This window comes from Choloepus didactylus, chromosome 3 (assembly GCF_015220235.1).
Source record: "Choloepus didactylus isolate mChoDid1 chromosome 3, mChoDid1.pri, whole genome shotgun sequence".
Classification (NCBI taxonomy): domain Eukaryota; kingdom Metazoa; phylum Chordata; class Mammalia; order Pilosa; family Megalonychidae; genus Choloepus; species Choloepus didactylus.
In genome coordinates this window covers 50798444-51951876 of record NC_051309.1, presented here as the reverse complement: position 1 = coordinate 51951876, position 1153433 = coordinate 50798444, and the positions used below count along the sequence as shown (strand labels likewise).

Below are 1153433 nucleotides of genomic sequence, written 5' to 3'. Positions count from 1 at the left end.
GGGCATAACCATATTTGATATGCGAAATTAAAATGTTCTTTTTCTTTGTAACCATCCTCTTTCTTTCTAATTGTTGCTAGGGAGAAGAAAGAAGTCACCGTAATTGACCCCTCAGGAAACATATATTACAACTGGCTGTTTTGCATCACCTTACCTGTCATGTACAACTGGACTATGGTCATTGCAAGGTATCTACAGATTTTTGTAGATCTCAACCCACTTCTAGTTTCTCTGTTAATTGATGAAACATTTTAACTTAGAGCTCTTCAGGATAACCCTCCTTTCCCCACCACAGGTTGTAAAGAGAGGCTATCTTTTTCCCAATGTGCTTTCCCTGCAATCCATACAGCAGGTGCTGCAGTTCCTAATATACCAGATATTCAGTGCTGGGGTGAAGGGGGGGCACTTTTAAACTTTCGATTGCTTAACCACTTAATTAGATCTTTGGGAGTAATTATATTTTCTTTGCCTAGGAGAAAAATTTTTGCCAATAGTGGAAAAAGATCAAAGATCTAGATTGCTATAGAGCAAGATACGTCTCCCCAAGATTTCTGGGGTTCTTTGTCATTTTAACATCTCAGCCATCCAGGACCAATTGTGAGTTCGTGAAGCCTTTTGGGTACAGATAATCAATATGAACCTGGTAATCAATATGTTTCACCTGACATGTTTTGATTTTAACTTGAGGCCATTTATTCTTTCTTAATGTTTTTACAAAGCAGCCTAGTGTAATAAAAGAATGTGGGAATTCAGACTGTGAGAGAACTAAATCCAACCACCCAGGGAAGGAGTTGGGGAGGTCGTGTTCGATTAAATGGACTAAGGATCTCTCTCAGCCTTTGCATGTTACACTTTGCATCATGATACAAATTGTGTAAAGAAGGCTTTTAGCTAAATTGATCCCCGTTTCATTCTTTTTATACAAGTTTTTCTTTTACAGAGCATGTTTCGACGAACTTCAGTCTGATTACCTAGAATACTGGCTCATTTTTGATTACTTAGCAGATGCAGTCTATCTTCTCGATATGTTTGTACGAACAAGGACAGGTGAATATATCCAGTTTGGGGTATTTTAAATTTTCATGGTTTTCTCTCTACAATGTAATTTGAAATATCCTTAATCAAGTATTGTTCAAAATAAACTTAAAAAATCTGTTATAGAGGAAAAGGCACAGTTGAAAGCAGGAGTACTTTATGCCCACCCACAGACTTAGGCCACTTCAACTGATTCAGAAGGATGTTTCTAGGCAACCTTTGTGAATGTTGATGGTGGGTTTCCCCCGTTATCTTGTTCATTGGATTTGTGCCAGGTGTGGAGAATATAATATCAGAAGTATTCTGCAAGCTCTGTGGGGAAAGGGCAATTGCTACCTAACAAGGAGATACCTTGAAAAGGCGTGGAGAAAAAATCTCATTGTACTCAGCAGGGCTGGAACCAGAAATTTTGAGAGAAGCAGGAAACATACCCTTTATTCAACTTTGCAGTTCATGATGGGGCATGTTCATCAGGGAATGGTATCTGACCACATCCTACTTATAGTATTCTTGTTAAGTAGGTCTAAGCTCTGTTGTTTTGAAGCTGCTTTCCACATGTAAATGTAACCAGTTTGCACATTATTTAAGCTTTTAAGAATCATTAAACTAGGGACATTCTCTAAATATCAGTACCCTGGATCCATGCTCCAGTTGCTCTGTGTTATTTAGAGCTCTAGTAGCCAGTACAGGAGGAGGAACAAATTCTTTCCCTACTGTAAAGTATCAGAGTGCTGACATTCTGGACTTAACATGCAAGGTCTCAAAGGCTGCTGCCCCTTGTCACTGCACAGGAAAACGGAAGACTCTAGGTGTCTAAGGAAGCCTGGGGGCAAGAAAGAGAAACAAAAATGTAGCCTAGAAGAACACTTGTGCTTCATATTGAAGTGGCAAGGCAAGAAAATGCATAATAGACACTAGAACTGGTACCTGAGTTTCAAGGAAGGGGCTGAGGTTCTGCCAAGAGAGTGGCGTGAGGCATTAGGCACAGAGCTAGGATGTTCAGGAAACAGTCCAAGAACACTGGCCATAGAAGGAAAGTCTTTATCTGGATAGAAGATGCTGAATCTAGAGAGAGCTTCAGGACTCAAGGTACATTGTATATAATCTCTTACCTTTTGCACTTAAGGTTTTATTTCTGCAATATTTCCTAGATTGATTGGTACTCAAATCTTACTACATTGATAAAGGTGTTGAAAACACGTTCTTATTTTGAACTCAACAAAGTTTGTTGAGAATTAGTTTTGGAAAAAATCCACAGTGGCATAAAAAGGAGAAGCATTCAATTGTTTTTTTCTATTTTAGGTTACCTAGAACAAGGACTGCTGGTGAAGGAGAAACTTAAACTCACAGAAAAATATAAATCACACTTGCAATTTAAACTTGATGTTCTATCAGTTGTACCAACTGATCTGCTGTATTTTAAGCTAGGATGGAACTATCCAGAAATTAGATTAAACAGACTGCTAAGGATCTCTCGTATGTTTGAGTTCTTCCAGAGAACAGAAACAAGGACAAACTACCCAAACATATTCAGGATTTCTAATCTTGTTATGTATATTGTCATCATCATCCACTGGAATGCATGTGTGTACTACTCTATTTCTAAAGCTATTGGATTTGGAAATGACACATGGGTGTATCCTGATGTTAATGACCCTGAATTTGGCCGTTTGGCTAGAAAATATGTATATAGCCTTTATTGGTCTACACTCACTTTGACCACTATTGGTGAAACGCCACCTCCAGTGAGGGATTCTGAGTATGTTTTTGTGGTGGTTGATTTCTTAATTGGAGTGTTAATTTTTGCTACCATCGTTGGTAACATAGGTTCTATGATTTCCAACATGAATGCAGCCAGAGCAGAATTTCAAGCAAGAATTGATGCTATTAAGCAATATATGCATTTTCGAAATGTAAGCAAAGATATGGAAAAGAGGGTTATTAAATGGTTTGATTACCTGTGGACCAACAAAAAAACTGTTGATGAGAGAGAAGTCTTGAAGTATCTACCTGATAAACTAAGAGCAGAGATTGCCATCAGTGTTCACTTAGACACGTTAAAAAAGGTGCGCATTTTTGCTGACTGTGAAGCTGGTCTATTGGTGGAGTTGGTCTTAAAACTACAACCCCAAGTCTACAGTCCTGGAGATTACATTTGCAAGAAAGGGGACATTGGACGAGAGATGTACATCATCAAGGAGGGCAAACTCGCTGTGGTGGCAGATGATGGAATCACTCAGTTTGTGGTATTGAGTGATGGCAGCTACTTTGGTGAGATCAGCATTCTTAATATTAAAGGCAGCAAAGCTGGCAATCGAAGAACAGCCAATATTAAAAGTATTGGCTACTCAGATCTGTTCTGTCTCTCAAAAGATGACCTCATGGAAGCTCTAACTGAGTATCCAGATGCCAAAGCTATGCTAGAAGAGAAGGGGAAGCAAATCTTGATGAAGGACGGTCTATTGGATATAAATATCGCAAATGCTGGAAGTGATCCTAAAGATCTGGAAGAGAAGGTCACCCGAATGGAGGGGTCGGTAGATCTCCTGCAAACAAGGTTTGCCCGGATCCTGGCTGAGTATGAGTCAATGCAGCAGAAACTGAAGCAAAGATTAACCAAGGTTGAGAGGTTTCTGAAACCGCTTATTGACACAGAATTTTCAGCTATTGAAGGCTCTGAAGTGGAAAGTGAGCCCAAAGACTCTACATGGGATTGAAATGATCGTTTTGGTCATGTGATTAAAGGCAATGGTAGGTGGGAAGAAGAGGAAGACTGGGCAATTTCTCCATAAGGAAAATGTGCTTTTGCTGCAGGGCACAAGGCCCACATGATCATATGTAAGGGACTATGAATAAAGAATCACAGAACTTGGGATTTTTCACAATGAATAATATGCAAAGATATAAGTGGACAAACTTGTCAGTATCTGTATCTTTTTATTTTTTCCATGTATGCTCCTTTGGTATCTCATCTTTACAAAAGTGAATGAGGATACCTCACTTTCAGGCAATCGGCGTTGTTCAGGAGTAAAGTGTGTTCAGAGTAACTGGGAATTACCATATACATCGTGTTTGGGATACTGTTTTAAAGATAACTAGAATGAAATAAAGAAAATCAATTCTAAAACTATAGTGAATATTATTTATTGGATGATTTAGTGGACCTTGAGGAGTTTCCAGATCATTTTAATGACATTAACCATTGTACTATAGGACTTGGGAAGAGTGTTTGAAACTTTTAATTGATTAAAGCATGACCATGATAAATCAAACGTTATAAATATATAAAATCAAAAGTCATAAAAGTAGTAGGAAACTTTTATACTAAAAAAAAAAAAAAAATCTCAGATTATTAAGGCCTGACTGTAGTGGCTACTATCTTACTTCTATAGTAGTGAATACTATCTTACTATCTTACTTCTCTAACTGGCAAGCAGTAAAAAAATAAAAAGAGAAAATAATATTGCTAGAGGATTAACAGAGAAAATTGTTCTAGTGTTTATAAAGGTGGCCTGCGAGCCCTCTATCTTGGGGCTTGCCCTTACTAAGCTCATTACTGCAAAGGAGAGGCTAAACCTACTTAGAATTGTGCCTAAGAGTCTCCCACAGAGTACTTCTTTGTTGCTCAGACGTGGCCCTCTCTCTCTAGCTAAGCCAACTCGGCAGATGAACTCACTGCCCTCCCCACTACGTGGGACCTGACTCCCAGGGGTGTAAATCTCCCTGGCAACACAGGATATGACACCTGGGAATGAGCCTGGACCCAGCATCATGGGATTAAGAACATCTTCTTGACCAAAAAGGGGAAGTGAAATGAAACAAAATGAAGTTTCAGTGGCTGAGAGATTTCAAATGGAGTTGAGGGGTCACTCTGGTGGGCATTCCTTATACACTATATAGATATCCCTTTTTAGATTTTAGTGTATTGGAATAGCTAGAAGTAAAAACCTGAAACTATCAAACTGCAACCTAATAGCCTTGACTATTGAAGATGATTGTATAGCTATGTAGCTTATAAGGGGAGACAGTGTGATTGTGAAAACCTTGTGGATCATACTCTCTTTATCCAATATATGGATGGATGAGTAGAAAAATGGGGACAAAAACTAAATGAAAAATAGAGTGGGATGGAATTATTTGGGTATTCTTTTTTACTTTTATTTTTTATTCTTATTTTTATTCTTTCTGGTATAAGGAAAATGTTCAAAAATAGATTGGGGTGATGAATGCACAGCTATATGATGGTACTGTGAACAGCTGATTGTACAGCACAGATGATTGTATGGATGTGAATATATCTCAATAAAATTGAATTAAAAAAAGTCAATTTACCAAAACAAACAAACGAACAAAAAGGTGGCCCGAAAGTTCTAAGGACCAGCATGGGCATCACCTGGAGCTTCTTAGAAATGCAGAATCTCAGGCCCACTTGAGACTCACTTTGTCAGCTGCATTATAACAAAATCTCTAGGTGATTCATATGTACATGAAAGACTGAGACACACTTATCTAGACAAGCAACAAGGAGCTACTGGAAGATGGTTCTAGAAAGGAAAAGGAACCATATGACAAGTGTATGGTCCTGGAAGATCATCAGTCTTGCAAGTCTCTAATGCTGAACCCAGATGTGGTTTAAAAAAATCCTTAATACAGATCACTGGAATTTCTGTAAAATTTCTATCCCTGAATTAAATAACGTCTCTAAAGGCTTAATTTGACACTTCAGATATTTATATATGGACTTCAATCAATGTACACCAATGCTATAATTTATTCTACTTCAACAGTAGAATTTTCATTGAACTGTACATAATGTCTTCGCAGTCCTATGTTTTCTTCTACACTGTGCTTATCATTTCACCATTTACAGGCAAGCAGTCCTTCACTATAGAGGAATGACTAGTCCTGGAGCAGACGGGTCATACGTGATATGAAACATGGTCTCTGCCTCAGCCAAATGCTCCTTGTCCTTTCTTTTCCTTATTTGTCCTTATTATTTCTTCTCCATTATCTGCATCTTATTTCATTTTTCTTTATGCTCTTTCTCACCGGTTATAAAAACTTCTGAAGACACTTTAAGGAGGCTTGTTGTCTACGCATATCCAGCAGGTATGGTAAGGCAGAAACAAGTGAGGGTTATATATCAGCCTCAGGGCTGACTCTCAAGGAGAAACAACCCCAATCACAGCACCCAAAGGGGTGAATACTTTGAGTCTGATCCACGCTGGAGTCATATCCCTGGGTTCCGATTTGGTGCCTGTGGTGCAAAGATCTATGAACCTCGATTATGCCTGCATTAGACAGGTGTAAGAAAATTGGGTCAAAGTTTGGGCTAAGAAGGGTTTAGCCATCTTTTTTCATGATTCCTTTCCATCCTCACCCTGTTAGAGGGCTCTGAGAGGAGCTAACCTGGCAGTGAGGGCTGTGATTTAGACATCTGGGGTGCGATGAAGAGGTTGAGAACTGAGTATTAGTTTCATTGGGGAATTTTTTAAAAGCATGGCACATGTAGCTTTGCAGACTCATGGTAAGGGTGTCGACCTGGGTACATGTGGGTGCTATAACAGGAGTTCACCTTTTAGCAGTCCAGAGACCGGCCATATTCCAGTCTCCAATTATCTGTCCAGGAATACCAGTAATAGCATCTTAATAAAATAGGACTTGAGCAGACTTGGCTGCAGGACAGGGGAGGGCTAAGGCTGGAGAGTTAGGATCCTGAATACCTGCATATGAGAGGATATGAGAGAATTCTGAGACTTGGAGATGGCAGAGCAAGGAGGCAAGTGGAAATTTTATCTCCTAATCTTGCCACTATATCTGATGAGTGTTTACCTTGCTTCTACAAGCTATTATAATGTAAGCTATTTCATAAAAGAGATAGCTTAAAAATTTTGCATATACTTTTAAAAAATACCAACTTTTTCAATTTTAAGTATTAAACATCCACCAGGAGATATGATTAAACTTATTTATGACCATGAGGTGGCAGTGTTGGCTTACAATTATTAACGTTGACAGGCTACTTTGGAAAGAATCATTAAAATCAAAGCCTGACCTGTATATTTTCTCCATAGAAATTATAGACAGTAAAACCAGTACTCTTTGAGAATAAAAAGTAATTTTTTTCTAACACCGATATTTCTAAAAGGCTCTAAAATGAAAACATGATCAAATAAAATTTAAAATGCAAATTTAATGGACAACGTAACAAGGTAAATTGAAGCATTTACATATTTCCTAATTTCAGGAAGTCCATCAAAGTAAAAATGATAATTACATTACCATCAACTTTTTACTAAGTTGTAAGATATAATGAGAGTTAAGTAAAAGGAATAAAAAGGAGCAAATGGCATTTGTATTGAAATTCACTTTAAATTTCTATTTAAAAACAAAAAAAGTCCATTGCTGTAAAAAGTTTGAAATCACCTGATCTGATTTAACAGTGTTGGAAGTAAGTCTGTCTAGAACACTGTCAATCTATGTAGTATTCTACCTTATGATTACTGAAACTGTATTGTTGAATGTCCTAGTTTATAGATTGTTCGGAATACAAAACAACGCCAAACAATAGACTATAGACTCAGAAGAAATAGTTTGATATTCACTGGACTGGTTTATTGTAGGTGAAGGGAGAGTGTAGGAAATTCAAGGGAAGGAAAGCAGAGAATGTAGAAAATGCAAAAAGACCCCAGAAATCTTCTAGTGCAATCCTTTTTAGTTTACAAATGTAGAAATGATGCTCAGCAATATTAAAATTAGTGAGGATGTAGAGTAATAGAAACTTTTACTGAGAGTGGGAATTTCCACCACACTTTGGAGAACAATATACTAATATCTGGCAAAGATGAAATTGGGCTGACCTAAAAGACAGGAATTTCATTCTGAGGTATAGTCACTAGAGTAAATCTACTATATATGCACAAGGAGACATGTTGAAGAATGTTTAGAATAATAAAAAATTGGAAACAACCTAAATGTTCATCAAAAGGAGAATATATAGGTAAATTGTGATATATTCACACAATGTGATAGTATGAAGTTTTTAATTAGGAACAGATTACACCTATATAGTGCTTTGTTTGTGCTAAGCTCTATCCCAAGTGCTTCCCCGGCATGAATGCACTTAATTCTCATAACAACTTACAAGGTAGGTTCCGTTATACTCCCTGTTTAACAGATGAGGAAACAAAGGCACAACACAGGTTCTAAGGTCCACAGGAAGGAAGCGGCAAAACCGCTGTTTGAACCCAGACTGTGTGTTCCAATGTGCCTGCTCCTAAGCCCTTTACTGGGCTGCCTCTTGCATGTACAGGTACTATCATCCTCACAAAATCTGCAATCATACAACAAAATACTAATTAGTGTTTACAGATCTGTGTGTATGATGTAAAAGTTTAAAAACAGGCAGGGGAATAGTAGACAGCAGAAATTGGAACAGTGGTTACTTCTGGGAAGGATGGAGGAGAATGGGGTGGGGGAAGGTGAGAAACACACAGGGCTTCAGCTATATCTGGGTTGTTCCATATCTTTTAAAACAATCTGAAGCAAATAAGTCCAAGTGTTAGGATTTCACAGAGTTAGGTATCGAGCTGTGTATTTTGCTGTGTATAATTTTTGGAATGCTTGAACAATTTCAGAAGAGAAGAGGGGAGGGAAGGGGACGGGAGGGGAGGGGAAAAAAGCAACAGAGGTTTAGAGAAGTTAAGTAGAAATTCACCCAGCTAGTTTAGTGGTCAAGCCTGGACTTTTGACCGTTGGTTCAGTGATTATTACACTAAGTGAATGTACCTGACTGTTTTCTACAAGTTGAGAGCTTTATGGGGTTTTACTTGGAGGTAGTGTGCCTGTTATCAGTGTGTTTCCAGTTTAAGCTAGTCAGAGAGCATTTTGAGTAAATTTGGGACAAAATGTTCTAGAATTACATTTCAGGTCTGGCTTGTGTTTTTCTAGCTAGTTAGAGGTGAAAGAACACATTTTTCACCAATGCATTCCTTTGGGATTCTGAAAATAGCAAAACTACTCACCAGCCTGACAATGTTGGCCCTCAAAAAGAGTTGATATTAGATTTCTTGTCCGATTGCCAATGTCTCCTCTTTCTAATTGGGTTCATTTTTGTTTTATCTGGGCTGAGCTTCAGCCAGCTGGACCTGATCCAAGAAGCTACTTGGGGTAGTTCTTTAGAGAGTAGGGAGCCTTTTTCCTGCTTTTGTCACAACGATTCATGATGCTGAGGAGTATCAATGTAATAAGACACTCCTTAGTTCCCTAGGTTGCCAGAACTACTGATATTTAATAGAGCTACCTAGATATTTCCATTCCTTCATTCAGATGTAATTTCACAGTGCTCCAAGAGCACAATATATATAAAATTAGCCAAGAAACATACCTACAATAAAGCATGTGAAATTTTCGTTGATCATATCCCTTTTATTTTTACATTTAAAATAATTGGGCATTTGAGATTCGTTGATTAAAGATAGAAAGGAAACATTGCTGATGGAAAAACGAGAGTTGGTTTTTACTGAAATGAAGTAATGGATATTTCTTCCCGTTTTAGAAATTCCTTATTTAGATTTTAGTACCAAACTTCTTAACAAAGACCTCTTGAGTTAGCACTTCTGACCTAGTCTCATTTCCATCTTTTACTTTGTGAGGGGGTTACTATCCTGGCTCCCACCCCAAACCAGAGAACTGTGTACTTTTTGCAGCTCCAGAGAAAGTGGTCCAAATAAATCACACAAAATACAAAAGTATTTAATGTAGATTAACCGTATGCCAAACACTTATCTGCAATCAAGTATAGTATTCCATGTATATTGGCAATGTGGGTGCGGCATTTACTCCCTAAACATAAAGTTGTTCTCCTCAAATGATATATTCTATCAAACAAGAAGCCATATCTAAATAATCCATTTGAGCCATTAATGGACTTGTGGACAAAAAGAACTCATTAAATGTCCTTTATTTAAACCTTCAAAAAGTTATCACAAAAATGATTTTTCTCCCAAAATTGTATATGAGATGGGGAACAGATACTGTAAAATAAACAGTAAGGATAAATGGTTCCTGAGTGGTACTAGTCGTATTTAACATCTTTAAACCTGACCTTAAAACCAGTGGATGAACTTTAGCATGGATAAATCCCTTTGGAGTACAGTTGGGGTAAAATAAATCAAATTATACTTTTTAAATGACTGGCATCAAGCAGTCAAATGCAGCTGAGGCCTAGGTAAGTAGTTTTGTAGATTGTATTGTTTCCAGTGAGGAATTACGGAAAGATTAATAAAAGCTCTGGGTTTCATTAGGAAGAACTTTTAAGCAAAAACATTTTATTGTCTTTGTAGAAAGTCATGGGCTAACTGAACCTAGAAAAGTTAGAAAGTTGAATGCAGTTCTGTTTCGTGCACCCTGAATATACTTTATTGGAGGTGATAGTGACTAGAGAATGACTAAAAGGATGATAGAGCTGCCATTTGTGAACAGATAGCATAAGGGATGAGTATGAGACTCTAGTCCAGAAGGACAAATGCTGAGAGAACAATGCTTTAAAAACAAACAAACAAAAACTAAAACCAAAGAAACATAAATGATTTTTAAGAGAATGGGAAGACTTAACATTGACTAATTCACCACCTCTAAAAGGTCTCCTTGAAAGCTGAACCATATCAGACTTTTATTTGATAACTAAGACAAAAAGGAACATTTAATCTCAGGGTAGAAGGAGACCTTAAGGTTTATCTAGTTCTAAAGCCAAATGTTGAATAGACACAGTGAATTTGCTTCACTGTTTGGACTTTCCCATGTATTTGCTGCAGTTTTAAGACACACAAAACAGATACATGGTACAAAAACTGCAGGCAGGCAGTTCTCACGGGCCAATAAAAGATACTTAGAAGTGAATTTTCAGCAAATTTTGCAAGAAAAGAAGAAAAAAATATTATTTCTGAGGACAGGTTCAATAGCAAGGGTGACTCCAATGTAGTCCAATGTAGTCTCATTGATTATGACCCATAGTCAAAAATCCATTTTGGATTGTGACCCAGAAAACACACAACCATAACACTCTTTGCAGGAAAGAGTGCTTAGCCTTAAAACATAAAATGCACTCTGAAATATTCTATTTCACCTACCCTATTTTAGTTCCTAAAAAAAGAGTGCTGTTGCAAACCATTAAATTTATTTCATGATTAATAAATGGGTCACTACCAGCAATCTAAAAAGCACTCTTCCCGAGAATGTAAGTGGAATTGCCTGGGTAATGCACTTTAGTCTGTGCAGGAGATGAGGAAAGCCAGGCAACAATGGGAGGGGAGTGGGAGATGCACAACGGTGGAGGTTCTGGGAGCCTCTTCAGACAAAACATTGAGACAATAACTCCTCATAGTGCTGTCACTGGAAATGAAACACCCCTTATTTAAGGCGGTTGGAAGTTATCTCTCGAGTGCATAACTTCCTAATTAGTTATTCTATCCCAGTGAGTTCTATTTTCTTCTTTTTTTTTCTTTAGGTGATACATGAATGTCAATCTCACTTGCAGGTTTTTTTTTTTTTTTTTTTTTTTCAGTTTTTAGAGAATTTTCTTTCAAAACCTTCAGAGAAAGTGTGAGTTCTTTATTTAGGCCAAAAATGAATGACAAGCATGTCTTACAAAATGCATTGCGTTTACCCAGTGCTAGGACTTCTCAGATGTTGTTCTCTTTGAGAGAAGAATATAATTGTGGAAATGGATGTACACAATAAATTTAGTGGCATCTGCCTGAGGCACTGTCAGTCCATATTAGGAACTATCATGTTCCTAGCATCACAATTTTGATGCAAACACTGGAAAAATAAGTACAGAAGAAAAATACAACAGCAAGGCTGGAAAGGATATTGAGAGGTCAGGTTAACCACTGCTCAGCTCACTTAAGCAAGACCTGAAAAAAATGATCTCTAACTAATTTCAAAGGCTCTAAGAAGTTTAAAATCCATCACTTCTTTTAGCTGATTATTCTACTCTTTGACAACCATCTCATTTCCTGTAGAACATTTTTCTCTACCCTTTGGATGACATTTGGTTACAGGTCTATATTATAAATTGGTTGAAATTGAATTATCAACTTTCCTCCTCAAAACTGGATTATTTTGATATTGGATTAGTTTAGCATTAGGTTCAGTTGCAAACCCAGGATAAGGGTGGTTCAATAAAATTGAGAAACAGTGGCTTAAACATGATAAATATTTGTTTATTTCTTATGTTAAAGTACAGATGTAGACAGACCAGGACTGACATGAGATTTTGCTCCATGAAGTCCTCAAGGACATTTCTATTTCATTGCTTCACCATTCCTGGCCTCCATTCCTGGGCCCCCCACTCCCAAGATCTCCTCATGGTCCCAGATGGCTAACCCAGCTCCTGCCATCCCATTCATACTTTAGGCAGCAGGAAAGAGGAATGGAGAAAGAAGGGCATACCACCTGCCTTTAAGAACACTTTCCAGAAGTCACACAACCCACTTCCACTTACAACCCATTGACCAAAACTCAGTTGTATGGCCACACATAGCAGCAAGAGAGCTTGGAACAATATAATCACAGTGTTGGGATCTATAGTATTGTATATATGATACACTTATAGATAAATCCAGAGTTTCTGTTAGGAAAGGAAGAAGAGAACAATTTCTGCTACACTTTCTCTGGGTTAGGAGGAGGAAAAATGTCTGTAGTTCCTTGAGTGTCTCAGGGCAGCTCCCAAAGGATGTAGCAGTTTCCTAGAAAAGACAGGATAAGTACAACACCAGGAAGGCTAGACTCTGGACCTGGAGCTTCCAGGCCCCGAAAATGTCCCATGCCCAAAACATGGCCTTGACAAAGAACTAGTAGAACTGAAGGAACTATACAAACTAGGGGATCTCGGCATTCTGATGATCAATGACTAGAGAGAGCTCCCCAGTGTACTGACACTACATGAGACCTTGGGTCTTTCCACGACAGTATTGTGGATTAGAGAAAGCCTGAGGAATATCTGAGATAAGCCTGTGACAAGGACAAATGCTTAGAGTTCCTATCTAAGGTTTACATCTTCCACTTGTACATTGGTTACCAGACTCTCTCTTGCACTCAAGAACTTTGTACTCGAGAACTTTACTCTTTTCTCTCCTCAAATCCCCTTTCTATGCACTATCAGCGTACAATGGCTCAAATCTTAAAAGCATACTCGATTCTTGTCCTTGCATCCCCCTTTCTACTAAGACCCCATTCTTCTACCCCATTCTTCCTAATAATAGTCCCCTTTACTGTAAAAATCCATGTAGATTTTTTCCTTGCAGAATTCCTCCTTACTGTTTTTCTTGAACCTGAGCCAATTAAGCTTTTGTTACTATCACTCCACTGAAACCTCTTGTGAGGTTGACTGGTGACCCCCACATTACCAGATCTAATGGTCAATTCTGACTCCAAGATTTACTAGAACTCTCAGTAGCATTTGATGGAAATGGCCACTCCTTCTTTCTTGAAACACTTGGCATACAGGACACTGGGCTTTCAGGACACTTGACTTTCAGTCACTTTTCTGACTGAACTTCCATCTCCCTTGTTTTCTCCTCATGATCCAGATCTTCAGATGTCAACATGTCCTGTGGCTATGATATTCACTCCCTGAGGGAACTAAAAAATCCTGTGGTACATTATCATGCTTATATACTGAAGACGCTCAGTTTTCGATCTCCAACCTCTCCTTTGACCTCCAGACTTGCATATCTCCGTTGGTGAAGACTTGATGTGTCCTAAGTAGAACTCACAATTTTCTTCCCAAACATGTTCCTTCCCCAGATTTCCTATTGTTGGAAAATTCCACTCCAAATATAGGCTTTCACAAACAGCATATTAGGTAAGGCATTTTTATGCTAAACTTCCTGATGGCCAGAATAACATACTGCAGCCACTGCATTCTGCCCAAAATTCTCCTTCCCTAGCTATATACATTCCAATCCTTAAAAGGACAAAAACCCTTTCTACTTACTTTTCCATTGACTCAACGCCATTCCTTCTCAACTCCCACCCCACAGACCCCTGGCTCCAATCATCACTTAACCCATCAGTTAAACCCCTGTCCATCTTGACCAACTGACCACCCCTGAAAGCAAAGCATAACTATAGCTCTCCCTTTGTCTCCAGCGGGCTAAAGTTTTACTTCAGACTCCCCCACCATGCTGATGCATGAATAAACTTTCCTACCTGAAGTCGACTAGTCTCCATGCCCTCTGTGACTGCACTCTGAAATTTCTGATACCTATCTCCATAGACCATACCATCATTTATTCAATTCCTCAGGCCAAAATCTTTGAGTCGTCCTTTCTGGACCCTTATTCTGGACGCAAGTCTGTCAGTGAATGTTGTCAGCTCAACCTTCAAAATATATCTTGAGTCTGTCTGTAACTTACCAGTTCTACTGCTAGTCCAAACCATCATCCTTCACCTGGGCTACTACAGTATACTCTTACCTGGTCTCTTTCTCTTCCTCCCCCAATAGTCCATTTCCACATAGAAACCAGTATCATTTCACACCACATCACTTCCTTACTTCAGTTTGATTAAAATTAAACCCCAAACCTTCACCATAGCCCTACTCAAAATGGCCCCTGATTACTTCCTTACTACTCTTCTTCCTGCTCATTCTTTTTCAGCCACATTGGACTCCTTGCTGTTCTTTGGATGTATTAAATATCCTCTCTTTTCTGGGTTCTGTTTCCTCCTCCTGGGAAATTCTTTACCCATATACAATGGCTCATGTTGTCTCTTCATTCAGGTCTCTGCTCAAACGACACCTTGTAAAAGTGTCGCCCTGATTACCTGATTTAAATTAGCACCCTTATCACCTTATCTTCCTGCACAGATCACTACTTGACCTTATGTTTTAATTTGTTTACTTATTTATCTGTCTCCTCCACGAAATTGTAAGTTCCACCGGGACTGATGCTTTGTTTCCTTTATTGTTCTTTTTCTAGGTGTAAAAAGTGCCTGGCACATAGTAGGGGCTCAATAAATGTTTATTGAATGAACTAATAAATGTATAAATTTTCCAACAAATCCTGGGAAGATAAAACCCAGATCCCAAATTAAGTTGATTGAAAGGCTATGATTACTGAAATGTGATTATCTCTGGTACATCTGGGTTTGAAAACTGGGAGTCGTACCCACTACAATTTTAATTCTAGGTGGCTATTCTACCACAAGACCTTCCCCATCTCAAACCATCCTATACTTTTCCTGAAAAATCCTGCTTTCATGAACTTCACAGTGGCTACTTGCTGTCAATATCAAGAACAAGATTTTCTAACTCTGCTCTCAAGGTTGTGCCTAACATTATTTATCACCTTTGCCATAGGACTAAACAGAATTTTCTCCTGTCTTGTTCAAGCATATATCATCCTTATTTTCACTTCTCCATCTTGCCTCATGCCACTGGGAATACTCTTCTTCCATCCCATTCAAATCTTACCCATCCCTTGCTCCTTCATGGGCTTCTTCATCTCCTACCCTGATACTTTACTTACAATGAACCCTTCCTATCTCGGAACATGTATGTCCAGTACCTTGTGTACTTGCTAGACTCTGTTACTTATTGATTAACAGATTTGGTTGAATATTTGAAAATTTTTTTTACAAATGAATAAATGTTTAATCAATTTGCTCTCTGTTATGAAGGTTTTCCTGGCAAAAGAAAAATAATAGCCCAGTTTTGTTAAAATTATTTTATTTTCATTTTCATGAAATTCACAATACTATTTTTTATCATTGAATTCTGAGTATTACTGAGTAAAGCAAAAAGGAAAATCAGCTCCTGCTTTAGGGCTGCTATCACAAATACCACAAAACTGGTTGATTTAAACAGCAGGAATTTTTATCTCATGGTTTTGGAGGTTAGAAGTCCAAAATCAAGGTCTCAACAGGCCATGCTTTCTCTGAGAGTTTGTAGCATTATGGTGTTATCTTGCCAGCAATTCTTGGGGTTCCTTGGCTTGCATTTCCCCCTATGTCTCTGGCTTCTTCTGGTTTCTGGTTTCTACTGATTTCTGGTTTCTTCGTCTGTGTCAAATCTCTTTTGCTTATAAGAACTTCAGCCATATTGGCTTAAGGTCCACACTGATTTAATTTGGCTTCCTCTATATAGGATCTTCAATGTTCTTTTTCATAAATGAGTCCACACCTAACTAATAGCATATCTTCAAAGGTCTTATTTGCAAATGGGTTTACACCCACAGGTATACAGATTAAGGCTTGAACATGTCTTTTGTAGGGTACAGGATACAATCCCCAACATTTCCCTAAGGTTATATGCACTTTAACTTGGCTAAGAAAATCAACCTGACTATTTCATTTTTCTAAGTTGTCTTTGCTCCACCTATGCAGAACAGCGTTCTTACTTATTTTGGCTGGTATGCTTGTACTTCATGATGTTTTTCCTTTGTTTTCTTCATGACTTTTTTTTTTTTTCTGCATTCAGTTTGGTTAGGTCATGTCAAGTATTTCAAATGATATTGGTGCAATATGTGTACTGGGCCTGTCTCAGTCAAGACATAAAAACCATACAGTGGGTTAAGTTTATATTAAACTTCTTTCTATTCTTTTAGAGAATTATTAAACTCTGATAAAAAAAGGACTCTAAGAATAAGGAAACTGTATACAATATTCTAGAGCTGAGGGGGAGTACCCAGGAAGGACAAACTTGGAAGGGGCCTGTTGCAGTTTGCTAGAGCTGCTGTTATACAAAATACCAGAAATGGATTGGCTTTTTGAAGGGGATTTATTAGGTTACAAATTTACAGTTTGAAGGTCATAAAGTGTCCAAACTAAGGTATCAATAAAAGAATACATTATCTGAAGAAAGGCCAAAGGCATCCAGAACACCTCTGTCAGCTAGGCACATGGCTGGCATCTGCTGGTCCTTTGCTTCTGTGTTCTGGTTTCAAAATGGCTTTCTCCAAAATGTCTTTGGGCTTCTATCTCTCTTAGCTTCTCTGTCTCAACCTCTGTGCATCCTTGCTTGTTCTCCCAGGGCATTTTTCTCTAAGTGTGGGGGGGTCCTCTCTTAGCTTCTCAGGGCAAACTCTGGGCTTCAATGTCTTAGCTTAGCATCTCCAAGTGTCCTTCTGTCTGCATCTCCCAGCGTCTCCAAGCGTCTGTGTCTGTGTCAGCTCTTAGCTTGTCCTGGGGCCAAACTCTGGATTACATATCTTAGCTTCTCTTCAAAATGTCTCCCTCAGCATCTTGTCTGAGCTCCTTGTTTCTGTGAGCTCTCTTAAAGGACTCCAGTGATCTAATTAAGACTCACCCAGAATGGGTGGGGTCGTATCTCTATGGAAATAATTTAATCAAAGATCTCACAAACAGTTTGGTGAATCATATCTCCATGGAAACACTCAACCAAAAGTTTCCACCCAACAAGATTGGATTAAATGATTATGGCTCTTCTGGGATCCATAACAGTTTCAAGCCGGCAGAGGGCCCATCCCTGGTCTTGGGGTTCAGATCTTTTTGGCAAAGGTGTTGTCTCAACCCACTGGATAGTAGAAAAGTTAGCTGTCTTGCCAGGGCCAAAGCTAGTATGTAGTCGCTGGGCAAGCAGGAAGCAATCCTCCAGAGTTTAGGCAGGGAGCAGGTTATCAACAACCAGTGGAATGGGATTGCTGAGAAAACGGGGGTAAGAGCACTGGTGAGCTACAACCCAGCCTGTAGCAGGAGTGACTGCGGGTGCTGCAAAGCAAGGGGCAGCTTGGTGGGATCCCTGTGGGCCACAGGGGAATTGGGGTGCTGGTGCAAGGGGGAGGTCTTTGGGACCTCCGTATCCATGCTGAGGGGCCATGGGAGCCAGGCCACGTGGCATCTGCAGGATCACTGACCCACACAGCTGACTTACTCACTGTTCAGCAGCAAGAAATACCAGGAGAACGTCTTCCCTCCTGCAATCGCTCCAGCACCCTCTACTGAGAATGTTTAACATCATGTTCACTGTAGAGATACTTAAGGTTCTGTTCATTACCACAGAGCATGTAATTGAAGGGTGAATTGGAGTTGAGGGGCAAAAAATTGATAACTGACACAGTGTCTACATAAGTAAAGACGTATTTGTCAAAAAATGACAATAACCTATAATTTTGATGATTTAATTGTATATCATGTTGAAAGGGCTGTGTCAAAATAGCTTCTTCAAAAATGTCGTGAACTGAGACTTCTGTTACTAGTTTGGGGACCAGACTTACTCTCTTACCGTGATCCTTATGGACAAGATCTATGAAACAACTATTGGACAGCAGATACCAGGACTATGATCTTCAAGAAAAGGCAAACTTGTGATAAGCCCAGTGATCATTATACCAGTGAAAGTATTTTTCAAAAATGAAAGCAAAGACTTTTCCAAAAAAGTAAAACTTGAGAAAATGTGTCATCAACAGATCTATGCTAAAAGAAGTGCTAACGGTAGCTCTCTAAGTGGAAGTAAAATGGTAACACACGGAAATTTATCTACACAAAGGAATGAAGAGTGCTGTACATAAAAAAAAAAAAGTGGGTAAATGCAAAAAAAAATTAGGGGAGTGATTAAATTGTTTTATGCATTGAGTGAAGGTTACATGAGCATAAACATTTGGCAAAACTCACTGAACTATGACATAGGTGCTTCAATGGGTGTATTTTATTGTATGTGAATCATATCTCAGTAGAGTGTGTGTGTCTTTTTATTAATGTCATGAATTTGAAAGAAAAAAAAGAACAAATGTATTCGGGGAATTGTGTATGGATACTCTAGCAAACAATTGATATAAGGACATGCGTCTGTAATGGACAAATAAATAAAACTAAATCCCCTTTTAAATGGCAGGACATGAGGGTATTCAGATACCCTACTTCTTTCCATACTTATTAAAAAAATTCCTTTTGAAATTGAGGTACAATGTACCTACAGTAAATTGCACAAATAATAAATGTACATTTCATGAGTTTTTACATATATACACACTGGTAAAACTACTACCCAGATCAAGATAGAGTATTTCCATCACTCAGGAGGTTACCTCATACCTCTTACCAGTTAAATCCTCCTACCCTTATCAAAGGTAAGCACTGATCTGGTTTCTATAACTTGTTCAGGAACTTATAAAACTGGAATTACAGGTAAGTATTCTGTCAAATTTGGCCTCTATTTTTGTTAACATGGCACCTTTGAGATTCACTGGTCTTGCTATATGCATTGGTAGTTTTTTTTTGTGCATAATATTCTAATGCAAATACTATATGAATATACCATATAGTATATGAATATACCATACTTTGTTTTCTATTCTCCTGTTAATGGACATTAGGGTTGTTTTTATTTTTTGGCTACTATGAATAGGTGTTATAAACATTCTTGTACAAGAGTTTTGTGGAGTTATGCACTCATTTTTCTTGTGTATACCCGGAGCGGGATTTCTTGATGATAGGGCTTTAGTTTAGAATCATGTTGAAATTTCAGTAGATACTACTGGGCATTTTTTAAAAGTCTTTGTACCAATTTCCATTCTCATCAGTAAATATGAGAGTTCTAGCAACCTTTGCCAACATTTAGTATTGTCAGTCTTTTTTTAGCTATTCTTGTGGGCATTTTATTTTAAGAATTAAAATTTATAAGAACTTCACAATTATATATCTCAGTCCTTAATCCATGTCCCCTTTTGATTAACACAAGGAATGCTTGTCTTCCTTAAATGCTTTTCAAGTTTCAAAGTAAAAATAATGGCAATGGTAATTTTGACAAAGCATCTTCAATTTACATATGTTTCCGGATTATAATATACACAAGCTCTGTAACTGCAAAAATTTACTACAATACTAATAAAAGCTTGCTCAGTCAGAGAGCACATTAGAAACTTTCTAATTCCAAAGTAAGTATTATAATTATCAATTTTCTTTGTATAAGGGGAAAATTCTGATTATGTGAGCTTTTTGCCTGTTAGGTACCCTAAAAATACTGGAATTTCTAGGTAAACATTAAATACATTTACACAATGATCATATAGCATAGTGGGTAAAGTATAGACCATGGGTCGCAATACCCTGTTGCAATCCTGGCTCTGCTAGGATTTTGAATAAGAAAATGTTCTGGACCTTTGCTTCTTAAGTTTAAAAAGGGATCAATGATAACAATACCTACTTCCGGGGTTGTTGTGAAGATTAAATGTGTAAAAGAAAGAAAGGACTTAGAAGAATGCCTGGCATCTAGAAAGCACTTGATGAATGTTACTGCTATAGCTACAAAATGTTTGGGGGAATGGAACAAATTTTCATCAAGGCGGGATGACTTGGAGAATTGGGCAATATGCTCCTCCAGATCTCTGGCATGTAACATGGTTTTAAGCAGGATCTTCCTCTATTAGAAAGCTAGTCAAGCATTTTCTCGTGACATTATTCAGTGCCTATCACTGTATTATCTCCAAGACTGTTGCAGTGCTTTTCTTGCAGCTGAAAATTCCACTCTAGAAAGTTGAACAGATAATGGTTGCAGTTTTAAACTTTATAGAAGTGCAGTGTTAAAAGAGTTGCTGTGTACCTGTTAAGTTTCTAGCCAAAGTTACGTCAGTCTCAGGGGTATTATATTTGAGTTTAAATAATTCATAGGCAATATTTATATGTAAGAGATTAAAAGCATGGTGTTTTAGTTTCCTTACTGCTAAAACAAATGCCATGCAGTGGGTTGGCTTAAAAAATGGGCATTTATTGACTCATGGTTTTGAGGCTTGGAGAAGTCCAATCAAGGCATCATCAAGGCCATGCTTTCTTCCCAAAGACTGATGTTCTGGGGCTGGCTGCTAGTTATCCTTGGTTCTTGGCTTCTCTGTCCCAACAATGCACACAGCAGCTTCTCTCTTCTCTTCTGGCTCTGTTGACCTTCAGCCTCTTGCTTCCAGGGTCTTTCTATCTGTCTGAATTTCATTCTGCTTATAAAGGACACAGTAAGAGGATTTAAGATCCATCATGATTGAGTTGGGACATACCTTAACTGAAATAATCTCATCAAAAGAACCTACTTACAATGGGTTCACACTCACAGGAATGGATTAAGTTTAAGAACATGTTTTTCTGGGGTACACTGCTTCAAACTACCATACATGATCTCTAACTTAAGACTATTTGGGTTTGAATTTTTGCTTCACCACCTCCTAGCTGTATGACCAAGGGCAAGTTACTTAACCTCTCTGTGCCTGTTCCAGTTTGCTAACGCTGCCATTATGCAAAATACCAGACATGGATTGCTTTTATAAAGGAGGTTTATTTGGTTACAAATTTACAGTCTGAGAGGCCATGAAAATGTCAAAACTAAGTGCACCAACATGAGTATAGCTTCACCAAAGGAAGGCCAATAGTGTCTGGAAAACCTCTGTTAGCTGGGAAGGCATGTGGCTGGCATCTTCTGATCCCAGGTCGTGTTCCAGCTCTTCTCTCAGCGCCTGTGCATTCCTTCAAAAATGTTGCTCCTTGGGTGTTTTTTCTTCTCTTAGCTTCACTGGAGCAAAAACTGGACTAGCATCTCCAAAGTGTCAGCAAAGGTCCGCTTTCAATGGCCGTCTCCAACTTGTTACTCTGAGGTCCTTCTGTTTGTGAGCTCTTTTATAGGACTTCAGTGATTAAATAAAAACCCAGGCTGAATGGGCAGGGCCACACCTCCATGGAAATAATCTAATCAAAAGTATTGCCCAGTTGGGTGGGTCACAGCAATCAAAGGATCCCAACCTAATCAAAGGATTCCAACCTAATTAACACTAATATGTCTGCCACCACAAGACTGCATTAAAGAACATGGCATTTTGGGGGACATAATACATCCAAAGTAGCACAGTGCCTCAATGTTCTCAGCTGTAAAATGGGAATAATGGGGGTTATTTTGATATTTAGTCAATGCATATGTAAAAAATATTTTGTGCAGTGCCTGTCATATAATTAACACTATATAAATGTTAGATGGTTATTATTAACGTGGTCTTCCCACCGTCCTCATGGATGACAAATCCCGAGTGTTTTCACTGTTAATTGCTGGTTCTAGTCAAGGAGAATCCTGTTTCCACCTGCAAGCCGGAAGGCAAAGCCAATGATGGCAGCCAGCCAATTCCGGCCACCTCAACGAAATCCTGAGTTCAGGATGGAAGGAAGAACCAGCATCCTCTGGGAGCCAAGATCACGAGGGATGGGCTGGAGAGGCGGTTGTGTGGTGACGGGCGGGCGGCCCATTTTCTCCACCTGGCGCTCTCTTTGGGCGCGGGCCTCTCCCGAACCCCAGAGCACGCCGGGAAATGTAGTTCCCAATGGCTCGGTCGTCGCACACTGCCGTAGGTCCACCCCTCGCGCATGAGCACCCTGGCGGATAAGGAAGCTGCTTCTGCTGCCACGCGTTCTGCGGCCCTTCGGCCGGGGCTTCTGGGAGTTGTAGTCGCTGGGGGCGGGCGCCGTCGGTAAGGAGACGTAACCTTCTGTGGGGTCCGTTATCGCAGTTGGTTCCCGGCGGGAGCGGTGGGGTCAGTTTGTCGGTTTTCCCTCATCGCGCTCTCCCTCACGCTGTGGGGGTGCTTTCTTTCTCCGGGGGTCTTTCCCTTAGGCGTTGGGTGCTTCTTGCCCCGCGGTCCATTTCTTTGCCTAGTTCTCTCCGTCTGCAGTTCATCTCCAATGCCCGGTTTTAGCGGGGACTTGCCCTCCGGGAAAGGCAGGGCCGCGACTATTCAACCCCATCCCAGTCTTGCAGGCACCCAGCTTCCCCGACCCCTCACACCGGTTCTCCTCACTGCCTTCGTTGATCCCCGCTTCGGCACCCTCAGCTCACTCGCCTTCCACTCTTTTTTTTCCCTCTGCAGGGATGGAAGCTTCCTGGCGCCAGGTGGCCGGTGGCAGAGGCCGAGCCCGAGGGCGAGCCACTGCGGCCCCCTCTTCGGGAAATGGAGTCTCTCTGCGCGGCGTCGGTGGAGGGCGAGAGAAGGGGTGGGTGAGCTCAGCTTGTCCTGGCCCCAGCCCCAGAGGAGCCGCCGCCGCGGCTGTAGGTGGCTCAGCTGGGCGCAGCCCCACGGGATCTGAAGCTTCGCAGACTTCGGTAGCCAGTGGTGAGAATGACTCCCGTCTTCAGCCTCACCTGGATGCTTTTTAAGGAACTTGCTAGTCAGGACTACCCTGGCCTTCTCTCATTTGCTTCTTGCCTCATCCTTTGGGAGTTTATTTTTGGCCCTACTTCTCAAATCTTTCAGACAGCTAGTCTTTGCGGCATTCTAGGCAGAGTCGCGTCACACCTCGTTCATTTTCATTGGTTTTAACTTTGTTACTTCTCCAGTACTCCTCCCTTCACTTTTATTTTTTTCTTTTTTTGCCTGCCTGAATCCCTAAATCAGTAAAGGATTGTGGCCTGAGGATCTATTTACACTGTAGTTTTGTTTTCTTTGGTTAATACAATGCTTTAAATCTGACTTGGTTGCCAGCGTTTTTGTTTGTTTTGTTTTGTTTTTTTAAATCTCATAAAAATCTAGTTAGCAGATTTTCTTGAAAAATAACAAGATATTGTGGCTTGTGGACCTTTGGACATGGCAACAGTCAGCTGCACTGAGTCTCAGAAATTCTGTTTTGATTGGGTTTGTCAATCCATTTCACAGTACTTCCCATATTGTGTCTCTTACATCTGGGACCAGTAATTATTTTCCATCTTTACCAGCTTGCCTTTATTTATTGACTTTACTTGTACATGCCCTGGTAAGCATTTGAGTTAGTGGCACCTTACTCAATTGTGGTTCATATTCACAAATTTCATGTTCGTTTCCTGGGTGTATTTGGGGTTGCTTTTGTTGGATATGTAGTGAAGCTGGAGTGTACTTACACAACAGCTTTTAATTGTCCACACTATTGGAAGAGTGCATGAGGGTGGAGGGTGGGGATATCCTTGTCATTTTTGTGTTTGGAGTGTAGTTTTCAGAATGTATATTCTGGGAGGGTAGCAAAATTGAGCTTCTTAGCTTCTCCTAAGCTAATTTTAAATTTAGACGGCATCATTTAGCTTGCCTTTACTGAATTTATGGTGGTAGTGAGGTATAAAATTTGGCGACCTATGAATAGTTTTGGTAAACTTTCTTGATTTTTTTGGATAGAAGGAAAGTAAGCATTCTTTACTTGAATAACTGAGATTTGACTGTGAGAAATAATGTATGGGAAGGTAGTTGTGCCAACTTGTCTAATTTTTCTTGAGCTGATCTTACATAGATACATTTATCAGTTTATGAACATTTTCATTGTATCTGTCTCTTGATCTTTTTTCTTATATATCTCTAAGTGCTAATTTCCCATAGATTAGTGATATTTATCATCTCTTACTGTACATCAATATATCATATATCTTAAAACTACTTCTCTCTCAAAACTCAAAGAATTTAGGTAGGCACTGTATACATTTTTCAGAAGTTTTACTTGAAATACTGGATAAGCCCCACCTAAACTGATTGCAATGAGAAAAGGAAAACATTTCATAGGGAAATAAAAGTTAAAACATTATTAAGTAAAAATACAGCACCCAAAATAAGAAAGTTTATCTTGGTAGTGGCTCATTAGTTTTCAAGCATAAAGTGAATTTTAAATTAGTAATTTAAATTTTAAATAAGCAAATATATCAAGAAATACAGAAAATACTTTTTCCCATGGATATTCATAAAATAGAATGCTCCAAAGGTGACTTTGAAATGGATGTTTAAAAATGATATATTAATACATTATGCCTTACTTTTTGAAAAGAGATTGTTTTGCAGAAGTGAAAACCTTTTTCTTTTAAACAGAGCTAATGACCCAGAGGAAATTTGAGGAAATAAAGAAGGCTAATCAAGCTGCAGCCAAAAAACTTGTTGAAGAACACTTTAGTTCTTCGTCTGAGGAAGAAGGAGATGAAGATTTTGAAGGAAAGCAGGGAAAAATAGTTGCTAATACATTTATAACATACACAACTCAGACAGGTACTGATCTTTTTAATTTTGACTATTTTGACGTTAATGACAATATATACCTAGCATTTTTTTGGTAACGCCTTTACTCTTTGAGAAAAGTTGTTGCACTGTAAGAATGAGCATTTTTGTGTTTTAGAGTTAAATTTTTGTACGTTTTGCTATTTGAGTTATATGTTGCTATTTAGGTTATATGCTATTCTTTCTATAAAGCAAATAAAGTGGCAACTTGGCTTTTATATGGCTCTACAAGTTCTCCATATATATTTATTTGGCATTTCATAGAATGCTCTGAGGGATGAGTCAGGTCAAGGAAGTTCCTGGTTGGAGTTTGATTGGATCTGAGGAGGGTAACCCTTTAAATTTATTCTTCATTTCTTTTTCTTTCATCATCTTAAATGTGTCTTAAGGTCAACTTCAGTTTCTTGACTTTATTCCTTTATATCTTATTCACAACATCTGATTTTCATAACTTTTTTTTTTTTTAATCTAAGTCTCTTCAGGTTTGAAGTGTTTAATCACATTTTCTTTTGTATATATTAGGGTTGTTCAAAGTTACTTTTATTTTTGTGAGTGAGGACCAATGTGATCTTGCTGTGTATGATTTGGTACCATGTATAAAATTGGATTCTTTTTATTGTAAATATTCTTAAATTTTCCACATTTTATACTTTAAAATCATTATTAGAAACATTCTTGCATGTATTATCAACATTTATCAATTGTTTGTAGGTATATATCATGTTGTTTATATACCCTTATATCAGTAATATGTGTTCATACTTTTGCTCAGTTCTTTTTCTTATTTTATCATCTTGTTGGAACTAGAAGAAACCTTAGAAGTTTTCTAGGAACAGCTCTACAGAGGAGAAGTGACTTACTTACAGTTACACAATTAGTTAATGGCAGAGCTGGGCTTAAACATAGTTTACTTAGCTTCTGGGTCATTACAAGGCCAATTGCATTTTCTGTACAAATGCTGAAAAATTATAAGGTAAATTAGACTGCCCCTCAACCTATTTATGTTTAAAAGGCAGCATAGTAAAGTAGTTAAGAACATTGACTCCGGAGCCAGACTGCCACACTTTGAATCCTGGCTCTGCTACTTAACTGGCAGGATGACCTGGGCATGTCATTTAACTTCTTATGGTTTTAGTTCTTCAACATAAAATGAGTATAATGATAGTAACTACCCTAGAGTTGTTAGAGTTAATGATTCACTATGTGTAAAGTACTTGTAGTCATATCTGTTGCATAGTATATGCTATATATGTGTTTGCTATAATTTTAAAGATATTTTGTGAACGTGATTCTTTGACTTATTTTCTACTGTAGCTTCTTTTTTTATTTTCAAAAAATTTATCTGTTTCTTCATCTTCCCTGTATTTACTTCATCATAAGCCCCCAAAACCACATCAGCTGTTCTCTTTCACTACACTCTACTGATGTTTTCCTTAGTTATTGTATTGTGCCTTTTTTTTTTTTTTTTTTTTTTTTTTGAGAATTGTAAGGCCAGTGATGTCAGGATTCAGGACTGTTAGTATAACAGTAAGTCAAGTATCAGAAGCTCAGCAGAGTTTACTCATGAGTTAGATTAAAGGCAATTCAAGAGCATAAGAGTTAATCAGGTCTTTAGACAGAACAATTCAGTAGTTCCCCTACCCCTTACCCAGCTAGGACCTTGGTGATTAGCTAATTGCCTGATTTATGGAATCAAGAAGATAGGTACACATTGCCATGTAGATTACCAGTTTACCTTTTGTGCTAAGAAATTAACATTAGGGAGCTTGACTGAGAAGACTAGCTCAGCCAGAGAAAAGTTAAATAAAAAGTTGCTATAAGGTTAAACAGTTTCTTGTTTCTAGAGGACTTCATAGAAAGTAACTTTTTTTCTGCTCCTAGATAGCAGCAGATTTTGGTTTAAAATAGGAAATTTAGTGATATAACTTATTATTTCTTCTAGTGTTTAGGAAAATGTATCATAAAAATATATCATATGCATACGTTTTATTGTTTAATCTGTTTTTCCTCTTAAAATGTTAAGGTAAGTTTTCTTATTCTGTTGTGTCAAATTCATTACTATTTGACCCCCATTTGTTTATATTCTACACTATGCCTATACCAAAGTCTGATCATTTGATTTAAGACCAGCGAAAGCTGGAGTAAAGAGATGCTTCCCATCTCAAGGTAGTGACTTGAACACAGCGGACTTTATCAAAGGAGTTCATTTTTTAAAAATCTAAGTGTAGCTTTTGCACTTTTGTGATTCTTAAATTTCAGACTTGTGTGGCCAACTTCCTGATGGTATCTCTATCTAACTGGCCTGTGGACACATTGAGCTTCTGTTGAAAGATATCTCATTTCTTCTCAAATATTTTTTAACTCTCAGTTTGTAGACCACAGTTTTCCCAGTCACCCACCCATGCCAGAAAACTGAAAGCAAAGATGACACATACACAGCCCCAAGGGTTGTCATTCACTGCCATGCCACCCCCTGCCCATGGCAGACATGCCATCAAGTGCGGCGCGCTTTCTTGCTGAACCTGGACATGAACATTGACTTTTAAAAGTGATACAATCTAATTGTCACCAAGTCCTGATGAGTTTTACTTCCTAAATTTCCTAAATTTACGCTGTCCTCCCCCGGCATGCTATCATTGCCTTAGTTCAGGCCCCTATAAACCTTTTAATATGTGAATTAAATCTACCTGATAACTCTGGGAGGTATATACAATTAATATTACTATTTTATAGATGAGAAAATGGAGACAAATGTGGTAACTTGCTCAAGTTCATTTCTTCCTTACCTACTGTAACTGCCTCTTAACTGGTACTTCCTATTTCCAGTCTTGGCCTCCTCATACTCATTTTTTTTTTTTTTTTCTTCGTTTGCCAGGGTGATCTTTTTAAAATGCATGACTTTAATGCCATACTATCCACTGTGACATGCTGGGCAGTATATTTTAATGCTGTAGCCAAACCTTAGTAAAATTTCCACAGAAATTTTACATAAATTTTATTAATATATGGTTAGATTTTATTTTGTTAAAAGCCTCTTTCATCCTATTCTTACATTCTTTTAGACCAGTTAGTGGATAAAGTAGATGAAATTTAAAATGTTATATATTTGTTAAATCCAATTATACTGAAAAACAAAATGAGCACACAGAATATGATTGTCTGCTTCTGAGGATACTTAAAAAATGTCAATGTCTATTATTTTATTTAAAATAAAGCAAGTGCCTTTAATAGTTTTATAATATTTAATAATTTTGGGAGTGCTTTTACAATTATTTTAATACCCTAAATTACACTTATGCTTATATCATGGTAGGTCAAGTTTTTGTAAGTGCTGTGTTTATTTAGGTCATTTTAAAAAGTAAAGAGTTTCCAGTGTCCTATTTAATTTTTCTTCTTTGTAACTTAGTTTTTGGCTTGAACCAGTCAACATTTATTGCCTTGGTAAGTTTTGTACTTAGGGTTGTTTATGCTATTAATCTACTTTTCTTGGAGGCTCAGACAGCCTTTACTGAACTATCTTTCTTGTACTAAAGAGCATGTAGGCTTACTTCTCTTAAACTAAATTGACTCAGACTACTGGCCTGTTGGTGTCATGTGTGTTTTCTGGTAGTTTTTCTGTCTTTCATTTTGCGGTTCCTATTATTTCTTGAACCCCTCTGCAGTTACCCCGTCTTCTGCACAGCATAGTGGTTAAGAGGGTGCTCACTTTGGAGTCAAATTGAAGTTACTTAGTTTTGTAACTTAGTTTTCTCATCTGTAAAATGAGGATAGCGGTAGCTTACTTAATCTGTATGAAATTCTAATAATACAGTGTCTCACAAATAAGGATTCAATAATTGCATAATGGAAATAGTTTAGTAATTTTTTCAAAAAAGTTGTGTATACTGCCTCTTAAGCAGATACAGTGAATGTAACTTAATGAAACAGGGTTGTTGTACTATAATAACCTCATGATCTTCTGAGATTTACATGTTCATTGTTCAACAAATTTTTAAGATTCTGCTGTGTACCAGTAGACACACTCACACACACAAACACAAAATGTGCTTGTTTTACACTAAATGACACTTCTTAGCTTTTACTTTTCTGTTCCTTTCACACTTTTCTTTGTTATATGCTTTCCCTTTTTACTTTACCTCTTGCTTCTCTTGCTTATGGCTCTGCCCACACCAAATTTGTTAAGGAGTTTAACAGCAATAAAAGCAAAACCCTTGGAGAGAGGACTGAGATACTGTTTTTGAATAAAGTACATGAGAGTTAATGCATGGATTTTATGCCCTTTTGGCAGCTCATAGGTTACTTTCTTTTATAACTTCCTTGATTTTGAGCTATACTTTGAGCAATTGAGATTGTTAGACACTAAGAATACAATGCTATTAGTGAATTTGTTATTTTCAGATGTTTAACAGATTTTCAATTTTTTAATTTAAAGATGGAGATATATGTGAATTAGAACGAACAAAACAATATGTAAATGAAGCCTTTCAAGCAGGGGCTATGACATGTTTGATTTGTATTGCTTCAGTGAAGAGAAACCAAGCAGTAAGTTTTTCCCCTTATCTAATATTAATCTATGTAACCTAAAATATCTTATTTTGTGTCTACCATACTTAACCATTTATTAATTTTTTGTTTAATTTTGGTTAAAGTTGCTTCATTTGAGAATTTTGTATATAAATTAGTCTTCATTTTGTACATCTGTAATTTTTTCAAAATTACCCCTAAATGAACATCTAATATTTTTAGCACTATTACTATAACCAAAGCAAACATCTGTTTTAAATGCACATTTCAATTTGATGAAGCATTTTTAGCATCTATACTGCAGAGATCCTTATAAATACTGACATGTTAAAATGTACTATATTCCATTACATTAAGTAGATTAAAATAGAGGTAGATATTGTCCCTGCCTTCAAGGAAGTAGAGCTTAGAAGTGGCACTAATTGCCTGTTTGTGAGCTTCTCCTGTGTTGAAGGCACCATGGGATGTAGCTAGGGTCACTGGGGAGCAGATATATTCAGACATAGCTCATGTCCTGAGAGAAGCTTAATGGGAAAGTAATCTACATGTAAATTTAAAAGAGCATTAATGAAAGAAGTAAGGGGGAAGTGGTGATTAAATATAATAGACTCAACATCTAGACCTCAGATTAATCCACTGCTATTAAATCAGCATTGCCTAGGGAAAGAAAATGAGGCTAGATGAAATGTATTGGTCATTCAGAGTGAATCAGAAATTTAACATACTTAGATTGAATAGGTTAGTGAAGCAGAAGCAGGTGCCTTTGAGTGCTCATCCCCACATCTGGTTGGTCCATTCTGATTTCAACTGCAGTGGATGAGTAGTCTTTCTGTATGTGGGTACAGTCACACCTTAAACACTTGTATCTTTCTTTTTCTTTTTCAAGCCTTTTTTCCCTTGGAAATTGATTTGGCCAGTACACAGGTGTGGTACAGAAGCACAGGGCGATTAATACCCTTGGGACAACAGTAAGCCAAAGGGAATTGGTAGATGAATGCTCCAGCCTCCTCTCCCTTAGGAGTGGGGTGGATTGGTCAAAGCTGTGTTTTATGGGTTCCTTACAGAGTCCCCAGCAGGAGTGAGCCTTATTTACCCTTAGAGGTAATCAGCTCAACAACATACCTATTGTTGACATTTCCTCTTCTCCTGTCTTGTCCTCTCCCCATCCAAGTCATTATCTCAGTCTCTGCTTTGGGGGTCACCCAAACTAGGAAACTGGCTTTGATTTTTACTGCTGTTGCCAGTTTATGCAATTTGTTACATGCCTGTGTTTTTATCACACAATTGCAAAGTGTCATAATGAAAAGAACTAATTTTTGTTAGTTATATTACAGTGTAGTCAAGTTTTTAAAATTAGTTTACTGTTATTCCTTAAACTTTTAAATTATATTCTTAAATTTATATTTCACCTAATTTTTAGGATTTAGTCCTATTAAGTACTAAGACTAACAAAAGGGATAGACATACATATTTGTGTTTTAGGATTCCATTGTAGTGTTAATTACAATTGGAAATAACCTAAGATTTAACAAGAAATTGTTCAAAGAAATTAATACATATAAATCTATACGATATACTGTACAGCTATAAAATCATGATGTGTGAACATATTTGATAAGGGTAAATGCTTATACTTACTTAAAAGAATATGAAGTTATATACCAGTTAATATAGTATCACCTCATTTTTAAAAAAGTGTGAAATATATATAAAAAAATTTAGAGACTGTTCAGAATGTTAGCAGTAGTTATTACAGCTGGATTTTTTGCATTTTTAAAATTCAGTTTTATTGAGATATATTCACATACCATACAGTCACCCACAGGGTACAATCGGTTGTTCACAATACCACTCTATAGTTGTGCATTCATCACCACAATCAATTTTGTTGTGATATTTTAATACCGTTTTTTCTTTTGTTCATTTTTAGTTGTCATTTTTTCTTTCTTCTTTTGTTCTTTTCTCTTTTTTCACCTCTTCCTCTTTCCTTGTGTAAGAAATGGAAATGTCTTCATATAAATGATGGTGAATGCATAACTATGTGATTATACAGGGAACCATTTATTGTTTACTTAGGAGGAATGTAAGGTGTGTGAATAAAAATGCCTAATATAAACAGTGGAGATAGGGATGTACCTAATCATTGTTGGTGGGGAAGTAGAATGGTACAACCCATCTGGAGGGCACTGTGGTGGGTTCCATAGGTTATCAAGTGAAGCTTGTTGTAAAGGTTCCTGTATTGTAAGCTCTTAAAACAGTTACATCTATTCCTCAGTTGAATGGCTATTTCTAAATTCTGAGATGTTGAACTTTTTGTGTATAATCTGGTTGGTCCCTGGAACTTTGGTTATCTGTGTGACATCTGAGACTCAGAGCCAGAGTCCAGCAGCTGTATGAATGTCAGCATTACCACAAAAAGCAAATGTTAAATAGTTTGAAAAAGAGCTCAGACTTCAATTAGAGATATGAAGAAGCAGACTTGGTTAGGACTATGGTAAATCAGACTAAAAGGTAAAGGACAATATTGACATGGTGTTTTTTTTTTTTTTTTAATTCATTTTATTGAGATATATTCACATACCGTGCAGTCATACAAAACAAAACGTACATTTGGTTGTTCACAGTACCATTGCATAGTTGTGCATTCATCACCAAAATCAGTTCCTGGCACCTTCATTACCACACACACAAAAATAACAAGAATAATAATTAAAGTGAAAAAGAGCAATTAAAGTAAAAAAGAACACTGGGTGCCTTTGTTTGGTTGGTTGGTTGCTTTTTTCCTTCCCGCATTTTTCTACTCATTCATCCATAAACTAGACAAAGGGGAGTGTGGTCCATATGGCTTTCCCAGTCACATTGTCACCCCTCATAAGCTACATTTTTATGCAATCGTCTTCAAGATTCATGGGTTCTGGGTTGTTGTTTGATAGTTTCAGATATTAACTGCTAGCTATTACAATTCACTAGAACCTAAAAAGGGTTGTCTATATTGTGCGTAAGAGTGCCCACAGAGTGACCTCTCGGCTCCTTTTGGAATCTCTCTGCCACTGTAGCTTATTTCATTTCCTTTCACATCCCCCTTTTGGTCAAGAAGATGTTCTCCGTCCCACGATGCCAGGTGTACATTCCTCCCCGGGAGTCATATTCCATGTTGCCAGGGAGATTCACTCCCCTGGGTGTCTGATCCCACGAAGAGGGGAGGGCAGTGATTTCATCTGCCATGTTGGCTTAGCTAGAGAGAGAGGGCCACATCTGAGCAACAAAGAGGTATTCAGGAGGAGGCTCTTAGGCACAATTGTAGGGAGGCCTTGCTTCTCCTTTGCAGCAACAGTCTTCCCAAGGGCAAGTCCTGTGGTAGAGGGCTCAGCCCATCAAACCACCAGTCCCCTATGTCTGTGAGCACATCAGAAACTATCGAGGTGGGGAAGCCAATACCCCTGCATTCTCCACCAGCTCCTCAAGGGGGCTCTGCATATTTTTTTCATTGTTTTTTTAATTAACTTTTTTTTAAATCAACTATATAAAAAAAATTTTTTTAAAAATACAATAGAAAAAGTTTCAAACAAACCATAACAAGGGAGTAAAAAAAAGACAACTACTTAACTTCCAACATGTTCCTCTTCTACCCCAAGAAAGTAACCTAATAAAGCAACATTTCTATGAACTTGTTCCTACTATACGATCAGAAATTAATAGACCATAGTCTTCCCTGGGCATTCCCAGAATGTTAAATTTACCCACGATAGCTGATCTGTTGTTACTGGGTTATCATTGCCCCTTCCTTAATTGCTCTCTGTCACTAGTCCCCCTATATTCTGCATAAAAAACCATTTGTTTTACATTTTTCAATGTTCACATTAGTGGTAGCATGTAATTTTTGTTTTTGTGTCTGGCTTGTTTTGCTCAGCATTATATGTTCAAGGTTCATCCATATTGTCATATGTTTCACGACATTGTTCATTCTTACAGCCGCATAGTATTCCGTCGTGTGTATATACCACATTTTATTTATCCACTCATCTGTTGAAGGACATTTGAGTTGTTTCCATCTCTTGGTAATTGTGAGTAATGCTGCTGTGAACATTGGCGTGCAGATACCTGTTCATGTCAGTGCTTTCAGATCTTATGGGTATATACCGAGAAGTGCAATTGCTGGATCGAACGGTAACTCTATATCTAGTTTTCTAAGGAACTGCCAGACTGACTTCCAGAGTGGCTGAACCATTATGCAGTCCCACCAACAATGAATAAGAGTTCCAATTTCTCCACATCCCCTCTAGCATTTGTAGTTTCCTGTTTGTTTAATGGCAGCCATTCTAATTGGTGTGAGATGGTATTCTAATTGGTGTGAGATGATATCTCGTTGTGGTCTTAATTTGCATCTCTCTAATAGCTAGTGAAGCTGAACATTTTTTCATGTGTTTCTTGACTATTTGTATTTCCTCTTCAGAGAACTGTCTTTTCATATCTTTTGCCCATTTTATAATTGGGTTGTCTGTACTCTTGTCGTTGAGTTGTAGGATTTCTTTATATAGGCAAGATATCAGTCTTTTGTCAGATACATGGTTTCCAAAATTTTTTTCCCATTGCGTTGGCTGCCTCTTTACGTTTTTGAGAAATTCCTTTGAGGTACAGAAACTTCTAAGCTTGAGGAGTTCCCATTTATCTATTTTTTCTTTTGTTGCTTGTGCTTTGGGTGTAAAGTCTAGGAAGTGGCCGGCTAATACAAGGTCTTGAAGATGTTTTCCTACATTATCTTCTCGGAGTTTTATGGTACTGTCTTTTATATTGAGATCTTTGATCAACTTAGAGTTAATTTTTGTGTAGGGTGTGAGGTAGGGGTCCTCTTTCATTCTTTTGGATATGGATATCCAACTTTCCCAGTCCCATTTGTTGAAAAGACTGTTATGTCTCAGTTCAGTGGCTTTGGGGGCCTTATCAAAGATCAGTCAGCCATAGATCTGGGGGTCTATCTCTGAATTCTCAATTTGATTCCATTGATCAATATGTCTATCTTTGTGCCAGTACCATGCTGTTTTGACAACTGTGGCTTTATAATAAGCTTTGAAGTCAGGGATTATAAGTCCTCCCACTTCATTTTTTCTTTTTTAGGGTATCTTTAGCAATTCGAGGCATCTTCCCTTTCCAAATAAATTTGATTACTAGCTTTTCCAAGTCTGCAAAGTAGGTTGTTGGAATTTTGATTGGGATTGCATTGAATCTGTAGATGAGTTTGGGTAGAATTGACATCTTAATGACATTTAGCCTTCCTGTCCATGAACATGGAATATTTTTCCATCTTTTAAGGTCCCCTTCTATTTCTTTTAGTAGAGTTACATAGTTTTCTTTGTATAGGTGTTTTACGTCTTTGGTTAAGTTTATTCCTAGGTACTTGATTTTTTTAGTTGCTATTGAAAATGGTATCTTTTTCTTGAGTGTCTCTTCAGTTTATTCATTTGTAGCATATAGAAACATTACTGACTTATGTGCATTAATCTTGTATCCCGCTACTTTGCTAAATTTATTTATTAGCTCTAGTAGCTGTATAGTCGATTTGTCAGGGTTTTCCGGATATAAGATCATATCATCCGCAAACAATGACTGTGTTACTTCTTCCTTTCCAATTTGGATGCCTTTTATTTCTTTGTCTTGCTGGATTGCCCTGGCTAGCACTTCGAGCACAATGTTGCATAACAGTGGTGACAGCAGGCATCCTTGTCTTGTTCCAGATCTTAGAGGGAAGGCTTTCAGTCTCTCACCATTGAGTACTATGCTGGCTGTGGGTTTTTCATATATGCTCTTTATCATATTGAGGCAGTTTCATTCAATTCCTATCTTTTGAAGTGTTTTTATCAAAAGGGGATGTTGGATTTTGTCAAATGCTTTTTCAGCATCTATTGAGATGATCGTTTGATTTTTCTCTTTTGATTTGTTAATATGTTGTAATACATTGATTGATTTTCTTATGTTGAACCATACTGCCATGCTAATGAGCCCCACTTGGTCATGGTGTATGATTTTTTTTAATGTGTCTTTGGATTAGATTTGCAAGTATCTTGTTGAGAATTTTTGCATCTATATTCATTAGGGAATTAGGCCTGTAGTTTTCCTTTTTTGTAGCATCTTTGCCTGGTTTTGGTATTAGATTGATGTTAGCTTCATAAAGTGAGTTAAGTAGTGTTCCGTTTTCTTTGATGTTTTGAAAGAGTTTAAGTAAGATTGGTGTCAGTTCTTTTTGGAAAGTTTGGTAGAATTCCCCTGTGAAGCCATCTGGCCCTGGGCATTTATTTGTGGGAAGCTTTTTGATTACTGATTGGATCTGTTTACTTGTGATGGGTTGATTGAGGTCATCTGTTTCTTCTCTGGTCAGTCTAGGTTGTTCATGTGTTAGAAAATTGTCCATTTCCTCTACATTATCCAGTTATTCATAATATCCTCTTATAATTTTTTAAATTTCTTCGGGATCCGCAGTAATGTCACCTTTCTCATTCATTATTTTGTTTATATGGGTCTTCTCTTTGATTTTGTCAGTCTAGCTAGGGGCTTGTCAATCTTGTTGATCTTCTCAAAGAACCAACTTTTGGTGTTATCTTCTCTTGTTTTTTTGTTCTCTATGTCATTTATTTCTTCTTTAATCCTTGTTATTTCTTTTCTTCTGCTTGTTTAGGATTGATTTGCTGCTCATTTTCTAGCTTCTTCAGTTGATCCATTAGTTCTTTGATTTTGGCTCTTTCTTCCTTTTTAATATATGTGTTTAGAGCTATAAATTTCCCCCTCAGTACCGCTTTTGCTGCATCCCATAGGTTTTGGTATGTTGTATTCTCATTTTCATTTGTCTCTACATATTTAGCAATTTCTCTTGCTATTTCTTCTTTAACCCACTGATTTGTTTAGAAGTGTGTTGTTTAACCTCCAGGTATTTGTGAATTTTCTAAGTCTCTGATGGTTATTGGCTTCTGATTGTATTCCATTGTGGTCAGAGAATGTGCTTTGAATAATTTCTATTTTTTTAAAATTTACTGAGGCTTGTTTTATATCCCAGCATATGATCTGTTCTGGAGATAGTTCCGTGAGCACTAGAGAAGAATGTGTATCCTGGTGATTTGGGATGCAGTGTTCTATATATGTCTGTTAAATCCAATTCATTTATCAGATTGTTTAGGTTTTCAGTTTTGTTTTTGGTCTTCTGTCTGGTTGATCTATCTATAGGAGAAAGTGATGTGTTGAAGTCTCCCACAATTATTGTGGAAACATGAATTGCTTCCTTTAGTTTTGCCAGTGTTTGTCTCATGTATTTTGTGGCACCTTGATTGGGTGCATAAACATTTACGATTGTTATTTCTTCTTGTTGAATTGCCCCTTTTATTAGTATGTAGTGGTCTTCATTGTCTCTCATAATATCCTTGCATTTAAAGTCTATTTTATCTGAGATTAATATTGCTAGTCCTGCTTTCTTTTGGCTGTAGCTTGCATGAAATATTTTTTTTCCATCCTTTCACTTTCAACTTCTTTGTATCCCTGTGTCTAAGATGAGTGTATTGTATGCAACATATTGATGGTTCATTCTGCCAATCTATATCTTTTGATTGGGGAGTTTAATCCATTTACATTCAGTGTTCTTACTTTGAAAGTATTTCTTGAATCAGCCATCTTATCCTTTGGTTTATGTTTGTCATATATATTTTTTCCCTCTCTCTCTTAATGTCCTTTAATGTACCCATACTGAACCTCTTTAGTACTGAACCTTTCTCCCTATCTCTCTCTCCTTTATTTCTCTGTTGGTAGGGCTCCCTTTAGTATCTCAAGTAGAGCAGTTCTCTTGTTAGCAAATTCTCTCAGCATTTGTTTATCTGAGAAAATCTAAGCTCTCCCTCAAATTTGAAGGAGAGCTTTGCTGGGTAAAGAATTCTTGGTTGGAAATTTTTCTCATTCAGGATTTTAAATATGTCATACCACTTCCTTCTTGCCTCCATGGTGGCTGCTGAGTAGTCACTACTTAGTCTTATGTTGTTTCCTTTGTATGTGGTGAATTGCTTTTCTCTTGCTGCTTTCAAAACTTGCTCCTTCTCTTCCGTATTTGCCGGTGTGATCAGAATATGTCTTGGAGTGGGTTTATTTGGATTTATTCTATTTGGAGTTCGCTGGGCATTTATAATTTGTGTATTTATGTTGTTTAGAAGATTTGGGAAGTTTTCCCCAACAATTTCTTTGAATATCTTCCTAGACCTTTACCCTTCTCTTCTTCTTCTGGAACACCAGTGAGTCTTATATTTGGATATTTTATATTATCTATCGTATCCCTGAGGTCCATTTTGATTTTTTTGATTTTTTCCCCATTCTTTCTTTTGTTCTTTCATTTTCCATTCTGTTGTCTTCCAGGTCACTGATTCGTTGTTCAGCTTCCTCTAGTCTTGTACTATGAAAATCCAGATTCTTTTTAATTCGGTCAGCAGTTTCTTTAATTTCCATAAGGTCGTCTATTTTTTTAATTTACTCTTGCAGTTTCTTCTTTATGCTCTTCTAGGGTCTTCTTGATGTCCTTTATATCCTGTGCCATGCTCTTCTTCATGTCCTTTATATCCTGTGCCATGGTCTCGTTGTTCATCTTAGTTCTTTGATTAATTGCTCCAAGTACTGTGTCTCCTCTGATTTTTTGATTTGGGTGCTTGGGCTTGGGTTATACATATCGTCAGTTTTTTTCATATGCTTTGAAATTTTTCTGTTTTTTTTTGACCTCTTGGCATTTGCTTAACTTGATAGGATTCTTTTAGGGTTTGTAGACTGATTAAAACTCTTATCTCTATTTTGTAAGATCTACAGCTTCGTGGATTACACTTTCTCTAACTAACTAGTAGGTGGTGTCCACGAGCCTCCTATTCCCCTCAAGCCAGGTCTCCCTCACTTTGTCTTTGTGGTGAGTGGGGGTGTGAGACTTGTGGGGTCCAATTGAGGTACCAGTCTTGGGTGTGTAATTGGTGTAATTGGGGTGTGTGTCTGGGTGGTCAGGGAGTAGGGGTGGCTCTAACAATCAAATCTCCCTAATGTTCCTGGAGATTTAAAGCTGCTGCAATAGTCTAATCCTTCAGTTCAGTCTTGCCACAGTTTGTCTCTGCCACTGACCCACAAGTCCTTGGTATTGACATATGGCCCCTGAGACTTGCAAGTGGGTCCCTCTTCCAGGCCGTGCACCCCGGGTCCTCTGTTGAGGGATGACTGTGCTATGTCACAGGTGAGCGCCATCCCCCCAGGGTGGTTCTCACCACAATCAATTTTTGAACATTTTCAATACTCCAAAAAGAATAAAAATTAGAGTAAAAATAAAAATAAAAAAGAACACCCAAGGCACCCCCCTCACTCCTCCCCCATTATTTATTTAATTTTTGTCCCCATGTTTCTACTCACCTGTCCGTACACTGGATAAAGAGAGTGTGAGCCACAAGGCTTTCACAATCACAGTGTCCCACCGTGTAAGCTATATAGTTATACAGCCATCTTCAAGAATCAAGGCTACTGGGTTGTAGTTCAGTATTTTCAGGTATTTCCTTCTAGGTATTCCAAAACACTAAAAACTAAAAAGGGACATTTATATAATGCATAACAATACCCTCCAGAATGACCGCTCAACTCCATTTGAAATCTGTCAGCCACTGAAAGTTTATTTTGTCGCATTTCTCTTTCCCCTTTTGGTCAAGAAGCCTTTCTCAATTCCACAATGCCGGGTCCAGTCTTATCTCTGGAAATCATGTCCCACATTGCCAGGGAGATTTACACCCCTGGGAGTCATGTCCCACATAGGAGAGAGGGCAGTGAGTTTACCTGCAGAGTTGGCTTAGAGAAGGAGGACACATCTGAGCAACCAAAGAGGTTCTCTGGGGGTGACTTTTAAGCACCATTATAAGTAGGCTTAGCTTCTTCTTTGCAGTAACAGTTTTCATAAGTGCAAGCCCCGAGATCAAGGGCTTGACCTTCTAAATTGGTAGTCCCAATACTTGTGAGAATATGAGGAATTCCCCAGGTAGGGAAGTTTAATATTTCCACATTTATCCCCAGTCCTTCAAGGGGGCTTTGCATATACATTTTTATTTTCTGCTCAGATTACTCTGGGATGTATTTGGGCTTCACACTAACCTGTACAAACCAACTAGATCTCGCTCCCTATTCAAAGTTCCATGTAATTATGGTGTTTGAATAAATTGACCATCGAGTTAAATTATATAGTGTGCTATAGCAGAAAATACAGATTTTGTACCAAATAAACATCTCTTCCTTTAGTCTCACACAGAAGTTGAAATTCTAAAATGCTGTAAATATCACCCTTTACCTTTAGTCTGATTTACCTTAGTCCTAAGCAGATCAGCTTCATTCGTATCTCTAATTGAAATCTGAACTTTTTCAGCTTTTTAAACAGTTGCTGTATGGGGTAAAACTGACATTTATAAATGCTGGACTCTGGCTCTGAGTCTCAGGTGTTACACAGACATCTGAAGTTCCAGGTACTGACCAGGTTATACACAAACAGTTCAGCATCTCAGAATTTAGAGATAACCATTACAACTCAGGAATAGATGTGACTGCTGTAAGAGTTTACAGTCTAGAGACCTTTACAATAAGCCTTCCCCTGATAACCTGTGCTCTCAGATTCAGTTCTCGGAGTTTGCATGTTATAGTTAGTGATTTACTAACTATAAGGTATTATAGTTTACTACTAATCAGGTGTTATAATGTTTGTCTTTTCATTTCTGGCTTATTTCACTCAAATTGCTGTCCTCAGGGTCCATTGGTCCATTCACCTTGTTGCATGCTTCACAACTTTATTCCTTCTTGCAGCTGCTCAATATTCCATTGTATGTATACACCACAGTTCCCATTCCATTCATGTAGCCTTAGGCCACCTCCATCTATTGTGAATACTGCCGCTTTAAACACCAGTGTGCAAATGTCCATTTGGGTCCCTGCTCTCAGTTCTTCCAGGTATATACCCAATAAAGTGGTTGCAGGACCACGGGGCAGCCCCATACTTAGCTTCCTGTGAAACCACCACACTGCCCTCCAGATGGGTTGCACCATTCTATATCCCCACCAATGGTGATTAGGTACATCCCTCTCTCTACATTTTCTACAGCACTTGTATCCCTCTTTATTTTTAAAACAGTTTTATTCACACACCATACATTCCCTCCTAAGTAAACAACCAATGGTTCTAGGTATAATCACATAGTTATGCATTTACCACCACAATCTATATGAGGACATTTCCATTTCTTCCACAAAAAAAAAAAAAAAAGGAGAGAAAAGAAAAAAAAATGATGGCTAAAAAAATTAAAGGGAAAAATAAAAATAAAACACAATAAAAGGGTCAGACAACACCACCACCACCAAGAATCCCATACCCCTCCCTTTTATCCCCGTCTTACAGACATTTAGCTTTGGTATATTGCCTTTGTTACAATTAATGGACGCATATTACAATGTTTCTCTCAACTGTAGACTCTAGTTTGCATTGATTGTTTATTTTCCCCTTGTATATTTTTTTTAAATTGTTTACATTTCAGTAAGTTTTTATAAAGAACAGTTCTATTCTATTATATTGGAAGGAAGGATTTTTTTTTTCTTTTTCTGTAATCCTTTGGTAGCTTTTGAAAATAATTTAGTGTGATGCTTATTTTAAAATATTGTGGCATTGTCAAAGAAACATCATTGAATGCATGTTAATTTTTGATACCTTCATCTTAGGTTTGGAGTTGTTCAGGATGTTTCTGTATATTTCACTTGCCCTGTATCCAGAAGTGGGCTAAAGACAGCCAGTTTCTTGTATCTTCTCCTTTGATGGATGATGACTTTGGAAAGAGAGATTATCCCTGGCCTTGGTAACTTTTTCTAATTTAATTGGAATATTTAGTTGTAGAATACATGGAAATTATAGATAAGTTGTTTTGTTGGCAATTTCAGTATCCATGTTTAGCCTTTAATTAGTCATTTGGGTTGTGAAGATATGAGAGACCTTGGCTTTTTTCCTCCCATTTTTTATAACTACTACTACCTAATTAGCTAATAAATCATTTAGACTTTATTTTTTTTTTTCCCTGCAAAACAACTCCTTAATTACCCTTTTTAAGGATTTGAATCTCTTTTCTTTGTGACTAAGAATCATTCATAATTCTGGTAATTTTCTTATGGAGTTACTATTGTCATTAGCATCATGTTATAAAAGACTGTCATGTAACATATTTTAATTGTAACCTTCCCAATTTAACCCTTGAAATCCCTCAAAACTGTAGGTATATATTATCTAATCTCATTAATTTGTCTATATTTATTTTATCGTTTGGCTTATTATCAATGATTATTTGTCCTTGAACTTCTACCATTTATTTTTAGAAAGAGTTAGGGAGTGGAAATTTTATATCTTTGCTAAATAAGGAAAAAATGTATGCATACTGGCAGGCCAAGGGGTAGGTTTACATCTAGGTAATGACAAAAAACAAAGCAAAACAAAAACATAAGCTTCAGGGACTCTGTGTGTTCACATAAAGTTCATTTTTGAACTTTATTTTTTTTTTTTTACGATTTTGTGTTCTTTTTGTTAACATAGGCCCCAGTGTATAAGATTCAGGCCACAGAAAACCTGGATCTGTGTCAGACCTTCCTTTTTACCCTAAATTCAGATACACTCTTAAAATTCTGGGGTGTAGTTTTTTAAAAAACATTTTTGATGTTAGTTACTTTGTAAAAACAATTCTCAGCAATCTGGGACAGATTTTATTCTCATGTTACCAGTTGGGATATTGAAGTTAATTGTAGCTAAACAGTGTTTCTCTTCTGGAACCCTCCAGGGTCCTCTCCTGGACCCAGCATTTGAAAGCTAGGATTTCTGACTTCTAAATTCATTGCTTTTTTTATTCTTGTAGAATAAGTTCTGTCTTATGATAATGCTTTGAAAGATATTATTTGTTTTCTGTTTATTATTGTTAGCTTCTCTGAAATGGTTTTAAAATTTAAAGTTATTTGTTTCAATCGTCTATGTTATTTATTTGTCAGGGGGATTTCAGTGTTTAATAGGTACAGAATTAAACAAGATATTCTGCTGATAGTTTTAAATGGGTCATTTTTCTGGAAATCAAAAATTTAAAATGCATGTTTCTAGCTAAGACATTACTTGTTTATGAACAAGATATGGCGTAACTAATGTCATTGTTGGCATGGTATTATTTTAAATAAAATTCATGCATTTGCACTGTTGCTCTCACCTCCTCCTAATCTCCTGGAGCAATTCATTGTCATTGCTGATGGTGTGGTGAGTGGCCTTTTAGCCATTCATATCTAAGCTTATTAAAAGTATATATCCCCCTCCATACTAGTTTAAAGGAACAGTAGAAGTTTTTCCTGTAATAAAGGAAAATTTAACTTTTCTAACATAAATGCCATTTATTCCAGGTGAGACATGGTATTTTTGTTTCTGGTTTTAATTACAAGAACAAATATCTTTTAGTTATTTTTAAATTTATGTAGGGCTTATTTAGGAAAAGAACATGCACAGTGAAAATATATTGTGTATTAAAGAAATTTAAGTGATGATGTGAAAATTTTCTTTGACTTCAGCACATTTGAAAATGTCTATTTTGTGTTAGATGTTGAGAATGATGGAATTCTTTTTTTTTTTTTAACTCTCAGTGTTTTTCCCCTTAATTCTAGATCATAGTCATGTTTCTTGCTGCTGTGTTGCCTACGTATAACCTGACTACCCTATTCTGTTTGCTATTGCTAATATATTTTACTTATTTTAAGTGAACCATATAACCAAGCTTTTAAAAAATTGAGCTTAATAAAAATTGGGATAAATACCTCAAAAATAAAGTGCAAGTGGTTAGTAGAAAGCTAACATTACTTTCTTTGTGTAGCTGTATTCTCGATACATGTTGTCTGATATGGTAGCAACTAGCCACAAGTGGTTATTCAAGTTTTTAGAAATTTAAATAAAATAAGAAATTTGGTTCTCTCCTTAGTTGCCCACACTAGCCACTTTCTAAGTGCTAAGTCTACTAGTATTGGGCAGTGCAGGTATAGAATGGGTCTATCATTTCAGGGAATTCTATTAGAGCTGTTGTAGATGGTTGAAATCAATTTTAGTAAGATCTTAGTTATTTACTAAAATAAAGATGGAGCAGAGAATGTGATAACATAAACTAGTTGAGCACTGTTACTAAGTATATTTATATTCCTATCCCTCATGTTGTTTCTAAAGATTAAATTAACTTTAATAATTTCACTCCTCTTTGTAGTCCAAAATGTAGGTTTGAATACAAACGATCTGAAACACCGAGTAGGTACTATTGCTATTGTGGAAAAGTAGAAGATCCACCTTTAGATCCGTGGCTTGTGCCTCATTCATGTGGCCATGTATGTGAGAAAGAATTTAAACCTCCTTGTGGCCATAAGTGTTTACTCCTTTGTCATCCAGGTAAGAATTTAAAATTCTTGATGGGTGGTTATTCTTAAATTGAGGCAAAAAAATAAAATAAAATGTGAAGGTTGAATTCAGAGGTTAAATTTGCCTTAAGAAAACATTGAAAGAGATTGCCTTTTAAAGTATCAGTAAGGAAAGCTTTAGAAATTACTGTTAGGAATTGAAAGTTTTCATTTTGACATCTGGTATGTATAGTTTTCCTTTCATTGAATTCTAGGTCCCTGCCCTCCTTGTCCAAAGATGGTCACAACCACTTGTTACTGTAAGAAAGCAAAACCTATCCCTCGTAGGTGCAGTGCCAAAGAATGGTCTTGTCAGGGGCCATGTGGGCGGAAGCTGCTTTGTGGACAACATAAGTGTGAAAATCCTTGTCATGCAGGTACCTGTTAAGTGTTCTGTCTTTAAGCAAGAGTAAAGCAATCTCCATTGCTTTAATAATATTTTAGTGCTAACTTACCATTCTGATTTTAGGAACTTGTCAGCCCTGTCCAAGAGTTAGTAGACAAAAGTGTGTCTGTGGCAAAAAAGTAGCTGAACGAAGTTGTGCAAGTCCACTGTGGCACTGTGATCAAGTAAGTATACATACATTTTGAGGGTTGGGTGTTAAAGGATACAGAAAGCATAAACACCTAGAAGGCAGAAATGCTAATTAGGTTTAATTGGATAAAAGAAGAGAAAGATAAGCAACTCAGATGAATTATATTATCTTTTAAGAAACTATTTTCTGATTTAATTACTAGGGGAATTTTTTTTTTTTAAAAATTAACAGCTATTTGTTGAATTTTATTCAGAAAGGATATACTCAGTTTCTTGCCAGCTTTCTATCCCTCTCTTCTTTTTCTCTCAACTAACATCTCTCCCCTACTTCTTGAGGAAGTAGGATTGATTTTGTATGTTGCTTGTCTCAGAATTGGCATGGTTTTAGTGCCATTGGTGGATGGCCATATGAAGCTGCATGTACTTTTTTCCTTTATTATATTTTAAAAATATATTCTTTGGTGCATGGGGAAAAATGTATATATATGACACATGAAGGTATAAAGCATAATATTTTGAGGAATATAAAGAAATTTTTACTTTTGTGATTGAAAATGTATTCTTGTTTGGTTAATGAAGACATTTTTGGTTAACTTTTAAATCCTTCAGTAGTGCTTATTGCATTTTATTTTAGGTATGTGGAAAAACACTGCCATGTGGTAATCATACATGTGAACAGGTTTGCCATATTGGTGCTTGTGGAGAATGTCCTCGATCTGGGAAAAGATTCTGTCCTTGTCAGAAATCAAGTAAGACATTTTTTAAAAGCCTTTGATAGGATATGATTATTTACCATGTTAACTGGAGATGATTAAAACAAGAACAACAAATTTCCTAATTAAATTAGATGTCTCTGGGGGCTCATAATGTGGTTTCAGTAAGTATACAGATTTGATATTAGATTTCTTTACATTTGGATGAGAGACAAAATACAGCACAGTGGTTAAGAACTCAGACTTTGGAGTCAGTTATATCAGGGTTCAAATCCCACATCTGTGAACTACAGATTCTCAAGTTAAATGAGAACAATAATGGTACCTCCTTCATAAGATTGTGAGAATTAAATGATAAAAATACACATAAAGGATTTAGTATAGTGCCTAGCATGTAAATTGCGATTGTTGCGTGTTAGGTTTTTAGATTATAGGTAAATTTATTTTTGACTGCCTTGAGTTAAAGAAATAGTAGAGTTAAGAGTTTGAGTCTGCTTCCTTGGATATCCACTAATACCACCAGACATTATAAGATTATTTCCAACACTTGTTATTATAATAGGTATATTTTAAAGGTGAGTTTCATACTACTTTAAATCTAATCTTCGTTTATTTTTGAACTATGATGGTAAGAAAAAAATTTTTTTAATAATTCTTTATATTGTGGAAAGTCCTTGTACAGGTTTTCATGGTCTTACTCATTACTTTAGTGTAGTATTTCTGAAGGTTTTTAAGCTCTTAAACATGTGTTTCTTGAGGATGGTAACTTGTCATGTGTCAGAATTCTTTTTAAAAAGCACAAACTCCTTTATGAAGTATTAGAGGTTATTTTCAGTAAGACTATTTTTTTTTTCACAATAATTCAGAAAATGCAAAAATTCATGTCTGAAAGGGCTGTTATTCTTTGGGTAGCCAAAGGATAAAGCACATTGTCAGTGCATACTAGTAACTTATCTTATTAACATTGACTTTTTTTCTGCTCTTAGAGTTTTCTTTGCCTTGTACAGAAGATGTACCGACTTGTGGAGATAGCTGTGACAAATTACTTGAATGTGGAATCCATAGGTGTTCACAGCGTTGTCACCGAGGTCCTTGTGAAACATGTAGACAAGTTAGTTATGTCTTATAATGATTAATTTTAAGAGCTGCTTGTCATAAAGTATCAAATGGGATTGTCCTGAGATTGTTTTCTATTACCTGCCTTCATAAACATCAATGTCATGATCTGCATGAGTTAAATGACCTAATACTTATGGTGAAGAAGCAGGAGAGTGTGCCAGCAATCAAATAAAGAAATTACCTTTGTTTTTGCTTGTTAAAAGTTCAGCATATTCATTTTTATAATTTGGTGGGGGATTTTTCCCTGCAGACATTCAAAGCAGTGATGAATGGAAAGACTTCTGTACCTAGACTAATCAAGTGATAATGGGAAGACCTGAATACCTAGACTAATCAAGAATTTGAAGTTATTTATGTCATTTTGGTTTTGACACTACCATAGGCCAACAGATTAGATTATTAGAAAGTCCAATTTTCTTGCTTTACTGAGAGAAGAAAAATATTTTCAGAGTAGTGGGCCTTATTAATAATTCTGGCTCAGTTTAGGGCAAGATGCACGTTAGTTATGCAGATGTTATAGTTGTAACTAGATATAAGTAATTTTAATATGTAGTGATTTTTGAGTACTTAATATCAGATTTCTATTAATAGTGAAAATCCATTTGAAGTCATTTTGGGAACAAACTAAGATATAAACAAATACTTTAGGCAATTCAGCTTGGTTTTGGTAAAGTCTTTCATGACAATTTGCTATTTAAAATATTTCTCCTTTTTTTTTCAGTAATTATAGGAATTGCAATATAAAAAAAAAAAACAAATTAACAAAAGTAAGGTTTCATAGCCTTTCTTTTTGATGCTTCCAGGAAGTGGAAAAGCATTGTCGTTGTGGAAAGCATACAAAACGAATGCCATGCCATAAACTTTATCTGTGTGAAACTAAGTGTGTTAAGATGCGTGACTGTCAGAAGCATCAGTGTAGGAGAAAGGTATGTGTAAAAACTTGGAAAACTGATTTAAAAATTCTCTTGAATTTTTCTTTTTCTGGCCCATTATAAGCACCATCTTGATTTGCCCCTCAAGTGTTCAGACATACTCTTTTCTTTTCTTTAAAAATATTAGATTCTTATATAAAATATATTTTTCTATGCATAAAATACTATAGACTAATCCAAATTGTGTTGGTTGGAACTCTTGGCTTCTTTTTTGTTTTTTTGTTTTTTGTTTGTTTGTTTTGAAATGACAAGAGACTTCTTGCCCTGTACATTATCCTTTCAGTTTGGTTCTTAGGTTCTTAGGGGGTTATTTCTGTTGCCTGCAGTGTTTAAGTGATAGTTCATTTTGTTGTTGAGGCTTCACTTCTTTTGTTCAAATCTTATTTGTAGAAGCTTGGTTCAGTATGAGAAGATTGGAGTGATTTATTGAATATAGAATGGCAGTTCTTTTTGGTCCCTTTTTTCATTATTAAATATTCCTCTTTGTCTGTGGTAAAATTGTTGTTTTTAAATCTATTGAAATTTGCCCTTCAGCTTTCTTTTGATTAGTATTAATACAGTATATCTTTTTCCATTCTTTTACCTTTAACTTATTTATGTTTTTGTATTCCACGTGAGTTTCTTGTACACAGCATTTAGTTGGGCATTGGCTTTTTTGAAATTTTTAAATCCAAGTTGACTGTGTTTTAATTCAGTCATAGACTGTTTACCCTTAATGTGATCTTAAATATTTTTTTATTTAAATCTATCATTTTGCTATGTATTTTTTATTTGCCCATCTGTTCTTTGTTTCTTTTCCTATTTTTCTCTTTTCTTCAGTATTCTTCTATGATTCCATTTCATCTCCTTTATTTGCCTACTAGCTATACCTTCTTTTTTGCCTTTTTTTTCTATATTTGCTTTAGACTTTCATGATTTCAGTAATTTATTTTTATTTCCTTTCTCCTAACCTTCATGGTATGATTCTCATACATTTTATATTTATTTATTTTATCAACTCCAAATAACATTGTTATTATTTTTGCTTTAAACAGTCAGTTATACTTTTGAAGTGATTGGAAAAATAAGAAATCTTTTATATTAACCCTTTTATTATTTTTTTTGCTTTTCATTCTTTTGTATAGATTCAGATTTATATCTGGTTTCCTTTTCCTTCTATCTGAAGGGCTTCCTTTAACATTTCTTATATTGCTGGTCATGAATCCTTTCAGTTACTTAGTCCGAAAATATTTTTATGTAACCTTTTTAATACATATTTTTACTATAAAATTCTCTTTGACATTTTTTCCTCATACTTTAAGGATGTTCCTCCATTATCTTCTAGCTTGCATTTTTTTTCCCAACAAGGAGTGTCCAGTGATTATTGTCTTTGTTGCTCTGTACATAATGTTTCTTTTCCCTCTGGCTGGTTTTAAAGATTTTTCTCTTTATTACTGGTTTATAACAATTTGTTTTTGACTTTTTTTTTTTTTCTGGTATCATTATTTTCTCTTTATTAGGGAAGTTGTGCATTTACAGAACAATTAATCATAAAATACAGGATTCCCATATATCACCCTATTATCATCACTTTGCATTGGTTACAATTGATGAAATTGATAAAATTGATGAAAGCACATTTTAATAATTGTACTATTAGTATAGTCCATGATTTAATTTAGGATTCACTGGTTAGTGCAGTTCTATGGATTTGTTTTTAAAATTTTTAATGTTCCAACATATACAAACTAACATTTCCCCTTTTTATCACATTCAGATACATATTTCAGAGCTAATTAGTTAGGTTCACAGTGTCATGCTGTCATTACCACCATCCACTGCCAAAACATTTCCATCATTCCAAATAGGTACCCTGTACATTTTCAGTCTTAACTTCTCATTGCCTACCTACACCCCATCCCCTGGTAACTTGTATTCTAGATTATGACTCTATGAGTTTGCTTATTCTAATTATTTCAAATCCATGAGATTATGTATTTGTCCTTTTGTGTCTGTCTTATTTCACTCAACATGAAGTCTTCATGGTTCATCCATGTTGTTCCATGTATTAGGACTTCATTACTTTTTACAGCTGAATAATATTCTACTGTATGTATGTACCATATTTTGTTTATCCATTATTTGGAGATGGACACTTGGGTTGTGTCCGTCTTTTGGCAGTTGTGAATGATGCCTCTATGAGCATCAGTGTGCAAATATCTATTCGAGTCCCTGCTTTCAGTATTTTGGGTATATGCCTACCAGTGGGATTACCCAGGTCATATGGTAGTTCTATATTTAGCTTTCTGAGGAAATGCCAAACTGTCTTCCACAGTGGCTGCACCACTATATATTCTCACCAGCAATGAATGAATGTTCCTATTTCTCTGCATCCTCCCTAACACTTGTTCAGCCATTCTAATGGATGTGAAATGGTATCTCATGTGGTTTTGATTTTCATTTTCCTGATGTCTAATCATGTTGAGCATCTTTACATATCCTTTCTGGCTATTGATATGTCTTCTTTGGAGAGATGTCTGTTCAAGTCTTTTGTCCATTTTTTAATTGCTTTGTTGATCTTTTTGTTCTTAAGTTGAATGATTTCTTTATATATTCTGGATATTAAACCTTTATCAAATATGTGGTTTCCAAATATTTCTTCCTATTGTGTAGGTTGTCGTTTTACTTTCATGATGAAGTCTTTTGAGGAACAAAAGTTTTTAATTTTAATGAGCCCCCATTTATCTATTTTTCTCTTTTGTTGCCTGTGCTTTGGGTGTAAACTGTAATAAATGATTGCCTATCACAAGTTCCTGAAGATGCTTCCCTACATTTTCTTCTATGAGTTTGATAGTTCTGGCTCTTATGTTTAAGTCTTTTATCCATTTTGAGTTGACTTGTGTGTATGGCGTGAGGTGGAGATCCTACTTTTGTTTTTTGCAAATGGTGATCTAGTTTTCCCAGCATGATTTGTTGAACAACCTATTCTTTCTCAATTTAGTGGCCTTTCCCTCCTTGTCAGAAATCAGTGGGCCATACTTGTGAGGGATGATTTCTGTCCTCTCCATTTGATTCCATTGGTCTATATGTCTGTCCTTTTGCCAGTACCATGATGTTTTGATTACTGTGTCTTTATAATAAGTTTTAAGATCAGGAAGTATGAGTCCTCTAAATTCATTCTTCTTTTTCAAGATGCCTTTAACTACTTGGGGAACCTTACCCTTCCATATAATTTGATGATTGGCTTTTCTTTTTTCTGCAAAGAAGGTTGGAATTTTGATTGGGATTGTGTTGAATCTATAAATTGCCTAGGGTAGGATTGACAACTTAATGATATTTAGTATTCCAGTCCATGAACATGGACTGTCCTTCCATTGGGTCCTCTTTGATTTCTTTTAGCAATGTTTTGTAGATATTTGTGTGCAAGCCTTTACATCTTCATTAGATTTATTTCTAGATATTCGATTCTATTAGTTGCTGTTGTGAATGGAATTTTTTTCTTGGTTTCTTCTGATTGTTCATTGCTTATGTAAATAACCACTATTGATTTGGGAGTGTTGATCTTGTACCCCACCAGTTTGCTGAATTCATTTATTAGCTCTAGTTGCTTTGTTGTGGATTTTTCAGGACTTTATGTAGATAGGATAATGTCACTACAAATAGGGAAAGTTTTACTTCTTCCTTTCCAACATGGATACCTTTTATTTCTTTTTCTGGCCTAATTGCTCTGGCAAGAACTTCCAGTACAGTGTTGAATAACAGTAGTGTGACAGTGGGCATCCTTGTCTTGTTCCTCGTGTTACAGGAAGAGCTTTCAGTCTTTCACCATTAGGAAGGATGTGGGCTTTTCACATACGCCGTTTATCATGTTGAAGAAGCTTCCTTCTATTCCAAGTGTTTCAAGTGTTTTTTATGAAGAAAGGGTACCGTATTTTGTTCAACGCCTTTTCTTCATCAATTGATTGATCACCTGTTTTTTTCCTTCATTCTGTTGATATGGTGTATTACATTTATTGGTTTTCTTATGTCAAACCAACCTTGCATACCAGGGATAAATCCCACTTGATCATTGTGTATAATTCTTTTAATGTCCTGTTGGATTCAGTTTGCTAGTATTTTGTGGAAGATATTTGCATCTACATTCATAAGAGAGATTGGTCTGTAGTTTTCTTGTGGTATCTTTATCTGGCTTTGGTTTGAGGGTGATTTTAGCCTCATAGAATGAGTTTGGGGGTGTTCCCTCTTCAATTTTTTGGAAGAGCTTAAGAAGAGTGAGTTAAGTTAAAAGGTTTGGTAGAATTCCCCTGTGATACTGTCTGGTCCTGAGCATTTTTTTGTTGGGAGGTTTTTGATTCCAGTAATTGGTTTATTGAAATCTTCTATTTCTTCTTGAGTCAGTGTAGGTGGTTTGTGTGTTCCTAAGAATTTGTGCATTTCATCTAGGTTATCTAATTTATTGATGTACAATTGCTCGTAGTATCCTCTTATAGACCTTTTTATTTCAGTGTGGTTGGTAGTAATGTCCCTCTTTTTATTTTTTGATTTTCATTATTTTTGTCCTCTATCTTTTTTTCTTTTTCAACGTAACTAAAGGTTTGTCAATTTTACTGATCTTTTCAAAGAACCAACTTTTGGTTTTGTTGATTTTCTCTGTTGGTTTTTTGTTTCTATTTCATTCATCTCCACTCTAATCCTACTTCCTTCTCTTTTGCTCAACTTGTTTTTAGTTTGCTCTTCTTTTTTATCTAGTTCTTCTAGTTTTGAGGTATCTCTGATTTGATACCTTTCTTCTTTTTTTAATGTAAACATTTAGAGCTGTAAATTTCCCTCTCAGTTCTGCTTCTTTGCATCCCATAAGGTTTGGTATGTTGTATTTTCATTTCCATTTGCTTCAAGATATTTCCTAATTTCACTTGTGATTTCCTCTTTAACCCATTGGTTGTTTAAGAGTATGTTGTTTAATTTTCACATATTTATGAATTTTCCATTTGTCCCTCTGTTATTGATTTATAGCTTCATTCCTTGTGATTGGGGAATATACATTGTATGATTTCAGTATTTTTGAATTTAATGTAACTTGTTTTGTGACCTAACATATGGTCTCTCATAGAGAATGGTCCATGTGCACCTGAGAATGTGTATTCACTTTTTGTTGGTTGATGTGTTCTATATATGTCTATTAGGCCTAGTTGGTTTAAAGTATTGTTCAAGTCTTGTATTTTCTTACTGATCTTTTTACTAGATGTTCTACCTGTTATTGAAAGTGGTGTATTAAATTCTCCTACTACTAACGTAGAACCATCAATGTCTCCCTTTCAGTCTGTTAATATCTGCATTATATATTTTGGGGCTCTGCTGTTAGGTTCATATATATTTATAATTGTTACATCTTCCTCTTGAATTGTCCACTTTATTAGTATATAATGGCTGTCTTTGTCTCTCAAAACTGTTTTTGATTTAAAGTCTATTTTATCTGTTCAAGGTATTGCTACCCCAGCTTTCTTTTGGTTACTACTTGCATGGTATATTTTTTTTCCATCCTTTCACTTTCAGCCTACTTGTATCTTTGAATTTAAAGTGAGTGTCTTGTAGACAGCATATAGTTGGTTCATGCTTTTTAAAAATCCATTCTGCCATTCTTATCCTTTTGACTGAAGTGTTTAATCCATTTACATTTAAAGCTACAACTGATAATGCAGGACTTTCTTCTGCCATTTTGCTCTTTAGCCTTTATGTGTCTTATACCCTTTTTGTCCCTTCATTCTCCCATTAATGCCTACTTTTCCATTTATTTAATTTTTGGTGCTTTACCTTATTGAGTGCCCTCTCTTTTCTATCTGGATATATTTTTCATCTATTTTCCTTGTGGTTACCATGGGGTTAAAATTTAACATCCTAAATATATCAGTCATATTTGGTGTGATACAAATTTAACTTTAGTAGCATATATATATGCTTTTCCTATACCCCTCTGCCCCCCACCTTTTTGGGGGGTACTTGTTACCACTTACATCTTTGCACATTGTATGTCCAAAACCATAGATATATCACTGCTTTTTATGAATTTGTACTTTAGCACCTATAGGAAGTAATAAGTGGAGTTACATACCAAACAATACACTACAATAATACTTGTATTTATAATCACCCAAATGGTTATCTTCACTGCAGGTCTTTATGTCTTTATGCTTCTTTGAACCCCTTTCTAGTGTCCTTTCCTTTTAGTGTGAAGAACTCCCTTTAACATTGATTGATTCATTTTATTGAGATATATTCACATACAACGCAGTCATACAAAACAAATCGCACATTCGATTGTTCACAGTACCATTGCATAGTTGTACATTCATCACCTAAATCACTCCCTGACACCTTCATTAGCACACACACAAAAATAACAAGAATAATAATTTAAGTGAAAAAGAGCAATTGAAGTAAAAAAGAACACTGGGTACCTTTGTCTGTTTGTTTGTTTCCTTCTATTTTTCTACTCATCCATCCATAAACTAGACAAAGAGGAGGGTGGTCCTTATGGCTTTCCCAATCCCATTATCACCCCTCAGAAGCTACATTTTTATACAATTGTCTTCAAGATTCATGGGTTCTGGGTTGTTGTTTGATAGTTTCAGGTATCCACCACCAGCTACCCCAATTCTTTAGAACCTAAAAAGGGTTGTCTAAAGTGTGCGTAAGAGTGCCCACCAGAGTGACCTCTCAGCTCCTTTTGGAATCTCTCTGCCACTGAAGCTTATTTCATTTCCTTTCACATCCCCCTTTTGGTCAAGAAGATGTTCTCCGTCCCACGATGCCAGGTCTACATTCCTCCCCGGGAGTCATATTCCATGTTGCCAGGGAGATTCACTCCCCTGGGTGTCTGATCCCACGTAGTGGGGAGGGGAGTGATTTCACCTTTCAAGTTGGCTTAGCTAGAGAGAGGGGGCCACATCTGAGCAACAAAGAGGCATTCAGGAAGAGGCTCTTAGGCACAATTATAGGGAGGCCTAGCTTCTCCTTTGCAGCAACCATCTTCCCAAGGGTAAAACCTATGATAGAGGGCTCAACCCATCAAACCACCAGTCCCCTATGTCTGTGGTCATGTTGGCAACCATCGAGGTGGGGTAGGCCAATACCCCTGCATTCTCCACAGGCTCCTCAAGGAGGCACTACATGTTTTTTTCCTTTTTTTTTTTTTTTTAACTTTTTTTTCCTTTTTAAATCAACTGTATGAAAAAAAAAATTAAAAAAAAAAAAACATGCAGTAAAAGACCATTTCAAACAGACCATAACAAGGGAGTAAAAAAAGACAACTAACCTGAGATAACTGCTTTACTTCCAACCTGTTCCTACTTTACCCCAAGAAAGTTACCTAATATAGCAATGTTTCTGTGAACTTTTTCCTACTATATCCATCAGAAATTAACAGACCACAGTCATTCCTGGGCATCCCCAGAACGTTAAATAGCTTATCTGTTCTTCTTGGATTATTGTTCCCCCTTCCTTAATTGCTCTCTATTGCTAGTTCCCCTACATTCTACATTATAAACCATTTGTTTTACATTTTTCAAAGTTCCCATTAGTGGTAGCATATAATATTTCTCTTTTTGTGCCTGGCTTATTTCGCTCAGCATTACGTCTTCAAGGTTCATCCATGTTGTCATATGTTTCACCAGATCGTTCCTTCTTACTGCCGCGTAGTATTCTATCGTGTGTATGTACCACATTTTATTTATCCACTCATCTGTTGAAGGACATTTGGGTTGTTTCCATCTCTTGGCAATTGTGAATAATGCTGCTATGAACATTGGCGTGCAGATATCTGTTCGTGTCACTGCTTTCCGATCTTCCGGGTATATACCGAGAAGTGCAATCGCTGGATCGAATGGTAACTCTATATCTAGTTTTCTAAGGAACTGCCAGACTGACTTCCAGAGTGGCTGAACCATTATACAGTCCCACCAACAATGAATAAGAGTTCCAATTTCTCCACATCCCCTCCAGCATTTGTAGTTTCCTGTTTGTTTAATGGGAGCCACTCTAATAGGTGTTGGATGGTATCTCATTGTGGTCTTAATTTGCATCTCTCTAATAGCTAGTGAAGCTGAACATTTTTTCATGTGTTTCTTGAAACATTTGTATTTCCTCTTCAGAGAACTGTCTTTTCATATCTTTTGCCCATTTTATAATTGGGCTGTCTGAACTATCGTCATTGAGTTGTAGGATTTCTTTATATATGCAAGATATCAATCTTTTGTCAGATACATGGTTTCCAAAAATTATTTCCCATTGAGTTGGCTGCCTCTTTATCTTTTTGAGCAGTTCCTTTGAGGTGCAGAAACTTCTAAGCTTGAGGAGTTCCCATTTATCTATTTTTTCTTTTGTTGCTTGTGCTTTGCGTGTAAAGTCTAGGAAGTGGCCGGCTAATACAAGGTCTTGAAGATGTTTTCCTACATTATCTTCTAGGAGTTTTATGGTACTTTCTTTTATATTGAGATCTTTGGTCCATTTTGAGTTAATTTTTGTGTAGGGTGTGAGGTAGGGGTCCTCTTTCATTCTTTTGCATGTGGATATCCAACTCTCCCAGCCCCATTTGTTGAAAAGACCATTATGACTCAGTTCAGTGACTTTGGGGGCCTTATCAAAGATCAGTCGGCCATAGATCTGAGGGTCTATCTCTGAATTCTCAATTTGATTCCATTGATCTATATGTGTATCTTTGTGCCAGTACCATGCTGTTTTGACAACTGTGGCTTTATAATAAGCTTCAAAGTCAGGGAGTGTAAGTCCTCCCACTTCGTTTTTCTTTTTTAGAGTATCTTTAGCAATTCGAGGCATCTTCCCTTTCCAAATAAATTTGAGAACTAGCTTTTCCAAGTCTGCAAAGTAGGTTGTTGGAATTTTGATTGAGATTGCATTGAATCTGTAGATGAGTTTGAGTAGAATTGAGATCTTAATGACATTTAGCCTTCCTATCCATGAACATGGAATATTTTTCCATCTTTTCAGGTCCCCTTCTATTTCTTTTAGTAGAGTTATGTAGTTTTCTTTGTATAGGTCTTTTACATCTTTGGTTAAGTTTATTCCTAGGTACTTGATTTTTTTAGTTGCTATTGAAAATGGTATCTTTTTCTTGAGTGTCTCTTCAGTTTATTCATTTCTAGCATATAGAGACATTACTGACTTATGTGCATTAATCTTGTATCCCGCTACTTTGCTAAATTTGTTTATTAGCTCTAGTAGCTGTATCGTCGATTTCTCAGGGTTTTCCAGATATAAGATCATATCATCTACAAACAATGACAGTTTTACTTCTTCTTTTCCAATTTCGATGCCTTTTATTTCTTTGTTTTGCCGGATTGCCCTGGCTAGCACTTCCAACACAATGTTGAATAACAGTGGTGACAGCAGGCATCCTTGTCTTGTTCCTGATCTTAGGGGGAAGACTTTCAGTCTCTCACCATTGAGTACTATCCTGGCTGTGGGTTTTTCATATATTCTCTTTATCATATTGAGGCAGTTTCCTTCAATTCCTACCTTTTGAAATGTTTTTATCAAAAATGGATGTTGTATTTTGTCAAATGCTTTTTCAGCATCTATTGAGATGATCATTTGATTTTTCTTTTTTGAATTTTTAATGTGTTGTAATACGTTGATTGATTTTCTTATGTTGAACCATCCTTGCATGCCTGGAATGAACCCCACTTGGTCATGTGCGGGTGTCTGAGCTTGTACCTCGGCTTGCCAGGCCTGGGCCAGGGGACCTGATCACCCCCTGGGGAGGGTAGTAGGTACGGGCGTGAGTGCCCTCTGCAGCCCCCCCGAGCCTGGAGAGCGAGGTCAAGGCAGCTCCCTTTTCCTCACCCAAAATGCCACTGGCAGGGGAGGCTTGCCGGAGGAAACCGCCTTTCTCCCAACTGCCCTTTCCCCACTTCCTTATCTTACCCACTCACTCCCTGGTGCCAAGGCCACTCCTGCCACCGCCAGCGCGCATGCCCGTGGCCAGAACTACCCCCGCCCCGCTGCTACGGTTCCGGCGTTCTCTCAGAACCAATCCTAGCCCCTATCCCTTCAATATTGCCATTTAAGGCTACTTCACCTCCTTTCCAGCCCTGCCCTTCTTACCAGCCTATATAACCTGTAATCACCCCTGAATAAATCTCTTTGGCGCATACTCCTACTGGATGAAGAGTGTCTTGTCCCTATCGCCGCCCTCCATACCTTGCACGCCTCCCGCCGAGGACCCCGGCCACGTCCTCCGCCTCGCCCTCGCCTCCGGGAAAGAGCCCCCGCCGCCGGTACCCCTTGAGCAGCCCCGAGAGCTGAGGGCTCGGCTACCGGCCGCCCCTCCCCCTAGAAGCAGTAACCGCGACCGCAGTCATGGTGTATGATTTTTTTAATGTGTCTTTGGATTCGATTTGCAAGTATTTTGTTGAGGATTTTTGCATCTATATTCATTAGGGAGACTGGCCGGTAGTTTTCCTTTTTTGTAACATCTTTGCCTGGTTTCGGTATTAGATTGATGTTAGCTTCCTAAAATGAGTTAGGTAGTGTTCCATTTTCTTCCATGTTTTGAAAGAGTTTGAATAAGATTGGTGTCAGTTCTTTCTGGAAAGTTTGGTAGAATTCCCCTGTGAAGCCATCTGGCCCTCGGCATTTATTTGTGGGAAGATTTTTGATGACTGATTGGATCTCTTTGCTTGTGATGGGTTGATTGAGGTCTTCTATTTCTTCTCTGGTCAGTCTAGGTTGTTCATATATTTCCGGGAAATTGTCCATTTCCTCTGCATTATCCAGTTTGTTGTCATACAGTTGTTGATAGTATCCTCTTATAATTTTTTTTAATTTCTTCAGGTTCTGCAGTTATGTCACCTTTTTCATTCATTATTTTGTTTATATGGGTCTTCTCTCTTTTTGATTTTGTCAGTCTAGCTTAGGGGCTTGTCAATCTTGTTGATCTTCTCAAAGAACCAACTTTTGGTGATATTTATCCTCTCTATTGTTTTTCTGTTCTCTATGTCATTTATTTCTGCTTTAATCCTTGTTATTTCTTTTCTTGTACTTGGTTTAGGATTGGTTTGCTGTTCATTTTCTAGCTTCTTCAGTTGATCCATTAGTTCTTTGATTTTGGCTCTTTCTTCCTTTTTAATATATGCATTTAGTTCTATAAATTTCCCCCTCAGCACTGCTTTTGCTGCATCCCATAGGTTTTGGTATGTTGTGTTCTCATTTTCATTCGTGTCTATGTATTTAGCAATTTCTTTTGCTATTTCTTCTTTAACCCACTGGTTGTTTAGGAGTGTGTTGGTTAACCTCCAGGTATTTGTGAATTTTCTAAGTCTCTGATGGTTATTGACTTCTAATTGTATTCCACTGTGGTCAGAGAATGTGCTTTGAATCATTTCAATCTTTTTAGATTTATTGAGGCTTGTTTTTTGTCCCAGCATATGATCTATTCTGGAGAAAGTTCCATGAGCACTAGAAAAGTATGTGTATCCTGGTGATTTGGGATGTAATGTCCTGTATATGTCTGTTAAATCTAATTCATTTATCAGGTTGTTTAGGTTTTCAGTTTTCTTATTGGTCTTCTGTCTGGTTGATCTATCTATAGGAGAGAGTGATGTGTTGAAGTCTCCCACAATTATTGTGGAAACATGAATTGCTTCCTTTAGTTTTGTCAGTGTTTCTCTCATGTATTTTGTGGCACCTTGATTGGGTGCATAGACATTTATGATTGTTATTTCTTCTTGCTGAATTGCCCCTTTTATTAGTATGTAGTGGCCTTCTTTGTCTCTCAAAACATCCCTGCATTTAAAGTCTATTTTATCTGAGATTAATATTGCTACACCTGCTTTCTTTTGGCTGTAGCTGGCATGAAATATTTTTTTCCATCCTTTTACTTTGAATTTCTTTGTGTCCCTGTGTCTAAGATGAGTTTCTTGTATGCAACATATTGATGGTTCATTTTTCTTGATCCATTCTGCGAATCTCTATCTTTTAATTGGGGAGTTTAATCCATTTCCATTCAACATTATAACCGTGAAGGCATTTCTTGAATTAGCCATCTTATCCTTTGGTTTATGTTTGTCATATATATTTTTCCCCTGTCTCTATTAATATCCTTTAATGTACCCATACCGAATCTCTTTGTTACTGAACCTTTCTCCAAGTCTCTCTGTCCTTTCTTTGTTTCTCTGTCTGTAGGGCTCCCTTTAGTATCTCCAGTAGGGTAGGTCTCTTGTTAGCAAATTCTCTCAGCATTTATTTGTCTGTGAAAAATTTAAGCTCTCCCTCAAATTTGAAGGAGAGCTTTGCTGGATAAAGTATTCTTGGCTGGAAATTTTTCTCAGAATTTTAAATATATCGTGCCACTGCCTTCTCGCCTCCACGGTGGCTGCTGAGTAGTCACTACTTAGTCTTATGCTGTTTCCTTTGTATGTGGTGAATTGCTTTTCTCTTGCTGCTTTCAGAACTTGCTCCTTCTCTTCTGTGTTTGACAGTGTGATCAGAATATGTCTCGGAGTGGGTTTATTTGGATTTATTCTATTTGGAGTTCTCTGAGCATTTATGATTTGTGTATTTATGTTGTTTAGAAGATTTGGGAAGTTTCCGCAACAATTTCTTTGAATACTCTTCCTAGACCTTTACCCTTTTCTTCCCCTTCTGGAACACCAATGAGTCTTGTATTTGGACGTTTTATATCATCTATCATATTCCTGAGGTCCGTTTCGATTTTTTCATTTTTTTTCCCCATTCTTTTTTTTATGCTTTCATTTTCCATTCTGTCATCTTCCAGGTCACTGATTCGTTATTCACCTTCCTGTAGTCTTGTACTATGAGTGTCCAGAATGTTTGTTATTTGGTCAACGGTTTCTTTAATTTCCATAAGATCATCTGTTTTTTTATGTAGTCTTGCAATGTCTTCTTTATGCTCTTCTAGGGTCTTGTTGATATCCTTTGTATCCCATAGTATGGTCTCGTTGTTCATCTTTAGTTCTTTGAGTAGCTGCTCTAGGTGCTGTGTCTCTTCTGATCTTTTGATTTGGGTGCTTGGGCTTGGGTTATCCATATCGTCTGGTTTTTTCATTTGCTTTATAATTTTCTATTGTGTTTGGCCTCTTGGCAGTTGCTGAACTTGATAGGGTTCTTTTAGGATTTGTAGACCAATTGAAGTCCTTATCTCTAATTTATCAGATCTACAGCTTTGTGGAGTACACTTTCTCTAACTAACCAGCAGGTGGTGTCCACGAGCCACCTGTTCTCCACAGGCCAGTTCTCCCCTGCTTTGCCTTTGTGGTGAGTGGGGGAGTGAGTCTTGTGTGGTCCAATTGGTGTACCAAACTTGCGTGTGTAGTTAGTGTTGCCCACCCTGTATATGGGGCGTGTTTCTGGGCAGTCAGGGAGGGGGGGTGGCTCTAACAATCAAATCTCCCTGGTGATCCTGGAGTTTTAAAGCTGCTAGAATAGTCTAATCCTTCAGTTCAGTCCTGCCACAGTTTGTCTCTGCCACTGATCCACAAGTCCTTGGTTTTGGCGTATGGCTCCTGAGACTTGCAAATGGGTCCGTATTCCAGGCCGTGCACCCCCTGATCCTCTTTTGAGGGATGACTGTGCTATGTCACAGGTGAGTTCCGGCCCTCCAGGGCGGTTCTGGGCTGCTGGGCTGTGTAGGGAGGCTTGCAGTCTGCTGAAATGATGGCTGAATGGGGCTTTGTTAATTCATACTGCTCCCCCTTCCCAACTCTAGGACAATCAGCTGAGGTTGCAGGGAAGGCTGATGAGCACGCCCAGTTTTGTGGTGTGTGCCTGTTATTTGAAGCACTTCCGTCACACTGGGTTGTCTGGGGCAGCTCTGGGCTATGGGGCTGGCGATGGGCAGGAGTGTTTGCTGTCCACCAGGATGATGGCTGTGAGCGGACACCCCCCTTTCCTTGGGAAGTTGTGGTGTTTAATGAATTTTCTCGGCCACTGGATTATTGCCTTTTGTCTCAGAGCTCTCTTAGTTCTGCTCTTGTCTTGACCTGCCCAAATTGCAAGTCTTTGAAGCTTTTTGTGTTGGGCTTCTTAGAATGTTTTAGAAAAAGAAAAAAGGATTTAAAAAAAAAAATAAAAAGGGCCCTCCTCACAGATCTAATGGGTTATTGAAATGCTAAGAGACAAAGCAATTAGGGACATTAAGGAAAGGTCCACAGGGCAGAGAGATCAGCTTTTCTTGGGGATTTGCATTGAGCCTCAGGGCCTGAGCTCTGCCCTTCCCCTTTCTATGTTCACCAGAACTCCAAAAATCCTCCGCTTTTATTTTGGAGTTTTTCGTGTTGTTTTTTTCTATGCTTGTCTCCTGTCTGCTGGGCTGGCTGCTCTCAGATTCTCTGGTGTCTGGTCTCAGTCTATCTATGGTTGGAGTTTGGATCAGTAGAATGAGTTTCCGACAAGGGCTGCCACTGCAGTTCTCCCTTCTCCTTCCCGGAGCTGACAGCCCCTCCTCCCATGGGACTGAGCCTGGCAGGAAGGGGTGTGGGTCCCCTGGCCACAAAAACTTACAGATTTTGCTGATCTCAGCAGTTCCATGTTTTCATGAGTGTTGTATGAAGTATGCCCAAAGTCAGATTGCTCTGTGGTGTCCAGTCCGCGCAGTTCCTGGCTTTCTGCCTACTTTCCTGGACGAGTAACTAAAACATACAGCTCACCAGTCCGCCATCTTGCCCCGCCTCCTCCTTCATCTTTTGTTTTTATCTGAGAATGTCTTAATCTTTCATTTTTGAAAGAAAGTCTTACCAGGTATAAAATTCTTTGTTGGCAGTTGTTTTTTCTTAGTACTTTAAGTATTTCAGCCTATGTCTTTTTGCCTACGTGGTTTCTGATGAGAAATCGGCACTCAGTCTGATTGGAACGCCCTTGTATGTAACTCATTGCTTTTCTCTTATAGCTTTCAATCCTCTCTCCTTGTCCTTTGCATGTGATAGTGTAATCAATATGTGATGGGATTTATTTTTTTCATGTTTATACTGTGTTTGGTGTTCTCTGAGCTTCTGAGATGTGCATATTCATGTCTTTTGCTAAGTTCGGAAAGTTCTCCATTATTTCCTTGGCTATTCTTTCTGCCCATTTCTCTTTTATTCTTCTTCTGGGATTCCCATAACATGTTTATTGATGTGCTTGATTGTGTCCCATAGCTATTCTAGGCTATTTCCACTTTTAATCTTTCCTTTTTCCTTCTGTTCCTGAGACTGACTCATTTCAGCATCTTGTCTTCAAGTTCACTAATTCTTCTCCCAGCTTCAGTCTGCTCTTGAAACTCTCCTGGGTATTTTTAATTTTGGTTGTTGGGGTCTTCAACTTCAATATTTATGTTTGGCTCCTTTTTAGAATTTCTATCTCTTTACTTAGACTCTCATTTTATTCATTCATTGTTTTCTTGTTTCCTGATATCCTTTAGTCTTTTGCTCAGCACATGCATCCCCACAACTAACTGTCACACAGCACTGAGGGAGAATAATGTCTTTCAGTCTGCTCTGCTGATGCCTTTGTCTGTGGCAGGTTGAAATAGTGGCTGCCCTCAGAGCTGGTCACCCAGTGATCTCAAGTCTCTAATTAAAAGCTGTGATCAGTGATCAGCCATGCCCAACCCTGGTTTTGGGGAAGAGGATTCTTTGTGTCCCTTCCTGTCACCAGTGAGCTAGCCAGGGCTGGACCCCATGGTGGCCTGCCGCAAGGGTGGGGAATGGACACCAGTAGTTGCTTCCTGGAAAGAGCTATTTCTGGTTCTTTACTTTTAATTTATCAGTCTCTTCCTCTTGCTCTTTCCTGGATGCTGTACAGTGTTCTAGCCTCTGGAGTTTCAAAATAGTTGTTTCAGACCATTCCTATTTAATAGTTGTTCTGATGGAAGGACAGTCCTGGACTTCTACTCCTCCGTCTTTCCACGATCTCCTCTGTTTATGATGTTTCTTGATGTAGTTTTCTTCATGTTTCTGTAGCCTGGTTTTTGTTGAGACTCTTGGATCTGTGGGCTCAGAATTTATATCAGGTTTGTAAAATATTTGTCTTTCGTTTCTTCAAATATTTTTTGTTTCTTCTATCCACTGCCTTCTGAGACTCCAATTATGTATGTGTATATTATGTTGCTTGAAGTCGCACAGTTTACTGATGCTCTGTTAATTTTTAGTCTCTGTTTTATTTTAGATAATTTCTGTAGTTTTGTCTTTAAGTTCACTAAATTTCTTTGGTGTTGTCTAATCCCATTTTTATCATATCCAGTATATTTTTAATCTTGGACATTATATACATTCATCTGTAGAAGTTTAATTTGGGTTTTTCATGTCTTCTGTGTCTCTCCTTAGCATGCTCATGCTTTTCTCTATCTTTCTGAATGTAGGGATGGAATTTATTTATAATGCCTGTTTTAATGTCCTTGTTTACTAATTCTATCATCTGTCATTTCTGTGGTTGTTTCTGTTGATTAGTTTTTCTCCTCTGTATTGAGTCATATTTACCTGCTTCTTTGCTTGCTGGGTAATTTTTGATTGGGTTCTGTATATTGTAAATTTTACATTTTTAGGTGCCATTTTTGTTATTTAAAAACATTTTTGGGCTTTTTTTTGGGGTGAAGTAAAGTTACTGGGAAACAGTTTGGTCTTTTTGAGGTTTGATTTTGTTAGTTCTAGAACAGCCTTTTGTCTAGATCTAATTTGTCCCCACTACTGAAGCAATAACTCTTTAAGTATTCTACTTAATTTCTGAGTATTAGGAGATCCTTCCATTACAGCTGTAGGGAATGCAGCATTTTCCCAGTCCTCTATAATCTCTCGAAATCGTTTTGCCTGATTCTTCACAGGTTTTGGGTAGTTTCCTCTCATATATGTACAGACCAGTACTCAGCTAAAGACTTAAGGAATACTTCTCCAGTGCTTTCTTTGTACAGCCACCTTCCTCCACAAAATTTAGCCACACTGACCTCTCTGAACTATAAATTTTGTTTCTCAACTTGGCAAGACTACAGACTATGATTCTCCTCCCTCTGCTACAGTCTGGAAATCTCCAGGTTTAAGTTGGTGCCATTGTAGGACTCAACTTGCTTTCCTTCTCTTAGGGATTGTTCTTCTCTGCTGCCTAATTTTCTAATGTCTGAAAATTTTTCTTTCATATATTCTGTTTGGTTTTCTAGTTGTTTAAGGGAGGCTGGTAAACCCAGTTGTTGTTACTCCATCATGACCAGAAGCAGAAGTGTCTATAGGCTTATTAAAGTCTTCATGGAGCACATATTACCTTTTTCACCTACTGTCACTGACTAAGTGATATGCAATAGTATTATTCAGTAAATACTTGTCTAATTTAATGAACTATTTTGACTTTACTTGCTTTTCAATAATGTATATAATGTTTTGAGTTATTTATATTAATACACTGAAACTTGTTCTTGTGTATAAGTTATAAGTCTAAGTTTCTTTAAGATAATTGTAGTCTCTGTTTCCTTTAGGATATGTTAGACCTCAAGGAAAGGCTTAAGATGACAAAATGGACTTTAAGTAGTAGCACTCTGTTTATGAATGAAAAATTGGACAGGTCATAGCTATATTTGCCACAGAGAGAAGGAAATCAGGAAAGTGAAAATAAAGCTAGAAGCAGGTAGTCTCTCTCTGCTTCTCTCCTTTTGTTAGTCTTAGAGCCAAAGTTTGAGAAGAACTGCTAAATTAAATTTAAAAATTAGCCAGACTGAATGTTTGCCTGAATTGGCTATAGAGTTTGACCAGATCTATTTCTTTTATTAACGTTGTCAATCTCTGCATAGAAAAAAACAAATGAAGTTATTTTATGGGAATGTTTTAAGTCACAGAATAATTAACTAAAGGGCAAGAAAACTTAGGCTGAGTTCATTAAATTAGGTTGTCTGTATAAATTTGTAAATCTTTAGACAGTGTGTCCGTTTACCATGAGAATGTTGATATTCTTAAATACTTTTATTGTTGTATTGAAAAGAATCTTTTGCTTTCCCTAAGTTCTGTGAATAACTAGTAGTGACATTCATATTGTGCATGGATTTTCAAATGACTTATCCTTTATATATTGCTTTCTCTACAGTGTTGCCCTGGTAACTGTCCACCTTGTGATCAAAACTGTGGACGGACTTTAGGATGTAGAAACCATAAGTGTCCATCTGTCTGCCATAGAGGTAAAATGTAATAATGGCTGCAATTTTATGTTTGTATAGTGCTTGATAGTTTATAGGACCTTTCATATTCATATCCTCCTGGGTCCTCCTAACAACCCTGAGAATAAGGTGGGGCAGTCCTCAATATCTCTATTTTATGGACTTGGAGATTGAAGCTAAAGAGGATTCAGTGACTTATGTAGGGAAATATCTAGTAAAGTGGTAGAGCCAAAGGTTGAACACAGGTCTTCTGTATCTAAAAATTTTGTCCTTTCTTTAGGACTGTATTGTTTCCTAAACAACTTTCCCCAGAGTTTTAAAATTAATTAGCATGTTCATAGGTTTTTCAGCTTTTTTCTGGTTTTTAGATATTTATGTAGAATTAAATCTAGTGAACTATTGGATAGATCTCAAATTTACTGATTTCGGTATCCCTTTATTATTTTGGGGACTCCAAAGAGCTTTTGTTAATGTGGGTTTTATCTATTGGAAGTAAAATATAGCAATATTTATTAATTTATTCAAAATAGCAATAGTAAACCTATTCCATCTTAACATAAATTTTTTTTTGTGAAAAAAAACAAAAAACAAAAACTATTTTCCAAAATAAAAAAACTTTGATGAGAGGCACTGTTTTACATTTTTGTAAATGTCTTTTATGTCTACCTAAGTATTAGATAGCTGGATTCATGTATTTGCTTCTGCATTCAGTCTGTTGTGATATCACTTCTCATATAGCCTCTGGAAAACTTTGCATGTGAGAGAATAACATCATGGTATTATTCAACTATGGAAATAATTCTGACCTTGCAAAACCCCTAAAAGGGGTCTCAGGGACCACTAGGGGTCCCCGGACTACCTTTGAGAACGGTGTCATAAATTATTACTAGATATTGAAAACTTTAATGAGTTAACTTACCCATTTGGAGTATTTCATGCTTTTTAAATGAACAGAATGCTAATATGTTGATATGAAGTGGATTGAGAGATGATATAGAGTAGTAGAAAGAACATAGACTTAGGTAGGCTAAGAGGTTCTAGGTTCAGCTCTGGGCTCTGCCGCTTACTAGCTTTATGACATGAGGCAGGTTACTGAATGGTTTTCATTGTCTTTCTTTTGAATAACTCAGATGCTAGATATCTCAGTTAATCTCTTAATCTTTTAAGAAATCCTACAAGGTATATGGAATTAACTGTTATTTTATTAAGTAAGGAAACAAAGAGACTATCGACCCAAGGTCACTTAACTAGTCAGGATATGAACCCAAAGATTATAATTTATTACCCTACATTGCCTCCTCATTAGGAGTAATCAGATTCTATTAACCCTGTAGACATTTTCTTATGGATGTGTTCTAATTTGTCAGTGTCTTTAAATTGTGAAGTTTAGAACTAGTTTTTCAGGTGTGTTTTCACTGTCACTAAAAGGATTTTATTTCCTTTTGTAGTCACATTACATTTGTGAACCATCGAGTTTACATTTCCTTAAAATCCAAAATTCAATTCATTCTTTAGGTAATTTTGAGTGTCTACTAAGTGTCAGGCACTGGGATTAAATGAATGAACAAAATTGACAAAATCCCTGTTGTGAAACTTACTTTTAGCCCTCCACCATTAGAATACAAGTAAATAATCAAATTAATATAGGATACTAGTAGTCACAAATATAAAATGAAATTAAAGTAAAATTAAAATTGTGATGATGCGGATGGTGTATACTATTTTGTATCACGTGACCAGAGGAGGGTTCTATGAAAAAAATGACAATTAAGAGGAGACCTGAAAGAAGTAAGGGATCCAGCCATGTGGAAATAGGGGTGGGGTAGTGTTCCAGGTAAGAAATCAGTGATTGTAGAGGCCCTGAGACAGGAGCATGCTTGACCTTTGGAGGAACAGCAAGGAGGCCACCGTGACTGAAGTGAAGTGCTCCAGGGTCAAGGAAATGGTAGGATAAAGGATTGCTGGGGAAATATAGGGCCTCTTGGTCAGTGTTAAAACATACCTTTATTTTGAGTAGAACACCTGACTAGTCCTATAACCATTAAAGAAATTGGATCAGCAGTTCAATATTTTCCTGCCAAGAAAGCATCAGGCTTAGTTGATTTTTATACAATTTCTAACAAATAAACATTAAGGAACACATCATTTCAATCTCTTCATAAACTACTTGAGAGTATATATAAAAAGGAACACATCCCAACTCATATCATCTGACAAGGAGGGTATACTGGTTTGAATCTATTATGCCCCCCACAGAAGCCATGTTCTTTTATGCAGTTTTGTGGGGGCAGACTTATGAGTCTTTTGATTAGGGTGGGATCTTTTGATTAGATTGTTTCCATGGATATGTGACCCACTCAACTGTAGGTGAGACCTTTTGATTAGGTCATTTCCATGGAGGTGTGACCTCACCCCCATTCAGGTTGGGTCTTAGATCACTGGAGTCCTTCAAGAGAGGTCATGGAGAGAAGGAGCTCAGAGAAGCTAAGATATGTAATCCAGTTTGCCCCTGGGGAGAAGCTAAGAGCCGACACAGACTCAGATGCTTGGGGATGCTGGGAGATGCAGACAGAAGGACGTTTGGAGATGCTAAGCTAAGAGATGAAGCCCAGAGTTTGCCCCTGAGAAGCTAAGAGGGGACCCCCAGATGCTTAGAAAGAAATGCCCTGGGAGAAACAGAGAAACAAGCAAAGATGCACAGGAGCTGAAAGAGAGGAGCTAAGACAGAAACCCAGAGACATTTTGGAGAAAGCAGCAGAGACCAGAAGCTAACCCTGGGAGAGGCCCAGCAGACTCTGTCCGTGTGACAGAGGAACCTCAAACGCCATCAGCCTTTTTTCAGTGAAGGTATCCTCTTGTTGATGTCTTAGTTTGGACATTAATGGCCTTGGAACTGTAGCATTTGTAACCTAATAAACCCCCTTTATAAAAGCCAATCCATTTCTGGTGTTCTGTGTAATGGCAGCTTTAGCAAACCAGAACAAGGTGTAAGAGAGAAGATTATAGGCAGTCTAACTCATGAGATTATTTATAAAAATATTAGAATTTTAGCTACTCAAATCCAGCCGTCCAATTCTATATTTTTAGTTATTCAGATCCTTAATTTATCATGACCAAGTTGGAGTTACTCCACTAATGTAAGACTGTTCTACCGTTAGAAAATCTAATAATGTGATTCACCACATTCACAGATCATAGGAGAAATGAGATATCTTAGAAATGTCTAAAAGATTGTTGATAAAATTCAGCATCCATATATGACAAAAAGTTAACTAGAAGTAGAAGGGAGCATCCTTAACCTGATAAAAAGTATCTCCAAAGAAGCTAGAGCAAACGTTATACTTAGAGGAGAAGTGTTGAAAGCATTTCCCTCTTTTGTGTTATTTTGAAGTAAATCCCATAAATAGTTCAGTATTCCTCTCTAAAAGATGGACTTAAAAAAAAAAAAGCACAACATACCATATTCAGACCTAAAAATAATTTAACGTATTTCTTAAATATGTTAGCTGGTGTTCAAATTTCTCCGTCTCATAAATGTCATAAATTTTTCTTCAGTTTGTATGATTCAAGAACCTAGTAAGATTGACATATTGCAATTGGTTGATATCTCTAAAGTCTTCTAATTTATAATTTCCCTCCCTGTGTCTTGTTTTTTCTTTTCTTGTGACTTGTGGAAGAAGCTAGTCATTTGCTTTATTTAGTTTTGCAGAGTTTGGAATCATTATTTCATACCATTGTACATCATTTTAGATGCCTTCATAATTAAAATTGTACTGTAACTTGGGGAAAGGATACTAATTGTGTGTTTGTACTGTGAATGTGAAATTTTGATATATAGTTCTTCGAAGTTCAAGGTCATCTGTTTATGTTTCTGGAATTGCTGAATGATACCCATTTTGGGCACTGGCCACTATTGTTATATTCTCTGTATGCTGCTTTTTTTTTTTAATGTTATTACTAAAGGTATTTTAATTATTATCTGCTGTGTTGTATAGGTATCTGTAACAAATTCAGTTGATTGGTAGGAAGACTGTTTAGAGAAATTGTCCCTTAACTGTTCTCAAGATTTAATCTAAAAAAAAATAAAAGTGATTCTCTAGTTTAGATTGGCAAAAAGATTATGTTTGATAAATTCTTCTAGAATTGTTGAAGATGAATGAAAAACTATCATGTTAAGCATGGAAATTGATATAAGATGCTACGTGAGAACTAACTTGAATGTTAGTAACTTAAAAATTATAACTTGGTCAGAATAACTTGGCTTGTAATACCGTCAAGATATTACTTTGCTGGATTATACTTAATTTGTCAAACACATAGAAAACAATACGTTATGTCTTTCCCCATAGTGTTCTTTACTCTTGGTTTCTCTTTTTCTGTGTTCACTGCTTGAATCAAAATTCTTGATTTGTAATTATTTTATGGAAATTTTGAACTTTTAGAGGCATTAAACCAGGATATTTTTCATCATTTATCTGTGTTCCTTATCTGGTTAACTACTACTGACTATTTTGCTTGGTTCTGATACATAGACAGCAAACTCTTTAAAATATACACTCCTTAGTTGAGGACTCATATTCCTCCTTATTATTTCATTTCTAATAGGGTTCCTTACTTGGAAAACGAGAGTGGGAAGAAAGCCATTAAGATGATGTCAGAGACTTACAGATAACTGTTTAGCATTTTTCTCTGGTTTAAAGGTTTCTTTCTTTAATTTTGTATTTGTAGATTTCTACCAATGGATAACATGAAAGGGTAAACAGCTGAAAATCAAACAGTTTTTCCTTTTGAAATTTTTGAAGAGTAATATTTGGAATTATGGACCCAAATGAGGGTTCAGCATTTTGTTTTTTAAAAAGCATGAATGATTGAAAATTGACTGTACTTCTTAATAACCAACATCAGGTCATGAGGGAGAATTTATTCTTGGGGAATTTATCTAAAAATAATGTACTTGAATAGAAATATTTGAGAACAAGCCAAAAAGATTATTGTTAACATTAGACTTCCGAAGACTTAACTCCATTTTTGTTTTTATAGTTTTGAATGAACAACTTGTGTTAAATTAGTTATCACAGAACTTTTAGCAAATTTTAGAGAAATTTTAAAAACTTTATTGAAGTACATTGGGCATATTGAAAAGTATACAGATCATAAGTGTATAGCTTGATGAATTTTCACAAACTGAACATAACTGTGTAGCAAAACCCAGATCAAGAAACAGAACATTACCAGCATTTCTGAAACTCTGCTTGTATCTTTTCTAGATTTCTAACAGTATAGATTAGCTTTTCCTGTTTCCTTATGTAAATGAAATCATATAGTACATACTTTTTGTATCTGACTTCTTTTGCTCAATGTTATGTGTGTGAGATTCATAAATATTATTGTAATTTCTTGTTGTAGAGTATCCCATTGTGCAAATATACTAAGCTAATTTATCCATTCTGCCGTTGATGGACATTTGGATTGTTACAGAAACTTCTTTTTAAGTCTCAGACTTTTTTTCAGGCAGTTGCTATCCCTGCCCGGAAACTGTAGATGTGAAATGCAATTGTGGTAATACAAAGGTGATAGTACCCTGTGGCCGAGAACGTACCACAAGACCACCCAAGTGCAAAGAACTATGTAGGTTAGTATGAAACTTTTCAAAAAATTGTATCTGTGTGTCTTAGTTTGATTTTTAACGTTATAAGTATTTTAATTTAAATTTGCTTTAGTGTTTTCAAATATTAATATTCACAGTATGCCCATTTTATATAGAATCAGAAGATATATAAAGAGATAATTGCACTTTAGATGTAATTGTTCAATGATTAAAAATGATTTAAAAAATTGTACTTTCTAATTTAGTCGACCACCAACTTGCCATCATACAAGTCAAGAAAAACATCGCTGTCACTTTGGCTCTTGTCCTCCATGTCATCAACCTTGCCAAAAAGTTTTGGAGAAATGTGGTCACTTGTGTCCTGCTCCATGTCATGATCAAGCATTAATAAAGCAAACTGGCAGGGTAAGGGAACAGTATTATTAAAGAGATTGTGCATTGCTTTAAAAACTTGTGGGTCATATTTCTTGATTTTACGTAGTCATTCAACAAGCAGTGATTAAGCACTTATTGGATATCAAGCACTGAGCTAGGAGTTGGGGTCAAGGTAAATAAGATTTGGTGTTTTGTCCCAAGAGGTTCACAGTATAGAAAAGCAGAGGAACCAATAAACAAATGTTTGCAAGTATAGTATGATAGGCTCTTTGTAATCGTGATAATAGATGAATTTGGTAGTCCCCTTCATGTATTGTGATTAGGATTGTAGATATCCTGGCTTCCTCAAAGATTAGTTCACTTATTCAGCAAATATTTATTGAGCCCTTATATATGCCAACTATTCTTCTAGGTGCTGGGAAGACAACTGTGAATAAGATAATGGAAATTACATTCACCTGGTAGAAGTTGAAGTTTACAATTCTGTTTCTCAGAAAATGCTGTTTTTGGCTTATGAGAGGCAAAGGAGGCCACACTGCCTTTGTTCTACCATTTAAAAACTGGAGTCTGCCCCAGTTTTTAATATCAAAACTGTGTGTGGAGAGGAACATTCTGATAGAAAAAAAGGGGATTAAAATATTTCAGTAAACACAGTTTGTTGCTTACTTGAAAAAATTTCACACTGCTTGAGTGGAAAATACATGGAACTGTTTTCTTTAGATTCTTATGATGGTGATATGATTTAATATGTGTGACTTAAGGTTGTTATATATTTTACTTGTAGCACCAGCCTACAGGGCCTTGGGAACAGCCTTCTGAACCAACATTTATTCAAACTGCATTACCTTGTCCTCCATGTCAAGTTCCTATTCCTACGTAAGTATTAGTATTTTAAAATTAAAAAAACAAACAAACAACTGTTTGACATAGTCTGAAGTGTATCTTGAGCCACCTCCTTTCCCTTTCCTTAGTTCAGGTAAACATTATTTCAGGTCTAGCATATGAAGTAGTCTCTCTGTCTGCAGCCTCATTCACTTCCAGATATATTTGCCACACTGCTTTAAATCTTCTCTAGATATCTATTTTTTTTTTTTTTTTAATTTGAAACTTGGGTAGAGCACTTTTTTTAAAATTTTTATTGAGATTGTTCACATACTATACAATTATCAAAAGATCCAAAGTGTACAATCAGTTGCCCCTGGTACCCTCGTACAGCTGTGCATGCATCACCACACTTAATTTTTGTTCAATTTTTAGAACCTTTTCATTACTCCAGACAAGAAATAAAGCAAAAGATGAAAGGAAAAAAAAAAAAAGAAAGAAAAGGAAACTCGAATCCTCCCATATCCCTAACCAACCTCCCTCCATTGTTGGTTCGTAGTGTTGGTATAGTACATTTGTTTCTGTTTATGAAAGAATGTTGAAGTACTACTAACTGTAGTATATAGTTTGCAATAGGTATATATTTTTTTCTCTGTATGCCCCTCTATTATTAACTTCTAGTTGTATTGTCATACATTTGTTCTGGTTCATGGAAGAGATTTCTAATATTTGTACAGTTAATCACAGACATTGCCCACTATAGGATTCAGTTTTATACATTCCTATCTTTTGACCTCCAGCTTTACTTCTGGTAACATATATGACTCTTAGCTTCCCCTTTCCACCACTTTGACGCACCATTCAGCACCGTTAGTTATTCTCACATCTTGCTACCGGCACCTCTGTTCATTTCCAAACATTTAAGTTCATCCTAGTTGAACATTCTGCTCATACTAAGCAACCGCTCCACATTCTTTAGCTTTGTCCTGTATCTTGGCACCTTATATTTCATGTCTATGAGTTTGCATATTATAATTAGTTCCTATCAGTGAGACCCTGCAATATTTGTCCTTATGTCTGGCTTATTTTACGCAGTGTATTGCCCACAAGGTTTCATCATCAACCTATTTTTTTTTTAAGATAGTTTTGTTCACATGCCGTACATTCCATACTAAGTAAACAATCAATGGTTCCCTGTAGAGTCGCATATTTATGTGTTCACCACCTTCACCGCTATGTATATAAGGGCATCTACATTTCTTCCACAAGGCAGGAGGGAGAGTCAAAGAAGGTAGAGAGGCAAAAGAAAAAGAAAAAAGAAAGAGGGAAAAAAAATGACAGCTAGGAAGCAGCAAAAGGAAAGATAACTTAAATCAAAGTAGAATAAAGAGTCAGACAACACCACCAATGTCAAGTGTCTCACACTCCTCCTATATTCCCCCCTCTTATCTTCATTTACCTTGGTATATTGCCTTTGTTACATTAAAGGAAGCATAATACAATGATTCTGTTAGTTACAGTCTCTAGTTTATGTTGATTGCATCCCTCCCCCAATGCCTGCCCATTTTTAACACCTTGCAAGGTTGACAGTTGCTTGTTCTCCCTCGTGAAAGAATGTGTTTGTACATTTTATCACAATTATTGAACACTCTAGATTTCACCAAGTTACACAGTCCCAGTCTTTATCTTTCCTCCTTTCTTCTGGTGTCTCCCATGCTCCCAACCTTCCTCTCTCAACCGTATTCATAGTTATCTTTGTTCAGTGTACTTACATTGCTATGCTACCATCTCCCAAAATTGTGTTCCAAACTGCTCCTTCCTGTCTTCTCCTATCACTCTGTAGTGCTCCCTTTAGTATTTCCTGTAGGGCAGGTATCTTGTTCACAAGGTTTCTCATTGTCTGTTTGTTGGAAAATATTTTGAGCTCTCTCTCATATTTGGAGGACAGTTTTGCTGGATATAGGATTCTTGATTGGTGGTTTTTCTCTTTCAGTATCTTAAATATATCACACCACTTCCTTCTTGCCTCCATGGTTTTTTCTGAGAGATCCGCACATAGTCTTACTGAGCTTCCTTTGTATGTGATGGATTGCTTTTCTCTTGCCGCTTTCAGGATTCTCTCTTTGTCTTTGACATTTGATAATCTGATTCTTAAGTGTCTTGGTGTAAGCCTATTCAGATCTATTCTGTTTGTAGTACACTGTGCTTCTTGGATCTGTAATTTTATGTCTTTCATAAGAGATGGGAAATTTTCATTGATTTTTTCCTCTATTATTGCTTCTGCCCCTTTCCCTTCTCTTCTCCTTCTGGGACACCAATAATACTTACATTCTTGTATTTCGTTTTGTCCTTAAGTTCCCGGAGACATTGCTCATGTTTTTTTCATTCTCTTCTCCATCTGCTCCTTTGCGTGTAGACTTTCAGGTGTTTTGTTTTCCATTTCCTGAGTGTTTTCTTCTGCCTCTTGAGATCTGCTGTTGTATGTTTCCATTGTGTCTTTCGTCTCTTGTGTTGTGCCTTTCATTTCCATAGATTCTGCTTGTGGTTTTTTTGAACTTTCGATTTCTGCCTTATGTATGCCCAGTGTTTTCTTTATAGCCTTTATCTCTTTTGCCGTATCTTCTCTAAACTTTTTGAATTGATTTAGCATTAGTTGTTTAAATTCCTGTATCTCAGTTGAAGTGTAAGTTTGTTCCTCTGACTGGGTCATAACTTTGTTTTTCTTCATGTAGGTTGTAGTTTTCTGTTGTCTAGGCATCTGACCTCCAAGGCCACCCCAGTCAGGTTTTCCCAGACGAGAAGAGGCTCAGGTCACAGGAGGAGGAAATATTCAGTATTCGGTTTCCCTGATGGTTTTTCTTAGAGGATTGACACACCCTGTGCTTTTCTGCCTGGCAGGTTTGCCTGTCAGCCTGTCATGAGCTGGTGTAAGGGGATGTGGCCCACGGCTCTCCTCTCCAGGCTTTGGGGTCTGGTTTCAAATGTAAGACAGATAGTAGAAGAGCTGGGTCCCTCCCTTTCCTCTTGGGAAGCTATGCCCCCTCCAGAAAGGTCAGCTGCACATCAATAAGTTCCTTGTTTCTCTGACTGCTGGTCAAAGTGATGTGATTTTAAAATGGCTGAGGCTTTCTTTACTGCAGAGTACTGCAGGCTCAAAACAGCCGAGGCTTTCTCCACTGAGCCACCCAGGTTGAGAGAGAGAGGGACAGAAAGCCCCCAGATTCACTCCTTGGCCAGAGATTGCACCCAATCCTCTGGGCTCTCCGTCCTGAGACAGTTATGTTTCCTGACTCTCCCAAGTCAGTCGTCACCAAAAGCCTCTGTCTGCTTGTTGTGGATTCGCAGTCTGGATTGAGCAGTTAATGTTAAAACCCCAGTTGGAGCTGGGCTGAGGTACGCTAGTTTGTTCACAGAGTGCTGCTCTCTAGCACGGCGAGGCTTCTGTGAGGGAGGGGCTCCGGCTCTTTGCACGGGTCCACAGTTTTTACTTACAGATTTTATGCTGCAATCTCGGGCATTCCTCCCAATTTGGGTTGGTGTGTGATGAGTGGACAGTCACTTTGTCTCCCTGCAGTTGTTCCAGGTTATTTACTAGTTTTCTGGTTGTTTATGAATTGTTCTAGTGGGACTAACAGTTTTCCACTCCTCTCTATGCTGCCATCTTAGCTCCTCTCTCTAGTTATCTATTTTTGCATCTTTCCCCTTAGAGGGAGTTTCATACCATTTTCATGCCTTTCTTAGCCTCCAAAGTAACTTGCACTTGCAATTACAATAATACATCCAAGAGTTCATCATTTCCTAGTTTTCCTGACTGATTACCATGCTAGTCTGTAAGCTCCTTGAGAACAGAGGAAAGCCAGGTTTAATTTATATTTTTATTTTTTTAATGTAATTTTATTGAAATATATTCGCATACCATACAGTCATCCAAAGTGTACAATAGTTGTTCACAGTTTTCATCATATAGTTGTGCATTAAACACCATAATCAGTTCTTGAACATTTTCATTACTCCAAAAAATAAAAATGAAAATAAGAATAAAAATAAAGTAAGAGAATACTCAAAGCATCCCATATCCCTCCTCCCCCCTCATTTACTTTTTTTTTAATTGAAATATATTCATATACCATACAGTCATCTGAAGTGTACAATAGTTGTTCACAGTATCATCATATAGTTTGTGCATTCATCACCACAGTCAATTTTTGAACATTTTCATTACTCCAAAAAATAAAAATAAGAATAAAAATAAAAGTAAAGCAAACACTTAAAATGTCCCATACCCCCCTCCTCCATGTTATTCATTTACTTTTTGTCCTCATTTTTTCTACTCATTTGTCCATACACTGGGTAAAGGGAGTGTGAGCCATAAGTTTTTCACAATTACACAGTCACACCATATAAGCTATGTAGTTACATGATCGCCTTCAAGAATCAAGGATACTGGATTGCAATTCAACAATTTCAGATATTTCCTTCTAACTATTCTAATAAGCTAAAAACTAAAAAGGGATATCTATATAACATATAAGAGTTACTTCCAGAATGACCTCTTGACTCCATTTGAAATCTCTCAGCCATTGAAACTTTATTTTGTTTCAATTCTCCTCCCCCTTTTGGTCCAAAAGACTTTCTCAATCACATGATGCAGAGTCTAGGCTCATCCCCAGGAGTCACGTTCCACATTGCCTGGGAGATTTATACCCCTGGGAATCATGTCCCATGTAGGGGGGAGGATGGTGAGTTTACCTGCCAAGCTGGCTTAGAGAGAGAGGCCACAACTGAGCAATAAAAGAGGCCCTCTGGAGGTGACTCCTAGGCACAATTATGAATAGGCTTAGCCCTTCATAAGGGCAAGCCCCAAGATTGACGTCTCGGCCTACTAAGCTGGTGGTCTCCAATGCTTGCAAGCATATCAGGATCCCCAGCCTCAAGGGGGCTTTGTAAATACTTTTTATTCTCTGCCCAAATTACTCTGGGTTATATTGTGGGTTCATGCTAACCAGTACAAACAATAAGGTCTCACTCCCTAGTCAAGATTCCATGTAATAATGGCATTTGAATAAACTGACCATACAAGTTGAATTATATAGTGTGCTACAGAAAATATAGATTTTGCACCATATAACCATGTCTTTCTGATATTTCTTCTCTTTCTTCAGTTTGGCATTTGCAGGGTCTTACACCAGTCTATATCCTTCTCCAGAGTTTCAGACAATTCAGAATTGTCCTTTTTTTCGTTGAATATCTGGAGAGAAGTTTTCAGTAGCTGTTTATGTCATCGTGTCAATGACGTCACCCCTGAAAGCATGTCGATGACATCACCCCTGAAAGCCAGGTTTTAGATAAGGCAAACCTGAAAGAGAGTTTTGAGGGAAGCATTAAAAATGAAAAGAAGTAGTTTCCTGGATGGGTCAGAGAATGCTTAGGACTGAGCTGTAAGAGGTTGAAACTAGGGTAGCAGGAAATCCTGGAATTGAGTCATACTTTCAGCAGAGCTACGAATATAAGAAAAAAGGAAGTACAGAGGGCTCAGGAGCAGCAACATAAAATTTAAGGAAAGGGGCTGTTGTCTACAGTTAGGGTTTCAAATGGAATATTGGCATGTCTTGTGTATTGGTCTTTTAAAAAGAGGATTCTTGTTTTCTTTACTTCTCAAGTTATAGATTCTCTACAAGTTCTAATCCCTGCTCCCCCCCCCAGCTCTCCCCTCAATTTAAATAGCATGTGTATTTTTATGTATTGCTTGTGCAGTCAAATTGAGGGGTAAAATGTTTTTGGAGCTATATTTATAAATTGGGTGATTTCAGTCTCTTGATTTAGTGGAGTGGGGCTATAATAGTTAGCACAGAGTAGTTAACTTTCTTCATGTAAGGAAGGTATTCATATACTGGATACTATTCTTTTACCAAGTGCTTGTGGTATGGTCATTATGGACCAAGTTGTTTATAGCATCTCATTACTAAGTTTGAGTTATGAGAGGTTTATCTGTGGCCTGAATTTTTTGTTTTAAGAGAAATGGAATAGGGGACATTGCTATTATAACTCATAGGCTTTAAAATATTCTAATTCATACGGTAATCAAGAACATTTGAATTTATTAATCTGTCTTATAGGAAGATTATATTTAGTAGATGTGTATACCCTGTTTTATTCATTGCAATTAATTTATTTTAAATTTTAGGTTGTATTAATTACTTTCTGACAGTAGAAAAAATTGCCTGGCATTACCAAGTCATGTTTACTAGAGGTTTTTAAAATTAAAGTAATATACAGTCAACCATCATTCCTTTACACTTGACTGGAATGTACTACTGGAAGATTTTTGTTTTTTGTTTTCCTTTTTTGTATATTAAAACAGATTATGTTTTTAGAGTAAGAACTCTTGAGTTCAGTGTTGTTTCCCTTGACTTCTTTCATGAATCAGTCACGTACCTTCTTTATTTCTCAATTTGTTTGAAAATAAAGAGGTTCAAGATAAGTCTCCAACATGTCAGTGAATATGGTAGAGTAAGGACCACTAAAAATTCTCTCTTCCTTAAACGCAGAGAGAAAACTGTTGATATTGTCAGAAACAACTTTTTCAGAACTGTCAATCTGTAGCAGTCTGGAAAGGTTTATTTGAGAAAAATGGTTTAATTTGGGTTAAGAACAGAAAGCTTTGTGGTGTTTTAACATGCCCTATTACTGTCTCCCTATTTCTAGTTCCATGGTAGCCTTGAAAACTAACAGCCCACAATTGTGGAAAACCAGCAATTTATCAGCCACCAGAGGATACAGAATAGGGTTTGGAGCTTCCTCAAAGCCTTATTGCCAGACAAGTAATTTGATCTCTCTTTTGGCTCTCTGGAAGACCTCACTGATAAGGCTGTCTTTATTTGACCAGACTTGGAGCTAGCCTAGTGTGAAAAGCTTTTTCTCTGGGGGACATTTTTCAAAAGCAATTATAAGCAATTATTTAACTTCACAGCTGCCTGAAGTATTAGGTAACATTTGGGGCAAGAGATAGGCTAAGAAAAAAACTTAAGTGGAAAAGCTGGATAGTTAGATGTCTATAGGGATTTTGTAAAGTTCCAACATTTTCCTGGGATCTAGAAGACCATGTGCATGTGTAGGGCTGTGCTCATATGTAGGGTTGGAGACGTGCTCAAGAAGGACCTGTGAAGACCCTAAACTCTCACCTGTAGCTGACCTTGAGGCTCTGTGATACAGGAAGTGAAGACTAAGGCAGGGTTGTCAGTTGCATGGTTGAGCATTTAAGACATGTCCCAACATTCACACGGAGCCCCTTGGCAAGACTGTTGGTTCCAGGTTTCTAAGGAAATATCTCCAGTTATTAGTTACCATTGAGATAGCTAAACAGAGACTTCAGTGGCAACACATGACACAGAATACAGACCTTACAGAAATAGTCTAGGAAAGCCATTGAACAAACAGCGACAAAAAGCAGCAATGACAAACAGCAACAACAAACCATGATTAAGGGAGAGATTCTCATTTGCAGAGTTTCCACATTATGCTATTTTAAATGTTCATTTTCAACAATTTGTAAGAAATGCAATGAAACGAGAAAGTATGGCCTGTACATGGGGAAAAAGGAATCAGTACAAACTGTCCCTGAAGCAACTCAGTCTTTAAATTAGCTAATTTCAATATGTTAAAAAAAAAAAGAAAACCATGTCTCACCAGAGAATATGAGCGAAGAGACAGAAATTTTACAAAGAAGCAGCAGCACATAAAAATTTGAGATTTGAGCTGGCAGAAGAAAGAACAGCAAGCCTGATAATAGATCCATTGAGATGATGCTGTCTGAGGAAAAGAAAAGAAAGAGAAAGAAGAAAAATGAACCCAGCTTCCGAATCCTGTGGTACATCATCAAGCATACAAATGTATATACAATAGGAGTCCCAGAAGGAGAAGAGAAATAGAAAGGGACATAAAAGATAGTTGTAGAAATAATGGTAAAAGCATCCCAAATTTATTGAAAAACACTAATCTACACATTCAAGAGGATCAGCAAACTCCAAGTTGGATAAATTCAGAGATTCACACTTTGGCATATCAGAACTGTCAAAAAACAGAGACGGAGAATCTTGAAAGCAGCAACGTATCATGTGCAGAGGATCCTTATGATTAACAGCTGATTTCTTATCAGCAACAATGTAGGCTAGAAGACAGTAGGATGATGTGTTTAAAGTGCTGTAAGAAAAAGACCGTTAATCGAGAATTTTAAGTTTAGCAACACTATCCTTCAAAAATGAAGAAAAAATTCCCAGATGAACAAAATCAGAGAATTTATTGTTAGCAAATCTGCCCTACAAGAAATACTAAGTGGAGTCATCCAAGCTGAAATGAAAGGACAGTAGAAAGTTATTCAAGTCCACAGAAAGAAAGAGCATTGGCAAAGGTAACTACATAGGTAAATGTAAAAGATGGTGTAAATAGTTTCTGATTTTTAACATTTTTATCCTGTCTCATTTACAAGACATCTACATACAGGAATAATTATAACAACACCATAAAGGAGGGAGAGGGAATGGAGGTATTTAGGAGCAAAGTTTTTATGGACAATTGTAATTAAGTTGTTATTAATCTGAATTAAATTGCTATAAGATAAGATGTTAGTTGTAATGCACAGGGCAACCATTGAGAAAATAATTCAAAAAAATATTAAAAGACATGACAAAGGAATTAAAATGGTACGCTAGAGGAAATCGAAACACAAGAGGTGGGAATAGTGGAGGAATAAAAGAACAAATAGACATGAGATGTATCGAAAACAAATAGTAAACTGGTAGACATAAATCTTACCCCATCATTAATTACATTAAACGTAAATGGCAGGGATTGGTGAAATGGATTTAAAAACATGATCCAACTGAATGCTTTCTGCAAGAGACACATTTTAGAGTCACAGACACAAATAGATTAAAAGCAAAATGAAAAAATGGACAAATAATAATGCTTCATTTTAAAAATGGGTTGATTTAGATGGAATATCAACAAGGAAATAGATGACTTGAACAGCACTATAAATCAACTAGACATAACAGACATCTATAGAACACTCCACCAAACAGAAGTAGAATACATGTTCTTAAGGCAGTTGGAGTATTCTCCATGATAGACTTGTTTGGCAATAAAGTGGGTCTCAGTAAATTCAAAAGCATTTAAACAAGGCATGTTCACCAACCTCAGTGCAATGAAATTAGAAGTCAGTAACAAAAAGATATTTTGAAAGTTCACATATATGTGGATATTAAACAGAACTCCTGAATAACCAGTGGGTCAGAAGAAGTCACAAAGGAAATTATAAGTACTTTTTTTCCTTTAAAAAATTTTTATTTTTTATTGTATTAATGTATATACTTAAGAAATATATACCTATTTACTTACATATATCTAATGCTAATATACTTATATACATATAAAATGTATTATGTTAATGTGTATATATGTGTTTGTATGTGTGTGTGTACTGTACACATTTCTCATTTAATCCTCAGTGTAATCCTATATGGGAAGTGCTATAATTTTACCTGTTTTACAGATAAGGAAAACTATTTTACAGATAAGGAAAATGAAGCACAGACTGGTAACAACTTGTCCAAAGTAGCATAAAGAGGGCTTGAACCTAGGAAGTCTGGTTTCAGAGCCATTGCTCTACTACCTCTATAAGAGTTCCCGTAATGACGAAGTACTGAGAAGTACTGGATTTAGTACTAAGATCTTTGTTGACCTTGGTGAAAAAATGTCAGTTTTACAATGAGTATATATTAGTTTCCAGTTAAAGCAAATACTGTACACTGGGTAGGCTTAAACAACAGGAATTTATTGACTCATGGTTTTGAGGCTAGAAGTCTAAAATTGAGGCATCAGCAAGGCAATGCCTTCTTTCTGAAGGCTTTTGACATTCTGGGGCTGGCCATTGGTGATCCTTGGGGTTCCTTGGCTTTTCCATCACATGATGATGTTCTTTTCTTTCTCTTCTGGGTTCTGTTAACTTCCGGCTTCTTGCTTCTCTCCATGGCTTCTTTGTGGCCTTCTCTACAATGCCTCCAGTAAGAGGATTAAAACACATCCTGATTGGGCCAAAACTTAGCTGAAGTAACCTCATCAAAAGGTCCTTTTTATAAGAGTTCATACCCACAGAAAGGGATTAAGATTAAGAGCGTGTTTTTTTTTTAGGGTACATTATTGCAAGTCACTACAAGGTAGCAGAAGACAAAAAGCTATTAAAAAATGAAAGGGGAGAAAGTAAATACTTCCACATTCTCAGTAAATGATGAATGAACAATCAATCAAAACCTGGGAAAACCTTTAGAAAACAACTGATCCATGACAAACCCATATTAAAACTGAGGAAACTAGGGCCCAGAGAAGTTAAGGGAGTTACGCAAGATCAAAGAGACCAGAATTCATGTGCTGTGATATTTTCTGTCAGGCTCTTGCTGAATATACATAAGGCCACATTGGGTTTTCAAACAAAAAATAAGGTGAATATTATAAAGTTGGTTTCTTAACCAACTTCTATTATCCCCTTCTCTGGGATGGAAAAGCACAGATTTTGTTTTGGCATTCAGCCTTCTCTGTTTGTAGAGCTCCAATCATAACTAGCCTAAGTCAATCATGAGCTATCATTTTCCTTTCCAGGGATTTGTTTAGAAATGGTCTTGTGAAATGTGAAGGTAGTTCGGCTATGGGGTTTCTGAAAAAGATTTCCTCAGTCTTCAATATGTGTATATATAGACGGTTCCCTCTTATCCCTTTGGAAACTTTCATATCTGTGTGGGTAGTAATCAGAAAGGCAAATAGTCTGAGAACGAAGATGATACACTGAGAATAACATGTTGGAAAGACAGAATCTGGGTCCTTGATGATGAACTACTGAATTAATGTACTCTGAAATTGCTCTACCTCCAATCTAATTGTGAAAGGTTGTTATTAATAAAGCTGTTTTTTGTTACTTAAAGCCTAAGGCATCTTAAATGATACAGCATTTAGTATATGTTCAGATTTTTTTCTAAAACATGGGAAAAAGTCATGAAAAGAATTGTTATTTTAAAAACAAGGCAAGGGACAAGGTTATACAACCATCACCATTAAACAATTTTAGAATATATTCATTACCCCCAGTAAAACCCTGTAGCTGTTAGAAGTTATTCCCCATCTCCCCCACCCCTTGCCTGGGAAATACTAATCTACTTTTTGTCTCTATGGGTTTTACCTATTGTGGACACTTCATATGAATGAAATCAAACAATCTGTATCCTTTTATGTCTGACTTCATTCTCTTAGCATAATGTTTTCAAGGTTAATCCATGTAGCAGTATTATCAGTAATTCATGCCTTTTCATAGTTGAATAATAGTCAGTTGTATGGATATACCACATTTGTTTATCCATTCATTAGTTGGCAGACACTGAATTTTTTCCACTTCTTGACTTTGATGAATAATACTGCTGTGAACATTCATGTATAAGTTTTTGTGAACATCTATTTTCAGTTCTCTTGGGTATATATCTAAAAGTAGAATTTCTAGATCATGTGATAAATATTTAGTTTTTTAAGGGAATGCCAAACTGTTTTCCAACGTGGACACAGCATTTTACATTCCCAGAAACAGTGTATGAGGGCTCCAATTTCTCCACAAACTTGTCCACACACTTATTATGTGTCTTTTATTTTAACCTTCCTAGTGGGTGTGAAGTGGTATTTTGTGGGTTTTTTTTTTTTTTTTTTTTTTTTTTTTTTTGGTATGTTTTGTTTTGTTAACTATAGTCCATGATTTAACTAAAGGCTCACTGTTTGTTCTGTGCAGTTCCATGGATTTTTAAAAAATATTTATTCTAGTAACATATATACAACTATTATTTCCCATTTTAACCACATTCTAATACATAATGCAGTGCTGTTAATTACATTCACAATGTAGTGCTGCCATCACCACTATCCATTACCAAAACTTTTCTATCGTCCCAAATAGAAACGGTAATTTTAAGCTTTAACTCCCTGCCCCCACGCTGTCTCCTGGTAACCTATATTCTAGATTCTGACTCTGTAAGTTTGCTTAATTCTAATTATTTCACATCAATGAGATCATACAATATTTGTCCTTTTGTGTCTGACATTTCACTCAATGTGGTGTCTTCAAGGTTCATCCATGTTGCCACGTGTCAGAATGTCATTCCTTTTTACAACTGAATAATATTCCATTATTCCAAAATATACCACATTTTGTGTATCCATTCATCAATGATGGGCTCTTGGATTGCTTCCATCTTTTGGCCTTTGTGAATAATACTGCTATGAACATTGGTTTGCAAATATCTGTTCAAGCTTTCAGTTCTTTTGGGTGTATACCTGGAAGTCAGATTGCTAAGTCTTATGGTAATTCCATGTTTAACTTACTGAGGAACTGCCAAAGTGTCTTTCACAGCAGCTGCACCATTTTGTATTACCACCAGTGATGAATGAATGAGTGTTCCGGTTTCTCCACATCCTAACCCTTGTAATTTTAATAGTAGCCATTCTAGTGTGTACGAAATAATATCTCTTGTTTTTTATTTGTGTTTCCCTAATGGTTAACGATGTTGAATATATTTTTGGCCATTTGTATATTTTCTTTGGAGAAATGTCTATTCAAGTTATTTGCCCATTTGTTATTGGGTTGTTTGTCTTTAGGATTTCTTTATATATACTGGATATTAAACTCTTACTGGATATGTGGTTTCCAAATGTTTTTCCCCATTAGTATTTTTACTTTTATGTAAAAATATTTCACAGTTTACTTTTATGATAAAGTCCTTTGAGGAACAAAAGCTTTTGATTTTTCAGATGACATGATTTTATTTATAGAAAATCCTGACAAATCCACAACAAAGCTACTGAATCTAATAAATGAATTCAGGAAAGTGGTGGGGTATAAGATTAACACGCACAAGTGAACAATTTGAAGAAGGAATCAAGAAAGAAATTATTTACTATAGCAGCTAAAAGACTGAACTATCTAGCAACAAGAATGAAATATCTAGGAATAAAGCTAGCCAAGGATGTAAAGGACTGTGTACAGGAAATTACAAAACATTGCTAAAAGAAATCAAAGAGGGCCTAAATAAAAGGAAAGATCTTCTGTGCTCATGGATTGGAAGACTATTAGTTATGCCAATTCTATCCAAAGTAATTTACACAATCTCAGTCATTGTGGTTTTGATTTGCTTTTCCCTAATCACTAACTATGTTGAGCATCTTTTCACTTGTATTTATTGGCCATTTGTATACCTTCTTTGGGGAAAAGGATTCAAATTCTTTGCTCATTTTTAAATTCGGTTGTGTTTTTATTGTTCTAAGAGTTCTTTATCTATTCTGGGTAGCACAAATGGGATACCTAATTTGAAAATATTTTCTCCCATTCTGTGGTATAATTTCATTTCCCTTATAGTGTCTTTTAATGTATAAAAGTTGTAATTTTGATGAAGACCTATTTATCTGTTTTTTCTTTGTCAATGTCATAAAGATGGTTTCTTCTAAGAGGTTAAGAGTTTAATAGTTTTAACTCTTATTTCTAGGTCTTAGATCCATTTTGAGTTAATAACTTGTATATGGTATTAGGTAGGGATCCAATTTCATTTTTCTTCCATGTTGATATCCAGATGTCCCAATGCCATTTGTTCAAAAGACCGTCCTTTCCCCCATTGAATTATCTTGACATTCTTGTTGCTTTGGTTTGGAAAACATCTTATTTTCCAACTCTCCTGTCCTTCACATTCACTTGAACAATAAGTCCTGTTGATTCTGCCTCCACAGTCTCTCAAATTTGTCTTTTATTTGTCTTACCTACCACCCTAGTTCAAGCATTCATTGTAGCTTACCTAGATGTCTCCAATAACCCCCAACTGGTCTCAAGACTTTTGTGATCTCTAATTTTCCACTGTGTTGCCAAAGTAATTATTCACATTCAGAATTTGATCATATTATTCCCTTCATTAAAATGTTCATTAATTTCCTACTGCCTATGGAATAAACCTAAAATTCCTCAAAAATAAACCAGGCTAAAGGTTAGCACTGATGAGATGGATGCTGCTTTGAGGGGAAGAGAATGAATAAGTAAGGGAAAACTTGAAATTTCCTTTCTATCCCCTTCCTGCCCTCTGATGTTTCTCCAGTTATTATTTGTGTCACTTTGATAGCAGTCTGCCTTCCAGTCCTTTTCCTCAGTACCTCTAGGTCCCATTTTACTTTTCATCAATAGCTTAGTTGCAGCCCGCCTAGCTTCTTGATGTAGCCCAAATTCTAATTCAAGAATCCTCTCATCTTCAGATAGGAAGCCAAAATGAAAGAGTACCAAACTCTGCTGAATGTCTCTTGGCTAGGGCTCATCCAATAGTTTTGATGCTTAGTCCAATCGACCAGCAGTATTAGCATTACTAATCCTGGGAACTTGTTAGAAATGTAGATTCTTGGGCCCTAACCCAGATCTACTGAGTCAGCAACTGAGGAGTCAGGACAGCAATCTGATTCTGATGTGCACTAAAGGTGGTGAATCACTGCTCTAGTCTGTTGACTATTCGGGCTCTTAGAGGGAAATCCTTTGTTTGGGTTGCCTGGCAGGATGATTTGAGCAATGATTAAATCAAGTGGGGAATCAGAAAAATGGCTGTTTTAGGGGGGGAGAAAAAAGACTTTATTTATAAATAAGGGAATGAGGAATAAGGGTCTAAAATCCTGTTTTGCCATATTTAGCAGTTTACAGCACTCCCACTTGTTTGCTAGTTTCTTATAAATTGGTATAATTTTTGGCTCCATTTATGATGAATTAAAAACGTTTAAATGTAAATTCAATTAATTTCTAATTCTATTTTGTACAAACTAAAAAGTATTTCTTTGTGTGGAAAGCACTGTTATCCATCCCTTTTTCCAGGAATATATTTTCTTTTGAAGTATGCAATTTTCATAGGTACTATGATCCAACCATATTTTTTAGTAAGTTTCTTCCTTGGTCAGTCAAGGAAAGGCTGGAGTGGGAAGATACTGTTGGCTAAGGCCTTCCTGGGCATGCATGAGGGACCTCATGAAACCTGAGGCCTGACATATCCCCTCAATACCACCTACACCTGGGCTGCCTTGGGAGTTCCAGCTGTCAGCTTGGGCAGAGGTCTGTGGGCCGCCTTTGATCCAGCCCTGATAACAGAGTGAAGACAATGGTTATTTGTTCCTCTGTCACAGACCTCTATGCCCCTTATCTCTTCTTCTGCCCTCTTCCAGTGGGGGGGATTTTGAGCAGTGCCTCTTATCTGAGAGACATACAAATACTCAATGGTCTCGGTATTGCCTTTGCACAGCAGCCATATTAGCCTCTTGCATTCCATATCAGCTTTTTAGAGTTATTTATGAGCAGAAAAAAATTGAAGTGAAAAAAAGTATGTAATAGTTTGTAGCATTGTGATCTAACATTACAGTGCATGCTGGTTTGAAGTTTGTGTAATTTTAGCCAAAGAAATGTAATCCTTCAGTGGAGGGAAAATAATAAAAACATACTTTATTATTGCTGTAGATATGTATTTCCTTATCTAGATGTAATTTATTTTAAAAATGATACCATCTACAGAAGGAAAATAGTATTTGCAAAATAAATGCATCAGGAACATGTATTCTTCTCTTTAGGGGTTAGCTATATAAAGTTATCCTGACTAGATTATGTCTATCAATATGTGTAAGTATTAAATAAACTTAGGTTTTTAAATTAAATTTTAGTATGGCCCACAGAGAGCTACACTAAATCTTAGTTGGAGGAAAGGTGATTGATTATAGTTGTCAAAGGTAAGGATTGTTAAGACCTAAATACATCTTTTCTTACTGGATAGGGTTTTAAGTAGTTGTTTGATCTTTAGCATTAAAATTCGAATTCTGAAAGCATTTTAATGTTTATGAAATTCTTCCAGGGCACTCTGATATCATGACTTCCTTGAGGGCGAGGGCAGGAATTCGTTTATAAATCTGCCACATCTTCTGAATAATGCCTTTTGGAAGAGGAGACATTCAGTACATATTAGACTGAATTTTATTGGAATCTCTTTCTTGTGCCATTACTTCTCATATCGTGGACATTAAAAAACTACAATGAAAGTTTTAAAAAGTAGTTTGATGGCAAAACTGATGTTTTGTTATCAGGTCTCACAGTATAGCTCTGCAGGGTCTTACTATGGTAGTTTTTGTCAAATTATAACTGATAATTCCATTTTCTATTTCAAATAATCATTATGAAATTTTTAAAGGCTTTTAATTATCCAGTTTTTTAAAAAAGTAAGTGATCTTACACCATAGCATACAACATTTTTTCTTGCTAGGAAATGTTTTGAAATGTGTAAATACTTATGGAGGAATGGAAATCCTTTAAATATTTTAGGCAAGTAACCTGTTTCAAATGGCAGATTTCATTTTTGAAGTGACATGTTTTTATTTAATCAAATATGTTACATGTGTTTATTTTCTACTCTTAAGCAAACAAACTAGTGGGGTTAATGTCTGTGCTTTATAAATCTTTCTTGAAAAAGTTATAATATTTTCATTTCATTTTATTTCCTTGCAGGGAATGTCTTGGGAAGCATGAGGTGAGTTATAGGCAGTAATCATTAAATAAAACTTGTAGTCCAAAACTCTTTGACACCAAGATTGTTAGAAATAAAAAGTCAAAATATTGTTATTTCAGTGTTGTAAAGGGTACAAGAATTTGTCTATTAATTTTAAAAATGTATAATGCTTTTATTTGAAAATTAGCCTATGTATATGCATTCACCACAATCATTATATTGAATATCCCTTTTAGAGACAGAATGTTTGCTTCTTTTCATCCATTATCTGGAAGTTTTTGATAGAGTTCTTTGGTTCTAATGCTAAATACTATACATTGAGTCCGTATTTCACATCAGGCAAGCACTTTAACTTATTGAATCTTCACAGACATTCTAAGAGGAAGATATTTTATAAGAGGAAACTTAGGCATGAAGAAGTTAAATGCTTTCTCTGAGGTCACTCAGTTCATTGGTATTAAAAAACCTAAATCTGAAGGACATATTTTTTGATTCCTATTATAATGAATAATACTGAGAGTCAAAACTATTTTCCTTACTATTAGTGATCAAAGTGCTAGGTTCATAGACTTCTTTTCTTATAATTATGTCTTCAGTTTGTATGAATGAAAACTTACTAACTTTTGTGAATTGGTGGTGGGGTCTTTCAGAAACATGGGTGCAGAAGGTTTATGAATGTGTGTGTTGTGCTAATTTTCTCATGTTTTTTTTTTTTTTTAAGGTGAGTCCACTACCATGCCATGCTGTAGGACCCTACTCTTGTAAGAGAGTTTGTGGACGAACTTTGGATTGTCAGAATCATACTTGCATGAAAGAATGCCATAAAGTAACTGAAAATGGTGACTGCACTGGTAAAAACAAGGTAAGGTCCTTAGGTTAATTGTATATATGCTTACAGTATTTTTTTTTTTTTTTGTAACTTCAGTTTTACTTAATTCTCTGAATGCCTTCCAAGTTATAGATCAATAGTCACACAGTGATCTACATGCATACTTACTTTTTATTTTATTTTATTTTATTTTAAATTCAGTTTTATTGAGATATATTCACATACCATACAGTCATCCATGGTGTACAATTATCTATTTACAGTATCATCATATAGTTGTGCATTCATCACCCCAATCTATTTTATTTATTTATTTTTAATTCAGTTTTATTGAGATATATTCACATACCATACAGTCATCCATGGTGTACAATCAACTGTTCACAGCACCATCATATAGTTGTGCATTCATCACCCCAATCTATTTTTGAACATTTTCCTTACACCAGAAAGAATAAAAATAAGAATAAAAAATAAAAGTAGGAAAGAACACCCAAATCATTCCCTCCATCCCACCCTATTTTTCATTTTGTTTTTGTCCCTATTTTTCTACTCATCCATCCATACACTGGATAAAGGGAGTGTGATCCACAAGGTTTTCAAAATCATGCTGTCACCCTTATAACCTACATAGTTATACAATTGTCTGCAAGAGTCAAGGCTACTAGGTTGGAGTTTGATAGTTTCAGGTGTTTCCTTCTAGCTATTCCATACATTAAAACCTAAAAAGAGATATCTGTATAGTGCATAAGAATGCCCACCCGAGTGACCTCTTGACTCCATTTGAAATCTCTCAGCCATTGAAACTTTATTTTGTTTTATTTCTCATCCCCTTTTTGGTCAAGAAGATGTTCTCAGTCCCACGATGTTGGGTCCAGATTCTTCCTCAGGAGTCATATTTTGTGTTGCCAGGGAGATTTACACCCCTGGGAGTCAGGTCACACATAGAGGGAAGGGCAGTGAGTTCACGTGCCAAGTTGGGTTAGCTGGAGAGAGAGGGCCACATCTGAGCAACAAAGAGGTACTCAGGGCAAGACTCTTAGGCACAATTATAAGCAGTTTTAGCCTCTCCTTTGCAGTAATGAGCTCCATAAGGCAAGCTCCAAGATAGAGGGCTTGGTATACCAAACTGTCTGTCCTCAAATGTTTGTGAGAACGTCAGCAACAATCCAGGTGAGGAAGTCCAACACTTCTGCATTTTCCCCCGGCTCCTCAGTGGGGCCCTGCATATATATTTTTATTCTCTGCCCAAATTACTTTGAGATGTGTCGCAGTTTCACATTAACCTGTACAAACCTACCAGGTCTCATTTCTTATTAAAAGTTCCGTGTAATTATGGTATCTGAACAAACAGTATGAGTTAAATTGTTTAGGAAATACAGATCCTGCACCAAATAAATATCTCTTCCCTTAGTCTCACATGGAAGTTGAAGTTTTAAAACACAGTCAGTATTGTCCTTTACTCTTTGGCCTGATTTGCTCTCGTCCTAACTAGATCTGCTTTATTCATATCTCTAATTGAAGTCTGGACTCTTTTTTCAGCTCTTTTAGCTGTTGCTGTATGCGTTAATACTGACATTCATATCTGCTGAGCTTTAGTTCTGAGTTTCAAGTGTCACACAGATACCCAAAGTTCTAGGGATTGATCAGGTTATACACAAACGGATCAGCATCTTAGAATCTGGAGATAGCCATTGCAGATCAGGAACAGATATGACTGCTGTAAGACCTTACAACCTAGGGACCATTACAATAAGCGTTCCCCTAATAAGCTGTGCTCTAAGATTGAATTATGAGTTTACACATTGTAGTTTGTCCATATTGGTGAGGCATTATAGTGTTTGCCTTTGTTTCTGGCGTAGTTCACTTAAAATGCTGTCTATGGGATCCATTCACGTTGTTGCTTGTCTCACAGCTTCACTCCTCGCAGTTGCTCAGTATTGTATGCACACAACACAATTTACCGTTCTGTTCCTCAGTACTCATCCATCCATACGCTGGATAAAGGGAGTGTGATCCACAAGTTTTTCACAATCATGCTTTCACCCCTTGTACGCTTACGTTATGTTTTAAACATTTTTTTCCAACAACAAGTGATTGGGGAATTATCTTGGATTATTGCAACATTGCTCCCTTGGTTAAAACTTCTTTTTTTCTCTCTAATAAGTACTGCAAGAAATATTTGACGGCTAGGTTTGTTATATTTGCTAATTAAGATAGCTTTCCTGGGAGATAGAACTTGAATTTGGAGGTGATCCAGGAAGATGGCTTGGCAAGTACAGATCAGTGATTTTTTTTTTTTTCCGTAGCTGAAAGCAGCCCCATATCATCAGCATAACTCTCTTCTTTTTGGAGATAGGAAAACTGAAGCATAGAGTTGTGATATGACTTGTTCATGGTTCCACAGCAAGAGAATAGCAAGTAAGAAAGTAGTGTCCCTGAAGTCTTAACACCTGGCCCAGTACACTCGTCTCATGTTATTAAAGTAGAAGATTGTTGCAGGTGTACCAAATAGGAAGGAACAAATGAAATAGATTGTGCGTATTAACTTCGGTTATGTTACCAGAATGGTAAATATAAAATAAGCATGCCAAAGTATGGTTTGCATATTTTGTGAATCATTGCCTATTTGTACCCTAGACTTTCCCATTTCGGAAAATTATATTACCATTTTTACCTAGTTGTGCTAGTCAAAGACAGGAATCATGCTTGATTTCTTTCTTATTTTTATTGCCCTTGTCTCACAGCAAGTCCTGTTACGTTTACCTTCAAAATAGATCCTGAATCTGACCGTTTCTCTTAACCTTTACCACAGACATCTTCATCCATTCACACCTCTGTACATCATCCGTCACCTCTTTACATCATCTGTCACCTCTTTTTTTTTTCTTTTTATTAGAGAAGTTGTGGGTCTACAGAACAATCACGCATAAAATACAGGATTCCCGTACACCACCCCACCACCAACACTTCCACTGATGTGGAAAATTTGTTATAATTGATGATAGCACTTTTTTGTAATTCTACTATTTTTTTTAACAGTAGTCACATTTGTTATAATTGATGAAAGGTTTTTATTAAAGTAGCACTATTAACTATTGTCCATAGTTTATGTAGGGGTATTTTTTCTCCATATTCCCAGCCTATTATTTATTTATTTTTTCATGCATTTCTTTACTTTGTTATTCATTACCTATATACTGAATAAAAGGGGTGGCAGTCCCAAGGTTTTTACAGTAACACAATCAGAAGATAAAAGCTATATAGTTATACAATCATTATTAAAGATCAAGGCTACTGGATTACAGTTCAACATTTTCAAATATTTCCTTCTGGCTACTCTAATACACTAGAAAGTAAAAAAAATAAAAAAATAAAAAATCTCGGTAATGAGTCAGGAGTCATAAACATTTGTTAAATCCTAACTTCTCCATTACATCTCCTCCCTCTCATTTGATCATTCTCTCAATCTTCAGGGATATCTGGGCAATGACTACTCTTAACTTCTTTGTGCTGAAAAGGGGTGTCAGCATTATGGGGTAGAGGAATGAAACTGGTCCATGTTCTTGGAGAGACTGGTACCTCTGGATTTCAGGGCTTATCTGGCATAGGAACAATCTGGAGACTTTTAAGTTTCTGAAAATATAAACTTGATAAGCAAAACGTGTTTAGAGTCTTAGATAGAGCCTAGGGTATTCTTTCGGGTTTTCAGGAATACTGTTCATCCAAACCTCTTTTCTAAACTTCTGCAGTATTTCCCTAACCAATATTTCTGCTTTCACTTTTTCTCACTACAGCATCCAGATTGATTTTTTTAAATGTAAATTAGGTGTCATCACCAATCTGAAAACCCTTCAGTAGCCTTCGATCACTCTCAAAGTAAAATCCAATTTACTGTGCCCTGCAAGGCACTATAATGATCATAATTCTTAACTATCTTTCCTGCCTCATCACTCATGACTCTCTCCCTTGCTTGTTTCTGCTTTTGTTTTTTCTATTTCTTGAACATTCCAAGTTTATTCTGACCTCAGGGTCTTGGCACTTATTATTCCCTTTCTCTGGAACTCTACCTTCTTAGGGCCCTTTCCCTCATTTAATTCAATTTCTGTTCAGATGTGAACTTCATCAGACAGGCCTCCTTGCTGCTACCATCACTCTCTCTTTTCCTGCTTTTAATCATTCTTCATAGCGATTATGAAGAAATTATACTGTGTTCTTTACCTCTCCTACTTCCATTTAAGTTCCACAGGGCTAGCGATCTGTCTTGTATATTTCCAGTGCCTGGAACAATGCCAGGTACATAAACGCTGAATGAATATTTGTGGAATAAATAAATATACATTTTAAAGCTTAAAAATAGAAATTTTTTATAGAAGAATGTTTTCATAATTTGAAACACTTTTTAATACTGAATGTCAAAAGTATCTTAGAATTTTGACGTAGTTACTTTTGTAATCATAACTGTACTTAGAAATAATAAAAAATACTTAAGCTTTAATACTTAGTATCCGTGTCTACAGCTCTTTAAGTTATTTTTTTCTCATGTATGACATGTAAAAATAAGCAATATCCTGCTATAAAGAACTTTAAGTTCTGCTAGAGCAGAGAGATGCTGTTGTTAATTTATATTAAGGTACATTTATTTTTTAATGTAATTTAATTTTAGTTAAATTGAGGTGCTTTAAAAAAATAAATTGCTAGTCATTCTTGTTTGCCCCCTCTCTATGTTTTTCTTTTTGGCAGGGTGAGACAAATATCTCCGAAATGTTAAATGCTTTGGGCGTTTTTATTAATATGTTACAAGGTTGCTGATTTCTTTAGTTCAGTAATGATTGTGCTTCTTGGGTGGAAATGGAGTTATAACATTTTACTCTATTTTTCTTCTGCCACTGACTACTCATTACCAAGTAATTTACGTTTTTAGTAGGGGCACTTTATGTAGTCAAGTTCATTTTAAAGGTGATTTGATTTAATGAGGTTCATAGACATAAAAATCTATGTGAGTAACAATCTATGTCATATTAAAAATTTTGCTGTTCTCATTTTGAATATTTTAAGTTGAATGAGAGCGTGTACCATTGTATTAACTATTTCTAAGAGCTGTAGAAATATTTTCTTTTTTAATGCATAATAAGGGGCATAGTGACTCTAAATTTTATAATTTTAACATATAGAAACATTAGACTTCTGCAGTTAGCAGATTTATTTTCTTGCTATTTATCAGGCTGGCCCAGAATGCCTACATTGCGAAGAAGGGTGCTCTAAATCACGACCTCTAGGCTGTCCTCACCCATGTGTTCTGCCATGCCACCCTGGAGAATGTCCTCCTTGTGTTCAGATGCTTAGAATAAAATGTCACTGCAAGATCACAAGCCTCTATGTGGAATGTAGGTAAGTGGACTGAAGAAACAATCTTACTTCACTAAAATAATTTTAATTGATATCCTTTTATAATTCAGTACCCTTTACAGTATACTTTAGGACCATGTATTTCTGTTGTGTTCCTAAGACTCTAGAGGCCTAGATTTTCCAGTAGAGAACTAGAAGGGAGAAATATAGATTATTTCACTTTCTAGATACTTCACCCTGAGTTTAACCAGGGTAGTTGTGCTTTTTTCCATTTGGTAATACTATATAAAATTTTGTTAGGAAAGAAGTTGTATCACTGCTTTCAAAACAATTAGAAAAACACTCCTTTAACAGATTGTTCAAGTAACAGCATCAATCTAGAATTTTGCTGGATAAAAAATTACCTTGCACATTGTTACTTAGGCATAAATTTTTAGTTGATGGATTTGAAAAGGTAATAGGCCTTTTTTATTACAAAATTTTTCAGTAATAGCATTTATCAAACTTTTAAAAATAAGAGCAAAGAAACATCACATAGAAAGAAAAACACAACAGTATAACACAATATGCACAGTAATCATAAGGTAATAATTACAGAGCTTTGACCAAACATATTAGTTATATTAAAAAACTGTGCTTAATAAAAGAAACTTGCTTATTAAAGTAAAAATATTTTCAATTTGGCTCAGAAATCAATACCTCACTAAATGTGGAAAATAAGAGACCCTCATAAAATGAAATGATACAGGAAGGCTAAAAATATAGAGATTGCAAAGATACACCAGGCAAATGGAAATAATAAAAAAGAAGAGGTTGCAATCCTCATATCAAAGAAGAATTCAAGCCAGAAAGTTGTAAATGTGACAAGGAGGGACACTTTTTAATGCTAAAGCCATAATAGTTAAGAATTCTATACAACATATAAAAGCTGAATCATCTTTATAAAGCAGAAATGACAGGAATTGTAAGAAGACAGAAACAAACATGAATAATATGGGACTTTAAGACACTACTTTCAGTGTAAGACAGGTCCTTATTTAGTAAGGTGTGCCAGTTTGGATATTTTATGTTCCCCAAAAAGCCATATTCTTTAATGCAGTCTTGTGCAGGCAGATGTATTAGTGTTGATTAGGTTGGAATCTTTTGACTGAGTGTTTCCATGCAGATGTGACTCAATCAGCTGTGGGCAAGCCATTTGATTAAATTATTTTCATGGAGATATGGACCCCACCCATTCAGGGTGGGTCTTGATTTAATCACTGGAATCCTATAAAAGAGCTCACAACCAGAAGGAGCTCAGAGCAGCCAAGAGGGACATTTTGGAGAGAAGCTAAGAGCTGACACAGACACTGACACATGGAGATGCTTGGAGACATTTGGAGAGGGTAGCCCAGAGTTTGCTCCGGAGAAGCTAAGAGAGGATCCCGATGCTTAGATGCACAGGAGCTGAAGAAGCTAAGAGAGACCCAGAGACATTTTGGAGAAAGCCATTTTGAAATGCAGCCTGGGAGCAAAGGAACAGCAGACTCCAGCCATGTGCCTTCCCAGCTGACAGAGGTGTTCTGGACACCATCAGCCGTTCTTCAGTGAGGGGATCATCTTGTTGATGCCTTAGTTTAGATGCTTTTATGGCCTTAAGACTATAAATTTGTAACAAAATAGACCTCCTTTATAAAAGCCAATCCATTTCTGGTATTTTGCATAATGGTAGCATTAGCAAACCAGAACAGAAGGTTTATGTTTTCGTTCAAAGTTTGGTTACCTTTTTCACTTGTACCTTCTTTAATGCCCTTGGTCTCCTGTTTCTTTAATTTTTTCTACCTTGTTTGTCAGTGTTTTATTGTATCCTCCAGTTCTCACTTATGACCTGTCCAACAATTAATGAGCTTATTCTCCTTGCTTCTTTTCCTCTCTCTTCTTGTTTTTTAGTTGTACTGTTTATTCTTTGTCAGAATATGTAATGTTCATGTATTCTTTCGCCTTCCTGTCCACCTTAGTTTTAGTCTTAGGTCTGCAGTTTCACATATTGAATGCCAATCAGCAGTCTTTTTTTCTGAAATTCCCCAGTTTTCTCTTGGTTGGATGAAGTGCATCCTCTAGCTAATTCCTCAAGAGAGCTCATGGGTACAGTATTCCCTGAGTTCTTGCATGTTTAAAACCATTTTTCTATTGCACTTATAATTGAAGGACATTTAACTGGCTATAAAATACTTGGTTCACGCTTTCCTTCTGTTCTGGTTTGCTAAAGCTGCCAGAAATGCAGTGTACCAGAAATGGATTGGTTCACAAATTCACAATTATAAGGCCATGAAAAGGTCCAAGTTGAGGCATTAAAAGGTAGATACCATCTCTGAGGAGAAGATCAATGGCATCTGGAACACCTCTGTCAGTTGGGAAGGTTTGTGGCTGGTGTCTGCTGGTCCTTTGTTCCCTGGTTGCATTGCTTTCAGCTTCTGATCCCAGTGGCTTCCTCCTTAAATGTCTGTGGCTTTTCACTTAGCTTCTCCAGGGCAAACTCTGGGCTTCATCTCTTAGCTTAGCATCTCTAAACGTCTGGGTCTGTGTCAGCTCTGAAAGTCTCTTGACTCCAGTAAATTAATTAAGACCCATCTTGAATGGGCAGGGGTCACATCTCCATGGAAATAATCTAATCCAAAGGTCCCTCCCGCAATTGGGTGGGTCACATCTCCTTGGAAACAACCTAATCATAAGATCCCACCCACAATAAGCCTACACCCACAAGATTGGATTTAAATAATATGGCTTTTGTGGTGTACATAATTGATTCAAACCAGCACACCTTCTGGAGTTTTGTTTTAAATGCTGCTCTGTGTTGCTTTTCTTGTATGTTGCTTTTGATAAATTTGATATCTAACTCTTTTTCCCTTAAAAGTTAATTAGTCCTTCTTTTACCCCTGGAGTCCCTTTTTTTTTCTTCTTTTTATCTTAATCTTTAAAATCTAATAGTTTTCACTAAGACATACATACCTTAGAGTTAAACACTGGGTAAATTTTCCCAGGTACCTAGTGAGCCCTTTCAATATGTAGATTCAGTAATTATATTTTTGGGGATTGTAGTTTAATATATTAGTTTTGTTCCATTTTTTGTTTTGTTTTCTTCAGGGACACCGTTTTATTTTTGTTGGATTTTCTTTTTCTGTATTCCATTTCTACCTCATTCTTTTTTTATCCTTTTTTTCTTTATCTTATTTTTATTATCTTGGTTGTTTTCCTGCCTCCCTTCAGGGGACCCTTATTAAATTTTTATTCTATTATGTTTTTCCATAAATGTGTTCCTTCATGAGCACCTTTTAATTTAGTATTTATTGTGGTATGATTTTATCTTTTTTGAAGATTTCTTTCCTTAATTCAGTCAATCCTTCATTTCTTCTTGTCCCCGTATCTTCCATGTATCATCTTAGTTTTTGATTTTTGAATTTAAGATTGTGTTTGAGGTCCTCAAGAATTTAGTAACTCACTAGAAAGACTCTCAGGACTCAGCATATAGTTGCACTCAGAGTTATGATTTATTATAGCAAAAGGATACAAAGTACAACCAGTAAAAGGAAAAGGCACATGGGGCAATGTTGGGAGGAAATGAGGCACAAGCTTCCAGAGTCCTCTCACAGTGGAGTCACATAGGACATTCTTAATTCCTCTGCAAAGAGTTGTGAAAACAAATATGAATTATTGCCAACCAGAAACGCTTACTAGAGACTCAGCATCCAAGGTTTTTGTTGGGGGCTGGTCAGATAGGCAGGCTCGGCCTGGCATATACCAAATGCCAGACTTCTAGGAGGAAAGTAGGTGTTCAGCATAACCATATAGTTTATACAAACAGTTTAGTCATAGTGAGACACTCTTATCAGTCTGGGAATGGTGGGAACCCTCCAGAAATCCAAGTTCCCAGATGCCAGCCAGGGGCTGACCTTGTAAGCTGACCTTTCAACGGATAGCATTTAGGCCTGGTCTTTTAACTATTTTCTACACAGGTGTTTTTTCATATCTCCAAATGCTTCTTTAAGGATATTTAATTCAGTTTAGAATATTGTATTACAGTTTTCTTCTTTGTAATTTTTTGGGGTTGGGTACATTTTCATCAGCTAAAACATTTTTGATCATTTTCTGTTTATTTCTTATAGTAGCTTTTTTATTAGATGAAGGTTACTTACATCTCTGTTTGTGGTTTGGGGTTGTTTACAAGATTTCTAGTTGACAGTCCCTCTGTTCTGTCAGTGTAGCCAAATACAGTTTCTTAAATAATTGACTTTTTTTTTTTGTTTAAAATTTTTTTTAACTTTTTATTTTGAAATAGTTTCAAACTTACCGGACAATTACAAAAATAATTCACACCCCATAGAGAGAACTCCCTACCTCCCTTCCCAGATACCCAGATCCACCAATTTTAATATTTTGCCACACTTGTGGTATCATTCTATCTATCTATCTTTATCTATCTATCTATCTATCTTTACATCTATCTATCTATTATCTGTCTCTGTCTGTCTGTCGGTCTATCTGTCTGTCTATCCATCTGTTTATCTATCCATTTTATGAACTCTTGGGTATAGATTGTATACAAAATATTCCTTGAACACTCAATACTGCCATGTACATTTTATAAAAACAAGGGTATTCACTATGTAACCATCTTAAAAGGAGTTATCGAGTTCAAGAAATTTACCATAGATATAAAGCTTACAGTCTGTCTATATTCCAAATTTTCATATGTCCCAATAATATCCCTTTGAGCCTTTTCTCCTCCCTTGCTAGATCCCATCCAAGATCTTGTATAGCTTTTAACTATCACTATCTCCTTAGTTGCTCTTTCTTTTTTTAATTGTAGGAACATATATACAATGTAAACATTCCCATCTCAACTGCTTCCCAGCATACTATTCAATGGGTTTAATCACACTCATGATACTGAAGTACCTTCACCATCTTCTGTCACTAATACTTTCCTATCTCCACAAGCAGAATCCCTATACTATTATGCAATTATGCATTAACTTCCCATTCCCCCCTGCCTCCCTTCCCTGGCAACCAGTACTCTAATTTCTTTCCCTATGAACTTGCATATTATCTGATATTTTCTTTATAGTTACCATGGGTCTTAAATTTAACATCCTAAATCTATAATAATTTCATTTGCTTTGATACCAACTTAACTTCAATAGTATATACAAACTATGTTCCTATGCCCCTCCATCCCCCCACCTTTATGTGGTTCTTGTCACAAAATACATGTTCATACATCATGAGTCTAAAACAATTGATTTATCATTACATTTTATTCATTGCCTTTAAAATCCTGTAGGAAGGGAAAAACTGGGGTTACCACCCAAAAATAAAATAGTACTGGCATTTATATATGCCCATGTTATTATCTTCACTGGAGATCCTTATTTCTCCATGCAGCTTCAATCTATTGTCTATTGTCCTTTCCTTTCAACATGCAGAACTCTATTTATTTATTTATTTATTTTTTTAATCTTCATTTTATTGAGATATATTCACATACCACGCAGTCATACAAAACAAATCGTACTTTCGATTGTTTACAGTACCATTACATAGTGGTACATTCATCACCCAAATCAATCCCTGACACCTTCATTAGCACACACACAAAAATAACAGGAATAATAATTAGAGTGAAAAAGAGCAATTGAAGTAAAAAAGAACACTGGGTACCTTTGTCTGTTTGTTTCCTTCCCCTATTTTTCTACTCATCCATCCAATAAACTAGACAAAGTGGAGTGTGGTCCTTATGGCTTTCCCAATCCCATTGTCACCCCCTCATAAGCTACATTTTTATACAACTGTCTTCGAGATTCATGGGTTCTGGGTTGCAGTTTGATAGTTTCAGGTATCCACCACCAGCTACCCCAATTCTTTAGAACCTAAAAAGGGTTGTCTAAAGTGTGCATAAGAGTGCCCACCAGAGTGACCTCTCAGCTCCTTTTGGAATCTCTCTGCCACTGAAGCTTATTTCATTTCCTTTCACATCCCCCTTTTGGTCAAGAAGATGTTCTCCGTCCCACGATGCCAGGTCTGCATTCCTCTCCGGGAGTCATATTCCACGTTGCCAGGGAGATTCACTCCCCTGGGTGTCTGATTCCACGTAGGGGGGAGGGCAGTGATTTCACCTTTCCAGTTGGCTTAGCTAGAGAGACAGGGCCACATCTGAGCAACAAAGAGGCATTCGGGAGGAGGCTCTTAGGCACAACCATAGGGAGGCCTAGCCTCTCCTTTGCAGCAACCATCTTCCCAAGGGTAAAACCTGTGGTAGAGGGCTCAACCCATCAAACGACCAGTCCCCTATGTCTGTGGTCATGTTAGCAACCATGGAGGTGGGGTAGGCGAATACCCCTGCATTCTCCACAGGCTCCTCAAGGGGGCACTACATCTTTTTTTTTTTTCCTTGTTTTTCTTTTTTTTTTAACTTTCCCTTCTTTTTAAATCAACTGTATGAAAAAAAAGTTAAAAAGAAAACAAACATACAATAAAAGAACATTTCAAAGAGACCATAACAAGGGAGTAAGAAAAAGACAACTAACCTAAGATAACTGCTTAACTTTCAACATGTTCCTACTTTACCCCAAGAAAGTTACATAATATAGCAACATTTCTGTGAACTTGCTCCTACTATATCCATCAGAAATCAACACACCATAGTCATTCCTGGGCATCCCCAGAACGCCAAACAGCCCATCTGCTCTTCTTGGATTATTGTTCCCCCTTCCTTAATTGCTCTCTATTGCTAGTTCCCCTACATTCTACATTATAAACCATTTGTTTTACATTTTTCAAAGTTCACATTAGTGGTAGCATATAATATTTCTCTTTTTGTGCCTGGCTTATTTCGCTCAGCATTATGTCTTCAAGGTTCATCCATGTTGTCATATGTTTCACGAGATCGTTCCTTCTTACTGCCGCGTAGTATTCCATCGTGTGTATATACCACATTTTATTTATCCACTCATCTGTTGAAGGACATTTGGGTTGTTTCCATCTCTTGGCAATTGTGAATAATGCTGCTATGTACATTGGCGTGCAGATATCTGTTCGTGTCACTGCTTTCCGATCTTCCGGGTATATACCGAGAAGTGCAATCGCTGGATCGAATGGCAACTCTATATCTAGTTTTCTAAGGAACTGCCAGACTGACTTCCAGAGTGGCTGAACCATTATACAGTCCCACCAACAATGAATAAGAGTTCCAATTTCTCCACATCCCCTCCAGCATTTGTAGCTTCCTGTTTGTTTAATGGCAACCATTCTAACCGGTGTTAGATGGTATCTCATTGTGGTCTTAATTTGCATCTCTCTAATAGCTAGTGAAGCTGAACATTTTTTCATGTGTTTCTTGGCCATTTGTATTTCCTCTTCAGAGAACTGTCTTTTCATATCTTTTGCCCATTTTATAATTGGGCTGACTGTACTGTTGTCATTGAGTTGTAGGATTTCTTTATATATGCAAGATATCAGTCTTTTGTCAGATACGTGGTTTCCAAAAATTTTTTCCCATTGAGTTGGCTGCCTCTTTACCTTTTTGAGAAATTCCTTTGAGGTGCAGAAACTTCTAAGCTTGAGGAGTTCCCATTTATCTATTTTCTCTTTTGTTGCTTGTGCTTTGGGTGTAAAGTCTAGGAAGTGGCCGCCTAATACAAGGTCTTGAAGATGTTTTCCTACATTATCTTCTAGGAGTTTTATGGCACTTTCTTTTATATTGAGATCTTTGGTCCATTTTGAGTTAATTTTTGTGTAGGGGGTGAGGTAGGGGTCCTCTTTCATTCTTTTGGATATGGATATCCAACTCTCCCAGCCCCATTTGTTGAAAAGACCATTATGACTCAGTTCAGTGACTTTGGGGGCCTTATCAAAGATCAGTCGGGCATAGATCTGAGGGTCTATCTCTGAATTCTCAATTCGATTCCATTGATCTATATGTCTGTCTTTGTGCCAGTACCATGCTGTTTTGGCAACTGTGGCTTTATAATAAGCTTCAAAGTCAGGGAGTGTAAGTCCTCCCACTTCGTTTTTCTTTTTTAGAGTGTCTTTAGCAATTCGAGGCATCTTCCCTTTCCAAATAAATTTGATAACTAGCTTTTCCAAGTCTGCAAAGTAGGTTGTTGGAATTTTGATTGGGATTGCATTGAATCTGTAGATGAGTTTGGGTAGAATTGACATCTTAATGACATTTAGTCTTCCTATCCATGAACATGGAATATTTTTCCATCTTTTAAGGTCCCCTTCTATTTTTTTTAGTAGAGTTATGTAGTTTTCTTGTATAGGTCTTTTACATCTTTGGTTTAAGTTTATTCCTAGGTACTTGATTTTTTTTAGTTGCTATTGAAAATGGTATGTTTTTCTTGAGTGTCTCTTCAGTTTGTTCATTTCTAGCATATAGAAACATTACTGACTTATGTGCATTAATCTTGTATCCCGCTACTTTGCTAAAGTTGTTTATTAGCTCTAGTAGCTGTATCGTCTATTTCTCAGGGGTTTTCTAGATATAAGATCATATCATCTGCAAACAATGACAGTTTTACTTCTTCTTTTCCAATTTGGATGCCTTTTATTTCTTTGTCTTGCCGGATTGCCCTGGCTAGCACTTCCAGCACAATGTTGAATAACAGTGGTTGACAGCGGGCATCCTTGTCTTGTTTCCTGATCTTAGAGGGAAGGCTTTCAGTCTTCACCATTGAGTACTATGCTAGTTGTGGGTTTTTTCATATATGCTCTTTATCATGTTGAGGAAGTTTCCTTCAATTCCTACCTTTTGAAGTGTTTTTATCAAAAACGGATGTTGGATTTTGTCAAATGCTTTTTTCAGCATCTATTGAGATGATCAATTGCTTTTTCACTTTTGACTTGTTAATGTGTTGTAATACATTGATTGATTTTCTTATGTTGAACCATCCTTGCATGCCTGGAATAAACCCCACTTGGTCATGGTGTATGATTTTTTTAATGTGTCTTTGGATTCAATTTGCAAGTATTTTGTTGAGGATTTTTGCATCTATATTCATTAGGGAGATTGGCCAGTAGTTTTCCTTTTTTGTAGCATCTTTGCCTGGTTTTGGTATTAGATTGATGTTAGCTTCATAAAATGAGTTAGGTAGTGTTCCATTTTCTTCCATGTTTTGAAAGAGTTTGAGTAAGATTGGTGTCAGTTCTTTCTGGAAAGTTTGGTAGAATTCCCCTGTGAAGCCATCTGGCCCTGGGCATTTATTTGTGGCTAGATTTTTGATGACTGATTGGATCTCTTTGCTTGTGATGGGTTGGTTGAGGTCTTCTATTTCTTCTCTGGTCAGTCTAGGTTGTTCATATGTTTCCAGGAAATTGTCCATTTCCTCTACATTATCCAGCTTGTTGGCATACAGTTGTTCATAGTATCCTCTTATATTTTTTTTAATTTCTTCAGGATCTGCAGTTATGTCACCTTTTCCATTCATTATTTTGTTTATATGGGTCTTCTGTCTTTTTGATTTTGTCAGTCTAGCTAGGGGCTTGTCAATCTTGTTGATCTTCTCAAAGAACCAACTTTTGGTGATATTTATCCTCTCTATTGTTTTTTTGTTGTCTATGTCATTTATTTCTGCTTTAATCCTTGTTATTTCTTTTCTTGTACTTGGTTTAGGATTGGTTTGCTGTTCATTTTCTAGCTTCTTCAGTTGATCCATTAGTTCTTTGATTTTGGCTCTTTCTTCCTTTTTAATAATGCGTTTAGTGCTATAAATTTCCCCCTTAGCACTGCTTTTGCTGCATCCCATAGGTTTTGGTATGTTGTGTTCTCATTTTCATTCGTCTCTATATATTTAGCAATTTCTCTTGCTATTTCTTCTTTAACCCACTGATTGTTTAGGAGTGTGTTGTTTAACCTCCAGGTATTTGTGAATTTTCTAAGTCTCTGATGGTTATTGACTTCTAATTGTATTCCATTGTGGTCAGAGAATGTGCTTTGAATAATTTCAATCTTTTTAAATTTATTGAGGCTTGTTTTATGTCCCAGCATATGATCTATTCTGGAGAAAGTTCCGTGAGCACTAGAAAAGTATGTGTATCCTGGTGATTTGGGATGTAATGTCCTGTATATGTCTGTTAATCTAATTCATTTATCAGATTGTTTAGGTTTTCAGTTTCCTTATTGGTCTTCTGTCTGGTTGATCTATCTATAGGAGAGAGTGATGTGTTGAAGTCTCCCACAATTATTGTGGAAACATCAATTGCTTCCTTTAGTTTTGCCAGTTTTCTCTCATGTATTTTGTGGCACCTTGATTGGGTGCATAGACATTTACGATTGTTATTTCTTCTTGCTGAATTGCCCCTTTTATTAGTATGTAGTGGCCTTCTTTGTCTCTCAAAACATCCCTGCATTTGAAGTCTATTTTATCTGAGATTAATATTGCTACACCTGCTTTCTTTTGGCTGTAGCTTGCATGAAATATTTTTTTCCATCCTTTCACTTTCAGTTTCTTTGTATCCCTGTGTCTAAGATGAGTTTCTTGTATGCAACATATTGATGGTTCATTTTTTTTGATCAATTCTGCAAATCTATATCTTTTAATTGGGGAGTTTAATCCATTTACATTCAACGGTATAACCGTGAAGGCATTTCTTGAATCAGCCATCTTATCCTTTGTTTTATGTTTGTCATATTTTTCCCCTCTGTCTATTAATATCCTTTATTGTACCCATACCGAATCTCTTTAGTACTGAACCTTTCTCCAAGTCTCTCTGTCCTTTCTTTGTTTCTCTGTCTGTAGGGCTCCCTTGAGTATCTCCAGTAGGGCAGGTCTCTTGTTAGCAAATTCTCTCAGCATTTGTTTCTCTGTGAAAAATTTAAGCTCTCCCTCAAATTTGAAGGAGAGCTTTGCTGGATAAAGTATTCTTGGCTGGAAATTTTTCTCAGTCAGAATTTTAAATATATCTTGCCACTGCCTTCTCACCTCCATGGTGGCTGCTGAGTAGTCACTACTTAGTCTTATGCTGTTTCCTTTGTATGTGGTGAATTGCTTTTCTCTTGCTGCTTTCAGAACTTGCTCCTTCTCTTCTGTGTTTGACAGTGTGATCAGTATATGTCTCGGAGTGGGTTTATTTGGATTTATTCTATTTGGAGTTCGCTGAGCATTTAGAATTTGTGTATTTATGTTGTTTAGAAGATTTGGGAAGTTTCCGCAACAATTTCTTTGAATACTCTTCCTAGACCTTTACCCTTTTCTTCCCCTTCTGGGACACCAATGAGTCTTATATTTGGACGTTTCATATTATCTATCATATCCCTGAGGTCCATTTCGATTTTTTCAATTTTTTTCCCCATTCTTTCTTTTATGCTTTCATTTTCCATTGTGTCATGTTCGAGGTCACTGATTCGTTGTTCAGCTTCCTCTAGTCTTGTACTATGAGTGTCCAGAATCTTTTTAATTTGGTCAGCAGTTTCTTTAATTTCCATAAGATCATCCATTTTTTTATTTAGTCTTGCAATGTCTTCTTTATGCTCTTCTAGGGTCTTCTTGATTTCCTTTGTCTCCCGTACTATGGTCTCATTGTTCATCTTTAGTTCTTTGAGTGGCTGCTCTAGGTGCTGTGTCTCTTCTGGTCTTTTGATTTGGGTGCTTGGGCTTGGGTTATCCATATCGTCTGGTTTTTTCATATGCTTTATAATTTTCTGTTGTTTTTGGCCTCGTGGCATTTGCTGAACTTGATAAGGTTCTTTTAGGATTTGTAGACCAATTGAAGTCCTTATCTCTAATTTATCAGATCTACAGCTTCGTGGAGTACACTTTCTCTAAGTAACCAGCAGGTGGCGTCCACGAGCCACCTGTTCTCCACAAGCCAGTTCTCCCCTGCTTAGCCTTTTTGGTGAGTGGGGGAGTGAGTCTTGTGCGGTCCAATTGGTGTACCAAGCTTGCGTGTGTAGTTGGTGTTGCCTGCCCTGTATATGGGGCGTGTTTCTGGGCAGTCGGGGGAGGGGGTTGCTCTAACAATCAAATCTCCCTGGTGATCCTAGAGTTTTAAAGCTGCTGCAATAGTCTAATCCTTCAGTTCAGTCCTGCCATAGTTTGTCTCTGCCACTGACCCACAAGTCCTTGGTATTGGCGTATGGCTCCTGAGACTTGCAAGTGGGCCCCTCTTCCAGGCTGTGCACCCCGGGTCCTCTGTTGAGGGATGACTGTGCTATGTCACAGGTGAGTGCCATCCCCCCAGGGCAGTTCTGGGCTGCTGGGCTGTGTAGGGAGGCTCCCAGTCTGCTGAAATGATGGCTGAATGGGGCTTTGTTAATTCACACTGCTCCACCTTCCCAACTCTGGGACAATCAGCTGAGGTTGCAGGGAAGGCTAATGTCCACGCCCAGTTTTGTGGTGTGTGCCTGTTATTTGAAGCACTTCCGTCACACTGGGTTGTCTGGGGCGGTTCTGGGCTATGGGGCTGGCGATGGGCAGGAGTGTTTCCTGTCCACCAGGATGATGGCTGTGAGCGGACACCCCCCCTTTTCTTGGGAAGTTGTGGTGTTTAGTGAATTTTCTCAGCCACTGGATTATTGCCTTTTGTCTCAGAGCTCTCCTAGTTCTGCTCTTGACTTGACCTGCCCAAATTGTAAGTCTTTGAAGCTTTCTGTATTGGGCTTCTTAGAGTAATTGTTTTAGAAAAAGAAAAAAGGATTAAAAAAAAAAAAAAAAGGGCCCTCCTCAGAGATCTAATGGGTTATTGAAATGCTAAGAGACAAAGCAACCAGGGCCATTAAGGAAAGGTCCACAGGGCAGAGAGATCAGCTTTTCTTCGGGATTTGCATATGCGCCTCAGGGCCTGAGCTCGGGCCTGAGCTCGGGCCTGAGCTCGGGCCTGAGCTCTGCCCTCCCCCTTTCTATGTTCACCAGAACTCCAAAAATCCTCCGCTTTTATTTTGGAGTTTTTCGTGTTGTTTTTTTCTATGCCTGTCTCCTCTCTGCTGGGCTGGCTGCTCTCAGATTCTCTGGTGTCTGGTCTCCGTCTATCTATGGTTGGAGTTTGGATCAGCAGAATGAGTTTCCGATAAGGGCTGCCACTGCAGTTCTCCCTTCTCCTTCCCGGAGCTGACAGCCCCTCCTCTCACAGGACTGAGCCTGGCAGGGAGGGGCGCGGGTCCCCTGGCTACAAAAACTTACAGATTTCGCTGATCTCAGCAGTTCCACGTTTTCATGAGTGTTGTATGAAGTATGCCCAGAGTCAGATTGCTCTGTGGTGTCCAGTCCACGCAGTTCCTGGCTTTCTACCTACTTTCCTGGAGGAGTAACTAAAACATACAGCTCACCAGCCTGCCATCTTGCCCCGCCTCCAGAACTCTCTCAATAATTGACTTTTTAGGGTGGTGGTGGGAAGATGGGCTAAGTATCCTTCTTTTGCTATTGTTTTCTTTGATCTTGCAGGATCCTGAATTTCTTCCTCCTGCTCCCCAGTACCCCTTTCATCATGAAGTCTCTAAAGGGTGTCACCTTTTTCTTTTTACCTTTTTCTTTCCCAGAACTGTTGCCTTTCTGAGACTGGCTTCCCAAGTTTTGTGCACTTTCTACAGTCCCTTCCCTTTAGTCAGTGCTCTGATCTACCAGGACATTTTCGTTATTTTCACACTTAGGATGAACTTTCTGTTTCTGGTGTGATTTTTTTTTAGCTCAGTCCTCTATTCTCATTCCTATGTAATTTTTCCGGAACTTCCCTAGCTCTCTAAAGACTTGCAGTGGCAGTTTAAGAAATAGCTCTGCTAGAAATTGGTATTTATTTTTCTACTTATAGGTAATTTGAAGTTTGTAGAAATCTATCTTCTAGTTATGCTTAAATCATGAGATTTGAGTGATTTTGTTACTAATGAGCTGTGTGTTTTTTTTGAGGGTGATTTGTGGATATTTCTGCATTAGGGTGGCATCCACTACCCCAGCTACCCAAAATTCCTTTTTCCTTTTCTAAAATACTTAATTAAGTGAATGCTTTTATGAAGAATTCTTCAGTCTTAGTATTTGTTCTGGTCATTTCATTTTAAATTCAGTTAATTTTTTCACAAAGAATCTTCCTTTTAGTCCTTTTCTGCTTCTTGTAAATTTCTTCTCTAGAAATTAGATATGAGAGAGACAGTTCTAAAAAAATTATCTTATATCTATTATAAAAATGCTATCAACTCTAAGTTCAGAGGTGAGCAGCGTACTTGTAAGAATGAAAAATATCCAACAACTTGTAATACAGCCAGCATAAAAACTCTGTGGTATTATTGCATAAAATTTTGCCAAGAGAAGTTCAAATGGATATCTTATAGTGCATTTATAGCTAATTCAACATGCATATTTAAAATAATGGTTTTAATTGACAGTGGTGAAGCTAAACTTACATTTTCACAAGTATGCCTAGTGAAGGAAAATAGGAAAACTATGAAAATAGAGAATAAAGGCAAGGAGAAGAAAGATGATGGGGAAGAGAAAAGTGAGATAAGCATGATAGAAGTTTTAGATTGTCAGTAATTACTGACTTATGCAGTGGTTGTCTATTGTGGTTCTTTTCAACTATCTATTAGAAAACAGTTTTATTCTTTGGTGTTTGTGACTTCTGGATTTCCCACTTCAGTCAGATATAAAATCATATAAAAGCACAAACTGAGTCTATTTCTGACCCAAAATGAATTAATATCTAACATTGATAGCTTCCCCGAAAACAACAGGAAGAAAGCTTTTCTGATAAGCTTGCTGCCTTTCCCACTGAATAGCCTAAGTTATTTAACTTGAAGTAACATATTAAACCAGTAGTTGTTAACTTTTTATTTGTAGTTTTAAGAATCTCTGAGTTATAGTGATTGATCTTTAGTGAAAGCTAGTACATGCTACTAGACAGAGGCCAGGCATGGATGATATTTTGTGTGTGTTTTGTACTTCCTTTTTGCAGTGATTGCCCTTTTGCCATTTGATTTATTGGTAGTACATAAATGGCTGGCTGTAGTTAAGTAATTTGAAGATAGTTGTTGCAGTAGAGACAATTAATATACTTCTTGAGATAAACTGAAATAAGTAAAATAGTTTTATGGCTATAATTGAACTTGTGAACTATTTTTAGAAAGGTTATGCCATGGTAGAGCCAGCATAAAAACTTTGTGGTATTATTACATAAAATCCAAATGGCCTTTGGATTGAACATTATCAAAACTTCGTCTTCTACTTTTAGAAAAATAACAACAGCTGATGTAAATGAAAAGCACCTCCTCAGTTGTTGCAAAAATCAGTGCCCTAAAGAGGTAAGCTTTAATATAACCTTTTATGTTGTATTCTTTGGGTATTGTTCCTCTTGTATTTCCTCTTTTCTTGTTTGGTCATCCTAATTCAGGTCTTTTTTTGAATTAGAAATGGGGGTCCAGAAAGAAAATATGATTGAAAAATGTAACATACATGGTTAGGATAGATACATATCTCTTTATGAACTTTGGGGATGTTAGAACTAGGAATGGCCATTTGAAGCTTAAAAAAATAAAAGCAGTGTTAAAGATAGTGTTCTACTTTATACAAAAAAGTACTGAGATAATGTTTACCCACCAAACTGTGGTTTCAACTTGAAATATAAATCGGTCAAGAACCGTGTGGGTCTTAGGCAGTTACAGAGTAAATCCATAGTAAGTTATTGAAAAAATAGGTATGTCTGTGTGTGTATGTTTGCATGTGTATATCTGTGGGGGTAGGGTGGGAGGATAGACATTCACATCCACGGCATTTTGAAAATATCAGAAAGGATAACTCTGTACAGTATCATTGTGGCATTTAGTGCTGGTACCATTCATATTATTGAATGTTTAAAGTTTATTATTATCTTAAAGTATAATAAAGTTTAAAGCATTCATAAATAAATTTGTGTTATGCATTGTATTCATACTAAAAATGTCAAAAGTGGTTCAGAAAGAAAATTGTTCAGAATGAAAAGATAAAAACTCACTAGTGATTTATCCTGGCAGTCTACTAATGGAGATGCTTCCTTTTATGTAGTTGGGAGTGGGGCAGTGACATTGATTTGTTTTGGGTAGACATTAAAAAGTAATCTGTGCCAGTTTGGATATATTATGTCCCCCTAAAAGCCATACTCTTTAATGCAATCTTGTGGGGGCAGACATATTAGTGTTGAACAGGTTGGAATCTTTTGACTGAGTGTTTCCATGCAGATGTGACTCAATCAACTATGGGTGAAACGTTCGATTAAATCATTCCCATGGAGATATGGACTCCGCCCATTCAGGGCGGGTCTTGATTTAATCACTAGAGTCCTTTAAAAGAGCTCACAAACAGACGGAGCTCAGAGCAGCTGAGAAGGACATTTTGGAAACAAGCTAAGAGCTGACACTGATGCTGACATGTGGAGATATTTGGAGACACTGGAGAGGCTAGCCCAGAGTTTGCTCTGGAGAATCTAAGAGAGGACTTCCAGATGCTTAGAGAGCAATGCCCCAGGTAAACCAAGCAGAGCGCTGAGAGAAGCTAAGAGAGACAGAAGGCCACAGACATTTTGGAGGAAGCCATTTTGAAATGCCACCCAGGAGCAAAGGACCAGCAGACGCCAGCCACGTGCCTTCCTAGCTGACAGAAGTGTTCTGGATGCCATCAGCCATTCTTCAGTGAAGGTATCATCTTGTTGATGCCTTAGTTTGGACACTTTTGTGGCCTCAGAACATAAATTTATAACTTAATAAACCCCCTTTATAAAAGCCAATCCATTTCCGGTATTTTGCATAACAGCAACGTTAGCAAACCGGAACAGATTTTGGAACTAGGAGTGGTGTTCTACTGCTGAGTTTGCAAATACCAAACATGTTGGAATGACTTTTTAAGTGGATAAGGGGAAAATTCTGGAAGAACTTTGAGGAGCTTGATAGGAAAGGCCTAGACTGCTTTGAAGAGAATGTTGGTAGAAATATGGACTCTAAAGATATTTCTGATGAGGCCTTGAATAGAAATGTTGAATGTATCATTACAAACTGGAAGAAAGGTGATCCTTGCTTTTAAGTGGCAGAGAATTTGGTAAAATTGTGTCCTGATGTTGGATGGAGGGCAGAATTTGAAAGTAATGAGCTCGGATACTTTGCTGAGGAGATCTCCAAGCTAAATATTGAAAGTGCAGCTTGAGTTCTCCTTGCAGCTTATAGTAAAATGTGAGAGGAGAGGTTTAAGCCAAGAAATGAACTCTTGGGTTCAAAGAAACCAGAAATTGATGGCCTGGAAAACTCTGGGCTTCCAAAAAGTGAAACCCCAAAGGCTACAGCCCCACATGAGGATTTAATGAAACCTGGAACCAGCCAGCCATTTCAATACAAGCCAGGATTGGAGATGGAGTTATCCAGAAAGGATTTGTGGAAAATCCTATTGTCTGAAGACTTGACACCTATGTGCTTCATACGAAGCCTACAAATTTTTTGCGAGAACTGTATAAATGGAACCACTGTCAGTCTGGACTGGAGGAGGTGGAGAAGGAGCAAATCGATAGAAAGGATGACTTTAAAGGCAGAACTGTGGAGGCCAAGGTCTGAAGCCAAGAAATCTTGGGCAAGGAGAGCACAGTAACCCACAAACGTGGAAAAGGTGAGTTTGTCCCAGAGACAGAGGGCAGGCACTCAGCCTCGATGCTCAGGAAGAGTGCTGTCACCCCAGGCCTCAGAAAGGTTGGAACGCATTCTCCAGGGATTGGGGAGAGCCTGGCCACCACCTCACTATTCGGAGAGGAGACAGCCTTTGCCCTGGAAAGGCAGAGTCCGGGTGGTGTCCCAATGTTTGAGGAGGGTGGGGCCGAGAAGGTGGTCTCCCCATTGCATGGATATGTTGGAGCACTCACCCCAGCATTTTGAGAGAAAAGGGCTGCTGCAAAGTCCCTCAGAAAGGGTTGGACTCGGGCTCACTCAAGCCCCAAGAATAAAACATCATTTGATAAATGACTCTCAGACTTTGAAATCTAGTGGTGTTTGCCCTGAAGGTTTTAGGAACTGTTTTGGTCTGTGAACCCTGTTTTCCTTTCAGTTTCTCCCTATGGCAATGGAAATATTTATCCTATGACTGCCCCTCCATTGTCTATTGGGAGCAGATAACTTGTTCCAAGTTTCACAGGTTCACAGCCAGAGGGGAATTTTGCCCTAGGGCAGACCATGCCTGTAATTGATTTCGATAAGATCTTCTGCTTACCTATTATTACTGAAATGATTTAAATATTTGTGATATTGTGATGGGATGAATATATTTTGTATTTGGAAAGAATATCTTTTTGGGGTCATGTGGAATGTGCCAGTTTGGATATATTATGTCCCCCCCAAAAGCCATATTCTTTAATGCAGTCTTGTTGAGGCAGATGTATTAGTTTTGATTAGGTTGGAATCTTTTGATTGAGTGTTTCCATGCAGATGTGACTCAATCAACTGTGGGTGAAACTTTTGATTAAATTATTGCCATGGAGATATGGACCCCACCTATTCAGGGTGGGTCTTGGTTTAATCACTAGAGTCCTATAAATGAGCTCACAAGCAGAAGGAGCTCAGAGCAGCTGAGAAGGACATTTTGGAAACAAGCTAAGAGCTGACACTGACACTGACACATGGAGACTCTTGGAGACATTTGAGAGGCTAGCTCAGAGTTTGCTCCGGAGAATCTAAGAGAGGACTTCCAGATGCTTAGAGAGAAATGCCCCAGGAAAACCAAGCAGAGCGCTGAGAGAAGCTAAGAGAGACAGAAGGCCAGAGACATTTTGGGGAAAGCCATTTTGAAATGCCACCCAGGAGCAAAAGACCAGCAAACGTCAGCCATGTGCCTTCCCAGCTGACAGAGGTGTTCTGGACGCCATCGGCCATTCTTCAGTGAAGGTATCATTTTGTTGATGCCTTAGTTTGGACACTTTTATGGCCTCAGAACTGTAAATTTGTAATTTAATAAACCCCCTTTATAAAAGCCAATCCATTTCCGGTATTTTGCATAGCAGCAACATTAGCATACTGGGACATAATCCTTTAGACTTACAGTTGTGTACTAATAGTACATCTTTTCTTTAAATTTTTTGACCTTTAGCATGTATCTAAGTGTTTCTCACCCTATTTAGCGTGAGGGAGAGGTGACAACAAAGTCATAACTATGGTAGTCTTTGATTACTATAAAACAAAAATCAAGGCATGGTATTACTTTTTGTTAACAATGTTTCATTTTAACTAAATCTTTGGAATATGTTTATTGGATTTGTTTAAGAACCATTGGAAATTAAATCTGGGAATTTAAAAAGTTGTATAAGATTATAAATAGGGATCATTTCAAGCAATAAATGGTTATTTTAATAGTCCTGTCTTTGTTGTATAAGTGACACTAGGAGCATGTGTTATTTCAAATTTAATATTCTGATCTTTTCAAATCCTGAATTTTCCCTAGTAAAATATATTTTCTTTTCTAAATTCAGACTCCAGGTAGCAAATAGTTGCCAATGTTTTATTTTTAATCTGATACATTAACTTGTTATGGCTTAGTATTTAGAAATATAATTTAATTCAGGGATTCCTAATTTGCAATTTAGCATTGCTTTGGCTATATGTAAGTTGTGATGCTGTTAGGATTTAAAAATTTGTTGTCTGTACTAATGGTTTTTTGAATTCCAGGCCACACTAGAGCCCCTAGTATTGCTAGAGTATTCTTGGGCTTTCTTGAAAAATATATGCTTAGGCTGGGAATTCAAATGGCTATTATAACATGAAACTATTTAGGGGAATAGACACGTGATTTCATTGGGTCTCCTTGAACTCATTATGCTCTATGGCTGTTCACATTGATAAGGCTATAGCAGTAGTTTTCAAACTTCAGTGTGCAACAGAATCACTTTAGGGACTTGTTAAAATGCGGTTTGCTGGGTCCTGCCCCCAGAGTATCTGATTTTGGATATATGGAGTGGGGGCTAAGAATTTGCATTTCTAATAAGCTCTCAGATGATGGTGATGCTATTGGTCTGGGGACCACACTTTGAGAACTGTAATCTACAGAATCAAGTCATACCTAGGATTAACTAAGAAATGTGTCACCTTGAATCTGAAGTAGCTATTTTATACTCAAATATAAGGTACAGGATTCTGAGAAATTCTGTTGTATTGATACATTTTGTTATATAGTGGCAATGATAAATGTTTTAGAATAAAAGGCTAAGGAGTTGTAACAAGATCCAACAATACAGTAGTTTAAGAACAAGGAAAGTTCTTCCTTTTTCACCTAACAGTACAGGGAAGGTAGGTGGATTATTTGCTCCATGTATTTATCCAAGGACCCAAGTTAGCTGGACAGTTCTATCTTTGACTTATGGTTTCCATTGTTGCTCCAGATAAACATGATTTCCCCCATATGAGGAAATGGATGTATGCTCTTGAAATGCTATAAGGCACAAATCACTTGTGCTTCCATTCCTTTGGGCAGAACTTAGTCACATGGCTATACCTAGCTACAACGTTGGCTATGAGATACACTCTTGGAAGGAAGAGGGGGAGAACATAGAAATTTTCTGTGCAATTAGTTTATATCTAAAGGGAAAAACAAGTTGACGGATTTTCTGAATAGCCAGGATTGATGTACTCTTTCTTAAAACTTGTTGTTGGGAGCCTGAGAGTGTGACCAAAATATAACTATGTAAATGCTTTATTTTGATTTTCTTTTAGCTTCCTTGTGGACATAGATGCAAGGAAATGTGCCATCCTGGGGAATGTCCCTTTAATTGCAACCAGAAAGTAAAACTTAGATGTCCTTGCAAAAGAATAAAAAAGGTAAATATTTTAAGTTTATTGAAAATACTTTCCACATAACATTTTTTGTTTTTTTTTGTCTCTATGGTTTGTTAGTTCTTTGGCTTTATTTTTTTCCTTTTAATTTGAAGGTCTTAATTCTTGGAATCTTTTTCATATTAAAATTAACCTAGTATCTAGTTCTGGCAATGCTTGTTTTAAAACTCACTTTGGTAACTTAGTTTTCTGCTATTTAATACTAAAAGAGAGAGGCGGGGCAAGATGGCGGACTGTTGAGCTGTATGTTTTAGTTACTCCTCCAGGAAAGTAGTTAGAAAGCCAGGAACTGCGTGGACTGGACACCACAGAGCAATCTGACTCTGGGCATACTTCATACAACATTCATGAAAACGTGGAACTGCTGAGATCAGCGAAATCTGTAAGTTTTTGTGGCCAGGGGACCCGCACCCCTCCCTGCCAGGCTCAGTCCCGTGGGAGGAGGGGCTGTCAGCTCCGGGAAGGAGAAGGGAGAACTGCACTGGCAGCCCTTATCAGAAACTCATTCTACTGATCCAAACTCCAACCATAGATAGACTGAGACCAGACACTAGAGAATCTGAGAGCAGCCAGCCCAGCAGAGAGGAGACAGGCATAGAAAAAAACAACACGAAAAACTCCAAAATAAAAGCTGAGGATTTTTGGAGTTCTGGTGAACATAGAAAGGGGAAGGGCAGAGCTCAGGCCCTGAGGCTCATATGCAAATCCCGAAGAAAAGCTGATCTCTCTGCCCTGTGGACCTTTCCTTAATGGCCCTAATTGCTTTGTCTCTTAGCATTTCAATAGCCTATTAGATCTCTGAGGAGGGCCCTTTTTTTTAATCCTTTTTTCTTTTTCTAAAACAATTACTCTAAGAAGCCCAATACAGAAAGCTTCAAAGACTTGCAATTTGGGCAGGTCAAGACAAGACCAGAACTAAGAGAGCTCTGAGACAAAAGGCAATAATCCAGTGGCTGAGAAAATTCACTAAACACCACAACTTCCCAAGAAAAGGGGGGTGTCCGCTCACAGCCATCATCCTGGTGGACAGGAAACACTCCTGCCCATCACCAGCCCCATAGCCCAGAGCTGCCCCAGACAACCCAGTGGGACGGAAGCACTACAAATAACAGGCACACACCACAAAACTGGGCGTGGACATTAGCCTTCCCTGCAACCTCAGCTGATTGTCCCAGAGTTGGGAAGGTGGAGCAGTGTGAATTAACAAAGCCCCATTCAGCCATCATTTCAGCAGACTGGGAGCCTCCCTACACAGCCCAGCAGCCCAGAACTGCCCTGGGGGGACGGCACTCACCTGTGACATAGCACAGTCATCCCTCAACAGAGGACCCGGGGTGCACAGCCTGGAAGAGGGGCCCACTTGGAAGTCTCACGAGCCATACGCTAATACCAAGGACTTGTGGGTCAGTGGAAGAGACAAACTGTGGCAGGACTGAACTGAAGGATTAGACTATTGCAGCAGCTTTAGGATCACCAGGGAGATTTGATTGTTAGAGCCACCCCCTCTCCCTGACAGCCCAGAAACACGCCCCATATACAGGGCAGGCAACACCAACAACACACGCAAGCTTGGTACACCAATTGGACCCCACAAGACTCACTCCCCCACTCACCGCAAAGGCTAAGCAGGGGAGAACTGGCTTGTGGAGAACAGGTGGCTCATGGATGCCACCTGCTGGTTACTTAGAGAAAGTGTACTCCACGAAGCTGTAGATCTAATAAATTAGAGATAAGGACTTCAATTGGTCTACAAATCCTAAAAGAACCCTATCAAGTTCAGCAAATGCCAAGAGGCCAAAAACAACAGAAAATTATAAAGCATATGAAAAAACCAGACGATATGGATAACCCAAGCCCAAGCACCCAAATCAAAAGATCAGAAGAGACACAGCACCTAGAGCAGCTACTCAAACAACTAAAGATGAACAATGAGACCATAGTACGAGATACAAAGGATATCAAGAAGACCCTAGAAGAGCATAAAGAAGACATTGCAAGACTAAATAAAAAAATAGATGATCTTATGGAAATTAAAGAAACTGCTGACCAAATTAAAAAGATTCTGGACACTCATAGTACAAGACTAGAGGAGGTTGAACAACAAATCAGTGACCTGAAACATGACAGAATGGAAAATGAAAGCATAAAAGAAAGAATGGGGAAAAAAATTGAAAAAATCGAAATGGACCTCAGGGATATGATAGATAATATGAAACATCCGAATATAAGACTCATTGGTGTTCCAAAAGGGGAAGAAAAGAGTAAAGGTCTAGGAAGAGTATTCAAAGAAATTGTTGCGGAAAACTTCCCAAATCTTCTAAACAACATAAATACACAAATCATAAATGCTCAGTGCACTCCAAATAGAACAAATCCAAATAAACCCACTCCGAGACATATTCTGATCACACTGTCAAACACAGAAGAGAAGGAGCAAGTTCTGAAAGCAGCAAGAGAAAAGCATTTCACCACATACAAAGAAAACAGCATAAGACTAAGTAGTGACTACTCAGCAGCCACCATGGAGGCGAGAAGGCAGTGGCACGATATATTTAAAATTCTGAGAAAAATTTCCAGCCAAGAATACTTTATCCAGCAAAGCTCTCCTTCAAATTTGAGGGAGAGCTTAAATTTTTCACAGAGAAATAAATGCTGAGAGAATTTGCTAACAAGAGACCTACCCTACTGGAGATACTAAAGGGAGCCCTACAGACAGAGAAACAAAGAAAGGACAGAGAGACTTGGAGAAAGGTTCAGTACTAAAGAGATTCGGTATGGGTACATTAAAGGATATTAATAGAGACAGGGGAAAAATATATATGACAAACATAAACCAAAGGATAAGATGGCTAATTCAAGAAATGCCTTCACGGTTATAATGTTGAATGGAAATGGATTAAACTCCCCAATTAAAAGATAGAGATTCGCAGAATGGATCAAGAAAAATGAACCATCAATATGTTGCATACAAGAAACTCATCTTAGACACAGGGACACAAAGAAATTCAAAGTAAAAAATGGAGAAAAATATTTCATGCCAGCTACAGCCAAAAGAAAGCAGGTGTAGCAATATTAATCTCAGATAAAATAGACTTTAAATGCAGGGATGTTTTGAGAGACAAAGAAGGCCACTACATACTAATAAAAGGGGCAATTCAACAAGAAGAAATAACAATCGTAAATGTCTATGCACCCAATCAAGGTGCCACAAAATACATGAGAGAAACACTGGTAAAACTAAAGGAAGCAATTGATGTTTCCACAATAATTGTGGGAGACGTCAACACATCACTCTCTCCTAGAGATAGATCAACCAGACAGAAGACCAATAAGGAAATTGAAAACCTAAACAATCTGATAAATGAATTAGATTTAACAGACATCTACAGGGCATTACATCCCAAATCACCAGAATAAACATACTTTTCTAGTGCTCACGGAACTTTCTCCAGAATAGATCATATGCTGGGACATAAAACAAGCCTCAATAAATTTAAAAAGATTGAAATTATTCAAAGCACATTCTCTGACCACAATGGAATACAATTAGAAGTCAATAACCATCAGAGACTTAGAAAATTCACAAATACCTGGAGGTTAAACAACACACTCCTAAACAATCAGTGGGTTAACGAAGAAATAGCAAGAGAAATTGCTAAATATATAGAGACGAATGAAAATGAGAACACAACATACCAAAACCTATGGGATGCAGCAAAAGCAGTGCTAAGGGGGAAATTTATAGCACTAAACGCATATATTAAAAAGGAAGAAAGAGCCAAAATCAAATAACTAATGGATCAACTGAAGAAGCTAGAAAATGAACAGCAAACCAATCCCAAACCAAGTACAAGAAAAGAAATAACAAGGATTAAAGCAGAAATAAATGACATAGAGAACAAAAAAACTAGAGAGGATAAATATCACCAAAAGTTGGTTCTTTGAGAAGATCAACAAGATTGACAAGCCCCTAGCTAGACTGACAAAATCAAAAAGACAGAAGACCCATATAAACAAAATAATGAATGAAAAAGGTGACATAACTGCAGATCCTGAAGAAATTAAAAAAATTATAAGAGGATAATATGAACAACTGTATGGCAACAAACTGGATAATGTAGAAGAAATGGACAATTTCCTGGAAACATATGAACAACCTAGACTGACCAGAGAAGAAATAGAAGACCTCAGCCAACCCAGCACAAGCAAAGAGATCCAATCAGTCATCAAAAATCTTCCCACAAATAAATGCCCAGGGCCAGATGGCTTCACAGGGGAATTCTACCAAACTTTCCAGAAAGAACTGACACCAATCTTACTCAAACTCTTTCAAAACATGGAAGAAAATGGAACACTACCTAACTCATTTTAGGAAGCTAACATCAATCTAATACCGAAACCAGGCAAAGATGCTACAAAAAAGGAAAACTACCGGCCAATCTCCCTAATGAATATAGATGCAAAAATCCTCAACAAAATACTTGCAAATCGAATCCAAAGACACATTAAAAAAATCATACACCATGACCAAGTGGGGTTCATTCCAGGCATGCAAGGATGGTTCAACATAAGAAAATCAATCAATGTATTACAACACATTAACAAGTCAAAAGGGAAAAATCAATTGATCATCTCAATAGATGCTGAAAAAGCATTTGACAAAATCCAATATCCCTTTTTGATAAAAACACTTCAAAAGATAGGAATTGAAGGAAACTTCCTCAACATGATAAAGAGCATATATGAAAAACCCACAGCCAGCATAGTACTCAATGGTGAGAGACTGAAATCCTTCCCTCTAAGATCAGGAACAAGACAAGGATGCCCGCTATCACCACTGTTATTCAACATTGTGCTGGAAGTGCTAGCCAGGGCAATCCGGCAAGACAAAGAAATAAAAGGCAACCAAATTGGAAAAGAAGAAGTAAAACTGTCATTGTTTGCAGATGATATGATCTTATCTCTAGAAAACCCTGAGAAATCGACGATACAGCTACTAGAGCTAATAAACAAATTTAGCAAAGTAGTGGGATACAAGATTAATGCACATAAGTCAGTAATGTTTCTATATGCTAGAAATGAACAAACTGAAGAGACACTCAAGAAAAAGATACCATTTTCAATAGCAACTAAAAAAATCAGGTACCTAGGAATAAACTTAACCAAAGATGTAAAAGACCTATACAAAGAAAACTACATAACTCTACTAAAGGAAATAGAAGGGGACCTTAAAAGATGGAAAAATATTCCATGTTCATGGATAGGAAGACTAAATGTCATTAAGATGCCAATTCTACCCAAACTCATCTGCAGATTCAATGCAATCCCAATCAAAATTCCAACAACCTACTTTGCAGACTTGGAAAAGCTACTAATCAAATTTATTTGGAAAGGGAAGATGCCTCGAATTGCTAAAGACAGTCTAAAAAAGAAAAACGAAATGGGAGGACTTACACTCCCTGACTTTGAAGCTTATTATAAAGCCACAGTTGCCAAAACAGCATGGTACTGGCACAAAGATAGACATATAGATCAATGGAATCGAATTGAGAATTCAGAGATAGACCCTCAGATCTATGGCCGACTGATCTTTGATAAGGCCCCCAAAGTCACTGAACTGAGTCATAATGGTCTTTTCAACAAATGGGGCTGGGAAAGTTGGATATCCATATCCAAAAGAATGCAAGAGGACCCCTACCTCACCCCCTACACAAAAATTAACTCAAAATGGACCAAAGATCTCAATATAAAAGAAAGTACCATAAAACTCCTAGAAGATAATGTAGGAAAACATCTTCAAGACCTTGTATTAGGCGGCCACTTCCTAGACTTTACACCCAAAGCACAAGCAACAAAAGAAAAAATAGATAAATGGGAACTCCTCAAGCTTAGAAGTTTCTGCACCTCAAAGGAATTTCTCAAAAAGGTAAAGAGGCAGCCAACTCAATGGGAAAAAATTTTTGGAAACCACGTATCTGAGAAAAGAGTGATATCTTGCATATATAAAGAAATCCTACAACTCAATGACAATAGTACAGACAGCCCAATTATAAAATGGGCAAAAGATATGAAAAGACAGTTCTCTGAAGAGGAAATACAAATGGCCAAGAAACACATGAAAAAATGTTCAGCTTCACTAGCTATTAGAGAGATGCAAATTAAGACCACAATGAGATACCATCTCACACTGATTAGAATGGCTGCCATTAAACAAACAGGAAACTACAAATGCTGGAGGGGATGTGGAGAAATTGGAACTCTTATTCATTGTTGGTGGGACTGTATAATGGTTCAGCCACTCTGGAAGTCAGTCTGGCAGTTCCTTAGAAAACTAGATATAGAGTTACCATTCGATCCAGCGATTGCACTTCTCGGTATATACCCGGAAGGTCGGAAAGCAGTGGCACGAACAGATATCTGCACGCCAATGTTCATAGCAGCATTATTCACAATTGCCAAGAGATGGAAACAACCCAAATGTCCTTCAACAGATGAGTGGATAAATAAAATGTGGTATATACACATGATGGAATACTACGCAGCAGTAAGAAGGAACGATCTCGTGAAACATATGACAACATGGATGAACCTTGAAGACATAATGCTGAGCGAAATAAGCCAGGCACAAAAAGAGAAATATTATATGCTACCACTAATGGGAACTTTGAAAAATGTAAAACAAATGGTTTATAATGTAGAATGTAGGGGAACTAGCAATAGAGAGCAATTAAGGAAGGGGGAACAATAATCCAAGAAGAACAGATAAGCTATTTAACATTCTGGGGATGCCCAGGAATGACTATGGTCTGTTAATTTCTGATGGATATAGTAGGAACAAGTTCACAGAAATGTTGCTATATTAGGTAACTTTATTGGGGTAAAGTAGGAACATGTTGAAAGTTAAGCAGTTATCTTAGGTTAGTTGTCTTTTTCTTACTCCCTTGTTATGGTCTCTTTGAAATGTTCTTTTATTGTATGTTTGTTTTCGTTTTAACTTTTTTTTCATACAGTTGATTTAAAAAAGAAGGGAAAGTTAAAAAAAAAAAAAAGAAAAACAAGGAAAAAAAGATGTAGTGCCCCCTTGAGGAGCCTGTGGAGAATGCAGGGGTATTGGCCTACCCCACATCGATGGTTGCTAACATGACCACAGACATAGGGGACTTGTGGTTTGATGGGTTGAGCCCTCTACCATAGGTTTTACCCTTGGGAAGATAGTTGCTGCAAAGGAGAGGCTAGGCCTCCCTATGGTTGTGCCTAAGAGCCTCCTCCCGAATGCCTCTTTGTTGCTCAGATGTGGCCCTCTCTCTCTGGCTAAGCCAACTGGAAAGGTGAAATCACTGCCCTCCCCCCTACATGGGATCAGACACCCAGGGGAGTGAATCTCCCTGGCAACGTGGAATATGACTCCCGGGGAGGAATGTAGACCTGGCATCGTGGGACGGAATACATCTTCTTGACCAAAAGGGGGATGTGAAAGGAAATGAAATAAGCTTCAGTAGCAGAGAGATTCCAAAAGGAGCCGAGAGGTCACTCTGGTGGGCACTCTTACGCAGACTTTAGACAACCCTTTTTAGGTTCTAAAGAATTGGGGTAGCTGGTGGTGGATACCTGAAACTATCAAACTACAACCCAGAACCCATGAATCTCGAAGACAGTTGTATAAAAATGTAGCTTATGAGGGGTGACAATGGGATTAGGAAAGCCATAAGGACCACACTCCACTTTGTCTAGTTTATGGATGGATGAGTAGAAAAATAGGGGAAGGAAACAAACAGACAAAGGTACCCAGTGTTCTTTTCTACTTCAATTGCTCTTTTTCACTCTAATTATTATTCTTGTTATTTTTGTGTGTGTGCTAATGAAGGTGTCAGGGATTGATTTAGGTGATGAGTGTGCAACTATGTAATGGTACTGTGAACAATCGAAAGTACGATTTGTTTTGTATGACTGCAGGGTATGTGAATATATCTCAGTAAAATGAAGATTAAAAAAAAAATAGTAAAAGAAAGATTGTTTTATGTTGGAGCCAAGTTCAGTGCCCTTGTTTGGATAGAATCAGTGTGCTTTAGATTTGAGTTCTTTGAAGTTAAACCCAGTGTGAATGATAAAGTAAGTTTCATGAATTAAGATGTGATCTGAGATAAACTTTTATTGCTCTTATTTATCAGACTGGGTTTTGCCATCAGGAGTATCCTTTGAAAATATACCTCATATGCACAGTCTTATAAAATAATATTCAAGCTTGGAGAAAATTAATTTTGAGGTAACATAATGGTAAAGGAGGAGTAAAAGGCCAAAAAATCATGACTGGAAGACCCAATGAAAACAGAACTTATGAAGGACAAGTCTCACTAAATTCTCAAATGTCAGTGACCTGGTAGTCTTTTTTAAGTCCTCATTTTCCATGGCTTCCTTGTTGGCAGTGTTGATTCCTTTAAAACTTTCTTTTTTCTTCACCTCTTATTTACCCTATTGAGTTAAAGTTTTAACTCCTTTTACTTTATATTCCTATGGGCATTCCCTAAAGCTATGCTTTTTTTCCTTCTCTTTAAATTAATTCCCTGAAAAAATTCACTCATTTATCCATTGATTCAACGATTATTTATTGAGGATCTCCTATGGGTAATTTCTTTTCATCTGTTTTCCTGGTTCCTATTATCATTTCCTGGGCAGATAACTTCTGAATTTGAAGTTGTAGGCCTGATCTCTTCTGGAGTTGATAGGTAAATGTACCACCTTTACTTAATTAATACTGATATTTAGTTAATTTGTTAATACTCTGTTAATATTGTTAAGCCAGTTTTTTATCTGAGAAGATGTTGCTCAGATTTTTTCTCAAATCTCATGTCATTGCCCAAATGCAGTTTGCCATCCATTAGAACTTTGGCAACAGCTCTTTTCTGGACTTTGGCAACAGCTTTGTAAATTATTTCTTTCATGCTACTTCAATGGTTTGTCATCACTTATGGGGGAAAAATATGTGCATTTTTTAAGGGATATATATGTTAATGTACATATAAACCTAGCTTACAAGGGAATTTATGATGACATTTGCCAATTTGCCTAATTTTATTCCTCAGTAGTCATCTCTATGAATCTGTTAATTAAGGGCCCTAAAGTACATGCTGTACTCCCCTTTAATTTGTGGCAATGTGTACATTCCTTCTTCTGAGTAACATACAATTTTTTTCCTTTACCTCTCTGCTTATTAGAGCTCTGCTCATAATTCCCTGCAAGCATTTCCTCTGTGAAGGTTGTCCTTGACTCCCTTGGGAAGATTTAGGTCCTCCTTCCTTTTGGCTTTCATTGTACTCATTTCATAACTAAAAGTTTTGTGATTTAGGGACATCTATAGCCTTGTTTCCTCATCTGTCAAATAAGAGTTTATGCATAAACTTATTGGAAGAAATAAAAGTGATAATGCATATATAACATTTAGCTCAAGCCCTGCTATTTTAAATAAATAGTAGCCAATATTATTGTTGTTATTAATTGAGCACTTATCAAATTATTTACAAGTTATCTTCCTATTATACTCTTTCCCTTTTGTGTCCACTGCCCCTAGCACATTGCTTGGCATGTAATAAGCACTCTTTAACTACCTTTTGAATGAGGAAGGATAGAATTTTTCTTCCAGGCGAAGAGACTTAATGTCTGCAAACATACAATGCTTATTTTTGTGTCTACTGTTTGTTCATTCTATTTTTCCTTTATCTTGACTATCCTTGGAGGATAAAACTGTATTTATCAGTCAAAAATGAAGAACTAAGGGAAAGAAGAAAACCTCTAAATAATAAAATTCAGTGCTATAAAGTGTTTACACTAACATCCATGCACTTTACTCATAGAATCTGATTATCTAATTTCTTAACTGTTGTGGATTTGAAGTAAAAATTTGGAGATTGATTGAAGGTGTGACAGATAAGTGAGAAAGGAGAAACTCATACAAATAGGTACACTTAAAGCAAAAGTGACATCCGATATTAAGAAAAAGGGGGAAAAGTAGATAAAATAACCAGAAAAGCAAAGTCTAAAACTATTTAAAATAAGGACCACTATTCTGTTTTAAGTCAGTAGGTCAACATTTTATTATGGCATAGTTCAGAAATTGATCATAGTATTGAGGTCATGAAGAAAAGAACAGATTAATTTTCCACAGTTCTGTTAAGGAAGTAGGGAAATGCAAACATAAACTTTATTTTTCTTTAAAATTTCAAAAAGAAGTGTTAGTAGTTCAGAGAAAAATCTGTAGCTCTCCAGAAAACTTGCTAGAAATGCACTATCTTACATGGTTATCACTAGCTACATGTGGCTATCTAAATTTGGATTTTAATGAATTGACATTAAATTATATTAAAAATTCAATTCCTCAGTTGCACTACCCACATATTATGTGCTCAGTAGCCATATGTGGTTAGTGCTACTCTATTGGATAATGCAGATATAGATCATTTCCACTATCCCAGAAAGTTCTGTTAGATAGCACTGCTCTAGAACATTTTATTCCCTGGAAGATTTAGAAGAATAAAAAGAAACAGAAAAGAAAAATAAAGAATAAAAATAAATTTGGAGCTAAGTCAATAGGGGCAGTAAATAATTATGAAATGAATTTCAGTTTCACGATACTCACTTTTTTTGCAGTTAAGAGAACACAAAGAAATAATCACCATTTGAACCAAGACATGTAATGCTTATGACCATATCATTAAATATTAATGAACATGACAAATAATATGCATAATCTTAAGCTGATAGAGAAATTTTGCTTTTTTATGATACAGTAGGATTTTGAGTGAAAGATCATTTGAAATCTGTAATTTGGATTATTTGTAGGAATTGCAGTGCAACAAAGTACGTGAAAATCAGGTTTTACTAGAATGTGACACAACGTGCAAAGAAATGAAGCGGAAAGCATCTGAGGTAATGTCTCATTAAATATCATTTTTAATGTGTTAATGGCTTTTCCCTATTACACAGGAATTGTTGTTTATTTAGATACTTATTAAAAACATAACTTGAAATTTCATATTTTTGCTTTTGTAATAAAAACCTAGTTTTATAGGCTTATTTTGAATCCTGGTGTTCCAGTTTGCTAATGCTGCCAGAATGCAAAACACCAGAAAAGGATTGGCTTTTATAAAAGGGGGTCTATTTGGTTACACAGTAACAGTCTTAAGGCCATAAAGTGTCCAAGGTAATGTGTCGACAATCGGGTACCTTCACTGGAGGATGGCCAGTGGTGTCCGGAAAACTTCTGTTAGGTGGGAAGGCATGTGGCTGGCATTTGCTTTCTCCCAGGTTGCGTTTCAAAACTGCATTCTCCAAAATGTCTGCATCAGCTTCCAATGGCTGTCTCCAAAATGTCTGTCTCAGCTACGGCTCTCACCTCCTGTGCGTTCGTTAGTCCCTCTTGGCTTCTGGGATTCCACCCCCGAAAGCCCGGGATTTTCCAAACCATCAGTTTCTGGTTTCTTTGAATCCAGGATTTCAGTTCTAAGTTTATCTCTCTCTGCTCGCATTCTACTATAAGCTGCAGGGAGAAGCCATGCTATTTCCACAACTTTTAGTTTCGAAATCTCATCAGCCAAGTATCCCAGCTTGTCACTCTCACATTCTTCCTTCCATCCGTCACAAGGACTCAATTTTGCCAAATTCTCTGCCACTTTAAAACAAGGATTGCCTTTCTTCCAGTTCATAACAACACATTCATCATTTTTGCTCAAGGCCTCATCAGAAGTATCTTTAGAGTCCATATTTCCAGTCTCTTCAAAGCAGTTTAGGCCTTTTCTATCAAGCTCCTCATAATTCTTCCAGAATCTTCCCCGTATCCATTTAAAAAGCCATTCCAACATGTTTGGTATTTGCAAGTTCAGCGGCACCAGCACCCCACTTCTCTGGTACCAAAATCTATTCTGGTTTGCTAATGCTGCTGGAATGCAAAACACCAGAAATGGACTGACTTTTATAAAGGGAGTTTATTTGGTTACACAGTTACAGTCATAAGGCCATAAAGTGTCCTTCACTGGAGAAAGGCCATTGGCATCCGAAAAATCTCTGTTAGCTGGGAAGTTAGGTGGATGGCATCTGCTTGCTCCCAGGTTGTGTTTCAAAATGGCGTTCTCCAAAATGTCTGCATCAGCTTCCAGTGGCCGTCTTCATTATGTCTGTCTCAGCTCCAGCAATGATCTCCTTATGTCTGAGCTTATATAAGGCTCTAGTAAACCATTCAAGGCCCATGCTCAGTGGGCGTGGCCATACCTCCAGGGAAATACTGAACCAATAGGTTCCAACCTAATCCACACTAACAAATCTGCCCCCACAAGATTGCATTAAAGAATATGGCTTTTTCTGGGGGACATAATATATACAAACTGGCACACCTGGATATGCTTTTTATTGCCTGGTATGTACCTTAACTTTCCATCCTCTATACCAGTTAGTGTGTGTGCTGTGGGACATAGGTGTTTATCTTAATGTTAGCTTAAACCTAAAATTAGGTTAAAATAATACAAAAACAAGATGTTGGGTTCTTTGTTGTTGTTGTTGTTGTTGTTTTTGAATTTGGGTTATCTTTAGTGTCATTCTTTTCCTCTGTCTTAATTTTCTAACTGCTAAAACAGATACCATACAGTGGGTTGGCTTAAGCAACAGGGCTTTATTGGCTCATGGTTTGAGGCTGGGGTAAGTCCAAAATCAAGGCATTGGCAAGGTGATGCTTTCTCCCCAAAAGCATTCTAGGGCTGGCTGGCTGCTGGTGATCCTTTGTCCTTGGCTTTTCTGTCATATGGCAGTGCGCATGGTGGCATCTTCTCTTTTCTCTTCTGGGTCCTGTTGACTTCCAGCTTCTTGCTTCCTGTGTCCAATTTCCTCTGCTTATAAGGACTTCAGCCGTATTGGATTAAGGCCTGTGCTCATTCAATTTGGACATGTCTTTACTATTAACACTTTCAAAGGTCCTATTTACAAATGGGTTCACACCCACAGGACCATGGGTTGCTACTTGAACATGCTTTTTGTGGCGGGCTTGATTCAATCCCCAACACCCTCCATCAACCCAATCAATGAATAAACTCTTGATTCTGATTGATACTAAGGATTCCCTTTCAGATAAGTCACTAAAGGTAATGGTCAATTTCAACACAGAAAGAGTGGTAGTTAATAATTGATTATAGATTCTTAATATGGTAATTCAAGGGGAAAAAATCCAATTTTAAAGTATTTCACTTTATGATGTTTTAACTCTTTGAATTGTAATCTAACATCTGTCATAGATGTTAAGCTGAAATATATGAGCTATGACACTTCCCTCCACTCAAAATCCATTTGACAGTACCTTGGTGACACATCTCTATATATCATTTCTATTTTTTAAATATGTTCCAGTATAAAGTTCCTGAAGTTACTATGGGTTAATGGAACCTGAGCGGGAAGATATTAAAATTCTATATAAAATTTGATGATTATACTGTTAATTTACTTTTTATTATTTTAACAATTTTTATTGTGTGTTGTGTGTTAATTTACTTTTAAATGTTTATAAACAGATAAAAGAAGCAGAAGCCAAAGCTGCTCTGGAAGAAGAAAAACGAAGACAACAGGTAGCTAAACAAGATATCCAGATTTATGTTTCTTGGCATCCTTGTTAGTTTTTGTGCATACAAGGTATAGTTCAAGTACAAACTAGAGGGTAGTCAAACCTAATCTGAACTGAAAATAATAATATAGTCCCTTCAAAATAAAAGTTAGCCATTCACTCAATCCAGGTATATTGAAACTTGTAGGAGGCATGAGATTTTGTATATTCCCAGTTCACTTCCTTGCCAATTTCATCAAGTCTCTAGGAGTTTCAACTCCTTATTTTTTTGTGTGTGGAAAAGAGACAGGATCTGTTTTAAGGCATCTCTTGCTACTCCTGTCTTCATTTACCTAAAAGTATTTGAGCTCTGTTTTACTTAAATGCAGAATATCTGTCACAAACAAGTGTTGTATACTAACTAATACATTTGTTTTTATAATACATTCCTTATGTCACCATTAGATCTTTGAATGCAGGGTTGTTACTTGTTCTTTGTTAATACCTGGATAACAAGTACATTCCTGATGCTCCCTGTTTGCTCAAATACCATGTTGACCATACATGCCAAAAAGTGGCTTAACTTACTGATAGTGGCATGTAATTATTTGTCAGTTTACGTTTTGAGATGCTGTATACTTATCAAACAGTGTATTTTGTGCCAAACTGCCAACTTTATGAATGAGGAAATTGAAGCGGTTACATGACTTGAAGGGAGGACGTCAGAAAGAATTTATGTAGCAGATAAAGACTGGCCAAGATGACATCTGAGATTTTATGGTTCCATGAAGTTGACTTGCATAAATAACCCAAAAAGAAGTTCAGAACTAATGCAGTAAACATGGGTTGGCTGGAATCCTAGGAATTAAAATTAGGAATAGTTTAGAATCTTCCCTCCTCCCTCCCAACCATTATGGATGTTTTTCTGACCTTTTAAACAGAATACAGAATTACTTAAAATATACTTGATGACTGTGGGTCATCATTTAAGCATCAGTTACTTTACTGCATCAGTGATTCTCAAGCTTGGCTGCTTTCAAGGTATTTGGACCTTTTTCTGTGTATCAACAACCATTATTCTGACATCATGGCTCATGGAAGACTGCCATTTTGTATTAAATTAAATATATGATTAGGTCTTTTTCAAGTATAGTTTATAGCATGGTGGACATAGTAATGGATATATTAACTGAAGTTTACACTTCCTTCTAATAAATAAACATTTACAGAGCTTTGTGAAGGTATTGCATGTATATTAGTTAATAACTATGCTATATTATCATGTATTGCTAAAAATTAGAAAAGTGTAATAAGTTCTAAGTAGTAGAATAAAAATCCACAATTTATAATGAATATAATCCAGTTTTCCTTTTTTGGAGCCAGTTTTTAATTCTACTTTTGAAATAGTCATCTTGATTTAAAATGTGAAGCATACTATTACAGAATTTTCACCATGTATTTTTAAATGTTATTTAAGAAAGAAGAGTCGGGTTCTGGCAACTTTTTCTTCTCACTTGAATTACTTTCCTACAAGCCACTGATGTTTATTAGTAGCACTGTAAAAAGCTTGAGTTCATTGGGCATCTCTTGTACTTGCTAGAAACTATATCTTGTAGAACCCCAATAGATTAATGATCTTGAAGTGTAATACCAATGTCCATATTATAAGGCATCCCAAATTAATCAGATGGTTCTATATTTAATATTGAAGTCAGGCCTACAGTCTAAAATTATCTCTTCTATTCCTCTTTATTTCCCTTTCAGCTTACTAAACTGATTTTGTTGAATATAATCAGTAATGGAGATAGTTCTTTTTTAAAAAAATTAAATTTATCTATACCATTATCGTTAAAAGATTTTTTAGTGTTTATTTGTTTTCATTTAAATGGAAATTTTCAAATCTGTGTATGTGTTGAATTTAATAAAAATGGTACTGTTTTGATTTAGGCTGAACTGGAAGCTTTTGAAAACAGACTGAAAGGTCGTCGAAAGAAGAACAGGAAAAGAGATGAAGTAGCAGTTGAGCTATCATTATGGCAAAAATATAAATATTATCTACTTTCAGTATGTGGAGTTGCAGTTTTAGTGTTTGCATGGTACATGGCCCGTGATGTGTATTAAAATTTTTTGATCTTTTAATATACTTCAGATTGAATTAGATAAATTGCTAAATTTGAATTATTAGAAAGTATATATTGTAGAACATGATATGTTCACATTCATCTCTATTCTTTTCCAGCTGTTGTTTAGAAGGACAGAATGTTAAATTTTATCTTAATTAGCATACTAAAAAGGGCAGTATAACAAGGTTTAAAGTAAAAGCATGACTGAAACTTTAAAATATTTCATAAGGTATAGCTAGTGGCAGAATGACATGTTAGTTGTCTATTGTGCTTCCTTGTATTAACATGATTGTTACATTTACTATTTCAAACCAAAAACTGAGCCATATGTGTAGTTAGAGGAATATTTCTCAAATGTTTTGCTTGCTTATTAAAGGATACTTTTCTTGATCATGTAACTTTGTAATTTTTTAAAGAAAGTGATTCGCTAAAAGATCTCTTAAATTGTAACATGATGGTATATAATTAGATTCTAAATTGGTTTATGAGTGAAGAATGTTTATTATTGGTTGATATAAATTGCCATGTAGTATGTTTCTCAGAGGAAAATACAATTGTCTTCAACAAATATCAGGCTAGATTCCTCACATGTGGCTATTTCTTGTGTAAGAAACTTTTAAGGTTTTGTAAAACTTGTATGTGTCTTTTCAAAGTAATAAAAAGAAAACTAATATTTAAAAGCAATACGTGCTAAGCACAGAATTTATGAGCTTTATGTATTTTGTTCTCATTTCTCCTCACCAGAATCTTATGAGGTAAGTAGATTTCAGCTGGAAATAATCAGTTTTTGTGAAAATAAGCTTATAGAGAAATATCAGTAAGCCGAGTCTGTTTGCATTGTAAATAATTTTAAATAGTTTTGCTATTTAATTTTTGAATGACTAATTTTTTCATTAAAATTTTTTATACAAATTTGTAATCTAAAATATTTATTATTTATACCCTATAATTTTTAGGTTACACATTAATATAAATGTATAAAACAATAATTGATGCAGAACATAGTAACAGATAAATACTAAAATGCGGCAGAAGTGTGTTTTAAGTATGAAGAATTTTTAAATTTTACTGGATTTAAGTCAATTTTTTTGAAAGCCATGTACATTAATCAAATATTAGCTGGTGTTCAGAATTAAAGGGCATTCATTCCTTTCTTTATGGGCTTTACGTTTTCATTTTAGATTTCTTTAATGCTTTCAAGTATAGAGTTACTGGGTTGGCTCTAAATCAGGTCTGCTACATTCAAGACATTGCCTTACTGTGCTCTCACTAAATGAATCTTAAGGAATGTGAGTGATCAGATATCTACCTAGGAAGCCATTTTTATGTATTTCAGAACCTTGATCTGTTAAGCCTGAAGCCTCATTCACATCTGTTGTTTGCTGAGCTTCTGTTCTTGCTAAGTGTCCTTTTCAGTCTGTGGGGAAGAATTTAGTGAGCAGGGGAAAGAAATTGAATGAATGGTAAATTTAAGCTGTTTTTTATTTGTTTGGTTAATAGCTCCGAGCTTAATTTTTTTGCCCAAAATCACTCAGCTATTTATTATTTTGTTCAATCAACAGATGTGTTTCCTATGTATCAGGTACTTTCAAGCCATTGGGAATATGGTGATTCTTACTCTCCTTGAACTTATAAAGAGCAAAAGAGAGCAGACAGGAAATAGACTCATAAACAAACATGATTTCACTGTGATAAGGGGTGTGAAAAAGTAAGAGAAATGGTATAGAAAGTGATGTGGGAGGTAAAAGAGGACTGGCTACTTAAGATTGGGAAGGACCTTCTGAAATGGGAACAGGAAACATTTGAACTGTGACTTGAATGACAATATGAAGTCACTCAGTTGAAGATCTGAGGAGGAAATCTGAGGGAGGGAAAGCGAGTATAAAATCCCTAGGTTGGGAACATCCTTGGCATGGGTGAGACAACACAGAAAAAAGGGCTGGTGTAGCTGAAGGTTAATGAATGAAAGGGAGAGACAGGCTTGGGCCACTTATATAATGCCTGATAGACTGTGGTAAGGAGTTTGGGTTTTATTCTACTTACAGTGGGCAGCACTGAAAAGTTTTAAGCAGGAGACTGGTTTTTGCTTTTGTTTTTATTTTTGTTTTATTAAAGATTTCTTTCTGGCTGCCATGTTAAGAATATACTATAAGGGGGGTAAGAGGAGAAGCAGGGAGGGAAACAAGCAAACAACGATCACTTCAGTTCCTGTCTTTAACCCATTTCTATGAACAAGTGGCCTGCAGATGCTGCTCAAGTGGAATGAATGAAGTGAGATAGAGAACATAAGGTCAGAATGAAGTTAAATGTGATCTAAATACTTAAACTTATTTGCTCAATTTTTTTTTTTTGCCTCAATTTGAACTCATTAGAGAAGGAATAGTAAAAGCAACCAAATGATCACTAAGAATTTCATAGTTTTGTGAAAGTGCTGGTCTTCCTTCTGCTTATAAAATTAACAAAGTTTATCAGCTTACTATTTGAAATATATGGATTGCATATATTGAAATCTTTAAATTTCAGTGTAACTGAAAAGCTTTTCAGTGTAACACTTTTAGGGGTTTACCAGTATTTAGTGTTTGTATTTTAATTAATTTCAATTTTCAGGTCTAAGTTAAATAAAAACAATCTTAAATAAATTTATATAATCTTTACTGGAATCTTCAAAGCAACTTTATTGAAGAAAAACATCAAGAGGATTTGCTTTTTCCAAGAGTAGTATGCTACTTGAACTTCATGGCTATGAATGTTAAAAATTTTGAGTACTGTGGTAGTGTTTAGAGATTATGTACAAGTGTTTTTTGGCTGTTCATTTTATTTCAAATGCCCCATGAATAATACCAGAAACAAACTTCATTTGAAAATGCATATAATATTTAAGGCAAAATATGGAAACATTTATCTTAAGACATTCCATTTCATTTCAAGAAATACTTTTTCTTTGCCTGGATGCCTGACATAGTGTAATACAAGACTCTGCCCTCACTGTGCATAAAATCTATGTTGTGGGTCCCTTTGCCTAAATAAGCAACTAAGAGGATTAAGCCAGGTTAAGAGAATGGCTAGAAAAGCAGGGTCAGCCATGCAGGGGTATCTAGCTCATCACTAATGGTGACTTTGTGAGCTTCAAGCCTTAGGGTTCTTGAGTCTTGTAGTAAAGAATTCAACTTTGCCCCCAAAAAGGTCTAGCTTTTGTCCTAGGCTTTGGGGAGGTTATCTCTAAGCCCTTGGAATGTCATACCTGATAAGAGTTTCTTTGTTTAGGGAGAGGGGCTTTGGGTCACATGGTTATCAGCTGGAGACTACGATCAGTCACTTGGGCAATCAGTCATGCCTATGTGATGGAGCCCCAGTAAAAACCCTGAACATCAACACTCTGGAGACCTTCTCTGGTTTGGCAATACTCCATACATATTGTCACACATCAGTGTTGGAAAATAATGCTGTCCATGACTCCATGGGGAGATGACAGTCGAAGCTCCATGTTTGGAACTTTTCCTGGATTTGGCCCTATACACCTTGGCTGATATAAATCTGTATTCTGTAGATGTAATAAGGATAACAACTTTTAGTGAGTTCTGTGAGTCTTTCTAGCAAATTATCACATCTGAGAGTGGTTTTGGGAAACTCCCAGACTTGCATTTGGTGTCAGAAGTGAGGTCAGTTTTGTGTGGACTATGCTCCCTCTAAACTTAGCAGTTGATCAAAACTCCCACAGATGTCATCCAGCTTTTTTGATCAAGATTGTTAGGACAGTGGCAGATCTTGGGAGTTGGACCAAGAATGCTAGAGCCAAACTTTCTGTGGCCACATGTAGATCATTGAAGGGAGAGGGCATCTTAAAGGTGAAAGCAGAAAGTGGAACCTACAAGGACCCAAGTGACTCTCTGGCCATTAGGGTTGCCCATTCTTTGGTCTTGGGAGGTGAGACAGATGTCTAATTTCTGGAGCTGGATTTGACATAAAATAGCTATGTCTCTTCTCTGTGGAATTTGCCTTCTTTGTTGAGTGGCCTCCTAGAAGAGACGTGAATTTGGGGGAAGTGGGAGGAGATAGGAACTTCTGTTCTCTCCAGAGAGTCCAGATGTCATATGAAGAATTACCCCCTGATAGCCTGAATTCCATTGTCTAGATTCGTTTGGGTTACAACATCTCCAGAGAGACATCCTGCATAAAGTAGTAGCTCTTCACCCTCATCTGGTCATTCTCTATCTTCTTACCCTATGTTTTCTCAAAGCACTAAATGGTAATTGTTATTTTATTTATTTGTTTATTGTCTGTCTTCTCCACTAAAATGTAAGCTCCATGAGAGCAGGGATATAGTTTTATTTACTGCTATATCCCCAGAGTGGGAACCCTGCTAGCCACATAGTAAGTGCTCAGTAAATATTTGATGGATGAATTAATGGATTAATAATGTAATTTTAGGCTATAAACTCCTTGGATATTTTTCATCACTGTCTCACCTTAATGATTGTGCTGCAGAAAGAAAGGATTAAGAGGTCAGCCTCTGGACCCAGATTGCTTGGGCGCCAATTCTGGTTCTGTCACAAGTTATGTTTTGTTTACAAGCCTGAGTTTCCTCATTTTGTAAAATGGTGACTATAAGAAAAATAATAGTAAGTTCACAATAAGTATTAGCTGCTATTATATACCAGCAACTGTTTTAAAGCACTTTATGTAATCATTATAACAGCCCAATAAGGTGGGACTGTTATTATTCTCATTTTACAACAGAGGAAACTAGGTTTGTTTCAAAAATTAGAAATTGAGAAATATGCGTAAAGCACTTTGTGACATGCCTGGCACATAGTGCTTAAAAGTCTTAGCTATAATAATATAGAAAAAATGTGACTTAATCTCTTAACTTTAAGATTTGTTTTAAATAGATTAAAAAATCAGAAAAAAAAATGTGTTGTGAGCTGAGGTATCTCACTTTTTGCTCATGTGATCATTGTCATTGAGGGGACACTATCCCTGGGTAGACTAGCCAGGATGCTGCCCAAAGGTAGGAGCATTTAGCAGTCAAATTGCAGTATGGGGCCCTTGAGGTGGGGGGAAACTAACACCAGGTGGTATGAGAGTGTTAAAAATAAAAATACTTTGAAATGTGAAATGATCTATTAGACTAGTTCTTACTACCTTCTTTCCAATGTCAGCTATGGTATATTATTAGTTGTCCCAGAAATATTATGTACAGCAAACAGAACATGTATATGGGCTATTTCTGTCATACCCTGAGTCAGTGGACTGGAATATATTATGGAAGGAATGGGTAAGTTGTTTTCCTGTTTTATCTATTCTGAATAAACTGTCTTCCCTCTGCAACAGGTAAATTTCCAGTTTGCCTGGTCTTGCTCTATTCTTCAACTGTTGAATTTATTTTAAAGGCTCTGCATGCTTAGATCAGCTAAAATATCACATTTGAATTCCCTAGAACTAGTCTCACCTTATTTGCAAGTATTCATAGTTTCCATGTCTGTGTGTTTTTTTTGATGTATTCATTTTACTACACTGAAAGTTCTGTGAGGGGTAGAACTCAGTTCTTCACTTGGCACTTGGCAACTTCTAAATGAGTATTCATTCAACAAATAGCTAAATAAATAAGCCATGGGGTAGTGTATTTTTTAAGCCACTATTTGCCTGTCAGCATCCTGGGATGCTGGCTACTGCTCTAAGATATTTGTTTCTTCTTCTCAATTAAATTGCCTTTATTTGTAGTAGTAAACACTAGTTTGGTCTGTAATATGATATGTGCCCAGAGTCTGAGCTCCCTTTCTAGAGGTATATTCACTGTGTTAAATTAATTTTTCCATAAATTTCTTTAAAGTTTGTTTTTTCTTTCAAATAATATAATTAGTTGGATATATGCTTAAAATGTAGACAATAAAGATACCAAAGGCTAGAAATGTTTCTTCTTGCAAAATTAAAGTATTTTAAGAAACTAGGCAATGGTTGTCACTTTAAAATAAGTTGACAATTAAATGTGGCATTTTTTTTTAAAGGAATAATTTAAATATCCTCCCAGGTCATTGAAGCTTACTGTGAGCCCTCTGCATATTCAAGTTGACTTAAATATGCTATGAGAATTCTTTTCTAATATTTTTTATGATCCCCTACATTATAAAAGTTTGTTATAAAGATAGAAATATTGATGTTTAGCCTCTTTTTTATATCATTACCCTCTGTAAAGTTATGCTCATCTGCAGAAAATCATGCAAAGAAATACCTCAAGTATTTACTCTAGCACCATTGGTAACTAGAACTGGTTGGGTTTTCTTACTAAAAGGACCTTTCAGGAATGCTTACTTTACACCATCAATGCGATCAGCTTTAGTTCTCAGGAACACAGTACGTTAGCAGAAGAGAGAGGAAATGATCTACTCTTAACTATCTGGAACCCACTGATTTAGTTACATTTAATTTTAGTAGTTTATGTAGCACCTCCACCAGAGGGCAGAAAGTGGAAGAGAAAGGCAATGAGATAAGAATTCATATTTGCCTTCAGAATGCCTATGGAAACCTTGGTGATTGAATCCATCCCTCATTTTATAGGCTGAGTTAATTGTGGCTCAGAAAGACTATGTGATATGCTCATGGTGAAGTTGGCAAATGAACTTCCTAGGCTCTTGATTCTCAGCCAGTGTCCCTGCTGTGATGATATGTGATGAGGCTGTTTATTAGTAAGAACATAGTCCTGAAATCACACTGCTTCCTGAGAATCCCAGCTCAGCCACTTGCTGGTTGGATGACCTTAGGCTAGTTGCTTCTACTTTCTAAATGTGCCATCTCATCTCTAAAAGACAATAAGAGTACCCACCTCATAAAGTGGTCAGTAGAATAAAACTGAGAATTCATGTCAAGTGCTTTGTACAAAGCCTGCCACATACTAAGAGTTTAAATTTTTGTTAGATACTGGATTCTTAATCTGATGTTAGAATGAGTGTTTTGGCCATTCTCTCTCTATAGATGCAATATTTTCTACTTTCACACCTCATTTCAAAAACAAAATGGCAAATTTCCTCAATTTTGCAAATGGATACTCTTTTTTTCCAGCAATAATATTCAAGGACCATTTGCCCGACACGTTTTATTGACTATGTGTGGCCTCTTCCAGAATTAATGACGTTTTATTCAGTAACCTCATGAGGAACTTTTGAAATTTCTATTAAGATTTTGACTGACATTGGATGAAAAATAATTTCCCAGAAAAATTCAATCTACTTTTTTTTTTTTTCTCCAAACATTTGACTTCAATCGGTAAACATTGTTAATACTTCCAATGTCTTGTTGACGCTACCTTAGGAGAGGCGTTGTTTGCGAACAACAGAAAGGCAGAGAGATTTGTTCTCTAAGCTTCAGCTGTTGATGCCCTCCAGCAGGAAATCACGAACTAGGATTTCTGGAAGCAGTTTGGGGGTTGTCCCGTACCCTTGCAGTCTCAGCAAAGATTCTAGGGCAGTCTTGGAAAAGAAGTTTGTTCACTAAACATGCGTTGGAAGGCAAGTTGCTATTTGCCCAATGCAAATAATGCTCGCCCTCGAAACGTTGAATCTTTCTTGAGATAACAAGCTTTGCTTTTAATTGCCAGCGCCTGCAGTTATTGATTTTTGGTTGGCTACGCTCTGGCTAAAAGAAAATAGGATGTGAGAATTTAAAGAGCCGAAAAATAACTCCTCGGCTACCAACTACTTATCTCCGCATAGCTGAACCTTATACGTCGCACGTCTGTGCTGCAGTCTGGAGCGAGTTTAAATTTCAAGGGGGTAGGTGGGAACCAGCAGTCCTCTCAGTTTTCCATTTGTTGCTAGAGAGTAGTTTCTTTGGATGCAAAGAGGTGGAGGCTCTGTCATTAAGGGCTATTATGGGTGGGATTCAGAGTCGAGGGCGGGGTGGGGGGAGGTGGGGGGTGGCGGGGGAGATGGTCCGCGGGTGGAATCTGTCAAGAAGACAAAATGTGGGGCCACTGTCTCTTGAAGTTCAACTTGTCTCTTGCTAAGTGAGGAGCAGGGTATCCACGGTGCCTCTCCCAGGGGCATGTAGAGGAGAGAAAAACGACCAAGATAAGAGTGGACTCAGGAATTAGCGAGGCATGTTCTTCACGAAACAGTCCCTTGCCCTCGCTCCGGAAGAGCGCTACAGCGGACCCCGGGCGCCGGAGCCGGTAAGGTCCACGTATCGCGCTCCGCTCTCAAACAAGTTGGATGGCTCTTACTCTAGATACATTCAGGGTCAACCCCTCCTCCCTCGGGTTCCACCTTCTTCTCCCGCCGTCGGCGAGACCCGGCTTTCTCAGTCCGGAGCTTAGCGCCCTACAATCAGTCTCGGGGCGCACGGGCCTCTACCCAGGTTGCCCAGCGTCCGGTGGTCCTCCCAGGGTCATGGGCAGGGTTTTCTTCAGCGTTCGAGTCGGGTCGGTCCGCAGACCCCGCTGTACTTGCCGGGGGCGATGCCATCTCTCCTGCAGAGTTCCTCCTTCACCCGCCGCTTTCCACACATCAAGTGGACCTGACGGCGCACGGGCGCCTGGGGAGGCTGCAGATGAAGCCATCGGAACCAGCCCCTCGGGGATCCACGGCTTTCCCACTGCGCCAGCCTCGCAGGCGCCCCGCAGCTGGAAGGATTGCTCAGCAGCCTTGTCTGCCCCAGACGTAAGCTTCCTTTCCCACTTGGCGTGAGCGCCTGTGTCTCGGTCCCTCCTGGAGCACACCTCCCTAGGCACACCCAGAGCGCCCGGAGCTCCAGCCGCCGGGGAACGCAGGTTCCGAGCTGCTCGGGGTTTGGTGGGCTACAATCCAGTCCCGGGAAGGAACAGCGCTGCCCAGGTTCGGGAGAAGAAAGGGAGGCAAAGGCACCGCAGATGGTCCCACCGGCCTGAGCACGCAGGAGTCGGGTGTAATTCGCGGCTGCCCCTTCTGCTCCAAATCCCGTCCTGGAGCCCGGGCTGGCTTCTTGTGGGCAGGGACTGCGGGCTGCTTAGAAGCGCGCGGCGCGAGTGGTTGTTGGGGTCCGTCTGGGATTTAGTTTCCGGGCTCTCGCGGTGGGCGCCCCACTCCTGGTGCGGCTCGCTCCGGGCCAGTGGATGGCAGTGTAGGCGCTTTATGCACGGCTCCCCTTTCCCGCGACCGAGCCCTGGGCGACCAGAATTGCGAGCTCGTCAGAAGACCAGCCGGTCTGGGAATTCTCAGGAAAGCTGTCGGAGCAATTCATTAAGTGGAGCTTTCCTCCCGCTTGAAACTTCTAAGAAAATGCACTCTGCAAAGGCTAACTCATGTGTAAGACGCTGATGACTTCTATGTAGTTTGTATTCCACCCCCCACCCCTGCCCCGCCTTAAAGTAATTACTGACGGATGCAAAACTCGGTAAAGGAACGCCGGACCAGAAAGGTAGAGGTATCGGGAATTACGGGTGGTAATTGTCCACGGCATACATTTTAACTGAGGGTTTTGAAATTCAAGATGCTGCAAAATATTGATTTCGTTATAATTTTGAGAGAATGAGAAGAAACAGCATTGATTTTTAAAATGTTATAAAATTAGTTCTTGTTACAGCCACAACACAAAATTCACCAGCTTGTTTGTGTTATTTGGTGCCTAATAATTTTGTTCTTTGAAACTGCTGCAACTCAGCCCCCAGAGCCAGGTTCCTGGGCATGGAGAGGTTAGCGCAGATATCTGCATGGATGCGTGTGAATGCAGGGCTCAGCAGTCAGCTTTCCCATACAATACTTTCCAGGACACCAAGAGTTTCACTAGGATGAACTATTTTTAGAGTTATTCTGGTGTGGCATCTATCACATAAACCTCAAAATCTCAAGATGCCATGAAGCTTTTTTTAGGGGAAGGGGACTGTTCCCAAAAAGTCACTTGCAGGATAGGATTACAGTACTGAAGATGAAAGTCTCAATTAACCTTCCAGCAGGTTGAAGAGAGAAACTAGATACAAAGAAAAAAAAAATGCTTTATTAATTTCAGTGAGTGTATTTCCAGGCATATGAATCTTTTTTTAAAAGAAGCAAAATTAAGCACATCAGACGCTTTCCTCATAGTGCTGCAGGAATCATGATAGTGTGGAAAACAGTAGTGCTGCAGCATCTTGCCATTCTACCACCCAGCTAGTCTTGGAAGGGCCATGTTTTTGGCAAAGCCTCTTCTGGATATGCTGTGTCTACTGCCGTGCAAGCCCCTCGCTTGACCTCCTCCATTGTAAAGGGCAGATGGGAGAAGCTTAACGGCCCAGTATCTTCAGAGGGCTAGCGCAGTCACTCTCAAAAACTTTTCAAATCTCCATATGTAAACAAGGCATCCTGTTCCTCATTTTTCCTCTTTCCCTCACCTCCAGCCTCCTTTGACTTACAGACCTGTGGTCTGAAAATTTCTTGAGTGTCTCTGCTTCTGGGGATTTAGGCTGCCGAAGAACCAGGAGAGCTATAATTCAGAATTTTTGCTGTGTCCAAGGAGGAAAGGATTATTTAATGTGCCACTTCTACCTTAGTTATCTAACAGATATGCATGCATGCATCCTATTTGCCCTATCTCTGTTCTCCAACATTTCACTTTATGCCTCACCAACTGGAAAATGGCTAAAAGATACTGACCTGTATAGAATACTCGATCCACATGAGGCACTCAAGTAAACCCCAAATTTACCTGCCCTTTCAAAATCTACCCAGACACACACACACACACACACACGCTTGTGTTTCAGGATTGTTCAGAGAGGATCGAAGTGGAAGAAAACACAAGAGGGAAAGGTGCTATAAGTGACATGTCTTGGTAGGAAGAGTATGGGCTTTGGAGTCAGACATAAATTCACATTTCTGACTCTCCCCCTTATAAAACCACAAGGCCCTGGGCCCGTAGGACAATCTTGCTGAGCCTCAGTGTCCTTATCCAGAAAATGAGAATGATACCACTGAGATTAAGGGGATAAATATGTCCAAGAAATACTACGCATAATAGTTGATTCTATGAAGGCACCCAAACCTGTTTTTGCTAAAGGAGGTGGGACTGTCTCAGACTCAGTGAAGATGCTCCTAAGCCCTTCTCCATAGCCAGCATTCTGTGATTCTGGGGTTGTGCAGTCCAATAGGTTGGCCTTTAGCCACATGTGGCTATTTAATCAATCAAATTCAATCAAACTTAAAATAAACCAAACATTCCATTCTTCAATCTCCCTAGTCACATTGCAAGTGCTCAATAACCATACGTGACTAGTGGACAACAAAGACAACAAAGATAGAATTTCCTTCATTGCAGAATGTGCTTTTGGATGGCATTGTTTTAGAACTCTCTTTTGCTTGAGGAATGATTAATGAGCGTGCAAGATGATAAAAGTTTCCCTGGTCAGCACCTCCCATTGCTTCTTTACTCTCAAGGTGTGGTTTTGCATAGTGGAATCACTTCTATTTTGTTGAGGTATTTTATATTTCAGGGGCATTTGTTAGATGGTAGATGGCTAGATTCACTTATAAATCAACCAACAAGTATGTATTAATCACAGAATCCTTGGGAATTCTCCCCTTTCCCCTTGAGGATTTCTGCTATTATATTATACTGCTATTTCTCCTTCACAATGAGCTTATGACCGATGGATCCCCTGGTTTTAGGGCAGAAACTCTGGGAAAGTAGAGGGAGGCTCTTCTCTCCCCATATACCCTCACATGTCTCACTATTTTTTACAAGAATGAGGCTATCCTACTAGCTTCAATATTTGGAGGCAAATTCACTGAGGGTGTGTTATTTATTCAAATTTGAAAACTAACACTCCATCTCACTCTCTATGTCCTTTCACCTGACAATCTATATATTTTAATTCTTTACTTTATGTTCCGTCTCCCCCTCACTCTAGAACATAGGTTCCACAAAGGTAGAAATTTTCCCGTGCCTTTGTTTATTGCTAGAATAGTGCCTGGCACTGGCAGTACTCATTAACACTTTGTGAATGAATGATTCTATAGAGATAATATTTGGAGCTGGCTAAAATAGATAGTTACATAGATAAACCATTCCCTGCCTTCATTCCTTACTCTTTTGGGAGTTTCTTCTGTTTCTGGGACTTTGCTGAATCTGCTTTTGAGCAAGAACAGTCTCCCTATTCTTATAATCACTCAGGTAGGGAGAGTACGCTCTGCTAATGTGTGCTTTCCACCTTGGTGTGTAGTGCACAGGATGACTTACCTTTGGGTTGTGGAATCAGCTGCTCTTTCCCAAGTCTATCATTGTCCCCAGCACCATCCCTTTCTTCTTTGCTCAGAAAGAGCCATGGCTGTCCTTGAGCACGCTTGGGCTTCTCGATTGGCCTCATTCCTGAGCATTCTACAGCAATGTGTGGTGGGCTCTGAGCTCTGATAAAGGGTGCCTGTAAATTACATCTACTTCTCAACTTGCTGGCAGTTGTTCCCATCAGCTCACCTGAGAGCAGCTGTTTGAATATTCTCCTGCAGTACATTTCTACGTGTCCACACTTTCGGAGCTGGTGGTGACAAGTGCATGTTAATGCTTGATAAGGCTGGGTGTGGATCCATGGTGGTCCTGTAGGTGATCCACCTTGCAATATCTGTGCTGAACCTCTGTGAGAAGCCCAAGAGGACATCTGTGGAGGAAGTCCGGTCAGCCAATAGGCTAGTTTAGGAGTAGGGCAGAAAACGTGGAGATGAATTAAGAACACCATTTTGTTTTTGCTAGTTTGTGCTTAGCCCAGGGCCCTTTTGACCCTTTTGGTCCCTTTTGTTTCAAGCACTCTTTATGCAGCTGTGACAGTAGAAGTGAGTCTTTGTGATGCCATGAGGGTCACGGCAGAATATTAAAGGTGGACAATGCTAGGAAATCTTAATCTGGTGATCTGTGAACCCCCTGACTAGTATGAGAAATATTTTCTGTATGAACAGTTTAATGTCAAGTTTTTGGGCTACGGCCCTGTGAATCTCCAAAAGGTTAAGAGCCATGGGCTAGACCTAAACATCTTTAACTAATGAGAATTCGGAATCACAATCTGTACAAAAATAGGAATAGATTCCTTCATTTATTCAACAAACACTTATATGCCAGTTCTAGGCACTTGGGCTACATCAGTGAACCAAAAAGACAAAGATCCATGCACATGTGAAGCTTGACTAAGCAATACACATTAAAATGAGTAAATAAGTAAATTGTCAAGTATGTTAGAGGGTGACAGGCACTCTGAGAAAAGGAGAGCAGAATAAGGGAGAATCCATAGTGCAGGGAAGAGAAATAACCATTTAAATCCTGAGTCATTCTATCATTCTCCTCAGTGCCCTTCAGTGAGAGCACAAGATAAGAGAAGGGAATCTGCTAGTGGTTAGTGTCAAAACCCTAATGCCTTTTAAACGTATGCATCTTCCAGTACTACGTGTGATCCTGTGTTTAAAGATATGTGGCTCTTTTTCCTCTAACCTCAAGCTAATTAATTAATCTGGTGTTCAACGGATAAAACTGTTCCATCTCTGGAAAAACTGACTGTGTGGGATTTCTTGACAGCAGTGCAGTTCTATTGGTCTCCAATGTCCCACCTTCCTAAGGAATTTCAAGGATTATTTTGACTGTATATAATTTTCACCTTTGGGTGCCCATTTCAGAGCTTAATTCTGCAAGCAAGATACCACTCCTCTGAAGTGTGAGATGGGAATCAAGGCTATTATTTTGCCTACTATTTCTCTGTGACCCTTTAAAGCAATTTTTGTCCAAGTGGAGCAAAATCAGAAATGGGAGTTCTAGACTTTTTATGGTACAAAGTTGCTATGAGACTTCAAAGAAGTCAGTTAACCTTTCTGATCCTGGCTCCCTCGTGTCAAATGAGGTAATCAGATTAGACACCCTGCAAGGGTCATCTGAGATCTGAAAGCTGTAATTTTAATGTGGCAGCAGAAAATGAGCAGTGCATTACACCCTTTTACTTTTGCTTTCCCTCTTCCCTTTCTAACAATTGAGGAGGGCAGCCTGGGTAAGGGGTCATCCTCATTGACTTTAGTGTCTGCTTCCCCCTTTGTGGGTGTTTGCTCATTTTACTTACAGTGACCCTGTGCCAAAGTGCAGAACGGTTCAACCCCAATGGCAACTGATTAGAGAAAAGTTTGGGATTACCTAAAATTGACATAGGCCATGTTTCTCTGGGATCGCTTTGTTGGCTATATACGGGAACAGAGCATTTCACCTGTGCATGCAGGTTGTGGATGGAAAGAGGGGGTGGGGTGGCTGCCAACAGGTAGCCCAGGGTGAAGTCTGGGACCAGGTGTGTCTCTGGGTACAGTTGAGGGAAAGTTTGACACAGAAGAAAATCCTCCCCCTTATCTAGCTAGGTAGGATATACAGTCTTCTGCCCTCAAAGTTAAGAAGTAAAAAGCATAACAAAAATGTAATAAGAATAGTAAAGGAGCAGAGTTTTCAGGCAAAGAGGGAGAATTCTGGGATCTCTGGAATGTAGAAATGTTGGATATAAAATAACCCTTGAATGGTCTGATTAAATCATTAAACTCAAGGCAGGAAATAAGCCCAGGGAGCCCTGGTTGCCGACACACACAGACTTGGGCTCAGGTTCTAGCTCATCCCTTATTAGCAGGGCACTGCTCCAGCAAACTAACTTCTCTTAGACTCAGTTTCCTTCTATGAAAAATGGGAACAATACTACTCTCATGGGGATTGTGATGAGGACTGAATGAAATAAGGCTCTATGAAAGTGCTGTGTAAGAACACAGGTGGCCAAACAAATATACATTTTTGCATTAATAGTATCTACTGGAGAATGTCCACTAGATGTAATATCCCTCTGGGTTTGAAATCTGAATTCTACTTAGTCAGTTGCTCTCCCTAGGAAAGATCATAAAAGGACATTTTTCTTTCAAAGCCTAGCTTCCCTTATGAGTATGAATATGATAAAAATAAAACCATTGACAGTTAATGTCACCCTGCTTCCTTTTTGGTAGACAGAAGCACTGTGCAACAGAAATATAATGGAATTTAAGTTTTCTAGTAGCTACATGTGAAAAAGTAAAAAGAAAACAGATGAAATTAATTTCAATAATGTATATTTTATTCAATCATATATAAAAATGAGTAATTTTAACACACAAGGCAAAATATAAAATTACATTTTAAGATGTAATATAAAATTATTGGGATATGTTACCTTCTTTTTCATATACCAAGTCTTCAAAATTCAGTACTCTTACAGCTCATCTCAGTTCAAATAAGCCACATTTCTAGTGCTGAATAGCCACATGTGGGTATAGGATAGTACTCGATTAGACAGTGGAATGTGGTAGCTGAAGAATGCCCCCCATATGTCCACACGCTAATCCCCAGAACTTATGCCTGTTATGTTATATATTGAAAGGGACTTGGCAGATGTAATTAAGGATCTTGAGATGGGGAGATTATCCTGGATTATCTGGGTGAGCCCAATGTCACAACATCCTTATAAGAGGGCCCCAGGAAAAGTCGGAGTCAGAGCAGAAGTAAAGGGACCATGGCAGAAGAGATTGGAGTGACGCACTTGCAGATGAGACAAGGAATACTGGCAGCTTCTGGAAGCTAGAATAGGCAAGGAAACCGATTTTCCCTTTAGAGCCTGCTACAACTTGCCTGCACCTTGACTTTACCCAGTGAAATGGGTTTTATACGTCTGACCTCCAGAACTGTAAGAGAATAAACTCATGTTGTTTGAAGCCACTACATGTGTCATAATTTGTTATAGCAGCAAAAGGAAACTAATACAAGGAGCCTAGTATTTACAGAATTTCCAAGGCCTTTTTCAGGTGTTCTCTGGCTATATCATCTTAGACAATTACAGTTGGCTTCATCTCAGCTTGGGCCAATGTGTCCATTTACAATCATTTCTAGGGTTATTGTGCCCTACTCCCATCCTGTCTTATTCCTCTGGCTCATTTACAGCCTTTGACGGCAAAAAGTCAACTGGTGTTACCGCCTCCCTTGAGGATGGACAAGAGAGAAAGGCTTTTCACATTACGATGCAGTATACAGCAGAAAAACTGATTTAGAAAAGTTGCTTTCTGTACGGTTTGCTCAATTTTTCAGTAAATCTAAAAATATTCTAAAAAAATAAAGTCTATTAAAAAAATTACTGGAGTGTGAGTATGGTAGGGTTAAGATTTTACTCTTATTCCTTTATCTACCAATGTTAGTGAATATGTGATAAGGCTACTAGTTCTCAAACTTGTTCTCACTTCAGCATCACCTGGAAGGCCTGATAGAACACGGATTGCTGGGTCCCCCTCCCAAGAGTTTCTGAAATAGTTGACCTGGGATGGGGCCCAAGAATTTGCATTTATAACAAGTCCTAGAGGATGATGCAGTCGCAGCAGGTAGGTGGAGTGTTTTGTGTGGAAAAGCCCCTCAGAATACATGGCCTGCCAGAAAGGACACTTTAGACCTCACGACCATGGGAAGAGAGCGGCACTACTGCTGGGAAAGACCTGCAGGCTGGCTCCCCTGCCCCACACAGGGCACACCCAGGGACTCCTTCCTCCAGAAGCTCAGCAGTTGGTTGCTAAGTCACTTCAGCGTTGTTGGCCGTTCCCATTGGTTGGCTCTGTTTTGTGTCTCCCACCCGGAGATCTAAAGTAGAAGACAATCCTGAGCTCCCCCAGTCTCAGCTAAAAATACCTCATTTGCCGCAGGCCAGCCGAGTTCTCAGATTTCCTAGCTGGAGTAAATCCCCTGGACCTGGGGCTGCCCCGGCAGAAAGTCTGTAGGCAGAAAACACCATGTTAAAAATAGCCCTGGGGAAGTCCCTCCAGCTCTTGCACTTAGTTGCCCACTTGGGGGTAACCAGTTCCTGGGGTGGGGGTGGGAGGAGCTTTCCAAGCCAGGAATGACTCAATGACTGCCAGGCTGTGTCCAGTTTCATTCCATAGCAGGGTTAGGTCAAACCTTTAGAGACTATCTGCCTGGCTTTCCTCTGTCTTTGTCTTTTTTTAGTTTAAATTCAGGGTTAGTAAATATGGTCTATAGCAACTTACTATCAAATGGTTCTGAAAAAAGTGCCCTTTGTACTGTGCTTCACCTCTTCTGTGTGTGGTTACTCTGAAATTTTTTGTTTGATAATTTGAGAAGAGATTTTTAATTTTTATTTTTGTATCTACTCTAAGACAAACATTACTTGTACTGATGACAACCTTTTCTTTTCTTTTTTTAAATTCAGTTTCATTGAGATATAGTCATGTACCATACAATCATCCACAGTGTACAGTTGTTCACAGTACCATCGTATAGTTGTGCATTTATCACCAAAATCAATTTTTAAACATTTTCATTACTCCAAAATATAATAAAATGAAATTAGAATTAAAAAAATAATAAAAACAAGAATAAAAAGACAAGTAAAGAAGAATACCCCAAACATCCATTCCCCCCATGCCCCTTATTATTCATTTAACTTTTGTTCCCATTTTTCTACTCATCTGTCCATACACTGGATAAAGGAAGTGTGAGCCACAAGGTTTTCACAATCGCACAGTCACACCGTGTAAACTACATAGTTATACAATTGTCTTAAGAAATCAATGCTAGGGGTTAAAGTTCAACAGTTTCAGGTATTTCCTTCTAGCTATTCTAAAACACTAAAAACTAAAAAGGGGATATCTATATAAGGCATAAGAATAACCTCCAAATGACCTTTTGACTCTAATTGAGATCTCTCATCCACTGAAACTTTGTTTCATTCTCTTCCCCCTTTAGGTCAAGAAGGTTTTCTCAATCCCATAATGCCAGGTCCAGTTTCCTCACCAGGAGTCATGTCCCATATTGCCAGGGAGATTTACACCCCTGGGAGTCATGTCCCATGTAGTGGGGAGGGCATTGAGTTTATCTGCAGGCTTGGCTTAGAGAGAGGCCACATCTGAGCAACAAAATAGGTTCTCTGGGAGTGATTCTTAGGCACAATTACACGTAGACTTAGCCTCTCCTTTGCAGTAACAAGCTTCATAAGGGCAAGCCACAAGATTGAGGGCTCAGCCTTCTAAATTAGTAGTTCCCAATTCTTGTGAGCATATCAGTAATCCCCCAGGTGTGGAAGTTTAATATTTCCACATTTTCCCTCAGTCCCACAGAGGGGCTTTGCAAATGCATTTTTATTCTCTGCCCAAATTACTTCGGGATGTATTGGGGTTTCACACTAACCTGTACAGACCAACTAGATCTCACTCCCTATTCAAAATTCCATGTAATTATGTTGTTTGAATAAACTGACTGTACACGTTAAATTATCTGGTGTGCTACAGAAAATATAGATTTTGCACCAAATAAACCTATCTTCCTTTGATCTCACACAAAATTTGAAGTTTTAAAACACAGTCATTATTGTCCTTTACCCTTTACTTGCCTAAGTTCTAACCAGATCAGCTTCATTCATGTCTCGAATTGAATTCTGAACTCTTTTTCAGCTTTTTTTTTAAACAGTTGTTGTATGGGATAATACTGACATTCATAGCTGCCAAACTCTAGCTCTGAGTCTCAGGTGTCAGGCAGATACTTGAAATTCTAGAACACACCAGATTATACACAAAGAGTACAGCCTCTCAGAATTTAGAGATAACCATTACAACTCAGGAATAGATGTGACTGCTGTAATAGCTTACAATGTAGGGACCTTTACAATAAGCCTTCCCCTGATAACCTGTGCCACAAGATTCAATTCTAAGAGGTTGCACATTATAGTTAGTCCATATTAGTGAGGCATTAGAAGGTTTGTCTTTTTGTTTCTGGCTTATTTCACTCAAAGTGTTGTCCTCGAGATCTATTCACCTAGTTGCTTGCTTCACAACTTCAGTCCTTCGTATATCTGCTCAGTATTCCATTGTTTGCATACAACCCAGCTCACCATTCTGTTCATCAGTTGATGAACCCTTAGGCCAACTTCATCCATTGCAAATCTGAATACTGCTGCCATAAACAGCAGTGTGTGAATGTCCATTCCTATCCCTGCTCTCAGTTCTTTCAAGTAGATACCCAATAATGAGGTTGAAGGATCTCACGGCAACCCCATACTTAGCTTCTTGTGGAACCACCACACTCCCCTCCAGATGGGCTATATCATTCTACTTCCCCACCAGCAGTGGGGATCCCTCTCTCCATGTTTTCTCCAGCACTTGTATACCTCTGTTTTATTTTTTTCCCCCTGCAATTTTATAGAGATATATTCACATACCATACAGTCATCCACAGTGTACAATGAATTGTTTGCAGTATCATCATATAGTTGTGCATTCATCACCACAGTCAGCACTTGAACACATTTATTACTCCAAAAAAATTAAAATAAGTATAATAAAAAGGATAAAGAAAACATAAAAACACAACACAACACAATACAGTACAAAAAGGTTGGACAACACCACCACCACCAAGAATCCCATAGCTCTTCTGTATATCACCCTCTTATAGACATTTAGTTTTGGTATATTGCCTTTGTTACAATTAATGGAAGCACATTACAATGTTACTGTTAACTATATGCTCTAGTTTTCCTTGATTATATTTTTTCCCCAATACCATCCCATTCTCAACATCTTGCAAAATTGACATTCATTTGTTCTCCCACCTGTAAAAACATTAAATGATGGTGTACATTTAATCACCATCATTGACCACTCTAGATTTCACTATGTTATACAGTTCCAGACTTTATCTTCTGTCTTTCCTTCTGGAATCATACATGTCTCTAGCCTCCCTCTTTCAACTTTACTCACAGACATCTTTGTTCAGTGTACTTACAATATTGAGCTACCATCACACAGTATTGTGCCATCCATTTCTGGGTCTATACAATCAATACTGTTGAAAATTCTATACTCCTTCAGCAGCAAATGCCTGCTCTCTACCGTCTTTCTATCTCCTGATAACTTGTGTTCTCAGCTTGAACTCTCAAAGTTTCTCATTAATGTTAGTTCATATTAGTGAGACCATACAATATTTGTCCTTTTGTTTTTGGCTAATTTTTCTCAACATAATGTCTTCAAGTTTCATCCACATTGTTAAATGCTCTGTGACTTTGTTCTGTCTTACACCTGCATAATATTCCATCATATGTAAATACCATAGTTTGTTTATCCACTAGTCCATTGATGGACATCTGGGCTGGTTCCATCTCTTGGCAATCATGAACAATGCCACTATAAACATCAGTTTACAAATGTCCATTCATGTCTTAGCTTTCAGTTCCTCTGAGTATATACCTAGTAATAGAATTGCTGGATCATATGGCATTTCTATACTTGGTTTCCTGCAGGATCAGTGGTTACGTCTCCTCTCCCATTTCTGATACTATTTATTTGCATTCCCCCACCCCCTTTTCTTTGTTAGCCTAGCTAAAGGTACATTGATTTTATTGATTTTCTCAAAGAACCACCTTCTGGATTTGTTGATTCTCTCTATTGTTTTCATGTCCTCAATTTCATGTATTTTTTTCTCTAATCTTTGTTATTTCTGCCCTTCTGTTTGCTTTGGTGTTAGTTTGCTATTTTTTCTCTAGTTCCTCCAGGTGAGCAGTTAATTCCTTGATTTATGCTCTTCTTTTTTAATATAGGCATTTATGGCAATAAATTTCCCTGTCAGTACTGCCTTGGGTGCATCCCATATGATATGTTGTGTTTTCATTGTCATTTGCCTCAAGATATTTACTAATTTCTCATGTAATTTCTTCCTTGACCCACTGGTTTTCTAAGAGTGTGTTATTTAGCCTCCAAATATTTGTGAATTTTCCAGCCTTCCACCTGTTATTTATTTACAATTTCATTCCATTATGATCTGAGAAAGTATTTTGTATAATTTCAATCTTTTTAAATTTATTGAGACCTGCTTTGTTACCCAACATGTGGTTTATCTTGGAGACTGTTCCATGTGCACTTGGAGAAAAAAAGATCTATCCTGCTGTACTATAAATGTCTGTTAAGTCTGGTTCATTTATTGTACTATTCAACATCTCTGTTGCCTTATTGATGCTCTGTCTAGATGTTCTGTCCATTGATGAGAGCAGTGGATTGAAGTCTCCAACTATTATTGTTGTCTACTTCTCCCTTCAGTGTTGTCAGTGTGTGCCTCATGTATTTTGAGGTGCTCTAGCTCAGAGCATAAATATTTATGAGTGTTATGTCTTCTTGATGAAATGTACCTTTTATTAATATATATTGTGCCCTTCTTCGTCTCTTTGAATTGTTTTACATTTGAAGTCTAATTTGTCTGATATTAGTATAGCTACCCCCCTCTTTTCTGGTTGTTGTTTGCATGAAATATCTTTCTCCAATCTTTCACTTTCAACCTATTTTTGTCCTTGTCTAAGGTGAATCTCTTATAGACAGCATATAGTTGGGTTCTGTTTTTTAATCCATTCTGCCAGTCTATATCTTTTTATTGGGAAGAGTAATTCATTAACATTTAGTGTTATTACTTTCTTCTTCTATACTGTCTTTTGGATTTTACATGTCACCTCTTTTTTTTTCTCTCTTTGCTTTTACCCTTCTTGATAGTCTTCATTTCTACACTCTTCTCCAAACATCTCTCTTCTGTCTTTAACTGCCCGTAGTGCTCCATTTACTATTTCTTGTAGAGCAGGTATCCTGTTCACACACTCTTAGTGTCTGTTTGTCTGAAAATATTTTAAACTTGCCTTCATTTTTGAAGGACAGTTTTGCCAGATATAGAATTCTTGTTTGGCAGTTTTTCTCTTTCAGTCTCTTAAATATATCATACCATTGCCTTACCACCTCCATTGTTTCTGCTGAGAAATCTGCACATAGTCTTATTGAGCTTCCTTTGTATATGATGGATCACTTTTCTCTTGCTGTTTTCAGGATTCTCTCTTTATCTTCGACACTTGACAATCTGATTAATATGCGTCTTGGAGTAGGTCTATTAGGATCTATTCTGTTTGGGGTATGCTGTGCTTCTTGGATCTCTAATTTTATGTCTTTCATAAGAGATGGGAAGTTTCAGTGATTATTTCCTCCATTATTCTTCTGCCCCTTTTCCCTTCTTTTCTCCTTTAGGGGCACTCATGACATGTATGTTTGTGTGGTTCATGCTGTCACTCAGTTCCCTGAGATCTTGTTCATATTTTTCCATTCTTTTCCCTATTTATTCCTTTGTGTGTAGGCTTTCAAATGTCCTGTCCTCTAGTTCACTAATCATTTCTTTTGCCTCTTCAAATCTGGTGTTGTAAGTCTCCACTGTGTTTTTCATCTCTTTTATTGTGCCTTTCATTCCCATAAATTCTGTCATTTGTTTTTTCAAACTTTCAAGTTTTTCCTTATGTTTGCCCAATGTTTTCTTTATATCCTTCATCTCTTTTGCCATATCTTCCCTCAGCTTGTTGATTTGATTTTTGAATTGATTTTGCATGTTTGTACATCTTTTATTAGTTGTTACAACTCCTGTATCTCATTTCAAGTGTTAGTTTGTTCCTTTGAGTGGGCCATATTTTCTTTTTTCCTAGTGAGTCTCATAATTTTTTGTTGGTGTCTAGGCATTGGTTTCTTTGTATAGTTTATCCTAGAGGTCATTTTCACTCTTTTGCTTTGGGTTTTCTTGTTGGTTGGCTTAGTTCCCTATTTGTTTTGTGTTCAGTTCCTTATTCTGGACCTATAACATAGGTTCTATTTAACTGATCTGAATTTTTTACCTCTTGTTATTCTGGTACCTGCCCTGCCTATATGTCTCTCTCACTGGCCAGTTGACAGATTAGCTCTGCTCCCCAGTATCCCCCTATAAGCAGGTACCCACAGTAGCCTGTTTCTGGGGGTACACACTGGGGACCACAGCAAGTTCTCTGTGTGTGGATAAAACAAGTCTCTTGGCTCCCATTGGTGTTCAGTTTTTTGCCAACCTGTATGCCCTGGGTTTGTTTTAGAGCATCACTTTAACCATTGGTTCATCTGTAATTCTTAACTTAAACAGCCAGTTTTCTGGACAAGGGGTATAGACCATCTCCACTGGGCCTGGGATAAGGTCTACAGAAGTTCTGAGAAGTCCTAAAATTCCCTTGCATTTTTTAGTCTTCCAGCAGATGGCACTGTTCAGTGATTTACTTGTCCTCAAAAGGTGTTTACCTTCCAGTTCCCAGGCTGCTCTGACCATGTGAGGCTGAATTACTTTTTGGACTCATCTGCATCTGGCTGGGTGGGGCTGAATTACCTGTTGTAGCCTGGCTAAGCCTAGCTGGGTGGAGCTGAATTACCTCTTAGAGCCCCAGGTGAGTCTGGCTGGGTGGGGTTCAATCATCTGTTTGAGCCCAGCTGAGTCTGTTTGTGTGGCGCTGAATTCCCTCCTTGTCTGACTGGGCACAGCTGAAGCTGAGGGTTTCCTGCACCCTCACTTTGCTGGGTAAAGTCTGATTCAATTTGGGGGCTGTGTCTACCACTCTCTCTAAGGCAGAGGACTACCCCAGCTGCCACAGTTTTCAGCCATCCCCCAGGCAAGTATCAGGTGCGGGATACTATGTTCCTCAAGGGTGGGGGAAGGGCTTTCAGACCCAGGGCTGGAAACAGTCTCTGCCTAGGTTTCCTCAGACTCTTTATCCCTCACTGATCTGGGCCTATCCCTCTGATCTCCAAATGACAGGGATCTGTCTTATTGTTATGATTTTTTAGTCTGTGTCCTCACCAGGAGGTGAGAGGATCGTAACTGCTGGTTCTGTGTTCCTTTTGTGCTGTGGGAGACATGTGAAGGGGAAGGGAGAGGACCCGCTGGCCTGGAACAGAGTTCTCCTACCTTATAGCTTTCTTCTTCTTCAGTTCCGCATCTGTAGGGTCCTTCTCCCATCCATACCCTCCTCTAGAGTTCTGAACAAGTCAAGGTTATCCCCCTTTTTGCTGAATATCTAGGGAGAAGTTTTCAGCCACTGTTTACATCGCCATGCTGATGACGTCACCCGAAACTTTCTTTTTTTTGCTTTCACTTTTCTAGCTTTATATAGGAAAAAAATCCAGGTCCCAGTACCCCCCATACCGCCCCCCAAGCCATAATTTAAATAACTTAAAGACAGAGTTGGAGGGATGGGCAGGGTTGGGGAGGGGAGGAGGCAGAGCCCACTACAGCTGCAGCAGTGCCTGCTTCTTCTCAGTCTTTTCCTTGGCTGCCAGCTTCTTGCGCTTGCTCGCGTCTTTCTTGGCCATGGGCCCCTCAGCTCCTCCTGGGCCCCGAGGGGCCCGGGCGTCGGTGGAGGAGGCTGCGGCTGCTCCCGCAGGGGCCCAGCCCGCCTTGAGCTTGGCGCCACTAGCCGCGCTGCCGCGGCCGTGGATCTCGGTGAGCAGACGGGCGCGCGCCGCGCACTCTTCCTAGTTCCCCAGCAGCAGGCGGCCCTCCGCCTCGTTGAGCGTGGACTCGGGGTTGGGGTGGATCGGCAGGCAGTTGATGGTCAGCAGCACGTGCCGGATGCCCAGCTCTGCCGTCCAGTCCCTCTTGACTACGCTGATGCAGATCTCGCCGTTAGCGCCCACGCTGGGGTGGAAGATCTTGGTCAGGAGTAGCCCTTGGGTGGGGAGCCAGGAAAGTCCTTCCGCAGCAGGAGTTTCATGTGGAACAGGCCTCCGGCGTAGGGGGTCCCCTCAGGGCCCTCGATGGTGACCTGCAGGTCGGTGAGGTCCTCTTCGTTGAGGAAGACCTTGATGCCATCGGGGGGTCGGCGGTCAGCGTCGTCACCTCTTTGTGCACCAGGCGGAGGATGTTGGGGGGGCAGGTTCTCCACGTTGGAATTCACGGCTGCGGCCGGCCGGGGGCGGGGCCCCCCGGCACCCTTCCTGCGCTTCTCGGGCCGCCGGCCAGGGCGGGAGGCCCAACTGCTGCTGCTGCTGCGGCCCTGGCGAGGCGCCTGCGGCATCGCTCCGCTCCCCACTGCCTCCGCCGCCGCCGCGCTGGGAGCCGCTGCTCCGCCCGCCCCGCTGCCCGGCCGCTCTGACCCAACCTTTTCTTTTTAAAACAGTGAAACTTTAATACACTATTAATATCCAATTCAATTTTGCATTTCCAGTAAGAGTATTTTATCTGACTTCAATTGTAAACAAGGATTATTTGTAATCACTAAATTCACAATCAATTCTTAATTGAATTTTCTTTGGAAAGGATAAAATCAACACATCTGGTTTAGGCAATTGTTAAACATTTAAAGAAATCTTTTTCATTAGTTTAATCTGTCTTAATTTGGATTCAGGGGTTTGCCTTTTCAAAAGCAAATTAGCTTAAAAAAAGCAAATTAGATGCATCCATAATACTGTACACATTTTAAACCATTTATCATTTATATTTTTGGTTTTGTCTCAAAGTGGAGACAAATGTAGAGCTGGAAAGGAACTCATGAGAATTGACAGATGGTATTCTTTGTGAAATAGTATAATTTTTTAATTGAGATTGTTCACATATCATACAATTATCCAAAGAACCAAAGTGTACAATCAGTTGCCCGCAGTACCATCATACAGCTGTGTATCCATCATCACAATTAATTTTTTTTTCAATTTTTAGAACATTTTCATTACTCCAGAAAAGAAATAAAGACAAAAAAGGAAACTCAAATCCTCCCATACCCCTAACCACCCCGCCCTCCATTGTTGACTCATAGTATTGGTATACTACATTTGTTACTATTGATGAAAGAATATTAAAATACTACTAATTGTAGGATATAGTTTGCAATAGGTATATATTTTTTCCCTAAATGCCCCTCTATTTTTAACTTCTAGTTATAGTGTCACACTTTTGTTCTGGTTCATGAAAGAGATATCTAATATTTGTACATTTAATCACGGACATTGCTCACTGCAAGGTTCACTGTTTTATACATTCCCATCTTTTAACCTCCAACTTTCCTTCTGATGACATATGTGACTCTGAGTTTCCCTTTTCCACCACATTCATACACCATTCAGCACTGTTAATTATTCTCACAATGTGCTACCATCATCTCTGTCCATTTCCAAACATTTGAGTTCAACCTAGTTGAACATTCTGCTCATACTAAGCAACCGCTCCCTGTTCTTTAGCCTCATTCTATATCCTGGTAACTTATATTTCATGTCTATGGGTTTACATATTATAATTAGTTCATATCAGTGAGACCCTGCAATATATTTCCTCATGTGTCTGACTTATTTCACTCAAAAGAGTGCCCTCAAGGTTTCTTCATCAACCCATTTTTTAAAGACGGTTTGTTCACACTCCATACAGTCCATCCTAAGTAAACAATTGATGATTTCCTTCATAGCCATGAATTTATGTACTCACCACCACACCAGTATCTATATAAGGACATCTCCATTTCTTCCACAGAGAAGGAGGAAGAGTCAAAGAAATTAGAGAGACCAAAGAAAAAGAAAAAAGAGAGAAAAAAAAAACATGACAGCTGGGAAGCAACAAAAGGAAAGATAGCATTAAACTTAAACTAAAGTAGAATGAAGAGTCAGACATTACCAATGCCCAGAGTCCCACACCCCTCCCTTATGTCCCACTCTTGTATGCATTTAGCTTTGGTATATTGCCTTTGTTACCTTAAAGGATGCATAATACAATGTTTTTGTTATAGTTTCTAGTTTGCATTGATTCTGTTTTTTCCAATACCTCCCTATTTTTAACACCTTGCAAGGTTGAAATTCATTTGTTCTCCCTCATGACAAAAATATGTATTTGTACATTTTATCACAATTTGTTGAGCACTCTAGGTTTCACTGAGTTATACAGTCCCAGTCTTTATCTTTCCCCTTTCCTTCTGGTGTCCCACATGCTCCTAACCTTCCTCTTTCAACCATACTCACAGTCATCTTTGTTCAGTGTACTTACACTGCTGTGCTACCATCACCCAAAATTGTGCTCCAAACCTCTCACTTCTGTCTTTTCCTATCTGTCTGTAGTGCTCCCTTTAGTATTTCCTGTAGAGCAGGTATCCTGTTCACAGACTCTGTCATTTTCTGTTTGCCAGAGAATATTTTAAACTCTCCCTCATATTTGAAGGGCAGTTTTGCTGGATATAGGATTCTTGGTAGGCAGTTTTTCTCTTTAGTTTCTTAAATATATCACACCACTTCCTTCTTGCCTCCATTGTTTCTGCTGAGAAATCCACACATAGTCTTATTAAGCTTCCTTTGTATGTGATGGATTGCTTTTCTCTTGCTGCTTTCAGGATTCTCTCTTTGTGTTTGCTGTTTGAAAATTGGATTATAAAGTGTCTTGGCATAGGCCTATTCAGATCTATTCTGCTTGGGGTATGTTGTGCTTCTTGGATCTATAATTTTATGTCTTTCATAAGAGATGGGAAATTTTTTTTTTAAATTCAGTTTTATTGAAATATATTCACATACCCTGCAATCATCCATGGTATACAATCAGCTGTTCACAGTATGATCATATAGTTATGCGTTCATCACCACAATCTATTTCTGAACATTTTCCTTACATCAGGAAGAATCAGAGTAAGAATAAAAAATAAAAGTGAAAAAAGAACCCTCAAACCATCCCCCCCATCCCACCCTATTTGTCATTTAGTTTTTATCCCCATTTTTCTACTCATTCATCCATACACTAGATAAAGGGGGTGTGATCCACAAGGTTTTCACAATCACACTGTCACCCCTTGTAATCTACATTATTATATAATTGTCTTCAGGAGTCCAGACTGTTGGGTTGGAGTTTGGTAGTTTCAGGTATTTACTTCTAGCTATTCCAATACATTAAAACCTAAGAGGTGTTATCTATATAGTGCATAAGAATGTCCACCAGAGTGACCTCTCGACTCTATTTGAAATCTCTCAGCCACTGAAACTATTTCATCTCATTTTGTATCCCCCTTTTGGTTAAGAAGATATTCTCAATCCCATGATGCCAGGTCCAGATTCATCCCTGGGAGTTCTATCCTGTATTGTCAGGGAGATTTACACCCCTGGGAGTTGGGTCCTACATAGCAGGGAGGGCAGTGAGTTCACCTGCCGAGGTGGCTCAGTTAGAGAGAGAGGGAGAGGGCCACATCTGAGCAACAAAGAGGTACTCGGGGAGACACTTAGGCACAATTATATGCAAGTTTAGCCTCTCCTTTGCAGTAATGAGTTTCATAAGGGCAAGTCCCATGATAGAGGGCTCAACATATCAAACTGTGAGTCCCAATGTTTGTGACATCAACACTTGTCCAGATGAGGAAGTCCAACACTTCTGCACCTTCCCCCAGCTCCTTGGGGAAGGGAGGGGGAGGCTGTAAATATATTTTTAATTCTCTGCCCAAATTACTCTGGGATGTGTCACTGTTTCTCTGTAGCTTATACTAACCTACCGTATCTCTCTTCCTAGTCAGAGTTCCATGTAATTGTGGTGTTTGAACAAACCGACTGTAGAGTTGTACTGTTTAGAAAATATAGATCTTGTACCAAATAGACATCTCTTCTCTTGATCTGATATGGAAGTTTAAGTTTTAAAACACAGTCAGTTAAGAGATAGGAAATTTTCATTGATTATTTCCTCTATTATTGCTCCTGCCCCCTTTCCCTTCTCTTCTCCTTCTGGGACACTCATGACACATACATTCATGTGCTTTATGTTGTCATTCAGTTCCCTGAAATGTTACTCATATTTTTCCATTCTTTTCCCCATCTCTTCTTCCATGTGTAGGATTTCAGGTGTCTTGCTCTACAGTTCTTGAGTGTTTTCTTCTGCCTCTTGAGATCTGCTGTTGTATGTCTCCATTGTTTCTTTCATCTCTTGTGTTGTTTCTTTCATTTCCATAGATTCTGCCAGTTGTTTTTTCGAACTCTTGATTTCTACCTTATGTGCGCCCAGTGTTTTCTTTATAGCCTTCATCTCTTTTGCCATATCTTCCCTAACCTTTTTGAATTGATTTAGCATTAGTTGTTTCCTTTCCTGTATCTCAGTTGAAGTGTAAGTCTGTTCATTTGACTGGCCATACCTTCCTTTTTCTTAGTGTAGGTTGTAGTTTTCTGTTGTCTAGGCTTCTGGTTTCCTTGGTTACTCCAGTCAGGTTTTTCCAGACCAGAATTGGCTTAGATCCCAGAAGGAGGAAATATTCAGCACCAGGTTTCCCTGAGGGTGTGTCTTAAAAGATTGACACACCCTGTGAGGCCTCAAGGCACTGTGGTTTTCCTAACCTGCCCAGAAGTTGGTGCCTGTCAGCCTGTCACTCCCCACTGATGTAAGGAGTTGAGGCCCCTTTAATTCTCAGCTTAAGTTGTTTCTGGTTTGACTGTTTTCCCCCAGGCCCTGGGGTCTGATTCTGAATGGAAGGCAGGTAGTAGAGCTGGACATCACCTCTTTCCTCTTAGGGAAGATACATCCCCCTAGGGAATTTTCATTTGCATTTAAATAGGTTCTTTGTCTCTCTGACTCCACTATCTCCACCCTTGTCTGAGTCAGAGCCCTGTGAACTGAAAATGGCTGAGGCTTTCTTTGCTGCAGAGTGCTGTGAATTGAAAATGACTGATGCTTTCTCCACTGAGCTGCTCAGGTTGAGAGAGAGAAAAAGGGACAGAAAGCCCTCTTTCAGGGTCAGTCCATGGCCCCCAGTTTCACCCATCAGCCAGAAATAGCACCCGGTCCTCTGGGCTCCCCCTTCCGAGACAGAGAAGTCCCCTGGCTCTTCAAGGTCAGTCATCACTAAAAGCCTCTGTCTACTTGTTGGGGATTTGCAACTTGCATTGAGCAGTCCCCATTTGCCAGTCAAAACCCCAGTTGGAGCTGGACTCAGGTATATTTGCTTGTTCAGAGAGTGCTGCTCTCTATCTCAGCAAGCCTTTGCAATTTGTATTGCCATGGGGGGAGGGGGCTCCTGGCTCAAGTCCGCAGTTTCTACTCACAAATTCCATGCACTCTCAGGCATTCCTCCCAATCCAGGTTGATGCATGATGTGTGTACAGTCATGGTTGTCCCCCAGCAGTTATTCCAGATCTTTTACTAGTTGTTCCTGGTTTTTTATTAGTTGCTCTGCGGGAGACTGACTAACTTCCACTCCTCTCTATGCTGCCATCTTCTTCCATCCTATTATTATTTTTAAGATGTTTTCTTACTTGGGAATACTAACTGAAAAGTTGTCAGAACAAATAAAAAATTCTGATGGATGGACCAATGGGATCTATACTCTCAAAAACCTTCTTTTCATCATCAACATCTTATATAATTTTGGGAAATGTTATATATTCTTAACATCTTGGATTCTCTGATAACAAATATTAAACATTAGCACAGTTTATATTGGAAATATTTACTAGGACATTAAAGACATTTAAAGGCATTAGTGTAAAGTAAATAAAGTATCTGATTAGGATTGAAATCATAATTCTAGCAATTAATTCATAAGTAAATTTCCATTAATAGTACTTGTATTTGAAGCATTTTCAATATCAGACTTTCCCTGTTGGAGCCACATTGAACATGTTAAGTTTTAATAAAAAGCTTGAAGTCAGTTTTGTAAGTTTGTTTTCCATACCACCATTAATTGATTACCCTGTAATTCCTCTCTATAACACTATCACATTTGCAATTAAATATTTATTTGCATAACTATTTATCCTATTTCTCCCAATACATTGTGTGTTCCATGAGGAGAGGGACTGTGTTTCTGATTTCTCTATCTCCACTTCTTAGCACAGTTTGGCACATCACTTTCCCATGGGTTTTTAATTTTTTATTGTGGCCTCATTTTTGGGTGGGGAAGGGTTTCTGTGGATAGAGTGGTTTTGGTTTGCTTCTGACTGGCATTGTAATGGAACCACCAGCCTGGGACCTATAATTTATACTACTTTCACACAGCTTGGGAATTCCACTCCTGATAGATGGTGTAAATTTGGAATGCAAGCCTGCTTAATAGACCAATTTGGAATTTTAGATTGTTTTAACAGATTTTTTTTTTTTTTTTCATTTTTACAGAGAGAAGTTTCTCTCCCTGGGCTAGGAAGTAGTGTGTTTCTAATTCCTCTTTCACTGAGCGAGAGCACCCTGAGATTCCTGGCTTTATTCCTGGGTCTCACTTCCAACTCACACCCTAGGTCTTTTCTCAGGTCCCTTTCTTGGCATTCAAACCCAGGACCCAAACTCACTGGGCCTATTTTGGGGTCTAATAACCCATTCCTCCCTCCACCACCAATTGCCAAGGCCATCCTAGTATAACTTTCACACTTTCTGCTCTGGTTTTTAGTTTCCCCTTCTTTTTTTAGCCCCTAGGGATTTCTGTCTCTCTCCTGTGAGTACAGCTATCTGTTTAAAGTGTCATTAACAGTAGTTGAAAAAGTAGGGGGAAGTTGGATTGGAAAAGAAAACACATCAGCAGAGGGAAGTGACACTTGCCAGGAATGAGGCATTCTTGGTACAATTTTGGTACTTTGTAGACACCCAACAAGCATCCTCAGAGTTGGGCTGCTTACCTGGCCTCGGAGTCTTAACAGCAGTTTCAGTTGGAAATTGGGAGGGGTTCTATGTTTGATAGGATTCTTTTGGTTATAAATTATGGAGAACTTTAAGAATCAGCTAAACCAAAGAGGGGGTTTTATTTGAGGTTTACTTGGTATCTCACAGATCCCAAGGACAGGTAAGGAGACGGGAATCAGGAAAGACTGAAATTAAGAAGCAGGCTGCTGGGAACCAAATAAAAGCAAGTTCAGCCTTGGATACTTACTGTACACGGATAACATGCAGTGTGCCTCTGGTCTTTGTTTCTGGATTTGAATCTCATGAAACTCTTCTCCAGATAAGGTTAATGGGCGTAATTTCTCCTTTTCCATCACCATTCGCATTTTCTGGGGATTCTGATTTTTTCTATGTCCCTCACTGATTTTGTCTCCTGCTGCTCCTCCTCCTCCTCTTCCTTCTTTTTTTTAAACACAGAAATGTTTGTTTCCTCACCTTAGGAAATTTTGTCATTTTTGTTGTGATAATGACATAGTCCTTATTAAAGATGTGTTCTGACATATTTTTAGGTGAAATGACATGATGTCTGGGATTTGCTTAAAAATTCTAATAAGGAGAAACAAAAAAATGATTCTATATGATTCTATAATTTTCTAGTGCTCTAAGTTGAGATTTTACATACACATTTCATTTGCTTTAGCAATCATTTTTCCTAATTGTCCAGAAATTTATTCCAGGCTATAGTACTTTAATGCCGGCTACAACTTGCTTATTTCCCTGGGAATAACTGTCCACTGAGTGTCCCTCGAGTTACTGTTTTCTCAGCTTCTCCATATGTCTCCTCTGCTGCCTCTGAGTTTAGCTGTAGCCGGATAAGGCTCAGCTGGGAAGATCTAGTTCTTGCTTTCAAAAATTCTCTGATCAGAAGCATCACCCATCCTTCCCTGGAGAGGAAAGGATGTGAGACAAGAAGAAAAGTGTTAAATTCCTTCTCATAAGTACCAGAGGATGGAGGATTAGCATTCCTTTCCACCTACCCCTTCGAAAGAAACTCCTCATCTTTTTATTTTCTTAACCTATTGGGGTGTTAAGATGAAGCCTGTGGCCCACCAAGGGTGTATGTTTTCCTTGGGGGAGGTATCAGCGTCTACCAAGACGGCCTTGCCCCCTTCTGCATGAGACCAGACCCCACAGCCCTCCACTGCTCCTTTGTGGCTCCCCTGGAACCTGGGTGTGCAGCTTGGATTTTGCACCTGGAAAGTTCTGAAATGGCTCAGAACAATACCATTGTTTAAAGTAACTCAACACCACTCTGAACACAAGGTGAAAATTTCCTCCCTATTCTATTTCCTACCTGACATGTTCCAACCACATAGTCCAATGTATCCTATCAGAGATTCTACAGTGAGGTCAGATGGTATCATAAAGATATTCCAATGATAAAGTGACCGAAGTTAGTTGTCCCACATCTGAATATAAACCTCCATCCCCTTATCACCTTTCCAGGTATAAACTGAAGTTCAAAAATCCAAATTTAAGCAGTTAATGTTGAAAGAAGTTAGAGCCTAAAGAAATTAAAGTACATAGCAAATTCTCTTGCCCTGATGAGTTATATTTCAAAGAAATTTTTTTTCTGATGATGACTTTTCAAATTGTAAGTACCATGCTTGGAAGGACTAGTTTATTGTGTTGATACATAGCAGCAATCCCAAAATGGATTGAATTTTAAGTAAGTTCTTGTGTTGCTGTAAGTAATGTTATGCAATTTAGTTTTTTACAGCCTGGAAATTCCTTGGATTCCTTTAATGTTGTAATCATCAATGTAAAAAATAGATTGTTAATTCTTTTTTTTTTTTTTTTTGGTACAAATTGTTTGACTAGGGATCAAGGAACATGAAGAAGTTCAATTAATTTCGAAGCTATTGTTTAAGATCCTGGGTAATTAAAGAATACAGTAATTTAATTGGGAGCTCAGCAATAGACCAAGTGAATTAGACATACCTGAAAATGCATGAGGCTGAAAAATCTAGAAGTGCCACAAAGCAGGGATGAGATTCTCTGGAGAGCTCAACCCTACGCCATCAAACCTGCAACACACGGTCCAAGTCCAGTGTGAACTCCGGCATCTCAAAGAAGCCTCCACTGACCACTGCAGTCCAAAGGGATCCCACCTTCCTAAGAAGTCCCCATAGCAAACCTTACTTCTGTCACTCACTGTGTGAAGGCAAGGGCCACATCTCATGGGGACCAAGGGCAAGGGGACACTATTAGTTACATGCTTACTAAGTACTAGTTGCTGAGGAGGTACTTTCCCTATGTCATCTCATTTAATCTCACAATGACCTTGCATGGTATTATCTACAGTTCGTAAACAAGGAAAGTATAGCCTAAAGGTGGATTGATTTGCCCAATCAATCCAAATTTTTTTTTGCCCAAAGGTCAGAGTCATGACAGAGCCATGACTCGAATTTTGGAATCCCTAACTGCTAAGGACATGCTCTCTCCCACACTATGTCTCAGTATTTGCCCACTGCTCCCAAAACACTGCTTCACTCATGAAAGGTGTTCAACAAATATCTGTTATCTAATTGATTCATTTATTTACTGGCAAAACTTGCAAGGCCCCTGAGGTTCCAGGCACTGTGTAGGTGTGACAAGGACAATAACAGTGAAGGCTACTTTCAAGGAACTTGGCAAGGTAGCAAGGCAGAGAACCAAAGAGCAGGCTTAATATATACCGTTATCACCACTGAGAAGCTTTTTATTTGTGCTTAGTACATCCCAAGCACGATGATGCTAAGTTCTTTCTGAATATTAGCTCATTGAATCCTCCTAATCATATCATGAGGTAGGGGACATGACCTCATTTTACAGATGAAAAAACTAGGCTCAGAGACATCAAGGAACCTGCCTAAAGTCACAAAGCTAGAGAGTTTAAGAGCAGTAGAGCTGAGATCCATACCCAGAGCTCCTAGTCACCACACTAACACTTCCCAAAGCATTGGACACAAGGCAAGTTTTACTGGTAAATAGGAAAACATTTAAAATTTTTATAATTTTGTGCTTACTTTAGTGGATATTAGGAAAATATAAAACTAGCATACCCACCATGGGAAATCCCAGATCTTATTGCTTAGGCTAGGATTAAGGGAGTAAGCAAAGTCTACATTACTAGAATAGACTTAGTAAACATACTAAAGAAATAAGGGTAGCAGTGGTATGTGGCAGATATAGCAAAGCAATAAAGGTTGCTACACAACTGGCTGATGTTTTGGCTTCACTGTGCTTCACTCCACTGCCTCCCTGTAATGGATGAGTATAAACCAAGTGCCAGGGGTGCTAGCAGCTCCATCCCTCCCTTATTTATGCAACAAGTAATATTTGTCACTCAATGAAATGAATAATTATTATGATCCTTGTAGTAGCCATATAAGCAACAACAAATGCAAGGTGTTAATTATAGGGTGGTATATGGGAATCCTGTATTTTATGCATGATTGTTCTGAAAACCTACAACAATTTTTTTTTCAAAGAAATTGAAGTATGAAAGTTATCCTTCTCAATTTCTTATTTTGCTCAATCTCAGCTAAAAGTGTTCTCCATAACTAGGGAGAGTTGCAGTTCTTTCATCAGCTACACACTGGTTGGCCTCTCATGGGAATGTAGTTTTTAAAGGAATCCCAAAAGTTTATAGACCATGAAAGCCCAGACAGACCCCTACTACCAGAGTAGGGGATAGGGAATGAATCCCCAGTTACAAAAGCTGTTATCTCAGGTGACGTTTGCATTTCCAGAACCCAATTTCTAGTATTGCCAAAGAGCAGAGGACAAAAGGTCTTAGAAGAAAAATCCACCAATGCAAGCTACCTGTCTTTCCAAGAATGACTCTTTAGCTATTCTTGCCTTCTTGCAAAGTTTGAAATGTACTATTATAACAGTGCCATTCACCATGTCTTATTTGTGTTGCATGTTCAAAATCTATCAATTTTCATTTCTCCTTGGAGCCATGGGTGTATGATGGGTTGCTGCTGAAATCAGTGTGGACTCGGCCAAGTAACAGACCTTCAGGCTACACTCTTTTAAGCCATGGAGGCTAATGCTACTGTAGATCAGACTGGTGAAACCTGTTGGATGCAGAGGTGGCTCCTTCGGCCCAAATTCTATTCAGCTGGAGAATCTTCACTGTAAGATTCCTGAACTGGTTCTGAAGTCTGTACCTCTAGGGGTTGGTGACCACTGATACCTTTGTCTTGTGCTTCTTAAGATATTGTCTTTCCTCAGCTATTTTTCTCTTTCTGTTTCCCCTTCTTCTCTGGGAAGGCCCAGCTAAGTTTGTAAGAGTTCAACATGTTTCTCAATTTGCTCCTTTTCCATCTACACTGTGTGTAGGTCCAGTACTCTTTGCAGGGTTTGCATGTCCCCTTTCCTTTTAGTTGCTCTTTGTTATCTGGTCCCTCACTTCTTTATCTAACATTCTCTTGAATTCCTCTTCTCGATTTATTATGGATTGCCCAGCTCCCTTTTAATGTGTCACATCTTTGTTTTCTCTTATTCCTAATTCCATATATTTTCTATTATATTCAGTAAGTGCCCACACAATACTTATGTACCTACCTCTAATAACTGTGTCAGGCTGAAACTTGGTACCGCTCCTTTCTCAAGACTCCTGGTCCAATGTAGCAGTTATTACAATTTGAAGGACATATGCCTCTTCCCTAATTGACTTCTTTGATTGATGTTGACATTAAAATTCTCTGTTTTGTTTTGTACAAGGCAGAGGATAGTCACAATTAGAAAACATGATTTTTGCTCTCAAAGAAAACATATCATCTCTTGTGGAGAAAAGGCATAAATGCTCAGTGCTGGCCTAAAGACCTAATGTTAGTTAATTCCTATAGAAAGCAGGAACAATTTGCTTATTTGAGATTGTGCCTTGCATCCGGGGTGGTAGAGATGACCAGGCAGTATGTACTCAGTAGATGCTTACTGAATGGTCCAAGTTGTTCTCAACTAGGGGAGCTGACACCTGAGGAGCATTCGGAAATATGTGGGGACCTGCTTTTTGGTCACAATGTTGGGGTGGGAAGTGGGGAGGCAGGCACTGCTGGCATTTATTAAGTGGGGCCCAGGAATGTCAGATTTCCTAAAATGAGACAGTCCATCGGTGGAAAAGTTGTTCTGCTCAAGATACAATTTATGTTGCTTCCCCTTGTCTTCCCTTCTCCCCCAACCAACACACAGATACATTGAGACCCATGGGAATGAATGGTCAATAAATGCTGTCGTTTTATCTTGGTGTAAAAGTAAAAATCTGTATTTATTTAAAATATAACAATGTGGACTGACTTTGCCCTAGTTCACCCTGTGCCCATGGTCAGTTTTATTTTGCTTGTAAGGCTTTGTACAAAGCTTCCCAACCTCCCAACCACACAGTGCTGCAGTCATCTGTGAAGTTGCCTATGTCCTTGGAGATCAGCTGTGTCAACTCTCTGAGAGTGGAGACTATGTCTTCCTCACCTTCATGTCCTTATAGCCCAGCTGTGCACAGAGTAGATGCTAAATAAACACTAGTAGAATAAACCAAATGAGTGAGATTTTAATACATAACGTGCAACACAGACATGTTTTGTAATGGAAATATTGGCACAGCATTTCTCTGCATTTTCCAACTAGAATATTCATGAAATATAGTAAAACATATTTTGAATGTTAAGTCTGCAAGTCTTCCTTTTTCTCTGGTCATTTAGAAAGAAATTGCTGCTTCATCTAACACATAAAATCCTTGCTTGTGCTTTTTTACTGCAGAATTCCTTTTGGCAGGTAGGTTCAGTAGGTTAACTGTTTCAAACATCTGTTTATGTTTTACTTTGCATTGAAATGCCTGAAATGGATTGTTGTAAAGCATACAATCCATTTTGTCTTATATGCTCTCCCTGATTATTTTCAGCTGTAGAAAGTCAATATTTTAGTTTTCTACTCACTTGGCCAATCTGTTTCAACTTTTAAAGTCACAACATTTCCATTTTTATAGGATCAGCAAGTCAATTATGTCTCCATGATGTGCACAAATTTGATCACCTCCACAGTGCTGTGTAAAAAATAGATTTAGCTTTGTTTTGAAATATATTAGGCTTTTCTAGATTTCTCCATAGTTTCCTTAGAAATGTAGTAATTTGTAATCGAGATTTGAAATGTAAAACATTTTTATGAATAAATTTCAAATATTTAATTTCCTGTGGAATGGATAATACAACCTTCTTTTTTCCCCTATAGCTTCCATTGTTTCAAAAAGATATGCTTATAGAAAGGATCTTTAAAATGTTCAAATACATGCAGAAAGAGTTCTGATATTTTATCTGTCTTGAAAGGAATCTTTTATTACTTTAAGATTGCTGTCTGCCATAAAATGATAACATTGACATTTTTGAGACTGAGGGCAAGTCATCTCCAAAAAAGGGATGCAGGATCCTATTTATCTACCCTGTCTAAAGGGAGGAGTCTACAGAAATATGATCCCCCTACTTTTCTCTGAAGAAAATGGGGTTTTCCTTAAAGCTAAAGGAGTCTCCTTATTGCCTCTGCTGATATCACCTTATTTGAATAAAGATTATAACTTTCCTCCAGGGGGACTGAATTGAGCAAATTCACCTTATGTGTTAGTGAGAAATCAGAAATCAGGACTCTTAGAACTTGCTGAAATTTAAAGAATTATTGTTTTCCACTTTTCTTTTGTCTTACCTATTTCCTTTTATTTTTGGAATATTTGCAGTTGGAGCAAAACGTTTTTTCTCTCTTACTTGCAGATATGGAAATATGGTCAGGACAGGCGGATGACTTTATAAAGACGTAACTTATCACTGGTGGAGACAATATTCTAAAAATGGCCTCTGAAACATTCCAGTCTCTTCTCTCATCTTTCAGACTTTAGGCAAACAATGCTACCCCCAAAATGGAAACACTAAAGTGATACTCCAACTGGATATTGGATTATTATCATTTAGCCTCTTTGGCAGGATAAATACTTTGTTGGTATTTAGTCTTTATATTGAACATCCATTTTGCGATATGAGGATATGGAACTGTGAGGAGAGCTAGCTGGGACTGCTGTTATTTTGTTAATTTTCAAAGGAGAAAATGTGGTCAGTGTTGGCTTGCAGAACCATGTTTTCTGGTGTGAACCAAGTAATTTCATTTTGAGAGAGAGCATGAGTTATTTGAACTTCATATGCTTCAATTAAATGCCAGAAGATGGGATGAAAAGACTTATTGAAAACCAGATGCTTGTTCTTTATGCCTTCTGGGACATTAAAAACAAACACCACAACAAAAGATATTTGGGTTTGGCATAATTCACTGACGGATGATTTTGGAGGCTTTTTGCTTATGGGTAGAGCGAGAGCTAATATGGAAAACTGACAGATACTTTGTTTGAGAAGTATCTAAATTACTGATCTCTTATTCAGTAAACCTACATTTAATTCATGTGAGGGGCATGTTGCAGTACATTGAGAACAGAGACAAAAGCATCTAGCACTGGCAGTATTCTTAAATAAGGGGTGACAGTTGGCTCAGTTTTGATCAGTGGACAGAGGCTAGAGGTGGGTTGAGAAGTTCCATCTCTAGCACTGAAAAAGCAATTCAAATAACATTTTGGAATGACGGTTGTGAAGAACAATGTTCCAAGCTGAATATCTAGCAGCAAGTAGAGTCTTAGTGAGTGCATTTTTTCAGGTCTGTGAGTATATTACTGTATCTCCACAGTTTACAGGTAGCTTCTGTGTCCTGTTCAGGCCACACCTATAGAATGACCTCATTCTCCTTGCAGGCTGTGCCCTGAAGCGACAGAGGGCAATGAACTTGCAGTTCATCACATGCCTACCTAAAGAACTAAGGTGCTAGATTAGTCTTAAACCAATATAATGCTGATTTTCCATGTTTTTTTTTTTTTTTTTTTTTTTAATTTGTCTTTAACATTGTAAGCATTTTGGGGGGTGGTTAGGACAGTGAATCACTGAATTCTGCTATAATTTTACATACACTTACACCTATTAAAATATGAACTCTTGTTTTGGTTTGAGAATGTTTTGATATTTTGATTTGATAATATAAACTTTAGAGCAATATAGAGTTTCAATTAAATTAATCAGACTGGCATATGAATTAGGATAACCTTTGCCTAGTAATATTTGAGAACCTAAAATTCACTGAGAGTGTTGCCTAACTATCTTGTATTAACTAAGTCTACATAACATACTTTTAATTTAGAAATAAAATCATTTCGGTATCTAAGAAAATCTATGTTAGAATTTTTTCTGTGTTAGGAAAGTAAAATTAACCTTCACACTTCTACTTAGAAATGGTTTATCTGTTACTGAGAAATGGTTTATATGTTACCTCAAGTTTGCCTGACCTTTGGTTGTAATTTAAATGAATCTTATCTTAGATAAGTATATCAATATATCTCTTAGTCTGATGCTATACCTTAACAGCAAACTGATATTAATCTCTTCTCAGAAGATAACCATCTTTAGATGAGTATTGTCACTTCTAGAGTTACTATGGGCCAAAGATGGCAATACATTTAGCAAAGCCTTGGAATGGTCAGGGATAGGGATTTTTTTTGTTAATGAGGTTTTTAATTACAGATGAACTTAAGCTTCCTTTCTGTTTTAATCTTTATTCTTGAAGATGACATTTCTTACACTGCCTTCAGAACAACATCCACATGTTTGAAAACTGACTATCAGGGCAAGGACTTGAATGTTATTCTCAGGGCAAAGTATTTTAACTACCGACATTGTAGAGGAGTCCACATTTTCCAGAATTCCAAGTAACACTCTGAAAATACGTTTAAGTCTTAGTAAATTGCTTATTTTGTTATGGTTTTTCCATTTCTCCAAAAGATAGAGTGTAGAAAATTTCTGTGATTGGAGGTTCCAGGTAAAGTTTCATAGTAGATAATTTTGAAATATGGAATCTAGAGAGAAATTGAAAAAATACCACGGACAGATCATTTCTAAAAGATATCTTTTGATCATCCAGTGCAGTGTGGTGGTAGCCCTTCATTAATTCTGTGTCTGACCTAGGAGGATAAAGTTTATTGCTTGCTCCTCAAAGGGGCAGAAATTCTGAGGAATGATGATTTCCAAGCTATTATGTAGGTCTAGGATGTCTCCATCCTCACAGGGTTTGGGACATCTGGGGTGAGTGAAAGCTTAGTCTGTCTTCATAGGTACAGAGCTGGAGAGTGGATAATGTGTTCCAGGAAATTCTGAAAGCTGTGGTCTAGAATTAAAGCCAAATAAGAAACTGCAGGGTCTGGAGTCACCTACTGGATTTCAGACAAAGGAATTCAGTGACTGGGTTCTCTCTTTTTTGTTTCTAATACTCTTCTGCCAGTGAGAGGGCATATTTAGAAAGGTGTATTGCTTCACTATTTCAACATTTATTGACTGTGTCAGGTCTTTTGTTGAGCTACAATGGCGAGCAAAACCTGACATGGTCCCTGCCTTCATAGAGCTTACAGTCTGGTAGGAATAGTCAACACACTCTCATAATCATACAAATGCATGTAAAATTGTATTGGGATACATGTCAGAAAGGCCAGAACTGGACCTGGGGTAATGAGCTGATGTGTGACCCTGGCAGGTTGGGAGCTGGAGGGAGGACATTCCATGCAGAGTGCTAATGAGGAGCTGGAAAGAACCAGGGTGCCGCAGCATGGAGAGGGAGAGGACAAGGGTGCTGTGCAAAAAGCCTGGGAGTGGTCAGGGGCCGGACCTAAAAGGGTTTTTAGATTCTGCTGCTCAAGGTGTGGTCGCTGGACCAGCAGCATCAGCATCACCTGGGAGCTCATAAGGAATGTACAATCTCAGGCCCCAGCCCAGACCTACTGGATCAGAATCTCCCCTCAGGATTCACGTCATCTTGACGTTTGAGCAGCACTGTCCTCTACACCATGTTAAGGAAGACTGTCTTTGTCTTTCAAGTCTCTGGAGGATTTTCAGCAGAGAGATGACACCACCCAATGTCATTTCGAAAATATCACTTGGGCTACAGGGTGGATATTGGAAGGGGACAAGTGACAATGTGGGGAAACCACGTAGGAGAGTGCTGGGGTCTCTGAGGGGGCTATGAGATTACCCAGTCCACTGATCGCCTGCATTTCTACCAAGCTTGCTTTCTTTTTGTTTGCTCCCTATAAACCCCTATTTAAAAATATTTGGCTATCAAATTGTATTTAGTAATATGTAATTGAAAATTGGTAGGTTGTAACTTACTAAGTTGCAAACTATTTCTTCTAAATTTATCTTCACTTAAGACAGGTAAATGGCACCTAATTTCTGATCAGCAGGAATATCTATGGTGACTATTATACTGAGTTGCTATTATTCTGGTCAGAAACAAAGAAACCTGACAGTTACATTCTTAGCCTTAAAATCCTGAATGTATGGATTTTAAAGAGAACTTTAATGTTTCTTTTTTTCTCTCTCTCCCATCAAAAGTAAGTAAGTGTATCAAAAACCCCAAAACTTTTCTTAAAATTTTTTTTGCTAGCCTTTAATTATGAGTCATTCTCTTACTCAAGATACGTGTTTTTATTCTGGACTTACTATGTATTAGGCATTTGTTAGTTGCCTAGCAGATAAAAATAAAATTCTGGACACATGGTATAACTATTTGTTTAGTGAATTAAACATAGACTTTAACCTCTTGAGATTATAATTTAACAATTTTAGTTTGTACATAAATGATCCAAGATAGAAAATAATAAATGCCATAGTTGGGTTAAAAGTTTCATTTGCAAGGGATTGAAGGTTCAGATTGAATGACTTAACATGAAATATTTTATTCCTTTGTAATGTAAATATAGTCTGAAAATAAGCAGTGCTGGGCTGATAGCGCAGCTTCATAAATTTATCAGGGATCTAGGTTTCCTCTTTCTTACGACTCTACCATCCTCTGCATGTAGCTTCACCTCTGAGTCCAAGATGTTTGCTTGAGCTCCAGCTATTGTAACTATGTTCTATCCAGCATGAAGGAGGAAGAGGAGAAGGACAATATTCCTGTCTTCAAGAACACTTTGTAGAAGTCACACTTGTCACTTCTAGTTTCATTCTGTGGTTGATAATTTAGCTACATAGCCTCACATAGCTGCAAGAGAGGCTGGGAAATGTAATCTTTATTCTAGGTGACCATTAAATTTTGACACAATCAAAATTTAGGGTTCTGTTTTTATGTTTAAAGTAGAGAATAGAGGTCAGTGCCTGATTAGTCTCTGCCACATGATGAAAGTTCAGATGAGGCAGAGAGATTTTACTTCTTTCTGGGTAATCAAGGGTGGCTTTCTGAAAAAATGAAATGCAAATTACTTTTTAAAGGTTTTGGACTTATGGTAATGTATGTGGGAAAAATAAATATTCTCAGACAGTGGTTTTCAAACTGTGTGCCAATGTATCCCAAGATGCTGTAGTGACACACAGGGGCTCTGCTGGATAAATTTAAAATTTTGAGGGAAACACAAATATTTGACATTTATTGGTCACAGAATGAACTACTAGCTTGAGGTAGTTCACAATTTCAACATTAGATTGTGCTATATTCCCTGCAATATTGCTCTATTTTCACAAAACTGGGTTCTTGGCAGTTGTGTTAAAAAGCAAGTAGTATGCAGAAATCCACATGGAATAGGCAATAAGGGTGGTGGATTGAATCTGAGTTCAAGGGTTTGAGTTGTGCAGTGCCCAACAGATGCACAGTAATTGTGGTTACTTGAGAATGACATGAAAATATTATTTTCTTTTGATCCATGTGTATTATTTTTTCAAATGTCTACTAAATTTTTAAGACAGAAGTATCTATTAAATTGTTGGGCCAATTCCTTAATAAATGGCATTTCTTATGGCCTAGGGACACTCTAAAAAAATTACTGAGCTATTGAGGGAGTCATGGACCACGCTGTCTGAGAATCTCTGATCTAGGGGCTTAATAGAGCTACAAGGCAACTTCTTTTCATATTCTGAGCATCAGTAGTGGCTACAAGTATTTTAAAAATTCTATCTGCAATGAAATATACTACCATTTCCTTTTCTTAAAAGAGGAAGACACACTTATTAGAAACATAAAACTTCCTGAGTTCACAGCTTTTAAAAAGGAAAGTGAGTTTGAAATTGGACAGATAATCCTAGGAAAAATTGATTTATTAATTTGTGTGTTTGTTTTCCCTGAAAATAATCAAGTATGATATGTCCTGTATTGAAATATTTCACCTAATTATAATATTGTAATATTTCTTTTTTAAAAATGTGTTTTGCAAAATACATTTTCTACTCCAAGAATTTTTGGGTGATTTGGGAATAGACTTTGTTAGACATATATTATTAAAAATGAAGTAGTTATTTGCATAATTATGTACAGAGAATTTTTTAGGTGATTAACTTCATCCATTTTTTCAAGAGGCGTTTAACCTGCTTCTGACTGTGTTCAGATGCTTTTCTAGTTGCTGGGTATATGCTATGAGAAAGGGCAATATTTGCATATATATATACAGAGAGAGAGAGATACAATTGAATTAGTATTATTTATACTATGATTATAGTTTTACAGAAGCAGAGATAAATTTCTACTTCCTATCTCCATGGTCTTAGGATTTGTTGATTCTCATATTTTATAACACATGTTGCAGTCTATTTCAGCTTAAATACCCCTGAAGCATATGTTCTAATGTAACACATATTATCTTGATCTATGTTTTCCTATTTTGGAGATTATTTTGAACCTTATATATACAAATGCATTGCAACCATGCATTACAGCAGTCAGTTTTGTCTGTCAATTTGCCATTTGTACAATTATATCAGGTTTCATAAGGGCCCTCATAAAAAGATAAAAATGCAATTTTCTTAAGGGGATATATGTTTTAGGTTTGTCATCATACTAAATATATAGATTTACAAATACCTATATATGCAGATATACACTGATACTCTATATCAGGAGTTGGCAAGCTTTTACTGTAAAGGGCCAGAGAGTAAATATTGTAGGTTTTGTGGGCCATACAGCTTTGTTGCAACTACTCAATGCTGCCATTGTAGCAGGAAAACGGCTATAGACAATATATAAGCAAACAAACATGCTCTATTCCCAGTAAAACTTTTTGTACTAAAATAGGCAAGGCTGGATTTGGCCCATTGGTTGTAGTTTGCTAACACCTGCTCTCTCTCTCTCTCTCTCTCTATATATATATATATATATATTTTTTTTTTTTTAGTGTCCATGTATATATTTTTTTTCACAAAATACATAAAGATTTAAAAGGAAAAGGAAAAAAGTTTCTGCTCCATTCTTCAAACTCCGTATCAAAATGCAATATTACTGCTCAGAGGTAATTGTTAACATTTTATCTTGTATCCTACCACAATTTTTAAATATGAAAGCATAAATATTTTTATCTTTATTAATATACAAACTAGCCTAAGACTTGCTTTTTTCTTTTAATGAATCTTGGACTTTAGCATAGACAGACCTAACTCTACATGCATTCTATTTTATTCTACTGTTCTATAATTTATATAACTAATTCCTTACTGAAGAAGAAGTTGGGCAATCTCCAGTTTCTGCTATTATATACAACACTACAATGAACATCCCTGTACTTTTTTAATTTGCCATTTGTAGTGTGTTTACTGTGAACTGATTTTTCACTGTTCTATCCTTTATCCACTTTTTCTATTGGCTTACTCATTATCGTCTTAATGGAAATCAAGTATTTTTTTTTATCTTCATTTTATTGAGATATATTCAAATACCACGCAGTCATACAAAACAAATCGTACTTTCGATTGTTTACAGTACCATTACATAGTTGTACATTCATCACCCAAATCAATCCCTTACACCTTCATTAGCACACACACAAAAATAACAAGAATAATAATTAGAGTGAAAAAGAGCAATTGAAGTAAAAAAGAACACTGGGTACCTTTGTCTGTTTCTTTCTTTCCCCTATTTTTCTACTCATCCATCCATAAACTAGACAAAGTGGAGTGTGGTCCTTATGGCTTTCCCAATCCCATTGTCACCCCTCATAAGCTACATTTTTATACAACTGTCTTGAGATTCATGGGTTCTGGGTTGTAGTTTGATAGTTTCAGGTATCCACCACCAGCTACCCCAATTCTCTGGAACCTAAAAAGGGTTGTCTAAAGTGTGCATAAGAGTGCCCACCAGGGTGACCTCTCGGCTCCTTTTGGACTCTCTCTGCCACCGAAGCTTATTTCATTTCCTTTCACATCCCCCTTTTGGTCAAGAAGATGTTCTCCGTCCCACGATGCCGGGTCTACATACCTCCCCGGGAGTCATATTCCATGTTGCCAGGGAGATTCACTCCCCTGGGTGTCTGATCCCACGTAGGGGGGAGGGCAGTGATTTCACCTTTCCAGTTGGCTTAGCCAGAGAGAGAGGGCCACATCTGAGCAACAAAGAGGCATTCGGGAGGAGGCTCTTAGGCACAACCATAGGGAGGCCTAGCCTCTCCTTTATAGCAACCGTCTTCCCAAGGGTAAAACCTATGGTAGAGGGCTCAACCCATCAAACCACCAGTCCCCTATGTCTGTGGTCATGTTAGCAACCATGGAGGTGGGGTAGGCGAATACCCCTGCATTCTCCACAGGCTCCTCAAGGGGGCACTACATCTTTTTTTTTCCTTGTTTTTCTTTTTTTTTTTTTAACTTTCCCTTCTTTTTTAAATCAACTGTATGAAAAAAAAGTTAAAAAGAAAACAAACATACAATAAAAGAACATTTCAAAGAGACCATAACAAGGGAGTAAGAAAAAGACAACTAACCTAAGATAACTGCTTAACTTCCAACGTGTTCCTACTTTAACCCAATAAAGTTACATAATATAGCAACATTTCTGTGAACTTGTTCCTACTATATCCATCAGAAATTAACAGACCATAGTCATTCCTGGGCATCCCCATAACGTTAAATAGCTTATCTGTTCTTCTTGGATTATTGTTCCCCCTTCCTTAATTGCTCTCTGCTGCTAGTTCCCCTACATTCTACATTATAAACCATTTGTTTTACATTTTTCAAAGTTCACATTAGTGGTAGCATATAATATTTCTCTTTTTGTGCCTGGCTTATTTCGCTCAGCATTATGTCTTCAAGGTTCATCCATGTTGTCATATGTTTCACGAGATCGTTCCTTCTTACTGCCGCGTAGTATTCCATCGTGTGTATATACCACATTTTATTTATCCACTCATCTGTTGAAGGACATTTGGGTTGTTTCCATCTCTTGGCAATTGTGAATAATGCTGCTATGAACATTGGCGTGCAAATATCTGTTCGTGTCACTGCTTTCCGACCTTCCGGGTATATACCGAGAAGTGCAATCGCTGGATCGAATGGTAACTCTGTATCTAGTTTTCTAAGGAACTGCCAGACTGACTTCCAGAGTGGCTGAACCATTATACTGTCCCACCAACAATGAATAAGAGTTCCAATTTCTCCACATCCCCTCTAGCATTTGTAGTTTCCTGTTTGTTTAATGGCAGCCATTCTAACCGGTGTTAGATGGTATCCCATTGTGGTCTTAATTTGCATCTCTCTAATAGCTAGTGAAGCTGAACATTTTTTCATGTGTTTCTTGGCCATTTGTATTTCCTCTTCAGAGAACTGTCTTTTCATATCTTTTGCCCATTTTATAATTGGGCTGTCTGTACTACTGTCATTGAGTTGTAGGATTTCTTTATATATGCAAGATATCAGTCTTTTGTCAGATACATGGTTTCCAAAAATTTTTTCCCATTGAGTTGGCTGCCTCTTTACCTTTTTGAGAAATTCCTTTGAGGTGCAGAAACTTCTAAGCTTGAGGAGTTCCCATTTATCTATTTTCTCTTTTGTTGCTTGTGCTTTGGGTGTAAAGTCTAGGAAGTGGCCGCCTAATACAAGGTCTTGAAGATGTTTTCCTACATTATCTTCTAGGAGTTTTATGGTACTTTCTTTTATATTGAGATCTTTGGTCCATTTTGAGTTAATTTTTGTGTAGGGGGTGAGGTAGGGGTCCTCTTTCATTCTTTTGGATATGGATATCCAACTCTCCCAGCCCCATTTGTTGAAAAGACCATTATGACTCAGTTCAGTGACTTTGGGGGCCTTATCAAAGATCAGTCGGCCATAGATTTGAGGGTCTATCTCTGAATTCTCAATTCGATTCCATTGATCAATATGTCTATCTTTGTGCCAGTACCATGCTGTTTTGGCAACTGTGGCTTTATAATAAGCTTCAAAGTCAGGGAGTGTAAGTTCTCCCACTTCGTTTCTCTTTTTTAGAGTGTCTTTAGCAATTTGAGGCATCTTCCCTTTCCAAATAAATTTGATAACTAGCTTTTCCAAGTCTGCAAAGTAGGTTGTTGGAATTTTGATTGGGATTGCATTGAATCTGTAGATGAGTTTGGGTAGAATTGACATCTTAATGACATTTAGCCTTCCTGTCTATGAACATGGAATATTTTTCCATCTTTTAAGGTCCCCTTCTATTTCTTTTAGTAGAGTTATGTAGTTTTCTTTGTATAGGTCTTTTACATCTTTGGTTAAGTTTATTCCTAGGTACTTGATTTTTTTAGTTGCTATTGAAAATGGTATCTTTTTCTTGAGTGTCTCTTCAGTTTGTTCATTTCTAGCATATAGAAACATTACTGACTTATGTGCATTAACCTTGTATCCCGCTACTTTGCTAAATTTGTTTATTAGCTCTAGTAGCTGTATCGTCGATTTCTCAGGGTTTTCTAGATATAAGATCATATCATCTGCAAACAATGACAGTGTTACTTCTTCTTTTCCAATTTGGATGCCTTTTATTTCTTTGTCTTGCCGGATTGCCCTGGCTAGCACTTCCAGCACAATGTTGAATAACAGTGGTGACAGCGGGCATCCTTGTCTTGTTCCTGATCTTAGAGGGAAGGCTTTCAGTCTCTCACCATTGAGTACTATGCTGGCTGTGGGTTTTTCATATATGCTCTTTATCATGTTGAGGAAGTTTCCTTCAATTCCTACCTTTTGAAGTGTTTTTATCAAAAAGGGATGTTGGATTTTGTCAAATGCTTTTTCAGCATCTATTGAGATGATCAATTGCTTTTTCCCTTTTGACTTGTTAATGTGTTGTAATACATTGATTGATTTTCTTATGTTGAACCATCCTTGCATGCCTGGAATGAACCCCACTTGGTCATGGTGTATGATTTTTTTAATGTGTCTTTGGATTCGATTTGCAAGTATTTTGTTGAGGATTTTTGCATCTATATTCATTAGGGAGATTGACCGGTAGTTTTCCTTTTTTGTAGCATCTTTGCCTGGTTTTGGTATTAGATTGATGTTAGCTTCTTAAAATGAGTTAGGTAGTGTTCCATTTTCTTCAATGTTTTGAAAGAGTTTGAGTAAGATTGGTGTCAGTTCTTTCTGGAAAGTTTGGTAGAATCCCCCTGTGAAGCCATCTGGCCCTGGGCATTTATTTGTGGGAAGATTTTTGATGACTGATTGGATCTCTTTGCTTGTGATGGGTTGGTTGAGGTCTTCTGTTTCTTCTCTGGTCAGTCTAGGTTGTTCATATGTTTCCAGGAAATTGTCCATTTCTTCTACATTATCCAGTTTGTTGCCATACAGTTGTTCATAATATCCTCTTATAATTTTTTTAATTTCTTCAGGATCTGCAGTTATGTCACCTTTTTCATTCATTATTTTGTTTATGTGGGTCTTCTCTCTTTTTGATTTTGTCAGTCTAGCTAGGGGCTTGTCAATCTTGTTGATCTTCTCAAAGAACCAACTTTTGGTGATATTTATCCTCTCTATTGTTTTTTTGTTGTCTATGTCATTTATTTCTGCTTTAATCCTTGTTATTTCTTTTCTTGTACTTGGTTTAGGATTGGTTTGCTGTTCATTTTCTAGCTTCTTCAGTTGATCCATTAGTTCTTTGATTTTGGCTCTTTCTTCCTTTTTAATATATGCGTTTAGTGCTATAAATTTCCCCCTTAGCCCTGCTTTTGCTGCATCCCATAGGTTTTGGTATGTTGTGTTCTCATTTTCATTCGTCTCTATATATTTAGCAATTTCTCTTGCTATTTCTTCTTTAACCCACTGATTGTTTAGGAGTGTGTTGTTTAACCTCCAGGTATTTGTGAATTTTCTAAGTCTCTGATGGTTATTGACTTCTAATTGTATTCCATTGTGGTCAGAGAATGTGCTTTGAATAATTTCAATCTTTTTAAATTTATTGAGGCTTGTTTTATGTCCCAGCATATGATCTATTCTGGAGAAAGTTCCGTGAGCACTAGAAAAGTATGTGTATCCTGGTGATTTGGGATGTAATGTCCTGTAGATGTCTGTTAAATCTAATTCATTTATCAGATTGTTTAGGTTTTCAATTTCCTTATTGGTCTTCTGTCTGGTTGATCTATCTATAGGAGAGAGTGATGTGTTGAAGTCTCCCACAATTATTGTGGAAACATCAATTGCTTTCTTTAGTTTTGCCAGTGTTTCTCTCATGTATTTTGTGGCACCTTGATTGGGTGCGTCGACATTTATGATTGTTATTTCTTCTTGTTGAATTGCCCCTCTTATTAGTATGTAGTGGCCTTCTTTGTCTCTCAAAACATCCCTGCATTTGAAGTCTATTTTATCTGAGATTAATATTGCTACACCTGCTTTCTTTTGGCTGTAGCTTGCATGAAATATTTTTTTCCATCCTTTCACTTTCAATTTCTTTGTGTCCCTGTGTCTAAGATGAGTCTCTTGTTTGCAACATATTGATGGTTCATTTTTTTTGATCCATTCTGCGAATCTATATCTTTTAATTGGGGAGTTTAATCCATTTACATTCAACGTTATAACCGTGAAGGTATTTCTTGAATCGGCCATCTTATCCTTTGGTTTATGTTTGCCATATTTTTCCCTCTCTCTATTAATATCCTTTATTGTACTCATACCGAATCTCTTTAGTACTGAACCTTTCTCCAAGTCTCTCTGTCCTGTCTTTGTTTCTCTGTCTGTAGGGCTCCCTTTAGTATCTCCAGTAGGGCAGGTCTCTTGTTAGCAAATTCTCTCAGCATTTGTTTGTCTGTGAAAATTTAAGCTCTCCCTCAAATTTGAAGGAGAGCTTTGCTGGATAAAGTATTCTTGGCTGGAAATTTTTCTCACTCAGAATTTTAAATATATCGTGCCACTGCCTTCTCGCCTCCATGGTGGCTGCTGAGTAGTCACTACTTAGTCTTATGCTGTTTCCTTTGTATGTGGTAAATTGCTTTCTCTTGCTGCTTTCAGAACTTGCTCCTTCTCTTCTGTGTTTGACAGTGTGATCAGTATATGTCTCGGAGTGGGTTTATTTGGATTTATTCTATTCGGAGTTCGCTGAGCATTTATGATTTGTGTATTTATGTTGTTTAGAAGATTTGGGAAGTTTTCCCCAACAATTTCTTTGAATATTCTTCCTAGACCTTTACCCTTTTCTTCCCCTTCTGGGACACCAATGAGTCTTATATTCAGACGTTTCATATTATCTATCATGTCCCTGAGGTCCATTTCGAATTTTTCAATTTTTTTCCCCATTCTTTCTTTTATGCTTTCATTTTCCATTCTGTTCTTCCAGGTCACTGATTCATTGTTCAACTTCCTCTAGTCTTGTACTTTGAGTGTCCAGAATCTTTTTAATTTGATCAACAGTTTCTTTAATTTCCATAAGATCATCCATTTTTTTTATTTAGTCTTGCAATGTCTTCTTTATGCTCTTCTAGGGTCTTCTTGATTTCCTTTGTATCCCATACTATGGTCTCATTGTTCATCTTTAGTTCTTTGAGTAGCTGCTCTAGGTGCTGTGTCTCTTCTGGTCTTTTGATTTGGGTGCTTGGGCTTGGGTTATCCATATCGTCTGGTTTTTTCATATGCTTTATACTTTTCTGTTGTTTTTGGCCCAGTGGCATTTGCTGAACTTGATAGGGTTCTTTTAGGATTTGTAGACCAGTTGAAGTCCTTATCTCTAATTTATCAGATCTACAGCTTCGTGGAGTACACTTTCTCTAACTAACCGGCAGGTGGCGTCCACGAGCCACCTGTTCTCCACAAGCCAGTTCTCCCCTGCTTAGCCTTTTTGGTGAGTGGGGGAGTGAGTCTTGTGGGGTCCAATTGGTGTACCAAGCTTGCGTGTGTAGTTGGTGTTGCCTGCCCTGTATATGGGGCATGTTTCTGGGCAGTCAGGGAGGGGGGGGGTGTCTCTAACAATCAAATCTCCCTGGTGATCCTAGAGTTTTAAAGCTGCTGCAATAGTCTAATCCTTCAGTTCAGTCCTGCCACAGTTTGTCTCTGCCACTGACCCACAAGTCCTTGGTATTGGCGTATGGCTCCTGAGACTTGCAAGTGGGCCCCTCTTCCAGGCTGTGCACCCCAGGTCCTCTGTTGAGGGATGACTGTGCTATGTCACGGTTGAGTGCCGTCTCCCCAGGGCAGTTCTGGGCTGCTGGGCTGTGTAGGGAGGCTCCCAGTCTGCTGTAATGATGGTTGAATGGGGCTTTGTTAATTCACACTGCTCCACCTTCCCGACTCTGGTGCAATCAGCTGAGGTTGCAGGGAAGGCTAATGTCCACTCCCAGTTTTGTGTTGTGTGCCTGTTATTTGAAGCACTTCCGTCACACTGGGTTGTCTGGGGAAGCTCTGGGCTATGGGGCTGGCAATGGGCAGGAGTGTTTCCTGTCCACCAGGATGATGGCTGTGAGCGGACACCCCCCCTTTTCTTGGGAAGTTGTGGTGTTTAGTGAATTTTCTCAGACACTGGATTATTGCCTTTTGTCTCAGAGCTCTCTTAGTTCTGCTCTTGAGTTGAGCTGCCCAAATTGCAAGTCTTTGAAGCTTTCTGTATTGGGCTTCTTAGAGTAATTGTTTTAGAAAAAGAAAAAAGGATTAAAAAAAAAAAACGGCCCTCCTCAGAGATCTAATGGGTTATTGAAATGCTAAGAGACAAAGCAACCAGGGCCATTAAGGAAAGGTCCACAGGGCAGAGAGATCACCTTTTCTTCGGGATTTGCATATGCGGCTCAGGGCCTGAGCTCTGCCCTTCCCCTTTCTATGTTCACCAGAACTCCAAAAATCCTCCGCTTTTATTTTGGAGTTTTTCGTGTTGTTTTTTTTTTCTATGCCTGTCTCCTCTCTGCTGGGCTGGCTGCTCTCAGATTCTCTGGTGTCTGGTCTCAGTCTATCTATGGTTGGAGTTTGGATCAGTAGAATGAGTTTCCGATAAGGGCTGCCACTGCGGTTCTCCCTTCTCCTTCCCGGAGCTGACAGCCCCTCCTCCCACTGGACTGAGCCTGGCAGGGAGGGGCGCATGTCCCCTGGCCGCAAAAACTTACAGATTTCGCTGATCTCAGCAGTTCCACGTTTTCATGAGTGTTGTATGAAGTATGCCCAAAGTCAGATTGTTCTGTGGTGTCCAGTCCACGCAGTTCCTGGCGTTCTACCTACTTTTCTGGAGGAGTAACTAAAACACAGCTCACCAGTCCGCCATCTTGCCCCGCCTCTCCCTCTATATATTTAAAATTTAAAATTTATCATGTGGGAGGATCCAACAGAGTAAAACAATTTTCACATAATCTAACAGTAACTGTGAGAAATAAGGGTGGACATTTCTCAGGCACTTCTCCCCACTCTGAATGTGGGGAGTTATGAGAGGGAGTAAGGCTGTCAGTGCCTGAGGAGGCTCTTGGTTCCTTCTGGGTTGAACTGCTCTGTTGTGACCTGGTTGTTAGCAGCTATTCCCACCTCTGAGAATTCTCTGGGAGAACCTGCCTACAGAGGCATCCATTATCTCCCAGTCAGATATTTCTGGCTCATTGGTTCATTGGTAAGTCCTAGCCCTGGTTTCAGGAGTGATTTTCCCCTCTCAGGGACTGATGGTCAGGTACCTTCCTGTTCTCAAGCAATTTCTGCTGTTTGTAGCTGTGGAAGAATCGCCAAGAATGCACCATGTGTTGAAAAAGTCAAATGCAGGAAGATACAGGAGGATAATGACTAATGTACTTGAAAATGCCAACTATGGCACTTTTAAAAATGGACTTGAAACCCTGTTCCACCCTGTGGAATTCCAAAGTCCTCCCCAGATCTCCACCAATCCACTGGGTGCATGGTTTTCATGATCTCCTCTTTCTCAAGCTTTAGTCTGAATCAGCTCAGGTTTTGGATCATTTTGCATATTGTCTCTCCTCAACATCCCGTGATACCCAGATTTTCATTCTGACTGTAGTGTAAAGAACAGACTAAAAGGGTGCAAGAATGGATGTAGATAAACTAGTCAGGAGAAGGCCTTTGCATTATTCCAGGTGAGACATGATGGCTGTTTTTACATGAATCTATGTTTTTACAAGGCTCTGTGAGGCCTGAGACTTGTGCTTTGTTCATTGATATATCCCAGTGCACAAACAGTGCCAGGCACATGACATGTGCTCAATTACCTTTTCCTGAGATAGGGAACCCTGGAAGAATACTAGATATGGGGGAGAAGATTATGTATGTAGTTTTGGTTTCATACCTGTTGGATTTGAGGTGCTTTTTCAGCATCAGTGAGGTGGTGTCAAATGTAAAGGTTCAGAGCATGGAGGAAAGAACTAAGCTTGCTATGTAAAGTTGTAAGTCACCTGTGCAGAGCTGGTAACTGAAGCTACGTGTTGCCTGGGGAAAGCCTCCAAAGAAGACAGACAAAAAATGACCAGAGAATTAGGAGAAAGAGATGTTAAAGGAAGAAAATGCTTCAAGAAAGAGGACATGGCAACTGAGCATTTGACCTCTCAAATGCTATTGAGAAGTCATTCCAATGAAGACTGAAAAATTCCAGTTGCTTATAGGTTCATGGGGGTCATGGGTGAATGTTGCAAAAGCTCTTTTCATGTAGTGACAGAAACTGGTGCCAAATTGTAGTGGCCACAGGGGAAAGAGGTAAGTGAGGACATTTGTTCAACCAACATCTGCAACTCTTAGAGTGTTCTGGATGGGAAAGAATGAGAAAGATGGGACAGTGGTTAAAGTTGGATATAGGCTTGAGAGTGGATAAGAAAATAACTGGAGCGACTTAAGCATGTGTTCCGGTTTGCTAAAGCTGCCCTTATGCAAAATACCAGAAATGGATTGGCTGTTATAAAGGAGATTTATTAGGTTACAAGTTTACAGTTCTGAGGCCATAAAAGTGTCCAAAGTAAGGCATCAACAAGAGGATACCTTCACTGAAGAAAGGTCTATGGCGTCTGGAATACCTCTATCAGCTGGGAAGGCACACAGCTGGTGTCTGCTTGTCCTTTGCTCCTGGGTTCTGGTTTCAAAATGGCTTTCTCCAAAATGTCTCTGGAATTCTATCTCTTGTAGCTTCTCTGTCTCAGCCTCTGTGCATCCTTGCTTGTTCTCCCAGGGTGTTTCTCTCTAAGTAACTAGGAGTCCTCTCTTAGCTTCTCTGGGGCAAACTCTGGGCTTCATCTTTTAGCTTAGCATTTCTAAACATCTTTCTGTCTGCATCTCCAAGCATGTGTACATAAGAAAGGAGAATGTAAGATTTCTGAGAATTGGGAAGAAGATGAAGTCTCTAACAAAAAGCAAGGATTGGTTTTGAATAGGAGGAGGGATAGTGTCTCTCTATTGTAACAGAAGGGAGGCAAGGCAGTTTGGGTGCAGAAATGGGCAGGTCTGTATGTTCAGATTCATCTAGGGAAGGGAATTCCCATCTGACAGTTTTTATCCTCACAGTAAGGTGGGAATTGGGGTAAGTTCTCTTATGAGAATGAGAGCAGAAGAGTGGGAGGAGGTAGTTTGAGGAGGGTGGAGATGGTTCGAAATCAGAAGTCATTTAGCCTTGTTGGCTAACTTTTTATTGCCACATTCAACTGCCCAGGTGCAGACACAGAGATAGCAGATTGTTGTATTCATCTGGGGTTGGTTTTACCAGATGAATGAGAAGAAGTCCAGAGGAGTAAAGAGGTTCAGGGTCTTAGCAGAAATATTGCAGTAATGGAACAGACACTAAGGATGATATGTGTCTTAGTTTGCTAATGCTGCAGAATGCAAAACACCAGAGATGGACAGGCTTTTATAAAACGGGGGTTTATTTCACTACACAGTTACAGTCTTAAGGCCACAAAGCGTCCAAGGTAACACCTCAGCAATCGGGTACCTTCACCGGAGGACAGCCAACGGCGTCCGGAAAACCTCTGTTAGCTAGGAAGGCAGCTGGCGTCTGCTCCAAAGCTCCGGCCTCAAAACGGCTTTCTCCCAGGACGTTCCTCTCTAGCAAGCTTGCTCCTCTTCAAAACATCACTCCCAGCTGCACTCAGTTCCCTCTCTTTGAGTCAGCTTATTTATATAGCTCCACTGATCAAGGCCCACCCTGAATGGGCGGGGCCACGCCTCCATGGGAACATCTCATCAAAATCATCACTCACAGCTGGGTGGGGCACACTCCAAGCAAATCTAACCAACACCAAAACTTTTGCCCCACACAAGACCACAAAGATAATGGCACTTGGGGGACACAATACACTCAAACTGGCACAATATGCAAGGAAATGAAACAAGGAGTAGGTTGATAGACTGGAAAAAAGATAGATCAATGGACATTAGGTCCCAAAAGAGCCTGAATGACTGTCATGGACATTATTAAATTAGCAAGCTGGGAGGCAAGCATATTACAGTGAAAGGTGTAGAAGAGAGAGTTGAGACCACCCAGTGAAACCAAATTCAACACTTCTATTGGCTCAAGAAAATATCCTAGTTAGTGAGATTGTATCAGTACATGTTATATAAACCAACATGGCAGCTTTAAAAATAAATGTAGTTCTTAAGATACAAGAAGCAAATTCTTGCCAACAGGATTAGCATAAGAAGTATATGCTTTGAAATATGTGCAGGTTCAATCAGATGCATCATTTCCTGCCCAAACCATGGAATATTCTGTCTCTGCTTGGGTTACAGTTCCTAGCATATGGAGGGTAGACTCTGGAAGAGGGGTGCCATCTGGAGAGAGGGTTGTTCAAAGTCATTGAAACAAAGTTTAGGGATTTTCCTAGTAGTTTATCTCATCTGACATTATTCACTGGATAGAAAGTTGCACTATGTTCAGAGGAATCTCAAAGGGCCTCTGAATATTGCAGCATTTGCAGCATGGTCATATGTTGCTATGAGTGCAAGAGGAAAGTTCTGTGCTCAAGAGGAAAGTGCTGAACTATTGCTTTTCCTCCAAGTTATTTCTTCCTTCTCTCTCCCTGAAAAAAGCAATCAATTTTCTAGGCACTGGAGAAACGACTTGGATTAATCATGAGTATAGATTCTGGTGATCAAAAACTTGCAGTGGTAGATTTTCTCTGCTGATTCTAATACTTAATGGGATTCCAGTTAGCACTGAGGACATTGTGAATTTGCTACCCAAGAAGATTATCCCAATAATGCTCCTGTAACCACTTTAACAAAGAAACTCCTTGTGTTGTTGTAGAAGTCAAAGAAGGCTCATAATTCCTTACCTCGCTGGATGTATTTTACAACTCTTTTAAACTATTAAAAGCCTTTTTAGGGGTGCTTTTATCAGAATCGGGCTCAAGTGCTCCTCCCTCTACAATGTCTTACCTGATCCCCTGGTGCAAAACCATATCCAATCTTTGGAATTCCCATGGCCCTTTAGCTATAAGTCTCATGATGCTTGTCATTTGCAACCTTGAAATAAGTTACATTATTTATATACATATCCTATCTCTCCTAGCAGCATGTGTGGTTTTCAAGGGATGCTTGGTCTGATATCATTGTTATATCCATCACTAGGCTTATAATAATTATCTATATATATAGTAGGCATTCAGTAACTAATTGTTGAGTAAATGAAATGTGTCTGTTATGCTACTATCCCTGTTGGGCTGCAGTCCCACACTCTGTTTTTATTGATAAATGTTATCTACAAGCCTTAAAGGGCACCACCTGTCCAGTGCTGGTGTTGTAATAAATGTGCTATTACAGATGTCATATATTGTGCCAGTGCCATATCTTCTTGTAGTTCAAACTGAAAACTAACTCTGAATGATCTCAAATTGGCTGGTAGCTTAATCCAGGGACAAAGGGTATAGGTCAGCAGAGAAATTAATTTAGGAAATGATGCCAATCACAAGCTAATGTCATAAATTATTCCAAATAGGACCAGAGGAATTGCACATAATGATTCAAAGCACTTACAGTATCATCTCAAACTCCTGTTGAAAAACTTACTGCTCTCAGTCATTTGCAATAAATGAATTTTCAGACATCATTTATGGCAAGGGATTGAACTAAGCAAAATTTAAAGCATTTGAAGACAAGAAGTTTATCTGAACTGTCACTGTTGCACCCTCATCATCCTGTCCAAATGGAGGGGCTGCAGGAGAAGTGAAGACAGCCAAGGAGATCCTGAGAGGTTGCCAGGTTTTAACTGGCCAACAGGACAGGCTCCTTCTCATTGTTCAACTTTGTCACTAAATATATGTTCAGTAATGTTCAACTCTGCTGAGTTATTAATGGAGTAAAGGCTAAAACTGAATTTATCCTGATTCATGCAGATTTAGATTAAAGCCAATGGGACAAACAAAATGATGCCTGGATCTTGTCTTGCATACACCCACTCACCAATGCTCTTTCACTGCATTGGCAATCTTCACTTACAACTCTGGGCAGAAGTGGGTTCTCACCTCGTTAATTCACAGTCTTGTGAATAATACCAAATTGGCAAATATAATTTAAAAAACCTAGACAGAATATCATTAAATGTTCATGAACTTCTATGAAATGTTTTAGAAATAGATGATTTGCTCTGTTCTAAGCATGGGATGTAATTACTATTTTTCATTTATTTGCTTGATTTGCTTAACAACCACATTTCATGCCCTGAAGTACACACAGTAAAAATCTATTAGAATATTGCTCTTCTGAATGGATAGCTGTAATTAAAGTTTCATTTCATGTATTGTGTTGCTTTGTAACATTAAAATCTTGTTTCAATTTCCTCTTTGATGTTAGGTGTTGGGAGCTGATGACCACAAGATGGGTGATGGCTGTGCGCAGAAGGTGACAGTTGCTAAACTTCTCCGTTTCCTATTGCTGGTCCTGATTCCGTGTATCTGTGCTCTTGTCGTCCTGCTGGTGATCCTGCTTTCTGTTGTTGGTGGGTGATGCATCATTAAAGAAAAATGAGGTTAAAATTAAAATTAGCATGATTTATAGGAGTGATTCCTTCCTACCACTTATTTAACCTAAACGTCAATTTGATAAGAGGATGATCTGTTGACTATCTTGTACATATCTGCAGTCTCAGCCACTGTAATCACTTTACTAGTTATTAGTATTAATATTAATTAATGGATCAATTAATTTGGAAATATTTACAGAGTGATTATGAGGTAGTAGGCATTGTGAAACATCCTGGGAATTTCAAGATGGTTAAATGAGTCCTTTCTTAGGAGCTCCCAGTTGAGAGGAAGAGATAAGTATTATATAAGGCCACACATGTTAATGTTGGAGGTATATAGGGGTGCTTTGGGGGCAAGGAAGGCTCCACAGAGTTAATCTACATTCAGGTTAGAAGGCAGTAGTGCAGAGGTCACATTTTGCAGAGAAAATAGTAAGTGTAAAAGTACAACCCTGTTAAAATATGGAGATGGACTTAGGAAACTGGGTGAAAGCTTGGCAGTGGTGGGAAATGCAGCTAGATAAAGTCGAAATGACACAGGGCCTTGCATGCCAAACTAAAGGCTTTGGGCTTAGTATCTAGGTTACTGATTTTCAAACACTATCCCGTGGAACTCAAGGTTCTGAGGAAGAGACTCCAGGAATGTACAAATGTTTGTTTTGATGCTCATTTAAAAAAGTAGATCTCAAATATATGCTCAAACTAAATATTAGATACCATATTTGAACAAACTGGAGGCCAGCAACTCAGTAATTTATGTTGACAGTTTACTTCATTTATATATGGATTGTGCTACTTGTCTTTATGGATAATATTCTCAGTTGGAAAGGTGAGCTGGTAAAAAAAAAAAAACTATTACCATTTATAATGACTTATCAGTATAAATAAAATTTTTTTGAACCTGTACAATCAAATAAAAAAATAGAGAAATAAAGAGCAAGACAATGCTGGTCTAATTGCATTACTAATTAGCAATATTACCTATTATTTTTATCATTGATTGGCTTATAAGTTATACATATATGTGTATATGTTATATATCTCATAACAAATTAATTCCAATGAAATACAGCTTTTATCTATTTGTAGATAGTAGACTCCTATATGATATTTTTGGAAAATAATATTTATCTGCTAAAAAGTGTTTGGAAACTACTACTGCTATGGGTGGTGGGTTACCATTGGAGGATTTCTCCAAGTGGTGAGAAAACTGATCAGGTTTATATTTGCGGAAGATAATAGGTCTGGATGCACTATAGAGGAATGGAGGTAGAAAGAAATGAAGGCAGGGAGACCAGCTTGGGACTCTGAACATAGTCTAAGTAAAGATGATTAAGGTTTGAATTAAGGCATTTGCTGGATTAAAATTAACAGAAATCATGACTGATTGGATTTTGGTGTGAGGGAGAGGAAGGAGTCCAGGTTGAATAAGACTTGTGACTTGGGTAACCAGGTTGATTTTGGTGCCATGTGTTAATGTTGGACTTAAAGGTGGAGAAGCAAGATGCAGGTAGATAGGGGGCAGATTGTTGAGTTTGGTTTGGGCATATTGAGTTGGAGATACTTGTGAGAAAACCAAGTTTAGGGAATCATATGTTGTATGCCTTTATTTTGTCCAAATTCAACAGTGTAGGCTGGGCAGATATATGGAGGAACAGAAGAACTCCAACATGTTTCCTTTCTAAGGGAATTTCTGGGGAAATTGTGCATATGTATGATTTTTGCCTTAGGTGCTGACTTTAGAACCTAACTCCCACCTCGATGTTGCAGGTCTGCAGTTAGAGGTATCCAGAAGGAAAGAGGGGAAGAGAGTCCTAGGCTAGGGTCATGAATCTGGGAGTCTCGGTGGCAGAGGAAGCAGGAGGAGTAGCTGTGCAGACAAAATGTATGGGTTAAAAGGTGAGGACAAAGCCCAGGAGGATGCTACAACTGAAGGTGTAGCCAGAGAAAGAGGAGGAAGCAAGAGACAGGAGGAGTGGTCAAAGAGGAGGGAAAGGAGCCTGGTCATGGTGGGTGTCATGGAGGCCAGGGGAGGAGAGGCAGGTCAGAGGTCAGAGGTCAGAGGGTGACCACATAAGAGGAGGACAGAAAAAGTGCCTCAGGATAGGAAGGCTGCAGATTCTCTATTGGAGCTTTGTCACTGCCCCACATCCTGCCAAGTGTAGTCTGCTCTCTGGCTAAAGGCCATGAACAAAACAAACTCACCTCTGCCATTCTCTTCCTCCAAGAGTCTACTCCCTTTCAGAGTCTGCTTGTTTTTGTTCCCTCTCCAGTGCCTTCTGTTAGATGCTTTTTTTGTATTTTGTTCAGAGTTTATAGTTATCTATGGAGGGGGCTGCCTGGTAGGAGCTTTTTCAGGCATACCACCAATTGTTATTTTTAAAAGTATCATGATACAGTGCTCCATGGTTCACATGCATTGAAGAATATTTCCTTTCATTCTCAGGGTCCAATGCTAACAAGTTTAAAATACACTTTTAAGTACCTTGTACTGAGAGGCCTCAGAGCAGACAGGGGATGTTATTAAGCCAGTGGTTTAAGCAGGTTATTTTTATCACTATGTATGGGATTAGGAAGGTTGCCAATTTATAACCACAAGTAAATGCCATTTTGGCACCTATCCAGGTAACCTTTAGAAAGTGGAGGTTTCCCCACACATCTTCTTAAAAAAGCATTCTTTGTGTGGGTTCTGCACCATATTGTTTGATATAAACATACTGAAGAAGTATCTGCCCAAATAGACATTTGCTTTTTTATATCTGAGATGTTTGTTGCTAAGAGCAATAAAACCATTTTATATCTTTGTTTAAAAACCTTGTTACATTCTGCTTACTTTGAAAATGTTGTTTGGTCCGCATTTGTAACACCATGCTCTTTCAAGGTTTTGTATTTAGTTGCCAAGGGATGCTGGGATGTTGATTGTGTATAAATAAGAGGAGGTCTAATTTCAAAGGGCAAAGACATAGTGAGAGGATTATTGATTAGGAAAAGGTCATACAGCCTTAGGCTAACAAACAAAGATGCATTATGTGTCTAATTTTGTCTCTTTTGGCTCCTCTCATGACTGAAGTTAAGATGGTAAAAAGATTTCTGAAGATAAGAGAATTGGACTTTTTGAATAATTATTTTAGCAGCAGGCAATAGGTGAGAGCAGGGGCAAATCCTATCTCAGCCCACCTCTGTAAACTGAAGCTGGAGCTTCAAAGGTTTAGTTTAGCTTAGTCTGGTTTAGTTTTGTTTTGTATTTCTAAGCTGGACAGATAGTCCGAGCTGTCTATATGTGGTTCCAAAGATCTGGACTCTAAAAGAAGGATTCTGGTTTTTGAAAGAAATTGAAAGAAAACTGAAAAGTGAGAAAGATACATAATATCTAGGTGTTTATTTCTTTATAGTCTATTACTGATGGTCCATATGACATAGAAAAAAAGAACATGTAATTCAGCACTAGAAAGCCTGGGTTTAGGGTCTCATTCTTTGATTTATTAAATGTGTGATACTTCATCTGTGAGATGGGAAATATTACTGTTTTTCATTTCATGCTATTGTGGAAGTCAAATGAAATAATATTTGTGAAAATGTTTTTATAGATGATAAAGTTCATTATGAAAGTAAGGAGTTGGTTTTTATTTGCTTATGAGTATAATGATTACGAATATTATGTGATTATTTTAACAGACAGTTCTATCACACCCAAATAACAATTGACTAAAAAATTGCTCATTATAACTCTATCCGTTAGAACTAAACCTTGTACTATGACCCTTTGTCATAGTAACCCCATAACCGAGCCATTGCTGCAGAATATTCTAACTGCCCAAACAGTAGCTAAGAAAGAATAAAATTGCCTGTTGGATTTGCAACATGGCGGCTAGTTTCCCATGATTTATGTGAAGACCTAAGAGTCATTTTCCAGAGGTTTATTCATTTCTTTTAAGAACTAAACCTGCAGCAGGTTTTGTTGCCACCATGTGGCTGTGGGAGTCAGCTTATGCCATGATGTGCTTTACCAGAGGTTGAACTGATACCTGCCTTAAGTATGTCTACACACATACACACATATATTGTATGTTATATATGACATGCATGCAACATTTAAAGTAAGATTATTTTGATATATTGGGAAACATTTAAGAGAAATAAAGTTATAGATATAATTTGATATTTTCTTTCCTTTAACAAATATTTATCGAGTTCCCGTTAAATGCAATGCAGCATGCTGTGGGCATTGGGTACAGCACTGAATAAAGCAGGTGTTGGACCTGCTCGCATGGACTCCACAGTCCAGTATAGGAGAAAAGCATTAAACAAATGATCACATCGTTAATTGATTGCTACCGAGGTAACTGCTATGTGGAAACAGACAGTGTGCTGACAGCTTACGACAGGGGACCTAAACTGCTCTGAAGTGAGGAAAGCCTTCCCTGAGAGAATGACCCTTTAAACATGAAATCCACAGTGAGGATGGTGGAGCAAGGGAATGACAGGGTCTGGCTGGGACTTTTAGAAGATGCCTTTGGCAGCTATGTGGGGATATGGTTGAAATGGGTAGAGTATGTGGCAGGGAGGAAAAATTAGGGGTTATTGCAAGAGTCTTACAGTCGTGGAGCTTTGGGGTATGGTCTCCACTGACCTTTTCAAGCTATTGTTCATCTCAATTTAATTTCACCCAAGTTATGGCCCCAAATCTTATTAGAATACTCCTAACTTCTTTTCCAGGCTGTTAAAGACTTGGTTTTAAAAGGTTCTTCTACTTTTCTTTGTTTTAGCCATAAACTTTATAAGGAATAGTCTAAGCCTACCTTTCTAGTTTTCTTAATACCATGTGACTTATGAATTTTTATTTTTGCTATGAAGAAGAAAGAAAAATTATAGTCAGAGGAATATAGAAAATAGGGTAAACAGTCCATTTTTTTTTTTGGAACCCAAGAGAAATATTCATCTTGAAAAGCGCTAGATGAGCTGGAGCTTATCGAACTTAAATATAGTTTTTTCTCTTAACAAATTTCTTAGCAGCTTGTGACTTTCAGAAGAATTTGGAATTATAAGAATGTTAACTCCCTAACTTGCAATATTGTATTTTGAATATCAGTTTTAAAGGGAGGACCTCCCAGAGCCTTAGTTCCCAGAGAATAAAGTCTAAAGTCCTATACCAAAAATTTAAGATTTTTTATGTTCTTTCTTGATCTGACGCCACATTAGTCATTTAACTCCTCAAATTCTCTTAATAAATCTGGCTTTTCAGTGCAGATTGTCCTTTACAACATAGGGTCCTCAAACTTACAGGTATTTTTTCTTTAACTTCTCAGATCTGAGGTTATGTGCTACTTGTAACACTTTTTGAAATTGTAGCCTACAGCTTTGGTACTCAAAGTGTGGTCTATGGACCAGATGCATCAGTATCACCTAGGAGGTTGTGAGAAATGTGGCATCTCAGCCCCAATCAGACCTGCTGAATCTGCTTTCTACCAAAATCCCCAGGTGGTTCCTGTGTTCCCTTCAGTCTTCAGCCCACTATAATCTGATATCCCCTCTTTTGCTTTCTTTTCATGCTACAAAATCTATTATTTTTTTTTTTTTACCAAAGCCACCAATGTCTTTTTATCCATCGTGCAGCATCTGAAAGTAATGTCTGTTCGAACACTTTATTTTATTTTATTTTTTTTAATTCAGTTTTATTGAAATATATTCACAAACCATATAGTCATCCATGGTATACAATCAACTGTTCACAGTATGATCATATAGTTATGCGTTCATCACCACAATCTATTTCTGAACATTTTCCTTACATCAGAAAGAATCAGAATAAGAATAAAAAATAAAAGTGGAAAGAGAATACCCAATCCATCCCCCCATCCCACCCTATTTGTCATTTAGTTTTTACTCCCATTTTTCTACTGATTTTTTTTCAATTTTTTAACTTTGTTTATCAAAAAGTTAAAAACAAACAGGCAAACAACAACCAAAAAAACCCCACAACATTTCAAACAAAGCAATGGATTAAGGAAAACAAATAACCTAAAATAACTACTTTGTTTCCAATATGTTCCTACCATACCCCAAGAAAATTAATAAACCATGTCCAAACAGAGGAGTAAGAAAAACAAATAATCTAAAATAACTACATTGCTTCCAACATGTTCCTACCATACCCCAAGAAAATTAACAACCCCTAAGAAAACAAAGGAATAAGAGAAAAAAAAACCTAAAATAACTCTATTGCTTCCAACATGATCTTACTATATCCAAGAAAGTTTACAAACCATAATCATTCCTGAGCATTCCCATAACATTGAGATTACCCTCCATAGTTTATCTGTTCTTATTAGATTATCATTCCCCCTCCACTAATTGGTATCTCTAGGTCCCCTACATTCTACAGTATAAACATTGTACATTTTTCACAGAATTCACATTAGTGGTAACATACAATATCTTTCTTTTTGTGCCTGGCTTATTTTGCTCAGCATTTATGTCTTTTTTTTTTTTTTTTTTTTAATCTTCATTTTATTGAGATATATTCATATACCACGCAGTCATACAAAACAAATCGTACTTTCGATTGTTCACAGTACCATTACATAGTTGTACATTCATCACCCAAATCAATCCCTGACACCTTCATTAGCACACACACAAAAATAACAAGAATAATAATTAGAGTGAAAAAGAGCAATTGAAGTAAAAAAGAACACTGTGTACCTTTGTCTGTTTGTTTCCTTCCCCTATTTTTCTACTCATCCATCCATAAACTAGACGAAGTGGAGTGTGGTCCTTATGGCTTTCCCAATCCCATTGTCACCCCTCATAAGCTACATTTTTATACAACTGTCTTGAGATTCATGGGTTCTCGGTTGTAGTTTGATAGTTTCAGGTATCCACCACCAGCTACCCCAATTCTTTAGAACCTAAAAAGGGTTGTCTAAAGTGTGCGTAAGAGTGCCCACCAGAGTGACCTCTCGGCTCCTTTTGGAATCTCTCTGCCACTGAAGCTTATTTCATTTCCTTTCACATCCCCCTTTTGGTCAAGAAGATGTTCTCCGTCCCATGATGCCAGGTCTACATTCCTCCCCGGGAGTCATATTCCATGTTGCCAGGGAGATTCACTCCCCTGGGTGTCTGATCCCACGTAGGGGGGAGGGCAGTGATTTCACCTTTCAAGTTGGCTTAGCTAGAGAGACAGGGCCACATCTGAGCAACAAAGAGGCATTCGGGAGGAGGCTCTTAGGCACAACCATAGGGAGGCCTAGCCTCTCCTTTGCAGCAACCGTCTTCCCAAGGGTAAAATCTGTGGTAGAGGGCTCAACCCATCAAACCACCAGTCCCCTATGTCTGTGGTCATGTTAGCAACCATGGAGGTGGGGTAGGCCAATACCCCTGCATTCTCCACAGGCTCCTCAAGGGGTCACTAAATCTTTTTTTTTTTTTTTCCTTTTTTTTTTTTTTTTTTTTTTTTTCTTTTTTAACTTTCCCTTCTTTTTTAAATAAACTGTATGAAAAAAAAAGTTAAAAAGAAAACAAACATACAATAAAAGAACATTTCAAAGAGACCATAACAAGGGAGTAAGAAAAAGACAACTAACCTAAGATAACTGCTTAACTTCCAACATGTTCCTACTTTACCCCAAGAAAGTTACCTAATATAGCAACATTACTGTGAACTTGCTCCTACTATATCCATCAGAAATTAACAGACCATAGTCATTCCTGGGCATCCCCAGAACGTTAAATAGCTTATCTGTTCTTCTTGGATTATTGTTCCCCCTTACTTAATTGCTCTCTATTGCTAGTTCCCCTACATTCTACATTATAAGCCATTTGTTTTACATTTTTCAAAGTTCACATTAGTGGTAGCATATAATATTTCTCTTTTTGTGACTGGCTTATTTCGCTCAGCATTATGTCCTCAAGGTTCATCCATGTTGTCATATGTTTCACGAGATCGTTCCTTCTTACTGCCGTGTAGTATTCCATCGTGTGTATATACCACATTTTATTTATCCACTCATCTGTTGAAGGACATTTGGGTTGTTTCCATCTTTGGCAATTGTGAATAATGCTGCTATGAACATTGGCGTGCAGATATCTGTTCGTGTCACTGCTTTCCGATCTTCCGGGTATATACCGAGAAGTGCAATCGCTGGGTCGAATGGTAACTCTATATCTAGTTTTCTAAGGAACTGCCAGACTGACTTCCAGAGTGGCTGAACCATTATACAGTCCTACCAACAGTGAATAAGAGTTCCAATTTCTCCACATCCCCTCCAGCATTTGTAGTTTCCTGTTTGTTTAATGGCAGCCATTCTAACCGGTGTTAGATGGTATCTCATTGTGGTCTTAATTTGCATCTCTCTAATAGCTAGTGAAGCTGAACATTTTTTCATGTGTTTCTTGGCCATTTGTATTTCCTCTTCAGAGAACTGTCTTTTCATATCTTTTGCCCATTTTATAATTGGGCCGACTGTACTGTTGTCATTGAGTTGTAGGATTTCTTTATATATGCAAGATATCAGTCTTTTGTCAGATACATGGTTTCCAAAAATTTTTTCCCATTGAGTTGGCTGCCTCTTTACCTTTTTGAGAAATTCCTTTGAGGTGCAGAAACTTCTAAGCTTGAGGAGTTCCCATTTATCTATTTTCTCTTTTGTTGCTTGTGCTTTGGGTGTAAAGTCTAGGAAGTGGCCGCCTAATACAAGGTCTTGAAGATGTTTTCCTACATTATCTTCTAGGAGTTTTATGGTACTTTCTTTTATATTGAGCTCTTTGGTCCATTTTGAGTTAATTTTTGTGTAGGGGGTGAGGTAGGGGTCCTCTTTCATGCTTTTGGATATGGATATCCAACTCTCCCAGCCCCATTTGTTGAAAAGACCATTATGACTCAGTTCAGTGACTTTGGGGGCCTTATCAAAGATCACTCGGCCATAGATCTGAGGGTCTATCTCCGAATTCTCAATTCGATTCCATTGATCTATATGTCTATCTTTGTGCCAGTACCATGCTGTTTTGGCAACTGTGGCTTTATAATAAGCTTCAAAGTCAGGGAGTGTAAGTCCTCCCACTTGGTTTTTCTTTTTTAGAGTGTCTTTAGCAATTCGAGGCATCTTCCCTTTCCAAATAAATTTGATAACTAGCTTTTCCAAGTCTGCAAAGTAGGTTGTTGGAATTTTGATTGGGATTGCATTGAATCTGTAGATGAGTTTGGGTAGAATTGATATCTTAATGATATTTAGCCTTCCTATCTATGAACATGGAATATTTTTCCATCTTTTAAGGTCCCCTTCTATTTCTTTTAGTAGAGTTATGTAGTTTTCTTTGTATAGGTCTTTTACATCTTTGGTTAAGTTTATTCCTAGGTACTTGATTTTTTTAGTTGCTATTGAAAATGGTATCTTTTTCTTGAGTGTCTCTTCAGTTTGTTCATTTCTAGCATATAGAAACATTACTGACTTATGTGCATTAACCTTGTATCCCGCTACTTTGCTAAATTTGTTTATTAGCTCTAGTAGCTGTATCGTCGATTTCTCAGGGTTTTCTAGATATAAGATCATATCATCTGCAAACAATGACAGTTTTACTTCTTCTTTTCCAATTTGGATGCCTTTTATTTCTTTGTCTTGCCGGATTGCCCTGGCTAGCACTTCCAGCACAATGTTGAATAACAGTGGTGATAGCGGGCATCCTTGTCTTGTTCCTGATCTTAGAGGGAAGGCTTTCAGTCTCTCACCATTGAGTACTATGCTGGCTGTGGGTTTTTCATATATGCTCTTTATCATGTTGAGGAAGTTTCCTTCAATTCCTACCTTTTGAAGTGTTTTTATCAAAAAGGGATGTTGGATTTTGTCAAATGCTTTTTCAGCATCTATTGAGATGATCAATTGCTTTTTCCCTTTTGACTTGTTAATGTGTTGTAATACATTGATTGATTTTCTTATGTTGAACCATCCTTGCATGCCTGGAATGGACCCCACTTGGTCATGGTATATGTTTTTTTAATGTGTCTTTGGATTCGATTTGCAAGTATTTTGTTGAGGATTTTTGCATCTATATTCATTAGGGAGATTGGCCGGTAGTTTTCCTTTTTTGTAGCATCTTTGCCTGGTTTTGGTATTAGATTGATGTTAGCTTCATAAAATGAGTTAGGTAGTGTTCCCTTTTCTTCAATGTTTTGAAAGAGTTTGAGTAAGATTGGTGTCAGTTCTTTCTGAAAAGTTTGGTAGAATTCCCCTGTGAAGCCATCTGGCCCTGGGCATTTATTTGTGGGAAGATTTTTGATGACTGATTGGATCTCTTTGCTTGTGATGGGTTGGTTGAGGTCTTGTATTTCTTCTCTGGTCAGTCTAGGTTGTTCATATGTTTCCAGGAAATTGTCCATTTCCTCTACATTCTCCAGTTTGTTGCCATACAGTTGTTCATAGTATCCTCTTATAATTTTTTTAATTTCTTCAGGATCTGCAGTTATGTCACCTTTTTCATTCATTATTTTGTTTATATGGGTCTTCTCTCTTTTTGATTTTGTCAGTCTAGCTAGGGGCTTGTCAATCTTGTTGATCTTCTCAAAGAACCAACTTTTGGTGATATTTATCCTCTCTATTGTTTTTTTGTTGTCTATGTCATTTATTTCTGCTTTAATCCTTGTTATTTCTTTTCTTCTACTTGGTTTAGGATTGGTTTGCTGTTGATTTTCTAGCTTATTCAGTTGATCCATTAGTTCTTTGATTTTGGCTCTTTCTTCCTTTTTAATATATGCATTTAGTGCTATAAATTTCCCCCTTAGCACTGCTTTTGCTGCATCCCATAGGTTTTGGTATGTTGTGTTCTCATTTTCATTCGTCTCTATATATTTAGCAATTTCTCTTGCTATTTCTTCTTTAACCCACTGATTGTTTAGGAGTGTGTTGTTTAACCTCCAGGTATTTGTGAATTTTCTAAGTCTCTGATGGTTATTGACTTCTAATTGTATTCCATTGTGGTCAGAGAATGTGCTTTGAATAATTTCAATCTTTTTAAATTTATTGAGGCTTGTTTTATGTCCCAGCATATGATCTATTCTGGAGAAAGTTCCATGAGCACTAGAAAAGTATGTGTATCCTGGTGATTTGGGATGTAATGTCCTGTATATGTCTGTTAAATCTAATTCATTTATCAGATTGTTTAGGTTTTCAATTTCCTTATTGGTCTTCTGTCTGGTTGATCTATCTATAGGAGAGAGTGATGTGTTGAAGTCTCCCACAATTATCGTGGAAACATCAATTGCTTCCTTTAGTTTTGCCAGTGTTTCTCTCATGTATTTTGTGGCACCTTGGTTGGGTGCATAGACATTTACGATTGTTATTTCTTCTTGCTGAATTGCCCCTTTTATTAGTACGTAGTGGCCTTCTTTGTCTCTCAAAACATCCCTGCATTTGAAGTCTATTTTATCTGAGATTAATATTGCTACACCTGCTTTCTTTGGCTGTAGCTTGCATGAAATATTTTTTTCCATCCTTTCACTTTCAGTTTCTTTGTGTCCCTGTGTCTAAGATGAGTCTCTTGTATGCAACATATTGATGGTTCATTTTTTTTGATCCATTCTGCGAATCTATATCTTTTAATTGGGGAGTTTAATCCATTTACATTCAACGTTATAACCGTGAAGGCATTTCTTGAATCAGCCATCTTATCCTTTGGTTTATGTTTGTCATATTTTTCCCCTCTGTCTATTAATATCCTTTATTGTACCCATACCGAATCTCTTTAGTACTGAACCTTTCTCCAAGTCTCTCTGTCCTTTGTTTCTCTGTCTGTAGGGCTCCCTTGAGTATCTCCAGTAGGGCAGGTGTCTTGTTAGCAAATTCTCTCAGCATTTGTTTGCCTGTGAAAAATTTAAGCTCTCCCTCAAATTTGAAGGAGAGCTTTGCTGGATAAAGTATTCTTGGCTGGAAATTTTTCTCACTCAGAATTTTAAATATATCGTGCCACTGCCTTCTTGCCTCCATGGTGGCTGCTGAGTTGTCACTACTTAGTCTTATGCTGTTTCCTTTGTATGTGGTGAATTGCTTTTCTCTTGCTGCTTTCAGAACTTGCTCCTTCTCTTCTGTGTTTGACAGTGTGATCAGTATATGTCTCGGAGTGGGTTTATTTGGATTTATTCTATTTGGAGTTCGCTGAGCATTTATGATTTGTGTATTTATGTTGTTTAGAAGATTTGGGAAGTTTTCCCCAACAATTTCTTTGAATACTCTTCCTAGACCTTTACCCTTTTCTTCCCCTTCTGGGACACCAATGAGTCTTATATTTGGACGTTTCATATTATCTATCATATCCCTGAGGTCCATTTCGATTTTTTCAATTTTTTTCCCCATTCTTTCTTTTATGCTTTCATTTTCCATTGTGTCATCTTCGAGGTCACTGATTCGTTGTTCAACTTCCTCTAGTCTTGTACTATGAGTGTCCAGAATCTTTTTAATTTGGTCAACAGTTTCTTTAATTTCCATAAGATCATCCATTTTTTTATTTAGTGTTGCAATATCTTCTTTATGCTCTTCTAGTGTCTTCTTGATTTCCTTTATCTCCCGTACTATGGTCTCATTGTTCATCTTTAGTTCTTTGAGTAGCTGCTGTAGGTGCTGTGTCTCTTCTGGTCTTTTGATTTGGGTGCTTGGGCTCGGGTTATCCATATCGTCTGGTTTTTTCATATGCTTTATAATTTTCTGTTGTTTTTGGCCTCGTGGCATTTGCTGAACTTGATAGGGTTCTTTTAGGATTTGTAGACCAATTGAAGTCCTTATCTCTAATTTATCAGATCTACAGCTTCGTGGAGTACACTTTCTCTAACTAACCAGCAGGTGGCGTCCACGAGCCACCTGTTCTCCACAAGCAAGTTCTCCCCTGCTTAGCCTTTTTGGTGAGTGGGGGAGTGAGTCTTGTGGGGTCCAATTGGTGTACCAAGCTTGCGTGTGTAGTTGGTGTTGCCTGCCCTGTATATGGGGCGTGTTTCTGGGCAGTCAGGGAGGGGGCTGGCTCTAACAATCAAATCTCCCTGGTGATCCTGGAGTTTTAAAGCTGCTGCAATAGTCTAATCCTTCAGTTCAGTCCTGCCACAGTTTGTCTCTGCCACTGACCCACAAGTCCTTGGTATTGGCGTATGGCTCCTGAGACTTGCAAGTGGGCCCCTCTTCCAGGCCGTGCACCCCGGGTCCTCTGTTGAGGGATGACTGTGCTATGTCACGGTTGAGTGCCATCCCCCCAGGGCAGTTCTGGGCTGCTGGGCTGTGTAGGGAGGCTCCCAGTCTGCTGAAATGATGGCTGAATGGGCCTTTGTTAATTCACACTGCTCTACCTTCCCAACTCTGGGACAATCAGCTGAGGTTGCAGGGAAGGCTAATGTCCACGCCCAGTTTTGTGTTGTGTGCCTGTTATTTGAAGCACTTCCGTCACACTGGGTTGTCTGGGGCAGTTCTGGGCTATGGGGCTGGCGATGGGCAGGAGTGTTTCCTGTCCACCAGGTTGATGGCTGTGAGCGGACACCCCCCTTTTCTTGGGAAGTTGTGGTGTTTAGTGAATTTTCTCAGCCACTGGATTATTGCATTTTGTCTCAGAGCTCTCCTAGTTCTGCTCTTGACTTGACCTGCCCGAATAGCAAGTCTTTGAAGCTTTCTGTATTGGGCTTCTTAGAGTAATTGTTTTAGAAAAAGAAAAAAGGATTAAAAAAAACAACAACAAAAAAAAACGGGCCCTCCTCAGAGATCTAATGGGTTATTGAAATGCTAAGAGACAAAGCAACCAGGGCCATTAAGGAAAGGTCCAGAGAGATTAAGGAAAGGGCAGAGAGATCAGCTTTTCTTCAGGATTTGCATATGCGCCTCAGGGCCCTTCCCCTTTCTATGTTCACCAGAACTCCAAAAATCCTCCGCTTTTATTTTGGAGTTTTTCGTGTTGTTTTTTTTCTATGCCTGTCTCCTCTCTGCTGGGCTGGCTGCTCTCAGATTCTCTGGTGTCTGGTCTCAGTCTATCTATGGTTGGAGTTTGAATCAGTAGAATGAGTTTCCGATAAGGGCTGCCACTGCAGTTCTCCCTTCTCCTTCCCGGAGCTGACAGCCCCTCCTCCCCTGGGACTGAGCCTGGCAGGGAGGGGCGTGGGTCCCCTGGCCGCAAAAACTTACAGATTTCGCTGATCTCAGCAGTTCCATGTTTTCATGAGTGTTGTATGAAGTATGCCCAAAGTCAGATTGCTCTGTGGTGTCCAGTCCACGCAGTTCCTGGCTTTCTACCTACTTTCCTGGAGGAGTAACTAAAACATACAGCTCACCAGTCTGCCATCTTGCCCCGCCTCCCGCCTGTTCGAACACTTTAAAATGAAGAACTGTGCTTTCTGTGTGTTTGTTTATATTGATTCATGATGAGCACATTCATTGTCAGTTGGTACCAGCTATGTTTTCTTCCTTTCAGTTGTGATACCCAGATATGCTTTTGCTCAGGGTTCATACTCCTTTCTTCTGGAAACACTCTTCTGCCTTATCTACATATTATCCCTCCTAGGTATCCTTCTGTCTCTTTGGCTGTTCATTCCCAGTCTCCTTTACCTTGTCTTCATCCATTAAATGTTAGGGTACCATCTAAAGCTCTCTTCTCACTTTACACCCTTACCTCTCTTAGGGGTTTCACCCTCACGCATGGCTTCATTCATCATTCACACATTCCACAAACACTTATTGAGGTCTACATTGGTGCCAGGCACTCTGCTGGGTGTTTGAGGTACAGACATGCAAAATATACTTCCCACCTTCCAGGAGGCAGGCAAGCAAACAGACAATTCCACTTGCATGTATATGCATTATGATATAAGCAGTGTAAGTTTGGGAGCATAAAAGAGGGACAACTTTGTTGGGGAGTCTGGCAAGGCATTCTGGAGAAAATGTTTAGATCTACCTCTGGCCTCCAGATTTTTTTTCTCCTGAATGTTTCACAGGCATTTAAAATTCAATTTATTGATAATAATCACAATGGCAACAAGAAAACTAAGTTCCTACAAATCTACTTGTTGTGGTTTGAAGCTGAATGTACCCCAGAAAAAATATGTTCTTAAATTTAATCCATCACTGTGGGTGTGGACCCATTGGAAGTAGGATCTTTTGGTGAGGCTACTTCAGTTAAAGTGTGAGCCACCTCATTCAGAGTGGGTCTTAATCCTCTTATTGGGGTCCTTTATAAGAATGAAATTCAGACAAAGAGAAAGAATGCCACAGAGACAAGAAGCTGAAAGCAATGAAACCCAGAAGAGAAGGGAGAGACCAGTAGATGCTGCCATGTGCCTTGCCATGTGACAGAAGAGTCTGGGATTGCCAGCAGCCAGTGTTCAGGAAGAAAGCATCCGCCTAATGGGGCCTTGATTTGAATATTTTCATGGCCTGAAAACTATAAGCTAAAAAAATTCCCATTGTTAAAAACAAACCCATTTTGTGGTATCTGCTTTGAGCAGTTTAGTAAACTAAAATACTACTTTCCATTATTATCTATTGTATTGGCCAGGGTAATCTAGGTTATGCTGTGTAACAAACATTCCCAAAGTATTAGTGGTTTAAAAATAGTAGAGGATTATTTCTCACTCATGCTACATGTCCTTTGCAAGATGGCAGAGAGGATTCTTTGCTCATCAAGGTCATTCAGGGACCAGGTTCTTGGACAAGCCACCATCTTGACCTTTTGTGGTCTCTTTACCACAGAAAAAGAAAGAGCTCTGGAGGCTCTTATATCAGCAATTAAATGCATCTGCCTAAAAGTGACACATTTTAATTTCGCATATTGACCTGAACTGTCACAAGGGCTGACTCAAAAGATCAGAAAATGCAATCCAAGCATGTGTGCCAATAGAATGGGAAAGAATTGGAAATATATGATAAATGTCATTAATGTCTACCACACTGCTCTCAGCTGGGGACAGCTCATTTACCAAGTCATTCCAGCCAGAAACCTTGAAGAGACTGTTAACACTTTCTCTTTCATCCATATGATTTTACCTCCACAAACTCCCTCCCAAATGTTCCTTTGTCTTCACTTCCCTTGTCTTACTGCTCTCTCACTTGGAATATTGCAGTAGCCTTCTTACTTTCATCTGGATTTGACCTCTTTCCAGCGTTACCCTGCTTCCAGAGTGTTTATTCTAACAACATTTTGCCCTACTTAAGACCCTTCAAATGTTCCCCATCACAACAAGATAAATCCAAAACTCTTAACAGGGCCCATCCTTCACAATTTGGGTTTAACTCTCCAGCTTTTTGTCCCATCAGTCCTCTGTGAGCTAGTTGTGTTTACTCACTTGGTACTAGGTTCTGCCTCCCTTTGCTCTTTCTAGAAAATACTTCATTTCCTATTACCACACCCTTGTCTTCCCCACCAATGCTTTTCATGAATCTAGAAAATGTCTAATCATCATTAAGATTTAAGTCAAGGATCAGTCTCCACTAAGAAATCTTTCCTGACTTTTCCAAATGGAATGACTGCTATATCTCTACTTCTTGTCATCAAAGTGCCTTTTGCATATCATTCTCAAAGTACTTGTAGCATGTTCATATTTTTTATATTACATGCCTATATCCCCCAGCTAATCTATAAACATCTACTGGTAAGAACTTCCCGCTAAACGTTGTGTTCTTAGCAGAGAGTAAATACAAAGTTCCTGGCACATAGAAGATGCAAAGTAGATGTGTTACCACATGGCCAGAGGTACAAATATAAGAAATTATTAAAAATCACATCATAGGAAGATAAGTTCTAGAAGCATATGATAGTTGATATATTCACATCCTGGCTGCTAAAACAAATATCATACAATGGGTTGGCTTGACAGGAATTTTTTGGGTCACAGTGTCAGAGGCTAGAAGGCTTGCTTCCTCCCAGGGTTGGTGTCTTCTGACTGGGTGGCAATCTTTGGGGTTCCTTGACTTTTCCATCACAAGGCAATGCACATGACAGCACCTGCTTTCTCTTCTGTCTTCCATTGGCATCCAGCTTCTGGCTGCTCCCCTGGCTTCTCTATGCCCAATTTCCTTTGCTTATAAGGACTGCAGCCATGTTTGGCTAAGGACCATCCTCCTTCGGCATGGGCACACCTTAACTAATAACATCTTCAAGGTCCTATTTACAAATGGGCTCACACCCAAGGACCGAAGTTTGGGACCTGAACATGCCTGTTGTGGGGGACATGATTCAATTCCCAACAGTTGATAATATTTTTTAACCTGAATACTTTATCCAGGGAGGAAAGTGTGTGTGTTGTGTATGTGTGATGTCCCAACTCAATTCTTGAGCAAGTTAATTAACCCTCTTAAGTTTTTGTTTCCTCCTCTCTACAACTCCCTAAAAGAGGCTTAATTACAGCACCTGCCTAATACAATGGTTGGAAAGTTAATTCATTTGATGTCTATAGTGAGGGCATGTAGCATGGTGCCTGCATTAGTTTCCTATTGGCTGCTGTGACAAATTACCACATGCCTAGTGGCTTAAAACAACACAAATTTATCTTACAGTTCTGTAGCTTACAAATCCAAAAGGGGTCTCACTGGACTAAAATCAAGATGTTGGCAGGGCTGTATTCCTTTTGGAGGCTCCAGGGGGAGAATCTGTTTCCTTGCTGTTTTCAGCTTCTGGAGGCTTCCAATAGTGCTTGGCTCATGGCCCCTTCCATCTTCAAAGCCAGCAGTGGCCCGCTGAGTGTTGCTCATGCTGCATCACTCTGACACATACTCTCTTGCCCCCCTCTACTGCTTATAAGGACTCATTACATTGGGCTGATCTGGAAAATCCAGGATACCCTCCGCATCTCAAGATCCTTAATCACATCTGCAAAATCCCTTTAGCCATCACATAAGGCATTTGAGGCAAGAGATTCACAAGTTCTGGGACTTAGCACTTGGACAATCATTTGGGGGACAATCATTCTGTTTATACCACAGGGACTGAACCACTGTAAATAATCAGCAAAGTTTGGCTATTATTGGAATTTTAGACATTTTTATATTTCTTAAACATTTTATATGGTTTTTTATTACAGAGCTGAAGTACTTTGAGCCATAAAACCTTGATACAATGTGACCTTCTATTATTAACTTACTGTTGAAGAGCTATAGTTCTTTCACTCTAAAAGTGGGTAAAGTGATTCACTGTTAGAAATTTCATGGACCATTTTGTGATGCTGGGATGCACTTATAACAAAAGGAAATTGGTATTTATTTAAAAGTACCTTAGTAGCCCTAAGGAAGACAGTTTTCCTATCATTACTATCATTGTATAGTAATGACTAACAGTTATTGAGAACTTCCTGTGTGCCAGGCACTGTTCCAAGTGTTTAGATATGTATTAACTAATTTGATCTTAACAGCCAGTCCCATGAGGTAGGAAATTTTATTTTTCTTATTTTGTAGCACTTGAGAGTTTTCCCAAAGTTTCAGGACTAGTAAGTGGTAGAGATGGGATTTAAATCTAGGTGGTCAGGTACTAGAACCTGAGCTTTTAACCACAGCAGTATAAAAATAGGAATGTGGAAAAGGATTGAGTGACACTGAAAGAATGAACATTGTACTTTGTGTTAACTGCTTTCTGCATTGCAGCTTGAGAGTGTTTAATATTATTGACTTCTAAATTTTGTAGTGTTTAGAAAATGCATAACAGCCAACTAACTGTGAGTTGGTCAATTTCCAGAGATGCTTGAAAACAAATTGTCCAATGAATTAGGGCTTTGGAACACAGGTCATTTAGATTGATCCCTCTCTTTCTCTTTCTCTCACCGAAATATACTTCAGGAACAATAGCTGCAGCAACTATCATATTTTATCCTTTTCTCCATCTGCCATATTGCTTTGATACACAGGGTTTAAGAGCAAGGAAGGTATCTTTTTTTGAAAGGTGTTATCCAAGTCAGTGCCTGATAGCTAAGAAAGTCAATGTTTTGGAGAACTTAGTGTGAACAGATGTTACAACACTTTCAGCACTGTGACTAGGTAAAAAGAGTAAAGGAAAGATTATTAATGAGGCCAGTCATTACAAACAAACTGTTAAGAACCAACAGTTGTTGAAATATTTTATACGATAAGGAAGAGAACCCCTTTTAAAGTGAATTACTCAGGAGTAAAACCATGAGGAATTAGCATTGGCTACAAGTATTTTAACAGAGCTGGATGTAGACTCATAAGATAAATAAATCTACTTTGTTGTCCTTATATCTCCATTACAGCCACATTAGTGGAAATAGCAGGCTATGTGGAAAATCTCTTTAAATCATAATAAGCCAAACAAATAATAAAACAGACCCATCAACAGATCTTCACCAAAGTAAAATTATATCTAATTGATTAGCAAATTTCCCCTTATGAATCAAATACATTTCATATAGTACTCAAACCTGTCACATGCATTATTTTGATTTAGGGTAATTTATAAATCATCTTGAAAATCAAGAACAATTCAATGAAGACCTTCATTTCACCTTCCTACATCTGGTGTTTACTCACACTCATGCAGGCTGTTTGGAGAGTGCTACCTGTATCACATGTTCATGATTTTTAGCTTCGACTCTCCGATGTTTTATTTAGAATACTTTGGCAGATGAAACTGTTGACCTTAGTTAGCCAGAAAACAGCTGCTTTTCTATTTTGATTTGTTGTTAATATTTTCCAAGTGTCAAGCACATGTACAGAAATTTTTTCCATAGACTGATATTAAACATTTTATTTATATTTCTTTTATTTTTAATGGTCCATGAGACTGTTTAGAAAAGTGAGAGCAAATTAGAGCATTCACCATATCTTTAGACAAAAAAATTTCCTTTGGGTATTTCTATAGATGGATCATCATCACATTCATTTATTTTTGTGGCATGCTCAAGTAAGTGCTATATTCTGGAAAAACAGTCCACTGTCTACTTTGACTGACTTAAAAATACATGATCTTTTTCAGAGTTTTCAAGTTTCTGCCTATAGACAAAGCTAGGTGTTTCCCAATAATCTTAGGATGGCTCTTTATTTTGTCAATGAATGAGTACTTTGAGAAAGTGACCATTTGATAATCTTAGTTTAATGACTATTTCTCATTTCTTGTTATTAATTATATTTTATAACTTCTGATCAAAGATGATAATTTAGCTTCATCTTTTAGTTTGTGCTATAATTAGGGTTTTACTTTTTTGGCTTCTATGATGTAAATCTTGGTAAATGTATGAGCCCAATTGTTTTTAATTTTATGTTATGTATAGGTCATTGAAATTTAGTGCAAAATATAGGGAAATATAAGGCTGAAGTCAATCAGGCAGACATGTGTCCTTTGGTGGCAGAAATGGTGATATATGGAGTATACATCCTGGGTACCAACTAGCATAAAATGATTGGTGAAATTGAGAAAGCAGGAAGGAGACGCTGTAAGATGCACCACATTTTACTTATTTATGATGAGTTCCGGGTAAAGTCACCACATTTTAAGGTGGATTTGTCCTAAATTCTTTGGGTACTAGGAAACATAGTTGGGAGACTCAGTTTATAAACCTTAAGCTTTTGAGAAAGCAGCATTTTCATCACAGTGTCATGTGATTTGCAGCAGAATGGAAACTGTCTTGGGTGTCCCCTTGCAGGGCTGCTGGCGGCTATCTCTCTGTGCTTGCCTGGATAGAATGAGACATGGGAAAGTAGCTGTATGGTTTCCTTAATGTGTATATTTATAACAAATACTTGTTTGTTTGTTTTTTTTCAGGAACATTAAAAAAGTCCTATTTTAAATCAAATTGGAGTGAACCTTTCGTCACTGATGGTGAAGTCCAAGTGTTTGATGTTTTTCTTACAAATAACATTTATAATGAGAACACAGTTTTATCAACTGAACATCCCAACCAACACATTCCAGCTTGGACCCCAGATGCTTCTCTCCCAGGGGATCAAAGTCACAAGAACCCAAGTACGTCTGAAGGTGCTGAAGGCAAGTGCCCTTTAATGTCTGTGGAATCCATGCTGTATTTTTAAGTGTGGCGACCAGAGCTCTTAATTCACAGTCATTTCCTGTTTACTCTGGAAAAGCTCTACTCAGCTATTTTGTTAAGTCTAGTCCACTGCCCTATTCTTAAACATGAAATCTCATCAGCTCAGCCATCCAGAAATGGAAAAGAGTAAAGAAATGGAAATGTCATTCATTATTTCTGAGGTTAAAAATTTTACCTGCTTGCCAACTGCTTACCAATATAATGGTATTGATTTTATTGTAGTTCACATATAAAATTTTGTGCCTTTGTTTTGGCATTTTAAGTTACTTACCGTGAGATGGTAGTTTGTGTTGGTCAGTTTCTTGGTAGGTTCCCAGTTATACCATAATACCTAGTACCTAGTGAGTTAGTAGGGAACTATCCTCCCATTTGTTTTGGGGGTGTCACGTGATCCTTCTCCCCCTCCCTTACCTCTCTCTTCTCCCTCTTTTATTCTCTGTGTAGTTTATTTTACTTTTTGGTGACTGACAGATACTCAGATCTTGAAGTAACCGGTATGTGAGAAACTCTTCTGCAGGGGGACAAATAAAAGGATATGTTAGTTTATTCAGAGAAAGTGCTGAAGAGAGAGAAGAAGAAAGAAAGTGTGGGGATGGGGCATATCCTCATTATCTCTCAGATCTTTAGTAAGGCTACCAAATTCCCAGATTGCTTGGTGGGAGTGGATTTGCGTAGAAAGTACTAAACAGCTTTGGTTCTGATCCAATCAGTGCTGACAAAGAATAATCAGAGCGCAGTCGCTGTAAGAACATTCTCATCAGTTGTCTTAATTCTAACTTTCAACTTTCTAAAATAAGGTTATATGGTTGAAAAATATACAAAGCCCATCCATCCATGATCAGATTCTTGTTTGTTCCTACCTCTTTCACGAAAATCCACAAAGGGAGATCATATCTTAGGTCTAGGACAGAGTATTTATTTTTATTTTGAGCCAGGAAGGGAAGGATTAAGTTGACTTTTAGCTTTCATAGTATGTATTTGTCAGTGTTTGAAGAAAAGCAGGATTATTCTATGTCTCCAGCTCAACAGAGACAGACTGGATTTTATTGTTTCACAGAGCAGCTATAGGTATTGGTATTAACTGTTTCTTATGCTTAGGGTTCACCAGTGATTCTTGCTGATTTGTGTTTATTACCTGACAGTAATACTGCAAACCAAAATTATACCATGTAAAATTCATTTACCTCATGAGCTTAGTTTTGAGATTTATATTTTGGTCATGTCTTAAGCACTTCATTATTCTTAAGGACAGTGTTTTCCCTCCGAAGTACAGAAATAATTTATATAATTACTCAGTCCAGTTAATGTGGTTGCAATTAGCGCAACTGTTATTTTCTTTCACTAAGTGGATTTGTTTCTATTTGGAAAGTTCTGTCATTTGTTAAGATTCAAATAGAGGTTACTTATGCATATAATGAAGAGTAAAGAAACATGTGGTATAGTTGTTGTGAGTTTGGGAATTTGATGAAAGTCTGACTCATTTTTCTCGTCCTATGGCTGGAACATTACTTGAGAATATGAGCTTAATTTGACAGGTAGAGGAAATCCAGGTGAAATTAGAATGATTAAAAGGAGAAAGGCTGCAACCTTTGATTACTGTTGTTAGTGTACTTGCCACTTAGCATTGAGCTTTATTGTCTGACCACATAGATCTTAGCAGTCCATCTATATCAACCAAAACTATTTATTGAAAGGAATTTGATAGCTTTTCATGCAGTTCAGTAATAGCGCCAACCTGTGATTGCAGAGCTTTTGATAGTTTGCAAGGCATATTTGAATATTTTCTCTTTGTGATTCTTGTAATTTACTGACAAGGCTTGCAGTATAGATAATAACATATGCCATTTTTCAAGGTATGAAGGTGAGGCTTAGAGAAGTCAAGTAGACACGTTCAGTATCACTTGCCCAGTAATTGGTAGACCTGGAATTGTGATTCAGATCTTGGGATTCCTAGCCCAGTGGTCTTTCAAATATTTCACACTTCCTCATTTAATTTTATTGCTTTTTTTTTTTTTTTTTTTTTTTTTTTGCAGTAATAGGAACATAAATTTTAAGCTCCAGGAGAGTAGGGCTCTGTTTTATACATGCTGTATTGCCAGTCCTCAATAAATCACTTGTTGAATGAATAAATAAATGAGCTACAGTGATTTTAAATTTTAATATTTGACATCACTTTTGTTAGAAATGCCTGACCACATTTCTGCCCGTTGATATTTATTAATCCAATTTTACTTAAGTTATTTAATGCCTTGTATCTGTACTAACACTTAGCAGAGAAGTTGCTTTTATCCTTTTTAAATTATTCTCTAATTAAAATTGTATTTTTAATTCCTGGCATGTATAAAAGTGATTTGAGTCCACTTAATTCCAAAAATGCAGTTTTCCAGACATTCTCTCCTACACAGACCTCCTGGGTAGGAAACCAAAGGGGGAATTCCTGACTAAAGGGTACCAGAAGATACCCTTTCCTTAGATATCTCCTCTGGGGGGTCCTTCATACCATGACAAGGCACAGAATATTGCAGTTTATAAAGTCTTAACTACAATTCCCCTCATATTTACACTATGTTGCATTTAATATACTTAACGTCAAAGGATAAAGGCAGAGCTGGGCTTTGTGAATGTGAAGTATCCTTAATGTGACATCTGGTACTTCCTGGAGTTTCATTAGTTGCATTTTGAAAACCAATTGTAATGTGGAAGGGGAATAGGTCCATGGTTAGCTTTCATACTGTGTTTTAGCAAAGGATTTTTCTAGGTCATATCTGGATTTTTATTTTCCCATATTTCTCCTTATAGATTTTATAAACATTTAAACATATGTTGCACTTTAAGGAAAGGGAAATAGGCAACCTTGGCCAACCAGGAGCTTTGGGGATTAAAGATAGTAGGGCACGCAATAAAATTACCTAAAAATTCGAATCAGGAATTAAGGTGACAGAGAGAGATGGATTTTGTATTGAAAACTTAAAGTGTCTTGTTTTCTCATCATGCTGTTTGATAACCAACTCCCAAGTCTTCTATATGAGACCAAAATGCATTACCCTTCTCACACACTTTGATTGATAACTGCTTTATTCAGATATAATTCACTTACCATAAAATTCACTGTTTTAAGGTGCCCAATTCAGCAGGTTTTAGTATAGCCACAGAATTCCATAATTCATCTAATTTTAGAACATTTTTATCACTATAAAATGAAACATTGTATCTATTACTCCCTTTTCCCTCCTCTCTCCCATCCCCTGATGGGGATACAAACACGAATTATTATTATTGTATTATGTTGGGGATACAAATACATATATAAAATATTATATTATATTTGGGGATACAAACACTAATTATAATTATTGTATTACATTGTATACTAATTATTGTATTAGTATACAAACACTAATATATTTTTTGTCTGTATGGCTTTGTCTATCCTGGACATTTCATAAAAATGGGATCATCAATATGTGGTCTTTTGTAACTGGCTTCTTTCATTTGGCTTAGTGTTTCCAAGGTGCATCCATTTTGTAGCTTGTACCAATATGTCATTCGTTTTTATAGCCAAATAATATTCCTCTGTATGGATATACCATCCATTTATCTATTGAAGGACATTTGGGTTGTTTTTACTTTTTACCTGTAACAAACGGTGGTTCTTTGAACATTTAAGTACAAGTTTTATGTGAAAAAATTTTTCAATTTTGTTGTGTATGGTTAGGAATTGCTAGGTTATATGGTAGGAGAGGAATCTCTAGGTAATATGGTAACTCCATGTTCAACATTTTGAGGAACTGCCAAAGTATTTTCCAAAGTAGCTGCATTATTTTATACCCCTACAAACATTGGATTTTCCCACATCTTCACCAATACTTGTCCTTTTTAGTTTAGCCATTCTAATGGATGTGAAGTGGTATCTTGTGGTTTTGATTTGCATTTCTCTGATGACTAATGACGTTGAGCATCTTTTCATATGCTTAATGGCTATTTGTATATCTTCTTTGAAGAAATGTCTATTCAAATCCTTTGCCCATTTTATAATTGAGTTGTTTTTTTGTCATTGAGTTGTATGAGTTCTTTATATATTTTGGATACAAGTTCCTTTGATATATGATTTGCAAATATTTTCTCACATTCTGTGGGCTGATTTTCACTTCTTGATGGTGTCCTTTGAAGTACAAAAGTTCTTAATTTTGAGGAGGTCCAATTTTTATCTATTTTTTCTTTTGTTGCATGTGCTTTAGGTGTCCCATCTAAGAAACTATTGCCTAATACAAGGTCACAAAGATTTATACCTATGTTTCTTTTAAGTGTTTCATAGTTTAAGTTTTTACATTTAGGTCTTCAATCCAGTTTGAGTTAATTTTTGTATATGATGGGATGAAGTGGTTCACCTTTATTTTTTGCATATAGATATTCAGTTGTTTCAGCATGATTTGTTGAAAGACCATTCCTTTCTGAATTGTTTTGGCACCTTTGTTGGAACTGAACCACAAATGTAAAGGTTTATTTCTGAACTCTGAACTATATTCCGTTGATCACACTGTCTGTGTTACTATAGCTTTTTAGTAAATTTTGAAATTATGAAATGTGAATCATCCAAATTTGTTCATTTTTTTTTCAAAATTGTTTTAGCTATTCTGGGTCTTTTGAATTTCCACATGAATTGTAGGATTTGTTTGTCAGATTCTGCAAAAAAAGCCAACTGGTATTTTGATAGGAATTGCATAGAATCTGTTGGTCAATTGGGGGGGGGGCACTGACATCTTAATATTGTCTTACAATCTTTGAACATGGATATGTTTCCATTTATTTAGGGCTTCTTTAATTTCCTTCAACAGTGTTTTGCAGTTTTCAGGTACAAGTTTTAATTCATTCTAAATATTCTATTACTTTTGATGCTATTTTAAATTGAATTGTTTTCTTAATTTCATTTCTGGATTTTTTATTATAATGTACAGAAATACAGTTAACTTTTGCATATTGATATTGTATCCTGCAACCTTGCTGAATTCATTTATTTGTTCTAATTACGTGTATGTATTCCTTAGGATTTTTAATATATATGATTATTCTATCTGTGAAAAGAGATAGTTTTGTATTTTCTTTTTCAATGTGGATGTTTTTATTTCTTTTCTTGCCTAATTTCTCTGGCTAGGGCCTCCAGTACAATATAAAGTGCAAGTGGGCAAAGCAGACATCTTTGTCTTGTTCATACTTTTAGGTGTAACACTTTCAGTCTTTCACCATTAAGTATCATGTCAGGTATGCATTTTTTATAGATGCCCTTTATCAGGCTAAGGATAGTCCCTTTTACTCTACTTTGTTGAGTGTTTCTTTTAATCATGAAAAGGTTTTGGATTTGTCAAATGATTTGTCTGTGTCTATTGATATGATCATGTATTTTTACTGTTTATTTTATTAATGTAGTATATTACATTGATGACTGATTTTTGTATCTTGAACCAATCTTGCATTCCTTTGATAAATCCCCCTTGCTCAAAGTGTATAACATTTTTTATATGTTGCTGGACTCAGTTTGCTAGTATTTTGTTAAGAATTTTTCCATCTTTATTCATAAGGGGTATTTATCCGTGATTTTCTATTATTATTATTATTTTTTGTGATGTCTTTCTTTGGTTTTAATATCAGAGTATTACTGGCATCATAGGATGGTTTGGGAAGGGTTCCTCTCTATTCTATTTTTTGGAAGAGTTTGGGAAGGACTGGTATTAATTCTTCTTTAAATGTTGGGTGGAATTCACCAGTAACACCACATGTTCCTACATTTTTCTTTCAGGGAAATGTTTTGATTCCTAATTCAAACATTTACGAATCAGATTTTTTTATTTCTTCTTGAGTCAATTCCAGTAGTTTCTGTCTTTGTAGTAAGTTTTCTCTTTAATCTTGGTTTTCTGATTTGTTGGCATACCGTTATTCAAAGGATTCTCTTACAATTACTTTTATTTCTCTAAGGTTGGTAGTAATGCCCCACTTTCATTCCTGATTTTGTAATATGAGTCTTCTTTTTTTGTTCACAGTCATTCTAGCTGAAAGTTTGTCAATTTTATCAATCTTCAAGGAACCAACTTTTGTTTTGTTGCTTTTCTCTGTAATTTTTTATTCTCTATTTCATTTTTTAACACTCTAATACTTATTATTTTTCATTCTCCTTGTTTTGGGTTTAGTTTTCCCATCTTTTTTTCTAGTTTGTTAAAGTGGAAGGTTGGGTTATTGATTTGAGTTCTTTCTTCTTTTTGAACATAGGCATTTACACCTAAATCTTCTTCTGAGTACTGATGTAGCTGTATCCCCCTGGTTTTTGAACATTGTATTTTTGTTTTTATTTTTCTCAAAATATTTTAAGATTTCCCACGTGTGCTGGTTTGAACGTATTGTGTCCCCCAAAATGCCCTTATCTTTGATGTAATCTTGTGTGGGCAGATGTATTAGTGTTGATTAGATTGTAATTCTTTGAGTGTTTCTATGGATATGCGACCCATCCAACTGTGGGTAATGACTCTGATTGGATAGTTTCCAGGGAGGTGTGACCCCACCCATTCAGGGTGGGTCTGAATTAGTACACTGGAGCACTATATAAGCTCAGACAGAAGGAACAAGCTTGCTACAGCCAAGAGGGACACTTTGAAGAATGCATAGGATTGGAGAGAGGAGCCTCAGCTTACAGAGACATTTTGGAGACAGCCTTTGAAAGCAGACTTTTGCTCCAGAGAAGCTAAGAGAGGACAAATGCCCCAAGAGCAGCTAAGAGTGACATTTTTGAGGAACTGCAGCCTAGAGAGGAACATCCTGGGAGAAAACCATTGTGAAACCAGAACTCTGGAGTCATGTGCCTTCCCAGCTAACAGAGGTTTTCCAGACACCATTGGCCATCCTCCAGTGAAGGTACTGAATGTTGATGACTTACCTTGGACACTTTATGGCTTTAAGACTGTAACTGTGTAACCAAATAACCTCCCTTTTATAAAAGCCAATCCAAAAAAAAAAAAAAAAAAGCCAATCCATTTCTGGTGTTTTGCATTCCAGCAGCATCAGCAAACTAGAACACCATGTGATTTCTTCTTTGACCCATTGTTTATTTAGAAGTGTATTTAATTTCTACATATATGCAAATTTCCTACTGTTACTGATTTTTAATTTTATTTCATTTTTGTCTGAGGACATACTTTGTTTCATTTCAGTCCTTTTAAATTTATGGAAGCTTGTTTTATGGTCTAACTTGTGGTCTTTTCTGGAGAATGTTTTATGTGCACTTGAGAAGAGTGTGAATTCTGTTTTTGTTTGGTGGCATGTCCTACAGATAGTTAATTCAAGTTGGTTTATAGTATTTTTAAGTCTTCTATTTCCTTGATCTTCTTTCTTCTTTCCTGAATGCCCTGCCCATTGTTGAAAACAGAGTATTGAAGTCTACATGTATTTCTGCCAGTTTTTACTTCATGCCTGGGCTTTTTGTCAAGTGCTTGTATGTTTATATTTGCTATGCCTTCCTGATGGATTGACACTTTTATCATTATAAAATGTTCTTCTTTGTCTCTGGTCACAATTTTGTTTTAGATTTACTTTGTCTGCTATTAGTGTAGACACTCCAGCTTTCTTTTGGTTCATGGTATATATTTTCCATTTCTAAAATGTTCAACTTACTTCTGTCTTTGAATGTAATGTATCTTGTAGACAGCATATTTTATCCACTTGGCCATTCTTCACTTTTTGATTGGAGTGTCTCATTCATTTACATTTAATGTAATTAGTGATAAAGTAGGGCTTATGTCTAATATTTTCTATTTGTTTTCTATAATTCATGTCTTTTTTATTCCTCTATTCTTCATTACTGATTTTTATTATGTTAAGTAGATATTTCTGGTATGCCATGGTAATTCTCTTGTTCCTTTTAATATATTTCTTGAGTTATTTTCTTAGTGCCTTCATTGGGAATTACTAGTAACATCATAACTGAAAACAATTTAGCTCAAATTAATACCTATTTAAGCTTACCATGTACAAAAGCCGCTCCAATATAGCTCCATTATCTTCCTCTTCCTTTGTGTTTTATACTTATACACTGTACAGTAATCTTTTTTTATAAGCTCATCAAAATGCTTTAAAATTATTGCTTTATGCAGTTGTTTTAAAAATCAGATTTTGGTTTCTAATATCATATTCTAATTAAAGGAACAAGGGCTCTTTCAGAAGTGGCTGATTTTGGACTGTGGCAGGAAAATAGCACCATGTAATGCCAGAAATAAGGAGGTGCTAAAAAACAAGCCAATAAACCAAAAAACCAACAAAATACTATCACATGATGGTGGTATGTTAAAGAAAACAGAAGTCAACTGAAATAGCTCCCAGTGGCCAAATTTATGTAACAAAATACAGTAGTACTGTATTAGAACCCAAAGGATAAAATAAATATCCATAAGTCCATTCTTATATAAAAAAAAATAAATGGGGAGAATAGACAAATCTCCTATACAGAAGAATTTCAAATAATTTATGTAAATACTCTGCCCTTTAGGAGGTGGAGCATAACTCCCCATTATTTAAGTGCTTTAAGTCACTATTTAAGTCACTGCACATGGTGACTTTCTTCCAAAGAGTACAGTATGGAAAGGAGAACAACAAGAGTGACTTTATAGTGGAGAATCCTGATGAATAGTATCTCAAGCCAGGGATCAAAGGTAACATCAAGAGATGTCAGGTTGATAGTATATACCCTTTTCATGCAGTGATAAGAATGGACCTTACTTCTGTGATCTCTCTCAGCAAAACTGATAATCTGTGTTCAATCGTGAGAAAAATATCAGACAAATCTCAATTGAAGGACATTCTGCAAAATACCTGACCAGTACTCTTTAAAAATGTCAAGGTCATACTCTTTAAAAATGTCAAGGTCATTAAAATCAAGGAAAGTCTGAGAAACTGTCACAGCCTAGAGGTACCTAAGGTGACATGATGTCTAAATGTAAAGTGGTTTCCTGGATGGGATCCTGGAATGAAAAAGGACATGAGAGAAAATCAGTGGAAATCTAAATAAAACATAGAATTTGGCCAAAAATAATGTATCAGTGTTGGTTCATTAATTATGATAGTATACGAATGTAAGATGTTAATAGCGCACTGGGGTGATGTATATGGGAACTGTCTTTACTATCTTCACAATAATTATGTAAATATAAAAGAGTTCTAAGATAAAAAGATAAAAAGTAGATTAAATAAATAGTCAATAGAACAGCAAAAAATCGGTTAGGAAGAGAAAAGAATCATAAAAATACATTTATAGCCTGTTTTTTTTTTTTTTTTTTTTTTTTTTTTTTTAATCTCAGCTAATTTTTAATCAGGGTTCATAGGAAGAAAATCTGCTTTAATTTTTACTGCTTTAACTCCACTTTTTTTTTTTTTAATCATCATTTTATTGAGATATATTCACATACCACGCAGTCATACAAAACAAACTGTACTTTCGATTGTTTACAGTACCATTATATAGTTGTACATTCATCACCTAAATCAATCCCTGACACCTTCATTAGCACACACACAAAAATAACAAGAATAATAATTAGAGTGAAAAAGAGCAATTGAAGTAAAAAAGAACACTGGGTACCTTTGTCTGTTTGTTTCCTTCCCCTACTTTTCTACACATCCATCCATAAACTAGACAAAGTGGGGTTTGGTCCTTTTGGCTTTCCCAATCCCATTGTCACCCCTCATAAGCTACATTTTTATACAACTGTCTTCGAGATTCATGGGTTCTGGGTTGTAGTTTGATAGTTTCAGGTATCCACCACCAGCTACCCCAATTCTTTAGAACCTAAAAAGGGTTGTCTAAAGTGTGCGTAAGAGTGCCCACCAGAGTGACCTCTCGGCTCCTTTTGGAATCTCTCTGCCACTGAAGCTTATTTCATTTCCTTTCACATCCCCCTTTTGGTCAAGAAGATGTTCTCCGTCCCACGATGCCGGGTCTACATTCCTCCCCGGGAGTCATATTCTACGTTGCCAGGGAGATTCACTCCCCTGGGTGTCTGATCCCACGTAGGGGGGAGGGCAGTGATGTCACCTTTCAAGTTGGCTTAGCCAGAGAGAGAGGGCCACATCTGAGCAACAAAGAGGCATTCAGGAGGAGACTCTTAGGCACAAATATAGGGAGGCCTAGCCTCTCCTTTGCAGCAACCGTCTTCCCAAGGGTAAAACTTATGGTAGAGGGCTCAACCCATCAAACCACCAGTCCCCTATGTCTGTGGTCATGTTAGCAACCATGGAGGTGGGGTAGGCGAATACCCCTGCATTCTCCACAGGCTCCTCAAGGGGGCACTACATCTTTTTTTTTTTTTTCCTTGTTTTTCTTTTTTTTTTTTTTTTAAATTTCCTTTCTTTTTTTAAATCAACTGTATGAAAAAAAAAGTTAAAAAGAAAACAAACATACAATAAAAGAACATTTCAAAGAGACCATAACAAGGGAGTAAGAAAAAGACAACTAACCTAAGATAACTGCTTAACTTCCAACATGTTCCTACTTTACCCCAAGAAAGTTACATAATATAGCAACATTTCTGTGAACTTGTTCCTACTATATCCATCAGAAATTAACAGACCATAGTCATTTCTGGGCATCCCCAGAACGTTAAATAGCTTATCTGTTCTTCTTGGATTATTGTTCCCCCTTCCTTAATTGCTCTCTACTGCTAGTTCCCCTACATTCTACATTATAAACCATTTGTTTTACATTTTTCAAAGTTCACATTAGTGGTAGCATATAATATTTCTCTTTTTGTGCCTGGCTTATTTCGCTCAGCATTATGTCTTCAAGGTTCATCCATGTTGTCATATGTTTCACCAGATCGTTCCTTCTTACTGCCGCGTAGTATTCCATCGTGTGTATATACCACATTTTATTTATCCACTCATCTGTTGAAGGACAATTGGGTTGTTTCCATCTCTTTTATAGCCTGTTTTTAACTTACCTTTATTTTAAAATGTGGATTCAGATTTCTGTCTAATGTCCTTTCATTTCAACTGAAAGACTCCATTTAGAGAAGGTTTGCTAGTGAAAAATTCTGTTTTTGTTTATCAGGGGCTATCTTAATTTTTCCTTTATTTGTAAGGGTAGTATTTCTGAATACTTGGATATGTCATGCTTCTGCTTTCTGGTCTCCATGGTTTCTGATGAGAAATCATCTGTTAATCTTATTGAGGATTCTTTGTACATGATGAGTCATTTGTCTTGCTGCTTTGTTTTCTTTCAATAGTTTAACTATGAAATGTTTTGTTGTGGATCTCTTTCAGTTTATCCTACTGAGTTTATCCTTTTGAGTTTCTTAGATGTGTAAATTAATGTTTTCATCAAATTTGGGAATTTTTCAGCCATCGCTTCTTCAAATATTCTTTATGCCCTTTTCTTTCTAACTCAATGGGACTGCCATTATGCATATGTTGGTACTCTTGGTAGTGTCTTTTTTTTTTTTAATTCATCTTTATTGAGATATATTCACATACCATGCAGTCATACAAAACAAAGCATACATTCAGTTGTTTACAGTACCATTATATAGTTGTGCATTCATCACAAAATTAAGTTTTGACATTTTCATTACCTCTTGGTGGTGTCTTCAAGGTCTCTGAGGCTCTGTTCATTTAAATTTATTCTTTTTATCTTATATTCCTCAGACTGGATGATCTCAATGGACCTATCTTCAGAGTCACACATTCTTTCTTTTGCCAAGTCAAATCTGCTATTGTGAGCCCCTCTAGTAAAATTTTCATTTCAGTTGTTGTAATTCTCATCTCCAGAATTCCTGCTTGGATCTTTTTAATATAATTCTTATCTCTTTATTGATATTCTCTATTTGGTGAGACATGTTCTCATACTTTCCTTCAGTTGTTTAGATGTAATTTTCTTTAGCTCTTTGAACATATTTATAAAAGCTGATTTAAAGTCTTTGTCTAGTATGTTCAATGTCTGGGCTTCCTCAGGGACGTTATCTATTGACTGATTTTTTTCCCTTTATTTTGTCCTTATTTTCTTATTTCTTTATGTGTTTTGAAATTACTTGTGAAAATTGGACATTCTAAACATTAAAATCTAGTAACTCTGGATTTTAGGTGTACCTCCTCCTCATGGTTTGTTGTTACTGCTCTTTTTGTTGTTGTTGTTGTTGTCTATGACTCTTCTGTAATCTTTGTCATGTGAGGCCACTGAAGTTTCTGCTCAGATAGCCTAGTGGTCAGTTAATAACTGAAGCAAGATTTTCTTAAATGTCTTGATTCAATGCATCTTCCAGCCTTTGCCAAGGGACTCAGTGTTTGCTGGGGCATGTGCCCAATGCTCCAGTGGGAAGTTTACAGCTATGCCCTAGCCTTCATTTCTTACTTGTGGAAAGCCTCAAGATCAGCTGGGGATGAGAAATTCGAACATTTTCAGTTCTTTTTCAGGTATGTACACAATCCTGCACATACATATGGTCCTCTAGAGCCCTGCATATATGTCCAAGCATTTCATTCACTGTTTCTTCCTTTAAATTTTTTGGCCAGTCTACTACCTCAGGTAGCTAATTGTTAAACAATTGCTACAGGTTATTTTTGACAAATGCCCCAGGGATGGAACTGTTTGCACAGAGCAATTTCTGAATCAGGCTGAATAAAGACAATCCTTGAGAATGGCTCTTTTCCAGGGAGTTTTCAGATAAGCAGAATGGTAACAATTCCCTGATGATGGGGCTTTTTACAGAATCTCTAACTCTGCTCTGTCTCTTTCATTGGCTTCTAGGCTGCTGATTTTTACAGCTACCAGACTGGCGAGGCTGTTCGTTTTTAAGGCTACTGCAGAACTGAGGAGAGGGTGATGGGAATGGACAAATTAAAATGCCACAAAGCTCACTATTCTTACTGAGAATCAGTCATTTTTCTTGAATAAATAATCCTTTGATTGGTGTTAGTCTTTGGTTAATTTCTAGAGTTCTGAAAAAATTGATCTTGGATAATTTCTGTGAGTGTTCTCATTATTACCTTTTTGGAGTAGGAGATTTTTGGAGATCCTTATTTGCCATTTCAGAAGTGTTTACTCCTCCTCAATCACTTTTACCTTTCCTATCTACAATATTGCTTCTTTAAGTTTTTTCCAATTTATTCTTCTATTTAAAATACATAAATGTGATATTATACATATTATTTTTCATGTCTTTTAATTTTTTTCCTTTTTTGCATATATTGTCTTATTGTTTCTCCTTCCCTCTGTATCTGTATTAACCTATCTTTGCCTTCAGTTAAAGTCCATGTTAATAACCTCAGTTAAAATCCATGTTAATAACCTAATGTATATGATTTTATAGTTTTCTCCATGCTCATACAATCATGTGTAAACATATATACATATACATGTATACAGAATACCTATACCTATAGAGGTGTTTTATCATTGTTTTTCAAAAATTGGGATCATGTTTATCACATGTATTTTTTATACAATTTTTTCTCTTTCAAGAATACTTCATGAAAATATCTCCCAGGCAACAGCTTACCTCAAATTCATTGTTTTTAATGGCTGAATAGCATTCCATGTCATCATTATACCATAATTTATCTCATCCATTCCCCTAATAAGGGGCATTCATTTATATCTAGCCCTTTTTCCTTTTTTCATAATGAACTCTATAGAGTGTCTTATTGGAAGATAAAATGACTGTTATCATGACAGTGGTGCTGTCTAAATAGCAGTGATTTATTAACACTGATCTGCTAATTAGATATGTACTGCAGTGCCCTAAACACACACTCAAAAGTTGCTAGGTGGAGAAAGCTTATGCACCAAGGCCCAGACTTGAAGGTTATTCTTTTTTCATAGTTATGTCTTCGACAAGTGGTATTCCCACTAGTTTCAAAGTGAGCTCTGTAAGAATATGCATCTAAGTGGATCACAGAAAGTCCTAGTTTTTCCTGGATCACCGCTCATTAGGCATCTATCCAAGAAGAGATTAAGGAGAGGGAGTCTAATTAGGCATCTGAAATCAGATAAAGTCTTTTCTCCCTTTTTCCTGTCATTTTCTAATCCTACCGAAAATGGAACCTAAGATTTCTTCATTTTATTATTGAAAAATCAGTTTGGCTGCCTTTAGAATCATGTACCTACCTATGTAGATTCCTGACTGTAGACTATTGTGCTGTTAGAGTGGGAGTCTGTATTTGTATGTGTGGGGGTGGGTGCATGAGTGATTTAGATATGTCCAGAATTGTATCCATTCATTCTTCTGCTACATTGTTGCACCGTACTTCTCCATTTGGGGCCTCAGGGACCTCAGATATATTCTGGGGAATCCAAGAATTCTCTGTAAGAATTTCTTAATTGTGTGATTTCATTTCAGTAATAATACAAATGATATCATCTGGATAACAATTTATGAGAAGTACTGCTATGTCTTTGAGTTTCTATTTGTGATTATGTTGCTAGTAAGTTGTACTACTTAGATATTTGCTGGTTATCAAGAAAAAAACAGAGGCAGACTTGACAGATATTCTTCCCAATCGGAGAACAAAGTATTTCCTGGTATCCTACACAAAGCATGCTTCCAAGGTAGTTCAAATAGAGAAAAGCAGTGGCGGGCTTGCTCACCTGGGATATATTGTAGTAGAAGCTTCTCAAATGCAGACGAATTTGTCCTGCAACAGTGAGCACCACACTCATAGTTTTAGAAGAACAATGTTAATATTAATTCATTAATATGATTAATTTAAATTTTATTAGTTTTGTTTCTATTTAATTTGTGCAAACTAATTTGTGCAAATTAATTAATGTGTTAGACCTATAGGCATAAAGGAATTCATATTTAATTTTATATATCACTGCAAAGACTTTCTTCCTTTAATGAAGCTTGTACAATTCTTCAGTCTGAGAAATACTGTTGTAGGATACCTGGGTTCTAGCTGACTGTGTCAGTGTCATACTCCTGGAAAAAGCAATTGTATTAGGCAGGGTTCTCCAGAGAAAGAGAACCAACAGGAGATCTCTCTCTCTCTCTCTCTATCAAATCTATCTTTCTATCATCTATGTTTATACCTAAAGAGATTTATTATGAGCAACTGACTCACACAACAATGGGAGCTGGAAAATCTGAATTCCATAGGGCAGTCCAAAAGCCAGAAACTCTGAAACAAGTGATTGTAAAGTCTGGGAAGTCCGTATTCCCCAGGGGAAGCTGGCTGACTGAAGTAGAGGCAGAAATTTTTTCTGACTTCTGAAATCTTCAATTCTGCCTTTTAAGGCCTTCAACTGATTGGATGAGGAGACTCCTGACATTGCTGAGGGCAATCTCCTTTGTGGCTTGAGATGTAATCAGCTGTAGACGCAATCAACTGGTTATAGATACAAATCCGTCTAAGACATTACCTCATAGTAACAATCAGGCCAGAGCTTCCTTGACCAAACAACTAGACACTATAACCTAACCCAGTTGACACATGACATTAATCATCACAACAGTGATACTCAGTAGGAAAGCATCTTAATTTTTTTGTGCCAAGGACTCCTTTGGCAATCTGTTGAAGCCTATGGATCCTTTCTCAGAGTAATGTTTTAGTTGCTCAAAATACATTACACAAAATTACAAGGAAACCCAATTAGATTGAAATGTAATTATCAAAATATTAGAAATATGAATAGTAATATATAATGTATAAATAATATAAAATATATAAATATCTAAAATACATGATATAGAAATAATATATAATAGCATATATAAATAATATAAAATAGTAATGTATGTGCTTATTTATTAACACATTAAATAATGCCTAGCAGTTGGTCTAATAGTTTTAATTTTATAATAGGGGCATAAATGATATTTTGAAATATCTGTAACAACTCCAAGTTGATATGAAAATACCTATGATTTCTATTTTGTTTTTGTAGGTTGGTGGACTACATTGATAATTTAATTATGCTAAATTTCCATTGGAGGTTAATGGAAATGAAGATGCTATTTACCCCCATCCAAGTTCACAGACACCCTAATTTCTATGTATTGGGGTCTTTGGGCTCTGGTTAAGGACATAGCCTCTAGAGAAAAAGAATCTTTTGTTGCTATCTTGGAGGGTCTGAGGCAGGCCCAAGCTGTCTCATTATGTTTTCATGCTACTTTAAAAGTTACTGCAGTCATAAACTCTGAACACCATCCCTCATGTGCTCTGCTGGACACCGCTGTTTGATTCCAAATGATGTTAAAATCAGATTTGTTGCCCTCTCCTATATATTAAATCACATTTTTCAGGCTTAAAGAACAACTATGACATTCAAACATGGGCTTTTGGCTAACATCAATACCTAAGCAAAACAAATGAAGCATTTAAATACTTGTTGCCTGCTTGTCTTGATTGTTAGCATTCTAGTAAGGCCTGCACAGTTCTTGGGAAAGAGAGAAGGGAAATCGGAATATATTTCTTTTTCCTTCTCTTGCCTTTCCTTCCTCTTCAGATGACTTTAGATGACTCTGTCCCTGGGGTATATTGGGTTCCTTCCAGAGAGAGCAAACTCAATCAATTGCAGAGCTGGGCTTATCTGAAGGGGTGATGGAATGGTGCCTGTTTCACTCTCTCTTGGCTGTGGTCCTGTTCCTCCCCTCTTAAAGATTTCTGGACAGCACTTCCTGACCCTCTCTCCTAAATGAATCCAGCCATACCCGCCCCTCCCCCCCACCAGGTGACATGTGCCCCCAGAAGTAATGTGCCTGTTACACATTGGCACAGCAAATGAGAGTCTGGTTAAGCAGTCATGTCACAAAGGCTTGTGGCTCAGAATTTTCCACTTCAGATTCATTATCACAGTTTCCGCTTCAGAAGGAACAGCCCGATACCCGTGATCCACATGGAATAAAAACAGCAGCATGCTGATAACAGCATTGCAAAAACAGTCCCGGTCAAATTCAAGGATGAAAATGATCTTTTCAAAGCCAAACTGGCAGATAAAAGTCAAAGAACTGAATTTGCTCTGCCTTCTTGTTCTGAAAGAAAATTGGCACTGTACATAGCCCCTTTGCCTGAATCATTCAGTTTACCAAATGTCTCAGATTTTGGGGCTTTATACAGAGAACAAAAGCCCATCATTCAGAATCTGTTTGCTGTTACTTGTGCCTTTGGAGAATAAGCCTTTTCATTCACTCATAGTTGAAATGAGTATGGTAATGCATTTTCCTAACCAAAATCTATACATCAGTTCATATTTGATGCAAGCCATTCCTTGTGTTTTAGTGTGAACTTATTTTATTCTTCCATTTTGCTGCTCCAAATCATTAACCTGATATTAGCATGTGGTGTTTTGAGTTGATAAGCGTTACAGTGCTTGTTTATAATTATTTTAAGCTGTGTAAACCCATTCCGATGCCTACGTACTCTTCCAAGTTTTATGAGATATTGCAATTTCTGAAAGCCTAGGTTAGTATTCTGGAATCACCATTCATTCATTATCAGCTGTTTATTGGGTGCTAGGCCCTGGGGCTTGGCTATGTGGAATATAAGATGGGTCAGATAGAAATCTTGTCCCCAAGCAGCCAATTTTCTAGGCATGGCCTTGAGACCTAAACATTTATAACTTGAGGAATCATGCAAGAAATCCTACAAAAGAGGTTCAAAGGAGGAAGAAAGCATGATCCATTTATATTATTTTCCTTTCTTTAAAAGACTAGATTTCCAATTCACACCATTTTTTTCTTGCTACAATAAATACATCATTTTTTCTAAAAGTCATTAAGTTTTATTTACATTCTAAAAATAAATTTTTAGCTTAAAGGTCTGTCTTGGAGCATCCATTTTTTAACAAATTAAACTATTTCCTTCTTAAATTAAAAAATATCTTACATATTATATAATCATCATAGATCATTGAAAAGAGGCTTTGGTTTTCAATATTGTCTATAGAATATGGGAAAGCCAACCTTGCTCTCATAGGTATTAGTGGGAATTTTATCACCTCAGGAACTTGGAGGTCTAGAATTTTACAATTCCCTCCCTGGAATTACTTTCCAATTCTTCCACTGTTTATTAAGTGATGAAGTTCAGAAAGTTTGCCTTTGCTTTGGTTATATGTTTATAGATGTGGACTGGATAAAGACCTTTAGGCTCTGCATCTCAGGAGACTGACTCATGATGACTTGATGCTGTTAAGTCATAGTGGCTATGTTACCATATAATGTGTCCTCTAAAGGAAAGGAAAAAATAATAATGTGGTATGTAAGTTTTCTCCAGAGAAACAAAATCAATAGGATATATGTATAATTCATTGTAATGTTTTATATATTGTAATATATAAAAATGTAGCATGTAATGCATTATATCTTTTAGCAGGAAAACGGTTAAAACAATAGTAATCATTTAAATTTATTATATATAAGTACTGTGTAATATACTTCATATGAAAAATCCCATCAAGTAGGTATTAATAGCATCCCCAAGTTACAGATGAGGAGACTAAGGCTTATAGAATTTCTGTATCATCTTCAGGTTGGTGAATAAGGAAGGTGGAATTTGAGTGTAGGCCATTTGACTCCAGGAATGATATATATCAAAATGCTTACAATGATTATCTCTGAGTCATGGTCCAACGGGCCACTTTTTTATTTTCTAATTTGTGCTATTCTATATTGCCCACATCTTTCATCTTTTACAAACACTTTATATGACTTTTGTAATCAAATAAATAACTATTATAGATTGTAAACAGTAGCATGTACAGATTTAATAATATCACCATTCTAATTATTTAAAAATAAATTCCCACTTCTGCTTATCTTATTTCACTGCTAAATTAAATAAGTAATTTGTATACCTTTTAAAAATTGTGGTAAGATACATGTCGGATATAGAAATATAGTCAAGAATTATAGAATTTAAAATTCTGAAATCGGAATAACTCAATAACATAATTTAACATAAAATACATCATTCTCCCTCCCAGTTCCTTTGAGCATCCCTTCCAAGGATGCAGGATCAGAAAGAACAAATTTCTTTTTCCAAACTTCAAAAACTTTTGGGTGCTCTTATTTCTCTTCATGGTAGATTGAATCATGTTCCCCCTACAAAAGATATGTTCAGGTTCTAATCCCCAGTTCTGTGGGTGTGAACTCTCCGTAAATAAGACCTTTGAAGAGCCTATTTCAATGAGACCAGATTAATTCAGGGTGCACTTTAATTCAATATGTCTGAAGTCCATCTGTTCCAGTTTGTTAAAGCTGCCGTTATGCAAAATACCAGAAACGGATTGGCTTTTATAAAGGGGATTTATTAAGTTACAAATTTACAGTTCTAAGGCCATAAAAGTGTCCAAACTAAGGCATCAACAAGAGGATACTTTCACTGATGAAAGGCTGATGGCATCCAGAACACCTCTGTCAGCTGAGAAGGCACTTTGGTGGCATCTGCTTGTCCTTTGTTCCTGAGTTCTGGTTTCAAAATGGCTTTTTCCAAAATGTCTCTGGATTTCTGTCTCTCTTAGCTTCTCTCACTCAGCTCCTGTGCATCCTTTCTTGTTCTCTCAGGGCATTTCTCTCTAAGCTTCTGGGGATCCTTTCTTAGCATCTCCAGGGCAAACTCTGAGCTTCATCTCTTAGCTTAGCATCTCCTAACGTCTTTCTGCCTGCATCTCCAAGTGTCTGGGTCTGTGTCAGCCCCTGAACTCTGTTAAGGACTCCAGTAAACTAATCAAGATCCGACTTGAATGGGTGGGGTCACACCTCAATGGAAAAAATCTAATCAAAAGTTCTCACCCACAGTTGGGGTGGGGGGTGTGTCACATCTCCATAGAAACAACCTAATTAAAAGACCTCACCCGTTATAAGTCTGCCCCCACAAGACTGCATTAAGGAACAGAGTCTTTCCTGGTGTACGTAACAGTTTCAAACTGGTACACCCTCTAAGCAGAGGAAATTTGGATGTAGTAAGTTAGAAGAAAACAGAGGAGGGAGAGGTCTCCCATGTGATGGAGGCAGAGGTGAATCTACAAGCCAAAGAATCCTAAGGATTGCTGGGATTCAGACTCTGGGAGAAAGTATGGCCTGATAATACCTTGATTTTGGATTTCTAGCCTCCCAAACTGTGAGACAATAAATTCCCATTGTTTAGGCCAACCCACTGTGTGGTATTTGTCACAGCAAACCTGGCAAGCTAAGACACTCTCTGCTTTTAGACAAGAAAGGCAATATGCTCTAAGCTTTTGGTTTCTATAGGAATAAATAAAAAATTTGGCCCATGCTACTCAACTTCCAAATCTCGGAGGCGGTTTAAAGAAACCTCTAAACAGAGAATGCTGTTTCTCTCTTGCTTTCAGTATTATGCATGGCTTCAATATACATAATACAATTACCAACATGGCTTCTTGCAAACTACTTCTTCCCTCTGGGTTCAATTCTCTATTTAATGAAGCACAGCCCTTGTTAGTTCTTTCAGGGGAAACTATTTTAGTTTTTGTTCATCTAAAAATATCTTTATTTCACCCTCAATATGGCATAATTGTTTATCTAGGCAATAGGATTTGAAGTTGAGAGTATATCTAAAAATTTTATTTCAGCTTTCTGGATTATTATGATACTCAGGAATTATACTTCCAATTTAATTTTTGTTCCTTTTTATGCTACTGGCATTTTGTCTTTGGATGTTTTACAATTCCTTGTCATATGCCCGAGCTTGGGACCCTGCTCTATGTAGGGGCTTCAGTTCATCTTTGTACTTCTTGCAGATCCAAGCCTTCATCTGTTTTCCAAACACAAGCTCTTGGTTTGTTGAGACTGAAAACTTCCTGTAAGACAGGGCCATTGGAATATCAGCTAATGGATGTCTGCTCATGTACCTTCTGCTCTTGTTTCCCATTCCTACTTTATTTCTGGAATCTTGAGATTTCCTTTTTCTTTATGGAGATCTTGCCTATTCATGAAAATGAAGTTTGTTTTATTTTACCAAGTATTTCTGACTGTTTATAATGGGTGGATGTCTTAGTTTTATCTGAGCTGATATTACAAATACCACACAATGGATTGGCTTAAGCAAGCATTTATTGGCTCCTGGTTTCTGAGGCTAGAAGGCTTGCTTCTTCTAGGTTCAGTAGTTGTGCCAGTTTGTATATTTATGTCCCCCAGAAAAAGCCATATTCTTTAATGTGTTCTTGTGGGGGCAGACATATTAGTGTGGATTGGGTTGGAACCTATCGGCTCAGTGTCCATGGAGATGTGACCCACCCAAATGTAGGTGATAGCTCTGATTGGATAATTTCCATGGAGACATGGTTCTGCCCATTCAGCGTGGGCCTTGTTTAGTTTACTGGAGCATTATATAAGCTCAGACAGAAGGAGCTCTTAGCAAGCTGGAGCTGAGACAGACATTTTGAAGACAGCTATTGGAAGCTGATATTTTGGAGAACACTGTTTTTGAAACCCAACCTTGGAGCAAGTAGATGCCAACCATGTGCCTTCCCAGCTAACAGGTTTTCCAGATGCCAATGGCCTTTCTCCAGTGAAGGTGCTCTTTGTTGATGGACACTTTATGGCCTTAAAACTGTAACTCTCTAACCAAATAAACCTCCTTTTATAAAAGCCAATCCATTTCTGATGTTTTGCATTCTTACAGCATTAGCAAACTAGAACAGTAGCCTTCTGATACTAGCTTGCTGCGCTCCTTGGAGTTCCTTGGCTTGCATCTCAGACTCATGTCACATGGTGTTGTCCTCTCCTTCCTCTTCTATGTTCCCTCTGAATTCCACCATCTCCCTGTGGCCTTCTCTCTCTTGGGCCACACTTCAATTTAAAATAATGTCTTCAAGAGATTCTATTTACAATGTGTTCACACTCATAAGAATGTGGATTAAGAACATGTCTACACTGGGGTACATAATGCAATCTACCACAATGGGCTTTCAGGTTATTTAGTCTGCAACATTGAAATTTTCAATCACATGCAAATTTAGAAAGAATAGTACAGTGAATACCAATGTGTCCTTTCCCAGCTTATGAATATTTGATCAATTTTATCAATTTTCTTAGAATCTCTTAAACATTTCCCCCAGTACCTCTTTGAGGCAGAAGTTAAACTTGCTCGCATAATTGAGAGTTGGACTACACTGTTTTATCTGCACAGAGGAATTTTGATATTATCTAGTTTTCAAATAAAATATCCTACTTTTGGTTTTAGACTTCACCTAGCAAAAGCAAATTCTTACAGAAATATGTCAAACTCTGTATTAAACATTTATTGCATCATTATTAAAATTTATATGACATAATTTTGCAATTATGGGAAAAGTAAAAATCTCTTCAGAAACAAATTTGATTTCATATTCCCTTCTTAGATTTTCTGTGTTGGCTGCTCTGTGCCCTCTACTGCATCCTTCAGGCCCCACTCCCTAGGTTACCATGATATCTGCCCCTATTAACTAGGATATGATCTCCACTGGAGTTGGGGGCAGTCTCGCTAACTTGAACACTGTTTCTTTGCTGTTCTACCTCTTATCTCCATTCCCATGTTTAAGCTTCCCATGTTTGTTTTTGGCTTTATTATCCAAGAGCCCTCTATTCTAGTTACTTCCATTACATCTCTTGGGCAACAGGAAAAAGGCAGGAAGTGGAGCTGTTTCAGAATTTATATGTCTCAAGGCCAGCATTCATACATACCAAGTCCAATTTTCTGTCATGTGGCAAATGAATTGACATTAGTAGCTACAGTAGTTGGTAACAAGTAGGAGAGAATTGTGCCAAAAGTTCCTGTTAGTGTCTTCCTGATAGAGAAGAAAAGTTTTTCTTAATGCCCAACAAATTGTTGAGTTACAATTTGGCCTGTTATCTACCCTTGGTAGAGATATAACATAATCATTAAGATTTGCTTGAGAAACTCCCTGTGTTTCAAGGACTCAGTGACTGACTCTTGGTGAATTGACCTTTTTATGGATGTTATAATCTGGAAACAGAAATGAAGCAGCAAACATTTTAGCATAGTGGTTGGCACACTGGCATTAGATCATGTTTCCACTCCTGGCTGATCCTTTGGAGAAGAGGGACTTCTTTCAAGTCAGGACAGGAGCTCCTTGGGCCATGTGGTGGTTTAGAGCTATGAACCCAAGAAAAACATATTCTTAAACTTAATTCATTCCTGTGGGTGTGCACCATTGTAAATAGGACCTTTTGATGAGGTTACTTCAGTTGAGTGTGGCCCAGGATGGAACTTAATCTTATTACCAAAACCTTATAGGGAGGTGACACAGAGAGAAAAATGCCACAGAAGGAGCAGCCAGAAGCTGAAAGTCAAAGGAAACCAGAAGAGAAAGGAAGCCAGGAGATACTGCCTTGTATCTTGCTGTGTGACAGAGGAACCAAGGACCAAGGATTGCTGGCAGCCAGTCCCTGAACACTAGTCTTTGAAAGAAAGCATTGCCTAGATGATGCCTTGGTTTGGACTTCTTCTAGCCTCAAAACCATTAGCCAATAGATTCCCATTTTTAGCAACAAGGAAACTAAAATAGGTAGTTTCCCCGGAGAGTTGTGTGACTCTCCAGACAGGAGACGGATTGCAATGTGCAGGCGATCCAGTTTCCTAGGAAAAAGCACTACTCTTCTGGAATGTTTTAATGGTCAGTAATGCTGGGGATTCTTGTGTGTTTGCTTATCTCTGCCTCTGACATGTTAGAGTCATATGGAAAGGCAGGAGAACTCTAACTGAATTGGAGGCTCCAATTGTTCTTACACTGGTCTCCTCTAGATTTTACTAGTGCTGTAGACTGCTGATCAATGTCCCTATGTGGAGAGTTATAGGTTTCCAGGAGGAGGAATCCTTCCCCAATAATGGGATAAGCGTCCAGTCAGGGCTAGCTTCATAAGCGTGCCTGATCTGTGCAGTTGCACAGGGCCCTATGCTTAATACTCTATACCCTGTTTAATGTCTTCTTGAAAACCTTCCCTGTAAAACCTTCCTTTGCAAAGTCAAATAATAAAAAGGTAAACATTAGCTCAGCTTGAGTTTGAATGATTCCTGATTTTAGGTGTTGGGAATTTGAAATTAAAGAGTATTATATAAATAAGCACTTTACAAATACAATAAGGATGACAAGACCTGGCTAATATAATCTAGTCTGTAGTATGCTGTGCTGCCCTGTCGGTCCTAGCATTCATTCCTTCAGTACTCAAACTTTGACAATTGCTAAATCTAAAATGAAATTCCTAATAAAACTACACAGGGATGGAAACACCACTAAAATCCCATTGCCTTCATGAATGATGGAAATTAAAAATAACCACAAGTCAAGTAGTGATTTTCCAATAAACCTTACCCTCAATGAATACATTGTTCTTCTATGTAAGTTATTCTCTCATCATTATATAATTTATTTTTACCATTGTTTTAGTTTCCTGGCTGCTTAAGCAAATACAATGCAATTGTTTTAAACAATGGATATTTATTAGCTCACAATTTTAAAGCTAGGAAAAAGTCTAAATGAAAGTGTCATCAAGGTGCTTTCTTCCCAAAGATTGGCATTCTGGGGCTAGCTGCTGGTGATCCTTTGTCCTGGGCTCTTCTGCCACATAGTGTGGTGGTCTGAAGCTGTGTGTACCCCAGAAAACAACATGCTCTTAAATCTAATCCATTCCTGTGGGTATAAACTCATTGTAAGTAGGACCTTTTACTGAGGCTGCTTCAGGTAAGGTGTGATCCATCTCATTCAGGAGAGTCTTAATTCTATTACTGGAATCCTTTATAAAAGGAATGGATTAGATAGATAGATAGACAGATAGATAGATAGAAAGTTGGAAGCAAGAAACTGAAATCAACAAAACCCAGAAGAGAAGGGAGAGATAGAGAGACCTATAGGTGTTGTCATGTGCCTTACCCTGTGGCAGAGGAGCCAAGGATCTCTGGCAGCCAGTTCTCAGGAAGAAAGCATCACCTTGATGATGCCTTATTTTGGACAGTCCCATTTTTTAAGCCAACACATTTCACGGTATGTGATTTAAGCAGCCTAGGAAACTAGAACACATGACAATGCACATGGCGGCCTCTGCTGGCCTCTCCCTTCTCTTTCAGGTTCCGTTTCCTTCACCTTTTTGCTTCCCATGACTTTCTCTCCCTCTTTCTCTGTCTGAATTTCATTCTGCTTATAAAAGATTCCAGTAATAAGATTAAGACCCATCCTGATTGGGTAGGACCACATCTCAACTGAAGTAACCTCATCAGAAGGTCCTGCTTACAATGGGTTCACACTCACAGGGATGGATTAAGTTTAAGAACACATTTTTTGGGGTACATAGCTCCAAACCACTATGCCATTCTTGGCATAAAAAACAATTTTCATATGTTTTGAAGTACATTTTGACTAACAAAAGAAAATGTGGTGTAATTTTAAATTCTTTAAAAAATTCTATAGCACCAAGCCTTGTGCTTTTCTTTTAATAAGTAGGGAGTAAATAAATATTTTATTAATGAATAACTAATGTTTTCAAACTCTTAGTGAATATTTTTAAATACAGTACCCAGCATTGCTTTATTTTACAAGTGAGCAAAACTAATAAATATAGAGTAATTTTTTTTTCTTTTTTCTTTTTTTTAATCTTCATTTTATTGAGATATATTCACATACCACGCAGTCATACAAAACAAATCATACATTCGATTGTTCACAGTACCATTACATAGTTGTACATTCATCACCTAAATCAATCCCTGACACCTTTATTAGCACACACACAAAAATAAAAAGAATAATAATTAAAGTGAAAAAGGGCAATTGAAGTAAAAAAGAACACTGGGTACCTTTGTCTGTTTGTTTGTTTCCTTCCCCTATTTTTCTACTCATCCATCCATAAACTAGACAAAGTGGAGTGTGGTCCTTATGGCTTTCCCAATCCCATTGTCACCCCTCATAAGCTACATTTTTATACAATTGTCTTCGAGATTCATGGGTTCTGGGTTGTAGTTTGATAGTTTCAGGGATCCACCACCAGCTACCCCAATTCTTTAGAACCTAAAAAGGTTTGTCTAAAGTGTGCGTAAGAGTGCCCACCAGAGTGACCTCTCGGCTCCTTTTGGACTCTCTCTGCCACTGAAGCTTATTTCATTTCCTTTCACATCCCCCTTTTGGTCAAGAAGATGTTCTCCGTCCCACGATGCCGGGTCTACATTCCTCCCCGGGAGTCATATTCCATGTTGCCAGGGAGATTCACTCCCCTGGGTGTCTGATCCCACGTAGAGGGGAGGGCAGTGATTTCACCTTTCAAGTTGGCTTAGCTAGAGAGAGAGGTCCACATCTGAGCAACAAAGAGGCATTCGGGAGGAGGCTCTTAGGCACAAATATAGGGAGGCCTAGCCTCTCCTTTGCAGCAACCGTCTTCCCAAGGGTAAAACCTATGGTAGAGGGCTCAACCCATCAAACCAGCAGTCCCCTATGTCTGTGGTCATGTTAGCAACCATGGAGGTGGGGTAGGCGAATACCCCTGCATTCTCCACAGGTAGAGTAATATTTATCTTTGCAATGTAACTTTTTAAAATTTGCAGCCAGGATTACACGCAGAAGGATTCCAATAAGAAACTCCAAGGTTCTTAAAATTTCTAGCATCCAAATAGAAAATAACTAATTTCACTCAACATAATGTCCTCAAGGTTCATCCATGCTGTTATATCTTCATGACTTTATTCTGTCTTACAGTTGTATAATATTCCATTGTATGTCTATACCACAGTTTGTTTATCCACTCATCCATTGATGGACATTTGGGCTGTTTCCATCTCTTGGCAATCGTGAGTAATGCCTCTATAAACATCAGTGTGCAAATGTCCTTTCATGTCCCTGTCTTCAGTTCCTCTGAATATATACCTAGTGATGGGATTGCTGTATCATATGGCAATTCTATACTTAGCTTCCAGAGGAAGCACCATACTGCCTTCCAGAGTGGCTGTTCCATCAACAGTGAATAAGTGTGCCTCTTTCTCTTCATCCTCTTCAGCATTGTAGTTTTCTGTTTTCTGATAATGACCATTCTAGTAAGTGTGAGATAATAATCTCATTGTGGTTTTGATTTGCATTTCCCTAATAGCTAGTAAAGTTGAGCATCTTTCATATGTTTTCCTCTTCAGAAAAGTGTCTATTCATGTTTTTTGCCCATTTTTATATTGGGTTGTTTGTCTTTTTGTTGTTGAGTTGTAGGATCTTTTTATTTATTCTGGGTATTAAAACCTTATCTGATATGTGGTTTCCAAATATTGTCTCCTGTTGCATAGGCTGCCTTTTATCTTTTCTAACAAAGTCTGTTGATGCACAAAAGTGTTCAATTTTGAGGAAACACCATTTATCTACTTCTTTTTTCATTGTTCATACTTTGTGTGTAAGATCTAGGAAACCATCTCCTATCACAAGATCTTTAAGACATTTCCCCACATTTTTTTCTAAAAGTTTTACATTCTTAGCAATAGTATTTAGGTCTTTGATCCATTTGAGCTATTTTTTAATAAAGTGTGAGTAAAGGTCCTCTTGTGACCCCAGCCATTCAAGGTGGGTCTTAATTAGTTTTCTGGAGGGTTTAAGAGAGCCAACACAAACAGAGATGCTCAGAGATGCAGAGAGAAAGATGTTTGGAGATGCTAAGCTAATAGATTAAGCCCAGAGTTTGTCCTGGAGAAGCTAAGTGAGAACCCACAGATACTTAAGGAGAAAGCCACTGGGATCAGAAGCTGAAAGCAATGCATCCTGGGAGCAAAGGACCAGCATATGCCAGCATATGCTTTCCCAAATGACAGAGGTGTTCTGGATGCCATTGGCCTTTCTTCACTTTGACACTTTAGTTTGGACACTTTTATGGCCTTGGTACTGTAAATTTGTAATCTAATAAACTCTCATTGTAAATGCCGATCCATTTCTGGTATTTTGTATTCCAGCAGCTTTAGCAATCTGGAACAGTTGCTACTGTAAATGGAATTCTTTTCTTGATTTCCTCCTCAGAATCATCACTGATTTTAGCATGTTGATCTTGTACCCTGCCACTTTGCTGTACTCTTTTGTTCATTCTAGTAGCTTTGCAGTAGATTTTTCAGGATTTTCTGCATATAGTATCATGTCATCTGAAAACAGTGAACATTTTACTTCTTCCTTTCCAATTTGGATGCCTTTCAATTCTTTTCTTGCCTAATTGCCCTACCTAGAACTTCCAACACAATGTTGAATACCCATGGTGACAATGGGCATCCTTGTCTTGTTCCTGATCTTACAGGGAAAGCTTTCAGTCTTTCCCCATTGAGTATGATGTTAGCTGTGGGTTTTTCATATATTCTCTTTATCATGTTGAGGAAGTTCCCTTCTATTCCAATCCTTTGAAGTGTTTTCATAAAGAAAGGATGTTGAATTTTATCAAATTCCTTTTCTACATCAATCAAGATGATCATGTGTATCTTACCCTTTGATTTATTGATGTGGTGTATTTCATTAATTGATTTTCTTGTGTTGAACCAGCCTTGCATACCTGGAATAAATCCCACTTGGTCATGCTGTAAAATTCCTTTAATGTGCTCCTGGGCTTGCTTTGTGAGTATTTGTTGAGGATTTTTGCATCTATATTCGTTGAACAGACTGTTCTGTAAGCCAACATCACCTTAATACCAAAGCCAGACAAAGAAAATACAAGAAAAGAAAATTTGCTTCATAGAATGGGTTAGATAGCTTTCCGTCCTCTTCAAATTGTTTTGAAGAGTTTGAGCAGGATTGGTACTAATTCTTTCTTGAATGCTTGGTAGAATTAACTTTTGAAGCCATCTGGTCCTGGACTTTTCTTTTTTTGGGAGCGTTTTGGTGACTAATTCAATCTCTTTACTTGTGATTGGCTTGTTGAGTTTGATTATTTCTTCTTAACTCAGTGTTGGCTATTCATGCTTTTCTAGGAAGTTGTCCATTTCATTTATGTTGTCTAGTTTATTACCGTATAGTTCCTCACAGTATCATCTCATTATCTCATTTATTTCTGTGGGGTCAGTAGTTATGTCCCCTCTCATATTTCTGATTTTATTTATTTGCATTCTCGCTTCCTTTTTTGTCAGCCTAGCTAAGGGTCCATCAATTTTATTGATTTTCTCAAAGAACCACGTTCTGTTTTGTTGATTCCCTCTATTGTTTTCATGTTCTAAATTTTATTTATTTCTGCTCTAATCTTTGTTATTTTCCTTCTGTTTGCTTTGGGGTTAGTTTGCTGTTATTTCTCTAGTTCCTCCAGGTGAACAGTTTATTCCTTGATTGTTTTCTCTTTCTTTTTTTTTAATATAGGCATTTAGGGCAATACATTTTCCCTGTCAACACTGCCTTTGCTGCCTCCCATAAGTTTTGATATGTTGTATTTTCATTCTCATTTGCCTTAAGATATAAACTGATTTCTCTTGTAATTTTTTTCTTGACCCGCTGGTTGTTTTATGGTGTGTTGTTTAACTTCCATATATTTGTGAATTTACTGGCCTTCTGCCTGTTATTGATTTCCAACTTCATTCCATTATGATCTGAGAATGTTTTTTTTTTTTTAATTTTGAAATAAATTCAAAGTTACATGAATAGTTGCAAAAACAATACTAGCCCCATACATGGAATTTCATCATACCCTGACCCCCCTCCCCTGATAGCTCAATCCACCAACTTTAACATGCTGTCACATCGCTACTTCTTTCCCTCCCTCCCTCCCTCCGTATCTATCATCCATCATCTATTGCTCTGTCTTCTGAACATATGAGAGTTAGCTGCACACATCCTTGAACATACACTATAATTCACGTATATATTTCCCATGAACAAGAACATTCTTTTATGTAATTCCATTAAGTGCAGCTAAGAAGTATAAGAGATTCAACATTGATACAAAGCTTACATTCTGTATTTCCTTTTCCTTATGTCTCAACTGTGTCCCTTTGAGGCACCTGTCCTCTATCCTCCAATCCCATCCAAGTTCATCCTTAGCATTCAATTGTCGTCTAGTTAGACTGTCTTTTTTTTTTTTTTCTTTTTTCAGTTGTGGAAACATATATACAGCCTAAATCTTCCCATTCCACCCCCTCCCTAGCCTTCCATTAGTGGGATTAATCACATTTAGAATGTTGTAATGCTCTTTCCCACCATCCGTTACTAGAAATTTCCCTTCACCTCAAACAGCAACTCTATACTCATTTCTTAACTCCCCATTGCCCCTTCCCCCATTTCTCTTAACCCAAACTCTACTTTTCATCTCTATGGTTATATTCTCTGATAATTTCTTTGTGTTTACTGTGGGGCTTAAAATTAACCTCTTAAATCCCTATCCATCTTGTTTTTCTTTGATACCACCTTCACTTCAATAGGGCACATAAACTATGTTCCTATACTCCTTCATACCCCCACCTTTATATAGTTGTCTAAAATTACATATTTTACATTGAGTTCAAAACCATTGATTTGTCCTTAGAGTTTGTGTATTTTTTATCATGTAGGAAGTAAATAGTGGAGTTACAGTTCAAAAATTATTGACTTCTATTTGTATTCCATTGTGGTTGGAGAATGCGCTTTGAGTATATTCAATTTTTTTTTTTTTTTTTAATTTCTTGAGGCTTGTTTTATGTTCCAGCTTAAGGTCCCTTCTGGAGAAAGATCTGTGATCACTAGAGAAAAATGAGTGTCCTGGGGATTTGGGATGTAAGGTACTATATATGTCTGTTAAAATTCTCTATATCTCTTTCTCCTTTCTTTGTTTCTCTGTTGGTAGGGCTCCCTTTAGAATCTGAAGTAGGGCAGGTCTTTTATTGGCAAAGTCTCAGCATTTGTTTGTCTGTGAAAAATTTAAGCTCTCCCTCAAATTTGAAGGAGAGTTTTGCTGGATAAAGTATTCTTGGTTGGAAATTTTTCTCTCTCATAATTTTAAATATGTCATGCCACTGCCTGCTCACCTCCATGGTGGCCTCTGAGTTGTCACAACTTAGTCTTATGTTGTTTCCTTTGTATGTGGTGAATTGCTTTTCTCTTGCTGCTTTCAGAACTTGTTCCTTCTCTTCAGTATTTGACAGTCTGATCAGAATATGTCTTGGGGTGGGTTTATTTGGATTTATTTTATTTGGAGTTTGCTGGGCATTTATGCTTTGTGTATTTATATTGTGTATGAGGTTTGGGAAGTTTTCCCCAACAATTTCTTTGAATACTCTTTCTAAACCTTTACCCTTCTCTTCCCTTTCTGGGACACCAATGAGTCTTAAATTTGGAAGTTTTATTTTATCTATCATATCCCTGAGATCTATTTCAATTTTTTTTTTATTTTTTTCTCCATTCTTTCTTTTGTTCTTTCATTTTCTGTTCTGTGGGCTTCTAGGACACCGAGATGTTGTTCAGCTTCCTCTAGTCTCGTATTGTGAGTATCCAGAGTCTTTTTAATTTGGCCAACAGTTAATTTTATTTCCATAAGATCTATTATTTTATTTACTTTTGCAATGTCTTCTTTATGCTCTTCGAGGGTATTCTTTATGTCACTTATATCCTGGGCCATGGTCTTCTTGATGTCCTTTAAATCCTTTGCCATGTTTTTGTTCCTCGATTGTAGTTCTTTGATTAATTGTGTGAGGTACAGTGTTTCTTCTGAAATCTTGATTTGTGTGTTTGGAGTTGGATTCTCCATATTGTCTGGTTTTATCATATACATTAAGATTTTCTGTTGTTTTTGGCCTCTTGGCATTTGTTTTGCTTGATAGGGTTCTTTCAAGTTGTAACAAAAAAAAGGATATCGATCTAATTTTTCAGAGACATAGTTTGGTGACGTACACTTTCTCTAACTAACCAGCAGATGGCGTCTGTGAGTCACCTATATCCCTCAAGTCAGTTCACAACCTTGTTCCTGCGGTGTGTGGGGAAATGATTCTTGTGGGTTCAGTTGGAGAACTCAGTTTGGGTGTGTTGCTGGAGCTGTCCGCCCTGAATGTGGGGCGTGTGTATAGGGTGGCCAGGGAAGAAGGGCAGTTCTATTGTTCAAATCTCCCAGGTTCCAGGAGATTCAAGGCCACCGTGAGAGTCTAAGCCTTCATTTCAGTTCAGCCCCAGACCCTCTCTCTCGCTGCTCCGCAAACCACTGGACTTGGCGTAGTGTCCCTGGGTTCTCCGAGCAGGTCCCCCCTCCCAGCCGTGATCCTCCAGGAGCTCAGCCAAGGGAATGCCGTGCTATGTCACCAGTGTGTGCTGTCCTTCAAGGGAAGCCCTGGGCTGCTGGGTGGTGCTGCAGTGCACTCTCAGCTCGTTTCAGAATGCAGAATGTCTGAGGCTGTCTTTACTGCAATGCCTTGCGGACTGAGAACAGCTGAGGTTTTCTCCAGAGAGAGAGAGAGAGAGGGACAGAAAAACTCCCAGGTTCATCAATCAGCCAGAGATAGCACCCAATCCTCTGGGCTCCCTATCCTGAGACAGATATGTCCCCTGATTCTCCCAAGGTCAGTTGTCACCAAAAGCCTCTGTCTGCTTGTTGAGGATTTGCTGTCTGTATTGAGCAGTTAATATTAAAACCTCACTTGGAGCTGGGCTGAGAGAGTGCATGGCGTGGCTTCCGTGAGGGAGGGGCTCTCAGCTTTAGGCTCTCTGCTCTCAGCATGGGTCCACAGTTTTACTTACAGATTTTATGCTGTGATCTCAGGCATTCCTCCCAATTCAGGTTGGTGGATGATGAGTGGGCAGTCACAGTTGTCTCCCTGCTGTTATTCCAGGTTATTTACTGTTTTTTTGTTCATTTATGAATTGTTCTGGGGGAGACTAAGTCTTCCACTTCTCTCTATGCTGCCATCTTCCCAGAATCCAAGAAACTGTTTTGTATAATTTCAATGTTTTAAAATTTATTGAGACTTGCTTTGTGTCCAACATGGGGTCTCTCCTGGAGAATGATCCATGAGTACTTGAGAAAAATGTGTATCCTGCTGTTGTGGGGTTTAATGTTCTGCGAATGTCTGTTCGGTCTAGTTCATTTATCCTACGATTCAAAACCTCCATTTCCTCATTTGGTTCACTGTCTAGATGTTCTATCCATCGATAAGAGCAGTGGATTGAAGTCTCCAAATATTATTATAGAGGTGTCTACTTCTCTCTTCAGTGTTGTCAGTGTTTGCTTCATGTATTTTGGGGCCCTCTGGCTTGGTGCATAAATATTTATGATTTTTATGTCTTCTTGATGAATTGTCCCTTGTATTAACATATAGTGCCCTTCTTTGTCTCTTTAATTGCTTTATATTTGAAGTCTAATTTTTCTGATATTAGTATAGCTACTCCCCCTCCCCCCTCTTTCCTGGCTGTTTACTTGAAATATATTTTTTCCAACCTTTCACTTTCAACCCATTTTTGTCCTGTGTCTAAGATGAGTCTTTTATAGACAGCATATAGGTTGGGTCCTGTTTTTAATCCATTCTGCCTGTCTATGTGTTTTTATTGGGGAGTTAATCTATTAACATTTAATGTTATTACTGTAAAGGGGGTACTTTCTTCTACCATTTTGTCTTGTGGATTTTATGTCATATCTTTTTTCCTCTCTCTCTCTTTTTACCCTTACTGATAGTCTTCATTTCTACACTCTTCTCCAAACATCTTTCTTCTTGCTTTTCCTGTCTGCCTGTAGTGCTCCCTTTAGTACTTCTTGTAGAGCCTACCTCTTGTTCACAAACTCTCTCAGTGTCTGTTTGTCTGAAAATATTTTAAAATCTCCTTCATTTTTGAAGGACCATTCTGCCAGCTATAGAATTCTTGTTTTCCAGTTTTTTCTTTCAGTATCTTAAATATATCATAGCACTGCCTTCTTGCCTCCATGGCTTCTGCTGAGAAATCTGCACATATTTTTATTGAGCTTCACTTGTATGTGATGGATCACTTTTCTCTTGCTGCTTCTAGAATTCTCTTTTTGTCTTTGACATTTGACAGTCTGATTCTTACATCTGTAATTTTATGTCTTTCATAAGAGATGGGAAATTTTCAGTGATTATTTCTTCCATTATTCTTTCTGCCCCCTTTCCCTTCTCTTCTCCTTCAGGGACACTTATGACACATATTTGTTTGCTTCATGTTGTCATTCAATTCCTTGAGACCCTACTTATATTTTTACATTCTTTTCCTTATCTGTTCTTTTGTGTGTAAGATTTCAGTTGTGCTGTTCCTAGTTCACTAATCCTTTTTTCTGCCTCTTCACATCTGCTGTTGTTAAGTCTCCATTGTGTTTTCCATCTCTTCTATTGTGCCTTTCATTCCCCAAATTTCTGTCATTTGTTTTTTCAAACTTTCAAGTTCTTCCTTATGTTCACCCAGTATCTTCTTTATATCCATCATCTCTTTTGACATATCTTCCTTCCACTCATTGATTTGATTTTTGAATTGATTTAGCATGTTTGTTTGAACATCTTTAATTAGTTGTCTCAACTCCTATATCTTATTTGTAGTGTTAATTTGTTCCTTTGACTGGGCCATATCTTTGTTTTTCCTAGTGTGACTTGTAATTTTTTGTTACTGTCTAGGCATCTGGTTTCCTTGATTAATTTATTCTAGAGGTCGTTTTCACTCTTTTACCTAGGGTTTTCTTGTCAGTTGGCTTTGTTCTCTATCTGTTATTTGGAATTCAGTTCAAACTGATCAGAGTTTTTCAGTTTTTGTTATTCTGGTTATTTCCCTGCATATATGGAAACTTTTTTTTCTTATGATGAGGGTCTACCCAGATATGATCAATCTCCAGTCAGATTTTCCCAGACCAGACAGGCTCAGGTCTCAGGAGGAGGGCATAATCAGTACCAAGTTTCTCTGAGGGTGCGACCCAGAATGTTGTCAGATGTTCCTGTGAGGCCTCTAGACTCTGCTTTACCTATCCTGCTCAGCAGGTAGCACTTTTCAGCCTGCATCTCCTCACTGTTGTAAAGAGGTGTGGTGCCTTTAATTCTAAGCAGATCCTGTCCCTGCCAGGGGTGTGGTTGAGACAGAGGTTGAGGTAGAAGGTAAGCTTAAGTGTTTCTGTTTTTTTTTTTTTCTGGCCCCTGAGGTCTGAATTCTCTGAAGGAGGGCCACCACTTGAACTGAGCCCCCACACCCTCTTTTCTTGTAGAAGATTTGCCCTTTAGGGAATTATCTCCTTCCCTTGACTCCTTACTTTGTCTCTCAGACCTATCTTAACTCCATCCTTGCCTGGGTCAGTGCTAACATTTGAATATGCCTGAGGCTTTTGCTAGTGAAGTATTTAGAAATGTTTTTAAAATGGATAAAAGAAAAGAAAGAAAGAAAAAAGTATATTCCCTTTTCAGACTCAGTCCCCAGCCCCCAAGCTTCAGCAGTCAAAAGCCAAATTTTGTACATGGCTGTATGTGCCCCTTTTGTTGGGGCACAGCCCTGTTCCAGTATTCTGAGCTCAGCCAACTCCAAAAACATTTGTTTTTATTTATTTATTTATTTATTTATTTTTTCCCTTCAGTTCTGCCTCCTCTCTGCTGAGAGAGACCTCATGGTTCCTTTCCTGCTTGTTCTGGGTTTATCTGTGCTCATAGCTTGTATTCAGTAGTTAAAATTTGTTAATTAAAACTGCAGTTGGAGCTTGGTTGAGCCACCTCCCTTGCTCCTAGTAGTGACTGCTTCTTTTTCCTGCAGGGAAGTTTTTCAGCTTAGCCTGCTGTGCCAGTGGTGAAGGGGTGCCAGCCTCAGCAGTTTAGGGGCTTTACTTAGAGTTCTCTGCAGTGATCTTGACCCTTCCACCCATTCCAGACTGGTGTACGATGTCTGTCCAGTCACAGATGTCCCCCAGACAGTTGTTTCAGACTGTTCCTGGTTATGTACTAGCTGTTCCAGGGGACTAACTAAATTCCACACCTCCCTACACCACCATCTTGCCCCACCCTCTTGTAACCTGTTTTTAATTGCAGATTCATTGTTCCCTTTTAGAATCATTAGTTTTTACCAGGCACAAGGAAGCAGCTCTAGTTCCAGAACCCAAAGACATTCATCAAAATAATTTAAATGAATGAAGTAAATTTACAGTGCTTAAAGTGGAGTAGTGTCTTTGGCAGTGTGATACAGTAGAAAGAGAAAAGGCAATGAAATCAGAAAGATCAGGCTTCCATTCCAATTCTATTATTTACCATCTGTGTAACCTTCAGTAGGTTCTTACGCTCATTGAATCTGTCTCATCATCTGTAAAATGGGAACAAAAAGAACTTTTATATAGAGTTGTGGGGAGGATTCAATAAGATTCTATGTATAAAGTTCCTCACAACCATGCAGCCTAGAGGGCACTCAGAAATCTATCTATTCCCATATCTTTAAATTGTTTCATTTCATTATACAAATAATAAATGGAATCAAAACTGAAAATAGCTTTTGTAATTACAGACAACTTAAAGAAATACTAACAGTTTTTTTTTGGTTTTTACTGCAAAGTAAACTTATCTCACCCTGTCCTCTCTCCCAACCCTGTATTTTCTCTTTGCAGAAAATACATCTTCAACTAACATCAGTTGAACATCATTGATACAAAAACATGGTCATAAGTGCTTTACTTGCATTACCAGATTTAATCCTCACAACCTTATGATTAACATTATTGTTATTATTTTCAATTCACAGATTAAGAGACTTCAAGGAGTTAGGGAACAATAGATGCTAGCAATAGTAGTTAGTGTCAGTACCAGTGCCCTTGATTCTTAGCTATCCTGGCTCTTTCTTATCTATTTCCATATCATTCAATAGAAAACATTTTGGTGGGAAGAGTTTGTTCCATTAAATCTCCTCATCCATACAATAAATAACCATTGGGTATCTATTATTCAGTAGCCCAGCATTGTTCTAGTGATAAGAAAAACTCCCTATTCACACTTTGGGGGATGTTGGAGTTTGCCAGACTGCTGTGACAAGTTCCACAAACTGGTTGGTTTAAACAGGAGTTTACTGTCTCACAGATTTGGAGACTGGAAATCCAATATGAAAGTATTGGCAGGCCATCTTTTCTCCAAAGTCTCTAGTATTCTGGTGGTGGCTCAATCTCTGCTTTGTCACTTGACATCTGTCTCTTTCTGTCTTCTTCTCTGGTTTCTATTCCCATGTCCAATTTCCTTTGCTGATGAGCACTTCAGCAAAATTGGGAAGGCTCACCCTAATTTGGTTTGGCCGTACCTTAACTAATGACATCAACAGTTCTATTTACTGCTGAGTTTACATCCACAGGACTGGGGGGTGGGACTTGAACATGTCTTTTTGTGGGGCACTTGATTACCCAACAGAGGATACTGAGAACAAGGAAATAAATAAAGAAGAAAATATCAGGTACTGTTACTACTCTAAGCAAATAAAACAGATGATGCTATAAAAAGACCTAGGAGCATTTTGCATGGGACTCTTTTAGGGAACTCTTGCTATCCCTGGAGAAGGCTGACTTTCTAAAGCAGCCTCTGCTGTGGCTCCCGGTCCCTGCAGGGCAATTTAGCTGCTATAATTGATGCAAAGGAAAGAAGGGAGTTGCTTCCCTTTGATGTTCCTGTTTGTTGGCTGTGAGTCCTCATTAAATATGAAATGATGGCAACTTAAATATTACAATAAGAAACATGAAGACAGGATGAAACAAGCATAGTGTTGAGCGTTGATGTGAATTATTGAAAAATCGGAAGGTTGGATCAAGTTTGCTTCTTGGAACTGGATTTTATTATGTTTATGTTGCTTGAATATTTAGTTCTGGTATATTTCTTACAGGAGGAATTTATTTTCAACTGGTTTATCATGATGTTAGTTTCCCCTCAAAGAGTCATAGCTTGGTTCTTGCTTAGCATTAGGATTATGACTAGGTGTATCAATGCCATACAGATTATCTATTTGTTTGTTTGTGTTTGTTTGCTTTCTGTCTCTCCCCCGCCCCCCCACTAGACTATAAATTCCACAAGTTCAGGGTTTTTGTTTTGTTTTGTGTCCAGTGCTTTGTACCTAGAGCAGTGCCTGGCACATAGGTTGCTGAATAAACATTGGTTGACTGAGCAGTAAGGAAGACCCCACTTGTCTCCACAGAACTTGTGGTTGGTTGAATTATGTACCCTTCAAAAGACACGTTCCTAATCATCTCCATTCCCATGGGTGTGAAGCTATGTGTAAATAGGACCTTTTGAAGATGTTATTTTTAGTTATGTTGTGGCCAACTGAATCAGGGTGAGTCTTAATCCGTATTACTGGAGAGCTTATAAAGAGAAGAAACTGGAAGCCAGAAGTCAGAGATGGCCACACAGAAGAAGCCAGAAGTCAGCAGAAATCAGAAGAGCAGACAGAAGGAGAGAGAGAGATCACTGTGTGACAGGAGCACAGATGCATGCTAAGGAACCCCAAGAACTGCAGCAAGCCAGCCCCAGAATGCTGCGACACTGGGGAGAAAGCACCACCTTGCTGATGCCTTGATTTTGGATTTCTAGCTTTCTAATCTGTGGGCCAATAAATTCCTGCAGTTTATGGTATTTGTGATAGCAGCTTTGGCAAACTAAGACAAAACTCAGGGTCCCATTCATAGTAGTGGTATAAACGCAAGTGAGAAAATGTACTTAACTGCAATATTTGGATTCTGGGGACAGCCGTTGGTAGAAAGAGACTTAGGCTTGGGATGGGATGACTTGAATAGAATTTTAGCTTTGCTATTTCCTTGTGAGCCTTGGGAACTCACTTAACCTTGTTTCCTCAGCTGTGAAACAGGGATAATGTCTTTCAGGGAGGGCTAAATGAACTAATGTATGTGAAAGGACTGAGAACAATGCCAGGAGTTTTAGAGTTGGTCAGCAAATACTGAAGACCAAAATATGCAGACGAAAGTGGTGAATGTGAGAAGGTTCAAACAGAGTAACCAGAAAAAGGCTAGGATTTAAACTAAAAAGATAGTAATGAAAGATATCGTACGCAAAGCAGCAACAAAATTAATGACAAACTGGATGAGAAAAATAAAAAGGAAAACTTGAGAAGGACAACCCTGCCATAAAGTTCCTTCATAAACTACTGAAAAGGGTTTTGTACAAAGAGCTCTCCCTTTATAATCACACAGAATTCTCAGGGTCTGGAAGTAAGAGAGACAAATGCAGAAGGATCCACGGGTGTGCCCTGTGAAGGCAAATTCATGAATTAAAATGAGTCAATTTAATTAAGTTAGGGCAACCAACTGCTTTCTAATAGAATATTACCTTCTGAAGCAATGGAATCCTTACTAACAGCCTTTCAACTAAATGTGCTATTGTGTATAGGAAGTCAGAAAGGTTACTGAGGTTTCTTGTTAGGATGTTAGACAAAAGGCAGCAAATACTTTATTTAATAAAATATATATTTATTTATATAAATTTGTATATTACATTGCATTTAATATATTGCACTAATTGCAAATGGGATCATTAGTAAGTAAGGTATAATAGAGAATGTGACTGTTGTAAAAATCATTAGTTAAAAAACTCTGCAGAAATGTCCAGTAAGTGAAGTTGCACTTTTTTTTTCTTAACTACTACCAAGGTACTTTGCTAAATAAAATTGGTTACAGCATAATCATTTTAGTATTAGCTACTTAGGACCTTCAACTGAGTTATGTTAGTTTAGAAGTTAGCCATTTATTCTTAAGTTAATTTGGAATTTAAAAAGTAACTGTGTAAGTAAGAATTTTTACCTCCACATTATCTAATCCCAGAGATGGACAAACAGACATTTTCTTGACTTCCAAATGAACATAAAAATTTCCTACAACAGACGCATCTTTCATCCCTAATTCTGGGATCTAGAAATATTGGCAATGTAATGAGTAGAGAAAGCCCTAGATTGATCTAGAAAACTATTGAGTCAGGTTAAGAAAACAACACAAAAAGTTGGTAATACATTGCCTGAATTCCAAGCAGCACTTTTTTTTTTCATAATTTCATTTTTTTCTCAAATTGTAATGTGTCTTGTAATTGATGTATTCCCTGAAAATCTATTGTTAAATCAGTGGATGTTTTAGTAGCAATGTTGTCTTGGAATTGAGGAACTAATAAGAATAAGTGTTTCTATTTTGCCAGACCTTACAATGTTTTGCTCTCCTTCAGACCTATTTGTTGATTTACTCCTCACTCACCAACCTGATGTAGCAGTTATTTAAGAAAAAAAAAAAAAAAACAACCCCACATTAATTGAATAATGACATCTGTAGGAACACTATATTACTTTTTGTAATATCCTTTTGTATACTACTTGTCTGTATTTTTTTACATGTTCTTACATAGCGACCTTGACTTCTAATTTCTATTAATCTCCGTAGTAAGTTCTTAGGGAAGAAAAATAAACTTTGCCCTCATAAACTTTGCCCTCCCCCCTTTCTTCTGTCCTGTAAAAACCAAGTTAGATGGAACAGTAACAATAAATGAGCCCATTTCCAAAAGTGCCCTTTCCCTCCCCCACAGAGAAATGACTTCACATGTAAGCCAGCATGTAGCTGGCTTATGAAAACTCATTGTCCACAGTGAAAATGTGCAAAGTACAATACTAGAATTACATGTGTCAAAGATAATGGATCATTCTAGGAAAAAATAATATTTGACACAGGTAGAGGCAGGAGGGATAACACAATTACTTGAATATAAAAGGCTATGAAGTCAAGATTCTTCAAGTGTTACTCTCTTTCATGTTTGTTGGCTATGAGCAAATTCTCAGCTAAGTTTATTGAACTCTTGTGCCCATAATCAATTTTTTTCAGTCTTTTGTTGCCATATGCGATTATGATTTTCAGTCTTTGTTGTGTATTTTTCTCTACCAGGGGTGCCCTTTTTTTCCTTCTGTCCATCCAGACTATCTATCTTTCAACCACCAAAATGAATTTTTCTTCTTCATTAAACTCTTCCCTAATCACTCACCCTATATGAATTCTTGTTCTTCTGAATTCCGTTGGTGTTTGCTATGCTGTTGACAGCTATGGTGTAGGGAGAAGAATGTTGTCCTAAGAGCTAGAGGAACTGAGTATCAGCCCCAGTTTTTTTCACTGATTATGTGTGCTTCTGAAAATCTACCTACTTTTTTATCCATCCGTCCATCCATCCATCCATCCATCCATCCATCAATATATCCTTCTGTCTGTCTGTCCATCCTTCCATCCATTCATCCATCCATCCATCCATCCCTCCCTGCATCCATTCTTCCATCTACCCATCCATCTACCTAAGAGTGCCTTAGTTTCATCACTAATGTGAGAGTATATTAATAGGATTAGGATTAAATTTTATAATAATATGTGATAGTGCTTTGGAAAACTGTAAACTATTATACAAATAAAGACAAATAAATAATTAGTATAGTATTTAAGTCTATACTAATTATTTTGGATCTTATTTTTAAGGTTTTATACTATTATTTTATCATTTCTTGAGTATAGGTTCTCTCTTCCCAAGGAAATTAACTATTAGGGAGGGAAATATCCTTTTTCTTTTTGTGTAACTCACATATGCTGCCATGAAAATAGTACAGCTAACCCAAATATGCTTTTCTTCTTTATCTTCTTTCACATGATCTCTCACTCTTCAGTGTTTTCTTGGGCTAGGTGGGAGGAATCAGCTTTTCGATTGTCTAATTGCTTCAAATATTTTCTTCTGTCAAGTGTATAAACTCAAAAGCTGATAACCTCTTGTAATGGTTTGGAACTGTATGTACCCCCCAAAAACATGTTCTTAAAGATAATCCATTCCTGTGGGTGTGAACCCATTGTAAGTGGACCTTTTGGTGATGTTACCTCAGTTAAGGTGTGGCCCACCTCAATCAGGATGGGTCTTAATCCTATTACTGGAGTCCTTTAAAAGAGAATAAAATTCAGACCAAGAGAGGGAGAAAGCCAAAGGAAGCAAGAAGCTGAAATGGAGCCTGGAAGAGAAGCAGGAGACCAGGAGATGCCGCCATGTGCCTTACCATGTGACAGAGGAACCAAGGATCACCGGTAGCCAGCCTCAGAACACCAGTCTCCAGGGAGAGAGCGTCGCCTTGATGATGCCTTGATTTGAACTTTCTTTTAGCCTCAAAACCATTGTTTAGGTCAACCCATTTCATGGTATTTGCTGAGCAGCCAAGGAAACAAAAACACCCTTAAAGAAAACAATGTAATGTAAAGCTAATTATCAAATGTGGTCAGTATTTGTGTGTGTATTTTGTATTCCCATAAATACAGACCTTGTGACATATTACTATATGTTTTTAGCCTCTTTCTTTCATGAGTGTAAGAACTTATCTTCTTTTAGAACTGTTTTTAACATAATTCCCCTTTCAGTAGCTTAGGATGGCTCCAAATGGAAATTATTCAGAAGACATCAGTTTCGGTCTGGAATTTCCATGATAGCTGTGCATCCCTGGCAGGTTTCTTAACCTTTCTGAAATCGAGTTTCCTCATGTATAAAATAGATATGATATCATTTCACTGCATTTTTAGAAAGAGATAACTGTGAATGAGAGAATCTGAGTATCTGTTTTGGTACCTGGAATAAGGTTGGTGCTCAATAAATGTTTTCTTGAGACAGAATTTTACACAAATGATTCACAGAGAAAAAATTATTCTCAGCTTGTATAAGGAAGCTTCCCTGAATGTAGTACCATGCACACAATTGTGTCATTTTGAAGCTACTGTCTGTACTGTTTTCCCTATCTATCATGCTCTCCCTTATTACATGACTTGAGTGTCATCTTCTATGAAGCTTTCCAGAATAGCATTAACCGCACCAGCCACTATCTATTAAAACCCCCCACACCAGTACTTATGTGAAGCTGAATCCTTGTATATATGTGTCTGTTTGTATTCTGTCTGCATATTTTTATTTGGAATTATCTTCCTCTTGAATTCCCTCCATTCCCACTTTATATTTTGAATTTGATGATATCCAAGAAAGTTTTGTGCCCTGAGAGTCTTTGCTTCATCTATTCTAGGAACTAGCATATGGAGAAAATTCCAAATGCCAGTGGTTGCCTTTGAAAGTGGAAACCATGTTTTGATCATGCCCCACTGAGCTCAGCACATGTTGAGTGATCAATAAATATTATCTAACAGTAGAGAACTATGTCTTCTCATGAAGTGTGAAATTCTTAAAGCTAAGGGCTACAATCTGGTCATTTGGCAAAAAGCTTCCTACAGGACTTGGGATTTTCAGAGAAGTTTGAGAGAAAAATGAAATTGGGAGTTGTGCTTTGGAGGAGACCTGGAGAAGACAGTGAATGATCAGAAGTACTATCTGAATGAATGAAGCAGAAAGGGTAGAAAATTCTGCTGTAATACGATGTCTTCAAACTTTTTGCTTTATATTATAGATCCAAGAGTTATGTTGGTTATTTTGTCAGAGATATAGCCTTACTTTTTTAAAAATTTTACTAGAGTGGAGTTAGTCTTATGTTTGGTGAGATCTTTTATCCATCCATTTCTTTGACTGGAAATTATATAGGCATCAGAAGAGATGTTCTGAACTTCTTTTCCTTCTTATTTTTTTTAAATGATTGGAATCTATGCTTCCTCCATGTTTCCAAAGCCTGAAGATTCTGCTTTTAAATAGTAGCTTGCTTCAGCAACAACAAAAATAACAAAATTTTAATTATCTCCTTTTTACAAAAGTAATGTCTTTGTTTAAGCCAAAAAGAAAATAAAAAATAAAAAAAAAAGTAACAACTAAAATCTCATCATCTGGACCCATGTTAACATTTTGGTTTCTGTCAGACCGATCATCCATGTTTCTAGAATAAAGAAGAAGGAAAGTTGTAGATGTGGTGGGTGCAGGAGAAGAGATGCTACGAAAGAAAAGGAAGTCAGAAGTTCTGAGCTGATCCTGAATGTTGGAGTAGGAAGAGTTGAAAATCTTTGTGTAACTACATGTCTTTAAAAACGTAATCAGAGAATACAAATTATTTTGTGACTTGTTATTTTGATTTATTGTATTATGAGTATTGTTCCATGTGATTAAATAGTCTTCTAAGGCATCTTTAATAGAGCTGATTTAAATATTCTGTTGTTTGTTCTATAACTTCTAAACCAATTATCTTTTGTTGAATGCGTAGGTGATATCTTTTCTTTTGAAAATTGTAAATTAGGAGGAGATGTATAACTCTGTATATAAATCTATGTTCAATACAATGATTATTTCCTTAGGATAAATGTCCAGAAATAAAACTACAGTGTCAATGGGTATACATGTTTTAAAGATTTTTTTTTTTTTGGTACATATTGCCCTGCCCAGCTGTGATCCAAAAATGTGATTAACAATTTATATTCTCACCTGCTATATATGAGTGCCTATTTTTCTACACATTTTCCCAAGCATTTGTGATTATAAATATTAGTAGCTTGCTTTCATTATAATACACACACACGTGCATACACACACACTTATACATATAAGTATGATTGTATACACAGACATATAAAATCATTCTTTACAGAATATATTTTATCTTCTGAATAAGTTAACCTATCATATCAAATGAGTTTATAACTGTACAGTGCTGATGTGTCTGCTCCTAAATGTTGCTGTCTTGACTTCCCAGGTGTCTGCATGAATCTCACCCACCGCCAGTGTCAGATGCTGCTGCCTTACCACACCACTCGAACTCCTCTCTTCTCAATTGTCAAAAGCACAGAAATGGAGAAGTTCCTCAAGTTCTTCTCGTACCTCCATCGCCTCAGTTGCTATCAACATATCATGCTCTTTGGCTGCAGCCTCGCGTTTCCTGAGTGCATCAGTGATGGCGACGACAGGTATTTTGGAGCCCAAGTTATTCAGTGTTAAGGGTTAGTTGTAGCACAAGTGTTTGAGAGAAATGAAATAGCTCCAAGCTACCACCTTTCTTTTTGTTGTTGTTAAAGGGGAGGAAAAACCAAACAACCTGCATCAGTCATAGCTAGTTGTAATTCTTCTAAACTAGAATTTTTTTGAAAACCCTGAATAATTTTATTTATGGGAAGAAATTGTTCAGTATGTTAAACTGATGCTGTCACCTGGGGATACCCAGTAGCTGTTTTGGTGAGGGTGTGGCAGAAACAGACAACACACTGAGGGATTGAAGAGAGTTTAATGAAGAGAGTGTCTGGTGGGTGGTTAGGATTAAGAGAACAAATGATGTGGAGGCACCAGTGAGTAGCAATAGGGGGGTACACTTCCATCCAAGGCTTGAAGGGGAAAAGAGTCAGTGGCACCTGGAGAGGGTATAGCTATGAGCAAGGGGTCTTCCAACAGACATTGTGACTCTAGGTAGAGAAGCACAGCCACTGCCCACCCTGCAGTCTTGCAGGGGGAGAGAGGAAAGAATAAATACCCTGACCTCCATCTCTATCTGCCCCCCCCCCCCCATCTGCCAGTGCCTCCCCTTGACTAAACTCACTCACAACTAGAGGGCGATGTGCGCACGATTGACGTTGAGTGCAATAGATGAGATCCGGAATCGCATCTAAATATCGTCAGCTCAGAAGTCCCAAATCTCATCATCTCTGTCATCTAAATGAGATATGGGTGAGACTCTAGGGGTTATTCCAGCTCAGCACTTAGACCCAGAGCAGGGCAAGGAGGGTGAAGAGTAGGTAGAGATGGACAAAAAGAGAATATCATTGCTATAGTAAATAGGATTAGAAATAATTTTCAACAAGAGTAATCAATGAAAAGTATGTCACGGAGTATCTGAAATGCTAAGTATACTTTTTTTTTTTCATTTCAAAGCATACAATAAATACATATTCTTATATAGCATCATTATTTTCTAAATTAAAATGTAAATGTAAATGTAAAATGTTTTCAGAATAGTAGTGTTTCAAATGAATTGCATTCATTCCTTGTTATTTGTACTGATCTAATTAATGTGGAAAATATGCCTTGAAGAGGGCAAAGCCATTTATTATTTTGAGTGGAAAAAGCCCCTGTTATCATAGCTTTTAGGTAGAATAGAATCTAAGTTGTAGAAGTAAGTAAAAAAAGTATTAGCTGGCACAGCAGTCAGGAAAATGTCTCACCAGGAAGAGTCATTTTAAAAAAAGAGAGAATCCCTGTTTAGTTTGCTCCATGAGTATAAAACATGGGATGGTAGTCAAGAGGCCCTTTATGTTCCTAGAATGGTGGCAGTAGGGCACGGTGGTGATATTAGTTTTTGAGTCTGTGATAACAAACCATAAACTGGGTGGCTTAACACAACAGAAGTTTGTTCTCTCATGGTTTTGGAGGCCAGATGTCCAAAATTTGGCAGGGCCTCACTCCCTCCAGAGCCCCTGGGGAGGAATTCATCCTCCTCCCACTTCTGGTGGCTTCAGGCGGCTCCAGGCATTGCTTAACTTGTGACCACAGCACTCCAGTGTCTGGCTCCATCCTCACCGTGCCCTTTCCTCCTTGTGTGTCTCTGTCTTCTCTTCCAAGGACACTTGGTAATGGATTTCAGACCAGCCCAAACCATCCAGGATGATCTTGTCATCTCAAGATACTTAATTACATCTGCAAAGGATCTTGGTTTTCCAAATGAGGCTACATTTGCAGGTTCTGGGAATTAGGACATTATATCTTTTGGGGACCACCATGCAACCCACTACTGAGGTTGGGAGAGCAGGCTATGAGCCATGTGTCTCAGCCTCCTCGTCTGTATAATGGAGACAATAGGTGTACATAGTTAACATGAAGACATGGAAGGCTTGGAATAGTGCCTGGCTTGTATAAAGAGCTCAATAAATGCCATCAATAGTTATAAAAGAGTAGACTGAAAAGGAGCCATTATGTTAATGGAATTGGGACCACAAAAAGTATTTCTTATACAACATATGCTGCATATGGAAAGATTGCAAAAATGTAGAATAATAACTGGATTGGAAGAAAATTAGGTGGAATACCTAAGGCTGTTGGAACTTGATTCTAGTTCCATTTCTGCTTCTGACTAGCTACATAATTTCAAACATTTTCACTTACATCTCTCACTTTGATTTCCCTATGGGCTCATGTTTGTGCATAAATAATACAATAATAAAGCACATTCAGTTTTCAGGATTCACTTTATAAGTTCATTTTGATCATCTTCCTTATTATAATTCACTCTCTATTCTCAGTTAAGTCAGTGGAAGAATTCTAGTAATAATCTTCAGGGAACTTTTAGGTAAAATGTGTTTTTCTCCTGACTTGGTTCATTCTGAGATGTACTCTAATATGAGAGTTTTCCATTTAGTCTTATAATGAATAATAATTTATAGCCAATTTTTTCAGGTGTCCTTTGGGTATTTATCCAATTTTTTGTTATTATATTTATTATTACATTTAATTTTATAATTAAACTTTCAGACCAGTGCTTCCTGTTAGTCATTTAGTGTGTGCATGGAAACGTAAAGCTAAATTTAATAAGCAAAATAAGTTCAGAAAGGTAAAATGTATTGTAGAAAATAATTCTGTCAGACATTTTTCTTGTTTTTCAATATTTTGAATCATGCATAATACTAGTTCCTAAACTATTCAAATAATGGAGAATTTGCTTGTATCTATTGCTAGAGATAATAGTTAATAACATTTAAAATTTAATTTAAAAAGGTTAGAGTGAGATACATAAGTGGCAAAGTTTTAAACTTGATTCCTTTGAGCTCTCGGGTACTCATTAACTATATTATGTAAGAATGAACTTTAACAGTTTCTAATTAAGATTGCAGATGCTTTTAATGTATAAGTATCATTTGTACTCTACTTCAGGCTACTTGAAGTAGAGTATAACCTATATGGATTCAGTGAAAGATATCTCAAAATGTAGAGATTTAACTGGTAATCCATTTGGGAAGCGCCCCGGGATATGTGGGTTGGAAGGAATATCAGAAGGTAGCTAAGGAGAAATTCACAGTTCCTAGGCTGGGAGAATAACAGAAGTTTGTGGATGCCTTTTAGTTATACAATATATATTCAAAGTCTCTGCATTCAGAACAGGAAGCGGATATTGTACTCACATGCTTTTCATCTATAACCATCACCCTTTCCCATGTTTAAATAATAGGTCTGTGTGATGGTTAATTTTATATGTCAACTTGGCTAGGTTATGGTGTCTAGTTGTTTGGTCAGACACTGACCTAGGTGTTGCTGTGGAAATATTTTGTAGATGGGATTAGCATCTACAATCAGTAGATTGTAAAGCATATTACCCCCAATAATGAGGATGAACCTCTTCTACTCAGTTGGAGACCTTAGATACAAAGGACTGGAAGTTCCTTGAAGAAGAAATTTTGCTTCAAGACTATACCCTCCACTCCTTCCTGAATTTCCAGCTGAAGGAATTTGGACTCAAAACTTCAACATCCCTCTTGCCAGAATTTCTAGCATTTGGCCTGCCCTGCATAATTCAGACTTGCCAGCCCCTACAATATATATGTTGTAGGTAATGGATGGGGCTGGAAGAATTTTGAAGTGCTTGATCATAAAAGCCAAGACTGCCTTGAAGAGACTGTTGGTAGAAATATAGAGGTTAAATGTACTTCTGTTGAGGCCTTAGAAGGAAATGATGAAAGTGTTATTGGAAACTGAAGGAAAGGTGGTCCTTGTTATAAAGTGGCAGAAAACTTGGCTGAATTATGTCCAAATGTTGGATGGGAAACAGAACTTGGAAATGATGGACTTGGATATTTCCATGAGGAGATTTCCAAGCAAAATGTGTTAGGTGCAGCCTGGTTTCTCTTTGGTGCTTGTAGTAAAATGCAAGAGAAAAGAGGGAAATTGAGGAATGAATTTTTAAGCACAAAGGAATGGCTACTTGACGATTTGAAAAATTCTCAGCCTATCCAGATAGTGTGTTCTGAAAACAGGGCCAAGAGTGTGACTGGACAATTGTTTGCTAAAGAGATTAGGCATGTTACTCCTGGTTCTCATGAACCATCTAGGAAAAAGCCAGAAATGGAGATGTAACTATGCAGGAAAGATCTATGGAGGAGCTTCCTGTCTTATGGCTTGGGTAGCTGTGTATTTCATGGAAAATTGACAGCTTTTTTTTGAGAATTTTATATCAGCCAAAACACTGCCAGCCTGGACTGAAGGGGACAGAGACAGAAAAATGGAGGATAAATGGCTCCAATGGTGGAACGATAGCTGCCAAAATCTGGGTGGAAAGGACCTTCTTGGGCCAAATGGATAGGGCCACTGCTCCAGTGTTTAAAGAAGGTATGATCACAGGCTCAGCATTAGGTGAGGGTGTGGCTGCTTCCTCAGCAGCCTGGAAGACAGAGCTTTGAGCTACAGATTATTCTCAGGACCTAAAACCTAATGGAATTTGCCCTTCTGGGTTTGGATTTGCTTGGAACCCATGATCCACTTTTTTCCTTTCAATTTCTTCCTTCTGTAATGATAAGGAATTTCTATCCTATGCCTATCCCATCATTGTATTCATTGAATTTTGGAAACAGATAACTTGTTTTACAATTTCACAGGTCCAAAGATGGAGAGGAATTTTATACCAGGATGGACTATAAACATAACTGATTTATATGAGATTTTGGGCTAGAGTTGATGCTAGATGGCTTAGGGCTTTTGGGATGTTGGGATGGGATGAATACATTTTGCAGATTTGAAGGGCATGAATTTCTTTGGGGCCAGAGGGTGGGCCAGAACCCTACTGACTTCAGAGGAAGCCTGGCCCTGCCAACATCTTGATTTCAAATCTCTAGACTCTAAAACTGGGAGACAAATTCCTGTTGTTTTAAGCCACCCAGTTTGTGGTACTTTATTTCAGTAGCTCCAGAAAACTAAGATAAATTGTAACTTTACAAAATCTGAAATGGGGCTAACTCAGCCTGGAAGGTCCAGCATTGTCTTTTCTTAAAGATACTCATGAAACCCTGTTGCCCGTCGTGACCCATATCTTCTAATAATTTGCAGAGAAGTACCTGTGGCTGTGAAATGAGATCATAACATTAAGAACTTGATATGTTGACTATTGGTTATTTTTCTCAGAGTATCTATTTACCACTAAGTCCTTAGCAGAAATTCTTAATATCTAGGATAATAAAATAAAAATTCTTTATCAAGATGGACAACTAGAGATTAAAGATTATATCTCAAACCTGGAAACTACAGGACAGTTTCCTTGTTAAGTGGTGTATGCAATCTTTATAGCGTTGTGGTGGAGTTCAAATGAGTTTCATCAAATGAGCTTCTTTAAAAGCACTATACTTTTCCCAATCATATATTTAATATGTTTACTGGATATTAAAAAAAAAATTATTCTAATATGGCAATTGCAGAGAATGCTTTTGAGAGTCTTGGGGCCAGATAAAACCTGATTCAAATCACAGTTCTGCCACTTGCCAGTTATAAGACCTTGGGCACTTTGGTTTTCTTGATCCTCACTTTCTTCATTTCTAAAATGAAAATAACAATACACTATTACTTGGGAATTCTGACTTCTTTTGCATATACTGTTCCCATTGCCTGAAAGGATCTTTCCCCTCTCTCTGAGCCTTCGGCTCAAAAGACATCTACACAGAGAAACCTTCTCTGACCACCCTAAGTCATCCTCCATCTGTTATTATCATTAACTGCAGCATGGCTATGGCCCTTTTTGCTTATTTATATTTATTTGCCTTACTTCATAAGCTCCACAATGATAGGGAGCTCAATACATTTGTATACCCAGTATCAAGCACGGTGCTAACTACATAGTAGGTGCTCAATAAGTATTTGTTGGAATGAAGAAATGAATAAACTCTTCAGTTAGGGGGCTCTTGTAAATGTCTAGGTAAATAGGAGTTCAAAATATGTTGATTACGTAGTTTTACAAGGTTTTGTATGTGTTGTAAATGGATTGCAGTATTACAGTGACTTCGATGATATTTCCAGACATGCTTTAGCTCGGGTGATCAATTATATCACAGTTGCATTTTCAACATTAGGAAACACTGGTGATCTAGTCTGCTTGTTGGCACTACATATAAAATATTAAATAATAGGTGAGGTTTCATCTCGTGAATCACAAAAGGATCAAAATATGGGCAATACCCAGTCACATAATTCAGATTACCATTATTTTACAAAGATGTAAAGCTAGAGAATTAGCCCAAGGCAGATCAAATCTTTCTGAAAATGTCTTGTCATGTTACTGACTGCCTCAGGCAAACATATCTCATTGAGCTCAGTGGAGTAGTTTGGTTACTTTTCTCTTCAATAATTCATTGGTATCATATGGATGTGACTAGAACATAGAAATAATACTTGTGATTCAATTCATTCAAAGATCTGTTTTTAAGACATCATTTTGTGATGTACAAAAATCAAAACAGCTGTAAAAATAACTTTTAAAATATTGCAGTTTCTTTTGTGATTTGCTAATCCTCTATCCCATAAGTCCTGGAAAGGATGCCAAATAGTAGTGAGAATCAGGTTCATGTTTGTCAGAAGGGTATGAATTTTATATTCTTTTTCAGAGGCTGTTGTTGGTTTTATATTATCCACACCCATCTTAATTCCAGCTGTGTTTATCCATTAATGTTTCTGAAGTTTCTCTGAAGTTTCTCTTGTCAATGCCAATGGTCGTTAATGCCTAGGGTTTCCATTCGTAAAATTTTACTAATGTTTTCCACTTACATGGAAATTATTTAAAGATTGAATAGCACTTGTAGAACTTGCTGGCCTTAGGGGAGGGATCATGTGAGCAGGGGACACATGAGCTCTTGTACAACACGTTAAGTTGGGAGTTAAGTGGTGATGGTTCTACTCCCAGCTCTGCTATTGACAGCTTTATTCCAAGCAAGTGACCAAATCATCCTTTGCACATGATTCATTTACTCCCTTCAATAAATATTTATGGGGCGCTGATTGTGTATACCAGGGATACAACAGCTGCCTCCAAGTTCCAGTAACTGCTCCTTCCCCTTCACTAACAATTCCCTGTCCCGGCCTTTCATACTAGGCCTAAATGGTTTTTTTGAAGTCCTTTCTATTCCTTAGTAATTGGCCTTGTCAGTAAAGCTCTGCAGTGGTCCTGCTCTAGTCGGCCATCTCCTTCCTGCTGGAACCTGTTACAAATGATGACACAGTCCTGGTGTCCGAAGAGTTTTAAACTGATGTAACCAAAAAATTACTTCTCCCATTATTTCTTTTCTGACGTGAGGCAACAAAAAATATATAAAGATTCGCTTGCAGAATTTTTCATTCCCAAGTCTGTAGTGCGAGGAATCAAGGAAACTTCTATCCTGCGCCTCTCATACCCCACCTAGGCCATACCACTTATGAGGTCTCTTGAGGTCACCAGAATGTGCTGTCATAGGAAGCTGAGGCTGTTCTCATCATCAAGAGAGCAATGTTGTTTTGGTGGTAGTGGTGGTGTGTGTGTGTTGGGGCGTTGTTTGTTTGTTTGTTTCCAGTCATGGTGATAGATTTATGGTCCTGTGTTATCTGTGGCTCATGTTTGTGAGGGAAGGCCACCTTGGTGAGACATTTTGGAGGACTGGGCTGAAGTCACAGCATCTGGATAAGAGATCTTAGGTTTCAGTTTCATCACAGTGTAAAAGGAGGAACTGGTAGTAGATGATCGTCCCAGTCCCTTCCAATACTAACGTTCTTTCTGTGACTAAGTAAAGTCTGCAGCACCAGGGGTTGCCTGTGATGATGACTTTGTGAGCATTGTTCACTGGACAGCTCAACATAACATAGACAGATTGAGGAATACACACACACATATACACACACATTTATATTTATTTATTTAAATGATTGTATAGGTCTCATCAGTGGATAGTTAACCTACCTCAGTGGTATATTTCTGATTAAGGGATATTTCAAAAAAAAGTTTACTAGTTATCTATTGCTGTGTAACAAGTTACCACAACTTTGCAGCTTCAAACGATGCACGTCTATTATCTGGCAATTTCTGTGATATGAACTCTGGGTACAGCTCTCCTGGGTCTTCTGCATTCTGGATCTGTCACAAGGCTGCAGTCAAGGTGTCAGCCAGGACTGGGAGCTCATCTGAAGGCTTAACCTGGGAAGGATCCTCTTCCAAGCTCCTGTGATTTTTGAAAGAATTTCAGTTCCTCAAGGGCTGTTGACCGAGGGCCTCAGTTCCTAGCTGGCTATTTTTAGAACTACAGAAAAGTTACAAAAATGACACAGAAAGTTTCCATACATCCCTCACCTGGCCTCCCCCCCTGCTAACATCTTATATAATTATAGTATTATTATTATTATCAGAACCGGGAACTTGACATTGGTAAAATACCTTCAACCAAACTAAGGACCGATTCGAATATCACCAGTCTACTAATACCCTTTTTATGTTCCAGGATCCCCATTGCTTTTATTTTTGAAAAATAAACTAACTTTTAAATATATTAGGAGAGCTCAGAATTCAAAATGAATTTAAAACTCATGGAAAACAGTATACTCTTTTGTGGCGGGTAGACTCTAAGGTGTCCCTGTTAGAACTTTATCGAGGTGGTGTAAGAGATTTAGCTTTATCTTTAGTTGAAATGTGTCAGAGACATTTGTACAGCACCTTCTTACATCAATTTAAAATAATGCTCATTTCTAAAGTAGTATTCTGATGGCTAAAACAGACTCCTCCTTGTATGGAGGATTGCTTTTTAGTTGTCACTCCATTTGTTGCTTGGATATAGGCACTTATAATCCAAAATAGTGTGGTCAGTATCACTGCACTGTTCCATGTGATGAAAAGCAAAATACTTCAACTCCTGATAGGTGGTTGAAGTGATTCCGAAACAAGAACAAATGGTCCCTTATTTCCCTCACTGTTGGAAAGGGCTGCTAATTATTAATACTCTATCACGATTTCATGTGTCCTGGTATAGCAATTTGAAGTTTAAGGGTCTTGGTTGGTTATGCTTCTTAAATCTATTCAGAAACACCTTAGACATTTTTCTTAGGCCCTATTTTTAGAAGGGAGGCCTAATGGTATTTTAATGTCTCTATATATTCCCAGAACAAATCTTGAGAAAAACGTCTGTTACCTTTTCAAATTGAACAAAGCGGGTAGGGTTATCAGAGCTCCTCTGAGAAGCACTGCATTAAAGAATGGACTTTGCTGTACAGAATGCTAGTGATAAAGGACTATGAAAGATCGGCTCTTCCAAACCTCTCACTTTTTAAATGAGGAAACTGAGTCTGGTGTGAGTGAACTGCTGGCCCAAGATCAGACAGTGAACATGTGGAAGTTGCAGAATGCTTTCCTGCAGAAAAATGACCATAGTGAGTCAATGGCAGTAAGTCAATTTCTGAGTTAAAGAGGCTTTAGAACATGAAAACAGTCTCCTGGGCCTCTGCACGAAACTCCATTGCTGCTGCCAAAGAAGACTCTGAGAAAAATATGGAGTGATCAAAAAATATGTGGATTCAGAAGTGAGAAAAAGCCCAGGAACCACTTGGAAGAGTTGGGCCCCAGAGTGTTGTCAGCTTTTCAGTGATCTTCCCTACCCCAGAATGCAGGATAAAAAATTTTCTCTTTAAATGGTACCTGGAATTCCATCAATTTGAGATACATTTGCTCCAGCAAACAGTCTTCTAATGATGCAAAAACCTCAGGGAGGGTTACATGTGCATCTATCATTATGTATTACTTTTGACTTATTTTAAAATCTGTTTCCTCTTTTTGCAAGTCTAGTTGAGATCAGCTACATTTGGGAAATGTAGTTTGTTTGTAGGAAGGGAGGAAGAAGCTTTAGGGCTTTGGCGGAGGTGGTGGCTTGGGTTGGATGCTGGAGTGGGGTAGTCAGGATGGTAAACACTGGTGCCCATGTCAAGGACTAAAGGTGGAGGAAGAATGCCAAAGACAGCCCTAGCTTGGTTTACAACTTGACCGTGGGCTGCCTCACACCTAGAAAAGAAAGTAGAAACCTTTACCCTTTCCTTGAGCATCATCTCGGCCCCTTTGGCAATTACTACGATTCATTGCAGATTAATTCGACTTCTGTGTAATGAAGAACCCAACCACTGTGTATATGATGTTCCACTGACAAAGTGCATGCCAAGTTTTAAATCTACCTTGAATTGTGCTTTTGGAAGTAGGGACTTAAATGTAATAAAGTATTTAACAGAAAGGGTTCTTGGATCTATGTGCCTGAGCTTGAATCCTGGCTCTAATACTCACTACCTTGGTGATCTTGGACAAGTCTCTTATCTTGCCTGTGCCTCAGTTTTCTTGTTTGTTTGTTAGTGATAATAATAACAATACCTGTCATATAGGACTGTTACGTGAATTAAATGAGTTAATACATGTGAAGCATAGAACAGGGCCTATTAATGAGTAAGCAATTGCATAGTAAAAATTATTCTATTTTCTTCACGTTCCTCAACCAGTTTGGTCTGAGAAATTATACTCTCTGACTTCCCCAGAATAAGGTTTAGAAAAGGTAACCTTTAAAAAAGATGTTATTGTCACCAACCACCCCCCCCACCCCCCAGCCCTGATCAACATGGTAGAGTAAGATGCTTCATGGTTCTTTCCCATGGAAAGAAGCTTGAAACAACCAGCCAGAACTGGCAAACACACCTTTTTGCAGAGTTCCAGAAAGCAATTAAAGGACTGCAATAACAAGCTGAGCTGAATCAAGAAAATGCCTTTTTAACAGTGGTATCTCCTGGTGTCTTGGGCGGCCCTCCACCTCTTCTTACCAGCCTGGTGTGGATAGCTGGGCTGCTGGAGGGAGCAGAGTGGCTCTCATGTTCATGCTGGAAGTGTGTATGTCTGGCCCAATCTGTCTGGTGGTGGCCTGAGGTACTCACCATCCCAGAACTTGCCTTCTGTACAAAAGGCAGCTCAGAGAGCTCTGCTACAGAAGGCTGTGGGAGAGTAGTCAATTTATGCTGCCTGGGGCAAGAGATAGGTAGCTGTGCCTGGATGGTGAGGAAACTTCCCTAGGGAAGAAGGGACATTTGTAACTGTGTAAACTGGGTTATTCCTACAGTCACACATGCATGCCCCAGACAAAAGACATACACAGAAAAGGATAAGGGAGGCCCCTACACTTTGGCCTGGGGCTATTCTCATACAACCCGTTTATTATCTGTAAAAACAAGGAAAAGTGTTTTTTTCTTTTTTCCTTTTTTTTTTTTTTTGTTAGTGCCTGATATTCAAGGAAAACTTGTTCATAACACTAACTAGATCTAAGCTTGAGGAATAGACACAGCAGAGTCTAAATTTCAGCAATAACATATTAGTATATCAAAATGTCCAGGTTTCAACAAAAGGTTACAAAACATACAATAAACAGGAAGCAATGGGCCCAGGCAAAGGATGAGGTTAAAGCATTAGAAACTGTGAATGAAGAGGATCAGACCTGGGACATACCAGACAAAGACTTTGAAAAAAAACATCCTAAATTTGCTCAAAGAGCTAAAGGCAAACATGGACAAAGAACTAAAAGAAGTCAGGACAATGATACAGCAATACAAATTGCATATCAATAGAGAGATGGAAATTATGAAAAGGAACCAAACAGAGCTGAGGATCATAGTAACAGACATTACAAATTCCCTAGAGGGGCTCAACAGCGGATTGAGCTGGCAGAAGAAAGAATAAGTGAACTTAAGACAATTGAAATCATTCAGTCTGAGGAGCACAAAGAAGAAAGAATAATGAAAAGTGAACAGAGCCTAAGGAACCTATGGGACACCGTCAAGTGTACTGATATGCACATTGTGGGAATCCCAGAAGGAGAAGAGGGAAAGGGGTAGGAAGGATATTCAAGGAAATTGTGGCTGAAAACTTCCCAAATTTAGTGAAAGACATGAATATACACATCCAAGATGCTCAGTGAACTCACGGGCTAAACCCAAATAGACCCGATCATGGCATATTATAATCAGACTGTTGAATACTGACTATAAAGAGAGAATTCTGAAAGCCACAAGAGAGAAGCAGCATGTCATGTACAAGACAGCTCAATAAGATTGTGTAGATATCTCATCAAAACTATGGAGGCAAGAAGGCAGTAGGGTGACGTGTTTAAAATGCTGAAAACAAAAAGTTGTCAGCCATGAATTCTATATCTGGCAAAAGTGTCTTTCAAAAAATGAGGGAGAGATTAAGATGTTCCCAAATAAACAAAAGCTGCCTGGCTTTGTCACCACTAGATCGGCCCTACAAAAAGTTGCCAAAGAGGGTTCTGCAGGTTGAAGGGACAATAGACCTCAGATTGTAGGTGCATGAAGAAATACAGAGCTCTGGTGAGGGTAATGATGGGTAAATTTAAATGCCAGTAATATTGTATTTTTGGTTTGTAACTCCACTTTTAATTGCCTACAATATCTAAAAGGCACATGATAAATCCGTAGTTTTTTACTCCTAATGTATAAACATGCAATTTGTGACAAGACCTACATAAAAGAGGGTGGATTGGAGGGATATTGGAAAATAGTTTGTATATGCAAAGTTGGTAGCAAAGCAAACAAGATCGTCATAGATTTAGGATGTCAAATTTAAGCCCCATGGTAACTAGAACAAAAATATTGGAGACTATGCAAGCTCATAGAGTCAGGGGCAGGGGGCAGGAGGAATGGGTCATTCAATGCATAATGGATATAGGGTTTCTGTTTGGAAAGATATGAAAGTTTCAGTGAATGAAGATAATGAGAGTACTGCAATATTGTGAATGCTTGGGAGTGGTTGAGACAGGAAAGTTTATATTGTATGTATGTTCTCACAATTAAAAAAAAGTAAGAAAGAACACCTGAAGAGACAATGACAATTAAATGCAATATACATCATCCTGGATGGGATCTAGCAAGGGAGGAGAAAAGGCTTAAAGGGACATATTGGGACATATGAAAATATTGGAATATAGACTATAAGCTTTATATCAATATTAAATTGCTTTAACTTGCTAGCTGCATTAAAGGTGTTACATAAATGAATATCCTTGTCTTTTGGAAATGTACATGACTGTGTTAAATGTTCAAGGAGAATTGTATATGTAATCTACATTCAAGTATTCAGAAAATAGCTAGATACAGACAGACAGACAGATAGAATGATATGGCAAGGGTGAGAAAAAGTTAAAATTGGTGGATCTGGGTATTTGAGGGGTGGGGGGTATGTCACAGTTCTCTGTATGGGGTTTGTATTCTTTTATTACTAATTTCAAAATAAAAAGTTTTAAAAAATGTTAAGTGATTTTTTTCTTAGTCCTATAAATACCTGATACATTTCCTGAATGGTGGTCAGGTGTCTTCTGTACACTAAAATACTTGCCTGGATCAATTCATATTTTATATATCCTGAAGCTTCTTCTTCCAAATGCGAAACCTCTCTTTCCACATCTGCACTATTAAACTTAATTACCTATTACCATGTGTCAATGACTCTGTGACTATTAGCATTCTAAAAGATATTTAGTATTAAGGCAAGCTTCTGAGAGGAAAGTCAGAAGCATTTGTATGTGGATGTAATTGCTGAATACCCCTTTCACATTTTTTATATATAGCAAAATCTCTCTCCCAGAATTCTTTTACAGACTTGATCATTTCCATTTTAACTCGATGGCTGGCGTATCCCATTATGTTTTTGTAATTTGAAGAAGTAATAATGGGGTATTGTAAATGTGTTTGTTTGACCAAGGAGTTCATAAAGCACAATTATTATGTCTTTATATAGGAATAGGCAATACGGGAAGGCAGGTAAGGCATGGCCTGAAAGTTGAAACAACTGGATTCTGTTCCTGCCTCTGCCAGGAAGAAGCTGTGTGACTTCAAATCCATCCAGAGTTTTGCTGGGCCTGTCTCAGATGAAGGATTTGAATGAGATGCTGTTTGAGGTTTCTTACGGATCTAATATTGTATGATTCTGTGATATTTTGTTGACTCTACATTTGAATAGTGAGAGCTTTGATTTGCCTGATGTGTTACATTATCTTCCCCAGTTTCCTTAAAACCATTTGAAATACATTTGCCAGCCCGCCAGCCAGGGTGGGAGATGGAATCTATCACTGTAAAGTAGAAAAAGCCACCTGTGTCTCCAGGGAAACAAGTCCATGGCCTTGCCATTGTTAGTATCCTAGTCCCTAAGTATGGAGCCAGGGACACGAGAATGTTTGATTGCACTTTAGGTAAATAAAGACAAGCCCCAGGGACATCATTACACCTACTATTAATGAGCAATTACTTGCATTTTTCTAATTTTGAAGATGACAAAATAGAGATCTGAAGATAAATAACTGTGTAAGACCTTCTGAGTTGCCACTTGTCCGAATAATGTTTTTCTTCCAGAAGACTGGGGAGGGTAAGGAATAGCTTTCTGTCTGTTTCTCAGAGATATTGGCAAGACACTTTGACTTTCTCAAAGGGAAGATAAAAATAATGAGAGTAACCTATTTTGTGACCTACTTCTGCTTTCTAAATCAGAGCTTTCATTTCCATGTTAATTTTCCCCTTTTTATATTAAATAGAGGTTTATTTTTGGTTGATGAATATATTTCAACACTGGAAATAAAAAAAATCATTTGGGATAAATGCGTCTACAAAAGGTAGGTAGATAACATTATGGAACTAGCTTATTCCTTCTAGGATCAAGATAATAGGGTAGCTGAAATCCTTATAGTATTGAATGTAGAAATTTACTTTATTCAATATGGTAAATATAAATTAAGATTATAGTACTAAAACACTCTTTAACTTAATTGTTTGGAGAATATTCTGTAAAAACATTCATTTTTCACCTTTCTTTTTTCTTCTAGTCATGGACTTCTACCCTGCAGGTCTTTCTGTGAGGCTGCAAAAGAGGGTTGTGAATCAGTTCTGGAGATGATAAACTCCTCCTGGCCCAATTTCCTTAAATGCTCCCAATTTAGAAACCAAACTGAAAGTATAAACGCCAGCAGGATTTGCTTCTTGCCCCAACAAGAGAAAGGAAAACAATGTAAGTGCTAGTGTTTCATTTCATTTTTAAAAGTTTTTATTGAGAAATACCATTCATACATGAACACACATAAATGATAACTGTATAGTTAAGCAAATTTTAATAATGTGAACATACCCATTTAATTAGTACCCAGATCAAGAAGCAGAAGATCACCAGTGTTCCAGTTTGCTAATGCTGCCATTATGAAAAATACCAGAAATGGATTGGCTTTTATAAAGGGGGTTTATTTGGTTACAAATTTATAGTCCAAAGGCCATAAAGCATCCAAGGTAAGGCATCAACATGTGTATACCTTCACTGAAGGATGGCTGATGCTGTCCAGGAAACCTCTGTTAGCCAGGAAGCACGTGGCTGGCGTATGCTGATTCTTTGCTCCCGAGTTCTGGTTTCAAAATGCCTTTCTCCAAAATGTCCCTGGGTTTCTCTTAGCTTAGCGTCTCTGAACAGCCTTCTGTCTGTGTCTCCAAGAATCTCTAAGTGTCAGGAAGCATCTCTTGGGGCATTTTTTCCTCTCTTCGCTTCTCTGAAACAGACTCTGAGCTAGCATCTCAAAGCATCAGCAAGTAACTTTGTCAGCTTCCAAGTGTCTGACATGCCTGCGTGTCCTGGCTTAGCACATCCTGGGGCATTTTTCTCCCTCTGCTCTCTGTGAGAGGTCCCTTTAGAGGACTCCAGTAAACTAATCAAGACCTATCCTGAATGGGTGGGGTCAAATCTGCATGGAAACATTCAATCAAGAGGTCACACCCTAATCAAAAGATTAATCAATCTGCCTCCCAAAAGACTGCATTAAAGAATATGGCTTTTTCTGGGGGACATAAAATATACAAACCTGGACAACCAGTATCCCAGAAACCCCCTTGGGTTTCTCTCTACAAAGAAACCTCTATCCTGACTTCTATCTCTAGATAGTTTTCCCTGTTTCTGAACTTCATATAAAAGGAATTACATAGGAATGTACTAGTTTGCATATATTATGTCCCCCATGAAAAGCCATATTCTCTGATGCAATCTTGTGGGGGCAGATTGATTAATCTTTTTGATTAGAGTGTGACCTCTTGATTGGATGCTTCCCTGGAGATATGACCCACCCAGCTGTAGGTATTACCTTTGATTAGATTACTTCCATGGAGATATGGACCTTGCCCATTCAGGGTAGATCTTGATTTAATTTCTGGAGTCCTATAAAAGAGCTTACAAATGGAAGGACCTCAGAGCAGCAGCTAAGAGAGACATTTTGCAACCGGCCATTGAAAGCAGACTTTTGCTGACCCTTTGGAGATGCTAGCACAGAGTTTGCTCCAGAGAATCGAAGAGAGGACAAAATGCCCCAAGAGCAACATTTTGGAGAAAGCCATTTGAAACACAACCTGGGAGCAAAGGAAGAAGATGCTAACCACATGCCTTCCCAGACAACAGAAGTGTTCCAGATGCCACTGGACATTCTAAAGTGAAGGTAGCCTATTGTTGATGCCTTAGCTTGGACACTTTTATGGCCTTAAGACTGTAACTTTGTAACCAAATAAATCCCCTTTGTAAAAGCCAATCCATTTCTGGTGTTTTGCAAAATGGCAGCGTTAGCAAACGGAACAAGGAAGTACTCTATTTGTATCTGACTTCTTTTGCTCAACAGTATGTTAGAGAGATTCATTACATTTTCATCTTGTTGTGGGACACTCATTGTCATTGTTGTATCTAATATATGATTACACTATATATTTATCCACTCTACCATTGATAGACATTTGAATTGTTTCCAGTTTTGAACTATTATAAATAGTGATATTATGATTATTCTCATATATATCTTTGATTGGACATGGTTATATGTTTGTTCAGCCAAAAAGTTTTTAAAAATGGTTGTGGCAATGTACATTCCTACCAGCTATGAGTGAAAGTTGCAGTTGTGTCAAATTCTCCTCAAATGTTGGTATTGTCAGTTTTTTTTTTTTTTTTTTTTTTTTTTTCCAGTTTTAGCAATTCTGGTGGGAGTATTGTTACCACTTGCTGGTTTATTTTGCAGTTTCCTGATGAATTTGATCAAAATTTTCATTTTTTTGGTCTATTTGAGTATGCCTTTTTTTTGTGAAGTGTCTGTTCAAGTATGTTGTCCATTTTACTCTTGCTTTGTCTGTCTTTTTGCTATTGATTTGTAGTTCTTTATGAATTCTGGATACAAGTCATCTGTTGGATATATCTATTGCAAAAATCTCTTACTTTGTGGCTTGCCATTTCACTCTCCTATGGAATAGGAAGTCTTCATTTTAGTGAAGCCATATTATCAATGCTTTCTTTTATGGTTCATTATTTTTTGTGTTTTGTTTGAGAAATTTTCGCCTAGCCCTAAACATGTAAGTTTTTCTTCTAGGAGTTTTATTGTTTTCATAATTCTGGTATTGATTTTTTATATGGTGATTGATAAGGATTAATTTTTTTCTGTGTATATTCAATCAACCCACTCATTTATTTATTTATAGAACTATCCTATCCTTCTGCATTGCAGTGTCACCTTTGTTATCAATCAAGAGATTATGTGTATATCTACTTCTAGAGCCTCTTTGCTATAGAATAAAGCCAATAGCACACTGTCTGGGTTAAGATAGCTTTATAATAATTGTTGGTATTTCATGCTGTAAGTCCTCCAGTTTTGTTCTTCTTAAAGATTGTTTGGACTATTTTGAGCCCTTTGCATTTTATATAAATTTTTAAATCAGCTTACAATATCACAAATGTTGTTTATTAAAATTGGAATTGCATTAACTCTATAGATCAAATTGGGGAAGACCGCTTTACAATATTGAGTCTTCCAACAGGTGAAAATGATAATATGGTAATCTCTAATTAGGTATTTTAAATTAAGTATTCTTTAATTTCTCTTAATAATGTTTTGTAGTTTAGATTGTATATCTCTTGCACATCTTACCTCAGATTTATTCTGGAGTATCTGGCATTTTTAATTTTATTTCTTTTTAAAGTGTGAATGTATTTCCATCAGCCTCCTACCAACAAAACATTGTCTTTCCACTGGAAAAAAAATTGGCTGATACGTGTTCATATAGATGCACATATGCATCAAATATTTTTTCTAAAAGCACAAGAATCTAGCTGATCACCTCTTAGGTTTTGGTTTCTTTTTATTGTTGTTGTAGTTTTATACTATAATTTTTTTTCCTAGAGAAGCTGTAGACTTATAGAGAAATCATGCAGAAAATACAGAATTCTCGTATACCATCTCCCCATCACCATCACCCTTTCAATTTTCCTTATTATTAACACTGTGCATTAGCATGGTAACTTTGTTACAATTGATGAAATGATATTATAATTATACTATTTACTATAGCCCGTAGTTTGCATCAGGGTTCACTGTTTGTGTTGTTCAGTCCTTTTTTTTTTTTATCTTTTATTCTAGTGACGTATGTGCACCTAAGATTTCCCTTTCAAACCACTTCCAAATACATTATTCAGTGCTGTTATTTACATTCACAGGGTTGTGCTACAATCACTGCCACCCATTACCAAAAATTTTCCATTACCCCAAACAGAAACTCTGTACTAATTAAGCATTAACGCCATTCCCTACCCTGATCCCTGTCCCTGGTAACCTGGCTCTAGTTTCTGACTTTATGAATTTGCTTATTTTAACTATTGCATATCAATGAGAACATACAGTATTTTCCTTTTGTGTCTGGCTTATTTCACTTAACGTAATGTCTTCAGGGTTCGTCCATGTGGTTTCATGTGTCAGAACTTCATTCCTTTTTACAGCTGAATAATATTCCATATTTATATACCCATTGATTTATTGATGGACATTTAGATTGCTTCCATCTTTTAGAAATTGTGAATAATGCCACCATAAGCATGGGTATGCAAATATTTGTTTGAGTGTCTACTTTCAATACTTTTGGGTATATATCTAGAAGTGGGATTGCTGGATCGTATGGTAATTCTATACCTAACTTTCTGAGGAACCACCAAACTTTTCCACAGCAGCTACACCATTTTACATTTCCACCAACAGAGTGAATGTTCCTATTTCTTCACATAGTCTCTAATACTTGTTATTTTCTGCTTTCTATCTTTTCAATTAGTAGCCATTCTAGTGGTTGTTAAATGCTATTTTATTGTGGTTTTGATTTGCATTTCCCTAATGGCTAATAATGTTGAGCATTCTCATGTGCTTTTTGGCCATTTGTATATCTTTTTTGTAGAAATGTCTATTCAAGCCTTTTGCCCATTTTTAAATTGAGTTGTTTATCTTTTTGTTTTTGAGTTGTAGGATTTCCTTATATCCATATTGGATATATGGTTTCCAAATGTTTTCTCCCATATTGTAGGTTGTCTTTTTACTTTCGTGATAAAGGCTGATGCATAAAAGTTTTTAATTTTGATGAAGTTGATTTATTTATTTTATCTTTTATCACTTTTACTTTTGATATAAAGTCTTTGGAACTAGTGCCTAACACAAGGACCTGAAGATGCTTCCTTGTTTTCTTCCAGGAATTTTATTGTTCTGGTTCTTATATTTAGGTCCTTGATTCATTTTGGGTTAATTTTTGTATATGGTGTGAGGTAGGAACCCATTTTCATTCTTTTGCATATGGACATCTAGTTTTCCCAGCACCGTTTGTTGAAGAGACTATTCCTTCCCCAGTGAGTAGACGTGACCCTGTTGGTCTATATGTCTGTCCTTGTGCCAGTAACGTGTTGTTTTTATTACTGTAGCTTTGTAATAAGTTTTAAAATTGGGCAGTGTGAGTCCTCCAATTTTGTTCTTCTCTTTTAATTTGTTTTTGGCTATTTGGGGACATTTACCATTCCATATAAGTTTGATGATTTACTTTTCCGTTTCTGCAAAGAAGGTTGTTGGAATTTTGATGGGTATTGAATTGAATCTATAAATCATTTTGGGTAGTATTGACATCCTAACAATATTTAGTCTTCCAGTCCCTGAACACAGAATGTCCTTCCATTTGTTTGGTCTTCTTTGATCTCTTTTAACATTGTTTTGTAGTTTTCCATGTCAAGTCTGTGGTTAAATTTATTACTAAATTGTTGATTCTTTTAGTTGGTATGTTTTAATGTTATTTTAAATAGTATTACTTTTTATAATTTCATTTTCTCGTGGTTTATATCCGTCTTTGCTAAATCACTTATTTATTTTTATATTTTGTCTGTAGATTCATTAGTGTTTTCTAAGTACACTATCATGTCATCTACAAATAATGAAGTTATTTCTTTCTTTCCTAACCTATGCCTTTTGTATCTCCAACTCAGAGAGGAAGTTTTCAATGTTTCATCTTTAATTATGATGTTTGCTGAAAGAATTTTATGGATACTTTTTGTTAGGTTAAGAAAGCTCTTTTCTATTCCTTCTTTGCTGAGTGGTTTTTAAAATCATGAATGAATTTTGAATTTTATTAAATGCTTTTTCTACATGTATTGAGGTGGTCATATGATTTTCTTCATATTATGTTTATAAGGTGAATTATATCAATTGATTTTTAAAACTATCAGCTTTATTGAGAAATAATTCACATGCCATAAAATTCACTTTTATAGTGTACAATTAAGTGATTTTTAGTATACTTACAGAGTTGTGCAGCCATCACCCCACTATCTAATTCCAGAACATATTCATCACCCTGTAAATAAACTTCATACCCATTATCAGTCACTCTCCATTTTCCCCTCCCCCCAGGCCCTGGAAAATACTCATCTATTTCTGTTTCTATTGATTTGACTATTCTGGACACTTCATATAAATGGAATCATATTACATGGAGCCTTTTGTGACTGGCTTATTTCACTTAGCATAATGTTTTCATTGTTCAACCATGTTGAGCTTGAATCAGTACTTCTTTTCTTTTCATTGTCAAGTAGTATTTCATTGTATGAGCATACCATATTTTGCTTATCCGTACATAAATTAGAGAACACTGGATTGTTTCTACTTTTGGACTGTTATGAATAATATTTCTATGAACATTCATGTATACACTTTTGTTTCAATTCTCTTGGATTCATACCCGGGAGTAGGGTTGCTGGGACAAGTGGTAAATCTATATTTAATGTTTTGAAGAACTGCCAACCTTGCTATCAATGGATGATGGTTCCAGTTTCTCCACAACCCTGTCAACACTTTTTGCCCATATTTTTTATTGTAGCCATTCTCATGAATGTAATGGGGTATCTCACTGTGGTTTTGATTTACATTTTGCTAATGACTATGTAGAGCAACATTTCATAAGCTTATTAGCCATTCGTATGTCTTCTTTAGGGGAAAATGTCTATTCAAATACTTTCCCCATTTTTTTAAATTGGAATGTTGTCCTTTTATTCTTTATGTATTCTATAAACAAGTATCTTATCAAATATGTACTTTTCAAATACTTTCTCCAATTTTATTCATTATCTTTTTACTTTCTTAATGATAGCCTTTGAAGCACAAGAGTTTTTAATTTTGATGCAGTCTAGTTTATCTATTTTTCCTTTTGTCACGTCTGCATTTGGTGTTATATCTAAGAAATCATTGCCTCACTCAAGATCTTGAATATTTACTCCTAAGTTTCCTTCTAAGAATTCTGTAGTTTTATCTCTCACATTTAAATCTATTATCCATTTTGAGTTAATTTTTGTTATGGTATGAAAAAGAGGTCTACTTTCATTCTTTTGGATAGGATATCCAGTTTTCTAAACACCATTTGTTGAAAAGTATTTTTTTCCCATTGAATTGTCCTGGCACCCTTGCTGAAAATCAATTGACCATGAAGGTAAAGATTTATCATTGGACACTCAATTCTATTCCTATGATCTGTATGTCTATGTTATGCTGGTACCAAACTGTCTTGATTACTGTAGCTTTGTAGTAAGTTCTGAAACCCAGAAATGTGAGTTCTCCAAATATTTTGCTCTTCTTTTTCAGGATCATTTTAACTCTTCCGGATCCCTTGCATTTCCATATGAATTTTAGGATTAGTTTCTCAATTTATGACAATAGCCAGCTGGGATTTTGATAAGGATTGATTTGAATCTGTAGATCAATTTAGAGTATTGCCTTCCTAAGAATATTAAGTCTTCCCATACTTGTACATGGGATTATTTAGGTCTTCTTTAATTTTGTAATACTGAAGGTTTTGTAGTTTTCAGTGTACAAACCATAAACTTCTTATGTTAATATATTCCTAAGTATTTCATTCTTTTGCTGTTATTGTAAATGAAATTGTTTCCTTAATTTCATATTTGGTTACTTCATTGCTAGTGTATAGAAATAAAATTGATATTTTTATAATGATCTTGTATCCTGCAACTTTGCTAAATTCATTATTAGTTCTTATAGGTTTCATTTTTGTAGATTCCTTAATATTTTCCCTATACAAAAATCATATCATCTGTTACTAGAGATCATCTTATTTCTTCCTTTCCAATTTGGATGACTTTTATTTATTTTTCCTTACCTGATTGCTGTTGCTAAGTTCCCCAGTAGAGTGTTGAAGAACAGTGGTGAAAGTGGGCATCCTCGTCTTGTTCTTGAACTTTGGGAGGAAGCTTTCAGTCTTTTACCATCAAGAATGATGTTACCTCTTCTCTCCCTCCTGTGATGCTCAGTCCCAGAGGCGTTGTTTGTTGGAGCGTCACAGGCCTTAATGCCAGGAGTTTGGCGGTGGTTGCGACCCCCGACACCAGACCTCGTTTTGGGCTGGTATGAATATGACTGCTATGAACATCCAAAAACAACCCATTTCATGGACATATAATTTCCTGTCTCTTGGATAGAGTGAAGTCAGCAGGGAATATGGTCAAACAAAGTGCATGATTAACTTCAGAAGAAACTCAGAGGAAGGTTTTCAGAGTGGCTGTAACATTTTAAGGTTCAACCAGCAACATTGAGAGCTCCACTTGATACATATCCTACTAATATTTGATGTTAGACTTTATAATTTTAGAAATTTCCATGGATATAAATGGGTCTTTCATTAAACTCTTCTGATTATGTAATTGGAGATTTATAGAAAAAAAAAGAATGATGTTACCTGTGATGTTTTCTTTAATACCCTTTATCAATTTGAGGGTGTTCCCTTCTATTCCTAGGTTGTTAAGCATTTTTATCATGAAAAGGTGTCAAATTTTGTCAAATCTTTCTCTGTATCTATCGAGATGATAATGCAGTTTTGCCCTTTGTTCTAATAAAATGATGTATTACACTCATTACTTTTTGCATGTAAAACCAACATTGCATTCCTGAGATTAATCCCACTTGGTCATTGTGTATATAACTTATTCTTTGTTGCTGGTTTTGGTTTGCTAGTATTTTGTTGATGATTTCTTGTCTATAATCATGAGAAATATTGGTCTGTAGTTTTCTTTTCTTGTAGTATCTTTCTTTGATTTTTGTATCAAAGTAAAAATGACCTCATAGAATGTTTTTGCAAAAGTTCTATTCTCTTCTATATTTTGGAAGAATTTGATACAGGAATGTTAATATCCTTTAAACACTTGGTAGAATTTACCAGTGAAGGGATGTGGTCCTGGGTTTTTCTCTGTGAGAATTTTTTTGATTCCCAGTTCAATATTGTTTCTTATTATAGGTCTGTTCAGATTTTCTGTTCTTCTTGCATTGGTTTTGGCATTTGTGTGTTTGTAGGAATTTGTCAATTTCATCTGGATTGTTTAATTTGCTCACATACAATTGTTAATAGTTTTCGCTTATAATCCTTTTCATATCTGTAGAATTGGTAGTAATGTCACATCTTTCATTCCTGATTTCAGTAATTTGGGTCCTTTTTTTTTTTTCTCGGTTTGTTATTTTGTTGATTTTTTCAAACAATTAACTTTTAGTTTCATTGATTTTTCTCTATTGTTTTCCTATTATTTATTTCACTTATTTTCACTCTAATATTAATTATCTCCTTCCTTCTACTTGTTTGGGTTTACTTTGTTCTGCTTTTTCTGGTTTCTTAAAGTAAAAGTTTATGTTATTGATTTAAGATCCTTTTTCTTGTTAAATATGGGTATTCATAGCTAGAACTTTTCCTCTGAGTATTGCTTTAGCTTCATTCCTTATGTTTTGGTATGTTGTGTTTTCATTTTCATTTATCTTAAAAATTTTCTAAGTTCCTTTGTGATTTCTTCTTTGATCCTTTGGTCACTTAGGAGTATGTTGTTTAATTTCCACATATTTCAAAATTTCCAAAATATCTTCAGTTACTTATTTCTAATTTAATTGTATTGCAGTCAGACAACTTTTTTTATGATTTAAATGCTTTGAAATTTATGAGGGATTGTTTTATGGCATAACATGTGGCTTAACCTGGAGAATGTTCCATGTGCATTAAGAACTACATGTATTCTGCCTTTGTTGGGTGGAGTATTCTACAAATGTTTATTAGGTCTAGTTGTTTTATAGTGGTTTTCAGGTCTTTTATTTCCTTGTTGACCTCCTGCCTAGTTGTACTATTCATTTTTGAAAGTGTGGTTTTGAAATCCCCAAATATTATTGGGAATTTTCTGTTTCTCCCTTCAATTCTGTCAGTTTTTGTTTCATGTATTTTTGGTCTCTGCTGTCAGATGCATTTAAGTTTGGAAATTTTTATGTATTCCTGATGGATTGATTTTTTATCATTATAAAATATCTTCTTTATGTCTACTAACAATTTTTGTATTGTCTATTTTGTTTGATATTAGTGAAGCCACTTCAGTTCTTTTTTTATTACTAATCGCATGGTAAAACATTTTGTAACCTTTTATTTTCAACCTCTTTGAGTACTTGAATCTGAAGAGTATATCTTATAAGTAGCATATAGTTGATTCATATATTTTTTAGTCATTTTGTCACTCTGCCTTTTGATTGGAGTGACTAAGTCATTTTTATTTAATGTAATTACTGACAAGGTAGAATTTACATCTGCATTTTTTCTATTTGTTTTCTATATATCTTATGCCTTCTTTGTTCCTCTACCCTTCTTTACTGCCTTCTTTTGTGTTTTGTGTTAAATATATATTTTCTAGTACACTATTTTAATTTCTTGTTCTTTATTTTACTATAGTTGTTGAGATGTTTTCTTATTTGTTACCCTGGGAATTAAAATTAATATTAATATTAATACCAACTAAATTTCAATATTTACAGAAACTCTGTTTCTATGTAGCTTCATTCCCTAGCCCCTTCTTTGTTCTATTATTGCCATATAAATTACATCTTTATACATTATAGGTTCATCAGTGCAGTTTATGATTATTGTTTATGCAGTCATCTTTTAAATCAGAAAAATAAGAAAAGATTTATAAGCAAAAAATACATGTTTATGTCTTTATTTTTACCTATCTAGTTACCTCTGCTTGTGTTCTTTATTTACTCATGTGGATTCAAATTTTTGTCTAGTATCTTTTCATTTCATACTGAAGGACTCCCTTTAGTAGTTTGGTAGTTCTTATAGGGCAGATCTGCCAGTGAGACATTTCTCCCCCCATTTTTGTTTATCAGGGAATGTCTTAATTTGTCTTTCATTTGTGAATGATAGTTTTACTGTATATAGAATTCTTGGTTGATGGTCTTGTTTTCAGTACTTTAAATATGTCATTCCACTTTTTTCTGTATTCATGGCTTCTGATGAGAAGTCAGCTGCTAATATATGGTGGATTTGTTTTACCTAATGAGTTGCTTCTCTCTTGCTATCTTCAATTTTCAATTTTTTTTTTTTTTGGTTTTGGCTTTCAATAGTTTGATTGTGATGTGTCTAACTTTGGATATCTTTGAGTTGATCCTATTTGAATTTATTGAGCTTCTTGAATGTGTAAATTAATGTTTTCATCAGATTTGTGAAAATTTTGGCTACTAATTCTCAAATACTCTTTCTGACCCTTTTCTTCTCTCTGTTCCTTCTAGACTCCCACTATTTATATGTTGGTACATTTAGTGGTGTTCCCCAAGTCCTTGAGACTTTGCTCAATTTTTCATCATTCTTTTTTTCTTTCTATTCTTCATGCTGGATAATCTCAATTGACTTATCTCCAAGTTTTCTGATTCTTCCTTCTTCCAGCTCAAATCTGTTATTGAGCCTCTCTAGTGAATTTTTCATTTCAGTTATTATACTTTTCAACTGCAGTGTTTCTATTTGATTCTTTTAAAAATATAATTTATATCTCTTTATTACTCTCTACTTGTTGACACATCATTTTCATATAGTTCTTTATGAATAGTTTTCTTAATTCTTTAACCTTTTTAAAAATAGTTGACTTAAAGTCTTTGTCTAGTAAGTCTAATGTCTGATATTCTTCAGAGGCAGTTTCTATTGACTGCTTTTTTTCCTGAATATGTGTCATCCTTTCCTGTCTCTTTGCACCACTCATAATGTTTTTTGTTGAAATTTGGACATTTTAAATAATTTAAAGTGACAACTCTGAAAATTAGATTTGTTCTTGCTTTTGCTAGTTGTTGTTTTTTTTGTTGTTGTTGCTATTTGTTTAGTTGTTTACCTGAAATAATTATGTAAAATTTCTATTCTTTGTTGTGTTTGGCCACTGAAGTCTCTGCTTAAATAATATATGGTCACTTAAAGAGTGTACAGAGATTTTCTTTAATGCCTTTAACCAATATATCTCCAAGCCTGTGCCAAGGGGCTCTTTTTTTTTTTAATTCAGTTTTATTGTGATATATTCACATACTATACAATCATCCATGGTGTACAATCAACTGTTCACAGTACCATCATATAGTTGGGCATTCATCACCCCAATCTATTTTTGAACATTTTCCTTTTACCAGAAAGAATCAGAATAAGAATTAAAAATAAAAAAGAACACCCAAATCATTCCCCCCATCCCACTTTATTTTTCATTTAGTTTTTGTCCCCATTTATCTACTCATCCATCCATATGCTGGATAAAGGGAGTGTGATCCACAAGGTTTTCACAATCACACTGTCACCCCTTGTAATCTACATTTTTATACAGTTGTCAAAAGTCAAGGCTACCATGTTGGAGTTTGGTAGTTTCAGGTATTTAGTTCTAGCTATTCCAATACATTGAAACCTAAAAAGTGTTATCTATATAGTGTGTAAGAATGTCCACCAGAGTGACCTCTCAACTCCATTTGAAATCTCCCAGCCACTGAAACTTTATTTCATTTCACTTTGCTTCCCACTTTTGGTCAAGAAGATGTTCTCAATCCCACGATGCTGGATCCAGATTCATGCCCAGAAGTCATATCCTTCATTGCCAGGAAGATTTACGCCCCTGAGAGTCAGGTCCCATGTAGGGGGCGGAGCAGTGAGATCACCTGCCAAGGTGGCTTAGTTAGAGAGAGAGGGCCACATCTGAGCAACAAAGAGGCACTCAGGGGGAGACTCATAGGCACAATTATAAGCAGGTTTAGCCTTTCCTTTGCAGTAACAAACTTTATGGGGGCCAGCCCCAAGACAGAGAGCGCAGCATGTCAAGTCATCAGTCTCCAGTGTTTGTGAGAACATCAGCAACAATCTAGGTGAGGAAGTCCAACACCTCCGCATCCTCCCCCAGCTCCTCAGGGGGACCAAGGGGCTTTTTTTTGTATGTCAGTGTTTTGGCAGGCAGTTTACAACTGTGCCTTAGCCTTCATTCCCACTTGTGCTGAGCCTCAGTGTCAGCCAGAGGTAAGATATTGGGGCTTTCTCAGGTCTTTCTTGGGTATGTGCATATCACTGCACATTTACATGGCCTTATATAGTCTCCAGAATATGTTACAGCTCTTCAAAACCCCTGATAGATGTTCTATACCCCAGATTTTTCTTTTAATTTTTTTGTTTAGAATCTTATTTGCTCCAAACACTAATCTCTTCCTCAGACAGTTGTGATTTCAACAATTGTTGCTGATATCATTTTGACAAACACTTTGGGGGAGAAGGCTGTTCACCCTGAGCAAACCCTGTGTCAGATTAAATAAAGATAGTTTTTCTTACTGTAGATTTCCAGGGAGATGTCAGACAGGTCAAATAATTACGATTCTTTGAGAATGAGGGTCTTTGGGGATGCCAAACTTATTCTGTCCCCTTCATTGGCTGCTTGGCTGCTGTTTTTCACGGATACTATAGTTGGAAGATTATTGGTTTTCAAGGCTACCCCAGAAGTGGGGACAGGGGATGGGAATAAGGCAAGTTAAAATGATGCAAAACTTGCTGTTTTTACCAAAATTTAGCAATTTTTCTTGAATATATGATCATTGTATTGTTGTAAGTGTTTGGTTAATTTCCAGGGTTCAGAAAAAGTTGATTTTGCCAACTTTTGCCAGTGTTCTATTTGCTTCTATGGAGGAGAGGATTTTCCAAGGTTCTTACTCTCCAATCTGGTAGCACTTCCCATATACTGATTGCTTTATGAAAGTTGATCTGCTCTTTCTTTCCTGCAATAATCCCCAGTTGTTCATGATATTTAGTCTTTTTACTTATCTTTGGATTTGATTTTTGAATGTTCTGTTTGGGATACTTGCATTCATGTTTATGAGAAAAAGTGACCTGTGATTTTCCTTCCTTTTTAATATCCTTGTCTGTTTTTCATATTAAGGTTTTGCTGGCCTCATAAAAAGAATTGAGATGAGTTTGTGTAAGATTGGTATTATTTCTTCATTAAATGTTTAAAAGAATTTACTAGTGAAACCATGTGGATCTGAAGATTTCTTTGTGGGAAAATTTTTAATTAAAGATTCAATAACTTCAAAGGGTAGAAGTTTGTTTAGATTTTTATTTCTTCTAATTTCTTTTTTTGCTAAGTTGTATACTCAAGAAATTTGCTTCCATTTAAATTTTCAAATGTATTTGCATATAGGTATTTTTAATATGCTCTTATTTTTTTAAATATCTGTAGGATATTGGTAATATACACCTTTCCTCTAGATAGTCCTACTTTAGGTTTATCAATTGTATTTGTATTTTCAAGGAAATACTTTTCAGTGTTGTTGTTTTTTTCTGTTGTAGTTTCTATTTCCTTGATTTATACTTGCATCTTTGTTATTTCTTTGTTTCTAATTTTTGGGGGGTTTAATCTAATAGGGTTCAAAGTTTTGGGGGACATCCAGTTTTTCCTATACTAAGTGTCAGTGTTACTTCTTTTCCCTCCCAAACAGGGCTTGACCTTGGCATAAAAGACCTTCCTTACTGGTCTTGAATGCTGCATCACTCAAACTGTTAATTCCTGAGCTCATTCCTTAGTTTTCTAGGTCCTGCTAAAGGATATAAGAACTTCTTTGTAAGTGACTAGGGAGGTCCTTTGGCTTTCACAGGTGGCTTTTAATTTCCTGTTAATTGCCTGTAGCTTTTAGTTATCTTTTTCTAGGGCATTGATACTTAGCAATAAGTCATCCAACCCTATTGTCCTTATAGTTACTATGTCCCCCGTATTTCTCATATATCTGATTAATTACCTCACCTAGTGCATTCCTCTCCATAGGAACACTTCTGGTGTGTATTTTAATAATTGGACCCCTTTGCCAGGGAATGTCTGTCTCCACCAATGATGGCATCCTCACTACCAGCCCAGCAGTGAGTGATCCAGCTCAATTACCCCATCTTATCACCTGCTTTCTAGGACCACTCCTGGGATTGCTGCAAGATGGGTTTTCTGGAAATGGTCACTGAGGGGATTTTGGTGTACCAGGTATTTATTAAGTACCAGCACTTGTGTATAGGAGTGGAGAGAAAGCAGGATCAGGAAAACTGAGAAATTAAATTGCAATTCAGGCCCATCAGAGCTTTGGCCAAGTCCTTGCGGAGCCCTGGAGCCTATAAGAGTTGTTCCATTTTGGGACAAAATAGCTGGGTTTTTATATACCCACCTTAATCAGTTGTCAGATATGGTCCAAGGGAAATGGTTTGCCCTTGGGAGAGGCAGCTCTCTGCAGCTGTCTGCTGCTGAGGCAAAGCATGAAGGAGCTGACAGCTGGGACAACAAGTCCTTCCTTGAAGGACAATCCCGGTAATAGGCACACAGAGGGGCCAGATTACCTTAATCCAAACAGAGGCTTAGCTAGTTTTGCTGGTTTGTCATTTTTGTAAGGCACCATCCACCTCTGGTTTGTCTCCAATCCTAGGGTGCAGTTCTCCAGTAATCCCAACTGAGAAACCGGGGTGTTTACTACATCCCTGTCCTTCTTAGACAGTCCCAAATCCTTATTTTTTTTTTCTTTTGCAGAGCAAGTGAGACTGCTGGAAATTCCAGTTGCTTTTCCAATGATTTCTTCTTAACTTTTTAGCCCTTTGTCATCAGTGATGAATGCCTTGAGGGGAAATCCTTCCAAATGGTGGGCTCATTTCTCAGACCTTCTTTTCTCCTTGTATACTTGGCCCCTTAATACCAAGCTGCTTTAGCAGCAACAAACTCTAATTTTTGTTTCTCCGTCCCTGTGTATCACCAAAAGCTTGGCTGGCTTCTCTGCCTGTTTGCAGAGGCCCCATTTTCAGATTCTGTTTCTAGCACAACGCCAAGAATTGGCAAGTTCCACAAGGGAAAAAGCACCCACAGAATGTAGGCTCTTTGTTCCATAAGAAATCTTCTCTCTGGGAACTTGGCCCCTCACATCCTAATTGTCTTGTCAGCTCCCGGATGCCCTTGAACAAATGTTTCTTGTGTTTATCTGGCTTTTCTAGTTGTACTTCATGGGAGCACTGACCTGCTACAAGTAGTCAATGTACTGCATTGTAGTCAGAAGTGGAAGTTTTGTTTTATTTCTTTTTAACACACTATTGAGTAGAGGCTCGCTGCTGCATTAGGATTCCCTCCAAAAGATGTCATATGGTCCGAAGGATAAGTGGAAATATCTAAAAAAATTCTTCTCAGTCTTCTCTTTTACAGCTGCATTTGCTCCTGTTCTGATAAGAAAACTATGGTTGTTTTTAATAGCCATTTGGAAAATGTAGCCTGTTGATACAGGATTTAAAAACCCATGGAGAAAATTTGAAAATCAAAACATCATCAGTGTTCTTTAACACTGATTGTCAAAATCAAAACAAGACTCAGTTCTTTAACTCAAAATACTATTATCATTATTCTTTAATAGCTCAAACTGAAATGCTGCTTAATATTGGTTCTACAAATATTGGAGAAGACTGATGATACTGGAAAAGATTGGTGATCTTAGTGAAGATCTTAGAAAGAATGATGAAACATTTAAATTTAAAATTTCATGTTTAAAGAGAACAGAGATTTTCGAAGTATACTTATCTGAGATCCTCTACTTGTTTTTAGAATATCTGGCTGTAATAATTTTTTTTCCTGCAGAATTACTGCTTTGAAAATAGGTCTGATGCAATATTGATGCATTATTTCCCTAGAATTTAATTATTCTGTCTCAAGCTTGAGGAGTGAAAAGGATGCCAGTCATTATTGGTGTTTTTGTAGTTCATGTGCTAAGGAGGAAGCTCCTGCTGGCTATGATATTTGTAAATATGTAAGAATATGATTTCTAAAATACGCACAGTCACTAAAAACATGTTTCTTTATTAAGAATACACTCTATGCCAACTACAAAAGTATTTATTATATAATATAGTCTTAATCATTTAAGGGCTTATGCTATGGTACCCCTTTATAAATACAATTAATGATGTTCTTTTCTCATTCTGTCATTCATTCAACAGATATTGATTGGGTATTTACTCTGTGCTGAGAATTCTTCCAGGTACTCTGAGAAAATCAGTAATTACAATGGTCATAATATTAATTTATATGCATCTAGTGCAGTGGCTCTCAAACGGGGTGGTTTTGCACCCCAACCTTGAACATTTGGCAACATCTGGAGACATTTTTGCTTGTTACCTCTGTTGGGGTATAGGGAATAGTGCTGGCTTCTGTTGGCTACAGGTCAGAGATGCCACTAAACGTCTTACAGTGCACAGGACAACCTCCCCACAGCAAAGGACTTTCTCGCCCAAAATGTCAATAGTGCTACTTCTGAGAAACCCTGGTCTAGGACTTTATGTTTCGTGAAGTACTTTCTCAAAATAATGATTGTAATCATAATCATAATAACAAAATTAACATGCTCCTTATGCTTAAGGAATGTTAAATTTAACTTGGGCACCCACATGTAAGAAACATAATAATATTTATAAAGAAACATGAATAACTATATGTAAACATGCTAGCACACAGAAGGGATAAAAGGACATAGGCTAAACGTCAATGGAATAGAGTGGAGTCAGTTACGTAAAGGATTCCTGAAGATTTTAAAAGGGAAAGGGTCCCACCAGGCAAAGAGGAAGAGAGAATGTGTGCTGGTGCAGGTGTTCAGCACTGTGAACCTGTGTTGGGCATCAGGTTCCTGCTTAGCCCAAGAAATGAGTGATGACTCAAGAGGGCTACCCATCTCAGTCTTCTCCTTCTCCATTGTAGAGTCATTCACCCCAACATAATAGTAATCCCCCTTTTAATTATGTACCCGCTTCTTCTTTCCTAAGTACTTTCACAGATGTTAGCTCCTTTTGCCTCCAGAGCAAATCTCTGAGGTCTTATCATCGTCATTTTATAAATTAGGAAAATGAGTTCAAGGATGTCATTCCAAGGTTATTTTTAAATCCAGCTCCCAGGTTCTATCCTCTACCAAATAGTCCACCATCCTGGAACCATCCTGGGATTTGATTATTAAATCTTGACTCCTACCCTGATTACAGTTACTTCTCACTAGAGCTCTCAAATGTCTTTTCAGACTAAATCAAGCCCAAACTCACACATTGTGGGTAGCAGCTTTCCCCCAAGTACAGCCCTGTAAGTTTAATTTATTGTCTCTTAGCATCCTTTAAATCAGTCATAACTCCTAAGATATTTTGTTTTCGTATAGAGAGACACATAGTCGTCTTAGCCTTTCTCTCTTGTATCGAAGCTAAGGCAAATAATGTGCTAAAGCGATAATGCTGTGGGAACTGTTATTCAGAGGTTTTAAAATAAACATTGTTGTGTTTCCACAGTTGAGTTGTGAGAACTCAGAGGACTAAAGGTCAAGGTTCATCAATCATTCTGAGATCTCTGACTAATCCTTTACCTTGGCTGTAATTGTATATGGAAAGTAGTTTTTAAATGGCATTTCTGTGGGTCTGAAGTAGATCTCCCCTGCCATAAAAGAACTTCAGCCATTTATTTGCCTCTTCCTTTTCCTAGTATCTTATTTGCTTTGTCTAGCTCTGGTTGCTGATAGCAACCATTTCAGTGTTTTAGTAGCAAAATTGGAATTTCAGAATCTTGGTTAAATGCATACTCTGATTTTTTTCCATTGAATTGCTAGTTCATTTGGGAGAAATAACACCAGCTATTTCTTTGAGCTACTTAGTATCACTGCTCCCAGAGATAGATGATTATAAATAGGGTCATGTAAGTATTAAGAACTAGCTGTACGCTTTCCATTACAGTGACCAGTCTTATATATAAAATGAGGTTTTCCTGGAGCCTCAAATTTTCCTACATTTATAACTTTAAATTATTCAAGTATTTTCTTTCTTCTTTGTTGAAATTTCTTTCATCGTAGACACCAGATTCAGAGTCTGGAGACTTGTAGTCAAGTCCTGACTGTGCCAGTTCATAACAGTGGCGCCTTGAGCAAGTTTTTAAAACCACTTAAACCTCTTTTCTCAACTTCACAATAGGAATACTGATATATGAAGTGTAAAACTGTTTTATGGGCTAAATGAGTTAATGTGTTTAAAAGCATTTTGGAAACCACAAGGCACCATGCAAATATAATAAATGCCTTACTTCAACAGCCACTTATTAAGCATAGTCTATGTACCAGGTAAACTGGAAAAGAAAAGGTGATATACATCCTTTAAAGGAGTGCACAAACCCCAAGACAAGGATTTGAGCCCAAGTGGTATATTTGGAGGAGGCAGGGGACAGTGGTGGAGGAGTGGGGAGGTGATTCAGGGAAGGGAAGATAGCCTATAAAGGGTAATGTATTAAACCAGCTATCATAGCGGGCAACTAGAGCTTAATCCCACAGAAAAAATCTGGGAACTAGGGTATAATACATGGCTTAGAATTATCCCACTACAGGAGTGAGGGGCCTGGGGTATGTACTCCCTTCCCTCAGTTTTGAAAATAATGGCATCTGCTCCATCCCCAAACTACAGTGTGCTTTAAGAGAAGAAGTGTGGGATTCGGAAGGAGGAAGTACTAAACTTTACTGGAACCTGTTGATTCTTCCTTTGCCTTTGGTTTCTAGAACACTGCTCTGTTTTGGTCTGCTTCCAACCAGGCTGACTATACCCCATTCTCCTTTCCTTCTACCAGCCCCTCAGATGTTGATACTCCACAGGGTTCTATTCTCAACCCTCTTCTCTCAATATATACAATATATTTTCTTTGGGAAATCTCATACTTGCCTACAGCGCATAAGTAATGATGGTTTTAAACCTCTAGTTCATCCCTAATTTTATTCCACTTTCTTAACCTTCAGACCCATATTGCACTGTCCTTCCTCCCACCTCTCAACCTAAGTTACTTTTTTTCAGGTCTCCAAAAGCCTCTGTCCACGTTCCCAGATCTCACAGTGAGCTCTCAATTCTTCTCTTACTTGACATCTAGCAGCATTTGCTATAGTTACTCACTCCCTCCTCCTTGATACAGTCTCTTCACTTGGCTCCCAGGTAGGTTTTCCTCCTTCTTTAGCTACTTCTTTTCAGTCTCTGTTGCCATTTTCTCCTCACTTCTCTCACCTCTCACTATTGGAGTGCCCAGGGCTTAGTCCTTAGATCTCTTTTCTTTTAGTGATTTAATTCAGGCTCAAGGCTTCAAACACCATCCATACACTGACAACTACAAATGTGTATGTCTAGCGTGCATCTTCCCCAGAACTCTGGGCCAGTATGCTTAAGTGTGTTTGTGGTATGTACACACACACCTGCCTTCTATTTATTTCCACTTGAGTGTCTAAAAAGCATATCAAATACAAGTTTGAAACTGATCTGAAATTGTCCCAAACTTGCTCTTCTCCCAGCTTTCTCCATCTTATTAAATGATAACGTCATTCTTCCAGTTGCCTGAGCCAAAACCCTGGGTCATCCTTGACTCTTCTCTTTCTCTCCCACACCATCCCTGACTTGTCAGCAAATCCTGTTGGCTCAACTGTCAAAATATATACATAATCCAACCAGTGCTCATCACCTCCATGACCATCACTCAGTCCAAGCCACCTCCTCTCTGCCTTTCTGTGCCCCTGCAGGCTTTTCTCTAACAGCAGGGACAGGGATCTTGTAAACCTTCACATCTCTCCTCTGAGTTTTCTGAAGACTTCCCAGCTCAATCAATATAAAAGCCACCATCCTTACAACCCTCAGGGCTCTCCATTAGCACTGCCGTGTTGCATGTTTCCAGGAGAGGACAAATCACACAGAATTCGATATGAGTAGTGCCTCTTGGAGTTGTGCAACAGAGAGTTCCTGCCCTATATTGTTTGGTCCCCATGACCTCTGCCATCTTTCTCAATACTTACTTTTTTGTTCTCTAGGCCCAGCTTCTCTGGCCTCCTTGATATTTCTTGAATGTACTAGACTTATGCTTGCCTCTGGGCCTTTGCACTTGTTTCCTCTGCCTGCAAAGCTCTTCCCCTAGATTCCTCCCTCAGTTCTTTTCACTAGCTGCAAGCACAGCACGTGTTTGTAGGCCTGAAAGTAGGGCATATTAAGGGAGTAGTCAAAGATAAAATGAGGAAAAGAAGTGATATGAGCAACAGTTATAATTATTGTTATTATTTCAGTAGTTATAGAGCCAAGGACATTAAAGATTTCTTTATAAACTTCATTAATCGTGTCTCTGATAGTTGAATTTCATTTTGCTGTGAATCGGCACTAAGAGTTTTTAAATCATTTGAAGTTCCTAACAACTACTTTTGATCCTTGAACCACAGGGAATACTCTTGTGTATTTCCACTGTTTTTCCATGAGCATCACCGTCTGGTTTTGATTTGTCTGTGCCACAAACCCAGCATAATGAAGCAATGCCAAACAAAATTGGCTTCGTGTTGAGCCTAAATACTACCTGTTCTCTTCGGGCTTAATAATTCTTGTTTATAGATCACTTGAGATTAGGCTTCTATTCTTTGCCAAATACTGCTTTGCTTGAAGTGGCACAGTGGTTCCTAAAACAGAAATATCGAGATTGCCTTTCGAGTCCTGCATTCATTCTTTTCACTCTTTACAATTTAGCTGCATGGCTTTGACGTTAATAACTCAGAAGCCCAACATCACAGGATGGTCCCTGTGCTTACAGAGAGTTATTTTGTTCATTGATGAAGACCGAGAATATCCACACTTTGTTCAGCATTGTGCCTCACAATCAAATATCCAAATCTGCATTCTTACAGATTGCAATTAAAAATAAACAATTTTAGCAAAAAAAACCAAAATAATTCTTAGTTTTTCAATCGAAGACTACTTTGGTCAGTGATCAGTTTTGACCACACCAACAAGAATGTGATCATTCATACCCTAAATGATCTAAAACATCACCTATTTTAATTCTAAATCCAACTTTATATCACCCACAGTGATCATTTAAATTATAGCAAGATATATCTTAACAAAACCAGGTAGTTGTAAAAATTGTTGTTTTTTTTCCTTATAACTAGGAAATTTAGCTTAGTTCTAAGTCTCATACTTTCCTCTCCCAAATTTCCCAGGATAGGATGCTATTTATATCTTTTTGTTGGGCACAGTTCCTTACATTCAATCAATCATGCTTGACATTGAACTGCAATGATGAGGCACTTGCCTGGTGATTCAGACATCCTAGTTTGAACTGTAGACTCTGGGCTGCCCACTGAAACTAATGCATAATTCAAAAATCATCACATAAAAATCTGTGAAGCTCTCTGACATTGTGACGTCATTATGCCAAATTGCATTGCAATCTTCATGACTCTTATTCCGTTGGGCTCAGCAATTGGGAAATGATTGCAGTCTCCATTTTCATCTGCTCAATCCATATGTTTATTTTGTGTCTGAAACTACACACACTTGAACAAAATGAGCAAAGTACTTATTGAAGAGGTGGTATAGCATAATGTATTAAAGGTGTAGTCTTTCAAATATTTCTGTTTGTGTACCCCGAAAAGGATTGAGAAACTGTATACCCCTTGCACACATTGAAGTTAATATCTAAAAATTTTTAATCATGAATATAAATAGTCACAAAGGATACAATTTTAGGTATATTCTAATAACTAACATTTAAAAACAAACACTTACATCACTCTTTTGCATGTTTCCAATGGAACTTAATTATCATAGTAATTTGTAAACCACCAACCATTAAAAATTACATATAAAAACTCTTAACATCCATTGAACTTTATATTGTTCCTTTCTTCCTGCATTTTATTTCTATTCCCCTTCTTTCACAGAATTTCATCTGATGTAATATCTTTATAATGCTTAGGATATTTTTATCACCCCATCATACATCTCTAAAAAAATATCTATACAGTGGAAATTACCTTTAAAAGTTTCCCTCAATCATGAAACTGAGTGTAAAAAATTTGTTTTTTGATTAATTTATCATAATTAATAATTGCTATTTAAATCTGTTATAAACTTTCATAAATAATTACTAAACTTAAATTTGATATCTGTTGAAAGTGCATCTTTTGATGCATTAGATGGGATTTTTTTTTCTTTCAAACAGGTTTATGTAAAATGTAACAGGGTTTGGCATCAGTTCTATCGTTTTTTTTCCTCAATGGTGGTGCCCTGATGACTTACATAATTAAGCTCATGGGAATAGAATTAATTTTATTATAACAATGGCACCAATTCCTTGAACAACTTCCCAGTTTTATGTCAAAAAAATCACACAGCAATATGTCTATTATTAAACTTATTTTTTGTTGATGACAACTTGCTTAGGTTCTCCTTCAGTTTTAAAAGCAAAATGTTGGAAAACAGCTGACTTGCGAATGAATTTGTTATCTAGTCATTAAAGTCATTCACTTTCTCAACTTCTGGGAAGTCACTATAAAGCTTTATCAGTATATATCAAATCTATTTGTTACTCTTACTTAGAGGCACTTTTTAACCCTATATACTTAGAAATGATCGTAAAAATGAAAATATTGTTAATTTCAACTAGTCTTTGCTAATTCAATATTTTTGATAAAATGTTTTTCATGTTATTATGTGCTTTAAACATTTATTTACCAAAACTTTGGAGCTGTCAATTTTATCCACTCAATTTATGTATAATTTACCAAATCAGTAAAGCCAGTCTTCAATGTCAAACTGATCTGCCAAATCAGAGTTAATTTCTTACAGAAATGGGCTGTCTTTATTTTTCAGATTACATGAGGGTGTTAATATGTGTTTCTGTGACAAGAATCTCACTTTTACTTTTTTAATTTTAATTTTACATATAGTAAAATTCACTTTTTTCTGAAATACAGTTCTATGAGTTTTAACATGTATAAAGTCCTGTAACCATCAATGCAATCAGGGTACTCAATAGTCTTATCACCCAAAATTTATCGTCATGTTGTCCTTTGTGTCAATCCCTTCCTCCTCCTCAAACCCCTGGAAACCCTGGATCTGCTCTCCAAACTTACAGTTTTCCTTTTCCAGAATATTATTTACATAGAATCATTATTCACAGTAGGTGACTTTTTCAGACTAGCTTTGTTCCCTTAGCATAATGCCTTTAAGACTTATCATTGTTGTTATATGTACCAACAGTTTGTTCCTTTTACTCCTTAGCAGTAATCCAGTGTGTGGATGTGCCCAAGTTTGTTTATTAATTCTCCCATTGAAGGACAGTTTGATTGCTTCCAGTTTTCTGCAGCAAATTTCTCTAAGATTAATACGTAGATTGGTAAGTATATGTTTAACTTTGTAAGAAACTGCCAAGCTGTTTTCCTGAGTACCATTCCCAACAGCAATGTATCAGAGGGACATTGCTCCACAACCTCACCATCACCAGCACTTGGTATTGTCACATTGTTTTTTTGTTGTTGTTGTTGTTATTGTTAGCCATTCTAATAGGTGTGAAGAGTTATCTAATTGTGATTTTAATTTGCATTTCTCTAATGACTAATGATGAGCATCTTTTAACGTGCTTATGTGCTGTTGATATATGTTCTTTAGTGAAGTATCTGGTCATAATTTTGCCCAATTTTTTAATTGGGTTGTTTGATTTCTTATTGTTGAGTTTCAAAAGTTCTTTTTATATTTTGGATAAAAGTCTATGCTGGTTTGAATCTATGTCCCCACAAAAGCCATGTTCTTTGATGCAGTCTTGTGGGGACAGACTTATTCCTCTTTTGATTAGGGTGGGAACTTTTGATTAGGTTGGTTCCATGGAGATGTGACCCACTCAACTATAGGTGAGACCCTTTGATTAAATTATTTCCATGGAGATGTGACCCTGCCCATTCCAGGTGGGTCTTAATTAGATCACTGGAGTCCTTTAAGAGAGCTCGTGGAAACAAGAAGCTCAGAGAAGCTGAATGAGACATTTGGAGAGAAGCTAAGATATGTAATCCAGAAGCTAAGGGCTGACACAGACCCAGATGCTTGGAGATGCTGGGAGATGCAGGCAGAAGGATGTTTGGAGATGCTAAGAGATGAAGCCCAGAGTTTGCCCCGGAGAACCTAAGAGAGGACCCCCAGATGCTTCGAGAGAAATGTCCTAGGAGAACCAAGCAGAGGGCTGAGAGAAGCTAAGAGAGACAGAGGCCAGAGACATTTTGGAGAAAGCCATTTTGAAACCAGTACCTGGGAGCAAAGAACCAGCAGACACCAGCCACATGCCTTCCCAGCTGACAGAGTTGTTCTGGATGCCATCAGCCTTTCCTCAGTGAAGGTATCCTCTTGTTGATGCCTTAGTTCGGACACTTTTATGGCCTTAGCACTGTAAATTTGTAACTTAATAAGATCCCATGAAAGCCAATCCATTTCTGGTGTTTTGCATAATGGCAGCTTTAGCAAACCAGAACAAAGTCCTCTGTTGAATATATGATTTGCAAATGTTTCTCCCAGTCTGTAGCTTGTCATTTCATTCTCTTCACAGTGTCTTTCACAGAGCAAAAGTTTTAACTTTGATGAAGTCCAATTTATCAGTGTTTTTAATAGACTATGCTTTTGATATCATATAAGAATTCTTAACCTAATTCACATGCACAGATTTTCTCCTATAATTTCTCATAAGAACTTTATAGTTTTATTTTACATTTAAGTTTATGATCCATGTTGAGTTAGTTTTGTATAATAGTGTGAAATACAAGTCAAATCTTTTCTTTTTTTCTTCCTTTTTTTCTTTTGCATGTGGTTGTTCAATTATTCCTGGACTATTTGTTTAAAATTGATTTTGCAACTTTGTCAAAAATCAATTGGCTGTATTTATGTGGGTCTATTTCTGGACTCTATAATTTTCCATTAGTCCATGTGTCTATCCCTTCATCAAAACCATACTGTTTCAATTTGTAGCTTTACAGTAAGTTTTAAAATCTGGTAGTGTGAGTCATTCAATTGTGTTCTTTTTCAGATTCTTTTTCATTTCTAGTTCTTTGCATTTTATATAAATTTTAGAATTAACTTGTCTGTTAATTAATCTGTCTGCAAGGATTTTATTAGAATTGAGTTAAATGTACAGATCAGTTCAGGAAGATATGGCATTTTAACATATTGAGTTTTTCAGTCCACAAATTCAGTTGTCTCTTCATTTATTTAGGTTTTGCTTGATTCTGTCATCAGCATTTTATAGTTTTCAGTATATAGATTTTGTACATATTTTATTAGATACCTTATGAGCTATTGTAAAAAGTACTGTTTTTTAAATATTGGTTTCCGATTGTCCACTTGTTGTTTTGGTAAGCAGAATTCTAAGATGGTCCCCAAGATTCCAGTCTCCTAGTGCACTCACCTATAATCGTCCTTCCTCTGAGTATGGACATAAACTATGAATATGATGGGGTAGTCATTCCTGTGATTAGGTTATATTATATGGCACAGTTGACTTTCAGAAAGATAGATTGTCCTTGGTAGGGCTGACATAATCAGGTAAGCCCTTAACCTGATTCTCTCTGGTGAGAGAGATTCAAAGTAAGAGAAATTTGATTTGAGGGAGATTCTCCATTTTCTGGCTTTGAAGATGGAAATGTGCAAGTGGTAAAAATTGTTGGTGGCCTCCAGGAGCTGAGAGTGGCCTTTGTCTGTGTTTTCTGTTTTTGCTTTCTTTTTTTCATTCCTATGTTTCCTGTTTCCTTCCTTGTTTTGGATGTCAGAAAAGTCTGGCTGAATCTAGGCTAAGATTTAATACTGAAAATAAGTCTGCCTCCTGGCAATCTTCTAATTGAGGAAAACATGAGATGTCCAGATCAGCCTAATATAGAATTGTAGTGATAAAAATAAAAGAGCCTTAAAATATTTTTATTTCATGGAACCTCTTATTTTGTGAGTCAAATACAGGTGTAGCCATGAATGTACTGACCTTTCATTTATTTAAGTTTTTTTGTACCACATTTTTGCTATTTTTGTGAAGTAAAGCAATGCAAGTTGATTTGACTGGAAACTTGATTCAGAGTAAAATCCAAGACCTCATAATTATTAGTAAGAATGCACATCTGTCCTTTGGGAGCCTGTTCTACTAAAACCAATTCAAATAGAAGCAATGGGATGCTTTAGATGAAAAGTGAGGTTGGCTCCTCCAGATGCTTGGGAAACATTTGACAAGTTGGTTCTGTCCACCAGATAACAGTAGAAGGTTTGAAAGAGTTAATGTTGTTTTGCAATTGCCTAACACATCCAGTGAGTGGCCCCACAGGATCTGGCTTTTTACTTGATAGGATTCTATGAAGTATTATTCTTCTGGGTTGTTAAGCTGTTTCTAATTTTCTGAATTTGACATTTCAAAAGACTTCCTGCTAAGTCTAACTATTGAATCGAGGACTTTTACAGATTTTTATGGGACAAAACCTGAAGACTGAAAATCTTCTTGCTTAACTGTGAAACTCAACAGCAGAGGATTGACATTTGAACGTAGGAAGAAACTGCCATTTTCCTGATCTAAGACAAAACCGTTTCGTGTGATTTAGTAGGCTTGACATCGGCAAGATGTCAGTAAAGGAGTATTACCTTTACCTTCTTGTTTTCTGAGAACTCTGCCTAAAGAAACGCATTCATTCCTTCATTCAGCTAGCATTTATTGAGCAGCAGCTTTGTCCCCATTTGTGCATACAGCCAGTGCTCATGGAGTGCCTACTGTGTGCTGGAGATTGTTTCAGGTACTTGGAATTCAGGAGAAAACAAGACATACAAAGTCCCTGTTCCCATAGGCACATATTGGAGACTTTGGTGATCCATTGTGGGAAAGAAAAGGGAGCAGGAATGATGAAAACCAGGGGTTTGGTTGGGAAGGGGGGAAAGGTGATAGTGGTGTCATGTACCAAAGTAGAGACCATAGAGAGACAGAGTTTGGGAGAAAGAATCATTTGGACACTTGAATTTCCTGGTTACATGAGTTGGATGTAACTATCTGAAAGGTCGGAGAGAGGTTTGAGCTGAGGTGAGGCAAGAGTTTGGGAGAAATCTGTTTATATTCTAGGCTGCAATCAAAGTAATAGAAGAGCTTATGGAGAGGGAATGTGAAGTGCAAAGAAAGGAGACAAGAGGAGAGAGGACCAAACCTTAGGACCTGAGGAGATTTAAAGGGCTGGTCACAAAGGCAGCTCCTGATGACATCTGTTCTCCTCTGAGACCCACAGGATTTATAGGAAATGGCTCAGTCGACTCACCTTGTAGCTACACCCAGACTAAGAAATACCAAATCTTCCTTGGTGTTTCTCCTTCTTCTCTCATGGCTGTTTCCCAGAGCTGTTGATTAGGAAGCAGTCAGACACCCTATTAGGCTCTGGAGATTTGGAAGGGAGTTGCATGGGACCCAGGAAAACTGTTTGAAACAATGTTACTCATAATATTCTATAGGAAGTAAACATTGTTTGGTTAAAATTTAAATTTTATTAGTATATGGCACAAATTAGGTGACATTGGCAACTGACATATGTGAAAAACAGGGTTCTTATAATAATAATGAGGAGGAGGACCAGGATGATGATGGCTAACTTCTACTGCATGGTTACGATTACTGTGTAAGTGGTTCACATACATTATCTCATTTAATTTCCAACATGACTTAATTGGTTTATCTTCATTTTATAGATGAGGAAACCAAGGCTCATTATTTCAGGATACTTCCTTGATACTCAATATAGTTTTGAAAGAATGAATGAAGGTGCTTTTAGCAATGAGTAAAGTATCCTAAAGAGAATTAGATTAATCTGACTTTTTGCATTGCAACTGGAAGTCTCCTTAAAAATAATATTTGAAATAACAAAATAAGTAAGCTGACAGTAAGGTTTATGGCAGGAAAGGGAATGGATTTTCAGAAACTAAGTCTAACGAGATAGCGATTAGCGTCACTAATGTTGCATGTCTATTTTGGAGTTTGGAACAAGGCAGTTTTTTCTGGCAGGCTGAACTCCAATCTATTTTTATTCTTACTTGGGATACCTTTGCTGTGTTCATTTGCTGTCCAGTTTCCCCTCCTGTTCCCTGCCTCTGTTGCTCTTTCTCAGCTCTTGTTGCCAATTTACTCATTTCAGGGATGTGATGTGGGGCCGTCTGTGTCCTTGTCCCATATCTAGTGCCTAACACGCCCACTTTCTTTTGGCTCTTGGCATGGTTCCAGAAGCGATACCAACTGAAATTCCTACAATCAGCAAGGATAAAATGTAACACAATGTCTGTTTTTCTATATTTGAATGTGATGTAAATGCTTTACTTTTTATTCTATGCAGTTCATCATGTAGGGTCTAGTACATTGAACGTGAATGACTAAAATACTCCAGAAATTTGTTACAGGAGTCCCGGTCCCTCCTTGCATTCTCTTTTGTACATGCCAATACCCTTAGATAAACAAACAAACAAAAAGCAAAAAGCAGTTGGCCATTTAACCTAATGCACTTAGGCTCAAATAAGACTTCAGGAGATCTGTATGGTGTTGAAAGTGGCCGGGGTAGCTTCGAAGTGTTGAAAGTGTAAGAGACGGTATGGTTGAGGGACTGAGGCAGGGAATAAAAGGTCTAACTGAAGGATTTCTTGGCGGGAAGAATACCGACAGAGGAAACGAAATAGAGAGGAAATGAAACTGGGAAAACAGGCCTTTGAAGCTAAGATGGAGGAGCAAGTGCTTAATAAGGAGTAATATACTGAGCCACGGTAGGGGAGAGTGACTGGTCAAAGCTGTGGGTGAGAAAAAAACATTTTTTACCAACTGATAAAATTGAATATGGACTGTTTTTGCATGCCTGAGTTGTCTGTTTGATCCATTGTTTTTGCTGTGAAAAACCCTGAGGGACATCACAATGGAAAATAAATGAGAAAAAAATCCATGGTTCTGAGATTTCCAAGTTTCCACACAAATGTCACCTTTCCTTTAAGTAAATTAAACACACCTTTTCTTATTTAGGGGTAGGCATATTTGTGGTCTTGCCAATTTAATTTTTAAAAGGATGCTTTAGTTCTGATTTTCCTGGTATTTTTTCTATAGGAATTTTGTTTATAGTGACAGTTACAAGTAGTAGGTATTTGTCTATTTCTCATTGCAATGAAGATATTATTTATCTATTATTTATGTATATTGCAACATATTCTTTCAGTTATGTTTTATTTTTTAACAAGTATGAAAGTGACTTCACTTTCATTGACTTTTTGGTAATATTAGTAAAGCATCACATTATTGAGTGATAATTGATGCTGTCTTTTTAAAAATTAATGCCCAGAAACAAAATGCCTATTATCTATATTGAAAAAAATGAGGCTTTTCTAACAACTATATTTAGTTATAGATAAGCATCTGTGAGTAGAAAAAGTACAATTTTGCATATATATTTGAAAAATTCTATGATTCAAAATTATATTGGATTGTAATACTGTATATATTAAATTACGATTTTTCTTTACCATATAGAGAAAAAGATACAGGAAATGGTAATGGTGCTGTGTAACGTAGGTAACAGTTGTAATTCTGTTTCTGACGGAGGGCAAAGGTGTTTAAATGCTTTTTGGGTAGCACCATCATATTGACTCATAGTCCTGTGAGTTGCAGAAGTTGTATACATAAAACTTTCACAGTTATAACTCAATGTCTTGTTCATGGGTACAGAGTCAATTTATGCCTCTGCTCTTCCAAAATCATGCAGTGAAACCAAAATTTAAGTGTGTGAAAGCCCAAGGATAAATCAAATATTTGGAAGATCATAGTTGTTTGCACTAAGTACTGAATACTCTGAATGAGTCATTGTATAAATTGAACAGATGTTGGGAGAAAGTTGGCACTATTTACTGAGCCTCATTCTCATCATATATCATCATGTTACAATTTAGTGCCTCAAAGGGTGGATGTGCCTTTTAAGCAACCAATTTGCTACTAGGGAGAAACATAAACGTTAGGAAAATAGAGTATTACATTTGGTTCAGTTGAGTATGGCAGATGCCAATTTGAATGGCTCTCTTAAAATTCAGATGTTGAAAGGCCTCCTAGTTCTTTTCCTTTCTCTTCAGGGAGGATACATCATGCTAAACAGATACAAAGTTTAGTCTTCTCTCAAAGCTTCCCTGGAAGAGGTTTGGACAATATTCTTTGCTAAACCTGTTCCAATCTATCATACATTTTAGGAACAGGAAATTTATCCCTTTTTCTGAGTAAAACCCTCGTATTGCAACATACAGACTTTCTTCATGTTTTGTTCTTGATGGAGGGGAGAAGTTAGTTGTCTAGGCATCTTCCTCCATGAAATCTCTCTACGTGTCTGAAGAAGTTGTGAAGATTATGATTATGGAGCTGAGAACAACAGCAAGGTCCCGGCACAAAGCCATATTTGTTTGGTGTATTCTTATTTCTTGTAGATTATTCCCGGTTCCAGGAGCATCTTCTTTGTTACTGATTTTAAGGATGTTCCCTTGGTGAAGTGCTACAAATGTAAAAGTACTGCTTTGATAGATAAGATGTTTTCTGGTTTGTGGCTATCTATATAATCAGTAGCTTTGGATAGTAATATTTACTTACTTCTTTATGTTAGAGCACTTTGTTATTTTCTTTAGTGTTTTAGTTATTCTAACTAAAATATATCCTTGCATTTAATTTTCAATACTATTTTATTTCTTTTTATTCTTATTTAGCCAATATAATTTTGAATTCCTATTCTTCAGGCTTCCTTCTGTATTCTTAGGGATTCTTTATTACATTATCCTAGTTACTACCAAAAAGTAAAATAATGTTGAGGCCTGATTGAACTTTATTGAACACTATTTTAAAACATTGGTCACAATAGCACAATTTAAAAAATTCTGAGTTCTCTTATTGTCAGGTTTTTCTGTGTTGACAATAGATAAAAGAAACATTATACCCATCATGTTTCCTTTAGCTGAAAATCTGTCAACTTGTTCTAGATAAGGTGTTGGCAAAGCAGTGCCCTCAGGGCAAATCCAGTTTGCAACTTGTTTTTGTGAATGCAATTCAATGAGAACATGGCCATGCTCATTCATTTATGTATTGTCAATAGCTGCTTTCGAGCTACGGAAACAGAATCGAGCAGTGGCAGCAGACAGTTTGGGTCGCAAAGCTTAAAATATTCACCTCTGCCCCTTTACAGAAAATTTTGCCAACCTCTGTTCTAAATTTTAATTCATATTTGTTCAAGAGTACTGGATTGGACACGTTAGGAAACCTAGATTCCAGTGCTGCCTCTACTTTCCAATTAGCTGTATGACCGTGGTCCAGTCATGTTTTTGTCTGGCCATGGTTTCCTCTGCTATAAAATGGCCAAGCAGAACTGAAGACTCGCCAGACTCTTCCAGCTTTAAATTCCAGAAGTCTAATTAACTCTGTTTCACCTAAATTAATTTAAATTCAATGTTTTTCTTACAGATTAAATTTCATGCTGTAATCCCTTTTGAGTATATTAGGCATACTTCCAAATTCCCATATTCAAGGATATAATAAAAATAATGGAGTTTGCCATATGATTTCTTCTGTGTGCCAAGTAGGAAAACAGGCACTTTCCCTTATCTCTTTTAATCTTCAATATAACTCTTCGAAGTAGGTATTACTGTTCACGTTTTAAAGATGAGAATGCTGAGACTCAGCGACTTACTTACCGGCAAGAGGCAGAGCTGGGATTTGAACCTACTTCTAATTGTAAAGCCATGCTCTTTCCACTATAGCAACTCTGCCTCTCTTTTATCTGCTACCTCTATTTAATTCAGTCATTTGAACATATGGTAGCATCGCACTTATGCAGAGATTGCCGCCTAAATTATTCAGAGCACAACCAATAATTAAACTGTTAAAAAAGAAAAAAAATTAACAACCAAATATATGTTCACTTCTGTCTTTAAAAAAAAGAAGATTCTCAGATCCTCTTTCATAACCTGTTCCCTTTTGCTTTTGACATAAATCTACAAACTTACTTTTTTGATTTCCTAGATCTCTATAATTAAAGGATATCAAGTTGGAAATGCCTGGAATGAACTTGGTCATGGTGTATGATTTTTTTTTTTTTTTTTTGGTGTTAGATGGTATCTCATTGTGGTCTTAATTTGCATCTCTCTAATAGCTAGTGAAGCTGAACATTTTTTCATGTGTTTCTTGGCCATTTGTATTTCCTCTTCAGAGAACTGTCTTTTCATATCTTTTGCCCATTTTATAATTGGGCTGTCTGTACTATTGTCATTGAGTTGTAGGATTTCTTTGTATATGCAAGTTATCAGTCTTTTGTCAGATACATGGTTTCCAAAAATTTTTTCCCATTGAGTTGGCTGCCTCTTTACCTTTTTGAGAAATTCCTTTGAGGTGCAGAAACTTCTAAGCTTGAGGAGTTCCCATTTATCTATTTTCTCTTTTGTTGCTTGTGCTTTGGGTGTAAAGTCTAGGAAGTGGCCTCCTAATACAAGGTCTTGAAGATGTTTTCCTACATTATCTTCTAGGAGTTTTATGGTACTTTCTTTTATATTGAGATCTTTGGTCCATTTTGAGTTAATTTTTGTGTAGGGGGTGAGGTAGGGGTCCTCTTTCATTCTTTTGGATATGGATATCCAACTCTCCCAGCCCCATTTGTTGAAAAGACCATTATGGCTCAGTTCGGTGACTTTGGGGGCCTTATCAAAGATCAGTCGGCCATAGATCTGAGGGTCTATCTCTGAATTCTCAATTCGATTCCATTGATCTATATGTCTATCTTTGTGCCAGTACCATGCTGTTTTGGCAACTGTGGCTTTATAATAAGCTTCAAAGTCAGGGAGTGTAAGTCCTCCCACTTCGTTTTTCTTTTTTAAAGTGTCTTTAGCAATTCGAGGCATCTTCCCTTTCCAAATAAATTTGATAACTAGCTTTTCCAAGTCTGCAAAGTAGGTTGTTGGAATTTTGATTGGGATTGCATTGAATCTGTAGATGAGTTTGGGTAGAATTGACATCTTAATGACATTTAGCCTTCCTATCCATGAACATGGAATATTTTTCCATCTTTTAAGGTCCCCTTCTATTTCTTTTAGTAGAGTTATGTAGTTTTCTTTGTATAGGTCTTTTACATCTTTGGTTAAGTTTATTCCTAGGTACTTGATTTTTTTAGTTGCTATTGAAAATGGTATCTTTTTCTTGAGTGTCTCTTCAGTTTGTTCATTTCTAGCATATAGAAACATTACTGACTTATGTGCATTAATCTTGTATCCCGCTACTTTGCTAAATTTGTTTATTAGCTCTAGTAGGTGTATCGTTGATTTCTCAGGGTTTTCTAGATATAAGATCATATCATCTGCAAACAATGACAGTTTTACTTCTTCTTTTCCAATTTGGATGCCTTTTATTTCTTGTCTTGCCGGATTGCCCTGGCTAGCACTTCCAGCACAATGTTGAATAACAGTGGTGACAGCGGGCATCCTTGTCTTGTTCCTGATCTTAGAGGGAAGGCTTTCAGTCTCTCACCATTGAGTACTATGCTGGCTGTGGGTTTTTCATATATGCTCTTTATCATGTTGAGGAAGTTTCCTTCAATTCCTACCTTTTGAAGTGTTTTTATCAAAAAGGGATGTTGGATTTTGTCAAATGCTTTTTCAGCATCTATTGAGATGATCAATTGATTTTTCCCTTTCGAGTTTTTAATGTGTTGTAATACATTGATTGTTTTTCTTATGTTGAACCATCCTTGCATGCCTGGAATGAACCCCACTTGGTCATGGTGTATGATTTTTTTAATGTGTCTTTGGATTCGATTTGCAAGTTATTTTGTTGAGGATTTTTGCATCTATATTCATTAGGGAGATTGGCCGGTAGTTTTCCTTTTTTGTAGCATCTTTGCCTGGTTTTGGTATTAGATTGATGTTAGCTTCATAAAATGAGTTAGGTAGTGTTCCATTTTTTTCAATGTTTTGAAAGAGTTTGAGTAAGATTGGTGTCAGTTCTTTCTGGAAAGTTTGGTAGAATTCCCCTGTGAAGCCATCTGGCCCTGGGCTTTTATTTGTGGGAAGATTTTTGATGACTGATTGGATCTCTTTGCTTGTGATGGGTTGGTTGAGGTCTTCTATTTCTTCTCTGGTCAGTCTAGGTTGTTCATATGTTTCCAGGAAATTGTCCATTTCTTCTACATTATCCAGTTTGTTGCCATACAGTTGTTCATAATATCCTCTTATAATTTTTTTAATTTCTTCAGGATCTGCAGTTATGTCACCTTTTTCATTCATTATTTTGTTTATATGGGTCTTCTCTCTTTTTGATTTTGTCAGTCTAGCTAGGGGCTTGTCAATCTTGTTGATCTTCTCAAAGAACCAACTTTTGGTGATATTTATCCTTTCTATTGTTTTTTTGTTCTCTATGTCATTTATTTCTGCTTTAATCCTTGTTATTTCTTTTCTTCTACTTGGTTTAGGATTGGTTTGCTGTTCATTTTCTAGCTTCTTCAGTTGATCCATTAGTTCTTTGATTTTGGCTCTTTCTTCCTTTTTAATATATGCGTTTAGTGCTATAAATTTCCCCCTTAGCACTGCTTTTGCTGCATCCCATAGGTTTTGGTATGTTGTGTTCTCATTTTCATTCGTCTCTATATATTTAGCAATTTCTCTTGCTATTTCTTCTTTAACCCACTGATTGTTTAGGAGTGTGTTGTTTAACCTCCAGGTATTTGTGAATTTTCTAAGTCTCTGATGGTTATTGACTTCTAATTGTATTCCATTGTGGTCAGAGAATGTGCTTTGAATAATTTCAATCTTTTTAAATTTATTGAGGCTTGTTTTATGTCCCAGCATATGATCTATTCTGGAGAAAGTTCCGTGAGCACTAGAAAAGTATGTGTATCCTGTTGATTTGGGATGTAATGTCCTGTAGATGTCTGTTAAATCTAATTCATTTATCAGATTGTTAAGGTTTTCAATTTCCTTATTGGTCTTCTGTCTGGTTGATCTATCTATAGGAGAGAGTGATGTGTTGAAGTCTCCCACAATTATTGTGGAAACATCAATTGCTTCCTTTAGTTTTGCCAATGTTTCTCTCATGTATTTTGTGGCACCTTGATTGGGTGCATAGACATTTACGATTGTTATTTCTTCTTGCTGAATTGCCCCTTTTATTAGTATGTAGTGGCCTTCTTTGTCTCTCAAAACATCCCTGCATTTGAAGTCTATTTTATCTGAGATTAATATTGCTACACCTGCTTTCTTTTGGCTGTAGCTTGCATGAAATATTTTTTTCCATCCTTTCACTTTCAGTTTCTTTGTGTCCCTGTGTCTAAGATGAGTCTCTTGTATGCAACATATTGATGGTTCATTTTTTTTGATCCATTCTGCGAATCTATATCTTTTAATTGGGGAGTTTAATCCATTTACATTCAACGTTAAAACCGTGAAGGCATTTCTTGAATCGGCCATCTTATCCTTTGGATTATGTTTACCATATTTTTCCCTCTCTCTATTAATATCCTTTATTGTACCCATACCGAATCTCTTTAGTACTGAACCTTTCTCCAAGTCTCTCTGTCCTGTCTTTGTTTCTCTGTCTGTAGGGCTCCCTTTAGTATCTCCAGTAGGGCAGGTCTCTTGTTAGCAAATTCTCTCAGCATTTCTTTGTCTGTGAAAAATTTAAGCTCTCCCTCAAATTTGAAGGAGAGCTTTGCTGGATAAAGTATTCTTGGCTGGAAATTCCTCTCACTCAGAATTTTAAATATATCGTGCCACTGCCTTCTCGCCTCCATGGTGGCTGCTGAGTAGTCACTACTTAGTCTTATGCTGTTTCCTTTGTATGTGGTGAATTGCTTTTCTCTTGCTGCTTTCAGAACTTGCTCCTTCTCTTCTATGTTTGACAGTGTGATCAGTATATGTCTCGGAGTGGGTTTTTTTGGATTTATTCTATTTGGAGTTCGCTGAGCATTTATGATTTGTGTATTTATGTTGTTTAGAAGATTTGGGAAGTTTTCCCCAACAATTTCTTTGAATACTCTTCCTAGACCTTTACCCTTTTCTTCCCCTTCTGGGACACCAATGAGTCTTATATTCGGACGTTTCATATTATCTATCATATCCCTGAGGTCCATTTCGAGTTTTTCAATTTTTTTCCCCATTCTTTCTTTTATGCTTTCATTTTCCATTCTGTCATCTTCCAGGTCACTGATTCGTTGTTCAACTTCCTCTAGTCTTGTACTATGAGTGTCCAGAATCTTTTTAATTTGGTCAACAGTTTCTTTAATTTCCATAAGATCATCCATTTTTTTATTTAGTCTTGCAATGTCTTCTTTATGCTCTTCTAGGGTCTTCTTGATTTCCTTCATATCCCGTACTAGGGTCTCATTGTTCATCTTTAGTTCTTTGAGTAGCTGCTCTAGGTGTGTCTCTTCTGGTCTTTTGATTTGGGTGCTTGGGCTTGGGTTATCCATATCGTCTGGTTTTTTCATATGCTTTATAATTTTCTGTTGTTTTTGGCCTCGTGGCATTTGCTGACCTTGATAGGGTTCTTTTAGGGTTTGTAGACCAGTTGAAGTCCTTATCTCTAATTTATCAGATCTACAGCTTCGTGGAGTACACTTTCTCTAACTAACCAGCAGGTGGCGTCCACGAGCCACCTGTTCTCCACAAGCCAGATCTCCCCTGCTTAGCCTTTTTGGTGAGTGGGGGAGTGAGTCTTGTGGGGCCCAATTGGTGTCCCAAGCTTGCGTGTGTAGTTGGTGTTGCCTGCCCTGTATGTGGGGCGTGTTTCTGGGCAGTCGGGGAGGGGGGGTGGCCCTAACAATCAAATCTCCCTGATGATCCTAGAGTTTTAAAGCTAATGCAATAGTCTAATCCTTCAGTTCAGTCCTGCCACAGTTTGTCTCTGCCACTGACCCACAAGTCTTTGGTATTGGCGTATGGCTCCTGAGACTTGCAAGTGGGCCCCTCTTCCAGGCTGTGCACCCCGGGTCCTCTGTTGAGGGATGACTGTGCTATGTCACAGGTGAGTGCCGTCCCCCCAGGGCAGTTCTGGGCTGCTGGGCTGTGTTGGGAGGCTCTCAGTCTGCTCAAATGATGGCTGAATGGGGCTCTGTTAATTCACACTGCTCCCCCTTCCCAGCTCTGGGACATTCAGCTGAGGTTGCAGGGAAGGCTAATGTCCACGCCCAGTTTTGTGGTGTGTGTCTGTTATTTGAAGCACTTCCGTCACACTGGGTTGTCTGGGGCAGCTCTGGGCTATGGGGCTGGCGATGGGCAGGAGTGTTTCCTGTCCACCAGGATGGTGGCTGTGAGCGGACACCCCCCTTTTCTTGGGAAGTTGTGTTGTTTAGTGAATTTTCTCAGCCACTGGATTATTGCCTTTTGTCTCAGAGCTCTCTTAGTTCTGCTCTTGACTTGACGTGCTCAAATTTCAATTCTTTGAAGCTTTCTGTATTGAGCTTCTTAGAGTAATTGTTTTAGAAAAAGCAAAAAGGATTTAAAAAAAAAAAAAAAAAAAAAAAAAAAAAAAACCGGCCCTCCTCAGAGATCTAATGGGTTATTGAAATGCTAATAGACAAAGCAACCAGGGCCATTAAGGAAAGGTGCCCAGGGCAGAGAGATCAGCCTTGCTTCGGGATTTGCATATGCGCCTCAAGGCCTGATCTCCGCCCTTCCCCTTTCTGTGTTCACCAGAACTCCAAAAATCCTCTGCTTTTATTTTGGAGTTTTTCGTGTTGTTTTTTTTCTATGCCTGTCTCCTCTCTGCTGGGCTGGCTGCTCTCAGAGTCTCTGGTGTCTGGCCTCAGTCTATCTATGGTTGGAGTTTGAATCAGTAGAATGAGTTTCCGGTAAGAGCAGCCACTGCAATTCTCCCTTCTCCTTCCTGGAGCTGACAGCCCCTCCTCCCCCGGGACTGAGCCTGGCAGGGAGGGGCGCGGGTCCCCTGGCCGCAAAAACTTACAGATTTCGCTGATCTCAGCAGTTCCACGTTTTCATGAGTGTTGTATGAAGTATGCCCAAAGACAGATTGCTCTGTGGTGTCCAGTCCACGCAGTTCCTGGCTTTTTACCTACTTTTAGATTTCGCTGATCTCAGCAGTTCCACATTTTCATGAGTGTTGTATGAAGTATGCCCAAAGTCAGATTGCTCTGTGGTGTCCAGTCCACGCAGTTCCTGGCTTTCTACCTACTTTCCTGGAGGAGTAACTTCACTGGAGGATGGCCAATGGCGTCTGGAAAACCGATGTTAACTGGGAAGGCATGTGGCTGGTGTCTGCTCCAAGTTGTGGTTTCAAAATGGCTTTCTCCCAGGACGTTCCTTTCTAGGTTTCAGCTTCTCTCCAAAATGTCACTCTCAGCTGCTCTTGGGGCATTTGTCCTCTCTTAGCTTCTCTGGAACAAAAATGCTTTCAACGGCTGTCTTCAAAATGTCTCTGTAAGCTGCAGCTCCTCTCTCAGCTCTGTGCATTCTTCAAAGTGTCCCTCTTGGCTGTAGCTCCTCTTCAAAATGTCCCTCACAGCTGCACTGATTTTTTATATCTTTTAAATTTTATTTTTTATGCAGTTTTATTGAGATGTGTTCACATGGCATGCAGTCCTCTGGGGTGTGCAATCAGTTGCTCATAGTGTTGTGTATTCATCGCTGCAGTCAATCTTTGAGCATTTTCATTACTCCAAAAAATAAAATAAAATAAAATTTAAATAAATTGAAATAAATTGAAATAAAAAAGAAGATCCAGGGCATTCCATTCCCCTCCTCTCCGCATTGTTCATTTACTTTTTTTTTTAACTCGAAAAAAATAAAAAATTTGGAAAAGGATGTCAAGTTGGAAATGGGGGAGGATAAAGCTTCCGGTGCAGGTATATTGATGCCAGTATAAATGGTGACTGCCGAGACTGCATATAAAGGGGGAAATGATACACTCTAGAAGGCAAGAACCTAAGGTAGTTGGCAGTCTTGGGCAGATTAGCATGAGGCCAGACTCTCCAAGGGAACCTCTGAACGGTGTTTAGGAAATTACTGCTGCTAGTTGTAAGAAGCCTGGAGCTGCAAGGAAGCATTAAAAATTAGCATTCTCAATTTAAGAAGCTTGAGAATTAGTGAGCTATTTAACAAATTCTTGATAAATTTATAAAAGAAAATAGGGCTCAATTATTTGAATATTTCCCTGTGCAGAATATGTCCTTTACAAATGAAATACTGCCAAGTCTAGATTATTTAAGAAATCTTTCTCCAGATTTTCATCTCAGTTTCATTCATTGTTCACATTCTGAAGGCAGTGCTCTAGAGATAAAGAAGTGATTAAAAGTCCAACTTCCCGGTTTCATCTGTTACCAGATTTTACTCTTAATTCTGTAATTAAGCCTTAAGATTTTCCCTTATATTTTTCATTCCCTACAGCTTTTAAGAATGTTTTATTGTTTTCCTTTTATTATTTTTTTTTTTCAAAGTTGAAACCTATTTTCTTCCTTAGTTTTTAAAAACCACTTCGCCCTGATCCATTCTGTAGTATTGATTGTAATGTTTGTCTTGGAAAAGCCAAATTTATTTTGTGGACTGCCAGACTTTTGGGGAGAAGCCTCCCAGTTATCCTCAGTGGGAATACTGTCCACTCTCTATTTTGGGTGGCTCTTCCTTTTGCATTTCTCTCATGTATTCAATTCTTTTTTTTTTTTTTTTTTTTTTTCATTCTTAGGCACAGGCATTTCCTTCCATGTTGATTCTCTAACCCACCACTTGCACTTGTCTACGCTTTGGGAAATGTGTTAAAACTTCATGTATTTTTGAGTTAGCATTTCATGCAGTTTATTTTCAGAAAGACATGCTAATACTGCTGTGGAAGCTAAGGGTTTAGGACATTTAACTAACTTATTCCTCATAGCTCTGGAAGTAAGTAGTGGCAGGGAGGTGGCTACCCACTGTACCAGTTCTCTAGGGCTGCAGCAACAAAATACCACAAACCTGCCAGAACAACAGAAATTTATTCTCTCACAATTCTGGAACCTAGAAGTCCAAAATTGAGGTGTCAGCAGGGCCATATTGTCTCTAAAGGTTCTAGGGAAGAATTTTCTTTGCCTTTTCCTTGCGTCTGGCAGCGGCTGGTAACCCTTGGTTTCCATGGCTTGTGGCTGCATCAGTCTGGTCCCTGCCTCTACCTTCACACAGCCTCCCCCTGCCCCATCTCTTTTCTCCTTTTCTTATAAGGACATCAGTAATATTGGATTAAGGGTCCACCCTATTCCAGTATGATATCATCTTAATTTAATTAATTATATCTGCAAAGGCCCTATTTCCAAATAAGGTGACATTTTGAGATACTAGGGGTTAGGACTTCAATATATCTTTTGAGGGGTCTCAATTCAATCCATAACACCCACTAATATCCCAAGCCTGATGCAGGATACTTCCTTAAAATAAACATACACTTTTTTTGCTGGCTGTATTTTACTATAATAATATATTTAATAATGTTAATATAATAAAGAAAATTAAATTCACTGAAAACTCACATGGTGTCAGACACTGTGCTTAATGGTTTACATATATTATCTCAATTAATCTTCACTACAACTCTATGAGGTAGAACTGGCATTACAGGCCCTTTGGCCAATAAGCAGGTGGCATTTTAAAGATATACTTACATATTAATTATTTCAAACATGAAGGCATTTTCTCATAGAAGCAATGTTGTGCATGCAACTCTAAGCTGGGCAGTGTTATTAAACTCATAGCCGTAGTCTCTGTAGGAAGGCATGGTAGGTTGAATTATCTACCTAAGAAAAAACATGTTCCTAATCATAATCTCATTCCTGTGGGTATGAAGCCATTGTAAATAGAACGTTTGAAGATGTTATTATTAGTTAAGTTGTGCCCAAACTAAATGAGGGTGGGCCTTAATGTGATATGGCTGAAGTTCTCATGAGCAAAGGAAATTGGACACAGAGAAGAAGTCACAGGGAGGAGCTGAAAGTCAGAAGTCAACAAAACCCAGACGAGGAAGGAGAGGACATCACCATGTGATGGAAGAACCAAGGAGCCCAAGGATTGTTGGCCAGCCAGAATACTACTGACCCAGGGGGAAGCAAGTCTTCTAGACTCTGGGACTATGAGCCTATAAATTCCTTTTGTTATGCCAATCATTGTGTTGTATTTGTCATAGCAACCAGGAAACTAAGACAGAAGGTGTATCCAAGGTTCTCATTGGGATGTGAAGGACCCACTGTTTTCCTGGTGTCCTAACTTTCGTACCAGGGAGTTGACTTTATTCTCAGATCTGCCAGATGGATAGATGGACAATGAGAATGCAACCTCCCAGATTCAAATCACTTGTTTTTTTGTTATGGAGAAGACTAAGCTGCTGTAACAAAAGAGATCCCAAAATGCAGTGGCTTAAAGAAAACAAATTTTATTTCTCTGTTCAACAAGAAATCCAAAGTGATATTTTCCCTCATTTTTGAAGGACAGTTTTGCCAGATAAAGTTTTTCTCTTTCATTACCTTAAATATTTCATACCACTACCTTCTTGCCTCCATGGTTTCTGATGAGGAATCAGCACTTAGTCTTACTGCAGTCCCTTGTATGGGATGATTTGCTCTTCTCTTGCTGCTTTCAGAATTCTCTCTTGCTCTTTACATTTCACATTCCCATTAGTGTGTGTCTCAGAGAAGGTCTGTTAGGATTTATTCTGTTTGGAGTACATTGTGCTTCTTGGACATGTACATGTCTTTTGTAAGAGTTGGGATATTTTCAGCCATTATTTCCTCAAATATTATCTTCCCCCTTTCCCTTCTCTTCTCCTTCTGGGACCCCCATGATGCATATGTTTGTGTGCTTTCTGCTGTCATTCAAATACCTGAGACCCTGGTCAATTTTTTTTCCATTATTTTCTCCATCTGTTCTGTCTGTAAGATTTTAATTGTCCCGACTTCTAGTTTGCTGACTCTTTCTTTGGCCTGTGCAAATCTGCTGTTGTATGCCTCTAATGTATTTTGTTCTCTTCTATTGTGCCTTTCATCCCTATAATTTCAGTTATATTTCTTTCTATACTTTCAAATTTTCTTTATACTTGCAGATTGTCTTTAATATCCTTTATTTCTTTAGCCATATTTTCCTTCATCTCCTTGAATTGATTTCAGAGGTTTGTTTGGACATCTTTGATTAGTTGTTCCAAATTCTGTGTCTCCTGTGGAGTTTTAATTTGTTCCCTTGACTGGGTCATGTCTTCCAGTTTGTCAGTATGACTTGTAATTTTTTGCTGATGTCTAGGCATCATCTGATTATCTTGATGATTTTATTCTGAAGGTTGGTTTCTGTCTTTTGCCTAGGGTTTTATTGTTGATTGTCTTTGTGTTAAGGTTCTTCTTCAATGCTTGGTTCAACTTTTTCTAGACCTTTAGAATTGCCCATATTTAAATGATCAAATGTTTTCAGCTCTTCTTCATTTGCTCCTTGACCCAGATATGTAATTTTTCCACCTCCAGGAGAAAGCTTCCTTCTATTCCTTCTCCAAGAATCTTGACCTGTTCTGTTTGTTTTGCCTCTATAGTTTGTTTTATGCTCCTTTGTTGCCTCCAGCTGCTTTTGCCTGGGGGACAAATTCTGGGAGGAGGGTCACCCTGGAGACGACTTTCCCAAGTCAGTATTTCCCAGCCAAAACAGAGCCAGAGACCCACAAAGGGCAAAGATCAGCTCCAAAGTGCCCTGGGGAGGGGATCAGGGAGGACACCCAAAGCCTCTTTGATGGCTTTCCACAGCTGAGCTTTCCTGGGCTGCTCATCAAATGCAGCCCTTCATCTAACTGTTCCCCACAGCCCTGAGGGAAACCCTGCACCTTTAATCTCTACTACCTTGGCCCCTGTCCAGAGTGGGGTTGAAATAATGGCTGCCATTGCCTTTGTGTGGGCCAGGTTGAAACAGCAGCTCAGAGCCAGGACCCACTGATCTTACTTGGCTAATCAAAAGCCATGACCTGTGATTGGCTGTGCCCTGCCGTGTTTGGGGGAAGAGGATTTTAATGTCCCTTTCTGTCTCCAGTGAACTCATCAGGGACTGAACCCCAAGGTGGCCTGCCATGAGAGTGGAGTATAGGCACCAGCAGCTGCCTCATGGATAAAGCAACTCACTGTCTCCCCACCCCCATAGTGTATCAGCCTCTTCCTCCTTATCATCCAAGGGAGTTGTACGGTGTTCTGGCCTCTCTAACCCAAGAAGAGGCAGTTCCTGCCTATTCAACAGCTGTTTTGGTGGAAGGACTGTGTCCTGGAGCTTCGTACTCCACCATCTTCCCTGGAAGTCCCACCTATAAACTACTCTTAATAGCTCTAATAACATCTAACAGCAGGAGAGCCTCCTCAAAAATTGAAAATGAACAAAAATTGTTTGCAATCTTGTGTTTGCCAATTGCAACTGATGTTGCTTTTAATTACATCCATAGAAATAATTTACTAAAAGTATAAGTTTTCATGACCTAATAAATGAATTTGCAGAAAAGTGAGCCAGAAAAATCTTGTGAACACTCAAGATATCACGTTAATAATATATTATCATTTATTGTATCATAGTAAATTATGACAGAATATTTTTGTGCGGTTTTTATGTTTATGTTGTTCCTCATGTATCACTATTACTGCTATTACTTTTTAATTTTTATTTTAATTAAATTTTTATTATTTTTATTACTTTTTATCATTACATTTTTATTATTACACTTTTAAAGGAAAAAGAGTTTGTATTTTAGTATCTTTAATGGCAGTTTTTTTTCTACAGGGGTTGCTGCATTTTCATTTTGCAGTTTTGCCTTGAATCCCACAGATTGTGTAGCCAGCTCTAGTTGAGGGGTGAGACTATCTGCTCAGCTTTCTGCAACTATCACTTTGCTGCTTTTTCCTAGGCCTGTTGCAGCACAGCATGAAGTCTCATAGTTTATTCTCTGTACTTAAGCATAAAGCTTTTTTTGAGGTTTTGAAGGGGTTTGGGTTACTGATGACAGATGAAAATGAGAGAGAAGTCAAGACTTAACTCCTCCAGGTGCCACTGTCCTCTTTTGTTTCTTTGCTCAGCTTTTGCTTCCTGGAAAATAAAAAGTGCAAACTGATAATGGTAGCTCTTAGTTGCACTGGGACTGACATCAGATTCATTTACATTTTAGAGTATCAATCATGAGACTTCTGAACACTTGCTATAGGAACAAGATCCAACAGCAATTTTCCCCACTAGGCTTCTTGCATGTCCAGATACCTGCTACCCTGGACTCTCCCCTGAAGTAGAATTGAGTGAAATCAGACTGGAGCCAGGATTGTGGCTGGAGAGAAATTCCAGACCATAGCATCTCTGACACAGAGAAGGCAATTAGTAGGTGGGAGACAAAACACACTGTTGGAGCCAGCTACCTGCAGGTGGCCATTTATCTGTAAAAAGCATATAAAAATGAGTAAAAAAAAAAAAATTAAGGTATCTCTGGTAGGCAGAATCATTGCCCCTAAGGATGTCCATATCCTAATCCCAAGAACCTATAAATATGTTAGATTACAAGGCAGTGGGGAGTTAAAGTTGCAGATGGAAATAAGGTTGCTACTCCACTAACTTTAAAGTAGGGAGATTGTTTTGGATTATGTAGGTGGGTCCAGTGTAATCACAAGAGTCCTTAAAAATGAAAGAGGGAGGCAGAAGAGACCCAGGGTCAGATAGATGCTATGTTACTGGTTTTGAAGATGGAGGAGGGGGCCATGAGCCAAGGAATGTGGGCTGCCTCTAGAAACTGGAAAAGGAAAGGATAGGGGTTTAACCCAACATCTCTGCTAACACCTTGATTTTATTCTAGTGAGACAAATGTCAAACTTCTGACCTCCAGAACCTTAAGATAATACATTTGTGTTGGTCAAACCACTAAGTTTGTAGTCATTTTTTATGGGAACAATAGAAAACTAACACAGCATCCTTGAGTGCTTATGTTAATAAGCAAGGGTTCTGGAGTCAAGCTGCTTGGGTTCTAGTAAACAGTTCCACTTTTATCAGCTATGTCACCTGGAAAAGTTACTAAATTTTCTGGGTCTTGGTTTCTTCCTCTGAGAAAGGAGGTTATCACCTCTTAGGGGTGTTCCAAAGGAAAAATAAAGGGAAATCTCTTAGACCATTGCCTGGCAAAGAAAAAGCACTTGGTTTGTGTTCTCTGAAAAAAAAAAATCATGGAAGTTTGATCCCAAGTGGAATTTTTAACAAGACAAAGAACTTTTCTCCACTCCTATTCCTTTGTGGTTTACCACCCTCCCGTCTTCCTTCTGTCCTTGCTGCTCCCAAAGTATAGATGCTGATTCTTGGTGCTCCAGGACCTTCACCCAGGTATGTGCCTTGCTAAGGACCCCATTCTTTAGATTCTGCCCTTTCCTATTTCTCATACTAATTTCCTAATATCTACTTGTCACAAAAAAAAAAAAAAAAAAAAAAAAAAAAGGATAAATATGTAAAGAACTGTCTCCCAAAGTAATAGTGTCTGATAATGGCTTCCTCTGTTATGGTCTCTGCAAAGCCTTGTGTTTCTGCTATGTCTAGGATGGTGACTTCTGCTCAGAGTCTCCATAAATCTTGCTTGGTTGGATGAATGAGGAGTCCCCAGGAATTGTCTTGAACCTGAGGTCTTGGGCTTAATTTAAATGCGTAAAATCTAAACTGAGGCATCTCAGTTGATCGGGGAGATATTTTAGGCTAGGAGACTCTCAGGACCTCTTCAAATCAAGTCATATTTTAAGAAGCAGTTGGCTGCCTGTTCTGTCTCCTTGTAAATGGCCCTGGAATGACTGTCCTGACGTCTTCTTAGGAGAATAGTTGCTGAGAAAAATTGGCAGTTTTTATTGAAGTTCTTAGAATGGAGCAGCTTGGAGTTTGTGATGCCATCAGTTTCAGAAGGCCATTGTGAAGGGTTTCATATCAATCTGATTGCCATGGTGAGAAATTCTAATAGGGACTCATAATGAGATTATCTTGTAATGAGATCACCTGCTAAAAAATACATTTAGTCCACAAAAATCATGTGATGTACAAATTACAACTCCAAAAGTGTATGCAAAACCCCTTGAAATACAACTGGCTGTGTAAAAACTGGATTTCTGAATTTACTTGTTGTTAGGATATAAAAATATCAATTCTTTGATAAATGCAGAAAGTACATTTTAGTATTCCATAACGCATTCGTCTATGAGGATTCATATTTTGTGTGTGTATGTAAAATACAAAGGGATTTTTAAAAGAAGTATGATTTTATTTTATTTTTAAATAAACACTGGAAACATGTAAAATACAGTTGTTTTCAAATACTGTCACGTCTGTATACTTCGCAAAAGGATGTGTGGACTCTGAGCTTTGGTTTATGATGCAGTCTCCCTCTGATGGTTGATGTTAATAAAGATTCTGGCTAGAAAAGATGTTTCCACATTTCTTTCCTCTGGTAAAAATCACTGAAAAGATCTGGAAAGATGTCTTTTATTCTATTCCATTAAATCCAGGCCAGGCTATAGATTTTATATTTGACCATCTCAGCAACATGGGAAGCTTTCTTATTTTAACAAAACTCAATTGATAAATTAATCTGTTGCCTTCCTCCCTATGACCATGTCAAAATCAGTTTTGACTATAGGAAATCTGACCTGCTTTCCCTATATGTGTAGCCTCTTTGGGCTAATTTTGGCCAGAATGTGTCTCTTGATTTTGGCCACAATATTTTCCATCTGCTCTAGACAGGCTCTAGTTTAAACGCAAAGTTTATTTAGCCCAAAGTATGTATCTGTGACTGTTTTAGGTGCTATGACCACAACAAGAAAAAAAAAAAAAAAAAACAGACAAAAATCCCTGCCCTCATAGAGTTTCTAATCTGTGACACTTATGGTTACAGTTTATAAAGACAAAAACCATAAATACGGAAATATTTGATTTCATATGTATGTGAAACTTTTTGTATAGCTAAAGATACTGTAAATTTATAAGATAAATAAATGATGGGCTGGGAGAAATTAATTTCAACAAAAAGAGCTCTGATAAATCAATCAATAGGGAAAAAAACAATAGTAAAATGTGCAAACGATATGATTAGGCATTGATTGGGTAGGACTTGAACTTCTCTGTTGTATTAGTTGGCAGAAGTGGGCTTCCATGATTCCAAACTTGCTCAGTTACAGACACAAACAAAATATGTCCTTTAGTAAAGATGTCTCCCGGGTGATAGTCACTGTGAGTCTCCTACAGCCCCTCACCTGGTGGGGTCTCAGGCTGAATTCTTCTTGGTATGGGCTGAGTATGCTGCCATCTTGGTATCTGCTTGGAAACTGCACTTCCCCTACCATTCTGGCAAGTGAGAGAAGATGGACTTTTTCCTGGCAGCATCACTCCCATGTTGAACTCAGTCCCCCAACCCATCCTCCATTGACTGACCTTCAGGTCACAAAGTTTCCCAGGATTAAACACATGAGGTTGGTGAGCAGAGTATTTCTGGAAGAGATGTCATAACTCTTTATGAGAGTTTATAAAGACACTAGCATTGTTTTTTGACTTTCTATTATCTGTGGCAAGATCTTAACTCCTTTCAAGGATGGAGCAGACCACTTCCCACTTGACTCAGGGCTGATTTTACTGCAGGTTATTTGCTGTACATTTCTATTCCCTGTATGCCTTTCCAGAAACTCCAGTTTCTCGACTTTCTCACTTCCTGTTGCCTTGGCTCATTCTGTCTCTCCCACTGGATTTCTATTTCTTGTTCCCAGGAGATAATATTTCTGTTTACCCATGAGGCCTGTGAAGATGTGGGGGTGGGTATCTTAGCCTTTTTTTTTTTTTTTTTTCCCTCCTGAGCCCTTCCTTGGGGGTTGTGTACCCAATCATCCATTCCCTTCATGTTAGCAGCTCTGTCTGGAATGAAAGTTAATTAAATTGTGCTTACATTTAGTTTTAGGCAAGGCTGATTATTTTCCATGTTAGATTTAGTCTGTGTGGCTTTGTTATATACAATCCTGGTAACTAGGGACACTAGAATAGATTTTATGTGGCTGTGCTGTGACAGGCATGCAGCGGTAGAAAAGTGGAGGAAGCCTGGGAGAAAGAGTTCAGGGATCTCCGTGCTCCACCAGAATGTAAATCATTTAACAGAGTACAAATGGTTCAGCAGTAAAAGTCAACTTTCCTGGAGCAGTTGACTGCCTTTTCTATGTATGAGCCAAGGAAAAGTTAGGACTTCTATCCCTAGATGTTACATGTTGGTTTCTGTATGTTGATCTCTTCAGAACCATTACTCTTTTCTAGCTATCTTGTTGTTTCAAAGAATCTAGGTACCCCCACCTTCTGTGTCTAAGTAGGCAGTGCTCTATCTACAGGTGGGGGAATGGGATGCTTCAGTTAATTGCAAGTTAATCTTTTAAGGACAAGGCCACCGCTTTGTGATGGCTATGGTCCAGAAGTGAATTACACACTTCTCCGCTTTAGCAAACAAAACATAGTGGGCCCCTTTTGGCATCAGGGGCTTTATATCTATTACTGATTAAAATACTCAAAGATAATCTCAAGGTAGGAGGTGTCACCAACATTTTTCAGATAAGGAAACTGAAACTCAGAAACGTTAAGTAACCTGCCAAAACAACACTGATAGCTTAATTTAAATCCAAGACTGTATTTTTCCTATTTGATTACTTTTATTTTAATATCTTTGGATCATTATTGCCAGTAATCACTTTTCTGGATTGTAGATCCAGTCAGTATGGATATTGGGGTATTCAAGTAAATATTTATGAACTAATTTCCTCATCTTTAACTTTTTTTTTTTTAAATCAAGGTAGTGTCGGAATTTGAAGTTACCTAATTATTTGGGGATGTTTGAAGCTTTAAGGGTCAGAGGCCTAAAGGTGTCTAGGCTTTTCTAACTCTGCTTTAATCCAGCGAATGTTTGTTGTCACCGTGGGAGCAAGTGAGTGCAGTCTGTTGTGATCAGTGAAGGGGACAGGCAGCACAGAGGGGCTCAAGCAGAGCTCTAACCTAGGACTTCAGAATCGTGGCACCCAGCCCTGGCTATCTGATCCAGAAGATAGGTGGGGTCCTACATACCTGTACCCTGAAATGAATGAATTTTAAGAATGATGATGTTTCAGAATATGCCTAGTTACAGTAATCAACAATACAGAGCAGGTGGGAAAGTGATATGATACAGCCTTTAAGGGATAGGGAGTGAATTTTCAGTTATTACAGTAGAATTGCATATCTGTTCTTGAAAGATATTTTTCAAAGTTCTTTTCACATTAAATGCTAAAAATCTAAGTATATGTGTTTATTCTCTATCTAGTTCTCATGCCATACAGTACTGCAAAATCATGGGCAATTTAGTCTAGTTTTTAGATGGTCAATACATAAAATTGACTCAAAAGGACCTGGGACAAAAATAAATTTTGGTTTGAGTTGAAAATGGAAATCCACAAATTGTTAATTTATAAAATGGCATCAATCCAATTTTCATAGCCCAACAAATAAGAAAAACACTGTGGGATGGCTCTTCAAGCTGATTTTTTTCTTTGTTCATCTTTTTCCTAAGTCTTTTGGTAGATGCTATGATTGATTTACATGTACAATGAAGGTATGGAAAAATGTCAATGTGTATGACTTTTCGAATACTACCATCTGCAGTCAAGAAATTGTTATTTTCTTTTCAAGCTATGTATATCTCCTTTATTTCCTTTAGATTTATATGCACTCATTTAACTCTTTTATAGAAGGCATCCTACACTTGTTTGACATTTGTCAAAGGTAGCCTATGATAGTTCCTTTACTATCATTTTATGATTCATAGTGAATAATGGAATAATGTCATTTGAGGCAGCCTTAATTTTAGAGAAAATCTCAAAAATATTTTAAAGTACTGTTAAATGTTAATTATTAAAGCTTGACTTCCTGCTTACTTTCTACCCTGCCTAATTAGATTTAAACTCTACTGGACAGGACTTTGTCTAGCCCTGTTTTATGCAGTGATTTACTTGAAATGTTGAAGGATGACATGGAACTGCTGTCTGTGTTTCTACACTTATTTACATTCTTTTTCTTATCTGAACCCCACCAGGTACAGGTTTGTTTTCATTTCCTGAGAACGATTTTTAGATAATTTTACACTGACTAATTTTTCTATAGAAGCAATAGATCTTCCATCATGAATCATGTTGTCAGACAAACAACAAGCACACTTAGCTCCTGTTTTTAAGAATTTAAGTTGAAGGCCAGATGGCAAAGTTTCCATTGAATCAAAGCATAGCTTTATTTTAAAGGAAAAGGCTGAGTCAAGGAGTAACTTAGGCTTAGTAATTTGGGGAGATGTTTTGGATTTTCTTTGAGCATTTATTTGATAGAGATGGCTTCCCACTAATTAAAACATGTTAGATAGTAGACACCAAGGAACTCAGAAGTAAAGAGTTGTACCATAGTGAAGACACCATTTTCACCTTGTCTTTGTAGCAAGGTGGCAACACAGACCATAGAAGAGGAAGCCGTTATTTAGAACAGCTATGTTAAGAGCTCTTTAAGTAAATTTATTCAACAGAAACTTACTGACCATTTACCACATGTTACAGTGGAACAAAGCCCCATAAATTAAAAGGTATGAATTGAGGTCTTTGCTCTCCCCATAATGTATGAAAAATCCATGTAATAGAGTGATCTACACTGAAATTAAAGGGTGCATGTTATCATTTCTGCCTTTCCAGAAAAGGGAGACTGCTCCCTAGAGAGGAGAAGGGTTATGCAAAGATCAGGGTGGATCACACAAAGGGGGTTGTTTGGAGGTATAGAGATGGGAGCAGGGACATGTAGGAGACATCTCTTAAGGCTTGGAAAGGGACTGGGTTTTGGCATTTCCTTCATGTAGCAGGGACCAGTGCTCACTTGCTTGGAGGAAAGACAGGATCTCAGAGGGGAATGGCTGTATGGGGCAGCCAAAACAACAGGACACTGAGTACCAAGTCCTAGCTTGGACTGGACCTATGGCCCCTTCAGTCTTGGCAGAAACCCTGAGGGCTTAGACACATGGCGCCCCTCAGCCAAGCCTCCAAGGAATTGGAAACTACAGACTTTCCCCTGTACTTCCAGGTACCACACAAGCTGCTTGGATCCTTGTGTCACCCTAAGGAGGGAGGGGGCCCTGCCAAACATACCTAGATGATGTTTCTCATCACCTTCTTGAGTGGGGAATTTTGGAACAGTTTGATTTAGAAAACCACAGTGATGTTGCATTTCTTGCATGTGGGTAATGACAGAGTAAATCCATGTCCACCACCCCTCCAATTAGGGCCATTCTGTGGTCATTTGTGATTCCAGGTCTCATTTTCTTTCCTGAACCTCTCTCCTCCCACTTCAAGAGTTTCTTGTTTTATGTCCCATTCTCGCAAGTCTAACTATAATGAAAAGCTAAGCAGTTCATAATTAAATTTAGAACCAAGTATTCATAGCCCAAAAAAGAAGTAAAATATAAGCTCAGACTTTAAGTGAACACAGAATCTTAAGGGTGAAGGAGTTTTCAAACTTGGTTCTGGCAGCAAAAACCCATTTTCAAAGGAAATTTTACATGGACTCAAATGTATAAAGCAGACAAAAGTAGAGCTTTCTGGTTGAAATGGAGCAGGGGACTGAAGATGCTCCTTTAACTATCCCCTATATCCTAGAGTTCTTTTGAAAACCACCATTTTAACCCAAGAAATGAGTAATGCGTTTGTGGTAGTGGTGGTGGGGGGTTGGGGTGGGAGGGAAGCAATGGAATGTTAAACACATCATCACAGTTCAGTAGGAAGGTTATTTTAGGTATAAGTGACTTTCACACTTATCATCAAACTCTAAGAGCAAATCCTGCTCAGAAGCCAGCCTTGTCTGCAGGCTTAAGGGAATATCCCTCTATAAAACAGGGATTTCGGTATTTAATCACCTGTTTAATCCCTTAATTAAATTAATACAATTATAAGATATTCATTGCATTTGAGCATGGAGGACCAAGTAACAAAACCGTTAATTTATCTCACATATATAATATTCTCATATATATTCATATATAATATTCTCATATATATCCATATATTCTCAGTCTTCATACATAAATAAATACAAAATATTCTCTTAGACAAGAGGTATGGCAGTGAGAAAAATGGATAAAATGCCTTCCCTGAAGGAGCTGACATTCTAGAAGGGAGAGAGAGACTATAAGCAAACAAATGAATGTATTCTGCCAATGTGAAGTATGTGTACCATAATGAGACGGGAACTTTTTAGCAGACTGCAGCTCTAATGGCCGTGAGCAATAGCTGTATATTAGGAGTGACTAGCATAGTGTCCTATGTCAAAGGGTATTGAAGTACATGGAAAAGAAAATGAGAAGGATTCCATAGCTTGGAAGGTAGGTACTTGTGCTGAGGATGCCATGTTTTAGCGATGGAATTAGAGGGACAGAGACACATAATTCTGGTTTCATTTTGAAAGTGCAAATACAGCCCTGAGTTGATCATCCTCCATCCCCTAGCATCTATATCTTCAAGAGTGGTCATTGTTTATTTGACTTGAGCCATTACATAGGCAGAACCTAGCATCTCTTTATGTTCCTCCAAAATAATGCACCCACAAAAAAGCATTAAAAATGCTTTTGTTTTTAACCCCATTTGCCCTGTAATCTACCACCCCATTTGTTTGTTCTCTTCTGCAGCAAATGAATTGTCCTTCCATACTAAGCTACTCCTTCTCTTCTCATTCTTTCTTAAACACACCCCAGTCAGGCTTTTGCCACCACTGCTTTACTGAAACTTCTCTTATCAGGGTCCTCACTGACCTCCACATGGCCAAATCTGGTTGTCGTTTCTCAGTTTCATCTTACCTGACCTATCAGCAGCATTTGACACAGTTGATCATTTCCTCCCCTGATACAGTTTCCTTTCTTGCCTTCCAGTATACCACACTCAGCTTCTGGTTTTCTTTCTAATGCACTGGCCATTCCTTCTCAGTCTCTGTGTTGGCTTCTCCTCTTCTCAACAGCTATTAGAGATGAGATGCGTAGAGCACAGTCCTTGTGCTTGTTCTCTTCACTCTCTACAACCATTCCCTTCGTAATCTCATCTAGGCACACTGGCTTTGAATTGATAGGCTGATGACTCACAAATTTATATTTCTAACCTTGACTTCTTCCCTGAATGTTGAACCTATGTATCCATTTGACTGCTTAACATCTCCAGTTGGGTTTCTAGTATGCATGCCAGACTCAACCTATCCAGAATGTAACTTCTGATTTTTTCCCTCCATAATCTTGCTCCTCCAGTAGCCTTTTCCATCTCAGTGGGTGGCAGTTCCAGTCTTCTAGCCAGACAGAAAAATCGATGTCTTTATTGACTTCTGTGTATCTCTCACAATTCTCCATCCAACTACATCTCAGCACTTCCACTGCTACCCACTCCAGGCCACCAACATGTCTTTCTGGATTACTTCAATAGCCTCCTAGTTGGTATCCCTGCTTCTTTCCTTGCACCTTTAGAGTCTATTTTCAACACAATAGAGAGAGGAGCACTTTGCAAACGTAAGTTAGATCATGTCACTTTTTACTCAAAACCTTGTGATGATTATTTTTTTTTGTCAGAGTTACAAAGTCTTTACAAAGCTTTATGTTATTACATTCTCACTTCCACCCTGCTTCATCTCTTACTACTCTTTCCCTTGCTTGCTCTGCTCTAGCCACATGTTTCTTCTTGCCGTTCCTGACTGGAGAGGCATGCTCCTGTCTGAGGGTCTTTGCAGTTACTTCTGCTGGACTCTTCCCTAAGATATGGCTAACTCCCTCACCTCTTTTAAGTTTTTGCTCAAATGTTATTTTTCATTTTCAGGGGGCCTGCCCTGACCCCCAATTAATACTGGTACCTGCCCTATCTTACCTCCATACTCTTACCTTCCTTACCCCGTTATACTCTTTTCTTTATTATAGCACTTACATTCTGATGTGATATATGACTTTCTTATTTATGTTTATTAATATTGTTCATCTCCTTAGAATATAAGCTCCACAGACAATGGACCTATTCTGTAATCAGTGATGTATCCCAAGTTCCTAGAACAATGTTAAATTGGCTAAATAAGTAAATAAATTAGAGAACAATATAAGCTTTGCTGATTTCACATGGTGGATAAAGAAGGAGATTATAATTCCTATTCCTCACAAACAACTTAAAATATGCCATTAGATTCTTCTATTTTCCAAAGGGGTTTCTCTATGCTGTATCCTAAGGGAACTCCAACCTTTTTTATGTATCCAACCACCTTTTAAAATTTATCTCTCCTCTAACACAATGCCTAACAGCACTGGCTCCTCTTTCCTCATGAGGACCCTTAATTTTTTCGTACACAGATTGTTCTGACCCCCAAATATACCTACCCAAAGCATCTTAATGTTCAACACAATGAAGGGGCCTCCACTTAACATAACTCACCCTCCTCAGAAGACAGGATAAAGACCAAGGCTTGTTACTTGAGCATACGCCTGGGTTTTCTCTCACCTCTCTCACCTCTTGTCTTTCACCTCAATTCTTCTATCAACCTGTTACTCTCAAAGATCAAAGGATCAGTGGGAGTGTTTGCCCCAAGAGGAAATCTTTTATCAGCCGCTGAAAGATTACTCTCACTCTTTTTCATCTAGTCACATCAGCTTTTAAAAGGTAAGAACAATAGTGGTTTGTGCTAATTGAATTTCGAGGCTTGAGTAGCATGCAGCACTGCCAGGCTCTCAGAGCAGGCTTGGGTCAGCTTTCTGTTCAGAGGTAGAGTTGAAGCTGAGCTTAAGACGTTAAACAAGAGCTCAAGGACAGTGCGAATGAGGACACTATACAGTCAGCAACTGGTAGGTAATTTCTGAAAAAAGATTCCAAAAGTTAGCACCCAGAGTAATGAGAGCATTTGTCAGTATAATTGTTGCTCATAATACACAGGCAGAGAACTGAGGCAGCTGGAAGCAAGTGCAGAAAATCCACAGGTCATTTCAGGAGTCTGTTATCTGAGACAAGAATAGTGAAAAGAAAGAGCTGATCATCCTCATGGGCTTATATACTCTTCAGAATCCATAGAATCCTGAAGTTTAGGTGACTCATAATTGGTCCATCATCTGGACATGAAAGTGAGGAATTTTTTTCTATTTTCTTCACTGTTGTATTCCAAGGGCTTAGAATAGTGGTTGGCACATGGTAGACATTCAGCAAATATTCCATTAATCAATTTTCCACTGATTTAAAGTCCAACATATACTTCTTAGAATTATAGATGATGTTAGTGGAAATGGCATAAAGCTTGTATAGCATGACTTCTCAGGGAATCTCCTTTCATCAGCTCAAGGGCTAACCCAGAAGCCTCTTAGAAGTTGATTTGTATAAGACAGTGAAGTAAAGGCAGGAAAATTCATTATCAAAACATTTCTAGAGGAAGTAAGAGATCTTTCAAGGGGTTCTCCAGAAAATCTAGAGCTGACATAGAATGTCATCTCATCTGGACCCAATTCACCTGAAGTGCAGATATTTATCATTTTCTTATAGAGAAAAATAAAGGCAAGTTTGGACTTTTACTCAAACCTGGTACCCTTGAACTGGCCACATAACAGGTGACTACACGACTGTCCATGTGCAAGTACCAGGCAGTGTGTGTGTGTGGTGGTGGTTGTGGTGGGTGGTTGTGATGGTTGTGGTGGTGGTGGTGGTGGAGTTTGATTTGGCCTGGAACCCTGACCTTAGGATTCTGGGTTGGTTTTCCCTTTTTACTAACTGCATGTCTTTGGGTAAGCACTTTCTTAACCCCAGAGTCTTAGTTTTCTATCTGCTACAACTAATGCCATACAATGGGTTGGGTAAACAACAAGAATTTATTGGCTTATGATTTCAGAAGCTAGAAAGCTTGCTCCTTCCCAGGGTTGGTATCTTCTAGCTGACTGGTGATCTTGTAGTTTTTTGAGTCTTCTGTCACATGGCAATGCACATGGCAGTGTCTTCTTTCTCTTTTGGGTTCACTTGACTTCCAGCTTCTGGCTGCTTCCCAAGGCTTGCTTTCTGTGTCCAATTTCCTTTTCTTATAAGAACTTCAGCCATATTGGATTAAAGTTCACCCTCATTCAGTTTGGGCATACCTTAATTAAATGACATCTTCAAAGGTCCTTTTTACAAATGGGTTCACAACCACAGGACCATGGGTTGGGACCTGAACATGCCTTTTGTGGGGGACAGTAATCAATCCCTGACACTTGTTATGCTCCATTTCTTCTACTTTTAAACTGCTGCTCCCTGCAAAGAAACTGTGATAAGGATGCCTACCTGCTACTTTATGGGGTTGTTAGAGAATTCCAAATAGTAGGCATTTGAAGCACCATGGTAATTGAGCAGTTTTACAAAAATAAAAGTAAAAACTCTGAACACAGATTAAGAAGAAATCACATATGAGGAGATTATACAAAAGTTATCTTGAAAATATGATTAATGAAGCTATGAACTTTCAAATAAAGAATGAGAATAAATAAACAATTTGCCATAAAGTGGAGAAAAAACTTTATTGTCCTAAAACCAAGGGCACCCATTCCTCCATCCGAGGAACCACACTAAAGAACTCAGTTTCTGCTGAATCAGCCAAGTCAGGGAATACCGATAATCAAAACAATGAATGTGGTGCTGCGTTTTAAATTTGATCCAGATTTGATATGACCATACCCAAGAAATGACTTTAGTGCAGTAAACTATAATGTGTTGTAAAGATGAAATCTAGATGTCAGGAGTCATTTAATGTTGACTTTTCAGCCACATTTCCTGAGGAATCATCAGAGCTGTAAGGGAAGGAATGCAACATTCCTTCTGAGGTATAGCAGCAGCTGAAATACCAGGCATGGAATTTCTGTACTCTCTAGTATAATACAGAAACAATCTCACAGTAGGATAAATACTTATTACTTTAAAATATTCTCTTAACTTTAGACTGGTAAAAACATAGTGTTTCGGTTTTTCATTTTGTAGCTGGTTTCTGTGAACACTTTATGAGTTCTATGTTGAATCCTCCTACACTCTTCACAATAAACATGCTTTATATTTTGTCGTTAAAACCTATAGATGTAATCAATTGTATTGATACTGAAATTGTGGGAAATAACTAAAAACCAGATTTCTGATATCGATATCATGAAGATTGCAAGTGAAATCAAATTAAAAGAAACTTACCAAAATCAACTAGGACTTAATATTTGGCAAATCTAAACTCTGATTGCCTTGATAGCATTGGAAAATAATCCATTAAATGCATTTTTTTTCCGTTTGCTGTGAGGCAATATATTGTACACCATTGGAGATTTAGGTGACTTTTTTCCTTCAAATATTAATTAAGGACCTCCTGAGTGCCAGCCACTTTGCTGAGTCCCGGGGACGTGGTGGTGAATAAAACAGGCAGTGAGCCTTACCACGTCAGGCTTTCAGTCTGCATTTTCTGTATTTCTAATTCTGAGTTAAGATATTCCAAATTTTCTGGTTCCCTTTAGTAAATCAACAAGAGTAGTCCCACCAAGGAATGATGGTTTCGGGTTAAGGAATGGTGGTGGTGATAAGACAACTAACCACACAGCTGATGGGGGGCTTTGGCCATGGCTCTGTGTGTGTGTGTGTGTGTGTGTGTGTGTGTGTGTGGTTTTGTGGGATTCTATTTATCTTCTGCTACTCTGAAACAGGAATCAAAGGCTCATGAAAAAAAGTTATTTGCTGCTTTTTATTTTCTTTATTTTTCTGATTAGGAAAGTAAGACCTGATTATTATAAGAACATTTGTAAAATACAGAGTAAGGCACCACAAAGAAAATTAAAAAAAATCTTTAATCCTAATTCCAGGGATAATCCCAGATAATCTTCAATATACTTCTTTCCAAGCCAAATGGAATTATGCCTTTTATAGAATCTGTTGTTTTTTTCCCACTTAAATTATCTTGAACTTTGTATCATGCCAATAAATATTTTCTTCAATATTTCAATGGCTATAACAATATTCCGTATTATAGAGATACCAAAATTTATTTAACCAGTTCCCTACTATTGCATACTTGTTATTTCATAGTTTTCTCATTATTAATAATGATGGTGTAAGTATACGTAAAAATAAAACTTGTACTTATTTGTAATGATTTTTTTGTAAGAAGTCCATGAAATAAGATTGCTGTGACTAAATATATGCACATTACTTGATTCTCATTACCAAATATCTAAGTTTATTTTAACATCCACTTTGTTGAACTTTTATTAAGTTTCCCTTAGAATGTTTTCTATTTTTATACTAAATTTGTTGTTTACCATAATTTTGAAATAATTGAATTATTGTGAATTTTGAGATGAAAAAGAGCATGGAATACTAAAAGCAAAAAAAATATACCCAACTGCAACTCTATTAAGGGAGAAAAAAAGAATGAAAATATTATTAGCCAATGTAATTTCACATTCCTCATTGCCAAAATAGATTCTGCCATTTTAACTGGCACTTTTGTAAAGGCAAATAAACATATTTCAAATACAGGACATAGGGTCTCTATGCCTGTGTTCATGAAAGCAACAATTGACTGCCTCTATTTTTACTGCAACTGTCTCTGTGCTGGAGTAGGATTTTAGAAGGAGTCTTTTTTTTTAATGTTTGTTCAATTAGTAGTACTTCACCTTGAGGTAAATTTCAGTTATTAAGAAAAACATTCCCATTTGGTATTTTCCTCAGGTAAATTGTCAAATTTATGAGGCACTCTTATGTTCTGAACAGTGGCTATCTCACTCTGGAGCCCGCTGGTGAATTTTCTCTTGCTTTTTATCACACAAGTACTCTTTGATTTATTCCTAGGTAATTTCACAATTAATACTCCAGCACGGCAAAGGAAAACTGGTGTCAACGAAACTGAGGTAGTTTGGAAACAAATCTGTTGAAGAGCAAGGAGACCGTCTGTTTTTTTAAAATTTATTGTTCCTAGTCTGAAAAGAAACAAAAAACGACCACCTTATTCTGACGCTATTTTTCTGTGCTCTCTTTTAGTGCTCTGTGGAGGAGGCGAGAGCTTTCTGTGTGCCAGTGGCATCTGCATCCCCTGGAAACTGCAGTGTAACGGCTACAACGACTGTGATGACTGGAGTGATGAGGCTCACTGCAGTACGTGACGGGCTGTTGTGGGTTTGCCTGGGTGGACAGTGATTCCATTACGGGTGCAGAAACCAAAATCATTCCCTTGTGAAATCATGACAACCATCTGGCATTTGCATAGATTGCCTTTGGTTTGCCTTTCTAAAGAGAGCTGACGGGTTTATCTTCTGAACCCAGTGTGACAGCCAGAGGCATGTGTTTGCACACCTTTCAAAGGCATGATTTTAATAGGAACTCAGCAGCTAGATGCTGCCTTGGAACAGATCAGGGTCTGAGGCATTTTTGCATAAAGTATCTTAAAATTGGGGAACGGCTTCTTGTTTATTTGGTTTGGGCAAGGGTTTTTGTTTTTGTTTTTAAAGCTTTATGAATATAAAGGTCAATGTTTTTTAAAAAGGGAAATTTTTTTTAATGTGAAAATATTTGCACCCCAATGATTCTTAACATTCATGACAAACAAATACAAATTCCCCCGTTTGTTTATGATTCCTCTAAACCTGGGGATAGTCAAAGGCATTAACTGTTTTAAAACCCCCGATTGGTAGATTCAGTTGTAAACATCTTCAACTTACTTCCCCATTGATTTGGTTGGTTGTTTCGACTAAATTGCCCAGTGGTTTGGTCGATATATATTTGAATTTCAAATTGGTTTGCACTGATGCACCAAATTAAAGGGAAAAGTTAGCCTCAGTACATTGCACGGTCTGTATCCAAAACAGAACCATTTGCAATTGTATTCTAATTGCTTTTTAAGGTTTATATAACCAGCAATAATTACTATGGGAAAAGCTGTATTTTATTCCTTGCAAGAGTTGCCAAGGCTTTATAAAACCTCGCAATTGCTGACGTCAATTGAGAGATTCCTCTGCTCTGTTTGTCAGGTGGACCAACTCTTCCTGCATCTGAAGGGCTAGGATGATCTTTTGTTCTAAATTTTGAAAGACAATTATATTATGGTCACATTTCAGGTCGGTGTTTATAAAACTGGTGTTTCATAATACCCAAGCCTTGAAAAATGCTTGAGGAAAAAATTAGATATATCAGATCCACTTCTTAGAAAGTTACAATGCATATTTGTATATTAAAGGTTCTGAGATATCCTGCAGTAAAAAAGAACAAAAAATATTAATTTTGCTTAACTAGGTATTTCCTCAAGATTAGTTTCTCCAGGAGGGCCCCATTCCCTCCCTCTCTCTTTCCCTCCCTCCCTCCCTCCCTCCCTTCCTTTCTTTATTCCTTCCTTCTTTCCTTTCAGTTTCGCATAATAATGCCTAGCATCCTTTGGAAATTTAGACATGCAATACATATTTTAGGAAATGTTTTCAGTAAATCATTTGTTTTAGTAATTTGGGAATTCTCTCTTCAGAAAAATCCTATGACACACCATTTTCTGTGAAAAAAAATTATAGGACATATAATTGCATCAAAGCATATTGCTGGTGACTTAGCAGAAAACTGCGCGGGACAGCCACTGTAGGGGACTGTAAATGGTCCAATAGAATAACATCGAATTTATGGGCACTGTGGTGGAATCTCTTGTTTATCTCCTAATTATGGCCCATGTTATGCTTTATTCAAATTCCATAGATGCCTTTACTCCTTGTGGTGGGCCAACACTGGCCTCATTATCTTCCTCTATTGCATTGAGCACTGCACTTTGAGCATAGTAAGTACTTTCTGTTGCACTTGTTGAAATTGAATTTAAAGAGTAAATTTTCCCAGTCAGTGAGTGAACAAGAAGGTACTAATATTCTGCAAGGTGTAGCAATGTCCTCATTCCTGGAGAGGTTATTAAGGGCTTTCCTCATGAACATGCCTCAAAAATGGTCTGGTTTGACCATTTGAGGAAATACATCTGTTCAGAATGCTTCCCTCAACCATTCTGTGAAAAAGGTTAGTTAGACACTGAAGGCTCTGTGTGCAGTTGTTTCTGATGGTACAAGGACATCTGCCCGCTGTGCCTTAATATCGGGCACTAATTATGTCAGCGTGTGAGTTTACTGAAGGTGCCACACTCTTGTCACTGCCCTGCGGTGAAGGAATAGTCTAAGTCTGAATTAGGGGTTGGATGCAAATCAGAGCGTGAAAGGAGCCCATAGATACTCACATGGGGAGAAAGAAGTTTTGCTGTGTGTTCACAGAGAGGCACAGAAGAAAATAATGGTTTCAGGTTCTGGCAGGTAGACTGGGAATATGACCAGAGGAGATTGGACTTCCATGGAACAGGGCCAAAAATGGTCTCTAGCTAAGCACTTGTCTGCTTTCACGTGGCATGGGTAAAATGAGGTATTTTTTATTTTACAGGGTATTAATTAATTTCTTTTTTAGTTATCTTCGAAGGGAGGAGGTGAAGGGACTTCATATTTGCAAATTCCTTTGTCAGCTGTGCTAGAAGCATTTACCAACACGATTTGATTTCATTATCAGTTAAAGAGGTGTTATCCCTTTGTTTAGAGGCAGAACCCTGGCTTAGAGCCATGGACAAATTTGCCAGTGGTTCAGAGTACTAGATTTGTACCCAGATTGAATGCTTTCAAGTCTAATGTTGTTTTCCATAAACCATGCTGCCTTTGACTTGCCTTTGTCCCAAAAAGTTTGGATTGGGTGAATGATTATATTCTGATCATTCCTATGACAGGAAAAGCTTTAGCTATTTTGGATGCTCTGTTATGCTTTGGGAGATAATTGGCTGTTATAGCAGCACTCCAGGTATCTGACTGCTTACTGATTTTCTCCCTAATTTTATATTATTTATCAGTCTCTTCCTAACTATTTGTTGAATGAACAGATTTCCAACCACCTAGAACAATCTTAGCGATGTTAGTAGAAAGATTTTTTGAAAATGACAAAATCATTACTTTAAAAAGTATCTAGCTGTGATTTTAGGCAGGCTGCTTCTCTAGCCCTCCATTTTCTTATCATCAGGGCTGGTTGCACATTATGTCTCTAGGGAGCTCCACTTGCAAGGATTCTGATTCAGTTGGTCTGGGGCGGGCAGGGGTGGCGTCCAGACAGCAGTGTTTTTGCAGAGCTCCCCAGGTGATTCTAATGTGCAGCCAGATTTGAAACCACTGGACTAGAAGGTGTCTGGTATCTCTTTGATTGATAACATTCTATAAGCTTTTTATTCTATAGCCAGCTCCTTGAACGGTGATTGATATATAGCATGTGCTTAGCAAACAAAGAAGCAAAGAAAACCTCAAGGAATGATTATCACAAGGAAAATAGCTGCAACAAAGTCCATGCACTTTATGCCACATAAAACTATCATCAAATCCTTTTGGAAATCATTTGCTCTGAATTTGAGGTAAAAGTGGTTGACTTATTTATGAAGACTTTGGTTATCTAATTATACTGATTACAGCAGAGGGCAGCAATTAATAGTATAAATTCTTGAATTAGGCTGCCTCGGTTCCTGTCTCTTCTGTAATACTTCCTGCCTCTGCAGTTCTATACAACTTCCTGGGCAAGTTATTCAACCTCTCTGTACCTCAGTTTCCCCACCAGTAAAATAGAACAATAATAGTAATCATCTCTAGAATTTTTGTGCAGAATGAATTGATGGTTATAAAGCAAGAAGACCAGTCTCTGGCTTGCAATAACTATTAAAAAGGCATTGAATTTATGGTTGTTTTCATTGTCATTATCGTATGTCATCCCCCTCACCCTGCACCTCCAGGGAACAGAGGAGATTAGGCAAAATCATGGGGACAGCTGATAAAGGCTGGTCATAAGTAGCAGAGGAGGCAGAAACACTAAAATATATACAACAATGATAAAAAAACAGCATCATATGAAGCTATTTTAGAAAGGAGGTGATCTGGACAGCACAAAATAAAAATTGCTGTTCCAAAAGATCTTCCAGAGTCATCAGAAATGACTGTATTTACTATATTATTTTTACTAAGACAAGGATGCAAGTAAATACCAGAAAGATTTCCATCAAAATGACAAAAGTAAAAACATCTCATTCTACACTGAAGGAAGAAGCTTCAGCTGTCTGGAAAATTCACTGTGTAGTGGCAATCTAATTATATTGAATCAATCAAACTATTAAATATTCTTGGATTTTTACTATGGGAAAAGCAGTTTCTAGTACCTAGTAAAGATAAAAATTCAGACATGGCTTCTTTGTTTACATGGGTTTTACTGTAATCAGGGTAATAAGAAACAAACATAGAAACCATTAAATATAGTATTTTAAAACAATATAATACAAGAGCGGTCACAAAGCAAAACAAGATTGGGTAAACAAAAAAGATAGGGGTGATTACTAGGAGTTGGGTTGGTTTGGAAAGATTTGATGGAAAAGGTGGGATTGAGGCTAAGCTTTGGAGTGAGGTGATACTTTGCATACTCTAGATAGTGGTTCTCAGCTGTAGGTATTATTTCCTCCTAGGAGACATTGTGCAATGCATGGAGACATTTTGATTGTGGCTGAGGGGGTGGGGGTTGGAGACAGTTGTGTGGGGCTGGGGATGTGTGTGTGTGTGTGTGTGTGTGAGTGAGGGGGGCCCTTTTGACATCTAGTGGGTGGAGGCTGGGAATACTGTTAAACATCCTACAATGCATAGAACAGCATCCCACAACTAAGAATTTTCCGGTCCAAAGTGCCAATACTGCTGCTGTTGAAAAACTGCTCTAGAACAAGAAAGAGCCCAGGGAGTCAAGAAGCCTATTCTCCTCTCCCAGCCCTGCTACTAATGGGCAAACCATTTAACCTCTCTACTTATCTGTCAAATGAGGGGGTGGAACCAAATGATGTTTGGTCTCTTCCATCTTTAATGTTCTATAAATAGAAATTGAGCCTCTGGATGTAAATCTTGAGTTCAAAAACACACTTATGTTCATAGAGTCACAGAGATTGAGCAAATTGAATGAAGCCTTTGATAAAGGCTTTCTGTTCTTTGGTTTTCTGCTTTAATTTGATAATTTTGAGGAAAAAAAGTTAATGGTGTGTATATGAGATGCTAAATTGAATAAATATTAACTTCCAAAAACTTCAGAGGTAGCATTTTGTATTGAGTTCTCATTAAGGAAAAAGATCTATATGTAGAAAAACATCATGCAAAATCATGCTTGTATTGAGCAAGAAAATTGTAGCAAGCAGCTTTTGAAAATTTTTATTTGTTGGCCCCAAATTGTGCTGACAGCATCTCTTTTCAGTTCAAATAAACAGTTTTTCCAATAAAAGGGGGCACTGTGATCTTTGCTATGTGCTGTGTACTGGCCGTGCAGTGCCTCTGGTTAAGGTTTTATGTTTACTAATCATGCAGACCTTAGTAAGGTAACAAGTTGTTTGCCAAATGCAGCTAATTTTGTATTTAACCTCTGAAAATGGTTTCTAACCAAACAAGTCATAACAGCAGAAAGTTGATTCAGCACCTGTGTGAATAATGAGGAATTTATCTTAATGCCTGAGTCATCTCCATTTATAAGATAATTTAATAAATAAAAACATCATTAAAAAAATCTTCCAGTGAGGCATCTTACTATGAATTACTGGGGTTCCCAGCATGGGCCTCACAGAGGATACAAGAAGGTTTTGCAATTTTTGGTGTATTCTCAGGTTAATCAGATTCTGAAAGGGGTATCTGATTCTCCAGCATCCTACTTTCCCAAAAAGTGAAGTGTACTGCTTAAAAAAAGAAAAAAAAGAAAAAAGAAAAAAGAAAAGAAAAGAAAAAAAGAAAACAACAAAACCTTGTATGGTTTAAAATCTGCCCCTATCCCCCATCTACTTTTGCACTAAAATTAAGAAGCCAAATTTTCCTAGATAGTGCTCCTGCTAACAGAATGATTCAAAAATTCTCTATGAGAACTATGTAGATTAAAGCAAAACAAAAATCAGAAAGGCTTTTTAAAACTTCCCAAGGAAAAGTATATATCGTGATACACAAATTCCCCATCTCTGCCTGATTGGCAGAAAAACAGTCATAGCCTTTCTCAACTCTGATAGCATGTGTGCGTGAGCTCCTTTCCACAGTGAGGTGCAGGGTGGGGAGTTAGTGCCCTCTGCTGGATGGGAGGAAGTAGTACTGTTAAGATGATAGCTAGGACTTCTTTCCGGTTCTTGTATTTTCCCTTGTGATGATTATTCTCATTCGAAAATTATTCAGTCTGGGGGAAATAAAAATTTAAAAGCACTTACAAAAGTCTGTATGCGTCTATGTGTCTGTATGTGTCTATGAGAGGACTGAACGCAGGATTTCTGAAGCTCATTTTATTTCTATAGTGATATGATTCTAAAAGTATTTAAGTAGTTTATTTTTAGAAAATGGCTTTTGAAATAGAAATTTATGATTAATGTAAATAACAAGTAACTATTTTGAAGCAGCTAACAGCTTAATTGATCAATGTACAAGACTTTTGATAACGAATTATCACCAATTTAGGATGTTTATTATAAAGAGGTACCCATTCATCAGTTGCATGAGATGCAGATTTCTGCTTGAGGAAAAATAATCAGCCAGAATTCAGTAGATTAGGCTGTTGACTCCTGGTCCTCATCATCCAACTAAACCAATCCTCAAATGTGCCCTCATTTCTCACCTCTTTGTTTTGTTCTTACTATTCCCTGCACATAAGACAGATTGACCTTTTCATTCCACCATCCTACTGAAATTCTTTCCATACTCCATGTTCTCACTCAACCGTAAGCAACCTCTTCTTGCACTTAACTTTAAAAGAAGGGAAATACAGCATGTTTTTATCTAGTTTCTATTAAATGCAGGGTTCTTTACTTATATTATTCTTAGACATTTTTTACAATTCTCATGAGGTATAATTTGTATACTATAAATTTCACCCATGGATTTTTAAAAAATATATAGTTTTGTGCAACCATCACCATAGTCCAGCTTTAGAACTTTTCCATCTCCCCACCCCCCCAAATTTCCCTCAAACCCATTTGCAGTAAGTCTCCACTCCACCCTCCCAAACCCACCCCAGCCACAGGTAAACAATGCTCTGTTTTTCTTGCCATAAATTTGTCTTTTCTGGGCATTTCATTAATGGAGTCATACTGTAGTATGTATCAGTAGCTTGATCCTTTAAGTTGCTGAATGGTATTCCATTGTATGGAAATACTACATTTGTTTATCCATTCACCACATTTTGTTTATTAATTCATCATATCTGTGGATGGGCATGAGGATTGTTTCCAGTTTTTGGCTATTATGAATAATGCTATGAACATTCATGCAAAAGTTTTTTCATGATCCTATGTTTTCAATTCTCTTGGGTATGTTCAAGGACTAGAATTGATAGGTAATATGGTAACTATGTTTACATTTTTGAGGAAGTACCAAAGTATTTTCCAAAGTGGTTGCACCATTTTATATACCCAACAGCAATGCTTGAGGGTTCCAATTTCTCCACATTCTCACCAGAATTTTTTATTGTCTTGTCTTTTATATTATAGTCATTTTAATGGGTGAGAAGTGATATTTCATTGTGGTGTTATTTGCATTTCTCTAATGGTTAATGATGATGAGCACTTTTTCATTTATTTATTTGCCATATGTACATCTCTGCTGAAAACTTTCTATTCAAGTTTTTTTGTCCATTTTAATTGGGTTGTCTTCTTATTGAGTATAAGAATTCTATATATATTTGATATATACAGGTATGATTTGCAAATATTTTTTCCCACTCTGGCTTGTCTTAATTTTCTTAATGGAGTATTCTGTAGCACAAATTAAAAAAATTAGTGAAGTCCCATTTATTAATTTTTTTCTTTTATAACTTGTGCTTTTGATGTTGCATTTGATATTTCTTGCCTAACCCAAGGTCACAAAGATTTTTTTCCATATTTTTCTTCAAAAAAAGCATTATAATTTTAGCTCTTACGTTTAGGTCTGTGATCCATTTGGAGTTAATTTTGGTGTAAGATTTGAGGTAAGGTTCAGGACTCATTTTTTTGCTCATTAATATTAATTGTCCCATCACTATTTGTTGTAAAAACTATACTTTCCCCATTAACATAACTGTCCTGACATCCTACATTGTTATTTTACCCTAGTAAGTAGTTGATTTTATCCCAATTTCATGGATGAGTTCACAGACTCAGAGAATTTAAGTAAAACACTCAAAATTCCACAGCTGGTAGATGGTAGAACCAGGATTGGATTTCTAGTTTATCTGAGTACAAGACCCATCTTCTTATTAAGATTGAGAAACCATTTCTCTGCATGTTGTTTATTCCAACATTAACATATAAACTTCCTGAGATAAGGTAGCACTCATTCTCATCTTGCCACAATAATCTGGGATGGTACTTGCTTATTTGAGGGTCACGTTATGGAAAGTAGGAAACAACTTCATAATCTAAATGACTTTTTCTCTCCATGATTTTTAATACATTTGTCATTTACAAATGTAAACTAATACTTTAAAGAAATATTTTCAGAGAACAACTCCATATCCCCTGTTAAGGTTGCTCATTCTTTATGAACCTGAACTTCATCAGGAACTATGGTGAATTGAGAATGTCTTTTCTCATCTTCAGCTATAAAGGAACCTTCTTGTGACATAAAGTGGAAGTCAGATAATGAGTTTCATGAAGTGATAAAAGCACTGGCTTGAGAGCCAGAGGGTCCTAGTCCTGGTTTTAGACTATGCGAGCTTGGGCAACTCATTGGACCTCTCTGGGCTGCAGTCCCCTCACCTGTAAAACAACACGCGTGGACCGATGAACTTGACTGTTTCCTTCCTGTCCTAGTTTTCCAGGGATGCTATGACAAATACTACAGACTGGTTGGCTTGAAAACAGAGATTTATTGTCTCACAGTTTTGAGGCTAGATGTTGAAAATCAGGGTATTTAGCAGCCCATGCTTTCTCCGAAGTCTGTAGTGTTCTGGTGGTGGCTCGCTGGCAGTGAATCTCTGTCTCTGTTACATGACAATCTGTCACCTTTGATCCCCTCCTGTGGCTTCTATTTCCATGTCCCAATTTCCTCTACTTATAAGGTTTGGATTAAGGCCCACCCTGATTCGATTTGGCTTCATCCTCATAGGATCTTTAAAGATTCTATTTACAAACGAGTTCACAGCCACAGGAGTGGGGTTCAGGACTTGAACATGTTTCAATCCCCACGATCTCCCATGTTATGCTTTTGCTAAATCCAGTAAAAAGGATTTTTACTGCTCTAATGACATGTTGGTATGTCTTCTCTTATTTGCAGACTGCAGTGAGAATCTGTTTCACTGTCACACAGGCAAGTGCCTTAATTATACCCTTGTGTGTGATGGATATGATGACTGTGGGGACCTGAGTGATGAACAAAACTGTGGTAAGTAGAAGCATTGTTTCTCTAAAGGTTTTAATTTAAAATCACAGAGATGTATAACCAATGACTTGTAGCCTGTTTGTTAATATGATTAGCAGGTTAAATTACAAAGTAGTTGGTTTATTATTTTTTAGAAGGAAGGGATTTTTTGAATCACTAATCTCACCCATGATGTGTATATATATAATATTTCTTTCATAAACAGTCATACTAAGGAAATATTAAAGAAGGGTTTGAGGAAAGACAGGTAAATGTTGATATGTTAGTATTTTTTTCTTGTTGAAAGTGTTCTCTGGTTAAATTTAATGGCTTGTGTTTAAATTTTGAGACTTTGAGCAAAACTTTGCAGATGGATATATTTACTGATCTCCCTTGCTATATATAACCAAAGACCCCTCCTTTATTTAATTGCCATGTACTACAGAGACTACTTACACACTATAGCTATACTTAGAGTTATGACTACATATTTGTGTTAAGTATAAATGCTGATCTCCTGATCCTTTAAAGAATAAGCCTAACTTTGAAGGATTTGTGTTCAATTCTGAGTGTCATCTTCTGAATTAAAATCAGCAAAATTCTTGCTTATCCATCATTGTGACTTTGTGAATAGCTTTTAAATTTTTTAGAATTTATTGAGTGACATTACAACTTAGGAATAAGAACAAAAGGGCCAGCTGGGGTGAGAATAGGCTAGGAAAATGATGTGAGCCAGTTTTCAGCATTAGAAAATATTGGTAGGAATGCTGGGAAAGGGTCAGGTGTATGATGAGAGGAATGTTTCAGAGTGGCAACTGTCAGTAATGGCCCCATGCTGGGAAAATAGATAACTTGTAGGAGTTCCTTTCTAGTTGCCCATCACTGAAAAATGTACCTTTGTACAAGTCATCCCATGGGTTACTGATGGATATGGATTATATTCTGGGTTTGGTCCTCCCTGTAACAAAAGATGAGAGGGAATTGGTGAGTATGTACATCATAGACTGTATCGCTGGAGAGGACTTAGAAATCATCTAATCCAGCCTCTCCTTTTACCTATTAAATAACTAGGGCAAGAGATGGAAATGGAAAGGTCAGTGAAAATGTCCAAGGTATAATTAATATGTCAAAGGGACTTACCACTCAACATAATTCCACTGACTATGGTAGAAAAACATGAAATTTGCACTCTCAGAGAGACTATTGTCCTTATCTAATCACCATAATTATGATTTTCACTTAGACTCATCTCTACCTGGGCTGCCATCTTTAGCAGGGTGAGCATGCGGTAGCCCTTCTGATGCCTGCCCAAAGCATCACATCTCTTGTTCCTTTCTTATTTTCTCTGCACTATGTCTTCCTTATCTTCACCTTATTCTTCCAAAATACCCTTTAAATTCCATGATCCTTCCAGACCAACAATGTCTATGGCAGTGGGACTGTAAATGGAAACACATATTAGTTTCTCATTATTGAATCTGTTACATGAATCTACATACATCTTTTAAGGGGCACTTTATATATAGGTTTACCACTTCTCATGGCAAAGTATCTTAGTTTCCAGGCTAAGATACATATCACACAGTAGGTTGGCGAAAGACAGGAATTTACTGGTTCATGGTTTCAGAGGCTAGAAGACTTGCTTCCTGTGGTGGTTTGGAGCTGTATGTATCCCAGAAAAACATGTTCTTAAAGTTAATCCATTGCTGTGGGTGTAAATCCATTGTAAGTAGGACCATTTGATGAGGCTACTTCAGGTAAGGTGTGACCCACCTCATTCAGGGTGGGTCTTAATCCTATTACTGGAGTCCTTTATAAAAGAATGAAATACAGGGAGAGAGAGAGAAAGAGAAGAGAGAGAGAGAAACCAAGGAAGCAAGGGGCTGAAATCAATAAAACCTGGAAGAGAAGGGAGAGTCCAGCAGACTTGCCATGTGCCTTGCCGTGTGTCAGAGGAGCCAAGGATCACCAGCAGCTTGTCTTTGGGAAGAAAGCATTGCATTCATGATGCCTTGATTTGGACATTTTCTCAACCTCAAAACTGTAAGCTAATAAATTCCTATTGTTTAAGCCAATCCATTTCATGGTGTTTGTTGGAGCAGCCTAGAAAACTCAAACACTTCCTCCCAGGGTCAGAAGCATTCTAGCTGGCTGTCAATCCTTGGATTCCTTGGCTTTCCCATCACATGTTGATGTTTTCTCCTTTGTCTTGGGTTCCGTTGACTTCCAGTTTCTCTTCCTCTATGTGGCTTTCTCTTCATAAATCTCCCAGTATTAGGATTAAGACCCAACCTCGTTCAGGTGGGCCACTTCTTAATTAAAAATAACATCTCCAGAAGGTCCTATTTGCAATGAGTTCACATCCACAGAAATGGATTAAGATTAAGAACCTGGTTTTTCTGGGTACATAATTTGTTATAGTATCCTGTGGGATTCTTCCCTCTGTGAAGAAGCTTACTACATAGTTCTGTCTTTTTCTGGGATTGTATAGATTAGGACAGGGTACAATACAGGCTAAGAAGAATCATGAAAAAAAAAAAAAAAAACCCACAAATATTTCGTATTGCTCACCCAGCCATTATTTCAAAGATGAGTTATATATTAAGGCAGTTCAATAGAAAACCTAAGCTTAGTATCAGGAGAGATGAAATGAAGAAATATCAGAGTTTCCAAATTACTGGAGTGAGGTAAATTACAATTGTTGGAAACATGATAGAGTTGTCAAAAATACATCAAGTCAGCTATCTACAAAGTCACAAATACTTCATAAGGAAAGAAAACAAAGACTAAACAAGGCAAGCAATAACAAGAACAAACTATGTGTCCTGGGAAAGGAGTTGTTATTCATGTGAAAAACAAACATACCTTACCCCACGTGATGATGGTCAGCAGGGCACACATCTGGGTGGGAAATAATTTAATTATGTCAGACCCATAGCAGAAAAGTCACTGAAGGTTTTGGAACAGACCCTCTTCAAATGGATCTATGAGCCATAGAGTTATAACTGCTTTGTCATGCTGGTTCTCTACCTTCTCATGAGTTTCTGTTTTCACCAGATTGCAGTCCCATAAAGGAGCATCGCTGTGGAGATGGGCGTTGCATTGCGCTCGAGTGGGTGTGTGACGGGGACCATGACTGTGTGGATAAATCTGATGAGGTCAATTGCTGTGAGTGTCCCAAGTATCATCATTTTACTTATTTTTCCTTTTCTATCTGTTTAGACAAATGAAGTTTCACTCTCTAAATCAGAGTCAAAGGGAAAGATTGATATCCTTTGCTCTTGGCCTCTAAAGATAAAAATCAAGGGTTGCAATGACCATAATAATGTAGAGTATCTGACTTCCACACCTATCTCCCTGAAACTCCAAGCTGAACTTTGGTGAACTGGCCAAGCAGGTGTGTGTTTTGTCTCTCATTGCTCCATATGTGTCCTTTGTGTGTCTGGGACTTTGTCAGAGGGGGTCCCCTCTCAGGGACTGGAGGAATTTTCTTCTGCAAAGGATATAAGAGTAACCAAGCTTCCTTGAAGGTGCCTTCAAACATGTTCTCAGGGGCCATTTGTGAGAGAACATGGAGAGAGAAGACAATGGCCTTTGATATCCATAGAGTGATACAGAGAGTGTGTGAAATAACTCTAACTTTATAACCTGTTGTGTTTCTGGGTGAATGAAGTCTTCAGGTAGCTGTTTCACTACCTAGCTAATAAAAATAAATATGACTATTAACTCTTTATTTCCCCTAGAAATATAGTAGACAAACTAGGGAACAATAAACATGAATGGAAGCAGCCAGGTATTAAAGTAGGTGCTGTTGACCTGAAAGTGCTAGTATGATGTACTTTTTACATGTTTGAACGAATTAAGCTTTTCATTTCATCTTTTGCTGTTTAACAAAAGTAGGAGAAGTTGCTGCATATGAGAGTAAATATTTAATTTGCCTATAATTCAAGGCAAAAATAGAAATGAGGATTATATGGTTTTAATATTTTACATTAGAAAAGGCATATATTAATTAACATACAATGCCAAGCCTTCCCCTTCCCTTAACTGAATTTGAACTGGGATTTATCATCTGAGTCCTTGGACACAGTAACAGAATGGACTGTGTCTTGACAGATCTTGGGAAAGCAAGGACATGATGCTCAAATATACCATTCTGGTGTTGAGTTCTGATTCAAGAGAAGAGGATTTTAATTTTAGACCGTAACTCAATGAAGGCTCAAGTGCCATGGTACATGGCTTTCTGGTGCTCTAAAAGACAATAGGGATAGAATTTAGGGAACCTACAGGAATCAGTATGTTAAATGGCCATTAGACCATTCCTTTTGAATATCAGATGTCATAAGCAAGTTTTGAAATAAAGTGTTCGTTGTATGTTGTGTACTATGTGAGTCTTTTCAAATGTGTTATTTTGTTGGCCCATTAAGGCAGGTAGGAGTGGAATGAAATGTTTGGGCTTGGAGTCAGAGAAGCTTGCCTTCACATTCCCGCCCTACCTCTTACAGCCATTTGGCTTTGAGAAATACACTAAAGTCTTGAAGCTTCAGTTTCCTCATCTGTAAAACAAGGAGAATAATTTCTACCTTGCAAGTTTGTTTGAGGATTTGAGTTCATTTACACAATGCACCTAGCATAGTTAATTCTTTCCATATAGTAATCCCTTAATAAACTTCAGCTTTTCTTGTTAGTTGTATTACTTCTGTCATCATTAATACACTTCACACCATGCAGTTATCAAGGAAAACTTGAATTTTTAATAAGTGCTACTTAGTAGGACAGAGAAACTCTAAAAAGTTTTAGAAAATTTTCCATTCCAAAAATACCCAGAATTTTTCAAGAATTGTGAAATACATTCATTCATTTATGCAGAAGCTTCATATATGCAGAACACTATTTTTTGATGATACCAGAAAAATGGGAATCATTTATAGCTCTCTGACTGAAAGTTGTACTAATAAATAAAGTGAATATTTTACTCTGGCTTTTCCTAGCCTGTCACAGCCAGGGTCTGGTGGAATGCAGAAATGGACAATGCATCCCCAGCACTTTCCAGTGTGATGGAGATGAAGACTGTAAGGATGGGAGTGATGAGGAGAACTGCGGTGACAGTAAGTGGGTGTTGCATCAGCTGAAGCATTCCTTTATCTTTGGACCTTTCCTTGGGATCAAAGCAAAAGTTTGAAGTAACTTAATGCTTAAATGGATTCCAACATAAATAATTCCAGATTGCCAAATGCACTGGTCCTTATAGTTCTGGTTGTCCTGAAAACCCTTTCTTGTGGTGAATGTAATTCTCAAGCAACTTATCCTGAAAATCATTCCTAATGGTGAAGGCTAAAGATTAAACACTTAAACAGCATGGTCAAATTCAGTTAGCTGTCTTATGAGGAAAGGCAGCACCATGAAAATTAGAAAATTCCAGAATATAGAATCTGATTAAATTAGATTCCAATTAGAAGGAATTGACTCTTGAAATTAAATATGACAGCTTCCTAAAAAAACTGTGTTGGGAAAAGCCGTTTAATACTTCACATTGCCAAGCATATACTTAAATATACTTTAAAAGGAGTCTGATTTCCATGTGTGAAACTTAAAAATAAAAGTATATCAAATAAGTTGTTTTTTAATATGTGACTATTTCTGTAGGAAAAGAAAGTTCCACACCAATTGTTTTAAAGCCCTAGTTTGTGTAAAATTATTTTTGTGTATGGGGCTTGTAAGAATATCCCTAGACATAAAAATCACTACATTTGTTTATATGATACACACATAGTCTAGTTGCTGAGAATGTGGTTGTTGGAACCCAGGGGCCTGGGTTCAAACCCCAGCTCTGCTGCTTACTATTTGGTTGAGTTTAGGCAAGTTTCTTAACTGATCTATGTCTCAGTTTTCTGGTCTGTAAACGTGGGATAGTGATAACTATTTCCTGGGGTCATTGTGTGGACCAAACTAGTCAACTGAAATAAAGAGCTTAAAGCAGGGCTTGGCAAATGGTGAGAACTAAGGAAATGCTAGCTATTATTATGTGATCTTTTCTCAAGTTAAAGCATTTGGGGGGGACTCTATGGCTAATGAGACTGGTCACTTGTAGCTTTAAATTATTTTTATCTTATGAATATTCATTATTAAAACATCTATAGCGAAAAAGCATGCAAGACCTACAGGGAGAGATTTTTAATAACAGAATGATTACATAAAAATAATATATAAGGAGTGCTTAGTTTTACTAATGTTAAAATTTAGAAGGAACGCTTTTCTAAGCATAATTGTTCTTTCTTTCTGCATAATTTGACTGTCTTTGAAATAATTTTGGATTCTTCATTCTGCAATGGCAGGATTTTTAAGTGAATTCTTTATATGGGTGAGATGTAAGAAAGTCATACGAAATGATCAAAATGTAAAAAAAATAACATCTTTATATTATTCACTCTAATGAATTCAACTTAATTATCATTGTGATTAGAGAGCTAAGAGTGAAGGGGAGAGTGGTGCTGGAGAATAACAATTGTCAAATTGAATGCTGGATTGTTATGCTAGACAGGACTCCAGAATGCAGCTGGGACCACTTCTCCCAGGACTTTGGCCTCTATTAAAGATTTAGGCCTTTAAAACCTTTCAGGATCTGCTCTCTGCCTACTGGTGTAGCCTTTCTCACACTTTCTTCTCTGAGGTTTAAACTTCAGTGACTTTCCTACTTTGAGACCTTTGTATATACTGCTGTCTGCTTAGGAAACCCATCCTCCCCTCTCATCCCAATTTTCCTCATTTGCCTAGGAAACCCCTTTAAGAAGCATCCCATTACTGCCCTGGTTTGCTTCCACTGCTCTTTTCAAACACCCTCATTATAGCATGTGCCGGTTTGAGTGTATTGTGTCCCCCAAATGCCATTATCTTTGTGGTCTTGTGTGGGGCAGAAGTTTTGGTGTTGGTTAGATTTGCTTGGAGTGTGCCCCACCCAGCTGTTGAGTGATGATTTTGATGAGATGTTCCCATGGAGGCGTGGCCCCTCCCATTCAGGGTGGGCCTTGATCAGTGGCGCTATATAAATGAGCTGACTCAAAGAGAGAAAAGTGAGTGCATCTGGGAGTGATGTTTTGAAGAGGAGCAAGCTTGCTAGAGAGGAACGTCCTGGGAGAAAGCTGTTTTGAGGCCGGAGCTTTGGAGCAGACGCCAGCTGCCTTCCCAGCTAACAGAGGTTTTCCGGACGCCATTGGCCATCCTCCGGTGAAGGTACCCGATTGCTGAGGTGTTACCTTGGACGCTTTGTGGCCTTAAGACTGTTAACTGTGTAGTGAAATAAACCCCCATTTTATAAAAGCCTATGCATCTCTGGTGTTTTGCATTCTGCAGCATTAGCAAACTAGAACATAGCATCACATGGCATTGTAAGGTTTTATTCATGACAATATCCCTCCTGGAGTATAAGCTACTTCACAGAGGGTGTCATGCCCTTTAATCTCTTATTACTCAGTGCCTAGCACATAGCAGTCACTTAATATCTGCTGAAATAATGAAGGAATGCTATCAATAAAATTTCCTTAAAGGCCTAAACTCATGGAAATTAACCTAGGTTTGTTTGAACCTGTTGACAGTTGAAGAAAACAAGAGTGACATCTTTTTTCTGCAAGGCTAATATATATAGTGCTGCTCATTAGTGGTACTGGAAAGGAGAAAGATTCTAATATAATAAACATTGTCTTAGAATCTACAGATAGCAATGATCATATGTTTATGCATGCTGTCATTCATATTTAAAAATGACTTGCAAGATTTTCTAGATTCCAGATGACATGGCTGAAAGTAATTGTGTATGATGGGGGAGAGCTAAAAAGAGATTGGGCAGTAATTTATTACCTTATCCATTTAATCTACAAATAACTTGGAAATCAATGGGAAAAACAGTTTCCTCCTCACATATCTTAAGGAAAAGCGATTAGGAGAAGGCAGATGTTACTGCTGTCATTCATTCGGAAACAAGAAACCCAGTTCTCAGATCATCACAGTTAGGCTGATGATACTTTCCAAGGACATATAGAAAAGATTGATAGCAACTGCATAAGACTTGTACTATGATAAATATCATTATTGCATTGGTGTTGATGCCCTATTTGTTATTAGAGAAAGTATATTCCTTAGAGGGAAGATGAGGTTTGGGAGCAAATGAGTCTCTGAAAAATGCCATTTAATATTCAGAATTTCAACATCTTTATATTGCCCTCTCCCTCAAATCACTTGAATTTTATATTGTAATCAAGTGTATGCACCCATAGAAAAATAAAACACTATTTTTTTTTTCCCATTAAAAACAATAACTTGGTTTCTAGAGCAGGTTGTCTTTTATTTCTTCATTCCTAAAGAATCCTTTTGGAACAACTATGCAATATTTAGTTGCTGGGAAAATTAATCTTGAAAATACCTATTCAACATGTGTTCACTATTTTTGGAGAAATTGGAAGGAAATTAAAGTTGTGTCATTCCTCAGCTCCACCAGACATTCTTGATCCTTTAGATCCCAGTGTAAGGAATTTGCAGCTGATGAAAGTGAACGTTCCTTTCCCCCCCTTGGTAGGTCAGACTCCGTGTCAAGAAGGAGACCAAAGATGCCTCTACAATTCCTGCCTTGATTCATGTGGTGGTAGCTCTCTCTGTGACTCCAACAGTCCGAAAAACTGTAGTAAGTATAACAGCTGACAAGTGCAATCATCATATCAGGATATACCTTCAGCTTTTTTCTTTTGCATTGACTTTAAAACTCTGAAGTCTGGAATCCCTCCAAAAAAGTATATCTGTTTTCTTTTTCTTTGTTAAAGGTTGCATGTGGTAGCAGAAAAGAACCAAAATGGTCTTAATTAACTTAAATCAGAAACAAATGTGTCATTGTGAATGGGTTATAAATCCACTTTGCTTAATATCATTACCATTACTTTCAACTCAACATCAGCTCCTACATATTATTTCCTTGGCTCCGTCTGCAAGCAGATGCTATCTTTCTTCCTTTTTACAGCACAGCTTCGAAAATGGAAACTTGATCAAAGAAGCAAATATGGAGTTCTTCTAAATAGCCACATAAAACTAGTCTGTTCTTTTAATAAAATGTATTCTCACCTCTCCAGGAACTTTGCTGACCTTCAGTGATCTTGGAACTATTATGTTAATTTGTTTTGGTGACCAGGTAACAGCACCAAATGGTGTAAGCAGGTGGCTGACCCTCATGAGTCTGCAGGAGAGTGGGCAGGAGTGGCGGAGCACTGCGTGGGTGCTCACGGGAAATTTAAAATGAATCAGAAAGCCCCCAAAGGCTCTGATTTGTAGTAACAATTTCTTACTCCTTGGCTCTGCCTTATATTCTGCTATCCCTTTCACTTTTGATAATTAATTTTTTGCCTCACCTACAGCTTGGGATAGAAATTTAGAAGCAGGCCAGTAAGTTTTTGGTTGGCAAATGGGTTGGCATTTAAATATATATATAATTGTGGTAAAATATGCATAACATCATTTTATTTAAAAGTCATTTTAACCATTTTTAAGAGTACCATTCTGTGACGTTAAGTATATTCACAATATTGTGTAACTTTCACCATCATATTTCCAGAATATTTTCATCCTTCCAAACAATATTAAGCAATAACTCCCCACATGCGCCCCCCCCCCAAGCCCCTGGTAACCACTATTCTGCTTTCTGTCTCTATGAATTTGCTTATTCTAAATATTTCATAAGACGGAAATAACACACATCCTCTCAGTCTAAGGCCCTTGGAAGTTGGAGGTGGGGGGAAGGGCAAAAGGCTCAGGTCCTTGGATTTGCTGCAGTTTTGGGGTCCTAGATTTATTGGGGGGATGTTTCTGGGTCAGGGTTGTTCTTATATGGGAAGTGCTCTTGTAACTGTTAGGCTGTATTAAGGGGTGAAAAACGTGGGCCAGGAGGAGTTTGAGGGAGGCAGCCAATTAAAAACCCTGATGACAGACCATCTTGTTTATTTTTATGAGCACTTAACTGTTTGGCTGAAAGCACCATACCCAATCCCCTCTATTTCTCAAATGAGAAAACGGTTCAAGGGGATGTACTCTGGCCATTCAGACACACTGCCATTTGCTCCCACTAAATTGATTCAGAAGAAATTACATATGCATTTGAGTCCAGTGTTTCCCTCTGCTTTCCTTACCTCCAATTTTGCCCCGAAACATCATCAGAATTACTTCTTCACTTCATCTTCAACTTGGAATGTGTAATTGTGAAGAGTGGCAGTGTCATCCCAAAGACGTGATTATTATTAAAGCTTTGGCGTTGTTCGATGTGGAATGGCATTTATTGTCAGATTCAAAAAATGTAGAAACGGCAACATTAGCCTGGCTCAAACTTGAGAGGGAGGTTAACTGGATGCCTGGTATAAAATTTTCTCTATATTTGAAATACCTCAAAATTAGGAATTTAAAAATATATATCTCCTTTCAAAATAAGAAGTTGTAGGAAGGGCATCGATAACTCTGGTTCATACATTCAGCCACTATTTGTAGTGCATGTGGGATGGTCCAGGCACTGAGAACTTTAGTGGTGGAGAAGGCAGACATGATCCCAGACTTCCTGCAGATAACTTTTTAGTTTGGGAGATCATTCTGTCTTTATATTCTTCAAATGTGTTCTGACAGTTTCTGTAGCGTCTCACTATCTTACCAGCTTTCTCATCCACTATATATGTTCTTGCCAAATGTACTCAGCAAATATTTGAACATCCTTGCTTCTGGGTGTCAAGTGCTGGTATAGACATTAGTCCCCTCATTCTTCACATGCTAGTCAAAACAGTGTACATGCCTAAATTCCAGGTGAGAGTAGAAATGTTATTCTTTATCATACAAAACACTTAAGGATGGTGTGTGTGTGCTTGGTTCTCTGTAAAGATGAAGAGAAAAATCTTCATGCCCTTGAAAATATTTGAAGGTCTTTACCAGTATCAGAGACTATTATTCCTTGGATTTGAGACACAACTGAATAGCCCAGCTTTATTCTTCACATGATTTCCCATTGGTCTGACAATTCCTTTCCCTCTCTTTGCAAGCTTCAGTTGGAGGGACAGGTAGTTCAGGAGTGTGGTAAATAAGCCATGCACCATAACGGTTAAGACTTTCAACTTGGGATTCAGGTCCTGGCTCTGGCTGTTTATTAGCTGTGTGATCTTGGGTAATGTCCTTAACCTCTATAAACTTAATGGACTCATCTGCTAAAAACCATCATGATAATACAACCTATCTTTTAGTGTTGCTATTAAGGTTAAATGAGGTAGTATATGTAATACGCTTAGCACAGTGATGGCACATAATAAGCTCCCAATAAATGTTAATAGTAAGCCTCTACATTATTAAGAGAAATAAAAGAAATATAGCCTTAACATTTTATTTTATATGATAAAATAGAAGAGATAACCTTTTCTCACATCTCTTTAGCTGCTCTTTAATTCTTTAGAGACTCATCTGAAAGAGGTTGACTATGGTGATGGAACATAATTTCTTCATGGTGGACTTCTGTGACTCATTGGAACTGTTGCTAAGATTTATCAAGGTGGACCAATATTGCTATAAAACTCCCCCCAATTTAGCAACATAATATTTTTAATTAGGTAAATAAATAGCTATAGTGTTTATCTACAAGTTTGGTATGTCTATTTATGATCAAGATATCTTGAAATGAGTTCCCAAAGGAATTTCTAATGCAGTCAATCTTATTAATGAGATGCTTCTCTTCAAATTCACCTCCAAAAAAATGATATATATTCTTAAAAAGTAATTGTAAAGGGGAATTCTGGGAAGATGGTAGGGGGAGAACAGCTTTATATCTCTTTAAATCCCCATATAGAGATAGATAGATAGAGAAAATACATAGCAAATAAAAAAACCCATGGACTACATTTACAAAAACCTAATGTCATGGTATGCCCACAAACCTCAAAGTACAAGCATGTGAGGACAATCCACAAACAACAAGATCTGCACGCTATTGTGTCTGTGGAGAAGGAAGCAGAGGGAACCAACAGATTGCCTGATGGAACTAAGGACAGGATAACTCCTGAAACAGACAAACTGTATTATTTGGAAAGTATAGTGGACCAATTTGAGAACAGCAGTTGAAATGGCAAGGGCTTGCCCATTCCAACAGTGGGTGAGTGCAGGGAGCCCATGGTGAGCATTGAGGGGCTGGTGCAGTAAAGCCTTATGAACTCTTCAAATTTGCTAATTTACTAACCGATGCATGAAGGCTCACTTCCAGGACAAGCTCCTACACTGAGAAGAAACTTCTGGGAGTAGAATCAAAATTCTACAGGGCATAGAATTAAAAACAGTAGGGGGACAATAGAGAAGAAGAAAAAAGAAGTTCCAGATAAAAGTGAATGGAGGAAGACAGAGCCAGAAAATTTCATAACAAAAGTCAGTCTTAGTTTGCCTGGCTGCTGTGACAAATACCACACAATGAATTGGCTTATATAAGGAATTTATTGTCTCATAGTTTCAGAGGCTAGAAGGCTAACTTCTCCCAGGGTAGGTAGCTTTCTGGTGCTGATTTGCTGCAATCCTTGGCTTTCCCATCACATGGCAATGTCCTCTCGTTTGTCTTCCAGGTTCCTGCTAATTTGCTGCTTTTCCCTGTGACCTCCTTTGACCATGGCTTCCAGTTTCTTCCCTTTACAAGAACTCTATTAATCTCGATTAAGGGTCATCCTGCTTTAGTTGGCTACACCTTAACTAAAAATAACACCTTCAAAAGGTCCTATTTACAGTGGGTTTACACCCACAGGAATGTGATTAAGATTAAGAATGTGTATAAATTGGAGTGCATAAATCAGTCTACCACAGTCACCACATTTCTGAGCACTACAAGAGATAGGAAAAAATAACACAGGAGAGGGATGTTATGAGGTTAAAAAATCACACTGGACTATTCTCCCTTCTAAAAGTTCAGTAAAACCAGTGTTACATAAAACAAATCAACAGAAAAATATTGAGATTAAATCACATACAAATATATTATAAAGCAAAAGAGAATAAGGAGTGAAATTACATCCCTACTTATGTGGAACATGTTTTAAAAATCATGTCCATAGAACACATCAAAACTGGAAAGTTCTAGTTCAAAAATTGTTGAAAGATGTCAAGAAATGATGTGATATAAAAAAGCAATGTAAATGTGAATTAGAGAAACTCAGAAAAGAGGGGACAGAACTCAGGAAAGAATTTGAAATAAAAATAGCTGTTACTTTTGAAATGAAGGCTGAAGTAGAAGGAATTCAGGAACAAATAAACACAACATATCAAAAGAAATAGAAAATGAAAAGGAGGAAAGTTTAACATATAGTAAAAAAGTGAAAGATAAAAAAATTTTGATAGAAAGAATGCATATTGAATATAGCAAAAAAGAGCCAATATAGGAGTAATAGGAGCCCTTGAAGGAGAAAACTAAAGAAAAGGAACATAAAAATTACTAAAAGCCATAATTCAAGAAAGCTTCCTGTGTAAAGAATTGTTTGAAACTACATCTTTAAGAGCACACCACATACCCAAGAATATCAATTCATAGTGACCAACATGAAGACATAGTCTAGTAAAATAACTAGAACTTAAATAAAAAGAAACAATCCTTTGGGCATAAAGGCAAAAACCAGTAAATTTACTTTAAAAAGTAAAAAAAAAAATTAGATTATCATTAAACTTTTTTTACAACACCTCATACCAGAAAAAAATGGAATAATATATTAAGATACTCAAGCAAAGAACGTGTAAGCCAAAGATTTACTTCCATAAAAACTAACCTTCATGTATAAAGGGCACAAATTATTACTAACATGTAAGAACTCAGAGATTCCCATGAATCTTTCTGAGAAATCTAACAGAGAATAGGCTTCAGATAACCAAAATAAATCGAGAGATATAGACCTATAAACATACTTATTTTAGAACTAAGAATAAATGAGGATTTTAAGGGAGAGAGAATGTAATGATTATAAACTCAGACAATATAGAAATAGTACATTGCATAGTATTCAAATGGGAAGAAATGGGGAAAGCATATGCAAAGCCTTTTAAAATTCATCTCAATAATTGTATTATTGGTGGTAGTATCAGCTGTCTTTTACTGAGACTGTTGTGCATGTGATCTGGATAAAGTAAGTGAATAATTATGGGATAGTCTAATTTTAGCATACCCTAGAGAGCCTAGAATTCTTGGTGTGGAAGAAAAGAGTTACAGATAATATAGAATATGGAAGTGGCAAAGTTAAAAATTGATCCAGTCCTGAATGTGAAGTGGAAGTATTAGTATGAAATAAAAAAATCTGTTATCTTAAAAAATATTTACATATATGAATATGTGTATTCATGTGTATATGTCAGTATTTGTGTGTATATATATGTATGCATTTATGTGTATATGTACACATACATGTACATATACATATATATACATATTCATACACATATATGTGTGTGTGTATATATATATATTTCCTAGCTCTGTCCACTGTAAAGGCCTAAAAACAATGACTAACCCAGTAGCAATGAGCATCCCTAATGCACCCAGACTGTGGTTATGAATTAGCATTTCCCATTAAAAGAAACCAGGAACTTTTTGGAGAAATGGCTGATTCTAGGTCTTGGGAAAGAAATGCATAAAATGCCCCTAAACAATCTGATAATATCACATAAGGAGGAAGCTTTCAAAGTTTATTATGGTCATGTCCAAAGGTTCCAGGAACCAACTTGAAAAGGCTTCCACCGGCCAAAGATTGAACAATTTGAACTTCAAAAAGGAAAATAATAGTGATTGGTTAAATCCCATTAAATACGTTCAAATCCATAAGTTTACAGTGATACTAATAAATAAATGACCAATTGAATACCTTTGGAAGATGATAGGAAATCAATTTATTTTTCTTGAAAACTTGTAAAACAAGGAAAAAATCAAGCATTTATCTTGTATTTCCTCTATGAACACTACCACTGGGTAAGCAAATAATAGACTAGAGGAATTGTCTCTTTATAAAAGTATTTCCAACTAATAAGTGAAAAATAAACGATCAAATTAGACTATGACCATTTTATAAAACAGTGAATTAATGGGTCAAGACATTGAGAATCTACAGCTGCTGACAACAGGAAAAGAGAAATGAGGCATGATGGCCTTCTGATGAAAGAACACCACACCCACTTTTTATGTTGCCAAAGGGATGAAACCTGATCAGTCCTCTGCATTCAGCTGCCAATTTTCAGGAATGTGCGATCAGCAACATTCAAACTCTGGCACACTCTACAGGTCACATCCATAGGTTCTTCAATAGTTAAACAATAAGGGAAAATGCGGGATGGAGGAAGAGCTCATAGGTTGTAAGAGACTTAAAGACAAAAGATTTAAAAAATGGGCAATTCTAAACTATAGTATCTAGGAGGGGTGCACACTTAGGTAATAAAGCTATAAAGAAGAATGAGGAAGTGATAATGAAATTCAGTGATTGCTTTAGAAAGGAGAAGGTTATAAGGGGACAGGGTACCTGGAGGGGCTTCTGGGGTGACTGGCAAAGTTCTGTTTCTTGTAGTAACTCATCAGACTATTAAAAATAATAATGGTAAAAAGGAAGTTAGAGTTGGAGGTATAAGATAAATCTCTGAGTCTTATGTATGCCATGGGATATTGAAATGACATTTTCTCATGTAAATAACCATCATTTAATATATGATTTGCCATGTTTTCAGAGTATTCTATCATGGCATGGATATAACATCATTTACTTAAGAATCCCCTCTTCAGGTAGAGTTTAAGAATCTTGATCTCAGACTTTGAAAGGTGAAATATCATTGTGACTCTATTGAGATCATTTTTTCAAAAGATATTCATAAAACTTCATCTATATTTAGGACACTGTGCTAGGCACCCCAGCAAACTTGCATTGAAAACAGTCCTGTAGCTTTTAGTTTTTTATTTTCAAATTACTTTATTTATCAAATAAAAAATTTCCAAACAAAATAAAGCAAAACAATGGGAAAAACAAATATCCTGAAATAACTTCATTCCTTCCAAAATACTCCTATCATACCAAAAGAAAATTAACAAACCATAGCATTTAAACATTCTTACATGCTTTGTATGAGCTCGCCCTCTACTGGCTATCTTAAATCAGGATAGTAAGTCCAAGGCTTGGGATAAAAAAGCTTATTGATACCATAAATCATAGAATGTGAGGTTGACAGGTATTTTGAGAATTTATCTTGTTTAGCATTTTGTGAAGAATGCCACATGAATGAATAAAACACAAGATTCAATCAACCTTACCACATTCAATAAAGATCTCAGGAATAATATATGCTTAGCTTTGAAACCCTTAGTGGTTATATCTTATCCCAAATTAAAAGCCATATGTTCACCACGTTTAAAAAAAGAGAATAATTACCTGTGCACTCTGTTGTATTAATCATGTAAGTGAAATATACCAGTTAAGAAGTTAAACTTGGTATGGTGGGAAAAGGAGAGAAAGGGAAGGCATACATAAAGAAAAATAAAACTTAAATAAGACTTAAAAAAATCTATGTGAATGATCTTTTGTACAAGAAAGATTTCATGTTAAAGAAATTAGGAAAAATATACAATTAGAGCTGCATCTACCGACTTGTAAGATGCCCATGATCAATAATTAAGCAACAAAAGCAAGTTGAAGGGTTAATAGGTATGAGATAATTCAAACAGACAAAAATCCGTATCGATGTGCATCAATGCTTGAATGTATAAATATGAGCAAGGGAAAGGCGTGGAAGGATTCGAGCCTGCTGGTTGGCTTTGAGAGATTATGAGAGAAAGGTGAGTGGGGAGGTAAACCTTTTCTTTATGCGTCTTTGCATTGTTTTTACTGTGATGAGGACACGTATTCTTTTGTAGTTGGAAAACAAAATATTTAGATGTTACTCTTATTTCACAAATCAAAGAAAATGATAAACTGAACCAACCCCCTACTTCCTTTGTCCCCCTCTGTACTCAACTTCAAGATTATGCAAAGTTTATAGTGTTGCATCTTCTCCAGGAAACTGAGAAGTATTACACTTTGTCCATAATGTTTTTAATCTGGCCAGCTTCAGGCTCTTTATAAACATAATATCTGAGAGGCCTTCAGATTTTTTAAATTGAGAAGTAGTCCTGGAGCTGTTTTAATATTTCACCCCAGTCCTTATGGCTAATCTATTTGCACACCACTTCTTAGTCAAATAATTAAATTTAATTAGAATACTTACTCTTAATAAGGCATGAAGTCTTGGGCCTGCCCATGCTAGTTCTACCAAGATGCTGATTACTTCTCTCACTTCAGGGAATGTGTTGCGTCTATCACGGGAAAGAGACAGGGACCAGGGAGCCTCTCTGCCACCTTCCCCCTTGTCTGCCATCTTCCTGCCCAAACTCCATTTATCCTTGTAAGTCTTGCTCCCCTTGTCTCATGGACTTCCAACATTCTAGCCACTTCATATGACAGAGCAGCTAGCTGCACATGTCTTTCTTCCTATCAAGACTGTGGAATTCCTCAAGGGCAGGGAGTATACTTTTCATCATTTTTGCATTTCCTTTTTTTTTTTTTTTGCCTTGAATAGTACCAGGCACACTTTCCTTCCTCTTTTCCTTCTTTGTGGCATTGTGCTTGGTGCAGATTTTGAGATAAAGAGAGAGTTTCATTTCTCAAAAATCTCAGAATTATATGGGGAAGAAAAGCAAGTAAGTAAAGAATCGAGTGGAATGCAATGAGTATATGGCAGGAGCATGCCTAAGATGCTAAGAAGCTCAGAAGAGCTGCACACATGTGTGCTGGGAGTGGGGCTGGGAAGACTTCCTGGAAGAGGTATTTGTGCTGAGTCTTGCAGCCAGAGAGGAGTTAGCTTGTTGAAGAGGGTGCAAGGATCATTCCAGGCAGGGGTGCTGTAAGCACCTGTCAGCAAGAACCTTGTCTACAATTGAAGGAGGGTATTAGAAGTATGCCTAGAAAAAAGGGTTAAGAGAGGAGCAGGCAGCATGCTTGGAAGCGTGCAATTCTTAAAATATCTGGTGCCATAAGAAAGACATTCAGTGCAGCAGAGATGCTGCCGATGGCATAGTTATAGACAATGAGACCAGAAAGTTAGGCTCTGATCTGTGAAATGGCCTTGGATACCAAACTAAAGTGTTTGGATTTTATTCCACTGGCAAGGGGAACCAACAGAACTCAGACTTCTTTTGTGAACAATAAAATCTATACGCAGAAGTCATCTAATTGCCTGTTTAACCAAATTCATTAATTTTTTTTAAATTACTGTGAAGAAGTAACCAATAAATCATAAAAAGAAGGTGAATTGAAGTGAATAAAAGGAATCATAAAAGAGAATTACCTTCTGGTAAGTCAAGCCAAGGGAAAAAATGAGAGAAGATTTTCCAAAACATGCGTGCTAAGCACTGTGCTAGCAGCTACGTATAGAGAGCATAATCTTGGTTTGCCACAATACTTCATTAACCAAAGACAAATGCTATTTACTACTTGTGTTCTAGTCTTAGTACTTTAAAGAAAGAGGGTAAGATTTCAGATTTGTAAGTTTTAAAAAAATAATTTTATAAGTGAAATTTAAAATACGTGTATATCTGTATGTGTGTTGTCTTGCTAGGTCAATGTGAACCCATTACGCTGGAACTCTGCATGAATTTGCCCTACAACCACACAAATTATCCAAACTACCTTGGCCACAGGACTCAGAAGGAAGCATCCATCAGCTGGGAGTCCTCTCTTTTCCCTGCACTTGTTCAAACCAACTGTTACAAATACCTCATGTTCTTTGCTTGCACCATCTTGGTACCAAAGTGTGACGTGAATACAAGCCAACGTATCCCTCCTTGCAGGTAAAATGAAGGGATGTCCCCCACGCAACCTCATTTTACTTTAGGGAGGACCAAGGATATGAGGACTTAGGTGAGTTTAGCAAAGTAAATACTGCTAAGGAACTGGATATTTAACAAATGATGTATTTGAAAGATAAAGAAGTATAAAATGAATATTTGAGTAAGAATTCATTATTGAAGTATGAGATGAGAGATATGAACTGCTTTTGATAGTAGTTCATGTGCTTTAATAAAATCAGTTCAAATGTGTTTCCTTTTGGTTGATCAAGAAGCATTTTCAAAAACATGAGTTAGCAGAAAAAGGCTGTATCTGCCTTTTTCTCTGTATTAATGTATTTAAAGTGTTACATTCTGATAGCACTCAAAGTTATAGACATTTCACAAAGTCCCATAATACCAGTTTGAAAGGTACAAACATTGCTGACATTTTTGTCTTGCCTGAATGAAACAAGGGACAGCATTTTAAGAGTGCAGCTTGGACTTTGGCTATGAGTGATATCCTGGTGAAAAGTGCTGCTCTGAAGTCTAGCCATCTGAGTTCAAGTCCTGGCTCTTCTCTAACTGCTATGTAGCCCTGGGCAAATTCTTCTATCTCTCTACCTGACTCAGTTTCTCTACCTGTAAAGTAAGGAAAGTAATGATTATTGGGTAGGGTTGTTGTGAGATTAAATGAATGCATGTAAATATAAAGTACTTCCTATTGATTGTAAGCCTTGAGTAAATGATAGCTGTAATGATAGTACAGGAACACAATGGTTAGTAGCAATTCTGTCCCTTTACTATCCATTTGTCAGGGGTTGTAGTCAGAGAATTTGGCATATACAAGACAAATATTACAGAGGTTAATTAATGCTTTATTAGTGTTGTTTTCCATGAAGTGGTGACGATGTAGATGTACTTGTCTAAATCTGAATGATAACCACAGAAACCATATGTTGGGATCAGAAGTAATTTAGAGCTTTAAGAAAAAGCAATAATATATTTGTAGTGGCTAGATGGGGAAATGATAAATTATACAGTGAATGTCAAATTGGTGACAAGGTAAGGGACAACTATTAAGTCAGGACAGGAAACAATAAAAATTCAAAAGGACTTGGGGAACTGAAAACATTATAAAAGTAGAGAGAGTAAAATTTAATGCTGGCTTGTGCAAAAATAATTTTTAAAATTTCTGTTAAATACATTTTAAAGTATTGACAAAAAAAACATCTACAAGTTTCATGTTAAAAAATTATTTTGAGTCTTATTCTACTTATGCTAAAGAAGGTCAATGGTAATGAATAATTACTCTTAATAGCACTTGACAAATTCTTATATTTGACTTCCTTTTCACATGTATATTCAGTTTTTCCTGATGCAGTATTCTCTGTAATAAATTTATATCCAGGTATAATTTATTATTTCAGGGCTCAAATTAAAATGCCTAAGATGAGTCTGAGCCTGAAAAGTTATTCAGTCAATATTTTGGTGAACTTCTTTTAGGTACTTTAGCTCTGTTTCTTAGGTTTACACATACAAGTAGCTTTCAGTAACACATGTGAAAGTCCCTAGCACAATGCTTAGTATATCTTTGCTTTAAAAAGACAAAACTTCATTTTCACCAACCTGTGCTCAACGTAGATGGGTTTAGGAGAAATACTGAGCTAATGCTAAAGAAGAGGAGGCAATGCCTTAGTAAGCCATGAGCTGATTCAAATGGCGGGTGTCCTGAGGGAGAGAGCTCTCAGGATGAGAGTGCTGTGTAGCTTCCATAAGCCTTAGTGACAGCGTATCCGAAGTGTTGCTGGGGACTTCCCTGCTTGGAATAGAAGGGCTGGAGAATCTGTCTGCTCTGAAGACAGAAGAGAGAATGAGAAAGACAAGGTGGAGAAGGGAATCTGTACCATGGAAACATTTCCATTTCTGTCTCTACAGTGAAGTTTCTTATGGTAAATGTGTTATTGGAACATAACTCTTTGCAGATATATAATTCTTTTTGGTTTCTCAGATGCCTGTTATGTATATTTGCATCTGTATATACTTGTATACACATACCACTTACACACATAGACTCACACCTACAGAACTGAAACCTACACACATTACAAACATACCTAATATACCTGTCAGAGGTATGTTTCTGCTTCTAACATTTTGTCTTTCTGGCTCTTTTAGAGCACTATGTGAGCACTCCAAAGAACGCTGTGAGTCTGTTCTTGGGATTGTGGGCCTACAGTGGCCTGAAGACACAGACTGCAATCAATTTCCAGAGGAAAGTTCAGACAATCAAACCTGCCTAATGCCTGATGAAGATGTGGAAGGTTAATTTTGAAGTTAATTACTGTGGGGTATCTAACATGCACAAACATGCCAACTACCTTAAAAATTTTTTTTTTTGTTAGAGAAGTTGTAGATTTACAGAAAAATCATGCAGAAAATATAGAATTCCCACATATCCCCCCCCACACACACTTTTCCCTTTTATTAACACTTTGCATTATTGTGATACTTTTGTTAAAATTTATGGAACAATATTGTATAATTATACTATTGACTATAGTCCATAGTTTACATTAGGGTACATTGTGAGATACAGTCCTATGTTTTTTCTTAACTCTTATTATAGTAACATATGTATAACTTAAAATTTCCCCTTTACCCACATTCAAATGTATAATTCAGTGGTGTTAATTACATTCACAATATTGTGCTACTATCACCACCATCCATTACCAAAACTTTTCCATCACCCCAAACAGAAACTCTGTACCAATTAAGCATTAACTCCCCATCCATTCCCTACCTCTACCCCAGCCCTGGTAACCTGCATTCTAGTTTCTGACTTTATGAATCTTAATTATTCTAATTATTTCATATCAGTGAGATCATACGATATTTGTCCTTTCATGTCTGGCATGTTTTATTCAACATGATCTCCTCCAGGTTCATCCATGTTGTCATATGTATCAGAACTTCATTCCTTTTTACAACTGATTAATATTCCATTGTATATATACACTACATTTCGCTTATCCATTCATTCACTGATGAACACTTGGGTTGCTTCCAATTTTTGGCCATTGCTAATTGTGCCACGATGAACATTGGTGTGCAAATATGTATTTGAGTCTCAGCTTTAATTCTTTTGTGTATTTAACTAGAAGTGGGATTGCTGGGTTATATGGTAATTCTATACTTAACTTTCTGAGGACCCACTAAATTGTTTTCCACAGAAGCTGTGTAAAACATTCCCACCAACAATGAATGAATGCTCCTATTTCTCCACATCCTCTCCTACACTTGTAATTTTCCATTTTTTAATAGGAGCCATTCTAGTAGGTGTGAAATGCTATCTCATTGTAGTTTTAATTTGCATTTCCCTAGTGGCTAATGATATTGAGCATCTTTGCATGTACTTATTGGCTATTTGTGTATCTTTGGAGAAATGTGTATTCAAGTCTTTTGGCCATTTAAAAAAATTAGATTGTTTGCCTTTTTGTTGTTGAGTTGTAGGATTTCTGTTGGGTGAAGGACCCTATGTATGTCAAGTTATGTCTAGTGGGCTTATAGTATCATTCAGGTCTTCTATTACCTTACTGATCTTTTGCCTAGATGTTCTATCCATTATTGGAAGTGGTGTATTAAAGTCTCCCAACTATTAATGTAGAACTGCCTATTTCTCCCTTCAGATCTGACAATATTTGTTTCATAAATTTTGTGGTTCTGTCATTAGGTGCATGTATATTTGTAATTGTTATGTATTCTTGTTGAATTGACCACTCTATCAGTATCTAGTGACCTGCTTGGTTCCTCGTTATAGTTTTTGACTTAAAGTCTATTTTATCTCATATTATTACAGCTATTCCAGCTCTCTTTTGTTTACTATTTGAATGGTATATATTTTTTCCCACCCTTTCACTTTCAACATATTCATGTCTTTAAATTAAATGTGCACCTCTTGTAAATAGCATATAATTAGGTCATGCTTTTTTTAATCCATTCTGCCAATCTCTTCAGAGTAACTACTGATAAGGGAAGACTTTCCTTTCCCATTTTGCTATTTGATCTTTGTTTTATACCCCCCTTTCCCTCAATTCTTTCATTGTTGCCTACTCTCATATTTATTTTATTTTTTGTGTTGTACCATTTTGAGTCCCTTCTCATTTCTTTCTGTATATATTTTTCATATATTTTCTTTGTTGTTGCCACGGGGATCAACTTAAACAACCTGAATCTATAACAAACACATTTGAGTTGATACTAACAACTTTGTAACATAAACAAATATTCTTCCTATATCCTTCCATCCCTCCACCTTTTTGCTGTACTTGTTACAAATCATGTCTTTATGTATGTCCAAAGCCAAAGATTTATCATGACTTTCTAAGCATCTGCTTAGAACCTGTAAGAAGTAAAAAGTGGAATTACTTACCAAAAAACACAATAATACTGGCATTTATAATCCACCCATATAGTTCTTTTACCAGCAATCTTTATTTCTTTATACCATTTTGATCCACTTCTACTGTCCTTTCCTTTTGGTCTGAAGAACTCCCTTTAGCTTTGCTTATAGGCAGTTCTGGTGGAGACAAACTCCTTCAGCTTTTACTTATCTGGGAATGCTTTAATCTCTCCCTCATTTTTGAAAGATATTCTCTCTGGGTATAAAATTCTTGATTGGCAGTTGTTTTCTTTCAGCTCTTGAAATATTTCATCCCACTGCTTCCTTGGCTCCATGGTTTCTGATGAGAAATTGACAGTTAATCTTACTGGAGTTTATATATGATACATTGCTTTTCTCTTGCAGCTTTCAGACCTACCTTTTGAAGACTCTTTTTTTGTCTATTTAGTTACTAGTTAGGCTGCAGCAGTGAGCGAATCCATGAAGTTAATTACACTGAGGAATTTATGAATCCTCTGTTAGAAATTTTCATCATTTAAAAAATAAATTGCAGAGATGAGTTTACTATTCCAGGCACTTTCTCTTTTAACCACAGAACTCTCAGAGTCCATTATACATAGATTCTGCTTTTATACTAGGGGTCTTGAAGGTAGTGGGTGAAATCAAGCCTTGGTTCCTTCAAGTACAAAGCATTTGGGTGTCTTAACACAGGATCATTGGGGTAGAGAAATGGAATTGGGGTCTGCCCACCTGGTAGAAAGACTGGGATGAGGAAATGATTTGACACATTGTGGGCAGCTGGGTAGTTAGAAGCATTGGCTTCACAGTGCATTTCAGGCTCCAACAACTGCTATTTGTCTGTTTGGAAAGATAATTACTGGGACACTAAACAACTGATATAGAAAGATGAAGAAGATGAAGGTGCTGATTAGCAGACAGAAAAAAACTAAGTTTACTTTGGTTCTTTGGCTTTGTAGAGGACCAGCCTTATCTACAGTAAGAACTCCTTGACAGCATCCCTCATGTAAATAGATGAATTAGCCAATGTTTCTGGGTTTTCTGTCCACTGAGAGTAATATGGCCTATATGGCATATTGTTTTTAATAGAGTGCTCACCTAGTCATTTCAAATGCCACTCTGGACTGTGTGTTCTGGCTTCCAGAAGATGTGATGGCCAAGCCGACTGTGATGATGACAGTGATGAAGAAAACTGTGGTATGTATGCAAGACAGTACTTTTCTTGAATGAACAGTAGAAATTAGTGAGGAAAAGGGACTGTGTAAGATACATATAAACTGTTCACTGCTAGTAGTAAGTAGTGACTGGGATTGAATGCTAATGTGTTTACTTCTTAAAATATCACACTGCAAATAATGAATTTGATGTTTTTCCTGTTAATGCTATTGATTTTTCCCTAAATTACACTTCTGTTAAAAACTTTGATACTATATCTGCAAACAGTTAGTGAAGGGGGAAGTGCTTTACAAATGTAAGGACTATTTTTATTACTAGGGTTTCTAAAGCAGTTGTTGTTCTGTTTCAAAATCAAAATAAAATATTCAGTGTCTTTGCATCTGATTCCTATGTTGTTAAATAGGCATCTAGATACATAAAGACAGAGTTCAGTCTCCACCATTCAAATTTAATTTGGATTTGTTTTATGCCCTCTCTGATTTTGTCTCTGTCGGCAAAGGATAAAACTCTTCCTGACATTTCTGCCTTTACGCTCCAAAATCACCAATGGAAAGGCCAGAAATGCCAAAGGTAATTGAAGTGCAGCTAATTCCAATTTTATTTCCCTGCAAACCTTTGTACTAATAACCTCAGATTGTAGTAGGGAATAGAAAACAGACAATGTTCTTTTCTAAGTAATATTCTGGAATAAAGCAAAATGATTGAAGGGCTGTCCAAAGAATAGTTTGGTTATCGTTATTTAGCTTGTTCTGCTTAAAAAAATTGACACTTTTTGCTATTGAATGCACAGAAGGCAATTCATCTTTTGAAATCAGTTCACTCTCTTGGCCTTTGAGGTATAAAATATTGCCTTGCTTCCCAAAATGAATTTTCTGTAGTAGACATTGCCCTTCTGGTCTAGACAAAATATCACAAGCAATGGGCTGAAATCGTATCAGTTGTTATAAATATGGAAAAGTGCATCTGCTGGAAAATTACAGCTGTCAGAATGGTGGTACAATGACCAGGGTTAATATTGTTGTGTAGAAACACACACGGTGTTGAGAGCCTTAGAAGTTACAGTTGTTTGCTCATTTGTGATCTTCATATAAAGAATTAAATGAAAAATTATTGAATATTCCTTATAAAAGTAGCTTATTGAGAATCTATTGGATTTCTTCACTAAAACTTGACTGATGTGTTTTGGTATTCTGAAATGCAATTTAAAAATGGACCACCTTAGATGCCCCAAAGAGATTGTATGATACCATATTGGAGTGGGAAGACCTAAATTTTAGTCTAAAATAGGGTACTAAATATTTGTGAAATGTCAGAGCTTAATTTTAAAAATAGCCTTACCAATAATAAAAGTTCTGAGATCTAGAATAGATCCTGCAAAAAAAGAAATTCAAAACACTTTAGGGCTTAAATGACCCTAAAATATCAGGTTTCTAGTGAAGCAATGAGTTTTCATCAATACATTAAACACACAAATAAGGGCACACCAGTAGTGACAGAATGAATTGTTTAATCCCTACCAAACACTCAAAATTTTGATGGCCCTATTAAGCTGTCTAGTTAAAGGAAGTTAAAAGTGGATAACAAATTAATACACTAGCAGTTAAATTAATTGCTGCTACAGTAGTAACTTAAGAGAAAACGCTCATTAAGTTTTCCAAAACCACAGATAATAAAATATTGACATACATTTCAGTTTGGAACATGTTTGTAAGCAAGCATTTCAATGAGGGCATGTTTGATGCTCTTGGAGCCAAGACACTTGAAAATAAAAATGTCCCATTGAGGAAGGCCCAATGGAGGACTATCAGGAAATCATCCAGTTCCTTTGTTTTGCTTACTTGCTCATTGGTCTTTGCTTCTCTTTCCATGCAAAGATAGACTTATCATCTGGAAATGCAAACAATAGTTCTAGCAAAGCTGGGCTTCAGCCCAAGCTCCATGTCTTTCTGATATATGCTGTCTATTGCAGCACTGGACACTTAAATGCTTGGGTTTTACTGAATAATATGACAACCATTCACCTTCGTGCATCTGCAACTCACCCAGAACTTCTAACAATATTATTAGTTTTCTCCCTCAAAACAATATTTATTTAATTTAATTACAAAACAATTGATGAGTTAAATAGTTTTATTTGTGTTTCTTTGACAATTTTGTAACCGGAAAAAAATGATAGCCTAAGCACACAATGTACGAATACATATGTTTTAAAAAACACATGCATTGGAATTCAGCAATAAACAGTACCCATTTTTTAAAAATTCAGCTTTATTGACATATATTCACATACCATACAGTCATCTGTGGTGTACAATCAACTGTTCACAGTACCATCATATAGTTGTGCATTCATCACCCCAATCTATTTTGAACATTTTCCTTACACCAGAAAGAATAACAATAGGAATAAAAAATAAAAGTAAAAAAGAATACCCAAATCATCCCCCCATTCCACCCTATTTGTCATTTCGTTTGTGTCCCCATTTTTTTACTCATCCATCCATACATGGATAAAGGGAGTGTGATCCATGAGGTTTTCACAATCACAGTAACCCCTTGTAAGCTACATAGTTATACAGTCGTCTTCAATAGTCAGGGCTACTGGGTGGCAGTTTGATAGTTTCAGGTATTTCCTTTTAGCTATTCCAATACATTAAAACCTAAAAAGAGACATCTATACAGTGCATAAGAATGCCCACCAGAGTGACCTCTCGACTCCATTTGAAATCTCTTAGCCACTGAAACTTTAGTTTTGTTTCGTTTCGCTTCCCCCTTTTGGTCAAGAAGTTGTTCTCAATCCCACGATGCCAGGTCAGGTTCATCCTTGGGAATCATATCCTTCATTGCCGGGAGATTTACACCCCTGGGAGTCAGGTCCCACGTAGGGGAGAGGGCAGCAAGATCGCCTGCCAAGTTGGCTTAGCTAGAGAGAGAGGGCCACATCTGAGCAACAAAGAGGTACTCAGAGGGAGACTCTTAGGTGCAATTATAAGCAGGAATATGCAGTATTAAGTGTCTCCTGCTTGCATGGTAAATTTTTGTTGTTGAAATTGCTTTGTGTGATGTGTTTTCATCAATTTCATTAATTGTTTGTAAGAATACTGCAAATCCAGGCATATCATTCCAGAATTGCTTCATGGGAGGAAAGCCTAAAGAAGAGGGGAGGGATATAAAGAGGCAGACGTGTGTCACTTAAATGTCATTAAAGGTTAATGGTTGGTCATTAACTGAACACATATATAGATCGCACTGTCTATAAAACTAGCAATTTGATGAAATGAGTTTATTTTCAAATGTAACATTTTCTAAGCATTAATATCCAAGCAGTGGACAACAAAGGTGAAAATTTGGGCAAGGAAATGAACAAGAATAGCATAAAGGAAAGGAGAGTTGGGGAAAAACAGTGGGATTATATTTTTGAGCTTTGCTGTCATTACTATAAACGTGAGTTTATGAGGCTGAGATTAGCTTTTGCTAGACCTTTCATCCACAATTTGAGTGAGTTGCCACCAGGAGTGAGCTGGTACGTAGGAGGTGATGAAACAGAAAGTCTTTTCAATAGGGTGGTAAAATGAGAATATATCTAAAACCACTTTTTATATCTACTGTAGAAATAAAGCCCTTTATTACATGAACAAAGCATCACAATTACTAATTGATCACTCTTCTATGTGAAAGGGTATATACCATATGGAGAAAGATTGACAATATAAATTGGCTGAGTGTCGTTAAGTGCCTTTCTAATTTATCTTCAAATGTTTAAAAATCACTTTGCCATATATCTTTGGTCCCTCTTGGGCTCAAATAAAATAAAACCTTTAGATATAGTCTGAACATTTTCTCAAGTCAAACCCCCTTAGAATGTGTCCAAAACCCGTGACTCTGATACTTGTGGGTTTCAGGGCTTAATTTCATGTTTTCCAAAAGACTTTTTCTATCCCTTCAGAACCCCGTAATGGTGTTGGTATAACTTACCAGAGAGCAGGACTTAACTGGTTTGTTAGCACTTCAAATATTTCTTCATACTTTTGTCTCCTTAGATATGGAAGAGACTCTCTTTGTTCTGTGGCTTGGCAGAAACCACAGAGAGAGTCATTGTGTCCATTATCATATTTTATACCTGCAAATGTGCTTTCAGGATGGATCTTCAGAATTGATCCCAGATCACTCTGTGTGCCTTAATTTTTCCATATTAAGTGAGAAGCATTCTCCTTCCTTTAGAGTTTTGCTACTTGGTTACCTGTTTCACTGTCCTCTTTGGTTTCTTTGGCAGGCAGCCTGGAATGGCAGAGTACTCTGGGGAGACTTAGACTTGAATTTAAATCCTTTCTAAGCACTTGGAGGCTGTGTGTCTTTCAGCCAGTTACTTAACTTCTCTGGGCTGCAGTGTCCTTATCTGAAAAAATGCAGAGAACACCTACTTTATCCTCCACCATTTGGAATGCTTATAACATATCCTTCTCAGTCCACAAGGGCAGCAACCAAGAACTCATGGTGGTGGAAATTCCTGGAGGCTAATCCTTTCACTCCAGGCTTCTTTCTTGAGAGAAGGAGTCCTGCCTGGTCTGTCTTTTTCTGACAGCTGTTTGTGGCAGAGGAGTGCTGGCTGGAATGCCTCGGACAAAGTCCCTGGCTCAGATAGAGTGACGTCTCATCCTAGAAGTAGTGATCATTTTGGGGTAGATGTCCTCATTTCTAGGTTTATAGCACTTTCCATTCCCCCACCCTGCCACTTGTACCAGGTGCCAGCCCATCACATATTGATAAGAATGAATGAGGTTGGCACTCCCCAAAAGGCAGGTGATGTGGGAATTGGGAGAGCAGCTGAGACTTTCTAGCTGAGGAGGGAGCTCTGCAGCCTGCAACTATTGCTGTCCCTGGTGGTCAGGTCCCGAGTCCAGTGGGGAGATGGGTCCGCTGTTCTGGCTGATGCTGCAGGGCTGGAGCAGAGCTCTCTGTGGCCAGTTCTTTGAAAAAAGGGGCTTCATCGCCCCACCCTGGGTCTCAGCCTGTGGAGAGACCTTCATGCCTGCCAGGCCTGTGCTCCACTGCTGCAGCTCCCGTGATCTGCTCTTGCAGTCACTTAACAGCCACTTCCTCATGCAGATGTTGGTCCCAGGATGGCTGGGTCAGGATGGTTCCTGCTCCAGGGCCCAGAATCACCTTGCCCCCTTCCTCCTTGTGACCAGCTCCTCCTTGAAGGGTGAGAGAATTTCTTTTGAAGCAGTTAAAATCGAGAGAATGCATGAACCTCCTTACTTTATATTTATGCAACTAAGAGATTCTTACAGAATGAGAGACATTTGCTTCAAGGTGATTTTCTGTCTTTATCCATGACAATTTGTCTTTGTAGAGAAAAAAATTAATGCCCCAATTAGGGACTCTGCTTCACAGAACTTCTGTGAAAATTAAAGTTAGAGTTGGTCAAGAACTCAGGAGAAATGCTTGGCGTAATAGGGGTGACCAACTACTCCACTTTACCTGGGACTGAGATGGGGTTCCTGAGATGCGGGACATGTACTGTTCAAACTGAGCAAGTTCTAGATGAACTGGGACACACTGGTCACTTTATGGACAAACTGTGTCCTAGATGAGTGGAAGTTGGTGCTACCTCTGTGATGGGGCAGTTGTTATTCTGACATCAACAATTATTTGGTTTCATAACTTACATCTGTATTAAATATCCAATTCTATCCAGATCTGCTTTTAATTTTCAATGGTTAATATCCTTTTTAGAACATACATTTAAAGCATAATTATACAAAAAATGTGTCATTTAAAGAGAGAATGGTTTCTTCACAAAATAATACTCTCTTACATCTGAATAATACCTTGACCTTTTTACCCTACTTCATTTATGCTCATTATAACACCACAAAAGAAGCATTAGGCCATGCAAACTTTTATTAGAAAAGACAAGGTACAGAAGAGTAAATTAATGCTTATAGAGTATTTATTTAATCTTTATAGCCACCCTATAGAGTAGGCATTATTTTCAATATTTTAGAAATATGGAGAATTGAGGTTCAGAGAAGTTGAGTAATGTACCCAAGATCACACAGTTAGCAAGATTTGGAGGTAGGATTCAAATGCAGTTGTCTGACTCTAAAGCTGTGCTGCCCTCTTCCTCCATCCAAATTCTCATTTTTCAGAGGACAGCAACTGAAGACTTGCACCTGGCTCCTTCTTCATAGAGTTGTGATTTGGGACAGTTTACTTAATTTCTCTAAACCTCAGTTTCCTCACTTATAAAATGGTGATGGTAATACTGACATTGCAGTTTTATTGCAAGAATTAGAACAAATGAGTAGAATGTGGATATATAGTGGATCATAAATGTCACTTCTTATAGCTGTCACTATTATTAATGAGGAATACAGTTTAGAGGGCCTTGTGCCTCCTGAAGATGTACTTTTTGTGGTCTTTCATCTGCTCATTTCATGCTGCTTTCTTTCATCCTTTCCTAGCAAGTGGTGTGGTTTGGGTAGAGAGAAGCATACCTGGAACTGAGTGGTCACCTTGGGTTCTTTCTTCATTTCCTTTGCCATCTCATGGAATGAGCACATTGTGCCATTTGGCAGGAGCTGGTCCAAGGAAGGCAGACTTCAGGCCCCACTCAAATCTCCAGGGACTTGAGGGACCCCCCCCCCATTGTGAGAACATTCCAGATGTTGACTGTATTCCCTACTAGTCAAAAACTCCAAATAGTATTACCATGAGTTCCTGAAACAGACATCCAGGTTTTCCAGGTCCAAGACTACTCCAGATATATAGCCAGTGAAAGACGCTTGCTATTTATTTCTTACAGCATTTTAAAAACTCCAATATAAGTTTAGCTCAAAGAAAAAATTTCTCTGCCATTGACTTATTTAGGTAACTGTTTGCATTAAGAATTTAAAAAAAACAAACAAGTTTTTCTCATGATGGATTCCAAGAAACCTGAGTCAATTGTCTATGAAATTTCTTTGAATTTTTGGTACTAGGTCAGATGAAAAATAACATCTTTTTTTTTTTTAGAAACTCCTCATTTGATCACTGCTTTGTGTTTGACTCACTTTAAACTAGATTGTCTTTTCCTGGGAACAGAGACTTTCTGTTCCTTACATGAAGTGAAATTCCATTTAAAATACATACAAAGTACTGCAATTACCTTTTAAGATGAAGTGCATCTAGATCACCAGGGCCTGATGAGCTCTGGCCACTATTCCAGGCAGGGGGTGAAGGGTGCTTGAAGATGAAGGCCAAGTGGTCTCTGCCCTCACCCACCTCACTGTCTAGCGAGGAACATGAATCTGACTGGAGGGGCTAGAATACATCAGACTCTTGGCATGTTTTAGCAGATGTTTGGAATAAACTGCATTTGAAACAGATGCCATTTATTAAGTTCATCACAAGTGCTTACTATTTCATAGGCAAATTACAGTTCAAGCTATGGACTGATTGCCCTGATCTTGTGCAAATTGTTTTTATTTCTCATATTAATTAAAAAAGTTTCTAACCTTTGCTGTCTACTATGAATTAGTGACTTTGTTACCTAGCTCTTAAACTAGTTTTGTAGGTATCTGGCATAAAAGGAGCTTCTTTTGCTAAACATGTAGATGGCCTCTCCATTTGCTGACTGATACTACATTTTAAGATGACATGCCTTTAGATCACTGGATTTTGGCACATTTGCTTAAAAGTATAACTCATAATTTTATGGATAAGTCTATGTGTTGGCAAATTAACTCAGAAAGCAAAAGGAACAGCTAAAGATGCACAGCAATGTATATTTGCTTTTTTCTTTTTTTTTTCCATTTCTTGTATGTCACTTTTGACCTTCTGTTATGAGAGTTGTGCTACTTTTATTTCAAAATTACATTATTCATGGAACACAGGAGTCAAAACTCTTTAAGAAAAAAGAAATCTGTAACATTGCTGTAATTTTTCTACATTGTTTGATCCAATTCATCATTACTTTTGCCTCTCTATATATTGTAAATAACTTTTTTTTCTGTCTCCAGGTTGTAAAGAGAGAGATCTTTGGGAATGCCCATCCAATAAACAATGTTTGAAGCACACAGTGGTCTGTGATGGATTCCCAGACTGCCCCGATAACATGGATGAAAAAAACTGCTGTAAATGCCTACATGAATTTGTCAATGCATTTTTATTTTAAACACCAATTACCTCTCACTTTGAATATAAGCTCTACATATATCATAAGCTTTCAGTATGTTCATACCTTTGACCAAAAAAGAATATATGCTAAGAAAAGAAAAACATGTATAAAAATATTTGCACAATGATAGTATCAGAGAATTATTTATAACATGGAGAAAAATTTAAACACCCCAAATATCCAAAAATAGGGTACATTTGTGATACAACCATAAAACGAAATAATATAAAAACATTACAAATTAAAGTTAGAGAAGAATAATTTTTCTTGATTTCATTCTATATTATTAGGTGAATAAAACAAAATATCAAGTAGAAATTCACTATTGTCCTGGTTTTTTAAAGTACATATATCCACATATAGAAAAAGATTAGCAGATCATAATAAAATGTTTCCAATTATAATCTCTAGGTGGTGGGATTATTAAATTATTGTGCTTTTCTGTCTTTTCGACATGAATGTCCATTACATTTAAAATCAGAAAAAAAATGTTATTGTATCTATTAAAATGGTTACAGAAAATCCAACTCAAACTGGCTTAAACAATAAAGACATTTACCTCTTATTATTATATATATCACATATGTCTTGTATTATGATATCAAAAATTGAGTGTAAGGTGGATTCTTGAGGCTGAATGCAGGAGTTTAGTGTCTCTTCTTTGACTCCTTTAGTTCCGCTTGGTCCTACCATGGTCAAAAGATGGCCGCCAAGAACATCCGGGCACCAAGCTTCCTCAGTCACCTCAAATGGAAAAGAAAGCGCTTCCCACTCATTAGAAAGGGATTCGCTCAGACTTAGCAGGGTCACAACTAGCAGTCGGGAGTTTTTGCATGAACGAGAAAAGACACCTTCTACAAACTTCTGAGTTGCAAAAAGAAGCGTCCCTTCTGGGAGCACAATTAGAAATAGACGCTTTTTCTCCCAGGCTGCTGGAGTCTGAGGCTGGGTCACAGGGCCTGGTCAGCAGTGTTTAGGCAGGAGCCCTCTTGGAAAGCCATATGCCAAGACCCTGTTTTTGGATCACATGTTCACTCGTAAACTAAAAAGTATAGTCAGAAAAAACTAAGTGTAGTCAGAAAATTGCCATGCCCCACTTAAACTAATCAGAATCTACCCTGGAGCTTGGGAAGGCATGGGGCTGAACAAAATCAGGGTTCCCTTATAAAAGGGGAAAGAAAGGAAACAGATGCAGGGTAGTCAATCAAGGAGGTTCACGATAATTATTTTTAAAAACTCAAGAGAAAATCAGTGTGAGTCTGAGAGTCATTTAATAGTAGCTAGCGGTTATTCTTTCCTTTTATTTAAAAAATAAACATTACCCATATTGTGGACAGCACTTGTTGTCTTCCTATGATGACTTCAGTATGTTCACCTCCAGTGCTCTGCTCATACCTCTTCAGATTTTAATCCTGTTTTCTAATCATTGGGACTTCTGCTGCAATGGGTACTACTTTTTCAATGTGATTATTAGAGCTGTGCTTCAGTTAGCAAATTATAGTGTCGGGGGGATGGGAGGGGGAGATGCTTACATTTATTTCTAAAATGTTTCTGTCTCCTTGCTTTTTTGTCCCCTGTGCCAGCATCTTGCCAAGATGATGAACTAGAATGCGTGAATCACGAATGCGTGTCACGTGACTTGTGGTGCGACGGCTCACCAGAATGTTCCGACAGCTCGGATGAATGGGACTGTGGTAAGCTGCTTGTTTCTGCCATCTGTTGTGCATTCCAGTCCCTTGTCAGCCATTTCAGCTAAATGAATCCCAAATTGCTTCACTGATTTAACGAACCAGGTTCAACCATTTTGTTTTACTATTACAAAATCCAACAGAAGTGATTCATATGCATTATTTCCAAGTCATAGAAAATATCCCCCAAAGTTGTTTGTTGATTTGAAATGTCTCTATTACATGTAAAAGTACTTGGATTCAAATTTGTATAACCATAACTGTTAGAATAGATTTTTTAAACTCTTTATTGTCACCCAGCTTCGACAATGATCATTATTCTGTCATTCTTGTATCATCTGCACCTCCTGGAATAAGATATTAAAGTGCCCCCCTCCCCCCCAGCTTCCCCATCCGCTTGCCCCAGATTCAAATGGGACTTCTCTCTACTTCCTTACAGGGACAAGATTTAAAGGCATCTCCCACCAGAGCCTCTAATGTTGCTGTTAGTAAATTTGAGTTTGGCAAATTCCAACACTCATTACTCCCTCCATTCACTCGGCCCTTATTTCAGTCTGTTGAATAATGTGGCCAAATCATGATTCTCTTGTGAGTTGTGACCAACTGCAGCATTTCACAAATAATCAGCATCTAATTAAGTACAGAAGATGTTCTTTTGCAAAATAGGTATCAACGCATATAACAAATTATCCCTAAAATTACATCACTCACACACTTGCATTCTCATGCTTTCTTGAAAGGAAGTGCTGTGAATAGAGTTACTGACCAGCTCCTTAGAATTATGCAAATCCTGGCAAATCCTACACAGAAGAAGGTCCTGCCTCAGGCCATCTTGTAACTCGGTAAAGAAAAGTTAAGAAAATTGCTTTGAAGGCAGAGACCATTTCTAATTCATTTTTTAAATTCTCCATCATACTTACAGCAGTGATTTTCATAGAGAGGGGTCTCAACAAATGATTCTTAACTAAAACAAATAAAAATAAATGTATGCAGGTAAAGGAATATATGGCATGAGGACCTGAATGAAGGGCATGCAACAATATCAATAGGTTCTGTGAGCAGAAATGTTTTTAATTAGGGTCTCACCCCTCTTTTTTTTTTTTCCTCCAGTGACCCTCTCTAAAAATGTGAATTCCTCTCCATTCCTGACTGTTCACAAATCTGCCATAGAGCACCATGTGTGTGCGGATGGATGGCAGGAGACCTTGAGTCAGCTGGCGTGCAAGCAGATGGGTTTAGGGTAAGGTCAGTAGTTTGTAGCACTGACGAATTTCTCAGAGGGCTTCGTGGCACTTGGCAATAATATCTTCCTTATGAATGCATAGTGAGTTAGTGCTCTCAAACAGAGAGCCCTCCAAAGCACTGGAAATGAATCAGGTGAGAGAACCACATCTAATTACAGGCACCTGCTCTGAAGAGTGTGGGCTGAAAACCTACTTTGATGAAGTCTCTAAAAGTAAACGTAGTAATTGTAGTTTAAGTACTTCTGAACTGAAATGCTTTCATTATTTATAAAAGCATTAAGATGGTTTTCTCCGAGGAACCTGGATGGAAATCTTGTGATTTTCCCCAAGAGGTTATTGAAAAAGCAGCTATCTTAGGTTAGTTGTCTTTTTCTTACTCCGTTGTCATGGTCTCTTTGAAATGTTCTTTTATTGTATTTTTTTTTTTCATACAGTTGATTTAAAAAAAAAAAAAAAAGGAAAAAATATGTAGTGCCCCCTTGAGGAGCCTGTGGAGAATGCAGGGGTATTGGCCCTCCCACCTCCATGGTTGCTAACATGACCACAGACATAGGGGACGGATGGTTTGATGGGTTGAGCCCTGTACCATAGGTTTTACCCTTGGGAAGACGGTTGCTGCAAAGGAGAGGCTAGGCCTCCCTATAATTGTGCCTAAGAGCCTCCTCCCGAATGCCTCTTTGTTGCTCAGATGTGGCCCTCTCTCTCTGGCTAAGCCAACTTGAAAGGTGAAATCACTGCCCTCCCCCCTACGTGGGATCAGACACCCAGCGGAGTGAATCTCCCTGGCAACGTGGAATATGACTCCCGGGGAGGAATGTAGACCCGGCATCGTGGGACGGAGAACATCTTCTTGACCAAAAGGGGGATGTGAAAGGAAATGAAATAAGCTTCAGTGGCAGAGAGATTCCAAAAGGAGCCGAGAGGTCATTCTGGTGGGCACTCTTACGCACACTTTAGACAACCCTTTTTAGGTTCTAAAGAATTGGGGTAGCTGGTGGTGGATACCTGAAACTATCAAACTACAACCCAGAACCCATGAATCTCGAAGACAGTTGTATAAAAATGTAGCTTATGAGGGGTGACAATGGGATTGGGAAAGCCATAAGGACCACACTCCATTTTGTCTAGTTTATGGATGGATGAGTAGAAAAATAGGGGAAGGAAACAAACAAACAAACAGACAAAGGTACCCAGTGTTCTTTTTTACTTCAATTGCTCTTTTCACTTTAATTATTATTCTTGTTATTTTTGTGTGTGTGCTAATGAAGGTGTCAGGGATTGATTTAGGTGATGAATGTGCAACTATGTAATGGTACTGTGAACAATCGAATGTACGATTTGTTTTGTATGACTGCATGGTATGTGAATATATCTCAATAAAATGAAGATAAAAAAAAGCAACACACATTTTTAATAAGTGGGAAATTGAACTTGAAGTTGCTGGTATTTCAATTTACCTACATAATGCAGGAAATGTAAATCAGGAAATAGTTCACTTTTTTTTTTTTTTTTTGCTTCTTAGGATAATGAAAAAACACTCTCTCTGGCTTTGACACAGAGCACACTGAAATAGATACTGTGAAACTTGGATACTTGCTGTTTCATGGGGTTTTCTTTTTTAGTTCCATCAGAGATGGAAAGGAGTAATTTTCAGTGTATATATGTTTATGTATATGTATGTGTGTGTGTGTAATATATATATATATAGCCACTGATGTGTGAGATTTGGGAGAAAAGTGTAAGTGAGGGAAATGAAAGAAAAGAGTCATAAAATTCTAGAATAAAAAAAAATTTTTTTTTTGCATGGTGTAAACTCAAATGGTGGTTTTAGGGTGAAAGCTCCAATGCAGTTACAGGGAATAGAGATTGTTGTGGCTGGGTTTAAACTTTCTGCTCTCTCTTCTCTAACCAAAAGGTAATGGATTATAAAATATTGGGGAAAAGACAGGTGAAGACCAAGTACAAAATCTGGAATGCTTGCTGCCTTCCACTGCTCTATGTTATCCCTTCTCTACTCATTCTTCATGAGGAGTTATCCTTCAGAGCCTATTAATCAGGGTAGAACCTCTTCATGCCTCTTTTACTCCCCTACTGGTGGAATTTCATAATGAGGTCTATAGTAAATCATTATACATTTCTGTGAAAGGAAGCATCCAACATAAATTGCCTCATGATTAGGAATAACTATGAGGTACCTAACTCACATGAAATTCAATTTAAGAGTGATCTTCAGAGATCTTTGGATGTGATTCAGGTTACCTACCAGCTCTGATGACAGATTGAACGGTTAGAAAATATTCTGTAAGACCTCTAATTGGAGGGTTATAGAAGTTCTATGCTTTAGAAAGAGTTGTTTTATTTTCAGTTTTAGAAGGGGGAAAGAGGATGAATAACAAAACTCTTGGCCAGAAAGAAAAAAAGTGTTTCTAGATTTTTCCAAACACCTTCACCTTATTCTGTAGGATGCTGGAAGATGAGAATTCATGTCTCTTTTTCGGTAAGTATAACCTACTAAGCAATGAATATGATATCTTTACAAAGACTGTGTTAGGTTTTTGAAACTGCTTCCTTTTGCACATTGTACTGAGTTGAATAGTGTTCATCCAAAATTCATGTCCACCTGGAGCTTCAGAATGTGACCTTATTTGGAAATAGGTTCTTTGCAGATGTAATCAGTTAAGATGCGGTCATACTGGAGTAGGATGGGCCCTAAACCCAATGTGACTGGTGTCCTTGTAAGAAGAGGGACATTTGGACACAGAGACGTAGACACGGGGGTGGCCACGTGAAGAAACTGGGGTTATGCTACTATGAGCCCCAGAATGCCTACGGCTACCAGAAGCTGGAAGAAGCAAGGAAGGTTCCTCCCCTATAGGCTTCAAAGGAAGTATGGTCCTGTCAACACCTTGATTTCAGACTTCTAACCGCTAGAACTATGAGAGAATAAATTTCTGCTGGTTTAAGTCACTTAAACTAATAAACACATCTTTCTGAAATAACTTATTGAACAAAGATTCATAAAGTACTCCCACTTGAAAGATCTTCCTATTTTGCTCCCAATTCCAATTACCTATTGAGGTAGGCTTCTAACCATCATTCTGATGCTTTCATAAAACGTTTTTTTCTATTAATGCAATAGAATAAATGACATTTCCCAGAATTCTACTGAGTAAATTTGAAACCGTTTTACCATAATGATCCATTCAATTATGGGCTAGCAGGTATGGCACTTTCTTTTATTCCAGTTTGAAGAATTATGTGAATCCCTGCATCATGACCCCATTTCTTCCATGCAAAGACCCACATCTTTGGAAAATTGTGTAGCTAAATGCTAATCTATAATAAAGGAACTTTAAACTTTTCCAGAGTGGAAAAATTGTATTTGCTAAGATCCATTAAATTATACTTCCCTTTTGCAACTTTCTTATTACATCTAAATGAAATGGGAAATGATTGTGATCAAAGAGAATGTAAAGCTTTTGAAATGTGTTTATTTTTATCTTTCCTCTCACCAAAAGGCTAAGGTTATTTCTTAATATTAAAACTTTATTACATAATAATAGACAATCCCATTGAACATTCTAGGGAAAAATTCAGAACTACAATGATTTTACAAACAGAGAAGTTCTTTTGACAAGTCACCCTAAATGTAGCTACTCTATTGCAAATAGAAAGGGGTCTTATTTTAAATACCCTAGTTTATATTTATTCTAATTTTTTGCATATTAGATTTGCATTATGATGAAATACACATAATTTGAAATTTATGATTTTATCCATTTTGAAGTATACAATTTAGTGGCATTTAGTACACTCACACTGTTGTGCATCCGTCACCGTTATTTTGTCCTAGAATATTTCATCACCCTGAAAGGAAACTTCATACCATTAAGCAATCACTTCTTATTCCCCTTTTCCCCCAGGCCGTAGTAACCACCAATCTGTTTCTGTCTCTATGGATTTGCTTACTGTGCCCATTTCACATATGTGGAATCATATAACATGTGACCTTTTGCGTCTGGCTACTTTCACTTAACATAATGTTTTCAAGGTTCATCCATCTAGTAGCATATGTCAGTATTTCATTCCTGTTTATGGCTGAATGGTGTTCCATTGCACAAATATATCACATTTTGTTTATCTGTTCATCAGTTGATGAACATTTGGGTTGTTTCTAACTTCTGGCTATTGGGTGCATATTGGACTTTTAAAAAATCATTTTACTCCATTTGCTCCATTTCCTCTACATAGTGAGAAAATAGGACTTGAATATTTTAGATATGTTTAGGTACTTAAAATCTAAGTAGACATCCAGACATTTTTGTTTTAGGTAATTTTATGTCTCAGAAGGATTAAGAGAAACATGAAAGAGAAGTGTGGTTGGAAAACCATAAATTAATGTGTAAATAGGTAAGTAATGATAGGATTTCCAAGGAAATGAGTAGGAAATGTAAACTTAGTATTTTTATACTTTTTGATTGCCTTCAAGTTTGTTTTTCAAGTTTATTTGGGTGGCTCATGAATTGACAGAAGTTTGGAGAACCAGGCTGGAGCAGGAATTGAGATAAATGGCAAGATGAAGCCAAATTCCTGCTGTGGGAATAGGTCAGCTTGTAGGGAGGTGATCTGATAACCACTGTCCTTGGAGACCAGCATCTGTACCCCAAATTTGTAATTCTGCCATTGATGCCTCAAGTAAACTCTAAGTGACCCTAAACCTTTGTGTCATTTCCACCAGCATCAAAATCCCTGGTAGTAGGGTCTGTCCGGCCACGAGTAGTCATTGATCTGCACTCTAGCTGCCAGAGGGAATGACTATCTTCCTTTAGCTTCTTGAGTGCAGTGTCCACTAAACTGGCTTATATTTATACCTTCAAATGTGTACCGCACCAAAAACATGAAGTTTATAAAGCAACCCCAACCAAGTCTATTCATTATCACCCTCCCCCACCCTTTTTTTTTTTTTTTTTTTTGAGTGTCTACTTAGGGGCTAGGTATAGATATTATGTGGAGGATTCAAGGGTGCATAGCATCATGAAAGGCTCACAGTTTTGTGGGGAAAACATATGAGTAAACAGCCAAGAACATTTAATTAGAAAAAAATCCAGAATTTTTGTCATTTGAGAATAGTTCAAACTTATAGTTCAGTATATGGCATTCTAGTTAAGATTATATGATAAAAAATATTCACTCTAATCTTATCTTTATTCTATAATATAAATTCATTCATTTGTTCATCCATTCAGCAATATTTATAGAGAACAGCGTTGTAGTGTAGTGTCCAAAGCCAGCATACTCTTAATTCCAAATGGGTCATTCATCTACTTGAGGGAGTACATTTTGGAGCTAGTTCATCAAGAATGCAGGTCTATCCCCAAAGTACATGTTTTGCAAGAGTTCTACTGAAATGCTTTCCTAGTGGAACCAGTTGATTAATAACACCTACACTTAGAGATTTGCATACCCAAATAATGGCTTCTATGTCTTACAGCACAAATGCTATGCTCTCAACCAGGAGCTTGTCCAAATGAGCAGATTCAAATTCTTTGTTGAATCTGAAAAACTTTTTACCCCAACCTGCAGTATCTCTAGAGTCCAGTCTAGGTTGGAAGTATGATGACTATCTGATTAAACAAGGGAATAAATCAAACCCTCAAGTTCTCATGACAGTATATTGACTTTGCTACCTGCATGGCCACTATCAAAAACATATGGACATTTATTTAATCAACAATACAAATCAGAATTTAGACTACCCTCTAATGTTTGCCAGATGCTCAGTTGAGACATCTGGTATTTTAGAAAGTTCATCTAAGGGAATGTGACTGTGTGTCTCGATTCCACAAGCTCTATCTCTCTATAAAGTTAGATCATCTGGAAACAGTGTGTTTGAACTGTACTATTGTGGTAAAAATTCCTATATAGGGTTAGTTGCAATTTGATTTTATTCTGTCGTCTTTCAGAGCTAGTCAATAGAAGAAATTCTTTAAAAGCATTCTTGGGGAAAAACCTCAAAGAGAGCATCTATTATGTAACCTAATAGTCCTGATATAAGGATTTACATTGTAATTTCCTCCTAAATTTTATGCCCAGGAAAAAAGTTTCTAACTTCAGATTTCTTATCATGTAGAACTATTTAATGCAGTATGATTTCCTTATTGATTGGCTTCCATGAAGCTCAAAAGCAGATTTAGTTCTTTGTGAAGTAAATCTAGCCCAGGCTGCTGACCCTAAACCTATAAACCATGAAGAGGAAGCTCAAAACCTTGTAGTCACGTAGAAAATGTGATGTAATTCATACACTATATAATTCACCCTTTTAAAGTTTACAATTTAGTTGTTTAGTACATACAACTAAAAGTTATACAATCATCACCACTATCTAATTCCAGTACATTTTCATCACACTAAAAAGAAACCCCATGTTCATTAGTAGTCACTTTCCATTCTCCCTTCCCCCAACCGCTGGCAAACACTAATCTATTTTCTGTCTCTGTGGATTTGCCTATTGTGCATATTTTAGTAAATAGAATCATACAATATGTGTCCTTTTGTGTCTGGCTTCCTTCACCTACCAGTAATGTTTTCAGGGTTCATCATATTATAGCATGGAACAGTTTCTCATTCTGTTTATTACTGAGTAATATTCCATTGTATGTGTAAGCTATATTTTATTTATCCATTAATCAATTGATGGACATTTGGATTATTTTCACTTTTCCATTTTTTGGCTGTTATGAACTGTGCTATTGTGAACTTTCATATACAACTTTTTGTATGAGCATTGTTTTTAATTCTCTTGGGTATGTACTCAGAACAGGAATTGCTGGGTAATATGGTATCTCTATGTTTAATTTTTTTAAGAACTGCCAAAGAGTTTTCCAAAGTGGCTAAACTACTTTATATTCCCCAAAGTATGAGGATTTTAATTTCTCTACATCCTCCCTAACAGTTGTTATTTTCCATGTTTTTGATCCTATCCATTCTAGAGGGTGTGACATGGTATCTTGTTGATTTGCATTTCTCTAATTGCTAATAATGTTAAGTATTATTTAATTTGTTTTTTTTTTGGCCATTTGTATTTGTTCTTTGGAGAAATGTATATTCAGATCTTTTGCTTTTGTAGTAATTTTTGACCAATACTTATTTCTAACCTTATTCTTTAGAAAGTTGTGTTGAGAATAGGATATAGGAGGGCTAGGGTAGGAACAGGAAGACTAGTTAGAGGCTATTGAAGTTCTCATCAAAAGTGAGAACTTTTGTTGGCTTAGATCAGTATGATAGCAGAGGATATAGTGATAAGTGGTTTGATTCTGGATGTATTTTCAAAGTAGAACCAATAGGAGCTTCTGAAATACTGGATGGGAGTTTGGAGGATGTTGTTGAGAAAAAGGGAGGATTCAAGAATGATGAAGGTGTTTGAAGGGAGCAAAAAGAAGGATGGGATTATCATCACCTGAGATGGGAGAGGCTGCAGATGGAAAACGTTTGGGGAAAAATATCAGGAGCTCTGTTTTGAACATATTAAGTTCAGGATGTTTGTTAGAAGACATCCCAAGTCTGGCCCAATCTGGAGTTTATTAGAGAGGTGCAGGCTGGAGATATACTGGAAAGTCATCTGCATACAGATGATATATCTATCCATGGGACTGTATGACATAACGAAGGGAATAAGTGTAGATAGAGAAGACAAGAAAACCAATGCCTGAGTCCTGGGCTTTCTAATATTCAGAGGCTGGAGAGATGAGCCAGCGAATGAAACTAAGAAAGAACAACCCTTGGGGTCAGAATGTGACGTTCTGGAGACTGAGTGAAGAACATTTATCAAAGAGGAGGCGATGGTCCTTTTTGTCAAATTCTGCTGAAAGGTCTAGTAAGATGAGGACTAAAAATTGATTATTGGATTCAGCAATGTGTATGTAGGTCATTGACATAAGCACTGACAGTGGAGTGATGGGCAAAAGCCTAAGAGGTAGTGGAAAGAGAGGAATAAGAGATAGTAAGCATGGAACTCTTTTGAGGGATTTTGCTGCTGCAGAGAGGAGCAAGGAAATGTGGGGGAAGCAGGGTTAAGAGATGTTTGGAGTTTGCATTTCCCTGACAGCTCACATATCTTATGGCTGAATTCCTAACAATATCTTCACTAAGTAATTTTCTGTCAATAGTCTTCTCTCAGTACATTTAGGGATATGTTTGAACTACTCTCCCCAACTGGTATGGCCACCATAAACAAGTACAGTTGTCTTTAACTTCATATCTTGTTCTTCCTTCTACACACTCCTTCTGTTTCCAGGCTGTTCCATCTTCTCTCTGTGTTTCATGGGCACAGTCCTTCCTGCCTCTGCCTCTGTGTCTATTGAAGACAATGGTCTTCTCTGCTCCATCACCAAATCCTTCAGGGCTTCACTCAAGCCCTGTGGCAGCTATAAAGCCTTCCTCATGCCCTTGATGTTCCTTTCCCTTGAAGTCCTGTGGTACTTAAAAGTCAGTACTATACATTTTCCCTCTTAATTCTGCAATGCTATATGTCATTTATGTTATTTTTTTTGATTCTTCATCTTATTCCCAGAATAGGTTATACAAAACCAATAATGGTTAACTTTTATCATATGTCAGGCAGTTCCAAATCCTTGATATGTGTTGTATCAATTTGCCCACAGTATAATTCTGTGTAAGATAAGTGAAATTGTTATTTCTACTTTACATATGAGGAAACCACGGAATAGAGAGATCAAAGAGCTTTGCTAGATCACAGATCAAGAAAATGGGGAGCCAGAATGCAAGACAAAAGAGGGGAAGGGCAAGGGAACTCTTGGGTCCTAGGAATAGGTTCGAGTTATTCAGTTCACATGACCTGATTTATGTGGCCAACTAACTTCTTAAACATAAAATCCTTTCAGTACTGTTTTACATTGGAGTTTTGTGGCAAGTCTCAACACTACTGTGATTTTGTCTTTGTACGATTCTTAAACAGATAGCTGTGAAGAAGTGCACATGGGAGAGAATACAGCATGCAAGACCACAATCCAAGTGTTTTTCATTTTTGAAAAGTCAGTTATAGCAATAAATAAATACAGGCATATTCATGTAAACCCATGAGTCTTTCACACAGAAGCTTCATTGCTTTTCTGCCATACACATAGCTTGGGCATAAGGAATTAATTTCCTACCCATTTCCAAGAGGCTGGTGGTTCAGTGAGAGTCTGGGTGAGAAGGGAATCATAAAATACAATGTGTGGGGGTGTAGTATTTCTTGGAATATGCTATTCTTGGGTGAGGAAGAAGAATAATTTTCCTAAAGAGTGCTACTTCCTAAAGGAAGAGGAAAATTTTAAAAAGTCCTTTCCTAAGACCATTTGATATCAGGCTTTAATAAACAAAAGCCAGGTAAATTTACCAGTTGTCCTAAGAGCATTTTCATATGGTCACTAATAGCAAACTCTGCCAAGAATTTGTCTTTGGATATTTATTAGCAAACTGAATCTCAAACAGAGTCAGTTGAATTAATGAATAATTTATGAAATTAAAAGGAAACTTCCAGTGGCGTAGAGAAAATTTCCATTATTAACTGGAATAGAACTAGGCAAGAAAAAAATAAATTTTTTTCCCTCTTACATTCCATATTTTGGTGATAGTTCATATCAGGAATTATAAAATCAAAGATGACTTCCATGTGTTTTCTAGAGTTAAGTACTGTTAAGACCCCGGCTTTCAGATTTCTATTCTTGTCCCCAATAATACCAGTGTTGTGTGAGCAAGAAGATTCTGGGGCGGGAAGAATCGATCTCCATAAAGTCCCTGGAGGTCATCAGATTTCCCAGCCATCACAATGGATATAGCATTGCCATTAGAAGTGAATATGATTGGGTCCTAGATAAATCATGATTTCCAATTTGAGGAAATTCATGATGAAATGACAAAAGAGAGACTGGATTGTTTATTTTAAAAGTCCTTATTCGGCAGCATCCTCTTTTTGAAACAGTACCAGGATAGACTTCTGGTGATAATCTGTGGTCTAGCATCTTCATGCTATCTTGAAACCTACTACAATTTGGCTTTTATCTCCAAGGCAGGACTGACAGTCAGCAACAACATTACCTAAATGCCAAATCCGCAGGTGTTTTCTTATTTATACAAGCTGGACTCAAAATCCAATTTCTTACCCCAGCCTGTAAAAAAACACTGCTTAATCTGGCCGCTGCCTTCTTCTCTGACCCAGTCGCCTAGCACTCTCCCACTTGTCCACTACACTTTAGAAACTTTGAATTTATTACTGATGTTCAAACACTTCAAACTCTTTTGCATCTCAGGGGCTTTGCCTTCACTGTTTGTTTTACTTGGCACGCTCATCTCTAGACCTTCACATGGTTGCCTCCATCGCATCACTTATGCGTCAGTTCCCGTATCAACTCCTTGTTGAGATCTTCTTTGCTTGACACAGCTAGCTGAGGCAGCTTTCACCCCCACCAAGACACTCTTTATCACATTTGTTCATTTTGTCTTCTTCAAAGCACTTAGCAATATGTGAAATTATTTTGTTACGTTTGTAAACTGTTCCTCTCACTGACATGACAGCTCCTTGAGGGAAGAATTTCATCTGATACAATACTCATGTGTTGTCTTCATCTCCATCCCACCTTACAACCAGTGATCGTCAGTTTTAACACTTGTGTCTGAGTTTAAATTCTGCCAGTGTAACACTTGAGATCCAGCCCATTTAATAGCATCATCAGCTTGACCACTCATTGGTTATTTCATTGTATCATTGAGAAACACAGGTCAAGTCTAATTTCAATGTAATCTTTGACACTTCCTACATATTCCAAAAAATAACTGACAAACAAGCAACTAAAATGTAGAATGTTGACCCTGAGGCACAATAATCCTTTAATTTAAAATCCAATTAAAGTCACTGTAGAGGACATTTATTGTATTGTTTCCCTTCATTCCTCCCTTCCTTTAGGATTCTCCCCCCATTTGTGTGTGTGTGTGGGGGGGAACCTGCTTTGCCCTCCATTCTAAACCTGGAATTCAAATAGATGCTGCCATCTTTGTGCATGACCTTACCTTCTTGGTCTTAGTGATGGGTTGAGGGATAGGTACCTAATCCAAGATGGCCAATCAAAATACCCCACTCCCTAGCCATAGTAATTGGTTTTGGGATACTTAAATTTTTTCAAGTTTATTTGGACTTGGGGCAGAATTGATTTTGGTGATCAAAGATGAAAGAATGAGTCTAGAGCTGTGGGTGGCCAGTCCCCTGGCTGGAGAAAAAGCCACTGTGGAGAGAATAAAACCACTTTCTCCCCAAAAGCAAGTGGAGAAGAGAGGTGGAGGGTCCTGAGAGTACTTGGGTCCCTGGCACCAGTCATTCTGAAGACCAGCCACATTTCTTTAGTGATTATATTTCTAGTTTTTGAAAATCAGATATTCTAGTGCTGTATTTAGGTACACAGATGGTGTTTTTTTTTTTTTTTTCTGTTAACCCAAAATTAAAACAAAACAAAATAAAATTGAAATTTGAATTATTTATCTTGCAATATATACAGAGAGTCACATGCTGCCTTAGAATTTTGAATTGAATAAAGGTGAATGAATTTTTCGAAAGTATTTTCTTTGCTGCTTTAATCCTCAAGAAGAGGAAGAAAACGGCAGTTGATAAAGCAAGGCCTCTGTTGGAAAAATTAATTCTACTTTTGTTCATTGTCTTTCTGAACAAGTGGAATAATAAAATGGCATATTGAAACTGATACTGGTAATCTTTAGCTTTACATTAGGTACAGAAAAAAAAGATGAAGATAAACAAGAAACTTCCGTTGAAATTAAACTCAAGTTCCTGTCAATAAAATGTTGAGTTTCTCTTTCTACTAAAATACAATTTTTCCAAAAGATCTTCTCAATATTACTAAAAAAGAGATGAGATTTCTGATAGATAAAATGGCCAGAAGAAAATATTTGAAAAGTGTGGACTCAAAGTGGCAGACAGCTTTGATCAAAACTGGATGTCACAGTTTAGTCACTTTGTTTTATAAGACTGCATTTTATAAATAATCAAATGCTATTTTTATATGTTAATTTTTATTGAGATTGTTCACATACCATAAATTATCTAAAGATCCAAAGTGTATAATCAATTGCCCCCAGTACCCTCATACAGCTGTGCATCCATCACCACAATTAATTTTTGTTCAATTTTTAGAAACTTGTCATTACTCCAGACAAGAAATAAAGCCAAAGAATAGAAAAAAAAAAAAAAAAAAAAAAGAGAAAAGAAAAAGAAAAGGAAACTCAAATCCTCCTATATCCCTAACCACCTTCCTCCATTGTTGTCTTGTAGTATTGGTATAGTACATTTGTTACTGTTTATGAAAGAACATTGAAATACTACTAACTGTAGTATATAGTTTGCAATAGGTATATATTTTTTCCCTATATACTCCTCTATTATTAACTTCTAGTTGTATTGTCATACATTTGTTCTGGTTCATGGAAGAGATTTCTAATATTTCTATAGTTAATCACAGACATTGCCCACCATAGGATTCAGTTTTATACGTTCCCATCTTTTGACCTCCAGCTTTCCTTCTGGTGACGTATATGACTCCGAGCTTCCCCTTTCCACCACATTCATGCAGCATTCAGCACTGTTAGTTATTCTCACAATGTGCTACCATCACCTCTGTTCATTTCCAAACATTTAAGTTCATCCTAGTTGAACATTCTGCTCACACTAAGCAACCTCTCCCCATTCTTTAGCCTCATTCTATATCTTGGTAACTTATATTTCATGTCTATGAGTTTACATATTATAATTAGTTCCTATCAGTGAGACCCTGCAGTATTTGTCCTTATGTGTCTGTCTTATTTCACTCAGTATATTGCCCTCAATGTTTCGTCATCAACCCATTTTTTTTAAGATGGTTTTGTTCACATGCCATACATTCCATCCTAAGTAAACGATCGATGGTTCCCTGTATAGTCACATATTTATGTGTTCACCACCCTCACCATTATCTATATAAGGGCATCCACATTTCTTCCACAAAATGGGAGAAAGAGTCAAAGAAGGTAGAGAGGCAAAAGGAAAAAAAAAAGAAAGAGGGAAACAAAACAACAACAAAAAAACATGACAGCTAGGAAGCAGCAAAATGGAAGATAATCTTAAATCAAAGTAGGATAAAGAGTCAGACAACACCACCAAGGCCAAGTGTCTCACACCCCTCCCCATCCCCCACTCTTATCTGTATTTACCTTGGTATACCACCTTTTGTTATATTAAAGGAAGCATAATGCAATGATTCTGTTAATTATAGTCTCTAGTTTATGTTGATTGTGTCTTTCCCCCAATGCCTCCCTATTTTTAACACCTTGCAAGGTTGACATTCATTTGTTCTCCCTTGTGAAAGAACATATTTGTACATTTTATCACAATTGTTGAACACTCTAGGTTTCACTGAGTTACACAGTCCCAGTTTTTATCTTTCCTTTTTCCTTCTAGTGTCCCACATGCTCCTAACCTTCCTCTTTCAACCACATTCATAGTTATCTTTGCTCAGTGTACTTACATTTCTGTGCTACCACCTCCCAAAATTGTGTTCCAAACATCTCACTCCTATCTTCTCCTAGCACTCTGTAGTGCTCCCTTTAGTATTTCCTGTAGGGCGGGTGTCTTGTTCACAAAGTCTCTCATTGTCTGTTTGTCAGAGAATATTTTGAACTCTCCCTCATATTTGAAGGACAGTTTTGCCGGATATAGGATTCTTGGTTGGTGGTTTTTCTCTTTCAGTATCTTAAATATGTCACCCCACTTCCTCCTTGCCTCCATGGTTTCTGCTGAGAGATCTGCACATTAAGCTTCCTTTGTATGTGATGGATTGCTTTTCTCTTGCTTCTTTCAGGTTCTCTCTTTGTCTTTGACATTTGATAATCTGATTATTAAGTGTCTTGGTGTAGGCCTATTCAGATCTATTCTGTTTGGAGTATGCTGTGCTTCTTGCATCTGCAATTTTATGTCTTTCATAAGAAATGGGAAATTTTCATTGATTATTTCCTCTATTATTGCTTCTGCTCCTTTTCCCTTCTCTTCTCCTTCTGGGACACCAGTGATATGTACATTTTTGTATTTTGTTTCGACCTTAAGTTCCTGGAGATGTTGCCCATATTTTTCCATTCTTTTCTCCATCTGCTCCTTTGCGTGTAGGCTTTCAGGTGTATTGTTCTCCAGTTCCTGAGTGTTTTCTTCTGCCTCTTGAGATCTGCTGTTGTATGTTTCCATTGTGTCTTTCATCTCTTTTGCTGTGCCTTTCATTTCCTTGGATTCTGCCAGTTGGTTTTTCAAACTTTCAATTTCTACCTTATGTACACCCAGGGTTTTCATCATAAGGTTCAGCTCTTTTGTCATACCTTCCATAAACTTTTTTGAATTGATTTATTATTAGCTGTTTAAATTCTTGTATCTCAGTTGAAGTGTAAGTTTGTTCCTTTGACTGGGCCATAACTTTGTTTTTCTTAGTGTAGGTTGTAGTTTTCTGTTGTCTAGGCATCTGACCTCCTAGGCCACCCCAGTCAGGTTTTCCCAGATGAGAACAAGCTCAGGTCACAGAAGGAGGAAATATTCAATATCCAGTTTCCCTGATGTTGTGTCTTAGAGGATTGACACACCCTGTGCTTTTCTGCTCAGCAAGTGGCACTTGTCAGCCTGTCATGGGCTGGTGTAAGGGGTGTGGCCCACGGCTCTCCTCCCCCAGGCTCTGGGGTCTGGTTCTGAATGGAAGGCAGATAGTAGAGCTGGGCCCCTCCTCTTTCCTCTTGGGAAGCTATGCCCCCTACAGAGAGGTCATTTGCATATAAATAGATTCTTTGTTTCTCTGACTCTGCTGTCTCCACCCTTGTCTGGGTCAGAGTGCTGCGATTTTAAAATGGCTGAGGCTTTCTCTACTGCAAAGCACTGCAAGCTGAAAACAGCTGAGGCTTTCTCCACTGAGCTGCCCAGGTTGACAGAGCAAGAAAGGGACAGAGAGTCCCAAAATTCACCTGTCAGCCAGAGATAGCAACCAATCCTCTGGGCTCCCCATTCTGAGAAAGATATGTCCCCTGTCTCTCCCAAGGTCAGTCATCACCAAAAGCCTCTGTCTGCTTGTTGGGGATTTGCTGTGTGTATTGAGCAGTTAACATTAAAACCCCAGTTGGAGCTGGGCTGAGGTATATTTGCTTGTTCAGAGAGTGCTGCTCTCTAGCACCACAAGGCTTCCATGAGGGAGGAGCTCTCGGCTCTCAGTGCGGGTCTGCAGTTTTTACTTACAGATTTTATGCTGCGATCTCAGGCATTCCTCCCAATTCAGGTTGGTGTATGATGAGTGGACAGTCATGTTTGTCTCCCCGCAGTTATTCCAGGTTATTTACTAATTTTTCTGTCATTTATGAATTGTTCCAGGGGAACTAACTGGCTTCCACTCCTCTCTATGCCACCATCTTAGCTCCTCCAAATGCAATTTTAATTTCAAATTTTCATGATTGTTTTTAACACTTTTAAAATGAAATATTTATTTAAAATAATGCTTTTATTTTATTTCCTAATTTATATAAGAATGATGATGTGTAATAATTGTATTTTATAAATACATATTTTACTTTATATTTTTATAACTTTATAATGTTTATATTTAAAATAGATAAGATATTTATTTTCCATGGTTTATTTTTAAATTTTATGAAATCTGAGCACCCTGCAATTTAATTTTATGATTCAACAACTTTCCCCTCTTTTGCTTTGAGATAGTTTTTGTCATTTGTGCATATAGAGGTCAGTTACTATGCTCTACCTCTGAGGCAGACAAATGGATTGTAAGAAAATAAAATTATATATTTTCAGTTAGAATTGCAATAAAAAGTGATTTTGTTAATAGAAACTTTACTAGAAAAATAAACGAAGGCCTTTGCCTGCTTTAAGCATTTCTGTTGATGGGAGGAGGTTTACGATAAAAAGTATAAGTGAGCTATCTAACCAGATAAATGATTCTGTAGTTGTATTTGTTTGTGTTTTTTTAAAAACCTACTAATGCTTTTCTGTCAAAATTTCCAAGTCATCTTTTTATTTGATAAAATAACAACTAGAGTTCAATGTTAACATGCTAATTTATAGGAATCAAATGGGTTAATAATATGATAGCATTTAAAAAGAGATTTTTGAAATCAGATACTAAATGCTTAGTGGAAATATTCCAAGTTCTGAAAAGGATATTTATAATTGCAGATAATTTATCTCATCCATTACATAAGGCATTTGTATTTCAAAACCAACTGTCAAGTATCGAGGTTGAATACTCGGATTTCTTTTTCCCCAGCAATAGACACACTAGAGCAGAGCTTGTCCTTCCATTGAAATGAGTAACATATCTATTTAGGTCATTCCTTCCTGCTCCTGTAGCACTGCACTCTTGCTGTCAAAGGTAAAAAAAAAAAAAAAGCTCTTGATTGGGGAGATTTTTAAAATAAGGAACCCCCACATAATTATTACACAAGTATGAGATTCTTACTATTTAATTACCAAAGGACTTGATGAAAGGCAGGAGAGAAATAGGCCAGATGGCCTAGTAATCTGACTTTGCTACTAAACCTTGAAATATTTCACTCCTTGCAGAATGTCAGGATGTTTCAGACTTCCAGGCAAATTCTGTCCTCTCATTTCAGTAGGGGGAGAATTTTTGCATGCATATTTATATGTGCCTTATGGTTACACAATTCCTCAAGAAGCAAATTTGGAGCAAATCCTTTCCTTCTCTGTGCAGTACTGTCTCAAGACACATGATCCACAGCAGCAGTTCTCAACCAGGAGACATTTGGCAATGTCTGAAGTTACTTTTGATCACCAAACCAGGGATGATGGGGTGATACTGTCATGTACTTGGTAAAAGCCAGAGATGTTGCTAAACATCCTACAAGATGCAGGACAGCCCCACACAGCTAAGAATTACCTGGCACAAAATGTCAGTAGTGCTGAGGGTGAAAACCCTGATTTACAGGGACCACTTTGGCCCTCCTTCTCCAGCTGTGACTCATTCTATGGGGCAAGGAGTCTGTGCTCCAAAGGTATCTTAATTTGCTTGTGCTTGTGCTGCAATAACAAGGTAACACAAAGTGGGTGGCTTAAAACAACAGAAATTTATTTTCTCACAATTCTGGAAGCTAGGAGTCTGAAATCAAGGTGTCAATGGAGCCATGCTTAACCTGTAGGTGGAGAATCTGCTCCATGCCTCTTCCAAGCTTCTGATGGTTTCCTAGAAATCTTTGGTGTTCTCTGCTTCAGTTGTCACATGGCATTCTCCCCTCTTCTGTCTGTCTGTATGCAATTCTACCCTGCTTATAAGGACACCAATCACATTGGATCAGGGCCCACCCAATCCAATGTGGCCTTATTTTAACTAATAACATCTTCAAAGACCCTATTTCTGAATAAAGTCCCATTCACAGAACATGTCTTTTTGGGAGATGCAGTTCAATCCATAGCAAAGAGGTTATCCCCACCTAGAGCTTGGTCCCTATTTTGGAGCAATGTTTTTAAACTGTGGTCTCAGACCAGCAGAATCAGCATTACCTGGGATCTTGTCAGAAAGGCAAATTCTTTGGGCCCCATCTTAGACCCAATGAATCAGAAATTCTGGGGATGGGGCCCAACAATCTGTGTTGTAACTGGCCTTCCGGGTGATTCTGATGAATGCTAAAGTTTGAAATACACTGTTCCAAGGAGTCCAAGAATTCTTTATTGGAAGCTGGCAGTTATGTTTGACAAGGTGAAAGAATAGAATACATTCTCTTTAATAGCTTGTTAACTTCACCTATAACATCTATTAACAGTATGTGGGCCTGCATTTGAACTCTTGCATGAGGCCCCTCATGTTTGGGGTGGGTCTGTGCCTCTGCCGCAGTTTTCTCAGACTGTCAAATGAGGCTGCTGGAATAGGTCATTGCTTAAATTTCCTTCTTCGTATATGATTCTATGGTTGCTGTAGAGGTATTTGGGTCCAACTTCATTCCCTGCACAGATTCTCTTAGGATTCAGTGACTTTGATGCTTAGTCACTGGTGAAATGCTTCTTTGCTCTCTCACCCTCCACCCAAGAGGAGTTCTTTAATTTTGTCTCTTAATATAATATGGAAAAAGATGCTAAGTATTCAAGTCAAAGGAATACAAATTGTCAAACAAAATTTGAATAGCTTTTAAATTCAAGATGCTTTTTTATATTATATGCATAGTTTTAAAAATTGAAAAAAGCAGTCACATTCTTGATGAGTATGAGAGGAAATTCCTAATAGTGATCAAAATTTTAAACGTTGATTTGGTGATTTTATTTCTAGCAAGTTATTTTAAAACCATATTTACATATGTATGCAAAGGTGAATGTTTAAGAATATGAACTGCTGCTTTTTTTCCCCCACAACTTAAGCTATTTCCATTATTGTAAAATACAACAAACATACAGAAAGGTGTTAACTTTCAATGTACAGCTCAACAAGCAGTTCTATAGGTAATTTTAAAAATTGTTTTGGGTTACAGTTTCACAGTTTCAGTTTTTTTCTTATTATGCAATATAGATATATACTGAAATGTGAAGACTTGCAAAACACAATTCGATGAGTAGCTATGGAGCAAATTTCAAAGGATGTTATAGATTAAAGTTCCACCATGTCATTTACCTCCTTCCAGCTATCTCGACACCCCATCATCTAAAAATATATGTATATTTATATAAAGTTTCAGTATTCATAGACCTTTGTTAAATCTTACCTTGTTTGTTGCTATCCGTTCCTCTCACTTAATCTCTTTCTCCATCTTCAGGGGTGTCTACACAGTGAGCACACTAACTTGTTCATATTGAAAGGGACTGTCGACAGTATGGGGAAGGGGCTGCGTCTGCTTGTTCTTAAAGAGGCTGTTGCCCCTGGGTTTTAGGACTTGTCTGGCATAGGAACACTCGGGTGGATTTAAGTTTCTGAGAGATAAAACTTAGTGAGCGAATCTTTTATAGAATCTCAGGTAGGGGCCTAGGTTTTTGGGGACGACTTTTGGTAAGGGCATGGCATACTGTGGCCATTTGGGATGTCTAGCTGAAGCTTGCATTAGAGAAACCTCCAGGATAACCTCTCTCAACTCTATTTGGAATCTCTCAGCCACCGTGAACTCAGCTTGTTACCTTTCTTTTTTCCACCTTTTGGAACTGCAACTTTTTTTGTCATAGAAAAAAAATTGGAAACAACTGACATGTGCATCAATAGTGGATTGGTTAAGTAAATGTATGTACATCCATTTAATAGAACTCTACACAGCTATAAAAAGAACATGATATGCACCGTTAATGAGAGAGGACTATGTAGTGTATACAATTTTAGGAATTGTACCCCAGCATCAGACCAGAAGAATTCAAATATGAGTTCTGCCATCTGCTAGTTGTGTGACCTTGGCAAATTACTTATTCTCTCTTTGCCTCAATTTTTTTTCATCCCCCGAATGGAGAATAATAATAAAGCCTACCTCACAGAGTTGTTGGGAAGATTAAATAAGTGTTTTAGTGCTTGGCATATAGAAAACAGTTAACTAATATTTACTATTATGGAAAGGCTTCCAATATATATCATTAAATGAAACATTATCAACACCTCCCAGAATAATTACTGAAAAAGTATGTCTGCATGAATTATAGATAAAGCTCAGCAAGGATACTAAAACATTATTTACAGTGGTTGTTTTCTATGCATCTGGGGTGGGTAGAAGACAATTTTCTTTTCATTATTTGTATAATTTTTATATTTTTTTTAACATGTACAAGCATTACTTTTATAATTTTAAAAATTAATTCATTAAAGAAAAATGTAAGAAAAATTGAAATCATTAAAATGCTGAGAGGTTGTAGGATGGCAGGCATAGAACCATATGGATTCACTATTTTTAATGGTGCTGAAAGATTTATTTTTCTGCATGAGATGCAGGCTAGTGTTTAAGAATTTCATGGAAAACTAATTTTTATAATGACACTCCCCTCTTCTTGATGATGGATTGCTCATATTTTCCACTTGATGTAGTTGAGACATTCAGACTAAATTGCCTTTCTTCTTGGGAGCCAATGAATGAACTGCAAGAACTTCCCATGTGCGATGCTCCGTGGAGTTCTTCCTCGGGTAACTGAAAGGGCTTTTGAGTAGAAAGGCTCGAGTGTCCTTTACAATGATTTTCCTATCTGATATCCGTGGAAATCCTATGCTGAGTTGTATTCCTCATGCAAGTCTCTTGTTGCCCTCTGAATACCTGCACAATAATGACTTGATTAAACAACAAAATCTGAAATTGATCCTCTTTTATCATATGCCAGTAACATGCCTGGACTTAGGAGGCCTGCAGGTTGTTCAGTTACAGAAAGGAATTCTCAGAATGCAGGTGTCAGGAGAAACACCAGGAGTGCTACGTGTGGCCTCTGACTTTTGTACTTTCCATCTCACTATTACTCCACAAACAGCACTTCTGGGGTGGGTAGAAAGTTGGACTCTTAGCTTTAGTGAGAGACAAGAAAAATTCTTATTTTGCAGTAGGTTTTGTGAATTCTTCAGTAATTCAACAGGTAATTCAAGTTTGTAAATGCATTTAAATCTTGTGCAGTTCTTCCTAGTGTGGTCAGGATTTATGACATTTGTTTTAAAATCAAATTGTTAGAATTCATTATTAAGGACTCCGGTTTGTTTTTAATCTTCAGCTCATTCTAATATCAAGTGTTCTCTTTCATTTTGCCCTTATTTTTTTAACAGTTTTATTGAGATATAAGTTCACATGCCATTCAATTCACCCATTTCAACATGTACAATTCAGTTTTAGTATATTCACAGATATGTGCAATGTACTACATATAATATCACCACAGTTAATTTTAGAACATTTTTAACACCTCAAAAAGAAACCCATCCTCTTTAGCCATCATCACCTTGTTCCACCCTCACTTCCCACTCCACAGCCCTAAGCAATCGCTAATCTACTTGTGTATCTATTCTCTATCGATGTCTGTGTACTAGACTTTCATGTTTCATATGAAAGGAATTTATATAATATGTGGACTTTTGTGATTGGCTTCTTTTACTTAGCGTAATGTTTTCCAAGTTCATTCAAGTTATAGCATATATCAGTACTTCATTCCATTTTGTGGCTGAATAACTTTTCATTGTATGGATGTACAACATTTTGTTTGTTCATTTGTCCATTGTCGGTGGTTATGAACAATGCCTCTATAAACATTCGTGTACAATTTTTTGTGTGGATTTATGTTTTAAGTTCTCTTGGCTGTATACCTAGGAGTGGACATTACTGGGTCATATGGTAACTAGGTTTATTCGTTCGAATAATTCACAGGCTGTTTTCCAAAGCACCTGCATCATTTTGCATTCCCACTAGCAATGGATAAGGGTTTCGATTTCTCCACATCCTTGCCAACATTTGTTATTATTTTACTTTTTGATGCTAGTCATCTTAGTGGTTCAAAGTAGTTATCTCATTGTAGTTTTGATTTGCATTTCTCTGATGCCTGATGATGTTGAGCATCTTTTCATGCGCTTATTGGCCATTTGTGTATCTGTCCTGGAGGAACGTCTATTCAGATTTTCTACCCATTTTTAAATGGGTTATTTGCCTTTTTATTATTGAGTTGTTTCACTATCATTTTTAAAAATTACAGACCTTAGAGAGGATTTTGTTTCTTTTCTATTATATGATTTCTATAGTTTTAAAAGTAATAAGGTGAAATGATCATTTTTCTTTCAATGCCCCTACTTCTTTTACCTCTTTTTCTCCTACCCTTCCTTTTTTTCATTTTTGTTACAAAAAAATGTCATCCCATTGCCCCAAAAGAAAATCACTAAGCATGCAAATTTGGTTCTACTACAATGCCAATGTTGCCAGGTTCATTTGGGCCCTCGGTAATACTTATCAGTCTTCTAAGTTTTCTTTGGTGTGTGTCTCCAAAGACTTCCACCAGGGGACAATTCCAAATACATGTCACTTTCCTCATTGCCATGCACCCTGTCACCCCCTAACTTTCATCAGAGGAGCTCACCTCCTGCTGGAAAAGATAAGTAGAGACTATCTAGTTTGAAGTATCTTGTACTGCTCTCCTCCTTGCTCCAACTCCAACAAAGTGCCTACTTCTTTTTCTCCTACCTCCTTCCAGTCTCTGAAGAGGTCATCCTTCCTCCTGTCTAAAGATAATCCCTCCACCTCTCCTACCCTTTATATCATCAGGTGATTGTTTTTATTTAAATTAAAAATCCAAAAGACTTTCTTCAAAAATGGGTTGCCTAAGAAAAGAACCAACTAGTCCATGAAGAATAGAATATTTTACATAAAAACCAAAATAGTTTTGAAACCTAAGGTTTTAATCTCAGAAACTGTGTGCTCATATTTATTTAAATGATGAATAAGGCATATACAGGTGGAAGTTGAGTGAGAATAGGTCAACAGGGAAATAAGCTATCTAACTTCTGTGTCTATTTCCCAAAGTCCTTCTTAATTTTTAGCACATAAAGATTTGTAATATGTTAAAAAAATCTACTTCGAATATTTTATACTTTCTAAATGGATACTAAATGATCGTTGATTATCTTTTTTATTATTTATTTTATTTTAACATATTGCTATATTACAGGATTACAATGAGCAAGAAAGGAGGAGAAAAAAAACCTCACCTAGATAAATTTCATTTTACTTTTGATCCCTATCTCAAGTTGCTCTTGTTTTTAGATGCTGGGACTTACATTGTGTACATTTTCTGATACCTCACAAAGTTCAAATAAATGTCAGTAGAGTGAATGACTAAAACAGCTGTAAAAATTCGGATCTTTATTGCCTCTGTATGCATTTAGTGCTTCCTCTTTTACAGATCACATTCCATGCCAAATGTTTCCTAATACAAATCTCTGTCTTGAAATATTGACTTGTGATTTAGTACTTCTTTTTGAAAGAGAATGTACTTCACTGTACTTTGAATATTTATGTGTTATTTGCCCTTTCATCAGAGAGCCGTCCGTGACTGGGTCGATACAGGAGCAGGAGCACGACCAGCCGCGGCTGAGGTTGCTCTCTGACTGGCAGAGCTCCAATGGGACCACTTTGCATGAACTGCTGGTAAAAGGGTAAGAAACCGTCACAAGAACTGTGCGGAGTCATATTGTGAAGCAAGAGTTTATCAGCAGGGCCTTTCTTCCATTTCTAACAATTCAAATTTGCCACATCAATAAAGAGCTATTGGTTTTTACATTTCAACATTGGTTTCATTTCATCTTTCTAGACATAGATTGTTTTTGTCTTGGCTAATTCTGTTCTTTATGACAATGACAGAAACTGTTGTGGTTAGGAAGGAAGAACTTGGATTCTAATCTTGGAGTTTTTTGATAACCTATTTGAAAATGCATTCTCATGGTTGCATTGCTTACATGTGCCACCTGGAGCTAGTTAACAGAGAGACTTGAAGTCATGAAATCAATAATACTTGGGAGTCAGAGAGAAGAATAGAAGACACAAAATGAAATTATTAGGTATCTTTGCAAGTTTGCTTCGGAAAAATTTCCTCTCAAAACTCACAGCGTCTTTAACGGGTTGCTTCCCTTGCTCAAGGCAAGGGTTGGAGGGTGGACTGCAAGAGGAAGATAAGCTGAGAGAATTAACACTTATTGAGTACTTATGACATTACCGATACATAGCCAGGTAGCTTTATATATGTTAACTCATTTTACCCTCCCTTCACAGGTCTAGGGACTATTATTCATTTTTATAAACAGAGGAAACTGAGGATTAGAATATTTAAATCACTTGCTTAAAGCTCACAGCTCATAGATGGTAAATGACAGACTCTGAATTCAAAGTTGATCTGACTCCATAGCTTTTAAAAAAATGCTAAGGAAACCTCTTCTTAGGCTTCTAAAGGAGAAAAGTAAATGGAAGCCATTTCCCTTTGGAATGTCTTGACATCTTCCCACTAGATCAAACTCTTATTGTCTCTTTGGTCAAATTTCTGAGTATTTGTCAACTGAACAACTTCCATCACAACAATGGCCTGTGTCTTTCAACAGAGTGATTTGTTTCCCTAAAGTAGGAATGTGAGAAAAACCATTTCAGGTAAAATAAAGTGAGACAGACAAACAGTCATACATACATACATACAAACAGCTAGCTAACTATTTAGATGGATAAATGGGTGGATGGATGAATAGATAGATGGATGGACAGATGGACAGATGGATAGATAGATAGATAGATAGATATGGATAGATTAGATAGATAAGATGGATGGATGGATGGATGGATGGATGGGTGGATTAGATAGATAGATAGATAAATTCTAAGTTGGGGGTTGTTATACCTGATTCTTGTCTTAGCCTTCTAACTAGAAGGGTGATCTTAAATAACACTTTAGACCACAGTTTCCTATAAAATAAAGAGATTGGGATAGATAATCTTTGATGTCTTTTCTTACTCCTGAAAGCTAAGATCTGAAATTTGTCAAATAATTACTTAGTTTTTGATAAATCCTCTGTGCCAGGTTCTTTACTATACTATGAAGGGATGTAGAAGTGAATGAGGAAACAAGAGCCCTGCTCTCAGGGGCCACCTATTTTATGAGTGGAGAGAAAGGCTATGAACTTGTAAACAAAAAGAACGACAGATGTTAGGAAGTGTTACAAAGAAATCAATGATAATGTGGTGGAGAGTAAGGAGGAGATGCAACTTTAAATGGTCATCATTAAAAGGTCAAAAGCAAAATGCTCTTTATTATATAACTTATTGTATACAAATAATAACATATATACCCATGAAAATTTAGCAAGAAATGAAAGCACAGTAAATCTTCAAAAAGGAATGTGGAAATGACATATTTAGGGATGGATTTTTTCCTAAGAGATCTAGGATTAGATTAGATTAGAAAAAGCACATTACTAGCATTTTTGAAAGTACAAAATTGGTCTCTCTCTTTAAATTGTGAATAGCTGCTTCTTGGTTGGAAGAGAACTTAGTGATTAAAATTAACCTACCCCAAACAGAATTCTCTTGTACAGCCACTTTGATATATGCTTAACCATGATTCATTATCTTACCTCAGAAGTTAACTCTAATTAATAGAATGTTCTTCCTTTCCTGACACACACTTCCCATCATTTCTATCTACTGATTCTGCTCCTGCCATCCAGAGTTACATGGAATCTGATTTAATTCCCTCTTCCTTCTGTCAGCTCCTCATATATTCAAAATTTAACCTGGCAGCCTTAGCAAGATTCTTTTCCAGTCTAACTATTCAGTTCCTTTATCTGTTCTTCAGATTTTTGAAGTAATATTTCATTCCTATCAACATTTTTTGACCCTTAAGCATAAAAATCTGACGTGCTCCCTCCTCACCTCAGATTCTGAGAAACAGCTAATCCACCCTCTCCTTTCCCCACCCTGTGGAATGGTTTGAGTCGACTTTCTGGATGTACCACCAGCCAAGACAATGTTGGGAAACTGCTGATAATAGTTTCTCTCCCTACAAATGTGAAGTTATATTATAATGTTAAATAAACCAAACAACAAACAAACTATAGCACTCCATTTACCCCACTTCCAAGACAATATCAGGTCATACCCCTCTGCAAAAAGAGAAATCATTGCTCAAAGAATATGACTCCTGGTAACAGTCCACTCCTATGTCTACCGCCTTCACCCATAAAGCATTTGAAGTGAATGGCAAATATATAACTTAATATTATTCCATTTTGTGTTTCCTAATCTAGGCAGCCTTGTCAGAGCAGAAGTAAGATTTCTCTTCTGTGTACTAAACAAGGTGAGAAAATTACTTTTATAGCAATGGGATATAAACTTAATTTAATGGATTGGCTCAGGGGAAAAATGACCACGTGAACGTGACAGCAAAACATAAAGTGTTTAGCTTGGTTTGCTGGTGAATCATAAACTGTCTTTTCCTGCTTCCTGGCAGACTGTGGGCGCCGCCCTGCTGCCCGAATGAGCAAGAGGATCCTTGGTGGTCGGACAAGCCGCCCTGGGAGGTGGCCATGGCAGTGTTCCCTGCAGAGTGAGCCCAGTGGACACATTTGTGGCTGTGTTCTCATTGCCAAAAAGTGGGTTCTGACAGTCGCCCATTGCTTTGAGGGGTAAGCTGCATTTTTGCATTGACTGGATGTGATAACTTTTGTCACTTGGGCACTCTCAGTGGTATTTGTAATCTGTGACGTGACTTCAATGGAAAAGCCATAGCTGATCTATTTCCCAAGCTTTTATCTGCCCAGTAGGTATATCTATCTATCTGCCCAGATTGTTCCACCCTAATTGTTGTCATGCAATATACAAGCTGCTTGTTTATTGACAATGGATGTATATTGCTATGATTTACATCCCAGGGAGGGTAGAAGAGGAGGAAATACAGAAGGTTAACTCTCAAGTCAATGTTGGCCTCTTTTCTAACTCTCTTAAATACATCAAACATATGAATTTAAGCAAAGGTAACTTTAGACACTGCAGTGAGGTTGGGGTGCTGGAGGAACTGGTGAGTAGTTGAGGAAGCAGAGAAAAATGTACACTATGCCTAAGAGGAGCATAAGTAAGTGGCCAAGAGAAAACCTACCCCACATCAACAAACATTACTGCACAAGGTCCCTATCTGTTCTGGTTATCTATTGCTGTGTCACTTAGGAGCATAAAACAACCATTTATTATACTCATTGATTCTGAGGGTCAGATATTTGGACACAACACTGCAGGCGCCGTTGGTCTCTGCTCCTAAGTGTCTGGGGCCCCAGCTGGCAGCTGCAGTTATCTGAAATCTTGTAGTCGCCACTGCCTTTTGGCTGGGGGCCGCTGTTTCTTGGCATATTGGTTTCACAGCCTGGTGACGGACATCCCCCAGGGTGAGCTTCTCATTAAGTGGGCCGGGAAGAAGTGGTATTACTCTTTTGACCTAGCTTCCAAAGACACTTAACATTGCTTCTGGGTCAGTCAGACCAGTCAAAAGCCCCCACCCAGATTCAAAGGAAAGCAACACAGACCTCTCTTTTCCACAGGAGGAGTGTCAAAGGATGTGAGGATGTGGTTTTAAAACCTCCACATCATCCATTTTATTCTGTTTATTTTTAATAAATGTTACTTTATTTGAAAGGGATACTGTAAAATTGTAAAAATTTACATCAAAAATAACCCACAATGCTCTCACCTAAAAAATTGATTATTTTCATTTGTTTGAGTTAAATTTCCAGGAAAAAAAATGCATTTTCATTTTTTTGCCTATTTGTCTATTATTATTTACTTTTCTCAGCTTTGCCACTTACTGACTGTGTGACCACAGGTCAATTCATTAACTTCATTGGGCCTCATTTGGGAAATAATTCCTACCTCACAGGGTTGGTGTGGGCATTAAGTGAGCTAGTCTATGGAAAGTCTTAAGAACAATGCCTGGTGTCAGTAAGTCCCCAATAAAAGTAAATTCTTCTTTTAAAAAAATAGTGCTAAAAAAATTCATTCTGCATTTTTCCCTTAGCATTATGGCGTGACTCTTTTTGCATCTTTCTAACACTGTGTTTATCTCCTTCCCCACTGTCTTTCCTTTACTACCTCATCACCCTCAAGGTAACTCCAATTACAGCCTGGGGAATGATCTTCCAAAGTTGTAAATGCATAGGTTTATCACAGGGTGGTATTGTTTATTTTCACAATTTAGAATTTCACTGTCTACTTTTCTTTGTAAAGTTGCTTTTTCTCACTTAGCAATATATTATAATCATCCTTCCAGGTCAATTGATACAGCTCTAACTCGTTTGTTTTTAAAGCTAAATGATATTCCATCACATAGCTTTACCTTTACTTACTCAATTGTTCCCCAGTTGATGAACATTCAGGTTAGTTCCAGTTTGCTGCTATTTTAACAATGCTGTAATAAATCACCTTTTACAAAAGTACTCTCCTACTGGTATTCTTGTTTCTAGAGGATAGAGTCCCAGCACATCCTATATGACAGAATCTAAGCTCCATGTAGGAAGAGAGAGATGGATATACATTTCTTTTCTCAAGGAGCTGACCTGGTGATGAGACAGACATTTAAACAAATAATTAGAATACAATGTGATAAGTGATTATAAAATGGACTTATGTATATTCAGTTTCTGTATTGCTCTTTTGGGGGAAATAAAATATAAAAAATCAAACCAGTATCTCCTCTGAGAATTTCTAACGTGCAACTCAGAGAGACTGGAAGAATCTGCCTGCTATGTCAAGAAACACACTGCAATGTTATTGCTTTGGAAGGGGCCAGATGTTTCCTGATGTCTTTTCCAGGTCTGATTTATAACCCTATGATAAGCAAAAGACTGTACTAGTAAGAGTACATTAATCTAAAGATGATTACCTAAATGAATCCAACAGTTCTTTTAGGGAACAATAGTCTTTATGTGCTAGTTAGTCCAGGTTCATATCTCACTTTCTTATTTCCATATGTCATGTTCAGGTTTTCACCTTTACTGACGTAGCTGGGAAGTTAAACAGAAACTTTGCAATAGAGAATAAATATGTGTTTATAATTATGGAAAAGGATATGATACCAAAGGCTGGGTGAAATTTTGTGGAACACTTTACAGAACTCTTAAGAGGGATCTGGTCCATCCGTAAGAAGTTAGAAATTGCCCAACGTCAAACAAGCCTTTGCTTGAATGTGTGTTAATAACCCTGCTTCTATTTTATAATCTCTCCAATGACCCTTCAAGCTTTTGGGAACTACTAATTGTAAGCCTTACTCTCTGCCGGAGTCATCAATTGCTGCAATTAATGGGATTTACTTCATATCCTGATCCTGCACTTTGGCAAAGCCCGGCATGCCCCATTTGTAGGTCTTCTGAAGCCTGTCTCTTTTAATTATATTGGTAGAAAAAAGACAAATTGCTTTGCTCTTCCGTGGAGAGGTATTTGAAAATCCCAAATGAAAATTAAAAACAGAACATGAGATACTAAGTTGACCAGAACTGGTCCCACATGCCCTAATAGCAATTCAGCTTCAAAAGTTCCAAGCAAGAAATCTTGGACTTTTAGGGATAATTTAACAAGCAATTTCCCTGCCTTCTCCCTTTTCTGAAGGACTTAAGGACAAACTTCCTAGCCTGGCACATAAGTAGTAATTGTCAGAAGCATCTAATTCTTCTGCAGGAAACCTTCATGAAAAATTGTCACCCCATTGTATGACCAGAACCCTTAATGCTAGCAAATCATCCACATCTTAATTTCTACCGCACAAGCTTTTCAACCCCACCAAGACTTTTGGTTGCTTTTCTGTACTTCTTCCCTATTATCTCAGCCTATCAGTCTCATCTTCATTTCCTTTCTTTCCCTAATCTACTTAGTACCCTGTGCATATCACTTTAGTCTTTTCACCTGTAGCTTCAGCTTCTTCATCCTTAAATCTTCCAACCATGCCCAGCAGCAGAACTCCAACTGAGTCAATGTAAATACCACATTTTCTAATCCTATATTCATGACCTTTAGACCTAGGGAGAACATTTCCCAAAAATACAAACAGGTGCCATGCGTGACATTCAATATCTGTTGACCTTTAATATTACTCAACAATCATTCACCCATCTCTGGACAGTTCCCTCTCTCGTTGTCCACAGAATGAAATCATTGTGCCTGCCCTCTTGTCCCTGATCTAGCAGTCTTTTAATACACTTAAAAAAGGAAGTGAGAGATTTGGTCTAACTTTTTTTACAAACACCTCTTTTTCTTATAGTTGATTACCAACTATGATAGTCATATACAATTTGTTTTTCTATTCCGTCTACTTGAGGGATTTGATCCATTCCCATCAGTAACAATGTCCACTGAAACAGAAATTCTCCATTTGGGATCCACACCTCCCCTGACATGCTGTTTATCAGAATCACTGAGGAGTCACCAAGTATGTTTTTAAAAAGCCCTAAGTGACTCTGACCCAGGCTTCCCACTGCCCTCCCCCTATGGAAGTACTGTCTGTCACCCCTCCCTCTCTAGTGGAGAGCATCTGGGTCTAGGATGTAGCCAACAGTTGGCTTAAACTATCTTTCTAGGCTCCACTGTCTACCTGCATTTTTTCTTATATTTTGTATTTATTTACTCATTTCTCCCTAACTGTGCTGTGCACTCTACATCTGCACCTAAACAACTGACCATTGCTGGAGAATATCATACATGCAACTGCTAACTGAGCTCATTTCAAATGTATGGTCATGAATCTCTAATGAATGTTGAACACTATGGGACACTACTACTAAAAATTCACAGTCATGTCACTCTTCTACCCTCAGAGACAACTATTTGCTGTTGTCCTCTCTCCCCAAATTTCCAACCCCTCCACTGACTTCACTTTATACTTCATGGAGAAAACTGATACTTTTAGATCTTTTGCCTAATCTCTTCACTGTTCCAAAAAACTACCTGCTTCCTACCTTTCTCTGAGTTATTACGGAAGGTGGGTCTCTGCTACTGTTTAAGTCCGACCACATCGCCTCTCATCTTTGCAAATATTTTGCTCTTAAAATTGCCATTTCTATTTTGTATCAACAATTATTTCTTCCTTTTTGAAGGATCATTCCCTTCAGCAAATTTGTCTTAACATCACTAACCATAAACCTCGTTCTCTTGATTTCACATTCCCGCTTCATCTATTTCTCCATTTCAGCTACCATTCACAATAAAACTAAAATATTTCACTTGACCACCTCCCATTTTCTTCTCAACCCGCTCAGATTGGGGTGTCATCAATGTTAGCACAGAAATGGTGCTTATCAAATTTTCCAGTGACTTCCATCTTGCCAAAGCTAATGGTGAATTAGAGCCAAAGGTTTTTAACAGCAATCAAAATCTAGTGGTTTTTAACTCACTGGAAACCTTCCCACTATTTGATCTTTGTATTCTTGTTGAAACACTTTCTTTACTTTTCTTCTAAAATAACAAAAAATCATTTTGCTTCTCTCTCACTTTGTTGACCTACCCATCTCTTTTTCTTTTCCAAGTTTCTCTTTGCTAGGCCACTGAATACTTTAGTGCTTCAGGGCCCAATCCTTGGCCTTTTTATCCTTCTATACTGACTCATCTAGTCACACTATTTTAAGTATTATTTGTTCATTAATGTCGAATCTATGTCTCCATCCCAACCCAGATTTGTCCCCAACTACAACATCACCCAGTAGCTTCAACATTTATATCTTCCTGCTTGGATGAGCTGTCCATTTGAATGGACACTAAACATCCTACTTTACTTGGCCAAAACAAAGCTATTGATTCCCCGGCTCCCCCACTGATCAAATGTGTGTCTCACAAATCGTTCCCCATCTGAGTAAAAGACATTATTATCCATTGGTTTCTGTATTAGTTAGGGTTCTCTAGTGAAACAGAACCAACAGAATATATTTGTAGACAGTAGGAGATTTTATAAAGGTGTCTCACACAACTGTGGGGATACATGAGTCCAAATTCCATAGAGTAGGCTGCAAGTTGGCACTCTGATGAAAGTCTTCAATGAATTCCCCAGGAGAGGCTGGCTGGCTGAAGTAAAGATGAAAATTCTCTCTTCTGTCCACTGAGGCTATCACCCCTAAAAGTCTTCCACTGAGTAGATTAACGTCTTTCACGGTGGAAGACACTCCCTTTGGCCGACTGCAGGTGTGATCAACACACTGGTGATTTAAGTCCACGAAATTTCCTTGCAGCAACAGTTGGCCAGTGCTTGCTTGACCAGACAGCTGGGCACCATCACCAGGCCAAGTTGACACATGAAACTAACCACCACAGTTTGCTAATACTGCAAACCTAGAAACCTAGAAGTCATCTTAATTCCTTTCACATTTGTGCTATCATCCAAAATATAGCTTGAACTCAACCACCTCTCACCATCTTCATTTCTATAATTCTAGTCCAAGCCATGATCTATTTAAACAGTTTATTTAGTCTTTATGAATATTCTCCCTTATTGCCTATTATCCTGTTTTCTAAAATGTAAACAGACCATGTCAGTTCCCTACTTAAAACCCTACAATGCCTTCCCATAGTAACAAGAATAAAATCTATGTTCCTTATCATGGACTTCTGAGATCTGTTCCTACCTCTTTGACTGTATCTCCCTCTATTCTCCCCATTGCTCATTGGGTTCCAACCATATTAACCTTCTTTCTGCTTCTGAAATACTCCAAGCTCTTTCTTGCCTCAGCACCATTGTATTTGCTGTTTCTTCAGCTTTGGATCCCATATGGTCACAAAGCTGTCTCCTTCCCATTGTTCAGGTCTGAATTTAAATGTCACTTTCTCAAAGGCCTTCCCTGCCCATCCTAGCTAATGTGACCACCCTCATTATAGTCATCTCTCTATCACTTTACCCTGTTTTTTCACTTCTAAGTGCCTGAGATTATCTTATTTATTTATATATGTATTTTTGACTATATAGTCTAATAGAATGAAAGATCTATGGGGGCATGAAGCTCTGTCTGTCTTCCCTGCCCTATATTTTTAGTTCTTTCAGCATAGCATACAGTAGCCACTTAAGAAATATTTGTTAACTCCTAGCCAGCCCTTCCTTGGTGTTTCTCAGTAATCACATTGGTAGATCCTTCAATACCTAAGGCTGCAATTTGTCTGGAACTAGAAATGTTAACTCATCTACAGAAGGTCAGTGATCTCTCACTGACTTCTCCCATGTTTAGGCCCCACATCAATTTAACATTTCAATGTATTAAGCATCTGTATGTTTTCATCATATAGATGAATGTTCTGGATATTCATGGGGATATTCTCCTTGAGTGGAGAAACTGGGAGTAATGGAAGCTCCCAAGAGTTTCGCTTTGTCTTATTTATCTGCTATTAAATGATCTGCCACAGACAATGATTTTCCTCTTTTCTTATTTTCTTGCACATTATTTCACTGAGAAGGCATTTGTACTATCCTTGCTTTTATTTATTTATTTAAAACAAATCTCTGCTCCGTCTACACCTAAGACTTCCTGACAATTGCTTTGCTTTCATACTACTCTTTGGTGATAGACTTTCCAGTTACAAAGCTCTGGGCTACTCATTAGCCACATTTAACTTTTAGTGGATTCTTTCTTTTCTTAATTATTGCAATCATTTGTGATGGTAGCAACAGAATTTGGCACTTAATCTCTCCCATCTTTGTTGAGCTGTACTTGCTGTTAGGGTCCCTAGATACATGACCATATTTGCTATTTTTTCAAAACATTCTGAAATCTGTTTCCCTGAGGTCCAAGATACAGATCTGCTATCCTCTTCTTTTGCTTTTGTGGACCCTGGGATACTAGGATTACCCACTTTCTGTAATTTTATCATTGATGGCTAGCTCCCTATCACATCTGGAAGAGATATTCAGTAAAGGAAACAAATCTTCCCAATAGTCCATACATCTGCCATCATATCACTCACCAGTGAGTCTCCCTCCATTCCGTATGGTTTTTCTCCTATGGTCAGTAGCTGATTCCTCCAATTTGTTGATGCCTTCTCTTTATTTCAGATAAGTTTTATAGAAAGGGTGTGGTCTGGGCATTTGAAGGAGTTTGAATGACAAACTTTCTCTCATCTAACATCACTGACTAGCTTTGTGACCTTATATGAGCCACTCATCCACTCTGAGTCATGGCTTTCTCATTTCTGAAAAGGAATATGAGTTCATATTTATATCTCACAGTTTGAGATCATTTGAAATAATATGTGTCAAAATATTTTGCAAACTGTAAAGCAGAGATTGTATATTAATGAGAATACAAGCTGCCAATCTACTTTATTTCTGGTATACATTTTATAACTTTTAGTCAGCGTTTAAAATTGGGGATACTTTACATAAAATCGATAACTTTGGCTTCCCTTGAACAAATGGAACAAATGTCACACTGATAGCAATCACCTGGAGCTGAGAGGTTGCTGGTCTCCATATGAGCAGGGGCTTCTGGTCAATAGTCTCTATTCATTGAGAGACCCAGCTCCTTCATTCATTTATCATTGTGACCACCCTATTATAAAACTTTTAACCTCATCCATAAGAAGTTCCTAAGATCTGTAGAAAAGCAGCAACAATGCAGTGTTGTGATACTTCCTTACTTAGTGCAGATTTGGTAACCTTTGAACTACCTCCAAGTCAACACTTAACTATGCTTTTTCTGGGGTGAGGCTTGTAGAATAGAGGCATTTCTATTGCGAGTGTTAATTATAAATATTAATTTTAATTTTATAAAAAGGAAAAATATTAAATATAAAATATTCAAAGCAAAATAGGAAAGAGTGAAAGAATGAAAATATTGTGCTCTTAAGAAAACATAAGATCAAAAATCTCTAAACTTGGCTATCTGTATTAAGTGAAAATGTGGCCTGTTCATGTCCAAACTAGAGCTGAGTGTGGCAACATACAAACTGAAGTGACTGATTATTCTGTCAAGGGACATTGTATTTGCAATTCTGTATAAATTCTCTTGGATAATGCATCTGAGGAATATAAGTAGCTGGATTTTCTCTCTAGACTTGATAATTGAAAAATTGTAGGTGGAAATCATATTATCTCATTTTTTTCTATAAAGTATATTTATTATTAAAACAGCAGGACAGACATAAAATAAATTAGCTCTTAAATGTGAATTTCAAGTAACAAAATATCATCTAGAGTAAGAAGGATTTAAAAAAAAAAAGGTCTATATTAATATCTTCCTTAGCTGTTTTCATTGTGATTGGTGGATTTTCTCCTGGGTTCACCTTGGCCTGCTTCCTCACTCATATACTGTGAGGATCCTTGCACCAACTTCTGGAAGGATGTGCTAGTTCTTGCTGCTGCTTTGGGGTCTGACAGCTTAATGGGAAGCAGTCTCCTTTAGGCTGAAGATTTTCAACTGCTATACATATTTGGTATTTTGTTTGTAGCTCAATTTAGTTTTTTCACTAAAATAGACACATGAACATGACCTTTTCCTATATGATTCTCTACTGGGTGCTTTTGAACTGATACTAGATCACATGGCATTTACATAGTCAGAAATTCTCTTTCCTTTCTTTGCTTTCACCCAGAGACGGGGATGTTTCTGCCATTATTCCTTACTCATTCTTTCTATCCCAACTATGTGATTGCCCTACTTCAGGCTTCCCTTTCAAATAAGAGGTTGCTGTTTTTCCTGGGTTTTGCCAGACATAGGGAAAAAAAAACATTACGGAGGCTTCATTACTTTTAATATCATACAACAAAAAGGAAAGGCAAAACCAATATCCTCACTGACATACTAAGTGAAGTATGAGAATTTCCTGTGTACTTTTTTTCTTTTTATGAATATTAATGCCCTAAGGATAGTAGTTTAAGTAGCAAGATACTGCTGGATACAAGTTAATAATGTTTAGCAATTTTATTGACTTTTTTTAATCTTTAGAATTAGATTAACCCCAATGCAGTTATTAAGCCTGGAATTTTTATGTTATTCCATTTTATTAAAAATAATTTGGAGTATTCAACTGTTTGAAATACTGTTTATGATTTAAGCAGGTGGCTGAGTGTTTGACACAACCAACATTTTTCAGCTCTGATTCAAGGGGATGAAACTATTAAATAGGCAGAGATTCGTGGTAAATTATTACTCAGTTTCAGATGTCTGAAACAATAGGATCTCAAGTGAATACTGAATATCTCAAATGGGTATGCAATTACTCCTCCTAGATTAAGAAAAAAAGGAAGGAAAGAAGTGAGGAAGGAGGGAAAGAATGAAGGGACAAAGGGAGAAGGAAAGAAAAAAAAGAAGGAAGGAAGAAAGGCAGGAAAGAAGGAGAGAAGGAAGGAAGGAAGGCAGAAAATGAAAAGAAAGAGACAGAAAGGCATTATATTGCCTTTTAATGCTCATAAGATAGCACTTTATACACTTTATTATAATTGTTTCTTTAATTGTCCATCTTCATTCAATTTTAAAGTTTGTGGGGGTGGGGGTCATGTTTTTCTTGCTTAATAGTATAATTCCTAGCACAATGCTTGGCATAGAGAAATTGCGTTAGATAGAAAAATAGATTCAGTTAATGATATCAGTTGCTCTTTTTAATAGCTCTGAAATTATTTTTAATATTTTTTTAGAATGGAGAATGGACAGAATGTATGTTGGGGTCTGGGTAATCATATTTGTCTGGAGACCTAGTATCCTAAAGTCCTAAATCCTTTTCTACTGTAACTTTTCTCCCCAGGGTTCTTGAGGAGGGCAAGGAGGTGGACAAGGCCAGGCAAATGTACACTTGTTATTTCTAGGATGCTCTTGCACACTACACAGACAGTGAGATAGGGAGATGGGCTGGACTGTGTAGAGGCATCTTTTAGTAGAGTCTCTCCCAAATATCCAACAGTGCTAAAAACAGGTTGAGTGCTTTTCTAACCCTCCTGAAATCTCAGCCCTTAGAATCTTTGCTTTGCTGGTAGAGAAGAAAGGACTATCAAGGAAAGAAGGGAAAGGTGGGTTTTTGTCTGAGGCTCCCTGGGGAGCTTTTAATAATACTGCTTCATAATTAGTCAGCCTTAAAAAAGAATGAATTTCTGATACATGCTACAACATTCATGAACCTTGGACACATCATGTTGAGTGAAATCATCCAGACCAAAAGGGACAAATATTATATGATTTCACTTGTATAAAATACCTAGAATATGCAAATTCACGGAGACAGAAAGTAGATTACAGGTTACCAGGGGCAGAATGGGTGGCGGAGAGATGGAATGTTAATGCTTAATTTGGAATTTTTTTGGGGTGATGGACATATTTTGTTAATGGATGGTGATGATAGTAGCATAACATTGTGAATGTATCTGATACCAATGAATTTACACTTGAAAGTGGTTAAAATGTGAAATTTTCCATTGTATACATGTTACCACAATAAAAATTTTAAACAAAGAAAAAAAAGTTACTGATTTCCAGGTCGTGGACCGAGAGGTTCTTTTTCAATTGATGCAGAATGATTCCCAGAGAATTGGTATTTTAAAAGCTCTCCAGATGATTCTGATGTTCCACCAGGGTTGAAAAATGACTGGTCCAGCTGGTCAACTCTACCTACTTTAGTCTTCCTTAAGGCTGGGCAGCACCGAAGTGAGAAGAGTTGTAAGAGAGTGTCTGTGGAGGTCAAAGTAAGGGTGGGAACCACGTGAGAGCTGGGAGAGTGACCACAATGAGAGTTTGCCCAACACTATGGTCCAATGAATGCCCATGCCTTTGATCCTGACCCACTCTGGAAGAGGAGGGGATCAGAACAGGGTAGGCTATGGAGGAATCAGGGAAGAATAGATGTTGCCTGGGCTATCAGAGTCTGCTACGAGTAAGTGTTTTAAAATGATATCCTTTGAACCAACGTTAAACAAATGCTTATTGAGAACCAGTGAACATAGCAGTGAAAGAGATAAGCAAAGTCCCTGCCCTCACAGACCTTACATTCTAGTGGGGAGAGAGATAATAGATAAATAGATATATCACTGTCAGATGACTGCAATGAGTAAAAATAATAGTAAAGCAGGGTCAAGAGTAGAGAGTGATGGGGTTAGAGTAAGGGTTAGACAGTTTGACTATGAAGGGCAGCTCTTAAGAGGTGATGCTTGGGCTGACATCTGGAAAAAGAAAAGGAGTAAAGATGGGAACCATGTGAGGGCTGAGAGAACAGCAAGAGAAAAGCCCAGGATTTGAGGATGTCCTTATCATGTTCAAGAAATAGAAGACAGTCCTTGGGGTTGGAAGGGAACAGATCATGTGGGGCCTTGCAGGTCATGGTTAGGAGTCTGGAATTTGTTTCTAGTGTTATACAAAGAAATTGGAGGATTATGAGCTTGGCATGGACTTGGTCTAACTTTATTTTTAAAAAGATTACTCTGACTGCTGTGAGGAAAAATGGGTTAAAGGGGCTAAGAGTAGAAGGGCCATCATTCGGGAGGCTGTTGCAGTGGTCCAAGTAAATGAGAGTGTGTTGGATTAGGGTTTTAGTAGCAGAGGAGGGAGAAATGGCAAAATTCAGGATATACTTCAAAGTAGGGTGGTGAAGATGCGGATGAATTAAATGTTTGGTGTAAGAGAAAGAGAAGATTCAATTGGTAACTGTTGGGCACATTAGAGCAGGGGTAAGCTTGTAAGTTTGTGGAGGAGAGAAAAGGGGAACAAAACAGTCTGTTTGGATATTGGAAAGTAATGGACTGTCCAGTGTTTTAGAATCAGTCTATGGAACCTGGTTGTCTGAGTTTGAATCTCATTTTCCCCACTTACTAGCTCTGTGAGCACAGCCAAGGGCTTACTCTCTTTGTGCTTTTGTTTACTTATCTGTAAGATGGGGGATTAAAACAGCATCTACCCCATAGGGTGGTTAGAAGTATTAAGTAACTGGAAAATGAATTTAAATGTCTAGAACATTGCCAGGTGCATGGTAAGCATTCAATAAATCTTACTCATTCAAGTGAGTAAGTTGAATAGATATTTGGACATACACAGCTACAGCTCAGGGAGAGGATAGAGCTGAAAGATACACATTTTGAAGTCAAAAGGCTACAGGTATTTAAAGCCATTGGACTAAATGCTGTCATCAAAGAGATGAGTGGGTTTAGGATAGAGACCTGGGGCACTCCAACACAAATGCTGAGAGCAGAAGGAGTGGCCCATGTGATTGAAGAGATGTGTGGAGCAGAGCTTATCTTAGAAGCCAAGTGAGGAAAATGTTTTAAGGTGGGAATTGATTATATTGCTGTCAAGTTTTAAAAACAATGGAGGCCATGTTGATCATTGGATTTGGAAACTTGGAGGTTGTGAGTGATCTTCGTAAGCTGTTGGCTTGAAATTTTCAGAAAGTTTTCCTGAAAACTTGACAGTTCTCCCAGGGACTTACTCCTCCATGGAAGGATATCTCAGCCTTGGTTTTTCTTCTTCTTTTTCATTTTTCCTCTTGTCTTATATCTCTTCCTCATATCGTTTCATTACCTCTCCCTTTTTTCCCAATTAAGCAAACAACTATCCTGCCTGTCTTTAAAAATGAACATTTTATTTTCAAGAATAGCTGCACTCAAGAATCATGAACTTTGCTTTCCACAATAACACTTATTTACTAATCACTCAAACGGTTATACAAATGCTTCTTATTTGAATACATTGGGAGGTGGGCAAGGAAATAGCCAATGTTTACAGAAATAAAATGCTTTAAAAAGTGAATATTGGAATAGCTAGAAGTAAATACCTGAAACTACCAAACTCCAGCCCAGTAGCCTTGACTCTTGAAGACAATTGTATAACAATGTAGCTTACAAGGGGTGACAGTGTGATTGTGAAAACCCTGTGGATGGCACTCCCTTTATCCAGTGTATGGATGGATGAGTAGAAAAATGAGGACAAAACCTAAATGAAAAATAGGGTGGGATGGCGGGGGGGGGATGATTTAGGTGTTCTTTTTTTATTTTTGTTTTTTATTCTGATTCTGATTCTGGTGTAAGGAAAATGTTCAAAAATAGATTGGGGTGATGAATGCACAACTATAAGATGGTACTGTGAACAGTTGATTGTACACCATGGATGATTGTATGGTATGTGAATATATCTCAATAAAACTGAATTTTAAAAAAAGTGAATATTAAAAGATAAATCTGAGTTTAAGGTGCCAATAGCTCTGGGAATGTTATTTTAGGAGAGAAAATGCTGCTGTTTGGAAAGTGGTGCTTGGCATCAACAATCTAGACCACCCGTCGATGTTCATGCAGACACTTGCTGTGAAGACCATCATCCTGCACCCTCGCTACAGCCGGGCAGTGGTGGACTATGACATCAGCATAGTCGAGCTAAGCGAAGACATCAATGAGACAAGCTATGTCCGGCCTGTCTGCTTACCCAGCATGGGACAGATGGTAGAACCTGATACCTACTGCTATATCACAGGCTGGGGGCACATGGGCAACAAAAGTAAGCCAGGATCCTCAAGAGCGTTTGCCTTTCAGCTTGTAATTAAAGAATACTGCATTACTTCTTAGCCTTTGGCCATAATCCCACCTTTTCATTTATAAAAGTAGAGCCACAAATGGTAACTACTTGGCATATCTGTCACACTGTCACTTCCATGCAATTTGTAGACCTCACTAATCTACCACAGCACTTACAGATGCAACATCAAAAAATCCTTCTCCACTCCTTGGAATCTTTCTCCCGGGAGCAACTACCAATGTTTCAGAGTTGCCATGCAAGAGGAGACCTATCTGTCATTGCCTCCCTTGGATTGCTTCCATCAGTGATTTAGGCTGTCTGCAGACAAAGTCACTCTAGTGGTTCCACTTCTGCAGTCAAGCCACAAGGTCACATTTCCAATTATGTGTTATGATTTGGTCTTTCCCACATCTGTAACATAACCTCTAAGTCCTTTTAGAAAGAAAATTGATTTTTTAATTTACCTATTTAAATTGATTAAAATAGTTTGGTCCTCAATTATTTGAACATTATTTGAACATGTTCTATAAAACGTATTAAAATTTTGCACTACTTACACTCTCAGCACTCATTATGGAATCTTTCATTCATCTTGGTGTATGAGAAGTGTAGAATAAGAATTTAATCAGTGAAACATTTTCTTTAACTGCAAGTGCTGTCCAGTCTGACTACATCAAATGGAAGGCGATTACTCCTGAGAATGATGATGAATATTGGCGTCCTGTTATCAACCTTAGGAACTGCCAATTTGAAGGACCATTTTTTTTTTAATCTTGAAATTTAGTCAGATAAGTTTTGAGCTAAATTGAGTTTCTTTCCTATATGATTAAGCTGATGACTTCTGAAGTTCACATGTATTAGAACTTTGAAGACAATGTCAGGTATATAATGTCACCATTCCTGTGCAGCTTGGTTTTTAAAAGCTATAATTAGTACTGCAGTATGATGTAAGAGAAGAATCTATTGTGTGTACTTGTACTCTACCACAATATTCATAACAAACTCAGATCAATAGTGAAACATACTGAACAGACCGCATATGCAATTTTGGGTTTGGATTCTTGGGTTGAAACAGACCAGCTGTGAGCAAGAATGATTGTGATGTACAGTAAAGGTCTGAATTCAGTCAGAAAGATCTGATTGACTCTGCACCGCTTGCTAGACATAAAGTGTCTAGCAATTAGTTATTAACAAGAACAAATAATTATTTAACTAATAACTGATTCTCAGTCATTTCATCTATAAAAAGGGAAAAACAATAGCAACTATCTGATTCTCAGGATTGTCGTTAAAATTAAAGGCAGTAATTCTCAGGAAATGCCAAACAAGGGTGCCTACAGCTAGTACCAAATCTATGTTGGCTAATGTTCTTGTTGCCATTCTTTTGACAACTCTTGAAACTTTCATTGTCTGCATCACATTGATTTTTCCAAAAATGATTCTTTTTTTCAATAAGGTGTCCTGTACATATACACACACACACACACACACACACACACACACACACACACACTGCTTCAGCATCACTGTCTAAAAGTAGAGCAGTGTGTATAATTTTGTAGCATGGCTACACAGCAGAAGATTCATGCTGTCTTGCTTCAAGAAGTCCATTGTTATGCTGTGAGAACTTTCAAGCAAGATAGAATTCACATATTTTCTCTGTTGGCACCAAGGGATGGCTTTATCTGTTTCGACTTCTCTTTGTCATATTCCCTAGGATTATAGATTCTTACATCAAACAATGGCAGCTGTAGCACATGGTGAGACATATTTTCTTCACTAAGAATAGGGATAAGTTTCCCTTGTTAGATTTAGCAGATATTTGGTACTCTAGCAAAGGAAGACCAACATGCTGAGCAGACACTGAGCTGGACGCCTCCTACCTAGAGCATAGCTTCATCTTTCCTCTTTTCTTTGTAGTAGCTGTTGTTTTGTGACAGCCTATAATAAGGGGGGGTGGAGGACAGCCGAGTTACTTAGCCACATTACTAATGAATCTATACCTTGATTTCCTAATTAAATAAAGGGATTTCACTAGATTATTGCCATGAACACTTCTAACTGGAAAGTTCTGATTCCAAAGAAGCCCTTGTCTTTGAAATGGCATTTTAAGTAAGGAATATGATTCTCTTAGTATGAAAATGTAATCATTTAATATTTGACCAACCTCAATTTTTGAGTAGTTTTACCAACATTTATATTTTTCACTTTTTTTTTTTTTTTTTAAATCCAGTGCCTTTTAAGCTGCAAGAGGGAGAAGTCCGCATCATTTCTCTGGAACAGTGCCAGTCCTACTTTGACATGAAGACCATCACGGCCCGGATGGTCTGTGCTGGCTATGAGTCTGGCACGGTGGACTCGTGCATGGTAAGTTGCTGTCTGGGTGACCAGGGAGATTCAGTTCAGCAGTAACTTTGGTGGGTTCATATTAATTCATTAGTATTCATGTATGGCTCTTTGGGGACATTTATTGAACATGATTTATTACCAGTTGTTTAATTATTCACCCAGTGTCTGGGTGATCCCCATAATTACTCCTGTGCTCGTCACTGGGGTTGCCTTCAGCTTTCTCTTCTCCTGCGGGGGAACAGCACCCTTGGTCAGCAGCAGGGGGGAAGAATGACGTTTGGATCCATCTCTATCATTTCGGTTGCCAGCACAAATGGGGCTCTGAGAGGAGCTGATGGTAACCACAGATCCAGTCAATCTGCCCCAGGAAGCCGGGGGCAGCAGGTGATACTGTCAGTCTTCAGGGCATTAGCATTGAAGTCACACGCTCACACAGACTTCCAGGTATGTGACGAGACTACGTCCGCCTCAAGGGTGTCCACACTGGCACTGACCGGGCCCTCAGTTGATTGCCAGCATGCCCTGAAATGTCACTGAACACAGCCTTTTGATACTCAGGATCCCTGGTTGCAAGATTTCACAGAACATGCTCATCTAGCAATGCAGGGAAGCATTTTTATTTTACTTCGTAAACAATCTTTGAATATCATGCTGGACTGGCTCCCAGGGAGGGATAAAAAGGTACAAAAACACAAGGAAGCTTATAACACAGAGAGAAAGACAATTATTATACTATATTTCTATGAAGCACTTTTGTTATACCACTTCTCAGAAGCAGATCAAATTGCCCCCCACATTTGAGAGTTAAAGAAGAGAAACTACAATGTTATGACATTGCCCAACATAATTAAATAAACATTTTCAATGGCTCATTTTAGAATGGGTAAATCAGGGGTTTGCCAACAGTCCAGACATGATTCCTTAGAAAGCTGTCATGGGAAAGAAGGAGAGAGAATGGCTTCCTTGGAGTTTCACTGAGGGGCCACTGTCCTTTCAGCCTCATGGCCAAAGTCCTCCAGCAGTGGTGGACAGTGGTAGAGGAATCCTTGCCTTCTGTGCAAGAGGCTCAGGTTTGATTTCCTAAGCAAAGAAAATGGGTTTAAGGAGGAAGCATGGCATGGGGCCTCAAGCACAAGATTTGTAGTCTGAAAGATCTGGGTTGGATCCCATCTCTTCTTATAAGTACAGTGTGACTTGAGGAAGTTATCAAACTCCTCTGGAGAGTTTTCTCATGAGGAATTCAGGGTTAAGTCCGTCTAATTTGTAGGGTTTTTGAAGATTAAATGAATCAATATATGTGAAAGCCCCTATCTTTCACATATTCATGTAATACCTGGCACATTTTTAGACACTCAATGAATATATTTATATTAACATTAATATCTATCAGTTGAGTGTTTACTGTGTTCCAGGCTGTCTTCATAATGCTTTATATTAATGCATCTAATCCTCAAATCTCCCACAGGGCAGTATCGTTGTTTTCCCTATTTCAGTCATCAGGAAAATGAGGGACCAGAGAAGTTAAGTAACTCTCCCCCGATCACCCAGCATGAAGGTGGTTGAGAGAGGATATGTGCCCAGTCTGCCTTCGGGGCCCGAGTGTTCAGCCACTACACTATCCTAGTAGCAATGATTGATGTGACTGCGTTTTTCCTTTCCCCAACATCATTGGGAGGTCTACCAATAACTAGGGCCTCCTGGCACATGTTCAAGATCATCTCTTGGTAATTGATTAGGAGGAGAAAGGGAGGTGATTCTTTGAAAGGGAGGTGAAGGTTCAAGCATGTCTAACAGGAAACAGGGTCCACCAACTTCTTTAGTGGTGGGAATTCAGCCCTTGTGGGTATCTTAAAATGCATACCAGCTGTTCTCTAACCCAACCCCAGGTGGAAAATTAAAAACAAAAACAAAGACACCACAATACAGAAAAGCAAATGCTACTTTTTACTAGGTCTGGAACAAGACTACACCAGACCTTCTATGACAAGATACATTATTTTCCTTAATTGCATTAACGAGACACGTTGGAAACTGTGGATCCTTCAATTAGAGTCTGTAAATCATAAGGCTCACAACTGAGGCCAAACATAAACTTTGGCCAGAGTCCAATATCACAAAATGTAGGAGGACCAAAAGACAGAACCAAACCAAACCAAACCAAACTAAACCAAACAAAACAAAAAAACCCACCTGTGTTCTCCCTTTCATTTTGAATTGCTTCCTTTCCACTTCTTGTTTCAAACCTGACAAATGCCCACCTGCCTTACAAGGCCTAGCTCAAAACCCACATCTTAGTAAGGAATTTTTTTTTCTTCTTCTTCACCTGGAATTAACTGCACATTCCTTTGAAGTCCTATTTATAACCCTTAGATTTTGCTTTCTTATAAAATTATTCTTGTTCTCCAAACAGACTTTCAGCTACTATAGACCCTAGCACAGAACTGTGCAAAGAGTTGATGCCAAATAATTATTTAGCTGATTTTCTGACCTCTAAACAGGTTCTATTTTAATCATTCCCTGGCATAATAAATAGATCAGTATAAATAACTGAGGCTGTTAACTTTTCTTTCATACTGTATAAGGGTAGAAAAAATTTTGGGGAAATATGTATAAGAATGTTCCAATAAATTTTGCTTCTTAAAAAAATTTCAATTAGGATTTCAGGTGGAATAATTTATTCAACTCCTTGCAAGGTATATGCTTATTATTTAGGCTTAGGACATTGGAAAGTTATAAATGTAAAGATCCCTATTTCCACAAAAGTATAGATCATGGTCAAGAATTCAATTTTGCTTTCATAGCACTAATAATCACTAACATTCTTAAGAAGCAGGATAGCCTAGAAGTGATAGAGTCCAACGCTTGCACCAGACTGCATGGGCTCAATCGTCATTCTGCCACTGAACAAGCTTTTTAATCTATGCTTCAGGTTTCATTATTTGCAAAATGGATATATTACTACTCCTTCTCCTACTACTATCAATGCATAAGTATTTTTTGAAGAATAAATAGAGCTAATACATGGAAAGTGTTTAGAGAAACACCAATAAACATAATTGGTATTAATCCCCAACATTGACAACTGAGACCACAGATATCATAGACATACTTCTGAGTGTGAAATTCTTGTAGGCCATTGGGGGATTTGGAACTTTCCACAATGAATTCAAATAATTACTTCCTTATTTCCTAGGTCATCATCCCTTCTCTTTTGAGGCAGTACAGAATAGATCTCTCGAATCTACTCTTTTCAGATGTAGTGAATATTATTGTCTGCAATGCCATATTTATGTTATTCATATTTGGGGAAAAGAACTGAATAAAACTCAATGGCAATACCTAAGCTTAAATATCAAGAATGAAAATCTCTCTTTATATGAAATAAAATATGGGCTATTAGTCAACAAAATACCTTAATGTAATACCTTAAGTGGTATTTCTTATTCAAATATGCTAGTTGAAAAGTCATAAGAACTATTAAGAAATGCAGTATCCCCCAAAATGGGCTATACTTAATGTATTCATCCACATGGAAAAAAATCTCAAAAGTAGAGAGTTATTTTAGAACATTTTTCTAGTATTGTTTTGGGAGAAAAAAATCTTGTCTTCATTTTAGGGACTTTCTACATTTATAAGATGGATCAAACTTAGGGAAAGTGGTCAATTATGAAATAGTCAGTTCTGAAACTTTTTTTTATGGCATATTTTGACAAGGTCAGGAAATAAATGAAAAATGTCTTCTGATTTCATGGAGAGAAGAAAACATTGTCCCTTCTTAAAGCCACATCCATCCTTTTAAAAATCATTGTTTAAGATGTTCATTTGAAAATTCCATTTATACAGTGGAAAGCATGCTCCCTCCACAGGCCAACAATGAAGGCTTTGCTGAAAATTTCCAAGGAGTTGGTTAATTGGGTTTGGCTTTATTGTACCTTCCAGATAACATGGATACCATTAGCGCTCTGAAATATCAGTGACAAATGTCCTTTGCTGTTCATTGCAGGGTGACAGCGGTGGGCCTCTTGTTTGTGAACAACCTGGAGGACAGTGGACATTATTTGGTTTAACTTCATGGGGCTCTGTCTGCTTTTCCAAAGTCCTGGGGCCTGGAGTTTACAGCAATGTGTCATACTTCGTCAAATGGATTGAAAGACAAATATACATCCATACCTTTTTCCTAAACTAATTCCAAAGATGACCCCAGACTTTTACCGAGCTATATTCAAAGAAAATGGCCTTCTTAACTGTGGAAAGCTTCCTACAGAGAGCAGCTATACAGAAGCACTTTTCAGGGGGAGGAATGCTTGACAGTGCACTGCAAATATTCATGTTTGTTTTGGTTTAGTTTTATTTAACCTTTTAAAACCTTATTTTACTCTTACTTGAAGTTCAATGAAAGGCTTTAAAAAAAAAAAAAAAAGCAAAGCTGCTATTGTTTCTTTGCCAAGCCCAACCTTGACTGTAGCATGGAATTATGAACGCTGGAAGAGATTTAAAATCATGAAGGCACTAATGTAACAGGTTACAGAAAGTTCCCTTTCTCTCTATCACGTAAAGGACCTTGAGATCCAGGCGGACTAATGTCTGTCAGCTGCTGTTTCTCAAGCACAATAGCATAATGGCAAATTTAATTTATTAACATTGGAGACCTGCTTTGACTTATTAGAAGCCAAGATTATTTACATGCTTATATTATTTACTGATCCTTTTAAAGTTTGCAGAATTCTGAGAATTTATGAAAGTCATTCAGAGGTAAAAAATCAGTAGCATTCTTTGGGGCAGCTGAAATAGGGAGGCAAATTGAGCACAACATTCTTCAGATATCAGTATTAACACTGGTGTTACAGGCCTGCCCATTCTGGATTTTAATCAAGGTTGTAATTCCAAATTACTTTAAAGAAAAGTCTCTGTAGGACTTTCCCTGTAGCTGGGCTTTGTTAAGTGTATAGCATTTGCTGATTGAGAGTTCAACAACTAGGTCAGTGTTCATGGGAAATATTTTGCTCTGTTGACCTATATCACAATGGAATGGAGATTAAACTTTGCCAAAGGAGAACTTTAGAGCGCAGATATGCAATAATTTTTTAAAAATAATGAAATTGTATGCCTCATCCCCGTTTCGGTATTTTCTAGTTTTCTTGTGCTCACCCACACTAATAAAGTCACAGAAATGTATCTCAAAGCACTGTCAAACTTTGCATGGAGTAAAATATTTTGTAATTTCCCTGAAAAATGTTTAATATCTGGTGTTGCCATTTTTTCTAATTGGTAATTAAAACAAAATTTTAAAATTGCTTTTAAGCACTAGGCCACTTTACGCACATCAATTTTTGAAGCAATTAGTGGTTAAAGTAGTTTCCTCCACTAAAAAGCTTCAAAACACAAATCTTCACATATACCTAATTTAATTGGTCGGGCATCCATTTTGCAACATCCAAATGCCTTTTGAACAAGTAGGATTCCCTACTAACTTCCATCAGCAATGTGCACTGCCTCAGCATTCCACAGATAGACTACCTGAAGTTTTATATATGTATTTTTATACTCTTTTTCTATGTTTTCACATATTTGAAGTTCAAAAGCTTGTCTTAAAACTTTCCATGTTATTGATTCTGGTCCTGTGGTTTGTATTACCTATTGAAAGTGTGAAATTCAGCAACTGAATTGTGATCACAGTTGTATAAAAGCTTAATAAAAGAACAAATGCCGGCTTTGTTATAGTTGTAGGTACATACTTAATGTAATAATGTTTAGCCTTGCTCACCTTATGTTCAGTGAAATGTACATATTGTACTTATTTTCAATAATCCTTAATACAAATAAAATGGTATAATCTTTTCTTTTTTGGTGGATTTGGTGCATGGACAGCAATTTCTGGGAAATTGCCTCTGCCACTATAATAGCAGGGTAGGGTTGGCGCCCAGTCTTCCACCAATCAAAATTTACCTATCATACCTCACTCTCACAGGAAGATGGTGTCTTATTTTAGATGGCAGGTGGTTCTTTGATTAGTCTGAAATTAGAAGTTGTTAATAGTCTCAGCTTGCCCACTGGGTGGCCAGTGAGAACTTTAGCACCTGGTAAGAGTACACTGGTCTTTGATATCCAGAATGCACTTTGGTAACTGGATTCAAATCCTTTACAAATCTTTTGGGGTAAAATTATACCCAAAAGGTACATTAGTAATCCCTTTTCATTGGCTATTGGGAGCAATGATATAGATTTTGGTCCCCTCAAATTTGGTAAAAAGATATGCTGAATACCAAAACTCAATGAAATGCATCAGCTTGGGTAACTTGGTGTAAAGAGTTATTCATTGTAGATGAGAACCTTTAAAGCCAATACGATACCACATCTCTTTCTCCTGGAGGTCAGATGTGTTCCATAATCCCAATTTTTTTTCAAATTTTAAGAAGAGAATATGGTACATATATTGCATATTATTATCCCCAATGAGGGTGGGCTGGAGTAGCACCTCATAATAAAAAAAACTAATATTTGTAGCAAAATATATGAATGCTTATATTAAATGAGATAATTAAAGATATAAAGAGCCTCACTTCTGTTTGGGGCATGTTTTGTCACCAATTGAATTTGTGCCTAATTTATTTTAAAAAATTGCTTTTAGGGGTTTTTGTGGTTTTTTTTTTCTTTTGGATTTAGGGACTTTGAAATTGTGGTTAAAAGAGTGTGAGTTCATAACATGAACACTCAATATTTTCCTCTACTCATATGTACAGATAATTCACATCTAAGAAACTGACCTTTCTGCTTAGATTTTTTGCCTCATTCTTTTCATCCTTAGATGCTAACCCTTCACTGACAAGTGCATGTATCTCTACATTTTTATTTCTCAGAAAATGATGATCTCAGGGAATGAATGCCAGCCACTATGAAGTTTACAGATGATGTGGAATCACTGATTTTTCCTTATAAAAAAAGACCAAAACAATATTCTGGTAAAAAGTCTGTTTTGGGACTTTCCTTCTAAGTTCTGGTACCAATTATATGTGACTTCAGTGAGTATCACAGAAGTGATGACAGATTTTCAGAACATGTTATTTATTAAACAGTTTATTTAAAAAAAAAAAAACCATAAAGATGCAGAGACCAGCTTCCACTAGCCACATGGGATTCTGAAAATTCTTGAAACCAGTCTGTATAAACACTATTTGAGATATTATCAGAAAGCCACAAAAAGTTTTGGGACAAGACAGTGGGCATCAGGTAAAAAATGCAGGCCTGAGGAGAATAATAGATTAACAGTTATTAAGAAGATCTTAATATAGACATGGAACGTTAGCACGGAGACTCATGAAGGAAATTCTAGGTGATTAGCGGCCAACGATTTTCAGATGGAAAGAGAGAAATTTAAAAGAACTCAGCAAGAATACATTTTTGTACAATAACATCTAGCCTTACTTGGTATAAATAGGCTTATTTGTTCCAACTAAAACCAGCATACATGATTTGCAACAGCAGTTAACTTGCTATACACATTCACGTCCTAAAATGTATTGAGAAATAAATTGTTCTAAAAACCTGATGGAAACCTTCTGAGAACAATCTGCATTAGTCTCAAGTCATAATACCTTAATTTGAGAGACTACAATACCAGAAAAGTTGTAGGGTAGTATAACTCTCAAATGGTCTTTTGAAGATGGTTTTGAAATTATCTCATTTTGATCAGGTTGTTGTCAGTTTTAAAACACAGGAAACTGTCAAATGGGCTGCAGGCTTGGCTGATTCTATCTGCTGCCTATAACCTCTGTTTCCCAGCCAGAACATCTGGGCAAAGGCAGACTTCATGAAAGGTCTTTTTTTTTTCCTGATGAAAGCAGAGAGAGGAACACTGATATATTCTAGCATCCTTCCTGCCCCTTCCTAACAAAGGCTCCACCTCAAGAGAACACTGAAATGAGCAGAAGTTTACCTAACTTCTCAGTCAGAAGACCAAAGGTTTCTTCCCACAGGAAATAAAAAGCTAATAACAATTGCTAACTGTATTTTAAATAGTGCAATTATTACCCTATTTTAGGTCCATTGTTTAAAAGGATCTTGGGAATTTATCTGGAAATTAACCATTTATAACATTTCTCCTTGTGGAAATATTCTTGGAGCTCTAACTAATCAATCTAAAAGCTACATTTTTCTTAATTTCTTAAAAAAATTTCAAATTGGAGCCTGCTCAGATAAAATATTTCCCAAGAATCAGAGACGATCTCTCAGTAGAATAAATATACCACAAACGAGTCCCCCTTTAAAAAAAAAAAAGTTTGCATTTTTAAGAAAATTTAAATGTTTTACAAAATCCAAAAAGTTCTATAAACACATTTGATTTTGAATTAAATATTTCACTTCCCTGAAATCCATCCAGGTCAAAAATGTATCTACAAACACACAATATAAGTCATCATGTTGGCTTTTCCAAGCCCATTAAAATGATTGTATACCTTAAAAAAATCCAAGCTGTTTTTGCTTGGTAGAGGTGCCTCTTCAAAGTTCCTCTTCCAAACCTGCAAGAATAGTTGCAACTCCAAGGAGGGTATTCCGCTTTCTTTAACCCTCTGGGGGTCCAGCCATTTCTGAGGCCTTAGGCATGTCTGAGTCTAAATCAGTTTCACATACAGATACGCTTCCTTGTTCAGTTGCACAAGAAGTTGCTGACCTCATTGCAAAGGCATTGGAAGGGCCAGACATGGGTCTTCTACCTGACTTAGCAGCTGAGTGATCAACATACTGAGATGTCACTTGACCTATCTCCCCAGCTTCTCTCCACTTCTTGAGAGCTTCATTCCTCTCCCCTGGAGTCAGTCTGTCAAGGTGCTTAGCTTTCACAATTGGAGAAGGAAACAGGGATCCCTGAAGAACTCGGTATACAAACCTAGGACACAAAGAGCATCATAGAATTACATTCACCCCAAATGCATCCTGTGACACACAAAAAATTACAAAGTAGAAAAAGTAAAACAGTCTGGCGGTTACTTGCCTCCTTGAGGTAAAAGAGGAGGGGAAATGAATTATAAAAAGGAGATAATAACAATATTAAACAAATTAATATTTGAAAACCACTGAGAACACAGTAAATGCTTTTTAAATAAATACAAATTAATTCTGTAATGTAGAGATATCAGTAGCTGTTACAGCATAGTCTTGATGTATTAAATTGTGTTAAAAAAGATAATGCAAGCAAAGCAGATTAAGTATTGGCACATAATTAAGTATTCAAAAATGCTAGCAATTTGTATTAGTTTCCTATAGCTGCTGTGACAAATTACCACAAACTTGGTGACTTAAAACACAAATTTATTCTTTCATGGTTTGGGAAGTCAGAAGTCAAATCAGTATTGCTGGGCTGAAAGCAAGGGGCCAGCGGAGTTGAGTTCCCTCCAGAGGCTGTAGGGGAAAATCTGTTCCCTGCCTTTTCCAGCTCCTGGTGGCTGCTGGCACTCCTGACAGCTGGTGGCGGCATCACTCCAATCTCTGCACCCGGGCTCACATTGCGTACTCCTCTTCCCTGTCTGTCTCTCAGATCTCCTGCCTTGCTCTTATAACACCTGTGACTGCATTTGGGCCCACCTGCATAATCCAGGATCATTTCTAGATCCTTAGTCACATCTGCAAAGACCCTTTTCCCATGTAAGTTACCATTTTACATTTCAGCCTACTACAGGGTTGTTTCTATGGTTATTTCTGTTCTATAGATGAGTAAATAGGGGTTTGAGAAGGAACGTAATTGCTGAGGTCCCACAGCTAGTGAGTGCTGGAGCCAGTATTTAATCCAGCTCTGACTCTGAAGTCCGTGATACTGAGTTCACTCCATGACAGCACTGCTCTAATTGTTCTCAGATCTCTTAACTCTGGTAGAAGAGCCTAAATTTGTGAGCATTTTTTTACTTAATCAGCCTTTCTAATGGCCACCAAGGGCAGAAAACAGAGAGCCCAAAGGTAGAGACAAAAAGGTTTTTGTTGAAATTACAATCATCACATAAAGCGTTGGAAGATAACACAGGGAATCAAAGCCTTGAGGAAAATGATACTAAGTTATCAGCAGTGAGGCCTGCTGTTCAGGGTGAAAGTCTAAATTAGGGGCTGAAGAATTTATGTTTAAAAATGTGGAATAAACCAAGTCCAGCACTGAATTACAGAGGACTGATGTATCCCCATCTGTGACATGTTCTACAACCTCCTACCTTACCACATCTCGGTGCTACCTTGCTACTCAAAGTGTGGGCTCCAGATCAGCAGCAGGAGCAATGAGGCAGTTTGTTAGGAATGCAGAATCTCGGGCCCCACATGCAACACACTGAATCAGAATCTGCATTTTATCAATCCCCCCAGGTGATTCATAGGCATTTTCAAGATTCAATTTGAGAAGTACCATTAGTATTATATGTATTTCCTATAGTTGCTCTAAGAAATTATCACAAACTTGCTGGCTTAAAACAACAGAAATTTATTCTCACAGTTCTGGAGACCAGAAGGTCCAAGTCAGTTTCACTGAGCCAAAATCAAGATGTTGGCAGGGCCTCGCTCCCTCTACAGGCTCCAGTTTGCTCTGTTACCTGTTGCTTGCTTTGTCCAGTTTCTGGTGGCTGCCAGCATTCCTTGGCTTGTGGCTGTATCACTACAATCCCTACTTCCATGATCACATTGCCTTCTCTTCAGTTTGTGCCAAACCTCCCTCTGCCTCCCTCTTCTCCAGACGTGTGATTGCACACCTGGGTCTACCTGGATAATCCAAGATAATCTCTCATCCCTAGCTCCTTAATTTAATCACATCTGCAAAGTCCTTTTTTCCCATATAGGGTAATATTCAGAGATCCCAGAGATGAGGATGTAGATATCTTTGGGGGGATTATTTTTAGCCTACCACACTATATTGGGTGGAATTGTACTGTAAATGCTTTTTACAGAATTTTTAAAAGCTTTAACCATAAAGCAATTGTTTCTTCAGAAATTCTACAAGTTCATCTTGCCAGCTTTAAATCTGAAAGCAGGTAAAAGCAGTAAGCAATAAAGAAGCATCTCAGTTTAACAGTGTTAAATGTGCAATGATAACCACTATAAAATGACTCAGATGAGCTTTCCTTCTGCATTTCTAGAAGAAGACCCATAAAACAAAGGGATTGTGTCTGTTTTGTCTTGTGATGGTATTACAGATCAGGGCTGGCAAGTGTTTTCTGAAAAGGGTCAGAAAGTAACATTTTAGGCTTTGTGAGCCAGACAGTCTAACTACTCAACTCCACCGTGGTAGAAAAGCAATAGGCAATATGTAGCTGAACATAGCATGACTATGTTCCAAAACTTTACTTACAGAAACAGCCAGCATCCTGCTATTGATTAATATGAAATCAGCAATTTGACTCTAATGTTTTATCTATAAAGGGAGAACAACTATTTGCTATTTTGTTTTCAGTAAAACAGATTTCATAAAACTTTAAAGAGGAAGACCTCTATTAGAATTCAAAAAATTTACAGGTACAAACCCACTCATATCTCTTAGCCATTTCCTTCCCATGCAATGTTAGAAATTGGGTTAAACTGAAATGGGGAGGATAATGCAAGTCAGATAAGGAAAGAAAGCTGCATATTTGTTAGTCTTTACAGACTGCAATAGAGACTGTTACTTGCCTCCCAGTATCCATTCTCCCCTTCTTCCTTTTAGAAACTCTCCGATTTTAGCCACTCAGCTGGAATTCACATACCTACGTTATAGTTAATGAGACATAAGCAGTGATGTGTGCAACTTCTGGGTCATGCCATTTGAATTAAAGAGTGGAATTTGCTTGTCCTCCAGCTCCTTCCTTCCCCTGCTTTGCCAGCAGGGATGTGGACATGCTGATGGGCGTGCAGACCAGGGCAACGCTCTTGGGAGGAAGCAGAGCAAAAAGACAGAGGAAGGGATCTGGGTCCCTGGATAATCTCATGAAGCAGAGCTGCCCTATCCCTGTGAGCTGCCAACCAGCTTAGACTTTTATATGAGAGATAAGTAAATCTTCCAGTTTGCTTAAGCTACTTTTGTTCTCTGTTAAAATAGCAGAAACCAATGTTTTAACGAGTACACAGGTTGACTTCTCCCCCACTAAGCAGGACAGTCTGCCATCTATTCTCAGTAGTTGCTTGAAGAACTACAAGCCTATAGTTCCATTTACTCTGTTGATGATAAAACAAATGTCATACCTGGGCAGAAGAGCAATACAGGTTGTGAGGACACAAACTAAGTAGAACATTGGATCCAGCATGTGCTCCTGCATAATCCAGTAGGGGTTGGATGGTGGGTTGCACGTTACGCACATGGCTCCAAAAGTCAAGGCAAAGAAAAAATAAGACGAGATGCTACCAACAATGACCAGCATGTGGATCCAAGTCTGCAAGACAAGAAGAGCAGGTAATATGGGCACTCTTTCACTGACAGGGTTTCACGTCTGACAAAATCTGCTCCAAGAGACATGGCTAAACATTGGGGGAGTGGTATAAGAAAGCTTTGCAAACAAAACACAAAGTGCTGAAGAGATAAGGCAAGAAGAGCATCTTTCATGAATGGCCCATATCACCAGATGAATTCTGAAAAAAGGAAATCAATTGCCAAAAGATAATTCAGCCGACTACTTTATTCTGTATTGTCCATGTGCCTAAGGTGTCTAGATTTTCTCAATTTTTTTCATATAGTCACTCATTGGTCTGTTTCTTCATTAAAGGATCTCTCGAGAAACAGAATGGACAGGATACACATACACACGCACACATACACACACATATATGTATGTATGTAAATATTATGAGATTTATTCTAGGAATTAGCTTATGAGACTGTGGGAATTAGCAAGTCTGAATTCCATAAGGCAGGCTGCAAGTTGGGAACTCTGATGAAGGTTTTGATGAATTCCCCAGGAGAAGCTGGCTGGCTAAAATAGAGATAAAAATTCTTTCTGACTGCTGAAATCACCAGTTCTCTCTTTAATGCCTTCAACTGATTGGATGAGACCTCTCATTGCTGGAGGCGATCTCCTTTATTGATTATAGCTATAATCAGCCATAGACGTTATCAACTGACTAATGATTTAAATCCATGAAATACCCTCATAGTAACAATCAGGCCAGTGCTTGGTTGACCAAACAACCGAACACCACTATCTTGCCACATTGACACATGAACTGATAATGTGCAATTTTCCATGCTGTCCCCTTCCTTCCATGCTGAATAAGAAATTCGATTCCAAATGTTACAGCCACAAACCCAGCCTGGGTCACTGAGCTGCCCTTTAGAGGACAGTTTCTCTAGAGCTATCTGCAACTTTAGATGACCAAGAAATAAATCTTCGTTGTGTCATGCCAGTGAGTTTTTTTTTAAATACACCATGGCCTACTCTATGCTAACTGATATAACATCACCTGAATTTTCTTGACATATCCATTTTGACTTCCTTCCCTCTAAACCCTATTGCCTGATCTTTTTTCCTTTAAGGTATATGTGCTTTTGGCAAGTGAGATAGTGTCATTATAATGCTATTTTAAATATTATTTTTCTCAATATTTTTCTTTAAACTGGTTTGCTATTTAAATAGGTTTATTTAAAAAGAAAACCATATCACTACCTTAAATGTAACATCAGCATCACCTGCCATTTGAGACTAGAGTCTTGTTTGTCTTTGTTATAAAGGAAAATTAGCACAAGTTATTGTGGTAAAACATAACAGCATCAAACAGACTTCCTCTTTGACATTATCAGAAGTATGGAAAGAGAATCACTTTTTCATTATGCAATATCCAGTGCTATTTAGTGTAGTGTCAAGTACCAACTCATTCTATTAGTGGTTCCTCATTTTGGGGGAACACTGACTTGATTAATATTTTAGATTTTTCAGGGCTATTATTTTCAAACAAATTTTCAAGCAAGATACAATACTCTCCTTTTCTTCAGTATTTTCTTTTTTTTAAATATTCTCCTTTATCTTGGAGTCTTCCCTCATGGTAGATACTCTCAAAAGGGTCACAAAGACTATTCAATTTTGTAAAAGGTACAAACTGTTCAAAAGCTTTTGGCTAAATCCTTGATTAAGGTCATCATGCCTCTAAAAGCAATGATTCCTCCTTTTCTTCTCCCTCTCTCCCTCCCTCCCTTCTTCATTTCCTTGCATAAATGACCTTCCTTCTTTCTAAGCCCTATTCCTCCCAACCCCCCACTTTTTTTTCCTTAAGATATATGTGCTTTTGTTAAATAAGATGGTGGCTTTATGGAGTTCAGTCATTTCATGAATTGATGCAAGGAAATTAAAGAAAAGGAACACTGGGTAAAAACCAGCAGGAAGGTGGGAAGTGGTAATGAGAGTGGTGGCGGGCAAGAGCATGAAGGGAAATAGATTCATATTTTCAAAAGGGCTGACTTTTTTTGGGGGAAGGGGCACACAGAAGTCATGAGCTCTAGCCTTGCCTCCCCCAGCACAAGACACAATAAATTTCCTACTTGCTCAGGTTAGCCAGATTAGATTATTGTTGCTGCTATAATCAGTGAACTCAGACTGATACGCTAATAAATGTCAGAACCTATGATAATTCCTTAGGTGGTAAACAGAAGCACCTACGCAATTCCTAAAAATTTAATCGATTAAAAAATCAACTCCAAACATTTCACTTAGAATTTCCTTTTACAACCCATCTGATATTCACAGATATTAAACTTTTACTATGCTTTGGGATTATAGGGTGATTATAGCAGGTTATAAGCAAAGGAAATGATGTTAAAAACAATTACTGTACCCTGCTTTAGAATTTATTATAGAGTCTACATTTGTTCAGCTGCTTCCGGTTTGAAAAGCATCCATTTTAGGGATGATAAATAAACTCCAAAGATCTAGCCAGTTATCATTTATCATTCAAATATTTTTTATTTCCAACTGTACGCTAATCTTGTCCAAGACACTGGTATCCAGTGGCAAACAAAAAACAGGCATGAACTCTACCTCATAGAGATTATAATCTACTGTGCAAGATAAACCTGAATCAAATAATCACATAGTTAAATGTCTAATTATAAATAATTATCAAAGCTATGAATGAAAACAACAGGATGGTATGAAAGAATGGGTGGTGAGGGATGGGCTCTTTTGTGTAGTAACACTTGAGCTGAGATCTAGAGTCCAAAAGAAACATTTAAGCTGGCTAAAGCACAGGGATGCAAGGGGGAACTAAGAATATTCCCATAAGAAGGCACAGTAGATGTTAAAGCTCTGACGTGGTAAAGAGCTTAGTGCATCTGAGAAACTGAAAGAGGGACAGTGTGGCTCCAACTCATGAATAAGTAGAAGTGAGGCTGGAGAGAGAAGCAGGGGTGTTGTTGCATGAGGCCTTATCAGTCACATTAAGGCTTTCAGATTTTATTCCAACCCATTGAAAGGTTTTACACAAGACAGAGTGATAAGATCTGATGACTGTTTCAAAAAATATGATTCTGATCACTATGTGGAAAAAAGGCTGAGGGGTCAAATGAAGAGATGGGAAGACTAAATAGAAGGCTGTAGCAATAGTCCAGGAAGAGATGATGCTGGCTTAGAGTACAACAGAGGCCATGAGGATGCAAAGAAGTGAGCAGCATAAGGAACCACAAAGAGGTATTTTCTTCTCCAGAGATGGGTGAAATGCTCTACATCTGCTAAGGAAGGTTGACAATGAAGTTCACCATCTGAGTCCTACACATTAGCTTTGCCATGGTGAGATACTTGCAATCATTTTGATCAACAGACTTAACTGTATCAGTAAGTCAGCAGCTAAGTTTGAAAACACTCAGATTTAAATGAATGGTAGACATTCTGGAGGAAGAAAGATAAATTTTATTATTATGAGAGATGCATAAAGTCACTACTTACTAAAGGCAGCATACCAGGATTATGGCACACCTATTTTTATTTCAGTTGAAAGGTATCAGCTTGGTCATAAAGAATGCTGACCCTAAACAGATGATTGTTTTCCAACCTGACTCCCACCTCCACGAACCATTATCCACAGATATCATCAAGGGGACAAAGCCTATATTTTCTCATTTCCCTGGCCTCATGTCAACCTCAGCATAATGGCACTCAACGATCAACAAGAGCAGCCGTGAATCACCCTTCTTCCGCCGAGACATTACTCTTCTCATTACTGCTTGTAAGGCTTACCAGGGCCACTGCCAAAAGCAGACATTTCCCCAGAGCATACAGAGTCAGAGGGAGGAAAACCACTCACCAAACTCTTGCTTTCAATTACCAGATGGAGGAGAATGATGAACAAAGCAGCTGTGTTTAGAGGGTTTCCAAATGTAAAGATGTCAATGTCTGAGCCCTGGTAGGTCTGCAAAGAGATGACAACAATTGGTTGACTTGGAAGTTGAGTGCACTCGAGGATGGAAGGCCCCTAAATGATCATTTTAATCTTTGGCACAACTGAGACTTAGGACCTTTCTGCAATGTTTCTAATAATCGGTTATTTAGGATAAACTTGAATATTCCCAGAAAAGAGAGAATGACTCTCTCCCAGATAGGATATTTACTCTTTCAATGTTTCAGTTGGAATTCTTTTTTCTGAATCATGATTCATCTTCCTGGAACTTTTCATTTATAGTTCTCTTTAAGGTATATAAAAAACATTAAATCTGTTGTACTTAACAGAACTTCAAACCTTTGAAGCAACTATTATGGCCACTCTGAGTTTGTTCCTCTCCTCAGTAAATACCCCTTCCTTTCCTAAGTATATGTCTTCAAGTCCTTAACTATTCTTCAAATGACATAATTTTCTGATATTTCACCATCCTAGTCATTCTCTTCTGAATACTTTACTGGTTTTCTTGTCTATATTCCTCTTGAAATGAAGAACAACCAAAGCATTCTAGTTGGGTTAAATCAAGTGATTTTATTTGAATAAAGAATAGAAATTGTTAACTTGGAAACTATCATGTATTTCATTCTTAATACCATACTGTTTTTGACTCATTTAATTATATAGCCAGCCCTTCAATCTTATTCAAATCATTGGCAACCATTATCAAGTGGTACAGGGCTAATGAGAGACCCAAAAAGAACGAAATGGGCACTTCTCTCCAAATATTATCCACTAACTAATATATTGTGGGGTTTTAAAATAATTTAATCAGTCAATCATCAACCTGATTATATGAAAAATCTGTATTTCTAAATGCTGATATTGGTGGCACAGTACAAATATCATTGACTCATTAATAACAAATACATTCAGTGAACGAGGACTCACGTAGTAAGGCACAAAGAAGCAGACCAGGCTCTGATAAAAGGCGTCCAACAAGGTGATCCAGAAGGTGAGGGGTAAGTATGCCTGGAAATGAGAGATATGTGAGTCAAATTAACAAGGGTCAAAGCAATGACAATGAACAACACCAGCAAGTACTTGTCTTTGCTTCTCTGAGCAAGAAAGTTCTATTCTAGCCTTCATTCTCTCACTCACAAACCAGGGAGAATTTGTCAATAGTGGTGGGAAGACTGGGAGGGTGGTAGATGAATGAGATAGGTTCACAGGTGAAAACAGTCAAAGAACTTCCTGAAGGAACTCTTCTTCTACTCCTCTTGTCCTTATCAGTGGATCAGTTTTAAATCAACCTGAAAGTGTATTCGTATTACCAACATTCCATGTTCTATTGATCAGAAAGTACTGTTTCCGAAACTTCCCCCAATCCATCTATTTCTCTCCATTTTCTCTGCTTCCAAGTCACCATCAGCTTGATGAATGACTGAATGGCCATCTAACTGGCTTCTTTGTTTTCCCCATCCCAAATATAATCTTCCCATGGTAGCCAGATGGTTTTTGAAAAATATAAATCAGTTCATATCACCTCCTGTAATTAATCAAACTGATCCCCTTGAATCCCTCCAATGAGTTCCTATTGCATTTACAATACAGCTTAAATCCCTTCCCATGGCCTATAAGGTCCTGCATGGTCTGCCCATTGCACTGGCCTCCAGGGTCATCTCCCACCATTCTGACCCTCATTCACTAAGCTCCAGCCACATGGACTTTGGTTCTATGTCTCAAACATGCCAAATCTGCTCTTTCCTCAGTGCTTTGCCTGTGCTCTGCCCAGAACTCCTATCCTAGTTTAAATCTCACTTCCTCATAGATATACTCTCGTTCAGTCAAAAAGTTGTGCCCACCCAATCACCTACTACCAAGTCACTCTTAGAAATCGCTCATCACTGTCAGAAATAATCTTACTTGTTCACTTAACAATTATCTGGATTTCTTACCAGAATACAAGTGTTATAAAGTCAGACTTTGTCTCTTTTATCCATGTGATTAAAAAAGTACCTGGTACTTAGTAGATACTCAGTAAATACTCATTGAATTAATAAACTATTCTTATTTAATTTTTAATGTGCTAAAGTGTTTTCTATCAAAAGCTTGTAGAAAGAAAGAGAAGGATCTATAGAGACACTAGTTAAGTGATTGCAAACAGTTTTCAAAACAAGAGCCAACCCTGACAGAGTGGTAATGTCTGCTAGGATAAATGTTTGTAACGGAGTCTGAGGCTGCATTCTGACCCAGCAAGAAAGAGTGCTGTGATTCTTAGTGATGTCTGCCATAGAAAAAAATGGCAGCACAAGTACCATACCCTTGAGCTAGTCTTTTCTTTTCTTAATATGTTCTTTTTAGTCTTGTTTCCTTCCAAATACGAAATGAGACTGAAACTTCCTTAAAAATCAGTGCAGTCTAAATATACAAATTCTCTCTATATATTCTTCCATTCTTCAAAAGATTCCCCTTAGGATTTTTGTATCTATAATTTCATTTACTTCCTTATATTCTGGAAAAATCAAAACAATGACAATTTGTTGTTTTCAGTCTACATTTCTCTGTATCTTCCTTTACTATTTCCTCTTTGGAAATGATGGGTCATTCTGTCTGCCTTTCCTTTATCCAAGTGTCCATAAAATCTAGCAGGAAACACAATCAAATGGTGCAAGAGAATGTGTCAGAGTCAAAAAAGGTAACCAAAGTGCCACTAGACAAGAGAATGATTTAGGGACAAATTAAAATATAATTTCATGCTTCTGAAGAAATAGAGATTGCTCAAAAAATCTACAACAAAAAGGCAAAAGTACAATTTCCTCCTTGGCCACATGAGTAGCTGGGAAGAGAGGAGTGATGGGTCAAGGATAAAATGAATGAGAGACTTAAGGGATTAACTCACAGGATGTGAAAACTGAAAGGAAATCTGGACACAAAGTCAAAGACAGAAAAGAAGACTGTGAAGGTGATCAGAGGTGGGTAATGGACAATTGCCAATTGCATCTTGGAAGGGAAGACTGTGACGACAGCTATTCAGACCTTTAAAGAAAAGAGATTCCATAAACCCTGGAGAGTAAGACACAAAAGACAGGAAAAGGCCCAAACATAAAATAGAATTTGTTTGGAGGCCAAGTTCAAAGAAAGGGCAACTTCTGGAAGGTGAAGTCAATGAAATCAATTACCTTTTATCAATGTCCACGTGCTGGAACCTGCCTGTTATTATCATGTGCTATTAAACTTCCCAGTTCAATAGAACAATGTGTGCCAAGGATTGATATCAGGGTTTCAACAACAGGAAACAATGACCTCAATTCATCTGAGGTTAAGGATCAATTACTATCTTTGGTCTGTACAAATGGATTTTTAAAACACTAGTTATAAAACCTTGATTGAAGGGCTCTATTTGTCCCCTCCCAAAAGGACTTGGAATTAACTGAGTCCTGGGCCAGGGGATGATCCTTACTGATATTAACCAGACATTCCTGGGTTCTGGCCCTTGAACTTTCTTCCTTGATCTGAATGGACTGGATGATATTAAGTAATTATAAGCATTTCTTATTCCCTATAAGCTGAATATATGAATCTCTGTTTCAGCTTTGAGAATGGATGTGAATGTGATTTTCTGGCACCCACCTCTGATTTCTGACCACTATTGTAGAGTTCAGGAAGCAGCATAAGGGTCTCTGCAGATACATCTTTCTCCAAAACACCATAAATGACAGGAGGGGCAGATGTGAAAAGGAGGTTGAAGAGGATCAAAACCCAATAGTCAGTCATGGATGTTCCTGAAAACCCACAGAAGAACTGGTACCAGAAAAGGAGGTTCACATAGGCCTATGGATACAAAGAGGAAACGTTTGCATCTTAGAAAAAGTAATGTGTGCTACGGCCATACATTCCATGCTCTACCACTTTAAGCTGTGTGATCTTAGCCTCAGCTTTCTCGCATACAAAATGGTAGACCACAATTTACCTTGTAGCTGGGTTTATTTGTTTGGTTAGTAAATGTTTTATCAAATCAAAACATATACATATATATCACTATGTGGAGCTAGAACTGTTCAAATAATACTTTGTAACTATTTATAATAATACAAATAATTAATAATCATTCATTCAATCTGCATAACACCATGGGAATTATTATAAATAATAATTCATTCAATCTGCATAACACCATGGGAATTATTGTTTCCATTTTACAGATGAGGAAACTGAGGCACAGAGAGGCTAAGGAATTTGCCCAAAGTAAGTGGAGGGCCAGTACTCAAATTCAGGCATTTTAGCTCTAGATGTAAATCACCTAGCTCAGTGCCTAGGCATAGCAGGCACCAGAAAAATGTTCATTCTCTGGCTTTCTGGTTTCACAATTACTTTTTAGTGGTGAAGTGGATGGTACCGATAGGTGACCAACTGTTCCGATTTCCCTAGGACTGAGGGGTTTTCCAGGATGGGGGATTCTCAGTGACAAAACCAGGACAGTTCCAGGCAAACCAGGCAAAAACACCCCACGTAGTTTCCTCTAGTATTTTGTCTCAGACACACTGAGTCCACCAAAGCAAAAGCCTTGTGCTCTCAAGCAAGGCAGGCCACAGGAAAGGTTACCGGACTTAAGTTTAGGGGATTTTGCTGTAAGGCCTGGGAACAGTTCTTATAAGACCTTAGGTAATTTTCTTTACCTCTCTGAATTCTGGTTTCCTCATCAGTAAAATGAAAATTCTAACACCTCAGGATTTAGTATCAAGATCAAGTTAGAGAGTGCTCATGACCTATAGAGTGCTAAACAGATGTTAAGGTATTGTTATCATTGGCATCACAGATACACTACACCACCTTAGCACAGGGATCTCAATCCTTAGAATAAAGTTTCTTTAGTCTATGATCCACAGATATGCATCATACCCAGCTCCTGAAAATGTACCATTTTTGGGGTACATGTGATTTGGGACAATATAGTCTGAATTGAATACATAGTCTTCATCAGGATCTCAAAAGTTGTCTATGACCCAAGAACAACTGTCTTAGAAAGATAAGCAATTTTAATGGCTCCGGTACTGGCCCTTTCCTCTAGGTCTATACAACACTCATTTTTGGCTAGGTAAATGAGGTAGAAATTAAGTCTGGAGGAAATCAGTATGAATAGCCTTCTAAAGGTTACAGAGCAGGAAATCCACAGGGTTCTTATTTCCCAGCAATGCATTCTCTACCAACTAACACTCCCTATCTCTCCAAGAGCACAAAGCATCTCTTTCTAATGTTAGTGTTTCTCAACCCTTGAGTTTAATCTATGTGGGTGGGGGGGTAGTGACATAAGGGAAACGATAGGAAAATGCAAAAAGTATTATTTTAAAAAATTGGGTGAAGGGCTTCTCTCTAAAAATCATTGACCACTAGGTCCTAAGTTATAAGCCACACCTTTCTCCAGAATCCTACATTCAGGGAGAAACTTTATGAATTTCAAAAAGTTTCTTAAAGTATCTGGGTTTTATTAAACTTTGAGTACATATGCTAATAAAAATTAGTAAAGTACTGAAAGCTTCCTGAAAATTTCATTACAGGAAAAATGCTCCTGCTGACAAATATACATACACAGATCTAAATTACACATCTAGGATTATTCTACAAATGACCCATTTAAGTTACTTTTTTTCAAAAGATGGTCTTTCAATAGAGGGGTAAAAATTTCTATTTATTACTAAAATTCTACAAATGTACTTTAAAGATTAAGAATAAACGTGGTCTAGAAAATCACAGCATATTTACATGTTCACCCTACCTGGAAGTGGCTTAAGTGAACCAATCTAAAGTCAACATGACTCTATGACAGGGGAAAATGAAATTTAAGTAGTATGCTAAAGACTGCACCAGGCAGAGCCACGACTTCCAGTCAAATTCTAGAACTTTATGAATTATATAAGCAAAATAAAATTCCTTTACCATCAAATAACTACCAAGCACAGACATATTTAATAGGCTTGCTAAATAATTCTTGCATTTGTGAGTGCTAGCCAGCCACAGGCCAAGCAGCTATACAGGTTTACATGTATATCAGTGTCTTCACTGTATTACGAGGGACATCATTTGGGGACAGCAAATATTTCTTGGTATTTACTGTAAAACAGAAGCAAGACTTTTCATTCCCTACTGCCAAATAGCATTAAACATTTCACAATTCTGCCTGTCACAACCTTTTTACAGAAGGTCAAAACTTGGATTTTAAATGAACCAGACAGGACTTAATTGAATTTAAATGCACAGGGAGTAGAAAATGCTAGCAGATGGACAAGTCCAGAAATTCGCTGTCAGCAGCTGAAACACAGCATATTCCAGATTATTTCTGGTAAGACAGCCAGATTGTTCCTAGCTGCTCCCAAAATGTCAATTAGCAAGGTAAGGTTAGCATAGGACACTTTTTCTTCATTACTTATGCAATCAGGATTGAAAGGTGGGAAGGGGGAAGGGACAAATTTTCTGGAGTTACATACCACATTCTTGTAGAAAAAATAGAGAATCATGTTGGAAAGTCGCATATAACACCAGTGCCCATGGACAAGAAGGAGCTTGCTGAGATGTCTGAACTGAGAAATGGCAAAGTCACTGGCCATCACAGCCTGCAGAAGCAAAGGGGAGAGAATGCCACCCAGAGTGACCAAACATGTTACAACACATGGACAACTGGAGCATCATCAGGCTGAGTAGTCAAATATGTTGTTTAAACCTTACACAGACCAAGAAGCCCCATGAAAGGAGAACCTTAATGCGTTGTTGAGGATTACTACTCAGCTTTCCAATATGGTCACATGAAACAAGACTTCTCCAATCATTACTACTCATGATGTAGTTTCAGCAAATGGACTTACCCTAGAAAGCATCTTTATTAGCAAGAGCTATTTTCTGCATTACACTATGTGTTCGGCTTCTTCTTGGTGAGAATAGTTAGAAGTATAACAGACATGACTTTGTATGACTGTGCATTATGTGTCAGGCAAATGTGTATTTGAATCTCTCATCTGGCATAGAAATGTCATAATTTACAATTCTCAGGAAACCCTAAGCCCCACATCCCACCTTCCTCTGACAGCATTTGTTCCATACATGAAAAGCAGTGTTTTGGATGACAAGCTTTTACCTGAACTTTGTGTATAAAATACTATCCAATACACACACACACGCACATGTGCGTGGGCACACATCAGAATAAATAGGGTCACTACCACCCTCTTATTTATTCATATTCATAGTCATAGTCATGTATTCATATACATTCTCTCTCTTTAAGAACATTAGATCCTTTATTCAAATCCTTAGTAGCTTTCTTCAGTGTTAGAATTTAACATAGTTATTGCAAGTGTGGTGGATTGAATTGTGTGCCCCAGTATGGACAGGTTCTTGGTCCAGGTCTGCATTCTGGTGGGTGCGGACCCATTGTAAAAAGAATCTCTTGAAGATGCTACATCAGTTAAGGTGTGGCCTAAGTGAATCAGGTTGGGCTTTAATATAGATTACCAGAGTCCTTTGTAAGTAGAATGGAATTCAGACAGAGCAAGAGAGAGCCACCTGGAGAAGCCGGAAGTCAACAGAACCCGGAGGAGAAAGGAAGAAACATTGCCAAGTGAGTTGCCATGTGACAGAAAAGCAAAAGACCACGGGTTGCCAGCAGTCATCCCCAGAACACCACAGCCTTCAGGGAGAAAGCATCACCTTCCTGACACCTCAATTTTGGACTTCTAACCTCAAAAGTGTGAGCCAATAAATTCCCATCATTTATGTCAACCTGTTGTATGGTATTTGTTTTAGCAGCCAGAAAATTAAGACACAGGGCTAAAAGATGTATTCCTATGACCTAGATTAGCTCTATTTTTTAAACTGAATAAGTGCTCAAACAGCTAAAATTAGCCAAGAAAATACCAGGCATATAATATCCATCCAGCAAATAACCAATGAATGATGGATGTACTTCCTATCTCCCAATCCTGGGCTATCCACAGACAGCTTTGGGCAGTTCAAGATCATGGTTCTTGGATGCACATTTACTCACCTGCATGCCTTCTTGGCCTGAGATTCCTATTCCAATGTCTGCCACTTGTATCATGCTAACATCATTAGCACCATCACCTTTACGGGACAAAACAAAAGGTGAGAGACATAACAAGATTAAGGAATACATGCAAACTTTGCAAATAAATAGTGGCCATTTGAGCAAACAAACAGATCCCTCAAAATTTATCTCATTTCTCCAACTTATCTGGAAGAAAGTTAAGTAGGAACTGAATGTGACACCCCACTCCATCAAGAAGAAGGCCAACCTCGTTAACACTGCCTTCAAGTCCTTCAGGCTAGAGCACCTATATGGATTGATCTTCCCTTTTACCAGGACACTCACTGTACTTTCAGTTCTTCTACTATCCTTCTCCTTTTAGCCACTGCACATAAAGGTATTCTATTCTTGTAACACTCTCCTCATCACCTGCAACCCACCTTGCTGAACTTTAATAGCTCTTACTCTCACCTTAGATGTTATTTCTTCTGGGAAACCTTCCCATACTCACTTAAGAATAGATCAGATGCCCCCTCCTCAGGCTCTAGAATCAGCCTGTGTATAGCTCTATCATACCTTATCACATGGTATATGGTTACATATGGATTTATTGGTCTCCCCCACTTTGGAAATGTCTCAGGAGGAGGAACTGCATTCCTGCTGGTAATGGGCATTGGGTGTTTCCAACTGCCTGCCCACCATTTGCCTGTTTTCTGGTAAGAGTACCCTGATTTTCCTTGGGAACTCTGAATCCACGTAGTTTGTCAGGGCAAACCCAAACCCCTAGGTTTATGGGTAGGTAATTGACCCAGACCTGGCAAATCAGCATCTTCTGTTCCCTGGCCTCGGTGATTGCTGCAGGGATGACACATGACCCCAACTTAATTCTCATAATTAAAAAGTCTCAGGGTCCAGGAGATTGAATAGTTTATTTGTTTATATGTATATTAAAAAAAATATTGAATGAAATTTAATTCTAATTGTGATATTTTACTGCAAACAATCTGAAAAAGGTGCTATCCTTTCACTGGGGTTGCTAATATGATAGGATGTAAGCCTGAGAATTTTCAGTGGCTGTATCACCACCACGAAGGGAGAGCTACCTGAGACTAGAAGCAATCCAGGAGAAAACAGATTGAAGAAATGGCTGAGCCCTCATCTTGCTAAACTCTAAAAATTGGAGTGTTTCAGGGCTTAATCTCATACTGCTTCTTTCCTCCATTTATGCTCACGTTTTTGATGATCTCATCTACTATCGAAGCTTAAAATGTCATCACTAGATGTATGTCTCAAAAAATTTGTATCACTAGCCACTTTCTCATTCCTAAATTCCAGGCTTTTATATCTAGCAGCCTACCTGACATCATCCCTTAAACATCTAAAGAATTTTTCAAACTTAACATGTATAAGACCCAAATCCTGACTCTACCCTCTGCCATATCCATAAATGGCAGCTCTATCCTTTCTGTTCTCAGACAAAAACTTGCATCACCTTTTACATCCCTTTCTCTCACATTAACAAATCCAATCTATCAGCAAATGTCAACAGCTCTTCCTTCAAAGTAGGTTCACTGTCTGACCACATTTCATCACCTCTACTACTACCACCTGGGCCCGAGCCACTACTATCTTTTGTCTTGATTATTTGAATAGTCTCTTTATTGGTCTCCTGATTTCTGTCTTTGTACCTCAAGAATTACTCTCAATACAGTAGCCAGAAAAGTTCTCCCCTCAGAGCTCACTAATGGGTCCCTCATTTCCTTCAACTCTCTGCTCACATACAACCTTATTAGTGAGACCATCTCTGAAAACCTTATTTACATTAGCAGCACCTTCTCCAGGGCTCCATAGCTCCCTCATCCTGCTTTATTTTTCTCAGTAGCATTTATCACTACTTGATATCTTATATATTTGTACTTTTTATTTTACAGTATGCACTCAACCCCCAGCCTCCACACACTAGAATGTAATGTCTGAAGAAAAGGTACTTTGTCAATATTATATAATCCTGTATCTTCCATTGCCTATAAAAATGCCTGGTTCATAGAAAGCACTCAAAAAGTATTTGTTGAATAGATAAACAAATTGTTCTTCGTGTTTTCAATTCTATGATTCACTACCCTATTTAAGCCAGTGTCTGACATGTAACACAAAGAGTCCTATTATATCGTTTTTCACATCCTTACCACCTGGTTCCTAGCAGGTGGTCAAATAATTCATGGAGGGGAAGGAGGAAGGGAGAGAAAGGGAGAAAGTAAAAAGAGTGACAGGAAGTTGGGGATAGGGAAAGTAGGGAGGGAAGGGGTGGAGGAAAAGGATAGACAGAGGATAAACAGAGGTATGGAAAGAAGGAGAGAGAGAAGGTCAGTTGAAGGATCTACCTCTGCTATGGCATGAAAAGGGAGAAGTGCAGAGCCCAGTCCCATACCCACTCACCGATGGCCAGGGTCATCACTCGGAGATGGTTGCGTACCAATTTCACCACCTCGCTTTTCTGCAGGGGCGTGGCTCGGCAGCAGATCACAGCCTGACACCATGCAGTCAGCTCCAGGAATTGCCTTTGGAGACTCTCTTGCAGGGCAAACTCTAGGGTCCTCCCAGTGATAATGAGTCCAGCCCGCAGCCCCAAGTCCTGGGGGGTGGGAAGCTGACATAGATCCTCATTTAATGATGCTTGCTCTGGAGAAGCTTGATTCTTCTTCTGAAGTCCTTTCAAAATTGTGCTCATCAGCATCTCACAGGCATCCTTCAAACAAGAGACAAAGAAGGTAAGCCCTTGGGGCTCCCATGGTGGACACATCCAGCTAAATTTGTCATTTTCAGTCTTTAGCAATTCCTGCAGCAAGGCAACCCGAGATAGTGAATAAGCCACCACTTGTCAAGACCTCACAGCATTTCCAGAGAGTTCTGTGTGTATATGTAGATGGATTACAAGGATGAGAGACATCTCCCTCTCAATTCTACAGCTAAGAACTAGGATTCATATTTCTTTATATGTAGTTTGACTTTTCAAACAGAGCCTCAAAAGCCTTTGCATCTCATTCTGCCATTTACTAGCTGCTTGACCTTACACAAATTACATGATCTCTCTGACCCTCAATTTTGTCATCTCAGAAATGGGAATATTATCTACATCATACTGTTGTGAGGAATAAGTGCAGTTACACATATGCAAAGCTCCTGGTGTAAGGAGTGACACAGCAGACATTTAAAATCCTCCATAATATGAATGATAATTACCCGTGGTTTTATGATTATAGGTGTTTTTATCCTGTTTTATTTGTGTGTGTGTTTAGTTTTTACAATTGCAGCTTTTTCATTGTAGAATTAATACAACAATATAGAAAAGTAACCTGAAATAGGGGCCAGGAAATTTAATCAAAGCTTGAATAGTAAGCAAGTGTGAGCACTTAGACAATTCAAAACCTTTTGGAGTCTTGGGTTCCTGATCTATAAAATGGAGATAATTTTATCTGCTGTACTTTTAGTAATTATCAAATAATATCAGGTATGAAAAAGTCTGTTATAGATTCTACTAAACAATATGAATATAAATTTAACAATCTCAGGAGAAAATTTTAAATGAAATTATAAAATTTACAAAATTAAATGATGGGGATTCTGGGAAGACGGCGGTATAGAAAGAAGTGGAAGACTTAGTCTCCCCCAGAACAATTCATAAATGAATAAAAAACCAGTAAATAACCTGGATTAACAGCAGGGAGACAAATGTGACTGTACACTCAACATCCACAGACATGAATTGGGAGGAATGCCCGAGATCACAGCATAAAATCTGTAAGTAAAACTGCAGACCTGCACTGAGAGCCTAGAACCTAGAGCTGAGAGCCCCTCCCTCACGGAAGCCGTGCCGTGCATTTTCTCAGCCCAGCTCCAAGTGAGGTTTTAATATTAACTGCTCAATACAGACAGCGAATCCTCAACAAGGAGACAGAGGCTTTTGGTGACAACTGACCTTGGGAGAATAGGGGAACATATCTGTCTCAGGATAGGGAGCCCAGAGGATCGGTTGCTATCTCTGGCTGATGGGTGAACCTGGGAGTTTTTCTGTCCCTCTCTCTCTCTCTGGGGAGAAAACCTCAGCTGTTCTCAGCCCACAAGGCGTTGCAGTAAAGACGGCCTCAGACATTCTGCATTCTGAAACCAGTTGAGAGCCCCGCGGCACAGCCCAGCAGCCCAGGGATTCCCTTGAGGGATGGCGCACACTGATGATGTAGCACGGCATTCCCTCAGCTGAGGGAGGATCACGGCTGGGAGGGGGGATCCGCTCGGAGAACCCAGGGGCGCTACGCCAAGTCCGGTGGTTTGTGGGACAGCGAGAGAGAAAGTCTGGGGCTGAACTGAAATGAAGGCTTAGTCTCTTGCGGTGGCCTTGAATCTCCTGGAACCTGGGAGATTTGAACAGTAGAACTGCCCTTCCTCCCTGGCCACCCGTACACATGCCCCACATTCAGGGCAGATGGCTCCAGCAACACACCCAAACTGAGTTCTCCAACTGAACCCACAAGAATCATTTCCCCACACTCCATGGAAAAAAGGTTGAGAACTGACTTGAGGGATATAGGTGACTCACAGACGCCATCTGCTGTTTAGTTAGAGAAAGTGTACGTCACCAAACTGTGTCTCTGAAAAATTAGATCGATATCCTTTTTTTTTGATACAACTTGAAAGAACCCTATCAAGCAAAACAAATGCCAAGAGGCCAAAAACAACAGAAAATCTTAATGCATATGATAAAACCAGACGATATGGAGAATCCAGTGCCAAACACACAAATCAAGATCTCGGAAGAAACATTATACATCGCAAAATTAATCAAAGAACTACAATTGAAGAATGAAAACATGGCAAAGGATTTAAAGGACATCAAGAAGACCATGGCCCAGGATATAAGTGACATAAAGAAGACCCTAGAAGAGCATAAAGAAGACATTGCAAGAGTAAATAAAAAAATAGAAGATCTTATGGAAATAAAAGAAACTGTTGACCAAATTAAAAAGACTCTGGATACTCACAATACAAGACTAAAGGAAGCTGAACAACACCTCAGTGTCCTAGAAATCCACAGAACAGAAAATAAAAGAACAAAAGAAAGAATGGAGAAAAAAATCGAAAAAATCGAAATAGATCTCAGGGATACAATAGATAAAATAAAACGTCCAAACTTAAGACTCATTGGTGTCCCAGAAGGAGAAGAGAAGGGTAAAGGTCTAGAAATAGTATTCAAAGAAATCGCTGGGGAAAACTTCCCCAACCTTCTACACAATATAAACACACAAAGCATAAATGCCCAGCGAACTCCAAATAGAATAAATCCAAATAAACCCACCCCAAGACATATTCTGATCAGACTGTCAAATACTGAAGAGAAGGAGCAAGTTCTGAAAGCAGCAAGAGAAAAGCAATTCACCACAGACAAAGGAAACAACATAAGACTAAGTAGTGACTACTCAGTGGCCACTATGGAGGCGAGAAGGCAGTGGCATGACATATTTAAAATTCTGAGAGAGAAAAAGTTCCAGCCAAGAATACTTTATCCAGCAAAACTCTCCTTCAAATTTGAGGGAGAGCTTAAATGTTTCACAGACAAACAAATGCTGAGAGACTTTGCCAATAAAAGACCTGCCCTACTTCAGATTCTAAAGGAGCCCTACCAACAGAGAGACAAAGAAAGGAGAAAGAGATATAGAGAATTTTAACAGACATATATAGTACCTTACATCCCAAATCCCCAGGACACTCATTTTTCTCTAGTGATCATGGATCTTTCTCCAGAAGGAACCATAAGCTGGGGCATAAAACAAGCCTCAAGAAATTAAAAAAAAAAAAATGAATATACTCAAAGAACATTCTCCAAACACAATGGAATACAAATAGAAGTCAATAATTTTTGAACCATAACTCCACTATTTACTTCCTACATGATAAAAAATACACAAACTCTAAGGACAAATCAGTGGTTTTGAACTCAATGTAAAATATGTAATTTTAGACAACTATATAAAGGTGGGGGAATGAAGGAGTATAGGAACATAGTTTATGTACCCTATTGAAGTGAAGGTGGTATCAAAGAAAAACAAGATTGTTATGGATTTAAGAGGTTAATTTTAAGCCCCACAGTAAACACAAAGAAATTATCAGAGAATTCAACCATAGAGATGAAAAGTAGAGTTTGGATTAAGAGAAATGGGGGAAGGGGCAATGGGGAGTTAAGAAAGGAATGTAGGGTTGCTCTTTGAGGTGAAGGGAAATTTCTAGTAATGGATGGTGGGAAAGAGCATAACATCATTCTAAATGTTATTAATCCCACTAATGGAAGGCTAGGGAGGGGGTGGAATGGGAAGATTTAGGCTGTATATATGTTTCCACAATTGAAAAAAGAAAAAAAAAAAGACAGTCTAACTAGATGACAATTGAATGCTAAGGATGAACTTGGATGGGATTGGAGGGTGGAGGACAGGTGGCTTGAAGGGACACAGTTGAGACATAAGGAAAAGGAAATATAGAATGTAAGTATTGTATCAATGTTGAATCTCTTATACTTCTTAGCTGCACTTAATGGAATTACATAAAAGAATGTTCTTGTTCATGGGAAGTACATACGTGAATTATAGTGTATGTTCAAGGATGTGTGCAGCTAACTCTCATATGTTCAGAAGACAGAGAAATAGATGATGGATGATAGATAGGGAGGGAGGGAGGGAAGGTGGGAAAGAAATGGTGATGTGACAGCACGTTAAAGTTGGTGGATTGAGCTATCGGGGGGGGGGTCAGGGTATGATGGAATTCTGTGTATGGGGCTAGTATTGTTTTTACAACTATTCATGTAACTTTGAATTTATTTCAAAATAAAAACAAATATTAAAAAAAAAATAAATGATGGATCCTGAAAGGTTTTATATATCACAATGTAGCAAATAATCAAGGATATGAATGTATTAAAACAAAGAAAGAAAACTTTTATGAGAATGCAAACTATGTAAAGTTTATAAGCAGCTGCATTTATTGTAATTGAATTTGCAAAGGAACAAAAGAAGATGGGAATTTGTGGAGCTGAGACACTACCCTGAAGAAAGAATTTCAGACATTCCATTGAGTGCCACTTAGACTGTTGCAGGAGGGATTCCTTCATTAATAAAAAATTGGTCTCCATGATTTCCTATTCCTTTTTAACTCTTACCACCTCTGCGCAGGGGTTGGGAAGTAGGAAAAAGGAAAAGGAAATACTAGTGACTAAGTCCCTACTATACGCCTGGCGTTTAACATGCATGGACTCAAGTCATCACAAAACTAAGTTAAATTAAGTTCATTGTGTGCTGTTTAGTTAGTTGGAAAATTCACACAGGTGGAATGGCTATTGAGAGCAAATAAATAACATCTTTTGCATCTAGAACAGTCCACAGTGGATAGTCACTAAAAACATCTTGAGTTGATAATTTTAAATGCCTTTTAAAACTTTAAATATAAATTGCACATTTACAAATACATTTTACAGTCCTAATGATTTTTGCTGTTCACAGAAATATCTTTAAGCCAAAATCAAACATCAAGGATTGGGTCTGTCTTTTACTCTTTTAATGTTCATTAAACCCCTCTCATCTGCCAGATATCAAAATTAGTAATTTGTATTTTCTCATCGGACACCCACAACACTCCTATGAATTAGGCACTGCTCCTACATTATAGGTAAGGATGGGGAGATTCAGGAGGGTAGCAACTTCCCCAGGTCACGAACCTGATCGTGAAAGGCCGAGCATTAGAACCAGCCTAGAGGGCCACGCCCTTTCTAGTGACTAAAATGACTGAGCATTTTCTTGTGCTCAGTCACTTGCTGGTGCTGGAGCCGGCTAGAGGCTGTGGCTATTGGGTCACTGGTCCACTGCTAGTTACTAAAGAGAGCCCACTTATCTTTGTGAATAATGAAAATTCTCTTTCCTCAAACTGAACAACCCTAGTTGGGTAGACCGAGACCTGACCATAAAAATATGGCCAACCAAACATGGCAGCCTGTGACAGGGCCCAAGACACGGTCCGAGTATTTCAGAGAGACAGTTGCCAGGCTGGGATGGATATCACAGGAGTATGAAACATGGTTAGGTGTGACCACTGAGGAAAGACGAAAAAGGAAGGAGGAAGGAGGAAGGAAAGAGAGTTTTCCAGGCAAAATAAACAATATGCACAAATCTTTGGAGGGTATCACTATACTAGAGATCTTCTGAGGAAAATTAAATGCCTGTTGAACTTAGATGTTACTGGGGAGCAAAACTGGAAAAATAATAGACTGGGTCCAAACCTCTTAAATTTTCTTCTCCTTAAAAAATACATGCATATGTGTATGTGTATATGTATGCATGTTTGCATATGTATATGTTATGTATTTATGTGGATATATGTAAATATTTACATGTGTGGATATGTATGTGTGTGTATATGTATTTTTTGCCCCTTCAAACTTTTGATATTCTCCCCTAAACACAGCTCTTCAAACTTCTGATATTCTCAGGAGCACTAGATAAAAATTTCCACTAGAGGGCATTATTATCCTGAGAGCCTATTTTTTAAATTACCATAAAAATATTTCTATTCATTTATTCACCTGATTTCAGTAGAAACCATGGCTTTGTCTGAACTTGAAAGGGAGACAGATTCCTGTTCCAGGACTTGATGGCTTTTTGTCATTATGAGCTAAGCCTTGCCAAGTCCCTGCTAATCCAAGTGAATAAGCGTGTGTATTGGGGAAGGGGGCAAGCAAATAAATAAAAATAAATTAAAAAGGAAGCTTTCTCCTAATGACTTAATTCAGCAACGATTCCCTGAATCATCATGATTTTTCACCAAGCCATTAGAAGAACTATGCATGGCGCTCTCCCTAGCATAGGCTAGGTTGCTGGATAGAATAAATAATTACCAGGAAGCTAATGGTTATTGGTTTTTCTTTCTCATTGTGTACATCAAATCCCAAATGCTCCATATGCTTTGCAAAAACAAAAGGACTGGTTTAATGTCACTATGCTTACTTTACTTTGGGTATTGAGGATGAAGAGCTTGTCGTCTGGCTCCAGGAGTTTGCATGCATAAGCTATGTTGACAGCTGTCTCCTGTTTGTCTCCTGTCAGCATCCATATCTTGATGCCAGCTTTTTGAAGGGCTTCTATAGATTCAGGGACACCCTCCTGCAGACGGTCTTCAATGCCAGTAGCACCTAGAATAGAATCAAGATGCGACAGAACTTCTAAGAAACCAAAGCCAGCTGAAGCCCTCCTAGACCATAACTTAACCATGTCTGTGCTAGCCAAGCCAATCCTGAACTACAGAAATCACTCCACTATCTTCCATTGATTGAAATGAGGTACCAAGACCAAGAACATAATCACATACAAAGTAATATCTTGGGGGGAAGTCTCAGGAATGAATATGTTTATCAAATTTACTTGTTCTCTTTTTGGCTAACTTCCTTATCTGTAAATTAGGGGGGTTGGTTCAGTTATTTATGTAATATTGCTCTGTAATTTAATAATTCTATAATTCTACTCCTAAGGGTAAAGGCAGACTTTTAAAGACTGCTCTTACCAGTAAGACATAATGCTTATTTACAATGTTCTTTCATAATATAAGTACACAGTTGTCCTTGAGTAAACAATTAGGCCAGATGTATTTTAGAATTTAGAAGTTTTTCATATTTTAAAAGCAATATGGTACATACGTATTTTGTAATACCTGGAAATCAGGCATATTGATATTTCTGCTGCAAAACTTAATGTTCAGAGTAAGCAAATAAAGACTATAAATAGTCTTAGATCAAATAAGGCCTGGTTTTGCTGCCAAATGAATTTTGCCAGTAAACCCACAAGAATGTTTTTAATTGGGGGATGGCAGATGAGAAGATGTGAACCTATACTACTTCCCTGTCACAGAGAAATTAATTAGGAGTAGGCATCTTTAGCCTATTTGCTACATACTAAATGAGATAATTGGTTTTTTTCCTAAATAGAGGAATAGAGCTCAGTGGCTGGTCTCTTGGTATATTAGCACTTATATTAGAATCTAGATCTCCAGGCTCTAAAGTGGTTCTCAATCTTGGCTGCCCTGTAGAATTAGAAGGGAAGCCTTTAAAAATTCTAATGCCAGCCCACACCTCACCCCAAGTAATCAGAATCCCTAGGAATGGGAACCAAGAAACAGTATTTTTTAAAGCTCCCAGATGATTCCAACATGGAGCCCAGCCCAAGGCAAGAGGTGTTAGTTGCTCAAACTTTACTTTAAATCAGGAAGTAAGAGAAGAGAGAGAAGTACATGTCATTAGTCCAATTGCAGGTACAGAATAAAAAACATGGACCCTGTAAAGGTTGAAACTGATTGTGTTTTAAAACTTCAACTTTCATATGAGACCAAGGGAATAGATATCTATTTGGTACAGGATCTAAATTTTCTAAACGGTACAACTCCACAGTCGATTTGTTCAAACACCACAATTGCATGGAACTTTGAATAGAAAGTGAGATACAGTAGGTTAGTGTAGGCTGGAGTGAAATAGTGAAACATCCTAGAGTAATTTGGGCAGATAATAAAAAATATATTTACAGCCTCCCCCTCCCCAGCCCCGAGGATCTGGGGGAAGGTGCGGATGTGTTGGACATCCTCACCTGGACTGGTGTTGATGTTGTCACAAACATTGGGACTGGCAGTTTGATGTGCTGAGCCCTCGAGCATGGGACTTGCCCTTATGAAGCTCATTACCACAAAGGAGAGTCTAAACTTGCATGTAATGGTGCCTAAGAGTCTCCCCCTGAGTACCTCTTTGTTGCTCAGATGTGGCCCTCTCTCTCTCTAACTGAGCCATCTCGACAGGTGAACTCGCTGCCCTCTCCCCTACCTGGGACCCGACTCCCAGGGGTGTAAATCTCCCTGGCAACGCAGAGTATGACTCCTGGGGATGAATGTGGACTCAGCATCGTGGGACTGAGAGTATCTTCTTGACCAAAAGGGAGATGCAAAATGAGACGAAATAGTTTCAGTGGCTGAGAGATTCCAAATGGAGTCGAGAGGTCACTCTAGTGGACATTCTTATGCACTATATAGATAACACCTCTTAGGCTTTAATGTATTGGAATAGCTAGAAGTAAACACTTGAAACTACCAAACTCCAACCCAGCAGTCTGGACTCCTGAAGACAATTATATAATAATATAGATTACAAGGGGTGACAGTGTGATTATGAAGACCTTGTGGATCACACCCCCTTTATCTAGTGTATGGATGAGTGGAGGAATGGGGATAAAAACTGAAGGACAAATGGGGTGGGATGGGGGGATGATTCGGATGTTCTTTTTTCACTTTTATTTTTTATTCTTGTTCTGGTTCTTTCTGATGTAAGGAAAATGTTCAGAGATAGATTGTGGTGATGAACGCATAACTATGTTATCATACTGTGGACAGTGGATGGTGTATCATGGATGATTGTATGGTATGTGAACGTATTTCAATAAAACTGAATTTAATAAAAAAAAAAAAAACATGGACCCTGAAGCCAGGTAGACCTAGTTCTGTCAGTTACTAGCATGCAACTTTGAACAAGTCATTAAACAGCTCTGTACCCCAAGTTGGGTTAAATAAAATGGACATTTGCTATGAGGATTAAAGAAGACAGTGTGTATTAAGTATCTTATCCAATGCCTGGCAAGAAACTTTAGCTTTTTACTTTTGAACTAGGATATTTGTTTGGTTTGGACTCTATAATACACATTGACATTTAAATGGTCTTCTCAAGGATAACCACCTTGATACTGCCACAAAGGAAGTCTAGTTCACGACAGTGGAAACAGAATGAAAGGAAGTAGAAGCTGGGTAGAGACCACACTGGAGGGGGCAGGCAGAACCATATATGTTTATTTGATCAAATTGAAAAAAAATGTACTGATGAGTAACTTATTTAGAGACATACAGTGTTTTTCAAAATTCTCCATTCAGACAGTATAGTCTAGTCTACCTACCAAGTAAGGTTAGTTTGTTCTCCAACCTCATGGCAGATTCAAGTAGCAATTCTTCCCTGTTATCAATGCTGGTTTCAGCTAAAAAATGATTCTTCAACCACTCTGCATATTCAGTGTCACTCATGACCTATAGAGAAAGAAAAAAAAAAACCAAAAACTATGAGTTGGGCCTCATGACCTTGCAGGATCCTACCAGGACTTATCCAGGGCAAGATATTGAGTCATTGACTTGTTTTAGGTGTTCCTCCTTCTAGGAACACTCATGCCGGGTCCGTATCTTCATGCTACCTGGTCACTACCTTCCCAGACTCTGTGATCAGTCCTGTACAGTACTGGTGATGGACAGACCCTATAGCTCAGCATCTCAAGAAAATTCCAGGTACCATATATAGTGGAATTGAGTTACTCTATTCAGTTAATCCAGGGGGTAGGCATTTGGGAGCAGTTGTGACTTAGGATTGAATCCAGAGTGATTCTAATGATGCAGTTGAGAAACTGGTGTCAGGACAGGTCAGTGTGAGAGATTCTGTAGCCAGCAGAACCTTTGATATATTTTGATGTTTAGTTTATGGTGTTAATCATTTGGCTGAGGTAAAAAGAGAGAGGGCTCACATGGATGAAGTAAAAAAGCCTTGTTTAAAGTAAAAATCAAAGGATGCCTAGAGAAGTAGCCAATGATAAATTTCCCTTTGTATTCAGGTTATCATAGAGGGAAGAATCAACAGTTCAGTTCTTATAAAGCAGGATGGGGTGCAGGGGGTGAGACAATTTCTCTATCTACTTATTCTTGCCAACAAGGTAATTTGATTTGGGAGAATCTGACATCTATGGAGCTAAATGTTTACTGGGAGCAGGATCATTCTACTGAAAAGGCATTAGTTTCAATCTTGATACTATCCATTCTTCCTACAGCTAAGTAGGTGAGGCAGGCTTTTGAGCCATCATTCAACTGTCTGATTAAGACTCTTTGGGACTGCAACAGACCTTCTTCTCTCCAAAAGCAGTTCCCAAGCATTTAGTTTCAAGACCAGCTACAGTCTCCAGTTCATTTCCAAGACATCCTGCATTTGGGAATTACTGGCCTGCCATTAACAGCACTGATGTTTTGATCTCCATGTATCCCTTTGCCTTTTCTACTAGTTAGAGCCAGGACAGAGGAAGGAAAATCGATAATCTAGCAACTAAAACAGCAAAAATTAACTACAGGGATCAGAGCTAGGGAGGGAGAGAAAGAAAGAGAGAGGGGTGAGGGATATATGGAAAAGAGTGAGAGAAGTGGAAGAGTAGCTTCCTTGGTTTTCTTCTCTAGTATTTACCCCACGTGGGCTGGTTGTTCTTTGTTTCCAGTCATACGGTATTTATTAAAGCCTGTATTATATTTTATAATTAACTCACTTTCCTCCCCACTTAAGTACATTCTTCTCTTACATTCACTCTTATTAGACTCTCTCTCACCTAAACAGACATTTTCCCTCTTCTCCAGTCCCCTATCCCACTTTTAAATACAATGGAATAGTTAGACTTACACTGAAGGAAGAAACATGCTGTTCAGGCGTACAGGTGAGAGGTGGTACAGCCAGGTTTGTAGGGATATGGTAGGGGATGTCTTGGCTTATCGGTGAGGGAGAGCACTCTGGGGGTGTGAGGCCTTGTTCATCCACACTGAGCTGAACAGCTTGACGTGGTCAGCACCTCAGCCACATCTCACTGGCCAAGTGGCACAAATACTCCACTAATTCACTCTTAAAGTACTCTATCTCCATTTCCCCCATGTCCACAGGGATGGTTCTAGTAATAACAACCCTCAAATCATTACTTTAGAAGCTCTGCCTTCTTTTTATTTAGAAAGGATACACTGTATCCCCTCAAAAAGGTAATACAGACTAATCAATAGTGAGATAATACCATAGTAAATTTACCTGACTTAACAGATAAAGACTCTTATGAGCACCTAGAAAAAAAATCAAGAACTTATAAGGCAAAAATTCAGACTAGTGTCTGGAACAGTCTTCCCAGAGCACATTTAATGCTATAAGATGAGAACAACATTTGTAAAATCCTTGGAGAAAGAAAGTGGGATCCAGGGATTTCTGTTCCCAGCAAGCTGTTCACATACAAGGGCACTGGCAGGGATATAACAAAGCATGCAAGAACTCAGAGACTGCAGCTCTTGGGCACTTTTCTAAGCACTTTGGGACAAACTCCAACCACCAAGATGTTGAATAGAGAAGCTATGAAAACAGTGCCCACAGTCCAACAAGGACTTTCCCTCTGCCTAGAAAAGGGTTTGATACATGTTGGTTTTCAATAAATGATGGTTAAATAATTGAAAGAACAAAAAAGATAGGTATACTGCGCAGCCTTACCCTCTTTGCTATACATAAAGTACGCAGGCCTCGTTTGGCATAGTCATCCAAGTGTCTCTGGGTTTTCTCCCTTATTATCATCTGTTGTTTTTCCAAACTTGCCCCATCTGAAATAATTAACAAAACACAAGTGTTGCCATCAGTCTGTCCAATTACAGGCATATTTTAAAAAACAGTGCTAGTTTAGCCTGCAACAAACAAAAAGCCGTTTAGTGCATCTATAAAAGCTATCCCCAGAACAAATCCTTCCCTTATGGCTGTCTCCCTGTGGATTAAAAAGCACACGTACAATCCCCACACCATTAATAACCATTGTAACAGTAACAATTATAATGCCAGGTGTCCTTTATTTAGCAGTTACTATTTGCAAGGCACTTGGCCAAAAGCTCTACATATGTTGGATATAGTATCTCATGAAGCTGCTCAAGAACTTATAAAGGAGGTACTATAATCCCCAGTTTGTAGAAGATGAATTAGGCACAGACTGAGGAGGTAACTTTATCAAGACACAGCTAACGACAGTCCAGATTTGAACCCAGGTCTGTGCAGCCTCAAAGTTTATATGCTTTCCCACCAAATCCTATACAGCTTCCCTTACCTCACCAAGTGTGACTGATGCCCAAATACCCACTTCCAAAGTCAAATTCTGATTCAATTACAATTTGCCAATGAACTCTTTATAAAACCATTCAGTGGGGCCTTTCCATCTGAGAGACCTCCATATCATGCTTCTTATCTCAGTTCTGAGGGAACATACCTGGTGAGGTCATTGAGAGCAACTCCATGATTACAGAATCAGCACCCTTTGTATACACCACAACTTGGTTGGAAAGGGGGTGCCGGACCACCACGGACATCCTTTTCCTTACTGAGTCAAAGGGCAGGATGTGTAGGAGTTGAAATGTTAATGGCCCCAAAGCAGCAAAGTCCACCACGACCTGCTCTGGTGTCCTGGACTGTAAAGTGCACTGGTAAGCCCTGGCAGCATAAACCAGGGCTGCTTCGTCTGGGCTCTCAGCCTCGTAACACAGGTTGGAATCCAGAGGCTGTCCATGAAGGGACTCCACCTTGCCATTGGTGAGGCCCACATCAGTGAGTTGTTTCTCTACTTCTTTATGACAAGATGAGTCACTAGAGCCCTCAGTGCTCTCACTTCTCTGGGAGACTTCTTCCTCCACAGGGGAAGCAACTTTCATTCGACTAAAGAGAGAGAGTCTGCTCACAAAGGCATTTGGAACTCCAGAAGATGGCTCTTTCCCACTGGCAAGAGAGGGTGAACTTGATCTTCGGACAGACAATCGCTGGAAGATGTTTTTAATCTCCTCCAAGGACTTCATGGGCATTCCACCCAGTGAGGAGAGTCTTATCTATGGGAGATAATTTAGGACGGTCTCAATAAATAGAATCAAAAGAAGTTTATAAGAACTTTGAAGTGAAACTGGGAAAAAAGACATGCGTAGTGATACCACTTTCTTAAATGGCTAGCCAGCTTCATACTTACACTGCCACAGCAAACATTAACAAAAATAATAATAGCCGTGATGAGAAAGATGTGCTAAATGTTGATATCATAAGTTCCTACAGCCATTTAATTTAGGAAAGAAATTTGACATCTGAAAGCAAAAGTCATAAAATGCTAATATTTTTTACCCAGTGGGCATACTTAGAGCAATTTTTTCTAAGGAAATAACTTAAAATATGGAAAAATGTGTCATCTTTATTGTGTGCATCCCAGCAATAACAGTTTAAAAATTATAAGCAAATTAAATATTAAAAATAGCAAAATGGAAACATTTTCTTAAAATGTTGTATACAATATTTTCAAATAGTGTTTGCAAAGTCTATGAGGCAATATTGAAAAACTATAGTTTAAACAATACAATTACAAATAAAGTAGAAATACACATATATAAAAACACTGGAAGAAAGTGAATCAAGCAGTTAAAAAATTAATTGTTTTACTTTTCAGATTCCATAAAAAACTTGTTACTTTGATTTCTTTAAAAAACAGGTCAGCAAGCAAAAAATAAGGCTTATCAGCATCATAATGTGAATGTGAATTTCTATTTTTATAGAACTTTTTCTTGTTCATAGCCTGATCTCTTCTAGATATTAACTTTTAACAGTGATTGAACTTGTAATTTAATACTAATCATGGAAGACCAATTAAATGCATTCTAAAATTTTATCATTCAGAAATGCCCAAGGAATTAAAAAGTTTTCTCCTAAAAATCACTAATTTTATGATGATTATCAGTTTGAGGGACTCATGCTGGTAAATTTTTGAATTTATTAGCATCTCTGATATGAAAAGAAGAATAAAACTCAATCTCAGATGAAGTTTCTGTATTTCAAATGAATTCTGATTAGCTCTTTACTCACTGCCTTTCTATCATTACTTTGAAATTACACAAGGCTTAGGCTCTTATATCTACAGAGTTTCTTTCAGGCAGCAAAATATTATATTCTTTGGGGATAAGGCAACAATATTTATTAAACAGAAGATGCCCAAACATGCCTACTTTGGAAATGGATATATGAGAAAAATTGTTACATAGGGACAAAAAAAAAATCCAGTGATTTATTTTCTAATTGCATAATCACTTTTCAAAGAGGAACTTTATAGTTGAAACCTTGCAAAACTACAGTTTCCAATCAAACTTAGCTTAATTGGAAGTAAATCATTTTTATGTTAAAGTTGACCACCTCTGAAGTTGTCAAAAGAAAATGATCTGATGGGAAATTAAAATTTAATTGCGTTGTGCTACAAATTGAATTTTAAGTGGATATATACACTAGGAAGCTAGCACAGCAAGCAGTGAATCACCAATCTCCGAAACAAGTTTTTCCTCCTAATTGAAAATGAATTTTCCATGAATTCTAAGCTACAAATGGACTTTTAAAATCCAGCTTTTGTGGGAACTGCAGAACCTTGGTTTATTATACATGTATTGAATTTTAGACTGATTGAATTAAAACTAGCCCAATTGGATCATGAAAAAGAAATAATAATGAATCCAATATTTTATATTTGCTTGATGTTGGAGGTTTCAAAAGTCTCAAAGAAAAACCTTCAACTTGGTAAGAAAACTGAAGCAAAATGAAAAAATTGACATTCAACAAGATTGGCTCTCATTGATTATCCTTCTAGAGGCAAAATAGTGTAGCAGCTCTGAACCAGACTTCCTGTGTTCAAATCCTACTTCTCCCACTAACTCGTGGAATGACCAAGGGCAAGTTGCTTAATCTTATCTGTAAAATGGGAATCAGTAGAATAATAGTATCTAACTCATGGGTTTGATAAACAGGGAGGATTATACCTTAATACTGAGTACATCAGTGTTGAATAAATGTTAGCTGCCATTATTATTGCTGTTATTGTTACCATCATCATCCTTCCCCATATGACAAGATCAGTACAAGTACATTTAAGCCCAGATAATCTTCTGGAAGCTGACCTTTGCTTGCATTAGAGAGCTTACCTTTTGTCGTGGTTGGTTAGGAGCAGAAACCACTACTGTGTTGCAAATTGCCAATGCAATAAAGAAGTCGATTATGTATAAAGTCTCTAGTGGTGGATATTGGACCATCTCATCGGATGGGGTAAAGAGCTGAGGTGTAATATGACTAAACTTGTCCAAAAGCCTGGTGTCCGGTACAACATCTGTTTCCTGAAAATTCAATAAAACAATGCATTACTGTAATAAGCATCTAAAACTTAGAGCTTAAAATCAACATGAGATGAAACTTTTATAACCAAAATCTACTAAGCATGAGATAGTAAACTTTATTTTCCTAAAAAAAATTAACATTTTATGGTGTCATGAGAAATGAGAATAGGGAATAAAAGACATAAAAATACAAATAAAATGGAAAATCCAGAATGCACAAATATCCACATTAATGGAGGATATGTTACTATTATCCTTAAACTAACAGGAGATAAGAACAATGCCTTACACCAAAACCTAGTTGGATATGTGTTTTTTAATTTCAAAATACACAGTGCCAGAGATATATTTAATTGTGCCTAGCCAGCATTCTACCTTGCCCATAGATTTGTCCAAAACATGAAGGTGTTACTCATACCATGTTATTTTAACAAAATATTTTAGGGCTCAAGTCATTACTAGTATAGAAACCAACCCCCTAAAATAAAAAATATAAGAAGTTAACAGATTTAATCCATATTTTCCAGTAATGTCCAACAATACAATAATAAATGTTCTTCCAAGAGATTTCTGATCCTCAAATATATTTGGAAACTGTGCCCTTTCTCTTCCTCTTAAAGATTCTTAGTGCAAATTGGCTCTAAGAAATTCTGCTATCAAAAAAAAAAAAATACTTGAATAAAGTGTGTTTCCCACACTTAGTTGAGAGTAATAGTTTTGATAACAGAATGTTGTAGTAGAAGTCTGCTTATAATCTAGTAACATATAGTCAACTGCTTTAGAAAATTTTCAGCTGAGTCAAAAGAGGAAGCATCTGCTCAGAATCAAGATTTCAAAAAAGCTCCTTTGTATTCCGGAGGTCTTGGAAACTGTGGGCCTGCAAAGCACACTGACTGCAGGAAAGCCAGGAGAGTTTATATAGAGAAAAGAGGAAGCTGGCTCGAATTTTACATTTAGGAGCCTGGTGAAAGACTGCATAGGCTTAATAAAAATAGAACATGAGCTGGAAATCATATGAGGACCTAGATCCACAGAGATGTAGCCTAAGGCAACTTATTAAACCCTCTGAGATTCATTTTCCTCTTCTATTTAATGGTAAAACTAACACCTAACTCAGGGACTGGCTGTAAGAAGTAAAAGAGATAATGAGCGAGATGAGAAATGCAAATAATTTAATATTCCTTTCCCTTCCTTTGTCCATCACAAATGACATTCTCATCTTCAGGCAGGTTACCAGATGCACAAAGGGTTTACAAAATCACAAAGGGTTTAAAAAGTTCAAGTTATCTGCTGTCACAAAGCATTTTTAAATTTCTATTTATATTCACTGATTTCTATGGTCCTGCAATACCTGGCTTAGCAAAATTTAAATCTTGTTGCAGTATGCTCGAGTTCATAGCCACGGGTAATCTGACAGCTGTTCATTAAAATAAGTCTGCTGCATTTCCTCACGAGGCTTGCAAACATAGTGCACGTAGCTGGTGCCCGCGCCAGGCCCATCGTTACTCAGAGAACAATCTGGGCCTCAAGGACCTTGCCAAAGCCAGAGGAAGAAAGTGGGAAAGTCTGAGCGACCTTCTCACTCAATGCTTAGTCAACCAAGGAATGCTTGGGAAACTTGCTGCATGGCATTTGTAGTGCTTGCCAGTGGTTTGGGGCAATATTTCCAAAGGTATCTTTCTCAGAATGTTAATAGGTATTAGGCAAACAAGTAACAAAGAGCTCCACACTGAAATGAGCATAAGAAATGTTTAAATTTATTGCAGCACTTCTGAGACTTTAATGGGTATCGGGAATCTCCTGGGAAAGGCAAGTATGTGCAGGCTTCTCAAATTTTATATTTCTTGGACTTTACAGAATGGAGTTAGAGACCCCAGAATCTAGTAGGAATTTCATTATGTCATTGATCTCAGCACTGACTAAAAATTGGCTTAAGAATCATAAAAGTTTCTGAACTCTATCTAAGACATGAAAAAGTTTGTAACTTCTGCCTTTGTGGCAAACACTGTCGATGTAAGTCAATCCAATAGACTGTTGGGGAATTAAATGACTTCAGGAGTAAAAGCCTGTGTCATGACTGAAAATAAGAGAGACCTTGAAACTGGCTGTCTTAATTTGCTGGAACTGCTATTACAAATACCACATAATGCGTTGGCTTAACAACAAGAATTTATTGCCTCATGGTTTGGGAGGCTAGAAGTCTAAATTAAGGTATTGACAAGTTAGACCATGCTTTCTTCCTGAAGTCTGTAGTGTTCTGGTGCTGACTTGCTGCAATATTTGGGGTTCCTTGGCTTGCATCTGTGCTGCAGTCACATGGCAATGTCTTTCTCCTTGTGTCTACTCTTCTGGTTTCTGCTGACTTCTGGCTCCTTCCTTTGGCTTTCCTCAACTGACTGCATCTGAATTTTCTCTCTTTATAAGGCCTCCAGTTGTTAAGATTAATATCCACCATGATTCAAAATGAACACACCTTAACTAATAATAACATCTTTGAAAGGTCCTAATTACAAATTGGTTCACATACACAGGAGTGTGGATTAAGATTTGAACACATCTTTTGTGGGGTGCGTGATTCAAACCCCAACAATGGCCAAAGCTGGGGCTCCAGGAAGCAAAACTGTGTTTATGAAAAGTATTGCCAAAATAAATGTGGGAAGAATCCAGAAACCCAGGACTGTGCAGACCCGGAAAGCAACATAAAGCAATATATATAAAAGAAGAACCTATAAAAGGATTTAAGAAAAGATTCACATCAAAATGAGGCAGCAGGCCTGGAGCATTCTTTACTTTGTCTGGTCTTTCTAAGATTAGATAATCCTTAGTGGTTAAGGTATTAGTCACTGAATTGAGGAGTAGGTATAAAGTTATTATTACATGCAATTCTTATCTACGTGACTATATCTATAGGCATTTGTCCCAAGATCTAAGACAACCTTCCTAATTGAGACTTTGTATTACAAAATTGAACTTTGCTTCTTTGTAATAGGAAGGACAGCATCTCCCTTCTCTGAACTTCTATTACTCTGAAAACCAGGTCCACACTATCTTGCTTTAAATGCTTCCACATACATGTACTTTTTTCTCCAGAGAGCTTGAAAGTTCCTTAAAAGTAAGGACTGTATTTTACTGATCTTTGGATCCTTAAGTCAGTTCCTGGCACGTGGATAAGCAATAAAAATTTACCTTTATACATTGTTAACAAACACTTTGTCATCTTATATTTCAAAACACAAAGGGTGGAGAAAGAGACTAAAAAGATAATACTTTTTGGAAAACATACAAGTGAGGATCTCTCACTTGGCCTCAAATAGACATCTTTTTAAAATTCTGTGAACATTTCTGCTCTTCAATTAGAATACAATGCATGATGTGGGCAGCTTCCCACAATATATATAAAGCCTTACCTGGTTTCATGGTAGGAATCCAACGTCTTTGTCCTAATCTTAAGAGGGCATCTGACTATTTCATTTTAGATTTACTCCCATGATTCATGTTATACTTTCTGACTAGGTTATAGACTTTGCTTTCAGTTTCATTTTTTGTTTGTTTGTTCATTTTTTTAATCCTCATTTAAAGCCAAATTAAACAAGGTGAGCTTGACCCAGACTCCTCTTTGCCCTCTAACAGTGGGCAGCTTTTGGATGGCCTTAAAATATACTGAATGTTAAGTTTGTTTTAACAAAACAAAAGTGACAGTGAGAGGAACCCATTTTGATTGTTCATGCAAAAGCCAGAAATTCTATGGTTTAATAATAGAGAAAGATGCTGTAAACAAGAGAGGAAATTGACTAAGCAGCTTAGATTCTGCTCCCTACCCCACCCTTAGTTCTACCTGCATCCAAAGATTTTATTTCATTTTCTGCTACCACCAATTTCAAGGGCTGACTTCTCCACCACTAAAACTTTGGCTTCACTGTGGACACAAATGCCTTCTGCTTGCCCCCTCAATTCCTAAATACCACAGACTTAAAGGAAAAAGACAAAGGCCAACAACCATACACTGACAATTCCTCCTCCCCACCAGATTCTCCCATGGTCCTGTGGTTCTGAGCCATTTACTATCTACCCCAAATGCCTTTCCTCCCTATTCTATTCTGTAAATACCTATTCATTAATTTAATTCTTACTCAAGTTTCACCTCTTTCATGCAGATCCCTCCTCACCTCCTTAGAGTTGACCAATCCTTTTTTTGTGTCCTTACTACACTCTGAATTAAATACAATCACTGCATCTTTAATATAGGCCTGTTTTCTCTACCTAGAACAAAACTGGAGGATGGAGGCCATGTCTTAATCATTTCATATCCCCAGTCTCCAGTATTATGTCATTGTCTTCCATTAATGTGTTAATTCATTCATTCATCCCATAAATATGTATTGTTTGTCTATGGTGCCAGGCACCCCTCAATGTAAAAAGGGTATATAAGACAAAGAATACTGGCTTGCATGGAACTCACATTCCAGTTGGGGGAGGCAGAAACTAACCCATAAACAAATAAATAAAATACTTCTAGATTGTAACAGAGAGAGAATATGGGAAAGGGATGGAAAGTAGTTTGGATTGAGTGGCAGGAAAGCATTCACTGAGGAGGTGACATCTGAGATGAGACATCAATGACAAGAAGGACAACCATACAAAGATCTGAAAGAAAAGTGTTCCGGGTAGAATAGATAGGACACTTGAAGAATAGAAGAATATAGAGGATCTTAAGAGGCATAAACACACTGTAGTTTACTAAGTCAAGGTTTCTATTTCTCAAACAGGTAATATGAACCCAGGACTCACCAGCCTCAATATCATTCTAACTCCCAAAGACCAGCATATCTTTGACAGCATCCTGGCCAGCATCTTCTCTCGCTGGCTCCCAGCTTGCATCCCCACAAAGAGTGCCATCTTACAAACTTCTACTTCTAGACAGCACAGCTCTCAGGGTGCTCCCAAGCTGGTGTTCTTCACCTGGACTCTACAGATGGGCTTTTGGAATCATATGCAAGATGTTCACAAATGCTTATTTTTTAGATCAAAGGATGTGTTGATTTCTCAAAGTAATCTTCAGCCCCCAAAAGGATAAAATCAACTTGCTTAGAGCAAGAGTGAGAGATGGTCTCTTATTTTGAGAAGGACTATGATTTCTTCTTATGTACGGGAGTGAGGTTTTGCAAAACACAAACATAAACAACAGTAACAACAAAACCCCCAGAGTATCCATATAATCAGAATTACATGCCATTGAAGTATAAGGCTGGTGAAAACAAAACGGACTGAATGGAAAGGCTGAGCCTGTTAAAAAGCTTCATTCCACAACCTTCAAAAATACTTTACTGAGAGGTAGGTGGGGCAAGATGGCGGAGTGGTGAGGAGCAGATTTTCGTCTCTCCCCTAGAGCAGCTGGCAATTACCCAAGAACTATATGAAACAGTGTTTTCGGGGTCTCCAGTAACCAGTCACACATTGGACGCAAGTTTGGAATTGGAGGAAAAGCTGAGATCGCAGCGAACATTGTAAATTTCCCAGACCAGGGGTCTGGCGCCCCTCCCCACCCAGACCTCACAGACTGTCTTGCTGCCGGCTCCTTGAAAGTGGGGGAAAAAAACCCCCAAAACAGCAATCTGCTGAGGGCAAGAAGGGAGGCTCAACCCAGCCTCAACTGCAGAATTAATTAACAAATTAATTAACTAATTTTGGGAGCTGGGGTGCTAAAGAAGGGCTGGACTCCGAGAAGTGGGGGCACGTAAAATCAGGCACCCATTCCCAGACTCCAAAAAAGCCATTTTTTTTCCCCTACATTTTGTCCCTTCTGGCTTCTCACTGATCCCTTATCTTTTTGCATTTCAATAGCCCCCAGGCAGGGGTGGAACTGAAGCTGTTGGAGAGTAATTATCAGACAATAGCCCAAAGCATATCTTTAAATGCTCTATTCTGACACTGACAAAACTTCCAGGCTGGGGAAAGACTTTTAAAAGAGACTCTTTTTTTTTTCTTTTTTCTTTTTCTTGTTTTCCTTTTCTATTTTTTTTTTTTTTAATCTAAAAGTAATATATGTGGTTATTTTCTATCGGAAAGCCCAGGTTGAGGGACTAGGCTGGGCTTGGGGGGAGACAGAGTACCCACAGTGTCTTTGAGTTCCCTCTTCACTACTGAAGGTCTCCACCCCTGTCTTTAATTGGCAGCTCAGGCTGACCAAGGAATCTAGCTGGAGATGCCCCAAAGAGGAGAGGGGAAAAGGGAATAGTGCTTCTGAGAGACAACTGGAGTTCTGAGGATTGGGAGAGTGGAGGGAGGTCCAGCTCAACTGGCAGTCCTCCTTTTGGGAACTCAGACCCCAGGGGCTGGAATTCAGATTCCAGCTTCAGTCAGCCACTCCCCCGACAGGATCAGAGTCACCAGGAGAACTAAAGTCTCCATACCTCCTTACACTGGTAGGGGAGCTGAGGGCTGGCAAGTGCCAACTGCTGGACAGGAGAGGAAAAGCACCAATTCTAAAGGCCTCATAGGAGGGTCTCATTCTCAGGAAAACTCCATACCCTCCCAATGAGACCTGGGCCTCACTAGACTGGGAAAATCTGACTAGGGTCGACCATATCTGAGGAGACCCACTCACAAAAAGGTTACATAGAGGCAGAGCAAGAAACAGAAAAAACAAGAGGGGAAAAATTCTGATCAACTAAATAGAACCTAAGTTAGAGGTCTAGAATAAGTTGAACTGAATAACAGAGGCCAGAGAACAAAGCCAACCAACAAGAAAACCACTAGGTAAAAGACAGAAAACAAGCTCCAAAATAGACTAATCAAGAAAATCAGATGCCTAGACAACTTAAGATAACAAGCCATACCAGGAAACACAAAAACATGGACCAGCCAAAGGAACAAACTAATAGCTCACCTGAGATACAGGAGTGGAGGCAACTAATGCTAAATAAATTCGATGAAATGAAGGAAAATATAGCAAAAGAGCTGAAGGATATAAAGAAGACACTGGATGACCATAAAGAAGAACTCATAAACTTAAAAAAACAAATGGCAGAACTCATGGGATTGAACGCCACAATGGAGGAGATGAAAAACACAATGGAGAGACACAACAGTAGATTTGAACAGGCAGAAGAAAGGATCAGTGAACTGGAAGACAGGTCATTTGAATTCATACACACAAAAGAACAGATGGTGAAAAAAATGGAAAAATATGAGCAGGGTCTTAGGGAGCTGAGTGACAACATGAAACACACAAATATACATGTTATGGGTATCCCAGAAGTAGAAGAGAGGGGAAAAGGGGCAGAAAGAGTAATAGAAGACATACTCACTGAAAATTTCCCAACTGTTATAAAAGACAGAAAATTAGAGATTCAAGAAGTACAATGTACCCCAAATAGAATAGATCCCAATAGACCTACTCCAAGACACTTACTGGTCAGATTGTCCAATGTCAAAGACAAAGAGAGGATTCTGAAAGCAGCAAGAGAAAAGCAATCCATCACATACAAGAGAAGGTCAATAAGACTATGTACAGATTTCTCTGCAGAAACCATGGAAGCAAGAAGACAGTGGCATGATATATTTAAGATACTGAAAGAGAAAAACTGCCAACCAAGAATTCTATATCCAGCAAAACTTTCCTTCAAAAATGAGGGAGAGATTAAAACATTTTCAGACAAACAGACACTGAGAGAGTTTGTGAATAAGAGACCGGCACTACAAGAAATACTGAAGGGAGTTGTGCCGGTTTGAATGTATTGTGTCCCCCAAATGCCATTATCTTTGTGGTATTGTGGGACAGAAGTTTTGGTGCTGGTTATATTTGCTTGGAATGTGCCCCACCCAGCTGTGGGTGGTGACTTTGGTGGGATACTCCCATGGAGGTGTGACCTCACCCATTCAGAGTAGGCCTTGATCAGTGGAGCCATATAAAACATGCTGACTCAAAGAGACTGGATGGAGTGCAGCTGTGAGTGACGTTTTGAAGAGGAGCAAGCTTGCTAGAGAGGAATGTCCTGGGAGAAAGCCATTTTGAAACCAGAACTTTGGAGCAGATGCCAGCCACGTGCCTTCCCAGCTAACAGAGGTTTTCTGGACGCCATTTGCCATCCTCCAGTGAAGGTAGCTGATTACTGATGTGTTACCTTGGACACTTTATGGCCTTAAGACTGTAACTGTATAGCCAAATAAACCCCCTTTTTATAAAAGCCAATCCATCTCTGGTGTTTTGCATTCTGCAGCATTAGCAAACTAGGACAGGAGTGCTACAGGCTGACAGGAAAAGACAGGAGAGAGAGAGTTGGAGAAGAGTGCAGACATGAAGACTATCAGGAAAGGTAAAAGGAAAGGAAAAATAAGATATGACATATAAATTCCAAAAAACAAAATGGTAGTAGAAAGTACTGCCCTTACAATAATAACACTAAATGTAAATGGATTAAACTCCCCAATAAAAAGACACAGACTGGCAGAATGGATTAAAAAAGAGGACCCACCTCTATGCTGTCTACAAGAAACTCACTTTAGACACAAGGACAAAAATAGACTGAAAGTGAAAGGTTGGAAAAAGATATTTCATGCAAACAACAACCAGAAAAAAGCAGGAATAGCTATATTAATATCAGACAAGTTAGACTTCAAAAGTGAAACAATTAAAAGAGACAAAGAAGGACACTATATATTAATAAAAGGGTCAATTTATCAAGAAAACATAACAATCATAAATATTTATGCACCAAGCCAGAATGCCCCAAAATTCATCAGGCAAACACTGTGATCACTGAAAGGAGAAATAGATACCTTTACAATAATAGTTGGAGATGTCAATACACCACTCTCATCAATGGATAGAACATCTAGACAGAGGATCACTAAAGAAACAGAGATGTTGAATTGTATGATAAATGAACTAGACTTGACAGGCATTTATAGAACACTACATCCAACAACAGCAGGATACACTTTTTTCTCAAGTGCTCATGGAACATTCTCTAGAATAGACCACATGTTGGGTCACAAAGCAAGTCTCAACAAATTTAAAAATATTGATATTATACAAAACACTTTCTCAGACCACAATGGAATGAAGTTGGAAATAAATAAAAGGCAGAAGGTCATAAAATTCACAAACATATGGAGGCTAAACAACACTCTCTTAGCAAACCAGTGGTAAAGGAAGAAATTACAAGAGAAATTAGTAAATACCTCGAGGCAAATGATAATGAAAACACAACTTATCAAACCTTATGGGATGCAGCAAAGGCGGTGCTGAGAGGGAAATTTATTGCCCTAAATGCCTATATTAAAAGAGGAGAGAGAGCAAAAATTGAAGAGTTAACTGCTCACTTGGAGGAATTAGAGAAAGAACAGCAAACTAACCCCAAAGCAAGCAGAAGGGAAGAAATAACAAAGATTAGAGCAGAAATAAATGCAATTGAGAACAGGAAAACAATACAGAGAATCAATAAAACCAGAAGTTGGTTCTTTGAGAAAATCAATAAAATTGATGGACCACTGGCTAGGCTAACAAAAAAAAAAGAGAGAGCAGATGCAAATAAACACAATCAGAAATGGGAAAGGAAATATAACTACCAACCCTACAGAAATTAAGGAGATAATGAGAAGATACTATGAGCAACTATATGCTAATAAACTAGACAACTTAGATGAAATGGACAACTTCCTAGAAAAGCATAAACAACCAACATTAACTCAAGAAGAAATAGATGACCTCAACAAACCAATCACAAGTAAAGAGATTGAATCAGTCATCAAAAAGTTCCAAAAAAGGAAAAGCCCAGGACCAGATGGTTTCACATGTGAATTCTACCAAGATTCAAGAATGAATTAGTACCAATCCTGCTCAAACTCTTCAAAAAAATTGAAAAGGGAAAGCTACCTAACTCTTTCTATGAAGCCAACATCACCCTAATACTAAAACCAGACAAAGATACTACAAAAAAAGAAAATTATAGACCAATTTCTTTAATGAATATAGATGCAAAAATCCTCAACTAAGTACTCACAAATCGAATCCAGCAGCACATTAAAAGAATTATACACCACGACCAGGTGGGATTTATTCCAGGTATGCAAGGCTGGTTCAACACAAGAAAATCAGTTAATGTAATACACCACATCAATAAATCAAAGCAGAAGAACCACATGGTCATCTCGATTGATGCAGAAAAGGCATTTGACAAAATTGAACATCCTTTCCTGATGAAAACACTTCAAAGGATAGGAATAGAAGGGAACTTTTTCAATATGATAAAGGCAATATATGAAAAACCCACAGCTAACATCACACTCAATGGGGAGAGACTGAAAGCTTTTCCTCTAAGATCAGGAACAAGACAGTGATGCCCAGTATCACCATTGTTATTCAACATTGTGCTGGAAGTTCTAGCTAGAGCAATTAGGCAAGAAAAAGAAATAAAATGCATCCAAATTGGAGAGGAAGAAATAAAACTTTCACTATTTGCAGATGACATGATTCTATATGTAGGAAATCCAGAAAAATCTACAGCAAAGCTACTAGAACTAGTCAATGAATACAGCAAAGTAGCAGGCTATAAGATCAACACGCAAAAATATGTAGTGTTCCTATACACAAGTAATGCACAACAAGAGGAGGAAATCAAGAAAAAAAATCCCATTTACAATAGCAACCAAAAGAATCAAGTATTTAGGAATAAACTTAACCAAGGACACAAAAGACCTTTACATAGAAAACTATAAGAAACTGCTAAAAGAAATTGAACAAGACCTAAAAAAATGGAAGAACATACCATGTTCATGGATTGGAAGACTAAATATAGTTAAGATGGCAATTTTACATAAACTGATTTACAGATTTAATGCAATACCAATTCAAATCCCAACAACTTACTTTACAGAAATAGAAAAACCAATAACTTAATTTATTTGGAAGGATAAGGTGCCCTGAATAGCCAAAAATATCTTGAGAAAGAGGAATGAAGTGGGAGGTCTCACACTACCTGACTTGGAAGCATATTACAAAGCTACAGTGCTCGAAACAGCATGGTATTGGCATAAGGACAGATATACTGATCAATGGAATCGAATTGAGCGTTCAGAAGTAGACCCTTGCATCTACGGACAACTGATCTTTGATAAGGCAGCGAAGCCGAAGCAACTGGGAAAGAGCAGCCTGTTCAATAAATGGTGTTTGGAGAACTGGATATCCATTTCCAATAGAATGAAAGAGGATGTCCATCTCACACCTTATACCAAAATTAACTCAAAGTGGATCAAAGACCTAAATGTTAGCACCAAGACCATAAAACTCTTAGAAGAAAATGTAGGGCAATATCTTAAAGATCTTGTGATAGGAAGTGGTTTCTTAGACCTCACACCCAAGGCATGAGCAACCGAAGAACAAATAGACAAATGGGATCTCCTCAAAATTAAACACTTTTGTACATCAAAGGACTTTGTCAGAAAAGTAAAAAGGCAACCTACACAATGGGAGATGATATTTGGAAACCACATATCAGATAAGGGTTTAATATCCCAAATATATAAAGGAATCCTGCATCTCAATAACAGAAAGAGAAACAATCCAATTAAAAAATGGGCAAAAGACATGGACAGATATTTTTCTGAAGAGGAAATACAAATGGCTCAAAAACATAAGAAAAAATGCTCAACTTCACTGGCTATTAAGGAAATGCAAATCAAAACCACAATGAGATATTATCTCACACCTACCAGAATGGCCATTATCCAAAAAACAGAAAATGACAAGTGCTGGAGAGGATGTGGAGAAAGAGGCACATTTATTCATTGCCGTTGGGAATGTAAACTGGTGCAACCACTTTGGAAGACAGTGTGGAGGTTCCTCAGGAAGCTAAGTATAGATCTGCCATATGACCCAACTATTCCATTGCTAGGTATATACTCAGAGGAACTGAAACTTAAGGCACAAACAGACATTTGTAAACCGATGTTTATTGCAGCATTATTCACAACTGCCAAGAGATGGAAACAGCCCAAATGTCCATCAAAGGACAAGTGGATAAACAAACTGTGGTATATACACATGATGGAATATTATGCAGCTGTAAGACAGAACAAAGACATGGATAATGTAATAATGTGGATGAACCTTGAGGACATTATGTTGAGTGAAGTTAGCCAGAAACAAAAGGACAGATTCTGTATGGTCTCACTAATATGAACAGACATTAATGAACAAACTTTGGGAGTTAAAAGCTGACAACACAGGCGACCAGGAGATAGAAAGAGGGCAGAGACCAGCCATTTGATGCTGAAGGACTACAGAATGTTTAGGATTGATTGCATAGATCCAGAAATAGATAGCATAATACTGTGTGATGGTAGCACAGTATTGTAAGTACACTGAACAAAGATGTCTGTGAGTAAAGCTGAAAGAGGTGGGATAGGAGAATGTATGACACCAGAGGTAAAGATAGATGATAAAGACTGGGATTGTATAATGTGGCAAAAACTGGAGTGGCCAGTGACTGTTACTAAATATACAAATATAAAAATGTTTTTGCATGTGGGAAAGCAAATGAATGTCAACCATGTAGAGAGTTGAAAAGGGGATGGTATTCAGGAAAAAACATAATCAAAGCAAACTGGAGTCTATGGTCAACAGTAACATTGTAATATACCTCCATTAAATGTAACAAAGGCAATATGCCAATGCTAAATGTATATGAGAGGGGGATATAGGGGAGGAATATGGGATTCTTGGTAGTGGTGTTATTTGCTGTCCTTCCTAGTATATTGTATTGTATGACATGTTATTTTTCTTCTTATCATTTTTTTTATTGCTAAAAAAAAACAATTTTTCTTGTAGTAATCAATATATGGTGATAAATGTACAACTTTATGATGATACCATGAACAACTGATTGTACACTGTGGCTAAATGTATGGTATGTGAATATAACTCTATAAAATTGTAGGAAAATATATATATAGGAGTGTAAGTGTTGGAGAAAACATGGTGAGAGGGATGATGCCTTACCAATATGGACTAACTACAATGTGTAAACTCAGAATTGAATCTTAGAACATAGCCTAACGTGGACATAATAATTGTAATTGTCCCTAGATTGTAAGCTCTTACAGCAGTTAACTCTATCTCTGAATTGTAATGCCTATCTCTAAACTTTGAGATGCTGATCCCCTAGCATATAACCTGATTGGTCTCTGGAACAATGCATATCTCTGAGACACCTGAAACTCAGAGCTAGAGCTCGGCAGATATGAATGTCAGTATTAGTTCATACAGCCACTGTTAAAAAAAAAAAAAAGAGCTGAAAAAGAGCCCAGACTTCAATTAGTGATATGAATGAAGCAGATCTGGTTAAGACCAGGGCAAGCCAGGCCAAAGGGTAAAGGTTGAAACTGATTGTGTTTTAAAACTTCAACTTCCATATGAGACCAAAGGAAGAGATATCTATCTGGTACAGGAGCTAAATTTTCTAAACAGTACAACTCTATAGTCGATTTGTTCAAACACTACAATTGCATGGAACTTTGAATAGGAAGTGAGATACGGTAGGTTAGTATAGGCTGGAGTGAAATAGTGACATATCCCAGAGTAATTTGGGCAGATAATAAAAAATATATTTACAGCCTCCCCCTCCCCAGCCCCGAGGATCTGGGGGAAGGTGCAGGTGTGTTGGACATCCTCACCTGGACTGGTGTTGATGTTGTCACAAACATTGGGACTGGCGGTTTGATGTGCTGAGTCCTCAATCATGGGACTTGCCCTTATGAAGCTCATTACCGCACAGGAGAGTCTAAACTTGCATGTAATGGTGCCTAAGAGTCTCCCCCTGAGTACCTCTTTGTTGCTCAGATGTGGCCCTCTCTCTCTCTAACTGAGCCATCTCAACAGGTGAACTTGCTGCCCTCTCTCCTATGTGGGACCCGACTCCCAGGTGTGTAAATCTCCCTGGCAGTGCAGAATATGACTCCTGGGGATGAATGTGGACCCGGCACCGTGGGACTGAGAGTATCTTCTTGACCAAAAGGGGGATGCAAAATGAGACGAAATAGTTTCAGTGGCTGAGAGATTTCAAATGGAGTTGAGAGGTCACTCTGGTGGACATTCTTATGCACTATATAGATAAAACCTCTTAGGTTTTAATGTATTGGAATAGCTAGAAGTAAATACCTGAAACCACCAAACTCCAACCCAGCAATCCGGACTCCTGAAGATAATTATATAATAATGCAGATTACAAGGGGTGACAGTGTGATTGTGAAGACCTTGTGGATCATACCCCCTTTATCTAGTGTATGGATGAGTAAAAAAATGGGGATAAAAACTAAAGAACAAATGGGATGGGATGCGGGGATGATTTGGGTGTTCTTTTTTCACTTTTATTTTTTATCTTTCTGATGTAAGGAAAATGTTCAGAGATAGATTGTGGTGATGAATGCATAACTATATTATCATACTGTGGACAGTGGATTGAATACCATGGATGATTGTATGGTGTGTGAATGTATTTCAATAAAACTGAATTTAATTAAAAAAATAAAATAAAATAAATAAAAAATAAATCCTATGATAGTCATCCACATGTCCATTAAGTGGGTAAAATTAGTGAGTGCTAAAAAATATGCCTGAAAATAATTTAGAAGAATTAGATATAAAATTAGATATTATAAAAATCTGTGAAGGAGTTGAAACAATGACTATGATACAATGTGCAGTTAATTTAGTAGATAATGCTGATAAAATAAAAATGAACATTAAATAAAAATTTTTCTACAGTGAAAAAAAAAAAAATACTTTACTGGGAATAGATATGCCAGACACTGAGCAAGATATTAAGAATCCAAAAATGAATGAATCCTTGCTCTCATGGAGCTGGTAGTATAATCTCAGAAGCAGAAACAAGGCTGGTAGAGTAAGGACTAAGGGTGGATGTGTAAGCAGAGGTATGGAAGCTGAGAGAAGGGAGAGTTTGGGAAGTCTTCAGAGGTGGTGCTATTTAAGATAGTTCTTAAGACATATTTATCAGATTTGGATAGAGTTGGGCTGTGAGGGGCAAAAATATTCTAGATAGGGAAATGGCATAAATTGCATGAAGACATGAAACAAAGAGGTAAATCATTTGTTATTAGGGAGGCTTCATCCAAGAAAAGGGTGAGGCTGGATCAGGAAACTAAGAAGGAGGGAGTGGCCCAGACTCAGCTGGTTGCTAATATTGTACCAACTTCTGACTAAAAAATGAGTCAACATGTGGTTAACTTCAGGTTGGTGAGAAAATATAAAAGATCAGTAGGGTATAGGCAAAAAGCTAAAATACAAGAAAATTTAAAACTATTTCTGGTACAGCCTTAGAATGGGTGCGGAAATAGGGCTGTCTACATTCCTTCCTTGTTTCTTTTTAGAAGTCAAAGAAAAATCAAGTGTAGCTATAAAATGGACTTGTTAATGGGTATGACCAGTCAGTTCCCAACCCTACCCCCTGGGACTCAACAACATACTCTGTTGAGCTCTGGAATGGAAATATTAGAAAATGCCCCTCTGGGGGCTAGGAGCGGGGAAGCAGACACAGGTTTGGTGGGATCTGGGGGCAAGTTACAGAGAGATAAAAAGACCTTGAAGAGCACCAAAAGGCCTTTGGATTTCTGTATCAAGTAGGCATACTTCCCTGCCTAAGAGATAACACTAGTAAACTTTGCTGATTCTGGAAGTGAGTCATGATTCTTAGACCAAGGCACTGTCTTCAAGCTCAGACGTGATTGGCCGCACCACAAATATTATGTTTTTTCAGAAACAATATGCTATCTCTCAACACTGAAATATCTTTAAAAGTTAGGAAGTTGTGATTTTGTTTGCACGGCAATCACACTGAACTGTACTTATGTAGTCTCTTCTTAGAAAAAGACAACTGTTTTTGGCCCTATCATAATTACAAGGATGTTCTTTCATCATACATTCTGGACGTAAGAGATTCAAGTCACGCGTTCATACTTACAATGGGGCTACTGAAGGCAGCCTGTCTGGAATGAGGCACTTCACTGGTTCCTTCTCCATTTCCTGCAGCCAAACAGCTCCCAGCAAGACAATTTGAAGGTTTACTTCCCAAAGGCCCATTATGAACTGTCCTGCAGCTGTGGGCCCTCAGTTTTGTTGTATTGCTGAGGGAGCCACTGGGGGTGTCTGCAAAATCCTCATTTTCAGAGACAGCATCCTGATATGTCTCTAACCTCTTGGCTGAGGGATAAAAATCACATTGGGATTGAGAACTACTTGTGAGTTAAATATGTTAGTTACTTAAACAGCTATTTTATACCCTCTTCTCTCTTTACACCTGTACTCCAACACTCATTCTCCTTAGTTAATAAACTTACCTCATACCTTATCCCTTCTTTTCCCATTATCAAATCCACCAACCTACCTTCATCTGTACCCACATTCTCTGCTCTTCTCTTCTACTATTACGGATAAAGTTTCCATGCTACTTACAAATGTCAAGCCCTCGCCTTGTGATATGGATCCCATCCCTTTGGCCTTCACAAGGACGTCACCCTTACAATTTTCCAGTCTCTACTCAATTAATTCCATGCTTTCTGTCCCTATCTTTCCACCGGCATTGTTCTTTTAAAGGTCACCAATGAGTTCCATATTGCCAAATCCAATGATTGCATCTTTGTCCTTATCTTACCTGAACTCTTAGCAAAATCAAACATGGTTGACCATACTCTCCTTCTTGAAATGCCTATTTTGGTTTCTCTGACACTGTATTTACCTGCTTCAATAGCTGCTTCTTCATGGTCTCTTTTGCTTCTGTCCCCTCTTCTACTCAGCCCCCAAATATTGGAGAGCTATAGAAGCTCCTTCCCTTGTCCACTGATACACTCTTTCTTGGTGATCCCATTTGACCCATCTCTTGAACCATCACCTGTGTGCACATGACCCCAAAATCTATCTCTTCAGCTCAGACCTCAACTTGGAATCCAGACTTATATATCCCACTCTCCGCTTGATACCTCCAATGGATATCTAGGAGATTCTTCCACCAAGGATCTATCTGCATGCCTCATTCCCCTCCTTCCTTCAAGTCTTTTATCATGTCCCCTTGTCAGTTAAGAATTCCCAGATCTGGGCACAGCATTTATTATAGTGACTACCCAGCACTCCCTATCCCATATTACCTATTTTATTTCACTCTATAACACTTACTGCCATCTCCATACTATATATTTTACTTATTTTTATTTTTGAGTCATCCAAGATAATGTAAACACCAAAGGGGCAGAGAATATTGTCTGTTTTGTTCACATGATATTCCCAGAGTCCAAAGCAGTCGCTGGTAGGTACTCATCAAACATTTGGTTAGTAAATAAAAACAGGCATCTTAAATTTAATGTGGTCAAAACAACTCTCCCTCTCCCCAACCTAAACTGGCTCTCTTTCTTATCTTCCCCACTTCTGTAAATGGTATCTCCATCTATCTAGCTACTTAAGCCAAAAATCTAGGACTGTCTTTGATTACTCTCTTCTTTCCCACCTCCATATTCAAAACATTACCAACCCCTATCCACTATACATCCAAAATATATCCCAAATCCCTCCACTTCTCTCCATCTCCATTACCTTAGTCCAAGCCACCATCATCTCTCAACTGGACCAGTGCAATAGCCTCATAACTGGTCTCCTTGCCCCTCTGCAATCCATTGCTCAAACAGTAGCTAGAGTGATCTTCCTAAAAGATAAAGCAGATCAGATCACTCCCTGCATAAAACTTTACAGGGGCTTCCCGGCTCACTTAGATTAAAATCTGAGCTCCTTATCCTGGTTTACATATCTCAAAATGATCTGATCTCTGCTGACCTCTCTCCCCTTTTCTGTCCCTCCTTCTTGAGACCCTCACACTAAAATCCAACCTCACTGGCGGCCTTTCTGTTCCTTGAAAATTGCTGAACTAGCTGCTCCCTCTGACTGGAAGACTTTTGCCCCTGAACTTTTTAATACCATGTCATTCAGATCTAGACTTTAATGTTCCCTCTTAGAGAGGCCTCACCTGGCCATCCAAATCAAAGTAACCATCCAATCATCCTAGATCATATCGTTCTACTTTAATTCTCTGCAAAGCACTTATCACTATTTGATATTTTTCTTGATTTTAAAATAATAATTCATCTGGAACTATTTTCTCCACTAGAAGCTCTATGAGAGCAAGGACCTTGTCTATGTTGATTATCCCTGTATCTCCAGTGTCTGCAAAATGCAGTAGACAATCAATAAAATGTGCTTGTTGGATTGTTAGGTGTTTGTATTTAACCCAAGACCAGCTACTGAATAAAGTATAGCTTTGGATGCGTTACTTATAGAATGAAGACTACCTGCATGTTCTATGTATTTCATTTGTTTTTGTATTTTTTAAGGGCAAGGAGAGGCTAAGAGATATTGTGGTGACCTTGAGTTCCAGCACCAAATCTTCCAAAGATTATGTGGTTTTCAGGAAAACATTTGCTGTCTATGGGCTTGTTTTCTCACTGGCAGAATGGATAATTGGGATTCAATGATTTCTATATCTTTTCCAGTTCTTTAAGTTTCATTACATTGTCTGTCTAAATAATACCAAAAATTCTTTTCTATGTACCTCTTGGGACACATGAATTTACTTCTCCAACTTTTTCACCCTCTTTTATGACCTTTAAGCTTCAAAATCTTTATGACCTTTAAGCTTCAAAATCTGGCCCATGTGCTTATTGTCTCCCAAACATTCTTACCTTCTCCACTCTCATTTGTGCCTGGAACATCCATTCTCCTCCTTTGTACTTACACAAATCCTAAACACTATTAAAGGCTTAATTCAAATGCCAGCTCTTCAAAAGAGACTTCCATAATTTACCAGCTGTCATCCATACCACTCATTGTCCATTTATAACTTCCTTGTACTGAATGCTCCCATGTACTAAGTGCTAGGCACTTGATCCATTTAATCATTAGAACAACCCTCTGAGGTAGGTACTATACATATTTCCATTTTAGAATTAAAGAAATCAAATATTAAGTAATTTTCCCCATCTCATATACATGGTACAGATCAGTTTTATGCCCAGTTCTGGTTACACTCAACAGCCTGTTCTTTGAGTTCTTATGCTATGCTGTTTCTAAGTGGAGCCATATTAGCTAATATGTATTATTCTTTATAATTTTATATGGCCAATTTCCCCTGCTTTATTTCAGTGAATCCAAGTTTCCTAGTTTAAATAAATATTTATTAAATAAATGAATAATGAATGACTAAATCAATAAATAGACATATGAATGAAATATCCCTAGCATCAAGAGAAAATTGTGGGATAGGGACTTAACATTAATTGAGTGCCTTCTATTAATCAAGCATCTGGCTAGGATCTTTATATCAGTATTATATACTCCCATCCCTTCTTCAAAATAATGCCATGATGTAGGAATTATCACTTTCCCACTTTGCAACTCAAGAGATAAAACCCAGAGAGATTAAATATTTGATCATGGTTAAATAGTTGGAGGTAGAGCTGGGATTTGAAATTAGTTCTTCCTGATTCCAAAGTCAGTACATGTATCTACTACATTACATCTTCTTGGCAGTGGCTTTATATATAACAGGTTAGTTCAGTTGTTCTCAACCTGGGGTGAACTTGCCCACCTCCAGGGAACATTTGGCAATTGCCATAGCAATTTTTGGTTGTTGCAACTAGGGGAGGGGTGCAAATGGAATTCAGTGTGCTGAGACTAGGGACATTTCTGAACATCCTACAATGTACAGGACAGTCCCCCACGACAAAGAATTATCCAGTCCAAAACATCAAAAGTGTTGAGATTGAGAAATCCTTGGTTAGCCCAAGAAATTTACTGATGGCGTGATACCATTTTAAAAAATAAATAGAGTACTACAAAACACATACAAAACATGAAGACTGTACTTCAGGATCATGGAACTTCCAGTCATCATTAGGGAAATCAGTCATTACGCAACAATGTAATTAGAATAACGTCAGATAGCTCAGCTATTACTGTAGGACAAACTTGTGCAACAAGCAGAAATGCAAGAGTAGAATCAAGAAAACATGGAGTGAATAAACAGGAAATATAGATTGAATTTAATCATTTTGCAGTAAGGAAAGTGAAGTAAACAGACCTATAAAGTTACAATGCGATGTAGAAAACAAAGCTACTGGAGCTACATTTCTAAAGTTTTAAAAAATTGGGGGTTAGAAGCAAGGGTTTACTATCATACTGATAAGCAAAACCTATCCAATTGGCCATGAAAACCTTTAACACTTCTTAAAGTAGGTTAAAGTAAATTCCATGAATGCCTCATAGTGGGGCAGGAATCCTTGCCTTCAGATTCATAAGAGGAAACATGCAAAGTCCCTAATCTTTTCTGTGAATATAAAACTATTCTAAAATTTAAAGATTATTCAAACAACGTATTCTTCTTTTGATAGTCTTTTAAAGCAGTGTTTTTAAAATTTAATATGAAACAACTCACCCAGAAATTTTGGTAAAATGCAGATTGGAATTCAGGCTCTGAAGTGAGGTGAGATTCTGCATTTCTAATAAACTCCCAGGTGATGCTGATGCTGCTATTCCATGGACCACACTTTTATATATCAAAAATTTAAAAACATATAATGGCATTGTCACATGTGTTTAGTTCAGTTGCACATGTGTAAGGGGTTATTTCCAAGCAGCAATATTCCTTATGGAAATATCTCTTTGGCAACACTTTGGAGAGAAGATCTTGAAAGGACTGGCATTAAAACACAGATCCATTGTTAAATAGCTTTGATTTAAGTGAAAATATGTCTCAGATTAGGTTCTGGTGAAAACCAACTCTGTACCCTTACCGCTTTTCCAATTTAGAGTGTATGTGTGTACATGTGTTTGTTTTTTTATTGCAGAAAAAAGACCGGAAGCTCTGGAGATGTCTACAGTGGAGAGGTGTTCACAAGCCAAAACAGCACCTTCTAGAAGTCGCACAACACTTCATGGTCCACGGATGGGTGTCTTATCACTTATAGTTCAGTCGGGACAGCATTTGATTCTCAGTCGCTTGGCATCATCTCATTGTGAGGTGTCATATTCACCAGGCAGGTGTGTGTATACTCAGGGATTAGGATGGGGGTGCAGGAAAGGACATTTAATAGTCCTCTTAAATGTTACAAATACAAAAATTAATGCTCTGCTCTCTATCACGTACTTTATTATCATTTTACTTATCATTAGTACTTTATTATTGCCACTAGATGCTTCTTGACAATAGAGATCTATGGTCAAGTAAGTTTGGAAAACACTAACCACACAAATGGGCATAGAGATTAAGCTACAAAGAGCAAACAACAGTGACAACTTAAACTAATGGTGGATTAGTTGCATAAATTATTGCACATTCCTACAATGGCATATAACATAACCATGAAAGATGATATTATAAAAGAATAAGTAGAGAATGGGAAGGTAGTTAAGATAAAGTCTTAAGTCAAAAATGGTTATAAAAGTATAAATAATACTGCAATACCACTTTTGTTAAAGAAACATACACACGCATATACCACACTGTGTACGGGACAAAGACTGAGAAGAAATGCACTGCAATGTTATCAATGGTTTACTCTGGGTAATAGGGTTATTAGGGCTTTAAAAATTTTTCTGTTTTTAAAATTTTTGGCTTATCTGAATTTTCTATAATAAATATTTCTTTAGGAATAAAACTGTAGAAGAAGATGAAGCATAATACAAAGTGTCATGATATCCAATATGACCATTTTTACATTTACATAGTGATTATGTAATAATTTGAGAGACAGAAGTCCCTCAGTTTCCCACAAGCTTCACTGAGTAATTTACCAGTTCATATTTAATATTTCATTCCTCAGATGCACTGGTAACAAAAGCTAGCTTAAAATATATATGTAGACTTCCAGGGAAGATGGTGCAGTAGGGGAGCTCAAGAACTTACTTCTCCTCCAAGGCAGGATCTGCCTGAAACAACCATTCTGGGGCTGTGGGGACCAGGGAAGCACTGTACAGCATCCAGGGAAGATTGTGAGCAAGAGGCTGAAAAATTGTGGTAAAGAACTGAGTAGATTATTCTACAGTGGCTGCCAGTGCCCATCCCCTGCTCTTGAGGTGGGCCACCTTGGGGACTGGTCTGTGGCTGGCTGCTGTGGATGCAGAGAGATGTGGAACTCCTCTTCCCCAAGAACAGATGGGACATGGCCAAGCACTGATCACAGCTTGATTGGTGAATTCGGATCTCTGGGTCCTGGCTCTGAGCTGATCCACTGCCCCAGACAGGAATGGATGTAGCCATTGGTTCAACCCCACACCCAACAAGGGTGGAAGCAGTAGCAGTTTAAAGACACAGTACCTCTCTACAACTGCAGGGAACAGTTTGCTGAAGAGCAGTATCTGCTGGACAGGTCAGGAAACTGCAGCTTCTGGAAAGGCTTCTAGCATCTTTTCTGAACCTCTCCCCAGGGTCCTCTGGAGCAGGTCAGTGCCCCCTTTATAGGTCCCTGGCCCTGAATTGGCTGGGAAATACTGATTTGAGAAAGTCCTCTCTGGGGTGACCCATTTCCCAGAATTTGCCCTTCAGTTCAGGCAAAAGCAGCTAGCAGCAATGAAAGGAGTTGTTAAACAAAACAAAACAAAACAAAAAAAAACTATAGAGGCCAAACAAAAACAAAAAGAACAGATCAAGATTCAAGATTCCCAGAGAAGGAACAGGGGAAAGGAAGCTTTCCCCTGGGGTTGAAACAATTGCACAAATATTGCAATCTTAAAAATTGTACCACATATCTAGGGGAAGAATCACATGGAGAAGAGCTGGACAAACATGATTGGTAAAATACAGGCAACTCAACAATCTAGAATAAGTTGAGCCAAGTGACTCATCAAGATCATCAGATACCTAGACATCAGCAAAAAAATTCAAGCCATACTAAGAAACAGGAATATATGGCCCAGGCAAAGGAACATAGTAAAACTTCAGAGGAGACACAGAATTTGGAACTGATCGAAGAGGTTCAAACTGGAGGGAGGGGCAAGATGGTGGCATAGAGAGGTGTGGAATTTAGTTAGTCCCCTGGAGCAAGTAATAAACAACTAGGAACAACTAGTAAATAATCTGGAACAACTGCCGGGGGACCACCATGATTGTCCACACATTGTATATCAATCTGGATTGGGTGGAATGGCTGAGATCACAGCATAAAATCTGTAAGTAATAACTGTGGGAGAAAGCAGCATTCCTGGACCAAGTGAATATAGCTCAGCCTAGCTCCAACTGTGGTTTTGATTAACAAATGTGGACTGCTGAATACAAGCTACAAACATAGACAAACCCCTAAGAAGCAGCAAAATACTCTGAGGTTGCTCCCATTGGAGAGGAGGTGGGGATGAAGGAAAAAAAAATTAGTTAAAAAAAAAAAAAGAAGGAAAAATACAGAGGCTTTTAGAGACGACTGACCTTAGAAAGCCAGAAAATGCCTGTGCCCTGGGAAAGGGAGCCCAGAAGACTGGTTGCTTTCTCTGACCAATGGGCAAGACTGGAGGACCATGGACTGACTCTGACAGGGAGCTTTTTTTCCCTTTTTCTGCCTCTCAACCTGAGTGGTTCAGTGGAGAAAGCTTCAGCAATTTTCAGTTTGCAGCACTCTGACCCAGACAGGGGTGGAGTTAACAAGAGTCAGAGAGACAAAGGAGTAATTCAAATGCAGAAGATAACTCCCTAGGGGGCATATCTTCCCTAAGAAGAAGGTGATAGGGCCCAGCTCTAATGTCTGCCCTTCCTTCAGAATCAGACCCCAAAGCCTGGAAGAAAATAGTCAAAAGAGAAACAACCTAAGCAGAGAATTAAAGGGGCCACATCTCCTTACAACAGTGGGGAGCAACAGGCTGATAGGCACCACCTGCTGGACAGGTTAGGAAAAGCACAGCAGCTAGAAGCCTCACAGAAAAATCTGTCAATCTCTAAGACACACCCTCATGGAAACTTGACACTGAATATACTCCCATTCTGAGACCTGAACCCGTTCTAGTCTGGGAAAATCTGATTGGGGTAACTAAGGAAACCAGATGCTTAGACAACAGAAAACTACAAATTGCACTAGGAAAAACAAACATATGGCCCAGTCAAAGGAAAAAATTTACACCTCAATTGAGATACAGTTGAGATACTTTTTTACTTTAATGAAATAATCAGCTAAAGATTTTCAAAGAAATAAGCCAAATCAATTCAAAAACCAAGTTAATGAGTTCAGAGAAGATATGGCAAAAGAGATGAAGGATATAAAGAAAACACTGGGTGAACATAAGGTAGAAATCAAAGTTCAAACAAACAACTGGCAGGATCTATGGAAATGGAAGGCACAACTCAAGAGATGAAAAACACAATGGAGACATAAAACAGCAGACTTCAAGAGGCAGAAGAAAAAACTCAGGAACTGGAGTACAAGATACCTGAAATCCTACACACAAAAGAACAGATAGGGAAAAGAATGAAAAGTTCGAGCAACGTCTCAGGGCAGGGAACTGAATGACAACATGAAGCACATGAATGTATGTGTCATGGGTATCTCAGAGGAAGAGAAAGGAAAAGGGGCAGAAGCAATAATAGAGGAAATAATCAATGAAAATTTCGCATCTCTTATGAAAGACATAAAATTACAGATCCGAGAAGTGTGGCATATACGAAACAGAATAGGTCTGAACAGACCCACACCAAGACACTTAATAATCAGATTATCAAATGTCAAAGACAGAGAATCCTGAAAGCAGCAAGAGAAAAGCGATCCATCACATTCAAAGGAGGCTTGATAAGACTGTGTGCAGATTTCTCAGTAGAAACCATGGAGGCAAGAAGGAAGTGTTGTGATATATTGAAGATACTGAAAGAGAAAAACCGCCAACCAAGAATCCTGTATCTGGCAAAATCATCCTTCAAATATGAAGGACAGTTTAAAATATTATCTGACAAACAGAGAATAAGAGTGTTTGTGAACAAGACACCTGCTCTACAGGAAATACTAAAAGTAGCACTACCGACAGATAGGAAAAGACGAAGTGAGAGGTTTGGAACACAATTTTGGGTGATGGTAGCACAGCAATGTAAGTACACTGAACAAATATGACCGAGAGTATGGCTGAAAGAGGAAGGATAGGAGCATGTGAGATACCAGAAGGAAAGAGGAAATATAAAGACGGGGACTGTATAACTCAGTGAAACCTGGAGTGCTCAACATTTGGGATAAAATGTATAAATATGTTTTTACATGAGGGAGAACAAATGAATGTCAACCTTGAAAGGTGTTAAAATGGGGTGGTGTTGGGGGAAAAATACAATCGATGCAAACTAGAAACTATAGTTAACAGAAATACTGTATTATGCTTCCTTTAATGTAACAAAGACAATATACCAAAGCTAAACGCCCACAAGAGGGGGATATAAGGGAAGGGTATGGGACTCTTGGCATTCATGATGTTGTCGGACTTTTTGTTGTACTTTAATTTCATTCTGTCTTTTTTTTTTTTGCTTTTTACCTGTCATTTTTTTTCTTCTTCTTTTTCTTTTGTCTCTATACCTTCTTTGACTCTTCCTCTTTCTTTGTGGAAGAAATGGAGATGTCCTTATATAGATAGTGGTGATGGTGGCGAATGCATAAATACGTGATCATACAAGGAACCATCGATTGTTCATTTAGGATGGAATGTATGGTGAGTGAACAAAACTGTCTTAAAAAAAAAATGGGTTGATGAAGAAACCTTGAGGGCACTATACTGAGTGAAATAAGTCAAACACAAAAAGATAAATATTTTATGGTCTCACTGATATGAACTAATTATAATGTATAAACTCATAGACATGAAATATAAGTTACCAGGACACAGAATGAAGCTAAAGAATGGGGAGTCATTGCTTTTTATGAGCAGAATGTTTAACTAGGTTGAACATAAGTGTTTAGAAATGGACAGAGTTGATAGTAGCACATTATTGTGAGAATAACTAACAGTGCTGAATGGTGTGTGAATGGGTGGAAAGGGGAAGCTTACAGTCATGTATGTCACCAGAAGGAAAGTTGGAAGTTAAAATATGGGAATGTATAAAACAGTGAATCTTGTAGTGGACACTGTCCATGATTAACTGTGAAAATATTAAAAACCTCTTCCAGGAACTAGAATAAATGTTTGATACTAGAACTAGAAGTTAATAATAGAGGTGTATATAGGGAAAAAATATACCTATTGCAAACTATGTACTACAATTAGTAGTATTTTAACATTCTTTCATCAACAGTAACAAATGTACTATACCAATACTATGAGTCAATAATGGGGGGGCGGGGTTTAGGGGTATGGGAGGATTTGAATTTTCTTTTTTGTTTTTATTTTTTTTCTGGAGTAATGAATATGTCCTAAAATTGAAAAAAAAAATTGTGATGATGGATGCATAGCTGTATCATGGTACCATGGGAAAATGACTGCACTTTGGAGGATTGTATGGTGTGAACGATATCAATAAAATTGAATTTAAAAAAAAAAAGAAGTTCAAACAAATCTTCTAACTCACTTCAAGAAGATGAAGGAAAATATGCAAAAAGAGATAAAAGGTATTAAGAAGACAACGTGTGAGCGCAAAGAAGCATTTGAGAGTATAAAAAGAAACAACAAATTATGGTGATGAAAGGCACAATAGTAGAGATAAAAAATTCATTTGAGGCATACAACAGCAGATTTCAACATACAGAAGAAAGAATCAGCAAACTAGAAGACAAGACAATCATAATCATACAATCAGAAGAATAGTTAGAGAAATGAATAGAAAAAATGGAGCAGTGTCTCAGGGATTTGAGTGAAAGCATGAAGTACACATGAAGTGTCATGGATATCCCAGAAGGAGAAGAGAAAGGAAAATGGGCAGAATGAATATTTGAGTAAACAATGGCTCCAAATTTCCCAACTCTTATGAAAGACAAAAATACACATGTCCAAGAGACACAATGTACTCTAAACAGAATAAATCCTAATAGACCAACACCGAGACACATATTAATAAGAATTTGAAATGCCAAAGATAACAGAATCTTGAAAGCAGCAAAATAAAAGTGATTCGTCACATACACAGGACCCGGAAAACGACTAAGTGCTGATTTCTCATCAGAAACCATGGAGGCAAGAAGGCAGTGGTGTGATATATTTAAGGTACTGAAAGAAAAAACCTACCAGCCAAGAATTTTTTATATGGCAAAACTCTCCTCCATTATTCGCAGATAAGCAGAAACTGAGAGAGTCTGTCAACAATAGACCTGCCTACAAGAAATCTATAGGGAGTTCTGCAGGCTGCAAAGACAGGAGAGAGAGGCTTGGAGGAAGTGTAGAAATGAAGATTATCAGTAAGGGTAACTAAAATGGTAAAAAGAGAGGCAAAAATAAGATGTGACATATAAAAATCAAAAGATAAAATGGTTGAAGTAAGTATTGACTTTACAGTAAAAACACTGAATGTTAACAGATTAAACTCCCCAATCAAAAGACTGGATTTTAAAAGTATGATCCATCTGTATGATGTCTACAAGAAACTTACCTTAGACCCAAAGGCACAAATAGGTTGAAAGTGAAGGGCTAGAAAAAGATATTCCATGCAAAGGGTAACAACAACAAAAAGTTTGGGGTGGCTATGCTAATATTGAACAAAACAGACCTTAAATGCAGAACTGTTATAGGAGACAAAGAAGGACATTATGTATTAATAAAAGGGGCAATCCACCAGGAAGAAAAAACAGTCAATAATAGTTGGAGATTTCAACACCACTGCCATTAATAGACAGAACATCTGGACAGAGGATCAATAAAGAAACAGAGAACTTGAATATATTTCAATAATATGATAAATGAACCAGACCTAACAGATATATACCAAACATTGCACCCCAAAACAACAGGATATACATTCCTCTCAAGTGCTCATAGATCATTCTCCAGGATAGAACACATATTGAGTCACAAACTAGTCTCAATAAATTTAAAAAGACTGAAATTATACAGAGTACTTTCTCTGACCAAAATGGAATGCATCTGAAAATCAGTAACAAGCAAAGTACTAGAAAATTCACAAATATATGGAAGTTAAGCAACATACTCTTAAACAATCAGTGGCTCAAAGAAGAAATTGCAAGAGAAATAAGTAATATGTTGAGACAAGTTAAAATGAGAATGCAACATATCAAATTTATGGGCGTGCTGAGAGATAAATTTATAGCCCCAAATGCCTACATTAAAAAAAAGAAAGAGCTAAAATCAAAGACCTAACTGAACACCAGAACTAGAAAAAGAACACCAAACTAATCCCAAAGCAAGGAGAAGGAAAGAAATAACAAAGATTAGAACAAAAATAAATGAAATTGAGAATTAAAAAAACAATAGAGAGAATTGTCAAAACCAAAAGTTCATTCTTTGAGATCAATAAAATTGACAAACCCTTAGCTAGATTGACAAAGAAAAAAAGAGTGAAGATCCAAATAAATAATATCAGAAATGAGGTAGGGGACATTATTCCTGACCACACAGAAATAAAAAGGATCATAAGAGGATACTATGAACCACTGTACATCAACAAATTAAATTTAGATGAAATAGACAAATCACTAGAAACACACAGTGTACATTGACTCTAGAAGAAATACAAGCCTCAAAGGACTAGTTGCAAGAAAAGAGACTGAATCAGTCTTCAAAAAACAAAAGCCCAGAACAAGATGGCTTTACAGGTGATTCTACCAATCATTCCCAGAATACTTAATGCCAATTCTGCTCAAATTCTTCCAAAAAATTGAAGAGGAGGGAACACTACTTAACTCATTTTATAAAGGCAACATCAACCTAATAACAAAGCCAGATAAAGATACCACAAGAAAATAAAATTACAGACCAATTTCTTTAATGAATATAAATGAAAAAATCTTCAACAAAATACTTGCAAATTCAACAGCACATTAAAAGAATTATACACCATAATCAAGAGAGTTTTATCCCAGGTATGTAAGGGTGGTTCAACTCAAGAAAAGCAATTAATTGTAATACATCACATTAACAAATCAAAAGGAAAAAACCACAGATCATTTTGATTGATGCAGAAAATACATTTGACAAAATGTGGCATCCTTTCTTGATAAAAACACTTTCCAAGATTGGAGTAGAAGGAAACTTACTCAACATGATAAAGGGCATATATGAAAAACCACAGCTAACATTGTACTCAACGATAAAAGACTGAAAGATTGCCCTTTAAGGTTTGGAACAAGACAAGGATGCCCACATTCACTACTGTTATACAACGCTTTGTTAAATGTTCCTGCTAGGGCAGTTAGATAAGAAAAAGAAATAAATAGCATCCAAATTGGAAAGGAAGACGCACAACATTCACTATTTGCAGATGACATGATCCTATATTTATAAAGTCCCCAAAAAATCTACAACAGAGCTTGTAGAACTAATAAACAAGTACAGCAAAGTGGCGGAGTACAAGATGATCATGCAAAATCAGTAGCATTTCTGTACCTTAGTAATGAGCAATCTGAGGAGGGAATCAAGACAAAAATTCTATTTACAATAGCAACTAAAATAATCAAATATCTGTGAATATATTTAACCAAGAATATAAAGAACTTGTACACAGAAAACTACAAAGCATTGTAAAAAGTAATCAAAGAAGATCTAAATAAATGGAAGGACATTCTGTGTTCACTGATTGAAAGACTAAATATCATTAAGTTGTCAATTATATACAAAATGATTTACTGCTTCAATGCAATCCCAATCAAAATTCCACTTTGTAGAAATGGAAAGCCAATTATCAAATTTATGTGGAAGAGTAAAGGGTCCCAAAGAGCCAAAAACATCTTGAAAAGGAAGAATAAAGTTGGAGGACCAACTCTTTCCGACTTTAAAGCATATTACAAAGCTATAGTGGTCAAAACAGCATGGTGCTGCTCAGGCAAGATGGCAGCATAGAGAGGAGTGGAAGCTAAGTAGTCCCCCTGGAACAACTACAAAAAACCAGAAACAACTAGTAAATAATCCAGAATAACTGCGGGGGGACAAACGAGACCATCCACTCATCATACACTAACCTGAATTGGGAGGAATGCCCGAGAACACAGCATAAAATCTGTAAGTAAAACATGCGGAAACAAGTCGTGAGACCCCCTCCCCCATAGCCGGAGCTGCAAACCCTCGTGGTGCCAGAGAGAAGCTCTCTCCCAGCAAGCGAATATAGCTCAGCTGAGCTCCAACTGGGGTTTTAAGTAACGAGTGTGAACTGCTCACTACAGGTACACATCCCCAAAAACAGACAGAGGCTTTGGGTGACGACTGACCTGGGAGAGCCGGAGGGTCGCCTTGGTCTGGGTCTGAAGGGGACTGTTTCTTTTTTGGCTCAGTGGAGAAAGCCCCAGTCATTTTCAGTTTCCAGGGCTGTGACTCGGGGAAGGGCGGAGACAGCACAAGCAGAGAGAGAGACCATTGAAATGCTAATGACCTCCACCTGGGGAGTCTGTCTTCTCTAGGAGGAAAGGGGTGGGGCCATTTCCATTCAGAACCAGACCCCAGAGCCTGGGGGAACACGGCCATACCGCCTCACACCAGTCAAGAATTATAGGCTGACAGGTGCCACCTGCTGGGCAGAAAAGCACAGTAACCCGAGGCATCAAAGGGTGGAGCAATTTTCTAAGACACACCTGCAGGGAAACCAGATACTGAATATTTCTTCCCTCTGGGACCTGAGCCTGTTCTGGTCTGGGAAAACCTGATTTGGATAACCAAGGAAACCATGCCTAGACAACAGAAAATTAAAACCTACACTAAGAAAAACAAAGTTATGGCCCAGTCAAAGGAACAAACGTACACTTCAACTGAGATACAGGAATTTAAACAACTAATGCTAAATCAGTTCAAAAAGTTTAGAGAAGATATTGCAAAACAGATAGAGGCTGTAAAGGAAGCACTGGACATGTATACGGCAGAAATCAAAAGTTCAAAAAAACAACTATTAGAATCTATGGAAATGAAAGGCACAACACAAGAGATGAAAGACACAATGGAAACATACAACAGCAGATCTCAAGAGGCAGAAGAAAACACCCAGGAACTGGAGAACAAAACACCTGAAAGCCTACACGCAAAGGAGCAGATGGAGAAAAGAATGAAAAAATATGAGCAACGTCTCTGGGAACTCAAGGATGAAACAAAGTACAATAATGTACGTATCATTGGTGTACCAGAAGGAGAAGAGAAGGGAAAGGGGGCAGAAGCAATAATAGAGGAAATAATTAATGAAAATTTCCCATCTCTTATGAAAGACATAAAATTACAAATCCAAGAAGCGCAGCGTACTCCAAACAGAAGAGATATGAATAGGCCTACGCCAAGACACTTAATAATCAGATTATCAAATGTCAAAGACAAAGAGAGAATCCTGAAAGCAGCAAGAGAAAAGCGATCCATTACATACAAAGGAAGCTTAATAAGACTATGTGCAGATCTCTCAGCAGAAACCGTGGAGGCAAGAAGGAAGTGGTGTGATATATTTAAGATACTGAAAGAGAAAAACCGCCAACCAAGAATCTTGTATCCAGCAAAAGTGTCCTTCAAATATGAGGGAGATCTCAAAATATTTTCTGACAAACAGACAATGAGAGACTTTGTGAACAAGACACCTGTCCTACAGGAAATACTAAAGGGAGCACTACAGAGTGATAGAAGACAGGAGTGCGTGGTTTGGAACACAATTTTGGGAGATGGTAGCACAACAATGTAAGTACACTGAACAAAGGTAACTATGAATACAGTTGAGAGAGGAAGGTGTGGAGCATGTGAGACACCACAAGAAAGGAGGAAAGATAAAGACTGGGACTGTGTAACTTGGTGAAATCTAGAGTATTCAACAATTGTGATAAAATGTACAAATATGTTCTTTTATGAGGGAGAACAAGCAAATATCAACCTTGCAAGGTGCTAGAGACTGTAACTAATAGAATCATTGTATTATGCTTCCTTTAATGTAACAAAGGTGATATACCAAGGTGAATGCAGATAAGAGGGGGGGATAGGGGAGGCATGTTAGACACTTGACATTGGTGGTATTGTCTGATTCTTTATTCTACTTTGATTTAAGGTTATTTTTCCTTTTGCTGCTTCCTAGCTGTCATTTTTTTTTTCCTCTTTCTTTTGCCTCTCTACCTTCTTTGACTCCCCCTTCTCCCTTGTGGAAGAAATGTAGATGCTCTTATATAGATAGTGGTGAAGGTGGTGAATACATAAATGTATGACCATGCAGAGAACCATCGATTATTTACTTGGGATGGAATGTATGGTGAGTGAACAAAACCATCTTAAAAAAAAAATGGGTTGATGACAAAACCTCGAGGGCAATATGCTGAGTGAAATAAGCCAGACAGATTAGGACAATTATTACAGGGTCTCACTGACAGGAACTAATTATAATATGTAAACTCATAGACATGAAATATAAGGTACCAAGATATAGGATGAGGCTTAAGAATGGGGAGTGGTTGCTTAATATGAGGAGAATGTTGAATTAGGATGAACTCAAATGTTTGGAAATGAACAGGGGTGTTGGTAGCAAGATGTGAGAATAACTAACAGCGCCGAATGGTGTGTGAATGAGGTGGAAAGGGGAAGCTCAGAGTCATATATGTCACCAGAAGGAAAGTTGGAGGTCAAAAGATGGGAATGTATAAAACTGAATCCTATGGTGGGCAATGTCCATGATCAACTGTACAAATACTAGAAATCGCTTCCATGAACCAGAACAAATGTATGACAATACAATTAGAAGTTAATAATAGAGGGGCATATAGGGAAGAACTATATACCTATTACAAACTATATACTACAGTTAGTAGTATTTCAACATTTTTTCATAAACAGTAACAAATGTACTATATCAATACTACGAGTCAACAATTGAGGGGGGTTGGTTAGGGATAGTGGAGGATTAGAGTTTCCTTTTCTTTTTTTGTTTTTTTCATCTTTCACTTTATTTCTTGTCTGGAGTAATGAAAAGTTTCTAAAAATTGAACAAAAATTAAGTGTGATGGATGCACAGCTGTATGAGGGTACCCAGGGGCAAGTGATTGTACACTTTGGATCTTTGGATAATTGTATGGTATCTGAACAATCTCAATAAAAATGAAAAAAAAAGAAAGAAAGAAAGAAAGAAAGAAAGAAAGAAAGAAAACAGTTGAGCAAAAGAAATAAAACACAAAACACACACACACACACACACAAAACAGCATGGTATTGGCATAAAGATAGAGATATCGACCAATAGAATCGAATTGAGAATTCAGAAATAGACTCTCACATCTAAGGCCAATTAATATTTGACAAGGCTGCCAAATCCACTCAATTAGGACAAAACAGTCCCTTCAACACATGGTGCTGGAAGAACTGGATATCCATATGCAAAAGAATAAAAGAGGACCCCTATCTCACATCTTATAGAAAAATTAACTCAAAATGGATCAAAGTGATTGCATAACTATATAGCTTTTACAGTGTGACTGTGTAATTGTGAAAACCTTGTGACTGACACCCACTTTATCCAGTTTATGGACAGATGAGTAAAAAAAATAAAGACAGTAAGTAAGTAAGTAAATAAATAAATAAATAAATAAATAAATAAATAAATAAGGGGTATGGGATGTTTGGGGTGCTCTATTTTATTTAAGTTTTTATTCCTTTTTTTGAGTAACGAAAATGTTCAAAAATGATTGTGGTGATGACTGTAAAACTATATGATTGCACTGTGGATTGTTGGTTGTACACTTTGGATAATTGTCTGGGGTGTGAATATGTTTCAATAAAACTGCATTTTAAAAAATGGATCAAAGACTTAAGTGTAAGAACTAGGACCATACAACTCATAAAAGGAAATATAGGGAAGTGTCTTCAAGATCTTGAGGTAGGTAGTGGTTTCTTAGACTTTACAGCCCAAGCACAAGCAACAAAAGAAAAAAATAGATAAATGGTACTGTCTCAAAATTAATAACTTGTGTCAAAGGTCTTTGTGAAGAAATTTGAAAAGGCAGCCTACTCAATGGGAGAAAATATTTGGAAACCACATTTCCAATAAAGGTTTAATATCCAGAATATACAAAGAAATCCTATAACTCAACAAAAGGACCAACAACCCAATTTAAAAACGGGCAAATGACTTGACTAGATGTTTTTCCAAAGAGGAAATACAAATGGCTAAAAAATCACATGAAAAGATCCTCAGTATAGCTAGATATTAGGAAAATGCAAATGAAAATGAGATATCATTTCATATCTACTAAAATGGTCACTGTTAAAAAAAAAACAGAAAATGACAAGTGTTGGAGAGGATGTGGAAAAATAGGAACACTTATTCACTGTTGGAGGTAATGTAAAATGGTGCCGCCACTGTGGAAAACAGTTTGGGAATTCCCCAGGAAGATAAACAATAGAATTTCCATATGATCTGGAAATCCCACATTAGGTATATACCAAGAAGAACTGAAAGCAGGGACTCAGACATTTTCACAGATGCTCATAGTGGCAGTATTCTCAGTTGCCAAAAGATGGAAACAACCCAAGTGTTCATGAAACAATGAATGGATAAACAAAATGTAGTATTTACATATAATGGAACATTATTCAGCTGTAAAAAGTAGTGAAGTCCCGATAAATGCGACAACATGGATGAACCTGGAGGACACTGTGTCAGTGAAATAAGCCAGACCAAAGGACAAATATGTATGATCTCACAGCTATGAGCTAATTATAATAACCAAACTGATAGAGTTAGAATCTAGAATTTAGGTTACCATATGATAGAATGGGAGCAGAGAATGGGGACTTGGTGCTTAATTTCAGCAGAATTTCTATTCAGGTTGATTATAAATGTTTGGAAATGGATAGTGGTGATGGTAGCACATTACTGTGAGTGTAATTAATGGTGGTGAATTATGTTTGTGAATGTGTTTGAAAGGGGAAGTTTTGGGTCGTGTATGTTACATGAAGGAAAGTTAGAATACAGAACACGGAACTGTATAACGCTGTAAACCCTGTTGGGGACAATGGACTGTGATCGGGAGTACAAATATAAGAATGTTCTTTTGTGAATTATAACAAATGTATGACTACTACAAGCTGTTACTAATAAGGTGATATATGGGAAAATACATCTAATGTATATTATGGACTATATTTAACATTAATATTTTAATTTTCTTTCATCAATTTTAATAAAAGTACCACACTAATGCAAAGTGCAACAATAGGTGGGGTACATGGGAACTTTGTCTTTTTTACATGTCTTTTTAGTAAACTTACAACTTCTCTAATAAAATAAAATAAAATAATTAAAAGGAAACGTTGTGCTAAATGAAAGAAACAAGACACAAAGAACTATATATTGTATGGTTCCATTTATTAAAATATAAATATAGGAGAAACTAAGATGGCGGGATGGTGAGACAGGGCAAAAAAACACCTCCGTGAAAAACACCAGATAAAAACCAGAAAGTGACCCAGAATACCAGTTACAGCAATGCGCCAGCTGGACGAAGTCTCCTAGTACCACAGGGGCTGTATACTTGGTGAAACCAGGAGTCTGCATTCTGAAACGAGTGACAAAGCTGGCTGGAAGACCCGCAGCCACGCAGCAGTCTGGGGAAGCCAGGGCTTGGCGTTTGGAGACTGACGGGCTCTTTTAAAAAAAAAAAAAAAAAAAAAAGGAAAAACCTAGGAGCAGCTGCAGTTGTGATAGTGGGAACCACGCAGTAAAACACAGCAAGAGGGGGCTGGGCTGGCCTCTCGGTGTCTGTCCTAGAGGATAGCCGGCTGCAGGTACCCTCGGGGCCAGGGGAATGGAGGGGAGAGCCAGAAGCAGAAAGAAACCCTGCGGCTAGCAGCTGGCTCCCTGGAGGGCTGGATAAACTCCTGCCCGGGGCTGTCCCCATAGCCCAGAGCCCCGCCAGTTGTCCCAGAGCTGGGAAGGAGGAACTGTGCGAGGAGGAGGGGGTTGAGACGCCCCGTTCGGCCATCTTTGCATGAGGCTCAGAGCGCCCCTGCATGGCCCAGAGGCCCGGGGCTTCCCTTGAGGTATGGCGGGCACTGGTGATGTAGCACAGCATTCCCTTGGCAGAGGTCCTGGAGGATCACAGCTGGGTGGGGGGACCTGCTTGGAGAACCCAGGGACACTATGCCAAGTCCAGTGGTTTGTGGGACAGCAAGAGAGAGGGTCTGGGGCTGAAATGAAATGAAGACTTAGACTCTTGCGGCAGCCTTGAATCTCCAGGAACCTGGGGGATTTGAATATTAAAGCTGCCCTTCCTCCCTGGCCACCCGTACACACACCCCACATTCAGGGCGGATGGCTCCAGCAGCACACCCAAACTGAGTTCTCCAACTGAACCCCACAAGAATTATTTCCCCACACACCGTGGGAACAAGGTTGAGAACAGACTTGAGGGGTATAGGTGACTCACGGACACCATCTGCTGGTTAGTTAGAGAAAGTGTACGCCACCAAACTGTGTTTCTGAAAAATTAGATTGGTATCTTTTTTTTTACAACTTGAAAGAACCCTATCAAGCAAAGCAAATGCCAAGAGGCCAAAAACAACAGAAAATCTTAATGCATATGATAAAACCAGACGATATGGAGAATCCAACTCCAAACAAACAAATCAAGATATCAGAAGAGACACACACAGTACCTGGCACAATTAATCAAGGAACTACAATCGAGGAATGAAAACATGGCAAAGAATTTAAAGGACATCAAGAAGACCATGGCCCAGGATATAAGTGACATAAAGAAGACCCTAGAAGAACATAAAGAAGACATTGCAAGAATAAATAAAAAAAACAGAAGATCTTATGGAAATAAAAGAAACTGTTGGCCAAATTAAAAAGACTCTGGATATTCACAATACAAGATTAGAGGAAGTTGAACAACGTCTCAGTGTCCTAGAAGTCCACAGAACAGAAAATGAAAGAACAAAAGAAAGAATGGAGAAAAAAATTGAAAAAATAGAAATGGATCTCAGGGATACAACAGATAAAATGAAACACCCAAACTTAAGACTCATTGGTGTCCCAGAAGGGGAAGAGAAGGGTAAAGGTCTAGAAAGAGTATTCAAAGAAATTCTTGGGGAAAACTTCCCAAACCTCATACACAATATAAATACACAAAGCATAAATGCCCAGTGAACGCCAAATAGAATAAATCCAAATAAACCCACTCCGAGACATATTCTGATCAGACTGTCAAATACCGAAGAGAAGGACCAAGTTCTGAAAGCAGCAAGAGAAAAGCAATTCACCACATACAAAGGAAACAACATAAGACTAAGTTGTGACTACTCAGCAGCCACCATGGAGGTGAGAAGGCAGTGGCACAACATAGTTAAAATTCTGAGAGAGAAAAATTTCCAACCACGAATACTTTATCCAGCAAAACTCTCCTTCAAATTTGACGGAGAGCTTAAATTTTTCACAGACAAACAAATGTTGAGAGAGTTTGCCAATAAAAGACCTGCCCTACTTCAGATTCTAAAGGGAGCCCTACCAACAGAGAAACAAAGAAAGGAGAAAGAGATATAGAGAATTTTAACATACATATATAGTACCTTACATCCCAAATCACCAGGACACTCATTTTTCTCTAGTGATCACAGATCTTTCTCCATAAGGGACCATAAGCTGGGACATAAAACAAGCCTCAAGAAATTAAAAAAAAAAAAAAATGAATATACTCAAAGCACATTCTCCAACTGCAATGGAATATAAATAGAAGACAATAATTTTTGAACTGTAACTCCACTATTTACCTCCTACATGATAAAAAATAGACAAACTCTAATGACAAATCAGTGGTTTTGAACTCAACGTAAAATATGTAATTTTAGACAACTACATAAAGGTGGGGGAATGGAGGAGTATAGGAACATAGTTTATGTGCCCTATTGAAGTGAAGGTGGTATCAAAGAAAAACAAGATTGTTATGGATTTAAGAGGTTAATTTTAAGACCCACAGTAAATACAAAGAAACTATCAGAGAATATAACCATAGAGATGAAAAGTAGAGTATGGGTTAAGAGAAATGAGGGAAGGGGCAATGGGGAGTTAAGAAATGAGTGTAGGGTTGCTGTTTGAGGTGAAGGGAAATTTCTAGTAATGGATGGTGGGAAAGAGCATTACAACATTCTAAAGGTGATTAATCCCACTAATGGAAGGCTAGGGAGGGGGTGGAATGGGAAGATTTAGGCTGTATATATGTTTCCACAATTGAAAAAAAAAAAAAAGTCTAAATAGATGACAATTGAATGCCAAGGATGAACCTGGATGGGATTGGAGGACAGAGGACAGGAGGCTCAAAGGGACACAGTTGAGACATAAGGAAAAGGAAATATACGATGTAAGCTTTGTATCATTGTTGAATCTATTGTACTTCTTAGCTGCGCTTAATGGGATTGCATAAAAGAATGTTCTTATTCATGGGAAGTGTATATTTGAATTACAGTGTTTGTTTAAGGATGTGTGCAGCTAACTCTCATATGTTCAAAAGAGAGAGCAATAGATGATGGATGATAGATAGGGAGGGAGGGAGGGAGGGAAAGAAATAGCGGTGTGACAGCACGTTAAAGTTGGTGGATTGGGGTATCGGGGGAGGGGTCAGGGTATGATGGAATTCTGTGTATGGGGTTAGTATTGTTTTTGCAACTGTTCCTATAACTTTGAATTTATTTCAAAATAAAAAATATATATATATAAATATAAATAAATTTATAGAGACAACTATAATAGTGGTTATGCAGGGCTGGGGAAGGACGAAGAGACTGAGAGGTGACTGCTAAGGGGTATGGAGTTTTTCTGTTTGGATAATGAAAATGTTCTAAAATTGATTGTGGGGATGAATGCACAACTCTGTGATTATACTAAGGGCCACTAATTGTAGACTTTGAATGGATTGTATGGCATGTGAATATATTTCAATAAAAATGTTTTAGGGCGGAACCTAAGGTGGCAACTAGGTGAGACAGAGAAAAAAACACCTCTGTGGAAAACACTAGATAAAAAACCAGAAAGGACCCAGAACACCACTTCCAAAGTAGCATCAGCTGGACAAGTTCTGCTAAAGCCACAGGGAACGTGCATTTGGTGAAACGAATTCTGCATTTTGAAACGAGTTAGTGAGTAGGCTGAATCCCTCGGCCACACTGCGTTGGGGGGAAACGGTGGGTTGGAGTTTTTAAAAACATAAAAGAAGCCCGGGAACAGCTGCAGATAAGACGGGAGTGGTCTGGACTAATGCCTCGGTGTCTGGGGTGGAGGATACCCCTTTCCACATCCACTGCTGATTGTCTTGGGTCCAGGGAAGCAAAGGGGAGATGCACAACTTGCAGCCGTCTCCCCAGCGGGTGGGGCTATTCCTGCCTGGGGCCAAACACACAGCACAGAGCTGAGCCGAGAAACCCAGCCTCGCAGCCGTCTCCCCAGCGGGCGGGGCTACTCCTGCCCGGCTGAACACACAGCACAGACCCAAGACAAGAAACCCAGCCTGACAGGCAGTCTTTCCTGCAGCACCGTTCACACGACACAATATCGGCTGTGGACAGTGGCCTTTAATACACACACGGCTGATTGTCCCGGAGCTGGGAGAGTGGAGCTGTGCGGAAAGGGGGAAGTTAATGCATCCCATTCAACCATCTTTGAAGCGCGCTGGGAACGCCCCTACACAGCCCGGTGGCCCAGGGCTTCCCTGGAGGCTGGCGCTCACTTGTGATGTGGCACGGCCCTCACCCCCTCAACAGAGGTCCTGGAAAAGCATAGCAGGGAGGGGGGAACTGCTCAGAAATCCCAGGGAACCTACACCAATACCAAGGACTTTTGTGTCAGTGGCAGAGAACAGCCTTAAATCTCCGGGAACACCTGGGAGGTTTGATTGTTAAACCTGCCCTTCCTTCCTAACTGCTCAGACACACGCCCCTCACTGAAGGCAGACAGCACTGCCAACACACCCAAATTAAGTGCACCAATTGGACCCCAAAAGAATCAGATCCCCACATACCACGAAGTTGGGGAGAACTGACTTGAGGGGAATAAGTGACTCACGGACACCATCTGCTGGTCAGTTAGAGAAAGTGTATGTCACCAAGCTGCAATTCTAACAAATTAAAGATCAAGTAAAGCAAATGCCAAGAGGCCAAAAACAACAGAAAATCTTAAAGCAGATGATAAAACCAGACGACATGGAGAACCCGAACCCAAACACTCAAATCAAAAGATCTGAAGACACAAAGTTCCTGGCAGAATTAATCAAAGAACTACAGACAGGCAATGAGAGCATGGCACGGGATATAAAAGACTTGAAGAAGAGCATGGCACAGAATATAAAAGACATAAAAAAGACCCTAGAAGAGCATAAAGAAGATATTGCAAGAGTAAATAAAAAAATAGAAGCTCTTATGGAAATTAAAGAAACTGTAGGCCAAATTAAAAAGACTCTGGAAACTCATAATACAAGATTAGAGGAAGCTGAACAACAACTCAGCCTCTTCGAGGACCACAGAACAGAAAATGAAAGAACAAAAGAAAGAATGGGGAAAAAAATTGAAAAAATCGAAATGGATCTCAGGGATATGATAGATAAAATAAAATGTCCAAATTTAAGACTCACTGGTGTCCCAGAAGGGGAAGAGAAGGGTAAAGGTCTAGAAAGAGTATTCAAAGAAATTGTTGGGGAAAACTTCCCAAACCTCATACACAATATAAATACACAAAGCATAAATGCCCAGTGAACGCCAAATAGAATAAATCCAAATAAACCCACTCCGAGACATATTCTGATCAGACTGTCAAATACCGAAGAGAAGGAGCAAGTTCTGAAAGCAGCAAGAAGAAAGCAATTCACCACATACAAAGGAAACAACATAAGACTAAGTAATGACTACTCAGCAGCCACCATGGAGGCGAGAATGCAGTGGCATGACATATTTAAAATTCTGAGAGAGGAAAATTTCCAACCAAGAATACTTTATCCAGCAAAACTCTCCTTCAAATTTGAGGGAGAGCTTAAATTTTTCACAAACAAATGCGGAGAGAGTTTGTTAATAAAAGATCAGCACTACTTCAGATACTAAAGCGAGCCCTACCGACAGAGAAACAAAGAAATGAAAGAGAGATATAGAGACTTTTAACAGACATATATAGAATATTACATCCCAGGTCACTGGGACACATGTTCTTCACTAGTGATCACGGATCTTTCTCCAGAATGGACTGTATGTGGGGACATAAAAACAAGCCTCAATAAAATAAAAAATAAAAAAATGAATTTGTTCAAAGCACATTCTCTGACCACAATGGAATACAAATAGAAGTCAATAACCATCAGAGACTCGGAGAATTCACAAACACCTGAAAGATAAAAATGAAGGGGAGAAGAAAACATTCCCAGACAATCAAAAGCTGAGGAACTTCATCACCAGTAGATCAGTCCTAAGCAGGCTGAAAGGAAGGGACACTAAACAATTGACTGAAACCACATGAAGAAATAAAGATTTCCAGTAAAGATCACACGGTACATATAAAGACCATTACTACTGTATTGTTGATTTATAACTCCACTATTTACTTCCTACAGGATCTAAAATACATAAACTGTAATGATAAATTGGTGGTTTTGGACTCAATGTAAAATATGTAATTCTTGATAAGAACTACATAAAGGTGGGGGAATGGAGGAGTACAGGAACACAGTTTAAGTGTCCTATTGAAGTTAACTTGGTTTCAAAGAAAAACAAGATTGTTATAGATTTAAGAGGTTAATTTTAAGCCCCATGGTAAACACAAAGAAAGTATCAAAGAATATGACCAAAGAGATGAAAAGTAGAGTAGGGGTTCCAAGAAGTGGGGGAAGGGGCAATGGGGAGTTAAGAAATGAGAGTAGGGGTTTTGGTTTGGGGTGAAGGGAAACTTCTAGAAATGGATGGTCGGAAAGTGATAGCATTACAACATTCTAAATGTGATTAATCCCACTAAGGGAATGCTAGGGAGGGGTGGAATAGGAAGATTTAGGCTATATATATCTTTCCACAATTGAAAAAAAAAAATAAGACAGTCTAAACAGATGAAAATTAAATGCCAAGGATGATCCTGGATGGGATCTGAGGTCGGAGGAGAGGAGGCTCAAAGGGACACAGATGGGACACAAGAAAAAAAAAAAAGGAAATATAGAATGTAAGCTTTGTATCAATGCTGAATTTCTTGAACTTCTTAGCTGCGTTTAATGAGATTGCATAAAATAATGTTCTTGTTCATGGGAAAGGTATATGTGAATTATATTGTTTGTTGAAAGATATGTGCAGCTTGCTCTCATATGTTCAGAAGACAGAGCAATAGATGATGGGTGTTAGGGAGGCAGGGAGGGAGGGAGAGAGGGACGGAAAGAAAGAGACAGTGGTATCACAGGATCTTAAAGGTGACGGATCAGGGTATCGGGGGAGGGGGGTTGGGGTATGATGGAATTCTATGTAGGGGGTTTGTACTGTTTTTACAACTGTTCCTGTAAGATTGAACTTATTTCAAAATAAAATTTATTATTAATAAAATATATATATATATACATACATATACATACAAATATTTGTACCTAGGAGAAAATACAGTGCAACATTTTTTTTTAAATGTTGGGTTAGGTGGGATGTCTAAGCTTGCAACTACAGGCAGAAATCATAAAATGAGAAAATTGACAATATATGCTTAATAAAAATATAAAACTTCTGACACAAAGAGCCACCCTAAACAAAGTTAGGCAGAATTCTAAGACGGGACCAAGATTCCTGCTCCCTGTTACATATGCCTTGCATAATCCCCTCCCTTTCAGTATGAGCTAGACTTGTGAATACGATGATTTCACTCCTGTGATTAGGTTGAGCTAAATGGCAAAGATGAAAGGCTTTGCAGATGTAATCGGGGCGACTGAACAATTGACTTTGAATTAATCTTAAGGAAGATTATCCTAGGCAGGCTTGGTTAAACAGGTGAGAACGTGGAAAGAGGATCCAGGCTTTCCCTGAGTAAGAGAGATTCCAGGAGAGATTTTGCTGCTGGCCTTGCAAAAGCAAACTGCCATGTTTTGGAGAGACCACGTGGCAGGGAACTGGCAGGCAGCCTCTAGGAGCAGAGAATGGCCCCAAGATGACCTCAGCAAGAAAACAGGAACTTCAGTCTTATAACCACAAAACTCTGAACTCTTCCCTATCCAGCAAACTTGGAAGAGGACCCTGAACCTCTGATCAGATCACAGTCACAGGTGACATCTTGATTTCAACCTGGTGAAAGACCCTGAGTGTGGATCCAGCTATCCTGTACCCAGTCTCCCGACCCATGGAAAACACATTTATGTAGTTTTAAGCCACTCAGCTTGTGTTAGTTTGTTATGTAGCACCAGGAAACCAATCCAGTGACATATGATGAACCAGAAAAATCTTTGCCCCATATAGGAAAAAGGATACTATCAGGGTTGGTATTCAAATTATTTAACAACTGTTACAAAATAGGGACACAAATGAGAATGCCCTAGACTGTACCAGAGCTGAACACCAGAGTGCTGGTTTGGAAGTATTATGTCCCCCAAAATGCCATTATCTTTGATGCAGTCTTGTGTGGGCAGGAAAGTATTGGTGTTGATTGTGTTGGAGACTTTTGATTGGATGTTTCTGTGGAGATGTGATCACTCAACTTGCGGGTGAGATCTTTCATTGGATAACTTCCATGGAGGTGTGGCCCCGCCCATCCAGCATGGGCCTTGATTAGTTTACTGGAGCACTATATAAGCTCAGACAGAAGGAGCAGGCTTGCTACAGCCAAGAGGGACACTTTGAAGAACGCACAGGAGCTGAGAGCGTAGCTACAGATGAGAGACAGTTTGAAGACGTCCGTTGAAAGTAGACTATTGCTCCAGAGAAGCTAAGAGAGGACAAACACTCCAAGGGCAACTAAGAGTGACATTTTTTAAGGAACTGCAGCCTAGAAAGGAACATCCTGGGAGAAAGCCATTTTGAAACCAGAACTTTGGAGGAGATGCCAGCCACATGCCTTCCCAGCTAACAGAGGTTTTCCGGACACCATTGGCCATCCTTTGGTGAAGGTACCTGATTGCTGATGTGTTACCTTGGACACTTTATGGCCTTAAGACTGTAACTGTGTAACCAAATAAACCAGTTTTTATAAAAGCCAATCCATCTCTGGTGTTTTGCACTATGGTAGCATTAGCCAACTGGAATTTCAGTTTCTCCTTATGGCAATGGGTATGTTTACCCTATGGCTGTCCCTCCTTTGTATATTGGAAGCAGATAACTTGTTCTAAGTTTCACAGGTACAGAGCGAGAGGGTAATTTTGCTTTTGGACAGACCATGCTTGTAACTGATTTTGATGGGATCCTGTACTTACCTATTGTTACTATTTAAGTTTTTGTGATATTGTGATTGGATGAATGTATTTTGTATTTGGAAGGAATATCTTTTTCTGGTGTCCAGGGGGTGGAATGTGCCAGTTTGTATATTTATGTCCCCCAGAAAAAGCCATATTCTTTAATGCATTCTTGTGGGGGCATACATATTAGTGTGGATTAGGGTGGAACCTACTGGTTAAGTGTCCATGGAGATGTGACCCACCCAACTGTAAGTGATAACTCTGGATAATTTCCATGGAGGCGTGGCCCCACCTATTCAGGGTGGGCCTTACTTAGTTTACTGGAGCATTATATAAGCTCAAACAGAAGGAGCAGATAGTGAGCTGGAGCTGAGACAGACATTTTGAAGATGAGCATTGGAAGCTGATGCAGACATTTTGGAGAATGCCATTCTGAAATGCAACCTGGGATCAAGAAGATGCCAGCCACGTGCCTTCCCAGCTAACAGAGGTTTTCTGGAGCCATTGGCCATCCTTCAGTGAAGGTACCCTTTGTTGATGGACACATTATGGCCTTAAGACTGTAACTTTGTAACCAAATAAACCCCTTTATAAAAGCCAGTCCATCTCTGGTATTTTGCATTCCAGCAGCATTAGCAAACTAGAACAACCAGCTCCTCCCTTAATAGATAAAACCTTCTATGGATTCCTAAAGAATAAGAAAATCCATTTTGAAAATTAAAGAAAAAGATGTAAACAATTCACTAAGGAAATTCAAATGGACAATAAACATAAAAAGTTAAACATTTCATTTCTAATCAAACAGCAACAAATTAAGACAATGAAATGCTAACTGCGCCTATCAAAAATCACACAAATTAAAAAGAATAATTTCATCCTGTGATGGCTGGGCATGAAAAATGGACATTATTTCACTGGATTGTTAGATGGTAAATTGGCATAATATTTTTAGAGGAAAATTGCGAAGAATCTATAAAAATTTTATACATGCATACATTGCGATCCAATAGTACTTCTAGAAATATATGCTATAAAAATAATTGTATAAATATATATGTGCAAAAATGCATACTACATGCTGAATTTTCTTTTATTTAATCTGTCATAGTTTATATCTTGTTTGTCTACCCTCTTTCACTGAACTCTAAGCTACATAGTATCAGGGACATTGTTTATTTTGTTCATAAATATATACCCAGAAACTTATATGAACATAGTGGGAACTCACAAAATATTTGTTGAATGAATAAATAATGTTAATTGCTAGTACCATTATAATAGCAAAGTAAGTAGTCACCACTAAGCAAAGCAAACTAAATTTGACCACATACAGTGGAATACTATGCGCTTAATGTTAAGTTATGAACTGACTTGGAAAAAAGTCCATGAGATATTGTTGAATAAAAGAAGCAAATTGAATTTATTCATAAAAGGGAAAAATGTGTAAATGTGTATGTTCACATATGGAAGCATATATATAAAGAAATGGATGGTTATATATTCAAATTGTTTGTGGTGGTTAACCACTAGAGAGTAGGGCTTTAAATTTGTTTTGTATGCTTTTCTGAATTATCTTCACAGGAGCACATATAACTTTTATAAATAACAAAACTAATGAAGTTCAATTCTTTAAAGAAAACTTTGAATTGATACATTTATTTGCAATGAGCCAGAAGTTCAGCTATCTTATTGATTCTTAAACTAACATGCATTCTTAACAAGAATCACTGGATAACTAGGAGCCAAATAATGGTGTTAGAGGGAGCCTGTAGTCCCTTCGGAGCTATTTTCAAAATATTTTTCTGGGAGATTACCTATAGTTTCATTAAAATATCAAAAACATCTATAATGCAATACCATTCTCATCACCCCACCCCTAACATTTCACCATCACTGGTAATTTAGTTTCCTTTTAAAAGAAACCACATCAGCAGACTCTTTGACTTTAACCTACTAACTTTTGAAGGAGTAACAAAGACACTTAATGCCCATTTAGACAAGTTAGTACCCAAGGATTAAATATAGTACTTCTGTGGCCAGAATTATCAGACTGTTAAATGGGTGAAAAAATGATCAAAGGTAAGGTTGGTTTTCACAGAAACTCAACACTCACCATTTTCTTCATGGCCGTAATCGAAGCCTGCCACACTACATCTTCGAAAAACCATCTTATTCTCAGTGAGGGTTCCCGTCTTATCAGAAAAAAGGTACTGAATTTGTCCAAGATCCTCGGTGATGTTCAGGGCTCGACACTGAATAGTAGAATCCATTTTCTCATTGTAAAAATCCACATCACTTTGAATAAAATAGATTTGCCCAAGCTTGACAATTTCAATGGAAACATAGAGAGAAATGGGAATCAAAACCTAAGAAGAAGAACCAAACAATTGGAAAAATGTAAAAGAGGAGAAAGGATGAGAAACTAAATATAGGTGAATAAGTAGCAAAGATCTTAAAATTCTATGATAAGCTCAATAAAAATTACCTGCAACAAAATGATCATGGTCCAAAACATATAGAATCCTGCCAATACTGGTGATATGACATGTCCATCAGTATCAGGGATATTAAAAAACAGTAAGTTTTCATATCTGCTTAACCAGATTCCATGACCTTTCAAAAATACATACATGTTAAAAAGGTACTACATACATATTATGCAAATATAGAACTTTATTCTTAAAGAAAGAAGGATGAGAATATTTATTTTTGTTGAACACTAATTGTTTGGTTTTAGAAACAAATTCAAATTCAAAAGGCTACACATTCTCCTGCCTTTCTCTCTCTGTCTTTTAAAACTCTTCTCAGGGCACTAATGTGCTGCCGAAATGAGTAACTGGATATGGTTAACATTAACGCTTTTCAGGTCAAAGGATGTGAGAGATAAAGACGTGAGGAAAAAATTATTAGCAAGTAAAAGTTTGCTTAAAGAAGTCAAACATTCATAAGTATCATTATGAAAATAAAATGCTTTAAAATTAATGTCTTGCTGAAAGGATGTCTGCAAAAAAATCTAATTTTACCTACCTAATGCACCAGTAAAACACATTATAATCAGAAGCAGGACACACCAGAGAACATCTGTGTTTGCTCTTCTCTCTAATTTACTGCGCTTGTATCGTGGTCCGCTGTTGTTAAGCATAGCTTTGGTTTCATGGCCTACATAGAAAACACAGTATGTCAGGAAATGCTCAAACTCAAGAAGTCAGCAAATATCATATTTTAAAATCTCTCTGGAAGATAATTTAACAAAGCATAGTTACAAAATACATTAAATCAGTTTAGTCTGCTTTTATAATCCATTTAGAAAAACAGAGACCAATGATTAAGATGAACAAGACAAAATTTTCTTTTTCTATAAACTGCATTTTGAATAAATGGCAAAGGTTAATTGGTAGCAAAGCACAGATAAAACAATGTTGAAAAATTATAAGTTTAACCAACCTGCATAAACAACAATGCCCACAACAGCCTCTGTGTTTCTAACGGTGCATCCTCTAAGTAATAAATTTTCTTTACTGAGACCCACGCGTTCTTTGTTGGAATGTTCTCTACCAGAAAGACAGCACATAGATTCATTCTTTTTTTTGCATTTTTAATTAATATTTTTAGAGCAGTTATAGGTTCACAGAAAGATCATGAAGAAAATAGAGAGTTCCCATACAGCCACCCCCATTTTAACATTTTGTACTAGTGTGGTACATTTGTTACAAGTGATGAGAGATTATGATGATTGTACTTTATCAACTATAGTCCATAGTTTATTTTAGGGTTCATTGCTTGTGTTTTACAGTCCTGTGGTGGTTTTTTTAATTTTTGTTCTAGCAACATATACACCATCTAAATTTTTCCCTTTTAATCACATTCAGATATATAAATCAGTGGTATTAATCACATTCACAGTGTTGTGTTACCATCACCAGCATACATTACAAAAACTTTTCTACTATCCCAAACAGAAACTCTGTACCAATTAAGAATTAACTCCCCATTCCCCTGTCTGCACCCCAGCCCCTGGTAACCTGTATTCTAGTTTCTGACTCTATGTATTTGCTTATTCTAATTATTTCATATCAGTGAGATCATACAATATTTTCCTTTGGAGTCTGGCTTATTTCACTCAACCCGATGTCATTTTTAAATAGCAAAAGTGTGGATGTAAAACAAAAAATCATGGTTCTCAACCTTTCTTAACTTGGATTAAGAAGTTGGGCAGTTGGTAGGAAAGGTTTCACATCTGTGGCCCATTAGATTTTGTTATTTCAGAGCTACCTGCTTTGGCTAGGAAAAAGATGCACCAAGTTTCTAACTACCACTGCTTTCGAATATTCATTGTTTTCAACTTCTAATCCTACAGAAGCTCAAAAATATTCCAGAAAAAGGATCCTGTTTTGCTGGTACAAACTGTATTTCAGGGTAACTTAATAGCTGATGGGAGAAAGGTTCTTGATAAAATTGGGATATCACCATTTTCAATAGTGATGAAATCAAGTATCACCCTAGGCAATGATAATCGGTGGTTGCTAAAATTGTAAAGTGAAATATGGATAGGGAACTTTAAAATGAAACAATAGGGTTAACAACACTAACTTTAATGTCTCTAATCACGGGACAAGGCAACATCATGTGTCTCCTGATGTTATGCTATACGAAGTACATGACGCCACAGGAATCTAATCAAGCTCCTGTCCAAGGTCTCAACCTGAGTTGTCTGGCTTTAGGGGATCTGTGACACCCCAGAAATTGTGTGTGTGTGTGTGTGTGTGTGTGTGTGTGTGTGTGTGTGAATTTGTCATTTTCTAGGGAAAGAATCCATTTCTTTCATCAGATTCTAAAAGTAGCCCTTGGGAGTCCACAGGAAATAAGAGGGCTAGAGAAACATGTTACACTCCACCGCAAGGATGCAGTCAGCTACATCTGAAATGTGGTCAACTCTGTAAGCAAAATGATCTAGTTTTTTCAATTAAGAATGGCCTGGGGGGAAAAACACAGTGGGGAGGGGAAATGTTACCACGGTGAGGATGCAATCAGCTAAATCTAGAATGTGGTAAATTCTACAAGCTTGATGACCCAATTTCTTAGGATGGGAAATTCAAAGAGATATCGACCAAATGCAATGTGTAGAACTTGTTTTGATCCTGGTTCAAATAAAACAAATATAAAAAAAACATTTTTGAGATAATTGAAGATATTTGAACACAGACTAGATAATAGAAAATATTAAGGTACTGCTTTTAGTTTTGTTAAATGTGATAATGGTGTTATGGTTATGTTTTAAGTTCTTATCTGCTATGTACACGTAGTGAAGTATTTACAGTGAAATGACGTGATAAGAGGTGGGGAAGAAAGTGGGAAGATAATTGAAACAAAGTTGACGGCTGATGGTGCATGGGTGTTTATTATACTCTTCTTTCTACTTTTTTATGTTTGAAAATTCCTGTAATAAATAGCTTAAAAGTTACAAAAGTAATTACCTGACTAAATTACTTTAGTGGCAAAAATACAGAGCAAAATCATTGGAATCTTTAAATAAGCAAAAAGTAATTTGTTAACATATTTTGAAAATGTCCTCTTAATTTCAGGATTTGGGTGAGGTTCCCACCAGCAGAAGTGGGTAGCAGGAAATGGTCTCAGATCCTGGAAAAACTGTCAGATTTGAGACACAGGGTCAGAATTAGTGTGGCAACAATGTTTTCATAAGGTAAAAGACATCCACTAAATACATGCTCTGGACCAGATTCTGTACGGAGTGCTGAACTATAGAGCTCCTTCTCGTTCTTTCCTGCCTATGAAGAGGATTCCTGCTGGCAAAGGCAAGCCTGAGCTTGTCAGGGGAGTTGGCATTCCCAGCTGTGGGGAGAGGAGGGCTGAACACCAAGACAGATCTGACCTCAGGCCAAAAAATGGCAGCTCCTGAATCTGACATTTGTAAGAGGAAACTAAATAACCAGCAGTTAGAGGAAATAACCCTAAAAGGGATCCATCCTAAGAGATGGATTATGAGCATGTTTCTGATAAGAGATGGACATCTGCCTAACTTCTCTTCATAAAAACCATCTAAACTTTAACTATGAAAGAATTTCTCTAATATTAACCCTAATAACTTCAGGATAAATATTTCATCTTAAGCAGGACGTACAAGGTCCTTCAGGACATGGCCTCTTCATGATCTACCTAATTGCTCACCTACACCTACATACTTAACTACTTATACCTCCATAAAGGTACTGTGGTCTCAGGCTTCTGTGCCTATGCCCAGCCTGCTCCGTCAACCTAGAATGCAGCCATTCTTTCCACTTAGTTGCTTGACTGGCATCTTCTTACTCTTGAAGATTTATTTCCAGCATCGTCTTCTTACTTGGACTAAGCCCATTTCCTATTCCAACTGCAGAGCTGCATGTCCCTGCCACACTACCTGTCTACATCAGATGCTCTTGAAAGATGCCGCCATTATATTCTACACTTCCTTCAATGATAGCTCTTACCCTTTCTAAAATTGTAAACAACTTTATTGAAGAATAATTAACAAGAATAGACTGCATGTATTTAAATGTATAATTTGGTAAGTTATGACATATGCTTCCCCTGTGAAATAATCACCCCCAAAGTTTCCTCAAGCCCCTTTGTAATCCCTGCTTCCCTTTTCTGTCCTCTCTACCCGGGTACCCACTGACCTGCTTTCTATCACTATAGACTAGTTTTCATTTTCTAGCGTCTATATACATCACACCATACAGTATGTACTGGCTTCTTTCACACAATGTAATGATTTTGAGATATATCCATGTTTTATTTTGAGATTCATCCATGTGTCATTGGTTCATTCTTTTTGTTGAATAGTATTCCATTGTGAATATACCACAATTTGCTTACTCCTTCACCTGTTGATGAACATTTGGATTATTTCCAGTTTGGCTATTACAAATAAAGTCTTTACAAACATTTGTGTTTAGGTCATTGTATGGAAAATTGCTTTATTTTCTCTTGGGTAATTACTTAGGAGTAGGATGGCCAGATCATACGGGAGGTGTATATTTAACTTTTTAAGAAACATCCCATTGTTTTCCAAAGTGTTTGTACTATTTTACATTCTCACCAGCAGTGTATGGATTTTCCAGCACCTCTATCTCCTCACCAACATGTGGTGTCTGGTCAGGCATTTCAACTTTAGCCATTTTAATGGGTAAGTAGTGGTAGCCCATAGTGATTTTAATTTGAATCTTTTCACATAGTTATTTGCCTTCATCCATATATGTCGTTTGGTGAAATGGCTGTTTAAACTGTTGCCCACTTTTTAAAAAGAAAACTGTTTGTTTTCTTATTATTGAGTTTTGAGAATTCTCTCATTTTAGGAATATAAGTCCTTTATCTTCAGATGTAAACACTGGAAGTACTTTCTGCCAGTCGGTTGCTTATCTTTTCAGTCTCCTTTGAAGAGCAGAAGTTTGTAATTTTGATGAAGTCCAACTTTTCAATATATTCTTTTATGAACTGTTCTTTTGATATCATAGCTAAGAAATCTTTGCTTAACCCAAGGTAACAAAGATGTCCCCTATGTTTCCTTTTAGAAGCTATATTGTTTTAAGTTTACGTTTAGGTTGATGTCCCATTTTGAGTTAATTTTTATATATGGTGAAAGGTATGGATGAAAGTTTGTATTTTTCCTATTTACAGCCAATTTTTGCAGCACTACTTGTTGAAAAGACTAATCTTTATCCACTGACTTGCCTTTCCACATTTGTTTACAAAAAAAATAACAAAAACACAGCTGTCTGTAAATGTGCAGGTCTATTTCTGGACTCTCTAATTTTTTCCATTGGTCTGTTTTTGCCTATCTTATGCCAATACCTCACTGGCTTGGTTACTGTAGCTTCATAATAAATCTTGAAATCAGATGGTATCAACCTTCCAACTCTGTTCTTTTTTGATGTTGTTATTCCAGGTCCTTCACATTGCCATATGAATTTTAGAATAAGCTTATCAATTTCTAAAAAGCTTTCTGGGATTTTGATTTGGATAGCTCTGAATCTACAGATTGATTTAGGAGGAAAATGACATCTTAAAAATATTGAGTCATTGAATCTTTCAACCCAGGAGCAATGATATCTTTCCATTTACTTAGGTCTTTAATTTCTCCCAGCAATATTTTAGTGGTTTTCAGTGTATAGATATTTCATATGTTTTGTTGGATTTATCCCTAACATTTAATTTTTTCTGATGCTATTAAAAATGGTATTTTTAAATTTTACTATCTGATGGTTCATTGATCTGATTTGCTTGTTGTTTGTTTACTGATTGTCTATAGATATATAATTGATTTTTACATGTTGCTCTTGTTTACTGCAACATTGCTAAACTCATCGATTAGTTCTAGTGTCTTTTTTTTTAAGATTTCATCAGATTTTCTAAGAAGACATCATATCATATGTGAACAAAAGACAGTTTTACTCCTTTCATTCTTATTTGGTGAGTTTTATTTATTTTTCTTGCCTGACAGCACTGGCCAGAACCTTCGGTACAATCTTGAAGAAAGTGATGAAAGCGGACATTCATTTCTTGTTCCCAATCTTAGGGGTAAAGCATTTGGTGTTTGACCATTGAGTAAGATGTTGGCTATAGGTTTTTCATAGAAGTCCCTTACTAGGTTGAAATAGTTCCCTTCTATTTCTAGTAGGCAGAAATGGAAGTTATATTTTGTTAAGTGCTTTTCCAATGTCTATTATCTTTTTTCTATATTGCTGCACTGGATTTGCTATAATTTTGTATGGAAATTTGCATCTACGTTCATGAGGTTTCTGTCTTTCCTGTCATGTCTTTGCCTTATTTTCACACCAGGCTAATTCTAGCAACATAAAATAAGGTGAGAACTCTGCTCCTCTACAGTTCTTACAAAATCACCACTTCTTAAAAATCAGGAATCTAAGGGTCAGAGAGAGTAAACAACTTGGCTCAAGGTCATAAAGCACTTAAGTGGCAGAAGCCAGGTCTGAAACCAGATCAGACCCCAAACTCTGTCTTGCAACAGTGATGCAGATACCACATAAGGACTCCAAAATGAAGCCTTCCACAGCTTCACATATTCTTAGACATGTTTCCAAATCACTACCTGACTTTTGTTCACTAGAATTGTGTCCATTTGCTACTCTAATTCTGCAGAAGAGCACCATGCTATCATGTCACTTAGGTTGCCAAATATGTCTAAACACCTTCATCTGAACAATAACCTCTTGGGATTAATTTAGAGCTCATGTAAGACATACTCACATCTCTGAAGTAGACTCTAAGATTTTCTTAAAAACACGCTAGCTTTTGTTGCTGTTCTTAAATTATATATAGGTAAACACATCAAATCATTAAAATAAGACAAATTTATTGGTGGGTAAACATGTGGCCTTTGGTGATTTAACTTGGGTAAAACTAGACAAAAATCTTATGAGTTAACTATAACTTTGACATACAATTCCACTCACAGTCAAAAAGGTAAGTCATACATCACTTACAGAAAGCCTCGGAATCTATTAAGATCGTTGTTTGGACTTTCACATTCTATCCTACTGGAGAACTTCTCAGGATCGACTTCAGAGTCCTAATTTTTTTTAAATTACAAAACAAAAGTTTGGAGTAAAAACCTTGAAATTTATATGTTTATCACTTTCACCCAATTCTTAAGATAGCGTTAAGACATTCTTGTTACAAAGTTTACATCATAAATTTCCCAGATGCAGGAAGGTATACACATAATCATGATCTCCAAAAATTTTATACATAAACATAACAGAAAAATGAGCTGGGCATCAATATCTTACAAAATCCACTAATGAATCAAACATAATTTTAGAATGCTTATAAAATTAATGAGCAAACAAAGTGTTCTTATAGTATAACATGGATTCACCTTGAACAAGCCATATCAAGCTTATCTCATTTTCTTTTTTACATGGCTTTTTGGCTAATAAGAGAAAAGTTACTGATGTTGTAGTTCTTATAATACCAATATGTATAACATAACAAACATGGAAAATGTGAGCCATAAGATAACGTGATCATATTTACCAATAACTAATATTTGCTGAGCTCTTTTGATGTAAGGATCTATATTATGCATTTTAAATGTATCATTATTAACTAATTTCTTCTTTATAACCCCATGAGGTGAGTCTATATTTAGGCCTAATTAAAAGATGAGAAAAAGAGATACAAAAAGATAAGTAATTTGTCAAAAGAATCAAAACAGGAAAATATTTGGAGTCACGATTGCAAACCAGTTCATCAGATTCCAGAGCCCTCACCCCTAATTTGACCTAAGGTGTGCTGATTAATCAACTGACATCAATCGCAAAGTAGGTATTCAGTGGTATATAACAGAATTCCAAGCTGTGTAAGATTTTTGCCAATATTTTAGATACAAAAATGCTAATAAAACTGATATTGAAAATAAGCTGAGTCATATCAACCATAGAGGATCCAACTGAAATATGGGGTAGAAAGTTGGGCCCAATGGGACAAGCTGAAATTTACCAGAAATAAGGGCACAGGTTAAAACATTTTTGGTTTACAAGCGTAAGATGAAGGAGACCTGCCTTAAGAGTAGTTCATGCAAAGAAAAAAAAAAAAAAAGATCAAATTTTAAAACACTTCCCCTCAATTGTTTCCAGAAAAAGGAAAAGGAACTGATATTTAGGTACTACATATGATGCTTTTAGAATATTACTTCATTTGAGTCTAACAACAATGCTATGAAGAAGATATAATCATTTCCATTTTTAAGATAAAGAAACTGAGGCATAAAGTATTGAAATGACATGTGCAAAGTCACACAGTAATTCAATGGCAGACATGGGAGTTGTTCAAATGGCTATCAATATAAACTTCAAAGTTCTTGGTTCCCTCACCGCATCATGGTGCCTACAGGCTGGGACACAGCATGGTGAAGGGTCTAGACGCTTTGCGGCATCATATGAAGGATAACTGAAGTAACTCATTAACATATTTAGCCTGGAAAAGAGAGTCCTTAGTTGCAGAAGACTCAGATCTTCAAACATATAAAGGGCTGCAGTGAGGAAGGGCAATTAGACTCATTTTTTGGAGTCTGAAGGTAGAATTCAAATTATGGGGTATAAAGCATATAAATTATAGATGGGGTGGCATATTTTAATACAACATAAAAGTAAGAACCATCTGATATCTGTTTATAGGTTGGTTTCATAGGTCATTGTTTCTCAAACCTCAGTCATTTCTCTATGCCAACAGCTTGATTTATTCTACTACTAAATAAAGCACAGCAAAGCACTTGGAAATTTAAGATATGAATGTCTGCACTACCAATTGATATCATCTATACCACCCACACTTCCAAATGGTCATGGTGCAAGATTCAGTTGCTAAAAGATGGAAATTTTCAAGGGCAGGCCTATAATTTACATCGCTCCAGTTTATGGTGTAAATAGTATACATATAAACAGATTTAAAAATGAATATGTCTGAATAGAAGTTATTTCATAAAAATTTTCATCCTTGTACCACCTAAAATCACCTTATATAGCATTGGTAAGTCCACACTTGGAGAAATGTTATTTTAAGCAACTTAACTGAACAATGGTGTTACCTATACAGAACTGTAAGAATTTCTAATTTTGACTTACTTTCGTTCTAATCCTAATTCCTTATTTTTTACTCTTTATTTGAGTAGTTACAGATTTTTCCTTGCTTTCAAAGACACCTATTAATTGCTTGGCTTTTTTGATTTTGAAAAATAAAACTGCTTCTTTCTGAAGCAAAAAAAACAAAACAAAAAAACAAAGAGTGAATACTACTGGGATTCAGTACCTACACATTTTTTTTTTACAAGAGTGATTTTTCACCCAGTCCTTCGTTGCACTGCAATGGAGCTGAATAGTTGAAAAAATATTTCTCTCAGTTACACTGTAGAATTTTAGACTTAGAAAGAAAATCAGGTTTCCTTGTCTAATATCATATTTTACAGTTGAGAAAAGCATGTCTCCAAGATGTTAAATACTTTTGAGAGAGAAGTTAAACAAAAGTCTTAAAAGGCCTTGGCACATAAGTAATTATAGATTTTAGGAACAATGATAGATTGATATCCTAGCTTCAACAAAATATTATAAAATCTCGGCTTCAGAAAAAATAAATTAGAAGGTGATATTTCTATTGCAAAAGAATTTTCCAAATAACAGAATAATTCTTTGTTAGGTTTCCTTTAATCCAATTCCAAAAAAAATACAATTGCCAGACTGAAGTGCTTGAACTCCAAGGTCACTTACCTGTCAAATGTAACACATTTCTACCGATGCCTGGAAATGGATTCAGACTTCTGGGATTCTATTTTGTCAGTGGTAAAATATATTTTAAAAGCCCTTTAATGTACATGTGAAAATGAGGTTACTCATTTTCTGAAGGAAAACTGTTAATGCCACCAGTTGGGAAACCCATTATGTACCTGCTCTGCATATCCCCGAACCACCCGCCTCTGTTTTAAATTACTCTCTCCATCAAGTCCAGAAGTTTCAATGTGACAGATTCCATCTGGGTCCGTGGAAAAAAGTAAGACCATATCTGCAGGAATGACTTCATTACACGAGAGGCGAATGAAATCCCCAACTGTAACATCTTTCCAGCATTGGTCCTTGTATTTTCTCTCTTTCCTAAAATTGATTAAAAAAAAAAAGTTTGAAAAGAACATCAAGCCAAAAACATACATAATAGTTTTTAAAAGTTTTATTGAATAATTTAAAGTATGTTTAAAGTATCAGGGTTAATTTTAGTCTTAAATTCACCTGAAAATTTAGTTACTAAACCACTAAAGTGTATTTTTTCAGCTCTTTTTTCCTGTGGAATTTTGAACTATAATGTTGTTTAAATGCAATTCTGGAATAAAATTACAACTAACATTTGATGGGTTTATTCATAAACAAAGTAATTCTTGAGTGCTGCTCTGTGTCAAGTTCCAGGGATTTAGAGGTATAAAAGACGTATCATCAGCTTTCAGGATAATTAAAGAAAACACAAATTCAATGAAATTAAAATACCCAAATACAACATTTTAAAAATCATTATCCCACCAAATTAAAACCTATGATTTTAATTAGAGAGGTATACTGTTTAAATTGTCATCAGTCTGCTGCAGTTGATCCCTAGAAAGGAAAAAGGCAAACTTTATCCCTTTTTCAAAGTGTAGTTTTCACCTTCTATATATTCAATTCTTTTTAAAGGAAAGACATATCATAGAGCTTGACTTGCCTTAAATGCCCTCCGGCTCTATGTAAAAGTTTTGCCAAACCCAACAGCATGAATTATGCTCCTTGAAGCTTTTTCTTTAGACCAGGATGAAGAAATTTGTATAGTAGAATGTCATATCAGTTAGTAGCAACATTTCACATACAATCATGAATGTTAGGAAAGTCTGTCTCATTCCTCCACTGCCTCCCAAATATACATAAAGAACTGGTATTTGTTACAAATATGTATTTATTTTAAAAGCAAAGTTATTTCTTTTCTATTATGTTTATGGTTAAATACTCAAATTCACTGCCAAAGTTCCCTATATTCATAGTTACATGACCTATGTATTTAATAAAATTTCTGACTCTTAAGATAACATAAAAATGCCACCTTAACCCAATACTTGAATCATTTCTGCTATACAGAATTATATAAGGTATTTTGAAACTAATTTAGCTTAAAGGGCTACCTAAGAAATACTTTTTCAGGACAAATTCTCCCAAAATATTTAAAGTACAAAACTAACACAAACTAACAACTAACAGAAACCCTTGATTAAGAATTTGTTAGCTCAGGCAGAAAGGCAAATCTTGGCAAAACAAACCTCTATCAGTGGCTTATTGATATTGTCTTTACCAAGCTCTTCCCTAGTGTCTGTGCAAACCAATTCATTCTTCTATGTTGGAAAGTAACACAAAGATCAAAAAGGTAGGCAGGGGTCAGAGTTTGAAGGGTTATGCCACATCAAAGAGTAGGGATCTTGTTCTACAGGAAATGGTGGAGTGCCTAAAGTTTCACAAGGGGGAGAAGGGTGTGATCTGGCGTTTGATAACTCCTGCAACAGAGTAGTGGATGAATTTATTTGGTGAGGGGCTAGTTAGAAACAGGAATGACCAAGAGCTTAATGGAACCTAACAAATAATTCAGGGGAAGGATGAAGGGGGTCAAAATGAAAGCAGTAGCAATGGGGATGCAGAGGAACAGATGAAATGAAGAAATACGTAGGTAACATAGTCAACCAACATTTCTCCTTTATTACATGTAAAGTTACTAATGATGACTCTGTGGTTTCTAATTAGTATGACAGGGTGATAGATGGTGTCTTTCCTCATGTCTCAGATTTTAGAAGAAACAGACTGCATCACAGGGGAGATAATAAATTCAATTTGGCAAGTTTTTATTTGAAATCAGATACGCAGTTGAAGATGTCTAGCATCTGGAGTTCCTGAGTAGAGAGAGAGATTTGGAAGTGTTAGGTACATAAGTATACGAGATTCCTAGGGAAAGAGATTTCAGGATGATAAAAAATGGAACAAGATGTATGAGAAGTGATGTCAGAAAAATTAAGGGAGAAGGGAATGTCAAAGGAGTAATGTTAGTCAAAAGTCAGAGAGGTTATGTACAATGGGGACCAAAATGCCTATAGTATTTGGTTATTAAGATGTCTGCTGATCTTGGGGAAAGTGGATAACTCAGAATTGCTGATGGGAAGAGGGAAGGAGAAAGTGTAATTCCAGTCAATGAGGGAATGATTGGAAGTAGAAAAAGTAGAATATTCCATGATGTTTAACTATGAAAGGAATAAAGGAAGAGAACAGCCACTGCCAGGGAAGACAGATCAAAGGACAACAAGGATGAGAGAATAGGGCATGTATGTTGGGTGCAGAGAAGAAGCACACAGAGAAGGCATGGCAGAAGATAGAGGACAGAGTGGCGATGTAGCACAAGGCTATAAAGAAGTAATAAGGAATGGGATTAAGAACACAGATGGGAGGATGGAAATTTCCTCTTATCCGAGGACAGAAGAGAGTGGATGAAGATGGGGATGGTTACCAGTAAGTTCAGAATTAAGATGTAGAAAGGAATTTGAGGTTCATAATTCATGCTTACAGATCTCTTCTTTCTCTATGAAGAAAGACTGTGAGGAAATCCAGTGAGAATCTGTGAAGGTGGGGAGAGAAGAATTACTTGAACCATTAGGTTAAGGATTTTGTTTTTCTTTCAAATATAAGAAATAGACTTCCTCTAAGGAACAAGTTTATTTTAACTTGGAACAGAATTCAAACGAAGTCAATTTTACAACTGAATTAAATTCATTTTCCCCATTTGAAGCCTAAACCAGGATCTTTAAAAGAAATAATAATAATAGCTAACTTCCCCATTAGCTAGCTAGTTCAGTTCAATAAACATACACTGATCTTAATTTCCACTAGTTACCATGTAAAGTGCTAAGGATACAAAGATGATTGAGTCATGGCCCCAACCCTAAAACACTTAAATAGCATCTAAATTTGATAAAGAGCTACAAACAGTAATTTTGTAAGAGGTGAGCACAGGCTCTATGTGGATACACAGGAGGGGCATTTAGGCCTGGAGTTAGTGACTCTTGAGATGAGTCTTGAAGGATGATCAAGAGTGAGTCAGGGAGGCAGGTATATTAGTCAGAGTACTTATGCCAAGAACGGAGGAACAAAGACATAGGGCGTGAAAGAGCATAGTGTGTGAAAGCAACCACAAGCTAAGTGACAATGCTCATTGTCATATTTGCCTAGCTTTGAAGTTATAACTGCGGTATGCTCAAAATAAGGCTGTAGAATATATTCCCTGAAATAGAATAAAAACTAGTGTGAGGATGTTCTCTCCAAGTCGATATTGCAGCTGGAATTTCTTGTATCTACTAGGTTGTTTGTGCCTGTGTATTACTCTCACTGGTCTGGGTGTAGCTCTCACAATCCGTCCTTCAGGGCAAACTTTGAAGCTCATTTTGCTTCTTTAAGCGTTCAGTAACAGCTTTGTTACATAAACACTGGGAAAAGTTGGGAACAATATACACTGAACTATTAATAGCTGTTCCACTGAAGGGTGTTGTGAGAATGAAGAATGGAAAATGTGGCCTTTCTCTTATTTCTTTATAAAATTTTAGTGAATGGTGGAATATAGATGAACTTTGCTTTTTAATGTTTTTTTTAAAGTATTTTCCAATAAACACTAAAATAATTTATGATAAGCAAATATTGAACTGCTATTGGATACAAGAGCAGCTAAGATTTATTGGATGCTTTATATTCATCAACTCAATTTTTGTATCAATGTTCTGTAGTTGGTAATATGAATGCACTATGGCCCCCTTTAACAAATGAGAAAACTGACCTTGAGAGGTTAAGTAATTTGCTCAAGGTCACACAACTCAAAAGTGCTCCTGGGATTTGAAACAAGACAAGTAGCTTCCAGAGTCAACTCTCTCATGTACTAGCCTTTACAGACAGCTACAGTCACTCACAGATGTCCAGCAAATAAAATGTGGTTTAATTGTGTATTAGAAAGTGAATTTGAAGAACCACTGCACTGGAAAATGTCACACGTACAGTTAATTATCTTAGAAGGCCAGTGATATTTTGGCCTTTTATCAAGAATCATAAAATTCTATGGATATGAGATAATCCTAGAATGTTAAGATTAATTAGTATTTTGAAACTTTTAACATCAATAAAGAGGTGATTTTTAAAGGTCCAAAAATAATGTGGGTTGCTTGAGGTCAGGCATTGTTATCAATGTTTCATTTAAATCTCTAAATCTCTCAGTGTTACTACATAGTAGTTACTCAAATGTTATTGAATTATTAATTGTCTTATTTTCAAGATACTTCTATTAGCCTTGAAACAAACCTTAAGTTCTTGCAAACTGCTATTATTTTAAAGACAATCTTAAGAAATAGTGAGGTTTTCAATAAGAGTTCATTAGCTCTTAAATGGGGTGTAATGGGGTTTAATTTCTAGACTATTTCCCAGTGATACTTTCCCAAAGAAAATTAAGCACCTTGTAAAAGACCACATATTACAAATAAGAACCAAACTATCTGCAAAGAAATGTTAATATGCTTCTTCCAAAAGCCTGCTAAGTTTAATGGCCTCATATTTTCACCTTAATTTTGTTGAGAAAGAATTTGTACTCTAAAGTACTTTTTTTGCATTTCATAGGAATTTTTTAGCATATTTAAATCAACAAGGCATAGTTTTAGAGCCTACCTTTATGTTGTTATAGCCTTATAAGTATTCCAAGAATAACTGGGGGAAAATATAAGCATTATCTCTTCTACAACACCCAACAAAAGAAAATTACACAGAATATAGATAGAGACACATACAGAGTTATCTGAGTTTATTATGAAATGCAATCATAAAGTGATATTTTGGAATAGACTTTAAATAATTGAATAGGATATTGAATCTCATCATCATGATTATATGCAAATCATCTATATTGGAGCTGGACTATTTTTAATAGGATTCCTGAGGAAACATAACATACCAGGTATTCCAGTAGGCAATTTTAATAAAAATAATAGAGGATTATAAGGAATTCTCACATATTGATTAAATGGTTTGGTGATGTAACAAACTCTTGCTAATAGTCTTTATTAACCTACATTAATAATCATAATGGCTAACATTTACTTAGCACTTACAAAGGGCAAGTTACTATGCTTACTGCTTTATTACTATTATATCTGTAATAAAGTAAACTGAAGTTTAGCTAGTTTAAGTAATTTGCTCAAGACTACACAGTTACTAAGTGGCAGAATCAAAAGAGAACTTTTTAGAACAACCTAGAAAAGCAAATATATATGAACATTACCAACTCTAAACCAGCACTAAAATTCAGCAATTATCTATGCACAAGAATTTGTATACAAGAATACATATATAAGCATTCTTTCCATTTGCTAAATTTGGCATAAGCTGGGTAATCTAAAAATTTGTCAAACTCTGGCCTTTGCTCATCACATATCGTTTCAAAGTATTATTTTCTGCAGCTATATTTTGAGGGGCAGAGACTGTATCAAAAACCACAAAAGTTCACCAAATTCCATTGGTTCTTATTTACAGTATCTTTTCTATCAACGCCTTTGTGTATTTTGTTTCTCTTCCCAGTAGCATTCTTGATGAATTGAGAGAGGCAGATCTATAAAGAGAAATCATTATAATAACTACGGAAAGATAAGGGTGTTTTTTAAGTGTAATACATGAAATTTTTTAGTTTCAACAAGATGGACTCAGGGACTGAAAAGTATCCAATCAGCTTATGTTAACTAATCCCACTTCTAGACATTTTCTCTCATCTCTTAGTTTGTCACCTTACATATCTTTGGATTTAAATATAAAAAGTGGTACAGCTAAACCAGCATAAATTTTGCTCAGGTGATTTTGTATAGGTGCTATTTATCTGGACTACTTAATTTGTCCACAAGTACAACATATTTTGTCTAGGTCCACCCAGTTTACTGGCCTCAACTTAAAAGATGTATCACTTGGGACAAGAAGTAAAAGAAAACAACCCGAGTTATACTGTTTACTAAACATTTAACTTGCACCTAAGAATAAAAGCACAGGAGCTGCATATAATATACAGCACAGTTCAAAACTCACCTTATCTGGCTTTATTCTTAGCTATATAAATACTGAAATGCAACTCTCCAACAGAACAAATGTGCTCCTAAAAAGACATTGTGAATGTTCTCTGTTGTATTGCACTAGGAAGGGTTTTATGAGTCTATAGTTTTGGCCCAAAAAACACTCTTCTCCATTTCTCACAATTCCTTTCCTCCACAGGCAGTTCTTGTTTTCCCTTTGCCTTTCAAATCTCATCCTCTTCTTACTCTAAAGCAAAAGGCTAAAAACTACCTGCTTACTTTTCTTCTTATGGTTTGAAATTCAATTCTTTCAATTCCACTTATACATGAGTTAAAGTGCTTTAAACTCCTGGGTTGATGATGGCTTACAGGTTTTTGATTTCCTTGGCCTGAACTAAATTCCTGAATTAAATTCACAACAGGAATTTAATAAATATTAGTTGAAAATAACAGCAACCCCAAAAGAGCCCTGTTCACACCCAAGGGGAGAAAAAATAACATTCTGCATGTTTCTAAGACAGAGGTGTATGTTGCCTAGCAAAGCTCCTGTTACACTTACCTACTGTAAACTTTAGTTATTAAGTTGTTGATCAGTTTGTCAATTTTGTATTTTCGATAATCTTCCAAGCCATCTTTAATTGCAATAATTGTAAGGACCACCACCAGGGGCAGCATCGTAATTTCCTTTTGGAAAGCTTCCACCAAAGGCACCCAGTTCAGGACAACTAGAAACAGGAAATATAAATTGGCAGCTCTGGAACCCAAACACAGACAAGGAGGTGTTAACAAGTCATTCCAAGGACTGGAGTAAAAGAGGCAAAATACCTTACGGTATTTTCGTACAAGTTTCTATTAGCTGACTTTGACGTTAGCAAAATCTAACAAACCTGAATGAACAAGTTATTACCCCCCAGCTCCCAGACATTTGGTTTATGAATAGCTTAATAAAGATTAAATATGTTTCATTAAACAACAGTTAATTCTGTAACACACGACATAGAGTGTAATAGGAAGAATGATTTTCTTTTTAAAAATTCAAAGAAAAGAAAATTACAGGTAATTCAGTTATTGAGTTGTAAAAATAAATTAAAAAAAAAACACTCTGTAGCCTTTAGAAGTTAATTTGCATGCCTGAACATAGATTCAAAAGGCTCAAAGTAAGTAAAAAGCCTGAATTTTTTTCCCCTGAGACTAACCCTTCTATTTCTGTTTGTTAGGTTATTCAGAATCACTTTCTTCAGAACTTCTTCTGTCCCCTTCATTTTACATCTTCAAATGCTCCGCTCCTTATCTTTGGCCATAAGGAAAGCTCAAGCCTATCCTTTCCTTGAACAAAACGAATAAAAAGTCTTCATTCCTGCTTAAAACCTAGAATTTTTATCATTCTTCCCAAAAGAATAATCTATACACACTTCTCCTTCCTCACCTCCCACTTCTTTAACGCTGAAAATTTCTTTCTTAAATGTTTTTTTTTGCCATTTCTGTGGTTTCAAATACTTCCCTTGGGCAACATCCAAATCTACAGCTCCAGCCCTGAACCGTGTTCAAGTTCCAGATTCTTAACCATTAACTGCATTGGACTGAAAACTTCCAAAATGAAGTTATTTCAGGATATTTGTTTTTCCCACTGCTTTGCTTTGTTTTGTCTGGAAATTTTGTTTGTTTGTTTGTTTGTTTAATAAATAAAGCAATTTAAAACAAAAAAAAAGAAAACTCCCCAAAAGACAGAAACACCCATAGCTTTAAAACCATGAATTGTACAAATTCACTTTTGTACTTTAGACATATCCACTGCCCAATAAATGTTATGGAATGTATACAGAATAAATAATGAGAATGAATGTATACAGAATGAACAATGAGAATGAATAATGAATGTTGAAATCTCTATACCCACATTAGCATCTCAAACAACATTTAGAAAAGCAAAATAATCTTCTAGCCAAGTTTTTTTCTGTCTCTATATTTTCTGTTAATCCTTCTGGCCACTGCAGCTCAACATGTTGACATCATCTTCTTACTCCTTTCACTTAATTCCCAAAATCCGATCCATAGTATCTGTAACAGGTTATCCTTCTTTTCATTCATTGTTCTAAATTCAGGTCTCTAATATAACTTACCACGATATTTACGGCATCTTCCTAAAAAGATGCCTTCAGTTTGCTTTAAGCCCATCCACCCATCCACCACACTGCCTCCATAGTGAACCACAGACATGAGCATGCTAGTCCTCAGTTCAGACTTGGGCCTCAAAACTTGATCCTGATATTCAAGGCCCTTCTCGTGGGTCATAAGCTATTTTTCCAGATTTATTTCATACTGTTATCCAACATTGAATATGTATGTTAGTCAGAGGGGACTACTTCCCAGGCTCAAGCAAGATCTTTATGAATCTGACGTTTTGCTTTCACTCATGCTCCTCCCTCCATCTGAAATATGCTTCGCTCATATCTCTGCCTTGAAAAATCTACCCACCTCCATAATCAAATTCAAATGCCCAGTCCCAATCTACTGCGACAGCTAGTATTATTTCTCTTTTTGAGGCTCCCACTGTACTTTGTAGCACTTTATAACATTTATCACATTGTTTGTTTATATATCTCATTTTTCTGACTAAACTTCACACTAATAACAAAAGGAGTAATACTCATTTTTGCATTCCCTTCAGTGCTTAAACTCGTAGGAGAATTTCAATAAATATGGCGTTAAATTGAATCATTTCATTGTGTCACCTAATAACATCTTATGTTGGCACTTAGATCTCCATTTCCTTTTATTATCAAGCAAGAGAAATCAGAAATTAAAATGTAGCATGGTTTAATGGAAAGAAAACTAAAGAAGAGTCAGAATACCCAAGACCGTAGCCCCGGTCTGCTGCTTTTCACTGAAACAAAATTGTCTAAACCACAACCTAAGAATTAGTTTCCTAATCTAGAATATGAGGATGACAAAATTTTCCATGGTAAAGAGAGAGGCTCTTAACAATTGTAAAGTGCTATGTGAATGTAAATGCTCCACAATAGATCTTACCAGGATCTACAAAGATGATGCCCCAGGCTTAGGCAAAGATAACGTGCAACATTATGAAAATGAAAAATTTTACATATCACCTAGAATGACAAAGAAACTCAAAATTTTTCAAAAAATAAAATGGTACCTGTGAAATTGTTCAAATAAATTTCTAGGCACAAAATTCAGAAGCGTGTACTTTGTTGTTCGTATGCGGTTATTCATGTAGGTTCCAGAGAACTTTTCATACTCGTCTTTGAAGGGCTGGATGTGGGGAACAACAACTCGGTGCTTTCCTGCCAGTTTTGGGGCCTGAGAGGACTTGCCGCCGCAGATAAGCAGTGAGGAATAGTTGTATGGCCTCTCATCATCGTCCCTGTTTGCACCACAGATCAGCCGCCGCCAGTGGTATCTGGCCCATTGAAACGGCTCAGTCATGTCTAAAATGCAGTGAGATCCAGGTTGTCTAGGTTATCTGGGCAAACAAAAACAGTTCCCATTAGCTTCTGGAAAGTCTTAAAGGATAGTAGAATGTTTAATTATTTTTCTTTTCTATATCGAATAAATATATGACCCAATGGTTAAAGATACAAATGGGAAACTAAAACTAGTCTTTGGAGTTCTTTTTAAGCAAATCTTTGTTAAATAAAGCACAGACCTTCTGCCTCATGGGCTAAGTATCTAATCATCTAAACAATAAGGATAGCACCTAAAAAGCTACTCGGTAACTTGAAGCAAACCATTTGACTGAATGCATGCAAGTCTCTTAACCATTCTGATCACTGATTTCCTCACCTTTGGAATGAGGATATCATTGCGAAGATTAAATGAATAATACGTAAATCATCCAACATGATGCCTGATTTAGACAAAGCAGTTAATAAAATCCAATCTTTGTAGATAGTAAAAATGTACACAAATGCTTTCATCCCTGTGTGCACACCCTTTTGCCCATTAAGAGGAGTCTATCTCCACCCTCTGAATCTGGGTCTGGCCATGTGCCTTCGTTTGGTATATGTAATGATAGAAAACATGACAGAGACTGGAAAAGGGCTTGCTCCGGTTCTGGTCAACAAAGACGGTTGAATAAGATGCTCTAGGTGTTGTTACTCCACAGAATCTTTGAACAACTAGCAAAAACTGGCAGAGCCATTTTCCTCAGAACCCCCCAAAACACTTCAAGTTTTCTACAGTTGCAGTAACTGGGTGAGTGCTGAATTAAGAAAATGCAGCTTTAAAAAACGGGAGAAATGCATGGCTCCCTGCTGGTCCTTCCCTCACACCCTCCCTGGGGTGGTGTGGAGACAGCCTGAAGTCCCTTTGTGGGTCCCCAACCCCGTTGCAGCAGGAGCAGAGTAATGCTATATGTACACTGTGGTGCCTGTATGTCAGTGCCGGTCAGGTTGGCATCCTGCAAGACTGAACCAGAACACCTGACTCAGGATTGCCCTCCCAGAACTTGCCCTGCAGGGAGAAACAGCTTGAAGACAGCTAAAGCAGTGCAAGAAACAATTAAGTGAAAGCAGCTGGAGCAAAGGATTACCTGCTTTAAGTCATACAATAAAGCACTCAGGAGGGGGAAGTCTACTTCATAGGGAGTAGAGGAGGCATTCAAATTCCTGTAAACAGGGTAATTCCTAAGGCCGCTGGCAAGCACAAACCCAGGACAAGACAGGCTCACAGAAGACAGGCCCTTGCATTTCACATTTGCCTCAGGATGATGTTCTTGAGAGAAGGGTTACAGTCTCTGAAGGAGAGCACCAGCCAATGCAGAGCCAATTTTCAAAGACTGTGAAAAGTGCTTTTGGCATTGACTTGCTTTTGTAAGCTCCTATCACTCAAAGAAATCTCTGCCATATCTCTAGCTGAATAAAAAATTAAGGAACAGACAACTAAGGGACTAATCCCAGAGTAAACACTTCAAAATATTAAAATGTACAGTGTGCAACCAAAGATTATAAGACAAACAAAGAAACAGGAAATGATGACCCATCCAAGGGAACAAGATAAAAATCCAGAAACCAGCCTTTGGACATATCAGGAAAAGATTTTTTTTTTAAGTGGCCTCAGTATGCTGCTTAAGGAGGTAAAGGAAAACACAGAGAAATAACTAAAAGATACCAGGAAATGATGAATGAACAATATGAGAATCTCAATAAAGAGATATAAATACTGGAGTTGAAGTCCAAAGTAACTGAAATGAAAAATTCCCTACAGGATTTCAACAGCAGACTGGAGCTGTCAGAAGAAAGAATCAGCAAACTTGAAGACAATTGAAATGATTCAAATATGAGGAGCAAAAAGAAAAAAGAATTTTAAAAAAAGTGAATAGAGTCCAAGCAACCTGTGGGACACTATCAAGTGCACTAATACATGGATTATGCGAATCACAAAAGGAAAAGAGAGGAAAAGGGGCAGAAGGCATATTCAAAGAAATAATGGCAGAAAACTTCCCAAATTAAATGAAAGACATGAATATGCACATACAAGAAAATTAATGAACCCCAAACAGGATAAACTCAAAGATAACCATATGCATAAGGTTAACTTATGGATAAGATAACCATAATAGCAAACCATAGAATGCCAAAGACAAGGAGAGGAGTTCAGAGGCTGTGAAAGAAAACATGTTAGATACAAGGGAACCCAATTAGGATTAAGTGATGATTTCTCATCAGAAACCAATAAGGCAAGACTTGTTTAGAACTCTAGAGGACAGTAGACAGTGGAGGAGAATTCCACAAACAATGAATCAAAGAAAAAGGACACTATTAGGTAGGACACGTCCATCCTGAACCCACCTGTCCACTCCCTCTCCCAGACTCAGTCCCACACAGCTTGGGGAGTTGCACAAAGGCAGCGGCCCAGATCTCTCCCACCTCCCACTGGGGACAGCAGTGATAGAACCGCACACTTATAGGTACAGGGACCCAAGTCCACAGAGACACAGGGCAGAACATAAGCTACTGAGGATTGGTAAATGCAAAGGGTCCCCAGGAGGTGGGGATAAAAAGACCACAGTAAAACTGTGGTTATAAAGTGCTGCACTCAATCCAATACCTGTTCACTGGACCACCTAAACACAAAATGGAATTTTCTGGAGTGACCCACCTTTCTGGATTTCCCCGTCTGGCTCCCTGTGGCAGGGTACCCTACGGGAAAGGAGACAGAAGCAGAAAAGCCTCACAGTGAGAAAAAAGAGGGGAGAGTTTAAACTGAACTGCTGTAAGACAGGAGGGTCCCATAACTGAAAAGAGAAAGGGAATTGGGGCACTGAATGAGAGAGAGAATTAAACAAAACATAGGAGCTGGAGGTAGGAGGGGTGCGGATTCTGCAGAAAAACAAATAAAATACATCAAGATCCCCAGAGAAGGAACAGAAGAAAGGACGTTCTCTTTTGGAGGTGAAACAATTACACAAAAAGTGTAATCAGAAAAATTGTACCATATATCCAGGGAAAGAATCAGATGAAGAAGAACTGAAAAAAACTGATCAATTAAAATGAAACATGGGCTATTCTAAAGGTCTAGAATAGGTTGGACCAAGCATCAAAAAAGAACCTTAACACAAAGACAATAAACCCTAAACAAGAGGGAGAAACTAATCTTCAGAGTTAACTCATCAAGATAATCAGATGCCTACAAACCAACAAAAAATTACAAGCCAAACGAAGAACAGGAAGATATGGCTCAGTCAAGGGAACAAATTAAAACTTCAGAAGAGACAAAGAATTTGGAAAAACTAATCAAAGTTCAAACAAATCTCCTAAATCAATTCAAGGAGATGAAGGAAAAGAAGCATAAAGAGATAAAGGATATTAAGACAATGTGTGAGCATAAAGAAGCATTTGAAAGTATAAAAAGCAACATAACAGAAATTTGGGGGATGAAAGGCACACTAGGAAAGATTACAAATATACTAGATGCACTCAACAGCAGATTTCAACAGGCAGAAGAAAGAATCAGCTAACTAGAAGACAGGACAAGCAAAATCAGTCAGAAGAGCAGATAGAGACAAGAATAGAAAAAAATGAGCAGTGTCCCAGGGATCTGCGTGACATCATGTAGCATGCAAACATATGTATCATGGATGTCCCAGAAGAAGAAAAGAGAAAAGGGGCAGAAAGAATATTTGAGGAAATAATATCCCCAAATTTTCCCAACTCTTATGAAAGACATAACATATAAATGCCCACGAATTGTAACATACACCAAACAGAATAAATCCCAATAGAACTACTCCAAGACACAAACTAATCAGAATGTCAAATGCCAAAGATAAAGAGAGAATTTTGAAAGCAGCAAGAGAAAAGCGACTCATCACATACAAGGGATCCTCAATAAGAGTAAGACTAAGTCTCAGTTTCTCATCAGAAACCGTGGAGGACAAAAGGCAGTGGTATGGTATATTTAAGGTACTGAAGAGAAAAACTGCCAGCCAAAAATTCTTTATCAGCAAAACTGTCCTTCAGAAATGAAGGAGAGTTTAAAATATTCACAGATAAACAGAAACTAAGGGAGTTCATCAAGAAGAGATCTGTCCTTCAAGAATTACAAAATGGAGTTCTCTGCAGGTTGAAAGGAAAAGACAGAAAGTAGTGTCTTGGAGTAGTGTAAAGAAATGAAGATTGTCAATAAGGGTATCAAAAAGGGTAAATGCAAAACCCAATAGTACCGTATACTCAATATACAACTCTATTCTTTAATTTCTATAAAGAGTCAGAATACAATTCAACAAGAAAAAGGCACATTTCCTGACAATGGACATGCAAAATATAGAGTGGTAAAATGTGATGAAAACAACATAAGGAATGGAAATGGAGGGATAAGAGAGCAAGAATGTGTATGCTACTGAAGCTAGGTTGGTATCTTTAAAATTAGTAGGTCACCGATTTAGGTTGTGTAATATAAATCCCAGGGTAACCACAAAAAAGGAACTTAAAAATACAACAAACAGAAATGAGGAAGGGAGCAGTCAGATACATCATAAAAAATAAACAATACAGAAAAGTAGATTGCAATAAAGGAAAAGAGAGACAAAAAAAGATATGACATATAACAATGAAAGGACAAAATGACTGAAATACAGACTGCCTTTACAGTAATAACACTGAATGTTAATGGATCAGACCCCCAAAAGACATAGACTGGCAGAATGGATAAAAATGCATGACCAACCAAGTTTATGTTGTTTATAAGAGACTCACCTTAGACCCAAAGACACAAATAGGTTGAAAATGAAAGTAGGGTAAAAGATATTCCATGCAGACGGTAACCAAAAAAGAGCTGGGGTAGCTATAATAATATCAGGCAAAATAACTTTAATTCAAAAGCTGTTGTCAGAGTCAAAGAAAGATACTACATATTAATAAAAGGGACAATCCTCCAAGAAGAAATAGCAATCATAAATACTCATGCACCTGACAATGGTGCCCCAAAATACATGAGGCAAACATGAAGGAAGATATAGACACCTCTAAAATAATAATTGGAGACTTCAATACACCACTCTCAACAACAGAATATCTAGAAAGAAGATCAATAAGGAAAAAGAGAACTTGAATAACAGGAAAAATGAACTAGACCTACAAGACAAATACAGCATTGCACCACAAAACAGCAGGATATACTTTCTTGTCAAGTGCACATGGATCATTCGCCAGGACAGAACAGCGTTGACTTACAAAGCAAGCCTCAATACATTTTAAAAGATTGAAATTATTCAAAGCATTTACTCTTACCATAATGGAATAAAGCTGGAAATCAATGACAGATGGAATACTGAAAAATACACAAATATACGGAAATTAAATAACACACTCTTAAACAATCAGTGGGTCAAAGAATAAATTGCAAGGGAAAACATTAAATATTGAGCTGAATGAAAACAAGAACACAACATATCAGTACTTATGAGATACAGCAAAGGCAGTACTGAGAGGGAAACGTATACTCCTAAACACACTAAAAAAGAAGGATCTTGAATCAGAGACGTAATTTCAAAACTGGAGGATCTATAAAAAAGAAGAGCAAAGTAAAAAAAGAGGAATAAAAGCATGGAGAAGGAAAGAGATAACAAAGACTAGAGTGGAGATAAATGAAATAGATAATAAAGAACAATAGAGAATCAATAAAAACAAAAGTTGGTTTTTTAAAAAGATCAATAAAATTGACAGACTTTTAGCTAGTCTGACAAAGAAAAAAAGAAACAAGACATAAATAACTCAAATCAGAAATGAGTGGGGGTACATTACTTCCAACCCTACAGAACAAACCCTGTAACAGGGATTATAGGATACCATGAACTGTACACCAAAAAATTAGATAACCTAGAAAAAATGGACAAATTCCTAGAAACATGCAAACTACCTACACTGACTCAAGAACAGAAGATCTCAACAGACTAATAACAAGTAAAGGTATTGAATCAGTCATCAAAAACCTCTCAACAAGGAAAAGCCCTAGATCAGAAGGCTTCACTAGTGAATTTTACCAAATTTTCCAAGAAGAAATAAAAACAATCTTGCTCAAACTCTTCAAAAAAATTGAAGAGAGAACACTTCTTGACTCAGTCTTTGAGATCAACATGACCTTAATATCAAAGCCAGATAAATACACCACAAGAAAAGAAAACTTCAGACCAATTTCTCTTATGAATATAAATTCAAAAATCCTCAAGAAAAACACTAGCAAACCAAATCCAACACCACATTAAAAGAATCATACACCATGATCAAGTGGGATTTCTCCCAGGATATACAAGGGTGCTTTAACATAAGAAAATCAATTAGAGTAATACACCACATTAATAGAATGAGGAAAAAGAAATGCATGAGCATCTCAGTTGATACAGAAAAGGCATTTGACAAAATTCAGCCCCCCTTTTTGAAAAAAACACTTAGAAAGTAGGAATAGAAGGAAACTTCCTCAACATATAAAGGGCGTATATGAAAAATCTACAGCTAACTTTATATTCAGTGATGAAAGACTGAAAGTTTTCCCTCTAGGATCTGGAACAAGACAAGTATTCTCAGTGTCAGCACTGTTATTCAGTATTGTACTGGAAGTTCTAGCCAGAGTAATTAGCCAAGAAAAAGAAATAAATTCATCCATATTGAAAGAATTAAAACTTTCCCTATTTGCAGATGACATGACCCATATATAAAAAATCCTGAAAAATCCACAATGAAGCTAATGAATGAATTCAGCAAGTGGTGAGGTACAAGATCAACATGCAAATATTAGTAGTTTTCTACATACTAGATGAACAATCTGAGAGAAAATCAAGAAAAAAAATTCCATTTACAATAGCAACTAAAAGAATCAAATTTCTAGAAATTAATTTAACAAAGGATGTAACATGCTTATACATGGAAAACTATAAAACACTGCTAAAGTAAATCAAAGAAAAGCTAAGTAAATGTAAGGATATTCCATAGTCATGGATTGGAAGACTTAAAATCATTAAGATGCCAATTCTACCCAAAGTGATTTACAGATCTGATGCAATTCCAATCAAAATTTCAAAAGCCAATCATTAAATTTATATGGAAAGGTAAGGAGCCCCAAATAGACAAAACCATCTTGAAAAAGAACAAAGTTGGAGGACTCACATTTACCGATTTTAAAACTTAATACAAAGCTACAGTAAAAAGCATGGTCCTGGCAAAAGAAAGACTTATAGACCAATGGAATTGAACTGAGACTTCAGAAATAAATCTGTACTTCTATGGACAGTTGATTTTCAACAAGGGTGCTGAGTCCATACAATGGGGAAAGAATAGTTTCTTCAACAAATAATGCAGGGAAAACTGGATATCCATATGCAAAAGAGTGAAGGTGGACTCCCTGCCTCACACCATAAATACACAAATCAACTCAAAATGGATCAAATACATAAATATAAGAACCAAAATTATAAAACTCCTAAATAAAAACATAGGAAAGCATCTTCAAGACCTTGTGTTAGGCTATGGTTTCTTAGACTTTAAACCAAAAACACAAGCATCAAAAGAAAAAATAGGTAAATGAGACTTCATGAAAATTAAAAACTTTTGTGCATCAAAGAACTTCATCATGAAAGTAAGACAACCTAGAGAATGGGAGAAAATATTTCATAACCACACATCTGAAAAGAGTTTAATATCCAGAATATACAAAGAAATCCTTCAACTTAACAACAAAAAGGCAAGCAACCCTATTTAAAAATGGTCAAAAGATGTGAATAGATATCTCTCCAACAAAGATATACAAATAGCCAAAAAGCACATGAGAAGATGCACTATATCATTTCCCAATTGGGAAATGAATATCAAAGACAAAATGAGATACCATTGCACACCCACTAGAATGGCTTCAATCACAAAAATGAAAAATAAGAAGTTTTGGAATGGATGTGGAGAAATAGGAACACTTGTGCATTGTTGGTGGAAATGTAAGAAGGTGCAGCTGCTGTGGAAAAGAGTTTGGCAGTTCCTCAGAAAGTTAAGTATATGACCCAGCAATCACATTTCTGTGTATATCCTGAAAAATATTGAAAGCAGGGACTCACCCAGATACTTTAACTCAAATGTTCTTAACGGCATCATTTGCAATTGCCAAAAGAGGGAAGCAACTCAAGTGTCCATCAAAAGAGGTGGATAAACAAAATGAAGTATACTCAGACAATGGAATATTATTCAGATCTAAAAAGGAATGAAGTTCTGACACACGTGACAATATGGATGAATTCTGCAGACATCATGTGGAGTGAAGTAAGCCAGACACAAAAAGTACAAATATTGTATGATCTCAGTGATATAAAATAATTAGAGTAAGCAAACTCACAGAGTCAGAATCTTGAGTACAGGTTAACGGGGACAGCATGTGGGTAGGGAATGGGGAGTTAAGGCTAAAAATGTACAGAGTTTCTGATTAGGATAATGGAAAAGTTGTGGTAATGGATAGTGGTGATGGTAGCACAACATTGTGAATGTAATTTACACCACTGAATTATATATTCAAATATTGTTTGAAGGGGAAATTTTAGATTGCATATATGTTCTAGAATAAAAATATTTAAAAAAACACATGGGAATGTACAACATAGTAAACCTTAATGTAAACTACAGACGACAGTCAATATTATAATTACAATACTATTGTTTCATCATGTAATGAAAGTACCACATTTATTCAAAGTGTTAACAATATGCAAAACTGCACGTGTGAAGGCATATGGGAATTCTGTGTTTTCTGCATGATTTTTCTGTAAACCTATAACTTCTCTAATAAAAAAAAAAAAGTGCTTGTGCATTGGAGCTTGCTTGCTAATGGTGCTCTTTGGAATCCTGTGGGGGCCACACCAGGTGCTCAGGCCCAGGCTAGTCTGCTGGATGATGAGTTCACATGGTTCAGTTTACCTCCATTGTTCCTGTTAATGTGTGGCTGAGGCCACTGACTACCAGCTGATCATTAACACATGCCTGAACCTAGCTGACTTGTAGAACAGAGACCAGCCATCCAAGCTGAGCTCAGCCAAAACTGCCAACCCACTGAAGAATGAGTTAATAAATGTTGTTTTTGGCCATTATGTTTTGGTGTAGTCTGTTACACAACAAAAGCTAACTGAAACATAGCCCCTCCCCTCATTCTCTTGTAAAGATTTCCTTATTTTTCAAGAAATTCAATCTTGCCTGGAACATGAGCTCCTTAATTTAAAAAAATTACACACACACACACACACACACACACACACAGCCAACATTTATTGATAGCATTCTATATTCAAAATACTTTGCAAAGCACTTTACATGTATTTCTTGTTTACTACTTATAACAACCCTATGAGGTAGGCATTATTTCTATTTTACAAAAAAAAAGAAATTGAGGCTTCAAGAGATAAAGTCATTCATTTATTAAGTAGCTGAGGGCTGGTTCAAACCAAATCTTTCTGACTGGACAGTTTCTGCCTTTAACAGTTATAGTGCCTTCTTCATCTTTGTATCTGGAGTGCCTGGCACTTAGCAGGTATAGACTAGATCATGAGTGTGTCAGGGAAAAGTCTAGAGACCTTGATTTCTGCCCTGCCCTATCAGTGCCATTGCATTTATTTGCCATCTGGGCTTGGAGTTCACCTTTAGTGATTATTATTTAGTAAATCAGTGGGTGGGCCTGATAATCTGCATTGTTAACAGAACACCCCAGATGAATCTGATCAAGTGGACCACAAATCTCACGTGGAGAAAAGTTGGGCTATGTGATAGACACTCCGCTAGGCTGGTAGTACAGAGAGTGAAACACAGATATCATTTTCCAGGTGCTCAGGCCCATAGTAGGTGATAGGCATATAATGTATCAATGCAATCCAGGGTACAAAAGAGTGCTCAAGGCATCAAACTAGTTTAACCTTGTTTCCTTCCCAGCTTCATTCTAAGTTTAGAACATGTCTATGGATTTCTTTCTCTAAAGTGTTATACTACAAATCAGAATTTGTTTACCCCTAAGGACATTAAAATTGTATCCAGCTTTCATGGATCCCAAATCACAAATCATTATCTAAAAGCCTTGGAAGATTTGGGCATATTCTAGTAATTCTAGTGAATCAATATCTTTAATAGCCCATTCTTGCTAACATACTTCTTACTATACAAGACCCTTAAGCAATCCAAGACACTACAGTCATTCAACACCAGTTTATCATTGCATTTACAAAAAATAAGTTTAAACCCAAACAAGAACATAAAAACCTTCATCAAATCCTTAAAATTTTTAAGCACCTAAAACAAAATAACGAAAATAAATAAGAGCAGAATGTCTTATTTTAGTGGGAAGAACACAATAGCCTGCAAGTGTATGCACTGTATGCATTTGTGCCTGGAAACTGGACCCACAATATATAACCCCTTTTGTTAGTGAGAGGAAATAGGTGTCAAGTCAGTGTTAACAGTTTTACACTAATGATGGGAACATGAAAAAAAAAAGTGCTAGCCCCATCAGGTTGTATTAGTTAATATATCCAGAAATTTCCTGCAGAATAAGGATGTAAGATAGTGTTTCAATGATGAATTGATAGGTAACATAAAATACTTCACATAAATACTAAGCAGATTTCATGCGTTTTACACCATGCATCTTAGATGAACATTGTGACAACCTCATATTTTTTAGAAGGTTGAATTCAGCAAAATTTGATCTTAGTTCTCGAAACTTTAAAAGGCAAGTTTTAATTTCTGATTAAATTTGTATGATGACGTAGCATATGTATCCCTCTAGTGTCTACAGTGTAATACAGCAATCTAAATTTTACTTTGATTTTTAAATTTCAGAATACAATTTAAGAATACAAACATAGGAATAAATAATTACCCTAAAATTAAATGTGGGAGGTGTTAACCTAGTAATTCGTGGTGTGTCTAACATCCTCACACTAGCAAAAATACTGGTTCACAGAAATGAGCTTTTTATTCCACAGACCCAGTCAAGAATGATGTTTCTCCCCAAATCACCCAATTCCTAAGAGACAATTCCATAATGACTGGAAAACATTTCATTGCCAGAGTATTCTGAGGCCTGCCCTCCTTTGAGCCTTTTCAATGTGCTTAAGTTTACATTAGGTGCTATACTGACTCACATTTTGCCTTCCCCATCCACCATTTTCATTCTCATGGAAACTTAGTGAGGATAGAATTGGGGCTGGTTCACTGCCCTCCTCAGCACCCTTATCAGCCATCAGGAGTCCCTCTCCTACCCTCCAAGGCCTAGCAGCTGGTCATCTTGTAATAACTCTCCCTTCCTTTACACAGCCACCCTTTCCTAGAAAAAAATAGTCCTTAGAACAGAAGACTGATTTAAACAAGACAGAGAAGTTCTAAGTGTTTTCGAGGGACTAGGTTGAAAAGATCAGTTTTGGAGGAAATTGAATTTCTAGTTTAGAATTGAATTGAAGCTCCTTTATAGTAGGCAGGAATAAACAAGGACCTACTCAGTCACCTTTGGTCAGCGGCTCTCAAAATGTGTTGATTGCCATCCCAGTGAGAAATACATTCTGCATTGCAACCCAGAACATACATAGACATATACATATTTACCTGGAACAAAAGTTCTACAAAACAATTCTTATTCTTATTACTGGCAATGCATAATGCATGCAAGTATTTTCTACTCTACTTCATTTATTCTCTCCCACTCCCTCTTGCTACCTCCCTCTGGCTCATTTTAGTATTGGTCAGGATTCAGAGTAATGATTTCATGGACTACTAATATATTGCTATGAACAGTGTGAAAAAACACTTACCTAGCTGATTGTGTGCAACTCTACCCAGTGTCTAAAGTATATATGAAGTAGACAGACCCATATCCTCAGTCCAATAAATGCAGAAAATATATTCTTAGGTAGAAAGATACTAAAAGGCAGCAATTTGACTAGAAAGCTAAGAAAGAAAGGAACATTTTCCTCCCCACAACCAGGGGACAAATAGCCCTTTAGTCTTTCTCTGTCTATCCCAACAAAGCTAAAAGTAGGTTAATAATGTTTCATATATATATTCAGGAAAATTTCTTTAAGATATGATAGGAAAACAAGTAAGATTAGGTCTTATCTAATTGAGAATCATCAAGAACCATGGTATCTTAAAGCTCTGACATTGGAGATTATTAATCTAGAGGTTAAAAACTAATAACCTTTTTGCATACTTCTGTGTATGCATACTTCTACACAAAGATTTTTTTTTTAATTTCAGGGTGTTGACAAATAATGTTTTGGGTTTTTTGTATAGAACCAACCTTTAAAAATGGAGAAAATTCACATAAAATATTGATTTTTAGCTTTTTATTTAAAAAAAAATACTGCGCACAAATTTTCACATAGTAATAAATGTCAGAAGCTTTTTCACCAAAGCTTCTGATCCTAACTCTGCATTTTCCAGTTCATCCATTTTAACTGAGTGACTGAGCACTCTGTTCACCACTTTTTTACAAATTATGCTCCTTCTGTTGTATAGATACAGGCTTGAGTATTTAACAGCTAGTACTACTTATCAGCCATGTGACCTACGTAATTAACTAGGGCACCTCAGCTTGCAAGTGAATAATATAAACACCATTAACAGTCACGAATACATTGTAGACAAACAACGTGTGTTCATTCCCCACTCTCCTGGTTGGCTATTCCTCAGGTCAAACCAAAGTCAGTACTGGGAATCCTGCACATTGGGATGAAGTTGAAACTTTAAATACATTGCTTTCAATTTAAATAAAATTGTCCAAGTGCAAGTAAATGCTCAGTTAAATGTACCTGTTGATACCTGAGAAACAACAGGCATTAAATAGGATACAAACAGAAAATCAAACAATCACAAAAGATAGCCATGACATAAAATGACCTTCATACCACCCAATCTCATCCTCAACCATTCTCTCTAATGTTCCTTTTGCTTTGTTCAGGAACAAGCTATACTCTACTTGTTCAGTGTGTCCCAAGCTCCCTTGATAAGAATCACCTGGGGCCCCAGTTAATCACAGTCTCCCAGGCCCTTTCCCATTAAGAACTGATTTAGAGGCTTTAGAATGGAGCCATGAATGTGTATTTTAATTAGAACCTCAGATTACTCAGGGAGGTTGCAAAGTGTAGCCTTTGCAAATGCTGTCCACTCTTTTGGGGGGACTGGTCCACCATATCATCCACTCACCATACCAGCCCCTACTCATCCTCTAAACTGTTTCAGTTTGACCAGGGAGTGAGGGGAATTGGGAAGGGTCCACACAGGAGACACTGAAAAGCATTCCCCACTCTGTTCCCATTACAATCTCGAGCATGGTTGAGTTGCTGCACTTGCCATGGTGTGTTGCGGGTGGCTTCCTTCTTCAAAGTTGGGAGGTATATCTAATTCTTTTCCAGGTGTCTCTCTAGCACCTAGCCAAGGTTAGATAATTAACAAATGTCTGTTGATCATTGGATATATAGAAAAGAGGCAGAAGGAAAACGAAACAAAAACACCCTCCATTCCTCTTTCATGGCTCAGTCTGATTCACCTTCCATTAGAAGTAGAAGTAAATGATCTAAATTTGAGAAAACAGAAGTAGTCACTTGCAACTTGAGATTGATGGCATCATTCTGCCTTTCTTAATAGAAAGAAACTACTTCTACAGGCCTACAAGACTATTTCAGAGAAGCATTCTGTTATCTCTCCGAGTGGATTTATAAGCAAGAAAAGGCAGTACAGTTGTGATTAAAAGCACAGACTCTGTAGACAGATTTCAACACCAATTCCTGGCACCTCTACTTGCCAGTTAACCTTGCTCAAAAGGTTGTTGTGAGAATTGAGTTAATATATGCAGTAAAGCACTTACAACAGTGAAAGTTGTAAGAGCTAAGTGGAGATTAACTGCTGTTGTGATTATTTGGAAGTGTTCTCTCAACTACAACGTTTATTAATAAGTATTAATTAAGAGTTTGTGAGCACAGTATTGATACTAACAACTGGACCTAATTATTTATCTATGCTTAATTCCTTAAATCCTAACTCACACTCAACTACCTGACACACTCAGCTTTTGCAACTTGGCTCTTCATGTAACTGGAGAGGCTGCCAAGAAACCAACTAGCTGAGGATAGCAATGCCCTCTTTCAACTATTCCTAGGGATAAGTTCAGTAAACTAGTTAGGAGGAAAGCTTTAATGAACAACTTAATGTGAAGCATATCTAAGATTTTTCAATCGGTCATGACACTAAGATTTAGCCCAGTCTACAAAGACCATGTTATTCACGGTTTTCCAGCAATAAAACTAAATGTTCCCATGTTTATTTCACCTGATACTCAGTCATTGAAAGAATTAGCAGAGTACTTTTGCTTGTTTAATAATGTGCAAAGAATCAGATGCTCAAATTTCAATTATGATCACTTAGAACCGGAAAGAATCTTTTAGAGCTCGAAACTCCCCTCTACTGAGCAAGCTGCTCATTTTAAAAGGTGGTGAGCACATTTATTATTTCATTAAAAATAAAATCCCCCAAATCATTTACTTAGATTTTTACTAAGGTCTCTGGTTTTTCAATTTCACTGTTTGTTTAAAAGCAAACTACTGTTACATGAAAATTTGCTGCTGGTTACTGATGGAAAAAAACATTAATTATTAACTACACAAAAAGGCTCACATGGTCCTGGGATGAGCCTGGAAACTTGAAGTCCGATATTACCCAGAAAAGCAGGGTCACAATGCCTTTTAATGGACACCTGCTTTAAATCATTGATATCAGCATTGTATGTCGAATTTAAACGTATATTAATATTTGTCACAGACCCAGAAAAGCATGATTTCTAACAAGAGAGAAACAGCCTGACACTGTCTTCTTGCTCCCACATACATAGATAGACTTGAACATAAATTTAAATAGGAAAATTATATGATTATATTAATATATACCAAAAATTCATTTGATAAAATAGAGCAGATATTCCTAACATAAAATTTTATGTTAAATTAAATAGGAGAAGGAAACTATAAAATGAGATAAAGGCTATTTACTAAGAACAACAGCAAAATGCAGCCAATTCTCATTATTCATTGTAGTTAGGTCCCACCTATATAGTTGCTGCAAACGCTGAATTAGTGGACACTGAAACATTATCACTAAGAGAAATACGGAGGTAGGGTCCTGTGAGCCTCTGATCACATTTTATCAACTGACCAAAACATAACCTTGTATATGTGTGTTAACATTTAAAGACATCTACATCTTTTGCTCCCTCCTTAATTTTGTATACAATGATTCCCTAAGAAGTTCTTTCTTTTACTAGCCATTTAGAGCCTGCCCCCATTTAATCCCATCTAGAAACAGTTATCACTGCCATCAAGACATTTTAGAACAACATTTAAACAAAACCTCCAAACATAAATTTAAGTTTAATCATAAATTGCACTGGGGGCAGGTAATTGGAGCTCATTAAATAAGGTGTTGATTCATTAACACTGAACTCACAGCCAACAGCTCTATAACTCAGGCCTGAACAAAGTTCATCTAACACACACATATTCTCTATAAGGCACATCATAGCCTTCTTGCACTGAGGAACATTAGACAACCCTTCAGTACTATAAACAGCGAAATAACCACCAAAAAAGCATAAAAATGCAAAAAACATGGCCCTAAATACACCGCAAAAAAGGTATTTGTTTACCACCTGAGAGCTGACACGAGAAGGCAGAGCTTTGGCTTGTTCAACCTCAGCTGAGAATGTGTGCATTAGGTTACTCAAATTTTTCACTGCTCTGTGCATGTTTGTGACTGAAAACTCTATGAATATTGATTTTGGTGATACAAATTAAGTTTAGTGAGTAGGCAAATTCCTAAATACGAATCTGTGAATCATGAGGATTGACTGTACATCCTGAATGGTGAAACCCTGCATCCACTTCCCATTAAAAGCATGAATAGGACAGGATGTCTGGATTCACTACTCATTAACATTGTTTAAAAATTTCTAATTTATATCATAAAACAAGAATTATTAAGTGATTGATTAAAAACATAATAAAAGAAAAGTCAATCTATCTTTATAAGAGAAGGTTTAATAATACAATTTGGTAAAATAATTAAATAAAAGATATAAACACAAGATACATATTCAAAAATCAATTAGCTTTTCTCCATACTAGTTATCACAAGTTAAAAGTGGAAATGGAAAAAATATCCATTCCTAGAAAGAAAAATCCTGTAAAATATCCAAGGCAAAAATCTTGCAGAATCTATACAAATTAAAATATAATATCTTATTGATGGTTATAAAATAAGGCCTGAATAAAGGGAGAGTCATAACATGTTCCTAGACGAGAATACTTAAACTCGTGCAACATCAATTCCTATAAATTTGAATATATATATATGCACACATACCCACACACATATGCACACACATAAACATATACACATATAGTGCATACACACATATACATATATGCACACATTTATAGTGATTTATTAAATTTATATACATTTAAAGCAATTCCAAACAGGCTGAGTGGATTTTTTTTAACTGGCTAAAATGACTTAAAATAAAAATAGAAGAATAAATATGTTACTATTTATAGTGTCATAGTTTCCTAGCTTCTAAAAGAAATACCATACAATGGGTTGGATTAAATAATGGGAATTTATTGACTCATGGTTTTGAGGCTAGAAGTCTAAAATTGAGGCATCAGTAAGGCTATGCTTTCTCCTCAAAGACTGTGGCATTCTGGAGCTAGCTGATGGCGATCCTTTGTCCTTGGCTTTTCCATCACATGACAATGCACATGGCAGTGTCTTCTTTTTTCTCTTCTATGTTCCACTGACTTCTAGCTTCTGGCTGTTCCCGGTGGCTTCTCCTCTGCCCAATTTCCTTTACTTATAAAGAAATCAGCCATATTGGATTAAGGTGCACTTTAATAACATCTTTAAAAGTCCTGTTTACAAATGGGTTCACACCCACAGGGGCAGGGGCTGGGACCTGAACATGCCTTTTGTAGGGGACATGATCCAATCCCCAGCATTACTGAAGAACATAATAAGAAAAGAATAAGGAGAGGGCTTGTTTTAGTTTGTCATGCATTTATAACAAATACCACACAATGGGTTGGCTTAAACAATGGCAATTTATTGCCTTATGGTTTATGAGTCTAGAAATCCAAAATCAAGGTGTTGACAAGGCCACACTTTTCCCACAAAGTCTGCAGCATTTTAGTGCTGGCTTGCTGAAATTCTCAGGGTTCCTTGGCTTGTGTCTCTGCCTCTGTCATATGGTGATCTCTCTCTCCTTGTGTCTGTTCTTCTGCTTCCCCTTTATAATGCCTCTAGTAACACAGATTAGGGCCTACCTTGATTCAGCTGGGTCACAGATACGAGCTCATTCACAAATTATTATACACGTTAACTGTGACACAATTCACTGTGGACCTGTGAAAACTAAAAACATTATCTGCTTCCAAAATACAAGGTGGTGGGACAGGAAGAATAAAGACATCTGTATTCCAGAATGGAGAAATTGAAAGTAATTGAGTCACGGGTCCCAAACAAGTTCAAACCTAGAAAAGCAAAATTCATTTGATTTAAAAGTCTGACAGACACCTGTCAGCGAAATGCTAATCTAGCCCTTTATATATCATGAGCAAAGAAAGATAGCTTTCTCAAGGCACACAACCTTTGACTCCAAAGTTATACCTTTCCAATTATTAATGTTATTTATATATAAAAGTAAATATAATCAAATATTACCTTTTAAAAATTAGATTACTTCTAATTATAGAATGTTTTCTAGATGTTAAAAAAATAAAATTCTTCAAAAACAAAAACAGAATGTATCTAAAATGTAATATATTATACTGAGTTCCTTACTGTACACAATTGAACTTGAAAGCAGGCTTAGTTCTCAAAAATCTTGTTTCCCTTAATGAATTCTAAATGAAAAATTTGCAGCAGGGAAGATCACTAATGGTAAAACTATAGGATAAGGAATTCCCCTTGGCCCAGCTTATTGCTTAAAAATTTCTGAGGTCATCCCCAGCCAAGAAACAACTTTAAAGATACACATGAGCTCACTTGTCTAAAAACAAAAGACACTGTTATGTATAGCCATTTCAAGATGCTCTAATGCTCATACTCCAACACTAAAGGATGGCCAGTGGCATTCGGAAAATCTCTGTCATCTGAGAAGGCACGTGGCTGGCATCGGCTCTGAGGTTCTGGTTTCAAAATCGTTTTCTTTCAGGACATTTCTCTCTAAGCATCTGGGGGTGTTCTCTTAGTTTCTCCCAGGCACACTGGGCTAGTAAGTGTGAAACGCTATCTCATTTTTTTTTTTATTTGTATTTCCCTAATAGCAAGTGATGGTGAGCATCTTTTCATGTGTTCTTTAGCTGTCTGTATTTCCTCTTCGGAGATATAGCTATTCAAGTCTTTTGCCCATATTTTAATTGGGTTGTTTGTCTTTTTTTTGTTGAGTTGTAGGATTTCTTTAGATATTCTTGATATTAAACCCTTATCAGACATGTGGTTTCCAAATATTCTCTTCCATTGAGTAGGTTGCCTTTTCACCTTTTTGACAAAGTCCTTTGAAGCACAAAAGTATTCAGTTTTAAGGAGGTCCAATTTATCTATTTTTTTTTTATTTCGTTGCTTGTGCTTTGGGTGTAAAGTCTAAAAAACCACCTTCCACCACAAGATCTTTTTTTTTATTATAATTACTTTATTTATCAAATAAAAAACATTTCCAAACAAAACAACGCAAGGTAAATGGGAAAAACAAATATCCTGAAATAACTACATTCCTTCCAATATACTCCTACCAAACCAAAATAAAATTAACAAACTATAGTCACACCTGAGCATTCCCATAACATTAAGATCAGCCTCAATATCTTGTCTGTTATTAGGTTATTGTTCCCCCTTCACTAGCTACTGTCTTTCTCTAAGCACAAGATCTTGAAGATGCTTCCCTACATTTTATTCTAGTTTTATGGTCTTGGTGCTTAAATATAGGTCTTTGATCCATTTTGAGTTAATATTTGTGTAAGGTATGAGAAAAGGGTCCTCTTTCATTCGTTTGGATATGGATATCCAGTTCTCCCAGCACCATTTGTTGAAGAGATTATTCTGTCCCAGTTGAATGGACTTGGCAGCCTTGTCAAAAATCAATTGACAATAAATGTGCAGGTCTATTGCTGAACTTCCCATTCAATTCCATTGAACAGTGTGACTACTTCATGTCAGTACCATGCCGTTTTGACCACTGTAGCTTTGTAACATGCTTTAAAGTCAGGAAGTGCAAGTCCTCCAATTTCGTTTTTCTTTTTCAAGAGGTTTTTGGCTATTTGAGGCCCCTTACCCTTCCATGTAAATTTGATAATTGGCTTTTCCATTTCTTCAAAGTAGGCTGTAGGTACTTTGATTATGATTCTGTTGAATCTGTAAATCAGTTTCTGTAGAATTGACAACTTAACAAAATTTAGTCTTCCAATCCATGAACACGGAATGTCCTTCCATTTATTTAGGTCCTCTTTGATACCTTTTAGCAATCTGTTGTAGTTTTCTGAATATAGGTCCTTTATATCCTCAGTTAAATTTATTCCTAGATATTTGATTGTTTTAGTCACTATTGTACATAGATTTTTTTTCTTGGTTTCTTCCTCAGATTGCTCTTTACTAGTGTATAGAAACATCACTGATTTTTGCATGTTGATCTTGTATCCCACCACTTTGCTGAAAACATTGATTAGGTCTGGTAGCTTTGTTGCAGATTTTTCAGGACTTTCTAAATATAGGATAATGTCATCTGCAATAGTGACAGTTTGACTGCTTCCTTTCCAATATGGATGCCTTTTATTTCTTTTTCTTGCCTAGTTGCTTTAGTTAGAAATTCTAGCACAATTGTTGAATAAGAGTGACGGCAATTTGCATCCTTGTCTTGTTCCCAATCTTAGCTTTCAGTCTTTCGCCACTAAGTATGATGCCAGCTGTGGGTTTTTCATATATGCCTTTCATTATGTTGAGGAAGTTTCCATCTATTCCTATCTTTTGAAGTGGTTTTATCAAGAAAGAATGCTAGATTTTGTCAAATGCCTTTTCTGCATCAATCAAGAGGATCAAGGTGTTATATCCCTTTGATTTGTTAATGTGGTGTGTTACATTACTTGATTTTCTTGTTTTGAACCACTCTTGCACACCTAGAATAAAACCCACTTGATCACTGTGTATAATTCTTTTAGTGTGCTGCTGGATTTGATTCGCAAGTATTTTGTTGAGGATTTCTGCATCTGTATTTATCAGAGAGACTGGTCAGTTATCTTCTTTTTTATAGACCCTTCATCTGGCTTTGGTATTATGGTGATGTTGGCTTCACAGAATGACTTATGGAGAGTTCCCTCCTCTTCAATTTTTTGGAGGACTTTGAGCAGGATTGGTATTAATTCTTCTTAGAATTCGCCTGTGAAGCCATCTGGTCCTGGGCTTTCATTTGTTGGGAGGTGTTTGATGACAGATTCAATCTCTTGTGGTTGGTTTATTGAGGTATTCTATTTCTTTTGGAGTGAGTATAGGTTATTTGCATATTTCTAGGAAATTGTCCATTTCATTTAATTTGGCTAATTTGTTGGCATACAGTTGTTCATGATCTTTCTTATTTCTGTAGGGTGGGTAGTAATGTCCCCCCTCTCATTTCTAACTTTATTTATTTGTGTCTTTTCTCTTTTTTTCTTTGTTGGTCTAGCTAAATGTTTATCAGTTTTACTAATCTTCTCAAAGAATGAACTTTTGGTTTTGCTGTCTCTCTCTCTCTCTCTCTCTCTCTCTCTCTCTCTCTCTCTCTCTCGTTCTCAATTTCATTTATTTCTGCTCTAATCTTTATTTATTTATTTCTGTTTGCTTTGGGATTAGTATGCTGTTCTTTTTTTAGTTCCTCCCAGTATGCAGTTGGGTCTTTGGTTTTAGCTCTTTCTTCCTTTTTAATGTGGACATTCAGGTGTAGTTTCTTCGCCTTCAGCACTACCTTCACTGAATTCCATAAGTTTTGATATGTTGTGTTCTCATTTTCACTCATCTTGAGATATCTACTGATTTTTCTTGCAATTTCTTTGACCCACTGACTGTTTGAGTGTGTTGTTTAATATCCATATATTTGTGAATTTTCCAGTTCTTCACCTGTTATTGATTTCCAGCTTCATTCTGTTATGATCAGAGAAAATGCTCTGTATAATCTAAGTCATTTTAAATTTATTGAGACCTGTTTCATGATCCAACTTGTGGTCTCTCCTGAAAAATGATCTGTGAGTACCTGAGAAGAATGTATATCCTACTTTTTGGGGTTGCAAAGTTCTGTATATGTCTGTTAGGTATAGTTCATTTATTATATAATTCAAGTCCTGTGTTTCCTTATCGGTCCTCTGTCTAGATGTTCTACCTATTGAAGAGTAGTGTACTGAAGACTCCAATATTATTGTAGAGGTGTTGTGCCAGTTTGAATGTATTATGTCCCCCAAACGTCATTATCTTTGTTGTGATCTTGTGTGGGCAGACATTATTAGTTTTGATTAGATTTCTTTGAGTGTTTCTTTGGAGATTCGCCCCACCCAGCTGTGGGTGATGACTCTGATTGGATATTTCCATGGAGGTGTGGCCCCACCCATTTAGGGTGGGCCTTGATCAGTGGAGCCATATAAATGAGCTGAGGAGCAGAGGGAACGCAGTGCAGCTGTGAGTGATGTTTTGAAGAGGAGCTACAGCCAAGAGGGACACTTGAAGAAAGCACAGGAGCTGCAGATGAGAGATGCTTTGAAGATGGCCATTGAAAGCAGACTCTTGATCCGGAGAAGCTGAGAGAGGACAAATATCCCAAGTGCAACTAAGAGTGACATTTTTGAGGAACTGCAGCCTAGAGAGGAACATCCCGGGAGACAGCCATTTTGAAACCACAACTTTGGAGCAGATGCCAGCCATGTGCCTTCCCAGCTAACAGAGGTTTTCCAGACACCATTGGCCACCCTCCAGTGAAAGTACCCAATTGCTGATATGTTACACTGGACACTTTATGGCCTTAAGACTGTAACTGTGTAACCAAATAAACCCCCTTTTATAAAAGCCAATCCATCTCTGGTGTTTTGCATTCCAGCAGCATTAGCAAACTAGAACAGGTGTCTATTACTTCCTTTAGTTTTGCCAGTGTTTCCCTCATGTATTTTGGGGCTTCCTGGTTAGTGGTTAGGTGCATATATATTTATGATTATTTCTTCTTTTGGATTGCCCCATTATTACACTATAATGTCCTTCTCTATCTCTTATATTTAAAGTCTATTTTGGCCAATATTAGTATAGCTCTCCCAGCTCTTTTTTGGTTAGAGTTTGCATGGAATATCTTTCCCCACCCCTCACTTTCAATCTACTTGAATATTTGGGTCTAGCATGAGTCTCTTGTAGACACCATATAAATGGACCATTTTTTTTTATCCATTCTGTCAATATGTGTCTTTTGATTGAGGAGTTTAGTAGATTAATATTCAATGTTGTTACTTGTAGAGGCAGTACTTACTTCAACCATTTTATCCTTTGGTTTTTATGTCATATTTTATTTTTGTCTTTTTACCCTTTTAGTTACCCTTGCTGATAATCTCTATTTCTATGCTCTTCTCCAAGCCTCTCTCTTCTGTCTTTTCTTTTAAGCCTGCAGAACTCCCTTTAATATTTCTTGGAGGACAAGTCCTTTGTTCATGGACTCTCTCAGCTTCTGTTTATCTGTGAAAATTTTAAGCTCTCCATCATTTCTGAAGAACACTTTTGTGGATAAAGAATTCTTGGTTGGTATTTTTTCTCTTTCAGTATCTTAAATATATCATACCACTACCTTTTTGCCTCCATGGTTTCTGATGAGAAATCAGAACTTAGTCTTACTGAGCATATGTTGGATCACTTTTCCCTTGCTGCTTTCAGAATTTTCTTTCTCTTTGGCAGCTGACTGTCAATTTAGTATGTGTCTTGCCATAGGTCTACTGAGATTTACTCTATGTGCAGTATGTTATGCTCCTGGGACATGTATATTTATGTCTTTCAAAAGAGTTGGAAAATTTTGACCCATTATTTCCTCAAATATTCTTTCTGCCCTGGGACACTCATAATGCATGGGTTTGTGCACTTCAAGCTCTCATTCAATTCCCTGAGATCCTGCTCCATTTTTTCCAATACTTTTCTCAATCTCTTCTTTTGTCTGTTTGATTTCAGATATCCTGTCTTCTAGCTCACTGATCTTTTCTTCTGCCTGTTCAAATCTTCTGTCATATGCCTCTAGTATATTTTAAATCTCATCTATTATATCTTTCATTCCCATAAATTCTGCTATTTTTGTTTGCATGCTTTCAAATTTTCTTTATGGCCACCCAGTGTCTTAATATCCTTTATCTATTTAGCCATATTTTCCTTCATCTACTTTAACTGATTTAGGAGATTTTTTTGAACATATTTGATCAGTTGTTCCAAATTTTGTATTTCCTATGGCTTTTTAATTTGTTCCTTCATGCTATATCTTCCTGTTTCTTAATATGACTTATAATTTTTTGCTGATACCTGGGCAAATGATTATCTTGATGAGATTATTCTGAAAGTTGATTTATCTCTGTTTAGGATTTTTGTTTGTTGATTGGGCTTGTGTTAAGGCTCTTCTTTGACACTTGGTTCATCAGTATTTCCCAGCCAAAACAGGATCAGGGACCTTTGCAGGGGGTGCAGAATAGTTACAAAGGGCTCTGGGGAGAGAGTTAGGAAACATGCCAAAAAATCCTTTTTTTCAGCCCCCCAAGTCTGTACCTTTCTAGCCTTCCCAGCTGATGGCACTCTTCACCAAGAAGCTTTTTTGATGGTTCCCAAAGGTACACTTTCTTGACCTTCCCAGCAGATGATGCTGTTTATCAACCTATTCCCCAAAGCCCTAAAATGCCAGGATATTTTTAGCCTTCTGCCAGCTCTGCCTCTGATGCAGGTCAAAACAATGATGTGGCAGTACCTGTCCAGAACAGGCTAAAGCAGTGGGACCCAGCGATTTCAATTCACTGGACAATAGCTGGATTAGTTTTGGGCCATGTCTCTCTCTGTTCTTGGGGATGAGGACTTCTCCTAGTCCATAGCAGCCCACCAGCAAGGACCAGGCTGACCTAAAGCTGCTTGCCTTGAGAGTGGGTACCAGCAGCCATGGCCAAAAAGTTCAGTTTTTTTACCACAGTTTCTTAGCCTTTTTGTCCTGTTCCTCCTTGGATGTTGTGCAGTACTCCCCTGGTCTCCAAAGTCCCAGAACAGTTGTTTTGGACAGCTTCTACCTGTCTACTAGCTGCTTCTGGGAAAGGAGTGAACCCTACAACTCATTACTCTGCGATCTTCCTGGAGGGCTCCCAAAGAAATTATTTTTGATCAGTGGTAATTATTATGGAAGGAAGTGCTACAAAGTATAGAAAAACTAAGTCATGCTATCTTTCACTTTTACCACTGATAAAGAAATTTTTATGATAGTTTTGTAATTTTTAGGACCCTAAATGAGAAAAGGTCAACTATATTTGAGTACGTAGACCCTATGTATCTTTAGAAAAGAATGCTTAACCAATCTCATGCATTCCCAATTCATTCAACAAGCATGATCTGAAAATCTGCCATGTGCCAGACTCTGAGGTCAATTCCAGGATGATAGCAACAAAAGGTACACCATTCTATATTACAGAAGCAGTCTTTAACTAAGACTGAGCAAAGGAATCCTCAACAATGAGTGAAATGTGTTATGTCACTGCTGATTTAGAATAAAATTAGAATTCTCACATTGAATGTGTTGGTTTTGAAAGAAGAAAGTGGTTTAAAATATGACTGTGGTGTCTAGATGCTTTGGTTTTTCTGAGGAAAAGTTACCCATCATCAAATATACAAATATACATTTAATAAAAAGATTTTCTTCAATTCTTTCATGTGAGAATAAAACTAAATTTATTTTTTTTTAATATATAATCCACTCAGACATTGAAAGCTTCATTACTTCTCTTCTCCAATATATCTCAACTTTTCCTTGAAGGGGCCATGAATACAGGCAAAATGGAAGGAGAAACTACAACTTCCTAAAATCATAAATGAGTTTTCTTTTGCTGACAGCTCAAAAGCTGAGTTAATCTAGCAAAAAAATCAAGGAAAATCTTGCGGTCTGTATGGGTATCTATGTTTTCAGTAACTAAAAATATGAAAGGTCTCACTAATATCAATGGTGAGTTCCTAACATGCCTTAGTCTATTCTTAAAGCTGGAAAAACATAAACATATATTAAAATATTGACAATAGCAATTTTTAATACTATGTTTTGACCTTGGTAATGCTAGATATTCTGAAAATAATATATTAACTATGATGATTGAATAGCACATTTTTTGAGATTTAGTTATTCAACTCTCATAAGATATTATTAATTTGAAAAACCTAAGATCTTAACAACTTACATTTATAGAGATGTGCTAAGTACTGTATTGGAGATAAATACACATTAACTATAATCCTCACAACAAAATATGTATTATCCCTACTTACTGATGAGGAAACTGAAGATCAGAGTGTTTAAAAAACTTACCCAAGTGATAGCTTGGTAAGGGATTAGCCCAAGTAAAATCTAAATATCCCAGATGAGTGAGAGTCTCAGCAACTATTATAGAGCTCTGCATATAGGGCAGAAACACATGAGCAATGAGCTGGCAGAAGGAAAATAGCCTCTGGCAGCCCACCAAGGAATGTGAGGGTTGAAGGGAAGGAACAGAAAACTAGAATTAAAAAAAAAAAAAAAATTGAACTTAGGTAATTTACAGGGAAAATATTAAGGGCAAAGATCATTTGAAAAAATAAAGTTAAATAAATTCAAATGTTTTTATTCATTTAATTTAAAAACATTTATTAGATGTATTCAATAGAAAGGTTTTTACATGTATTTGAAATATGATCTGATACATAAAAATGTGATTTACTCTAATATAATTGATCCACTTTTAACCTCACTACAATAACCTTTGACCCCACAAGGCCTATAAGCAACTGACCCTACCACTTTCTCACTGTCCTTCATTCCCACATGGCCTCACTTCCCTGCTTACTCAGTTTAAATTTTTTGATCAACACTGTATTCATTCCCTTGTAAATACTCTAAACCTTTTCTTGGCCAAACCCTTACTCTGGTTATATTTAAATTAGTTCTATCTAAATCTCTATATACTTTGTTCCAGTACCTGCAGGTTGAAAGTTGGGGAAGAGATACACATGTCATGGAGTAACGTCACTTTAAATTCTTGACTATGAACCACACATTGGTCATTCATGCTGAATGCAATCCTGCATTTCTAGTCATTCTCTCTTACATTTTCATAGACAAATGCTTCATACCTTTTCTTCTCTATTCTAAGTTCCAAAATTTTCTCCCCTCTTTGTTTTAGTGGATGCCCTTTTTTCTATGTTACTGAGAAAGTCAAAATCATCAAAAGAGAACCTCTACAAGTTCCCTCTATATAACTGTTTCCCTGGGAAGACCTTTTCCCAGAACTCCAGACATGTTTATCCAACTGCCCACTAGACAGCCCATTTCCGAATAGGTACCTCAAATGTAATATGTGCAGAACTGAACTCCCCCAAAACCTGCTTCTGCCATCCCGGGCTAGTCCTGTCAGTTGATGGCAGCTCCATCCTTTTGGTTCCTCAACCAAAAACCTTGAAGTCATTCTTGGGCCCTGTCCTTCTCCCACATCTTATCAATCAGCAAATCCCATTGGCTCTACCTTAAAATATATCCAAAATCTCACCACTTCACATTCCCTCCACCACTATCACCATGGTCCTGTTAAAAGATAAGATTGATAGAGACATGCTCACAATTCCAAGCCCTCTAAAGCCTGCCATCTTAATACCAGTTTCCCAAGTGGCCCATCATCTGCCTCTCCCTGCCCTCTGGGACCTCCTTCTTCCTTCTCCTTCAACTTCTCCCTACACAGCCTCTCCTCATAAATCCTATTCTCCTCCTCTGCTTTGTTTTTCTTAGAACCCTATGTCACTTTCTAGCAATAATATAGTTTACTTTTATATTTTAGCTCTTGTCTGTCTCCCCATTCAATCAGGGTAGGGATTTTTACATAGTACGCAGCACAGAGTAGACATTCAATGATTATCTGTTTAATGAACATATGAATAAATGAAGTAGCATCCCCCTTACATGCAGTAAAAACCAGACTGCCCATAAAAGTCTTATGCACACTAGCTCCAGAAGTGATGTAATTAACTTAGGCATTTTCATATATATGCTATAGCTTTTATTATGGATGCTAAAGTTGTTATACTTCACATGTAACCCTGAAACAGAAACTAATGAAACTTTGCAACAGGAAGATATTAAAAAGGAAATAACAGGAGCAGAAACTATTTTTAAAAATAGCTGAGGTATTTGAATGTCATTGTTCTAAAACCTCAGGGAGGAAGTTCTTCTGAGCAACCTATTTTTTTCAGACAGATTAAGGTTTAGCCCTAAAAGTAAGAAAATAATTTCACACAGGGTAGAAATCATTATCCAACATGCACTAAATTTTCCTATACTTGATACAACATTTTAAGTAAATTTTCTTCTCTGAGAATTCAGTACCAATGCTCTGTGCATCAATTATTGCAAAATGCTTGTTCTAGTTTGCTAATGCTGCTGGAATTTGTTCCTTGTCTGTCTCCTCAAGTCCAGACCAGCAAGGCTCTGTCTATAAAGATCTCGCAAAAATTCTGTTGGCTTCGCATGAAGCACACAGGGGTCAAAGCCGTCAGACAATAGGACTTTCCACAAATCCTTTCTGTTTAACTCTTTTTCCAATCTTGGCTTGTACTGAAATGATGGCTGGGTTCCATGTTTGGTTACATCCTCACGTTGGGCTGTAGCTTCTGGGATTCCACCCTCTGGAAGGCTGGGATTTTCCAAGCCATCAGGTTCTGGTTTCTTTGAACGCAAGATTTCAGTTCTAAGTTCATCTCTTTCCGCTCGCATTTTACTATAAGCAGCAAGGAGAAGCTAGGGTACGTCCTCCACATGTAGTCTGGAGATCTCCTCAGATAATTATTCCAGGTTGTCACTTTCAAATTCTTCCTTCCATCTGACATCAGGACTCAATTTTGTCAAATTCTCTGCCACTTTAAAACAAGGATCACCTTTCTTCCAGTTCGCAACAGCACATTCATCATTTCTGTTCAAGGCCTCGTCAGAAGTATCTTTAGAGTCCATATTTCCACAGTCTCTTCAAAGCAGTTTAGGCCTTTTCTATCAAGTTCCTCACAATTCTTCCAGAATCTTCCCCTCATCCATTTAAAAAGCCGTTCCAACATGTTTGGCATTTGCAAACTCAGCAGCAAAAGCACCCCACTTCTCTGGTACCAAAATCTGTTCTGGTTTGCTAATGCTGCTGGAAAGCAAAACACTAGAAATGAATTGGCTTTTATAAAAGAGGGTTTATTTGGTTACACAGTTACAGTCTTAAGGCCATAAAGTGTCCAAGGTAACACATCAACAATCGGGTACCTTCAATGAAGGATGGCCAATGGCGTCTGGAAAACCTCTGTTAGCTGGGAAGGCACATGGCTGGTGTCTGCTCCAAAGTTCTGGTTTCAAAATGGCTTTCTCCTAGGACGTTTCTCTCTAGCTGTAGTTCCTCAAAAATGTCACTCTTAGTTGCACTTGGTGTATTTGTCCTCTCTTAGCTTCTCCAGAGCAAGAGTCTGCTTTCAATGGCCGTCTTCAAAATGTCTCTCATCTGCAGCTCCTGTGCTTTCTTCAAAGTCTCCCTCTTGGCTGTAGCAAGCTCGTTCCTTCTGTCTGATCTTATATAGTGTGCCAGTAATTTAATTCAGACCCACCCAATGGGCGGGCCAACACCTCCAAAAGGAAATTATCCAATCAGAGTCATCACCCACAGTTGGGTGGGGCACATCTCCATGGAAACACTCAAAGAATTACAATCTAATTAACACTGATAGGTCTGTCCACAGAAGATTACATCAAAGATAATGGCATTTGGGGGACATAATACATTCAAACTGGCACAGTGTTCTATATGGTGATGCTTTCAGAGCCTCTGGAGGCATCTACAAGGTTTTCTCCCAGTAGGGAAGATCTCCTTGACTGGTTATATAGGGTTTTTAACCTCAGCAGTAGTACAAACATCTGCATTTGTCAAGGTTTACCTCTCACTTTGAGCTACCTTTGAATAAATAATAAATGTAAATAAATTAAATTAACAATATCAAGTGCCTTCACAGCATAGAATCATTCATACTTAACCATACTTATTTAGTGAGATTGATCTTCACTGTTCAGAGATTTCTTTTCCTTATAGCTGTTTAATAAATAGGTACTGAAAGGTTACTATCTTAGTTTGCCAGGGCTATAAGGAAATACCACAAACTGGTTGGCTAAAGCAACAGGAATTTATTGGCTCATAGTCTGAGGGCTAGAAGTCCAAAATCAAGTATTGCAGGCCATGCCTTCAAACTCTGTAGTGTTCTAGTGGTGGCTTGCTGGCAATCTCTGCCTCTGTCACATGGCAATGTCTCTTTTTTCTTCTCCTGTGACTTGTACTTCCATGTTATAAGGACTTCAGTCACATCGAATTAAGGCCCACTTTGATTCATTTTAGCCTCATCTAAATAGGATCTCGAAAGATCCTATTTACAAACGGGCTCACGCCCACAGCAGCAGGGTTAGAACTAGAACATGCTTTTTTGGGTACATGATTCAATCTACTACAGCTACCATGTGCCAGTCAAGGACTCTACCAGGCACTGAAACAAATGATAAAAAAAAATTTGTTTAAACTCTATGGTTCTTGCCCTTAAGGAGTCCACTGTCCATTAGAGGGATCAGGTATGAACTTCATGCGATTCCCTCATTATCTGAAATATGCAGAGATTAATTCCCATGAGAGAAATTTTGACATGTATGTGGCCACGTTTCAGAGCAGCAAACACTAAGAGCACTAAAACACTAACCAACAGATAATACAAATATGCTCTCATTGAAACTAGCATCCAGATAAGGTCTCATTTTGAAAATGAAAACCAAAAATTCTGGCAGAGGAACACAGATTTCCTGACTTGCCATATTTACTCATTCATACTAAGGAGGACAAACTTCAGCCCTATGTGATAAGCTTTTGTATGTGTGTATGTGTATACAAAAAAAACATGATAACACACTGGATTTTTATTCTTAAGAGATGCTTTAAAACATTATTAGGAAGATAAAGAAAGAAAGGAGAATGAACTATAATTATTTGCTTAAAATCTGCTTCCCTAACAGAGCCATCTTGTTCACTGTTTTAGCCAGTAAGTAGACAATGTCTGGCATCACAGCAAGTACTAAATGAAGATTTTTAAATGAATTAGCTAAAGTGCAATCAGATTCTTGGTGGTATACCATGGATCCTAGGAATGAGTACTCTTCAAACAGGAAAAAATCTCAAGTAGATAAAGGTCAAGAAACATGTAAGTATACAAAAAAATATTTGTTAAATGAAGGAGTGGTGTCTTTTGCTTGGGGTCTACTTGGTTAATTACACCTTGACCCTTGAAATTCAAGATGCCCTAAAGTCACCAGACCTTTGCCAGAGACAGCAATTATATTTGTCCTCAGACTGTTGATGAATTAGGCAATCTTCAACCAGGACCAATTTTACCCCACAAGAGACATTTGACAATACTGGGAGAAATAAAAAAATATATGTATTTTTTGTCACAACTGTGGAGGAGGTTGCTGTGGAGGAGGGATGCTGTTAAATATCCTACAATGCACAGGATAGTCCCCAGCAACAAAGAATTTTCCAGTCAAAAATGTCAAGAATGCTGCTACTAAGAAACCCTGGTCTAGAGCAAGCGATCACGTTCATTCAAGAGAGAATAAGTGGCAGAGTGGAAAGAGCAGGAGCTTTTCAGTCATAGTTGTGGGTTCAAATCCTGGTTCTAACCGCTCAGTCCCAGTGACACTTCCTGTGATTCTCAATTTCCCCATCAGGAAGATGGTGATAATAATACATACTCTGTAGGTTTGTTTTGAGGAGTTAAAATAAATGCAGGTTCTTCATTATTGTGTCTTTCAAAAACTGGATGTTCTGGTTATGTATTGCTTAGAAACAAACCACAGAAGTAAGTGATTCACAATGAATGTAAGGTGCCTGACATACAATAGATTAATAAATGGCATCTATTCTTAGTATTATGAGAGCACTTATTAATAATGTAATGCCAACATTTCTGCCAGATAGGAAAAGCATTTTAAAGATAATAAAGCTCAGCAACTTATATAGAAAACTCAGAACTTTAAAGCTAGAAAAAATCTTAAAATCCAACTAAACACCTTGTTTTATTCACAAGAAAATTGAGGTCAAAGAGATTGACTTGCCCAAGATACATAGCAAGTTGGTTGCAGCTCATATAAAATAATCCAGCTGTTGTCTCCTCTACAATTATTATTCATGCATCTATAGATAAATTTTTATTAATTCTTAAACTATGTTATTATATATAAACATGTTATAAATTATTTAAAGCAATGTGAATACAAAATTATTATGCCTGCTAAACTTATATATGATAGCATGCTTGGACTATAAAATAACTAGGATTTATTCAGATACATAAATATCTTGAAATTTTCACAGCTTGTTAGAGCTAATTTGTGAGATCTGCCCTAATGTTGCAGTATGATCCTCACTAGTCCTATTATCACTTACAATCATCTATTTTTAAATTAATGTATTTTATTAAAGTAATATTAGAAATTATTAATTTGTGATTTAAATATTTACACAAGTGGCATATGTGGGAAAAGGGTATGGACAAACACAGAAATTCAAAAACTGCAAATAACAGGAAGAAATATTTTCAACTTCACTGGTATTCTAAGAAAAGTAACGAAGGTAGAGTTAGCATTTTTTGTCTCTAAATGTAGCAAAAAGTCTCTTTATTCATAATGCTCAATGAAGGCAAGCATTCATACAGTGTTAGAGGGAGTGTAACCAGCTTTAACTTTTCTAAAAAATACATATGCATTATGTTTTTTTAATGCATAAGCCTTAAAATGTTCATCTTCTTTGGCCCTGAGTAGAAAAATGTTCACTCAGCATTGGAAAGGGTATTAGCCCAAATAGCCAGAAATAGGGAAATGGTGAAATTGTGGCATACCTTAATGGAAATATAATGCAGTCATTAAAAGTAATGTTTAAACGAATTTTTAATGAGTGAGAAACAGAAATACAGAATAAAATATTTTTTAAAAACATGAACACTGGTTATTTTGAGGATGTATATTAATATCTGATTTTTATTTTTGTAAGTTTTCTTTTATTACTATCCTTTCATTTTTATCATGATCATATATATTTATTTTATAAACCAAAAAAATAGGTCTTCATTTTAATCAAAAAGTATCCCAAAACTCTAATACTATAAAACCTATTCAACGTCACATAATTATTAATCTTTTAGGGAAAAAAGATACACAGAAGTTAATGTATTGCTTCTACATTTAAGATGCAGTCTTTTAAGTATTTTTATTTTATTTTGTTTTGTTTTTAAGAACAACCTCAAGAAATGAAAGACAAGCATGCTGCCTCAACACTGAAATAGAATGTTCACATCCAAGTCCACGAGCATCATGTATACATACTAATACCAATACTTGATATTAGATCAAACAAAACAAGAAAAATAATTTAGTATGGAAGCTGCATCAAGTCAAACGTTAAGTGTCCCTGCCAAGAAGACTTAAGTGTAATTATAAATGCTGTGAAGCTAATTAAAGATTTCAATTCTCCTGCTGCTTGAAATAAACCAGACACAAAGGGACAAATGTATGATTTCACTGATTTGAAATAATTTGAATGAGCACACAGAGCCACAATCTAGAATAAAGGTTGCCAGGGTATAGGGTAGGAATAGAGAATGGGAAGCAAGATTTAAAATATGCAGGGCTCCTGTTTGGAATGATGGAAATGTTTTGGTAATGGATGGTGGTGATGGTAGCACAACATTGTGAACGTAATTAACAGCACTGAAATATATATCTGGATGTGATTAAAAGGGGAAATGTTAGATTGTATATATGGTAACAGAATACTATTTAAAAAAAAAAATCCATGGAACTACACTATATAAACAGTGAACTGTAAGTTAAACCACGGACTATTGCTAATAGTGCAATTATAAAAATGTGATATCATCAATTGTAAAAACGTACTATCATCAATTCTAACAATTGTTCCACACCAATGAATGGTGTTAATAATAGGGTGGTATATGGGAATCCTGTATTTTATGGATGATTGTTCTGTAAACCCACAACTTTCCTAATAAAGAAAACAAACTTTTTTTTAAAAGATGCTTTAGCAAACCAACAATTGCCAAAAGATAACTCATAGATATAGCTGGTTAAAATTTAAGAGATAACTTACATAAATGCCCAGATAGTTTTAGGAGACTGTCTTCTCTATGAAAATTGGTTGTGAATTAGGATTTAATACTCTACAAAGTTTGAATAATTGTTGCAATAAAGCACTTTATTGCAGGCATGTCTCCTTATGAAAGTAATCTCAAAATCTCAGAAACAAGTCATTGTACTTTTCAAGTAACACCTTCATTGTTCTTTACATAGATAATTAAATCAGTAGGGGAAAAAAAACTCGTAGGTCAGAATATCCTCAATTCTATTTAAGAATAGATTAAAGATTCTTTCTGCTAATTCCTAATATCTTCATAAAATGACCAACATACAATATTCTGAAATGAACATACTGAACATTCTGAAATGAATAATCTGAAATGAAATGAATATATTCAGCATCATATAGGATGAATCAGATAAAAAGAGCAGGCAAACAAAATTTCCAGCAGTAAATGAGGGACCTAAGCTGATCTGATAAAATCCAAAGTATATTAAAGCATATAGCCTATGTTGCATACAGATGCACCATGAAAGTACTTTTATGTTGGGACTCTGATTTTATATAGGATTAATTACAAGTTTATAGATCACCAAAGAAATCTTTGCCAGTTTCCTGTCTCTACAAAGACACAGGATCTGGATAAGAAAACATGATTCCCTAGGCACGAACTCTCTGCGGAAAGTAATAGAATGCATATTCACTTCTTTTAATTGTCCTTCCAAAATACATCCAAGACCAAAGGACAGGGAAGAAAAATGTCTCCCTATTTTCCCCTATGAAACAAAAAATGTTCGGCTTAATTTTGTTTTTAAAGGGAATCTGTTGTCAGGAAGCAAATACTAGCATAAAACCAGACAAGATAATCTTCAAGTCTTGAGCATTGTCTTTTTGGACTGTTTTGTAAGTTTTGTGTCTTAATTGAATAGCTTTTTTTGCAGCTAGTTCAGTGATAACAAAGAGATATTTGATATGGCATACAGGAAAGTCAATGTTTTTGTTTCTACTGGAGGCCTTTTAAAGTAGGACAGGCATCTACCTGTTGCAACCCAGAGAATATGCAGGCCTGCTCACCTGAGGATCTTACCTTAAACCTGTGTTCTTAAATGTCAGTGCAGATCAGAATCACCTGAAGAGCTTGTTAAAACACAGACCGCTCCCTTCCCCCCATCCCCCACACCTACTCCCCCAGTTTCTGATTCAGTGACTCCGCAGCGGGCCTGAGAATTTTCATTTCTAAAGAAGTTCACAGCAGGTACTGCTACTCCGGGTCAGTGGCCAGAATTTGAGAACCACTGAGCCAGGCGATTCAAATCTCTGCTCTGGAAAGATTTCTTTTAATTTCTTAATATATTTTCCCCATGAATTCACTGTCACCAAATATTATTTTTTATGCAGATAATCATTTCCCATCCCAAATGTAAGTATATTATTGTTTAAATAATTAGTAAAATAACTCTTTTTAACACAATAAATAGTACAATTACTTTCTGCCAGAGTAGCCATAGAAATTTTTAATAGAAAAAAGAACAAAAACATGCTTAAAAGAATGAGGAACCATAAGAGGAAAAAATAACAAATGGGGAAGTGAAGTTATTTTTGGCTAAAATGGTCAGAATTTAGCCACTGAAAGAATGTATAAACTATAAAATGAAAAGGTTAAATCATTAGACTACATCAAATGCTTTCTTAAGGTCTCTTGTAGGTTATCAACCTGAGTTGTATATAGGAATCAAACAAACACATCAAAGACTAAAATTCTGAATCACAGTATCTTCTTTTCTTCAAAGTATATGGTATTACTGGCTACATGTTGATGACAAACAAACATTACTTCAAGTATCTTGGATGATTCATTAAAAGGATCAGTGTAATGGATGAGAGGTTTAATTAATTTTAAAGACTTTTTAAAAATTCACTCTTGGATTTTAGGAAAAAAAAGTTATTTTGGTTTGAGAATGTCAAGATTTTCAAATTGGAACTTTTTATAATAATAATATCCTGATGATAAACATTTTGATAAAAAAAGAAAAATGTGAAAGTTAACTATTAATCCATGTCACTGTTATGATATTTTATGCCAAAATATGTAACAATATAGGACTGTAGTTTTCCTCTACCCTGAAATTGTGCATTTTCTTTCTCCTCAAGAAACTTCTTAACATCCACAATTGTGGTCATTAATTGATATTAAACTATCTAATCCAGGAAAAAAAATTCACTCCTGGAATCTTTGGAGTGGCTTAAAATATGTTATGAATATTATATGAAGAAGCATTATTTCACATGGCTAAATATTACTTCAGCACATGAGAATGTAATGGAAACATAGATTATATATGCCAATTGCTTAAATTGTCTTAACACATATTTAAATTGTTCCTGAAGCCTATTTTTAAAGTGTTACTAAGTATAGTCTGTAAATAACAATTAGTGACAGATCAGAACTCTAAAGGGTATTAAAAAGAAGATGATTGCTTCCAAATCCACTGACTTGGGACAGAATAGTCTCTTCAACAAATGGGGCTGGGAAACTGGATAATCATATCCAAAAGAATGAAAGAGGACCGCGACCTCACACCCTATACAAAAATTAACTCAAAGTGGATCAAAGACCTCCATATAAGAGCCAGTACCATAAAACTCCTAGAAGATAATACATGGAAACCTCTTCAAGACCTAATAATAAGAGATAGCTTCTTGGACCTTACACCCAAAGCACAAGCAACAAAAGAAAAAAATAGATAAATGGGAACTCCTCAAAATCAGAAGCTTGTGTGCCTCAAAGGACTTTGTCAAAAAGGTTAAGAGGCAGCCAACGCAATGGGAGAAAATATTTGGAAACCATATATCTGATAAGAGACTAATATCCAGCCTACATAAAGAAATCTTACAACTCAATGAAAATTGTACGAACAACTCAATTATATAACGGGCAAAAGATATGAAAAGACATTTTTCCAAAGAGGAAATTCAAATGGCTAAAAAAAATATGAAAAAATGTTCATCTTCACTAGCTATCAGGGAAATGCAAAGCAAAACCACAATGAGATATCATCTCACACCAATAAGAATGGCTGCCATTAAACAAACAGGAAACTACAAATGCTGGAGAGGCTGTGGAGAAATTAGAACTCTTATCCACTGCTGGTGAGAATGTATAATGGTACAGCCGCTGTGGAAGATAGTTTGGCGGTTCCTCAGAAAACTAAATGTCAAGTTACCTTACGATCTGGCAACTCCAGAAGATCTGAAAGCAGTGACATGAAGAGACATTTGCACACCGATGTTCATAGTGGCACTATTCACACTTGACAAAAGATGGAAATAGTCCAAGTGTCCTTCAACAGAGGAGTGAATAAACAAAATGTGGTATACACATCTGATGAAATACTATGCAGCAGTAAAAAGGAATGCAGTCCTGAAACATGTGACAACATGGATGAACCTTGAGGACATAATGCTAAGTAAAATAACTTGGACACAAAAGGAGAGATATTGTATGTTATCACTAATAATGAACTCCCTGAATAATATAAAATCTGTGTCTCAAAATGTAGAATATAGGGGACCTAGAAAAAGAAGCTAGAGAAGGGAGAACAATTACCTAATATGTACAGACCTATTAACGAGGTTGAACTTATGGGGATGGGAATGGATACAGGTGATGATGGTTCATTAATGGGATTATAAATGTCAGGGCCATATTGAAGGCAAACATGATTGAAAGGGGTGGTTTAAAGGCATGAATCCCACAGATTAGTACTACAAATATAAATAAGTACTTGCATGATCTACTTCTAAGGTATGACACTGGTACAAAGAGTTAACAACAGAGTGGTAGATGGGAAAAACTACCTATTGCATACTATGGACTATATTTAATAGGAATATCTTATTTGTACCACACTAATACTATAGATAAATAATTAGGGGGTGACAAGAGCTTTGGGATGTTTTGGGTTATGATAATTGTTTAAAATAGAGGTTGAGGATGATTGCATAACTAAGTGAAGATGGTATGAGACACTGATTGTTTATCTTGTACAGAATATATGCTATGTGAAATTAGGAACCCTCTACTTAATAAGTCAGGCCCTCTATCTTGAAGCTTGCTCTTGTGAAACTTATGGTTGTAAAGGGGAGGCTAAGCCTACCTATAATTATGCCTAAAAGTCACTTCCAGAGAACCTCCTTTGTTGCTCAGATGTGGCATTCTCTCCCGAAGCCCAACCAAATAAATTTGTTAACCTCCCCCTGACGTGGGATATGACTCCCAGGAATGAGCCCAACCCTGGCATCAAGGGTTTGAGAGTGCCTTCTTGACAAAAAGGGAAAAAGAAAGATAAAAGACTTCAGTGGCTAAGAGATTTCAAATAGAGTAGAGAGGCTATCCTGGAGGTTATTCTTATGCAAACCCCAGCTAGATATTCCAAATGGCCATAATAAGCCAAGCCCTAATCAAAAGTACTTCCAAAAATACTAAAGAATACCCATGTCCCTATCGGAGACTCTATAAAAGTTTGACTCACTAAGTTTATTTCTTAGAATCTTAAATCCTCCAGAGTGTTCCTATGCCAGATAAGTCCCCAAACCAAGAGGCAACAGCCTCTACAAGAACATCAACAAGATTCATCCCCCTTCTCCATAATGACAACACCTCTTTTCAATATGAACAAGTTAGGGTGGTCACAGCCCAGATATCCCTGAAGATTGAGACGGTGATCAAATGAGAGGGAGGGGTAGCAACAGACAAGATAGGATTTAACAAAGGATTACAAATACTGAATCTTTATATAAACATATATATAGTCTCTAGGATATTAGAACAGCTACAAGGAAATAACTGAAATGGTAGAACTATAACCCATAACATTCTTTGAGATTTGCTCTATAACTACTTATTAAGTCGTACTTTGAAAGTTATCACTTTTCTGTATAAGTGTTATATTTCACAATAAAAATTGTTAAAAAAAAAAAAAGTTGATGGTGTTCACTAAAATTATAAAATGGATTCACAAAAATGTTCAACTATCCAAAAGATACCCACTTTGAATAAGTACTGATAATACAATCAGCTGTTTACAAAGCCCCAACAAAGGCAACTGCAGTTAGTGGAAAGAACACAAACTTTGCAGACAGGTTCAGTCAGCCACTTTCTTGCTATAAGTGCTTGGCCATTCAAAGCCTCAGTTTCCACATTTGTAAAATTGAAATAATACCATCTACCTCACACAGTTCTGTAAGGAGGTTAATTAAATAATGCACTCTACATGATACATGGAAATTGATCAATAATTTCATTCTTTCAACTAATATTTGTTGCATTCCTACTATGTGCTAGGTATTGTTCTAGATACTGGAGCTACTCCAGGGAACAGATAAAAATCCCTAGGAACTTACCTTCTAGTGTTCACATATTTTACCTTGTCCTCAGCATAGTGCTGGGTAATTTGGGGATGAATAAAGGAAGCCCAAATCAGGTCAAAATACTCAATTCAGTAAAAATGACATAAGGATAATCATGCAGTATATGAATTTCAGAGAAAGAAAATGCCCTGCATGACAGGGGGGTAGAAGAGGAAAAGGGAAGGAAGGCAGGATTTACAGAAGAGAGAGGGTTTCAAATCAGCCTTGAGAGTCTAGAATCTTCACAGGAGAGATTTGTAGATTCAAGACAAGGTAATATCATGAATAAAGGTAATCTTGGAAAACACTGAGTAGTTCAGTTTGACTGGAGTTTAAGTACAAATTAAGAAGCAATGGGAAATTGAGATGGAGATCTAGGTTGGGACCAGATTGAAGCCTTATTTGCTAAGATGAAGAATTTATACTTAGCTTGAAGGAAATGGGGAGTCACCAAAGATACTTGAGAAGGGTATGAAATGAGCATAGCTGTACTTTTAAAGGATTTCTTTGTTAAGTGTGTAAGACACACTGGAACGGAGGAGAGAAGGCAGAGACTAGTCTAGAAAAGCGAAATAATGTGCTTCATAACACAGTTTACTAATAACAAGGACTGGGATCATTAGAGAGTTCCAAAGGCATCTCTGAGCACACCTCCGGGACAACGGCAATACCAGTGGCTGGCAAGGGCAACACCGCAGCCTGGCGTGAACCACAGTCTCATGTTCCTGCTTGGTCCTGGCTCCACTCCTGTCTTCTGTTAACAATTCCACATCCTTAAAACTATATACCTAACCCACACACCCCTGCCATTTCCCCATCCATCTTGACCACGACCTAAATTAAGCAGAGAAAAAAAATGTGACAAATTGGGCATTTGGGAGAACTATCCCCCATCCCTTGCTTGGCCAGGCTAAAACAAAATTTGAGAGTTTGGGAACAGAAAGCTAGTTTGGGATGCAGAACAAGAATTATTTTTCAAACCCACTGAAAGGATTTCACTTTCCCCCCAATATTTGGCTTAGGGGTTGTAAAATTAATAATAATGCTTCCCATTCAGGAATATTCAGTCATTTTCAACCCTGGCAAGGTAGAAACGGTGATTTCTTGGCCTAAGGACATTATAGGTAAGTAGAGAGAAGCTTTGTAATAAAAACATCTGAGAACATCTCTCTAGGAAAGACTTTTTGAAGAGGAAAGGATATCACAATTAAGATTGTTAACTACAACTTTCTGTTTATTATTTTGTACTTAAGGGGCTTAGAATGTTTAAAGATATTGCTAAGTAATTATGAGTACTCTACTTTGAAGAAAAAGACTTCACAACATTTGGGGACAGTTCAAAACTAATTTTCACCTTCCTTGTTATAACCGAGAAAATAATGTTTTCTTATTACCTACCCTACATAAAGTTAGAGTTGGAAAAACTTGTAAATTTGTTTTACCAACAGAAATGCAGTTGCACATACTCATCTCCCTTATTTACAAAGGCCTTAAAATGAATACATAGATTTTAGAAAAATAAATTAAGGTATTTTTAATTCTGGCCTATAGGCACCAGACCCTAGCAGATATGATCAACAGGAAATGGAAGGGAAGTACAGCTCAGATTAATCTAACACCCTTATTATGACAGAAAGCAGCTGGGGGCAGAAGAGTGAATGTAACTAGAATAAGTTTTATCTTGTGATTTCCCTTATAACCCAAATGTTCTTACCAGCAAATATAATTCAGAAACAATGGTACCTGACAAATTTACACAGGCTAAGTGAGACTTGGAGAAAGAGGGAAAAGGTAAGTGTCATTTATGTATTCATGATTCTAGGGTAATTTACTTTATCAGGATAGAGACTTTATTTCCTGATTACTGAAACATAATCACCATAGAAATTTTGGAAACTACAGATAAGCATCATGAGAAAAATAGAAATCACCTAAAATAACACCACCCAAACATATGTACTATTAACAATTGGTTTATTCTCCATAAACTAGTTTCTGTGCATGGTAACCTATTGCTGTGCTGAGTATTCTTTCATTACTGGGGAGATTAACATCTCCCCCTCCCACCATGGACCATTCTTATTATTTCCTTTGTAAATTGCCCATTTATGTCTATTTTTCAATAGGGATCTTTTTTTTATAGGAATGTTCATCTCTCTCTCATTGCTTTCTATAGTATCTTTTTAAAGGGGCACACTATCACATAAAATATAGAGCTTAGAGTTGTCTTTTAACTTTGTTTATGGTATTTCTTGGCAATATCTTTGAAAATGGTATTTTTTATGATAAAAAGAAAATCAAAACAAGCTAAAACTCTATCACCTAGAAAGCCAATTATTTGGGGACATGATATAGCCAATGATGCACATGGACACCTGTGGAATTGCAACAGTTTTATCTGATATTATGCAAAGTTTGTTTATTTAGAGCAATTCCTGGTACATAGTAAGAGCTTAATAAATATTTGTTGCGTAAATAAAATATTTACATATATATTTATTTAAAAAATATATTTTAAAATTAAAAATAACAGCATTAAATCTTGATTTTTTTCAAACCTAATACATTGCAAGCATCTTTTTAAATCATTAAATTTCTTCAAAAATATCTTGGTAGCTGAATTTTATCAACATAGATACATAATACATTAATATGATGGTTAATTTCATGTGTCAACTTGGCTAGGATATTATGTCCAGTTGTTTGGTTAAGCAACAGCCTGCTTATTATTATTATCTCATTTCTTGGATGGGATTTGCATCTATGATCAGTTGATTGCAAACAGGATCAACAAAGGAGATTGCCTTGTTGTGGGAAGTCTCCTCATCTAATGAGTTAGAGGTCCTAAAAGCCAGAACTGAGGATATCAGAAATCAGAAGAAGAATTTCTGCCTCAACTTCAACATTGGCTTAATGCAATTTCCAGCTAGCTAGTTTCCCACGGGGAACTGGGACTAAGGACTTCAGCGTCACCTTTATTGGCGTTTCCAGCTTATGGCTTGCACTAGTTTGCACTTATCAGAAATCAATAGGATATCAAATCTCTTAATAGATTTATTTTAAGAAATTGGTTCACACCATGGAGCTAGCAAATCCAAACAGGAGATAGATAGATAGATAGATAGATAGATAGATAGATAGATAGATAGATAGATCTATCTGTTGATATGAATTCAGTATATATATATAAAACAATAGATCTATCATTTTGGTTCTGTTTCTCTGGGGAACCCTAATACAATTAACTTACTCAAATATCTTGTTATTTGGGGGCCTTTATTTCATTTCTCATTTTTTTTCATATTACAGATACTGTAATGAATATATTTATAAAATTTCATATGAAATTCAGATGATTTTCCTAGGACGTATTTCTATACCAAGGATTATTGGGTCAAAAGGTAAGAACATTTGTAAGTTTAATACATATTATGACATTATTGCCTCGAACAGTTATATTAATATACCCTTCGTCCAGCAGCAGAAGAAAAGATTACATTAAGGCCACAACTCTTCTATGAAACTAGTATCACCATTCCTTCTTACTCTGCAAAGCAATGAATGGAAATCATTGTTTCTATGGCTAGGATGATTTCTGAAATGAAACAAATCCATCTAAGATAATAGGGAAAGAACAATGTTTCAAACCAAACCTCTTCTAATAAGCAAAGCCACTCAGTTGCTATAACTATTAACCAGGAATAGTGATAGCATCCAGCACACACATAATTGTTCTTAGAGTAGATAAACAGATTCTTCTTTTCAAGGCTGAAAATACATTAAATATGTCTTCACAAATGCAATATTTTGAGAATCTGCAAATGATCTTGCTTGTAACATTTTCTTTGCTTTTCCTCATCAAGAAACAACTTCCAACTAGATCAGACAATTAGCAAAGTAAAACAGGTAATGAAGGCTTGAATATGTGGACATTTTTAACTCTTGAATTAAAAAAAAATGACCCCAAGAAGTACATTTGCCTAACAAATGAGTCATCTCTGTGTTCTAGGTTATAATCAAATTCTGAGCATTTTCCTTCATTTTACTGACATCATCAAAATAAATGACATCCTATTTGATTTCTATTTAGTTACTAGGTAATTGTGTTGAAAAAAATTTTCAATTTTTGCTACGCCAAGGTCAAAGACCCCAGAATACTGTTAGACTTTTAGATTTTCCATCTTTTTCATTCAATTTAGCAAATGTTAAATTAGCAGTTACAATCTTATTTTCTAAACATCCTAACTTTTTGAATGATGCTGAGATGTTCTTTAATATGTATAGCATGATCTCGTTTGGATAAAAAATAAACTATCTCAATGTAGGTAAACAATATGTATTTGCAATGAGAACAGAAAAAACCCAGAAGGATTTGGAATAGGTGGGAGTGGTGGCTGACTCTAAGGCAACAATGATCGTGGGTTACAGATGTGCTCTTAACAAGCCAGCAAAGAATTTTATGATGCTATTCTTCATGGAATGGGACCTAGCCCAGTTTAAAAGATAATCATCTCCTTTGGAGGTGTTTTTCTAATACAATAATATTAGTAGATAAGGAACCCCTATCCTTGTTAGTCCATCTTTCAACATTGGTTAGGGTCAGAGATTTGGTCTGAAACTTATAGTTTCTCTTTGCAAAGCTAACTAGTGTGAAATGAAGAGGAAAGTTTGGTCTTATTTAGATCCATTCTCAACATTTGAGCTAACCTGCCTTTATGTATAGGAGTAGCTTAAATATATCCTTAGTAAAGGCACAGAAAGCTTCAAAGTCACCAATAAGACCCCTCTAGACAGGAGGGTTTTACTAACCACCCAGCTGTCTCCCCTGCTGTGCATGGTAAAGTATAACCATATAATTTATAATGTAAGATCAAGAGTTCCCCAAACAACTATTAAGTTCTTTAAAGTTAGTGTTTTCAAGGAAGAACGCAGACTTTATTGTAGCACTCCTTTAAAAACTATTTCTGAGTATGCTCCAACACAAACACTTTTTCCTTCCTAAGGCATCAACACGTGGTTTATTTACTGGGTTAAATTTTAGCCCTCTCTTCATCACCTTTAAGGCAGCCAGCATTGCTTAAAAAGGCACGATTTCACAACACGATGACAAAAAGGGTGCGTGCATAGTTTACCATTTTTTACAAAACCCAGCATTCAGAAAAGAAACAATACTTCCCCTCTGGAAGTCAAGAGACTGAAAATGGTGTAAATTTGGAGACTTCTCTTTTTTTAAGTTCAATAACAGCCCTAACCTCTAATTCTGAGCCATTCCGTCACGTCTCACATATAAAGAACTTTAGCACGATTATGCAGCGAAAAAGAGGAGAGTGAGAGAAAGAGGAGGAAAAGAGGGTGGCTATTGAATCAGAAGGCAGGGAAATTGTCAAAGGGGTTCACTCCATCACTCTTACCAATTTCTCCCTCGGCACACATCACAGCATGATGATCCCAAGTCCCGAGGTGTAAGAAAAAACCAAATCGAAGGATAGGGACGTGTTAGGCTTCTAGGCCAGCCATTTGCCTTCGGGAAAAATAAAAGCAAAATCACTGCTCAGCTCCCAAACTCAGCTACCAGAGCCAAGCCGGAGCAGAGCCTGAGACCTCTTTTCCCTCCCCTTTTCTGCCCTCCCTCCTCCTCCTCCCTCCTACTGCCTCCTCCTTCCTTCCCATCGTCTCTTTGCCCGGGTTCCCCGAGCAGCCGGAGCTTCCGCCAACAGCCAATCGCTCGCCGCCTTGCCTTCCGTGACGTCACGGGGGCGGAGCCTGACTGCGTCTGGCGTCCAATCTCCAACTGTTAGAGCCGCCTGTCTGCCCCACGCAGAGGACCCTGTGGCTTGGACCCGCTCACTGTCTCACCTCTTACTTTTGCCATACCATAGGACATTCCTGCGGTTGAGGGTTTGGTTCCTTCTTTCGTGCAATTCTGTTTAGCAATTCACTCATTTATTTAAACTTCAAGTAACTGAAAATTTAATGTTTTAGTTTTACAGCTATTAAAGAAATTGAAAGAAGGAAGAAAAGACCACAGTTCTGATTTGGTCTTTTCCCCTTTTATTCTGTCACTCAGGATAATGTGGCTTTGCTCATTCAGCTGCCAGGTTTTGTTAGCTTTAAGCTCACAACTTTTTCTTTTTTTCTTTTTAATGTTACTCCCAAATAAAGTTCAACAACCTATCTGGTCTATCAAACCTTCTGTGTGCTTGGACTGAAAGGGAAGGGTCATTTGGAGAAGGCAGAAGCGAGGGTGGCAGTAATTCAGACCAAAATCTAATCACTGACTCTGCCAATTGTTATATCCCACTGAAACAAAAATAAAGGGTAGGAAGAAAAGAAAAAAATAGCCACAGTGCTTCTACTTGGTGCCTCTCTCCCATTTTCTCAAATGTGTAGTGAGAGAAAAGAAAACTAAAATCATCATGTGAATGTTTCACTATGAGTAAAGAGCTCACTAGGAGTTGGCCGGGAGACTTGAAGATTCTCCCAGACCACGTTTCAGAGGCCCAACAAGTTCCGGCACCCTCTGAGAAGGTGCTTCTCCCAGATGGGTAGAAACAAGTTCTGGGTGTGGCTTCTGCAGGCAAGGGCAAATCTCTAGTTTAGACAACTCCGGAATTAAATCCAGTGTAGCAGAGCAGGCTTTCATTTACGTGATCTCTGAAATTCCTGGCAGCAGTAGCACTATTTTGTAGTCATGTGACTGCCCCTAACATGATTTAAGAAGAAACAGATTTCCATCTGAAAGCCAACCTTCTTGAGGAGATTGAAAACTTTGGAAGGACATCCCTGAGCTCCTCCAATCGGCATTGATGTTGTAACCTCAGCAGTGGGCCTTACTGGAAAGCTGCATACCAAGACGGTTTGGGTTTGGAGCTGGCATTTGCAGCCTGTTTGGATTGCTTAAATCAGCGCTTCTAACTAGCTACATATCATAGTCACCTGGGGAGCTTGGTACCAGGGCCCCACCTAGACCAATTAAACTGGTATCTCTGGAGGGGTGGGGCAGCAGCAATATTTTTTTTAAGCTCCTGAGGTGACTCTAATGTGCAGCAAGGTTTAGAATCACTGGCTAAGGTTTAAATTATTGTCTTAGAAGAAAATCCAAGTTATATTTAAATGAATGCAGTAGCAGAATATTGAGAAACATTTTTGTACTTCTACATCTTATACTATATATATATTCTTTATATATTTGTAGATTTTCATGTAAAATATAGAAAATGTGTGGCAGGCTACAAATCAAAATTGTTTACTCAGGGGAGAAGGATGGAAGAGTATGGGGAGATTTTGCTTTTTATTTGTATCTATATCATTTGACTGAATGAAAGAAACATGTATCACTCTATAATATATAATAAATATATTTAATCAAGTTTTAACAATTAATATGCATGTATTCTATTTCAAATAACCACGATTAAAGTGGATTCCGGTTTGTTTATTTGTTTTTGCAAAAACTCCTTGTTTTGTTTGCTAAAGTTGCCGAAATGCAATATACTAGAAATGGGTTGGGTTTTACAATGGTGATTCATTAACTTACAAGTTTACAGTTCTGAGGCTGTGAAAATGTCCAAATCAAGGCATCAACAGGGGATGCTTTCTCCTGGAAGGGTGGCTACCTGCTATCCTCAGCTCCTCTGTCACATGCCCAGACACATGGCAATGTCTCTGGTCTCTCCCTTCCCTCCTGGATTTCCTTGCTTCCAACTTCTGGCTTCAGTGACTTCCCCTCTGTTCCTGTGGTTTCTGTTTTCTGCAGGCCTCCTCTCAGCTTCTCTGGCTTGTCTCTCTGAGCTTCTCTGTGTGCTTCTCTGAATTTCATCTCTTATACAGGACTCCAGTAAGAGGATTAAGACCCACCTGGGGCATGCCTCAACAGAAATAATTTAATCAAAAGGTCCTACCCACAGAAGGTCTACATCTGCAGGAACGGATTAGCTTTACGAACATGATCTTTTCTGGGGTACGTACAGCTTCAGATCATCACATTTCTCTAATATCCATCTTTTCTCCTAAGGTTTATTTCTCTCGTAAAAAAAAAAATCCATTAAATCTTTGATTGAAGACATTAACTACCAAGATGCATATTATTCCATGCAGTCAGATTTAAGCATAAATTGTTTCTTTTCTTGAAATTTCAGAAATATATTTAATTGTTTATATATTATCTTCCCAGGAAGTTTAAAAAATAATATTCAAAGTATATAAAGATGTGAGGATATTTCATCTTTGCCATCTGGAAAAGTATGTAGATTCTCAATAATAGCAGTTAATTACCAGTGGGACACATATAGCATAGCATTCAAGTGCCTAGGTTTGACCTGGCTTTAAATTTTAACTCTACAAATTCTTAGTTATACGACTTTGAGTAACATCTCTAAGACCCATATGTAAAACGGATCCAAAATATCTACCTCAGACTGTTATTAATAATATATAAAGTAATATAGCTGAGATACTTATCACTGTGTAAAGAACGTAACAGGTGCTTAATAAATTATAGTTATCAATTCCTGACTTCTATTTTCCCCCTCTTTTCTTAAACAAACTTAAGGATTCGCATGAGAGCAGCAACCTGAGAATTTTTCAGAAAAACATCTTTATAAAACAGGAAGTTTTTTCTTCCTATGACACATGATAGTTTATATCCAATTATATGTAAAAAAATTCATTCTTTTAGTTAACTGTTTTAACATGCAACACATAAAATAAAGTAGTTTTCTTTTTGGCCTCAAAATATTTTACATGTATCAGTATTTTTTGAAGTGGTGCACAAGGTGATTTTTCTTGATGCACAATCAACCACTTCTTTTTCTCTGTACATATTAACAGGGTGTGATTCAAGCACAAGTGAGGCTATTTTTCACTGTCAGCTTTCTGGATTAACTTCTGGACAAAAAAAAAAGAGAGAGAGAGAGATGCATTGGGCAATTAAACATGTCCCCTATAAATGAGCCCTGATTTTAGTAACATCATCACAGGGTGCTCTCTCTCTCCCTCTCTCTCTCTCTCTCTCTCTCTCTTGCTCTTTTAGTTCTTACTGTCATACGTACTGAGCAATAATGAAACATTTCTATGTTAGATACTGCTCTAAGCACTTTACATCTATTAGTTCATTTAATCCTCTTATCAGCTCTATAAAATCAATCCTTATTTAAAGATGAGAAAATTGAGGTACAGAGAGGTAGAGGAACTTGCCCAAGATGGCACAGCTAGTAGGTGAAATAACCAGGATATGAGCCTAACCTGAGGACTCACATTCTTAATCCCACATTCTACTATGCACTATGCAGCATAGCTTTTAATGAATTAGGAAGGTGTGTATTAAGTGATTTTTGTTGGAGTAGAGGACAGCAGAAATTTTATATTTTTAAAAATAAGAATACATATATATATATATTACTACTACTAGTTGTAAACTTTGACCTTAAATTTATATGTGTGTGTACATTTTTTAAAGAGGAATTACATAAGTCCATCTAAGCCTTCTTGATTCCCTTTGAAATGTGAAGAAAAACACTGTTAATAGAGTAGCAGAATTCCCCACATTGATCAATGGCCCTTTAGTCCAGGAAAGATCAGTCCTTTTATTTAGATAAAGATAGGCCCCAGAGCTTTTGTCTGAAGAGATGTAGTTGAAACAAAGAAGTATACATTGCACTGAAGAATATTACCGGCCAGGAAAGGCAGGAGATTTGGGGGGGCTTAGAAAGGTGAGAGGAGGAAGAAGAGTGAGAGAAGATGGGATCCAGCTCTAAGGAGTGGCATAAACCTTGGCAAGGGTTAAGGTAGGCCAAGGACAAATTCCCTGAGGTATGAGCATCTTTAAGAAAGTGATATCTAATATTTACAAATTTTAAACTGTTTGCTTCTCTGTGCTCTGCCATGTTGCACACAAATCAGAGCCCCAAAACAATGGGTTATAGGCATGCTGCAAGATAATGAACAATCTGATTTCTCAGTCCTTGGGGTGGCTGCATAGGACCTGGACGGCTGGAGTTCATGGTAAACAAGGAATCCATAGAGCTTATGAAGGAGGCTGTGTTCCAGGTTTGCAAACACGCAGTGAGTAGCCTGAGAGAATGCTTGGTGGGGCTAGACAGGAGGCTGGGCAGGGTCCCCTGGCAGACAGCTCCATACCTGGTCTCAACTCTGTTTTCACATATATGGGTACCTGTGCCAGTTTGAAGCTGTTATGGACCCCAGAAGAGCCATGATCTTTTAATCCAATCCTGTTGGGTGGCACTTTTGATTAGGTTGTTTTCATGGAGATATGACCCACCCAGTTGAGGATGGGAACTCCAATTATATCATTTCCATGGAGGTATGAACCTATCCATTCATGGTGGGTCTTGATTAGATTACTAGAGTCCTTTAAGAGAGCTCATGGAGAGAAGGAACTCAGAGAAGCTGAGAGACACGTTTTGGAAGAAGCTAAAATATGTAATCCAGAGTTTGCCTCTGGGAGAACCTAAGAGCCGACACAGACCCAGGTGCTTGGAGATGCTGTGAGATGCAGACAGAAGGATGTTTGGAGATGCTGAAGCCCGGAGTTTGCCCCGGAGAAGCTAAGAGAGGACTCCCAGACATGTAGAGAGAAACACCTTGGGAGAAAAAGCAAGGATGCACAGAAGCTAAGAGAGAGAAGCCCAGAGATATTTTGGAGAAAGTCATTTTGAAACCAGAACCTGGGAGCAAAGGAGCAGCAGATACCTGCCACATGACTTCCCAGCTGATAGAGGTGTTCCAGTCACAATCAGCCTTTCTTCAGTGAAGGCACCCCCTTGTTGATGCTTTAGTTTGGTCATTTTTATGGCCTTAGGACTGTAAATTTGTAACCTAAGAAATCCCCTTTATGAAAGCCAATCTGTTTCTGGTATTTTGTGTAACAGCAGCTTTAGCAAACCGGAAGAGTACCACTCTCCATTTTCATCTGTTGTCACCTCTTGGTGTAATAAATCCAAGCTATCAATGGAGACTACTCCATAACACGTATGTTCTGCAAGTTAGAGCTTAACATGAAAAAATTGAATTGGATTCAAATTCCATTCACATCATTGCAAGAAATTTCAATATTAAACTACTCAGCAAAACATTGGGTTGAACTGTATGATATCTAACAATTTTTCACCTACAAAAGTGGCAATTTTATATAGTTCAATTAATAAAAGGAAAGCTTGCAAGAGTTTTTTTTTTATGAAATTTTATTGAGATCTATGCACATACCGTACAATAATCCAAAGTGTACAATCAGTTGTTCACAATATCATTATATAGTTGTGCATTCATCACCACAATTTTTGAACATTTTCACTATTCCAAAAAAAAAGAATAAAAATAAAAACAAAAGTAAAAAAGGATACCCCAAATATCTCATACCTCCCATATCCCTCTATTATTCATTTATTTTTTTGTCCCCATTTTTCTACTCATCTGTCCATACATTGTATGAAGGGAGTGTGAGTAACAAGCTATATAGTTATACAATAATCTTCAAGAATCAAGGATACTGGATTGCAGTTCAACAGTTTCAGGTATTTTCTTCTAGCTATTCTAATATACTAAAAACTAAAAAGGGATATCTATTTAGTGCATAAGACTAACCTCCAGAATGACCTCTCACCTCCATTTGAAATCTCTCAGCCACTGAAACTTGATTTTGTTTCATTTCTCCTCCACCTTTTGGTCCAGAAGTCTTTCTCAATCCTATGATCCTGGTCCAGGCTCATCCCTGGGAGCTATGGCCCACGTTTCCGTGGAGATTTACACCCCTGGGAGTCATATCCCACATAGGTGGGAGGGCAGTGAGTTTATCTGCTGAGTTGGCTTAGACATAGAGGCCACATCTGAGCAACAAAAGAGGTTCTCTGAGAGTGACTCTTAGGCAGAATTATAGGTAGGCTTAGCCTCTCCTTTGCAGTAACAAACTTCATAGTGTCATGTCCAAAGATCGAGGGCTTGGCCTACCAGACTGGTAGTCACCATGCTTTGCAAGAGTTTTTAAAACTATTACTTCAAATCTTGCAAATTCTGTTAAGGTTTTAAAAATCATTTATAATTTGTTGTCATATATTTATGTGACTGTAGTTTCTTGTGATGGTAATGACCGAGAATTTAAAGAAATCAACATAATGTCTTTATCTGAAATTATATGTAGCCATTTCAAGCATAAACGTAATATAAAAATGTTCATAGAAAGAAGCCAGACACAAAAGTCTACAATTGTAAGATTTATATGAAATCTCCAGAACAGGTAAATCCATAGAGAAAGAAAGTAAAATAATGGTTGTCAGGGGCTGAGTGTGTGTATGTCTTGGGGGGGGGGGTCAGGGGAGGGCATGTGGTGGGACAGAGAGAGGGGAATGGGAAGTTACTGCTAATAGGTGCAGGGTTTTTATTTGGGGTAATGAGAATCTTATAAAAGTAGATAGTGGTGATAATGGCAAAACTCTGTGAATATGTGTCAAACCACTGAACTGTACAATTCAAAAGGTTGAATTTTAGGGTATGTGAATTTTAGGGTATATCTCAATTAAAAAAACTTGTATGAGAAAAAATGCTCACAGAAGTAAGTAAAAGATTCTCAATAAAAAATTTAAAGGTCTTATATAGAAGTTTTTTAATGCAATTTTATTGAGATATAGTCACACACCATACAATCATCCAAAGTGTACAATAAGTTGTTCACAGTGTCATCATATAGTTGTGCATTCATTACCTTGATCAATTTTTTGAACACTTTTATTATTCCAAAAAATAAAACCAAAAATAAGAATAAAAATAAAAGTAAAAAGGAATAACCAAAACATCTCATACTCCTTTTCCCCAAGTATTACATTCAATTACTTTTTTGTCCCCCTATTCTCTACTCATCTGTCCATATACTGGATAAAGGGAGTGTGAGCCACAAGGTTTTCACAATCACACAGTCACACTATGTAAGCTATATAGTTATATGATAGTCTTCAAAAATCAAGGATACTGGATTGCAGTTCAACCATTTCAAGTATTTCCTTCTAGCTATTCAAATAAACTAGAAACTTAAAGAGGATATTTATATAATGCATATAACTTCCAGAATGACCTCTCAACTCCTTTTAAGATCTTTCAGCTACTGAAACATTATTTTGTTTCATTTCTCCTTCCCCTTTTGGTCAACAAGGTTTTCTCAATTCCATAATGCTGGGACCAGGCTTATTCCCAGGAGTCATTTCCCTCATTGCCAGGGAGATTTACACCCCTGGGAGTCATTTGCCACATAGTGGGAAGGGCAGTGAGTTGACCTGATGAGTGGGCTTAGAGAGAGGCCACATCTGAGCAACAAAAGAGGTTCTTTGGGGGTGACGCTTAGGCACAATTTTAAGTTGGCTTAGCCTCTCCTTTGCATTAACAAGATTCATAAGTGCAAGTCCCAAGATCAAGGACTTGACCTACTTGCAAGAATATCAGGAATTCCCCAGGTGGGGAAGTTTAATGTTTCCACATTTTTCCCCAGGCCCTCAAGGGGGGCTTTGCAAATACTTTTTATTCTCTACCCAGATTAATCTGGGATGTATCAGGGTTTCATGCTAACCTGTACAAACCTACCTGATCTCACCCTCTATTTGAAGTTCCATGAAATTATGGTGTTTGAATAAACTGACCATTCAAGTTAATTTACATAGTGTGCTACAGAAAATATACATCTTACACCAAATAAACATCTCTTCCTTTGGTCTCACACGGAAGCTGAAGTTTTAAAACACAGTCAATATCATCCTTTTCCCTGTAGTCTGGTTTACCTTAGTTCTAATCAAGTCTGTTTCATTCATATTTCTAATTGAAGTCTAATCTCTTTTTCAGCTTCTTTAACACTTGCTGTGTGGGGTAATGCTGGCATTCATAGCTGTTGAACTCGGGCTCTGAGTCTCAGGTATTTCACAGATACCCAAAGTCCCAGGGAATGACCAGGTTATACACAAAGAGCTCAGCATCTCAGAATTTAGACAACCATTACAACTCATGAACAGATGTGACTGCTATAAGAGCTTACAATCTTGGATCCTTTACCATAAGCCTTCCCCTGATAACCTATGCTTCCAGATTCAATTCTCAGAGTTTGCACGTTAGAGCTAGTTCATATTAGTGAGGCATTACAATGTTTGTCTTTTTGATTCTGGCTTATTTCACTGAACATACTGTCCTCAAGGTCCATTCACATAGTTGCATGGCTCGCAATTTCATTTCTTCTTGCTGCTGCTCAGCATTCCATTATATGTATACACTACAGTTCACCATTTCATTTATCAGTCAATGTACCCTTATACTACCTCCATCCATTGCAAATAGTAAATTCTACTGCCATAAACACCAGTGTGCAATGTCAACTCATGTCCCTGCTCTCATTTCTTCCAAGTATATACCTAATAATGGAGTTGCAGGACCATATGGCAACCCCATAGTTAGCTTCCCGTGGAACCACCACATTGCTTCCCAGCTAGGCTGTGCCATTCTACCTCCCTACCAACAGGGAATCCCTCTCTCCACATTTACTCCAGCAGTTGTATCCCTCTGTTTATTTTTTAAAGAGTTTTATTTACACACCATACAATCCACCCTAAGTGAACAATCAATGGTTCCCAGTATAATCATGTAATTATGCATTCACCACCACAATCTCAGACATTTCCATATCTTTCACAAAGAAAGAGGAAAGGGAGAAAAAAAATGAAGAATAAAAATACAAAAAATGGAAGAAAAATAAAAATAAAATCAATGAAAACGTCGGACACCACCACCACCACCAATAATCCCATATCACTCCCTTATATTCCCCCTTATAAACATTTAGCTTTGGTATATTGTCTTTGTTACAATTATTGGAAGCATCTTACAATGTTACCATTAACTATAGACTCTAGTTTACATTGACTATATTTTTTCCTCTATATCATCCAATTTTTAACACCTTGCAATGTTGACATTCATTTGTTCTCCCTCATGTAAAAACATTCTAATGTCTGTACATTTGATCACCATAGTTGACAACTCTAGGTTTCACTAAGTTATACAATCCAAGTCTTTATCTTCTATCTTTCCTTCTGGTGTCATACGTGCCCTTGGCCTTCTTTTTTCAACCATACTCATGCTCATCTTTGTTCAGAGTACTTACAATATTGTGTTACCATCACACACTATTATGCTATACATTCCATTTCTGGATCTATACAATCAATCGTGCTGAACCTTCTGTATTCCTTCAGCATCAAATGCCTGATCTCTAATCTCTTTCTGTCTCCTGATAACCTGTTCTCAACTCTCAAATTTCACTCATCAATGTTAGTCCACATTAGTGAGACCATACAGTATCCTTACTGATAGTCTTCATTTCTACACTCTTCTCCAAACCTCTCTCTCCTGTCTTTTCCTATCTGCCTGTAGTGTTCCCTTTAGTATTTCCTGTAGAGCAGGTATCTTGTTCACAAACTCTCTCATTCTCTGTTTCTCAGAGAATATTTTAAATTCTCCCTCATTTTTGAAGGACAGTTTTGTCAGATATAGAATTCTTGGTTGGCAGTTTTTCTCTTTCAGTATCTTAAATATATCATACCACTGCCTTCTCACCTCCATGGTTTCTACTGAGAAATAGCACATAGTCTTATTGAGCTTCCTTTGTATGTGATGGATAGCTTTTCTCTTGCTGCTTTCAAAATTCTCTCTTTGTCTTTGACATCTGATAATCTGATTATTGTCTTGGCATAGGTCTATTCAGATCTATTCTGTTTAGGGTATGTTACACTTCTTGGATCTATAATTTTATGTCTCTCATAAGAGATGGGAAATTTTCAGTGATTATTTCCTCCATTATTCTTTTTGCCCTTTTTCCATTCTCTTCTCCTTCTGGAACACCCATGACACCTATATTCATGTGCTTCATGTTGTGATTTAATTCCCTGAGGCTCTGCTTATATTTTTCCATTCTTTTCCCTATCTGTTCTTTTGTGTGTAGGATTTCAGATATCCTGTCCTCCAGTTCATGAACCTTTTTTTCTGCCTCTTCAAATCTGCTGTTGTATGTTTCCATTGTGTTTTTTCATCTGTCCTATTGTGTCTTTCATTCCCATAAGTTCTGCCAATTGTTTTTCAAACTTTCAAGTTCTTCCTTATGTTCACCCAATATCTTCTTTATATCCTTCATCTGTTTTGCCATATCTTCCCTCAACTCATTGATTTGATGTTTGAATTGATTTGGCATATTTGTTTGAAGATCTTTAATTAGTTGTTTCAACTCCTGTATCTCATTTGAAGTGTAAGTGTCTTCCTTTTACTGGGCCATATCTTTGTTTTCCTAGTGTGATTCATAATATTGTTTTTTTCTAGGCATCTGGTTTCCTTGATTATCCAGTCATATTTTCCCAGACCAGATGGGCCCAGTTCTCAGGAGGAGGCTGCATTCAGTATCAGGTTTCCAGTTCTATACTATGATCTCAGCTATTCCACCCATTCCAGACTGGTGTACAATGTGTGTTCAGTCACAGATGTCCCCCCATCAGTTGTTCCAGACTACTTCCTAGTTATTCCTGGCTATCTACTAGTTGCTCCAGGGGCCTAACTAAATTCCACACCTCTGTAAGCAACCATATTGCCCTGCCTCTATATAGAATTTTTATATGAATTCCAATTTCATATCTTCCATAAGACTTTTAATTTTAAAATGTATTCTAATTATGTTTTACAAAGAAAATGCAATAAAATTTTTTTACTAGGTGGCACATAGATCGGTTAGTTTACCACTTAGTAGGATAATATTATCATTTGATCTATGAGTGCCAATGCATAAAAATGGTGGAAAGCTCTGCACTGTATTATCTCCCAGCCTTTAATAAAAGTCTCTTACACACACCAGCCTCTATTAATAGGGGTTGGGATAGGTGAGGGGCAGTGTCTATACCTGTGACTAAGTGTTCAGAAGAAAGATAGCAAATGGAGGAGGCAATATTTCCAACTGGGATTAAAAATTCAGGGTGAGTCATCTCTCCAAAGATGATATAGAAATGACCATAAAGCACATGAAAAGATGCTCAACATCATTAGGCATCAGGGAAATGAAAATCAAAACCACAATGAGATACCATTTCATACCCATTAGAATGGCTGATATTTTAAAAAAAAAAAAGGAAGGTAACAAGTGCTGGAGAGGATGCAGAGAAACAGGAACACTCAGTCATTGCTGATGGCAATGTGAAATGGTGCAGTTGCTGTGGAAGACAATTTGGTGGTTCCTCAGAAAAGTAGGTATAGCACTCCCATATGATCTGGCAATCCCACTACTAGGTATATACCCAAAACAATTGAAAGCAGGGGCTCAAAGAGATATTTGCACACCAATGTTCATAGTGGCTGTATTCACAATTGCCAAAAGATGGATTCAACCCAAGTGTCCCAAGTGTCAACTGATGAATGGATAAATAAAATGTGATTGTATGTTATACAATGTACTTACATACAAAGCCGTAAAATGGAATGAAGTCCTGATGCATTTAACAACATGGGTGAATATTGACAACACATTGAGTGAAATAATACAGATGCAAAAGGACAAATATTTGACATTCTCACTGATTTGAAACAATTAGTATAAGCAAACCTATAGATAAGAATTTAGAATATAGGTTACCAGGGTACACTGTGGAGACAGGGAATGGAAAGTTAGGCTTAAAATGTACAGAGTTCCTATTTGGAATGATGGAAATGTTTTGGTAATGGATGGTGGTGATGGCAGCACAGCATTATGAGCATAATTAACAGCATTGAAATATATATCTGAATGTGATTAAAAGGAAAGTGTTAGGATGCATATAGGGTAATAGAATAAAAACTTTTAAAAATCCATGGGACTATACTACACAGTGAACCGTAAATTGAACCATGGACTATAGTTAATAGTGCAATTATAAAAATGTGCTACCATCAATTATAACAAATGTTCTACACCAATGCAAGGCATTCACTGTAGGTTGGTATTTTAGTTTCCTAGGCTGCTAAAAGCAGATACCATGAAATGGGTTGGCTTAACAATGGAAATTTATTAGCTTAAAGTTTTGAGGCTGAAAAAAATGTCCAAATCAAGGCACTATCAGGGTGATGCTTTCTTACCAAAGACAGGTTACTGGCAATATTTGAATCCTCTGCCACATGGCAAGGCACATGGTGGCATCTACTGGTCTCTCCCTTCTCTTCTAGGTTCCATTGCTTTCAGCTTCTTGTGTCCAATGGCTTTCTTTCCCTCTCTGTATTCATTCTGTTTATAAAGCACAAACTCAGGGCAAAAAAGTGATTATGTAAACAGGTGGAGTTCAATCTGTTTTATTTGAATTTTAAAGGTTAAAATGACCTTAGAAGGCAGGAAGAATTTAAGAAACTTGAGTTAAAAGTCAATTCTACAATCACCATAAAAAGATGGAGCAAAGTGAATCAAATCTTCAATTTTGATTCCTTTGTACCCAGAACTACCCATTTCTCTGCTTAGTCATTAACTTATTCATTTAAAAAAATATTTATTGAGCTCCTAATATGTAGCACCAGGTCAGGTATAGTGATTATAGGGATAAACAAAACAAACGAAACTCCTGTCCCCATTAGATGGATGTGAATTAATTAATATGTCAGATGGTAATGAGTGCTATGGAGAAGAATAGAACAGGGAAAGGGAAGAGAGAGTGCCAGAGTGGGGGACAGGAATGACCTTTAATTTTTGGAAGGCATTACCAAGAAAATGCCATTTGAGCAGCAATTTGAAGAAAGTAAGGGACCAAGCCATTGATGCTATCTGGAGACAGACCATTTGAAGGTAAAAGGAGCATTTAGTTCAAGACCCGAGGCAGGGGTATGCCTGGTATATTGAAGGATGTCAATGTTCTCAGAGTGGCCAGTGTACCGTGGTTGTGTAACAGCATGGAAGTGTTAGGAAGTTGCAGACAATGAGCTCAAAGATGAAAAATCTTGGAATGCCTTGCAGTCCTTTGTATGGACTTCGGGTGTTGTGGGAAATAAATTGGAAAGAACTAGGTGGGTTTTGAGCAGAGAACTATCATAGTCTGGTCTAGGTTTTAATAGAATCACTGTAGCATTTTTGTTGATAAATTGCAGGAACAACAGTTGACAGAGGGAGACTCGTCAAGAGGTGATTTTAATAATGTAGGGAAGAGATGATTTTAGCTAGTTCAGGGTGGTAACTGTGAAGGTGGTTGTCAGCTTCTGGATACAATTTGAAGATAAGGCTAATAGGATTGCTCATAAATTGTGTGTGAAGTATAAGAGGAGAGGAGTCAAGGATGACTCCAAGGTTTTGACATGAGCAAAGGTTAGGTTGAATTTGCTTAATCAATCTGGATATTGATTATCTCCAGGATGATTTGTTGTTACCATTACCTAGATCTGACCCCAGTAGGGAGGGGAAAGAATATACATGTCAGGGTGGTGGCATGATATTTCTTCAAAGATAAATCTACTAGAACACTGTCATCCCCTAATAGTATGTGGTTGATAAAAGCCTATTATATAGCTACACATTTTTCCTTTGGTTATCTACCTCCCACTTCAATACTCAAGTACCTAAGTTTCAAGAAATACCTCACTCTTCAATTGAGTATCTTTAGATCTTGCCAAAATAGTAAAATAGAAAATAATGACTGTGCTGGTTTGAATCTATTATGTTTAGAGATGAAGCCCAGAGTTTGCCCAGAGAAGCTGAGAGGACCCCCAGATGCTTAGAGAGAAATGTCCTAGGAGAACAAGCAAGGATATACAGGAACTGAGAGAGAGAAGCTAAGAGAGACAGAAGTCCAGAGACATTATAGAGAAAGCCATTTTGAAACCAGAACCCAGGAGCCAGGGACCAGCAGAAGCCAGTCATGTGCCTTCCCAACTGACAGAGATGTTCTGGTTGCCATCAGCCTTTCTTCAGTGAAGGTATCCTGTTGTTGTTGCCTTAGTTGGGACACTTTTGTGGCCTTAGAATTGTAAATGTGTGACCTAATAAGTCCCCTTTATAAAAGTCAATCCATTTCTGATATTTTGCATAACAGCAGCTTTAGCAAACCAGAACAATGACTTCCTAGTTCAAAGTGAAGTTAACATAGTTGTTGTCCTTTACTACTCAGCTTCCAACATCCTGTTGATCTTGGAAGTGAAGAGTCCAAGTTCTGGAACTCTAAAAAGAATCCTCTGTGACCACAGCCTCATATCCCTCTGTAAAAACTCTATCATCACCCCTTTGAAAGTTTCACTTGCCTCCAAGTCTAACCTGGAACCTCTTGCCAAGTAGTTCAATGACATATTCAAAGCACATATATGTGTGGGGATAAGATTTTGTGATTGTCAGACATCTTGAGTTTGTTTCTTAATTTAGATGCTCAAAAAGGGGCAGAAGACCAGAGTGGATGACTCATGTTTATGTGCCTTGATACCAGAAAAATATAGACAAATTAGATACTGCAATGTAATTTCACTTTTAGCAGAAGAGAAAAATGACAAATTCAGCCAAACCCCTTGCTTTCTTGATAAGGCGGAAGCTTGGAGAGGTCAATGGGGATTACCTGTTTCTTTAACTCAGTCTCTTGAATTTACTATCAAGAGAGCTGCAAATGGAAGTAGATTTAATTCCACTTTGGAGCCTGTTGCCCCAGAGAAGTTGTTCTTTTGTATTGACAGAATCCAGGAAGTTGTTCAAAACTCATAATTCCTGTTTGATTATCTCTGGTTATACTAGTGGAATCCTGGCTGATGTATTTTTGGTCTGACAGATGATACATTACTTCAAGAATGGTAGGAAGTACATTACACTATTCATTTATGTGCTTCATTAAGCCTACTGCAAGTTTCAGTAATGAATGTAGTGAAATTCCTATCATCTATGGGTGGCATGTCAAAACTCTTCCTTGATCGATTTCGTTGGTCAGGGATCTCCATTATGAGGAAGTTTACTCATGGAAATGTCACAGTGGAAAATCAGAATGACCAGGGCAGCACTCACAGTGGATTTAAAAGGTGCTGATGATATTCTATTGTCTGTTAAGCAGAATGGTGAACACATGGGTCTTTCTTTTATTATTGCTTTTAAACTATAAATATGCATACAAAATAAAAATAAAATCATTATCTTCCTTTCTCTTGGAGGCTGAGATTACAGTTTGGAATACAAGATCCCAAGGTTGGCACAGAAGACAGTTATGAAAGCCGCTGGGAACAAATAATGATAAAATAGAAGACTTTTTTTTTTTTTTTAATGATATGTCAAGCAAGGGGTTTTTGGAATTGCAAGGGTGTCAACATGTGAACAGACACTTTCAAATTACGAGGGGCAAGGTAAACTCCAAATTGGAAGTTGAGGGCAATTGCTGAGATGTTAGTTGAGACTTTAAGGGCAGAATCTAGAAAATGTCCTCTTCTTTGCCTTTGTTGGTCAGCCAGGCAGAATTGAGAGGCAGAAAACAGCCCCGAGGAGACTGACTCCCTTGTTGTGCCACAAACTGCTTTCCCTGGTACATGCTGGCATTGACTATTCCTCTGAAAACGGTTACTTCTTAAATCCACCTAGGGTATAATGTTTAATGTTCAGAATAATTTGGATCATCTGTCATCCTGGAGGCATATTTACTAAACCCAATGAGTGCAGAGCAAGGCAAATATTTATTTCTCTGTTCACCAAAATGTTGTTCCTTAAAAACTACATTTATTGAAGTTTCATGAATCAAATTTTATTCAAATGTTTTGGGGAAGTTCATTGTCAAAGGAGCCTGGTGATATGTCCTTTTACCATTTCAAATTTTGTCATGTTCCCTTTCTCAAAAGAGGGTAATAATTACATGCAGTGTGCTATACAGCCCTCTTAGGTTGTGAGCGGTCCTTTACCAGGCCTGTAAATAGGTTATTATTGTTGCATAAAATCCATTTGCCATCATTAGCATATGGTCTTAATAAGAATTCTTAAAAATATTTTGTATATGTGTACTCGATTAGTCCATCTTTTTCAAATGCTTAAGACAGGGTGCTTATGCTAGACTTTTTAAATTTGCAAAGTTTGTGCTACTTCAATTTACAAAGTTTATGCTAAAATTCCTTTGATTTTTAAAATAATCTTTCTTCATATAACAATAGGTTAGAATGAATTGGGTTTAACAAAAATGAATTGATAAATGGTGCCTGTGTTCTTTATCTGTTAATTTTTAAAACTTACCACCTAGAGCACACATTTCAGTGGTTGCTGATCATTCTCCAACATTCAGATATGTCAAACACTGTTTTACTTTTGAAGAAGGTCAAGATGTAGTAAACCTGATTGTATTATGTTCAGGTGATGTTGATATTATGGTCAACGCTGGAGTCTGGATTGGACTTAACTAATGTGTGACTTTAATTTCTAAGGGCCTTAGTTGCCTCAGCTATAAGAAGAAGTTGGGTTAGAGGCCTTCAGATGTTTGTTTGGCCTCTAGCACTGTAATTGACTGAGTTCTTATCTCCTGTTGCTCTGATCTATTATTTAGTAATAATACCAACAGAAGGGTTCTCTTAGAATTTCACCTGCTTCACCCTGTATCTGAATAGTTCTTATAATACAACATATAGAAAATTCTTATTCTTGGACATGAAATTTTGATTTTAAAATTTACTGATTTTTGTGTATATCCTAACATTGGTTTTTTTTTTTTTTTTTAATCATCATTTTATTGAGATATATTCACATACCACGCAGTCATACAAAACAAATTGTACTTTCGATTGTTTACAGTACCATTACATAGTTGTACATTCATCACCTAAATCAATCCCTGACACCTTCATTAGCACACACACAAAAATAACAAGAATAATAATTAGAGTGAAAAAGAGCAATTGAAGTAAAAAAGAACACTGGGTACCTTTGTCTGTTTGTTTCCTTCCCCTACTTTTCTACACATCCATCCATAAACTAGACAAAGTGGAGTTTGGTCCTTATGGCATTCCCAATCCCACTGTCACCCCTCATAAGCTACATTTTAACATTGGGTTTTATTGCCTGCCTTTTTGGTTTGTTTGATTCTTTCCAACTAAATTGCTATGCTCATCCATGTTTTTAAGGATATTTTGATCCATCTTACAAATCCAGCTTCTTCCTTTACTAAAATATCTCTGATCACCCTGATAGTGAGATGCTCCTCTTCTTAACTCCTGGCATGTTGCTACATTTTAAAAATTAATTAATTAATTAATTAATTAATTTATTATTTTAACTAATGTATATGACTAGTATGTGGTATTCTGATATATGCTTGTTTTACTTTTACTCATAATTATATTTTAAAAATCTATTCTCACTGATGTAGTTATCAAGTTCATGTCTTTTAAGAGCATACAGCATTGAATTATAAGACTATATCTTATCTCATTTATAATTCCTCCACAGTGGAATGGTACCAGATATATGTCCTTTATATTGTCAGAAAAATGTCTCTTCTCCTAGACTGCAAATTCCTTGAGTTTCAAAAGTATTTTAAAATAATTTCTGTCTCAAGAAGTAACAGAAATAAAGTAATAACTAAAATTAGAAAATATCTTTAAATAACAATGAAAAGAATGGCAAATTGGGAGAAATCGGAACATTCAAACCTGCAACATATTCCTGAAGTTGGGAATTGCTGGGTTAAGCTGATTAAAGGTGAGAAAATAAAGTGTTTAAACAGAAAATAATGTATATCTGGAGTGGGGGAGGCAAAGAACTGAGAGGAGAGGCTAGAAGGTGGGACAAAAGAATCAGATCCAACAAAAAAATACTCAAGTGATTCTGGAATAAAACCAAAAGAAGTCTCCCCAAAGTACCAAGTAATTTACACTGCTTGTCAGAACAAGCCTAGGACAAATTTGCTTATGCCTTCCTTTGCTGTAGTAACAGGTTTGGAATAACATAATATGAAAGTAAGGGGCCAGAAGTTACTTTTGGATGGATTTCACTCAATGAACTGACAAATTAGAAGGACCTGTTCAGGCCAATTAGGGATTGCCACTGTGAGTACTCCAGTGTAATAAGACAGGGTGTAATGTGGACATGAGACTTCCTTAAACAAGAAGAGGTTGCAGAGGCAAGCATTCCCTTTCTCATTTCCTGGATGTAAGGCAGGCAGCAGGGAAAAACTGTAAAATATCCTGTCTCCAGAAATTCTTAAGTCCTTTTCTAGCTTTCTTCTTCCATTCTCCCAAGTATTCAATAACCTCACGCTAAACTTTGCTGCCGAAAGCTCACTGTTGATCTTTGGCAACCCTTCTGGGACTGACATTGCTGGAAACTCTCCATGCTTCAAAATTACCTATTTATTTGATTTTCGGTTTTCTGCTCATATAATGAATTCTATTTCATAACGGTTCTTCAAGTGGGAAGTCAGGAAGAGCACAATCGTATTTCAGTAATTTATACCATGTGAATTGTGGACACTCTTGAGCCTCCTAGGGGCTTTTGCATTTTTTTAAAAGAGATACTTAATTCACATGTACTTCTGAGCTATTTTCAGTCAATGAATTAGCAAACAAATATTTCAGGGGATACAGCAGGGATATTTTCTGTCAAGGAGACAATTTTGAACTATCCTTTGGGGTTTTAAGACCATGGTTCTCAATTTTGGATATGCATTAGAATCACCCAGGCAGGTTAGAAAACTGCTGCTGGGTCATACCCATAGAGATTCTGATTTCATTGGTCTAGGTGTGATCGGGTCATAGGAATTTTCTAAAAACTCATCAATTGATTATATAGTGCAGTTGTTACAGCTCAAAAGTGAGTCCTCACCCGATGCACACAAAATCAATCATTAGACACTGGGATTTTGAGAAGACAAAAAGTTTATTTAGCAAAGACTAGCCTTGCAAAGACAGGAGGATAAAAAGTTGCTAGATCTGTCTCCCTGAGCTGGTAGGATGAGCGATATTGATTGGAATAAAAAAAAGGGGAGGTGGGACTAGGAATGTTAGGGCTATGTTGGGTTCTGTTATTTTGATTTCGCTCGCAGGGTGCTTTACGTCCTGGGTCGTTTAAGTTCAGGCCTTGGTTCAAACTAATTAAGGCTGGTCTGGCTAGAGCTGTCAAAACAAGGATTTATCTTGGGTGTGTGTAAGTGGGAATTTCAGACAAAAGAGAAATGGAAACTTTTGTAACCTAATTATGGAGGAAGCTGCTTTGGCAGTGGGGGTTCTGGTGATGAAAAATGGGTTAGAGTCCACTACACAGTCAAGATTGAGAATCACTGGCTAAGATTTTCATAGGTTTTTGTTTGTTTTTTAAATCACCTTTTCTATTATGAATTCAACAAACACTGGGAATCTGCTTTGTGCCAGACACTGTTTAGAATAGTAAAATGAATGTGGTGTGGTTTCTGCTTTCAAGGAGCTCTCAGAACAATGGGAGAGGCAGACGTGTAAACAAATAGCTGCAACGCAAAAGGGACCATAATAGAAGTTCATTCAAAGAGTTATGGAAACACTAGGTGAGGCGGCAATTAAAATTCTCTGGGGAATGTGTATGAATTCATTAGGCTAACAAGGTGTTTGTGGAAGTAGCTGCATGACCAGGAGCATGGGGAGAAGATTCTAGGTAAAATGAACATCGGGAACAAAAGCAGAGCATTCAGAAACCCATCGTTCTTGAAATATTCCAAAGGTCTTTAATACTGTTCCTGCTATTTCTGTGACAATCTTTGTCTAAGTTGACCCAAACTCCTGATTAGTAAAGGGTCACATCTACATTTTCCTCATCTTCACCTTTTCTACAAAGTTTTGTCCAAATCAGTTGATCTCAACCCTGGTTTCCAGTAGCGTCACCTGAGGGTATTTTGTAAGAACAACAAAATAATGTTGATCTTCTACCTTCAAAGAGATTCTAATATTACTGGTTTGCGAAGTGACATCTGGGCAGTTTGTATTATTATTAAAACAGTTTTATTCACACACCATATAATCCATCCTAGGTGACAATCAGTGACACCTGGTATAATCACATAGTTATGCATTCACCACCACAATCCATATGAGAACATTTCCATTTCTTCTGGGGAAAAAAAAAGAAACCCATTTCCCTCCCTTAAATTCCCCTATTATTGACATTTGGCTTTGGTATAGTGCCTTTGTTACAATTAATGAAAGAATATTACAATGTTACTGTTAACTATAGACCTTAGTTTGCATTAACTGTATTTTTTCCCCATCTACCACCCCATTATTAACACTTTGTAATAATGACATATATTTGTTGTAGTTCATGTAAAATCTTTCTTATATTTGTACCATTAACCACTGTCATTGACCATTCTAGGTTTTGCTGAGTTATACAGTCCCAGTTTTTATCCTCCAGCTTTCCTTCTGGTGACGTGTATACACAACCCTGATCATCCTCTTTCAGCATACTTGCACTCAGCTTTGTTAATTACACTTACACATTTCCGAACCTTCACAATCAAACCTACTAAACATTCTGTACTCCTTAAGCATCATTTTGGGGAGTTATTTTTTGAAAGTTTCTCAGGTGATTGTCTAAAAATGGGCACACATAACATTATAGGGGGTGATGATGGTGTTCTCAAACTGAGTTGTGATGATTGCACAACTAAACTAAACTTCATTGACTTATGCATTTTAAATGGCTGAATTTTAAGATAGGTAAATTATACCTCAATACAGCTGTCTAAAAGACAAAATTAAAACAGTATAGCATATTTAAAGTAAAAAAAAAAAAATCAAGCAATCAATCAAAAATTCCCTGGGATGACTCTAATGAGCCACCTTAATTTAGAACCACTGGATGAAAGATTAACAGTTCAAAGAAGTGGAGGTTCAACACAGTGGTTAAAAGTGTGGCAGCTGCTGCTCAGATGTGGCCCTCTCTGTCTAACTAAGCCACCTCGGCAGGTGATCTTACTGCCCTCCCTGCTACGAGGGACCTAACTCCCAGGGGTGTAAATCTCCCTGGCAACGCAGGATATGACTCTCAGGAATGAATATGGATCCAGCATTGTGGGATTGAGAACATCTTGACCAAAAGGGGGAAGCGAAATGAAATGAAATAAAGCTTTAGTGGCTGAGAAAATTCAAATGGAGTCGAGTGGTCACTCTGGTGGACATTCTTACACACTGTATAGATAACACTTTTTAGGTTTTAATGTATTGGAATAGTTAGAAGTAAATACCTGAAACTATCAAACTCCAACCCAGTGGCCTTGATTCTTGAAGACAATTGTATGATAATGTAGCTTACAAGGGGTGACAGCGTGCTTTGGAAAACCTTGTGGATCGCTCCCCGTTTATCCAGTGTATGGATGGATGAGTAGAAAAATGGGGGCAAAAAACTAAAGGAAAAATAGGGCGGGGGGGGGGACGATTTGGGTGTTCCTTTTTCACTACTTTTTTTTATTCTTATTATCACTTTTTCAGGTACAAGGAAAATGTTAAAAAAAATAGATCGGGGTGATGAATGAACAACTATATGATGATAATGTGATCAATTGATTATATATTTTGGATGATTGTATGGTGTGTGAATAAATCTTAATTAAAAAAAAGTGTGGCAACTACACTCAGCAGGTGAACTCACTGCCCTCTCCCTACAGTGGGGCATGACTCCCAGGGGTGTGAATCCCCCTGGCAACATGGGAAGTGACTCCTGGGGGTGACTCCGGACCCCACACTGTGGGATTAAGAAAATCTTCTTGGACCAAAAAGGGGAAGAGAAATGAATTAAAATAAGGTTTCAGTGGCTGAGAGATTTCAAATGGAATCAAGAGGTCACTCTGGAGGGTATTCTTATGTGCTATATGGATATCTGTTTTTAGTTTTTAGTGTATCGGCATGGCTAGAGGAAAATACTGAAGCTGTTGTACTGCAACCCAGTGACCTCAATTCTTGAAGACGATTGTGTAACTATGTAGCTTGCACAGTGTGACTGTGTGATTGTGAAAACCTTGTGGCTTGCACTCCCTTTATCCAGTGTATGGACAGATGAGTGGAAAAATGGGGACAAAAATTAGATGAAGAATACCGTGGGATGGAGGGGATGGAAAGTTTTGGGTGTTCTTTTTTGCTTTTATTTTTTTGGAGTAAAGAAAAGTTTCAAAAATTGATTCTGGTGATGAACGCACAACAGTATGATGGTGCTGCGAATAACTGTACGCTGTGGATGATTGTAGGCTGTGTGCATATATCTCAATAAAACTATATTAAAAAAGTCAGTGAACAATAGGGGGTGAGGAGAGTTATGGGATATTTTGGATGTTCTTTTTTACTTTAATTTTTATTCTTATGTTTTGGAGTAATGAAAATGTTCAAAGTGATGAATGCACAACTATATGATGATACTGTGAACAACTGATTGCACACTTTGGATGATTGTATGGTATGTAAATATCTCAATAAAATTGCATTGAAAAAACAATACACCTCACCTACAACCCCCCAATTAGTTCACAGGCTTCAAAGGCCAACTGACAATCTATATTTTAAATGTGTACAAACCAATAAAATGTGGCAACGTCAAACCAAACTGAAACAAAAGTGTGGCAACTGAGGCAGGGATGTTTTATCATGTCCAGAAGGACTTCAGCAGAGCACTTGACATACCATTCTGAAAAACTGCCAACCCCTGAGGGTATAGTGTGAATTACATTGCATTACATCTGAGGTCCAAACTTGCAGTTCACTCGAGTATTTCACTTTAACAGAGCATTTTCCAGAGATTTTAATTTACTGTGTTCTTTAGTTCTACATTGAAATAACTGTGTACCATCTCTATTGCCCTTTTTAAATTAAAATGTCTACTTGTTTCAAAGATCACTTTAATGGAGACTGCAGATAGCTTAAGCTTCAAGAATATTTTTAACATAGAAAATAATGAAATGAGGCATTAACAGCAACTCTTAATTTCATATAAATCTCTAAAAGAAAGACAAAAGCCTTTAGTTGAAGTTCATTTGCCAAAATGAAATGAGACACTCATCTGACCAATTTCTAAGAAAATAATTTTATAGGCAGCCAAAATTTCTGAGTTAATGTAGACAAGACCAAATCCACTCACTACCTTCCAAATTTGGCAAATTAGCCATTCTTAACTCTTTCAGTGCTATAGAACCAATGGTAGCATAACATTTACATATTTCTTGAATGATTACAAGATAATTAAATTAAAATCATTTCAACTTTAATCCCCTTCAATCTCAATTTATGATCTAGAAAAATTTCACATAGATTGCTATGCAAATAACAAGCATATTTATATTGAAACACATCTAATTAAAGTGAACAAATTAGTCACCTTCAGTTCATATGATAACGTGAAAAGCAGGTTTGAATTCAGAAAATAGATGCAGGGAGCTGCAGAATTTTTTATCAAAGGATGTCACAAATTTGGAATAATAAATTAATACCTTGTTTGATTTCTAGAACATGTCATAAATTTTAATTACAAAGCTAATGTTATCCATTCATGAGTATTAAAATAGGTATCCCTAGAATTTAGGAACAAAGTTAAGTTATCATCTGAAATTAATTAGTAAAACTCAACCCATAATATTGGGGCAGAGTAATTTTCCAAGAATCTAGTATTTCCTAAGTCTTGATAAGAGTCCATTATGAAGTAATTATAAGGGTATAGTATCTAGTAAAAGGAGAATCAAAAAAAACCAAAACAAAACAATAAACCAAAGATAGTATTTTCACAGTCAAGAGGGAGGCTCTTTTGTTCTTTCTTGATCCAGAAATATCCCTGGAATGAAAAAAGGATCATTAGGTTATCCCAGTTTGAGGGAAATATATTTTATGTCCGTTATGTTTTTTTAACTCAGTCTTATTTTCACTGAGCATCTTTCTGATTCAACACTTGATTTAGGTAAAGGAATTTGTGCATCAAGAGGGTACACTAAGGGGAAAGAGCCAATTCCAATACATGTGACATTCTTGTTTATCAATTAGTCTCTTGAGAGTTCAGACTGAGTGAATCAGTGGACTTTTTCTGAATGAAATGAGATCGAGTATGGGGACCTGAAAAGATGAGAATCAGACCTTACTTGCAGTGATTCTGAATTATTATTACCCAGAGGTTTACCTGAACAGCCAGCCAGCCAGGTTCACCTCTTGATTTCTCTCAGCTATAACTGCTAAAATCATAGGTTTTAATCTAACCTGCTTGTGGCAATCTGTTGATTGGGTTGCTAACAGATTTTCCCCTTAATACAGACCTGAATCAATGTTAATCTGAGGCAGGTGCAAATTGTTAACTTGATCCCTGGTTCTATATCTTGCATTCAGTACCAGCAAGCCACCAGGAATGATTGCTCCTCATGAAAATGTGCAAAGAGAATGATTATTAACAGTGTTGGTATGTCTTCTATTAGAAATTCTCAGTTGTCTTTTAAAAAAGCATGATTGTGATAGTGACAACTATGTCTTTACCAAATTTTGTTTCCTTTCCTTCCCAGGCACATAGCTAAACAATATTCCTAAGATTCCTGTACAATTAGCTGCTGTCATGAACTGATGGTGGAATGATGAAGGTGGTGAAATTGATATACATCATTTCTAGGTCTGGCACATAAAAACATCTTATATGATCTTCTATACACTTGCTCTTTCCTCATCTACTGACCAAATAGACAGAACCCTGAGCTCACAGAGAATAAAAGAGCCACCCAACCTCCTACAGCTGCATAAGACTGTTGTACAAGCAAGAAATAAATGAATATTATGTTAAACTACTAAATTTTGAGGCTGTTTGTTAATGTAGATAACATACTCTGACTAATATAGAAACTGGCAAGGAGTAGAAGACTGCTGTAACCTAACCTAAAATACATGGCACTGCCTCAGTTGTTGGCTATAGGCTGGAAAGCTGGGGATTCATGCTATGCATTGGGTATGACAATTTGAAAGGCAGATGCCATGCTGTCTGAAACGATAGCTATAGACAAGGGCGTTATCAGTGGATATTGGTTGCTACTGGTTGCATTTAGCAAGATGTTGGAAGAGAGGTATAAGTTCAGGCAAGACTTTTCGGTTTAAAAGCAAAAATTAAAGTAAATATTCATAATTCATCATAACTACTAAGATTTTTTAAAATAAAAATTTTTATAGAAAATCTAGAAAAACTAAAAGATCATCAGAATGATCTGTAATTTCCCAAATAAAAGATAACCACTGCTAAAATTTTGTATATTCCTGTGCCTAGGGATTTACACACTACGTACACACATACAACGGGCACCATGGATTACACAGTACAAGTAGTTTTGAAACCTAACTTTTTCCCCCAATAGTCTGTTGTGAGCCATTTACAGTCCATTAAATATTGTTCTACAAAATCACTTTTTTATGGCTTCATTTTATGGCAAACTGTGTTCTAGGCACTATGCTAAACACATTATACGTATTATTTCATTTGAGCTTCACAATAACTTTATTAGGTAAGTGGTTTGTTTTTTTATTCCCAACCATAGGTGAAGAAACTGAGGTATAGGGAGTTTACCTGACTTGTCCATGGTCACAGAGTTGGCAGATGCCAAAGATATAATTAGATCCAGGTCTTTCTGTCTTTGCAGTCCTCTTAGCAGAAAGCCTGTGATGTATCACAATCCAGTTTAATAGTTATTCAATAATAAAATTGTTTTTTCTTTCTTTTCTCTCTTTGTGGAGAGGTTTTCTGGGTTGGGAGAAGATTTTGTTTTTAATTCTAGTTCCCCATCACCCTTGAGATCAATGGGTGTATGTTTTCCATAGTACAAACATTTAAAAATGCAAACCAGTCAATTCACTGATTAAATTCTCTGCCCACATCTGTGAGCTCATCTCCTACCACTCTGGCCTTGCTCACTAAGGTCCAGTCACATAGGCCATCAGTTCGTCTTGAACAAGTCAGGCTTTCTCTTGCCTCAGGGCTTCCGCGTTCTGCTAGCGACCCTCTTTCCACAGGTGTTGACCTTTGTATCTCCTACTCATCCTTTATGCCTCAGCTTAAATGTCACTCTTTGGTGAGGACCTCTTTGACCAACCTAAAGGAGACCTCTACTATCACTCTCTGTTATATTACCCTGCTTCATTTTCTTCAAGGTATTTCACAATAGTTAACATTATCTTGTTTACTTGTTCATTATCTGACCTCTCTCCCCCAACTTTATCATTACTTGTATCATCAGAGCCATGAGAGAACATGGTAGACGTATCATCAATAACCTTTAAAGGATGAGTGAATGAATGAATTTCCCAAGGTATGTTGCACAAAACTCCCTCTTCCTCCTACCACCTCCAAACAAAAACAAAACAAAACAAAACAAAAAATGCAATTCAAATAATCTTAGGAAAATGCACCAAATTGACTCCTCCACAATGAGCCAGCCGGAGCTCCAGTCTCAGCTCAGCACACGCAGTGGAGTTTACCTGAGATCTTTTTATATCTCCCCCCACTGTTCTCGCTGAACTACATTGCTTATACCAGCACTATATAGCAGTCTAGATGGGTTTTTGAGGCAGATCACATTCCCAAGGCAGAGACTATAATTCTACATCTGTGAGGGTGTAGGAGGCACCCTGTTTTCTGGAACACACTAACATTTGGCCAAATTACGGGAGAGGAAAAAGGTCAGGCAGAGGCAATGTAATATTATTTTCTTTGTGCCAGGCCTCATTTCAAGAACGTTACATATATGAACTTGAAATAACACTGTTAAGTTCCGTGCTATCATCACACCCCATTAAAGGTAAGGAACAAGACACAGAGATATGAAATAACTCCACCAATATTGCACAGGTATTAAGTTGCAGAGCTGGGGTTTGAACCTAAGAAGTTTAGCTCCAGGGTCCATTTTTTAAACCACTACCACAAATAAGAGACAGAAAAGAAAGAGTAGAATACACCTAGCAGAGATGGGACTAGAAGAGGCAGAAATATGTTTTGAAAGCATCCTAAGTTGCACATTTGTAAGAAGAGGATGTTCTTACTAAAAGGCAAATATTAAGCTCTCATTTTTTTTTTTTTTTGGTGAACTATTGTAGAAGCCATATTTATTATAGGTTAAATTTGTTACATCCAAATTCTAAACAAAAAACCAAATTATTCTTGGTACCTGGTATTGCTTGACAGAGAACTCAGGACCTAAATTCCATGTCTTCTGACTAAATCTTGGGCTTTACTCACTGTGCCATTTTGCCTTATTTAATACTCTGTTATGTGGCCTTAGGTAAAGTCGTATTAACTCAGCCTGCCTTCATTTCCTCATCAGGGGCAATAAACATGCAGGCAGAGAGCACCAGTTTTAGACTCAGATCAGTGACACTGCAATTACCTGCCATGTGATCTTAGACAAGGTATATATTACTTCACCAAGCTTGTTTCCTCATCTTTCAAATAGTGATACAACCTACCAAACAAGGTTATAGTGAGGATTAAATAAGATAAAATATATAAAGTGTCTGGCATATAGTAGATATTCAGTAAATAGTTTTGTCTCAACCATTACTATATATAAAATTTAGGGTTTTTATTCTTAAAATAGACCTTACCCATCAATGGGTTTACCAAAGACTTAGATTAAGTAGGTGTTCTCCAGTCTCTTATTTATTAATTGGATAGCTCCTGTGCACAAAGACAAAGACTAATGGATACTATTCTTAAAAAAATTATGTTTCAATTGGGACAATGAAAGTTGTATATTCCTACCTATATTAAGAACTAGAAAGTGGTAAATATTTTAAGTGAAGGACAGCTAAAGTGCCAAGGAAATGCAGAGGTGGAAGAAACTGCTTTCATGTCCAAGAAGTAGGGCACAGAATGGAGAAAGGGTGTTTGAGTCAAATCTTGGAGGATGTCACTAGCGAGTAGTTTTTCTCTGCAGAGCCCACTAAAATAATTACTTTGTCTTCTGGGATTTGCTTCATCATTTCACACCACCTTTATTAATGAACTTGGATTGTAGTTGTGTGTCTGTCTCCCAGTTATTGGGCACTACTGGATGGCAAGCACTGTTATAGAGTCACTGAATTCTCCTGCACTTGATTAAAGAAAGAGACAGCTGTAATAACTTGAGAACTCACAGAAACACTGTTTTGGTTTTCTGTTGAATCCAACGTTTAGTGTGGCTCTGAGTCTGACTGATTTTGTTCAACTTTGGGCTGTGCCTCTTACCAGTCTGGGTAAGTGACTTTTAGGGTTGCCAGATAAAATAAGAACACCCAGTTAAATTCGAATTTCAGATAAACAATGAATACATTTTTTTAGTGTATGTCCTATGTAATATTTAAGACATACTTACACACAAAAAAAATTAGTTGTTTACCTGAATTTGAATTAAATTTCAAATTTAATTTGGTCATCCCCCATTTTTTTGTGTGTTTAATCTGGCAACCCCTGTGACTTCTCTGATCATATTTATTATCTGTAAAATATGGGTAAAAAAAGTACCTGCTTTTTAGGAGAATCCATATAAAGAGACTTGCACACAGTAAATTCTTAATTTACCTTCCCTAACAGGACACTTTTTATTAAGAGACGTAAGTTAAAACTCCAAGATAATGGCCCCCTGCGCAACCAACTATATGGGCATCCTTAATTAAACGGTTTTCTATAGAGTGTAGAGAAAGTTAACAGAGCTCTGAGAAAGCTGCAAACTGGGTTGATTTGCAAATCTGCCTTCCAAATAATAGCCTGAAGGGTTAAGCAATGCCCCACCACGTGGAAAAGTATTTTCCTGTCACAAAGATCATAGCAGCTGTCTCTGCGCAGGCGCACCAGGACCTCTGCGTCTCTCCTCCTCCCACCCCGCCCAACCCACAGGAGAAGTCACGTGGGAGAGCCCTTGCGAAACTGGAGAGACGGGCGTGGTCACGTGACCGAGGCCTCCTCGCACTGGGGATGGAGCCGGAAGAGGGGACGCCCTTGTGGCGGCTGCAGAAGCTGCCTGCCGAGCTGGGCCTGCAGGTGAGGAGGGCGTGGACGGCAGCGCGCGTCGGAGTTCCCCGGCTGCCTGGCGCGCGGGTCAGGGCGGGTGCGCCCGTTCGGGCTCCCCAAGAAAGGGGGAAGGGGCGTGATTTCGGGTAGCCGGACCCTGCCTCACTTGGGGAACTGAGGAGGCCTCTGGATCGCCGCCTTTTCACCCCGGCTTGGAATTGCTGGTTCCTCAGCTGGTTTCGCCCAGACGGGGGCGGTTCACCAGCTTTCACGCGCGGTGCGGAACCCGGTGATCCTGGGCTGGGAATTGGACCCTGGACTGGGGATTGGAGTCGCCATGTAGTTTTTGAAAGCCTGTGACGTAGAGTCCGTGGTTTGCAGCCTTTTCACAACATTTCATTCATTCAACGCACACTTCCCTAAGCCTTCCAGTGCAACAGGCACAGTGCTGGGTGCTGGGGGAATACCGTGATGTTTTAGGCAGAAGCAGACTCTGCCCCCTTGAGGACGGCGGCGAAAAAACGTTAAGTTCCACGAAGGAAGCCAAATAAGAGACTTCATTTAGGGTGGTTCGAGATGACCTGTCCCCAGGAGCTGACATACAGGTTGACACCTTGAGGATAAGAAGGAATCTGGCTTGTGAGGATCTGAAAAAAGCAGCTATATTCATTTGTTCAGCCAGCTATTCATTGAAGTCCACAAAGTGCTCTGAATAAGGTTAAATGGTGAGTGAGGCCACGTAACCTTGGTGGAGCTTGCTAATAGGGGAACCAAACTGAGTTATCCAGTAATGAGCATGTGAAAGGGTGGCAGCACAGCTTTGAAGGGACAAGGGAACATCTAGATTTCTAGACTGAGTTCTGAAGGATGAGTAGAGACCAGTCTGGCTAGAGGGAAAGCTGGGAGGGAAAAAACCAACAGGCGGAGGAAATAACAGGTTCATTGAAGGGCCTGGGAGTGTTGAACTTGCTATTAGTTGTTTAATGCTGGAATTTAGTGCCGGAAGTGAGGAGCCGAGACCAAACTGGAGAAGTTGGCAAGAGTCAGGTTGCTCAGTGCTCTGTATGTCATGCCCGTGTGTTTAGACTTAATAACAAAGGCACTGGGAATTTAAAGTATTGCTTGGGGCAGCAGCAAAATGTTGGGAAGTTTGAAAGATGAGAAAAATGTGGAGACGGTAAGGACATGATAGCGTTATCTTGCCTGTGAAAGGAAGAAAACCCAGTGGATAAAATAAACCAGTATATGCAAAAGTAACTTCAGTGTAAACTCTGGGAGCCTAGGGTCTATTTGCCTTCACACTACTGACAGTCACATTATTGTAATTAATATGTTAACCCCCTAACAATTCAGACCTCAAGAAATCTTCTTTGAATATAGAATTTTAACTGAGTCTTCTTGCCTCTAGACTCACTGACTCTTCTGAACTGCTTCAGGGTAGATACTTTGTTTTGCTGAGTTTTATATACCCAGTTCTTTAGCTCTGTTATCTGGCTGAATCAGTTGTTTTGAGGGAGGGAATGAATGAATGCCTGCCATATTCAGCTTTGTCAGTGGGCGGGTAAGCTGGATCCCAAGCTTTGGTGGGCTGCCTTTAGTGTAAAAGGGAGGCAGCTTTGTATAGGTGCCAATTCTGTTCTACTTAAAATGGGTGAAGATTGGGGAGGAGGGGCTTAGCCTATATTAGGTGATAGAGAGATATGTGGTAAGCAGCCTTGCCAATTGCGTGGGAAGGGTAGGGAGACGGAAGGAAATTAACCATATTTGCTCCAGTCAGAACCAACAAAAAAAACCTTAATTCTTTTCTCTCCTTGTATAAATGAGGAAATTGAGATGTAGGGAGAGGAGTTGAGTAACTTGTCCGAGGACATCAAGCCAGTAAGTGGCAGATTACTGAATTTTGTATTGCCCTTCCTCTCTTCATGCTACCTATTTCTTAGATAATTCCCCAAACCTTTATTACTATATATGCTGATGACCCTGAAATTTCAAGGTCCAGTCAAACTCTATTCCCTAAATATCAGGCTTCTGCTTGGATATACTACTTGTACCTCAAATTCAGTATATCTTGGCTGAACTTGTCTTTCCCAACAAACTATTCCACCTGTAGCCTTGTTTTGGTTTGTGGAACCATCACTTATCCAATCACTCAGCCTGAAATTCTGGGAGTCATCTGTGGCTCCTCCTTTCCACATTCCTTTTACATCCTTTCTGCCTCCATTTTGAGGCCCTCATAATCTGTTGCTTGGGCAAACTGAAGATGAGGCCTTTGGTTTCCTCCTCCCTTCTTCCCTCTTCTCTCCTCATCTCTTCCACCCTGTTGCCAAACCTATGGAAAAATAATGCAAATGTAAATATGTTGCTTCCCTATTGAGCACAGGACGAAGCCTAGGCTTGTTTGCATTGAACGCAGGCCCTTTATGATCTGGCCCCTACCCGCCTCTCTTTCCTTGTCTCCTAATTGTCCCCACCCTCCCAAATTGCTTGCTATTCCGGAAAACAAGCCATATGGCTTGGCACTTTCATCCTTTGCCCATGCAGGTGCTTGTGATTAGAAGTGCCCTTCCTCTCCCTCATTTGCCTGGCTTCACTACTCATCCTTTTATGACTTACTTTTTTCCCTGCTTTCTCTCTGTGCTCCTTGGCACTTTCTAAAATCTTCTATTATAGCCTCTAACATTCTAAATTGCATTTATTTGAATGTCTGCTTTTCTCCAATGGACTAAAACTGTTATGGTAGGGCCTTACCTTATTTATCCTGCTTCCTCATATGTAAAATGGGAATATTAACAATACCTACCTCATAGTGTTGTAGTGAGGATCAAAGCAGTGCTTGGTACCTAGGGCCGTAGATGATAGCTATTATAATTTTTTTCCTCTGCATTTTCATTGTCTTTAATAACTGGAATGAAATGCTCATTAAATATTTGTGAATGAGTGAAATGCATTTACAATCCAAAAAAGTTTGCACTTTCATTTTTCTGTTTTGTGTTTTAGAGTTTTGGGTTTTACTTTAAGAATTATGAGTTACCAAAGAGCATTGGGAGCAGTATGAGATAAGGTGGCATATGTGTAGAGAATTTGGAATGAACTTAAAATTGATGTGTTAGTTGATTTTATGGTAGTAAAAAATTCCGTTTTGTAGAGTGCTTTAGCCACTGTTTGAAAGTGGAATCACCAGTTGCTCAACTCTTTTCTACTGTGTGGAATATGGTAGAGCAGGTATTATTGCTTAAAATGCAGTGGAGTATGGTCCAGGAGAAAAGAGTTTGAACACTTGGTGCTAAGAAAATGTCTCCAAGTAATTTGGAGTCAAAGACGCTTATTCTTTTAAGACACAGTGTTCTCTGAGAGAGATAACTCTATTAATCATTTTCCTAGAACAGTACCTGGCATAATATGTACCCAGTTCTAATATTTGTTGAAGGCATGTGTTTTGGTTTGCTAAAGCTGTCAGAATGCAGTATACCAGAAATGGGTTGGCTTTTAACAATGGGGATTTATTAAGTTACAAGTTACAGTTTAAGGCTGTGAATATGTCCAAATTAAACCATCAGCAAGAGGATACCTCCTCTGAAGAAAGGTTGCTGGCATCCAGGGTTCCTCTATCAGATAGCAAGGCAACATGGTTGGCATCTGCTGGTCCTTCACTCCCAGGATTCATTGCTTTCAGCTCCTGGTTTCAGTGGCTTTCTCTTTGAGCTTCTGTGGGTCCTCTGTTAGCATGTCTGGGGCATTTCTCTTTTTCTAAACTCTCTCCAAATGTCTCTGTCTTTTATCCTCTCATAAAGGACCCCAGTAAAGGATTAGGACCCGCCTTGAATGAGATGGGTCATATCTCAACTGAAACAACCCGATCAAAAGGTCCCACCCACAATAGGTCTGCACCACAAGAATGGATTAAGAGAACATGGCCTTTCTGGAGTATGTAACAGTTCCAAACTGCCACAGCATGGATCTTAATAATAGTAGTGGTAGTAGAGTAGTAGTAATAATGATAATAATGATATTAGTGGCTAGCAATTTTTAAGTGCTTTGTATATGTACAGGCATGTGCCAAGCTATGTGATGTGAAAGGCAGGCTTTTGCCTGCTCCTTGGATCTATACAATCCAGAATCCATAATCTTAGTCACTGTGTTCAATTGTATGTATTAGGATTTCTGTTGCTGTTATTAAGGTAGGGTAGAGAGAAAGGAATGTAAAAAAGGAAGAGAAAGGTACTGAGGGGTTTCTGGGAGTGGGTCAAAGAAGCAAGTATGAATGTCTGAAAGAGAGATAAAGCAAAAAAAAAATTTTTTTGATCTGTAGTAAAAGTCCTTACTCTAAACTTAGATGGTTTGACTTGGACAGATTCCAGGGGAGTCACTGAATCTATAAATGCTTTTTTTTTTTAACCTCTCCATAAGGAACGCTTATTTATTTTATTTTTTTTTTAAAGTCAAATCCTGTGTTTGATAGTTGGTATAAATGCTATTGCTAAGGAATCTTGAGGTACAACTTTTATACTTGCCATCTTCCTTTCAGGAACATTGAAGATACAGTAGTGTATCTATAGCATTATTTTTGCTTTCTGGAGGTAGACATAATAATAAGAAAATCTGGGATTTTTGTGGGGCTCTAATTTTTAATTAATATGAATAATTTTAAAAATAATTACATTTTGACCTGAGCTGCTGTTGTAGATAACATGAGCTTCTCATAATAATATTTGCTTGCTACAAGGAAAATAAATCTTTTTATAATCTTACTTATAATTAGATTAATTACATTTGTTTCGTTTTTCCTCTTTAGCTCCTTCACAAAATAATTGATGGCATTTGTGGCCGGGCTTATCCTCTCTACCAGGATTATCACAGTGTTTGGGATTCAACAGAATGGATGCATGTTCTGGAAGATATTATCAAATTTTTCAAAGCTATAGTTGGTAAAAATTTATCTGATGAAGAGGTAACTTCACTCCAAATTTCTTTCCCTTATGATAAACCCATGTTCAGATTTTTTTATTAAATTGACCTTATTTGTATGTAATCTGAGGGCTGTTATCAGTAATTATATATTATATAAGCAAAAACCTCAATAATGATGTTTAAATGGATTATGATTGTGGAAGTTGTGAGTTTTTGTAGTTTTGTTTTTGGTGTTGTTTATTTTTTAAATTGTGAAACATTTAAAGCATAAAGAAGAAAACAGAAAATAGTGTAATAGACACTCATATTCCCATTACCATAATTAAATAGCAGTTAATATTTGTTTTTTTGTATTTCAGGCTTTTTGTTTGTTTTTGAAAGTAAAGCAATATAATAGAGTTAAATACCCCACCCCAATCTCCCACCCTCCCCAGAGATCATTACTCTCTTGAAGTTGGTGTGTTTCTTTTGGACTTCTATATTGTATGTATGCTTGCACCTTAAATAATATATACACTTTTGGGGGTGTTTAAATGCATAACTTGTAAAGGATAACATATGTATCCATTTGCAAATTGTTTTTTCATGCAACATTGTGTTTTAGATTATTCTTATAAGATATGGATCTATATCATGTATTTCAACTCTTGCATTTTATTATAGGAATTAAGTAGGATTTATTTATCTTTTTCCCTACTGAGCTTATTATCTTTTTTTCACTGTTACAAATAGTGCTGGTACAAACATTCTTGTGCATGTCTCCTTGTGTAGATAGAGGACAGCTTCCCTAGGGTAGATACCGTAACATGAATTTCCAGGGTCATAGCTTATCCTTGTCTTTAACTTCACTAGGTTTTAGCAAACTGCTTTTTAAAATGGATGAAACAATTAACATCCTCACTTAAAATTGGCTAATTCTTTTTCCCCAAAAGTCTCACTAATACTTAGTGCTCTCTGATTTAGTTATTCTATCTAATCTCATGTGTTTGAAATATTTTATTGTTTTGATTTGCATTTTCTTCGTTACCTGTGAGTTTGAGTAACTTAGATATTATGTTTGTTAGCCATTCTGGAAGCTTCCTCTTAATTTGCCAATTCCTGTTCTTTCCTCATTTTTCTATTGGGTTGTTTGTCTATTCTTACTGCCATGATTTCTCTATATATCTTGGGTTCCAGTCCTTTCTTATATGTGTTCTATATCTGTTCTTCTAATCTATTGTTTATCTTTCTCCATTGTTTACGGCATCTTTGACATAGACATTTTTAATTTTAATGTCGTCAACTTTATTTGTGTTTTAGAGTTGTGCATGTTTTTTTCCTTATTTTAAGAAATTCTTATCTCATTGTTGTAAAGATGATCTATTATGTTTTCTTCTAAACATTTTATAGTTTTGTTTTTTACATGTAGATTTTTAATTCATCTGGGATTTGTTTTTATGGATAGTATGAGAATGTAATCTATTTTTATCTTTTAGATGACCAGTTGTTTCAGCACTATTTAAAAAATATTTTCATCTTTTTCCACTAATATAAAGTGTTAACCTCTGTCATATACCAAACTCTCAACAATAGTTAACAGTTAACTATTAATGTGTGACCAGCCATCCCAGATTTACTGGATTAAAATAGCAGTCATTTATTATTTTAAAATATTTATGGGTTGGTTGGCAGTGCTGTTCTTGACTTGGTTTGCTCATTCATCTGAAGTCAGTGAGAGATTGGCTGGAGGCTGGCTGCCCTGGGATGGCCTCAGCTGGGATGATGATTCAGCTTCCTCCGCAAATCTCTCCTGCCTCCATCCAGGCTAGCCTGACTTGATTTCATGGTGACATGGTACCCAGAGAGCAAGCAGGATGTGTAAGCCCTTCCAAGCTTTTGCTTACGTCAAGCTTACTGCTGTTTCCTTGGCCACGGCAAGTCACAAAGCCACGCCTGGCATGAAGAAGGGCACTGTCAGAAGGTGTGGATATAGGATAAGTGTGAAAAATTGGGCTCCTGATGCCACTAGTCCACCACAGCTTTGAGTTGTGTTCTTCTCCCTATCAATGTAATACTCTTATTGCTGTAGCTTTATAGTAGTCTTTGTATCTGGCAAGGCAGATTTTCTCTCTCCTCAGTCTCCTTTCTTCAAGATTATTTTAGCTGTTCTTTGCCCTTTATTCTTTCCTATTCATTCATTCATTTTACTAAATAATTTATTGAGCACCTGCTGTATGTCAGGTATTTTGCTAGATGCTAGGAATACAGCGTAATTTATATTCCACTGGGGTTGGAGACAGCTAACAAAATAAAATATAATATCAGGTAAAGATAAGGAATATGAAGAAAAATAAACTGCAGTTAGTGGATAGAGTGAGTTGAGCCTCAGGGGTAGGGAGGTTAGGATGTTTTAGGTAGGTAGAGAGGGAAGGCCTCTCCGAGGAGGTAAGGTGACAGAGGCATGTATTTTTTTAAGTTCCTTCCTGTTGGGATTTTGGTTGGTACTGCATTGGATTGATGGATTAATTTTGGGATAATTACCATTAGATGTTAAGTCTTTGAAGTGGTATATTTTTCAATTTGTTATATTTGTTTTAAAATGTTTTATCATTTTTTTCACGTTAGTCTTACATATCTTATATTTGAGTTTTTGTGGCATTTAAATGGTTCACTTTAGTGATTACTTTTTTGTGTGGTTGCTAGTGTGTAAGAATGAAATTGGTTTTTGAATTTTGATCTCGTATTCAGCAGTTTAGCTGAACTGCGTAATCCCTTTAGATTTTTTTGTTTTGATTTTTTTAATCAAAGTTATGAAAACTTTATAATTAAGGAACAAATAATTAGATGAGATTTATTACCCAAAACAACAGTTCCACACTTCTCTGCCTACATTTTTCCTACTTCAGAAGTAACCATTGCCATATCTCTTAGCTGGTAATTTCAGCATTCGTCTCCACATTTCTAAATAACTTCTTACATTGCTGTTGCTTGATTTTTTTCTCACTTTTAGATTGTATCTTTTGACTTCCAACAGTGGAAGATGAGTATTTAAAAGCTCCCTTTGCTTTCCCCACACTTGCCATTTCCCTATTTTCCTAATATAAATCTAACAACAGTTAGGGTATAATTATGTTTATTGTGTTCATTCTAATGACTTTGCAAATGCTATGTACAAAATAGTCATATAGCAAATTGTTTTTTCCATTTCTGCACGACTTTTTGTTTTCTGTGAAATTAATGTCTTTTTTTGTTTGCTTAGTTTTATGTGTCCTTGTTCTTTATTCGACCCCAAACTTTTCACTTATTTAAATTTGCTCTCTAAATGTTCAGAAGCATTAGATACGATTTCATTTTCTTCCTCCTGAAGAAGTCTTTCCAGAACCTTCTGATCGGTTTCAACTGGAATAATTCCTCTTTATATCTGATGAAGAATTATCATCCTGGATCTCCCCTTACCATCATTATGGGGATTCCCTCCACCACTCTCCTTTTGAATCTTTTGCTTCCTGTTTTCCATGGCTTTCACTTTCTTATTTGTTTCCTCATTTTGGTGTGGAGCACAGCCTCCAATAGTGTCTTTAGAAAGGGTGTATGGGAAACAAATGTTTTGAGACATTATAAATCTGTTAATTCAGTTAACATCATATATGATTCATAATTCTGTCTTTTTATTACTGTTTAGTGTTACATAATTTTTGTATATATTCTGCTATTGATAGACATTTGGTTGGTTTTTAGACTAGTTATTACAGGAACATACTTGTGGATGTCTTTTGGTGGCTATCAACACACATTTCTGTTGGTTATACACAGGAGTGGACTTTCTCTGTCATGGGGGTTAAAAGTACCTACCTTTAAAATATACTGCCAAATATTTTTCCAAAATAATTGTACGAATTTACACAACAACATATGAGAGTTCTAGTTCTCCATATCCTTGTCAATACATGGTATTGTCAGTCCTTTCAATTTTAGCCATTCTGGTAAGTTGTAAAGTAATTAATTGTAGTTTAAATTTCCATTTCTCTGATGAGTAATGATATCAAGTACACTTTCATTTTTTCCCTCTTGGATTTTCTTTTTTGTTACGTACCTATTCAGATCTTTTGCCCCACTTTGTTTAAAATTGAATTTTTTATTTTGATAAATTGTAGATGCACCTGCAGTTGGAAGAAATAATACAGAGAGATCTTATGTACCCTTTACTCAGTGATAACATCTTACATTATGGTGAACATAGTACAATATGACAATGAAGAAATTGACACTAATACCACAATCAAGATACAGAACAGTTGCATCACTGATCCCTCCTGCTACCCTTTTATAAACCTCCTCTATCCCATCCCCCATTCCTAACCTGAGACAACCACTAATCTGTTCCATCTCTGTAATGTTGTCATTTCACTAATGTTATGTAAATGAAATCATACCATATGGAATCTTTTGAGATTAGCTTTTTTCCTTCAACATAATTCCCTTGAGACCCATCCAGGTTATTACATGTATCAAGTTTGTTCTTTTTATTGCCAAGTACTATTCCATGGATTCTTCCATTGAAGGACATTTGGGTTGTTTCCAGATTTTGGTTATTATGAATAAACCGGCTATGAAGATTTCTCTACAGGTTTTTGTGAAAATATAAGTTATCATTTTTCTGCAATAAGTGACCAAGAGTACAATTGCTGAGTTGTATAGTGAGTGCATATTTAGTTTTAAAAGAAACTGCCAGATTATTTTTCAGTGGCTGTACTATTTTACATTCCCACCATCAGTATATGAGTGATCCAGTTTTCTGTGTCCTTGCCAGCCTTTGTTAGTAACACCATTTTTTATTTTACCTGATCTAATAAAATATTAATCTCATTATAGTTTCAATGTAAATTTTCCTAATAACTAATATATTAAGCATTTTTTCACATTAATTTATTTGCCATCCTTATATACTCAGTGAAATGTCTCATAGTGTCTTTGCCCATTTTCTAATTGGATTGTGTTTTTTAACTGTTGAATTTTGAGAGTTATTTATATATTCTAGATAAAATCTTTGTTGTTATGTGGCTTGCAGATATTTTCTACCAGTCTATGACCTGTATTTTCTTCATCTTAACAGTATCTTTTGTAAAAATGTTTTTAATTTTGATAAGATTAGATTTATCAATTTTTTTTATAGATCATACTTTTGGTGTCAAGTATAAAGATTCTTCTCTTAGCCCTAGGTCCCGAAGATTTTCTACTATGAATTTTTCTAACAGATTTAATTTTTATATTTTCTTTTTAAGTTTGTGATGCATTTTGAGTGAATTTTTGTATAAGGTGTGATGTCTACTTCAAGGTTTTTTTTTTTTTTGCTCTATGGATATCAATTGTTTTAAGAATTGTTTGTTGAAAAGGCTATCCTTTTACTGAATTGCTGCTGCACCTTTGTCAGTAATCATTTTTGATATTTATATAAGTTGCCCACTTTTTTTAAAAATTGAGCTGTATTTGTCATGATGACTTGGAGGAATTCTTCATATATTCTGGATATGAGTTTCTTGACAGATAGATGTATTTTAAATATTTTCTATTGTGTGACTGGTGTTTTCACTCTCTTTATGGGATCTTTTGGTGAACAGAAATTCTGAAGTTTATTCAAATCCAGTTTGTCAGTACTTCTTTTGATGGTTTAGTGTTTTTTTTTTTTTTAAATTAGAAAAGTTGTAGATTTACAGAAAAATCATGCTGAAAGTACAGAGTCCCATATAACTCCCCTATTTTAACACCTTGTATTACTGGGTACATTTGTTCAACTGATGAAATAATAACATTATAATTTATTAACTCTAGTCCACAGTTTACATTCGGGTTCGCTGTGTGTGTTACACAGATCTATGATGATGTTTTTTAAAAATTTTTATTCTAGTAACATATATACAACCTGAAAGTTCTTCTTTTAACCACATTCAAATATATAATTAAGTGCTGTTGATTACATTCACAATGTTGTACCAATCTACATATTAATATATATATTATTTTCTCCCATATTATAGGTTGTCTAATGTTTTTTTTTTGTTGTTTGTTTGTTTTTTGGATGGAACAATGTTTACTCACATAGAGAAGAGGCTTCACTAGTGGGCGTTGGTCCCCGCAGCCAGCAGCTTCCCCTTCCCAGGCAACTCAGGGAGATGTCTATGTGTACCCCTCTTCCCTCTCATTGTCTCTTGTGTGCTGTAATTGAGGGACCCTATTCCCTCCCCACCAGGAACAGATATACCAGTGGGAGTGCACTGAGTCATAAAACATGCATACTTGAGGCAGACAGTCTCCAGTGGAAGTTTACATATGCTCAGGGCAGAAGGGAAGGGATGTGCTGGCAGTCCACTATCTGCTATGTAGGTTGTCTTTTTACTTTCATGATGAAGTTTTTTGATGCCCAAAAGGTTTTAATTTTGATGAGATTCCATTTATCTGTTTTTGTTGTTGTTGCTCATACTTTGGGTATAAAGTCTAAGAAACCAATGCCTAATACAAGATCTTGAAAATATTTCCCTATGTTTTCTTACAGGAGTTTTATAATTTTGCTTCTTACATTTAGGTCTTTGATCCATTTTGAATTGATTTTTATATATGGTGTGATGTAGGAGTATACCTTCGTTCTTTTGCCTATGGACATCCAGGTTTCCTGGCAGCATTTGTTGAAGAGACCGTTCTTTTTTGAATTGAGTAGACTTGGCACCCTTGTTAAAAATTAGGTGGCCATAAATGTGAGGGTTGATTTCTGAATTCTCAGTTCAATTTTATTGGTTTATATATCTGTCCTTGTGCAGGTACCATGCTGTTTTGATTACTGTGGCTTTGTAATAAGTTATAAGATCAGAAAGTGTGAGTCCTCCAACTTGGTTCTTCTTTTTCAAGATGGCTTTGTCTGTCTGGAGCTCCTTATTCTTCTTTATAAATTTGATGATTGGCTTTAACATTTCTGCAAAGAAGAGGTCTTGGAGTTTTGATTGGGATTGCATTGAATCTGTAAATCACTTTGGTTTAGTGCTTTTAATATACTTTTTAAGAAATATTTGTGTGTGCCAGCATCAAGAAGATTCTTTTGCATTTTCTTTTAGAAGCTTGATTGCCTTAGTTCTCACATTTGTATCACTGATTATTTTGAATTAGCACTTACGTGTGCATTTTGAATTAATATTTGTGTATGGCTCAAGTTTAGATTTTTCCACATGAAAATCCAGATGACCGAGCCCCATTTATCTTGCCTCACTGAATTGCTATGCTGCCTTCCCTGTAAATCAGGTGACCATATATATGTGGGGACTCTTTATTTATTCCATTAGTTAAGTCTTGATATCTATTAGCAGACTTTCAGCCTCATGCTGCTGCCTTTGTATTTTCATGTGCATTTTAGAATCAACTGATCAGTTGCAACTAAAAACCCCATAAGGATTTTGATTGGGATTGCCTTGAATTGCTAAATTGTTTGGGGGAGAATTGACATCTTAACAAAATTGAGTCTTTCAATCCATGAATGTGGAGTGACCCTCCATTTATTTATATTGTCTTTAATTTCTCTCTTTAATATTTTGTAATTTTTAGCCTAGAGGTCCTGCAAATAATTTGTTAGATTTATTTCTTGGTAATTGATGATTTTGATGTTCTTTAATTTGTTTTCCACTTATTTATTGCCAGTATGTAGAAATACAGTTTATTTTTGTATGTTTGTTCTGTATCCAGCAGCCTTTCTAAATTTATTTACTACATCTAATGGTTTGTAGAGTCTTTGAGGTTTTTTATATTTGCATTCGTGTCATCTATGGATAATACAGCCTCCCCTCCAATTTAATACCTTTTATTTTTATTTTTTTTCCTTGCCTTATTGCACTGGAAAACACCTTCAGTATAGTGCTGAAATAAAGTGGTGTTAGTAGACACTTGTCTTGTCCTGACCGTAGGAAATAAGTGTTTACTGTTTCACCATTCAATATGTTAGCTGTATGATTTTATAGGTATTCATTATCATATTGAAGAAGTTTCTTGTAATTCCTACTTTACTGTGAATTTTTACCATGGGTATTGCAATTTTTTCAAATTTTTTTCTGAATTATTTTTTCTCTTTTATTTTATTAATGTGGTCAATGCATTGTTGTTTGAATGTTAAACTAGCCTTGCAATGCCAGAATAAACCCCACTTGGTCATGAGGTATTATCTTTTTTATGTATCTCTTGATTTGATTTACCAATATTTTATTTAGGATGTTTGCATCTGTATTCGAGTGATACTGACCTGTGAATTTTCTTTCCTGTAATGCTCTTGTCAGGTGTCAAGTTTTACTCTGAACTCATGTAATGAATTGGGAAGTATTTTAGTTCTTTTCCTTAACTCTGAAAGAGTTTATGCATGGTTGGTTTTCTTTCTTTCTTAAGTAGTGTGTTGTTTAATTTTCAGTTACTTTGATATGTTTTTGTTATCTTTTTTTATACTGTGGCCAAAAAATAAAAAATGTATGATTTCAGTCCTTTGAAATCTGTCATGGCTTGCTCCGAGGCTCAGCGTATTGTGCATTTTGGTGAATGTTCCCTGTGTGTTTGAAAATAATGTGTATTATACGTTGACTGCAGTATGCAATATTTTGATTAGTTTAAGTAGAATGATGGTGTTTTTCAATTCTGTATCTTTGCTGGATATTTTTTTGTCTCCTCTGACAGTTTCTCAGAGGTGTGTTAACATCTCTAATTATGAATGTAGATTTATCCATTTGTCTTCTTAGTTCTTCCAAGCTTTGCTTTTTATATTTTGAAGCTGTATTATTGGATACACACACATTTAGAGTTGTTAAATCTTTCTGTTGAATGACCCTTTTGCCATCCCTTTCTATTTCTTCTAATACTTCTTGCCTTAAAGGCAACATTGACTGATTTATTAATACAGCTATACCAGCTTTAGTGCTCTCTGGGTGTACTCACGACTGTGGCTTCCATGCTGCTTCATCAGTCAGTCTGTTTCCTTTCTTTTCCTTTCCCCTTTTGTTTCCCCTTTTCTTTTTCCTTTCCAGAAATTTATTAAAATCTCTTGTTATTGTTTACACATTCTCATCTTATTCTTTGCATAGTTACAGAAGTATTTCTTTTTTACTCTCTTTATTATCATTTTAAAGGGTGTGTGAAAGGAGAATGGGAGTATGTATATTTTAAATAGAAAGTCCGTTTGGCTATTTTCTTACCTTTATTTTTATTTTCTTAGATATCTCAGCAGTTGAATCAGTTGAATTCATTTCATCAAGAAGCTATCATGAAATGCTTGAAAAGTAGGAAAGATGAAATCAAGCAGGCTCTGCTAGGAGAAATAGTTGATATTTCCTCTGCACAACTGCAGGATTTTGATTGGCAATTAAAGGTGAGAATCTATTTGAGTTTTTTTTTTTTTTTTAGAGAAGTTGTAGGTTAGAGGAAAATCATGGATAAAGTCCAGAGTTCCTCAATACCTCCCTATTATTAACCCCTTGCATTAGTTTGGTACATTTGTTACAATTCATGAAAGAATATTTTTATGAATATATATATATATATATTTAGTGTGGTTCATTTGTTACAATTTATGAAAGAATATTTTTATGAATATATATTTTATTTCACTGTTTTGATATAAAAACTATTCTTTTTTATATTATACATCTTTTTTTTATTTTGAGAGTACATTTTCCCAAGTAAACATCAAAGATAATTTAAACTACACCTTTTGCATTAACATAGGCATAAGTACACACTAAAATCATCCAAACCATGTATAACAATATAGAGTTGATAATAAATTTAATTAGCTGGATCTAGTAAATCATTAAATGTCATAAACATAGTAGAGCAGTGTATCTAGTCAAGATATTATATTTTTGGCTAGAATTCTATAATGTGTTATTAAACAGCAGCTTTAAAAACATTTTGCAAAGAGACTCATGATTAGTAGGATTCATTAAGAACAACTTCAGGCCAACCTTCCATCCTTTATGGGTACCTAGACCATTAGAAAAGGAGAAAACAAATACACTGTATTTCTTGATTTCAGAATTGCCCTGGATAAAGTGCCTCACATTGTCCTTGTGGATAGGATGGAGAAAAATGTGAGAAAGTAACACAGTTAGGTGGGTTCATAACTGGATAAATAACCATCGTAAGACAGATGGATTTATTTTAACCAGGAAGGAGGTCTCTGATTCTGGCCTTGGCACAGTCTTCTGTACCATTTTTAGGAATATTGATTTGGTTTACCAAAGTGCAGCTTGAGTCAGCAGTATGTGGATTCAGCCTTATGTTTTATTTGTTGAATTGCAGTGTTTCAAGCAAGGGATAGTTTTAATATATTTTCTTTTGAACCATTAAAACTTTTTAGTTAATTTTGTTAGTTTCATCTTTTTTGTTCTGGCTGCCAAACTTAAGTGATATTTCAACAAACTGGAACCCAACTGAAAAGACTGACCAGGATCTTAAAATCGTGATACATGAGGTTTCTAATAGAAATAGAACTTTAAAGGACTAAAAGTCATGTGGATGGGGGAGTAGCTAGAGTATGCTCTGTGGCTCCAGAGACTAACATAACGACTAAGGTATATCATTTGTAGCAAGATGGAAAAACTTTTTAACAATTATGAGAACTGAGAATATTTTAACCCCTTCTAGTGGTAGCACATTTCTCATTGTTGGTGATATTCAAGCATAGGCTGAGAAACGAGTTACTAGAAATATTTGAGGAGGATGATTATCCATAAGATAGCTAACATGAAGGTGATACTTCTACATCTCAGGTATTATGAGTCCTTCTGTATTTGAAGAGATAATAGAGGAGATATGTGAGGAGATATCCCCCTGTATGTGCCACAAGGGGGATCCTTTGAAGTTGGTTTTTGGGAAGGAGGTCCTTTCTATTGCACAAGTAATTTTTTCCAAGTGGTAGCACTCCAAACAAGGATTCAGTTATTGTGGTTGTTTTCTTTTCTTCGCTTTCTTTCTTTTCTTTTCTTTTCTTTTCTTTGCTCAGATCCCAGAAGAATTTGCTGTCTGCCAAAGCAACTGCAAAACTTGTTTCAAAAAGTATTAGTATCAAAATATTTGGTTCTTCCGTTCTCCTTAGGATACTCTCTGGAGACAGAAAGTATGAAGTGTGAGCTAAACATGCTGAATATTTTTGTAGAGTGGCATCTTAATGGAAGATGGGATCTTGATAACATTTATTAACAGTTTAGCAGATAGCTTATCATGAACTAAGTGTATTTAATTCTGAGAGTTTGCCAGTGCTTTTAGAAAAATTTATCCTTGCACATGGACTTTTCATCCTCTTGGTATCTTTTCCTTCACCTTTCTTTAATAATTCTCTGGCTTTTTGCTGCATTGGTCCCATTCACTACCTCCCAGCCATAGTTCTACTCTAGATATCTGCTTAAGCCACTGCATTGCTGACTCTTTTTCCTACCCTCCTTCCTCTCTTTTATTTATTCTCCTTTCTCTTCCTATTTTAGGAATGTATGTTGGTATGGTGTGGGTTTAGTTTCTTTATGTTTCTTCTACCTTTCTGTGTACTTAACAGCAAAAGGAGTACCCTTTTTTTTATGTACTGTTATTAAGCTCTGATGCATATTTTAAAATATAAATTAAAATATAAATTTTAGTTTATTGAGGAAAGATTTGAGAACTTAAGTTGAAATTGTCCCTGCCCCCTACCTTTTGCTCATTAAATGCTGACTCATAAGAGGAAAAAATGACATATCCAGTGTACTCTTCCCTTCTTAAATTTCAGCTGCTAAATCATCAGATCTGCTACATATGAGTTGAAGAAGAGGTTCTTAAAACCAACTTTCTTAACAGGATTTAGTGGAATTTGCTTTACCTATTTTATCTAAGCCAAATACCACCACAGATTTGCTTGTTTGAGACCTCACCAACTTTCACTTTTAATTGCGTTAGGTGGAATATTCAGAATAAGTTAACTCTGAAAAAGCATCAAAAGTATGATTTGCCTGGAAAGATTCAATTTAAAGAAATGGCTGCTCTGTGATTTTGGTCAGATTATGAAATGTGGACTTTGGGATTTGAGAGTTTTCAGCTTGTAGTTTTATCTTGTGTGTCCCATTGAGCTTGCTTTAGGAACAAAGCTTTGTTTTTTATTTTCCTCCATGAATCCGTTTCTGTTTGTGTGACTTCTCTTAGTGATTTTTGTTTCTTGCTTGGAAGGTCCCCTATCTAAATTTGCAGCCTAAATCCTTTTTCACAGCCAAGTTAACAAGGGGGTGGGAGACGCTGCAGCTACTGCTTTTTACCAATGATTTTAAATGTGAGGGAGCAGGACTGAGGCCCCAAACTTAGGAATTCATTCATAGGCAAAATAAGTACAACCTGCAGGTCCCAGCCTCTCTTTTGGCTTATGTTGCAAGTAAATGAAGCCCAGTGAGTTATTGGATTAGAGTTAGTTCTGCAACATGATAGACATTTTCTTACTAGGTTGATAAAGGCACGTTAACTTGATCAGTAGCTATGATGGGTTGTGTTTGTACCAATTACTGTTGGCTCATGATCTGAATAAAACGAGGACTTCATATGTTTAGTATTGCTCTTATTTGAAAAAAAAAATTCAAGAAAAAGCATAACTTAAAGTAGTAGACCCATTTCCATGGATAATTCATTCATTCAATAAATACTTGAGATCCTAATAAAGGTAAAGCACCACTTCTCATATTAGATAACTGAGCAATTTGTGTGTGTATGGTAGTGAAGAGAACAGGAATGAGTCCTTCAAAAAGTCCCTGAATATCTTTTTTATAAAGTACCCTCTCATATTTTTCTACTTGGTTTTGTTGTTCATCAGAGCAAGAAATGAAGGCTAGTCTTCAAATTGATTTTTTTATCTGATGTAATAATGGAATCCAAAGTGTTTCTTAAAATAGCCCTTAAATGTACTCTTGAACTTCTTACTGGAACTTTATGTAATGTTTGGAATGACATATTAATAAAGTAATCTGTTTTAAAAAATAAAATATAGACCTTTTTGCTATTTATTAATTACTATTTTTCTAATTTTAAACAGCTTGTACTTTCTAGTGACAAGATTGCTGCATTACAAATGCCACTTTTAAACCTTCATCTAGATGTAAAAGAAAATGGTGAAGTCAAACCATATTCTGTTGAAATGAGTAAAGAAGAGCTTCAAAATTTAATAAATTCTTTGGAAGCAGCTAATAAGGTATTTGTTTTAATTTTGTGGTGTGATTTACATTTTTAAAATGTTGATGCCTTTAAAGCAATATAAGAAAAACTCAGTTCATTTTTAATATTTCTTCTTTTCTTGTATTTAATGTCAGGCATATTAAGGTATATTGTTCTGTTCTGCATCTCCAGTGTTAGATAGTAAGTTAATTATGATTTGTAACTTTCCATTATTTAGTTTTGAGCATAATTTTTCAGGCAGTTATTTTTTAAGAGACTAATAGTGCTGTTCTAATGGTGGATTTGTTTTGCTTCAGTGCTCATTAATGATAAAAGTAAAATTTTTACCTTGGGACAGTGAAATCAGTTGATCTTTTTTATGATCAAAAAGTAGCTGTGATCCTGAAGAAAAAGAGTGTCTTATTTTAACTGGACAAATACTAGAAAATTGTTTTTTTAATACTATAGCAACGGGAGACAAAATATGGCTTAGAGTTATGGCAAAATCAGTCTAAGACAAGATAGAACTAATGAATGATTTACATTTACAAAGGAGTAGCTAAATAACAGTAATCACTTGTAATGTTTAATAAATGAGGAAAAAAAGATATTTAAACAATAGAAACTGCTGCTGTGGGGAAGAAATAAAAATAATTCATTATATATATATATATATATGTTTCTTTCATTAGTGCCCAGCGTTTTCTAGTGATCTAGTCTCAGTGATTAAATTCAGTTAATCTTACCAATACCTCTTGCCACTAACCAATGTTCTTGGCCCTTTACCCTATATAAACTCTGATACTCTTCAGCTTCTCTCCATACTTTACAGGTGCTCAGCCATTTTGGTGCCTTGATTACAGGTCCAAATGCTCAGTAACCAAATTGGTAGTTCAAATTTGACTTGGCTTTGGATGGGGCTAGAAGTCTGCAGGGGGTGTGTGATAGAGCCCAGTTTAAACATTAAAAGACTCTGAATCATAGATCTTCGTAGGCTTGTGCCATCAGTCACTGTGCATGGTACCTGCTTGCTATTAGTTCTCTGTACTCTTCTTACAGAGATTTCAGTGTTTCATTTAGCATATATCAGCATCATTCTGGTATAACCTGATTTTCACCCAATTTGTGTTTAAAGGTGGTCCTGCAGTTGAAATAACTGGAAATGATGAATACCAACACAATCAGATTCACTGCTACAGTGATATGCACAGCAAATACTGTGTGTTCAGAAAAGCTGCACTGTATTTTGCCAAGCTGAGAAAACAACAGTGATGAGATTATAAAGATAAAAATTTATCAGCCTCTGTAAAGAACAGGAAATTACATGATTGACAGGAAATGCATTAAAAAAAAAGAAGTAAAGATGAAAAAGTTCTAATAGCAGTTTATATTTTCATAATGACTGTTTTGCCTCATTTACTGAATATTTGAGAAATCTTTGTAGATGTACAGTTTTACTGAAAACAAAAAATATGTTCTAAAGTAATGTAAACATTTAAAGCACAAATGTACTTGAATATTGCTTTAAGAAGTAGGTGAATAGCAAGGCCTTGTGTTACAGATATTTAATTATTAATTCATGATATTTTTAAAAATAATTTTTTAAAGAATGTATAAGTTGCATATGTAACTCAGGATATTCCGTATCTTTCATATTTCAAAATGAAAAATTTTTAAATATAAAATTTGTTAGAGAAAGCAGCTCTTAGACATGAGCAAGGAAAAACTACTCTAAATTTATGTGAACAGTTCTTTGTGAATTCTAAACTAAAATCTTGTACTAGAACACAAAGAAATAAAATAATGCTGTTGCTCTTGCAGTTCTGTGTCTGATTAGAAGAGTATGTTCTGATAAAAAGAATCGATGTCATTGTATAGTGTATATATTACTATTCACATATCAGATAAGACTATATACAATATTTGTTAGAAACTCAATATTGAATTTAGTGATTTTGGATGTTAACTTCATTGGAAAACAAGACATTTTTAACTTCAGTTAAAACAAGCATTCTGAATAAATAATGTCTTACTTTTTTTGTATATTGCTTTATTCTTTCAAAATGACTTGCCACATAACTCCATAATGAATATGTAATTAAGTGGTGCCTGCTGTATATAAGCGTTACAACTAATTAGAGCATAAGCGTATTCTTTGAGGTGGCTAAATAACTATTACTATTCTCGTCATACAGATGAAGACAGGCTTAGAGAGGTTAATAAATATTTGGGTGTGAGCTAGACATTCTACTCAAAATGTGTTCTGTAGACTGTGCCAGTCTATGAACTGTTTCTTACCGGTTGGTGATGAAATAAGAAGCTTATGTCAGAATACTGTTTCTTTCATCGAGAAAGTTTTTTTTTGTAAAAAAAAAATATCAGCCGAACTCAATAGTGAGCTTAGTGAAGTAGTGGATTTACCTTCTGGTGCAAGTTCCTTATATCATCATGGACCAATAACAGTTTTTAGACCAGCACTTTGGGTAACACTGAGCTAGAGATATCATCTGTGTTCCAGTCTTCCATGCAGCACCTCCTTTGACAAAGAGAAAATCTTGCTCTATTGAGTATTCCTCTCACCACAAGTTATCACTGAATCAGCATTTTTAACAACTTTATTCAGATATAATTGGCATTCAGTAAACTGCACATATTTAAAGTATGCAATTTGATAAGTTTTGACATATACACCTGTGAAAGTATCACCACAGTCAAGACAGTAAACATATTCATTGTCTTTGAAAGTTCCTTCCTTTATAATCCCCCTCCCTCCCTTACCCTTCAGGTAACCACTGATCTACCTTCTGCTACTATAGCTTAGTAGCTGTTTTGAGAGTTTTATATAAATGGAATCATATGGTGTGTACTCTTTTGGTCTGATTTCTTTCATAGTTATTTTGAATTCCATCCATGTTGTGTATATATCAATAGTTCATTTTTTTTTCTTTCATTTTTATTGTTGAGAAATATTATGTTGTAGAGTTTGTTTATTCACTTGTTGATGGACATGTGGGTTGTTTCAATATTTTGGCTATTGGAAATGCTATGAGCAGTCTTGTGCATGTCTTTGTATGGATATATGCTTTCTTCTCTCTTGAAGAAAATACTTTAAGAATGGAATGGCTGGGTCATATGGTGGACTTAGGTCTATCTTTAAAAAACTGCCAAACCATTTTCCAGAGTGGTTTTATTATTTTATGTTCCCACCAACAGGATATGAGAGTTCCCGTTCCTCTACATCCTTGGCAAAAATGTGGTCAGTCCTTTACAGTTTAGCTATTTTAACAGGTGTGTAGTGGTATCTCATTGTCATCTTAACAGGCGTTTCTCTATGACTAATGATATTGATCCTCTTTTCATGTGCTTATTTGCCATCTGTATATCTTCTGTGGTGAAGTATCTGTTAAAACCTGTTGTCCATTTCTTAATTGGGTTGTTTGTTTTCTTATTGAGTTTTGAGAGTTCTTTATATATGCTGGATACAAGTCCTTTAGTAGATACATGCTTTGAAAATATTTTCTCAAAATCTGTGGCTTCTCTCTCTTTTTTCCTTGGTAAGTAGACTTTGTTTTTAGGACATTTAGATTTACAGAAAAAATTGGGAATAATGCAGAGTCCACGTATACCCCACACCCAGTTTCCCCTATTATTAACATCTTATGTTTGTATGATACATTTGTTTCAATTAATGAACTAATGTTGATGTATTATTAACTGAAGTCCAAAATTTATTGAGGTTTCCTTAATTTTTCCTAATATTCTTTTTCTGTTCAGGGAACACATCCAGGTTATCACATTACGTTTACTTGTTATATTTCCTTAGGTACCTTGTGCTGTGACAGACAGTTTCCTAGATTTTCCTTGTTTTCCATGACCTGGATGGCTTTGAGGGTTACTGGCAAAATTTTTTTGTAGGATACTTCTCTCTTGGAACTTGTATGGTGTTTCTCTCATGATTAGACTGGAGCTACAGATTTTGGGAGGAAGATTACAGAGGTAAAATACCATTTTCATCACATATCAAGGGTGCATATTATCAACATGATTTATGACTTGGTATTGATCTTGATCGCCTGGCTGAAGTAATATTTTTCAGGTTGCCCCACTGTAAAATTACTGCCCCCCCCACCACATATGGAAGTCACTATGTGCAGCCCATATATTTTTTTGACTGCCCATCTATTTTTTTTTAACTTTATTGATTAAAAATTTAAAAAACAAACAATAAAAAATTAATATTTCAAACAAAACCAAAACAAAATAAGAAAAACAACCTAAAAGAACTACTTTGCCTTCAACGTGTTCCTATGATACCCTCAGAAAATTAACAAACCGTAACTGAACAAAAGAATAAGAAAAACAAAGTAACTACATTACTTCCAACATGTACCTACCATACCCCAAGAAAATTAACAAACCATAACCAAACAAAGGAATGAGAAAAAAACTGAAAACAACTACATTGCTGCAAACATGTTCCTATCATACCAATCTGAACAAACCAGAGTTGTTCCTGAGCATTCCCTTAACAATGATTACCCTCCATAATTTATCTGTTCTTATTAGATTATCATTCCCCCTTCACTATTTGCTATGGCTAGATCCCCTACATTCTACAATATAAACCATTTATTTTACATTTTTTCACAGAGTTCACATTAGTGGTAACTTACAATATCTCTCTTTGTGTGCCTGGCTTATTTCACTGAGCATTATGTCTTCAAGGTTCATCCATGTTGTCATGTGTTTCATGATCTTGTTCCTTCTTACTGCCACGTAGTATTCCATCGTGTATCTATACCACGTTTTGTTTATCCACTTCATCTGTTGAAGGACATTTGGATTGTTTCCATCTCTTGGCAATTGTGAATAATGCTGCTATGAACTTCGGTGTGCTAATATCTGTTCACGTCACTGCTTTCAGATCTTCTGGGTGTATACTAAGAAGTGAAATTGCTGAATCAAAGGGTAACTCGATATCTAGTTTTCTAAGGAACTGCCAGACTGTCTTCGAGAGTGGCTGTACCATTATACAGTCTCACCAGCAATGAATAAGAGTTCCAGTTTCTCCACATCCTCTCCAGCATTTGTAGTTTCCTGTTTGTTTGATGGCAGCCATTCTAATTGTTGTGAGATCTCTCATTGTGGTCTTAATTTGCATCTCCCTAATATCTAGTGTAGGTGAACATTTTTTCATGTGTTTTTTGGCCATTTATATTTCCTCTTCAGAGAAATGTCTTTTTATATCTTTTGCCCATTTTATAGTTGGGCTGTTTGTACTATTGTCATTGAGTTGTAGGATTTCTTTCTATATGCAAGATAACAGTCTTTTGTCAGATACATGGTTTCCAAATATTTTTCCCAGTGAGTTGGCTGCCTCTTCACCTTTTTGACAAAGTCCTTTGAGGTACAGAAGCTTTCAATTTTGAGAAATTCCCATTTATCTATATTTTTCTTTTGTTGCTTTTGCTTTGGGTATAAGGTCTAAGAAGTGACCTCCTAATACAAGGTCTTGAAGATGTTTCGCTACGTTATCTTCTAGGAGTTTTATGGTACTGTCTCCTATTGAGGTCTTTAGTCCACTTTGACTTACTTTTTATGTAGACTGTGAGGTAGGGGGTCCCCTTTCATTCTTTTGGATATGGATATCCAGATCTCCCAGCCCGATTTGTTGAAGAGACTGTTATGTCCCAGTTCAGTGGTTTTGGGGTCCTTATCAAAGATCAGTTGACTATGGATCTGGGGGTCTATCTCCAAATTCTCAATTCAATTCCATTGATCAATATGTCTATTTTTGTGTGAGTACTATACTGTTTTGACTACTGTGGCCTTATAATAAACTTCAAAGTCAGGAAGTGTAAGTCCTCCCACTTCGTTTTTCTATTTTAGAATGTTTTTAGCAATTTGAGGCATCTTTCCTTTCCAAATAAATTTGATAACTATCTTTTCCAAGTCTGCAAAGTAGGTTGCTGAAATTTTGATTGGAATTGCTTTGAATCTGTAGATGAGTTTGGGTAGAATTGACATCTTAATGACATTTAGCCTTCCTATCCATGAACATGGAATATTTTTCCATCTTTTTAGGTCCCCTTCTATTTCTTTTAGTAAAGTTATGTAGTTTACATCTTTGGTTAAGTTTATTCCTAGGTACTTGTAGTTGCTATTGAGAATGGAATCTTTTTCTTGAGTGTCTCTTCAATTTGTTCATTCCTAGTGTATAGGAACATTACTGACTTACGTGCGTTAATCTTGTACCCCGCTACTTTGCTAAATTTGCTTGTTAGCTCAAGGAACTGTCATTGATTTCTCAGGATTTTCCAAATATAAGGTCATATCATCTGCAAATAATGACAGTTTTACTTCTTCCTTTCCAATTTGGCTGCCTTTTATTTCTTTGTCTTGCCAGATTTCTCTGGCTCGCACTTCTAGCACAGTGTTGAATAACACTGGTGACAGTGGTAATCCTAGTCTTCTTCCTGATCTTAGAGAGAAGGCTTTCAGTCTCTTGCCATTGAGTATTATGCTGGCTGTGGGTTTTTCATATATGCCTGTTATATTGAGGAAGTTTCCTTCAATTTCTACCTTTTGAAGTGTTTTTATCAAAAAAGGATGCTGGATTTTGTTGAATGCTTTTTCAGCATCTATTGAGAAAATAATTTGATTTTTTCCTTTTGATTTGTTAATGTGTTGCATTACATTTATTGATTTTCTTATGTTGAAAAATCTTTGTATGCCTGGAATGAACCCCACTTGGTCATGGTGTATACTTTTTTTAATGTGCCTTTGGATTTGATTTGCAAGTATTTTGTTGAGAATTTTTGCATTTATATTAATGAGGGAGATTAGCCTGTAGTTTTCCTTTCTTGTAGCATCTTTACCTGGTTTTGGTATTAGAGTGATGTTAGCTTCATAAAATGAGTTAGGTAGTGTTCCATTTTCTTTAATTTTTTAAAAGAGTTTAAGGTTGGTGCCAGTTCTTTTTGGAAAGTTTGGTAGAATTCCCCTGTGAAGCCATCTGGCCCTGGGCATTTATTTGTGGGAAGCTTCTGATGACTGAATCTCTTTGCTTGTGATTTGTTTGTTGAGGTCTTCTATTTCTTCTCTGGTCAGTCTAGGTTTTTTGTGTGTTTCCAGGCAATTGTCTATTTCCTCTACATTATCTAGTTTGTTGGCATACAGCTGTTCACAGTATCCTTTTATAAGTTTTTTAATTTCTTCAGGATTCGCAGTAATGTTGCCTCTCATTTATTATTTTGTTTATTTGGGTCTTCTCTTTTTTATTTTGTCAGTCTAGCTAGGTGCTTGTCAATCTTATTGATCTTCTCAAAGAACCAACTTTTGGTGTTATTTATTGTATTGTATTGTATTTTTTTTTTTTTTTTGTTCTCTATGTCATTTATTTCTTCTTTAATGCTTGTTATTTCTTTTCTTCTACTTGGTTTAGAATTAGTTTGCTGTTCATTTTCTAGCTTCTTCAGTTCCATTAGTTTTTTTTATTTTAGCTCTTCCTTTTTAATGTGTGCATTTAGAGCTAAAAATTTCCTCCTCAATACACCTTCGCTGCATCCCATAAGTTTTGATATGTTGTGCTCTCATTTTCATTCATCTCTGTATATTTAGCAATTTCTCTGGCTATTTCTTCTTAACCCACTGATTGTTTAGGAATGTGATGTTTAACCTGCAGATATTTGTGAATGTTCTAAATCTTTGATGGTTATTGACTTCTAATTGTATTCCATTGTGATCTGAGAATGTGCTTTGAATAATTTCAATCTATTTAAATTTATTGAGGCTTGTTTTATAGTCCAGCATATGCTCTCTTCTGGAGAAAGTTCTGTGAGCACTAGAGAAGAATGTGTATCCTGGTGATTTGGGATGTAATGTTCTATATATGTCTGTTAAGTCAAAGTCATTTATCACTTGTTTAGGTTTTCAATTTCCTTACTGCCCCCTTGTCTAGTTGATCTATCTATAGGAGAGAGTGATATATTAAAGTCTCCCACAGTTATTGTGGAAACATCTGTTGCTTCCTTCAGTTTTGTCAAGGTTTGTCTCATGTACTTTGGTGCACGTTGACTGGGTGCATAGACATTTATGATTGTTATTTCTTCTTGTTGAATTTTCCTTTTTATTAGTATATAGTGTCCTTCTTTGTCTCTTATGACATCCTTGCATTTAAAAGTCTATTTTATCCAAGATTAATATTGCTTCTACTTTCTTTTGGCTGTAGCTTGCATGGAATATTTTTTTTCCATCCTTTCACTTTCAATTTCTTTGTGTCCCTGTGTCTAAGATGAGTCTCTTGTAAGCAACATATTTGATGGTTCATATTTTTTAATCCATTCTGCCAATCTATATCTTTTAATCAGGGAGTTTAACCATTCATATTCACTGTTATTACTGTGAAGGCAGTTCTTGAATCAGCCATCATATCCTTTGGTTTTGTCAGATATATATTTTTCCCTCTCTCTATTTCCTTTAATGTACCCTTAGTAAAACTCTTTAGTTCTGAGCCCTTCTCCAGACCTCTCTCTCCTTTCTTTTTTTCTCTGCCAGTAGGGATCCCTTTAGTATTTCTTGTAACGCAAGTCTCTTGTTAGCAAATTCTTTCAGAATTTGTTTGTCTGTGAAGATTTTAAGTTCTCCCTCAAATCTGAAGGAGAGCTTTGCTGGATAAGGAATTCTTGATTGACAGTTTTTCTCTTTCAGAATTTTAAATATGTCATACCACTGCTTTCTCATCTCCATGGTGACCACCAAGTAGTCACTACTTAGTCTTATGTTGTTCCCCTTGTATATGTTGAATTGCTTCTCTCTTGCTGCTTTCAGAACTTGTTCCTTCTCTTCAGCATTTGACAGTCTGATCAGAATATGTCTCAGAGTGGGTTTATTTGGATTTATTTTGTTTGGAGTTCGTTGGGCATCTATGATTTGCATATTTATGTCATTTAGAAGGGTTGGGAAGTTTTCTCCAATTATGTCTTTGAATACTCTTCCTAGACCTTTACCCTTCTCTTCCCCTTCTGGAACATCAATAATTCTTCTATTTGTTTGCTTCATGTTGTCCATTATAACCCTGAGATCCGTTTCAAATTTTTAAATTTTTTTCTCCATTTGTTCTTTTGTGCTTTTACTCTCCAAACCATTTTCTTCAAGTTCACTTACTCATTATTTGACTTCATCTAATCTGCTATGTATTTCCAGAATCTTTTTAATTTGATCAACAGTTTCTTTTTTTTCCATAAGCTCCTCTCTTTTTTTTCTTTACTTTTACAAATTCTTCTTTTTGCTCCTCTAGGGTCTTCTTGATGTCCTTTATATCCTGACCCTTGATATTGGTGTTTGTGATTACTTCTTTTTTAATTGCTTCAAGTTCTGTGTCAAGTTCTGGTTTTTTGATTTTGGTGTTTGGGTTATCTTATCTTCTGGTTTCTTCATATGCTTTAAAATTTTCTGTTGTTCTTTGGCCTCTTGGCATTTTCTTGTCCTGATAGGGTTCTTTTGGGATATGTAGACTTATTTGAACACTTATCTACAGCTTGATGGAGTACGCTTTCCCTGAGCTGTCAGCAGATGGTGCTCCTGAGCCACCTCTTACCCTCACGCCAGTTCTCCCCAACTTTGTCTTTGCACTAAGTGGGGGTCTAAACTATGTGGAAATCCTATCAGGGCACCAATTTTCTGTGAGCAGTGGGAACTGCCAGCCTTGTGGGGGGGGGCATGCCCTATGCAGTTTGGCAGGGAGACCACTTCAGGACACAATGATCCCAGCCTTTCCCGGGGCTGCTGGTGGTGTACCCTGTAGGTGCAGGCCTGCGTGACTCCCCCTCCACTTCAAATGCCCTGCAGTCCTTTTCTGTGAGGTGCCCACAGGTCCCTGGCATTGGGGAAGGGTTCCTGGCACTTCTGTGCAGCACCCCTGCACAGCTTGTGTACGCCAGGGGGATCCCATGGAGGAAGGGTGGGTGCCTTTGCAAGCCCACTGAATCCCGAATTCCCTTAAGGAGAATTTCAGCCCTGGTGCTGTGAAGTGGTGTCTTCCAGCCAGCTGCAAAGATGACTGCACGGGATGTGGAGTGCTACCCGCTTTCACTCACCTTTGCATGCTGCAGTGTCCTGTCTCTGGCATGAGAGCTTTTGTCCATGTTTCCACTTGTCTACGCCTCAGTTCCCCACACCCCTGGTGTCTTTTGGGGGCGAACAACACCCGCTTGTCTGTGGCTTGACTCCAGCAGGCTCCTCGCTCCCTGGTGGCTTTGTGGTGCAAACAGTTTCCCCTGCTTGTCTGCAGCTTGGCTCCAGCACAGCTCTTGGATCCCTGGTGGCTTTGTGGGGTGAACACTCCCCCCCCCCGCTTGTCTGTGACTTGCCTCTGGAAGGACACCCGCTCCCCAGCGGCTTTTGGAGCTGATACTCCCTCACTTTTCTGCCTGCTGATATTTCTTCTCTTTCTTCAATTTGGCCTTTGCAGGGTCTTTTTCCAGTCTATATACCCCTCCAGAGTTTGAAACAATTCAGAATTGTCCTTTTTCGTTGACTATCCGTAGAGAAGTTTTCAGTAGGTGTTTATATCATCATGTTAATGATGCCACCAAAGCCCATATTTAAGGAGTGGGAAGTTATACTCCCTTCCCTGGATAGTGGAGTATCTACATAAATTATTTGGAATTATCTGCACAGAAGATTGTCTCTTCTCCCCCATTTATTAATATATTTGTTCTTTTATTTATGTTTGTATGGATTCGCTGTTATTTATTTACACTTTGGGTTATAATCCAGTGCTGCTTTATTTATTTATTTATTCATTCATTCATTCAGCTCAAATGGATCCAGCTTTGGTCATTGGGAACTCTTTCAGTTGACTCCTCTGCCGCTTTGACATAGTTCTATCAATTCAGTTTTGCATTTTCTCGAGCATTTCCTTTCTTCCTGGCAGTACAAGATGCTCCAAACCAGTTCTAGAGTCAGCCATTTCTGCAAGAAGTTCTGATTCCTTTTGTTGGAGTATGGTAGAAACCAAGATCTGGGTGCTAAGTGTGCTCATTGCTACTGAGGTCTTATTTCTCTTGGGTCTTCTCAGCTCACAGAGCAAATATATTAATACTAACCAGTACATATACAAAAATCTATAAATATTTTATATGTAACCATCTGTATGTATGTTGAAACATGAGTTAATAATGATGTCTCCAAATCTAATCTGTTAACACACCTATCATCTTAACCTCATCTTGCTTATCTCTAAATTCCCATTCCAGCGGTTGAGAAGCTAGACTCCCACCATCCATTTACTTGTTAAATTGCAGTATACATATAGTGGTATCAGAATTGTTAACTCATACCCCAGTGTGGAACAACTTTATCAGCTGGAGTACAGTATTTATGTGCAGTTCCTTTTGCCTCTAGTCTTACAGACCCCATTCATTTCCAGAGTTGCTTAGGCCAGCATCTTTCTCGTAACCCTTTCAGTGAGGTTGTTTCGTACATTTGTAATACAATTAGATTTTTTTGTCACACTTGCTACGCCTTAGTGGGAGCCCCTGACTTCTTAAATGTCTTTTTAAAACTTTGCATACATTAAGGTTCACTCTGTGCTGGATACTAACAAATGCATCATATACATGCACCAGTAAGTTCATACAGAATAGTTTCACCACTCTAAAAGTCCCTCTTGCTTCACCTAATCAACCCTTCTCCCTCCCCCTGAATCCCTAGCAACCATTGATCTTTTTACTTTTTCTGTAGTTTTGCCTTTTCCAGAATGTCATAAATTTGAATCATACAGCATATAGCCTCTGTACACTGGCTTCTTTCACTTAGCAGTATCATTTAAAGTTTCTTTGTGTCTTTTCATAGTTTGATAGCTCATTTCTTTCTATTGCTGAATAATATTGCATGGATGTACCACAGTTTGTTTATCCATTACCTGTTGAAAGAAATCTTGATGCTTTCAGATTTTAGGATTATAAATAAAGCTGCTATAAACATTTACATGCAGATTTTTGTATGAGCATAGTTTTCAACTGATTTGACTAAATGCCTAGGAACATGAGTGCTAGATTATATGGTAAGATTATTTTTAGCTTTGTAAAAAACTATATTCCAAAATGGCTGCATCATTTTGCATTCCTGCCAGCAATGGATGAGAGTTGCTATTGTTCCACATCTGTATCAGCATTTGGTATTATCTGTTTTTAGACTTTAGCCCATTATAATAGGGGTAGTATCTTGTTTTTATTTGCAATTCCCTAATGACAAATGATGTTGAGCATCATTTCATACGCTTATTTGTCATCTGTATATCTTCTTTGGGGAAGTTTCCAGTTATTTGGCCTGTTTTTAAATTAGGTTGTTTTCTTATTGTTGATTTTTAATAGTTCTTTATGTATTTTGGGCACAGATCCTTTATCAGATAGTGTTTTGCAGATATTTTCTCCCAATCTGTGGCTTGTCTTTTCAGTCTCTCAACTGTGTCTAATTAAAAGCTGGAATTTTAATTTTGATGAAGTCCAGTTGATCAGTATGTGTTTAGGTGGATCATGCCTTTGGTGTCATAACTAAGAAATCAATGTTTAACCCAAGATAACAAAGATTTTCTTCTAAGTATTCTAGAAGTTTTATAGTTTTAGGCTTTACATTTAGGTCTATGTTCCATTTTTTAAAAAAACTTCTTATTTTAAAATAATTTCCAACTCATAGGACAATTACTAAAAATAATACAAACCCAAACAGAAAATTCCAGCATCACCCATCTCCATAGATATCCAGATCCACCAATTTTAACATTTGCTGAATCCATCCATCCATCCATCCACTTTTGGAACATTTGAGTGTAGGTTTTGTGCTGGTTTGGATGTATTATGTCCCCCAAAATGCCATTATCTTTGATGCATCTTTGATCTTATGTGAGCAGGAAATGTATTGGTGTTGATTAGGTTGGAAACTTTTGATTGGATGTTTGCATGGAGATGTGACCCACCCAATTGTAGGTGATAACTCCGATTAGATAATTTCCATGGATGTATGGCCCCGCCCATTCATCATGGGCCTTGATTAGTTCACTGGAGCCCTATAAAAGCTCAGAAGGAGCAAGCTTGCTACAGCCAAGAGGGACACTTTGAAGAATGCACTGGAACTGAAAGAGGAGCTTCAGCTTACAGAGGCATTTTGGAGATGGCCTTTGAAAGCAGACTTTTGCTCTGGAGAAGCTAAGAGAGGACAAACATCCCAAGAGCAACTAAGAGTGACATTTTGAGGAGCTGAAGCCTAGGGAGGAATGTCCTGGGAGAAAGCCATTTTGAAACCAGAACTCTGGAGCAGATGTTCCTTCCCAGCTGACAGAGGTTTTCCAGATGCCATTGGCCATCCTCCCGTGAAGGTACTCAATTGTTGATGTGATACCTTTGGACATTTTATGGCCTTAAGACTGTAACTGTGTAACCAAATAAACCCCCTTTATAAAAGCCAATCCATTTCTGATGTTTTGCAAAAAGGCAGCATTAGCAAACTAGAACAGTTGATACATAATGCTCCTTGAAACTTAATACTACCATGCACATTTTCTAAAAAACAGGATATTCACTTATGTCATCACCTTAACTACAGTTGTCAACTTCAAGAAATTTAACTGATAAAAAGCTTATAGTTTGTATTCCAATTTTCTCATATGTCTCAATGATGTTCTTTTGAGCTTTTTCTCCTTCTCCCTTATTAGGTCCTGTCTAAGATCACATATTGCATTTAATTGTAATTGTCTCTGTCGTTGCTCTCTCTTTTTTTTAATTGCGCAAACATATATACAACCTAAATATTCCCATCTCAACCACTACCAAGCATATCATTCAGTGGGATTAATCACATACACATACTCTCTTTACCATCCATTACTAAAAGTTTCCCATCTCCCCAAACAGAAACCCTACCCCTATTATGCATTAGCTCCCCATTCCTGCTGCCCTCCTCCCCTGGTAACCTGTACTCGACTTTCTGTCTGGGAGCTTGCATGTTCTCTGATATTTCCTTTGTAGCTACCATGGGGCTTAAATTTAATATCCTAAATATATAATAATCTCATTTGGTTTGATATTAACTTAATAGGATATATAAATTATGTTTCTATACCCTTCTGTCCCACCTCCACCTTTATGTAGTTCTTACCACAAATTACATATTTATTCATTGTGAGTCCAAAACCATTGTTTTATCATTACGTTTTATGCATTTGCCCTTTAGATCCTGTAGGAAGTGAAAAGTAGAGTTACAAAGCAAAAATACAATAGTACCAGTATTTATATTTATGCATGTCATTACACTTACCAGAGATTTTTACTTATTCATGCATCTTTTGTTTATTGTCTAGTGGCCTTTCCTTTCCACCTGCAGAACTTCTTTTAGTATCTCTTATAGGGCTAGTCTTTTGGTGATGAAGTCCCTCTGCTTTTGTTTATTTGGGAATATCTTAATCTCTCCCTCATTTTTGAAAGACAGTTTTGCCGTATACAGAATTCTCGGCAGATTTTTGCTTTCAGCACATTAAATGTCATCCCACCACCTTCTTGCCTCATGATTTCCCATGAGAATTTGGCACTTAATCTTATGGAGACTCCCTTGTACATGGCATGTTGCTTTTCTCTTGCAGCTTTCAGAATTCCTTATTTTTGGCATTGAGCAATTTGATTATATGTTGTGATGTAGGTCTATTTGGCTTTATCCTGTTTAGAGTTTGTTGAGAATCTTGGAAGTGTATATTCATATCTTGTTAATTTCGGGTGGTTTTCAGCCATTATTTCTTCAGATATTCTCTTTGCTCCTTTCTCTCTTCTCCTTCTGGGATCCCAATAATGCATATATTGGTACACTTGATGCTGTCCCACAAGTTCCTCAGTCTCTGTTCACTTTTTTCCATTCTTTTTTCTTTTTGATCCTCAGACTGAATGATTTCAATTGTCTTATCTTGAAGTTCACTGATTCTTTCTTCTGCCAGCTCCAATCTGCTGTTGAACCCCTCTGGGGAATTTTATATTTCTGTTACTCTGGTCTTAAGATCTATTTGGTTCCTTTTCCTAATTTCCGTCTCTATTGAAATTTTCTTTGTGTTCATCCATCCTTTTCCTGATTTTCTTTAAGTCTTTATCAATATTTCCCTTCAGCTTTTTGGGCATATTTTGGACCTTCCTTTTTCTTTCTTTTTTTTGAAGTATTTGTCTGGACTGTCCCAGGTCTGGTCCTCCTCATTGATGCTTTCTAATGCTGTAATCTTCCCCTTTGCCAGGCCATTGCTTCTTGTTTTGTGTATGCTTTGTAATCTTTTGTTGAAACCTGGACATTTTGATATTTAATGTGTTATCAGTGGCATTTACACTCTGAGGGATCTGTTCCTTAAGTTTGTATCCAGCTAGTAATAGTATTATGAGAGAACTTTCCTTAAATGCCAGGAGTTAACCAAAAAAAAGGGGGGGGTGGAGAAAATGCCTGCCTTTTTCATTCTTTGCAGACTGATCTGTGTAAGTGCTCTCCTTCAGGGTTTATCCATATGATGAGTTTACAGAACAGCTCCAGGCCAAAGTGTAGGGTCCTCCCTGGTCCTTTCTACCCATGTGTCTTGAGTATGTGCCTGTGCCCCCAGGATTTCCCTTGTTTACACAGATATGAATACATCCTCCTCCCTAGGAAACAGTTTCCTCATGGTCCCAGGCACTGCACTTCATGTACCACAGCCAGCAATCCCTTGCTCCAGGCCATCACAACTTGACTTCTCCCACAGCATTCTGTAGGAGAGCTCTGTGAGCTGCTTTTTACATGCAGAGGAAGTTCACAGATGGCAACCCTGCAGTGAGTGTATTGGTTCAGTCCCTCAGGACTCCACCAGATTGGGTCAGACATACATGTTCCTAGTATGTGCATGAGGATTACTCTGCTCCCTCTGGAATCAGGATCAGAGATCCACACTGAGAGCCAGAAGATCCTATCTTTTTTTGTTGTTGTTGTTACTAGACAATGATGAAGCAAACTTTTATTGAAGCATAAATTGTTGTACAGAAATACATTTCAACTGATTTAAATCCATCACCATGAAGGAAGAATTTATGGCACCAAAACTTCCCCTCCTCTATCAAACTAAAATTTAGATAATTAGCTGGTCTACAGTTTTCATTTTCTAGGCTTACTTCCACACAAATTTGTGTGCTTTATTAACATTAAGCAGAATTCTACTTTTTAAAAAAAAATCAGACCCCAAGCCAACAAATATCATCAAATCTGCAGGGATGCTGTTCAAGAATAAAAATCCACTTTTTTTTTTTTTTTTTAATGTTTAGTGATTTAATACTATAGAATAATTCACAAATAGGAACTGGATGTAAATAAAAAAACCAAATGCCCGAGTTTAGCAGTCTATAAAGAAATATCTGCAATAATTCTACAGTTGAAAAAACTGAGAATAAGGGTGACTTGCTTGTTCAAGCCCAATGGGCTTGACAGAACAAAGTCAGAATTTTATGTGGTCTCCTAAACTCCTAGTTCAGTCTATTGTCCATTAAACCACACTACTTGCTTAAAGTTCAGTCTGTCATACTCATTATACAATCGTAGCTGTTCAACAATTATGTCAAGAAGAGTCTTCCCTATGGATTGTCAGCCAATATACAGATTAACTTGAGTGTATCATCACTAAAACACCACTTTATTTGTGTTCCTTTTTGGTAATCAAAGCACAAGAGGCTCATCTCAATCCAAAGGGCTAGAAAATCCAACCAAATTAGCATTAGATTTAGAGAAAAAGCCACCCTGGGAGAAAGTTGGGTGCCATGGGAACTTAGTTTGGAATAGCTGTTGGTGAAGGAAATACCTTAGGCTTCTGTTATAATCTGTTATTGGAAAGCTTACCTGAAAGCTCCTTCCCCCAGCCTGAAAATTGGTATTTCTTATCAGATACAAACATGAAAAGGGGGCGGGGAGGAAGAAGACCCCCAGGATATTTAGTGTAAAAATATTCCTTCATAAGTAATTAACAACTTGTAATTGTGACAGAAGGAGAAAATCCCAGTGTGTGGACTGCTTATACCCATGAGAGGAGAACTGTCAATTTATCTATTCACTGGAGGCAACTCAAATTTGAGGAAGAACATGACAGTTTGAGATCTGTATTTTATTAACAGGTAAATGAAAAACACCCCCTATCAAGGAGAAGCAACATAAAGAAGTAGTTACTGGCTCCACAGTGAGAAAGGAGTCCATGCTACCATTTCTTCAAACAAAGATTTGTTACTAAAAAAAAAAAAAAAAAAAAAAAAAGCCACATGATTTCTTCATGTTGTATATGTGAAAGAATTCAAAATATAAACGACTTTTCAAAACTCCACAGTCCCTGGTGAAATGTGTGAGGTTACTAGGATGCCACTTTCATTTCCATGACAGCCTTTGCTCCCAATAGCCTGGAGCAAAAGAATACTCATCCAGAGTATCAGCTTGAGGAATGGAGAGATCTCTATCCTTGAGAGCCTGAACTTTAAACTTCTCTGCTTCCAGCTTAGTCGCTGTTCCACCCTTTGCTCTTCTAGGATTTCTTCAACAGACACTTGCTGAAGGGTTGTGTCACTATCCTTTTCCAAGTCTATTTCTCCTAGTAGAACCACATTTTCTCCTCTGACCGAAAAATCCCTCGAGGAATATCACCGTATTTTTTGCCCACATGAATAAGTTCCACAGTCTGATGTAACACTAAGCAAACTGATCAATGCTTCTTAAAAAACTTATAAGTGTTCTCCCATTTCGATAAGGCTGGCGGTGCTAGGCATATAATTCATTTTTGAGCTGAGATAATATTGCGAGCGCGTCTACTACCTCGTTCCTTCCACCGCAGTGGCCGACTTGGCGGGACCGGGACCAGCACCCTCACCCGGACTCTCAACAGCCCGGGCCTGCCGGAAACACCTCCATCTTACCCCCGCCCTCTTCCGGTGCGTGGGCCAGTCCTCAGGAGGACGCGGGACCCTTACCCTTCCTTGAGGAAGAAGGGAAGGGAGGTCTAAGGCGGATAGATGGTGGGAAAATGTATTCTCCCTTTTGAGGAACAGTGTACCTCAAGCTCTTGTTTCCAAGTCCGCAAACCAAAAATCCACTTTGACTATTGGTCCTCAAGAAACCAAAGCACCAAAACTTTAGGTGCTATGCTACTTACAGAATCAAACTGATTACACGTTGACTGCTTCTTCAGTGAAACTTTCAAAGGTGCGTAAAATAGTCAACATAGTGTTCCAACCACTTGATTTCAAACCAAGTAGATTGTGTTTAGAAACCTCTAAAAAAGGGTGTTTTCATTTATAGATACAGAAAGAATGAAACCGCAGCATCAATCCAGAAAAATAAAAAAAAAAAATTGAGGACAAGAAGAAATAAAAAATTTAGTTAAGCTTCACTATTCTCTCAGCTGCTTAAATCCCACAGCATTTGCCAAAAAGTTGCCTACTCGCTTGACAGCCTATATTTCTTGTCATTTCCCATTGACTATTTTGGAATTTCATGAATAGTATTCTGCTTCACTGTGCACACCTGAGTAACCTGGACAGCTATCATTCCAAGCAATCATTTCATTTAACCTATCAAATCATGGTGAAAGGAACACCTATGAGAAGAACAGATGAAGTCAGAATACTATCATACACATCACAAAGTCACAGAATTTTTAAGTCACAGGATAAAAAAGACACTGATTCTGCTTTGAATCAAAGCTTTCAGTGTATCAATGGAAATTAGTGGAAATGGTTGCTAAAGAAAAAGTTAAGCTGAGTGATTAAAGCTGACTTTGATAAGCACCATTTGTACTACTTAGCAAGTTAGTAAAGACATGGTGCTCATGATAAGCTAATCTCATTTACTGATTTACTGGGGAGCATGGCATGGGTTTTAAAATTTCCACACAGTTCTGCCTATGCACCCTAATCTCAAGCTACAATGCTCTAATGTTCATTTTTGTCACCATCTGCCAATAAAAAGACCAAATTCACTTGAACTTATAAGAAAATTAGGACCGGGGCACCCTCCCTTTTCCCCTCTGGGACATAAAATTAGTATAAATCCACAGTGTAACAGTGTATTGCTTTATTTGGGGGCCTGAGGGGAAGGAACTCCATGGTGAGGACTACAAATGGAAGGAGCCATAATGTTAAAATTAACAAAATGAATAACTGCAATCATTGTCTTAAGAGGACTTGACTCGTAGAAGAAAAATTTTAATTGCTGTTGCAAAAAACATCTAAAGTAGAAAGTGGTTTCAATAACATTAGTAGAGAATACAGTCTAAAAATTGGAGGTAAGTGGATGTAAAATTCAGGCAGCAATTTAATCCCAGATGGTTGGGCTGAGGCCAACCCCTAATGAGGATGAAAGCCTTGCCTGTGGGGAATTTTGGATGATACCTGGAGAAATATTATACTATGCATAAACCAAATTGAATTGTTTTCACAAGTGTTGTAAAGTTGCATACAGTAAAAGGGTTTTTCTACATGTACTTCAATTTCACGGCAAGAGTGGCATAGACTACCTAAACACAGACGAGAGCATTCATGCAAGGATATCTAATTCCTTGATATAATAATGTATACAACAATTCAAAGTGATTACACTATGATTACAATTAGGGCTTCCTGCAGCTACAAGGTTGCGTTATGGAAAGCATGGCCCCCGGTATCAACATCTAGAAAGCAGCCACCACCTTCTTCTATGTGTGTTCTTTTTTCATTTTTTTTTCTTCATTTTTCTTAATCAACTCTGCTGTTGTTGATTCTTAGCAAAGCTAGTAAAAACAAAGTTGTAATCATTGAACACAGCAGTCTGACAATCAAGACATTTAAAACCTTTAGTCTTCTGGGTGAAGAAAGCACAGTGTGACATTTAGAACTCTGATTTACAAACAGGGTGGTCACGAATATTCCTGGCTTGAAGACTTCCACAACTTTCCTGATCAGGTCATCATAGGAGGTCTGACTAAATTTTGTTTCAAAGTAACATAAGAAAATTCTGGTTCTGGAATGATGTGAATAGTCCAATAAGTTCCATCCAATTTCATTCCATTCATCGAATACCCACAAGGATTGAACAGTGTGGCATCAATGACAGAACTTGGTATCAGGTCATGAATTCCACTCTCACGAGTGACATCCTTTGCAGTAACACCATCTTTCATGTAGAACTGGTTCTTAACTGCTGAGTCAAGCTTACTTATCAGAATTCCCAGGGTTTGATCTGGCCATGACTCTCTGGGAAATCCAGAGTATACAAGTACCAATAGTCAGAATTCATCTATCCCATACAGTATGCTGCTCCATTTGGGAGAACTGCATTAAGAAACTCTTATTTCTTCCTAGAAATTCCAGTGTGGGTACCCTTGGTGAGAAGGCTTTATGAAATTCTTACCAGAATAAAAGAAGCTTTGAAATCCCTAGCAAACTTCAACAGGGGAACCAGTGCTTTCAGTAAGAGGGTAGTACCACATGCCTTCAAAATGAAACGTCTCTTGAAGACAAACTACTCTCACTGAATACATAAACTTCCTGCTTGTCAGTTTTTGTCACACTTATGATTGAACATTGCACATCCTTCAAAAGTATGTCCCACTTGGATCTTGGCATGGTGTGAAGGTCCTCACATCCTTGGTTTGTGTCGGGCTGCTGCCGGGAGAACCAAAACCTCCAGCAGCTTCTTGGTCCCAGCAAAAAAATGTGCAGCTTTCATCACCATGAGACTAGCAAACAAACAACAACCACAAAAAATCAACTAAATTAAATCTTTTCTCCCGCCACTGCTGATTGTTTCAGCTATGTTACAAAAGTTCAAGTTCTTTTTTTTGGTTATAATTTTATATTAACTTTTTTTAAGAAAAGGATTAATAATTTTTTGTGTGTGAGTGAAGTGAGACCGTTGGAAATAAGAGGCAGATACAGTTCAGTCTCCTGTAGCCTGCTGCTTCCCCGTTACAGAGAGTAGAGCCAGTGCTAGCTAATGTCATCGGCTATACTGTGTAAGCCCCTATGATTTTTAAGTTGCTTTTTTCTCTGTTGGGTGCTCACACTGTTACTGCAACCCTTTAACTGTTATGGATCTTTGAAAAAGATGTTTCTTCTAGTTCTTGCTAATTGTTCAAAGCTTCTGGGGAGCAAAGGAGCCATGGAGCTTTCCACTCCACCATCTTGATCAGGGTTAATTTTTGTATACATTGAGGAGTGTGGGTCAAAGTTCACTTTTTAAATGTGAATATTCAATTCTCCCAGCATTATTTGTTGACAAGGCTACCCTTTTTTCTATTGCACTGCTTTTGTGCCTTTGGCAAAATTCAGTTGTCCTTATACGTGTGGGTCTATTTCTGGAATCTATTCTCTTCCCCGAATTTATTTGTCTATCTTGATGTCCATATCCCACTGTCTCAATTGCTGTAGCTGTTTGATAAGTCTTGTAATTAGGTAGTGTTAGACCTCCAGCTTTGCTCTTCTTTTTCAAAGTTGTTTTGGCTATTTTAGATCCTTTGTATTTCCATATGAATTTTAGTATCAACTTTGCTATAAAACTTGCTAGGATTTTGATAGGGATTACATTGGAACTATAGTTTAATTTGGGGAGAATTGACATCTTATAACTGTTGAGTCAGCTCTTGTTGCAACAGCAGCAGGAGACTAACTTAGCCAACCTTGGGCAAGGAGGTGCTCGGACTGTCCCCCGCAACTCGGTGTGCAAGCGGGAGAAGCCGCCGCCCTGTGGCGCCCGGCATGGTCCCCTTTTAAAGGCTTAACGCCCCGGCGCGGTGGGGTCGGGCGCGAGGAACAAAGCACCGGTGCGGGTGTGCGGACTGCTCTGCGGCCGCGATGGGTGCGGCGGGCCCTAGGGAGTCGCTGCACCTCGTGGGCCAGGCTTTGAGCTAAGGCGGGCTGGCCTCCGCGGGCGGCAGCGGAGGACTGAGAGCGCGCGGAACTGCAGCGGCGGCCTGCCGGCGCCTCCCAACTGAAGCTAGACGGCCGTGGGCAGAGCTGCCCTCCCAGCCCGTGGGGCGACTTCCCAGGCCAACCGCCCCGGGAGACAAAAACTTTCTCTTCGTGGGAGTCATGACCGCCCAGAAATACCTGCAGACTCGCGCCGTGGCCGCCTACGGAATGGTGAATCGCGATTTATGCTCTAGGACTCTTTAACTTTGTGGAACTATTTAAATAAAGAACGTGGTCCAAGATAATTCCTGGGAGAGTTGAATTCTTCTCCAGTGAGGTCTCAGACGCCTCAATACCAATCCCCATAGCGCCGCTCTGGGGCGTGAATGACTCCTACCCACCCAGGAAGAAGTCCTTTATGATTCTAAAGTACATGCATGACCACTATCTAGACAAGTACGAATGATTTATGAGAGCAGACAACCACGTTGACATCAAAGGAGATCATCTGGAAAATTTCCTGAGAAGTTAGAATGGCAGGGAGCCCCTCTTTCTTGGACAGATAGGACTGGGCACCAGGGAAGAAATGGGGAAACTGGCACTGGAGCCCGGCGAGAACTTCTGCATGGGGTGGCTGGTGCGATTATGAGCGTGGAGGTTCTTTGGAGAACACTGGAAAATGTCTCCCAGAAAGGTGCACCACCCAGGAGGATGTCAAGGTGAGAAGATGCGTCTGGAGGTTTGCAAAGATGCAGTGTGTCTGGTCTTAAGCGATGCAGCAGCTTTTTTTTTTTTTTTTTTTAATGAGAATTATGAACAGAACTAAAAGGGTTACATTAAAGATCTTCATAACAGTCAAACTCACGAGCCATCACATTATACCCCAACAAAACTCACCCTACCAGTACTGACTTCACAGCTATATGCGTAGTTGCAAAATAGCTGAATTTTTTTTGAAGTCCATACACGGATATATTTTGCACGCGATTTTCTTACCAAGGACGCCTTAAGATTGAGATTGAGCTTTTTGAACAAAAATGTGGTCAGTGTTTGTCTTTGAACACTTCTTCTTGCTGAATGGTTATGTAGCGGACCTGCTTAATCATGACTTGAAACCAACCTGATGAACAATAATTTTTTCTTTTTTTTTTTTTTTTACAATTCCTTTTCAAACGGCTTTGCTACAGTCTTACAGCAGAAAACGTGGATGCTCCTGCAAAGTATTATTAACAGAACACTGTCACTCTGCAAATGTTCCATTTTGACTATTTTCATTGTATCTTTTTCTACGATTTTAATTTTTTAAAAAAAGCCATTTTCTGTTTCAGTTGTAAAGTCAGGAAATGTGGTCATAGTTGTATCATAATCCTAGGAGAGCTTTCCAAGGTTGATTATTTTCCCCAAACTGTGCTTCCTGTGGTCCTATAGGTATTAGAGAAAGGGGAGTGAGGAAAGCAGAATGTATGTGGCTCTTCTAGTTGTACAGACTAGCTGTCACTAGTTCGGACTAAATGGACCTGGCAGTATATTTCAAAAAGGATTTTGCATTTTCACTTTACTGACCCTTCTCTGTAAAGGGTAAAACATTAATATTTAGAATGGCAAAGAAGAATTGTTGTAGTAAATCTAATGTTGCAAGCTTAAAGAAGAAAAAAAAAAAAAACCACCCCAATGAAAACATCTGGAAAAAATTTATACCTGGTCTTATTTACATCATCCTTCCTGTCTGTGATATGTTGATGGAGATGGGTATTTCATTCTTCAGTTACTGTTTTGTTTTCTCTTTTGTATATGAAGTACCTTTAATTTATTTAATGTCCATTGTCTTGAGCTTTGCTATTTCTGTAGTAACTGTTAGTAATTAGTGTTCATGTGTATCAGGAGTGTGCACTCACAGTTTAGTATGTTTTATTTGCAGTAAACTGATCTCCAAAGATTTTCTTTTGAAAACACTCCCTTCAATTTTTACATTCCTTACTGTTTTACTAAATATTAAGTATTCTTTGACAATTTTGGTGCTCATGTATTGGAGGGTGGGGACAAAAGTAAAATGACTCTGTCATTACATCAGAAAGTTTGTTTTAACCTCACAGATCAAATGTACCTTAATGAATTTTTTTTAAAATTTACTTTTCAGACAATAGTAAGATTGTCATTTTAATATACATCATTGAAGATCTGCTTATTTGTATATGGTCTATTGCTCATTTGGAAAAATAAACCAGTGAACAATGTTTTTCTATTGCACTTTTCAGAGACATTTTGGAGAAAGCCGTTTTGAAACCGGAACCGAGGAGCATAGCCACATGGCTTCTCAGTAGACAGAGGTGTTCCAGATACCACTGGCCTTTCCTCAGTGAAGGTGTCCTCTTGTTGATGACTTAGTTTGGACACTTCTATGGCCTTAGAACTGTAAATTTGTAACCTAATAAATCCCTTTTATAAAAGCCAATCCATTTCTAGTATTTTGCATAATGTCAGCTTTAGCAAACCAGAACAGTATGTTATCATTTTCTTTCCTTCTGCCTGGAGGAAATCCTTTAACATTTCTGGCAGTGTATATCTGTCATGATGAATTCTTTAATCTTTGATATTTGAAAATGTCTATTTTGCCTTCATTTTTTAATGATTTTTTTTTGCTGAGTCAAGAATGTTTTTCTTTCAGTACTGTAAAGATGTTGCCCCATTGTTTTCTTGCTTGCATTTTTTTCAGACACAAAACTGATGTCCTCTGTAAATCATGTCTTTTTCTCTGTTTCCAAAATTTTCCTTTTACACTGGTTTTGGGCAATTTGATTATGATGTCTTTTGCTATAGCTTTCTTCATGTTTCTTGTCCTTTTGGTTTGTTGAGATTCTTGGATATCCTGTTTTATAGTTTTCATAAAATTTGGAAACTTCAGCTATTACTTTTTAAAAAAAATTTTTCTCTTCTTCCCCACTTTAGGTACTCCAATTACACTTGCATTAAGCTGCTTGGGTTGTCCTATAGCTCAATGATACATTTTTTTTTTTTCATTCTTTTAAATTCTTTTTCTTTTTGTTTTATTTTGTATATTATTTTTGCCTATGTCTTCAAGATTGGTTATTTCTTCTGCATTGTCTAATACACCATTACAACATTTCAAACATTGTAGATTTCACCTCTAGATGTTTGTTTTGGGTCTCTTTTTTGTATCTTACCTATGTTTAATTAACTTTGAATGTAGCTAAAATAACTTTCCAATCTGTTAACTCTAGTATCTATATTAGTTCTGATTGATTGCTTAATCTCATCATGTGACCTATTTTCCTGCTTCTTTGCATACCTGGTAATAATTGACTGGATGCCAGACATTGTGAATGTAAACTTTGTGGGTGCTGGATATTTTTATATTCTTTATAAATTTCCTTGAGCTTTATTTTGAGATGCAATTAGCTTAGTTGGATTTGCTTTCAGGATTTGTTAGGTGGATCTAGAATAGTGTTTGGCAATGGACTAATTATTTCCCACTACTGAAGCAGGACCTTGAGTACTTTACCCAATGTCCTATAAATTATGCGTTTTTCTTCTTCGGCTGGTGGGAATAGGCACTATTTCTGGTATTGAGTGAGCAGCAGACTCTGTTGCCTCTAATCTCTTTGAATGGTTCTTTTTCCAGCCTCAGCTGTGTCTTCACAAGCATGTGGTGATCAGTAGTCTGCTGAATACTCAAGGGCAATTTGCAGATTTCTGGGTCTATCCCTCTGGGCAGCTCTCTTAGGTACTCCTGTGAGGTCTAGCTGACTTAGTCTCCCTGGTCTCTCAACTCTATGTCTTCAACTCAGAGTCTGCCATACTCCTTCTGGGTTCCTCCTCCCTGCACATGGCCTGGAAACTCTCAAGGCAGTAAGCTGAAGGAACTCCAGACTTGTTTGTTTCCTGTCTCTCAGGAACATGATCCTTTTTTGCCTGATGTTCGTTGAATGGGATACCATTATTTTGGGAGCGAGGGGTAGTGGGTCTGCTTTTTTTGGTTGTTTTAGAACGTAGGATAAATTCAGTACCTGTTAATCCATCTTGATTGGAAGTAGGAATCCACTCCACTAGAAATTTAAGTTAAAGAGAAAACTGTTTGTTGTCTATTATTTTTTCTTTTTTTAGGAGGCTGGCTTTTATTTCATCTTTGCTATGAATTTTGAATAAAAATGCAGAACACAGTCTAAGTTAATATGTAGAAAACTAAAATTTTGGCAAAACGAAAACTATTCTTTAGGGAAATTAAATTATACACTGATATTTTTCTTGCATACTTAGCAGTGAAATATGCTACATATATTACATTTTAAGAAGTCAGTTTCATGGTTATAAAAAATTTAAGTTAATTTAATGTAACTTACTGTGGATATTGAAAGCATGATACAAATGGAAATTTAAATTTTTGTATTGTAAGGAAGCCCAGGTTGGTAAAAGTAGCATTAATATCATTTACATTACATTTTAATTTGTTATACATCTTTATAATTCAGCAAGTGCCCTTAATTAAAAAGTTTTATTTACTTCAGACAAAAATAACTTGGCTTATGTAAAAGGGATAGGGGATAACCAAAATATTTTTATATGTTTATTTAACTCAGATACATAGAATTTTCATGAATTTAAGAGGAATGGAAATATCTAAACACTAATAGAAAATCATTAGTCTCACATTTGAGTGTTCAAATGGTCATGTAACTCTTCAAGCCATCTGATTTCATTAAACCAAAATGTTGAACACAAACAAAAGCAGCAAGGTTCGCATTACTTTATGTGTTCCTAAGTATCAAGGTGCATCAAATTATTATGAATGAAATTTAAAACTATAGAACTGCCTGATTCTTTATAATTCCACAAATGCCAGCACCCCAAAGTAACATGTAAACAAACTTCTATGCTGCTTGAAGAATTCTTTCCAATTTTTATAATACACTAAATAATATCAGTTCTAGTATATGACTTTTATGCAAGTTAGGGTTCATTCATTACTTTGTACCACTGATGAAGCAAAGAGGGAAAATTTTCAACTATTGTGTTTATTTAAAACAAACTGACAGGTTCAAGCACCTGTCTTCAGAAAAGCCAGCAGCATTTCTTAACATATTCAAAGTAAGATTTGGCCTAACCCCTTAATACCTTCCTGAACAGCCATGCAACTAAATGCCCTCAGATGTTGTGTAAGGGAGAAAAACATGGAGTAATTTGTACTTTTTCCTCTGGATAACAGAAACAAGGTAAAGCAAATCCAGATATTTTTGAATGAACAGCTGCCATTGTTAATACAATTGGAGGTCTATAAAACTGGAGCCACTGTCAAATATGCCTATATAGGTATATACTGGTATATAATAATTATTTTCGTAACATCTCTTGCTTGCTTCAAAATTTAAGGATGAACTTTTTACTGGTTAGTCACTTCAAGGGAACAATAAATAAAGTAGAAAAGGATGGTTTGTTTTGCATATTTCTGTGGAAGTATGGAAAACACACTTTGAGAGGTCCAGAAAATTCACTATACAGAATGAACAGCTTATATACACTATCTGAGCAATTTTTCTTGGCTGGGGTATTAAATGCAAGAGCTCCTTCCAGACAAGAAGACACATTCATTCTTGTCCAAATCCCTCAGTCTCTTCTATTGCAAAAAGAAGCTTTTACTTTAGTTGTTTATAACTCTTATATGGTGGTATATCCAATTGATTAAGACATGTGTGATTTCTTGGCAACCAGATGTCTTTGCCAACTTTTTCTATGCAAAATTTTAAGACCTACTTCCCATGAGCTCAGCAAATCCCCCTAGAGGTAAATGGCAGGTTCCGGTGACAAACTGTAGTAGTCGTATTCTTACTTTGTTGTCTCTCTCACAAATGGCCAAAATCAAAATGATTTGCTTGCTGTTTCTTGTATTATGCTGATAAACAGTATTTCTCTGCCAATCTCCAAGTCAACCTCCTGCATGCCACACAACATAACCTCCAATTCCTTTTCATCATAATATGGCAGCCATTAAAGGGGAATAACTTCATTAAAACTGTCAAGGAAAGCTTTGGTCTGTTTTTGTACTCCTCGATAAAAACACCATTCTGTCATTAAATCAATATATTCATCTTTCTTCTCTTGAGTCACCAGGGTATTGGAATCTCCAAATTCAGATCATGTGAAGAACTTTCCCCAAAATCTCCATGTCAAAAGAAAAGTACATTTCTATACCACATTCTTCAATATTATTTCTCTTATGCAGATAAGGGAGTTATAAAATTCAGTATCAGTGGATTCCATATCCTTAATAATAAATTTTTTACTTAGCATACACTTGTAGAATGGTAAAGAGAAAAGAGTATTGATAAATTTCCCATGAAAAAGTGCCACAGTGATAAAGCAATCAATGAAGCAAAAGTATGAAAGATGGTCTGGATTAAAGGTTGATGCTGGATTTATCTGCAGGCAGTAGTTGTTCTTGCCAGCATACTCAAATAAACAATACACTGGGTTCAAAACTACATATGAAAGTAAGAAAAACCATTCTCTTGCTAGACCACCATAATCAAGTTCTCCTTCTCCTCTAAATATTACAAATAACTGTGTCCTCAAGTTGTATGGTTTTAATGCCATAATCTGTTGGAAGGAATCTTCAAATAACATCTGCTGGGGCACTTTGATCTCCACATGATGGGGCAGTGCATTAGACTGTCATAAATAATGGAAATGAGCAAGTTTCCAACAAATGCTGAGTTCATAATCAATTTGTGGACCACCTTTCATTACAGATGACTTTCCATTGTTGTTCTTGTTATGATCAATAAAGTGCCTAACGTCTTCTCGAGTATACCTAATTTCCCACCCTTCTGGCAGGAATTCTTCGTCCTGTAGGCTGTGAGTTCTTGGATCTTCCCATTGGGTTGTTTTTGTGTTATGATTCACAAAGTAAAACCCGTCTGTTAGATCCATTCTTTTTTCCCCAGCCTGGTGGCAAAGGCCAGTATAGTTTGCTTTCTGCAGCTACCATTGCAGCTGAATAGAAGTATCGTTGGTTGAACTGTTGGTTGAACTGTTGGTTGAACTGTTGCATAGCTCCCTGTAATTGGTTCCGCTGATATTGCCACTGTTCAAAGTTTCAGACAGATTGCATGGTAGGCCACTGCCTTGTTGTTGTTCTGGTGTTCTGGTCCCCATAATAAACCCTTCCAGGATCACTGACTCTTCTTTCCCAACCTGGAGGTAAAGGCTGTGGTCTCTCCCATGTGGTTGTTTGAGGGTTATGATCTACATAATAGGTTCTACCATGAGAATCTTTTTTCTGTTCCCACCTTGATGGCAAAGGTTCTCTCTGTGTTGGCATTTCCAGACTGTTGACTGTTGCTGTACAGGTTCCATACACCCATCTGGTTATCTTAATTTGGTTGCTTCAAAAGCAAAAGTATTTCCAGAATGAGAGGTGGCAGGATCTAATATACTGCTAGCTTCAGATCCCATAGCAGTACTGGTAGAAGGAATACATTCATTGTTTTCTGAGGAAGTAGTATTTCTTGAACTGGAGGATTTTTCTATCATGGTACTGGTGCAATCTGAAGACAGTGCGGTTTCTTCAGATACTACAGTCCCTGTGGTTGATGCATTACCAGTTGGTCGGTTGAGGATGACTCACCATTAACAGTGTCACTGGCAGGAACTGGCATATTTTTGGACCTGGCAGCAACCTGAGAGGGAGATGGAGATGTGTTGTCTCCATTAACTACATATGAACAACATGAGTTTTGGACTAGGGTGTTTGTAGGTACATGATTATCTATCCCGTTAGTACCTTCAAAAGTCAATCTGGTAGTTGTCCTTGCTGAAGGATATCCATTTTCATGTATAAGGCATCACCATTTTGCTGTATTTCTACGGTTGAAGATGAGCTGCGGTTTGTTAGGTTTTCTTGTTCACTCACCAATTCATCAAACACAACTGTCAATTTGCCAGTTTGCGCTATGCCATTTTTGTTCTCCAAAGAAAGTTTTAACTGTTCTTTCACTCTTTCCAATTTTCTATTGTGTATTAACAGAGCTTGTTTCAAATCTGTTGCTGTTCTTCCTAATAAAACATCTGCTTTTTAAAATGTGATGACTCTAAACTTGAAATTCCAATGTAGTCTGTGGAGTCACATTTACAGTTAGCTGTTCATCCCATTTTGGATTAGAAGAAGTATTGGATTTTGCTATTTCCTTAGTTTCTCGATCTACAACTACTTCTGTATATATTGCTGTTCAACCCAGTACTTTTTTCTTTTTATTTTGGCACTAGAAGCAGTTACCTTTAACTCTAACCCTCCACTGTGGTTGTTACTAGCTTCAGACCTTGGTGAAGCAATGGCCATGTCCGCAAATTCAGCTTAAATTGTGTACCAAGAACCATGCTAGACACTGAGGATACAAAGATGAGTAAGGCACCTTTCTTTCTTTCAAAGATCTCATGGTCTACTGAGGAGACAAACCCCGCGTGAAGCCGTCTGCTCTCGGCGCTGGGCGGCCACAGTCGCAGCGCCTCCTCCTGCAGCGGGCGCCCTCGCCCTTCTGCTCCCAGGATCGCCACCTCGCTGCAGACCCAGGGGCCCCGGCAGCTCAGGACTCTCGCAGCCGCTAGGAGCCCGCACGCTGAGGCTCACGGACACCAGGCTTCCACGGTGTTTCTTGTTCTTACTCTTCTGTGAGCTGCCTGCCTGATAAATGTTGTGAGCAGTAAATTATAAAGTTGAGGAAATATGTCAATTCTTGCAAGTCGTTAGAAGATATAGGAAGATGGAATAAAATGTCCCTGTTATCCCTGTAACTATATCGTAAGACTGTGTCTTAGAATGAAGTGCAAAAAACAGACCTAGCTTTATGTAGCATGGTTTTTCCTGTCTATGGTTTTTTTAGACAAAGCATCTCCAAATATCTAAAACTCTTTTCAAGAAAACAGGCTCAAAATTAACTCATTTGTGAGGGCAACCTCCACTTGCAGACACAGAGTGTATAAATGCTAGGCTGTGTCTTATTTAATTGGTGATAGTATTTTAAATCCTTTTATTTTTTAATCAGTAGGAGGTAGTAATTAACAAAAAGGGTGGAAAAGTTCTAGAAGCAGCTGAATTTCCTTCAACTGAAAAAATAAAGTATGTTGGTACATTTTGTTATACACTAGTTTCTCTGAAATTCTATAAATTAAGCCTTTAAAACTGCTTTCCATCTCAAACATCAAATATTTCTTTATTAGAAAAATTACAGTATATTTTTAAGAGTATTTTTTGGACTTCATTTCATCCTGTTTTATAATAAATATATTGTAATTTTCCCTGATAAACTCATTTTTTTTCTTTCAGTGTGTCAGTTTATCATCGGTAAAATATAGGCACATATTTTGAAACTGAACAAAGAAGTTTTAGATTAATTTAGTTCTATTTGTAATTATATGGTGAAAGTTTTTAATTTCCAAACTTAAGGAAGAGTATGAGCTTTGGAGTTAGACATCTGGCTCCATCACTTATTTGGCAAATGACTGTCTTGCTGAGCTTTCATACCCTCAGGTATAAAATGGTGCAAAAAATCTCATAACTTGCAGATAAATTTAATTCTCACAAAAATCTCTGTAGTAAATATCTAATGTTATCAGGGGGAAAAAATGTATTAGCTAACTAACACCCTGTGGAAGCAAACAGACATCCAGAAAGAATGTGGGACAATCTACTGGAGAACCAACAGTTTCTTTGAGTGAGTGACATGAAAGAAGGGGAGAGAGGAACTGCTCTGGAGTCAGGGAGACTTAGGACACATAACCAAATCCAATGTGTGGACCTCCCTTGGATCCTGATTTGAACAAACTCTATGAAGGTATTTTTGAGACAATTTGGGAAATGTGAATAGGGACTGGCATTACCTGATACCAAGGGACTATTATTGTTGTTGTTAGCTATGATAATGGCATAACGGTTGGGTTAAAAATAATGCTCATAACTTTTAAATCTATTTAGGGGTTAAATGATATCAGGTGTGGGATTTGCTTTACAATACTTTCAAAAAAGTGATTACATGAGGCAAGTGTGGCAAAATCTTGATAGTTATAGAAGCTTGGTGGTGAATATGTAGAAGTTCATCTTTATAGTCTATTTCTATGTATTTTTGAAAATTAACAAAAAAAAGTAGTTCAAAGAAATGATGCAGTGAACTCAGATGAGAAATAATTTGCTGAAGGGACTACAACCACAGTGACATGCCTGTCATCATACCTACACTGCCTCGCTCAGTTTGAGGTAAAGAGTAAGAAGCTTGTAAAATGAACATGCTAATGATGGTTATATCCTGTTTATGGTTTCCCAAAACAGTCTTCAAACTACTTTAAGTGAAATACAACAGATAGACAAACTTCCTTTTGATGGTGCATAAGGTCCTTGCCTATACCACATTTCACCAAACAATGTTGAATCCTTTAAAGGCCACTAGTTGTAGCTTGATCAATAGAAGGGTGGAGGAGGACAGTAGAAAAGGGCACTCAGCCAATGAGAGCCGAATCTGTTAGGCGGAATGGGTGTGGGGAAGTAAGGTGGGAGGGGAGGGTTCTTCAGTGAAAAGAGTAAAAAGAGAAAAAAGGAAAATTATAAGAGAAAAGAGATCAGGAAAGAGTGAGAGGAGGGAGGGTTAAAAGAGGGAGAAGTTAAAGAGTATTTTGAATCAGATGGCAGGTCAGATAGTAATGCTAGTGATGCTGGTTGACACCAGTGACAGCACAGATACACTGTGTGCACAAACACACAGGCTCCCAGATGTCCCAAGGAGAACACTTCTGGCATGCTTATGCAAGGGCATGTCAAAGCAAGAGTCTTGTAAGAGTGTTTTCTGGCCCTCTTACATCCAGTCCTATCTGGCACTTTCATACTCACTTTGTAGTTATTGTGAATGAGTGGATATGCTGGTTTGTCCTAATCCCATTTATTTAGTTGGTCTCACAACTTAAATTGTAATCTTCTACGAGTTTGAGAAGATCTGTCTGATACTTTACCCTAGTCTTTTCCCATTGTCTTCACATAGTTACTATTATGTCTTTGTTTAGGAAGATTTTGGATGCCAAATACCCTCTTACTTTAGCTTCTTGTTGACATACCAAAACAGAAATATGTTACAGATATATTTCCAATTTAAATAAAATTTGATGGTCATTATTTCTCCCATTGTGTGACATGGTCTTCTGGAAATAGTGGCTAGTGGAGGATGACTCAGAATCCCTGTCAGCTCTGCAGATCAAGGCTCAGCTGGGAAAATGGTGATTCCAAGTTCTTTTGTTGGATGGGTTCAAGTCCTCCCTAAGACTGGAATTTAGACTTTTATTGAAAAACTATTATACTAACCACCAATTAATGGATAAATGAGCTTCACACCTTTAGTCTGTTTATTCTTTTATTATCAACACATTTTTTTCTGAAGGGAGAGAATGAGCTTGGAAGTTGGAGGTCTTCAAATTAGGAAAGACTGTCAAATAGGTCAACTCTAATATTCATATTTACAGTGGAGATTTAAAAGAAATTGATATAATACACCTCACAAATGGATGCTATTAAGTCTGTTTATGAATCATTTTTTAATCCAAGGAGACCATTCATTTCTTTTCTTCCCTAATATGTAAATACTCCATATGTTCAAATGTTCGTAAAGAGTGTTGTCTTAAAGGATATTGAAAAAAATCAAAGTGATACAGATATAAGCTCCTGGAAAAGTGCTGGTATTTTTTTTTTTTTTTCCAATTGTTGGATAATATGCAATAAATTTCTTCCAAATAAAGGGATTCAGCTTTGTATTAAATTTCACAATAAAAGCTCTCAAATGATAGATTCAGAATTCTAGACATTTTTAAGGATTATAAAAAGATATGCCTGAAATCTTGCATGTCTTAAAACATAGTACAAAGTAAGCTTTTTTATATGTAGGCATTTTTAATTTAAAAAAAGTTTTATTTGTGCTTTAGGAATAAGCAAGCTTACATAAATTGTACATATTTACAGCAATAAAGTACATTTCAGAAGCTGCACAATGGCTCTTGTAAATATAGCTGATGATTTTTGACACCAGCCTTCAAATGTGTTCTTTCTTTCATTGCTACAGTTTTTAAAATCTTGTACCAAAGCAAAGAAAACAGCAACTTATTTTATAACAAAGCCACATTATTAATGAAAATATTGAGTGAACTGCAGTCATGTGACTGCTGGGGTATCTGTAAGTCCTGAAATCGAGAGCACAAGCATTTCTTGTGTCCATACCTGATTGTATGTAAGTTGATTTTGCATTTTACAAGAACACATGATTACTCAATGAATGGATAAGAATAGAAAAAGGCCATGAAGGATAAAAGAGTCAGGAATAAGAGGCCACTGATTCTTATTGACTGAATCACTGCTTAGAGAAAAATCTATGTCTTCTGTATAAATCACAGTCTATAGGTTTCATGGATTTTTCCACGGATAGCTTTAGAGATAAAGAAGGTACGAAGTCACCTATTTTATGCGCGTAAAGTAATTAATGAAATGATTAGAATATTTTAATCAAATCCCTAACAGAAAGGGTACAATCAAGCACACACTGTATGAAACTTTGATTTTAAATGCAAAAAGCAACTACAGAAATTCACAAGTTTCATTGGACAGAACAGCTGTTTCAATCAGAAAATGCAGCATATATTGATACAAAATAGAAAACTTGAATTATAAAAGTAAGTAGTTCACGTTTCCTTTCTTAACATTTATTAAACCTATCCGATTTCATTAAAATTTCTACAGGTTTCCAGAAATACTCATTCTTGCCATTTAGCTTCTTTAGTGGTCGAATAGGTATACAAAAGAATTACCTGTTTATGTAAGAAAGCAAATGCTTATGTCAAAAGAGCAAAGGGGCATAAAATATTTTATATTTCTTTGAAATTCAAGAAGTTCTGCCTGCTGAAAAATAAAGTGGGAGAAAGAGATTATTTTATTTACAAGAACTGTGTAATCCCAATCAGGATGTGAATTAGCTAAATCATGTTTGGTAGGAATGTAGATAGATAATTCAACAAATTGATTTGTGGAGATTTAAAAGCACAAGGAATAAAACATTCAACATCCTCTAGCATATTTGGTCAGTTTAGCATAACGGATTTTGAGAGGCAACGGAAGCTATGCATTTCTTTCTGCATATACGTAGCACCTGCTTTTGAAAGCCCCAGCTATTTAGTATAGGATGCTATGAATTAACATAGTTGTAGCAGGAGACTGGTTTGGAAAACTTAGCTAATTTTGGATTTAATAAAGTTTTAGTGAGGTGGTAGCCAAAGAGGTGTTCCATTGCTGGCAGTATAGTGATATTCTTATTCTTTAACCTAATGAGTCTTATTTTCCCCAAACCTCCCAAATCACTGTATAAAAAGTCTTTGTTTCAGGTTGAGTCTCCTCAGGTAAAGTCTCAAGGAGTTTAATTATACGGAGATGATGGACAGCTAAGAGGATTTTTTTAAGCAACCCTCAACCCAGATACTTTTCTCTCAAAAACAGTTTTATTTGTATTTAAACAATATTTAACTTTCAAATTACATTTCCATAAGCTTTTTAAGACATGACAACATTATTTCACAATAACCATTAGACTGCCATCACTCTGGCACAAAATGCTACCTGGTGGTCAAAACTAAAAAGCTTATTTAAAAATGTCAGAATAGTTTTGGTCCATGTAAACATTTATATCATTTGTAACTTCCCAAAAACCATTGCAGTCCTGACTTTGTAATAATGACACATGGTAGTTTTTATCAAGAGGTTATTAACCCTCTTTAAAATCAGGAATTGAGCAACACAGTTAATAACTATATATAATCATAGCATCTCCTATTTAGAAGAGTTGTGGATGTTCTGGATGTGAAAGATGACTTGGATATATAATTCTGTTTTCTATGACACTGCAGGGAGTTAGAATAATCAAGGAGCTTCCCTAAAAATGTTTCACGGACATTGTTGCAAAACACGGTATTTCAAGCTTTATCCAGTGAGTATTTAAAAAAGACATAGGAAACATTAATAATTAATTGATTAGTTTAAAAAAAGAAAAAGCAGATACACTGCAACTCTATGAGTTGTTGCAGAATATCAAGTAGAAAAATATGTTATCCTGTAAAACTGGGGTTACTGGTTGCCACACTGAGGTAAGGCTTGCAAACAATATATTTATTTTATGCAAAGTAAATAATATATGTCAGGAGGACAGGAAAGTTAACAATTGAAGAGGGCGCAGAAAAGGCATTTCCCTGTACTATTTTATGCCATTTTGGGGGGAAGGGGCGAATGCCCAGAACTGTCCATACCCTTTAGATAGTTTTTGACCTTCTATTAATATCTTGGCGGAATAAAATTTGGTGTGCAACGCTCTCTGGAAGTATTCTCTTAGACCCTACATTGGAGTGCCTCATTGATAATGCACTTCATTTCCAGCTTCAAGAATAAATACTCCACACAACCTAGATTCAAAAGGCTTTTAATAAGGCAAATGTGTATAACCAGGGGGGAAAAATAAAAGTTTAAATAAAAAAAAAATGGCCCATTAGGGAAAAGCATGGAAAGTTCAATTCTGTTAAAATTGATAGGATCTAGAATGGTGGTGTTTTCAGGGTTGAGTCTTTTTAGTTATAAACAATGGACATAATCTCAATTAATAATTGGACAGGACTCCCACCAGGGCTCCATCGTAACTTTTGCAGTTTTTATCTATATAGGGGCTGTAGGCACAGGCTTTATGGGACTCAAATAACTTGGGAGAGATTGTATAAGGGACCTGCCTCATAAGGTATTTTTCTGTGGTCTGAACTATTTCCCTTTACAGGAATGTGTGTCTCTAATGCAATATTTACCATTGTAAGTCATTATTTAGCATTTCAAGACTCTATACCATGGGCAGAACAATAGATGTTTTGGGCATTCCAAAAAAACTAGAAAAATGGGGTGTTTACCCTTAATGACATCACATTTTATTTAAGGAGATAGAATACCTATTTGCAAACCCACTGGATAACATACCAATGAAATACTAATTATTATTGGACAAAGTGGCCATAAGAATTGAGGGAGGGCTAGCAGGAGAATGAACAGAACAAGGGAATTTTTACTCATGGATGGCTTCCTAGAGGATGTTGGCCTGAACCAGAATCTACCACTGGGATGAGGCTGGGAAGAGGAATATCTTGGCAGTGGAAATAAAATGTAAAACGTCAATGAGAACATTTGGGGATAGTGTTGGCATGGTAGCCAGGTATAGAGAAGGCCTGAGGACTGTCTTGCTGAGGGAGGTGAACAATGAGGAAGGACGAGGATATGATAAATAAATTGAGCATGGGTAGTGAACACTGAGCTCAGACTTAACAAATAAATTCATAGGAAGCCAAGACATATATATTCTCCAATGTGCTAATATTAAATTTATTAATATTTTCCTTACTCTCCAGGTTGCTGAGACCCCCCCTAATTAGGGTTACCATATACTTTATTATATAAATGGACAATTTTAAGAGTGAAAGGGGGTCCTATTAAAAATTGCCTCCTGGGACTGTCTCAGGCAAACGAGGGCATATGGTCCCCTAACAATAATGTTATCCACAAAGAACTGGGCCACATTTTTAGGCTATTCCGTTTTTGCACAAGCTTTTCCTTCTACACTTCCTCTCAAGAGAATGATGAAAGGCTTTTGTTTGTGGATAGAAGATGGGGATCAGAAGGAATAAGAACAAGAATAAGAACTACTGGGCATAGTACCTAGTTACTGGAAGTGGGAATTTATTTTCTCTTCCCTCCTATTTTCTGCTCATCTTTGAGCTATCTAAAACCTGGATTGTCAAGGTAAAATGATTGAATCTAGGCAGTGGAGTAGAGTTGAAAGAGCTTTAGTGTAGGAGTCAAGAAAAGCTCAGATTAAATACTAGCTCCACCACTAATTAGCTATAGGAACTTGAGTAAATCATTTAACCTATTTAAGCCTCTATTTCCACCTATGGGTATTGTCATCATAACTTCAAAGGTGGCGTAGAGATCAGCTCCTGAAATGTGTGGGAAAGTGTTTTCTGACTCCCTAGACTAACGTGTGGCAGTCATTATTGCTTGCTTACCCCAAAGCCATGCTTCTTTCTTCTTTGTTAACATATCCCATTTTTTTTCAGCATTGGGAATATCTTGGGGTTAATATTGCCAGCCAACCATGAAAATTCCCTTCCTCTTGTTAATGACTAGTTCACGAATAGATGTTTAATCTAACCCTGGTCAGACCAATGGAACTAAAGGGAAGGCTACTGAGAAAGATTTCCTTATTCCTAAGAAGAGATTGAAGGCAGAACTTGCTCATTTCTGTCTGTTGATATTGGTGTGTGAGGAGGGGTGCTTGCAGCCATTTTGCAACCAGCAAAGGTGCTGATGACATGCAGAGGAAGGAAAAGCTCATTATGGAAAGAACCTGGGTCCTTGATGACATCATTATGCTACAGAAATAACCAACCTAGTAACGAACCGCCTTACTTCTGAACTTGCTTTTAGACAAGATAGAAATATTTTTATTGACCCTCTCTAAAATTAACTTGGAAGTTTAGCTCTGGAAGTTTAGCTCTGGAAAGATACATGCATCTGGTAGTATGTAGAAAGTCACACAACTGGTCAGAGGCAGAGCCAGTAGAGAGTCCAAGTCTCCCAATCCTAATCCAAAGTGTCTTCCATCCACCATAATTTCCCTCTTCCAACCATGTAGCTCATGTAGTGTCAATTTCTCAAGGTTAGGCTGCCATATTTCCTGGTATACATCTGAAGAGCTCTCTGATGTCTAAATCTGTGAAATGCTGTCCGGAGGAAAAAGACTGTCTACATATTTTACAGGGGCAATTCAGATGGTTTGCATTATGTCCATTTACCAACTTTATTTAAAGTCTGCTGAGGGGGAATATATAGGGTGATGCATAGAAGTAGAAATCTGTAATAAGTATAAGTTATATATAGGATTAAGTGTGGGCGAAGTTCTTACTGGATAAAGCATATAACCAGAGGTGTGTTACTTGAATGCTAAATCATTCGAGAAGGAATAACAATATATTTTTAAAATGGTATACAATTAAGCCTGAAGGAAGGCATGAATAAACAAGTTTGATGAAGAACTGATTCTGTGTGATTTCACCATGTTATGACTATAATGAAAGGAGATGGCCTTATTTCAAAGTCTTTTGTAGATAATGTAAATTTCTATAGGTATGAGCTGATGGGTTTTTATTTCCACTTTATTTTGAAATAGACTGGGAGGGAGGAGGTTTATGTAAATACATGTACTATTTATATAAGGGACAGAAAAGCTTTTAGAAAAGAAAAATAACCCAAGGCAGGGAACAGGAATTTGGAAAATCTTTAAAATTAGTTGTTTTTGAGAACTCAATTGAAGATATACAATATCAATCTAAAGAAGCAGAAGCTGCCAACTATTCATGGGCAAGATAACTTATGAGGGTTGAAAATGAGAAAGAAGAAAATGAATTGATTTCATTGGGTTAACATGAGGCAAAATGTTATATGGTGTTGGAAGGAATGAAAACAGAGAACTAATGTATTTCACATAAGCTAAACTTTAAAAATGCACACACCTATCATATTTTAATAATTTGTACCTACAAAAATTATACTGGAAATAGCCCCCTTTCCCTGTTTCTTTTCAAAATGAAACCCAGGAAGAAACATGAACAGATGGCAATACTGATTGCTCTTTGTCCTTTGGCATCCAAATGGGACTGTTTTGAGCTAATGATTCCGTGACCCTGTATACCTAAGGCATATGCATAATGTTATTTGGCCTCTCATTATTGGTTTATTGTTATTGATTTATTTTTTGATTGTCTGCACAACAAGAAATGCAGATAGAGTTGCTACTTAAGAATGGTTTTCTTCCCCAACTGGTTCAAAACTACACCTACTTTTCCCACATTTGAAGCCTTTTTGATGAATGTTGGTAGCTCTACGATATTAAAAATCTGGGAATGGTTGTGAGTCCCTTGATGTACTAAGGACTTTTTAATTAGGGGAAAAAAAAGCATACAAAACACCAAAACCACAAAAACAACTGCTAGACCACTTCAATATGAATAAGGAAATTCTTGCTATAAAAGTGAGAATAAACATGCAAAACTATCTTTACCCTTATTCTTCCAGGAACATATTATTTTCTGGTTTGCAGTTCTCTTATTAAAAAAGATTTTCTTTCCAGTTCAAGGTTGTGACTTTGTAGCCTCCAACAACTAAGTTTTCCTGTCAGTTTAGTTGATTTTAGTTATCTAGGAAAAGAATGTTTACAGTAAAAGCAAATTGTGTTCTGGACCTAGAAACTGACCAACCTGATTTGTTCAAATATCATTAAGGCATGCTTCTTCTACAATTGATGGTGAACCCTAGCAGGTCCATTTTGAACCCAAATATGCAACAATGACTCCTTGCACCATTCTGGCACTTCAAATGCTAGCATAAACAGCCCAACATTGCTAAGAATCTAAAACATTACTAAAAAACATTGTCATTATCCACTCTAAAACATTATTAAGAAACCAATCTATTTCTTTCTCACTTGGATATTCTGAATTTGTGTGGATGACATCACCCTCTCTGGGACTGCCAGTTTGCATGGAAACACTTCTTGTGGCATAATATCCCACCATTATAAAGACTTTTTCAAGCATATCAGTACTTCCAAGAAAGATATTTGGGAACACTTAATTACCAGACTCTCTCTTAAGCTTAAGGAGCAGACATCAAACTTATCCCTGGCCTCTAATTTAAAAATGCTTGTTTTTATTACCAGTGAGTTTATGCCAACATTTATTTTTACATTTTAAAAATATGGCATGGTTACCTCTGGATCTTTTGGCCATGAACCATCCAGTTGGTAAGTTATCAATGTCATTTGCTATTTCCCTTCCTTCTCTCCTTACCTTTAATTGGACATTAGCTATTTACCCTGATCAAACTCCTCTATCCACTTGTATTCTTATTAGCAGTTCTGGGAAACATTTTGGAAGGGAAGAAGTTAGAAGCTAAAGCTATTGGCACAAATGAAGCTTTGGATTACCTGTGGATTGTTACTATCTCTTCCACTCCTGACCCTCTCAACCGCATGGATAATTCAGGATCTGAGTAGATGGCTAGCAGTAATGACTGATAAAAATGCATCTACTTTTCATGACACAGTTCAAGGAGCAGCTCTCTACAGTTCCTGTTTCTGCTGGTGCACTGTTCCTGAGCCCCACAAGCTGGCAGCCTTCTCAGCAGCTGCTGTCCATTTCAGTGGGGTAAGGGCATGAGGCAGTGATCACAGACACCTGGCTATGGCTTGCAGCACAGTTACACAACTGCACACGCAAAATGGCAGAGAAAGAGCAAGAGCTAAAAAGATTCTGGTTTGGGCCCAAATCACTGGTCATTTCACTTCATGAATAAAAGCAAGTGCCTTATAAGCTTACATTATTTACAATGTTCAGATTTTTCAAACATCCATCCAAAGCTGAGGACCACCAAGCAACAGGGAACAGTTCAATGAACTATGTACAGAATTTACAGGAAAGTTTACACAATATTCTACACTCTGTTAACAAGTTTACCTTTGTGTTTATGGTTTGCTTTCAGGAAACAGATATTTGTGTTTGTTTTCTGTCTTCTTCATCCCAGTAATTGCTGATTGATCCAACATGAACAAATGCTTGCACATTCCTTTTTCCTCCCTACTGGGACATATGATTACAGTTTGCTTAAGGGAAAAAATGGTGGAACATCACCCTGTGGTAAAATACTAAACAATATACTCCATATAAGAAATCTTGGAGATAATTTCCTTCTAGCATTATAAATACATCTTGTTTTTTAACTTGGCAAATTTTAATTCAGCTCTTTCTTAAATGAATATTTATAAAACAGTAATTTATTTTAGAAAGATGGAATTTAGTCAACATTTCTATGTGTTGAAACATAATGTTTGTTTTAAGGAAATCCTATCCTTGGACCCATAAACCAAAGTTTATTCTCTGCACCACATTTTACTCTTTGCATTTTCAAGGTCCCTCATTGACTTCAATGCACTATGCATGAATGAAAACACATACCATTCAGTCAGCAAAATTACCAACCAGTCTGCTGTTTCTATTCGGCAACATAAAGGATGGAGGCAATCCTCCCAGGTAATTCAAGCCAAAAATATGTCTTTACCTGGGTCTTTCCCTCACAAAGCTGGTAAGTATAATGCACATGTCACCCCTGATATATTAAGCTAAGTAACATGAATGGAAGGAATGCATGTGTAGCCATCATTGTGAAGTGAGAGATGAGGTTTCTGCTGGTTCAACACAGGTGAAGTCTATGACAAGATTTATGATCTGTGAACAATGGGTCACCTGGACATGACTGTGGCGTAAGAGAGTGAGCTCATGCAATTTTCAGCCTCTGCTGCCACTTAAGTAATGTAGCAGATTATGGCTATTTTCATGGCAGAAAGAAAACACCCAATAATAGTTCAATAGTAACTCTCCATAGTATAATGATCTGAATCCTTCAGGGATGAGAACCAATTTGAGGGCACTTAAGAATGCCTAATAACTTTTATGTTTTCTGTACACCATTTTGGGCAAGACAAGGGAGAGAGGCAGAGGAGAATTTTTTCCAATGTATTGTTCAACCTGGAGGGGGACTGGATGGGGATCAAAGAGGGGAGGATTTAGTCAGGAGGTATTCAGAAAGATGGAAGGGGGACAGAGGTCATTAACCAGGAATATGGCAGCTTTTTCATTCTTCTGGCTGCCACTGTCTCTAAAATCAGAACTATTTAACAGGATTTGAATAATGGTGGCTCTGAGCCCACAATTGTTCAGAGAGGCACAGAGGGATACCATTTCGTGCCTGATGGGAAGATTCAGGGTGGTATAAGAATCCAATATATTCATTTTTTTCTCAAAGATGCTTTACATCTAAATGTGCAAGCATCAGATTCTATAGAGTTTTAAAGGCAAGATAAAATAATAATAACAATATACATTGCCTCAATCTTTTCCAAGATGAATAACCTAAATGAAGAAGTAAAGAGCAATTGTTGTAAGTAACATATAGTTTACAAACACTTCCTTTCTGAGTTAGCATATCATTCTTAAAAGCTTTCTAAAGTGCTTTGACATCAGAATGACTCATTTCTGTTAGGAATCAGCCAAAAATCTTCCTGTGGTTAAAATAAATGGCTGCATGGTAGTTCCTGGATTATTTGGAATATTAACCTTACAATCACTGGTAAGGTCACATTCCACTCAACTGGGCATTTTGCAGTGGTTATTGATGATATGGTATCTCAGCCCGCCAATGGACTGAACAGAGTTTCAGTCTGGATCAACTGGTCCTGAGAGGCTGGGGATTTCCTTGACCAGTGAACTGTGATAATACAATTGAAAACTAAGTGGAAATTTGGTTCCCACACCCTCCTAAATTCTCATGAGACCACTGAGATAATTTTGCCAGGTAAAGTAGCAGTTTTATATTCCTACTAAAGGTATATTGTCTTCAGCTATAAACATTCATTTATTTTGGGGTTCCCTTTACTTCTTGTTTTCTAAAAGAATATCTCATAACTCTTTCCCTCTGGGCTCATTGGTAGGAATTTAGCCTTATCTTTCCAATTAAGACCATAATTTCCAGCAGCTGATGCTATTGTAAGCATGGCCTCTCAACCATCACAGTCTTAGGGAGAAAGCCAAATCACCAAAACAGACAATAATCCCCATTATTTCCTCAATCCTCATTTCACATTCATACATCAGGTCCCAAATCCAAGGTCTGAATCTAAGGAGACTGGTTTCCTTAGGGTTTCACTCAACCTTGCGAGTAAACATACAGAGCGCTTAGATAGCCCAAGCTAAAATAAATAAAGAGGCTTTAATGGCACACAGTGGGACAAATCCCAATGGTGGTTGGCTGGGCTTGATTAGAATTTGCCTTGGTGGGCTATTGAGGGAGGCCTCTTCCATGAGAACCAAGACCATCGTAATGCATGAGCACAGATAAGGCAGAGCAGTAAAGAAAGCAATTAATGTATGGGTGAGGTAAACACTTCAGCGGCTGGTGTAAATGCTTGAAGGCTTGGTGCTTTTGTCATTGTTGATGTTATCTGTGGTTTTGCTATTTTGAAGGTTTTCCTTAAAATGTGTGTGCATGCATCTCCTGAAGCATTCATTTCATATTTTGGAATGCAGAACATAGAGAGAAGAGCCACAAAGTGCTAGCTGAGTCCTGTTTGACTAGCCTGCTATCATTAGATACTGCTCCCTGGAAGGCCAAGAAATATATACTATTTGATTTAAGATTTGGCAGTTCAGGTAACTGCCCAGGCACCCTTTTCACAGCACATAAATCTTGCCTTCCTCTTGGAAAGGGGAATGCTTTTTTCAAGCAAAAATTGCCCACCATCCCCTTCTTTTCACCCCCTTGCTCTCACTCTCTCTGAAGCAGCGTCTATGAAATGTGATGGCATGACTGCACCGGCACAGCATCAAGTGATTCCAGGATAATGAGATGGACAGTTAGAAAAATGGTCATTGTCCCCCAAACTCCTCATTCTCAAGAAGGAAAAAAAGTTCTCATTGGCTCCCAAGTTTGATTCTACTGTTAATTTTGCCTGGAAGTCTGAAAAAGAAGCATTTTTCAGAATATCCAGCTTCAAGGTGAGGTGAAGATAGCAGGGCCAATTTGCATAACCTTGATTTGCTCTTGCCAATCCCTCCTTGCTCTTCCTATGGAGGAATTTGGGGGAATTTAAGAGTGAAGGGGAGTCTTCATTTCACTTCTAGGCTCCTTTTTTTTTCCCCCGCCTTCTTCCTGGAAATCTGTAATTTGTCAATGGCTTTGTTTTTCTTCTGAGATCCTGGAAATTGTGGTGGTGTTTTTTTTTGGCAGCATGAGATTGTTGCAGTTTACCAGGAAGCAGTGCAGACAGAGAGCTAGGTCCCCTTACCATTTGCATTTAAAAAATAAATCAAAATTCTGGGCCTCTAGGAAAGACAGCTAAGGATCTATCTATCTAACTTCTCTCTTTGTGTTTGTTTGTTTATTTATTTTTTGTAAACATGGCAATTAATAGAGCTCTTGAAGCGCTCGTAACCTGGACCACAGTAGACTGGAAAAAAATAGTTGTTGGGTTTTTTTTTTTTTTTTTTTTTTAAGTAAACATGGTGCACTAACAAAATTGATTTGCAAGACCAAAAACCAATCGGATGGCTGAATCTCTTACCTCAAAAAACACAGCAGTATCGCTGCTGGGGACCTGTGGGGTTAAAAAACAAGAGGAAAGTCGTCTACATTGAGCCAGTAGGTCAGACCTTAATGTACATAGTAAAGCCAATAAACGACGTTAAAAAGAGAAAAGGTGATGGGGAAAAACATTCGGGACCACTTGTCTATGGAATTCACATCAGTCAAATCCGGAATTTTGACTTTGAGCTGAGAGGCGCGCCGGCGGATGCGCCCCTTGCTGTGCACCCCGCGCCGCTCCAGCGCGCGCCCGTACGCCTCGCGGCTGCTCAGGGGCTTGCGGTACTGGATGCTGGCGCTGTCGTAGGAGTACATGGTGGCCTTGGGGTCGCTCACGCTCGTAAGCACTTCCGAGCCGCTTGTCTCGTTCCTGATTTCCAGGGTGCTGAGGAGAATGTTGCCGTGGGCGTCGACCTGAGGGCCGAAAGGACATGCTCAGAAACTGCCAGGACATTTCCTTGTTTTCGTTCAAGTTACTGATGACAGGGCTCGTTAAACATTGCCTCGATCGACTTGCCTCCTGGGGCATGAAGATCTATGTATCAATCTTTATATCTCTCTTAATTTATCTATATCATCTATCTTATCTATGATCAATCTATCTACCCATCTACCATCATCATCATCATTACCATCATCTAACATCTCCATCCACTCACAAAACCCTGGTGTAAGGGAGTGTTTAATAGTGTTTTCTGTGTGGAGTGATATATGTAAAAGTATATATGTGTATATATTTATGGCATGTTTTCTTGTTACAAAAATGGTGCATAGAAACATTAAAAACTATAAACAGAGAACAAAAAATTAAAAAATAAAAATTCATAATCCTGCCTTCAGACTTAATTATTGCCAACATCTTGCTAATCTTCCTGTTTTTTTAAATCTTCATACATACTTAGGAAATAGGCTCATCCCGTATATTTTGTTCTGCAACCTGCTTTCGTCACTCAATAATGTAGCCTGACCATCTTTCAATGTTAAATATTCCTCTGTGATATCATTTATTAGTAGCTTATAAGGATAGTCCATAATTGAGTTAATCTATTGTTAAGATTGTTTTAATATTGTAGTATTTTAAAAAGGTTGCAAGGAACTTCTAGCTAAATCTTTGTGCTATACATATTTATTTCCTCAGGCTAAACTGCCAGAAGTGGGATTAATGGGTCAAAGGATGAGCCCGGATACGCTTTGACTTGGTTCCTCCACCATGTTCACCATTACTTCTGCACTGTGATTGCTGCCCCAGGTGTCCTGGTTCATTCCTATGCTATGCACACACTTACGGAAGTAATGGAAATGTGAGTATGTTTTGGTTGATAACATGGCTTGTTTAATTTCAAGCTCATATACTTTGCAAAATGATTTACCTGGAAGGGCCATGGTTTATATATGCAAATAAGTTTGAAGTACTTCCAAGGTCACTACGGGCAGCTGTGTTTACATCTTGCATTACTATTCCAGGGCCTAACTCACAGTAAGGGCTCTAAAAGTGTTTTTTTTTTTTTTCCTGAATTTTTTTTTTTTTTTTATATTGGAGCAGTTGTACGTTTAGAGAAAAATCATGCAGACAGTACAGAGTTTCCATATATCCATATACTGTATATAACCATATCCCATATACACAACCCTCACGCACACTTTTCCCTATTATTAACATTTTGCATTAGTGTGGTACCTTTGTTACAACTGATGAAACAATATTATTATAATTACACTATTAACTATATTCCATAGTTTACATTAGGGTCCACTTTGTGCTGTACAGTTCTATGGGCTTTTTTTAAATGTTTATTCTGGTAACATATATAAAACCTAAATTTTCTCATTATATTCAGTATCAGTTATACAATTCAGTGGTATTAATTATACCCAGTGTTGTGCCACCATCACCACCATCACCATCATCCATTACCAGAACTTTCCATTACCTCAAATAGAAACTCTGTACCAATTACGTACTTTTTGAATGAAATTAATCTCAGTAAATACTTGTTACAAGTCCAAGGTATAGGTAGGGAGGCATAAGAGCCTGGTGAAGAAAGAAGAGAAAGAGAAAAGCATAAGAGGAGGAAAAAAAACCTATGAAAAGAAGAGAAAGGTACAGAGGGTAGAGAGTGATGTGGCACCACAGTGCAGACGAGAGGATTTATTGAGTGTCTGCCATGGGTCTAGCATTGAGGTAGAAGCTTCATAAATTACTCTTTTAATACTTACAATCTTATTTATAAAGGCAAGTCATTTCACCCCATTTTGTAGGTAAAGCAACTGCTATTTAGAATTAGTAATGAACTGCCTCAAGTTTACTCAGCAAGAAGTGACAGAGCTGAGATTTGAACCCATGTCTTTTGATGCAAAGTTTTGATGTGCTCTATGCTGACAAGGGACTACATCACAGTCCTCAGTCTTTATCATATCACCCAGTGAATTTAATGATGCGGTTGCTAGTGTAAGCCTTGAGTTGGTTGGAGAGCGAAATGGTGACTGAATCTGGCCTCCATGTCTCTAGTCTCATCTCTCTTTGCTTCCCTCTGTGAAGTATTTTGCTCCAGCCTAACCAGGCTACTCTGTATGTCCCGACACAGCACACCTATTGGCTCTTTTGTTCAGAGTCCTTGTTTTTGTTATTGTTGTTGTTGTTAATATCTACTATTTATTGACTCCTATGTAACTTACCTCTGTTATTTCTTATAACAACACTATGTGGTAAATAATAGTATCCTAGTTCAGCAGATGAGGAAACTGAGGATAAGAGAGGTTAAATAAATTGCCTAAGATTAAGCAAATAATAAGTACTCAATTTGGAATGAAAACAGAATACTCTTTGTCTTAAATATCTTTTTTCTTCTTCTTTGCATGTCTAGTGGATCTGTCTCCTTCAAGACTCAGTTTAAATCTTTCTTCCTTGGGCATCCTCTCTGATCACAGTAACCTCAACAACTCTCCCTCTTTCTTTCAACATAGATCTATTGAATGTTCACTAATGCAGTTTGAATATTAGGTGTCAAGGATGTAAAGTTGAGCAAAATCAGCAGCCTTGCCATCAATATTCCCTGGTACTGACTTCTATACCAAATTTACAAAATCAAATGTGGAGACCTAGGGCTTGGGCTGTCCCTCCATATGGAGAGTGAGTAGCTACACATAGCCGCGTACGTGACAGGGACAGAAGTTAAAGGTCAACAGACCTCTTCAGGGAAGAAAGAATGTACAGATAGTATTGTAAACTGCTTATCTTGTAAAGCATTAAAACTTCTGTCCTGTGACACATATGTTGATAACAAATCTGCAGACCCCTGGGTCATGAGACGCTGCTGATACTCTGTTCTCATACAGGATAGAATGTCTTTGTTCTATACCCTTATAAGCTACTCCTTACACTCCTGCCTTTGAGGAGTGTGACTTCCATTTTCTGGATGGCTGCAACTGGAGACTCTCCTATTAGTAAGTCCTAATAAAACTCATGTCTGACTCTGTGCCTGGTGTGTGCTTTGGTCTTGCGGATGCTCTGACCCGATCCCTCCAAGAGCTAGGTTGGAACAAATGTCTACAGAGACCAAATACCATAAATGAGTAGAGCTGGGTAAATGTAAATAACAGAGTGAAATTAGGGGGTGGTGAGGACTATGTTGGACTAGAAAGTAAATGTTGAAAGAGTCAACTCCAGCTGATAACAACACTGAAAGGAAAAGACCCTGGTGTTTCCAGATGGCTCCCTTTGTAAGAGAAACTGGACATCTAGATTTTTATTCAAAATATTTAGAGTTGGTTTGATTTTGTAAAAATTCTATTCAGGCCAAATAAAATCCATCTATGTCCAGGTCTGGCTTTTGGACAGCTAGTTGAGTACCTGTTTTTTTGTTCATTTAGCCTTTAGCATATATTATCTTGTGTTGTTATTTCTAGGTTTAAGCCCTACTTTAACCAACCAGAGCTACTGAGGTGGTCTAGGGGTAGATAATTAGAGTCTGGACTAGGGTAGTGGTAGTAGAAAGGAAAGGAGGAACTAAAGAGATTTTTGAAAAATAATAGAAATAAAAACAGCATTGATTTGGTGATTGATTGGATTTAGAGGGTGATTTGGGAATTTTCAGCTTGATAGGGTGAGAGGAATGTATTGTCCTTAGTAGAAATGGGGAGTTTAATGTGTGGAGCATGTACAGGGAGAAAGAAAAAGGTTGATTTTTTGGTCAAATTTGTGATATAGACATCCTGGTGTCAGTGTCCAGCAAATAATTGCATATGTAATGACTACTGGGATAATGTTGGAGCTGAGACAATATAAGTGGTGGGAAGTAGATATGAAGCAGTGAAGGAGACACTGAAGAGCTAGAGGGGGGAAAAGAATCAAGAGAATGCATTGATGTGGATTCAAGAAGGGAGGAATGTAACCAAAAGAAGAGAGGGGTCAATAGTGCTTCAGAAAGAGCAAAGGGAATTAAGATGTAGAAAAGGCTCATAGACTTAACAAAAAGGTTATCTGTGACCTTAAAATAACAACTGAAGCAGAATTGAGATTGCAAAGGGTTAAGGACTGAATTGGTGGTGAGGAGATGAACACAGTTTATATAGATTCCCTTTTTCAAAAGTTTGTAAGTTCAAGGAAGGTAAGAATAAAGCATTAGCTCACACATGTCAGGATAAAGTGTCAATGAAGCTGGAAGAGACCCATTAGGGAAAAGGCGAAGGGTTGAGAAAGGCAGATTCTGTGGTAGTGAGTGAGGAAGTTGAAGGATGTGGAAGGACAGCAGGCTACGTTCAGAAATGTGAATTTTACACATGGAAATCTAGAAGGCAGAGCATTTCTGAGTGATGGAGACATCTAATATGAGACTGTGCTGATACATGCTTGGAATTGGATAATGGCAAAGGTCACTGGAATTGACAAACTAGATGAGTCTATGGTCAGAGGGTTGAAAAGGCCACAAATAAGGATTCTTATGTTACTTAAGATGATGGTAGGGTTGAAGTGGCAATGAGCCAAGTGTTGAATTCACTAAAGGTGGAAGAACATGTTAGAAGATAAGAACAAGAACACACATGATTTTCCTAAGTACTATGAAAGAGTCAAGAGAAGCATAAACTGTGAATTTTGTCCTCAAGGGATAATATACTTCTTAGAGGTATAAGACTAAAGCATAATAATGGGAGTTAAACCAAGTTTTTAACCAAATGCTAAATAGAACAGGGGTTTATAAAAGTAAGAAATCATTGGTGACCATCGAAGGCTTCACAAAGGAGATGGGGCTTGTATTGAGTGTTGAAGGATGAGTAGAGGACAGAACAAAGGATTGGGGGTTGAAATCTGTGTTCTCATCCTGGCTTTGCTATTAATTGCTCAGAAATGACCTTGGACAAGCCTGGGTCTTAGTTTCCTCATGTATAAATGAAAGGTTTACACTAGGTAATTACAAGAGTTTGTTTCCAATATTTTATAGTCTTTGATTATGGAGAACATTCCAGGTGGAGGACACAGCAAATTAAAAAATACTTGTAAAACTGAATCACCTCCTGTCTACTGTGTGCTTCATTAAGTTACATTATTACAAAAATCTCTCTAAGTAAATAAGTTGCTAGAATTTAGAATCATTCAGTGAAGCATACAGATGCTCCTCATTAAACAGAAGTCATGGCAAATGAGATACACTTTATAGAGGTATTCTGGTTAACCTTGGTATAGATTCAAATGCATTTAAAAATTGTATGAGGTTTATCAGTTTTCATGAATCCTTCAAAATGTTCTCTGTCATTAAACTAAAAATCATAGCTTTAAGTAGTTTGATATACAAAATAGTGAATTCATTTCTGCAACTATCCATGAAAACCGATTTCATTACTGTATGGTCAAGTCAACAGGAATTCTTGTTTACCTCCAGTTTCTTTTCTGCAAAATCAAGCTGGTGTTACAGATTCTATATGTGAGTGTGAGAGAGAGAAAGGGAATGTGGTACTTGCTTATAAACCACAATGTCCTCTTTTTAAATTCTAAGTCTGCAGACATTTTCTCCACAACAGCTTTGGGGAGATAGTTTTAAACAAAACAGATGAGGTTCTTGAACTATTGGTGTTTATTTTTATGGAGGAAATCAGGCAATAATCACCTTCCTCCCCAAATTATTATTTTTAATACAGTAGTCTTATGAAGAAAACAAAACAGTTGTACATATTTCTTTAAATGAACTTAGAAAAATACAACCAGTACACTAACCCTACGATTTCATGCATATTTTTGTTAGCATTACACTCATGTGCATATATTTTTAAAATAATGAGTGAAAAGTTTACAGTTAATCACATTTTCTTATCTTCTCCTGGGCCTTAATACACAATGGCCTACAAGATGACTGCATGGATGTTTAAGGACATCTCAATCTTAATGCGCCCAGGGCAGATCTCTTCATCCTCTCTCGTCCCACTCAACTTAACTGAATGTTGCTCTGGGAGAAGAGGGAGTTTTAGCTTGTTCACTGCTGTTTCCCTACGGCCAAGAAAAGTGCTTGACATATAGAAGCGTTCAATAAATATTTGCTGAATGAACGAATGAATGGATGGATGAATGAATGATTAACAGTATAGGTGGTAAAAGGGCATGGCAAAAATCAAGAGGGAGCTTCTCATATGACTAAAATCCAGAAAAAAAGATGTGATGACTATATTTTTCACCTTAATAGAAACCCCATGCAAATGCACAGATTCATTTTCTAGCTTGGGTTTAGCCTTACTCTCACCTCTTCTTCCTCTTCCTTGCCCCCAGTGTTCCCCAAGAGAGTGGTAGGCTGTGAAAAATGTTGCCGCTCAGTGAATTTAACTGTTCTGGATATTTTCAATAGCTAAATATAGCAGAACTCATTTCAGTATAACTGCAATAAAATATAATCCTGTTTTCAGTGGCAGTTTTACAACCCTGTTGAGAAATACCTCCCAGCTCAATCTACTTTGCAAACAGTATGTTATTTCCTTCTTGCCAGCTAATTCGATTTGATTCATATTTACTGAGTGGTTCTGAAGTACACAGCAGGTGGTCAAGCGAAGTGTGCTGGCTGCAGAAAGAGTGAAGTCACTGCCCTCCATAAGCCTATAGTCACTTTGCAAAGCTGTCCAGTGGGAACGGCAGACTGTCAGCTCCATATCCTCCAACTTCCCATCCCTCTTACAGAAGGCACCACATTTGCGCTGCTGCTGTCAGTCATTAGCTCTCACCAGGGATGCCAAGCCCTGCTACGTTGGTCTGGATTTCCTGAAACCTTTTTGAGGGTAGGAGTGGGAAGCTCTGCTGGGGTCAATTTGCATGTCTCTTTCTGACTAGTGCTGGCAACTTGTGGCAGAAGTAGAAAACTTAAGATCATGTTGAGAAGCAATAGAAGGCTAAGTACAAATCTACAGAAATATATATATATGTATATACATGTGTGTGTGTGTATATATGTATATATGTTTATTTGTTATGTGTGAGTGTGTGTGTGTGTGTGTGTGTGTGTGTGTATAAATCAGGTACTAGAGAGGATAAAAAAAAGATAAAGTGTTATAACCAGCAATTTTCTAAAAGATTATTCAGGTAGGTATATTTGTTCTGGATTCCTTTCTTTTTATCATTCCTCTCATTCAATGCATTGGCAAGGATAATGGCTTAACCTTTAAATACATCTTGATCCTGACCACTTCTTCCCATCATCACTTCTTGCTTATAGTTGATCTTCCTCTTTCTATGAATAGCAGCCCTGCTTCTCTTCTGTACATAGCAGCCAGAGTGATCCTTTTAAAATGCAAAACAGATCATGCCACCTCTGTTTAAACATTCTAATACCTCCCAAGACAGAATAAAATCCAAACTTCTTCTGACCCACAAAGCTCTGAGTGATTTGGCTTCTGCCAACTCCTCTGCCCTCATTTCCTCCTACTCTGCACCTTGAGCTCTCTGTCCAGCTACAGTGGCCTTTATTGCTGTCCCTTGATTCTCTATAGGCCTCAGGGCATTTTCACCTGTTATTCCCCCTTCTGGAATGCTCTTCTCCACATTGTTACATGGCTGGCTCCTTAACATTTTCTTCACAGTAATTATCATCCTCCACTATCACATTATGCATTTATTTGCATATTTGCCTGTTACCTCCCTGGATTGTAAGCTCTGGGAAGTCAGGTGCTTTTTTGTTGTTGTTGACCACTGTATCTCCTCCTCAGGCCCTCTCTCCCAGCCCCTTCCCCAGAACAGAGACTGATACTTCTAAGGAGGAACTGAGTAAATGTCCACAGAATGAGTAAACGAGAATATACCAAACTCTGAAACTCAGACTTTGAACCCTCTCTCTGAGCTGTTTTAATTTCAATGGCCAAGGGTGGCTAGAATCTCTAGGACAGTGTTTTTCAGACATTAATGTGCCTCTGTATGAATAGGGAAATGTGTTAAAAACATAGATCTGATTGCATTTTGTTCTGGGTTAGGTTCCCCACAGTCTGCATTGAATGGAAGCATCCCAAGTGTCTTCGTTGATTCTGGCACTGCTGGCCCTCACCTGAGGTCTTGGCAGATAGAAAATCCACAGAGCCCTTACCTTATTTCTGGAAAACTAAGAGTTAATTACAAATATGCATTGTTCAATCTTGGGAGATATATGATGTGAGGCTGGAGAGTGATTTCTCAAGCTGATGTTAACAGGAATTTATTGAGCTTCAAATTGAGAATGATGGAGACAAGAAAACAGATTATTTTATACATAGGGGGTTGTATAGACAAAGTTTTCACTGATTGTTTAGGGAGTGCCAAGGTTTGAGATGAGTGCTTTTTACATTCCTTTTGGTCTTGCAATTAATTCATTAGTTCATTTTATTTTAAAAGTTATTTAAGCACCTGATTTGTGCTAGGCCTTGTGGCAGGCATTGGGATCTGAAAGATAGAAGATACAGTTCCTGCATTCCAGGCCTACTTTGTTTTTGTTTATAGCATTTAATATTACATGGAGTTATATAGTGTGTGCTTGTGTATGTGATAGTCATTGTCTGTCTCTTCCACCTGAGTATCAGCTTCTGTTTTATTCATTGTTGATTGATTATAGCTACAGTGCTTAGCGAAATGCATATGATATGCATTCATTGAATAGCTGTTAAACAACCTGAAAAACAGAGGTAAGCATAGGGTGCAGTGGAATGCTACAGGAGCATCAATTCAGCCTGAGGAGTGAGAGAGGACTTCAGTCTTCTAAAGAACAGGCCAAACAAAGTTTCCAAAGAGTGAAAACATGGTAATTCTTTAAAACTGTGAGCTGTTATATTGGAGCAAACTGTGTGTTGGGAATGGTAGAGGGAGAAGAAATAAGGCAGAAGAAGAAAGCAGGATCAGATCACAGTGGGCTTTGGATGCCATGTTAAGAAGATTGGATATTTTCCAAAAAGTGTTTGGGTAATTTCAAAAAGAGTTTTGAAATTAGAAAAGATTCCCCTGAGATGAGTTGTGGTGGATGCCATGCCTTTTGGTATGACCAGTCTAGTTCTAATTCCACCTTCTTCTAATGACATTGCCCTGATATTCCTTTATTGGATGTGGTTGAGGTTGGTCTGGTTGCACACTGTAGGCCCAGGGATAAGCATGTGTCCCTGAACTGGGAATTTAGTGTTTTTCGTTCTCCTGGACAGAGGGATTGACTTCAACATGAGAATATAACTCAAGTTGGTCCACAGAGACTCAATCATAGGACTATTTTTGTTGGAACTATTGGGTATATGAAAGTACTTTTTGGGGTTGTCAAGCTTTGAAACCATAAACCTGGAGTTTTGGGGATCACCAAGAGGGAAAGATCAAAAAAATAAAGCCAATACGAAAGAAAGTGGAATTGAAAGATGAAGAGAGATGCTTTCTGATGGCACAGTGATATAACTGCATCTGAAACTAGAACTGTGTCGGGACTTTTCAGTTATGTGGGCCAATAAATCCCCTTTTTTAAAAAAAATTTCTTAAACCAGTTAAATAAAATGTATTTCTTTCTCATTCACCAGAAGAATCCTAGTTGTTTGGATAGAGAGAAAAAATAAACAGTAGAAGCCAAAGATAGAGAGAAAGTCCCCTGAAAAGGAAAATCAGACTGTTGAAGAATTTGGAGATATAAGTTAGAGAACAAAAAATTAACCAAGCCAGATTTGAGCAGAAGTCAGAAGCGTAAAGAAGTTCATGAAATTCCATAGAGGCGAACCATACATACAGCTGTCAGTAGAAATCAAAGGTCGTCCTTGGATTTCTCCAGAATCCAAGGTGTTAAATCAGAATAGTTACAGTTTTATCAAGGGCTGAAGGAAGCACTCTAGCTGAGGGTGAGGCAGTGATGTGAGACCAGGGCACAAATATTCAATAAAGGCATCAAGCTGTTCTACATCAGACTTAAGAAAGAGCTATTTACCTATTTCATGCCTGCTTTCATATGCATTTTACATCCTAGAACTAGTCACAGCGAAGAGTAGATTTTTGATTTAGAAAGTGGATCTGAGAGTGTTTGGATGACTCATGACAGAGAAAAGGAATGGGAGAGAGGCAGCCAGGTCACACTGCCAAGATATGGTTCTAAAGGGAAAAATCCTTTTTTCTTGACTGTTGGTGTGCAACTGCACATTTGATATGAATCTTTGGCAGATTCCTCCAGTGCTTCCCAAGGCATTCTTACTTTGAATCAGGCTCTGGTCATAGAAAACCCATGCAACCATTATGCCGTCTTGGGGGAATGTATTTGCAAATGGGCAGACATTGTGAGCCAGTATATACAAACATATATGTTCCAGGTAAGTACATAAGTGACCCAGAGACTCACAGGGGTGTAGTCTTGACCAAAAGGGGAATGTGAAATGAAACAAAATAAAGCTTCAGTGGCTGAGAGATTTCAAATGGAGTTGAGAGGTCACTCTGGTGAGCACTCTTATGCTCTATATAGATATCCATTTTTAGGTTTTAGTGTATTGGAATAGCTAGAAGTAAATACCTGAAACTATCAAACTGCAACTCAGTAGCCTTGACTCTTGAAGATGATTGTATAACTATTTAGTTTACAAGGGATGACAGTGTGATTGTGAAAACCTTGCGGCTCACACCCCCTTTATCCAGTGTATGGATGGATGAGCAGAAAAATGGGAACAAAAACTAAATGAAAAATAGGGTGGGATGGGGGTGATGATTTGGGTGTTCTTTTTGACTTTTATTTTTTATTCTTATTTTTATTCTTTCTGGTGTAAGAAAAATGTTCAAAAATAGATTGGGGTGATGAATGCACACCTATATGGTATAACTGTGAACAGTTAATTGTACACCATGGATGATTGTATGGTATGTGAATATATTTCAATAAAACTGAATTTTTAAAAAAAGTGACCTAGAGGAAGCTCACTTATGGGCTAGCTGTACTGTGAAATCTTTGTTTCAAAACTCTAAATAACAACTCTAGTTTCAAATGATGCCTGAGAGGTTCATGAATCTACAGTCTTTATCACCTTGGAGGTTGAAACTCTCCTAATGTCTGGATTCAACATCTGCACTCATAGAAGAAAATACTTCAGTTCACCCAGTGGAAATATAAATCAAGACAAAGCAAGCACTTCTGAAATTTGACATTACTTCTCAGCCAAGGCTATCAGAAGTAATGTGTAATAAATGAACAAAGCCAATCCATGCTTTGGGGTACCAAGGCAAATTCTAGGAATCCCTCAGATGAAAATTGGCTGGTACCAGAACACGTGTTACTTAACCTCAACTGTTTCCGGCATTGAAAAGAAAAGGGGAGGATTTTCCAACCATTATAGTAAAGGAAAAAAAATCTAATATTATTTTCTATTTTATTGAATTTAACCAGGAGGTTGCATTTTTAAATACCACACAGGTTTCATTATTAACTTAACTACTGGAGATGATACAACTGAACAGATGAAGTTAGTACACTTGCTTTGTCCATGTGAGCCCCTGGTTTTAGAAGATGATGAGGAAGGTAAGAACTGGAAACCCCAAGTAGGTACAAAGATGATTATAAAAATGATATGATTATAACATTTATTTATTAATAACAATTATTATTTTATCTAAATATGAAGTTTTATACAATCTTAGCCATTCACTCTTCTGAAGAATATATCTATCTGATATAGTATATGACACTACAATTCAGAAAGAATACCAGAGGCATGATATAAAGAATGCCTTTCTTTTTAACATGTTAAAAATCAAAGTGTTAGAAACAGTAAACCTGTCTTGGGAAGAAGCTAAAGTGGACTATAGATAGTCCCTTTTCCTACTTATTATGAAAAATTAAGAATTCTGTAAAACATTATGACAAAACTCTTGTGTGGTCTCCAAGAATTCATCTTTAATGGAGAAGGCTTTTTTTAAAAATATACTTTGTATTTTGAAATACAGATTTGCAGGAAGTTGCAAAGATGGCACAGAGAAATCTCATGTACCCTTTGCCTACTTTTTTTTAAACCATTGATTACATCTCATACAACTACTATAAAATATCAAAACTAGAAAATTAACATTGACATAAACTGTGTGTATAGTTCTACATCATTTTATTACAGGTGTAGAGTTGTATAACTTCCATCAAAATTAAGAAGTATTCCATCACCATAAAGATCTCCTTCGTGATACTGCTTTAGAATCAATACACCCATCCAATATCCCTGACCATCCACTCCTGGCAAACACTAATCTGTTCTCCATTCTACAAGTATTTTATTTTGAGAATGTTATATAAATAGAATCATGCAGTATGTAACCTTTTAAGATTGACTTTTTCCACTCAGCATAATTCCCTTGAGATCCGTCCAAGTTTTTGCACGTATCAATAGTGTTTTCCTTTTTATTTGAAGGATGTGGATGTACCACAGTTTGTTTAACCACTCACCTACTATAGTATGTTTTGGTTGTTTCCAGATTCTGTCTACCCATGGACTTTTAAATATATTATTTATTGTTATTTTATTGTCCTTATCTTATAAGCCAGCAGTTCAGTCTTTTGCAGATCTGTTTCTATTAAGCAAATATTTTTTTCTGGATTATGGGTCACATTTTCCCATTTCATCTCATGTGTAGTAATTTTTGATTAAATACTAGATATTTCAGATGCTGCACTATAGAAACTCTTGATTCTATGATCTCTCTCTGAAGAATGTTAGATTTTGTTTTGGTAGATTGTTAAATTACTGATAGACAACCTGTTAGGCTTGGCTTAATGTGTTGTTGGGGTGAGTCTATTTTAGTTTTCCCCTTATTTTTGCAACTTAGTCATTACTCCTAAGGTGTGGTACTTTTAGGGTCTTAATGGAAAGCCTAATGTGTTGGCCAAGACCCTTGAAATTGGCAGGACTCAAACTCAAAACTCTGACTTCCATATGGTGGAATCTCTGTTCTTTTTGCTTTTTCATCCTTTCCTGTTTTTCCTCTCTAGGCCTCTTGGCATTTCACCTGTACATGTGCAGTTCAGGGATCAACCAAGAATTCAAGGTCAGTTTAGAGTCAGATATTGGGTCTCCTTCTGTGGCTCCCTTCTTCTGAAATTTCCTCCATCAATTTCTAGGCACCAAACTCTATGTTCTAATTCCTGTTGTTTTTGCAGATGTTCTGCTGCCCCACCTACCCTAGACTGGGGTTAGCCCCAGAGGAAAGTTGTATAAACATGAATTTCACCCAGTGTGATTCTTTTTGTTTTTTTGGTTTTGAAGGTTCATTCTTTTCTAATTTTTGCCTATTTTTGGTTATCCTCCAATGCCTACAAACTTAAAAAAAAAAAAGTTTTGTTTGGGGTTTCTATTTGTTATCTATGAGCAGGTTAGTGTGATATAAGCCACGATGCCATGACTTAACATGATTTGTTTTGAATTTTTTGCATCATTTTGCCTATTTATGTTTCCGTGAAAGGCAATTGTTGAGTTCCTAGTCTAGCTTTCCATGCTTAAAAAATACTTTTATCTTCTGTAAGTGTTTGCTGACAAGTAAAGGATTTTCTAGCCTTTCTACTTGAATTCAAATGAAAAAGACAATTCATCTGGAATAAAAAGTTTCCTGATTTAGGATCCCATGAAATGTTACCACATTTAAGCACAGGGAAACTCAAACAGCCTGTTTATAAAATAAAGATCAGTTAGATGGGGACATTCTGCTTATTTACTAGCCAGTCACTAAGTCCTCTTCAGAGCAATATGTAATATGCATCTAGATGTGACGTAACATATGAGGCTTTCTTCTTGCGTCTATTAATCCCTTAGCACTCACCTAGTCAATCATCTGCTTAGAAAGGTTCTCTGATATCCTGGTGTGGAATCAAGGCAAAGGTCCAAGGAGTTTGGTTAAAGTTTATTTTGTAATTTCTTCATTTTATTCTAATAAATTGATTCCAATTGGCTTGACCTTTCCATTTAATTACTTTTCCTAGAGAATGTTATTTTTCTAGCTGACTGAAAGGTCTTCTTTTTCCCCTCTTACCTGCCCAAATTTCACTTGTCCAGTTTACGTCTTCTGATTTTTCCTACCAGTTAACCTATGCCATTTTCTTTCTGCAGAGTCTTTTCTTTGTGATTTATCAATTCACACACATCCCAAGGTGTGCAGAGGGCCAGCTAGTAGTTAGAAGGCAGTTGAAATGGAGTTGGGAACAGAAAATAGGTGGGCTTGAAAACTATTGCTAAAATATTTTTAAAGCTGATACAGTTGCAATCAGACAGTGGGACAATTCTTCCTTCAGTATGCTCCTCAATTGTCTCATTTTATAATTCATATAATTTCCTTTTCCAATAAGATTATAAGATTCTGGAGGGCAAGTAACATCTCTATTCCTTCTCCTAGGCATTGAGCATAGTGTTTCACATAAGGATCAAAGTTTATCTAAGAGCTTCGCTTTGAATCGTGACCATTTGGCTGAATCTCTGTGTTTTTTTCTGATTATAACTTTCTAATTACTTGAAAGTGTTTGTCCAAAATTGATATCCTGCTAATGGGGATGAAGATACATCTTGAAGATATATAACTTGGCTTCTAACTAATTCTCCAACCTCATCTCATACTACTCTGCTACTTTCTCTCTCACTCACTACGGTATTGCTACACTGGTCTTCTTTCAGGACTTTGAACACATTGAGCAATTCCTACCTTACGGACTTTGTACTTGCTATTTCCTTTGCTAGCACGGACCTAGCATGGTTAGCTTCTTCTTACCATTTAGATTTCATATCAAATGTTAAATTTCTCACAGAGGACTTCCTGATCTCTTTATTCTCTCAAATCTGTCCCAAGTCATTCTCTTGCCCATTACTTTGTGTTACTTTCTTCATAGCATTCACCAGTACCTGAAATTATCTTCTTAATGTTTGTTTGTATATGCACCATGTGTCTCCCCATGCTAGAATATAAACTCCATGAGGGCAAGGAACTTGCCTGTGTCATTCAGAGAAGTATCCCAGTGCCCAGTGTCTAACTGAATGAATATTTGAGTTCTTACCCTATGTGCTACCTTGAAGCCAATTTGTGGTATTTCAATGTGCATAATTTAAAATGGATTTCAGTGAAAAATGGTGCAGAGGTAGTGGCTACAGAGATGTTTTAAAAGAATAAGTAGGCCATTACTTTTAATTTAATCTCACAAAGTAAAAGCAAAGATCATAAGGCTTATCAGTGAAAAGCAAAGAGGAAGCAGTAACAACATCCTGCATATAATAATAGCTGATACTTATTGAGTCCTTACTGTGTTCCAGGTAGGTACTGTTCCAAATACTAGACATTTTTAATTCATTTATTCCTCATGACAACTCTGTGAAGTAGGCATATGTGGTGGTTTGGAGCTCTGTACCCCAGAAAAACATGTTCTTAAACTTAATCTATTTTTGTGAGTGTGAACCCATTGTAAGCAGAACTTTTTGATGAGGTTACTTCAGTTAAGGTTGTGGCCCAACTCAATCAGGTTGAGTCTTAATACTATTACTGCAATCCTTTAAAAGAGGAATGAAATTCAGAGAGAAAGCCATGGGAAGCAAGAAGCTGAAGGTCAATGGAATGAGGAAACTGGAAGAGAAGAGAGAGGCCAGGAGAGGCCGCCATGTGCACAGAGGAGCACACAGACCAAGGATCATGAGCAGCAGCCTCAGAATGTGCCAGTCTTCAAGAAGAAAGCATTGCCTTGAAGATGCCTTGATTTGGCCTTCTTCCTAGCCTCAAAACCGTGAGCTAATAAATCCCATTGTTTAAGCCAGCCCATTGCATGGTATTTGCTTGAGCAGCCAAGGAAACTAAAACAGCATACTATAGTAATTTCCATTTTAGGGAGGAGGACACTGAGATCTGAAGTTAGGTAAGCAGTTACATAGGTTGATTTGTCTGAAATTGTCAGGCTATTAAGAGCAGTGCTGGGAATCAGTCCCAGGCCATTTGATTCCAGTCTGTGGCTGAAACCATTGTGTTATATTGCCTCAACTCCACTCAGGAGCTCAGACGTTAATTTTTATTATATCATTTATTTACTAAGCAGAGCCGGCATTATTCTTTTGCATATAGTTTTACAAATGGTTTAGAATAAAGAATAATGGACATGGAGTTGTGTTCTAGATCCTGGGATGTTATTAATCTGTGTAACCCTCATCTAACTTCTTCCATCCTCAGTTCTCAAATCTGTAAAATTCAGGGTTAGACTACAGTTTATCAGCAGCAATGTGCCCAAAGCTCCATAGCTGAACAGTTAATTTATCTTTAATAAGACCCCTGGTTGGATTAAAAGCTTTGGAAGCTCAAACATTTAAAAAATTTAAATAGTTGAAACAGTAATTTAGGTCCTGCTCCAAGGGATTCAAGGTGGGGCCTAAGAACCTTCATATTTTACAAGCTAAAGCTGCTCCTCAGGTGTATTCCAGGCAGCCAGTCTGAGAATTTGAGAACCAGCAGTGAGCGGTGATCAACAAGCACCCTTCCAGCTCTAGGCGTCTGTGCAGATCTCAGAATCTGAAGGTGTGAAGTCACTCCCCTCTGGCCACACACATGAACAGGAAGGCAGAATTCAAATCTCCCAGCTCCTTTAAATTTGCTCTCTGTTTGAGACCCTATTACATAAAGACTTATGAAACCAAAATCAGATTTTCCCTGGGCAGGTTTGAGCATTTGGCCTACTAGGGTAGCCACATTCCATTATTAACCTTCACATTAAAATAAACGCTATTGACAGAAAAAAAGAACAATTCTTCACTAAAGAAACTACCCAGGAATAGATTACCCAAAAAGCAGAGAATGTATGGGCTTACAGCATGAGCAACAAGGGGCATTAAAAATTAGAGAAATATTTGAAAATGCTGTATTTCAAATTTTATAAAATAGATATGACAATAATTATAAAAGGAATGAATCAGAGTTTTATTTGGACAACCTTAGAGTTATCATTTAGTATTGTTTTTATTTTGAATTATTCATAGGGGGAGGTAACTTTTATTTTAATTTAAAATACTTTGTTATTATCATCATTATTTTATTGTTTGAGCTTCTAAAGCTCTTAATCCAGCCATGAGTCTTATTAAAGATGAACTGTTCTGCTCTGAGAGCTCTGGGCATCATGCTGCTAATACATTTAGGAAGAATATTGTTAGGAAATATTTCATGCATTACCTGGACTTTATTCATCTCCAGTTTGTTCTTCTCATTGGCCGCCTGGTCTTGTTTGCCAGCTCCCTTCTTCTGAGGACCTTTCCCAAAAAAGATGTAGTTTACAAAGGCATATTCCAGCAGAGCCAGGAACACAAACACGAAGCAACCCATCAGGTAAATATCAATCGCTTTGACATAAGGGATCTTTGGCAGAGTCTCCCTGAGGTGAGTGCTGATCGTCGTCATTGTCAGCACCGTGGTGATTCCTGTGAAGCAGAAAGACAGGCTTAGCTGAAGGCATCGCTGTTAAGACACCCTTGTTAAGCTCGAGGGGCCAGATGCCATTCTTTTCTGGTGCCCCAGAATGATGGCAGTAACATGATAAATCATTTGGCCATATAGGGCAGACATTTTGAAAGAAATAGCTGCAGGCTGCCTACATAGTCCACTGATGAATTGCAAATATGATGTGCAGTTAGTGGAAAGGTGGAAAAAAAATACGTATTTTTTAAATGCACAAAGCAAAAAAGAAAAGCAGATGGGAAGGCAGTTCAAAATTCTGTTGGAGACCTAGTGCCAAAGGATTCTGTTACATGCCACATCTTTCCTTCAGTGTCTTACTCAGGTCCCTTCTAAATTTCCCCTATGGCACTGTCCCACTAGTGGGACTAAAAACTGGTGTCCACTTTGTGGAATTTACTTCATTCTCATGAATCGGTAAGTGCATACCAGGTCACAAGGTTGTATTGTATTTTAAACCAATAATACTGCCTTCATAGTAGGAAAACATCATAAGAAGAAACAATGTAAGAAAGCTTGTGATTTGCATGAAGTGTTTAATTTATATATATATATTTAGATAAAATGTATTTAGATTTTTTTAAAGCTATAATCTTGTTTCTTTGGCTTCTTTGATTTTTCAAATATCATCTATGGTTTCTTAATTACAGAGCCTAGAATGTACTAGATCTGTGGAGTCAGTTTTCTGACTAAAATAATTCAATTTGGATTCATTAAAAATGTTTTAGATGTTAAACCCTTAAAAGGTAGGATCTATATTAACTATTTTGTTAAATATAATATTCTTAAAGGTATAATGTGTGTGAGTGGTTGCATAATAAATGTTTTCTGTCTATGATGGTGATGATGAAATGATAATTGGGAAAAGCAAGAAGTGAAAAAGTAGTTGGTATCTTGTGCACACAGCTTGTATGTTGTTTTATAGTTTCAGATATTTTATAAATTATCTTTTAACACTGTCATAATGGCCTATTGAGTAAGATAGGGTTGGTATATTACTCCTACTTTATAACTAGGCACACAGAAATTCTGAGATTGGTTACTTTGATATGAGTCACCCAACTGGGAGCAATAAACAAGAAGGTGTTAAAAAAATGCATTTAAAATAAAGCAGAGAGATGGGAAGGTGAAGACTGACACTTGATAGAGGATTTTAAACATAAAGTCAGGAAGCATCAACGTGAGATTAAAGATAAAACATGGCTGGCAAAGGGGAAAGACAGCAACATAAATGAAGGCGACAGAACAGTTTAGCACTCATTTGCCATTTAGATGATTCTAGATGTGTAGCTCCTCTGATCTGACTAACTTTTAGAAGAACAGATAAAGTAGGAAGTCAGGACTTCCATACAAAAAGTTAAAATTGTTTAGGTGAATAATGAATTAGAATGTGCTGGGCTGATATGAAATGCCATCATGAGTGGTCTTACTTATTTCTTTGAATAAAAGTTTGTTTCAGCTTGTATAATTCCAGCTAATCTTTGACAGAAATGAACAATTCATTTACAAATTCACTCATTGCATTTCTGTATCTATTTATTGGAGTAAATTTTTGTTAAACAAGAAGGGTTAGTAAATGAAAGCAATTTTGACACATACATTTAAAAATATCTCATTTAACAGATTAACTCAGCATTTCTATTTGCTGATAGCGCTAATTAAAAAATTATTAGCTTTGAGTATAGAAGTATAAAGAGAATGCCAATTCATGAACTTGCTATGTGTTATTATTCCCTGCCATTGATATTATCCAATATGCTTTCCTTAGCCATAGCATATACATACTTTCATATTCACATTCAAATAATATGTGTACATAGATATGTATTACATGATAAACTTTTTACTTTCCTTAGTCTTGGTATGTGCAAAAGTTGATAAGGGGCTGCTAGCACTTGAATTTGTGAGCCTTCTTTCCTCAGCCAATAGAAATAAGGTGTAGAGAGCACACATAGTCTAGATGTGATAAGGTATGCAGAACATATAATCTGGTTCAGAATCTCAGAAGAGATGTAATATGTTAGTTTAGACAAAAATGAGACTATATTTTTGCATATGTGAGAATAAGCTTCAGTGAGTGATAACCGAAACAGCTCTAGGATCGAATAATGGGACCGAGCCATACGTGCCTAGGATAAGAGAGATTCATTAAACATACCCTACATCTTTTAACTTTTCAGGAAACCCTTTTAGCTTGCAGCAATTATTCAACTGTAGCAAGATTAATTCTGAATTTTGTTCCTCCAAGAAGAAAACCATTCTTTTTCTGTCTTAATAATAGACCATCAATAGAACTGATGAAGTATCTATTCAAGTACAATGAGCTCCATTTAAAGAGACTCAGATATAATTAAACTCTAGTTAATATTCAAGAGATGGTATTTCCCAATAACTGACATAGGTTGTTAATACTCAGGAGGTTTAGCTTTCTCCAAATCCATTTGAGAACAGTGCAATGTAAATGTTCTCCATCGTAAAAAGCAGAGACTATAGAGGAAGTCATCACAAAGTTGGTAAAAGTTGATGTCATGAGAATTTAAAAATATATCCCAAGAAGCACTTATACAGTACAGAATATGTTCTAAGATTTCTTTTTTGGTAAAATGCTAAAGAGAATTTACACTGTAAAGCATTCCTTCTGTACAGTGCTTACATTGATGTTTACAATCAAGCACTCTTATAGTAATCTAACTGTTTGACTTGCTATAAGAGAAGCCCTTCCTAATACTAGGTGGTTTTTTTAAGGAGAAACCCACTATCTCTCTTAATGCTAAGAATACATTACCTAGTGCAACTCTGGCTGCAGATGCATCATAGTTGATCCAAAAAGACACCCAGGACAGAATTGTAATCAGTGTGGAAGGCATGTAGGTTTGCAAAATGAAGTAACCAATGTTTCTCTTCAGACGAAAACTTAGTGACAGTCGTGGATATGCACCTGAGTTGGAAAAAAAATGATATTATAATTTGATTGGAACCATCATTTTCCTTTCACAGTACCCCTAGTTCTTTGGGGGAAAATATCCTCACCTGTTGTGAACTCCACCTTCTTGGAAACCATCTTGTAGTCAACAATTGAAAATTGGGGAAGCTCAATTTTATTAACTCCGGTTACTGCTCCTTCTCCTCCATTCCAGTAAAACTCAATGTCATCAGTGGTATAACCATCTGAAACCAAGAAACAACATTGTTAAACAGAGTTCAATTGGTCAGGAAATTCGTTTTGAAGACAGTCTGGGAGCTGGAAGGAAAATACCCCCCAAGCGATTGTAAAGCAATAGTGCCTTAAATCATGATGGCATATAGGTTTCATGTTGAGTGCTATCTGGCTGTAATGGATACAAGCTTTATGATCATCACTGCTGCGTGTTTATTTTCTCCAGTCTCATTGTGTCTACCAATAGTAGACACAATTTTTGGCTAGATTAAGGAATGGCTGGATTCCAGGTGCCTGGGCATAGACTTTAGCTATGCATTATTTAAAAACAACAATAACAGTTACAAGAAATAATAATTGAGCAAGTCTTTATTAAAAGAGACAAAAGAATAGATGCAAAGAATGACCAAATTTGTATACACCTATTAAATGATCAAGACATTTTTAAAAGAAAGATACATTTCTTTCAGAAAATCTAATGTCTCTACATGTGCTTTGATTATAGCTTAATATATAGTTGAATATTTTAGGAACTATGTGATTATTGTTATAACTTTTTTATTTCTGTCTTTGTGATGGTGGGCTTTAGTTAATTAGAGGGAAATGTGTAGAGGACTGTAGATTGCAGTAGAGAGATCTACCCCAAAGTCTTCATCACGGAAGGCCCTATATTGACGGCTTGTTCACTTCTTCCTTCCACTTCTGTTCCCACTTGCCAGTGGTCTAGCTGTTTTATGGGCATACGTAATGGTAACTTGCATTGCAAAAATGTGCAGATATATTTAAAAATCTAAAAAAAATTAAGACATATTTAAGATCTTCTTTTTCTCTTTCTACTTGCTAGAGACAAAGAAGACCCTTCTAAGCTCATTTTCTGTGTACATTACCTTCAAATAAAAAAGCATGAAATTTTTTTTCCATTAGAATTACTAGGGTTTATGTTTCAAAGGTAACCATATAAGCTGTTTGTACTATACATTATGCTAACCTATTTTTCATTAAAGTCAGTAACATCTTTTTAAGAAATAAAGCAATATATTTAAAATTTAGAAGTTGAATACCAAGTGTCAAGGGATCACTACCAACTTATCACTGCAAGACTATCAGAAATTTTGAGCTTTGATTTCTTTGTTTTTTTTTTTTTGAGTAAAAACAGAACTGTCTTAACTTCACTATCTCAAACATTTCTAACATCTCTTCAAAAGGTTTTTTTTGAATCCTTATCTCTGAACTCATTAAACTCACAATTGTTTTGTATTTGTTACATTTGCCACCCTATATAGGTTATTATTTATTTTAATATGATCCAATTTATTTTATTTCTCTTTAAATCATTTCTTTTTAAGTCCAAGAACTTGTCCACTCTCCAATGGATAATCTTCCATAGCCAGTAACCCATTTTACAATGACCCAAGTATAGACATAAAAATAGAAGATATTTACTTTTAAATATTATCCCTGATGTCTGAGAGGCTGTGAGTCCCTTCTTTACTTGTTGGATTTACATGGGACTAACTGGCATTTGGGGGTATATACCAAGTTTAGATATGGCTATGTAAAGCTGTGATTCTTAACATCTCTTTGAGAATTTTAGAAAAGCTGCTGTGTATTTATTATCTCCATTCTCATTGTGTCTACCAATAGTAGACACAGTTTTTGGCTAGATTAAGGAATGGCTGGATTCCATAGGAGGTGAGGTGGGGGAGGAGAATGTTTTACACCCACATGTCCATACACATATGATTCGATGGCAATTTCAGGGGATCATGGATCCTTCTGAACTCCCTTTGTGGCCTAGGATAAGAACCTGTCTTCTAAGGTGAAACAGCTAGTGGCAAATGACAACTTGAGCCCACCCCTTATGACCTCCATCCCAACTCCAATCCAACTATGAACTACCTCTTTTAAGCCCAGCAGGAAGTGAAGCCTCAGCTCTGTATGGATACAGTGGACAATGATGTCATGAAATTTTTACCCCCTGCAAGGACCAGAGAGAAGTTGGGGACTAGTGGTATGGATGAGAACATGAAAGGAGTTTAGAACACTGAGATTAAGGAGGAGAGTTGGGTCCAGGGACATTTTGGACCTACTAGATAAAGAATGCCACTACCTGTGTGACAGTTTGGAGGACTTGCTGTCTTCTCAGTCTCTTAAGGAGTTATGGGATTGCAGAAAAGGTGGGCTGAATCCCTTCCACTGGTGAGATAGGAAGAGTGATGGACTTTGCAGTTGGGAAGACCTGAGAGAGAAAGGCTACCTCTTGGTGTCTCAACAGGAAATGCCATCTTGCCTGGGCTTGTTATGCTTTCCAAATTAGGGCATTGTTTCAATTTAAGGTGCCCAGGCAGCTGAACCAAAATCCCAAAGGATAGCAAGAGAAAACAACAATGCATGCAAGGGGACCCAGTAGCTGTAGAGAAGAAAAATAAGCATAGCATCCAGAATAAATTGCCTCTCTTGAAAAGAACTGGTGGAGGAAGCAGAAGATAGCTTGGACCTTTAGTTCCCCAACTTCTTTAAAAATGTAGAACCACTTAAGAATATTTGATTAGAGCACAGAAAACTTTCTTGCACTAAAACCCAAATGTTTGTAATTAAAACTGTGGTAGATGAATTGAGGAGAAGATGGCCTGAAACAGTCGCTTAAAAGACCTACTGAAAATATTATCTCAGAAGAGATCAGGATTGCAGAGATTTGGAAATCATGAAGAAAATATAAGGGCTTTGGAAGACTTATCTATAATTTTGCAATATTTCAGATAGAAAGTACAAGGCATTTTCAAAGGAAAAAGATTCAAGATTGAACTTATTTGCAACTCTGAAAAAGAAAATATTACGGAATAATAGCTGCAGAACATCTAAAATATAGAAAGAAAAGAACTGCAGCTCTACTACCCCCAAATCCCATTCTCTATCAAAATATCACTTATTTATGAGGAAGACATAGAGATTCAGAGCGCATGTCACCCAGGTACCCCTCTGAGGAAACTGTTCTACAAAATACACTAATTAAACAAAAAGAATCAGGACATACAAATGAGATGTGATAAGGGGAACCTAACTCACAAACAGAGATGCTTAAAAGAATCATAAAACTATCTTGTACAGCTCTATACAAATAAATTTGAAAATTTGTATTAAATAAATAATTTTCTAGGAAGAAAACATTTACTAAAATCCAAATTGAGAGAGATAGACAATCAAAACAGCTTGATTTCACCCTACAAACCAACAAAAACAAAGACACAAACAAAAAACCACCAGACCCAAACATTTAAGAACTGATAATTCTAGTGCTATTTAAACAGTTCCAAAGTGTAGGCTAAGAAGGAAAATTTCCAAATTATCTTTATAAAGTAAGCTGTACATGTTAGCAAGCCAATTCCAGCAGCAGCACATTAAAAAATAACAATAAAACATAAATAATGGGGCTTATTCTGAATGAAAATAGTTCAATATTAGAAAATCCAGTAATCTACTTCATTATATTATGATGTAAAGAGAATAAAGCATATGATTATTTACACAGATGATAAAAAGGTATTGAGAAATTCAACATCTATTCCAATTTTTTTAAAAGCAAATAGCATCACTCTATAAGTATGAATAGATGGATACTTCCTTAACATGTTAAGATATATCTATTTCAGTATCAAAGCCAACATCATGCTTATTGTAGAATCACTAGAACATTCCCACAAAAAGTTAGTGTCCACTCTTACTTAACATTGTTCTGGAAATACTAACCAATATATAAGACATGAAAAAGAAAATAGAAGTAAAAATTGGAAAATTACTGGTAAAGCTATCAGATTTGAAAATTATACAATTGTATTCATGGTAAACCCCAAATAATTAACTGAATAACCATTACAAACAATAAGAATTTTGCAGGGTAATGGGGTACAGAATTAACATACAGAAATCAATAGCCTTCACACACACAAGCACAGACATTTGTATGAACAGTTAATAATATATAATGGAAGAAAGGACCCTTTAAAACAGAGACAAAAAGAAAAAATAGTGATAAACTTAGGACCATTCAAGATATACATGAATCAATCTTTGAAACACTTTTGAAGGGCACAAAAGAGGTCCTGGTCAAATAAAAAGGCATAGCATGGTTTTGAATAGGAAGACTCAGCATCGTAAGTTAACTTATAATTTAATTCACTGCTTAATAGTGCCAATATAATTTTTGCTTTTGAACTAAACAAAATGATTCTGAAGTTCAAATGGAGAAACAAATAAATTTGAAAATCCAAGAAAACTAAATGATAAGAGACATGTAGGGCAACTAGCAGGTAATAAAACATATTATAAAGCCTTTGTAGTTACAACAATGTGATTCTAGTGCATGAACCAAAAGAGAGACCAATGGGACAAAGTTGAGAATTCAGAACTAAGTAAGAAAATTTAGGATATGAAAAAAGTGGTATCTCAAATCATTGGGTAGAAGATCAATACTTCAATGAAATAATTTTGGGAAAACTGGGCAGCTATTGGAAATAATTAGTTTGGACCTATCTTTCATGCCATGTACTAAGATAAACTTCAAATGGATTATTGATATAACTATAAAGTACATCTATATATGTGCTAGAAGGAAACATGGAGGAATTTTTTTGTAAACCTGGAATGGCTTTTTTTGTAAACCTGGAATGGCTTTTCTAACTATGACAAAATTCAGTCATAAAAAAATTGAGATATTAACCACATTATTAAAAAAGACAGTGTGGTGAAAAAAAAAAACTATAAAGTACATCTATATATGTGCTAGAAGGAAACATGGAGGAATTTTTTTGTAAACCTGGAATGGCTTTTTTTGTAAACCTGGAATGGCTTTTCTAACTATGACAAAATTCAGTCATAAAAAAATTGAGATATTAACCACATTATTAAAAAAGACAGTGTGGTGAAAAAAAAAAAACAAAAACCATAAGCAAAGTGTAAAGAAAATTAGAAACAGGGAAAAAATTAGCAGTGCATATTGCAGGTAAGGGCAAATTTTCTTAATATGTAAAGAGCTTCTGCAAGGAAAAAAAAGAAAAGGTCCAAAAACCTAATGAAAAAATGGAAAAGTGATATGAACAGACAATTTATAGAAAGAAGAAAAATGCTTAACCTCAATCATAATAAAAGAAATATAAATTAAAATTAAAGCTATATCAAAATATCTCTTTTACTTCACAACTTGGCAAACAATCACAAATTAAAATAATTCATTGTGTCGCTGAGCAACTGGGGAAGCAAAACTCTCACAGATTGCTGGGAGAGTATAATTCTCTATAATCCACATGGAGTGCAATTTGGCTTTATTCATCAAAATTGTTAATTATATATATTTTAACCTAGCAATTCCTATTCTAGAAATTTGTCCTGTATAGTAATTGCAGGATTGTGAAGAACATATGTACAAGATTACTTATTATATCACTGTTTCTAGTAGCAAACTATTTGAAATAACATAAAAATCTCCCTCAACAGAGAAGTAGTTAAACTAAATTATGGCATGCTCATGGAATATTATATAGCAATAAAAAATGAGGATGTTCTTACATAAAATCTGGAAAATGCTTCAAAATCTATTTTTAATGAAAAAAAAACATGGAGTTCAGAATGACAATATTTATAATATGCTAACATTTGTTTGAAAATGTGGGAAAAGAAAAAACATATTTGCATATGTATTAAAAAGTCTGGAAGGAAAGATAAAAAACTAATAACAATTATTTCCTTTGGGGGTATTGCTGGATGGGTGACAGGGTAGGAGGGAAAATTTTCACTATAAGCCTTCTAATACTTTTTGATTCTGGATCATGTTAATATATTAACAAATCAAAATATAAAATAAAAGAAGAAATCACAGAGTCTTATATATTTTCTACATGTGAGCTTGTCACTCAGTGAGGTTACAAATGCACACCACATTGTGATGTGGAAAAGATACAGAATGTGGTTTATTTGGGAAAAATTTATAGGCAGACAAGTAGTGGAGCAGAAACTATTTTCCATATTCTAATTACCGTTCAGTTTATGCTCATTAGCGATGTACTATGTGCCTCACAGCCAATCTTCCAGAAGAGTGGAGTCTTGTGTTGGGTGCGCATTTATGTGACTAAGTGACTGAGTGACACTGGAGGGAGCTCAGCAGCAGGGACCAGCCTGTAACTCAGATCTGCTGAGTCTGCTTTCTGCTAGGGAGGAGGAAATGAGCTTTCAGGACCATCTGGACCTGCCCTTCCTCAGAGCCATTATACTGAGTTTCTAGCAAGTAACACAAAATCAGATCAGTTAGCCCCAGTGACATCATCAACATGGCAACATAAACAGCTACAGAAAACTCTTCTCCAGGGATTCAACAAAAAAGAGGACAATTCTGAATTGTTTGAAACTTGGAGGAGGATATAAACTAGAGAAGGACCCTGAAAATGATGAATTGAAGAAAGACAAGAAATATCAGGCAGGAATCTTCTGTCCCAGACCAACCAGTCCTGTCCCCTCCCCCTCACTCAGTCTCAGTGTGGGAAAGGCACAGAATCAGCAGATGGGACACCTCCCACCAGGGACACAGACAATAAAATCTCTCACAGCAGTGAGACATCCCCACTATTTGAAGTACTGGGTCAAGAGGAGGACATTTGAAGGCTCAGGTCAGTGAGGGACAAACAGACTGAGACAACGTGAACTGAGAATGTGTTTCCACCTCTGCATCTGAAATCCCTTCCTCCATCCTTGAGGGAAGCAACAGCTGGTGGCTGTTTCCTTGCCTTGGGAATAGCTGGAATACTGGGTCAGCTGAGGGAGTTCTTTGCCATAGGTGGAGCCCCATATCAAGCCAGATTTTGGCCAGCAAAGTGAGGGCATAGGAATCCCAAAGCTTCAGCTTAGCTGTGTAGACACAGCCTTTGCTCAGAGGCGAAGCAGCTTTGAGGATGATTAAGTTGCTGAAGAGTGCCACCTGCTGGACAGTCCAGAAGGTTCAAAGGAATTGAAACTCTTCAAAAGATGCCCAAGACCCTTTCTTAGGACTACAGGAACTGGTCTACACACCCTGTATGGAAACCCAGCCCTGTTTTGGCTTGAGAAATATAGAAGACACACCTGTTAAACAGGGCTCTAAAACAAACCCAGTATTGCTGGCTAGTGGGAAACAGAGCACAACTGGAATCCAGTAGATTTGTATTACTACACACAGTGAACTTTCTGGTGTGTTCCTGGTGCCTACCTCCCAATTCTGTAGCAGGCCATGGTGGGTGCCTGATTTTGGGAGGAAGACTGGGGGAAGAGCCACGCTGACAACTGGCCAGTGAGAGAAACAAAGAAAAGATAGAGACCAAAGACAACCAATAAGAAAACGTTAGGCAAAAGAGAGAAATCAACCTCCAGAATAAACTAATCAAGAAAATCAGATGCCTAGAGAGCAAAAAATCACAAGCCACACTAGGAATCATGAAGATATGGCCCAGTCAAAGGCACAAACTAACACTTCAACTTCAACTGAGATTCAGGAGTTGAAACAACTAACTAAAGGTACTCAAACAAAACTTATAAATCAAATCAATAAGATGAAAGAAAATGTGATAAAAGAGATGAAGGATAAAAATGAGACATTGGGTGACCATAAGGAAGAATTTGTAAGCTTGAAAAACAAATGGCAGAACTTATGGTAATGAAAGTCATAACAGAAGAGAAGAAAAGCACAATGGAGACATACAACAACAGACTTGGAGAGGCAGAAGAAAGGATTAGTGAACTAGTGGACAGACCATCTGAGATCCTACACAAAAAAGAACAGATAGGGGAAAAAAATGGAAAAATATGAGCAAGGTCTCAGAGAACTGAATGACAACATGAAGCACATGAATATATGTGGTATAGATGTCCCAGAAGGAGAAGAGAAGGGAAAGGGAGAAGAAAGAATAATTCAGGAAATAATTAATGAAAATTTCCCAATTTTTATGAAAGATATAAAATTAAGGTCCAAGAAGCACAGGGTACCCCAAACAGAATTCATCCAAATAGACCTACTCCAAGACACTTACTAATCAGATTTTTGAATGTTAAAGGCAAAGAGAGAATTCTGAAAGCAGCAAAAGGAAAAGGAAAGCAATCCATTGCATACAAGGGAAGCTTGATAAGATCAAGTGCGGATCTCTTAACAGAAACTATTGAGGTAGGAAGGCAGTGGTATGATATATTTAAGATAATGAAAGAGAAAAACTGCCAAGCAGGAATACTATATCCAGAAAAACTGTCCTTCAAAAAATGAGGGAGAGTTTAAAATATTTACAAATAGACACTGAGAGAGTTTGTGAACAGGAGGCCTCCTCTACAAGAAATACTAAAGGGAGTTCTACAGACAGATAGGAAGAGACAGGAGTGAAAGGTTTGGAGAAGACTGTAAAATGAAGATACCAGGAGTAGAGGGTAGAAATTGTGCATTTGATGCTGACAGAGTATAGAATGCTCAAGAAAATTGATTGTATAGATCCAGAAATGGATAGCACAATACTGTGTGATGGTGGCACAATATTGTAAGTACACTGAACAAAGATGACTGTAAGTACAGTTGAAAAGGAAGGTTAGGGTTAGGTCTGACACCAGAAGGAAAGACAGAGGATAAAAACTGGGACTGTATAACTTAATGAAATCTAGAGTGGTCAATGATGGTGATTAAATAAATAATGTTTTTACATAAGGGAGAACAAATGAATGTCAGCTTTTCAAGGTGTTGAAAATGAGATGGTATTAGTGAAAAATACAATCAATGCAAGCTAGAATCTATTTTAACTATAGACTTGTATGTAACATTGTAATTTGCTCCCATTAATAGTAACAAAGGCAATATACCAAAGCCAAATGTCTATAAGAGTGGTGTATAAGGGAAGGGTACGGGATTCTTGGCATTTGTGTTGTCGCCTGACCTTTTCATTGTATTTTATATTTTCTTTTTTTGTCATCATTTCTTTTTGTTTTTCTCCTCTTCCTCTTTCTTTGCAGAAGAAATGGGAATGTCCTCATATAGATTGTGGTGGTGAATGCATAGCTATGTGATTACACAGGGACCCTTTGATTGTTTACTTAGTGTTCTAGTTTGCTAATACTGCCAGAATGCAAAACACCAGAGATGGATTGGCTTTTATAAAAGGGGGTTTATTTGGTTACAGTTACAGTCTTAAGGCCATAAAGTATCCAAGGTAACACATCAGCAATCGGGTACCTTCACTGGAGGATGGCCATTGTTGTCTGGAAAACCTCTGTTAGCTGGGAAGGCACGTGGCTGGCATCTGCTCCAAAGTTCTGGTTTCAAAATGGCTTTCTCCCAGGATGTTCCTCTCTAGGCTGCAGTTCCCCAAAAATGTCACTCTTAGTTGCACTTGGGATATTTGTCTTTTCTCAGCTTCTGTGGAACAAAAGTCTGCTTTTTAATGGCTGTCTTCAAACTGTCTCTCATCTGCAGCTCCTGTGCTTTCTTCAAAGTGTCCCTCTTGGCTATAGCAGCTTGCTCCTTCTGTCTCATCTTATATAGTGCTCCAGTAATTTAATTCAGACCCAGAATGGGTGGGCCAACACCTCCGTGGAAATAATCCAATCAGATCATTACCCACAGTTGGGTGGGGTGCATTTCCATGGAAACATTCAAAGAATTACAATCTAATTAACACTGATAGGTCTGCCCACACAAGATTTCATCAAAGATAATGGCATTTGGGGGACATAATACATTCAAACTGGCACATTGCACCCCCTGGATCCCAAAATGACATTATCTTTCCATATAGAAAATACATTCATCCCACAACAATATCACAGAAACTTAAATCATTTCAGTAACCATAGTTAAATACAAGATTCCATCAAAATCAATTATGGGCATGGTCAGTCCTAAGGCATAATTTTCCTTTAACTGTGGATCTGTGGGTAGAACAAGTTATGTACTTCCAATATACAAAGAAGGCACAATCATAGGATAAACATCCCCATTGCCACAAGGAGAAATAGTAAGGAAAACAGGGTTAACAGGACCAAAACAGTTCCTAAAACCCATGGGACAAACTCCATTAGATTTCAAAGTCTGAGAGTCATTTACAGAATGATGTTGCATCCTTGGGACTTGAGAGAGTGGGAGTCTAACCCTTCCCAAGGGCCTTTGTGGCAGCCTTTCCTCTCCAAACACTTGGGTGAGTGCTCCAATGTATCCACACATTCGACCCACCCTCCTCAAACATAGGGGCAAAATCCGGATTCCCTTCCATCTCCGGGGCACACGCTCAACCATTCAGAACAGTGTGGTGGCAGCAGGCTCCCTCCAATTCCCTGAGAATGTGCTCCACCCTCTCTGGGGCTTGGGGTGGCAGAACATTTCCTGAGCATCAAGGCAGAAGGCCGCCCTCGATCTCCAGGGCAAACTCACCCTTTCCATGTGTGTGGGCTGCTCCACTCTCCCAGCCAGAGACCTCTTGACTACAGACCCCAACCTCCATGGCTCTGTCTTTGAAGAAATTTTTTCTTCCATATGTTCCTTGTCTGTCTCCTCCAGTCCAGACTGGCAATGGCTCTGTCTATAAAGATCTCACAAAAATTCTGTTGGCTTCACATGAAGCACACAGGGGTCAAAGCTGTCAGACAATAGGACTTTCCACAAATCCTGTCTGCTTAACTCCTTTTCCAATCTTGGCTTGTACTGAAATGGTGGCTGGGTTCCATGTTTGGTTACATTCTCAGGTTGGGCTGTAGCTTCTGGTATTCTATCCCCTGGAAGCCCGTAATTTCCCTAGCCATCAGCTTCTGGTTTCTTTGAACCCAAGAGTTAGTTCTAAGTTCATCTCTCTCCACTTTCATTTTACTATAAGCTGCAAGAAGAAGCCAGGGTACATCCTCCACATGTAGTCTGGAGATCTCTTCAGCTAAGTATTCCAGGTTGTTGCTTTCAAATTCTTCCTTCCATCTGACACCAGGACTCAATTTTGCCAAATTCTTTGCCACTTTAAAACAAGGATCACCTCTCTTCCAGTTTGCAAGAACACATTCATCATTTTTGTTCAAGGCATCATCAGAAGTATCTTTAGAGTCCATATTTCCACAAATAGTCTCTTCAAAGCAGTTTAGGCCTTTTCTATCAAGTTCCTCACAATTCTTCCAGAATCTTCCCCTTATCCATTTAAAAGGCCATTCCAACATGTTTGGTATTTGCAAACTCAGCAGCAAAAGCACCCCACTTCTCTGGTACCAAAATCTGTTCTAGTTTGCTATTGCTGCCAGAATGCAAAACACCAGACATGGATTGGCTTTTATAAAAGGGGGTTTATTTGGTTACACAGTTACAGTCTTAAAGCAATAAAGTGTCCAAGGTAACACATCAGCAATTGGGTACCTTCACTGGAGGATGGCCAATGGTGTCCGGAAGACCTCTATTAGCTGGGAAGGCACATGGCTGGCATCTGCTCCAGAGTTCTGGTTTCAAAATGGCTTTCTCCCAGGATGTTCCTCTCTAGGCTGCAGTTCCCCAAAAATGTCACTTTTAGTTGCACTTGGGATATTTGTCCTCTCTCAGCTTCTCCAGAGCAAAAGTCTGCTTTTAATAGCCATCTTCAAACTGTCTCTCATCTGCAGCTCCTGTGCTTTCTTCAAAGTGTCCCTCTTGGCTGTAGCAGCTTGCTCCTTCTGTCTGATCTTGTATAGTGTTCCACTAATTTAATTCAGACCCAGAATGGGTGGGCCAACACCTTCATGGAAATTATCCAATCACATCATCACCCACAGTTGGGTGGGGCACATCTCCATGGAAACACTCAAAGAATTACAATCTACTTCACACTGATAGGTCTGCCCACACAAGATTACATGAAAGATAATGGCGTTTGGGGGACATAATACATTCAAACTGGCACACTTAGGAAAGAATGTATGGTGTGTGAATAAAACTTAAAAAAAAATAAACAGAGGGATAAAAGTGCTGGAGAAAATGTGGAGAGATGGATGTACCTAATCATTGTTGGTGGGGAAGTAGAATGGTGCAGTCCATCTGGAGGGCAGTGTGGTGGTTCCACAGGAAGCTGAGTTTGGGTTTGCAATATGGTCCTTCAACCCTGTTATTGGCTATATACTTGGAAGAACTGAGAACAGGGACATGAATGGACATTTGAACAGTGGGGCTTATGGTGTCAGTATTCACAATTTGCAATGTTGGAGGTGGCCTGAGGGTACATCGATGGAAGAATGGAATGGCAAACTGTGGTGTATATATACAATGGAGTATTGAGCAGCTACAAGAAGGAATGAAGTTGTGAGGTATGCAACTAGATGAATGGATCTTGAGGACAGTATGTTGTCTGAAATAAATCAGAAATGAAAAGACAAACATTATAATGTCTCACTAATATGAACTAACTATAACATGCAAACTATGTGAATTGAATCTGAGAGCATAGGTTATCAGAGGAAGGCTTATGGTAAAGCTTCCTAGATTGTAAGCTCTTACAGCAGTTAAATCTAGTCCTGAGTTATAATGGCTATTTCTAAATTCTGAGATGCTGAGCAATTTGTGTATAATTTGATTGGTCCCTGGAACTTCTGGTATTTGTGTGATTTGACACCTGAGACTCAGAGCCAGAGTTCAGCAGCTATGAAAACAGAAAATGTTAAAGAGGCTGAAAAAAGAGGTCAGACTTCAATTAGAGATATGAACGAAATGGACTTGGTTAGGACTAAAGTAAATCAGACTAAAGGGTAAAAGATGATATTGATGGTGTTTTAAAACTTTGGCTTCTTTGTGAGACCAAAGGAAGAGATGTTTATTTGGTGCAAAATCTATATTTTCTGTAGCACACTATTGTGATTTAACTTGTATGGTCAGTTTTTTCAAACAGCATAATCACATGGAACTTTGAATAGGGAGTGAGATCTGTTTAGTTTGTACAGGTTTGTGTGAAGCCCTAATACATCCCAGAGGAATTTGGGCAGAGAATAAAAATGTATTTGCATAGACCCCTTGAGGGACTGGAGAAAAATGTGGAAATATTAAATTTCCCCACTTGGGAAATTACTGATATTCTCACAAGCAGCAGAGACTACCAATTTAATAGGCCAAGCCCTCAATCTTGGGGCTTGCCTTTATGAAGTTTGTTACTACAAAGGAGAGGCTAACCCTACTTATAATTGTGCCTAAGAGTCACCCCCAGAGAACCTCTTTTATTCTCAGATGTGGTCTCTCTAAGCCAACACAGCAGGTAAACTCACTGCCCTCCCTCCTACCTGGGACATGACTTCCAGGTTTGTAAATTTCCCTGGCAACATGGGACATGACTTGCAAGGATGAACCTGGACCTGGCATCAAGGGATTAAGAAAGCCTTCCTGACCAAAAGGGAGAAGAGAAATGAAACAAAGTTGCAGTGACTGAGAGATTTCAAATGGGGTGGAGAGGACATTCTGGAGGTTATTCTTCTGTGTTATACAGACATCCCTTTTTTAGTTTTTAGTGTACTAGAATAGCTAAAAGGAAATACCTGAAACTGTTGAACTGCAACCCAGTAGCCTTGATTCTTGGAGAAGATGGTATAACTATATAACTTACACCATGTAACTGTGTGATTGTGAAAACCTTGTGGCTGACACTCCCTTTATCCAGCGTGTGGACAGATGAGTAGAAAACTGGGGACAAAAGTAAATGAATAATAGGGAGGTTGGGGGTGATGGGATGTTTTGGGTGTATTTTCTTTACTTTAATTTTTATTCTTATTTTTTGTGTGTGTGGTAATGAAAATGTTCTAAAATTGATTGCGGTGATGAATGCACAACTATATAAAGGTACTGTGAACAATTGATTTACACTCTGGATGATTGTATGGTATGTGAATGTATCTCCATAAAACTGAATTAAAAAAAATCAGATCAGTTAAAAAATTCAGAATGCCCATCAGATAAAAGCAAACCAATTGTCTTTAAAAATGAGTGCTGATACCAGGTCTGAGAGAAATTTTTTCCATGGCCCTTTTTCTCTGTAATGAACAATGACCTCAGCAACATCCATTCAGAAGAATGGCAAGAAAAGTGAGCTTTTTCATGAGGATAGAAGAAATCATAAGTACCATTTAATTTAAAAAATCCTTAAAATAACTCAGACAATCTCTTCCAAGTTTAAAGCTCTCTTCTTGTCTGACTTGATCCAGCAGTAGGTTTCAAACTAGCCTATCTTATTCCCTCTGATTACCTCTATATTCTGTCATTCAGGAAGACTATTTTTAGGTTCCTAATGTTTCAGAAGTGAATATCTATTTTACCTAAAGCTAGACTGTGTATGATTTTGCTTTTAGTTGGCAACACAGAATATCTGGACTATAAGTATTTGTCAGGGAAGGAGATCTTAAACCCGGTATTTACAGACTCTTTATGGAGAGAAATACTATTTTTAGATCCAAGACTGAGTTTAAATCTTTGCCCTTATCACAGTTTGGGGCAGGATTTACCTACAGCTTCTGACCTCATTATCACTCTGTTGTTAGCAGGATGGTTTTGTATGTAGTACTGGATAGAATAAAGCTTCAGTCTTGTGTTCAGAACCACTGGTCAGTGGCAACTGCTTGCTCACTTCCCCTTCCTGAGCTCTCTAATCTGGGTTTTTGCCCATTCTTCTCCTCTGATTTGGACAACTTCCCTAGATTCAACCTATCATCTTTCTAGATAACCACATACCACCCTGCTGAAGCACAGAACAATACTACTTCTGAATTGGCATTTCAAACATATGGAAATTTACCAACATTCCACTATCCTAGGGATATGCAGTGGGATGAACTAGGTCCTGCTTTTCAGGATCTCACAGTCTAACAGCATTCTGAACAAACTGTCTAGGCAAAGGAGCTTGGGATGGCTTTGCAGAGGAAACCACCAGACTGGTCTTAGATGATGTGTAGGATTTGGGTGGAACAGGAATGCTTGGCAAAGAGAATCACATGTAGTATGAATAACGGGTAGAGAAAATAGCAAAAAGTTTGGTTGGTGTCAATGGGAAGTTGTGATTTGCTTAATAAAATTTACTCAATAAAATAATAAGCAAGTCACTTTTGCAAGGAAACTGAACTTCCAGGGCAAAGTTGAATGTCTATACAAAACCCAAAGATTTCAGCATGCACAGTGTGACTGGGCCTATAAGAGTAAAGGGATTGGGCAGCCATGATTTGCTATTGATGGAGATATAGGCAGCCCCCTAAGGCCTTTCTTGCTCCTAATTGACTTCTTTCAACTTGGCTATGTACTTAACCTTGAAAAAAGCAATGAACAACATTGAATTTTACTTGGTTTATCTGTCTTTCTCCCATTAGCCTCTGAGCTCCTTGAGACCCCATTCATTTTTGTAACTCAGTGCCTTGAAGAGTTCCTAACTAGAGAGAGTATTCAATAAATTTTTATAGAATATTCAACTCTTGCTACTTATCATCATGACTCCTGGCTTTATGCTCCTGACCTTAGCTTGACAGCCAGGCACAGTGCTATACTTACGTGTCTACTCATTCAAAGAAGAGATATTTTTTGAGTGCCAATTATGTGCCAGGTGGTGAAAAAAGTACTAGGTGTACAGTGGTGAATAAACTGTCATGGCCCCTGCCCTCTTGGAGATTGCAAATTTTATCTAAAATGTTATATACTTTGACCCAGAATTCCTTTCTGAATATTTCTGTGGCAGATACTCTGTGGATTGGCTTCCTTTAGCACACATTCTAACCTTCAGAAAGGCTAAAAACTACATTTCCCACATTCCTTTGCATCTAAGGTTGTGGATATGATTTAGGATTCCTGGATCAGATGAAGTTCAGTGTTGTCAGAGGTGATATTTGATGCCTCCATTTCACTGGTATCAATTATACAGGACACAGATCCAGAGCCAAGAGTTCTAGTTTTATCTTTCTGTGGTCCCAGAGCCAACATGGTGGTCAGAGCTATGTGATTACCCTGTTTCTGGATTGTGGTGGAGCTCTCAGGCCCCTTGCATGGCCAGTGTGCATTGTGGTTCTGGGAATTAGTTCTAGGAGTTATTTCTAGAAGCCTATTTCCAGCCCATTGATTTTGTAAATACCTCTTTCCTGTATTAAATCACTTTCTGCTTAGACTAGCCAGAGGGTTGGTTTCTGTTACTGGGAACAGAAGCTTGATTGATATACTTCTTTTCTTCTCTAGAGAAGAATCATTTGTGCCCGTTTGGGGGTTACCACAGCTTTTCATTAAAACCTCAGTTGTAGCATGTGCCAGTTATTCACTCGTTGTTTCTGTGTAGTGTATTCTTCTTTCTATATGCACTTCTGCTGGGACTGGGCTCCCTGCCTCTCTGGGTTCATGAAAGATTCTGCCACTAGGGGAAACTGTTGGAAGTCAGAAGGTGGGAGGAGAGGGCAAAGCTCCTGCTTCTGGCTGTGGCAGGGTGGTAGTGCTGGCACTTCCTGGAGATTGCTGCAGAAGCAGTGGGGGTGATTCCAGACTCTCACAGTTGAAGAAGAGGCAGCACTTGTTTTGGAAATTCCAAAAACAACTAGGACAGCATCTTGAATAAGATAATGGCAGATTCAGACATCTCTGGCACAGGATATTACCAGCTTCTTGCTTTTTACTCCTTTAGTATCCTTTCATCCTTTTTGTCTTTGCTTTTCCATCCCTTCTGACCCTTGTAACCAATTCTCTGTATTAAATTCCTTTTGAAGAACCTTGAGTGGTTTCTGCTTTTCTGACTAGATATGGTTAGATACATAGAACCTAGTACAATGCAAATATTTTGTCTGCTTGCATAGTTTTCTGTTTATATCTACCTTTTATCTCTTCTACCATTCATTTTATTGTAATTTCTTTGAAGGCAATGATTTTCTTTTATTCACTATTTTTATTCCTGATGCTTAGAACAGAATCTGCATACAGGATGTGTATTCAAAATTTATTTCTGAAGAATTGAATCAGTGAATGTTATTTGTGTCTTAGAGTTCTGGGTTTACTCTTCCAAACAGGTAACCTGATATAGGTAATATGTTTGGTAGCTTCCTTGATCCTGAATTACTCTCTGATTAATATGATACAGCTTACAGGGGCTCACAGATAGGCTTATAATATCCTTATCTGTGTGTCTGTGAACCAAAGAAATGGAAAAAAAAAACTGCTTGCTAATTTTAAATTTACTGTGTAAGTAGGTGCTAAATTACAACCTCAAGCTGGTCTTTGAATTGTAGGATCCCAGAGGAGAAACATGTAAGCAACAGTTAAGAGTTGAAAGTGGAAGACGGCTCACAGTTTGGGGTTGAGAGGGGAGAAAGAAGTGGGTGAGCTCAAACAGCACCCCTCATTGTCTCTCACTTCTGAAAAGCAGCAGAACAAACACTTCAGTGCCCCACACAATAGAAAAGCTGGAATATGGTCACCAATCAATGCCGATTTTTGAAAGTATTCAACAATTCATACAGCCAGTGGTCTGGGTCTTTATTTCTAAGCTCACTTGCACTTTGTTTAAGTAAAACCCATTAGGTGTAGTGTTCAGGGCAGTGAGATAATTATGGATGATTTGGGAATAAAGAATGCTTACTCCATTTCAGATAAAGCTTGGGTTCTCCTGGGAGCATTAATGGCAGCTGGAACCAAAGGAAAGAATAGAGGGCTTGAAATACACTATTATTCAAAGGTTACACAAGAACATCTTGCCACAGAGAGTGAACATCAATTTACTTACACCTAAACAACCTTTTTACCAAAGGTTTTCCTTTATGAGCCAGTGACTTCACACAGCGTCTCAAAGCCTGAACACTTGGATACCAAGGATGTTGTTTCCTAGCAACAATAACTACACAGAAGCCCTTGAAATTTCCTCTTAGCCCCTGGGGACTTCTCAGTGTAGAGAAAGTACAGATAAAATTAAGTTGATGTCAGTGGATAAAGATGTATGGAGCTAGTACACATGTAGAAGTATCTGGATATTGGTGTTTGTATTTGCTATTTGAAACATTCTGTTTTGGATGTATTTTCTTATAATTTTTATCTTAGAAATAAAAATTGTACCCCCTGCTTAATAGAGCTAGGAGGATGGTCTAAAATTTTACTTAAATGTGTTTGCGATAATATAGAGATTTAAGTTTCTAAGACCTTAGTGAGCATAAGTAAATATATATTTCCTTTTGTGGAACAGCCATGACCCTGTCTCAGATTTCAAGGATTGGGCCTTGATAGGCATATGCTAATCATAATACCATCCTCTGCTTGGTGATCAGCCTGGCAGTAGTCAGTAAACTATGTCCAAGACAATTAGCTCACAGCAGTTCCCTGGTCAAAGTAATTGTTTGGGAGTGGGCATGTGACTCAAGTTGTCTAGTCCCAGAGAAGTGCAGAACTTTTGTTCAATATTTGGGAGAGATAAAGAATTGAATTGCAGCTAACTTGTTGACTTACGTTATATTAATTTTGATATTGTAGTTTCCTTTATGGGTTTCTTTTAAGTTTTCTATTTTTATATTACCCATGCGTTTTAGAGCCAATAATTTGTTTAAGAACCTTGAGAATCTTGTAGCATTTAGACATTTTGCCTATAGTTCTTGATGGCTAAAATGACTTGGCTAGACCCCAGCCACCAATGGGCTCTAGTGCACTGCCCAAGACCAGCTACCAAACTTTCCTTCTTTGGAATATATCCAACAACTCTTAAATTTCCCACTGGAAAGACAAAGGGGAGTATATTTTACATATCAAAACCAAAAAACAAACAAACAAAAAATACCCTTACCCATCTATTCTCAATTTATGTGAACAATTGAGGGGTATATTTTTCTGGGAGACCTGTGGTCAAATTCTTTTATAGCCCTGATACCCTTTTACACTCTGTATATATTTAATGAACATCCTCAATCCCCTCACCTTCTTTCTTAAAAAAAAAAATGGGAAAAAGATAGAAATAAATTGTGACTAATTCTTGTTCTTAAGTTCCACCAAGATGTGGGTACAACCTTCTCAAAAAGATGAGTTTTACAGCACAGCAACCAATTAAAACATGTAATTCTTGTAAAGTTCTGTGAGATATCTTTGTTCCAAAATGGGACAACCTTTTGCTTAATATCACTATCATGGAACAGAGAGGTCCTTGAATAATACTCAACCCACCTCAAATGAAGTCATGAATTATTATGATTGCTTGTTATCCCTGCCAGTAATTTCTGCTCAGGTTAAAAGGAAGAGCAAAAACTTTCTCTACTTTGGTTGTGGGTTAAGTCCTTTTTGCTTATGTTCTCCAAAGAGTGGACTGTCTGCAGTCACTTGAACATATGAAAAAAAAACAAAAAAAAACAAAACTAATACTATAAACAGAAAATCTAGTGTGTCAATATCAGAGTTTTGTTTAAGATTGTTTTGAATAGAGAGTACCTGATCTATTTAGCATCCTTAAAGGTGTGCATCATTGCTTTATTAAAAAGAATATAAAACAAAATTAGGCTTAGCCAAGGGAAGGAAATCACATTTGATTTTGATGAACACCTAATAATGCATGTGACTTTATTTTCTAAGGTGTATACCACCTGTGAGGATAATTAAGCCTAGGAACAAGTGAAGTAGAAACCAAGGCAGTTATCCAGCTAATTCAAAGACATTTCTACTTTAACCTAACTGCTCTGTCTGTGTTATTGTTTTCCTGAAATCCTAGATTAATGGTTTGGAATATAGCCTCAGTTATCTAATTTTTATGTCCAAATTATATCCTAAAAGTGGTAAATTATTTGGAATACCCGTATGGCATTTTTACTTTGAAAAGTCACCTGCATCCTAATTTCATTGCTTGTGAACCCACTCCTGAGTAGTTATTCACTTTTTTGGTTTTAAGTTCTTCTTCTTTCCAATTTTTTGGCATCACTTTTCACTGAGATATTCCAAAGATAGGAAATGATGATTTGTAAATAAAATACCATTTTGGAAAGCCTGCTAGAAACCAAAACTAACATAATACAAAACACAAGCCCCAAACCCAGAACCAGTCATGGTAAAATTAAGAAAAAACAAACAGATAATAAAAATGGATCTGTATGTATGAGTATAAAACCAAGAATATACATAGAAATAGTTAATTGTGGTCATCACTAGGTGTTAGGAATATGGCTGATTATCTTAATTTCAAACATTTTATGTGGCAAACATGTAATGCTTAAAAAATAAAACTCCAATAAATTATTTTCATGTTCTAGGAATTGCCTAAAATGTATTTTGGGAAAGTAAACATAAAACCTGTGAAAATTATTTAAATAACCTGTAGAGGGCACTCAAGGCCTTCCAGATTTGTAAGCAGAGCGAGGCTATTGCCTGAAAATTTGATTCCTTTCACTTATAAGATTTTTAGATTTTTCTTGATGACTTTAGCTTTGGAACACTGATTCACACAAAGTTTTATTTTAAAATTCATTTATGTTAAATGATGCTAGAACAATTGTGATGAATATACCTTGTCATAAATTCAAATATTCAGCTAGAAAAATATTTATATTTTAATACATGGAACTATCATTGATTACTAAAATAACTATAACAAATCACCTGTTTTGGTATATGTAATGCTTAAGTGATAATGTTTTCACCAACTTCTTGAAAAGGACAATCTATGCTATTTTAACTTTGCATATGAGTTAAAAATCTATGTGCAGCAAATGATTTGGACCCCTTCTTCACAACCCTCAGTTATTATGATTATGCAGTTAGTAGAAATCAGATGCTTTAAATTAAAAATTACCATCCTATCAGATCAGAGTGTATTTTCCATTGTTATTAGCCTATTTGCCTAATCCCTGATTTCCTTTAGATATATTCTATGTTTTTAGTTTCATATCCCTTATTCATTCAACTCAGGCAGCATTTATTGAGAACCATTCTAAATTTCTAACTCTGATGCCTTTCACCTTTGTGGATGCAAAGTACTTGGACTCTGCTCTGCACTTTCACAACCTCCAATAAGCACACAGTACTAACCTATTCCATCTAACAGGAGGGAATTTTGTTTCCTAAGAAGATAGCTTACCTCTGGCAATTCTCAGCTGTCTTCAAATGGCCCATGTTTTTTTTCGGATTCCCTCTAGGATCAGGTTGGATAGCCTTAGCAACTACGAGGACATGTGCTTTTGTGGTTCATAAACGATTATGTGTTCTCGTGCAATTTCTTGGCTTTTGAAATTCATGTGAATAGAATGTTGTCGAGCTGACAGTTCACAGTTGTTTTTATCAATAGCTTATCTGCACTCATTCCCAAGTGCTAGATTGGTGTCACAGAGGTTATTGTGGTAGGCATGTAGGGCACATTAATATCTGTGTTTTAAAAGATTGTGTCGTGTCTGGGCATGACGTGGATAAAAAACACTATACGATTACTACTGGTTTTGCTGGAATTCGTTTTTCACTCTGTGTAATTTGGCAGTTACATTGATAAAACACATGGCTTGCTGCCATTTTATTTATGTTGAAGGCTTTATTTCTGATGTCCATGAAATAGAAGACAGGCAAATATAAATTTATCTTTAGAGTTGCCTTGTGTAGAATATTTTGGGAAAGGACATTAGGAAAGGGTATTGCTCTATAGTTGCTGCTCAATCTCAGGCTGGCGAAGATGAGCAAGGATTATAATTTTCATTTTTCAGATGAGAAAAATGAAATTGTATAGTTCCATCACCTGATTGGGAAGGCTGGGTGCCTCCAAGTTTCTATCTGTGGAAATGGGGCAAATAATCTGTGCTACCTGACCCAGAGGGAAGATAAAAAAGGTCATTTTGCAAAGTTACAGCTGCAGAGTGCTTCTTAGAAACAATCTATCATCGAAATACTTAGAAGCATTGTATAGACATCATGACTTGCTCCAGGATTTGAGCCACTATCAGTTCTCAACTGTGGGTAATTTTGCTTCCCAGTGGGAATTTAGCAAGGCCTGGAGACATTTTTGGCTGTCACAACCAGGGAGGTAGTTAGGCTGCTAATGGTATCCAGTGCATGGAGGCTAGGGATCCTGCTAACTATCCTACATTGAACAATAGGGCAATATCTCACAAGAAAGAATTGTCTGGCCCAACATGTCAATAGTGTGAATGGTGAGAAATCCTGGCTCTTGGGTTTAGAATGCTGTGATTGGTAGAATGGTTCACACTAAAACCGTTTGTGTTGGTGATGTGACAAGTGGTGTATGCCTAGATCTCAATCTAAGCAGATAGAACTTTTGGGAAGAGAAGATACAGAATTGTTCAGTAATCTTATGTGCCTAGGCTTTACCTAATTTCAAAATATTAATTGGTTTATTATTTCCTTCTTCTCCATAAACAATCCATATTCAGCAATGGGATATGGGCCCATCATTTACCTTATTGACAAAATAGATTCAGAAAACAAAGTATCAAATGGGCAGAAAGATTTAGGAAGACTGGGTTAGCATATTCAGTTTTGTGCAACATTACCTCCTACCAATATCAAGTAAAAATATGACCAGTTGGGTAGAGAGAGAAGAATTAGAAGGGGAATGAGATAACTTAGATATGGGTGTGTCTCTGTCCTCTGTTTTGCATCTCAGTCCCAGGGTAAGGGAGGATGGTGATATACTCCCCACTACTCCCAGGTAAGTGTAAGATTTCTCAAAGAGAAGACAGCTGTCCTTGGCATCCAAGAGGAGTTTTCAAGCTCTGGAGAGGGCAGTCTTGCACCCAGTATGGATGCAAAGTGGTAGAGTAGCAAAGGATGTGTGGGAGGGTCCAGTTGGATAAGCATGGAAACTAGTTCACCGAGTAAAGCTTATATAACCCATTCCAGTATAGGGAGAGCAGTTTAATTTTCCTGGATTTTGAGAAGGACACTGGCAGAGAAGGGATGCTGGCCACCAAAAGTCTGTGTGCTCTTTCCACAGTGTAGAACTATGACTACCCAGCTGGGAACTGCATTTCCACTGCTCCCACTCGTTGCAGTTAATTGTGAGCAGATGTGATCTGCTTCATTTCTGGACTGGCCCATAAAAAAGTTCCCAGGCTATACTTTCCCAGGATCTTCCCCATCTGCTGGCTGAATGCAGAGAACTTTGAAACCTGAGGTATTGGGTAGTCACCAAAAGACCCTGTGGGGGGCCATGTAGAGTGACCAGGAACACCCTCATTGGATTGTTATGTAGCTGAAAAATAAACTTTTACTGGTTAAGATTCTAACATTTTGGAATTTGTTGGCCTAATATAGAAACACATGCTGCCATATGTACACTGCATGTCTATAGGGAATGGGGGAAACCAAAGCAGAAAGAACAAGGAGATCATGCTCAGGGCAGAGAGCCCAGGTGGATGGGAGATGATGGAATGACTCAATTTCAGCAGGCTCCAGCAGAGGAAGACATGCTTTAGATTTAGATAACATGAGTACTCTGCAAAAGATGCTAGCATTGGACAGAGATCCATTCAAACCAAGAAGCGGACACTGCTCCCCCCATGGACATATCGGTGGCCTTTGTCTAAATCCCTCATACCTTAGGGTTTCAGGAAGGGGGAGCAGGAAGAATGAGGGACAATCTTGAACATGAAACTGAAGTGACTGAGAAATCACTGAATTTTACTGAGTTCATCTGGAAGTGACCAGATTAATATTTTTGTGTCAGAAAGAGAGTGTGTGTGGGGGGATAGCATTTGAAATTAAATTGGATTATTGAAAATAAAGAAACTAAAATGTTTTCCTATTCCAGGGGATTTTTTTTGAAATCCTTACCCAGCACGTGAGTGGAATTGTCCAGGATTTCTAAAATTCCTCATGCAACTTATCTTATCACTATAGATTGATTACCAATCCTGAGCTATATTATCTTGATGCCATGAACATGAGAAAATTAGTGTGAGGGGCGGCGGCAAATTTTCAGAAATCAAGGCTGGGTTTGGATTAACTGGATACGAATACGACTGAAGGTCTTACACAAAAAATGCTTCAAGTTTCCTAAATAGATGTAGCCTATCAGCTTGTGGATAAAATTAATTTCAGATTCTGAGTTTAGAAAATAACTGAGCCTGTGTGGCAGACATAGCTATTTTCGTGGTACCTATTCAAGTCAGAAGGAGGAGACACCCAGTTATCTCGTCCAACAGGTATCCAGTTAATTTACTTATGGTGTTTTAAATTAGAGATACTAGTTTGAAGTGTCAGCCTGTATAATCTGACTCTCTTAAGCAAATCTAGTTGGTTACTTTCTGATTTTATGGTTATACAGGTCTCATCTGAAACTCACGGAGGTGCGCTTCATGGGTTCCAAGAACTTGGGGTAAGGAGTCTCCCTCGTGGGGGAAAGGATGGTGACCCCTAGTGGAAGGATGCAAGAACTTCTTTCAGTACATAGGGGTAGGAAGCCCAGCGAAGACCACCTGCTGCTGGGGTGGCAGTGGGATGTGTACACTAGACGGGTAATCTGTGATAGAGAATTAGTTCATACGTTTTTAAAGCATGTGCGAGGGCACCAAGTGAATGTAACTGTCTTTTGTGGGATGCAAGATTTACCAAGGGAAGACTTGTGTTGAATACCATTTTGAGTGAAAATTAACACGATTGTCAATGATTCTTCTACATAAATAGAATGTCTTCACTTAAAAATCTAAGGGCCCAGTCAGTTTCCGGCCAAGAGCGCGCTGAAAAGAGGAGCGCGTCGGAAAGCGGAGCGCGGCCTGTGTTCTCCAGACCCTCCAGGCCGGCGGGTGGGCTGGGGGCCCGGGGGTGCCCTGTGGTCCCTGCCCTGCGGAGACGCAGAGTCCTCGCCGCGACTGCCCGCCGTCAGGGTCCGGGCCTTGGGGCAGCGGCAAGACCCTGTCCTCCCTTCCCCCCATAATGTCCTGATGGCGGCACCACCGGCCGCCAGGTTTCCCCGCCCAGACCTGCCCGGCGGCGGGCGCGGCGGGAGAGAAAGATGGCGGCTTCCCGAATGCCGCGGAGGGCCGTTAGGGGGCTCGGGCGCCCAGAAGGCGGGTCGTGTAGACTCGAGCTCGCTCCTCCCTTCCGCTTGGGCCACGGAGCCGCACAGATCCGGGACCTGGGGTGACCGCCCCGTCCCAATTGGATGAGATGCCACCTCGTCCCAACAAGGACGGACAAAAGGTCTTAACGGGCCTGGAAGGTGAGCGGAGCCCGGGACGACGACGGGTGGAACGGTTAGCGGCCGTAGGGCGGTTAGTCTTCCTTCTGCCAGAGCTTGCTTGACATTGAAAGAGAGAAATGGTAGACTAGCCTGCGACATTTGTCCGATAAGAAGTGCCCACCACCTTTTGGGAAGATTTACTGGCCGTTTATAGAAGAAGGCCTGTGTATATAATATGAAAAAGGTGCTCTCAAATTTCCCCCCAACCTTTTTAAAGAAACCTCTAGATGTAAAGAGGTTGCCTACTTATGATAAAGTACAGTTAGAAAATCACATGTCTTGTAATGCCCATTTGTTAGGGAAAAAAAAAAAAAATCTTAGAAATGTCTTCTGGAAATGACTTTGAAATGGAATTTAGATTGCCTTTGGAAGCGACAGCGGGAGAGACACATCCACGCTTGTTCTGTGGGTTGGAGGCCAAGAAGCAGAAGGCTAAGAAGAGGAAGAGAAGGTTCTGAGCCAGATTGGTCATATTTAGAAGATATTTTCATATTATAACCATTATTTTGTGTGTGCAATTTATTCTTCACTACTTGTATATATAATTGACAATGCTAAGTACTTTTTGAAATATCTCCTCTTCCTAGATGTTCTGAAGTGCCTGACATATGTTAAAAGTAGAGGTAATAGAAGAACACATTTTGTAATTATCTTTTTGTTAAAATTCATATGAAATATTGTGGGGTTTTTTTTGGAATGGTCAGACCACTTCTCTTAAGTTTAGTACACTGGTTTGGGGGAGGAGGGAGAAGGAAGTGCAGAGGGCTCTATGCCAGTGTGTTTATAATGAGACAACATTAATCATTATCCCAATGTTTGTGCATTTGGTTTTACTTTGCTTTGTATATAGTGTATATAATGGATGCACACGTCCTAATTTGCATCTAGTCTTCTAGATGTTAAGAGGTTGCCAGTGTATGACAAAAATAGAATTAGTAAACTAATACATCTTGTACATTTTGTGTTAAAATTCCTAAGAAAGATTGTCTTCTGAAATTTTGAGCAGTATAGCCCCCAGGGTTGGTGGAGGAAGGATAAAAGGGAAGGGTTCTAGAGTAGAATAAGCATATTTAGAAGACACTTTCTGGTTAACTGTTGTTACATGTGTGCAGTTTATTCAAGACTGTTCTGTATATAGTGGACACATTAAGTCATTATTTGAAACATCTAGTCTCTGTAGATGTTAAGAAGTGCCTGACGTATGTTAAAAGTAGAAGTAGTAAAATGTTACTTTGTAAATACTGTTTTGCTCAAATTCATGGGAAATATTGTCTTTTGGAAATGGGATTGGTAAACCATCTCTGAGCAGCATACACGTGTCTATATACTTGTTCAGTGGTTTGGAGTAGGTGGGAGGGAAGCAATAGCAAAGGGTAATATGCTAGTGTGTTCAGACAAAACTTTTTCTGTATGTCTTGTGCATTTTATTTGGCTGTATATGTAGTATATATAATGGACAAATGAGTCCTAACTTTGCAGCATCTAGTCTAGATGTTAAAGAGGTTGCCAGAGTATGACAAAGTAGAGTTATTAAAATTAGCATGTTTTGTATACTTTGTGTTGAAATTTATTGAAAAGCTTGTCTTCTGTAAATGATTTTTGGGTATGAATTTGTTCAACCACCTCAAAGCATTGCACTTGCCTGTACTTGTCTACTGAACTGGTGGTGGAGAAAAGGAAGTCAGGAGGGTATGGTTTGAGGCCAAGATGGTAATGTTTAGGCGATACCTCAGATTATAACTATTGTTATGTGTGTACGGTTTTATTTAACAATACTATATATGCAGTGAACAAGTAAATTTTTATTTGAGATAGCTAGTCTTTTTAAATGTTTAGAAGTACTTGATGTGTTTAAAAATAGAGGTAGTAGGGTGACACTGTAAATAGCTCTTAAATATTGATGAGAAATACTGTCTTTGGGAATGTAGTTAATAAACCACCTCTGAACATTGTACTTGTTCATTGGTTTGAGGGAGGTGGGAGGGAAGAAATTGAAAAAGGTGTTTTGCTAGTGTGTACTAGAACATTTCTGATCATCCATTGCCTTGTATGTTATGTGCATTCATTTAACTTTGCCTTACTGTATATATTGTGTATATACTGGACAAATGAGTCCTAATTTTATAATATCTAGTCTCTATATAGTACAGAGGTTGTCAGTGTATGACAAAAGTAGAGTTAGTAAGCTAACACATTTTGTACACTTTGTGTTAAAATTCCTAGAAAGGCTGTCTTCTGCAAATGAATTTTGGAAATGAAATTAGAAAACCCCATCTAAGTGACACAGGTGCCTGTAACTCATCCACTGGGTTTGTGGTGGAAAGAAGGAATCAGGAGAAATGAAGGGCTCTAGACCAGAATGTTTCTATTTAGAAGATACTTTCAGATTTAACAGTTGTTACGTGTGTGTAGTTTATTGAACACTACTGTGTATATAGTGGACAGATTTAAGTCCTTATTTGAAACATTTAGTCTTTCTAGATGTTTAGAAGTGCACAAAGTATGTTAAAAGTAGAGGTAGTAAAATAACACATTTTGTAGATATTGTTTTGTTAAAAGTCACATAAAATATTTTTTGGAGACGGAATGGTCAAACCACCTTCAGGGCAGTACACATTCTGTTTGTGCTGTTTCAGGAAGGAGGTAGAAGGAAGTGCCAAGGGCTCTATGCCAGTAAGTCTGTAGTTGGGCAAAATAAACCATCATCCTGTATGTTCTGTGCATTTTGTTTTACTTCACTATGTATATAGTCTATAAAGTGGACAAATAAGTACTAATTTTTTATCATTTCATCTTTCTAGACCAGTGCATGACAGAAGTAGAGTTAGTAAACTAAGACATTTTGTACATTTTGTGTTAAAATTTATAGGGAAGACTTTGTTTTGAAAATGACAGAATTTTACTTGTGGAAGCAAAATCATTTAAAACAAACAAACAAACAAACAAACAAAAACCCTCTAAGCATTGCAGATGCAACCACTGGGTTGATAGAGGTGAGAAGGGGAAGGGTTCTAGGCCAGAGTGTTCCTATTTAGAGGACATTTTTAGATTATATCCTTTGTTACATGTTTATTCAAAGCTACTGTGTGTATCGTGGATAAATTTAAGTCCTTATTTGAAACATCTAGTTTTTCTAGATGCCTACAAGTATACAACGTATGTTAAAAGTACAGAGTGTAAAATAACAATTTAAATATTTTTTCTGTTAATACAGAGGAACGGCTGTATTTGGGGAATGGCACTGTTGAACTAGATGTCTTGGAGCAGTGTGCTGAGGGGGTGGGGGGGTGCTAGGGAAGGAAGTGCAGAGGGAAGGGTTCTTTGCCTGCGAGTTGTTAGACAAGTTCAGATTGTTTGACCATTGTTCTGTATTGGCATTTTAGTTATTGCTGTGTATTAAAGGGCAAGTCCTAATGTCCAAAGTATACTAAAAATAGAAGTAGAAAGATAATCCCTATAGAAATGTCCTTGTGTTAGTTTAAAGGAAGGCCTGTCTTTTGGGAGTGACTTTGCTAATCCACCTCTTGGAGCCAGATACATTTCTGTACTTAGTCATTGAAATAGTGGAAGAGGAAGAAGCGGACAGGCTCTTTGTTAATATGTCTATATTGAGAAGACAGTTTTAGATTATAACTATAGTTCTATGTGCTTTTATTTGTAAAATGCCTGTGTTTATTGTGGATAAGATTCATTATTTCACAATATCTAAGCTTTTTAGATTTCTTGAGGTGACAATGTATGATAAAAAGTAGAGTAGTGAATTAATGAATTTATAAATGTCTTTTTTTGATAGGAAAGAAGCATCTTTGACATAGAATTGTTAAACAATCTCTGAGCAGTTGGCATCAGAACTTGTTCCTTAGGTTGGCTACAGAGGGGCAGAAGAAGGTGCAGGGGGAGGGATGTATGCAACTGTGTTCATATTTCCATTTTGATGTAACCATTGTACATGGGCATCTCTTGGCTGTACCACAGGAAAACACTGCTAAAATAATTCAGTGGAAACATACCTTGCTATTTCAATGTAGATCTGACAATGAATTCTCTTAGATGAATTATACTTATTGTATTCTTGCTTTATGTCTGATTTTAAATTGAGCATTAAAAGAATGCAGTATTTGTAACTCTGCCAATATCTATAGAGGCCTGTTGCATTTTTGTCTTTTATGAAATTTTTGTCCCCGAGAAAGGCAGGAATACATTTTCCCCCCGATTGAGTTGGTGTCATGGATTCCTGGTTATCCCAATACTCATAGCTTTGGGACTTTGAATTGGTAAATATTCATGAAAAAGCATGATACACATAAAAATGTATGCTCAGTCGTATGTATACATATAAAGCACCTAGAAGGATATGTCAACCCGTAAACTGTTTGGGATTCTGAATGACTTTTGTGTTCACTTTTGTGCTTTTCAGTTTTCTATGTTGCACAATTAAAAGTTTGAAAAAAAAAAGTTATTTTAAAAACCTAAAAAAAAAAAAAAAAAAATCTAAGGGCCTCCTCTCCATTCCCATTCTAGATGTGCTGGTTTGAAACTGTTATGGACCCCAGAAAAGCCATGATCTTTTAATCCAATCTTGCAAGGTGGAACCTTTTGACTGAATGTTTCCATGGAGATGTGTCTCACCCAACTGTGAGTGAGACCTTTTGATTAGATTATTTCCATGGAGGCAGAAATTGGGGTGGGTCTTGATTAGATCACTGGAGTCCTTTAAGAGAAGCTAAGAGCCAACACTGACCCAGATCTTGGAGATGTTTGGAGATACTAGCCTAGAGTTTGCTCTGGTGAAGCTAAGAGAGGACCCCTAGATGCTTAGAGAGAAAGGCCCTGGGAGAACAAGCAAGAATGCACAGGAGCTGAGAGAAAGAGAAGCTAAGAGAGGACCCCCAGAGCTTAGCTGAAAAAGCTAAGAGAGAAAAGTCCAGAGAAATTTTGGAGAAAGCAATTTTGAAACCAAACCCAGGAGGAAAGGATCAGCACTCGCCAGCCACGTGCCTTCCCAGCTGACAGAGGTGTTCTGGATGCCATCGGCCTTTCTTCAGTAAAGGTATCCTCTTGTTGATGCCTTGGACACTTTTATGATCACAGAACTGTAAATTTTAATCTAATAATTCCCCTTCATAAAAGCCAGTCAATTTCTGGTGTTTTGCGTAAAAGCAGCATTAGTGAACCAGAACACTAGACAATGAGATTGTGGTCACAAACTACTTGGGAGAGGGTAGGTGAAAGGTGTGATTGGCAAAACTGAATAACAAATAAGGCAACTTATTGGATCTTAGGTTAAAATGGTTCTGACCTCAAAGTAAGATAGAAGGATGTCTACATGTACAAACTTGCTGGAGTAGCCTCTACATCCTGAACTCCCCTAACCTATACACAAGATGAGGGCATATCAAGTCCAGGAAGTGGAGAAAGAGAAGTAGAGAGGAAACAGAAGAGTCAGGTGTGAATTTGGGAAGCCCTCTGCCTGATTCCATCCCTTTAAGTTGAGTTTTGGGATGCAGTGTGATGATAGACAACCTCTTTAAAGTTCTCAGGTCTGAGTAGAACCTATACCTCATGCTGAGGGTAAGCAAGCCTTGTAAGGAAGGCTTTTTCATCTCACCATGCAGCAGAACTGGCAGCAGGCTCTGTTGAGGCTAGAAGATGCCAGAGACAATTGTTCTGAGTTTCCTGTGGGTTCACAACAGTGAGGGAGGATTTCAGAGGTTCCTGTTTGCTGAAGAGCACTGGGAGAGAATCTGCTTGCCTGTAAGAGATCTCAGGGTTACTACATTGGAAGAATGTTGCATGGACAGTTCCTTCCAAAGAGTTAAGACCCAATTAAGTCCTAGGCACCTGACTAATACCAGAGAGGTGTGTGGGAGCTGAGTCAGCACCCATAAACTGCCCAGGCACCATCAGAGAGAGAACATGATCTCGCCTTGCTGAGCTCCAGAAAGGACAAGTTACGTCTGAAGTCAGAGGCAGCACAGGGCCACACTGATTGGGCATGAGAGGTGGACACCCTCTCCCCACAGAATTCTAATATTCAAGAAGAGATAGTTAAATTCCCATACTACATGAAATAACAGAACTGGGTCTTTCAGAATAGATTGAATCACACTTTTTATCCCTAATGAAGCTCCATTTTGTTCCTTTCAATTATTTAATTGGCTGCTCAATGTCCAAAGGTTCATGTTACTAAAATGGATTTTTAAAGAAAATTGTACTAAAAGAATTTTGTCACAGTCTTTTTATGCCATAGCCTCAGATTTTTAAGAGATAATTGGTTTAATCCCCATACCTATAATCAAAGGACCCTGAAAATGAAGCAACACTTGTCTCTTAACAGATTATTTTTGGAGCAGCCACTTGTTACTAATTTTAAGTTTGAAGGGGAGTTTTTGGCTAGGATACTTTTCTAGAGCTTAGCAGTCAGTCCATATAAATATTTATCCTTGAAACTCCACTGCTTGGCTACTTCTTCCCTATTGAAGATTTCCTTTTATGAAAAGCTATTACTTGGCAGGCAACTGTCCATTGACACCTGGTTAGATGCTCCATTCAATGGATCATTTAATTTCAAGGAAAATAATGGGCATTACTGTCAGAAGTCCCAGAGAAGTTTCTATATGAAGACCATGTATAGAAAGTTAGAAATTCTGCTCTAGAGTAAACCCTGGAAATAAATACCAGTGATTAAAGGAGAACTCTATATGCAAAGAATCCATGTCTTTTTGTAATCATAATTCTACCTGCCATTGATTTAGTGCCTAAGGGTCAGTTATAGAACTGGGCATCATTCAATCATTACAGGGCCACGTGTTTCAATCATTACAACAGCCATTTTGGGGAGAAATTATCTCCATTCTAAAGATTAGGAAATTGAGGCTTAGAAAATTTAAGTAACATGGTCACAAACGTTTTTGGGCAGAGTTGGTCCATTTCCAAAAATCTTTCTTCTCTACCATACTGCCTAGTTGCGTACTAATTTCTTCATACTTTTGGTTTCATACCACAGGGAGAGCTACCATATACCCTATTAGGTTGACCCATAAGAAAATGCGAAAGTTTCACCTTTTTTTTCACCTAAAACAGCAATTTTCTATGTTTAAACCTAATTATAGTATGGTTTGCAGTGGCCCAGCTCAGTCAAGATTATAGGTTCAGGAACTATTGGGGTCTGCCAATGGATTTTTATCTATTGATCTATTCTAGATCTCAGATTGCACTGCTAATCTGTAGTATTAAATACAATGAGGCATTTGAAAAGCAATGTATAAGCCATTTTGAACCCGTCACCCCAGGAGAAAAAGATGTCAAAGCAGTTCTAGTGTGATGGAGAGAAATAGACACAGAATTGAAGGCCTGGATTCTGGTGTCAGCTCTGCCACTTGCCATTTAGGACCTTAGGTAAGTTGTGGCCACTCAGTCTCAGCTCCCTCTTCTGTGAAATGAGGCCAATCAAAACTACCTCACAGAGTTGTTTGGAGGATTAAACAGTCTAATTTTAAAAACCATTTATTGCATGCCTATCACAGTGCCAGGAGTTGAGATGGGCTTTCAGAATAAACGGATCAATAAGGTCTTTACCCTGTCTTTATCCTGAAAGAGCACATTGCCTTATGAGGGGATGTATGAATGAGCAAATACAAAAGTAGTATGGAAACTGCTAAGATAAAAGAACGTACAAAATGTTACAGAAATGCAGAGGAAGTAATATAACCCTCATCTGCTAGACAGATTTTAAGAGCAGGAAGCTTTTCTGTCTTCTTCACACTGTGAACTTACTAAATGTTGGTTGAATAAATGAATGAATTCTGGGTGTTGAGGAAGAAGATAGGGAATAAAAATTCACTGTATTTGACTTTCCCGTTTCCTCGTCTCCCTCTCATTGCTCAAATCATGTCAGCCTGGTTTATGTCTCCATTCCTCCAATGAACCTCTTCCTGCTGAGATCATAAATGGCTTTTTTTTTTAATAAGAAATTTTATTTTGAGATAAATTCAAACTTACAGGAACAGTTGCAAAAAGAGTACAAAGCCCATACACAGAACTCCAGCAAACCCCCGACTCCCCTCCCCCAATACCCTGATCCACCACCTTTAACATCCTGTCACACCGTTTCTTTCTTTCTTTCCCTCCCTCCCTCCCTCCTTCTCTCCCTCCCTATCATCCATTATCTATTGCTCTGTCTTCTGAACATATGAGAGGAAGCTGCACACATCTTTGAAAAAACAATATAATTCACATATACATTTCCCATGAACAAGAGCATTCTTTTATGCAATCCTGTTAAATGCAGCTAAGAAGTTCAAGAAATTCAACATTGATGCAAAGCTTACATTCTATATTTCCTTTTTTTTTTCCACTTAAGTCCCATGTGTGTCCCTTTGAGCCTCCTCTCCTCCATCTTCAGATCCCATCCAGGATCATCCTTGGCATTTAATTGTCATCTATTTAGACTGTCTTTTTTTTTTTTTTTTCAATTGTGGAAACATATATACAGCCTAAATCTTCCCATTCCACCCCCTCCCTAACATTCCATTAGTGGGATTAATCACATTTAGAATGTTGCAATGCTATCACCTTCCCACTATCCCTTTCTAGAAGTTTCCCTTCACCCCAAACAGAAACCCTACTCTCATTTCTTAACTCCCCATTGCCCCTTCCCCCACTTCTCAGAACCCCTACTCTACTTTTCATCTCTATGGTCATATTCTCTGATACTTTCTTTGTATTTACCGTGGGGCTTAAATTTAACATCTTAAATCTATAACAATCTTGTTTTTCTTTGATGCCAACTTAACTTCAATATGACACATAAACTATGTTCCTATACTCCCACATTCCCCCACTTTTATGTAGTTCTTGTCAAAAATTACATATTTTAATTGAGCCCCAAACCACTGATTTATCATTACAGTTTATGTATTTTAAATCCTGTAGGAAGTAAATGGTGGAGTTACAAATCAAAAATACAGTAGTATTGGTATTTATATTTACCATGTGATTTTTAGTGGTACCCTTTATTTCTTCATGTAGTTTCAGTCAATTGTCTAGTGTCCCTTCCTTTCAGCCTGCTCAACTCCCTTTAGCATTTCTTATAGGACTGATCTACTGGTGGTGAAGCCCCTCAGCTTTTTTCTCTGTTGGTAGGGCTCCCTTTAGTATCTGAAGTAGGGCAGGTCTTTTATTAGCAAAATCTCTCAGCATTTGTTTGTCTGTGAAAAATTTAAGCTCTCCCTCAAATTTGAAGGAGAGTTTTGCTGGATAAAGTATTCTTGGTTGGAAATTTTTCTCTCTCAGAGTTTTAAATATGTCATGCCACTGCCTTCTCACTTCCATGGTGGCCGCTGAGTAGTCACTACTTAGTCTTATGTTGTTTCCTTTGTATGTAGTGAATTGTTTTTCTCTTGCTGCTTTCAGAAATTGCTCCTTCTCTTCAGTATTTGACAGCCTGATCAGAATATGTCTTGGAGTGGGTTTATTTGGATTTATTCTATTTGGAGTTCGCTGGGCATTTATGCTTTGTGTATTTATATTGTGTAGAAGGTTGGGGAAGTTTTCCCCAAGAATTTCTTTGAATACTCTTGCTAGACCTTTACCCTTCTCTTTCCCTTCTGGGACACCAATGAGTCTTAAATTTGGACTTTTTACTTTATCATATCCCTGAGATCCACTTCGATTTTTTCAGTTTTTTCCCCATTCTTTCTTCTGTTCTTTCATTTTCTGTTCTGTGGTCCTCGAGGAGGCTGAGTTGCTGTTCAACTTCCTCTAATCTTGTATTATGAGTATCCAGAGTCTTTTTAATTTGGCCAACAGTTTCTTTTATTTCCATAAGATCTTCTATTTTTTAATTTACTCTTGCAATTTCTTCTTTATGCTCTTTGAGGGTCTTCTTTATGTCCTTTATATCCCGTGCCGTGCTCTTCTTCATGTCCTTTATATCCTGAGCCATGCTTTTGTTGCCTGTCTGTAATTCTTTGATTAATTGTGCCAAGTACTGTGTGTCTTCTGATCTTTTTATTTGGGTGTTTTGGTTTGGGTTCTCCATATCATCTGGTTTTATCATATGCTTTAAGATTTTCTGCTGTTTTAGGCCTCTTGGCAGTTGCTTTACTTGATCCCTAATTTGACAGAACTGCAGCTTGGTGGCGTACACTTTCTCTGACTAACCAGCAGATGGCGTCCATGAGTCACCTATTCCCCTCAAGTTAGTTCTCCCCCACTTTGTCTTTGTGGTGTGTGGGGGTCTGATTCTTATGGGGTCCAATTGGTGCACCAAGTTTGGGAATGTTGCTGGTGCTGTCCGCCCTGAATGTGGGGCGTGTGTCTGGGTGGTTAGGCAGGAAGGGCAACTTTAATAATCAAACCTCCCAGGTGTTCCCAGAGATTTAAGGCTGTTGCAGGAGCCCAAGCCTTCATTTCAGTCTTTCCACCGATTGTCTCTGCCGCCGACCCACAAGTCCTTGGTATTCGTGTAGGGTCCCTGGGATTTCTGAGCGGTTCCCCCTTCCCATCTGTGCTCTTCCAGGACCTCTGCTGAGGGATGGCTGTACAACATCACGAGTGTGTGCTGGCCCGCCGGGGAAGCCCTGGTCGCCGGGCCATGCAGGGGTGCTCCCAGCCTGCTTCAAAGATGGTTGAATGGGACATGTTAACTTCCCCCTTTTCACATAGCTCCGCCCTCCCAGCTCCAGGATAATCAGCTGTGGGTGTATTAAAGGCCACTGTCCATGGCTGATATTGTGGCTTGTGTGTAGTGCTGCAGGAAAGATTCCCCGTCACACTGGGTTTCTTGGCGTGGCTCCGGGCTGTGGGTCTGGCCCTGGGCAGGAGCGTCCCCCGCCCGCTGGGGAGATGGCTGCAATGAATGCAGTTTTTTTTCTCCTTTTGACTTCTCTCCGCTCCTCTGGTCTCGAGACAATCAACAGCGGGTGTGGGAAGGGGTATCCTCTATGCCAGACACCGTTAGCCCAGCCTGCTCCTGCCGTGCTTCGCTGTGTGGCTCTCCCTGTCGTATCTGCAGCCACTCCTGGGCTTTTTTTTTAAAGAACTAGTCCATCTCCAAATGCCAGCCCACCGTTTCCCCACACTGCAGCGTGGCCATGGGACGTACAGCTGACGCACTCACTCGTTTCAGAATGCAGGCCCCTGGTTTCACCAAATGTACGTTCCCTGTGGATTTAGCAGACCTTGTCTGGCTGGTGCATCGCTGGCAGTGGTGTTCTGGGTCACTTTCTGGTTTTTATCTAGTATTTTTCACAAAGGTGTTTTTTTGCCCTGTCTCACCTAGCTGCCATCTTAGGTTCTCCATCAATGGCTTCTTAATTGCCAGGTCAACTCAGTCCCTTTTAGCCCAGTTTGCTGTTGCTGATCATTTTCTCTCAGAAAGTCTCACCTTTCACTTTTTTGAAATGAAAGTACTGGGTACTTGACCTGTCTGTAAATTGACAGTTTCCTGTCCTCTTTGTGGGGTCTTCAAAATTCTAATTTCCTCAGGGAACATCTTACTCCTCTCAGACTACTGATGATGACTCTAAATTTTATCTTCCAGACATGTCTCCTTTGAGCTTTAGACTTAAAATTTTCCAACAATCTGCTTGTCATCCTCAAGTGAAAATCCTGTTAGCATATAAAATTCAAAATGTTCAAAATGGAAGTCATCATTTCATCCCCCAGGCACTCCTTCCTTCTTTTGGGACCCTCATTCCCACTCTACTGCCATTCATCTACCTACTCAGGAAGACAATCTGGAATATTTCTTCTTCCTCTTCTACTGTGGGAGGTATTGCCAATATTTGCTTCTCTTTCCTGTACACATGAAAGACTATTTTCCCAGCCTCCTTGCAATTAGGTAAGGCCATGTGACTAATTCTAGTCAGTATGGAATGTGGAAGTGAGTTTTGTTTACTCCTTAGGTGAATGCCTGGGACTTCCTTCCCATCCACTAATTTTGATTCCCTTATAAGCAGCTTGATGGTGTCCTTGGGAAGCCAATCCCCTGAATTTAGAGGCAACTTCCTGCTTCTTCTGGCAAATAGAATTGGAGATACAACTAGCTGAGCAAGGTTCTCTGCCTTTAATGTTTCAGATGTTTACCCAACTTGGGGCATGAAATGCACCTGCATGTCACCTGCGTATCACAGCAATCTCCCAGGAACCTGGAAGTCATAAATACTGTAAAGTTTCTTTCATAATAAACCCTAATTTTAGCCAATTGAAACTTTACCTGATTATTATTGAGTATAGTCTAAACCTCACATGCTTTATCCTTAAACTAAAGGGAAATTACTGAGGTGAATAAAGATTTATTTACTAAATTGCAAAAAGAATTTAAGAGAACTTAAGAAGCTTAAGGACTAAAATAAAATTTTGCTTCTTTTTTTTTAAATAATATAAGTCAGATTTGAGATACTTAGGAAATTGAAGACAAGCATCTCTATGATGTCTACACTTAAATTTGATTTATCTCTTTGTTTCTTTGAGTTTTGACTGTAAAATACAGTAAAAAGGAAGCCAAAGATTGCAAAGATAAAAAGCAAAAAATAACCAACTTTGCATGTTCATGCTCAGTCACTATTCTTGAAATTATGAAAGATAAGCATTTTTTCCCACTGCCATTTTGTGGAATGCTGATGTATTCACTCTTGAATGTTATTATATTTCCATGGCAACAATTATCACAAGCTTAGGAGGGTGCAAGGCTAGGCCTGATGAGGCTCTGGGTAGGCAAAGTGTATTAGAAATGGAAGGGAATTTAGAAATTAACTCTCTTATTTTGCCAAGTGGAAACTAAGGCCCAGAAAGATTAAAAGACTTGGCTGAGCTCACGCAGTTAAGTTGATGGATGGCAAGTTTGAAATTAGAAAAAAGGATTAGATGAGGATATGGATAGATTTGCTTGTTGGCTTAATAACTATTGTTGCAAACTGCTGTGGAATTAATTCTAGCAAATATAAACTTAACTGAGGAAAATGCCTATTTTGTGGAACGAGGTAGTACATATGTGTGTGGAAATAGAAAATAAAGAGAAAAGGAAGACTTAATTATTGCAAGTGGGGACTAGACACGACAAGAAGTATTTAGTGATTAAAAGAGTCCAATCTCCGTATTTTACTGAAAGGGAAATACAAAGCTCAGAAGGACCATAATTTGCTCAAGATCATGTAGCTAGTTAGTGGCAGAATAAGATCAAAACTTGGTCCCAGTACCACAGTCTGCCCACTGAGATAATTGCCTATATTCATTCTTTGTTAGTATCAAGAACAATTTTAATATTCTCCAAAAGATAACATTTTACTTTACTTAAAAAAGACAATTTGAACAATGTCACTGATCATAGATTACTGAGACTTTTATTAGCTTTTATATGAACTTAGGCTAAGGGTCTGAAACAACAAGTGCTAAGAAAAGCAGGTCACAGCGTGGGAGATCATACTCAAAGTCTGTGGGTAAATGACACGACACCAACCACAAGAATCTCTGATGTCGGGAGCCTGGGCCTGGCCCTGGCCCTTTGTAAACTTCTGGGAGGAATTGGAATTGGCCTCGAGCAGAGTTTCTCAATGTTGGCTCTATTACATTTTGGCCCAGATAACTCCTTGTTGTGAGGGGCTGTCCTGTGCATTGTAGGATGTTTAGGAGCATATCCATTACTGGAAAGTGTTGAAAAGAAAAATGTCTCCAGACATTTCCAGATGTCCCCTTGGAAACAAAATCACCTCCAGTTGAGAACCACTGGCCTAGATTGTTAGGCCTGTGCCATTGGCTGCTGAGGAAGTGGATAATAACAATTAGGTACAAGGTCAGGAGGCTGGAGAAGGAAGCACATTAGTTCCTGCTGCCTCTCAATTACAATGACATTTATATATTAATTCACATTGAAGCTGTGTATTCACATGGGCTAGGATTGAGATGCTAAATCATGGGATATGTTTCTATGTATCTTCAAACAAGGACTTCAGGTTTCTGGGTGATAGTAGTAGTATGTTACTGGGTTTGGTGTTACCCACTCCCAGAACATACCGCCTACCCCTCTAGTGCCCACCATAACCATGACTGACAACTGTAGGGTTCCATAAAGTTCTAGTTATGTAAAGAACTTTTACCTGGTGTGGCAGACTGCTAATTGTTCTCCTCATCCCAGAATTCATTTACTCCTTTTTCTTTTCAGGAATAGATGCTTCCCAAGTGTTCATAGGTCAAAACTGTCTGCCCAGCTAGCTACTATAATTCTTAAATTACCTTGCAGCTAAGTGTGATCATATGATAAAGTTATTACTTATGAAATGTGAACAAAAGTCATGTGTACAACTCTGTGCCCCTTCCTTAAAAGGAAATTGCTTGCCCTCTATTTCCTCATCCTCCACTTCCTGGGAGTTGGGATGCATATGGTCAGCCTGTCTTGACCACATGGACAAGAGTAGTTGTTTAGGGCATGGCATGGCACTGTCAAAGATGGAAGGAATCTGGGTCTCCTGATATCCTTGTGGAACAGAGCCACTTACCCTGGATCACCTACTACCTCTGGACTCTTTTATAAGAGAGAAACAACTGTCTTGTTTCAGCCAGTGAATTGTGGGGCTTAGTTATTCCAGCAATCTAACCTGTGTCTTAACTAATAAATACAGCAACGAAACAAAATGACTACTGAGGATATTAAGGCTGAAGACAGGGCTGGAACTACACAGAGTTGTAGCATAGGACAGCAAAGGTATTATTTGGAAAGAAGAACCCATGAAGAGGGTTTTAGGGAAAGCATGGCATTAACCTTGATTAGGCTTTTTTGCATTCATTGACTCTGTTCATGTAGATGGTCAATGTCAACATTTCCCAGGAATACGTCCTTCTTTGGGGTATTTCAAGGATTCTGTAGACAGGTAGTCTCTTAAAATGCAAGTGTACCTTTTCTGCCAGGTTGAGAGATCTGATTCCTTAGAGCTATCTTTGGCAGGTAGAATAAGCATTGACTTTAGCTATAAGTTATTTATTGAGCTTCTATTCTCTGTCTAGTCCTGGGACAGTGTTCCAACAGGGGATGCAAAGAGGTATTTAGGCATGGTGGATCCTTAAAGGAGCTTACAGTCTTGTCAGAGAAACCTGACACATTAGGAAACACATGCTATAAAGTAGCATATGATAAATGCACAGATAAACAGCAAAAACTTGAAATGAATTTTGAATAGTGGGTGATGATAATGTAATGTCTACTTATTATATAGTGTATAACATGTGTCAGTAGTATTCAGATAAACAGAGAGGAGAATAAAAGACATTTCAGGAAATGGAATAGTGAGAAGGTAGACTGGGAAGTGAGAATGCACATGGTGGGATGGCTGCGTTTGTCTGAACCAGGAATTTACACAGCTTTGGGCTTGAGTGACATCACACAACCTTGGTACTCAAAGTTATGACCCATTTACGATGCCATAACCTAATGACACAAACTCTTGAAAAACATTTTTAATGGGTAAAAAGCAATAAAATTTTAAATTTGGAAATGCATGCAATCATCTGGGAAAATCATGAAGCATAAATCACAGTTCTAATTGTTCCAAGGTTAATGCCATGCTTTCCCTAAAACCCTCTTCACAGGTTCTTCTTTTCAAATAATCCCTTTGCTGTCCTATGCTGTAACTCTGTGTAGTTCCAGCCCTGTCTTCAGCCTTAATATCTTCAGTAGTCATCTTGTCTTGTTGCTGTGTTTATTAGTTAAGACACAGGTTAGATTGTTGGAATAACTAACAACTTTTCATCATGAGACAAATTAGTCAAAGTAAAACTATGAATGTGGTCTCATGGAGAAGTCCACCTCTTGCCTTGTGAGGTAATTCTTCTGTCATTGACGAATACAAGAGAAAATGTTTTTAGAAGGTGGGAGTAGTGTGGATACCCTTACCTCTTCCCACGTTATGCTTGTCCCCTGATGGTAAGACTCTCTGTAGTGGTGGATAAGACTGGAGACTTAGTTGTAGGCAGATTGTGGATCTTAAATGGTTGAATTTGTTACATGGACAATGAAAAAACAATTGAGGCTTTTAATATCAGTGGGTAACATAATGAAGATGTCTCTAAACAGAAATTAATCTGGATGCAGAGCTTAGAATAGATTGGTGGAGGGCACAATTGGAGGAAGGGATGCCAGTTAAGAATCTCTTTTTGCAATAATTCAGGCCAATGTTGTAACTTGAGGACCATTAGGAGACATTCTGCTACCTGGGTGAGAGACAATATATTTTCTGGCAGAGATCAGAAAGTATATGGGGACTCACCTGTATGCAACCTGAAGAAATATGGGTCTTGGAAAAATGGCTCCATACAGATATGTTTGGATGGGAGAGGAAGTCAGACACATTCCAGATAATGCAATGGCTTTGTGGGCCTTGGAGGTGTGCCAAAATGGGGACTTATAGGCAGCCATACTACTGTGGGTAGCATGAGGTCACTGAATATCAAGGTTAAATTTGCCTATGATATACTTCACTTCTACATCAGCCAGGGTCACAGCAGGAAATAGGTGACATACAAAAGGTGAATAATTGAGAAGTGTTAAAAGGACTATTTATAGACCCGAGGACAGGTTAAAGGGAGACCAATAATGGGTAGTGAAGTATTGCAGGTGTAGCAATAGCTAGGGAGCCAGTTACCAACCACCCCTAGGCCTGAAGGGGCAAGAGGAGAGGGCAGGTTGCCTGCACTGAGAATCCAAAGGGAATTGCTGCGGGAAAAAGACTGCCAGGCAGGAACTGAACTGTGGTCCTGGGAGAGGGAGGGAGTCAACCCATGGCAGTGAGGTTACCTTGATCTCACACTCCTCTCATTCTTCAATCTTGTGCCCTTGCCTCTCACTGGAAGAATCAACTAGAAGGAGGAAGGTGGTAAGCCCATGGATATGGTGCATGTAGGCCCGCCTCCCAGGACACAGAGCAGGTGGGGAAGGGTGGGAAGGAGATGGGGGTGGAGGGCACAAAGGGAAGACATCTGTGCCAGTTTGAGACTGTTGTGTACTCCAGGAAAGACTGTTCTTTTGACCCCTCTGGTGGGTGGGATCTTTTGATTGGGTTGTTCCCTGGAGATGTGACCTACCCCGTTGTGGGTGGAACCTTTTGATTAGATTATTTCCATGGAGATGTGACCCTCCCCATTCAAGGTGGTTCTTAATTAGTTTACTGGCATTCTCTATGGGAAGTTAAAAGGCAGAGGTATCTTGAAGAGAGCTCAGGGAGATGCTTAGAGAGAAAATGCCCAGAAACATTTTGGAGACAGTCGTTGAAACCAAATGTTTGGAGATGCTAAGCTAAGAGATGAAGCCCAGAATTTGCCCTGGAGAAGGTAAGTGAGAACCACAGATGCTTAAGGAGAAAATCACTGGAATCAGAAGCTGAAAGTAATGCAACCCAGGAGCAAAGGACCAGCAGACATCAGCCACATTCCTTCCCAGCTGACAGAGGTGCTCCAGATGCTATTGACCTTTTCCTCAGAGAAGGTATCTACCTCTTGATGCCTTAATTTGGACATTTTCATGGCCTTAGAACTGTAAATTTGTGAACTAATAAACCCCCATTGTGAAAGCCAATCCATTTCTGATATATTGCATTTCCAGCAGCTTAGAAAACCAAAACAACATCCAATGTGGCTCTTTCAGGTGTTTCTAATCATAAACCCAGGACAGAAAGGAACAATTTCTACCCCAAATATCTCCCAAATGTGTCCACTTTTAACAGGAAAGTTAATCTGGAAATTGTAAAATTAAAATAAGTCACAAGTGTTAATTAACTAATAGATGAATGCTAGATTTAAGGGTAGGGAGATACTGAAAAGAGAAATCAAACAACAATGGAAAATAGAGTGTGTATTTGGGAATTTTGCCTAGGGCTTGTCATACCTAAACTGCCTAGATAGAAATCTTTTGTAAGCAGTTGTGGAGACTAAGCTGAGGATTAGAGAAAAATAGTATTTTTCCCCAACTTTGAGTCAGAGCGACCTCCAGTAGGGGACCAGAGAGGTGGATAGATGGATGGACACTAAGACCCACCTTTTCTTGGCTTACTAGGAGCTCATATTTTTCCTCTCCTTGGCCTCTTGTTTTTCCTTCCTAATTACATCAAGAACATATTCTGTGGTACAAATCAGCATCCCAATATTATTTTAGAAATCTTGTTGCCATGGTGTATGGTGGTTACTAAATTTTTTTTCTCTATTTCTATTTTAGTGTCTTCTGTTTTTATTCTTTAGGATTCCTATTTTACCTTCACTTTACACCTTAAATTCTTTTTTCTATTTAATTTTAAGGAGAAAACTTTATGTTCAACTTCTAAGTATTGCTTCAAAGTAGGATTTTCTTGTTTTAACTTTTTATCTTTCATCCCTCTAATTTTCATGTTTTCAGCTTTGTAATCTCACTGGTTCCAGACCTTTTATTTCTTTTATTTATGCTGGCTTATCTTTAATCTTTTAACCCTCTTACTTTCATGTTTTGATTTTATTAATATCACTAGGTTTAGCCTTTCTTTTCTTCTATTCCTTAGCTTTTATTATTGAACATTTTTAGTTTAAATTTTTGTTTGCTTTACATACCTGTTAATTTCCTTTAGCTTTAGTCTTAATTTTATGTTTTGATTTCCTCTTTATTTCTTTGCCTTTATCATTTTATTTTCCTTCCTTCTTTCCTTCCTTCCTTCCTTCCTTCCTTCTCCTCCTCCTGCCCTCTCCCCCTTCCCTTCCTCTTCCTCTTCCTCCCCTCCTCTTCTTTTTCTTCTTCTTCATCTCCTCCTCCTCCTCCTCCTTCTTTCCCTCTCTCCTTTTCCTCCTTCTCTTCCTCTTTTGTCTATTTTCTTTATTTTGTAATTTGCTTTTGTAATGGTAGCCAAGAAGCTTAGTAACAGAATGAAACCCATAAACTAAGCCAGACAGTTTGGAGGCATCCTTCCACCTACCTGCCCTTGCAGCCACTTTCCCTTAGAACTCTGTTCATTTAAGATAATCTCCCCCAAATACTCCAGAAGTCTCAGAAAGCCAGTGGCAATATCCTCCTGTTCTGGTTTCTCTTCTGTTGGTTGAGGTCCCAAAGATTTCTGCAGGTATTTGTATTGTTTGGTTTTAAACTGGCCAAGGTGGATAGTTTCCCTTTTATGATCTCTTAATGTTTATTTATATTTTATACCCTCAGTGGTGTTAATCAGCTCTGGAGTCCTATTACAGTGACCACTGCCAGGGGACTGCTGGAGCCAACTTGGAGTCATTAGGGAAGAATCATGATTGCTTCCTTGTGAGCCGTTTTCCTCAAAATGGACATATTAACTGACATAGAAAAAGATCCTCCAGTTTGTCCTTACCATATTTTCCTTTAAAATGGACAGGACACATTCATTCTAACCAAATTTCTAACCTATGGACTAGTTATCATAGATTATATCATAATAAGCCCCTCTCTGCTTACTGGTATCTTCAAAATAACCATTCTGGACCTGGTAGAAAGTGGCTATGTTTCCCTCTTTCTAATCCTGGGGTAGCCATTTCAGGATCCTGCAATCAAAGTGAGATTAGAAAATAGAGAAGAATAAGGTGCACTGATTTTTAGGTCTGGAATGTCCATTGCAATCCCCTTCCCCAACACACACAAAGCCTGGCTAACCTCTATGTGTTATGGTACTTGTGGTGGTTTGGAGCTGTATGTCCCCTAGGAAAACATGCTCTTAAACTTAATCCATTCCTGTGAGTGTGAATCCATTGTAAGTAGGACCTTTTGATGATGTTACTTCAAATAAGGTGTTACCCGCCTCTATCAGGGTGAGTCTTAATCCTGTGATAGGAATCCTTTATAAATGGAATGAAACTCAGACAGAGAGAGAGAGAGAGAAAGTCACAGTGGAAGCAGCCAGAAGATGAAATCAACAGAACCTGGAAGAGAAGGGAGAGGCCAGAAGACAAGATCATGTGCCTTGTCATTGGACAAGCTAAGGACCAAGGAGTGTCACCAGCCATCCCCAGAACACCAGCCTTTGGAAAGAAAGCATTGCCTTGATGATACTTTGATTTAGACTTTCTTTTAGTCTCAAAACCATGAGTTAATAAATTCTTATTGTTTGAACTGACCCATTTGATGGCATTTGCTTGAACTTCCAAGGAAACTAAATCAGTACCATAGCTTGGTGGTACAGAAGGCAGTTCTGGAGGAAGAAGACTGCCTCAGTTTGAATCCCAACTCTGACATTCACTAGATTGGATCACTAAGAAAGCTACGTAAAATCTTGCTGCCTCCATTTCTTTGTCTCTAAAAGGGTGATAATAAATTGGTTAAGATGTGAAATGCTTACCACTCTACCTGGCACATCATAATCTTTCAAAAAATGTCAGTTCAGGAGTTTCTATCTCCATTAAGTATTAATTTCAGGATTGAGGTCCAAGACACCAAACACACACACACGCACACACACACACACACACTCTCTCTCTCTCTCTCTCTCTCTCTCTCTCTCTCTCTTTCACTGACACACACCCTCTCCTTTCATTCTGGTGGTCCAAATATGTCTTCTGTGTAATCTTGTGCATGGCATTTCTCTTCATAGCATTTTCACAATGTGCTAGAGGCATCTGTTTACATGTGTTCATTTCCTGCTATTCTATGAACATTTTGAGATCAGGGACTATGTTATAGTCACTTTTATTCTCACCATCTAACACAATAGTTGGGACATGGTATTGGCTCAATAAATATTTCATTAAAATGATGATAAAAAGAGAGATTAAAGAGACAATAGCAACTAAAGGCAATACAGGATCCAAGAGTGTACCAAATAATGGAGGAGAAAAGGCCTGAAAGGACATTATTGGGACATACAAAAAAAATTAGATTACTGCAAGCTTTATATCAATGTTAAAGCTCTTGAACTAGATAACTGTACTTTAGGTGATTACATAAGGATAAGTGAATATCCTATTCTTAGGAAATGTACATGGAAGTAATCAGTGTTCAAGGGCAGGATATAGTCAACCTACTCTCAAAAGTTTAGAAAATATATAAATAGAAAGATAGAAAATAGAATGATACAGCAAATTGGCAAAATATTAAAAGTTGATGGTTCTGCGTATCTGGGTGGGTGGTATGTCGGAGTTCTTTATTGGGTTGGTATTATTTTTGCAACTATCCTATAAGTTTGAAATCATTTCAAAATAAAAATAAAAATAAATGATGATGGACTCCTGATACCATAGAATTTTTAATTAAAGAACTATGTTTTTGTGCCTGAAGGGAAAGATGTTTCCTTTTACTTCCTAAGCAACAGATGGACAATAACATAAACTTCTGTATGTAACCTGTTCTGTCTGCTGAGTATCTGGGATCCTCTGTAGTCAAAATCATGGCCAGGTTAATAGATTACTACAAAAAAGAAAAAAAAATCTCCAGGGATCCTATAAAAATTTATAGTCTCTTATAAACTACTTATTACTTTGAAAATGATCAAATATTACAATTCCGTGTGAGAAGTACATCAATAGTTCAGAAATGCTTCTCTAGAGTCTGTGTTGTACATTGTTACCTACTTACACTCAAGTCAGATGAACTAGGTTTGGATCCTGGCTCTAGCATTTCCTAGCTGTTTGACCTTTGTGATATTATTTAACCTTTCTATGACTTCATTTTCTCATTATAAAATGGAAATAATAATAGTATTTATCCTCAAAAGGTTGTTGTGTAAAATAAATGAATTAAAATGCATGAGGCACTTAGAATGGAGTCTGGTTCATAGTAAGTGCTCAATAAAAATTGGTATAATATTATTTCATATCTGATTAGGCTTTGAATTGCCAGGGTATTTCATGTGAAAGTGACTTTTAGTCTTAGTTATCTGCATTCTTGACTCAATGTAATAACACATAACATTTGAAGAATAGATTCAAATTCAGATTCCAAAGAAAACAGTGTAAGTCCCATTGTAGTGAAAGACATTTTATATTAAAAGAGGAGGGATACTATTTGTAGGACTAACTATAAAGGCACTATGATTTATTCCATAGAACTGTATAATCAAATCCGTAGCAGAAAGAGTCTTTGAAACAAGGTTTTATGTGCACTCCTACCTCAACAGATATCTCAGTGTGCTCTATAATTAGACCCTGGATTAGAGGCACATTATATTATCAACATAGGCAATCCCTTCCATATCTCACTATGAAATTAGCTGTTTCTTTACATGTAAAAGGAGAGTGGACTCCACTTTTAGTTGCTGACACCATATTAATGGAAAAAATGTATCAACTCCAAGTTGCAGTACTTCTGCAATCAATACTTTAAAAAACACATTGACAAAGAATTAGATTATTTCTTAGATTTTACATCCTAAAAATGATCTTTCTGCTCTGTATTTCAGAAAAAATATAATCTTCCTTATCCCACATCACAGATGTCTCTGTAGCACCAGACTCCACCAGCAGAATAACAAGCAGATTCTCAAGATTATGCTCTGTCTGTTCATTTTTTTAAAAAAAGCTCCTGCAGAGAGTAGAAACAGCCGATGCCTTTGTTGTACATAGTGTAATTATATTTGGACAAACCAGGTGATTTCCTCCGTTAATGTTGGTCAATGTAATAGGCTCCCAGAGTGAAATGAAATAGAAACTCGTTTTTACTTTATATTTGATGCAGAAGGAACACAGGCAGAAACACAGACCACTATTTTGTTTAAAAAAAGAAATCACCGTCTGCTTTGTGTAGTAAGAAATATTCAGTCCCTTTATGATTGTGGCAAGCATTTTCAGTTTAGGATCTTTTGACCACAAATTACTCTCAGTGTTTTTAAAGGAATATGCAGATTAGAATATTAACAGAGTCAATCAGTAGGGATTTTGTGTGTGTGTGTGTGTATGTGTGTGTGGGGGGTGTTCTAGTTTGTTAATGCTGCCTTTTTGCAAAACACCAGAAATGAATTGGCTTTTATAAAGGGGATTTATTTGGTTATACAGTTACACTCTTAAGGCCATAAAGTGCCCAAGGTAAGTCATCGATAATCAGGTACCTTCACTGGAGGATGGCCAATAGCGTCCAGAAAACCTCTGTTAGCTGGGAAGGCACGTGGCTGGCGTCTGCTCCAGAGTTCTGACTTCAAAATGGCTTTCTCCAGGACGTTCCTCTCTAGGCTGCAGTTCCTCAAAAATGTCACTCTTAGTTGCTTTTGGGGTTTTCCTTTCTTAGCTTCTTCAGAGCAAAAATCTGCTTTCAATGGCTGTCTTCAAACTGTCTCTCATCTGCAGCTCCATTCTCAGCTCCTGTGCATTCTTCAAAGTGTCCCTCTTGGCTGTAGCAAGCTCGCTCCTTCTGTCTGAGCTTATATAGTACTCTAGTAAACTAATCAAGGCCCACACTGAATGGGCAGGGCCACACCTCCATGGAAATTATCCTATCAGAGTTATCACCTACAGTTGAGTGATTATATCTAATCAAAATTCTCCAACCCAATCAACACCAATGCGTTTCCTGCTCACACAAGACTGCATTAAAGATAATGGTGTTTTGGGGGACATAATACAACCAAACCAGCACAGGGGGGGATCTGAAATTTTTAATAAGATGAAATGAAAAATTTTAATAAGATGAAATCAGCTGTACTGGTGATGTTTATTAAGTTGGGTGGAAGGTACACAGGTGTTCTTTGTAATTTTTAAAATCTTTTTGTATGTATTTAATATTGCATGATAAAAGTTTAAAAGTTAAACAAAAGATGAAATTGGACTTGAGATCTAGCTCTACCAAAAATGGTATTGAAAATCAAAGTAAACAAAAAGTTTGAATCCCCACAGTTCCTATAAGGACTTAATGTAGTAGCTTCACTATTTATGAATTTGAATAATAATGGTGGGTTGATTTTGCAGAATGCTTTCAGAGCAATTTCCTCACTTTGGGTCACATTTTCCCACTCATGTAGCGTTCTCTAAGATGTTGGGAAGATGATTTCACTTTTAGGGCAATCAAGGACCATTTAGATTAAATGAATTAATGCAAGTGCAAGCATTTTGAAAAGTACAAACCACTGTAAATGAAAGATGATTTCTTTACTGTTTAATAAATAGTGGAAGAGTTTAGGTGACTTTTCCAAATGCCTACCTCAGTTACAACTGCTGAGTAACAAATTTCCAGATGAAAAATGACAAATGTTCCCATCACGATTTATTGCTAAGGGTGTACTTCAGAACTCACAAAGCCGTCCAGTCCCCTTGAATTTTGAATCCCTTGCAAGAACTGTGATTAGAGCCCAAAACCATCATTTCCTTCATGATAATATTTTGAGAAGTTATTTCACTTTCTATGCTATAACAGTTTCATTTCATTTGTTTCTCCCAATGGGTTTAAGTATTAGGCAATTGTAATAAAATGTGTTCTTGTCTACAGCTTGTGTGAACACAACCTAAAATTTCCATGTAGTTGGGAATCACTTCCCTAAGCTATTTTATTTAGGAAAAAGAATATCTTGGTTACTAAGGATATTATGGTTATCATTTTGATAGTGGTTATGGACAGGTTATGGACACCAAAAGCCCCAAACCTCTGGGATTATATTTACATAAGGGTGTCTTCATAAAAGGTTGCATTCCATGGCTCAATTTCTTCATCTGTAAAATGGGAGTAACTGGGATTGGGTAAGGATTAAAGGAGTAAAATGCTTTTAAAACTTTTAGCATAATACCTTGCTAGGTTGTAAGATCTCAAGATATAGTAATTATCATCATTGTTTTTATTTATATATTGTTTAGTCAGGATTCTCAGTCATGGACAGTAGGAACTGACTCTGGCTAAGTTAAGTAGAAAAGGAATTTATTAAAAGCCTTTTGGGGAGCATGGTGGTTAAATTCAGGTGTCAACTTGGATAGGTTATGGTGTCCAGTTATTTGGTCAAGCAAGCACTGGCCTAATGGTACTGTGAAGGTATTTCAAAGATGGATTTGCATCAATAATCAGTCAATTGCTTCTATGGCTGATGGCATCTACAGTCAACAAAGGAGGCTGTCCTCAACAACGCCAGGAGTCTCCTCATCCAGTCAGTTGGAGGTCTTAAAAACCAGAATTGAGGATTTTAGAAATCAGAAAGAACAATTTCTGCTTCTACTTCAACCATCCAGCTTCTACTGGGGAATTCAACTTCACCTTCATCATTCCCAGCTTGCAGCCTGCCCTATGGAATTCAGACTTGTCAACCCCCACTGTCTCATGAGCAAATTCCTATAATAAATCTCTATTTCCATCTAAGTCTATGTTTATGTCTATGTCTATGTCTATGTCTGTATCTAATATCCATAATCTATATGTATACTTGTATTTTACATCTACATCTATCATCTTTACCTATTTCTTTGTCTATCTATTTATCTATCTCCTGCTGGTTTTGTTTCTCTGGAAAATCCTGACTAACTCTGATGCTAGAGGGTTAAAGAACTAGGCTCTGAGGTCTCAAAGCTTGGAACCAAAAAAAAAAAAAAAACAAAGGAAAAAAAGATAGATGCCACAGAACTGGTCCTAAGGAGATCCCACTTATCATGGTTCTGGATATCATTTGCACCATTAATATCTCTGAGGCTGGAAATTGGACGGGGTCACTAGAACCACTCCATCAGCTGCTGCCTTTGGGGCTGCCATTTTCTGATGGATTCTCTGTGCTCCTTCCTTCTTTATATCACTACCTTTAGATTTGAGGTCTGGAGTGGATGTGAATGATAGATGGAAACTAGATCTGTCCTATGTCTCAGATGCAAGGGGTGCTGGGAAAGCAAGTATCAGGTATTTCCAGTTTTGATAGTGGAGTTGAGCTCTGGCTTATAAGGTAGGGGATTTCACTTAAGACACAGGAGTACTGGGTGTTCAAAAAAAAAAAGAAATAGACCAATGTTCACCACCTATATGAATGAACATTCAGGATCAGCTGACCACTGACACCGGGACCTCTTCTCTTTACACCTATTTTTGACAACTTTTTCCCAATCCTCTGTTTCCTTTGTAACCTCTGCTACCTAGAATAACTCTCCAACTTTCACCCCTAGGCTTCCAAACCTTTCTGTATGTGTTTAGCTGATTTCAGGAATTTAGTGAGGGAGATCAGATAAAAAGTGTAACATTATTGCATTACCAAGGAAGATATTTTATTTGGATTTCTAGGTAAAAACTTTACAAGAGAGGAAGTTAGAATCAGAGAGACCTGGGTTTGCATCCTGGCTTTCCTTCTTGGCAGCCTAGAGGCTACTGGCACATTTCTTACCCTGGATCTTAGTCTCTCCATTTGCAAAACAGATTGAACTATAAATTACTGAGGTTGAGGGCCATTCATGAAAATTGGGCACAATGTATGCCATGCAGTATAGGGCTAGGCAAAAACGGGATCTATTGTAATCATGTCTATGACTTCAGGGCCATCAAAAAGGCCAATGGAACAAATAAAAAACGATAAGCTTTATAGACGTTATCCACAGAGCAACAAGAAATAAATGTCAATTATTTTGGGTGACTCCTTTTTTTCATTCTGGGTGAAATTATTAATGAACATAACATGACAGAAACTTTCTGGATAAAAGATCCAGTTTAAAAAAACAAACAAAACACCAACAAAAACAAAATATTAGACTATCATCTTCCAAATCATTTTTAGTAAGGTTATGGCTCACCCTCCTCTGCCAAATCAAACCAGCGCCCTCCGTGCACAAGGAGCACAAAGGCCATCGTGCCCATGGCATGCACTTGCCAATCACTAAACATAGCATTTCCCTGTTTCTCCCTCTGTCCTTAGTACAAATGCAGCTGGAGAGAGCACTGCAGGGAAGATTGAATAAGTGCCTGACTGGACATGTTCAGTTAGTGAATCTTTGCCTAAAATTTGCTCCTTGGAAGAGCTGTTTTAGTGACCAAATTTTGAGGAAAGAGGATGTTCCTAGAGTAGCAAACTGACATTCCTAAATTCATGCACTCAATAGTTTTCTTAAGTTTTATTTTGTATCCCAAAAATTAATGTGAACAAGACATGTCTATTTGTTCATTCTTTTATTGGTACATTTGTTTAATAATATTTGTCAATTTCTGCTACATACCAGGCATTGTGCTTGACAGCAGTTATCCAAAAGGGAAGAACACAGACATGATCTCTTTATTCATGGGGTTTATAGACCAGTTGAGGAGCTGGACCTTAATCAAATTGAGTTTCTTTCTTAAGAGGATGTGTTCATTCATCCATTCATCAATTAATTAACTCAACAATTATTTCCTGAATGCCTACTAAGTGCCAAGCAGTGTTTTGCATGCTGGCATAAATTAATAATAGTCACACTCATCACACACTTGTTTTGCTCTAGACCCTGTGTTAGGTGCTTTGCATACGTTTAAATCTCACAAGAAACCTAAAAGGTGCATGTTATTTCACAGATGAAGAAAGAGGTTTAGAAAGGTTAAGTAACTTGCTTAAGTTGACATAACTTTATCTGTGGGGTGTGTTTGACCCTAGGGCCGAAACTCAACCCGTGCTCTACAGCTTCTCAGGAGAAGTCCATTTTGTGACTCATACAGTTGATGAAGCAAATGACTGGATCAATTTAACTGTACAGCAGGAAAATTACTGCTCCCTCAGGGCCCTTGATGTATCTGCACTAATGGTGCTAACAATTTTTATAAATCAGGGAAACAGTAATTAGGCTTACTGAGTTGAAATCCAGGGGCAGAAATGGTACTGTAATAGTTATAGCTGTGGATAGGGAGACAAACACCCCAGAAAGCAATTTCTTGCCTTGCTGGCTGACCCCAGGAAGTCTTTGGGCCTAACTATTTATCTGTTTTAGTTTCTGCAAAATTAAACAATTCTGTCTCCCACCCTCTCATTATTTCTAAGATTATGTTCTTTTGTGAAAACTGAGTCTCTTCATTCTGAAAGGATATGATCAAAGTCTGGAAAGTTTCAGTGGAAGCATTTAAGGTAAGCCATGAACTTATTCTCAGACATCTAAACACTTAAGGAAGTGTTCTTTAGTTTGAAGATGATATGTCTATATCAATAAGTTCAGAGGAAAAGAAATTCTGGAAGATGGAAAAGTGGAAACTCTAAACACATTCAAGCAAACCAAAACCTAAGGTGACATGGGGGAAAGCTAAGAAGTACCAATATTTTCATTATACAGCCACAGAAATTCTCAGCAATTGGGGTAGCACCAGGCACCTTTGAAATTGCCAGCAACACATTGCCCAACAAACTGGTGGTTCATCCACATAATGGAACATGATGCAGCTGTACAAAAAGTGGATAAGAGTTTTATGATATGAATTGGAGGAATGCCCAAGATCTATTGTTCAGTGAAAAAGCAATGTGTGGAACAGTATATATGGAATGCTACTTCTGTTAAGAAACAGGGAAAATAAAATAGATATTTGAATTTGCTTGTTTTTGTATAAAGAGACCCTGTAAAGATAAACAAGGAACTAATAAAAATAATTCCCTTTAGGAGTAAGAAAAAACAGGTTGAATTTGGATAGGAGTGGGAAGTGAGATTTCTCAGTGTTTACATTCATATTTTATTTTTATTTTTGAACTACATAAATGAATTATTCTTAAAATAATTTAAAAATAAAGTAGGCTAGAGGAGGGGCCAAAACTCAGAAAGACTGGCTGAATGTTAATATGATGGTCAGTTTTACATGTTAACTTGGCCAGGCTACAGTTCCTGGTTATTCAATCACAGACTGATCTAGGTGTTGCCAAAAGAAGTATTTTGTACATGTGATTAATATGCAAAATTAGTTGACTTCAAGTAAAGGAGATTTTCTAGATAATCTGAGTAAGTCTGATTCTATCAAACTCACATTCAAAATAAGTTGGCAATAATCAAGTTTTGTCCTTACTTGTGATAAAAATGTCAGAGGTGTTACTGTGTACTCCTCCAAAATCATGTCTTGGTCTCAGTGTCAGAGAAGATACTGAGGTGGAAAGATCTTTGATTCAATTATTATAAATTTATATTTCTTAATAGTGTTGCTTAACTAAAAAGCACTGGAAAGAAACTGGATTTTGTTGTATGCCAGGAAAGATCTCTGAGTCTCATAAACTGTTCCCTTATTAAACTACTAAACCCTCACTACTATGAAAAAATAAACACAATACACCAAATAAGCAAATCCAAACAACCCTGCCAAAAATGTGTGACTGTCAAAACGTCGGTTAGGCAACAGACAAATTATCACACACTCATTTGCTCAGAATGTAGAAGAAAAAAATATTAAAGAAAATAAGAAAATTAAATGGTGAGATTAAAAGAAACAACAATTTGAGTTGGCTTTTGGTTTGATTGGATTGGATATTGTTTTGTTGGGAAAACACAAACACACAGACACACTTGGCCTAAAATGGAAGGATTAGAAGTGGATTAAATGAGGGAGACTGTTATTTGACTAGGTTCTGAAATAATCCTCTGATGGTTACTTCACAATTTTCAAATATGATGCTAGAGCAGACCTTATAGAGGTGATTCATCTTTTTGACCCTCATGATACATAATATGGTAGCTATATGTCAGGACCTAGTATCTTTGAGTACTGGATGAATGACTGCAAACAGCATAACAATGATTTTCCACAAAGCTGCACAGTTTTGCAAAATAAGCACAATCTTTAACTTCTATACATTTCCCATATTATGGAAAGGAACTTTTCCCTCATCCCATTTCATTATATTCATTCACTCAACAAACTTTTATTGAGGGACTTCTCTGTGAAAGCCTCTCTGTTGGGCATCTTTTACCAAAAGCTAGTATAGGAGAGGCAATCACTTTCTTCCCTCAAATCATATGGAAATTAACTGTCCACACTGACTAGCATGAAATGTCTCAGTTCACAGGTAATGAGATTACCATTAACCTAGAGTAAGTTTGTTATCAACATGTCATCACAGTTTGCAGCATTTTGAATGTACTAAAAATATGATTATTTTTCTGGGAGTATATAAGTTGTTGAATAGTTTACAATGCAGTCAGTTTGCCACCAGTTTATGTGGCAAATTTTGCTGTTTCTGGAGGCAGCTATCTTGGCATCATAGTATTACAATAATGTCAAAAATGCATTAACATTTATTGAGTGTTTATATGTAGTAGAGATTTTCACACAACAACTTCATGAGGTAAATATTATTGTCCCTGTTCCACAGATGGGCACTGAAGTATAGGGTGGTATATGACCTGCCTAAGTCAAAAAGTTGGAATGAAATTCAGAAATGTGTGATTCTTACACCATATCTTTTCTACTATACTGCACTGGATTTGGCTGGCAATGCTTGTTATCTTTGTAATAAGTTATGGCAAGATATATTAAAATTATACACATAAATTTAAATTATTTGAAGAAACATATTTTGAAGATCCAAAGTCTTTAACAGATTCAGATATATACTCATTAACGAATGCTTTAAAACCTCATTATATAGATCTATAATCTGATCCCAGGAGGGAAATATTTTAAATAATGAGAGGATAATAACTGAAGTAAAGTAATAAATGAACTATATTTTTTCAAGCTGAGACCAATAAAGCATAATGCAATCATTTTGCAAAAGTTTTTTTTAATACTTTTAATAATTAGCTTATTAATTTAATTCCTTAGCTATTTCATGGACACAAAGTCAGAAAGTATTTCTAAAGTTGTTAAAAACTAACAGAACAAAAGACCACTATACATGAGAGGGTTACAAGGGATGCATCTGTGTGTGTAAATATACTCTGGTATTATTTTAATAATTTCTATGAGAGAACTATATCACAAAGACTGATTTGCCTAAGGTCCTGGAAATAATTTAGTATCAGAACTGGGATTCAATCCCATGCCCTTTCCTCTATTCCATTTTGAATTTGGCTAGTAGGTTGTATAATCTTACTAATGAGATGAAGTCATATATACTTTTCAGGTCAGAGCTTCTTGCACCGAAGATTCACTCTATTTTCTTTATTCCGCTTCTGTGAATCAGCATTCTACAGTTTCTTCCTCCTCCTACAGATGTTCCTTATTAGTCTCCTTTTCATGCTCTTCTTATTCTACCCAGTCATTAAATAATGGAGTTCTTTGCACTCCTAAGTCCTCTCCATTCCTTACTCAGTATCATCTCCTTGGGGAAATTCATGCATTCCTCCAATGACTATTGCTATAATTATCATCAGTATATGCAGATGGTTTACAATTTATATCTACAGGGAAGGCCTCTCTCTGTGCTGCAGACTGTATCTAAATTTCTATGTGATATTTCCTCTTAGAGATATGTCAAAGATATGTCAAACTCATTTCACAATCTGAGATACTTTCAGTCTTCTGCTTCTTAGTGAATGGCATCTCCATTCTTCCACTAAACGAGCAGAAAACCAGGAATCACCGAAGTCATTTTTTATTCCTCCCTCTTTCTCATTCATATTGAGTCCTTCACCAATTCCTACCTGTTTTATTTTTAACTGTCCCTTGGATCCATCTTATTTTTATTTCCATCCTGATACAAGATAGCATCATCTCCCCCTGATTCATTCAGATAGTCTTAAAAATGGTCTATTTGTTTTCACTCTAGACCTGCTTCAATCCATTCTCCACACTACAACCAGAGTGATTTTTCAAAATGCAAATCTTACCATGTTAGCTCTTCTTCCTCCAGATCAAAAATCCTCCAGTGACTCCTCTGTTCTTAGGATAAAGACAAAACTCCTACATGATCCTGCATGGTTAGTCTATCTACCTTTCCAGTTTCAACTCACACAGCATTCTTTTCTCTTTCCACTATAGCCACATTGGATTTATTTCTGTGATTCATGTTTGCCAAGATCCCTCCTGTTACAGGGTCTTGAACTTGCTATTGTCTCCCTATGGAAAGTGTTTTCTTCTCTTCTCCCCCTGTTTACTCCTTACGCATCCTTTAGATTTCTAAGAAATAGAAACATCCTCAGAGAAGCCCTCCTGACATCCCTGAGTCCAATCTTCCTATTTTACCTTTTCATAACATAAAGTACCATTAATTCATACTAAGGCTTACCTTCATTGGTGGTTGGCCTAAAAGAGATTCAGTAAGGTTGATATTAACCTAGTTACTTAGGACCTAATATTTTGTGATTTTTCTCCTCCAAAATATAAACAATCATTTAATATTCTCTGGGTCCTCAGGATGTTTTCATAAAAAAGAGCCAGACACACAGATTCTAATATCGAAATTTTTACCATGTAATGTCATGTTGGCACCTGACATTACACTCAAGCAGGTTTTCTTTTCTCACACTAAAAGTAATTGTTGATCTGCCACAGAGAAGACAGCAGGGGGCAGTGTTGAGGATTGCAGTCTGATTCTCCGTTAACCAACTGCCAAACTGTACTGCTCACATTTGGCATCATCCTTTGGCCAATTCCTGTCCAGAATTAGAAGGTTGGGTTAGTGATCCCTCAGGATCATTAGCTAGCCCTAAAATTCCATGTTCCATAATTCTTCTCTTAGGAATTACTTTTCCTTATTGTGTATTGTCAACCAAAGTGCTTTAGTAATATAGTTGAATTCAGTAGCCCCTAAAAGGCAAAGGATCTAAATTATATAGAGGTTCAAAACATTAGCAATTGTATCAGAAAGACCTGGGCTCAAGTCTCAGCTTTGGCATTTACTAGCTGTGTGATCTTGATCAAGTTAAAATTATCACATCTAGATGCTAGTGATATTTCTTCATAGAAAGGTTGTGAGGATAATATTAAATATTTAATGCATGTGAAGCATACTAACTGCCATAGAGTTAGTCTACAATTAAGTATTAATGTAATTACAATTTTTATTAATAATAAGACATAATCATCTCCTTACTACTCCCTTTAACCCTATAAATGCTGTCTAGTAACCAAAGGCATAATTTTAATGGTCTGTATGAGACATGCCATACTTCAAATTTCTGAGCTTTATTTTGAAACTTGAGTTGGTCAGTCATTCTCAGCCATTCTCTGAGTCACAACAGCTGACAGAATCCTTAGCGAGGTTATTATTTTTAGCCTTGGAACTGTTAGAAAGTTCACAGGGGACTTTCATGGCATTCAACAAATTAGCAAAGATCATCAAAACAAATCCACTAACTGAATTCATTGGCTTGAAATCCTATCAAACCGGTGCTGCCATATTAAATTAAAGAAACTTCTACTGGCAATAATTCCATTAAAAGGATCAAGCTGAATTGTGTTTAGATTTTATCCATTATTGCTGCAATTTAATGCCACAAGCATTGACCCCAAACCAACTGTCTCCTATCTTCACTCCACCTCCTTGTGGTCATGTGATTTACCTCTAGTCTAGAATTTTCTCTTCTCTCATCTGTCCAAATTCAACTACCATCTCCTCCAGGAATCTATTCCTAAATTCTTTGATCTCTGATCTCAGAGCTGTTTTCCTGTTGACCCAGACTAAGATTTTTTTTTTAAAGTAGGGGTGATTTTGGCCCCACTATGCTGCCCTGTATAAAGGTGTTCTAATATGACTTGAATCCTATACCCTTAATAACAACGACCTCTGCTTGGTTGATTATCAAAACTTGTGGAGCAGCCATCAACCAGCACAGTAAACTATCTAAATCATAGGCACTTCCCAAATATAACAATATTGAGCTCCTTCAAGTCCTATCCTTATCAAAAGCCTGGTTGCCATAAATTATGTTTTGGAAGGAATACTTAAAAATCAGGTAATTGATCCATTTCTCTACAAATGCTAAATGATGCATTTGAATTACGTCAGAGCACAAGATTTTTGAATCCTACAGTGATATCATTTTGGATCTAATAGAATTGTTTTATTAAATTGCATTTTGTTGTTATGCCAATGAACCACATTAATGGGTTATGTAAGGAAAAACTGGATAGAACTCAGGGCCATCTTACCGAACACTTCCTAGAGAAATCTGTCTCACATTTCATCAGGAAAAACTGCTTATCTTCTGGATTGTAAATTACATTCTAATTTTATGGGAAACTTAAATGTTTTAAATTAGTTGTGTTTTCTTTGTTTTGGTCATTAGAAAACTTAGTGATAAATATGGGATCAGTTTCTTTCATATATATGGCCATCCTTAGTAATAGGCCAGGTTTTATGTTTTTTTTAACCTCAATCACTTATTTAATTTTTTGTGAAGTGCCTCATAGCTATTGTACAATGAAATGGAGATTAAAAATAAATTCTGGGGACCAAGATGGTGGTGTAATACACTCCAGAGTGCCATGCCCCCACAGAATCATTGAACAACTATGGCAGAGCTATCTTCTTCAGAATTCTGGAAAACAGGGTTATAGTAATTGGGTAAATGCCAAATCAAGAAAATGCAACTTTAAAAAACTGAGAAGCTCATGGCACACTTGCTAGCCCCTTCCAAGAATCACCAGCATGGTGTAGAACCAGCGTGGGCTCCCACTGTGGGTCCCTAGCCCTGTTCTGGAGGGATCAGGGTACCTCTATGTGCATACTGGGTTGCCCACATGTTGGCAACAGTCTATCGGGTGGCAGCTTGAAAGAATGAATCAGGAAACTCATCTTGGGCTTGCCCTCACAGAAACTGCCTTGCAAAGCAGAAGAAGCTTTAAGACAACTAATGTACTTTAAGAAACAATTAAATCAAAGCAGCCTGGGCAAAGGGTTACCTGCTTTAAGTCAAACAATAGAGCACCAAGAGGGGGAGAAAGTAAAGGGAACCTCTGGATCCCTGTAAATTGGGAAATTCCTAGACCACAAGCAAGCAGAAGTCTAGGAAAGACATAGGCTCAGAAAGGACAGAGAGGAACCTGCAATATTGCATTTGCCTTGGATCTTCTTGATAGGAGGTTTAAGCTCTAAAGGAGAACACTAGATAATGCAGAGCTATTTTGCAAAAACCGTAAAAGGTGTTTTTTGAGTTAATTTTTTTTGTTTTTGTTAGCTCTCGGCACTCAAGGAAGTCTCTGTCATATCACTAGCTGAATTCAAACTTGAGGAACAGACATCTTGAGTACTAAATCACACTTTAAAATATTAAGATGGAGGACAGAAGATGATGGTGGCATAGAGAGGAGTGGAAGCTAGTTTCTCCCCCAGAACAACTAATAAACAAACAGGAACAACTAGTAAATAATCTGGAATAACTGCAGGGGGACAAACATGACTGTCCACTCATCATACACCAACCTGAATTGGGAGGAATGCCTGAGATTGCAGCATAAAATCTGTAAGTAAAAACTGTGGACCCAAGCCAGGAGCCCCATCCCCTCATGGCCCCTCAAAGCCTTGCAGTGCTAGAGAGCAGTACTCTAAGCAAGCAAATATAGCTCAGCTGAGCTCCAACTGGGGATTTACTTAACAAGCGTGGACTGCTCAATATAAGATATGAATCCCCAACAAGTGGACAGAGGCTTTTGGTGATGACTGACCTTGGAGAGCTGAAGGGTGGCCATGGACCGGCCCTGAAGTGGGCTCTGTGTCCCTTTTTTGGCTCAGTGGAGAAAGCCCCAGCCATTTTCAGTTCCCAGTGCTCTGACCCAGACAAGGGTGGAGATAGCACAGGCAGAGACTATTCAAATGCTAATGACTTCTCCCTAGGGGAATTATCTTCCCTAAGAGGAAAGAGGTGGGGGCTAGCTCTACTACCTGCCTTCCATTCAGAACCAGACCCCAGAGCCTGGGGGAAAACAGCCATGGGCCACACCTCCTTACACCAGTCTGGAGCTACAGGTTGAAAGGTGCCACCTGCTGGGTGGAAAAGCACAGTGACTTGAGGCCTCACAGGGTGTACCAATCTTCTAAGACACCCTCAGGGAAAACAGATACTATTCCCTCCTCCCAAGATTGAGCCTATTCTGGTCTGGGAAAACCTGATCGGGGTAACCAAGGAAACCAGATGCCTAGACAACAGAAAACTACAACCTACGCTAAGAAAAATGAAGGTATGGCCCAGTCAGAGGAACAAACTTACACTTCAACTGAGATACAGGAATTGAAACAACTAATATTAAACCAATTCAAGAAGTTTAGGGAAGATATGGCAAAAGAGATGAAGCATATAATGAAAACACTGGCTGCACATAAGGTAGAAATCAAAAGTTCAAAAAAAAAAAACTGTCAGAATCTATGGAAATGAAAGGCACAACACAAGAGATGAAAGACACTGTGGAAACATACAACAGCAGCTCTCAAGAGGCAGAAGAAAACACTCAGGAACTGGAGAACAAAACACCTGAAAGCCTACACACAAAAGAACAGATAGAGAAAAGAATGGAAAAATATGAGCAATGTCTATGGGAACTTAAGGACAAAACAAAATGCAGGAATGTACTTGTCATTGGTGTTCCAGAAGGAGAAAAGAAGGGAAAAAGGGCAGAAGCAATAATAGAGGAAATAATCAATGAAAATTTTCCATCTCTTATGAAAGACATAAAATTATGGATCCAAGAAGCGCAGCATACCCCAAACAGAATAGATCTTAATAGGCCTACACCAAGACACTTAATAATCAGATTATCAAATGTCAAAGATAAAGAGAGAATCCTGAGAGCAGCAAGAGAAAAGCGATCCATCACATATGAAGGAAGCTTGATAAGACTATTTGAGAATTTCTCAATAGAAACCTGGAGGCAAGAAGGAAGTGGAGTGATGTATTTAACATACTGAAAGAGAAAAACATCCAACCAAGAATCCTACATCCAGCAAAACTGTCCTTCAAATATGAGGGAGAGCTTAAAATATTGTCTGACAAACAGACAATGACAGAGTTTGTGGGCAAGATACTTGCTCTACAGGACACACTAAAGGAAGCACTGCAGACAGAAAGGAAAAGACAGGAGTGAGAGGTTTGGAAAACAATTTTGGGAGATAGTAGCACAGCAATGTAAGCACATTGAACAAAAATGACTGTGAACATGGCTGAAAGAGGATGGTCAGGAGCATGTGGGACACTAGAAGGAAAGAGGAAAGATAAAAACTGGGACTGTATAACTCAGTGAAACCTAGGGTGTTAAACGATTGTAATAAAAGGTACAAATATGTTTTTACATGAGGGAGAACAAATGAATGTCAACATTGCAAGGCATTAAAAATAGGATGGGATTGGGGGAAAATACAATCAATGCAAACTAGAAAAAATATTAAGATGTACAGTGTGCAACAAAAGATTACAAGACAAACAAAGAAATGGGAAATGATGGCCCATCCAAAGGAACAAGTTAAAAGTCGAGAACCTATCAATGAATAAGACCAGATATCTGACATACTGGACAAAGACTTTAAAAACAGTACCTCTGTATGCTGCTGAAAGAGATAAAGGAAAATGCAGAGAAAGAACTGAAGGACATGAGTAAAACAATGAATGAACAACAAGAATATCTCAATAAAGAGATAGAAAATTTCAAAAGGAACCAAACAGAGTGTGCCGGTTTGAATGTATTGTGTCTCCCAAATGCCATTATCTTTGTGGTCTTGTGGGAGAAACGTTTTGGTGCTGGTTAGATTTGCTTGGAATGTGCCCCATCTAGCTGTGGGTGATGATTTTGATGAGATGTTCCCATGGAGGCATGGCCCCACTCATTCAGGGTGGGCCTTGATCAGTGGAGCCATATAAATGAGCTGACTCAGAGAGAGGGAACTCAGTGAGTGCAGCTGGGAGTGATGTTTTGAAGAGAAGCAAGCTTGCTAGAGAGGAACGTCCTGGGAGAAAGCCGTTTTGAGGCCGGAGCTTTGGAGCAGACGCCGGCTGCCTTCCCAGCTAACAGAGGTTTTCCGGATGCCATTGGCCATCCTCCGGTGAAGGTGCCCGGTTGCTGATGTGTTGCCTTGGACACTTTATGGCCTTGAGACTGTAACTGTGTAGTGAAATAAACCCCTGTTTTATAAAAGCCAATCCATCTCTGGTGTTTTGCATTCTGCAGCATTAGCAAACTAGGACACAGAGGTATTGGAGTTGAACATTACAATAATGAAATAAAAAATTGCCTAGAGGATTTTCATGGCAGATTGGAGCTGGTGGAAGAAAGAATCAGTGAACTCGAAGAGAAGACTGAAATGATTCAAGCTGAGGAGCAGAAAGAAAAAAACTGAATAAAAGTTAATAGAGCCTAAGAGACCTGTAGGACAGCAACAAGCATAGCATATACAAACTATGGGAGACCCAGAAGGAGAAGAAAGAGAGAAAGGGCAGAAAGAATATTCAAGGAAATAATGGCAGAAAACTTCATAAATTTATGAAATCCATGAATATACACTTTCAAGAAGCCCAACGAACTCCAAACAGGACAAACTCAAAGCAAACCATGCCGAGACACAGTCGTCAAAGTTGAATAACCAGGACAAAGAGAGAGTTCTGAAAGCTGCAAGAAAAAAGCAATGCTTTTTATGTACATGGGAGTCACAACAAGATTAAGTGCTAATTTCTCACAACAAACCACAGAGGCAAAAAGGAAGTGGGAATATTTAAAATGCTGAAAGAAAACAACTGGCAATCAAGATTTTGTCTGGTAACACTGCCATTCAAAAATTCAGGAGAAATTAAGACATTGCCAGGGAAATAAAAGCTGAAGGAGTTTACCACCAATAGACCTGCTCTACAAGCAAATTTAAAGGGAGTTCTTCAGACTGAAAGCAAGGGACACTACACAGTGGATCAAAGGAGCATAAAGAAATAAAGAACTCTGGTAAAGGTAACCATATTGGTAATTATATATTCCAGTATTATTGTACTATATATTTTTGGTATGTAACTCCACTTTTTACTTCCTGCAGGTACTAAAATGCAAATATATAAAAAGTAATGCAAATCTATTGTTTTTGATATTCAATGTATAAAGATATAATATGTAACAAGTACAACAAACTGGTGTAGAATGCAGGGATATAGGGACAGGGTATGTGTATGCTATTGATGATAAGTTGGTATCAAATCAAACATGATTTCTATAGCTTTAGGAAGTTAAATTACTGTCCATGGCAACTACAAAGAATATATATGAAAAAATAAATACAGAAAGAAATGAGAAGGGACTCACAAGGGTATAATTCCAAAAATCAAATAAATATGAAATAGCCATTAATGGAAGATTGAAGGACAAAAAAATTTTAAGACTTGCAAAGACCAAATAGCAAAATGGCAGATGAAAGTTCTGCATTCATTATCAGTAGTTACTTTAAATATAAATGGATTAAACTCTCCAGTCAAAAGGCAAAAGTTAGAAAAATGGATAAAAAGGATGAAATATATGCTGTTTATGAGACTGAACTTAAATTCATAGATACAAGTATGTTGAGTGTGAAAGGATGAAAAAATATATTATGCAAGTAGTGACCAAAAGAGAGCTAAGGTGGCTATACTAATATCAGGTAAAATAGACTTTAAGTTACAAGGAACAAAGAAGGTCAACATATACTAAAAATGGGTCAATTAAAAAAATAATTTTAAATACACATATGCCTAACCTAATGGCAAAGTCCCAAAATATATGAAGCAAATATTGAGAGATATGAAGGGAGAAATAGATGGTTCTACAAATAATAGTAGGATACTTTAATACAATGCTTTCAATATTAGATGTAATATCTAGACATAAGTTCTATAAGCAAATAGAAGACTTGAATGGTACTGTCAACTGATTAGACCTAACAGAAATATAGAACACTTCCACCCAATTGTAGCAGAATGCACATTCTTCTCTAGTGCATATAGATCATTCTCCAGAATAGACTATATGATGGGTCACAAAACAGGTCTCAATATATTGAAAAATAGTGAAATCATATAATATTTCTTCGCTGATCACAATGGAGTGAAACAAGAAATCAATACAGAGGAAGAACTGGAAAATTCACAAATATGCAGAAATCAAACAATGCACTCTTAAACAACAAAGGGGTTGAAATGAAAAGCATAAGGGAAATCAGGAAATATATCAAGGCAATGAAAATGAAAAACAAAAAGAAAAACAAAAACCATACCAAAACTTATGTGATGCAGCAAAAGCAGTGCTGACTGGGAAATTTATAGCTCTCAGTGTTTACATTGCAAAAGAAGAAAGATCTCAAATCAGACACCTAACCTCATAACTGAAAAAGAAGAGAAAACTAAACCCAAAGTGAGCAGAAGGAAGGAAATGATGAAGATTAGAGTGCAGATAAATGAGGTAGAGAATTAAAAAAAAAAAACAAAACAATAGAATCAACAAAACCAAAAGTTGGTTCTCTGAAGAGATCAATAAAATCGACAAACCTTTAGCTACACTGACAATGACAAAAAGGGAGAGGATGCAAATAACCAAAATCAGTACTGAAAGGAGAGGCATTACTGTTGACCACACAGAAATAAAAAGGATTATAAAGTGATACTTTGAACAACTGCCAAAAAATTCAATAACTAGATGAAATAGACAAAGTCCTAAAAACATACAAACAACCTACACTGGCTCAAAAAGAAATAGAATATCTCAGTAGACCAAAAAGTAAAGAGATTGAATCTATCATCAAAAACCTCTCACAAAGAAAAGTCCAGAACTAGATGGCTTCATTAGTGAATTTTAGTAAACCTTCCAGGAAGATTTAAATTAACTCTAACATGCTTACTCTTCCAAAAAAATGGAAGAAGGAAAGCTTAGATAGCAATACCACAAGAAACAAAATTACAGACCAATATCCCTTATAAATATACATACAAAAACCCTCAACAAAGTACTAGCAAACTGAATCCAACAGCACAGTAAAAAGAATTATAAGCCATGATCAAGTGGGACTTACACCAGATATGCAAGGGTTGTCAACATAAGAAAATCCATTAGGTAATATACCGTATTAACAGAGCAAAAGAAAAACACCACATGACCATCTCAATTGACACAGATATGGTATTTGACAAAATCCATCATCTCTTCTTGATAAAACTAGGAGTAGAAGAAAACTTCTTCAACATGGGGCATATATGAAAAACTTGGAGCTAACAAGTATTCAATAGTGAAAGACTAAAAACTTTCCTTCTAAAATAAGGGGAAAGAGAAGAATGCCCACTGTTTGCACTGTTATTCAGTTTTGTGTTGAAGATTGTAGCCAGAGCAAGGAAAAAGAAATAAAATTCATCCAAATTGGAAAGGAAGAAGTAAAACTTTCCCAATTTGCAGAAGATACAATCCTATATATATAGAAAATCCTGAAAAAATACACTAGTAATAAGCTAATAAAAGAATTCAACAAAGTTGCAGGGTACAAGATCAACATGCACATATCAGTAGTGTTTCTATACACCAGTAATGAACAATCTGTAGAGGAAATCAAGAAAAAATTCCATTTGGAATAGCAGCCAAAAGAATCAAATATCTAGGAATAAATTTAATAAAGGACATGAAGGATTTATACACAGAAAGTTGTATATAAAGATAAGATATTGCTAAAAGAAATCAAACTAGACCTAAGTAAATGAAAATACAATCCATGTTCATGGATTGGGAGACTAAATATTATTAAGATGTCGATTCTACCCAAGGGGATTTATCAGTTCAAAGCAATTCCAATGAAAATTCTAACAGCCTTTTTTTTAGAAACAGAAAATCCAATAATAAAATTTATATGGAAAAGTCAGGGGTACTTAATAGCCAAAAACATCTTGAAGAAGAACAAAGTTGGAAGACTCACACTTCCTGACTTTAAAACTTATTTCAAAGCTGTAGTAATCAAAACAGCATGGAACTGACACAAGAACAGACTTTTAGACCAATGGAATAGAATTCAGAGCTAAGAAATGGACCCTCACATGTGTTGCCAATTGATCTTTGACAGGAGTGTCAGGCCCACTTAATAGGGAAATAATAGTCTCTTCAATAAATGGTGCAGGGAAAGCCGGATAGCTGTATGCAAAAGAATGAAGGTGAACCCATACCTCATACTATATACAAAAAGTAACTCAAATGGGATCAACAACCAAAATACAAGAACCCAAACTACAAAAATCCTAGAAGAAAACATAGGGAAGTATCTTCAGGCCTTTGTGTTAGGCAATAGTTTCTTAGACTTTATACCTAAAGCACAAGGAACAAATGATAAAATAGAGAAATGGGTCTTCATCAAAATTTAAAATTTTTGCTTAAAAGGACTTCTTCATGTAAGTGAAAAGACTACCTACAGAATGAGAGAAAATTCTTGGAAACCACATATCTAATAAGGATTTAATAAACAGAATATATAAAGAAATCCTACAACTTAACAACAAAAAGACCACCCAATTTAAAAATGGGCAAAAAAGTTTAATAGATAATTCTCTTAAGAAGATATGCAAATTGCCAAAAAGCACATGAAAAGATGCTCAAATCATTAGCCATTAGAAAATGCAAACCAAACCACAATGAGATACCATTTCACAGCTTCTAGAATTTCTACTATGGAAAAAATGGAAAATAAGTGTTGGAGGGACTTTAATTCATTCAGTGTTGGTGGGAATGTAAAGTGGTGTAGCCACTGCAGAAAACAGTTTGGGTGTTCCTGAGAAAGCTAAGTATACAATTACCATATGACCTGGAAATCTCACTTTGAAGGTGTATACCCCCAAAATTGAAAGCAGGGACCCAAATGGATATTTGCACACCAGTGATCATAGCTGCATTATTCACGATTGGCAAAAGATGAAAGCAACCCAAGTTGACATCCACAGATGAATGGATAAACAAAATGTGGTATATGCACACAGTGGAATATTATTCAGCCATAAAAAGGAATGAAGTTCTGATACATATGACAACATGTATGAATCTTGAAGACTTGTTGAGTGAAATAAGCCATACACAAAAGGACAATTATTGTATGTTCTCACTGATAAGTAATAATCAGAATAAGCAAATTCATAGAGTCAGAAACTAGAATACAGGTTGCCAGGGGCTGGAGTGGGGATAGGGAATGAGGAGTCAATGCTTAATTGGCACAGTTTCTGGTGGGGTGATGAAAAGTTTGGGTAATGGATGGTGGTGACAGTAGCACAATATTGTGACCATAATTAACAGCACTGAATTTTATTTTTGAATTGTAGTTAAAATGAGAAATGTTAGGCATACCTGTTACTAGAATAAAAAAGCCATTGAATCGTACAATCATTGAACCATAATGTAAACTATGGACTATAGTTAATAGTATAACATAATAACATTGTTTCATCCATTGTAACAAAGTTGCTGCACTAATGCAAAGTGTTAATAACAGGGAAAACTGTATGAGGAAGGGTATATGGGAACTGTATTTTCTGCTTGATTTTTTGTAAACCTACAACTTCTCTTATTAGAGAATAAATAAATTCCTGATCTATACCTTCAGTGAATTATAATGTATGCATCATTTATCAGCAATTATTTCCTGACTTGTGTAATTCTCTAATTGTTTTATGATTCTACAACTAGGTTTTGTTTTGTCTTTTTTTTTATTAGAGAAGTTGTGGGTTTACAGAAAAATCATGCATAAAATACAGGACTCCCAGACACAAACGCACCACCAACAGCTAACATTAGTGTGGAACATTTGTTACAATTGATGATAGCATTTTTTTTATAATTGCATTATTAATTAAATTCTATGGTTTAATTTAGGGTTCACTATGTAGTGTAGTTCCATGGATTTTTAAAAAAATATTTTATTCTGTTACCATATATACAATCTAACATTTCCCCCTGTAATCATATTTAGATATATATTTCAGTGCTGTTAATTTCATTCACAATGTTGTTGCTACCATCACCATCATCCATTATCAAAATATTTCCATCATTCCAAATGGGAACCCTGCACAATTTGTCTTAACTTCCCATTCTCTATCCTCACCCTGTCTCCTGGTAACCTGTGTTTGAGATTCTGACTCTGAGTTTGCATGTTTTTATTATTTCAATTCAGTGAGATCATAAAATATTTGTCCTTTTGTGTTTGGCTTATTTCTCTCAATATAATGTCTTCAAGTTTCATCCATGTTGTCCTATGTATTTGGCCTTCATTCCTTTTTATGACTGAATATCCTACTGCACGTATATACCACATTTTGTTTATCCATTCAATGGCTGATGGACACTTGGGTTGCTTCCATCTTTTGGCAATTGAGAATATTGCCACTATGAAAATCAGTATGCAAATAACTGCTCGAGTCCCTGCTTTCAATTCTTTAGGGTATATACCTAGTAATCGGATTGCCAGGTCATATGGTAATTTTATACTTAGCTTTCTGAGGAACTGCCAAACTGTCTTCCACAGTGGCTGCACTATTTTAAATTCCCACCAGCAATGAATGAGTGTTTCTATTTTTCCTCATTCTCTCCACACTTGTTATTTTCCTTTTTTTAAAAAAATAGCAGTCAGTCTAATGGGTGTGAAATGGTATCATATCGTGATTTTGATTTGTATTTCTTTGATGGCTAATGTTGAGCATCTTTGTGTGTGCTTTTTGTCCATTCATATATCTTCTTTGGAGAGATGTCTGTTCAAGTCTTTTGCCCATTTTTAAATTGCGTGGTTTGCCCTTTTGTGGTTAAGCTGAAGGATTTATTTATATATTATGGATATTAATCCTTTATCAGATATGAAGTTTCCAAATATTTTCTCTCATTGAGTATGTTGTCATTTTACTTTCATGATAAAGTCCTTTGATAACCAAGTTTTAAATTTTTATGAGGTCCCATTTATCTGTTTCTTTCTTTCGTTGCTGGTGCTGTGGCTGTAAAGTCTAAGAAACCATTACCTAAAACAAGGTCCTGAAATGCTTCCCTATATTTTTTTTCAGGAGTGTTTGAAGAAACATTTTGATCCATTTTGAGTTGATTTTTGCATATGGTTTGAAGGAGGGGTCCTCCTTTTTTTTTGCAAATGGAAACCCAGTTTGCCCAGCGCCATTTGTTGAAGAGACTGTCCTTTCCCAATTGAATGCTCTTTGCTACCTTGTCAAAAATCAGTTGACTATACATGTGTGGGTTCATTTCTGAGCTCTCAATTCCATTCCATTGGTCTATATGTCTGTCCTTGTGCCAATAAAATGCTGTTTTGATTTCTGTGATTTTGTAATAAGTTTTAAGATCAGGAAGTGTGAATTCTCTAACTTCATTCTTCTTTTCAAGATGGCTTTAGCTATTTGGGGCCCTTTATCATCCCATATAAATTTGATGACTGGCTTTTCTATTTCTGCAAAGATTGTTGTTGGACTTTTGATGGGGGTTGCATTGAATCTATAGATTGCTTTAGGTAATATTGACATCTTAATGATATTTAGTCTTCCAACCCATGTACAGGGAATAGCCTTCCATTTATTAGGCCTTCTTCAATTTCTTTTAGCAATGTTTTGTAGTTTTCTGTGTATAAGTCCTTTACACCCTTGCTTAGATTTTTTTTTCCCTAGATATTTGATTCTTTTGTTGCTATTGTGAATGCAATTTTCTTTCCTTGATTTCTTTTTCCAATTGTTCATTGCTTGTGTATAGAAAAACACTGATTTGGAGGTGTTGATCTTGTACTCTGCCATTTTTCTGAATTCTTTTATTTAGCTCTAGAAGATTTGTTGCAGATTTTTCAAGATCTTCTGTATATAAGTTCATATCTTATCCATGTAGGGAAAGTTTTACTTCTTCCTTTCCAATTTGGATGACTTTTGTTTCTTTTTCTTGCCTAATTGCTCTGACAAGAAATTCCAGCAAAGTGTTGAATAACAGTGGTGACGGCGAGCATCCTTGCCTTGTTCCTGATCCCAGAGGGAAAGGTTTCAGTCTTTCACCATTAAGTAGGATGTTAGCTGTAGGATTTCCATATAGGCCCTTTATCATGTTGAGGAAGTTTCATTCTATTTTTAGTGTTTTTATCAAGACAGGCTGCTGTGTTTTGTCAAATGCCATCTGCATCAATTGAGATGGTCATGTTGATTTTTTTCCTTCATTCTGTTTATTTGGTACATTACATTAACTGATTTTCTTATGTTGAATCAACCTTGTATACCAGGGAAAAATCACAGTTGATTATGGTGTATAAAGATTTTAATATGCTGTTGGATTCAGTTTGCTAGTATTTTGTTGAGGATTTTTGCATTTATATTTATAAGAGATATTTTGCCTGTAGTTTTCTTTTCTCATGGTGTCTTTATCCAGCTTTGGTTTGGTGATGATGTTGGCCTCGTAGAATGAGTTAGGGAGTATTCTCTCCTCTTCAGTGTTTTTTTGGAAGAGGTTTGGCAGAATTGGAGTTCAGTTTTCTTGGAATGTTGGTAGAATTCCATTGTGAAGTCATCTGGTCCTGCACTTTCTTTGCTGGGAGATTTTTGATTACTGATTCTATCTCTTTACCAGTAATTGATTTGTTGAGATCTTTTATTTCTTCTTGAGCCAATGTAGGTAATTTGTGTGTTTCTAAGAATTTGTCTATATCATCTAGGTTATTAAATTTATTGGCCTATATTTGTTCATAGGATTTTATAGTCCTTTTTCCCCAGTGGTTTGTTAGTAATGTTCCCCTTTTCATTTTCCTTATTTGTATCCTCTCTTTTTTTCATTGTGAGTCTAGCTAAAGGTTTGTTGAGTTTATTGACCTTTTCAACCAGTCTTTGTTTTTAAATTCTTGCTATTGTTCTTTTGTTTTTTATTTCATTTATCTCCATTCTAATCTTTGTTATGTCCTTCCTTCTGCTCACTTTGGGTTTAGTTTGCTCTTCTTTTTCTAGTTCTTCCAGTTTTGAGGTTAGGTCTCTGATTTGAAGTCTTTTTTCTTATTAATGTAAGCATTTAGAGCTATAAATTTCCATCTTAGCATGACTTTCACTGTATCCTATAAGTTTTGGTATGTTTTATTTTAATTTTCATTTGCCTCAAGGTATTACATTTCCTAATGTTGCTTCTGATTTCCTCTTTAGCCTATTGGTTGTTTTAAAGTGCCCACTCCTTTGACCTCTGCTGCTGCTGCTGCCACCTGGGAAGAGAGAAAGCAGGAAAGAGCCCACATAGCCTGTCTCCCAAGTCCTCCAGCTGTGCCACCCCAAAGAGTGTAAGATGTTTGCCTGTGCCAAGCTCACCTGCAACCATGCTCTGATTCGAGCTGGATCCAGACTTGCATAGACACCAATGTCTGCATCAGTGTTATCTCGACCAGAGAATAGGACTGGAGAGGGCTCTACAGTATTTAATCTGGCCCAGAATGGTGTGTCCCAGCTAATCCAAAGGGAGTTTCAGACCAGTGTAATAAACAGAGACATTGATACTGCTGCCAAATTTATTGGTGCAGGTGCTGCAACGGTAGGAGTGGCTGGCTCTAGTGCTGATATTGGAACAGTCTTTGGTAGCCTCATCATTGGTTATGCTAGAAACCCTTTGCTGAAACTGCAGTTGTTCTCATATACTATCCTGGGATTTGCCTTGTCTGAAGCTATGGGTCTCTTTTGTTTGATGGTTGCTTTCTTGATTTTGTTTGCAATATAACAAAAATCACTGCTTGAAAGGTTGGCATTCATATTAATTATGAATGTAATTCTGTGTATCTTATGGTGACTCCAAAAGCTGTAGTGTTGGTGTCATGGAAATGTACATTATTTCTGCAGTTATTTCATTAAAGATGAAAACTTAAAAATAAAAGTATGCCATTTAATTACCACATATTTGTGAATTTTCCATTTTTCCTTCTATTATTGATTTCTAGCTTCTTTCAGTTGTGGTCAGAGAATATTCATTTTATGATTTCAATAGTTTTGAATTGAGACTTGTTTTGTGACCCAACATATGGTCTATCCTGGAGAATGATCTGCGTGCACTCAAGAAGAATGTGTATTCTGTTTTCTTTGGGAGCAGTGTTCTATATATGTCTGTCAGGTTTAGTTGGTTTAGTGTATCATTCATGTCCTGTACTTCCTTATTGATCTTCTGACTAGATCCTCTATCCATTATTGGGGGTGGTATGTTAAAATCTCCCACTATTAATGTGGAACCATCAGTTTCTCCCTTCAAATCTGTCAGTATTTGCTTCATATATTTTTGGGCCCTGTTGTTAGGTGCATATGTATTTATAATTGTTACCTATTACTGTTGAAGTATCCCCTTTATCAGTATATAATAACCATGTTTGTTCCTCATAACTGTTTTTCACTTAAAGTCTATTTTGTCTGATATTAGTATAGCCACCCCAGTTGTCTTTGGGTTACTATTTGCATTGTATATATATTTTTTCCTATTATTTCACCCTCAATATACTTGCGACTTTGACTTTAAGATGAGTTTCTTGCTGTCAGCTTATAGTTGGGTCATGTTTTTATTCATTCCACCAGTCTTTGCCTTTTGACTGGAAAGTCTGATCCATTTACATTTAAAGTCACTACTGACAATACAGGACTTTCTTCTGTCATCTTGCTATTTAGCCTTTGTAAGTCTTATACCTTTTTTATTTTGTCCCTCACTTTCATTAAAGCCTACTTTTATATTTATTTGCTTTTTTGTGTTGTACCATATTGAGTGCCTTCTCACTTCTATCTGAATATATTTTTCACCTGTTTTCCTTGTGGTTGCCATAGGGTTAAAATTTAACATCCTAAATATATAGCAATCATATTTTGTTTGATACCAACTTAATGTCAATGGTATGCACATACAATCTTCCTATACTCCTCAGACCCTCCCACCATTTTTTTAGTACTTATTACCACTTATATCTTTGTATATTTGTATATTTTATGTCAAAAACATAGACTTATTGTTACTTTTTATGCATTTACATGTTGCAACCTGTAGGAAGTAAGAAACAATGCAATACAATAATACTGCATATATAATTACCCAAAAGTTTACCTTTACCATACATCTTTATTTCTTTATGTTGCTTTAAACCACTGTCCAGTGTCCTTTCCTTTCAGTCTGAAGAAGTCTTGTGACATAGCTTGTAGGGCAGGCCTAGTATTCATGAACTCACCCAGTTTTTGTTTATCTGAGAGTGTCTTAATTTTCCTCTTATTTTTGAAGAAGAATCTTGCCAGATATAAAATTCTTGGCTGACTGTTGTTTCCCTTCTGCACTTTAATTATTTCAACCCACTGCCTTCTTGCCTCCATGGTTTCTGATGAGAAATCAGCATTTAATCTAAGTGGGACTCCCTTGTACCTAGCATGTTGCTTTCTCTTGCAGCTTTCAGAACTCACTCCTTGTCCTTTGCATTTGATAGTGTTATCAACCTATGACAGGTATATATTTTGATGCTTACCCTCTTTGGTGTACTCTGAGATTCTCGGATGTGCACATTCACATCTTTTGTTAAGTTTGGGTAGTTCTCTGCCATTATTTCTTTGAGTATTCCTTCTGTCTCTTTCTCTTATTTTTCTCTTTCTGGGACTCCCATAATACATATATATGTGCACTTGATGGTGTCTCATAGCACTTTAAATATTTCATTTTCTTTCTGCTCCTCAACCTGATTCATTTCAAGTGTCTTGTCTTCAAGTTCACTGATTCTTTCTTCTTCCAGCTCCAATCTGCTCCTGAAATCCTCCTGGGCATTTTTATTTCAGTTATGGTATTCAACTCCAGTAGTTCTGTTTGGTTCTTTTTTAAAATTTCTACTTCTTAGACTCCATATTGTTCATTCATTGTTTCCCTGATATCCTTTAGTTTTTTTCTTTCTACTTTTCTTAATCTCTTTTAGCATTTTTAAGATGATTTTTTTAAAGGCTTTGTTTGGTATGTCCACATTATCATCTCCTTCATCACTGTTTTCTTATTTTTATCCTCTTTCTCTGTTGGAGAATCATTTCCTGGTTGTTTGTCTTGTACTCTTTTGTTGCACACTGTACCTTTTAATATTTGAAAATGTTAACACTGGGATTTACTCCCTGGGATATCTGTTTCTTGGTTTTGAACCCAAATGGTAATAAGACAGAGATTTTTGAGCTTCAGCCATCCTACCAGGAAGGTCTGCCCAAGGTGAATGCAGTGTGTGTTGGGTATTCCTTGTATTTCTGGACCTGTAGCTTGTCCTGAGGTTTTGCTTGTTGTTTGTTTTGCAGTTCTCCAGCTTACAGGAGTCTGGTTGTCCCCTCTGGAGATGGACTTCCCTCTCCTTGGTGTTTCCAGCTAGCAGGTCTTTTCCCCAGATTGTCTACCTCTATAGTTTTGTATACAACTTTTGTTGTCTCATGCTACTTTTGCCTGGAGGGAAAATTCTGGGAAGAGGTGTCAGCCCAGAGAGGAGTTTCCCAAGTTAGTTTTTCCCAGACAGAACAGGGCCAGAGACCGAGAAAGTGGGTGCAGACCAGTTCCAAAGTGCCCTTTGGAGGGGATCTGGAAGGGCTCCTAAAGTTTTTCTGATGGCTCACTATTCTAGTTTGCTAATGCTGCTGGAATGCAAAACACCAGAGATGGATTGGCTTTTATAAAAAGGGGGTTTATTTGGTTACACAGTTACAGTCTTAAGGCCATAAAGTGTCCAAGGTAACACATCAGCAATCAGGTACCTTCACTAGAGGATGGCCAATGGCGTCCAGAAAACCTCTGTTAGCTGGGAAGGCACGTGGCTGGTGTCTGCTCCAAAGTTCTGGTTTCAAAATGGCTTTCTCCCAGGATGCTCCTCTCTAGGCTGCAGTTCCTCAAAAATGTCAGTCTTAGTTGCACTTGGGATATTTGTCCTCCCTCAGCTTCTCCGGAGCAAGAGTCTGCTTTCAATGGCCGTCTTCAAACTGTCTCTTATCTGCAGCTCTTGTGCTTTCTTCAGAGTGTCGCTCCTTCTGTCTGATCTTTTGTAGTGTGCCAGTAATTTAATTCAGACCCACTCAATGGGCGGTGGGCCAACACCTCCAAGGAAATTATCCAATCAGAGTCATCACCCACAGTTGGGTGGAGTGCATCTCCATGAAAACACTCAAAGAATTTCAATCTAATTAACACTGATAGGTCTGCCCACACAAGATTACATCAAAGATAATGGCATTTGGGGGACATAATACATTCAAACTGGCACACTTACCAAAGCTGAGCTTTCCTGGCCTGCCTAGCAAATGCAACCCTTCAGTTAACTGTTCCCTACGTCCCTGATGATGCACTGCATCTTTAAATCTCCACCACCTCCACCCTGTCCTGGCAGATTTGAAACAATGGCTGCTGCAGCTTTTGTCAGAGCAGCCTGAAACAAAAACTGCCTTCAGAATTTGGAATTTGGAGCCAGCAATCCAAATTCACTAATCAAAATTCATGTTTGGCAATTGGACATGCCCATCTCTGTTCTTTGCAAAGAGGATTTTTATGCCCATTTCTGCCACCAGTAGCTAGCCAGGGACTGGACCCCATGGTGGCCAGCAGTGAGAGTGTGGGATTGGGGCCTGTGCTGGTTTGAATGTATTATGTCCCCCAGAAAAAGCCATATTCTTTGATGTAATCTTGTGGGGCAAACATATTAGTGGGGATTAAGTTGGAACATTTGAATTAGGTTGTTTGCATGGAAATGCGCCCCACGCAACTGTAGGTGATAACTCTGATGAGATAATTTCCATGGAGGTGTGGCCCCACCCATTCAGGGTGGGCCTTGGTCACTGGAGCCATATAAATGAGCTGACGGACAGAGGGAACGCAGTGCAGCTGTGAGTGACATTTTGAAGAGGAGCTACAGCCAAGAGGGACACTTTGAAGAATGCACAGGAGCTGCAGATTAGAGACAGTTTGAAGACAGCTGTTGAAAGGAGACTCTTGCTCCAGAGAAGCTAAGAGAGGACAAATACCCCAAGTACAACTAAGAGTGACATTTTTGAGGAACTGTAGCCTAGAGAGGAACGTCCTGAGAGAAAGCCATTTTGAAATTAGAACTTTGGAGCAGACACCAGCCACGTGCCTTCCCAGCTAACAGAGGTTTTCCGGACACCATTGGCCATCCTCCAGTGAAGGTACCCCATTGCTGATGTGTTACTTTGGACACTTTATGGCCTTAAGACTGTTAACTGTGTAACCAAATAAACCCCTTTAATAAAAGTCAATCCATCTCTGGTGTTTTGCATTCTGGCAGCATTAGCAAAGTAGAACAGGGCCATTATCTGCCATGCAGAGAGAAAAATTTACAGTTCTTTACCTTTCCACCCACTCTTCCCTGGATGCTGTACAGTGTTCTTCTGGCCTCTAAAATTTCAAAATAGTTGTTTCAGACAGTCCATGTCTGTTTAGTAGTTATTTTGTTGGGAGGACTGTGTCCTGGAGCTCCCTACTCCACCATCTTCCCCAGAAGTCTCCTTCCACAACTAGACTTTAAGCTAGAGAACATTCTTAAATTGTTCCTGTATCCCCCACCTACTGGTAGCATAGGATGTGCTCACTGAATCTTTAAACCCAGACTTCTGCATGCAAGCTAGCTTATAACCTAGTAGCTGTGTGCCTTTGACTTGAAAGTCAGTGAGCTTCACAAGATTTCACTCCCTGAGACAGTTGAATTAAATAATCTTTGGTGTCCCCTCTGGTCCAAGATTCTGTCATATGTACTTGTTTTCTCTACAAGGCTTTTTGCCAGACATAGGTATTTTAGGACAGATCCAACTTAATAAACTATCCACAGATATGATATGAATGTGATTGGTTGATTTATTTATTGCAAGGGATGTTCATGAAAGGAAGGACTCTGGCCACAGGAAATTTGTTCATTTTTATCCATTAAAAAGGCGTGGACTCTTCCAGACACTTTGGATCGTAGGTTAAGCTGGAAGAACAATTACAAGTGGGCAATAAAAATAGTTTAGAAGGCCTGGGTCTTTTTAGTTTAGTAATATCACTTATAGCAAGTGTTTATTCCAGTTATTTTGGTTTATAATAGGCAGTGGGATACTGTGGACAGAGCCCTAGTTGAGAATTAAGATTTAGTTTCTAGTCTAATAATTGGCAATTAATTAACTAGGCAATTTCTTGATATTTTCTGTGTTTTTTGATCTATGAAAAGAGGAAAATTATTTGGTCACACCTGGTAATGTTTTATGAGGGTCAAACAAGACAATACAAGGGAAGACCTCTCAATAAGTACAAAATGCTGTGAAAATACTGTGGCTTATTGTGACAATTTCCTGAGAACAAGGCCATTGGTGTATGGACCAAAACAATGAGTCAAGAAATGCTATTTGATGACTCAGTAAGTATTTTGTATTACTTTTATAGTTGAATTGGATGATTTTTGCAAAGTTGGTCATTAAGATGGCTGAAGCAAACAAATACATAGACTCTTGATGTTCCCCAAATTTGTGAATGACCTTACAGCATATAAATTCTCCCCAAAATGCAAATGCAATGTAATTGAGGACAAAGTCCTATCAAAATGTAAGTACCACAAGTGCTGGGACTGTGTCTTGTTCACTGCACATAAAACATCTCATCAAATCTTTGTTTAGTACAAAGCTGGGTGAATGATGAGTTATCCTTCCTGGCTGTGTGGCTTACTCCCATACTCTGCCAGTCAGGGTATAGGATCCCAGGTTGTGCTTTCATTAACTTACAAATAACATGACGTTGCTTTGATCTGTGTTAGATTGCTGGTTTTCAACTTGGCGTCACTTCTCCAAGTACAGAAGAGAAGCTGGAAATGAAATTCTAAGAATTTCCTTGTCACATTAGAGTTTGCCAAAGAGAGACATTGGCACCAGATTTGGAAAGTGGAGGAGGAAAGGCAATTAATCTTTAGAAGCACTTGCTGCCAGATGAAGGGGCAGATGTAAGATTCTCAGTGACTTACTGGGAGCTCACAGGGACCTCTCACTTTGCTGTGGAGATTGAGATAGTTGGTGGGAACTTCACAGAGGTCCTTGAGTGTTGCAACACCTCCTCTACCTGGGTGCTTCAGGCTGAGAATGCAGCAGTTGGTTTCTCTAACCTTCCCTCCTCCAGCTCTTACAGTTCTCTACATTAAAACTTTTATTACCTGGAATACATTGAGCTGCTTTTGTGTTTCCCTGACAGAATCTCAAATGTTAAATTTGGGAATGTTCAGCTTTAACTGAACACATTCATGTACTAAAAGTTATGGTTACCACTTTGGGGGGAACATGTAGGATTTTTTTAAAGCCATTTAGATATTATTTAGTAAACTGTTGCTCTTCAGCATTCAGAACTGCCCTTGAGACCTCAGAAAGCCAATAAAGGTTTCCAAAATATCTTATTTTGTTCTCTGGAGGAACCTGGTTCAACAGGGAAAGGTGTTCTATAGTGGAAAGACAGGTTTTAAACTCATATTGCTCATCATTTAGTTTGGGCTCAGAATTTGTTTATTTGGCAAATTCGTTTAACTTCTCTTGGGCTTTCTTCTGGTTTGAATCATGTTCCCCACAAAGCCATGTTCAAATCATAACCCCTGGTCCTTTGGATGTGAACTCATTTGTAAATTGGATCTTCAAAGATCCTGTTAAGGTGAGGCCAAACTGAATCAGAGTGGGCCTTAATCCAGTACAACTGAAGTTCTTATAAATAGAGGAAACTCAGATACAACAGTAGGAAAGGAACAGACAGAAGGAGACAGATGGCCACGTGACAGAGGTGGAGATTAAGTTACGGATAGCTGGCAAACCACCACTAGAACTCTACAGACTTTGGATAAAGCATAATCCTGCTGACACCTTGATTTTGGATCCTTAGCTTTCAAAACTATGAGACAATAAGTTCTTGTTGTTTAAGTCAACCAGTCTGCGGTATCTGTTCTATAGTTTGCCAGGCATGGAAAATTAAGACAGGTTTGTGACTCTATCAGCATAACGAGAATAATGGCAACTATCTTATTTATCCCATAGGTTTTTGTGGGGCTCAAATGAAATGTATGAAAGCATTTCACATATATCTATATCTATTTTTAAATGTATATATATGCAATATATATATACATATAATTATTTTCTAGACACATGTACATAATTGTTCAAATGCATGTAATAATGGAGATTGATAAAGATTCAATAAAAGTAATTTCCAGACCATTGAAGCATTTCTATTCCACTTGAGGGTAAAAGTTGTGATTGGGTGTACACCTCCGTGAAGCATGGCCAGTATGGCCTGATTATATAAAGGGCAGTAGCTGAGAGAGAACACTATCCTGCAGGGGCTGTGACAAAGGCTAAGTCTCTATGGAACAACATGGGGGAGCTCTTGCTCCAGGACTGGATGGTTCTCAAACTGCTTGAGCCCTACCTCAGACCATACATGCTGGAAGTGTAACCTGCCCTCTGCTCAAAAGGTCACTGTTCCAATCATATTTTATCTTGAGGATATGGCGGCAGGAAAAAAATCATATAAGTTCCTCAATGCCGCTGAGATAACCTAATTCTGCATTCTCACTGGTAATGAAGCTGTCCTGAAGTTATTGAGTAAATGTGGTTAGGATTCCACACGTGGTTTATTTAAGGCAGACCCTGTTTACTCAATGCACCAAGGCAAGACAGGGTTATGGGCAAGACCGAGGGGGGAAGACAGGAACTGGCAGCTCAGATTTGCTGGGTGTCTTGGTGACACTGAGAACAGCTTTCAACACCTCAGTGCCTGGTTTTCATATCTGTGAAATGTAGACAGACATTCTGGCCTATCTTTCCTTGAGAAGGATGAAAATTACTGGCTTTTCACGACTTCTCTATCCAAAATGGTGTGCCTTCACATACTCACACAAAACCTCTCCAACCCTCTACTCTTCTTTTCTTCATCACACTTATCACAGCATATCATCCTCCTGCAGAGACTGGACTGTTAAATTCACAAAGGGATACTTCCTTAAAATGTCCAAGATGACCACTCCCCCCCCTTCCCCCACCAACTCCCATTGTCCTTCCTTAATGAGTTGAAGGATTTATCTAGAGTTGTGTAGGGCCCACAGTTGTTCAAATGGAGATTCTCTTCATTGGAATAAGGGAGAGGAATTGTGGGCCAAATCCCTGGTTGCATCCCTTCTCTTTCTATTAAGCAGGGCATGCAGTTGTTTGCATGATGCTTCACAGAAGAACATCCAAAAGAGTGTCAAAAAGTAGCCAGTTTAGCAGTGACATACAAAGGAATATGCTGAAACCAGTTGCTGTATTTAAGCTGCCAAAGACAGGAGAGAGATGTGGCCTCAAGTCTTTTCAAGTTATCCAAAGTTAATCTAATAGGAGTAGAGTTACCATTCTATGAACCTGAAAGTAAAGTGCATTTGAATTTAATGCTAAATTAAAATATCAACCGAATACTTCTCTAGTTGCTGGTTTATGGCCTCATTTCTAATAATCTGAAACCCTTGAAATTGGTATTCATGTATTTGTAAAAATGCTTTTTCAGGAATACAACCTCTGGGGGACAATGGTGTAGTCATCTTGTCACACTCAGAAGTCCTGACAGTGTCAGCAATGGTATGTGTACAATAAACACTTGTAGGATGAAATAATCCCGAACCTCTGGGAATCTAGAAATAGACAAATATAGCCAAGAGGAGTGGGACAAGTAGTTGCTCCTGGCACCCTGTCATCAGTCAGTTCAATAGCAGAGGTGAAGAGGGCTTTGACTGGCTGGTGATATACAGAACAATCACATTTTTAAATGAAAGCCAAGAGAGATGGGAGAGCCAACGGGTTAGAAATGAAGATGGGAGAGTGATGATGACATTAACAGTAGAGGTGACAGCAGTCACAGTGGTGACAAGTGAGGCAAAACAGAAGGAAGCAGTACTCACAACTGATACAGAAGCTGGAGGAATTCAGAATTCTGGCGAAGCAAATGGCTAATTGCCCTACATTTCAATGATAATTGGTGACTGCAATTTATTGAGTAGTTAAAATGTACTAAGCACTGTACCAGGCACTTTACATGTTATCTCAGTGAAACCCCATAAGGACATGAATATCGTCTATTCTGTCTCCATCTTCCAGCCCTCCACAATCCACCAAACCATTCCCCTGTGCCCACTGGAATACACAGTGCATCATAAGTAAAATCTATTCTATCCTCAGTGTCCTTGTCTTCACCACTCACTCTCTCCAAGACCTTCCCTTACTTAAAAATTCTCTCAAGTGCTTTTTCTCCTACACCCCTGGAACTGAGCTTGGAAGTTGCAAGGTGTCCTCTTTGCTCCTCACTGTCTCTTCTAGACTAGTCTCCCTCTCTCCATTCTAAAAACCTCTAACCTGCCATCTCATTGCTGATGTAGTCTACTAATTGAAGGTTGATTCCTTTCCTTTCTCTATATATTTAGCTTCTGGGTCTAATACATATACAGATTATTTTTCAATACCCCAGATCTTAAATTTCCTGATTTCCATTTCTACAATGATTGTTTCTTCCATTTTACGGTGCCACCCCCTTTCACATCTAGACCTTGTTACCAATAACTGCCTCACCTCCGTAATAGCAATTTCTTACATCATACTCTCTGACTACCACCTCCATCCTATCTTTCCATCTAATTCTCTATAGCGTCCCAACTCCAGTATCCCATCAGACCATTGGTACATAAATTGACCACTTTGTTACTGTCTGTTGTCCTCTTCATATTCTTACCTCTACTGGCCAAGCCTAAAAATTTCATGGTCACTCATTATAATCAACCTGTTATATACCCTCATCTCCATTGTTCCTATCCCTCTTTGTAGTCTTGCATGGAAAACCCCAACCCTGGTTAAATCCAGCATTCTACTTTCTCCAAAGTGGAATCTACACAGCTACATGCGGCTGGAGGGGAAACAGAAACATGCTAAGTGGTTTCACTTAATATCTTCAATGTCGCTCGGTTAGCAAATCACATGCCCAGCCCATTCCCTCTCCTCCTGGCCTAAAGGGCTATTTCATATCTTCTCCTTTCTTCTCATGCCTCCAACACTTCCTCCCCCATCCTCATGCCCAGTTGAGCACTTTCTTTCCTACATCATTGAGAACATAGAATAAATTAGAAGAGAATTACCAAAAGATCTCACCATCTTATCTACTCACTCAGCAGTATTTTAACCACTTATTTTGCCTTCTCTCTTGTTATTATGCATGAATTGTCTGAGTTCTTATCTCATGCCAGCCCTTCTACTTATGTACCAGAGCTCATCTCCTCTGGTTCTTTAAATGACACCAAACGTAGATACATCATTTTTTTTCCTCTTTTACACCATCAATCTTTTCCTTTCTATTGGATTATTCCCACCAGTCAAAAAACATGTTCCTACTGCTTCCATATTAAAACAAACAAAGAAATGGACCAAAGAGTTCTCTTGACCCCCATTCTCCTCTGGCTATCACCCAAAATGAGACAAAAGATAATACTTTTAATATTTCTTATGTATGAAGTTGTGTTCAATGTAAAACTTTAAGAAAAGTAACACTATGCCTATTATTGCAGTAGGAGAAGGATATGTTTCCTTCCTTCTTAAACTTCATGCAACCTAAGAAGAACATTTCATTTTTTAGACTGTATATACTGGTTTGGAAATTGTAAAACTTTAGCAGAGCCAGCCTTGATCCTTCAATTATCCTAGTAGATTGAAGGACAATTGGGAGAGTATCCTTTTGCATTTCTTAAAGAATACACTTGCAGACACTTCGAATCTAAAATCATAGGATAAGTATGTAAAAATACACTCCCCCCAGAAGAAAAAGATATTGTTGCATAGATGGTATGTGCAAATTTAAAGAGAAAGAGGCATAGATAAAAGGGAATGATGGCAGCAGCAAGGCAAAGTAGGCTGTAAGGGTAGAAAACTCTTATAACTCAGTAACTGGATATTGAATGACTGCACAAAACTTCTGAAAGCCCCATCACCACCATTGTCAGCATAGAGGAAGGTGTGGAGAGGCAGGCACTGAGGATCTGAATCACGGCTGAGACTCTAAAGCTAACAGTTCATGATAGAGCAATTATCAATCCTTAGTATGGAGACCAGTTTAGTTAAAATGAGAACTATGCCAGGGAAACACATATGTCCTGATTTGTGAAAATGTGTATAAATCGACTAGAGATGGATATTTCTTCTGTTGACACATTAATTACATAGAAAGGTGCCTTCCTGACTCCATCTAGAAAGAAACTCTCCAAAAAGTGGGTTTTAAGGTCACTGTGAGAATCAGAGTTCAAATCCCTTAAATTGTTCTTTGTAGCTGGAGCTTCAGCACATCATGAGAAATGCACAAAGGCATGGGCCTGAATCCTCAAGAGAGGAGAAATGATTTTCAGATTCTTTATTGAGGAAGATTTGCATCAATGACAGTTAAAGTATGTTCCTCAGAATAAATCTCTGGCCACTAGATTGCTCACTTTACACTTAAAATCTCTAGTTTGTGGACACAGAATCAAGTAGAATCAAAGTAGAATGTTTTTATTACTTTTTCTTTCTTTAGTATTAAATACCATCTATGTACAAAAAAATTCACCAAAATATTATTTTTAATATGGGCTTATGAGTGCTAATGACTTAGTACATTTATGGGTATCTTCTGCATATAAAATAAATAAGCCACGAATATCACATATCCAGGTACTTAACCAAATCTGAGCTGCTCAGATTTAAGTGTTTGGGAGTTGTTCAGGTAATCTGAAAATGACTTTATTGCTTCAGTTAATTTAAAACTCTCTGGAATCAAGTGCTGAGCAACGAGTGTGACAAATGCCTTTAGCTAATTATTTAAATCACAGTAGGAAGCAAACATGCGGAGAAGGTAGATTGAGAGCACAGATGAGACGGGGTTTTTTTTTACCTACTTCAGTATTTTACTACTCGAAATGTGGTCCGTAGACCAACACATCGGCATCACCTGGAGACTTGTTAGGAGTGTAAAATCCCAGGCCCCAGTCCAGGCCCGCTGAACCAGAATCTATATTTTAATAAGATCCTCTTACACATGGGAACTTTCGACAAGCACCGTGGGGAGCTACGTCAAACAAGTGATGGGTTTCTGTTCTGACAGTTCCTAAGGTGAGGACAGGTGACCCTTAGGCTCTATCAAGGAAGTTTTTTGTCTGAAATGTAACGCCACATAATCTGAGCACTGGTAATGCAATCGATTTTGGAATCAGTTGTAGTCATTTAGGGGGAGCTCTGCAAGAAATCTGTCCTCTTACACAGATAAATGAGGCCAGTCAGCACCTCTTCAATGAAGATGAACACAGAAATTATTATATTATGTTTTTATGGTTGAGAGGAAAAGGCTGTGCTTGATTTTGGTTTAATGGACTATTCCTTTAAAGCCTGCTGTTATTCATTCAAGTGTAAATTTTAATGACCCAAGATAGAGAATGTCACTAAAGCAGCTGATGCTCACCTCCCTCTTTCCCAAGTAGATGACTCCACTTCCCACAGTGTCATCATGCAAATTAATATTTCATTGATTCCATTCAACTCAATATGTGCTATAAATATTGGAGTTTTTTAGAGTAGCATCCTGTAACAACTTGACTTATCATCACATGGATCTGAATATTTAGTTGAAACACTTAATTAAAATGTAAGGCAATGTTTATTGGTCTATTTCACAAGGCATACCCTATTTTGGGGAAAAAAAGGAGACTTCTGTCAGAGGGGATACAGGAAAGAATAGTTTAAAAGTTTTTCCTTTGATTATTTCAATGATTTCTTTCTTTGAAATTCATGCTATTATCTGTTCTTTGCTGTCCCTTCTTCTCTCATTTGTTTCCATTCTACTTTTCATTTAGAGAACTGGGTCTATTAGAAGAGAAGGTTACAGAAAAAGGAGCAAAAAAATCAAAGCATAACAGACTAAAAGCCGTGGTTGTCAAGCTTGGCTACATATTAAAATCACATAAAGAAAGTAAAAGAAGTCCTTATGCCAGGACCCATTTTCCACAAATTCTGATTTTATTAGTCTGGGCTGGGGTCATAGTATCAATATTTTTTAAAGCTTCCTTTAAAATCTTCGGTCTTAAAGACAAAAATAAAGCAATTTAAATGTGGAAATTGACACATAAATGAAAACTAAATTATATGTACCTTCACACAGTTCCTATGTCATCTATGTATATGTAGTCACAGAAAAACCCAAGTCAAAACCTCTTGTGAGAACATGCCCATTTCCATGGTTATATTGTGATTATAAAACCATTTCAGTGTCAGGCCCAGTACTATACTAAAATGAGTTGAGGAAACTTCCCTAACCATTTAGAAGAGAGAGGATTTCTGAACTTCGCATGATCTGTTACATTTATAAAAGTGAACTGGTAAAATAATGGTATTCAGAAATTATATCAATATTCAGTTTAATTGGAAAAAGTGAAAACAAATGCCTGCATATGAACTGAATTGGGACCAATTTGGTAGAGAGAAGGACCAATTAAAATCTGCTTTGTTCTTAGGTGTTTGCTTCCTGTGCAGATTGAGTACACTGGAAAACCATCCAACACACCCAACGGGGAAGATAGAGAAAAGAATTTTGTAAGGAAAAAATAGTTTTCTTAAGAAGTTATAATATAAGGGCTAAGTCTTGGACTTTTAAGTCAGATTGTCTGAGTTCAAATCCCATCTGAACTACTATAGTTATGTGACTTGAGGCAAATTACTGACCTCGAAGCTTTGATTCCATCTTTTGTAAAATGGAGGAGAACAATAAGCTAGTGGCAAGGATTCAGCAGGATTACCTTTGCAAATTGCTTGGTCCATAGTACCTACATTTCAAATACTAGCTATCAATATTATCAAGTTTGGGTACTGTTATGGTTGAGTTGTGTCCTCGCCAAAGACATATCCTATGTGACATTAGAATGGTAAATAGCTTTACTAATTACCTTAACTTGCTTAAACTTCCATTTTTACTCAGGAAACTACAAAGAAGAAACAAAAAGCAACTGAGGCCAGCTGACATACCAACAATCCTTTGTGGTGCTGATTAAGACCGCTGCCTCCATGGGAAAGGAAGAACTGTGATGAACAAGTCATGCTGACACCAGCAAATCTTCTTATCCTCACCAGGTAAGCCCCTTCCCACATAAACATCCTGGCAAAGTGGTTTTTGCAAACGAACAGCCCATGACTCAAGGATGTCCTGCCCCCGACAACTCACATAGCTTGCCTCCTCCTTGTCTCCACCCCTACCTGTCCCCCATAATTTTTCTTTGTTCTAAGCAGGTATATAAATTGTTTCCCCACCACTCTGCTTTGAGCAGTGACTTTTTTTTTCAGTTCTGCTCCCATGTGTGCCACTTAGCTCCATAAACTTCTGCACCTTGGTTTTCAGAGTCTGTTTTCAACTTAAAACCAAATTGGATATAAGATCTTTGAAGATATGATTAGTTAAAATGAGGCCAAAAACTGGATTAGGGTAGGCTCTAATCCAAAAAGACTGATCTCCTTATAAGAAGAGTCCAGGAGAGAGCAGACAGATACAGGAGGGAAAGCCATGTGCAGACAGAAGCAGATGCATCTACAAACCAAGGAATGCCAAGGATGGCTGGAAAACACCAGAAGCTAGAAGAGGCAATATAGGATTCTTCCCTATAGGTTTAAGAGGAAGCATGGCCCTGTGATGCCTCCAGAGTGAGACAATAAATTTCTGTTGTTTTAAGCCATCCAGTTAATGGTATTTTATTACTGTTACCCTAGGAAACTAAGACAGATCCCAGGTGAACCAAAAAGTCCTCTGCTTAGCAAAAATGTCCAGTTCCAGCAGATAAAATTTCCATTATAAAATGTATTTTTAAGTGCTTGGTTAATATTTAAAACTTTAGATTAAAAAATATGTTAATTTTGTACTTCCTGTTAGGAACATCGAGAGAAGAAATTTCCAGAAATCTAAATTTGTGAATCAGAGATATCTACACAGTCACTTACCCATGCATGGAAAATAATCAGTATATAGGGTAGAAGCGAACATCTACCAGGTTAACTGCATAGTTGATTGCAAATCAAATTTTCATAGAAGGAACTCCATTCCCCCCCCTGGCTTTTATTTTATAAATTAAAATTTCAGAGACTTTTCAGAGAGAGAGCTTTTTCACAGGTTCAAAGAAGCAGCCTGGAAAAAGGAATAAATTAATTCAGAAAATATTCCTTTCCTCTCTACACCCACCCCTCTGTGCTCATTAAAAAAAGCTACAGGCACTAAATTCATTAACATTTCTATGAACATAAATGTGAAATATTCTTTTTCATTAAGTAGTCTACTGAATATGGCAAAATCAAATTTATCTAAGGAGATATCCAATGCTGCTAATTTCCTTGACAATGGGCACATAAAGCAAGGGATGTCATGAATCATTCATGAAGTTCAATTTCCTTCTGTTATTTTTGGTGTTTGACATCCATAAATAGAAAGTGTGCAGAATGTTGTAGATGCTATTTTAAAAATTATTCCAGATCAGAAATTATTTGACAGGCAGCAGTAAAGTAATGGTTCACAGGTTTTGCTTGTTATTGTCTTATATTTCATATTTTCCTGGTGAGTATATGTTCTTGTATTTACGACTTTTTTCCCCCCTTTGTCCTAATTTCCATTATAAATCAGTCAATATTTTAGGCAAGCACATAAAATAATTCAGGTGATGTAATTAGGTCAAATACTCCCAGAGTTCTAGACTTTAGGGCCGAAGAGGTGATATAAATCAACTGACCCCTCAGAGAGGAATGTCTTTTTTTTTTTTTTTTTTTATTCTTAGCAATATCTTTTATTTGACCTGATACATCCAAAATGCTATCATTTCAAAATGTAGTCAGTATAGCATTCTTAATGGGAACTTTTCATTATTTTATTCATACTATGTCTTCAAAATGCACATTGAATTATACATAAAAAATGTAATAGCATTTTGGATGCGTTGGATTAAACACAATATAAATTTAAAATGAATTTCTTATCTTTTTTTTTTGCCTCTCCCTATGTTATCTGTGTGGCATGCATTTTAGACCTACTGGATGTTGCTGGTCTATTCTTTTTTTTTTTTTTTTTTAATCATCATTTTATTGAGATATATTCACATACCACGCAGTCATACAAAACAAATTGTACTTTCGATTGTTTACAGTACCATTACATAGTTGTACATTCATCACCTAAATCAATCCCTGACACCTTCATTAGCACACACACAAAAATAACAAGAATAATAATTAGAGTGAAAAAGAGCAATTGAAGTAAAAAAGAACACTGGGTACCTTTGTCTGTTTGTTTGCTTCCCCTACTTTTCTACACATCCATCCATAAACTAGACAAAGTGGAGTTTGGTCCTTATGGCATTCCCAATCCCACTGTCACCCCTCATAAGCTACATTTTTATACAACTGTCTTCGAGATTCATGGGTTCTGGGTTGTAGTTTAATAGTTTCAGGTATCCACCACCAGCTACCCCAATTCTTTAGAACCTAAAAAAGGTTGTCTAAAGTGTGCGTAAGAGTGCCCACCAGAGTGATCTCTCGGCTCGTTTTGGAATCTCTCTGCCACTGAAGCTTATTTCATTTCCTTTCACATCCCCCTTTTGGTCAAGAAGATGTTCTCCATCCCACGATGCCGGGTCTACATTCCTCCCCGGGAGTCATATTCCACGTTGCCAGGGAGATTCACTTCCCTGGGTGTCTGATCCCACGTAGGGGGGAGGGCAGTGATTTCACCTTTCAAGTTGGCTTAGCCAGAGAGACAGGGCCACATCTGAGCAACAAAGAGGCATTCAGGAGGAGACTCTTAGGCACAAATACAGGGAGGCCTAGCCTCTCCTTTGCAGCAACCGTCTTCCCACGGGTAAAACTTATGGTAGAGGGCTCAACCCATCAAACCACCAGTCCCCTATGTCTGTGGTCATGTTAGCAACCATGGAGGTGGGGTAGGCGAATACCCCTGCATTCTCCACAGGCTCCTCAAGGGGGCACTACATCTTTTTTTTTTTTTTTCCTTGTTTGTCTTTTTTCTTTTTTTTTTTTTTTTAACTTTCCCTTCTTTTTTAAATCAACTGTATGAAAAAAAAAAGTTAAAAAGAAAACAAACATACAATAAAAGAACATTTCAAAGAGACCATAACAAGGGAGTAAGAAAAAGACAACTAACCTAAGATAACTGCTTAACTTCCAACATGTTCCTACTTTACCCCAAGAAAGTTACATAATATAGCAACATTTCAGTGAACTTGTTCCTACTACATCCATCAGAAATTAACAGACCATAGTCATTTCTGGGCATCCCCAGAACATTAAATAGCTTATCTGTTCTTCTTGGATTATTGTTCCACCTTCCTTAATTGCTCTCTACTGCTAGTTCCCCTACATTCTACATTATAAACCATTTGTTTTACATTTTTCAAAGTTCACATTAGTGGTAGCATATAATATTTCTCTTTTTGTGCCTGGCTTATTTCGCTCAGCATTATGTCTTCAAGGTTCATCCATGTTGTCATATGTTTCACCAGATCGTTCCTTCTTACTGCCGCGTAGTATTCCATCGTGTGTATATACCACATTTTATTTATCCACTCATCTGTTGAAGGACATTTGGGTTGTTTCCATCTCTTGGCAATTGTGAATAATGCTGCTATGAACATTGGCGTGCAGATATCTGTTCGTGTCACTGCTTTCCGATCTTCCGGGTATATACCGAGAAGTGCAATCGCTGGATCGAATGGTAGCTCTATATCTAGTTTTCTAAGGAACTGCCAGACTGACTTCCAGAGTGGCTGAACCATTATACAGTCCCACCAACAATGAATAAGAGTTCCAATTTCTCCACATCCCCTCCAGCATTTGTAGTTTCCTGTTTGTTTAATGGCAGCCATTCTAACCGGTGTTAGATGGTATCTCATTGTGGTCTTAATTTGCATCTCTCTAATAGCTAGTGAAGCTGAACATTTTTTCATGTGTTTCTTGGCCATTTGTATTTCCTCTTCAGAGAACTGTCTTTTCATATCTTTTGCCCATTTTATAATTGGGCTGTCTGTACTATTGTCATTGAGTTGTAGGATTTCTTTGTATATGCAAGATATCAGTCTTTTGTCAGATACATGGTTTCCAAAAATTTTTTCCCATTGAGTTGGCTGCCTCTTTACCTTTTTGAGAAATTCCTTTGAGGTGCAGAAACTTCTAAGCTTGAGGAGTTCCCATTTATCTATTTTCTCTTTTGTTGCTTGTGCTTTGGGTGTAAAGTCTAGGAAGTGGCCTCCTAATACAAGGTCTTGAAGATGTTTTCCTACATTATCTTCTAGGAGTTTTATGGTACTTTCTTTTATATTGAGATCTTTGGTCCATTTTGAGTTAATTTTTGTGTAGGGGGTGAGGTAGGGGTCCTCTTTCATTCTTTTGGATATGGATATCCAACTCTCCCAGCCCCATTTGTTGAAAAGACCGTTATGGCTCAGTTCGGTGACTTTGGGGGCCTTATCAAAGATCAGTCGGCCATAGATCTGAGGGTCTATCTCTGAATTCTCAATTCGATTCCATTGATCTATATGTCTATCTTTGTGCCAGTACCATGCTGTTTTGGCAACTGTGGCTTTATAATAAGCTTCAAAGTCAGGGAGTGTAAGTCCTCCCACTTCGTTTTTCTTTTTTAGAGTGTCTTTAGCAATTCGAGGCATCTTCCCTTTCCAAATAAATTTGATAACTAGCTTTTCCAAGTCTGCAAAGTAGGTTGTTGGAATTTTGATTGGGATTGCATTGAATCTGTAGATGAGTTTGGGTAGAATTGACATCTTAATGACATTTAGCCTTCCTATCCATGAACATGGAATAGTTTTCCATCTTTTAAGGTCCCCTTCTATTTCTTTTAGTAGAGTTATGTAGTTTTCTTTGTATAGGTCTTTTACATCTTTGGTTAAGTTTATTCCTAGGTACTTGATTTTTTTAGTTGCTATTGAAAATGGTATCTTTTTCTTGAGTGTCTCTTCAGTTTGTTCATTTCTAGCATACAGAAACATTACTGACTTATGTGCATTAATCTTGTATCCCGCTACTTTGCTAAATTTGTTTATTAGCTCTAGTAGGTGTATTGTTGATTTCTCAGGGTTTTCTAGATATAAGATCATATCATCTGCAAACAATGACAGTTTTACTTCTTCTTTTCCAATTTGGATGCCTTTTATTTCTTTGTCTTGCCGGATTGCCCTGGCTAGCACTTCCAGCACAATGTTGAATAACAGTGGTGACAGCGGGCATCCTTGTCTTGTTCCTGATCTTAGAGGGAAGGCTTTCAGTCTCTCACCATTGAGTACTATGCTGGCTGTGGGTTTTTCATATATGCTCTTTATCATGTTGAGGAAGTTTCCTTCAATTCCTATCTTTTGAAGTGTTTTTATCAAAAAGGGATGTTGGATTTTGTCAAATGCTTTTTCAGCATCTATTGAGATGATCAATTGATATTTCCCTTTCGAGTTTTTAATGTGTTGTAATACATTGATTGTTTTTCTTATGTTGAACCATCCTTGCATGCCTGGAATGAACCCCACTTGGTCATGGTGTATGATTATTTTAATGTGTCTTTGGATTCGATTTACAAGTATTTTGTTGAGGATTTTTGCATCTATATTCATTAGGAAGATTGGCCGGTAGTTTTCCTTTTTTGTAGCATCTTTGCCTGGTTTTGGTATTAGATTGATGTTAGCTTCATAAAATGAGTTAGGTAGTGTTCCATTTTCTTCAATGTTTTGAAAGAGTTTGAGTAAGATTGGTGTCAGTTCTTTCTGGAAAGTTTGGTAGAATTCCCCTGTGAAGCCATCTGGCCCTGGGCATTTATTTGTGGGAAGATTTTTGATGACTGATTGGATCTCTTTGCTTGTGATGGGTTGGTTGAGGTCTTCTATTTCTTCTCTGGTCAGTCTAGGTTGTTCATATGTTTCCAGGAAATTGTCCATTTCTTCTACATTATCCAGTTTGTTGCCATACAGTTGTTCATAATATCCTCTTATAATTTTTTTAATTTCTTCAGGATCTGCAGTTATGTCACCTTTTTCATTCATTATTTTGTTTATATGGGTCTTCTCTCTTTTTGATTTTGTCAGTCTAGCTAGGGGCTTGTCAATCTTGTTGATCTTCTCAAAGAACCAACTTTTGGTGATATTTATCCTTTTCTATTGTTTTTTTGTTCTCTATGTCATTTATTTCTGCTTTAATCCTTGTTATTTCTTTTCTTGTACTTGGTTTAGGATTGGTTTGCTGTTCATTTTCTAGCTTCTTCAGTTGATCCATTAATTCTTTGATTTTGGCTCTTTCTTCCTTTTTAATATATGCGTTTAGTGCTATAAATTTCCCCCTTAGCACTGCTTTTGCTGCATCCCATAGGTTTTGGTATGTTGTGTTCTCATTTTCATTCGTCTCTCTATATTTAGCAATTTCTCTTGCTATTTCTTCTTTAACCCACTGATTGTTTTGGAGTGTGTTGTTTAACCTCCAGGTATTTGTGAATTTTCTAAGTCTCTGATGGTTATTGACTTCTAATTGTATTCCATTGTGGTCAGAGAATGTGCTTTGAATAATTTCAATCTTTTTAAATTTATTGAGGCTTGTTTTATGTCCCAGCATATGATCTATTCTGGAGAAAGTTCCGTGAGCACTAGAAAAGTATGTGTATCCTGGTGATTTGGGATGTAATGTCCTGTATATGTCTGTTAAATCTAATTCATTTATCAGATTGTTTAGGTTTTCAATTTCCTTATTGGTCTTCTGTCTGGTTGATCTATCTATAGGAGAGAGTGATGTGTTGAAGTCTCCCACAATTATTGTGGAAACATCAATTGCTTCCTTTAGTTTTGCCAGTGTTTCTCTCATGTATTTTGTGGCACCTTGATTGGGTGCATAGACATTTACGATTGTTATTTCTTCTTGCTGAATTGCCCCTTTTATTAGTATGTAGTGGCCTTCTTTGTCTCTCAAAACATCCCTGCATTTGAAGTCTATTTTATCTGAGATTAATATTGCTACACCTGCTTTCTTTTGGCTGTAGCTTGCATGAAATATTTTTTTCCATCCTTTCACTTTCAGTTTCTTTGTGTCCCTGTGTCTAAGATGAGTCTCTTGTATGCAACATATTGATGGTTCATTTTTTTTGATAGATTCTGCGAATCTATATCTTTTAATTGGGGAGTTTAATCCATTTACATTCAACGTTAAAACCGTGAAGGCATTTCTTGAATCGGCCATCTTATCCTTTGGATTATGTTTGCCATAATTTTTCCCTCTCTCTATTAATATCCTTTATTGTACCCATACCGAATCTCTTTAGTACTGAACCTTTCTCCAAGTCTCTCTGTCCTGTCTTTGTTTCTCTGTCTGTAGGGCTCCCTTTAGTATCTCCAGTAGGGCAGGTCTCTTGTTAGCAAATTCTCTCAGCATTTCTTTGTCTGTGAAAAATTTAAGCTCTCCCTCAAATTTGAAGGAGAGCTTTGCTGGATAAAGTATTCTTGGCTGGAAATTCCTCTCACTCAGAATTTTAAATATATCGTGCCACTGCCTTCTTGCCTCCATGGTGGCTGCTGAGTAGTCACTACTTAGTCTTATGCTGTTTCCTTTGTATGTGGTGAATTGCTTTTCTCTTGCTGCTTTCAGAACTTGCTCCTTCTCTTCTATGTTTGACAGTGTGATCAGTATATGTCTCGGAGTGGGTTTTTTTGGATTTATTCTATTTGGAGTTCGCTGAGCATTTATGATTTGTGTATTTATGTTGTTTAGAAGATTTGGGAAGTTTTCCCCAACAATTTCTTTGAATACTCTTCCTAGACCTTTACCCTTTTCTTCCCCTTCTGGGACACCAATGAGTCTTATATTCGGACGTTTCATATTATCTATCATATCCCTGAGGTCCATTTCGAGTTTTTCAATTTTTTTCCCCATTCTTTCTTTTATGCTTTCATTTTCCATTCTGTCATCTTCCAGGTCACTGATTCGTTGTTCAACTTCCTCTAGTCTTGTACTATGAGTGTCCAGAATCTTTTTAATTTGGTCAACAGTTTCTTTAATTTCCATAAGATCATCCATTTTTTTATTTAGTCTTGCAATGTCTTCTTTATGCTCTTCTAGGGTCTTCTTGATTTCCTTCATATCCCGTACTAGGGTCTCATTGTTCATCTTTAGTTCTTTGAGTAGCTGCTCTAGGTGCTGTGTCTCTTCTGGTCTTTTGATTTGGGTGCTTGGGCTTGGGTTATCCATATCGTCTGGTTTTTTCATATGCTTTATAATTTTCTGTTGTTTTTGGCCTCGTGGCATTTGCTGAACTTGATAGGGTTGTTTTAGGGTTTGTAGACCAGTTGAAGTCCTTATCTCTAATTTTTCAGATCTACAGCTTCGTGGAGTACACTTTCTCTAACTAACCAGCAGGTGGCGTCCACGAGCCACCTGTTCTCCACAAGGCAGATCTCCCCTGCTTAGCCTTTTTGGTGAGTGGGGGAGTGAGTCTTGTGGGGCCCAATGGGTGTCCCAAGCTTGCGTGTGTAGTTGGTGTTGCCTGCCCTGTATGTGGGGCGTGTTTCTGGGCAGTCGGGGAGGGGGGGTTGCCCTAACAATCAAATCTCCCTGATGATCCTAGAGTTTTAAAGCTGCTGCAATAGTCTAATCCTTCAGTTCAGTCCTGCCACAGTTTGTCTCTGCCACTGACCCACAAGTCTTTGGTATTGGCGTATGGCTCCTGAGACTTGCAAGTGGGCCCCTCTTCCAGGCTGTGCACCCCGGGTCCTCTGTTGAGGGATGACTGTGCTATGTCACAGGTGAGTGCCGTCCCCCCAGGGCAGTTCTGGGCTGCTGGGCTGTGTAGGGAGGCTCCCAGTCTGCTCAAATGATGGCTGAATGGGGCTTTGTTAATTCACACTGCTCCACCTTCCCAGCTCTGGGACATTCAGCTGAGGTTGCAGGGAAGGCTAATGTCCACGCCCAGTTTTGTGGTGTGTGCCTGTTATTTGAAGCACTTCCGTCACACTGGGTTGTCTGGGGCAGCTCTGGGCTATGGGGCTGGCGATGGGCAGGAGTGTTTCCTGTCCACCAGGATGGTGGCTGTGAGCGGACACCCCCCTTTTCTTGGGAAGTTGTGTTGTTTAGTGAATTTTCTCAGCCACTGGATTATTGCCTTTTGTCTCAGAGCTCTCTTAGTTCTGCTCTTGACTTGACGTGCCCAAATTGCAATTCTTTGAACCTTTCTGTATTGAGCTTCTTAGAGTAATTGTTTTAGAAAAAGCAAAAAGGATTTAAAAAAAAAAAACAAAAACGGCCCTCCTCAGAGATCTAATGGGTTATTGAAATGCTAATAGACAAAGCAACCAGGGCCATTAAGGAAAGGTGCACAGGGCAGAGAGATCAGCTTTGCTTCGGGATTTGCATATGCGCCTCAAGGCCTGAGCTCCGCCCTTCCCCTTTCTGTGTTCACCAGAACTCCAAAAATCCTCTGCTTTTATTTGGAGTTTTTCGTGTTGTTTTTTTTCTATGCCTATCTCCTCTCTGCTGGGCTGGCTGCTCTCAGAGTCTCTGGTGTCTGGTCTCAGTCTATCTATGGTTGGAGTTTGAATCAGTAGAATGAGTTTCCGATAAGAGCAGCCACTGCAATTCTCCCTTCTCCTTCCCGGAGCTGACAGCCCCTCCTCCCCCGGGAACTGAGCCTGGCAGGGAGGGGCGCGGGTCCCCTGGCCGCAAAAACTTACAGATTTCGCTGATCTCAGCAGTTCCACGTTTTCATGAGTGTTGTATGAAGTATGCCCAAAGACAGATTGCTCTGTGGTGTCCAGTCCACGCAGTTCCTGGCTTTTTACCTACTTTCCTGGAGGAGTAACTAAAACTTACAGCTCACCAGTCTGCCATCTTGCCCCGCCTCAGAGAGGAATGTCTTTTACATTGCTCCTGGTAGGGAGCCATTCCCATTAGTTGAAGTGCCTCCGAGGAAAGGGGAGTTCTTCCTTAAGTAGGAATTTATTTCATGAATGGGCACTTCTGCTTATTGGAAAGTCCTTCTCTTAAATCCTAACTACCTTCTTGCAACTTCAGCCCACCTACCTGCTTTTTTGCTCCTGTATCACAAAAGCTTACTTTCAGAGCACAGAGCTACACTCAATTGCCACTTAAGAAATGCTTGTTGAATTGATTTGAATTGCACAGGTTCAAATCTAGTCCTCTGGGCAACTCCAAACAGAAGGTTTCTCTAGTGTGTGACAGCTTTTCAAACATTCAAAGATGGCTTACATGCCTCCCTAAAATCTGTCACTGCTTTAAGTGTCAGATAATTTTCACATGGTCTCCTTCTTTGTAGTGAGGTTATCGTAATAGGATTTCAGGAACTGGACACATTTTTCCAGATGTGGCTGTGTGAGGACAAAATTTTATAGAACTGTTCATGTTGCATATCTGGACACCACAACTATTTTAATTTTATTTCCAGGTGTTAATGTAACACACTACATAAATAAAAGTTAGCATTTAAATGCTACAAACCTCATTTTCTCAGAGAATTTTCCACAATTAAGTTAGACTATATGATTAGGTAGACATCTTTTTCTTATCACTGCAATTTTTGTGGACAAGAAAACAATTTTACTTTGGGGAATGATCATGCATGACTATTGCTTTATATTCTGTATACCTATTACTGTCACAGCATTTAAATTAACACAATGCCAATATTCAGAGGCTAAGAGATGGATTATGTGGATAGATCATTCATTAAACTGAACACTTAAGACAATGCCTAGGTTAAAAGTTACCAAATCATCCATCTTTTTTTGTTTGTTTGTTTGTTTTTAAAGCAAGAAACCAGTTCAAAAATAACCAGGCATTATTGCTAAAAGTTACCTTTGTTTAATAATTTGATTGTGGCTCTGATAGGAGGGACATAGACACTTAATGATGGACTCATGGTGAAGCAGAATAATTCACAGAGATTCATCACACTTCTCAGCTTATCAATTCCTAAATTAATTAAAATATTAGGTTTTCTATAATCTGGTTCTTGGTTAACACTTTCACAATCTTAAATTTTTGAGGAAGCCTTGAAGCAAGAACAGAAAATTGTGCAAAGGAATATTTTGTTGCAAGTAATAAATCCATGCTTTAAATCCTATATGAAGGCAATAGCACTAACTTTTCTTCTGAAATTCAAAAGACATGAAGAGTTCGGAGCCAAGAAATTTAGTATACATTACCCCACAAACACTTATGGTTGGTTACAAAGCTAGCTCTTAAATATTGGGTGGTGAAGAAAACAATGGTCTCTTTTTCCTCATAGATGGTATAGTCCACAGTGGGAGAAAACAATAAAGAAACACACAAATATTACTAAGTGTTATATGGGAAACAGAGCATTGTAAAAGAGAATAACTAGAGGATCCTAATTTAGACTGGATCCTCAAAACAGCTTCTTAATGAGGACAAATTTTAGGTAAGAAATTAAGGATGAGAAGAAGAAAGCCAAAAGTACCAAGGCAGGAAAAGCATTTCAGCAAGAAGGAACAGAATGGTGAAGGTCTGCAGGAAACTGAAAGAAGTCAATGATATTGAAGTTTAGTTTAGTGAGCAAGGGGAAGGTGACTACAGAAGACATCAGAGATATCAGGGGAGGACAGGTCACACAGGAGCTTGGGGGTCAAATTAACAAGTGTGGACAGTTTTCTACATGCCAGGAGATGTCTAAGTATTTTTAAGCAGGAAAGTAATATGAACCAATTTTCATCTTACATAGAACACTCTGGTTACTAGGAAAAGAATGAATTGGAGGGAATGAAGAGTGAAATTAAGGAGACAAATAAAAAGTCTCCTACCACAGTTCAGGTAAGAAATAATGATGACATGAAGGCTGGTGACAGTGGGGCTGGAGAGAAGTGGAAACCTTGTGGAATATTTATAGGTAGAATGGATGGTTCTTGATGACAGATTGGGTGGGTAGAGTGTGAAGGAGACCAAGATGCTAACAATTAATGATATGACTCTGGTTGGATGGTGAGAGTAAGGTGACTGGAAAAGAAACTGACTTGGGAAGGAAAAATCAAGAATTAAGTTTTGAGCAAATTACATTTAAGATGCTCTGCTGGTTTGGATGTATTATGTCCCTCAAAATGCCATGTTCTTTGATGCAGTCTTATGGGGGCAGACATATTAATGTTGATTAGGTTGGAACCTATTGATTGAGTGTTTCCATGGAGATGTGACTCAATCAACTGTGGGTGAGACCTTTGATTGGATAATTTCCATGGAGGTATTACCCCACCCACTCAGGGTGGGTCTTAATTGAATCACTGGAGTCCTATAAAAGTGATCACAGACAGAAGGAAGTGCTACAGCCAAGAGGGACACTTTGAAGGACACACAGGAGCAGAGAGAGGAGCTGGAACACAACCTGGGATCAGCAGACACCAGCCGTGTGCCTTCCCAGCTAACAATCATTTTCTGGATGCCATTGGCCTTCCTTTGGTGAAGGTACACTTGCTGATGCCATAGCTTGGACACTTTTATGGCCTTGAAACTGTAACTTTGTAACCAAATAAACTCCCTTTATAAAAGCCAATCCATTTCTGGTATTTTGCATAATGGCAACATTGGCAAACTGGAACAGATGCCTATAAAATATCAAATGAGTTTGTTAAGATAAGAGTTATGTACACTGATATGGGGCTCATAAGAGAGATCTGTGTAAGAGACATAAATTTGGGAATCCCCAGAATAAAGATGGTATGTAAAGAGGGGTCACTTGTGACTTTTGAGAAGATTTTCTGTGGAGGTGAGAGGTGGGTGGGCAGGTTCCAGACTGCAGTGTGATGAGGAAATTGAGATACAGACCATTCTTTCAAGTTGTTTGGAGAAAGAGAAAGTAGAAAGAATAACAAAAAAGGGGATGTGGAGGAAGAGATTTCAGCTTGTTTGTAGGCTGTGAAAAAGAGCTAGTGGAGTGGGTGAGACTGAACAGGGATGGAGGCATGTGTGAACTTGAGAAAACCAATTTTCAAAGTAGGAAGAAAGAGATGGGCTCCCAAACATGAGACAGGGTGCAGGGTCAGCCTCAAAGCCAGAGGGTAACTCAAAATGGTGAAGAAATGAGGGAATTTAGAGGGAGAGGGTGAGAACACTGAGAGATATCAGGCCTGAAGTGGCTTCTATTTTTTTTGGTATAGTGAGAGGTAACACCACCATCTGCTGAAAGTGAAAGGATAAATTTAGGGCTGAGATTTTCTTCAATTGCTGCTTCAGAAAATGGGAAAAATCTCCTCCATGACTGTTATCCCAAATGCTTTCCCTATCTTTGAGATATGTGGACATGAAACCTTCACATGATAGTTTTATTGACATCAAATTCAAAATCCCTTTTATGCTAACTTCCTTGATTGATTTTTCTATATGCTATTAACTCATTTTATAGCATCCCAGGGCTATGACACTTTTAATCTGCTCCAAGTTCAAGTAAATTTTCAATTGAACAAGGCTTTATGGCCTTTCCAATTTTATTTGATTAGATGATATTAAAGAAAAACAAAATATCTTTAATTTGCCTCAGGGACCTAAACAAGAAAAAAACTTTCCCCGGCATTGGGACTGTGATGGGAGGGCATACAAACTAGTACATTTTGTAAGATAAGCAAAATTTCCACTCTGTTCATAATAAAAGTATGATTGGTTCAATCGTACATTGGTAGAATGGCTACTTTATCATTCTTATTTCCCAGCTGACACTAGAGTCTCTCACTGGTCATCACTTTAAAGCTCTTGATATATTGTCAATTCAGAGAAAGCTGTTTCAGCAAATAATGCAACACATGTTTCTTCATGAAGAGTTTAAAAATAGAGGAATAACGGATTCAGTATTGATTAATACTTAGCAACATATTGATTATATACTTAGGTAGAAACAATTAAGGTTCATTCAAACTCCATATTATTGACACAGATTATTTCAGTGCTTAAAACTGTTACTTATAAGATTTAAGATCTCTTTACATTACTATCTATTGTGAAGAAGGGATAAAGTTTAAGTGAAATATTAAGGCTAAGCAATGTTGTGATGTGAGGCTTCTCTCTCTCTCTCTCTCTCTCTCTTTCTGAATAGTGTCAACAGAATCATGGCCTGCTTGGTTTCCTGCATTCACAGGGCACCCTCTCTCTGCAGCTGCAATCACCTTACCCTTGACCTAAAAACTAAGTTGTGATCAACGTGGTGACAAAAACAGCTACTGAAAACTCCCCTCCAGAGATTCAACCAAAAAAAGGACAATTCTGAATTGTTTGAAACTCTGGAGGAGGATATAGACTGAAGAAATGCCCTGCAGATGCCAAATTGAAGAAAAAGAAGAAATATCAGGCAGGAATCTTCTGTCCCAGACCAGCCGGTCCTCTCCCCTCCCTCTCTCTTGGTGTCTGTGCAGGAAAGGCACAGAATCAGCAGGCAGGAGCCCTCTCACCAGGGACACAGATTTTAAAATCTCTCACAGCAGTGAGACATACCCCACTGTTTGGAGACCCAGGGGACAGGGGAGGACATTTCAAGGGCCAGGTCAGGGAGGGGCAAAGAGACTGAGAAAATGTGGACAGAGACTGTGTTTCCAGCCCTGGGTCTGAAAACCCTTCCTCTGCCCTTGAGGGAAGCAGCAGCCCTTTCCTTGCCTTGGGGATTGCTGAGGTACTGGGTTAGCTGAGAAAGTACTCTGCTACAGGTGTAACCCCATATCCAGCCAGATTTTGGCTGGCAAAGTGAGGGCATAGGAATCCTGCAGTTTCAGCTCACCCGTATGGACCCTGTGCTTGGAGGCAAAGCAGCCTCGGGGGACAATTAAATTATTGAACAGCACCATCTGCTTGACAGTCCAGAAAGAACAAGGGAGATAGAGCAGCACTGTAAGCCAGCAGATCTATATTACCACAGACAGTAAACTTGCTTGGGTGCCCAGTGCCCACCTTCCATCCCTGTAGCAGGCCATGGTGGGTGTCTGATTTGGGGAGAAGACCAGTAGCAGAGCTGATCTGGCAACTGGTCAGTGAGAGAAACAAAAAACCAAAAAAATAGATAGAAGAAAACCAACAAGAAAACCCAAGGCAAAGAGAGAAAACACCCTCCAGTATAAACTAATCAAGAAAATAAGATGCCTAGACAGCAAAAAATCATGATCCACACCAGGAAACATGAAGATATGGCCCAGTCAAAGGCACAAACTAACACCTCAACTGAGATTCAAGAGAAGAAACAACTAATTAAAGATGTTCAAACAGATCTAAATCAGATCAACAAGTTGAAGAAAAATGTGACAAAAGAGATGAAGCATATAAAGAAGACACTGGGTGATCATAAGGAAGAATTTGTAGGCTTGGAAAAACAAAAGGCAGAGTGTATGGGAATGAAGGGCACAACAGAGGAGAAGAAAATCACAATGGAGACATCCAACAGCAGACTTGGAGAGGCAGAAGAAAGGATTACTAAAATGGAGAACAGGACATCTGAAAATCTACACACAAAAGAACAGGTGGGGAGAAAAATGGAAAAATATGAGCAGGGGCTTAGTGAACTGAAGGACAACATGAAGTGCATGAATATATGTGTTATAAGTGTCCCAGAAGATGAGAGAAAGGAAAAGGGGCAGAAAGAATAGTAGAGGAAATAATCAATGAAAATTTCCCAACTCTTATGAAAGAAATAAAATTACAGATCCAAGAAGCACAGCATATCCAGACAGAATTGATCCAAATAGACCTACTTCAAGACACTTACTAATCAGATTGTCAAATGTTAAAGACAAAGAGAGACTTCTGAAAGCAACAAGAGAAAAGCAATCTATCACATACAAGGAAAGCTTAATAAGACTAAGTGCAGATTTCTCAGTAGAAACCATGGAAGTGAGAAGGCAGTATGATATATTCAAGATACTGAAGAAGAGGAACTGCCAGCCAAGAATCCTATATCTGGCAAAACTGTCCTTCAAAATGAGGAAGAGTTTAAAATATTTACAGATAAACAGACACAGAGTTTGTGAACAGGAGACCTCCTCTACAGGAAATACTGAAGGGAGTGTTCCAGACAGATGGGAAAAGACAGGAGGGACTAGTTTGGAGAAGAGTGTAGAAATGAAGATATCAGGAGATAGAAAGAGGGTAAAGATCAGGCATTTGATGCTGAAGGAGTGTGAAATATTCAGCAGGATTGATTGTATAGATCCAGAAATGGGTGATGGTGGCACAATGTTGTGAACGAATATGACCATGAGTGCAGTTAAAGGAGGAAGTTTAGTGGCATGTAGGACACCAGAAGCAAAGATAGAAGATAAATACTGGGTCATTATAACTTAATGAAACCTAGAGTGGTCAATGATTGTGATTAAAGGTACAAATAGAATGTTTCTGCATGAGGGAGAACAAATGAATGTGTTGAAAATGGGGTGGTATTGGGGAAAAATACAATCAATGCAAACTAGAACCTATAGCTAACAGTAGCATTGTAATATGCCTCCATTAATTGTAACAAAGGCAATATATCAAGGCTGGATGTCTGTAGGAGGGGGATAAAAGGGAGGGGTGTGGAATTATTGACATTGGTGGTGTTGTTTGATCTTTGAATTGTGTCTTATATTAATTTTATTTTTCATTTTGTTGTTTTTTAGTTGTCATTTCTTTCTTTCTTTTTCTTTTTTTCCCCACATCTTTCTCTTTCTTTGTGGAAGAAGTGAAGGTGTCTTCATGTGGATGGTGGTGGTGAATGTGATTATACAGGGAACCACTGATTGTTAACTTAGGAGAGAATGTATGTGAATAAAACTGTCTAAAAAATAAACGGAGGGATACAAGTTCTGGAGAAAATGTGGATACAGGGATGTACCTTGTCACCATTGCTGGGGAGGTAGAATGGTGCAGCCCATTTGGAGGGTAGTGTGGTGTTTCCACAAGGAAGCTGAGCATGGGGCTGCCATATGATCCCGCAACCCTGTTATTAGGTATATACTTGAAAGAACTGAAAAGAGGGACATGAATGGACATTTGCACAGTGGGATTTATGGTGGCAGTATTCACAATTCACAGTGGATGGAGGTGGCCTAATTGTACATTGACTGATGATCAGAATGGCAAACTGTGGTGTATATATACAATGGAATATTGAGCTTCTATAAGAGGGAATGAAGTTGTGAGGTATGCAACTACATGAATGGACATTGAGGATGGTGTGTTGAGTGAAATAAACCAGATGAAAAGAGAAACATAATGCCTCACTAATATAGACCAGCCATAATGTGTAAGCTCTGAGAATTGAATCTGAGAGCATGGGTTATCAGGGCAAGGCTTATTGTAAAGGTTCCTAGATTATAAGCTCTTACAGCAGTCACATCTATTCCTGAGTTGTAATGTCTATTTCTAAATTTTGAAATGCTGGGCTCTTTATGTATAATCTGGTTGGTCCCTGGAACCTTGGGTATCTGTGTGATACCTGAGACTCAGAGCCAGAGTCCAGCAGCTATGAATGTCAGCATTACCCCATACAGCAAATGTTAAAGAGGCTGAAAAAGAGTTCAGACTTCAATTAGCAATATGAACAAAATGGACTTGATTAGGACTATGGTAAATCAGACTAAAGGGTAAAGGATGATAGTGACAGTGTTTTAAAACTTCAATTTCTGTGTAAGACTAAAAGAAGAGATGTTTTATTAGGTGTAAAACCTATATTTTTTGTAACACACTACATAATTTAACTTGTATGGTCAGTTTATTCAAATACCATAACTATATAGAACATTGAATAAGGAGTGAAATCTGCTTGGTTTGTACAGGTTAGTGTGAGGCTCTGAAATATCCCAGAGTAATTTGGGCAGAGAATAAAAACATATTTGCAAAACCCCCTTGAAGGACTGGGAGAAAATGTGGAAATATTAAACTTCGCCACCTGGGGAATTACTGATATTCTTATAAGCATTGGGGACTACCAATTTAGAAAGCTGAGCCCTTGATCTTGGGGCTTGCTCTTATGACGTTTGTTGCTGCAAAGGAGAAGCTAAGCCTACTTAAATTTGTGCCTAAGAGTCACCCCCAGAGAACCTCTTTTGTTGCTCAGATGTGGCTGCTCTCTCTCTAAGCCCACTTGGTAGGTAAACACACTGCCCTCTCCCCTACATGGGACATTAGTTCCAGGGGTGTAAATCTCCCTAGCAATGTGAGACATGACTTGTGGGGATGAACTTGGCCCTGGCATCATAGGATTGAGAAAGCCTTCTTGGACCAAAAGTGGGAAGAGAAATGAAACAAAGTAAAGTTTCAGAGAGATTTCAAATGGAGTTGAGAGGTCATTTGGAAGTTATTCTTATGCATTATATAGATATCCATTTTTAGTTTTTAGTGTATTGGAATAGCTAGAAGGAAATACCTGAAACTGTTCAACTGCAACCCTGCAGCCTTGATTCTTGAAGATGATTATATAACTATATAGCTTACACTGTGTGACTGTATGATTGTGAAAACCTCATGGCTCCCACTCCCTTTAACCAGTGTATAGACAGATGAGTAGAAAAATGAGGACAAAAGGTAAATGAATTATAGGGAGGGATGGGGGTATGTGATGTTTTGGGTGTTCTTTTTTACTTTAGTTTTTCTTCTTATTTTTTATGGTAATGAAAATGTTTAAAAATTGATTGTGGTGATGAATGCACTACTATATAATGGTACTGTGAACAATTGATTGTACACCATGGATGACTGTATGGTTTGTGAATATATCTCAATAAAATTGAATCTAAAAAAATACAGGAGGTACAATTAAAAAACAACTAAGTTCTGCTTCAAGTTCTTGGATTTTTATCAGGAACAATTTCAAGAAATATAGATTAGTCTCTGGGTGTTTCAGAATTCTGAAACTATTGGAGAATGGTTCCAACTGATATTATTCTCCTAATCATCGATGATCTGCTCCCTTACTCACCTATTGATTGCAGTGTGCTAAGAGGGAAAGTAGATCACCTGGGTTTGAATCACCACTCCACCACTATCCTTGCCCTGTGGTCCTGGGTAAGTTATTTTACTTCTCTGAGCCTCGGATGTATCATCTTTGAAATGTGGTTAGTAGTTCTTATGCTAAAGAGATGTTATATAATGCCTAGCATTAGCAAGTAGAAGACACATACTAAACAGTAATTCCATGGTTCTTCTCTTTTTCCCTTTCTTACCTTCATAGCTCCTTCATTAGCTCAATTCTTTTAGCCCTGAGTTTCCACTTTGTTTTAGGTAAGTATCTTTAGGGGGCTGGAGTCCTGTGACCTGGTATTGAATCACTCTGACAAGGGCCATCATATGCTTGCATCCCTACACATTAGCTGATTTTAGAGCACCTGTTACCATGTTCATCCATCTGTCCAGACAACTTGTTGCATCTTATTGGACTGCTCCGGTGCTTATCATTTGCCTGGATTACAACCTCTTGCCTGTCTCCATAGTTTATGGTTAATCTGGACTATCTGACTGTCTTGGATTCCTCCAACCTTGTCTCACTGAAAGGTTATGTTTACTTTTTGATTCAGTTATCCTTTTTGGTTTTGGTCATTATGTGATATGAGAAATGTATGCCAAAGGCATCTATTGAAATATGAATAAAGAAACATGGCTACTTCAGGAAAAATGTCTTCCTATAATAATAGAAAAACTCAATATACATTATAAAATAAAACATGTTTTCCTGATGGTTCAAAAAGATAACTGCATTGAAATGACCCTTGAGCCACCAACATAGGGGAATATCCTACTGTGAACTCCCTGCAAAGTTGGCAGGGTAGTGTAGTTAAATATCCTAGTACCGGTTAACTCAGTGCAAGGTTGAATTCAGTTAAGCGGTTTAATCCAAACATCCCTCCTTCTCATTCCCTGTCCAAGTAACTCACAACTTTCTATCTCCAGCGTGCAGTTTTGCTCATCCAGAGGATATCTTCGCAGATCCATCATGCACGCAGCTGTGGTTGTGATCCTGTCAGGGTGAGAGAGAGAAAAGACAGCAACATAAGGATGGTGACATTTCATTTCCAAGCTCCTCAGCCCTGAATCATATTTATCAGTTGGCAGAAATAAGGCATCAAATTTTTGCATTTAAAAATTTTGGCAGCAGGCAGATTGGGGTTAAATCTACTTTGACAATCATTAGCTTTTGAGAATGGGCAGGTTAATTTATCTCCATGCACCTGAATTCCCACATTTATCAAACCATCTATTGCACAGGATTGCTGTAAGTAGTAAAAGACATAGTGTGTGCAAAGCTTATAGCCCAGTGCCCTGTCCTTAGCAAGAGCTCCACAAATGATGGTTATTATTGTAGCTATTATTATCCCATGCCTTTCCTATATTTACTAGCATCCTAGGATGCCAATATCTGCAGCCTTATGAGTAGCGGGACATCTACCTTATGCATTGAAGCTTGCCTTACCTTACTGACATGAATGGCCTTATAAAACAAAATAAAACAAACATAAAACCCATCCTGTATGACTTATGGTACCTCCCATTCCCCACAGCAAATTTTATTTTTTTCAAATATGGGACCATATTATACATATTGTTTTGTAATCTGTTTTTATTCACTTAATAATATATCATGGCTATCTTTTGTTGTCTGAAACCACAGCTCTAAAACATTATTTTTATGACCTACATGGTGTTTCAAACATCCTAAATACAACAAAACAATAAATATTTAAAATGCTTTTAAAAACTAATCTGCCTACTTTATTATATCTTTTGTTTAACAGCTATCTGTGAATAAAAAAAAAAAAGTGAAGTGAACATTCTGTGAGAACTGCTAGATTGTGACCAGTTCTATGATCGTCAGACTTGTCAACTTAGCCAATGCTTCTCAACGGGGGGTGGGAGGGTGGGGGGAGATTTTGCCCTTCAGGGGACATCTGGCAATGTCTGGATACATTTTTGATTGTCACCCCAGGCTGGAGGGTCTAGTGGGTGGAGGCCAGGGATGCTGCAAAACACCCTACAATTTCCAGGATAGCCTCAGACAATAAAATGATCTGGTCCAAAATGTCAATAATACTCAGGTTGAGTAACCCTGTTACAATGGTGGTTTTCATTTTTTCCCTTTGGGAAACCTTTAAAAAAAATGAAGTCTTATAGGGGAACTCCTAACATATAAAATGCATATGACATAAATGAGTAACATATTTTGTTAATGTAATATTACTTTATAAGTTCAAATATTGACATCTATGTTGATGAACACACAAATATAAAATCAAGGATTGTGATGAGAATTACAGTTTTAAATCACCTTAACACCAATTTATTTATGTGGTGTATTACTGGCTATTATAATTTTACATGACCAGGCATGGTTTAGCTTGAATTACAAACAAATCAAAACAACCTTGTGCCAAGTAACCACCTTTAAAATCAATGACACTTTTTCAATGGATATATGTGTATAGTAGGTGTTTAATGTTGGATTAAAGGAAAACATTACATGATGCTCTGTGCTCTGCATAAGTTAACCTGGCAGCAAAAGTTAATATTAGAGTTGACTTAAATGGGTTAAAGTGTGGCAAAGGACACATTACTGTGTGCATTCTCTATATGCTATGGAAAACAGTCTAGCAGTTTCTCAAAAAGTTAGACACAGAATTACCATATTACCCAGCAATTCTACTCCTTCATATATCTGCAAAGAACTGAAAATAGGAACTCAAACAGAAACTTGCACACCAATGTTCACAGCTACATTATTCATAATAGCAACAAAGTGAAAAACCCAAGTGTTCATCAATGGATGAATGGATAAAGAAAATGTGGTATATACGTACAATGGAATATTATTCAGCCATAAAAAGGTATGATGTTCTGATGCATGCTACAGCATGAATGAACCTTGAAGACATTATGCTAAGTGAAATAAGCCAGACACAAAAGACACATATTGTATATGACTCCACTTATATGAAATATCAAGAATAGGAAAATTTATAGAGATAGAAAGTAGAACAGAGGTTACCAGGGGCTGGGGTTGGGGAAGAACAGGGAGCTATTGTTTAAGGGGCACAATTTTTTATTTAGGATGATGAAACAGTTCTGTAAATAGATAGTGGTGATGGTTAGACACACACAAATTGTTAAAATATTTTTAAATGAAATCAGAGTAATACATTTGTGGAACTCTTAAAGACCTTTAGAGATACTTGAGAACACCACTTGAATACTGCTGGTCAGCATATGTCACTTAATTTACCTCATTTTCAGACATTTATTATTTGGTTGATTAACCATATCACATCAAAATCAGGCCATGCACTGAAATCTTATACTGCACTACACCACTGATTCACAAGTTGTGAGGCTCTGGAGTTATTACAAAGGGATTTGCAAAGCCAGAAAATCATGGTCTATAGACTAATGAACTAATGTCTCATGCATATGGGTACTAGAGTTGTGGAACGCATAACTGGGTTTACTCTTCCTATTGGTTATTATGAGTTTCATCAATCAATAGATGTAAATGTAATTAAAATCACCTTGGGAACCTATACATCACACCAAAGCCATCGAAAACATGATCTGACATTTTTCCTATTATGATCACCTGGGCCAGTTTACTTCTGCCTCAAATCCCATGTTGATATCAAAGAGAATTGAATAATCACAAGTCAGAAAGGGGAAAGAATCAAAGTAGCTCCAGGGACTTAGCTGTGGGAACTGGCTGGCCTTCTCTGGAAAGCATCGACACCAATGAAACAACTTCCTGGTGGGGTCTATCTGTTCCAAATTTCAAATTCCCAAGAGAACTTAATTGGCCAATTTGGATTAGGTGCCAACTCTCACAAAATTATTTAGCAAGTGCCAAGGGGAAGGCCATCCAAATACAAGTATGGCCCCCAGGGACCCACAGGGGTCTCCTACCTGAGAAGGGAGGGATGATTGAAAATCAGACAGGGATCCCTACAAATGTAGGTACTCAGAAATACATATTTTTTTGTGGTCTGTAGAAACTTATGCAATAGAATGATGGCCTTTTTGCTAATTTAAGGGTTTGGTATTTCTAGACTTCAGAATGCTTCTGACTAAGTGAGCTAGGTATGCTGAGCTCTTTGGGAGAAAAAAAATTACTCAGCAAGAATCCCCAGGATCATCAACAAAAAGAGAGATGTCCCTGGGCAGAGTTCTGTACAGCTCTTCTGTCTTCTTGGTGAGAAGTAACAATGAACATACCTAAGAATGATTGCTCCTTGTGCTTCCATTTAACGTAATTGCTCAGCAGTGGTCAGTCACCTCTACAATTAATCAGCACATCTACATGGAAATGTATTCACACCATGGCTGAAGCAGCCTAATAGTCTAAATCTTCTATGGAATCAAAGGCTCAAAAGATCACAAAGCTGTATGAGTTGAGGGCATCAAGGCTGAACTGTGATTTTGATTTTGTTTCCGACTCTCCATACTTAAGGCATTCTTTCTGAGTGTGTGTAAATATTCATATGTGGTTGATGGCAAACAAAAGCAAAATAGGTAGATCCAGCTAAAGGAGGAAGCAGTAACTCCATATTTTTCTGAACACAGACTTCCCTGAGGGATGGATTAATTCACCTTCCTTCAAAACATTGAGAATGGTTTACACTATAGTTCAATTTATTGACATTTTGAGGTTTAGGTCAGACTACAATAACATGCTGTTAGTTAGAAACTATGGTGCCAGGATACTCTGGAATGAACAAAAATCAAGTTGCCAGGGTATTCATTTATGAGGGTTTATGCTGCATGGTCACTGGCATTAAGAGTCATGGTAATCACACAAATGTATATTTGATGTCTGAGGGCAGCGTGATTCTAACTGCTGACAATATACAATCCAGGAAGTCCTGAACCATGGATAGATTAAAATCTAGGTACAGACACACACATGCACAAATAATAAATAAACATGCATGCACACATACACATACACATGGAAAGAGCACATCTGCAAATTTAACATCTAAATAAGAACATGAAGTTAAGTCAATGAACAAATCATGTACGTATGGATGAGATTTTCCTATAACTGTCAGTTTTATAGTAAAGAGATCCCAAATTTTAAAAAGAATTATCTCTCTGTAAAATGTAATTGTAGAACTTAATATGATCTGTATGAAGAGAATATGAGAAAAAAGTGAGAAATAAAGGCCTGAAAATGCTGAACCTAATTCACGCCCCCAAAACTAGTGAGACTGATAGTGAGTAGCAGTTATAAGATTGATAGCAGTATCACAACAAAGTTTGTCCAAGAACTGGGCCTATGTATTGTTTTGACTCTAAACTGTACCCTTAATCCATGTTACATAAATCAACCAAGGAAACTGATGAGATAAACATGGATAGATCAGTGTGAGTCATGACTCGAGCACATAGATTGTTTTTCCTCAGCTAATTATTGAGTGCTCACTGCAACAAGGTGAGAAGAATATATAGTATCTTCATAGTTCACAACGAAATTTATCTTAGGTAGGCTACTCTATTTAGGAAAATACCTTGGTATTTGAAGATGAAATCCTGAGGGTGTGGGACAGTCTTTATTTTCCAGGGATGCTATGAGAAATACCACAGGCTGGTTGGCTTAAACAACAGGAATTTATTGTTTCACAGTTTGGAAGCTAGAAGTTCAACATCAAGGTACAACCAGCCTATGTTTTCTCCCTGAATCTGTAGTGTTCTGGAGATGGTTTTTCCATCAATCCTCCATGTCATGGCATCTGTCTTTTTCTGTCTCCTCCTCTGGTTCCTGCTTCACATCCAATTTCCTTTGCTCAATAAGACATCAGCCAAACTATATTAAGTTCTACCTCACTCAGTGTGGTCACACCTTTTCCCAAAGACCTGTTGCTGGCAATCATCTACTTCTCTGTCACATGGCAAGGCACATGGCAGCGTCTGGCTGGTCTCTCTCTTCTCTTCTGGGTTTCATTGATTTCAGCTTCTTGCTTCTGTGGTTTTCTCTCTCTTTGTCTGAATTTCTCACTCTTATGAAGGACTCTAGTAATGGGATTAAGATCCATTCTGATTGCAGTGGATCACACCTTAACTGAAGTAGCCTCATCAAAAGGTCCTGCTTACAACGGGTCCACACCCACAGGAATGGATTAAATTTAAGAACATGTTTTTCTAGGGTACACGCAGCTTCAAACCAATAAACCCTAGTTACCACTTAGCTAAAATAGAGAGTAGGAGGCAGAAAAATAAAGGTAGCCCCTCCAAATCAAAGCATCTTTATTCTCATCATCCTGATCATCAGGAATTTCTGTAGTGGATAAACTATGAGGAAAAACAACAGTAAGGCCTTAAACAATGGGAAGGAACCTAGAGATGAAGTAAAAATAAAAGTAAAAGCCAAAGAAAATGTTTTCTTCAGACGGAATGCCATGAAACAGTAATCAATAAATACAGAAAAATTTTACATATTTTCCTCCTTGGAATAAGAATACAAATTTTCTAGGAGATACTAGTATACCTTAGAGTGGACATTTAGATGGTGTTCAGCTTTATCATTTAAAGGAATATTGAAATAAACATTTTCATGAATATATAAATTTTCCCATATTTTGAATTATTTATTTAGGATAGAAACTCATAAAATAAGTGAGATTACTAAATCCAAAAATATGAAAAATTTTTTGGCTTCTACAATATATATGGCCAAAACACTTTCTTAAAGGATTGTCCTAAATAACAGTTCAAGAGTATCAATTTCCCTTCTTACTGCTGAACTGGAATACAGTACTATTTTTGTTAATTGAATAGATGAAAAATGGTCCTTTTAGTTTGATAGTTAAATTTCAAATTTTTGAATACTAGCACAGTGAATGGTTTAAATATCATTTAACACCACTGGAACATTCTTTTTCTAGAAACTAAAATCATAGGGTTGAGTGGAAAACAAAAACAAAACCAAAAAACTAGAAAGGATCCCTATGGAATTTATTTTAAAAATTTACAACTCCTAAATATTAGCATATATGCTTAAGAATATCACAAATGTGTAGTAAACACAGAAATACACATGGGTAATGATACATAGCAATTTTGGTACAGTAGTTACCTCCTGGGAGGGAGAGGTAGTGGGAGAAGAAGAGACGGGATGGTATGGAGCTGTAGTAATCTTTGATAGGTCTCCCTCTCTACATACTTCCCTTCCTTCCTTCCTTCCTTTCTTTCCATCTGTCCTTCCTTCTTTCCCTTCTTCCTTCTCTTCCTCCCTCCCTCCCTCCCTTTTTCCTTCTCTGCCTTCCTTTCTCCCTCTCTCCCTCCCTCCTTCCCTTCTTCCTTCGTTTCTTTCATTTGTCTATATTTTTGTCATTCTTTCTTTCAAGAAAGCTGAAGCAAATAGGGCAAGTTAACATATTTTTACTCTCTACCTTTGTCTCCAATTTAATTTCCACAGCTGAGCTGAACAGATAAATCCTCAAATAGTTCCACTTATGTCTTTCCTTTAAATGTGGTTTTGAAGTGGGCATAGCCACCTTCCTGTCCCCAATCTCAGAATTACCACAAAAAATGTAAAGGAACACAAAGTTCATCTCTTCCTCATGTTGCTTTTTACTTAATTGGCATTTGATATTGGACAATGATTATAGTCTTCTGAAATGAGTCCCTTTAGTCAAGAAATCCATTAACTTATATGGATCTTGCTGTCTGAAACTGATATACATTTCCTCACATTTCTCATCATAATTTGCAAATTTACATTTATTTGTTTGAGTACCTGTTTGTTGTGTGGCTCCTTCAATAGATAGTAAGTACCACAAGGGAAATGACCTCATAATGATTCATTCACATGTTTACAGCTCAGAGTCTGATATAGAGTAAATTAATGGAATTAATATGTAATTTAAGGAAACACAAAAATCATTAATTCTCTGAAGAAGACAGAAAAAAGACCAGTGTACTGTTTTTGTTTAAAAAGTATGCTAATATTGCTTGGTAAATATATTTATGATAAAGACCCATTTTTCTTGACCCAAACTTAATTTCTTACTAAAAATCATCTCAGGTTGCATGGTTAAATAAACAACCATAGTTTTCTGTCATCTGGATGATTTCCAGGGCCAGCAAGCTGTTGGAGGCATGATTAAGTTAAGCTGGAGATCATAGAACCGTTCATCTGCTGTGACTTTTAGATACTATATAATTTACAAGTGAGTATAATGCTGAAGTTTGCATCAAATGGTCCAAACATAAACATAAGCTAAGATGCTACTTCTTCCCTGGAGAGTACCGATAGACGCATGGTACAGAGTTAGTTTCCTTTTCAGCAGCAAAATAGGACTGTCCTTGCCAAAACAGTGGATGGAATGGGCCTTTCATTAATCAGTGTTCCCTCTCATGTTAGCTGAGTGGATCAGCTGCTGTCCTTTTCTCTCTGAAAAGCAAGTACTCACATGGGATGAAGATTTTTATTTTTAATCATTAAAATAATTATTTTTCAGGATCATTAGAATGCTAACTTCATAGGTAATTAATAATTAATAACTCAAGTGGTCTGGCTGAACATAGAAATGATCCAACTAAGGGAACCCAAGTGAAGACAAGCCAAGTCACATGCTTCTACCACACAGCTAGTGTTGTACCAATTGTGAATGTGATTGCAATCAAATTTGTACATCAAATATCATCTTGATTGGCTTAACTTCCATTTGTTCAGTTGTAAACTAGGAAAAATTTATACCAAAATTAATTTGTTTGAATAAAAAAATCTAATATTGTGTTTGGAACCTCGGAATAGATTAAAGGGAAAAAGAAAGCAATGTTAAATATTCTGGGAACTTCAATATATATGGACATAACCTAAAAATATCTCACAACAGGGAGTAATGCATAATGTTATTACTTATATATATAATATTAAATATATACAGGCATATACACAAACATATATGTAGTGCACAGATGCAACATTTAAAGCATAATTTTAACTATCATTATCCTCCATAGGATATTAATAATCATGTTATCTATTTTTATATTCTTCTACGTGCAAATATGTTATTTATGGTCTGTGGTAGATTGAATCATGTCCCATCAAAAGTTTGTTCTTAATCTTAATCTGTGCTCCTGGGGGTGTGAAGCCATTTGTAATTAGGACCTTTTGAGGTTGTTATTAGTTAAGGTATGGTCAAATTGAATCAGGGTTGGTCTTAATACATATTTCTAGAGGCTTTATCAAGAGAAGAAATTTGGATCAGTCAGACAGAGATAGCCAGAAGTCAGTGGAAACCAGAAGAGCAGCCACAACGTTGTGACATGACAGGAGGCAGCGATGCAAGCCAAGGAACCCAGAAGATTGCACAAGCCAGCATCAGAACGCTACAGACTTTGGGGAGAAAGGATGGCCTTGCCAGTTCTTTGATTTATGGCTCCTAGCCTCTGAAACTGTGAGGCAATGCATTCCTGTATTACAGCACACCAGCATGTGGTGTTCATCAGAGCAGCCCTAGTAAACTAAGTCATAGTCATACATCAAGAAGTCTGTGATTGGTTTCTTAAAAGATAAGGACAAATAAATTACATAATTCACAGAACTACTGTGAATTACCTGCTCTTTTAGAATAGTTGTTTCTTTTTAAACAAAGTTTTAGTCATTAGAAATTGAGAGTAAGTAAATGTGAATTTCTTATCTTCCCTTTTCTACCATTGCCCTTCAAACAAACTAAAAAAATAACCAAACCAAACAAAACCCATGAATATATTGAACCCAGAAAGCACACATGAGCATATATATGAATTACTGCAGTTGAAATATACTCTCTTTAACAAGGGAAATGATATATAGAACTTTGCCCATGGAACATTAAACATAAGGTGATTTCTCCAAACATTATTATCCCTTAAAAATAGAGAAACTCATGATGACCATTTTGAGGTTTATGGATACCTGCATGTTCCAATGAATTCCCATAATTAATTACACAGAATAAAAGACTATTTTAGCACCTTGTTCATTTAAATGAATAAATAAATGGTACAGTCTTATTTTCCAAAACTGCATAAATTAGAGTTACATATAAGTGGAGACCATTACTCTACTAAGCAAATTTGAAATGTTGTACCAGTAAATCTTATCCTTAAATTCTAATTATTTATTAAGAAAATACAGTGCAATTAAAATATGGAGACTTATTTTAAATATTCCATACAAACAAAAACTTGAGTTTAAAAAATAAGAGGCCTCATAGGAAAGGATTCTTGAATTTTTTACATTTTCAAAATGTATGAATGAGGTTTATTGGCTTAATGCTTATGAATATTCTACTAATTAATCATCAGTAATCAAATAATAAATGGTTTATTTGAAAACATTTAGAATTGTAGCATTGCTTACATAAATAGAAGGCATTTCTGATAGGAGAAAGTATCAAAAACACCCCCCTCTTAAAAGTCATTTTCTAAAATTTCACATTCAAATTTTGTACGTATAAATGTCTCTATTTATTAGAGAAGTTTAAATGCTACATTTAATTCTGCATATAGAAATATGGAGTGGAAGGTATAGTGCTAGGCCCTTTGCATATGTTATCTCACCAGATATTCACAGCATCCCTCTATGTTCAGAATTGTTGAGTCAGAAGAGAAATGTTAAACCAGAGGAGAGAAAAATTATGTTTTGTAGGGAAAAATTGAGAAAGACTTTGAAATGAACCAAAAAGATTACTGAGTATCTCCTATAAAGGTAAGGGTTATCTCACCTTTCATTGTCTTTGAGCTATTTTACAACTCTGTACTGTGCTGGAAAAACAATAGTAACACAAACTGACTCTTATCCATAGAATTGCAAATAGACATGTCTGGTAGAATACAAATGATTATTGCCATATAGATATTGACCAATTTTACCAGTTTGCATTTATTTCTAAATTCTTATCAGTATGCTATATTTTTGTTTGCCACTTGGATTTCACTTTTAACTGGTTGTAACATCTTACTAGTCGTTCCAGTTTGCTAAAGCTACCATTATGCAAAATACCAGAAATGAATTGGCTTTTATAAAGGGGACTTCTTAGGTTAAGAATTTACAGTTCTAAGGCCATAAAAGTGTCTAAATTAAGGTATCAACAACAGGATGCTTTCACTGAAGAAAGGCCAATGGCATCCAGAATACCTCTGTTAGCTGGGAAGGCACGTGGCTGGCATCTGCTGGTCCTTTGCTCCTGGGTTCTGGTTTCAAAATGACTTTCTCAAAAATATCTCTGGGCTTCTGTCTCCCTTAGCATCTCTCTCTCAGTCTCTGTGCATCCTTGCTTGTTCTCCCAGGGCATCTCTCTCTAAGAATCTGGGGGGTCCCCTTTTAGCTTCTTCAGGTCAAACTCTGGGCTTCATCTCTTAGGTTAGCATCTCCAAACATCCTTTCAGTTTGCATCTCCAAGCATCTCCAGGCATCTCCAAGTGTGTCAGTTTGAATGTATTATGCCCCCACAAATGCCATTATCTTTGATGCAATCTTGTGTGAGCAGACATATTAGTGCTGATTAGATTGTAATTCTTGAGTGTTTCCACAGAGATCTGACCCACCCAAATGTAGGTGATGACTCTGATCAGATAATTTCCATGGAGGTGTGGCCCTGCCCATTCAGCATGGGCCTTGTTTAGTTTACTAGAGCACTATATAAGCTCAGACAGAAGAAGCAAGCTTGCTACAGCCAAGAGGGAGACTTTGAAGAATGCACAGGAGCTGAGAGAGGAGCTGCAACTTACAGAGACATTTTGGAGATGGTCTTTGATAGCAGACTTTTGCTTTGGAGAAGCTAAGAGAGGACAAATGCCCCAAGAGCAACTGAGAGTGACATTTTTTTTTTTTTAATCTTCATTTTATTGAGATATATTCATATACCACGCAGTCATACAAAACAAATCGTACTTTTGATTGTTCACAGTACCATTTCATAGTTATACATTCATCACCCAAATCAATCCCTGACACCTTCATTAGCACACACACAAAAATAACAAGAATAATAATTAGAGTGAAAAAGAGCAATTGAAGTAAAAAAGAACACTGGGTACCTTTGTCTGTTTGTTTCCTTCCCCTATTTTTCTACTCATCCATCCATAAACTAGACAAAGTGGAGTGTGGTCCTTATGGCTTTCCCAATCCCCTTGTCACCCCTCATAAGCTACATTTTTATACAATTGTCTTCGAGACTCATGGGTTCTGGGTTGTAGTTTGATAGTTTCAGGTATCCACCACCAGCTACCCCAATTCTTTAGAACCTAAAAAGGGTTGTCTAAAGTGTGCGTAAGAGTGCCCACCAGAGTGACCTCTCTGGCTCCTTTTGGATTCTCTCTGCCACTGAAGCTTATTTCATTTCCTTTCACATCCCCCTTTTGGTCAAGAAGATGTTCTCCGTCCCACGATGCCAGGTCTACATTCCTCCCCGGGAGTCATATTCCACATTGCCAGGGAGATTCACTTCCCTGGGTGTCTGATCCCACATAGGGGGGAGGGCAGTGATTTCACCTTTCAAGTTGGCTTAGCTAGAGAGACAGGGCCACATCTGAGCAACAAAGAGGCATTTGGGAGGAGGCTCTTAGGCACAACCATAGGGAGGCCTAGCCTCTCCTTTGCAGCAACCGTCTTCCCAAGGGTAAAACCTGTGGTAGAGGGCTCAACCCATCAAACCACCAGTCCCCTATGTCTGTGGTCATGTTAGCAACCATGGAGGTGGGGTAGGCGAATACCCCTGCATTCTCCACAGGCTCCTCAAGGGGGCACTACACCTTTTTTATTCCTTGTTTTTCTTTTTTTTGTTTTTTAACTTTCCCTTCTTTTTTAAATCAACTGTATGAAAAAAAAGTTAAAAGAAAACAAACATACAATAAAAGAACATTTTAAAGAGACCATAACAAGGGAGTAAGAAAAAGACAACTAACCTAAGATAACTGCTTAACTTCCAACATGTTCCTACTTTACCCCAAGAAAGTTACCTAATATAGCAACATTTCTGTGAACTTGCTCCTACTATATCCATCAGAAATTAACAGACCATAGTCATTCCTGGGCATCCCCAGAAAATTAAATAGCTTATCTGTTCTTCTTGGATTATTGTTCCCCCTTCCTTAATTGCTCTCTATTGCTAGTTCCCCTACATTCTACATTATAAACCATTTGTTTTACATTTTTCAAAGTTCACATTAGTGGTAGCATATAATATTTCTCTTTTTGTGCCTGGCTTATTTCGCTTAGCATTATGTCTTCAAGGTTCATCCATGTTGTCATATGTTTGACGAGATTGTTCCTTCTTACTGCCGCGTAGTATTCCATCGTGTGTATATACCACATTTTATTTATCCACTCATCTGTTGAAGGACATTTGGGTTGTTTCCATCTTTTGGCAATTGTGAATAATGCTGCTATGAACATTGGCATGCAGATATCTGTTCGTGTCACTGCTTTCCAATCTTCCGGGTATATACCGAGAAGTGCAATCGCTGGGTCGAATGGTAACTCTATATCTAGTTTTCTAAGGAACTGCCAGACTGACTTCCAGAGTGGCTGAACCATTATACAGTCCCACCAACAGTGAATAAGAGTTCCAATTTCTCCACATCCCCTCCAGCATTTGTAGTTTCCTGTTTGTTTAATGGCAGCCATTCTAACCGGTGTTAGATGGTATCTCATTGTGGTCTTAATTTGCATCTCTTTAATAGCTAGTGAAGCTGAACATTTTTTCATGTGTTTCTTGGCCATTTGTATTTCCTCTTCAGAGAACTGTCTTTTCATATCTTTTGCCCATTTTATAATTGGGCCGACTGTACTATTGTCATTGAGTTGTAGGATTTCTTTATATATGCAAGATATCAGTCTTTTGTCAGATACATGGTTTCCAAAAATTTTTTCCCATTGAGTTGGCTGCCTCTTTACCTTTTTGAGAAATTCCTTTGAGGTGCAGAAACTTCTAAGCTTGAGGAGTTCCCATTTATCTATTTTTTCTTTTGTTGCTTGTGCTTTGGGTGTAAAGTCTAGGAAGTGGCCGCCTAATACAAGGTCTTGAAGATGTTTTCCTACATTATCTTCTAGGAGTTTTATGGTACTTTCTTTTATATTGAGATCTTTGGTCCATTTTGAGTTAATTTTTGTGTAGGGGGTGAGGTAGGGGTCCTCTTTCATTCTTTTGGATATGGATATCCAACTCTCCCAGCCCCATTTGTTGAAAAGACCATTATGACTCAGTTCAGTGACTTTGGGGGCCTTATCAAAGATCAGTCGGCCATAGATCTGAGGGTCTATCTCCGAATTCTCAATTCGATTCCATTGATCTATATGTCTATCTTTGTGCCAGTACCATGCTGTTTTGGCAACTGTGGCTTTATAATAAGCTTCAAAGTCAGGGAGTGTAAGTCCTCCCACTTCGTTTTTCTTTTTTAGAGTGTCTTTAGCAATTTGAGGCATCTTCCCTTTCCAAATAAATTTGATAACTAGCTTTTCCAAGTCTGCAAAGTAGATTGTTGGAATTTTGATTGGGATTGCATTGAATCTGTAGATGAGTTTGGGTAGAATTGACATCTTAATGACATTTAGCCTTCCTATCCATGAACATGGAATAGTTTTCCATCTTTTAAGGTCCCCTTCTATTTCTTTTAGTAGAGTTATGTAGTTTTCTTTGTATAGGTCTTTTACATCTTTGGTTAAGTTTATTCCTAGGTACTTGATTTTTTTAGTTGCTATTGAAAATGGTATCTTTTTCTTGAGTGTCTCTTCAGTTTGTTCATTTCTAGCATATAGAAACATTACTGACTTATGTGCATTAACCTTGTATCCCGCTACTTTGCTAAATTTGTTTATTAGCTCTAGTAGCTGTATCGTCGATTTCTCAGGGTTTTCTAGGTATAAGATCATATCATCTGCAAACAATGACAGTTTTACTTCTTCTTTTCCAATTTGGATGCCTTTTATTTCTTTGTCTTGCCGGATTGCCCTGGCTAGCACTTCCAGCACAATGTTGAATAACAGTGGTGATAGCGGGCATCCTTGTCTTGTTCCTGATCTTAGAGGGAAGGCTTTCAGTCTCTCTCCATTGAGTACTATGCTGGCTGTGGGTTTTTCATATATGCTCTTTATCATGTTGAGGAAGTTTCCTTCAATTCCTACCTTTTGAAGTGTTTTTATCAAAAAGGGATGTTGGATTTTGTCAAATGCTTTTTCAGCATCTATTGAGATGATCAATTGATTTTTCCCTTTTGACTTGTTAATGTGTTGTAATACATTGATTGATTTTCTTATGTTGAACCATCCTTGCATGCCTGGAATAAACCCCACTTGGTCATGGTGTATGATTTTTTTAATGTGTCTTTGGATTCGATTTGCAAGTATTTTGTTGAGGATTTTTGCATCTATGTTCATTAGGGAGATTGGCCGGTAGTTTTCCTTTTTTGTAACATCTTTGCCTGGTTTCGGTATTAGATTGATGTTAGCTTCATAAAATGAGTTAGGTAGTGTTCCATTTTCTTCAATGTTTTGAAAGAGTTTGAGTAAGATTGGTGTCAGTTCTTTCTGGAAAGTTTGGTAGAATTCCCCTGTGAAGCCATCTGGCCCTGGGCATTTATTTGTGGGAAGATTTTTGATGACTGATTGGATCTCTTTGCTTGTGATGGGTTGGTTGAGGTCTTCTATTTCTTCTCTGGTCAGTCTAGGTTGTTCATATGTTTCCAGGAAATTGTCCATTTCTTCTACATTATCCAGTTTGTTGCCATACAGTTGTTCATAATATCCTCTTATAATTTTTTTAATTTCTTCAGGATCTGCAGTTATGTCACCTTTTTCATTCATTATTTTGTTTATATGGGTCTTCTCTCTTTTTGATTTTGTCAGTCTAGCTAGGGGCTTGTCAATCTTGTTGATCTTCTCAAAGAACCAACTTTTGGTGATATTTATCCTCTCTATTGTTTTTTTGTTCTCTATGTCATTTATTTCTGCTTTAATCCTTGTTATTTCTTTTCTTGTACTTGGTTTAGGATTGGTTTGCTGTTCATTTTCTAGCTTCTTCAGTTGATCCATTAGTTCTTTGATTTTGGCTCTTTCTTCCTTTTTAATATATGCGTTTAGTGCTATAAATTTCCCCCTTAGCACTGCTTTTGCTGCATCCCATAGGTTTTGGTATGTTGTGTTCTCATTTTCATTCGTCTCTATATATTTAGCAATTTCTCTTGCTATTTCTTCTTTAACCCACTGATTATTTAGGAGTGTGTTGTTTAACCTCCAGGTATTTGTGAATTTTCTAAGTCTCTGATGGTTATTGACTTCTAATTGTATTCCATTGTGGTCAGAGAATGTCCTTTGAATAATTTCAATCTTTTTAAATTTATTGAGGCTTGTTTTATGTCCCAGCATATGATCTATTCTGGAGAAAGTTCCATGAGCACTAGAAAAGTATGTGTATCCTGGTGATTTGGGATGTAATGTCCTGTATATGTCTGTCAAATCTAATTCATTTATCAGATTGTTTAGGTTTTCAATTTCCTTATTGGTCTTCTGTCTGGTTGATCTGTCTATAGGAGAGAGTGATGTGTTGAAGTCTCCCACAATTATTGTGGAAACATCAATTGCTTCCTTTAGTTTTGCCAGTGTTTCTCTCATGTATTTTGTGGCACCTTGGTTGGGTGCATAGACATTTACGATTGTTATTTCTTCTTGCTGAATTGCCCCTTTTATTAGTACGTAGTGGCCTTCTTTGTCTCTCAAAACATCCCTTCATTTGAAGTCTATTTTATCTGAGATTAATATTGCTACACCTACTTTCTTTTGGCTGTAGCTTGCATGAAATATTTTTTTCCATCCTTTCACTCTCAGTTTCTTTGTGTCCCTGTGTCTAAGATGAGTCTCTTGTATGCAACATATTGATGGTTCATTTTTTTTTGATCCATTCTGCAAATCTATATCTTTTAATTGGGGAGTTTAGTCCATTTACATTCAACGTTATAACCGTGAAGGCATTTCTTGAATCAGCCATCTTATCCTTTGGTTTATGTTTGTCATATTTTTCCCCTCTGTCTATTAATATCCTTTATTGTACCCATACCGAATCTCTTTAGTACTGAACCTTTCTCCAAGTCTCTCTGTCCTTTCTTTGTTTCTCTGTCTGTAGGGCTCCCTTGAGTATCTCCAGTAGGGAAGGTCTCTTGTTAGCAAATTCTCTCAGCATTTGTTTGTCTGTGAAAAATTTAAGCTCTCCCTCAAATTTGAAGGAGAGCTTTGCTGGATAAAGTATTCTTGGCTGGAAATTTTTCTCACTCAGAATTTTAAATATATCGTGCCACTGCCTTCTTGCCTCCATGGTGGCTGTTGAGTAGTCACTACTTAGTCTTATGCTGTTTCCTTTGTATGTGGTGAATTGCTTTTCTCTTGCTGCTTTCAGAACTTGCTCCTTCTCTTCTGTGTTTGACAGTGTGATCAGTATATGTCTCGGAGTGGGTTTATTTGGATTTATTCTATTTGGAGTTCGCTGAGCATTTATGATTTGTGTATTTATGTTGTTTAGAAGATTTGGGAAGTTTTCCCCAACAATTTCTTTGAATACTCTTCCTAGACCTTTACCCTTTTCTTCCCCTTCTGGGACACCAATGAGTCTTATATTTGGATGTTTCATATTATCTATCATATCCCTGAGGTCCATTTCGATTTTTTCAATTTTTTTCCCCATTCTTTCTTTTATGCTTTCATTTTCCATTCTGTCATCTTCCAGGTCACTGATTCATTGTTCAACTTCCTCTAGTCTTGTACTATGAGTGTCCAGAAACTTTTTAATTTGGTCAACAGTTTCTTTAATTTCCATAAGATCATCCATTTTTTTATTTAGTCTTGCAATGTCTTCTTTATGCTCTTCTAGCGTCTTCTTGATTTCCTTTATCTCCTGTGCTATGGTCTCATTGTTCATCTTTAGTTCTTTGAGTAGCTGCTCTAGGTGCTGTGTCTCTTCTGGTCTTTTGATTTGGGTGCTTGGGCTTGGGTTATCCATATCGTCTGTTTTTTTCATATGCTTTATAATTTTCTGTTGTTTTTGGCCTCGTGGCATTTGTGGAACTTGATAGGGTTCTTTTAGGATTTGTAGACCAATTGAAGTCCTTATCTCTAATTTATCAGATCTACAGCTTCGTGGAGTACACTTTCTCTAACTAACCAGCAGGTGGCGTCCACGAGCCACCTGTTCTCCACAAGCCAGTTGTCCGCTGCTTAGCCTTTTTGGTGAGTGGGGGAGTGAGTCTTGTGGGGTCCAATTGGTGTACCAAGCTTGCGTGTGTAGTTGGTGTTGCCTGCCCTGTATATGGGGCGTGTTTCTGGGCAGTCAGGGAGGGGGGGGGGGTGGCTCTAACAATCAAATCTCCCTGGTGATCCTAGAGTTTTAAAGCTGCTGCAATAATCTAATCCTTCAGTTCAGTCCTGCCACAGTTTGTCTCTGCCACTGACCCACAAGTCCTTGGTATTGGCGTATGGCTCCTGAGACTTGCAAGTGGGCCCCTCTTCCAGGCCGTGAACCCCGGGTACTCTGTTGAGGGATGACTGTGCTATGTCACAGGTGAGTGCCGTCCCCCCAGGGCAGTTCTGGGCTGCTGGGCTGTGTAGGGAGGCTCCCAGTCTGCTGAAATTATGGCTGAATGGGGCTTTGTTAATTCACACTGCTCTACCTTCCCAACTCTGGGACAATCAGCTGAGGTTGCAGGGAAGGCTAATGTCCACGCCCAGTTTTGTGGTGTGTGCCTGTTATTTGAAGCACTTCCGTCACACTGGGTTGTCTGGGCAGTTCTGGGCTATGGGGCTGGCGATGGGCAGGAGTGTTTCCTGTCCACCAGGATGATGGCTGTGGGCGGACACCCCCCTTTTCTTGGGAAGTTGTGGTGTTTAGTGAATTTTCTCAGCCACTGGATTATTGCGTTTTGTCTCAGAGCTCTCCTAGTTCTGCTCTTGACTTGACCTGCCCAAATAGCAAGTCTTTGAAGCTTTCTGTATTGGGCTTCTTAGAGTAATTGTTTTAGAAAAAGAAAAAAGCTTTAAAAAAAAAAACAAAAAAAAAACGGGCCCTCCTCAGAGATCTAATGGGTTATTGAAATGCTAAGAGACAAAGCAACCAGGGCCATTAAGGAAAGGTCCACAGGGCAGAGAGATCAGCTTTTCTTCGGGATTTGCATATGCGCCTCAGGGCCCTTCCCCTTTCTATGTTCACCAGAACTCCAAAAATCCTCTGCTTTTATTCTGGAGTTTTTCGTGTTGTTTTTTTTCTATGCCTGTCTCCTCTCTGCTGGGCTGGCTGCTCTCAGATTCTCTGGTGTCTCGTCTCAGTCTATCTATGGTTGGAGTTTGAATCAGTAGAATGAGTTTCCGATAAGGGCAGCCACTGCAGTTCTCTCTTCTCCTTCCCGGAGCTGACAGCCCCTCCTCTCCTGGGACTGAGCCTGGCAGGGAGGGGCGCGGGTCCCCTGGCCGCAAAAACTTACAGATTTCGCTGATCTCAGCAGTTCCACGTTTTCATGAGTGTTGTATGAAGTATGCCCAAAGTCAGATTGCTCTGTGGTGTCCAGTCCACGCAGTTCCTGGCTTTCTACCTACTTTCCTGGAGGAGTAACTAAAACATACAGCTCACCAGTCTGCCATCTTGCCCCGCCTCCGAGAGTGACATTTTGAAGAGATGCTGCAGCCTAGAGAGGAGTGTCCTGGAAGAAAGCCATTTTGAAACCAGAACTCTGGAGCAGATGCCAGCCATGTGCCTTCCCAGTTAAGAGGTTTTCTGGACACCATTGGCTACCCTCCAGTGAAGGTACCTGATTGTTGATGCATTACCTTGGACACTTTATGGCCTTAAGACTGTAACCGTGTAACCAAATAACCCCCCCTTTTTAAAAGCCAATCCATTTCTGGTGTTTTGCATCCTAGCAGCATTAGCAAACAAGAACACCAAGCATCTCCAAGCATCTGGATCTGTGTCGGCTCTTAGCATCTCCCAGGAGCAAACTGTGGATTACATATCTTAGCTCCTTTCCAAAATGACTCTCTCTTAGCTTCTCTGAGCTCCTTTTCTCCATGAACTCTCTTAAAGGACTCCAGTGAACTAATCACTGGATGGGGTGGGGCAGTCACACCTCCATGGAAATGAAATAATCAAGCCTCACCTACAGTTGGGTGCGTCACATCTCCATAGAAACAACCTAATCAAAAGGTCCCACCCTAATCAGAAGACTAACTGGCCTGTCCCCACAAGATTGCATTAAAGAACATGGCTTTTGTGGGGGCACATTATACATTCAAACCAACACACTAGTTCTCTCATAAACTAATGGGCCAATTAAAATTTTTGAACATTTTTTACATTTTTATGAGGGTCATGATTTTACCTTTTTGAATGATTGATCTTTAACAGTGTTGGATGTCATTCACCAAGATGTCTGTGCCAGTTTGGATGTATTTTGTCCCCCAAAATACCACGTTCTTTGATGCAATCTTGTGGGGGCAGACATATTAGTGTTGATTAGGTTGGAACCTATTGATTCAGTGTTTCCAAGGAGATGTGACTCAATCAATGGTGGGCAAGATTTTCATTGGATAAGTTCCATGGAGATGTTACTTATTCTAAGTAACATAGAATATTTAAACATTTATCACACCCATTCTCTAATTTTTCCCCCTCTGCTGATTTTTTGTTTTCTTTTTGTTTGTGGTTTGCTTCTAACCAATAAGTTATTCCCCATTGGTGACAGCAGTTTTTGCAAATTTTGTTTCATGGCCTGAACATTTAATGATCTCTGTAAATGGGTTAATGGATGATAGTGCTCTATACTCCATTGGGAGAGAGATGGCAGTGAGTCTGGTTTGTTAGTCTGTTTGTTTTGTTTTGTCTATTTGTTTGTTTTGAGTCAATTCAATTAAGAATTGTGTGCCCAGTGGAATGGAAAACAGCTGTTTTTTATCTGGACCATGAGTTTTTGTGTTTCTATGTTTTCTCCTGATGTGGCAAAATACAGATCTGAAATTATAAGCTCTCTGTTTTTAAGTGTTTGTAATTCAGAAAGGCCTTTACTTCTCATTTTATGAGTGTAAAATGGTTTCCTAGCTCCAGGGTATTAATAATTTAGATTATAAAATCTCTTAATATGAAGGAGTTCCGTCCTGCTTGGTTTATTTAGATGAATAATTCTATATAAATCAAATATTCATAAATTTCCAGAAAATAAAGAAAACTGTATTTGTAATATTTAAAATATGCTAGATTTAAACAAATTACTTTCTTATAGAAGCTAACTCAGAAACAGTTTAAGAATCCAAGTTCACCTAATAAGATAAATCTTTGTGGTAAATAAGCCTAGTTCAATGACTTTGGTTTCATATAAAAACAGCTATGTCTTTCTGTTTATCAGTGGTAAGTATAAGGTAAGCACCAATTTTATCCTAATTTAATTTGCTTTCCCTAAATTTATATAAGCTTACTGATTAAATTTAGCTAACATTAATACTACATAATATTTAAGATTATGAAAAATGTAAATTTGTGTTCAAACAAATTGGATCATTATTCTCACAACCTTTGCTTCAATAGTAATTATATTACATATACAAAACATGTCAACCAAAGATAATTTCCATGTATCTAGCTTAAATCCTTGGACTGATTCTAAATTGAGTTAATTAATGGATAATCATTGTATACCAACACAAATTCTAAGTAAGATAGAATATTTAAAGATTTATCACAAAGCATAATTTTATATTTATACAAATTTGTTTCTTATTTTTATATGCAATAGAATGGCTGTGACTTTGGAGCATGTTCATGAATGTGCTCATTTTTGCTACTTTAAAAAGATGTTCAAAGGATGTAGATGGGTGTAGAAAATTGTATTACATGTGTGCATGAGCCCTGTTAGTCTGCTGAAATACTTGTATATAATAAACATGTTTTGATTTTCCAACCTCTAGTTTTCTTTGTGAAATACAAGTTCATTATTTTGTGAAAAATCATAATAAATACGACTGGATGAAATTCATCAATGTGCAACAGTAACAAAGAAATACAACTGAATATGTGTGTCTTTATTACCCAAGAAAAAAGTCATTTTATCTTAAAACCATGGCTCTGAAACTTACTGGCCTCTTGACTCATTTTAACTTTTAAGCAGCATCAATATTTACCATATTGGAAATTAAAACTGAGAAAAATTTAATATTTATTTATTAATTCACTTGAAGAGAGCAATAATGAATGTATTGTGTGTTTATATCACATTATAATTTGAAAATATTTCTGACCTCGTAGACCCCCTGATAAACAAGCACTGTCCTAAGGTAAATTATATGTTTGTTCCAAAATTTGAAAGGACAAACTTAGAAAGTGAAGTTTATTTGCCTTGATTTATAATACCTGAGTCTGATAATAAGCTATGAAATGTATTAAAATTTTAGCAAAGTTTGGTTAATCTTGATGGGTTTGCTTGCTTGATTTACTGATTAATGCCTTTTCCTACAATATGATTATTCTTTATCTTTTGTGTAATGAACCTAGATAACAAAGATGATCTCTCACCAGAATAATTTTCTCTGGTTTATGTTCACTGCATTATGTCCTTGATTATGTAAGAAAACAAAAACAACAAAACAGACATCTATGATCTTATTATAAAAAAATAAAGTGTCCAAATCTTTTCTGACAACCTTTTAGATTTTGCCCTTCCCAAATCCATATATATGTGCATATTATATATATAATATTAAATATATATGTGTGCATATATAAACATATATATACACATACATATATATAGAATATCTGTTACATGTAAAACTCTTTTAGCTTTCCAAGAAGATTCCTGAAAGATCACAGCTTAATTTTTCACCTTATAGAAAGAGATGCTATGAATTATTAGGTTTGTTTGATATGTTATTATTTTCAGAACTGCATGTGAAGAGTTGTCAAATAAGAAGATATGCTCAGCCTGCTCAAATTAAATTTGTATGTTATTAGTATAAACATTTCAGAATTTGTAGACTTTGTTGGAAGTCCCTAGAAATTTGTTAATGCCCTTGTTTTCCATAATATGTTTTAACCTCAGGGGAAACACCAGTCAAAACTCTGGCTAGAGTTTGCTCCTTTGAAGAAAACAGAGTAGGGAGGTCAAGAACTCACTCCTTCCTCCAAAACAGCTAAGAAAAAGGCCCAGAAACTGTCTGAAACAACTGTTCTGGGGTGCAGAGACCAGAGGAACACTATACAGCATCCAGGGAAGAACAGGAAGAAGAGTCTGAGAAACTGCAGTAAAACTGTGAATAGCTTGCTTTGTGGCAGCTGCTGGTTCCCATCCCCTACTCTTGAGGCAGGCCACCTTGGGGTCCAGCCCCCGGTTAGCTGCTGTGGACAGAAAGGGACACAAAAATCCTCTTTCCAAAGAACAGGGGTGGGTACAGCCAAGCACTGATCATGACTTTGATTAGTGAATTTGGATTGCAGGGTCCTGGCTCTGGGCTACTGTCTCAACCTGTCCCACACCTGCCCTGGACAAAGATAGCCACAGCCATTGCTTCAATCCTGTCCCTGTCACAGTGCCTCCTTAGGACTGCAGGGAACAGTTTGTTGAAGGGTGCCATCTGTTAGGCAGGTCAGGAAAGTGCTGCTTCAGGGAACATCAGAAAGGCTTTTTGACTTCTTTCCTTACCCTCTACCTAGAGACCTCTGGAGCCAGTTTTCACCCTCTTTGTGGGTCCCTGGACATGTTTTGATTGGGAAATACTGACTTAGGAAAGTCCTCTCTGGGGTGACCACCCTCCCAGAATATGCTCTCCAGGCAAAGGCAGCCAGAGGCAACAAAAGGAGTGTAAAAAACAGAACAAAACTATAGAGGCAAAATAAAACCAAACAGAAAAGATCAAGATTTCCAGAGAAGGAAGAGAGCAAAGGAAGCATTCTCCTGGGGGTGAAACAATTGCACAAAGTGTGCAATCTTAAAAATTGTATTGCATATCCAGGGCAAGAATCAGATGAAGAAGAACTGAAAAAATCTGATCAATTAAACATGGGCAATTCTAAAGGTCTAGAACAAGGTAAATGAAGTGTCAGAGAAGAGCATTAACACAAAGCCAATGAACGAAAAACCCTAGGCAGGAGAGAGAAACTGACAGTGATTGTTTGAAGGCTTTATAGAACTCAGAAGATCATGTTCTAAAGCTAATCCATTTCTGTAGGTGTAAACCTATTATGGGTGGAACCTTATGATTAGATTATTTCAGTTCAGGTGGGTCTTAATCCTCTTATTGGAGTCCTTTAGAAGAGGATGACTTTCAGAAAAAGACAGAGGCTGAGAGAGAAAGACACAGAAGCTCAGAGAGAAAACCATGGAAACAAGAAGCTGAAAGCAATAAAGCCCAGAAGAGAAGGGAGAGACCAGCAGATGCTGCCATGTGCCTTGCCATTAGAGAGAGGAGGTCAAGTATTGTCTTGATGATGCTTTGATTTGGACATTTTCATGGCCTCAGAACTGCAAGCTTGTAAGCTAATAAATCCCCATTGTTGAAATCCAGCCCATTTCTGGTATATTGCATTTTGGCAGCTCTAGCACACAAAAACACTGACCTAAACTCATCAAGATAATCAGATGCCTAGATATCAACAAAAAAGCCATACTAAGAAACAGGAAGATATGGCCTGTCAAAGGAACAAATTAAAACTTTGGAGGAGATGCAGAATTTGGAAAAAATTATCAAAGATGTTCAAACAAATCTCCTAAATCAATCTAAGGAGATGAAGGAAAATATGACTAAAGAAATAAAGTATATTAAGAAGACACTGGGTGAGCACAAAAAGAATTTTAAAGTATAAAAAGAAACATAACAAAAATGGGAATGAAGGGCACAATAGAAGAGATTAAAATGCACTAGTGGAATGCAACAGCAGATTTGAACAGATAGAAGAAAGAATCAGTGAATTAGAAGACAGGACAATCAAAATCTTACAGACAGAAGAACAGATAGAGAAAGAATGGAAAAAATTAAGCAGGGATTCAGGGACTTGAATGACAGCAAGAAGCATGCCAACATATGTGTCACAGGTGTCCCAGAAGGGAAGAGAAGGGAAAAGAATATTTGAGGCCAAATATTTGTGCCAAAATTTCACAACTTTTATGAAAGACATAAATATACATGTCAGAACACATGGAAGTTAAACAACACACTTTTTTTGTGGCTTCATTAAAAATTTAATTTGTGAGTTAAATCTGCACTGTTCCCTTTACTTTTTAAAATACATTTTATTGAAATATATTCACATACCATGCAGTCATACAAAACAAAGTGTACATTCAATTGTTCACAGTACCATTACATAGTTGTGCATTCATCACCAAAACCAATCCCTGACACCTTCATTACTCCACACACAAAAATAACAAGAATAATAATTAAAATGAAAAAGAGCAATTAAAGTAAAAAAGAACACTGGGTGCCTTTGTTTGTTTATTTATTTTTTCCCTCCCCCATTTTTCTACTCATCCATCCATAAACTAGACAAAGGGCAGTGTGGTCCATATGGCTTTCCCAATCACATTGTCACCCCCCATAAGCTAAATTTTTAGACAATCGTCTTCAAGATTCATGGGTTCTGGGTTGTAGTTTGATAGTTTCAGGTATTTACTGCTAGCTACTCCAATTCACTAGAACCTAAAAAGGGTTGTCTATATTGTGCATAAGAGTGCCCACCAGAGTGACCTCTTGGCTCCCTTTGGAATCTCTCTGCTACTGTACCTTATTTCATTTCCTTTCACATCCACCTTTTGGTCAATAAGATGTTCTCCATCCCATGATGCCAGGTCTAGATTCCTCCCTGGGAGTCATATTCCATGTTGCCCGGGAAATTCACTCCTCTGGGTGTCAGATCCCACATAGAGGGAAGGGCAGTGATTTCACCTGCCAAGTTGGCTTAGCTAGAGAGAGAGGGCCACATCTGAGCAACAAAGAGATATTCGGGAGGAGGCTCTTAGGCACAATTATAGGGATGCCTAGCCTCTCCTTTGCAGCAACAGTCTACCAAGGGCAAGTCCTGTGGTACGGGGCTCAACCCATCAAACCACCTGTCCCCTATGTCTGTGAGCACATCAGCAACCATTGAGGTGGGGAAGCCCAATACCCCTGCATTCTCCACCAGCTCCTCAAGGGGGCTCTGCATGTTTTTTCATTTTTTTAATTAAATCTTTTTTTAATCAACTATATAAAATTTTTTTTTGAAAAACATACAATAAAAAAAATTTCAAACAAACCATAACAAGGGAGTAAGAAAAAGACAACTAACCTAAGATAACTACTTTACTTCCAACATGTTCCTACTCTACCTCAAGAAAGTAACCTAATATAGCAACATTTCTGTGAACTTGTTCCTACTATACCCATCAGAAATTAACAGAGCATAGTCATTCCTGGGCATTCCCAGAACATTAAATTTACCCATGATAGCTTATCTGTTCTTATTGGTTATCATTCCCCTCTTCCTTAATTGTTCTCTATCACTAGTTCCCCCACATTCTACATTATAAACCATTTGTTCTACATTTTTCAATGTTCACATTAGTGGTAGCATACAATATTTCTCTTTTTGTGCCTGGCTTATTTTGCTCAGCATTATGTCTTCAAGGCTCATCCATGTTGTCATACGTTTCACGACACTGTTCCTTCTTACTGCCGCATAGTATTCCATCGTGTGTATATACCACATTTTATTTATCCACTCATCTGTTGAAGGATATTTGGGTTGTTTCCATCTATTGGCAATTGTAAATAATGCTGCTATGAACATTGGCATGCAGATATCTGTTTGTGCTTTCAGATCTTCTGGGTACATACCAAGAAGTGCAATCACTGGATCGAAAGGTAACTCTGTATGTAGTTTCCTAAGGCAGCACCAGAATGACCTCCAGAGTGGCTGAACCATTATACAGTACCACCAACAATGAATAAGAGTTCCAATTTCCCCACATCCTCTTCCGCGTTTGTAGTTTCCTGTTTGTTTATTGGCAGCCATTCTAATTGGTGTGAGATGGTATCTTACTGTGGTCTTAATTTGCATCTAATAGCTAGTGAAGCTGGACATTTTTTCATGTGTTTTTTGGCCATTTGTATTTCCCCTTCAGAGAACTGTCTTTTCATATCTTTTGTCCATTTTATAATTGGGCTGTCTGTACTACTGTCATTGAGTTGTAGGATTTCTTTATACATGCAAGATATCAGTCTTTTGTCAGACATACGGTTTCCAAAATTTTTTTCCCATTGAGTTGGCTGCCTCTTTACCTTTTTGACAAATTCCTTTGAGGTACAGAAACTTCTAAGCTTGAGGAGTTCCCATTTATCTATTTTTTCTTTTGTTGTTTGTGCTTTGGGTGTAAAGTCTAGGAAGTGGCCGGCTAATACAAGGTCTTGAAGATGTTTCCCTATATTATCTTCTAGGAGTTTTATGGTACTGTCTTTTATATTGAGAACTTTGATTCACTTTGAGTTAATTTTTGTGCAGGGTGTGAGGTAGGGGTCCTCTTTCATTCTTTGGGATATGGATATCCAACTCTCCCAGCCCCATTGTTGAAAAGACTGTTATGTCCCAGTTCAGTGGCTTTGGGGGCCTTATCAAAGATCAGTTGACCATAGATCTGGGGGTCTATCTCTGAATTCTCAATTCAATTCCATTGATCAATATGTCTATCTATGTGTCACTACCATGCTGTTTTGACAACTGTGAGTTTATAATAAGCTTCAAAGTCAGGGAGTGTAAGTCCTCCCACTTCATTTTTCTTTTTTAGGGTATCTTTAGCAATTTGAGGTATCTTCCCTTTCCAAATAAATTTGATTAGTAGTTTCCAAGTCTGCAAAATAAGTTGTTGGAATTTTGATTGGGATTGCATTGAATCTGCAGATGAGTTTGGGTAGAATTGACATCTTAATGACATTGAACCTTCCTGTCCATGAACATGGAATATTTTTCCATCTTTTAAGGTCCCCTTCTATTTCTTTTAGTAGAGTTATGTAGTTTTCTTTGTATAGGTCTTTTACATCTTTGGTTAAGTTTATTCCTAGGTACTTGATTTTTTTAGTTGCTATTGAAAATGCTATCTTTTTCTTGAGTGTCTCTTCAGTTTGTTCATTTCTAGCATACAGAAACATTACTGACTTATATGCATTAATCTTGTATCCCGCTACTTTGCTAAATTTGTTTATTAGCTCTAGTAGGTGTATCGTCAATTTCTCGGGGTTTTCCAGATATAAGATCATATCATCTGCAAACAATGACAGTTTTACTTCTTCCTATCCAAACTGGATGCCTTCTATTTCTTTGTCTTGCTGGATTGCCCTAGCTAGCACTTCTGGCACAATGTTGAATAACAGTGGTGACAGCGGGCATCCTTGTCCTGTTCCTGATCTTAGGGGGAAGGCTTTCAGTCTCTCACCATTGAGTACTATGCTGGCTGTGGGTTTTTCATATATGCTCTTTATCATATTGAGGAAGTTTCCTTCAATTCCTACCTTTTGAAGTGTTTTTATCAAAAAGGGATGTTGGATTTTGTCGAATGCTTTTTCAGCATCTGTTGAGATGATCATTTGATTTTTCTCTTTTGATTTGTTAATGTGTTGTAATACATTGATTGATTTTCTTATGTTGAAGCATCCTTGCATGCCTGGAATGAACCCTACTTGGTCATGGTGTGTGACTTTTTTGATGTGTCTTTGGATTCAATTTGCAAGTATTTTGTTGAGAATTTTTGCATCTATATTCATTAGGGAGATTGGCATGTAGTTTTCCTTTTTTGTAGCATCTTTGTCAGGTTTTGGTATTAGATTGATGTTAGTGTCATAAAATGAGTTAGGTAGTGTTCCATTTTCTTCAATGTTTTGAAAGAGTTTAAGTAAGATTGGTGTCAGCTCTTTTTGGAAAGTTTGGTAGAGTTCCCCTGTGAAGCCATCTGACCCTGGGCATTTATTTGTAGGAATCTTTCTGATGACTGATTGGATCTCTTTGCTTGTGATTGGTTGGTTGAGGTCTTCTGTTTCTTCTCTGGTCAGTCTAGGTTGTTCATATGTTTCCAGGAAATTGTCCATTTCCTCTACATTATCCAGTTTGTTGGCATACAGTTGTTCATAGTATCCTTTTATAATTTTTTTAATTTCTTCAGGATCTGCAGTAACGTCACCTTTCTCACTCATTATTTTGTTTATATGGATCTTCTCTCTTTTTGATTTTGTCAGTCTAGCTAGGGGCTTGTCAATCGTGTTGATCTTCTCAAAGAACCAATTTTTGGTATCATTTATCATCTCTATTATAGTTTTTTTGTTCTCTATGTCATTTATTTCTGCTTTAATCCTTGTTATTTCTTTTCTTCTACTTGGTTTAGGATTGGTTTGTTGTTCATTTTCTAGCTTCTTCAGTTGATCCATTAGTTCTTTGATTTTGGCTCTTTCTTACTTTTTAATATATGCATTTAGTGCTATAAATTTCCCCCTCAGTACTGCTTTTGCTGCATCCCATAGGTTTTGGTATGTTGTGTTCTCATTTTCATTCATCTCTATATATTTAGCAATTTCTCTTGCTATTTCTTCTTTAACCCACTGACTGTTTAGGAGCATGTTTAACAACACAGTCTTAAACAATCAGTGGGTCAAAGAAGAAATTGCAAGAAAAATCAGTAAATATCTTGAGACATATGAAAATGGAAACACAACAGATCAAAACTTACGGGGGATAGCAAAGACTTTGCTGAGAGGGAAATTTATAAACCTAAATGCTTATATTGAAAAATAAGAAAGAGCTAAAATCAAAGACCAAACTGTAAACCTCAAGGAACTAGACAAATTATCCCAAAATAATCTCAAAACAAGTAGAAGGATGGAAATAACAAAGATTAGAGCAGAAATAAATGAAATTGAGAACAAAAAACATAAGAGAGAATTAAAAAGCCAAAAGTTGTTTTTTTTGAGATCAATAAAATAGATAAACCCTTAGCTGACAAATTAAGAAAGTGAGAAGATGCAAATAAATAAAAACAAAAATGAGAAGGGTACATTACTACTGACCCCACAGAAATAAAAGGGATCATAAGAGGATACTAGGAACAACTGTATGACAAAAAATTAAACAACCTCGATCAAATGGACAAATTCCTAGCACACACAAGCAACCCACCCTAACTCTAGAAATAGAAGACCACAACAGACCAATGACAAATAGAAATTGAATCAGTCATCAGAAACCTCCCAACAAAGAAAACCCAGAAACAGGTGGCTTCACAGGTGAATTCTAGCAATCATTCCAAGAAGAATTAATACCAATCCTGCTCAAACTTTTGCAAAAAATTGGAGAGGATGGAATACTAATTCATTTTATGAGACCAACATCACCCTAACACCAAAGATGGATAAAGAAACTGCAAGAAAACTATAGAACAATTTCTCTAATGAATATAGATGCAAAAACTCTCAACAAAATACTTGCAAATTGAATCCAACAGCACATTAAAAGAATTATACACCATGATCAAGTGAACTTTATCCCATGTATGCAAGGGTGGGTCAACACAAGAAAATCAATTAATGTAATACACCCCATTAAAAAATCAAAGGGGAAAACCACACGATCATCTTGCATGATGCAGAAAAGGCATTTGACAAAATTCAACATCCTTTCTTGATGAAACCCCTTTGAAAGATAGGAATAGAAGGGAACTTCCTCCACATGATACAGGTATATATGAAAATCCCACAGCTAACATCATACTCAATAGCAAAAGACTTAAAACCTTCTCTATGAGAGCTGAAAGAAGATAAGGATATCCACTGTTGCCACTGCTATTCAACATTGTGCTAGAAGGTCTGGCTAGAGTAGTTAGCCAACAAAAAGAAATAAAAGGTAGACAAATCAGAAAGGAAGAAGTAAAACTTTCACTATTTGAAAATGACATGCTCCTATATATACAAAATCCCAAAAACTACAACAAAGCTAGCGGAGCTAATAAACAAGTTCAGCAAAGTGGTAGGATAAAAGATCAATATGAAAAATCAGTAGTATTTCTACACACTAATAATGAGCAATCTGAGGAAGAAATAAAGAAAAAAATTTCATTTACAATAAGAACTGAAATAATCAAACATCTAGGAATAAATTTAACCAAGAATATAGAGGATTTGTACACAGAAAACTACAAAACATTGCTAAAAGAAATCAAAGAAGACCTAAATAAATGGAAGGACATTCTGTGTTCATGGGTTGGAAGACTAAATAGTGTTAAGATGTCAATTCTACCAAAATTGATTTACAGATTCAATGAAATCTGAATCAAAATTCAATAGTCTATTTTACAGAAATGGAAAAGTCAATTATCATATTTATTTGGAATGGTAAGGGGTCCCGTTAAGCCACAAACATCATGAAAAAGAATATCAAAGTTAGAGGACTCATGCTTCCTGACTTTAAAGCATATTGCAAAGCTTCAGTGGTTAAAACAGCGTGGCATTGGCATGAAGCTAGATATACTGACGAATGGAATCAAATTGTGAGTTCAGATATAGATCTTCATATCTATGAACAATTGATATTTGACAAGGCTTCCAAGACAACTCAACTTGGAAAGAATAGTCTTTTCAACAAATTGTCCTGGGAGAAGTGGATATCCATATGCAAAAGAATGAAAGAGGAACCCTATCTCACACCTTATACAAAAATTAGCTCAACTTGGATTGAAGACCTAAATATAAGAGCGAGGGCCATAAAACTCCTAGAAGAAAATGTAAGGAAGCATTTTCAAGATCTTGTTTTAAGCAATAGTTTCAAAAACTTTATACTCAAAGCACAAGCAATGAAAAAAATGCATAAATGGGACCTCCTTAAAATTAAAACTTTTGTACTTCAAAGGACTTTTTCAAGAAAGTTTAAAGGCAGCCTACTCAATGGGGGAGAATATTTGGAAACCACGTATCTGATAAGGGTTTAGAATCCAGAATATATAAAGTAATCCTACAATTCAACAATAAGAAGACAAACAACCTAATTTAAAAATGGGCAAATTACTTGAACAAACATTTTTCCAAAGGAGAAAATACAAGTGGCTGAAAAGAACATGAAAAGATGAGCAACATCATTAGTATTAGGGAAATGCAAATCAAAACCATAATGAGATATCATTTCACACCTAATACAATGGCCACTATTGAAAAAACAGAAAACTGCAAGTGTTGGAGAGGATGTGGAAAAATAAGAGCACTCATTAACTGCTAGTGGGAATGTAAACTGGTGTAGTTGCTGTGGAAAACAGTTGGTCATTCCTTAGTAAGCTAAGTATAGAATTGCCATATAATCCAGCAATCCTGCTACTAGGAATATACCCAGAAGAAATGAAAGTCAGGACTCAGACATTTTCGCACTTATATTCATAGTGGTATTATTCACAATTGCCAAAAGATGGAAGCAACCCAAGTGTCCATCAACTGATGAATGGGTAAATAAAATATGGTATATACATACATGGAATATTATTCAGCTGTAAGAAGGAACAAAGTCTTGATGCATGCACCACATGGATGAACCTTCAGGACATTATGTTGAGTGAAGCAAGACAGACACAAAGGGACAAATAGTGTATGATCTCACTGTTATGAACTAATTATAATAAGCAAGCTCATAGAGTTAGAATCTAGAATACAAGTTAACAGGAGATACATTAGCTTTAGAGAATGGGAAGCTGATATTGAACTTGCATAGAATTTCTATTTAGGTTGATGGCAAAGGTCTGGAAATGGATGGTGGTGATGGTAACACATTATTGTGAATATAATCAACAGCATTGAGCTATACAGGTAAATGTGGTTAAAAAAAGAAGCTTTAGGAGATATATTAGTAGAATAAAAATGAAAAGATCAAACATAAACAAAAAACTCTATTTTCCAATATTTGTCAGAGTCCTGACAGTGTTTGCCTGAAGATATTAATTAACAGCACAGCATTTTCAGTGATAATTTCATTTATTATTTAAAATATTTACTTGCCCATAACTTTACTTCATTTATTTGAACCTTCTAGACCTTAAGATCCCATTCTGTCCACATGTGCTCTAGAGATCTAATTGTAGATAAAATTGCAAGGTAGGAAGAATGGTCTTTCAGCATTCCCCACTGCATTTAGAGGCCAAATACCTCATTTCACTTATCTTCCTACTCCCAGCACAACTTAAGCATGCTAACTTGTTTCTACATCTGGGATTTGCAATGCCATAACATAGCTGAGATGTAAGGGTATATAAAAGCTCCAGTGCTAAAATTCGTCAAGAATTCAGGTACATAGGCTTTTGTGGGGCCAGGATTTCAGGTAGTCTGCCCCTCATAATTTAACTCACCAATTTATATAAAGGAATTTGGGCTGATAAGCTGCCCTATATCACACACAAGTTTCCTTTGCTCACTGTGGTGGTTTGAAGCTTTACATATACCCCAGAAAAAAATTATTCTTAAATTTAATCCATCCCTGTGGGTGTGAACACATTATAAGTAGAGCCTTTTGATGAGGCTACTTCATAGATCTTAATCCTATTACTGGAGTCCTTTATGTATGGAATGAATATGGAGGTAGAAAGCCATGGAAGCAAGGGCTAAATGCAACAAAACCTGAAAGGGAAGGGAGAGACAAGAAGACACAGCCATGTGTCTTGTCATGTGGTGGAGGAGTCAAGGATTGCCAGCAGCAGGTCTTTGGGAAGAAAACATCACCATGATGGTGCCTTTATTTGGACATTTTCAGGGCCTCAAAACTGGAAGCTTGTAAGCTAATAAATTCCCAGTATTCAAGCCAATCCATTCATGATATTGCTTTAAGCAGCCTAGAAAACTAAAATTTTCACCCATTCCCTATTGCCTTGACAGTTTAATCTACTAATTGGTAGACTAAGCTCCTGAAAATAAAGCACACACTATTTTAGGGAGTAGCCAATTTGCCATAATGAACATAGGTCAAAGACCAAATAGAAAAAGAAATCCATATGGTAGACTTCAATTTTTCCCAAAATGCAGGCTGAAGGTTGAGAACAGAAGGAGATATGGGATGTTCACTTCATTTTATCTGTTACAATGCATGAGAAATCTCCTGCATCCCCAACAACCATAGCAACAAAATCTTTGATTTGTGATTGGAAAATGACTACTACTATTTCACGTTTGACTTTAACGTTAATGAATCTTGTGCATGTCAGTTAGATGTTATTTCAAAGAGATAACATTTTTTTCCCTAAGTGAGTCTATTTGAAATAATAGGCTCAAATGCAAACAAAAATTGGCAGAAATAAAATCTCTTGAAAATGTGGCATTTCTCCAGTTTTCACTCAGATAGAATGGGGAATTGAAAGGGTCTCTGTGGAACAATGATCTCTGTTTCATATCATCACAGATGATAATGGATCCTCAGGGAACAGTCAAAGAATTCCTCTGTTGCTGATGTGCATGCCTGCTTGGTTCAGAAGATAAAAATTCAGCCAGAAAACCAAAAATCCTCTGGTACTGATTCTTCCATTCACTTGTATTTATCGATTATTTTTATGCAAGGCACTATGCTAGGTAACGTATGTAAAATAAAAAAAAAACATATAAGATACCTATAAGCTGTACATAATATTAGAAGTAAAAGATACGGCTGTAATCTTTGTGGTTAAGGTGGTGAGTTCTAGGCAGATTACTTGTGTTCACAGCCAGGTGTTATCATTACCAGCTGTTGACTTTGGGCAAATTACCTGACTTTTCTGTGACTCAGTTTCCTACTTTTTAAAATGGAGTAATACTAGAATTAGATGGAATAGTTTCTGCAAAGATTTAGAAAATTGCCTAGAAGGGCAAGGACTCAAAAAATGCTTGCTATTATAATTAAGATTAAATTATACTGCACAGTCTCCAAATTACTAAATATCTCAATCATGTAGTTATAACATTCCAGGAGCATTAGAACTTAAGAAAACATCACTAAGATGGAGGACCTGTCCCCAAGATGCTAACTTCACCATGTGTGGGGCAGACATACCGTGTCAGTACTCTGTGATTATAATACTAGAATACTTGTGTGTACAGGGAATGTATTAGTCATCTATTGCTGCATAGCAAATTACTCCCAAACTTAACAGTTTAAAACAACAAACATTTATTATATCATAGTTTCTGTGGACCAGAAATCTGGGTATGATGCAGTTGGATGTCTTAGCCTCAATGTCTTTCATAAGATTGCAATGAAGGTATTGGTTGGGGCTGAGGTGTTATGTGGAGGCTCGACTGAGAGAGGATCCACTCCCAAGCTCACTCTCTAGGTTACTGTCAGGATTCAGTCCCTCACATGCCATTGGAGTAAGGGCCCCAGTTCTTTGCTGGCTGTTGGAAGGAGGTCTCCCTCAGTCCCTCGTCATATAGGTCTCTGCATAGGCAAAACATGGTGGCTGGCTTCCATTAGAGAGTGAGAGACATCAGGAAAGGGCAGGCAAGATGAAAGCCAGCATCTTTTTGTACCCTAACCTCAGAAGTGACATTGTATCACTTTTGCCATATTCTGTCCATGAAATGAGTCACTAGGTCCAGTCCATACTTGAGAAGAGGGAATTACACAATAGCATGAATATCAGAAGCTAGGAATTGTTGAGATCCATTTCAGAGGCTGATAACACAAGATACACAGGTGAAACAAATAACAGAGATGAAAATTCTTTAAAAGTATAATCAGCTTGATCTGGCCTTTAAAGGATAAGTAATTCTTTATTTGAAAGATATGGGGGATGGGCATTCCAGGTAGGAAGAATAAAATCTGCAAGAGCAAGGTGATGCATGAGAATACGTTGTGATCAGGTGTCATGTTGTCATGGTAGTGGCCACGTACGCTATCAGGCAAACTCTCCCAGAAGTTATGGAACATAAAGGCTCACAGACCAAATTAAAATGCTTGTATCCCATGGTGTAGTAAACCAATTTAAACACAGAGAGAAGTGAAGGGAAAGACTTGGAGTAATCTACACTTAGGATAAGGTGCAAGCAGATAAATGAACCTCATTACCTGGGATCAGGGTATACAATATACGTCCAATCTCTCCTCTGTTACATCAGACTTCCCCACTAATAGTTGGCTTACAAGGGCCAGAGTTGAGGTTCAAGCAAGGTGGCCCATAGACAGAAGGTACCCTGGGCCTAGGAGGATAGGGAAAAATATAAGGGCAATTATGCCTAACCAAACGTAGCTGTTGGTCTAGAAGTAGTATGATGAAGACTTGGTCTTTTTATCCCCCACTAGGGTCATTTGTATAGGTTTTAGGGAAAATGCAATATGTATATTCACCTTTGAAGGGTGAGGAGGGCCATCTAGTTGGATTGAAAGACATTAATGAAGGGACCTGTTTCCCGAACACTATATCAATATTGGCAACAGGTCAAAGAACAAGGTTATTCTTTGTGTACTGCAGAAAAGGTTTTCATGGATTTAATAATTTGGATTTTTATTTTTTTCTGGTGATGACAAGAATTTCTGACAATTGTTAGTTTGCAATTTAGCTTAGGCACAAATTTAAATTCTGTGTATTGTAAATTATTTAATCAGTGATTGTATTAGTTTCTCAGCTGCTAAAACAAATACCATGCAATGGGTTGGCTTAACAAAAGGAATTTATTGGCCCAGGGTTTCAGAGGCTTTAAGGCTTGCTTTCTCCCTGGGTTGGTATCTTCTGCCTGGCCAGCAATCTTTGGGGTTCCTCGGATTTTCCTTCACATAGAAATGCACATGGTGGCATTTTCTTTCTCTTCCAGGTTTCATTGACTTCCAGTTTCTGGCTGTTCCCAATGACTTCTCTCTTTATCTGACTTTCAGCCAATTTATAAAGGACCCTAGTAATCCAGATTCAAGAACTACCTGATTCAGTTGGGCCATACCTTAAATGAATTAATATCTTGAAGAGGCCTTATTTACAATGGGTTCAGACCCATCAGAATCCAGACCAACACCAAAAATATGTCAAAACTCGTGTACAGTATTCAATCCCCATCAGTGATTAAAACTAATCGACTTACTACCTCTCTTTATCCTAGCAACTGAATCCCAGTATAAAGTGTTATTTTCATTAAAGTAAAGGAAAATAATTTGGGGTGGGTGAGTGGGTGAAAAATGGGTCTGCAAAGAAATCCAACAAATATTCACCACATGCCAGGCATATTATGATGTTGCACATCTCGTTTAATCCTCACAACCAGCCTAAAAGGTAGGTGCATTATAATCTCCATTTCACAGATAGGGCTCTGAGGCTAAAACAGATCCAGTGAACTGACCAAGGTCACATAGTAAGGAAATGTAGAGATTTGAATCTAGGCTGTTTAATGCTAGAACTCAGCCATTAACTGTGATGTGAACTGATTCTCCTGCTGGTGCTGCAGTGGAAGTGAAAAGAAAATGAGGAGGTCTAAGAAAGTAATGGGTGTAGCTAGATCGTGAATACTGTGGACAAATAAAGAGAAAAGTAGAATTGATCAGACACTTATAAATATGTTGTAAAACAATTCACTTTATGCGCAATATGTTAATAAAACAACTGATTTTGATAACTTTTTAGTGAATACTCTGTCAGTAAAAAAAATGCAATCTAAATAAGAAATAAAACGTCTGTTAAAAATATGTTGGGAAGCTATGCATAGTAAACATGAGGCTCTCATGGGAATGTGATCTGGATGAAAATGAGGTTTTTCTTTTTTTATAAAACTTTTTATTTTAAAATAACTTCAAACTTACAGGAAAATTGCAAATATAGTACAAAAATAATACCTAGAACTCCAACATATCCCCACCCAAATGCTCAATGTGGTCAATTGAATTGTGTGCCCCAACAGGCATATATTCTTAATCTTAATCCAGTTTCTGTGGGTGTGAACTCATGTGTAAATAGATTCTTTTAAAAATCTTAATTTTAGTTAAGGTATGGCCCCACTGAATCAAGGTGGGCCTTAATCTGTATTACTGGAGTCCTTTAGAGCCTGAAAAAATTGAGACACAGTCAGAGAAGCCCACATAGGAAGAAACTAGAAGTAAACAGAAACCAGAAGAGCAGAGCTAAGGAGACAGAGTTACATGTGACAGGAGCAGAGCTGCAGGCAAAGGAACAGCAAGGTTTGTGGCAAGCCAGCACCTGATGCTATAGACTGGGGAGAGAGCATTGACTTGCCAATGCCTTGATTTTAGACTTCTAGTCTGGAAAACTGTGAGGCAAGGAATAATTGTTTTTTAAGCAACACAAATGTGTGGCATATCATAGCAGCCTGGCAAACTAAGACACCTGTATTTACCAACTTTTAGCATTTTGCCACACTTGTATTCATTATATGCATGTATCAATCTGTCTGTCTCTCTAAAACCAGCTTTTTCTAATCCAAGAATTTGGGACAATAAGTCTCCTCATGAAAGTGAAGGGTCTCTGATGGCAGCGAGCACAACACACTGGTCAACTACAATCCTTATCCCGCGCACATTTCCAATTCTTAACGCACTTCTTTCATTTCTGTAATTTCAATTCTTGTAAATTAGGCTACTTTTATTTCAGAGCTTAGGCTGAGGAAAACTTGTATGACTTAAACAGCTATCTGCTTGACAGCTACTCTTATTGTGCTGGAAACTTTAAAGAATACATTTCTAGAAAGACACAGGCCTACTTACATATGCTAATATTATAGCTCCTTGTTTCATAGGCAGCCAGCCTCCAAACTCTGTTGCCCACTCTGAAATATTACTATATAACAAATTTTGTGAAATGCCATTGTTTTATATATTTTTGGCTAAAGTATTTTTGAAATCAGTGATCTCCTTTCATCATTACAGCATTAAAGTTTTTCTTTTGCCTCTGAGAGCAATCTGCTCCAAGGATTCCTTTGTTCAATTATGAGACTGTTTTTTGCACACCTAGTCCAATCTTTAGGTCATTTAGGTTCAAAGAACTAATAGGAAACAAAAGGAAATATCAAGCATAGTTATACTTTAGCTTTAGGTTGTAGGATCTTGACAAGGTAATACAGCTAGAAAACCAATGTCTGTTCTTCAGAGTTTCTTAAAAAAGTAATATTAACATTGCTTGAAAATTTAATATAGATGATTTAGAATTATGCAATACAAACCTTTTCAAGAGAAGAGGAAAAATAATTTACTGCTTGGAACAAGGGAAATAAAATTTTTAGATATGCTTGCTTTCATAGCAGAGTATTAATTATAAATGTGAGAGCTAGTGCAAACCTTGTGGGCTGGACATTGTCAGACATGACTAAATGTACAAAAGAAAGCACCACTAAGTTGAAGTTTATAAAAGCATGCATTGGATGCAGAACTCTTCCTGCTTTGTGGCACTCTCTGTTTCTCTCCCAGTGATGGATGGAGGCATTCTTGCACTCTTGTTTGTGCTTGTGTAGGGCTGGGGATGGCAGCTAGAGAATGACCAGCAAAGTGTCAATGAGCTGCTTGTGTAATATTCAGACCCAGCCAGGAAGGCTGTTAATCTCAGGGGACAGAAGCATGACAGACCCCAGCTTCCTTGATACAACCTGCCCTGAAGGACGAATGGGGTTTGCCTCTGATTAGCATCTTCAGTGCTGTGGGGAAAACCTGCAGCGCATCAGAAGACTTAAGAAAGTTGAGAAACTTTCCTGGTTCCCAAGTCAGGAAATTTTGTTGGTAAGTTTGAGCAAGCTCTCCAACCATAAGGAAGACATGGTACTTTTTAAACTTTATTTTTAATATTAATTTTAAAAATTAATTAGGTTTTTATATTAATTGCTATAAATTAATTCCAATTTTTACATTAATTGTTGCTAGTATGTAGGTAGGAAAATGATAGTCTTAAGTTTTTAGACTTCAGTAAAAATTAATGTGAAAAATCAAACATAATTCACAGAAAGGAAATGCAGATAAATAAATTATCTGAGAAAGAAAAAAAAATCAAACCTTGTTCCCCAGAAATGATGCATAATATGTTAGTCTAATCTCAATCTTAAATATTTAGTTCCAAATGACAATGGGTTAAATCTGCAAAGTTACAGCTATTATTTCTGAACCCAAATGGAAATGACTCAGGTAATAAGAAAAAATAAATGACATCTGGTCAGACTAAAAGATAAGGAATTTGGTGCCATTCAGAAGTTGTGTTCCTTTTTCCAATCTTTTTCTCCTAATTGCTTCTTGAACCTGACTCCATACTGATAATAAATTAAGGCCTGTTGCATTACCATTTCCTTTCTATCCCAGTTTCTGCCAACTACCTCAATGTTCTCAGTGTTCAAATGTGTGTAAGTTTCCTGTCGCTGCTGTAACAAATTACCCCAAACATAGAAGTTCTTGAGGTCAGAAGTTTAAAATCAAGGTGTCTGTCAGGCTTTGATCCTTCTGGAGTCTTCAGAGAAGATGGTTTCTTTGCCTTTTCCAGCTTCTAGACACCATCTGCATTTCTTGGCTATTGTGACACCATGTTACTTCAACTCTTGCTTCTATTGTCACGTCTACTACTGACTTTGATCCTCCTGCCTCCCTTTTATAAGGACCCTTGCAATTGCATTGGTTCACCCACGGAATCCGGGATAATCTCAAAATCCTTAGCAATCACATCTTCAAAGTCCTTTTTACCATGTAAGGTAAACTATTCACAGCTATCAGGGTTTAGGTCATGAGCATATCTTTTTGGAGACCATAGTTCAACCCACTATAGGTTGATTCTTGGCTTTGCCCACTGCCATTTTAAGAGTCAGTTTTTTTGACATACAAAGAGATAAGCAACGTGCCAAAGATCACCTAGTAAGTTGCCAAGCTGGAATTCTAAGCCCAAATCTTAGACACTATATTATGCTATGTTTTACATAAATGCCCTTTACTTTCACCTTGATTTTCAACCACCTATAGTCACACTCATACTAAGAATAATTTAAATAAAACTGCTCCATTTCATAAACCTGAAACCCCAACATGTTCTTCTCTTCTTTTTTCCCTTTCAACATTTTATCTGGAAAAATTAAAATCTATATAAAAGTTGAAAAAATCATACAATGAACACCTGTGTTCTCTTTACCTAGATTCAACAATTCAAAAAATAAAATAGTATTTCAAATCACTTGAAAGTAATTGCAGCCATCATGATGCTTTACTCCCAATATTTCAGAAAGTATCGTCTAAGAACAAGGATATTTCATACCAAAGAAAAACCACAAAACCACTACTATGTTCAAGAATTTTAATGTTGAACACTTTAGTTTAGCCCATATTCAAATTTCTCTAATTATCCCAAAATATTTTTTATAACTGCTTTTTTAAATCTGGATTCCAATTAAGAACCAAACATTGTATTTCATTATCATGACTGTTAAGTTTATTTTAAATAGGAATAATCTATCTCTTATTTTTTTCTTTCATGACATTGCCATTGTTAAATCTCAGGATAGCTATCTTCTAGAATGTGTCACAATACGGATTTATTTGATTGTTTTTCAAGATTAGATTCGGGTGCAAATACTATACTCTCGGTAGTAATACTAACTAGTGGCAGTGAGATGTAGCATGTCTGCTGGAGCTTCTGGGAAAGTTTTGCTTTCCTAATAAAAGACACTGATGATATTGGCATCATCCCTCTGCCACTCCCTTTCTATCTGCTCAAAAGCAGATGTTATGTCTGGAACTGAACTCACAATTTTGCAACCATGAGGGAAAAGCAGAAAGTTACAGAGAGACTGGTCCTACCTTTATCAGTGTCCATATCCACCTACCTCCAGACTTTGTGTTAGAAAAAATAAACCCATCTTTGTTTAAACCTAGTTCAATGTTCTGTTTCTTGCAAGCAAAATGCACCCTAATTAATTGACCCGATCATTGTGAAGAATACAAATCTCAGAGTGAGCAACTTGATAAGCCACCTTTCCAATTGATTTGGACTGCTGAATAGTGAAGGACAAGGTGGCACAATTGTCCAGGATAGTTTTACTACAAATTCATGGTTATCAACTTCAGTCAGTCCCTGAATCCAATCTATGTTATTTTCAATGGTCTTTGGTGGAGTCTCTCTCTCCTCTTTAACTCAAGCAACTATTTCAATTCTTCTTTACTCTTCTTATATCCCCTGGAAAGTAGCCATTACATATGGAATGTTATCTAGCAGATCACTTCAATAATAAGAGTGAAGCTCCTTCTTCTCCCCTACCAATAACTGACCCATCCTTTGTCTTCTGTTTTAAGTAAAATTCTCAATTTTTCCATAATCCTTTCCTCTCTCACCACCTCCAGAACCTTGATCAGTCAATTATCCATGCTCTCTTTCATGTCTTGTACTTCCCTTTCTCTGAAATAATTCCTTTTTTCATTTGGCCTATAAATCTGTTCAAGACGATGCAAACAAACAAACAAAAAACCCCAAATAACAATCGTGAAATCCTTCCCTTGATGATGCCTCTTGTTCTATTTACAGCTTTTCCTCTTTCCTTCCCTTCTTGGCAGAGCGTCTACTTACACTCAGCCTTAAGCACTCACAGGTCACCACTGACTGTCATATTGCCAAATCCAATGGCCACCTTTCAGTTCTTACCTTATTGAACGTCTCGGAAGCAGGGGACACTATCGATGACTCACCACTTCACGAAACACTCAGTTCTCTTGGTTTACATTCTACTGCTCTCTTCTTATTTTCCTCCCATTTCTCTGACTTTCCCATTTCTTCCCTTTCAATGGACCCTGTATTTTTCTCTGTCCCTTAAATGATAACATTGTCCTCAGAGCCCTCTTTAGTCCAAAGCTCTTCCCATGTATATATGTTCTCTAGGTACTGGAAAGTTCAATTATTACTTGTTCTCCCCTGCTCTGCAACTTCCTGACTGCTGGGCCTGTTGACCAACAGTGGCCACAGTCCCACCACCATTCTTGGCTTTGGACCTACAGAAATGGTAGCTTTGCAGAGGTGACATGTTTTTATAGACTATTCCACCAGGGAATAGTTAACATTAACTATTCCCTTTCATGGTCCCACACTAGCAGCTGGAAGTACCTGGCTTCCCAGATTCTCCTGTGATCTCCAGCTTGTCCACTCACAGAAATGCTTTAGAAGGCCTCATTAGTGACTTTTCTATGATCTTTCAGCATTACTATCTGGATACTGACTACCACAAGTTATTCCCCAAAATGTACCTTATTCCTGAATAGTTATGATATCCCTATTGAACTCTGCCTGACCCTACCATGTAACTGGAATTTTATATGAGAGAGAAATATACTTTGTTCTTACTTAAAGCAATGCATTTTTGAATTTATTTTGACACATCAAACTAATCCGTATCTTAAGTAATTCAGAGGGGATCACTAGAAGTTCTGTTTTGAACATAGTGATTTTGAGATACCTATTAACATTAAAAGAGAGGTTTTAAATTATTTAAAAATAAGCAGTAGAATAATAAATCTAGAGCTAGGGGAGAGTCAGAGCTAGAGATAGAAATTTGGGAATTATCAGCATATATTTGATATTTCAAGCCAGTTGTTAGATTAAAAAACATAGGGAGTGGTTGTAGACTGAGAAGGGTATTAAGGACTGATGAGGGAAATCCAACATTTACAGATCTGTCAGAGGAGGAAGAGTCAGTAAAGAGATTGAGAGCGAGTGAGTGATCAATGAGTTAGGAAAGTGTGGTTAGAGGCCAGAGGGTGTGGTGTCCTGGGAGTAAGAGAAGACAATGCTTCAAGAAGGAGAGTTTGAAACATATGCTTCTGGGAGGTCTTGTAAAATGGAGATAACTATCCACTGATTACCTTGATAGGTGGAGTAGTGGGGAGGAAATCCTGTAAGAATGGAGGTACAACTTTCAGGGACTATAAGACTTCGACTATAAAGTTTGGGGTAGTAGCAGGAGGGTATAGTGGATCAAAGGGGATATTACAGCACGTTTGTATAGAAGTGGACCAATAGGAAAGAAGGAAATATGGTGATGCAGGAGATGGGAATAGGACAAAAGTCCTTGAGTAGTCAGAGGGGATGGGAACCAGTGCATACATGGAGTCCTTGTCTTTAAATAACTGAAGCAAAACAGTTCATCCATTGTAACAGGAGGGAGTCGTATAATGGGATATTTTCAGGGATTGGTATATTTAGTGGTGAGAAAAATGTGGTTGTTCCCTTTGGATAGTTTCTTCTTTATTAGTGAAATAGAGCAAGATCACAGCTGTAAGTGAGAAGGGTTGGGTATTGAAGACTTGAGAGATAAGAAAAGGTATGAATTACACACCTCAGAGCATTGGGCGGTGCTTAGAATTTATTAAAATTTGGTCATAAATTTATAGTTTGATTTGTCATTATTAGTGTTTTTTCCTATCAACCATGTTCCTTTATTTAGGTATGGGGTAATTGGGTTTAACCAGGGATTGGAGATTTCCCAGGCAAATATTGTGAGGCAGGGATAAATAAATGAATTATCGTAGTGATGGACAATGGAGTCTAAGCTCAGTAAGGAGAGAATTGAGCACATTAATGGAGATGATGTTCTACCTATGAATGGGAGTGGGACTGGATTAGAGGACTGATTGGGTTAATACATTATTGAAGTATTATTGTTGGAAAGCTGAGTGTAATTAGAAAGAGAGATGGATTCTTTGAGCTAGTAGAGAGAAACTGAAAGAAGTAAGGTGTCCTTCAGAAACACTATTAGGTCCTGGCTACTAACAAATAAAATCCTATAACCTGGTTGTTATAGACTCCAGTGTTTCCAAAATTTCAGTTTTCTGCATACTGTCATCACAATAATAATGATGATTAATATGTGTTGAGTAATTGCTGCATGCAAACACTATTCTAAGGGATTTATATGTGGTAATGATTTAATCCTTGCAATAGCTCTATGAGATAGATACTATTATTATATTCATCTTACAATTAAAATAACTGAGGAAAAGAGCAACTTACCTCAAGTCACTTGAACCCTGAGTGGCTCTAAGTGTCTTTCTTGACCAGTGTACAAATCTATGCCATGATTAGCACAATATTTTGCTTTGGTGAATGCAAATTTATTTTTAAAAGAAAAAGTTACATCAATATCATAAACGAAAACAATTTTTTTTTTGTAAATAATGAAAGATAAGTGTAAAATGATCACAATAAAAAGTGATATTATTAAACTCCAAATAGTCATTGCTGCAAACCAGAGGCTCTGAGACAGAGGCTGGCTCTCTGAATGTTGCAGAGGAGATTAGTAAGTGTTGGAGTGGGACTAAAGATTTGCAGCAGTTGCTAAAAATTATGGAACTTAGAAATGGGCCAAAAAGACAGCCCTTCTGGGTTATCTCAGCCTTTCATTGTCTTTGAGCTATTTTACAATTCAGTAAGTTTTAGAAAATGAATAATAATGCAAAAGTTTCTTATACATAAAGCACAAATTTTGGTTGTCAGGTGAATTGAAATTGATTGCCCTGTGGCTAGATCTGTTTTGCATCTATCTGTAATTCTTTTTGGCTTTCTTATTTGCCTATGTAAGTATGGTCCTTTGAACCTTCTTTGGATCTGGTTGCAACATCTTACAGTTTTATATTAATTAATTAATTTAAAAAAATCTTCCACATGTGCTCATTTTATGTTTCTATGAGTCATGGTTTTACTTTAAAAAATCTGTCCTTTAACACACCAAAAATATTTTTCTCCCTTTTGTAATCAGAAGGATGGGAACATATTTGCAAAGGGAATTACTTTTTCACTGTGAGATTCAATACTATTTAATGCTATCTACTGTCATTTAATATTACTTACACTCCACACTCTAGCCAAGAGTCATCCAGCGGACCACCAACATTAGTGAGGATCTTGCACTTTGACCACATTTTACTAGATCATTGGTTCACAGGCATGACTGCTCTTCACAGTCACCCGTGGAGTTTAAAAGTTGCCCTGATTAGATGTGTCTGTGATCTTCAAGAATACATAGAATGAAGAGATGAGACAAGAAAACACCAATTAAAAGGAATTTATGTGCGAGGGAAGAGCAGGGGCCTTTAAGAGGATTCAGCCCTAGTTGATGGGGGTGAGGTTATAGATAGGCTAAATTCACTAAAAGACAAAAGGTAATGAGCCAGGCACTGCAGATATGTTGTGAGAGAGAGAAAGAGTCCATTGGGCAAGGGTTTGGAGCCATAAGAGCATTATGTGCTTTTAGAGGCTTGCAGTAGTGCAGAATGACAAGAAAATAAATTTTGGTATATGTGCCAGTTTGAATGTATTGTGTCCCCCAAATGCCATTATCTTTGATGCAATCTTGTGTGGGCAGATGTTATCAGTTTTGATTAGATTGTAATTATTTGAGTGTTTCTTTGGAGATGCACCCCACCCAACTGTGGGTGATAACTCTGATGAGATAATTTCCATGGAGGTGTGGCCCCACCCATTTAGGGTGGGCCTTGATCAGTGGAACCATATAAATGAGCTGATGGGCAGAGGCAACTCAGTGCAGCTGAGAGTGATGTTTTGAAGAGGAGCTACAGTTAAGAGAGATACTTTGAAGAAAGCACAGGAGCTGCAGATGAGAGACAGTTTGAAGATGGCCGTTGAAAGCAGACTCTTGCTCCGGAGAAGCTGAGAGAGGACAAGTATCCCAAGTGCAGCTAAGAGTGACATTTTTGAGGAACTGCAGCCCAGAGAGGAATGTCCTGGGATGAAGCCATTTTGAAACCAGAACTTTGGAGCAGACGCCAGCCACGTGCCTTCCCAGCTAACAGAGTTTTCCAGACACCATTGGCCATCCTCCAGTGAAGGTAACAGATTGCTGATGTGTTACCTTGGACACTTTATGGCCTTAAGACTGTAACTGTGTAACCAAATAAGCCCCCTTTTATAAAAGCCAATCCATCTCTGGTGTTTTGCATTCTGCAGCATTAGCAAACTAGAAGAGATTTTGGTACCAGAGAAGTGGGGTGCCTTTGCTGCTGAGTTTGCAAATACCAAAGATGTTGGAGCTTTTTAAATGGATATGGGGAAGATTCTGGAAGAATTGTGAGGCGCTTGATAGAAAAGGCCTAAACTGCTTTGAAGACACTGTTTGTGGAATTATGGACTCTAAAGATACTTCTGATGAGGCCTTGAGCAGAACTGATGAACATGTTGTTGTGAACTGGAAGGAAGGTGACCCTTGTTTTAAAGTGACAGAGAATTTGGCAAAATTGAGTCCTGGTGTCAGATGGAAGGAAGAATTTGAAAGCGACAACTTGGAATACTTAGCTGAGGAGATCTCCAGACTACCTGTGGAGGATGTACCCTGCCTTCTCCTTGCAGCTTATAGTAAAATGCGAGAGGACAGAGATAAGCTGAGAAATGAACTCTTGGTTTCAAAGAAATGAGAAACTGATGGTTTGGAAAATTCCAGGCTTCCAGGTGGTGGAATCCCAGAAGCTACAGCCCAATGTGAGGATTTAACCAAGCATGGAACCCGACTGCCATTTCAGTACAAGCCAGGATTGGACATGGAGTTATCCAGAAAGGATTTGTGAAAACTCCTGTTGTTTGATGGCTTTGACCCCTGAATGCTTCATGTGAAGCCGACAGAATTTTTGCGAGATCTTTACAGACAGAGCCATTGCCAGTCTGAACTGGAGAAGACAGACAAGGAACAAACTGAAGGAAAAATTCTTCAAAGACAGAGCCATGGAGATTGAGGTCTGGAGTCAAGAGGTCTCAGGCTGGGAGAGCGGAGCAGCCCACACGCATGGAAAGGGTGAGTTTGCCCTGGAGGTTGAGGGCGGGCCTTCCGCCTCGATGCTCAGGAAATGTCCTGCCACCTCACGCCCCAAAGAGGGTGGAGCACATTCCCAGGGAATGGGGGAGAGCCTTGCTTCCACCACACTGTTCTAAAGGGGTTGAGCGTGTGCCCTGGAGATGGAAGGGAATCCGGGAGCTGCCCCGATGTTTGAGGTGGGGCCAGGAAGGTGGTCTCCCCAGTGTGTGGATATGTTGGAGCACTCACCTAAGCATTTGGAGAGGAAAGGGCTGCCGAAAAGGCCCTTAGGAAGGGTTAGACTCCTGCTTTCTCAAGCCCCAAGGATGCAGCATTGTTCTGTAAATGACTCTCAGACTTTGAAATCTAATGGAGTTTGTTCTGCAGGTTTTAGGAACTGTTTTCGTCCTGTTAAACCTGTTTTCTTTACTGTTTCTCCTTATGGCAATGGGAATGTTTATCCTATGAATGTCCCTCCTTTGTATATTGGAAGCACATAACTTGTTCTAAGTTCACAGATCCACAGCTAAAGGAAAATTATGCTTTAGGACTGACCACATCCATAATTGATTTTGATGGAATTTTGTACTTAACTATTGTTGCTGAAATGATTTAAGTTTCTGTGATATTGTTGTGGGATGAATGTATTTTGTATATGGAAAGATAATGTCATTTTGGGGTCCAGGGTGTGGAATGTGCCAGTTTGAATATATTGTGTCCCCCAAAAGCCATTATCTTTGATGCAATCTTGTGTGGGCAGATGTTATCAGTTTTGATTAGATTTCTTTGAGTGTTTCTTTGGAGATGCACCCCACCCAACTGTGGGTGATGACTCTGATGAGATAATTTCCATGGAGGTGTGGCCCCACCCATTTAGGGTGGGCCTTGATCAGTGGAACCATATAAATGAGCTGATGGGCAGAGGCAACTCAGTGCAGCTGAGAGTGATGTTTTGAAGAGGAGCTACAGTTAAGAGGGATGCTTTGAAGAAAGCACAGGAGCTGCAGATGAGAGACAGTTTGAAGATGGCCATTGAAAGCAGACTCTTGCTCCAGAGAAGCTGAGAGAGGACAAGTATCCCAAGTGCAGCTAAGAGTGACATTTTTGAGGAACTGCAGCCTAGAGAGAAACGTCCTGGGAGAAAGCCATTTTGAAACCAGAACTTTGGAGCAGACTCCAGCCACGTGCCTTCCCAGCTAACAGAGTTTTCCAGACACCATTGGCCATCCTCCAGTGAAGGTAACAGATTGCTGATGTGTTACTTTGGACACTTTATGGCCTTAAGACTGTAACTGTGTAACCAAATAAACCCCCTTTTATAAAAGCCAATCCATTTCTGGTGTTTTGCATTCCAGCAGCATTAGCAAACTAGAACAGTATAACATTTAGAAATGGAGTTACACAGCAGGTAAGAGAGCCTTCTCTGCCAGTGTCTCTCAAACTTTTTCTTAACTTCACTCTCTAGCAAAACATGCATTTTACCTTGCAACTCAGTACAACACAAACAAAACCGAAACAAAAATTTTAGGAAAACAATAATTTACCCTTAGTACTTATAATGTACTTTGTTCCATTCTATCTTATTCTATATAAAAATGCTTGTCACCCCCCACTAAATTGATTTCAGGACCCACTAATGACCTGCAGTTTGAAAATCAGTGAATTTTGTTTTTTTGCTATATTAAAGAACTGGGACTTCACCCTGAAAAAGTTTAAGCAGGGAAGTGACCTGGTGGTTAAACGCTCAATTAAAGTTTATTGATGAGCTGAATGAATGATTGAATCCATCCATCCATCCAACCATCCATGCATCCATCCATCCACCCACCACAGAGAAAAAGGGTAGAACAAGGACTTTCCTGTGCCCAGATTGCATTTCTGTTTCATTCCTCAAGTGCCTCAGAGAGGATGATGCTAATAAGAGTAATGAAAATGAACAATATAGCATCCAGCCTCCTGGATGCAGGAACACAAGTGCAACTTGTGCTTGTTGACCTCCAGAAGCCATCTTTAATGAGCAGTGAGACAGTTTGTCCAAGTCACGAACTGTAACTATAACTTCTGTTTCCTTAGAAACAGGACAACTGGCGAAGCTCTTGGCTCTAAAAATCACAGTAAAATATCCAATAGCCAGATGGTCTGGCAACAGAAAGTGTCATGCCTTTGTGAGCATTTATCATGAGTTGGCATCACATGAGAAAAGAAATTCTTTCAAGTGAGAATGGAGCAGGGATGGAAAAGTGATTAACAGAGGTCTATTGAGAATTGGCTTCGAGGGGCAGGTAAAAGGCAGAAACCTGGAGTTTGGAGCTCCACCCAGTCCCACAATTCTCGGTTTACTTCTGTGGACATTGTTTCTCCAGATTTCTCATCGGTTGAGCAGAATGCTGTGATATCAGTGCTGCTTCCATCCTCCTAGCATGTACAAACAAGTGGAGTTTTGAGAACTTTCAAATCCCTCTTCAAGGAAATGAATTTCTCATATATCCCCTGAAAATGTAAAATGCTAGCTAACATTAGCCAGGAGAGAGACTAATGTAAGCATTTTACATTTGCTGGTATGCATTTCAGAGATTTCTCTGTTTTGTCAATGCCATTGCTATTGGTGAATTACTTACCAGACAATTACATCTAAATGAAGGCCAAAAAGCATTAATAATAACTTGTAGTTTTAAATGTTTCCTAAAAGAAATACTTAACATTATGAGTGCCAATATGGGGTACTATCATCTTCATTTTACACATGGAAATATGAAGATTTAGAGTGTTATTAACCTGGTTAATATTACAGCTAGTAATCTGAACTCAGGTGGAATAAAGCCTGTGCTTTTAACCACTGAACAACGTTAATGGTAAGATACAGAGGATTTAGAGCAGGAATTCTCAACTTTTTTGCATCATGGACCCCTGTGGCAGTTGAGTAAAACTTATGGAAGCTGTCTCAGAAAATGTATGGATCTGAAATTATAGAAAGGATTACAAAGGGAACCAAATATATTGAAACACAGTAAACAAAACTTTTGAATGTTGCAAGATATATATATGTGTGTATATATATATATATATATATATATATATATATGCCTCTTTAATTAATATATTAAATAAGACCAAGCAGTGGGTAAAATATCTACCATAATTTTGAAGTAGTGATAAGAATGATATTTTAAAATACCAGAAATTGTAATCAGATAAAAATTTGAGATATCTGTATTTTCTTTAGGTTGTAAATCACAAATACTGATAATACTACTACTGTCTATTGCTTATATTTGTAATGAAAAGAAATATTAAATTTCTAATAGAGGTTAGTGAAAACAAAGATGTAAATTTTTCCCATCCAAGTTGAAGGGTCCCCAGAATTCCACCCATGGGCCTTTTGGGGGGTCTATGGATGCTAGGTTAAGAACCCTGGATTTAGAGCTGTGGTTCTCAACTGGGGGCCATTTTATCTCCTTATGGGACATTTGGTAATGTCTAGAGGCATTTTTGATAGTCACAATTGTGATGGAGTGCTCCTGGCATCTAGTGGGTAGATAGATGCCAAAGAGGCTGCTAAATATCCTATGATATACAGACAACCTCCCACAACAAAGAATCATTCAGTCCAAAATGCCAGTAAGGACACCAACATTGAGAATCCTGCTTTAGAACAAGAAGGTTAGGGCTTGAGTCCAAACCCTGGCACTTACAAGCTGAGTAATACTGGAGAAGACTTTACCTTCTGAATTTTGGTTCCTCAATCTGTGAAATGAGGGTGAAAATACCTACATCACAGGGCTATTCTAAGGATAAAATAAAACAGTGTGAAAGGTCCAAATAAAGAGTAATGCATCGAGGTGTAAAGCTTCCTCACCTGGATGGTTGCTGATGTTCTCACAAACATTGAGGATTGGCGGTTTGATGTGCTGAACCCTCTATCACGGGACTTGCCCTTATGAAGCTCGCTACTGCAAAAGAGAGGCTAAATGTGCTTATAATTGTGCCTAGGAGTCTCCCCCGAATACCTCTTTGTTGCTCAGATGTGGTCCTCTCTCTCTAGCTAAGCCACCTCAGCAAGTGAACTCACTGCCTCCACCCTATGTGGGATCTGACACCCAGGGGTGTAAGTCTCCCTGGCAATGCAGGATACGACTCCCAGGGATGAGTCTGGACCCTACATTGTGGTATTGAGAACATCTTGACCGAAAGGGGGATACAAAATGAAATGAAATAAAGTGTCAGTGGCTGAGAGATTAAAATAGAGTGGAGAGATCACTATGGTGGGCACTCTTATGCACTATATAGGTATCCCTTTTTAGGTTTTAATGTATTGGAATAAATAGAAGTAAATACCTGAAACTATCAAACCGCAACCCAGTAGCCTTGACTCTTGAAGATGTATGTATAGCAATGCAGCTTACGAGGTATGACAATGTGATTGTGAAAGCCTTGTGGATCACACTCCCCTTTATCCAGTGTTTGGATGGATGAGTAGAAAAATGGGGACAAAAGCTAAAGGAAAAATAGGGTGGTGGTGGGGGATGATTTTGGTATTCTTTTTTTACTCTTTTTTTTAATTTTTATTTTCACTGTTTCTGGTACAAGGAAAATGTTCAAAAAATAGATCAGGGTGATAAATGAACAATCATATGATGCTAATGTGAACAACTGATTGTACACTTTGGACGACTCAATGGTATGTGAATATACCTCAATAAAATTGAATAAAAAAAAGAGTAATGCATCATAAAAGTTGTTTACAAACTGTGTTCTTTTGAGTCCTTGGATTCTGCTGAGTCATTTCAGGGCCTATTTCTGGGGACTGATGGGGAGCCTGCAAGATCAGAATTTCAGGCATCTAATCCTCACTTTTATCCAGAGCTTCTATGTTTTCTAAAAAAAAAATCTATTTATATTGGGTTTCTGTGATAGATCTCATTGCAAAAGAAAACACTATTTTGCTGCTGAAAGGAGGCTTGGAATCCATTGCTCAATATAATGCTAAACAAAATTTTAATTTTAAGTATGTCATGATAACTAAACAGAAGAAAAGGAGTCTGACCTGTTGCTTTCTTAGCATTTAAATACTTGGATATACATATTATAGCAGGGGTTATGTTAGTCAGCATTACTTTTGATCAAAGTTTGAAATCAGCAACTTGTAAAAATACCTACATGATGTGCTTCCATGTGTCATATTTTGGTGGTAATTTTCTCTCTGCAAGCACTGAGAACACATCAGATAAAAGTAACTAGACATCCATATTTTAAAAACCACCTTTCCTCCTACTGCAGACACAGAACGGAATTTTCTCTTTCTCAGTTTCATGCATATGGTAATCAGTTTGCTTTCCTTTGAACTAGATAATTGTAAGAATCACAGACTCCCCAAAGCCTGTCCATGTATATTTATGTTCACTAACATAGTTACACGAGGGATCAGCAGAAATACTCGTGGTTCTGTTGGTTTAAATTAAATTCCTTAATCAATCCCCGGAGAAGCATTATCTAGGAGGTAACTGCCGAATGTGCATGAATCTTTTATGTACTTCATTCTATAACAGTTTCTGGGAGGCCTGCAAATGTGAATTCTGCACAACAAAAATGAGCTGCTGACATCAGACAAGGCATCTGGGGGCTCCCCGATCTTGAAATTCCAATAACACAGGCTTGGCACAGAACACAGATAGGACACTTTTCTTGCCTTCACTTCTCCTCACCCACCTACCTTAACAGTAGAAGTTAATATCTATTGATTGCTTTCTTACGCCAAGACTTGATTATTTAGTATCCAAAAGAATCCTGTGAAGTCAGGACAATCATCATCACCTATTTTACCAAATGAAGAAGCCAAGGCTCAGACAGTTTGAGTAATTTTCCTGAAGTCACTTAGCTTATAAGTAGCTGCATGGGGATAGGAAATCAGGTCTTACTGATTTCAGAGAACATAGACTGCCTCTCCTAATCTAACACTTCACCTCCTCTAGACCCCTGTAACATGGTGATTATTTAATCACTGCATTTGCAGCTGGACTAGGAATGGGGTAAGTTACAAAGGTATAGATCGCTCTTGTGTACTCGGTTCTCTGTCACTCTATTACCAAGGCTAACTTGATGTAGTTATAGCAAGGAAATAAAGTTAAGCTGTAGCCTTTGTGGTTTTCCTTTATCCATGCTTCAGTGAATCGTACCCTGAAGACCCCTCTCTCTCCACTGTCCAGCATCTGGGCATGAACCACCTACCGGTTTAAAAGGAAGTTGTTAAAACAGATCCAGAGAACAAAGTTGTCATCATTTTGGCTCTTGGACTTTACAAATGCTTTATTTCAAGTGTAAGATGAAAACAACATGAAAATGGACTTAATCCAATTTACCCTCACCTCCAGAATAAAAAAAAAAAAATATATATATATATATATATACTTTAGCTGAATGGGAAGGGTCATTTGGACAGGAGCTAAGTTCCAAAGAAAAGACCCCCAAACTCCACTACAGCACGTATAGCTGCCAGCAGCACTGGGCTGATGTCCCCATGGAAAGCTGTCCCTGTGTGTGAGCACAGACAAAGCCCACACAATAATCCATCTCAATGGTGAGGACTCCCCACTGACAGCTTCCAGTATATTGCCATTACTTTTTAAAGTGAGGTAATATACACATAACACGTTAGCATTTTAATTATTTTCAAGTGTTATAATTCAGTGTTTTAAAGTACATTCACAATGTTGTGCAACCACCATCTGTACCTAGTTCCAGAACTTTATCATCACCTTAAACGGAAACCCCTACCCATTAAGGAGTCATTCCTCATTTCCTTCTCTCCTCAGCCCCTGGCAACCATTAATCGCTTTCTTCTCTATGGATTTACCTATTTGGGATATTTCATATAAATGGAATTATATGATTTGTGGACTTTTGTGTCTGGCTTCTTTCTCTTGGCATAATGATTTTTCAAGTTTCATCCATGTTGTAGCATGTATCAATCTTTCATTCTTTTTTATGGCTGACTAATGTTTCATTGTGTGGGTAGATCACATTTTGTTTATCCATTTAGCTGTTGATGGATATTTGAATTGTTTCCACTTTTAGATATTATGAATAGAGCTGCTATGAACATTCACTTACATGTATCTGTTTGAACACCCACTTTCAATCCTTTTGGGTATATACTAGGAGTGGAATTGCTGAGTCATAAGGTAATTCTATGTTTAACCTTCCGAGAGCCATCAAACTATTTTTCACAGTGGCTGCACCATTTTATATTCCCACCAGCAGTATATGAGGGTCCCAATGTCTCCACATCCTTACGTGTATTGTCTTTTGAATATCCTGCCAGAGCAAGGTCTTCCTGTGTGCTTAAGACTTTGCTCAACCCCCCATTTGGCTCATTGTGTGGGAAACTCCTTTCTACTTATCCTGGGGTTGAGCATTGGGGGGTTATGACACTCATAGGAGTGCTGTGGGTATGTGGAGAAAAGAACATCCTATCTACACAACATGGATTCATAGCTGGAATCAACCTGATATCTCTAACATCCAGACAGCAACAGAAAACAGCCCTTCTATGCATAAATAATTTTAAAATCCCTATAAGCATTCAAGAAATGTTTTCTAATAGTTGTAAGATTCCAAAGGGAGGGTAATAATAATAAGCTCCAACTCTATGAATGACTCTTATATTGACTGAAATAATTTCAGTAATAATTTAAAAGCTGCTAACATTAATTAAATTCTTAACTATTTGCCAGGTATTGTTAAATATTTTATATACTTTATCTCTTATAATCTGCCTAAAATTCTTATGAGATTTTACTGTTTTTAATCTTCATTTTACATATGAAGAAACTGAGGCTTTTAAATAAATCTGAGTCAGAAAACTGACAAGAGGTAGAATTTTGAGTTGAACCAAATTCTCCAAGAGTTGAACCCTTATTTGAGCAACAAAAGAAAGGAGCTTAAAATAGTGACGAAGGCTGATTAGTTAAGGGAGATGGAGGGACCACCTATCCATTTTGCCTGGAGGAAAAATATATTTATGTATGTATATAAATGTTTGCATGTATGTAAATGTGCATATGTATGTGTATGTGTACATTCCATCTTCAGTTTATGCGTGTATGCGGGCAGACTACTTTCAATGTGTTGTGTATATATGAGAATGCAAATATATATATAGTTTACCTTCAATGTATGTGTGAATATGCGTTATGTAGGTAAAAAAGAAAGATGATAGATAGTTGAGAGAGAGAAAATGCATCTACCTTCAGTGTGTGTGTGCGCGTAGTCGTGTGTGTGTGTTTGGCCTAACTTCAAAGAAATTTAGTCTTGTATGGGAGATAACATCAAACCTAATACTAATATAATTGGTAGATACCCTGAGGCTGGGTGACTAGACCTGACCTTTATTCTCTAAGTAATGATCTTTTTAACTGTCTGACTCTCTCTCTAATCTATAAATTTCCATATGGTAGGGAATATAACTCTTGTTTATTCTTTCATCCCATAGTCTAATATAGCCCCTGATTCATAATAGGTGTTCCAGTATTTAGAGAAAAAAAATGAATGAATGAATGAGCTACATAACAGGGTTCTGAACCCTGTTGTGCCCAGTACTTTGGAGATGCATTTTGAGTTTGGTATATCTGGGAAGGCTTCATGGCATTAAGCCTTGAGTGTCTGAATAGGGAATTTTAATCAGTGAAATGTGGAGAAGAGCATTTTTGGTGGGGGGAATAGCATGAGTAAAGATACAGGAATGTGACATAGAAGTTTTTATGGGGCCAGGAGAGACTTTGCTAAGGTTCTCATGTAGAATGAGAAGGCCGTGGAAGAGAGTATGGAGAGAGCATAGTATGAAACCATGTGAGGCATGATAGAAGAACTGACAATTAATGAGCACTTTCTTGTTAGTTTCTACATCAAGCAACTTATAAGGAACTCCGACAACCTGATGAGATAGGTACTACTATTTTGCCTACTTTAAGGATGGGGAAACTGAAGGTCTGAGGAGTTGTAAGAAGCTAAATTGCCCAGTTTGCCTAACCTGCAAATGGTATTCAAACTCAGGCAGTCTGGCCCCAGAGCCAAGCTTTTAACCACTACTTTGCCCTGCCTCTCATAGAGCAATCCTCTCCCACATACCCTGCATTGTGATTTTTGGGTATAGCTATTTACTTGTTGAGAGTGTAAATCAGATTCTCTTTATATAATATGCACAGAAGATTGGGAAGAAATAAACTATCCAGAGAAATGTTGCCTGAATCCAAGTATAAGAACAAATCTGAGTATCCACAGCCCTTTGCATCATCTTTCCAATTTCTTATTTAGCATGTGCAATGAAACATGAATAAATATAGCAGATTAGGATGTCCCAGATGACTAGGAGCTGCCTGGGAGGATTTTACTCTGCAAAGCTTCTGCAAAACATGATAGATGGAAATGTTCAAGAATACTGCACATAAATAATAGATGTCTATGAAAAAAAGGAGCTTCCTAAGCCTTTTTAAAGCCAACACACCATAATTTTTAATTTTTTTTTAGGATGCTTTAGGTAGGTCATCTAAATGATGGATACTTATTTTATGGATAATTAACTATTGAATAAATTAGAGTTCACCACGTCTAGTTTGTGGGTAATAGATTGTTGTGCTCCTGTCCTGCTTTTTGGCTCTGTCTACTGCCTATAAGCAAACCCATAAAATCAGGTTGAGTAGGAATAAAATTTATAGAGAGCTATTCAATATAGTACTATTTAAATAGAAAAATCTGGAAAAAAGCTGATTGTCCAACGATAGATAAATAATTATGTAAATTTTGGTATATCTGGATAAAGGAATATTACAGAATATTAGTAGAAGAGTTTTTATGATGAAAACCTGAATATCATTAAATGCTCAAAATATAATGATACACAGTGACTTCCTAGGGTATCTGACACCTGGGATGAGTGGTTTTTAAGCCTCTCCTTCCTATGTATAACAAAATTATTTTCAGTAATAATCATGAAATGAAACTAATAGTAACCATGACCAGGAAAGAAACATGAATAGTAAAATTATTTTTATCTTGAGCTTTTTATATGTAATAAAGCCAGTCAAAAATAATTAAGTAAAATCAATTTTTAAAATAAATATTACAGTACAAAAAAGGAAAAGGTAATAAATTAGTGTTTTTAAATTCCATTTTTTTTTTTGAAAGAAAGGGGGGAAAAGCACAGAGAAGCACTTCAGAAAAACAGAACTCCCAAGTACCAGAAAATGATCTACATATAGAGTGGCAGAAATGAAGTAACTCAAATTCTGTTTCTTTATGCTTACAACCTTTATTTCAAGTCTACTGTTTAAATGCTGGAATGCACAAGGCATAGGAGGTGGACACAGAAGCTGCACCCAGAGTAAGCCTGAATGAATCTAAATCCTAAGGACTTTCCCTCCCAGAGAAGTGGTATATGTGTACCCCATTCTGTGTGTGTTGGGGACCAACTGTATAACTGGGAGTTCTTAGACGTAACTGCCAGGCAGAATAAAGTTTATTGAAGGGTAAGTAACTAAAATGTGCTAATTTGAAGCTTAAATATATATTAGGCTAGTAAAACCCATTAATATCTTCACTAATTGTTTAGAACTTAGACTAACCAAAGATCATTTTGCGGGGAGGAGGAGTATTTCATCACTGATGTTTAGAATTGCTGGTGTGTGGTGACATTATAAAGCAGGCTGAATTTCCATTGCTTTTATTGTTGTTTTTAATTTCTCTATAACACTCCCTTTATTGCTTGTACCTGGGGTGAACCACTCCCACTGTCCCACTCTTGGAACTTCATGGATGATAAATAATAGAAAACAAATAAAATAAAACTCTGTGTAAGGTGTACTGGGAAAGGAGCTTTGGGGGCTGCCTTCTGCACAAGGAAGGCTGAAGCGGCCCTGTGACAATGCTGTGGTTTCTACCATTTGTGGTAGCTGAAACTAAACTTGACACCTGGCAAGGATTGATTAACCAGGGAAAAAGATGCCCCATATTGGATGATGGTCAACAGATTCAATTGGAGCCTCTCTACAATCTGGAGAAATAAGAATGCCAAAGGCATGGAAGATGGTAGGTCAATTACTTTGGAATATTAAATTAGCTATTGTTTTGGCTCTTCATGAAGTCAGTCCTGGAAGCTCTACCACCCAGTTGCTTATCTACTATGTGGGTGGTTTTCCTTGTGAGGGGAGGGGTGGACCCTCCATTATCCAAGTTTGTCTCTGTGGGTTAAACATAAAGAATGGTTTAGTTTAAAAACAAACAAAGAAAATAGAGGTATAGTATAAACGCTAGCAGGAAATACTATAACAAATTTAGCAATGATTTGGCTCCCCGGGTTGTGAGATAATGGACGCTTTTTTTCTTTAGCATTTTTCTATATTTCCTATACTATCTACCACGAGCATGTGTTGCTGGCATTTCAGAAAAATAAATTAAGAACAGATAACTATATTTTCTATTTTCAACTTGACTGGCTTTAAAAAGAAAGAAGGAAAAAAAAACACTTTCTATCTAAAATTCCTTGCACAGAAGCAAGTTTCCTTTCCTTTGGAAAAACTAATGAATGTACAAACTAAAAAGCCTATAACCTGCTGAGATTAAACACAGCATATCCTGGGATGGTTATCTGAATTTTTATTCCTATGCTGTAGGATAAACAAACCATTTGAAGTTCTTCCAAGGGAGTTTGAGACCAAGATAATGGCCAGGTAGTTACCTTGGACTGGAAGGTGGGGTGGGTTAGTGCTTTTAAAAATCTCTCGCCTATACTGAGAGGTTATTTTTGAAGACAAGAGTACCGAATGTTCTGAGTTCCCACTGTTGTTATGGAAACCTTTCAGCTAGCTGAATAGGTTAGCAGGATTTTGTTTCCCACTTTGACAAATACAAGAAGACATGATCCCAGCTTTGCATTACTAATCAGAAGACTTCTGTTTTCAAGTCTTCTGGCACTTGATTAGTCACATTTTCTTAACTTTATTTTTCCCTCTCCACAACATAAAGCAACAGGCAAGTTCTCTTTCAAAAATCGTCCCCACTTTGGAAGCTAAGCTGAAATCGTGACCTTGGGATGGAGGATAATACTGCTTGCCACTCTGAAAGGCTCCTGCAGGTTAATTTAGGCTCCTGCAGTAACTCTTCTGATTTGCACTGACTTTCAATGGCTTCCTGGAGTTAAACTCACTCGCTAATAGGCAAGACTTATTTCTCATTTTAGGAACAACTGTCTGCCCACACCAGCTTATACGGTGCAGGTAAGCTTTAGGAAAAAGACACCCTAAGGCTGAAACCAAAACAGCCCTGTCATGTGGGTAAATTCAGATCCATCAAATCCTACTTTTTCCTCTTATTTGTCTGTAACAGCCTTCCACATTGCTTTGGAAGGTAAAAGAAAAAAAAAGTAGTCAAAGAATCCAAAAGCAAATTGGAAAACTAACAACTGCATTGCAGGCAAGAGACTGGCCAATTTGGGGAAACTAGTTGAAGCTGGAATTTATTGGGCTCTTCAAGAGTTATCAGACCCATAAAGCTTTGTGTGTATATGAAGGAGAAAGGTGACAAGGGGGGCTGAGAGCAAAGGACTAGTCAAGCAATGTATAATGGAACAATGAAGCATGATGAAAGAAATAAGAATGTGGCTCTTCTAGCTGGTGAATTCGGGGGATCCCTCTTATGCTTAGTTTCTTTATCAGTATGATGGAAATATTAGTAATACCTATCTCATAGGCTTGTTGTAAAGATTAAAGAAATAATACATATACATTGATTATCACCTCTGATACATAATTATTGCCAAGTAGGTATCTTTGGCAGGATAAAGGAATGGGGAAAGACAGGAGTGATGGGAGATAAGAATAAAAGATACAGAAAATAAAGGAAAAGTAAAGAGGGGGAAAGGACTGTGGAAGGATGAGGTGCCTGTGGCTGTAGGGCAGTGTTGTATTCAGTTGCCTTAGCAGAGCCCCTTAACTGTTGGACATTGCCCCAAATCCCACCCCAGCCCTAAACCCCACTGGACCTCATTTCTTATTGTCACTGGGTATAAATACCTGAAAAGATTTTGCAGAATTCACTCAACTAACACAGCAGTTTTCATTAACTGATTATGCCCCAATGAAATCCTCCTGCTTTCTGTTAAATGTGTCAACATCTGTTCTGCATGAATGCAGCGATGCTTTCCTAAGAAACCTCAAGTTTATAAAGAAATGCATGATGAAAACCACTGTTTCAATGGTACAAAAGGGATTTGGTATTAGGTTTCAGTCTTGCCATAGCAGAGTTATGGTTCTTCTTCTTGCAAATTAAAAGTAATAATTTGACTGATGAAAATGGATTAAAAAACAAACAAACAAACTAAACATCGAGTAAATAGTTTAACAGTGCAGAAAACCAGACCAAAATCGATGATTTTGGAAACCATAAAATAAAGTGTAATACAGTTCATGACTCCAATATTAAAGTAAAAAGTGGAAGCCAAATATGACCAGGCATTAAAATAGAACAGGTTTGGTTCCTGTTTCGTATGAAACACAGTTTTTCCTAAACTCACAAAATGTCTTACCATACACTTTGTGAATGTTTTGTGACACTTTTGTGTAATAATAAATGATAATCTACATAATACACATTGTGTACTCTATTTAATCAATCACATTATATCCAATTCATGTTAAGAAAACTTGCCCAGTGAAAAAAAAATGTCTACTTCTGCCAAATGATAATAAGGAAGACAAGGTTTTAAATGTTATAGTATATGTTGCTCTGTATTTATTCCTTGCTTTTTTCCATGTGGCTATTCTCAATCAAAGTACACATTCTAACAGACTTTTTATTCCCCACTGAGCACAGAATATCAGCTACTTAATAAATATGAGACAAATTAATGAATTAGTTAATGACCATGTAATGGGCATTATGATTTAGAGATATCAGTGAATAATTAAATAAGACAGTACTCTTACCTCTTTGAAATCAATTAAATCTTATTTAAATCAACTTTTTACCAATGCATATAGTAAAAAATGTTGAAAAGGATTTAAAAGGATATAAGTGAATAAAAAGTATTTGCAAAGCTCTCTTGAGGGATTGGGAAAAAATGTGGAGAAAAAAAAAGGATGTAAAGAAATAAAGCAGTATCTGCCCTACTTTTCTATGCCTCTTAGTCCTGCTCTCCAGAGAAAATAACTTTGAACCATCTTAGCTTTTTCTTCTGGTATTAACTTTCATATTTTTAAACATTTTGCTTTGGCTGCTACTTGATTTTCTATTGCCTTCCTCTTATCGTAGTTGAATATTTTGCTGCCTCATATCCACCTTCCTTATTTTCTCACATCATTTCAATATATTTACATAAGCTTATATATTTAGAGATAAATGTTTGTATTATAATACAGATATGAATACTGTTCTCTGTTGAGCCAAGTAGTGAACTATGATTGTATTTCCTTTCTTGTGCAAATTGTGCTCTTCTTTGATTTGTTAAATTTATTAAATTTGATTTATTAAAATTTGTTTGGTCTTTTTCTTTCTTTCAAATGCCATTACCCATTTGTCACATGGCTATTTATATTTGTCAAACAAAATCCCCTCTGCAATGCCTACATCTCAGTCATCTCTCACAGCTCTAGCTCCTCTTGTGTCAGGGGCTGGTTACTCTCCACATTTGCTGCACATCCGTCATGAGTTTTCTCACACTTCCATTTGCCTTTCCTGTTAGATTCTTTTATGCCCTTACCTAGATTTCAGGCCTTTCTTTATTATTATTATTATTATTATGATTATTTGAACTTATTAATTTACTATTTCATTTTGCTGTAGCATGTTCTCCAGTAACTTTCTAAGGAAAAGTACAAATGGAGCTAACTCTAGTTCTTGAATATCAGAACATATTTTCATTATACCTTCATATTTGATAGATGCTGTATTATATTTAGAATTCTTGGGTAAAATCATTTTCCCTCAGAATTTTGAAGGCACATCTCCACTGTCCCGTAGAATCTAGTACAGCTCATTGTTTGGAATGTTTTACCTCTTGAGTTAATATATGAATATATGAGTGTCATTCTTATCCTATTCTTTAAATATGTCTTAAGTTTCCTTCTTGGAAGCTCTCTGGGATTCCATTCATCTCTAGGAGGCAGCAATTTTGTGGTGATGTGTCTTGGAGTAGGTCCTTTTAATTCACTGTTCTGGGAATTCAGGGAGCTCTTTCACACTGGAAACTCATTATTTCATTCTGGGAAAGTTCCTTGAATTAATCTAATAATTTCCCTCCTTCCATTTTTTTTTACTCTTTATGGAATTCTAATTGTTTGGAATGTTTGACCTCTTGAGTTAAGGTATGAATTTCTTAGTTTTTCTCTTGCTGTCCATCTATTTGCATTTGTTCTATTTTTCTTTGATGCTTTCTTGATTTTCTTTCTATTCTTTCATTGATTTTTTTGGCTATAAATTGTAATATCCAAGAGCTCTTTTTGTCCTTTCAAAAATAGCATTCTGTCTTAGTTTGCCAGGGCTGCTATAATAAATGCCACAGATGACTTGGTTTAAACCACAGGAGCTTATTATATTACCTCACAGCTTTGGAGTCTAGAAGTTCAACCTCAACATGTCAACTGACCAAGCTTTCTGTAAAGTCTGCAATGTTCTGGTGGTGGCTTGCTGGCAGTCCATAACTCAATCTCTGCCTTCATCACATGGCAACATGTGTCCTTCTCTTTCACTTCTCCTAATGTGTCCAAATTTCCTTTGCCTATAGGGACTCCAGTCATGATGGACTAAGACCCACCCTGATTCAATTTGGCCATCTCTTAATCGGATCTTCAAACATCCCATTTACTAATGCATTCACAACCACAGGACAGGGAGTTAGGACTTGAACATTTCTTTCTGGGAATCATGAGTCAATCTACAACACATTACATTTGTGTTTTTACACATACAATCTCTTCTCTCTTTCTATGGATATTATCTTTTTTTAAATTGTGTTCTATTCCTGGGCTGTCCCTGTTTTTCCTAAATTCAATTGTTTTGTTTGTTTTTCTGTTAGTTTTCTGTCTTTCATACCAGAGGATTTTCTCAAATTGCTCTTATCTTCACTGTTTGATGTTTGTTTACATTAAAATCAGGCATTTAAAAGCTGGGCAGGGCTTCTCAGCTGGCGGGTTGCATTTGATACTTGCCTTTTTGGTTCAGAGACCATCTTACATGTTTTTAATTGTAGGTGTTCCCCTAAAGCCATCAGTTTCTTCAGAGGCAAATCCCAAAGTGATAGATATACCCTGGGGTGCCGTTAGTCTGTGAATGCATGGATAAGAAGAGGGCTGGAAAAGGTGGAAACAATCCAAGTGTCCATCAACAGATGAGTGGATAAACAAAATATGGTATATACACATCTGATGGAATATTATGCAGCAGTAAGAAGGAATGAGGTCCTGAAGCATGTGACAACATGGATGAACCTTGAGAACATAATGTTGAGTGTAATAAGTCAGACACAAAAGGAGAGATATTGTATGATTTCACTAATATGAACTAATTAGAATTGTAAACTCAGGGTCTTAAAACATAAAATATAGAGTACTTAGAGACAGACAGAAGCTAGAGAAGGGGGAGTGTTTACCTAATATGTACAGACTTTTTAACAAGGTTGAGCGGAAATGTTTGGAAATGGATAGAGGTGAGGTCAGCTTGTTAATTGGAATTATAGGTACTAGTGCTGTATTGTAGGTGAATTTGGTGGAAAGGGGTTGTTTAGAGTCATGTGTGTCACTGATTAACACAACAAATATAAATAAGTTCTTGCATGAACTAGTACAAATATATGACACTTGTACAAAGAGTTAATAATAGAGTGGTATATGGGAAAAAATACCTATTGCAAGCTACAGCCCATGGTTAATAGTAATACCTTAATGTTCTTTAATCAATAGTAATAGGTGTACTATACAAATACTATGGGTCAATAATAGGGGGACAAGAGATATGGGGTGTTTAGGGTTTTCTATTTTTGTGTCTTTCTAATATTTTTCTTTTTGGAGCAAGGAAAATGATCTAAAATTGAGTGTGATGATTGCACAACTAGGTGATGATACTAGGTGACTGCACAACTAGGTAATGAGACATTAATTGTACACTTTGGATGGAATATATGGTATGTGAATATATCTCAATAAAACCTGCAAAAAAAATAGGGCTTGGAGTCCCAGTATTAAATTATGTTGACTTTCATTTAATTCCCTGCTTTCTGTCTGGTGCCTCACTATGACCTTATAGTTCAAATTCTCTGGTTCATTTTCTTGAGAGAATAAAACTCTGCTAGCCTTTGAACATTGGGGAGAATTCGTTGCCTGATTGCCAAAATTATAAGAAGTAATCTGAGTCTAACTCTTCTTTATAAAGCCTTTCAACCTACTCTCTTCTCTTCAGCCCCAACCTTACCTTGACCTTTCATGGAACATGGTGTCCCCATTTTCAAGCCTATCTTCAGTTGTGAGGGATGGATCTCTTTTATCATCACTATCCACTTATGAAGACACTTGAGATTTTAGCTTCCTCTGCTCTGCTAAGTCAGTTACCTCTCCTTCGTCAACTTCTAACCTACCTACTACTTGTTGATACTCCTTTGCTATTGTCTCCCTTCCAGTCTTTTTGGCTATTGTAATTTGTTTTTGTTTGCTTGTTTTGTTATTATGAATTTATACTGATTTTATTTTCCTCTAGCATTTTGGAGCTGTTTCAAGGGTGAGCAGAGATAAACTCATGTGTTCACTCCTTCATATTTAACCTAAATTAAACATAAATCAACATTTTGAAATGATTTAGTGGTTTGATATTTAGGAAAACTTCAAAGTGGAGTGCTCAGTTAAACATGCATCAACTGGTCTCTTCCTTTTCCAAGATAATGCTAGTCACCTGCCCTTCACAGTGACCCCTTTACTCGCCCCCATCCTCACATGGATTCACTTGTGTATTACCACAGAAGGCAACTGCCTGAAGGGTCAACTTAAGAGTTCCAGGAAAGCCCCCTTGCCCCTGCTAAAATCCTCTATCCATGCTTCATACCATGTTTAATTTTTCCTTAAAATTCTGATTCTTGTTAAAATTAGTGTCTTAAACTGTTTTCCATTATTCAGAATTTAGAATAAATTTCAACCTTTTGTAAAGTTTGGTAGGTGTTGGGGTTGAGAGCATGGGGGAAGCGGGCCACAGCATGTGGTGTGCACACCACTAGAAAGAGCGTGGTGATGACTGTGCTGGTTTGAATGTATTATGTCCCCCAGAAAAAGCCATATTCTTTGATGCAATCTTGTGGGGCAGACAGAATAGTGGGGATTAAGTTGGAATGTTTGGATTAGGTTGTTTGCATGGAGATGTGCCCCACCCAGCTGTGGGAGGTGACTCTGGTGGGATACTCCCATGGAGGTGTGGCCCCACCCATTCGGGGTGGGCCTTGATCAGTGGAGCCATATAAAACATGCTGACTCAAAGAGACTGAACGGAGTGCAGCTATGAGTGACGTTTTTAAGACGAGCAAGCTTGCTAGAGAGGAACATCCCAGGAGAAAGCCATTTTGAAACCAGAACTTAGGAGCAGATGCCAGCCACATGCCTTCCCAGCTAACAGAAGTTTTCCGGACGCCATTAGCCATCCTCCAGTGAAGGTACCCGATTACTGATGTGTTACCTTGGACACTTTATGCCCTTAAGACTGTAACTGTGTAGCTAAATAAACCCCCTTTTTATAAAAGCCTATCCATCTCTGGTGTTTTGCATTCTGCAGCATTAGCAAACTAGAACAATGACCTTACCTAAGGACTGGGAAATGTGTAGTACAAAACCCCATCATGGCTCTGGAACCTTCCAGCCCTGGGTTTGAACCCTGTCTATTATGTTTAGCCTTCCATGGCCTCATTACAAATTGGTGCTAATAATAACCCACTTTGTAGGATGCTTGGAGGACTGAGATAATAATGGAGAAAACAGAGAAAAGTGCCTTGCCTCTAACAGGGTACAATAAACTTTGGCCATTCTAAATATGCAAACGCATCTTACAAATATTACAGAAAAAAATTACTAGAGTCCACGTTTGACTTTCCTCATTTTTCTCACTATTTTTATTTTTATTTTCCCCTCATTTACTGTGTTTATGATGATAAATACAGTGGATTATCCAAATAATCAACTTTAGGATTTGGGAGTAGCTCTGCCTCCTTCTCTCTCTAGTCTAGGAAAACCTCCTGGCCAATGTGGGGGTCAGACTTGTCTGTGGCTGAAATTGAATTGACAGAGGCATGCTGGTATTGTTAAATGTGGCTGTCTCAAAGATGGATGCCTGGTGCTGCACGATCAATTTGGTTGTAGGGACTGGAATTGATCATATCAATGGCAGCAATGAAAGTCCTCTTCAAGACTGCAGTCCACTTAGTCGGCTGCACATGAATGTGACCTGAAATATATTCACCTGATTAACTCAAAAGGATCAGGCAGAAAGCTGGGTAGTGATTTGTGGATTAGGACATTTTATTAATAGTTTCTGTGTAATTTGTTAGAATAGAAATTAACTAGAGTGAAATACCCTGGGCTTAGAGGTAAGAGATCTAGAATTTACAAAGCACTGATATATCACTCATTTCTATTTTATAGGAAATCTCTGGGGGAAACAATGAAGCACTTTTGATCATATATGTATTGAACGTGATTATCACAGTGGTTTTGTAGAAAATTGCACATTATTTTGTGCACATAACTGAAATCTGCTGAATGCTGCAATTCAGTAGGAAATCAGGTCTTGATTAGCAAATTGTCATAATTATAAATTCTGAGTTTCTTGAATTCTGAGTTTTTAAGTTTCTATGTATTGTGTATATATTTGTAGTTACTTTATAATTTCCCTACAAAACTAAGTTTGCTATACCTAGTAACTTTCATTTAGTCTCATTTCCTGAAGCCTTTATTATTTTCTCAGTAGTTGTTACATTGTCATGCTTGTTTTCAATGTCTAACAATTTTATAACAATGGCTTCATAGCTTTTTATTTCTGGGTTAAAAAACTAATATATTTAAATGTAAAATGGTAGGGGAATAACTTGAACTTATCTCTGGTAAGCCCAAGGATGTATGGCTTGTTTTGTTAAGAAAACTCCCAAGAGCACATGGAACTTGTATCTTGTTTGTGATTGCACCCTTCTCTGAACTCTGATTAACAATTCAAATCTGTCCTGGAAAGATGAAGCTCCATCTGTTTTCTGATGATTTCATGCACCATGTGCTGGTTTGAATGTATTATGTCCCCCAGAAAAAGCCATATTCTTTGACGCAATTTTGTGAGACAGATGTATCAGTGCTAATTAGACTGGCATCGTTTGAGTGTTTCCATGGAGATGTGACCCACCCAACTGCAGGTGACAACTCTCATGAGATAATTTCCATAGAGGCATGGCCCCACCCATTCAGCATGGGCCTTGATTCCTGGAGCAGTATATAAGCTCAGACAGAAGGAGCGAGCTTGCTACAGCCAAGAGGGACACTGCAGCTGAGAGACAATTTGAAGGTAGCAGCTGAAAGCAGACTTTTGCTCCAGAGAATCCAAGAGAGGAAAAATGCCCCAAGAGCAATTATGAATGACATTTTTGATGAACTGCAGCCTAGAGAGGAACATCCTGTGAGAAAGCCATTCTGAAACCAGAACTCTGGAGCAGACACCAGCCACGTGCCTTCCAAGCTAACAGGTTTTCCAGACACCATTAGCCATCCTCCAGTGAAGGTACGTAATTGTTGATGCTTTACCTTGGACACTTTATGGCCTTCAGACTGTAACTATGTAACCAAATAAACCCCCTTTATAAAAGCCAATCCATTCTGGTGTTTTGCATTCTGGCAGCATTAGCAAACTAGAACACAGTGTAACTTTAGTTACACAGAACTGTATATATCCTCTACAGGTATACCTCAGAAATATTTGTAGGTTCCAGACCACTGCAATAAAGTGAATATTGCAATAAAGCTAATCATATGAATTTTTTGGTTTCCCAGTAGATATAAAAGTTATGTTTATACTATACTGTAGTCTATTAAGTGTACAATAGTATTATTTCTAAAAAAAGTACATACCTTAATTAAAAATATTTTGTTGCCAAAGAATGCCAGCCATCATCTGAGACTTCAGCTAGTAGTAATCTTTTTGCTGGTGAAGCGTCTTGCCTTGATGTTGGTGGCTGTTGACTGATCAGGGTTGCTGAAGGTTGGGGTGGCTGTGGCAATTTCTTAAAATAACACAGAAATAAAGTTTGACACATTGATTGACTCTTCCTTTCACAGAAGATTTCTCTGTAGCATGTGATGCTGTTTGATAGCATTTTAGCCATAGTAGAACTTCTTTCAAAATTGGAGTCAATCTCTCAAACTCTGCAGCTTCTTTATCAACCAAGTTTATGTAGCGTGCTAAATCCTTTGTTGTCATTTCAGCAATGTTCATAGCATCCTCACCAGGAATAGATGCCATCTTAAGAAACCACTTTCTTTGCTCATCCATAAAAAGCAACTCCTCAACCGTTAAAATTTTATCATAAGAATGCAGCAATTCAGTCACATGTTCAGGTTTCACTTCTAATTCTGGTTCTCTTGCAATTACCATCATATCTGCAGTTACTTCCTCCATTGAAGTCTTGAACTCTCAAAGTTATCCATGAGGGTTGGAATCAACTTCTCCTGAACTCTTGTTAAGGTTGATATTTTGACTTCCTCCCAAGAATCATGGATATTCTTAATGAAATCTACAATGATGAATCTTTTCCAGACGGTTTTCAATTTACTTTGCCCAGACCCATCAGAGGAATAATATCTATGGCAGTTATACCTTACAAAATGTATTTCTTAAATAATAAGACTTGGAAGTCAAAATTACTCTTTGATCCATGGGTGTAGAATGGATGTTGTGTTAAACAGGCATGAAAACATTATCTCATTGTCCCTCTCCGTCAGAGCTCTTAGATGACCAGGTGCATTGTCAATGAGTAGCCATATTTTGAAATGGATCCTTTTTTTCTGAGCAGTAGTTCTCAACAGTGGGCCATGTTGTAAGCCATGTTGTCAACAGATGTGCTGTCCTCCAGGCTTTGTTGTTTCACTGATAGAGCCCAGGCAGAGTAGATTTAGCATAATTCTTAAGAGCCCTAAGATTTTTGGAATGGTAAGTGAGCATTGGCTTCAACTTAAAGTCACCAGCTGCATTATGCCCTAACAAGAGAGTCAGTTTGTCCTTTGAAGCTTTGAAGCCAGGCATAGACTACTTCTCTCTAGTTATGAAAGTCCTAGATGGCATCTTCTTCCAGTAGGACACTCTTTCATTTACACTGACAATTTGTTGTTTAGTATAGCCACCTTCATCAATTATCTTAGCTAGATCTTCTGGATAAGTTACTGCAGCTTCTACATCAGCACTTTCTGTTTCACCTTGGACTTCTATGTTATGGAGATGGCTTCTCTCCTTAATCTCATGAACCACCTTCTCCTAGCTTCAAACTTTTATTTTACAGTGTCCTCATCTCTCTCAGCCTTCAAAGAATTCAATAGAATTAGGGCCTTGTTCTGGACTAAGCTTTGGCCTAAGAGAAGTTGTGGTTGGTTTGATTCATCTGACTCAAACTTTCTCCATATCAGCAATAAGGGTGTTCTGCTTTCTTATCATTCATTTGTTCACTGGAGTAGCACTATTAATTTCCTTCAAGAATGTTTAATTTGCATTCACAACTCAGTTATCTGGCACAAGAGGCCTAGCTTTCAGCCTATCTTGGCTTTCAACATGCCTTCTTCACTAAACTTAATCATTTCTAGCTTTTGATTTAAAATAAGAAACATGCAATTCTTCCTTTCTTGAACACATGGAGGCCATTGTAGAGTTATTAGTTGGCCTAATTTCAATATTGTTGTGTCTCAGGGAAGAGGGAGGTCCAAGGTGAGGGAGAGAAATGTATAACAGCCATCACTGGAGCAGTCAGAACACACACACTATTTATCAATTAAGTTCACCATCTTATATGGGTATGGTTTGTGGTGCTCCCAAACAATTACGATAGCAGCATCAAAGTTCACTGATCACAGGTCACCATAACAAATATAGTGATAATGAAAAAGTTTGAAATACTGTGAGAATTACCAAAATGTGACACAGGGACACAAAGTGATCACATGCTGTTGGGAAATGGCACCGATAAAGCTGCTTGATGCAGGGTTGCCACACACTTCAATTTGTAAAAAACTCAATATCTGTGAAGTGCAATAAAGTGAACACAATAAAATGAGGTATGCCTATAAATGACAGTGTATAGTCAGAAATACGATAGCAACCACTGTACAAAATGGGCTCTTTTAACTGAAGAGGATATGGACATGAAAGTTGAAAAACATACACTCTAAAATTGTGCTTCTTATCATCTAATTGCATTTGCACCCATTAAAATATTCATGTACATCATTCACTTGGTTATTAGTTTAAACAGCCTCCTCAGAAACATCACAGAAGTTTTTACTCCATGCTATCTTATTTTGTTCACTACACTATTTTGATTGCCTCACTAGCTGATGGAAAAAGGCAGACATTGGAGTGTAGTGTATGTTGAAAAAACCGGGTGTTGCTACTCACTGTCTATAAAGACAATGATGGTATCTAAACCCTATGTTTTTCAGCAGGTTGTTGTTATCATATGAAGGTATTGAGTAGAGAGCCTTCTTTTCTTTCTCAGTATAACTTCATACTGATGTAGATACATTAGGGTCTTCCCCAGTACAGTGGTCCTCATGACCCAAGCAGATCTCTCAGCAGCAAACACTAACACACAACCATCACTTATATTGGCTAAAGTGCTGTAAGGGTGGAAAAAACGAATGAAAGTCACAATCTCATCTTATAACTTTTTATCACCTTCCCTATAAACCCCAAACTACTTTTGAAAAATAAATGGTCATTTTCAGCATGAAAGTTATATTGCTGCAACCCACCACAAGAAAGCATTGTACACAGATTTTCAGTTTCTTTTACCAGAAAAATACCCTGTAGAACTACAAATGATGATGTAGAGCTAAAACACAGGAAGAAAAAGAACAGCTTTCTGAACTACCAAATTCTGAAACAGATCTACAAGGGAAATGAGGAATTCTGATTCATTATAAAGAAAGGCTAGATTGAGATTCTTTCTAGTCGCAGAGGCCATTTTAATGAATGTATACAACTCGTGGTTCCACTATGCAGGGATTGGAGGCTAGATGCAGAGGAATAGGAGCAGGAGAAGGATGAAGGAGAAGACAGCCAAGGGCAATGACATTCACAATAATGACAACTAATGCTGAATTCCAGTAAGTGTCAGATACTGCATTACACACTTGAAAGCCCTTGCCCCATCTAATCTTCACCAAAACCTGTGAAGTTGGTATTATTTTTATGCACCTTTTACATATGAGTAGAGTGAGTGTTCTGGTTTGCTAATGCTGCTGGAATGCAAAACAACACAAATGGATTGGCTTTTATAAAAGGGGATTTATTTGGTTACACAGTTACAGTCTTTAAGGCCATAAAGTGTCCAAGGTAACACATCGACAATTGGGTACCTTTACTGGAGGATGGCCAGTGGCATCTGGAAAACCTCTGTTAGCTGGGAAGGCATGTGGCTGGTGTCTGCTCCAAGTTCTGGTTTCAAAATGGCTTTCTTCCAGCATGTTCCTCTCTAGGCCAAAGCTCCTCTTCAAAATGTCACTCTCAGTTGCTCTTGGGGCGTTTATCCTCTCTTAGCTTCTCTGAAGCAAGAGTCTGCTTTCAGCGGCCACTTTCAAACTGTGTCTTCTCTGCAGCTCCTCTCTCAGCTCCTGTGCATTCTTCAAAGAGTCCCTCTTGGCTGTAGCAAGCTCGCTCCTTCTGTCTGAGCTTATACAGTGCTCCAGTAAACTCATCAAGGCCCATGCTGAATGGGCAGGGCCACACTTCCATGGAAATTATCCAGTGAAAGATCTTGCCCACTGTTGAATGATCACATCTCCATGAAAACATCCAATCAAAAGTCTCCAACCCAATCAGTACCAATATGTTTCCTGCCTACACAAGACTGCATCAAAGATAATGGTGTTTTGGGGGACATAATACATTCTAACTGGCACAGTGAGGAACTGAAAATTTAAACTACTTGCCTAGGCTGCCCACCTATTCTGATTCCATGAAAGGGAGGGCACTTTTACTTTCTGGTGCCTGGTGGTTCTGGATTCAGTTCCTTTCACCATAGAGCTACAGAAGCATCTTTTGGTGTTGAAGAGGAGATGACTGCAGGTTGTACACCATTCCTTCTTCCCTTCCTGTCTAACTCTCATTTGGAATAAACTTCCAGAGAAGGCACCCCATCTCTAGCCATAGCCTTAGATCAATACAATGTTTACATCCCTCATGCCTGAAAAACTGAATTTCACGTTTATTAAGCATGCCTGCACATTGTATCAATACAGTCTATCCCAAACACAGCTCTCATCTCTCAAAGAAGTCACCTGATAATCACTTTGGCAAAAATAGGGACCTTGAGAGGTGTTTCATGATCAGGCCAGATGTTGCTTTTTTAGCCCACTTACAAAGTTTTTTTTAGATCTTTTATTCCCTTTCTTTCTCCTGCTTTCTAGCTCAGAAAAATTTAGAATCTGAAAATGATTTCCTAGTCATTCCTTGCAAAAGAGGGAGCAATCATTGCAAATAATAAATAATCACAAACATGTTATTCAGAGGGAGCTGCGGGGTCAGATGATAGGAACGCCCAACAAGGCCAACAGCTGAATAAATTGCCTCTTGATCTCTCTGCTGAGAATAAATTTATGTAAATCCAAGGAAGCTGAGCTGCTGCTGCTAATGCATCTTGTGTGGTGACTAATTTTATTAAGTGAAATACAAGAAAAAGAAAGATCCTTGCAGTAGATATGCTCACAAAGATGATTTTCTTGGCCTAAACGTCAAACCCTGCAGCAGTACAAAGAGTAAGGCCAATTAGGCTGGCCGGCCAGGCAGTGCCGAAGCTGAGGGAGTGCTGACTGGCGCCAGGCTGCACAGGAAGGCTCAGGAGCAGAAGACTGCATCTGCCCGGTGTGCATCAGTGGAAAAGTGAGAAACAATGCTTGCTCTTGACTTTGTGATAACCTTGTTCCTGAGTGGATGGGTTGACTGTACTTGGAAAAGCTTACATTGCTTTTAACAGAAATGCTTAAATGTCATTACCACTGAAAACCTGATGCTTACAATTCAGGCAAATCAGTTTACTATGTTTTTTCTTTATCAGGAGTTGCAAAAACAAACCTTTTCTGGATTAAGCAATATGAATAAAGGAATAGAAGTAAAGGAGCCCATTGATAACTGGACAAAGTCATTGATAATTCCCATTTTAAACAACAACAATAATGTGCTGGTATCTACTAAAGCTAAATGTGTACATAGCCTACTTCTCAGCCATTTACTCCTAAGCATATCTTCGGAATATAGATCCAAAAAATTTAAGTGTGTATGTTCACCAAAAGATTTTAAAAGCAAATTTATTGATAAAAACCAAAGCCTGGAAATAACCCAAAAAAGTCCATTAAAAGGAGAACAGATAATTAAAATATGGTATATTCATACAATGGAATATTACACAATGGTAAAAAAAAAAAGAATGACCTACAGATACACTCAATAATGTGATGAATTCACACATTTTATGTTGATTCAAAAGAAAACAGATACCAAAGAGTATAGGCAGTATGATTTTATTTATGTAAAGTCTAAGAACAAGCAAAACCAATGGACGGTGATAGAAGTGACATAGTGGTTACTTCTTAGGGTGGGCAATTGTCTGGGAAGGGGCATGAGGAGTCCTCTGGGTGCTGAAGATAATTCAGTGTCTTGATCTGGGAGGTAGTTGCGTGGGTGTACTCATGGGCAAATCTGCATCAAGGGGAATACTTAATATCTGTGCATTCTACTGTATGCAAATTATACTTCCAAAAGTTAAAGAAAGTTACATTGAAATAAAATAAAGCTACACAAAATAAAATAAATCTGTGACAGCCAAATAAAATACTTCTGAGTCACAATTTTGGCCACTGACCATGAATTTATGCCCCAACTAATGTTTCTAAAGCTCCTCCCACTGGAGTTGAAACCTTAATGTTATATCTTTGAGTTCAAGTTTTGCCTTTTTGGGAAAGAATGAGGCAGCAAAAGAGCTGGCACCTATTTAATGTGCATATTCATCTTTCTACATTTAATATAATTTTGTGTAAGCATTTCTCAGCATTGAAAGAGTTCACTTATTTGTCATTTCACACTATGGCATTTAATTAGTATCCTATTTACTTAACTATTCCTTTACTTTTCAGCACTTAGGGTGTTTCCAATTTTTCACTCAGAATACATATTTTTACCCTCTCAGCTTGTTTCTTGACATGGAGCTATTGAAAGGACATGAGCCTAGTTCCAGAGCCTGATTTAATGCCAGATTACTTGTAGAGGGCTGACTCTATTTATGGTGTCAAAAGCAATTTATAAGATTTGTTATGTCTTCACCAACACTGGGGTTTCTTAAATATGTATGTATCTTAAATCAAAGTTCAATGATTCTTTAAAGTTATTTAAAGAAGCATTAATTTTACTGGGGACGGAGGCAGATTCCCAAAACTCCAAATTACTTTCTGTATCTTTCCATTTGTGTACCATTTTTGATTATTCGTTAAGTAGAATTTGTATAATGACTACATATATTAATTTCGGCTTTCTCTACATTTTGAATAGTGACATTTTATCAGTTATATTTACCAGTTATGTTTTCATTATGCTATTTTTATTTTACTTCATTTTGCCATATAAAAATTTATCTTTATATGTCTAGGCATATCCATTTTGTCTCTAACATGCTCCATTTTTTTGAGGGGCCCTAAATTTCTTTCTTCTGCAGCATTTAAATATGCTATTGTACCTTTTATATTTAAAAAAAATAAATTTTATGTTCTCTGATTCAGTTATATTACAATGTGAAATGTGAAATATGAATCCAAATTAATTACTCTCCATGTGAATATCCAATTATCCCAAAATAACTGCTATGAAATAATATTACCCACTGCTGTTATTTTTGCTAAATTGCTCATAAAATAATTAATTTTAAAATATCAATTCTTATTCCATTTATCATTTCCCCTTGATTTTCTAAAGTCCAGCACCATGTGGAGGTATATTGTAATGTTAAAACATTTTGTAAAATTATTAAGGAAGTCCATCAATCATTTTTATGTGGCTGTTTTTATCTAACTGCATCTATATCTATCTACTTATCTATCTATGTATCCATATATCTTCTTTGTTCTTCCCTGCTTATACATTCATATATTAATATTTTGATCTTTAGCTTTAAAATTTTATAGTATATCCCATGGAATCTGTACATGGTATTTTATTGTGTTTATCTTTTCATTTAAAGTTATGCAGCTTAATTATATTAAATTTTCCTAACTAGGAATGTGTTCGTCTTTCCATTTTCCTCAATCAGAATGAATTGTTCCTTTCTTTGTGTTGCCAAAGACCTTACCCATAGTTCCTGTATGGCATTTATTTCAGTTTACATTGTATTAGTCAATACTTGGCATGTCTCTCTCCTTCAGTAAATGGTTGTTTCCTAGACTGTATGGTTTATTAGAGTTTATTTCTCTAATTTTTCTCAAATTCTAGTATTGTCCCTGACACAAATTATGTACACAATAAATGTTGAGTCATATTTATTAAAATTATTGATATCTTCCTATGTCCTTTCTACAAAGATTTTATTTGTTCACTACTAGATCTCATGTGGTCCAAGTTAAATTAACACCAAGGGTCTAAGGTCAATTTTTTGATATTTTTAAATTATAATTTTTTCCGTTTTATTTTCAAGCTATGGCTGAAAACTATTATATAAGAATCCAAATCAATTTTATGCCTCTCATTGTGGAAATTATAGTTTTGAGAATTATTACTTGTGTGTCAGTTTGATTAGTTTGTAATTCTTTGACTGAGTGTTTCCATGGAGATGTGACCACCCAACTGTGGGTGATAACTCTGATTGGATGTTTTCCATGGAGGTGTGGCCCCACCCATTCAGCATGGGCCTTGATTAGTTCACTGGAACCCTATAAACGCTCAGACAGGAGTGAGCTTGCTACAGACAAGAGGGACACTTTGAAGAATGCACAGGAGCTGAGAAGAGAGGAGCTGCAGATGAGACAGTTTGAAGATGGCCGTTGAAAGCAGACTTTTGCTCTGGAGAAGCTGAGAGAAGAAAAACGCCCCAAGAGCAACTAAGAGTGACATTTTTGAGGAACTGCAGCCTAGAGAGGAATGTCCTGAGAGAAAGCCATTTTGAAACCAGAACTCTGGAGCAGATGCCAGCCACATGACCTCCCAGCTAACAGAAGTTTTCCAGACACCATTGGCCATCCTCCAGTGAAGGTACCTGATTGCTGATGTGTTACCTTGGACACTTCATGGCCTTAAGACTGTAACTTCATAACCAAATAAGCCCCCTTTATAAAAGCCAATCCATTCCTGGTGTTCTGCGAAAAGGCAGCATTAGCAAACTAGAACAACTTGGTTGTTTTCTTAAACTTTTAATATACTATTATCTCATCTGTAAAAAATGTCATTTCTCCCCATGCCAATATTTATAGATTTTATATATTTTACTTCCTACTTCTTGAATAGCACATATCAATAGTCATGAAATCAGCATTCAAATCCAGTGTTTACAGAGAAGAAACTTCTGAGAATATTCAGGACAGCAAGCAGTTATCCCTTGAAACTAGCATGAGTTCACTGGGATTGAGCACTGTCAAAAAAAGCTTACTTCCCTTTTACCTGATTGTCACATGCAGAAAGAAACAGAATCTCTATGATATCCATATAGACAAATGAATCAGAGAGAACTATGTTCAAATTCTGACTTACTGCTTTAGAAACCATTGGTAAAGCAGTGATCATATCTCTCTCATAGATATTATCTGGGCATTAGTAGTTACTAAATAAGTGTTAACTTCGTTTTCTTCCTTAATGCACAGACAAACAAGAAGTGTGATGGTTCTAATTTTAATAGAGAATTTATCAAAGGTATTAAATTACACAAATTATAGATTTATTTATGTATCTTTATTAAAATGACTTTTTTCTGTACAAGACTATGAGCGTGTTGATGGCAGAAAACGTATCTATTTGGTTAACTGTTGTATCCTGTGTCCAGCCTGGAGCTATCTCTGCGTAGGCACTTAATACAACTTCAGTGTAGGAATAGATGAAGTTAAATCTGGATGACCATAACAATGGGTTTAAACTAACAATATGAAATATAATTAGGCAAAATCTACATGCTTTTATAAAGTATAGTGTTTAAAACAGAGATGATAATACATACACTGTCATCTACACTAGTCAGATGCCATGAAATATTTTCTTCAATTTGGGGCTGTATTTTAGGAAGTGCTATTGAGTAACAAGAACATTATAAGAGAAGTGAATCTAGGATGGTTCACTCCAATTCATTCATGTGAGAAACTTTTGAGGAATGGGTAAGTTTTTGCTACAAAGAAAAAACATTGTGAAAGAGCTCATGAGAACTCTCATTGTATCTGAAGGTTTGTCAAAAGGAAGACTAAGGTGTTCAAATGTTTAAGGGTTGTATATGGTATTTGAGGGATTTGGACTTTATTTTGTAGGTAATGGTGGAGAATTAAAGAATTTTACTTTGGTGACAATAAAAAGCAGTAATTTATCATGTCCTCATGTTCCTCTTATATAAATCTTGGGGACTGGTTCTATGTCTTCTTGAAGAGCTTTTCTAGTTATAAAATATTATCAGTCTAGATTTTATAGTCATTGGCTATAATGGAGGATTTTGAAGATGGAAATTCTTGCTATCAAATGTCTTCCTCATGATGATTACTGATCTTCAGGTGTATGGGATGGAAATAGAAGAAAAGCAAAAAACCAGGTAGTACATTGTGGAAGAAGGTAAGCATGAACTAGCTAAAGTAGTAGTGAGAGAAAGAGAGAAGATGGATATAGACAATTGGCATTTTAAAAGCAGAAATATTGAATAATCAACTGACTGAATGTGAAGGATAAAAGGGAGGACAGTGTGAATAATGACTTCAAACCTATTAGAAACCTGTAAATTCCTGGAGAACCATGACTGTGTCTTTTCATCAAGGGGTTCTCTGAAGGAGGTAGAACTGTGCAAGACATATTCAAAAGTGTTCAATGACTGTTGCAAAAAGATGGATTGAGAGGAGAGGATTGTGAATGTGGCAATGTCAAAGCAAATGTCTGGATCTAAGATGCTGAAAGAGAGAAGAGAGAATTTTTCTTTCTTTTCAAATGGTCTGAATTAGGGTAACAAGTTTAAGGCAGCAATGTTACCATCAATAAAGTTTCAAAAAGCAGGAAAAGCAATGAAAAAAAATTCTAAAAGGGGTAGAAAATGGGCTTCTTTTAAAAAATGAAGGCACAGAAATGAAATAGAGCATTTGCATTTGAACTTGGGGAAGCTTTGCAAACCTTAAACGATGAATTGCTACTATATTTTAGAATGTGGTATCATTGCATTATCCTTTAGAATTAAGTTTTATTAAATTCTTATAAATAACTTCATGGTTTGCATTCAAAATAATTCATCACGCCTAAGGAAATCTGTTAAAACCAGTGAAGAGAAAGTTCTATGTTTAAATTCTTGCTGTTATTCTGTCACATTTCAAGTAATATTACATAGCAGCCATTAGGTTTCACAAATGAATATTTCAGGGAAAAAACACAAGACAGTGGTGTTTATTCTTCAAGAGTATGTTAGTGATGTTAAATAATTTCTTAACCAGCCATTAAATACTCTTATCTAAGGTCTATAAGCTTTAACTGTGTAATGAACATATTATTGGTACTATCTAAAACTAAAGTTTTTAAAACTGTGTAATATGTAATAAACATCTAATTTCTAAGATAAACTACATAAAATGTCTCACCAAATGGCTTGAATGTACTTGGAAACTTGGACACAATATTTCTAATATGTAATGTGCTAACTATAATTAAGACCATCGTCAATTTGTTGCCATGGAAAATTTTTGCTGGGATGCCAAAAGTTGAACAAAGATACAATGTCAAACTTTTATGAGTAATTGTAATTTTCCTCATTGTGTCTGAGTCTGGAAATCAAGGTACAACAATAGGCTTTCATAGTGGGCATGAGTACCCACTATCATGTTCCAGGACTGGCGTTAAGCACAGATCAAAAAATCAAAGAGCTTGTGATATTTCTTTAGTAAAAGAAAAGCTAAGCCAGTCCTTCAAATTGTTAGATTTGCCTGTCACCGTGGTTTACATTAGCCAGAAACTGTTGTGTTGTTACTGTGTGTTGACCAATAACAAAAAGCACTATATAATAGACTAATTCCCACCGCCATCCAGTAAAGTTTCATTTCATTCTACGTACATCTACAGCAGTAAGGAAGTGATTTATCTTCAAAGATGCAGAGCACATCCAGCCTTTAATGACTGAGTCATTTGCTAGACCATTGGTGACTTAACATGGAAGAAAATTATTTTTTCAACCTCCTCATTTTACAGATTGAAGAACTGAGTCCAAAGAAGTCAAATGACTAACTCAGAGTATTATTGTGATTTGAGTTCAGCAAATGACATTTCTATTTGCTGCTAACCATAATTCTCTTGAAGTAGCTAATTGATTTTAAGTTTCTCCTTTGGAAAAATTACAAAACATCAGGTATCACTGTTTTAGTTAAGAAGACTTTAATTACTAAATTGATAAGTATCTTCCAATAGTTTCTAAAGCTTCACCAGTGGCAGTGTGGTGGTAGGAAGGAACAAAGGATTGGGAGTCAAGAACTTTTGCTTGTGGCCCAGCATTTTGAATCACATTCTTAGCCCCAAAGCTTCCTTTTTATTATGTGTAGGCTGTACTGGAAGACCTTAAAGCCTTTTGTCTTATAAATCCAGCCCTGACAAGAGTCTCAATACAACAAGACTCTCAAAACAACAAGACTCTCAAATAAGGGTCCATTATATGGAATTGGACAACCCCTCAGCAGCCTTCTTTTGGGTATTCAGAAGGTGTTCCCAGGCTAATGAAGGCACAATTTCATATAATGGACCGTCATTTGAGGGACTTGTCAGATCCCTGCCTTTTAGCCCTGAGGCCCGAGATGGGTTCCACTGGAAGTTCACTCTTCTACTAAACAACTACAGTATTCCAGATACTGTTCTAGATATTGGGATTCCTAACCAATGGAATGGTGCCTTGTTCTCACCTTTTAATGACAGAGCCCCATGAAAGGTAATTCTCAGCAAGCTCAGGGTTAATATTGATATTCATGTCTTTGACTTTATCCATAGAACTGTGCTCCCTGGTCAGCATCCTCCAAATATTTCTCTGCTTTTACTTGAAATGAATCAGTGTCATCACAGTCATTTTTTTTTTTTTTCTTTGCCTTTTTGATCTGGTCTTTATACAAAATAAAGTGTCCAATATAATTTGCCTTTTACGAAATAAGCAATTTAAACAGCAGGCTTCTTTTCTTCTGTAGTAGGTTTCTTTTCTGCTGGCTTCTTTCCCACCAAAGGCTTCTGCTTCTGTGGCTTCTTAATACCAACAGCCTTCTTTCCTTTCTTCCCCACTACAGACTTCTTGCCTGGAACCCCCTTCTCATCTGATTTGGCCTCTAATGTTGCTGCAGCTTTATCTATCCTGAGTTTGTGATTCCTAGCCTGGTGAAGAATGGTGTTTTGGTGCATAGTCTTTGCATTGGGATTCAGTTTCAACATGATTCTCAGGTTTTTCAGTGGGTTCTTCTTTAGAACTCTGCGATGAATCTTCTTGCGTACTGCTCGGAGGGCTTGTTGGATCTCTGGGCTTTTCAAGATTCTGCTAAGGTCTGTATTCATCATCTTGTGCATGGGAAGGTTGTAATTACTCTTGAGGGAGGCAGCTTTATGCTAAGTGCCATACAGGTCGTCTAACTTGAGGAAAGCACTTTCAGTCCAAATGCAGAAATGTCCCACATGCCCACCAGGAGCAAGTTTCAAAATACTCAGCTTGTTTGCATTAAGCAGACTAATTCCAGGGATGTTTCTGAAGGCCTTGATGATTCCATTGTCCTCATTATAGATGATGCATGGTCCCCTGCACTGTATGGTATGATGGTTTCTCATTTTGCCCTTGCCACCTCTCATTTGCTGAGAGGCATAGACCTTTCTGATATCATTCCAGGCCTTAAGTTTCTTAAGAAGCAAAACAGCCTCCTTGGTCTTCTTATAGCCTTCACCTTTATCTTCCACCACCAAAGGAAGTTCAGAAACTTCCTCAATGTGATGAAATCTAGACATGACCAGCGCTGGTAAGGCTGAGGCAGCTAGGGCAGAGCAGATGGCATATCGCCTCTGTGTTGTGCTTATTCTATGGTGCCATTGATACCATGTTTTGGTTGGTGCAAACATGTGACCTCCACAACACATATATCCAAAAGCATGCTGGCTGGATTGGTGAGTCCCACCACCTCGAACTCTGGGGATTCGAGCCACAGCTCTGCCAGTGCCCCAGGACTCAGCACTGGTTTGATGACCTGCTAACTCACTGACAGCATAGGGCTGTTTGTTGTTTTTGTGCAAGTTGGTGTGAACAAAGTTCACAATATCCAGTCTAATGGGAGCCTTGAACACAGCAGGCAAAGTAACATTTTTGCCATATGACTTCCCCTTTTCAAAGTACACTGATATCATGGACGAACACATGCCATGTCAGGGAGAGGAGAAGGCCATGCTCCTCTCAGTCATTAACTTTTAATCCTTCCTAGGGGGCCACTGTGTATTGCCACTGTCACAGCTACTATATCTCCCCAAATCCCCCTCTTACTGAAATGATAAGGTCCTTCTAATCTCAGTGAATGTATTTAAGTGGTCTTTTTAAAATCACCTTTCAGAGGTAATTATGGCATTGTCATGCTTTGTGGGAAGATCCAGTGAGTATTACATCCAGCTGCATTCTGCTCACCATGGACACTGCCCATTTCAAGATGCAACTTCCATCCTTTCTTTCATCTATTACATAAAATAAAATGGCCACCTGCATTGGGTATTGCTGGGAGAAGACCCCTTTCCAAGAAGGACTTTTCCCAAGGACAAAAACAATTGACCTGCAGGGATTTTCTGAGAAAACAGAACACACCCTACAGGGTCACTAAAAAGCAACACCTGGTGATAAAACTAGCTTTGGTCTGGTAAAGAGAGCTTATCAGAATGGACAAGCACTCCACACAATCAATGTGTATTTGCTCCCCACTTTGTAAGACCCCCCTGCCATGTAAAATGGAAACAATGTCAGCCAATCAGAATACCTCCCCACTTGATTCCACATTTGACCTGTATGAGCTTCCCCTTTTCACATCCTCGGTGGCGCTCCCTTCTGCTTTCTGAACAGGATGCTGTCCAATTCATGAATCACTCCATTAAGCTGTGAGAGCCTAAACTGCAAGAAAAGTTTTGCTTTATCACATGTAACCCTCCCATGCACCACACAGTCACATAGTTCATTGACTACACCTTCTTTTTCTTAGTCTCAAAGCTTTGAGGAAATTAAAAGTAGTACTTCAACAAAATTTGGGGGTTTCCTTACTTTTTATAGCAAGCAAAAGTGTATTCCCTATAGAATTCAGTCTTTATTATAATCGTAGTAATTTATTTTGCCAAAATGTTATCTTTGAAAGCAGCATAATCCAATACAGTACCATTTGTAAAGATGTATTGGTTTCCTAGGGCTTCTGTAACTAATCATCACAAATTTGGTGGCTTAAAGCAACATAAAATTATTCTTGCACAGTTCTGGAGGCCGGAAGATCGTAATCAAGGTGTTGGCAGGGTTGTGCACTCCCTCTGGAGGTTCTAATGGAGAATCTGTTTCTTGACTGGTGGCTCCTGACACTCCTTAACTTGTGGCTTTATCACTCCAATCTCTGGCCCTGTTTTCACATCACCTTCTCCTCCATGTGTGTCTGTCTCAAAATTTCCTCTGCCTGTCTCATATAAGGATACATGTGATTGCATTCTGGGCCATCCAGATAATCCAGAACAAGCTCCTTCTCACAAGATCCTTAACTTCATCTTTTGTCATATTAGTTAATGTTCTCAGTTCCTGGGAATTAGGAAGTGAATATACATTATTATTACCAAAAGTCCATTTTTGCTTGGACATGCTCATTTGCTTGTCAGGAAGCAAGGTAGAATTATCCCATACTCGCATGTCACTCAAACCATTTAGTATTTTTATGGCTTATTTAATAAGAAAGGTCTAAGGCATGGGAAGGAAAAAGGATAGAAAGAGAAGTGATATTTATTTGGCACTAATTTTATCACATGAATTACATATGTACAATTTATTGTAAGGAGGGTTCTGCATGAGTTTCAGCCATTCATTCAATTTTTTTCAGCAAACATGTATTGAACATCACAGGTATGCCAGGCTTGAGCCAAGCACTTGAAAATACTTTAGCTCACTTAATTCTCCAAAAGTCATTTGAACTAGGGTTTAGCAAATTGATTAAGAATCAGGGCCTTGAAGTCAGTCCAGGTTCAAATCATGGCTCCACCATTTACCAGCCATGAGAAAATTAGTTTACCTCTCTAAGTGTCAGTTTCCTTATCTGTAAAGTGGGCGTACAACTACCGACTGCACTGGCACGTGGTAGGCACTCCGTAAAAGGTGGCTGTGGTTATACCCATCTGGAGAAGAAACTGGGCTCATCTGAGAGGCTAAATCATTTGCCTAATCTCACACAGGCAAGTCAGCCTTAAACCTTCACTCTGTCCTGTGCTTCACTCTAGGAAAATCTCATTAAAACTCTTCCTCTCTGATAGAAGGTTTCTGTGAGCTGCAATCTAGGGACAGAAAGAGCCAGTATCAGTTACATAAATATCTCTGGTAAAAAACATTAAAAAACAAAAACAAAAACTTTTGGACACTTTCTCCTAAGTTAAGCATATAATATAACTTTTTTAAAGCAAGCAAAAGTGTATTCCCTATAGAATTCAATCTTTATTATAATCATAGTACTTTATTTTGCCAAAATGTTATCTTTGAAAGCAGCAACATATTTGATTCTTTACAGTCTCTGCCTGCTCTACATCTCCTTAGTACTTCCTCCCTCCCCTCCCCCAACATACTACGGCACAAATACCTATGCTAGCAATAAGAAAGTTCTAGGTGTGTTCTTCACTAGGACCAGGCTTGGGAGACAGAAACTGATGATGTCTAAGGCACAATCTAATAGATTTATGAAGTGTGCTTGGAATTTTCTATTTGCTTCCTTTTGGATTCAACCATTCTAAGGTGTGCCAGTTAGGATGCATTACATCCTCCAAAATGTCATGTTCTTTAATGCAATCTTGTGGGCGCAGATGTGTTAGTGTTGATTAGGTTGGAATCTTTGGATTAGGCTGTTTCCATAGAAATGTGACCCACCCAAATGTGAGTAATACCTTTGATTAGATTATTTCCATGGAGGTGTGGCCCTACCCATTAAGCCTGGGTCTTGATTAGTTTACTGGAGCACTATAAAAGCTCAGACAGAAGGAGCTCAGTGCAGCTGAGAGAGATGTTTTGGAGATGGCCATTGAAAGTAGACTTTTGCTAGTCCCAAGTTTACCTGGGAGAAAGAAGCAAGGACACACAGGAGCTGAGAGAAAGGAGCTTAGAGAAATGTCCTGGGAGAAAGCCATTTTTGAAACCAGAACTTCAGAGCAGATGCAAGCCATGTGACTTCCCAGCTACTAGAGGTTTTCTGGATGCCAGTGGCCATCCTTCAGTGAAGGTACCCGACTGTTGATGCCTTACCTTGGATACTTCATGGCCTTAAGACTGTAAATTTGTAACCAAATAAACCTCCTTTATAAAACCCAATTCATTTCCAGTATTTTGCAAAATGGCAGCATTAGCAAACTGGAACAGGAGGCACCAGCAGGAGATTGAAGAGTGAGAGACAATAAAGTCAGGGTGTATATCACCCTAGCTCCCTCCTCATGGGTTGTTCTGGTTGTTGTTGTCAGGTGTCCCTCTTCACAGAGCTAATCCCTCCTTCACCTTGACCTTCAAGTTTAAGCATCCCTGTAATTGCCAGTCCCAGTAATGCATCATTTGCATGTCAGTTTTCCTAAGCCCTGCCTTACCTTTGTAGAGTCACTTGATTAAACTTCTTACAAATAACCTATCACAGAGAGAAGAAGGGAAGGGAGAAGGAAACTGCACCATCCCTCTCAAACCCTTGGTGTCTAACATAAAAAGAATAATGCTGCATTCACTTATATAATGTCCCCTTTCTTTTAGTTATTGCAACTTCAAAACAAAGTGAAGTGAATGTATAGGAAATCAATGAGTTAATATTTTCATGACTGTGGTGATTATTACTGTGTATCACTCTACCTCTTTCCATTTCCCCACTTCCTTTTAGTCACATGGTTTAACTACTAGTATTGAACAGAACAACTGGAGTAATATTAAGGTCATTTGAAGAGGTATGTACTTTGGTATATAGTACAGCTGCTGAGACTCAGCTAGAGAAAATGTATATGGAAAGATTATTTATCGAGAATTTATTTTTCCTTGTGATTTTCTTTCTTTTGTCCCTATCTCCACCCCACCAACATTCTGAGAAGAATGTTTGGATGGAGACTTCTGGAGATAATATCTCTTTCTTTGTTTTGTAAAAGAGGAGCTCATTGAAGAGGTTCTTCTATGCATTACGCTAGGAGGAAGAAAGAAAAGGAAGGACTCTAAAAGGAAGGATTCTAAGAAAGAAGAGATTTCTTGAGAGAAGAAAGGGGATGGAGCTTTAAACCTCCTTTAAGTAGTGGGGAGTTGTGCTTTGTTTCTTGGCAACGCCCTTCATTCCTACCTCAAATCCTTTGCACAGCTGTTTCATATCTGGAATTCTTTCCTCCTCTCCCCCTCTCAATAGCCTCATGGCTTACTCTTTAACCTTCACCAAGTCTTTGCACAAATGTTTCATTCTTAGGCATTCTTTGCCCCCTATTTTAAATGAGAGTCTCCACCATTTAGCACTGTTTATTCCCTAGTTTTTCTCCATAGCATTTAGTTCAATATGGCAGTACCATATATTTCATTTGTTCGTTTATGGTCTGTTTCCCCACTATAGAAATGTAAAATCATGAGACCAAGGATTTTTGTTAATTTTGTTTCCCACAATACCAGTAGCTGGTATTGTGCTTAATAATTAGTTGTTGAATGAATTGATATAATCCCTGCATCCATCCTCGAGCAGTGTGGGTAGCTGTAATAACATATGAGGATATAAGAGGTTGAATTCTCTCCCAATCTACCAGTAGGCACATTTGAAGTTAGATTTAACCTGTTTTAAAGAAATTAGAACACTTGGTATATTTTGATGATCAATGTTTGTGATTGCAAATTCACATCCACTACAAAGATTTTACTTGAAGAAACTTCTGAAGAAGGGTGAAATGACGTTTGCATGAACTATTAATTTGTGCTGAAAGAGTTCGTGGTGATTAACAACTAATCAGAGTTTCAAAGGGCAATGATAACCATATAAGCAGAATAATATTCTATTATCTACCATCCCAAGCACAGGTACTTTCATCTTCATTTCACTTAAACTGTATTTTTGGAGATTGTTTAACCTTCTAGAATTAGCATAGAAATGGTTTAACCTCCTAGGATTAGCATAGAATTATTAATTCTGTGCTTGAGATAGTTAGAATTTCTGCAATTTGTCTTCCTACCTGTTCCTTAATTTTGTCTCAGTAAAAGAGAAGACATACCTGTGAATTTAAATCTTTCAAAAAAAAACAAGAAAACGTGTACTTTCCATTCTGAGTGTATCCAATTACATAGAAGTAATCCCATCCCATCCTCAAAACAAAACCTGAAGCATATCTACCAATTTTTCTTAAACTTTTATGGGGCTACATATTCCCTTAAAACTTTGATGATCACTATGAATGGACTCTCCCCCACTCCCACCTAAATTCGCTTCCCCACACAATTCTGCCTTCAATCCCAGGGGTCAGGGGCTCTCTAGGTTGAGAACCTCTGCTCCTGGGTAATACAAAAAGGCAGACCCCCTAATATTATTGTCAAAGACAAAATGAACCAGAAAATCAAGAGGATGATTATCCAGGTTATTGTAATAGAGAGAACGTTCATTAATGAGAAAAGGATGACGGGCTAGGGTTTTGTATACGGAGTTCTAGCTGGGAAGAAATTATGTAGAGATTTAAAAAAAAAAAGTCTCTCATTTTCTCGTCAAAACCAGAAGGGAGTGGTTAGTGAGGAGAGGTTTATGAGAAATTTACTATGAGTTAGGAAGTTACCTCTCACTTCAGTGGAAGGGGGAGTCCTGAATTGGATATGACCTTTTAATTCTTTAATATCTAGAATTTTTTTCTTCTGCTTTCTCTGTAAGAGCTTACTTCCTAATGTCATAGTCTAAACATAACAAATACTATAAGATAAAGGCATTCATAAGCACATAGGACCAGAACCCCAGCATCCCAGACCATGGAGATTTTCTCATAGAGCCCTAAAAGTTCCAAATGCTACAAATCTATTCCTGAATGTTCCAATGCCCTTAGTGTCTTTACTTTTTCTTAATTCCCTTCATAGCCCTTTCTTTAAACCACATACATAGAAACTTTGGTATTATTTATAATGTCAGGTTTACTATAAAAGAATAAGAAACCCACCTGTCAAAATAAAGAAAAACACTAATAGTGCAATAAGTAAGGTCTCAAAATATCAATTCACTTTTATAGTCACATATATTTATGCACATACTTAATTCACTATGTATCTTACTACTTACATTCCATATTCCATTTTTGAGAAGGAAATTCTAGGTCATTTTTACGTCAGTTCTTAATGAGTATATACATGTGTGCATACACACACACCCATCACAAATGAAAAATACTAGTGTAGGAACTGCTGGAAACCTGATAGGAAAATAAGGTGGATTTTAGATCTCATGATTCATGACCTAACTAGGGTAGGAAGGAGTTAAGGACATTTCAAAAAACAAACACTTTTTATAAGTCAGAGAGACTTGGGAAACTGTTAATGGTGCTTAAAAAAAGAAAAAGAAGAGGTGCTGGCTCTGTAGCAGAAATGTTCTCTGTGGGAGATATTGGAGGAATAAGCAATTGCCTCTTGTCTATTGCTCCTCCCTGCTGGACTATGGGGGAGCTGGGAAATTACATTGCTTGTAAGGCTGGATGGCAAGATGCCATTTAATTTCCTTCTTGACTACTCATGCTACCAAGGATCTAAAAGAATCAATTCTAATATGAAACATAACAAGGAAGTGAATTTTTTAAGATTACAGGGAATGTCTGCTTCTAAATAAACTGCAGATTTCCCTGAGGTACGCTATTAAAAAAAAATTGATGAAATTACAGACCTGAGGAATATAAAGGCTGTATTGATTATTTATTACTTTGAAACAAATTATCCCAATATCTAGTTGATTAAAAACAACAACCATTTTATTTGCTCACAATCTGTGGGTCAGCAATTTGGGATGGACTCAGCTGAGGAGTTTTCTAATTGACTTGCTTGGGTCACTCATGTGGCTACAGTCGTCTTGTAGCAGGACTGTGGCTAGACGGTTGTGGTGGTTTGAAGATGTGTGTACCCCAGAAAAACATGTTCTTAAATTTAATCCATTCCTGTGGGTGTGAACCCATTGTAAGTAGAACCTTTTGATGAGGCTACTTCAGTTAGGGTGTGTCCCACTTCAAACAGCATGAGTCTTAATTCTATTACTGGAGTACTTTATAAGTGGAATGAATACAGAGAGAGAGAGAGAAAGCCAGAGGGAGCAGCCAGAAGCTGGATATCAATGGAAGAGAAGGGAGAAACCAGGGGATGCCACTGTGTGCCTCTGCCTTATGACAGAGGAGCCAGTGATCTCAGGCAGCCAGCCCTAGAACGCCAGTCTTTGGGAAGAAAGTATCAACTTGATGACGCCTTGACTTGGACTTTCTTTTAGCCTCAAAACCATGAGCAAATAAATCCCCATTGTTTAATTTGACCCATTTCATGGCATTTGCTTTAGCAGCCTAGAAAACTAAAACAATAGTTTAAGATGGCTTCGTTCATATATCACCGGTTGGTGTTGGCTGTCAGCTGGGCTGTTTGTCTCCAGCCTTATAGCCCTGGCTTCTTCACAGGATGGCAGCCATCCAAGAGGGCAAGCTCTAAAGCGTTGTGCTTTCCAAGCCTCTGATTGCTTCACATTTGCTAATGTTCCATTAGCCAGAACAAATAACATGGCCAAATCCATTGACAATGTGGGAGGAAATTACACAAGGATACGGACACAAAGCAGTGGGATTCATTGGGGGTGGAGGAAGGCATTACTGTAACAATGCATCACAGATACAGATATATAAGTTCCAACCTGGTATAGTTTTAGGGTAGTATGCCTATTTTATTTCTAGGAGAAACTAAAGAAAATCAAACACCATGTGAGTGGCAAGTATGAGGGAAGTGAATTATTCAGTGTCAATTCAAGTTGAAAAATATTTATTAAATATTTATATAATTGGACACATATAATTGAGCTGTAAGCACCAGGGCTGTGAATAAAAATATGAATAACAATAAATAGCTTAATAATGAATATGAGTAACACTTAATAACAGCTTAATAAAGAAGCTCAGAATCTCATAAAGGAAATAAAGGTAGTGGAGAACATGACTTAAGTTAAAGGAGAGATGTTGATAAAGTATTAAGGAAGGCAAGAGATAAGAAATGCATTTGGCTGGTGAAATTAGTGCAGGCCTCATGGAAGAGATGATATTGATATGTGGATGGTATTTTGACAGCTGAAGATAAGGGAGAATGAGATTTCTTTTGTAAGAAGGGTGCATTTTGAGCAAAAGATATGTTGGTGGAGAAGCTTGGGAAAGTTTGGTAGGGAGAGGTACATCATGAAGTCCTAGCACACTGGCTATGTCAAAGGTGGCAAAAGCTACCATTTGGGGAGCAGTTAATATCTTCCAGGAATTCTCTATGCACTTTGCATACATTATTTCATTTAATTAATGAATAATGAAATACATTATATCCTTTAATCCTCACTAGAATTCTATGAAGCATACTATTTTTCTCAGTTTCCCTACTGCTATGATAGATACCACGCAATGGGTTGGCTTAACAACACGGATTCATTGGCTCATGGTTTCAGAGATTAGAAGGCTGCTCCCTTTTGGGGTGGTAGGCTGGCCAGTAGTCTCGGGTTCCATCACATGGCAATGTCCTCTACTTTCTCTTCCAGTTCTGTTGACTTTCAGCTTCTTGCTCCTCCATGGGACTTTCTCTGCATAAAGCCTCCAATAAAAATATTAAGACCCAAACTCAGTTAGTTGGGACGTACTTTAACCAAACATAACATCTCTGAAAGATCCTATGGACCATGGGTTCACACCCACAGGAATGGGTTAAGATTAAGAATACGGGTTTTCTCTGGATACATAACTCAGCCTACCACGCTATCAGTGTCATTGTTTCAAAGGTGAAGGAACTGAGATTTACAGAGAGTAAGTAGGTTGCCTAAAGTAACAAAACCTTTCTGTCATATAAGCCTTCTACCTATTTTTCAAGTCAGTCCAAACTCATTCTTGTCACAGGGCATTTGTGCTTGCAGATCTCTTTCCTAGAATGTTTTCCCCCAGGTCTCAGCCCGTGTGTCGGTACTGTAGGTATTTCCTGATCATCCTATCAAATTTTGACACTACTTTGAATGACATATAGCTTATATCATGCATCCTACTCTTTGTATAGTCATCCATCCATCCGTCCATTCATTCATTCATTCATTCATTTACTTATCTGTTTTATTCACAGCTGTATCCCCTATACCCAAACAGTTCTTAGCACATAATAGACTCTCAAGAAACTTTTATTGAAAAAATGAATACGTTCTGTGAGAGCAGAAAACCTGGAAACTTGTATGCCTTGTACACCTGGGCATTTCCAGCCCCCAAAATCATTCTTGGAATATTGTAAGGTGCTTAACAAATGTTTGTGGCCTCAATGAAGTAGTAGAACTAAGATTCAAACCAGGTTCACCTAACTCCATAGCTGAATACATAACCACTATTCTGTGGTGGTTACAGTGGCAAAAGGTCAGAAAAGGTGACTTGGATCCAGATCATGAGGGGTTTTCAAAAATGTATCCATGCCAATACATATAAATCTAGCTGGTTTATTTTTAGCTTATTAATTTTATCTGAAGTACAATAATTTGTTTTATGACTATATCACATTTTACTTTTCTATTCTCTTGTTGATAACAATTGTGTTTAGGTTATTTTCAGATTTTTTTCACTATTACAAATAATGCTGCAATATATATTACTTGCAATTATTTTTAATGTGTGAGAGCATAAACCTAGGGCTGAAATTCCTGGGCAGAAGAATTAATAAATTCAGTTTACTAGATATGGCAAAGTTGCTTAAGATAGTAATTGTACTAAACTTACATTCCCTCCAGTAATGCATGAGAGTTCTATTGTTAACACATTATTTTCAGATTTTCTAAGCTTGGTCAATCAGATGGGTATGACATGATAATTCAGTGTTGTTTTAATTTGCATTTCCCCAATTAATAGGAAAGTTAGTTGAGTATCTGTCATATGTTCATTTGCCACTGGGGAAAACTTGATATGATTAACTTACTAATTCTCATCAGAAATGTCGGGGTTGATTTCTGAAACTTTGCCTAAGTATTAATAGGACAATAGATTTATTATAATTAATTCCTTATATGAATGAAAATGCAGCCCAGTGTGTCACATTAGAAAGAACCCTAATGAGTGAGGCTCAGTGTGGTTCCCTGGCAGCTTAACAGTATCACTGTGGTTAGTTCTCTGGGGAGAACTGCTTGAGAAGATTAATGATAACTATTTTCCCATCATGTTTTCCACATTCACCAAGATTTTTCTTTACGCAGTAGGAAATAATAATGTGTCATTTTATGATTGGTCTAAGACATAGGCCAAAGGACACCCTTTCTTCTTATCAAGAACATCCTAAAAGTTCAAGCATAATAAAAATATATTAGCAATGTTTTGAGATATTATAATGAACTTGAAATGAATCCAAGGGAGAAGAGCTATTGAACACTCCAAAAAGACTGGCTTTGACCTGTGAAAACTGTGAAAAAGAGAAAAGTTTCTCATGAAATCTGATATATTTTTTCAGCTCTTTTCTCAAAGGATGATATTTATTCATGGTCTGTTTTTCCTATTTATTTCCATTTTCTTGAGTTGGAGAGTCTATTCTTCTTTATGACTAATATATTCCACTCCCATCTGTCAATAATCTGTCAATAATAGACAGGCACCCTAACCATTTATTTAAGGTGAAAGGTTTCATAAAATGTGATATCAGACACTTTAAATAATTTATGCAGTTGCAAAGCTTCTGTGTGAATAATTTGAGAGGAGCTGTGTAATCCAAAATGAATGAAAAATTTGGCTTAGCTGTCTTCTGAAGAGGCAGTATTCATTACTACTCAAAGACTAGGCTACAGTGCTCCAGCCTCTAGCTGGTGTGAACAAATTTAAAGTGGGCTTTTTCCCTTAAGTAACTACTACATCAATCTAAATGAATTCCAATAATCAAGTTTATCAGTTCATTTTTAAATCTTGGAATAAAAATCAAAATTAAGGGTTCATCTGCCTTATTCCTGAAAGGATATGATTGGGTCTTCTTAATTTCACTCATTTAGAATAATAGACAAACTGAATATCTTGTAGTACACCAAAGTATATTAGCTTTTTGCCAATGTGGGGTACACTGTATTTATTTATCCATCTTTTTATTTTCTCTCCTCACCAGCTAACATAGTCTTTTGATTGGTTATTGCTCAATAAATAAATAAATTTCTGATGATACTTCTTGAACACTTCAAATGCAGAACTGGATTATCTTCATGCAAACTTTTAGAATTAAAATGAGAATTCATCAAGGTTGCTGCATTAAAAATCAACTTACCAAAATCAGTAGCAAGACTGGATACAACTAATTTAAAAATATAGCGGGAGAAAACAAAAGGCTATTTTTAATAGCAATATAAATTACAAAGTACCTAAAGACTCAAGGCATGACCTTTATAAAGAAACAGAGTTGGAAAAAATTATGCTTATTGCAAATCAGAGATGATAGGTCAAACATTTTATACTAAAGGATCAATAACCTCAACAAGAAGATGAAGGACATTTTTATATATTTAAGGAATATAGACAGTTTAATGCATAGATAAAACTACACTATTGTTAATGATCCAGAATTGAGCTATACTTTTATGAACCAAAGGTAATTTTAGTATTATATTTACCAGTTACATCTGATGCCCCAAAACAGCTTTTGATTTCTGTAGTTACCTTCTAATTCCCTGTCTGCCTTTAGAATTAGGTTTGGCTGAGAATGATATAAAACCAAAAATAACAGTACCTTAAAAATCATGATGCTTACTTCTCTCTTACTTAAATACAATTGGGAGTTTAGCATTCCCATAATGATATGGCAGCTCCATAATTGCTAAGGACCTCCGATATTTCTATCTTATTGCTCTTCCACCTTCAACATGTGGGACTTCCATTGTCTGGTCTGTTTGAGCTCTAGCAGTTGTGGTGGTATCCCAGTCAAGAGAAAGGAGGAAGGGTGAAGAAGAGTGTACCCACTTCCTATAGGAAGCTCACAGAAGTCATATCATAACACTTCTGGCTACATACCATTGAACAATATGTGTCTCTTGGCCATACTTTGTTGTAAAGGAAGCTATGAAACATAGTTTTGTTTAAGACAGTCATATGCCTAACTAAAACATAGGGTTCTATATCTCAAGAAGAATTGAAGAACACATAATTGGGGATTTCTACCAGTCTCTGTCACATCATTCATTAGTATTTTGTGACCAACAAGGAGGAATTCTGTTGGCTGATGCCTTTAGAAACATGAATGAGGATTGGGAAGGAAACTGTGGATGATGTGGAAGTCCTTTCCAGTTGAGATGAATTTGGGGAGAAGAGGTTTTTAATATTTAATAATAAAAATATGAGTTTAACACAATATGTGATGCTTGAACATGTTTATAGTCAGATTTTGTGTGAGGGTTTGTCAATATTTATTTTTTTGAAACATATTTAAGGTTCCCATTTCCTGTAAGATATTGGTGTCCTTCTACATCCATGTTTCTTCACATAGTCTCAAAAAAAGAAATACAGACCCACAAGAAGAGTAGATAAAATCACTCATGACTAGAAGACAGATAACACCACAACTTCAATTTACATGTAAGTTGGTAACTAAACATTGCCAAGCCAGCAGAGCCAGCACCAGGAACCCACTCTAGAGCTGAGAGTCAGGTGGAGACTGCAAAGAATAGAAGAGAAGGCCCTGGGTACCTAGGGGTAATAGAACATAATAAAAATAGCCTCAGACAAAGGCAGTCCACCCTAAGTGGAAAAATGCCGAGGACTTTGCAAGGCAGAGCATGAAGGCAGGACTCCTGTTAAGGCTGTATAAGCATGACTGGGGAACAACCTAGAAAAGAAAGACATCCTTGAGGGCTTGGTGACAAGGAGAAATAAGAGAAAAGCAGAAAAGAGTCACACGACAAGAAGATACACCAGCACCTTCTCTAAAGAGCCACAGCATAAAAGGTTCTATTGATTTTAGAAAATGTACTCCCTCATACCAACAGAACAAAGCTCTCTTCAGCTAAGACACTTTGTAAGCATTGCACATTACTACATATACCTGTTATTGCTGGCCCAGAAAAGTATAAGACATTTCACAATGAACAGAAGACAACATCCTAGAAACTAAGATAAGATGAAAATTAAAATGAGATAAAAGAGATGTCAACTGATAAATATTCTCCCCCAAACACTGATTCAGAGAAAAATTTTAATAATAAACCCCAGCCTGAGTTAAATATATTTAAACAAGCAATTTAAAATATTGAAACACAGTTTGAATTAGAAATTTAAAATTTAGAACGTAAATAGACCAAAAAATAGAAAGATGTGAAAACTGACTGAAATTAGGAGAGAAAATTAAGGTAATGACAAAATCATTTCAGAAGTAAAGGCTAAATTACAATCTTCCCAAGGAGAACAGAATTGTCTGAAAATATAGATAGTGTATGGAGAAATTTCATGGAAAGAGTTAAGAGAAAGAAAATGAAATAAACCAAGAGGTAAAAAGGAGCAGAGAGAATGTAGTCAATACAGAAGAAAGGTAGAGGAGATTCAAATCATATATAGTGGAGAGACTAAGGGAGAAAACAGAACAATGCAACAGAACTAAACTATAATTATACCTCATAGCTCTTTTAAGTCATTAATTATTTTCCCTAGTATTTGCATGGAACTAGTATGATATTCTTATTAGTTATAGTTCCTAGTATGCAATAGGTAGATTTTTCCCATACACAATTCTGTTGTCAATTCTCTGTACTAGTGTCAGAAAGCTATGAGGTGTTTTTGGGTCATGAGAATTGTTTAAAGTGGAGAGTGATGAGGATTGTACAACTAACTGATGATAATGTGAGATATGGATAGATTATCATGTACATAACATATGCTTTGTGACTTTAGGAACCCTTTACTTTATAGGTCAAGCTGTTGATCTAGAGGCTTGCACTGGTGAAATTTATGGTTGTAAAGGGGAGGCTAAGCCCACCTGTAATTATGCCTAGGAGTTACCTCCAGAGAACCTCTTTTGTTACTCAAATGTAGACTTTCTCTCTCTAAGCCTACCTCTGCAAATAAATTCATCACCCTCCCCCTGATGTGGGACAGGACCCCCAAGATGAATGAGCCTTCCTGGCAATGTGGGACACAGATTCTGGGAATAGCCTGACCCTGGCTTTGAGGGGTTAAGAATGCCTTTTTGAACAAAAGGAGGAGGGGAAAGAAAGGCAACAAAATAAGGTTTCAGTGGCTAAAAGAATTCAAATAGAATCAAGAGGCTGTCCTGCAGGTTACTCCTATGCAAGCTTCAGCTAGATATGCCAAATGGCCACAGTATGATAAACCCAAGTCAACAATGGCCCCCCAAACCCTAAGGAATATCTGGATCCCTATCTGAGACTCTAAAAAAGTTTCATTCACTAATTCTATTCTTCAAAAATGTAAATCCTCCAGAGAACTCCTATGCCAGCTAAGTCCCAAAACGCAGAGGCAGTAGCTTCTTTGAGAACATGACCAGAAATGTCCCCCTTTCCCACAATGTCAACACCCCTTTTCAACATGAATAAGTTAGGATGGTCACTGCCTAGATATCCCTGAAGATCAGGAAAGTGATTAAACTAGAGGAAGGGGTAGTAACGGACAAGATGGAATTTAACAAAGGATTAAGAATACTGAATCTCTATATAATTTTCTCCTTAATTGCTGGGGTATTAGAATAGCAAGAAGGAAAGAATTGAAATGGTGGAACTGTAACCCATAGCATTCTTTGAAATTTGTTCCATAGGTACTTGTTAACTTGTAATTTGAAAGTTATCTCCTTTTTTTATATACCTTATATTTCACAATAAGGAAATAACTGAAACTATGGTATTGTAACTGATAACATTTTTGGAAATTTTCTATATAATTACTTGTTAAATTAAAAAAAACAACTATAGTTACAGAAAAAGTAACATAAATGAAACAAGACTTTAATTTTTATATTATAAGGGTAAACCAGGTACCCAGAGAAAGCATCCTGGACAGAGAACTCCATGACATATCATAGTAAAACTAATAAAATTTATGATAAAGAAACAAATTTTCTACACTTTCAGGCAAAAAAAGACCGAGTCCTTTGAAGGAAAGGAAATCAAGTTAGAATAAGATATCTCTACAGAGACACACAGAGTAATACCATAATGAAGGAAAGAAACTTAAGGAAATAAAAAGAGTCAATGATTCTTACCCAGCCATGCTGTCCTTCAAATATTATGCCTTAGCAAATGAAGTTTTATATGTAGAAGAACTCAGGAAATACTGGGCTTCTGAGTCCTTCCTGAGGACTCTAATAGAGACAAGCTCCATACAATCAAGTGATTACTGGGGAAACTTGGGCAAAACAGCTGAAGGTACATATTAAATTTATTTAATTGTATATGTACACGTGAGACACAGCTAGGTAAAGGGTGGAAGAACAGTAAGAAATTTCACATGCTTTGACAAAGTAGAAATAATACAACTGAAAATATGAGAGGAACAAGAAAGGGGAAAGTCGACAAGCTTGCCAACTTTTGCATGTTTAATAGGTGGAATCCAACAATATCATTTAAAGTAGACAAATCAAACATAGAATCAAGTAGGGAAAACAAGGACTAAGGGCATTTTAAACACATTATTGAAACACTTGCCACTAGAACAGAATAAGAAACAAAACAAACTTTCCTACCTAACAAAAGAAATAAACAAAAATAAAAAAGCACACCATGTTGACAAAGAAACAAGGAAAAACAGCACAGTACATATGGTAGGTATGATATAAAAGGACAGGATTCAAGCCAAGGAAATATATGAATAATATAAATAGATATGAATCACTATTAACAGAAAATACTTTTCAGATGGGCTTACAAAGTAAAACAGCATTCTATGTTGCATATAAGAGCTGTTCCTAAAGCAGTGTTTCACAAAGGGCTGGGCAAAGACATATCAAGAAAATTCAAACAAAAAGAAAGCAGGGTTGCAATCTTGATAATAGATAAAGTAGAAATCAGGTCAAAGCAATAAACGAAATGAAGAACCGATAATACTATTAAATGCCACAATTCATCACAAAGATGTAACAGTTATGAATACATATATGTGATAAATAACTCAGTATCATGGTGATGAACTCTGGAGAATACTTTGCATCAGTAAAAAAGAATGAGGAAAATCTGATACAGTACAATTTTCAGGTTGTATCACTAAATGGAAAAAAAGCAAAGTGCTAAGGACTATACAGGGTGTGATAACTTTTGGATAATACGTGAGTAGAAAAGCATTTGTGTTTGCTTATTTTTTTAATTCAGTTTTATTGAGAAATATTCACATACCATACAGTCATCCATGATGTACAATCAACTGTTCACAGTACCATCTCATAGTTGTGCATTCATCACCCCAATCTATTTTTGAACATTTTCCTTACACCAGAAAGAATCAGAATCAGAATTAAAAATAAAAATTAAAAAAAGAACACCCAGATCACCCCCCCCATCCCACCCTATTTTTCATTTAGGTTTTGTCCCCATTTTTCTACTCATCCATCCATACACTGGAGAAAGGGAGTGCGATCCATAGGGTTTTCACAATCACACTGTCACCCCTTGTAAGCTACATTGTTACACAATTGTCATCAAGAGTCAAGACTACTGGGTTGGAGTTTGGTAGTTTCAGGTATTTACTTCTAGCTATTTCAATATATTAAAACCTAAAAAGTGTTATCTACAGTGTGCACAAGAATGTCCACCAGAGTGACCTCTCGACTCCATTTGAAATCTCTCAGCCACTGAAGCTTTACTGTGTTTCATTTCACATCCCCCTTTTGGTCAAGAAGATGTTCTCAATCCCATGATGCCAGGTCCAGATTCATCCCCGGGAGTCATATCCTTCATTGCCAGGGAGATTTACACCCCTGGGAGTCAGGTCCCACATAGGGGGGAGGGCGGTGAGACCACCCACTAAGGTGGCTTAGTTAGAGAGAGAGATGGCCACATATGAGCAACAAAGAGGCACTCAGGGGGAGATTCTTAGGCACAATTATAAGCAGGTTTAGCCTCTCCTTGGAGCAACAAGCTTCATAGGGGCAGCCCCAAGACAGAGGGCTCAACACATCAAGCCGTCAGTCCCCAGTGTTTGTGAGAACATCAGCAACAATCCAGGTGAGGAAGTCCAACACCTCTGCATTCTCCCCCAGCTCTTCAGGGGGTCCCCAAATATACATTTTTATTCTCCACCCAAATTACTTTAGGATGTGAAGTTCCATGTAATTGCAGTGTTTGAACAAACTGACTGTAGAAGTTACATTGTTTAGAAAATACAGATCCTACACCAAATAAACATCTCTTCCCTTGGTCTCACATGGAAGTTGAAATTTGAACACAGCCAGTTTCAACCTTTAAGGGGACCACTCTTAACATCATGAATAATGAGCAAATTTTATGTGCCTCCTAATCTGATGAAAGAGACTTTGTAGATGTGATTAAATTAAGGATCTTGAGAGGAGATTATCCTGGGTTATCTGTATGTACCTAAATATAATCCTAAGTGTCCTTACAAGAAGGAGACAAGAGAGTCAAGGAAAGAGAAGGAAATATGATGTTGGAAGCAGGGAAGAAAAGGTGATGTGATGTGGGGACATGAGCCAAGGAATGAGGATAGTCTTTAGAAGTGGAAAAAGCAAGGAAACAGATTATCCCGTAGAGAAACTAGAAAGAATGTAGCCCTGCTGGCACCTGGACTTTGGTATAGTGAACTGGGATTTCCAACTCTGACTTCCAGAACTGTGCAGTAATAAATTTGTGTTGTTTTAAGCCACTAAATTCATGGTAATTTGTTACAGCAGCAGTGGGGAACAAATACACAGGCTTAGAGTGATAACCTCTCCCTGCTTTACTGGACCCAGGGTGGTGCACAATCCACTGTTGGTTATGCTAAACTGTCTCCCCACCTTTGTAAATAACTCTCACATTAAATTACCCTCAATTACCCAGTTAGAATGTGCCATCTGTTACCTCTCATCAATTTCTAAGAATTGTTCTATTCATGTTTTTAAATGAGTATTATAATTAAAAATATTTAACACTCAAGATGTGTGTGAGGGCAAATGAGTTTATGAAGTAAGCATACTTTTCAAGTTATGAAGTAACTCAGACATGTTAGTTGAAAATGTTTTTCTTGCCCTATACTATTGGGCTCCAAAGACTTGGATACCCACCTGGAATGGATTAACGATCAAGCTATAGTGATTACATAAAGCTGTCATAAAGTTATGTTGGCTCAGATCCAAATCACAAGAATGGGTTATCAGTAAGACCCCTCAGGACAAACCTGAAACATCAAGTTGTTTCTGGTGATATGGAAAATAAATAGCACCCAAGTTCACTCATGTCAGTTGAATTAACTAATGCTTTAAGCTAAGTCTCTCTTACATAACAAAGAAGTACATGTTTCCTCTTTATCGGGAATGTCCTTGTGTTCTTCTCTGTTCCTAATTCCTCCTTGTCAGTTCCTATCAGAAGCCATCCCTGATCCATAGGCTGAGTTAGGTGTTGTTCTAGTTTGCTAATGCTGCCAGAATGCAAAACACCAGAAATGAATTTTATAAAAGGGGGTTTATTTGGTTACAGAGTTACAGTCTTAAGGCCATAAAGTGTCCATCAACAAAGGGTACCATCACTGGAGAAAGGCCATTGGCATCTGGAAAGCCTCTGTTAGCTGAGAAGGCACATGGCTGGCCTCTGCTTGCTCCTAGGTTGCGTTTCAAAATGACGTACTCCAAAATGTCTGCATCAGCTTCCAATGGCCATCTTCAAAATTTCTGCCTCAGCTCCAGCTTGCTATAAACTCCTTTTGTCTGACCTTATATAGTGCTCCAGTAAACTAAACAAGGCCCCACTGAATGGGCAGGGCCATGCCTCCATGGAAATTATCCAATCAGAGTTATCACCTACAGTTTGGTGGGTCACATCTCCATGGACACTAAACCAATAGGTTCCAAACCAATCCACACTAATATGTCTGCCCCCACAAGAATGCATTAAAGAATATGGCTTTTTCTGGGGGACACAAATATACAAACCAGCACAGGCATCCCTCCCCAAGTATTCCCATAGGTCCCTGTAATTACATCCAGCTTTGCTAATCGAGTATTGGAAATGTATATTTTCTTGTCTATCTCCCATTACTAAGCTGTGAAATCTTTTAGGGCAAAACTATGCCCATTAACTCTTTCCCCAACACCTGGTACAGCGTCTAGTATACAGTAAGGCCTCAACAAATACTGAATAAATGCAAGGGGAGTGAACAGCTGAATGGATTAATGAATAATCCATAGCCTCTAAAGCTAAATTTATAAATTTATTGTATAAAGACATCACTAGTCTCAATATTAAATTATAATCATTCAGGAGTTGAAATTAACAGCTTTCATTAGTGTCCTATGCCCTATTTGAGACTGTAGAACAAAAATAATGCAAAGGAAATGCCATGAAGTAAAAATAGTTAGCTTAAATGCAACAGCTAGATGTCAGAATCAAACACAAATGCTCATATGAAATAGAAAAGTCATAGACCCCTGAGAGACTTCCCTTCTACTGGTGAAATTTAATGTGGGTACTTTATTGTTCTATAAATACATTCCAGCTACAATTCATTCATAAGCCTTACAGTCTCTGTGTGCATTTTGGCTTTTGGCTTAAGTGAGAGGATAAGCCATAAGGTTAAATAACTTACGTAGATTTTCTATTTGAATCAAGTGTATCAGAAATCTGGAACACATATCATTTAATACACATTATTTCTTAGGAAAGGGTTACAGGTTCCTACCATTTCTAGGCACTGGATGTTCTGCACGCATCACTTTCTGACGTGTATTTCACAGCACAGCAATAGAGCGATAGTTCTAGTAAGGAAAACAGATAGCACTTTGGACCAGGAAACATGTAATTAGCCACGTCTTTGATAATGTTTCTGCTTTGCTACCATCGGGAAACTATACTCGTTTTGAAAGAGAGTGCCTTGTTCTTCTTTAATAAGATTGAAACTTTTGGAAGGTGATTACCCAAACAGTAGGGTTATCTGTGGGTAACTCTGCAGTGAAAGGCAGAAGAGCAAGTGTGCACACAGGCTTGCTGATTGACCCACTGAATGTTGTACTAGTCAAAAAACTGGGCACCTTTTCCTGTGAAATGTCCAATTTATTTGTTTGTTTGTTTTGTTTATCTATTTATTTAATTTACTGACTTCTTTATATACCATGTATTCATTGACTGATTTTTTTAAATTCACTGATTCATTCAGGAAACATTTTTTGTACATCTACTATAGGCCAGGCACTGTGGCTGGAGTAAGAAGTAAATAACACAAGGTCTCTGCCATTTTGGAGTTCATAGTCCACTATGGGAGACAGACATACACCAGAAATTGTACAGAGTGATGGATACTATAACAGCAATATTGTAGATACAGAGGATAGAAGTAGAACAAGAGGGAGTGTGTGCCGGTTTGAATGCATTATATCCCCTAAAATGCCATTATCTTTGATGCAATCTTGTGTGGGCAGAAGTATCAGTGTTGATTAGATTGTAATTCTTTGAGTGTTTCCACGGAGATGCGACCCACCCAACTGTGGATGATAACTCTGATTGGATCATTTCCATGGAGGTGTGGCCCCACTCATTCAACATGGGCCTTGATTAGTTTACTGGAGCACTATGTAAGCTCAGACTGAAGAAGCGAGCTTGCTACATCTAAGAGGGACACTTTGAAGAATGAACAGAAGCTGAGAGAGTAGCTGCAGATGAGAGACAGTTTGAAGATGACTGTCGAAAGCAGACTCTTGCTCCAGAGCAGCTAAGAGAGGACAAACACCCCAAGAGCAACTGAGAGTGACATTTTTGAGGAACTGCAGCCTAGAGAGGAATGTCCTGGGAGAAAGCCATTTTCAAACCAGAACTCCAAAGCAGACAGCAGCCACATGCCTTCCCAGCTAACAGAGGTTTTCTGGACACCATTGGCCATCCTCCAGTGAAGGTACCCAATTGTTGATGCATTACCTTGGACACTTTATGGCCTTAAGACTGTGACTTTGTAACCAAACAAATTCCCTTTATAAAAGCCAATCCATTTCTGGTGTTTTGCATTCTGGCAGCATTAGCAAACTAGAATAGATTTTGGTACCAGAGAAGTGGGGTGCTGCTGAGTTTGCAAATACTAAACTTGTTGGAATGGCTTTTGAAATGGATAAGGGGAAGATTCTGGAAGAACTGTGAGGAGCTTGATAGAAAAGGCCTAAACTACTTTGAAGAGACTTTTTGTGGAAATATAGGCTCTAAAGATACTTCTGATGAGGCCTTGAACAGAAATGATGAATGTTTTATTGCAAACTGGAAGGAAGGTGATCCCTGTTTTAAAGTGGCAGAGAATTTGGAGAAATTGAGTCCTAGTGTTTTATGGAAGGCAGAATTTGAAAGCAACAACCTGGAATATTTAGCTGATGAGATCTCCAATCAAAATATAGAAGTAGTAGCCTGGCTTTTACTTGCAGTTTAAAGTAAAATTCAAGAGGACAGAGATAAGCTGAGAAATGAACTCTTGATTTCAAAGAAACCAGAAACTGATGCCTGAAAAACTCTGGGCTTCCAGGGGTGAAACCCCAGAAGCTACAGCTCAATGTAAGGATGTAACCAAACATGGAATCCAGCAGCCATTTCAGTACAAGCCAAGATTGGAGAAGAAGTTAAGCAGAAAGGATATGTGGAAAGTCCTATTGTCTGATGGCTTTGACCCCTGTGTGCTTCATGGGAAGCCAACAGAATTTTTGTGAGCTCTTTACAGACAGAGCCGCTGCTGGTCGGGACTGGAGGAGACAGACAAGGCACATATTGAAGGAAAAATTTCTTCAAAGACAGAGCCATGGAAGTTGAGGTCTGGAGTCAAGAGATCTCAGGCTGGGAGAGCGGAGTGTCCCACACACATGGAAAGGGTGAGTTTGCCCTGGAGGTGGAGGGTAGACCTTCCATTTGATGTTCAGGAAAGGTGTTGCCATGTCAGGCCTCAAAAAGGGTGGAGCACATTCTCAGGGGACTGGGGAGAGCCTGGCCACTACCCCACTGTTCTGCAGGAGTTGAGTGTGTGCCCTGGAGATGGAAGAGAATCTGGGTGCTGCCCCAATGTTTGGGGGGGGGGGGCAAACAGGTGGTCTCCCCAGTGTGTGGATATGTTGGAGCACTCAACCCAGCATTTGGAGAGAAAAGGGCTGCTGCAAAGGACCTTAGGAAGGGTTAGACTCCCACTCTCTCAAGCCCCAAGGATAAAACATTATTCTCTAAATGACTCTCAGATTTGAAATCTAATGGAATTTGCCCTGTGGGTTTTAGGAACTGTTCTGATCCCTTAAACCCTGTTTTCCTTTCAGTTCCTTCTATGGCAATGGGAATGTTTATCCTGTGGATATCCCTCCTTTGTATATTGGAAGTACATAACTTGTTCTAAATTTCACAGGTCCACAGCTAGAGGGGAATTATACTTTTAGACAGACCATGCCTGTAACTGACTTTGATGGGATCTTGTACTTAATTATTATTACTGAAATGATTCAAGTTTTGGTGATATGATTGTGGGATGAATGTATTTTGTATATGGAAAGATCATGTCATTTTGGAGTTCTGGGGGTGGAATGTGCCAGTTTGAATGTATTATGTCCCCCCAAATGCCATTATCTTTGATGTAATCTTGTGTGGGCAGATGTGTCGGTGTTGATTAGATTGTAATTCTTTGAATGTTTCCATGGAGACTTGCCCCACCCAACTGTGGGTGATAACTCTGATTGGGTTATTTCCATGGAGGTGTGGCTCTGCCCATTCAGCGTGGGCCTTGATTAGTTCATTAGAGCACTATATAAGCTCAGACAGAAGGAGCGAGCTTGCTATGTCCAAGAGGGACACTTTGAAGAATGAACAGAAGCTGAGAGAGTAGCTGCAGATGAGAGACAGTTTGAAGACAACCGTTGAAAACAGACTCTTGCTCTGGAGCAGCTAAGAGAGGACAAACATCCCAAGAGCAACTGAGAGTGACATTTTTGAGGAACCGCAGCCTAGAGAGGAATGTCCTGGGAGAAAGCCATTTTGAAACCAGAACTCCAAAGCAGACAGCAGCCATGTGCCTTTTCAGCTAACAGAGGTTTTCTGGACACCATTGGCCATCCTCCAGTGAAGGTACCCAATTGTTGATGTGTTACCTTGGACACTTTATGGCCTTAAGACTGTAACTTTGTGACCAAATAAACCCCCTTTATAAAAGCCAATCCATTTCTGGTGTTTTGCATCCTGGGAGCATTAGCAAACTAGAACAGAGTGTCTGGTGGTGGGCTTATTTAGAAACGGGAATGGATTATTGAAGAGTTTAGGATGCAGAATCAAATTTGAGTCTATACTTGTGAAATGTGAAATCAGATTTAATAGCTCAGGAATTTTTCTTTCTTTAGTGAAAAGAAAATAGCTGAAGCTATTATATTATAAAGTCTCTGGGACATTTCAATTGGGGAGATGAGGGGTGGAAAGGCCAGGAAATAATCTATGTCATCAAGGTTCAGATATGGCATCTGAAGTGATGTCTACATAACTGAATGTAAACGTAGGCAAATTGGCTTAGAGCAGTGACCTTTATGGAGACATGAGTGTTTAATACCAAGTCAAATCCTCAACTCTTAATAACATATAACACTGATGGTAACAAGAGCTTGGCAAAGCAGTTGGTCTCAAGTCCTAGGATCATGTCTGTCTTCTCAGAAAAGATGCATCTATATGGTAGAAATGAAAACGCAACAAGAATATAAAGTGTGTCCAGCAGGTAAAAAGGAATAGATAGACTTGAGCAATTAATGGGATTATGACACTGTCAGCTATCACATCTACTTCTCCACGAAGACCTGAAGTCCTTTTTACACCATTCTCCCTTTTAGTAATTAATGCCCACCTCAACCTCAGAACAATCCATTTAAGGGTAATTATTTATAATTATTTACTCTAAAATAAACCCATGAACCTAACAGGCTAGGAGTTAGGTAATTACTCCAAGGTCGCTGAATAAGTCAGTAGCATAGCCAGGAATAGCATCTAAAGACTACATCCCAGTTGCACTCTGTTCTCTAACACTTTCTGTTCTCTCTAGATTCACTTTACTTAAGTTACCTTCAGGACTGAAATGAGCTGGAGTTTCATGTTCTATAGAAGTGTGACATTGAATAGAAACCTGCATAAATGTAGCTGAATAACTGGCCATGGATGTGAGAAGCAGCATTACTAAATGAATGTATATAATTGCTTATCCTGTGAATGCATTCCTAATACTCTGTAGAAATACTGCATATTTGAAACCACGAGATCAAAACACCAGGATCTTACTTTCAAAACCTGCAACATCCAGATTTTATAAAACAGTGGTTGACCGCTAGCTAATATCTAGTCAATTGTGTACAGAGTCTAAAAGGGATTAAAAAATAATATGAAAGTTGGGGAAGGTTCATCCAATTGTGTGATACTGTCTGAGAACCAATGCCAATGAAGAAGATGAATCCGAATCATCAATTTTTCTTACTGGAGTAAACTGCAGAACATTATGGCAAAAGTAAAGTATAGAGAACAGCTTGGGAGGTATTATTTTGGTGTAGTTTTCCTTTCTTATCGCCTTATCAGAGCTCACATGCTAATAAGTAAACAAAGTAAGAGGTTGGGATCTTAAAGAAAAGAGAAACAGAGAGAATCTCAAGTTAAATATAATGGTACTTGAGCATCAAGTTAACAGACTGAGTAAGGAGATACATTTGCTAATTTTATGTGGAGTTGGTAAAAGTTGTTCAGCTATATGTCAAACATCCTGTCAAAGTCATTGGTATACACTAGTGAATTCTAATTGTCTTATAAAAATCCTGTTCCTTCCATTCCTGTTAAGAAGTTTGGTTTGAGTTCATCTCAAAGGAACATAAAACTGCTGGGAAGATGGAAAATCAACTCACAGAAGACAAGGTTATGATGGCTTAAAACTTTTCGGGCTTCTGAATCAGATTTTAGCTTCAGAAAACTATTTCTGATGTAATCTGGGAAATACAAATTTAGATGTTATAATTCCACAAAATAAAATTGAGTCTTTAAATTTACTAAATGTGGACAGTTTAGCCCTGTGTTTGTATGTTTGGCTATGTATTTGGCTGTGTGTTAGACTACGCGAGTTAATATCCTTCCTTGAATGTCCTTACTAGTTCTGTGGACTTTGTATAAGTTACCTAACTCCTCCATCCTTCAGGTTCCTCAGCAATACGGGAAAAATAGTAAAACCTGAATCTTAAGTGTTGTAAGGATTAAAAGAAAAAATGAAACTCACATGCTTTATATCTAGTAAGCAGTAAAAATATAGTTATTACATTTATTTTCAATAATGATATCCATTATTCTTGAAAAATAAGAATTAAATACCTGCGTCTCTGGACATTTTATTTGCCATTGTCTTGACACACAGTTGCCAAAGTCAAATTGGACCAGATATACCTTTGAAAGATGCATGAGATCATTGTGTATTTAAGGAAACCAAATGCCATCCAGCTCTCATGTAGAGAAATTCATTTCTACTCTTGGCATTCTTTACAAGGAGTATTTATAGACTATGACAGATTTAGAGCTGCCATGAAATTTAAAACAAATAATGAATAAAAACCTAGCATCAAGCACTTTCACCTTAGCTCTTTTGACCCCACCAGGTTAACTAACTCTTCATTTTAACTAAGCTTTTCCACCAGATGGTCTGACTCAAGAAGATGAACAAGCTCTGTTGTTGCAAAGGGAAAGTCCACAGTCTTAAGGTCAACTTTAAGACATTCAGTGTTTTCTGTTTTGTTTGTTTGTTTTTTTAAATCCTGTGACCCTAACATGCAAATGTAAAGTGATAAAGTGTTTTATTAAGAAAATTTTCATGGTTCTTTTGTAGTTCAGCCTGTAAAATCTTATCTAACTCTGGGAATAGCCTCTGTGCTAGCTTTTTAAGCATTGACAGAGAAGTTGAGCAAAATATTGAAGTATGGCAAATTAGTTTTTAACAAATCAGTAAAATCACTGATCTCCCAAGTACCTTACTTGCAGCAAAATTTTCTTAAAGGCTCCTTAAAAGGGGTTTTGCATAGAACTGCATAGAAGATATTTTTTCTCTTCCAGCACTCTTCCCTTGATTCAGTAATTGCAGCAGTTCCAAGAGAAAAGTGGGGAGGGGGATGTGGCAGATTGACTTATGTTCCCGAGAGAAAACATATTCTTAATCCTATTCTTGTGGGTGTGAACCCATTGTAAACAGGACCTTTTGAAGATGTTATTTTTAGTTAAGGTATGACCAACTCAGGATGGATCTTAATCCTATTATTGGAGGTCTTATAAGGGAAAGTCCCCTGGAGGAGCCAGAAGCTAGAAGTCAAAAGAGAACCCAAACAGAAAGGAGCCCAAAGAGAAAGGAGAGGACATCACCATGGAAGGAAAAGCCAAGGAACCCAAGGATTGCCAGCCAGCTAGAATGTTACTAACCCTTAGAAGAAGCAAGCTTTCTAGACTTTAAAACATGAGCCAATAAATTCCTGTTTTTTAAGTGAACCTATTGTGTGGTATTTATCATAGCATCTTGGAAAATAGGACAGGGGAGAAAAAAAGAAGGAAAATGCTCACTTCTGCTCCAGAGAGTAACCAGAATTGCAGAAACTTCAATGAGGGACTACAATACCAAAATTCAGGAGCATGACCTCCAGAACTGACCCTACAAGGCAAATATAGAATTTCAGAAGATATTTCAGAGCATACATTCACATAAACCTTAAACTGGATAGCTTCTAAAATTTGAAGTGAAATCAAGATATGCTCAAGTGTTCCCTTGGGACAAAATTAGTTTAAACAAAATAAAGTCAAGGAAAAATTGAATACCTAGACATCAAAGATGTCCCACAACTCTCAAAAGCCAACATATTTTATGAAAATGACATGAACCAAATCTAGTCATATAACTTAATCATAGTTCCTTTGAGATGGATGCATTTTACAAAATTGGGAAACAGACAACATTTATCTTCTTTGCTACATTTCCCCTGCATCCGTAATATTCCTAACTCCTTCCCTCTATAAAAACAATTCTTATGAAAGAATCTGAGATCAGTCGGAGTAAATTTGAATTACTTCTCTCAGGAGTATTTGGAGGTTAAGCCTTGGAATTGAAATAAGGGTCTATTGCCACAGGGATTTCATATGCCAGCAACCTAGTAAGACTGCCTTTGTGTGTGTGTTTATGTGGGTGTACACATGTGCATCTGTGTGCATGTGAAATAGTGAGTGTGGGGGGGAAATGCAGGGAAGCTGTCCCCAGAACCCCTCCGGTGATCATTTATTTGTGAGTGAGTCCTTTGATTTATTAGCAGATAAAAGCCTGAGTTGAGCCAAGGGAGGTATGTTTGAATAGATGAAAAATTTTCTTGATAAGTATACTTGGGAACTTCTCAGATGAGAGAAACAAGGGAGAGAATGAGGTGGCCTCTCAAGATCCCTTCTAATCAGAGTAAAACTACTCAACCTGAAATTTCTGAATACTTGACCTGTAGTCCAAAATTCAAGCATCACCATGACACAGTCACCCTAGAAACTCTCAAACACTTGTCCAATCAGTGCTGTTTGCAGCTGTCTTTGCTGCCTCCTGTGCTTCTGATTTTGATCTTCAAATACAGACTGAGAAATCACAACATGCATCTAGTTGTGAGCAGAAACACCAGTCCACATGGGTGCCAAGCGGGTAACCACAAATCTCAGGCCCAATATGCTAGAATACTAATTACTAAATACTGATTACTAAATACATCCAGTTTCAGGTAATTCAAGCATCTCAAGTAGATGACCACGGTGATTTACCACTTAAATTCAGATGCATCTGTCATCTTTCAACCTCAAGGCCAGATTCAATTTTCTCTTTCTCAACATCTTCCACAGCAATGGTTTCAGGGGGGTGGGGGGTGGGGTGCAATGTGTAGAGAAATCATGGAGTATGTTTTAGCCCAGCTGTTTTATTTTTTTATTCTTCAGACCTATGTAAGGTTCTCTGAGGTTCTTGCTTTCATTTTCCCAACCCCAGAAAGAGCAAAAGAAACAGTCCCAGAGCAGCATGGGAAGTGTTCCAAGCACAGGGCTGCAAGCACACATTTGTCCTGCTTGGGAGTGAGGTCTCATCTCAACCCAGGCTGTGAGGGGGCAGCTCGGATATCTCGATGGGATGAGAGAAAAATCAATATGCGAGGCAATCTGCTGTTGTGCCCAGGGCCCACTGGGGGATGATATGCTGTGTGCTGTCAGAGTGACACAAATGGGAGTTGCCACTGGCAACCAGGGAACCTCCGCATTTTAAAACAAGTGGTTAATGAAAGGAAGAAGCGATGGTTTAACAGCAGAAACAGGTGTTCCCAACCACTTTAGTTCTTCCTCTCTTCACCTGCTTCAAAAAGTCCTCCTCAAAAGTTTTGGTAATGGATGGTGGTGACAGTAGCACAAAACTGTAAATGTATTTAACAGAACTAAATTGTATACTTGAAAGTGGCTAACTGATTGTATTTAGGTTACATATACATATACATAAACCAGAATAGAACTGTAGAACGCAAACAGTAAACCCTAATGTAAACTATGAACTATATAGTTAATAATGTAGATATAATAATGTTTCATCAATTGTAATAAAGGTACCACACTAACAGACAATGTTAATAACAGCGAGAGCAGTAGTGGGGGCTTATATGGGAACTGTGTACTTTCTGTATGATTTTTCTGTAAACCTACTGCATCATCTTGTATATGATATATCTGTGTATCCAGCAAAGAATGTAGATAGAGGGGTGAGGAAGTTCATTTGCTGACTGAAATAATAGAAATCATAGGCTCTCCTCTTTGATTAGTCACATTTAAGTAGAGGCAGATAATGGCATTTGATCAGTAAGTATGAAACATTGCAATGACTTTACTCAGCCATAATTGAACAACTCCTTTCAAGGTAGCAACACACAAATTGCTACTTATGGTGACAGATGGATTTTTGGAATCACTGAATGATCTGGGGTGGGGAGAAGGGAGAGAAAAAATAATTTCTCCCTATGTAGAGGTGCTTGGGATTATTTATTTTCTTAAATTACCTTGCTAGGGAAGAGTGAATATGGATGAAGCACCTAAAGGGCTACTGGAGCAACATTTTTCTTCAGGAAAGGCTTATTCCTGCTTAGAGGATGTCCACAAATGACGTGGAGGCATTAGCAGCCTCGTTTCTTTTCTATTCTGAGCCTCACATGCTCACTTTATAAACTAATGGCATTATATCCCTGTAAGGGCGTGAATGGGCAGTCTTCCGGGGCCTTTGTACTGGGCACTGAGGAACATGATGGGCTTCTCCTCTTCACAGAGACAGACAATCCACCAGGCAGCCAGCGTCTGCCTCTCTGGTTTGGAAAAGCATGGTCAATTTAAAATAATTCATGTTGATAAAGCACTGAGAATTCCTGGGTCATTTCTAAAATGGGACTTTTCCATTAATAGGAAAGAGTTGTTATTCACACTAGCAAAGGAGGAAGTATAAGACCACTTGCCCCATATGAGAAAAATGGCCTCTTTGAGATGGTTATGCCAGTTCTGTGCTTGTTTTCCTTTCCATAGCTCTCCATTCTTAGGATGTTTTCTATTTGTCTAGATGAAGTTTCTTCTAGAACTTTAACCCTTTATCCAAAAATTTTATATAGTCTTCTTGGTAAATTTTATTTCAAAAATACAAGATAATATGCTGTCTGAGATTGTCTCAACTTTTACTCAATCATTTGTTGTTTACCTAATTTTTTATTTGTTCACAATACTAAGTATTTTTACTTTTATGAGATTCAACATTTCTAAAAGAAATTTTATGAAGATGTGCATTTGGACATATTTTAAAAAGAATTAACAGTCATCCAATGTATATTTTTATTCAAGGTAAGAAAAGAGTTTCTCCAATTAAATATCTGTGTTCTATATTGGTTGAAACATAGCACGTCTAACTTTTCTGATCTTTTAAATCATAAAATTGCTAATGGCTACATGAACTTGCTGATATATTATTGACCAGTCTGGCTGCTTGAAATCAAAGAAACACGGAGAAATTAAACTTGTACATTATATTATGCAAATCGTTGATGTTAAATTAATGTACTGGAGTTGACTTTCTAAAGATGTGGTTAACATTGGATATTGGCTAAAGTTGAAACTTTAGGTGTGCCATATACACTTTTATTAATCTACTTGAGCCAGTGCATTCACATATTTATTAAACAATTCTTTATTTCCTGGCATTGTGCAATGCTCTGGGGATTCAAATATATGGAAAGAGCTTTTGAATTCAGGGGTGACACTATTGTAATAAATGGTATTCATCTAGCAGTCATTTCTACAACGTAAGATACCTATAAATAAAATTCTCTTTTGGTTTTTGGTTAGTAATTGTAAATGAAGTGTGTCATAAACCAGTAAATTTGTTATAGGATGTTGAATGCCTTTACTAGAAAACAAATGCAAAAAACAAAACAAACAAACAAAAAAAATGTATGCTTTCTTTGATGTGTCTTTTTTCTGAATTAATTATATTGGATTTTAAATTTGGGTCCTGGTGGAGGTCAGGTGTGACATAACGGGAAACTGAGGCCATATGCATGAGAAAAGACAGTTTGTTACTCACAGTTCCCAGAGAGAGGGTGTGCCACTAGGGGTCGATGGGAAGTGCGATCCATGGGTGGCTCAACTAGCAGGTGGGGAACACACAGGCAGAGCAAGAGGGACCCTTGGGCTTGTGCCTTTATTGTGCTCTGTAGGTGGAAGTTAGTAGATTTCCTGCAGAAGTCAAGGATTAGTTAGTTTAAGGCAAACGTGTGTGAAAAGGGAAAGAGAATGGGAGCCCAGTGTGGGTGGGATGGTTAATTTATCATTTAGGACCAGCTGTGGGTTTGGGGTGAAGTGTGTGAGTGGTGTGAGTGGTGGCCACAGATGCGGGTTTGGGCTCTGATGGGGTTTATACCCCAGGGCTGGAAAGCTGCTTATTAATCAGACCAAAGACCAGTGTTAAGGCAAATGGCTTAGACAAAATAAAATGGATGCTGAGGCAGCAGACATAGAAAAATGTTGGTAGTTACCACAGTCTTCTTAAATCAAACTCCAAATTCCATCCTCTTTAAATATTCATATACATGATCCTTCTAAGGCCCTGGCCTCTCAGCTTCTTGACTTTTCCTCCAACAATCTTATCATCCACTGTACCTCAGCCACTCACTGCAGAATGGTAACCAAGAGTTAAGAGTTAACAAAAGGTTATAGTTGATGAATCATTATATAGATGCTTTCTTACTTTCTATTATATTGTAGAATAGCCAAAAGTAAATACCTGAAACTACGGAAACTCACTGAAGTGTAACCCAGATGTCTTAATCTCTGATGATGATGCTTTATTGTGTAACTACATAATCTTTACCTTGTAATGTAAAGCTACATGATAACTCGTGACTGGCCCCACTTGCACCCCCTTATCTTGTGTTACAACTTTGAAGCTGTGATCAGCCCCCTAATGTTTATTAATGCAGAAATTCAAGTCAATTCAGCAGTAACCCACCTCAATTCCTAGGCTATAGTAGTAGACAAAGCTAGTTCTAACCAGAATTGGCCCGTTTTACATGCACAGTAGCTTAAGCCTTAAACTATAGGTGACCTATATCTTATTATAATACTAAAAATCATGTCCCTCATCATGTTAAGTTCTCCATTTTCATATATATATTCTATGACTAAGCATGTAATCAACCTGTGCATGCTAAGTAATTAGACTATCTACAACTTCATCACCTTGAGCCATTTTACTCATTATCCTAAACCTGTCGGACTTTGAACACTATACAACTCTCAGAGTTACTCCAGTTCGGGGAGACAGATCTAAGGCCCCTAAGCCTCCTGTTCTCCTTGCTCTGTGCTTTGCAATGAAGCTCTTTCTCCCTCTGAAACCCTGGTGTCACAGAATTGGTCACTGTGTGCATCAGGTAGAGCACCCATGCTTTCATCAGTATCAGGGTCATACCCTTGACATTGTCATTATCAATAACCACATTTCACACACAAATATCTCATCCCCAGGTGCCTCCTCCTTTGTATCAGCTTGCTCCTTCTAGTACTTCAATTCCAACCATCCTTTGACCCCCACCAGGACCAATAATCCATTGACCTTTTCATTGTGTTTTATCCCCTACATGTTCTCTCTTTCCTCCTTTCCCAGTTTAAATTACATGGTCAGTCATTATCATCATTCCTTTATATACAATCCCCACCTCCCATACTGATCTTTCTTTATTGAATTACTTTGGCTGATGCAGAACCATACTAAATTTCAATATCTGCCTGCTCCATGAATCCATCTAAGCAGGTGGAAATGGACAGAGAAAAACAACAACTGTGTGATCTCATTTTAAATTCATGATTCCAAACTGGGCCTGATGATGCTTCCTGACCACTCTTCTTTATTTCTGTAGTCTAGTCACCTGACCACCATTCTGGATGACTCTTTCTTTTATCTCATTCTTCCAACATCAAACTCTTTCTCTTCCATAATAACATTTAGCTGATGACCTATCAACCCATTCACCTAGGAAACAGAAACCATCAGAAAAGACTATCCTTTCAAGACCACATACACCTACCCATCTGCTTCTACCCATATATCTTACTTTAAGATGAGCTGTCTGTGCCAGTCTTGCACTTATAAGCCATCTTAATTCCTCTCATTTTCTCAGGGACACTGCTCACCCCCTCCTTTCTTGCATCATCTGTTTTTCCCTCTGTACCAGATCATTGCCATCAACAAACAAACATGCTCTTACATATTCTATCTTAAAGAGAAAAAAAAAATTGCTCTCTTGTCCCCACTTCCATTTCCAGCTTTCATCTATGTGCCTTTTCTCTATATTTCTCTTGAGCACTTATTTGCATATAATACTGTTTTAGTTTCCTAGGCTGCTAAATGCAATACCTTGAAATGGTTCGGCTTAAGCAATGGGAATTTATTCATTTATGGTTACAGTCTAATGTCCAAATCTAGGCATCATCAAGGTGATGCTTTCTTCCCAAAGACTGGTTGCCTGGGATCCTTAGCTCCTCTGGCACATGCCAAGGCACACGGCAGTGTCTACTGGTCTCTCCTTTCTTGTCTGGGTTTTGTTGCTTTCAGTTTCTTGCTTCCATGGTGTGCCTGCTCACTCTCTCATCCCTCTCTCTCTCTCTCTCTCTCATCTCTCTCTGTCTCTCTCTCAATCTGTATTCAATCCATTTATAAAGGACTCCAGTAGTAGGATTAAATCCCATCGTGAATGAGGTGGGTCACACCTTAACTAAAGTAGTCTTATCAAAAGATGCTACTTAACAATGGGCTGACACCCACAGGAATGGATTAGATTTAAGAACATGTTTTTTTGGGGTACATACAGCTTCAAACTATCACAAAGATATCAAATATTTTTACTTAGTTATCTTGTTCATCACATAACTCTTCTAGTAGAATACAAATTTCATGAAGCAAGGCTTTTTTTTTCCTTTCTTTTGAACACTGCTTTATCCTCAGCATCTAAAACAGTGCCTGACCGATAATATGCACTCAATAAACTTGTCAAATTAATGAATGAAAAGCATGATTCAAAAAGTGCTTTCTGTGAGCCAGGCATATGCTAAATCCTTTGGAGCACTTTCCAGTTAATCCACACATCAGTATTATAAAGTAGAGATTAAAATCCCCATTTTATAAATGAGTAAACTGAGGCTTTAGAAAGAAAACTTAAGTTTACTTTACCAGAAGTGTAGACAAGCTGGAATTCCCAGCCAGCACTAACTCCAAAGCTCGTTGACGTTAACTTCCACACTTGAGATAATGCCCCATAGCTCCCATTGATGTTCATATGGCCATCTTTAATTAATGTTACAACAAATGCACCACTCTTTGATAGTGTCTTTATTCTCTTCCTGTCACCCTCACTCCTTTTTTCCATTCAGGAAGCTGGAAAATAAAGTTCTGGGCTTTTCTCATAGTGACAATTTCTACCTGAATTAGTATCCTATTATTGCTGTAACAAATTGCCAAAAAACTTGGTGGTTTAAAACAATATTGATTTATTATTTTACAGTCCTGGAAGTCAGAAGTCTGAAATTGGGTCTGCAGGCCTGTGTTCCCTTTCCAGGCTCCAGGGGAAGTTTGTTTCCTTGTCCTTTCCAATTTCTAAAGGCTGTCTGCATCACTTGGCTGATGGTCCCCTTCTATTTCAAAGCCAATAATGACTGGTCAAGACTTATTCACACCACATCCCGCTAACTCTCACTCTCCTGCTTCCCTTTTATAGGTACCTGTTCTGGTTTGCTAATGCTGCCATTATGCAAAATACCAGAAATGGACTGGCTTTTATAAGGGGGTTTATTTGGTTACAGAATTATAGTCCTAAGGCCTAAGAGTGTCCAGACAAAGGCATCGACAGTAGAGGACCCTCACTGAAGAACACCGATGGCGTCCGCAAAACCTCTGTTAGCTGGGAAGGCACATGGCTGGCATTTGCTTGCTCCTAGGCTGTGTTTCAAAATGGCATTCTCCCAGGACATTTCCCTCTAGGCATCTGGGGGTATTCTCTTAGTTTCTCCCCAACAAATTCTGGAGTAACAAAGTCTACTTTCAATGGCTGTCTTCAAAATATCTCTCTTGCCTGCAGCTCCAAAATGTCACTCCTAGCTGCTCTCCAAAATCTCACTCTTAGCTGCTCTGAGGTCCTTCTGTTTGTGAGCTTTTTTTATAGGGCTCCAGCAATTAAATCAAGACCCAGCCTGTATGGGTAGGGTCCATATTTCCATGGAAATAATCCAATTAAATGTTTGCTCACAGTTGATTGAGTCACATCTCCATGGAAACCCTCAATCAAATGATTCCAACCTAATCAACACTAATACATCTGCCCCCACAAAAATGCATTAAAGAACATGATATTTTGGGGGACATAATACATCCAAAATGGCACAGTACCCTTTTAATTATATTGAGCTTAATGGATAACCAGAACATTCTTCCCATCTCAAGACCTTTAACTTAATCACATTTGCAAAGTTCCTTTATTCATACAAGGTAACATATTCATACAAGGTAACAGATTCTGGGGATTAGGACAGAGCACCTTTTGGGGGCACTCATTATTCTACCATAGTCCTCTGTCAGCCCCCAAAATTCACATACATCCCAGATGCAAAACTTATTCACCCCATCCCAAAGTCCCCCAAATTCTCAACCCATTACAGCATCAACACAAGTCCAAAATCTCATTTAACTCTTATCAGCTCAAAAGCCCCACAGATCATCATCTAATAAACTAAATTATCTAAATTAGGTATAGATGAGGCTCTGGATATGATCCATACTGGGGAAACATTCCTCTCCTGCTGTGGACTTGTGAAACTAGAAAGCAAGTTATCTGCTCCCAAAATACAATGGTGGGACAGTATAGGATAATAGTTATAGCTATTACCGTTCAGAGAATAAGAAAATGGAAGGAAAGAAGGAATCCCTGGCCCCAAGAAATTTAGAAATCTAACTGGGCAAATCCCATTATATTTCAAGACCTGAGTATAATACTCTGTGGCTCAAGTCTCTGCCCTCTGGGTGAAGGCTCCATCCTCAAACATACTTCCATTATCATAAAAAGTAGCACACGTTGCAGCAGAATAGTTTAAGAAGACTGTTTTCTGCCTGTAGAATTTTAGGAAGCTGGCAGTCTTCTTTTATTTCGTCTTCTCTCTGCCTCTTTCAGTCCAAGCTGACAATGTTTCTTTTGGTATAAAATTCTTAAAAACCTTATGGATCTATGTACGTCATGGTAATTCACTGCTTTTGAAAAGAAGATCCTCCACGGATCATTCCTGGATAATCCCATCTTTATTCCTGGCTTCTTTAGAGGTGGCTGAGGGAACCTGAGTCACATTCCTAATCTTTTCAAAAAGCCCTCTGTGTGAATAAATATTAGAGGCACTAGCAAAAGGTTATCCAGCCACATCCTTGGCTTTCTCACTTTCCTGACAGTGAATCTCTTAAATTAGCATCTTGTGTAATCTGGATAGGCTGAGAACTTTCCAAATCCTCACATCCTGATTCCCTTTTGCTTAACAATTCTTCCCTCGATTTATCACTTTCCTCTCACACTTTACTAAAAGCAGCAAGAAGAAAACAGGCCATGCCTTCAACACTTTGCTGGAAATCTCCTCAGTTAAATATTTAAGTTCATTACTCACAAATTCTGCTTTCCATGTAGCAGCAGAACACAACATGTCTAAGCTTTCTTCTACTATATAGTAAGTAACCCCCTTCCTCCAGTTTCCAATAACATGTTTCTTATTTCCTTCTTAGCATTTTTAATATCCATTCTTCTATCAATGGTGGGCTTATAATGATTTAAATATTCTCTTAGATGGTATAGGTTTTCTCTACTATGATCCTCACATCCTTTGAGCCCTCCTGATAGTGAAATACAAAGTCTTTATTTCTACCATCTGTCCAAGAAAATCAAGACCTTTTATTTCTGTGTGCCTCAGAATTTTTCCTGCCTCTATCCATTACCTAATTCCAAAGCTACTTCCACATTTTAGGTGTTAATGCAGCATCCAACTTCTAGGTACCAAAATCTGTACCCTAGTACCCTACTTGATTCTGTCTCTAGATTCATAGTTCCCCGGAGTTCACTCTGTGTTTTGCATACTTCTCCACCCCATCAAACAGGGCACTGTTTGCCATGTAGGAATTCACATTCTATCTCTGTGCAGCATCTGGGCTTTTGTGGACTTTTCCTAAACTCTGCAACTTGCAGATTCTGAGCTAACTGACCAGCAGGGATACTGGTTTATTGAGCACTCCTTACTGCTGCCTGACAATACCATGACCTGAAAGAAACATCTTTCCCACCACCCTCTCATGATATGCAGCTTCATCCTTGGATGGTGGGCTGAGAATGGGGAAAAAGCTAGAAGTTGGGGTGCTCTGTGATTAAGGTGTATTTATGGCCCCATTTTATACTGGGAGGAGTATGCTTTACAAAATTGAGGCTTGAGGATACTCAGACACACTGAGTGGCACACTCAGAATGGAAAAATACCACAGTTGTTTATATGATTAAAATTATTCATGAGATTATACGAGGCTTACATATTGAATGACACAGCATAAATGAGCAAATAGTAATGTATTGTTAATTTTCTCAACAAACATGTATTGATCATATATTATGGGCCAGGCACTAGGCTGGGGTTTAGGAAGAAAAAAAAACACAAGAAGTGTTGCCTGACAGAAAGAAACCTATATTCCAGGGTGGGAATCAAAATTGATGTATACACACATATTATTATATGACTTCAAAAGCAGTGTGATCTCTCAGAGAACCTCTTCTGTTGCTCACATGTGGCTTCTCTCTCTCGGCACCTCTGCAAATCAAATCACTACCTTCCCCCGTGATAGTTAGGTTCATGTGTCAAGTTGGCCAGGTGATGGTACCCAGCTGTCTGGTCAAGCAAGCACTGGCCTAACTGTTGCTGAGGATGTTTATAGCTGGTTAATAAACCAACAGGCTGGTTTATTAAATCATCAGTCAATTGGCTGCAGCTGTGACTGATGACATCAACGAAGGGCGTGTCTTCCACAATGAGAGAATGCAGTCAGCTGGATTTAATCCAGTCAGTTGAAGACTTTTAAGAGAGACAGATAGAGGAACTTCACTTCTTCAGCTGACCAGCAAAGCCTTTCCTGAGGAGTTCATAGAAGTTGCCAGTTTGTTTCCTAAGGAGTTCATTGAACATCTTTATTGGAGTTGCCAGTTTGTTGCCTGCCCTTTGGAATTTGGACTTGTGCATACCCACAGTTGCATGAGACACTTTTATAAATCTTATGTTTATAGATATCTCTCATTGATTGTTTCCCTAGATAACCCTAACTAATACAACCCCCTACATGGGACATGACTCCCAGGGGTGTAAGTCTCCCTGGTAATGTGGGACATGAATCCCAGGGATGAGCCTGGCCCTGGCATTGTGTGATTGAGAAAGCCTTCTTGACCAAAAGAGGGAAAAGAAATGAAACAAAATGAAGTTTCAGTGGCTAAGAGATTTTAAGTAGAGTCAAGAGGTCATTCTGGAGATTATTCTTACGTATTATATAGATATTCATTTTTAGTTTCTAGTGTATTATAATAGCTAGAAGGTAATACCTGAATCTGTTGAGTTGTAATCCAGTAGAACTTGATCTTTGATGATGATTGCATAACTATATAGCTTTAATCAAGTGACTGTGTGATTGTGAAAACCTTGTGACTGATACTCCCTTTATCCAGAATATGGTCAGATGAATCATAAAGACAAAATAATGTATATATAATAGTGGGGTAAGGGGTTTGGGATGTTTTGGGTGTTCTTTTTTATTTTTATTTTTTTCTTTATTTTGGAGTAATGAAAATATTCTAAAATTGAGGTTATGGATTATATAGTATGTGAATATATCTCAAAAAAATTGCATTTGAAAGAAAGCACTGTGATACAGGTATGAGCACAGAGCCTGTGTATATTACAGCAGCACTATTGGTTCAGTCTGGGGAAATGGACAATTTAGTACCATTTGCCTTCATCAGATTCAGTTGTGAATATTCAGGAAACAACAACAGCTCTAATGAGTCTACTCCAATAGGTTAACAGATGGGGCGTCTTTATTTTTCCACATTGCATAGTAGGACGGGCCAGAGACTGGAAAACACAGTTAATACAAATGGACAATCTAGGAAAATTAAAATCCAGTGAACGAATCTACTTAAAAGACACAAAACTAATTATAGATTAAGCCCAAGTACAGGAAGTCCTGGGCTTTGCAACAAGACAAAACAAAACAAAACAAAACTATATAGAATATAATAAATAACCTCTCCAAACTTGGCAATGGTAGCTGCCTCAGGGAACTCTAGCAGTCCTCCAGAGGACACCTACCTGTTGCTGAAAGTTAAGAATGCTGACTAAAAGGTCATAGAGTTGGTTGAAATTCTGCATCTGCCACTAATTTGCTACCTCACACAAGTTTCTTAAACCACTCTGTGCCTCAGTTTCTTGCCTGTAATGCAACAAGTATGCACTGAGAGAGTGCTTGGTATAAAGCACTTACTACTGGGTGGGGCTGCAAATAAGAAGGAATCCTGAACACTACCCTCAAGGATCCCACATTCTAGTGTGTTCGACAGAAAAGAAACAACTGCTTTACTGTGTGGTCAGGGTAAAACCTTATGTATGAGGCACAGAAATACTACTGAGAGTTTATCTATTCTCCGTACACCATTAACTTATAGATGGAAAGTACCTTGGATTTCTAAGGAATAGAACAGTATTCTGATGGAAGTTTTTTTTTAAATACTAATACCCAGATTTTGATTCATTTGAGATGCATTTCCCTTGGCTGCAACAGCACATCTGAACCTTGTCCCAGCTTTTATCCTCACCCACTCCCTGTACATACATCTTTTCTCCCCAGGGGCACCCTTGTCCTCTTGAGCCGTAACTACAGGAAGCCTTTGGGGAGTGTCGGGTCTGTTCTGGGAGAGACAGGGGTCACTTTCCAGTATTCTTTTTGTGGCCACTTCACGTCCTTGTTTGCATATGCCTAGGTCCTTCAAATACTCTATCTCCTCTTTCCCTGTGGCAGGGCCCAAGGTTCTAGGCTCTTCCTCTTCTCACCTTTTGTTGGGCATGCTCTCACCTCTACCAGCCAGGCTAGACTAGGTGCCCCTTCATTTCTCCATGGCATCTCAAGCTTCTCCCACGAAAGCTGTCATCACATTATATTGTAATTTACTGTCTACCTGTTTGTAGCTCCCAATAGATGGTGAGTAGCATGCATATATTAGTCACCACCAGATCCAGTGCCTTTGCTTATTTAGAACAGAGATAGATAAAAGAAATATTTACTGAATAAGTGAATGTCTATTTTCAGTGAACTCAAGTTCTATCCACACAGGGTGAGGCCACAATTTGTGCTACTCATATGGACAGCCTATATGTTTTAAACAGGGGCCAATATAAAGTTAATGTCCCACAGACTCTGTGGGAATTTCAAGTCCAGGAGTTTGACCTTTGGGAACCCCTCAAATCAAACACACAGGCTCTCACCCCACTCAGTGCTGCATCTCCCTGGTGGCTCCCCTAAGGGCATGATGACCAGAGTATGAACCCCATGAAGACCCTGGTCCAAGATGCGCCTAGTTGGACTCTGAAAATTGCTGAAAGTCCTTAAAAATGGATTCCTAGAGAATGTGACCACATATCCTGGCCTGTGAGGATTCACTTACTTTCCACATGAGAGTTGTTCCATCTGACGGATATTCTACTCTGTGTACAAGAGCAGCTCTCAGGGGAATATTTGAGTATTATCCACCTCACCTATCTAGATCCATATCCTTGATTTCCAAGGTGATGTCTCAGTATGAGTCTTTTAGGATACATCATTTTTTAAATGTGTAACTGCTAGTGCCCTGAGTTTTGGTTCCAAAAGTCTTAAAACACTACCACATATGTTTTGAGCTTTCCACACAACTAGGAATGTCTCTCAAGTTCTGTTTTTACTTTACATATCACTCTATATCCCAGAAGCAGTATTGCATTTTGGATCAGAGAAGGGATGAACATGGACTTTGAAGTCAGACAGATTGGGTTTGCAATTGAATCACTGTGACCTTAGGCAAACTACTTAAATGGTTTAAGTTTCAATTTCTCATCAATAAAATAGGAAAAATCATGTTTCCTTCCACATTGCTGACTATTAAATGAAATTATTTGGGAGAGTTTTCAGTATGGTACCTGGAATCTACTACGTGCTTAATGTTAGCACTACTAATAATTAAAAAAAGGCAATTATTTTACTTCATCTGGGAGCTTGAATCCTTGTGGGTATACGGTTATATGAAATTATTAGAGTACAGACTTTCAATCCTTACCAACATTTAGACAGTCTTAAGATTGGAGCATGAAGTGGGCATATTGGAAAACTAGGGATCAGAATTTGGGATATTGATTTATGTGGGTGGGGTACAATCACCACCCACCTCATGCACGGCTGCCCACCTGAGGTTGAGAAGCAGAGTTACTATGAAGTTAATGTAATTTCAACTTCAGGGCCTTAGACCCTGTGTTGGTTTGCTAAAGTTGCCAAAAGACAATGTACCAGAAATTTACAATGGGGATTTATTTATTAGCTTACAAGCTTATAGTTCTGAGGTCATGAACTTGTCCAAATCAAGGCATCAACAGGCGATGCTTTCTCTATGAAGACCAGCTACCTGCGATCCTCAGTGCCTCTGTCACATGGCCAGGCACATGTCAGGCATCTGCTGGTCCTCTGCTTCTGGATTTTGTTGCTTTCAGTTTCTGGCTTTTCTCTCTCAGCTTCTGTGTGTGTTTCTCTTTTAGCTTCTTTGTCCCTTCTCTGTCATCTGTCTCTCTTTTTCTCATCCTCTTATAAAGAACTCCAGTAAGAGAATTAAGACCCATCTTGAATGAGGTGGGTCACGTCTCAACTTAAGATCCTACTCATCAAAAGATCCTACTTACAGTGGGTCCACACCCATAATAGGCTTATACCCACAAGAATGCATTAGCTTTAAGAACATGATCTTTTTTGGGGGGTATATATAGCTTTAAACCATCACAGACTCTTCTAAGGCCTTGGTAGGGACCTAGCAATTATGTATCTGCCCTGGTGCCATCTCACTTCATCTTAGTCCATGGCTATGGCTATTTAAGGTCTTTATATCCTTTAGAAATTAAGTGCACCATGTCTTGAAGAGGTCTCACTGACAAAATCATCTCCCTTTTGGAGTGTGTTTATTAAGTCCTGCAGTGATTCTCAAAAATGCCCTCATTGAGAAGGTCTTCAATACAATATCTTATTAAATGTTTTAGAATATACTCCTATTTGGTAATTTTTGTGCATCGATGGTACTAATTTGAATAACACCCACCTGATGACTCATTATTGGAAAATTAGTATTTGCCGAAAGAACATAAAACTCTCACTGTATCATTAAAATAAAGCAATCAAAAGGAAAATTAAAAGTTTAATAAAACAACTTTCTGGAATGAGGAGAAGAGATAAAATAATACCAAATGATAGCTTTATGTATTTTCCCTCATTTTTATAATAGAAATGACAGATGGAAAAGACAAAATGAGAGAACCATCAGAAATAAATGCTTATTCTAAATAGAGTGTAGCCAATGAAAAAAGGGAGGCTTATTTAAAAGAGTATGTACATTATCGTGTGGTCCTGAGGCTGGCTAATGAAACTTATTCCAAATTTGGAATAAGTAGCTCAGGCTGTTTTCTGATTCCAGGCAAAGAGACCATCTGATAAAATGACGTCAATTCTATTCTGCACTGTTGAACTATGTCCTGGTTTAATCAGCTTGACATGAGTTTTGCAGGAAATAAAAGCAGTATATTAATGAGCTTGAGATGAGAGTACTAGAATCAAAGCATGAGCCATTTTATAGTTAATGAAACCAGTGATTTAAAGAGAAGCAGAGTGCAATTTAATGCTGTCATTTCCAAAATAATCATCTGCTGTATCTTAGTTTTGATGTATTTTGCATGGAATTAAGAAAAAGAGAGAAGCTAGTGGCCTTTTCTTGGTCATAAAAATTGCATTCAAATATCAATCATGTTTTGCATAATCTTGGTTTATTATGGTCAAATGATGACGATTCTTACTCTCCAATGAAGAGTCATGGAATGGGCCATTAATTTAATTTAAATCCATTCTAAAAATATATATATAGAGAGAGACTTTACCCCATTTTCACAGCATACTCCTTGTGCAAAAACATTATATAGATAAAGAAGGTTTAGACTAAATGCTTTCAATGTAGATTATTATTTCATTTATGGAAAACATGTAGATTTAGATAGCACTTTAAATGGAAGGCTATTTATGGAGAATACTTTACTTACCAAAGCTTTATCTATATATTTGCTTTCAATTGTCCCCTAAATCTATGATATATTTGCTGTTATCCTATTTTCCGAATGAGGAAATTGACACCTAGAGTGTCAATGCACACAGATGATACAGAGCCTGGCTCTAAGTTACAATTTCTTCATTTATTACATGAGATAACATCAAACATTTCATAGGGCTGTGGCAAGAGTTAAAAGCCAATGTTTATACAGAGCTGGCTCCTAGTGGATCAAAAACTTCTGCCATACCTGTTGATTAGGCATGCAACTCTGAAGCCTGGCACCTCAGTTTGAATTTCTAGCTTCTTTACTTTTTAGCCACATGAAATTGAGGATATTCAAGTTCGATATATTTCAGTTTCCTCATTTGTAAAATGAGAATGAAAATAGTACTCATGGGATATAATTGTTACAAGGATTATCTGAGGTAAACATGTAACTCATTTAGAACAGTGCATTAGAACTTTATTCCATTAAGTTTAGCTATTATTATTATGGATATAGTCTATTGACTATTGGATCTATCACTAAATTTTTTTACCTAATTTTGATGTTCAGAATTTTACAATAAAGTAAATATATTGTGGATCTACTATGCATCTGGAATTACAATGCATAGTGAGAAAGTACAATCTCTAATTCCAAGGTGTCTGCAATTTACATAGAGGGAGAAACTTAGCAACACATTTAATTATAAGTGAGCAATTAAAAACTCCAAATATTTTTAAATCATGATCTGATATCTTAAGATGAATTATGCTTTGTTTTATTTTTTAAATAGCTCAAACTGAATTTTAATTCAAATGCCACTTTAAATCCTTTTGGAAATAGATAGTATGCACATCTTAATTAATGACATAGTAAAGCAAAAACATTATGATGCCTAGTAATTAAAATTATAGACTAGAATGTATTTTAGAAATATTCTTACCATTTTACTTATTCTGTTCAAATTTGTGAGGGACTAGATTGCTTTTTCCTTTTTTCTCAAAAGAATATATTCACTGTGCTTTGACGTCAGGTCATTCAAAAGCCTTTAAAAATGGTTGCAGTGGCTTTCTAAAGCTCATAACAGGGATAATTGTAAGTGCAGGTGCTGACACTCATTAGTTAGTGCCGATATATTTTGGTTTCCATACCATTTCCCTCCAGGCTGGTAATGAAGTAGGTATTAAAGACACAGGGTACCCAGTATTTCTTTCAAAAACCTTTCCCAAATGTATGATTAAACTGAATCTGGTGTGGTAACACTTGAGCAAAACAATCAAAAACAACAACAACAACAACCATAAAAAAGGCAACAAAAAGAGAATGTGAATTATAGCTCATTAATAGTGTGGGTTTCATTGAATGACTAATTTAGATGCTTAAAGGGCTTTAAATGACTGTATGTTACAGCTTGTGATTTTTCAGCTTGTGAATCAGCCTTCTCTCTATGTGATGGGGGAAGGGGCACCTTACATCATTTGTTTGGGTTTTCATTTAGAAATTCTTGAAGATAACTCACTGGTGTTTAGTTTTGTTATTAATTTGATATTTTAACTCTGTCTGTTGCATTTTTAGATGATTTTGAGCCATGGGCCCTCCTCATTTCTTCACAGAAACATTCAAATATATAAGATCCTACTGGTAACCTACCACTACCATGTTTCTTGATTCTGTCTTGATAATTTCCTTCTTGCCATGGCCAATCTTCTTGAAGGAGTAGAGTAAATTAATTTCCATCTAACTATTCTTTCACTGTCACCACCTTACTAAAAACTCTCTTGTCTAAGGGTGCTAACAAATTATCTAAGGGTGCTAACAAATTATTGATCTTTTCTTAGTCTCTCCCTGCTCACTTTCATTTATGAATTTAACAAATATTTGTACACTCTGAATTAGTAACCATGCATTTCACTAACCACTGCGGATGACTGAACTTGGAAAACAAAGAAGACGTGAGTCCCTGTGATTATGGAGGTTATGGGCTTGCGTGGAGGGAAAAATAAAGGTGGAGAATCTATTTTAGGTAAGATGGTCATTTCTGAAGGGGTGACATTTGCAGTGGAACCAGAAAGATGGGAAGATTCCCTCCATGTGGCTTGAAGAAATGTATCCCAGAAAAGGGGCAGAAAAAAGAATTCTGAGGTGCAGAAGAGCTTAATATGTTGGAGTAAGTGCAAGAAGAAAGTTTTTTGGGGCCTTCGTCTTCTTTGTCCTTGTGAAAACTTGTTAATATTGGTTTCGCGATGTGGCCAACACACTGACCCGCTGACCATCTTTTCTCTAATTATTTTTTGGGTAGGCATTTTCTTTCCCTATGAGGGGAAAGATAAGAAGTGAACCATAAACTCTTTGTTGTAAGCTTAATGCCTCATTAAGATCTGAAATTTAAAAATAAATCAGAAAATTCAAGGAATCAAATGTACAATGTCAAACCAAGGAAAAAATTACATATGGAGTTAGACCTGGGACCAGCACTATCAGAGCAAACAATCAAACATCTATTCCCATTATTAGCACTTATTAAACCCTCCATGCTCACAGTCAGTGCAGTGGTTCAGAGCCTAAATAGCAGAAGTGTGGTCCCCAGAATGTCAGGCCCCATCCCAGACCTACTGAATCATAAATGTGTTTTAACAAGATCCCCAGGTGATTGAAATGCACCTCAATGCTTGAGAAGCAAGGGGGATGGAATCCGGCAGGTTGGGTTTACATCGGTCCCACTTATTACCCATGTGGGCTTTTCCAACTTAACCTCTTGGAATTTTAGTTCTATATCCCTTTATCCTTTGTCCTCAAAAGAATATATTCACTCTGTTTGAAGTCAGAAGGGTTGGATTGTCTTTCAAAGCACATACGGGGGATCATTGTCAGAGCGGGTGCTGACAATTATCAGGTTTGTTGGAAAGATTAAGAGAGATAGTGTGTGTAGAGCTGTTAGCACATACTGTATATTGGTTTACAGTATGTGCCTAATACAGGAGAGTTAAGCTTTTCTTATGTTTGCTGAACCAATTAAAAATTAACCATCAATTTAACCAATTTAGATAGAGTTGTGTAGGGTTAGCAGTGCATGGGTGGACTGTGAGAATAAGATTAAGTTTAGCTTTCACTCGGTGGGGGCAGCTCGGGGGGGATGGCAGAGGGTCAAGAAGCCAAGCCATAGTCAGCGGCTGGTCCTCCTGTTTATCTGCCCACTGTCCTTGCAAGGTGGAGACTTGGGGGTGGAGGCTCCTAAAATAGCCTCATAATTTGTTACCAACTGGCTCTGCAATTAAGGAGCAAAGAAAAGAGGCCAGGTAGGCATAGGAGTGGTGTCAGTGCCTTATGTGGGCATAACGGTTACAGTCACGGGTGGAGACTTGTTTCAAATGCTTCTTGTTTCAAATATTTCAACTTTGCACAGGTTAGTTAGGCCTGTCGAATAGACTGTAACCTCTGCAGTATCCAGCTAATGGAGAAACAGGGGAGGGACTTGCATGTTATGCTTAGGGAATAAATAGTGTGGTGTTCTATTGTTCTCCACACCAACTACCACATTTTGGTTGCGTGCCCGCTCTTTCAAGATTGAAAATTCTTTCCTTCTCCTCAATTGGGGGAGCATTTATTCCTTTTTAGGTATAGTGCTTGTTTCTCACATGGACAGTGCCCATTACTTCCACTTTTGAGTAAGCTACTGGAAGATGTGCTGCTATATGACACAAACAATGACTTTCTTTACTAATTTTCCCAATGATGGCACCAGCTGCCTTTCCAGGGAAATCTTATCTGGTACCTTCACACTGTTTGAGTTGCTGAATCTAGTAGAGCTAGGAGATTAAGGGAGTCAGAACAAGTAGGGATTCAAAGTTGCCTCTAATTGAATGATTTGCTAAGGTTTTTCCTGCCAAGGATGGAGAGCAGACTGAGGTGGCCTGACTATTTGATATTTAAATAGTGAATACTTTGCACTTTCCAACAGCTGTCCTGAATCATGAGCACCAGCACAGTCACAGGTTATCAAAGACGGACCACTGAACACCATTATGAGACTTCAAGGATGTCTCCATCCTTGTGTTACGGTGTGTTGCACAAAAGAGCTCAGGAGCTCACTGCATTAAAAACAAAACAAAACAAAACAAAACAACAACAAAAAAAACACCACCACAGTCTGATTCAATTCAAAAATTATTTATCGAGCACCAGAGTTCTGGAAACTCTGCTACACTGGGGATGGAAAGATAAACAAGACTTGGTGCATTGCCTTTAGGAACTTAAGCAGTGCAGGGAGACAGACTATTTGATATTTAAAGTGAGTCTGTGAATAAACATGCCTAGCTTCTTAAAAAACTCCTGTTTAAAAATGCAAGTCAGCTACTAAAAATTCAACATAGCTTCATCCTTCCTCCACTCCATCTTTCACATTGCTCCCAGAAAGGAGGCGTATTAAAAACAATTCTGAAACAATCACCTATCTCCTAAACTTGGATTGCTCATCATTGCCATAATATTGCATATAAAGACTGCATAAAGTTTCAAAATACGGCATTTAACCCATACATGGTACTCTCCATTACACCAAGACTGCAAGTATTTTCTCTGCTCTGATAGCCATTTTCTTCCCCTTCCCTCTTCTCTTTATGGTAACCTTTTCAGCTTCCTCACAACTCAGCTCACATGTCACCTCCTCCAAAATCTCTACACTGTTCTTTACTTATCAGTGCCTGTATACCATTTTGTACATCTCTACTCCTAGGATACTTTGCACATTTCACTGCAGCTATTTTTCTGCAGACTGTCTAAATATCATATGTCTCACTCAACTTTATATCCCCCAAATCTGGTAATGCTGCAATCATATAGCTGAAGTTCTATAAAACTTGCCTAATGGATAAGCAGACATTAACTACATAGAGTGATTGCCTGATACAGACCTGTATTTACTGTAACCCCAAATCCATAGCAGGCTGAATTTACATAAGCAAAGAAGTCACATACTGACATCTGCACAAAGGAAGTTTGAATACAATTTATTTGGCTACTATCAATGTCCTAAAAAACGTTAACCTATGATATTTTGTTATTTATTGAGTCTATCTTTGCACAATCATATGATTTTCTCATGCCTTTTTTAACTCTTTTAGACCAATCTTCAATGTTACATGTGCCGGTTTGAATGTATTGTGTCCCCCAAATGCCATTATCTTTGTGGTCTTGTGGAACAGACGTTTCAGTGCTGGTTAGATTTGCTTGGAATGTGCCCCATCCAGCTGTGGGTGGTGACTTTGGTGGGATACTTCCATGGAGGCGTGACCCCATCCATTCGGGGTGGGCCTTGATCAGTGGAGCCACATAAATGAGCTGGCTCAAGGAGAGGAAACTGAGTGCAGCTGTGAGTGATGTTTTGAAGAAGAGCAAGCTTGCTAGAGAGGAATGTCCTGGGAGAAAGCCATTTTGAAACCAGAACTTTGGAGCAGACGCCAGCCACGTGCCTTCCCAGCTAACAGAGGTTTTCCAGACGCCATTTGCCATCCTCCAGTGAAGGTACTTGATTACTGATGTGTTACCTTGGACACTTCATGGCCTTAAGACTGTAACTGTATAGCCAAATAAACCCCCTTTTTATAAAAGCCAATCCATCTCTGGTGTTTTGCATTCTGCAGCATTAGCAAACCAGAACATTACATATCATAGAAGAGGGAACAGAAGGAATAGTTTTTGTTTTTTTTTTTAATTTTCCTTCAAAAGTATATTGGATTTCTGGCAAACCAATAAACTCTAAGAGTAACAATGTTTTTTGATACACAAAAATTTTCAGATAAGACTATTGATTGCAGTCCAACAACCACAGCATCATTTATCTTGGCACCTGAAATACAATCTTCCTTTTTGAAGGTCAATTGGATTTAAGGTGAAAAATCAAACAGAGATACACCTGGTGAATAAAATGGGTTGTCAATCTAAACAATACTATCTTGTATTAAAAAAGAAAAATTCCCAAGAGCGCAGGTGCAAAATTACAGGGTAGGAAGTTTTAGAAATCATTCCCTCCACTAGAAAAATGAAAGATCTGGAAAAAGAGATTGGAATTAACTAGGCAGTAATCTGGAAACAGAATGTACATGTAGAAAAACTATATGAGGGCCACAGGGGCCACAAGGCTACAGAGATTTCATCTTTTGTAAGAGAAAGCCAGAAACAGTGACCAGCATCTGAAATGGCTGCACTCAACAACTCCATCCAATTCTGGGAGCAAATTCCTTCCCCTAAAAGTTGGATTCAGGGGTTGAGTTCTGAGGTATCCCTGAGGGACTAGTGTGGAAGCTGGCTTCGGTTTTGGCCCTCCAGGCAGCAGCACTCTCAGCTTCCCAGCAGCATCCACCAGGAGGTAAAGAGCTAGAGCACCTTCTTTGGCTGCTTTTTTTACCCTTCTGTATGTGGGCATTTCCTGGTCTGGCATGTCCCTGAGAGCACAGCATAGAGGCTGACCTTGGTTTTGGCCCACTCAGTAGCAGCTGCTTCTGGCCTCAGGCCAGCATCTATCAGGACTTAGAGGCTCAGTACATCTGTGCATGGGTGAGAATTTCCCTTTTCTCTTTCTTGTGTTGTTTAATCTGGAGGATCCTGGAGGACCCTGCACAAACACTAGCCTCAGTTTCTCTTAGCAGCATCTTCTGGCCTTATACTACCATCTACCCAGACATAAAGAGTCAGGGCACTGCATGTCCTTTTCTTTTCTTTTCCTTCCTTTTCTTTTCTTTTCTTGTCTTTTCTTTGTCCAGTTCTCAACAACAACAAAAAAACTACAAACATACAAGGAATAAGGAAAGTATGGCCCATTCATAGAGCAAAATCCTTATGGAAAATATTACAGAGGAAGTGCAATATCTGCCATTACTGATAAAAATTTTAGAAAAACTCTCATAAATAGAAACAATGAACTAAAACATGGAGAAAAAACTAAAAGTGACCAGGAAATCAATATAAGAAGAAAATGAGAATTTCAATATTGAGATAGAAATGATAAAGAAGAACCACATGGAAATTCTGGAATTGAAAGGTACAATAACTGAAAATTCATAGAAGGGTTCAAGAACATGCTAGAAAAGGCAGAAGACAAGATCAATGCACTCGAAGATAAGGCAATAGTAATTGTTCAGGTTGAGGAGCAGAAAGAAAAATGAATGAAAAAGGAAATGAACAGAGTCTGAGAAACCTGTGGGACACCATCAAGCATACCAATACACACATCATAGGAGTCCCAGAAGGAGAAGAGAGCAATAAAGGGCCAGAAGAAATATTTGAAGAAATGATGGAGAAAACTTCCCAAATCTGATGAAAGATATAGATATAAAAATCCAAGATGCTTAATGATTGCCAAACAGGATGAACCCAAACAGATGCTACTAAGACACATTATGGTTAAACTGTCATATGACAAAGAAAAGACAGAATCTTAAAAACAGTAAGAGAGAAGCGACATGTCACATAAAAGTGATCCTTAATAAGATTAACATCCGATTTCTGAATAGAAACCATAGATACCAGAAGGTAGTAGGAGGACATATTTAAAGTGCTGAAAGAACAAAAAAGAGCTGTTACCCAATGTGGTTTGAAGCTGTAGGTACCCCATAAAAACATGTATTAAATTTAATCCATTCCTGTGGGTGTGAATTAAGTAGTACCTTTTGATGTGGTTACTTCAGTTAAGAAGGTGTGCCCTGCCCCCTCAATCAAGATGGTCTTAATCCTGTTACTGGAATACTTTATAAGTGGAGTGAAATTCAAACAGTGAGAGAGAAAGCCACAGGAGGCAAGAAGTAAACCTGGAAGAGAAGGGAGAGGTCAGGAGACACCACCATGTGCCTTGCCTTGTGACAAGCTAAGGACCCCCGGATCACCGGCAGCCAGCCCCAGAACAACAATCTTCAGGGAGAAAGCACTGCCTCGATGACACCTTGACTGGACTTTATTTTAGCCACAAAACCATAAGATAATAAAATTCCCATTGTTTAAGCCAACCCATTTCTAGGTATTTGCTTGAACACCCTAGGAAACTACAACACCCAAGAATAATATACCCGGCAAAGTTGTCCTTCAAACACGAGGGAGAAATTAAGACATTTCCAGACAAATGAAAACTGAGGGAGTTCATTACTGTTAGACCTGCCCTACAGGACATGCTAAAGGGACCTTCCACATTGAAAGGAAAGGACAGTATATAGCATCTCAATGCTATATGAAGAAATAAACTCCTGCAGTGTAACAATATGGGTAAATATAAATGCTGGTTATTATTCCATTTTTCATCTGTAATGCTGTCTGTTTACTTCTTATAAGGCTTAAATTTCAAATGCATGAGAAAGCATAAATCTTCATTACTGGACACACAATGCATAAAGATGTAATTTGTGAGAAAAACAACCCAAAAGGGGGGGATGGAGGTATATAGGTACAGTGTATATTTAGGGTATTGAAGTAGAGTTGGAATAAAGAGAAACTAAATTGAAATAGATTTAGGATACTAAATGCAATCTCTATGGTAATCATGAAGCACATGTCTTAAAAACCTACATAAAAGGAAAGGATAAGTGATTCAAAATGGCTCATTATAAAAGATCATCTAAGCAAAAAGGAAGGCAGTAATGGAAGTAATGGAAGCAAGGAGGGACAACAAAGGTATGCGACTTACAAAAAACAATTAGAAAAAAGGCAGAAGTAAATCTTGCCTTGTAAGTAATTTCCATAAATGTAACAGCAGTAAACTTTCCAATCAAAAGACAGAAATTAGCAGAATGGATAAAGAAATATGAGCCAACTCTATGCTGTTTACAAGAGACCCACCTTAGATTCGTAGATACATATAGGTTGAAATTGAAAGGATTGGAAGAAATATTTCATAAAATATAGTAATAAAAACATAGTTGGTGTGTCTATATTAATGTCAGACAAAAGAGACCATAGGTAAAAAAAACTGTTACAAGGACAAAGGAAAACATTATATATCAATAATAGGGTCAATTCCCAAAGAGGATTTAACAATTATATGTGCACCTAGCATCAAAGTGCCAAAATATATGAAGCAAAGATTGACAAAATTGAAGGGAGAAACAGATAGTTCTACAAAAATAAATGGATATTTCAACATACCACTTTCAATACTAGATAGAAAATCTAAACAGAAGATCAATAAGGAAATAGAAGATCAGAATAACACTATTAACCACTAGATCCAACTGACATATATATAGCACTTCACCCAATAAGAGCAGAAGACGCATTCTTTTCAAGTACACACAGATCATTCTCTAGGATGGACCATATGCACAAGAAAAGTCTCAGTAAATTTTAAAATATTGAAATCATACAATGTATCTTCTCTGTCCACAATGAAATGAAGCTAGAAATCAATAACAGAAGTAAAACTGAAAGTTTTACAAATATATGGAAATTAAACATCACATTGCTAAACAACTGCATTAAAGAAGAAATTACAAGGGACATTAGAAAATACTCAGAGACAAAGAAAAACAGAGACACATAAAAATTTATATGATGCAGTGAAGGGAAATTTATAGCTATGAATATCTATAATAAAAAGGTAGAAAGATCTCAAATTAATAACCTGACTTTACATCTTGAGAAACAAGAAAAAGAAGAGCAAAATAAAGTTAGAAGAATAAAAGAAATAATTATGATTAGAGTGAATATAAATGAAATAGAGAACAATTTCCCTTATGAATATAGATACAAAAATCCTTAACAAAAATACTAGCAAACTGAATGCAATAGCTTTTAAAAAGATTATACAACTGTGGTGTATGCATACAATGGAATATTGAGCAGTTGCCAGAAGGAATGAAATTGTGAGGCATGCAACTAGGAGACTGGACCTTGAGGACAGTATGTTGAATGAAATAAGCCAAAAATGAAAAGACAAATATTATAATGCCTCACTAATCTGGACTAACTATAATGTGCAAACTCTGAGAATTGAATCTGAGAGCATAGGTTATCAGCAGAAGGCTTATTGTAAAGGTTTCTAGATTGTAGGCTCTTACAGCAGTCACATCTTTTCCTAAATTGTAATGGCTATTTCTAAAATCTGAGATGCTGAGCTCTTTGTGTATACCCTGGTCGGTCTCTGGAACTTTATGACACCTGAGACTCAGAGCCAGATTTCAGTAGCCATGAATGTCAGCATTACCCCATATAGCATCTGTTAAAGAAGTTGAAAAAGAGATCAGACTTCAATTAGAGAAATGAATGAAATGGACTTGATTAGGATTAAGGTAAACCAGACTAAAGGGTAAAGGATGATATTCACTGTGTGTTAAAACTTCAACTTCTATGTGAGACCAAAGGAAGAGATGTCTGTTTGGTGCAAAATCTATATTTTCTGTAGCACAATATATAGTTTAACATGTATGGTCAGTTTATTCAAACACCATAATTACATGGAAACTTGAATAGGGAGTGAGAGCTGGTTGGTTTGTACAGATTAGTGTGAAGCCCTGGTACATCCCAGAGTAATTAGGGCAGGGAATAAAAATGTATTTGCAAGTCCCCCTTGAGGGAATGGGGGAAATGTGGAAATTTTAAACTTCCCTACTTGGGGAATTCCTGATATTCTCACAAGCATTGGGGACTACCAATTTAGAAGGTCAAGCCCTTAATCTTGGGGCTTGCCCTTATGAAGGTTGTTAGTGCAAAGGAGAAGCTAAACCTACTTATAACTGTGCCTAAGAGTCATCTTCAGAGAACCTCTTTTATTGCTCAGATGTGGCCTCTCTCTTTAAGCCAACTCAGCAGGTAGACTCACTGCCCTCTCCCCTACATGGGACCTGACTCCCAGGGGTATAAATCTCCCTGGCAATGTGGGACATGAGCCTGATCCTGGCATCATGGGACTGAGAAAGCCTTCTTGACCAAAAAAGGGAACAGTAATGAGACAAAATAAAGTTTCAGTGGCTGAGAGATTTCAAATGAAGTTGAGAGGGCATTCTGGAGGTTATTCTTATGCATTATACAGATATTCCTTTTTACTATTTAGTGTATTAGAATAACTAGAAGGAAATACCTGAAACCGTTGAACTGCAACCCAGTAGCCTGGATTCTTGAAGATGACTGTGTAACTAAATAGCTTATATGGTCTGAATGTGTGATTGTGAAAGCCTTGTGGCTCCTACTCCATTTATCCAGGGTATGGACAGAGGAGTAGAAAAATGGGGACAAAAAGTAAATGAATAACAGGGGGATAGGGGACAGGATTTTTTGAGTGTTCTTTTTTGTTTTATTTTTTATTCATATTTTTATTCTTTCTGGCCTAAGGAAAATGTTCAAAAGTTGATTTTGGTGATGAATGAGCAACTATGTAATGGTACTGTGAACAACTGATTGAACACTTTTGATAATTGTAGATTATGTGAATATATCTCAATAAAATTGCACTAAAAAAGATTATACACCATGACTACCTTGGATTTATCCAAGGAATGCAGGGGTGATTCAACATATGAAAATCAATCTAATATACCACATAAATAGAATGAAGGAGAAAATCCCAGATGATTAACTCAATAGATACAGAAAAGAAATTCAATAAAATCTAGCACACTTTCTTGATAAAAAACACACAGAAAAGTAGGAAGAGAAGTGAAATTTCTCAGCTTGATAAAAGGCCATTTATGAAAAATCCACAGCTAATATCAAACTTAATGGTGAAAAACTTAAAACATTCCCCCTAAGATCAGGAATGAGATAAGGATGTCTGCTTTCATCACTTGTCTGCAATATTGTACTAGAACTTATTTCCAGAGCAATTTGTCAAGAAAAAGAAACAAAAGGTATCCAAATTGGAAAGTAATAAGTAAAAACTTTCTGTATTTGCAGATGACATGATCTGATATATAGAAAATCCAAAGGAATGCCTATGAAACTATTAGAGCTAATAAATGAATTTAGCAAAGTGGCAGGGTATAAGATCCACACACAAAAAAACAGCTGTGCTCCTAAAAACTAGCAGTGAACAATCTGAAGAGAAAATTAAGAAAACTGTTCCATTTACAATAGCACCCAAATTAATAAGATATCTAGGAATAAATTTAACTAAGGATAAAAAAGACTTGTATACTGAAAATTACAAAATACCACAAAAACATTTTTAAAAAGACTTAAATAAATGGCAAGACATCCCATGTTTATGGACTGGGAGAGTTAACATTGTTAATACGTCAATATTACCCAAAGCAATATACATATTTAATGCAATCCCTATCAAAATTTCAGCAGTGGCTTTTTTTTTTTTTCAGAAATGGAAAAACTGATCCTCAAATTCATATACCACTGCAAGGGCCCCGGACAGCCAAAACAATCTTGAAAAAGAACAGGGTTGAAGACTTATACTTCCCAATTTCAAATTGTGCTACAAAGTGACAGTAATCAAAACAGTGTTGTCCTGACACAAAGAAAGACAAATAGATCAGTAGAATAGAATTGAAAATCCAGACACAGACCCACACATCTCTGGCCAATTGATTTTTGACAAGGGTGCTAAGTACATGTAGTGGGGAAAAGAATAGTCTCTTCAACAAATGGCGCTGAGAAAACTGAATATCCACATGTAGAAGAATGATGATAAACCCCTATCTCATACCATACACAAAAATCCATTCAAAATAGATCAAGGACTTAAAGAATTAAAACTATAAATCTCTTAGAAGATAACATAGGGGAAAATCTTCATGACCTAGAATTTGACAATGAATTCTTAGATATGACACCAAAATCTCAAGCAATAAAAGAAACTATAGATAAATTGGATTTCATCAAAACTAAACCTTTGTCCATCAAAGGGAATTATCAAGAAAGTGAAAAGACAACCTATGGAATGGGAAAAAAAATAGTTTCAAACCATTTATCATATAAGGTTTAATATTCAGTATGTATAAAGGACTTTTACAACACAACAATGAAAAGACAAGCAGACCAATTAAAAATGGGCAAAGGACTTGAATAAACATTTCTCCAAAGAAATACAAATGGCCAATAAACACACAAAAAGGTGCTCAACATCATTAGCCATTAGGGAAATACAAATTAAAACCATAACGAGATGCCACTTTACACCCACAAGAGTGGCGAATAATTTTTAAAAAATGTAAAATAGCAAGAGTTGGTGAAGATGCAGAGAAATTGGAACTCTAGTGTAAAATTGTGGTGCCACTGTGAAAAGCAATATGGCAATTCCTTAAAAAGCTAAATATAGAATTACCATATTATCTGGAAATCCCATCTCTAGGTATATACACAAAGAGAGTGGAAACAGGTTCACAGATACTTGCACACCCATGTTTATAGCAGTAGTATTCACAATAGCCAAAAGAAGGAAACAACCTAAGTGTCAATCAACAAATGAATGGATTGACAAAATGTGGTACATAAACACAATGGAATATTATTCAGTCATAAGAAAATATGAACTTATGAGGCATGCTGTAAGAACCTTGAAAAAATTTTGCTCAGTGAAATAAGACACACAAGAATGAAAATTGTATGATATCACTTGTAAGAGATAACTAGAAGTAGAAAATTTGCAGTCATAAAAGAGATTAGAGGTTAACTGGAGGAGGGTAAAGGGTAGAGGGAAGAAGAGGGCATGTTTGATTGTAAAAATAAATAAAAATAATAAAATCTCAAAGTGACTATAAAGTAATGCAACTAACTTCGCTGAATGGCTTTGAATTAATTCTGAACTAGCGCTGAAGACAAGTAAATGTCACTATCTGTAAAAAACAGTGGTTAATTTCACTGGATTTTACTTTGTGCCATACTTATTAATAGTCTTTTATCTAGTAAATTCTTTAATTCAACAAATTCTAAATGAGTGCCCACTATTTGTCAATGTTTTGTTTTCTATTGTCACTTTATACCCAAACAAAACAAAGTCCATATACTCATGGAGTGGATAATCTGGCGTTTGGGGACAGGAATCAAGAAACAATCAAATCTGTGATGAAAAACAAATCAGAGTAAAGAGAACAGAGACTAAAGGAGGACCTCTGATCAGATGGTATTTTTGGATTTGGATGAAGTCAAAGAGCCAGCCTTGTGGACCTCTGGAGGGAAAGCTGTCCAGGCAGAGGGAGTGGTTGGAACAAAGGCATTAGCGTGGAAGTCAGCCTGGGATGTTTGAGCAAGAAAGCCTTTGTGACCTGAATGAAATGATTGAAAGGATACGGGTAGGAAATGATTTCCAGGAGGCACCTGGGGTAGATCAGATGGTGTCTTATTTGGGATTCTATTCGGAATGAGTTGAGAAATCACTGGAGGGTTTTTGGTAGGGAAGTGACAAGAATTGATTACTGTTTTCAGCTTCACATGGTTACTGTGCATCTGGCAGACTGTAGAGCAGGAGTTTAAAACTTAAAACTTAAATTGGGAGGGCCCATGAGACTTCATGCTAAATTGTGCATGTTTGTGTGTGTGAAAGTGCATGCATATTTATTTTCCTGGAGGACAAACTTCATTTCTTATACCAGCTTTTCAGATGGATTTTTGATTCCCAGTGAGAACAGGCATGCTCAGGTGAGAAATAATAACTTCAATTAGGAAGCGAGTAACAACTGAAAGGATGAAATGTAGTTGGATCCAGGATTATTCAGGATATAATTTATAGTTATTTCTAATGTATATATGCAATGAGTCCAAATAAATGAAACTTTATACCTTAATATGGATTTAGTTTAATTCCTTAAGAATTTTGCATGTCTTTTAGCAAAAGTTGGACTTGTGTCCCACCTTTGCCACTAGCAAGCTGTGTGACATGAACATCTCTTGCCATAAAGTTACTTATCTACAAACGGGATTGTTATGAGGATCATATGTAATCTATAGATGAGCATGCTTTGTGGATTAGAGAGTGGTTTAGTATAGCTCCTAAACGCAAAAGCATGGAAATCACACTTCTTAGTTCATAGTACTGCTTCCAATATTTACTACTGCTTGCAAACTTTTGAAAGTTACTTAACCACCCTCTGGCCTGTATTTACTCATTTAAAATAGGGATACTAGTATGCTTCATAAGGATTTTGTGAGAATGAAATGAGATAATCTATGCAAACTATTTTTCATAGTGCTTGGCATGATTGAGGTAAGCACTCAAAATACAGCATTTTATACAATTATTAACTACAATGATTTCATAGTTTGGATAAAGCACCTCTGAAAGCCAGTCAATGACAATGCCAAAGAAGCTCTCTAATAAGGAGAGCTAGCTATAGATAATATTGTGGAATTAATCCACCCCCTTTAATTGAAGATGTTACTGATACAGTAGGATATCCCTTTTGAGTTATTTTTTCCAAGATAATTACTGAGTTTCATGGTTATTGTCTGGGGAAACCTGTCAGTTTGGGAAAGATGTGACCCCTTAAGACAGAAATATGAAATATGAAATATGAAATATGAAATAGGTCAGAAATATGAAATATTTTGTGATACCTGGCAACTACATGGGCTGTTTTTACCAGCGTCTCGTTACTGAAATACTAGATCCTTTAAATTGCTAGGGAATTTTTACAAGTACATTTGAGACTGCCCAAATGTTTTAGGCAAATTTCCTGCACAAATCAATGTTTACATCAGCCTTTCTAATTTTAGCCAAATTAAAAATTACAGAAAAGGTCTTTCTATGATTTGAGTTCCATCTTTTGATATCTAGTATACATTTATGGTGCACTTTGGACAAGAGTTCTTGGCTTTCTGACAGAAAACTAAAAGTTCATTTAATCACAGTGGTTACAAGAGAAAGCTAAGACTCCCAAAGTTTGTTTTACTGATGTTTGCTTTGAAATAACCTTCCTCACCTCCCTCCTCCCCTCCCCACATGGGTGCCTTGACTTTGTAAAACTGAAGGCACATTTAGGAAATAATCAAAATTCTATTCATTAAAGCATTTCAAGAAACATATTATATTATAGATGCATATCATAGATGCATTCAGTATTTGAAAAGACATTCAATTAAGCACTTCAGGGATCTTCTGGAAAAGGCTAAAAATAGCCCAGTCATGACCAGTTTGATCATCACTTGATGTTTTCACTTGGTTAAGTATAGCACAGCCACACACTATACTCCTCCATGAGATATCTGAACAGAAGGACCATGTTCCAAAGAGAGCAGCAATCTGTTGCTGTTAGTGTTAAAGACTTCTGCCCCAGCACTTGAGAGCTGGAATTTGCAGGCCTATTTTTCATCACTGTTTTCACTCCCTTGAGATTAAATTTTTTAAAGGGGGTGTTACAGGTTGGATTGTGTCTCCCCAAAAAGATATGTTGAGGTCCTAATTCCCAGTCCCATGAATGCCACCCTATTTGGAAATAGGGTCTCTGAAGACATGACTAGTTAAGATGAAGCCAAACTCCATTAGAGTATAGTATAGTATTTAGTATAGATCCTAATTTAGTATAGATATAGTATAGATCCTAAATCTAATATGGCCATCATCCTTATAAGAAGGGAAGAAGAGACACAGACACTGGGAAGAAAACCATGTGAAGCTGGAAGAGGCAGAGACTGGAGTGATGCATCCACAAGCCAAGGAAAATGAAGGATTGCAGGCAAAAAACAAAACAAACAAAAAACAAAAACAACAGCAACAACAAAACAAAACAGTAGCTAGAAGAGGCAAGGATTTTCTCCTACAGGTTTCAGATGGATCATGGCCTTACCAATACCTTGAGTTTGAACTTATTAGTCCTGAAGACAGAACTGTGGGGCTAAATTTTTGTTGTTTTAAGCCATCCATTTTATGGTACTTTTTACAGCAGCCCTGGTAAACTAAGACAAGTGGTGATAAAAACCATTTATTGCCAGATGCTTTGCAGGCAATGATACATAAAATGAAAATCTTGTCAGGTAGTTGGTGTTATTAGTATCTTCAGATAGGAAACAGAAGGGCTGGGAGATTGACCACTCCAAAGTTTAATAGATAACAGGAAGAACCAGAATTTAAACCCAGTTCTGTATGACTCTAATGCTCCACTTAATAATGTACCATACTTTCTTTTACAAAAAGGAGAGTGAGGAATGAATGGTTCTCTATAATGTATGCCAGTTTGAAAATTGACGTTTATATTTGAGGCTGAAATCTAACCCACTCCTTTATATGACTTATTAACATTATGACCTTTTACTCCATAGTGCAGTGGAGGTATAAAAACTTTTCCAAGAAGCAGTCAGTCTTGGTTCCTTTTGGATATTTACTTGGGAAGAAGGAGAAGGACTAAAAGAAAGAGGGTCACCTTTATCTGGGAGGATCAGAGGAGATCTGCAGAGCCCTTCTGTCTGTGAATAATCTCATGAGGAGATGTGCCCAGGGAAAAATTGATGAATTTCAGTAACTTTTATGTTCCAAGGACTGATCATTTTTATAAGAGAATACAGCTTGCTGGCAAAGGAGATCCAAAGGAATATTTGGTGAAGTCAAATGCAACCAGAGCATTCTTACAGCCACCATAGAAATGAACCAATATTCAAAAGGAATCAAATGCCTATTTTAGAGGAGTCAAAGGAGGTATGTTAGGCTGTGAGTAGGTCTGATGCACTGTAACCTAAGTCAGTGGAGGAAGAAATAAAAGCAAAGACATAACCATGGTAAGACAAGGTAGTCTGTCTGCAGTTAAGAGAAGCAACTCCAAGTTCAGCCCTGCTTTTCAAATACTGGCCCTAAGGGTGCAAATGCAGAACACCTAATGTCTGGGCTTCTCTGATCTCATGAATACCTCTCTCAGAGAGGACAATGGAGGCTACAGAACTTCAAGCACTTCACATTTGGGGGCTGAGGGAGGCATCTTGGAGTTATGGTCCCTCACACCATTTTGTTTCCTTAAACTTTGCAGATTGAGGCACAAAACCAAACGAAAGTAACTTTAGCTGAATACAAGTCATTTTCGCTGACTCTTGAACCTGAATTGGCTTCTGTAGTCTCACCTAGCTCATGGGGATACAACCAAAGTTGTAAAAAGAAAACCAATTAAATTAGAGAAAGGGCTGAGTTGCACAGGGTTTGACATTGCTTCAGTGTAGTGCTAAATGCTTTTCTACCACTATAGTGCATGACTCAGAATGAAGTGAAGTGAGGTAAGAGGGATAGAAAAGCAAAGTTGTTATTATTTGGCAGGTGGGGGGAATCCAATTATTCATTCATCCATGCATCCCACCATCTAACCATCAATTCATTCAAAAACAATATTATACATTTGCAATGTACCAATTCTTATGAGAGTAGACAAATTTATAAAATATAGTCTTTATAAATAATATAGTCTTTGTTCTCAATAATACGGTAATCTAATTGTTGAGATATAACATATATGCACCAGACAGATGAAAAGATATTGGATATGGCAGTTGAGATGACTGATAACTAAATGGATGGCAGTTTTTGTAGAGCGGTGGGATTACAGAGACATTAGATGGTGAAGAGTGGTTTTTTTCCAATGCCATTCTGATATCTGGGAGTGGAAACAGCCTAATGGAAATGGAGGAAGGTTAGGTGTGGTGGGAACCATATTGTTGTGGCCAATGATGGCATCTAGTGTCTAGGGTAGGGACACCAGGAATTGGAGTAACTAGTTAGGGCAGAACATCTAGTTGAGGGTTTGCACAGGACTGGATGAAGAGATTAAAGGAAAAAAGCAGGTAGAAAAAGTCAGTGTAGACTTGCTGGCATGTTGTTGATATGAATGAAGCTGGGGGTCAATGGATTGAGAAGTTGAATAGTCCATAGTACTATATATTTGGATGTAGAATCCATTGAGGTTAAGGTAGAAAAGGATGAACCAACAATACCGTAAGTTATGTGAGTTGTAAAGGAAGATGGTTATAACTTCATTGGGATGGAAGACAAGGTTAGTAGGAATTGAAAGTGGGTGATATAAAAAGATAAAACAGAACTCAGATCAGACATAGAAAGAGGAGAATGGTTTACTAGCTTAGAATTAGCAGGCAGGGGGTGGCAGGGGAGAGAAACGTCTATTTAGCATTCCATTTCCAGAGTTTGGGAGAATGAAGGGGGTGGGAACTCCATGGATGAAGTGAGTGGATAGGTCATGCTTTTATAACAGTAATAGATCACAGGTCAAGAAGACAAAGGGAAAGGGAGCTGGTTATCTCATCTTATGTGGGGGAATTACTGCATATGAATCAAGGAAGAACTGAGCTTAACAATAAATGCACTAAATCAGTTATATATACTGGGGTGGGGGACTTAATAATACTTTAATATTAGGTACTCTCACTATATTCTAAATGACCCTGAGGAGCTTGATCGTGAGAGTCATAGAAGTGTTATGGAAGCATATAATTGATGTTACCTCACTTCTTTAATACCTCCCCATGTGTATGATACCCCACGTGGAACACCTGCTGAACTCCAATCATGAATGTGACCTCACTTCAACAAATCAGCTAAATACGTCTACTAATTATAGTAAGATTTGTCACCTTCAGAAGACAGCCAGCACACAGGAGAGCTGTAATTTTCACAGCAAACAGAAGTGCCTGAAAATGAATAAGCAATTGCATTAAGAGTATCTTCAGACATTGCAAAGAATCCTAGTGACTTTGAAATGTATATATCCCGGCTTGCTTTATGGATTGAGGGTTAGATTACAAAATGCAATACGTAAAATCTCTCTACTGCTACCCTAGAGTCTGCACTGCTACAGAACTGGCAAAGGAACCCTTTCATAAGCATGTGATTAAATAGTATTTTTAAAATATTACAACAATTTAGTTAGCTTTGCTTTGATCAGCATTAGTTAGCCACCCCTTTCCCTGACCTGAACCTTGCTGGCAAAGAGAATGTAGATGAGAAGAAATAACTTAAACTTTTGCATCTACTTTTGTATTTTGTATGAAGGGCAATAGAAAAAGTTTGAGAGAAGGATCAGAGTAATTATAACAAAATTCTACATTAAACCTACTAACTATACCATGAGCTAAAATTTTATCTTCTGGGACAAATAATGTTCCTTGTGCACATAAGAACCAAAATTTTGTCCTCTATAAATATTAAGGGAAACCTGCAATGTGGGTGCTACCACTTGGTAAACATGAGATTCTGTTGAGTCATTTATTCATCATTTTTTTTAAATAGGAAATGTTTCTGATATCTTTTTTTTGAAAATCTGAATTTCATGCTTTGTTTTCAGTAGTGTGAAAACATGAATCTCTATTGCTCATGATTTCCTTCATCACATCATCCTGGAATTTAAACTGTATCACATTAATAGTGATGAATATCATTCCTGGTTATCACCCCCTCTCCCAGATACTTCAAAAATCTCTCCCATAATTTTCTGTTATATTCCAGGAATTGTCTTACATGTTCCCATGAACAAGTCCTTTTAGCCTCCCATACTACAAGGTCACTCAGTTTTGGGTGCAAACTTACCAGTGCCTTTATTCATAGGGTACAAGCAAAAATAGGAGCTGAAAGTATACATTCTGTGCTCCAAGATCCATGTCTGTGTCGAGCTGCTGTTCTGGTGCTGGACACCACACTAGACTGCAGCCTGAGGAGTCAAGGAAAGGGCTAGAACCTTGCTATTCAATCAGGGCTGGAGCCCTGGACTAAGTGTCTCTGGCAGAGTTACGTGGTGTAGCCAGTTGCCCCTGTAAGAATGGGACTGAAGCTTGCCCTACTCAAGCCTGACCTACTATGAGGTCATTACAACACAGGATGCTTGCAGGAGAGATCTCTCTTGGAATATAAGCTAATAATCAAAATTTACCAAAAGCACAAAGTGAACAAATCATGAAGTCTTACACTTGAGGAAATGGTAATAATTGCAACAACAACAATAGCAGCTAACAGTACTAATTATGTACTGTACTAGATGTTTTACATGTGTACTGATTATTATCATAACAACCCTGTGAGGTAGGTACTATTATTTTCACCCTCTAATGGGTGAAGAAACCGAAGAACAGAGAGATTAAAAAACCATTCAAGAGTAAAGAGGTACAGAAGGTGGCAAGCCATGGAACCAGAATTAGAACCCAGGCATCCAAATCCAGTCTCTACATTCTTAACCACTTTGCTCTACTGCAATCTGAAAGGCCTTTGGTTTACATATAATTAATATTCCCAAAGAGATAAAAGAGGAAAAGCATAAATAAAATAAAAATTATTTAGGTGTTACAAAAAAAGAACCTATTAGAAAACATGGAAATTAAAAAATATAGTTATTGAAACAAAAATTCCAAAATATGAGCCAAGTGACAGATTGGACCCAGCTGAAGCTTGAATTATTGAATTACAAAACCAAGTTGAGGAAATGACCCAGATTTCAGTTAGTAAAAGGATAGAAATTATCAAAAATATAATGAAATATGAATAGAATAGATCCAGAAGCCCCAACATAAGTTTATTAGAAGCTAAAGTAGGAAGAAGTATGGTGGTAAGCCAATATTTTCAAGTATAAGAGCTGAGAACCTCCTAGAATTAATAAAGGAAATGAGTCTTCAATTTGAAAAAATATACCAAAGTGCTGAGCAGGCTTTTAAAAAATCTCCTGAGGCACAGTATTGTCAAATCAAGGATAGAATTAATGGTAGAAAATACTATAGCCTAATAGAAAGAATGAGATTTTTTCATTAGTATTGTTAATTAACAAAAGAATATGGGGGTAGAATCTCCCAATTACTAAGTAAAAATATCTTTGAAAGTAGAATTCTTTACTCAGTCAAAATCTCATCCAAGAACTAGGGTGAAATAAAGATATTTTTTGAAGTACAAAGAAATTTTACTACTAACTAGACTCTCATTGCCCACATTTTAGCCAAAATACAATAACATAAAAAAAGAAGCTGGGGTATGAAGGAGGCAAAAGCAAATAACCAAAAAAATCAGTATTATTTGTTGGTAAATATAAGTAAGTATTGATTCTTAAAAGGCTATTGGTATAAAGATAAATTTAGGTACTCAAGAATAAGCTGGAATCAAAATTCTTCCCCAAAATTTGAAAGGAAATGCAGAGGGAAGTTAAAGCAGATCTTGTCCTATCTGTGAAGGGACTAAGGCTAGAGATGAATTTTAGACTTCTCTAAAAAAAAAAAAAGGTAAGTGTAAATATGATGTTCAAGCATCATTTGTGCAATTTTAAGGTATATATATATACCTGGATACACATATAAATTCTAATTCAACTGTCCTTGTTATTATATTTCAGAGTCAATTATTCTGGAGATTATATTTATATATAAGAAAATATAATAAATAATTATATAATTTAGTTTTTATATATAAACTTAAACGGCAAAAGTATACTGTTTCTGCTTTCTTCATCTTTCAAAAGTCCCATAAAAGAAAATAGATAAAAGTAAAAGTAAGAAATAACAAAAAGTCATGAAATAATATGCCAGTGATCTGAAACCAGGCCAGATTTAGACTGTGTAGAATTCAGAACATTCACTGTTACTCCATCCTGACTTGGTCAGACTCTTGTTCAGATTAATTACAGTACCAACTTTCTGAAAAAAAAATTTAAATCTTGGTTTAAAGACTATATCAGTGGATTAATTTACCATGGTTTATAATCATGTGTTGATAATTATATTTAGATGTTGATAAACATTATCTAGAGATCTAGGAGATATCTAATATTCAAAAAAGAATAAATATTTCCATTAATTTTATTGATTGAATCTTTTGTGTTTGTTTGTTTGTTTTCTTGTTTGGAGGATTTCTTGTTTCTGCATTGTCCCTATTCCTGCTGAGATAGGAGAAGAAATAAGTTTCTAAGCACATAGGGAACCCTGTGCAGGTCATTCTGGAGCAGCTGATCACATAAATGTAGTTGGCTTATTTCTAGGCGGTTGTTTGAGGGGTCTTAGGTGAGGGTATCATAATTTTCACTGCAAACTGGCCATCCTTAGTAGATATATCCTTGATAAAAACATTTTCTCTCTGGGTTACTGAAAACCATCATGTCTATTTTTATTCAAGGTTTGTGTCCAAATGAAACAGAGTTCAATGATAACAAAAATATACAATGATCTAGATCGGGGAGCTGTTATGCTAAAACCTCATTCACAGATACTTACAAAGTGGATGTTAAAACATTCTACTAATTCTATGTGTCTTTCCAAAATCATAAAGCCTTTTCATTTTCAGAGTATCGATAGTTTGAGCTACAATATTTAAACTGCCTTTTTATCACAGAACACTTAGTTTTGGGTTGTTTAATTCAGGATTAGAAACGAGTAGAATAAGCTTAAACAACACACAGATATATGGTTAGAATCATTTGGACGGATGGGCTGCAGACAAGTTCTACAAGCTGGTTAATTGTTCCTCGGTGAAATAAGCTTTGCCAAGATTAATAAATAATATGTGATGTCCTAATGGCCAGCAAGAAAATACTAGTCAATAGCTTAATTTATTAAGTTAGGAAGAGAACAGATAATACAGGCAATAAATTATTTGGCTATATTCTTTCAGCCAGATAACAGCTGATTACCAGACAATGATATCTCCACAGACAATGAGGTAAACTTCCAGTACCAAACTGGGTACTGTCCTGGTTAAATTCATTGACTTTGAGTGCCACATACTTGGTTCAAATCCCAGCATTGCTGCTAACTAGCTCAGGGATGTTGGTTAAATTATTTAACCTCTCTAATCTCCAGTTTCCTCATCTGTCATAAAAGAAAGCATAATACTGCCCCCTAGAAAGGATGTAAGAATTAAATGAAATTACAATTGTGCTTAACAGTTAATAACATTTGATATAAAGTAGCTGTTATTAATGTAACTGTTTTCAAGTTCTATCCACAACCATACGGGTCTGTGAAGGTTTATGGGTCTGTTAGTTTTACGTGTCAACTTGGCTAAGCTACAGTACCCACTTACTTAAATGAACACTAATCTAGGTGTTGATGGGAAGGTATTTTGTAGATGTGATTAAAGGAGATTACCCTTGATAATTTTGGGTGGACGTCATCCAAACAGTTGAATATCTTAAGAGAAAAAACAGAAGTTTCCTTGAAATTCTGCCTCAAAACTGTAGCATTAATCCCTGACTGAGTTTCCAGCCTGACAGACTGTCCTATAGATACTGGACTTGCCAATGCCCACAACCACAGGAGCTAATTCTTTAAAATAAATATAATGATATAGGTGTATATATACCCATATACACACACACATATATTGTATAATGCATGTACATGTATGTGTGTATATACATTTAGATGTGTGTGTATTGTGTGTGTGTGGATATATATATATATCTTTTTGTTTCTCTAGAGAACCCTGATTGACTGACTTATACAGTAAAGATATTTAGAAAGAAGTCAGAAAGTTCAAGTGAAGAGAAATCTTCAAACTGGTAGAGAAATGCATTCGACTGAAAATTTACAAATGCTACAGAGATTCAGTTAATTAAAAAAGCAGCCAAATAGTGAAGTCTTTAGGGGAACAATATGAAAAGCAGTGTGAGGTATCTGATTAGTTTGCTTTACATAGGGCACTCAATATTATTTTTATCTTGTGATGTGAGTACCCTGTGGTATTTATGTAAATATTTTTAACGTGACTGTTATTTTGTCAGAAATTCTTTTCCCCATTCAAACATATAATATTTTAATGTGTGGCTTCAATCTAAAGGTGACTCTTATTACACCCAAAGAACAAACATGTCCAGCTGAGTAAGACAATGGGAAAATAGAGCATGCACAGTGCAAATTAACTTTGTGGGAGAATTTTGCTGAAACGCATTGCTTCCACTGGGTGAGCAGCATCTGTCATTACAAAAGGACCTGAATATTCTCTATATCAGGTACTTCACATAAGACATTTTAGGCAGAAAAAAAGATTATGACTTGTGGCTGTGCTGTTGTGTGTGACTGTACAAAGAGCACACTGTAAAAATGTATGTGGTCATTCTTTGTCAGCATCTGAACTCTCAGAAAGAAAAACAGAAACCATGGGACCCCTGCCTTCTACTGCATAGGAGTAGAGCATCTGTTCAGAGCAGCAGAGAGGTTAATACCCAGTCTTGGGATTTCTATTTATTTTCCTTGGGGAGAGGAAGCAATTCAGCCATCAGGAGCAGGTCTGCTGTGCTGCCAGGTGGTGGATGGAGGGGGCCACTATAAACAGAAGACCAATTTCTTTTCTCCCTAATGGTAGAAGCTTCTTCCTCTTTTTTGCTCAACAATTTAAACATTTTTATTATAATAGCACTTGGCACAAAATGTTGTGTGGTATCTCTTGGTATCTGTAGAGCGACATATCAAATGAATGGATACACTAATTGAAGGCCATGTCTCTTATTTTCACTGGACAGCATTAAAGCGGAATAACCAGTTAATAATAATATCAATATTTATTTCTTGAATGTTTACCAAAGCAATAGGTCTATGCTAAGTAAGCGCATAACATGCATTTTTACCTTTAATTTTCAGAACCCTATGAAATAGGAACTGCTTTAAATCTCCACTTTTCAAAGGGAGAAACTGAGGTTCAGAAAGTTTGAGAATTATTGCTCAAGGACAACCAGTTGGTCAGTAGCAAGTCCAGGTCAAATCCAGCTCTGTCTTACTAATAAATCTGTGCTCATAACCATTGCCTGATACCCCCTTCCAGCTTTTGAGAGAAGGCATATTGCAATAAACATGAGCAAGGTCATATAAAGGCTCCAGATAATTTAATCACAATCACCTTCAACTAGGCCTAACATACTACTCCCTGGTGTATTCACACTGCAGCTTTGTTATCCCATGTTCCCTGTGATTTCCTTCTTAAATCCCATCTCCTGGAGAGATGAGCTTCCGGGACCACAGGCTGCTTTCCTGTGTTCTGGATGCCAGTCAGTGACTCCAGTTTACTGAAGAGGATTGGCAGCCCCTTAAATTCCAAACTGCCACTTGAATCCATGATCTTATGCTAAGATGAATCCCAAAGTCCTACTGGGCATACAGGAATTTGGAGTCTAAGCTTGCTTGGATCCCCTAATAGAGTTATGAAAAGGGAAGATAATTAGGAAATAGAGTCAGGGCACAGACTAATGAGAATTGGGTGGCTCTTCCCCAGTTTTTCCCTCCAGGTGCTGAAAGTCAGATCAGAAAGGTTTCTTCAACACTATTTCAAACGCGGTATATTCCAGAGATGACCCTGTTACCATCACACCTCTTTGACAGGACATTAGTTATTCAATTCTTAAGGAGATAGCATGCAGGTTAATTATTTTGTTATTATTTCCTATTGTCTCTTCTGAGGCACTGAAACCAATTAAAACATCCATTTCGGGAAAAGTAATTGACTTAAAAAAATGGCCCTTCATTCTCTTAGCCATGAGGTAGTACTATTTTAAATTTCTTGACCATAAAGATGGAGATAAAAGCAGAATATGAAAGTGGACCCTGGAACAAAGCTATAAACTCATTATACTCTATTTTCCCCTCATTTTAAAATGCTACATTCAACTATAGTTCCTAATTTTCTAAAGCTTCTCAGCAGAGGCCAAATCTCCTGGCATCTCATTTGGCATGTATTTTTCTAAATAAAAGAAAGAAGGGAGGCTGATCTTCAAAGACTCTTTATCTTTTTCTAAAAATGGCATTCTTCATTGCCCTTTTTATTTGGGGTGAATAAAAATGACTCTCTATATTTTCAGCACATACAGCTTCTTTGGAACAGAATTATCCTGTGACATAAAAGACTAAAGCACAAAATTCTTGAAAATAATGAGCAATAACAGAGTTTTTGCACCAAGATAATGGCTTCATTCTTCCCTGGCTTCACTAATCCAATGACTCAAGAAACTCAGAGCATAGAAAAGAATAAAATTCCTCTTCATTGTCCAATCTGAACAAATCAGAAGAGAATCTAAAAGGCTAGGAACAGATATCATCAAATGTAATCCAAGTGATTCTATAAGGGCCATGAAAGGGGCTTCCATTTAATCTTGAAAGAAGCAGCACCTCCCCAAGAAATGGAATAGAACATTGAAGAGATAGGCCCTTAACTGAGAGAGCAGTCCCTAATAATAGGAATCGCTACCATTTATTGAGTGCTTGCTCCATGACAGGCCCTTTGCTATGCATTTATGCATTTTAAATGCATTTCCTCATTTAATTATCACAACCACCATGTCCCATTGGACTATTATGATCCTGCTGAAGAAACAGGTTAATTGACACATCCAAGGTTATATAGAAGAGGTAAGATTATATTGGAGAGGTAAGCATATTGGAGAGTTAATTTTATATCCGAGGACTATCTACTTCCAAAGTCTATGCTCTTTATCTCTATGAACAATGTTTCCTGTACCTCTATAGCTGCATGAAGTTATAATCCCCCTTGTAATCAATTTACTCAACTTCATCTCAGGGTCGGAATCCCTTTGACAGCATTCTGGACATTTACTATATGTGCTTGTACAGACTGTCCAAACATTTTTAGTGATGGAGGGGCTGGCATGAGAGAAGGGCAAGAGAAAAACAAAACAAACAAGTCAGAAACAAACAAAAACATTTTTATTCTCACTTCACACATGCTAGTTCTTATAAGAACCCAAAAGGAGAGATGTCACTTTGGCTGTTTTATAAATGAGGAAATTGGAGCTCGGGGGGTTGAATATACGGTCCTAAGTCATGCAACTAATAATAGTGGGAATGGTTTGTCTGTTGTGTTATTTCTATCACAACATTTTATGAAAGTTTGTGATAATCTGTTTTCATTGGTATTCATAGATATAGACAATGAAGAAAACAGACAATAAATTTTAAGACCAAGATAAAATACCTAATCAAGACTGTCTAATCATTTAGATGGTACCTTAGTTTTCTCACTTAAAAAGGGGGCAAAACAAGAGTATCTATCTTAAGAGGTCATTGTGATGATTAAATGATATCCCACATTGATCCACCTATTTGATTTTAAACTCATAGACTCTGCCTTCTCCCTATTGCATTCTTTCTACTCTACCAGCCCACCTCCCCATGGGCAGCCTCCGTGCTAAACAGCCAGGAAGCCATGAAAAATCAGCTTGATACATGAAAACCAATGAAGCAATGAAATCAGGATTCTGCAGCATTGACATCAATTCTTGGGTTTAGCAAAAGTTATCTCCTTCTGCATCCTTAAATGGGAATGAGCTTTTATGGGAACCAACATCAGTAAAGTTGGATATGAGTTCAGCTTTAAATGATGTATTATTCTGACATATTTGTTGCAAGTGATACTATCATTGTATACATGAAATGTTATTTCTATCACAACATTTTACGAAAGATTGTGATAATCTGTTTTCATTGGTATTCAAAGATATAGACAATGAAGGAAACAGACAGTGAATTTTACAACCAAGGTAAAATACCTAATCAAGACCATCTAATCATGTACATTCATCTCATAACAAAAACACACTCATATTCCAATGGGGGGAAAAAAACTAGTAACAAGGCATTAATTTCATTTTTGAACAGCTGTTTAGGATAATCTTTTATAGTGAACTTTGTCACTTTAGGCTTGCTAAGTTTAAGTAAATGAAATTAACACCTGCCTTGAAAGTTCCACATGTTTATCATAAATCTTCTGAGGAAGCAACACAGATTAGTCTAAGTTTTCATTTTTATGACAGACTTTCAAATATTTCAGGTGAATTGTCACATTTCCCCACTGTTTATGCTCACTTTCAGGCCATTACCACTAGTTTCTTCTACATATCCCCACTGCTCTGTTTTCTTCAAATATTATTTAAAACTATATAGTTCTTTGATTTTCTTACTTTTTCTGGAACAATCCAACAATATTGGCATCTCATCTGTGGAATAGGTCTTTAATGATAAAAAAGATAAAGATAAAAGAGATAATCTTCAGAGCCTCATTGTCCCTGCTATATAGGAACAGAGTTCCAGACTTTTGCCATCCCACTTGTGCTCCTTTCAATACCCCCTGAATGCTGCTCTGAAAGTGTCATCCAAGACAAAAAAAAAAAAAAAAAAAAAAAAAAGTCTAGGTGAGATATGACCTATTGGAATAGTGGTTAAGCATTTAGTCTATGAAGTCAGATTGGGATAAAATCCTGGCTTATTTACTTTCCAGATATATGACCTAAAACGAGTTATTAACCTGATGGATGGTGCATTAGTTTTCTCACTTAAAAAGGGGACAAAACAAGAATATCTATCTTAAGAGGTCATTGTGATGATTAAATGATATCATCACATTGACCCATCTATTTGATTTTAAACCCATAGACTCTCCCTTCTCTCCTATTACTATGAATGAAATGCCCATGCTCCTGTCTAGGGCTAAGCCTCCACTTTTGCAGTAGATGCCATGTCCTCTTGCCTACTCAAGGGCATTGCCCCTGCATCACTTCCCTCTCTCCTGAATTTTCAAAATTTCCTTCTCAAATGTATCTTCCTCACCAGCACACTTATATGCTCATTGGCTCCAATTCCACTCCCTTTCTCTCCTGAATCTATTCCAATTAGACTGTTTGCTTCACCATTGTAACCAATTCTCTCATGTCAAAGTCAACATTAAACTCATGTTGCTAAATCCAGTGGTTGATGATCAGTCTTCAAATTATTCTAATGCTTCTCCTAATGTTGGGCCTCATCTCCATTCCCTCTGTGCTCCTTCCTGGATGATCTCATCCAGTCACACAGCTTTAAAGACCATGTATATAATGATGACTTGAATTCCAATAAGCTTTCACATCTAACTGCCAATCAACTTCTTCACTAGCATGTCTAACAGGAATTTAAAACCTAACATGTCTGAAATAAAGCTCCTTAGCTTCTCCTAGAAATGTTCCACCCAGTGTCTTCCCCAGTTCTGCTTTTCAGTTCTTCAGGTCACAGCCTTAGAATATTGACTCTATTTCTCTTACAGTTTACATCCAAACTATGAGCAAATTCACCAGTGCACTGATACCTGCTCCATCTGCTCCCATAATTTGTTACTTATCTTGATTTTCATATGTTCTAAATCATGTTTGCTTTAACCATTCTAGATGGAATTTAATTCTTACCTGATAGAATGGAAGTAAGACAGGAGTTGAATAGCTCTGCTTTCAAGTTCTATAAATATTATATCTGAGCTAAGCAATGGGTATGTACCATACCAAAAAGTTTGGGCTCTTAAAAATGGTCTTATGGAGAAGATAAGAAATTATTTCATTTGCATACTTCCTTTGCTAAAAGCACTTTAGAACACTCATTTATAATGTGCACTTAAAGTATTTTGATGAATCATATGGAAAAAAAAAATAGTTTGTGTGTTTTCCACCTTGTTTTTGACCCAAATATTGTTCCCAAGTTTATTTTCCACTCTTATTTATTTCCATTAATCACTTCAGGGTAACAATTTGCCATCACTCTGAATATTTAAATATGTGGCCAAGGTTCAAATGGAATTCCTAAAGAAGAGTTGTGAATATATTTTTGAATGCAGCAATGTCCATGGATCAACCATCTAATGTCTGAGGGACACTGAAGCAAAAGTACCTATGCATGTATTTTAATGTTTGTAAAAGAGAAAATATATTTTCCAACGTACTGTGTATGCATTCTTCATATCTAAACATGCTCCACACTCTTAGGAGAAAGTTCCCTACCCATTGGCTGTAACAGATCTTAAGCATTAGAATTAACAATTTCTATATAAGGAATTCCATTTTCATATATATATATGGCTCCATTTTCATATATATATACGATTCCATTTCCTTAAAAGGCATTAGTTTTCTCCTCAAATTTTAGCAAACCAGACTACAGAAAAGTCAAAGAAATCAGGGGGTTATGGTTAAGGGCAGCACTGAAGTTTAAAAGTAAATCAGGAACCATTTACTATTCCCTAGTATGTGTGGTGTTATGAACTGTGAAGAAAAAGAAGCACAAGGAACAGATGATTCTCAAAAAGATTATACTATTTTTGGGAAGACGAGGTTAAAACACATGGGAAAAAAAAAGCTAATAGGTGATGACATTTTATCTGTAAGTGCTATATGGAAATAGGTTCCAAGTTCTGTATGGGAGAGGGAAATCTATGATATTTGGAGCAGTTGCAGGAAGATTTTAAGAGGAAGCTAATCTCTGAGTTGGGTCTTGGAAGATAAGCAGAGTTCAGCTGAAAAGAAAGAGAACTGAACAGAAGTTTGGAAGTAAGAATCAGTCTGATAATTAGGGAAATTGAAAGGAAACTAACACTTACGATGAAAGGCTTCATGGTTGGACAAAATCTTAAATGAGATTGTGCAAGGAGGGTAGATGTGATTGTGAAGATCTGAATGTCTGCAGAGCTGCTTAGACTTTATAGGGTGGGTAGCTGGGAGTCAATAGGTTCCTGAGCAGGAGATTGGTATGATGAAGTGTTGCTTTAGAAAAACAAATATGCTAGAGGACTGCAATCAGAACTAAAAGAGAAAAGATTAGAGCCCAGATAACAGGTAGAAAACTCCAAGGCAAACAAAGCATGAGAGTTCTTCCTGAGCATTCTGTTGGCCTGAGGCACTCCGAAGTGCAGGAAATAAAATTTTCAAAATAACTTTTGGAATTTTGTGATTTTTTTTTTTCATTTGCAAGTGACCTGTGGATAGAATGTCACATCTGGAGACACTTAATTAATAATATTAATTTTGATCTTGCAGCTTTTTTTTTTTTTTCTATTTTGGAGCCACTGGAACTTTGCTTTTTATTTCTCAAATATTTTCACATGATTTTGTAAAGCTAAGGTGCAAATGGAAACTTGCAATCTGCGCCTGTCATGCATCAGAACAAAATGTTACTGAACCTGAAGAGATGAAGTTCCTTTGTCCTGGCATTGCCCACTCCTTGACTGAAAAAGTAAAAGAATGTAAATAACATAGTTCTGATCAGAACACTTTACATGGTACTCACTAATCTTCAGGATGTTAACTTAGTCATTGATGAGTAATAACTCAGATTTTCAGTGCAATTGGTTGTTTGGGTTCTAAAGTGATATGTTTATCCCTGTCTTCCATAATTCTTTGATGTTTAGGAAGAACAAATGACTATACAGTGGTTGAAAAAACTATACATGAAAAAACTATACATGAGTTTGAAAAAATAAGAGTAAAAATGTGAGGATTTTGCATTTATATTAATATAAATATAAATATAAACAATTAAAGATTGCATTTATATTAACATTTTGCTGTTTTCAAAAAGTGCTATCTACTACTTTGCAATTAGAAAAAAAAAGGATCAGGAAGCTCTATCATCTTCAGCTCATTGTGTCTTATTACAAGTTTGCTCTACCCCAACAGCTCTATACCTATCCTTGTTAAAAAAAGAAAAGAAAGAAAAAAAGTGGTAAACCTAAAATTCTCCAAAGAAATAAAGAGAAGCAAGTACTAATTCTTAGGCCAAAGAGCTGCTCCTTTAATGTAGCTATCTATTTCTTGGAAAGGACAAAGCATGCTCTACTTGGAAAAACAGCCTTCTCTTTCCAAGCAGAAAAAAAAAAAGTGAGTTTTATAGGCAAAAACATTTTTTTTTTCTTCCTAAAAATGTATTTTGTGGGTTAGGAAATTAGAAGGATGAGACATTAATTCCAGTAAATATGGTACTCATTGTTTCATTACTTATTTTAGGTGGAATGAATCAATATTAGTTTTCTGTAAATGCATTCTATTAACTCCAATCAGAATACTTTGAGTAAGATACAAAAATAAGAAAATATATTTCTGAAAGCTCTAGCCTTAATTTTTTTTACTGCATCCATCTTAATGGCTCATATGCTTCCAGAAGTCCTCTGTGACATTTCTGTCTTAATCTAAAATAGACTACTGCCTCCACAATGTGATGGGATGCCATATAATTCATAAATAGCAAGTTACCTTGACACAAAATGGTACATCCATATCTGAAATGTTACATAGTATTCTGATCATAATATTTAAAATAAAAAATGACATACCAGGAATAGTATTATCTCTGTGATGCAAGCCAAGGTGGAAGTTTTAGATTTGAGCAACATTCTCAGGCTTCTCTTTGGCATACAAAATCAGAAGCTGAGTTGCAGTATGACCAAATGGTGGCTTCTAAGGTGACCATTTCAAAATCTGGGATACATACTATTGATTGAAGGGAGACTAAGCTGGTTTCTCAAAAGATTAGTAAAGAAAACTTAGGGCCTTATTTTGTTGGTAATTGTTATATAAGTAACATGATCTTCATTATCTAAGTGTTATGCATGGACCAAGGGTTTTATAAGAGATAAGTGGATGCTTATGTGTCATTATTATGTGCAAATGTATGTTGAGAATCCTTTGCTTCCATTAACTTATTTAACCTTAGTAATACTTGATAATATTGGTAATATTGTTATCTCGCATGTATAGATGAGGAAAAAAACATTGTTGGTGAATCATAGATAAGTGTTTTTAAAAAATTTATTATAATTCACAGCTTAGATTTATTTGAATGTCTATTTTGAAAATAATGGTTTTCCACATATACAACTAATAAGAGTTTCCTTTAAAATACATATACATGTTTATATATATATATTTATGTAAACACACATACATATATACATGAGTAAAAAATGAGTCCATATTTTTTTAGTTGATATGCAGTTGTGGTAAAAATCATGAAAGTGATCCTAAAGTACTGAAGTTGGAAATTACAGCTTAATGGAATCAGTTGAGGATACTGGAGAAGATTATTTCAAAAATTTCACAAATGGTTGTCAAAAACCAAATAAGTTTTCTTGGTAAGTGGTATCATTTGGTAATATAACTAGGATCTAAAATTCATAACACATCTCTAAGCCATTTGGTTTTCCTTTTTTGTTGTTCTTTCTTTCCTTCCTCCCTTCCTCCCTTCCTTCTCTCCCTCCCTCTCTCCCTCTCTCCCTCCTTCCTTCCTTCCTTCCTGAAAGTTCACATAGAGTATTCTTCCACAGAAAACTTAATCAAGGTTAAGAATTTGAGGAGATGTTCTTTTTTAGATATTATTTGGTTAATTTAATTTTATTTAACTTATACATTAATTTAATAAAGGAGGTTTAATCATAACGACACAGCCACAGAGTACATAGTCACAAAATAGCTAGAGTAACTGCATAATTCTTTAATTTGCTCATTTAGTACTTGAATTAGTCACTGACCCATATTTACCAAAAAGGAAACATAACAAACATCATTTTATCATAAAGTTTTCCACATATCAACAGATGAATAAAGAACATTAAAAATCAATTTTTTTAAAAAAATTCTAAACTTTGAGAGGCAAAAATAGCCCTTTTACTGGAGAACATTTTAAATATCTTTCTCTGTACTCCTCTGATGAACTCCAAAATGTAAATAAAATATACTGTGAGGGGAATAGCCACAATGTGTCCTTTGGTGGGAATTACAAAGGGCTTCTCCAGGCAATCTTTCAAATAAAGTGAGCTACCTATTCTTTATGCATGGCCTGCTTTTTTCTCTCATCCATTTGAAGTAACACTTCTTTTTCACTTAAAAGGATACATTTGTCAATACCAACCAGTTCTCTCTGTAAACACTACATCAGCCCACATATTTATTCTCTGTAATCAACTCAACCATATTTTTGTCCAGCATATCTCACAGTAAGCCCTGTGAGATCTACCCAGTATTCTTGAACATAATCATATTTGTCTTTATACAGGAGAGAAATACTTTTTTTTTCAGGATGTGCAATCAATGTAGAGAGCTAATATGAAATATTTAGGACCCCCAAACTGCTTTCAAAATCAATAGTGTTATGTTTTGGATCTGTATTATCAAGATAGTTGTCTTTACTTTTTACCTTGCTTTATCATTAAGACTAATTCAAGAGGACATGATCCTCAAAGGAATAGTAGGAAACTCTTTTTTTTTTTTTATATTGCATAAGTGTAGGCTTTGATTTTATTCTCACAGACAACCCACAGTCAGGCACTACCAAGAACATCAGAAAATTGATTTGGAATAGAGCTACGTAAACAAATGCGGTGGGGGAATTCTCAAAATCTGCATCAGGCCCCAGGTTGCTGGTTAATATTAGACTCTCATTTCTGAAGCTTGAAGCCATGAAGCTTCTCTTTGGAAGTTGGAGTCATTAATGTGTGTTGGAGAATGTGAGAGTCCTGTACCTTTTTAAAGTTCACATATTTGGCAGACCCATTTCCATTTATGCTGTGTAATTTCTACAGTTATTTTCATTTCTATAATGATGAGCAATGAAATCATCACACACAAACAAATGTCTTATTAGAAATTATCTGCAGGAAAGAAACACTGACAGAGGGCAGTAATAAGCTATTTTGTGCAGGGGCCAAGTATATAGAATTTGGTATGAGAAGACCACAGCTTTTCAAGATTTATGTTGGCTTGACAAAGTCACCTACAAGGTACAGAGCAGTGTTTATATTATGCTACCTGTCTTCTAGCAAAGGTAGGAAATACAACTAGATATGAGCGTGCTAATGAAAGGAAACTTCAAAAATTAATGAAAAAGTTTACCTATGGAGGAAGAAGGGAATGGGAGGGGAGTAGGACAGCAATGGAAGTAAGAAATCTTTTGTTTTATAGTTTTACTTTATGAAACATGTAAATATTTTACATAGTAATGAAATAAAATTAAATCAAATGTAAAAATCTAAACCCAAGCAAAATGAAGCAAAAAGGTAGCTTAACTATAGAGTTAGGAAATATATAGACTTAAACTTAAAATGTAACTTAAAACATAGTGATTTGACTATGCACTTGTTGGGATATCTCCTAAAGACAAAAAACACTGCAAAGAAATCTTAACCTGTTTTCAGTAATCATATCATTAGTAATAATAACGGTAATTTTATTTGAAACTATTTATTTTGAAAATATACATACATACACTCTCATATATATATTCATCAGGATAAAATAAATAAATAATCATGTTACTGTCATTAGGAACTAATAGAAGAGAAAAGAAACAAAATATAAAAGAAGTTGTATATAAACCTTGTAATCTTACATTTAAATTATAAATATTGCTATGAATTCAAGATGTATTTTTCTCCATTTCTGGGACAGGGAATGAACACATTGAGCCTAGAATATCTTGATGTACCAGAGAACAAGGAAGGTTCTACCGAGGTTGGTTGAAAGAACTCAGGAGTCAATTTAAAGAGGTGGTCACTGGCCACATATAAGACAAAGTGAGTATCAAAAATAACAATAGCTGCAGTAGATTGAAAGAGCTATACCTGTTAAAACCTTTGACTTCATAATGATAAACAAACAAATGAAGGAAATGCCAAATTTAAATTGGTCACATTTGGGGGATGCTAGGGAAACAACTTGTAATTTTTAGAAGAGCTAAATGAAGGGAAAGAATCAAGCATCTAAACTGCCTTTATAGCGTAAAATATAACTCAGAATAACCAAATTGCTAAAGAGAGAAAGTTCTTCTTTATAGGATAATTTTAGTTAATAAATAAATAAAGAGTCATAGAATGTCACCATTTTGCAAACTCTCAACAGATTTAGGCAATGATCATCAGTTGCTGCTATTAACATCTCTTGATAGAAGTAGACAATACTGCCTATGAAATAGTCTTGCTAAAACAACAAAATAACTCTTCTAAATATGGTCAAGCTTCAAATATAGAAGATAAAGGAACATATTTACACCAAAAGGGTAGAATCAGAAAAAAAAATGACAATTTATTTAAAAAATAAAGTATGAAGAGGTGGGGGGGACAAAGGAAAACAAGGGAACTATAGAATAAAGGAGACAGAATATTTCTCAATCAAGTGCACTGCAGGTACTTGTTTGGGACTGTTTTTAAAGAGTAAATCAGTAAAAAAAAATATGGAAGGAAAAGATATTTTACATCTCTTCGTATTGGTATCTGTAGAATGAGCCTAATAATAGTATGCACTTCCTGGTATTGTGATGAAGATTAAATATGACAATATAGTCATTAATCATAGTGCCTGACACATTGTACACTTTCAAGTATTTATATTCATAAGTATCCATTAAATTCCATGATTCAATTACTATTAAACTATCACTCTAGTTAAAATGATGCAGTATGTGCATCTTATTTTCCATGTATTTATGGGTATGTTCATCTAGACCTACATATACAGGCTGGAACACACGTAATGAGTCATAATGTAAGTCAATTTGGGGCTGGGAGGTTTTCTCTATCCATTCTCACATGGCCCCTTAAAACCACCCGGCCCTGGTAGGAGATGAAGGAAGGAAGCATTAGAGAACTTTGAAAGGAAAAGATGGGAAGACAAAAGGAGGGACAGTTTTAAGGAGGTTAAATGCTCCACTAAAAGTCTTCCCAGTATTAAGTTGTTCCACCCCTGCCATTTTCAGGGAAAGATAAACACAGTCTTTCAGCACGCACGTGGCTAGGCCTTGGAGAGATCACTTTGTGAAACCAGCTGGAGCATGTTTGGACAAGAGGCAGAACACATCTGGTCATTAATAGTGATAATTGATCTTTGGTTAAAAGCCATCATTTGGATAAAGGCAGTGTTGCAGCTGACAACTATCTTGAGTCTGGTGACTGCATCCTACAAATTTTAATTTCAAGTTCACAAACATTCATTCGTAGGGCATCTATTTGGATTGAGAGAGGGGATACAAAGGTTTAGGAAATATAGTTTGCAATTTTTATCTGGTTAGGGAGACTGTGAAAGAAAAGTGGAATTTGAGCAAGGCTTTTAACAAAAAGGGCTAGCATGGGAGAACTGATTGGGTGGAGGAAAGAGTTTTAGGGGAAGAAAAGGGAGGCCATTTAAGTAGGCCATTAAGTAGGGTTGTCAGATAAAATGCAGGATGTCCAGTTAAATTCGAATTTCAGATAAACAGCAAATAATGTAAGCATGCATTATTCAATAATTGGGACATACTGAGTTTGAAATGCCCAGATATGATTAGAGAAATAAGTAAACTAGCTTATAAAAGTTTATGATTTACAGAGGAAAGTAATGGGCAATAATGTGGAAAAGATACTTTTATCATATCTAGGGGGTCTTATATTCTGTACAGAAAAATAAAAACAATTTTGTGGGGACTGTGGAGGCATTGTGTGTGTGTGTGTGTGTGTGTGTGTGTGTGTGTGTGTGTGTGTGTAGCATGGGGATGATACGACAAGACATACACTGTAGAAAGAATAGGCCAGCAGTGATGAGCGGAGAGAAACTGAGATAGGAAATTGGCCAGGAGGTGAAGATGTTAATTACAACAATACAAATAGTTTGGAAATGGAGAAGAGGGTTGAGATACAGTGCAGTAGAGGCGCTACCAAGATTAGATCTCAGAAACAAAAGAGATATGGAGGCAAAGACACATTTAAGTTTATACCTATTGACTGGGATGATAATTATTTCATTAGCACCTGGGAAAGTAGAAGGACCTGGTTTTGGGAAAAGAAGATGATATAAAATAGGGGTCATCGCATGAGGAGCTGGTTGTGCATCCTGATAAAGACGTTAGTGAGCAATTAGAAATCTTTTTCTGAAACTGAATAGTTTGGGATTTTAGACATTTAAAGCTGGATGACTGAATGAGCTGGTCAAAACCTTGAGGAATCCCTGCAGTTCACAATTAGAGGCAAAAGAGGAGCCAGCAATAGAATAGCGAAAAAGCATGAGTAAGAACAATGAAAAAACTGTGCAGAGTCTTGGAAACCCTTAAATCAGGGTTAGTCATTACTTCCATCAGTCAGACAGGTCAAGAGTATAGAATAAGAACAGGCAATGGTTGGGTCTGTTTTGACAGAGCTGTTTTAGAAAAGTAGCATGGGTGGAACTATGTTGCTGAGGGTTGAGGAGTAAATGGGTGACAAGGGAGTAGAGGAAACCAAAGCTGTTAGAGGGTTAGTGCTTGAAGAGGAGACTGAGAGGAAGTAGCCAGCAGAGAGGGAGGACTGAAGAGTTAAGTAAAGGGGGAGCAAAGTCCACACAAAGTGGGCAGCAATAAGATTAATTGCGTAGTGGAGAAATTAGCCATAGCAAGAAGAGAAATAACTTCCTTGGAGTTAAATGGAAGCAAGGGAAGAAAGATAAAGATGGAAGAATTTTAAGGCTTTAATGTGTGACATTGAGGGAGTTCATGTTGTGTACTCTCCATTTTCTGAGTTAGAAAGGAATTGGCATTATCTGCTTTGAGAGGAGCAGGGTGGAGATCTTAAAGTACATGGACTAAAACTGAGGTCTCCTACCACACCACAATTTACAACACATCACAGACTTCCTTTACTAGGTCCCTAGTGAAATGGAAGAAGAAGTAATAATGGTCGCAGGGTTACTCCATTGTGTAATGTATATTGTGGCAGCAGAGATAACCTGAGAGCAAAAGACCCAAAGGATGGAATCGCTTCTACGTGCTGAATGCCTGTTACACAGTAGCCTGGTTCCTCAAGAATTACCAGTCCCTCAGACAGCACTCAGTTATCTTAGAACACACAGATTACAGGACTGTGTGTCATCCTTGGGTATAAAATCTGATTTGACTTATGTGGTGGTTTGAAACTGTATGTACCCCAGAAAAACATGTTCTTAAAATTTAATCTATTCCTGTGGGTGTGAATACATTGTAAGTGGGACATTTTGATGAGGTTACTTCAATTGAGGTGTAGCCTACCCCTGTAAGGATGGGTCTTAATCCTGTTGCTGGAGTCCTTTATAAGCAGAACAAAATTTAGAAAGAGAGAGAAAATGCCAGAGGAAGCAAGAAGCTGAATATCAATGAAAACCAGAAAAGAAGGGAGAGGACAGGAACACCACTATGTGCCTTGCCATGTGACAAGCAAAGGACCAAGGATTGCCGGCAGTCAGCCCCATAATGCCACAGTCTTTGGTAAGAAAGTGTTGCCTTGATTTGGACTTTTTCCCAACATTAAACCTTGAGCAAATAAATTCACATTGTTTACAGGAGAAACTAAGATGGTGGCTACATGAGACAGGGTGGAAAAAAAACACCTCCATGAAAAACAGTAGATAGAAACCAGAAAGTGACCCAGAATACTGGTTACAGCGATGCGCCCGCTGGACGAGGTCTGCTAGTTCCAAAGGGGCCATTTACTTGGTGAAACCGAGAGTCTGCATTCTGAAACGAGTGAGTAAGCTAGCTGGAAGACCCACAGCCACGCGGCAGTCTGGGGAAGCCAGGGTTTGGCTTTTGGAAACCAATGGGCTCTTTAAAAAAAAAAAAAAAAAAAAGGGAAAAACCCAGGAGTGGCTGTAGCTGCGATAGTGGGAACCACGCAGTAAAACACAGAAAGAGGGGGCTGGGCCGGCCTCTCGGTATCTGGCCTGGAAGATAGCCTGCTGCAGATACCCTTGGGGCCGGGGGAATGGAGGGGAGAGCCGGAGGCAGAAAGAAACCCTGCGGTTAGCAGCTGGCTCCCCAGAGGGCTGGATAAACTCCTGCCTGGAGCTGTGCCCACAGCCCAGAGCCCTGCCAGTTGTCCCAGAGCTGGGAAGGAGGAACTGTGCGAGGAAGGGGGTGTGGTGACACCCCGTTCGGCCATCTTTGCATCAGGCTGAAAGTGCTCCGACACGGCCCGGTGGCCCGGGGCTTCCCTTGAGGGACGGCGCACACTGGTGACATGGCATGGCATTCCCTCGGTAGAGGTCCTGGAGGATTGTGGCTGGGCGGGGGGACCCGCTCGGAGAACTCAGGGACACTACGCCAAGTCTGGTGGTCTGTGGGACAGTGAGAGAGAGGGTCTGGGGCTGAAATGAAATGAAGGCTTAGACTCTCGCGGCGGCCTTGAATCTCTGGGAACCTGGGGGATTTGAATATTAAAGCTGTCCTTCCTCCCTGGCCACCTGTACACACACCCCACTTTCAGGGAGGATGGCTCCAGCAACACACCCAGGCTGAGTTCTCCAACTGAACCCCACAAGAATCACTTCCCCACACACCACGGGCACAAGGTGGAGAACTGACTTGAGGGGTATAGGTGACTTACAGACGCTATCTGCTGGTTAGATAGAGAAAGCGTACGCCACCAAACTGTGATTCTGAAAAATTACATAGGTATTTTTTTTACAACTTGAAAGAACCCTATCAAGCAAAGCAAATGCCAAGAGGCCAAAAACAACAGAAAATCTTAATGCATATGATAAAACCAGATGATATGGAGAATCCAACTCCAAACACACAAATCAAGATATCGGAAGAGACACAGTACCTCGCACAATTAATCAAAGAGCTACAATCAAGGAATGAAAACATGGCAAAGGATTTAAAGGACATCAAGAAGATCATGGCCCAGGATATAAGTGACATAAAGAAGACCCTAGAATAGCATAAAGAAGACATTGCAAGAGTAAATAAAAAAATAGAAGATCTTATGGAAATAAAAGAAACTGTTGGCCAAATTAAAAAGACTCTGGATATTCACAATACAAGACTAGAGGAAGCTGAACAACATCTCAGTGTCCTAGAAGTCCGCAGAACAGAAAATGAAAGAACAAAAGAAAGAATGGAGAAAAAAATCAAAAAAATCAAAACAGATCTCAGGGATACGACAGATAAAATAAAACGTCCAAACTTAAGACTCATTGGTGTCCCAGAAGGGGAAGAGAAGGGTAAAGGTCTAGAAAGAGTATTCAAAGAAATTGTTGGGGAAAACTTCCCCAACCTTCTACACAATATAAATACACAAAGCATAAATGTCCAGCAAACTCCAAATAGAATAAATCCAAATAAACCCACTCCAAGACATATTCTGATCAGACTATTAAATACTGAAGAGAAGGAGCAAGTTCTGAAAGCAGCAAGAGGAAAGCAATTTACCACATACAAAGGAAACAACATAAGACTAAGTTGTGACTACTCAGCGGCCACCATGGAGGCGAAAAGGCAGAGGCATGACATATTTAAAATTCTGAGAGAAAAAAATTTCCAACCAAGAATACTTTATCCAGCAAAACTCTCCTTCAAATTTGAGGGAGAGTTTAAATTTTTCACAGACAAACAAATGCTGAGAGAGTTTGCCAATAAAAGACCTGCCCTACTTCAGATACTAAAGAGAGCCCTAGCAACAGAGAAACAAAGAAAGAAGAAAGAGATATAGGGAATTTTAACTGACATATATAGTACCTTACATCCCAAATCACCAGAACACTCATTTTTCTCCAGTAATCACGGATCTTTCTCCAGAAGGGACCATAAGCTTTTAAATTAAAAAAATTTAAATTAAATTAAATTAAAAAAATTCAAATTAAAAAATAAAAAAAAAATTGAATATACTCAAAGCGCATTCTCCAACCACAATGGAATACAAATAGAAGTCAATAATTTTTGAACTGTAACTCCACTATTTACTTCCTACATGATATAAAATACACAAACTCTAATGACAAATCAGTGGTTTTGAACTCGAGGTAAAATATGTAATTTAGACAACTTTATAAAGATGGGGGGAATGGAAGAGTATAGGAACATAGTTTATGTGTCCTATTGAAGTGAAGGTGGTATCAAAGAAAAACAAGATTGATATGGATTTAAGAGGTTAATTTTAAGCCCCACAGTAAACACAAAGAAATTATCAGAGAATATAACCATAGAGATGAAAAGTAGAGTTTGGGTTAAGAGAAATGGGGGAAGGGGCCATGGGGAGTTAAGAAATGAGTGTGGGGTTGCTGTTTGATGTGAAGGGAAATTTTAAGTAATGGTTGGTGGGAAAGAGCATTACAACATTCTAAATGTGATTAATCCCACAAATGGAATGCTAGGGAGGGAGTGGAATGGGAAGATTTAGGCTGTATATGTTTCCACAATTGAAAAAAAAAAAAAAAAAAGACAGTCTAAATAGATGACAATTGAATGCCAAGGATGAACCTGGTTGGTATTGGAGGATGGAGGACAGGAGGCTCAAAGGGTCACAGTTGAGACATAAGGGAAAGGAAATATAGAATGTAAGCTTTGTATCATTGTTGAATCTCTTGTACTTCTTAGCTGTGCTTAATGGGATTGCATAAAAGAATGTTCTTATTCATGGGACGTGTATATGTGAATTATAGTGTATGTTCAAGGGTGTGAGCAGCTAGCTCTCATATGTTCAGAAGACAGAGCAATAGATGATGGATGATAGATAGGGAGGGAGGGAGGGAAAGAAATAGCGATGTGACAGCATGTTAAATTCGGCGGATTGGGCTATCAGGGGAGTGGGGTCAGGGTATGATGGAATTCTGTGTATGGGGTTAGTATTGTTTTTGCAACTGTTCCTATAACTTTGAATTTATTAAAAAAAAAAAAATTGAAAAAGAAAAACTTCACATTGTTTAACCCGACCCTTTTCATGATATTTGGTTAAGCAGCCTAGGAAACTAAAACAACATAGTGCACAAAAACAGAAAACAACCAACTCTGTGTTTGCGGTTATAGAAATTGTTATAGCATTTCATGTGCATTTGAATATAGCAGAGATTTGATTTAGTTTAGTGATACAGTTTTACAATTATGAATTACCTGGCCAAACAGGCTTTCAGGTACATTCAGAAAATCCCACTGGCCCCATTATTGCTAAAAACAACCCATTCCTATATGGCCTTGTTTCATGGTGAGCATTAGCTGGACCTAGGGAAAGGAATAAGTTAAGCAGATTGATTCTGATTACCCATGTCTTAAATAAGTACAGCTATAAATATGCCAAAAAGATGTTATATGATAAAGATTTTCTAATACATGTGCTTAGGAAGTAATGTATGTCAGTTATTCTTAAAAAGGCCATTATGAAGCAAAACATGTCAATTGTCCTTTTGAATACTAGGGAATCTTAAATTAAAGGGATTAAAATGGACACAATTTATATATAGGATCATCAAAGTAATGGCGTTTAGATTTGGAAGGGAATTTAGAGATAATTTTGTTTACTATGCTTCCTTTAAATTTGGGGGATCTAAAGCCCAGAGAGATTAAAGGACTTCCTGAAGGGCACAAACTATTGGGGCCACAAATATCTTAACCCCTCTCCCCATCTCAGATGCTTTCTAATTTGCCTCAATGACAAGTTTCTATCAGGCTTCCAAAGACTGATTCTCAGGGCCAAAATAGTGAGTGTACGGTGTATAAGAGGCACTCAGTGAATGTTTTCTTAATTGGACGACTTCATCTCTGTTTAATCACTGACACCCCTGGGGTTTGGAGAACCACCCCTTGGTATGCAGCTTGTTTTCCCAGTACCTAAGAAGGATATAATACAAGAAGGCATAATCACTTCAAAAAAAAAAAAAAAGAAAATTTGTTGATATCCATTATTTCATATAATCTTCCCAGTAATGAGTTAGGGATTATTAGCCCCTTACTACAGATGATAAAAATGATGATCAAAAAGTTTATATGATGTGTTCAAGGTCAACAGTTAGAAAATGGTGGCATTGGAGCCCACCTTTGATTTCCTGAATCAGAATGTTACGCTTTCTCTTCTATACGTTATGGTGTCTCTAGGATATGTGTAACTTCTAGGGAAAGGTACACCAAACCTGTGAGAGAAGAGGGAAGAGGTAGGCAAGAAGATGGGACCAGGAAAAGGAAGATATCAGAACTGGTGGGAGACTCTTAAGGAGAAAGCTCATGCCATAAAGAGATCAGAACCATACTTAAAAGAAGAAGGGCTTGTGTTTTTCTTTGGAATATCTACCTGTTCACAGGTTGGTCTAGAGGAGAAGAAATCAGTGTTGTACAACTTGAAAGGAGGTACTGACTTCTAACTGTATTTGAAAGGTAGTCAGGTGGGAGAAGCAAAGGTAGGGAATCAGGAGACCGATATTTGCTAATACCTTATTGTGTTTGCTTAAATAAGGCCCTCCCCCCTTTTGGGCCTCAGTTTTCTCAGTTGTAAAATAAGTTGTATTGAACTTCATGATTCTCAAATATTTTTCTTCCTCCATACCTTTCCCATTGGTAAAGTCTGCCAATAATTTGGGAAATGCTCGAAGTGAAACCGTGTAAACAGAATGAGACCTACATTCTTGCTTCCAAAAATTCTAGTTGTCTGTTTTTTGGATTTGTGTGTGTGTGTGTGTGTGTGTGTGTTTTAAATGACTCGTAACACATTCTTGACTAATCAGTATAGTTATATACATAGTAGTTGCTTAGCCTAAATTGAGTCATGGGATTGTTGTCTCACAAGGGTAGTTCAAACTTTACAGTTTGGGAATATTGGATAGAAGTGTTCTAGGTAACAGAAAAATTACAGCTGATTTCCAACAAATGAACCATCACTAACGACCGCCACTGATCTCAGACTTTACTAATTTAATTTATTATTTTGTCTGTAATAACTAACAAAAGACTCAAGGGAATTGTTCATTTATTTCATCATTCTTCTAAGAGACATTTAGCTCAGAGATTTTTAACCAGTGTTAAAAGCTCTTAGGTATTGACTGAATGGACAAATTCCAAAGACCTTTTGCCAAGATCAGCTGATGCTTTCTATTGAACATAAGGACAAAAGCTATTATTTAAACCAACCACTAGATTAAGAGCAGAAATTTTATCACTGCCATATTTTTTAACTTGTCTGTTGTTCACGGGTATTGGTGAACTTACAGACATTAATTCTGGGATTTTGATTCTTAACTAGAAGTATCATTTGGTATCCATGTTCCATGGTAGAACTTTAGGGAGCAAAGGAAAGCTCTGAAATGGAAGGAAAGGTTGGAGTAAGTATGAGCTTATGGAGACATAGCTTCCATCAGCTTCTTAAGGGGCTCACAAACAGTGACCAAAAAGGCTAAAGAACCACAAATCTACTGTTCTACAATAACAGATCACAGTTCAAGTAGGTTTTTTTTTTTTTTTTTTTTTTTTTTTTTGTAGAACTGGAAGCTTGTTTTAAAATGTACTATAAAATTTTTAATAAGGCCTTAACTACACTAGAGTTAATAATAGGCCTCTACAAGTATATGAGGTTTCTATACATGATTCTGAAACAAACAAACAAAATCCAATTATGGTACAAAACATTGCTAAGATAAATAAAAGATAATCTAAATAAATGGAGAGATACAGCATATTAATAGATTAGAAGATTCAATATTTTAAAAATTTGAAATTGATCTACAGATGTAATGCAATCTCAAATATAATACCAGAAGGCTTTTGTTGGTTTTTTTGATAGACATTAACAAAATGATTATAAAATTTACAGGGAGACACAAAATGCCAAGCAGTCTTGAAAATAGGAACAAAGTTGGAGGATTTACACTACTTGACACCAGGATTTACTATAGAGCAAGAGTAACTAGAATAGCATGGTATTGCCTAAGGATTGACAAATAGATACATGGAACAGAATAGAGTCCAGAAGCAAATCTGTGCTTCTACAGTCAAAACCAGCAAAACAATCCAATGGGAAAGAAAGCATGTTCAACAAATATGGCTGGAATAACTGGATTCCCATATGGGAAAAAGTGAATCTCAACTCCTACCTGACATGAAACACAAAAATTAATTCAATATGGGTCATGAACCTCAACATAGAAGCTAAAGCACAAAGCTTTAAAGGAAAAAAAAATACTGTGCATAATTTCAAAATAACCACAAAATATTTTTCTACTTTTTCAACAAACTATCTCCCAAACCCCTTTCATAATCAAGTGGCTATAACCAACACCCAGCATCTTTCACTTCAGTGCAAAGTGGCTCTGAGATAATCAAGCAATTATCTAAAGAAGATATAACTTCTTGAACAAGGAACAAGCTAATGTAAAATCTGGCAGGCAAAGACACATGTTCCTATTGTTATGTTTAATATTTTAAATCCAGGGCAAATAATTCACTTACCTTTGATGGATAAAGTTGGCTATATTGAGCTCAAGTTATTCCAACAGAGATTTCCTAGTCTTTAGTATTATTTTTAATACAAAAGAGAGCATCTATATATTCTGCTACTTGCTTCTCTCAAAACTGCCCACTTCCCCAAGTTAAAAATAAAATGGCAGCAACAAGAACCCAAACAGTAAAACATGCAACACAGAGCCATTTACCGGAGTCCATAGAGCACTGTTCCATCAGGATGCAGTCGGATCATTCGATTTTTCACTGTAACCCCATGCACAAATGATTTCTTGTCATTCAGAAAGTAGGTGTCTGGTACCCAGAGTTGGTCAGCTACCCTGTTGTCTAGCGTGAGGTTTAGTGGGATTCCAGAATAAGAAAGCCTTTTGTCTTTCCAAGACTGCTGGAAGTACATGGTGAGTGTATAATCCTGTGAAATAAAGGAAGCCAGAAAAGAATTTTACTATAATCATCATCTAAGGCCTTTTGTTAAGAACCTGGTAGCATGCAGTGTTGTAGCTTCCCAGAGGCCCCTAGTCCTGTTGTCCCTAAGAGAATACATTTGAATACATTGAAATTTGCACCTCCAAATATAGTGCAACTGATAGGTTCAAAGAACCAGAGGAGTACTTGAATGTATACACAAATATTTAATATAGGGTAAATACATTTACTTGAATTTTAAGGTCTGAAAGGAAGGTAACACTACCGTGAGAAAGGTTATAAAGGGAGATTGCACTGAGAGATCCTTCACAAAAGTTTACCTCTGAATATCATATTTATAGTACTATTGGGGGGGGGGCAGTTGCTAAATAACTAACAATGGATGCACTTAAAAAGAGAGGATGTTTTTCAAACTGCAAATGCCTTTTGAGTGAATACTACTCTGCTTCAGTCACATAAGTTACCAGTGACCATTAGCTGGATCTCTCTAGAGAATTACAATTGGTCTATCGGCCATTAAAAGTAGTTTATAAACCATATGAGGATAGAGCTGTTTAATTGGCCTGAGAACTGATGTCAGTGATGGAACTGCTCAACAATTCTTCTCTTAACCTCTGCTGAGGATTTGGTTTGTGGTCAGAGTTTGCTCACTCTCTGCAAAAAGGCTATGCTAAGGACATCCTCTGCACTTTGCATTCTGTCAGTTTTCCCCTGACAGTGGCAGAAAAGGAAGATTTAGGCTCAATAAATGGATCGAGCTATTAGGGAGGCATAGTGATGATCACCTTGGAGCTTCAGTTACTGTCTATTTTTAAAGAAATTGCTCATTAAAAGAAAATAAATGGTAACAGTAAAACCTAGGTCCCAACATTATAAAAACAGAAAGTACACTTTCCTTTTTAAAGGACATTTATATATCAATAGTAACTTTTTGAATGCCTTGGCTAATATTAAGAAAACACAGTGTAACTCCTGTACAATTTTTGTGTACTGCCATTGTCCTGTATATCACTAGTTAAGAAGCCTTGATTCAGATCATGCCTCATATCTGGACAAACTGCACTTCAGCCAGACCCCGAAAGGGCATTTGTGCATTTCTGAAAAGTCCTGAAAGATCAGACAATATTCATACTGAATAATGAATTCTAGGTTTCTATAACCATTATATTCATGAACATTTATATTGTTTACTCAGAAACCATCTTGCAATAATTCAAAGCCATTCTTCTTTTCTTTAGAGATGTTGTAAGTTTAAGAAACTATCATGCATAAAATACAGGATTCCTGTGCACCCCGCCACCAACAATGTCTTGTATTGGTGTGCAACATTTGTTACTACTGATGATCAAAGCCATACCTGTTAAATGGCAAGGAAGACATCTGTTTTCACTGATACTCATATGATATCCCTTTAAAGATTGAAAATCTCCTTCCACTTTACCTTCATTTTAAAAAAGTACCCACAAGGTTATATACAAACCTCTTATTAATTGCTACCACTCTCATTTACACTCTCTTCAAATTCTTAACACCATGCTTTTTTGGAGCAAAGTGATTGGAGAGATTCTGGGTCTTAGATTCCAAAATACCTTGATTCTGAACTCTACTACATGTTAGCTATGTAACCACGGGCAACCATTTTAACCCCATTGTATCTCAGAAACCTCATTTCTAAAATGAAGATAATAACATTTTACTGCAGCGTTGTGAGCATCAATTTAGGAAATTAAGGTGAAGGCACTTTAGAAATTGTAACACGCTAGATAAATAAGAGATATTTTCAAAACTGTTCACTGCTGTGGATGGATTAATATCAAACTTCCAAATTACTTGGAGTGTTCATATTCATTTTCATAAGCATTTCTACTTTTAAAGAAATGATTATGAAACAATTTGTAGGCAGAAGGACCCTGTTGGCCATGAAAATAACCAGTTGTCTGTGATCAGTTCCAGCTCTTGGTATTGGCTTCTTGTTTGTATTTCAGCCTGTGTGAGAAAATTAAAAATTAGCTAAAGACATGCTGCTGTAAACTTTGTTATGGTGACCATCACAATCAACAGTGTTTGAGTACTCTTACTAATCCTATTAGTTTCCAGATCTTTAGGAGTGCTATGAAGGTTTCCCTCACGACAGAACATGTGGTGAATACTTACTCCACAATTCTCAATAGAGAAAGTTTCAATGTGTGATAGAGGGAAAACAATACCTAAAATATAAAAGATTATAATGGCAAATTAATACTCTAATAATAAAAGGCTATAATCAAAATGTGAATTTGTGGTAAGTAAGCAATAGAGAGTGGAAAGGAGAAAATAATGGAAACATGAATGATCTCTGGTGAGCACATGCTTGTGTGTGTGTGTGTGTGTGTGTGTGTGTGTGTGCGTGTATGTGTGTAGACTTTTCCCCTTCTCCCTCTGGAGATTGTTTTGTTTCCCGTACAGAGAGAACTATAAGCATGTGGTGCTATCTTTGTTCTACACAACTCACTCTGTTTTCAATAAATATTGAATAAAAATCACACGATGACTATAAATTAAAGCAGCAATTTTCCCTATTTGCATTAAGAAGCAATCCAATGAAAACTTATATGCACTAGTACATTACATTTGCAAATGGAGTGAAGTGGAACAAACACCCTTCATACCTGTTGCTCGTATCCATTTCTAGGGTTATTGCTTTAATCTAGGACCTCGTTCCTTGATAAATAGAAATATGGACATATGAGATTGATAAACTTAATTAAGCATTTTGAAAAGGATGATTGTGGTGAATATGGTGAATATTTGGGAAAGATCTAAAACACAACAATCTCTCCTTTTATACTGTCTATATCATGCAACACACTTGACAATAATCCATTTCTCCTGGAGAGCGCTCCATGCTCTTGGTTTTCATAGCCCTCTCATATCTATTTCCACATTTGTTCGAACAATAATCTTGTGAGATAGGCAGCTATGAAGGATTTAAATGTCAGCGAAGCTATTTTCTGTAGTTTAAATAAATTATTCTTTCTATCTGCACCTTAATGCAAACATTAACAATAACAGCTGAACATCAGAAAGCCTAGGACTTTGTTTTGGTATATCCTATTTTTTAGATTGAAAAGAGAAGCTTAAAATTGCTGCATTTTGCTGTTACATACAACAAATTTTCTATTAACTCTTCATTTGTCCAAAGAGTAGTCAATCTATAGAGAGTGGGGAAGTTTTCAGAAAGAAATGAAAGGGATTAACATTTTGCCAAGAGTGTTAAATCCATTTTTTCCAGGTTATTTACAAGTGTTCGACCAGCTTTCTCAACTGTGCAAGCTACTCTGTAAGAGGAAGTGAGACATATTAGGAATTCTGAGCCACAGGGAATTCTTTGACACTGAAGCAAATGAACGAGTGCAGGGCTGCTAATGAAATTGGTCAGGCTAATTCAGCCATGAGAGAATTTGATTCATTGGGGGAAAGGCAGGATAGACAATACCAAATCGCTAATGCTCAACAAAACTGCAAAAGAACATACGCTTTAAATCTAAAAATGTTTAAAGGTGCAAGTAAAATAAGTATATTAAATAAAAGTCATTTCATTTTGGGAGTAAAAATAATGTTTTTAGGTAAGTGGTTTTAAATGCAGGGAGATTTTGCTCCCCTCCTCCCCTGGAGACATCTGGCAATGTCTGGAGATAACTTGAGTTCCCACAACTGGGGGGAAAAGGTGGGTACAAGCATCTATGGGTAGATGCCAAGGATGCTACTTAGCATCCTGCAATGCACAGTGCAACCCCCAACAATGAAGAATCTCCAGCGCAAGTGTCAACACCACTAAGATTGAGAAATCAATCCCGTCTTAGGTGAAAATATTCTTCTCTTTAGTATCAGTCAAATATTTCAAAACATTTTACCACTATTATCCTGAAAAATAAGTATATTTAACTGTCTACCCCAAGCTTCTAACATATCCCTCAAAACATTTTACTAGAGAATGCTGACATTAAAAGGTTTGTAATTTTCCACTTTACCATAAGAAATATAATTTGATAAAAAGTCCATTAATTATCTAGCATTAGAATAGAGAAAATAGTTATGTGTTTTAGGCAAATATATTGAGGTATGTATTTTAGTCAGATGAGCACTGAGAAAATTTCAAGTGGTCTTAGAAAGTGAGAGCCCCTTATTACCTGCCTCTACAGGCAGCACATATCTTAGACTGTGTTAGTGAAGCAACAAATTACTTTATTCACAATTGCCAAAAGATGGAAGCAGCCCAAGTGCCCATCAGCCAGAGTGGATAAATAAAATGTGGTGTATAGAAACAATGGAATATTATTCAGCCATAAAAAGGAATGAATTTCTGATACATGTGACAAGGATGAACCTTGGAGACATCATACTGAGTGAAATAAGCCAGACACAAAAGGGCAAATATTGTATGATCTCACTGATATGAAATAATTAGAATAAGCAAACTCATAGAGTCAGAATCTAGAATATAGGTGACCAGGGGATAGGGTGGGTATAGGGAATAGGGAATTAAGGCTTAAAATATATACAGATCCTATTTGGAATGATGGAAATGTTTTCTTAATGGATAGTGGTGATAGTAGCACAACATTGTGTACATAATTAACAGCATTGAAATATATATCTGGCTGTAATTAAAAGGGGAAATGTTAGTTCTATATATAGTAACAGAATAATTTTTTTAAAAAATCCATGGAACTCCACCATGAACAAAGAGCCCTAAGTTAAACCATGGATTATGATTAATAGTACAATTATAAAAAGGTGCTTTCATCAATTTTAACAAATGTACCAAACCAATGCAAGATATTAATAATAGGGTGGCATATGGGAATCCTGTATTTTATGTATGATTGTTCTATAAGCCCATTTCTCTAATAAAAATATAAGTTAAAAAATATTACCTTAACATTTCGTAATACTGCATCCATTCTAAGAGATCATATAAGACATCCCTCCTTTTCAAGCTGTTCTCAAGAAAGTCCTATTTGTGCTTTTGTTTCAGAAAGAATCAAGGCTCTTGCATACATCTTTATCTTATCTTTTACTGATTTGAATATATATTATAAGAGATCCCAGACACAACCTCCTCTACCCTGTAAAGTATTACGACAGTTTAATTGAACTGTGAGATTTGCTGTTTCCAAAGCTAAGTTTGCTTTCCTCAAAGGCTGATTGTAGAGCTCTATAGCATTGCCGACCATTTCTACTAGGTCCTTCCATCATGGAAACTGCCCTCTAACAGCCCCTACTGACTGAGCATGGCCGTGTTCTATATCACATGACCCGACCCTCATCCAAACTTGACCAAGGTGGTTGGAAATGATTGAAGAGGAGCTGATCCACAGGCAACACATCCTGGCTCAAAATGATGTGAAGGGGTGGGGCAAATTGGCGGAGTGGTGAGGTGTGGGTTTTAGTTATACCTCCAGGGCAGTTGGTAGAAAGCAAGGAATTGTGTGGGCCAGACACCACAGAGGAATTTGAGCTTGGGCATACTTCATACAACACTCAGATATGTGGAGCAGCTGAGATCAGCAAAATCTCTGAGTTCTCATGGCCAGGGGGCCTGCACCCCTCCCTGCCAGGCACAGTCCTGAGGGAGGAGGGGCCATTGGTGCTGGGAACCAGGAAGGAGAACTGTAGTTGCAACTCTGATTGAAAAGCTCAGACTCCTGAACAAAAACTCCAACCATAGATAGACTGAGACCAGATACCAGAGAATCTGGGAGCAGTCAGCCCAGTGGAGAGGTGATAGGGCTAGCAAAAAACAGCAAAAAAAACACAAAAAAACAAAAATAAAAACAGAGAGTTTTTGGAGTTCCAGTGAACATAATACAGAGAAGGGCAGGGCAAAACAGAATCAGGCACATATGCAAATCCAGGGAGCAAGAGCCCTTGTCCAAAAAGCTGGTTTCTCTGCTTTCCTGATGGTTCCTTACTCACCCTCAACTCCTTGTCTTTTAGCATTTCAATAGCCCATTAGAACTGGAAGGACTGTAAGTAGTCCATACTGGGCCCTTCTTTCCTTTTCTTTTCTTTTTTTTTTGCCTTTTTCTTTTTTTAAAAAAAAATAATTATTCTAAGAGGCCAATTACAGAAAGACTCAAAGACTTGCAATTTGGGCCCAGGCAAGAGCAGAGCTAAGATAGCTCTGAGAGATAAAGCAATAAGTCTAGTGGTGGAGAAAATTCACTAAAGACCATAACTTCCCAAGGAAAGGGGAGCGTGGATCAGCTCCAGTGGTAGCCCTACTTTTGGGAATTCAGACCCCAGGGGCTGGAATTCAGAAACCAGCTTCAGTCCCCAAAAAGAAAAGCTCAGGATCAGATGACTTCACATGTGAATTCTACCAAGAATTCAAGAAAGAATTAATACCAATCCTACTCAAACTCTTCAAAAAAATTGAAGAGGAAGGGAAGTTACCCAACTCATTTTATTAAGCCAGCATCACCAAATACCAAAGTCAGACAAAGATAATACAAAAAAGAAAATTATAGACCAATCTCTTTAATGAATATAGATGCAAAAAATCTCAACAAAATACTCACGAATCAAATTCAGCAGCACATTAAAAGAATTATACACCATGACCACGTGGGGTTTATTCCAGGTATACAAGGCTGGTTCAACAGAAGAAAATCAATTGATGTAATACACCACATCAATAAATCAAAGCAAAAGAACCACATGATCATCCCAATCGATGCAGAAAAGGCATCTGACAAAATTCAACATCCTTTCTTGATGATAACACTTCAAAGGATAGGAATAGAAGGGAATTTTCTCAATATGATAGAGGCAATACATGAAAAACCCATAGCTAACATCATATTCAGTGGGGAGAGATTGAAAGCTTTCCATCTAAGATTAGGAACAAGAAAGGGATGCCCACTGTCACCATTGTTATTCAACATTGGGCTTGAAGTTCTAGCTACAGCAAGTAGGCAAGAAAAAGAAATAAAAGTATCCAAATTGGACAGAAAGAAGTAAAAATTTCACTGTTTGCAGATGACATGATTCTATATGTAGAAAATCCAGAAAAATCTACAGAAAAGCTGTTAGAGCTAATCAATGAATAAAGCAAAGTGGTAGGCTACAAGATCAACATGCAAAAATCTGTAGTGTTCTTATATACAAGTAATGTGCAACAGGAAGAAATAAAAAAAAAAAAATCCAGTTACAATAGCAACCAAAAGAATCAAGTATTTAGGAATAAACTTAACCAGGGACAGAAAAGATGTATTTAAAGAAAACTACAAGAAACTGCTAACAGAAATCCAACAAGACCTAAAAAAATGGAAGAACATACTGTGTTCATGGATTGGAAAACTAAATATAGTTAAGATGTCAACTCTACCTAAATTGATTTATAGATTCAATGCAATACCAATTAAAATCCAACAACTTACTTTGCAGAAATAGAAAAACCAATAACCAAATTTATTTGGAAGGGCAAGCTGCCCCGAATAGCCAAAAATATCTTGAGAAAGAGGAACGAAGTGGGAGGTCTCACACTACCTGACTTTGAAGCATATTACAAAGCTACAGTGCTCAAAACAGCATGGTATTGGCATAAGGACAGAGATACTGACCAATGGAATTGAATAGAGTGCTTAGAAATAAACTCTCGCATCTAGGGACAACTGATCCTTGATAAGGCAGTCAAGCCAAAGCAACTGGGACAGAGCAGCCTCTTCAATAAATGGTGTTTGGAGAACTGTATATCCATTTCCAAAAGAATGAAAGAAGACTCTGACCTTACACATTACACAAAAATTAACTCCAATTGGATCAAAGACTCAAACATAAGCACTAAGACCATAAGACTCTTAGAAGAAAACATAGGGCAATATCTTGAAGATGTTGGGATAGGAGGTGGTTTCCTAGGCCTTACACCCAAAGTGTGAGCAACCAAAGAACAAATAGACACACGGGATCTCCTCAGAATCAAACACTTTTGTATATCGAAGGACTTCGTTAGAAAAGTAAATAGGCAACCTACACAATGGGAGACAATATTTGGAAACCACTTATCAGATACGGATTTAATATCCTGAATATATAAAGCGATCTTTCAACTCAGCAACAGAAAGACAAACAACTCAATTTAAAAAATGGGCAAAAGACATGGGCAGATACTTTTCTGAAGAGGAAATACAAATGACTCAAAAACATATAAAAAAATGCTCAACTTCATTAGCTATTAGGGAAATGCAAATCAAAACCAAAATGAGATACCATCTCACACCTACCAGAATGGCCATTATCCAAAAAACAGAAAATTACAAGTGCTGGAGAGGATGTGGAGAAAGAGGCACATTTATTCATTGCCGTTGGGAATGCAGACTGGTGCAACCACTTTGGAAGACAGTGTGGAGTTTCCTCAGGAAGCTAAGTATAGATCTGCCATATGACCCAACTATTCCATTGCTAGGTATATACTCAAAGGAACTGAAAGTTAAGACACAAATGGACATTTGTAAACCAATGTTTATTGCAGCATTATTCACGATTGTCAAGAGAGGGAAGCAGCCCAAATGTCTGTCAACAGACAAGTGGATAAACAAACTGTAGTATATAAACATGATGGAATATTATGCAGCTATAAGACAGAACAAAGACATGGAACATATAATAATGTGGATGAACCCTGAGGACATTATGTTGAGTGAAGTTAGCCAGAAACAAAAGGACAAATACTGTATAGGGACACTAATATGAACTAATATTAAGGAACAAATTTTGAGAGTTAAAAGCTGATAACATAGGCTACCAGGAAATGGAAAAAGGGGAGACATCAGATATTTGATGCTGAAGGACTACAGAATGTTCAGCAGGATTGATTGTATAGATCCAGAATTAGATAGCATAATACTGTGTGAAGGTAGCACAGTATCGTAAGTACACTGAACAAAGATGTCTGTGAGTAAAGCTGAAGGAGGTGGGATAGGGGAATGTATGACATTAGAGGTAAAGTTAGATGAGAAAGACTGGGACTGTATAACTTGGCAAAAACTGGAGTGAACAATGACTGTTGCTAAATGTACAAACACAAAAATGTGTTTACATGTGGGAGAACAAATGAAAGTCAACCATGCAGAGTGTTGAAAAAGGAGGTATTTGGGAGAACACATAATCAAAGCAAACTGGAATCTATTGTCAACAGTAACATTGTAACATGTGTCCATTAAATGTAACAATGGCAATATATCAAAGTTTAATGTGTATGAGGGGGATATAAGGGAGGGAAACGGGATTCTTGGTAGTGGTTTTGTTTTCTATCCTTACTATTATATTGTATTGCATGACATTTTATTTTTCTTTTTATTATTTGCCAAAAAAAACCACTTTCATAGTAATCAATATGTTCAAGTGCTGACTGTGCTGATAAATTTGCAGTTACATGATGATACTGTGAACAACTGACTGTACACTGTGGATAATGGTATCGTTTGTGAATATAACTCTGTAAAATTGTAGGAAAAAATATAAATACAGGTAAAAGTGCTGGAGAAAACATGAAGAGAGGGATGTACCCATTTACTGCTGATGAGGAGGCAGAATGGTGTAGCCTTTCTGGAGGTCAGTGTGGTGGTTCCACAAGCAGCTAAGTATGTGGGTGCCATAAGGCCCTGCAACCTCATTATGGGGTATGTACTTGGAAGAACTGAGGGCAGAGACGTGAATGGACATTTGCACACTGGTGCTTATGAAGGCAGTATTCATGATTTGCAATGGGTGGAGGTGGCCTAAGGGTACACCAACTGAGGAACAGAGTGGTGAACTGTGGTGAATGCATGAAATGGAATATTGAGCAACTACTAGAAGGAGTGAAGCTGTGAGACATGCCACAAGGTGAATGAATCCTGTAGACAGCATTTTGAGTGAAGTACGCAAGAAACCAAGGCAAACACTACAATGCTTCACCAATATGGACTAACTACAATGTGTAAACTCAGAATTTAATCTTAGACCACAGCCTAACAGGGAAATGCTTATAATTGTTCCTAAGAGTCTCCCCCTGAGTGCCTCTTTGTTAATCAGATGTAGCCCTCTCTCTCTAGCTAAGCCACCTCGGTGGGTGATCTTGCTGCCCTCCCCCCTATGTGGGACCCAACTCCCAGGGGTGTAAATCTCTCTGGCAACACAGGATATGACTCCTGGGGATGAATCTGGACCTGGCGTTGTGGGATTGAGAACATCTTCTTGACCAAAAGGGGCATATGAAATGAAAAGAAATAAAGCTTCAGTGGCTGAGAGATTTCAAATGGAGTCGAGAGGTCACTCTGGTGGACACTCTTACACACTATATAGATAACACTTTTTAGGTTTTAATGTATTGGAATAGCTAGAAGTAAATACCTGAAATTATCGAACTCCAACCCAGTAGCCTTGACTCTTGAAGACTATTGTATAACAGTGTAGCTTATAAGAGGTAACAGCGTGACTGTGAAAACTTTGTGGATCGCACTCCCTTTATCCAGTGTATGGATGGATGAGTAGAAAATGGGGGCAAAAAACTAAATGAAAAATAGGGTGGGATGGGGGGGATGATTTAGGTGTTCTTTTTTACTTTTATTTTTTATTCTGATTATGATTCTTTCTGGTGTAAGGAAAGGGGTCAAAATAGATTGGGGCGATTAAGGCATAACTATATGATGGTACTGTGAATAGTTGATTGTACACTGTAGATGATTGCATGGTATGTGAATATATATCAATAAAATTGACTTTAATAAAAAAAAGTGATGGACCAGAGTACTCTCCAAGGAATTTGCTACTGGACAAATAAGAATCTGAGACAAGGGCTGTGGGACCAAGGGCAAAGTTCATGACTTAGAACTGGGGCTGCCCTGTTAATGTAAGATTATGAGAGAAGAGAGACTATAAATAAAAAGAGGGAGCCAGTTTGTAAAGGAATAAAGAAAATGAAAAAAGATGCAGAAAATAGTGGTCAGAGACAGAGTCTGACATCAATAGGGAAAGAATAATCAAGTTTCTAAAGACTTTCTACTTCCCATTTCTAGTTCTTGTGAGGTCTAGATGTGTTCAATAATATAGCTTCTCATGAGCCCTCTTTGTATCATTACAACAAACCCCACCTTCCTTGAGCAAAGTTGATTCCATCTTTATTTCTTCCAACCAGAAAAAGCTATACTAACGATACTGATCAACATACATATCAGAATCTCACAATCAATAATCATTGCTATTAAAACTGAAAGAAAGAAAGAAAGAAAAACTGAAAGAAATCTCAAACAATCATATGGTCCATCTCCCTGATTTCAGAAGGGGAGGTATTATGAAGCAACTGAGGCCCAGAGATGTTAAACGATTTTTAAAAAGGAAAACATTTTTGTTTTTGTTTTTGTTTTTTTCCCAGGGGAGTTAGGAGAGTGAAGGGACATGTACATATTTTCTATCAACACAATTCCCCATCAAACATAATGCAAATTATCAAGAAAAGTCACCTGGAGGCTGAATCTGTATGCTGGCAACAATTAGCACCTCTTACAAGGAAGGATAAGGAAAAATAACTTGCACCTCATAAAAACAAGGTTTACTGAAAAATGGCCTGATAAATAGACCAGTTTAAACTGTAATTGAAATGAACCACACAGCATCTGTTTCTAATGGAACCTCCTGTTTAAACGAATGTTTTATGCATCATTGTCACCATTAAGTACATTCTGTAACAGAAATTCATCATTGTAACCTCCAGGTTTACTTAATTTCTAATCTTTTATCCATACACCATCTAGGATTATGTTAACTATTACTATACATTTGTTCTACTTATTCCTTATCCATGTTTTGCTATTATACCTTTAAATACATGCATTATTCATTACCATTGTTGTCAAAGTCCATGTTCTTACTTATTACTGATTTTCATCACTAACTGTAAACTAGTTCTATGCTTAGAGAACAAAATCTTCTTTTACCTTTGTCTCATCCTAAATAGCCCGATTTGGTCTAACCATCTGTATAGTCAGACATTTTGTCAGTCCTGTGCTGTGTTCTGAGCAGTTTTGGATTTAATCAACCCAGCAGGTGAACAAAAGCATTTAGAGTATGGTCCTATACAAAGCGAGAGTCATTTAAGGAAATTGCATGGCATGGGGCCCATTGCAACACACATGACACCTGTGACATTGGCATGACAATCGTAGTATGTACTAGTGTAGTGCAATGAAATCCATGAGACTCACCGCATGAAAATCTGTGAGACTATGCTAATATAAGGGTTTTAATTTTTGCAATCTAATACTACTCTAGAAACTTTAAAGATTCATGTTATTTAAAAATCTCAAAGCATTTTTCTATCCAAGGAGTCCAAAGGAATTATTAAAATGCATATGATACACTTACGTTTCACACAATGAAAGTTTAAATGTCTTATATTCTAGAACCTAGATATTCAGAAGATAAAATAGAGTTATTTCCACCTTAAAATATTATGAAACATTGGGCCTGACACAGGGAAAGTTTTCTAGAACTTTCTGAGTTAAAAAGATCTTAAAATTATTAGAATGACTAAATTATTGTCAACATTTAGCGATTGTTTACTGTATTTAAAGGATTGCATCTTGCCAGATACTGAGAAGAAAAGGTCAAATAATGCACTGTCCCTGCCTCAAGGAGATTGTAGACCAGGGGGCTGAACTTAACATTTCTAATTTCCAGGCTGTCCCACTGTGCTCTCTACACGTCTCATCTGTATAACCAGACCCCAGCATGAAAGTCCCTCCATTTCGAATACTCAAGAACTTAGAGAGTTTCTTTTTTCTTTATTGGAAGATGCCTTCTAAAGGAGACAAGATTATTGAGTAAGAGAACTTCAGTTGAACAAGCTCTGGCATAAACCTAGAAAAATAAGTCAGGGTTGACTTAACACAGTACCTTGAAGGGGAAGTGGAGAGGAGGATTCATGCATGAAATATTTAAGGCAAAACTTGGTCTCCATTTAACATGAGAAGTTAGGAAAAAGGAAGCGTCAGGGATGACCACCAGGTTTCAGACCTGAGTAGGTGGATGGAAGTGTCATCCCCTGTTGTAGACAAGAAGGAGGTGGAGATCTGTGACTGAAGATGAGTTATTTAATTTGAACTGATTTGTGCTGGGGGCACAGGCAGGTAGCAGTGCTTTATAAGTAGTTATGGGTCAGAATACAGGCAGAGAGGGCTCATTCAGAAACACAGCTATGTGAGTCATGAGTGATAGATGAAGCTGTGAGAATGGATTAACTTACCATGGAGATAGCATAAGGTGAGACTAGGATAGAACCCCTGGGAAATTTGATTCCTTGATTAGTCATGCACTCCTTGAGCTTCCACATTTTTCTTCTACTTTGATTGCAGCACTTATTACATTGTTTTGTAATTATCACTCAGTCCCATTAGATTCTGAGCTTCCCAAGGGCAAAAGTTTATATTTTGAGGCCTTAGCCTAGAGGTGATTAAATGTGTTAGTTGAATGTTGCCTTAGTTTCCAAGGGCTGCTGTAACGAAGTCCCAGCAATTGGATGGACTAAAACAACAGACATTTATTGTCTTGCAGTTCTGGAGGCTAGAAGTTCAAAGTCCTTTTGGAGGGCAGAAGTCCACATCTGTAAGGGAGAATTCTTCCTTGCCACTTCTTAGCTTCTGGTGGTTTTCAGCAATCCTTGGGCTTCAATCTCTGTCTCAGTGATCCTATGGTGTTCTCCCTTGTGTTTCTCTGTGTCAGTGTCCAAATTTCCTCTTCTTATAAGGACACCAATCATATTGGTTTAGGGCCCACCCTAATCTGAGTTGGCTTCATGTTAACTAATATCTCTTCAAAGACGCTATTTCCAAGAAGGTAACTTTCACAGGACCAGAGGGACACAATTCAACCCGTAACAAAAGTGAATGAAGTAGTGTTGTGTGTTTGGGGGCACTGGATATCAGTGCAAGGTGTATTGATGCTAAGTCTTATTGCATTCTAATTCTCTGAAAAATTGGTCATCCTTAAATAACCCACCCGGGAACTTTCAGTTAACTAAATTAATTAATAATCCAAAATTCCAATTCTCTAAGCATTGAGGATTAATGGATCTATAATTCCTGTTAACCTAAGAAATTGATAAGTTCCTGGAAGATGATAAAAGTAGATAGTGATTATAATAGGAATTAATTATTAATGACTATACAAAATATTAATAGTTATATTTTGAATTATATTAAATGAAAATTCATTGATAATCCTGGCAATAATTTTAGTCATTTTGGAAGTATGAGGCTTCTTATGCTAATTCTTTATTCAGTGAAACTTTGGAGCTCATCTACAAGTTGTCAATATTCAAAACCATCAATCAAATATTAAACTGATGAGTAATTCCTGAGAGGATGATTCATATACTTCTCTGGCATTTAAAATTGCATAATTAATCACATATGACACACTAGTTTTCTCTTAAGTGTTTTAGTTACAGAGGGCCAAAGAAAATTAGTGTTACCATTTTCCCCAACATCTGCATAAGATCAGAAATAAAATTAGATGCATGGAGGATCTAACAGAACACTCAGAATGTAGTGATTCTTAAACTATGAATATATGATCAAAATGGTAACCAGTACGTGGTATGCATGGCAACCAGAGAAAATCAAGCTAGCTAAGAAATGAGCTAAGCTGTAAGGTTATGAGAATCAGAATTTAAAAAGGATTATATTAAAACACACACTATTTAGAAAGATGAAAGAATTCATATGTCATTTTCCAACCGAAGAAGGCAGTTTTCTCTTGTGATTTGAGCTCTTGGAATGTGTACAGAGTTTGAAAGGCAGCAGTCTCAAACCAAGTTTCTAAGTTTTGTTGGAGTAGGATGAGGTCCTGGGAACTCTTAAGTTGAAATTTATAGGGTGGAAAAGGAGGGATTGTTATAGGGTACAGTAATGCCCCTCACAAAAATCAGCAATTCCTTACATCTTTTTGAGCATTCAGTTACCTTCCCACAAGGAATCCTTCCCATTAAATTATCCATGAAATTATCAATCTTACCATGTTTACCTGCTTGACCCATCCTCTCCCTCTGTACCATCTTGTATTTTTTACTTTACTATCTGGAGACAATGACCATCAACCTTTTGGTGTCCACCTTTCCTCTCTCTCTAATTTATAAAAAAAAATAAGATTATCCTATAGATAATATTTTTTTTCTTACGAGCATCTTTACCTTTTTTATAGAGCTGTTTATTTATTTATCAATTTGCTCATCTGTTTGTTCATTGGTTATCACCTCTCCTTCACCCTATTTTCTTTCACTAACAATTTATAGCTTGGTAGGCAATCTTTTATACATTTGTTCCTGCTCATGCAATTATGTAGGAACATATATATGAATAGATGGGGTTTTGTCATTGTTTTAAAAAACAGCATTATGATCACTTCTGTGACTTTTTTCTTTTCTTGGCAACAGCACAGAAATCTCTCCAAATCAATGAGTCGATTCTAATATCTACATAGCATGCCATAGTGGGAATTTACTATAAATTATTCAATCACTGTTTTATTAACGGTTATTGAAGTTGTTTTAGGTTTTTTTAACAACTAAAAATAATGCTGTAATAAATATCAATTTGTGTGCGTGTGTGTACACACACACACACAATCACAAGTACTGGTGCTTTAAAGCATCCTTTGCTCTGTTGGAGACCATGCTGCTCTGGAGCTTAATATGTTAACTTACTAAAGCAAATAAAAATAAAACCATAAGCTGTTCCCTTGGAATCATCATTTGGTAAATATCAAACTAACCCTGAATGTATAAAAGCCTCAAATAAGACCTTAAAATTAGGATTACAGAACCAAAGTTCTACATAATTACCTAGAATGGCCATCTCCAGTGGTTCAAACTAACTGAGCATCTGTTCAAACTTCTGTTGGTCTTTAACTGGGTCTGGATGAAAAGTAACTTGGCAGACATTTCTAGACAGAACGACCTTGGTAACTTTATACCCATAATAAGGAGAAACAAAATACCTTAGGGGATCCTGGAGTAGTGAAGGAAATAAGGTTATCAATAGTAAAGCTAACAAGTGGGATACCACTTAGTTTTCTTCTGATAAAACTTCATAGTCATCCTTGGGCCTTCACCAAACATGCACATCTAAGGAGATTTATGTTTGGAATACAGACCAGACTCAGCTATGGATAAAATCTGCTCTCTTGGCCTTGCAAATGCTATGCTAAAACAAACCAATCTATCAAGTAAGTTTTGGGCTAACATTGCCATTTGGTATAATAATGAAATGTCATATTAGGACATATTAGGGAAACCTGGTATGTAGTTAAATTTCATTTCTTATTAGTCCTATGAATGTTGAATCAATCTATCCACTAGTCTGAAACTAAATTTCCTTGTTTGTATGATGGGCATAGACAGTGTCAACAATATTGTTGGAATGATTGAGTGAAATAATGCATGTAACAATTCTAAAAACACTGTAACTTTTATCAATAAATAAATGAAGAAAATCAAGTAGCTTAAAGCATGTTACAGAACAGTGTCATGCACAAAATATATATTTTCATTCCCCTCAGCTAAGTTATCAATTTTGCCCCCCCCAATAATAATAAGAATCGCCTATTACTGAATGCTAACTATATGACCAGTACTTTACTAGGTGCTTTCCATTTGGTATATATTTAAAACTCACAACAATACTATGGATTTGGAATCAATATCGCCCTTTTATAGAGAAGACTCTGAGTTTGAGGGATGCCCAAGGTGACTGTGCTCCAAAATGTCAGAGCTGGGATTTGAACTCATGTCTGTCTGGTTTTAAAGTCCTAGTTCTTTCCACTATACCACATGACAAGCAATGGATCAAGCATGTACCATAAGCAAAAAAAAAGGTTTTCCTCCTAGAACATGGCTTTTATCTCTTGCCTGAGGCTGACTGCTGCCTTGTTTTTTTTTTTTTGTGGATGCCAATTAATCATTAACATTTAGTTCTCGTGTAGATTTTTCAGTCCCTTCTGATGTTTTATCCATGAACTTCCGTTCATCAGCAGCACTGGTAATGAATGCCACTGCCATGTTACTCAGGCAAGCTCTTATCTGTGAGCTGTTGACATCCCCACAGAAATGCTAAATATAATCAATTGTTCATCACTGCCCTGGATGATTCTTTAGATTTTAGGTGAGGGAAAGACAGCATTTTTCTTCCATAATAATCTTCAAGGAGTACAGGGAGTAGAATAATTTTCATTTGGTAGGAAGTCTTTCACATTCAAAACCTGCCAATGTATTTTACCACTTCCAAGTAAAAGTCTCATTAACCATTAGTTATGGTGGCATCTGCTTTTTCCTTGCTAGAAATTATTGCTAAGTGACAGTAAGATGGAAGGAAAATACGGTAAGTGCCTAGAGACTTAGGATCTCTTAGTTCAGATTGTGCATGCATAACACTCTAGGAGAAGTAGATGAGCATAAGCTGGTTGATGGTAGGGACTGCTATGCTTTACCTCTGTGCCCTCGGTTCAAGCTGATGGAATGCCAGATGAAGGAGCTATCCGTGGCTCAAAACAGCCTCATGCCTACCCACCCTTACATCTGGTCCTCACCACCCATCAGTTGATCAAACCAGCAACTAGGAGTCTTTCTTGACTCTTTTCTCTTTCTCACTTTCCACATTAAATAAATCAATGGAATCCTGGCAATTCTATTTCCTAAAACTATCTATTTCGTCCACAATTGCTACTCCTTAGTTTTGGCCATTATCACCTGGATTTACTGCCATAGGCTCCTAACTAGTCTTCTGCTTCTAGTTTTGCTCTTCTCTGACACATTTTCTGTATGACAAGCAAAGTGGTATTGCAATTTTTTTATTTTTTTTAGTTTTTGCAAGCCTGATCATGTTGCTCCCAAGCTCAAACCTTCAATGGCTCTGAGGATAAAGTATAAATTCCTTAAGGGTAAACAGTATCCTTCCTCTGTTCCTATCTTCTTTCTCTGGTAGCACCTCTTACTTCTTTCCTCTTTCACCCTATCATCCAGTCACCCTGATCTCTTTGTTTCTTAAAATTTTTTTTTTCTCTTGCTATGAAACATTCTTGGCTTGGAACACTTGTTCCTTCTCTTATGACCCTTTTTCTGTGTACCCCCTACTGACACAGGCTTCAGATTGGAAGCCTGGCCATATTGCATTGCTTTCTCCCTGCCCAGGGGTCATATATTCTGAGTTTGATCCTTCCCATGTACTCTTATAGCACCCTCATGGTGTGGATCACTCTTCAGTGAAATTGTCTGGCTGCTCTTTTATTTCCACCATAAACTATGTGCTCCATATCTGTCTTGCTATGCTCCAGTGCTGCCAACAGTCCCTGCCATCTAGTGGGTTCCCAACAACTATTTATTGAATGAATCACTAAATGGGTTACAGTGGGAGGAAATCCAGAGGCCAAGTAAAAATCGTAGAAAGGAAAAACATATTGTGAGCCTGAATGGGGGTAAAGGAGTAGAAAGTAGTACAAGATAAAACTTTGAGAAAAGTACAGGTCAAATATTGAAAGAAAATAGAGTGGGCTTAAATTAGTTGCTATGGATATGGGGGGGGGGGCAGTGAATAAAAGAACTAGACAAAGACCAGAATTTTGGAAAAAGGTATACTTGAGTTGGATTTTCATTTCAAGTGTTTGAGATAGAGATATAAATGTTGCAGCTGATATAAGGAAAATGGTTAATGAATCCTCAGTTATAAATGAAAATTAATACTATTGCTATGGGATTAGATGAAATTATCAAGGTGAATTTATAGACTGAGGCAAGACAAAGTCCTAGGACAGAAGTTTAGGTCATACCAGCCTTTCTTTTCCTTCTGGCTAAAAGTCAAAATGCTATTTTAGTATGCGAATGCAGAGCAATCTATCCTTGATCCTTCACTGAAGGAAGGGGAGAGGCTGGATTAGTAACTATAAATAGCCTAAATGTCAGCATCTATAGATAAATTTTGGAACACACTTTACCATAATTCCAATTTCTGAGGAAAATATTTTATGTAAATACAAGATAAATATGACCACTAAGGCTTACACTTAAAATTGTATTTAAAATCATATTATTTTATTTATTTTAAGTGTGCCTTATCTATCTCTAGGAGAGGTGTCCATGTCCAAGTTAGACATCTGCCACAAAAATGAGTCCGAAAAAAGAAATTGCCCTGAATCATTTACTGTCCAGACAATCAAATCTCTAATCAAATTCTGTAATCACACTCAAACATATTCTTTTCTGTATATTTAAAAAGTATTAATTTAGTCCTCTTCTAAGCTTTGCATTATCTTTACATTTTTCTAAAATCATCACCTTTAAGAAAAGTCAGGTGGGGAACATGGTGTGCTGATTAAGAATGAACCTAGCTTTAGGACCTGGAGAAGTAAGTTTTAGTCTTCAGGATGAACAGATGATGGCTGGTCAGTGAGTCAAATTCCCAGAAAGTGAGTGCCTTCACCTAGTCAGACGAGCAGGTTGCCTGGGTCAGAGATTCTCACAGTCAGTGTGCATAATTACCACCAGGGCTACCTAGATGGCTGTGATCTGAGAAGCACAGACCTGAAATCTGCATTTTTGGGTGGATGCTTCCCAGGAGATTACTATGCTGTTCATTCTCAGATCATAATTTGACAAACAATGGCCTTGGCATTCCCTGAGGGTTCTTTGAAATCCTAAGTGAGCAATTCCTATGCTTTCATTAGGCCTGTATAGTCTGATTGTTCTTGCCTCCATTTATGACGTCATTTCTGCTTCTCTCCTCCCCTTGTACTTTCCTTCCACTGCAGTGAAAGGAATGTAAGTCTGGAAGCTTCTGCTAGTGCTGCTCTATAAAGACACATTTCCCTAAAAACCAAAAAGAGGAAAAGAGAGACAGAAGACCAGACAGACACACTTCTATTAGCTTTACTTTCTGGTCTGTGTATTTTCCTGTACCCTCCAACTTACTTCTGGGTTTGCACATTTAAAAAAAGTCTGTAAGCCTGGAACATCCTAGAAATCGAATCCCCAGTTCAGATGTGAGTAGAAATCAAGCATCAGGAGGTGGTGGGGGCACTAAAGTAGTATCTGCATTTGTGAGGGCAGAATTTTAGTTCTGAAGAGCAGTTTGAGTTTTTCCCAATGCTACACACTTTATCTATGGCCATTTTCCCATCCTGCAGATGAGAAAGATGGAAGGACAAAAGAGGTTTGTGAAGAGGTGGCATAGGCAGCCTTAGGGAGAAAAAAGTCAGTGCTGATGTAGTTTTCATCTGCATGGAGCAATGTGTATTTTGGTACAGTGTTAAAAATCCTCAAGCAGTTTCTCTCATGTCACAGGTTTAAGGATTTATCTATGAATGAGTCAGCCTGGGAGTTGCCATGGTAACAATTCTCATCCCTTCTGATGTTGCCACTGAAATACCTTAGTTTCAGAAGGATCTGAAGTTCCCACTGCATTTAAATATTCATTATGTTATATATTCATTTTGCAAGATTACCTGACTTGCAATCATTTTTAGAGACCTATAAATAGACATACGATGTTGTGCCCATTTCTTCCATGAGATGAGATGAAAGACAAATCCAGAAAAATCCTTCCTGTGGTCATAGCCTCTCTCTATCTCTCTCCATCCCCTCTGAGAGTCTAAGTGTGTGCATGTGTGAGAGAGTAATCAGAGTCCTTCATATTTGATACAGTTGAAGAGGACACTCTGGACAATTACATGAGCCTCAATTTTCAGGAGAGAGGATGAAAATACTTGCAAGCTTGCCACCCTGCAATTGCACATGAATGCAAATGATGCTGTCATTTAGCGTAGAGTAACTATGGGAAGCATTTGTCTTGTATTCTGATTTATATTCCAGGAAAGATGTGCTTGACAAAACAGAATTGCTTGTAGCTGCCATACTTCCCAAAAGAGAAGTCCAGACTCCTTTCTGACAAGCAAGATTCTCAATAATCTGGGTCAATCTACTTTTCCAACATCTTTTCTCTATTGACTACTTGTCCACTTATGCATAACCTGTTGCAGACTCAAGGGCTACTCTTTATTTCCTCGATATTCTTATATTTTTGCACATCTGTGCCTTTGGTTGTATTTTTTCCTATGCTTGAAAGTCAGAATCCTACTTATCTCCAAGTCCCAAGTGGATTCTGATTCCTTCAAAGCCTTTCCCAATCCCCTCTCCAACTGAAGTTAATCTCCCCCTTACTCTGCTCATTGTTACTATATTTATTTCTCTACTATACCATTGGCACATTCTGCATAGTATGGTGGTGATATAGGTATTCATCTATTATTCCACTCTGAATTCTCAAGATTGTGGTCCATGTCTTGTTCTTTTTATACTCACAGTGCCTAGCACATGGTTACCAATATATATTAACTAGATTTAAATAAGTTGATATTAACTAAATAAGGTATTCATCTTGCCAAGAGTTTTGAGGTTTCGTTGTTCATGACCTGTTGACCAGTCATAATGCACATGGTTGTAGCACATAATGCACACTGAGACTGGTCTTACTGATACAGTCTGTATTATACAGTTGATTTCTATGTTAAGCATGATAGGCTATTCTGTTAGCTGTATTGATTTCCATAGAATCCATTGCTGTGCTGCACTTTTAGTAACTGTATAGCAACATAATATCAAGATTTGTAGTCGAATGACCCAAATTTAATCTCAGCTTCATCTTTTACTAGCTCTGTTTCCAAGTCACTTAACCTTCCTGAGGTCCAGTTTCCTCATCCATTAAATTGGAACTAATTGAAATATTGTATGTAATTATGTAATAGGACATTATTATTAATCTACTGCAAGTATAATTCAGGGATACTCCAAGGGATTGCTTTATTTCAATTGTTCTCACAATGCCCCTGGGCACCTGCTCTGTGATTGTTATATTGCACATGGAATCATCCTCTGTGAGTGTGCCATGCCTTTATGTTTTATACAAATTTAACCATATTTTGGTCATATGACTTTTCTAGGCTGGACATAAACTTGCTGATTCAAAAGAAGGACATATATGGACTTGGGCAGTGGGCTATGAATTGGCCTTGAGTAATCAGTCTGCTCATTACATAAGCTCTGCCCTAGATAAAGCCTTCCTCTTGAGTCTGAATACAAGGCACACAGAAAGGGACCCAACAGTAGTACAGAGCAGAAGCCAAGAAACACAGATAGGAAGCAATACACAGGAAAAAGAAAGAAAAAATAAAAAGAGAAGACCAGCAGGAGGAGCTGGTAAAAGCAGGAGGATCAGAAATACTTACAGACAAAGCAAAGACAAGGGTTAGCTGAGCTACTTGATTGGTACAGCAAAAGGAAGTAGAAACATTGGCGCTGTTTCAGTACCTGAGGATCTTTAATGCTGGATCCTGAATCGGGTCCTAGTTCCCAGCTTAGTCCAACGTGAGGATGTTAAGAATATTTTCAGTTCTCACAGACTGAAATAACTGAAATCCATCTATGTTCTTTACAACCTAAAAGTGCCCACTAAGGATCTCAATATTTCTAATTTAGACACATCTACTGTTTAAAATCTTCTCCAAGGCAACCATTTATTCATCCATCAACTATTTTTTTTTGAGTAGCTACTATGTGCCAAGCACTATGTTAGGCACTGGAACCCCAGGGATAGTTACTTTTTACCTCTTCTACCTCCATACAATCCTATACCTTCATATTAAGCTTAGTATACTACATGGCATTTATCTATTACATGTCTCTATCCCTTCCTAGACTCTCACTTCCCAGCAGGCAGTGTTAGTGTTTTTTGTATTTTCATGTAATACACAATGTCCAGAATATAATAGGTGTTCATTAGTGATGTTACGAATGGATGAATTGATCAAACAATGCTAAGTGTGATTTCTTGGTAACACTGGTATAAGTTCTTGAAGAGCAATATATAATACAGAATTATTCAATTTATTTCTATTAATGAAGTTATGAACACCTCCCAAGTTTATGCTAATCAATTTGGCATATAAACAAGCTCTTCTGCGAGTTCATGTGTCTGAAAGTTCTCTATTATCTCCCCTTTATTAAAGGGGCTCATATTAGTCATATGTAATTTCACTCTAAGTACAGTCTATCTGGTGAGATTCAGGACATTTTGTCATAATAAGGACTTGCAAGTATCTCTGCTATTTAAAAGAAACTTTTTTTTAATACAATGTCTCAGAAGACACAATGATATACTTAGAATTCATTTAATGCTGTCCATTTAGCAAAACCAAGGAACAATGGCCAATTCCCTTCATTTATAATTCCTTCTGTATTTCAAATGCTGAGGACAGAAGCCTAGTTTTAACTTCTAAAAGGCTTTTGTTGTATTTAATTGCAAACTACATTATTTGATGAATTTGATTATAAGATTCAGTAATGAGGGGATTCTTGAGAAGATTTAGATAAAAGGAATAGCCACTTAATGCCATAAGAATTACATCTGGCACCTTGAACTAGCCAAGCCCTTTCACACAAGGAGCTTACAAAGTGAGGAGGAATGGAAATAACATTTCTGGAGCATCTATAGTGGGGCCAGACACTTTGCTATTCACTTTCTCTACATTATCTCACATAGTGCTCTTAGCAATCCATAAATGTAGATATATCCTCTTAGCAGTCCATTGAGGTATGTATATAAATATATAAAGGCTGAGGTTCAGATATATTAAAAAGCCTAGCTGTAAATGTCTAAGCTGGGTCTTGAATCCAAATCTGTCCAACACTGAAGTTATTCACTCTCTCCTACACCATGCCTCCTGTAACAGGCAGAATGGTGACCACCAGAAAGATATATCCATGCCCTAGCCCCCATAACCTGTGACTGTGATCTTATTTGGAAAAGGGTCTTTGTAGATATAATTAAGTCAAGGATCTTATGATGAGATCATCCCAGTTTATCCAGGTGGACTCTAAACCCAATGACAAGTATCTTTTCAAGAGACACACAGAGCAGAGGCACACAGGAGAAAAAAGAGAAGGTCATGTGAAGACAGAAGCAGATTGTAATTATGCAGCCAGAAACCAAGGATTGCCTGAAGACTCCAGAAGCTGGAAGGAGCAAGAGAGGATTCTCCCCCAGCACCTTCGGAGGGAGTGCCATCTTGCTGAACGCTTGATTTTGGACTTCTGGCTTACAGAACTGCAAGAGAATAAATGTCTATTATTTTAAACTACACCAATTGGGTCAATTTGTCACAGTGGCCCTAAGAAACTAACACACCTCCCAAAGTTGTTCTTCTGACGTTTGAATAATTTTGTATATTCACAAACATAATGAGTCACTCAGTCAGCCTTTGCTTCCTATGTGGAATAAAGAATTTATCATGGTCCCTTCCTTAAGCATGGTCAGGAAGAAAACAGAAAAACACAAAACAACTAATGAACAGTATGCATTCATATATTCTGAAATATTTATTCAGTGCCTATGATACTGCAAAGACTGCTTTAGGTGCTGAGAATATAATGAACAATATAGAAAACTTGACCATTCTCAATGAGATTCTAGGAAGAAACAACAGCTATTTGCAGGCTCTAAGACAGAAAAAGCAAGGTGGGCTCAAGGAGCAAAAAGGCAGTTGGAGCATCACGAGCCAGGGTGAGAGAAGCATCAGATGGGACAGAAAGTGGGAAGTGCCTGTGAGAAGATAAAATTGAGTTATGCTACAATAGAGAGCATAGACACTAAAGGTTACAGAATTTCAGAAATAGGTACATCATGAGGGATATTAAACCCTGGGAAATATTCTTGGAGGAAAAACGAAGTGAGCAGAACTCTATAGGAGGAGTAGGACTTAAAAACAAGTCCATTAACTTCTCCTTCTTTCCTCCTGGGAAGAACTAGGAAGTCAGTGTTCAGCTGCTCCCCAGGACCTCTTTACCATCAGGAAAAGAATGCAGCTGCAATTCTTTACCAAATTCAGTCTCTCCTTAGATAATTTTCTCATCCAAGAATCCTTAAAATCTTAGACTGAGGAGGAGTGGGTTTGAATTCTGGCTCTGCCTTTTACTAGCTTTTAAGTTATTTGACCTCTTTAAGATTCAGCTTCCTTATCTGAACAATGGGGAGAACACAAAACTTCTCTCATAACGTTTTTTGTGAGGATTAAATACAGTAATTTATTTCAAGCCCTTAATAGCATTGCCTAGCACACATTAACCACTCTAATAGATGTGAACTACTCCATTATTATTATTATTATCATTATTATTATTATTATATCATTCAACTAGTATGTAACCAATATATTTAGAATTTGCTGCCCAAAAGACAATATTAGGGTTTGCAATGAAATAAGGGATTGTCTATGGGGTCTGTTATGATAAGCATCTCCAAAATGTTTTCTCCATCCATGTGCTATGCAGAATCCACACTGAATCTAGAATTTTAGGGAAACCATGCAAAAAAATGAAATATAGTTAGTCTCTTTATCTCTTTGGTTTACTCTAAAACATTTCCTGAAAAGTGTGTGTGTGTTTATGGGTATGTGTGTGTGCTCCTCACGTCAAGATAGAGCAATCAGCAGAAACCCTTGACATTTTAGAACAGGATTCCCTAAAAGGGAAGGAAAATAATACAGGCAAAGAAAACGAGGGCCATCACTGAAAACACATTTTATGCAATCTGCAATGTGCCTGGGGTCAGCACTGCTAGGAGGGCATTGTTCATGCAGCTAAGATGCTAAAATAAGAGAGAGAAAATGTGAAATCCTCCTGTTGGTGACATCCTCCTAGCTTCTTGTTGTGACCTGCCAGGCACTAGGTGATTTTAGCTTGCTGCTCTTATTCCATCACATCATAGAAAGGCCTTACCAGAGTGCTGCTTCTAAAAGCATGGGTACAAACTTTCTGAATGTATTTCACAGCATATTTCTAGTTTATAATGAAAAATGTATCTGCAGTTCTGCCTCCCAGCAGGAAGGGCAAAGAAATCATGCTTTCCATAACTGACCAGGTGAGTATGATGCAAAGAGATGATTTCTATGGAAGGAATCTGACAAAAAAGGAGACTATTTATCTTATAATATAAAAACCAATGCCAATAAAGCAGACTGAAAAGGACTGTGTCAAGTGGCATTATTTACTTTTCCCATCACAGGCACCATCTTGATGTCCATTTACTTGGGTATCACCTTGACTTTATCTTCCCCTCCTCCATCCCCAAACCCACATCCAATCATTTGCCAATTTCCTTCATTTATAATTTCTAAATACACTTCAAATTTATCTTCTTTTCTCTTATTCACTGCTATGATCTCTTCCTTCAGGACACAATCTACTCTCTTTTGAATAACTATAATTCCAACTGGTTTTCCTGCCTCCAATTTGCTTACTCCTTCAAATCCATTTTTCAAATTATGGTCAGAATAATCAGGCTATAAAACAAGAATCTGATCACATCCCTACTTTGTTTAGATGGCTTTCTTTTGTTCTCAGGATTAAATTCCAACTTCTTGAATGATTTCTCAGACCATTTATGAGCTGGTATTTATTTATATCTCAAGCCTCACATCTCATTTCTCTGCCCACCTTGAACTCTACTTCTGGTCATAAAACCCTATTTCTCATTTATTGAAAGGACCATTGTGCTGGTTTGGATATATTATGTCCCCTAAAAAAGCCATATTCTTTAATGCAATCTTGTGGGGGCAGACTGATTAGGCTGATTGAAATATTTCCATGGAGGTGTGGACTCCACCCATTCAGGGTGGATCTAGATTAGTTCACTGGACTACCAAGACAACTCCAGAGCCAGGGCCAATAGAGATACTTGGAGATGCTTGGAGATGCTGTCAGAAGGACATTTGGGCATGCTAAGCTAAGAGAAGGAGCCCCAGAGTTTGCCCCAGAAAAGCTAAGAGAGGACCCCCAGATGCTTAGAGAAAAATGCCCTGGGAGAGAGAAGCAAGGATGCACAGAAACTGAGAGAGGAGCTGAAACAACCTGGGACCAGCAGACGCCAGCCATGCCTTCCCAGCTGACAAAGGTGTTCTGGACATCATTGGCCATTCTTCACTGAAGGTATCATCTTGTTGATGCCTTAGCTTGGACACTTTTATGGACTTAGGACTGTAAATTTGTAACCAAATAAACTCCCTTTATAAAATCCAATCTGTTTCTGGTGTTTTGCATAACTGCATCATTAGCGAACTGGAACAACCATGTCCTTATGTGTTCTCTCTCACATTTCAATACACTAGCATTCAACATATGCCTTTGTCTTTACCCCAGCCTTGTCTGTACTCTCTGCCTTGTGCCTCCTTTCAAGGCAGATACCACTTCACTATTTAGTCTCAACTTAGATATCACTTCATTTGGGATAATTCCTACACTTCGTAGAACCCAGTGCTTTCCTTTATCCTTATAATTTATCGCATTTTACTGAAATTATCTGTTTCCTTAATGTCTTCTCTGTCTAGTGTAGGGTCCCTTAGGGATGGAATTATATTTTATTCCTCATTGCTTCCTATTATCTAACTAATGTTTGGTTCATAATTTCTGCTCTCAAGAAATACCTTCAGAATCTATTGATATCTGAACCAGACAAAACAGTCATTTCAAGGAATGGTTAGAGTCTGCCTCTGTGTTCACTGAATTATTGTCTCAGAACCATCTTTAAAGCATTAGTCGCTTAATAACATATGGTCTTGGGATATTGTCCCATGAGATAGATATTTATGTTTACATGCATTCATCTTTAAATGAATGGGTGACATGCATCTCTAGAGAAGAAACCAAATATTCAAGGAACTAAGCTCCTAAGGCTAGCTTAAAAGATATTACTAAAGACATCAAGTATTTCTGATAAATGATTTCCAACCAGAAAAATGAAGGAAGATTGTAAGGTTTCACAAACTAACGACATGGGCAAATGAATGAGTCAAGATACAAGGAGCAAATAAAAATATGACAAGAAATGACTTTCACAGTCCATAAAATATCATATGCTAATAACCACCATATGGTCCCCAGCAGCCATATTTATAAAATATGATCCAACAGCCCCAGCCACAGTTGAATGGACTAAGAGAAAATATCTGACCTAACGTGAGACAACCAGCTACTTTCTCTTAGAAATTCTAAATTTTAATAAAGAAATTAGAGCTTTGTTTGAGGTTTTAACTTGGGCAAGCTTATTTTCTACTTGTCATATAGTCTGAGAAGCAGAACCCAGTCTATAGAGAGAAGAATGGAGCAGACATGCAGAGAGGAGCAAAGATGAAAAATGCAGAAGGAACCCTGATGGCTTTTCAATTCCAACTTCCATCCTGTTCTGGAGGCTTACTACTGCCTTTCTCATGTCCTCAGTTAGCATTTGACATCCCTGTACAAGGCTATAAGGCTGGAATTCAGCAGCATACGGCCATATCAAAGTTTTGGGGTTCTGTTTTTGTTGTTTTTTTTTTTTTTTTGGTCTATGATGCATTCTAGTTGGTTGGCACCCATGCTGTACTAGCTATTAAATAGTTTCTACCCTCCAGTCCTGTTCAACTTAGGGCCATTGGTTGTGAATTCTGATCTTGTATATATCTTTCTTACAAAGATTCTGAGGGACTGAGGATGAACCATTTGCTACACCATCACTGAAGGAGGATTTAGGCACTCACCAAGAAGGCAGTGATTTGTGATTAAATTGTGGTTAAATATTTTGAATACCACAATTGCATCTATACCCATGCAATAAGTATCCCCTTTATGATAAGCTAGCTTAATTTGGTTCTGTTTTTATAAAACCAAAGGTCCCTTAATCATACAGGACAGATCAAAGAAATAATAGGCTAATGTATACATGACCAATGTAGAGGAAAGGAGGCTGATTATTTTTGTTTGTTTTTTCTTTCTTGGTGGGAGTTAAAAGAATAGGAAACACAGAACGTCATAAACAATTAACTCATATTTAGGTGATCTGATTACCCATTTTGTTTTGCTTGTCACCACCAAGTTTCGGTTTTGATCTCATACCTGACAAATGTGCTAATTGCTAAGACAATTCTGTCCCTCTTTTTTCTTTATTTTTTCAAGGTTGGAAAAAAAACAGAGTTCAGCAGCCTTTTTGGGGTTCTCTAGATTTCCCTAGTACCTAGTCTGCCCATCTATTTCTCCAGATATTATAGATTTTACATTTGTACCAACCAAAGCCATCAGAGAAATGTGTACTTTGATCAGAATTTTTTTTTGTTTCAATAGATCTAATCTTTCCCTATTGCATTTCCTTATTATGCTATAAAGCCTGATATGACAGGTAATGTAAGAAAAAGTCAGAAATTTTTTTATATTGTAAAATTGCAATATTCATCACATCTCACAGTGTTCACAGGATTTGTGCTCATCTTAAGGCTTATTCTGTTTTGCATCCTGGGAATCTAGAAAGAGTGGGCTTTTTCTTATTTGATTTAGCCTCAGTTTTCTACAACTGGATAGCATCAGACAGCCTGTGTTTCCATGTGGTATTCTTACCCTTGTGGCCCTACCTTTATTCTCCCAGAGTACAGATTCACTACTTACTAAATCTTTTTAAATTGTATGTATTTTTGTTAGTCTTATCATACCCGGCGTGGAAGGCACCAGAGCCTTCCTGCCCCAAGTATGGCCTGTGGACCAGCAGCAGCAGCATTATCTGGGCACTTGTCAGAAACGCAGAATCTCAGGCCCCACACCAGACCTATTAAACTAGAATCTTCAATTTAACAGTATCCCCACGTGGGTCATGTACAAATTGAAGTTAGAGAAACACTGCAGTTGAGCATAAAGCAATAAACATATGAATTAATGTTAGTGGTTAAAATTATATACTGGTTTCAATTCTAGCAATTTCAAAATATAGACTTGAACCACTTGTTCTCAAAATTAGTAAGAATCACTTGGGGAGTTGGTTAAAAGTGGAAATTCCTAGATCTCACCCTCAGAGTTTTTGATCCAGTAGGGCCCTGGAATCTCTACTTTGTAAAGTTCTCCAGGTGACTGGGATGCAAACGACATGCTTATGCCCTAGATATCTACACTTTCTCAAGGGTATAATTTCAAAATGCCAGCACCTAGTGCCAACAAATATAAAGCTCCATCAGATGTTCTGAGGTAAGTATTTGAGTTGTTTGTGTCCTTCACACCACAGAGGTAGAAAAATGATGTAAATGTACACATTGGTGGTAGGTTCAAAGAAAAAGGACTAAGATGATATGGACCCTACAACCAATAGAGACTGTTGTCTGGAGGCCCTTGTTATATGTTTTGCTGAGGTCTGAGGAATGTTGGAGATGGTGTATTTATTTAGTGTATTGTAGAGGCATCCCTGTTCCAAAGCCTGCCTTTTCCAACTGACATACTTCTAGGCCTGTCTGAAGAATTCATAGATTCTGTAGAGAAAGAGAGAAAGAATCATAATCCTGATCAGTTAAAAAGTTCATTTATCCTTGGTAAAGAAATAAAATGCACAGGAGAATGAAGAAGGAGTAGAAATAGTTGAAATATGTAAGGGGTACAATGGAAGAAGTTGGTCTTTGAATTTTTATAGTTAGAGTTTCATCTCAAACATTTGAGAGCCACTGATTTAAGCCATAATGAATTAAACCAGGTTCCTTCAGTTTCAATGACAGAAACCCAGCTCAGGCTAGTTTAAATGTAAAAGGGAATTTACCCATTCTCACAGCTGGGAGGTCCAGAAGAGACTCTTCCTCTTCCTGGCTCAGCTAGACAAAGTGTCAAATCATGTCCAAGTTATGCCTTGCTCCAACCCTCAACTTTGCTCATCTCTGCTTGTCTTCATTCTCAGCTGCCCCAAAAGTCCCCAGGAGGACTCTTCCTGGTCCAGCTTCAGTTAGATGCTCATGTCTGAAACAACCACTCTGTTCAGGTGCAGGGAGGAATCCAATTGGTAAGGCCTAGGGCATCACCGATTTGGGCCTAGATGTGTTGATAGCCTCATCAGGACCATATGGACTGAACGGGATTCCTGAAGCAATGGGGCAGAGCGATTGCCCTAGATCAAAGGGCTCTTTACAGAGATATGATACTAGCTACAGTGGTCAAGCTGAATTGGCTTAATATCTTAGAGTACTAATCAATAAGTACCACCTCCAAGATATTGATTCCAAATTGATCTCAGGTTAATAGAACACACTTTCCTTTCTTTTGCTCTTGAAACATCTTATATATATTTACTACTTTCCTAAGTTCACTGCCAGAACTGTCTTAAGAGCAGAACTGTCTTAAGAGCAGAAGACCATTAAGTCACATCAATTTTATTTTCTTTCATGAAGAATCAGTGGTAAGTTGGAACTTAACCATTCATGCAACCTTCAATAACATACTGATCAAATGCTAGTATGTTCTGGGCACCTTTCTTTATTTTTTTTCTGAACAGCTCACCTCAATGTAGTAATGCTGGCTCAATTTAAAAACAGTTGTTTTGGTACTTATGGATATTTCTAGTTCCTGTAGGTTTCTGGGTCAAACTATGTTTTCCTTCCTTTGTTTATGTATATAGGATTGAAACACATTAAATTAATTGTAGTTGAAAAGTTCCCTAAATCTCAATCTGATTTACTGTTTTTACTTACCACTATATGGTCCAAAGTTTAGTAGAATTTGCAAGAAAATTGGTCAAATAATCAAATGCCTTAAAACTCCTCCCACTCGGTATGAATCTTTGATAAGCATTTGGTGAATGTCACAGTCTATATTAGCCCGTATTTTTGGAATTGGGATATAAACATTGTGGTTACTCAACACTAGCCATGAATTTTGTATAATTTGCAAAATAGCAAGAAAATGTTTCAAACTACAGAGACAATCATTTTTGTGGGTACTTCCAGCTGATGATTCCATCTTTGTGCATTTCAACAGGACATGAGCATTTGTATAATGTGGACAGATTGGTGAAAAATAAAAAAAATAGCATCCCATTCCATTTGAAAAAAATATGTATTTCTAAACCTTTGCATACTTAAGATGTCTTGCCACCTGTCTATTCTGTCCTTAGTCCTTTAAATTGTCCTGTCAGCCCACACACCATCATGCCAGAAAACCAGAAGGGGCCTGATATGGGCAGTCATGATAAGCTCTGGTGCTCATCAGACTACCTCAACTCCTTCTTTCCAGCTGTTCATTTTTTCTAGCCCAACTCCCTGATGCCTTGTCATCCCATGCTTTCACACATCACTTCCTGATACCCACCCCAAATCTCCTCTTCACTTATCATTCTAAAGGCCATTGTGAATTGCTTCTCAATCTCTGACTCTCAAAGTTATCGCTAAGGGGTGGGCTTGGTCATAATCAAAGTTTGGGGTAAATTAACTTCTTACATTCCTCTTCCCATATCCTCATCTCATCAAAGTCAGTCCTACTCTGACCGTCTACCCTTGTATGATGATTTTAAATAGCTTCTTTGCAGGCACTTGATTTTTGGAAAAAAAAAAAAAGCTGGTTAAAAATTTTATACTCTGTGCCTTGTAGTAATTATGTAGTTCTTAGTAAATTCAAATAGACCCTAAATATTTGTTTGTGAGTTTCTAATTGTATAATAAAATTCAAGGAGATAGACAATAATTCTGGTGCTTTAGTTTGGGGAAAATGCAGTATATGTATATCTGGGTATATGAATATCCATATAGCAACCATGTGGGTACTTAGAGGCCATGATATTACTGAAAGTATAACAGAATCTATGGATTAAACAGCAAGATTTCACAATGGGGCCCTATTATTTGAGTGCATTGACCTTTTTTTTTTAAATTTCCCTAGAATCTGCAAACCTTTCCATTTTAGTGTCACCAGTATGGTCTTCCTGACCTTCTAGAAAAATCCTGCAGTCATTTTTGATTCATTATTTGTTTATCAGTTCTATTCCTTTTTGAACTCCCTGGAGCATAAGTACCCCCTGTTTCTTAAGTCTCTTTAGGCCTATTTTATTCACTCATTCTTTTTGCTTGTTTGTTTGTTTGTTTTTTGCAATTCAACAAATACAGGCTGAGCACTATTCTTCTGGCCATCCAAGTCACTCAAGGTAATCTAATGTGACAGAACATATGCAGAGGAAAATCCATGATGTTACATCAGCACACAGGAAGAAAACATGTTCTAGGGAAAGGTGAGTTTTGACCTAAGTGTTTAGGGATGAGTGGGAATTATCCAGGTAAATAGGGGAGAGGAGGATGATTCAGGCAGAGTGTCTAGCATTTTTAGAAGGACCTGCATTTTCAAGAGCATGGGGTAATGGGGAATTTTCAAGTAGGAAATATGCCTGTTTCATAATTTGTACTTAATCTGAAGGCATGAGGAAGCCACTAAAGGATTTTAGTAAAGATCAGATGAACATTTTATAAACATTTGATAAAGATCACCCTGATAGCAGTGCAAAAATTGAACTGGGAGAGGGGAAGTGACAGAAGTCAGAGGCAGAGAGACTGATACAAGAAATGATGATGGTGTCAACCAAGGAATATGCAATGAGGATGGAAAAAAGAGACATAGATTGGAGGGATATTAAGAAGGGAGAATCATTAGAACTTTGGTGACCTAAGATTTGAGGATGATGCTTCACTTATTTCTCTTTGAGCCACTAAAATATCACCACTGGCTTCTCTGTCTCTCTCTTTTTTCTTCCTACACTTTGACTAAGCCGTGCCAAAAGTGGAATCCCTAGTTCTGTGCCCGTCTCTGTTCTTGCTTCCCCTGGAAGTCCTCTGGGCTTCCACAGCTTCACGTACATGAAGATGACTCAGGGTTAGTAGCACTGACCTCTCTATCCCCTCATCAAACTGCCGATATCCTATTTCCACATGTGTGGTCTGCTGATTTTTGAAGCTTATCATGATAAAATGGAAGTCAGCACCATCTCCCTAAAACTGGCATCTGGTCAGTTTCATTTTTTTAAAAAACTAGATAACAATGACCCAGATTTTCCAGGATCACAATCTTTTGTTATTTTTACTACTCTCTTATTTATTCGTCACATCTATTAAATATTACTTGTCCTTTCTTCCATTTCCAAAGCTTTTTGCTAATGTCCCTTTCTATGCTTTCTGTCATCCATTTAGAAAACAGAATTCTTCCCTTTTTATCACTTCTTCAGATTTCCTAGGAATGCCAAATCACAAGTATCTAGAAGTTTTTCAAAGGATTTTTTATGATAACAGTTTTAAGTTTTGTGGGATATTCACTTATTTAAAAACACAATATAATCACATACAAAATAAATGAAATTTTATAATTTTATATATTTTTAGTTATTTTCCCAAGGAGATTTATCATTTGTCTATATCTATTTATTTCTAATTATTTTTGTTTGTCTCTCACGTTACTGACATAGAATGATTATCTGCTTTTCTTTCTTTCTTTTTTTTTTTTTTTTTTAACCAAGACAGTTATGGGTAGTTTTATTTTGTATAATTCATAGATTTAATATGACCCCTGGATGATCAGTAAATAGAGTGTGCAATTATTCAGTCCTTGTATTAATAGGATAAACAGTATTAATTATTTTCAAGGTGTGAATAGAAAACATAATATAGCCTTTATCTTTAGCTTTATAACTATTCTGTGGAGTTTGATTAGTGATGATTGCTAACCTTTTGGTAGAGGAATCCTAAATTACTAAACATAAACCTAGAGATTGCTTACTTTTATTATAAATAAAAAAGTTATATATGGAATCAACATCAGTAGTTTCAAATCTCCCTATAATTACTTTGAAGTGGTTAGATATTGACTAAAGGTTCTTTAATATTGAAATAAAAATGAAAGATTATTATTCCCCCCAAAATTCTTTTAATTCCTTATTTTATAAAATGCCACATTTCCTTGCTAGTGGATGAAAACTTGATAATGAAAAGAAAATTTTCATAGTGTCAAAGAATTCCTTATTAATTGCAGTGAAAAATTCTAACTTTACAATGGAGAATCATTATCACCTTAATCAAATGATAAAAGATAACATCACCAGTAATGGACCAAATCAACATCATGTACCTGATAGGAGGCAATGAGAAGAATGCATCAATTCTGTGTCATACCTGCCACAATCATAAACTGAAATCTTATCATGAGGAAACATCAAACAAACTCAAATTGAGAGATAGTCTGTAAAATAGTTTGCCTGTCTCTTTAAAAATGTCAAGGACATTAAAGGCAAAGAAAGAATGATGAACATCCCATGTTAAGAGAAATCACTATATGCAGTAATGTGATCATGGATTAGATACTGGACTGGGGAAAAAATAGAACCAGCTATAAAAGGTAGTATTCGGAACACTGTGGAAATTTGAATGTGGACTTTGGAATAGATAATAGCATTATAGGAATGTTAAATTTCTAGATTTTGATGATTGTGCTGTAATTATGTAAGGGAATGTCCTTGTTTTTAAGAAATATAAGGAAATACACTGAAGTATTTAGGGTAAAAGAACACAAAATCTGCAATTTATTCTTAATGGTTCAGAAAAAAAATGTGCATCTATTTGTGTGAAAGAGAGAGAAAAAGAGAGAGTGGGGAAGAGAGCAAACAATGAGAAAATAGGCAAGATATAAACCAAATGGTAATTCTTAGTATTATTCTTAAAGTTTTTTTTTAAGACTTAAATTGTATCAAAATTAAAAAGTTACAAAACTATATTTCCCTTTATTTATCATAACTTCCAATTTTGATTTTTAAAAATAATAGTAGCTCATTATATTCTAGCTCTTGGAGAAAAAGTCTCTGCCCATGATTTTTAAAGTTTTCTTTAAATTCATTAGAATTTATTAAAATAATTCATTTGCATTGGAAAATATAGTCAGAAAGGGTTTTCCATTTCCTGTTTCCTCTCAGATCATTTAATCATTTCTATTTTTAATTTTGGTAGATGTTTACATAATTCTAAATAATGTGACTTTTTTTCTCTTTTGATTTATCAATTTAAATAACTTCAACAGAATTTCTCTTACTGTAAAGCGAGATTTAGCTCACATGAATCTTCCCTTCCTCACAATATAATTATGGCACTGTTTTCTTCTACTGGAAATTTTTGTAATTAAAAAATATAATTACATTTATAATACTTATTCTATCAACTATACACAGTATCTGATGACCCTCCAATTTGTAAAATAAAGATATTTACTTGACGAGTTTCTATTTTTCCTCTCAAATTTTCTGTCAACTATAGTTTTCCCTCCCCTTGTCGGAGTTGATTTGACATTTACATTCCATCCCATAACATAATTAAACATTATGTACTTTGTATGTGGATTTAGTTTAAAGGTTCAAAATTAATAAAAAGCATTTGCCTTCTTGTGACTATGAGAATGGAGCTCAATGCAGAGTCAAGTAGTGTGCTATAATTGAATTTCTTTCTTCCTACTTTCAATGCAAAACCCCAGAACCACTCAATGGGATTATTTGAAAGTCTCCTTTTCAACACTTCATCAATAACTCAAAATCACACCAGATTTTAATTTGCTTCCTATTAGGATTATGTCTTCTTGTACAGTTTTTCTTTCCAGATTGCCTTAACATGGGTATGTTTGGAAGATGGGGGAAGTTTTTGATTCATTGAGTGCTTGGAATCTATCTCTTTTTTTGAGGGACACCAGCTTTTAACTTCATTTTTTTTTCTTGGAGTTTCTATTTACCTTTCTTTTCACTTGTCTTCTTGCATTTAATAGAGTCTTTAAGAAAGTCTAAGTTTGTCACATTTTCTTTAAATAACTGACCATCCCCACTTTCCTCCAAAGAGATCTTTCTGTTGTCTTCTCTTAGCTTGATCCTGTGTGGCTTAGTTCCTCTTTAGACCACTATAGAGATATGTTTATAGGCTTTCCCTTAACCACTTTTACAAATCCATGGATGTCAAATCTTCCTCCCTTTAAAAATTTAATCCCTCAATTTTCTGATAAAGATCCTCAAGTGATTTTCTAAGTAGAGGTTTATGATAGGTGAATTTTTGTCATTGCAACCCTTGAAATGTCTTGATTCACCTAGTTTTCCTGGCCATTGAGTTTTAGATTTGAAACTATTTTCTCTCAAGACTCAGGGTGTAATTGTGTATGTGTGCTAGCATCTGGTGTTGCTGAAGAGGAATTTACCCCAGTCTAATTCTCATTCTTTGGTAGTGACCTATTTTTGTTGGTTTTTTTTCATTTGTTTGTTTTGTTTCACCAACTCATTGAAGGCTTTTAAAAGCTTTTCTTTACCCCTGGTGTTCTGCAGTTTCATAATGATGTGATATGTGTGACAGTTTTTTTATTTATTCTTCTTTAAATTTAATAGGCCCTTTGAATATAAAAATTCATGTTCCTCTTCATTTCTAAGAAATGCCCTTTGATTATTTTATTGAGAATATCCTTCTCTTCATTTTCTCTTTTTGGAATCCATAATAATTGAGTCTTCAACCTGGACTGCTCCTCTCTGTTTCTCTCTCTCTCTCTCTCTCTCAGCCCATCTTTCTACCACAATCTCTCTCTATCTCTCCCTTGCCTATACATGGTGAATTCCCCTGATTATATCTTCCACTTGTGTGGGCTTTCTTTTTCTAAATTTCAGCTAGCACATTTTGAATTACCAAGAATTCTTTATTGATTTTGTTCCTTTTTCATAGTGTCTTGTTCTAGGTTTGAGGTTGTAATATCTTTTCAAATCTCTTTAAGGATATGAATTAGATCTCATTTAAAATTTTCTTGTTTTTCATCATCTTTGTTTCTTTTAGGGTCAGTTTTTTATTCATCTTGATATGTGTCATGCCACATGTCTTCTCCAATTATATCTAGTTCTTTATGATCATTGTGTTTAAGAATGAAGAAATAAATAGGTTGGATGGAAGCTTTGTGTACATGGGTGAACTCATGGGAAGTCAGCCATTATTTGTGGAAATCCTGAAACATCCAAAGCACCAACTCTACACTACTGCTACAGTTTGCTTTTTTGTTGTTGTTTTTTTTAAATTCAATTTTATTGAGATTATTTACATGCCATACAATCATCCAAAGTGTACAATCAGTTGTCCATGGTACCATTATATAGTTGTGCATTTATCACCACAATTAATTTTTTTTCAATTTTTAGAACATTTTCATTACTCCAGAAAAGAAACAAAAATAAAATCAGAAATCTCAAATCTTCCCATACCCCTAAACCACCCCCCTCCATTACTGACTCAGTACTGATATAACACATTTGTTATTGTTGATGAAAGAATGTTAAAATACTACTAACTGTAGTACATAGTTGCAATAGGTATATTTTTTTCCCTATATAGCCCATTATTATTAATTTCTAGTTATAGTGTCATACATTTTTCTACTTCATGAAAGAGATTTCTAATATTTGTACAGTTAATCATGAACATTCTCCACCACAAGATTCACTGTTTTATACATTCTCATATTTTAACCTCCAGCTTTTCTTCTGGTGACATACGTGACTCTAAACTTCCCCTTTCTACCACATTCACACACAGTTCAGCACTGCTAGTTATTCTCACAATAATGTGCTGCCATCTCCTCTGTCCATTTCCAAACACTTAAGTTCAACCTAGCTAATCATGCTGCTCATGATAAGCAATCACTTACCATTCTTTAGCCTTGTTCTATATCCTGGTAACCTATATTTCATATCTATGAGTTTACATATTATAATTAGTTCATGTCAGTGAGACCATGCAATATTTGTCCTTTTGTGTCTAACTTATTTCACTCAATATAATGCCCTCAAGGTTTCCTAATCAACCCATTTTTTTAAAGATGGTTTTGTTCACACACCATACATTCCATCTTAAGTAAACAATTGATGGTTCCCCATGTAATCATGTAGTTTTTCATTTACCACCACCACCACTATCTAGATAAGGACATTTCCATTTCTTCCACAAAAAAAAGAGGAAGAGTCAAAGAAGGTAGAGAGACAGAAGAAAAAGGAAAAGAAAGAAAACAAATGACAGCTAAAAAGCAACAAAAGAAAAGATAAAATTAAAATAAAGTACAAAAAAGAATCAGACAACATCACTAATGCCAAAGGTCTGATACTCCTCTTTTATATCCCCCTCTTATATGCATTTAGCTTTGGTATATTGCCTTTGTTACATTAAAGAAAGTATAATACAATGTTTTTGTTAACTATAGTCTCTAGTTTGCATTGATTGTGGTTTTCCCCAATACCACCCTATTTTTTTCACCTTACAAGGTTGACATTCATTTGTTTTCCCTCATGTAAAAGCATATTTGTACATTTTATCACAATTTTTGAGCACCCTAGGTTTCACTAAGTTATACAGTCCCAGTCTTTATTTTCCCTCTTTCCTTCTGGTGTCCCACATGCCCTTAAATGTCTTCTTTTAACCATGCTCACAGGCATCTTTGTTCAGTGTACTTACATTGCTGTCCTAGCATCACCCAAAATTGTGTTCCAGTCTTCTCACTTTTGTCTTTTTCTATCTGTCTGTAGTGCTCCTTTTAGTATTTCCTGTACAGCAGGTATTTTGTTCACAAATTCTCTCATTGTCTGTTTGTCAGGGAATATTTTAAACTCTCCCTCATATTTGAAGGACAGTTTTGCCAGACATAGGATTCTTGGTTGGTGGTTTTTCTCTATTAGTATCTTAAATATATCACACCACTTCCTTCTTGCCTCCATGGTTTCTATTGATAAATCTGTACATAGTCTTATCAAGCTTCCTTTGTACGTGCTGGATCATTTTTCTCTTACTGCTTTCAGGATTCTCTCCTTGTCTTTGATGTTTGATAATCTGATTATTAAGTGTCTTGGCATAGGTCTATTCAGATCTATTCTGTTTGGGGTATGCTGCACTTCTTAGGTCTTTAATTTTATATATTTTATAAGAGATGGGAAATTTTCAGTGATTATTTCCTCCATTATTGCCTCTGCCCCTTTTCTCTTCTCTTCTCCTTCTGGGACACCCATGACACATACATTCATTCAATTCCCTGAGACATTGCTCATATTTTCACATTCTTTTCCCTATTTGTTCTTTTGTGTGTAGGATTTCTCCAGTTCCTGAATGTTTTTTTCTGCCTCTTGAAATCTGCTGTTGTATGTCTCCATTTTGTTTTCATCTCTTGTGTTGTGACTTTCATTTCCATATATTCTGCCAGTTTTTTTTCAAACTTTCAATTTCTTCCTTATGTTTGCCCAGTGTTTTCTTTACACCCTTCATCTCTTTTGCCATATCTTCCCTGAACTTGTTGAATTTATTTAGCATTATTTGTTTCAATTCCTGTATCTCAGTTGGAGTATAAGTTTGTTCCTTTGACTGGGCCTATCTTTGTTTTTCCTAGTGTGATTTGTAGTTTTCTGTTGTTTAGGCATCTAGTTTCCTTGATTACCCCAATCAGATTTTCCCAGACCCGAACAGGCACAGGCCCCAGAATGGGGCTATATTCAGATCAAGTTTCCTTGAGGGTGTGTTTTAGAAGATTGGCAGACTTTCCTGGGAGGCCTCTAGCACCAGTGCTTTTTCTAACCTGCCCAGCAGGTGGTCCTATCAGCCTGTTGCTCACCACTGGTGTAAAGAGATGTGGTCCCTTTAATTCTTAGCTTGAGTTGTTTCTGTTTTGACTGTTTTCCCCTAGGCCCTGGGGTCTGAGTTCTGAAGGGAGGGCAGGCACTAGAGCTTGGCCCCACCACCCTCTTCTTAGGAAAGATACAACTCCTAGGGATTTATCTTCTGCACTTGAATTACTCCTTTGTGTCTTTGACTCTGTTAACTCCACCCTTGTCTGGGTCAGAGCACTGTGAACTGAAAATGGCTGAGGCTTTCTCCACTGAGCCACTCAGATTGAGAGAGAGAAAAAGGGACAGAAAGCCCTTTTTCAGAGCCAGCCCGTGCCCTCTCCTCCCCAGTTTCACCCATCTGGCAGAGATAGCACCCAATCTTCTGGGCTCCCTTTCCTGGGACACAGGCATTGTTTGGCACTGTAAGGTCAGCTTTCTCTAAAAGTCTCTGTATTTTTTTTTTTAAGTTTTTTTTTTTCCTGTCAGCCCCACCTCCTCTCCATTGGGAGTGACCTTAGGGTGTTTTGCTGCTTGTTAGGGGTTTGGTTTGTCTATGTTTGTAGCCTGTATTCAGCAGTCCATGTTTATTAATGAAAGTCCCAGTTGGAGCTAGTTTGAGTTATATTCACTTGCTCCAGGAATGCTGCTTTCTCCCTCAGCAAGGTTTTGCAGCTCAGCCTGCTGTGGGGGGAAGGGGCTCCTGGTGCAGTTCCACAGTTTTTACTTACAGCTTTTATGATGAAATCTCAGTCATTCCACCCATTCCAGGCTGGTGTACAATGTGTGGACAGTCACAGTTGTCTCCCAGCAGTTGTTCCAGACTATTTATTCATTGTTTCTGGTAGTTTATTAGTTGCTCTAGAGGACTAAGTAATTTCCACACCTCTCTATGCCACCATCTTGTACCTTCCCAAATGCTACAGTTTGCTTTTGACCCTTTATTCATTCTTTAGAAAACTCCCTTTCCCCACAGTACCAAGTAGAGGGTAAATCTCTAGCTACTTCGCATTCTAAATGGTATAGTGGGGAAGTCTATCTCTTAAACTTTCTTTAAAGCAGGTATAATATAAAGATGTGAGGTTCACATACAGAAGTTCATATTCACATTTTAACCATTCATTTATTTAATTAATCAATAAACTTTTATTATGTCTACAATTATTTGAGTGTTTCAGGCACTTCTTGAAGAGCTGGGGAATATAGGAGTTAAAAAAATAACAGGCAAATTTTGTGCTTTTATTAACTTTCATTTGCAAGAGAGACATTGAACAAATGAAGACATACAAGCATAATACTCTGGGTACCATGAAGAAAATTAAAGCAGGGTAGAATTGATAAAGAATGATGGATTGGAAGGAAAAGAGAGAGATAATTCTCAGATAAAGTGTTTCAGGAATACCTCTCTAAGAGATTGGTATTTAAGTAGGGAATGACATGAAGATATTAAAGGGAACTGTGTCCTAACCAGAGGGATCAGGACTGCAAGTGAGGTGGGATTTGTCCTGAAAGAATTCTAGGCACTTATTCTTGCTTTAGAGACCCTTTGGTCTGCAGGCACACTGACTTCCTCCTCAGTTGCGGGCCCCACTGAACATAGTCTAGATGGAGGTTATTTCCAATCAGCTTCATCAAACTTCTCTTACTCATCTACTTTCCCTCTCTTCAGAAACTTGCTGGCATAAAATCTGTAAGTAAAACCTGCAGAACCAGGTCGGGAGACCCCCTCCCCCATACCCCGAGCTGCGGAGCCGCGTGGTGCCACAGAGAAGCTCTCTCCCAGCAAGCGAATACAGCTCAGCTGAGCTCCAACTGGGGTTTTAAGTAGCGAGTGTGAACTGCTCACTACAGGTACCCAGCCCCAAAAAACATACAGAGGCTTTGGGTGACGACTGATCTGGGAGAGCCGGAGGGTCGCCTTGGACTGGGTCTGAAGGGGACTATCTGTTTCTTTTTTGGCTCAGTGGAGAAAGCCCCAGTCATTTTCAGTTTCCAGGGCTGTGAAGCGGAGAAGGGTGGAGACACCACAAGCAGAGAGCGAGACCATTGAAATGCTAATGACCTCCACCTGAGAGCTCTGTCTTCTCTAGGAGGAAAGGGGTGGGGCCCTTTCCATTCAGAACCAGACCCCAGAGCCTGGGGGAACACAGCCATACCTCCTCACACCAGTCAAGAATTATAGGCTAACAGGCGTCACCTGCTGGGCAGAAAAGCATGGTGACCCGAGGCATCAAATGGTGGAGCAATTTTCTAAGACACACCCTCAGGGAAACCAGATACTGAATATTTCTTCCCTCTGGGACCTGAGCCTGTTCTGGTCTGGGAAAACCGATTTGGATAACCAAGGAAACCATGCCTAGACAACAGAAAATTACAACCTACACTAAGAAAAACAAAGTTATGGCCCAGTCAAAGGAACAAATGTACACTTCAACTGAGATGCAGGAATTTAAACAACTAATGCTAAATCAATTCAAAAAGTTTAGAGAAGATATTGCAAAAGAGATAGAGGCTGTAAAGGAAGCACTGGACATGTATACGGCAGAAATCAAAAGTTCAAAAAACCTACTAGTAGAATCTATGGAAATGAAAGGCACAACACAAGAGATGAAAGACACAATGGAAACATACAACAACAGATCTCAAGAGGCAGAAGAAAACACTCAAGAACTGGAGAACAAAACACCTGAAAGCCTACATGCAAAGGAGCAGATGGAGAAAAGAATGAAAAAATATGAGCAACGTCTCCAGGAACTCAAGGATGAAACAAAGTACAATAACGTACGTATCATTGGTGTCCCAGAAGGAGAAGAGAAGGGAAAGGGGGCAGAAGCAATAATAGAGGAAATAATCAATGAAAATTTCCCATCTCTTATGAAAGACATAAAATTACAGATCCAAGAAGCGCAGCGTACTCCAAACAGAAGAGATATGAATAGGCCTACGCCAAGACACTTAATAATCAGATTATCAAATGTCAAAGACAAAGAGAGAATCCTGAAAGCAGCAAGAGAAAAGCGATCCATTACATACAAAGGAAGCTTCATAAGACTATGTGTGGATCTCTCAGCAGAAACCATGGAGGCAAGAAGGAAGTGGTGTGATATATTTAAGATACTGAAAGAGAAAAACCACCAACCAAGAATCCTGTATCCAGCAAAGCTGTCCTTCAAATATGAGGGAGAGCTCAAAATATTTTCTGACAAACAGACAATGAGAGACTTTGTGAACAAGGCACCTGCCCTACAGGAAATACTAAAGGGAGCACTACAGGGTGATAGAAGACAGGAGTGTGTGGTTTGGAACACAATTTTGGGAGATGGTAGCACAACAATGTAAGTACACTGAACAAAGGTAACTATGAATACGGTTGAGAGAGAAAGATGGGGAGCATGTGAGACACCACAAGAAAGGAGGAAAGATAACGACTGGGACTGTGTAACTTGGTGAAATCTAGAGTATTCAACGATTGTGATAAAATGTACAAATATGTTCTTTTACGGGGGAGAACAAGCAAATGTCAACCTTGCAAGGTGTTAAAAATGGGGAGGCATTGGGGGAGGGATGCAATCAGCATAAACTAGAGACTGTAACTAATAGAATCATTGTATTATGCTTTCTTTAATGTAACAAAGGTGATATACCAAGGTGAATGCAGATAAGAGGGGGGGATAGGGGAGGCATGTTAGACACTTGACATTGGCGGTATTGTCTGATTCTTTATTCTGCTTTGATTTAAGGTTATTTTTCCTTTTGCTGCTTCCTAGCTGTCATTTTTTTTGTTTCCTCTTTCTTTTTCCTCTCTACCTTCTTTGACTCTCCCTCCTGCCTTGTGGAAGAAATGTAGATGCTCTTGCTTAGTATGAGCAGAATGTTCAATTAGGATGAACTTAAATGTTTGGAAATGAACAGGGGTGTTGGTAGCAAGATGTGAGAATAACTAACAGCGCTGAATGGTGTGTGAATGAGGTGGAAAGGGGAAGCTCAGAGTCATATATGTCACCAGAAGGAAAGTTGGAGCTCAAAAGATGGAAATGTATAAAACTGAATCCTATGGTGGGCAATGTCCATGATCAACTATACAAATACTAGAAATCACTTCATGAACCAGAACAAATGTATGACAATACAATTAGAAGTTAATAATAGATGGGCATATAGGGAAGAACTATATACCTATTACAAACTATATACTACAGTTAGTAGTATTTCAACATTCTTTCATAAACAGTTAACAAACGTACTATATCAATACTAGGAGTCAACAATTGAGGGGGGTTGGTTAGGGATAGGGGAGGTTTAGAGCTTCCTTTTCTTTTTTTCTTTTTTCATCTTTCACTTTATTTCTTGTCTGGAGTAATGAAAAGTTTCTAAAAATTGAACAAAAATTAAGTGTGATGGATGCACAGCTGTATGAGGGTACCCAGGGGCAAGTGATTGTACACTTTGGATCTTTGGATAATTGGATGGTATCTGAACAATCTCAATAAAAATGAAAAAAAAAAAAAAAAACTTGCTGGCATTTCTAGCTCATTAATGGCCCCAATCTTGTTCTTCTCATTGTTGTGAAATTATATCTTATAAAAAGTTTTTTAATAGACTCTTCAGGTATAGAGAACATAAATAAGTAGATGCCAGTTGCCCTGTTAAACTGAATAAAAACAAAAACAAGAGTCTCTTTTCTCACAACCATCTCTTAAACTTTCTTTAAATCAAGTGCAGTGCAAAGCAAAAAAGAAGTAACTATTTCATAGAGGTTCTCAACCAGCCCCAGAGCACTGGAGGATTTCAATAGTAAGGTTAAAATGAGTATCTGTACATTATGCTATCTTTCACATCAAATGGAAAATAAGCAAGAGAGAGATTCATATTGCCAACAAGAAAACAAAACCAAAACCAAAGGAAACAGCAAAAAAATAAAACAAGGAAAAAATTCAACCTGAATGTTAGTTTCGCAATGAAATCAGCCCAATGAACTGTTTCATGAATTGATTTTATTCTACCACAACATAATTAAGTTAAATAGGCAATAAAATATCATTTATAAAAATCTAAGTAAATAAAATAAAGCACAAGTTCTAAAAATATGAAAACTTATTAAACTACTCTTTCTGAGGCAGCAGTTAAGAAGCTGTTTATTAAACTAAATTGTAGATTTAAAAAAGGAAAAGAGAAAACATTGCATCTAAATATGGATTTCTGATTATGGAAGCTATTATAAAACGTTTTGTTCTTTCAGAGAAATAAATAGTGGTTCTCAGGTATTGTATCTGTCAGCTGGAAGACACTCAGCACCCTTAAATCCCTTCTGATATTCAACCTTATCTATAGGTTCAATAGTTTACACAAGTTCGCACAGAACTGGTTAATAGAATGCAAACAAACTGGACCATCTGTCTCTAGGTATTGGTTCTTTCATTGTATCATAACTCTGCATGACTCATTTGAAAGTAATGGATATTTCCTACATTCAGGCAGATTTGTCTGCTGCCTTCCTAGTTTTGAACAGACAGGCAATGATACAATGTATATCAAGAGCTACATTGTGTAAAACTGCCTGTACTCATAAATAGTGAGACTCCGAAAGAACATGAAATTAAGTATTCAGACAACGTCCTCTTCAGTTTTCTTCAAGGGCCAGGTACAACAAAATATTAGCATGGAGTGTGCATAGAGAGGCTTTAAATCACGGCAGTGTGTTATAAGTGGAGATAGTTTTTCAAAAGCATAGACAGACCCTCAGCTTCAGTTGTGTGCCGATTGTCAGTCTGGCCGCTCATGAACCTCCATTAAGCCTGTTCTCTGTACCTGCAACTATGGGATATTAATAACTTGTCTTGCAACTAACTTTTTTGAATATAGCACTAATTCCTTCAATCAACAAACATTTACTGAGCCCCTACTATGTGCCAAGCACTGTTCTACAAGCTAGGGTTGCAGTAATAATTGAAATACAAGAGTCCCTATCCTTATGGCACCTGGAGCCTTAGAGTCCCTGCCTCATGGTGATTACAGTCTCATGCAAAAGAGAGACATTAATGTAATAATTACACAATTAAATATATAAATACAAGGGTAATGACTGTCATAAAAGAGAGGTTGCATGGCTCTGTAAAATTGCGTAATAGAGCTATTTGACAATTCCTGGTTTGGGGAATGGGCAGACTGTCAGGAAAGCCTCACAAAAAGAAAAGCAAAAATGAGTCAAGCAAAAGTAGGGCAGAAATGGGCTTCAGGCTGAGGGGACAACTTCTGCAAAAGCCTTGTTACAGTAAGGAGTCATGCATTTCCCAGGACCTGAAAGAAGTGTCACAGTGGTTGGAACCCAGAGATCATGGTGGAACATGCAGGAAGATGAGGCTGCAGAGGGGAGCAGGGGCCAGTCCACACAGGTCTGGTTAAGGTTTGTGGTCTTTATACTGAAGGCAGTGGGAAACACTGAAGGGTTTAAGCAGAGATGTGACACGATCACATTTGTATTTTGCAAAGAACTCTTGGCTTGGTGTGGGGAGAGTTTGTAGAGGAGCAAGAGCTATTAGAGATCAGTTAGGGGATTATTTGCAGGAAACAATTGTCTAAGGAAGAGATGAGAGGGCATGCAATTCCCTAGGAAATTTTTAGCAGAATTTTCAATATACTTTCCAAAAATTGAATGATTTGAAAATGAGACAATGGTTTACACATTGAAAAGTAAAGCCATACTATATCTATCTATCCATCTATCTATTCACATTTTCATCTACCACCTTTTTTTTCCCCATTGGACATTTTCATTATCTATTCCATCTCCCAGGGCCTACTTTCCATTCTCAGAAGATTGGTTCTCCTCTTCCTTCTTTCAGGGAATGTTCTTCCTTGCTCCTCCTTCAATTTGGCCTGAATAAATTCTAATCATTCTTTGGTCTTAGTTTAAGTATCTCTTTCTTCAGGAAGACTTCATTGACTCCTATAATCCAAAGTAGCTACTTAGACTATAGCTCCTGTTGCACATGGTAGTCCATAGTGCTCAATTAATTATTTCATAATTGCTAATTTACTTGTATGTTTCTCCCATTCAGCTATAGGTTCCTTAAAGGCAAGAATTGTGTCTATCAAATGATTAGTACATATTCATTAACTACAGAGCCTGGCACATTATAGGAACTGAAAAAATATTTTCCAATTAAATGAATATATGAAAATATAACTTATTTGATATGACTAAATCCACATTAATCTTTGAAATGTCACTTTTTTAAGGTGACAGAGCATGTTTGGTCTTTAGCTTATGTTATTTTGGGAGGAGGGGGGCATATCCAAATTACTTCAATTTTTGGTCTGATTTGCTAGTGAGAGTATCTCTTTTATGATGTATGCACCTAGAAAGCTGGATCGGTTATAGATATGCTGTACAATGAAGACAATACTTAATTTCTGAACCTTTGGATGGAGGAAGGCAGACAAGGGTATGTGGCTAAGTTGAAAGGGATGATGTGTTTGGAAATAAACAATATGGGAAGTTTACTGTCTATGAGGTGAGTTTGACATTGTGCATCTGTGAGCTGCCTTTTGGTGAGCATCTTCTCATGGCAAATCCAGCCACTTCTAATAGTTCACCTAAGACTCAAAAGTTATACAACATATTTGCTCATATGGAGATATTGCACCTTTCACCTTTAATTGACATACACCTGGGCTGTTGCTAAGCTGCAGTCAAATTGCTTCACAGCAACTGATGATTATGCTAAGAGTTGAACTGAGCTCTGGTAACTAGGGCCAGCCTCTAGTACCCTGAGACAGATTTCATTCATATGAGTTTCCCTTAAAACTCTGTGAAACTAGTTCTTTATTCCTTTTCTTATCTTTCTTCTTCTTCTTCTTCCTTCTCCTTCTCCCACAAAAGCACTAAGTAAGTATTTATGAGAGATGAGGGGAAAAGACTACAATTTAGAGTTACCCATTAAAGCACATTCTGTGTCCAGGAAAATCCAGGACCAGGATCTGGAAATAATTAATCAATGGCTGGTCTAAGAAGGGATGTTCCCAATCTCTTTACCAAAATTCAAGGAACAATACACAACAGCATTTTTGTGCTCTAATTCCAGTTAAATACGTATACTCATATTTTTGATACTATTATATTCCTCAATTCCTTTAACATTGACCACAAGAAATAAGTTGCCAGTAGGCATTACTGTTCAACAATATACAGTTTTATACTTAAGCAATTCACCCAAACAGGTCAATATAATCAAGCCCATGGTTGTGTGATAAAGACAGAGTAATAGAACAGAAAAGGAGAGATCGGCAAGAACAAGAGGAAAAGGAAAGGCAGGAGTTCCACATAAATATATCATAAACTAACTCATGAAATACTCTTCTCCTGAAAGTAAAGTTCTTTGCTCCATCTCCAGTTATGTTTAAACATTCCAGAAGGGGAAAAATTTAACTCTGAAATACAATAAAATAAGAAACATGAAAAAACACAAAAATATATTTTCTGTTCTTTAGATCTATTTTTAGAATTTTACATACATGGACATATATAATGTGCAGTCCTTTGTGCCTTGCTTCTTTGATTCAGCATAATGTTTTTGTGATCTGTCCTTGATATTGCACATACAAATTGTGCATTCTTTTTCAATATGGAGTAGTATTCTATTGGATAGAGACATCACAATTTCTTTATGCATTCACCTGTTGATGGACATGTGGAATGTTTTCTGTTTAGGACTATTATTAATAAAGATTCTGAGTACATTGAAGTATAAGTCTTTGTTTGGACATATATTCTCATGGGGAGTGGGCAATAAATACAGAGAAGTGCAATTGCTGACAAATACAGTAAGTATATACCCTTTTTAAGAAACTGCTAAACTAAGTGCTTATATAATGTTACATTCACACCAACAAAACATGAGAATTCCAGTTGCTCCACATCTTTGCCAAACTTGATATTGCCAGTGTCTTTAATTGTAATCATTCTGGTGTATGAATAATATATCTCATTTAGTTTTCACTTTGCTTGATGACTAATGATATTGTATAACTTTTCATATATTTATTGGCCATTCCTATATCTTTTTTTGTGAAATGTTTGTTCAAATATCTTGCATTTTTTTAAAAATTTGATGGCTTGTTTTCTCACTATTCAGTTTTGAGAATTCTTATATATTCAAGATACAAATTCTTCCTAAGGTACATTTTGCATTTATGTTTATAAAGGATACTGGTCTGTAATTTTCTTTTCTTACAATGTTATCAAGGTAATAGCTTACACATAAAATGTCTTAGGAAGTGTTCTTTATTTTCTGAGGATCAGTGCTATTTCTTCCTTAAATGTTTGGTGTAGCTTATGAGTATAGTCATCTGGGCTTGTAGTTTTCTTTTTGAGAAGGTTATTACTTATCTATCCAATCCCTTTAATGGAGGTATGATAATTCAGATTCTCTGTTTCTTCATAAGTGCATTTAGAAAATTTCTGTTTTTCAAAAAACTTATCCATTTGTTATATATTGTGAAGTTTTTTGGCATGAAGTTTTCATAATATTACTTTATTGTCCATTTAATGTCTGTAGGATCTGAAAAGATAGCTCTTATTCATAACATTGATAATTTGTGCATTATTTTTTTTTTAATTAGTTTTGGTGGATGTTTTCTATTTCATTGGTATTTACTCTTTATTTCTTTTCTTACATTTAATTTGATTTGATTATTTATTCTCTTCTTGGTTTCCTAAGACAGAAATTTGGATCATTAATTTGAAATTTTTCTTCTTTTGTAATATAAGCATTTAAAGCTCTAAATTTCCCTGTCAGCACTATTGCATTCCATAATTTTGATTTGTGGGGTCTTCACTTTCATTTAGTCCAAAATATTTTCTTATTTCCTTTGTGATTACTTCATTTGATGTAATTTCAATTTCCAAATATTTCAATGTTTTCAATGTATTCTTCTGATTCTGATTTAATTTTACAGTAATCAGAGAACATAAGCTGCATGATTTCAATTTCTCTAGAATTCCAATTTTGGTGACTATCTATGTGAATGTGACTAGAATGTATATTGTGCTTTTGTTGGATGAATTATTTTATAAATAGCAATTAGAGCAAGTTGGTTGATAGGCTTGTTTATGTCTTTTACACCCTTATTAATTTTTTTATTCCATTAATTTCTGAAAGAAGAGTGTTGAATAACCAATTATAATTGTGGATTTGTCTGTTTCTACTTTCAGTTCTGATAGTTTTTGCTTCATTTATTTTAAAGCTCAATTATTGGTTGCACAAATATTTAAGATCATTATGTGTGCTATGTGGAGTGACCCCCCTTATTATGAAACATGCCTGTTTTTCTCTAGTAATATTCATTGTCCTGTCATCTTTGTTACATTACTGTAAGTACTTCAGCTTTCTTATTAGTGTTTGAAGGTTGCATCTTTTTTTCCATTTTTCTACTTTAACTTATCTGTATCTTTATATTTAAAATAAATTCCTTGTAAATATTATTCTGACACTCTGCCTTTTCACTGGAATATTTATATGTGGTCTACATTTAATGTAATTACTATATGGTGTATTAGTTAGGGTTCTCTAGGGAAACAGAATCAACAAGAGATATCTGTAAATATAAGATTTTATAGAAGTGTCTCACACAACTGTTGGGGATGCATGAGTCCAAATTCTGTAGGGCAGGATGCACGAGTCCAAATTCCATAGGGCAGTCAGTGAACTGGCAACTCTGATGAAGGTGTTCGATGAACTCCTCAGGAAACACTTTGCAAGCTAGCCGAAGATGAAGTGAAGGTCCTCTCTCTTTCTCCCTTAAAAGTCTTCAACTGGTTAGATTAAATCCAGTTGATTGAATTCTCTCATTGAGGAAGACATGACCTTCACTGATGTAATCAGTCACAGCTGCAGCCAATTGACTGAAGATTTAAAAACCAGCCTTCTGGTTTATTAACCAGCCACAAATGTCCTTGCAGTAATGGTTAGGCCAGTGCTTGCTTGATCAGACACCTGGGCGCCATCACCTGGCCAAGCTGACACACAAACCTAACCATCACATACAGTTAGGTTTAAATCTGCCTCAGTATTCTTCGTTTTCTATTTGCTCTCTTTTCTTCTTTGTTTCTTTTATCCTCTTTTCCTGCCTTCATTCAGAATAATTAAAATTTTAGTATTCTATTTTATGTCTATTTCCGAGTCATTGCAGAGGTTGCTCTATAGTTTATAGTGTGCATTTTTAATTTGTCCCAGTGGAAGGGCAATAATTTTAATCTAATTATACCAGTAAAGTAACTGGGGGCACAGAAAGCTTTATATATTTGTCCAAGATTCGGTGGCTTTACCCAAAAGGAAAAGGTGATGCTGAAAGGGAAATAAGAAAGTTATTCTAGATGTAATAGCCAACACAGAACCTTGTTCATGTGTAGAAGAGCTTGTGAAAAATGTGATAGTGAGAAAACATGCGTGAAAGGTAGTAGGAGAATGAGACTAGCCACCAAATTACTTAAATAGTTAATGAGTTAATTCGTGAAAGAAGAGCTGTGATCCTAGAAACAGTAAGTAGCAGTGAAGAAAAGGAGAACTAATCTCCTTGAACATTTTCCTATTAATTTGCATGGGCATTGCTGGCCATGGAAACTAGTGGTAGCTAATTTAATTTGTATATCGAAGTGTTCTAATAGTAAAATATTTCAGATATGCATGTATGTGTGTGTATGTATGTATATGAGCATGTTGATGTCATCCTTATTTGTTTGCAGTTAATAAGGTTCTTTGGTCCACTATTCTCATAATTGATAAACATTATAAATGTTTAATTCATACAAGATACTAATATCAGGAAATAAGACTTAATATAGGAAAGAGCCATATAAGAGGCATTCCTGTGGTGTTTTTTTCTTCTATTCAAACTGATTCTGAATTTGACATATTTTTATAATTCTTAAAAATAACATGGCAAGGGACAGCTGTATTATGTATGTGGAAGCAGAGGCTAGCCACCTACATAGAAAACATTTTTAGCAACTCATCCAGCTTATGTAGAAATGGGAGGCTCACTGTAGAAAAAAATAGATGAGAGAGAATATATATTTTGCTTAGGTCTCTAATTCCCTCTTTTTTCCTGGTTTGGCTTCATTACTGATCTTCCTGGAGTGTTTACCAGTATGTTCTCTCTCCTCTGACTCAACCTGTACACAGTCATTAGCTTAACCTTGTGCAGCTTTTTAACCTATTTGCTCAAAAATTTCCAGTAGCTTACCCTCTAAGCAAATAACAAGCTCCCTAGCATATCGAAGGCCCTATCTTCTGATCTTCAACAATTCTCTTACATCAACATCAAAGTCAATGTAAATCTGATGATTTTGCCATTTTAAAATGTGTATCATGTTTTATTACAAGCCCAGCTTTAACATGCCATGCCCTCTGTCTCTAACAGCTATCACTGCCACATCGACTTTTAAAATCCTACTCACTGTTCAAGACCTTGCAGTCTCTCCCAAGAAGTCTTTCTCAAATGATCCTATAACCCTCTGGCACTCCTCTAACAATTAGTTTTAACAACTGACAGGCCTATCTGAAGGCTTTATGACCTCAGGTTGTATTATCTTCTTTCAAGTGCTTTTTATTCTCATTATTGATTTATATCTTTTATCTCATTTTTTATATTTTAAATTGCTTGAAGAAAGGGACTTAGTTTACTTCGTTTTAATACAGAATAGTAACTTACATGAGGCAGCTGATTTAAATTTTATTTAAAAATGAATAAATGTTGAATTTATTGAATAAAAGATCCTAACTGATATTTACAATGTCAAAAGGTTAGAGGATTAGAAGGAGCAAAGAGAAGTCTGGGTTGTACATCTATTTGCTTTCAGACCCTTGGAGAATGACCGCCTCCAACTTCTGCATATTAACATAGACAGTATGACAATTATTAAGTTATTGTCTCTCAGCTTTAAACCTAACCTTCTATACTTGGCTTTGTGCTGCTGGGGTTGGGACTCCAAAACCACATTTTGCTTTTGCCGGCTTATTCCTCTCAGGTTCTGAGGCTGGAGGAGGCAGAGGAATGTCTCCTTCCTGTGGGTGTCCTGTGTGCTGCCTGGCCATTTCCTGTAGGGTTCCTGTGAGCCTCCCTTCAACAAGGCTTCTTCATCTCAGAAGTGGCAGTTTTGTCCTGTGACAGCACTGTTGCAGTTTTACCAAACGTGCAGAACCAAATCCTTTGTGCTTTCGCTTCAGGGACGCCAGTTCAGCTGAGCAGTACCCACTCCTCAGAGCTTAGAGGTTTCGCTCCATGAGGCTCCTGTAAGCATCTAAGTTGCAATAATTCCAACCTCTTCCCTTTATTTACCTACCCATAGGTGTGGTAGCTGCTTCTGAAGTTGTTACTTTCATAACACCTTAGAATTCTCTTTTATTCTTTCACTTAACAACTTGATGACTACTTAACAATTTTTCATGTTAAATTGCCTCTGTTCAAGTCAGCAGTGTGGTTTAGATGTCTTGACTGAAGCCTCGCTAATCACAGGAAAGTTATCAAATGCAAAAAGAAGGAACACTTTTCCTGCCAAAAATGAAAAACCAATCTGAAAGTTCTTCCATCCAGAATGAATTCAGTAAATTGAGATTCAACATTGCCAACTAAAATTTTAAACCTCTCTGCAGAAAAGTATTTCTTCTGCCACTGATGGTTCCAAATTTTCAAGCATAAATCCATTTATGTGATTTTGGAGGTACAAGCTCAGGGCAATGTTACAGAGACAGGATGATCACATATTAAATGCTGACAAGGCTTCCCCAGAGGCTCTGCTCTAGGCTGAGCAGTCTGGAAAGGAGTTAAGGATATAGACATCAGGGAAATGGATTAGAAAATCAAGAAACAGAAGTGTTTATTTTCTTGAATTCACAAAATCGTGCCTAAAAACTCATTTTATTTAAAATTATTAAAAATAAGTTTCAAGAAATGAAACTTGGAGTATTCAAGCCAAAGGGCATTGTTTGTGTATGTATATTTGGTATAGGGTAATCATTTATTTTATAGGCTAGTTTCTACTGTAAGAAAAACATGGGAAAATAATTCCAAGTAAATATTCTTTCTTTCATTCATATAAAATAATTTAAATATGACTCAAATTACTGAAAATCAGTGTGCATACCTATTCTTTGAAATGGAATCCATTTCTATTTTAAGATTTATTTTTGTAGACAAATTTTTTTGGTACATCTCAATTTCATATATCTTTATTTGTTGCCTAGTATATATTTATGTATGCAGTTTTTGAAGAGCAAATTCTATTTTAAATGATGCAGTTGACATTAAAACATGAAGGAAAATGCAACAAGCTCTTTCGTAAAGATGATTGACTTTAAATTACAAACTATTTTTACAGTTACATAAAAATATAGTGAAAAATGCACACCAAGAACTCATCCCATTCTATTAAATATTAACAATTTGCTATATTTGACTTTGAATGTTTTCAGTAAATAAATAATTACCAACTCAGCTGAAGACCTTTGCATGCTGCCAGGATCCAGCCCATCCTTTTTCATTCCCAGAGTAACCATAAGTTGATTTTGATGTTTACCTTTTGTACGTGTGCCATTACACTATTACCACATATGTATGTGTCCTAAAATAAACATATAATTCTTTTGCAAAATTTCAAACCTTATATAAACTGTATCATAATTTATATTATAATTCTGTAAATTATTATTTTTTTGCTCAAAATTAACTTTTTGAGATTTATAAATGTTGGCATAAGGTAACTCTAGTTCATTCATTCTAATTACTTTCAATTATTGTGTTATGAATATGCCACAATTTGCTCATCCATTCCTCTATGATGGACATTAAAGTGCTTCCAATATTTTATTAAGCAAACAATGTTGCAATGAACATTCTTGTGCATATCTCCTTCAACATATGAGTTCAGGTTTTCCTGGGTATATAGTTAGAAGTGGGATCGCTTGAGTTGAATGTGATACACATCTTCAACCACGCTAGATATGTCAAATCGGTGCTTGTGCCAATTAAACACTTCTTCCTGCAGGGCACGAACATCTCTATTTCTCTAGTTTCTCACCATCCATGGGTTGGTTTTTTAATTTGTGCCTATGCCATGGGTATTTAATGACATCTCTTTGTTTTACTTTACATGTCCCCGACTACTAGTTACACTGAACATCTTTTCAGATGCTTATTGGCCACATGAGTCTTCTTTCCTGCAAATTTCCTTTTAAAATCTGTTACCTGTTTTTCTTCTGGGTGGTTTTTATATTATAGGTATTAATGTTATATGTTTACACACACTTGGAAAGTTTGCTCTCAGTGTGTGTTTAGTTTAACTTTATTCATGTCTTGGGTTGGAGAGAAAGGTCTTATTTTAATGTGTTCAAATTTAGCAAACTTTTGCTTTATGACTTTCTGTATCTTGTTTAAGAGCTCTTCCCTCTCCTGAAGTCATATATATTTGTCTCTATTTTCTAAATAGAATTTAGAAATTGAATAGCATGTTTTGCACATATACATATATATGTATAATATAAATACAGATACACAATTTGTTTAGGATATAGTATAAATAGGAATAGAACTTTATTTCATTTACAATCAATTTCCCACCACTTCTTCTTGAATAACTAATCTTTTATCCCCTGATTTTTGATGCTATCTGTATTATATAGAGTACCAAATTTTCATGTGTGTATATATAAACATGTATGTTTATATATACACATATTTTGTTCCTTTTTTTTCTCTACTCCTGCATCACTATCACAGTGTTTAATTACAGTAGCTTTATAAGTTTTGTAATCTGGGAGAACATGTTTCCATATGAATGTACAGATTGCAAGTGTTACTAAAAGAATGAGGACATACTTTCATCAAACTCTTATTACTTTCATTTCTAACTAGTTCCATATGTATTTTTAATTTAACCCTTTCTCTTCCATATCTTTCAGTGTATCTGACACTCACCTCTGTTGTAAGAGGTGGTTGCTAGTATAAGAGGCAGGTGTTTGGCTTAGGAATGCATAACCCAGCTGGCATAGTTAGTTTGTTGGCATAAGCCCATGAGGTACTGGGAGATATATATGTGTGTGTGCTTGCATGTATATATTACAATGTGTATGTGTGGGTGTGGATGTGTCTGCATAAATGTGTTTCTGAGACTATTCCTTCAATAATCACAAGTCATATTTATTCCTAAAAAGAATTTAGACTGCACTTCATCAGGGGCCACATATACCTAACCAAGATGTTTGCTCTTATTCGGGATAATTTAATTTCTGTTACATTTGGGAGGACTAGATAGTAACTGGCATATCAACAGGACTTTTGGCAGGTTTTTAACTCATTCTTAAAAACAGTAAAAACAATTTTAAATTTACATATTTGTTTTATGAAAGAGTGTGATGTCACTTGTATAGTTAGAAAAAGCCTGTCTTTTTATGACTTTAGGTTGAATTCCTTTTAGTCAATGAATAGCTCATTGAGTGCTATGAATGATGAGTTTCTTTAGGGGTATTCATTGCAATTAGTACACAAAAGCTCAAGCAAACTAATAAAGGGCATAATATCCTTTAAATTCATCAGTATCTGAACTCTGTGACTTTTTACCATGAACTCATCTTCATCATTGTTAGCATAGGTTTTAACAACTAGACTAAATTCCAAGCATCTCTTTTGGACCCAACAATCAGCAATGAAAGTTAACTTTTTACTAGTTAAGTATTACCTAAGTGCCAGGTTCTGTTTTAGGTGCTGGGAATACATGGATGCCCAAGACATAAATCCTACCTTCAAGAATTTCATAAGGAAGGGAAATCGATACTTAGAAAACAACGTAGCAAATGACCTCATAATAGTTACCATTCACTGGCTTTCTTCTAGGTACTTTTAAAAAATGTCTCTCTAATTACTACAACAATCCTATAAGTGTTTTCCCTTATCATACAAATGAGTAAGCCAGAGCTCATGTAGTCTAAATAAGTTTCCCAATGTATTTCATTGCCCAAGAGTGTATCACCAAACCTTATTACATGAAATGATATTCTATAATCCAAGAGTTTTTCATAACCAAACCTTATTAAATGAAAAGAATTTTCAGTTAGTTCTTTAACAGGGATGGTTCCTAAAACTTGACAACAAAAATGTAGCCTTATGGCTACTAAGTGGTAGTGCTATTAAGTTGTATGACCAAAGATATCTTAAAACTCTGTCTTTCACCGAGCTCCCTGAGAGAATACTGGGTAGGAGTTTGGGAGCTGAAAAGTATAGATGAGGAAGAAGACATTGAAGAGGGTTTCACAGAGGAGGATGTGCCTGAACTGAATCCTGATAAATGTCTCATCCAATGGAAACCAGGACACCCCAACACTCAGTAAGGCTAGCGAAGGCATCCTAGGGAGAGAGGCTCATTTGCGCAAAGACGTGGAGGCCCAATGGCACTCGTCACATGGGGCCTCTAAGTTTATTTGTTTGGCTGAACCTCATCTTTAATATGCATGCTTGCTTTGATGCCCATGGATTTCAAAAATAACTCAGTTTTTCAAAAAAAATCAGAGGACCTGCCTCATGTATAAAATATAAAAAATGGGTCCTTATTATACCCAAAAGCAATAGTATCAGCTATCCGAAAGCTTGTACTTTATTCTACGTGCCTACAGAAAAGTGCCATAGCATCACCATCACATTAAAAAACAGTACTAATGAGCCATAATAACTATTCAGATAAACTAATCAGATAAACCAAGGAAAAATTAATAAGCATGTATCTATTACTCTATCACCTAGCTTAACAGCCAAACTAATTTACTGCTACATGTTCCAAAAAATTTAACAGAGACAATTCTGCTGACTTAGGAGACCAGATAAGTGGAGAGAGTGAATGAAGACTAATGGTTATAGTATAGTGATATTCTCTGCATGACCAAAGACATAATTTGAAGTGGTTTTTACACATCTTTGCTGCCAGGTTGAGCACTGTGCAGATGTCTGTGGCAACTATTTTGTAAGTGAATGATATTCCATATTAAGGGCTATCTGCAGGGAGGCAATTCACATAATTGAGATGAATGTCTTGGGCTAGGAATGAATTCCCAAGCAATTCACAAGCAGAACAGAAAAGTAGTTCTTAGGGAAACAAAACAAAACAGAAAACCTTTCTCTTTATGGACTCCCATAAATTCTGTGTTAAGTAACTAGATGTAGAATATACCAAATTTGAGTTAATTTTGTTTAATATGTGTTTATTTTGTTATAAAATGCTAAAATACAACTATCAGTTAAAAACTACATGCTATTTGCAAAATACTATCACCTTTTCAAAGGCTGAAGCTTACTTTCCATCAAATTAGCAAGACACAACACCACTAAAATGAATGGCTCATATTAGTTAAATGCAGAATTAGTTCTGAGGTTGTCCTTGGCAAAATGACACAGCCCAACTCACATGGTCTTTCACAGTACAAATAAAATGATGTAAATAAAAACACGCAGCTAAAAAGTGCAATACCAATAAAAGCATAGTACTATATGGTTTCTTTCTGAGTTAAAGTGAACTTGTATCAAATTTATAGGGAAATGAGGTTCCTATTTTAAGTAATCAGAGGAACTTTTGATTGTTGTAACTTTGTTTTATGGAACCCTGTTAACAAAGTACGTTCTTAAGGCAGTTTTACTGAGATATATTCACACACTATACAATCCATCCAAAGTGTAAAATCCATGGCTTGCAGAATATTCAGAGTTGTGTATTCATCACCATAATAAATTCTTGAACATTTTCATTACTCCAAAAAGAAAAACCCCAAGCTCTTGACACCCCCTTATTATTGACACTTAGCATTAGTATGGTACCTTTGTACAACCAATGAAAGAATATTAAAATATTAGAGTTAACAATGGTCCATAGTTTGCATTAGGTATATTTTCCCTCACATACCTTCCTATTATTAACACCTGGCAATTGTGATGTACTGTTGTTTTAGTTCATGAAAGAATGCTATTATATCTGTACTATTAACCAGTCATCATCAACAATAAGGATCATTATGTTATTCAGTCCCATGTTTTATCCTTTAACTTTCCTTCTAGTGACATACATGACCCTAAACTTTCCGTTTCAAACACATAGATACACAATGTAGTGCTGTTAATTACACTCACAATAATGTGCTACCATCACCTCTATCAATCTCCAAACATTTATAATCAACCTAATAACAAATTCTGCACAAATTAAGCAACAGCTCCCCATTCTCCACCCTCATTCTACCTCCTGGTAACCTATATTCTAGATTTTAACTCTCTAAGTTTGCTTATTATAATTAGATCATATGGTGAGATCATACAATATTTGTCCTGTTGTGTCTGGCTTATTTCACTCAACTTAAAGTTCTTAAGGTTTATTCATGTTGTCACATGCATCAAGACTTCATTCCTTCCTATAGCTGAATATGTAAATACCACATTTTGTTTACCCATTCAACAGTTAATGGACACTTGGGTTGCTTCCATATTTTGGCAATTGTGAATAATGCCACTATGAACTTTGGTGTGCAAATATCTGTTTGTGTCCCTGCTTTCAGTTCTTTCATGTCTATGCCTAGTAGTGGGATTGTCAGATCATATGGCAATTCTATACTTAGCTTCCTAAGGAACTGCCAAACTATCTTCCAATGTAGCTGTGTCATTTTACATTCCAACTAACAATGAATGAATGTTCCTATTTCTCCACATCCTCTCCAATATTGTAGTTTTCTGGTGTTTTTTTTTTTTCAATTGTGGCCATTCTAGTAAGTGTGAAATAACTCATTGTGGTTTTGATTTGCATTTCCCTAATAGCTAGTGAAGAGGAGCATCTTTTTGTGTGCTTTTTAGCCATTTGTATTTCTTCTTTGGAAAAATGTCTATTCAAGTCTTTTGCCCATTTTTTAATTAGGTTGTCTTCTTGTTGTTGAATTGTAGGGCTTCTATATATATTCTGGATAGTAAACCCTTATCAGATATGTGGCTTCCAAATATTTTCTCCCGTTCAGTAGGCTATGTTTTCAACTGTTTGACAAAGTCCTTTGAAGCACAAAAGTCTTCAATTTTGAGGAGGTCCCATTTGTCTATTTTTATTTTCATTGCTTTTGCTTTGGATGTAAAGTCTAAGAAATGAAAGCCTACCAACAAGATCTCTATATTTTCTTCAAGGAGTTGTATGGTCCTGGTTCTTATATTTAGGTCTTTGATCCATTTTGAGTTAATTTTTGTTTAATGTGTGAGATTGGGGTCTTTCATTCTTTTGCATATGGATATAAAGCTCTCCCAGCAGCATTTGTGGAAGAGACCGTTCTGTCCCAGTTCAAAAATCAATTGACCATAAATGTGCTGGTCTATTTCTCAACTCTCATTTCATTTCCATTGATCAATATGTCTGTCTTTATGCCAGTGCCATGCTTTTTTTGGCCACTGTAGCTTTGTAAGATGCTTTAATGTCAGGAAAAGTGTGTCTTCTAAGTTTGCTCTTCTTTTTCAAGATGTTTTTGGCTATTAGGGGCCCTTCACCTTTCAAAAAAAATTGATAATTATCTTTTCCATTTCAGCAAAGTAAGCTGTTGGAAATTTGATTGGGATTGCCTTTAATCTTTAAATCAATTTGGGTAGAATTGACATGTTAATGATATTGAGTCTTCCAATCCATGAACACAGAATGGCCTTCAATAATTTAGGTCTTCTCTCTTTTTTTTAATTTTTTATCATGTTTTGTAGTTTTGTATTTTAAAGAAGTCCTTTACACCCTTGGTTAATTTATTCCTAAAAAAATTGATTCTTTTATTTACTATTGTAAACGGAATTTTTTCCTTGATTTCTTCTTCAGATTTCTCATTACTAGTGTATAGAAACACTACTTATTTTTTGCATATTGATCTGGTATCCTGCCACTTTGCTGAACTCATTGATTAGCTCTAGTAGTTTTGTATATTTTTTTGGAACTTTCTGTATATAGTATCATGTCATCTGAAAATAGTGAAAGTTTTACTTCTTCCTTTTTTGGGTGCCTTTTATTTCTTTTCTTGCCTAACCACTCACCCTAGATAGAACTTCTAGCACAATGTTGAATAACAGGGTTACAGTGGGCATCCTTGTCTTTTTCCAGATCTTAAAGGGAAAGCTTTCAGTCTTTCACCATGAGTATGATGCTAGCTGTGGGTTTTTCATATGTACCCTTTATCATGTTGAGGAAGTTTCCTTATATTCCTATCTTTCAAAGTGTTTTTATCAAGAAAGGATGCTGAATTTTGTAAAATGCCTTTTCTGCATTAATTGAGATGATCATGTGATCTTTCCCTTTTGTTTTGTTAATATACTATATGACATTAATTGATTTTGTGTTGAACCAACCTTGTGTACCTGGGATAAAACCCACTTGATCATGGTGTATAATTCTTTGAATGTGCTGTTGGATTTGATTTGCAAGTATTTTGTTGAGGATTTTTGCTATATTCACTAGAAAAACTGGTCTGTAATTATCTTTTCTGCCCTGCCTTTGATATTAGGTTGATGTAGGCTTCATAGAGTTAGGTAGTGTTCCCTCCTCTTAAATTTTTTTGAAGAGTTTGGGCAGGGTTAGTATTAATTCCTTTGGGAACGATTTGTAGAATTCACCTGTGAAGCCATCTGGTCCTGGGCTTTTGTTTGTTTGGAGGTTTTTGATGACTGATTCAATCTTCTTACTTCTAATTGGTCTGTTGAGGTCTTCTGTTTCTTCTAGAGTCAGTGCAAGTTGTTTGTGTGTTTCTAGGAATTTGCCCATTTCATCTAAGTTGCCTAACTGTTGGCATACAGTTGTTCATAGTGTCCTCCTTTGATCCTTTTTATTTCTATGGGGTCAGGAGTAATATCCCCCCTCTCCTTTCTGATTTTATTTATTTGCATCTTCTCTATTTTTTTCTTTGTCAGTCTAGCTAAGAGCTTGATAAATTATTGCTCTTTTCAAAGAATGAACTTTTGCTTTTATTGATTCTCTTTTTTTTTTTTTATTCTCAATTTCATTTCTGTTGTAATATTTATTATTTCTTTCCATCTGCTTTCTTTGGGATTAGTTTGCTGTTCTTTTCTAGTTCCTAAAGGTATGCAGTTAGGTCTTTGATTTTAGTTCTTTATTCTTTTTAATGTAGGCATTTAAGCCTATAAATGTGTATCTCAGCACTGCCTTTGCTGCATCCCATGTTTTGATATGTTGTGTTCTCATTTTCTCATCTCCAGATTTTACTGACTGTCCTGCAATTTTTTTATTTGACACACTGATTGGTTTAGAGTGTGTTGTTTAACTTCAATATATTTGGGGATTTTCTGTTCTCTGCCTGTTTTTTATTTCCAGCTTCATTATAGTCAAAGAATGTGCTTTGTATAATTTCAATCTTTTTTAATTTATTGAGACTTGTTTTGTGACCCAACAAGTGGTCTACCCTGCAGAAAGATGCATGTGCTCTTGAGAAGAATGTATATCCTGCTGCTTTGGGATGCAATGTTCTGTATATGCCTCTTAGTTCTAGTTCATTTATCATATCATTCAAGTTCTCTGTTTCCTTATTGATCCTCTTTCTGTATGTTATATATATTAATGAAAGTGGTATATGAAGTCTCCAACTATTATCGTAGAGACATCTATTTCTCCCTTCAGTTTACCAGTGTTTGCCCCACTTATTTTGGGGCACCCTGGTTAGTTGCATAAATATTTATGATTGTTATGTCTTCTTGGTCTTCTTGAAGAAATAACCATCATCCTTTTGCCTATTTCTTTTCCCTATTTCTTCTCCAGGAATGTTGACCTGTTCTATTTGTTTTTTCTCTGCCTCTGTAACTTTTTAACACTCCTCTCATTGTTTCTAGCTGGTTTTACCTGGAGGGCAAATTCTGGGAGAAGGGTCAGCCTGGAGAGGACTTTCCCAAATTGGTAGTTTCCAACCAAAACAGGGCCATAGAATGTGTAGATCAGTTCCAAAGTGTGCTCAAGGAGGAGACCTAGAAAGATGCCAAACTTATCTTTGACAGCTCCCTGTGCTTTCCTGGCCTGTCCAGCAGATAACCCACTTCAGCCAACTGTTCCCTGCAGTCCTAAGGGGGGGTACTATGCCTTAAAGTCTTAACCGACTCCATTGGAGGCCTGGTTGAAATAGAGGCTGCCAGTCACTTTTGTCTGGGGTAGGTTGAGACCCAGGCACAGAACCAGGCTCCAGCAATCTGCATTCACTAACCAAAAGCCATGAACAGTGCTGGGCCAGGTCTCTCCCCTTTTCTTAGGGAAGAACTGTCCTTTAGCAAACTGTTCCCTGCAGTCCTAAGAAGGCACCATGACTTTAAATCTCCCCCTGTTGGGGGCAGAGTTGAAACAGAGGCTGCCAGCTCCTTTTTGGTCCTGGGCAGTTTGAAACTGTAGCTGCCCTCATGTCCTGGATCCAGCATTCCAAATTTGCTAATCAGAAGCCATGATCGGTACTCTGAGGTCCCACTGCATTCTTGGGGAGGAGGACTTTTATTTCCAGTCAGGGACTGGATCCTGGGGCAGCCTGCTAGGGTGGGGGATGGGCATCAGCCTCTTCAGCATGGAGAGTTTTACTCACAGCTCTTCATCGCAGGTTATCAGTCTCTTCCTTCTACTCTTTCTTGGATGGCGTACAGTGTTCTGGCCTCCAGGGCCCAGGAACAGTTGTTTCAGATAGTTCCCAGCTGCCTATCATTTGCCCTGGAGGACAAACTGAGTCTTGAAGCTCCCTCTTCCACCATCTCACACGGAAACTCTCAACACAGTACTTTTGTTCAAATTAAAAATCTTGATATGTCAGAAAAAGTCTTTTCCAGTTCACAATTTTTGCATCATAAAAAATTATGTTTTTTTTCTTTTCAGTATGAAAAATAACATTGTATTAAAGGAATTGTCAGTTAATTTTTTGAACAGGATGTTTCCTAGACCAAAATAGTAGAGTGAAAATCATGCATATCATCAAAGATTCAAAGGTGAGAAGAATGTATCTTTAAAAAGTAGCATTTTTGATGCTTTCATTTATTTTTCCAATTCACTTTTGTCAAAATCTTACTTATTTAAACTAAGTCTTTCTCCAAATACTGATTTAAAATACTTTACACATACAGAAAATGTGACGAGATGGAATTAGAAAATCAGGAAGATCTGATTGAGGTTGTACCCCAAATTTAAAAGAAAAATCAGATGTTGATTACTACTTAGATACGTAAAGCAAAGGAGAAGGAATATTTAAAGAGTCAGAGTAAATAAAATTCAATTGAAAGAGTTAGTTTGAGGGGTAAGATGAAGAAGTCCACTTTAGAAATATTAGCTATCAGCATAAATGCTTGCAATTAGAAAAGTATGCCTCAAATTTTGGGGGAGAAAGGAATGCTAAAGATACTAAGCTTGGAGCCATCTGCAAAAAAGGAGTGATTGAGATCAAGAAAGTAGCTGGAATTTCTGAAGATTACATAGTAGAAAAACGATATCAGAGAGCAGAAGATGTATCTTTGGATTCACCCATATCTAGGAGGCTTGAGGAAGAAAGAAAGTAGAGTCAGTCAAGGTATAGGGAAGCTTTCAGAGAGAGAGTAGGAACATAAGAGGCAGCAGTGACATCCAGCATGAAGCTGGAAAGAGTTTTAAATAGGGCCAGTTTCATGGGCAGGTGGCTTGTATCCAGTGCTTAGAAGTTCACCATGTTTAGTTCAACACTCTTTTTTCAAAGTCTGCAATCTCAAGAATTTCTTGAACAGTAGGTTCTGAATTTCCATTTTACACTGGCTCTTACAAATTATGTAGCTTGTCCTGGTTTCAAAATTGAAGGTTGGCATGACTTTGCAGTCAGCACAGAGACGGACTGATAAATGTCTCCCAGGATTCCCATTAAAATAACTGTGACTATATGAGAACAGACAAAAGCTAGTAATAATAGCATAAACTAATAAGGAAGAAAAGCCACATGCAAAAAATCTGGGCAGAAATTCAACTATCTGCTTCTTTGATGAAGATGAATGGAAAAGCACATTCTTGGACAATATACCTAATGTTGCATGCTCAGAGTCACATTCAGGCAGATGGCCACCAAGAGTATGAGTGGGGATGGGGATGAATACCTTGATTCATTGACACTTTTAGCACCCCACCTTGAAACATAGAGACTTCCAAGACTAGAGAAACAGTCCTCCTTTCCCTAAATGTTTAGAAAGTATCTTTCAAATGAACCAAAGCCAGAGTCTTACGCCTTTTGAGCCAATCAGTTTTTCCCAACCTCTGCATGCATACCCTAACAATTGCTTTGTGGGAAATAGAGGGCATCAAGAGAAGTTTAGGGCATAGCACACTCTGGAATGTTTGGCTGTAAGAAACCAGGGATGAAGACTGATAGATGGCTGGGACAATGCATGCTTCTGGTAGGATCAGACAGAGCAGTCATAACCAAAGAACTGCAAACTGCACATGCTCCTCTAGCTCAGAGAGCCCAATCCATCAAAACAGAAGGAACTAAGGTTTGTCAGGCATCACAAATTGCCATAAGGCTGTGGATACACACCTAACCTTCTGGTCTAGATCGTAAAGGAGGGTGGAGCTAAGCAGACCATAGAAGCACCAAGGACGGTATGTGTGCTGTCTGCTATTTAAGAACAGAAAACTGGAAATATATCTCATTTGTGGCTGAATAAATAGAAAAACTGAAAATGATACTTGAGAATTTTGTATTTATTGGTGAAGCCAACAACAACAACAACAAAAAACCCACTTCAGGTTCCAGGTTGTGTTCTGTTATTTTGCCAAGATGTTTTAATAATCTGAAATCTGGCACAACTAGAGTAATGATCCTAATTAAGGAAATGGAGATTAGAAGACATGAAAGAGAAAAAAACAAAACAGTTACCCTTTCATGACTGTTCTCCCCCTTTCCTTGTATCAAATGTACCAATCTTTTAAAATTGGCTTAAATTCCACCTCTTTTTTGAAGTTTATTTTGACTAATCCTATTCACTTCTTTCTTGCTTCTCTGAATTCCCACTGGCCATACTGTCACTTATTATTTAATATGTGATTGTGTATTATCTTGGGCTGTTACACATAAGTATGTGCTTTCTTTGCTCACTTGACCTTCATCAGCTTGAAGTTAGGTATTCACACTTTGTATACCTCCCCCACCAGCTCTCCAAGTCCCTCTCAAATCTTGTATAGGGACAGATGTATAAAAAGTATTGTAGTTGGAAGAGAAAAAAGGAGGAGTTAAAGGAAGATATAAAAAAAGATGGATTTAGAGACAAGGCTTTTTTAGCTTAGAGAAAAGAATTTCTCAGATGCAGTTATTTATAATCTGAGTTAAGTCATGCCATTACCTTCCTGAATAAGAATGTAATCACATTTCACAAATAAAAACACAAGATTCAGAAAGACAGAGTTTTGTTGTTTCTTGTTTTTTTTTTGTTTTTGTTTTTGTTTTTGTTTTTGCCACATCTACATTCCTCATGCGGAACACATTATCTGGCATTTCATAGGTGCTTAATAAACATTGAATAAATGAATAAGTCAATGGATAAAACATGTTTGCATTTAATAGAAAGGGAAAGGAATTGACAGGCAATGTGTACGTTCTATGAACTGTTTTCCTTTCATCTTCAGGCCTATGAGGTTTTCTTTGTTCTATTTTGTTTATGTTTTTGTTTTTTAAACAAATTGGGAGGCTACAGTTCCAAAAGGTTAAATAGCTAGGCCCAGTTCACAGAAACTACTAAGAGGTGGAACTGATAACCAAACCAAGACATGCTTGACTCCTTTCAAAAGTCATGTACTTTCTGCTATACAAGAATAAAATATTAGAATACTACCTTTTATTCACTGAAGAAGACAGGAGAAAACAGGATATCCTATATGGCAAATGACATTTAAAACCATACAGAAATAGACTATTTTGTAAGATTATTGGATTGCCCTGGATATTGCTAACAAGCATATATCTTTGACAGACAACAGAATGGCGGACTAGGCAACAATTTCAAGTTTACAATTCTACTGCTTTCCACCCCTAAAAGTGACTCTAAGAAAGATTAATCATAATTTGAAATTAATTCTGACCTGTATCTTTAAAAGACTGTGTGTGTGTATCTCAGAAATTTACATTTCTGTTTTGATCCTCATAGCTGCTACATTTCTTAGTGGGATACAGATCCCACTTGGGACCAGAAGCTTAATAATGTCAGATAACTGGGAGAAGTTGTGAATATTCTTCTTGAACTGTCAAGTTTACCCCACATTTTAAAGAAAGAGAGCTGTAAAATGATAGGCCAAATTTGAAACTAATTTTCACCTCAAAATTCTCCTAGATTAGCATTCAGAGGAACAAGTGAAATGAATACATCATTTTTTTTCTCCAAGCCATAGTGAGAGATATCTGTAACTAATTCCAATTCCTTTTTGTTCTTATAGGAATGAAAGAGCCTTGCCTCACATTATAATATCTTTTTTATTATAAACGTTATTTGCAATTGTAATCTAAAGTCACTTGCATCTTAGCTGAAACTCACCCAGTTTAATCAGAGAAATATAGGTTAAAAAGTACCTAGCATATGGTGAGAGCGCAGTAAGTATTTGTTGAATTAATTTAAATTCACATACTTTCACATTTTGGCAATTGAGTCTCTAAATAAGAAACTAATGCTGCTTCATCTTTTGTATTTCACTGACAGAAGCAATGGTGTTTAATAAACCATCACTCTATCAGGATTTTCCAAACTTGGCTTTCCATTAATGTATTAAAATTTTTTAATTGCATGAAAATGGAATTCAATCATTTTTACCATGAGTAAAAATGTTTCTCACTTAGGAAACAGATTCCCTTCAATGCCTTTTGGAACAAAACATCTACATGGTTTATTGCAATTGACTATAATAAATTTGTTTAATTAATATGAAATGTTTTCTAATTAAGCAAAGATTTGACTGAGACATATTTTGTATAAAAACAGGTAAAATAACATTTTTCATAGAACTGTGCACTTACCGTTTATGTATCTTTGCTGTTATATTATAATCCAACTAAATAAAAGAAAAATAAGATTGGCTATGTCAGGAATATGAAGTTACCACCATTTATGGAAGAAGGCTATATTTAATGGTAAGAGTAGGTAAGGTTAGCAGTATCTCTCAAGATTTGTACATAGTATAAAAACTCTTTAAGGGAGATATTGAAAAGAAACAGTAGAGATGGAAGATGGGCTGATGGGTTGGGTAAATATTTCCTGCCATTAGATTTGACCCAATAACTTTAAATAGAGATTTCAAACAACTTGGCTGTGTTCCCAATTGTACATCTCCCCACGGAATAATGGTCCAGAACCATTAACTTCAACCCACTGAGCCTTCAGGTTTCCATCTGTTCCTGAACTAACTCATCTCATGCTTATGTCTTGACTAATCTCCTAATTAGAGCCTCCTTCCCAACTTGGACCCAACGATCACTACCGCTCTATTGGTTCTAAATCTCTGACTTATTCTGCTTGCTCTATCTTAGCTCAAAGAGCCTTACAAACTGAATTATGAAGACCAGTACTCCACTGGATTTGCTAAATCCCCATGATAAATTCCTAGAAATGCAAAGTCAAAACCCTGGTTTAATTCTTGGGATTGAAACAAATAGGCAGTCAAACCGTCAGAAATTAACTACTCCAGAAGGTTCCGAATCCCACCATACATTCACGTAGTCTCTATTTTCACTGAGACATCATAATTCTTCCAAGTCAACCTGCAACCAAACTCCTGGATCATCTAGCATTTCCCTTTCCTTCTTACTCTGCATGATGTCTAGGGGTTTATAGGTTTCAGGTGAAATCATATAACATTGTATGTATTTGGATGACAAAGGCATAATTTTTATCAAACTCTCAAATTCTAAGCAATCACCACATCCTATTTAAATATTGCAAACTCAAAGTCTCATTGTTAGAAGGGATTTTAATGATCACTTAAGTTATCTACCTCTATATTATTTGTCTGGTCCTTTACTTTTCAAATGATTTACTCATAAGCCAATAATCTTTACTGAAAACAGCCTTCCGTCTGGTCAACCAGCCTTTAGTGTCTCCCCATTCCAAGCCATCCTTGAAACCAAATTTTCATTAATCATCCTCAAATAAATACCTGATTATATCAATGTTCTGCTAAAAATATATTAATGATATCCCATAACCTACCAAAAATACATCACATTTGTAGAGTGCTTTAGTGTTTTCAATGAACTTTCACATAATACACCATTTGAATCCTCACAACAATCTTGCTGTTCAAAGTAGCTCAAAGTCATAAACAGTCACCCACTCTCTACACCTCAGGAAGCAAACACTGTATTAAAAGCCCATGAAGCTTTACTCCACCATCTTGCTTAATGTCTCCAGATCTGGCTTCCTACCCTCCATTCTGTGTATTCTTGCTCTGATTTAGAATCTTCATTTTCCTTTTTCTAGATTTGTAGAAATTCAATCAAACAAATATTTATTGACTGTATCCTTTGTGCTTTGTGCAAGGCTCTGGGTTGGGTGCCAGGAATTGAGTGACAATTAAGTCAACATGGTCTGTTCTCTCAACAAGCTTTATAATCTCATGAATTCTCTTAGTCTCTTAATATTTCTGCTTTGGTTCACTGTCTGCCTGGCTTTGGTTTTTGTTTTTCTCTTGAATGCCATCTTTTGAATTGCCCTCTGCAGGGGATAAAATGTACCTGATGGAAAAAAAAAAAAACATATATGCACCCATCCTAACACCCAGAACCTGTGAATATGAACTTATCTGGAAAAGGGTATTTGTAGATGTAAAAGTTGAGGATCTCAAGATAAGATTATCTCACATTGTAAGTGGGCCTTAAATCCAATGACAAATATATCCATAAAAGACAGAGGAGGAGAAGATAAAGAATAACACAGAGAGGAGAGGGACATGTGAAGATGGAGCACAGATTGTAGTACTGCATCCAGAAGCCAAGGAACACCTGGGGTCTCAGAAGGTGAAAGAGGCAAGGAAGGATTTTACCTTAGATCCTTCAGTGGGAGGAGATGCAGCTGACACCTTGATTTCATACTTCTGGTCTACAGAACTGTGATAGAATATATTTCTCTTCTTTTAAGTCACCAAGTTTATGGCAGTTTGTTATAGCAGCCCTAGGAAACTAATACAGCTTCCATGCTCTGTATCCCATAAGCTAAGTCCTTGTCACAGGCCTCTAGCATCTCAGCCCATATCCAACTTTCTAAGTCTTATATGGGAATACGGTGACCTGAAAAGTAGGATGACAAGTATTATTACTTGCAATTTCAGATGAGAAAAAAGAACCCCAGAAAAATGTTAAAACTTATGTACATTCATCCAGCAGTGGGCTGATTCTAGAATCTAGATTTCCTATTCTTGCAATTGTGCTGCGTACGAAATATCCAAACACCTTAGTTTGAAACATGTCACATGGGCATGGTGGTAAATGCTTAGACACATTAACCTCATTTCCTTTCATAAATGCTATGATGTAAGCATTGTTATTACCCTCAATTTACAGATGAGTAAACTGAGGCTCAGGGAGCTTAAGTAACATCTCCAAATTGCGGAACAAAGACATGAATACTTATCCAACCTAGAGGTCTCTATTTTTGCATACCTTTTAGACTAGCAATTCCAATAAAACAATTCTACTCATTATGCTTGGTATATAGCAGTCACTCAAAAAATGTTTGTAAGATGAATAAATATATCCTAAATAGACCTCATGATTTTCTGCCTTCACATCCCACCTCCACCAATCCCTCCACCAAGAAATTCCTTTCTCCCTTGCCACTATGTCTAGTTCTTTCAAAGTCCAGATCTAATGCAAATCTCTTTCTGAAACTATTTTCTATCATCCTGAAATGTTTATTCTTTCCTTAATATTTATGCCCAAATATACCTACTTTATGACTCTTCATTACATTCAGTGTTGTCACTTGAGTATATAACAGTATATCTACTGTTGGAGTGTAGATTTCTTGGGAGCAGCAACATTATCTTATTTGTCATTGCATACTATATAATGCTAGGCACATATTAGACCTCATGAATGCTGAATCAATAGAGCAATATTTGGAGTTCTCCCCAAGTGCCCTATGTTGAATGATAAATTCATGAAATGAGATATTTCATGGGATTTCTAATTGCAATAAAGTTTTAAGAAGAATATGAGGTGCAAGAAATTCTTTGACTATATAAGAGCCCTGTCTTCTGAGATGACTCTAAGAATTCAGTAACCAGAAAAAATTAAAAGCATTGAAGTTATCTTGCATGAAATCAGCTATGAAAGCCTCCTGAGACTTTTCCTCAAAGCCCTCAAAGATCCGTCACCTTTGACTCAGGTAAGGACTGAACTGAGATTTCTGCATAGTAGAAAGTTAAAGGTAAGGCACTAAGATAATTTGAACTCTGTGGGAAATGTCATTCATATTTTCCATGATCCACTTGAGTGTTCTGGCTACTAGGGATTCCTCTACTTGGTGAGAAATTTATTTGTTAAAAAAGACTTGTAAAATACCTTCTATCATCATAGTTATGCCATTGTTTTATTACTAGCTTTTATGAAAACTAACAGTCACTGTGTTAGACAGGGTTCTCCAGAGAAGCAGACCCTACAGGAAAAAAAAATATATATATTAATGTATATATTATGGCAATTGACTCACATGACCACGGGAATTGTCAAGTCCAAATTCCATAGGACAGGCTACAAGTTAAAAACTCTGATGAAGATGAAGTTGAATTCCCCTGGGAAAGCTGGCTGATTGAAATAGAGGCAGGAATTCTTATTGACTTATGAAATCCTTAGTTCTGACTTTAAGACCTCAAAACTGATTGGATGAGGAGACACCCCTCATTGCTGAAGGCAATCTGCTTTGTTGATTGTACACAAAATCAGCTGTAGACGTAATCTACTGAATATAGATGCAAATCCATCTATGAAATACCCTCAAAATAATGATCAGCCCAGTGCTTGCTTGACTAAACAACTAGAGACAATAGCCTAGCTGAGTTGAAACTGGAAATTAAACATCACAGTTCACCCCTTGTCAACTTGTCACCCATTCACATATCCTTAAGTCATACATAATCTAAATAAAGATAATTACAGTCATACTTTCACCTAACATAATTCACCTGTCCTGTGTACAACTGGAAACACATTAACACTTTCCTCAAAGAGGATGTAAGTCTGTGGGTGATAGTCACTATTATCCTTGATAATGTGTAACTTAAATACTATGGCCTGAAGTTAATACAATTTATGTCATATGATAAGGAGATATGAGAAGGAAGAAAACAAAGATATTTGCTTTATATCTATGTACAAACATATTCATAACAAAAGAAGGAAGAAATATTATAACCATTACAGTCCTCATTTCCACACTGGTCAGGAGGCTTTGACAGCTGATTTACATTATATATTCCCTTTACTCTCAGCAAGCAAGCACCTCAGCTAGTTGTGGTTTTTTGCCTGGTGGGGTGACCCAAATCTTCATTCCTGAAGTGTCTGGGTCATTAACTGTTCTTTTTGGATTAGGTTTTGTAGTTTTCCAATGATTTTAATCATAGGACATGGTAATGCTAAGAAACTCCCTAAGGGATCTCCTGTATTTCATACAAACTCTTCCTTACCTCTATCGTGTTCTAGCAGTCCTAATTCCTCTTGACAAACAAGGTCAAGCACCCAAGCCAGGAAATTTAACTCCCTTCTTGGCCTTCTGATTCAGAGGCATGAGGAGCCCAAAGTGGCTGGGAGGTACTTGTCTTCCAGTTCAATGGAATCATTGTGTCTCCTGTGGAAGTACTCCTCCTTTTGGAACTAAGACCTCTAGATCATCAGAGCTAAGGTCACGGGGACAAGAAGCATACTACATTATAACAGGGCAGTTCTGGCAATTCACCTTCATTTAATTTAGCCCACTTTTTGGACCATGTTTTAGCCAATCAACCAAACAAACAGTGAAGCCCTTTCTAACTCCTAAAGCTATAACACTGAATCCAGAGGCTCTGCTTAGTGGGCCTATATCAATAAATTCAGCCTGATCCAACTTTATGTTTCTTTCAGCATTACCCCTCACCCTTAATATCCATTCCCACACACAGCCCCCTGATTTCTGTCTGTATAAATTGGAAAAATCATGCAGTTCTTTTAGAATGTAGTGCAGCTCTTCACAGGTCACTCTTTGCAGGTCCAATAACAGGTGTGGAAGCAAAGAGAATGTTGGGGTCAGTCATGAGAGTAATTAGCCATGTCTTGTAAGCTTATGACCTTGGTGCATTACAGCTTCATCTAGTGAAACAGGGATAATCTCCTCAGACTGAGGTATGAGAGATTATACGCAGGGAATGAAATTATAGGTTTATCAGGCAAAAAAGTTTTAGTTTTTCAGACAGAGGTGGGATGGCTGATTTCTCCAGGCAGACTATTACAGGTTTTCCTGGTAAAGAAGATTTTGCACAACTTAGGGTTTCAATGTCCCCACTCTCCTCCTTCCACTTTTCAGAATCCCATTCCTTGCAATCAATGTCCTCAGCTTAACAGCAGACACTCAACAAGGTTGGGAATTCAATTTGCATCGTAATTCAGCTGTTCATGTGATGTGACTTTGCATTTAGCTTACAGAAATCTCAAGTCTTTCCGGACACACATAGAAACTTTCATGTCATTCATTCAGCATTTGAGCTAAATCTCATACTCTTCTTTAACAACTTTATCCAGTGTATTTAGGAAGAACCACCCAACATCATTATACTTTTTCACTTCACAAAACTCTGCTAAAGATATTGAATACACTATCATTCAGAGCCTTGCCTCTCATAATCATTTGATTAGCAGTATCCAATGGTGATGTTTTGTGTATCTCTATTGCAAATTCATGCCATGGACTATCAGAGTTCTCTTGATCATTGGAAATAGAATCATTAGTGCCTTTAATCTAATCGTATTACAGAACCAATTCCCAAAACCCCAGAACAAATGCAGAAATCTCATCCTTAGGATTCTGTTTCTCAAGAATCACTCTCAGTACAAAAATCTGTTTTAGTTACTCTGGCTCTCCAGAGTAAGGGAACAGATAGGGAGGTTATAGATATAGATATAGGTATAGGTATAGATATAAATGGAGACATAGACACAGACTTAGATCTAGACATAGATATAGATGATACAGATATAAAAACAGATAAATATAAAGATATAGATACACTTATATCTAGAGAGAGAGATGGAATTATAGGAATTGGTTCACTTGACAATGGGGAAACTCCAATGAAGGTGAAGTTGAATTCCTCTGGAGAAACTGGCTGGCTGAAGTAGAGGAAGGAATTCTTTCTGACTTCCGAAATTCTCAGTTCAGGCTTTCAGACCTCCAAACTGATTGCTTTAGGAAACACTCTTCACTGCTGAGGGTAACCTCCTTTAACTATAGATGCAATCAACTGACTATAGGCGCAAATCCATCTGTAAAATACACTCACAGTAACAGTCAGGCCAGTGCTTGCCTGACCAAACAACTGGACATTATAACCCTGCAAATTTGACACTTGAAATTTTAAAGTGTCATTAAAGATGCTCCTCATAAAAGCCAAAAACAATAATTGCAATCATTATAACATGTAATTCTAAACTAATTAATATGAAGTGGTTGAAGAACAACAGATAACTTGTTAAAATTGATTAGATGAAAAATTCTCTTGTTTTTTTTCTTTGTGATAAATGATTATTACTATGTAATAATTTTTAATTTGGAGCCAGAAATTTATGCTTTTTATTAAAAAGTAATGAGATATTTTTAAATGTGCTATGTACATCAGTGTGACTCTTACAATGATTTGTATTTGCCTGATGACTTTAGAACTATTTTAGCACAAAACCATGAGGCATCTAGACCAGAAGGCTTTTCAGATTTTCCATTTCCATTTATTTAATGGATTCACTTATTAGTCAAAAAGTGGAAAATAAGCCTGGATGCAATAATGCAGATGACTACAGAGATCAAAGATAAAAGTGTTTTTAAAAAATTCAATGGCCTCCTCAACCTTTACAGAATTAATTTTCAAGTGTCTGTGAAATTCATCTGAAGGGATCAGTGGTAGCAAAGCAAGTTCAGAAAAGAAAAATAGCATGTCGTGAATACAAAATCATAAAACCCTTCATCTGAAGTGGATCCAAAATGGATACATTTAAATTAGAAAGAAGAGAGCATTTGAGTTATTATAAACACAATTGCTGGTTTCCAAATCACAGAAAATCTCAACAAAAACAAAATATTATTAATCAAAAAGAAGTCAACCTTTAGCAGCTTTTTAAAATTTCTTCTACATTACTCTGTAATTCTCAAACATAAAGCAATGCTATCTAAAATTAAACTCTTATGAAACTCAGTGTCTTTTCAGTTTCTTGAAAATGCTACACTTCAAAAAAAAAAATCTATGGATAGTAGACAGCCAAATTTGTTTCTTCTCCAGACTGATTTTCCTCCTACCACACAAATATTAGCTAATTATTTTTAATCACTGTTGTCAAACACTGTTCTAAGGGTTTTAAGTATATTAACTCATACAATTCTGACAACAACCCTAAAAGGTAGATAATATTATTGACTCCTTTTTTCAGGTGAGGAAACAGAGGTTTAGGAAGGGTAAATAACTTTTCCAATGTCATAGAACTAGAAAGTAGTACAGGTGAATGTCACCATTGTTATACTGGAAACTGACATCCAATGAAAATATTTCATCATTTATTAATTTTCTCAATTCTGATGAGTGAATGCCATACTTAAAATATCTCAATGGAATTGAGAAAACTAGAATTTGTTTGAAGGAAACTAATCAGGTTAGTGAGCAGTTGTGAGAGAAAACAAGTAGAGGCTGGATATCAGTCTGTCAGAGATGTAGTAAGGATTCCTGATGATCTATCCAAGTCAAAGAATCTGGAATTCTAATAAATCACTAAATTTTGAAGATGGTGCAACTGCATGAAAAAGTCTTCAGAAGAAAAAGGAATATTAATATTCTATATTTCTGTTTAACTGATCTCTGTGGGCTAAATTTTGTGAAGTCTATTCAATGCCTTGAAAAGCTTGAAATCCCCGAGATGCTCTTTGGCTGGTAAACAATAGTATTTCAGAAAGGGTGTGATAGAGTTTAATTTCCTGCCCTGGATGGAAGATCTTCTGCTCTCTAAAAAGCCACCCAGTTGCCACAGTGTGGTAGAGAATAAGACAGAACAAAAAACAACTACCTAGAGAATGAAGGTTGCTTGGAACAGGTCCAGTCAGTGAAGAGCAACCCATATATATTGAAAGTGATTCTATATCTGGGAGATAAACAAAACAGAGTCACTCTGAAGAATTTACTGTAGGACAGTCAAGCCTCCTTAACATCAGTGAAAACCAAACATTAAGCAACTGTGGAAAAAGATGGAGAGACTTCTAAAATTAGTAATACAAGCACTCCTGCAAAAAGAAAAGAATATTTAAAGTGAATATAAACTGAGGCCACTATGAAGCATAGAATAGTTAGTAGGGTTAGCAGAGCCTGGAAGAAATTCAGACTGAACCCAAAATGAAACAATACCCTGCAAGATCTGGCTAGTCCTAATGAAAAGTGAGATTCATTACCATACCTCTACTGCAAATCACTTGTAATTGTGGTAGGCAATTAAACTTTAGTTAACTCTTTAGCAAACTTATATAAAGTTTATTCTATAATATAAATCTGACTATTCCCTAATAATCTTAGATCTATACATCTTGAAATTGTTAAACTTTGTTATGAGGTAAACATATCTACAGATCTCTAGTTCTACCTCTGGAATTAGACACACAGAACAAAGCTGGAGTCTTGACTTGTTTGTTCACTTGCTTTTTGGACCTTGGGTAAATTAATTAACCTCTTCAAATTTCAGTTTCTTCACCTATAAATTGGGCATAAAAATAGTACTATTTCAAAATTATGATGTGAAGATGAAATAGGGGCCGCCTTAGTATGAAAAATCTGGAAAGAGTATCACTTCCAAACTTACCATAAAAAATCAGCTAATCTTCACATGTATGACTTGTTTTTAGGCAATGAAAGTGCTGAGGTCACAGGGCAACCAACTAACCTGAAATCTAAGGGAAAACAGACACCATCAAGAATAGAAATGATGTGAGCACTCGCATATCTGTGGCAGATGCTAGATTTCACACAAGCCAGGATAAATAAAAACTCAGTTAAAAATTTCAAAGAACTGCTAAAGGCTGTGTGGTCTAGCATAAGAGAATTGACTGGAAAAATCAAGGGGAATTTGTACTCATGGGCTTCTCTACACATACCTTAGGAGAAAGATTCAGGGCAGGGCAAGAGATCTGAGGAAAATCTCCATCATGGTACAAGCCTGGGGAAGGGAACAGCAGCCACTGCTGGAAGAACATAAACCCTTGCTGAGATCCTTCTTTCTAAATCTGTCCCATGGAACAAAAGCTTTAAGCTGTTAAAGGAAGGGAAGAAAATCCTGTTCTCCTTAGGGCACAGGTAAAGATCCACTGCAGGTGGAGAAATGCAATGGAGAAAAATCCCTCTACCATTAGGCAAGAGACAGGGATACATCATAGTCAGCCCATTAAAGGTCTCCTATAACTGGAGGAGGGAAAGAATCACTGAGGAGATCTCATCTGTGAGACTTAGGGAAAAGAATCAACCTAAAAAGTCTGAACTAGAACAACAGAGAACATGACCTTCATCCCCCACACTAATCTAGCAAGCATTGACTAAATTGGAACAGTAATATAATGCTGAAGGCAGGTCAAGAACAGAGAAAGAGAAATGTTCTCTGATGTGCTGGCACAAATGAAAGAGCTAAAGCCGAAGATGGAGAAAACATTGGGGAAAACCCTTTGGCAAATCTTCATCCACCCAAAAGATGAGGAAAGACTGGAAAATTCTGAAGCTCATGTTGCACTGAAAGTAAACACAGTAGTGACAAAACTCAAACTCAATTAGACCGATCCAAGCTTTCACAGTGAAGACCTAGGGCAAGACGTGGTGTGTTTATTTCCTCGCATATATAACATTTACCTCAGTCTCTACTATCCTACGAAAGAGGCACAAATTTCATTAAAAAATGATAAGATACACAAAAAAAAAAAAGCAGGAAAAGAAATACACTGTCAAGGTACAAAGGTATTCACAGAACCAGTATTAGGTATGGTACAGATGTAGAAACTATCAGACAGGGGATTTAAAATAACTATGGTTAATATGTGAAGGCTCTAGTAGAAAAGGTGTATAGCATGCATAATCAGATGGGCAATATCAGCAGAAAGATGGAACCTATAAGAACAAATCAAATGCAAATGACAGATATGAAAAACAAAGTAAGAGGGAAAAATAATGCCTTTGATGGGATCAGCAACAGATTTGACACAGCCAAGGAAAGAATCTGTGATCTTGAAAACAGGACTTTCCCAAACAGAAAACAAAGGGTAACAAATAAACAAACAAAAAGCACAGCATTCAAAAGCTATGGAACAATATCAAATTATTCAGTATAGGTATAATCAGAACCCCCACCCCCTAAAAAAAAAGTAAGAGAGAGAAAATGCAGTGGGAAAAATATTTGATTAGATTAATAGCAAATAATAAGAATTTTCCAAAATTACTAAAAGACACCAAATACAGATACATGAAGCTTAGAGAAGAAATAGGTAATAAATATAAAACAAGCAAAAAAACTAGCCACAAATGTAGTCACACAGCTAAAAACCAAACATAAAGAGAAAATCTTGAAAGCAGTCAAAGAAAAAGATAAATCACATGCAGAAGAACAAAGAAGAGAACTATAGTAGACTTCTCATCAGAAACTGTGCATGTCAGAAAAAAATGGAGTGACCTCTTTAAAGTGCTGGATAGAGACAGAAAAAACAAAACAGTCATCCCAGAATTCTGTACCCAGTGAAAATATCTTTCAAAAATGAAGGGGAAATAAAGACATTTTCAGACAAATATAAACTGAGAGAGTATATTTCCAGCAGACCTACAATAAAGGAAATGTTAAAGGAAGCTCTTTACATAGAAAGGATATGAAACCAGACAGAAACTTGGGATGACATTAAGAAGTAAAGAGTTCTAGAAAATGTGTAAATGAAAGCCAACATATGTTTTCTTATTTTTAATTTTCTTATTTTTAACTCTCTGAGCAAATAAAAAGTATTGTCAAAATGCTAAACATTGGGACTCTCAAAAATTGATGGTAATACAAAATGGTATAGTCACTTCAGAAAAGCCTTTGTTTTTTACAAGATTAAATATATAATTATCACATAATCTGCAATTCTACTCTCAAATATTTACCAAAATTAACTGAAAACTTATGTTCATATGAAAATGTTTACATTAATTTTATAAACACTTTATTTTTAATCAACAAAAAATAATTCAAATGTCTTTCAATTAGGGAATGGGCACACAAATTATGGTACATCCATACAATGGAATACTTCTCAGCAATAAAAGGCAACAAAGTAATGACACACACAACATGGATGAAACTCAAATGCATTATGATATGTGAATGTAGTCAGACTCAAAGCACTACGTACTGTATGATTCCATTTAATTAACAAAACTAGTGGTTGTCAAGGGCTAAGGGTTAGGAGTAGAACTTGAGTGCAAAGGACCACAGGGATAATTTTTGGAATGATGAATTTGTTTTCTATTTTCATCGTGGTGGCTAAACAATTGTATCCACTTATCAAAACTTACAGAACTCTGCTCTACAAAGGATAAATTTTACTGTGTATAAATTATACAGTGATCAAAAATTCAATCAAATATTTTTGTATCATATAAGCTATACAAAAAATAAGGGAATACAGGATAAAGTTTTACCATGGTCCTTGGCATGTATTTAGGAATTGAAAAATGTTAGCTATTACTTTATATGACAGACAATAATGCTCTTGCTCAGGGTGGGATTATCACTAATCTGAATTTTCCTTTTTTTTTCCTCTGTAGATGTATTATATATTAAGGTAGCAAAGGTAAGTTTGATAATACTGTCAAACATTCTATTATATTCTAAATTTTATTTTAAAACATTTACATTTTTGCTCAAAATCAACTGATATAGAGGAGGAGCTAAGATGGTGGCGTAGAGAGGAGTAGAATTTACTAAGTACCCTGGAGCAACTGATAAACAACCAGGAACAACTAGTAAACAATCTGGAATAACTGCTGGGGGACAACCGTGAATGTCCACACATCACACACCAGCCTGGATTGGGAGGAATGCCTGAGACTGCAGCATAAAATCTGTAAGTAAAAACTGTGGAACTGCACTGGGAGCCCCTTCTGCCCATGGCAGGCTGAGCTGGAAAATCTCACTGTGGGAGAAAGCAGCACTCTCTGAGCAAGCGAATATAGCTCAGCCCAACTACAACTAGGGATTTAATTCAAATGTGAACTGCTGAATACAAGCTACAAACTGCTAACAAGCAGACAGAGGCTTTTAGTGATGACTGACCTTAAAGAACCAGAAGAATTCTCTGTCCCAGGAGGGGGAACCCAGAAGACCAGGTGTCACCTCTGGCTGAAGAGTGAAACTGGGGGGCTATGAACTGGCTCTGAAAGGGGGCTTTCTGTCCCTTTTTCTCTCTCTTAACCTGAAGGGCCCAGTGGAGACAGCCTCAGTCATTTTCACTTTGCAGCACTCTGACCCAGACAGGAGTAGAGATAACAGAGCCAGAGAGACAAAGAAGCTATTCAAATGCAGATGATAACTCCTTAGGGGGTGTATCTTCCCTAAGAGGAAAGAGGTGGGGGTCAGCTCTCCTACTGGTCTTCCCTTCAGAAGCAGACCCCAGAGCCTCAGGGAAAACAGCCAAAACAGAAATGGAAAGTAAAGGGGCCACATGTCCTTTCACCAGTCAGGAGTGACAGGCTGACCGGTACCACCTGCTGGGCAGGTTAGGAAAAGCACAGCAGCTAGAGATCTCACAGGAAAGTCTATCACTCTCTAAGACACACCTGCAGGGAGACTTGAAACTAAATATAATCCCATTCTGAGATCTGAACCCATTCTGGTCTGGGAAAATCTGATTGGGTAACCAACAAAACCAGATGCCTAGACAACAGAAAACTACAATCTACACTGGGAAACACCTATCAAGATATAGTTGAGATAATGTTTCATTAAAGTGAAACAATCTATTAAAGATTTTCAAAGAAATATGCTAAATCAAATGAAAAACCAAATCAATGAGTTCAGGGGAGATATGGCAAAAGAGATGAAGGGTATAAAGAAAACACTGGGCAAACATAAGGTAGAAATCAAAAGTCTGAAAAAACAATGGGCAGAATCTGTGGAAATGAAAAGCACAACACAAGAGATGAAAAACACAATGGAGACATACAACAGCAGATTTCAAGAGGCAGAAGAAAACACTCAGGAACTAGAGAACAAGACACCTGAAATCCTACACACAAAAGGAGAGATACGGAAAAGAATGGAAAAACATGAGCAACATCTCAGGGAACTGAATGACAACAAGAAGCTCATGAATGCACATGTCATGGGTGTAGCAGAAGGAGAAGAGAAGGGAAAAAGGGGCAGAAGCAATAATAGAGGAAATAATCAAGGAAAATTTCCCATCTCTTATGAAAGACATAAAATTATGGATCCAAGAAACGCAGTGTATGCAAAATAGAATAGATCTGAATAGACCTACGCCAAGACACTTAATAATCAGATTATTAGATGACAAAGACAAAGAGAGAATCCTGAAAGCAACAAGAGAAAAGCAATCCATCACATACAAAGGAAACTTGATAAGACTATGTGCAGATTTCTCAGTAGAAACCATGGAGGCAAGAAGGAAGTGGTGTGATATATTTAAGATACTGAAAGAGAAAAACTGCCAACCAAGAATCCTATATCTGGCAAAACTGTCCTTCAGGTATGAAGGAGAATTTAAAATATTCTCTGACAAACAGACGATGAGATAAAGTTTGTGAACAAGATAACTGCTCTACAGGAAATACTAAAGGGAGCGCTACAGACAGATAGGAAAAGACAGAAGTGAGAGGTTTGGAACACAGTTTTGGGTGATGGTAGCACAGCAATGTAAGTACACTGAACAAAGATGACTGTAAGTATGGTTGAAAGAGGGAGGTTAGGAGCATGTGGGACACCAGAAAGAAAGAGGAAAGATAAAGATTGGAACTGTATAACTCAGTGAAACCTAGAGTGCTCAACAATTGTGATCAAATGTACAAATATGTTTTTACATGAGGGAGAACAAGTGAATGTCAACATTGCAAGTTGTTAAAAATAGGGTGGTATTGGGGAAAAAATACAATCAATGCAAACTAGAGACTATAATTAACAGAAACATTGTATTAAATGTAAGAAAGGCAATATACCAATGCTAAATGCCTATGAGGGGGATATACGGGAGGTGTATGGTAATCTTGGCATTGGTGATGTTGTCTGACTCTTTTATTCTATTTTATACTAATTCTATCTTTCCTTTTGTTGCTTTCTAGCTGTCATTTTCTTTCTTTCTTTTTCTTTTTCTTTTGTCTCTCTACCTTCTTTGACTCTTCCTCCTTCCTTGTGGAAGAAAAGGAGATGTCCTTATATAGATAGTGGTGACGGTGGTGAATACATAAATACATGAGTATACAGGGAACCATCAACTGTATACTTAGGACAGAAAGTATGGTGGGTGAACAAAACTGTCTATAAAAAAAAAAACAGGTTGATGAAGAAACCTTGAGGGCATTATATTGAGTGAAATAAGTCAGACACATGAGGACAAATACTGCATGATCTCACTGATGTGAACTAATTATACTATATAAACTCATAGACATGAAATATAAGTTACCAGGATATACAATGACGCTAAAGAATGGGGAGTGTTGCTTATTATGAGCAGAATGTTCAACTAGGTTGAACTTAAGTGTTTGGAAATGGTCAGACGTGACGGTAGCATGTTATTATGAGAATAACTAACAGGGCTGAATGGTATATGTCTGTGGTGGAAAGGGGAAGCTTAGATTCACGTATATCACCAGAAGGAAAGTTGGAGATTGAAAAATGGGAATGTATAAAACAGTGAATCTTATAGTGGAAAATATCCATGATTAACTGTGCAAGTATTAGAAATCTCTTTCATGAACTAGAACAAATGTATAACACTATAACTAGAACTTAATAATAGATGGGTATATAGGGAACAATATAACTATTGCAAACTATGTTCTACAGTTAGTGGTATTTTAACATTCTTTCATCAACAGTAACAAATGCTCTATTCCGGTACTATGAGTCAATAATGGAAGGAGGTGATTAGGTGTATGGAAGGATTTAAGTTTTCTGTTTTTGTCTTTATTTCTTTTCTGGAGTAATGAAAATGTTCTAAAAATGGAAAAAAATTAATTGTGATGGATGCACAGCTGTATGACGGTACTGTGGGCAATTAATTGTGCCCTTTGGATCTTTGGATAATTGTATGGTATGTGAACAATCTCAATAAATTAAAATTAAAAAAATTAAAAAACCAATTGATATAATTCATTTGTTCTTAGTCATCAACTACAGTTGTTATATAGAAATATAAAATATAAGTGGAATTTCACTCATGTCTTAGTTTCCTAGGAATGCCGTAACAGATTACTAAATACTAAGTGGCTGAAAACAAACAAACAAAAAATTTGATCTTACAGTTATGGAGGCTAGAAGTCCTACTAAAGATATTAGCAGGGTCATGCATCCTCTGAAGTCTATAGGGTTGAGCAGCAGCTTGTTGGCAAGCAATACTGTTTTGAACAAAAACAATATTGTAGAAAGACAATTCCTTCAACTACATACACCATGATATCGTTAAATGGAATAACACAATAAAGTAACCTAACAATAAAACTATTTTCAGTCTAAGAATGAAATTGAGTTTAATACACAACAGTTTTGTTTCTGGGCCTTTATTTTAAGCACATTGTACAATTTGAAGTTATCAAAGATTTCTGTTTTCTCTCTCATCTCTGGGTCTTTGCACATGTTGTTCTCCCCCTTTGATGGAATAACTCCTATATGGCATTCATTCAGGACTCAACTAAGACTTCATTCTCTGGAATTTTACCCTGACTCTTCAACCCCAAACTGGGTGTGGTGACTCTTCATATCTACTCTCATGATTTCTGTAATCTTATTTTTTACTGTACTTCCACACTGCATTCTATTTGCCTGTTTACTTGTTTATCTCTCCAACAATCCCTTAAACCCCTTGAGGGTAGAGGCTAGATCTTGCTCATTCTCAGAGTCCCAGCTCTTCAAAGAAGGTCCTTAAGGGTGGGTACCATGTGATCATTTGTTATTGATTATTTGTGGTTGAATAACATGCAAAAAAATAAAAGCATACTGAGAATCTATGGAGTTCCTTTTGTCCTATACCTTCACAGACAAGTTCATATGACCACTTGCCAAGTGTCGTTTGACTCCTGATCATTTCGCTTTTCAAATTCTTAAGTACAAACAAAGTTCTTTGTTAATTAAAATGGCAGAGTAGGGTTTATTCTCACATCCTACAAAGAATGGCTTCCCCTTCTTCCCATCTAAAAATACACTTCAGAGATGAAGGAGGTGCTTTTGTAAAAAAGCAAAAATGGGTTCCTATTCTATGTCACTCTGAAGCAAACATTCAACATCTAAGGACCAAGTTTCAAAACCAAAATATGAAACACTCTAAACCTATACATTTCCCCATCATGACTGGTTGCTTTGACTCTTAAAATAAAAATATGCTTTCATCTTGCTGTGATGTTTATTGCCATAGCATCTGTATGCATTTTCATATACGGGCACTTGGAGAAAGCCAAAGCATCATAGGATGGGAGTCAGCAGAGATGATCTCAGACAGAAGTGATGTTTTTCATCTCTTTAGTTCTACTGTTGAAAGAATATGCTGGTTGCAGTGGAGAATTTGGCTGATAACAGGGTTTTAAAAAATAAAAATAAAAATAAAGGTACTGTGCATCTCACATGTAGCTTATAGAAATCATATATTGTATATATCCACCAATATGGAACAAAGTAATGCTAATTTCTTAATAAAGGTTCTCTTTCTTTTGGTTTGCTTTTTCATATTTTAAATCATATTCAAAGCAAACCTGGCTTTAACTCTGCATTTCTATTCCTCTTATTCTGAGGCTATTGCCTGACACATTCCTCTCTTGCATAATAGCTTCTGAATCTATTGTAATAATCTAGTTTCATACACGACTCATGCAGCCATACATTTATTCTAAAAATATTTATAGGACATTAATCACTGATGTATACAGCGAGGAAGAGAATCTAGCTCAAAAGCATGTGAGTGCAAACAGATCCTGCTCTAAGGGAATTTAGTCCAGTGACGGTGGATGCATAAAACCCCCCATTATATAGAGGATCAAGTCCCTCCTTCTTAGCATGACACACAAGATCCTTCACAATTTCACCCCAATTTAACATTCTGGCCTCACCTTTTTCCACTCCCCATGTGTACCCTTTCTTACAGGCACTCTCCTATTTCCATATCCCTCTCTCAGGTTATGCCATCTGCACCCTCTTGAATTTGTACAAGTTGTCCTCTCTTTCAGAAACACCTGCATGCCCACTTTATTATATGTTAAAAACTGGTTATTAATATCAAGTCTTCTATGATGCTTTCTTTGATTCTGATACTTGAGAACAGTTGGCCTCTCATTGTTGGGTGTTTCCATAGCAATGAGTATGTAATTTTACTACAGTTTTTATTGTATTATATTGGTATTTTTAAATTGATTCTCCCCCTTTGTCTTCCCATCCCTGCCCTTTACAATACATGGTGCCAAACTAGAGTTCACAGCTGAATCAAATTTTTTTAAATTAGTGAAATATTTAATAAGCTGCAGGAGAAGAGAAAGGAATAATTGATTCTAAATTAGGAAAGACTTCCACAAGAGAGGGAACTCATCTCATTTAACATTGTACTGAAATTTAAAAATAATTCCAAACTTAGGGTATGTAAAAATAATCAAGACATTGCACACTCACTTATAATACAACTCAAAAGGCCAGGAAAATGATATAACATTGTTCCTTTTCCTCAGGAAAATCCAACCAGCTTTTCTTTGTTGGCTCTTTTCTGACCAGACCCTGTGCCCTACAGAGTTACAGTCTCCTGTAATAAAAGCATATTTGAAAGCTATATCAGTAGTTTTAGGCTCTTAGATATAATTAATGACAAATATACAATAAATATGATATATGATCCAGTGTGAGTTATTATTCTTAAAATGTTATTAAATAAACATCTTCCTTAACAAAATTTCTTCTAGAAAAATTTTCTAGTTATTTGATTTTTTCTGCACTTTAATTAGAGATACTACAGTTTAAATAGAGATATTGCACTTTAATTCCATTCCCTGAAAATATAAAATTGTCCCTTAAGTCTTTGAGACCCTAGAAATACAATGATATAAAAACAGTATAAGTAAATTTATGTAATATCTTTGCTCTATTAGGTTCCTCTTTTGATAATGTCTGAATGTAGTTTCTGGAGTAAAATAAGAATGTAAGTATTCTTAAGGCAAATCATAGGCAGATTTACGACTAAACGACTTCTCTGCAATCACAAAACAAAGCATTTAACTAAGAAGCTTGTTTACAGGAAAGTGTTTGCCTAGCTTTTTAAAGTGAATTTAATGCTCATTAAAGCAGAACATAGAAACACTAGGTCCCTCGGTTACATTCACAGAAGCGTACGTAATACTTCCTTCATTCTGTATTGACTCTCCCTAACTTTCCTGCTACAAAACAACCCAAAAGCCCCAGGGAAGTGGCTCTGCAGGCATTGTGAGTGGGAAATTAATAGCAAAAACCATACCAAACAAAATATAGCTATGAAATCCTACATGCTTCTAAAGCCCTTAAAAGGACAAGAATGGTTCTGGGAGCAGGAGACAATGAACAATCTAATTGCTCAAAATGCCTGTTGGTATATTTTTTTTTGGCATGAGCTTTGTTATTTGTATTTAGGAGCAGAGTTACCCTTTAAAGGTGACTGTGAACTTCCATCTGCAGGTAGACATCTTTATTACCTCAAGGAGACAGAAAGGAGAAGGGTAGAGATATCTTGCCTTTGGGGCATTCATAAACTATGTCTGCCAAAGCTCCACAGAGGGGTAATGAAGAGTCCATTAAAACTCATATAAGGCCTCTCCCCTGGAGAGATGGCAATAATTCCCTACAGCAGTGATTCTCAACCTTTCTTCTGTCCAGTACATTTGAGGAATATGACCAAACTCCCATTCCGCATCAGAGACAGTAGTTCCCAGAAGTCATGATGCTGATACCATCTGCATTCAAGAATCACTGTTCTGCAACTTAGTTTAAAATTTTGCTTCTTTGATGGAATTGTCAAGCCTTTAAAGGTGATTCTGTAAGAAGCTGATACCTATTCAATCTTGGTATCTACTGTTAAATGGGGAGAAGAGGACAGAGTATTTTGTGCTGCTTCTGAAGTAAAAATTAGGACCAATGGATGGAAATAACTGGAAAGTAGATTTTTTTTTTCCTTGAGTGTAAGAACAGCCTAATGATAAGACTCATCCAATAATGGAATGAGCTGCTTCTAAAAGCATTAAACTTTCTTTCAATGGAAATATACAAGCAGCAACTAGGCGATGTGTACCTGGGGGTATTACAGAACAAGAGCAAAGCTCATTGAGAAAATTCTGGATTGTCATCACAATACAGTACAATGTCACAGTACCTTACCTCCCCAACTCCATCTCAGATTTTTAGACAATTTCTTTAATTTATTTAATCCTGAGACATAAGTGAGACAGACAATTTTTACCTTACACATACCTCTATACTTTGTGAGATTCATATAAGATAATGGATGTTAATGCTCTTTTTATGTCCAATTGGATGATTTAAAATATAAAATATCTATGGCCTTATATTTTAAATTAGTCTCATTAATCCACATCTATCAGGATTCTTATCTGTAAAAACTAAATAAAAAATCACATTCACTAGAAACCCTCACTGGAGAAAGGAATAGTTCCAAACAGCAGATAGCAAAAGAGTTTGGAGTTATTCCTCTGTGAGAATGACAACATTCACTTACAGATTTTCACGATAACATGCCAACACAATAATGAGCTCTTTAAACTAGGTACAGTGAATCAATAAACTCCCAAAGCAAATGATATGTATATTGATTTGGGGTGAGACAGGGAGGCTTAACTCCAGGGAAAACTTGGCAAATTCTAATGAACTCTAATGGAAATAAAGGGAGAAGGAAGAAAATAATTCAGTTGAAACACACTATATATATTTTTTTGTGCTGACAAGCTATATTCCAGGAAAACAAGCTAATTATTACTGATAGAGAAATGAGATACAGCCCTTGTGCCCAAAGCACTTCAGTTTAAGAAGGGGCTATAGGAAGAGAGATACAAACACAGGTAAGTATATTCCAATTTGACAAGGATAAGAGTGATACAAGCAGAGCGCAAAGGAACATTTCATGACAGAAACTTGTACATTGTGTTGATGTTCAGTTTTTGAGAAATAAGCTAGAGTACTGGGAGATCTCAGATTAGAGGAAGGATAATCATAAGAGTCAGTAACTCAGGATATATTATAACATTTCTGGATAGGGAGATGGAGAGGTATATGTTTTTTTTTAAAATATCAAGCATACATGTTATTATGATATCGAGAAAATAATAAACATCCAAGGTTATCCTCCCTCTTAATTATCATAGAGCTTTCACCAATTCATTCAATAAATATGTATTAGGCATCAACTATGTGCCAAGCAAAGTTCTAGATACTGGGGAATCAGCAATGAATAAAATAGACATAATTCCATCTCTTCATTGGGGCTTACATTCTAATGGAGGGATAAGCAATAAAAATGAGTAAAATATATAGAAAATGGTGAAAAGTGCTGTGGGGCAAAATCAAAGCAAGAAAATGGGATAGGTAATGCTCAGATGGGGATGGGGATTTTCAATACAAATGTATTTTAAATTATAGAAGATTCACTTGATTGGGTATCGTCACAACAAAGACCAAAAAAGTGTGCAGGAGTGAATCATGGAGCTAGCTAGCTGAAGAAAGAGATTTTCTGGCATATATACAAATACTAATTTCTAAGGCAGACACATGCCTGGGTTCTATGAACATAAAGATCAGTGTGGCTGGAGCAGAGTGAGGGGCAGAAGAGTAGGAGATAATGTCAGAGATGAAGGAGCAGGTAGTGTAAGGCCTTGGGGGCCCTTATGAGGATTTTCGTTTTTACTCTGAGTGAGATGGGAATCATCTAAAGGATTTTGAGCAAAGAAAAGAGATATGGTCTGACTTTTTAAAGAATGAATCACTCTGGATGGTATTTTGAGAATAGTATGTAGGGAACCAAGGGTAAAAGAAGGGAAACCCAACTGTATTAGTTTTCTACTGCTTCTGCAGCAAATTACCACAAACTTAGTGGCTTGAAACAACACAAATTTATCTTACAGGTTAGATGTCTGGCAGAAGTCTCACTGGGCTAAAATCAAAGTGTCAGCAGAATTTGTCCCTTCCTGGAGGCTTTGAGGAAAATCTGTTTCTCAGCCTTTTCCAGCTTCTGGCAACCACCCACATGCCTTGGTTCATGAACCTTTTCTCTTTCTTCAAAGACTGCAACATTGCCTCTGTCTGATGACTAGTCCATAGTCACATCTCCTTCTTACTCTTTCTGATTTTGACCTTTCTTCCTTCTTACCACATCCAGGAAAGATTCTCCACTTTTAAGAACCCATGTGATTAGACTGAACCCACCTGGATGATATAAAATAATCTCCCCATCTCAATGCCCTTAACTTAATAACATCTGCAAATTCTCTTTTGCCATGTAAGGTAATATACTGAGGATTAGGATGTGGGCATATTTAGGGGGAAGGACATTATTCTGCCTACCACACCAATTTATCACGATCTATCTTTTACTTGTATTATTCTTATTTGTGCACATGCCTTATTCCCTTTACTAAACAACCAATTCTTTACAGACCTTTCAGCTCTATCTCACCTTCATAGCCATGTCTTATTCCCAGTGCCCTCTCCCTCCTAGTCTGGCTTGTGTCACTATCTATTTGGTTTGGTGTTTCCATTCTAATCAGGATGAAGACAAAAGAGATTGAATAGGAATAAGCTTAGCTAAGGATGTAAAAGACCTATACAAGAAAACTACAAAATGTTGCTGTGACAGTTTGGATATATTATGTCCTCCAGAAAAGTCATATTCTTTAGTGCAATCTTGTGGGGGCAGACTGATTAGCCTGTTGATTAGGGTAGAACCTCTGATCGAATTATTTCCATGGAGGTGTGGACCCCGCCCATTCAGGGTGGGTCTTGATTAGTTCACTGGTCTACTTAAGAGAGCTCTGGAACTGGAGCCAACAGAGACACTTGGAAATGCTTGGAGGTGCAGACAGAAGGACATTTGGAGATGCTAAGCTAAGAGATGAAGCCCAGAGTTTGACCCAGAGAAGCTAAGAGAGGACCCCCAGATGCTTAGAGAGAAACACCCTGGAAGGAAGAAGCAAGGACACACAGGAGCTGAGAGAGAGGAGCTAAGAGAGAAGCTGAGAGAGACATTTTGGAGAAAGCCATTTTGAAATGCAACCTGGAAGCAAAGGACCAGCAGACGCCAGCCACGTGCCTTCTCAGCTGACAGAAATATACCGGACCATTGATCTTCCTTCAGTGAAGGTATCCTCTCATTGATGCCTTAGTATGGGCACCTTTATGGCCTTATAACTCTAAATTTGTAACCTAATAAATCTCCTCATAAAAGCCAATCCATTTCTGGTACTTTGCATAACAGCACCATTAGCAAACCAGAGCAATTGCTAAAAGAAATAAAAAAAGACCTAAACAAATGGAAAGACATTCTGTATTCATGGATTGGAAAGCTAAATGTCATTAAGATGTCACTTCTTCCCCAACTGATCTAACGATTCAACACAATGCCAATCAAAATTCCAACAGCCTACTTTGCTGAAACGGAAAAGATAATTTTCAAATTTGTTTAGAAGGGGAAGGGGACTTGACTAGGCAAAAACATCTTGAAAAAGAAGAATGCAGTGGAAGGAGTCATGCTTCCTGACTTTAAAGTACATTACAAAGCCACATTAGTCAAAACAGTGTGGTACTGGCACAAAGACAGACATTTTGATCAATGGAATTGAATTGAGAGTTCATAAATAGATTCTCATATCTATGGTCAATTGATTTTGGACAAGGCTCCCAAGTCCACTCAACTGAGACAGAACATTCTCATCAATAAATGGTCCTGGGAGAACTGGATATCACATCCAAAAGAATGAAAAAGGAACCTTATCTCACCCCCTATACAAAAATTAACTAAAAACAGATCAAAGGCCTAAATATGAGTCAATAACATAAAACTCCTAGAAGAAAATGTAGGGAAAATCCTCAAGATCTAGCAGTAGACAGTAGTTTCCCAGACCTTACACCCAAAATACAAGCAAGGAAAGAAAAAATATAGATAATGGTACTTCCTCAAAATTGAATACTTCTGGCCTCATAGGACTTTGTCAAAAAGGTGAAAAGGCAGCCTACTCAATGGGAGAAAAAATATGGAAGCCACATATCTGATAAGAGTTTAATATACAGAATTTATATATAGAAATTCTACAACTCAATAATAAAAAGACCAAAAAACCCAATAAAATATGGCTGAAAGACTTAAATAGAAATTTCTCCAAAGAGGTAATACAAATGGCTAAAAAGCACAGGAAAAGATGTTCATCTTCACTAGCTATTAGGGAAATGTATATCAAAACCACAATGAGATCTTTCACACCTATGAGAATGGTCACTATTAAACAAACAGGAAACTATAAGTGTTGGAGAAGATGTGGAGAAACAGGAATGCTTATTCCCTGCTGGTGGGAATGTGAAATGGTACAGCCACTGTGGAAGGCAGTTCAGCGGTTCTTCAGAAAGTTAAGTATAGAGTTTCCCTATGATCCAGCAATCTGGCTACTCGGCATATACTCCGAAGATCTGAAAGCAGGGACATGAACAGACATTGGCACAATAATGTTCATAGTGGCATTATTTACAATTGCTGAAAGATGAAAACAATCCTAGTATCCATCAACTGATGAATGAATAAATAAAATGTGGTATAAACTTAACAATGGAATATTAGTCAGCAGTAGAAGGAATGAAGTCCTGATGTATGTGACAATGTGGATGAACCTTGAGGACATTACGTTGAGTGAAATAAGCCAGACACAAAAGGACAAATATTGTATGATATCACTTACATGAACTAACTATACTATGCAAACTCATGAACAATCTAGAATACAGGTTACCAGGAGATACAATGAGGTGAGAGAATGGGGAGGTTGCTTAAGCTGTGCAGAATTTTGAACTAGGTTGAATTTAAATGAGTTGAAATGGATAGAAGTGATGGTAGCACATTATTATGAGTATAATTGACAGTGCTGAATTGTGTGTGAGTGTGGTTATAGGGGAAATTTAGAGTTATGCATGTCAACAGAAGGAAATCCAGAGGTTAAAACATGAGAATGTATAATTCAGTCAATCTTGTGGTAGACGATGACTGTAATTAACAGTACATATAGAAAAATTTCCACCATGAACTAGAACAAATGAATACATCTATTATAAGGAGTTAATAGTAGAGTGGTATATGAAAAAAATATACCTACTGCAAACTATAGACTATAGTTAACTTAATATTCTTTCATTAACAGTAACAAATGTACCACACCAATGCTAGGGGTCAGTGATGGGGAGGGTAAGGGATACAGGATGTTTTGGGTTTTCTCTTTTGCTTTTGCTTTTGTTTGTTTGTTTGTTTGCTTTTTGCTTTCTGGCTTAATGAAAATGTTCAAAAATTGTGGCAATGAATGCATAACTGTGATGCTACTCTGAGCCATTGACTGTATACTTTGGATACATTGTATGGTGCGTGAATATATCTCAATACAATTGCATTAAAATAAACCAATATGCCTAAATGAAAAAGGAGAGAGAGTGTGTGTGTGGTAATGAAATACCAAAACATTCCTGGAATCTAAAAGCAATATTTGGTATAGGAAGCATTTTCCCTCCATGCATAGGAAGTTTTATATTGACACTTGCATGAGTACAAAAAGAAGAAAATCCTTGAAGACGTATTAAAGTAAGCTAGACCACCATCTGTGTGAAAACAGGAGGAAAGACCATATGACATATGGAGGTATGTTTCCAGCTCTGTGTCTCCACATCTTTTTTAAATAGGATGAAAGTAGCTCAATAAAAGCAAAGTGAAATTTTTATCATTATTCCCCTAGATCCATTTTATATTTGGAAAGACTTTGCATTATTCCTCAAACAGATGCTTAGTCTATCAGACTTTTTACCCCAGATAAAGTTTAAATTAATATAATGATTCACATTTAAATTCCAGGTTAGCACTCCCCATGGCTTATGGAATCTGATGAATGTGATTGATCTTTGGAATAAAAATCCTCATTAAATTATCAAAGATAATAGTCACTTCCATTGAAGAATAGCACATTTTGCAAAGAATACATTAATATCTGTATCTGTGATATTTCAGAATAGACTTAGTCAGTTGTGACAGCTAATGAAAGTGACTGAAGACTGTGAAGATGAAAAGATCAGTATGAATCAAGAACCAATTTATGAATTTCATGAGTCATAACTGTCCCTGGTGTTTCCTCCAGGCTTCACCAGCCTATAGGCACAAATGCTACAGTGTCTTGTGTAGTCATCCCATTCCAACAACTCTTGCTCCCCAACTGTACGTGACGGACACCAGCTCATTATAAAGTTCTTAAACATGTACATGAACTAGGCTCCCAGCTGTAGCCATTGTTTTCCAAGTGCAGTACTTTTCCTCTTTTCTTTTCCCTGGTCTTCTAGGATTTGCGGAATCAGTCACGAGATACTGCATCCACAGACTGCTGTTGCTCTTTGCAGGCGCCACCACCTCTGCAAGATGCCTTTGGTACTTCTGCTTGGTCTTTCATGGTCACTAGCACCTTTAGCACTGCCATCACCTTTAGGACTTTCAAGTTGCTAGCACTGTTTGCTGTTCTAGAAAAACGAGAAATTGCATTTATCTCCTCCTCTTACGTAAACTCTGTTAAAAACTCTGCTGGAGGGGTTGCAAAGCATTGTGTCATGTCTTACTATGTTTTAGTGGAGTGACTTTTTGGTTTGTATTCACAAGTCTCATTCCTTACCAAAACTCAGACACCATGCTGTATCAGGGATTATTTTTTTCCTGATCCAGAATTTTCTGCCTCTTTTTTTCCTTCTCGAGACATGTCCTCAAACTCATTCAAGCTGACTCTTACTAGGGATACTTTACTAGTTCAACAGACTGACCCAGAAGTGTCAACCCTAACAAAAGATTCAGTTTCAACTAAAGCTTGGACTCTTCTATACATGAAAAAAGACATTAATTAATTAAACAGTAAAATCTTAACACTTATAGGATTTTTTTTTTTTTTTTTGCATTCCTACTCTCTTTTAAAACAATGGTATAAAATTTTTTGTTTCTTAGGTTTTTTTTTTTTTTTTTTTTTTTTTTTTTTTTTTTTTTTTTTTTCCAATCATAGCCCCAGGAAGTGCTCTGATTGAGGTAAAGGTAGGACAGGAGTCTTGCCTGCTTGGCCGTGTTAGCGCATCTCTTGCTACACGGCGTCTCTCTGCCCACATTCACTGGCCTGGATGGGTTGCTGCAGAACACTAGGGAGCCAGGGAAGACAGTTGGAAACTCACTTTCAGTAGCTTCCTACTAAGATGGCAATAGTGGCAAATGTATAAAGCTGCTTTTAACATTGGAATGTATTTCTGTAAAGGAAAAAGTTACATGAAAATCTTGTTATTTATTACCAGTAGAGAATGTTAGGGCATAAAATGGCCCCTTTGAATATTTAATGCCTTATGTCAGGGGAGATGTTGTGATAATTACTGAACATTTGTGACATTGCAGATTGCTTATCAACTCACATGGTTCGAATATGGATATACATAAAAATGACTTTGCCTTCAGTTTTCCTACTTATCCCTTTGAGTAGGAAGTCATCTCTGTGCCTTAGATTCCAATTCCCTTGATAATTAAGTGGTAATTTGGGGAAAATAATGATGAAAATAATGGGCAACCATAGAAAATACAATAAACAAAAATTACTTCCTTCTTCTACGTTATGGATGAGCACTCTAAGAAGACTCAAATTTAAAGGGAATTTTGATAAAAGAACCAGTTATTTTGTAGATGCCATTTCAGAGATATTTACTCATGTGACTCTAAAAGGAATACAGGTAAATTATAACACATGTCCTTAAAACAAGGAATAAGAAACAACTCTCCTTCTCGCCAAGGGAATCCAAACATGTATCTTTTTAAAGAAAAGTTCTCCAGAAACTTCTGCATATCATCAGATAAGCTACAAAAAAAAAAAGAACAAATCCTTCTAAAAGTCAAATTACATGACATGATAAGACCTATGGTGTGCTGCTAATCTTCTTTGGTATTTCATAATCATTATTTAGAAATAACAGAACAACAGCTACTGTTACACTGTGCAATAACATCAGAAACTGGCTTTACCAAATGATATCTATAACATGGCCTCAGATTCAAAAATTCTTTCTGCCCTTTATTTATTTATTCATTCAACAAATGTTTGATAAATACTCAAGAAGTGCCAGGCTCTTTGGAACTGCTGGGAATTGATAGTGAGCAAAGCAAATGTAATCACACAAATTCATTAGATTACAGTGACAAATGCTATAAAGAAAGGCGCTATGAGAGAGTGGGGTCTGTGGTCAGGGGAAGACATATTTAAGCAGAGATCGGTAAGATGAATAAGATTGAATCAGGAAAAAGGGGGGAAGAGGTGCAGTTTAGACAGGGGTAATAGTGCATATAAAAGCTCAGCGGTGGGTGGCAGCCAAGGACCTGAAGGTTAATTTGGCTGGAGTGTAAAAGGCAAGAGGACGACATGGTGTGCAATGAAGCTAGCATGGTAGCAGGGAAAGAACATGAAAGACCTTGCGAGAACTTAGTCTTTACCCTATAAATAGTTAAAAGTAGAGAAAAAAAATAAATCTGTGTATAACAGGTGGAGTGCAGTGAAGTGATGGAAGGGCAGGTAAAATCCACAGGACTTTGAACTAGAAAGGGGGAGGTGACAGGAGAAAGAGGATGGCGGTGAGTTCTCTGCTGGAGGACAGAATGAATGGACCACTGTGCCACTCACTGAGCCAAGGGGCTATTTGGAGGGAGAGTCATGCTTTCAAAAATATCACCACATTAATATGGGGAGCAAACTGCTACATAAAATACTTGGCCTTGTTATCTTGCTATTTATCTCTCCCTATAGAACCTAGCACAGGTCCTGGCTCTTAATGAGAGCTCAAAAATAAGTAACTGTACTTAACTATTGACTTTTGTGGCCAGATAATTCTTTGTTGCAGTGGGACTGTCTGGTGTGTTGTAGGATGTTTAGCAGCAACCATGGCCCCTACCCCCATTTAATTTGTAACAATCAAAAATGTCCCCATATTTGCCCACTATCCCCTGGGGGAGCAGAATTGTCCCTGGGATAATATAAATTGATAATATTAAAATGAGATAAGTGTTATTACTGAATTATGCAAAACCAGGCCAGAGTAGAAGAAGGCCATGATCTTTAAGGAGATGGGGGACATTGTTTGGACAAGTTTCATAGAAAAAGTGATATTTGAGGTGGCCCATGAAAAAAAGAGTAGGACATTGTTAGGTAGAAAAAGGCCATCCTGGGCCAGGCATGTATGCCTCAAGTGGTACAGCATGCTCAGGACTGACAGCTCATCCTATAACACACTAGTCCATATTCTCTGGTCCATCCACACTCACCTTTCCCAAGTGACTGGGTAGTTTGTTCTAAATGCACCTTTATTTTTGTAGGTTCTCTAATCTTTAGTTGCTTAGCCAAGTACAAATGCTTTTTATTTCCCTAATGCCTTGAGATCCATAGGTTCAGCATAATCTGGGGTCCCTGCTTCAAAAACTTTGAGGGAGAGAAAAGATAATCAGGGTGAGTCCATAACGGCTCTAAAATATTCCAATGATTTGTCCAGGGTTGTGTCTGTCCAGGCCAGTCACCACTGAAATCTCATTCTAGTGTTTTGAGTTTGACTGATTGTCACCCACTTTCTCATGTTATTTTTTATTCCTACCATCACATTCCAGTTTTGCACAATTGCTGGATTTGAACACTCCAGATGACTAAAAGGAAATACTGCAAAATGGCTTTGCATAATAATTTTCATATAATTTTTTAATCTGAAGTAGGATGGGATTTAAGTCTATTGTAGAGAAGGCTAGTTACAATTGATTTTGTTAGACATTTTCCATTTTATGAAATTAATAGGATGTCATTCAAACTCTTTTGCTAACAGGATATAAAAGTGAACAACTTATTTTCAATTTCCTACCCCTCAGGCAGGTCATGGATGGCACTAATAACTTTCCCAGTCATAACAGTAATTGTTTTTATATTTAACTAAAAATGTCTGATAACATGAGCAGTTTCCTGATGAGAAAATTTACTGAAGGAAGAACAATCACAAATGTGATAAAACTAAAATGATATTAGACAGAAATGATTTTCTAGGGTTATCAAAGGAATAAATATGGTTTGTGTCCTAAATCTTACTTGCAAATGTGATTACTAGAATATTTTCAATTGTTTTTATTATGATTGAAAAAATCCTAGAATTTATTTTTTAATCTAATTACTAATGTAGCCTTAAATTTTATAACACTGTATTTTTCATATATTTTCTGTTATCCTCCCAGATTTTAGTAGTATACAAAATAAGCAAAGTGGGTTATACAAACAATTCTCTTTTATCCACTGGGCAAAATTGATCATACATATTGTTGATTATTTGGATTTTTTAATTAGAGAAGTTGTGGGTTTACAAAAAAATCATGCATAAAATACAGGGTTCCCAAATACCATCCTATTATTAAAACTTTGAATTAGTATGGTACATTTGTTACAATTGACTACAGCATATTTTGTAATTGTACTATAATTATAGTCCTTGGTTTACTTTAGGGCTCACTGTTAGTGTTATACTATCTCACAGATTTTTTTCCTTTTATTTTTATTCTAATACTGATTATCTGATTATCGGAATATTAAGTAATATTTAAATCCTTAAACAATTTTTTTTCTCCCTTATTTGTAAACTGTGGTGTACTTCACACCCTCCATTTAAATCCTCCTGATATATTTTTATGATATATCTATATATCTTATATTTTATATATGTATAAAAGCTTTCATATAGTCTCACCCAAAAGTCCGTGAATTATATGAAGTAGGGGCTGCTATTTTCATTTCCCAAATGAGAGTATTGTCTCAAAAGGATGGACACACAGACCACTTCAAACAGACACTCTGAAATAGAATTGGAATTAGATCACAAAACCTTTGGTTACCAAATTAAGTTCTTCCCTATAGGTCCAAGTATTATTACATAAAGGCAGGTTATAGGGACTCACTGAGACAGAAGGAAGAATGGTAAACTCTGCTTTCAGTAATAAAATCTAAGGGCACACATCCACTGAAGTACAAAAGAAACTGGAGACCAGAGATCCCCAAAGAGGAAATCATCTAAGTTTGTTAAGGTTTTCCCCCAAACCCCTCCACCCCCATTTATCAATCATGGTGACTAACAGTGAATTGCATAAACATTCCTGAATGCTTCAAAAAAGCTGGAGTGATCAGATCTTACCCATCATCTAGGCTTGAGGATAGTCTGGAAATTGGCAGCTAGAAGAAGAAAATAAAGCAGATGGAGTCCCTGGAGTTTATACAAGGTGAGGAAAGTAAATGTAGGTTTGTTAAGGGACCCTGAGGCTGAATAGTAAAAGTCCCATGTGTTTTGCAGAGAAGACCTTGTTGCTTCCCCTTCTCTTAAAATATATTATTTCTTATTTTTGCAAGCAAAGGCAGACCCTGTATACACTGGCTATAGCTAGGAGAGATTACAGTTAATTGGTCTTTTGGAAAATCAAGTAGGCTGATTGGATGATGGTCAGTAGTTCAGTCTTTGGATGGGGAATAGCAGTTGATGGCACAGTTGCTAATATATTGTTTGTTAAATGTTGAATAAAATATGGATTTTGTGCTTTGGGGTCCTTGCAACATTGGCTGGCCTTCTCAATGACACAACAGTAAAGGAAAATAAATGAGCCCTTCTTCTAAGGCATAGGGCACGAGTCTACCAGGTTCTGCCTTATATAGCTTTTGCCTGTTTACCTAGTCTCATCTGCACCACTCTTCTCCCTGCTCTCTGAAAGTGGCCTTGCAAACTGTTTCCTGCTTCTGGGATTTTGCATTGGCCCTCTGCACAACCTGGTACCCCAGGCTTTATTTCACAAGCTCCTTCTCATACCTCAGGTTTCAGTTTAAAGGTCACGTCCTTGGAAAGGCCTCCCCTATCTCTCCACTGAGAATTATTTTTTCAGACCCTGATATCCTATCTCAGCCTCTCTGTGCAGTATTGCATTTGTTTATTGTTTGCCTCTCTTCCATGAGGTAGGATTATATGTGTCTCTTTCTCCACTCTATCCACAGCACCAGCACTGTGAAAGGCCCCTACTTAGTGGTCATTAAACATCTGTTGAATGAATTTAAATAAAGCCTAGTGTCTGTATGGCATTGCCTACTTTTATCATGCTTTCATGGAAGGGACATTTTATATTACTTCATATTTCCTGCCTTCCAGTCTTCAATCCCTTTAATAACAATAATAAACCAGCATTTAAATAATACTCCAATTCACATTTTCATATAATACCATGACATATAGAAAATACCATTTAATACAGGTATTGATCAAGAAGGGAACTACTTTGCTAAGGCCCTAAGTATGTTCCTAGGTTGTGGCAACACCACTAGCTTTTATGTTTCAAGAGCCTGCTTTGTCCAATTAGATGGTGTGCTAGCTCATGAGCTTTTGAGGTCACTGGCTAATCATCGTTCCCTATTGTCAACTTCCTTGTTGGGGGATTGTACCTATTTCTTTCCAGTGAGGAAAGTTGCCTGTGGAGGAAGGTTCTTTTTCTGGTTGCTTAAAGGAAGAGAATAAAGGTCAATGGGAACAACAGACAGGTTTGATTATTCTGTGCTATCCCTATCAATTAAGTGTGAGCCCTTTGCAGAGAATTAACGCAGGCAGAGATTAAAGGAACTTCACAAATGAACGATGTGCTTTGTGAGATGTATGAGTACAAGCAGGGCAGCCTAGGGCTCCAGGTGAAAACTGTGGCACAAAATGGGGAAAAGCAGCATTCTTCCCATTTCAACAAGGGACAGGGCATGGTTCCAGCACCAGGAGGACAAAGGGAACTGGAGAAACATTTTCCCACTTTGAATGTGGCACGATTAGGAGACTCAGAGAGTGCACTCCTACGGAGGCATCATAAGCAACATAGAGGGACCATGCTCCACAGCCTTCTGGACAGTGAAGCCCAGGAAGAGGACTGTCTTGGAAGAAATGGAAAAGGCACCCCTGTGGACTCTGTGTGATCATATGGCACAGGCTGAGTTAATGAGCTGATGAAATTAGAATGGTATAATCTGACAGGGACAGGAGAGTTCTATACACTCCAGAGGCCCGCACTACAAGTTGTTGTTCCAGTTTTCCACCTGGCTTTGCATGTCCACTATTGCAATTTCAATGCCTGCTGACAACTGAATTCTGAGATCTGATTAGCTGAATTGCTCATGATTTCCCTTTATAAAGTAATAGTCTGCACCAATACTTAACTTTCTCTAACTTTCATAATTTTCTCATATTAAAGAACAAACTTCTAACGCAAAGAATAAATTAAAGACTTAAGTTTTCTTTCTTCTTAAAAAGTGGGATGTTTTATATAAGATATCTTGAGAATTATATAGCCAATTACTTTCTTGCAAAAAATTAAGATTTTAGGTAAGGAAGTTCCATGTCCAATACAAGAGAACCATTTACCAATCCCTATAGTCCATCAATTTATCTTTAAAAAGCTGAATGTGTAATTAAGAACCCTCAGACATCTGGAAAGTAGTTTCCTTTCAAAAATTCACCATTTTAGGTTTAACTGTGATGGTTAGGTTAATGTATCAACTTGGCCAGGTAAGGGTGCCCAGTTGTCTGGTCAAGCAAACACTGGCCTAACCATTACTACAAAGACATTTCATGGCTGATTAATAAACCAGAAAACTTTGTTTATTAAATCATCAGTAAGTTGATTGCATCTGTGGCTGATTACACCTATGATCAACTAAGGGAGTGTCTTCTGCAATGAGAGAATCCAATCAGTTGGAGTTAATCCAATCAAATGAAGACTTAAGGGACAAGAGAGAACTCTCCCTTCTTCTCCAGCCAGCCAGCCTCTCCTGGGGAGTTCATGTAGGACCTTCATCAGAGTTACCAGTTCACGACATGCCCTACAGAATTTGGACTTGTGCATCTCCACAGTTGCATGAGACACTTCTGTAAATCTCAAATTTATAGGTATCTCCTGTTGGTTCTGTTTCCCTAGAGAACCCTGACTAACACATTAGCTAATCCTGAGAACTCTCCTTCTTTTAACCCAGTATTTAAGACTACAACATAAAAGAGTTTAGTCTAAACTGTCTTTATGGAAAAGGTAGATTGGCATGGCAGATTATTATAATAAATCACTCCTGCCTATGTCCATACCCTTTTGCAACATGACTTTGCTATTCTTCCCATCAAAAGGTGAAGTCTATTTCTCTATCTTCTCATATCTGGGTTGACCTTGTGAATTGCTTTAGCCAAATAATGTGGCAGAAGTGACAATGCAGATTCCAAGCCTAGGCCATATGAGGTCTCACAGCTTCAGCTCTCACTCTCTTGGAATCCTTGGGCTATCCATGCTGTGAAGAAAAACAATACAGCCTAATGAATGGTGAGAGGTCACTTAGGGTTAGCAGCAGATAGCCAGCATGAATTGCCACAGGTTAATAAAACCCCCAATTGAGTTGTCAGATGACTGCAGCCATGTGAGTGACTCCACATGAGACCAGGAGAATTGCCCAGATTACCAACCCAGACAATCATGAGAAATTTTAAAAATAAAAAATAAATCATGGTTGTTTGAAGCCATTAGGTTTTGGAGTGGTTTGTTATGCAACAATAACTAAAGAAATTTCACATGATCTTCTCTTCCCCTGAAAAAGATCTCCTGAGAAGTAAGAAACTTTTTTTGCAAAGAACCCACTTTTCCAAATTTGTTGTTTACACTGGTTCAATACAGTGCTGTTTCAATCTCTGTGTCAAATGCCAATATGGAAAGTTCATTTATTGTCATAGGCTATCTGTGAATTAATGAACACAGATGATTAAATGCTGTGTCAACACAAAGTGAATTTTGTTTACTCATAGATCTTCTTTTCACTTGTTTTGGAAGCAAAAAAAAATTAAGATTAAAATACAGGAAAAAAAACCCCACAAAATCTACTCTAGAATAAAATATGTACTGCAGATTATTTTCATTAAATTTCCCATGCATACTATGTACTTTTATCACACACATGATTTTTTGTAATCATCTGGCAATAGAATATAAAACATCTAGATGGAATTTTAGAAATTATCTAGTAATGACAAATCCAACCCCTTCATGTTAGAGATGAGGAAACTGAGGATAAGTGAATTAAGTCTCTTATTCAAAATCACATGTTAAGTTAGTGATGCCCCTTTAAGGCAGGGAGAAATGGTGATTCAGAAACTAAATTACTTGACAAAGGTCCCACAGCTAGTTAATGGCAGCTCAAAATGACCCTTTCATTCTGCTTCATCCCAATGATTCCCAAGGGTTGAATGAAGTTAAAGTCAAGAGGAAAAAAATGGGTCATTTAGAATCTAGTCAAGGGAGAATCAAGAAAAAAAAATTAAGTTGAACCTGAGTGCATAGTTCCATTTGGAGGCAGTAACAGAGGGTCATTTATCCTGCCTTATCTTGAAGGACCCTCTTTCTGGCTGTGCCAGGGAAAACTCTGGGCACCTGATCTATTCTATTAATGACTCATTATAAATTTCTCAGAATTTGAGAAATTTCTCAGAACCTAAGAATAAGGTAGGTATAGGAAAACCAAAACTCACAGAACCTGCCATTACAGAGACTATTTTATGCCATGTGCTATGCTAAGTGCTTCTAGGCGGTGTATAAACTGACTTCAGGGTAGGATTACTGATGTCAGACCTGGTTATTCTAAGCAAGCAAACATACAAACTTTGAGATGTTTTGAGTGCCTTGAGAAGACACAAAAGCATGCTGTGCATTCACTTTTATTGAATACTGACTTTGATTGTAGGGATGACTAAAGGTGGTTTGAAGGCATATCTGAGGGTGGACAATAATCAGGTTTAACAGATTCAGTGGCAAACGTTATGCTGATTACCAGCTGAAGATTTAGAAGACAATAAACAGCCTCGCCTGTGTTTGCTTCACAAAGTGAAAACCACATATTGGCAGAAGCATTTCCACAGAAGGCTGATAGAAATGGAGTGACATTTCAACTCAACACATTCTGTTTATTTAAGCTGTTATTGATGTTTGTCCTTGAGATTTCCAATTTAATTTACCCTTCATGAAATAAACCATAGCTACTTTATATTCATATTGATGGCTTACTCTGAGTTCTTTTTGATTAAAAATAGCCAGTTTTAATTTAAGGAAGGAAGCTGTATCCCTTTTTTTTCCATTTATGGCTGAAATTTTTTTTCTTATGAGGCAATATATTGTTACAGGAGATAGAGTACTAGGATTGGGAGACAGAGTGAGCTGGCTGGCATCCTAAAGCACATACAAATCCTCAACAGAGTATGTATTTGATAATAAAATGAGAGTAGATGAACAGAAGCTTAGGGAAGATCCAGAGATAGTTACTGAGTAGTAATCAGTAAATGTAAATCAGGTTGGCACCAATTAACAGATCCAAAGTTCCAGGGGTATGACACAATTCCACAATTCCAAAGGAGAATTAAGTCAGGTATCATCAAGCACTAGTATGGGGCAAGGAGATGAAGAATCCTAGAATGGAGTTGGGTATCTAGCAATGCCACAGAGTCACATTGACAAATATTGGTGTGATGGTTCTCAAGATCTGAGGGAAGACTGTCTCACTTTAGTCACTGATCAAATTGTCTGAGCAAGCCCCAAAACTGCAGGTCTCAAATATGAAGCTTGGTATGCACATTTGTAGCTTCATTATGGAAATCAATGGAATATATAGTATATATTATAATTGACTTTACACACACACATACACACACACATACACACAGTAATTGGGATGGGATATATAGTAACTGACTTTGTAAGAGCACAGATATTTCATAAAATAAGACATAGGAAAAACTGCAAGTTAACACAAATTAGAAGATGGAATTTCCCACCTTGTACTAACATATAGTTTATAATATGTGTATGTGCACATGCATGTAAAGACAGTCTCAAGAAAGTTAAAGTTTGAAATGTTCAGTGAAAAGCATGGATTTGTGTCACACACTAACTTAAATGATCTGTGTCACAGAGCAGAAGACATTATCAAGGCTTGAGTTTCAAATCATCATTGAGAACCCATCTATTATAAGACTAATGGTCTCCTAAATGCATCTAATGTGTGTGTTTATTTTTGGTGTGCTTGCAAAAAGCATGTTGGAAGTAAGATAATCTACCCTTTATCTTTTCCTTTGTAAAAGCATACTATCACTAGAGATATTTCTGTAGCACTTTAGCAGAAGAGGTCAAGAAGCCTCTTATTCATGAATACCTGATAATTTCACAGACTCTATTGCATTTAATTTTCCCTAACAGGCAGTATTAAAGTGAATTCCTTGATTTCTTCACAAGCCTGGCCATCTCTTGATTTGGTAATCCCAGCAGAAGTTCAGAATGACCTTACTTATAAAGACAGACATTATGATGAGCAAGACAGTTCTTCTAGAAACAAGAATCTAGAATTCCTCTGATATTTACTGAAGGAAGTGTTATCTATTCTGCATATAGAAATGAAATATACTGCTGAATATTTTAGGAAAGAGGTATCTTAGAGATCCTATGTTTCAACACCCCTAGTTAAAATTAAGAGACATTAAGTGGCATGCACCAGTCCGGGACAGATCATAGACTTCTAGCCTATTACACTTTCTGCTACTTCACTTTTCCCCCAAATGGAGAACATGTCCCACAAGTGGCAAGCAAGATAACTTTAAGCTATTTAAGAAACAGCATAGAATGACATATTGAGAAAGTTGTTCTCTTTTGAAATATCTTTCAATGCTTCTGATTTACATCTAGTAGAATGCCTTGGTCTGAAATGAGTATAATTTTTAATGTCTGTATCATCTGCTATTCTCTGATTTGAACAAAGAGGGCAGGCCTGAGGCATAGAAGATAACCGCAGCAAGCTAAATTTTTTTTTTTTTATTAAATTCAGTTTTATTGAAATACATTCACACACCATACAATCATCCATGGTATACAATCCACTGTCCACAGTATGATAACATAGTTATGCATTCATCACCACAATCTATCTCTGAACATTTTCCTTACATCAGAAAGAACCAGAACAAGAATAAAAAATAAAAGTGAAAAAAAAAACACCCAAATCATCCCCCTATCCCACCCCATTTGTCCTTTAGTTTTTATCCCCATTCCTCCACTCATCCATACAGCAGATAAAGGGGGTGTGATCCACAAGGTCTTCACAATCAAACTGTCACCCCTTGTAATCTACATTATTATATAATTGTCTTCAGGAGTCCAGACTGCTGGGTTGGAGTTTGGTAGTTTCAGGTATTTACTTCTAGCTATTCCAATACATTAAAGCCTAAGAGGTGTTATCTATATAGTGCATAAGAATGTCCACCAGAGTGACCTCTCGACTCCATTTGGAATCTCTCAGCCACTGAAACTATTTCGTCTCATTATGCATCCCCCTTTTGGTCAAGAAGATACTCTCAGTCCCACGATGCCAGGTCCACATTCATCCCCGGGAGTCATACTCTGCGTTGCCAGGGAGATTTACAACCCTGGGAGTTGGGTCCCACGTAGTGGGGAGGGCAGTGAGTTCACCTGTCGAGATGGCTCAGTTAGAGAGAGAGAGGGCCACATCTGAGCAACAAAGAGGTACTCAGGGGGAGACTCTTAGGCACCATTACATACAACTTTAGACTCTCCTTTGTGGTAATGAGCTTCATAAGGGCAAGTTCCATGCTCGAGGGCTCAACACATCAAACTGCCAGTCCCAATGTTTGTGACAACATACGCTAGGGGATCAGCATCTCAAAGTTTAGAGATAGGCCTTACAATTCAGGGATAGAGTTAACTGCTGTAAGAGCTTACAATCTAGGGACTATTACAATTATTGTGTCCACGTTAGGCTATGTTCTAAGATTCAATTCTGAGTTTACACATTGTAGTTAGTCCATATTGGTGAGGCATCATCCCTCTCACCATGTTTTCTCCAACACTTTTACTCCTATATATATATTTTCCTACAATTTTATAGAGTTATATTCACATACCATACATTTATCCACAGTGTACGATCAGTTGTTCATGGTATCATCATAAAGTTGTACATTTATCACCACAATCAGCATTTGAACATACTGATTACCACAAGAAAAATTGTTTTTTTTTTTTTAGCAATAAGAAAAAATGATAAAAAGAAAAATAACATGTCATACAATACAATATACTACTAAGGACAGCAAATAACACTACTACCAAGAATCCCATATTACTCCCCTATATCCCCCTCTCATATACATTTAGCATTGGCGTATTGCCTTTGTTACATTTAATGGAGGTATATTACAATGTTACTGTTGACCATAGACTCCAGTTTGCTTTGGTTATTTTTTTTCCTGAATACCATCCCTTTTTCAAATTTCTACATGGTTGACATTCATTTGCTTTGCCACATGCAAAAACATTTTTATATTTGTATATTTAGTAACAGTCATTGGCCACTCCAGTTTTTGCCATGTTATACAGTCCCAGTCTTTATCATCTATCTTTACCTCTGGTGTCATACATTCTCCTATCCCACCTCTTTCAGCTTTACTCACAGACATCTTTGTTCAGTGTACTTACAATACCGTGCTACCATCACACAGTATTATGCTATCTATTTCTGGATCTCTGCAATCAATCCTAAACATTCTGTAGTCCTTCAGCATCAAATGGCTGATCTCTGCCCTCTTTCTATCTCCTGGTCGCCTGTGTTGTCAGCTTTTAACTCCCAAAGTTTGTTCATTAATGTCTGTTCATATTAGTGAGACCATACAGAATCTGTCCTTTTGTTTCTGGCTAACTTCACTCAACATAATGTCCTCAAGGTTCATCCACATTATTACATGATCCATGTCTTTGTTCTGTCTTACAGCTGCATAACATTCCATCATGTGTATATACCACAGTTTGTTTATCCACTCATTCTTTGATGGACATTTGGGCTGTTTCCATCTCAGCAAGCTAAAATTTAAAGGCATTTTGTTATGAATTCATTTTTAAAGTTACCTTGTATTTTTGTAAGTGATATTGGTTTTCCATATATAACTCTGATTGTGGTAGCTTGGAGTTGTGTACCACAGAAAAACATGTTCTTAATCACACCTGTTCCCGTGGGTGAGAACTCATTATAAGTAGGACCTTTGAAGATGTTACTCTTAGCTAAGTGTGGTCAACTGAATCAGGGTGGGTCTTAATCCTTTCCTGGGAGGCCTTATAGAGAAGGCCACAGGGACAGAACCACAGGAAAAGAAGCGGGCAGTCAACAGAACCTAGAAGAGAAAGGGAAAGATGCCGCCATGCCCATCGCCAAGAGATAGAAAGGCCAAGGACCCTAAAATCACCAGCCTCCCGCACCAGAATGCGACAGTCTTCAGGAAGAAAGTATTGTTTGCTGATGTCTGGATTTTGGACTTCAAAGTGAGCCAATAAGTTCCTGTTGTTAAGCCAACCTACGACAGTGGTATTTGTTTTAGTAGCTAGGAAACTAAAACAGTGATATAAAGTTTCTTTTTTTAAAAAAAAATTTTGGTAATAAAATACAGTGATATAAAAATACTAAGTAAAAATAGTTCAGGTGGTCATCAGCCATTAAAAAATCATGGAGATGGTGTCAGTGACTAAAGTTGAGTGCAACTGTATATTACAGTAATATATCTATACCAGTAACTGTAAGTTTATAATTTTTTATATTTGTATACCTTCATACTTTATAGGTACTTATAGCTACTTAATACATTTTTGAAGTTAACAAAGGAAGCATTACTATCTCTGTTTTCACTGGAAGAAAGTAAAGCTCATAGAAATGAAATGACGTATATATCATCACAGAACAAACAAATGGTGGCACCTCAAGAAAAGCTGAATTCATTTTCTTCAGAGGTTATTGTGCCTTGTTACACAGTCCACTTTTTTAACCAGGAGGACTCTTGCCCCACAAGTCAATTAAAATGGAAAATTTGCTATAGGTGGCTTTTCATGGGTTCTAATATCTAATAATAGGAAAAGCCATTATAATACCTCAGGTCTAAAACAATCAATATATTAAAATTTCATGAATGGATATTCATCAACCATTGAGTAAGGAAGATGAAAGAAGAGGTGTATTTCAAAAGTACCAAACTTTGTAGCCAGTTTTGTCCTGCGTACTTACATATGAGTTAAATCGTATGAGTTAAATCATTGTGACTATGTCACATTTATGTTACTATCTTTTATTATTTCTCTAAAAAAAGTATTAAACTGTAATACTTGAACACAAACTCTTAAACTTCAGTTGAATGTCTGTTATACTAGAGAAAGAATATACTGCATACAAATTTAGAGAATAAAAAGAAATATAATACAAAATGAAATTTGTGAATTGGACATTTGATGCCTTGGCAATTCGGGAAATATTAATCACCTGCATTTGTGTCAGATTTACATATGCTACCTTAATATGCATTACCTTACTTAACCTTGGAAACAACCATAGAGGTTTAGGCTATTGCAATTTTGCAAATGAAGGAACTGAGGCCCCAAGAAGTTTAATGACAGGGCTGAGTTCTCTTGAACAGTGCCTCAATATTTGCATAAACATACCCCTATTGTTATATCACCATAATGACTTGGGAATAGGAAAATCTGATTCTGTGGCTATGGCTGATCTATTAAATACTTTGGGTCTTAGTTTTTCAGAAGTATCAAAGGCTGCATCATGTCATTTTAGCTGGGATTATTTTAAATTCACAATATTCCATCCTCAGGATTACCTGTCATTGTAAAAGATAATCCTACAGGATTAGAGCTAAATCCCCTTCATTTTCATCCCAGCTTCTGAATACTGTTCAAACTATAAAGATACCTCTACCTAATGTACTGGTCTTGCACTTTAAGTAGTTTTCACAATGTTGTTAAGTATAGCCAGTATAGTTTGATCTGTAAAGCCATAAATCTAAGCAAATTCCATTTTTGTTTAACCACAAAGATGTAAATTGGAGTACGATCGGGATGTCACCATTATACACCTCTCCTAGCCGAAACATCTCCCCCATCGAACTGGTAGAGCATTCAAAGACCTACAGGGTCATTGTTTTTGATTAAGGAATTTGTCTCTTGAAGGCCTTATTAAAAAGAGCGTGAGTTACCTATGAGAGATTATACAGCAGACTATACTAACGTGTTCATTTATCACAATATGCTGCATTTCTATGACATTTAATATTTCACACTCACTCTTTCCTCTCAACCTCCTAACTGATGACACCTCAAAACTGATGGAATAGTATTATGAGTTCCATTTCACACATGGGGGACAGGAAGTATACGTCATTTACAATGTATGTCAGGTTAATTAATGTCAGGACAGGACCCTGCTTATTAATTGAGCAGCCAAGGCTCCTTCTATGCTGATTTCCATAGGCAGAGAGTAGGGCCCTGAAGGAGCAGGACTCTGCACACTTAGGATGCAAAAGATAAGTTGGATAGAAAGTCCAGAGAGTAGAGCATTGGCAGAGGCATAGCCATTGCTCTAAGATAAGCTTTTGGATGGCAAGGAGGAGGACACAGTGAGAAAACTACAGCATTAGAGGCGGTAACAACTGAAAGACATCATCAGGTTCACTGCTTCCAAACTAAATTTACAGCTATCAAAGTGAGGCCTGTAAGAAAGACTAAGAAGCCAACCAAACAAAACACAGGAAGGAAAGGACAGAGCTGGAATGGAAATCTAGAACTCCTAACTTCAAATCTCATGCTCTTTCACTCACCTTACAGCTTTAAGCTTAAGGATGGAATTCTAAGGACAGTATAAAGAAAGACTTTAAATTAGATTAAGATTATTTTCATAAGGGTGTTATAAAGAAAGACTTTAAATTAGATTATTTTCTATGTAAATCGTGAATAGTTATTGTGTGGAGGTGAAAAATTGGATGGAAAGATTAAAAGGTGGGAGTAAGTAAAAAGTGTGAAGGAGGAAACAAGAGGCAAAGAGCAGCCTGTATCTGCAATGAGCCATGCGTCTGTTAAATGTTTCCAGGGACTGATAATGCAGCAACAGTTGTAATCCTTAATAAAAACATGAGCTAAAGAGACTTTTAAAAAACTACTCTTCAGGGCTTTGATAAGCTAATTTCAAGCAAAGGAGAAAAGTAGAGCAAAGTATTTCATATGGTTCCCCTAAAACTTAATTAGAAGGGTGTGATATTCTGTAGGCAAACTCTCCATTGAGTGATTATGTTTTTCTTAGCATGATTGAGAGAATGTGAAGTATTTTTAGGGAGTGTTTTGACAGGATGTACTTAGCAATTTGCAAATAATAGAAAACTTGATGACTGTACATTCTACTCAAAATATATTTGTCTCAAAGGCATTTCTAAGGAACATAATACAAATGACATGGAACAAGAAAACAGTTATTCTTTGGCTATTTCTTGTTCCCAGTTCAGTTTATTATTTTCGTTCCATGTTCTGGGTGGATGGTAAATAGGTCATGGACAAATGTGGGTGGCTAAGGCAAATTGCGTATAAAACTTCTTACAGTAGTTTGTGGCCTAAGACTTTAAGGAACCACTCTGTTAAAAAAGAAACCTTCTTCCAAACAAGCTAAGGCATAATAGAATAAATTGCAACCTTCTCTGGAAACTCAGTTCTTTCAATCAGGTCCCAATGGTACCAGTTGTATGATATATTCACTTTCAGGCCTTGGAGATATTTCAGTTTCTGATGGAGTTCCATTGCACTTCCAAGTATAGAACAACTTTGTGCCACGAAAGTTCTGCTGGGGTTAGGGGTCAAGAGGAGTTGATACGTAGCCACAGGCTGTGAGGGTTAGGGAAACAGGGAAGCAGGATGAGTACAGGTTTGGCTATCCTGGCAGATGAGACATTTGAGAAGATTTTATAGCCTAACTTATGGCCTGAGAAGCAGTTATTCATGATTTGCTTTCAAGCCTGGGATTCCAGCAGTGGGCCAAGAAGAAAGAAAAGTTCTGTTCATCTGGCTTCCTTTGAAGTGGAGCCTAAAATGGGGCTTCATTATGAAAACATTTTATGAAGGAATGCACTCAGAATGGAAGCAAGAGAAGCAGGGATCTGGTAGAGAAAATAGCAAGCAATATGTTTTCATGTAGAGAGTAACTTTAGTCTGCCCACCAGGAAAGCTCTGGAACACAAATTACACCACAGAGATGGTACCACTTTGAGACAAGGGCGCTCGCCTTTGGCATGGCATCTTCTGCTGGCAGCTGCTGGTAGGAGGGTGGAGGGGGCTGGGAAGGTAACCTCCCTGGCAAGATTTCCATTAAGCCAAGGGCAATTCTCCCTGAGAAAAAGGCTACTGGGAGTCTTATCTGCAACAATCATAGCTGCTGGGGAATGAGTGCAACAACCCACGAAGTGGGTCTGTGCCAACAATGAACAACTTCTACAACAGCCAGACTGGGGTTAGTAAACTAGCCCAACTGGAGGGATGATTCACAAAGGGAGCAGCCAGCAATCCATATTAAAAAGAACATAGGGAGCTCTTGCTTGGTCTGAGTTAGTGTGTATCCAAGGGGCATCTAGCTGGTGCAGTTAAAAGCAGTGGGAGCCTCCAGGCAAGTGGATCATTGAGTCAAGAGTTTTATGAAAAAGAAAGGGCTGACTAGGCCTAGAGCAGCCAAGAGGGCCCTAGCCAGGATTGGTGGAATTAGAAAAGGGATCAGTTATTCCCTCTTGGGGACTGGAGTATAAACCAAGAAACAAGACAGAAGCTGTGTCTGGCTGGGAAAATAGACTGGGGGCAGGGCAAGCTTATGTATTGATGAACACTCAGGTATACAGGGTTCCCTCATCCACACAAGGATTTCAGAAATAAAACTAATTCCAGACCCCTGCTGACTGATGGATTTCCATCTCTGATTGTGCTTATTTTCCATTTCTGGATTGTCAAAGGCAGGCTTTAAAGGGGAATAGGTTGCCAGGGCTCAGTGACTCTTTATAATTTTGTAAAAAAGGAGATGACAGATTAAACCTTGGAATTCCTAATCCCACTATTATTAAATACCCACTGTCAGAAGATGCCTCTATAAGTGTGCTGAATCTCTTATTTACCGTCTTTCATTAGTCAGGGTTCTCTAGGGAAACTGAACTGACAGGAGGTATATTATATACTGTAAGAACTGGCTCATGCAACCGTGGGGATAGGCAAATCCAAATTCCATAGGGCAGGCTGCAAGCTGGGAACTTCAAATAAGGTTTCTGATAACTTCCCCAGGAGAAGATGGCTGGCTGAAGTAGAGATGGAAATTCTCCCTTCTAACTACTAAAATCATCACTTCTCTTTTTAAGGCCTTCAACTGACTGGATGAGACCTCTGATTGTTGAAGGCAATCTCCTCAGTTTATTATAGGTGTAATCAAATTACTTATGATTTAAATCCACAAAATAGCATCACAGTAACAACCAGGCCAGTGCTTGCCTGACCAAACAACTGGACACCATAACATAGCCAAGTTGACACAAGAACTTAACCATCACAATCCACCTCTTGTCAACTTAGCATACACACACATCTCCTGAAACCATGCTTAATCTCTGAATAAAACAATAGCATTCATATTTTCAACTATAAATACTTAACCATCCATCTTAGTGGATAATGCACTAAATTTCTGAATAATAGGGTACAAGTACTTGGGCAATATTAACTCTTAAACTTGATATCCTGTAACTTAAATACTATGACATGAAGTTAATACAACTTATGTCACATGATAAGGGGATAAGGAAGAAAACAAAGATATTTGTTCTATGTATATATATAAACATATTCATAACAAAACAAGGAAGAAATATTCCTAACCATTACAGTCCTCATTTCTGTCACTGGTCATGTGGTCATAGCACATATTTATAATTACCTTCTTCCAATACCCATAACATATTCCCTTTACCCTACAGCAAGCTGGCTATAGTTATTTGCCCAGTGGGGTGAACAAAATCTTCATCCCTGAGGTTTCTGGGCCATTGGTCATCCTGCCTGGATTGGGTTGTTGCAGTTTTCCATTGACTTTAATCACAGGCATGGTAGTACTGAGGGACAACCTAGGGGGTCTCCTGCATTCCAGGCAAACTCTTCTTTAACTCCATTATGTAGTAGCTATTCTATTTCCCCTTGAAAATCAGAATCAATCACCCCAGCCAGTATAATAATTCCTTTCTTTGTCTGTTAATTCAGAGGCATAAGGGGTCCAAAGTGGCCAGGTGGCAGTTGTAACTTCCAGTTCAATGGAATCATCATTGCATCTTCTGGATATACCTCCTTTTGGAACTAAGGCCTGTAGACCATCAGAGCTTAAGTTTGCAGGAACAGGAAGCAACAATTGTCCTAGTGGATCACTAGTGAGTGGTGCTACTCTCCTTTCCATCCCTTGAAGCCTGGACCCTTGAATCTTGGCTATGGGAGAAATAACACCATAGAGTGGATGCTGATTTACAAGCATAGACAGCCTCCTGGAGGACATTGCCCTGAAAGGTATTTTCACCTACTTGATACCACAATTGAGGCTTCAAAAGGCCATTCCACCATTCTACCATTGCAGCTGCTTCAGAAGATGGGGAACATGGTAAAACCAGTGAATTTCATGAGCATGTGCCAATTCCCACACTTTGCTATGAAGTGAGTCCCTTGATCAGAAGCAATGCTGTGTGGAATACCACCTTAGTGGATAAGGCATTCTACAAGTCCATGGATGGCAGTTTTTACAGAAGCATTGCATGCAGGAAAGGAAAATCCATATTCAGAGTATGTGTCCATTCCAGTTAGAACAAAATGCTATCTCTTCCATGACAGAAGTGGTCCAATGCAATCAACCTGGTAGCAGGTAGCAGGCTAATCACCTCAAAGAATGGTGCCATATTGGGGACCAAGTGTTGGTCTCTGATGCTGGCAGTTTGGGCAATCAGCAGTCGCTATAACCAGATCCTCATTAATGAGTAGAAGTCCATGATGCTGAGCCCGTGAATAACCTTCATTCCTACCACGTGGCCACCTTGTTCACAAGTTCATGGGGCAATGACAGAGTGTCTGGTATCTAAAACATGGGTCATCTTATTCAATTGATTATTAAAATCTTCCTCTGCTAAAGTCATCTTTTAATGTTCATTCATATAGGACACAAATATCTTCATGTTTTCTGACTACTCATAGGGGTCTGTCCACATACTTCTTCCTTAGACCTCTTTGTCACAAATTTTCCTATCGTGTTTGTGATGGTTAGGTTTATGTGTCAACTTGGCCAGGTGATGGGGTCCAGGTGTCTGGTCAAGCAAGCACTGTCCTAACAGTTACTGCAAGGACATTTATGGCTGGTTAATAAACCAGAAGGCTGTTTTATTATATCATCAGTCAATTGAATGCACCTGTGACTGATTACATCAATGAAGGGTGTGTCTTCTACAATGAGAGAATTCAGTCAGCTGGATTTAATCCAATCAGTTGAAGACTTCTAAGGAAGAGAGAGGTAGAGGACTTTCACTCTTTCTTTGGCTAGCCAGTGAAGCATTTCCTGAGGAGTTCATTGAACACCTTCATTGGAGTTGCCAGTTTGCTGCCTGCCCTATGGAATTGGACTCCTGCATCCCCACAGTTGTGTGAGACACTTTTATAGTATCTTATATTTACAGATATCTCTTGTTGATTCTGTTTTCCTAGAGAACCGTAACTAATACTATGTTTCTTCATGTCCCTGACCATCCAGTCAAATCACTGACCACAGCCTGTAAATCAGTACACAAACACACCTCCACCCATCTCCCCTTCCAAGCAAAATGAACAACCAGGTGAATTAGTCAAAATTCTGCCCACTGGGAGGATTTCCCTTCAGGGGAAATCAGGGGTGTCCCAGAAAGGGGCTATATTGCTGCAGCTGTCCACTTTCATGTGGTGCCTGTATATTGTGCAGAACCATCTGTAAACCAGAACTGAGTTTTCTCTTCCTCAGTCAGCTGATCATAAGAAACTCCACACAAAGCCATAGTTGTGGGCTGACAAAGAGTAGGTAATATGGCAGGAGTGGGGGCCATGGAATTTTGGCCACTTCCCCATGTAACTTACTTGTGCCTCCAGGAGCTGCTTGAGCACAGTTTCATCTATACCACTTCCATTTTATGATGAAGTGCTGCTGTACATGCCTAACTTTATGGCTTCATGGGTCAGACAATATCCAGTTGATGTTAGGCAACTCAGGTCTCATGGTAACTTGGTGGCCCATGCTTATTAAATGTTTGATCTCTACCAATGCCCAGAGGCAGGGTGGAGGCTCTTTTTCAAAGGAGAGTACTAATCTGGAGAGGATGACAAGGCTTTGCTCTGAAATCCTAAGGGTCTGTGCTGTGATTCTCTTATAGGGGCCTGACAAAGGCTCCAGACAGCATCTCTATTTGCCTCTTACACTTTCAGCACCAATGGATCTGCTGGGTCATATGGCCCAAGTGGCAGAGCAGCTTGCACAGCAGACTGAACCTGTTGCAGAGCCTCCTCTTATTCCAGTCCCCACTCAAAACTAGCAGTTTTTTGGGTAACTCGGTAAATGCTTCGAGGTAGTACATTAAATGGAGGAATATGTCTCCAAAATCCAAAGAAGCCAACTAGGTGCAGTGTCTTTTTCTTTGGTTATAGGAAGGGCCAGATGCAACAGCTTATCCTTCACCTTAGTAGACATATCTCAACATGCCTCACAACACTGGACACCTAAATTTCACTGAAACGAATTTTTTTTTTCTGAATTTTTGTTGGACTTATCTCCCACCCTTTGACATGCAAATGCATTATGAATAAGTCTACAGTAGTTGTTCTGTCTTGCTTATTAGGTCCAATCAATATGATATCATCAATATAATGGGCCAGTGTGATGTCTTATGGGAGGGAGAGACGATCAATGTCCCTGCAGACTAGATTATGACATAGGGCAGGGGAGTTGATATAACCTTGAGGTAGGACAGTGAAAGTTTTTGCTGGTCTTGCCAGATGAAAGCAAACATTTTCTGGTGGTCTTTACTAACCGAAATTGAGAAAAAAGCCTATGACAGATCAATAACTGCATACTAGGTACCACTAGAGGATGTGTTCATTTGTTCAAGCAATGATACCACATCTAGAACAGCAGCTGCAACTGGAGTTACCACCTGGTTAAGTTTACAGTAATACACTGGCATCCTCCAAGAACCATCCACTGTTGGCACAGGCCAAATAGGTGAGGGGTATAAGGATGTGGTGGGAATCACCACCTCTGCATCCTTCAAGTCCTTGATGGTGGCAATAATCTCTGCATTCCCTCCAGGAATCCAGTATTGCATTTGATTTACTATTTTTCTAGGTAAAGGCAGTTCTAGTGGCTTCCACTTGGCCTTTCCTACCATAATAGTCCTCACTCCACAAGCCAGGGAATCAATGTGGGGATTTTGCCATTTGCTGTGTATATCTATTCCAATTATGCATTCTGGAACTGGGGAAATAATCACAGAATGGGTCTGGTGGACCACTGGACCCACTGTGAGATGATCCTGAGCTAAACTCCACTCATCACCTAACCTCCATAAGCTCCTAGTCTGACTGGTGTTTATCTGAGTGGTGTTTTGAGCCCCCTGGAGTTAATGTCACTTCTAAGCCTATGTCTAACAAACCCCAAAATGTCTGATCATTTCCTTTTTCCCATTGCACAGTTATCCTGGTAAAAGGCCATAGGTCTCTTTGAGAAGGGCTGGGAAGAAGGTTAACAGTACAAATTTTTGGCAGTAATTCAAGGTGCTTCCCCATGGGGACCTGGCATTCCCTTCATTTCATAGGCTCTGGATCTGTAAACTGTCTCAATTCTGGAAATTAAAGGTTTATGTCTCTCTGTTTTTGTAACTCAAGCTAAACTTTTGTTCACTTGACCTAGAACATTTCTCTTTATACAGATCAAGTAAGAATTTAGTAGACTGACCATCTATTTTACTTCCAGGTACCCCATGATCTACTAGCCAATGCCATAGCTCTCTGCAAGTCAGACTATTTTGATTACTGCTTTAAGTCTGCTGTCCATTATGGTAGCCACTACTACCTTGTCTTTGGCAATTAAGTGCTGCCACTTGGCTACTGTCAACCTGGAATCTGATCATCCCCATTGTGTTTAAGGATCCAAGTTCAGTGATAATAGTTCCCACAGTAATATCTGACCTACAGAGAAGTGCAACCACAGAGCTCTTAGGGACAATGGAGCTAATTTCACAAATTTATTTCTCACAGTCCTGAAGAAAGGTGGGTCCTGTGGACATTCCTGGGGTGGGTGAGCAGGTCTTACATGAGAAATCCACTCTAACATTCCAATCTCTAAGACTTTGGATCCCCTCATCTACATTAAACCAGGGAAGTTCTGGCATTACAACTGCAGGCAATGTAGGCCACTTTTGGTCCATGCTTCAGCCAACCACCAGAACAGTTAGAGCCCTGCTACTCACTTGAGCTACAACACTGAATCTAGAGTCTTTGCTTAGTGGGTGCATATCAATAAATTCAGCCTGATTCAACTTTTTCCTTACACCATTATCCCACACATTCCCACACGTATTCCCCTGGTTTCTGTTCTATATAAACCGGAAAAATCATGCAGCTCTTTTGAAATGTAGCACATTGAGTCTCCTGGAGTTAATGTCACTTCTAAGCCTATGTCTTACAGTGTGGGTAACACTGTACCTGACCTTTTAGGTTTATTTGGACTTCAGTCTAGTTATACATCTAGAAACAAAGAGGAGTGGTGGGGAAAGTTCATGAGAAGCATTAGTAATGTCTTATAAGCCAACTTCCTCAGGGCATTCCATTGCAGTTTCATTTGGTGAAACATGATTAATCTCTACAGACAGAGGAGTGAGGGCTCTTTGCTCAGGGGAGGTGGTTACAGGTGTATCAAGCCAGCAGAGTTAAAATCTTCAGGTGGGAGTTGGATGGCAGATTCTTCAAGGGTGGACTGGAAGGTGGGAGGCCGGTTCCTCAGGGCAAACCATTTTAGGTTTATCTGGGCAAGGCTCAGCAGAATCTAGGGTTTCAAGGTCCCGACCACAATCATTGTCAACCATTATGTTCCCATTCCAATTTTCAGGATCCTTTTCCTTTCCAATCAACACCCTCACTTTAACAGCAGATACCCTGCAAGGTCAAGAATTTAATTTGCATTGCAGTTTAGCTGCTAGCAAAATGAGACTGAATCTGGTTTTAAGAAATCTCAAGTCTGTGGCTATAAGAAATAAGATTTTCTTTCAGGGCACATATAGAAATTTTTATGTCTTTCATGAGGAACTTAAAGCTCATACCTTTCTTTTACTACTGTATCCAGCATATTTACAAACAACCAGCCAACATCATGAAAACTAATGTAAACATCATGAGATTTTTATAGGAATTGTCTTACATGACAGTAGGCATGGGCAAGTCCAAATTCTATAGAGCAGGACACAAGTTGGTACTCTAATGAAGGTTTCCAATGAATTTCCAAGGAGAAGATGACTGGCTGAAGTATAGATGGACATTCTCTTTTCTGTCATCACTTCTTCTTTTAAGGCCTTCAACTGATTGGATGAGACTTCTTTCATTGTTGAGGGCAAACTCCTCAGTTGATTACAGATGTAATTAGCCATAGATACAATCAACTTACTAATGATTTAAATCCACAAAATATCCTCACAGTAATTATCAGTCCATTGGTTGCTTGACTGAAAAACTGGACACCATTACCTGGCCAAGTTGACACATGAACTTAACAGAACTTAACTTCTGTTTTTGCGTATGCTATTTTCACATCTTTTCTCAGATTTTATATGACTCCGTATTGGTGTGGCTAGTAAGAATTACTGTGAAGAACCAAAATCTTCTGTGAAGAAAAGTGAAGTATAAACCCTCGATACAGAAATAAGCATAAAAACATAACACCTAATGGGAAGAATTCTCTATGTACCACAAACCCATGCTAGCTGGAAGCTGCTATACAAAATATATTCCTTCTTTCATTATTTTGGATATCAGATTTAGCATTTGATTCACTTGTTTGACTCACCTGATGTGACAGGCAGAAAGACAAAGAATAAGTTCAGCCAATTTAACCACAGAGTTCAAAAAAACAACTCTGCTTGGACTACAGGCTTTATTTCTAAAGGCCCTATCAAATTAATGTCTGCAATAGCATCAGGCATGTGCCTCTCAATTTGTTTATATTCCAGAGTTAGTTTACAATCTCATAACATTTGCAAAAGCTAATCTGGCTGGTACCTGTAGAACTGTCCATGTGCTGCTTTTGCTGGGCCAGAGACTACAGGGAAAATCACAGGATGCTTCCGATAACGCTGCCACAACAATGGCATTCTCAGCAGCGTTCTCTGCTATCCGATTTCAACAGAATTCATTCTCTGATGCTAGTGATCCCTTGGTGAAACGGAAACCATTTATACAGCCTCATATTGGCAGTGAAAACCCTCGTGGAAGACATTTTTAATTTTGGAAGAAACTTGTTCTAAAAACAGCTCTTCCTTACTGTACCTTGGCAAAAGAGAAAGGAATTTCCCTCATTTTAGTAACATAGATATTTTAAGTGATTTGTCCTTAAGTACAGAGGTAATCCTGAGACTTTCCTAGCTGGTACCACATCTGTCATTTAGTTATTTTTGGTTCTATGCAGAGAAAAGATAAGTGGTTTTAAATTCAATTAGCAATTGCAATCTTATTAGTAATTATAATTCTTTCAGCTATGGCTCCTTTTCCATCTTTACATGAAAATTATATCTTCATATTCTAGATAAGGTTCAAAGGTTACCTGTTCTGAATTCTCCCCTTAGGCACTTCTGCCCCTGACCCACTTGGCATGTTGTGAGTGCCCCAGTAATAATAATAATATTATAGTGATCACCAATATTTATTGAACACTTCTTATGCACTAAGCACCATACTAAGCACTTTATGTCCAAGATCTCATTTAATCATCACAAAAATTCCATGAGAAATGTAATATTCTAATATTAGCATAGATGGACATTCTCTAATATTAGTATAGATGGACATTCTCTTTTCTGTCATCACTTCTCCTTTTAAGGCCTTCAACTGATTGGACGAGACTTCTTTCATTGTTGAGGGCAAACTCCTCAGCTGATTATAGCTGTAATCAGCTATAGATGCAATCAATGTAATATTCTAATATTACATTTCTCATGAAATTTTTGTGAAGATGAAAATGCCATGCCTCCCACATCTCTGACCAGGTGGTCCCCCATCTCCCTATAAGTGCATTTCAGAAAGCATTTTGTAAAGTTTAGCAGGAGGAAATCAAACATTAGCCTTATAAGCTACTAAGGAGGGTCTATTTTCAAAGAGTTCTGAAATACTTTAAACTCTTGAATTGTATGCTGTTTAGACACAAACTTCAATGATACATTTAGAGCATGTTGCATATGTTCTCTAATTTGGTTTCTTTTTATGCAGGAATTTCAAAATATACTATCTTTTAGCATATTTTCTTGTAAAGTTTCTTTGCTATAGGAAAAACATTAACTGCCCCATTTTGCCAGGAAACCATTGTTAAAATACCATAGAAAATTTTTGTCAAGTGACATTGTTTAAAAAATTATATTTGAAAGAATTTATATTTATCTTATATCTATTCTATATAATTAAGAAATAATCCAATGACAGCTTGAAATTGATGATTATCCCAAGGCAAAAATGGAGGTCAGAGATACCTATTAATCTGTATCTTATCTATCAACCTACAATAAACCTTCATATTCTGAGACATCTCTGTTTATATTCTGGCTGCTTGCTGACCTCAGATCAGATAAATAGCCTGAATAAATCACCTATTTTTACATAATGGAAAAACTATCTTCCATCTCTGTGGCAATGGGATTCCAATTAACTAAAGAGATACTCTGCAGGCACTGAAGAGATTAATGGATTGTCCCTGAGCACCAAACTTCCAGATGTATAACTACTGATAGTTTAAAGACAGTAGAATATGGATCAATAGAAATGCAAAAGTAATTGCTGGGGAAAAAAAAAGAGATTCTTGGAAGTATAGACAAAAGGCCAATATTGCCAACTTTTCCACAGACTTTGAGTCATCCTGATGTCTCCCTTTAACCTGTTTGGGTTTATCTTTTATAGGGTTTACATTCAAAATCCTATTCCCTTTCCCAGTGTACCTGAAGTTCAGGCCCACTTAAAAGACTGGCTATTCTAGTTGATGCTCAAATATTCAATATAGCATTAAGAACTGGCTAGGGTGCCATTAAAGATACTTAACTGCTGGTATTTTCTCAAATGAATGGGAGAACCAAGAAATAATCACTTTAAGTTAAGGAAAATTGTTTGTCTTAATACGTCCCTTATGAGAATATACCCATCTTTCGAAAGTAGAGCTCTAAATTCTTCCAGAACTTTGGACGGGAATGGAATGGTTATACCATTTTCTTTTGTATCTACCACAACATTAATGAGGTTACTTTCTTTATGCCTTCAAAATTTTCAAAGAAGGTAAGAGAAAGAAAAGCAGGCTAGTCACTTAAATCAGTAGTTGCTGTCAAAAGTCTGTATTTAATCCAATTTTAGACAAACTTGGAATTTAATTGTAAGCATCTGCATTTTAATTGTCTTTCTGGCAGGTGTCAGACTACAGGTTTACAGAACTGTCAAAATTAAAGAGACAAACATTGTAAGTGTGCTGAAGAACAGAATTACTCCATAATGGTAACACTATCACTATTTAAAGTCACATTGACAATGCTAAATGAATCGTTACATTAAATCAAAGTACTGCTGTGGTGGTTTGATGCTCTATGTACACCAGAAAAGCATGTTCTTAAACTTAATCCATTCCTGTGGGTGTGAACCCATTGTTAGTAAGACCTTTTAATGAGGTTACTCCAGTTAAGGTGTGGGACACCTCAATCAGGATGGGTCATAATCCTATTACCGGAGTCCCTTATAAGTGGAGTGGGGTTCAGAGAGAGAGAGAGCCATAGGAAAAGCAGCCAGAAGCTGAAATCAATGGAATCCAAAGAGATGGGAGAGACCAGGAGATGCCACCATATGCCTTGCTGTGTGACAAGCTAAGGACCAAGGATCACCAGCAGCCAGCTCCAGAATGACACAGTCTTCAGGGAGAAAGCATCACTTTGATGATGCCTTGATTTGTATTAGCCTTAAAACATAAGCTAATAAATTCCCACTGTTTAAGCTGAACCATCAAAGGATGTTTTGCTTAGGCAGCTTAGAAAACCAACACAACTGCCAAATTGGCTGTATAACTTCTTAACGTTAGCTTAATTAATTGTAACAATACATAAGCATCACAGTTTTCAAAAAAACCCTATCACAACAGAAAATAGAAAGCAGCATACTAAATCCCCCCCCCCCTTTTTTTTTTTTGTAATATGATACAATATATAGTCAAGTGCTACAGAGATATCCTTCTTAGGAACCAAGACTACAAGAGTGAATTGAAATTTCCAGTATTGCCTGGTCATTAAATAAACATACACTTTCAGATAAATATTAGAGAGCTATTATCAAGCATGATACCACAAGTTGAAAAATGGGTTTAGCTAAATATTAGAGGAAAAAAAGTAGATTCCTTTATAATGCTGCTTATATATGGTAGACTCTGCTTAGAGCCAAAGCAACAAACTAACATTTCTGTTTCCTCTGGTAACAATGACCTTTGGTACCTTGAAGAATTGCTACAAAAACATATTTAGCTTAAATATGTAAACTTCTATGAATTATAAAATAATAAACTCTATTTTTTTCCTTTGACTGTGATACCAGAAGAATACCTCAACAATGCATTTTCCAGAACTGTAATTCATGTGTAATCTCTGTGGTAAATGTCATCAGTTGCTTAAAATGTTAAAGACACAGGAAACTCGTAAACATTGTGAAGTAATAATAATCTTCTTGATTGAATAAATATACTTGAGAGTCAATGCTTGCTTGAGAGGGCACAACTTAAAAATAAAATACGCAGGAAAATATGTTTCTTTTTCTATCCAGTGAAGACGACTTTCATATCATAGCACTTCTACTTGTTTTTTTCACTGATGACTAAGACAAGACAATGACTTCATTTCCTCTGTAAATCATAGAATTTTAAAAGATAATATACTATCACATAATGGTTCTCAAGATAGCTAAACCTCTACTTTATCACCTCCACTGCTCTCATCACTCCATTAGAAAAGAATAGGATTTTGTATGCTTTGGAGAAAAACAGGTTATATACGAAGGGAAGGCCATATTTCCTTGGGAAAACCTGATCCTGCTACACTGACAAAAAATTTATACCCTTAATCTTCCTCCTAGCCTTCCCCAAAGGGACCTACAGCTTTTTACCAGAGTGACTGTGCACTGGGGAAAAGGAAATGATCAGATTTCTGGGATTATTAGACACTGGCTCAGATGTAACATTAATTCCAGGAGACCCAAAATGGCACTGTGGCCCACCAGTCAAAGTATTGACTTAAAGTGGCCAGAAGATCAATGGTCCATTTCATAGTGGGTTCAGTGGGTCCCTGGACTAATTTTGAGGTTATTTCCTCAGCTCCAGACTGCATAAATGGAAGAGACATATAAAAAAATGGCAGAATCCTCACATTAGTTCCCTTACTTGTGGAATGAGGACTATTATGGTAGGAAAGGCCTAGTGGAAACCACTGGAACTGCCTCTACCTATAAATATAGTAACTCAAGAGCAATAATGCACTCATGGAGGGATTGCAGAGATTAGTGCCACCATCAAGCACTTGAAGGATGCAGGGGTGGTGATTCCCATCACATCCCCATTCACAGCTCATATTTTGTCTGTGCAGAAAACAGATGGATCCTGGGGGATGTCAGTGCATTATTGTAAACATAAGCAGGTGGTGACTCCAATTGCAGCTGCTGTTCCAGGTGTGGTATCATTGCTTGAGTACATCAACACATTCCCTGGTACTTGTTATTCAGCTACTGATCTGGCATATGTTTTTTGCTAAATTGTGATTACTAAAGACCACTAGGAAAGTTTGATTTCAGTGGCAAGGCTACAAATATATATTCACTGTTTTATTTCAGGATGTATCAACTCTCTTGCCCTATGTTATAATCTAGTCAACAGGGACTTGATCACCTTTCCCTTACACAAGACATCAGACTGGTTCCTTACATTGATAATATCATGTTAATTGGATCTAGTAAATAAGAAGTAGCCACAACTCTAGACTTATTAGTAAGATATTGGCGTGTCAGGCATCCAGAGGTGTGGGACATATTGAGGTATGCTTTTGAAAGTGAAGGATAAGCTATTGCACTTAGCCCCTCCCACAACCAAAAATGAGGCACAACACTTCATTAGCCTGTTTGGATTTGGGAAACAACATATTCCTCCATTGGGTATGCTACTCTGGCCCATTTTCTGAGTTACAAAAAAAGCTGCTAGTTTTAAGTGGGGACTGGAATAATAGGAGGCTCTGCAAGAGGTCCAGGCTGCTGTGCAAGCTGCTCTGCTACTTGGGCCATATGATCCAGCAGATACAATGGTACTGGAAGTGTCAGTGGTAAATAGAAATGTGGCCTGGATCATTTGTCAGGCCCTTATAAGAGAATCAACAGCACAGAGCCTTAGAATTTAGGAGCCAAGCCCTGCAATTCTCTGCAGATAGACTCTTCCTTTTAGAAGAGTTTTTGGCCTGCTATTGAGCCTCAGTAGAGACCAAACACTTTATCATGGGCCACCAAGTTGCCATGAGACCTGTGATGACTATCATGAACTGGGTGTTGTCTGACCCACCAAGTCATAAAGCTGGGCATGCACAGTGGCACTATATCATAAAATAGAAGTATTCAAGATAGGGCACAAGCAGATTCTGAAGATGCAGGTAAATTATACAAGGAAGTGGCCCAAATTCCAATAGCCTCCGGTCCTATCACATTACTTCACTTTCCCATCCCACAGCCATGGCTTCTTGGGGAGTTCCCTATGATCAGTTGACTGAGAAATAGAAAACTCAGGCCTGGTTTACAGGTGGTGCTGCACCATATACAGTTACCACCTGAAAGTGGACAGCAGCAGCAAGTCCATTTCTGGAACATCACTGAAGGAGAGTGGTGAAGGGAGATCCTCCCAGAGGGCAGAAATTTGAGCTCCTGGTGTTTCATTTTTCTTGGAATAAGAAATAACTGGAGGTCTGCTTATTGATTCATGGGCTGTGGCCAACAGTTTAGCTGGATGGTTAAGGGCTTGGAAGAAACATAATTGGAAAATTGGTGACAAAGAGATCTGTGGGAGTGGTATATGGGTAGACCTTTCTGAGTGGTAAAAAAACATGAAGATATTTGTGTCTGATGTGAATGCTCACCAGAGGGTGACTTTGGCAGAGGAGGATTTTAATAATCAAGTAGATAGCATGACCCATTCTGCAGATACAAGTCAGCCACATGGGCTCATGAACCAAGTGCCATGGTGGTAGGGATGGAGGTCATGCATCAGCTCAGCAACATGGACTTCTAATCACCAAGGCTGATCTGGCTACAACCACAACTGAGTGCCCAATCTGCCGGCAGCAGAGACCAACACTCAGTTCCAAGTATGGCACTATTTCCCAAGGTGATTGATCAGATACCTGTTGGTAGGTTGGTTATATTGGATCACTTCCATTATGGAAGGGCAGCATTTTGTTCTAATTGCAATACTCCCATACTCCAGATATGGGGTTGCCTTCTCTGCATGCAATGCTTCTATCAAAACTACCATCCATGAACTTACAGAATGCCTTATCCACCACCACAGTATTCCACACCGCATTGCTTCTAACCAGGAAACTCCCTTCATGGCAAATGAATTGTGGAAATGGCCACATGCTCATGAAATTTATTTGTCTTACCATGTTCCTCATCATCCTGAAGCAGCTGGATTGATAGAATGTTGTAATGGCCTTTTGAAGACTCAACTATAGTGCCAGCTGCATGGCAGTTCCCTGCAGGTCTGGGGCAGTGTTCTCCAGAAGGCTGTGTATGCTCTAAATCAACACTCTATGGTCTGTTTCTCCCATAGCCAGGATACATGGGTTCAGGAATCAAGGGGAGGAAAGGAAAATGACACCATTTACTATTACCCCTATGGATCTACTAGAAGAGTCTTTGTTTCCTGTTCCTGCAAACATAAGCTCTGCTGGTCTACAGGTCTTAGCTCCAAATGAAGGAGCTCTTCCACCAAGAGACAGAACAATGATTCCATTGGCCTGGAAGGTACAACTGCCACCTGGCCACTTTGAGCTCCTCATGCCTCTGAATCAACAGGAAAGGGAATTACTATATTGGCTGGGGTGATGGATTCAGATTTTAAAGGGGAAATAGGACTGCTACTACACAATGGAACTAAAGAAGAGTTTGCCTGGAATACAGGAGATTCCCCCGGATGTCTCCTAGTACTACCATGCCTGTGATTAAATCAATGGAAAACTGCAACAGCCCAATCCAGACAGGACTACCAATGGCCCAGAAACTTCAGGGATGAAGGTTTGGTTCACCCTACCAGGCCAAGAACCACGGTCAGCTGAGGTGGTTGCTGAGGACAAAGGCATATGTTATGTGCATTGGAAGAAGGTAGTTATAAATATGAGCTATGATCACATGACCAGTACAAGAAATGAGGACAGTAGTGGTTATGAATATTTATTCCTTGTTTGTTATGAGTATGTTTGCAAATATCTTTGTTTTCTTTGCTATCTTATCCCCTTATCATGTGACATAAGCTGTACTATCTATAAACTTCCTATAGATAAACTATATACTTCCTATAGATAAACTATATAAACTATAAACTTCCTGTCATAGTATTTAAGTTATAGGATACCAAGTTTAAGAGTGAATATTGCCCACGTACCTTAGGGCATCTCTTAATGCTACCATGCCCTGTGATCAAAGTCAATGGAAAACTGGAACAACCCAGTCCAGGCAGGACTATTAATGACCCAGAAATTTCAGGAAAGTAAGTTTGAATCACCCCACCAGGCAAAGAACCATGATTAGCTGAGGTGCTTGCTGAGGGTAAAGGGAATATGGAATGAGTAATGAAGGAAGGTAGTCATAAATATGAGCAATGACCATGTGACCAGTTTTAAAAATGAAGACTATAATGGTTATGAGTATTTCATCCTTGTTTTGCTAAGAAAATATCTTTTTTCTTTCCTAACTTATCTCCTAATCACAAAAGTTATATTAATTTTATGTCATAGTATTTAAGTTACAGTATATCAAATTTAAGAGTAAATATTACCCAAGGACTTATCCCCTCTTCTGGGGAAAGAGTTAGTGTGTTTCTGGTTTTAAGTCGGACAGTTAAACTGTGTTAGGTGAAAATAAGGCCATTTTTATTATTTAGAGATTAAGTATGGTTTAAGGAGATGTGCATGGGTGCCAAGTTGACAAGGGGTGGACTGTGATGGTTTAGTTCATGTGTCAACTTGGCCAGGTTATGGTTCCAGTTGTTTGGTCAATCAGGCACTGGTCTGATTGTTACTGTGAGGATATTCTGTGGATTTAAATCAAAAGTAAGTTGCATCTATGGCTGATTACAACTACAATCAACTAAGGAGATTGCCTTCAACAAAGAGAGAAGTTTCTCCCTCAAAGGGAAAACTGATGATTTCTGCATTTAGAAGCAAGAATTTCCAACTCTACTTCAGTCAGCCAGCTCTTCCTGAGGAATTCATTGAAAACCTTCATGGGATTTCCCAGCCTGTGGCCTGTGCTACTGAATTCAGACTTGCCCATCCCCACAGACATATGAGTCAATTCCTATAATAAATGTCATAATATTTACATTATATATATATATAAAAGTGTGTGTCCGTTTCCATAGAAATCCCTGATTGATACAGTGGATATTGTCAACTCCTTTTAGGAATTTTGCTGTTAGGAGAAAGAGGGAAATGGGACTATATTAGAGATAAAATGTACCATGGGAAATAGGAAAAGGGAAGTTTTTATTTTTTTGATAATGGTATCAGAAGGACTTAAAGGAGTAGAAATGTAAAGGACTTTGATTGACAGGCACAGGAGAAGATCTTCCTAGTCAGAAGAGCATATTTAAAGCCCTTAAGTGTCTAAGGAATAGCACTGAGCGATGTGGCTGGAGAGTGTGTTGTTTAAGTTTATAAGATGGAGCAAAGAAAAAAATACAACCAGAAATGTAGTGAGGGTTAAATTGTAGGAATTACTGAACACTGGGTGAGGAGTTTAAGACTTTAAGTGATACAACAGGAAATCAACAGAGATTTTTTTCAACAGATATGCATTTTGAACAGTTAACAGAATTTTTGAAGAGTGCACCAGTTTGAAACTGCTATGGACCTCAGAAGAGCCATGATCTTTTAACTCAATCTTGGGTGGAACATTTTGATTGACTGTTTCCATGGAGATGTGACTCACACAACTGTGGGTGATACTTTTGATTGCGTTATTTCCATGAAGGTGTGGACCCTGCCCATTCAGGGTGGGTCATGATTGGTTCACTGGAGTACTAAAGAGAGCTCAGGAGCCAACACAGATGCTGATGCTTGGAGATGCTTGGTGATGCAGATAGAAGAGTTTGCCCTGGAGAAGCTAAGAGAGGACCCCCAGATGCTTAGAGAAAAATGTCCTGGAGAAAGAAGCAAGGATGCAAAGGAGTTGAGAGAATGACACTAAAACAGATGCCTAGAGACATTTTGGAAAAAGCCATTTTGAAACACAAACTGGGAGCAAAGGACCAGCAGACACCAGCCACATGCCTTCCCAGCTGACAGAGGTGTTCCGGACACTATGGGCCATTCTTCAGTGAAGATATCCTCTTGTCGATACCTTAGTCTGGACACTTTTATGGCCTTAGAACTCTAAATTTGTAACCTAATAAACCCCCTTTATAAAAGCCAATCCATTTCTGGTATTTTGCATAATGGCAGCTCTAGCAAACCGAAACAGAGTAAGTTGAGTATTGAACAGAATGGAGAAAGTAGAAAATTAGAAAATAATTTCATTTGTGAAGGGCAGGGAGAGAAACCTCATCTAGGAGGTAGAAACAGGATGTATTTGAGAAACATTTCAAGAATACATAATCAGTCAGACTGAGTGAAAGAGGAGTTTCAGGCTGGTTTAGGAAGATGTGATACTTCTAAGATGTAAGGGTAATTTAAGAGTAAAACATTGCATTGAGAAGAGTGGCTTTCTACTTCAGACCAAGTTTGTCAATTCAATGCTGACCTAAATTAATCCTCAACAGGGAGATTCTATGAGTCCTCCAAAAATGGGGATGGGAGACAAGAAGGCAAAATTTAGAGAAGAGTTTAGATTGGAATAAATGCCAGGAGTGTTAAAAAAGGCAAAAGTGGAGAAGACTTTATTCTTCGGAGGAAGCCAGGGCTTGGCATTCCTCCCAGTTGTTAATTGTTTCACCTTCCTGAAATCATGGCTTCCATATTCTGGGCACCTAAGCAATTGCTCTCGAGGTTTTGATAGCCCTGAACCGTACATCTTACAGCTGACATGTTACATTGCTTGCTACAAAAGAGAAGACATTTGGATGAGATACAAGTCTCAACCACTTATCACAGTTACCCTAACATATAGTAGGGACACATAAGCACCACAGTTTGAAACATAAGGCATTAAAAAAAAAAAAAAAAAAATATATATATATATATATATATATATATATATAAATAATTAAATAAGTGAATGCTACTTATTCAACATCCATTTTTATTAAGGTTAACCTAATTTTTTGAGCCTTTTGAAACTGTGAAATCCCTAATTTATATCAATTTCATTATTCTTTATATTCAGGATAGAATCTACCGTCTCATTCCTTATCTACTAGCCTAGGGACACCAAAGTGGAACAACCATCAGTTGTTCAATTTTTAGGCATTATTTACAGTGTTTGACTAATCTGAAGACTGGCAAGCTTTGATTGCTCCTACCAATTTGGAGTACTCAAATTCAAAGGAATTTAAAATGGGGAAATTTCAAGACCTTGTCATTCACTACTTGTTGGGATTCTCTTCTGAAGTATCCAAAGGGTTTGTTTTTCTCTTGTCTTAAAGCTCTTTGCACAAGACTTTCTTTATCTTCCTTCATGTTTTTTATGATGTCAGTTTGTGAATGGAGCTATCATTCTGAGTGACAGGCTGCCTAGCTATCCTGAGAGAACCGAGAAATTGCATAGCTTCAATAGGAAGGCAGTTTTCCAACTTTTGCTAAAGGGGAAAGAAATCACATGTCTGCATGAAATAGACAATGTACGTTTCAGTTCAAGGGAAGAAATCTTTATTATGCAAGAGACAAAACATTGTTTTTGTTAAGAAGGATTGTTATTGGTTTGAGACAGCATGGTATGCGCTATGTGGGTTTTAATATGCTATTTGTCTTTCCAAAATCTACTGCCATTTAAAATGTCACCAATTTTTCCCAGTGGTGAAGTAAAACCATGGGAACAGCATTCAAACCACTTCACAGAGTACAGGCCAATTTTAACAAATTCATAATTAAAACCCAGCCAAATCTCTCCTTGCACTGCCAAGTGTATTTCCCAATTAGATATCCTTTCTGTGAGGAACAGACTTCTGGAGATGCCAAAACAGAATCACTAATGTCTTTATAAAAATGAGACCTTTCTGTTCCCATACTATTTCAAATACCTTAATCCCACTGGTGTTCACAAAAATTTTAAGACAGAATGCATCCATTCATTCACTCAATAAATATTTATTGAGTACCTACTATGTACCAGAAACTGCTCTAGACTCTGGGGATGCATCCCTGAACAAAACAGACAACATCCTTATGCTCATTTTCTTAGAGGAAGAGAATAAATAACAATAATCAAATAAAGAAGTAGATAATTTAAGATCAGATTGATAAATGCTATGAAGAAAATTAAGGGAAGGGCAGGGAAGAGAGAGTGATAGAGGATGCTATTTTACTTAGAACAGACCAAAAAATTTCCATTAAAGAAGTGATATTTAAATAGAGACCCCAATGGAAGCAAACCATTACAGGACAGGAAATAGCAAATGTACAGGCCAGACATAGCCTCACCTTAAAGCTAATGAAGCTGTAGCTTCAGTGTTCCTCCCTCCATCAGGTGCCTGCCAAGGACCTAGAAGAGGCCCTAGCCTTGCGTTCACAGGGTCACATACCTTTGTAAAATTTGTCCAATAAGGTATTTTAAACACAATGGTTACGTTTCTTGCCTCTTTCCACTCCGACTTCTACCTCTATCATACTTCCTTCCTTACTTTAAGGTTGTATTATTGGTATCATGTAGAGACACATTTGATTTTTTATTGGGATATAATTATGTGTCTTGCAGTCATTTTTTACTTGAGTTATTGTTACTTCTCAGTGTAGGAATCTGAGAATACTTCTAAGATCTGTGACAAGAGATATCAGGCAAAGCTCTACTAAAAATACTGTTATTTTCTATATTTTGTGATATTTGTAGTATTTTCTCAGCTCGTTTAAATGTATAGGTTTTTGTGATTTCCTTTCTTATCCTAAATAATTCTTAATTTTTATATTTAATTTTGCATTCTCTTACCCAAAAAGAGTGTGAGTGCCCACAACTGTATAAGCTTCAGGCTGACAGCACCCATTAGGCCCTGACTGGCAAGAGTGCTTGGCAGGCTCAAGGCCTACATGGCTGGAGGCCAACAGGGCTTGACATAAGTGAGCACGAGGGAAAAAGGTGGGAAAAAAGGCTGGAGAGTGTTCTGGTTTGCTAATGCTGCCATTACACAAAATACCAGAAATGAATCGGCTTTTATAAAGGGGGGTTATTTGGTTACAAAGTCATAGTCCTAAGGCCATAAAAGTGTTCAAGCTAAGGTATCAACAATAGGGTGTCTTCACTGAAGAACACTGATGGCGTTCGGAAAACCTCCAGTCAGCTGGGAAGGCACAGGCACATGGCTGGCGTCTGCTCCAGGGTTCTGGGTTCAAAATGGCTTTCTCCCAGGATGTTTCTCTGTAGGTGTCTGGGAGTATTCTCTTAGTTTCTCCAAGGCAAACTCTGGACTAGCAAAAATCTACTTTCAGTGGCCGTCTCCAAATGTCTAAGTTGCAGCCAAAGTCAGGGGTCCACAACTCCAAACATCTCTGAGCTAAGCCAGCAGGCATCTGGGTCTGTGCCAGCATTTTTAAAGGACTCCAGTGATTAAATCAAGACCCAAGCTGAATGGGCAGGACCACACCTCCAAGGAAATAATTCAGTCAGAGTTATTACCTGCAGTTGGGTGGGCCACATCCCATGGAAACAATTTAATCCAAATATTCCATCCTAATCAGCACTAATACATCTGCCCCCCACAAGACTGAATTAAGGAACATGGCATTTTGGGGGACATAATACATACAAACTGGCACAGGGAGTGAGTCAGGGAGTGATTTCTTAGGGCATTAGAAACTATTGTAAGGTTTCTGAATTTAACTCCCAGCAACAGAAGAAGTCATTAGAGGATTTCTGAAGAAGGAAATAATGTGTGAATGGAATTCTGAAAAGATCTCTCTCACTGCTATGTGGAAAATGGATTGAAGGTGGCAAGATTGGAAGCTGGGAGACCATTTAGGAGGCTACTGCAATGATTTAGGCAGGAACTGATATGGCTTGGATTTGGGTGATGGTCATGAGCCCATGGATTTTGGGTGGTGACAGTGGTGAAATTCAAGATATATTTGAAGGCATGCCCAATAGGATTTGTTGATGGATTGGATTAGGTATGAAATGTGAAAGAGTCTAAAGATGACACCAAGATTTTTGGCCTAGATAACTGACCTAATGTTGGTGCTTTGCTTTGAAATAGAAACCAGTGATAAATAGGTCTGGAATTGAAAAACAGATTTGGAGTAAATTCAAGATTGTTTTTATATGTATAAAATCTGAGATATTTATCACATGTCCAGTTGGAGATGTTAGTTATATAAATTTCAGTCATCAATGAACTACAGTTGCTATTTTCAGGCATGGTACTACATAAGACCACCAATAGATGAAGAGACAAAACATAGAGGGATTAAGAGATATACTCAAGGACTTGTTGTTTACTATGAGAACATCAAACATCCATATTAGAATTTGAGGACAGTTCTCTTTCCACTACAAGATTGCTATGAGAATTAGAAGGCTAATCAGGAAATCTCCTGAGTGTTATGGAAAGAGTTAGATAAACACTATTTTTCAGCAAGAAGAGTAAAATATTGCATTGTCCTAGAATATACCTCAATATTCAAACCAAATGGTGTGTTCCAGTTTGTTAATGCTGCCCATTAGGCAAAATACCAGAAATGGATTGGCTTCTCTAAAGGGGGGTTATTTGGTTACAAAGGTACAGTCTTAAGGCCACAAAAGTGTCCAAGCTATGGCGTCAATAAGTATACCTTCACTGAAGGAGGCCAATGGTGTCCACAAAACCTCTGTTAGCTGGGAAGGCATTTTGCTGGCGTCTGCTGATCCCAGGTTGTGTTCCAGCTTCTCTCTCAGCTCCTGTGCATTCTTCAAAGTGTCCCTCTTCACTGCAGCACCTCTTTCTGTATGTGTACACTTTTAGATGGCTCCAGTGATTTAATTCAGACCCAGGTAGGGTAACACCTTCATGGAAATTATCCAGTCAAAGGTCTTGCCCACAGTTGATTGAGTCATGGAAATAATCAATAGGTTCCAACCTAATCAATACTAATATGTCTGCCCCCACAAGATTGCATTAAAGAATATGGCTTTTTCTGGGGGACATAATATATACAAACCAGCACATGGCGTCACAAAACTAACTTAAAATAAATTGCCTAATCTTTTTTATTGTTTTCCCAAGTTGGCATTTAAAACATACATAAAAACTATTAAAGAACATCCTGGTAGTCAAAACTAGCTAAAGAAAGGCACAGATTTTTTTCCAGTGGAAATAATTTTCCATTGTGTCAGCAAAAGAACCAAATTAATCTCTTGCTTGTCAAAAAAAAAAAAAAAAATATATATATATATATATATATATATATGTATGGCTTCAAACTTGACCTGAAGGAGTCAATGGAAATCTGATGGGAATAGCTCAGGTCTGGAAAAATTCTTTTGAGAAAATGACCCTGTCTGGTTTCAGCTCGGTTCTTAGTGGAATTTGGTATAAATGGCTTAAAGGCACCCCTTAATGTGATGCAGTTCAAGTGCTATCAGCTGTGTCACATCAGATTGGAAGTGGGTTCACCAGAACTTCAGCATCCAACATGGTGCAAAGCAGCACAGATGAAAACCTCCCACAAAACTAAATAATGCAATAATGTCTCCAAGAGGAAGATAAATATGATTCGGATCTATCTTGACAGCATAATATCTGTCATTATTACAGAATGCAGAATTCAACATGGGAGTGAAAAATAAGAATGGATATTACCATTCAATTGTTGAGAGGGGCTAAACTGAAGCAAGACTCATGTGACAAATTCACCTGAGGAAAAACAGCACACACCACAAAATGAATCAAGGGAAAGTTATTTACAAGACAATCAAACAGTGATGAGCATTTTGGGGAGAAATCGAGGGTTGATAAATTAGATTTTGGGAAAGCACCTCCCCAGAGGAATGACTTTGAAGATAAGACATTAGTCTGCATTGACTTAAGTGTTTTCTGAGTAGCTTCTGCATGAAGCCACGTGCATCTGGCTTGCCTTGCTCACTGACATGACTCATTTCTTTTATTACAGTCTATTCTTCAAAACACTGTTTGGGTAACCACAGACAAACTACGCAGTTAGTAGCAGAAAAGCAAGCTGTTTTTGTTGTAGGTTTTACTCAGGAAGCCCAAATGCTTCAGAATCCCAACCAGCCTCCTTTCCCCTCACTGTCTCAATGTAGCAAACAAAAAGTAACAATTTTAGTCAACACTTCATTTTGCCTACATGACTCCTCAAAACATTGACTGAATTCTTTTCATAGAAAGGACTAATAATTCAATAAAAAAAGCACAATACATGTGGTTCACCTTTGTTAGCTTCCTTAGAATGACTAGGGTAGGAAAAAATAAAGGAAGTCTTTTTCTTCAGAATCAAATTTTACCTTGGGAGAGCTGACAGTTCAATTACAGATGCACAGATTTCCAGCCCAAAGGGAAATTCAAATCGCACGTCAAAGCCTTTTGAAAAATAGGAGCATATGAGGTATTATTATATTCCTAGAAAAATATAGAAAAAAAATAGATTTGCTAGCTGTTTTTTAGTAATCCTGTATTTCATAATGATGGGATAGAAGATTAAGTATGCTTATTGTAGATTCAGTACACCATGGGACATTAATTCTTCAACTGAAATCATAAAATCATGGAATGATATACTTAGTTTTAACACAAAATGTTTAAGATGAATAATAGTATGATTTATCCAACCAAATATGCATAATGTAATGGAGAACAAATGAAGAAATGGAGACAGTCAACACTGTACATTCATCTTAAAATGCCATCTTTCTCATGTGGCTTGACCTGACTTATTTTAAGGCTATTTCTACACTGGAAGGTAGTAATCTACTCAGATTAGTCTGCCAATATGCCCCTTGTACAGATGGGTGTTAAGTGAGAAACTCGCAGGGGTACAAAGCATGCCACTGGCTTCAGGAGAGACCATATTGGGTTTTAAAGCCACATATAAAACCAAGAAAAGCAATGTCCCAGTATGCTTTCTGCCCAACCATAAACTCTCTTTAATGTTTTTCTTTCATTTATTATAGTTGAAAATAATATATGGAAGTTAATTCCACCAAGAAAAAAACAAATAGTCCTTACCACTGCAAATGCAGACATGCTCAAAGGGTTGGCCTCTTTCTGAAGTTGAAGACAATCCCTTGGAAAGTTGAGATATTTAAGTGGGGTTCTGCTCCCGCTCCCCCATTTATGGATGAGAAAACAACTTTTTACTTGCTATGAGATTCAGCATGTGATGGTGACTTTAAGAGTGGTCTTAAAATCAGAGCCATATGTGCCTGTATTTATATGCCTGCTCCCTTACTTTCTGTGTGATGCTGTATATGGCTTATAGATTGTCACATATGTAAAACATATGTTAGAAAGTTTACTATTGGAGGTCATATTTATTCTTTGAAGTCTATGCTGGCAAATAAAATCCATGAATTATAAAGCATGGAAAATGTGTGAACCATTTCCTAAGGGACTGGCCCAAGGAGTTGTGATTCATGTGCATTTATTTGGAAACATGTGTAAGACACTAGGAAGAACATAAATGTGGAGTTAAAGAAGACCCTATATTTTGGCACTGATTTGACTGCATTGAAGATAGTGGCATTAACTGAAAAGGGGCATATTGGAAGTGCTGACTTAGAAAGAAAGGTTGTAAGTCCAGTTTGGGAATACTGAGTTTTAGAGTTGGAGTTTTTATAATTGGAAATGACTAACAAGCAGTTGAGTAAGTGTGTGAAGAATGGATTAAGGCTAGAGCTATGTATTTAGAAGTAATCAGCAAAGAGGTTATATTTAAAGCCATAAAATTGGATGAGATATCCAAAATGTTTGTTGTAAAGGGTATACCACAACTCATCTTTGACTATCAAAGATGAAATACTGGGCTAAATGTAGATTTTATTTTATAGATTTTGTTTAGCATGAGATTCTTGTGTGCTTTTTCATAAGTTTTTAAGTTCACTAAGAAAATATCATTTGAACTAAACAAAGGTTTCTGCTACTAAAAAGCCTTTCAATAAAAAAAAAAAATTCATTACTCCTCAGACAAGAGGAAACTATATTAATAGAAGTGACATCTAAGAATTTGTCATATGAAAGAGAGAAGGTCAAAGGACTTAGTCTTACCACAGGATGTTACATATCACAAAGTAAACCCAGGGATTAATGTATGCTCCCTCACCCCAGTCAACTACAGGTGAATAAAACTGGACTATGGAAGGACTAGGAAATGACTCCCATTTGGAGTAGTCCTAAATTTTCCATAGTGTAGAGAACTTTCTCTATGACTGAATTAGCATTGTTCCAGTTTGCTAATGCTGCCAGAATGAAAAATACCAGAAATGGATTGGCTTTTATAAAGGGGGGTTATTTGGTTAAAAAGTTACAGTCTTAAGGCCATAAAGTGTCCAAGGTAAGGCATCAACAATATGGTACCTTCACTGGAGAAAGGCCATTGGCATCCAGAAAACCTCTGTTAGCTGGGAAGGCATGTGGCTGGCATCTGCTTGCTCCCAGGTTGCATTTCAAAATGGCATTCTCTAAAATGTCAGTGTCAGCTTTTCAACGGCCATCTTCAAAATGTCTCTGTGAGCTTCAGCAGCAAGCTCCTTCTGTCTGAGCTCTTATATAGGGCTCTAGTAAACTAATCAAGGCCCAGGCTGAATGGGCAGGCTGCACCTCCATGGAAATTATCTAATCCGAGTTATCACCTACAGTTGGGTGGGTCACATCTCCATGGAAACAACCTAATCCAAAGGTTCCAACCTAATCAACACGAATAGTATGCCCCCACAAGATTGCATTAAAGAACATGGCTTTTTCTGGGGGACACAACATATCCAAAAGGGCACAAGCGTATAGCATTCTTCCTCAATTTTGCTTAGCATAAAGATCCAGGTGGCATTTGTGCTAACAGAACTGGCATTTTTCTCCAATATAAATTGACTCAGTTGCAAAATTGTATATTGCAATCTTCTCATTGAATACAATAAGATTAATTAATCATTTAATAAGATGGACCTCAGCATGGATCCTTAGCAGTTACCACCATTTAATTTATTTTATAACTGAAAAATACACCATTTATCACTTTGCTTTTTTCCTACTTTGAATCTAGTTTTCTGTTTCAAACATTACCCCAATTCCAGAGTGATTAAAACTTTATTGGGATGAATCGGAATCACAATTACAAACTCTTCATAAAAGTAGAAGGAATCTCAAAGGTGATCTAATGGAGATGTTTTCAAATCCTTCAAGTGAAATCTTATTAGGACTGCAACTTGTAAACAAATATTGAATTACCCTATTGAAGCAATGTCCACCATCAGCTCCCCCTGCCCTGCATGTGCCCTGGGCACATCTGTGGATCTCCAAGGGGCAGGATTTACACATTCCTGCATAACCCAGTGCCCTCCCTGAGATGAAAATTGCCTCTCCCCAAGTTCATGGTTATCCAGCATTTGGGGAGACCCTCTAGTAATATGTCTCATGAAGTTTTACCTTGTCAAAGGCTTTCTGCATATTTAAATAAAGACACTGTAGCTCCTTGTCTGCAAGGTATATATTTATTCTTTTAAAAGACCTCTTTATACCCTAGAGAATTCTGGTTGTTCAGTCAGGCATGATTTCTACTTACAGAAACCATACAGACTTTTTCCCAATAGATTCCATGTGCTTATTTATTCAATGAACCTGGTTCTGTGTCCAGGTCACTGATTAATAAGGGCTTTTTGAGTGATAATGGACCCTCTGCAGGGAAATGAATGTTTTGTTCTCTAAATAGAAACTCCAGGTACTAACAGCAACTCATGAGTCGTTGGCCGCCTTTTATCTCACAGACTACATAAAACTGTGTTGCAAATGAATCACCTAGCTTTCACAACTTGAGCTCCTTGCAGCTTCTTCAGCTGGTAGTTCATTACTGCATATTTCCATGGAACATCGGTGCTGTGCATTGTGTGGTCTCCAGACCCCAGTCATTTGCCCTTTATTCCTGTTTTCTCACTTTCCTACCATAGCTAAAGTCACTGCCTATCAGGCACCTACTTGTCCACACTTCTATTGTCCTTACACAGTTCTGTGTAAGAACTTTGTCGGTGGGATACTTGAGTAACAAAAGCTGTGCATAGCTTCAGTGCTAGAGATTGTAGCATGTCGGTGATTGTACCTTGCTGTATTAGACTATTGCCATATTGCCTTTTCACAAAGTATGCACACTCTTTTTGATCCTGAGATTCACTTGGAGTTGTTGCTTAAGAGATCAGAAAATGGGAATTGATTCCTTAAAGCTCTTTATGATGTATGAAGGAGTGCAAGATGGTGACTGATTATATAACTGTTTATTGTTCATTGGACTTCAGTTGTACTAGATGTGCACTGTATAAGCTACTTTCTCAGGAAAAAAAAAAAATCCAAAGGAACTCATCTTTACCCTAAGCATTAAATGTGCTAGAATTGTCCTATATGGCTTTTTTCTGATGATTTCTAATTTTGTAAGAGATTTTCATATTTAATCTTTTGTTTTGCATCTAACTTTAATGCTCTGGGGAAATTCCTTTTAGAATAATAATAATAATTCAATGGATCACATGGTATGAAAACTTCACAAATGTCTATTCTTTAACAGAAAAATTTGTGTGCCAAAATAATTAAAAGGAAACCATGTCTTTTCTCATCAACTTGAAGGCTCAGTCAGAGACCCAGAGAGGCCTAGTTTCTGCAGTTCATTTTTTTCTTTTTCTAACTGTAATTGGTGATATAAAAGTAGAACAGGGAACTGCGTTTTGAAGTATGCCTTATGGCCTTATAAACTCCTTTTTCTTTCTCTCCCTCTCTCTCTCTCTCCCTCTGTCTCTTTCTTTCTTCCTCATCCTGTCCTTCCCCCTCTCTCCCAACCCTCCTCCCCTTATCCTTTCTCCCTGTTCATTTCAGCCATTGCAAAGCTGGAGAAGAGCACGTCAGGATACTCAAATCCTTTCCCATACTTTCAGTCCTTCTATGCATTCTTTTGAGCAGCAATCTTCCTGCCCACCAACTGTATCAGGCTTGAGTCTCCTAAAGCACTGATTCCAATCAATTTGTGCATTTTTGTAGGTCTGTTCCTCCAGTTTTCCTCCTCACCTATGCTTGACTTGAATGACAAAGTTGGAGAGAGAGGAAAGAGAATGGCTACCATGTGTAGCTTCATGTGTGACTGAAGTCACTGCTCTACCTCACCCAATTTCCTGACATGTAAGGGTTGAAGAGTCCTAGGACAAATCCAGGTGTGAAAGGTCAGGAAATACGATATCTATTATTAGTCTAGGCAACCATAAGTGGTGCAGAAATGCTGATCTTGAATAAATGCTTTCTAAGCTGGGTGGGATAGTGTGGCCTCCAAAAAGAGCATGATGAAAATAACTGACTTTAAATTTTCTTCTCCAAAGGAAAAGGAGAGAGCTTTATGGACCCCTGAGAGAATGATTCTTATTGTATTTCTGTGGCTTTGTTCCTAATCAGTTTAAAATCTATTTTTCAATGCAATTAGAACTTAGGTGGAATGGAGGGATGCCACTACTTTTTCCCAGGTTGGATAATGAAGAAAATAAGACTGGGGATTAGATGTAGCAGCAGAGTCTGATAGATGTCATCCATGTGGCAGATATTTAGTATATGTTCATTGATGATTTGAATTATCTTGACCTGGGATTCACCAATGCTAGAAATTTCACTATTAAAAAAACATTTCTTGGACTTGCACTTTTACATTTTGTGGGAGTCAATTGCCTTTAAGAAGACTTATAGAATAAGCCTTTCATTGGCTTGAACATGATTGTAAATGGGTTTCATACCCAATCTCGAAAGCGAGTTGTTTATTTTTTCTTCAATAGGTATAAAGAACATGAGCACACGAGGTATCCAAAGAAGGGTGGAGTGGGCAAATACAACTTTGCTCAAGGCTCTCCTCATCTTTGGCTAATAATTTTGCTAACTGTGGCAAACAGTGTCTGTTTGGGTCTAACAACAATGCCCAGCTCTGTCACATTAGACATCTCACCTTCCACCCAGCATCTTTACCTCTGCTATGGTGGGACCTGTTTAACTTAAGATCAGCAGAAATAAGTCATTCCATTTTGGGAATGTAATTAACTTTCTGAATAATACTTGGACAAAGCACATGTCCATATAAATGGCAACTGCTCAGTAACCACTTGAGTGCCTTCTACACTAAACAGGGAATTAAAAAGCCCACTGCTGCGCTCCTTCAATCTCAACTCAATGAATAACTGCATTAATGGAGAACACTTAATTTCAACCTTTAATTAAGTTTGGCAGTCTGAAATTATTCATGTTTTTCTTTGAGGTTAACCTTTCTTCCCTGAGTATTGTGAAGCCCTTCCAAAGCATCTCTGTGTCAGACTCTATGCTGCACATGCATTTATAGTAGCTTTCTTCCCACAAATAATTAAATGACTTTGTTAAACAGACCCGAGAAGTATCAATGTCTCATTGTCCCTGGTAGATGGAAATGTTGGTTTGAAAGATGCATGCTCATGGAAGTTTAGAACCCAAACATAGATGAGACATCATCATACTTTCCCCACCCCCCACTTCAAAAATGAGGAAACTAGAGGCCAATATAACAATTCAGTTTCTACCACTAGGGTGGAGTATATTATTATATTAGTTACTGATTTTAAAAAAAGTAACTGAACCACCTTCATATTATGCATTCAGTATAATGTGAAATTAAAATTTTCAGAAATTTCATCAATAAATTAATGGTAATAATAACAATAATCTGCTCTTTTGTACTGCTTTTTAGACCTCAAAAGTATCAGCTAGGCTATTATCCCATCCATTTCTAATCACAGTCTTTCAGTCCACTACCCATGCCACTCAGGAAGGAAGGTAAAGCAGGCAACATCACAGGCTATCATCACATGAAAAAAAAACCCATGGTCTGAGAGAGTTCAAGTGATTTTCCCAAGATCACCCGGCAATCAGAGAGCCAGAAGCAGAAAACCTATCTCCAGACTTCTGGTACAGTGCTCTTTTCACCAAGGTACCTAGATTCCCACTTTCTCATACACTCTCTCCTCGTCTCCCTGATCATCTCTATTTGAATTTTCAAAGGACATGTTCTGCCTATTACTCTGTTAGAGAACATTCCAACCAACTCACTCAGTAGCCATTTATATGCCTGTATGACAGGAAAAAAAAAAAGATTGGCAAATGGGACGCCATTTCTATCTTCTCTAAATATGGAAGAAGGAAGATTTTATATATTTTGATATCACATTAGTCCAGGCAATCAATGGTTGTATTTTTACATACACTTTGGATTTGGCAAATTATTCTTCTATTAAGGTTGTGGTTGTTTAGAGCTGTATGTACCCCAGAAGAACATGTTCTTAAACTTAATCCATTCTTGTGGGCATGAACCCATTGTAAGTAGGACCTTTTGAAGAGGTTACTACAGTTAAGGCGTGCCCACTTCAATCAGGATGGGAATTAATCATATTGCTGGAGTCCTTTATAAGCACTATGAAGTTCAGATGGAGAAAAAGAGAAAAGCTACAGGAAGTGAGAAGCTGGAAGTCAACTGACCCAGGAAGAGAACGGAGAGGCAAGAAAGACCTCCATGTGCATTGCCATGTGACACAGGAGCCAAGGACCAAGGATCAAAGGCAGGTGGCCAATCCCAGAACACCACAGTCGTTGGGGAGAAAGCATCGCCCTGATGATGCCTTGATTTGGACTTTTTCTGGCTTCAAAACTGTGACCTACTAAATTCCCAATGTTTCACCAACCTATTGCATGGTATATGTTTCATCAGCCCAGGAAACTAAAACAAAGGGATAGGAAAAATTTGCAAAATGTGATCCCAGTCTTCAAAAGAATTTAGAGTTGAGACAAGGGAATGAGACCAGTGCACATGAAACAATCAATGAACAGTACAAGATTAAACGCCATGGAGCTTCTGAGGGAGAGTCTCTTCAGGCCAGCACTTTTAGTTACATTTCTGCCCCTTGGGGTCTGAGATAGATACTGTGATGCCCAGATCAGATCCAGTGCCTCTCTAAGGACTGAAGTCATTTGTCTTTTAGCCTGAAGGTGGTGGCTGTTGTCTCTCTGGGAATGTCATGACTAAAGAGAAAGATCTCCCCAACAGTCCTACTGCCTTCCTGGGACAGCGCACAATCCTTAGCTCATTGATGATGGGGAAGGGTGGGCTGGGGTGGTATAAAGACGCAGGCCCCATGCCTCAATTCAGGATAATTCTGAAAGGGAATTCTAGCTCCAGAGCTCCCCCTGGAGTTGGTTATGCATTTGCAGCATCTGCAACTTGATTCAACTTCAAGTTTTCACCTCTTCCTCTGCCCACCCTACTATCCTCATTTTCAAGCAGGAGTTGTTCCTGAGAGCATTCTCCAATAAAACTCACCAACAAACATAAGTCTTCCTCTTAGAGTTTCAGGGGAATCCAACCTGCAACAGAGTCTCATCCTGCTCCACCCCTTCTTGTCACATTTGAAGTTCTTCTCTGATTTCCACCAGTTAGTTGCATGCACTAAACCCACACTAGCCCTAGCGCTCTACTTTTTTCTTCATATGCTTTCTCTGAACATCTCAACTTAGCCCACACATGAAATTGTTCTTTCTGATTCTCTCATTTACCTCCCTAGCTTTATCTTAGAAATGAATCTTCCTGTCAACAAGGCAATTCCCTTGTGGACTATGGGGTTGTTTTATCCTGTACAGTTAGCCAAATGAAATATATCTGGCTGGGCAGGGCCTGCAATGCTCAGGAGCAGAGGTGGCATAAGGCAGCTGCCATCTGTTCCCACAAGGATGGTTGGGTTAAATCACATGGTATCTAAGTCTGCTGAATATTATGAAACCTAGTCCACAGGGATAGATACATTGACAGGAAGGTTCATAATATTAAGATATACTCAGTGAGGGAAATAAAGGAACCAGACAAATTCAGAAAGCGCCACATATGAACAGAAAAGCAGCCAAGCCAGCAAGAAGCCAGAAACAGGATATCTGTCTCTAATGGGTTTAAAGCATCACTTCAGAATCCCTCGGCTCCATGGCACAAATTAGGTCTTATGGACACTATGCATAAGTAGCACAGTGCTTATGAGTCTGTGGTCTGTGTCATTTCAAGTAATTTTGCATTTGCCGCAGGGACTGAATTGCCAGATAGCTCAGCCCCAATGCCTGAATCTACGTATCTATGTATCTATCTATCTATCCATCCATCCATCCATCCATCCATCTATTTATCATCTATGACATTCTCCCATAAGTTTACAATCTTGGGAAGGAGGTTGGTTAGGAAATCAGGGGAAGAAACAGTGATCATGCTAAGTGCCATGCTCTTGTCTCTCAGTGCCCTTAGCTCAAGTCTTTGCCCGTGTTCCTTTCCTATAGTGGCATGGCCTCCATATTGTTTCTGTGGAGCAAAGGGGATCTAGATTTACTTAGCACCTATTACGTGCCAGGTCTTCTGCTTCCTGTGTTGTTTTTAATCACATTTCACATGTAACTAGATGCCAGCTGACACTCTTTGAGACTGAAATAAATTAGTCTGAGCCCTTTGCCATGTACTATTAGAAGGCCGATGTTTTCCCTGAGATTTTTGTGAATATTTCCGTAGTCATCTCTGGCTCTGATTTCTTGTTTCTTCTGAACTGTTAATATCATTGTGGTTATAATTACATAATTGTTCTCTTCCTTATACTCCATGCTGACCCAGATGTGAAACTAAGCATCCTCAAACCATTCCAATAAGGCATTTGTATGAATGGCAGACTTTATTGAAGATGTGGGGAAGCAATGGTGTTTTACATCACAGCAATGAAAAACAACATTAAGTTGAATGACAAAATCTCTATCTTTAAGAACTTCAGCCATTCTAACACAGGGAATTATTTGCCTCAAGTCTCCCTCAACTCTCTCTGGTCCTCCATTTTCTATTCCACCCTTAACTCCCCTTATTTTATTCTCAGAGAATTTTAGCTTTCCTCCCCTCCTTAGTTCTGGGCATAATTTTGTATTGCAAAAGGCTCATTAAAATTTCCCCTAAACAAAGGACCAGTTATTCTGAGTCATGCCCTTTAGCACCACAGAAGAACTGGCAGGGCTTTTGAAATCCCAATCTTCTTAGCAAATGAAAGGGCAGAACAAAAGTATACTTTCCTATTCACACAGACTGTGCCCCTCTTCCTGAGAAAGAAGCAGCAGGCTCAATGTGTTTGAACATCCTTTTTTTTTCTTGAGTACTGCCCTAATACTCAGAGACAAGGAAATTAACAGAGAGGAAACACACAAAGTCAGAATCAGAATCCAGCGTGGGGCAAGTAACAACCCATACATTTTCTACCATGTTGCCTTACCCCGAGTAGATGGTGGCTAGTTGAGGGTCCATTTATGGCTAAATTAGGGAAACAATGGGGAAGACAGGGTGGAAGGAAAGGAAAGATGGGAGAAAAGAAATGACATTGAAATTGAGTGTGTGTTTGAATTTTTTCTTTCATTCATGTAGAGTTAGGGGGAAAAGAATAAGAAGAGGCAGGGGATGGGGTTGAATGCTGTTATCAATTCACTCCTAAATGCAAAAGGGGTAATTTGGGGGAAAATAGTCTCTCTGACAGTGCCACATACCTATTTATGGAAAGCCACTTGCAAAGCAGGTGTCAAGCCAAGATAATAGGCATTTATCTATAAACTCCTATTCATCAAAATTATCCCTTGCTTCCCTGATCTGGAAGACCATGTGCATTGGCATTTGTTTTCCCCTTTGTATCTGGAATTCCCAAAAAACTTCCTAGAGACTTCTAACTAGCATTTTGTTAAAAAAAAATTTTTATTTACTAGCTTTCTTTCCTTTTCTTTCTTTTCTACTAACTCTGTAATAAATGCTGCAGTTAAATGGGTTTAGAAGTTACAAAATAATGTGCTGGTCTGATGTTTTCAATTATGAAAGTTATTCTGAACTTACATATCTTTATACCTCAGTAAATCCCAAAATGCATTATGCCTAAAATTCTAACTTTTCCTGAAGCCCACTCTATGTGTTCTCCTTTCCTGGGAATTTAGCAATATCCTTGAACCACAGGCAATAAAATTCTGGCTTGACCTTGACCTTTGTGTATCCAAACCTTTGTGGGGTTGTAATTTGCAGTGAGAGCACTTGTACTTACCTAAGTGTGCCCTTGCTAAATTTCCCACTGACGCGTAAGCGCACATAATATTCTTTAGCTGTGGGGGACGAACAAATACAGCAAGATCTATATTAGTGAACAGCAATCCTATCCCTTATTTAATACCATGAAGAGTACGTAAAAGTCGGCAATGGCCTCTGCAGAATTTAGTGATATCTTTAAAAGCCTAACTCTGCATTTTTTAAATACAGAAACAACAGTTTATTTGAAGCAATTTGTGTTGTCCTAAACTGTGTTCCACAACTGTCTTCTACTTTATAAATATACTCATCTTCTGCAGTAAATCCTTTAGGTTTTTATTTCTGTAGAAGCAAGCTGATTGTTATATTTCCATTGCCTCATTTAGATCAAACCAAAAGAAATGGTGACTTAAAAAAGACAAGTATTACTCCATGAGGCAGAAAAATGAAAAGTATCTCCTGTAAGCTACGTGGTAATAATAACTTGCTATTTTAACCTTGAGATGCCGTCTGCATTTCACAATGTAATTTCCCAGTTCTGAAAGGACAGTGATGAAATGATCTGACCTTTACATATTACTATTTGATTTCTTTCTCAGTGTTCAGTGGAAAAATAATAAGAGCTCAGTATACTTGAGTCTTTTCTATTGTTCTCTACCCAGAAATGGGTCGTTTAATTAGTCTCCCTCCTCTCCCCCATAAGAAACATTTGATTGGCTTCTCTCCTCCTGTTGACATGTGGCCTCATTAGAGAATCCTGGAGTGTGGAGCAGTTTTTTCTTTCCATCAGCAGGAAATCTTGTGAATTGAAAAGTAACAACAGATTTTAGATTTTCTGCCTCTTCATCTTAGACTCAAGCAAGCAAATCACTCTTGCAAGCAAACCTGAGAGGAAAACCTATGTTGCCTGTTTTAGACCATGACATGGATGTAAAAGGAGGGAAAAACAAGAGCCTGGGTACCCACCAACAGCCATCTTCCCACATGAGAGCCATTTATTAAGACTTTGATCACGAACAGATTAAGAAGAACGGTTCTGTCCAGGAAAGTAATCCTGCTGAACTACGACAAGCACGCCAACTATTCCTTTTACCTATGCTTAATTTGAGACCTGAAATTCAGAACTCGAGCCTTTTGAGTGGCGTTCTGCCTGATGCTTCATTTAGGGAAATGAAAGATCTGATTTTAACATCACAATTCTGACTAGAGTGAAGTCTAATGTAGAAAGAAATTATTTTTGGATAAAATGAAAAGGGGGGTTAGATAAGTGGTTCTGAAGTCAGACAGGCCTGAGCTTTAAACTCAGCTCTATCACAACTCAGCCTTCCTGGACTTGGTCTCTATCTTGGGAATAGGGATAGTAAATGTTCTTATCTCAGGTGGCTGTTGTGAAAACTGATATAAAATGTTTATCTTGGCACCTGAAACATGGTAAGCATTCATTATATTTTAACAACTATTTCTATTGTTAACATGAAGGGTTATCTTTTTCCCTGGTCTAAACACAGTACTTGTATACTTAGGCTTGAATTTACCGCAATATATTTAAATTCATTTCAACACACTTTTACTGAATCTGCCCTGGATATAAGGCAGTGATTACGCACTGTCAGAGGAGTCATCTTTTTCTTCAAGAGGCTTTCATTTCCAGAGACCCTCAGCATTTGAGAATTTAACAAATCCTGCATCTCCTCTTCAATAATTACCCTGAAGTCAGTGACATGGCAACTTTTGTAATTTTTATGAGATACAAATTTGAGTATTACATACAGTAAGGTTAATATGTTCGTTGTTCCAGAAAGAGCCGCTGAATTAATGACTGAGACTGGTGAAGGGCCCTGTCACTGCCTCTGAGTGTGTGGTTGTGGTTGAAGGTAGTAACTCTCTTGTATAGTGATCAAAGTATGGGGATATTTGAAGAACTTACAATGGATATTTTGTAAATATCAAGTAAAAAATATATTAGAAGATCAAATTCCTAAATAAAGAAGGGTAGTAGAGAAATCTTTCTGGTCTACCCTCTTTTCATTGGACAGAAGAGCCATCTAAGCCAACTAAGACAGATAAAATTATCTTTTCTTGTTCTTAAGCTTTCTAAGGATGGACACTTCACGATGATCCTTTATAGCTTCTTTCAGCATTTTCTCACTCATTACAGTCAAGATGTTCTTCCTTATGTCTAATCCAAACTTCGCTTCCTTCTTCAAGTCAAGTTCCCTCCAGTCATCTAGAAGGAGTTTTCTCAAGGAGGATTGTATTAGTCAGGGTTCTCCAGAAAAACAGAACTGACAGGATATCTATCTATCTATATCTATATTTATATGTTAATATTAGGAGACTTTATTATTGGAATAGGCTCACACGAACATGGGGATTGGCAAATACAAATTCTGTAGGGTGGGCCACAAGTTGAGAACTCCAATAAAGGTTTCATTGAATTCCCCGGAAGAAGCTGGATGGATGGAGTAGAGATAGAAATTCTTCTTTCTGAGTGATGAAATCATTAGTTCTCCCTTTAAGGCCCTCAACTGATTGCCTGAGACTTCTCTCACTGCTGAAGGTGCTCTCCTTTGTTGATTTTTGATGTAATCAGCCATAGATGTAATCAACTGATTAATGATTTAAATCATGAAATACCCTCATAGTAGCAACCAGACCAGTGCTTGCTTGACCAAACAACTGTACATCATAATCTAGCCAAGTGAACGTCAAGAGTCAAGTCCATTCTCTCTAACTTAACACCTGAACACAATAGGTCAAGTGATTTAGATCAATGAATAGATTAAACATTCCCACAAATGTGCAGACATTAATCAAGCTACTCCTTAATATTTAGGAAGTTTGACTTGGGCTAGCAATTCCAATTGTTAATACCTTTCCTCCTAGGCTTCATTTTGCTAAGCACTAACCATGTTCCTAATCTGTGAAAACTCTCTGTATTTAAATATTATCAGAAATAATTATTTTTATGATCTAATTATTTTAAATCATCTAGCTGCCATATATAGACTCTCAAGCCAATCTACATGGGTGCAAATCACAATTCCATCAGTTATAGCTGTATAACTTTGGGCACGGTTACTTTTACTTAACTTTTCTAAGACTCAGGCTCTTAGAAAAACAGGGATAATAATAATAAATATTTCATTTGTTGCTTTATGGAATGAATTGGATGATTTTTGTAAAGTACTTAGAATGTTAACAGCTCTGTAGAAGTGCTCCATACATAGTAATTATCACTGTCAATACTCCAGAATAATTTTTGGCCTTTAACAGTCATGTGCTATTAATGAATCTCTCTCTTCTGAATACTTTTGGCAATCCTACCTCTACAGGTGTGTTAGTACTATTCCCCCCGGCCTGGAACACCATCACCTTCCTGTCCTACTGTCTAGGTAATTCTCTCCTGTATATCTCAGCTTGGTTTACTTTCTTTCCTCATGTCCTCATGTCATGAAATGTGATCTCATCTTTAGGGCACTTTTTGATGGTACTCATGGTCAATTCTGACCTATGAGCTCATGCAGCCAGTTACCTTTTTATAACCTACCTTCTCAGTGAGATTCTTGGCTATTCTTATAGAAATAAAGTAAATCCCACAGTTTTTCATAACCCTTCACAGTTCCTGGCAAATTTCTTTGCTCCTGTGAAGTTCTCGGTAAGCAGAAGTAAGCTGATAGACTATGTTTTTATTTGATTATCTACAAACTTTAGCATAAATACCCTTATTAAGTTATCTCACTCTACCTAATGCTATTGTTGACATTTACCTGTGAAGCCCTTAGAACAGTGCCTGGTAGATAGCAAGTGCTCAATAAATATGATGATGATGGTGAATAATACACTTATAAATAACTGACTTTTCTTTCCAAGTACCCACTCAGGGCCCAAGAACCATTTTAAAATTTTGCACATTATCTTGTTTAGCCTTCAATGACCTAGGAAGAAAGTATCATTTATCTCCAGTTTAAAGATGAAGAAATTGAAGCTTTGAGACGTACTTCAATAGAGTGATCATAAATTCTGACTTTCCCAGGACATTAATAGTTTACTCTTTTTGTCCCCAAAATAAATAAATCATATGATCACTCTAAAGTTAATTAGCTTGCCAAGATAACAGATACTGTAAGTGTAAGGGCTATGATTTAAACTAGAAGTCAACTTTAAGCCCTAACATTTAGGCTAAGGCCATGGAAAAAATACATATCCCAATTCCTCCCCATACCAGAGGGTAATAAAAATATGAAATTTAAATAGGTATGTCAGGACCATATATGGATTGAAACTATGCATGAATTTGAGAGTCAATATGGTCCAACCCCTTCTCAGAGTGAGAACTGAGAGAAAATTACCAGGAGAGAAGCAGGGGGACATTCTTTCCATTTTTTTCTTTCAGTTCTCACAGAGATGTTTGTCAATTAGAAGCCTTGTGAATCCCAACTGCAGGATGAAAATCCCAGTATAAAAAAAATAGTATTATATTTGATTGTGCATAAATTTGAATTAATATCACCCCTGAAGTCCTGGCATTAATGAGAGAGAAATTCATTACAAGCCTGGGAGATAATAGTAAAATAATTAAAATAGCAGGACTTAACATTTATATTGTATTTTACAGTTTATATATCACATATATTTGAGCATATATTTGCACATGATTTATCTCTTTTGATTCACACAGCTCACTGAAATCAGTAGAGAAGGAATTACTATTCCCAATCTACATTGAACTGAGAATCAGAGAGCTTAAGTTAGAAGATTTATATTTAAGAGTGTAAATTAGGATATAACATCATCCCGACATTTTTATAAGTGGTTTAAAATCATTCTAATATATCTGAACAGAAACACATTAAGGGGAATGTACTTGAAGAGAAGAACTAAACGCCATATGGGGAGTGACTAAACTTAAAACTTGCCAGTGTGCATTGCCCACTGGATACTGTGAGATTCATCAAAAATTAAAACTGCAAAATATTATTGTCACTTTACCCAAACAATAAAGAGTCAGCATGGATGCTACAACTCCAAAGAGTGGAGTTGGACTTGTTGATTTCACCTTATGGGCTATAAAATTCCGAGCATCCCTATCAGATCAAGCAAAATGTTTTTTAAGTTCAGAGGATGTGTGGGTAATACAAATGCTGTCTCAACACACCTTAGCCACTTTTTCTAGCTGTTTGATACCAGCTTCGAAGCTCAGGAAGCTGCTGACTCTGGAAAACATATGAAATAACTCCAGCTTTCTCTCACTTCTCATTCCCTTGTTAAATCTCTGTCCCTTAAACAACCCTGTTCTTTAATTCAGCAATTCATTCACACTCTGGTATACATATAGGAATTTAAAACCAGCATTACAGTTGCCTTTCCCAGCGTTATTTGCCTTTCCACAAGAATCAAAGCCAAAGATATCCAGATCTGATGATGGTGTTTCAGGCTCGTGGCTCCCCAGTGAGTCCAAAATCACCTTCTGTAGGTGCCCCCTACCTATTCTACCAAAGAAGTTCCACATTTTTATTTAAAGACTAAAATTCACTCAGTGAGATCACATAGGATAAAAGTATTAGAGAAGAATAAAAGCAAATACTTTAAATTTTGACTCATCTATGGCTCTCACTTTTACAGAACTGGAGGTACAAATGCTTTAAAATATGGAAAAGCTGGATGGCAACTTTTGCATTGAATTGTACACCCCCAAAAGACATGTTCAAATCCTAACCCCTGGTCCCATGAATGTAACCTCATCTGGATAGGGTGTCTGAAAATGTGATTAGGTAAAATGAGGCCAAAACTGATTAGGGTGGGCCCTAATCCAATGTGACATGTGTCCTTATAAGAAGAAGAAAAGTTGGACAAAACACTAGGGAAGAATGCCATGTGATGACGATGGAGACAGAGACTGAAGTCTGGCAGCTGCTAGCCCAAGAGCACCAAGGACTACCAGCAAATGAACAGAAACTAGAAGACTTGAGGATGGGTTCTCCCCTTCAGGTTTCAGAGGGAGCATGACCCTGTCAACACCTCGATTTCATACTTCCGGCTCCAAAACTGGGAGACAATAAGTTTCCATCGTTTTAAGCCACCAAGTTTGTGGTACTTTGTTACAGTCCCAGGAAACTAATGCAGCAAGTATGCAAAAACATAATTCATTGAGACATGTTTATGTTCTACGACAGTGATTTTCATTTTGAATCCAATAGGGTGGGTGTCATCCTGTAACACCTTGAAAGTCATTCCCTTCTGTGATTTTAGAGAACGAGGTTATGAAATCCTCTTTAAACTTCTTGCCTACACAGTTTGTGGGGTATCTCTCAAAGTGATATTTACATAGATCTAGGAGATATGCACCAACAACCCACCAAGGACTGAATCTTCTTTTCCAGCTTTGTGAATACACTCCATGCTCGAAATTTGTCATCTTGTCCTTCTTCTATTCCCAACATCAAAACTTATAAAAATCAGTTCTCACTACAATAAGCCATAAATTGGTAAAGATCAATATTTATAGTGTATGTTCTTTCTCCTCTCCCATCAGCCTCAACTGAGCAGTCCACTTCAACTAGGTTTTCTTGTACTCCCAATTGTTTCTTTGGAATGTGCTGAAGGATGTTTATGTGTTTGTGAGCAGAGGAGGTAATGACGTCAGTGGTAAGGATCGTTTTTCACCATTTATTGTGTCAGTTGATTTACCACATTTATTGCTTATGACAAATTATTGTGTGGATGTGGAGGCTCCAGATAAAAGCTGACACTTTAAAGCCAACTTATCATGTGGCTGCAAGGTTACAGTTATAGCAAAGATGATATGTAGATAGATTATTAGATAGATCGATATAGAGATTGATACAGATTAAATAGGTATATTTCTGGATTGACAGATTCTTTTTTAAATTTATAGCTTCATATTTGAAAAAGTTCCTTGGTTATCTTGTTATCTTGTTTTTTTTTTAAACTGTGGCTTCTGCATTTCTGAAGAAACCACAAAAAGATTCTTTTCTTTTTTCTAACTGTGGCTTATTCCTTGGTTATCTTTTAAGCTCTAACTTATCTCATTAAATACTTCTCCAGACTGGCTGAGAAATCTCTTTCCATATGCTACCTTTTATGTTTGATTTTACTTCTTTTGAAATGTCATTCACATTGGAGTCATCAATCAAGAAATTCTCTAACAATTTCTTAGATGTTTCCAGAAATATTGATAGTCCAGGTGCCAGTAAGGAGATGACATTTTGAAAAAATGAAAAGCAGTGATTATTTTTTAAAGCTGATAAAGAGTGACACACACACATATGAACACACACACATTGCTATTTCTCATGAAGCATGAGTGATTTTGTGTCTGTAAAACTGGCTGTGCCATGTGATGAAGTTGTTTCTATGGAAACATGATTCATAGATGCAGGTGTAAGAGAGACTTGATGGAGAAATTATTAATTTCTGAATTAAAAAAATTAAATGCCATTATTGCTAGCACTTTTTATGACTGGAAAAATTCTTTTATAATTCTAATAAATGTTATTGTCATGATTAAGTCCCTATAATATGCTTGGAGCTACATAAAGAACATAAAGAATACAATTCTCAAGTTGCTGGAACTTACATAGAGGGGGAAAAAATGATACGGTTAGTAAGAGACTTATGGAGTCTCATGGATGATTATTATGTTATACTGAGATTTTTTTTTAATCTTTTAGGAGTCTTTGGCTTATATGCTTATATGCCCCATCCACTTTTTCCAACAGAATTCTCCCTAGCGCAGCTGCAGAAAAGGCTCCACAGAGTAAATATGATTTCCTGTGGTTTTTGAAGTAGATTTAGACATGTTTGGGTGGGAGAGGGGTTGCAGGTGATTGGAGAGAGAAAAGATGGCCTCTGACTTGAGAAAATGCTCTAGACATAGGTAGGATTGCAAAGGAATGTCATGGAACTGTCTCCATGGAAACCACAAAGCTGTTTCTCTAGACTAGAGACTTGCGCATCATTTCCTTGAAAATAATAAATCAGAAGGGGAAAACTTCTGCCCATGAGTCACAGAGGGTTGGAGTAGGCAGGAACCCTAAGCTCTGATCAATTCAATTCCCCCACTTTCAGGAAGTATCCCCAATACACCTTCTCATTCAAGCAGAATTCACTCCTAGCAATTTCCCCGAGTAATCCGTTCAGCAACAAGAGCAAAGCATCTAAACTTCCGCTCCCTTGTCGTATCTGAGAAGCCTTAACTGATACTTTTTTCCAGTAGAAGTAGACATGGAACAGCTTGCTGATAACAGCTAAGAACCCTCTTCTATTTGAATTTATTTCTCTAGCTGCTACTCTACCTTCTTCCTCTAAACTAATTAATACAATCTAACAGACCTTCAGGATGTGTCAAGTTTACTCCCCATGGATTAGCTTTTGCTTAAATAGACAACCTATTTCCAGAAGAACATCTCGTAGGGGTCAGGGATCTGTGCAATTCTTATTTAAAATCATTCCCATGCAGGCCATTCAAATATTTCAGTCTCTCTGCAAAGCTCTTGAAGTCACTTAATTTCCTGGCAGATCTGCTTCAATTCTAAGCATGCTGTCAGCTTCACTTGTGCTGTCTGTTATACCTGCTCGCATCTCATCACCAAATATACTTTCTACAAGAACTCACACTCCTTTTATGTGATTTCACATAGAAACACAATGTTCCCAGAAGGACTCTAAATCACTTTGGGGATGCAGTGGAGAAGAGAGCAGATGCTCTGCAAGTGGGTTCCCACACATCTTTTTTTTCCACCTATATGGAATTGTATAGGCAACCAAAACAAAATACAAAGATCACTTCTCTAGGGAATTTTTGAAGTATGTTCTAAATCCTGTGATGGTTTAGTTACTCCTAGATGAAGCACAATATTCCCTGGAATAAATAAAGTTGACAGTCTTGGGCAGCACCCTTTTTCCACATTTCTAATCAACCCATTTCAGCCACCACATTTATGGACCACAGGATTTCTCACTTTAGCACTTGCCTTAATTATGGCAGAATCAGAAGATTCACCAAGGAACTAGTTCTTTCCAGGATGGCTCCAATCTCTAATATTCTACCTCTTCTTCCCTAAGTACTTTATTACAATATGTTGTCTGGTTTTTTTGTTTGTTTGTTTGTTTTTCATTCTGAAATGAAATGATGAACAAGATGATGTGGTGATCCTTTTCCTGGGTTCTCTCCCTGGGCTATTTGGTGCCACATATACTAATCACTCAATATGGGTTTTGGGAAGGCATCTGAAGCTCCTTACCTGTCATCCAGCCAGTCACTAAATCCCACTGATTTTCCCCTATTCTCCTCAGTATTTTCCCTACTTTTCATTCCTAGTGCCACTGTCCTACTTAAGGCATTTATCTTCTCTTTTCTGGACTTTGAAACACCCTCTTAGCCTCCTAACTAGGAACATTGCCTCCAGTTTTAGCCATCTCTGCTTCATTCTCCACATAGTTACCAAAATGATCTGGTAATGCAAAGTATAGTGCCTGTTAAACTTTTAGCAGGTTTTCTGCATTTCAGTATTGAGATCAATGTCTTTTGCATGCATCTTTCAGCATCAATCACTTCCCTTGACTTTCTTTTTAAATTGACAGCCTTTTTAAAGGGAAAATGTAAGATACATATATGATTTCTAACAGAACAAACAGTTCAAAGAGGCATATAAAGAATAGTAAGTATCCCTTCACTCCACACTCTTAGTCCCGTTTCCATTTCCAAGGGATAACCACGTTACTTATTTCTTCCAGAAATGGTCAGTGCATTTACAAGCAAATATATGTTTATGGAAAGGTCTCTTTTTACACTAGTGAGCCCTTTCAGTAATGCTTTTCTACACATTGCTTTTAGCATTCTGTCTTATCTCTTGACTAGCCTCCCTGTGCCCTTTAAGTTCTCACACTAGGGAATTACCTGTAGCATCCGGAATATGCCATGCTGTTTTCAGGCTTACCTGCCCATGCATATGCCTTCCTTTTGCTTGTAAGGTCCTTCTTCACATTTTCAGGCTATACCAAGGGCTAACTACTATTCCACTTTAAGATTCACCTCAGGCATTAGGCCTTCACCACACCTTAGGAATCACTCCTATGTGTCCCCATGGGCTCCCACACATGCATGTCTCTATCATAGCACCATAGTATAAATAATTCCACATTGTTTTACAGTATCTGTTTATGCATACATTCTCCTCTAAACTGTAAAATCTTTGAATGCATGGAACATTTTTGTGGGTTGAATCATGTCCCCCCAAAAGACACATTCAAGTCCTAATCCCTACTTCTGTGACTGTGAACTTATTTGTAAATAGAATCTTTGAAGATGTTATTAGTAAGGTAAGGCCAAACTGGATTAGGGTGGGCTCTAATCCAATATGACTAATGTCCTCATCAGGAGAGGAAATTTGGAAATAGAGAAACAGACACAGAGAGAGAAAGATGCCATGAGACAGAAGCAGAGGTTGAGTTACGCTGCTACAAGACAAGGAATGCCCTGGAGTGTTGCCCACCACCAGAAGCCAGGGGAGAGGCATGGAATGGATCTTCACCTTTAAAAGGAAGTATGGCCTGCTTGAATGTGGACTACTAGTCTCCAAAACTGTAAGACAACAAATTTCTGTTGTTCAAGCCAACTCGTCTGTGGTACTTGGTTACAACAACACTGGCAAACAAAGACAAACATGTCTTAGTCATATTTCTTTCTCCAGTGCCAAGTTCAGTACTGGATAAAAGACTAAGTGTTCAGTAAGTATGTGTTAAACTGAAACACCCGAAGACCAATATACCTATGGCTGCTTCTAATCCTTCAAAAGGCAAAAAATCTCCACTCCAAGATTAGAGATTTAAGAGACATAAAAAAAAAAAAAAACCTGTAAGTTGCACAAGGACAGAGACCACATCTGTTTATTCACAAGAGTAACTGAATGAATGTTATTGGGAAGGATGTCCTTTAATCTTAAATTCATAATATGATGACACATTTTATTGGGAGGACGAGGAGATATATTAGGCACTTACTGAAGGGGTAGCAGAGAAAGCAGTAAAGACTATGAGGATTCTAAAAAGGGCTAATTATAGACAAACCCTGCATCTTTCACTCTTTTCTTGTGGCCATCCTCTTCTCTAAATTATCGCCATTGATATGCATTAATTGTAAACTCTTTCTTGACCATTTCTGCCAAGTGCTGAGTAATAGATTGTTAAATGCTACTATTAACTTCCTTCCCTTTTAATGGTCAAGTGACTTCAAGAAATGCAAGATCACCTGAAAATAGAAGAATTCAAAAATGCAGAAACTCAATCCTCTTATTATGAAAAACAGGATTCCTTCAAGGTAAATAATCTAATAGTTTATGGGGAAACTATGTAATAACATTTAATCAACTATAGGCATATACCCATTCATCTTCCTATCATCCTCAGGTATGATAATGTCATATGAGCCCCATAAATGAAACTCAAATTACTTGGAAACATTCAATACAATTCATTTGTCTTTTGAAATGCTTTCCTTTCCTTAATCATGCAATATTTCAATCATGTGTGAGTATTTGAGGGTATTATTAGCTTTTTGGGTCTTACCAAGACAAAGGCATCGGAAACTTAGAGAACTGATTCTAAGTGATGTTCAAGCGTGACCAATACCTTCTTTTTATCCCTTGCTTATAGACCACCTGAAGGAAGGATTTCAGGTGTGTTGCATAAACTCTTTGGGATTATTAGATATTGAAAAATAATGGTTTCCTTCTGTTTCACATCATGTTAAAAATGTTATTATTTTGGCAGTCATGATGCAGTTTCCAGTTTGAATAAAATGGAAACCACCAGATATAAACACTTTCAATCTAGTCTTGGCTCCAACATTCAATACAATAAAAATCAGGCATCAATCAAGTCTGATTTTGAAGACCATTGATCCAACTCCTTGCATTTTTTGTTGGTGTCTTGGGAATTGTGTTTAAGGTGAAAGGCATTGGATGATAATGCCATGGCCAATTAGAATGATTACTTAAGAGACCCCAAATTGCACATAATCATTACTGCAATGTTCCCTGGAGACATCATTGCTTGCACTCAGTGGGAACTCAGTAAATGCTCATTGATTGACACATCTAACAGAAGAATAAGATGAGCAAAAGAGGAAGATTCTTGATTTTGAGGGAGTCTAAAATCTTTAAAGACCGACGTTTAATTGAGAGAACATTTGAGCTTAAATGGAGTTTAGCAATCATGTAATTTACCTTCATTTTACAGAAGAGAAACCTGAGTCCCAGAGTGGTCAAATTCAAATGATTCACTCAAGATCCCAAAGCTAAATACTGGGAACATTTCTTTTTTTTCACTAGCTATGGTTAGGAGCCAAAACCTGGAGTTATGCTACCAGGTTTCATCCTGATTCTGCCATTTACTAGCTCTATAACTTCTGAGCATGTTATTTAACCAATCTCAACCTCAGCTTCTCAGCCTGTAATAGGGAGTAATAATTGCATAGCCTTGAATCAAGGATTAAATGAGTTATTAATGTAAAGCACTTGGTAAGTGTATCTCAGGAATAATAAGTGTTCAATAACTCTTATTATTTATTTTCATTTTTTACACAGTTTAATACCCAGTCTGGCCCTGTAATCCAAAGAACACAATCTTTCAAATGTAAACACAATTTAAAAAAAAAATCTGAATAGCTTTGCTTCATTGTTGCTTAGGATATAAAAAGATCTTTCTATTATCTCCAAACAGAAAAGCATAGCAAAAATTTTCCTCTCTTGGCCTCTCCAGATGGTATAATATTGTAACCCAGCACCCAAAAGAGAGACTTGTGTGATTACTCATATAAGAGAAAAATGTATTTAAATCTTTATTTAACTGCTGATATCTGTTCCTGACTTTAAATGGTAGTGACCTATTTGCTCTGTTTGCAAAGGAAACCTATTATAACTGCAGAGAATTTACTGATGGCATCAATAGTATGTTTAGGTTATTTTACAAAGCTATTGCTAACTTCTCAGTAGAGGAAAAACCAGTGTGCAATGTTCTCTTATTCTCTATTCTGAAGAAGAAAAGACATTGGTGTTCTGTAAAGCAGCAGGACGGTATTGTTGGAGTTACCGTGCTTGGTAATATTTTCACAGACATCATTTAAGGCTGACTGTTTAGTTAAGTTTTAACACAGTTAGGAGTACTGCTTATTAGTTTAAATCAAACCCCATCATCCAAGCTTTTGCCTTTATCCTGTTGCTTATCATCAATTACTGAATTGATGTTCCATTTTGAGCACAGCTACCAGTTAAACTAGCTGGAAATTAATGTGGAGTTTTGAAATATTATTCCTAAAATAAATTTAAGAGGAAAAAGTGTTCATGTATTAATAAAGCTAGATCTTAGAATAATCTACTCTACAACCTTGCTACTCAAAATGTAATCCATACACCAGCAATTGCCATCACCTGGGAGCTCACTAGAAATGCAGACTATCAGGCCCCACCCTAGACCTCTGATTCAAAACCTGCACTCTAACTTGATCCCAGAGTGATTCAGCTGTACATTAAAGTTTGAGAAGTACTGATGTAGAGAAATTGGGGGAAAATTCTGACAGTTGGTTACTATTTTGGGTCATCAAGGTGAGTGTAAATAGACATACCTGAAGTGTGTACCAGGAACTGCCTCACTACTGATATTTTTAAAAATCAATAACAACAGAATTTAAGTGGATGTTTAGAAAATTTTTCTTTGGGGCATTATTTATATATTTGGCTTATTTTAGTTTCCTTGGGGAGAGGGGTTGGTTGGTTGATTTTGTTGTTAATTTTATCATTTTTAAGGTCATTGATTCTTGCACCTATCCATGTGTGAAGGAAGAAAAGAAGCACTGAATAATGGTAGCTACCTATTACTGGGAATGGCTTAGATTAAGTCCTACTTTGAGTGAGGACTCGATGCTATGACTTCAGGAGGTGGCTGCTTGCAACCTCAGGTCCTTGGATCGGGGACAGAGAGCTGCATGGTTAGTACTCTCCTTTGATTATCAGGGCCAGTCTCACAACAAGGAATTGCTGATCACTGGAATCTGAAATGGAAGAGTTCAACCACTTGCTTGCAAGTAATTAATATCATCTTTTCCCAATCTGCTTCTCAAAGAGAAGCGTTGTCTACTACTATCTAGGCTTATAGTAACAAATGTTAGTGGTTACCTTAAGCTCAATTTCTGGGAGCCAGATTTTATCTCCTTTGGCTCCAATTGCCTTCTATTCATTTTTACTCTATTTGGTTTACCTCCTGTGTGTGTGTGTGTCTGTGTGTGTGTGTGTGTGTGTGTGTGTGTGTGTGTGTGTTGGTATGTGGGTTAGCAGAAATGGTCAAAAGAGAGGATATGAAGGGTTTAATATAAAATAAGTGGAAAAAATCACAGTAATTGTTTTAAGAGGACTGCTTAAAAAATAATAATATGTAGTCACTATCATAGGCACAATGTATCCCATGATGCCAAAAGCAAAACCATTCCTAATTAAATAAACAATATTATTGCCCAAAAGGAAAAGCTTTGCTCCTGACTATTCATCTTTCTGCATCAGAATTGTTCAGAGGTTTTGCATTCACAGCACAGAATGAATGATTCTTGGTTGTAGAACTTCTTGACTATAAAAGCTTCTTTTTTTCTCCCTTAACTTAGGGAAAAACATTTGATGTCAGGAAAGGTAAGAATCAGAAAATACTCTTGATGTGATGTTATTCTTCAACACAGACAACACTATAAACCAATATGGAATTATATTTCACTTAGGGTAGCACAAGAAACTAACAAAAATTTAACAGAATCTAGTTCTTTATAATAATCAAGAGCAATAATAATGTACAATTATCATGTCATTTTCCCAGTCATCATGGAATTAATGATAATGGTAACGAACAACAAATATTTAAAAATGAGCAATATTTAATAATGAATTTAATCTGAATTTTATTAAAAGCTATTTTATTATATCCTTGTCCATTCTTAGTTTTTGTTAATTTTGGTGAAAATTTCCTATTAACCTCAAAAGTCATTATCTATCACAGTAATGAGACATGCTTAGTATAAAACACAAAGAATCTAAGTTCTCATAGACTTTTTGACCTAACTTAAATTATCCAAAAATCAAAGTATGTTACAGACAATTCCCACTTACTCATAGAGTAACCATCCAGAGTGTGTTTCTACAGACCTCTTGTTCCTAAAGCCACATTTTATTTCCATTTTTCTTGGGGTTATTTCCAATCTATTTAATTTAATTTGTCATAGATGAAAGAAGATAAAATAAACCTTGGATCTTGTTGGTAACTCTCATTAAAGGGAGAAACAAGGAAAAAAAACAAATAAAGGTTAACTACTTTTTCATTTTTTAGAGTTTTCCATGTTTCTAACTCCATTGTGCAAAAATGATGGTTATTTTAGTAGAATATATTTTCAAAGATTTTTCTGTTGGGTGAGTAATTTTTAGAAAATCAAATGTATCTACACATAGTGCATTGTTTAAACTGACTGTATTTTTCAATCAGTATGAGGTGTTTCCTGTGGTATTGTAATTAAATTCAATCCTTTTTCCTAAGCTTATGAATGAATTTGGTTGGCCAACTGATTATATACAGTTTTGTGTTGTTGTTTTGTTTATCAGCGACTTCTGTATGTATTTCAGTTTTAAAAATATAAACAAAAGCCTGAAACAGGTATCTGTAAGTATAGCCAAGAGAATTATATACTTTTTAAAATTCTGAAAAACATGATACTCTCTACAGGAGAGTGGACTATTGGCAAAGGCACCCTTTGCCTGTTGAGTTTTCCAAATCTTCTCCTATTTTATAAATTATCTATGTGGGTGCCAAAATAAATTACTTTGTTTAACTAATTCATTGTCTAATTTGTCTATTTGCAATGGCATGGATTAGGAATAAGTTGTCTTTGTGCATATGGTATTACATTCCCCAGAGTGTTTGTAAATAGCATGTGTTTGTAGTACTAACATGCATGTGAATATAATGTCAGCCTGTTAAAAATCCTTACCAAGTCAGAAAACATTTTTTGTGCATTAATTCTTTAAAATTGGTTTTCTATTTCTGGTACAATAATTAGATACATTATTTCAACACAGGATTTTAAGTAAGCTATAGAAATCAGGGGGCAGTTACAACCATATAATACAGAAATTTAATAGTCACAATTTTTATTCTAATCCTATTCGATAGGTTATAAACATATTTGCTCTTATATAATCTAAAAGAAAAGAAAAGAAAAGAAAAACCTCAAACCTTAGTTTGTTAAAATAAAACAACAAACTAGGAATGAAATTGGTGGGGGTGGAGGGGTGGGGGGTTGAATTCAATAGCTTTTATAGCTACACTGTGATAAAATCCCAAAAGGTTTTAGCCTTTAAATTATTCAGAGTGTCTGAATTTCTGCTGTCACATTTTTTTTTTTCTCAAGCGGAATAAAAATGGCATTTTGCTCACGTAGATCTAGCCATTCCCTGCGTGGTTGATTCCAGAAGATCAACAGGCTTTCCCCCACCCCCTGCGCTACAAGAAGCAACAGTTAGCAACTCTAACAACTGGAAAACTGCCACCCACGCTGGTTGCAAACAGCCAATAGAGAAAGTGACAGCTATGATTTCAGTCCATTTTGCAACAGCTTCAGAAAAGAGGTAGAAAAAAGGAAACAAAAGAATGTTGACACCTTTAAAATGAAAGGATTGCGCTGTTATTTTCGCCCCCCTCCCTTCCACGGTCCCTTTAATCATCAGTCTTTTTCTTGGCATGCTTAGGTTTCCAGAGTAAATTAAAGCAATGGCTCAACCCATTCGGTTTCAACTTAAACTTGCAAGATGCAGTGAGACACAGCCATGAACCCCCACAAGGGGAAAAATCCAAGCCTTTCTAGAAAGACTCTTGAGCACTTTCGTATTAGCAAGTATTGCCTGGAGCCTGTTGCTCCTGCCGCAACCGTGTGCTGGATCCTGGAAGGAGGGAGGCGACACTCTTGAAACTCCGACTGTGTGCTTGGTGGCGTGGCCAGAGGGCTGCGGGGGGCCGGGGGAGAAGACTGCTGCGGACCACCCCCTGGGGACCTGGCGCAGGCCGCCGATCGGCCGGCAGATGGTGCCCTCCTCAGCCCAACACTAGAGGAAACCCGGCTAAAGTAACGCTCAGACTCCGCCCCACCGGATCTGCCCGCGCAACAGTCACTCGTCTTTCCCAAAATAGTGCAGAGCACGTTTCCTCCAGAACGCCGCAGTACCGGGTGTGTGTCGAAACTACAAACCAGAGGGGGTCACGGTGCGCGTGTGTGCCAGAGTGGGGAGAGCGCGTGGGGTGCCACCCCCGGGGGCGAGGTGACGGCCGAGGAAAAGCAAAGGGCAGGGGACGGGTTCATTTCGCATCTGCGTAAGCCCAGTGGCCGGGCGTCGGAAGGCCACTCACCATGTTCACTTCGGAGACCATGTCAATGCTGGCCACATCGATGCGCATCCCGACGTCCACCGGGGGCCCTGCCGGGGAGGTGATACCACGTTATGAACCTATTCTCAGAGTGGCGACAGGCCGGGGAGGGGCGGGGGGGGGGTGGTTTCCCCGCGACCGCTACCTTCAGAACGTGCTCCCCCACCCCCACCGCCTTGCAGGGGACTGCCTGGGAAAACAGGTGTGAGCACACGCGTGATGCAGTGACTATGCAGAGGGTGTGTCGGGCCGGGGGAAGGTCGTCTCTGCCTGGGGCTTCATCCACCTGCAACTGGGTGTCCGGTGTGTATGTGTGTGTGTGTGTGTGTGTGTGTGTGTGTGTGTGTGTGTGTGTCCATAGGCGTTATTCATGCGTACGAAAATGACATGCTTTAAAAAATATTATCTTTGACAGAAAAGGAGAACTAGAGTTGTGTTACAGGTTGATAAAAGATGAAGCCTTACCTCCAAAGTCCGGCCGCAAGCGAATGTCATATCCTTTGAGCAGCCTGTCCACTGTCTCTTTCACGTATGACATGTTGCTGGGCTCATTGGCGCTGAAGGGAAGAAGTAGGGACCGTATACAGAATCAGCACAAAATGCAAGCAGAATTAAAAATAGGCAGGCACACCTACCCCTAAATAACAAGACACATGATCCAGCAGGCATGTTAAAAAGAAAAACAGCAAGGAAAAAAAAAGATTCAATAACAGCAGCTCACCTGTGTGCACAGCAGACCATGGCAATCATCACAGGGAAAGAGAGGAGCCCCAAACTCTCTCGATTTTGTACTGTCCACATTACTACTGTGATTAAAGAATTGTCTTTTTTTCTGCGAAGATTCCAGGAATGCAACTTAGTCGGCGGCAGGGCAGTAATTCCCGAATGGACCTGCGCATGCGCAGAGGGTGCTCACTACCAAAAGACACCTTGTGCCTTGCAAACAATATTCGTAGTGGAACAGGCAACAGATTTCAATCTTTTAAAGTTCCTGATTGGGGTGCTCTGCGTCCTCCGGGCGGTGGAAAAAAACCTACTGGTTCCGTGTACGGGATCCTAAGTACATGTGTATAAGGAGCTTTCTTGGTGTATTGGAGTTTGCTATTACTCGTTTCCTTTCTGCCCTCAACCTGAATTTCTTTTCTTTTTTTTTAACCTGGCGGATCCCAGAGATCTGATAAAGGCTGCCTGCGATTGGCATCTTTCGTTGACAGGCACAGTGGTCCTGAGACACGGAGTGTGGAAGTGGGCTGTTCTCTAGTCGCCTATGTGTGTGGCTGGAAGGGTAGGGAGGGAGGGAGACCGGGAGCCGGAGAAGGAGATGGGAAGGAGCAGAGGAAGTATTTGAGGACTCCAAAAATCAGGTCCCCCTGGGAGGTGCCGTAGGGCACCCGGCTTAGTGTAATCCTTTTACGTGGGAGGGAAAGGAGGACGGGTCAGCAAACTTTTCTACTCTGTCCCCTACGTTTTTTCACACACCAATCCCTTGTGTTTCTCCCCAGATGGGAGGTGAAGGGAGCCACGGATGAGGTAGCAGCCTGGGCAGGCACTCTTTTTTCTAGGGCCACCTGCTGCAAGTCCCACTTTTCTTTTTCTTAAATTGCAGTGTTAGCCTCTATTAACGACCCCGAACAGGACCTTGAAACACCCAGTAGGTTGGGGTTCTGAAGGAGTGGGGGGTGCTTGAATTGAATTAAACTCAGTCAATTCAATTCAACAAATGTTATTTGAGCACATGGTAGGCAGGAGGCACTGGGCTAGCTGTTTGTTCATTTGTTTAATGGTGTATATTAAATCTTTACTACGTTCTAGGCATTCCGGGACCTAGAGTTTATATAAAGATGGTTCTTGGCCTGGAAAAATTCACAGATTAATCAGGAAGAAAGGCACAAATTTAATATAAATGTAATATAACTCTAGATAGTTTGTATGGTAAAAGGAGAGTTGTTAATTCTAAAAGGGAGAGATAGAGATCATTTCCAGAGGAAAAGAAACTTGAAGGAGAAGAAAACTTTTTCCCGTAGCAGGGAGAGAAAAGCATTCTAGAAAGAGGGAGCAGCCTCTGCCAAATTTTAGAGATTTGAAAGAACATAGTCTACTTGGAGAGATGAACACAGAAATGAGTGATAAGATTACAAAGTAAAGGAAGTAGGGATGGTGTGTCATGAATGTGCAAATGGCAGGTTACAAGGAGGATTACATATTCTAGTGTGCAGATTTGCACTTCTGGGAATAATTGTAAGTTTTCAGTAAGGGTGGTCGGGATCAGATTTCACTTTTAGACAGTACCTTCCTGCAGAACAAACATGATAAAAGGAATCAGCATGTATTATTTTCTGTGTACCAGACATTGTACATCTTACATGATTATCTATTTAAAACCCTATAGCAACCCAGATGTGGTAGATGTTATTATTATTATTATTGTTATTATTATTATTTACATTTTATAGATGAGGATTCTGAAACTGAATTAGGGTAATGTAACTAGTTTAAGATTACACTGCTAATAAACGGTAGAATCAGCATCTCAACCCAGAATCTATAGACCTAACCATCCCTCTATGTTATGGAGCATGAACCTAATGGTAGGAATGAGAGACAGGGAAAACAGCAAGAAAGACAAAGGGTTATTACAATATCCTGCTCAAAGGGAACTGAAGTCACATAATGTTGAGCATGGAGCGGAGGTGATGGGTTAGAGCAAGGTTTCAGAAGTACAATGGAAACATCAAATATTTGGAATGGTCAGGAGGTGGTGACATTTGGAAGGTACCTGAAAAATCACATCAAACATTTACACGTATGGCATTTGACATTCTACAAACGCATTAATTTTATTTTCTCATTTTAGACTCAAAACAACCTCATGAGAAAGCTAAGGTATTTTATATGTGAGAACAAAGGCTTAAACACTGGGGCTATTTCTTCTGAGAAAGAATGCTAAATCTCAATTAGATTACTTAATTTCCTTAAAAGGATATCAATTCTATCTCTTTTTAATTTATATGTCTCTTCTCTTGATGGAAAAAAAAGAGATTTATGTTTCAGTTCCTTGCTAGAGCATAGAAACTCTATGCTGCGCAACTCTTTGCAAAAGACAGATTATAGAAAATAAGATGTGTAGAGCTTTACTTCATTTGTTTATTCATTTATTTCATAGATATTTATTGAACATTTACTAGATGCCAGACATTGTACTAAGAGTAGATACATGTAAATTGTACAGCAGTGAACAAGACAGCACACACATGAAATTTTTCAATTCATCCATCTATCTTTGGAGGTTGCAAACTGTCAGACTTGCTAGCCAAATTCAATTCATAAAAGAAGCATTTGGTTTTGTGTGCACTGTATTTGTTCATTTAATTTATGTAGATTTTGCTGGGATATTTGCCTTTCAGTTGGCCAGAAGTCCCACTGATTCATTTTGAATAGCAACCAGGATTTTATTTAGCAATGCTCACTAGATAGCCAAGATTTTACTCTTGAATTGAGGAGTGTATCAGTGACTTATATACTTGAATCCTACTTTTAACATGCCTCAACTTGGATAATTTTCACTGAATTTTGCTTTGAAATTATGCCTTCCACTTACAAAGCCAGTCATATAAGAAATCATAGGGTAATCAGTAATCACTATTGAACGTATTTTGGGGATGTTATTGATGATGGAGACAATTATATCACTCTGGGAGAAAAATTTTCCCAGACCTTGGTTTTCTGAAAACTGTTTCATGTCTTAAAATGCTTGCATCTTTTGGGCAATAGGAATCTTAAAATTTATTAATTTCTCTATTTGCTTTAGCCACTAGAGTCAAAGTCATATACAACTTTAATCATTATATAAGATCTTAATATTTCTCCCTGGTGCCTTGACATTCTAAATGTAATTTTCCCTTCTGATACTTTACTAATATAAAAACAGTCATATTGCACTAAATGTATGTAATTTGTATGCTGTCCCAAGTAATTTTTGGAATGAAGCAAAAAAAATAAATTCATAGTAATAAAAAGAAATAAGGAAATAATAGAAAAAAATTTAAAAAAATCTTCAGTTTCAGCTACATTGCTGAATTTGTCATGCCTTGGAAACGAACAACACTTTTTTCCTCTTTGCTGTTGCTTGTTTCTTCCCCATACCAATCCTCTTAATTAAGTCCTTCCCTACTTCAAGGCTCAACTTAATTTCCATTTTTCAGGTAAAATTGCCCCTGACAACCATTGATCAGCTAATGACTCTTAGGGGGAGAAAAAAGGATCCAAAGAATTACCATCCAACTAGCATAAAGTAGCTCGAGATCAAGGAAACTCTACATGTTCTTAGTGAATATGCTTATTAAGCATATAGAGTAGGTAGCTTTAAATTGCTTCTTTGAATTGGGATCACACTTGAAAAGGGTGTTCCCCTTTTCCACTTAGTCTGGCTTAATTATTTATTCTTGTTAATACTGACCATATATTATTTGTGGAGACAATTTATTATCCAAATAATAATGTTTGATAAATTGGAGTGATTTTAATAGCATTCCCTTCTTGTTTTAGGTAGAATGCTTCCTGTATTGATTTCTTATGGCTGCTGTAAAAAAGTACCACAAACTGAGTGGCTAAAACAATAGAAATTTTTTCTCTCTGTATTTCAACAGGGCCATGTTCTCTCAGAAGGCTTTAACCGAGAAATCCTTTGCTTCCTCCTAACTTCTGCTGGTGTCAGCAGTTCTTGGTGTCTCATGTCTTATAGCTCCATAACTCCAGATTCTGCCTCCAACTTGATAGGGCCTTCTCTCCTTGCATGCCTCTGTTTTTGTGTCTCTTCTCTTATTTGGATACCAGTCATATTGAATTAAGGGCCCACCTTACTCCAGTATGACCTTATCTTCACTAGTCCCATCTGCATGACCATATTTCCAAATAAGATCACATTCTGAGGTAATGAGGGTTAGAACTTCAGAATGTCTTATTGGGGGAAAAAGTCAATCCATAAAACTTCTCAAATAAATATGATAAGAATTCTTGATTTAAAATATACACTCTATATTATTAATAAAAAATTCCAAGTCATTGCTTTTATCAAAAATATTAATTTATATGAATGATAATAATAGTTACCACTTCTATAAACATTATTTAACAGATGCTCTTTTAAACACCAGACAAAATTTTTTATGTCTTTTTTTTTTTTAATTAGAGAAGGTGTGGGTTGACAGAACAATCATGCATAAAATACAGGATTCCAATATACCACCCTATTATTAACACCTTGCAATGGTGTGAAACATTTGATAAAAGCACATTTTTATAATTGTACTATTTAACTATAGTTTATGGTTTAACTTAGGATTCGCTATTTGTATAGTGCAGTTCCATGTTTGTTTTTTTAAATTTTTAATGTATTACCATATATAACATTTCCTATTTTAACCACATTCAGATATATATTTCAGTGCTATTAATTACATTCACAGTGTTGTGCTACCATCACTGATGCCAATCAAAAGCAGTAGGTTCTCTGCCTACTGTGTTCAAATGACCAATTCCTGAGACACTGGGGTTTCAAAGAGAAAAAGAGTCTATTGGTAGGTGTGAAGCAGATCAGATAGTCTATAGGCCTAAAATCTGTCTCTCCCAACTGCAGTAACTCTGATAGTTTTATAGTATCAAAGTTGGTCAGGTTTTAGGATAATGAGTACAACAGCTCGAGATGAGGAGGTTAAAGATGATCTAATTATTGAGTATGTGCAGATAGATTACCTGCTTAATCACAGAATGTAAGGAAATGGTGGCCTTAGCATTACGGTGGGCATGATTTTTAGTATTATAATGAGATATAGGCCACTTATAGGTTAAAGTTTAAGCTACTGTGCATGTCAGACAGGCCAATTTTGGTTATATCCAGCTTCCTCTAACAAGATAGTTTTGGAATTGGGGTGGGTTAGTCCTGGGCTGACTAAAGACCTTTCATTAATAAACATTAAGGGCTGTCTTTAGTGATCATAAAACTCTATAGTTGACAAGCAGGATAAAGGGGTACAAGTGAGGGTCAGTCATAATACTTTCACAATCACAGGATAAAGGCTATATAGTTATACAATCATTATTAGAGATCAAGGCAGTTGGATTACAGTTCAACAATTTCAGGTATTTCCCTCTGGCTATTGTAATACACTAGAAAGTAGAGAGAAATATCTATATAATGATTCAGTAATCATAATCAGTTGTTAAACCCTGACTTCTCGGCTACATCACCACCGTCCATTAACAAAACATTTCCGTCATTTATTTTTTGGAATATTATTCAGCCATAAAACAGAATGAAGTTCTGATACATGCAACAACATGGATGAGCTTTGAAGACACCATGTTGAATGAAATAAGTCAGGCACAAAAGGACCCTTAACATGTTCAATCCCTTCAATACCATAAGGGGTAGGGATACTATAATTAGTTCTGTTTTTCAGATGGGAAGACTGAGACACAGAAAGTTAAAGTAACTTCTCAAGTCTAAGCAATTTAAAAACTGAAAGAGACAGAATTCAAACCCAGATAGTCTAATGGCAGTCTGTATTTCTTACTGCACTATTAATTATGAAAAAACGTTGCCACCATAAAATGCTTTTTTCAGTCTCTACTGAGATAATTATATGCTTTTTGCAAATTTTATCTAATTAAATGCTTTTAGGGCTTATCCTATGTTATGAATGATTTATATTTTTAGAATAAGCATGAATTAGATAGAAATTTTTCTTCTAAGCACAGCAGACCTATGCTCCCCAAGCAGAATCTTTCAAGTGGTTACTCTGCAAGTTAGAAGGCTGTTGTGTTGTGACCTCTAGCTGCCCACTGTGCTGCTGTAGTAGCAGGAAATCAGAGAGTATGATAACAATTAAGGCTGTTATTAGTAAGGTATTGCTTTAGAGTATCATTTAAAAAGTTTTGCCATTTAAAATTCTGTTTATTTATAGTGATCTATTATTTTTAGTAGAAACTACTTATATCTTTGTTCTTATTTCATTTTTAGTATGTAAATTAAATACATTGTTTTCTAGTACCTGGAATTATCTAGCAACCAAAAGTGTTACAAATAGATGATTACACAAGTGACACTTTTCTGTCCAAGCATATAGCCTTTGATCTAATTCATTAATTCATTCAGTCAACACATAGTTTTAGAACTATACAACCACAAAAGATAAAAACTAAACACATTCAAATTACCAATATATAATGTGAAAAAATGCTAGAAGTGAGGAAAAAGCATTTCATCCTGCCTTGCCTTGGTGTGTCAGAGAAGATACTTCAAAAGAGTTGAAATTTCATCTAGACATTGAAATTCACTGAGTTGTGCACATGAGAGGATTTGGGGCAGGGGGAAACCACCAACAAAAGCTGAGTGTTTAAAGTTGATGGCAATAAAGGAACTGGGAATAGTTCAGGGAGACTTGAGCATTAATTGCATATGCAGTGGTGGGATGCGTGGGGGGGTGCGTGGGGGGAGAGTAGGAAGGAAGAAAGATGATGAGAGGAATATGGCCCAGCTTATAGACAAGCAAGAACCAGTCTAGGAAAGGGAATTAGCTAATTTAGTTAGAAAATAAACTTTTTCCTCTCTGCAGGTTAGAAAAGACATGTTCCCCATTACTGGCTGGAGATCAGAACATTACTATACTATCACTTACTTTGTTGTTATTAAAATTCTTCCAGCTATTTTATGTGTGATTTGAAGGAAAGTCTGGACAACCTAATGATATAGTGGAAATGATACAGTGACAGTATTATTAGTTGATTAAAGATTTACTCTAATCATTTTCTAAGGAGAGAAACTATATTTACAAAACCATCTTTCCTCTGTGTGATAAAATCTCAATCATTCAACATTTTAAACAAGAAAATATTTTCTTCATTCATAAATCACACATACTAGATACTAAAGCTTAATAAGTATTTGATGGTGGATTTGGGGGTTGCAGTTCCCTTCCCTTCCTGTAATCATAAATATATTAACCAGAGGTATGGAGTGGTTCTAATTTAGACGTAAGAGGTGAAGTACTGTTTAATCTAGACCCTCAAATATAAATATGAACAGATTACCAAAGGTCAGCAAATCTTCAGAGAAAATCAGAATCATTAAGGAATGGGGAATAAAGTCCACAGGCAAACCAAATACCCATGGCAATTATTAATAGAGGAAATATGAGAAGACTTTAAAGCAAGTAAAATAGCAACAGAGAGATCTGAATGGATGCAAAATACGTGATAAACAGAAAAACTGTTTTACAAAACAAACAAATGAAAACATGGGATTTGATGAAAATCAAATGTAATTGCAATTTTAAAAAATCCATAGATGGGTTAAGTGACATAAAAGACAGAACTGAAAATTTTATTAGCGAGCCATTTAAGAGTCTAGTGATTATTAAGATTGCATTGAAAAAAGACAAAATACAGTGCCATGGAAAAGAAACATAGGAATTCTAATAAAAGTTTCTTAAGGAGAGAACAGAGAAAAAGGAATGGAAAAAATAATAAAAGAAATAATTTATGAAAATATCCCAGAAATCATAAAATTGAGAGTTTTAAGATTGAATAGTCTCACTGAATGTCAAGTAGGGTTAATTAGTATATTCTAGTGAAATTCCAGAACACAATGGGTAAAGAGAACATTCAAAATTCTCTACAGGAAGAAGAAATCATATTATTTTACATAGAAATGAGAATCATTTGGCATTGGACTTTTGATTAGCAAATTTAGTACCAGAAATCAATAAAGCAATGTCTTTTAAAAGTTCTAAATGAAAATGACTTTAAAGTGCTAATTCTACACTCAGACTAACATTCAAATGTGTTGGCTCTATATAGTCATTTTTAGACAGAAATTGAGAAAAATTTTCTCCCCTAGATCCTTTCAAAAAGAATTATCCAAGGATCGCTCTAGCAAAACAACACATGGATAAGGAAAAGAGGAAATGCAGGCAAAATATGATACACAAATAAACCAGTAAAACAAATCATTTTCTGAGTTTTAAGTGAAATGCAGTGATATTTAAAGGAATTTGTTCCAGTTTGTTAATGCTACCATTTTTCAAAACACCAGAAATAGATTGACTTTTATAAAGGGGGTTTATTTGGTTACAAAGTTACAGACTTAAGGCCATAAATTGTCCAAGGTAAGGCATCAACAATAGGGTACCTTCACTGGAGAAAAGCCATTGGCATCAGAAGAACCTCTGTTAGCTGGGAAGGCAAGTGGATGGCATCTGCTTGCTCCCAAGTTGTGTTTCAAAATGGCATTCTCCAAAATGTCTGTGTCACCTTCCAATGGCTGTCTTCAAAATGTCTGTCTCAGCTGCAGCTCCTCCTCCTTCTGTCTGTGAATACTTTCATGGGACTCCAGTGATTCAATTAAGACCCACCCTGAATGGGTAGGGTGACACATCAGTGAAAATTATCCAATCAAAGATCTCACCCACAGTTGATTGAGTCACATCTCCATGGAAACACTCAATCAAAGGATTCCAAACTAATCAACACTAATATGTCTGCCCCTACAAGATTGCATCAAAGAACATGGCATTTTGGGGGACATAACACATCCAAACCAGCACAGAATTGTTAAGATATTATTCTGGAGAATGGGCAAAAGTGTAGAGGTGAGTTAGAGGTGGTGCTATGAAGTTGATGGGTGATGATGAAACAGGAGGGAGCAAATATTTTCACTGACATAATTATTTAGTAGAGATTATGGGTTTAAAATAAAAGCTATAATTTATTGAGTGCTTGTGATGTGCCAGACCCTGTTTTAAGTCTTTTTCATACATAAAACCATGGATACCTCACAACTCTAGACTTTCTTCCAGATTTTATTTTAAAGGCAGAAGTGATAAGTAGAGCAGCTTTCCCTCAGTCACTCAGCTTAAAAATGACCTGGCCAGGATTCAAACCCACCAAGTCAAATTCCAAAGCCAATATTATTAACCATTATGCTATACCATTTTTGATACAGAAATACCGAGTGAGATATTCAAATGTTGGTGAACGGGCAATGGAAAAGTCCCCAAAAGACAAAAAAGTAGTGAAGAAATAGTTGTTATGGGTTGAACTGTGTCCACCAAAAAGGTATGTTCAAGTCCTGATCCCCCATCCTGTGAATGACCCTAGTTGAAAGTAGGATCTTTAAAATTCTATTAGTCAAGTTGAGGCCAAACTGGATTAGAGTGGGCGCTAATCCAATGTGACTGGTGTCCTTATAAGAAGGGGAGAAGTGGGCACACACAGACAGAGGGGAAAATGCCATGTGACAGCTGAGGCAGAGAAAGCCATGGGGTGCTGGCAAGCCATCACCAGAAACCCAAAGATAGGCATGGAACAGATTCTTCCCTGCAGACTTGAGAAAACGCATGGTTGTTATTTCACCTTGATTTTGGACTTCTAGCCTATAGAACTGAGACAACACACTTCTGTTGTTGTAAGCCACTCAATTTGTGGTACTTTGTTACTGCAGCACTAGAAAACTAAGACAGTAGTTTACTAATAATAAGTGTTGAACATTAGAGAGAAGACCACACATAATGGAAGATCTATATAACTGCAGAGGGGCCAAAAATGCAGTCAGTATTTGTGGGCTGCACTGAATACCTTCCATTTCCATTTCCATTTCCAACTGCATCATGATTCCTCCTCTTTCTAGTGGTTCATCATTGCCTGTGTTCCCACATGGCCAGGTATTAGGCTGTGATTTCTGTATCCTTTATTATCACATGCATTCTTGAAATAAAACCATTAAATCAAAGCTCTATAAGGGAATGAAAAAAATTTTTTTGAAACTCACCAATGCATATCCCTTATCTAGAACTGTGTCTAGTACAAAATAAATATGCAATAAATATTTGTTGAATATGCAAATAAATGACTTCAATAATATTTATTGAATGTTTAATGTGAGCCAGGCACTATGCTAAATCCTGGGTATTCAGCTGTTAACAAAATAGATAAAAATCCCTTCCCCCATGGAGTTTTATATTCTAGTGGACCATAAGCAAGGTAAATATGTAAAATGTGCAGTACAATTGGACAGTTATAGATGAAAAAATAAACCATGGAAAGGGATAGGAAGCAGAGCAGGAGATGTGTTCATTGAAATCTTAGAAAGGGTAGCCTCCATGATAAGGTGACATTTGAGTAAAGCCTTGCAGACAGTGACAGGGAGAACCATGAAGATGGCCTATGCTGAGGAAAAGCATTGTCGACAGAGAACAGCAAGTGCAAAAACACTGGTAATGTGCCTGGTGTGTTTAAAAGGCCACTGTGACTACAGAAAAATGAGGGCAGGAAGAATAACAGGAGATTAAAGGATTTACTCTAAGATGGAAAGCCATTGGAAGGATTTGACATGAGTAATAGCATGGTCTGACTTGCTTTTTCTTTCTTTCTTTTTTTTTTTTATTGTGATTGTTCACATACCATACAATTATCCAAAGATCCAAAGTATACAATCAATTGCCCCAGGTATCATCATACAGCTGTGCATCCATCACCACAATTAATTTTTTTTCAACTTTTAGAACATTTTCATTACTCCAGAAAAGAAATAAAGACACACACAAAAAAGGAAACTCAAATCCTCGCATACCCCTAACCAACCCCCTCCATTGTTGACTCATAGTATTGGTATAGTACATTTATTACTGTTATGAAAGAACATTGAAATACTACTAACTGTTGCACATAGTTTGCAGTAGGTATATATTTGTTCCTATATGTCCCTCAATTATTAACTTCTAGTTGTAGTGTCATACATTTCTTCTGGTTCATGGAAGAGATTTCTAATATTTGTATAGTTAATCTCAGATATTGCCCACCACCAGGTTTCACTGTTTCATACATTCCCATCTTTTAACCTCCAACTTTCCTTCTGGTGACATACATGACTCTGAGCTTCTCCTTTCCTCCACATTCATGCATCATTCATCACTGTGTGTTATTCTCACAACGTGCAACCCTGAGTTGCTTTTTAATAAAATCATTCTAACCACTCTAGAATATAAACTAATAGAAGGCAAAGGTAGAAGGAGTTTTGTCTCTAATACTGATGGAAAAATTACAGTAGTAATTGAATTGATGAGAAGTGGTCATACTACAGATATATTTTGAAGACAGAGCTAACAGATTGGACACAGGTATGAAGGAAAGAGAAGAATTAAGGATGATGCCAAAGTCTTTGAGCAAATAGAAAAGTTATTATTGTTTGAGATGGAGCGGATATTGAGGAACAGGTTACGGAAGGAGGTTAGGTTGTAAGTCAGTTTTGGACATGCTAAGTTACATATATAGAAATACAAGCAAAGTTGTCAAGTAGGCAAGTGAATAACTCTATCTTAAGGAGGCAGTCTTGGCTGGAGATATACAATTGAAGATCCTTAGCACGTAGATTTTCTTAATTCTAGGGACTGCATGATATCACCATTGTGAGTAGAAGTAGTAAAAAGCAGAAGTTGAAGATGTCCTGGGGCTCTTCAGCCTTTTGAAGTTGGGGTGGAGAGAGAGGAACTAGAAAGAGACAGAGAAAGGACAACTAATCATGTAGAAAGAAAACTGGGGGAGTGAGGTGTCCTGAGAGCCAAGAGAAGAGTCAAAGAAAAGGGAATGATCAGCATTATCAAATACTGCTGAAGGATTAATAAGATGAGGACATAGTGACACTTCCAAAAGTCGAGTGAAAATGGTGTATTTCTTTAAAAGCTGTTCAGAATTTGAAATCTGGAGTTTCAGTTGAAATTATTTTGTTTCAATCTCATTTAGATTTTTAAACTATCAAAATGAAAGATCTCGAAGTTCAAAGTATTTCAGAGGAAATAAATGTTCTCCCTTAAAAGTCAGTGATGTATATGTGTTTTATAAATCTTCAATAAAGATATTATCCAAAAGATGAAGAAAAATTTGTTCTAAAATTTTAGATCTCCAGTATTATCATATTCTTTTGTTATGGCATTTATTTTATTCCTAAGGAGAAACTTAGAAAATTCAATAATTAGTTAGAAGAAAGGTGATTCTTTGTTAAAGGGGATAATGCAACTTATTTTTAAAACAGGAAAAACTAAATAAAAACAGGGGTATACAACATAGAAAGCAGTAAGAAATTCTACTTTGGAAAAGAAAAGTCAACTATTCAAATCTGAGTTTAACAACATTTTAATTATTTGGGAACCAAAAGAGAATAACCAATTATTACAGCTGAAATATGGAAACTGTCCTTAACAAACTGTGGAGAGACAAGCTGCGGGCTCGAAAGCAGTATTACCAATAGGATGTACAAAATTTTTATTGAGAAGAGAGATTAGTTGGATGCTATTATGGATTGAATTATGCCCCCCTACCCCCCCCAAAAAAAATATATGTTCAAATCCTAACACCCAGTCTCATTAAATGCAATACTATTTGGAAATAAGAACTTTGAAGATGTTATTTGTTTAGGAACTAAACTGGATTGGGCTGGGCCCTAATCCAAAATGACTGGTGTCTTTCAAAGGAGAGGAAATTTGGACACAGACAGACAAGAGGACTATGTGATGGAGGTAGAGACTGAGTTATGCCACAAGCCAAAGACACCATTCGTTGCCCACAACCACTGCCAGAACCTTACAGACATCACAGGAAGCAAGCCCTGCCAACACCTTTATTTGGCCTTCTAGCCTCCAGAAATGAGACAATAAATTTCTGTTATTTAAATACCCAGTTTGTGGTATGTTTTTACACAGTCCTAGGAGACTAAGAAGGTGCTGTTGATAAAATAATCAAAATAAGGGTATTAAGCCACCAGAAGTTAGGTATCTAGCCAATTTTCCACAAAATCATTGGAGCTTGAAGACTTTTTTTTTTTTTGCTGTTTATAACCACTCCTTACTGTTTTTGATATTCCTATTTGTTTTCAGTGTGTTTTTGTATTTCTTTCTTTGGGTTTGTCTCTTAGGTGGCTTTCTACAGTGGTTGCCACAGTATAATTCTCCTCAAACTCAAAGTTTCTCAGTATTTCCCTGAAGTCACACTGCATGCAGTGCTCAATTGAGAAAACATTCATTTTGAATTTTCACAGGGATTTGAGTAAATACATGAATAATGTGACCACTGATAAAGCATCATACTTACGAAATTATTTTTCAAGTTGTATTTAGTTTCACATAATTATCAGTTGTGGTAAGTTTCCCTGATGGTTATGACATATCAAAACCATGTTGCTAAACAATCTTTTCGACTTATTGAATGTTATCACCAGTAGGGAATTTAATAATCTGCCCATTTTCAGATGAAAAAATAGTGAGATACATAGAAACTATGTGACTTGTAGAAGGTCACACAGCTAGTAAATTACAGACTTGGAATGTAACTTCATAACAACATTCTTTCCAAATAGCTCACTATTCCTTCCTCAATCTAAAAACAGTATTAATTCTGTTATTCTCTGTCTATGCTTTTAAAATAGTCTGTGATATTTATTGAAAGTTAAAATTTCTTATAATAACAGGTTAGATATTTTAGCACCTAGTTCAAAAACTGATTCTACTGTTACTTAAACCAGGTGTATTAGTCAGGATTCTCCAGAGAAACAGAACAACAGAACTAACAGGATATATATATAGATATATAGATATATAGCTATGTAGATATAGATATATAGAGATATAGAGATAGATATATAGATATATAGATGATATATAGATATAGATAGATAGATAGATAGATAGATAGCTATAATGAGATTTGGCCCGGGCCACCATGGGGACTGGCAAGTCCAAATTGCGTAAGGCAGTTTGCAAGTTGGGAACTCTGATGAAGATGATGATGAATTCCCTAGTGTGCCAGTTTGGATGTATTATGTCCCCCAAAACACCATGTTCTTTGATACAATCTTGTGGGGACAGGCATATTTAGTGTTGATTAGGTTGGAGTCCTTTGACTGAGTGTTTCCAAGGAGATGTGACTCAATCAACTGTGGGTGAGACCTTTGATTGGATAATTTCCATGGAGGTGTTACCCCACCCATTCAGGGTGGTCTTGAGTGAATCACTGGAGTCCTATAAAAGTGTTCACAGGCAGAAGGAGGTGCTGCAGCCAAGGGACACATTTTGAAGATGGCTGTTGAAAGCTGACATTTTGGAGAACGCCATTTTGAAATGCAACCTGGGAGCAAGCAGATGCCAGCCACATGCTTTCCCAGCTAATAGAGGTTTTCCACATGTCAATGGCCTTTCTCCAGTGAAGGTAACCTTTGTTGATGCCTTACCTTGGACACTTTATGTCCTTAAGACTGTAACTTTGTAACCAAATAAACCCACCTTGTGAAAGCCAATCCATTTCTGATGTTTTGCAAAATGTCAGCATTAGCAAGCCAGAACACCTAGGAAAAGTTGGCCGGCTGCAGTAGAGATAGAAATCCTTCTTTCTGACTGCTGAAATCCTCAGTTCTCCCTTTAATGCCTCCAACTGATTGGATGAAGGGATTTCTCTCATAACTGATGGCAATCTCTTTTGTTGATTGTAGATGAAATCAGGAGTAGATGTAACCAACTGACTAATGATTTAGATCCATCTATGAAATACCTTCACAATAACCATCAGGCCGGTGCTTGCTTAACCAAACAACTGAAAACTATAACCTACCTAGTCAAGTTGACACATGAAATCAACCATCATACCAGGGAAAATCATTTTGTTCATTAAGTTATTTATGTGATAGAAATTTTCTCACTTAGAAGAAAATAAAGAGCATTTGTAAATTTGATTTACTTTTCCTCTGAAAATTATTAAGCAATTCTGTAATTTACTAGCGTGTCATTATATCACTTTAGTGATCAACTGAAATAATTATGGATTTCCAAAAATTTCCATTAAATAATACTGAAAGAGATCAAAATATTTTAATGATGAGAAAGAAAAATTGTAGAAATAATAGGCTTGGTTGTGTTTCATTATTTGGGGATATGAAGTTCCATAGGGCAAAGTGTGATAGCAGCATTTTTTAAAGAATCTCTGATTTTCACAGCCTGGTTCATGTTTGGGTGAAAGCAAGAGCCTATACCTGGGAAAATAGGGAACCATCGCTCCATCTTTTACTTATATGAATCCTTTTTTTTTCCTTCACACTGACTCCCTTCCCAATTACCACGTATCAGATGCTTAATTCACACTGAACCCATTCCCTATATAATCCAGGAGTAAGATTTCCAGATGCTGGATCCTCTATCTAAACTGCCCATCTTGCCCTTGTGAACTTCAAGGTTTTGTCTTCCCTAAAACTTCACCTGCTATAGTTAAAACCTCTTTCCCATAGTTTTACAGTTAGTTGGATATATATTTTTCCTTTCTAGATTGTGACCTTTAGGAAAATGCCTCTGAGAGCATATAGCAAAAAAACCTTGGGACATTGTAGGAGCTCAAAAAATGGGTCTTGAGAATGAAATGAATAAACAAAGAGGTACAGGGGAAGTGTGAATGAATAAAAAAGCCTCAATGCTTTCTCTGGTAAATCCCAAAGAGTAAAAATGTTGCAAAACTAGCCCATGCCTGCCTATCACTTATATAGTTTATTGATTAAACGACAGACAAATCTCTACAAATTGAGGCAAACAATTAAGGGTACAGCATTCTAGCTAATGTTCTGAGATCATTTGGTGTTCTTTTCTCATTTTCAATGAATAAAATTTTTTATGTTGAGACTCCACTTTAGCATGCATATAAGCCATAAGCCACAGCACCCTCAGGATGGAATAGTCATTGTTGGGAAAAGACCTGTTTGGACTAATCAATGATGGATGGTAAAGTTCTCATTTCTTTTTGTAAAGGTGGAACTGATAAGGCTATCACAATTTAAGCATAAATAATGAGTGTGCTTGAAATCTAATAAGCATTCTCTATTTCTCCTCATTCTCCACCTCCCAGTAACATTCAACACTATTAACCTTATTGACCTAACTCTCCTGGAAACACACAGATTGTTACTTCATATTCTTTTAAGTCCTGTTACCTCTCTAGCCATTTCTTTTCTGTTTCATCTTGTCTTACTTCGCCAGGCTGCTATGACAAGTGCCACACCATGAGTAGGCTAAAAAAAAAAAAAAGAATTTATTGGCTCATGGATTGGAGGCTAGAAGAAGTCTAAAATCAAGATGTATTGATAAAGCTTGCTTTCTCCTCAAAATCTGTAGCATTCTGGTGCTGACTGCCAGCAATCCTTGGGTTCCTTGGTTTGTATCTCTGCCTCCTGTTACATGATGATATCCTCTCCTTTCATTAGCTGTTCTGATTTCTGCAGACTTCTGGCTTCTCTACATGGCCTTCTCTAACCTCTGACTTTCAGTTTCTTCTCTTTATAAGGTCTCCAGTCAAATGGATTAATACCCACCTTCATTCATTTCGACCACAGCTTAACTAAAAATAATATCTTCAAGAGGTCCTACTTACAATGGGTTTATACCCACAGGGACACAGATTAAGATTAAGAACACTTGTTTATTAGGGTACATAATTCAACCTACCACACATTTATAGACTTATAATTCTGCAGATGGCTATTAAATATTATTGCTCTCAAACCTTAGTCTTATACCTTCTTCTAGCCCCATTCTATATTCTCTTCATAGTATCTTATCTATACCTCAGAATCAGTTACTACTATGCTAATATTTCCCAAAGCAAAATCTGAAGTTATTAAGTCTCTTCTGGTTTCAGAACTGCTGGTATCCAACTCCTGAACTGGTATCTAAGATTATCTTCAGTTAGAACATTAAGAACAGAGCAAAAGATATTACCCTTTAGGCAGTCAAGGGGAATTTATTGCCTAATGAGTGCAGAGTTTCAGTTTGAGGTAATTAAAAAAGTTTGGGTTATGGATGTTGGTGATGGTAGCACAATTTTGTGAATGTAATTAATACCTCTGAATTGTGATAGAAAACTAGAAAACTCTTTCCAGAGCATGGAGGGAAGTTGGGGGCAGGGCTAGAGGTCAGAGAGTTAGGTGAGAAATTTTGAGTTGTATATATGTTACTATAATAAAAGGTTGTGTGTTTTTTTATAAGAAAGTTCAAGTTATAAACATAGCTGAAATATTGACGTTAGAAAGGATTCATTGGATCATTAAAGTAATTATTCAATTATGGAAGGACTTATTCAGGAGGAAAAACAGAAATAACTCTGCTTTAGAAAGAAGAAAATTTAGTATATAAAAATAGTGTTTCATAGCTAAGCTGGGTTTACTATAAGAATGAAGGGACAATCCAATGTCATAAAATAATATAATATGTAACAGATTAAAGAAGAAAAACATATACTATCTCAATCAACGTTGAAAAAAGAATTTGATAAAGTTCAGCCCTTATTATGATAATCATTGAAAAACATCCCCAACGAACTGGGAATAGAAGAGCACTTTCTTAAGCTAATAAAAAATATCTATATGAAATCCACATTGCACTTAATGATAACACTTTTAAAATATTCTCATTATGTGAAAGGACTTTATAAAGAGAAAATTATAAAACTTTATTGAAAAACATGAAAGAAGGTTTAACTATAGATTGATGGGAAGAATCAATAAAAATACTGATTCTACTCTAAGCTTAAAATCTCAGTGCAATTCTAATAAAATCCCAGCAGGTTCTTCATAAACATGACATATGAAAAATTAATATGGATAAGTCCAAGACAAAGAATAGCTAAAAGAAGTTTGAGAAGAGCAAAGTGAAAGGTTTTACCTTAGTAGTCTCAAGTTTTATCATGAAACTATGGTAATGAAAGAGCATATATTTGGTGCACAGATATAAAAATAAACTAATAATACAGAATGGGAAATACAGAATAAAGTCCAACAATTATGATAGAGGTAACATTACAAACCAGAGATTATAACATTTCTGATGCTTATATAATTGATTTTCCATTTTGAATAAAATAAAGCTAGAAGATACCTACTGCATAGCATAAACAAAAATATATTCAAGGTGGAATAAAGGCCAAAATGTGAAATGCAAATCTTAAAATTTAAAAATAAAATATGGGGGGATTTTTTATGACATTCAGTTAGAGAAGGATTTTTTAATCAAGGCATATAAAATACAAACTATAATGGAAAAATTCCTAAACTTGATTATTTTCAAATGCAAAATTTCCATGATACAAGACACCATTAAAACATTTTAAAATTTGATACAAACAAAAAATATTTCTGCAAAAGATATAACTAACAAAGAATTGAAAATAGAATTAATAATGTGCTCTCCAAACAATTAAGAAAAACACAGCCAAACCATAAAATAATGGACAATGAATATGAATAAGAATTCAAAGAAGATAAATCCAATTTCATACAGCTAAGCACATGGAAAGATCTTAAACCTAACAAATACAAATAAACCAATGAGATACCATTTCATAGCAGCATATTCTAAAAAATGATTTTAAAAGCTTGATAATACAAATATTCTTGAGAATGTGGGGAAATGGGAATCTTTACTTTTAATTAACTTTAATTAAAGTTAACTACTTTAATTAAAGTTAATTAAAGTATAACTACTTTGAGTAGCAATAAAATATATCTGGTAATGCTGAATATAGACATAGCCTCTCCCTCTCTCTCTCCCTCTCCCTCTCTCTCTCTCTCTCTCTCTCTCTCTCTCTCTCTCTCTCTCACACACACACACACACACACACACACACACATAACTCAATAAATTTTACTCCTCAGAGAAATTCTTGCTCAAATGCATAAAGTGACATGTCCAGGAATGTCCATTGCCCTCTAATTTATAATAGTGAAAATTTAAAACAAGTTATATATCCATCAATAGGATAATGAATAAATTGTGGTTTGTTCATCAATGGGAAATTTTATATGGTGGTTAAATGAATGACCTACAACTAGATGCATGTGGCAGACTGTGTTAGGGCACACCAATATGTTCTTGACATTTCCCACCCCCATGCATTGGGTGACCATGTGACAATTCTGAGCAATAAAATGTGAAGACATGTTCAAGTGACTTCTTGGCCAAGACGGGTGAATACCACCCATGTGCTCTATCTTCTTTTCCTTTCTCTCCACGTTCAAAAGACTAATAGAAAAGGAATCTAAGATAGTGGAGCCATAAGAGGAAAGAAGCTTGAATCCATGAGTCACCACCTAGAAAAAAGCTGCTCAGGATTTTATATGAGTAAATACTGGGCCTTATGTGAGGAAGACATAAACTTTCATCTCATTAGCCTGTTTATTGTTTGTTTACAGCAGCTAGGGTTACTTATCATGACTGATTATACAAAGTATAAACACAATCTCAAAAACATAATGTCATTGAAAAGACAATTTGTGTGATGATACTATATATAAAAATGTTAAAAATGAGAAAAAAACATTACCTGTTTTTAGTTTTATATACATATATAGTAATAATAATTAAATACATGTGGAAAGATAACTACAAATTCAATATGATGGTAACTTTTAAACATGGAAGCATGGTTGTGGTGAATACTCAGGAAGTTTCAATTGAATCTGTAGTGAATTCTGAATCAGTTTTGACAAAATGTTAGAATTAAATAGAGCTGAGCGGAAAGTACCTGTATGTCTCTTATATCATTCTCTGTTGGTTGTTTGGGGACTTTTTTCTGCATTTTGAAATATTTTAAAACCATTTTTAATGTCTAAGAGGAGTTTACACTGACATATTTAAAGCTATGAATAGTTTGGGGGAAATTTGTATTATTCATCAAACATATAATATTAGATTTGGGGAAAACCTTAAAACTTACAAAAAGAGAAGTTTTGTGTTTTTTTTTCCTGTTACTAAGAAATGTGTTTTACTTCAAGGGTATAAACATATGAGTTGCCCCAGAGTTGAAATGGTCTGAAAAATACATAGTGAAGCAGGGCTTAGTCAAATTTATGAAACTGGCCAACCACAAGTTATTGGGTGGGGTCAGCAAGCTCAGGAACATACTCGCCATAGAGAACAAGTGTGCACTTACACAAATGATCTCCCTGGGAACAGTTTGGCCCCTGTGTCTGATAAGCCTCTGCTTTCCAGTCAGGCATGACTATTTGGTCCTTCCTAGAACTTTCCCTCACCCATTCTTGGACCTACTTTTCCCTCCAGGCAAGCAACACTCAAGGTAGAAGGTCTTGGCTAAGCCTCACACCCATCTTGCTGCCAGTCCTCAGTAGTTGCCGCCCAGTCAGTTCACAGCTGGGCTTACTGCGCATGGCAGCACACTTGGCCTAGAGCTGGATGGCAGTTGCAGGTATGATGTGTGTCTGCACAGTCATGCAGGACAGCAAGTACCTGCTCACGTCTCTGGGTTCATTCCTGCTGCAGGAGCCCTCATGCACATTTAGAAAGTTTTTGAAGTTTATCTCTCAGCTGCCAGCATCCTCATTGCTAACATTTCCCACTCAGTCACAGTTCCCCTCATTTATTTTTAGGCACCTTGATCTTTGAGCTCCATCCACCATTAAAACTCCAAACTGTCTAATGCCCTCATTTTCACTTCCACTAAAACTTATTCACACCAATGTGTTAACTCCCCCATGTTTTAACACTTAAGTTTTTCACTTCTAACTGTAGAAAGACTTTCTCTCCATCAGTGGCATGAGGTAAAAAAAAAAGTGTCAGGTTCAAAAATCCTATGTGTTAGTTATTGATATAGCTAACACTTTTTAGTGCTTGTGATGTACCAGGCACCCTTCAAAGTGTTTTAACATGTATTACCGTATTTAATTCTTATAAATATATGAAATATGCACCATCATTGTCTTACTTTTGCAAATGATGAAACTGAAACACATAGTGGTCAAGCAATGTGCCCAAGATCACACAGCTAAGGTAAGAGCCAAGTATAACCCAGCTTTGGGGAGGAAGATTCAGGGACCTCATTACTTGCTAGGTAAATATGGTGATGGCATGATGATTTCACGATGATAAACGGTATGAGGAAATGTGCCAACATTTCAATTGATAATATTTACTTGCACTAACAAATTAAGGTAAACTCTGTGTTGCTTACTATTTTCCCTCATTAACATGCTGTATAATAATCACTGCATTCATTAAAGGAGCAGTGGAGCAGGAGACAGGAGACCTTTCTACTTCATTAACTGAATGTGGGTATGACCCTTGTTTTATTACTTAACCTCTCAGGGCTTTGATTTCCTCATCTATATACTAAGGATGGAAGGCAGGGATTCCAGCTACATAAATTTCAAGTTTCTTTCTGTTCTAATACTCTATGAAAAGATCTGGTTAGTTTTTGGTTGTATTTTATTGTAGTTTGTGGCTCACGTAGCATGATCATCTGTTTATATCTTAAATGTTTAGAAAAAGAAAAGAAAAGAAAAACTTTGGTCCTGAGGTCTAGTATGCACCATCTTAACTTTGAGACCCTTTATTCAGGTGATTATGAGCTGACTTGTGAGTCCTAATACTCATTGACCAGTCATTTCATTTTAGATGCTGACTCTATTGCTGATTAAGTTTTGGAAACAGTAGTGTGCTATTCAGATGTGAGGCAGCTGGAAAAGAGTGGAAAGGGCTAAGAATAGCCCAGTAGGCAGCAATGAGATGGAAAAAAAATAGAGACACTAGGAAGTCGTAGTGGGCTTTGGGGCAGGCATAGAAAGAAACCCTGATACAACTCCTGTGAGGAGGACAAGGACACAAGGAAGAAGTGCAAGCAACACACTGGTCACAGCGACTCATTCCAAGAATCTTAGTGAAGTCTAATGTCAAGAACAATGTGTCTGGACAGATGGTCAAGGGCACATGTGAGGCTGAAGAGCAAACAGCAATTAAGGGTCCAAGTTGATACCTGGAGAGTTAGCACCAGGGAAATCTATAGCTAGGAAAACTCTGACCCAGGAGTTCAACTGTTAGGCCCAAGGAGGACTGTGGGAAGATGGAAGAGTAGGAAGTTTCAAGAATCAGTCCCTCCACCAAAACAGCTATTGAACTGGCAGAAACTGACAGAATCAACTATTTTAAATCTCTAGAGTCTAGTGGAATACCATGTATCATCAGTGAGGAATAAGAGGAAGAGGCTGGTAAATTTAGTAAATACCAGTGAATTACACCCTCCCTGCAGTGGCTATGATATCTCATCCCCAACCTTGTGCCAGACAGCAGTGGAGACTGCAGCTCAGGCTCCTAGCACAGCTTGCTGGAGCCAAGGTGGGACATAAATACATAGTTCTCTGAGCTCAGGGAGGGGGAATGGATTATGGTGTGATGGATGATCACTGCTTTTGATTAGCTACTTCAGGGCACTGGGGACCAACTCTGAGAGTGGCCATTTTTCCAACTCCCTCAAGCAAAGGTAGAAAAGGAGCTTTAAAAAGTAACCTTCCTCAAAACTACAGTTAATAGTTAAAGGGCAGCATTAGCTGGGCAAGTCCTGAATCAAAATGTCAAAAGCCACAGAAGAAGCTCCTGGCTCCTTTTTTGGCCCCTCCTCTACCACTTCCGCAACTTGGGGTGGAGCCAACTTGTGCTCCCACTATGGTTATCTGGTCTTAAAGGGAGTTGATCAGACAGAAAGTAAAGGACACTAGACAGTGGTTCAAAGTGACATAGAAAGTCCTCCAGTAAAGGTACCACACTGGCAATTATAAATATCAGTCCTATTGTGTTGCATTTTTTTTTTTTTTGTATGTAATCCACTTCTTATTTCTTACAGCAGCTAAAATGAAAGTGCCTTAAGAGTAATGATAAATTTTTGGTTTGGGAACTTTAATGTACAAAGACATAATTTGTAAAACAAAAAAAAAATCAAAAAGTTGCATGAAAGAGGGGTGAATAAAGAGTGCATGTGTATGCAATTGAAGTTAAGTAGGTATCAAATGAAATATGATTGTTATAGATTTAAGATGTTAAATTTTAACCCCATGATAACCACAAAGAAAGTATCTGAAAATATATATTCTGAAAGAAATGAGAAAGGACTCAAACTGGCACAAGCCAAAAATCAAAATAAATATGAAAGTAGGCATTATCAGAAGAATTGAGGGTCAAAAAAAGGCATAAGACTTACAAAGAAAAATAGCAAAATGACAAGAAAAACTCCTGCATTATAAGTAGTTACTCCAAATCTGAATGGATTGAACTCTCCAGTCAAAAGCAGAGATTGGTAGAATGAATAAAAAAGCATGACCCAACAATGTACTGTTTACAAGAGACAAACCTTAAATTCAAAGCATAAGGAAATCAAAAGGAAAATGATGGGGAAAAGTGTACCAAGCAAATAGTAACATAAAGAAAGCTTGCATAGCTATAATATTTTCAGATAAAAGAGACTTTAAGTCAAAAAGTGGTACAGAGAGGCAGGGCAAGATGGCTGCATAGGGAGGTGTGGAATTTAGTTAGCTCCCTAGAGCAACTAGTAGATAGCCAGGAACAACTAATAAATAGTTTGGAACAACTGTTTAGGGGACATCCATGACCAGACACACATAGTACACCAGGCTGGAATGGGTGGACTAGCCAAGATTTCAGCATAAGAACTACTAAGTAAAGCCCCTGCTGAAGCTGGTGCACCTTCCCTACTGGCATGGCAGGCTGAGTTGGAACACTTCCCTGTGGGAAAAAGAAGCAATCTACTATGAGCAAGGGAAGGTAGCTTAATCAAGCTCTGATTTTGGTTTTAATTACCAAATTTGGATTACTGAATACAAGCTACGAGCACAGATAAACCCAGAGAAAGCAAGAAAGGAACCCTGAGGTGTCTCCCAGCAGAAAAGATGTGGGGCTTATGGAAATAATAAATAAATAAATAAATAAATAAATAAATAAATAAATAAATGCAGAGGCTTTTGGAGTCAGCTGAGCTCAGAATACTGGAAAAGGGCTGTGTCCCAAGCAAGTGGCACATAGAACCCGATACCAATGCTGGCTCTTGATTGGTGAAAATGGGGGCTGGCGACTGGCTTTGAAAAGGGGATTTCACTCTTATTTCTTATTTTTCTCTCAATCTAAGTAGCTCATTAGAGAAAGCCTCAGGCATTTTCAATTCTCAGCACTGACCCAGGCAAGAGTGGAGTTAAGATAGTCAGAGAGACAACGGAAGAAATAAAGAGGAGATAATTCCTTAAAGGCTATATCTTTCCTAAGAAAATGAGGAATGGAGCCCAACTCAAGAAGCTGCCCTACCTCAGAGAATTCAGACACTAGAACCTGGGGGTGGGAAGGGAAAGGGAAAGCAAAACAGAAACAGCTTAAGCTTGGCTACTGACTCATGCTCAGTCCCTGGCAGGGACAGGGTCTGCTGAAAATTTAAGGCACCACAGCTCTTTACACCAGTGGAGAGCTGCAGGCTGATAAGCACCACCTATTAGGCAGTATAGGAAA

At 37.4% G+C, this 1153433-nt stretch overlaps 6 protein-coding genes, 2 long non-coding RNA genes and 5 pseudogenes across 23 annotated transcripts in view; 7 read left to right on the top strand and 6 right to left on the bottom strand.

Moving 5' to 3' along the window:
• CNGA1 (cyclic nucleotide gated channel subunit alpha 1) overlaps positions 1-3774 on the top strand; it is a 13397-nt gene extending 9623 nt beyond the window's left edge. Inside the window, exons 6-8 of the mRNA XM_037828933.1 lie at positions 81-188; positions 941-1047; positions 2338-3774. Of these exons, the coding sequence (XP_037684861.1) occupies positions 81-188; positions 941-1047; positions 2338-3752 (1630 nt within the window). The 3' untranslated portion in view covers positions 3753-3774. The remainder of the gene's footprint in view (positions 1-80; positions 189-940; positions 1048-2337) is intronic.
• An 18707-nt stretch (positions 3775-22481) lies between these two features.
• NFXL1 (nuclear transcription factor, X-box binding like 1) lies at positions 22482-132645 on the top strand. Of its 6 annotated transcripts, XR_005215855.1 has the most exons (24): positions 22482-22496; positions 22893-23135; positions 24843-25016; positions 29458-29567; positions 41286-41419; positions 43832-44010; positions 44234-44395; positions 44488-44588; positions 45188-45302; positions 46253-46377; positions 47189-47311; positions 65369-65459; positions 70950-71070; positions 71292-71451; positions 72206-72297; positions 88832-88853; positions 89554-89694; positions 94886-95052; positions 110200-110269; positions 115676-115780; positions 126629-126715; positions 128416-128476; positions 129340-129393; positions 131316-131396. XR_005215855.1 is itself a non-coding variant. In XM_037829742.1 (23 exons), the coding sequence occupies exons 2-23, from the start codon at positions 22895-22897 to the stop codon at positions 131487-131489; spliced, it is 2748 nt and encodes a 915-aa protein (XP_037685670.1). In that variant the 5' UTR covers positions 22482-22496; positions 22893-22894; the 3' UTR covers positions 131490-132645. The 6 variants fall into 6 exon arrangements, 5 of the variants coding, with proteins under 5 accessions (XP_037685670.1, XP_037685674.1, XP_037685673.1 ...); XM_037829742.1 differs by lacking the exon at positions 128416-128476 and having other exon boundaries at positions 131316-132645; XM_037829746.1 differs by lacking the exon at positions 128416-128476 and having other exon boundaries at positions 22489-22496; positions 22893-23016; positions 131316-132645.
• Positions 132646-139872: 7227 nt separating this feature from the next.
• CORIN (corin, serine peptidase) lies at positions 139873-421911 on the top strand. Its single transcript, XM_037828932.1, has 22 exons — positions 139873-140142; positions 189907-190051; positions 210791-210991; positions 255553-255763; positions 270677-270858; positions 330353-330466; positions 339643-339750; positions 342784-342894; positions 344718-344834; positions 348296-348400; positions 358375-358606; positions 360761-360906; positions 364095-364202; positions 372185-372298; positions 373926-374036; positions 375141-375270; positions 398320-398436; positions 401068-401117; positions 401271-401445; positions 414965-415236; positions 417488-417621; positions 421607-421911. Exons 1-22 carry the CDS (start codon positions 139873-139875, stop codon positions 421787-421789), a joined length of 3336 nt encoding a protein of 1111 aa, XP_037684860.1. The 3' UTR covers positions 421790-421911.
• LOC119529040 lies at positions 155534-156338 on the bottom strand (annotated as a pseudogene).
• Positions 421912-425420: 3509 nt separating the features above from the next.
• Positions 425421-571124, bottom strand: ATP10D (ATPase phospholipid transporting 10D (putative)). 8 transcript variants are annotated; one of them, XM_037829730.1, is made up of 24 exons: positions 570903-571124; positions 526273-526599; positions 523675-523869; positions 516924-517128; positions 513967-514052; positions 507911-508017; positions 507494-507625; positions 506952-507079; positions 506580-506832; positions 475960-476198; positions 459794-459982; positions 457069-457678; positions 456312-456418; positions 453946-454072; positions 450973-451157; positions 444371-444680; positions 441935-442011; positions 440382-440507; positions 437530-437730; positions 434848-434928; positions 433828-433932; positions 429787-429974; positions 429312-429473; positions 426353-426487 (listed from the first exon to the last, which is right to left on the bottom strand). In XM_037829730.1, the coding sequence occupies exons 2-23, from the start codon at positions 526560-526562 to the stop codon at positions 429323-429325; spliced, it is 4092 nt and encodes a 1363-aa protein (XP_037685658.1). In that variant the 5' UTR covers positions 526563-526599; positions 570903-571124; the 3' UTR covers positions 426353-426487; positions 429312-429322. The 8 variants fall into 8 exon arrangements, 7 of the variants coding, with proteins under 7 accessions (XP_037685657.1, XP_037685659.1, XP_037685661.1 ...); XR_005215851.1 differs by having other exon boundaries at positions 426369-426487; positions 429238-429473; XM_037829729.1 differs by lacking the exon at positions 429312-429473 and having other exon boundaries at positions 425421-426487.
• Positions 567142-596206, top strand: LOC119529381. The gene is made up of 3 exons (XR_005215853.1): positions 567142-567282; positions 568801-568892; positions 595953-596206. It is a non-coding gene; the product is annotated as an uncharacterized LOC119529381 (long non-coding RNA).
• GABRB1 (gamma-aminobutyric acid type A receptor subunit beta1) lies at positions 595207-1129327 on the bottom strand. 3 transcript variants are annotated; one of them, XM_037829738.1, is made up of 10 exons: positions 1128782-1129327; positions 1128526-1128617; positions 1128043-1128110; positions 963209-963429; positions 791468-791550; positions 684603-684740; positions 684358-684510; positions 681294-681538; positions 603210-603249; positions 595207-595240 (listed from the first exon to the last, which is right to left on the bottom strand). In XM_037829738.1, exons 1-9 carry the CDS (start codon positions 1128859-1128861, stop codon positions 603211-603213), a joined length of 1119 nt encoding a protein of 372 aa, XP_037685666.1. In that variant the 5' UTR covers positions 1128862-1129327; the 3' UTR covers positions 595207-595240; position 603210. The 3 variants fall into 3 exon arrangements, 2 of the variants coding, with proteins under 2 accessions (XP_037685666.1, XP_037685665.1); XR_005215852.1 differs by lacking the exons at positions 595207-595240; positions 603210-603249 and adding exons at positions 651781-660200; positions 663672-664105; XM_037829737.1 differs by lacking the exons at positions 595207-595240; positions 603210-603249 and adding an exon at positions 651781-664105.
• COMMD8 (COMM domain containing 8) lies at positions 600323-620518 on the top strand. 2 transcript variants are annotated; one of them, XM_037829739.1, is made up of 5 exons: positions 600323-600439; positions 605202-605357; positions 614529-614681; positions 618357-618512; positions 619611-620518. In XM_037829739.1, exons 1-5 carry the CDS (start codon positions 600374-600376, stop codon positions 619629-619631), a joined length of 552 nt encoding a protein of 183 aa, XP_037685667.1. In that variant the 5' UTR covers positions 600323-600373; the 3' UTR covers positions 619632-620518. The 2 variants fall into 2 exon arrangements, with proteins under 2 accessions (XP_037685667.1, XP_037685668.1); XM_037829740.1 differs by lacking the exon at positions 600323-600439 and adding an exon at positions 600462-601134.
• LOC119529039 lies at positions 638237-639205 on the bottom strand (annotated as a pseudogene).
• Positions 645987-648736, bottom strand: LOC119529377 (annotated as a pseudogene).
• LOC119529382 lies at positions 709634-792216 on the top strand. The gene is made up of 3 exons (XR_005215854.1): positions 709634-709838; positions 771523-771674; positions 791484-792216. It is a non-coding gene; the product is annotated as an uncharacterized LOC119529382 (long non-coding RNA).
• On the top strand, positions 756826-757251 carry LOC119529380 (annotated as a pseudogene).
• On the bottom strand, positions 871873-873146 carry LOC119529038 (annotated as a pseudogene).
• Positions 1129328-1153433: the final 24106 nt, after the last annotated feature.

Coding starts and splice junctions, on each gene's coding strand:
- NFXL1 (XM_037829742.1), top strand. CDS start 22,895: ATGGAAGCTTCCTGGCGCCAGGTGGCCGGTGGCAGAGGCCGAGCCCGA. Junction 72,298..88,831: donor TGTCAAGTTCCTATTCCTAC/GTAAGTATTAGT, acceptor ATTTCCTTGCAG/GGAATGTCTTGGGAAGCATG. Junction 126,716..129,339: donor TGAAGCGGAAAGCATCTGAG/GTAATGTCTCAT, acceptor GTTTATAAACAG/ATAAAAGAAGCAGAAGCCAA.
- CORIN (XM_037828932.1), top strand. CDS start 139,873: ATGGGCAGGGTTTTCTTCAGCGTTCGAGTCGGGTCGGTCCGCAGACCC. Junction 344,835..348,295: donor TGAGGAGAACTGCGGTGACA/GTAAGTGGGTGT, acceptor CCCCCTTGGTAG/GTCAGACTCCGTGTCAAGAA. Junction 372,299..373,925: donor CATGGATGAAAAAAACTGCT/GTAAATGCCTAC, acceptor CCCCTGTGCCAG/CATCTTGCCAAGATGATGAA.
- ATP10D (XM_037829729.1), bottom strand. CDS start 526,562: ATGACTGAGCCGTTTCAATGGGCCAGATACCACTGGCGGCGGCTGATC. Junction 476,199..506,579: donor TTACGGCCATGAAGAAAATG/GTGAGTGTTGAG, acceptor TTTATCCCTCAG/CCAAGAGGTTAGAGACATAT. Junction 451,158..453,945: donor GAACAAACTAACCTTACTTG/GTAGGTAGACTA, acceptor ATTCTATTCTAG/GTGCTACTGGCATTGAAGAC.
- COMMD8 (XM_037829739.1), top strand. CDS start 600,374: ATGGAGCCGGAAGAGGGGACGCCCTTGTGGCGGCTGCAGAAGCTGCCT. Junction 600,440..605,201: donor CTGCCGAGCTGGGCCTGCAG/GTGAGGAGGGCG, acceptor TTTCCTCTTTAG/CTCCTTCACAAAATAATTGA. Junction 605,358..614,528: donor AAAATTTATCTGATGAAGAG/GTAACTTCACTC, acceptor TTATTTTCTTAG/ATATCTCAGCAGTTGAATCA.
- GABRB1 (XM_037829737.1), bottom strand. CDS start 1,128,861: ATGTGGACAGTACAAAATCGAGAGAGTTTGGGGCTCCTCTCTTTCCCT. Junction 1,128,111..1,128,525: donor CTTGCGGCCGGACTTTGGAG/GTAAGGCTTCAT, acceptor CCTCCCCGGCAG/GGCCCCCGGTGGACGTCGGG. Junction 791,551..963,208: donor ACAGTGCTCTATGGACTCCG/GTAAATGGCTCT, acceptor TCACCCTGACAG/GATCACAACCACAGCTGCGT.